We start from the raw sequence: 1,025,361 nt of genomic DNA on the forward strand, positions 1-1,025,361 counted from the left end.
GTAGCGCAGTTAAGGGCAGATAATGAGCAATTGCGCCGGGATGGGGGCGCTGTGCTCGAGTCTGGTGGCGGGGCCGCGTCGTCCTCTTTCGTACCAGCTGGTTGCATACCAAATGTTGGTAGCCAGGCCGCCGTTACAGAGCGTCTGGTGGTGGTGCCTAGGGACCGTAAATGTCCCATGTTCAATGGTAGAACAGGCATCAATATAGCTGAATGGGTCGAAGAGGTTCAAGCATGCATGCGTGCCCGGCACCTGTCTGTTGCTGATCAAGCTTTCTTTATTTTTGACCATTTAGAGGGAGAAGCAAGGGAGGAGATCAAATTTTGCCCTAATTTAGAGCGAGGGGATCCTGCTCGGGTGTTGACCATTTTAAAGGAACTGTATGGCAATGCGCAGTCCTATGTCACTCTGCAGCAGGCTTTCTTTTCGAGGAGACAGCGGGAGGGAGAGACTTTGAAGGAGTTTTCCTTAGCGCTAATGGCTCTGATGGAGCAAGTAAAACAAAGTGCACCTGATGGTATGCGTAATGCAGAGGTGTTGCTCTGAGACCAATTTGTAGAACATGTTGTTGATAGTGGTCTCCGCAGAGAGCTTAAACAATACGTTCGCCGTGTGCCTACTGCCACCTTGTTAGAGGTGCGCGGGGAAGCATGGGAAAGAGAAGGGTTTTCAGGCGGTGTTCGTGACCGTGGCTATTCTCAACCATCGGCATATGGTTTTCAGTGTGGAGTGCACACTAGCCCTAGGTTTGCTCCTGTTGGTACACCCGAGTCCGAGTGGCGTGAGCTAAAGGAACTCCTAAAGCGCCAACAAGAGCAGTTAAATCAGCTCACTGAGACAGTGGTTTCTTTACAGAACCCCCGAAGAAGTGTTCGGCCTTCACGGGCTGGCTCGGTGATTTGTCGCCGGTGTCAGCAGCCAGGACACTTTGCTAGGGAGTGCACTGGGGAGCGGGCTTCACGCCGCCCTAGAGCAGGTTCTGATTTAGGCCCTCCTTATGCCGCAGTTGGCAATCATCTTCCCGCTACCCAGTCGGAAAACTAACGCCATCTGAGCTGCAGAGTCACAGTTCAGGTGGGGAGTTCACTGGCTCACAGAAAGATAGGATTGGCAGGCTAATTTCATCGTGTCCAAAGATGGATGTGCTTATTAGTGGGGTAACTGTCCCTTGTTTGGTGGATACTGGGTCCATGGTTTCCACCATCACAGAAAGTTTCTTTTTGGCACATTTTGCCCCTTGGGGACAAGAACGCCTTCAGTCATGCCATTGGCTACAGCTTCGGGCTGCCAATGGGCTTGCCATCCCTTACATTGGCTATTTGGAGCTCAGTGTACTCCTGTGTGGCAAGGAAATGCCCTCTTGTGGAATCCTTATAGTGAAGGACCCTCCTGGGGTTACGCCCTCTGTCCCTGACATCTTAGGAATGAACGTAATCCGCCGCTGTTATCAAGAACTGTTTGGGGCTTTTGGTGGCTCCTTGTTTAATTCTCCTTCTGTGTCACAGGCACCGAGACCAGTTTTGGAGGCCTTACATCAGTGTCACCAGTCTGCAGCCCAAGCCCCAGAGGACCCTGTTGGTACCGTTAAGGTACAGGGCCCGCGGGCCGTGCGGATACCTGGTGGTGTCATGCAGCTGGTGGCCACTACTTGTTTTCAGCAGTTGTCAGGTCAGGCTGTGCTTTTTGAACCTTCTGAGTCTGGGTTGCCAGTTGGGTTGTTGGCCTCTCCGTGTTTGGTCCAGGTGGATAAGGGCGTTGCCTACATCCCAGTCACCAATGTGGGGACAGCGGAAGCTGTTCTCCACCCGCGGACCCGTTTGGGAGTGATAAGCAAAGCTACTGTTGTTAGCCTCCCTGCCGGTGTTAGCGAGGAACACTCTTTTCCCGTTACCGTTTCCTCCCATACAACCAGCAGCCCTGCTCAAGAGATGGTGGATACGATTGACCTGTCTGCTCTCGCTGAGCCAGAGCAACATGAGGTACGGTTACTTTTGCGGAAGTACCGCTCTGTTTTCTCCACTTATGAGGGAGACTTGGGCTGCACAAACCTCATTTCGCACGACATACCGCTGCTCGACGACGCACCTGTCCGGCAGAGGTACAGGCGAATTCCTCCTTCTGATTACGAGGCTGTCAGGGCTCATATCAACCAGCTACTGGAGGCCCAGGTAATTAGGGAAAGTAGCAGTCCTTATGCCTCTCCCATCGTGTTGGTCCGCAAGAAGGATGGAAGCCTCCGTCTGTGCGTTGACTACCGTTTGCTGAATAGCAAAACAAGGAAGGACGCCTTCCCCTTACCTCGCATCGAGGAAAGTCTGGATGCCCTAGCTGGCGCACGCTGGTTTTCTACCATCGACCTGGCCAGCGGGTACAACCAGGTGCCAGTTTCTGAGCAGGATAAGCCCAAGACCGCTTTTTGCACGCCGTTTGGCCTGTTCGAGTGGAATCGTATGCCATTCGGGCTGTGCAATGCTCCTGGTACCTTCCAGCGCCTAATGCAGAGGATGTTCGGGGATCAGCAGTGCCAGTCATTACTGCTGTACCTAGACGACATCATTGTGTTCTCCTCGTCTGTCTCTCAGCACCTGCAACGGCTAGAGATGGTGATGGCAAGGCTGCAGCAACAGGGGCTCAAGGCTAAGTTAGAAAAGTGTGCCTTTTTCCAGCAGAAGGTTAACTACTTGGGCCATGTAATCTCCTGTGAGGGTGTCTCGACCGATCCAGCCAAGGTTGACGCAGTAGCCAAATGGCAGTGTCCTTGTTCCGTGTCAGAGTTGCGATCCTTTTTGGGTTTCGCCAGCTATTACCGGCGCTTTGTGGAGGGGTTCGCCGCATTGGCGGCTCCCCTGCATCAAGTGGTGGCTAAATCGGCTGGCACAAAGACAAAGAAGGGCTCGGGATAGAGTTTGAGTGCTATTTGGACCCCTCAGTGTGAGGAGAGCTTTGAGGCCCTGAAAGCAAAGCTTGTGTCTGCACCTGTGCTAGCATATGCTGACTTTACGCGCCCATTTGTCTTGGAGATTGACGCCAGCCACAGTGGTTTAGGTGCAGTTCTCTCCCAAGATGTAGAAGGTGTCGTTAGGCCAGTGGCTTATGCTAGTCGAGGTCTTCGGCCACATGAGCGCAATATGGACAATTACAGCTCCATGAAGCTGGAGTTTCTTGCGCTCAAGTGGGCCATGGCCGAGAAGTTCCGGGAGTACCTGCTGGGGCAGAAGTGTGTGGTTTACACCGATAATAATCCACTCAGTTACCTCTCTTCAGCTAAGCTGGGTGCCACCGAGCAGAGGTGGGCCTCCCAGCTGGCGGCATTCGATTTTGAGATCAAGTATCGCTCAGGCCGCAGTAATAGGAATGCTGATGCTCTCTCTCGACAGTATGAGACGAGCTCCAGCTTGGCCGAGGGTGTGTTGCCTGGGACTTGTGTCCCGACTTCACTTCAGCAGGCTCAGTGTCCAGCCGTTTTGCCTTCCGTTACTCAGTTGGAGATTGGGGCCTTTCCATCTCACTCCCTGGAGGATATTCGTGCTTTGCAGGAGGCTGACCCCCTCCTCAAGGATTTCTTGGTATACTGGAGGAGGCACACCCCGCCCTCTTCGGAGGAAAGGAGTCAGGTCCCCAAACCAGTCATGGTTCTGCTGCGTCAGTGGGATCGTCTGGTGGAGAAGGATGGCATCCTTTTTCGCCGTATCTTGCGTCCAGGTGGAGGTGAGGAAGCCCTCCAACTTGTTCTTCCAGAGGCTCTGAAGCCTGAGACCTTGAGGCAGCTGCACCAGGACCATGGGCACCAAGGTATTGAGCATACCACTGAACTGGTCAGGCAGCGTTGCTATTGGCCCGGGATGTCCTCTGACATCAAGCAATGGGTTCAGCGTTGTGAACGCTGTCAGGTCGCAAAGGACTCAGAGTTGGGGTCTCATAGTTATATGGGTCATCTGTTGGCGTCTAGGCCAAATGAAATCCTGGCCATAGACTTCACGGTGTTGGAACCTTCCCGTAGTGGAGTTGAAAACGTCTTGGTTATGACTGACGTTTTTAGCAAATACACTGTTGCAGTCCCTACCCGGGACCAGCGGGCCTCTACTGTGGCCCAGGCCCTGTTAACAGAGTGGTTTTAAGTTTGGCGTTCCAAGCCGCCTCCACTCTGACCAGGGTAGAAATTTTGAGAGTTTGGTGATGCAACAGTTATGCGAGTTGTATCGGGTAGCCAAGTCCCGTACAACCCCTTACCACCCAGCGGGTAATGGGCAGTGCGAACGGTTTAACCGAACCCTCCATAACTCTGCCATCATCTCGGAAACGCGACTGGGCTGCATGCTTACCGCATGTGCTCTTTTGCTATAATAGCATGCCGCATCAGGGCACTGGAGAGTCACCGTTTTTCTTGATGTTTGGCAGGGATCCTAGGCTGCCTATTGATTTCCTTCTAGGCCGCGTTCAGGACCCAGTGCCTGGAGAGGTACAGGACTGGGTGGCCGAGCACCAAGCCAGGTTAATGGTGGCTTTTGAGGGAGCTCGGGCACGGTTGTCGCTGGCCGCTGACCGTCGTAAGGAGCGCCATGACCAGAGAGTCCACCCTGTTCCTTTAAAGGTCGGTCAGCTGGTGTATCTTCGAGATCACAGCGCCCGGGGCCGGCACAAGATCCAGGACCTTTGGAGCTCTGTGGTCTATCAGGTGTTGAGGGCACCCCAAGAGAACGGGGCTGTTTATACCATTGCCCCCGTGGGAGACTTGGAGAAGGTTCGACATGTCCATCGTGACATGTTAAAGGCACAGGTCAGCCTAGGGCCGCCTACACCTGGTCCACCGGTTCCACCCCCACCTGTACCCGCTGACTCAGAGCAGACCTCTCTGAGTGACGACGAGTTGTGGCTCCTTGTCCCTGAGGTACCCTCACACCCTGTAGCACCTGTGGTGTCACTTCCCGATGCCTCTAGAGTTCCATCGGTGGAGCTCAGGTCCACTCCCAGAGTGATTGTAGCACCCTCGACCTCTGCTCCCCCAGGTTCTTCCTCAGGCTCTGTTGAACAGTCTGAGGTGAGTGGGCCACATTTGCGGAGAACAGCACGTTCAACAGCTGGTCAGCACTCAAATGTTTATCACTTGCCACGTCCTGTTGAATCCATGTCAGTTGCTAATGCTCAGCTTGCCATATTCAGGCCATGGTGTTAGGTTCCTTGAGTTATTGTCGGCGCGCCAATACAAAAAAGGGGGGGTAGATGTAGCCAGATGGGCTACTCTCCTTCCGTTTTTTTTTTTCTTCTCTCATTCTCTCTCTCTCACTCGCTCTACCACCCTCGCTCTCTTTCCGCTGCACTCGCTCCTTGTATCAGGTGATTGGGTTAATTGGGAACCCACCTGCACATTGATTGCAGGGTGGCGCTAGCCCGTATAAAGCTAAGCCGATGTTTTGTTGGATTAATCCCTCCTGAGCTTCTGGTGCGATACAGCAGTAAATGCTGGCGTACTGCGACGGACTGATCAGCAAGAGCCGATTATATGACAGCTACAGGTATGCTCTCGCTTAACCTCAGATTCCCTCCGAATACTGGAATTGGTGTTAATATACTTTTCCGGCCTGTTGTAGCGCAGCAGTCTGTTTAATTCTGCCATTGCGGAGAGAGGTGTTCGTGGTATCTCCACCAATGAGAGTATAGTGCCTCCGGGCCTGGGGTAAGCCGTTAGAACTACTTTTATTAGCATTCATAGCTATAAGAGTTTAAGGTTACATTTATCTGTTTCAGGGTTTCACTGCTGTACTCACCTCTCCATGGTAAATTGCCCAACCTAAATTGGAAGAGTGGACTGCCTTCTCAGCTGCTGTTGTGAACTCCTCCTTGGTGGAGTCTGCTGTCTTGTCTTGCCTTGTTTTGTCTTATCTTGTTTTTATTAAGTAGGCTTACCTTTTTTTGGGTTCGCCTGGTGTTCTATTTTACCCTGGACTGTTGCTCGTACCCACGCTTCTGTGATCGGGCTGAAGTGATTCCCTGCCCGAGTGTCGTGCTGGGACTCTAAATCGCCTGGGTGGCCGGTCTCAGCCGGTGGGGAGCCAGACCGGCCTACGCCTGAGAATAATTATTACCAGCACGAGTGGTAGTTTGACCCGTGGGGAATAAGCCTTCCTCTGTGTGTGTGTGTGTGTGTGTGATTTCTTTTATTAAAGTGTGTTTTAGTCTTTTTATGATTTGTAGCGAGCCTGACGCTCAGTGTCCTTTTATTCTTTTAACATACTTTTCTGTGTTTTATTTCAGTGAAGGAGGACGAGCCAGTGGCCCCGGGACCTCAGGTGGTGGGTCGTTTTCACACTTTCTTTTGTACAGCACTGGGTGGTCTGCAGTGATTCTTTTGGTGTGATTTTCTTTTGGTTCCACGGCTGCTGGTAAGTCCAGGTTCCACGACTGTTTATTTTTACTGTAGGACACTGTCAATACTGATGCTACATCTTGACTTTTAATATTTTATTTATAAAATATTATTTATAATATTTTATTCATTTCTATAAATAAAACTGTTTTAATATTGGAAGCCAACATGCCTCAGTGTGCATCCTTGAATCTGTGCGGTCTTCTTTTATTCCTTTTCTTTATTTTTCTTAAATATATTTCCTGGGGGTGTAATTCCCCTAGGTGGCGTTGTCAAGTTTATTTATTTTGTTCATAACCCCGCCGACCACTTGGTCACACATATAACTAGTCCAGGTGGGCAGCTGCAAATTTCAGTCAAGCTGGAAGGTGTCAATTTTGGAGCAGATGTAAAGCTCTGGCAGCATCATTCTACACTGTGTGGAGTGACACTGTTGCACCAGAAACCAATTTCCTCTCGTGAGGGTAATAGTTTAGGTTTTCTTCCAGATCTTGGCAAAGTAGTGACGCATGTGAATAATGTACATTTACATACAAGTGATGATACTGTTGTCGTTCTCTTTAATCTTCACTGAGTTCCAGGACTTGCACATTGTTCTGAGTATTGGTTAATTGTGTTTGTTGGTTCTTGTTTCTTTTGCATCTCGTTTACTGAGTTGTTTTATGTTTTATATATATTGATTTATGGGTTTATTTTGCTTTAGTGGAGGGTTGCTCCACTATGCTTGTGAGGGCTAGGCACGTGTGGTGGAATTCCCTCTGATGCATGTGAGCATACACACCGGGAAATGGGTATTACGCACCATTTAAGTTGCAGTGAGGATTGTAGACAGACTACAAAGGATCATTTTACTGAACCTTGTTATTTTAAGTAATGTTTGTAAATAACGTGTCTTAATTAACGGTTCGGTATTCCCAGCCCTGCTACTTAAGAAGTTTTTTTTTTCAGCTCTACACTTTTAGTGGTTTTGTCCAATAAACTTTGTTTGACGAACTTGACCTGCCTCGTCTCTGCTCGATAATAACGAGCCTGTGTACCTTTTATAACTGTTACAACGTTTGCGCCGGCAATCTCTCCTGGGGTGTTACACCAGGTGTTGCTGTCATCGCTGTCATCACCATCTAGTTAGTTGCCTTTACTGGTTTTCCTAATTCGAGTTGCCACACTAGCACGACCCAGATAGCAAGGAGACATTGAACAGATGTTGATTTTCCATCTGAACCATCAGAATCGTCAGGATTGAAATGTCAACACAAAACCAATGTTGAAACAACATTGAAATGCTGATGAAACCTGACACTGACATTGAAATAACATTGATTCACTGTTGTTCTGTCATGGTTGATTGTTGATCTATTTATAGTTGACAAGGTGACAACAATCACGTTGAAAAACCAATGATTTATGGTTGAGCGGGAAATTTAAGCTGCAACCACTTGGACTATTCCGCAGCACCCCTATCACATTGGTACATCCCTCCAGGTAACCATTGTCTTGTACAGTAGAGCGGGACATTCGATTTACTCTCAGCGGAATTGACCGGAGAAGGTATCAGTTCATGCACTGCACTGGCCTGCACCACGATTAGTATAAGGTAAGAATGAATGAATTTTCTTCTATTCGTTATTTCCACGGTTGCATTTGAATAACAGTAAAAAAAACAAACCAAACTTGTTAATGTAAAGTTTCGGATGAAATGTGGGAGCCCGAAATTGTGTCTACTTTCATCTTACAATCCGCCAACAAATAAATTGCACTGCAAACAAAGTCTATCAACAAAGAAAACATTTTCGTTTCATACTTTTCCGTTATATTCCCTTACAAAGCTAGCTTTAACGCTTCGAGGGTTCCTTTGTTCTTGCCGTTGCCTCGGCGCTTGACCCAGACTTTCGCTCTTGTAGTTGCTTTATGGCATAGTACTACAAATAAATTGTAAATCTGTGATATATGATTGATAAACGTAAAGGTAAATGTATAAATGTGTTCAATGACTTTGTTACTTTTAATGATTGGTGAGCACCCGCTTCGATTCGCACTCAATTCAAACTTTACGCTGCACGCTCACCTAACTTGCGTTTGCACCTTTTGTCCACACGTAAACTGCGTTTAGCATGTGTGGACGAGGAAGACGGAGAAAACGCAGCGTCAAAGGTGTGCGCCTATTTTGACGCCACACTGTGCGCCAAGTTTTTGTCTTGGTGCCATGAATTCCTACAATGGCAGACTTAGACAAAATACTGTTAATTTTATTATCTTCAGTGTTTAAATGCTTACATATACGGGTTTGCTTGTAATTGTTGCCTATATACATTTTAAGCTATTATTTATTATTTAGTTCAATCAATAGATCAAGTTTTGTAGTGACTACCCAGATAGCAAGGAAACATTGAAACACTGTTGAGTCAATATCAGGCTGTGTCATTGAATCAACGTTGAAGTGTGACGTTGACCTAAAGTCACTCTTGCACCCTTTTTAACATTGAAACAACGTCAGGTTTTGATGTTGAATCAATGTTGAAACCTGACATTGATTCAACGTTATATTTTCTAATACTGTTGACATTGAAACAATGTCAGGTTTTGATGTTGAATCAATGTTGAAACCTGACATTGATTCAACGTTATATTTTCTAATACTGTTGACATTGAAACAATGTCAGATTCTGATATTGAAACACTGTTGAGCTATGGTGTTGATTTTCCACCTCTTTCGCACAGTTGCTTTTTATTAAAACAACAGTTAAATCATGACTGGAAATCTACCTTTCTTTATAGGTATTTTAACCAATACTAAACTACTGCATGTTTCCATCAATACTTCAACCACCTAAACACATAATTGTACTTATTCCTTAAATTGGACACCCTTTATAAAAAAAAAACCAAATGTCTCACAATGTATCATGTCAATATTAATATCCTAAAATAAGAAAGCATTGCATGTGATGTAACAGAGAAAAAAAACAAACAAAAAAAGGTCAATAGGCATGTTTCGTTTGCTAAATACTTTATTAAAAGACAGTTTCCTATTTACGTTTATATGATTCACAGAAGTTTGTAATTTTTTGCATGATGTGCGTCCTGCACCACCCAAACGATCTGGGGCGTATCGGAGCCATTTCTGCACTGCTTGTGCAAAGACAAACTCGGACAGAGTTTGCCCCTAACTGCTGCGTCAGGCCATCTAGGACAAAAATACACACACACAAAATAAGTGAATTAGAGCACATGAATAAGCTCTTGTTAACTGTCTTCAGCGGGGAGAAAGTATGTAAACTCCTAGGCTGATAAACATGAAAGTCACCAGGTGTAAATCTGCAAACTGCCGCATTTGATTCCCAAAGAGCTATGAGCGGAAAAAGTGATAAGTCTTAGCATGGTGTGCCGTGTATCCTTTAAAACAAAATAAACATGGGGTCCTCGGGCTGTACAAACTACAACCTGAGGACTAAACAAGCCAAAGACCAAAGACTCCATCTCCAGATTAACCAGACATGAAAGTCTTGTTATTAAGAAAGACAAAGTAATATGGCATAAAAATGGTAAAACTTACCAAATATGCATTTGCAGAGCGCTGTATCTTTAAATGCCCTTTTTTGCTTTGTCTGGTCCTTGGTTTTTTTTTCCCTGCCCAGTTTAGTACCGAGGCCAGCTCGTTTGTAATGGCATAAGCCATTACACGGCTGACTCGCACCTCCAGTGTGGTCTCTCCAATCAAGGCAAAGCGTCTCACCTATAGACACATTTTAAGAGATGTCTTAAATGTGTATGCAAGTGCTTGTGTGTTTAATCAACAGGCCGTTGTTATGTATTTAAATCACATCTGACAGCTATTACACTTTATAGTTACAAAGTGTACATAACCTTTACATACTTACCATTGCCTTATTTGCCTCTTGTGATTGAAGAGCTGGCTCTGCATTGTTTAGCTCCTCAATGTTGTGCAAGGGCAAATCCAGAGGCAGTACCCCAGCATCTACCGATTCATTGCAGCCGGTATTGCGGATGGCTCTGACCTCCTCACGGAGTTTGTTAACAGCTCTCGTCAGGTCTGACAGAAAAAGATAATTTTTTTTTAAGTATTTAAGAATACAGACAACTTGTCAAAAGTTTCCTTGTGTCACACACAGATATGTACAAAGACACCAGACAGTATTTTATTACCTGGTATTTTCACTCGAGGGGGCTGGGGAAAGGCAAGGCAAGGCAAGTTTATTTGTATAGCACAATTCAACAACAAGGTGATTCAAAGTGCTTTACAGAGACATTAGAAACAAAAACAAATAAAAAGCATGATTTAAAATTGATTAAAACAAGCAAATAAACTAACTAACTAATTAACAAACAAACAAACAAAACAGTATATAAAATCAAAACAGATAAAATCAGAACAGTAGATAAGATCAGTAGTTAAATGTAAGTTTTGAAATTTAAGCTTAAAAGTGTGGATTTGGTGCTTTATTCAAATGCAGCTGAGAACAGGTGAGTCTTCAACCTGGATTTAAATAAACTGAGTGTTTCAGCTGATCTGAGGCTTTCTGGGAGTTTGTTCCAGATATAAGGAGCATAAAAGCTGAATGCAGCTTCTCCGTGTCTGGTTCTGACTCTGGGAACTGATAAAAGACCGGATCCAGATGACCTGAGGGATCTGGAAGGTTCATACTGGGTCAGGAGGTCATTGATGTATTTTGGTCCTAAACCATTCAGAGCTTTATAGACCAGCATCAGAACTTTAAAGTCTATCCTCTGACGGACAGGCAGCCAGTGTAAAGACCTCAGAGCTGGACTGATGTGGTCCACTTTTTTGGTCTTAGTGAGGACTCGAGCAGCAGAGTTCTGAATGAGCTGTAGTTGTCTGACTGATTTTTTTCGGTAGACCTGTAAAGATGCTGTTACAGTAATCAAGCCTACTAAAGATGAATGCATGGACTAGTTTTTCCAGGTCCTGTTGAGACATCAGATCTTTTATCCTTGAAATATTCTTGAGGTGATAGTAAGCTGACTTTGTTATTGTCTTAATGTGTTTTTCTAAGTTTAGGTCTGCATCCATCACTACACCCAAATTTCTCGCCTGGTTTGTGGTTTTTAGATGTATAGGTTGAAGTTCTCTGGTGACCTGTAATCGTTTTTCTTTGGCGCCAAAGACTATTACCTCAGTTTTGTTTTTGTTTAGCTGGAGAAAATTGTGGCACAACCAGTCATTAATTTCCTCAATGCATTTACCAAGAGCCTGCACAGGGCCTTGGTCTCCTGGTGACATTGTGATATATATTTGTGTGTCATCTGCATAGCTGTGATAGTTTATTTTGTTGTTGTTTATAATCTGTGCCAGTGGGAGCATGTAAATGTTAAACAGAAGGGGTCTCAAGATGGAACCTTGGGGAACTCCACATGTGATACTTGTCTGCTCAGATGTGAAGTTACCTATTGATACAAAGTATTTCCTGTTTTCTAAGTATGTTTTGAACCAGTTTAGTACAGTTCCTGAAAGACCTGTCCAGTTCTCCAGTCGTTTGAGTAATATGTTGTGGTCAACTGTATCAAATGCTGCACTGAGATCCAGTAAAACTAAGACTGACATTTTTCCACTGTCTGTATTCAGACATATGTCATTAAACACTTTGGTCAGAGCGGTTTCAGTGCTGTGGTTCTGTCTAAAACCTGACTGGAAGGCATCGTAGCAATTATTCTGTTTTAAGAAGTAACTGAGCTGTTGAGAAACTGCTTTTTCAATGATCTTACTTAAAAATGGGAGATTTGAGATCGGCCTGTAGTTGTTCATTTGTGTCTTGTCAAGATTGTCCTTTTTCAGTATAGGTTTGATTACAGCAGTTTTTAGTGATTCTGGAAACACACCTGATAATAAAGAAAAGTTGACGATCTGTAACAGGTCTGACTCTAAAGTCTTTGAGACCTTTTTGAAAAAACTTGTTGGCAGGACATCTAAACAGCAGGAGGAGGAGTTCAGTTGACCTAAGATGTCCTCCAGGTCTTTGCTGTTAATAGGGTGAAACTGTTTCATGGTATTTAAACAGTTTTTTGGTGGACACAGTACATATCCTGGATCTGCTGTTGATGTACCAATTGCTTGTCTATTTTTTTGGATTTTTTCTGTGAAGAATTTGGCAAAGTGCTTTGGCTCAGCAGGGATCAGCTTACAGGTAGAATACAGCTGCTGGATGGGATTAGCATGTCATAGCTATCTACCAAACTGCTAACTGGGGGATTTCAGGCCATCTATGGATCATTTTTGCTAACTGTTTATTCAGCTTAGGCTCACAGGGCTGCAGCCTGTGCCCTAGCTGTCATAGGGCAAGAGGCGTGGTCCACCTGCACAGGTGAGCAGTCCATCACAGGGCCAACAGAGAGCGACAGAGAAGCACTCCCTCACATCCACACCTACAGCCAATGTAGAAGCACCAATGAACCTAAGCAGCATTTCATTGGACTGTGGGAGAACATCCAACCTCCACAGAAAGGCCCAGCTGACCAACAAGCTTCAACCTACAACCTTCTTGCTCTAAGGCACTAGTGCTAACCACTTTTGCCCATTTCAGCCCAAATCCTGCATCTTCCTGTTTCTGACTCCAGGCCAGCTCCACTAACACTTTCTCATCAGACACTGCCACCTAGTGGAGGAAGTCTTAGTTCCATTTGAAGCTTCAGATTACAGTTAGTTCCTTTACAAAGAGGTGGAGGTGGTGGGGCCACAGCACCATCATCACTGAGTGCCATAGGACACTTAACCTTTGTTTCCATATGCTGGGAACTTCCTGTTGTTCCAAGGAGGACTGGAAAATGTGTGAAAATCTCCCAGTCAGTTCCTCACAGCACACTTCAATCATTTCCCTCCCACAGCATCAGGACCAGGGCTTTTTCTCTCTTTGGTCCCACTAAGAGATTTCCACACAAACACCTCATCAGTGGGACTCTCAGAGCTACCAGCCCTTTGCTACAATCACAAAGCTCTTCATTGAAATCAATGATATCAAAGCTGGAATCAAATGAGTCCAAGTCTTCTGCTGATTCAGCATCACATTCATCTTTGCTCCTTGTTCTGCATCCCCACCATGGACTTCATTCCTTTCCAAGCCAGCCTTGAGTGTCCTTTATTCAGCTCATCCTCTGCTTTACTTTTACACCTGATTTTAGCTGCTTTATCTCTCTTTCAACAGGTTTCTGTGCCTCAATCTTTTTCTTCTCTCCCTCATAACAAGACAGCTTCTTCTGCCTGAGAACATGTTGGAGTGATTTACTAATCCAGGGCTGCTTATTGGGGAAAATACTTCCTGTTTCCAAAGTAATCCCCATTTTTCCCAGAAAGAAATGTCAGTAGAAATCGATGATCTAAGTGAGAACATGAGCCTTTAAAAAGTCCCAGTGGGTGCAGTCAAAGCAGTCCCTCAGTCCCAGTATAGTCTTTGGTCCAGACTGGAAACACTGTGTGCCCAGTTTGAGCTCTCTTCAGTGCTGTGACCTGACAGACCCAGAGGGGCCATCACTTCACATTTAGAAGCTTCCCTGTTGGAGTCACAACACATGTCCAATACTTAGTCTGTCTTGTTGGACCAAGGGCGTAGATTTGGTTTTGCCATTGGTGGGGACGAATAATTCAACCACCGAACTCTGCCCTGTTTCTTTTTTTTTCCCTTTTTGTTTTGGCTTCTTAATAAAAAGAGGAGAAATATACTTGCCTACATATGCTATTCTACGTGCTTTTAAACCATTTAAAATCACAATTCATAGTTTTATATGTGAATTATATAATGTTAAATTACTATTAAACAAATGACTGACTAAAGTATTTTAGGCTTTAGTTTACTTCAGCCATAATCCATATAAATCAGGTATCATACAAAAATAAAAATAGAGTCATGACAATAAAAGAATATGACTTTAAGGACTTAACAACATTACTTCTGTTATATTTTGGCACTAAGGGAACACTGAATGACCTGGTGGGTTTTGTCCATAAAACTACTCGTCTAAGATTACCACAGAGTAAAAGATCTCTCAGCAAAATTATGCAACATTTTAGGCACTATTGCTCCGATCAAATCAGTGAGCTGAGATGTTTTATTCTAAACATGAACTACTGTTACAGCAACAGACATGGACTACTGGCGTCCCACACAACTCAACGTCCACTATGTGAAGGAGCCAAACACATGCCTGGTCCTCTCATTAACTGAGATAAACTGCTGGCATATTGGTTTTGCATCTATACTGTCCAGTCTCTCCTGGTGGACATACAGCAGCATTGTTTAATCTCATTTGAGTCACTGTTGACCTTACCCATGTTTTTAGTCTTCTGAGAGCACTGAGGCTTCTTTCAGCCTCAGTACCTGCGTTTTATCCTCAGATTACAATTATTATTCTGTGCTTGATGTGCCTCACCTTTGGCCCTGGCTCCTCCCCTCTGACTGCACTAGGACATATTGTCACCTGATAAAATTACACATTGATTCGTGCCATATAAAAAGTGAGACGTGTCAATTCAGATTCTTTGTCAAACATACACTAATGAATCAATTTACAGCAGCAGCCTAACAATTGTCATGATAATAAATACTAGTTAATCTATAGCACCAAATCATCAGTCAGTCACCTGTGACCTCGCCTCTTCACCTCTGAGCTACAACATGGCAGAGCTGCCTCTGTCACCTGATGAATAACAGTGAGACATTCCACATACGTGCAGTCACACATGTGCTTCAAATACAGTCATGAACCAACAAGTCATCATCCAATTCCACCTGTGATCTTGTGTCACCATTGCTCTCTGAGCTTTGTGTTGGTTCTTCTGTCACCTGACAAATAGGACATACATGACAATAAGAATAAAATGTGGAGCTGCTTCAGTGTTTCTGTCAATTTGTGCAGATCTTGACTCATCAGTAATGTTTGTAGGGTGAGTGCATTTTTAAAACAATTTGTGCAAACTGCACTACAAGGTGGATATTTGCAAAATAATGACTACCTCATGACATTTTGTCGCAAAAATTAACCCTATGAATATGTCAGCACCATTAGGATGAAATTATTGTGTCACCAACATTTTAATGTTAGACGTATAATTTTAACAGCCTCTGTGAACTAATAACTAAAACAAATCTGCGCCCTTCTGTTGGACCAACTGGAAGAAATGATTCAAAGACTTAGTCACAGAACAGAGATTCAAATCTCCAAAATCCAACTGGCTGCATCAGGACATATAGTCTGAAACTCTGCACAGTTTCCTGTTTGAAGCTGCTTCCTGTTGGCTTCAGCTGTTTGGAGTTTCCATTTTCTAAACTTCTACATTCTGAACCTTCTTCATCTCTGAACAGATGATGAAACACTGAATGATTTCAAGCACTTTGTCTAATAAACTTACATCTTTCATTCTTTATACAGATTGATGAGCTGTGGTTTGTCAAAGATCAGCTGTGATTATCTGGCAGCAGCACTGAAGTCCAACCCCTCCCATCTGAGAGAGCTGTACCTGTATGGAAACAACCTGAAGGATCCAGATGTGAAGCAGCTGTCTGATCTTCAGCAGAGTCCAGACTACAGACTGAAGACTCTGGGGTCAGTAGAGTGATGGAGTGAGTGGGTGGTGCTGTCAGCAGTATTGTACTAAACACAGTCAGTATGAAACAAAGATCCAGTGTTTCCTGTAAAGCTGCAGCTTCTCAGTGAAGCTGTGAGAGGAGAACGGTGACAGGCTTCAGGATTGGACACAAACACTTCCTGTTTCTCACCTTTATGGTCACCATAGTAACGGCTGACACGCTCTGATCAAACACTGTCAACAGCCAATCAGCTCTCTGAACAAAGCAGCACGCAGACCAATGACTGCATTGATTTCCAAGTTTAAAGCAGTGAAGAACACAGTCTGTAGGTGAGGAAGAATTTAGTGAGAGCAGATGTTTGGATGGAATTCCTCCAGTTAACAGCTGGAACCGTCCATCTGGATTGTTGGGCTTGTTGTTGGGGTTCCTACAGAGCTCAGAGTGGACACACCAAGGTTCTTCTAATGAATGAAAGTCCAAACTCAAACTAGGAGGGAAAAACATTTTCAGCAACTTCAATAAAAATCCAAAGATTAGAAAAAGTGAAGCAACAATGAGTCCTAGTACAGTCCCAGCACTGACGTCCCTGCTGCTCTTTATACTGGATGTGCTGCATCACTGACTGACAGCTGATGAAGAGTCTCTGGAAACACTCGTTTATCTCCTCTGCTCTTCCTCCTTCTCTCTGCAGGTGGTGATGATGGTAAACAGGACGGTGTGTGTGCTGAGAGAGGAGCAGCTGTGTCCTGATGATCCAGAGAGGTTGAAGCAGCAGCAGCTTGTGTGTAGAGACGCTCTGACTGGGCCATGTTACTGGGAGGTGGAGAGGAGAGCTTCATCCAGCAGTGACTGACAGAGGAATGAAGTGCAGATGACTGTCAGTGCTGCAGAGTGAACTGCTCTGAGAACAGCTCCACTGTCAGACACAATGTAGAGTCCAGCATCACCCCTGTGTGTCCCTCTGGATCTGACAGAGGATCATCAGTGTATCTGGACTGCTCTGCTGCTGCTCTGTCCTTCTACAGTCTCTGCACAGTCTCTGTCTCACTCTGGAAAGATTTTACAACTTGTTGTAATTACAGAACGTTAATATAATATTCAAACATGTGATCTTCTCTTTATTTCTGAATCTTTACCAAATAAAGAAAAACCAAACTAACAAACAGAAGCTGTCGTGTCCTTTTTCACCACATCTGTGAATCTTTTCTGTGTTTTTCCTCTTTTCCTCCTTCCTGCAGCTCCATCTTCATCATTCTGTGTCCAGTATATGTGAACACGTCCAAAGCATCTGAGCCTCATGTTACCCGTTTGTGTGAGTTACGCCTGTCGTTGTGTTGTGGTGTATAAATAAGGGGCAGGAGACAGCGCTGGATCTCTGAGTTCTTTACTCTCAATTTCTGCAACATCTGCAATATCTAGAAATGCAAACCTGTGAGCTGTGTGTGTTGTGCGTCTGCTCGGCCACCTCTCCTCCGGCCGTGCTGGAAGCAGCTGTGCGTTTGACAGTTTTATCGACTCGACAATAATCGAACAAATTAAATGTTCAAAAATATCAACTTAAGCACTTCAAAGTCAACAAAAAGCTTAAAACAATGAAATAATATTTCACTGACAAAACAACAGCTCATAAGAACGATACACAAAATAATACAGAAACAAACAAATAAAAGTTATTAACCAGGATCCATGTTTTTGTCACAAACACTGAATCAGCTGATTCACTCTTTATGTTTCTGAGTTTGTTTTGTGATTATAGTTCTGGTTTCTGTTTCTGTGTCTTCACTGTGTCCCACGTCTCCTTACTTTGGACTCTGTGTTATATTTCCTGTTTTACTTTGACAGTCCTGTGTTACTGTTTCCTGTCTCGTGTGTGTAATTGGTCCCAGCTGTGTTTCCCTCCTGTCTCCTGTTCCCTGATTACTAAACTGCGTCCACGCCGCCGGCGCTCCTCTCCACAGCTGGATTCCAGGATTTCAGAGCATCCAGCTGTGGTGAGTGATGGAGACACTTTCTCTGCTCCCTCAGTAATCAGGACAGTTTATTGAACATCAGAGGACATAAAGGACTGTTTTTCACCTGCCCGTTCTGAACCTGGACATTAAAGACTGCTGGCTTCAAGGACATTAATCCCAGTGTCAGCCAGCCAATAACAGCCTGTGTTTTTCAGCTCTTTAGGAGTCAGAAATGAGAAAGACACAGACTGCTAACCGCTCCCTGCAGGAAATAAGCTCCGCCTCTTCCTTTCCTGTATATGAGTGATTCTGACATGAGACACAATGAGTTTCCTGTTTATTGTGACTTAAAGCGAGCAGCAAAGACACTAAACTGTGTGTTTCCAGCTGAAGCTGCTTTTTGTGTTGCTCCCACAATCCTGTCTGAAACAGTCAGTGAGGAAAACTCAGTTTATGCTTCCAAGCTCATTGTGAGAGGGCACATTGTGTTCCTGCAAGTGCTGATTTTGTCTGCATCCCTGAGTTTAGTGAGCTGCTTCCAAGGACTTGTGAAGCCCAGTGTGTTAAGGCTGCATCTCCCAGATGTTTCCAGCAGAGACGATAAATGTTCCCACAAAGGCTCAAAGACGGTTTGATTTTGTGAGTGTTGGCCTCAAGAGATTGCTCAGTGAGCACCTGAGTGTTTCTGGGACATCGGACACTAACTGGAACTTCAAGTCTGGTTCTGAAGCTGCACATGCAAAGACTGTTTCTGGTTGTAGAGACCTGGCTGTTCCAGGGATTGTAACCTCCCCAGAGGCTGAGCTGCTGACCTCAGCTGACTCTGGAGCCTTGAAGGTAACTAAGTTTGCACCGCTCGGGTGAGCCATCTCAGCTGCAACAGCCTCCACAGAGAGCTCACGCAAGCTTACCCAGCCTGCTGAGGATTTTATGCTGTTGCAGCCCAAAAGGCATCCTGAGCTGGCTGACTGCCACCCACAGCTTCAGCTGCCTCAGCCAGGGGTCTCCACACCTGCTGGCCCTGCATCTGCTCTGACTGGGGGCTCCGGAGAGCCGCGCCAGCCATCCATCTCTGCTGGGGCTCCTGTTTGAGAATGTAGGAGTGTAAACTTCAAATATCTGCTCGGTTTGTCAAGATATCACATATTTGCAAAAGTGCTCTGACGTTTTTGGAGACGTCTGTTACCCACCATCTTGATAGCTAACCGGGAGGTCGAGGGTCATTAGAGCCGGCGAGAACAGCGGACTCCCGGCACATCGTTTTTGGACCCCCACGGCCTTTGGCTGTTCAGGTTTAAACATGATATATAAGTCACTTAGATCACGTAAAAATGTTATCGTTTGGCTTTTTTCAGGGTTTTTTGTTTGGTTTGGCTGAAGTTACAGTTTTCACACAGCTGAATAAACGTCAAACAGAAAAGTGATTAAACAGAAGTGTGAGACGGTCGAGAGTTTACTCCAGTGTCCTGTTAGATTTTAGACAGCAAGGAGCAGACGGCTGAGTTTATTAAACTCCACCGAGACAGCGGTGACGCGGATCTGAAGGCCAGACCGTCACAGCCGCTCACTTCCCGCCTACCCGACCTTTGGAGGACCCGGCCCACGTAGACCTTGAAGGCCGGGTCCTCAGGAGGATGCAGCCTGTGAGTTTGGACACGCCATGACACATGATGTTCTACAGCTGATGTGTTTAAATGAGCTCTACAGGTGATCAGACTTATTAACGTTACCAGCATAATAAACTGTCCTGTCACTGAAGGTGTCTGCCCAACAAGGACGTGGTGCTGAATGCATCCAGACCCCTGCTGACTGTCTTTGCAGCTTCGGTCAAAGGTACAGTGTCCACTGTGACCCTGAGAGCAGGACACAGCCAGAGGTGAGTCAGCAGTTACAAACTAAATGCTGCTGACATGAATCAAACTGCTGGATAACCCACTGCTCATGAAAATGGCACCTTTCTGTTGCTTTTTGAGATTACTGAGAATATTTGAATTGTGACTCAGATGGCAGATCCAGGCTCTCAGCCTCCAGCTGAAACTTCCAGTCCTCCCCCAGCCAGAAGCTCTGATGCTGGGCTGAGAGACTTTGATCCTTCCCTGGATCCAGAAATCCAGGAGGGAGAAGGAGAACAGGACCTCCTTCCTGATCTGGAGAGGCCTGAGGGAAAGAAAGATGGAGCAGACAGAGCTTTGAACAAATCCAAACCTCCTGAGCTTCACCTCCACAAAGGTGCAGACACTGATGCACAGATTCACATGTGACACCTGCAGCGTCCAGCTTGTGCCGCTGACATTATCTCCACTCTGATACAAGCCTCATTCACTCGCTCACACACGTTCATACAATCACCTTTTCCTCACAGTCACACACATGAATGTAATGAGGGGAAGTCGGGGTTCACTGTCATTCCTCAGGATCCTTTGATATGCAGACTGGAGGCTCTGTGGATGAAACACCGACTGTCTGAAGCACTCTGAAGTGTTCATGATGGACTTCATCCTGATTAACACTACAATACTTGTTAGAGGCCTTTTATATGTAATAATATTCTTTTCCATTAAAGCTCTGAACATTCTCACTCTTTCTTGACCAGGTGTGACAGGTGAAGGACACCGGCGAATAGGAGGACAGAAGCTGAGAGCCATTAGTCACATGACTTCAGCTGCTGCTGCCTCACCAACCACTGGCCCCTCGGTGAGTCTAGAGTTACAGCAGTGACCACAGGAAGTGCACACGTGTGATCTAAAGCTACATGTGGGCCTGTGACCATCAGTCTTCTCACTGTGGTAGACGGGTTTGTGAGTCCCTGTGATGCTGGGAGTGTCCAGGACAGTCGCTCCTGATCGGGTCTCTCATGGAAAGCTGGTCCCAGGAATTCCTGGAAAATTCCTCCACAAAAGAGAACTGGGAACATAAGTGCAGAGTGACAGAGGTGCTCAGCAGCCCTGCTGTTATATGGGAATAGAACCAGAATAGTCGGCAACCACTTGAGTTAAGTTAGCCAAAGAGATGCGACTCAGACTGACTTCATCATGTTGGCAACGTGTCTGCATTGATAAACTCCAGTTATTGACAAATCAGAGAATAATTCCAGTCATTCAGAGACAGATTGTGATTGTTTGGAGGATGTAATCGTTTCCCTTCAGGGAGCGTGTTGGACGCTCAGTGTCCGGGTGATTAGCTGATGCAACTACTTAGAATCAGTTTGTGAATATGAAGAAAATCAGTGCAGTCACTGGACAAACTCTGATTCTTCCTAGTTTCACTCTTGTTTCAGTCCAGTGTGACTGAGGTGGTAAAAAATGATCTGACTTTTAGCCACACAGCTGTCTGCTAGAGAAAAAGCCTTTGTGCACAACTTTCTTAAAGGCAAACGGCACCATGTTCACTGCAGCTGCAGCAAACGCAGCAAAGAGTGAAAGTTGGACTGAGAATGTTGTGACTGTTTCATGAGAAAGAGCAGGAAAACAAGCATCACACACCCAGACACAGTGCTGGGATTAGAATTAGACTTTAGAGCCAAATGTAGGACAAAAGCTTTAATATGAAAGAGGAAAACCCAACAACAGCCAGAGCATGAAGCTCAAATCTATACCAATCACCAAGAAAGCTGACAGGCCTGTGACACGTCAGAGACGCCGTTCAAATCATAAAGAAGTTGGTTTATTGACAAAATGTAAAAAACCAAAAGAATCAAGTCAACCTTCAGTTTCGAGCGAGTAGACCAATCAGGCACAGCAGCAGCTCTAGAATAAGCAACAATTTGATGTATTACAAACAACCTTTCATATACACACATACATATGGCTCATATGCTGTTTAAAAAGGGCTCAAAGACCCAACAGATTACACAAAGTACAAAAACACTTTCATTCAGACAACAGTCAGCTGTGCACGAGACAGAGAGCCGACTACAGTTAGTAACATGGACTCACTTTGTTTCAGACACGACACAAAGTAACACAAAGCCACAAAGAGCAGAAACATCAAAAAGGAGGCAGAGCAGCAGCAACTCTCCATGAGCTGTGAGGCTAACAGCCACCCACACTTCCTGTGATGCATAATGAAAACAACATTAACCTGAAGGATGATAACAACAGAAAGAAGTCTAAGCTAACGTTACACAGCGCTCACACAGCGCTGACTGTACAGGCCTCACACAGCTACGACCTGCATCCACAACACCTGATTCTACTGAACACAAACAAGTTAATGATATATGAGCAATCCAGGGAAGGCTTCCAGGAAGGTGAGGATCCAAAGACAGCTCTACAACAGCATCAGTCAGCAACAATGTTACTAATCACTGACTCTTTCATCCTTTTATACTCAATCAAAAAGTGCTGTGTTCACATTTGTTTCTGCTGAAATCCAGAGACTGAAAATGCGTCTTTTTAAAGTTTGAATAAACTGACTGAACTTCTCACGAGTCCAACCGTGAGGAACACTTCCCCCCATGACACATCACAGGAGAACGTCTCAGTGGAGGGGGGACAGTAGCTCAGTTTAGGCAGTCACACTCAGAATCGATGCCTCCAGTCAGGGTCAAACGTGGTCCTCAGAAACCTGCAGATGTTTGGGCCAAGCTCTCACTGGTCTCTGCGTCTGTAGACTGAGCTGATGTTTCTCCAGGTGTCTGGTAAAAGGACGATGCTGCTGTCCAATGAGGCGAGGAGAGAAGTAGCCAAACAGGCGAGAGCCGTGAAGGAGGAACGGCGGGCAGCTCTGGATGCCCGACATAAATACCTGATGAGCAGGCTGGCCGACGCCGGCAGCCTGGAGGAGGCGGCGGTGGAAGACGCCATCGTCTCTGATGACAGAGTAAGTTCAGAGACGTGATCCTTCCTCAGAGTTGAACCTTTGAGTCATTAATGTTTGATTCTTCCAGTTCAGTCTGATCCATGAATTCTTTGCTGCAAACGGATCCAAGAAGCTGATTTTCTTCTATCAGGATGTCAAACAGGTAACTTTGATCACATTTCAATGACTGACACATGAAGGTCTAACCGCTCTTCATAATCTGCTGTCCTGTTTGTTGCACCGTACTTTGTATTCATATCTTTTAATATCTGCCTTTCTCCCAGAGTCTGTCCTCCCGTCAGTCTTCCTTTGTGGACGCATCAAACTCAGCTGTGGCTCAGAGGAAACTCTTCCTCACTACGGGGAACTCTGAGGTTGGCTTCAGCTTTTTATGTTTAGTTCATGTGAGAATCACAGAAAAATGCTGATATGAGTGGAAGGTTCTGCTGGGAAATTGGCAAAGAGCAGATTATTGAACAGCGAGGCAGACAGTTCATTTCAGTGATGCCAGTTTATTAGAAACGAGGACTGTGGGGCTGCTGGAAGTCAGGACGGCCGTTCTCTGGATAAACCTGACAGCTGAGGTGGAGAGCAGGATTTATCCACAGACGGCTTCTTCCAAGCAAATGTCCTGAACACACCTGAGCTGAGGGTTACACAGTGTGTCCTGTGTGATCTCTGCTTTATGGTGGTTGAATCTCACAAATGTGACCATCAGACCTGACGACTTATTTGTGATGTTTTAATTAAAAATATCCTGGGTGAGGTGTTTGGGGCCTGTCCCATGAGGAGGAGTCTCCAGATGAAAATGTTTCATTTTATTTCGTGTAACACCCCCTCAATGCCATTTTTAGGATATTCTTGGTGATCCCATGTTTTCATATTTATGCTTTTGGCACTGAGGGTATCTGATACGCACGTTGTCACTGTGTTTTGTGCTACCAGCTGTGAGCTCTGCTTTTGCTTTGAGCAGTCTGTTTTTATGTTTTTCTACGCGCGTGTGTGTGTGTACATATTTTACAAATTAAATAGAGTAAACAATAAAATAAAATATACAGAGGTTGGTAGTTGGACATGTGCAAAACAAGTGGCATTTATATACAGTGTGTAGTGCATAATGTTGAAGTTCCAGTAGTGAAGGTGAGGTGTCTATGAAGTGTTCAGCAGTCTGATGGCCTGGTGGAAGAAGCTGTCTCTCAGTCTGCTGGTACGGGACCAGATGCTGCAGAACCTCCTTCCTGATGGAAGTAGTCTGAACAGTTGATGGCTGGGGGGACTGGAGTCCTTGATGATCCTCCCCGCTTTCCTCAGGCAGCGCTTCCTGTAGATGTCTTGGAGGGAGGGAAGCTCACCTCCAATTATCCGTTCAGAGCACCGCACTACTCGCTGGAGAGCTTTGCAGTTGTAGGCGGTGCTGTTGCCGTACCAGGTGGTGATGCATCCAGTGAGGATGCTCTCAATGGCACAGTGATAGAAGGTCCTGAGGATGCGGGGGCTCATGCCGAATCTTTTCAGTCTCCTGAGAAAGAAGAGGCGCTGCTGCGCCTTCTTCACTGTTTTGTTTGTGTGTACTGACCACGTAAGATCCTCAGCCAGATGTACCCCAAGGAAGCGGAAGCTGCTCACTCTCTCCACAGCAGCGCCGTTGATGGTGATGGGGGTGTGTACTTCTCTGCACCTCCGGAAGTCCACTATCAACTCCTTTGTCTTTGCGACGTTGAGGGTGAGATGGTTGTCTTGACACCAGTGGGTCAGGGCACTGACCTCCTCCCTGTAAGCCGTCTCATCACTGTTGGTGATAAGACCCACCACTGTAGTGTCGTCCGCAAACTTCACAATGATGTTGGAGTTGTTAGTGGCTGTGCAGTCATAGGTGTAGAGTGAGTACAGGAGAGGGCTCAGTACACACCCCCTCACTGTAACACCCCCTCAATGCCATTTTTAGGATATTCTTGGTGATCCCATGTTTTCATATTTATGCTTTTGGCACTGAGGGTATCTGATACGCACGTTGTCACTGTGTTTTGTGCTACCAGCTGTGAGGGCTCTGCTTTTGCTTTGAGCAGTCTGTTTTTATTTTGTCTCGCGAGTGTGTGTTTTTCAAACCAGATCCTCCTCAGTTTGATTTTGTTACCACAAACTTTGTGTGAAGTTCACAACAGAGGTAAAGAGATTTAAACACACCAGTTTAAGGAGGCAGCGATTGGACCAGCTGCACAGGGCTGGTGAAGCAGAGAGTGTCGGGGGAGATGTGCAACAGAAGCAGAGGGAACATTTTACAAGATGATAAATGGCACATTTAGGTGATTAAGGATTTGTTGACAAGATTAAAAGACACGTCCGTCAGAGTTCAACAACATTACAGTTTGATTAAATAAAAAGTTTTTAAACTACACAAGGTTCATTTTCTCCTCTGATAGTAATCATATTAAACATGTCAAGAAAGAAAGAGTATAAAGAAAAATAGTAAATGTGTCTAATTAAACTCTTCCTGTGAACCTTATATCATCCTTTAATATGTTCGGTGTTACAAACTTGCAGAAGCACAGAAAAGATCATCAGACATTAATCTAATCAGTTTTCAGCCTTCATTCATATTGAAAAGTTGAAATCTTCCCTGCTAGACCCAAGTGCAGCGTTTAACACCGTTGGCCAGAACATTTTATTACAGCTATTATTAAATGGAGAGTCCTCTTCACACACTGAGGTTAATTATGAAGCTCCACAGGCTTCTGTGCAAAGACCAGTTCTGTTTACATTATACGTGCTTTAGAAGACATAGCATACATTTTCACTGCTATGCATATGATACCCGCTTTTATTGGTTAAACTGCCGGGATGTCTTAGACACATAATGAGCTTTAATTTTCTGCTTCTAAGTTCAGATAAAACTGAGGTTATTGTAACGGGGCGTAAAAATCTTAGAAACACTGTGGCTAACAAGATCCTTACTCTGGATGGCATCGCCTTAAGCCGCCTGTTGCAGTCATTTGGCACATTATAAGTAAAATTGAAGCACACGATCCCAAAGCACAACATCAACATTTATTTATATACAAAAATGAAAATTCTTTTTACAGAAAAGAATTGTAACTTCACAATATTGCATTAAGATGAGCAGACAGATTTTAATCTCAGCATCGTGCACACAGATTTTTCAGGACACTGGAAGAGTTCCTGCCGTGGATTTAGATGTTAGTGTTGTGTGGATGATCCCATTCTGTGATCTTTGTGTTACTAACACTGATGCTTTTACACTTTAGGACCCTCGAGACCTCTGCTGCTCAGCCGTCCTGATCGCTGCCTCCACTTTAACCAGAGGCTGTAACCTCTGATCATTTCACCTGCACCGACAGTAAAACTCTTCTCCAGAACCAAACGTGCCATAAACCCATCACAGCTTCATCATCAGCTCAGTCTCAGCAACATGCAGACGACCGAGCAGCAGAAACTCTGCAGGGAACGTCTGAAGTCTGTTCTTCAGTTTTCCCAGCTCACTGTTTATTGAACATGAGACAGAAAAATAACTTCACCTTTAATGTGAAACTTTTATCGCCTGTGACATGTTTGCAGGAAGTTTTCATGCTGTGATTTAGTGTCACAGCCATAAATATCACACAAGGTAAAAACTACAAGTCCCAGCATCCTCTGTGTTTAGGGAGGAGCAGTGAAACAATGTACATTTCAAATTCCTTTAATTTTAAATATGTTTATATTGTCTATCCTGTAAAATAGTCAGATGTCTATTCATATTAATGTACAGAATTCACCTGCTTGCTGCTACTACTGTACATTCACCCAATATATATATATATAATGTTCTTCCTCTACCCCCCCAATTTTTGCACATGTCGAGGAGCGTGTCAGGCTACATTTCACTGTGTGTTATACTTATATAACTATGTATGTGGCAAATAAAGAACCTTGAACCTTGAACCTTGAAAGTGAAAGTGTTGATCCTCCGTTCAGAGCAGCAGGAGGAGGAAGGTGGAGCTGAGGCAGGTGAGTGTTAACATGAATATGTTTCTTCTTATGACATAAAATAATTCCACGCTGTTCGTGTCTGTGGGTGAAACGTGAGGCCGGTCGGCTCCTCTGAGCGCTGGTTTCCTGTAAGTAGAGAGGAAGTGAGTTTAGCTGAGAGAGCAGGAGGAGAGTGAGAGCTGTGCTGAGGCAGGTGAGTGTTAACACCGCTCTGACATTACTGTGTCTCTGTGGCGGGAACAACAGGCTCCGTCAGTGGAGGCAAAAATAATCAGACTTTGGTTTTTCAAAGGAAACTACTTTATGTTGGGAGAAGCCGCACGCTCATTGGATAACGGCTTGTCAATCTCAAGTTATTAGCCAATGAGCACGCAGGTTCACAGTAAGACCCGCCCTTATCACGACAAAAAAATGGCGACAGAAACTCCTTTCAGGCTGACTTTAAACTGTTTGAGCCACTTCCTGTTCTCAGTCCCGGCGTCCTGATCACCGAGGTTTCTGTTGCTCTGATGTCTGATATTGATTATATCGGTAAACAGGCTGTAGGCAGAAACATCAGGTCTGATCTGAAAATCCCTTCAGAAACAAACTTTAAGAGTTTTATGTCCGTGAGGCTGTAAAACTGTAACGTGTCCTGTGATCCATAAACACTCTGTGATGAATAATCTGAAGTCATTTTGAGCCTGACAGTAGTTTCCTGTCACAGAGCTGAAGCTGCAGGCAGTTTTTGGCACCTTTATATTTAATTTATTCCAAAATAAATCAATAAAGGTAGAAAAGAACTCTCAGTGACATTAAAAATCTATTTTTAAAGACAGATGTGACCAAGTGCAACAAATATAAGATGAGATGTTTACAGATATTTGAAGTATTGATCATATGTAGAACACAGAGCAGGTCCAATAACAGAGTCATCCTGCTCACAAACAGCAGTTTGGTTTCATGAGCTCACTTCCTGCAGTGATCCTCAGCTTCTCTCCAAAGGAGCCGTAACATGTGGGCTCCTCACCATGATGATGATCCCAAACACACTGAGTTCCTTCATCCACCTGATCATGTACTTATTAAATAATGTGATGGTTTTGGTGTTTTTTAAAGACTTTGAGCCTCTAAAATAACTGGTTTGGACTTTAGGGCCAAAGCTCCAACATTAGAAAGCCGTCAGTGTGATGCTTCCAGTACAACAGCACCTCTGAGTGTGTGTGTTTACCTCTCAGACTAACTCCACCCTGACATCAAGAAGATGGAGGAAGAGGACGGAGCAGCGTCCAGCTGTGTGTCTGTGAGGAGTGACGGAGTTACACAAACACCTCCACCTTACAGTCATGGACCTGCAGCAATAATGTAAGAACACTACTAACTTTATTAGTCATTTCAACATAACCATGACAGAATCATTGATCTGTGATTGGTTCAAACTGTTTGATCTGAGTTTGATTTTTATTGACTTGTTTTCTTGCTAAGATCTGAACTCTGTAAGTTTAAGTGAAGTCAGTGCAGCAGAATCAGAGAGAAGAGCTGAGAACAAACTGAGTTCATTCAGAGACAGAAAAAACTGGCTGATGATTGGCTGACCTGTCAGCGTTATGAGGCAGACACAATATCACAGAGGGATCAGCTGATCATATGGCTGTCAGAGAGAACTGATCAGTTATTGATGTTTGTGTTTGCAGAGGTCAGAGGTCACAGTCTCCAGCATCCAGCTGTGTGTCTGTGAGGAGTGACTGGTCCAAAGAAATACTTCCTCCAGGCTTCAGTCATGAACCTGCAGCAACAATGTTCTTCAATCATGGAGCTCAGCTGACCATGTAAGAGAGCTGCTGACTCAGAGTTCAAAGGTTGTTTCTATAAATGTTCTGCCAGTGACATCATAACTTAACCTAACACTGGTCTGTGTATGAAGTATCATTTAGTGGCCGTTGTTAAAGTTGTATAATGATGATGCTAGTTTGGGGTGTATTTTCCTGCTGATGCAAATGCATCTACTTTGCCCTTTGTCTGGTGCTTTGGACAAAGACGTCCAATGAAACTCAGAACAACACAGTTTGCACCACCAGCAGGCAGAGGAAGTGGCTGACATCCAGAAATCCTACCAGTGGCTGAACAAAGCTGGACTGAAAGACAGCACAGAGGCACTAATCATGGCAGCACAGGAACAAGCTCCGAGCACAAGACCCATAGAGCCCGGGGTCTACATGGCTCTTTTTGGGGGGGTTGTGTTGTATTAATAGTGACTTTGTTTCTTTGGACCAAAATCTTTTGTTTTTCAGTTCAGTTGCAACATTGACTAACAGTAATGCAGGGGTCGGCAACCTGCGGCTCTTTAGTCCTTACAGTGCGGCTCCTCGTGGTTTGGGAAAATAAATTAGAAGTATTTAGCTGAAGTGTATTTTATTTATGTTCTTTTTTTAACTTGTAGTTCTAAATTGGAAGATTATTGTGATATTGAAATATAAAAATAAAATTATATTTTTTTATTTTTTCATCGTTCAAATAAGCGTCACACTCGCGGAAGCCGGTGTACCCGCCGAAACGCCTGCATTTATCGAGACTTTCAGCCCCAGGTAGGCCAATTATGGATCTTGGATCCACATTATGTCAGCAGCTGTTCTCCACCGTGAACTACGTTAAAAACAAACACCGCTCACGCCTCACAGACGACAGCTTACAGTCCTGTAAAGATGAAAGTGACTTCGTACAGCCCCGATCTGCAGAATTTTGCAAATATCTATTTTTCATCTTTCAGCAGCATAGAGCTTTTTTTCCAATTATTTTTTAAAAGTCAGGTCAAGGCTCCAAAAGCCCAAAGGAGATATAAGGGTGGCGGCTCACAGCAGTTTTTGTTTGCTACATCATTTTAGTTCAGCTGGGTGTCTTTCCTTTGGTTATATTTCTTTAAGAGTTCAAATGTGTTCATTACATAAATAACATGTAATTTTCTCTGTAGCACTTCATGGATTTCATAAGCAACACACCTTAGTTGTTCACACAAAGCATAAAGGTAAAAAACAGTATATACAGTGTTATCTTCATTCTAGATGTCAAAAAGTATTTGTGGCTCCCAGTGTTTTCTTTTGCGTGGAAACTGGCTCCAAATGGCTCTTTGGGTCCTGAAGGTTGCTGACCCCTGACCTAATGGTATATTTTTTTTAGCTGGATCGTTCTATAAAAACATGAATCAAATCTGAGAAAAGTTTCCACCTGACCTGTTGAATGTTATTGAAGCCAGAAGTTTGCCTTCATACTGTGTTTCTTGCATGCCTTTTGTGGTGTACTAATTGATGTGAAATGAATGCAATGTGGTTGTATTTGCAGAGGTCAGAGGTCACAGTCTCCATCATCCAGCTGTGTGTCTGTGAGGAGTGACTGGTCCAAAGAATATCCTCCACATTTCAGTCATGAACCTGCACCAACAGTGAACTTCAATCATGGAGCTCAGCTGACCATGTAAGAGAGCTGCTGACTCAGAGTTCAAAGGTTGTTTCTATAAATGTTCTACCAGTGACATCATAAATGATTCCTAATGGTGGTCCGGGTACGATAATGCTAGTATCAATCGTAGTTGTAATGCAATCCAAGGTAATGATTTCTTCTCTGTTGCTGTGAACGTCTCTGCAGCCGTCTGTACTCTAATCTGAGACAACTATTACTGACAGAAACCATCACATCATCCAGTTTGTGTGTTTGCAGCTGCTTAAAAGATTTTAAACAGAGATTAATCTGTAATTCATGTGATGTGTTTGTGTTTGCAGAGGTCAGAGGTCACAGTCTCCAGCATCCAGCTGTGTGTCTGTGAGGAGTGACTGGTCCAAAGAAATACTTCCTCCAGTCTTCAGTCATGAACCTGCAGCAACAATGTTCTTCAGTCATGGAGCTCAGCTGACCATGTAAGAGAGCTGCTGACTCATTTACGGGTGTTTGAAATTCTGTGACCACTTTGTAATTTTAGTTTATATTTTAAAGTGTTTTTATTTGTAGTTGCCTGTATTTTTATTACACTGTGTGTAACGTGGTGGTTTGTGCTGTTTGGGATTGTTTTGGTGTATTTGTGTCAGAACATCAGATAAATGATTTCATCACATTTTAAAAGAAAGTATCAGGATAATAATCTGAACTGAGTCATCAGAAATAGAAAGATGGTCTCAACAGGCCACTGAGCTGATCTCCAAAGAAATGCAGAAGATTGAAGAGTCCGAGGCTGTTTATTTGTCACAGGCATCGTCATACACGTACAACACAGTGAAATGTGCTGAGCTGCTCCTGTGACTGGACAAAACATTATAAACAATCATTAAATGAAATAATGAAACATTGTGCAGATGTAATGTTAAAGTGCTTTGTGCCACATTAGCACAGCATGTACTGACAGAGCAGTGCAAGCAGAACAAAGCAAATGAGCAAAGTGATGTAAACAGAGTAACTGAACAGAGTGAGCAGAGTAATATCAGCAGTAATGAAGCAGCAGGATCAGTGTAGCAGCGTGTGACGTCATAATGGATCAGGTATGATCTGAAATATGACAGTGAGACAAGAACATGATGTAAGGTCCTGTTTAAACCCTGATGGTGATGCTATGAGGGGAGCATGTTCTGATTTAGGACTTGGCTGGTCTGAGGATAGAAGCTCCTCTCTGTTTGTGTCCTGATGGTGCAGAAGCTTCTGCCTGATTGTAGAAGGAGCTGAAGCCAGCATCATCCCAGAGGTGAAGCTCGTCTGTGTGCAGACCTGAGGTCAGATTCCTCCAGGCTGATGTTCAGGATCTACAGAAACGTGTGGTTGTAGTTATTGCTGCACTGTGTGCTGACAGCAGATCCTCAGAACAAAGCGCTGCACACGTGTTCTTTACAAACATCTGTACATATAAAATATGGATCATGGCAGTGAATGAACACGTTTCTGTCATTTGTTTCATTGGCTTCTTTTTTCTGCCTGTGTTCATGTGATTAATGTCTAACACATAAACAGGTTTGTAATCAAACATCACATCATCAGGGAGGCATCATGAAACAAAGTTACTGCTGGAGGCTGAACTCAATTTGGTGGCAATGTTCAAAAATATCACTCAGATCATTTCAAAGCTTTTAGTTCTTCTTCTTCACTTCTGTAAAATAATAGAAAGAAAATCAGAACCCAGAAGTTCACTTCCTGATGACTGAACTCTTTCAAAATAAAGCTGAAAGCTCTGAATGTGACACCGCTGCTCCACCACAGTTTTTAGAGGGGGTCAAAGGTCAGTTGAAAGTGATGGATCCCAAACTTCCAGTACATCCAGTGAAGGACATAATCAGCTCTGTGATGAAGGCTTTTACTGTGGAGTTTGTAGGCTGATCACTCTGTGTTTAATAAGACAGGCAGGAACAGCAAAGGAAACTTGGATTCTGAACTCAAACACAAGTTTCTCCACTTTGACTTTTCTCTGTGACCATCAGAGCTTCTGCACAGTGTCATCAAATCTGGATGTTTGTCACTGACAGTCAATGATTTTAGTGATAAAGAAATGTGTTCACAGAGGGAGGAAGAGGAAGAGGAGTGGTGTCTGTGAGGAGGAGCAGCTGTCCTGCTGTGCTTTGTGTCAGGACGTCCTGAAGGATCCAGTCTCTACCAGCTGTGGACACTGGTTCTGCAGACAGTGCATCTCCTCATACTGGGACCAGTCTGCTTCATCAGGAGACTGGTCCTGTCCCCAGTGTGGAGAAAGATCCAGAAGCAGAGCTGGACTGCAGACAGCCAGTCAGAGCAGCTGTGTACAAAGTAAGACTGAACATCTGTCTGCTGATGGACTCATTTCTGAAAACTGGACTTCTTGTTGTTGTTCAGACATTGAAGAGTTTTCTTTCTGTTTTTCTTTCTTTCAGCAGATGTTGGTCTGCAGGAGGTTTTAGATGAACATAAGATCAGTCTGAGGAGGAGATGTGAACGTGTGACTGAAGGAAGTGATGAAACAGGAAGTAGAACCCTCCTCAACAGGATCTACACTGAGCTCTACATCACAGAGGGACAGAGTGAAGAGGTTCATAGCCAACATGAGGTGAGGCAGCTGGAGACAGCTTCCAAGATGGACGCCCTCCATGACACTCCAATCAGGTGCCAGGACATCTTTAAAGCCTTACCTGACCAACAGAGACCCATCAGAGTGGTTCTGACCAACGGCGTGGCTGGTGTTGGAAAAACCTTCTCAGTGCAGAAGTTCACTCTGGACTGGGCAGAGGGCTTGGAGAACCAACATGTCAGTGTGGTGGTTCTGCTTTCATTCAGGGAGCTGAACCTGATCAGAGAGGAGCAGTACAGTCTTCTGGAGCTGCTCCATGTTTTCCATCCAACACTACAGAAGGTCACAGCAAAGAAGCTGGCTGTCTCTCAGCTTTTGTTCATCTTTGACGGCCTGGATGAAAGCAGACTTTCATTGGATTTCACCAACAGGAAGCTGCTGTCTGATGTCACACAGAAGTCATCAGTCAGCCAGCTGCTGACAAACCTCATCCAGGGGAATCTGCTTCCCTCGGCTCTCGTCTGGATAACTTCCCGACCTGCAGCAGCCAATCAGATCCCTCCTACACGTGTTGACAGGCTAACAGAAGTACGAGGCTTCACTGACGCCCAGAAGGAGGAGTACTTCAGGAGGAGATTCAGTGATGAAGAGCTGTCCAGCAGAATCATCTCCCACATGAAGACATCCAGGAGCCTCCACATCATGTGTAGAATCCCAGTCTTCTGCTGGATCACTGCTACAGTTCTGGAGCACATGTTGACTACAGAGCAGAGAGGAGAGCTGCCCAAGACCCTGACTGACATGTACTCACACTTCCTGCTGGTTCAGACAAAGAGGAAGAAGAACAAGTACCACGAGGGACATGAGACGAGTCCACAGGAACTGACGGAGGCTGACAGGGAAGTTCTTCTGAAGCTGGGGAGGCTGGCGTTTGAACATCTGGAGAAAGGAAACATCATGTTCTACCAAGAAGACCTGGAGCAGTGTGGTCTGGATGTGACAGAGGCCTCGGTGTACTCAGGAGTTTGTACAGAGATCTTCAAAAGAGAGTGTGTGATCTTCCAGAAACCAGTCTACTGCTTTGTTCATCTGAGCATCCAGGAGTTTCTGGCTGCAGTCTACATGTTCCACTGTTTCACCAACAGGAAGTCAGAGGTGCTGAAGGACTTCCTGGGAAAAAAATACAAAGAGTCATCTCTGGATGATTTCCTTAAACGAGCCATGGAGAAATCCCTCCAGAGTAAAAATGGCCACCTGGACTTGTTTGTCCGCTTCCTTCATGGCCTCTGTCTGGAGTCCAACCAGAGACTCTTAGGAGGTCTGCTGGGTCAGACAGAGAACAGTCCAGAAACCATCCAGAGAGTCATCAAGAACCTGAAGAATAACAAGAAGTTTAAATCCTCTCCTGACAGAAGCATCAACATCTTCCACTGTCTGATGGAGATGAACGACCTCTCAGTACATCAGGAGATCCAAGAGTTCCTGAAGTCAAAGAAAAGGTCAAAGGACCTCACTATGATCCACTGCTCAGCTCTGGCCTTCATGCTGCAGATGTCAGAGGAGGTTCTGGATGAGTTTGACCTGCAGAAGTACAAAGCTTCAAAGGAGGGACGACTGAGACTGATTCCAGCTGTGAGGAACTGCAGAAAGGCTCGGTGAGTCCAGATGTGATCATTACATCATTGATCAGTGTCGGTTAATAGTTTAATCTTTAAATTAAAAACACAGTCCTTGGTTATAAAGTGCTTTACAAACACCAACATTACGGCTAACAGCTGGATTCTCCTGTTTCAGTGCAGCTAGCCAAACAACAAAGAGCCACTTGCTGCTAAAGACAGAGTGAAAGTGGACGGTATATCCTCCATTCTTCATGTAAAACACATGCAATGAATTGTAATGCACCATCTGTGTTTACCTTCATGCAGTTTTCTCTTTATGGTAGACTTGGATATTTAAATGTTTCCCTCCTGGAGAGTCTTGTTCACTTGATTAGTTTTTGTGAAGGGGATTCTCCTCACCCCGTCTCCAAGGGAGACACCAGCTACCCTTCAGAGAAAATTTATTTGCCCCACTTGTAACCACGATCTGGTTCTTCCCGTCACTGCCCACAGCTCGTGACCATAGGTGAGGGCAGGGACGTAGATCGACCGGTAAATTTAGAGCTTCGCTGTCACGCTCAGCTCTCTCTCTTCACCACGACAGACCAGTACAGCGTCCACCTCACTGTTACCGCAGCAACAGTCTGTCTGTTGATTCCTGCTCCCCTCCCCCTTCTTTACTCAACCCTGAGATACTCAGACTCCTCCACCTGGGGCAGGAACTTGTCTCTGACCCAGAGTGGGCACTCCACCCTTTCCCAGCTGAGGACCATGATGCTGATCCTCATTCACACGGCTTCACACTCTGCTGAGAACAGCTCCACTGTGAGCTGGAGGCCATCACCTGATGAAGCCAACAGAACCACATCCTCTGTAAAAACAGAGACCAGACTCTGACACCACACAAGTGGAATATAAGGTCAGAGGTCAGCTAATACCTAATATGGTAATCCTGAGCTAACAGGAAAGGGAAATGCAGTGAAGAAATGGATTTTCAAATGAGGAGTGGAATCACCATTTTAAATGTACAAAGTAAATCTTTGATTTTATTTTTTAAAAGATTTTAAAATCATTTTAAAAATTGGAATTCAAAAATGTTTTTTAAAATGAAATAAATGTACTCATGTTTTATTGCACAATTTATTAATGAAGCATGAAATGTATTTTGATGTGTTTTGACTCTTCTGATCCTCCATAATATTGAGATTGTATAGAAGTTTTCAACATTTGCAGATTTAGGATTATACTGTACACTATTATTAGCATAGTATGTAACACATGGGGACACTAAAGCAGTCGCGCCAGAATGTCCTCTAAAAAGAAAGCTTCTTTAAAATACAAGCGAGTCAGACACCGAGGGCACAGAGATGAAGCAGGTCTGATCAGGAACAGTTTATTACTGGGCCAGGGAGCACAAATAAAAACACCCTTAAAATGTACGTGATACAAGGTTGTCAATTTAGTAAAACTAAATAAAACAATCCTAGAACCCGTAAAACTACCATTTTCTATATTCACTAACAAACCCCTGCTATAATTATGCCACATGTTCATTATGGGTCCATCAGCAGGCCAGGAATTCCGGCTTTAGAGCAGAGTCCACGCCAGCCCCGTCTTCGGCAGACAAGCAAGAGCCTCCCATCTTGTCCTTCCACTGGCCCATCATATCCCAGCCCAGCTTGCGTTCTGCACCCGAATCCATCATGCGACCACCGCCACAGCTCCCCTTGCATCAGTGTCCTGTAAAATAACAGATAGTAAACCTGCTGCCAATCACACGCGTTGTCTCCTACTGTTGCCGTTCCATGAGGTCAGGACTGGGTCGCCGTGTCACGCTGGCCATCTAGCATTAGCCTTCCAGTCTCGGGCTTCTCTCCTTCAGTGCTCAGCTAGCCTGCTTTTAAAAGGTCTTTACACAGCTGACACACCCATGCCTCAGCAGGTGGTCCCTATCAGCTAATTTGTCCCATGTGTAGCCAGTCCACAGTGGATTAAAAACTGTGTCACATAAAACACTAAAGCCCATGCAATAGAAACAGAATAAAACAATGCAAATAAAACGTCACTCATAAATAAACACTAAAAATCTGAATAAAAACAATATACAAGATAAATACAAATTTCCACTGTGTGACATCCCCCCATATTTTAACTGTGACAGTCCCTGTCACAACATTCAGGTGTTCTGTCCAGGAGGGTGGCTGAACAACACTTGGCCTTGCTGGCTACTGTGTCTCTGGTAGTCCCTTCTTTACACATAACACATGAAACATCAGCAATAAACTGCTACCAACGAGTTCCTTTGAATGCATCCTAGAAAAGTTACAGCATAGGTGAGTTATACAGTCCAATTGCCACATCCAGGTAACCTGCTGTTCTTCCATTTCGTGACCACATAGCATAGCTAATGTATGGGATTATCAGAACACTGACTCCTCTCAGCTCAGCTCCTCTGATATCCCTTGTGGATGAACACTACTCATGAATACTCACGTGGCAATAAAACGTCTTTTCTGTACACCCCTTGCTCACAACCCTCAACAAGGGTAGCTGATTTAAACACTTAGCATTCTATCATCTATATCTGTACCCCAGGTACTGAACACTGCTCCCAAACTTGTATCCTGTCGACAAACGCCAAAATTATGTAGCCGCTAAGACTGGTGGACCTAAATCTTCACCTCCAAGTCCGTTCACATACAAGAGGAAGGGGAGCAAGCGGGTCAGCGCTCAGGGCACAGAAACTAAGCTGGCTTTGAACACACACCATTTATTTCCATAAAAAACACAGCCAGAATCACAAATACAAGTTAAAATCCCCCGTATACAATAAAAAGAGTGTTCTCAATGCGCTAAAAACCCTGCCGGCAGAAATAACTATACACTATTAAAACAAAGCTAAAAAAATGTTTTCCATATGCTAAAATTACCCTCCCACAGTCCCATAATCCCACAGTACAGCCACATGCGGGCGAATGTGCCTTATCTGAAACAGGAGAGGAATTTCTCTTCCGGGATGGAAACCACGCCGGCCAGAAGAGCAAGGAGGGGGCTCCTGTCGCAGACCTGTCTCCTGACAGCGCGTCGCCGCACAGTCTCGCCCCACTCCACACCTGCACACGGCCTCCCTCGTAGCACCGTCAGATGCAGGCAGAGGGGCATCCCTGCCCTGTTGTGAATTGAGGGCCATCGCCACCCACTGTTGCTGTTCCTGCAGTTGGGACTGGATCGCCGAACGACTCGCGGCGCCCCACAGTCAGGCAGCAGTTCCTTCAACACACGTGCGGGCTTACACGCGTTCCTTTTTCTCCTGCTCACCTTTCGTGCGTCGCTCCTCTTGTCTCTGCGCTCACCATCCCCTTTAACAGGTCAATCTGGCAGCTGATAGGCCACCTTGGGGAACGCCCCCATCTGTTTAGTCCTCAGTGGATTAAAGGAATATGGTACAACAACATTAACACACATAATATAAGTATGAGGATAAAACCATGCAATATAAATATCACAATAAAATCATGCAAATAAAATCAACACTATGTACCAATACACAGATTGATAAAACATAAAAACACAAATTTCCACTGTGTGACAAGTATACTACTATACTAATAACAGTGTATAGTATACTATTGTACTATACACTATTATTAACATAGTATATTTTAACAGGGAATCTTGATCATGTTACATTTGACTTCTGTTGAGCTTCTTGAATTTTCACCTTCAGTTCCTTTCCTTTACTCTTCCAGTGTCTTTGGTTTAAATGTATTTACCCTGATAACTGCATATGAAACAGTTCACCTCTTGTCACTCACTATTATCTGTTTGCCATAAAAGTGTTGGTGATGTGTTGGGAGAATCATTATTTTCAGTCTCTTCTTATAAACATAGTGAGGCAAAGATGTGGGTCGTGGTCCCTGATAATCAGATGTGTCTGTGTTCTGTTACATGTGACGTTAGAGAGGTTTTAGTGGAGATAAAAACAGGACCAACATCACTCGTGACTGCTTTCCTGTCTTCAGTGTGTTTACTGTTGGAGCTCGTCCTCCTGTTGCATCTGTCACAGCTGTTACGCTCCTCTGTGACTCCTCCTCTATCTGCTGTCACACTGCAGGAGTTTTTGGTCATGGCGTGTGAATAACTGCCGAGGTCGGCTAGGACGACGCCACCACTCGTTGTCAGACCCTGTCACGCTGTCTGTTTTCATCTTTAGCCGAGGTTATTAAGAACTTCAAAATGAAACCAGTCTCTGTTTTCAGTCTCCGCCCTCTTTTGCAGCTTTGAGCCAGGTTGTAACACCTGTTAAAGTCACCACCTGTTGTGACCGGGGAGTGAGATGAGTGTGAGAAAGATGAAAACAACGTCTCATTCTGACTAGTTACTGGGAACTGATGTGTGATGATGCAATAACAAAGATGACTGTTTCTATGATTTTCTGTTTTATTAATTGTTTTTATTGATGATAAGGACAGGCAGAGGAGATTGGATGGATTTACTTCGTTTTATTCTTTTGCACTGAAATGGAGTCCAGTGTACAGTCCTTGGCGTTGCACATATGTTTTAGCTGAGACTGTAGTGGGCACTCTTTAAATGTCGGGTCAGTTTGTCACGTTAGAGCCTATTTGTGCCTGTTAGTGCTGCGATGACTTCAGACCGAGCTGACTGAGGGGTCTAAGCTCATGATGCCACCAGCAACACCCGGGTCATGCTGCAGAGTCTTCAAACCCGACATAATTTACTCAGGTTATATCAGGTGATCTAAGAAAGGCCGCTTAGAAAGAAAAGCGAGTGCACTGCTTTAAGTTTCCTGAAGATGTTTAATCCGAACATTCAGCTTCTTCACTTCTAAAACCAAAAAGTGGAGAGTCCCAGATTTTAATCCTAGTGGGAGTGTCACTTAAGAGGGTCGCTGACCAACTATTGATCATGTGGCTCATCACATGAGCCAAGCTGTGAAAAAGGGTGTGGGTGATTATCAGCAGCGGTTTCGAGAGATGAAACGTCTTCAAGAAACTTAAAGAAGTCACTTTTCTTTCCAGGCTCCTTAGATTACCATGACTGTATGATGAGAACCTACACAGACATATCAGGTGAAGTTTTCAGTGTTTTGGTTCAGTTTAATGTAAAAATGGAGATGAAACACATATAAAGGCTGGTTTACACCACTGAGCCCTGCTCTAAAACACTGACACAGATCTGTCTGTGAAGCTGGCTTTAACAAATAAGAGCTTCAAGTTTTAAAAACATGTTTAGCGCCGAACTGTCCACTTTACTGTCTGTAGCAGGAAGTGGCTGTTTGGCACTGAAACGGGAGAATCCAGCTGTTAGCCGTGATGTTGTGTTTGTAAAGCTCTTCATAAACGAGGACTGCGGAGGAGGAGAGCCTGTGTGAGTCAGGTGGTTCACCGGCCGAGTGTATCAGCGGCAGAAACAGCTGATCAGCGCCGTTTTATGCAGTTAAAATAATCTTTCTGTTCCCAAACACATCCACACAGTTTACAACATAACAGCCCACTACATGCACATCTCACCGCAAACATGCATAAACCTGAACATAAAATATGTCCTGTACCTGTGTGATCTCTTTAAGTAACTCACAGAATATCAACACTAACGCCACAAGTTTGTTGGTATTTTAACATTTTAACCATTGATTTTGAATTAAAACCAACAGTTAAAATATTTTTACACCAAAGGAAAGAGCAGCAGAAATATTAAGACAGATAAATCATTCTGTCTTCAGTCTCCATGAACAGCATCAACATCCTCTGGTGAAATTTCTCTTTCCTCCTTAAAATATATTAAATGTCAGTTTAATTCCAGATTAATGGTTAAAACATGTATGTCACATATGAACATCAGGAAATAAAGAAAAGTGACTGATTCAGTTCCATATATGCTCCAGGGAGGCGTTAAGGTTCATTGAAATTGTTCAGTTATTAAAGTTTAATCTGAGCCGAGCTGACTTCCTCAGGAACAAATAAACACCGAGATAAACTTCACCTTACAGATATAATCTAAATGAATCATATCCAATCTCAGAGAGTTGACAGTCAGCTGTGTGCTGGGAGACATGTTTGTCTGCAGTGTACGAGCTCTGACCGCTCCCCAAAAATGTCGGAGTGAATACATTAATATTAAAAGTGTAGCTGGTGACACAGAAACAGAGGATTTAAGAAGTTTAAGTGTAGGTCGGGTCCACACATGTCCAAACACCTGTGCGTAGTCCTGCTTGTTACTCAGAAACGCACACTAATAAAATGGCCATAAGGCCAAAGCAATGGTTTTGACTGGTGTTGACCCCGCCCCCACCCTGAGTGTGGATGCTGAGAGAAGGGCCAGCTGTGAATATGAGGCTGTGGGAGCAGATGGAGAGAGAGTATGTCGGGGTATCCCAGTACAAACTTTACTGGGGTCAGAAATTAGACAGACTCCAGTTCCTTTGTTTGATTTATCTAGTTTGATGTTAGGAAAGAGATTCATGAGATGGAAAAACCTCCCAGTCTACTGAGATTCAGAAATGATTTGTACACATGGAAACTCCCTGAGTGGGAACAAAGAGTGTCCTGTCAGGAAGAGCATTTGGAATATGGATGTTGAGGATGTGACAGTGCCTGAAATCCTGCTGCTGTTCTGAACCATAGTTTCTGATCTGAAGGTCAAACAGAGTCATGATGGTTGTTTCTATTTGTTCCTTTTTAGTTTAGTTCCCCTGAAATCAGATGTGATATCAGCAGCTCTGAGTTCATTCATCATTATTGTCCAGTGATGACATTTCTGCTCCGTTTGGTGACAGTCAGCAGATTTTTCCTGCGTGTGGACGTGAACAGTCGTACCTGACAGCAGCAGGTAGCAAACAGAGATTGTCTTTCCAGCTGGAACTCTTCACTGAGCTGAGCTCATTCAAAATGTTCTAGATTCAAGACAGGAAACAGTCCAAGTGTGTGTCTTCACTCTGACTCTGGATCAGATCTCAGTGACAGACTGTGGACATTATGGAAGCCTAAATGTGACACCATCTTCCTCCTTCATCTGCAGATTAAAGCCAAACAAAGATTCTCATTAAAAGTCTGCAGGTCTGAGAGAGACTGAATCGTTGTGTCATGTCAAACACAGTAAGAGGAGCTGAAGCACAGATGTGAAGAGCAGATGTTCATCAGATTATGACCTCACTCTGTTTTGTCTTCATATACATTCAGTCTGTGTTTATAATGCAGACTTTCTGCTTTTATAATAACACATTTTGTATTTTCTATGATCACAGACTGGCTGACTGTGGACTCTCAGAGACTCATTGTGAAGTTGTTGCCTCGGCTCTGAAGTCCATCCCCTCCCATCTGACAGAGCTGGACATTAGTAACAACAAGCTGCAGGATTCAGCAGTGAAGCTTCTGTGTGCTGGACTGGAGAGTCCAAACTGTCGACTGGAGACTCTGAGGTGAGTTCACTGACTGCAGCTGTTGTTGTTTTTCTATATTTCTGATCTTTGATATTTGAAACGTTCTTTAGTTCCTAAATGTTCAGGATGTGTCTGAAGACAAATGTGAAGAAGTTTGAGTGCTTTCAGAAATGTTGTGTCTTTCCAAACGACTGAACAACAGTTTTCCTCTTGGCTCCAAATAGAAGTGACAGACTTGAGCAGGGTTCATTTAAAGGCTGACAGAAGTGGAGTGGTGACGGGGAGATGTTTGACAGGACAGCTTTTCAGCCTCCACAGGTTCATGTTGTGCTCCATCAGTCAGTGAAGATGAAGTCAGTACTGGTGAGGCTGTAGAGTGTGTGAGGGATGTGAATGAGGCTGTTGGAGATCTGATGATAGCAGATAAAAACAGGCTGCAGAGACTTTGAGCTTGTGTGGGAACAGACAGAGAAAAGAAAGACATGAATGTCAAAGCTAATAAAGGTGAAGTTAGGAGCTGTGATGATGTTCATGTATCAGAAGCTGATCTGGCTGCTACAGAGACGACCCACACAGCTGCTGTGGTGAGGTTTGTGTTAAAGCAGAGGAACACAGGCCCACACATGACAGCAAAGCAGGTTTCAGGCTCTGTGAGAGGATTTCAAACAGAAGCTGGAGAAGAGAAAGGACTACAGAAAGAAGGCAGCTGAGACCAGTCCAAGTGTTTCCATGGAGCCCAGTCTAACATTCATTTATACACTAACGTACAGAAGTGAACGGGAAAATGAATCCATAGTTTCAAATGTAGAAATAGTTCTCAGTTCATTTACAGAGTTTAATACATTTCATGAGGAAATGTTCAAAGCAGCAGCTGAGAAAAAATCTGCTTCACAAAGTTGGATCCAATTCCAATAGTTTGTGATGCACTTGAACGCAGCGTGAGCAGTTCACTGCCTAACCCCACAGAGACTGTCAGTCTGGACTTTTCTTTATTTCTATTGGCTGTCAGTGAGATTTCAGAGCAATCAGAGACTGTGGGTCTGTGTATGAAGTATAATTCATGTGCAGTTGTTGAAGTTGTAGAATGAGAAATGGCAGTTTGGGGTATTTCCTGCTTTCATTGTCCTGCTTGTGCTGATGAAAATGTTTATTGACGTGTGAATTCATTCTTCAACGCTCGATTCTGCCTGAACAACGAGAAACTTTGCTTATTTTTGTGTAACACAATTCAAAGTAGGGCTGGGTATCGTCACTGATTTCTAGAATCGATTCGATTCAATTCGATTGGAATGTGGGAAATGTTGCCTCAGACAGTCAGAAATATTATAATTCAGATCAGTATATTTACATATTTTTTTATCTATAAAAGGGAAGCTGGCACTTTCGAGACTTTATCAAAGGTGTGAGCATCACAGCAGAGGCCTTTGTGTCAAAGTAGCTGAAGATAAAACACAGAAAAACATGAAGCTGATTTTCCTGGGATTTTATAAAAATATTCTGCAGTAGATCAAAAACACATAAACATTACCTGATGCTGCTGAAGTGAAGCAGAGCAAAGTTACACCGTTTTTATTACAAACACAGCGTTTTGCAGTTTTGCATAATTTTAAAAAGTTTAAATTTGTTCAGTATTGAACGGCAGAAATGAGGCTTTCTTTTCGAAAGTAAGTAAAAGGAAAAAAAACAGCGGCCGACAGCGCTGTAAACAACGGTAGACTTGTGCATAACAAGCAAGCGAATAATGCAGAAAACAGATTTTTAGACGGGAAACTGTTCTTGAAGTACAGAGAGAGAGAGAGAGAGAGAGAGAGAGAGAGAGAGAGAGCTGTGCATGAAGTGTGATTTTATCCTGGTGGAAACAAACAGCAAAAGTCAGAGTGAGTTCATGACGATGTTTATGTGAAGCGTAGTTTGGATCTTCTTTTGCTGCTGGTTCAGTCAATATTGTTTGGAGAGAGATAAAACTAACAGCTTTAGAATCAGTGTAAAAAGGTCGTAATAGAATAGAATAGAATAGCCTTTATTGTCATTGTACAGAGTACAACGAAATTGGAGTGCCACTCCCTTGGTGCAAGATTCAATAATAAATATAAATGTAAAATATAAAAAGTACAATAAAACAATCGCAAGTATTCAAACAATAGTAAGTAAGATATATGCAGGATAGCAGCATTAATATAATGACAGTATGAATAGCAGCATAATATAATGGCAGTGACGGTATGGTATAGCTAAGCAGGTTCAAACAGGTTAAACACAAAGCTCGGAGCCGCCGAAACATCAGAATCAGCGAGCTGTCGGCTTTCAACCCCGACCGTGTCCGTGTCATCGGGTGAGAAAAGCGACATCTCACTGATTCTGATTCGCGGGTCGCGCTGTGTGTTTAAGTCTTTGTGCAGAATCCGTGTTCCTGCTCTCATTTACTGTCTTAGCTGTTGTTGAGATTTTGTGAGATTTCACCAGAAATTCTGGAATTTCAAGCAAAATAAATTTATATTAAAAAATAGATTCAGGATTTTAATTAATCGATTTTACGTTATCCAAGCCAGAATCGATTTTAATCGATAAATCGATTATAAAAACCCACCCCCTAAAAGCAACCTATTAGACCCACTAAACACTAACATAGATGAATACTCAGATTTAAACCTTTATTGTTTCACAAAGGGTTAAAAAGGAAACGTCCACAGTTTAGACTGCAGCAGATTTTATTAAAGCAGTTTGACAGGAGCAAAGCAAAAACACAAAGAATAAGTGTTTCACATATTACAGTTTTTCTCGATTGCTAAAACACATTTCTTGAAACTATGCCTCATATCCTCACAACAGTAAACACAAATCCATAACATCTCACTCAATTTCCCAAACATCCTATTTTCAGGTCAAAATAAAGCTCTACACCCAAAACTATTCACTCCTGCTGAAAAACCAAACTTTGCCCTCAGACATCAAACACAAGCCCTCAAAAACACACACACTACAACAGAGTTTTGCACACTGGTACAATTAATTCAAAACAATAGTTCCAAAACAATTAGGTTGCTTATGGTTCTCCCCTTCAAAACCCTTGTCACATGATAAACACAAAAGACGCAACCAATGTATGTACAGTGGCACATTGTCATTCATGTACTATACAGTACAACACACACCAGAAACATTATCCCACCTCAGCATCTTGTCTTTGGTCTGGGTCAGGCCAGAGAATCTCATCCACATCACAGGCTATATTGGCCCCAGCCAGGCAGCGGGGGTAAAATCCTCTTGCATGCCTGATCCACCCCTGGCATGCATCTACTGATATGTCTAGGCAGGCCTCTTCCATGGCCTGAAGGAGGTGAACACGGACATAAGGTTCTCGGTCATACACTTTCCACCGCCATGCCGAAAATAACTCCTCTATCGGGTTTAGAAAGGGAGAGTATGCAGGCAGAAAGATATTAGAAAACCTTGGGTTATTGGTAAACCAGTCACGAACCAGAGCAGCGCGATGGAAGCTGACGTTATCCCACACAACAACGTAGTGAGGCTGCTCTGGCTGTGCTGGTTCCCTGTAGTCCAGCTGGAACATATGTTGTCTTAAACCATCAAGAAAAGCAAGGAGAAGCATAGTGTTATAGGGTCCTAGTACGGCATGGCGGTGGAGTACCCCTCGTTGGCTGATGGCTGCGCACATAGTGACATTCCCCCCACGCTGACCAGGGACATTTACAATAGCCCGATGGCCAATTATGTTCCTCCCCCTTTTCCTTCTTTTGGTCAGGTGAAAACCTGCCTCATCCACAAAGATTATTTCATGGGGAACAGGCCGTCCTTCAATCTCAAAGATTCTCTGCAAAACACATAACACAGTAGAGTCAATCGGTACCCTGAACCACAGTTCAAGAGTGCTGAAATGGCAGCATAAACTGCCATGCTGTGATGGTACACAATACTTTATACAGTATCAAAACTCATACCTGAACATATTCCACACGTTGGTTTTTCACTCTGTCAGAGTTTCGTTCGAAAGGGACTCGGTATGCCTGTTTCATCCGGAATTGATTCTTTCGGAGGATGCGGTCAATTGTGGAGAGGCTGATGGCATTTATGCCTCGAAAAAGATGATCATCCTCAATCACTCTCCTTTGAATCTCTTGCAGGCGGATTACATTATTTGCAATTACCATGTTTACAAGTTCCCTCTCTTGCTCCTCCGACAAAAGCCTTAACCTGCCTCCACCAGGTGGTCGTCTCTGTGTCCTACAAAAATAGAAGCACTCATTACTGTAACTGTCACACATTCATTTTACAGGAAAATAATGGAAACATACTCAAGACACATAAGTTCAGTAACTTAAACGTTACTGTACAAAGCAGTCTTACTGCAAGTACACCTACCTGTTTTCCTCCCTGAAGGTTCTGATGATGGAGGCAACAGTGAAGCGACTCAAATTTGGTTGTACTCGTTGCCCAGCCTCCCTCATAGTCATCCCATGGACAAGGACATGGTCAACTAAAGTGGCTCGAATTTCATCCGAGACTAACTGTCTTCGTGCCCTTGCTCTTCCCCTTCCTTGTCGCCGTCGTTCTCCACCTCCACCTCCTTCACCACGTCCTCCTCCTCCTCCACCTCTCCCTCCTCCTCCACCACCTTCCTGTTGTCCTAGACCACCTCCTCCTCCTCTTCCACCACGTCCTCCTCTTTCACCACGTCCTCTTCTTTCACCATGTCCTCTTCCTCCACCACGTCCTCCTCCTTCACCACGTCCTCCTCTTTCACCATGTCCTCTTCCTCCACCACGTCCTCCTCTTTCACCACGTCCTCTTCCTCCACCACGTCCTCCTCCTTCACCATGTCCTCTTCCTCCACCACGTCCTCTTTCTCCACCACGTCCTCTTCCTTTGCATCTCTTTGGATCCATTGTTTCAAACCTGAATGAGCTGACTTTGGCCCTTTTATCTATCCATCGCAGGTTCTGATTGGTGTGTGCTAAATTTTGACTCCTAGTGTTTCCACCTGGTTAATTGTGTGCTAATTGACCTCAAGCTATGCTGACTTAAGTTAACATTATTGCATGCTAGTGCTTTCTAAATGACTACATGGTGTAAGCACTGTAAAATGTAGGGATTTGTGTGTAGAGTTTTGCAGTGACAGTTCACCAAATTTGAGTCATGTGTCAAAGCAGGGAATAGTGTTTATAGTTCAGGGAAATGGGTGAGCTTTTTGAACAATAGCGTTACGGTTTTGAAATTTTAGTTTAGAGGCCTGGTTATAGTGTTTAAGCAATCGAGAAAAACTGTAATACATATAACATAATAATAAAAGAAAAGCAAAATAATGATACAAAAGAATGAAAAAGTTGTCCAGAGCAGCAGGATGTCTGAGGTCTGCAGAAACACAAAAACACAGCAGCTAAAAATAGTTGTTGAAAGAAAACGAGGTGGGAGCTGCTGATTCCTGAGCTTTGATACTGGATTAGCTTCAGTAGTTATTCCCATCACTGCTGTAGGAGCTACATTTAGTCACAGCTGATTGTCTCCTTTGACCAATCAGAAGACTACTGTTGTAAAAACAAGCAGACAAAGAACCAATGAGAGTGAAGAACAGGATAAAGAGCTCGTGTGATGGAGGCAAAGCAATAATCAGCAGACTGTAGCAGTTTCTATCTGGATGAAAGTAGAAGGAGCTCAGCGGAGCTCAGTCCCATATCTTTGTTTAGAAACAACATCAGTGATTTCCTGCTGCTCGAGATGATTCCAGCAGCTCTCATTAGTTTTCAGTTTTCAGTTTTATTTGTCATATGGAAGTTAGCACAGGGTCAACATTGCAATGAAATGTGTTTGATGAGCAGCAGTCACTCAGCAGCATGATACAGTAGGAGAAAATATAATAAAATAAAATAAAATAATAAAGACAGATTGAAGTCTTTCAGGCTTTAGTGCCGACTTCCCTGACAGAGGCTGGACTCCATGGTCTGCACAGGAGGCTTCTACACTGTGTGGAGGTGACTCCTGGACTTGAAGACAGGCTGCAGGTACATGTGTGATGAAGAGGAGCTACAGCAGTGTGATGGAGCTGCAGGTGTGAAGGAAGTCCTGCTGTCCTGTCCCACCCTCATCTTTGCTTCCTCTGTCTTCTCTGGACTTGTCCTCCTGTTTCAGAAACAGCACTGCTTCATGCCGAGGGTGGACGGGAGCGTTGGCTCTGATTCTTTTACCGTCCACCACAAGGAGACACTGATGCTGACCTCCTGATTCATCTGCATGTGTTCTGCTTCACACTGCTCACCTCCACCAAAGACTTCACAAACATCTTCTTTCTTTGAGTCCAGTTTGTCCCACAAACACTTCCAAATCTCCTCCTCTGAGATTCTGCAGCTTCTTGCAGTGTGACTCAGCTGACTTCTGACAGACCACAGACTGGCACAGCATCCACATGTGTCTCCTTTCAAACAGGCTCTTGATGTTTCCTCCCACATCATTCTGGCCTCTCAGTCTCCTTTGTTCTCCAGCTCTGTAGCTCCAGCTGGTGAAGCTTCAGTTTTCCATGTTGGTAACAGTAAACTACAGCCTCTGCTGTCAGCTGGGTAACTAAACAGAGCTGCAGCACGTCTCTGCGGTGGTGCTACATCCAGCCTGCAGACGGCCATCTACATGTTGTAGTGGTTTACAGTCACCAGGGGGCGCTGTCCCAGCCATGCAGGCAGTGGGCTGCTCTGCTTGTGCTGTTGTTGGTGAAGCTGAAGTGAAAGCGAGAGTTAAAACCCTGAACAGTGTCCACTGAGCTTCTCATGCTCTTCTCATGCTCAAAGAAGTTTAACAGGAAGGACGACTCGTCCATCAGGCGTCCAGCTGTCCGTGACCGTGTCCACAGCAGAGTGTGACCGAGGCTTCATGCTAACACGCACACATGAAGCTAATACCACCACGAGCAGCTGCTCAGTGGATTTGGAGGACAAATGTCTGCAGCTTCTCACAGGCAGTATGCAGAATGTGGATCTCCACAAAGACTGTGGAGAGCTCGTCCCACACTCTAAATCCACACTTGTCTGCACAAAACTTCTCACACGTTCCCGTCACAAGTGTCTTCTAAGTGAAGCTACCAGGTTCAGGTCCAGCTTGTTTATCTGGAGCTGCAGTAGATGATCCATCCTCACAAAGCAACACAGCAGATATACAAACACACAACACAACCAAAGGATTCTCTCTGCATGTCTGTGGCTGATGCTGCTGGAACGAAGCTGTTTGAAACCTTGTTGTTCTGCACTTTGGGACCAGAAGAGGAAACTGAAGCTCTGTGCAGAGGGTCCAATGGAAGCAGCCAAGCGCTGTAAGTGTCTGCTGTACAGGGATGCTGGTTCAGCTGTGGCTCAGTTTCACAGTGTGACTCAATAAAAGCAGCAGGAAATCAAAGCTTGATGCTTTCATCAGTGTGGAAATAAGAAGGTTTCCTGTGACAGACGCTGGAGCTCTTTCACTCTCAGCTTCACAGTTTCAGCTTCAAACTTCTTCCAACATGTTTCTAACACGGCCACATTCCACCTTAATGGAGCTGATATCTTGTGCATCAGCACATTTTCTAAAGGCAGCGATCACATCTTTAGTTTTTGATGTTTAACTGCAGATTGTTTATGTGTTTATAGCACATTAATTACAGCAGCAGCGTTGACCACAGTGCTGTACAAGAATCCAAAATAACTATTAAAATAACTCCTAATATTAATATCACACATCAAATATCAAATAACTCTCATGCTGTATTAAAAGCCAGTGAATACAAATGTGTTTTAAGAGCAGATTTACAGAGACTGACAGCAGGAGCTGGGGCTGTTCGATAGAACGATGTATATATGATGACCATATGAAAACGTCTATCGTTTCATATCACGCTCTTTGTTTCCTGCTTATGTGTTTGTGTTTTCCAGATAAAGCTTTCAAAATAAATCTGAAGATCCTGTTGAGAGTTTTCAAAATAAACACAATACAGTACTGCGGTCGCTCGTTTATCGAGTTACGTTCTAAAAATAAGTCTCAGAATGAAGTAGCAGCTTTATGTTTTACAAGTATTATAGAAGTTTTAAGGCAGTTAAACCCTCACTGCACACTTTCTACACTTTTCTCAGACAGGCATGAACATTTTCACACTTTTCTCTCTTGTTTAAACAAAGTTCAAACCTTCATAGAAAAATAAGTTCATTATTAAAGAGTGAAAGCAAAGTGTTTCTGAAACGTGTCAAATCAGCCTTTGCTGGCATTAAATGAGCTTGGTTCTGTGTGAGGAGCACTCGTCCATGGCCTGGGCTCCTCACTGTCAGGTAAAGTTTCATAAAGCTTTTGAGTTTTTCTGCAGATAATGTTGGTGTCCAGCACGATGTTCTTTTTCCTGCGGTCACTGAGCCACAAAGCCAAAGCTGACTCCATCCTTACGATGTTCTTGTTGTGGACAGTTACAACCTTTTTGCCTCCTTGTTGAAACTATGATGGTCAGCATCTTCCTCTGCCTTTGGCTGCTACCACAGGTGCAAAACGTCTCGTCATCATTGTTGTTTGTTGGGACAAAACGTACAAACATACAGTGCAGCACTGCAGAGTCACACTGCTGTAAATTTGAACACATTCTGTACTGTACAGGAGACACGGCACGAGATTGGCTGACAATGGTCTACAGCCAATCAGGACGCAGAACACAATGCGCTGTAAAAAACAAAAACATGCAAAATTGCACAAAAAAGATCAGCGAAACAGCGAGGCCGCCAAAGGTGAACTGTGTTACAGCGAGGGACCAGCGTATATGTGGTTGTTGGGACGATAAATGTCTTTGAGCTTGTGTCAGAAGACGAGCTGCAGCTTTCTGGACCAGCTGCAGTCTTGCCAGGCAGGTCCCACTAACTCCAACATATAAGGAGTTACAATAATCCAGCTGGGACGTCATGAAAACGTGGATCGCCCGTTCAAGGTTTTTAAAAGATATAAATGATCTCACCTTAGATAAAAGCCTCAGTTTGAAGAAAGACTGCTGTACAACTGAGCTCAGCTGTTTTTCAAATTGCCGTCAAATATAAGCCCCAAATGTAATAATGCGATTTAATAAAAGAGCTGAACCAGTCTAATAGAGCGCCCTTGATGCCGCCATGCTCCAATGGTGAGGTCAAGATGCTGTGGTCAAGGCAGCAGTCAGATCCAAAAGCACAGCGGAGTCTCCTGATCAGTGGCTGATAAAAGATCATTAAGAACTTTCCAAAGTGCAGTTTCAGTGCTGTGAAGAGCTTTAAAACCAGACTGAAACCTTTACAACAGATTGCAGCTGAACAAATATAATCTTTTACAAAATCTTCGACAGGAAGGGAAGCTTTGAAATAGGCCTGAAATTTGAGCGGACAGAGGATCCAGATCAGGTTTTTAGTACAGGCTGTACAACAGCATGTTTAAAACAGGCTGTACAACACCTGAACTAAGACTGCTGTTAGAAATCGCTAAGATGTCGGAACCAACAACCTTTAAAATCTTTTTAAACACGTGTTGGAACAACTTCATTTGGACAAGATGATGTCTTTATAGCATCACATCGTTCCTCCACCTGATCAAACCACACAGGCTCAAACTGATCAAAAACAGCTGAGCAGGTGAATATTTTAGCCCCGGTGCGATCTCGGGCGAGAGTATCGATGATGGCCAAAGGGCAGCGTCCAGCTCTACGGCCGCTGAAGAGCAGACTCAACAGACGCGCGTGATGTGGATCCTACTGCTCTAAAATTGGAGCTTCTTCAATCCATTAAAGAGGACATTAGTACGCTGTTAAAAGAAGAAGTCAGAAATGCATTGAAAGAAGATTTTGACAATATAAGGGCTGACGTGCAAGGACTGAGAAATGAGATCGCTAACAGCATGGCGGCGACGTGCGGCGAAGTTGATGGAGTAAAGGTTACAGTGAAAGAAGCTGAGGATGGGCTGTCAATGTGGAGCGATGAGGTGACCACCCTGCAGTCTACAGTAGAGAGTATGAAGGAGGAGCTGTCTGACCTGAAGGATAAATGTGATGAAGGCAGGAAGCGGAGAGCTAACATCCACATCATAGGGATCCCAGAGGGCCTGGACTCGAGCTCCTCCACGGCCGTATCCGTGCTACTACGTGAAGTGCTGGGTATGGATAAAGACGTTATTGTCGACCGCTCACACAGGAGCCCTATCCTGAGAAAGCCAGCTGGTAACCCGCACGCCGTCATAGCCGAGCGTCACTACTAACAGGATTGTGTGGCTACGCCGTGCCAGGGCCCAAGCCCCGCTTGAGTTTAACGGACAACCTATTGCAATATTACGACTGGGCGATATGACCCAAAGTTCATATCTCGATATTCTTTAGCTGGATGGCGATATACGATATATATCTCGATATTTTTGAAGCCAGAAAGTACGAACAAAAAGAGAGTTCTTAGTCAAAGCTGTGTCCCAAATCTCACACAGGCACATTTATTAACATACAGCGTAGATGTACATGAAACAATTACTCAGAAATAAATGATCAGCATTTATTAAATAATAATGCTCCATAAATAAAAGAAAACAATGTTGTTTTTGTGCATAACAAAAAGCTCACAATCGTGCAGTCAAAATGTAAACAGACGCTGAGCATAATAACAAGCAGCTGCTCTGTTCCCAGGTTCTACTGCGTGACTGACAGCCTGGAGTTTGAAACCCTCTTTGTAACCGTGTCTCTTACAGGTGCCATTTATGGTCCTTATACACACTCAATACAGTAATATTACGTTGAAGCAGAGTACGTATCACCCCGCGAGGCTCCTCGTAGCTGTAATGCTCCAACAATCCATCAAGCGGTGCGACCTCGTAGCTGAGCAAAGTCGTACCAAAACATCTTTTGAAAGGTTTCTGAGCGCCGTGTAGCACATAAAATCGGTTCGAGGTCAGTAAGCACAACCAGAATTCATCCATAAGCCGCACTGTCGATTTATGAGAAAATTACAGGATTTTAAGTGCATAAAATATAGTTTATGGTTTTCCTTTGATCTTAGCAAATATCTACGCCTCTAATTGGGACGATCACAGATTTTTCACTAATGTCTTTGCGCGGCTCCCCAATATGTCATCACACAATATCATCTTTGAGGGAGACCTAAACTGCTCATTATCTGCTATGGACCACAGTTCACACAAAAGTACACTTAGTCCAAAGTCAGCATGCGTCATTCAGAGCTTTCTTGATAATTATGGGCTGGCTGATGTATGGAGATTTCATAATCCTGCTTCACATCAATACTCTTTTTTTTCCTAATGTCCATAAAACATATATTTGTATAGAAAAACGTCTCCCTTTAGTTACAGAATGTGATTATAAGACTCTGGTGATTTCTCCTCTTGTTTTTTCAATGTGTATTCCTGATGCCTGCTCCAATTATCAGCCATGGAGATTCAACTCAGTGTTGTTAGCAGATGAAGAGTTTGTCAGTTACAAAAGGTCTCAAAGACATTTTTTTTCTATCAATCAGACCCCAGAGATGTCATCATCAGTCATTTGGGAATCTCTAAAAGCATCTGAGAGGCCAAATAATTTCATTTTGTGCCAAACAAAGTGCAACACTGAAAGAACATCATCCATAAATATTGAGTAAGAACTGGACTCTCATACAGCGAGACTCAAATGCCTTTAAACATCAGCTTATCCTGCTGATCCAAGTCCAACACTGAGTTTGTAAAAACATGTTTGTCAATCATTTTGTTTGGTTTCTGAGGAAAAAGATTCAATAACTTGCTGCTAATACACAACATTTCATCATATTTCCTCATAACCCTCTTTTGTCTGACCATTTGATCCCATTTGAATTTGCAATAAAGGATCCACAGAGTTTGGTGACAATAATGACAGTAGATGTTTGTGTGAAAGTGCTGGAAGCAAATGAGTGTGTGATGTTCTTTCAGTGTTGCACTTTGTAGACGCTCCCTGAGCACTGGTCTCACAGCCAGCTGCACATAGAGACCAGTGTTGTTAGTCCAGGTCAGAAGATGACTTGTTGGAATGAAAATGAGCTTGTAGTTTGTCTGCTTTAATAATGTGACTGGAAAAAGGTGTTGGACTTCAAATATGTCCATTTCTGTCACACTTCACCTTTAAAAGTGAAGCCATGTGGTTCCTGGAAGGAAAAACACGACTTTTTCAAGTCTTTGTCCTGTTTTTATGAGAAATGTACGACTTTAATGTGAAACATTCAGAGTTTTTTCTCTTGTTGTGTTTGTTTGAAGCTGCTTCCTGTTGGCTTCAGCTGTTTGGAGTTTCCATTTTCTAAACTTCTACATTCTGAACCTTCTTCAGCTCTGAACAGATGATGAAACACTGAATGATTTCAAGCTCTTTGTCTAATAAACTTACATCTTTCATTCTTTATACAGATTGTGGAACTGTGGTTTGTCAGATATCAGCTGTGATTATCTGGCAGCAGCACTGAAGTCCAACCCCTCCCATCTGAGAGAGCTGCAGCTGAATAATGACTCCTCTTCTTCAACTAAGAACAAGCTGCAGGATCCAGGAATGAAGCATCTGTGTGGTTTCCTGGAGAGTCCAGGATGTAAACTTGAAACTCTGAGGTCAGTCAGCATGTTTTAGTTGTGCTGAGATGAATATGATGTGAAAGTTGTGCTGACACTAAACTGCAGACATCAGGCTGATATTATACTGATCCACACTGAGGATCTTCATGGTAAAGTCTGTTTTCTTCTTCTCTGGTTTAGTCCATTGACTGCAGCAGAACAATGTTCACATTTCAAACCTTCAAAGAAGAAGAAAAATCCTCCACTGGAAAATTCACTGTGAAACTCTCAAACTCTTCATTGCACCTTAAAGTCTGTCTGACACTGAAATCCAAAGCAAAATGTGCGTTTGCTTTACAGACAGCAGTCCAACACAAACATACACACATCATCCAAAACACAGTCCAACATCCAAATCTCCTCCACTGCCAGCATGAATGATGGGAAAGAGAAGGAGGAACACTCTGACATTCAGGGTTAGAATGAGTTTCATCAAGCAGACTGTGAAGATCAAAGCTGCATTAGAAAGCTTACATGAATGAATGAGTGGACAGAAGTGGACAGAGATCATCTGAAGCACTTCAAAGGCTTTAAATCAGCACATTTCTCTTTATTCTTTATCAACTCTGTTAGTTTCTCTCAGTTTTCTGTGGAATGAAGCTAACAGCAGGCTAATAAGATGCTGACCAATAGGTTTCTATTAAAGGTTGTAATTTGTATATGAAAAAGTGCTTTGGCTCAGCAGGGATCAGCTTACAGGTAGAATACAGCTGCTGGATGGGATTAGCATGTCATAGCTATCTACCAAACTGCTAACTGGGGGATTTCAGGCCATCTATGGATCATTTTTGCTAACTGTTTATTCAGCTTAGGCTCACAGGGCTGCAGCCTGTGCCCTAGCTGTCATAGGGCAAGAGGCGTGGTCCACCTGCACAGGTGAGCAGTCCATCACAGGGCCAACAGAGAGCGACAGAGAAGCACTCCCTCACATCCACACCTACAGCCAATGTAGAAGCACCAATGAACCTAAGCAGCATTTCATTGGACTGTGGGAGAACATCCAACCTCCACAGAAAGGCCCAGCTGACCAACAAGCTTCAACCTACAACCTTCTTGCTCTAAGGCACTAGTGCTAACCACTTTTGCCCATTTCAGCCCAAATCCTGCATCTTCCTGTTTCTGACTCCAGGCCAGCTCCACTAACACTTTCTCATCAGACACTGCCACCTAGTGGAGGAAGTCTTAGTTCCATTTGAAGCTTCAGATTACAGTTAGTTCCTTTACAAAGAGGTGGAGGTGGTGGGGCCACAGCACCATCATCACTGAGTGCCATAGGACACTTAACCAGGGCTCTAGAGTGCGACCAATTTGGTCGCAAATGCGACCAAATTTTTCAGTGGTGCGACTAAAAAAAAATATTTGGTTGCACCTGTGCGACCAAATGTTCGGGTAGCAAAAAAAAAAAATCTGCAACCTTCCCTGTGGTCAACAACAGACACACATTTTGCCCATATCGTGGACTAAACCAATCAGAGATAGTAAGGGGCGGGACCTCTCTGATTGCCCGTGGTCCAGTTGAAAGTGCAGGTGGAAGTGGGAGGTGAGTAGCTTGAATAAAGCGATATCAATTCATTAAATCCTGAATCGACTTTTAAACATAACTGTGTTTTGCCAGAAACGCCAGATTCTCAGATTAAAGCTCACAAAACCAGTTCAACAACAACCAAACAGCAAATGAGAGCAGGTACACGGATTCCACACAAAGACGTAAACACAGAGCGGACCGACGCATCAGAATTAACTTTGTCTTTCTCGGCTTTCTCACCCGACGGCCCGCAGACGGACACGCTGTCGGAGCTCAGCGAATCCGATGTGTCCGGTCCGCGCTGTGTTTACGTCTTTTTGCGCTGATTCTGAGCTGCAGGTTTTGTCTCTCTCCAACCAAAATTCACCGAGCTGAATTTTGCCGTTTTGCTTCCACGACTATTAAAATCACACTCCATGCACAGCTAGCTCTCTCTCTAGCTCTCTCTGTACTTCAAGAACAGTTTCCCGTCTCCAATCTCTGTTTTCTGTATTATTCATTGGCTTATTACCCACCAGTCTACCGTTGTTTACAGCGCTGTGGCTGCTGTCTTTTTCTTTTCTTTTTTTCACTTAAATGACCTCGGACAAGAAAGCCTATTTTTTCTGTTGTTCAATACTGAAGAAATTTAAACTTTATATGCAGAACATTGTAGAATATCTTTAAGGTTATCTGCTATAAAAAGCCAGACCAGGAAAATCTCCTTCATGTTTTTCTGTGTTTTATTCTCAGTTACTTTCACACAAAGGCATCTGCTGTGATGTTCACAATTCTGATGAAGTCAGTACTGATAAATGATCAGAATTATAATATTTCTGACTGTCTGAGGCTAAGTTGAATCGAATCGGGACTTTGAAAACCGGAAATCGAATGGATTATAGAAATCAGTGATGATACCCAGCCCTAGTGAGCAGCCTGGGCACGACAGAAGTGGATGTAGCTGTAATAGGAAAAGAACTATTGCTAACTTTTCTGTTAAGTTAAGGCCTGATCCTTCTGAAATTCATAGCCAGTGCTCTGACACGGTGTCATCAATCTTTGAATGCTGAAAAACCACAGTGTATCCAGAAAAACACATTATATTATATAAATTATTATAAAATTTGTGTGCGCCTAACTTTTGTGCCGGTACGCCTAACTTTTTAAAGTTAGGCGTACCGGTACGCCCATGGCAAAAAGTTAGTCTAGAGCCCTGTTAACCTTTGTTTCCATATGCTGGGAACTTCCTGTTGTTCCAAGGAGGACTGGAAAATGTGTGAAACTCTCCCAGTCAGTTCCTCACAGCACACTTCAATCATTTCCCTCCCACAGCATCAGGACCAGGGCTTTTTCTCTCTTTGGTCCCACTAAGAGATTTCCACACAAACACCTCATCAGTGGGACTCTCAGAGCTACCAGCCCTTTGCTACAATCACAAAGCTCTTCATTGAAATCAATGATATCAAAGCTGGAATCAAATGAGTCCAAGTCTTCTGCTGATTCAGCATCACATTCATCTTTGCTCCTTGTTCTGCATCCCCACCATGGACTTCATTCCTTTCCAAGCCAGCCTTGAGTGTCCTTTATTCAGCTCATCCTCTGCTTTACTTTTACACCTGATTTTAGCTGCTTTATCTCTCTTTCAACAGGTTTCTGTGCCTCAATCTTTTTCTTCTCTCCCTCATAACAAGACAGCTTCTTCTGCCTGAGAACATGTTGGAGTGATTTACTAATCCAGGGCTGCTTATTGGGGAAAATACTTCCTGTTTCCAAAGTAATCCCCATTTTTCCCAGAAAGAAATGTCAGTAGAAATCGATGATCTAAGTGAGAACATGAGCCTTTAAAAAGTCCCAGTGGGTGCAGTCAAAGCAGTCCCTCAGTCCCAGTATAGAGTCTTTGGTCCAGACTGGAACAACTGTGTGCCCAGTTTGAGCTCTCTTCAGTGCTGTGACCTGACAGACCCAGAGGGGCCATCACATCACATTTAGAAGCTCCCCTGATGGAGCCACAACACATGTCCAATACTTAGTCTGTCTTGTTGGACCAACTGGAAGAAATGATTCAAGGACTTAGTCACAGAACAGAGATTCAAATCTCCAAAATCCAACTGGCTGCATCAGGACATATAGTCTGAAACTCTGCACAGTTTCCTGTTTGAAGCTGCTTCCTGTTGGCTTCAGCTGTTTGGAGTTTCCATTTTCTAAACTTCTACATTCTGAACCTTCTTCAGCTCTGAACAGATGATGAAACACTGAATGATTTCAAGCACTTTGTCTAATAAACTTACATCTTTCATTCTTTATACAGATTGTGGGGCTGTGGTTTGTCAAAGATCAGCTGTGATTATCTGGCAGCAGCACTGAAGTCCAACCCCTCCCATCTGAGAGTGCTGGACCTGAGATACAACAACATGTTTGGAAACAACCTGAAGGATCCAGATGTGAAGCAGCTGTCTGATCTTCAGCAGAGTCCAGACTACAGACTGGAGACTCTGAGGTCAGTAGAGTGATGGAGTGAGTGGGTGGTGCTGTCAGCAGTATTGTACTAAACACAGTCAGTATGAAACAAAGATCCAGTGTTTCCTGTAAAGCTGCAGCTTCTCAGTGAAGCTGTGAGAGGAGAACGGTGACAGGCTTCAGGATTGGACACAAACACTTCCTGTTTCTCACCTTTATGGTCACCATAGTAACGGCTGACACGCTCTGATCAAACACTGTCAACAGCCAATCAGCTCTCTGAACAAAGCAGCACGCAGACCAATGACTGCATTGATTTCCAAGTTTAAAGCAGTGAAGAACACAGTCTGTAGGTGAGGAAGAATTTAGTGAGAGCAGATGTTTGGATGGAATTCCTCCAGTTAACAGCTGGAACCGTCCATCTGGATTGTTGGGCTTGTTGTTGGGGTTCCTACAGAGCTCAGAGTGGACACACCAAGGTTCTTCTAATGAATGAAAGTCCAAACTCAAACTAGGAGGGAAAAACATTTTCAGCAACTTCAATAAAAATCCAAAGATTAGAAAAAGTGAAGCAACAATGAGTCCTAGTACAGTCCCAGCACTGACGTCCCTGCTGCTCTTTATACTGGATGTGCTGCATCACTGACTGACAGCTGATGAAGAGTCTCTGGAAACACTCGTTTATCTCCTCTGCTCTTCCTCCTTCTCTCTGCAGGTGGAGGTGATGATGGTAAACAGGACGGTGTGTGTGCTGAGAGAGGAGCAGCTGTGTCCTGATGATCCAGAGAGGTTGAAGCAGCAGCAGCTTGTGTGTAGAGACGCTCTGACTGGGCCATGTTACTGGGAGGTGGAGAGGAGAGCTTCATCCAGCAGTGACTGACAGAGGAATGAAGTGCAGATGACTGTCAGTGCTGCAGAGTGAACTGCTCTGAGAACAGCTCCACTGTCAGACACAATGTAGAGTCCAGCATCAGCCCTGTGTGTCCCTCTGGATCTGACAGAGGATCATCAGTGTATCTGGACTGCTCTGCTGCTGCTCTGTCCTTCTACAGTCTCTGCACAGTCTCTGTCTCACTCTGGAAAGATTTTACAACTTGTTGTAATTACAGAACGTTAATATAATATTCAAACATGTGATCTTCTCTTTATTTCTGAATCTTTACCAAATAAAGAAAAACCAAACTAACAAACAGAAGCTGTCGTGTCCTTTTTCACCACATCTGTGAATCTTTTCTGTGTTTTTCCTCTTTTCTTCCTTCCTGCAGCTCCATCTTCATCATTCTGTGTCCAGTATATGTGAACACGTCCAAAGCATCTGAGCCTCATGTTACCCGTTTGTGTGAGTTACGCCTGTCGTTGTGTTGTGGTGTATAAATAAGGGGCAGGAGACAGCGCTGGATCTCTGAGTTCTTTACTCTCAATTTCTGCAACATCTGCAATATCTAGAAATGCAAACCTGTGAGCTGTGTGTGTTGTGCGTCTGCTCGGCCACCTCTCCTCCGGCCATGCTGGAAGCAGCTGTGCGTTTGACAGTTTTATCGACTCGACAATAATCGAACAAATTAAATGTTCAAAAATATCAACTTAAGCACTTCAAAGTCAACAAAAAGCTTAAAACAATGAAATAATATTTCACTGACAAAACAACAGCTCATAAGAACGATACACAAAATAATACAGAAACAAACAAATAAAAGTTATTAACCAGGATCCATGTTTTTGTCACAAACACTGAATCAGCTGATTCACTCTTTATGTTTCTGAGTTTGTTTTGTGATTATAGTTCTGGTTTCTGTTTCTGTGTCTTCACTGTGTCCCACGTCTCCTTACTTTGGACTCTGTGTTATATTTCCTGTTTTACTTTGACAGTCCTGTGTTACTGTTTCCTGTCTCGTGTGTGTAATTGGTCCCAGCTGTGTTTCCCTCCTGTCTCCCGTTCCCTGATTACTAAACTGCGTCCACGCCGCCGGGGCTCCTCTCCACAGCTGGATTCCAGGATTTCAGAGCATCCAGCTGTGGTGAGTGATGGAGACACTTTCTCTGCTCCCTCAGTAATCAGGACAGTTTATTGAACATCAGAGGACATAAAGGACTGTTTTTCACCTGCCCGTTCTGAACCTGGACATTAAAGACTGCTGGCTTCAAGGACATTAATCCCAGTGTCAGCCAGCCAATAACAGCCTGTGTTTTTCAGCTCTTTAGGAGTCAGAAATGAGAAAGACACAGACTGCTAACCTCTCCCTGCAGGAAATAAGCTCCGCCTCTTCCTGTCCTGTATATGAGTGATTCTGACATGAGACACAATGAGTTTCCTGTTTATTGTGACTTAAAGCGAGCAGCAAAGACACTAAACTGTGTGTTTCCAGCTGAAGCTGCTTTTTGTGTTGCTCCCACAATCCTGTCTGAAACAGTCAGTGAGGAAAACTCAGTTTATGCTTCCAAGCTCATTGTGAGAGGGCACATTGTGTTCCTGCAAGTGCTGATTTTGTCTGCATCCCTGAGTTTAGTGAGCTGCCTCCAAGGACTTGTGAAGCCCAGTGTGTTAAGGCTGCATCTCCCAGATGTTTCCACCTTTCCAGCACAGACGATAAATGTTCCCACAAAGGCTCAAAGACTGTTTGATTTTCTGAGTGTTGGCCTCAAGAGATTGCTCAGTGAGCACCTGAGTGTTTCTGGGACATCGGACACTAACTGGAACTTCAAGTCTGGTTCTGAAGCTGCACATGCAAAGACTGTTTCTGGTTGTAGAGACCTGGCTGTTCCAGGGATTGTAGCCTCCCCAGAGGCTGAGCTGCTGACCTCAGCTGACTCTGGAGCCTTGAAGGTAACTAAGTTTGCACCGCTCGGGTGAGCCATCTCAGCTGCAACAGCCTCCACAGAGAGCTCACGCAAGCTTACCCAGCCTGCTGAGGATTTTATGCTGCTGCAGCCCAAAAGGCATCCTGAGCTGGCTGACAGCCACCCACAGCTTCAGCTGCCTCAGCCAGGGGTCTCCACACCTGCTGGCCCTGCATCTGCTCTGACTGGGGGCTCCGGAGAGCCGCGCCAGCCATCCATCTCTGCTGGGGCTCCTGTTTGAGAATGTAGGAGTGTAAACTTCAAATATCTGCTCGGTTTGTCAAGATATCACATATTTGCAAAAGTGCTCTGACGTTTTTGGAGACGTCTGTTACCCACCATCTGGATAGCTAACCGGGAGGTCGAGGGTCATTAGAGCCGGCGAGAACAGCGGACTCCCAGCACATCGTTTTTAGACCCCCACGGCCTTTGGCTGTTCAGGTTTAAACATGATATATAAGTCACTTAGTAGGGGTGCAACGATATTCGTATCGATATTGAACCGTTCGATACAGTGCTTTCGGTTCGGTACACATATGTATCGAACAATACAAAATTTGTAATTTATTTTATCAACTTTCCTTCTGACGATGCTGTCTGTGTTGAGCGCTCAGTGAATCTGCGTTTCTCTGTAATAAACTGTCTTTTCCAAAGATGAGTGATTCCTCAATCAGATACAGGGCTCGCAATATCGCTAGCCCGACGTCCAGGGGCTAGCTATTTTTTCAGTCGGGGTACCAAAATCTATCTCTGCCCTGCCCGTCGGGCTATTGTAGGAAGGAAAAATATATGTCAATGCTTTTGCATTCTTTCGGAAATGTAGATGGGTAATTATGTCATTGGCATCGGTGAGCCACTGTCAATATGTGACATATTGAAATCGCGTTTGAATTTGCGCTTGTTTTTTTGCTTTCACTTTGCAATCACGCGAACTGTGTATAGAGAGCAACAGCACTGATCTGTGAGTGATGATAATTTGTGCACCAATTCCTCTGACATCGTCTTATTAATCGTTAGCTTACTACGCAAACATGACAAGTGAAATCTCCCGCAGCAAGCTTAAACATGTGAGAGGTTGATCGCGCAGAGAATCGCTGAGCTTATGTGAGTGCGCGTGTAAAAGCATTTCAGTTCTGCTGAGCCAAATAAGACAGGTCAGGGTGAAGAAGTGACAGCCAAAGAAAAGCTTACCACAAAACGGAGAAGTTATGACAAATCAGACTATAAGGCAAAAAGAAAGTGCAGCTTTATGGTTTCATGGACAAAAGAATTTCTGTGGCTGCAATATGATGAGCTAAATAACCAGGGCTGCACATAAGTGGTCCGCAGGTGCGCATTCGCTGTCAAAATAAAAAACACGCACAAGGGTTAGGGTTAAATTTAAAAACTGTACTTTTGAGTTAAAATATATATTTATAATTTTAATAAATGACAAATTAAAAAGGCATGAACATTTTTTTGTATCGAAAAAATATCGAACCGTGACACCAAAGTATCGAACCGAACCGAACCGTGAATTTTGTGTATCGTTGCACCCCTAATATATATATATATATATATATATATATATATATATATATATATATATATATATATATATATATATATATATATATACTATATATATAACTCCACCGAGACAGCGGTGACGCGGATCTGAAGGCCAGACCATCACAGCCGCTCACTTCCCGCCTACCCGACCTTTGGAGGACCCGGCCCACGTAGACCTTGAAGGCCGGGTCCTCAGGAGGATGCAGCCTGTGAGTTTGGACACGCCATGACACATGATGTTCTACAGCTGATGTGTTTAAGTGAGCTCTACAGGTGATCAGACTTATTAACGTTACCAGCATAATAAACTGTCCTGTCACTGAAGGTGTCTGCCCGACAAGGACGTGGTGCTGAATGCATCCAGACCCCTGCTGACTGTCTTTGCAGCTTCGGTCAAAGGTACAGTGTCCACTGTGACCCTGAGAGCAGGACACAGCCAGAGGTGAGTCAGCAGTTACAAACTAAATGCTGCTGACATGAATCAAACTGCTGGATAACCCACTGCTCATGAAAATGGCACCTTTCTGTTGCTTTTTGAGATTACTGAGAATATTTGAATTGTGACTCAGATGGCAGATCCAGGCTCTCAGCCTCCAGCTGAAACTTCCAGTCCTCCCCCAGCCAGAAGCTCTGATGCTGGGCTGAGAGACTTTGATCCTTCCCTGGATCCAGAAATCCAGGAGGGAGAAGGAGAACAGGACCTCCTTCCTGATCTGGAGAGGCCTGAGGGAAAGAAAGATGGAGCAGACAGAGCTTTGAACAAATCCAAACCTCCTGAGCTTCACCTCCACAAAGGTGCAGACACTGATGCACAGATTCACATGTGACACCTGCAGCGTCCAGCTTGTGCCGCTGACATTATCTCCACTCTGATACAAGCCTCATTCACTCGCTCACACACGTTCATACAATCACCTTTTCCTCACAGTCACACACATGAATGTAATGAGGGGAACTCGGGGTTCACTGTCATTCCTCAGGATACTTTGATATGCAGACTGGAGGCTCTGTGGATGAAACACCGACTGTCTGAAGCACTCTGAAGTCTTCATGATGGACTTCATCCTGATTAACACTACAATACTTGTTAGAGGCCTTTTATATGTAATAATATTCTTTTCCATTAAAGCTCTGAACATTCTCACTCTTTCTTGACCAGGTGTGACAGGTGAAGGACACCGGCGAATAGGAGGACAGAAGCTGAGAGCCATTAGTCACATGACTTCAGCTGCTGCTGCCTCACCAACCACTGGCCCCTCGGTGAGTCTAGAGTTACAGCAGTGACCACAGGAAGTGCACACGTGTGATCTAAAGCTACATGTGGGCCTGTGACCATCAGTCTTCTCACTGTGGTAGACGGGTTTGTGAGTCCCTGTGATGCTGGGAGTGTCCAGGACAGTCGCTCCTGATCGGGTCTCTCATGGAAAGCTGGTCCCAGGAATTCCTGGAAAATTCCTCCACAAAAGAGAACTGGGAACATAAGTGCAGAGTGACAGAGGTGCTCAGCAACCCTGCTGTTATATGGGAATAGAACCAGAATAGTCGGCAACCACTTGAGTTAAGTTAGCCAAAGAGATGCGACTCAGACTGACTTCATCATGTTGGCAACGTGTCTGCATTGATAAACTCCAGTTATTGACAAATCAGAGAATAATTCCAGTCGTTCAGAGACAGATTGTGATTGTTTGGAGGATGTAATCGTTTCCCTTCAGGGAGCGTGTTGGACGCTCAGTGTCCGGGTGATTAGCTGGCTGATGCAACTACTTAGAATCAGTTTGTGAATATGAAGAAAATCAGTGCAGTCACTGGACAAACTCTGATTCTTCCTAGTTTCACTCTTGTTTCAGTCCAGTGTGACTGAGGTGGTAAAAAATGATCTGACTTTTAGCCACACAGCTGTCTCCTGGAGAAAAAGCCTTTGTGCACAACTTTCTTAAAGGCAAACGGCACCATGTTCACTGCAGCTGCAGCAAACGCAGCAAAGAGTGAAAGTTGGACTGAGAATGTTGTGACTGTTTCATGAGAAAGAGCAGGAAAACAAGCATCACACACCCAGACACAGTGCTGGGATTAGAATTAGACTTTAGAGCCAAATGTAGGACAAAAGCTTTAATATGAAAGAGGAAAACCCAACAACAGCCAGAGCATGAAGCTCAAATCTATACCAATCACCAAGAAAGCTGACAGGCCTGTGACACGTCAGAGACGCCGTTCAAATCATAAAGAAGTTGGTTTATTGACAAAATGTAAAAAACCAAAAGAATCAAGTCAACCTTCAGTTTCGAGCGAGTAGACCAATCAGGCACAGCAGCAGCTCTAGAATAAGCAACAATTTGATGTATTACAAACAACCTTTCATATACACACATACATATGGCTCATATGCTGTTTAAAAAGGGCTCAAAGACCCAACAGATTACACAAAGTACAAAAACACTTTCATTCAGACAACAGTCAGCTGTGCACGAGACAGAGAGCCGACTACAGTTAGTAACATGGACTCACTTTGTTTCAGACACGACACAAAGTAACACAAAGCCACAAAGAGCAGAAACATCAAAGAGGAGGCAGAGCAGCAGCAACTCTCCATGAGCTGTGAGGCTAACAGCCACCCACACTTCCTGTGATGCATAATGAAAACAACATTAACCTGAAGGATGATAACAACAGAAAGAAGTCTAAGCTAACGTTACACAGCGCTCACACAGCGCTGACTGTACAGGCCTCACACAGCTACGACCTGCATCCACAACACCTGATTCTACTGAACACAAACAAGTTAATGATATATGAGCAATCCAGGGAAGGCTTCCAGGAAGGTGAGGATCCAAAGACAGCTCTACAACAGCATCAGTCAGCAACAATGTTACTAATCACTGACTCTTTCATCCTTTTATACTCAATCAAAAAGTGCTGTGTTCACATTTGTTTCTGCTGAAATCCAGAGACTGAAAATGCGTCTTTTTAAAGTTTGAATAAACTGACTGAACTTCTCACGAGTCCAACCGTGAGGAACACTTCCCCCCATGACACATCACAGGAGAACGTCTCAGTGGAGGGGGGACAGTAGCTCAGTTTAGGCAGTCACACTCAGAATCGATGCCTCCAGTCAGGGTCAAACGTGGTCCTCAGAAACCTGCAGATGTTTGGGCCAAGCTCTCACTGGTCTCTGCGTCTGTAGACTGAGCTGATGTTTCTCCAGGTGTCTGGTAAAAGGACGATGCTGCTGTCCAATGAGGCGAGGAGAGAAGTAGCCAAACAGGCGAGAGCCGTGAAGGAGGAACGGCGGGCAGCTCTGGATGCCCGACATAAATACCTGATGAGCAGGCTGGCCGACGCCGGCAGCCTGGAGGAGGCGGCGGTGGAAGACGCCATCGTCTCTGATGACAGAGTAAGTTCAGAGACGTGATCCTTCCTCAGAGTTGAACCTTTGAGTCATTAATGTCAGATTCTTCCAGTTCAGTCTGATCCATGAATTCTTTGCTGCAAACGGATCCAAGAAGCTGATTTTCTTCTATCAGGATGTCAAACAGGTAACTTTGATCACATTTCAATGACTGACACATGAAGGTCTAACCGCTCTTCATAATCTGCTGTCCTGTTTGTTGCAGCGTACTTTGTATTCATATCTTTTAATATCTGCCTTTCTCCCAGAGTCTGTCCTCCCGTCAGTCTTCCTTTGTGGACGCATCAAACTCAGCTGTGGCTCAGAGGAAACTCTTCCTCACTACGGGGAACTCTGAGGTTGGCTTCAGCTTTTTATGTTTAGTTCATGTGAGAATCACAGAAAAATGCTGATATGAGTGGAAGCTTCTGCTGGGAAATTGGCAAAGAGCAGATTATTGAACAGCGAGGCAGACAGTTCATTTCAGTGATGCCAGTTTATTAGAAACGAGGACTGTGGGGCTGCTGGAAGTCAGGACGGCCGTTCTCTGGATAAACCTGACAGCTGAGGTGGAGAGCAGGATTTATCCACAGACGGCTTCTTCCAAGCAAATGTCCTGAACACACCTGAGCTGAGGGTTACACAGTGTGTCCTGTGTGATCTCTGCTTTATGGTGGTTGAATCTCACAAATGTGACCATCAGACCTGACGACTTATTTGTGATGTTTTAATTAAAAATATCCTGGGTGAGGTGTTTGGGGCATGTCCCATGAGGAGGAGTTTCCAGGGCAGACCCAGGACACACTAGAGAGGTTATATCTCTCAGCAGGCCTGGGAATGCCTCAGTATTGTCCTGGATATGCTGGAGGAAGTGGTTGTTTAGGGAGGTCTGGGATTCTCTGCTTAGACTGCTGCACCTGTGACCCGGGACCAGATAAACAGGAAATGGATGTTTGAAATTCAAAGAAATCCTCTTTTAATAATGAGGAAAAAAGACAGCAGGAGATCCATCGCAACTAACAAAACACTTCAAACACATCAATGCATCAACTTTAATCAACTTCATTTGGTTCAAATGAAGGAATCTAACAAAGCACTCACTAAAATGAAACACCAGTTAGTTTCCCGAGCTCAACAGGTCGAACACCTGAGTTTGGTTTGCGGTGCAGTTTTTATTTCTTCTAGATAACTTGGGTTATTTGCACAGGAAGGTTTTTTAAATGTATTTCTTAAGTACGATCTTATATGGGGGTTGATTTTATAGCATAACAGAATAATGTAATAACTCTAATAGAGTATAAAACATTTGCAGAATGAAGTACAAGGTGAAGAAAAGTCAGAACGTCCCTGTTTGAAAATCCAGTCTCAGAAGGTCAGAGATGGACAAATTCAGCTACAGAAACATGTGGCCATTTTTTTAAAGCCATAGAGCATATTACAGACGACACAAAGAGCAAACACTGTAAACTTCTAACCACAGACCTCACACAGCTCACACACGTCAGAGTGAAGCTGTCATTTCCTGAAGCTTCCACACAAGAGAACTGGCAACAAGGTGGAGTCCTCATGGATCACTAGCAGAGAAATGTGGGTGGGTGCCAGACCACATGGACTCGACTCACTTTATTTCATACAAAGGAGCAGACTAATGCTGTCATCCTTAAAGACTAACTAGAAACAAGCAGTGCGCTCGCACTGCGTGGTGTAGTGCACAGCCAGGCATTCTTTACATTAGTTCGTTTGACAAAACCAAAAAGCCGAAAGTATTTACTTGGAGTTTGGTTTGATGAAATAAGTGCCAGCATCAGTGAATGCAAATGATTCCAATGACATGAAAACTGGTCGAAGGACAAATCCCTCAAGAAAAGCACGACTAGCACATTAAGTTTGTTTGTAATCATCATCATCTCTAACACCATGCGCACAACAGTGATTTTGTTACAGAACACTAAGATAGTAAAATCTGGGAAATGATGATATTTCTTTCCAAAACTTCCTGTCTGGAAGACATTAAAGCTGCTGTGCCACCTGCAGCTTCTTTCAATCTATGTTATGTGAATATATCTTTTTTTTGGGTTTGAACATCCATTCAAACTCACTCTCTGCCTAGCAAGTCTCATTCCCTCATTTCCTTGGGGTCCAGCTTCACATACGTGGCACTGAGCCTTTTCCTTTGTCACCTCTTTCTGCTACATGCCTAGCCTCCCAGTTTCTTGGTCTATTTTCTTCATTTCGCTAACTACACTTCTTTTTCTTTGTAAATCTCTTCCTTCAAATACTTTCAAAATCACTTCTGTGCAGAGAAGACGTCAAACCCCTTCTTGGCAGTTTATCTCAATAAAGCTGTACTATCCCAGCCATCTGGTAAGTCTTCCCTACTACCCAGAGCCTGTTTATACTCCTGCATGTCTCTGCCTTCACTCACTTCCTCTTCTTGATGTCCAAACTCATCCTTCAAACTACCATTTGATGCTGCATAGCTGCATTCTCCCTGACACCTCCTTGTGTCCTGTCTTTTTGATTTCACCTTCTGCATAATATTTAGTTGCCCTGTGTGCAGCTTCCTCCACTTTCATATATTTCTACAAGTTCCTCCCTGTTCTTGAAGTATGTGTGCACCACGGCCATTTCCACTTGGAAAATCTGCCCCACATCTGTCTTTCTAGATTTCTCTCCTAAACACCACACCTACCCAACACCTCATAACCTCTGTTCCCTTCACCTAAATGTCCATTGAAGTCTGTGTCAATCACCACTGTAGTATGTGGTCTCTTGCACACAAAATGTGTCTACCCTCCACCTCCATAATATGAGTCCGCCAGCCCTCCCATTGCCAGTCAGAGTCCATAACAAGTCAAAAACATAAACAGCTCGAACGTATTATTTATTTAAAAGAGAGAGAGAGAGAGAGAGAGAGAGAGAGAGAGAGAGAGAGAGAGAGCTCAGTTGTCCTTGCTCTAGCATCAAGAGTCAGTGACTGGCTGTTCACTGCAGGCTCAGCAGTCCAATGGCCGATCAGCAACAACACAAATAAAAAATAAGACACGTTCTTGATTATGACAACAAACCACATCCAAAAAAATATGACAGCAACACTTTAAGTTTTGTGTGCATTCATCATGTGCAACTCTGCAGAAAGTCTCATGTCAAGGATGTGTGGACAGGGGGGCTATTAAAAAGTTCCAGTATACAGAATAGAAAACCATCAAATGAATGAAATAAAATCTGTTGTCACAGTGGTTTTTGAAGGAACAATTACTTCACAGATGGACAGCCTCATTATATTTTAGTTAAACCTGATGATACACACTTCACGTCACCCTAGTTACATGTTTTTATTTGCCATGTGTATGTTATCCAAGGGAGGAAGAAAATGAAAAAGAAAACTTTTGATGTGTCCAGACATTTCTTCACATCAGCTGCCAGCAACCAGTTTCAGCATGTACAACTGTTGCAGTAAGTGTGCTCATGCAGACCAACTATGCTGGTCCACTGTTCTTAATGGTGCTGCATGTTGAGAAAGAAGTGAAACAAATGTTTTGTTTAACAAGTCCACTAGTGTTAGAATAACTTGGCATTTCCAATCTGTTTCTGCTGTAGTTCAATGAAAGGTTTCAGTTACTTAAGTTTGAGAAAAACCAAAAAAAACGTTGGCCAGCTTCCCTCAGGGTCACTCCACGGTTGATGACATGGTCCACTATTGTAGCTCTGATGTCATCAGCAATTCTATTTCTTACTCTTCTTACCCGTCCTCTCCCCCCTCCTCGTCCTCCTCTTGCTCCTCCTTGTCCTTGTCGTCCTCTTCATCCTACTTCTTCACCTCCACGTCCTCTTCCTCGGCCTCCTCTCACTCTTCCTGCTCCCTCCATTGTACTCCACACACAGAGCTTACCTGTATCATAGTGCTTAGGCTGATTGCAAAGTGAACTAATTATCTAAAAAAGCTTTCACATGTGGCAGTGTGCCAGACAGTTGACAAAATAGTGTAAATAATGGCCATAAATGTGTATAGTTTTGCTAGGAGTGCGTTGATCATTTGGAAATTGAGTGCAAAGCAGTGAGTTGTGTTTACAGTTCTGCAAAAAGAGTGCTGTGCAGTGGATTGTAGCTACAGGTTTGCAAAGTGTGTGTTACAAAATGGCAAACTGAGTGCAAAGCAGTGTTTGTGCTTTTAGTTTTGCACACTCAGTGAGTGGTTTTGCTATAAGTATCAATAGTTTTAGGAATTGTGCTGTAAGAATCACAGTTAGGGTTTAAGCATTCAGAAAAACCTGTAATAAACGCACACGCATGCGTCTTCAGCATTACTGGGTTTCTGCAGCTCCTGGTTTCCTGTTTAATACATTCACACAAGCAATCAAACGCTATGAATCGTTCCACAATGTTTGCAGTCACTTTTCTTATCCCTCCTGACTCAAGAGCATAAAGCGATCTACGTTAGCTCTGGGAATTCTGACGGTCGTTCAGTAAATCTTTGTTTAATCTCTTTATTTGCTTTTTGGAGAAGTGAAGGTACAAAAACCTCGTCAATCAAATTTGCTTCGGTGGACAGAAAACAGCCGTTGTAGACTGTTTGGGGTTACCTTTTATAAGTATTGAATTTTCAAAAGTGAAGTCAGTTCTTCTGACCAGGTTCAGACCAGGATGAACACAAGTATGATACTGGACCCACTAGAGAACTGGTCCCAGCTGTGGGTTCACCTCCTCCTGCTGAACTCATAGGACAGACTCTAATGTAGCATCACGTTCATCGGTCACTCCTGACCTCCTGTGAAGCATGATGAATGTGTAATTAATGACTTCATTATTTGGGGCATTATTGCTCTAAAAATCATATTAATAGTATTATTATTATTGTGCTTTAGGCTGCACTGATAACGCAGAGGTCTCTTCTTCCTCTGGGCTGTTTAAAGGGCCAGTTTGTCCAAAGCTGTGTATATACCAGCTGCTGTCAGGCTTCAGATGTCTGCATTAGTCCACAGTCCACTGTTTGTAAGCCATTGCTTTACTGCAAAAGTTCCCATCTACTGTAAAGAAATGGAGATAAGCAGGCACATAATATGAAAAGGCATGCTGTAGCTGACTTTGTCTTTTCTGATCCATCGGTTTGTGTGGCTCTTTCCACAGGAGGGACCTAACCCACACTTTATTTACTTATATGATAAGTTTAGTGGAGTGTAGTGCAAAATACACAGTGTTTACTTTTAATTTAACAACATGAAGCTGCATCAAGTTTCCATGGTGACTGCTCAAGAAATTCTGCATTCATAAATAAACATCAGACTGTCAAAAGAGCTCATCTGTGGGAGACCACCGAGCTGAGAGCATTTTCAGGTCCAGATCCCCCGTACGCCATCGTTGGAGAGCAGTTGACGTTTTTCTTCCTGACTTTGATTTGAACACGTTTAAATGGAAAAGAGTCAAGGAATCTATAAGCCTATCAGGGTATGTGACGCTTTTGCTTTTACTGCATTTCAGTCATTTGAAGAATTTGATGTCGTTTTAAAAGTTGACAAACTGAGAATCATTTTAAGTAACAATGACTAAATTGCTATTTCTTTGACAGGTGTTGTTCAACACACCGATTTATGAATTAGCTGTAAAGATCTGCTGGTATCTTCCGGGCTACAAGGCTCAGGTTAGACCCAGATTCATGCAAACCAAAGCTGACAGAAAATATCAGGTCATTTCTGAGGACCTGAGAGTGGTGGTGATTAAATGTCTCCTTTACTTTTAGGTTGCGATAATGACGGAGTTTCTCAGACTTCAGCAGGAAGATCTAATTCCACCGAACCTCACTGCTGAAGATCTGAGAGATCTTTTGGTGAAGAAGAGCAGGGAGACGCTCAGAGAGCAGTGAGTTACTGTCACGCCTGAAAGTCTGTTTGTGATGACGTGTAAGTGCTGAGAGAAAACCTCTGCTTTGCTTTCTTTTGAAGGCTGTGGGAGTTTGAGTTAGAGGATTTTGACGAAGAGGAAGCCAAACCTCTTCTAAGGCTGGTAAGACGAGAAAACCCACAAGACTTTTTTTTCATTACGTGCACATAACCTTTACACATAAGCGCACTGTAAATGTGTTTTCTGTTTCAGGTGTGGGCGGTGAACGTCAGCAATAAAATGAGGGACGTTGAATTTGAAGCCAGGTTGCTTCTTCAGTTCCCAGAGGCCGTACCTCCTAAATTTCAGTGAGTCACATGTAACATACAGTTATTAACCCTGTAAGACCCAACCCATCAAAAAACAGCCAGAAAATTCAGATTCTTTGGAACTGAGATGTTTATCAACCCTTTAAACAAAAGCCACACATGAGTTCTTTGCTATGTCATGTTGTGTATGATTTACTTTTATTGTGTATTTATTTTTTGTATCACATTTGATACACTGGGTGTTTTTGGCAACTTTTTGTTAACGACAATGTTAACTTTAGACTAAAAAAGAGTTTTGTCCACAACATTTAGAAATTATAGCAAGTATTGATCATGTTGATGAGATCGAGGTCTCAGAAACTCATGTATGATACAAAGGTGGTTACAGGGTTAACAGTCCAGCTACAGTGTTTCAATATTTAAATGATGCTTTGAATATGTTTAACAGATAACTCTTATCATGTTTTTCTACAGAGCACCTAAACTCCTCAGCGTGGTGAAGGATTACGTTGAAATCCTGAAAAAGAAGCAGCAGGAACAGCCTAACAGCAAACTGCTCACCGCGCAGGAGGTAGTGGTCGAGGTAGTTCCCCGCGTTCTCCAGGGCTTCTGGGAGCTTCCTCCTCGTCCCCTCCTAAACATGGCCTCCCAGAGTCTAAGTATCCTCTCCACCAGTGTCACCAAGGCCACTTTAGATCGTGTCTCCAAGAGCCTCACGGCGATGGAAACACAGGCCGTCTTCACCCGCTCTATCCGAGACGATCTGGTCGACAGCATCCTGACGGAGATTAGACAGAAATTTCCTGAAGAAATTCTGTCTATCCAAGTTGCAAACTTTGCACCCCTGTTGCTGAAGACCATTGCTGATGTAGCAAGGATCCGGATATGTGAAATCTTTGAGCCCCCTTCAAGTCCTGATGTGAAGAGCACAAATGGTGAGCGCTCCTCTGACGGCCTTTCAGTGGCAAATGTTCCACCAGCCGAAGAAGCTCTGTCAGAAAGTGTTGCAGAGCCCGACGTTCCCTGTGAGGAACTTCTTTCTGAAAGGGCATCCAGTCTGAGTACTCGAGACCTTACGATCGAAGGAGCTCTGTCAGAAAGTGTTGCAGAGCCCGACGTTCCCTGTGAGGAACTTCTTTCTGAAAGGGCATCCAGTCTGAGTACTCGAGACCTTACGATCGAAGGAGCTCTGTCAGAAAGTGTTGCAGAGCCCGACGCTCCCTGTGAGGAACCCTATGGCGAGTCCAAATCCTGTGTTGAAGGTGAAGATCATATGATCAACGGATCTTGTTCTGAAATTGGGCCGGTTCCTGATGTTCCCTTTGAGGAACCTTTTCCAGAACCTGAAGCCAGCATGAAGTCCGAAGACCGTCAGATCAAGAAGAAGAAAAAGGGCTTCTTCAAAAGACTGAGAAGTCTGTTCTGCTGCTGTTGCAGACCAAAAGTCACCGACTGACACTGAAGCTGTGACCCAGTGTTGGTGTTGCAGTAACTCTAAATATGTAAATATGTTCCTTAATGATTGTTCTTCATGTTTTTGGGGGTTTCTTTAGTTTTCAGTGGGCTGGGTGTTTTTTCTCCTCCGTGTTCTTTACTTGATTCTTGTTCATAGTTCCTGATTTGTTTTCCTAGTTCTTGTTTCTTAGTTTGTAGTTTCTTGAGTCCACCTGAGTTTCCAGCAATAAAAGCTGCCGATTCAAGTTTCATTCCACGTAAGAGTCCTGTGTTTGGGTCCTACTACCTGCCTGTCACAGCACACCATGACAGAAACTTTATAAACTCATTCATATTTCTACACGAGTCTCCAGCTATGTTAAAGATTTTTTTTCTTTCAAACATTTGTAAGAATCTCTTATGGTTCTCAAAATACTTCCACAAGTCCAGTAAGTGTAGTGCAGTAACATATTGATGGTATTATTTTTAATAATTATTTATTATTTTTAATGCACTTTGAACTGAAACTGGTATATAAAATGTACTTCCTGTAGAAAATGCAGTGTGAATGCTAATAGCTGAATAGCTTGAGTTGAATTTTTATAATTGCTGAAATCTTTGGTGAAAAACATGTTACAGTTTTTGCCCGTTGCTTGAACACATTTTGCAAAACGTCGCTCATTGTGCCAAAACTCTAAACACAAGTAAACATGACACATCAAAATATACCATTCACATCTGTGCCAAACTGAAACTCTGCTGTCAAAACCTAACATTCCTCTGTCAAGATGTAACTCTGTTGACAAAATGACACATACTTGCATCACATGCAGATCAGATCAGGGGGACACACTAGTCTACTTCATATAAAACACTGCAGTCTTTCATTGTCATTGTTTATTCTGAAGGCACATTTTCAGGAGACACAAACAACCAAAAAAAGCAAATAGGCCTACTCAATATTGTCCACTGCAGCACCATCAATTCAGATAAAGCAAAACACAAACATAATACAGTAATAGAAAAAACACTATACTGTACACACAAAAAATCATGACAATTGTGCATACGTGGGCTCATGGATCCCGCCGTCTGTTGGGGTCTGGCCACAGGACCTCATCGACATCGCAAGCAGTGTCTTCTCCCGCTGGGCACCGGGGAAAATATCCTCTTGCATGTCGAAACCATCCATGGATTGCTGTCACCTGAATGTAAATAGAAATATATGTGGTGGCCCCTAGAGACAAAACACATACAAACTCCAAAGCACATTTCTAGCTTGAACTGAACTTCCAAAACAGAGCTACCTAGAACAGCGGTCCCCAACCCCCGGGCCTCGGACTGGTACCGGTCCGTGAGTCGTTTGGTACCGGGCCGCGAGAGTTGAGGCTCAGGTGTGAAATGTCTGGTTTTCAGGGTTTTTATTGCTTTTCAGCGTTATTTTATTATCGTTTTTATCATTAACTCGGTTTTCCTGGGTCTTTTCACGTGTGTTATGAATAAATCTTCTTTTTCGGTACCGGTACTAGTTTTATTTTGTTGTATTTATCCGTGACACCTTAAAGGCCGGTCCGTGAAAATATTGTCGGGCATAAACCGGTCAGTGGTGCAAAAAAGGTTGGAGACCGCTGACCTAGATCACGTAAATGACACAATTGAAAGCATGAAAGCATATGTGTATTGTTTGTGTATTTATGCACAAGCATTCATATATATTCAAATCATTAAAAAAAAAAAGTTCATTTGCCTGTTACTACCACACACCAAATCTGGTCGTGGTACTTGGTGAACTGAGAGACACAACAGCAGAGGTCACTATTAATGCTATAAAAGAGGCCTTTGCAAGACATGCAGTTGCCGAGACTGTGGTATCGGACAACAGGCCGCAAGTTTCATCAGAACAGTTCAAGCACTTTGCTAAAGAGTACCAGTTCACACATGAAACGAGCAGCCCCAGGTACCCCCAAGCCAACGGGGAGGCAGAACGCGCTGATCGTACCATTAAAGACTTGAGAGGACTGTGACTACAGCAGAGCACTGCTAGCGTGCAGGGCCACCCCACTGGAACATGGGCTCTCACCGGCACAGTTGCTCATGGGGAGACACCTGCGTACCTCTCTGCCACAAGCTGCTGCGAAGCTGGTGCCAAAGTGGCCCGACCTACAGGCTTTTCGCGAGAAGGATGAGGAGGGGAGGCGTGAGCAGGCAAAACACTACAACCGCAGACATAGAGTCAGGACAGAAGGTGTGGATTACTACTGAAGGAACCACTGGAGCAGTAGTTGGACCTGCCAGTGCTCCCAGATCTTATGTGGTAGAGACAGACAGGTTTTCTAAGGAGAAATAGGAGCCACCTCACACCAACAGGGACTGTTACCAGATCTGGTCGAGCGGTGAGACCTCGTGTAAGATTGGATGTGTAATTCTCTGAAGTTATCCATTCAGGCCCTATTCAAAGCTGGCTTAGGCTGTTAGAGATGTTTACAATTATGTGTTTCGTTTAAATGTAAGTGAACAAGTGAGAGATGTGTATCATTTTAACGTTTGATAATGCTCTGCATTCCTGTTCTTGTGAGCTGAGTGAGTCATTGTGAAGTATGTCTTTAGCTAAAAGGAGGTGTAGCGGGAGACTACTGTACCCATAAGGCTGTGTGTGTGTGTGTGTGTGGGGGGGGGGGGGGGGGGGTATGATCTAAATTATAATATTGCTGACTGTCTGAGGCAAAATTTCCCCGAATCGAATCGAATCATGGATTGAATCGATTCGGGCAAGGGCGTCGATTTGGCATGGACGGAGGGGACATGTCCCCACCAATATCCAGCGATTATTGAATTGTCCTCACCAATAATTTGATCTCTTCGAGTAAAGAAAAGCAAACCTGATAGAAAGAAGAAAAAAAAGATCTGTCAACGTCTCATTCACCCAGCGGTGCCGAAAGAGTTAAATTACGTCCTGTACTGGAGTCCTACCTCATGTGACAAATATGGCCAATGTGATTGGCTGAACCTTTCAGGGAGCTCCGTTGAGTTTTAGCAGCGGCAAGCCTGCGCTCCCAGGAGGAGAGGAGGACGGCAGCAAAGAGGAAGAACCTGGATATAAGAAAGTATTTTTCAGAGAAACCTGTAAGTCACTTAAAGCCAAGTTCACTCATAATGTCACGGTCTGGCTGGCAGACCGTGGGGGTGTAGGGAAGGAGGACACAGGCGCGGTGCTCTATGTACAAGCAGTGCGTTTATTTACAGCGATGGACAGACATGACAATAAATCCCGTGCTCTCCCGACTCCCGTGACGTGTCCTCTTCCCAGTGCTAGTGCTCCTGTCTCCGCTTCTCCGTGATGAGCACCCCGTGCTCGCTGTCCTCTCGTCTCCCCGTAACTCCTGGGGACATAAGAGAGAGGAAGCCGTCAGACACACAATAATGCAGCAGACTCAAACTAGGAACTGGTCGAGAGACTGACGTGAAGCCACGCAATGATCCAGCGTCGGAGAGAGCTCCACCACACTCTCAAATAGCTCCTCCGACAGGCCTGATCAGCTGCAGGTGTGGCCAATCACCTGCCAGGGCCACACACACACACACACACACACACACACACACACACACACACGTCTACAAGCAGGGAGAACGAGGGACAGCAATACAAAATACATACATTATAATATTAGTCCATAACTGCTCAGGGTCCTGGGTCTGACACATAAAATGTGTCCGTCACAATAACGTTGCAGGCTATGCTAGGCTTTGGCCCACATCAGTCTAAAACTGTATGTAACCATGAATAACGTGTTTTGGAAACTAACAGCACAACATGCAGCACTGTTAGTTCTCTCAGTCTCAGAGCAGCGTTTCTAATTCTAATCTAAGTGAAGCTGTCAGAGAAAACAGCAGCCTCGAGCAGCCAGGATATTAGTTTACAGAGGCTGTTAGAATTATATGCCTAACGTTAAAATGTTGGTGACACAAGAATTTCATCTTAATGGCACTGACGTATTCATAGGTCATAGTTATGATTTTGCAAATATTCCACCTTGTAGTGCAGTTTGCACAACTTGTTTTAAAAATGCACTCAGCCTACAAACATTACTGATCAGTCAAGATCTGCACAAAGTGACAGACACACTGAAGCAGCTCCACATTTTATTCTTATTGTCATGTATGTCCTATTTGTCAGGTGACAGAAGAAGCAACACAAAGCTCAGAGAGCAATGGTGACACAAGATCACAGGTGGAATTGGATGATGACGCAGAATGAGAAGAGCGAAAGTGGATCGCTAAATGAAACGGATGAACCAGAACTGGTTTGTAAAAATGCTGCAGCTTCAGTGGTGTGGAACTGGTTTAGCTTTCGTCCGTCAGATACACAACAAAGCACTATTTTTGGTAGAGCATGCTAGCGGGCCGTCGTTATTACCGTGTTGTTTGGAAAATACGGCGCACTTAAAATCAATCCTTTGATTTTTCTGAAAGTCGACAGAGCCCCTTATAACCCCGTGTGCCTTATGTATGAACTCTGGTTGTGTTTACTGACCTCGAAACGATTTTATGTGCACGGCGCTCGAAAATCTGTCAGATGTTTCAGTACGACTTTGCTAAGCTACCACCGCTTGATGGATTGTCGGAGCGTTACGGCTGTCGTAGGCAGGAGCCTCGCGGAGTGAGCCATGTCTCCGTGACGACCAGGACACAGCAGTCACGGACGATTGGCTGTGCGGCGAGAAGTAGGTTCAGTTCGTCTATTTTGTTGACGACCGACCGTGCGCTGGTCAGAAAGATGCTCGGGAGCGGTGGTTTGAAAGGCTGCTTCTTTAGCCTGGCCAGCAGGCCCGACAGGCATCCCCGCTTTTGTTTGCGTTCCTTCCGCCGCCTGCGTTTCTTGGCAGAGCCGATAACAATCCACGGAGCACCCGATGTTCTCGCTATCTCCGGGGGGATGTTGTGCACCCTCTGATAATCACTGGTAATGGGGATCTGGCTGTTATATCCGATCTTGCATAATTCCAGATGGTTGTAGGAAAATTTGGCTTCACAATAAGGAAAACAAAAGAAGAAGAAAAAGTGGAGAAACAAAAAAGAAAGGCACCCAAGTGGAGAGCATAGAGCCGCTGCGTCTGTGCGCGCCGCCATCTAGTATACTTCTTCTAGTACACAGCCTGGAGGTGTGTTTGGGGTCATTGTCCTGTTGAAAACTGGTCCCTAAATGCAATTTCTCAACGAGAAGTTTGGGCTCGGGTGAGTCTGCGTGCTGAAGATATCTACCTATTCGGAACCATGGTAACAGGGTTCTGGCTGATCGGAGCTGGCTTGAGAAAGCGGAACCGGCTGTTCAAACCCCCACAAGGCTGCCCGCTGGGATTGGAACGATGGGAGAGACGTGAGTTTCTCAAAATGGGCTCATTGAGTCAGCACGGATAAGATCTTGGAGAGACTACGGCTGCTGTGAATACTCAGAATAAGATCTCTGACTGCAGACTGGATACATCTCGGAAGGGCTCGCTCAGAATAACATCTCTGGGCGCAAATTGGATGACATCTCGGGGAGGCACACTGCCGTGAGTTCTCAGAATCGGCTCCTTGAGCACAAGAATGACAACATCACAGAACGCAAGTATGGCGAAGCTCGCGGCTCTCCAACGGGAGATTGAGAGACCAGTGTTGGACTGTAGAACTGCTTTGAAATTCATATGAGCTGTTCGCACTAAAGTAAAAAGCACCATCACTTATGCGGAGACCCTCTCGGCGCCAGCTGTGGGCTCAAGGCTGGAGCCGAACAAAAACACCCTGATAACGACTGTGTTGAGTCTGTTCCTTCCTATTCCATGCAAGGCCACCTGGGTTGGCTGGAAGACTGTTTACTTAGCCTGGCAGGGCGAAGGACACTGTCTCAGCTGAACCCTGGACACACACACACATACAGGGAGTGCAGAATTATTAGGCAAATGAGTATTTTGTCCACATCATCCTCTTCATGCATGCTGTCTTCCAAGCTGTATAGGCTCAAAAGCCTACTACCAATTAAGCATATTAGGCGATGTGCATCTCTGTTGATAGGTTTGTAGCTTGAACCCATCCGCTGGAACGTTGAAGACAATATAATTACACTGCAAAGCAAGACACAAGTAGGCAAAGACTTCATGTTTCTCGTGCACGGGAGAAATGACCGGACAAAGCGCCATTCCTTCGCTTGACCCCAGTCACTCTCGTCCGTCCTCCCGTACCACTGTTCTTTTATTGAGGTTACATGAATATGCATAGGTTCATTAACATATGACGTCTACATACACACAAAGAGTACCTTGCCTGTGTGTGTGTGTGTGTGTGTGTGTGTGTGTGTGTGTGTGTGTGTGTGTGTGTGTGTGTGACTTGTGTGAGGTCAAGATGTGACCCTGTGAAGACTCCCCAAAGCTGGTGCCAGAAGTCTGGGTCCATCTAACAAAAGGCTCTTATACTTAAACAGATATACGTGTGTTTGCTATACCATAAATCAGCAAAAGAAGATACGACCTCTCCTCTGTAGGGGAGTGAACTCACCCCCCTCTTCATGCTACACAGAGTTGTTACAGACCTCCTAGAATGAGACATTCTTTCAATCTACAAATGATTATATACTTCTATGCATATATAAGTAAATATTTCTAAGCATAAATGACAATCAACAATACAAAACCTATCACTCCCTATTCTGGTATTTTAAAGAGTACTTAGCAGAAATATTAAACAACCTAACTAATAGGGTTGCAAACTCCCAGCAAAAAAAAAAACTAAAGGGAACCATCGCCCACCCTCTGCCTCGTGGTGCTTAATCGACATAATCGACTTTAATTTAATGCATGTATTTAAAAAAAATGCACAGAAATCAATTATTTTTCAACAATTAAATAGATTCAACATCTTTCTTCAACAGAACTGCAGACTGCACAGATGGTATCTTCCCAAAGGAAAAAGTACTATAACTTACTAGGGTATATATTAGACTTAATAGTTACTATATACAATATTAGATTTCTATACATTTTACGTTAGATAAAAACTTTGGTTATAAGATTCAGATAATTATTTATTAAAAGTGAGACATTTTAAACGAGAATAAGAAAGAAAAGTATTTCTTTGTGCCCCCCTTTTCCCTGTTAATGCCCCAGCTGGCCCCCTGGCAAAACCGTGCTAGACCCGCCCCTGCACAGTTACCAGCTGTCAGCTACTTATAGCATTAGGCATTAAAGTAATATTAAATAAATTCTAACAACAGCTTATCAAGCTTAAACGTGCTGCTGTGGTTTATCTGCTGGTTTCCTCTTTCTGGCGCAAAGTGGGAAACAAACAAGAGAGACGGAACTTGCGATCAGCTGATCATTGATTAGTTTCATGATTGAAGTAGCAGCAGGAGAGGGAGGGGGAGAGGAGGCGCGGCAGTCGCTCCATATATCGGTTGTTAAGCTTAACGTGGGAATGCGTTACAAACACTGAGAGAGAAACTTACAAACTTGCTTTACTTCTCTAGGACAGCTTTCACTGAGAAGAAATGCCGATTTGGAAACATGTAGCGAGGCGCTAAATGCTCCACCAGACAACCGAGAGGTCTCTTGTTGTCACATGCAAGAAAGCATGCTCTGAAGAATATCCAGGTAGATAACTGTGGCGATATGTTGGTTATATTACTTTAAAGTGCAACTGGCTAATTCTTATTTTAGCCAACTCGAAAAGTAAAAATGATGCAACGACCTTGAAATAACACATTTATCTCACTGAAACATGTCATTTAAATAAAAACATTTACTGAAATTAAAATAAATATACTGAATATAATATGGCTCAGATTTAATGGAATATAATTATCCTTTTGTGTTGCTGTTAAAGAAAGGGATAATGTGTGATTACTGTTTTTAAACTATGGGCTACAAACTAAATCCTTTTATTATTTCTGTCCTCGGTTTTAACTCATTAATAATCATTAGGATGAAGCCCCCTAAAAAACAACGTAAAGGTCATGAAAATGTAAACAATTTGGCATTTTGATGATGCATCATCCACATTAAAAAGTAGAGATCATATCAGCCCTGTATTTACTTGTATCGGATACATAAAAAATCTTTCCGTATCGCACAGCACTACAGAAAGCTCTTTTCTAGGGTTGTATTAAACATCTGTAACTACCGTAACTCCTGATCCATTTCCTCAATTAAAAGAAGTCCAATGATTCCTGAGAGCAGCAACTCTGCGCTTTTCATTAATATTTGCATCATTACGGTAATCCCAGGTACATTGTTGCAGCAGCCCCGTGAAGGCAAAGGTTGAGAGAATAGTGAGTGAGCGTGATGGAACAATGTTATCACACGTTTGGCTTCTTTTTACCATGTTTGTTTGTTTTGTTCTTTCATGTGTTATTTACCAAGATTTGGATGGTGTTCTGCCTCGAGTTACCATAATGTCCCGAACATCACAAAAAAGCAGCTTTCAAGAACTGCTGAAATTTCTCATTTGCCCCAATGGTTCAAGACTCAAGTTAGGCTAAAAACACTGGGACCAGTTTAAATGGGTTCATGTGTGTCAGCTGCATCGTCACTGCTGCTCTTATGTTATGTGTTTTTGTTGAAAACTAGGTGCTGTTTGGCCTTAATGATGTCAAACTTTTCATTCACTTGTTTGCTCCTAAATACGTTTCTATTGCAGGTCTTTTCCAGTTGAAAATGTGAGTGAGCACTACACAAATTACTGACACTGAAATACACTGAAAAGAAAAACAACTAAACTAAATCCAAACAAAAACAACTAAACGAAGTAGTTACACACGTTATAGAATATATATACTGGGCATACAAGCCTGGCCTAAGCTTTCTGTCAGGAAGACTGCAGCAGTCCAGGAGTTGGGTTAACTGTCTTTAAGTCCCACAGAAGAAATGTTTACATCAAAGTGCTTGCCAGGCTTAATCCAAATTAGGTACAGCCATACTTGAACTTATCATTGTATAGTATGTGGGACTATGAGCAATGGTTTTCTGGAAACAGAAACAGGCAATTTTATCATTAGTAGAGTCACAAATAACTAGAAAAACAATTGAAAACATAATGTACTCAACACAGCAATATCTCACAATATCCACAAGGGGTCACTATAGCTCATATATTGCCTAAATAGCACGTCATACAAATTGCCAATCATAAGGCACGGACATGGCAAGCTAGCCACAGTTAAACTAAACAATAGAAAAGTCCTTTATTTGTAATACCGCTGGATGTAATGACTGCGGGAGATTACAGCCACTGCTATTAACTTAGTGCCAAATAATCCTACCAACATGGTATCAAAGAACTGAGGCATAACTTTAACATGCACAAACAATTATAACAGCTTCATGCGAGTCATCCTGCCAAAAGGACTAACACTCACAGGTTCATAAACACACAACTTAATCACACGAAACAACTGCGATGCTCTGCAGTGGCACCTTTAGTCACTCCCACTCTGCGTGCTGAGCACATGCCCACTGATACGCTTATTTCCTTTGAGTGTGCTTGATTTCTGCCTCTAGACATTCTGAGGCCGAGTCAGAGCAGGAAACTTGAGCACACGTGGTCTCATTAAATCAGACAGCTGGAGTCATTTAAAAAGGATCTTTTAAGCAGTGCTGTCCCTCAGCTTCATAGTAGATCCATCTATGGATCAGTTTGAAAATCCTAGCTGTCTTCTTTCCAGTTATCATGTTACAAGATTTTAAGAAAACTTGAACGCTGATCATGAGTTGAATGCCACTGATCTTCAAAATCATCCAAGCTTTTTGATAAATGCACACAAAAGTCGGGTGTCCATGCCACCCGCATGCAAGGTGACAAAAATACCCCAATCAGCCTTTCAAGCTGACAGCTAAAGAAACCATTTCACCAGATTTAGCTTCTTGGATATTGTGTTCACTGTACTGTGTTCAAAATGTACTTCTCATTTAATAGAAGAAATGTAATCATGTCAATATAGAGGATTTCAAATTCTCACTCCTGTTAATTAAAAAAAGAAAAAAGTAGGATAAGACATGAGAAACTCGTTGAAAAGGACAGTCTCCATTATAGCACCTCATGGAAGCTTTGTTAGACGACCTGTCATTAAAAACTAGAAAGACCATCCAGCATCGGGAGCTTTCAGACTTCCAGGTATGACAACAAGCCTATTGCTGGTTTGCCCACTCTGACTGTGTCAGTATTTGCTCCACATACCAACTGCTCTGACCCTAAAGTAAGCCAGAATCCCACACAGCCATATGTAGGCACATTCCAACCACAAAGAATAACTGGGGATTCTTCATCCTGTAAACATCCTGAACAACTGGTTTTGGTGGTTTGATGGGAACAGATCCTCACCTGATCAGGAATACCAACGATCACCCCACCACTCATGTCTTGTTGGGAAATGTTTGCAGTCCTCAAGCTGTGAAAGTCATCAGGTGCAGCAGTCATGAATACCATGTAAACATCCCTGTTGGTAGGACAAACAAATAACAGTGGGATTCATTCGAGAAAACAGAACTTGTTTGATTCCCTGTCTGACAAAAAGAAATTAATGCAACGTAAAAATTAGATTTAAAAAATCAGCAGCATCATATGTAACCATGTCCTAATTTACATATTGTTATAATTACACAAAATTTGTTCTAAAGCCCAAACTGCTCCTGGTATATCTGACTTTTAGCACCTCCAAGCCTGTAGTCATCTTGGTTATTAGTTAGGCCCCTCCCCCGTGTGTCGCTATGTGTATAGGCACTGTTAATGCTAGCATGAACAGATCATTCTTGCTGGCTGTTGTAGTGGCTTGAGCTAACTCTCATCCCAACTGTTTATATTTGGTTATAGGAGCTGGAGTGGGCATTAATGCTCCACAATTTACAAGCTGGTACCTGCCGCTAATCCATGGTTAAAGCCTTTACCCACATCAACACTGCAGGCAGAGGCTAACATCTGCAATACTATTAATAATTACACATAACTGTAGCAACAACAAAGAGAGGCTCGAACAAGAAAGGCTTGAAACCCTTAGAAAAGACTGATCAGAGTTGGTTCAATGAACTCTGATCATGTTCATTCGGAGTTAAGCTCGTGTGTGTTTAGAGACAGAAAGCCATCATGTTACCAGGATTCTCCAGAGAAACACAGAAATAAAGAGCAGAGCCTCCATCTTCATTTAGTGGACAGAGGAATATGATCACAAATCAGTGTGGGCCAAAATTTGTATCTTAAAAACTAGGAGGGGATAAAGTTATACCAACATACTGTAATATTTTTATAATATACACTAGCAAGCTTTCATGCTGTGTGTGATATTAAAAATATTGTATTGTGTGATATCACATTCTATTGTGATCCAGCATTTTAATCTGACCTTTGATTTCTAAATGCTTCATTAAACTGTCAAATATACAAATATAGACAACTGTGGGATTTGTCTAAAGTATTTGCATATGCCATAGAAATGTTAGCACTCACAGTTTACTGGGCAAGGTTTATGCAAAGTTTCAACAAGACCAGTCCACTTATGACAAACGCGATCATACGAGCATTATAGTACGATGCAGTCTCTGCATGATATGACTATCTATTCAGCTGTAACCTGACAGGGACAAAGTCTAGGAGACAGAAACTGAAGATAGACACCATTTACTGATGGACCTGTTATATTAGGTGACAATTCCACGTGAAAGTCTAAAGAAATGAATACATACAGGGCAAGTCTTTATGAGGCAAACATGATGTGCATCTCACACGAAAGCGATTTAGGTGATTTTCTGTGAGAAATGTGTAAAAAGATCCGTACTCTGAATTTCAGATACTATTGATCTGTTTGTTGTGTGTCTGAGGGTTTACGCAGGGACGTTGTGTGTAAGCACTGATTGCTACAGTAGCATCCAATCAATGCTTACAGTGCAAAGAAACTGGCCTACAGTCTGACAGCTGCATTAATGTCTACACAATCTAAGAGTTTGAAAGATGGACACACGTGAGATGATCATAAATCCACAACAGAATCCTTTCTGTCCTAACATACTGATGAGAAAATAACTGAAGCACTCGTGTCAAGAACAACAACAAAAAAGGGAAACATGCCTAACTTGGATTTCAGCTGATTTAAATGGCTCATTTTGAACGTTGACATATACATCAAGGAATGGACCAGCCACTGCACTGATGTTAAACCAGTTCAGAAGTTCATTTATCATCATGAACCACCAATTTATGAGCAGACAAACCAAAGTGCACTCCAAGATTCAGTTGCTTGTAGAAGCACGTTTAGCAGCAACAGCTCAAAGTCATTGTTTTCTGTATGACTATCAGTCTCTCACATCATTGGGGATTCATTTAGGCTCACTCTTCTTTATAATGTTGCTTCACTTCATTGAGGTTTGCACAAATTTGTTTATGCAAAACTCACGACCACACGACTTCTATTAAGCTGAGCTTTAAACTTTCTAAAATATAAAACCTGCTAGACACCGGTGTTGTGCCAAAAAGTGATTGTCTGCCAAAAACTGATTTCTGGTATTTGCCAAAAAGTGATTGCTCGTATTTAAACTGCTATAAGTAACTTGTTGGGCTATAATATGTGAAACATATGTCAAATGCTTCCCTCATGGATGACATAAAGTCATCTTGAGCCACAAACAACATTCGTGTAACAAGGTAGAAGCCGCGATCAGTTTTTGGCAGCGACTTTTATATAACCTTTATTTATGTAGTTAAAAAAAATCTCATTAACATTAAACATGTCTTTTGAAAGAGTAAGTTGGCCAAGAGGACAGCAGCAATGGCAGCAAATATTACAATAGTTCAGTAAAAATATTTTAAGTGGGGATAAAGGAGCGGATTGGTTATAATGTAAGTACAGGGTGGGCCATTTATATGGATACACCGTAATAACATGGGAATGGTTGGTGATATTAAAGTCCTGTTTGTGGCACATTAGTATATGTGAGGGGCAAACTCCTCAAGATGGGTGGTGACCATGGTGGCCATTTAGAAGTCGGCCATCTTGGATACAACTTTTGTTTTTTCAATAGGAAGAGGGCCATGTGACACATCAAACTTATTGGTAATGTCACAAGAAAAACAATGGTGTGCTTGGTTTCAACGTAAACCTCCAGCAGAACCAGGCTCAGGGAGGGGCGGGGCCATCTGCTGACCGGTTGGGGTGAGAGAAGGAAGACAGGATGAAGACATGCTGTGGAAGCGAGACAGAGATTAATAACAGATATGATTCAATGCAGAGAGGTCTGTTAATACATAGTGAGTGAACCAACCAACCACAGCATCTGTGGTGAGAGAGTCATCAAGGAGTTCAGGCACTCCATCAAGCTCACAGTCACAGACTCATGTGAGATTCTAGAGTTGCAGGGCTTCCTCCAGAGCAGCTGTTAGAAACACAGCTGCATCTTCTTTCTCTCACACACAGAAAAGAGTGAGACAGAGTGAGGCATCAGGGAGTTTAATTACCAGCTTTAAGACAAATGAATGAGAGTGCTGAATGATAGCACTCATGAGTGGTGCAGCATGCTTTAATTACTACCCACTAGTGAATGTGTCAGCAGCTGAAACTGTATTAATGGTGATTTAAAGAAACGAGTCCCAGTGTGTAGACCAGGCAAGCTGCTTCACTTGTAACACACTGGCAGAAACCCCAAGTCAGTTAGGATGACTACCTGAACATTTGAATGTTTCCACTGGTCACTGAGGTGGTACGTTACAGGGATCCAGTCTGTTCATTTACAGGACTCTACTAGAGCTGCTTTGCATGACTCACAGTTGAAATAATGCTTCTTTGTCTGATGCAGGGCCTTGGTTCACCCCATCAGTCGTGCAGGGGGTCGTCTGCTCTGCAAAAGTGCACTTTAATGTAAACTGTGCAGCAGTGCTGCAAACTAATCCAGACGAAATAAAAGCACAATGTCAGGAGCTACTGCAGTTCAGCATCAAACGTAGGCCAAATCAATCATTAATATGATTTTCATGATCATCTTGTTTGTCTTAATGTTCTTATGATTCAAAGAAACATCCAGCAGCTGTGAGATCGGCTGTACTGATTTAAAATGAAGTGTGTACGGCCCCAAAGCCTCTGAATGAGCTGCAGATGTGTTTCAAACTCCTGTAACAAAAGCAAACATGTCTGCATACCGGCTAACTTTGTCCACACACTGTTTCTGCTCTGCAGGTTTCACAGATGAAGATGCAAATAGTGGAGGATACGGGGATGGAGGAGATTGGGTTGGACTTTCATTAATATTTTGTCTGTTAGTTTGGGCTGTTTGTTGTTCCTGCTGCTTCCGCTGTCGTCATAATTACCTGCAAGGAACTAAAGCCATTATAGCAGCATCCTCCTGAAAACAACATCTGCTCTGCTTTTCCACAAGAATGAAGATGCAGAGGTCTGGCTTTAGGATCTGAGCTCAGATAACATCTGGAGTTTAAAGCATCATTTTAATCTTCTTCTGCACAAAATGGCTCAGTCGAGTGCTGCCAACTCCAAGAGGTTTTCGGAGGATCGGGTGATGGAGATCTATAAAGTAGGAGTAACATTATATAGCTACTATGTCAAAATTCTATAGTATGGTATATGATATGGCACAGCCCTGCTGTAAAGATCAAATGTGTGACAGTGAAAGGTGCTACAAAGAAGTCGGGAGAGAAATGCTGCAGAAAAGTCTCTTTAGCAAACAACGAGCAAACATAAAGCCCGTCCATTTCACATTTAAGGCAGGTAGTATGTTTGTTTTTCTAATGTTGACAAACTGACCCTCCATCCATCCACTTCTGCTGATCCTTTTCAGGGTCGCGGGGGCGCTGGAGCCTAACCCAGCTGTCTTAGAGCGAGACAGACTGAAGACCTGTCCAGTCCGCTGTCCCTACTAAGTGCATGTCCTTGAAACAGTGGAATAAAAACTAAAGCAATGACAAATAATGATCCTCATCATCAACATTACTACCGAAATGTGAACTAGCAAGTACAGCCTGAGCCCATAGAAACAACATCTTTGTAATCTGTAACAGTTTTGGATTTTTGGACATGTTAAACAACTTTTAAAGGGTTTTTCACAAAGATGCTGAACATTAAATGCAGGATGCCACAGACATCCATTTTAGCCAACAATCTGCCATCTTCACCTCCAGTGTTCAAATAAAACGGAGACGTTGTGACATCAGCAGGAGACAGAGATCAGCTAGAGACACGCAGACAGTTTAAGCAGGCTGCTGTTCAAGTGGAGGCTGGTATGAATCCTGCTTCTGTTTATGTTTCCTGTTGAACAAAAACTTGACCAGAAACTGACATACCAACTTTCAGACTAGCAGATCCATCCTCCTTCCCTCCATCCTCTGTGTGTCCTTCTGTCTGACCTGCAGCTGAGAAACAGGTGTGAGGTGTCAGCTGTCAGGTAGGTGATGAGTGAAGAACAGAACAGAATCCATTTCCTCTTCAAACTGCTGTCAGACATGAGCTGTGTCCCAATTCGTCGGCTGCATCCTTCGGAGGACCCGGCCTTTGCGGTCTACGTGGGCCGGGATGGTGGGGACAGAGAGGCTGTAACTACATCTGCTGGTGTCACTGTGACCTCAGAGCAGTTTACATGAAACATGAAACGAATTACAACTTTTGCGATATTGACCAGCTCATGATGCAGAGTGTAGACTGTATCTGTGATAATGAAAATGATTTAAGGACTGGTTTATGACACGTCTATAAAAAATATAAAGTCTGTACAAATGTGAAACTACAAAGTTAAAAGCAGCTGGAACGACAGCTGTTCAAAGCTGAACACTTACATCAGCCAGAAGACAGAGTGAGTCCTCCATCTCTCTGAAGGAGGCCATCGTGGTGAGCACAGATGCAGCAGCAGTGTGGATGTGTCCACTCTCACAGTGTCTCTCTTTCAAGTTTGTCCTCACATTCTCAAAAAAAGAACATGTCTATGCAGATGCCCAGAGCCTAACAACACACCCGCTATAAAAACTTTTGCACCACCAGATTTTCATATACTTACATTTGAAAGTGTTCGTCTCCTGCATTAACTCCCACTTCGATCACTATCATTATCAGAAAAATATCTCCTGTATGGCCCGCAATGAATCCTGGGATATGTTGGGCCACAAAGGACACACCTGACCCATCCTTCAAATTCAGGGAAATGAAGGACGCATTTGGAAGACTTCAAATTTGAACAGCCTTCGTCGCGTCCATGTGATACAATTTCCTACAAATGTGGCATTCGAAGCATCCTCTCCCTGAATTTGGAAACACCCAATGTGATGATAGAGAGCAGGAAGAACCAGTCTCAACAAGAGACACACACACCTGATTTCCTGTAACTGCAGAGGGGAGGAGCCACCCGAGCAGGTGGGAACAGGAAGAGAAACAGCTGAGCCTCCGTCAGAGCAGCAGGAGGACGGTGGAGCTGAGGCAGGGTGAGTGTTAACACCACATTGTTGTAGTTTTGCTGTCAGAGTCTCTGAGTGTGTTTGTTTGTGTGACTGTAGAGAGAAGAAGAGTCACAGTGAGCTCTGTAGCTGTGATTGGCTCAATAATCACCTTCAATGGACTGAACGCAGAGAACGAGCCGAGGAACCTGACAAACCTGTTTGTGTGTGTGTCTGTGTGTGTGTGTGTACCTGTTTAGACATGTTTGTGAGGACAAAGAGTTGGTATGCTACTATGTGGGCTAATAGAGTCCCACAAAATGGCCGTCCTCACGAGTTTGAGGATATTTTTGAGGCTTTTTGGTGTCCTCACTAAAATCTGAAAACAAGTGTCTGTGTGTGTGTCTGTGTGTGTATGTGTCATAAAGAGAGTCGAGTTCACGGTCGCACACTTTCTATCTCAGAGGCTGTATCCCAATTCTTCGGAGCCCCTCTGATGACATGGTCCAAAAAATAAATCAATTGTGGCCACAAAATACTACTTCGTGCGCACGAAATGCTAATTTGTGGGCACGAAACACTTGACCAATAACCGTGATCCTTCCCAGGCCCTTGCAGTTGGTTGACAATAAAATCTATCCCAGCGTCCAGGCCCTGTAAAGCAACTGGGCTCTCAGTATCCTGTTTAAATGTCTCTCCGTAATAATGGTTCCTTGCATTGCAGGCTTTTCAAAATGCATTGTAGCTCATTCCCAGCCTAAAATAAAACTCACTCATACCGTCTCTGTCCACGGTGTATAGGTTTAGCCTACTCTCATGCTTGTGTCTCTACGCAGCTGTCCAGGAATTGTATCAATATGATATGCGCACGTTATCTATTTTGTTGCCACAAATGAGTAATTCATTGCCACGTTATACCCATTTCATGCCCACAAATTAGCATTTCATGCGCACGTTATACCTATTTCGTGCCCTCGAAAATAGTATTTCGAGGGCACGAAATAGTATTTTGTGGCCACAATTTATTTATTTTTGGGCCATGTCATCAGAGGGGCTCCGTACAATTCAGGTTCTGCAGCCTCAACGATCCTCAAGGGCCACGTACTCAAGGACCGCTAAGGCCGGAACTACGAGGCTTGTGAAATGGGCGGTCTAGCCTCCGTCGCGCTGCCCCGGTTGCCTAGCAACCATGATACTAACAGCTGGAAACGTTTCACACAGCTTTGTTTGACAGAAATGAAGGAGAACATATTTTAGACATCTTTGTGAAGGACGCATTTCGAGCAGCCTTTGAATTGGGAAAGCCTTCGGTGCGCCACTGTGACGTAATCGGCCTTAAAATGCAGCCTTTAAGGCTACAGACCCTGAATTGGGATACAGCCTTTATGAAAGTGCGACGTTTGAGCCACTTCCTGTTCTCAGTGCCGGCGTCCTGATCACCGAGGTTTCTGTTGCTCTGATATCTGATATTGATTATATCGGTAAACAGGCTGTAGGCAGAAACATCAGGTCTGATCTGAAAATCCCTTCAAAAACAAACTTTAAGAGTTTTATGTCCGTGTGAGGCCGCACGCTGATTGGATAACCACCTGTCAGTCTCAGGGTATTAGCCAATGAGCGCGCAGATTCACAGTAAGATCTTATCACGTCATTCTTTTAAACTAAAACATCGACAGTAAAACTGTAACGTGTCCTGTGATCTATAAACACTCTGTGATGAATAATCTGAAGTCATTTTGAACCTGACAGTAGTTTCCTGTCACAGAGCAGAAGCTGCAGGCAGTTTTTGGCACCTTTAAATTTAATTTATTCCAAAATAAATCAATAAAGGTAGAAAAGAACTCTCAGTGACATTAAAAATCTATTTTTAAAGACAGATGTGACCAAGTGCAACAAATATAAGATGAGATGTTTACAGATATTTGAAGTATTGATCATATGTAGAACACAGAGCAGGTCCAATAACAGAGTCATCCTGCTCACAAACAGCAGTTTGGTTTCATGAGCTCACTTCCTGCAGTGATCCTCAGCTTCTCTCCAAAGGAGCCGTAACATGTGGGCTCCTCACCATGATGATGACCCCAAACACACTGAGTTCCTTCATCCACCTGATCATGTACTTATTAAATAATGTGATGGTTTTGGTGTTTTTTAACACTAGGAAGGCCCAGGCTTCTACCTTTCTACCTTTAAAACCCGCCACCAGCCAAATGGCTGGTAGGCTTTTAGCTAAGCTTTAGCTTCAGCCAAGTGGAAGCTAAATTGGCTAGTCATTCATATGTATATTAGGTTGTTACCTGGGAATTCTGGAGGGAGGGGAGTGGGGGTGTGTGATTGAGGGCGTGGGGGAGCTGCTAAAAGCTGTGCACAGTCACCAACTTGGAGTGTTTCAGTTTGCCGTCTTAGGGAGGACATTTTTACAAATAATAATAAAAAGTGAGAGTACATTCCAACATTTTCAGCAATCACTCACAATCCTGGCACTGCCATGGTATCTGTAGTCTGCATTTACCTTGGCTTGGCTTCCTGATCAATTGTCCACTACCAAAAGGAAGCCAAGCCCTGTGATCACACCCTGTTTTGTTGTAAAGGATGACAGGGCTTGATCAGTCGTCCATTGTGGCATCGTCCATTGTGGCATCAATGTGATCACACCTTGTTTTGTTGTAAAGGGTGACAGGGCTTGATCAGTCGTCCATTGTGGCATCAATGTGATCACACCCTTTTCCCATCAAGTTTTGGGTGGCCTGCGACCTAAAATCCAAGTACATTTGCAATGTCTTCCCATATCTTGGCAAGGACCCCAATCGTCCCACTGGGGAGAGACTTTCTGAAAATGTAGTAATGAGGCTGATGGAACCATTCCTAGACAAGGGCAGAAATGTTACCATGGACAATTTCTTCACATCGCTTTCACTTGCGCAAAAACTTCTTGGACGGAAAACCACCATCCTCAGCACAGTCAACAAGATTCGCAGGGAAATTCCTCAATCCACTAGACAGACAGATCGCAGTGAATTCACCACTCAGGTATGTTGCAGGTCTTTTGTGGTTCTATGTTTATGTGTTTCATTGTGTGTAAAAGGGCTATGGAAATAACAATTTATCTTATTTCTTAGGTGTTTTCAACCTCTGCTGCCACGTTGACGGCGTATGCGGCCAAACGGAAGAAGACAGTCTATATTCTTAGCAGCATGCACAGCGTGGTTCAGACTGATAACACTACCAAAAGGAAGCCAAACACGGTCACCCTTTACAACAAAACAAAGTGTGGCGTGGATGTGATGGACCAGATGGTTCGGGAGTACACTGTCCGCAAAGGAACACGGCGCTTGTAAAAATGTGTACAAATGGTTGGTTTTTTGTACCGTTTTTATCAATAAATCTCAGCAACAAAGGACATACACCCATGTGTGTTGATTTCTCCCTAAGATGGCAAACTGAAACACTCCAAGTTGGTGACTTTTGGAGATTTATTTCCCTGGATGATTGAGAATGCATCAAACTGAAACACTCCAAGTTGGTGACTGTGCACAGCTTTTAGCAGCTCCCCCACCCCCTCAATCACACACCCCCACTCCCCTCCCTCCAGAATTCCCAGGTAACAACCCAATTTACATATGAATGACTAGCCAATTTAGCTTCCACTTGGCTGAAGCTAAAGCCTAGCTAAAAGCCATTTGGCAACTCTCCGGGTTTTATAGGTAGAAAAGCCAAATGGCTGGGCTCTGGGCCTTCCTAGTGTTAAAGACTTTGAGCCTCTAAAATAACTGGTTTGGACTTTAGTGCCAAAGCTCCAACATTAGAAAGCCGTCAGTGTGATGCTTCCAGTACAACAGCACCTCTGAGTGTGTGTGTTTACCTCTCAGACTAACTCCACCCTGACATCAAGAAGATGGAGGAAGAGGACGGAGCAGCATCCAGCTGTGTGTCTGTGAGGAGTGACGGGGTTACACAAACACCTCCACCTTACAGTCATGGACCTGCAGCAATAATGTAAGAACACTACTAACTTTATTAGTCATTTCAACATAACCATGACAGAATCATTGATCTGTGATTGGTTCAAACTGTTTGATCTGAGTTTGATTTTTATTGACTTGTTTTCTTGCTAAGATCTGAACTCTGTAAGTTTAAGTGAAGTCAGTGCAGCAGAATCAGAGAGAAGAGCTGAGAACAAACTGAGTTCATTCAGAGACAGAAAAAACTGGCTGATGATTGGCTGACCTGTCAGCGTTATGAGGCAGACACAATATCACAGAGGGATCAGCTGATCATATGGCTGTCAGAGAGAACTGATCAGTTATTGATGTTTGTGTTTGCAGAGGTCAGAGGTCACAGTCTCCAGTATCCAGCTGTGTGTCTGTGAGGAGTGACTGGTCCAGAGAAAATCCTCCAGAGTTCAGTCATGAACCTGCAGCAACAATGTTCTTCAATCATGGAGCTCAGCTGACCATGTAAGAGAGCTGCTGACTCAGAGTTCAAAGGTTGTTTCTATAAATGTTCTGCCAGTGACATCATAACTTAACCTAACACTGGTCTGTGTATGAAGTATCATTTAGTGGCAGTTGTTAAAGTTGTATAATGATGATGCTAGTTTGGGGTGTATTTTCCTGCTGATGCAAATGCATCTACTTTGCCCTTTGTCTGGTGATTTGGACAAAGACGTCCAATGAAACTCAGAACGACACAGTTTGCACCACCAGCAGGCAGAGGAAGTGGCTGACATCCAGAAATCCTACCAGTGGCTGAACAAAGCTGGACTGAAAGACAGCACAGAGGCACTAATCATGGCAGCACAGGAACAAGCTCCGAGCACAAGACCCATAGAGCCCGGGGTCTACATGGCTCTACATGTAACAGAGGCCACACATAATAGAGGACACACTCTTGACCTACTGATCTCCAAAGGCCTGAGCATTTCAAAGGTTACTGTGTCTGATGTGGGCCTGTCTGATCATTACTGTGTTTTCTTTGAAAGTAAAATCTCAGCCCACACAAATATATCAACAGCAGTGATCACAAAACGGTGTATAACTGAACACAGTACTGCAATTTTTAACCAGGTCTTCCCATTAACACCTGACCTGCCCAGAGGGTCAGTCAATGAGCTCGTCAATAGCTTCAATGCTAACATGTTAAATGTAATGGACACTATTGCTCCCATTAAGGTGAAGGTTATCTCTGGAAGGAAAAAGTCTCCATGGAGAAACTCCACACTGGTGAAAAATGAAAAAAGAGAGTGTAGGAAAGCTGAGCGCAGATGGAGAAAAACAAACCTCCAGGTTCATTATGACATTTATAAAGAGAAACTTCACAATTATAATTTACAACTGAGGAATGCAAGGAGGTCCTACTTCTCTGACATCATCACTAAAAACAGCCATAATGCTCGGGTCTTATTTTCTACAGTTGACAGGCTAACAAACCCTCCTGTGTCAGTGGCAGCTGAACTTCATTCGACCATGGCCTGCAATGACTTTGCCAAATTCTTCACTGAAAAAATCCAAAAAATTAGACAAGCAATTGGTACATCAACAGCAGATCCAGGATATGTACTGTGTCCACCAAAAAACTGTTTAAACACCATGAAACAGTTTCAACCTATTAACAGCAAAGACCTGGAGGACATCTTAGGTCAACTGAACTCCTCCTCCTGCTGTTTAGATGTCCTGCCAACAAGTTTTTTCAAAAAGGTCTCAAAGACTTTAGAGTCAGACCTGTTACAGATCGTCAACTTTTCTTTATTATCAGGTGTGTTTCCAGAACCACTAAAAACTGCTGTAATCAAACCTATACTGAAAAAGGACAATCTTGACAAGACACAAATGAACAACTACAGGCCGATCTCAAATCTCCCGTTTTTAAGTAAGATCATTGAAAAAGCAGTTTCCCAACAGCTCAGTTACTTCTTAAAACAGAATAATTGCTACGATGCCTTCCAGTCAGGTTTTAGACAGAACCACAGCACTGAAACTGCTCTGACCAAAGTGTTTAATGACATATGTCTGAATACAGACAGTGGAAAAATGTCAGTCCTAGTTTTACTGGATCTCAGTGCAGCATTTGATACAGTTGACCACAACATATTACTCAAACGACTGGAGAACTGGACAGGTCTTTCAGGAACTGTACTAAACTGGTTCAAAACATACTTAGAAAACAGGAAATACTTTGTATCAATAGGTAACTTCACATCTGAGCAGACAAGTATCACATGTGGAGTTCCCCAAGGTTCCATCTTGGGACCCCTTCTGTTTAACATCTACATGCTCCCACTGGCACAGATTATAAACAACAACAAAATAAACTATCACAGCTATGCAGATGACACACAAATATATATCACAATGTCACCAGGAGACCGAGGCCCTGTACAGGCTCTTGGTAAATGCATTGAGGAAATCAATGACTGGTTGTGCCACAATTTTCTCCAGCTAAACAAAAACAAAACTGAGGTAATAGTCTTTGGCGCCAAAGAAAAACGATTACAGGTCACCAGAGAACTTCAATCTATACATCTAAAAACCACAAACCAGGCGAGAAATTTGGGTGTAGTGATGGATGCAGACCTAAACTTAGAAAAACACATTAAGACAATAACAAAGTCAGCTTACTATCACCTCAAGAATATATCAAGGATAAAAGATCTGATGTCTCAACAGGACCTGGAAAAACTAGTCCATGCATTCATCTTTAGTAGGCTTGATTACTGTAACAGCATCTTTACAGGTCTACCTAAAAAATCAGTCAGACAACTACAGCTCATTCAGAACTCTGCTGCTTGAGTCCTCACTAAGACCAAAAAAGTGGACCACATCAGTCCAGCTCTGAGGTCCTTACACTGGCTGCCTGTCCGTCAGAGGATAGACTTTAAAGTTCTGATGCTGGCCTATAAAGCTCTGAATGGTTTAGGACCAAAATACATCAATGACCTCCTGACCCAGTATGAACCTTCCAGATCCCTCAGGTCATCTGGATCCGGTCTTTTATCAGTTCCCAGAGTCAGAACCAGACACGGAGAAGCTGCATTCAGCTTTTATGCTCCTTATATCTGGAACAAACTCCCAGAAAGCCTCAGATCAGCTGAAACACTCAGTTTATTTAAATCCAGGTTGAAGACTCACCTGTTCTCAGCTGCATTTGAATAAAGCACCAAATCCACACTTTAAGCTTAAATTTCAAAACTTACATTTAACTACTGATTTTATCTACTGTTCTGATTTTATCTGTTTTGATTTTATATACTGTTTTGTTTGTTTGTTTGTTTGTTTGTTTGTTTGTTTGTTTGTTTGTTTGTTTGTTTGTTTGTTTGTTTGTTTGTTAATTAGTTAGTTAGTTTATTTGCTTGTTTTAATCAATTTTAAATCATGCTTTTTATTTGTTCTTGTTTCTAATATCTCTGTAAAGCACTTTGAATCACCTTGTTGTTGAATTGTGCTATACAAATAAACTTGCCTTGCCTTGCCTTGCCTTTTTGGGGGGGTTGTGTTGTATTAATAGTGACTTTGTTTCTTTGGACCTGACCAAAATCTTTTGTTTTTCAGTTCAGTTGCAACATTGACTAACACTAATGCAGGGGTCGGCAACCTGCGGCTCTTTAGTCCTTACAGTGCGGCTCCTCGTGGTTTGGGAAAATAAATTAGAAGTATTTAGCTGAAGTGTATTTTATTTATGTTCTTTTTTAACTTGTAGTTCTGAATTGGAAGATTATTGTGATATTGAAATATAAAAATAAAATTATATTTTTTTATTTTTTCAAGGTAAAAAACAGTATATACAGTGTTATCGTCATTCTAGATGTCAAAAAGTATTTGTGGCTCCCAGTGTTTTCTTTTGCGTGGAAACTGGCTCCAAATGGCTCTTTGGGTCCTGAAGGTTGCTGACCCCTGACCTAATGGTATATTTTTTTTAGCTGGATCGTTCTATAAAAACATGAATCAAATCTGAGAAAAGTTTCCACCTGACCTGTTGAATGTTATTGAAGCCAGAAGTTTGCCTTCATACTGTGTTTCTTGCATGCCTTTTGTGGTGTACTAATTGATGTGAAATGAATGCAATGTGGTTGTGTTTGCAGAGGTCAGAGGTCACAGTCTCCAGTATCCAGCTGTGTGTCTGTGAGGAGTGACTGGTCCAGAAACACACCTCCATATTTCAGTCATGAACCTGCACCAACAATGTTCTTCAATCATGGAGCTCAGCTGACCATGTAAGAGAGCTGCTGACTCATTTACGGGTGTTTGAAATTCTGTGACCACTTTGTAATTTTAGTTTATATTTTAAAGTGTTTTTATTTGTAGTTGCCTGTATTTTTATTACACTGTGTGTAACGTGGTGGTTTGTGCTGTTTGGGATCGTTTTGGTGTATTTGTGTCAGAACATCAGATAAATGATTTCATCACATTTTAAAAGAAAGTATCAGGATAATAATCTGAACTGAGTCATCAGAAATAGAAAGATGGTCTCAACAGGCCACTGAGCTGATCTCCAAAGAAATGCAGAAGATTGAAGAGTCCGAGGCTGTTTATTTGTCACAGGCATCGTCATACACGTACAACACAGTGAAATGTGCTGAGCTGCTCCTGTGACTGGACAAAACATTATAAACAATCATTAAATGAAATAATGAAACATTGTGCAGATGTAATGTTAAAGTGCTTTGTGCCACATTAGCACAGCATGTACTGACAGAGCAGTGCAAGCAGAACAAAGCAAATGAGCAAAGTGATGTAAACAGTAACTGAACAGAGTGAGCAGAGTAATATCAGCAGTAATGAAGCAGCAGGATCAGTGTAGCAGCGTGTGACGTCATAATGAATCAGGTATGATCTGAAATATGACAGTGAGACAAGAACATGATGTAAGGTCCTGTTTAAACCCTGATGGTGATGCTATGAGGGGAGCATGTTCTGATTTAGGACTTGGATGGTCTGAGGATAGAAGCTCCTCTCTGTTTGTGTCCTGATGGTGCAGAAGCTTCTGCCTGATTGTAGAAGGAGCTGAAGCCAGCATCATCCCAGAGGTGAAGCTCCTCTGTGTGCAGACCTGAGGTCAGATTCCTCCAGGCTGATGTTCAGGATCTACAGAAACGTGTGGTTGTAGTTATTGCTGCACTGTGTGCTGACAGCAGATACTCAGAACAAAGCGCTGCACACGTGTTCTTTACAAACATCTGTACATATAAAATATGGATCATGGCAGTGAATGAACACGTTTCTGTCATTTGTTTCATTGGCTTCTTTTTTCTGCCTGTGTTCATGTGATTAATGTCTAACACATAAACAGGTTTGTAATCAAACATCACATCATCAGGGAGGCATCATGAAACAAAGTTACTGCTGGAGGCTGAACTCAATTTGGTGGCAATGTTCAAAAATATCACTCAGATCATTTCAAAGCTTTTAGTTCTTCTTCTTCACTTCTGTAAAAGAATAGAAAGGAAATCAGAACCCAGAAGTTCACTTCCTGATGACTGAACTCTTTCAAAATAAAGCTGAAAGCTCTGAATGTGACACCGCTGCTCCACAACAGTTTTTAGAGGAGGTCAAAGGTCAGTTGAAAGTGATGGATCCCAAACTTCCAGTACATCCAGTGAAGGACATAATCAGCTCTGTGATGAAGGCTTTTACTGTGGAGTTTGTAGGCTGATCACTCTGTGTTTAATAAGACAGGCAGGAACAGCAAAGGAAACTTGGATTCTGAACTCAAACACAAGTTTCTCCACTTTGACTTTTCTCTGTGACCATCAGAGCTTCTGCACAGTGTCATCAAATCTGGATGTTTGTCACTGACAGTCAATGATTTTAGTGATAAAGAAATGTGTTCACAGAGGGAGGAAGAGGAAGAGGAGTGGTATCTGTGAGGAGGAGCAGCTGTCCTGCTGTGCTTTGTGTCAGGACGTCCTGAAGGATCCAGTCTCTACCAGCTGTGGACACTGGTTCTGCAGACAGTGCATCTCCTCATACTGGGACCAGTCTGCTTCATCAGGAGACTGGTCCTGTCCCCAGTGTGGAGAAAGATCCAGAAGCAGAGCTGGACTGCAGACAGCCAGTCAGAGCAGCTGTGTACAAAGTAAGACTGAACATCTGTCTGCTGATGGACTCATTTCTGAAAACTGGACTTCTTGTTGTTGTTCAGACATTGAAGAGTTTTCTTTCTGTTTTTCTTTCTTTCAGCAGATGTTGGTCTGCAGGAGGTTTTAGATGAACATAAGATCAGTCTGAGGAGGAGATGTGAACGTGTGACTGAAGGAAGTGATGAAAGAGGAAGTAGAACCCTCCTCAACAGGATCTACACTGAGCTCTACATCACAGAGGGACAGAGTGAAGAGGTTCATAGCCAACATGAGGTGAGGCAGCTGGAGACAGCTTCCAAGATGGACGCCCTCCATGACACTCCAATCAGGTGCCAGGACATCTTTAAAGCCTTACCTGACCAACAGAGACCCATCAGAGTGGTTCTGACCAATGGCGTGGCTGGTGTTGGAAAAACCTTCTCAGTGCAGAAGTTCACTCTGGACTGGGCAGAGGGCTTGGAGAACCAACATGTCAGTGTGGTGGTTCTGCTTTCATTCAGGGAGCTGAACCTGATCAGAGATGAGCAGTACAGTCTTCTGGAGCTGCTCCATGTTTTCCATCCAACACTACAGAAGGTCACAGCAGAGAAGCTGGCTGTCTCTCAGCTTTTGTTCATCTTTGACGGCCTGGATGAAAGCAGACTTTCATTGGATTTCACCAACAGGAAGCTGCTGTCTGATGTCACACAGAAGTCATCAGTCAGCCAGCTGCTGACAAACCTCATCCAGGGGAATCTGCTTCCCTCGGCTCTCGTCTGGATAACTTCCCGACCTGCAGCAGCCAATCAGATCCCTCCTACATGTGTTGACAGGCTAACAGAAGTACGAGGATTCACTGACGCCCAGAAGGAGGAGTACTTCAGGAGGAGATTCAGTGATGAAGAGCTGTCCAGCAGAATCATCTCCCACATGAAGACATCCAGGAGCCTCCACATCATGTGTAGAATCCCAGTCTTCTGCTGGATCACTGCTACAGTTCTGGAGCACATGTTGACTACAGAGCAGAAAGGAGAGCTGCCCAAGACCCTGACTGACATGTACTCACACTTCCTGCTGGTTCAGACAAAGAGGAAGAAGAACAAGTACCACGAGGGACATGAGACAAGTCCACAGGAGCTGACGGAGGCTGACAGGGAAGTTCTTCTGAAGCTGGGGAGGCTGGCGTTTGAACATCTGGAGAAAGGAAACATCATGTTCTACCAAGAAGACCTGGAGCAGTGTGGTCTGGATGTGACAGAGGCCTCGGTGTACTCAGGAGTTTGTACAGAGATCTTCAAAAGAGAGTGTGTGATCTTCCAGAAACCAGTCTACTGCTTTGTTCATCTGAGCATCCAGGAGTTTCTGGCTGCAGTCTACATGTTCCACTGTTTCACCAACAGGAAGTCAGAGGTGCTGAAGAACTTCCTGGGAAAAAAATACAAAGAGTCATCTCTGGATGATTTTTTGATGGAAACACTAATAAAATCCTTCAGGAGTAAAAATGGTCGTCTGGACCTGTTTGTTCGCTTCCTTCATGGCCTCTGTCTGGAGTCCAACCAGAGACTCTTAGGAGGTCTGCTGGGTCAGACAGAGAACAGTCCAGAAACCATCCAGAGAGTCATCAAGAATCTAAAAGGAAGGAAGACAAAATCCTCTCCTGACAGAAGCATCAACATCTTCCACTGTCTGATGGAGATGAACGACATCTTATTATCTCAGGAGATCCAAGAGTTCCTGAAGTCAGAGAACAAATCAAAGAAACTCTCTGAGATCCACTGCTCAGCTCTGGCCTTCATGCTGCAGATGTCAGAGGAGGTTCTGGATGAGTTTGACCTGAAGGAGTACAACACAACAAAGGAGGGACGACTGAGACTGATTCCAGCTGTGAGGAACTTCAGAAAGGCTCGGTGAGTCCAGATGTGATCATTAATATTATCAGTTGGTGATAGTTTAGTTACTCAGTCATAAACTGCAATCATTTCTTATTTGAGGTCACACTAGGGCTGCCACAAACGATTATTTTTGTGATTATTTGACTAATCAGATCAAAAATAAAACATACAGCTTATTGCACCAGCATGCATCTGCTGTTATGTAACTATCATTATCTTACAGCTTAGAGTTTTTAAGGTATGTGCTAACTAAAAATAAAGACCAGATGATAGTTTATTAAACTTTTAATGAAATTTGCAGATTGTAGCAACAAACAGAAAGGCCCCCAAAATGTGTGCCGAGTTCTTCAGTGTGATTTCTCCACGATGAAAGCACACTCTGCTACACATAGTTATGAAGATCTTGATTAACCACATTAGCTTCACATTAGTAACTTTGTCCTCGACAGCTCGGCCATCTTCAGAACCTGCCCAGGAATTGAACTGCACATGTGCACTGGCTCCAGACGTGGGGTTGTCCTGCATAGTCAGTGGTGTCAGTAGATCATTAAGTAAAATAATATGTAACTAGATTCCTTTGAAAGAGCAACCATGGACGACAAAGCTGGGCGGAGTCTGCTCTAAGACACCAAATGAGCAAATGTTTGCTGACCTGTATCAGTGATCACCTTTTTGTTGGCCTGGTCCCCCAGTCCTCCCACTCCCCCCGGTCCTCGGTGGATGCTGTCACTTCCTCTGACACTGGCTCACCATTTATGTTGTGTCAAAAATCAAACGTGAAGATCTAATTTACTCTAAACTCTCTGACTGTTACTAATATAGTCATAAAATATGCAACAACCACTGGAGATGGAGATGAAGCTTCAACTTGCAGAAAATAGTTTATTAAAATCAGTTTGAATAAACCCAAGGCTCAGAGCAAAAGAGACAAAAGCGCCCCCAAGTGGTCAGACAATAGACGAACAGAATAAACCCTATCAAAGACAAACACGCTGGAAGCATCTTTTCTAACACTCCAGTATTTATTAGCATTTATTATAAATTTATTGTGACTTTGAAGACGTTCAGTGTTTCCTTTGGTATAACGGAGGTCTGACTACAGTCCAGTAAACACACTGATTAGGATTATAGATTAAACTGCAGTAATACTTTCACAGTGTGCAGTGATGCACAGGTCCGAGTGGTTTTACACTGAAATTCTCAACAACAGGAAACTATAAGAATTTGTTACTCTAATAATAAACAAAGAAGAAGAAAAACATTTTTCATTTAGAGTTGATGAATATGAATGAATTTGAACTTTACAAACCAATCAAAGACAAACTGATCCATGTGAGTTTATAACAATATTCAAAGGCTGCTGCTGGACACAGACAGGTAACATCATTTTGACTTGCTGTCACCTGGATCTGGAGTCATAAACATTGAAGCGCTGAACATTAATACAAGTGTGTTTCTGCCAACTAGTGATAAACCTGCAGACTAATGGCTCAGAAAGCTAAAACGAGCCAATCATTTCTGTGTTTAGTTCCCCTGAAATCAGATGTGATATCAGCAGCTCTGAGTTCATTCATCATTATTGTCCAGTGATGAGATTTCTGCTCCGTTTGGTGACAGTCAGCAGATTTTTCCTGAGTGTGGACGTGAACAGTCGTACCTGACAGCAGCAGGTAGCAAACAGAGATCGTCTTTCCAGCTGGAACTCTTCACTGAGCTGAGCTCATTCAAAATGTTCTGGATTCAAGACAGGAAACAGTCCACATGTGTGTCTTCACTCTGACTCTGGATCAGATCTCACTGACAGACTGTGGACATTATGGAAGCCTAAATGTGACACCATCTTCCTCCTTCATCTGCAGATTAAAGCCAAACAAAGATTCTCATTAAAAGTCTGCAGGTCTGAGAGAGACTCAATCGTTGTGTCATGTCAAACACAGTAAGAGGAGCTGAAGCACAGATGTGAAGAGCAGATGTTCATCAGATTATGACCTCACTCTGTTTTGTCTTCATATACATTCAGTCTGTGTTTATAATGCAGACTTTCTGCTTTTATAATAACACATTTTGTATTTTCTATGATCACAGACTGGCTGACTGTGGACTCTCAGGGACTCATTGTGAAGTTGTGGCCTCGGCTCTGAAGTCCATCCCCTCCCATCTGACAGAACTGGACATGAGTAAGAACAAGCTGCAGGATTCAGCAGTGAAGCTTCTGTGTGCTGGACTGGAGAGTCCAAACTGTCGACTGGAGACTCTGAGGTGAGTTCACTGACTGCAGCTGTTGTTGTTTTTCTATATTTCTGATCTTTGATATTTGAAACGTTCTTTAGTTCCTAAATGTTCAGGATGTGTCTGAAGACAAATGTGAAGAAGTTTGAGTGCTTTCAGAAATGTTGTGTCTTTCCAAACGACTGAACAACAGTTTTTCCTCTTGGCTCCAAATAGAAGTGACAGACTTGAGCAGCGTTCATTTAAAGGCTGACAGAAGTGCAGTGGTGACGGGGAGATGTTTGTCTGGACAGCTTTTCAGCCTCCACAGGTTCATGTTGTGCTCCGTCAGTCAGTGAAGATGAAGTCAGTACTGGTGAGGCTGGTACTGGTGTGTGAGGGATGTGAATGAGGCTGTTGGAGATCTGATGATAGCAGATAAAAACAGGCTGCAGAGACTTTGAGCTTGTGTGGAAACAGACAGAGAAAAGAAAGACATGAATGTCAAAGCTAATAAAGGTGAAGTTAGGAGCTGTGATGATGTTCATGTATCAGAAGCTGATCTGGCTGCTACAGAGACGACCCACACAGCTGCTGTGGTGAGGTTTGTGTTAAAGCAGAGGAACACAGGCCCACACATGACAGCAAAGCAGGTTTCAGGCTCTGTGAGAGGATTTCAAACAGAAGCTGGAGAAGAGAAAGGACTACAGAAAGAAGGCAGCTGAGACCAGTCCAAGTGTTTCCATGGAGCCCAGTCTAACATTCATTTATACACTAACGTACAGAAGTGAACGGGAAAATGAATCCATAGTTTCAAATGTAGAAATAGTTCTCAGTTCATTTACAGAGTTTAATACATTTCATGAGGAAATGTTCAAAACAGCAGCTGAGAAAAAATCTGCTTCACAAAGTTGGATCCAATTCCAATAGTTTGTGATGCACTTGAACGCAGCGTGAGCAGTTCACTGCCTAACCCCACAGAGACTGTCAGTCTTGACTTTTCTTTATTTCTATTGGCTGTCAGTGAGATTTCAGAGCAATCAGAGACTGTGGGTCTGTGTATGAAGTATAATTCATGTGCAGTTGTTGAAGTTGTAGAATGAGAAATGGCAGTTTGGGGTATTTCCTGCTTTCATTGTCCTGCTTGTGCTGATGAAAATGTTTATTGACGTGTGAATTCATTCTTCAACGCTCGATTCTGCCTGAACAACGTGAAAACTTTGCTTTGTGTAACACAATTCAAAGCACTGAAGCATCGACTTATTTCATTATCCAACAATGAAAACAGGAAACACAGACAGCTGGCCTTCAAAGTAAAAGCTGCTCCTTTTGAAACATGTTGGTGGTAAAATGTAAGAAGAGCTGAAGCACATAAATGATCTACATGCCAAAATATTAAACACAGTTGATATATTTGTGTGAGTGTTGTGATTCAGGTGTAGATGTAATAATGTACATATAGCAGAGTTTCCTCTTCTGGATCAGCTGATCAGAGACAGGCCAATCAGCTCTGAGCATGCTCAGTCTGAGTTATCGAGCCACATACTATGATTCACCATGGCAACGGCATGAGCAGAGGCTCCGTGTGAATCCAGAGGAGCAGAAACATGAATGATGACAGTAGATGTTTGTGTGAAAGTGCTGGAAGCAAATGAGTGTGTGATGTTCTTTCAGTGTTGCACTTTGTAGACGCTCCCTGAGCACTGGTCTCACAGCCAGCTGCACATAGAGACCAGTGTTGTTAGTCCAGGTCAGAAGATGACTTGTTGGAATGAAAATGAGCTTGTAGTTTGTCTGCTTTAATAATGTGACTGGAAAAAGGTGTTGGACTTCAAATATGTCCATTTCTGTCACACTTCACCTTTAAAAGTGAAGCCATGTGGTTCCTGGAAGGAAAAACACGACTTTTTCAAGTCTTTGTCCTGTTTTTATGAGAAATGTACGACTTTAATGTGAAACATTCAGAGTTTTTTCTCTTGTTGTGTTTGTTTGAAGCTGCTTCCTGTTGGCTTCAGCTGTTTGGAGTTTCCATTTTCTAAACTTCTACATTCTGAACCTTCTTCAGCTCTGAACAGATGATGAAACACTGAATGATTTCAAGCACTTTGTCTAATAAACTTACATCTTTCATTCTTTATACAGATTGAAGAGCTGTGGTTTGTCAGAGATCAGCTGTGATTATCTGGCAGCAGCACTGAAGTCCAACCCCTCCCATCTGAGACAGCTGGACCTGAGCTCCAACAACAAGCTGCAGGATCCAGGAGTGAAGCATCTGTGTGGTTTCCTGGAGAGTCCAGGATGTAAACTTGAAACTCTGAGGTCAGTCAGCATGTTTTAGTTGTGCTGAGATGAATATGATGTGAAAGTTGTGCTGACACTAAACTGCAGACATCAGGCTGATATTATACTGATCCACACTGAGGATCTTCATGGTAAAGTCTGTTTTCTTCTTCTCTGGTTTAGTCCATTGACTGCAGCAGAACAATGTTCACATTTCAAACAGTGATACTCAACGTATGGCCCGCGGCCCACACGCGGCCTGCCCACCTTTCCTGATTCAGAGAGAGGGGACCCTGATTAACTGTGTAGCTTCTTCCTCACAGTTCTAAGTATCAGACACAACAATGAATAATCCACAGCTGACTGTCTTTAGCAGGTCAAAGGTCACGGCACACAGCAGACAGTCAGAAATATTCTAACTCTGATCATTTATCAGTTGTGACACTGTGAGACTTGATCAGAGGTGTGATCATCACAGCAGAGGCCTTTGTGTCAAAGTCACTGAGGATCAAACAGAAACACATGAAGCAGATTTTCCTCTTCTGGCTTTTTATAGCAGATAACCTTCAAAATATTCTGCAGTCGATCAAAAACTGAAGCAAACCATGAAGCAACATGTGAACATGAGCTGATGCTGCTGAAGTGAAGCAAAGTTACAGAGGTTTGATTACAGACACAGCTGAGAGTTTGTAATCTGTCATCATTTTAAAAAGTTTCCATGGAACAGCAGAAATGAGGCTTTACTGTCAGAGGCCGACAGCACTGAACACAACAGCAGACTGGTGGCTAATAAACAGTGAATGATGCAGAAACAGATGTTTGAAGCTGTTCTTGGAGTACACTGAGAGAGAGAGAGCTGTGCAGGCAGGAACAGCCAAAGTCAGAGAGAATTCATGAGCATATTGATCAAACGTGAAGCAGAGTTTGGATCTTCTTTTGCTGCTGCTTCACTCAGTTTTGGTTGGAGACAGATGAAACCTGCAGCTTCAGGATCTGTGAGCTGTCCACTTTCAGCCCGACGGCGTGTCCGTGTACGTGCCGTCGAGTGAACGAGCCACGCTCTGTGTTTCCATCTTTGTGTGTTTAGCTGCTCTCATTTACTGTTTTATCTGTTTGCTGCTTGTTGAAATAGTTTGTGAGCTTTAACCTGAGATTCTGGCAAAATACATTTATATTAAACATCGATTCAGGATTGAATGAATCAACATCATTTTATTCAAATTAAAACCATTTAAATGGGAACATGAATTTTTTACAGCCGCCTCTAATGATGGGTAATGTCAGCTGGTCCATGTGCAGCTGGCTGTGAGGCTCAGGGAGCGTCTACAAAGTGCAACACTGAAAGAACATCATCCATAAATATTGAGTAAGAACTGGACTCTCATACAGCGAGACTCAAATGCCTTTAAACATCAGCTTATCCTGCTGATCCAAGTCCAACACTGAGTTTGTAAAAACATGTTTGTCAATCATTTTGTTTGGTTTCTGAGGAAAAAGATTCAATAAGTTGCTGCTAATACACAACATTTCATCATATTTCCTCATAACCCTCTTTTGTCTGACCATTTGATCCCATTTGAATTTGCAATAAAGGATCCACAGAGTTTGGTGACAATAATGACAGTAGATGTTTGTGTGAAAGTGCTGGAAGCAAATGAGTGTGTGATGTTCTTTCAGTGTTGCACTTTGTAGACGCTCCCTGAGCACTGGTCTCACAGCCAGCTGCACATAGAGACCAGTGTTGTTAGTCCAGGTCAGAAGATGACTTGTTGGAATGAAAATGAGCTTGTAGTTTGTCTGCTTTAATAATGTGACTGGAAAAAGGTGTTGGACTTCAAATATGTCCATTTCTGTCACACTTCACCTTTAAAAGTGAAGCCATGTGGTTCCTGGAAGGAAAAACACGACTTTTTCAAGTCTTTGTCCTGTTTTTGTGAGAAATATACAACTTTAATGTGAAACATTCAGAGTTTTTTCTCTTGTTGTGTTTGTTTGAAGCTGCTTCCTGTTGGCTTCAGCTGTTTGGAGTTTCCATTTTCTAAACTTCTACATTCTGAACCTTCTTCAGCTCTGAACAGATGATGAAACACTGAATGATTTCAAGCACTTTGTCTAATAAACTTACATCTTTCATTCTTTATACAGATTGATGGACTGTGGTTTGTCAGAGATCAGCTGTGATTATCTGGCAGCAGCACTGAAGTCCAACCCCTCCCATCTGAGACAGCTGGTCCTGAGTAATGACTCCTCCTCTTCTTCAACTAAGAACAACCTGCAGGATCCAGGAGTGAAGCATCTGTGTGGTTTCCTGGAGAGTCCAGGATGTAAACTTGAAACTCTGGGGTCAGTCAGCATGTTTTAGTTGTGCTGAGATGAATATGATGTGAAAGTTGTGCTGACACTAAACTGCAGACATCAGGCTGATATTATACTGATCCACACTGAGGATCTTCATGGTAAAGTCTGTTTTCTTCTTCTCTGGTTTAGTCCATTGACTGCAGCAGAACAATGTTCACATTTCAAACAGTGATACTCAACGTATGGCCCGCGGCCCACACGCGGCCTGCCCACCTTTCCTGATTCAGAGAGAGGGGACCCTGATTAACTGTGTAGCTTCTTCCTCACAGTTCTAAGTATCAGACACAACAATGAATAATCCACAGCTGACTGTCTTTAGCAGGTCAAAGGTCACGGCACACAGCAGACAGTCAGAAATATTCTAACTCTGATCATTTATCAGTTGTGACACTGTGAGACTTGATCAGAGGTGTGATCATCACAGCAGAGGCCTTTGTGTCAAAGTCACTGAGGATCAAACAGAAACACATGAAGCAGATTTTCCTCTTCTGGCTTTTTATAGCAGATAACCTTCAAAATATTCTGCAGTCGATCAAAAACTGAAGCAAACCATGAAGCAACATGTGAACATGAGCTGATGCTGCTGAAGTGAAGCAAAGTTACAGAGGTTTGATTACAGACACAGCTGAGAGTTTGTAATCTGTCATCATTTTAAAAAGTTTCCATGGAACAGCAGAAATGAGGCTTTACTGTCAGAGGCCGACAGCACTGAACACAACAGCAGACTGGTGGCTAATAAACAGTGAATGATGCAGAAACAGATGTTTGAAGCTGTTCTTGGAGTACACTGAGAGAGAGAGAGCTGTGCAGGCAGGAACAGCCAAAGTCAGAGAGAATTCATGAGCATATTGATCAAACGTGAAGCAGAGTTTGGATCTTCTTTTGCTGCTGCTTCACTCAGTTTTGGTTGGAGACAGATGAAACCTGCAGCTTCAGGATCTGTGAGCTGTCCACTTTCAGCCCCGACGGCGTGTCCGTGTACGTGCCGTGGAGTGAACGATCCACGCTCTGTGTTTCCATCTTTGTGTGTTTAGCTGCTCTCATTTACTGTTTTATCTGTTTGCTGCTTGTTGAAATAGTTTGTGAGCTTTAACCTGAGATTCTGGCAAAATACATTTATATTAAACATCGATTCAGGATTGAATGAATCAACATCATTTTATTCAAATTAAAACCATTTAAATGGGAACATGAATTTTTTACAGCCGCCTCTAATGATGGGTAATGTCAGCTGGTCCATGTGCAGCTGGCTGTGAGGCTCAGGGAGCGTCTACAAAGTGCAACACTGAAAGAACATCATCCATAAATATTGAGTAAGAACTGGACTCTCATACAGCGAGACTCAAATGCCTTTAAACATCAGCTTATCCTGCTGATCCAAGTCCAACACTGAGTTTGTAAAAACATGTTTGTCAATCATTTTGTTTGGTTTCTGAGGAAAAAGATTCAATAAGTTGCTGCTAATACACAACATTTCATCATATTTCCTCATAACCCTCTTTTGTCTGACCATTTGATCCCATTTGAATTTGCAATAAAGGATCCACAGAGTTTGGTGACAATAATGACAGTAGATGTTTGTGTGAAAGTGCTGGAAGCAAATGAGTGTGTGATGTTCTTTCAGTGTTGCACTTTGTAGACGCTCCCTGAGCACTGGTCTCACAGCCAGCTGCACATAGAGACCAGTGTTGTTAGTCCAGGTCAGAAGATGACTTGTTGGAATGAAAATGAGCTTGTAGTTTGTCTGCTTTAATAATGTGACTGGAAAAAGGTGTTGGACTTCAAATATGTCCATTTCTGTCACACTTCACCTTTAAAAGTGAAGCCATGTGGTTCCTGGAAGGAAAAACACGACTTTTTCAAGTCTTTGTCCTGTTTTTGTGAGAAATATACGACTTTAATGTGAAACATTCAGAGTTTTTTCTCTTGTTGTGTTTGTTTGAAGCTGCTTCCTGTTGGCTTCAGCTGTTTGGAGTTTCCATTTTCTAAACTTCTACATTCTGAACCTTCTTCAGCTCTGAACAGATGATGAAACACTGAATGATTTCAAGCACTTTGTCTAATAAACTTACATCTTTCATTCTTTATACAGATTGATGGACTGTGGTTTGTCAGAGATCAGCTGTGATTATCTGGCAGCAGCACTGAAGTCCAACCCCTCCCATCTGAGACAGCTGGTCCTGAGTAATGACTCCTCCTCTTCTTCAACTAAGAACAACCTGCAGGATCCAGGAGTGAAGCATCTGTGTGGTTTCCTGGAGAGTCCAGGATGTAAACTTGAAACTCTGGGGTCAGTCAGCATGTTTTAGTTGTGCTGAGATGAATATGATGTGAAAGTTGTGCTGACACTAAACTGCAGACATCAGGCTGATATTATACTGATCCACACTGAGGATCTTCATGGTAAAGTCTGTTTTCTTCTTCTCTGGTTTAGTCCATTGACTGCAGCAGAACAATGTTCACATTTCAAACAGTGATACTCAACGTATGGCCCGCGGCCCACACGCGGCCTGCCCACCTTTCCTGATTCAGAGAGAGGGGACCCTGATTAACTGTGTAGCTTCTTCCTCACAGTTCTAAGTATCAGACACAACAATGAATAATCCACAGCTGACTGTCTTTAGCAGGTCAAAGGTCACGGCACACAGCAGACAGTCAGAAATATTCTAACTCTGATCATTTATCAGTTGTGACACTGTGAGACTTGATCAGAGGTGTGATCATCACAGCAGAGGCCTTTGTGTCAAAGTCACTGAGGATCAAACAGAAACACATGAAGCAGATTTTCCTCTTCTGGCTTTTTATAGCAGATAACCTTCAAAATATTCTGCAGTCGATCAAAAACTGAAGCAAACCATGAAGCAACATGTGAACATGAGCTGATGCTGCTGAAGTGAAGCAAAGTTACAGAGGTTTGATTACAGACACAGCTGAGAGTTTGTAATCTGTCATCATTTTAAAAAGTTTCCATGGAACAGCAGAAATGAGGCTTTACTGTCAGAGGCCGACAGCACTGAACACAACAGCAGACTGGTGGCTAATAAACAGTGAATGATGCAGAAACAGATGTTTGAAGCTGTTCTTGGAGTACACTGAGAGAGAGAGAGCTGTGCAGGCAGGAACAGCCAAAGTCAGAGAGAATTCATGAGCATATTGATCAAACGTGAAGCAGAGTTTGGATCTTCTTTTGCTGCTGCTTCACTCAGTTTTGGTTGGAGACAGATGAAACCTGCAGCTTCAGGATCTGTGAGCTGTCCACTTTCAGCCCGACGGCGTGTCCGTGTACGTGCCGTCGAGTGAACGAGCCACGCTCTGTGTTTCCATCTTTGTGTGTTTAGCTGCTCTCATTTACTGTTTTATCTGTTTGCTGCTTGTTGAAATAGTTTGTGAGCTTTAACCTGAGATTCTGGCAAAATACATTTATATTAAACATCGATTCAGGATTGAATGAATCAACATCATTTTATTCAAATTAAAACCATTTAAATGGGAACATGAATTTTTTACAGCCGCCTCTAATGATGGGTAATGTCAGCTGGTCCATGTGCAGCTGGCTGTGAGGCTCAGGGAGCGTCTACAAAGTGCAACACTGAAAGAACATCATCCATAAATATTGAGTAAGAACTGGACTCTCATACAGCGAGACTCAAATGCCTTTAAACATCAGCTTATCCTGCTGATCCAAGTCCAACACTGAGTTTGTAAAAACATGTTTGTCAATCATTTTGTTTGGTTTCTGAGGAAAAAGATTCAATAAGTTGCTGCTAATACACAACATTTCATCATATTTCCTCATAACCCTCTTTTGTCTGACCATTTGATCCCATTTGAATTTGCAATAAAGGATCCACAGAGTTTGGTGACAATAATGACAGTAGATGTTTGTGTGAAAGTGCTGGAAGCAAATGAGTGTGTGATGTTCTTTCAGTGTTGCACTTTGTAGACGCTCCCTGAGCACTGGTCTCACAGCCAGCTGCACATAGAGACCAGTGTTGTTAGTCCAGGTCAGAAGATGACTTGTTGGAATGAAAATGAGCTTGTAGTTTGTCTGCTTTAATAATGTGACTGGAAAAAGGTGTTGGACTTCAAATATGTCCATTTCTGTCACACTTCACCTTTAAAAGTGAAGCCATGTGGTTCCTGGAAGGAAAAACACGACTTTTTCAAGTCTTTGTCCTGTTTTTGTGAGAAATATACGACTTTAATGTGAAACATTCAGAGTTTTTTCTCTTGTTGTGTTTGTTTGAAGCTGCTTCCTGTTGGCTTCAGCTGTTTGGAGTTTCCATTTTCTAAACTTCTACATTCTGAACCTTCTTCAGCTCTGAACAGATGATGAAACACTGAATGATTTCAAGCACTTTGTCTAATAAACTTACATCTTTCATTCTTTATACAGATTGATGGACTGTGGTTTGTCAGAGATCAGCTGTGATTATCTGGCAGCAGCACTGAAGTCCAACCCCTCCCATCTGAGACAGCTGGTCCTGAGTAATGACTCCTCCTCTTCTTCAACTAAGAACAACCTGCAGGATCCAGGAGTGAAGCATCTGTGTGGTTTCCTGGAGAGTCCAGGATGTAAACTTGAAACTCTGGGGTCAGTCAGCATGTTTTAGTTGTGCTGAGATGAATATGATGTGAAAGTTGTGCTGACACTAAACTGCAGACATCAGGCTGATATTATACTGATCCACACTGAGGATCTTCATGGTAAAGTCTGTTTTCTTCTTCTCTGGTTTAGTCCATTGACTGCAGCAGAACAATGTTCACATTTCAAACAGTGATACTCAACGTATGGCCCGCGGCCCACACGCGGCCTGCCCACCTTTCCTGATTCAGAGAGAGGGGACCCTGATTAACTGTGTAGCTTCTTCCTCACAGTTCTAAGTATCAGACACAACAATGAATAATCCACAGCTGACTGTCTTTAGCAGGTCAAAGGTCACGGCACACAGCAGACAGTCAGAAATATTCTAACTCTGATCATTTATCAGTTGTGACACTGTGAGACTTGATCAGAGGTGTGATCATCACAGCAGAGGCCTTTGTGTCAAAGTCACTGAGGATCAAACAGAAACACATGAAGCAGATTTTCCTCTTCTGGCTTTTTATAGCAGATAACCTTCAAAATATTCTGCAGTCGATCAAAAACTGAAGCAAACCATGAAGCAACATGTGAACATGAGCTGATGCTGCTGAAGTGAAGCAAAGTTACAGAGGTTTGATTACAGACACAGCTGAGAGTTTGTAATCTGTCATCATTTTAAAAAGTTTCCATGGAACAGCAGAAATGAGGCTTTACTGTCAGAGGCCGACAGCACTGAACACAACAGCAGACTGGTGGCTAATAAACAGTGAATGATGCAGAAACAGATGTTTGAAGCTGTTCTTGGAGTACACTGAGAGAGAGAGAGCTGTGCAGGCAGGAACAGCCAAAGTCAGAGAGAATTCATGAGCATATTGATCAAACGTGAAGCAGAGTTTGGATCTTCTTTTGCTGCTGCTTCACTCAGTTTTGGTTGGAGACAGATGAAACCTGCAGCTTCAGGATCTGTGAGCTGTCCACTTTCAGCCCCGACGGCGTGTCCGTGTACATGCCGTCGAGTGAACGATCCACGCTCTGTGTTTCCATCTTTGTGTGTTTAGCTGCTCTCATTTACTGTTTTAGCTGTTTGCTGCTTGTTGAAATAGTTTGTGAGCTTTAACCTGAGATTCTGGCAAAATACATTTATATTAAACATCGATTCAGGATTGAATGAATCAACATCGTTTTATTCAAATTAAAACCATTTAAATGGGAACATGAATTTTTTACAGCCGCCTCTAATGCTGGGTAATGTCAGCTGGTCCATGTGCAGCTGGCTGTGAGGCTCAGGGAGCGTCTACAAAGTGCAACACTGAAAGAACATCATCCATAAATATTGAGTAAGAACTGGACTCTCATACAGCGAGACTCAAATGCCTTTAAACATCAGCTTATCCTGCTGATCCAAGTCCAACACTGAGTTTGTAAAAACATGTTTGTCAATCATTTTGTTTGGTTTCTGAGGAAAAAGATTCAATAAGTTGCTGCTAATACACAACATTTCATCATATTTCCTCATAACCCTCTTTTGTCTGACCATTTGATCCCATTTGAATTTGCAATAAAGGATCCACAGAGTTTGGTGACAATAATGACAGTAGATGTTTGTGTGAAAGTGCTGGAAGCAAATGAGTGTGTGATGTTCTTTCAGTGTTGCACTTTGTAGACGCTCCCTGAGCACTGGTCTCACAGCCAGCTGCACATAGAGACCAGTGTTGTTAGTCCAGGTCAGAAGATGACTTGTTGGAATGAAAATGAGCTTGTAGTTTGTCTGCTTTAATAATGTGACTGGAAAAAGGTGTTGGACTTCAAATATGTCCATTTCTGTCACACTTCACCTTTAAAAGTGAAGCCATGTGGTTCCTGGAAGGAAAAACACGACTTTTTCAAGTCTTTGTCCTGTTTTTATGAGAAATGTTCGACTTTAATGTGAAACATTCAGAGTTTTTTCTCTTGTTGTGTTTGTTTGAAGCTGCTTCCTGTTGGCTTCAGCTGTTTGGAGTTTCCATTTTCTAAACTTCTACATTCTGAACCTTCTTCAGCTCTGAACAGATGATGAAACACTGAATGATTTCAAGCACTTTGTCTAATAAACTTACATCTTTCATTCTTTATACAGATTGAAGAGCTGTGGTTTGTCAGATATTGGCCTTGATTATCTGGCAGCAGCACTGAAGTCCAACCCCTTGTATCCCACAGAGGTGGACCTGAGTGGAACCTACAGCAACCTGAAGGGTTCAGGAGTGAAGCATCTGTGTGGTTTTCGGGAGAATCCACGATGTCGATTTGAAACTCTGAGGTCAGTCAGCATGTTTTAGTTGTGCTGAGATGAATATGATGTGAAAGTTGTGCTGACACTAAACTGCAGACATCAGGCTGATATTATACTGATCCACACTGAGGATCTTCATGGTAAAGTCTGTTTTCTTCTTCTCTGGTTTAGTCCATTGACTGCAGCAGAACAATGTTCACATTTCAAACAGTGATACTCAACGTATGGCCCGCGGCCCACACGCGGCCTGCCCACCTTTCCTGATTCAGAGAGAGGGGACCCTGATTAACTGTGTAGCTTCTTCCTCACAGTTCTAAGTATCAGACACAACAATGAATAATCCACAGCTGACTGTCTTTAGCAGGTCAAAGGTCACGGCACACAGCACTCTGTGAAACAGTTTGGAGCAGGAATTCTTGCACATTTACAAACTGACACTGCTGCACGGCATGCTGGTTAATGCTAGCTGCTCAGGTATGGGCGTGCTAATGGCTGTGAGGCTCTGTGGCTGCAGAACACCGAAGAAGAGAAAAGAGAGGTGGAGGATGAAGAAAAGAGGCGGAGATGAAGCAGAAGTTTTGCTCCAGAGAGGAGCTGTGTCTGTGTGGGCGGGGCTCAGACAGCTCCGCCCACACAGTGACAGTGAAGCAGGTGAAGAGTAATAAATGAAGACAGCAGACAGTATTTGATAAGCTGATGTACAAACATGTAGGTCGTGTCCAAATTCATGGGCTGCATCCTCCTGAGGCCGCATTTGTAGACCGATTATGTCACAGCGACACGTCGAAGGCTGTCCAAATTCGTAGACTCCTCCGAATGCAGCCAACAAATGCGTCCTCCTTTTCCCCGAATTTGAAGGATGGGTCGGGTGTGTCCTTCGTGGCCTACCATATCCCAGAATTCATAGCGCGGCCCAGCCAAACTCCAGTTTCCAACAATGGCGGCCGCTACTAAGTTTTAAAATTACTCATACTAATCTTTCTCGGTCACAAAATAAACTTTTAACATATTTTCAGGCGAGAAAGTAGCTGTGTAAACATCAAATATCTGCTCGGTTTATCAAGATACCGCATATATGCAAAAGTGCTTCGGCGTTTTCGGAGACGTCTGCTACCCACCAGCTCGATAGCTCGCCGGGAGCTCGAGGGTCACTGAAGCCGCCGAGAACGGCACAACTCCCGGCACATCATTTTCAGATCACCGCGGACTTTCGCTACTCAGGTTAAACGTGATATATAAGTCACTTAGACAACCTCAAAATGTTATTGTTTGGCTTTTTTCAGTGTTTTGTTTGTTCGTGAGTAAATCGGTTTGGCTGAGATTAAAGTTATTAGATTAGATTAGATAAAATAAAACTTTATTAATCCCCCAGGTGGGTTCCTCCTTGGTCTTTACAGAGCTGACTAAACGTCAAACAGAAAACTGATTAAACAGAAGTATGAGACGGTCGAGAATTTACGCCAGTGTCCTGTTATATTTTAGATAGCAGGGAGCAGACGGCTGAGTTTATTAAACTCCACCGAGACAGCGGTGACGCTAATCAGAAGGCTAGACCGTCCAATTTCCCCAGCCGTTTATTTCCAGCCTACCCGACCTTCTGAGGACCCAGCCCACGTAGACCGCAAAGGCCGGGTCCTCGGGAGGATGCAGCCCATGAATTTGGACACGACCGTAGAATGATGGTGGCAGCTACAGAAACAGGTCCATACAGACTGAAGCGTGCCTCAGTCTGAATGTACACTGCTGTTATAAGAGCTGTGGAAACTCAGGTCAAAAGGACGTAACCACACTGCTGACAGTTCCAGGACATTCACAGAGTTACAGCATCATTTGTGACCATAAAGACAGAAAGCTCATCCAAATCCTGGGATTAAAAGTCTGTCCTGGTGGTGTCCAGTCAAACACGTCTCTGTGAAAGCTTCAATCCAACAGGCTCCAAAGTCCTTCTGCTCATTTCCTCGCCGGGTTCTTGATGCTCCTGTACCATCTCTCTGTCATCCTCCTCGCTCCCTCTTTGCACTCACAGTCTTTGTGCATCATTAACACTCACATGTGGAAACCCAAAGTTTTACTGGGCAGAAGATGATCATCAGTGACTCTGTCTTTAAAACACTCTTGTTAGAAATGTACGACTTTAATGTGAAACATTCAGAGTTTTTTCTCTTGTTGTGTTTGTTTGAAGCTGCTTCCTGTTGGCTTCAGCTGTTTGGAGTTTCCATTTTCTAAACTTCTACATTCTGAACCTTCTTCAGCTCTGAACAGATGATGAAACACTGAATGATTTCAAGCACTTTGTCTAATAAACTTACATCTTTCATTCTCTATACAGATTGGAGCGCTGTGATTTGTCAGAGATCAGCTGTGATTATCTGGAAGCAGTGCTGAAGCTCAACCCTTCGTATCCCAGAGAGGTGGACCTGAGCTACCACAAGCTGCAGGATTCAGGAGTGAAGCAGCTGTGTGTTCTTCTGGAGAATCCACAACATCAAATTGAAACTCTGAGGTCAGTCTCCACGTTTTAGTTGCGCTGACACTGTCGATCTGTGGAACTAAAGCCTTTATACAGGAAGTCTGGTTCAGCTCTTTGTAGACCTTCTAATCTCTGATGCTCTGAGTCTTACTCAGTAGATGATGCAGAGTTGTGAAGCCGATGTGGGTGAGGACACTCGCCCAGCTCTAACTACTTTGACGTCCAGGCGGCTTCCCTGCTTGTCCTGATACAAACAAACCTGAGTAACCTTGCAGGTCAGATCTCATCAGTCACACCTGTTATGGCAGCTCTCCTCTAAATTGTAGTTCTTGTTAACCTGGGATGGTTTTAGAAGCCTGGACCACAGACTGCAAGGGAAGATATTACTGGGAAAGGCCAAAGCAACCTATTAGACCCATTAAACACTAACATAGATGAATACTCAGATTTAAACCTTTATTGTTTCACAAAGGGTTAAAAAGGGAACGTCCACAGTTTAGACTGCAGCAGATTTTATTAAAGCAGTTTGACAGGAGCAAAGCAAAAACACAAAGAATAAGTGTTTCACATATTAATACATATAACATAATAATAAAAGAAAAGCAAAATAATGATAAAAAAGAATGAAAAAGTTGTCCAGAGCAGCAGGATGTCTGAGGTCTGCAGAAACACAAAAACACAGCAGCTAAAAATAGTTGTTGAAAGAAAACGAGGTGGGAGCTGCTGATTCCTGAGCTTTGATACTGGATTAGCTTCAGTAGTTATTCCCATCACTGCTGTAGGAGCTACATTTAGTCACAGCTGATTGTCTCCGTTGACCAATCAGAAGACTACTGTTGTAAAAACAAGCAGACAAAGAACCAATGAGAGTGAAGAACAGGATAAAGAGCTCGTGTGATGGAGGCAAAGCAATAATCAGCAGACTGTAGCAGTTTCTATCTGGATGAAAGTAGAAGGAGCTCAGCGGAGCTCAGTCCCATATCTTTGGTTAGAAACAACATCAGTGATTTCCTGCTGCTCGAGATGATTCCAGCAGCTCTCATTACAGCAGCTGATGAGAGAAACAGCTGATGGCTCACAGCTCGTGCACTGTTGGATCTCCAGATGTTCACGTGGCTGAAGTCTGTGAAGAAACTGTGGTCCACGTAGTTCACACGGCCTCAGATTGGACCGAGCTCCCTGGATCACTGCAGCATCCTCAGCTGGTACATGGACATCTCTGTTCCTCAGTCTTGGAGCCCCTGCAGGTCCGTCCACACCACCGGGGTCTTCTCACTCACCTTTCCTTTGTCCTCGTCCTTCATCAGCCGTGCTGTGTCTTTGTTCCTGCGGTGTTGTTCCCACGATGCAGCGCTGATGTTCCTTCCTTGAATGCACAACAAGTACGGTGCTGGTCTTTCTCGGGTGGAGCAGAGACAGATTGAAGTCTTTCAGGCTTTAGTGCCGACTTCCCTGACAGAGGCTGGACTCCATGGTCTGCACAGGAGGCTTCTACACTGTGTGGAGGTGACTCCTGGACTCGAAGACAGGCTGCAGGTACATGTGTGATGAAGAGGAGCTACAGCAGTGTGATGGAGCTGCAGGTGTGAAGGAAGTCCTGCTGTCCTGTCCCACCCTCATCTTTGCTTCCTCTGTCTTCTCTGGACTTGTCCTCCTGTTTCAGAAACAGCACTGCTTCATGCCGAGGGTGGACGGGAGCGTTGGCTCTGATTCTTTTACCGTCCACCACAAGGAGACACTGATGCTGACCTCCTGATTCATCTGCATGTGTTCTGCTTCACACTGCTCACCTCCACCAAAGACTTCACAAACATCTTCTTTCTTTGAGTCCAGTTTGTCCCACAAACACTTCCAAATCTCCTCCTGAGATTCTGCAGCTTCTTGCAGTGTGACTCAGCTGACTTCTGACAGACCACAGACTGGCACAGCATCCACATGTGTCTCCTTTCAAACAGGCTCTTGATGTTTCCTCCCACATCATTCTGGCCTCTCAGTCTCCTTTGTTCTCCAGCTCTGTAGCTCCAGCTGGTGAAGCTTCAGTTTTCCATGTTGGTAACAGTAAACTACAGCCTCTGCTGTCAGCTGGGTAACTAAACAGAGCTGCAGCACGTCTCTGCGGTGGTGCTACATCCAGCCTGCAGACGGCCGTCTACATGTTGTAGTGGTTTACAGTCACCAGGGGGCGCTGTCCCAGCCATGCAGGCAGTGGGCTGCTCTGCTTGTGCTGTTGTTGGTGAAGCTGAAGTGAAAGTGATAGGTTTGTAGTTTGAACCTATCCACTGGAACGTTAAGGACAATCTGCTACGCAGCAAAAAGCAAGACACAAGGCACCAAAGTTCTCTGGTTTACTCATGCATGAGGGAGACCTGGCTGGAGCCAAGCGTCGTTCCACCACTTGACCACCATCAGACTCTCAGCCAGGCTCCCCATAGCACTCCTTTTATTGTGGTTACATGAATATGCATAGGGTCATTAACATATAGCATCTCACATAGGTATACATGTGAACAAAGAATACTGTGTGTGTGTGTGTGTGTGTGTGTGTGTGTGTGTGTGTGTGTGTGTGTGTGTGTGTGTGTGTGTGGTACTGCTGATCAAAGGGTCATATAACATCCTTGGTCAGGAAGAGGGTAGACCCCCCTTCACCCTAGATGGTTCACCCTAGATAACATGGTGAGGAAGTCCAGCAGTTCATCTAAACAAAAAGCACTTAGACTAGAACAGACGTAGCTACGTTAATCCTGCCATAAAACAATAAGAGAAGGTACGACCTCTCTCGTGCTCCCAGGATGTGGGTGTGCATTCCAGTGTGGAATACACACCAAGCCCCTGCAGCCTGCTAAAGATCACACATCCTATCACTACACAATTGATTATACACCTCTAAGAATATATGGTTAAATATTTCCTAATACAAATGACAATAATAAAATCTAAACCCATCATCACCACCCTGTATTGTCATTTTTTAAGGCTATACGGCATATATATATCTTCAGCTCTACACCACTTGTCAACATTTTCAGTGCAGGCTTCATTTCATACACACATATTAGCCTTAGCATCCATGTCACTCTGCTGCAACAGTATGAAATTGGTAAAGGTGTTAGCAATCATTTTATTCACCATCGATCTTACACATGGCAAAATGCAACCTGTAAACAAGCAAAGCAAAGCCAATAATGTAAGAATGGGAGTCAAAAACTTTAGAAACATATTCCACCATGGTCCAGATGTCAACCAGGCTATCCAGCCTTGTGACGTGTCTCCTCCTGATGTGTGGTCCGCCACATATTTCTGCAGAGCAGTTAAGTTCTGCAGTGCCTCATAGATGTCTCCTCCAGTCGTATATCCATCCGGAATAAACGTACAACATGTCTCTCCAATCAGCTTACACACTCCTCCTTGTGATGCTGTTATCAAGTCTAGGGTCAGCCTGTTCTGCAGTACCATCGTTCTGATGGCCTTTTGCTCCTCCGCTAAGGCTGTTCCCAGAGTCTTAGTGAGATTAATGTGTCGCAGTAAGGCATATCGGTTGATCTCCACATGATCCCGCACCTCTGCAACTCCGATGTTTGGGATCAAACTTTGGAAGAATTTAGCTCCTCCACTCCAAATGCGGAATTCTCGTGGCACTCCAGTGTCTACTGTCACTCCAAAAGAGTTAGGTGAGGCTATATTCACCTCACGCTTCCGTCGGTTGCTAGGGTGATGTTCAACTCTGTCCATGAAGAAGACATGATCCGATAACTTCACCACGGCACACAATCCTCCCCATCCCTCAGGGAGTGATAGATAGGCTTTATGTCCACACAAGAAATACCAATCAGCCAAAACTCTTGTTCCTTTACTGCTCGGCACCATCCTTGCACATCCTGTCCACTTCTGACTCTTTGCTTTTACTGGTATCCTGTAAGCCCGGTTGGACTTGCATTCAGTCCTCCTTAATGTCAAGTTCTCAGCTCACTTTGCACTGGTCAAGCATTTCATACACCTGCTCTCATTCTCTGGAGGGCAGTAGGCGTATATATATCCACATAAACGAAGCGGCAGCTCCCCCACTGACAGTGATCCATTGTTCATCACACACAACGGCAGTTGAGCTGTATTCAGCTTGTTCAGCAATATTATGTCTGGCAGTGGGTCTGACACTTGAGGCCAGGCCAATAAGTCAGTTTGCTCAGAACAATTCACATCTATAAGTGGCGACTTACTCCAGGTGATGTTCAGAGGTGTACTATAGTTGGCCTGGGACCAGAGGACTCTGTTGCCAGGATGAGTTGCTAAGCCCAACAGACACCAACTCCTGTCCTCTGGTATGCTGTACGGCCACAGTCCAGATGTATATGCGGATAACGGCATATGAGCACACACATAGCAGTCCGTCCTATTGTTCAAGTGAGCAGTTGTATTCATAAACTGCCACCAAAAGTTTGTAGAATAGCCATGAGGGTATTGGGTGTGGTTTCCTTGGACATACAGGGTCTCCACAGCTGACCATGATGACATCAAAGCCATTACACCCAGCAGGGTAGACAACACTTTACCAGCCATTCTGATGAGTACCTGTGGCTCAGTTGGTTTCTTCACCGGATTGAGACGAAGGGCCCTAGAGGCTTTCCCCCCCTTTGTACCCGGTCTTCCTGCCACTTACTCCGAGCTGGCCTGGATGTGTGTCACCTTTTTGCAGTGGCTTTGGTGTATCCAGGTGGGTCGTTCTGCAATCTTCACAGCAGTTGGTGTTGTCAGCAGAGCCTGGTATGGTCCGTCCCACCGTGGCTTCGACCAGCACTTCCTCTTTATGACCTTTAGCAGTACCCAGTCCCCTGGCTTCAGACGTTCTTCCTGTACAGAAACAGAATCATCTGGCAGATTATTTGCACTCATGACTTCTTTGCTTTTCAGCATTTTAATCATCCAGTCTGCTAGTGTGTTTTCTTCTTCTGCTTTATCATTATCATTACAAAACACTGGAACTCTAAATGGCCTGCCATATATTATTTCAAAAGGCGTTAGGCCATTATCAGTTGGCGTGATTCTCATATACATTTTCACTAGCTCAATGCAGTCTACCCATGTTCTGCCTGTTTCCTCCATTGTTTTCCTGAGTCTCAGCTTTACTGTGCCATTAGTCCTTTCAACCAGCCCTGCACTTTGTGGGTGATATGAGCAATGGTTTTTCAGCGTTATCCCCAGATGTTGTGACATTTTCTCAATTACTTCATTCACAAAATGAGGACCATTGTCACTGTAAATAGTCTGGGGGATCCCATGCTCTGGGATCACATTTTTGCATATCACTTTAGCCACTGAAATAGCATCTGCTTTCTTAGTGGGGACAACTTCTACCCACTTTGAGAACGGGCACACAATCACCAGGCAGTACCTGTAGGTGTTACAGTTAGACAACTCAATGAAATCCATATGGATTACTTCAAATGGGTAGCTGGGTCTGGGAAACTTTCCTCTCCTAGGTCTGAGGTTTCCCTGAGCATTATGTTTACAACATATTAAACATGCTTTACAAAAATGTTTTGAATAAGCATTGAATCCCAGTGTGAAAAACTGCCGTTCGACTGCTGCCACCATCCCAGCTGTCGAGACATGGCAGAGCCCGTGGCTCAAACTTGCAGCAGTCCTATATAGGTTCTTAGGCAATATAGGTTTATCACAAAGATAGTAGACATCACCTCGCAGGCTTGCTCCTTTAGTGAGCCACAGCTGCTTCTCAGCTGGAGGTGAGTGTGACTGCATGTCTGCTAACACATCATGTGTGATGGGCGTAGTTTGCTCCTGTGACGCCAGAACATGAACCCCATGTGTTCCAAGGGCCGCTTCCTTTGCAATTTTATCTGCAAAGGCGTTGCCTAGTACAATGGGGTCAGTGCCACGTGTGTGTGCTGCACATTTACAAACCGCAACTTTACTAGGCAGTAAGACTGCTTTCAACAGGGCCTGCAACAATGTCGCATGCTCCACAGGTTTACCTGTTGATGTTGTCATGCCTCGTCTTGACCACTGAGCGGCAAAGAAATGAAGTGTAGCATATGCATACTGACTGTCAGTATATATAGTCACTGCCTCCTGTCTCTTCTGCGCCTGTTCTAACCACAATTTAGCGGACGCCACTTGTAACTCTCTCTCCTGTTTCAATTTCCCTGTCGCACAAGCTGCTTTCACTGTCAACTGGTCTACTAACATTTGACATTGTCCTACAACCAATTTACCTTCAAAATCATATTTCTTGCGCCAATGTCCTAAATACTTTGCGCTACCGGGAGCGAATTTCACCATAAACTTCTCGTCACCCTCTGACACACTCTTGGTTGCTTGGGAACCCATAATAACAACAACAGCTGCCGACGTCACAGACCACGTGTTCTGCTCCGCACACACTCACACAACAACAACAACAACAAAAAATATCCTCACACACAAACAACAAAAATTAGGCCTATTGTCTCAACGCAGTCTCACACAGTGACTGCGTGCTTTGTCGCACACAGTGGCAAAGACTTACATAGCAGTGATCACGCGCTTTATCGCACACAGTGATAAAGACTTTCAACGCAACCTCACACAGTGGATGCGCGCTTTGCTGCACACAGCGGCAAAGAATAGTCGCACACAGTGACTACACGCTTTATCGCACACAGTGATAAAGACTTTACAACTCAGCCTCACACAGTGGCTTAGATTTTTCACATACCTACTTGGTGTTGCTTATTGCGAGTAGCATCAGTCCCGAATCCCGTCAATCGTCATCCATCGAGGAGAAAAAACAGACGGCTAATCCACCGGCTCGATGACGAATTCTCACGCCTCGGGACTTTGCTGCAGGACCTCTATAAGTCCTGGCTGACGTCAGTCTGTCGGCGTGTCTCTTTTCCCCTCGGTGAATGTCGACTCCAGGGATCCGGCTCTCGAAGGACCAATTAATGATAGGTTTGTAGTTTGAACCTATCCACTGGAACGTTAAGGACAATCTGCTACGCAGCAAAAAGCAAGACACAAGGCACCAAAGTTCTCTGGTTTACTCATGCATGAGGGAGACCTGGCTGGAGCCAAGCGTCGTTCCACCACTTGACCACCATCAGACTCTCAGCCAGGCTCCCCATAGCACTCCTTTTATTGTGGTTACATGAATATGCATAGGGTCATTAACATATAGCATCTCACATAGGTATACATGTGAACAAAGAATACTGTGTGTGTGTGTGTGTGTGTGTGTGTGTGTGTGTGTGTGTGTGTGTGTGTGTGTGTGTGTGTGTGTGTGTGTGTGTGGTACTGCTGATCAAAGGGTCATATAACATCCTTGGTCAGGAAGAGGGTAGACCCCCCTTCACCCTAGATGGTTCACCCTAGATAACATGGTGAGGAAGTCCAGCAGTTCATCTAAACAAAAAGCACTTAGACTAGAACAGACGTAGCTACGTTAATCCTGCCATAAAACAATAAGAGAAGGTACGACCTCTCTCGTGCTCCCAGGATGTGGGTGTGCATTCTAGTGTGGAATACACACCAAGCCCCTGCAGCCTGCTAAAGATCACACATCCTATCACTACACAATTGATTATACACCTCTAAGAATATATGGTTAAATATTTCCTAATACAAATGACAATAATAAAATCTAAACCCATCAGAAAGCGAGAGTTAAAACACTGAACAGTGTCCACTGAGCTTCTTATGCTATTCTCATGCTCAAAGAAGTTTAACAGGAAGGACGACTCGTCCATCAGGCGTCCAGCTGTCCGTGACCGTGTCCACAGCAGAGTGTGACCGAGGCTTCATGCTAACATGCACACATGAAGCTAATACCACCACGAGCAGCTGCTCAGTGGATTTGGAGCACAAATGTCTGCAGCTTCTCACAGGCAGTATGCAGAATGTGGATCTCCACAAAGACTGTGGAGAGCTCGTCCCACACTCTAAATCCAAACTTGTCTGCACAAAACTTCTCACACGTTCCCGTCACAAGTGTCTTCTAAGTGAAGCTACCAGGTTCAGGTCCAGCTTGTTTATCTGGAGCTGCAGGAGATGATCCATCCTCACAAAGCAACACAGCAGATATGCAAACACACAACACAACCAAAGGATTCTCTCTGCATGTCTGTGGCTGATGCTGCTGGAACGAAGCTGTTTGAAACCTTGTTGTTCTGCACTTTGGGACCAGAAGAGGAAACTGAAGCTCTGTGCAGAGGGTCCAATGGAAGCAGCCAAGCGCTGTAAGTGTCTGCTGTACAGGGATGCTGGTTCAGCTGTGGCTCAGTTTCACAGTGTGACTCAATAAAAGCAGCAGGAAATCAAAGCTTGATGCTTTCATCAGTGTGGAAATAAGAAAGTTTCCTGTGACAGACGCTGGAGCTCTTTCACTCTCAGCTTCACAGTTTCAGCTTCAAACTTCTTCCAACATGTTTCTAACACGGCCACATTCCACCTTAATGGAGCTGATATCTTGTGCATCAGCACATTTTCTAAAGGCAGCGATCACATCTTTAGTTTTGGATGTTTAACTGCAGATTGTTTATGTGTTTATAGCACATTAATTACAGCAGCAGCGTTGACCACAGTGCTGTACAAGAATCCAAAATAACTATTAAAATAACTCCTAATATTAATATCACACATCAAATATCAAATAACTCTCATGCTGTATTAAAAGCCAGTGAATACAAATGTGTTTTCAGAGCAGATTTACAGAGACTGACAGCAGGAGCTGGGGCTGTTCGATAGAACGATGTATATATGATGACCATATGAAAACGTCTATCGTTTCATATCACGCTCTTTGTTTCCTGCTTATGTGTTTGTGTTTTCCAGATAAAGCTTTCAAAATAAATCTGAAGATCCTGTTGAGACTTTTCAAAATAAACACAATACAGTACTGCGGTCGCTCGTTTATCGAGTTACGTTCTAAAAATAAGTCTCAGAATGAAGTAGCAGCTTTATGTTTTACAAGTATTATAGAAGTTTTAAGGCAGTTAAACCCTCACTGCACACTTTCTACACTTTTCTCAGACAGGCATGAACATTTTCACACTTTTCTCTCTTGTTTAAACAAAGTTCAAACCTTCATAGAAAAATAAGTTCATTATTAAAGAGTGAAAGCAAAGTGTTTCTGAAACGTGTCAAATCAGCCTTTGCTGGCATTAAATGAGCTTGGTTCTGTGTGAGGAGCACTCGTCCATGGCCTGGGCTCCTCGCTGTCAGGTAAAGTTTCATAAAGCTTTTGAGTTTTTCTGCAGATAATGTTGGTGTCCAGCACGATGTTCTTTTTCCTGCGGTCACTGAGCCACAAAGCCAAAGCTGACTCCATCCTTACGATGTTCTTGTTGTGGACAGTTACAACCTTTTTGCCTCCTTGTTGAAACTATGATGGTCAGCATCTTCCTCTGCCTTTGGCTGCTACCACAGGTGCAAAACGTCTCGTCATCATTGTTGTTTGTTGGGACAAAACGTACAAACATACAGTGCAGCACTGCAGAGTCACACTGCTGTAAATTTGAACACATTCTGTACTGTACAGGAGACACGGCACGAGATTGGCTGACAATGGTCTACAGCCAATCAGGACGCAGAACACAATGCGCTGTAAAAAATAAAAGCATGCAAAATTGCACAAAAAAGATCAGCGAAACAGCGAGGCCGCCAAAGGTGAACTGTGTTACAGCGAGGGACCAGCGTATATGTGGTTGTTGGGACGATAAATGTCTTTGAGCTTGTGTCAGAAGACGAGCTGCAGCTTTCTGGACCAGCTGCAGTCTTGCCAGGCAGGTCCCACTAACTCCAACATATAAGGAGTTACAATAATCCAGCTGGGACGTCATGAAAACGTGGATCGCCCGTTCAAGGTTTTTAAAAGATATAAATGATCTCACCTTAGATAAAAGCCTCAGTTTGAAGAAAGACCGCTGTACAACTGAGCTGAGCTGTTTTTCAAAGGTCACATTGCCGTCAAATATAAGCCCCAAATGTAATAATCAGAATCAGAATCGTGTTTATTGGCCAAGTATATGTGCAGACACATACAGGGAATTTGGTTCCGGTAGATGGTGGCTCTCAAGCACAGCAATGTAAATCACACACACACACACACACACACACACACACACACACACACACACACACACACACACACACACACACACACACACACACACACACACACACACACACACGTCTATATATACACATTACACATACATACACAAAGCTGTGTAAACCAACTGTAAATAACGAATCTAAACGTATATACATAAAATACAGAAATGAATGAGGTGGAATGAATACTACAAAATGTACATAAGGTGCAGCTGCAGTCTGGCAGTGGGAGCAGTGTGACAGGTCAACTGTTAAGAAGGGAGATGGCGAGGGGAAAGAAACTGTTCCTGTGTCGGGTGGTCCTGGTCTGCAGGCTTCTGTACCGTCTGCCAGAGGGCAGCAGATCAAAAAGTCTGTGTGCAGGGTGTGAGGGGTCTGTGATGATTTTCCCTGCCCGTTTCCTGGTTCTTGAGAGGTACAGATCCTGGATGGAGGGCAGGGACGTGCCGATGATCCTTTCTGCTGCCCGTACAGTCCGCTGCAGTCTGCTCCTGTCCTGTTTAGTGGCTGCTCCATACCAGACTGTGATGGAGGAGCACAGGACAGACTCAATGACCAGTGTAGAACTGGATCAGCAGCTCCTGTGGAAGACTGTACTTCCCCAGTTGTCTCAGGAAGTACATCGTCTGCTGGGTCTTTTTGAGGATGGCGTTGATGTTGGTCTCCCACTTCAGGTCCTGGGAGATGGTTGTACCCAGGAACTTGAAGGTCTTCACAGTTGACACAGGGCTGTCTGATATGGTGAGAGGGAGCAGAGTAGAGGGATGTCTCCTGAAGTCCACTGTCATCTCTACAGTCTTAAGTGTGTTCAGCTCCAGATTGTGCTGACTGCACCAGAGTACCAGCCGCTCAACTTCTTGCCGGTATGCAGACTCATCACCATCTTGAATGAGGCCAATGACAGTGGTGTCATCTGCAAACTTTAGGAGTTTGACAGCCGAGTTCTTGGAGGTGCAGTCGTTAGTGTAGAGGGAGAACCGTAGTGGTGAGAGGACACATCCTTGAGGGGCACCAATACTGAGGGACCGGGTTTCAGAGGTGATCTCCCCCAGCCTCACTTGTTGCTTTCTGTCTGTCAGGAAGCTGGTGATCCACTGACAGGTAGCTGGTGACACGCTGAGCTGGGAGAGTTTGGAGGAAAGAAGTTCAGGCACAATGGTGTTAAAAGCCGAACTAAAGTCCATAAACAGGACCCTGGCATAAGTTCCCGGGCGGTCAAGGTGTTACAGGATGTAATGCAGCCCCATGTTCACTGCATCATCCACCGACCTGTTTGCCCGGTAGGCAAACTGCAGAGGGTCCAGCTGGTGGCCTGTAATGTCTTTCAGATGGGCTAACACCAGTCGTTCGAAGGATTTCATGACCACAGACGTCAAGGCGACAGGTCTGTAGTCATTCAGTCCTGTGATGGTGGGTTTCTTGGGAACAGGGATGATGGTGGAGCATTTGAAGCAGGAGGGAACTTCACACAGCTCCAGGGATCTGTTGAAGATGCGAGTAAAGATGGGAGCCAGCTGTTCAGCACAGGTTTTGAGGCAGGAGGGTGAGATGCCATCTGGTCCGGGGGCTTTCCTGGGCTTCTGTTGGCTCACATCCTGAGTGTGTATTCTGAGTTTCAGGGAGGAGGAAAGGGGGGTGAGAGGTGTGGTGGAGGTCGTTGAATCTGGATGCGATTTAATAAAAGAGCTGAACCAGTCTAATAGAGCGCCCTTGATGCCGCCATGCTCCAATGGTGAGATCAAAATGCTGTGGTCAAGGCACCGGTCAGATCCAAAAGCACAGCTGAGTCTCCTGATCAGTGGCTGATAAAAGATCATTAAGAACTTTCCAAAGTGCAGTTTCAGTGCTGTGAAGAGCTTTAAAACCAGACTGAAACCTTTACAACAGATTGCAGCTGAACAAATATAATCTTTTACAAAATCTTCGACAGGAAGGGAAGCTTTGAAATAGGCCTGAAGTTTGAGCAGACAGAGGATCCAGATCAGGTTTTTAGTACAGGCTGTACAACAGCATGTTTAAAACAGGCTGTACAACACCTGAACTAAGACTGCTGTTAAAAATCGCTAAGATGTCGGAACCAACAACCTTTAAAATCTTTTTAAACACGTGTTGGAACAACTTCATTTGGACAAGATGATGTCTTTATAGCATCACATCGTTCCTCCACCTGATCAAACCACACAGGCTCAAACTGATCAAAAACAGCTGAGCAGGTGAATATTTTAGCCCCGGTGCGATCTCGGGCGAGAGTATCGATGATGGCCAAAGGGCAGCGTCCAGCTCTACGGCCGCTGAAGAGCAGACTCAACAGACGCGCGTGATGTGGATCCTACTGCTCTAAAACTGGAGCTTCTTCAATCCATTAAAGAGGACATTAGTACGCTGTTAAAAGAAGAACTCAGAAATGCATTGAAAGAAGATTTTGACAATATAAGGGCTGACGTGCAAGGACTGAGAAATGAGATCGCTAACAGCATGGCGGCGACGTGCGGCGAAGTTGATGGAGTAAAGGTTACAGTGAAAGAAGCTGAGGATGGGCTGTCAATGTGGAGCGATGAGGTGACCACCCTGCAGTCTACAGTAGAGAGTATGAAGGAGGAGCTGTCTGACCTGAAGGATAAATGTGATGAAGGCAGGAAGCGGAGAGCTAACATCCACATCATAGGGATCCCAGAGGGCCTGGACTCGAGCTCCTCCACGGCCGTATCCGTGCTACGACGTGAAGTGCTGGGTATGGATAAAGACGTTATTGTCGACCGCTCACACAGGAGCCCTATCCTGAGAAAGCCAGCTGGTAACCCGCACGCCGTCATTGCCGAGCGTCACTACTACCAGGATTGTGTGGCTACGCCGTGCCAGGGCCCAAGCCCCGCTTGAGTTTAACGGACAACCTATTGCAATATTACGACTGGGCGATATGACCCAAAGTTCATATCTCGATATTCTTTAGCTGGATGGAGATATACGATATATATCTCGATATTTTTAAAGCCAGAAAGTACGAACAAAAAGAGAGTTCTTAGTCAAAGCTGTGTCCCAAATCTCACACAGGCACATTTATTAACATACAGCGTAGATGTACATGAAACAATTACTCAGAAATAAATGATCAGCATTTATTAAATAATAATGCTCCATAAATAAAAGAAAACAATGTTGTGTTTGTGCATAACAAACAGCTCACAATCATGCAGTCAAAATGTAAACAGACGCTGAGCATAATAACAAGCAGCTGCTCTGTTCCCAGGTTCTACTGCATGACTGACAGCCTGGAGTTTGAAACCCTCTTTGTAACCGTGTCTCTTACAGGTGCCATTTATGGTCCTTATACACACTCAATACAGTAATATTACGTTGAAGCAGAGTACGTATCACTCCGCGAGGCTCCTCGTAGCTGTAATGCTCCAACAATCCATCAAGCGGTGCGGCCTCGTAGCTGAGCAAAGTCGTACCAAAACATCTATTGAAAGGTTTCTGAGCGCCGTGTAGCACATAAAATCGGTTCGAGGTCAGTAAGCACAACCAGAATTCATCCATAAGCCGCACTGTCGATTTATGAGAAAATTACAGGATTTTAAGTGCAGAAAATATAGTTTATGGTTTTCCTTTGATCTTAGCAAATATCTACGCCTCTAATTGGGACGATCACAGATTTTTCACTAATGTCTTTGCGCGGCTCCCCAATATGTCATCACACAATATCATCTTTGAGGGAGACCTAAACTGCTCATTATCTGCTATGGACCACAGTTCACACAAAAGTACACTTAGTCCAAAGTCAGCATGCGTCATTCAGAGCTTTCTTGATAATTATGGGCTGGCTGATGTATGGAGATTTCATAATCCTGCTTCACATCAATACTCTTTTTTTTCTAATGTCCATAAAACATATATTTGTATAGAAAAACGTCTCCCTTTAGTTACAGAATGTGATTATAAGACTCTGGTGATTTCTCCTCTTGCTTTTTCAATGTGTATTCCTGATGCCTGCTCCAACTATCAGCCATGGAGATTCAACTCAGTGTTGTTAGCGGATGAAGAGTTTGTCAGTTACAAAAGGTCTCAAAGACATTTTTTTTCTATCAATCAGACCCCAGAGATGTCATCATCAGTCATTTGGGAATCTCTAAAAGCATCTGAGAGGCCAAATAATTTCATTTTGTGCCAAACAAAGTGCAACACTGAAAGAACATCATCCATAAATATTGAGTAAGAACTGGACTCTCATACAGCGAGACTCAAATGCCTTTAAACATCAGCTTATCCTGCTGATCCAAGTCCAACACTGAGTTTGTAAAAACATGTTTGTCAATCATTTTGTTTGGTTTCTGAGGAAAATGATTCAATAACTTGCTGCTAATACACAACATTTCATCATATTTCCTCATAACCCTCTTTTGTCTGACCATTTGATCCCATTTGAATTTGCAATAAAGGATCCACAGAGTTTGGTGACAATAATGACAGTAGATGTTTGTGTGAAAGTGCTGGAAGCAAATGAGTGTGTGATGTTCTTTCAGTGTTGCACTTTGTAGACGCTCCCTGAGCACTGGTCTCACAGCCAGCTGCACATAGAGACCAGTGTTGTTAGTCCAGGTCAGAAGATGACTTGTTGGAATGAAAATGAGCTTGTAGTTTGTCTGCTTTAATAATGTGACTGGAAAAAAGTGTTGGACTTCAAATATGTCCATTTCTGTCACACTTCACCTTTAAAAGTGAAGCCATGTGGTTCCTGGAAGGAAAAACACGACTTTTTCAAGTCTTTGTCCTGTTTTTATGAGAAATGTACGACTTTAATGTGAAACATTCAGAGTTTTTTCTCTTGTTGTGTTTGTTTGAAGCTGCTTCCTGTTGGCTTCAGCTGTTTGGAGTTTCCATTTTCTAAACTTCTACATTCTGAACCTTCTTCAGCTCTGAACAGATGATGAAACACTGAATGATTTCAAGCACTTTGTCTAATAAACTTACGTCTTTCATTCTTTATACAGATTGAAGAGCTGTGATTTGTCAGATATTGACCTTGATTATCTGGCAGCAGCACTGAAGTCCAACCCCTCCCATCTGAGACAGCTGGACCTGAGCTCCAACAACAAGCTGCAGGATCCAGGAGTGAAGCATCTGTGTGGTTTCCTGGAGAGTCCAGGATGTAAACTTGAAACTCTGAGGTCAGTCAGCATGTTTTAGTTGTGCTGAGATGAATATGATGTGAAAGTTGTGCTGACACTAAACTGCAGACATCAGGCTGATATTATACTGATCCACACTGAGGATCTTCATGGTAAAGTCTGTTTTCTTCTTCTCTGGTTTAGTCCATTGACTGCAGCAGAACAATGTTCACATTTCAAACAGTGATACTCAACGTATGGCCCGCGGCCCACACGCGGCCTGCCCACCTTTCCTGATTCAGAGAGAGGGGACCCTGATTAACTGTGTAGCTTCTTCCTCACAGTTCTAAGTATCAGACACAACAATGAATAATCCACAGCTGACTGTCTTTAGAGGGTCAAAGGTCACGGCACACAGCAGACAGTCAGAAATATTCTAACTCTGATCATTTATCAGTTGTGACACTGTGAGACTTGATCAGAGGTGTGATCATCACAGCAGAGGCCTTTGTGTCAAAGTCACTGAGGATCAAACAGAAACACATGAAGCAGATTTTCCTCTTCTGGCTTTTTATAGCAGATAACCTTCAAAATATTCTGCAGTCGATCAAAAACTGAAGCAAACCATGAAGCAACATGTGAACATGAGCTGATGCTGCTGAAGTGAAGCAAAGTTACAGAGGTTTGATTACAGACACAGCTGAGAGTTTGTAATCTGTCATCATTTTAAAAAGTTTCCATGGAACAGCAGAAATGAGGCTTTACTGTCAGAGGCCGACAGCACTGAACACAACAGCAGACTGGTGGCTAATAAACAGTGAATGATGCAGAAACAGATGTTTGAAGCTGTTCTTGGAGTACACTGAGAGAGAGAGAGCTGTGCAGGCAGGAACAGCCAAAGTCAGAGAGAATTCATGAGCATATTTATCAAACGTGAAGCAGAGTTTGGATCTTCTTTTGCTGCTGCTTCACTCAGTTTTGGTTGGAGACAGATGAAACCTGCAGCTTCAGGATCTGTGAGCTGTCCACTTTCAGCCCCGACGGCGTGTCCGTGTACATGCCGTCGAGTGAACGATCCACGCTCTGTGTTTCCATCTTTGTGTGTTTAGCTGCTCTCATTTACTGTTTTAGCTGTTTGCTGCTTGTTGAAATAGTTTGTGAGCTTTAACCTGAGATTCTGGCAAAATACATTTATATTAAACATCGATTCAGGATTGAATGAATCAACATCGTTTTATTCAAATTAAAACCATTTAAATGGGAACATGAATTTTTTACAGCCGCCTCTAATGCTGGGTAATGTCAGCTGGTCCATGTGCAGCTGGCTGTGAGGCTCAGGGAGCGTCTACAAAGTGCAACACTGAAAGAACATCATCAGAATCAGAATCAGAATCAGAATGGGGTTTATTGCCAAATGTTGAGCAGGTTTACAACATTAGGAAATTGCTGCGGTGCTTCAGTGCAAACATAGTGTCATAAATAGCACTTAAATAGACATGGAAAAAAATAAAAGTAGGGATAAGAATTAAAAGTGCTACGTGGGAAGATATGTGCATGAGTGCAGGTGGTGATCAGTGCCAAACATGGAATGATGCAGTGAACACAGCGTAGGGTGTTAGTGATGGGAACAGTCATACGGTTATTGTTCATGTGTCCGACAGCAGAGGGGAAGAAACTGTTCTTATGGCGAGAGGTTCTGGTGCGAATGGACCGGAGCCTCCTGCCTGAGGGGAGCAGGTCAAACAGACTGTGTCCAGGGTGAGAAGGGTCAGCTGAGATCCGAGCTGCACGCCGCAATGTCCTGGAGGTGTACAGGTCCTGCAAAGATGGGAGTCTGCAGCCAATCACCTTCTCAGCAGAGCGCACAACACGCTGCAGTCTCTGTTTGCTGCAGTCTCTGTTTCATTCATCCATAAATATTGAGTAAGAACTGGACTCTCATACAGCGAGACTCGAATGCCTTTAAACATCAGCTTATCCTGCTGATCCAAGTCCAACACTGAGTTTGTAAAAACATGTTTGTCAATCAGTTTGTTTGGTTTCTGAGGAAAATGATTCAATAACTTGCTGCTAATACACAACATTTCATCATATTTCCTCATAACCCTCTTTTGTCTGACCATTTGATCCCATTTGAATTTGCAATAAAGGATCCACAGAGTTTGGTGACAATAATGACAGTAGATGTTTGTGTGAAAGTGCTGGAAGCAAATGAGTGTGTGATGTTCTTTCAGTGTTGCACTTTGTAGACGCTCCCTGAGCACTGGTCTCACAGCCAGCTGCACATAGAGACCAGTGTTGTTAGTTCAGGTCAGAAGATGACTTGTTGGAATGAAAATGAGCTTGTAGTTTGTCTGCTTTAATAATGTGACTGGAAAAAGGTGTTGGACTTCAAATATGTCCATTTCTGTCACACTTCACCTTTAAAAGTGAAGCCATGTGGTTCCTGGAAGGAAAAACACGACTTTTTCAAGTCTTTGTCCTGTTTTTATGAGAAATGTACGACTTTAATGTGAAACATTCAGAGTTTTTTCTCTTGTTGTGTTTGTTTGAAGCTGCTTCCTGTTGGCTTCAGCTGTTTGGAGTTTCCATTTTCTAAACTTCTACATTCTGAACCTTCTTCAGCTCTGAACAGATGATGAAACACTGAATGATTTCAAGCACTTTGTCTAATAAACTTACATCTTTCATTCTTTATACAGATTGACTCTCTGTGGTTTGTCAGAGATCAGCTGTGATTATCTGGCAGCAGCACTGAAGTCCAACCCCTCCCATCTGAGACAGCTGGACCTGAGAAACAACGACAAGCTGCAGGATCCAGGAGTGAAGCATCTGTGTGGTTTCCTGGAGAGTCCAGGATGTAAACTTGAAACTCTGAGGTCAGTCAGCATGTTTTAGTTGTGCTGAGATGAATATGATGTGAAAGTTGTGCTGACACTAAACTGCAGACATCAGGCTGATATTATACTGATCCACACTGAGGATCTTCATGGTAAAGTCTGTTTTCTTCTTCTCTGGTTTAGTCCATTGACTGCAGCAGAACAATGTTCACATTTCAAACAGTGATACTCAACGTATGGCCCGCGGCCCACACGCGGCCTGCCCACCTTTCCTGATTCAGAGAGAGGGGACCCTGATTAACTGTGTAGCTTCTTCCTCACAGTTCTAAGTATCAGACACAACAATGAATAATCCACAGCTGACTGTCTTTAGCAGGTCAAAGGTCACGGCACACAGCAGACAGTCAGAAATATTCTAACTCTGATCATTTATCAGTTGTGACACTGTGAGACTTGATCAGAGGTGTGATCATCACAGCAGAGGCCTTTGTGTCAAAGTCACTGAGGATCAAACAGAAACACATGAAGCAGATTTTCCTCTTCTGGCTTTTTATAGCAGATAACCTTCAAAATATTCTGCAGTCGATCAAAAACTGAAGCAAACCATGAAGCAACATGTGAACATGAGCTGATGCTGCTGAAGTGAAGCAAAGTTACAGAGGTTTGATTACAGACACAGCTGAGAGTTTGTAATCTGTCATCATTTTAAAAAGTTTCCATGGAACAGCAGAAATGAGGCTTTACTGTCAGAGGCCGACAGCACTGAACACAACAGCAGACTGGTGGCTAATAAACAGTGAATGATGCAGAAACAGATGTTTGAAGCTGTTCTTGGAGTACACTGAGAGAGAGAGAGCTGTGCAGGCAGGAACAGCCAAAGTCAGAGAGAATTCATGAGCATATTGATCAAACGTGAAGCAGAGTTTGGATCTTCTTTTGCTGCTGCTTCACTCAGTTTTGGTTGGAGACAGATGAAACCTGCAGCTTCAGGATCTGTGAGCTGTCCACTTTCAGCCCCGACGGCGTGTCCGTGTACGTGCCGTCGAGTGAACGATCCACGCTCTGTGTTTCCATCTTTGTGTGTTTAGCTGCTCTCATTTACTGTTTTATCTGTTTGCTGCTTGTTGAAATAGTTTGTGAGCTTTAAGCTGAGATTCTGGCAAAATACATTTATATTAAACATCGATTCAGGATTGAATGAATCAACATCGTTTTATTCAAATTAAAACCATTTAAATGGGAACATGAATTTTTTACAGCCGCCTCTAATGCTGGGTAATGCTAGCTGCTCAGGTATGGGCGTGCTAACGGCTGTGAGGCTCTGTGGCTGCAGAACACTGAAGAAGAGAAAAGAGAGGTAGAGGATGAAGAAAAGAGGCGGAGATTAAGCAGAAGTTTAGCTCCAGAGAGGAGCTGTGTCTGTGCACAGTGACAGTGAAGAAGGTGAAGAGTAATAAATGAAGACAGCAGACAGGATTTGATAAGCTGATGTACAAACATGTAGAATGATGGTGGCAGCTACAGAAACAGGTCCATACAGACTGAAGCGTGTCTCAGTCTGAATGTACACTGCTGTTATAAGAGCTGTGGAAACTCAGGTCAAAAGGACGTAACCACACTGCTGACAGTTCCAGGACATTCACAGAGTTACAGCATCATTTGTGACCATAAAGACAGAAAGCTCATCCAAATCCTGGGATTAAAAGTCTGTCCTGGTGGTGTCCAGTCAAACACGTCTCTGTGAAAGCTTCAATCCAACAGGCTCCAAAGTCCTTCTGCTCATTTCCTCGCCGGGTTCTTGATGCTCCTGTACCATCTCTCTGTCATCCTCCTCGCTCCCTCTTTGCACTCACAGTCTTTGTGCATCATTAACACTCACATGAGGAAAACCAAAGTTTTACTGGGCAGAAGATGATCATCAGTGACGCTGTCTTTAAAATACTCTTGTTAGAAATGTACGACTTTAATGTGAAACATTCAGAGTTTTTTCTCTTGTTGTGTTTGTTTGAAGCTGCTTCCTGTTGGCTTCAGCTGTTTGGAGTTTCCATTTTCTAAACTTCTACATTCTGAACCTTCTTCAGCTCTGAACAGATGATGAAACACTGAATGATTTCAAGCACTTTGTCTAATAAACTTACATCTTTCATTCTCTATACAGATTGGAGAGCTGTGATTTGTCAGAGATCAGCTGTGATTATCTGGAAGCAGTGCTGAAGCTCAACCCTTCGTATCCCAGAGAGGTGGACCTGAGCTACCACAAGCTGCAGGATTCAGGAGTGAAGCAGCTGTGTGTTCTTCTGGAGAATCCACAACATCAAATTGAAACTCTGAGGTCAGTCTCCACGTTTTAGTTGTGCTGACACTGTCGATCTGTGGAACTAAAACCTTTCTACAGGAAGTCTGGTTCAGCTCTTTGTAGACCTTCTAATCTCTGATGCTCTGAGTCTTATTCAGTAGATGATGCAGAGTTGTGAAGCCGATGTGGGTGAGGACACTCGCCCAGCTCTAACTACTTTGACGTCCAGGCGGCTTCCCTGCTTGTCCTGATACAAACAAACCTGAGTAACCTTGCAGGTCAGATCTCATCAGTCACACCTGTTATGGCAGCTCTCCTCTAGATTGTAGTTCTTGTTAACCTGGGATGGTTTTAGAAGCCTGGACCACAGACTGCAAGGGAAGATATTACTGGGAAAGGCCAAAGCAACCTATTAGACCCATTAAACACTAACATAGATGAATACTCAGATTTAAACCTTTATTGTTTCACAAAGGGTTAAAAAGGGAACGTCCACAGTTTAGTGTGCAGCAGATTTTATTAAAGCAGTTTGACAGGAGCAAAGCAAAAACACAAAGAATAAGTGTTTCACATATTAATACATATAACATAATAATAAAAGAAAAGCAAAATAATGATACAAAAGAATGAAAAAGTTGTCCAGAGCAGCAGGATGTCTGAGGTCTGCAGAAACACAAAAACACAGCAGCTAAAAATAGTTGTTGAAAGAAAACGAGGTGGGAGCTGCTGATTCCTGAGCTTTGATACTGGATTAGCTTCAGTAGTTATTCCCATCACTGCTGTAGGAGCTACATTTAGTCACAGCTGATTGTCTTCTTTGACCAATCAGAAGACTACTGTTGTAAAAACAAGCAGACAAAGAACCAATGAGAGTGAAGAACAGGATAAAGAGCTCGTGTGATGGAGGCAAAGCAATAATCAGCAGACTGTAGCAGTTTCTATCTGGATGAAAGTAGAAGGAGCTCAGCGGAGCTCAGTCCCATATCTTTGGTTAGAAACAACATCAGTGATTTCCTGCTGCTCGAGATGATTCCAGCAGCTCTCATTACAGCAGCTGATGAGAGAAACAGCTGATGGCTCACAGCTCGTGCACTGTTGGATCTCCAGATGTTCACGTGGCTGAAGTCTGTGAAGAAACTGTGGTCCACGTAGTTCACACGGCCTCAGATTGGACCGAGCTCCCTGGATCACTGCAGCATCCTCAGCTGGTACATGGACGTCTCTGCTCCTCAGTCTTGGAGCCCCTGCAGGTCCGTCCACACCACCGGGGTCTTCTCACTCACCTTTCCTTTGTCCTCGTCCTTCATCGGCCGTGCTGTGTCTTTGTTCCTGCGGTGTTGTTCCCACGATGCAGCGCTGATGTTCCCTCCTTGAATGCACAACAAGTACGGTGCTGGTCTTTCTCGGGTGGAGCAGAGACAGATTGAAGTCTTTCAGGCTTTAGTGCCGACTTCCCTGACAGAGGCTGGACTCCATGGTCTGCACAGGAGGCTTCTACACTGTGTGGAGGTGACTCCTGGACTCGAAGACAGGCTGCAGGTACATGTGTGATGAAGAGGACCTACAGCAGTGTGATGGAGCTGCAGGTGTGAAGGAAGTCCTGCTGTCCTGTCCCACCCTCATCTTTGCTTCCTCTGTCTTCTCTGGACTTGTCCTCCTGTTTCAGAAACAGCACTGCTTCATGCCGAGGGTGGACGGGAGCGTTGGCTCTGATTCTTTTACCGTCCACCACAAGGAGACACTGATGCTGACCTCCTGATTCATCTGCATGTGTTCTGCTTCACACTGCTCACCTCCACCAAAGACTTCATAAACATCTTCTTTCTTTGAGTCCAGTTTGTCCCACAAACACTTCCAAATCTCCTCCTCTGAGATTCTGCAGCTTCTTGCAGTGTGACTCAGCTGACTTCTGACAGACCACAGACTGGCACAGCATCCACATGTGTCTCCTTTCAAACAGGCTCTTGATGTTTCCTCCCACATCATTCTGGCCTCTCAGTCTCCTTTGTTCTCCAGCTCTGTAGCTCCAGCTGGTGAAGCTTCAGTTTTCCATGTTGGTAACAGTAAACTACAGCCTCTGCTGTCAGCTGGGTAACTAAACAGAGCTGCAGCACGTCTCTGCGGTGGTGCTACATCCAGCCTGCAGACGGCCGTCTACATGTTGTAGTGGTTTACAGTCGCCAGGGGGCGCTGTCCCAGCCATGCAGGCAGTGGGCTGCTCTGCTTGTGCTGTTGTTGGGGAAGCTGAAGTGAAAGCGAGAGTTAAAACACTGAACAGTGTCCACTGAGCTTCTCATGCTCTTCTCATGCTCAAAGAAGTTTAACAGGAAGGACGACTCGTCCATCAGGCGTCCAGCTGTCCGTGACCGTGTCCACAGCAGAGTGTGACTGAGGCTTCATGCTAACACGCACACATGAAGCTAAAACCACCACGAGCAGCTGCTCAGTGGATTTTGAGGACAAATGTCTGCAGCTTCTCACAGGCAGTATGCAGAATGTGGATCTCCACAAAGACTGTGGAGAGCTCGTCCCACACTCTAAATCCACACTTGTCTGCACAAAACTTCTCACACGTTCCCGTCACAAGTGTCTTCTAAGTGAAGCTACCAGGTTCAGGTCCAGCTTGTTTATCTGGAGCTGCAGGAGATGATCCATCCTCACAAAGCAACACAGACAGCAGATATGCAAACGCACAACACAACCAAAGGATTCTCTCTGCATGTCTGTGGCTGATGCTGCTGGAACGAAGCTGTTTGAAACCTTGTTGTTCTGCACTTTGGGACCAGAAGAGGAAACTGAAGCTCTGTGCAGAGGGTCCAATGGAAGCAGCCAAGCGCTGTAAGTGTCTGCTGTACAGGGATGCTGGTTCAGCTGTGGCTCAGTTTGAGCCTCAGTTTGTCAAAATGAGCTTGTAGTTTGTCTGCTTTAATAATGTGACTGGAAAAAGGTGTTGGACTTCAAATATGTCCATTTCTGTCACACTTCACCTTTAAAAGTGAAGCCATGTGGTTCCTGGAAGGAAAAACACGACTTTTTCAAGTCTTTGTCCTGTTTTTATGAGAAATGTACGACTTTAATGTGAAACATTCAGAGTTTTTTCTCTTGTTGTGTTTGTTTGAAGCTGCTTCCTGTTGGCTTCAGCTGTTTGGAGTTTCCATTTTCTAAACTTCTACATTCTGAACCTTCTTCAGCTCTGAACAGATGATGAAACACTGAATGATTTCAAGCACTTTGTCTAATAAACTTACATCTTTCATTCTTTATACAGATTGACTCTCTGTGGTTTGTCAGAGATCAGCTGTGATTATCTGGCAGCAGCACTGAAGTCCAACCCCTCCCATCTGAGACAGCTGGACCTGAGAAACAACGACAAGCTGCAGGATCCAGGAGTGAAGCATCTGTGTGGTTTCCTGGAGAGTCCAGGATGTAAACTTGAAACTCTGAGGTCAGTCAGCATGTTTTAGTTGTGCTGAGATGAATATGATGTGAAAGTTGTGCTGACACTAAACTGCAGACATCAGGCTGATATTATACTGATCCACACTGAGGATCTTCATGGTAAAGTCTGTTTTCTTCTTCTCTGGTTTAGTCCATTGACTGCAGCAGAACAATGTTCACATTTCAAACAGTGATACTCAACGTATGGCCCGCGGCCCACACGCGGCCTGCCCACCTTTCCTGATTCAGAGAGAGGGGACCCTGATTAACTGTGTAGCTTCTTCCTCACAGTTCTAAGTATCAGACACAACAATGAATAATCCACAGCTGACTGTCTTTAGCAGGTCAAAGGTCATGGCACACAGCAGACAGTCAGAGATATTCTAACTCTGATCATTTATCAGTTGTGACACTGTGAGACTTGATCAGAGGTGTGATCATCACAGCAGAGGCCTTTGTGTCAAAGTCACTGAGGATCAAACAGAAACACATGAAGCAGATTTTCCTCTTCTGGCTTTTTATAGCAGATAACCTTCAAAATATTCTGCAGTCGATCAAAAACTGAAGCAAACCATGAAGCAACATGTGAACATGAGCTGATGCTGCTGAAGTGAAGCAAAGTTACAGAGGTTTGATTACAGACACAGCTGAGAGTTTGTAATCTGTCATCATTTTAAAAAGTTTCCATGGAACAGCAGAAATGAGGCTTTACTGTCAGAGGCCGACAGCACTGAACACAACAGCAGACTGGTGGCTAATAAACAGTGAATGATGCAGAAACAGATGTTTGAAGCTGTTCTTGGAGTACACTGAGAGAGAGAGAGCTGTGCAGGCAGGAACAGCCAAAGTCAGAGAGAATTCATGAGCATATTGATCAAACGTGAAGCAGAGTTTGGATCTTCTTTTGCTGCTGCTTCACTCAGTTTTGGTTGGAGACAGATGAAACCTGCAGCTTCAGGATCTGTGAGCTGTCCACTTTCAGCCCCGACGGCGTGTCCGTGTACGTGCCGTCGAGTGAACGATCCACGCTCTGTGTTTCCATCTTTGTGTGTTTAGCTGCTCTCATTTACTGTTTTATCTGTTTGCTGCTTGTTGAAATAGTTTGTGAGCTTTAAGCTGAGATTCTGGCAAAATACATTTATATTAAACATCGATTCAGGATTGAATGAATCAACATCGTTTTATTCAAATTAAAACCATTTAAATGGGAACATGAATTTTTTACAGCCGCCTCTAATGCTGGGTAATGTCAGCTGGTCCATGTGCAGCTGGCTGTGAGGCTCAGGGAGCGTCTACAAAGTGCAACACTGAAAGAACATCATCCATAAATATTGAGTAAGAACTGGACTCTCATACAGCGAGACTCAAATGCCTTTAAACATCAGCTTATCCTGCTGATCCAAGTCCAACACTGAGTTTGTAAAAACATGTTTGTCAATCATTTTGTTTGGTTTCTGAGGAAAATGATTCAATAACTTGCTGCTAATACACAACATTTCATCATATTTCCTCATAACCCTCTTTTGTCTGACCATTTGATCCCATTTGAATTTGCAATAAAGGATCCACAGAGTTTGGTGACAATAATGACAGTAGATGTTTGTGTGAAAGTGCTGGAAGCAAATGAGTGTGTGATGTTCTTTCAGTGTTGCACTTTGTAGACGCTCCCTGAGCACTGGTCTCACAGCCAGCTGCACATAGAGACCAGTGTTGTTAGTCCAGGTCAGAAGATGACTTGTTGGAATGAAAATGAGCTTGTAGTTTGTCTGCTTTAATAATGTGACTGGAAAAAGGTGTTGGACTTCAAATATGTCCATTTCTGTCACACTTCACCTTTAAAAGTGAAGCCATGTGGTTCCTGGAAGGAAAAACACGACTTTTTCAAGTCTTTGTCCTGTTTTTATGAGAAATGTTCGACTTTAATGTGAAACATTCAGAGTTTTTTCTCTTGTTGTGTTTGTTTGAAGCTGCTTCCTGTTGGCTTCAGCTGTTTGGAGTTTCCATTTTCTAAACTTCTACATTCTGAACCTTCTTCAGCTCTGAACAGATGATGAAACACTGAATGATTTCAAGCACTTTGTCTAATAAACTTACATCTTTCATTCTTTATACAGATTGGAGAGCTGTGGTTTGTCAGAGATCAGCTGTGATTATCTGGCAGCAGCACTGAAGTCCAACCCCTCCCATCTGAGACAGCTGGAGCTGTGGGGAAACAACAAGCTGCAGGATCCAGGAGTGAAGCATCTGTGTGGTTTCCTGGAGAGTCCAGGATGTAAACTTGAAACTCTGAGGTCAGTCAGCATGTTTTAGTTGTGCTGAGATGAATATGATGTGAAAGTTGTGCTGACACTAAACTGCAGACATCAGGCTGATATTATACTGATCCACACTGAGGATCTTCATGGTAAAGTCTGTTTTCTTCTTCTCTGGTTTAGTCCATTGACTGCAGCAGAACAATGTTCACATTTCAAACCTTCAAAGAAGAAGAAAAATCCTCCACTGGAAAATTCACTGTGAAACTCTCAAACTCTTCATTGCACCTTAAAGTCTGTGTGACACTGAAATCCAAAGCAAAATGTGCGTTTGCTTTACAGACAGCAGTGCAACACAAACATACACACATCATCCAAAACACAGTCCAACATCCAAATCTCCTCCACTGCCAGCATGAATGATGGGAAAGAGAAGGAGGAACACTCTGACATTCAGGGTTAGAATGAGTTTCATCAAGCAGACTGTGAAGATCAAAGCTGCATTAGAAAGCTTACATGAATGAATGAGTGGACAGAAGTGGACAGAGATCATCTGAAGCACTTCAAAGGCTTTAAATCAGCACATTTCTCTTTATTCTTTATCAACTCTGTTAGTTTCTCTCAGTTTTCTGTGGAATGAAGCTAACAGCAGGCTAATAAGATGCTGACCAATAGGTTTCTATTAAAGGTTGTAATTTGTATATGAAAAAGTGCTTTGGCTCAGCAGGGATCAGCTTACAGGTAGAATACAGCTGCTGGATGGGATTAGCATGTCATAGCTATCTACCAAACTGCTAACTGGGGGATTTCAGGCCATCTATGGATCATTTTTGCTAACTGTTTATTCAGCTTAGGCTCACAGGGCTGCAGCCTGTGCCCTAGCTGTCATAGGGCAAGAGGCGTGGTCCACCTGCACAGGTGAACAGTCCATCACAGGGCCAACAGAGAGCGACAGAGAAGCACTCCCTCACATCCACACCTACAGCCAATGTAGAAGCACCAATGAACCTAAGCAGCATTTCATTGGACTGTGGGAGAACATCCAACCTCCACAGAAAGGCCCAGCTGACCAACAAGCTTCAACCTACAACCTTCTTGCTCTAAGGCACTAGTGCTAACCACTTTTGCCCATTTCAGCCCAAATCCTGCATCTTCCTGTTTCTGACTCCAGGCCAGCTCCACTAACACTTTCTCATCAGACACTGCCACCTAGTGGAGGAAGTCTTAGTTCCATTTGAAGCTTCAGATTACAGTTAGTTCCTTTACAAAGAGGTGGAGGTGGTGGGGCCACAGCACCATCATCACTGAGTGCCGTAGGACACTTAACCTTTGTTTCCATATGCTGGGAACTTCCTGTTGTTCCAAGGAGGACTGGAAAATGTGTGAAAATCTCCCAGTCAGTTCCTCACAGCACACTTCAATCATTTCCCTCCCACAGCATCAGGACCAGGGCTTTTTCTCTCTTTGGTCCCACTAAGAGATTTCCACACAAACACCTCATCAGTGGGACTCTCAGAGCTACCAGCCCTTTGCTACAATCACAAAGCTCTTCATTGAAATCAATGATATCAAAGCTGGAATCAAATGAGTCCAAGTCTTCTGCTGATTCAGCATCACATTCATCTTTGCTCCTTGTTCTGCATCCCCACCATGGACTTCATTCCTTTCCAAGCCAGCCTTGAGTGTCCTTTATTCAGCTCATCCTCTGCTTTACTTTTACACCTGATTTTAGCTGCTTTATCTCTCTTTCAACAGGTTTCTGTGCCTCAATCTTTTTCTTCTCTCCCTCATAACAAGACAGCTTCTTCTGCCTGAGAACATGTTGGAGTGATTTACTAATCCAGGGCTGCTTATTGGGGAAAATACTTCCTGTTTCCAAAGTAATCCCCATTTTTCCCAGAAAGAAATGTCAGTAGAAATCGATGATCTAAGTGAGAACATGAGCCTTTCAAAAGTCCCAGTGGGTGCAGTCAAAGCAGTCCCTCAGTCCCAGTATAGAGTCTTTGGTCCAGACTGGAACAGCTGTGTGCCCAGTTTGAGCTCTCGTCAGTGCTGTGACCTGACAGACCCAGAGGGGCCATCACATCACATTTAGAAGCTCCCCTGATGGAGCCACAACACATGTCCAATACTTAGTCTGTCTTGTTGGACCAACTGGAAGAAATGATTCAAGGACTTAGTCACAGAACAGAGATTCAAATCTCCAAAATCCAACTGGCTGCATCAGGACATATAGTCTGAAACTCTGCACAGTTTCCTGTTTGAAGCTGCTTCCTGTTGGCTTCAGCTGTTTGGAGTTTCCATTTTCTAAACTTCTACATTCTGAACCTTCTTCAGCTCTGAACAGATGATGAAACACTGAATGATTTCAAGCACTTTGTCTAATAAACTTACATCTTTCATTCTTTATACAGATTGGAGATCTGTGGTTTGTCAAAGATCAGCTGTGATTATCTGGCAGCAGCACTGAAGTCCAACCCCTCCCATCTGAGAGTGCTGTACCTGAGCTGGAACAACCTGAAGGATCCAGATGTGAAGCAGCTGTCTGATCTTAAGAAGAGTCCAGACTACAGACTGGAGACTCTGGGGTCAGTAGAGTGATGGAGTGAGTGGGTGGTGCTGTCAGCAGTATTGTACTAAACACAGTCAGTATGAAACAAAGATCCAGTGTTTCCTGTAAAGCTGCAGCTTCTCAGTGAAGCTGTGAGAGGAGAACGGTGACAGGCTTCAGGATTGGACACAAACACTTCCTGTTTCTCACCTTTATGGTCACCATAGTAACGGCTGACACGCTCTGATCAAACACTGTCAACAGCCAATCAGCTCTCTGAACAAAGCAGCACGCAGACCAATGACTGCATTGATTTCCAAGTTTAAAGCAGTGAAGAACACAGTCTGTAGGTGAGGAAGAATTTAGTGAGAGCAGATGTTTGGATGGAATTCCTCCAGTTAACAGCTGGAACCGTCCATCTGGATTGTTGGGCTTGTTGTTGGGGTTCCTACAGAGCTCAGAGTGGACACACCAAGGTTCTTCTAATGAATGAAAGTCCAAACTCAAACTAGGAGGGAAAAACATTTTCAGCAACTTCAATAAAAATCCAAAGATTAGAAAAAGTGAAGCAACAATGAGTCCTAGTACAGTCCCAGCACTGACGTCCCTGCTGCTCTTTATACTGGATGTGCTGCATCACTGACTGACAGCTGATGAAGAGTCTCTGGAAACACTCGTTTATCTCCTCTGCTCTTCCTCCTTCTCTCTGCAGGTGGAGCTGATGATGGTAAACAGGACGGTGTGTGTGCTGAGAGAGGAGCAGCTGTGTCCTGATGATCCAGAGAGGTTGAAGCAGCAGCAGCTTGTGTGTAGAGACTGGGCCATGTTACTGGGAGGTGGAGAGGAGAGCTTCATCCAGCAGTGACTGACAGAGGAATGAAGTGCAGATGACTGTCAGTGCTGCAGAGTGAACTGCTCTGAGAACAGCTCCACTGTCAGACACAATGTAGAGTCCAGCATCAGCCCTGTGTGTCCCTCTGGATCTGACAGAGGATCATCAGTGTATCTGGACTGCTCTGCTGCTGCTCTGTCCTTCTACAGTCTCTGCACAGTCTCTGTCTCACTCTGGAAAGATTTTACAACTTGTTGTAATTACAGAACGTTAATATAATATTCAAACATGTGATCTTCTCTTTATTTCTGAATCTTTACCAAATAAAGAAAAACCAAACTAACAAACAGAAGCTGTCGTGTCCTTTTTCACCACATCTGTGAATCTTTTCTGTGTTTTTCCTCTTTTCCTCCTTCCTGCAGCTCCATCTTCATCATTCTGTGTCCAGTATATGTGAACACGTCCAAAGCATCTGAGCCTCATGTTACCCGTTTGTGTGAGTTACGCCTGTCGTTGTGTTGTGGTGTATAAATAAGGGGCAGGAGACAGCGCTGGATCTCTGAGTTCTTTACTCTCAATTTCTGCAACATCTGCAATATCTAGAAATGCAAACCTGTGAGCTGTGTGTGTTGTGCGTCTGCTCGGCCACCTCTCCTCCGGCCGTGCTGGAAGCAGCTGTGCGTTTGACAGTTTTATCGACTCGACAATAATCGAACAAATTAAATGTTCAAAAATATCAACTTAAGCACTTCAAAGTCAACAAAAAGCTTAAAACAATGAAATAATATTTCACTGACAAAACAACAGCTCATAAGAACGATACACAAAATAATACAGAAACAAACAAATAAAAGTTATTAACCAGGATCCATGTTTTTGTCACAAACACTGAATCAGCTGATTCATTCTTTATGTTTCTGAGTTTGTTTTGTGATTATAGTTCTGGTTTCTGTTTCTGTGTCTTCACTGTGTCCCACGTCTCCTTACTTTGGACTCTGTGTTATATTTCCTGTTTTACTTTGACAGTCCTGTGTTACTGTTTCCTGTCTCGTGTGTGTAATTGGTCCCAGCTGTGTTTCCCTCCTGTCTCCCGTTCCCTGATTACTAAACTGCGTCCACGCCGCCGGCGCTCCTCTCCACAGCTGGATTCCAGGATTTCAGAGCATCCAGCTGTGGTGAGTGATGGAGACACTTTCTCTGCTCCCTCAGTAATCAGGACAGTTTATTGAACATCAGAGGACATAAAGGACTGTTTTTCACCTGCCCGTTCTGAACCTGGACATTAAAGACTGCTGGCTTCAAGGACATTAATCCCAGTGTCAGCCAGCCAATAACAGCCTGTGTTTTTCAGCTCTTTAGGAGTCAGAAATGAGAAAGACACAGACTGCTAACCTCTCCCTGCAGGAAATAAGCTCCGCCTCTTCCTTTCAACAAATTCCTTTAAGCTTCAGTATTAGACTGTGTAGGCTCAACAATAACAGTGCAGCCTGCTGATAGAGGTGAAGAGGGAGGTAATTTACCCCACACAAGGTGTTCCTGAAAGGGTTCCAGCGTAACACGCTGTCTCAACTTCACTGTGCCAATCTTATCAGGCACCGCCCCTCCTCGCCAACGCTCAACATTGGAAAGCATGGATAAAAACTGTCTACAGTCATCATTGGTGACATCACCTGAGATAGATACAAGCCTCCAATACTCATCCGTATTCTTCATTACATGAATCAACGACTTAATAGCGTTACTGCCAATAATCATGTCGTCACTTTGGCCTGGAATAACCAGCATGGGGATGAGCAGCTTGAAACCATAAAGAGTCACTTCCAAATCACAAACTGCTTTAGGTTGGAACTGGTGACCCCCAGCACCAACAACAACAATGTCATTAGCTGGTTCGAGCTTCAGATCAGGGCAGGACTGTAAAAGCCGCTTAGCAGTAGCCTCACTAATAGAGCACGACATAGAGCCACTGTCGATCATGGCTCTCAGTGAAACTCCGCCCACAGTCCCCACAGCCGTATAAAACAAATTGTCAGATTTCTTAATTCTTTGCGTCATTTGGAAGACAACTGTCGTACCAGGTGGCGAAGTGGAGCACAGAGATTCATACAAGGATCCCAGGTCATCGCTGTCGCAAGTGGGAGAGTCACTCAGATGATCCACACTTTCCTCCCTCAAATGTGGATCAACTAGTTTTCCGACCGTCGAGGGGCAGAAGACGACGAGGATCCAGGACAGGCACGCCTGGTGTGGTCATTTGAGTGGCACAGAAAACAGAGTTTGTGATCTCGGCAGTGCATGAAAGCTGTGTGAGACATATCATGACAGACGGAGCAGGGCTTATCATGTAGGCCCTCAATCCTGGAACGTCTGGAGTTAGGCCGCGTGGTCAAACCAGGCTGAAAGGATCTTTGCAGAAGAACCTTCTCAAGCATGCCTATGAGGCGCTCCAAAGTAGCTGAATCTGTCGACTGTGGCTGAATGTGCTTCTCTGTTGGCTGGACAGGCAACGCTGTTGATATCTGCTGCGCATTCACTGCAACTCTCTCGGCTGTCGTGCTGCTTGAGTTCAACGTTCCTCCAGAGTGGGACTCACACAGGATTTCCTGGACCTCATTGGCTGTCCATTTATCAATTGTCTTTGATCTAAAGATCATGGCAAGCTCAGGGGAGGGACAGTTTTTGATGAACATTCGGGTGACCTCAGTGCTGGGGCTACCCAATGCCTGTCCTCGTTCCTTCAGGCGCTCAACAGCAAGATCAACAGCACGGTGCAGCCTAAGCCAGTAATCGAATGCACTTTCGCCTTTCTCTGGGAGAGTGGTGTAGAAGTCTGCCAGTGGAAGAGGTGAGCACTGAGCAGAGTCAAAGTGTCTCCTCAGGATTCCAAAAATAGCCTCAGGATCACGTGTGACATCTACGACACTGTTTCTAATGCCAACCTGGACCACATCCTTAGCCTTGCCTCTCAAATGAACAAGAATCTCCTCAGCCTGTTCTTCAGGTCTCAGACTCCCCAGCTTTATAAAGGCTCTCATCAGATCCTCCCACTCTCTCACAGAAATGAGATCAGAACCATCCCCTCTGAAGCATGGTGGGTCCTTAAGCTTCCTGTGGGACACAAACTGCACCGGCGCAGCATCAACAGCAGATGTAGATGACACAGCATGGAAAGGTGTGGCCGTGGGTGCAGGTAAGGGGGTACTAGCAGACGGGCTGAGCTGGGTTAAGATACTCTGCGCTACTCTCTGACCAACCAGTTGGATCACATCCCCCATCTGACTCACAATCTCCGTGGCAATAGTATCTGGGTTAGGAGAAGGTGAACTGTTGTTCTGAGACGTGTGTGACACAGGGCTAGGGGGAGGGACAACAACCCCTTCACTGGACTGGGGCCCTGGGATCCCCTGACTATCCCCCCTAACAAAACCACGCCCACTAACAGGAGTGTCATAACGCAAACGCAAAGGGGAACATAACAACCCCCTACCCCTACCAACAACATTAGGAGTACTCGATCCCTCCTCTGTGATGTCCATCACAACAACTAGAATAGAACAAAAATGCTATATATGCTCCTTTTTTTTTTTTTTTTAAATGTGTCAGAAAGAACAACAATGAATCACAAACGTGCAGCGCTGAAACTGGCCCACGTTGCTGAGAGGAGTCCACCGTCCAAACACTCGATTGACGGCTCACGGCACCAATGTAACCCCTGGTCAGCTTCTCTTTCCAGCGCTGTGTGAATAAAACTCTCTGGACTCGAAGTGGGTAGAGCTCAGGCGTGATTTATTCCCCAATGAAATAATTAACATTGTGAAGACATTTAAAAATAAAAAGTCCACTGACTGTTTTGGTATTGACATGATATTAGTTAAAAGTATTATAGAATATATAGTGCAACCTTTCGCATACATTTGTAATCTGTCCTTTCAAACTGGTGTGTTTCCCTCACAAATGAAAATAGCAAAAGTTATTCCAATCCATAAAAACGGAGAGAGATGTCAGTTTACCAATTACAGGCCAATATCACCACTCCCACAGTTCTCAAAAATTTTAGAAAAGTTATTTGTTAATAGACTTGATAAATATATTGAGAAGCATAATCTCCTAAGTGATAAACAATATGGCTTTAGAGTGAAAAGGTCCACTTCGATGGCAGTGATGGAACTTGTTGAAGGGATATCTAATGCTATAGATAATAAGGAATATATTGTTGGTGTTTTTATAGACTTAAAAAAGGCGTTTTATACAATTGATCATTCTATATTAATGAATAAACTAGAGAGATATGGCATAAGAGGGATAGCATACAAGTGGATGAAAAGTTACCTGGATGAAAGATATCAATATGTCAAATTCAATAATGTAAAATCTAAGCAGTTGAAGGTAACTTGTGGTGTTCCTCAGGGCTCTGTGCTGGGCCCTAAATTATTTATATTATATATAAATGACATATGTAGTGTTTCCAAACTGTTAAAATGTGTATTGTTTGCTGATGATACCACTCTGTACTGCTCAGGTAAAAACCTAGAACAGCTTCTGACTACAGCGGAAAAGGAGTTAAATATATTAAAAAACTGGTTTGATGTAAATAAGTTATCATTAAATATAAAGAAAACAAAATTGATTATTTTTGGCACTAGACAAATGAAAAATGTATCTAAAATCAGGGTTAATGGAATTGAAATTGAAAGAGTGAACGAAAATAAATTTCTTGGAGTGATGATTGATGATAAGCTGAGTTGGAAGTCTCATATAAACCACGTGAAAACAAAAATGTCAAAAACCATTGCTATTCTCTATAAAACAAAGCATGTCCTGAACAAAAAATCATTATACACACACACTTTATTGTACTCTGTTGCTTCCATATATGACTTACTGTCTGGAGATATGGGGTAATGCATATAAAACGAACACTCTTCATATTTTCAAGTTACAAAAAAGAGCTATAAGAATTATAAACCAATTAAACTATATAGAACCAACTAACATTTTGTTTATTAATCTGAATACCCTGAAATTTTATGATTTAGTTGAATATAAAATGGCACAGATAATGTATAAAGCACAAAATAACTTGCTTTGCCCCAGTACTCAGAAGCTGTTCAAAGTCAGAGAGAGTCAATATGACTTAAGGGGAACAGATTTCTAATAAGGACAAACATAAAGCAGAGATGTGTTTCTGTTAGAGGAGTTAACCTGTGGAATAGTTATGACAGTGATTTAAAAAGGTGTAATTCATTTTCCTTGTTTAAAAATATGTTTAAAAATAGAGTATTAGAAAAATATATATATTGATGTCGTTACTTATCTAAGGTGGAAAGTTGTTTTTGTTTGTTTGTTTGTTTTGTTTTTGCTTTGTTTTATTATTTGCTTCGAGCCCTGTGTACAGGAGCTGCATGCAAAAAGATCTTTTGTTAAAAGGGTTAAAACCCACCTGAAGCTGCTGGAGGACACGGTGAAGAACATCGCCTTTGATAGAGTGCATCGCATCGGCCCCATGCGGGCTGCGACCGGGAGACCACGTCCTACTGTGGCCAAGTTCGGCCACTTCAAACAAAAGGAACAGGTGAAAAGTCTCCGTGTCCATCGGTGTTTCTCCACGTCTCTCTTCCTTCTTCGTGTCATCTCTGTGTTTCCCTGCTGCCCTCATGTTTTCTGCTTTGTCTGTTAGTTCTTCCCAGTTTAGGTTGATGTTCACTTCTTCCCTCACCTTTGTTATTTTCACTGTAAATAAATCTCCACTCGCATCTCCACCGCCGTCTGCATCTTGGTCCTCATTCACTCCACCACACGACTGCTGCCCCAGCCGTGACAACTTTAGGTGTTTCCTCTACATTCACTTTTAAAAATTATTTACTTTGCCTTCTTTGGTATCATTTGGTATCAGATGGCCGACTTCTAAATGGCCACCATGGTCACCACCGAACTTGAGGAGTTTGCCCCCTCACATATACTAATGTGCCTATGCCTACATTCCTATGTTATTACAGTGTATCCATATAACTGGCCCACCCTGTACAGTTATGCTTTCATTTTGACATACTGTATTAACACAATTCAAGGAGGATTCTAGGATCAGAGCTTTGGGGGGCTGAGCACCCAGAGAGCTGCCCAGCCAGCCAAGATACACTTTACTCGTCACAATGAGACTTCTTCCCCGTCTCTGTCGGTCCCTGCATCCTCCCTGTCCTCATCGTCTGTTGTCTTCGCCTCCTTTATCAGTCATCATAATTTTACCGTCTCTGTGCACGTCTGCAAATTTCTTTATTAAATCAAAAGATTATTAAATCCATCAAGTCTCTCTGTGCCTGGGTCCTCGTCACAAAACATGACATCACTGTTTTGTACTTTTTAACAATTTAATCCCACATTTGTGAAAGAAAAGCAAAACACTTTTTTGAAAAGTCTGTAACAAAACCATCAATTCTGATCAAGGTTATTTAAATGCTGCCAAAGAAGAATGGATTGGAATAAAAAAAAATACATATCCTAACCTTAATTACTGGAGGAGAATAATGAATGATGCTCATAGTGAGTAAGAAGTAAACTGAGTGCATATTTTGGACAGAGATTCACTTTTAATGTGTTTGTATAATATAATACAGATGCATAAAAACACTCCTGAAACAGAATAAATTATTACAAATAAATTATTACAAAATATTAAAAAATATTATGGATACTTTTGTTGTTAAAATGTTACCTCTCAACCAAGTTCTGCCTTTTATATTTTTAGTAGTCTGTCACACAAACAGGAAATATTGTCAAAAAAAAGTAAGTAAGTGCTGAAGCACCCCCAAAAATGAACCAAAGCACCCCAAACATGAACCAAAGCACCCCAAAAATGAACCAAAGCACCCCAAACATGAACCAAAGCACCCCAAAAATGAACCAAAGCACCCCAAAAATGGGCTAAAATCGCCCCTGTTAACAAATAATAGCCCAACAGTCACTTTTATGCTTACTGTAGCTGTTAGCTAAAAACACTAATTTAGCCTAGTTTGCCCTGAATTCAGCTTTGACAGACATGATCGACTGTTTCCAGTAGAATTCCTCGTTGTCATCTTGTTCCCTCTCAGAGCCCCGTATGCTTGCAGAGACCCCTACAGTAGGGAAATGTGCCAAAGAACGTCCAAAACATTGCATTTTAGGTTTATTTATGCCTTACACACAATCCCAACACTTTAGCTAACTTAACAACTTTGGCTAAAGTCTATAGTTAGTCTTACTCGTTTGTACAACATTTCTGGATCGCCACTGTTTGAAATGATATGACATATGACTCTCTTTTTTTTTTTTACTTATGTAACCCGGATCCAACATTGAGCCATATTCTTCCCACAACGAGTGCAGTTACGCAGTTAGCTTAATCGGGATTGATGGTACAGGGCATTGAGTCTAAATTTAGTCTCCCCAAGAACATTCCTCTCCTTTCTGTTGCTGTGGGGCGAAGCTGAGGTTTTCAGATCCACCACGGTCACACGCACAGGATGGGAGGCACTGGAGCTTAAATGCACTCCTATGTCACACTCCTTCCTTTCCCCCTACACCACACTCTCAGTTTCCTTTTTTTCCTCTCTGTCTGTTTATCTCTCGATGCACTGGGATTTTGTGGATCACTTACTCTCCCGAGGAAACAGGATTCCGTGTCGAGACATCCAATTTCTCAAATCCATTCTTATGCGGATCAGCTGAAATATAATGTGCAAATCAAACTGGATCATTATTACAGGAAACTTTTAATTTTCAGAATTTATCATCTGATCATGAAAATGGGCAAAACCAATACTGTCTTTAATGTGGGAATATCACACTGCAGAGGTAGTAGCACTCTGGGGAGCTGTTCTTCATTTCTTTTTCACTTGCTCCTGTGCCTCTGTAAAAATTGTGAAAATAAAAAAAAGACACTGGAAGAACCTTCAGGCAAGCCATTAATATTTTGTCACAATTTGCTTTTCAGTGCAAAAACAGAAGCAAAAGCCATCTCATTTACCATAAACATTTTACATTAAAAATCTGCCTCAGGTCTGTAGATTTAACTCATTTGCGTCGGTATAGTGTCACCAAATGATCAGCAAACCTTAAATCAAATGCTTAAACCAAAATGATTTTGTAGAGCTTGTCACGGGTCCACAGGATGTAGACTCACGCTGGGTGTAGTACAAATAATGCATTTTTGAGTTGTGATGGGTGAAGCCTTGTTACATTTCTGCATCTCTCATTTTCATGTATCAATATTTTGGAATATCTCAGTGGATCTGAAAAGACTGGATAGCTCAGCTGATACAGGGGGATTGATGATAGCTGCTGAGTTCACACGCTACTGTTCTCTCTGCCTTGTTTGAGTAAACCTGAATATGAATGCTTACTGGTAGGCCAAATGCTAAGGTTTTAAAAAGCTGCATAAAATATCACCAACGGCAGCCACTGGAAGGGCCAAACCAATTTAAATATGAGAATTAAATATGTGAAGATTTTTCTTGTTTGCCTGCCTTTTTTATACCTTGAACCTGTCTGTGTAACTTTAACTGGCCTTGAGCTGCAGTCCCTGTAAGGTAATAAACTGCTGAGTGGAATCAAATGTCAGGAACATACAGGTAATGCTGGGAGGGCCCCCCTCCCAAAAATGCAAGCAATCAGTTGCAAAGAGGCTTCACGTACTTTTTTTTTTTTTTTTCTTTTTGTCCCGTTTGGATCTTTAGCCATCAGAATTGTTGTCTTAAGGCCAAGAAAGATGCCAAGCGGATTTATTTTACCAAGTGGATCATCATGGCCTTGCCATATTGGTCCATTTGATTGACCTTTATTATAATTATGAATTTATTTTATTTTCAGTTGCTAAAAACGGGACAGACATGACTGTGGGATAGGACAGGGAGAAAGAATGAAAGAGAGGGAGAGAAAGAAAACCAAAGGGGAGAAGAGACGGTGAGAAGGGGGGGAAGAAAAAACAAACAAAACACCTGGGTCACCTGTATGGAGAAAAAAAAACAGAAGAGACAGCAAACAACAAAGAGCAACATAATAAAAAAAACAGCACCCTCACAATAAACTAGCTAGCAGTAGATATCAATAGTTACTAAATAATAAACAATATTGTGCAGCACGCAAGATAGACAGCGCACAATGTGCTTTGAGGCAGCAGCCAAGAAAGCTGTAGTCCGCGTCTGTGAATACCCATGTGTACACCTGTGTGCATACCTGTGTGGATCAGCATGCTTGCATTCCAAAGGTTTCTCCATGTAATGATCTGCTAGGGAGTGTGGGGAGCCACAGCCCTGTCCTCTATGGTATCAAGCAGGTATGGAGGAGATCAAAACTCCAGACATCCAGAGGCCCCCAGAACACAAGAGACCAAGGAAGACCCACAGAGGGGCAGCCACGCCACTGTCCCAGTAAGAGCTGAGGAGAGTCCCAGATGAGGGCTCATTCAGCAGCCGCGGAGCAGAAGCCAGGGGGAGTTGCAGTGACGCGCCCGTGAGCTCCGCCGGCAGCCAGCTGTGCCTGAGTGACCGAGCCCCAGGCCGAGAGGCCGGGGGCACCCCACCTCCGAAGTGGCCCGAGCGAGCCCCAATAAGCGGCCGCCAAGGAGTGAGCCGGTGTGTACCCGGACGCCCACCCCCAGACACAAAGAACCACCAACGCACCGATACCTGAGGGAGTCCGCCACTGGCAGGGGAAGTGGTGGTGGGGGGAGATAGGCCTCCAAACCTTGGAGGGCCTGAGATGTCCCCAGAGAGGTGGCGCCTGACACCCAACCTGACATATAGACACAGACATACAGGCACACACAGACACAAACATCCATTCCCACCCTCATGCTCTCATATGCACTTACTCCACACTCAACCAACGTGGAGACAGACATAAAGAGACGCTGTACACACGATCACACTCCCCAAGCGTACTCTACAAACCGGGTCTAGGTACCCTTGCCCCTGGAGGGGGGAACTGCACCCAGATCCAGATTGTGTTACCCTTTTCCCTGCGGTGGGGAGAGGCAGACCGCCCCGACTCCGCAGCAGCAGGGAGGCCCCACACTCCAGACCGCAGTCGGACGGCCAACTCCTCCTCCTAGCCCCCCCCCCGCTCCAGCAGGCCGCAGAGAACGGGGGTGAGAGAAGACTCCAAACGACATATGACTCTCACTGAAACAGCAAACTTTGTAGAAAACACAACACTTCTGATTCTCTATCTAGCTGTTTGGTCACAGCTGTAGATTACATTATAAGTGGTTGTTCACTCTTGTCAATAATTACATTTCTAAATTCTATTTGTGCAGTTACATGTAAACAAAGTCCAATATTGTATCTAAATGATTGTGTTATGGTGGGACAGTTTCCAATTTTGTTGTATTATTGCACTAGGTATGACTGTGCAAGAGTTATCTTATCTTCCTTGCTTGCACCACACTCTTTGCAGAAATGTTGCACAGCAGCACTGCATCATGTTATTGTGTTGTATAATATACCAGAACTAATACAAAGCAATATCCATGTACACTATAGGTCCATGCCAATGTGCCCAAATGGGACCTCCATAAATGGTAAGGGGCGCAAAGGCACTTTAAGACCAGTGGGCACACCGTCGGTGCACATCCGCTCGGATGCTTTTTTCTATTCATTTATTTCCCTGTTTATTTATCGATGCACAAAAGCAATTATCTCAGAGACACCATCCTCTTAACAGAGACTCAAATCAGGAACCTGCAGATTATTAGTCAGCAGCTTTAACTTCCTGTCTTTGTCTCACTAAACCTTCCACGTGGAAACTTGAGCTGCCCACTCAAGCACAGTAGGCTTTAACTGGCTCTGCTCAAGTCACTTCAGTATCTGAGAAACTGTCTCGATGCATGCCAAAGAACACTTTGACAATACGCTTGTGTTGAGTCAAATCCACCACAAGCATATTCTATGGCAGTTTAATTCCACTCCACATAAAAATAGTCACGTATTATTTCCCCCCACCACACTTCCTGCCAGTAGCTGGTGCCCCCACCCACAGTGCATTAGTGGTTCTCTGTGTTTAGTGGCTCACTCTGGGCGGCTGCTCGGTGGGGCCCGGCCCCCTGGCTCTGTTGGGCCTGTGCTGCGGGTGGGGTGCCCTCAGGTCTCGGCCCTCTGGGCCCATTTACTGCTCAGTAACATTTAATATCTATTATTTACTACTACTTACTAGCCTACTTACTGCATATTATTGTTTGTTGCTGTGGGTTCCCCACTGTGTTGGTTTTTCCTTGTGTTTTTCAGCAGATGATGAAATAGATTTTCAGTATTTTTTCTCTCTTCCTCTCCATCTATTTCTCTTCTTCTCTATTTTTCCCTCTTCTTCTGTTAACTTTCTCCCCAGCTTATCTTTTTTCTTCTTTCCTGACCCCCGTTCTGATTCTAATGACTCAAAATAAAGTAAAATCATCATCAAATATGACTATCAAGTGGACCAGTATAGCAAAAACCATAATGGTGGCAGAGGCCACAGAGCCAAGTGGCAGGATTTTCAACGTTCAAACCAGATAAAAAACAGAAATTAAATGGTGTTAAAAGCCATGAATTCAGGCAATTCATTCACAACATCATTACAAGTTTTACTGGACGTTAATATTTTTCTCTTTTTTCAGTGCAAAACAAACTAACAGTACACATGATGCTGGCAAGTTAAAATGTCAGTGTCTTTTATAGATAGCATGTCTAGCATCATAGTTTTATAGATCACGTAGTCAGGGTAAAAACTCCATCTCTGATTATTATTGTACATGACTGTGACATGCAGTGGCCTCAGCATCATGATGAAGGCGACCGGAGGAGATAGTTTGGTAGACATCGATGTTTTGCCGATGAAGGCTCATGTAGCGGTCCTCTTTGTCCTAAACAACAATTTACACTGTCATTTACATTTAATTAAAGTGCAGCTTAAAACACAGACATAATGCACTGCAGCCTCGGCACAATTAAGTGTAAAACAGAACTATGGAAAACTCACAAACATCTGGCGAGTTTCAGATCCTGTTAAGTTAGTTAGACCTGATCTGTTTTCTCTGTTAGGATAAAAACATCAGAGGTCATGGGGTGAAAAATACCTCAAAAACAAGACTAGCTATGTCTACAACTAATGTGTGGTGTTTTAAAAGAACCTATGAGATACTTTGAACACCACAGTGGCTGCTGTATGCAGTAATGTGCTCAAGTGATTTCAAAGGGTCATTTCATGAGTTTAAGTGCGTCAGTAAAAGTTTTCACCTGCGAGGATTTCTCCTCAGGCTGTAACCACAGGTTATCACAGCCACACTGATGAGTGAAGCAGCAGCAGAAATGATGGGAACTGTAGCCATGAACTTCATGCCAGAAGAATCTCCATCGTCTGTTGAATGTTGCCACACACACACAAAAAAACTTCATTTTGAAAACATGAAAAGTCACGAAATTTGCATTAACCTGTTATATTAAAGTGGAAAACATGTTTATCTTTTCATCACATTAGAGTTACAATTGCATCATTCAAACATTTCACTGATGAAATAACACCAAAGTTGTGATTGGAGCAGTTTTATAATGAAATTTTAAACAAATTAGCCAGAAGAAGAGCTTAAAAACATTCCAGATGTTCATCTCCTGACTGAAACCTTTCATTAATCCGCTGCAGGCGGGAATGACGACCTCAAACCATGTATGACAGAAAAGAAAGTGTTAACGCAGTTCCAAACATCCACCTTGAATCTGCGGTGTGGGTATAAATAGAAAATGTTTTTACCTCTCACAGTCACACTGAGATGGAGAACATACAATCCACCACGAAATCCACACTCACAGGTGTAGTTCCCACTGTCTTCAGATGTTAAGTTGAGCAGGTGGAGAAACACAGTCTCATTTTCTTTGATCAGTGTGAACCTGGAGTCACAGCCATGAATAAAGCCTCGGTCGTAACGATAGAGCAGACGACGCTGTTCTCCTCGGCTCCTCTCTGTGCTGATCTCACACAGTATCATCACAGTAACATTCAGAGTTGTTTTGCTGCATATTTGAGTGGAATCGGGTTTCTTTCCAATTGTCTTCACAAGAGTCTCTATAAATTGTTCCAGTTAAAATGAAACAAAATCGGGATTATAGTTTCTATATATTTGTTGTTGTGGGAAAATCAATCACATATATTATTTCACTAACCTAACTAAAGCTTTCTTCTTAAACACCTGGCTTTACAGCTTTTCTTTTTTAATTATATATATTTACCTTCACTGCTAAAAACCACAAGCAGAAGCAGGAGAAAGCAGAGTTTCCGTGCAGTCATGCTGGTGAGGAAGTAACTGTGGCTGACAGTGTGAGGTAGACTACATTGAAAGCAGGAAGACTTGCACCCTCCTTATTTCACCTCTTGTGTCTACACTGAAACTTTTACTATGTCTAAAATAGAAGTGCATAAAAGTGGAAGGACAGTAGAAGGTAAACCACCAACATTGTTTAAGCCAGACTGATCTCTCTGTTTATCTGGATGGACATTGTGTTCAAATTATGATGAGATGTTTGTTCAAAAACAAAACTAGTCTGATACAAAGAGTCATGTTTGCCACAGTTTATTGTGTTTGTATTGTATTAAATCTGAGAGCCTGAGTTGGAGTATTATGACTGAATGGTCTCCATTACTGGGAAACAACTATCCAGTGTGAAAAGATGGACGTTTATTTTAATATATGAATATTATTATATTAGTATGTCACCTAAAGTTTTATATACTTTAAAATGTTTCATAGAGCTTTATTATCCACTCCGACAGTTCCTGCGCTTCTTGCTGAGCGTGTCTTGTTGTCGTGTTGATGGTTCACTGAGATGAGAGTCTGGTAGGAATCACTCGATGGCTGCTGAAGGTTTGTATAGGGCTGATCTGGCTCATCGTCATCCTTTAGAAAAGTGAAATATTTTAGGTATTAATCAAGTTCAACCCGGTCTACCCACACACTCTATTGATCTTTAAATCTCTCCATCTGTTGCCTGGATTATTTAATGTTACTGCTCATTTCTGTAAGAGCTTCTTCACAAAATAAAGGACACTGAAGTTGGCACTAACAGTATTATAACACTAATCTGTAATTATCTATATAAGTAACATCCTAAAACATAAATGTACATGTTTTACCAAGTCTGCCAGAGCTCATATTATATTTTTACATGCTGTAGTGCCATTTTTGGGAGCATTTCAAGTTGATATACATCAATACAACCATTATAGCCCAAATTCTAATAATATGTCTGCATTAAGTGCACAGTAATTACATAAATTGCAAAAAAATGCAATAAACTACCAAAAAATTGAAAATCGTTTTTGTTTTTTAACATATATTTCTAGTTAGAGAAATTTAAGAGGCTTATCTCTCAAAACTGTAAATACAAAATAGTTGCACAAAATAGTTTCCCACCACAGGAAATTTATTTTGAGTGTCTTCATAGTTTTATTTCTGAAATACACCAATTTTTATATAATGCAGGAAAAACAAAAATAAATATTATAATGCAAAATTAATCATCAAAATAAACTATTTCCAGCAGTGCAATATGAGTTCTAAGCATCCCAGAAATGAGACAGAAAGTCATAAAGTCAAACATAACTTTTAAAAACACCAGTATAGGCTCATAAGGCCCTGATGGTAAAAAACTACATTTCTGCAAACTTTTAACTAGCTGCTGTAGATCGTAGCAATAAATTGCTCACCAAACCGTTGGGATTTTCAGGTACAGACACTCCAGATGTTCCTGACCTTAAGCAGCCACGTTGATAAGAAAGGATGTCAGCATTAGTGTAACACTATTCACATTCAAACAGAGAAAAATCAAGTAAGAACATCTACATTTATATTATCTTCTCTCTTAATAATGATAATTATTTTTGGAAGGATAAAAAGTGTTCATTCTAGACATGATGTTTAACATACAGCGAATTCTCATTTATTGAAATGTGATGTTTCCTTTTACTTTCTCTACATCTATATCATCTTTGAATTACTGCAGCAAAAATAGTCTCACCCATTACTTTTCCTCCAGTAGATAAATCCCACGATAACTCCAGTTATAAAGATGATCACAACACCGGGCAGATAAACGGAAAAAGATTTGTCTGCTGAAGTGTGGGCCTCGTTTGTGTCTAAATCATTGAAAAGATGCATTTGTCAGTAAAATCATTTACTTTCATTTCCTGGAAATCAAAACACAAATCAAACACAGTTTACGTCTACTGAAACTCTGAGTGAAGTAATGAAACCCCAGTTTTATAACCACAGAGCTTTAAATATTGTCACTGTGCTCTTTTCTTTTGTCTTCTTCTTCTTTTGCATCTTTTCTGAATATTACTATGAACTGAAATTGGTCCAGCTGCTTATATACATTCACTGGCCACTTTATGAGGTATACTTGTTCAGGGTGTAACACAAATATTTCAGTGTTCATTTCATTTGTCAATCACATGTCAGCTTCATCTTCCTGGTTAAATAAAGGTTAATAAAATAATAAAATGTCAGCAAATCAATGCTCAAACAGAGCAACACGGCACATGTTACTGGTCCCAGTGCTTCACAAACTGCTGATCTGCTGGGATTTTCCCACACAATCATCTCTGTTCACAGACAATGGTCTGAAAAATAGAAAATATCCAGTGAGCTGTGATTCTCTGGGTAAAAATGCTGTTTACACATCAAACCTTGAGGCAGAGCGGACCACACTGGATATCACTGCTGTCCTCTAACAACAGCAAGCTGAGGCTACAGTTTGCAAGTCTGGACAACAGAAGACTAAAAAAACGATGCCTTGCCCGATGAGTTGATTTCTAACAGTTCAGACTGCTGGTGGTGTAATGCTCTGTGAAGGATTTTCTTTGCAAACTTTGGACCCTGTAGTGACCACTGAGCATCATTTAAACACCACAGCCTGCCTGAAGGTTGTTGCTGACCACATTCATGTCTTTATGCCCAAAAAATACCCATCGTCTGATGGCTGATTCCAGCAGGATACCACACCATGTCACGGCGCTCAAATCATGTACGGCCTGCGCAGTCACCAGATCTCAATCCAGCAGAGCACCTTTGGGATGTGGTGGAACAGAAAGTTTGCTTCAAGTAAGAGCAGCTGACGAATCTGCAGCAACTGTGTGATGATGTAATTTCAATATGTCTTGAGAATCTTTGAGGAATGTTTTTAGCGCCTTGTTGTGCCACAAAAAATGAAGACATGTTTGATGGCTGAAGGTGGTCCAACTCGGTTCAAAGATGTACCTGATAAATGAGTCAGTGAGAGTATTTAAACTGCTGTAAGTGAAAATAAGAAGAAAAGAAATGAACAAATTACAAGAATAAAAAACACATAAGCAGGTCAATACAATGCTAACACAGTGCTGAATAACTGTGTCAAATAAAGAAACCAAAATGCATTTACCTTCCACAGTGACACTGATATGGACAATATATGTGCCTTCAGTGTTTGTACACTCACAGGTGAAGTTCCCACTATCAGCTGGTGTTAAACTGGTCAGCTCCAGAAAGGCAGTCTGATTTTCTTTTGTTATTGAGAACCTGGGGTCACATTCCTGAGTAACGTTCTCTCCGTGTCGATACAGCAGATGACACTCTCCTCCTGTGTCCCTCTGTCTTTTGATCTTACAGATAATCAAAACAATAGTAGTCTCACTTTCCTTGTTGCAAATCCGAGTGACATCGTGTTCTCTCCTGACTGTCTTCACAACAGTCTCTGTAAACAGGGACAGCAAAATACGGTAAATACAAGATTCAGCCTGTGTCAGAGAGGACTTTAGTTTCTATATTTTGTGAATGTTAAACCATCTTTTTAATCCCATAATAATGTGTTTAGTTTAAACTAAAAGCAAGGAGGTTATAAATTTAAAAATATTAATAATGCATAATGAAAATAGTTTCCTTGTATTACCTTCAGCATCATGGGACACAGCTAGTGGTAACAGCAAAATCAAGCAAAGTTTTGATACGTCCATGCTTGTTAACATGTCTGTAAGCCACCGACAGTGAAGAGGAAGATGTGCGGAAAGAAACAAGCTGAAGCTTTCCTGGCTAAGCAGACGTCAGACTGTTGCCCTTCACGGGGCAAGTGTGAAATGATGTAAAAAGGAAGTGTACTGACAGGACTTTCATATTAAAAGGCTGTAAAGTTGAAACACTGTGCGAGCTCCCACACAAAAAGAAAACAAGCTAATTTTTCTTTATCACAGAGGAATTATTACACTGCTAACTGTCATGTTCGCTGAAGCTGAAGGATGGATAATATTGTAAAAGTAACAACAAAACTACCATTTATCATAACATTATAAGCATTTTAAACTAAAATAGCGTGTGTTATGGTTCAAAATATTGGGGATGGAGACAAGAGGAAAAACCACAATAACAACACTGGTCCGGTCGGGTTGAGTCAAACGATGATTTTAATGAACACACGCGTGGGAGATGGACACTGATGCAGACAGCCTCAGATCTCAAAATGGTGGAGCATTGCTCAAACTCTTATAGCCTCTGGTGCCTCCACCTTATCATAAAAAGCCTAAACATTCACATGCTTTCTCTCACACAGCGCCTAAGCTACGACCTTGGCTCCCCGTCTATCTGCTCCTGCTGAGATGGGGCAGAAAACTCCAGTATATTCTGTTCTCTTCTAATCAGACAAATAAGACAATTACTTTCTGCGAACAGTATTTCTTATAACTCAGCAGTATAATGCATCATAAAACAATATCATTCATTCACAACAAGTCAGCAGTTTAATGTAATGCAAATCAGTTTAACTAATGCAATAGTTATCAGCTTCTTCTAATTCAGGAGAATAATGCCAACTAAAACTACATAATAATTCACAATCTTTAATTAGGGGTCTAACATGGCATAAAATAATATTATAATCTAATAATTCCCCCTGATGAGCTCATTAGAATAATGAGCTCACCAACACCCCATAATCCAGTGTGGCTGGGTTCATCTCTTCTCACTCCTGAGGTCCTTTGTCCCCCTGAGGGGCGAACCATATGTGGGATGACCTCTATGTTTGCGCAGTTCAGATGCAAGACAAACTATTATTCCAACAATAGCAGGTACAGATGACACTCCCCAGGTCTCCCACAGCTTTATTTGGTGCTACCTTATACCCTCCAGACGTACTCAGACTAGAACCTCTGTCCAAGGAGCTTTTAGCCTTTTATGTTATTGCTGCAGCTACCAGTGTCGTCCAGTTGGGTGATCCTCTGCTCTTCATTCTTCAACCTCAGGGGTTAGACAACCCTTCAGTCGTGGCACAGATCAGGGGATTATTCTGCCCCGATTTCAAACAACGATCTGTGTATCCTCCAGAAAAAGGAACAGGAAGGTGTCCCCCTTTTTGCCCAAGAGCCTCTCGAACTTCGTTGGTCTGGTGTTCCCGGATTTCCGCCAACCCCTTCATGGTTATTGCTGTGTTTATGGGATCCATCCTTTTGTGGTGACTAGCTGGAGCCCAAACGCCATGACCCTTGGACCCAGTTGGTGTCTTGGCAGTCACTGTGTCTGTCTCTGCTGCGGAGGATCCTCGTATATCTGTGACCTCGTCTGGTGTCTGTTCCTTTCTCTGTAAGAGACAGAAAACCAAAACACCTCTCTTCCTAACCCTAATAATCTAATGTTGTTATCTACTGACCTTCTAGTGATTCAGAATTGGTTTAAAAACATTCAGAATGTTCCAGGGACTTATTCTAATCATATCCTATGTGTGTGTAAGCGTGTTTGCATTTAGCCCTCTGCACTCAAAGTCAATACCTGCAATATATCAGTCCGGACCATCACGCCGAACGAAGCTTATGACCTTCAAAAGACCAAGTGCCAACTCGTTATAAGCACATTTGCAAGGTGTGTCTGAAAATTATTGAAACCCCTCTTTTTAACAAAAGACAAAGAAATTAACAAATCTTCTAAACGCTATTCAGTTCATTTCAATGATTGATGCTTACACATGGAAATAATGATCTATGCTTCTTACTGATTCTCTACAAAAGACCGGAAACTTCTCGGGCCGCTATTAGCTTAAGTTTTACCATTCCTAAGGTATTAAAGACACAAATGAAGTTATAAAATGTTCAAATAATCCTTGTTTGATGTTAAAGCTCAACTTCCCCCCCCCTTTTTTTTTTTGACACATCCCCATGTGTCAAATCAACGGAGCTAGAACATTAAAAGAAAAGGTTAGGCAGCTACAAGGTTTCCCAGATCGTTAAGGTGATCTGCGTGTAATGTTCTGACTCAGGTATTTAATATTTTAATAAATGTCGTTTAATTAACTGCCACTATTTAAACTAAACTTAAAGACATAATTGAAGAAAAGATCACAAAGAATAACATGATATCAGTGTTTTGTAAGCGCGTGCGGCCTTCTATGCTCGAAGCCTTTTCCCTCAATAGATCAGTCAGACATTCGCGCTGACTGTAGCTTTTAACCCTTATTAACTTGAGCACAACTCTACAATGAGCAACAAGTTGCAATATGTATAAAAATGATCATGGTTACACCTGCAATAAAAATTATATCATTATCCTAACACCTGTAAATAGAAGATTCATCAGAGGTTATAACCATCACAGGAACACAGATGTTAGTATAAGGTCAAAAGCTTCAATAAATGATCATCGATGCAATGCTTGTTGCATGATTCTCATACAATAATAATGCTGATATTAAAATAACAGTAAAACACCCCCTTTTATCCCGTTTCGCTTGACCCATAAACGTTTATAAATGCCTCTTTTAAATGTTATTTCCCCCTGTTCTCCCCTTCCTGACCACAGCAGGGGGATCTTAGTTTTGAATCAGCCATGAATCCAGCTCACCTGATTCATCAGTGAGCTCCACCGTCACTGGCGTCTGACAGGGTGGTGCTGCATACTCTTCCTTTAATGTCACTATTTTCAACCTGTTAATTAGAGTGCTTAAACCTGAAGTCGACTACGTCCACAACAAGTCAATACAGCTGTAAATGTGGCCAATTATCAATCTATTACCAATCAATAACAACAGATAACTTCTATTTTATGCATGCTTTTAATCAACCACTCACCCAGAGGATCTCCAATCCCAGGAAATTCCTTCTCCTCAGTCAATGAGTCTGTCCTCCTTCCATGCCCTGGTAACTGGTCCATCCAGAGCCATATGATCTCAAATATACATAAAACAAGCCAAACCACACCTTGGTCACACCAACTCTCTTCCGCCCCGAAGATGTCCAATGCCATCCTAGTATGGACTGAAAGTGGCTTTAACGCTGACTGTCCTGACAATCCATCTTATAACATTTCCTGGTCAGATCTGCCAATCTCCGCCCCAGGGTTTTAACTATTTTGCAATTTTCATTAGTTTCTATGTTTTTTCTAGTTTTGCCTCCAGATTTTCAATTTTGTTTTACCAGTTGGAATCAGTTTTTACCAATTCTTTGCTAGTTTAGTCTAGTTTTTATTTTCCTGAAAATCCTTAGTTTCAGTTTAGTTTTAGTTGTGTTTTGCAAAAATTAAGTGTAACAAAATCTCAGTTCCATCATATCAATCATGCTCTTCTGGTTATCCTTGGGTGTTGAGACTAATAACTATTAACTCTTGCCGCACCGAGTGTTCCTAATTTTGGTTGAAGTGAATTGATAACCTTTTTGAAGGCGATTGTTTCACACATTTATTTAGATGTCCCAGTCCTGTTATCTCGGGATACATCACGCTGCCTTATCTGGGGTTAGCTGTTTTCGGGGGATGCGGGTTGAGTGGGGGAGCTCTTCAAGGTAAGCTAGGTTAACCTTCTTGTGTGAGCTTTTCAAGTGCACTTTAAGGTTTGTGGGATTTTTCGTGTCATAAATGTCCCTCATAACCCCCTGATGGCCCAGTAATTCATTTTTGCGCACTGTAGTACACATTTAGTTTTTGCTTGTAGCTCTCATACTCTACTTGCCACTCCTCTAAGTCCTGATGTTTCTTAGCGAGGACAACAGTACCTTTAAAATTATATCACATGTGTGGGGGTGTGGCCTTGCCAATTGTTTTTCCCACCTTTTCAAAATGGCTGACGTGCCCACAAGCACATTTTATGGAAGAAAGAAAGGTAAGCTTGATATTTACATTTAAAATGTTTTGTTAAACTCAGATTTTTATTAATTTTCAAAGAATAAACATCTAGTAAATGATTTGAGGGGTCTTTAAGAATTAGGCTCATTTAGTTTCACGGAGAACATGACAAAATATGGTTCACTCCACTTGCCTGAAATGGTTAACAGTCCAAGGCATTTCAGTTGTAGAATGGGTGCAACAGTAAAACATATGTGAGATGTGGGAAGTGCCAAATGTTCCTTTGTGTCTCCAAATAAAAATAAAAATCACAGTACTTCCTCAGATATCATAAATGAATTGACTTTTGTGAAATAGAAAGCCCAGTGCAATCACTTATTCCTGAACCAATGGCTTACAGCTAGTGAAGTGTCAGTGACTTCTAAGTTGATCCCTGATCTACATTTTTATGATATTGTTATATAAATAAGTTTTAATATCCTGCTTACAAAAATTTCAGTGGAACATGTAATCTTCTTAAATAGCTCTTGAATGTTGTTAGTTTCACATTCGTGATCAATGAACTCCCCTTGTGCACTGTAGTGCACATGTTGTAAAATTTAAATAAAATTAGTTAAAAACAATTTTGTTTTTGTAATGTGTTTATTTTACCGTCCCAGCACTTGATTTATCTTAAAAAGAAAAAAGAAAAAGAAAAAAATGAAAATACTTTCCCCTTTTTTCTTTCCCTGGGTCTCAGGAGGACATTGTGTCTCTCTCCACTACAAGACTCTTGCTATATCTAAAAAACAGTCATATTCAAAGTAATCCTAAATTGGACTCTGGCGCTTTCTCCCGACTTTTCCTGACATGATTCTGCGCGTGGACGGAGCAGCAACACAGACGACTCGACTAACGTACTGCCTTGACTTTACTATTGCAGGGCACGCACACATCAATGCAACTAAACACATTTTGCTATAAATCTAGTTAATTTTAGTTAGTTTTGTGAACATTCAGTACAGTTTTAGTTAGTTTTCCTTTTTGTTTTGATTTTATTACCGTTAACGCAAATTTTTCCACTTCTAGTTTTCGTTATTTCATTTGTTGTCTTTAATAATAATAATCTCTGCACCCTGGAATAAACATAATCAATATGATCAACATTTTGCTGCGTATCAATTCACCTTTTTGATTCAAATGCTCCAGCCTTATGTGGTTTGTGACATGTGTTGATCTAAACCTCCACTCTGTCTCTAAATGTTTGAAGAATTTTTCAAGTTCGGGGTCAAATTTTGAGAATTTGACCATAAGTGAAAGTTATGGCGTTATCACCCCCTTTGGGGATTACCTTTTCCAGTTTTGATGATATTCCTCCCCATTCTCTATTTTTTGCAAGTACCCCTCTTCGGTGGCGAGAAACTGTTGGTGTGATCAAGCGGGTGCTGTAAAAACAAAAGCTCAGGACAGAACAGTCACCAGTCATGTACTTCATTCAAAATTGACAAATATCAAACTTCATATTGATCCTCTGAGTGTAATGGTACATTTTAATTTGCACTTCTCAAAACTGAAAACAATATTCTCTTTATTTTACTCTTGTTCTTGTGCAGCACCACCCCTCAGCACATGCCCCTGTTATTTTATCTTACTTTTAAATTGTTGACTACTTCAAGAAAGCGCCCAAAAGATGGGGACCAGTGTTTATCATTACATATCTCCATTTTGAGTGTGGCTGTCTATCATTCCCCTGTTATTCATAGACCTCGGTGGAGGGTTTTTTTTTTGTTTTTTTTTACCTCTGTAAAAATTAATTGACTCTTTACAGTGACCCACTATGGTTAATAATAACATGTTCAGTCATGAGTGGAATCAAACCTTTTCTTCACTTTAGCATTTAACATTCCCCACCATATAATATGATACATTAATCGAAACACAGCTACTAAAACACAATTTTCTTAATGCAAACATCAGTAACTCAAAATTAGCAACCAAAGGGTTAAGCCTGCAGTTCACACTCCTGTGAAGCTACAGCTCTTTAGTCTCTGTCATCCTTCTGTTCTTGCAAAAACAAAACCTCCACCCTTCTTTTACAGGCTGGGTGAATTGTCTGTGGACATTCAATAATCCTAAAGTCGGTACCGTTTTTGTCTCAATATCAAGTCAGTTAAAACTTTTAGTCGTCAGTCCGTCACAGTCCAGTCACATGCATACATCCACACACATTCATACCAGATATTGCTGATAATGGAGTCTCACGCGCAACCTATTCGAGCCTCCATCACCAGCAAGATGACGTCATCATTTTAAAGGAAACAGTTCCTTGTTTGTTTTTTTTTCTTTTTTGGACTGGATCGACTCGCTGCAATCCTTTTAGGCTCAGGACTTCTCATGTGATCAATGTCCCATATAAGTGAATTTCTCCCAAGCCCATTATAATCATGGAGAAAAATACTTTGCGACTGTTTTCAGTAAGAATATTTTATAGCGCTTTAAAGTTCAATCTCTCAGGCCTGGATTAAAGAGCTGATTTGTTAAATCAGGAACTCACAAGATACCAAAATATCACCACCGGTGGATCACACCTCTCTGATGTTCTTATCTCAGTGCACTGTAACAAAAGCAAAAACAAACGTAACCAATAAAACACTCATATAATAACAAATACTGGGGCCCATTACAAACATGTCCAAAGATCAAACCCTCTTTCTCTATGTTAGAGAAAGAGAACAATCCAAACCTCACTGATAGAATCAACCTAGTGTCAAACAAAACCCAAAAATCAACCAAAACTTCACACACTATATTGTGTAGGCATACAGGCACCGTAACTCCTTTTTGCACTGACAAATACATGTTGGATTGACTTAATTCAATAGTGGACACTGGTTGCACACAAATGTTTTGCTTTGGCAGAAACTTAAACAACTGAGTCAAATCAACACAACCTTTTCATATTCTCTCCGAAATAAAACTCACACCGTTAATTCATCATTTTCACTCTGTACCACTGCTCCTTATCAGGCTGTGTGAAGCACAGTAAACAATTCAGTGGAGGCCTTGAGCCATAAACAGACATCACGCACAGACATTGTTTTCACAACCAAACTACTTTAGACCTTGTCCCCTAAATCTACACAGATGCCCTCTGTGTGGCATGAAATGCATTTAACCAATAAACAATCAATGGCTTCTTGTTGTTGTAACCGACTCCATATTTGGATGTTTGTGTGCAGCATTTGTTAGTAAAGCATTCTTCATTGCAACAGCGTGTGTGTATCACTCTTTATTGCACAAGCTTGTAAATGTGTGTGTGTGGATCACTCCTCAGTGAGTTGAATCAGCATTTCGATTTTTTTTTTTTTTGCACGTGTGTGTGTCATTTCTCACTCAATCAACGAGTGCATATGTTCATATGTGTGTTTCTCTTCATTCTGAGTCAGTGCATGTAGATGTGTGTGTTTGTGTGGGTGTTTGTGTTCATCACTTTCCTGGGCCCTGTTTCAGGAAGCCGGTTTAGTGGAAAAACTGAGTAAGTATACCCTGAGTTAACGAAAACTCTGGGTTTTCGGTTTCAGAAAGTGAGTTCAGATGAAGCCTCAGTGAGTCACTATGACGACACACTCCGTGAAGCTAACCTGCCCCCTAGCAGGTTTACTACAACTAACCCTGACTGTCTCCGCCCCTTTGTCGGAAACCTGACAGTAGGAAGTGTCGGACATGGCGTGTCCCTTCCTTGAAGAGCCAGTAGATCGTGAAGCCCAAATTCTCTGCAGAGCTCTCCGCCGGGAGAGAGTGATCAGAGCGCGTTTGGACATTTTATCATTTCCTGATGATTTTCTGTGCGAACGTTACCGTTTCTCAGCACAATCTATAAGTTATTTGGATAACATCCTCAGGCCATATATTACGCATGTGACACATCGCGGACATGCTCTCAGTTCATTACATATTATTTGTATTGCACTTCGGTTTTTTGCAAACGGGAGCTTTCTGTATAATATTGATGACGCTGAGCACGTTTCCAAGGCTACTGTCTGTCGGGCAGTCAGGAATGTTACAGTTGCACTGAAACGTGTTACAGTTGCACTGAAACGTCTCCTCGTCTGTGGTGTTCCCCGGTCATAGACCCACAAGATTCATCAAAGAGGGATGCCACAAAATTGCAGGTATCAGGATGACCAAAACTTAATTTATGATGTGGTGATACTTGAACTACTACTTAAATTTTACATTTATTTTCACGGTTCCCAGGCGTGATTGGCTGTACAGATGGCACTCACATTCCAATCATTGCTCCTTCAGTAAATGAAGGAGACTATGTGAACAGGAAGTCTTTCCACAGCATTAATGTACAGGTACATAGTTCCCTGTAGCATGTCAAACTAACAAATTATTTCATTATAGTAATGGATGCTAATTTGTGTTCTCTGCACTGTGAAGATCATATGTGATGCTGCCAACATTATCACAAATGTGGAAGCCAAGTGGCCAGGCTCTGTCCATGACTCACAAATATTCCGTGAATGTACACTGAGCACAAAATTTGGACATGGTGAGTTGAGAATACTGTAAAATATATAAAGACCAATTGCTTCAGGGACATTTGAACTGAAGTGTATCCTTCTGTCTTAGGAGAGTTCACTGGCTACTTGCTTGGTGATAGGGGGTATCCATGTTTACCCTATTTGCTTACCCCTTACCCTGACCCTGAACCGGGCCCACAGCAGTGATATAATCTGGCTAATTGCAGGACAAGAGACAGAATTGAAATGACTATCGGAATGCTTAAGGCCCGGTTCCAGTGCCTGCAAAGACTCAGGGTCACCCCAGAAAGGGCATGTGACATTATTGTGGCATCTGTGATTCTTCACAACATTGCCACAATTAGAGGAGAACACTGTCCTTCTGAACCAAACATCAGCAGTGATCCAAACCATGAACATCCTGACCCTCCCACGGACATACAAGATGGAAGAGCAGTCAGAGACACCATATGTCACAATCATTTCTTTTGACCCATCACCTCAACATGTTGAAAGACGAATAAACAGATTTTCTGTTCAACTGGCTTTATTGGTCGCCTGTATTTCCTGTACACAAAGTATTAAAAGATGTAAACCTCATAAAGTGTCTCTGTTGCTTCCTCCTCTGTAACAGCTGTCAATGTTTCTTCATTATTTTCCTGTAGTAAAGAAATAAACAACATTGCTGTTCTACTGTAAACTCATATAATCTGTGGAGTATTACTCACAACTGCATGTTGGTCTGGCTCAACAGGAGGCTGCACCAGATGCAGTACACCACCACCATCAACTGATAGCATATGAGGTTTATACAGGTCACTTATGACTTACAAGGGACCAAATGGCAATTAACAAACATACCAATCACCTTACACTTCATTGTCATTATGCTCTCAAAGACAACCAAGACTGAGGGAAGGCAAAATCAGTAGGAAAATAACTTCACTACAAAATAATCCATTATGGTAAAGAGTTTATCAAATGAATGAGTAGCACTGCAAAGGTGACTGTGAAGAAAGGATGTATGCACATCATGTATTATTTTGAATTTACCCCTTATGTAGGCACTTGTGTCTTGCGGGGTTATTGACTCAGAGGATGTCCCCGCAGAGATGCCTTCGGCCACAGGGCGCCCACTGTTTTGGCTGAGGGCCAACTGCTCAGCCTCTGTGAGTGGTGGTGGTGGAGGACCCCCACCTGTTTTTCGGGCCTCCGCTTTTTTTCTGTTGGCTATAACGGGGTCACATTTGAGCATACAGAGTAAGCAAATATGTACTTGTAATGTGCTCAGATAATTTCAATAAGTGCTTACAGAAAGAAAATTAATGTAGCCTCTAACTGCAATTGATTTACATGGGACAAACAGACCAAGCACTATGGCTCATAATACAATTATACCTTACCTGTTTGGACTATATTTTTATATTTCATTTTTACTTGCTGCCAGGCACGTTTGGGGCCTGTTGGGTTGCACCTGCGCTCACATCACGTCACAAAATAAAATGTATAAAATAACAAATAAAATAACATATGATAAAATAACGTGTTAAATGGGTGGAAATCCCTAGATCAATGTTTAAATTAACACTCACGCATTGACTCTGTCGGCTATGTTTTGCCATGCATGCTCCCTTTCTTTTGCAGCTGTGGCTGTGTTACTTTTTTCCTGCAAGATTTGCATGTTATCGGCATATGCTGCCATCAGAATTTCGGCCTCAAGCGCTGTAAAATACATTGACCGCGCCTTCTTTCCCTCCGTCTCCATGGTGACTCGCTTAATCTGTGGTCCGCTTATCAGGGCTTTATGTATCCTCGTCCGCGCGCTTCACTTGGGGTTGACGCAACTCCGCGTTGATTGAACTACTTGTTATCAGCCTTTCTGAAACCGAATATTCCGAGTTGGACAGTTCGGGGTTACTCAACCCTGCGTATCGTTTTTCACTCTGAGTTTTCTAAACCGGCTTCCTGAAACAGGGCCCTGTTCTGGTGTTCTGGGTAAACCACGGCCTGAAGCATGCCCTGGGGTCCTGCCCTCCTCCTTTTCAGTCTGTTTGCATCTGTTGGTGCTGCTGCTCAAAGTTCTGTCCATACTGGTTCTGGCCCCAATTGAGGCAGTGCTTTTCTCCAGTGTCCTGCAACTTCTCCCTGTTCCACTCCTCCTTAACTTGACCCTTTTTCTTCTGTAGCTCCTTCAGGGCTTGCTCCTGCTGTTGGAGCTTCTTCGTCAGGTTTGGCGACCTCCTGCTCCAGCAAGCTCCGGCCTGATTCCAAGTCCTGTGTCTGGGACTCCAAGCCTGATGGGTTCGATTATCAGCCAGCTCCTCCTGAGCCATGGTCAGTTTCTGCTCTGATGCCTTGAGCTCTTACTGAGGGCAGAAACCTCAGAATCTTTTCCGTCCACTTCAGATTGAAGTCCATCGATGTTTTCCTTGCTTTGCTCCACGGCCTTTTGCGGCTCTGCTGTTCGGCTCTTCTCAGAGGTCAGCTCCTGGCCGAGCCCCGACACCTGTGCCTTCAGCTTATTTTCTCCTGGTGTTTTGTCCATTCTGAGGTGCCTCCTGACCTCAGTTACTCCTCCTGTCTCTGGCACGCCCTTTTTGCTGCCCGACGATCATTGTTGGTCCGTCACTGTCCTGCACAGTTTTAATGCAGAGTGGTTAAGGTCAGCATTGTTTTGCTCGGCCTCACTTTTCATCTGGGCTTAATGGGCGTCTCATCACAGCTCTGTCAGCTGAAGCTGTCTTTTTCCATATGGCAAGAGTGTGAAGAGTGTGTGAGAGGGGTGTGTCCGATCAGGCACAATGCTGTTGGCTTTGCGAATGCCTCGTTTTCCAAATCCAGATGTTTATTTGTCACGTACACAGCAACAGAGAGAACAGTCTGTTGTTGGGATGGCTGAGGTCCTTCACGATCTTCCTGGTCTTGGTCCAGCACCGCCTGCTGTAGATTGAGTGCAGGTCAGGGTGCTCAGAGCGGATGGTGCGCTCAGCTGATTGCACAACCCTCTGTAGAGCTTGTCTGTCCGGCATGGTGCTGTTCCCGAACCAGACAGTGATACAGCTGCTCAGGATGCTCTCGATAGTTCCTCTATAGAAGGTGGTCAGAATTGGTGGTGGGAGCCGGGCCTTTCTCAGTCTTCTCAGAAAGAAGAGACGCTGACGGAAATCTCCCCGTGTAGTGAAACGGGCCTTGGATTTAACGCTCTCCGTCTCCGCTGCATGAGATCGTTTTCCTGCAGCACTGTTGACATTTTCAAGTTGTTGTTGTGGGTCCAGCTGCTTTAGCATTTGGTCAGGGTCACATCAAAGATGGTAGAGGAGAGAGCAAAGATGGTAGGGGGGAGAGCAGGAGTCCAGGGTCAGCTTCGGCTTTCAGGGCCGACAAAGCAGCCTGTAATCAAGCATAAAGAGAAAAAACAAAACAAAACAAAAACAAAAACAGATGAACAGGAAAATGATGTTATTTTGGCTGCGTTATTCAGAGAGGGGAGAAACAACGGGACCAGGCCCTGTGTCAGCCTTCTCTCCCCCTTTTTTTGTTTTTTCTCACCATATAATCCACTCATGACCCACCAAGCTGACAGGACATCACAGGTACATGTTAAAATTCTTAAGATCGGTGCGTTGGTGGTTCTTTGTGTCCGGGGATGGGCGTCCAGGTACACACCGGCTCACTCCTTGGCGGCCGCTTATCGGGGCCTGGAGCCTGGGGCTCGCTCGGGCCACTTCGGAGGTGGGGTGCCCCCGGCCTCTCGGCCTGGGGCTCGGTCACTCAGGCGCAGCTGGCTGCCGGCGGAGCTCACGGGCGCGTCACTGCAACTCCCCCTGGCTTCTGCTCCGCGGCTGCTGAGTGAGCCCTCATCTGGGACTCTCCTCAGCTCTTTCTGGGACAGTGGCGCAGCTGCCCCTCTGTTGGTCTTCCTTGGTCTCTTGTGTTCTGGGGGCCTCTGGATGTCTGGAGTTTTGATCTCCTCCACACCTGCTTCACGCCCTGGAGGACGGGGCTGTGGCCCCCCCACACCCTCTAGCAGATCATTACATGAAGGAACCTTTTAAAAAAACAAGCGCGTCCATGCTCACAGGTGTACACACGGGTGATCACACCCACAAACTACACCCTTTTTGGCTCCTACCTCAAAGCACACTGTGTTCTGTTGATCTTATGTGCTGCACAATAATGTTTAACATTTAGTATTTACTGTCATATTCCCATATATCATTGTGATATTGTTTATTCTATTACTCTTGTTCTCTTCTGCTTGCTTTCTTTTTTCTTTCTCAGCAGGTGATCCAGGTGATTGATATATGCATTTTTTTTTCTCTGCCCGTTCTGTTGGTTTTTGTCTTTTGCCCTTCTCCCCCGTCCCTCTTCTCAGCTGTTTCTCTTTCCCTCTTTCTTTCTCCCCTTCTTTCCCCCAGTCAAGTCTGTCCCGTATTCAGCAAGTGAAAATAAAATAAACAATAAAAGGTGAATCAAATGGACCATTATGGCAAGGCTGGGATGGTCAGTTTGGTAAAGTAAATCCGTTGGGCATCTTTCTTTGCCTTTAGACAACAATTCTGATGAAAAAGAGCCAAACGGGACAGGCCAAAAAAAAAAAAAAAAAAAAAGATCGTGTTTAAAAGCACAAAAATTTGAATTTTCTTTCATCTGGTAATCACTTGTATTAATCAATCAGCAGAAAACATGTCACAATTTGACTTTTCTAACCACTAAATTTGTCGTGTTATCACTGGTTGGTCAGACCAGTGCCTTTTTTTTTTTTTTGAAGTTAAGTTGTTGTCCTGCAACCCAGAGGGTTTATTTGTTAGTAGTGGATAAACTTTATTATTTAACGGCGGGTGTATGTTAAGTTTCACTGCTTTAAACTTGCTGGAAAATCTTCACGTGTTCATGAGTGTAAGCTGTTTCTTCATTGCGTGTATGTGCGTTTGTAGGTGGGCTAATTTAACGTTTTTTCCTCAAACAAGGCATTTCTCTAACATGTGCCTCTCTCTCACATTACTCTGCTTGTGTGTGTTTTTGTTTCACCTTTTGTTGTGATGCTCCGGAAGCCTTCCCAACCTCCACAAGTCTGTTGGCCCCAATTTTATGTGTTAAAGCTTCTCTTAATTTCTCCTTTAATTCTCTGCTAGCTGCTGTCTTTTCCACAGCTGCTGATTCTTGCTGAGTGTGGTTTCCATTACTATAATTTGCTTCGGCCGCTGTGCTTGTGGGGGCAGTTGGTCCAGGCCCGTAGCCACCTGTATCAACACACTGAGAGATTTATTTAATATCATTTTCCTCACAATCTTACTCTGCCGGCTGACGTGCCGGTCTTAATCATGCTCGATTTGTCTCTTCTATATCAAAACCCAGCCGAACATCAAACATTCAGCGTAGTCATTCAAAACCTTATCTGTAGTATTATAATCAGCAAAATCAGCGTTTTAATTACAGGCATGTATCATTATTTGCAAATCATAATTATAAAACTCAAAAACACGCTAAACAGCAACAAAAGTCCTCTGTGCGCTCCACAGCTCATTTGCATGTTCACACACAGTCTAAAAATAGCTCGCAGCGCTGCAGTGCGCTGTCGTCACACACAGGGTCACACAAAGCTCAGGCAAAACTCTATTATTTTATATTACAAAGACGTCTTATATTTACAACCACTGACAGGCCTGACAGATTCAGCGCCTAACAATTTCGACAAATTTAACCATAACGGGTCCAACCGAAGAAAGTCCAACTTTTTTGTAATCAATTAACCAGTATCAGACTCTAACTTTATCTGGCCTAATCCCTAAGGTCCCTAACTCAATTTAACAGTATTCAAAAAAGCACATCACACCGTTCCAAACGGTGAGGAGACTCTAACTCCTAGCTTATTTCAGGATGCCCTGTACCCCACAGATAAGCCAAACTGAACTAACCCTGTTCGCCGACAGGTCAAGACCGCGCGTCCACGGCCAGGAGGGAGCGTAACCTCCGGGCTATGCGCTTCTTAGCGGACTCTAACCGCCGTTCTATAATAATTTATAACAATTTGAAACACCAGTCAACGCCTTAAAACAAGAGTATGACTAAGGCAAGTGCCACCTAGAGGTCAATGGGGACTCGAACCCACAAACTGACCACTCAGGTCCACTCTATAACCAATTTGGACTCTAACCAACAAAATGACCAATTCCCTATCAAACTACTTGAGACTCTAACTCAATTCCTTGGGACTCAAACCCAGCATTTCTTTCAATTCCTTTTTCAACTTCATTAAAGACTCTTAGCCGACTTTAACTGCATAACACACACGGATCCTCATCAAAATCAAAACAGACCCTCTACCAGTAATTTCAGTGAGTAGACTTTAATTTAGTCATATCCAATTTGGCACACTTTGGAAATAATTCAACAGGTAGTGCCTTACCTTTAGATAAGCCGGCTTATGCCCACTCACATAAGACCACTGGCTCGTGCCTGTCCGTTCGACAACCTCGGACCGTCCAAACTTTTAAATTCCACCCCAATACCACAGGACGAGCCCCCAAAATGTTATGGTTCAAAATATTGGGGATGGAGACAAGAGGAAAAACCACAATAACAACACTGGTCTGGTCGGGTTGAGTCAAACGATGATTTTAATGATCACATGCGTGGGAGATGGACACTGATGCAGACAGTCTCAGATCTCAAAATGGTGGAGCATTGCTCAAACTCTTATAGCCTCTGGTGCCTCCACCTTATCATAAAAAGCCTAAACATTCACATGCTTTCTCTCACACAGCGCCTAAGCTACGACCTTGGCTCCCCGTCTATCTGCTCCTGCTGAGATGGGGCAGAAAACTCCAGTATATTCTGTTCTCTTCTAATCAGACAAATAAGACAATAACTTTCTGCGAACAGTATTTCTTATAACTCAGCAGTATAATGCATCATAAAACAATATCATTCATTCACAACAAGTCAGCAGTTTAATGTAATGCAAATCAGTTTAACTAATGCAATAGTTATCAGCTTCTTCTAATTCAGGAGAATAATGCCAACTAAAACTACATAATAATTCACCATCTTTAATTAGGGGTCTAACATGGCATAAAATAATATTATAATCTAATACGTGTTACGTCATCAAACCGCTTCATCCAATCACTCATATACTTACAAAGTTTTGACTGCATTACCTTTAAAATTTGTACGAAGATGAGCATAAAATGAATAAAACTGACATGCTTGCATTTGTTGTGTAGTGCAACAGGTGTATGTGGCTGAGGGATTCCCATGATGCAATGCGTATTTCTTCTTCAGTCACCTTTCCTACTCACTGTGTGTTAATGCAGCTCTCTGCATTGAATCATACCTGTTATTAACCTCTGTCTCTCTTCCACAGCGTGTCTTTATCCTGTCTTCCTTCTCTCATCCCAACCAGTCGCAGCAGATGGCCCCGCCCCTCCCTGAGTCTGGTTCTGCTGGAGGTTTCTTCCTGTTAAAAGGGGGATTTTCCTTCCCACTGTCTCCAAACTGCTCACAGTCATATGATTGTTGGGCTTTTTCTCTGTATGTATTATTGTAGGGTCTGCCTTATAATATTGTTGTGATTTGTCGCTGAGAAAATAAAATTGAATTGAAAATTGAATTGTGAAGGCCACCCCAGAAGCCACACAATTGGGAAGTCAGTAACGTCAGACACCAGCATCTTTATTTTAATTTTAATGCACATTTCCACAAACATAAATAACGACACATGTCCCATAAACAATTTCTGGTTAATGTTTTACTGGTGCTGGAGGTCTGTTGGACTGCTGAGGGTAACTGGAGAGAAAATGATGTGTTGTTTTCACTGGACGTTAAGGCGTCTGGGAAGGGATCTCAGACCATTTACATCCTGGGCCATCTGACCTCAGGAAATCACATGATAAGGTGGGGCCAGGTTTCACAATGAGCTCACCCGAAACCCTGGCTGATTAGGACCCACACCCGCTTTCACACCTTGGCTCATGTGATTAGGTAGAGGATCATCAGGGGGTCCTTTGTCCCTCTTTGGGGGGAAACTCCCACTGGTTTTAAGTCTGGGACTCCCCACCATTGACCCTTAGAACTGAAGAAGCTTCTCGGATGAGAGGTGAAACGTCTTCAAGCAACTCAAGAAGTCCAGACGCTTTTCCTTCCAAGCTCCTTAGACTACGATGACCTGGATGACTGAGAACCTTCACAGACTTAAGTATTAAATTAATAGTTGGTTTTCATTCTTTGTTTTTAGATTTCTTTTTTCTATTCGTATCCTCTCGTGTATTTAACTGGCCAGTTCAGTCCAATTTACTTTGGGAAATATTTAATCTGAGGTAGGGTTGCACCGATACCGGTATCTGGTATCGGCCTCGATACCACATTTTCTAAAGTACTCGTGAAAAGTTCCCCGATACCGAGGACCGATACCACGGTCTGAGACCTGTCTATGTTTGAGCGGCATGTAAGGGGTTAATCACAGGCGCCGAGTGCCCGCCCCCAGGCCCCGGCTGCATCTCAGAGCTGGGAGAAAGCGAGGCGAGACAAGTCAGCCGTGTGGAACTATTTCAAAGTGAACGAAGACACGAAAACAAAGGCGGACTGCAAATTGTGCTCATCGAAATTGTCCAGAGGAGGCTCAAAAGGTAGCGCATTTAACACAAGTAATTTAATCAAGCACCTAAAATCCCAACACGACAACGAGTACAAAGAGTTTGCCCACGCTTATTTACCCACGCTTATTAGCACAGAGGAGCATAGCTGATGCTAAAGCAGTGGGACGGAAAATAGTTGGGCATTTTAAACATTCCGACTTAGCCTACTCCCGCCTCGAGGACATTCAGGGACAGCTCAACCAGCCAATAAAGAGACTGCAGCAGGACATACAGACACGCTGGAAGAGCACGTATTACATGACATCAGTCCTATTTTTCCACATATTAATACATTTATGAATTTTGTGCAGGTATAAAGATCGCTTCTTCTCCAACAACACTGCTCCAGAGGCCAAGCTGCACCTGAAGCAGGAGCTTCTAGAGGTGAGGCAGAGGGGAGTCGGGCAGAAGCTGCAGAACCTCCTACTAAACTGTTCCTCAAGGCCCAGGCTGCCGCTGGCAGCAGGTGCTGCCATTGAGCTCGACACATACCTCGGAGAGGCCCCAAGCCCTCGTGAAGACAGTCCTCTGAAGTACTGGGGTGTCAACAAAATCAGGTTCCCCACTTTGGCTAAAATAGCCTGTAAATAGCTCTCAGCCCCATGTAGCAGTGTGGACAGTGAAAGGCTTTTTAGCTCAGTGTCACACATTATAGATGAAAACAGAAACAGTCTGACTGCTGATGATGCAGAAAAGCTACTTTTCTTAAAAAACCCTGCCACTCACTGTTTCTCTCCATTTAGTGAGTCACCTTAGACTTGATGTTAATACCTACCTCAGTTGCACTGACTGCCACAGTTCTATGTCAGTGGATGTTGTTAGTTTATTCACATATTGTGCACTAAATGGCAAAGATGTTTATTAATGCCCCTTGTGTTGTCCAAAGCGGCAGAGTTTAAAATAAACTGAAAAATACTTGAGTTGCACTGTCACTGTTTACATTTTTTTATAATTATTTATTCTGTAATATGTTGCATACAACATGCTTTTATTTTAAATAAATGTTCTTAATTCCAAACCAGTCCCTTGTTTTTTTGTTGTTAAATTATAGGACTAAAGCTGTTACCTGTAAATTTAAATCATGTTTTTATTAAGTACTCGGTATCGGCGAGTACTGAAATGCAAGTACTCGTACTCGTACTCGTTTCCAAAAAAGTGGTATCGGTGCATCCCTTATCTGAGGTAAACATTTTGCTTTTCATTTGACCCCTGACCTGTCTGCTGTAATGCAGGAGGCAGGTTTATGACCCATACTGCAGACAGACACCACAGGAAGCCTTCCTCCATGTTTTCTTTACAGTAATTGATTCAGCCAGTTTAAGTCTCCTTTGTTTTTGTGCATTAGATCACTGTGTGGGTTGTGTTGAGTGCTTATGTATTTGTAAGTAGCCATTATGACTTGACTAGTGGTGTTTATCTCTTTTAAGGGTCTAGTATCATCAGTTAATTAGTTTTTACACTTTGCAGGCACTTTGCTGTAAATACAACAACACTGCTGAAAACTCTAATTTAATAATTACTACTGATGCACCTATCAAATAAACTAACATTTGCACAGGTGTTGAAATGCTGGACTCTTCCTCTCCTAAATCTGTGGCAGAGAAAAAATGTTGCAGGAGTGTTTTTTTACATGATATGTAAGAAAAATAAGAAAAAGAAAGAAACCCTGTGATTTTAATGTGAATGCATTACTGACATCTTATCCAAACACACATTGTGCACACCACTTTATCCCCTATTACAACTGCAGCTTTTATTAGTGCATGTTCACGGGACTTCTGATTCTATAGGGTCTTGACAAAAGTCTCTGCAATCAATTGATTACAATCATGTGATTCAATTGAAACATGGAAATCAGCATTTCACCATTTTATACTATACAAACATGTTTTGCTTTCAAGACTGGACAGGAGTGGCATGTGGGCGGCATTGTAGAGTGTGTTGACAGGAGGAAAACTTACACGCTCAGTAAATCACCCCCGTCACTACCTAAACCTCAAAGTCTCTAAACAGGAAGTGCATCTGCATGAAAGCTTCTGTTTTATATGCAGACAGATGACCTTTTGATGTAAAACCTTTCTCTGTATCTAGAGAAACACTTTAACTATATATTCAACTATATAGTTTAACATTTGGTCCGTAACTATCATTTAAAAACAATAAAAAGGTTTAAAAGAATATACATAGGCGGCTATAAAGACTGCAGGTCAAACATCGTGCAGATACAGAAGGACCTCCTGGGGTCCAAAATGTCGCACTATTACAGAGCAATGCTTACAATAGTCTTGCATGGTTAGCCAGTTAGACAGATGCAAATGTTAAAGTGCTAAAACAGACATGTAAATAAAATACAACATCATGTTAGCAGCTTTTTGGTATTAATGTCTCTTAAAGCTCTCCATGACCTAGCTGCATCTTAACTCTCTGAGCTGCCACAGTCTTATAAACCCACCCGCTGTCTCAGGTCAGCTGATCAGCTGTTCCTGAATGTTCCCAGGACTGAGCGTAAACTTAGAGGACATCGTGCTTTTGCTGCAGCATCTCTGAAACTGTGACACGATCTGCCTTTAGAGATTAGACAGGCTTCTTCTCTGCCTGTTCTTAAATCACTCCTGAAAACTCATCTCTTCACCCTGACCTTTGACACCTTGTAAGATGTTGGTTTTTAGTTTGAGTTTTTTAGTTTATTTTTGCTGTTTTATCTTGTTTTGAAATATAGGGCTGTTTACATTTTTTATGTATTATGTGTTTTATTTTTTTACTGTTATGTTTTATTCTATTGTTCTTAACTCATTTACTGTACAGCACTTTGGTTTTGTCCTGGGTTTTTTAAAGTGCTTTCTCAATAAAGATGGATTGGATTGGACTGGAAGATAAACACTTTAGTTTGCAGTACTGTGGTGAGTTCACAGTAAAGCACTGTGTTGGACTGGCGCACAGTGATTGTGGCGTTCATGGTCAGTGTTAGGTTACCTCAAGTACAGTGGATTCATTTGCATTTAAGCTGATGATGCTTCGATTAAGTCATCAAATTTCACCTTTATATCAGCTCTATAAGCCAATTCTCAGGATACTGTTAGTGTAGGAAATGGAAAGACAACCAAGATATCTGTGAAACGTCTGCTTACATCTTGAATTCAGCTCCGGCGTATGTGGTAAGTTGTTAATGAGTGACTTTAATTTATTATTTGTTCAGATGTGGCTATACACTCTACTGAGAATAAGCATACTGTCATGATATGAGTGGATCTTCAAAATAGACATCGAAATAGGTCATGGAGAAAATAAGTATAAAAAGTAAAGATCTTATTAGGAATAATACTGTTTGGATAATTATAACCATCATAATCAACCAAATCATCTCAACACGTATTTGCTCAAAAATGTATTTATTACCACAAACATGTATTTAATTATCAACAAAAGGAAAATCAACAGTTTCTAGAACTCCAACAGGGGCAGGACTTGGAGGTACTGGGATTTCAGGAGGCAGCAGAATGGTACACTGGTCAGTGTCATTATTATTGACCTGTGATGGTGGATGGCCTTGGAGGGAGCTGAGAGGTAACTCAGACCTCTTGTCTTCAGGACACATAAAGCAAACATACTCCTTCTCAGCAGCTGGAGACTTAGAGACATCCCAACTCATCAGCCTCATGCGTTTGGGCATCAAATGTTCCTCTTCATCATTAACAGAAAAAGCAGTAGAATACCTGCGCTTTCTGCAGAGACCTACCTCTGCAGTGGGTGGAGGTCTCGGAGGCAGAGGAACATCGCTAGGACACATGAAAAATGTCACTTCATCATCCAGGGATGCATGATCATTTTTCAAATCTGGATTAATGATCTTGTCAGTGTCCTTTGCATGGAAGCTGGCATCAGCAGGTGGAGAATTTGAAGAAACTGGAACATCAGTTCCAGTTTCCACCCTAGATTCCAAGATGGCGCCGCGTATGGATGCCCTGGTGCTTCAGTGCGTTACTTTTGTCTTGTTTTTGTGCATTTCTTCTGTGTCTGGGCACTCCTCTGGATATTCTTACACCAGAGAAGAGCTCCTTAACTGCAGGACTACAACGCCTGTGGATTTATTTCCAATATTTGTCGCATCTGCGGCAGATTTACTGCTGACTCTGATCAGGAAAGTGAGACGTCGAAAGAGAGGCAAGCGAGCCGGCGTACTCGTGCGTTTGAGGAAACGCGGACTGAGAACGGCCCTTCCTGGGATCTTCCTTTCTAATGTACGCTCACTCTGGAATAAGATAGACGAACTGGCCCTGATGAGAAGCATGAACAGAGACTTTGCCTCCTCCTGTGTCTTATGTTTTACGGAGTCGTGGCTCAGTGAAGACATCCCGGACTGCGCGCTCAAGCTGGAGGGCTTTCATCTGCTGCGCGCGGACCGGCAGGCCGCTCTCTCCGGTAAAACCAAAGGTGGAGGTGTCTGCTTCTACATCAATAGTGGCTGGTGCACAGATGTAACAGTGATTGCTCAGCACTGCTCTCCCTCTCTGGAATATCTTTTTATTCACTGCAAACCGTTTTATTCTCCGCGGGAGTTTGCTTCATTCATCCTGGCCACTGTTTATATCCCGCCAGACGCGGATGCGCGAGCAGCTCAGTGCGCACTCGCAGAGCAGATTCTCCACACGGAGCGGACATACCCGGACTCTCTCATCATTGCTCTTGGGGACTTTAACAAAGCCAATCTGAGCCATGAGCTTCCGAAATACAAGCAGTATATTAAATGCCCGACCAGAGAGGAGAGGACATTGGACCACTGCTACAGCACGATCAGCGGGGCCTATCGCGCGGTGCCGCGCGCTTCACTCGGACTTTCTGATCACGTCATGATCCACCTAATCCCCGCGTACAGACAGAGGCTGAAGCTCTCCAAACCTGTCGTGAGGACTAAAAAACTGTGGAGCAACGAGGCTGTGGAGGAGCTTCGCACGTGTTTGGAGACCACAGACTGGGACACATTGAAGGCTGCTTCTAACAGCTTGGACGAGTTTACGGACACTGTCACCTCCTATATCCACTTCTGTGAGGACAGCATTGTGCCATCACGCACCAGGGTGAGTTATAACAATGACAAACCCTGGTTTACTCCTAAACTCAAAAAGCTGTGGCTGGAAAAGAGTAAGGCGTTCAGAAGCGGAGACAGGGACTGCTACAGAGAGGCCAAGTACAGGTTCACTAAAGAAGTGGACATTGCCAAACATCAGCACTCTGAGAAGATGCAGCAGCAGATCTCAGAGAATGACTCGGCCTCTGTGTGGAAAGGTTTTAGGAATATCACAAACTACAAGCCTAAAACCCCCCACTCCACTGATGACTTGCTCTTAGCCAACACCCTCAACGACTTCTACTGTCGTTTTGACGAGCCATCAGGCAGCCTTCACACCTCCAACGGCCCCAACAATAGAGGCACTTTGGACACTCATTCCCCCACCTCTCCCCCCTCCATAGAGCCATCACCACCTTCAAACTGTTCACCTACAACACCCCCCTCCTCACCCCACACAAAAGAGGATTTCACACCACCTCCTCCGACCACAACTCTTCATATTCATGAAGCAGATGTGAGGAAGCAGTTTAAGAATCTGAATGCTCGGAAAGCTCCCGGCCCAGACGGTGTGTCTCCTGCCACCCTCAGACACTGTGCAAACGAGCTGGCCCCAGTGTTTTCTGGCATCTTCAACTCCTCACTGCAGGCATGTCATGTGCCTGCCTGCTTCAAGTCCTCTACCATAATCCCTGTCCCCAAGAAACCTAGGATCACTGGACTAAATGACTACAGACCCATGGCTCTGACATCTGTGGTCATGAAGTCATTTGAGCGCCTAGTTCTCTCCCATCTCAAGACCCTCACGGCCCCCCTCCTGGACCCCCTGCAGTTTGCATATAGAGCCAACAGGTCTGTAGACGACGCCATCAACATGGCCCTACACTTCATCCTGCAGCATCTGGACTCCCCAGGAACCTACGCCAGGATCCTGTTTGTGGACTTCAGCTCTGCCTTCAACACCATCCTTCCAGACCATCTCCGAGGCAAGCTTTCCCAGATGAATGTGCCTGATCCCATCTGCCGGTGGATCACTGACTTCCTGACGGACAGGAAGCAGCACGTGAGGCTGGGGAAGAATGTCTCGGACTCCCGGACCATCAGCACCGGCTCCCCTCAGGGCTGTGTTCTTTCTCCTCTGCTCTTCTCCCTGTACACCAACTGCTGTACCTCCACCCACCAGTCTGTCAAGCTAATCAAGTTCGCAGATGACACCACCGTTATTGGACTCATCTCGGACGGGGATGAGTCTGCCTACAGGAGGGAGGTTGAACGTCTGGTGTCCTGGTGCAGCCACAACAACCTGGTGCTGAATGCCCAGAAGACAGTGGAGATTATTGTGGACTTCAGGAAGCACACAGCCCCACTCCCCCCCATCATCCTGACTGACACCCCCATCACCTCTGTGGACTCATTCCGCTTCCTGGGTACCACCATCACCCAGGACCTGAAGTGGGAGCCCACCATCACCTCCGTCATCAAGAAAGCCCAGCAGAGGATGTACTTCCTGAGGCAGCTGAAGAAATTCAACCTGCCAACACGGACGATGATGCAATTCTACACTGCAATCATCGAGTCCATCCTCACCTCCTCCATCACCGTGTGGTACGCTGGAGCCACTATCAGGGACAAACAGAGACTGCAGCGTGTTGTGCGCTCTGCTGAGAAGGTGATTGGCTGCAGACTCCCATCTCTGCAGGACCTGTACACCTCCAGGACACTGGGGCGTGCAGCTCGGATCTCAGCTGACCCTTCTCACCCTGGACACAGTCTGTTTGACCTGCTCCCCTCAGGCAGGAGGCTCCGGTCCATTCGCACCAGAACCTCTCGCCATAAGAACAGTTTCTTCCCCTCTGCTGTTGGACACATGAACAATAACCACATGACTGTCCCCGCCACTAACACATGACCCTACGCTGTGTCACTGCATCATTTCATGTCTGGCACTGATCACCACCTGCACTCATGTATATATCCTTCTACGTAGCACTCTTAATTCTTATTCTCATGTATATATCTCATGTATATCTCATGCACATATCTTTCTTTCTACATAGCACTTTAATTCTTATTCTTATTGTTTGCACTGAAGCACCGCAGCAAATTCCTAATGTTGTAAACCTCAACATCTGACAATAAACCCATTCTGATTCTGATTCTGATTCTGATTCTGATTCTGATCAGAACTCATCAGCCTCATGCGTTTGGGCATCAAATGTTCCTCTTCATCCTCCACAGAAAAAGCAGTAGAATATCTGCGCTTTCTGCAGAGACCTACCTCTGCAGTGGGTGGAGGCACTGGGATTTCAGGAGGCAGCAGAATGGTACACTGGTCAGTGTCATTATTATTGACCTGTGATGGTGGATGGCCTTGGAGGGAGCTGAGAGGTAACTCAGACCTCTTGTCTTCAGGACAAGTAAAGCAAACATACTCCTTCTCAGCAGCTGGAGACTTAGAGACATCCCAACTCATCAGCCTCATGCGTTTGGGCATCAAATGTTCCTCTTCATCATTAACAGAAAAAGCAGTAGAATATCTGCGCTTTCTGCAGAGACCTACCTCTGCAGTGGGTGGAGGTCTCGGAGGCAGAGGAACATCAGTAGGACACATGAAAAACATCACGTCATCATCCAGGGATGAACGATCGTTTTTCAAATCTGGATGCATGATCTTGTCTGTGTCCTTCGACTGAAAGCTGGCATCAGCAGGTGGTGGACTTAGGAGCTCACATGCAGGTGCACTGATAGGTCGGAACATGAAAGCGGGAACTTCATTGTCCAGAGCACAACGGTCTGCACTGGATGAGCGTGGGAGCTTCTCCTTTGCCTGTGGAGGAGGCAGACTTTGACTTTGTGTTGCAGAGGAACATTTAAGTCATCTGACGTTTTGCTCTGTTACATATTATTATTGTTGTTGTTGGATTTTTCTTTAAAAATTCACACGATTTAATGTTTAGAAACAGACACAGTGAAGGGTAACTTACCACAGCTCGAGCCATTTTAGGCGTCTGTCAAGGCAAAGACGCAGGATTTGGTTTCTCTGTGTAAGATTACAGGACAGTTGTCAGTTTCATTTTCAAGTCAGTTGGATAAATTCATATCAAACTTCTCAAACTGTATCATTAAAGCGTTGTTCAGGTGGACAAATATGAAAGATATGAAGATAAAAACAGTAACAGCTGGCAATCAAGGGAAAACAACCTTACGAAAAAGGTCTTAATCATTATTGTTTTAAAGTAAATCTTTCAGTCCTTACTTCAGTGATTGTTTGAAGTCTCTGTGCTTGTTGTCAGTCGCAGATTTGTGTAAAATATTTGCAGTTTGTGCATAAAGTTTGCAGGAGCTCCAAAGTTTGTCTGTTCAGTACCAAAGTAATGAGGAGACTGAGTGCAGGTTTGGAATCCTCAGTGACAGAAGAATGCAGCAATGTTTGAATTTGAATTTGTTATTGTTTTATTAACAACAACTACCAGGATCATACCATAGCAACACAGTGATGCCCAATCAAATGTCAGGTACAAGGGATAGCCCACATACACATCCAACAGCACAGTAAAACAATGGGCACCAATGCCACCAGTCAGGCCTTAAAAATACCTGAGTTATATAACAGCACACTGACAGTGTCTCATCCAAAAATATAAAATGTATAAATACAGTTAATATCATTTTCATTTAAATTTTATTTAATTCTCTTCATATAGTGCCAAACAGATGTCTCAAGTCGTCACTGTTACAACATAGATAAACATGAACATGAAATCCATTATTTAATTCTCTTCCATTCACTCCAGTTCAATTCAATAGCTATATAGATGGATAGACAGATACTGTATTATATACTATATTGATTCCAAATGGAGAATTAATGTGTTATATCACCAGGATAATGAATTCAAGTAGTACAATCTCCAATAAACAGACAACACAGTTCAAGTTCAAAGTGCAATATGTGCAGGATCCAGGCTTTATATTGTAAGATGCAAAATGTTTATATATACATAATATTGTTGAAAAAATAAAGAAAGTTAAAAATCAAAATAAGTTTATTGTCACTGTGGCTGATGTGATTGCAATATGAACCCGGAAGCAGACAAGGGAGAGATGGAACTGAATCTTAACAAAAAAACAAACCATTTATTAGGTTGAAAAACACGAACACAAAACAAGGCCCAGCAAACAGGAGCGGAAACTAAAACTAAAACCTATCCTGGGAATAACTCGGTATGACTATGACAACTATGACAAGAAAAACATGAACATGAATCCGAGGAGGTGCATGCGAGAAACTCTGATGAAAAAACATGAACATGAACATGGACCTAAACAGAATCAGGAGATAACCTGAAACCCGGAATAACGTGAACGGAGGAAAACGCACCAACACTGCCCAGAGGAAGACAGCGGACTTAAATACACAGAAGAGAAAGGAGGGAAGTGGAAACACAGCTGACACAAATGAACCTGACACCACAGGGGAAGCAAAATGAAACACACTGAACATGGAAACACAACCCTTTCATAATAAAAGACGAAACAAGGAGAGACGTGGACATGTGATGGGCTGAGTTGCCAAATGGCTGGTAGGCTTTTAGCTAGGCTTTAGCTTCAGCCAAGTGGAAGCTAAATTGGCTAGTCATTCATATGTAAATTAGGTTGTTACCTGAGAATTCTGGAGGGGAGTGGGGGTGTGTGAATGATTGCTGATTTCTAACTGCCAACTGCCTCTTTGTTTGTCTGGGGGGGAGCTGCTAAAAGCGGTGAACTTCCTTTTGTGTTCGTCTTGATGCATTCTCAATCATCCAGGAAAATAAATCTCCAAAAGTCACCAACTTGGAGTGGTTAGTTTCCTGAGCCACAAGGAAACTTGTGTTTCAGTTTGCCATCTTAGGGAGAAGGAGGATCATCACAGTTTTGGTGGTTGTATAAATTAATAATTTGTTTTAATTAAAAAACTTTCCCTCTGTCATTTCCTGAGTGTTTCAAAATAAAAGTCCTCTCTTTCATGTTTTGAATGTGAGGCTGTTCCTGTGATGCCTTCAAATCTGTTTCAGTCTGCAGATTTTTACATTTCAGACCCAAAGTGACTCAAACATTTACTTAAAAGAGGTTTTTGTTCGTCTGGGTTTTCCTGCTCAGCAGCTCTAAACAGGCAAAAGCAGAAACACACAAACAGAAAGAAACAGGAAAATATGTGTTTCTGTGAACAATGCAGCAGCAAAATGAAAGACCAGGATTTATTTTTAATGATTGACCAGTGTTGGGTAAGTTACTTTAAATTAGTAACTTAGTTACATTACTAGTTACTTCTATCAAAAGTAACTCAGTTACTTCAAGTTACTCGTTACTTTCAAAGTAACTAGTTACTAGGGAAAGTAACTTTGGTTTTACTCAGAATTCTCTTGTTAATGTGTTGCTTCCATAACTTTGCCAGTCTTCTAGCTTGCTTACCTGCCACAGTGCACTGTGCCACCTACCAATAGAAAGGAAAAGATAATGTGCATATTTCCACGAGAGAAATCCCACGCCTGGACCGCCGTTGACCGCCACCATGATTCTAGCCTACGTCACAGCATCATGTGCGCCTTTTACATCCAACACAAAAACTGCAGTCGTGGTGCTGTCAATTGTACTCAGAACTCGGAAATTCTGCCTTCTGAATAGGAAGATGTAGGTAACACCAGACTGCAGATGAGCTGCATACAGGGCTGGACTGGGACAAAAAAAATCAGCCTGGGCATTGTGACTAGAGACCGGCCCACCATTATAGCAAAAATCCTAAAGCCTTTGAATGAAAACAAACGCTGTTGTGACAGTGATGCTCACTGTCTTGATGGTGTATATGCATCAATCTATCAATCGTTTGTTGTAAGATTCAGATAATTATTTTTTAAAAGCGAGACACTTTAAATGAGAATAAGAAAGAAAAGTATTTCCTTGTGCCCCCCTCTCCCTGTTAATGCCCTACCTGGCCCCCCTGGCAAAACTTTGCTAGACCCGCCCCTGCACAGTTACCAGCTGTCAGCTACCTAAAAAAGGATGCTGGTGTTATTTGTCTCTCAGAAACAGTTCATAACTTCCCTTCAACTCATTCATGTCACCTAAAAGGTAAACCTGTTTCTCCATCACAGCTCTGATGATCCAGTAAGGACATCTCCTGGTTTCATCTTCATGTTTCCCTCTCACCAGATAACCAAACCGACATCATGACCAGCAGCTTTTTTGCAGCTGTGGCTCCAGCAAACATCAGCTGATACTAGAAATTAATATGAAATAAATTCTAACAACAGCTGATCAAGCTTAAACGTGCTGCTGTTGTTTAACGTGAACTCCGCTGGTTTCCTCTTTCTGATGCAAAGTGGGAGATAAACAAACAAGAGAGACGATCAGCTGATCATTGATCAGTTTTCATGATTGAAGTAGAAACGGGAGAGGGAGGGGGAGAGAATGAAAGAAGAAGAGGCAGCTGTGCAGCAAAGACACAGAATAACTCCAGCTTTGTGCCTTTTTCATTGTAGCTGAATTACGGGACTAACTGTTCCTTTTCACCTCAATAAGAAATGCGTAATATTTTCTCTGAATACCAGATGAGACGGTTGGCAATTCTAATAACTTATGAACAAAATGAAGTTCAACATCATTAACTTCATAGCACCCACCCAGCTGTATAGAAACTCTGTCATGCTAGCTAGTATGCAGTACGGAAAAAGTCAGAATAACAAAAATAAACTCCACCTAAACTTGGTTTATATCTGACCCAGAGAGACTGCAGGTCATAACTTCTTACCTGAAGTTCAGTTCACACTTGGACCGGCGGCTACCTCGGGTCTCTTCTCCTTCTGAGTCCCCCTTTCCCTCCTCCACCTGCTGGCCTCCACCACTTGCTAATGTTACTGAATCTGTGGAAGCTCCGCGATAGCCACCACACGAAGTAACGAGTAACGAGCCTATCTAAATCCCAGTAATGACTAACGCGTTCCTGATTTTAGCATAATAACTAGTTACCGTGCTCGTTACCACAATAATAACGTAGTTACTGTAACACGTTACTTAATAACGCGTTAGTCCCAACACTGTGATTGACAAAAACATTAAATGATCATGTTTATTTTCACATCAATGTTCCATCGGTCCTTCTTTTAGAATAAGTTTAGAAATGAAAAATACTAATAACACACCAGGAAAAAGCCAACAGCACGAGTCCTGAAAGGCTTAAAGATAAAATAAACGCACAAAGAATGAAACAAAAAGGCACAAAACCTCAAAACAAGAGTGAATTAAATCTGACCGACACACAAAGATGCTAAAAGCCCCAAACATGACCCTGCAGAGGTGAAGGTCACAGTCAGAATCAGCGCCAGAGAACCGCACAAGGACGGCCTCATTGGTCACGGCTGAGTTCATCATGTGATGGTAACAAGCTGATTATTACAGAACAGGAAACACACGTCTGCTCATCAAACACCAGCTGCTGCTGCTTTTATCAGTCTGACAACAAAACCTCACAAGAAAGAAGTTTTTATGAGTTTGCAGCGTTCCTCTAAACTGAAAACTAAAACAGACTGAAAATGGGAACACGCACCCACACTCGAGAGTCAGGCAGCTTAAATGTGTTTGTCTTCATCTGTAGTTACGTTTCATTGGCTGGAAATGTGCTAACTGGAATCCTTCATGAGTCCAGATGAACAAAAACAAGTGTTTACTGCTCCACGCTGCACGAATCTGAATCAAAATCACTCAGACGCGCCCACGTAGGCATTCCACTAAAACCATGTGACCACCTTCACCTTTAAACCTGTCGTGAATATAATTTTAGACTCTTCACTTTATTTTGAAAGAACAGATTTGCAGGAAGTTGCTGCAGAAACTCTTCACTTTTCACTGGCTTTAATCTTGAAGGTTTCTCCAGATGTGGAACTTTCATGCTAAACATTCAACATCTGACGACCGTCTCCGTGTAAAACACTGACAAACTCAAACTTTATACGGTAACTGACAGATTTATTCCTCCATTTTCAGGCATTTCACAATGAACTTGGATTAGTTTGATGATTTTATTCACGTCGGTGAATAAAACCAGCCAAGAGGCTGATTCCTGCAGAGGAGGAGGCAGAGTGGAGGAATCTGCAGGTTCTGTCTCTAACACACAACCAGAGCTTCAATCATAACGAGCACATAATAAAACCATGATCCCCCTGATCGACTCTTTTAGCCTGTTTCCTCTGGATCGAACAGGATCTAACAAACCCCAGCTTCTGCTGGGACACTGGTCATCATGGGAGGAAAAAGATGGCTGCCGTGTTGCCGTTTCCTGTCTTACACCAGCATTATACTTCCTGTATCTGTGGGTCTGAGTTTTTAATCAGAGGATGAACTTAAAGCTTTCAGTCTGCTCTACAACCCACCACCTATCCACACGTCTGCTAAGTGGACTGGAAATCAGTAAAACTTCTACCAGACTTTAGAAAATATTGCATTAAGATGAGCAGACAGATTTTAATCTCAGCATCGTGCACACAGATTTTTCAGGACACTGGAAGAGTTCCTGCCGTGGATTTAGATGTTAGTGTTGTGTGGATGATCCCATTCTGTCATCTTTGTGTTACTAACACTGATGCTTTTACACTTTAGGACCCTCGAGACCTCTGCTGCTCAGCCGTCCTGATCGCTGCCTCCACTTTAACCAGAGGCTGTAACCTCTGATCATTTCACCTGCACCGACAGTAAAACTCTTCTCCAGAACCAAACGTGCCATAAACCCATCACAGCTTCATCATCAGCTCAGTCTCAGCAACATGCAGACGACCGAGCAGCAGAAACTCTGCAGGGAACGTCTGAAGTCTGTTCTTCAGTTTTCCCAGCTCACTGTTTATTGAACATGAGACAGAAAAATAATTTCACCTTTAATGTGAAACTTTTATCGCCTGTGACATGTTTGCAGGAAGTTTTCATGCTGTGATTTAGTCTCACATCCATAAATATCACACAAGGTAAAAACTACAAGTCCCAGCATCCTCTGTGTTTAGGGAGGAGCAGTGAAACAATGTACATTTCAAATTCCTTTAATTTTAAATATGTTTATATTGTCTATCCTGTAAAATAGTCAGATGTCTATTCATATTAATGTACAGAATTCACCTGCTTGCTGCTACTACTGTACATTCACCCAATATATATATATATAATGTTCTTCCTCTACCCCCCCCAATTTTTGCACATGTCGAGGAGCGTGTCAGGCTACATTTCACTGTGTGTTATACTTATATAACTATGCATGTGGCAAATAAAGAACCTTGAACCTTGAACCTTGAAAGTGAAAGTGTTGATCCTCCGTTCAGAGCAGCAGGAGGAGGAAGGTGGAGCTGAGGCAGGTGAGTGTTAACATGAATATGTTTCTTCTTATGACATAAAATAATTCCACGCTGTTCGTGTCTGTGGGTGAAACGTGAGGCCGGTCGGCTCCTCTGAGCGCTGGTTTCCTGTAAGTAGAGAGGAAGTGAGTTTAGCTGAGAGAGCAGGAGGAGAGTGAGAGCTGTGCTGAGGCAGGTGAGTGTTAACACCGCTCTGACATTACTGTGTCTCTGTGGCGGGAACAACAGGCTCCGTCAGCGGAGGCAAAAATAATCAGACTTTGGTTTTTCAAAGGAAACTACTTTATGTTGGGAGAAGCCGCGCGCTCATTGGATAACGACTTGTCAATCTCAAGTTATTAGCCAATGAGCGCGCAGGTTCACAGTAAGACCCGCCCTTATCACGACGTCTTTTAAAAACTAAAATGGCGACAGAAACTTTTTTTTTTTTTAATTAAACTTTATTTACAAACAACAGTATAACATACAAGGCACCATAATTAATCCGATTATGTTACATCCTTGGTTGAGCATCAGAGGCGGAGCCAGATATTTGAAACACCCGGGGCTTAGCCCAAAGAGTAGTATGCATGTGGGATTTTTTTTTTTTTTTTGGGGGGGGGGGGGGGGGGGGTAGAAATGACTGAAAGATTAATAGGCTCTGTTCAAAAAAGAATGACTTCATATAGGGAAAAATCTATATCACATGTGCAGGACACCTTAAACTAGTTTTTTAATTAAGCAGCAAGGCAGAACAAGGTCAGGGCTGTATCAAGACACGAGGACTAAACCCCAATTCAACCAGACCCAGAACTGATCCAGAATTAAAACAGGACTACAACAGTTCAAAATCAGGACTACTGAGGACTTAACCAAGACAGAACCACAATCAGAACTAGATGATAGCACTAAAAACCATCATAGACCTGCACTACACTTGTTTTTTAATTCTACCAAAGTCCACTATTTAGATTGAGAAAAGTTTATATAATTATTTAGCCTTGTTGTGCGAACAAGCCTGCAGAACTTAATAAATACAGAATTTGAAAAATAACAAACCTAAAAAGAAACACTAGGTACGAGATACATGAGGACCTATGATACGGTGATACTTTTGGTAAACAACCATTTGACTAACATGTGAGTCTAGCCTGCTCTTGTTCATCTGTTCTGTCCTCGTTCTCCTCTCTCTCCCTCTTTGTGCTGACAATCATCAAATATACAGTTGAAACCAGATATTTACTCTTCAGATAAAAACACTTTTTTAATTGTAACATCAAATCAGACTAAATGTTTATTTTTTTAGATTGATAAATATAAAAACATATTTGTTAACTTTAAGAGTAAAGAGAGAAACTATCTGTATTTCTTAATAGCAAATGGCACCAAATTGTATTCAAACTGAGCCACACTTATGGAGCTCCACAGTTCTTTTCCTGGTGTTTTGGTTGACATCTCTTGATGTTCCCATGTCACAGAAACAGGCTCTGTGTTTTGCCTTATATGCATCCACAGCTGTGCCACCAGTTTACTCACATGGACTCTACTAACCTATCAGAAGCTTCTTCAGCTCAGAATGGAATCGTCTGGAGTTTTCTTATTAATTAACAATAAACTTAGTGTATATGTACTCCTTAATATGATGAAAGTGATAATAAATAGACAGCTCTGTCTCTCTTTATTCTGACATTTAACTAATTCAAAATATATTTCAATATTTATCTAAAACAAAAGTTTAATCTAAATTGATGTTGTACAGTAAAAATGTTTTATGTTTTCTCCCTAAAGTGTATGTAAATATCTGGTTACAAATGTGAATATCCTGCTGTGTACTGAAATCCCTCTTGTTTTGCATAGAAATATACTGAACAACATACAAAGCATAATATATAAAATAACATTTACCTGAGTTTTTTCTTTGAAAGAACCCTCTAATGTCCATTCTTATATTTCAGTACATAACTGAAACCGATTTAGTCGGGGAGGGTAAGAACTGAAAATATGAAATAAACACACGTAAGCTAAGACTCTCTAAAAAATAGCATTTGTTCGGCTTTTCATTTCGCCATTTGTTGATTCACTCAAAGAGCAAGTAACGTAATATTGGTCAAGTGATCAGTTTGATATCAATCTTTCGTGATGCACCGTCATATTTACATTATTTGTACGGTATGAATGATTTTCTTTGGTACCTGGTCAAACTTCAGCTCTACTTAGTATGGCTGACTCCGTTTCTCCAACAGCGCACTCACTGCTGGCAGCAGCTGCCCCGCCCCCTCGCTCAGTTGCTTAGTGCCTGAGCTCGGATCATACCAATATCAGGGGGGATTCACGCACAGTCGTAAATTCCCACAGTGTGCACTATGTGCTTCGAATATTGTGTGTACTTTTTGTTTTATACAGTTGTCAGCCAGGCATCTAACTATGAAAAATTACACTCCAAAAGACCCCGGGCTTCTGACAAAACAACCCGGGCTTAAGCCCAGTAAGCCACCCCCACGCTCCGCCCCTGTTGAGCATTATAGCAAAACAAACAAACAAACAAAACAACCAAAAAAAAAAAAACAACAACAACAATAAGCACAAAGCAGTCATTGAAGGACTTGAACCAAAGGCAAAAAATAACGTGCAAAAAAAGGGCAGTCGTGATTATAAAATAGGGAGGTTTTTTTTTAACATAGGTTAAACTCTTTAAATAAAACAACAAGTTTATGGGCTTTCTTGTTATTCACAAGTTTCAGCGATTTAGCCCAGAGTCTAAAGTCATTCAGCCATCTGTTTATACATGGTTTAGCTTTAAAGTATCTGCATTTGTGAAGAAAAAATTTTCCCATTAACAAAATCGTCCTAATCAACAGGTCAAAATCTGCATTCTCAGCAAGTATTCCAAATTTTATTACTGTCACTGTCAAATGTGGTAACTGAATTCTCCTGTCCAAAAATTAGTAGTAAGTCCATCTGTCCCTGGGGACTTGTTTAATGCCATTTTCATGACCACCAAATCCAGTTCCTCAATTTTAAACTCTGAATCCCACAGATCTTTGAAAGGCTTGTCAATACATGGGATGAGATTATGAATCTTATCAAAGAAACTATCAGAATCAGCTGCTGAATATTCTGAGGAGTACAATTTGGAATAAAAAGTGAAGACTTCCTTTTCAATCTTTCTGAAATCTTTACATTCAGTCCCATTTATCAACAAGCTTGAGATTAGATTTCTCTGCTGTCTACACTTTTCCAGCTTACTAAAATATGATGAGTTCTTTTCTAGTGATGGGTCGTTCGCGAACGAAATGGCTCTTAGAGCCGGCTCTTTGAAGTGAACGACGGGAGCCGGCTCCTTATTGGGAGCCGTGGGGGTTTTTTTTTCTTTCTCTTGCCCTCTCACTAACCTTTTTCGCTTAATGCCACACCTGAGCCTTGTGTTTGCGCTGAGCAGAGGGGGGAGGGAAGCAAACACAGCTGTGCGTTTGTGCCCCTCCCGCCTCTGCTCAGCGCTGGGCAGAGGGGGGAGGGGCGGTAGTTACACTCACAGCAGCAGTAGAACACGAACAGAGCAGGAGGGAGAGAGAGAAAGAGAGCAACAACAAGAGACAACGTCGTCAATTTAGAAAGGTACAGTAAAGAAAATGAGTGAAGCAACCAAGAAAACAAGCAAAATCTGGAACCACTTCAATTTTATTGACAGTACAAAGGCAGAGTGTAGAGTCTGCAAGAAAAGAATTTCATATAGAGCTGGCTCCACAAACAATATGAATAGGCAAGCAGGAAGGCTCTCTCCCAAAAAATCATCCCAGGCATATATGAAAGAGAACGTGCATCACTGCAAGAGAGGGTTAAAAAAGCCACAGCAGTGTGTCTAACAACTGACAGCTGGACATCCCAAACCACCACATCCTTCTTGTCAGTTACGTGTCACTTTATTGAAAATTATAAAATGGTATCCTGTCTTCTGGATTGTTTTGAGTTCAGTGACAGACACACTTCTGAGAACTTAGCAGAAGAGCTGCTCAAAGTGGCAAAAGAGTGGGATGTGGAAAAGAAAGTGGTTTGCTGTGTTACTGACAATGCAGCTAACATAACAAAAGCAATCAAAATCCTGAAATGGACCCACCACCCATGTCTTGCGCACACAATTAACCTTGTTGTGAGAGATGCTTTGAAGGTGATGAAGCCAGCTGTGGACAAAGTGAAGGCAATAGTGGAATTTTTCCACAGGAGCACAACAGCCACACACAAGCTCAAATCTACCCAACAACAGATGGGCATGCCTGAGCTAAAGCTCAAACAAGAATGTATCACAAGGTGGAACTCAACCTTTCATATGCTAAAACGGATTCTGGAGTCCAAGGATGCTGTCATCTCTACCCTGGCAGTTATCAATGCACCGGTTGACCCTCTGAGCCATGAGGAATGGGAGGTACTACAGCAGGCATGCACTGTTTTGGAGCCATTTGAGCAGGTCACCGTGGAGATCAGTGCAGACAGGTGAGTGTGCAAATGTTATTGCATTATTATTATTAGTAGTAGTAGTCGTAGTTAGTTGCATTGCTGGTATGAAAAGTAGATTAGACATGATCATAAATAATAATATACTGCTGAATTTTAAAAAAGCATAATTTTGAAACTTGTTATGTACTCTTTTTCAGCCATGTCACAGCCTCCAAAATGTTAATCCTGTGCAAGGGTCTGCAGAGAGTGACAGCTGAACACCAAACCAGAGTAACTACTGGAAAAGTGAAAGAGTTGGTGGATGCTCTCTGTGCATCCATGGACAGAAAATTCCACAGAATGGAATATAATGCTGTTCTCTCTGAAACCACCATTCTTGATCCAAGATTCAAGAAGCTGGTCTTTAATGACAACAGAGCGGTGGATGAAGCTCTTCAGAGAATAACTGCAGCAGCAAGATCCAGCCAACCAACTCCACTGCCAGGGAACCAAGAGGGAGAAGAGGCAGAAGAGGATGAACAAAAGGAGCAACAAGCATCTGCTGTTTGGAGGTTCTTTGAAGAACGAGCAAATAGAGACACTACCAGAAGGAATCCCTCAGCAGATGTAATACTGGAAGTGAGATCCTACATTGATGAGCCCCTTTGCCAGAGAAGTGCAGATCCACTGAGCTGGTGGGAGACAAAGGCTTATACTTATCCACGTCTTACCCAGGTGATGACACGGAGACTTTGCATTGTAGCAACATCAGTCCCCTCAGAGAGAATCTTCTCCAAAACAGGACAGATAATGAATGACAGAAGAAACCGGATCAGCTCCTCAAAGCTAAGGCACTTGATATTCCTGAATGCCAACCTTTCCGTCAATTAAAGATCTGGTTGTTCATGTTTTCTTTTTGTTTTGCATATTTTAATTGATATTTTATTGTGTTGTGGTTTGTAGTGTTTTGTGTTCTTTCGTTTTGAATTGGTTTAAAAGGAAAAAAGCTGAAAATTTAAAAGGAAAAAAGTTGAATTGTAAATAGTTGGTTTTTGTACTTATAATTTTTTTTTTTTTACATTTTGTGTGCTGTGAATAAATACAAGAATATTTATATGATAAACATTTATAAATAAAAAAGACATTTTTTACATTAATAGTTCATTGTGTGCATGATTTTATATTGTTGTTAATAATAAATTACTTAAAGCAATAAAACAACCTGAAGAGCCGGTTCGGAGCCGAAAGAGCCGGCTCTTTTTAGTGATCTGAGCCGAAAGAGCCGGTTCTCTAAAAAGAGCCGGAAATCCAATCACTATTCTTTTCACCTGCCTCAATCCACTTGGCTCTCGATCTTATAAAGGCACCGTGGGCTTTCTCTAGGTAAAGATCGTCCAATTTAGTTTGTAACTCCATCAATTTATTCTTCTCTTGCACGTTTAGTTTTTCTTTACTACAGCACTGAGTTATTTCACGAAGTAAATTACTTTCATATTCCCGTTTTTCCCTGTTCAGTTCTTTGCAGAATTTTATAGTGAATTCTCTGATTTTGAATTTAACAAATTCCCATTTCTGTATATTACCCACTACTGAGTCATCATTTTTTATATCTGTAATTATATGTCTAATTTTATCACAATACTTGTCCTTATTTAAAAGGCTGGCATTAAATTTCCAATATCCTCTGCTACTATGTCTCATCCTTGTTGGTTCTAAGACAAGATCAATGAAACAGTGATCAGAAAGGGGTGCATTGGAGATTTTAGATTGTGAAGTACACCTCAAAATGTCATCGCTCACTAACCAATAATCAAGTCTTGACCTGCTTTCTCCATTAGGTTTAAACCAAGAATAATTCTTAACTCCAGGATTCAAACTTCTCCAAATGTCTGTAAAATTATTATCACTAGAAAAGTTCTCAATAATGTTATTCTGTTGCCTCCTTCCTAAGCGAGGAGGCCATCTGTCCATCCATTCATCTGGTGTCATGTTCCAGTCTCCTCCTACTAGGATGTAATCTGTGGGGTACATAACTTTAAACTCTGAAATAACATTTGTTAGATTTTCCAATAGACTTTTATTTTGACCCTCATTATTATGTCCATAAAGATTTGTAACAATTAGAAATATACCTTCGCTCTTCAAGACTGCAGTTAACCAATGACCCTCACTATCAGCTTTATATGTTATAATCTCCCCAGGGAACTTATTAAAACAAATCGCCACACCTCCAGATCTGTTAGATCCATGACTGAAAAGAATCTTGTCTCCCCACTGATTAGCCCAAAAGGTAGCATCGGCATCCACAGAGTGAGTTTCTTGTAAAAACAGACAATGACATTTTTGCACCTTGCAAAATAAAAAAAGTGCCTTTCTCTTAACAATTTCCTTCAAACCCCGAACGTTTAATGAACCAAAAGAAATTTTTGAGTGAACCATAATAAGAATATGCTAAGAAAATAACTTTTTTTAAAAAAGAAAAGAAAAATATATAAATATGAGTTTAAATTGTAACACTTGTCACCAACTCAGTGACTAATAATCTTTAACTTTAAGTAGAACTCTTTTGTCCCATTAATAATATTCCACTGTATACAGTCTTACATCAAGTCTTTCATTCAACGTCAATGATCCTCCGTCCTTCGATGTATCCATGAGGACCCCGGAAAAAGGCCCGTTTCCCAGCCCGTCTGGCTTGTTCAATTTGCGGCCACAGCCGCCTCCTCTCTTCCCAGTCCTCCCGCGGCAGTACCTCAGCGAAGTGGAAACCCCCGTTCTTACAGACAGCCGAATCTTTGGTGCGACGCCAAATCTCCTCTTTAGCGTGTCTCAGAGCAAACACAACTCTATGCACCACATCCACAGATTCTTCAAGCTTTGATATCATATCAGGTGCGATCTTGCCAAGAATTCCAATAACCAGCGATCTGACATCTTCATCTCTTTTCTCTTCTAATCCTTTAATCCGGAGGCACCACCTCATTTTGTACCTTTCTTGCTCTCTCACTCTCTCCTTGAGATCGTAGTTATCTTTGGTCAACTGCTCGTTTCGTCTCTCCAACTCTTTAACCTTTTGTTTACATTCTTTCACCTCCTCCGAGTTGAACTGAACCGCTTTGGCTAGGCTGGCTAGCATCGTACTAGCTTGCTTGCATTGCACACTCAGGTCAGCTAGCTGCTCGTCCACTCTTTTTTCAAGGTTTAGAATCGCTTTCAATATAGTAGCATTGGAGACTTCGTCACTTTCACTTATCTCTGCTGACTTAACTTTCTTTTCTGCAGGCTTCTTACAAGGTGTAGATGGAACCGAATCATTGCCCCGTTCCCTTTTGCTCATCACTGCTACGTCCATTGCTACGTAGTCATGATCCGTTCCTTCTCTGCTGTCTTCCCTTCCATCACATGGCGATGTTGTTTCTTGTTTTTTGAGGTCGAGTTTGAATTTAGCAGGTTTAACTATACTTGGGGCAGTCATTTTACTACTTTCGAGTGGAAACAATAATGAACACAAAGTAAATTCTGGGACAAGTTCAACGAGCTCCTAATTTGTACGACTGCTCAACACGCCATCTTGCGCCACCACGGATGATGGCGACAGAAACTCTGGTCGTGTCTTTTTTTTTTAAAACTTTATTTAACAAACAATGAGTATACAACATACGAACAGATGAAGTATACAAAACAACAGAACATTAACACAAAAAGCCAAGGGTAAAAGAAAAAGGTAACAATTATAAGAATACACGCAAAAATTCACATACATATATTGTTTTGGGAGCCTTTTTGTTGGTGGAGTCTGATATTGATTGTATGTACATTTCCACATCCTTAAAATAATGACAGAAATATGGTGTTTTGTTAGTAAACTTACATTTATGGATAAAAAATTTAGCTAAAAGTATTAACAAATTTATCATAAAAAAACATTTATCATACTTCTTGGGGAACTTAAAGAAACAGAATAAAACATTTTCCCATCGTAAAGAAAACTCCCTTAAAATATGGACAATAACAAACCTGCTAAATTCCTTCCAGAATCTCTGTGTAAAAGAACAGTACCAAAAAAGATGTGTCACAGTTTCTGGATGATCCCCACAGAAAGTACAATTAGTATTAATGTCCCTTTTAAATTTTACCATGTAGTGACTGGCTGGATAACATTTATGTAGAATTTTAAATGAGACTTCTTTCACCTTATTTACAATCAAATATTTATGGGGGACCATCCAGACTGTCTTCCACTTGATATCTGGAACATATCGATTCCAATAAGATATTATATATGGGAGAGAGACGATATCTTCTTGGAATAAACTACGTATTCTCTTATTGCTGTTACCAAGTTCCTGTGAAAAGCAGATTTTTCCTATTGGTGACTCAGCTGGATCAGGGAGAGCATAGGTGTCAAACTCTGGCCCCAGCCTAATTACATTTGGCCCGCGAAGCCATACCAAATTATTATTAGAGCTGGCCTACTGGTATTATACAGCTAATATATATATTGTTTAGTATTAAGCTTTGCTTGTTCCATATTCAGTTTTTCAGAAAAACTTGTTTGAGTCCATAAGAAGAGATTCATTCTTAAATCTGGAGGAAGATTTTTTTTTCAGTAAATATTAATGTTAGCCCGCGACCTTGTTCCAGTTTTGAATTTTGGCCCACTGTGTATTTGAGTTTGACACCCCTGAGGGAGAGTGACTGAGGTAGATATTGAGCTGTCAGTGTTTTTATATAATATTAAAGTCCCTGAGGGTATGGCACCAAGCACCATTGAGAATTCCTGAACACTTGATTGGAAAATTATATAGTGCAATAAAGTCGTTGTAAGTAAGTAGTTGTCCCTCTTTATTAACCAGCTGAGCCACCAATAGGATCCCATTTTGGACCCAAGTTTCCAGGAAAAGTGATTTATTTTTATATAAAATATCTCTGTTGTTCCAGATAAGGTATTTGTGAGGTGAGAAGTTGTGTTTATAAATGAGGGTCCACGCTAAGAGGACCTGCTTATGGAAGGATGAAAGCTTTACAGGGAGTTTCTCAACATTGTAATTACAATTTAAAACAAAATTAAAGCCACCAAAACGAGAGAAAATATAATGTGGTATAAAGTTCCAGATAGAGGTAGGGTTTTTAAGAAAATGTTTGGCCCAATTAATTTTGAAAGTGTTATTTAAAGTAGAAAAGTCTAAAACGTTAAGCCCACCTGATTCGTACTTATTCATCACAACAGTTTTTCTAATATAATGCGTACGGTTTTTCCATATAAAATTAAAGAGCATACGGTCAACATCTTTACTAATTTTCTTATCCAGATGTAAGGAGACAGCAGCATATGTTAATCGGGATATCCCTTCTGCTTTAGTAATTAACACTCTACCTTTCAAAGACAAGTCCCTTTGCAGCCACTGGTTGAACTTTTTTAGGGTTTTCTGTATAATTGGAGTGAAGTTTGAAGAGAATCTTGATTTTTGGTCTTTGGATATTAACAGATTGGGATTGGGGCTGCAGCTGCAGTAATGCGGACGCTGGACGCCGGTCAGTCGTGGTGAAGAGGGAGCTGAGTGTAAAAGCGAAGCTCTCAATTTACCGGTCGATCTACGTCCCTACCCTCACCTATGGCCACGAGCTGTGGGTAGTGACCGAAAGAACGAGATCGCGGATACAAGCGGCAGAAATGAGCTTCCTCCGAAGGGTGGCTGGCCTCTCCCTTAGAGATAGGGTGAGAAGTTCGGCCATCTGGGAGGGGCTCAGAGTAGAGCAGCTGCTGCTCCACATCGAAAGGAGCCAGCTGAGGTGGTTCGGGCATCTGACAAGGATGCCCCCTGGGTGAGGTGTTTCAGGCATGTCCCACCGGGAGGAGGCCCCGGGGCAGACCCAGGACACGCTGGAGAGGTTATATCTCTCGGCTGGCCTGGGAACGCCTTGGTGTTCCACCGGATAAGCTGGAGGAGGTGGCTGGGGAGAGGGAGGTCTGGGCCTCTTTGCTTAGGCTGCTGCCCCCGCGACCCGGCCTCGGATAAAGCGGATGAAGATGGATGGATGGATATTAACAGTCCCAAGTATGTGACTTCTTGTCTAACAGAGATATTACAGATAGTATTTGCAGGGCAGTCTTTAATTGCTAGTAACTCACACTTTTTTAGATTTAGGCATAAACCAGAGGCCTCAGAGAAATCACTAATTTAGTAAGAGCTGGAGGGATTTGGTTTGCATTCTTCAAGAAGAGTGTGGTGTCATCGGCTAACTGGCTGATGACGAGCTCCTTATCAGCTATGGTGATTCCTTGTACAACACTGTTTGAAATATTAGTTGCAAGAATTTGTGTACAAAGTAAAAATAAATATGGTGAAATAGGACATCCTTGGCGAATACCACGTTTCAGGTCAAATCTCGGGGTGGAGCCGTTAATCATTTTAATAGAACTATTGCCATTTGTGTATAAGGTTTTGACAGCTTTACAGAAAAACTTGCCAAAGCCAAATTTTTCCAAAGAGTGGAAAATAAATTGATGTTCAATTGTATCAAAAGCCTTATAAAAATCCAGGAAGAGAATGAAGCTATTGTCAGATACCAAATCAGAGTAATCAAGTAAATCCAAAACCAGTCTAATGTTATTAGAAATGTGTCTGTTTCTCATAAAGCCCGATTGTGTCTCATCAATAATTGTTTCCAAGACCTCTTTAATTCTGTTAGCAAGTATTAAAGCCATAACCTTATAGTCATTATTGAGCAGGGAGATGGGTCTCCAATTATCAATAAAGAGTAAGTCTTTGTTTGGTTTTGGAATAAGTGTTATGAGACCTTGAGTTAGAGAAGGAGGGAGGATGTTATTCTCTATACTTTCTGTAAAAACCTGCAGTAAAAATGGAGCCAGGAGATTAGAAAATGATTTATAAAACTCTGCAGTCAAACCATCTGTGCCGGGAGATTTATTGGCCTTAAGTGCAGAAATGGAATTACAAACTTCCTCCACAGTCAGAGGGCTGTCACAATAACTTCTATCTTCCACAACAATAGATTTTAGGTTTTTAATATTATTGAAAAATCCTGTTGAGACAGCCTCATTATATTTTGAGTTGTATAGTTTAGTATAGAATTCGGCACAGAAATGTGAAATTTCTCCAGGATTGTCAGAGACAATGCCATTAATATTTAGTTGATGAATAGAGTTTGTTTTTGATCTGTATTTTTCAAGTCTGAAAAAGTAAGCAGAATTTTGTTCGCCCTCCTCCAGCCACCTCTTCCTGGATCTTATGAAAGCACCCTCAGCCTTGAGTCGTTATAAACCGTCCAATTTATTTTGAAGTTCTAGTAAACTTAATTTATCTTCCTCTGAGATTTCTTCTGGAGACTTCTGGTAATAAGAGGCAATTCTGCTTATTACTTCTTGTTCTTCAGCTTTCCTTAATTTAGCAATTTGACTCCCATATCTTCTCAAGAATTTGCATGCTTCAAATTTAAAAAGTTCCCAATTGGTACAAAAGGACTTCTCTCTGTTAGCTTTGTTCCAATAATAAACAATTAATTTATTAATCTGCATGTTAACCATTTTATCTTTTAGTAAAGAATTATTTAACTTCCAATAAGAGAATTTATGAGGTATATTATCCAGTGTAAACATTCGGACGTTAATGTAAATTGCTCTATGATCAGTGAGGGGAGTGGCAAGTATATTAACAGTAATATTATCTTTATCAATACAGTCAGAAACAAGCCAAAAGTCAATACGTGATTGCCTGGATCCTGTCTTATTGCTCCAAGCAAAGAGTCTATCATCTGGAAATTTTTCTCTCCAAATATCCACAAGATTAAATTTTCCCATGAAATTTTTTAAGTTTGCACTGTATGAAGACTGCTGCCCTGGAGGCCACCTATCAACCGTATTGTCTAAAGCAATGTTAAAGTCTCCACCAATTAAGAGGACTGAATTTGGGTATTTGGAGAGCCAGCAATTAATTCTTTCTTCTAAGGAGTCAAGTAATTTATCATTTTCAGTTTTATTATTGTAACCATATATATTTACTGCAATGAAAGTACTGTTATTGTGTCTGATTAGTGAGCAGAGGTAGTGTCCTAAGGTGTCACAGTCAGAGTGTAACACATCTCCAGAAAAAGAATTTTTAAGCGTGACAACTCCAGCAGAACGCTCAGAGCCATGGGACAACCAGACTTCATTACCCCATTGTGATTTCCAAAAATTTGTATCAGCAGGTGTGGAATGACTCTCTTGGAAAAAGCAAAAATCTGTTTTAAATTGTTTGGCAAATAAAAACAAAGCTTTGTGTTTACATGTTTGTCTTAAACTCCTGGTATTAAGAGAAACAAATGAAAAAGACAAAGTTATTAGAAAAAAGAAAGAGAAAAAGTAAGTTCTAAACTTCTACAACTAAGAATAGATCTATAGGATAAGGGGACCGGGTGCTGCACAATTTAGGTAGTAGAACAGTAAAAACCCTGAGTGACTAAGCTTATAAAAATACAGTATTTAACTATCTGCTATGGTTTAAATATAGCATTTTATAGATAAACACACTCTTCAACACAAAATAAAGCTTTAACCTGAGGGTGAAAATATCAAGTTCACCATGTAAACAAGCTTACAGAAATGTCATTTCGGAGACTGAATAAGCGTCTCTATGAAGGAGGGAAAACTTCTGATCCACTGATGAATCCTCGGCCTCCCACGAAATAAGCCGGCTTACCCTCCTTAGGGGCTTTGTCTATCATCGGCCACAGTTTGTCACGACGTTCTCTGTCCTCCCTGGACAGATCTTCAGCGAACCTCAAATGATTGTCCTGCAGGTAGGAGGATGTTTTGGCTGCTTTCCATACAGCATCTCTGTAGATTCGGTAGGTGAACTGTACGATGATGCCTCTAGGTCTGGTGCTACCTTGTCGCTTGGCTCCGAGTCGGTGTACGGTGTCGATGACGTCAGGCAGCCTATGATTTTGTTCTGGCAGAACAGACTGGCATATCACAGTCACCTTTCCCCTTGCGTCTTCTTTCTCAGCCTCCCTGACTCCATGTAGTCTGAGATTCCACCTCCTGGAATATCTTTCCAACTCAGAGATTCTCTGTTGGCAGTTGTCCACTCGACCTTCCTCTTTAGTTACTTTTTTTTCCAAGTCGCAAACTTTCCCCTTCATATCTTTCATTTCCGCGCACACAAAATCAATCGTCTTTTTGAGACCCTCAATCTGGAGCATATTCTCTTTCACCATGTTCGAGTTCTCTCTCACCATGCTCTCAATGTTATCAGACCTGGTGTTTATTAGTGCCGACAGACGAGAAATTGTCTCATTTACATCAACTGGGTCAGAGTTGCTGCGTTCGTACATCACCTTCTTCGGAGCTGGCGATTTGAGAGGTGTAACAGGGAGAGGTGGGAACTCATCCACTTCTTCTTCGGCTAACGTGAGTGCCACCGTAGTAGCTGTGTAGTTATGGAAGCTATCCATTAGCACGTTGCTGGGCGTAGCACTCTCCTCGTTAGCATTCTCAGGCGCTATCTTAGACTTGGAACTTTCCAGTCCCCTTTTCGCTCCTTTCTGATTAAGCATTCTGCTGCTTCTTGCCCTATGATTGCTGCATCTTCTCTTATTTAGTGAATTGTTAGTGTTAGCAGCATAAAGTTGAGGTTTTACCGTTGTTCACGAACTTTCTGTGCAGAACTCGGTAGAGAGCGTCTACTCACTCCGCCATTTGGCACACCCCCGATCGGGTAGTGACAGTGTCCAAATTCATCGGCTGCATCCTCCCGAGGACCCGGCCTTCGCGGCGTACGTGGGCTGGGTCCTCAGAAGGTTGGATATGCTGGAAGTAAACAGCTGGGGAAATTGGACGGTCTAGCCTTCTGATTAGCGTCACCGCTGTCTCGGTGGAGTTTAATAAACTCGGCCGTCTGCTCCTTGCTATCTGCAATATAACAGGACACTGGAGTAAATTCTCGACCGTCTCATACTTCTGTTTAATCAGTTTTCTGTTTGATGTTTATTCAGCTGTGTAAAAACCAAGGAGGAACCCACCCGGGGGATTAATAAAGTTTTATTTTATCTAATCTAATCTAATAACTTTAATCTCAGCCAAACCGATTTACTCACGAACAAACAAAACACTGAAAAAAGCCAAACAATAACACTTTTAGGTTGTCTATACAGGCACGTGCAGAGGGGGGGGGGGGGGGGGCTAGAGGGGCTTGAGCACCCGCCCCTTTCCTGATGGGTGCCCAAAGTGCCCTTTTGTTGAGGCAACTTTTAAAAAATTTTTTTTTTAAATTTATTTTTATGTGTGTGTGCGTGCGGAGTCCTGTCTGTGCCCTTCAACAATAATATTTAACTATTAATCATAGTTTTGCTAAATAAAAGGATCTGGCTTGCATCAGTCACATGATCACATTTAACCAATGATCGCCCTCGACGGCAGAACGCGCTGGTTACGAGCCGGGAACGAGCTCACAAAGAGCACGCGCATTTTTAGCGGTCCGGAGCTGTAGGAGAAACACAAGTTAACTCAGAGACACAGACTGATGCGACAAACCCAGTAAGTAGGTGTACAGCGTACACTGTAGTGTGTAGCACACAGGAGTATTAGCTTACTACGTACACGTTGGTAAGCTGTCTTGTGGCAATTTGACGAACTGAAACAAACGAGCGTGCTGTGTGTGCAACAGCGTGACAAACATTACCTGTCCTTTTATTAACTGCACATGTAGTGCTGGTCATAGCTGCTAGCTCACTGGGTAAGGCTGTCATGGGTCTGTAGCTCTGTCACCGTTTTAGGGAACATATTTAGTTTTAAAGTAAGTTACAGAGCATTTCCTGCCCTTCTGGGGGGATTATATTTCACTAAAAACGATCTAATATACATGTCCACATAATTATGCATTATTATAATATTTTAAAAAACACACGCTGTATTTTAAAGAACATACTTTAAGAAGCAGATTATATTAGATTTATATTTTAAATAAGACAAAATTTGGATTTTACAGCAGTAAAGTTATTGTATCTCTACAGTTTAAACATGTAATAAGCTTTGCCCCTGCACAGAGTGGATAGTGAAACAAATGGAATCATCATAAATACATTATTTCATATTTATTACTTCCCCCTCCTCATTGCTTTATTATTGTAGCTCTAGTAATAAATAATAATGTAAGGATTCTGGATCAGCACCATTATGCCCATAGTATATACAGTATTCTGAAGAAGGTCTAAAATATCACTGTGCGTGCGTGCATGTGTGTGTTTTATGTATATGGAGTTTAAAAAAAAATATTACTCATGATATAACATTTTCCAGACATGGCTGGTAAGGACATGAGGAGGAAACAGTAGGAGCTGTGTGAGGCTACTAAAGGCAGGGCTATAACATTTTTCTGTCATCATTTTATTATAGATTAAGTGCAAGAGTTGTTAGGTGTGGATAATTAGATTATAGTTTATTGCAATAGCAAGTTGTGCCTTGTTCTCAGATAGACAGCAAGTGGAGAGTGATATATGAAATGATGGGATGGAAGGAAGAAGAGAAGCAAAGAGTGATTCACAGGCAGAGCCTAATTTATTTCTCACAGTTTTTTGTTGCCTTATGGTTCCAAGCGCTGTCACCAATCTTTGCATTTTGTTATTATCTCATGACACTTGTTTAATCAGCTACCATCTCTCCTGTGGACTTTTTAATGTCTACAGTCTCAGATCAACACAGCCCTGCCCTCCAGCACTATCAGCAGCAGGAGCAGCAGAAACACCTCAACAGCAACATTGTACCCATCAGGTAAAACATCGGCTACGTTTGCTTTGCCTTGTCGCCACCTCACAACAGTGATATAGTATGATGCGATCCCATATTAGATTGTTGATGAATGTGTGTTGTTGTTATTCAGCCTGGTTCAATGTGCCCCTTTTTAACTTTGAGCACCCGCCCCTTTAAACGTCTCTGCACGGCCCTGGACTTATATATATATTAACAATATTCAACATTCGGACACCACGGCGCCAGCTGCAGGCCCAAGGCTGGAGCCCACCAAAACAACTCCCTGATAACGACTGTGTGATGACTATTCTTCCCGTCCCATGAAGGCCACCTGGGTTGGCTGGCAGACTGTTTACTTAGCCTGATAGAGCGAAGGACACTGTCTCCGCTGAACTCTGGACACGCACACACATACACTTACACTGATAAGCACACACTCATCCCCCCTCCCTTCCAAACACCTTCGATGCTTGTTTCCTGAAGGGGCAGCACGGCGGGTCTGTGTGCCGCGCTGGAATGGTAGCGCTGTGCAGGGTGGCTGCTGTGTTCGCTTCGGATTACTCCTCAACCCCCACCCACCCCTGTGGCTTGTCATGTCTTCACAATGTTGTGCTGTGGACATTTATGTGCTTCTTGTGCAGAGGAGTTTTTTTTGTTTCCTGTTCTCATGCTGTCCTACCATGGAAGCATAGCATGAGTAGGGGTCTCTTTTTTTCCTCTTGTACTTTCCCCAGTGTAGTGTACATTTCAATGTTTTTTTCTGATTCTACCAATCTCTGACCTGTATCCCCATGTAATGTTTGTGCTATATGTGTAAGGTCGGGGGGGGGTCCTATTTCACTGCAGGGCAACCTGCATGTGACGAATAAAGCTTTGATTGATTGATTGATTGATATCACCTTTAACCTGAGTAGCGAAAGTCCGCGGTGATCTGAAAATGATGTGCCGGGAGTTGTGCCGTTCTCGGCGGCTTCAGTGACCCTCGAGCTCCCGGCTGGTTATAGTGCTGGTGGGTAGCAGACGTCTCCGAAAACGTCAAAGCACTTTTGCAAATATGCGGTATCTTGATAAACCGAGCAGATATTTGATGTTTACACAGCTACTTTCTCGCCTGAAAATATGTTAAAAGTTTATTTTGTGACCCAGAAAGATTAGTATGAGTAATTTTAAAACTTAGTAGCGGCCGCCAAATTGAGGAACTGGATTTGGTGGTCATGAAAATGGCATTAAACAAGTCCCCAGGGACAGATGGACTCACTACTAATTTTTATCAATTCTTCTGGAAGGACCTAAGAACTTTATTGTTTGATGCATTAAAGGAATCGATAGAGAAAAAAAGAACTGATGCCGAGCATGAAACAAGCGCTGATAACCCTGATCCCTAAATCGGGTAAGGATAAAAGAATTTTAGACAATTTAAGACCCATCACCTTACTAAACACTGACTATAAGATCCTGTCTGGAGCTGTAGCTGAGAGGCTAAAGAAAGGCATCTCAAACATTATCAGTGAAACACAATCAGGTTTTTTGAAAGGAAGACTAATTCATAACAATATTGGGCTGGTTTTGGACCTCCTTGAGTACAGTGAAATAATCCAAGATGTCACGGTCCTGAGTCTGTGGACTCAGTGTTTTTCTGTTTGTATTAGTTATCTTTGATTTCATGATGTGTTTTGATTCTCTTGGGTTTGATTTTTGTCGCTAGTATTCCTAACTCCCTAGGTCCTTGGCATTTCTTGTGTTCTCCTTCTTAGGTCGTGGTTCTGTGTTACTTCTGTTAGTATACAGTCATCTCTGTCAGTGTGTCTCTTGTTCTGTCACTGTATCCCCTAGTTTAGTCCACGTCTGTTCAGTTTCCTGTTTTACTTTGAAAGTCTGTGTACTATGTCAATGTGTTGAGTTTTGCCGCCCCTTGTCTTGTCATGTCTGATGAGTCCCAGCTGTGTTCTCCTCCTGTTTCACATTCCCTAATCACCTCAGTATGTATTTAAGCCCTGTGTTTTTCCCTGCCAGTTGTTGCGTCCTCCACGTTTGTTGTGTGTGTATTCGTTGTCGTCTACCTTCAGCATCTCCAGTCTAGTTAGTTTAAGTTGTTGTTTATGTATCGCCAAGGGTGACTCACCAGCAAATAAAGCTGTCGTTTAAGTTAATGTTTTTTCTCTGAGTCCTGCACGTGGGTCCAGCCACTGACAGCCACACAACTCTTCGTGACACAAGAGAGAGGATACATCCTGTTCTTGGATTTTTACAAAGCATTTGACTCAGTTGAACATACGTTCATATTCAAAACTCTGCAGTCTTTTGGTTTTGGACAGGAATTTATCAATGTTATAGAGATGCTATATAATGACATTAACAGCTCTGTTTTGCTAGAACATGGTACATGTTCAAGGTTTGAGGTTAATAGAGGGATAAGGCAGGGATGTAGCAGCTCACCACTTCTGTTCATCATGGTTGCTGAGTTATCTATTTTGATTAAAAACAGTCACATTGAGGGGTTAACTGTGATGGGTGAACAGATAATAATCAGTCAGCTCGCAGATGATACCACCCTGTTTCTAAAAAATGAGGACCAGATTCCTTTAGCCTTACAGGCGATCAACCACTTCTCCAAAGCTTCTGGCCTACAGCTGAATATTAATGAATAAGAAATTCTAGCTCTGCATGAGTGTCCCCTGCAAGCAATAGATAATATACAGATCAAAAAAGAGGTGAAGTATCTGGGCATTGTAATTTGCAAGGATAAGACATCAACTGAAAATAATCTGTGCCAATATAGAAAAGTGTAAGTCTATATTAAACAGGTGGCTGCAAAGGGACATAACTCTGTTTGGGAGAATCTTGCTAACCAAAATGGACAGTCTGTCCAGACTAATCTATCCAGCCTTTTCTCTGCCCATATCTCCAAAACTAATTAAATCTATAAATAATCTTAATTTTAGGTTCATATGGAGGAACAAATGTCATTATATAAAGAAAAATGATATGATTAAGAATTATGAAGAGGGAGGGGCTAATGCCATTGACTTTGATGTTATGAATGGTGTACTAAAACTGAAATGGTTAAGATCTTTCATTAGGAACAAAAATTCCTTTTGGAACATTATTCCCAGTGTGATTTTTTGGCAAAACGGGTGGAATAGACTTTTTGTTACGTTGTGACTTTGATTGCAGTTCGTTACCTGTTAAACTCTCAGCTTTCCATCAGCAGGTCCTTCTCTACTGGAAGATCTTAAGGGATTTGGGCTGTAGCTCATTTTATGGATGATAATGGGGTCTTATTAAAACATGAGACGTTTTGTGAGAAATTTGATGTAAGATGTACTGCTAACAGATATAAATCCCTAGTGAAAGCCATCCCAGTCCCTTTGAGATCAAGGATAAAAGAAGATATTGTGCACTCTAAAATTTCTCCTGGACTGAGGCAGCTCTGCATAGCTGGAGTTGAATTTGGTGACAGCAGGTTTACAAACAAGGTGATCAGGAATATTTTGATCAACGACATTTGCCCTAATCCGGTTAAAAGAAATTATATCCTTAAAGAATTTGAGACCATGGAGGTTAAGGCGATAAGAAAAAAGTATATTTCACTTCCTCTTTCCCCTAAAGTAAAAGAGGTTCACTTTAAAATCATTAATGAGGTTTATCCAACCAATGAATTCTTAAGACGGAAATTTAACTTAGATGTGAACGCCTGCACATTTTGTGAAAATGATATTGAAAGTCTGGATCACTTGTTTTTCTACTGTGAATCAGTGCACTCCTTCTGGACTGACATGTGGAGCTGGCTACAGTCCAGGAGAATCCAGTTACCACATTTGACGGTGACAGTAATAAAATTTGGAATACTTGCTGAGAATGCAGATTTTGACCTGTTGATTAGGACGATTTTGTTAATGGGAAAATTTTTTCTTCACAAATGCAGATACTTTAAAGCTAAACCATGTATAAACAGAAGGCTGAATGACTTTAGACTCTGGGCTAAATCGCTGAAACTTGTGAATAACAAGAAAGCTCATAAACTTGTTGTTTTATTTAAAGAGTTTAATCTATGTTAAAAAAAAAAAGAAACCTCCCTATTTTATAATCATGACTGCCATTTTTTGCTCATGGTATTTTTTGCCTTTGGTTCAAATCCTTCAAAATACATACAAAATCAGTATCGATACTGACGTATCACAAGGTCCTGAATCAATTCAATCATAAATTCCGTTTTCATGGATGCCTGGATGTTAAACTCAATTGTTACACCTGGTAGAGCAGAACGCTGATCATTTTATTAAAGATGAAAGACTTTAGACAGTTTTTCAACTCTCAGTAATGCCATAGTGATCGTTTGATATATGGACCTGCAGCGGAGTTTAGACCCAGACACGGCTAGTGACGTCAGACTGAACAACCGGATAGTGATGTGTTGTGGTGCTTTGCTCCCACCCCTTGTGTTCCGTGTTTTCGTCTTCCCTTCGTGTACTTCTTCATATTCGTGTACTATTAGTTTTTAGGTTTTTGCTTAGTTTCCATGCTCACCTTCGCCATTTCTGTTTGTATCACCATGTGATGAATAAACTCACTTGCATCTGAGCTGCCTGCATAAAGGGTCCTTTGATAATTTACACACGGCTCGCAAACCGTGACAAAAACACTGGAAAAATTGGGCTGTTCTAAAACGTTTGACGGGTAGTGTATATATTTAGTTTATATATTTTCTTTATTTATAATAGTTTGTTTTCTATTGTAGCAAAGTGTTACTTGGATACTTCTCTATGTGCTTCTTCATGTGCAATTTTGTTGCATTCTGAGCCTTAGAAATTTATTGGTGGTAGTGATGAACTGCTGTTAGAATCAAGTTAAATTCTGATAAATCAGACAATTACCTCTCCAGCTGTTGTTACAGTCTTTGTTTATCGGGTCCTTACAGGGTAAAAGATGACGACACCTAAAGAAATCCTTCTGGGGACTTTGGAGGATTTGGGACGTGATGACTTTGAAAAATTTAAGTGGCATCTGAAGAACGGGTCTGTAGAAGGTTTACCAGCAATCCCAGTGAGTAAACTGGAGAATGCAGAGAGGACGGACATAGTGGATCTGATGTTTGATACCTACTCTATCAACACTTTTGAAGTCACTAAAAATCTTTTGGGGAGGATAAACAAGAATGATCTGTTGGAGAATTTAAATAAAACCATCCCAGAACCCACAGGTAAGTCAGGGAATGACTAAACAAAAAACACATAAACAATAAAAACCTTAGTTAACATTACACAGGTGCCATTAAAATCCATATAAATAATAAATCCAAAACACTTGCCAACACTTTCAGGAGTGAGAGACTGCAGAAAGCCAACAGTTTATGTGTTTTATGCATCTGCACAAATAACCTCCTGTGTACACATGAATATCTGCTCTTTGGGTTGGTTTGATTAAAATGGGACCAGCAGCAGGTTTTCTGCCCATTTTACAGATTTATATTGTGAGATTGGTTTTAGAGCTGTTTTATCAACATAAATGAGGCGACAACAACAGTTTGGGACACGTCACAAATATGATCAAAGTGCTTTCTCTTAAATCTATTTACCAGTTGAAGGTAAAGTTTAAAAAAATGGCTGCCATTTCTTTCTGCTGTTTGGAGACCCAAACAAAAAAATGCCCACACAGTAAATGCTTTTTATTATGGTTGATAAACAGGACACTAAGGTGATTGGTCAAAGGTTGGAGGAAAGCCACAGTTCTCCTTATATGACTGAAATCCACCATTTCAGCTCATGTTTTTTCTTCTGCAGCTTTCTTGGAGATTCCACTTCAGCCTTCTGCTGGCAACGCTCCCGTTACCAAGCTTCCCTTAGGCACCATCATTAGAAGACATAGCATACATTTACACTGCTATGCAGATGATACCCAGCTCCATCTGTCCATGAAGCCAGATAACACACACCAATGAGTTAAACTGCAGGAACGTCTTAAAGACACAAAGACCTGGATGGCCGCTAACTTTCTGCTTCTTAATTCAGATAAAACTGAGGTTATTGTACTCGGCCCTGAAAATCTTAGAAATATGGTATCTAAGCAGATTATTACTCTGGATGGCATTACCTTGGCCTCCAGTAACACTGTGAGGAACCTTGGAGTCATTTTTGACCAGGACATGTCCTTCAACGCACATATTAAACAAATATGCAAGACTGCTTTCTTCCATTTGTGCAACATCTCTAAATTTAGAAATATCCCGTCTCAGAGAGACTCTGAAAAACTAGTTCATGCATTTATTACTTCCAGGCTGGACGACTGTAATTCATTATTATCAGGATGTCCAAAAAACTCGCTGAAAAGCCTTCAGCTAATCCAAAATGCTGCAGCAAGAGTCCTGACAGGGACTAGAAAGAGAGAGCATATTTCTCCTGTTTTGGCTTCCCTTCATTGGCTTCCTGTTAAATCCAGAATTCAAAATCCTGCTCCTCACATACAAGGTCTTAAATAATCAGGCCCCATCTTATCTTAATGACCTTGTAGTACCATATCCCCCTATTAGAGCACTTCGCTCTCGCTCTGCAGGCCTACTTGTTGTTCACAGAGTATTTAAAAGTAGAATGGGAGGCAGAGCCTTCAGTTTTCAGGACCCAAAAAGATAGTTGGGGTTTTTTCAGTTGTATTATTGTAGGTTCTTTATCTTACAATATAAAGCACATTGGGGTGACTGTTGTTGTTATTTGGAGGAATTAAAAAAAAACTTTTATACTTGAAATTCTTTCATTTATTCTACATATTTATTCATCACTGGCTCCATAGTGTTGTTTATGTAATATGTGAAATGTTGCTAGTATTGATTTGGTGCTGTATAAATAAACACAATTAAATCAAATGTGTCTCTATAAAACCTGCCCTCAGTTATAACCCAAGTGTCAGGGCTCAATGGCTCATGAAAAGGAATGGAGTCAAGCACAGAACCAAAAAACGGAGGCTGAGTAACTTTTAACAGAAATGTATTTTACTAGATTTCTTGACGGAGAAAGCTGAATCACGGCTAAATTCAACAGCAAGCGAGGTATTATGAGAAGTGCAGAGCTGAGGCCAGAACATAAGCTGAGGCAGGTCAAAGGAACAACAGGGGCAGAATCGGGCGAATAGAAACTATCCAGGATCACTGGAACAAAGGAGATAATAATCAGAGTGGTCCACAGTGTAGTGAATGAGTCCAAGATTTAAAAGCTAAGAGGTGTTACGTGGCTGCAGGTGGAGATCAGCTGGAGGAGGAGATGAATTAAATCTGGGTACAGAGTGAGATGTGGGTGCACAGGGAGGCAGGCAGGTGAGGATGGCAGTTTGCAAGAGTGAGTTTTGCCAGCAGTGGCAGGCCAGAATCCTGAGGCGTGACTTATGGCGAGAGTTGGAAGATGTATCCAGGTGCCGACTAGGGAACAGGAAAAGAGGGTTACGCGAAACAAGCTGAGGAGCACAAGACAAAATGTGAGGCAGAGAACTGACTGTGGTAAGCAGACAATCTGGAGAAGGTTCATTGTGAGTGCTGCTCATAGATACTGCCGGAGTAATTGGCAACAGGTGAGGAGCAGGGAGGAGTGAGGAGGGCTCCACCCAGGCGAGGAGAGCTGATGCTGTGGAAAGTTACTCAGACTCACTCGGATCATGACACCAAGAGTCCAGTGAACTGAACACATAACCACAGTAACCAGAATGCAGTTTTCTCATTTGTGTCATTTGCTGTTTATTCATGCAGAGATTCTCACTGAGTGTCAGCTCAAACTCAAGTCAAAATTGAAAAAGAAGTTCCAGTGTGTGCTCGAGGGGATTTCTACAACAGAAAACCCGACCCTCCTGAGTCAGATCTACACAGAGCTCTACATCACAGGGGGAGGGACTGCAGAGGTTAATGATGAACATGAGGTCAGACAGATTGAAACAGCATCCAGGAAACCAGACAGACCAGAAACAACCATCAGACAAGAAGACATCTTTAAACTCCCACCTGGAAGAGATAAACCAATCAGAACAGTGCTGACAATGGGAGTGGCTGGCATTGGGAAAACAGTCCTAACACAGAAGTTCACTCTGGACTGGGCTGAAGACAAAGCCAACCAGGACATCCAGTTCATGTTTCCATTCACTTTCAGAAAGCTGAATCTGCTGAAAGAGGAAAAGTTCAGCTTGGTGGAACTTGTTCATCACTTCTTTACTGAAACCAAAGAAGCAGGAATCTGCATCTTTGAAGACTTCCAGGTTGTGTTCATCTTTGATGGTCTGGATGAGTGTCGACCTCCTCTGGACTTCCACAAAACTGCAATCCTGACTGACCCTAGAAAGTCCACCTCAGTGGATGTGCTGCTGATAAACCTCATTAGGGGGGAACTGCTTCCCTCTGCTCGCCTCTGGATAACCACACGACCCGCAGCAGCCAGTAAGATCCTTCGTGACATTGTTGACATGGTGACAGAAGTCAGAGGGTTCACTGACCCACAGAAGGAGGAGTACTTCAGGAAGAGATTCAGAAATGAGGAGCAGGCCAGCAGCATCATCTCCCACATCAAGACATCACGAAGCCTCCACATCATGTGCCACATCCCAGTCTTCTGCTGGATCACTGCTACAGTTCTGGAGTTTGTCATGAAGAACAAAGAGAGCAAAGATCTGCCTAAGACTCTCACAGAGCTCTACCTACGCCTTGTGCTATTTCACCTACAAACGAAGGACATCAAGTATGATGGAGGAGCTGAGACAGAGTCGTGCAGGAAGATCATTGAGTCTCTGGGAAAACTGGCCTTTGATCAGCTGCAGAAAGGAAACCTGATCTTCTATGAATCAGACCTGACAAAGTGTGGCATCGATATCAGAGCAGCCGCAGTGTACTCAGGAGTGTTCACACAGATCTTTAAAGCTGATGAGTGCCACATGTTCAACAACGTTGTTTACTGTTTCGTCCATCTGAGCATTCAGGAGTTCTTTGCTGCTCTTCATGTCTATCTGACCTTCATCAACTCTGGAGTCAACCTGCTTAAGAAACAATCTCCTCGCTTTAAAATCTTCCAGAAAACACTTACTGTAAAAGACTTCTACCAGAGTGCTGTGGACAAAGCCTTAGAGAGTCCAAATGGACACCTGGACTTGTTCCTCCGCTTCCTCCTGGGTCTTTCACTGCAGACCAATCAGGATCACCTATGCATGCTGACACAGACAGGATGTAGCTCACAGACCAATCAGGAAACAGTTCACTACATCAAGAAGAAGCTCAGTGGGAAACTGTCTGCAGAGAAAAGCATCAACCTGTTCCACTGTCTGAATGAACTGGATGATCGTTCTCTAGTGGAGGAGATCCAACAGTCCCTGAGATCAGGACGTCTCTCCACAGATCAACTGTCTCCTGCTCAGTGGTCGGCTCTGGTCTTCATCTTACTGTCATCAGATCTGGATGAGTTCGACCTGGAGAAATACTCCCGTTCAGAGAAGGCATTGTTGAAGCTGCTGCCAGTGGTCAAAGCATCCAAGAAAGTGCTGTAAGTGAATCTATGAACAAATATGTTTAATAATGCTAGATGAATAAAAGAATATGTCTCCATTGTTATTCTTCCTCAGGCTGAGAGATTGTAAACTCTCAAAAAGAAGCTTTGAAGCTTTGTCTGAAATTCTCAGCTCCCCATCCAATCATCTGAGAGAGCTGGACCTGAGCTCAAACAAGCTGCAGGATTCAGGATTGGATTTGCTGTGTGTTGGACTAAAGAGTCCTGACTGTAAACTTGAAACTCTCAGGTAAGGATACAGACTTTTTGACACTTTTTGACTCTTAAATCTGTAAGTTTATCTTGATGCGGACGTTCAAAGTCAGCACAATTTTCCTTTTAAGTTCCTGAGTTTATATTTTTGACTGTCAGGTTGTCTGGACAGATGTTTTTATTTTATTTTATTTTTTTACTTGTCCCTAAAGTCAGAACTAAACCCACATGTAGATGACTTTCAAATTCAAATTCAAATTCAAATTCAAATTTTATTTGTCACGTACACAGTCATACACAGTACGATATGTAGTGAAATGCTTGGACAACTGCTCGTGACCTAAAGAAAACAAAAAAGGAAAAGGCTATGAATAAGATAGGAAATAAATATGAAAAATTAAAAAGGGTAAATTTAACTAGGAAGGAATAAAATATAAATTAAGGTTAAAAATGAAATAACTGTACAACACAAATTAGAATGAAGGGTAAATTTAACTGGGAAAGAATAAGATAAAATACATAAATTAAAGTTGAAAATAAAATAACTGTACAACAAAATACACAATATAGAACTATATAAGAATGTATGAAGAAATATAAATAAATATATACACAATAACAGCAGCTGTACAAGTATTAGCTTGAAATGAAGAATACAATGTCCAGTGTTGTGCAATCCACATTATGTCTTGTGCAGTGCAAATATGCTTAAAGTGATTTAAGTGATGAAGTGAAAACAATGTCCAGAAAGTCCAGTGTGTGTGTAAGAACTGTATGTGTGGGTCAGTACTGTGTGGTGGTGTGATTGAGAGACCGTATCGCCTGCAGGAAGAAGCTCCTCCTCAGTCTCTCTGTGTTGGTCTTCAGGGAGCGGAATCGCTTTCCTGACCTCAACAGAGAGAACAGTCTGATGTTGGGATGGCTGAGGTCCTTCACGATCTTCCTGGCCTTGGTCCAGCACCGCCTGCTGTAGATTGAGTGCAGGTCAGGGAGCTCGGAGCGGATGGTGCGCTCAGCTGATCGCACAACCCTCTGTAGAGCTCGTCTGTCCTGCATGGTGCTGTTCCCGAACCAGGTTAAGATGTTTCCCGTCAGGATGCTCTCTATGGTGCACGAGTAAAAGTTCCTGAGCACCTTGGGGGGCAGTTGGAAGTCTCTCAAGCGGCGTCCGGGTACACACCGGCTCACTCCTTGGCGGCTCGCTCGGGCCACTTCGGAGGTGGGGTGCCCCCGGCCTCTCGGCCTGGGGCTCGGTCACTCAGGCACAGCTGGCTGCCGGCGGAGCTCACGGGCGCGTCACTGTAACTCCCCCTGGCTTCTGCTCCGCGGCTGCTGAATGAGCCCTCATCTGGGACTCTCCTTAGCTCTTACTGGGACAGTGGCACGGCTGCCCCTCTGTGGGTCTTCCTTGGTCTCTTGTGTTCTGGGGGCCTCTGGATGTCTGGAGTTTTGATCTCCTCCATACCTGCTTGATACCATAGAGGACAGGGCTGTGGCTCCCCACACTCCCTAGCAGATCATTACATGGAGAAACCTTTGGAATGCAAGCATGCTGATCCACACAGGTATGCACACAGGTGTACACATGGGTATTCATAGACGCGGACTACAGCTTTCTTGGCTGCTGCCTCAAAGCACACTGTGCGCTGGCTATCTTGCGTGCTGCACAATATCGTTTATTATTTAGTAACTATCGATATCTACTGCTAGCTAGTTTATTGTGATAGTGCTTTTTTTTTCTTATTATGTTGCTCTTTGTTGTTTGCTTTCTCCTCTGTTTTTTTTTCTCCATACAGGTGACCCAGGAGTTTTGTTTTTTTTGTTTGTTTGTTTTTTTCTCTCTTCCCCCCTTCTCACCGTCTCTTCTCCCCTTTGGTTTTCTTTTTTTCTCTCCCTCTCTTTCTTTCATTCTTTCCCCCTGTCCTATCCCACAGTCATGTCTGTCCCGTTTGTAGCAACTGAAAATAAAATAAATTCATAATTATAATAAAGGTCAATCAAATGGACCAATATGGCAAGGCCATGATGATCCACTTGGTAAAATAAATCCGCTTGGCATCTTTCTTGGCCTTAAGACAACAATTCTGATGGCTAAAGATCCAAACGGGACAAAAAAAAAAAAAAAAGGAAGTCTCTCGAGCGTCTGAGGTGGTAGAGACGCTGTTGGGCCTTTTTCACCACGGTGTTGATGTGACAGGACCATGACAGGTCCTGCGTGATGTGAACTCCGAGGTATTTGAAGTTGTCCACTCTCTCCACTGGGCACTCGTTGATGACGGGGGTCTGGTAGTTCCTCTCCTGCTTAGTGCTGAAGTCCACTATCAGCTCCTTTGTCTTACTGATGTTTAGAAGGAGGTTGTTCCTCTGGCACCAGTTCTCCAGATTCCTAATCTCCTTCAGGTAGGCCGTCTCGTTGTTATCAGAGATCAGGCCCACCACGACGGTGTCGTCAGCAAACTTGATGATGGTGGTGGAGCTGGTAGTGGCCACACAGTCATATGTGTACAGAGAGTACAGCAGGGGGCTCAGAACACACCCCTGGGGGGCTCCAGTGCTGAGAGTGGTGGAGGCTGAGACATGTCGGCCCATCCTTACTGCCTGTGGTCTGCCAGTTAGGAAGTTGGAGATCCACTGACACATAAATGAGCTGAGTCCCAGATGCTCCAGCTTGGTGGTGAGTGTGGAGGGAATTATGGTGTTAAATGCAGAGCTGTAGTCTATAATAATAATAATAATAATAATAATGGATACTTTATTGATCCCCATGGGGAAATTACTTGTTTTTCTCTGCATTTGACCCATTCACTCAGTGAAGCAGTGGGCAGCCCACTAAGCAGGCGCCCGGGGAGCAGTGTGTAGGGACGGTACCTTGCTCAGGGGTACCTCAGGGTAGCCGTTAAGTGGATTCGAACCGCCGACCTTCCGATCATGGGGTGCCCACTTTACCTTCTGAGCTATCCCTGCCCCCTATGAAGAGCATTTTAACATAATTCCCCCTTCCAGTGTCCAAGTGAGTAAGTGATGTGTGGAGGAGATGAGAGATGGCATCGTCTGTGGAACGATTTGGACGGTAAGCGAACTGTAGTGGGTCCAGTGTGTCTGGTGGTGAAGAAATGATGAAGTCTCTGACCAGGCGTTCAAAACACTTCATCACTACTGAGGTGAGGGCTACAGGGCGATAGTCATTGAGAGAAGCAGGGTGGGGTTTCTTCGGGACAGGAACAATGAGGGACTCTTTGAAGCATGTGGGGATCACCGACTGAGATAAAGAGATGTTGAATATCTCAGTGAACACAGGAGCTAGCTGGTATGCGCAGTCTCTTAGGATACGACCTGGGATGCCGTCTGGTCCTGCTGCTTTCCTGGTGTTCACTCTCTTGAAGGCTCTCCTTACTTCATGCTCGGAGATGACGAGCACGTTTCCGGTGCTGGCAGTATCTTCCCGTCTACAGCCGTTAGCGCCGCTAGCACTAGCATTGTTGGAGTCCTTAGCTGCAGCCTCGAAGCGAGCATAGAAAGTTACTGGAGCAGCCTTCCTGAAGACAGCAGTGTGTTTTCATGCTTTTAAAGCCAAACTCACCTTTCAGACCTGGCTTTCATTTATTATCTATTTTTATTTGTTTATTATATATTTATTTCTACTGTTTAACTACTGCTCACATCTTTTATCCTCCTTTTTAATTGTTCATTTCTTTTTACCCAGTGTTTCTATATTGCACTTTGTATTTGTCATCTATATTTATCATGCACTACTTTGCTCATTTATTGTTTGGTTTTAATGTTATTAAATTCCAGTTCTTTTGGTATTCGTTATGGCCAAAAAGACACGGCTCAAAAGTGGTCTTTTTACTTTAAAAGATTATCTTTATTTTACATATCCGGATATGGAGACCTGAACACACAACCCCAGGTCTGAAGCACAAAACAGCAAGCCTAGTCATTTATATAGACATCACACACACTTTAAGTTTCGACCAAACACTCTGCTTAGTTTCACTTTTCGCCTGCAAAAGCATGTAATTTCCTGTCAGTCCTGTCGGCACAGAGTGTACTCAGATTTGGGCCTTTCTTATAAAGCAATATAATCAGCATATAAGTATTTAAGATTATAAATTTAAACCTCAACAATGTTCTTACCTGGGGTCTGTTCTTCGTACCTCGCTTACTACATCCAAGATCAAATGACACATCCAAGACCAAATCATCGCGCTAACCGTGAGCTCGCTAATCCGGTTCTCCGAACACACCTGCTGTTGATGATTAGTACAGCTGGATGAAGTAATGTGAGATCACTGGGTGTCGTAAAAGGGGCTACACATCGATAGTAGAAACATTGATCGGCAACCCTCTGATTGGTCGGCGAAAATGTCGAAGGAGCGCGCTCGGCTCGGTATTTTTCGGCAGCAGAGCAAGAACTCTTGAGTGAGGGATTTCAGGAGTTTCAGAGTTTAATCAGAACGCAAGGGAACACTGCAAAGGCTGCAAAAGCAAGGAGCGAGGGCTGGCAGGAAGTTGCTGACAAATTAAACTCGTAGGTAATTTAATAATAACAATAATAATGGAGTGGATTGATATAGCGCTTTTCAAGGCACCCAAAGCGCTTTACAATGCCACTATTCAGTCACTCTCACATTCACACACTGGTGGAGGCAGCTACAGTTGTAGCCACAGCTGCCCTGGGGCAGACTGACAGAAGCCAGGCTGCCATATCGCGCCATCGGCCCCTCTGGCCAACACCAGTAGGCGGTAGGGTAGATTTATTATATTACACTATATTATCCAATATTATATTACATTATATTATAATATGTTATATTTTATCCTCTTTCACATTAGAGCCACGACAGGACCCACTAGAACATGGGAACAGGTAAAAGTGAAATATAAGAATATTCTACAGAATGGTAATATTTATCACTTATATTGCTTTTAGTCTCTTGGAAAGAGACCCTGGAATAATCTGTTTGTTTATAACAGCAACCAAGAAAAGGGCAGAGCAACAAAAGACAGGTGGTGGTCCTGCACCCCCTCGTCAACAAGTTGGTTAAGTAAATAATACCCTCACGGGAAAATCGATATCTCTCTATGAGCACACTGTCGCGCTGAGCTAAAGGATCCTGTCTGTCCCGCAATATACGCTGAATTCTGAGGACTCTCCTTATCAATCTTGCACCTTCCGCAATGGGTGGCTCGCGTATACGGACAGGACATGGCTGCGACAGACTTCCCAAATCCACCTTCGCTTTTATAGCCGTGGTCTCTCATCTTGATTACACGAAGTAATTTACAATTGCTACTCTGAAATATGAATTAAATCTGTAATAATCACATACATGTAATAGAATGTTAATAGTACATTTCCCTTTTTTAGGAAATGACCTGTATGTATCTGTGTGAAATCAATAAATGGATCAGGTGCTGCATTGTCTTTAGTTACATTGATGTTATTTATTTATGGTGAAACATAAATAAATAACATCTGTTCTTCGTACCGCGCTAAGTGAGTTAGCTGGATGAGATTGTTGACGATTTCGCGTGATCCTGGATCGTTCGGTTCCCCGAAGCCCATCCGGGACTTGCTGTCATAGCAACAGAGCCGTAAGCGTAAACCTGCTGGGGAGCAGGTTTACTTTATGTAAACAGGATTAGATCGCGGCCACGCAGGTATGCCCGCGTCATTCATACGAAAGCAACAGCGATATTCCACCACTGTTTCACCATAAATAAATAACATCAATGTAACTAAAGATAATGCAGCACCTGATCCATTTATTGATTTCACACAGGTCATTTCCTAAAAAAGGGAAATGTACTATTAACATTCTATTACATGTATGTGATTATTACAGATGTAATTCATATTTCAGAGTAGTAATTGTAAATTACTTCGTGTAATCAAGATGAGAGACCACGGCTATAAAAGCGAAGGTGGATTTGGGAAGCCTGTCACAGCCATGTCCTGTCCGTATACGCGAGCCACCCATTGCGGAAGGTGCAAGATTGATAAGGAGAGTCCTCAGAATTCAGCGTATATTGCGGGATAGACAGGATCCTTTAGCTCAGCGCGACAGTGTGCTCATAGAGAGATATCGATTTTCCCGTGAGGATATTATTCACTTAACCAACTTGTTGACGAGGGGGTGCAGGACCACCACCTGTCTTTTTTTCCTCTGCCCTTTTCTTGGTTGCTGTTATGAACAAACTAACAGAGTATTACAGGCCAGTATTACCTTGCCAAGAGACGAAAAGCAATCTAAGAGATAAATATTACCATTCTGTAGAATACTCCTGTATTCCACTTTTACTTGTTCCCATGTTCTTGTGGGTCCTGTTGTGGCTCTAATGTGAAAGGGGATATAATATAACATATTATAATATAATATAATGCCATATGATATTGGACAATATAGTGTCATATGATAGATCTACCCTACCGCCTACTGGTGTTGGCCAGAGGGGCCGATGGCGCGATATGGCAGCCTGGCTACAACCGTAGCTGCCTCCACCAGTGTGTGAATGTGGGAGTGAATGAATAGTGGTATTGTAAAGCGCTTTGGGTGCCTTGAAAAGCGCTATATAAACCCAATCCATTATTATTATTATTATTAAATTACCTACGAGTTTGATTTGTCAGCAACTTCCTGCCAGCCCTCTCTCCTTGCTTTTGCAGCCTTTGCAGTGTTCTCTTGCGTTTTCATTAAACTCTGAAACTCCTGAAATCCCTCACTCATGAGTTCTTGCTCTGCTGCCGGAAAATACCGAGCCGAGCGCGCTCCTTCGACATTTTCGCCGACCAATCAGAGGGTTGCCGATCAATGTTTCTACTATCGATGCGTAGCCCCTTTTACGACACCCAGTGATGTCACATTACTGCGTCCAGCTGTACTAATCGTCAACAGCAGGTGTGTTCGGGGAACCGGATTAGCGAGCTCACGGTTAGCGCGATGGTTTGGTCTTGGATGTGTCATTTGATCTTGGATGTAGTAAGCGACGTACGAAGAACAGGCCCCAGGCCTCAGGTCTCTGGTTTGTTTGTTTGTTTGTTTGTTTGTTTTGCTCAGTTCTGTTTTTCTGAGGTTTTTTAAGTTATTAAATTTGTAACTGTAGTGATTTGTGTGTGTGACAGAGAGGCACTGCCAGGGATTTTTGACACAAGTTGTTCTTGTAAAATCAGTCTGTGGAGGTTCTCAGACATCCAGGTCACCGTAGTCTAAGGAGCTTGGAAAGAAAAGCGTCTGGACTTCTTTAAGTTTCCTTGAAGATGTTTCACCTCTTATGAGAGGAGCGTCTTCAGTTCTAAGAGTCAAATGGTGGAGTAGGGCAGTCAGTGAAAGGGCAATGGTGGTGGCTCAGGGTTTGTATGTTTGGGGGGTTCAGAGGAAAAAGATGAATGCAGGTCTGGAGTTGGTGTGTGAGAGCAGGGAGTGAATTCAGCATCCTGACAACCTGGATGAAGCTGTTCTGGCCCGGAGGCTCTTCAGTCTCCTCCCTGATGGCAGCAGGTCCTGACAAGCATGTTGATAGTGTCACCACCCGATCGTTGGGGGGTGGAGTCTTCTGTGCTGGGGTGTCGTTCTGTGTCTCAAAGCAAGAGAAAATTTCACTTAGCTCTTACGGTAATGTGGTGGACCCGACAGCGGTCTGAGGAGTGGGCTTGTAGTCTGTGATGGTCTGTATCCCTTGCCACAGCCTCTGAGTATCTCTGCTGTCACTGAAGCTTTGCAAAATCCTCCTGGAGCACTGCATTTCCACCTCTCTGATGCACGTGACAGGTTTGCCCTTGATGTTGTTAGGCTCACCTCATCCCCAGCTTTCAAGGCTGCATTTCTCACCCTCAGGAGCCTGTAGACCTCACCTGTGAGCCATGGTTTCTGATTGGCCTGGACAGTGGTCTCTATGACCTCATCGATGCCTTTTGAGATGTAGCCAATGACAGTTTCTGTATATTCCTGCAGGTCTGTGGTGTTGTCATGTGTGGCGGCCTGTTTAAGGATCTCCCAGTCTGTGGTGGAAAAGCAGTATTGCAGGTCCTTCTGGCCACACACGTACCTGCTTACGAACTGGTTTAGTGACTTTGACCAGGGGCCTGTATGCTGGCATTAGCATAACAGTGATGTGGTCATGATGTGGGGGGCTTTGTAATCTCCTTTCTTGGTGGTGAAAACATTGTCCAAAGTGTAGTTTCCTTGTGTTGGAAATTCAATGTGTCTATGCAGTAGTAAACATAGGGGGTGTCAAAATTCATGGGCTGCATCCTCCTGAGGACGCATTTGTAGACCGATTACGTCACAGCGACACGATGAAGGCTGTCCAAATTCATAGACTCCTCTGAATGCAGCCGACCAATGCGTCCTCTTTTTCCCCAAAATTAAAGGATGGGTCGGGTGTGTCCTTCGTGGCCCACCATATCCCAGAATTCATAGCGTGGCCCATCCAATTCCACTTTCCGGCAATGGCGGTCGCTACTAAGTTTTTAATATTACTCTTATTACTCTTTCTGGGTCACAAAATAAACTTTTAACATATTTTCAGGTGAGAATGTAGCTGTGTAAACTTTAAATATCTGCTCAGTTTATCAAGATATCGCATATTGCTCAGTGCTCCGACGTTTCTGAGACGTCTGTTACCCACCAGCTCGATAGCTAGCCGAGAGCTCGAGGGTCACTAGAGCCGCCGAGAACAGCAAACTCCCGGCACATCATGTTCAGATCACCGCGGTCTTTCGCTACTCAGGTTAAACGTAATATATAAGTGACTTAGACAACCTAAAAATGTTATTGTTTGACTTTTTTCAGTGTTTTATTTGTTCCTGAGTAAATCAGTTTGGCTGAGATTAAAGTTATTAGATTAGATTAGACAAAATAAACCTTTACAGTGGCAAAAGTATTCAGTCCCCTTGAACTTTCCCACACTTTGTCACGTTACAGCCACAAACATGAATCAATTTTATTGGAATTCCACGTGAAAGACCAACACAAACTGGTGTACACATGAGAAGTGGAATGAAAATCATACATGACTCCAAACATTTTTTACAAATAAATAACTGCAAAGTGGGGTGTGTGTAATTATTCAGCCCCCTTTGGTCTGAGTGCAGTCAGTTGCCCATAGACGTTGCCTGATGAGTGCTAATGACTAAATAGAGTGCACCTGTGTGTAATCTAATGTCAGTACAAATACAGCTGCTCTGCGACGGCCTCAGAGGTTGTCTAAGAGAATATTGAGAGCAACAACACTATGAAGTCCAAAGAACACAGCAGACAGGTCAGGGATAAAGTTATTGAGAAATTTAAAGCAGGCTTAGGCTACAAAAAGATTTCCCAAGCCTTGAACATCCCACGGAGCACTGTTCAATAGTGATGGGCAGATGAAGCCTCATGAAGCACTGAAGCTTTTCATCCAATTGGTTCACCCCAACGCGAAGCTTCTTGAAGCTTCATTTGCTCTAGCAGGACACCTACTGGACGTAAAAATATTAGTTGGCATGAATTTGAAGAGTGTGGCATTTTGCACACAGCCTGTGAATGTCAACAACAAAAGGAGTGTGTAAAACATCTATATTGTAGTGATGGCAGTATACTGTGTATATTTATGCTGGCAGTATGGAAAATGATTATTTGGAAATGCCTAAAATGGAAATGATCATATACTGTGAGGTGAGGTGTGGACAGTGGTTGTGCTTTTGTAACATTGAGGCAAGGACAGTGATTAGTAGGGGTGCAACGATACACAAAATTCACGGTTCGGTTCGGTTCGATACTTTGGTGTCACGGTTCGATATTTTTTCGATACAAAAAAAATGTTCATGCCTTTTTAATTTGTCATTTATTAAAATTATAAATATATATTTTAACTCAAAAGTACAGTTTTTAAATTTAACCCTAACCCTTGTGCGTGTTTTTTATTTTGACAGCGAATGCGAACCACTTATGTGCACCCCTGGTTATATAGCTCGTCATATTGCAGCCACAGAAATTCTTTTGTCCATGAAACCATAAAGCTGCACTTTCTTTTTACCTTATAGTCTGATTTGTCATAACTTATATTCTTATAATATATATTCTGCTGCTTTTACACGCGCACTCACATAAGCTCAGCGATTCTCTGCACGATCAACCTCTCACATGTTTAAGCTTGCTGCGGGAGATTTCACTTGTCATGTTTGCATAGTAAGCTAACGATTAATAAGACAATGTCAGAGGAATTGGTGCACAAATTATCATCACTCACAGATCAGTGCTGTCGCTCTCTATACACAGTTCGCACGATTGCAAAGTGAAAGCAAAAAAACAAGCGCAAATTCAAACGCGATTTCAATATGTCACATATTGACAGTGGCTCACCGATGCCAATGACATAAGTACCCAGCTACATTTCCGAAAGAATGCAAAAGCATTGACATATATTTTTCCTTCCTACAATAGCCCGACGGGCAGGGCAGAGATAGATTTTGGTAGCCCGACTGAAAAAAATCGCTAGCCCCGGGACGTCGGGCTAGCGATATTGCGAGCCCTGTATCTGATTGAGGAATCACTCATCTTTGTCTTTGCACTAGGATAATGTCGGTGTAAATGTGCAGTCATATTCGTTGTGTTCCCACTAGTGCTTTCAGGTTAATCTTGTTGAAATGACCTTAACGCCACAACACGGCAAATCTCCGTTAACGAGCTACCGCCGATCGCCCCGTGCATGGGGCTAGACGGCCAACACGTTAACGAGCTAACTGCGCTAACACACTAGCTCCCACCCATGTAATTGAGCATTGCATGGCACATCCAACATACTGTTTTACTTTAGTCCATGACTCGCTTACCTTCAGGGTCATACGTCACATGAAAACCAAAATAATTCCAAATGCCAGATCTGAATGAGGGTGGGCGAGGTCCAAGTTACAAGGAGTGCTTAACTTCTGTCTCGCTAGCTTGCCCTGCGCTCTTCCTTCTGACGATGCTGTCTGTGTTGAGCGCTCAGTGGATCTGCGCTGGACAGTACAGCCTAGGCGGAGTAGTCGAACGCAGATTCACTGAGCGCTCAACACAGACAGCATCGTCAGAAGGAAAGTTGATAAAATAAATTACAAATTTTGTATTGTTCGATACATATGCGTACCGAACCGAAAGCACTGTATCGAACGGTTCAATATCGATACGAATATCGTTGCACCCCTAGTGATTAGTGTTTAGGGGACACATCATTGGTTTTTATTTAAAAACAACAGTTTCTCCACTGTGGCAGGTCGTAGGCGATTTCTTTTTTTTCCAAACTGTCTCTAACTCTCACTAACCGCAACTCTCCATCAAACGCCCACATTTTGAATGGGGTCTGAGGGGTTTATATCGCTGTCATAGCTCGCGGCAAAGTTTGAACCGCTTCCTGAACCAGTCACGTGGTACAGCCGGACAGCGAGGCTTCGGACGTCATCATTTTCAGCTCCTCCCATAAATGAAGCAAGCCTCGATACGCGCTTCGCGGAAACGCCCCCTCCATTACTCGACACACGCTTCGAAGCCTCGATACAGAACGTCACATCACTACTGTTCAAGCCATCATTCAGAAATGGAAGAAGTATGGAACAACTGTAAACCTACCAAGACAAGGCTGTCCACCTAAACTCACAGGCCGAACAAGGAGAGCGCTGATCAGAAATGCAGCCAAGAGGCCCATGGTGACTCTGGACGAGCTGCATAGATCTACAGCTCAGGTGGGGGAATCTGTCCATAGGACAACTATTAGTCGTGCACTGCACAAAGTTGGCCTTTATGGAAGAGTGGCAAGAAGAAAGCCATTGTTAACAGAAAACCATAAGAAGTCCCGTTTGTAGTTTGCCACAAGCCATGTAGGGGACACAGCAAACATGTGGAAGAAGCTGCTCTGGTCAGATGAGACCAAAATGGAACTTTTTGTTCAAAATGCTCTGTGTGGAAAACTAACAGTGCACATCACTCTGAACACACCATCCCCACTGTCAAATATGGTGGTGGCAGCATCATGCTCTGGGGGTGCTTCTCTTCAGCAGGGACAGGGAAGCTGGTCAGAGTTGATGGGAAGATGGATGGAGCCAAATACAGGGCAATCTTGGAAGAAACCCTCTTGGAGTCTGCAAAAGACTTGAGACTGGGGCGGAGCTTCACCTTCCAGCAGGACAACGACCCTAAACATAAAGCCAGGGCAACAATGGAGTGGTTTAAAACAACACATATCCATGTGTTAGAACGGCCCAGTCAAAGTCCAGATCTAAATCCAATCAGGAGTCTGTGGCAAGATCTGAAAACTGCTGTTCACAAACGCTGCCCATCTAATCTGACTGAGCTGGAGCTGTTTTGCAAAGAAGAATGGGCAAAGATTTCAGTCTGTAGATGTGCAAAGCTGGTAGAGACAGACCCTAAAAGACTGGCAGCTGGAACTGCAGCAAAAGCTGGTTCTACAAAGTATTGACTCAGGGGCTGAATAATTACACACACCCCACTTTGCAGTTATTTATTTGTACAAAATGTTTGGAATCATGTATGATTTTCGTTCCACTTCTCACGTGTGCACCACTTTGTGTTGGTCTTTCACCTGGAAGTCCAATAAAAAATGATTCGTGTTTGTGGCTGTAATGTGACAAAATGGGGAAAAGTTCAAGGGGACCGAATACTTTTGCAAGCCACTTTATTAATCCCCCGGGTGGTTTTCACACAGCTGAGTAAACGTCAAACAGAAAACTGATTAAGCAGAAGTGTGAGATGGTCGAGAGTTTACTCCAGTGTCCTGTTATATTTTAGATAGCAAGGAGCAGACAGCTGAGTTTATTAAACTCCATCGAGACAGTGGTGATGCTAATCTGAAGGCTAGACCGTCCCATTTCATAGCCGTTTACTTCTGGCCTACCCGACCTTTGGAGGTATAGTTCTCATCACGCTGATTTATGTCCAAGTTTGATTCTAATTCCGACAGCGGTGATGTTAAAATGGGGTGTAACGTCATCATAGCAGCTTTGACTCAGAGTGATGCTGAAAAACTAGTTCATGCATTTATTACTTCCAGGCTGGACTACTGTAATTCATTATTATCAGGATGTCCAAAAAACTCGCTGAAAAGCCTTCAGCTAATCCAAAATGCTGCAGCAAGAGTCCTGACAGGGACTAGAAAGAGAGGGCAGATTTCTCCTGTTTTGGCTTCCCTTCATTGGCTTCCTGTTAAATCCAGAATTGAATTCAAAATCCTGCTCCTCACATACAAGGTCTTAAATAATCAGGCCCCATCTTATCTTAATGACCTTGTAGTACCATATCACCCTATTAGAGCACTTCGCTCTCGCTCTGCAGGCCTACTTGTTGTTCCTAGAGTATTTAAAAGTAGAATGGGAGGGAGAGCCTTCAGTTTTCAGGCCCCTCTTCTGTGGAACCAGCTTCCAGTTTGGATTCGGGAGACAGACACTATCTCTACTTTTAAGATTAGGCTTCAAACTTTCCTTTTTGCTAAAGCATATAGTTAGGGCTGGACCAGGTGACCCTGAATCCTCCCTTAGTTATGCTGCAATAGATGTAGGCTGCCGGGGGATTCCCATGATGCATTGAGTTTTTCCTTTCCAGTCACCTTTCTCACTCACTATGTGTTAACAGACCTCTCTGCATTGAATCATATCTGTTATTAGGGCCCGAGCACCGAGAGTGCGAAGGCCCTATTGTATCTGCTCCGTTTCTTATTATTATTATTATTATTATTATTATTATTATTATTATTAGGGCCCGAGCACTGAGAGTGCGAAGGCCCTATTGTATCTGCTCCGTTTCTTATTATTATTATTATTAGGGCCCGAGCACTGACAGTGCGAAGGCCCTATTGTAATTGCTCTGTTTATTAGGGCCCGAGCACTGAGAGTGCGAAGGCCCTATTGTATCTGCTCCGTTTCTTATTATTATTATTATTATTATTATTATTATTATTATTAGGGCCCGAGCACTGACAGTGCGAAGGCCCTATTGTAATTGCTCTGTTTATTATTATTATTATTATTATTATTATTCCGGCAAATGAATTGGCCTTTTGAGGGCCTAAACATGTTCGAAAACTCATGAAATTTTGCACACGCGTCAGGTCTGGTGAAAATTTACGTATTTTAATGTTCCCAGACATGGCCAGGGAAAATTAGCTCTAGAGCGCCACCTAGAAAAATGAAAAACGCGAGCCCCCGGTATGGGTATGACCTACACGTTTGAAAGTCGGTACACCTATATAACGTTCAGAGTCGAACAAAAAAGTCTATTATGGCAATGTCCTAAACCCAACAGGAAGTCCGCCATTTTGGATTGAAGGTGACATTTTGGCTCTGATTTTACCGTTTCCATGCCTCGAACTTTAACGAACTCCTCCTTGGGGTTTGATTTCATAACCTTCAAATTTGGTCAGTGTCAACTACACCCTTGTGCCATGTTAAATTGCGGAGCTTTTGAGTTTTCACAATACTATGAGGCCGTGGCGCCATGGCGAATTTCGATGACTCGCCATGAAAATCTTATTGCCTCTCATTCTGTCATACATGTTCCGATCTGGACCAAAGAGCACACATATGATAAGGCTCCACCCCTGAACATATTTCAACTGCCATATTTGACATCAAGAACAGCGCCACCTAGTGGGAACAGGAAATGTCATGTTTTACACTTTGGGGTACAGTATAGTGATGGGTGACATCTGCAGCCTCAAATTTCTCCAGGAAAGCCTTAAGGAGTTGGTCTTGGGTTACAGTGAAAACTGTGACTTTTCGTGAAAGGGTGTGACCCCAGCAGCATGGCGAACTTTGATGTCACGCCATGAAGAAACAAATTAGTATAACTCAATGAAATCCAGTCTGATCAGTACCAGACTTTACAGGCATGATGTCAGACCCGCCCTGAACAGATTGATGTGCCCATTGTCGGAAATACGGACAGCGCCACCTAGTGGCAACAGGAAATGTCATGGCTTTAATTTTGTTGTACTGATTTTCACAGGTTCATCTTGGCCACCTCAAAAGCAGTGAATATCACCATCAGTCCCTCGTGATGCTTCAGTGCAAAAATTGTGACTTTAAACTGAACGGCGCACCCTGGTGGCAACGCTGTTCAACATGAAAGATGAAGTGGCTTTTGAGGGTCTTGGCAAGTTTATAGAGGCTTGAAATTTGGCACACACCTCCAAATGGATGAACGCTTTGTTGGCATTTGTTCATTTTCATTGAATAGCGCGAAGTGGCTCCACAGCGCCCCCTACAAAATTTCAAAACCACAGCCCCTGCTCTGTGTTTTATCTATGAGTCTGAAACTTGGTAAGCTTATGGAAGATCTTAAGATGTACAAAAAAGTCTCATGGAGCAATATCCCAAATCCAACAGGAAGTCAGCCATTTTAAAGTTAATGTGTAATTTTTGTGACATTTTCCCATCTTTTCAGGCACCGTACTTTGACGAACTCCTCCAAGGGATTTCATCAGATTGGACCGATCTGCAGTTTGTGGAATCTAAAGACCTTTGTGATGTTAAATTGCGAAGCTTTTTACGTCCAGGGAAACGGGGTGGTTATGGCGGCACTTAGAGTTTGAATCACTCGCCAAAAAGCAGTAATCTGCTGTCAGTCAAAAACACAATGTCCAATCTCTCCCAAACGTCTCAGGTGTGATGAGACTCGAGCTTGGAAGTGTTTGTTATGCCATTTGTACATAATGGTTAGAGCGCCACCTAGTGGAACGACTAACTAATCATAAATGAATGAGTTGAAATGTTAGCTGGTGGTTAAATGCATGAATTCCATCAATGTGACATCACATCGGACGTGCTGGTTTTAGGTGTTGGGCGTGGCTCGACGCGCCGGGGGTGCGAGGGCCCTCATAACGCTGCTTGCAGCTTTAATTATTATTATTATTATTATTCACCCCAAACAAGGGCCTTTTTGAGGGCCTAAACATGCTCAAAAACTCATGAAATTTTGCACACATGCCAGGTCTGGTGAAAAATTTTGTATTTTAATGGTTTTACATATGAGCACTGGGAAATGGCTCTACAGCGCCACCTATGCCTTGTTAAATGCAGCCCTACGACCACATCGTTTGAGCTACATGTATGAAATTTGGCACACATGTGTATCATGCCAAGACGAACAAAAAAGTCTGTGGGCCCATTGACGCAAACCCAACAGGAAGTCCGCCATTTGGAAGAGAAGGTGACATTTTGGCTGTAATTTTGCCATTTCCATGCCTCGAACTTTTGCGAACTCCTCCTTGGGGTTTCATTTCATAACCTTCAAATTTGGACAGTGTCAACTACACCCTTGTGCCATGTTAAATTGCGGAGCTTTTGAGTTTTCACAATACTATGAGGCCGTGGCGCCATGGCGAATTTCGATGACTCGCTAAGAAAATCTTATTGCCTCTCATTTTGTCATACATTTTCTGACCTTGACCAAAGTGAACACATATGATAAGGCTCCACCCCTGAACATATTTCAACTGCCATATTTGACATGAAGGACAGCGCCACCTAGTGGGAACAGGAAATGTCATGTTTTACACTTTGGGGTACAGTATAGTGATGGGTGACATCTGCAGCCTCAAATTTCTCCAGGAAAGCCTTAAGGAGTTGGTCTTGGGTTACAGTGAAAACTGTGAGTTTTCGCGAAAGGGTGTGACCCCAGCAGCATGGCGAACTTTGATGTCACGCCATGAAGAAACAAATTAGTATAACTCAATGAAATCCAGTCTGATCAGTACCAGACTTTACAGGCATGATGTCAGACCCGCCCTGAACAGATTGATGTGCCCATTGTCGGAAATACGGACAGCGCCACCTAGTGGCAACAGGAAATGTCATGGCTTTAACTTTGTTGTACTGATTTTCACAGGTTCATCGTGGCCACCTCAAAAGCGGTGAATATCACCATCAGTCCCTCGTGATGCTTCAGTGCAAAAATTGTGACTTTAAACTGAACGGCGCACCCTGGTGGCAACGCGGTTCATCATGAAAGATGAAGTGGCTTTTGAGGGGCTTGGAAAGTTTATAGAGGCTTGAAATTTGGCACACACCTCCAAATGGATGAAGGCATTGTTGTTATGTAACCATTTTCCTTGAATAGCGCAAAATGGCTCCACAGCGCCCCCTACAATATTTCAAAACATCAGCCCCTGCTCTGTGTTTCATCTATGAGTCTGACACTTGGTAAGCTTGTGTAAGATATCAAGATGTACAAAAAAGTCTCTTGGAGCAATATCCCAAATCCAACAGGAAGTCAGCCATTTTAAAATTAATGTGTAATTTTGATGACATTTTCCCCCCTTTTCAGGCCTCATACTTTGACGAACTCCTCCAAGGGATTTCATCATATTGAAGCATTCTTCAGTGTGTAGAATCTAAAGACCTTTGTGATGTTAAATTGCGAAGCTTTTTCCGTTCAGGGAAACGGGGTGGTCATGGCAGCACGTAGAGTTTCAATCACTCGCAAAAAGCAGTAATCTGCTGTCACTAAAAAACACAATGTCCAATCTCTCCCAAAGGTCGCAGGTGTGATGAGACTCGAGCTTGGAAATGTTTGTTATGCTATTTGTCAATAATGGTTAGAGCGCCACCTAGTGGCATGACTATAATCCTGGTTGAATAAGATGAAATGTTAGCTGGTGATTAAAAGCATGAAATCCATCAATGTGACATCACATCGGACGTGCCGGTTTGAGGTGTTGGCAGTGGCTCGACGTGCCGGGGGTGCGAGGGCCCTCATAACGCTGCTTGCAGCTTTAATTAGGGCCCGAGCACTGACTGTGCGAAGGCCCTATTGTATCTGCTCTGTTTCTTATTATTATTATTATTCAGGCAAAACAAGGGCCTTTTTGAGGGCCTAAACATGCTCAAAAACTCATGAAATTTTGCACACATGCCAGGTCTGGTGAAAAATTTTGTATTTTAATGGTTTTACATATGAGCACTGGGAAATGGCTCTACAGCGCCACCTATGCCTTGTAAAATGCAGCCCTACGACCACATCGTTTGGGCTACATGTATGAAATTTGGCACACATGTGTATCATGCCAAGACGAACAAAAAAGTCAGTGGGCCCATTGACGCAAACCCAACAGGAAGTCCGCCATTTGGACGTGAAGGTGACATTTTGGCTCTAATTTTGCCGTTTCCATGCCTCGAACTTTTTCGAACTCCTCCTTGGGATTTGGTCGTCTAAGCTTCATCTTTGGTCAGTTTCAACTACACACCTGGGCCATGTTAAATTGCGGAGCTTTTGAGTTTTCACAATACCATGAGGCCGTGGCACCACGGCGAATTTCGATGACTCGCCATGAAAATCTTATTGCCTCTCATTTTGTCATACATTTTCTGACCTTGACCAAAGTGAACACATATGATAAGGCTCCACCCCTGAACATATTTCAACTGCCATATTTGACACCAGGGACAGCGCCACCTAGTGGGAACAGGAAATGTCATGTTTTACACTTTGGGGTACAGTATTGTGATGGGTGACATCTGCAGCCTCAAATTTCTCCAGGAAAGCCTTAAGGAGTTGGTCTTGGGTTACAGTGAAAACTGTGACTTTTCGCAAAAGGGTGTGACCCCAGCGGCATGGCGAACTTTGATCTCACGCCATGAAGAAACAAATTAGTATAACTCAATGAAATCCAGTCTGATCAGTACCAGACTTTACAGGCATGATGTCAGACCCGCCCTGAACAGATTGATGTGCCCATTGTCGGGAATACGGACAGCGCCACCTAGTGGCAACAGGAAATGTCATGGCTTTAATTTTGTTGTACTGATTTTCACAGGTTCATCGTGGCCACCTCAAAAGCGGTGAATATCACCATCAGTCCCTCGTGATGCTTCAGTGCAAAAATTGTGACTTTAAACTGAACGCCGCACCCTGGTGGCAACGCCGTCCACCATGAAAGATGAAGTGGCTTTTGAGGGGCTTGGAAAGTTTAAAAAGTCTTGAAATTTGGCGCACACCTCCAATGTGGTTAAGGCTTTGTTGTTATGTGATCATTTTCATTGAATATCCCAAAATGGCTCCACAGCGCCCCCTACAAAATTTCAAAATCACAGCCCCTGCTCTGTGTTTTATGTATGAGTCTGAAACCTGGTAAGCTTATAGGAGATATCAAGATGTACAAAAAAGTCTCTTGGAGCAATATCCCAAATCCAACAGGAAGTCAGCCATTTTAAAATTAATGTGCAATTTTGGCAACATTTTCCCCTCTTTTCAGGCATCGTTCTTTGACGAACTCCTCCAAGGGATTTCATCATATTGCACTATTCTTCAGTGTGTAGAATCCAAAGACCTTTGTGATGTTAAATTGCGAAGCTTTTTCCGTTCAGGGAAACGGGGTGGTCATGGCGGCACGTAGAGTTTCAATCACTCGCAAAAAGCAGTAATCTGCTGTCACTAAAAAACACAATGTCCAATCTCTCCCAAAGGTCGCAGGTGTGATGAGACTCGAGCTTGGAAATGTTTGTTATGCTATTTGTCAATAATGGTTAGAGCGCCACCTAGTGGCATGACTATAATCCTGGTTGAATAAGATAAAATGTTAGCTGGTGATTAAAAGCATGAAATCCATCAATGTGACATCACATCGGACGTGCCGGTTTGAGGTGTTGGCAGTGGCTCGACGTGCCGGGGGTGCGAGGGCCCTCATAACGCTGCTTGCAGCTTTAATTATTATTATTATTATTATTAGGGCCCGAGCACTGAGAGTGCGAAGGCCCTATTGTATCTGCTCCGTTTCTTATTATTAGGGCCCGAGCACTGAGAGTGCGAAGGCCCTATTGTATCTGCTCCGTTTCTTATTATTAGGGCCCGAGCACTGAGAGTGCGAAGGCCCTATTGTATCTGCTCCGTTTCTTATTAGGGCCCGAGCACTGAGAGTGCGAAGGCCCTATTGTATCTGCTCCGTTTCTTATTATTATTATTATTATTATTATTATTATTATTATTATTATTATTATTATTCACCCCAAACAAGGGCCTTTTTGAGGGCCTAAACATGCTCAAAAACTCATGAAATTTTGCACACATGCCAGGTCTGGTGAAAAATTTTGTATTTTAATGGTTTTACATATGAGCACTGGGAAATGGCTCTACAGCGCCACCTATGCCTTGTAAAATGCAGCCCTACGACCACATCGTTTGGGCTACCTGTATGAAATTTGGCACACATGTGTATCATGCCAAGACGAACAAAAAAGTCAGTGGGCCCATTGACGCAAACCCAACAGGAAGTCCGCCATTTGGAAGAGAAGGTGACATTTTGGCTCTAATTTTGCCATTTCCATGCCTCGAACTTTAACGAACTCCTCCTTGGGATTTGGTCGTATAAGCTTCATATTTGGTCAGTGTCAACTACACACCTGGGCCATGTTAAATTGCGGAGCTTTTGAGTTTTCACAATACTATGAGGCCGTGGCGCCATGGCGAATTTCGATGACTCGCCATGAAAATCTTATTGCCTCTCATTCTGTCATACATGTTCCGATCTGGACCAAAGAGCACACATATGATAAGGCTCCACCCCTGAACATATTTCAACTGCCATATTTGACATCAAGGACAGCGCCACCTAGTGGGAACAGGAAATGTCATGTTTTACACTTTGGGGTACAGTATAGTGATGGGTGACATCTGCAGCCTCAAATTTCTCCAGGAAAGCCTTAAGGAGTTGGTCTTGGGTTACAGTGAAAACTGTGAGTTTTCGCGAAAGGGTGTGACCCCAGCAGCATGGCGAACTTTGATGTCACGCCATGAAGAAACAAATTAGTATAACTCAATGAAATCCAGTCTGATCAGTACCAGACTTTACAGGCATGATGTCAGACCCGCCCTGAACAGATTGATGTGCCCAATGTCGAAAATACGGACAGCGCCACCTAGTGGCAACAGGAAATGTCATGGCTTTAATTTTGTTGTACTGATTTTCACAGGTTCATCGTGGCCACCTCAAAAGCGGTGAATATCACCATCAGTCCCTCGTGATGCTTCAGTGCAAAAATTGTGACTTTAAACTGAACGGCGCACCCTGGTGGCAACGCTGTTCACCATGAAAGATGAAGTGGCTTTTGAGGGTCTTGGCAAGTTTATAGAGGCTTGAAATTTGGCACACACCTCCAAATGGATGAAGGCTTTGTTGTTATGTGATCATTTTCATTGAATAGTGCGAAATTGCTCCACAGCGCCCCCTACAAAATTTCAAAACCACAGCCCCTGCTCTGTGTTCTATGTATGATTCTGAAACCTGGTAAGCTTATAGGAGATATCAAGATGTACAAAAAAGTCTCTTGGTGCAATATCCCAAATCCAACAGGAAGTCAGCCATTTTAAAATGAATGTGCAATTTTGGCAACATTTTGCCCTCTTTCCAGGCACCTTTCTTTGACGAACTCCTCCAAGGGATTTCATTATATTGAACCAATCTCCAGTGTGTGGAATCTAAAGACCTTTGTGATGTTAAATTGCGAACGTTTTTACGTTCAGGGAAACGGGTGGTCATGGCGTCACGTGGAGTTTCAGTCACTCGCCAAAAAGCAGTAATCTGCTGTCACTCAAAATCAAAATGTCCAATATGTCCCAAAGGTCGCAGGCGTGATGAGACTCGAGCTGGGAAATGTTTGTTATGCCATTTGTCAGTAATGGTTAGAGCGCCACCTAGTGGGACGACTATAATCATGATTGAATGAGATGAAATGTTAGCTGGTGGTTGAATGCATGAATTTCATCAATGTGACATCAGATCGGACGTGCTGGTTGTAGGTGTTGGGCGTAGCTCGACGCGATGGGGTGCGAGGGCCCTCATAACGCTGCTTGCAGCTTTAATTATTATTATTATTATTATTCAGGCGAAACAAGGGCCTTTTTGAGGGCCTAAACATGCTCAAAAACTCATGAAATTTTGCACACATGCCAGGTCTGGTGAAAAATTTTGTATTTTAATGGTTTTACTTATGAGCACTGGGAAATGGCTCTAGAGCGCCACCTATGCCTTGTTAAATGCAGCCCTACGACCACATGGTTTGAGCTACATGTATGAAATTTGGCACACATGTGTATCATTCCAAGACGAACAAAAAAGTCTGTGGGCCCATTGACGCAAACCCAACAGGAAGTCCGCCATTTGGAAGAGAAGGTGACATTTTGGCTCTAATTTTGCCATTTCCATGCCTCGAACTTTAACGAACTCCTCCTTGGGATTTGGGCGTATAAGCTTCAAATTTGGACAGTGTCAACTACACCCTTGTGCCATGTTAAATTGCGGAGCTTTTGAGTTTTCACAATACCATGAGGCCGTGGCGCCATGGCGAATTTCGATGACTCGCCAAGAAAATCTTATTGCCTCTCATTTTGTCATACATTTTCTGACCTTGACCAAAGAGCACACATATGATAAGGCTCCACCCCTGAACATATTTCAACTGCCATATTTGACATAAGGGCCAGCGCCACCTAGTGGGAACAGGAAATGTCATGTTTTACACTTTGGGGTACAGTATAGTGATGGGTGACATCTGCAGCCTCAAATTTCTCCAGAAAAGCCTTAAGGAGTTGGTCTTGGGTTACAGTGAAAACTGTGACTTTTCGCAAAAGGGTGTGATCCCAGCAGCATGGCGAACTTTGATGTCACGCCATGAAGAAAGAAATTAGTATAACTCAATGAAATCCAGTCTGATCAGTACCAGACTTTACAGGCATGATGTCAGACCCGCCCTGAACAGATTGATGTGCCCATTGTCGGGAATACGGACAGCGCCACCTAGTGGGAACAGGAAATGTCATGGCTTTAATTTTGTTGTACTGATTTTCACAGGTTCATCGTGGCCACCTCAAAAGCGGTGAATATCACCATCAGTCCCTCGTGATGCTTCAGTGCAAAAATTGTGACTGTAAACTGAACGGCGCACCCTGGTGGCAACGCGGTCCACCATGAAAGATGAAGTGGCTTTTGAGGGGCTTGGAAAGTATATAGAGGCTTTAAATTTAGCACACACCTCCAAATGGATGAAGGCTTTGTTGTCATGTGATCATTTTCATTGAATAGCGCGAAATGGCTCCACAGCGCCCCCTAAAAAATTTCAAAATCACAGCCCCAGCTCTGTGTTTTATGTATGAGTCTGAAACCTGGTAAGCTTATAGGAGATATCAAGATGTACAAAAAAGTCTCTTGGAGCAATATCCCAAATCCAACAGGAAGTCAGCCATTTTAAAATTAATGTGCAATTTTGGCGACATTTTCCCCTCTTTTCAGGCTTCATACTTTGACGAACTCCTCCAAGGGATTTCATCATATTGAACCATTCTCCAGTGTGTGGAATCTAAAGACCTTTGTGATGTTAAATTGCGAAGCTTTTTACGTTCAGGGAAACGGGATGGTCATGGCACCACGTGGAGTTTGAATCACTCGCCAAAAAGCAGTAATCTGCTGTCACTCAAAAACACAATGTCCAATCTCTCCCAAAGGTCGCAGACATGATGAGACTCAAGCTCGGAAATGTTTGTTATGCCATTTGTCATTAATGGTTAGAGCGCCACCTAGTGGGACGACTATAATCATGATTGAATGAGATGAAAGGTTAGCTGTTGGTTAAATGCATGAATTCCATCAATGTGACATCAGATCGGAGGTGCTGGTTTTAGGTGTTGGGTGTGGCTCGACACGCCGGGGTGCGAGGGCCCTCATAACGCTGCTTGCAGCTTTAATTATTATTATTATTAGGGCCCGAGCACTGACAGTGCGAAGGCCCTATTGTAATTGCTCTGTTTATTATTATTATTAGGGCCCGAGCACTGACAGTGCGAAGGCCCTATTGTAATTGCTCTGTTTATTATTATTATTATTATTATTATTATTTCGGCAAATGAATTGGCCGTTTGAGGGCCTAACCATGCTCGAAAACTCATGAAATTTTGCACACGCGTCAGGTCTGGTGAAAATTTACGTATTTTAATGTTCTCAGACATGGCCAGGGAAAATTAGCTCAGTAGCGCCACCTAGAAAAATGAAAAACGCGAGCCCCCGGTATGGGTATGGCCTACAAGTTTGAAAGTCGGTACACCTATATAACGTTCAGAGTCGAACAAAAAAGTCTATTATGGCAATGTCCTAAACCCAACAGGAAGTCCGCCATTTTGGATTGAAGGTGACATTTTGGCTCTGATTTTACCGTTTCCATGCCTCGAACTTTAACGAACTCCTCCTTGGGGTTTGATTTCATAACCTTCATATTTGGTCAGTGCCAACTACACCCCTGGGCCATGTTAAATTGCGGAGCTTTTGAGTTTTCACAATACCATGAGGCCGTGGCGCCACGGCGAATTTCGATGACTCGCCATGAAAATCTTATTGCCTCTCATTTTGTCATACATTTTCTGACCTTGACCAAAGTGAACACATATGATAAGGCTCCACCCCTGAACATATTTCAACTGCCATATTTGACATGAAGGACAGCGCCACCTAGTGGGAACAGGAAATGTCATGTTTTACACTTTGGGGTACAGTATAGTGATGGGTGACATCTGCAGCCTCAAATTTCTCCAGGAAAGCCTTAAGGAGTTGGTCTTGGGGTACAGTGAAAACTGTGAGTTTTCGCGAAAGGGTGTGACCCCAGCAGCATGGCGAACTTTGATGTCACGCCATGAAGAAACAAATTAGTATAACTCAATGAAATCCAGTCTGATCAGTACCAGACTTTACAGGCATGATGTCAGACCCGCCCTGAACAGATTGATGTGCCCATTGTCGGAAATACGGACAGCGCCACCTAGTGGCAACAGGAAATGTCATGGCTTTAATTTTGTTGTACTGATTTTCACAGGTTCATCGTGGCCACCTCAAAAGCGGTGAATATCCCCATCAGTCCCTCGTGATGCTTCAGTGCAAAAATTGTGACTTTAAACTGAACGGCGCACCCTGGTGGCAACGCTGTTCAACATGAAAGATGAAGTGGCTTTTGAGGGTCTTGGCAAGTTTATAGAGGCTTGAAATTTGGCACACACCTCCAAATGGATGAAGGCTTTGTTGGCATGTGATCATTTTCATTGAATAGTGCGAAATGGCTCCACAGCGCCCCCTACAAACATTCAAAACCACAGCCCCTGCTCTGTGTTTTATGTATGAGTCTGAAACCTGGTAAGCTTATAGGAGATATCAAGAAGTACAAAAAAGTCTCTTAGAGCAATATCCCAAATCCAACAGGAAGTCAGCCATTTTAAAATTAATGTGTAATTTTGGCAACATTTTCCCATCTTTTCAGGCCTCATACTTTGACGAACTCCTCCAAGGGATTTCATCATATTGCACTATTCTTCAGTGTGTGGAATCCAAAGACCTTTGTGTTGTTAAATTGCGAAGCTTTTTACGTTCAGCGAAACGGGGTGGGAATGGCGGCACTTAGAGTTTGAATAACTCGCCACAAAGCAGTAATCTGCTGTCACTCAAAAACACAATGTCCAATCTCTCCCAAACGTCTCAGGTGTGATGAGACTGGAGCTCGGAAATGTTTGTTATGCCATTTGTCGGTAATAGTTAGAGCGCCACCTAGTGGAACGACTAAATAATCATAAATGAATGAGTTGAAATGTTAGCTGGTGGTTAAATGCATGAATTCCATCAATGTGACATCACATCGGACGTGCTGGTTTTAGGTGTTGGGCGTGGCTCGACGCGCCGGGGGTGCGAGGGCCCTCATAACGCTGCTTGCAGCTTTAATTATTATTATTATTATTATTTCGGCAAATGAATTGGCCGTTTGAGGGCCTAAACATGCTCGAAAACTCATGAAATTTTGCACACGCGTCAGGTCTGGTGAAAATTTACGTATTTTAATGTTCTCAGACATGGCCAGGGAAAATTAGCTCAGTAGCGCCACCTAGAAAAATGAAAAACGCGAGCCCCCGATATGGGTATGACCTACATGTTTGAAAGTCGGTACACCTATATAACGTTCAGAGTCGAACAAAAAAGTCTATTATGGCAATGTCCTAAACCCAACAGGAAGTCCGCCATTTTGGATTGAAGGTGACATTTTGGCTCTGATTTTACCGTTTCCATGCCTCGAACTTTAACGAACTCCTCCTTGGGGTTTGATTTCATAACCTTCATATTTGGTCAGTGCCAACTACACCCTTGTGCCATGTTAAATTGCGGAGCTTTTGAGTTTTCACAATACTATGAGGCCGTGGCGCCACGGCGAATTTCGATGACTCGCCATGAAAATCTTATTGCCTCTCATTCTGTCATACATTTTCTGACCTTGACCAAAGTGAAGACATATGATAAGGCTCCAGCCCTGAACATATTTCAACTGCCATATTTGACACCAGGGACAGCGCCACCTAGTGGGAACAGGAAATGTTATGTTTTACACTTTGGGGTACAGTATAGTGATGGGTGACATCTGCAGCCTCAAATTTCTCCAGGAAAGCCTTAAGGAGTTTGTCTTGGGTTACAGTGAAAACTGTGAGTTTTCGTGAAAGGGTGTGACCCCAGCAGCATGGCGAACTTTGATGTCACGCCATGAAGAAAGAAATTAGTATAACTCAATGAAATCCAGTCTGATCAGTACCAGACTTTACAGGCATGATGTCAGACCCGCCCTGAACAGATTGATGTGCCCATTGTCGGAAATACGGACAGCGCCACCTAGTGGCAACAGGAAATGTCATGGCTTTAATTTTGTTGTACTGATTTTCACAGGTTCATCGTGGCCACCTCAAAAGCGGTGAATATCACCATCAGTCCCTCGTGATGCTTCAGTGCAAAAAATGTGACTTTAAACTGAATGGCGCACCCTGGTGGCAATGCTGTTCAACATGAAAGATGAAGTTACTTTTGAGGGGCTTGGAAAGTTTATAGAGGCTTTAAACTTGGCCCACGCCTCCAATGTGATGAAGGCTTTGTTGTTATGTAACCATTTTCCTTGAATAGCGCAAAATGGCTCCACAGCGCCCCCTACAAAATTCCAAAATATCAGCCCCTGCTCTGTGTTTTATCTATGAGTCTGAAACTTGGTAAGCTTATAGGAGATATCAAGATGTACAAAAAAGTCTCTTGGAGCAATATCCCAAATCCAACAGGAAGTCAGCCATTTTAAAGTTAATGTGTAATTTTGGCGACATTTTCCCCTCTTTTCAGGCACCGTACTTTGACGAACTCCTCCAAGGGATTTCATCAGATTGGACCGATCTCCAGTGTGTGGAATCTAAAGACCTTTGTGATGTTAAATTGCGAAGCTTTTTACGTCCAGGGAAACGGGGTGGTTATGGCGGCACTTAGAGTGTGAGTCACTCGCCAAAAAGCAGTAATCTGCTGTTACTCAAAAACACAATGTCCAATCTCACCCAAAGGTCGCAGGCATAATGAGACTCGAGTTCGGAAATGTTTGTTATGCCATTTGTACATAATGGTTAGAGTGCCACCTAGTGGAACGACTAGCTAATCATGAATGAATGAGTTGAAATGTTAGCTGGTGGTTAAATGCATGAATTTCATCAATGTGACATCAGATCGGAGGTGCTGGTTGTAGGTGTTGGGCGTGGCTCGACGCGCCGGGGGTGCGAGGGCCCTCATAACGCTGCTTGCAGCTTTAATTATTAGGGCCCGAGCACTGACAGTGCGAAGGCCCTATTGTAATTGCTCTGTTTATTATTATTATTATTATTATTATTAGGGCCCGAGCACTGAGAGTGCGAAGGCCCTATTGTATCTGCTCCGTTTCTTATTATTAGGGCCCGAGCACCGAGAGTGCGAAGGCCCTATTGTATCTGCTCCGTTTCTTATTATTATTATTATTATTATTATTATTATTATTATTATTATTATTCAGGCGAAACAAGGGCCTTTTTGAGGGCCTAAACATGCTCAAAAACTCATGAAATTTTGCACACATGCCAGGTCTGGTGAAAAATTTTGTATTTTAATGGTTTTACATATGAGCACTGGGAAATGGCTTTACAGCGCCACCTATGCCTTGTTAAATGCAGCCCTACGACCACATCGTTTGAGCTACATGTATGAAATTTGGCACACATGTGTATCATGCCAAGACGAACAAAAAAGTCTGTGGGCCCATTGACGCAAACCCAACAGGAAGTCCGCCATTTGGAAGAGAAGGTGACATTTTGGCTCTAATTTTGCCATTTCCATGCCTCGAACTTTTGCGAACTCCTCCTTGGGATTTGGTCGTATAAGCTTCATCTTTGGTCAGTTTCAACTACACACCTGGGCCATGTTAAATTGCGGAGCTTTTGAGTTTTCACAATACCATGAGGCCGTGGCGCCATGGCGAATTTCGATGACTCGCCATGAAAATCTTATTGCCTCTCATTTTGTCATACATTTTCTGACCTTGACCAAAGTGAACACATATGATAAGGCTCCACCCCTGAACATATTTCAACTGCCATATTTGACACCAGGGACAGCGCCACCTAGTGGGAACAGGAAATGTCATGTTTTACACTTTGGGGTACAGTATTGTGATGGGTGACATCTGCAGCCTCAAATTTCTCCAGGAAAGCCTTAAGGAGTTGGTCTTGGGTTACAGTGAAAACTGTGACTTTTCGCAAAAGGGTGTGACCCCAGTGGCATGGCGAACTTTGATGTCACGCCATGAAGAAACAAATTAGTATAACTCAATGAAATCCAGTCTGATCAGTACCAGACGTTACAGGCATGATGTCAGACCCGCCCTGAACAGATTGATGTGCCCATTGTCGGGAATACGGACAGCGCCACCTAGTGGGACCAGGAAATGTCATGGCTTTAATTTTGTTGTACTGATTTTCACAGGTTCATCGTGGCCACCTCAAAAGCGGTGAATATCACCATCAGTCCCTTGTGATGCTTCAGTGCAAAAATTGTGACTTTAAACTGAACGGTGCACCCTGGTGGCAACGCGGTTCACCATGAAAGATGAAGTGGCTTTTGAGGGGCTTGGAAAGTTTAAAAAGTCTTGAAATTTGGCGCACACCTCCAATGTGGTTAAGGCTTTGTTGTTATGTGATCATTTTCATTGAATATCCCAAAATGGCTCCACAGCGCCCCCTACAAAATTTCAAAATCACAGCCCCTGCTCTGTGTTTTATGTATGAGTCTGAAACCTGGTAAGCTTATAGGAGATATCAAGATGTACAAAAAAGTCTTTTGGAGCAATATCCCAAATCCAACAGGAAGTCAGCCATTTTAAAATTAATGTGCAATTTTGGCAACATTTTCCCCTCTTTCCAGGCATCGTTCTTTGACGAACTCCTCCAAGGGATTTCATCATATTGCACTATTCTTCAGTGTGTGGAATCCAAAGACCTTTGTGTTGTTAAATTGCGAAGCTTTTTACGTTCAGGGAAACGGGGTGGTTATGGCGGCACGTAGACTCTCAATCACTCGCCAAAACGCAGTAATATGCTGTCACTCAAAAACACAATGTCCAATCTCACCCAAAGGTCGCAGGCATAATGAGACTCGAGTTCGGAAATGTTTGTTATGCCATTTGTACATAATGGTTAGAGTGCCACCTAGTGGAACGACTAGCTAATCATGAATGAATGAGTTGAAATGTTAGCTGGTGGTTAAATGCATGAATTCCATCAATGTGACATCGATCGGACGTGCTGGTTTTAGGTGTTGGGCGTGGCTCGACGCGCCGGGGGTGCGAGGGCCCTCATAACGCTGCTTGCAGCTTTAATTATTATTATTATTATTATTCACCCCAAACAAGGGCCTTTTTGAGGGCCTAAACATGCTCAAAAACTCATGAAATTTTGCACACATGCCAGGTCTGGTGAAAAATTTTGTATTTTAATGGTTTTACATATGAGCACTGGGAAATGGCTCTACAGCGCCACCTATGCCTTGTAAAATGCAGCCCTACGACCACATCGTTTGGGCTACATGTATGAAATTTGGCACACATGTGTATCATGCCAAGACAAACAAAAAAGTCAGTGGGCCCATTGACGCAAACCCAACAGGAAGTCCGCCATTTGGACGTGAAGGTGACATTTTGGCCCTAATTTTGCCGTTTCCATGCCTCGAACTTTAACGAACTCCTCCTTGGGATTTGGTCCTATAAGCTTCAAATTTGGACAGTGTCAACTACACCCTTGTGCCATGTTAAATTGCGGAGGTTTTGAGTTTTCACAATAGTATGAGGCCGTGGCGCCATGGCGAATTTTGATGACTCGCCATGAAAATCTTATTGCCTCTCATTTTGTCATACATTTTCTGACCTTGACCAAAGTGAACACATATGATAAGGCTCCACCCCTGAACATATTTCAACTGCCATATTTGACACCAGGGACAGCGCCACCTAGTGGGAACAGGAAATGTCATGTTTTACACTTTGGGGTACAGTATAGTGATGGGTGACATCTGCAGCCTCAAATTTCTCCAGGAAAGCCTTAAGGAGTTGGTCTTGGGTTACAGTGAAAACTGTGACTTTTCACGAAAGGGTGTGACCCCAGCAGCATGGCGAACTTTGATGTCACGCCATGAAGAAACAAATTAGTATAACTCAATGAAATCCAGTCTGATCAGTACCAGACTTTACAGGCATGATGTCAGACCCGCCCTGAACAGATTGATGTGCCCATTGTCGGAAATACGGACAGCGCCACCTAGTGGCAACAGGAAATGTCATGGCTTTAACTTTGTTGTACTGATTTTCACAGGTTCATCGTGGCCACCTCAAAAGCGGTGAATATCACCATCAGTCCCTCGTGATGCTTCAGTGCAAAAATTGTGACTTTAAACTGAACGGCGCACCCTGGTGGCAACGCGGTTCATCATGAAAGATGAAGTGGCTTTTGAGGGGCTTGGAAAGTTTATAGAGGCTTGAAATTTGGCGCACACCTCCAAATGGATGAAGGCATTGTTATTATGTAACCATTTTCCTTGAATAGGGCAAAATGGCTCCACAGCGCCCCCTACAATATTTCAAAACATCAGCCCCTGCTCTGTGTTTCATCTATGAGTCTGACACTTGGTAAGCTTGTGTAAGATATCAAGATGTACAAAAAAGTCTCTTGGAGCAATATCCCAAATCCAACAGGAAGTCAGCCATTTTAAAATTAATGTGTAATTTTGATGACATTTTCCCCCCTTTTCAGGCCTCATACTTTGACGAACTCCTCCAAGGGATTTCATCATATTGAAGCATTCTTCAGTGTGTAGAATCTAAAGACCTTTGTGATGTTAAATTGCGAAGCTTTTTCCGTTCAGGGAAACGGGGTGGTCATGGCGGCACGTAGAGTTTCATTCACTCGCAAAAAGCAGTAATCTGCTGTCACTAAAAAACACAATGTCCAATCTCTCCCAAAGGTCGCAGGTGTGATGAGACTCGAGCTTGGAAATGTTTGTTATGCTATTTGTCAATAATGGTTAGAGCGCCACCTAGTGGCATGACTATAATCCTGGTTGAATAAGATGAAATGTTAGCTGGTGATTAAAAGCATGAAATCCATCAATGTGACATCACATCGGACGTGCCGGTTTGAGGTGTTGGCAGTGGCTCGACGTGCCGGGGGTGCGAGGGCCCTCATAACGCTGCTTGCAGCTTTAATTATTAGGGCCCGAGCACTGAGAGTGCGAAGGCCCTATTGTATCTGCTCCGTTTCTTATTATTATTATTATTATTATTATTATTATTATTATTATTATTATTATTATTATTATTATTATTCACCCCAAACAAGGGCCTTTTTGAGGGCCTAAACATGCTCAAAAACTCATGAAATTTTGCACACATGCCAGGTCTGGTGAAAAATTTTGTATTTTAATGGTTTTACATATGAGCACTGGGAAATGGCTCTAGAGCGCCACCTATGCCTTGTTAAATGCAGCCCTACGACCACATCGTTTGAGCTACATGTATGAAATTTGGCACACATGTGTATCATGCCAAGACGAACAAAAAAGTCTGTGGGCCCATTGACGCAAACCCAACAGGAAGTCCGCCATTTGGAAGAGAAGGTGACATTTTGGCTCTAATTTTGCCATTTCCATGCCTCGAACTTTTGCGAACTCCTCCTTGGGGTTTCATTTCATAACCTTCAAATTTGGACAGTGTCAACTACACCCTTGTGCCATGTTAAATTGCGGAGCTTTTGAGTTTTCACAATACTATGAGGCCGTGGCGCCATGGCGAATTTCGATGACTCGCCATCAAAATCTTATTGCCTCTCATTTTGTCATAGATATTCTGACCTTGACCAAAGTGAACACATATGATAAGGCTCCACCCCTGAACATATTTCAACTGCCATATTTGACATCAAGGACAGCGCCACCTAGTGGGAACAGGAAATGTCATGTTTTACACTTTGGGGTACAGTATAGTGATGGGTGACATCTGCAGCCTCAAATTTCTCCAGGAAAGCCTTAAGGAGTTGGTCTTGGGTTACAGTGAAAACTATGAGTTTTCGCAAAAGGGTGTGACCCCAGCAGCATGGCGAACTTTGATGTCACGCCATGAAGAAACAAATTAGTATAACTCAATGAAATCCAGTCTGATCAGTACCAGACTTTACAGGCATGATGTCAGACCCGCCCTGAACAGATTGATGTGCCCATTGTCGGAAATACGGACAGCGCCACCTAGTGGCAACAGGAAATGTCATGGCTTTAACTTTGTTGTACTGATTTTCACAGGTTCATCGTGGCCACCTCAAAAGCGGTGAATATCACCATCAGTCCCTCGTGATGCTTCAGTGCAAAAATTGTGACTTTAAACTGAACGGCGCACCCTGGTGGCAACGCGGTTCATCATGAAAGATGAAGTGGCTTTTGAGGGGCTTGGAAAGTTTATAGAGGCTTGAAATTTGGCACACACCTCCAAATGGATGAAGGCATTGTTGTTATGTAACCATTTTCCTTGAATAGCGCAAAATGGCTCCACAGCGCCCCCTACAATATTTCAAAACATCAGCCCCTGCTCTGTGTTTCATCTATGAGTCTGACACTTGGTAAGCTTGTGTAAGATATCAAGATGTACAAAAAAGTCTCTTGGAGCAATATCCCAAATCCAACAGGAAGTCAGCCATTTTAAAATTAATGTGTAATTTTGATGACATTTTCCCCCCTTTTCAGGCCTCATACTTTGACGAACTCCTCCAAGGGATTTCATCATATTGAAGCATTCTTCAGTGTGTAGAATCTAAAGACCTTTGTGATGTTAAATTGCGAAGCTTTTTCCGTTCAGGGAAACGGGGTGGTCATGGCGGCACGTAGAGTTTCAATCACTCGCAAAAAGCAGTAATCTGCTGTCACTAAAAAACACAATGTCCAATCTCTCCCAAAGGTCGCAGGTGTGATGAGACTCGAGCTTGGAAATGTTTGTTATGCTATTTGTCAATAATGGTTAGAGCGCCACCTAGTGGCATGACTATAATCCTGGTTGAATAAGATGAAATGTTAGCTGGTGATTAAAAGCATGAAATCCATCAATGTGACATCACATCGGACGTGCCGGTTTGAGGTGTTGGCAGTGGCTCGACGTGCCGGGGGTGCGAGGGCCCTCATAACGCTGCTTGCAGCTTTAATTATTATTATTATTATTTCGGCAAATGAATTGGCCTTTTGAGGGCCTAAACATTCTCGAAAACTCATGAAATTTTGCACACGCGTCAGGTCTGGTGAAAATTTACGTATTTTAATGTTCCCAGACATGGCCAGGGAAAATTAGCTCAGTAGCGCCACCTAGAAAAATGAAAAACGCGAGCCCCCGGTATGGGTATGACCTACATGTTTGAAAGTCGGTACACCTATATAACGTTCAGAGTCGAACAAAAAAGTCTATTATGGCAATGTCCTAAACCCAACAGGAAGTCCGCCATTTTGGATTGAAGGTGACATTTTGGGTCTGATTTTACCGTTTCCATGCCTTGTACTTTAACGAACTCCTCCTTGGGATTTTGTCCTATAAACTTCAAATTTGGACAGTGTCAACTACACCCTTGTGCCATGTTAAATTGCGGAGCTTTTGAGTTTTCACAATACTATGAGGCCGTGGCGCCATGGCGAATTTCGATGACTCGCCATGAAAATCTTATTGCCTCTCATTCTGTCATACATGTTCCGATCTGGACCAAAGAGCACACATATGATAAGGCTCCACCCCTGAACATATTTCAATTGCCATATTTGACATCAAGGACAGCGCCACCTAGTGGGAACAGGAAATGTCATGTTTTACACTTTGGGGTACAGTATAGTGATGGGTGACACCTGCAGCCTCAAATTTCTCCAGAAAAGCCTTAAGGAGTTGGTCTTGGGTTACAGTGAAAACTGTCACTTTTCGCAAAAGGGTGTGACCCCAGCAGCATGGCGAACTTTGATGTCACGCCATGAAGAAACAAATTAGTATAACTCAATGAAATCCAGTCTGATCAGTACCAGACTTTACAGGCATGATGTCAGACCCGCCCTGAACAGATTGATGTGCCCATTGTCGGAAATACGGACAGCGCCACCTAGTGGCCACAGGAAATGTCATGGCTTTAATTTTGTTGTACTGATTTTCACAGGTTGATCGTGGCCACCTCAAAAGCGGTGAATATCACCATCAGTCCCTCGTGATGCTTCAGTGCAAAAATTGTGACTTTAAACTGAACGGCGCACCCTGGTGGCAACGCGGTTCACCATGAAAGATGAAGTGGCTTTTGAGGGGCTTGGAAAGTTTATAGAGGCTTGAAATTTGGCACACACCTCCAAATGGATGTAGGCTTTGTTGTCATGTGATCATTTTCATTGAATAGCGCGAAATTGCTCCACAGCGCCCCCTACAAAATTTCAAAACATCAGCCCCAGCTCTGTGTTTCATCTATGAGTCTGAAACCTGGTAAGCTTATGGAAAATATCAAGATGTACAAAAAAGTCTCTTGGAGCAATATCCCAAATCCAACAGGAAGTCAGCCATTTTAAAATTAATGTGTAATTTTGGTGACATTTTCCCCTCTTTTCAGGCTTCATACTTTGACAAACTCCTCCAAGGGATTTCATCATATTGAACCATTCTCCAGTGTGTGGAATCTAAAGACCTTTGTGATGTTAAATTGCGAAGCTTTTTACGTTCAAGGAAACGGGGTGGTCATGGCGGCACGTGGAGTTTCAATCACTCGCCAAAAAGCAGTAATCTGCTGTCACTCAAAGACACAAAGTCCAATCTCTCCCAAAGGTCGCAGGCGTGATGAGACTCGAGCTCGGAAATGTTTGTTATGCCCTTTGTCTATAATGGTTAGAGCGCCACCTAGTGGGACGACTAGCTGATCATGAATGAATGAGTTGAAATGTTAACTGGTGGTTAAATGCATGAAATCCATCAATGTGACATCACATCGGACGTGCCGGTTTGAGGTGTTGGCAGTGGCTCGACGTGCCGGGGGTGCGAGGGCCCTCATAACGCTGCTTGCAGCTTTAATTATTATTATTATTATTCACCCCAAACAAGGGCCTTTTTGAGGGCCTAAACATGCTCAAAAACTCATGAAATTTTGCACACATGCCAGGTCTGGTGAAAAATTTTGTATTTTAATGGTTTTACATATGAGCACTGGGAAATGGCTCTACGGCGCCACCTATGCCTTGTTAAATGCAGCCCTACGACCACATAGTTTGAGCTACATGTATGAAATTTGGCACACATGTGTATCATGCCAAGACGAACAAAAAAGTCAGTGGGCCCATTGACGCAAACCCAACAGGAAGTCCACCATTTGGAAGAGAAGGTGACATTTTGTCTCTAATTTTGCCATTTCCATGCCTCGAACTTTAACGAACTCCTCCTTGGCATTTGGTCCTATAAGCTTCAAATTTGGACAGTGTCAACTACACCCTTGTGCCATGTTAAATTGCGGAGCTTTTGAGTTTTCACAATAGTATGAGGCCGTGGCGCCATGGCGAATTTTGATGACTCGCCATGAAAATCTTATTGCCTCTCATTTTGTCATACATGTTCCGATCTGGACCAAAGAGCACACATATGATAAGGCTCCACCCCTGAACATATTTCAACTGCCATATTTGACACCAGGGACAGCGCCACCTAGTGGGAACAGGAAATGTCATGTTTTACACTTTGGGGTACAGTATAGTGATGGGTGACATCTGCAGCCTCAAATTTCTCCAGGAAAGCCTTAAGGAGTTGGTCTTGGGTTACAGTGAAAACTGTGACTTTTCACGAAAGGGTGTGACCCCAGCAGCATGGCGAACTTTGATGTCACGCCATGAAGAAACAAATTAGTATAACTCAATGAAATCCAGTCTGATCAGTACCAGACTTTACAGGCATGATGTCAGACCCGCCCTGAACAGATTGATGTGCCCATTGTCGGAAATACGGACAGCGCCACCTAGTGGCAACAGGAAATGTCATGGCTTTAACTTTGTTGTACTGATTTTCACAGGTTCATCGTGGCCACCTCAAAAGCGGTGAATATCACCATCAGTCCCTCGTGATGCTTCAGTGCAAAAATTGTGACTTTAAACTGAACGGCGCACCCTGGTGGCAACGCGGTTCATCATGAAAGATGAAGTGGCTTTTGAGGGGCTTGGAAAGTTTATAGAGGCTTGAAATTTGGCGCACACCTCCAAATGGATGAAGGCATTGTTATTATGTAACCATTTTCCTTGAATAGGGCAAAATGGCTCCACAGCGCCCCCTACAATATTTCAAAACATCAGCCCCTGCTCTGTGTTTCATCTATGAGTCTGACACTTGGTAAGCTTGTGTAAGATATCAAGATGTACAAAAAAGTCTCTTGGAGCAATATCCCAAATCCAACAGGAAGTCAGCCATTTTAAAATTAATGTGTAATTTTGATGACATTTTCCCCCCTTTTCAGGCCTCATACTTTGACGAACTCCTCCAAGGGATTTCATCATATTGAAGCATTCTTCAGTGTGTAGAATCTAAAGACCTTTGTGATGTTAAATTGCGAAGCTTTTTCCGTTCAGGGAAACGGGGTGGTCATGGCGGCACGTAGAGTTTCATTCACTCGCAAAAAGCAGTAATCTGCTGTCACTAAAAAACACAATGTCCAATCTCTCCCAAAGGTCGCAGGTGTGATGAGACTCGAGCTTGGAAATGTTTGTTATGCTATTTGTCAATAATGGTTAGAGCGCCACCTAGTGGCATGACTATAATCCTGGTTGAATAAGATGAAATGTTAGCTGGTGATTAAAAGCATGAAATCCATCAATGTGACATCACATCGGACGTGCCGGTTTGAGGTGTTGGCAGTGGCTCGACGTGCCGGGGGTGCGAGGGCCCTCATAACGCTGCTTGCAGCTTTAATTATTATTATTATTATTATTTCGGCAAATGAATTGGCCTTTTGAGGGCCTAAACATTCTCGAAAACTCATGAAATTTTGCACACGCGTCAGGTCTGGTGAAAATTTACGTATTTTAATGTTCCCAGACATGGCCAGGGAAAATTAGCTCAGTAGCGCCACCTAGAAAAATGAAAAACGCGAGCCCCCGGTATGGGTATGACCTACATGTTTGAAAGTCGGTACACCTATATAACGTTCAGAGTCGAACAAAAAAGTCTATTATGGCAATGTCCTAAACCCAACAGGAAGTCCGCCATTTTGGATTGAAGGTGACATTTTGGGTCTGATTTTACCGTTTCCATGCCTTGTACTTTAACGAACTCCTCCTTGGGATTTTGTCCTATAAACTTCAAATTTGGACAGTGTCAACTACACCCTTGTGCCATGTTAAATTGCGGAGCTTTTGAGTTTTCACAATACTATGAGGCCGTGGCGCCATGGCGAATTTCGATGACTCGCCATGAAAATCTTATTGCCTCTCATTCTGTCATACATGTTCCGATCTGGACCAAAGAGCACACATATGATAAGGCTCCACCCCTGAACATATTTCAATTGCCATATTTGACATCAAGGACAGCGCCACCTAGTGGGAACAGGAAATGTCATGTTTTACACTTTGGGGTACAGTATAGTGATGGGTGACACCTGCAGCCTCAAATTTCTCCAGAAAAGCCTTAAGGAGTTGGTCTTGGGTTACAGTGAAAACTGTCACTTTTCGCAAAAGGGTGTGACCCCAGCAGCATGGCGAACTTTGATGTCACGCCATGAAGAAACAAATTAGTATAACTCAATGAAATCCAGTCTGATCAGTACCAGACTTTACAGGCATGATGTCAGACCCGCCCTGAACAGATTGATGTGCCCATTGTCGGAAATACGGACAGCGCCACCTAGTGGCCACAGGAAATGTCATGGCTTTAATTTTGTTGTACTGATTTTCACAGGTTCATCGTGGCCACCTCAAAAGCGGTGAATATCAACATCAGTCCCTCGTGATGCTTCAGTGCAAAAATTGTGACTTTAAACTGAACGGCGCACCCTGGTGGCAACGCGGTTCACCATGAAAGATGAAGTGGCTTTTGAGGGGCTTGGAAAGTTTATAGAGGCTTGAAATTTGGCACACACCTCCAAATGGATGTAGGCTTTGTTGTCATGTGATCATTTTCATTGAATAGCGCGAAATTGCTCCACAGCGCCCCCTACAAAATTTCAAAACATCAGCCCCAGCTCTGTGTTTCATCTATGAGTCTGAAACCTGGTAAGCTTATGGAAAATATCAAGATGTACAAAAAAGTCTCTTGGAGCAATATCCCAAATCCAACAGGAAGTCAGCCATTTTAAAATTAATGTGTAATTTTGGTGACATTTTCCCCTCTTTTCAGGCTTCATACTTTGACAAACTCCTCCAAGGGATTTCATCATATTGAACCATTCTCCAGTGTGTGGAATCTAAAGACCTTTGTGATGTTAAATTGCGAAGCTTTTTACGTTCAAGGAAACGGGGTGGTCATGGCGGCACGTGGAGTTTCAATCACTCGCCAAAAAGCAGTAATCTGCTGTCACTCAAAGACACAAAGTCCAATCTCTCCCAAAGGTCGCAGGCGTGATGAGACTCGAGCTCGGAAATGTTTGTTATGCCCTTTGTCTATAATGGTTAGAGCGCCACCTAGTGGGACGACTAGCTGATCATGAATGAATGAGTTGAAATGTTAACTGGTGGTTAAATGCATGAAATCCATCAATGTGACATCACATCGGACGTGCCGGTTTGAGGTGTTGGCAGTGGCTCGACGTGCCGGGGGTGCGAGGGCCCTCATAACGCTGCTTGCAGCTTTAATTATTATTATTATTATTCACCCCAAACAAGGGCCTTTTTGAGGGCCTAAACATGCTCAAAAACTCATGAAATTTTGCACACATGCCAGGTCTGGTGAAAAATTTTGTATTTTAATGGTTTTACATATGAGCACTGGGAAATGGCTCTACGGCGCCACCTATGCCTTGTTAAATGCAGCCCTACGACCACATAGTTTGAGCTACATGTATGAAATTTGGCACACATGTGTATCATGCCAAGACGAACAAAAAAGTCAGTGGGCCCATTGACGCAAACCCAACAGGAAGTCCGCCATTTGGAAGAGAAGGTGACATTTTGTCTCTAATTTTGCCATTTCCATGCCTCGAACTTTAACGAACTCCTCCTTGGCATTTGGTCCTATAAGCTTCAAATTTGGACAGTGTCAACTACACCCTTGTGCCATGTTAAATTGCGGAGCTTTTGAGTTTTCACAATAGTATGAGGCCGTGGCGCCATGGCGAATTTTGATGACTCGCCATGAAAATCTTATTGCCTCTCATTTTGTCATACATGTTCCGATCTGGACCAAAGAGCACACATATGATAAGGCTCCACCCCTGAACATATTTCAACTGCCATATTTGACATCAAGGACAGCGCCACCTAGTGGGAACAGGAAATGTCATGTTTTACACTTTGGGGTACAGTATTGTGATGGGTGACATCTGCAGCCTCAAATTTCTCCAGGAAAGCCTTAAGGAGTTGGTCTTGGGTTACAGTGAAAACTGTGACTTTTCACGAAAGGGTGTGACCCCAGCAGCATGGCGAACTTTGATGTCACGCCATGAAGAAACAAATTAGTATAACTCAATGAAATCCAGTCTGATCAGTACCAGACTTTACAGGCATGATGTCAGACCCGCCCTGAACAGATTGATATGCCCATTGTCGGAAATACGGACAGCGCCACCTAGTGGCAACAGGAAATGTCATGGCTTTAACTTTGTTGTACTGATTTTCACAGGTTGATCATGGCCACCTCAAAAGCGGTGAATATCACCATCAGTCCCTCATGATGCTTCAGTGCAAAAATTGTGACTTTAAACTGAACGGCGCACCCTGGTGGCAACGCGGTTCATCATGAAAGATGAAGTGGCTTTTGAGGGGCTTGGAAAGTTTATAGAGGCTTGAAATTTGGCACACACCTCCAAATGTATGAAGGCATTGTTGTTATGTAACCATTTTCCTTGAATAGCGCAAAATGGCTCCACAGCGCCCCCTACAATATTTCAAAACATCAGCCCCTGCTCTGTGTTTCATCTATGAGTCTGACACTTGGTAAGCTTGTGTAAGATATCAAGATGTACAAAAAAGTCTCTTGGAGCAATATCCCAAATCCAACAGGAAGTCAGCCATTTTAAAATTAATGTGTAATTTTGATGACATTTTCCCCTCTTTTCAGGCCTCATACTTTGACGAACTCCTCCAAGGGATTTCATCATATTGAAGCATTCTTCAGTGTGTAGAATCTAAAGACCTTTGTGATGTTAAATTGCGAAGCTTTTTCCGTTCAGGGAAACGGGGTGGTCATGGCGGCACGTAGAGTTTCAATCACTCGCAAAAAGCAGTAATCTGCTGTCACTAAAAAACACAATGTCCAATCTCTCCCAAAGGTCGCAGGTGTGATGAGACTCGAGCTTGGAAATGTTTGTTATGCTATTTGTCAATAATGGTTAGAGCGCCACCTAGTGGCATGACTATAATCCTGGTTGAATAAGATGAAATGTTAGCTGGTGATTAAAAGCATGAAATCCATCAATGTGACATCACATCGGACGTGCTGGTTTCAGGTGTTGGGCATGGCTCGACACGCCGGGGGTGCGAGGGCCCTCATAACGCTGCTTGCAGCTTTAATTAGGGCCCGAGCACTGACAGTGCGAAGGCCCTATTGTAATTGCTCTGTTTATTAGGGCCCGAGCACTGACTGTGCGAAGGCCCTATTGTATCTGCTCCGTTTCTAATTAGGGCCCGAGCACTGACAGTGCGAAGGCCCTATTGTAATTGCTCTGTTTATTAGGGCCCGAGCACTGACAGTGCGAAGGCCCTATTGTAATTGCTCCGTTTATTATTATTATTATTATTATTATTATTATTTCGGCAAATGAATCGGCCTTTTGAGGACCTAAACATGCTCGAAAACTCATGAAATTTTGCACACGCGTCAGGTCTGGTGAAAATTTACGTATTTTAATGTTCTCAGACATGGCCAGGGAAAATTAGCTCAGTAGCGCCACCTAGAAAAATGAAAAATGCGAGCCCCCGGTATGGGTATCACCTACATGTTTGAAAGTCGGTACACCTATATAACGTTCAGAGTCGAACAAAAAAGTCTATTATGGCAATGTCCTAAACCCAACAGGAAGTCCGCCATTTTGGATTGAATGTGACATTTTGGCTCTGATTTTACCGTTTCCATGCCTCGAACTTTAACGAACTCCTCCTTGGGGTTTGATTTCATAACCTTCATATTTGGTCAGTGCCAACTACACCCTTATGCCATGTTAAATTGCGGAGCTTTTGAGTTTTCACAATACCATGAGGCCGTGGCGCCACGGCGAATTTCGATGACTCGCCATGAAAATCTTATTGCCTCTAATTCTGTCATAGATTTTCTGACCTTGACCAAAGTGAACACATATGATAAGGCTCCACCCCTGAACATATTACAACTGCCATATTTTACATCAGGGACAGCGCCACCTAGTGGGAACAGGAAATGTTATGTTTTACACTTTGGGGTACAGTATTGTGATGGGTGACATCTGCAGCCTCAAATTTCTCCAGGAAAGCCTTAAGGAGTTGGTCTTGGGTTACAGTGAAAACTGTGACTTTTCGCAAAAGGGTGTGGCCCCAGCAGCATGGCGAACTTTGATGTCACGCCATGAAGAAAGAAATTAGTATAACTCAATGAAATCCAGTCTGATCAGTACCAGACTTTACAGGCATGATGTCAGACCCGCCCTGAACAGATTGATGTGCCCATTGTCGGAAATACGGACAGCGCCACCTAGTGGCAACAGGAAATGTCATGGCTTTAATTTTGTTGTACTGATTTTCACAGGTTCATCGTGGCCACCTCAAAAGCGGTGAATATCACCATCAGTCCCTCGTGATGCTTCAGTGCAAAAATTGTGACTTTAAACTGAACGGCGCACCCTGGTGGCAATGCGGTTCATCATGAAAGATGAAGTGGCTTTTGAGGGGCTTGTAAAGTTTATAGAGGCTTGAAATTTGGCACACACCTCCAAATGGATGAAGGCATTGTTGTTATGTAACCATTTTCCTTGAATAGCGCAAAATGGCTCCACAGCGCCCCCTACAATATTTCAAAACATCAGCCCCTGCTCTGTGTTTCATCTATGAGTCTGACACTTGGTAAGCTTGTGTAAGATATCAAGATGTACAAAAAAGTCTCTTGGAGCAATATCCCAAATCCAACAGGAAGTCAGCCATTTTAAAATTAATGTGTAATTTTGATGACATTTTCCCCCCTTTTCAGGCCTCATACTTTGACGAACTCCTCCAAGGGATTTCATCATATTGAAGCATTCTTCAGTGTGTAGAATCTAAAGACCTTTGTGATGTTAAATTGCGAAGCTTTTTACGTTCAGGGAAACGGGGTGGTCATGGCGGCACGTAGAGTTTCAATCACTCGCAAAAAGCAGTAATCTGCTGTCACTAAAAAACACAAAGTCCAATCTCTCCCAAAGGTCGCAGGTGTGATGAGACTCGAACTTGGAAATGTTTGTTATGCTATTTGTCAATAATGGTTAGAGCGCCACCTAGTGGCATGACTATAATCCTGGTTGAATAAGATGAAATGTTAGCTGGTGATTAAAAGCATGAAATCCATCAATGTGACATCACATCGGACGTGCCGGTTTGAGGTGTTGGCAGTGGCTCGACGTGCCGGGGGTGCGAGGGCCCTCATAACGCTGCTTGCAGCTTTAATTATTAGGGCCCGAGCACCGAGAGTGCGAAGGCCCTATTGTATCTGCTCCGTTTCTTATTATTATTATTATTATTATTATTATTATTATTATTATTATTATTATTATTATTATTATTATTATTATTATTCACCCCAAACAAGGGCCTTTTTGAGGGCCTAAACATGCTCAAAAACTCATGAAATTTTGCACACATGCCAGGTCTGGTGAAAAATTTTGTATTTTAATGGTTTTACATATGAGCACTCGGAAATGGCTCTACAGCGCCACCTATGCCTTGTTAAATGCAGCCCTACGACCACATCGTTTGAGCTACATGTATGAAATTTGGCACACATGTGTATCATGCCAAGACGAACAAAAAAGTCTGGGGGCCCATTGACGCAAACCCAACAGGAAGTCCGCCATTTGGAAGAGAAGGTGACATTTTGGCTCTAATTTTGCCATTTCCATGCCTCGAACTTTTGCGAACTCCTCCTTGGGGTTTCATTTCTTAACCTTCAAATTTGGACAGTGTCAACTACACCCTTGTGCCATGTTAAATTGCGGAGCTTTTGAGTTTTCACAATACTATGAGGCCGTGGCGCCATGGCGAATTTCGATGACTCGCCATGAAAATCTTATTGCCTCTCATTTTGTCATACATTTTCTGACCTTGACCAAAGTGAACACATATGATAAGGCTCCACCCCTGAACATATTTCAACTGCCATATTTGACCTCAAGGACAGCGCCACCTAGTGGGAACAGGAAATGTCATGTTTTACACTTTGGGGTACAGTATAGTGATGGGTGACATCTGCAGCCTCAAATTTCTCCAGGAAAGCCTTAAGGAGTTGGTCTTGGGTTACAGTGAAAACTGTGAGTTTTCGCGAAAGGGTGTGACCCCAGCAGCATGGCGAACTTTGATGTCACGCCATGAAGAAACAAATTAGTATAACTCAATGAAATCCAGTCTGATCAGTACCAGACTTTACAGGCATGATGTCAGACCCGCCCTGAACAGATTGATATGCCCATTGTCGGAAATACGGACAGCGCCACCTAGTGGGAACAGGAAATGTCATGGCTTTAACTTTGTTGTACTGATTTTCACAGGTTGATCGTGGCCACCTCAAAAGCGGTGAATATCACCATCAGTCCCTTGTGATGCTTCAGTGCAAAAATTGTGACTTTAAACTGAACGGCGCACCCTGGTGGCAACGCGGTTCACCATGAAAGATGAAGTGGCTTTTGAGGGGCTTGGAAAGTTTAAAAAGTCTTGAAATTTGGCGCACACCTCCAATGTGGTTAAGGCTTTGTTGTTATGTGATCATTTTCATTGAATATCCCAAAATGGCTCCACAGCGCCCCCTACAAAATTTCAAAATCACAGCCCCTGCTCTGTGTTTTATGTATGAGTCTGAAACCTGGTAAGCTTATAGGTGATACCAAGATGTACAAAAAAGTCTCTTGGAGCAATATCCCAAATCCAACAGGAAGTCAGCCATTTTAAAATTAATGTGCAATTTTGGCAACATTTTCCCCTCTTTCCAGGCATCGTTCTTTGACGAACTCCTCCAAGGGATTTCATCATATTGCACTATTCTTCAGTGTGTGGAATCCAAAGACCTTTGTGTTGTTAAATTGCGAAGCTTTTTACGTTCAGGGAAACGGGGTGGTTATGGCGGCACGTAGACTCTCAATCACTCGCCAAAACGCAGTAATATGCTGTCACTCAAAAACACAATGTCCAATCTCACCCAAAGGTCGCAGGCATAATGAGACTCGAGTTCGGAAATGTTTGTTATGCCATTTGTACATAATGGTTAGAGTGCCACCTAGTGGAACGACTAGCTAATCATGAATGAATGAGTTGAAATGTTAGCTGGTGGTTAAATGCATGAATTCCATCAATGTGACATCGATCGGACGTGCTGGTTTTAGGTGTTGGGTGTGGCTCGACGCGCCGGGGGTGCGAGGGCCCTCATAACGCTGCTTGCAGCTTTAATTAGGGCCCGAGCACTGAGAGTGCGAAGGCCCTATTGTATCTGCTCCGTTTCTTATTATTATTATTATTATTCACCCCAAGCAAGGGCCTTTTTGAGGGCCTAAACATGCTCAAAAACTCATGAAATTTTGCACACATGCCAGGTTTGGTGAAAAATTTTGTATTTTAATGGTTTTACATATGAGCACTGGGAAATGGCTCTACAGCGCCACCTATGCCTTGTTAAATGCAGCCCTACGACCACATCGTTTGAGCTACATGTATGAAATTTGGCACACATGTGTATCATGCCAAGACGAACAAAAAAGTCTGGGGGCCCATTGACGCAAACCCAACAGGAAGTCCGCCATTTGGAAGAGAAGGTGACATTTTGGCTCTAATTTTGCCATTTCCATGCCTCGAACTTTAACGAACTCCTCCTTGGGATTTGGTCCTATAAGCTTCAAATTTGGACAGTGTCAACTACACCCTTGTGCCATGTTAAATTGCGGAGCTTTTGAGTTTTCACAATAGTATGAGGCCGTGGCGCCATGGCGAATTTTGATGACTCGCCATGAAAATCTTATTGCCTCTCATTCTGTCATACATGTTCCGATCTGGACCAAAGAGCACACATATGATAAGGCTCCACCCCTGAACATATTTCAACTGCCATATTTGACATCAAGGACAGCGCCACCTAGTGGGAACAGGAAATGTCATGTTTTACACTTTGGGGTACAGTATTGTGATGGGTGACATCTGCAGCCTCAAATTTCTCCAGGAAAGCCTTAAGGAGTTGGTCTTGGGTTACAGTGAAAACTGTGACTTTTCACGAAAGGGTGTGACCCCAGCAGCATGGCGAACTTTGATGTCACGCCATGAAGAAACAAATTAGTATAACTCAATGAAATCCAGTCTGATCAGTACCAGACTTTACAGGCATGATGTCAGACCCGCCCTGAACAGATTGATATGCCCATTGTCGGAAATACGGACAGCGCCACCTAGTGGCAACAGGAAATGTCATGGCTTTAACTTTGTTGTACTGATTTTCACAGGTTGATCGTGGCCACCTCAAAAGCGGTGAATATCACCATCAGTCCCTCGTGATGCTTCAGTGCAAAAATTGTGACTTTAAACTGAACGGCGCACCCTGGTGGCAACGCGGTTCATCATGAAAGATGAAGTGGCTTTTGAGGGGCTTGGAAAGTTTATAGAGGCTTGAAATTTGGCACACACCTCCAAATGGATGAAGGCATTGTTGTTATGTAACCATTTTCCTTGAATAGCGCAAAATGGCTCCACAGCGCCCCCTACAATATTTCAAAACATCAGCCCCTGCTCTGTGTTTCATCTATGAGTCTGACACTTGGTAAGCTTGTGTAAGATATCAAGGTGTACAAAAAAGTCTCTTGGAGCAATATCCCAAATCCAACAGGAAGTCAGCCATTTTAAAATTAATGTGTAATTTTGATGACATTTTCCCCCCTTTTCAGGCCTCATACTTTGACGAACTCCTCCAAGGGATTTCATCATATTGAAGCATTCTTCAGTGTGTAGAATCTAAAGACCTTTGTGATGTTAAATTGCGAAGCTTTTTCCGTTCAGGGAAACGGGGTGGTCATGGCGGCACGTAGAGTTTCAATCACTCGCAAAAAGCAGTAATCTGCTGTCACTCAAAAACACAATGTCCAATCTCTCCCAAAGGTCGTAGGTGTGATGAGACTCGAGCTTGGAAATGTTTGTTATGCTATTTGTCAATAATGGTTAGAGCGCCACCTACTGGCATGACTATAATCCTGGTTGAATAAGATGAAATGTTAGCTGGTGATTAAAAGCATGAAATCCATCAATGTGACATCACATCGGACGTGCCGGTTTGAGGTGTTGGCAGTGGCTCGACGTGCCGGGGGTGCGAGGGCCCTCATAACGCTGCTTGCAGCTTTAATTAGGGCCCGAGCACCGAGAGTGCGAAGGCCCTATTGTATCTGCTCCGTTTCTTATTATTATTATTATTATTATTATTATTATTATTATTATTATTATTATTATTATTATTATTATTATTATTCACCCCAAACAAGGGCCTTTTTGAGGGCCTAAACATGCTCAAAAACTCATGAAATTTTGCACACATGCCAGGTCTGGTGAAAAATTTTGTATTTTAATGGTTTTACATATGAGCACTGGGAAATGGCTCTACAGCGCCACCTATGCCTTGTAAAATGCAGCCCTACGACCACATCGTTTGGGCTACATGTATGAAATTTGGCACACATGTGTATCATGCCAAGACGAACAAAAAAGTCAGTGGGCCCATTGACGCAAACCCAACAGGAAGTCCGCCATTTGGACGTGAAGGTGACATTTTGGCTCTAATTTTGCCGTTTCCATGCCTCGAACTTTAACGAACTCCTCCTTGGGATTTGGTCGTATAAGCTTCATCTTTGGTCAGTTTCAACTACACACCTGGGCCATGTTAAATTGCGGAGCTTTTGAGTTTTCACAATACCATGAGGCCGTGGCGCCACGGCGAATTTCGATGACTCGCCATGAAAATCTTATTGCCTCTCATTTTGTCATACATTTTCTGACCTTGACCAAAGTGAACACATATGATAAGGCTCCACCCCTGAACATATTTCAACTGCCATATTTGACACCAGGGACAGCGCCACCTAGTGGGAACAGGAAATGTCATGTTTTACACTTTGGGGTACAGTATTGTGATTGGTGACATCTGCAGCCTCAAATTTCTCCAGGAAAGCCTTAAGGAGTTGGTCTTGGGTTACAGTGAAAACTGTGACTTTTCGCAAAAGGGTGTGACCCCAGCGGCATGGCGAACTTTGATGTCACGCCATGAAGAAACAAATTAGTATAACTCAATGAAATCCAGCCTGATCAGTACCAGACTTTACAGGCATGATGTCAGACCCGCCCTGAACAGATTGATGTGCCCATTGTCGGGAATACGGACAGCGCCACCTAGTGGGAACAGGAAATGTCATGGCTTTAATTTTGTTGTACTGATTTTCACAGGTTCATCGTGGCCACCTCAAAAGCGGTGAATATCACCATCAGTCCCTTGTGATGCTTCAGTGCAAAAATTGTGACTTTAAACTGAACGCCGCACCCTGGTGGCAACGCGGTTCACCATGAAAGATGAAGTGGCTTTTGAGGGGCTTGGAAAGTTTAAAAAGTCTTGAAATTTGGCGCACACCTCCAATGTGGATAAGGCTTTGTTGTTATGTGATCATTTTCATTGAATATCCCAAAATGGCTCCACAGCGCCCCCTAAAAAATTTCAAAATCACAGCCCCTGCTCTGTGTTTTATGTATGAGTCTGAAACCTGGTAAGCTTATAGGAGATATCAAGATGTACAAAAAAGTCTCTTGGAGCAATATCCCAAATCCAACAGGAAGTCAGCCATTTTAAAATTAATGTGCAATTTTGGCAACATTTTCCCCTCTTTTCAGGCATCGTTCTTTGACGAACTCCTCCAAGGGATTTCATCATATTGCACTATTCTTCAGTGTGTGGAATCCAAAGACCTTTGTGTTGTTAAATTGCGAAGCTTTTTACGTTCAGTGAAACGGGGTGGTTATGGCGGCACGTAGACTCTCAATCACTCGCCAAAACGCAGTAATCTGCTGTTACTCAAAAACACAATGTCCAATCTCACCCAAAGGTCGCAGGCATAATGAGACTCGAGTTCGGAAATGTTTGTTATGCCATTTGTACATAATGGTTAGAGTGCCACCTAGTGGAACGACTAGCTAATCATGAATGAATGAGTTGAAATGTTAGCTGGTGGTTAAATGCATGAATTCCATCAATGTGACATCAGATCGGACGTGCTGGTTTTAGGTGTTGGGCGTGGCTCGACGCGCCGGGGGTGCGAGGGCCCTCATAACGCTGCTTGCAGCTTTAATTATTAGGGCCCGAGCACCGAGAGTGCGAAGGCCCTATTGTATCTGCTCCGTTTCTTATTATTATTATTATTATTATTATTATTATTATTATTATTCACCCCAAACAAGGGCCTTTTTGAGGGCCTAAACATGCTCAAAAACTCATGAAATTTTGCACACATGCCAGGTCTGGTGAAAAATTTTGTATTTTAATGGTTTTACATATGAGCACTGGGAAATGGCTCTACAGCGCCACCTATGCCTTGTTAAATGCAGCCCTACGACCACATGGTTTGAGCTACATGTATGAAATTTGGCACACATGTGTATCATGCCAAGACGAACAAAAAAGTCTGTGGGCCCATTGACGCAAACCCAACAGGAAGTCCGCCATTTGGAAGAGAAGGTGACATTTTGGCTCTAATTTTGCCATTTCCATGCCTCGAACTTTTGCGAACTCCTCCTTGGGGTTTCATTTCATAACCTTCAAATTTGGACAGTGTCAACTACACCCTTGTGCCATGTTAAATTGCGGAGCTTTTGAGTTTTCACAATACTATGAGGCCGTGGCGCCATGGCGAATTTCGATGACTCGCCATGAAAATCTTATTGCCTCTCATTTTGTCATACATTTTCTGACCTTGACCAAAGTGAACACATATGATAAGGCTCCACCCCTAAACATATTTCAACTGCCATATTTGACATGAAGGACAGCGCCACCTAGTGGAAACAGGAAATGTCATGTTTTACACTTTGGGGTACAGTATAGTGATGGGTGACATCTGCAGCCTCAAATTTCTCCAGGAAAGCCTTAAGGAGTTGGTCTTGGGTTACAGTGAAAACTGTGAGTTTTCGCGAAAGGGTGTGACCCCAGCAGCATGGCGAACTTTGATGTCACGCCATGAAGAAACAAATTAGTATAACTCAATGAAATCCAGTCTGATCAGTACCAGACTTTACAGGCATGATGTCAGACGCGCCCTGAACAGATTGATGTGCCCATTGTCGGAAATACGGACAGCGCCACCTAGTGGCAACAGGAAACGTCACGGCTTTAATTTTGTTGTACTGATTTTCACAGGTTCATCGTGGCCACCTCAAAAGCGGTGAATATCACCATCAGTCCCTCGTGATGCTTCAGTGCAAAAATTGTGACTTTAAACTGAACGGCGCACCCTGGTGGCAACGCTGTTCACGATGAAAGATGAAGTGGCTTTTGAGGGTCTTGGCAAGTTTATAGAGGCTTGAAATTTGGCACACACCTCCAATGTGACGAAGGCTTTGTTGTTATGTGATCATTTTCATTGAATATCCCAAAATGGCTCCACAGCGCCCCCTACAAAATTTCAAAACCACAGCCCCAGCTCTGTGTTTTATGTATGAATCTGAAACCTGGTAGGCTTATAGGAGATATCAAGATGTACAAAAAAGTCTCTTGGAGCAATATCCCAAATCCAACAGGAAGTCAGCCATTTTAAAATTAATGTGTAATTTTGGCGACATTTTCCCCTCTTTTCAGGCTTCATACTTTGACGAACTCCTCCAAGGGATTTCATCATATTGAACCATTCTCCAGTGTGTGGAATCTAAAGACCTTTGTGATGTTAAATTGCGAAGCTTTTTACGTTCAGGGAAACGGGGTGGTCATGGCGACACGTAGAGTTTCAATCACTCGCCAAAAAGCAGTAATCTGCTGTCACTCAAAAAGACAATGTCCAATCTCTCCCAAAGCTCATAGGCGGGATGAGACTCGAGCTCGGAAATGTTTGTTATGCCATTTGTACATAATGGTTAGAGCCCCACCTAGTGGAACGACTAACTAATCATGAATGAATGAGTTGAAATGTTAGCTGGTGGTTAAATGCATGAATTCCATCAATGTGACATCAGATCGGACGTGCTGGTTTTAGGTGTTGGGCGTGGCTCGACGCGCCGGGGGTGCGAGGGCCCTCATAACGCTGCTTGCAGCTTTAATTATTATTATTATTATTCAGGCGAAACAAGGACCTTTTTGAGGGCCTAAACATGCTCAAAAACTCATGAAATTTTGCACACATGCCAGGTCTGGTGAAAAATTTTGTATTTTAATGGTTTTACATATGAGCACTGGGAAATGGCTCTAGAGCGCCACCTATGCCTTGTTAAATGCAGCCCTACGACCACATCGTTTGAGCTACATGTATGAAATTTGGCACACATGTGTATCATGCCAAGACGAACAAAAAAGTCTGGGGGACCATTGACGCAAACCCAACAGGAAGTCCGCCATTTGGAAGAGAAGGTGACATTTTGGCTCTAATTTTGCCATTTCCATGCCTCGAACTTTTGCGAACTCCTCCTTGGGGTTTCATTTCATAACCTTCAAATTTGGACAGTGTCAACTACACCCTTGTGCCATGTTAAATTGCGGAGCTTTTGAGTTTTCACAATACTATGAGGCCGTGGCGCCATGGCGAATTTCGATGACTCGCCATGAAAATCTTATTGCCTCTCATTTTGTCATACATTTTCTGACCTTGACCAAAGTGAACACATATGATAAGGCTCCACCCCTGAACATGTTTCAACTGCCATATTTGACACCAGGGACAGCGCCACCTAGTGGGAACAGGAAATGTCATGTTTTACACTTTGGGGTACAATATAGTGATGGGTGACACCTGCAGCCTCAAATTTCTCCAGGAAAGCCTTAAGGAGTTGGTCTTGGGTTACAGTGAAAACTGTGAGTTTTCGCAAAAGGGTGTGACCCCAGCAGCATGGCGAACTTTGATGTCACGCCATGAAGAAACAAATTAGTATAACTCAATGAAATCCAGTCTGATCAGTACCAGACTTTACAGGCATGATGTCAGACCCGCCCTGAACAGATTGACGTGCCCATTGTCGGAAATACGGACAGCGCCACCTAGTGGCCACAGGAAATGTCATGGCTTTAATTTTGTTGTACTGATTTTCACAGGTTCATCGTGGCCACCTCAAAAGCGGTGAATATCACCATCAGTCCCTCGTGATGCTTCAGTGCAAAAATTGTGACTTTACACTGAACGGCGCACCCTGGTGGCAACGCTGTTCAACATGAAAGATGAAGTGGCTTTTGAGGGGCTTGGAAAGTTTATAGAGGCTTTAAATTTGGCACACACCCCCAAATGGATGAAGGCTTTGTTGTCATGTGATCATTTTCATTGAATAGCGCGAAATTGCTCCACAGCGCCCCCTACAAAGATTCAAAATATCAGCCCCTGCTCTGTGTTTTATCTATGAGTCTGAAACTTGGTAAGCTCATGGAAGATATTAAGATGTACAAAAAAGTCTCTTGGAGCAATATCCCAAATCCAACAGGAAGTCAGCCATTTTAAAATTAATGTGCAATTTTGATGACATTTTCCCCTCTTTTCAGGCCTCATACTTTGACGAACTCCTCCAAGGGATTTCATCATATTGAAGCATTCTTCAGTGTGTGGAATCCAAAGACCTTTGTGTTGTTAAATTGCGAAGCTTTTTACGTCCAGGGAAACGGGGTGGTTATGGCGGCACTTAGAGTTTGAATCACTCGCCAAAAAGCAGTAATCTGCTGTCACTCAAAAACACAATGTCCAATCTCTCCCAAACGTCTCAGGTGTGATGAGACTCGAGCTTGGAAGTGTTTGTTATGCCATTTGTACATAATGGTTAGAGCGCCACCTAGTGGAACGACTAACTAATCATGAATGAATGAGTTGAAATGTTAGCTGGTGGTTAAATGCATGAATTCCATCAATGTGACATCAGATCGGACGTGCTGGTTTTAGGTGTTGGGCGTGGCTCGACGCGCCGGGGGTGCGAGGGCCCTCATAACGCTGCTTGCAGCTTTAATTAGGGCCCGAGCACCGAGAGTGCGAAGGCCCTATTGTATCTGCTCCGTTTCTTATTATTATTATTATTATTATTATTATTATTATTATTATTATTATTATTATTATTATTATTATTCACCCCAAACAAGGGCCTTTTTGAGGGCCTAAACATGCTCAAAAACTCATGAAATTTTGCACACATGCCAGGTCTGGTGAAAAATTTTGTATTTTAATGGTTTTACATATGAGCACTGGGAAATGGCTCTAGAGCGCCACCTATGCCTTGTTAAATGCAGCCCTACGACCACATGGTTTGAGCTACATGTATGAAATTTGGCACACATGTGTATCATTCCAAGACGAACAAAAAAGTCTGTGGGCCCATTGACGCAAACCCAACAGGAAGTCCGCCATTTGGAAGAGAAGGTGACATTTTGGCTCTAATTTTGCCATTTCCATGCCTCGAACTTTAACGAACTCCTCCTTGGGATTTGGTCCTATAAACTTCAAATTTGGACAGTGTCAACTACACCCTTGTGCCATGTTAAATTGCGGAGCTTTTGAGTTTTCACAATACCATGAGGCCGTGGCGCCATGGCGAATTTCGATGACTCGCCATGAAAATCTTATTGCCTCTCATTTTGTCATACATTTTCTGACCTTGACCAAAGTGAACACATATGATAAGGCTCCACCCCTGAACATATTTCAACTGCCATATTTGACATCAAGGACAGCGCCACCTAGTGGGAACAGGAAATGTCATGTTTTACACTTTGGGGTACAGTATAGTGATGGGTGACATCTGCAGCCTCAAATTTCTCCAGGAAAGCCTTAAGGAGTTGGTCTTGGGTTACAGTGAAAACTGTGACTTTTCGCGAAAGGGTGTGACCCCAGCAGCATGGCGAACTTTGATGTCACGCCATGAAGAAACAAATTAGTATAACTCAATGAAATCCAGTCTGATCAGTACCAGACTTTACAGGCATGATGTCAGACCCGCCCTGAACAGATTGATGTGCCCATTGTCGGAAATACGGACAGCGCCACCTAGTGGCAACAGGAAATGTCATGGCTTTAATTTTGTTGTACTGATTTTCACAGGTTCATCGTGGCCACCTCAAAAGCGGTGAATATCACCATCAGTCCCTCGTGATGCTTCAGTGCAAAAAATGTGACTTTAAACTGAACGGCGCACCCTGGTGGCAACGCTGTTCAACATGAAAGATGAAGTTACTTTTGAGGGGCTTGGAAAGTTTATAGAGGCTTTAAACTTGGCCCACGCCTCCAATGTGATGAAGGCTTTGTTGTTATGTAACCATTTTCCTTGAATAGCGCAAAATGGCTCCACAGCGCCCCCTACAAAATTCCAAAACCACAGCCCCAGCTCTGTGTTTTATCTATGAGTCTGAAACTTGGTAAGCTTATGGAAGATCTTAAGATGTACAAAAAAGTCTCTTGGAGCAATATCCCAAATCCAACAGGAAGTCAGCCATTTTAAAGTTAATGTGTAATTTTGGCGACATTTTCCCATCTTTTCAGGCACCGTACTTTGACGAACTCCTCCAAGGGATTTCATCAGATTGGACCGATCTGAAGTTTGTGGAATCTAAAGACCTTTGTGATGTTAAATTGCGAAGCTTTTTACATTCAGGGAAACGGGGTGGTCATGGCGGCACGTAGAGTTTCAATCACTCGCCAAAAAGCAGTAATCTGCTGTCACTCCAAAACAAAATGTCCAATCTCTCCCAAACATCGCAGGCATGAGTCGAGAGTCAAGCTCAGAAATTTTTGATATGCCATTTATCAGTAATGTTAGAGCGCCACCTAGTGGGACAAAAATAATGATTGTTGAATGAGATTAAATGTTAGCTAGTTGTTTGGCCATGGTGCCACAGTGAGTTTTGATATATTGCCATAAAAATTATCTGATTTCCTATTTTATTCATGTTTTATGGTCAGTGTCATGGATCAATGCAAACATTTTTGCATGTTTTTGACTTTAAAATGTGATTCTTGCAGCATTCTGTTTCACATTTTAGGCCTTGTAATTTCCCTCATGTAACATCCTAACACATATACAAAATTGTGTTAGAAATGTGCCCTCAACCAGAATTTAGTGTTCCATTTGGAATTTTTTTGGTCATTATGACACATTTTTGCAATTTCCAGATTGTATACTTTTGTACTCATTGTAGAGGTCTGCGAGTCACATGGAGTTCCTTTCCCTTTCAGCTGTGGCTTCTACAAGAATTGGGTGAAAAACATAAAAACAAATAAAAAACAAATTAATTAATAGCCTTGAAACATAATATAATCTGTGCCACAGGTTCAATGTGGTAGAGAAGACAAGGACAACCTCTCTTTGTGTGGTGTTTGCACATTAGTGAGTGAGAGTTTGAAGTTAAAGTTTACAGAGAGTGACAAAAAGAAAAGTTACTGTAGAGTTTCTCAAGAGCCCGTTTTGGGTGAAATATTAGTGTTCAGCTGTATATTGTGTTCACTGCCTCCACAGGAATAAAGTTCTGCTGGTGCATTCTTACGTCATCCCTCTCCATCTGTCTGCTAAGGTTTCGCAATTCGATGATATGGGCGATTTATTTATTTGCCCATAAGTAAGTTTGCTAACAATGATGGAGCTAATAGAAGCAGTTAACAGGATAGAAATTACAGCACTGTTTGAACACCACCTTTTTTGCACTCTCCTCAGAGTGTGCCGAAGTGCAGTGATTTAATTACTGAAATTCAAAACAGACACAAAGAAAGGCACGAGCCTATGTTAGAAAAAATGTTTGGATGGTGGACACATACATGCTCATGCAAGTTAGTCGTGTTTGATTCCTTTGCTTGCATTATACATCTGCACAAGTAGCACACTGTTTTGGTAGTCAAATAAAATCCTAAATTGGTGACTTTATTTTTTATGGCAATTAGTTTGGACTTCTTTGTTGTAAACGTTCAAATCAGTCTGTGCATGATTACATTGCCCCGCCCATCAAAAAGTATGCACATGCATGTATATATATCTTATATTGTTGATTGTTGGACTTAAAATTGTTGGTTGGCAAATTTTTACATATCACTTAACCCTACTTTACACTTTGCTATTAGACTTTATTTGCCCAGGCCAGAAAGCTAATTACAAGCTACAAACCAAACTCGAAGCACTAATCATCAATCAGAAGCACCCTCGATATAGATGTAACTGGATTGACATGGTTGTTTATTACTTTAATGTAAATGTAATGGTCAATAGCATGTATTAGTCCGTTATAGCCATAAGCAAGGACACCACAGGGAGTCGAACCCTATCCCAGTAAACCAGGAGTACCATTACCAGTGTCTTTTTGCTTTTTAAGGCTAAGTGGATAAAGCAAAACCTGCATTAACAACATGTGAGCATGACTACTCTGTTTGATAGCACAACTGTACTATGTGCTATTTAAAAGTGAATACTTACTGCTATCTTTAGCAAATTGTACATTTTATTTTTCTATGTGTGATGCATACATTGTATCTGAAAGATGAATGAAAAAACAGTTACAGTTATTTAGAAGTCTATGGACAGAATTTCCTCATGTGCACAAGAACCCAGTAAATTTTTGTGAAATACCCAAAGATATCTACAAAAAACTTTAAAATATTGCGTTTATTAATTAATGGTAAAGTCACTTAATGCAGGAAAAAAAAACCACTGTAATAGCAATTGGCTGAGGTTAGTCATTAAGAATGAGTGTGCACAGAATTGGGCTGACTAACATATAAAGCATAGCTAGAAGTGAGGTGTAACCTTTCCACTTCCCTCCCTTACTCAGCCATTGTGATTCAGTTAAAGGACTAGATATTACAGTCCCTGATAATGCATTGCTTTAGGATAGGAGAGAGCAGAGAGGAGAGCTAGAAGGGGGGCTGCACCAAGACACCAGACGTTCAACCTCCCTCCTGTAGGCAGACTCGTCCCCGTCCGAGATGAGTCCAATAACGGTGGTGTCATCTGCAAACTTGATTAGCTTGACAGACTGGTGGGTGGAGGTGCAGCAGTTGGTGTACAGGGAGAAGAGCAGAGGAGAAAGAACACAGCCCTGAGGGGAGCCGGTGCTGATGGTCCGGGAGTCCGAGACATTCTTTCCCAGCCTCACATGCTGCTTCCTGTCCGTCAGGAAGTCAGTGATCCACCGGCAGATGGGATCAGGCACATTCATCTGGGAAAGCTTGTCTCGGAGATGGTCTGGAAGGATGGTGTTGAAGGCAGAGCTGAAGTCCACAAACAGGATCCTGGCGTAGGTTCCTGGGGAGTCCAGATGCTGCAGGATGAAGTGTAGGGCCATGTTGATGGCGTCGTCTACAGACCTGTTGGCTCTATATGCAAACTGCAGGGGGTCCAGGAGGGGGGCGTCCGAGATGAGTCCAATAACGGTGGTGTCATCTGCAAACTTGATTAGCTTGACAGACTGGTGGGTGGTGGTGTCATCTGCAAACTTGATTAGCTTGACAGACTGGTGGGTGGAGGTGCAGCAGTTGGTGTACAGGGAGAAGAGCAGAGGAGAAAGAACACAGCCCTGAGGGGAGCCGGTGCTGATGGTCCGGGAGTCCGAGACATTCTTTCCCAGCCTCACATGCTGCTTCCTGTCCGTCAGGAAGTCAGTGATCCACCGGCAGATGGGATCAGGCACATTCATCTGGGAAAGCTTGTCTCGGAGATGGTCTGGAAGGATGGTGTTGAAGGCAGAGCTGAAGTCCACAAACAGGATCCTGGCGTAGGTTCCTGGGGAGTCCAGATGCTGCAGGATGAAGTGTAGGGCCATGTTGATGGCGTCGTCTACAGACCTGTTGGCTCTATATGCAAACTGCAGGGGGTCCAGGAGGGGGGCGTCCGAGATGAGTCCAATAACGGTGGTGTCATCTGCAAACTTGATTAGCTTGACAGACTGGTGGGTGGTGGTGTCATCTGCAAACTTGATTAGCTTGACAGACTGGTGGGTGGAGGTGCAGCAGTTGGTGTACAGGGAGAAGAGCAGAGGAGAAAGAACACAGCCCTGAGGGGAGCCGGTGCTGATGGTCCGGGAGTCCGAGACATTCTTTCCCAGCCTCACATGCTGCTTCCTGTCCGTCAGGAAGTCAGTGATCCACCGGCAGATGGGATCAGGCACATTCATCTGGGAAAGCTTGTCTCGGAGATGGTCTGGAAGGATGGTGTTGAAGGCAGAGCTGAAGTCCACAAACAGGATCCTGGCGTAGGTTCCTGGGGAGTCCAGATGCTGCAGGATGAAGTGTAGGGCCATGTTGATGGCGTCGTCTACAGACCTGTTGGCTCTATATGCAAACTGCAGGGGGTCCAGGAGGGGGGCGTCCGAGATGAGTCCAATAACGGTGGTGTCATCTGCAAACTTGATTAGCTTGACAGACTGGTGGGTGGTGGTGTCATCTGCAAACTTGATTAGCTTGACAGACTGGTGGGTGGAGGTGCAGCAGTTGGTGTACAGGGAGAAGAGCAGAGGAGAAAGAACACAGCCCTGAGGGGAGCCGGTGCTGATGGTCCGGGAGTCCGAGACATTCTTTCCCAGCCTCACATGCTGCTTCCTGTCCGTCAGGAAGTCAGTGATCCACCGGCAGATGGGATCAGGCACATTCATCTGGGAAAGCTTGTCTCGGAGATGGTCTGGAAGGATGGTGTTGAAGGCAGAGCTGAAGTCCACAAACAGGATCCTGGCGTAGGTTCCTGGGGAGTCCAGATGCTGCAGGATGAAGTGTAGGGCCATGTTGATGGCGTCGTCTACAGACCTGTTGGCTCTATATGCAAACTGCAGGGGGTCCAGGAGGGGGGCGTCCGAGATGAGTCCAATAACGGTGGTGTCATCTGCAAACTTGATTAGCTTGACAGACTGGTGGGTGGTGGTGTCATCTGCAAACTTGATTAGCTTGACAGACTGGTGGGTGGAGGTGCAGCAGTTGGTGTACAGGGAGAAGAGCAGAGGAGAAAGAACACAGCCCTGAGGGGAGCCGGTGCTGATGGTCCGGGAGTCCGAGACATTCTTTCCCAGCCTCACATGCTGCTTCCTGTCCGTCAGGAAGTCAGTGATCCACCGGCAGATGGGATCAGGCACATTCATCTGGGAAAGCTTGTCTCGGAGATGGTCTGGAAGGATGGTGTTGAAGGCAGAGCTGAAGTCCACAAACAGGATCCTGGCGTAGGTTCCTGGGGAGTCCAGATGCTGCAGGATGAAGTGTAGGGCCATGTTGATGGCGTCGTCTACAGACCTGTTGGCTCTATATGCAAACTGCAGGGGGTCCAGGAGGGGGGCGTCCGAGATGAGTCCAATAACGGTGGTGTCATCTGCAAACTTGATTAGCTTGACAGACTGGTGGGTGGTGGTGTCATCTGCAAACTTGATTAGCTTGACAGACTGGTGGGTGGAGGTGCAGCAGTTGGTGTACAGGGAGAAGAGCAGAGGAGAAAGAACACAGCCCTGAGGGGAGCCGGTGCTGATGGTCCGGGAGTCCGAGACATTCTTTCCCAGCCTCACATGCTGCTTCCTGTCCGTCAGGAAGTCAGTGATCCACCGGCAGATGGGATCAGGCACATTCATCTGGGAAAGCTTGTCTCGGAGATGGTCTGGAAGGATGGTGTTGAAGGCAGAGCTGAAGTCCACAAACAGGATCCTGGCGTAGGTTCCTGGGGAGTCCAGATGCTGCAGGATGAAGTGTAGGGCCATGTTGATGGCGTCGTCTACAGACCTGTTGGCTCTATATGCAAACTGCAGGGGGTCCAGGAGGGGGGCCGTGAGGGTCTTGAGATGGGAGAGAACTAGGCGCTCAAATGACTTCATGACCACAGATGTCAGAGCCACGGGTCTGTAGTCATTTAGTCCAGTGATCCTAGGTTTCTTGGGGACAGGGATTATGGTAGAGGACTTGAAGCAGGCAGGCACATGACATGCCTGCAGTGAGGAGTTGAAGATGCCAGAAAACACTGGGGCCAGCTCGTTTGCACAGTGTCTGAGGGTGGCAGGAGACACACCGTCTGGGCCGGGAGCTTTCCGAGCATTCAGACTCTTAAACTGCTTCCTCACATCTGCTTCATGATTTACGGAGGATTTACGGAGGATAACTTCTTCAACGGGATAGAATAGGTGATAGAGAGAAGTAAGACAAAAGGGACAAGATAGGAGAGAGCAGAGAGGGAGCTAGAAGGGGGGCGCCTGGTCTGGCTTCCCACACCTCCCCGCCGGTTTAGGCTGTACGCTCTACCTCCCCACTGCGTTCCAGAAAAGGGAAGAAGAGTAGAGAGGAGAAGAGCGGAATATTTCTTTTCTCCTTAGCATTTACGGAGGATAACTTCTTCAACGGGATAGAATAGGTAATAGAGAGAAGTAAGACAAAAGGGACAAGATAGGAGAGAGCAGAGAGGGAGCTAGAAGGGGGGCGCCTGGTCTGGCTTCCCACACCTCCCCGCCGGTTTAGGCTGTACGCTCTACCTCCCCACTGCGTTCCAGAAAAGGGAAGAAGAGTAGAGAGGAGAAGAGCGGAATATTTCTTTTCTCTCATGGTTAGCTGTGCTTTTTGTACTTTTAGGTCATTATTTACATAAATTTACACACACACACACACACATACACTGCTGCTCACTGCCCTTTTGTCATGTAGGAGTCTTGGATTTAAACGTACAAAAAATCCCTTCATGGTCACTAAAATATGTTGGAAAGACTACAGCTTTTACATCATAATGTGTTGTTTTAACATACACATGATCAATTAATGTGCCCTTCTCCGTGGTGGGCTGTGTTACATGTTGAATGAATCCTTTGTCTGTGACAAACTTGCAAATACTTGAAGATTTTAGAACATTGTCATTAAAATCTCCCATTACTACTACTGTATTACTTTTTTTATCTAGCCAATCAAGTAACTTTCCTAGGTTTTGTTTAAACAGTGCCATGGTATAAGAAGGAGGCCGATAAATAACTGCTATTAAAATGTTCCATGTACAATAGTTGCAAAGTAAACATTCTAAATTGGCATCTGGTATAGCTATAATTTCAGATGTCAAACTGTCTGCAGTATACATGCCAACGCCACCATGCTGTTGGCTTTGTATTTCAATAAATGTTGGGTTACTTCTAGTGTAAGATGCACTTCGTGGATTATGCTGAAACCCATAACCGTCAATTTTTACAGTGTCTAATGAAGAATCGGCAGACATCCATGTCTCTGTAACAGCAATACAGTTAGGCTGCAAATGCTGTGTGCACAATACCAGATCAGCTACATGTAGAGTTAAATTCTGCACATTCATTAACACTACTGTGAAATCGTGTGTCTTAGTACATGCTGTATTTTCAGACAAAAATTGGGGCATTCTTTCGATTACATCCTTTACACCACCTTTAGAGTAAATAGCTTTTTCATTGAAATCTTGAATTATTAAACCTGACAAACTCCTAACACGACTTAAGGCAACATATGCCTGTCCTGGAGCAAACACATTTTTAAGAGACACTACTGCATCATCAACAGTAACTCCTTGTACCTTATGTACTGTACAAGCCCATGCAAGTTTCAGTGGAAACTGCCGCCGCAATCCACCTTTCTCAGTTACCTTTTCTTCTTCTGCTTCAATACCTGTAGAGCCTATTTCAAGTGCTGGGTAATACACACAGTTTTTCCTCCTTTGTGCACCTATATGATTGTCATCGAATTTTACGTAAATGGTTTTGGGAAGCTTCTTGTCCTCAGTAAGATAAACTATGTGTGTTACCGTACCACATACACCATTAACAAGACCATCCATTACATCTACATTTTTACACAACATTACGCGGGCACCTTTCCCCAAGAGAAGCTTTTCATTCAAACATGTGTTATATGTTTTGGCATGATGTCCAGTTTTTAACTCCAGTTTCCCTGTTTTCCTACTATTGACAAAATCCTGAGCAGGTATCTCAACATAATCAGGACACATCTTAAACAACTGCTGCATATTATGCTCATTTACTTGTTTGTTTGTTGGAAAAATGTGTAAAGCTGAGCTAACTTCACCAGTTTCACAATGCTTTAAGCTTTTAATGTCCTTTTCTAATAATGGAGCCCCTTTAATGTGAGTTCTTAACCTGTTTAATAATTCTGCAAACCCAACATCGCTCTGCCTTACTATTTTATTTAGTTCAACAACCCTAAATAGACTAGACCACAAGTTCATACCAACATCCTCAACATACAGGGGTTTTCCTTTTACTGGAGGCAACTGAAAAAAGTCTCCAACAGTAATAACACTAACATTTCCAAAAGGCGAAAAATCTCCAATTTGTTTAATCTGTCTTAATCTACCATGGATGTAAGCCATTAGTCTCTGATCAACCATGGAGATTTCATCAATTATCAGGATCTGCAGATCACAATATTTAGCACGTAGGCAATTTAACTTTTCCTCACCCAGAGGGGTGTAAGGTAAGCGGACATCTTTACCAATGCTAAATGTGTTGTGGATTGTTGTTGCATGTAAGTTATATGCAGCAATCCCAGTAGGCGCAGTTAATAAAACACAAACATTTTCAGGATGACGACACATTGGTGACAATAACCTTGCTGCTTCATAGTGAATTGCTTTAATCAAATGGCTTTTCCCTGTTCCTGCACCTCCAGTAATAAATACATGCAATGGATCTGGGTTTTTGCCTACTGTCTTATCCAAGCACCACTGCCTAATCTGATAAAAGACTGAAAGCTGTGTCTCATTTAGAGATCTAATTAAAGCCAAACCGTCTCTTCTGGGCATAATGTCATTTCTCTTTTCTAAATGTGAAACCTGTTGGCTGCACACAGCTAAATCTGGAATATTCTCATTGTCTTCTTCCCCTATTTGCTCTTTATCTTTCCATTCCTGCTCACACTCTAAACGCTCCAACTCCTGTTCTGGACAAAGCTCACACCAGGCATCTTCTGTTACACCATCCAAATCAATTGTATTTTGAACATTATCCAGTTTATCTGCGTTTATTTCAAACTTACGTCTATTTGCATCAACAACTGATTTCACTGAATGCAGAAATCCATCGCTAAACTTCACAACACCATTCTTGTAAAACTGTTCAAATGTTGTATAGTTTGAAGGCTTTAGTTCCTGATCTACACGATATGGCAAAAACAACTGCATAATACTCTGATAAAACAATTCAGTATTTTTAGTCTCTGAAAATCGTGCATAACGAACAACTGCAGGTTGTGACCGTGTTCTCTTAGTAACAAAACCACATCTATTGTTCAACTGTATTGGCTTAGTGGATTTTTCATTTTTACTCAAAACACGATATTCGGAGGCAAATGTGGCCATACACATATCATTAAAATCACTGCTTTTTGGTCTATTTGTATACCGGTCTACAATACTAGTCATCCACATGTCCTCTGCTGTTAAATCCTGTGATGTTGCTTTTTGTCTTAACACTTTTAAGGGCAAACTCATTTTAACTACATTGTCCCCTGTTGGCACAAACACAACTTTCCTAGAACATTCTTTTAGATGCATATTTGTTAGCCTATACACAGCCTCCTGAGCACTAACATCTCTGTTATGAAGGTATACGCTGCCTAATGACTTCAAAGCCTCCCTTGCACTAACATTTCCATCTTTATATGCTTCCTTCTGAGCATTACCTAACAACAAACCCATCTCTTTTTCAGATTTTGACATGTAAGAAATTATGTAAACACAGCAGGCATAAGCATCAATTACAAATTGAATATCCAAATTAGCATTGTAACATTTCAACAGTGGCTTACTGTATTGATTTATCCAAACCTCGTTTACCTGCCTTTTCAACACAACATGTGTATTTCGACTAAAGCATTTGTATGCCTCCTCAAAAGTTGCCTGATTCATACCTAAACTCTGAAACAAATGCTCCACACTTTCAAAACTCCTACTCTCATCTGAAAGAGCTTTCTTGATTGTTGTTAAGATATCACTTGCCTGCTTTCTTCTCATCTTAAAAGAGTCTTGCTGACGCTGACTTTCACAGGCACATTGTTGTAAATCATCTTCTCTCTTATCCACTTGACACTTGCATATTTGCTCGGAAATATCACTTTTCCTATGACATATAAATGTTCGACTGGATGGTGGCCTGGGAAAATTAAACCGGCAAACTGTGTTTTTTTTTTTGCAAGTTTTAGAATGCCGCTTTGAATGCTGTTGTACAGATGAGACAATGTCCAATAAAGTCTCATCTTGTGAAGGCAATTCACAAGTTACATATTCATCAATAAACTGAATCACCTCTTCATCTGTATTTTTATCAATCTGTGGAGCATTCTCAATCCAAAACAGACAGTGCACATGAGGTGAACCTCGCTGTTGAAATTCCACTCTGTAAAAGTAATCCTTAATTTTACCAATCGGATGCAATGGAGACATGAGTACCTCCTTCAAAAAACAATGCCACCGAAAGTCAAACATCCTTGCTGCAGTCACAGGATTTCGACGCAGCAGATCACACCTGTCTGCCCACTCTAACTGTTCAACTGTTTCTGTTCTACCTTGCTGTTTCAAAATACTATAAAGAAGATTTGTCCATCGCATGTCAGCTGACGAAAATGAACAAAACCAAGTGGGTATACCAAGCTGACGAACACAAGCTAAGAGGTCACGCTGTGCTGCCTGCCAAAAAGCTGGAGTACCTCTAATAGGTTTAAGAAAACGGTACCCATCATCAAACTCCAACAACTTCTTCAAAGACTCTTCATCTTTCAACAACTCATGGCTAACATTCTGATATGTACAATCACCTTTTCCTTTTCGCAATGCTATTGACACATTAGAGATAACCTGTTCAATCTCAGACATATACTGAGCAAAAAAGATATATTCAACATTTTGTGCAAACCTGCCATCAGCATGTAAAATCCGGTTATTAAAATAACGGGACAGTGTCAAACGCTTCTCTCTGTTTTCATGATATGTATTCACCCCCTTTGGAAACAACACTGGGAAACATTTGGCTTCATTTGCATGATCAGAAAGTAATTTTACAGGATTATTCCCTTCTGCTGGAGCTAGATTCAATATGTTAGTAAAATATTGATCTAGTGCTTCCTGACCAATATCAACAGGCATGAGACATGTGTCCTGAAACATACAGTGCTGCTGTCTGTCATGTAAAAGCTCGTCATCAACATTTGAAGATATAAGACCGCTTACTGCATTTTTATCACTCTCCTCTTCCACAGCTTCCTCTTGATGCATACAAAATTGATTTTGCCAACTTTCATTGAATTCTACATCTTTATAATGCACATTTGACTCTTTTAAATATTGTAAAGCCTGTCTTATGTGGATAGTGTCAACAAACTGGTATTGATAGTGGCCTTTGTAAGTTAACTTGCGCTTTAGCTTTACTGGTAATAAAGATCCTTCCATGCTAGAACGGGGTAAGACATTGGTGGTTTCCACAATGTTTGCTGGTACACATGTCACTGGTCCATGTACTCCATTTTGTCCACCCTTAGGTAAGGCTAGCATTTTCATAAATGGTATATGTAAAGCTATTAAATGTTGTTCTAAGCTATTTAAACATGCCAATTCAGGTGGAATGGGATGAACTTCTAAATGGTTTTTTACAGATTCTGGAGGAACTTCATTTTTATTAATTTTATAATGGCATGTATAACAGATCCATAGTTTAGCTTTAACTGTTTCCAACCAGTGACATGGATTTGTACAATCTTTATTACATTTGTGTAAATAGTCTTCAGTTAAACATTTTTCTGCAATCAGTGCTGCAGTTTTAGTTTTGTTATAATAGTTTTTTTTACAATGTAACACCTGATGTCTAAATAACAACCTATGGCAGACACAGCAAACAAAATCTGGTCCATCTTTTATTTTATCTAAAAAATTTGTCATCACAAAATCAAACTGCTCTCCCTTTTCTTTCCTTTGCTGCCTTTTCAAGCTGACACCAGCAATAGCACGCCTTTTATATTCTAGATTTCCATGATACTTTTTAAAACTTACTGCTTTTAAATTTTGCCTATGCAGCTCATTTAATTTGTATTTCCTTATATTGATTTCTTTTAGCTTTTCTTTATGAGATATATTTTGCTCATATTTCCTGATGCTCATTTCTTTAACCTTTTCTTTATGAGATATATTTTGCTCATATTTCCTGATGCTCATTTCTTTAACCTTTTCTTTATGAGATACATTTTGCTTGTATTTTCTGATGCTCATTTCTTTAACCTTTTCTTTATGAGATACATTTTGCTTGTATTTTCTGATGCTCATTTCTTTAACCTTTTCTTTATGAGATACATTTTGCTTGTATTTCCTGATGCTCATTTCTTTAACCTTTTCTTTATGAGATACATTTTGCTTGTATTTTCCGATGCTCATTTCTTTAACCTTTTCTTTATGAGATACATTTTGCTTGTATTTTCTGATGCTCATTTCTTTAACCTTTTCTTTATGAGATACATTTTGCTTGTATTTTCTGATGCTCATTTCTTTAACCTTTTCTTTATGAGATACATTTTGCTTGTATTTCCTGATGCTTATTTCTTTAACCTTTTCTTTATGAGATACATTTTGCTTGTATTTTCTGATGCTCATTTCTTTAACGTTTTCTTTATGAGATACATTTTGCTTGTATTTCCCGATGCTCATTTCTTTAACCTTTTCTTTATGAGATACATTTTGCTTGTATTTCCTGATGCTTATTTCTTTAACCTTTTCTTTATGAGATACATTTTGCTTGTATTTTCTGATGCTCATTTCTTTAACGTTTTCTTTATGAGATACATTTTGCTTGTATTTCCCGATGCTCATTTCTTTAACCTTTTCTTTATGAGATACATTTTGCTTGTATTTTCTGATGCTCATTTCTTTAACCTTTTCTTTATGAGATACATTTTGCTTGTATTTTCTGATGCTCATTTCTTTAACCTTTTCTTTATGAGATACATTTTGCTTGTATTTCCTGATGCTCATTTCTTTAACCTTTTCTTTATGAGATACATTTTGCTTGTATTTCCTGATGCTCATTTCTTTAACCTTTTCTTTATGAGATACATTTTGCTTGTATTTCCAGGTGCTTATTTCTTTTACCTTTTGCCTATGCAACAAATCTTTTTGATATTTTTTTATGCTCCTTGCCTTCACCTTTTCCTTATGTAATGCATTTACTTGGTATGCAATTTGTTTTTTAAAATACTTTTTCTTTTTTGAATGCTTAGAAACCATATGTTTAGTTGATGAACTACATATATTTAATGTATCCTTCATTGCTTCTTTTGTTTTTCCTCTACACATGTGCTGTGGTGTAGATAAATTAGTCGCTCTGCATAAACCAAAACAACCCTCCTTATTAAAATGTTGCACACAAATTACTGGCACAAAATGACTATTTTCACATTTCAAGTATATCCCTTCATTTGTGGTATCCGTACTTGTGCAGCTATACTTGTGCCATTTATCTCCATTAAACATAAATATGTCCAATCCAAAAGCATTTGCTGCAGCCTGAAATTCTGTGTCAGTAGCAGGATTCCCAACATACTTCATTTGTGACTTTGAAATATACTCAGATATTGAAACATAATCTTTTACCACGAACTTCATGTGCTCTTCACCATTGTTTTCCATATACTTCAAAACAGCAAGCCTTATTTTTCTATGACTTTTCTCAGAACCACTGATTACTTCAGATAAAGCCCTAAAGAAACTATTGCTGTCCTCTATAACCTTATTTGTTTTACAAACAACACCTAAATGACCATAAACAGTGTGAACTTTGTTATCCTGCTTCTGAAAGTCAACATTAAATTTATAGCATAAACTTTGTGCAACTCCATTGGAAATGGGACTGAAGCTAAACTGACTTGCGTCATTCAAAACCTCACCATCAGCATGTGTATCTAACACTACTTCATCTGCACAAAATGTGTGATCCTGTGTTTTGTCAAAAAAAAAACTATCCTTACTCTTTAACCTAGTGCTGTATCCTTTGATAACAGATGCACTGATTTTGCAGTAGCCATAACAGGTCTGCAGTTGAGGCTTATGAACACAGACCACTGTCTCATAATGATTCCCATGACGATTTTCTAAATAGATTCCCTTTTCTGACAAAAGCTTGCCATTACAGCCGTATTTTAGCCAACGCTCATCATGAAATGTAAATACATCAACTCCTAAACAATTAGCAGTTGCTTGGATTTCAACTTCTGTAGCCCAGCTGTTAACATTTCTCATTTTAGATTTCTGAATGTAGTCTGCAACTGTTGAATACTCTGATCTTAAAATATTTCTATATATTGCAGCATTCCTCTCCAACTCTTTCACAATGGCAAGTCTTATCTTGCGATGGTGCTTTTGTGTGCCAGTCACAACCTGAGAAATAGCTCTGAAGAAACAGTTCCCATCAGCCACTATACTTTCATTTTTGCATGGAACACCTAACAAACCAACACATGTAGACGCTGGTACACTAATTTTTTCAAACTCCACATTTAACTGTGTGCACAAAGCCTGACAAACCCACTCAGAAATGGGACTAAACACCAGCTTGTTGTTTGTCACTTCACTAACAAATTCAACATCTGAATTCACCTGAGACACATCATACTGTTTTAACTTCTTAGCTTCACTGTGACCCACTGAAATCTTGCGCTTTCTTGTTGCATCATTACATAATAACCCCAAATTATACTCAGAACAACTCAAGGTCTTTCCAGACATTTTGCAACTCTCTGCCTCTATTAAAGACTCCACGATGATAACATCTCTGATGTTTGGTTCATTCTGGATTGAATCACAACTTGATTCTGGTGTAAAGGTTTTGCACGTTTTTTCACAACTGTCTTTGGGTGTGGCACTATCAGACACCATAAGGTACCTAACACAAACACCAGCTACTTCAAAAGGCTTTTGCTTCTGACTCAGGCCCGTTGCCAGCTGGCAGATGTGTCTGACCACATCTTCAAGTGACCTGAAGCACAAAACAACACTTCTTCCCTGCTCACTGACCAAACCCACAGCACTGCGTGCATGAGAATCAACTAGTGCATATTGTCCATTCTCAGAAATGACTGCACATGTACTGCCACACAATGTCAGAAGACATGTATTATACATGGCACAGATCTTTTGCAGCCCAGTCTGCAGGGTAGTGTAGACACCACTCTCAATGAGTTCCCCTTCAAGCACATCAATATCCCCACTGACAAAATCTCCATACTCAAACTCAAAGTTTTGCCCATCAATACAATACTTTTTAGGCAAATCAGGGACACACAACACACTGGATGAGTTGCTTATCATGTTGCAGTCTCTCAAATTGGTGTACAAAAGGTCACCTAAAACTACAACTCTGTCAAGAACTTTTGTCTCCCATGAAAAGACGCTATCAACTTTATGTTTTGCCAGGCTAACCAGACCTATAGCCATACACTGAACTCCTCCATATTTAAATCGATCATCAGCCTGGTGAAATGATCCTCTCACACTCTTTATAATGCAACAGCTATCCTCTGCTCCAACTCCTGTGACAGCATTAACAGTTTCAAGGTTGACAGAAGTGTTATCAACTTTAGCTGTAAGATTCGTGTCAACATCCCTGTCCACAAACACTGCACTGCTCTCCACGTCAACATCAACTTGACCTGCCTGCACAGAAATGCTGCTAACAGCATACCATTGTGCATCTAAAGACGTCTGTAAATTTCTGATGTGAAGCATCAGGTCGTCAAGGCATGTGTTAAAAACAGCCACAGCTGTGCCAATCTCAGATGCCAGCCCAGCTGCATTACGTGTGCCACAATCAACAACAACAAAATAATTCTTGTGATGAATGATGACACTAACTGCAGTGTGAAGATCCAACAGACACATGCCATCCCTCAACAGATGTTCCTGCAGCTTTTCATACAACACAGCCTCCCCTTCCGACAGCCCAAAATCTATGTAAACTGGCGGGCCAATATCAACTTTCCATTTTTGGCCAAACACAGTGTGCTGTCCAATCAGCCTGCAAACGCTATGCTTGCTGCCAATGTCCTGTCTTGCCTTAGCTATATACCTAACTAATTGGCACCCCTCTACACATATATCATCAACATCCTCCGGTTTCCATGTACACACTGGAGCTATCATATGCTTGATTGCAGCCACAACACTGCAGGCAATTAAGGCATTCACATCTGAAGTGGATGGTGCACATTGAACAGCAGTCCCAGCAACAATGGATGCTTGCAACTTCTCTGCACAAATGCAAACATTTGGGTTAGCATTGGACTTACCAGAGGGGATTCTTGGTGTGCGCCGCATGCGAAAACCCTTTTTTCTTGGCATCTACAATAAAAAGAGAAAAAAAATATATTAAACAAACATCCACACTCCAGCTCACATGTTAGTTTGCTCCAAGCATTTACACAAAGGTCAGTGTTTTGTAGTAGCTAATATGTCATTCTTCATAACAGAATTGTTGATATAGGTTACAAGCAAGTCTGGCGCTGAACAGAAATTGTCGCGCTATGCGCCTGTGTTTATTGTGCATAAATACTGAATTGTCCTGACACAATATTGCGTTTCGTTTCTTTTATTACCATGGTACATTAACAAAAACATATACTTTTATTCACAGGATAAAACTTTTTTTTTGTATCACTAATTGCCCAGTACGATTACAGCATACAATATTATTGTCACTGCTACATTTCTGTAATGAACCAGAAAATATTTCCACTACTAATTAATTACCGTTGAGCTTAAAGGTCCTATTAATAAATGGTTAACGAATGTGTATTTATGAAGACGATTTGTGAGACTGGTAAACTTATGATAGGTACGATGGTCTTTCATTCTACACGGTGCATTTCAAGGTCCTGTACCCATCTGTCGGTAAACTAGACCTGGGCTTGTTAAAGTGACCTGAAGTTACTAAAAACTTCATGAGTGTATGCACTCACTCCAAGAACCGTATGATTATCAATTTGAGCGTGGTGAAAGTTGGGCTCTCGCTAACTCTTTTGTCCACTCTGTGTGCTCGTAAGGGTCTAACCCTTTCACTCTTTTGATTTTTTTCCTCGTATCTTTTCTTTGACTTTTCATCAAGTTTGTCTTTGTACGGAGCGGTATTGTTCTCCTTCGTTTTTGTACATACCTCTTTTGGGGGGCAAAGTAAAAGCAAGAAGGTATTAGAACCGGAGAATGAACGTTTTGCGGTGCTGCAAATGCTTGCATTTGATGCATTGCTTTAATTGTTTTGCCACTAGTGCCCGGCATGCAATGCATGAAAGTCATGTGGTCTGTCAATCTCTATTATGACTACGAACACTAAAGTAAGGGGGTGGAACATGACCTTCCAGTCATGTTCAAATCAAACCTGACCATTTTAAAACTTAAGACACTCATAAATATTGTCATTTACATTTGATTGCCTAAAGGCTTTATGAGATTCTCCACACTATTAACTTATACAAGTGATGTGGGGGGGGGGGGGGGGGTGAGTGCATTGAGATTAGAATCTCACCCCCCCTGCCATTGACTGAACAAACGACTGAATAGCCCACTGAACGACTACTTAACGACCCACTGAACAATACTGGAGAACATTTTTTAAACCTTCTCTTTCCACTTTTTGCTCTTAACAGGAAGCATCAAAAAACGTCAAAAAACCCTTGTTAAAACCTCAAGCATGTAAGGCTATAGTCAGCATTTTTAATAACTTACCTTGGTTCACACCAAATCCAGCTGTTCTGCTGAAAGTTCACAGCAAGCCTTCTGAAGTATCTGTACGTGATGTCCCTTAGGAAGTTTGATCTCCTAATACAAAAAAGATATTGTACAATTAAACATTATTGACATAAGATCAGAAAAAGGTCATTTTCAGACTGAAACAGAAATAAAGAAACCTTAACCCTAGCAATTAAAATTGTGACAAAGACAAAACCCCACCCATAAATGGCATGGTTTTTTTAATGACCAGTTATGCTCAGGTTAAAATCTATACCTGTGCACCTACCAAAAATAATTAAACATCAGATTCACAAGGCTAAAATAAATGTGAGACAATAACAAAATTTTCTCAATACCTGCATAATTAGCATGATGCAAATTTAACAACTCACAATGAACGCACAACAAATCACAGCTATGTGAAAAATTACAATTATCCTCTTACGCTCTATAGCCACCAGTACTGTGGCTCAAGAGTTATGCAAAAACCTCCATGCAAATATCACGTAGTATCCACAGAAGCCTTATAATTTTAGCTAAATGGTCATATAAACCATTTCTAAAACTACCAAAGACAGCAGAAACAAGCATGATTGAAATAGCAGTTACTAAACTGCTTAAAATCTGCTAAACACACATAAACCAGCCAAAAATGTTCCACACTTCATGTATTTCATTATATTCATGTTGTGCTTTACTTGTAATAAGAAATCAGTGGCTAATTACCCGGCCTAGCTTTCACAGATTTCAGTCTTTCAAAAAAGACCACAAAATGGCTTAATGGCCCAAATTCACTAAAACAGAAAACCAAACCAAAGACTTTTCACCGGTACCCCTCCCACAAACAATAAAAAAATAACTTAAATACAAAGTAAATTCTGTTACTGAAATTTAAAATGTGGTTTTACACCAAAAATAAAATTCAATTTACAACAAATAAAACTTACCAAGAATTGCACAAGGGCAGGGTTTTTCAAAAATAATATCTTGTGATGTTTGTTATAGTGGTCTAAAATAATGTCCTCGAATCCTCAGAATGTTAAAATCCAAAGCTCTCCTCTTCTCGTTTGCTAAAAGCAAAGTGGCTTACAAACCAGTGGCACAGGTATTTATTGAAATCATGAGGGACATTCAAAAAACTTCAAATGATCCAATCACAGAAGCCAACAGGGGAGGGACTGTCACAAAGTAACCAGTGAAGTTACAATGCAATAAACAGTACTCAACACCTTTTTTCCCTTGAGTAGTTAAAACCTTTATTCAGCAGTACACTAATTTTCATAGCTGTTGTCCACACCCTTGGCTTTGCCAAAAGACACAATTCAATCTTTTGTCTCAGTCTAACCTTTTCAACAGTGTCACTTGCCCCCCCCCCCCTTGCTTGCCCTTCACACATGAAAACAAAAGACAGCCATTGATAGTCTCTGCCACCAACTGTCTCACCACACCTAATTCTGAATTAACAATTACTCAAAGTGACCTAAAACTTTTGGGTCACTTTAGGTCACAGTCCCAGTGGGTGACAGCATATAAAAGTAAGAAAGCTTAGCAAGTACCTGATGCTGTCAAATCATAAGAAATTAGCAGAAATATCGTAAAACCAAAACAGTCAAATGAAAAAGCAGCATAAGCCAAAGTTCCTTCAGAAGTACAGTATCAGAGAATGGTGAAAGACTGTTGGAATAATTGGCAGTGGATTTTATCGTGTGGTCTCTGTGTTTTTCTGTCAGTTAATCAGGCTGAATCTGCCAAACTGCTAGATCATTGAAAGGCCCACAACGAATAGACACAACGAAGGTTAAATCAATTTGGTAGCAAAAGACTGTTATTTAGCATCTTCATTGATGTCAATGACAAACAAAGAAGAATAGTTCATTCTGGTGGAAAAACCAGCACGAGTTATCTACACAAATCTTCCATAGCTCTAAGGATTAACGGCAAGTCTTGTTCCTTACTGTTCATATTGAGCTTCTGTTTAATACATTGGCAGTGCAATAGCATAGTGTTTAGGTTTATATCAACAAAATACAGGAATCTTAATAGAACAACTAGAGAATGAGAAGAATACATAAATATGAAAAAATATATTTCAGCTTCTCCTCTCTGTTGTGTTGCAACATAGCCATTCGACATGGAAAATGAAGTAGCTTTCAAGAAAGAGAAAGCTTGAAAAACTTACAAACACTGACAATCAACTAGTGTACAGCTTTCAAGTGTAATTTATACATTTTAATAGTAATGTCTTTAAAACTATCAGTGACATTGAAAGGAGTTATTAGTTATTATCAAAACATCAAATTGTTCATAAAACATAAGTTCGCTTTTTTTTATTTTAAAGCCAAAATGACACCAGTGACACCACTAGTGTTTTATAAATCTTGATTCATAAACAATTATGTTAGAAACTTATTTCCTATTCACAATACTTGTTATTATTAAACATTTAATGTGAAAAAGTTTCATCCTCCTCTTAGTCTTCATACATCTCTTTTTTTTAAACTTGTAGAGTTGTAGAATTTAAACTAATAACACATATACCATAAGGATGAATAAACAGTCAAAGAAAACCAAAATTTAAAACAGGAACATTTATTATAAAATATTTACACATCTGTCACAACTCTTTGTCTGTCTGACTGGAGTCCTCTGTCACATATGTACAAAACAAACCAAAACAATATTTTTCACAGTTGAGTATTCACAGTATTTATAAAGCAATTGTAAAAGAATTGAGTAGTTAAAATCTTTATTCAGCAGTACACTAATTTCCATAGCTGTTGTCCACACCCTTGGCCTTGCCAAAAGATGGCCTTGCCAAAAGAAACCAAGGTGAGACTCAGTCTCACCTTGGTTTCACAGCCTTACAACTTATTCATTCAACAGTGTGACCTCAAGTTTGCCCCCCCCCCCCCCCCCCCGCTTCCCCTTCACACATGAAAACAAAAGACAGCCATTGATAGTCTTTACCACTAACTGTCTCACCACACCTATTTCTGAATTAAAAATTACCCAAAGTGACCTAAAACATGCCACTTTGGGTCAAATGTGAAAAAATATATTAATCTAAGAAAACTTAGCATTATTATAAAACATCTGTCACAAGTCTTCGTCTGTCTGAGTGGTGGCCTCTGTCACATCTGAACAAAACAAAAACAAATAATATTTTTTGACAGTTAGTATTTATAAACAACTTTAACAAATATACATGGGTAAAACAGACATTTGCATATATCTAATCCTTATAAAATCACAAATGAAGAAAACAAAACATGATACTAATCATGGATTTAATATTTTCTCCAAATGATTTATCATAAACTAAAATAAATAATTCGCATTCATGTTTATTTGTATGTAGACAGTCGTTCAATAGTAATTCATAGAGTATTTTTTCTAAGTCCCATTTCTTAAAATAAGACACTGAAGCCAACATTCACTGTTTATACCATCCAAACAATACATTAAGACTTACCATCACGTGCGAATGTAATCGAAGCTTGCAATGCATCCAGCTCCTGGGCAGTGTTATTCAGCATTTCTTTTTCAGCATCCAGCTGTTCTTTTAAAACAGAAATCTTTCTTTCGGCTGCACGCCTGAGCCGCACCTGCCGAACCAAGAGGTCCATTGCCTTGGCATGAAGTTGCAAGCACCTTGTATATAGATCCTCTCTGCTGACCCCTGGGTCCAAGCAGGCATACTGAAATTACAAAATATTTTGGATCATAACAAAATTAGAAAACAGTTATTCGCTTCAATCTATGCTGCCGCTACAATGTAATGTTTGTAGTGCCAGATCACAACAACAGCTGTATAAAAGTCTCAGCTTAACCTTGTGCCATCCTTTAAAAAACTTACGTTGATCACCCTGGGGACCCAAAAAGGCCCCAGTATGGCACAAGGGTTAACAGTGACTTATATGAAAGAGCAAACAAACAAACAAACAAACACAAGAAACACTAAACACAGCATCCTTCCCAGCTCTGTAACAGGTAATGTAGCGTAAAAACAAATTTTTCTACACTATAAATAAAATTTAAGAAATATTTGTTACTTACAGTTGATAGTTGAAATTCTTGACGCAATGATTCAACTTCAGGATCATTAATCCCAGCAAACTTCGTTGGGGAAGCATATGCCATTCTCTATTTATGATAAAGTATGAGGTTAATTAGTTACATTTTACACAACATTCAAACAATATACAAACATGAGAGCATCAAAGAGACTTTACTTACACATAAACATGTAGTTAGTTCACAATAATGATCAGTAATGCAATTACATTCATTCAAAAAACACAAAACATATATATAAATGGTAAATGGCCTGTATTTCTATATCGCTTTACTAGTCCCTAAGGACCCCAAAGCGCTTTACACATCCAGAATGAAGGTGTAAATTAGTCAATGTATGACATTAAGATAATGCTCACCAACTCTTGCTGTCTGCTGCTCAAATTTGCTTAAAGAAAAGGATTGAACGCACAACAAATCACAGCTATGTGAAAAATTACAATTATCCTCTTACGCTCTATAGCCACCAGTACTGTGGCTCAAGAGTTATGCAAAAACCTCCATGCAAATATCACGTAGTATCCACAGAAGCCTTATAATTTTAGCTAAATGGTCATATAAACCATTTCTAAAACTACCAAAGACAGCAGAAACAAGCATGATTGAAATAGCAGTTACTAAACTGCTTAAAATCTGCTAAACACACATAAACCAGCCAAAAATGTTCCACACTTCATGTATTTCATTATATTCATGTTGTGCTTTACTTGTAATAAGAAATCAGTGGCTAATTACCCGGCCTAGCTTTCACAGATTTCAGTCTTTCAAAAAAGACCACAAAATGGCTTAATGGCCCAAATTCACTAAAACAGAAAACCAAACCAAAGACTTTTCACCGGTACCCCTCCCACAAACAATAAAAAAATAACTTAAATACAAAGTAAATTCTGTTACTGAAATTTAAAATGTGGTTTTACACCAAAAATAAAATTCAATTTACAACAAATAAAACTTACCAAGAATTGCACAAGGGCAGGGTTTTTCAAAAATAATCTCTTGTGATGTTTGTTATAGTGGTCTAAAATAATGTCCTCGAATCCTCAGAATGTTAAAATCCAAAGCTCTCCTCTTCTCGTTTGCTAAAAGCAAAGTGGCTTACAAACCAGTGGCACAGGTATTTATTGAAATCATGAGGGACATTCAAAAAACTTCAAATGATCTTTTGTCTCAGTCTAACCTTTTCAACAGTGTCACTTGCCCCCCCCCCCCCCTTGCTTGCCCTTCACACATGAAAACAAAAGACAGCCATTGATAGTCTCTGCCACCAACTGTCTCACCACACCTAATTCTGAATTAACAATTACCCAAAGTGACCTAAAACTTTTGGGTCACTTTAGGTCACAGTCCCAGTGGGTGACAGCATATAAAAGTAAGAAAGCTTAGCAAGTACCTGATGCTGTCAAATCATAAGAAATTAGCAGAAATATCGTAAAACCAAAACAGTCAAATGAAAAAGCAGCATAAGCCAAAGTTCCTTCAGAAGTACAGTATCAGAGAATGGTGAAAGACTGTTGGAATAATTGGCAGTGGATTTTATCGTGTGGTCTCTGTGTTTTTCTGTCAGTTAATCAGGCTGAATCTGCCAAACTGCTAGATCATTGAAAGGCCCACAACGAATAGACACAACGAAGGTTAAATCAATTTGGTAGCAAAAGACTGTTATTTAGCATCTTCATTGATGTCAATGACAAACAAAGAAGAATAGTTCATTCTGGTGAAAAACCAGCACGAGTTATCTACACAAATCTTCCATAGCTCTAAGGATTAACGGCAAGTCTTGTTCCTTACTGTTCATATTGAGCTTCTGTTTAATACATTGGCAGTGCAATAGCATAGTGTTTAGGTTTATATCAACAAAATACAGGAATCTTAATAGAACAACTAGAGAATGAGAAGAATACATAAATATGAAAAAATATATTTCAGCTTCTCCTCTCTGTTGTGTTGCAACATAGCCATTCGACATGGAAAATGAAGTAGCTTTCAAGAAAGAGAAAGCTTGAAAAACTTACAAACACTGACAATCAACTAGTGTACAGCTTTCAAGTGTAATTTATACATTTTAATAGTAATGTCTTTAAAACTATCAGTGACATTGAAAGGAGTTATTAGTTATTATCAAAACATCAAATTGTTCATAAAACATAAGTTCGCTTTTTTTTATTTTAAAGCCAAAATGACACCAGTGACACCACTAGTGTTTTATAAATCTTGATTCATAAACAATTATGTTAGAAACTTATTTCCTATTCACAATACTTGTTATTATTAAACATTTAATGTGAAAAAGTTTCATCCTCCTCTTAGTCTTCATACATCTCTTTTTTTTAAACTTGTAGAGTTGTAGAATTTAAACTAATAACACATATACCATAAGGATGAATAAACAGTCAAAGAAAACCAAAATTTAAAACAGGAACATTTATTATAAAATATTTACACATCTGTCACAACTCTTTGTCTGTCTGACTGGAGTCCTCTGTCACATATGTACAAAACAAACCAAAACAATATTTTTCACAGTTGAGTATTCACAGTATTTATAAAGCAATTGTAAAAGAATTGAGTAGTTAAAATCTTTATTCAGCAGTACACTAATTTCCATAGCTGTTGTCCACACCCTTGGCCTTGCCAAAAGATGGCCTTGCCAAAAGAAACCAAGGTGAGACTCAGTCTCACCTTGGTTTCACAGCCTTACAACTTATTCATTCAACAGTGTGACCTCAAGTTTGCCCCCCCCCCCCCCCCCCCCGCTTCCCCTTCACACATGAAAACAAAAGACAGCCATTGATAGTCTTTACCACTAACTGTCTCACCACACCTATTTCTGAATTAAAAATTACCCAAAGTGACCTAAAACATGCCACTTTGGGTCAAATGTGAAAAAATATATTAATCTAAGAAAACTTAGCATTATTATAAAACATCTGTCACAAGTCTTCGTCTGTCTGAGTGGTGGCCTCTGTCACATCTGAACAAAACAAAAACAAATAATATTTTTTGACAGTTAGTATTTATAAACAACTTTAACAAATATACATGGGTAAAACAGACATTTGCATATATCTAATCCTTATAAAATCACAAATGAAGAAAACAAAACATGATACTAATCATGGATTTAATATTTTCTCCAAATGATTTATCATAAACTAAAATAAATAATTCGCATTCATGTTTATTTGTATGTAGACAGTCGTTCAATAGTAATTCATAGAGTATTTTTTCTAAGTCCCATTTCTTAAAATAAGACACTGAAGCCAACATTCACTGTTTATACCATCCAAACAATACATTAAGACTTACCATCACGTGCGAATGTAATCGAAGCTTGCAATGCATCCAGCTCCTGGGCAGTGTTATTCAGCATTTCTTTTTCAGCATCCAGCTGTTCTTTTAAAACAGAAATCTTTCTTTCGGCTGCACGCCTGAGCCGCACCTGCCGAACCAAGAGGTCCATTGCCTTGGCATGAAGTTGCAAGCACCTTGTATATAGATCCTCTCTGCTGACCCCTGGGTCCAAGCAGGCATACTGAAATTACAAAATATTTTGGATCATAACAAAATTAGAAAACAGTTATTCGCTTCAATCTATGCTGCCGCTACAATGTAATGTTTGTAGTGCCAGATCACAACAACAGCTGTATAAAAGTCTCAGCTTAACCTTGTGCCATCCTTTAAAAAACTTACGTTGATCACCCTGGGGACCCAAAAAGGCCCCAGTATGGCACAAGGGTTAACAGTGACTTATATGAAAGAGCAAACAAACAAACAAACAAACACAAGAAACACTAAACACAGCATCCTTCCCAGCTCTGTAACAGGTAATGTAGCGTAAAAACAAATTTTTCTACACTATAAATAAAATTTAAGAAATATTTGTTACTTACAGTTGATAGTTGAAATTCTTGACGCAATGATTCAACTTCAGGATCATTAATCCCAGCAAACTTCGTTGGGGAAGCATATGCCATTCTCTATTTATGATAAAGTATGAGGTTAATTAGTTACATTTTACACAACATTCAAACAATATACAAACATGAGAGCATCAAAGAGACTTTACTTACACATAAACATGTAGTTAGTTCACAATAATGATCAGTAATGCAATTACATTCATTCAAAAAACACAAAACATATATATAAATGGTAAATGGCCTGTATTTCTATATCGCTTTACTAGTCCCTAAGGACCCCAAAGCGCTTTACACATCCAGAATGAAGGTGTAAATTAGTCAATGTATGACATTAAGATAATGCTCACCAACTCTTGCTGTCTGCTGCTCAAATTTGCTTAAAGAAAAGGATTGAACGCACAACAAATCACAGCTATGTGAAAAATTACAATTATCCTCTTACGCTCTATAGCCACCAGTACTGTGGCTCAAGAGTTATGCAAAAACCTCCATGCAAATATCACGTAGTATCCACAGAAGCCTTATAATTTTAGCTAAATGGTCATATAAACCATTTCTAAAACTACCAAAGACAGCAGAAACAAGCATGATTGAAATAGCAGTTACTAAACTGCTTAAAATCTGCTAAACACACATAAACCAGCCAAAAATGTTCCACACTTCATGTATTTCATTATATTCATGTTGTGCTTTACTTGTAATAAGAAATCAGTGGCTAATTACCCGGCCTAGCTTTCACAGATTTCAGTCTTTCAAAAAAGACCACAAAATGGCTTAATGGCCCAAATTCACTAAAACAGAAAACCAAACCAAAGACTTTTCACCGGTACCCCTCCCACAAACAATAAAAAAATAACTTAAATACAAAGTAAATTCTGTTACTGAAATTTAAAATGTGGTTTTACACCAAAAATAAAATTCAATTTACAACAAATAAAACTTACCAAGAATTGCACAAGGGCAGGGTTTTTCAAAAATAATCTCTTGTGATGTTTGTTATAGTGGTCTAAAATAATGTCCTCGAATCCTCAGAATGTTAAAATCCAAAGTTCTCCTCTTCTCGTTTGCTAAAAGCAAAGTGGCTTACAAACCAGTGGCACAGGTATTTATTGAAATCATGAGGGACATTCAAAAAACTTCAAATGATCTTTTGTCTCAGTCTAACCTTTTCAACAGTGTCACTTGCCCCCCCCCCTTGCTTGCCCTTCACACATGAAAACAAAAGACAGCCATTGATAGTCTCTGCCACCAACTGTCTCACCACACCTAATTCTGAATTAACAATTACCCAAAGTGACCTAAAACTTTTGGGTCACTTTAGGTCACAGTCCCAGTGGGTGACAGCATATAAAAGTAAGAAAGCTTAGCAAGTACCTGATGCTGTCAAATCATAAGAAATTAGCAGAAATATCGTAAAACCAAAACAGTCAAATGAAAAAGCAGCATAAGCCAAAGTTCCTTCAGAAGTACAGTATCAGAGAATGGTGAAAGACTGTTGGAATAATTGGCAGTGGATTTTATCGTGTGGTCTCTGTGTTTTTCTGTCAGTTAATCAGGCTGAATCTGCCAAACTGCTAGATCATTGAAAGGCCCACAACGAATAGACACAACGAAGGTTAAATCAATTTGGTAGCAAAAGACTGTTATTTAGCATCTTCATTGATGTCAATGACAAACAAAGAAGAATAGTTCATTCTGGTGAAAAACCAGCACGAGTTATCTACACAAATCTTCCATAGCTCTAAGGATTAACGGCAAGTCTTGTTCCTTACTGTTCATATTGAGCTTCTGTTTAATACATTGGCAGTGCAATAGCATAGTGTTTAGGTTTATATCAACAAAATACAGGAATCTTAATAGAACAACTAGAGAATGAGAAGAATACATAAATATGAAAAAATATATTTCAGCTTCTCCTCTCTGTTGTGTTGCAACATAGCCATTCGACATGGAAAATGAAGTAGCTTTCAAGAAAGAGAAAGCTTGAAAAACTTACAAACACTGACAATCAACTAGTGTACAGCTTTCAAGTGTAATTTATACATTTTAATAGTAATGTCTTTAAAACTATCAGTGACATTGAAAGGAGTTATTAGTTATTATCAAAACATCAAATTGTTCATAAAACATAAGTTCGCTTTTTTTTATTTTAAAGCCAAAATGACACCAGTGACACCACTAGTGTTTTATAAATCTTGATTCATAAACAATTATGTTAGAAACTTATTTCCTATTCACAATACTTGTTATTATTAAACATTTAATGTGAAAAAGTTTCATCCTCCTCTTAGTCTTCATACATCTCTTTTTTTTAAACTTGTAGAGTTGTAGAATTTAAACTAATAACACATATACCATAAGGATGAATAAACAGTCAAAGAAAACCAAAATTTAAAACAGGAACATTTATTATAAAATATTTACACATCTGTCACAACTCTTTGTCTGTCTGACTGGAGTCCTCTGTCACATATGTACAAAACAAACCAAAACAATATTTTTCACAGTTGAGTATTCACAGTATTTATAAAGCAATTGTAAAAGAATTGAGTAGTTAAAATCTTTATTCAGCAGTACACTAATTTCCATAGCTGTTGTCCACACCCTTGGCCTTGCCAAAAGATGGCCTTGCCAAAAGAAACCAAGGTGAGACTCAGTCTCACCTTGGTTTCACAGCCTTACAACTTATTCATTCAACAGTGTGACCTCAAGTTTGCCCCCCCCCCCCCCCCCCGCTTCCCCTTCACACATGAAAACAAAAGACAGCCATTGATAGTCTTTACCACTAACTGTCTCACCACACCTATTTCTGAATTAAAAATTACCCAAAGTGACCTAAAACATGCCACTTTGGGTCAAATGTGAAAAAATATATTAATCTAAGAAAACTTAGCATTATTATAAAACATCTGTCACAAGTCTTCGTCTGTCTGAGTGGTGGCCTCTGTCACATCTGAACAAAACAAAAACAAATAATATTTTTTGACAGTTAGTATTTATAAACAACTTTAACAAATATACATGGGTAAAACAGACATTTGCATATATCTAATCCTTATAAAATCACAAATGAAGAAAACAAAACATGATACTAATCATGGATTTAATATTTTCTCCAAATGATTTATCATAAACTAAAATAAATAATTCGCATTCATGTTTATTTGTATGTAGACAGTCGTTCAATAGTAATTCATAGAGTATTTTTTCTAAGTCCCATTTCTTAAAATAAGACACTGAAGCCAACATTCACTGTTTATACCATCCAAACAATACATTAAGACTTACCATCACGTGCGAATGTAATCGAAGCTTGCAATGCATCCAGCTCCTGGGCAGTGTTATTCAGCATTTCTTTTTCAGCATCCAGCTGTTCTTTTAAAACAGAAATCTTTCTTTCGGCTGCACGCCTGAGCCGCACCTGCCGAACCAAGAGGTCCATTGCCTTGGCATGAAGTTGCAAGCACCTTGTATATAGATCCTCTCTGCTGACCCCTGGGTCCAAGCAGGCATACTGAAATTACAAAATATTTTGGATCATAACAAAATTAGAAAACAGTTATTCGCTTCAATCTATGCTGCCGCTACAATGTAATGTTTGTAGTGCCAGATCACAACAACAGCTGTATAAAAGTCTCAGCTTAACCTTGTGCCATCCTTTAAAAAACTTACGTTGATCACCCTGGGGACCCAAAAAGGCCCCAGTATGGCACAAGGGTTAACAGTGACTTATATGAAAGAGCAAACAAACAAACAAACAAACACAAGAAACACTAAACACAGCATCCTTCCCAGCTCTGTAACAGGTAATGTAGCGTAAAAACAAATTTTTCTACACTATAAATAAAATTTAAGAAATATTTGTTACTTACAGTTGATAGTTGAAATTCTTGACGCAATGATTCAACTTCAGGATCATTAATCCCAGCAAACTTCGTTGGGGAAGCATATGCCATTCTCTATTTATGATAAAGTATGAGGTTAATTAGTTACATTTTACACAACATTCAAACAATATACAAACATGAGAGCATCAAAGAGACTTTACTTACACATAAACATGTAGTTAGTTCACAATAATGATCAGTAATGCAATTACATTCATTCAAAAAACACAAAACATATATATAAATGGTAAATGGCCTGTATTTCTATATCGCTTTACTAGTCCCTAAGGACCCCAAAGCGCTTTACACATCCAGAATGAAGGTGTAAATTAGTCAATGTATGACATTAAGATAATGCTCACCAACTCTTGCTGTCTGCTGCTCAAATTTGCTTAAAGAAAAGGATTGAACGCACAACAAATCACAGCTATGTGAAAAATTACAATTATCCTCTTACGCTCTATAGCCACCAGTACTGTGGCTCAAGAGTTATGCAAAAACCTCCATGCAAATATCACGTAGTATCCACAGAAGCCTTATAATTTTAGCTAAATGGTCATATAAACCATTTCTAAAACTACCAAAGACAGCAGAAACAAGCATGATTGAAATAGCAGTTACTAAACTGCTTAAAATCTGCTAAACACACATAAACCAGCCAAAAATGTTCCACACTTCATGTATTTCATTATATTCATGTTGTGCTTTACTTGTAATAAGAAATCAGTGGCTAATTACCCGGCCTAGCTTTCACAGATTTCAGTCTTTCAAAAAAGACCACAAAATGGCTTAATGGCCCAAATTCACTAAAACAGAAAACCAAACCAAAGACTTTTCACCGGTACCCCTCCCACAAACAATAAAAAAATAACTTAAATACAAAGTAAATTCTGTTACTGAAATTTAAAATGTGGTTTTACACCAAAAATAAAATTCAATTTACAACAAATAAAACTTACCAAGAATTGCACAAGGGCAGGGTTTTTCAAAAATAATCTCTTGTGATGTTTGTTATAGTGGTCTAAAATAATGTCCTCGAATCCTCAGAATGTTAAAATCCAAAGCTCTCCTCTTCTCGTTTGCTAAAAGCAAAGTGGCTTACAAACCAGTGGCACAGGTATTTATTGAAATCATGAGGGACATTCAAAAAACTTCAAATGATCTTTTGTCTCAGTCTAACCTTTTCAACAGTGTCACTTGCCCCCCCCCCGTTCAGGGAAACGGGGTTGTCATGGTGGCACGTGGAGTTTCAATCACTCGCCAAAAAGCAGTAATCTGCTGTCACTCAAAATCAAAATGTCCAATATGTCCCAAAGGTCGCAGGCGTGATGAGACTCGAGCTCGGAAATGTTTGTTATGCCATTTGTCAGTAATGGTTAGAGTGCCACCTAGTGGAACGACTATAATCATGATTGAATGAGATGAAATGTTAGCTGGTGGTTGAATGCATGAATTCCATCAATGTGACATGAGATCGGAGGTGCTGGTTGTAGGTGTTGGGCGTAGCTCGACGCGATGGGGTGCGAGGGACCTCATAACGCTGCTTGCAGCTTTAATTAGGGCCCGAGCACTGAGAGTGCGAAGGCCCTATTGTATCTGCTCCGTTTCTTATTATTATTATTATTATTCACCCCAAACAAGGGCCTTTTTGAGGGCCTAAACATGCTCAAAAACTCATGAAATTTTGCACACATGCCAGGTTTGGTGAAAAATTTTGTATTTTAATGGTTTTACATATGAGCACTGGGAAATGGCTCTACAGCGCCACCTATGCCTTGTTAAATGCAGCCCTACGACCACATCGTTTGAGCTACATGTATGAAATTTGGCACACATGTGTATCATGCCAAGACGAACAAAAAAGTCTGTGGGCCCATTGACGCAAACCCAACAGGAAGTCCGCCATTTGGAAGAGAAGGTGACATTTTGGCTCTAATTTTGCCATTTCCATGCCTCGAACTTTAACGAACTCCTCCTTGGGATTTGGTCCTATAAGCTTCAAATTTGGACAGTGTCAACTACACCCTTGTGCCATGTTAAATTGCGGAGCTTTTGAGTTTTCACAATAGTATGAGGCCGTGGCGCCATGGCGAATTTTGATGACTCGCCATGAAAATCTTATTGCCTCTCATTCTGTCATACATGTTCCGATCTGGACCAAAGAGCACACATATGATAAGGCTCCACCCCTGAACATATTTCAACTGCCATATTTGACATCAAGGACAGCGCCACCTAGTGGGAACAGGAAATGTCATGTTTTACACTTTGGGGTACAGTATTGTGATGGGTGACATCTGCAGCCTCAAATTTCTCCAGGAAAGCCTTAAGGAGTTGGTCTTGGGTTACAGTGAAAACTGTGACTTTTCACGAAAGGGTGTGACCCCAGCAGCATGGCGAACTTTGATGTCACGCCATGAAGAAACAAATTAGTATAACTCAATGAAATCCAGTCTGATCAGTACCAGACTTTAGAGGCATGATGTCAGACCCGCCCTGAACAGATTGATGTGCCCATTGTCGGGAATACGGACAGCGCCACCTAGTGGCAACAGGAAATGTCATGGCTTTAACTTTGTTGTACTGATTTTCACAGGTTGATCGTGGCCACCTCAAAAGCGGTGAATATCACCATCAGTCCCTCGTGATGCTTCAGTACAAAAATTGTGACTTTAAACTGAACGGCGCACCCTGGTGGCAACGCGGTTCATCATGAAAGATGAAGTGGCTTTTGAGGGGCTTGGAAAGTTTATAGAGGCTTGAAATTTGGCACACACCTCCAAATGGATGAAGGCATTGTTGTTATGTAACCATTTTCCTTGAATAGCGCAAAATGGCTCCACAGCGCCCCCTACAATATTTCAAAACATCAGCCCCTGCTCTGTGTTTCATCTATGAGTCTGACACTTGGTAAGCTTGTGTAAGATATCAAGATGTACAAAAAAGTCTCTTGGAGCAATATCCCAAATCCAACAGGAAGTCAGCGATTTTAAAATTAATGTGTAATTTTGATGACATTTTCCCCCCTTTTCAGGCCTCATACTTTGACGAACTCCTCCAAGGGATTTCATCATATTGAAGCATTCTTCAGTGTGTAGAATCTAAAGACCTTTGTGATGTTAAATTGCGAAGCTTTTTCCGTTCAGGGAAACGGGGTGGTCATGGCGGCACTTAGAGTTTCAATTACTCGCAAAAAGCAGTAATCTGCTGTCACTAAAAAACACAATGTCCAATCTCTCCCAAAGGTCGCAGGTGTGATGAGACTCGAGCTTGGAAATGTTTGTTATGCCATTTGTCAATAATGGTTAGAGCGCCACCTAGTGGCATGACTATAATCCTGGTTGAATAAGATGAAATGTTAGCTGGTGATTAAAAGCATGAAATACATCAATGTGACATCACATCGGACGTGCCGGTTTGAGGTGTTGGCAGTGGCTCGACGTGCCGGGGGTGCGAGGGCCCTCATAACGCTGCTTGCAGCTTTAATTATTATTATTATTATTATTCACCCCAAACAAGGGCCTTTTTGAGGGCCAAAACATGCTCAAAAACTCATGAAATTTTGCACACATGCCAGGTCTGGTGAAAAATTTTGTATTTTAATGGTTTTACATATGAGCACTGGGAAATGGCTCTACGGCGCCACCTATGCCTTGTTAAATGCAGCCCTACGACCACATCGTTTGAGCTACATGTATGAAATTTGGCACACATGTGTATCATGCCAAGACGAACAAAAAAGTCAGTGGGCCCATTGACGCAAACCCAACAGGAAGTCCGCCATTTGGAAGAGAAGGTGACATTTTGTCTCTAATTTTGCCATTTCCATGCCTCGAACTTTAACGAACTCCTCCTTGGCATTTGTTCCTATAAGCTTCAAATTTGGACAGTGTCAACTACACCCTTGTGCCATGTTAAATTGCGGAGCTTTTGAGTTTTCACAATACTATGAGGCCGTGGCGCCATGGCGAATTTCGATGACTCGCCATGAAAATCTTATTGCCTCTCATTCTGTCATACATGTTCCAATCTGGACCAAAGAGCACACATATGATAAGGCTCCACCCCTGAACATATTTCAACTGCCATATTTGACATCAAGGACAGCGCCACCTAGTGGGAACAGGAAATGTCATGTTTTACACTTTGGGGTACAGTATTGTGATGGGTGACATCTGCAGCCTCAAATTTCTCCAGGAAAGCCTTAAGGAGTTGGTCTTGGGTTACAGTGAAAACTGTGACTTTTCACGAAAGGGTGTGACCCCAGCAGCATGGCGAACTTTGATGTCACGCCATGAAGAAACAAATTAGTATAACTCAATGAAATCCAGTCTGATCAGTACCAGACTTTACAGGCATGATGTCAGACCCGCCCTGAACAGATTGATATGCCCATTGTCGGAAATACGGACAGCGCCACCTAGTGGCAACAGGAAATGTCATGGCTTTAACTTTGTTGTACTGATTTTCACAGGTTGATCGTGGCCACCTCAAAAGCGGTGAATATCACCATCAGTCCCTCGTGATGCTTCAGTGCAAAAATTGTGACTTTAAACTGAACGGCGCACCCTGGTGGCAACGCGGTTCATCATGAAAGATGAAGTGGCTTTTGAGGGGCTTGGAAAGTTTATAGAGGCTTGAAATTTGGCACACACCTCCAAATGGATGAAGGCATTGTTGTTATGTAACCATTTTCCTTGAATAGCGCAAAATGGCTCCACAGCGCCCCCTACAATATTTCAAAACATCAGCCCCTGCTCTGTGTTTCATCTATGAGTCTGACACTTGGTAAGCTTGTGTAAGATATCAAGATGTACAAAAAAGTCTCTTGGAGCAATATCCCAAATCCAACAGGAAGTCAGCCATTTTAAAATTAATGTGCAATTTTGATGACATTTTCCCCTCTTTTCAGGCCTCATACTTTGACGAACTCCTCCAAGGGATTTCATCATATTGAAGCATTCTTCAGTGTGTGGAATCCAAAGACCTTTGTGTTGTTAAATTGCGAAGCTTTTTACGTCCAGGGAAACGGGGTGGTTATGGCGGCACTTAGAGTTTGAATCACTCGCCAAAAAGCAGTAATCTGCTGTCACTCAAAAACACAATGTCCAATCTCTCCCAAACGTCTCAGGTGTGATGAGACTCGAGCTTGGAAGTGTTTGTTATGCCATTTGTACATAATGGTTAGAGCGCCACCTAGTGGAACGACTAACTAATCATGAATGAATGAGTTGAAATGTTAGCTGGTGGTTAAATGCATGAATTCCATCAATGTGACATCAGATCGGACGTGCTGGTTTTAGGTGTTGGGCGTGGCTCGACGCGCCGGGGGTGCGAGGGCCCTCATAACGCTGCTTGCAGCTTTAATTATTATTATTATTATTATTATTATTCCGGCAAATGAATTGGCCGTTTGAGGGCCTAAACATGCTCGAAAACTCATGAAATTTTGCACACGCGTCAGGTCTGGTGAAAATTTACGTATTTTAATGTTCTCAGACATGGCCAGGGAAAATTAGCTCAGTAGCGCCACCTAGAAAAATGAAAAACGCGAGCCCCCGGTATGGGTATGACCTACATGTTTGAAAGTCGGTACACCTATATAACGTTCAGAGTCGAACAAAAAAGTCTATTATGGCAATGTCCTAAACCCAACAGGAAGTCCGCCATTTTGGATTGAAGGTGACATTTTGGGTCTGATTTTACCGTTTCCATGCCTTGTACTTTAACGAACTCCTCCTTGGGATTTGGTCCTATAAGCTTCAAATTTGGACAGTGTCAACTACACCCTTGTGCCATGTTAAATTGCGGAGCTTTTGAGTTTTCACAATAGTATGAGGCCGTGGCGCCATGGCGAATTATGATGACTCGCCATGAAAATCTTATTGCCTCTCATTCTGTCATACATGTTCCGATCTGGACCAAAGAGCACACATATGATAAGGCTCCACCCCTGAACATATTTCAACTGCCATATTTGACATCAAGGACAGCGCCACCTAGTGGGAACAGGAAATGTCATGTTTTACACTTTGGGGTACAGTATAGTGATGGGTGACATCTGCAGCCTCAAATTTCTCCAGGAAAGCCTTAAGGAGTTGGTCTTGGGTTACAGTGAAAACTGTGACTTTTCGCGAAAGGGTGTGACCCCAGCAGCATGGCGAACTTTGATGTCACACCATGAAGAAACAAATTAGTATAACTCAATGAAATCCAGTCTGATCAGTACCAGACTTTACAGGCATGATGTCAGACCCGCCCTGAACAGATTGATGTGCCCATTGTCGGAAATACGGACAGCGCCACCTAGTGGCAACAGGAAATGTCATGGCTTTAATTTTGTTGTACTGATTTTCACAGGTTCATCTTGGCCACCTCAAAAGCGGTGAATATCACCATCAGTCCCTCGTGATGCTTCAGTGCAAAAATTGTGAGTTTAAACTGAACGGCGCACCCTGGTGGCAACGCTGTTCAACATGAAAGATGAAGTGGCTTTTGAGGGTCTTGGCAAGTTCATAGAGGCTTGAAATTTAGCACACACCTCCAAATGGATGAAGGCTTTGTTGGCATGTGATCATTTTCCTTGAATAGCGCAAAATGGCTCCACAGCGCCCCCTACAAAATTCCAAAACCACAGCCCCAGCTCTGTGTTTTATGTATGAATCTGAAACCTGGTAGGCTTATAGGAGATATCAAGATGTACAAAAAAGTCTCTTGGAGCAATATCCCAAATCCAACAGGAAGTCAGCCATTTTAAAATTAATGTGCAATTTTGGCAACATTTTCCCCTCTTTTCAGGCACCGTGCTTTGACGTACTCCTCCAAGGGATTTCATCAGATTGATGCAATCTCCAGTGTGTGGAATCTAAAGACCTTTGTGATGTTAAATTGCGAAGCTTTTTACGTTCAGGGAAACGGGATGGTTATGGCGGCACTTAGAGTTTGAATCACTCTCCAAAAAGCAATAATCTGCTGTCACTCAAAAACACAATGTCCAATCTCTCCCAAACGTCCCAGGTGTGATGAGACTCGAGCTCGGAAATGTTTGTTATGCCATTTGTACATAATGGTTAGAGCGCCACCTAGTGGAACGACTAACTAATCATGAATGAATGAGTTGAAATGTTAGCTGGTGGTTAAATGCATGAATTCCATCAATGTGACATCAGATCGGACGTGCTGGTTTTAGGTGTTGGGCATGGCTCGACGTGCCGGGGGTGCGAGGGCCCTCATAACGCTGCTTGCAGCTTTAATTAGGTCCCGAGCACTGACAGTGCGAAGGCCCTATTGTATCTGCTCCGTTTCTTATTATTATTATTATTATTATTATTATTATTATTATTATTATTATTATTATTATTATTATTATTATTCACCCCAAACAAGGGCCTTTTTGAGGGCCTAAACATGCTCAAAAACTCATGAAATTTTGCACACATGCCAGGTCTGGTGAAAAATTTTGTATTTTAATGGTTTTACATATGAGCACTGGGAAATGGCTCTACAGCGCCACCTATGCCTTGTTAAATGCAGCCCTACGACCACATCGTTTGAGCTACATGTATGAAATTTGGCACACATGTGTATCATGCCAAGACGAACAAAAAAGTCTGTGGGCCCATTGACGCAAACCCAACAGGAAGTCCGCCATTTGGAAGAGAAGGTGACATTTTGGCTCTAATTTTGCCATTTCCATGCCTCGAACTTTTGCGAACTCCTCCTTGGGGTTTCATTTCTTAACCTTCAAATTTGGACAGTGTCAACTACACCCTTGTGCCATGTTAAATTGCGGAGCTTTTGAGTTTTCACAATACTATGAGGCCGTGGCGCCATGGCGAATTTCGATGACTCGCCATGAAAATCTTATTGCCTCTCATTTTGTCATACATTTTCTGACCTTGACCAAAGTGAACACATATGATAAGGCTCCACCCCTGAACATATTTCAACTGCCATATTTGACATCAAGGACAGCGCCACCTAGTGGGAACAGGAAATGTCATGTTTTACACTTTGGGCTACAGTATAGTGATGGGTGACATCTGCAGCCTCAAATTTCTCCAGGAAAGCCTTAAGGAGTTGGTCTTGGGTTACAGTGAAAACTGTGAGTTTTCGCGAAAGGGTGTGACCCCAGCAGCATGGCGAACTTTGATGTCACGCCATGAAGAAACAAATTAGTATAACTCAATGAAATCCAGTCTGATCAGTACCAGACTTTACAGGCATGATGTCAGACCCGCCCTGAACAGATTGATGTGCCCATTGTCGGAAATACGGACAGCGCCACCTAGTGGCAACAAGAAATGTCATGGCTTTAATTTTGTTGTACTGATTTTCACAGGTTCATCGTGGCCACCTCAAAAGCGGTGAATATCACCATCAGTCCCTCGTGATGCTTCAGTGCAAAAATTGTGACTTTAAACTGAACGGCGCACCCTGGTGGCAACGCTGTTCACCATGAAAGATGAAGTGGCTTTTGAGGGTCTTGGCAAGTTTATAGAGGCTTGAAATTTGGCACACACCTCCAATGTGACGAAGGCTTTGTTGTTATGTGATCATTTTCATTGAATATCCCAAAATGGCTCCACAGCGCCCCCTACAAAATTTCAAAACCACAGCCCCAGCTCTGTGTTTTATGTATGAATCTGAAACCTGGTAGGCTTATAGGAGATATCAAGATGTACAAAAAAGTCTCTTGGAGCAATATCCCAAATCCAACAGGAAGTCAGCCATTTTAAAATTAATGTGCAATTTTGGCGACATTTTCTCCTCTTTTCAGGCTTCATACTTTGACGAACTCCTCCAAGGGATTTCATCATATTGAACCATTCTCCAGTGTGTGGAATCTAAAGACCTTTGTGATGTTAAATTGCGAAGCTTTTTACGTCCAGGGAAACGGGGTGGTTATGGCGGCACTTAGAGTTTGAATCACTCGCCAAAAAGCAGTAATCTGCTGTCACTCAAAAACACAATGTCCAATCTCTCCCAAACGTCTCAGGTGTGATGAGACTCGAGCTTGGAAGTGTTTTTTATGCCATTTGTCAGTAATGGTTAGAGCGCCACCTAGTGGGACGACTATAATGATGATTGAATGAGATGAAATGTTAGCTGGTGGTTAAATGCATGAATTCCATCAATGTGACATCAGATCGGAGGTGCTGGTTTTAGGTGTTGGGCGTGGCTCGACGCGCCGGGGGTGCGAGGGCCCTCATAACGCTGCTTGCAGCTTTAATTATTATTATTATTATTATTATTATTATTATTCACCCCAAACAAGGGCCTTTTTGAGGGCCTAAACATGCTCAAAAACTCATGAAATTTTGCACACATGCCAGGTCTGGTGAAAAATTTTGTATTTTAATGGTTTTACTTATGAGCACTGGGAAATGGCTCTAGAGCGCCACCTATGCCTTGTTAAATGCAGCCCTACGACCACATGGTTTGAGCTACATGTATGAAATTTGGCACACATGTGTATCATTCCAAGACGAACAAAAAAGTCTGTGGGCCCATTGACGCAAACCCAACAGGAAGTCCGCCATTTGGAAGAGAATGTGAGATTTTGGCTCTAATTTTGCCATTTCCATGCCTCGAACTTTAACGAACTCCTCCTTGGGATTTGGTCGTATAAGCTTCAAATTTGGACAGTGTCAACTACACCCTTGTGCCATGTTAAATTGCGGAGCTTTTGAGTTTTCACAATACTATGAGGCCGTGGCGCCATGGCGAATTTCGATGACTCGCCATGAAAATCTTATTGCCTCTCATTTTGTCATACATTTTCTGACCTTGACCAAAGAGCACACATGTGATAAGGCTCCACCCCTGAACATATTTCAACTGCCATATTTGACATCAAGGACAGCGCCACCTAGTGGGAACAGGAAATGTCATGTTTTACACTTTGGGGTACAGTATAGTGATGGGTGACATCTGCAGCCTCAAATTTCTCCAGGAAAGCCTTAAGGAGTTGGTCTTGGGTTACAGTGAAAACTGTGAGTTTTCGCGAAAGGGTGTGACCCCAGCAGCATGGCGAACTTTGATGTCACGCCATGAAGAAACAAATTAGTATAACTCAATGAAATCCAGTCTGATCAGTACCAGACTTTACAGGCATGATGTCAGACCCGCCCTGAACAGATTGATGTGCCCATTGTCGGAAATACGGACAGCGCCACCTAGTGGCAACAGGAAATGTCATGGCTTTAACTTTGTTGTACTGATTTTCACAGGTTCATCGTGGCCACCTCAAAAGCGGTGAATATCACCATCAGTCCCTCGTGATGCTTCAGTGCAAAAATTGTGACTTTAAACTGAACGGCGCACCCTGGTGGCAACGCGGTTCATCATGAAAGATGAAGTGGCTTTTGAGGGGCTTGGAAAGTTTATAGAGGCTTGAAATTTGGCACACACCTCCAAATGGATGAAGGCTTTGTTGTCATGTAACCATTTTCCTTGAATAGCGCAAAATGGTTCCACAGCGCCCCCTACAATATTTCAAAACATCAGCCCCTGCTCTGTGTTTTATCTATGAGTCTGACACTTGGTAAGCTTGTGTAAGATATCAAGATGTACAAAAAAGTCTCTTGGAGCAATATCCCAAATCCAACAGGAAGTCAGCCATTTTAAAATTAATGTGTAATTTTGGCGACATTTTCCCCTCTTTTCAGGCTTCATACTTTGACGAACTCCTCCAAGGGATTTCATCAGATTGGACCGATCTGAAGTTTGTGGAATCTAAAGACCTTTGTGATGTTGAATTGCGAAGCTTTTTACGTTCAGGGAAACGGGGTGGTCATGGCGGCACTTAGAGTTTCAATCACTCACCAAAAAGCAGTAATCTGCTGTCACTCAAAAACACAATATCCAATCTCTCCCAAACGTCGCAGGTGTGATGAGACTCGAGCTCGGAAATGTTTGTTGTGCCATTTGTCGGTAATAGTTAGAGCGCCACCTAGTGGGACGACTATAATCATGGTTCAATGAGATGAAATGTTAGCTGGTGGTTAAATGCATGAATTCCATCAATGTGACATCAGATCGGACGTGCTAGTTTTAGGTGTTGGGCGTGGCTCGACACGCCAGGGTGCGAGGGCCCTCATAACGCTGCTTGCAGCTTTAATTATTATTATTATTCACCCCAAACAAGGGCCTTTTTGAGGGCCTAAACATGCTCAAAAACTCATGAAATTTTGCACACATGCCAGGTCTGGTGAAAAATTTTGTATTTTAATGGTTTTACATATGAGCACTGGGAAATGGCTCTACAGCGCCACCTATGCCTTGTAAAATGCAGCCCTACGACCACATGGTTTGAGCTACATGTATGAAATTTGGCACACATGTGTATCATTCCAAGACGAACAAAAAAGTCTGTGGGCCCATTGACGCAAACCCAACAGGAAGTCCGCCATTTGGAAGAGAATGTGACATTTTGGCTCTAATTTTGCCATTTCCATGCCTCGAACTTTAACGAACTCCTCCTTGGGATTTGGTCGTATAAGCTTCAAATTTGGACAGTGTCAACTACACCCTTGTGCCATGTTAAATTGCGGAGCTTTTGAGTTTTCACAATACTATGAGGCCGTGGCGCCATGGCGAATTTCGATGACTCGCCATGAAAATCTTATTGCCTCTCATTTTGTCATACATTTTCTGACCTTGACCAAAGAGCACACATGTGATAAGGCTCCACCCCTGAACATATTTCAACTGCCATATTTGACCTCAAGGACAGCGCCACCTAGTGGGAACAGGAAATGTCATGTTTTACACTTTGGGGTACAGTATAGTGATGGGTGACATCTGCAGCCTCAAATTTCTCCAGGAAAGCCTTAAGGAGTTGGTCTTGGGTTACAGTGAAAACTGTGAGTTTTCGCGAAAGGGTGTGACCCCAGCAGCATGGCGAACTTTGATGTCACGCCATGAAGAAACAAATTAGTATAACTCAATGAAATCCAGTCTGATCAGTACCAGACTTTACAGGCATGATGTCAGACCCGCCCTGAACAGATTGATGTGCCCATTGTCGGAAATACGGACAGCGCCACCTAGTGGCAACAGGAAATGTCATGGCTTTAACTTTGTTGTACTGATTTTCACAGGTTCATCGTGGCCACCTCAAAAGCGGTGAATATCACCATCAGTCCCTCGTGATGCTTCAGTGCAAAAATTGTGACTTTAAACTGAACGGCGCACCCTGGTGGCAACGCGGTTCATCATGAAAGATGAAGTGGCTTTTGAGGGGCTTGGAAAGTTTATAGAGGCTTGAAATTTGGCACACACCTCCAAATGGATGAAGGCTTTGTTGTCATGTAACCATTTTCCTTGAATAGCGCAAAATGGTTCCACAGCGCCCCCTACAATATTTCAAAACATCAGCCCCTGCTCTGTGTTTTATCTATGAGTCTGACACTTGGTAAGCTTGTGTAAGATATCAAGATGTACAAAAAAGTCTCTTGGAGCAATATCCCAAATCCAACAGGAAGTCAGCCATTTTAAAATTAATGTGTAATTTTGGCGACATTTTCCCCTCTTTTCAGGCTTCATACTTTGACGAACTCCTCCAAGGGATTTCATCAGATTGGACCGATCTGAAGTTTGTGGAATCTAAAGACCTTTGTGATGTTGAATTGCGAAGCTTTTTACGTTCAGGGAAACGGGGTGGTCATGGCGGCACTTAGAGTTTCAATCACTCACCAAAAAGCAGTAATCTGCTGTCACTCAAAAACACAATATCCAATCTCTCCCAAACGTCGCAGGTGTGATGAGACTCGAGCTTGGAAATGTTTGTTATGCCATTTGTCGGTAATAGTTAGAGCGCCACCTAGTGGGACGACTATAATCATGGTTCAATGAGATGAAATGTTAGCTGGTGGTTAAATGCATGAATTCCATCAATGTGACATCAGATCGGACGTGCTAGTTTTAGGTGTTGGGCGTGGCTCGACACGCCAGGGTGCGAGGGCCCTCATAACGCTGCTTGCAGCTTTAATTATTATTATTATTCACCCCAAACAAGGGCCTTTTTGAGGGCCTAAACATGCTCAAAAACTCATGAAATTTTGCACACATGCCAGGTCTGGTGAAAAATTTTGTATTTTAATGGTTTTACATATGAGCACTGGGAAATGGCTCTACAGCGCCACCTATGCCTTGTAAAATGCAGCCCTACGACCACATCGTTTGAGCTACATGTATGAAATTTGGCACACATGTGTATCATGCCAAGACGAACAAAAAAGTCAGTGGGCCCATTGACGCAAACCCAACAGGAAGTCCGCCATTTGGAAGAGAAGGTGACATTTTGGCTCTAATTTTGCCATTTCCATGCCTCGAACTTTTGCGAACTCCTCCTTGGGGTTTCATTTCATAACCTTCAAATTTGGACAGTGTCAACTACACCCTTGTGCCATGTTAAATTGCGGAGCTTTTGAGTTTTCACAATACTATGAGGCCGTGGCGCCATGGCGAATTTCGATGACTCGCCATGAAAATCTTATTGTCTCTCATTTTGTCATACATTTTCTGACCTTGACCAAAGTGAACACATATGATAAGGCTCCACCCCTGAACATATTTCAACTGCCATATTTGACATCAAGGACAGCGCCACCTAGTGGGAACAGGAAATGTCATGTTTTACACTTTGGGGTACAGTATAGTGATGGGTGACATCTGCAGCCTCAAATTTCTCCAGGAAAGCCTTAAGGAGTTGGTCTTGGGTTACAGTGAAAACTGTGACTTTTCGCGAAAGGGTGTGACCCCAGCGGCGTGGCGAACTTTGATGTCACGCCATGAAGAAACAAATTAGTATAACTCAATGAAATCCAGTCTGATCAGTACCAGACTTTACAGGCATGATGTCAGACCCGCCCTGAACAGATTGATGTGCCCATTGTCGGGAATACGTACAGCGCCACCTAGTGGCAACAGGAAATGTCATGGCTTTAATTTTGTTGTACTGATTTTCACAGGTTCATCTTGGCCACCTCAAAAGCGGTGAATATCACCATCAGTCCCTCGTGATGCTTCAGTGCAAAAATTGTGACTTTAAACTGAACGGCGCACCCTGGTGGCAACGCTGTTCAACATGAAAGATGAAGTGGCTTTTGAGGGTCTTGGCAAGTTTATAGAGGCTTGAAATTTGGCACACACCTCCAAATGGATGTAGGCTTTGTTGTCATGTGATCATTTTCATTGAATAGCGCGAAATTGCTCCACAGCGCCCCCTACAAAATTTCAAAACATCAGCCCGAGCTCTGTGTTTCATCTATGAGTCTGAAACCTGGTAAGCTTATGGAAAATATCAAGATGTACAAAAAAGTCTCTTGGAGCAATATCCCAAATCCAACAGGAAGTCAGCCATTTTAAAATTAATGTGTAATTTTGGCGACAATTTCCCCTCTTTTCAGTCTTCATACTTTGACGAACTCCTCCAAGGGATTTCATCATATTGAACCATTCTCCAGTGTGTGGAATCTAAAGACCTTTGTGATGTTAAATTGCGAAGCTTTTTACGTTCAGTGAAACGGGGTGGTTATGGTGGCACTTAGAGTTTGAATCACTCGCCAAAAAGCAGTAATCTGCTGTCACTCAAAAACACAATGTCCAATCTCTCCCAAAGCTCATAGGCGTGATGAGACTCGAGCTCGGAAATGTTTGTTATGCCATTTGTGCATAAGGGTTAGAGCGCCACCTAGTGGAACGACTAACAAATCATGAATGAATGAGTTGAAATGTTAGCTGGTGGTTAAATGCATGAATTCCATCAATGTGACATGAGATCGGAGGTGCTGGTTTTAGGTGTTGGGCGTGGCTCGACGCGCCGGGGGTGCGAGGGCCCTCATAACGCTGCTTGCAGCTTTAATTAATCTCTGTCTCTCTTCCACAGCATGTCTTTTATCCTGTCTTCCTTCTCTCACCCCAACCGGTCGCAGCAGATGGCCCCGCCCCTCCCTGAGCCTGGTTCTGTCGGAGGTTTCTTCCTGTTAAAAGGGAGTTTTTCCTTCCCACTGTCGCCAAAGTGCTTGCTCATAGGGGGGTCATATGATTGTTGGGTTTTTCTCTGTATCTATGAAGCGCCTTGAGGCGACTTTTGTTGTGATTTGGCGCTATATAAATAAAATTGAATTGAATTGAATTGAATTGACTGGCAGCTGCAGTCACGGAGAAACTTGCGTATCTCTGTTCGGGAATAGCAGATAGAGCGTAGACTCTGAGAGGACGGCCAGCGTTTACGCTACGAAGACACGGTCGAGTGTTTTAACCTGACAGCCTGAGGTGTTCTTCAGTAAACTGGACTACCCGACAGAAGGACCCGAGGCCCCGCTGCACTTTTTCGGTAAGTTAAACGTGTTTGTAAGCTACTCCGTAACTACCGTCCTTAGCTCGGTCCTGAGACCTAGCTAGCTAAGATGAGCACTCGGCCGTCAGGGTTTGTTTAGCTAACCCGTGCAGGTGAATGAATTTACCCTGACTAAAGAAATCAAGAGAAACGCCCCGGGCTGTTCAGTCACTAATTACTGTTACTGTACTTTTATTACAAGTATTATACTGTAAAGGCAACAGGCTGCACCCTGCTGCAGCTCCTGTGCAGAGCTGAATATTAAATATCTTATTAAACAGCACCATGTTTTCAGTCTCCACATGTGTAAAGACAGTAACACCTACTTTAAAAACCTGGCACTTCAGTAACTCCTCATTAATCTGTAAAAACCGATCAAATAGCAAAGCCCGATATTTACTGAAACCAACGATTTCCTCTTGGCAGCTTAAGTTAAAATTTTAATTTTTCGACTGATTAATTTTTTAGCACTGACTGTATTTTTTATACTGAGTTTGTTGCAAATATTCAGGTTAAAAAACTGTCTGAAATATTGTTAATGAGGTATGTTCACAAAGACACATGTGCAGAACTCTGTACAGCTTCCATCCTTTAAGACAAATAGTTTGAAGCATTAATATTTCTTCTTCAATACCAGTGCTGATACCAGTGCTGATACCAGTGCTGATACCAGTGCTGATACCAGTGCTGATACCACCTCCGTATGTTGTGACCAGGATGCAGCAGCACTGAAACCTGCTCCATCATCACATCTTTGCAGATGTCCATTTATAAAGCTCCAACAACTCAAAGGTGAACATGATATAGGAACATCTGTTCGTATATAAGGCTTTTTTTAAATAAACAGCTCATATGTCAGCTGTCAGCAGAACTGTAGGACTGAAAAAATGTAAGAGAAGAGAAGAACACTCCCGAGTGTGTGAGGACAGAAGGATCAGCTTTATTTCAGATTTGAGAGATAAACTTTATTTATTTATTTATTTATTTATTTATTTATTTAGGACAGTGCATGTTAATGAACATAAATGTAAAAAAAAAAAATTACATGAATGTAAACATACCAGATTATAGCCAAGGACTAATTTCCATCTGTTGTCCTTAAGCATAAAAAATAGACATAATAATTCATAAAAATTCATCATTCATTCATAATAAAAACTCCGTCACCAAACTTACACACACACACCATTCTGTTCCCAAATAAAACATTAAAACTGTACAATTCATACATGATCGCACACTTGATTTGTCCATAACCAGTTTTTCACCTTTGCCTTAAACAAACTGAGTGTAGAGCATTCTCTAATGGGTTGAGGAAGACTGTTCCACAGATGGCCTCCCTGGACAGAGAGGACGTTCTGCCCAAATGCTGTCCGTCTGTGGGGTATAAACAAGTCTCCTCGGATTGTAGCTCGAGTGGTCCTGTCTGAGCTTTCTTTATGCCTAATGAACTGCTTTAATGGTGGTGGAGCAAGGGAGTGTAAGACTTTATATATTAAACTCACTCTTTTAAGTTTCACCTAGTTATTGAAGTTCAGTAATTTATGTTTTTTAACACATGACAGTGGTGGTGGGAAGTCGGTTTTTTGTCAAGTAGTTTTAAACTTCTTTTATAAATGTTTTCAATAGTTTTAAGTGTTGTTGGACAAGCAAGTGACCAGGACGTCAAACAATAGTCCATATGAGAGATGATCATTGAGTAAAAATAAGTTTTTGCAACATTCATATTTAAATTATTACGTATATGATTAAAATTTCGATTATTAAATTTAAGTACCTGGGACACTTTATTTATGTGACTCTTGAAGGATAATGTTGGGTCTAGAATGACCCCAAGATATTTAAATTCTGGAGCTAATTCAAGCTCTACTCCATCATATTTATATTTCAGTTTGTGATGATTGTGTTCTTGTTGTGACTACAGGAGCCGTCCTCAGATTCAGACCTCAGCACCACCCAGTGACAGCAGACAGATCATCCTATAGTTTCACTCTTTGTAGTAACTCCATAATTAACTGATGAAAACAGTCCAAAGGTTAAAGTACCACATGCGCTGTCAGTGACAGCTGCAGCTGTTTAAAGATAAAGTTAAAAGGATGAATCACCCATGTAACTGTGTCACTGTATATCAGCATCAACAGGACCTGAGTTTGGTGTTTGAGAGAGCTGTTGTCTACGTCTGTGTGCTGTCATTGCTCAGTCTGACCGAACGATGGACAGACTCAAGTTTGACTTTGAAACAAACTGTGTTGTTAAACAGTTTCATGGTTCAAAAAACAAAACAATCAAAAACACTTTTTTCATACTTGTGTTAAGTTTTGTATAGAAATGAGACCAAATTGATTGTGAGGTTAAATGTGATAGAAACAGCTCACACTGACATCCATCCTGATCAAACATGAGTGTCATGAAGCCTGTTTGCAGTTGTTTGCACTGTTTTCCACTCTGGATGTTGTTTCTGTTCAGCTGTGAGTATAAAAGGCTCCATTCTACAACCTGTTTGTGTTAGTTGTTCAATAGAAACATTATTTTGTGCTGATGTTGCACTTCTTTTATTCACAACCAAAGAGTTTTTGACGTCCGCATCAAAATACAAAGATCAGTATTGTCTAATGTTTTGGCTGCAGTGTGTTTTTGCAGACAGGTATAACTGAACAGCTTTAGTGTTTAGATTTTTTAAACTTGAGTATGAACTTATACAAAATGCAGCAAGATATTAAAAAAACGTTTGATTATAAAATCGACTATATTGGATTCATATCGATATCGGACATAAAAAGTGGCATCGTTCCATCTCTGCTTTGACTAGAGACACAGCTCTAATCAAAGAGGTGGTCCGCTTGCCTCCGCCCCAGAGAGAAGGGTTACATCTCCTGGGTTTAGGTGCGGCTTGCCCCTCTGAGGGCGGGGGTACCTGGACTTGGGATATAGAGTATGTTTGGGGAGTGCGACGGTCTGTGCAGTTTATATTTGTGTCTGTCTACACGTTGGGTGAGTGCCGAGTATTTGGTTGTGCATATGGGGTGGGAATGCACGTTTGTGTCCGCGTGCGCCTGTTCGTCTGTGTCTATGTGTCAGGTTGGGTCTTAGACTCCACCTCTCTGGGTACATCTCAGGCCCTCCAAAGTACGGAGGCCTATCTCCCCTCACCACACTCCCTGCCGGTGGCTGATGCCCTCAGACGTTGGTGTGTTGGTGGTCCTTGTCGTCTGGGGCTGGGCGCTCATGTATGTACCGGCTCACTCCTGGTGGCCGATTGGCGATTCCCCCCCTTTTGGTGGTCCTCCTCGGGTCCTTGTACTCTGGGGCCTCTGGATATCTGGGGCCTGGATCTCCTCCATACCTGCTTCATACCCTGGGGGACGGGTCTATGGCTCCCCACACTCCCTAGCAGATCGTTACATGGAGAAACCTTTGGAATACAAGCATGCTGATCCACACAGGTGTGCACACAGGTGTATACACGGGTGTTCACAGACGCGGACTACACCTTTATGGCTGCTGCCTCTAAGCACATTGTGCGCTGTCTATCTTGTGTGCTGCACAATATCGTTTATTATTTAGTATCTACTGTTATCTACTACTAGCTAGTTTATTGTGATGGTGCTGTTTTTATTATGTTGTTTGCTTTCTCTTCTGTTTTTTTTTTCTCCATACAGGTGATCCAGGTGTTTTGTTTGTTTTTCTTTTTTTCTTCCCCCCTTTCTCACCGTCTCTTCTCCCCTTTGGTTTTCTTTCTCTCCCTCTCTTTCTTTCATTCTCTCTCCCTGTCCTGTCCCCCAGTCATATCTGTCCCGTTTGTAGCAACAGAAAATAAAATAAATTCATAATTATAATAAAGGTCAATCAAATGGACCAATATGGAAAGGCCATGATGATCCACTTGGTAAAATAAATCCGCTTGGCATCTTTCTTGGCCTTAAGACAACAATTCTGATGGCTAAAGATCCAAACGGGACACACACAAAAAAAAAGAGACACAGCTCTGTGTTTTCCAATTTGTCATCGTTTTGAAAGTTTACATTTCTTCAGTGTTGAACAGCAGAAATGAGGCTTTCCTGTCAGAGATCATTTTTAAAAAAATGAGGTGAATCAACCATGAAAACCATGAAGCAACATGTGAACATGAGCTGATGCTGCTGAAGTGAAGCAAAGTTACAGAGGTTTGATTACAGACACAGCTGAGAGTTTGTAATCTGTCATCATTTTAAAAAGTTTCCATGGAACAGCAGAAATGAGGCTTTACTGTCAGAGGCCGACAGCACTGAACACAACAGCAGACTGGTGGCTAATAAACAGTGAATGATGCAGAAACAGATGTTTGAAGCTGTTCTTGGAGTACACTGAGAGAGAGAGAGCTGTGCAGGCAGGAACAGCCAAAGTCAGAGAGAATTCATGAGCATATTGATCAAACGTGAAGCAGAGTTTGGATCTTCTTTTGCTGCTGCTTCACTCAGTTTTGGTTGGAGACAGATGAAACCTGCAGCTTCAGGATCTGTGAGCTGTCCACTTTCAGCCCCGACGGCGTGTCCGTGTACGTGCCGTCGAGTGAACGATCCACGCTCTGTGTTTCCATCTTTGTGTGTTTAGCTGCTCTCATTTACTGTTTTAGCTGTTTGCTGCTTGTTGAAATAGTTTGTGAGCTTTAACCTGAGATTCTGGCAAAATACATTTATATGAAACATCGATTCAGGATTGAATGAATCAACATCGTTTTATTCAAATTAAAACCATTTAAATGGGAACATTAATTTTTTACAGCCGCCTCTAATGCTGGGTAATGTCAGCTGGTCCATGTGCAGCTGGCTGTGAGGCTCAGGGAGCGTCTACAAAGTGCAACACTGAAAGAACATCATCCATAAATATTGAGTAAGAACTGGACTCTCATACAGCAAGACTCAAATGCCTTTAAACATCAGCTTATCCTGCTGATCCAAGTCCAACACTGAGTTTGTAAAAACATGTTTGTCAATCATTTTGTTTGGTTTCTGAGGAAAATGATTCAATAAGTTGCTGCTAATACACAACATTTCATCATATTTCCTCATAACCCTCTTTTGTCTGACCATTTGATCCCATTTGAATTTGCAATAAAGGATCCACAGAGTTTGGTGACAATAATGACAGTAGATGTTTGTGTGAAAGTGCTGGAAGCAAATGAGTGTGTGATGTTCTTTCAGTGTTGCACTTTGTAGACGCTCCCTGAGCACTGGTCTCACAGCCAGCTGCACATAGAGACCAGTGTTGTTAGTCCAGGTCAGAAGATGACTTGTTGGAATGAAAATGAGCTTGTAGTTTGTCTGCTTTAATAATGTGACTGGAAAAAGGTGTTGGACTTCAAATATGTCCATTTCTGTCACACTTCACCTTTAAAAGTGAAGCCATGTGGTTCCTGGAAGGAAAAACACGACTTTTTCAAGTCTTTGTCCTGTTTTTATGAGAAATGTACGACTTTAATGTGAAACATTCAGAGTTTTTTCTCTTGTTGTGTTTGTTTGAAGCTGCTTCCTGTTGGCTTCAGCTGTTTGGAGTTTCCATTTTCTAAACTTCTACATTCTGAACCTTCTTCAGCTCTGAACAGATGATGAAACACTGAATGATTTCAAGCACTTTGTCTAATAAACTTACATCTTTCATTCTTTATACAGATTGATGGACTGTGGTTTGTCAGAGATCAGCTGTGATTATCTGGCAGCAGCACTGAAGTCCAACCCCTCCCATCTGAGAGAGCTGGACCTGAGCGACAACTACAAGCTGCAGGATCCAGGAGTGAAGCATCTGTGTGGTTTCCTGGAGAGCCCAGGATGTAAACTTGAAACTCTGAGGTCAGTCAGCATGTTTTAGTTGTGCTGAGATGAATATGATGTGAAAGTTGTGCTGACACTAAACTGCAGACATCAGGCTGATATTATACTGATCCACACTGAGGATCTTCATGGTAAAGTCTGTTTTCTTCTTCTCTGGTTTAGTCCATTGACTGCAGCAGAACAATGTTCACATTTCAAACAGTGATATTCAACGTATGGCCCGCGGCCCACACGCGGCCTTCCCACCTTTCCTGATTCAGAGAGAGGGGACCCTGATTAACTGTGTAGCTTCTTCCTCACAGTTCTAAGTATCAGACACAACAATGAATAATCCACAGCTGACTGTCTTTAGCAGGTCAAAGGTCACGGCACACAGCAGACAGTCAGAAATATTCTAACTCTGATCATTTATCAGTTGTGACACTGTGAGACTTGATCAGAGGTGTGATCATCACAGCAGAGGCCTTTGTGTCAAAGTCACTGAGGATCAAACAGAAACACATGAAGCAGATTTTCCTCTTCTGGCTTTTTATAGCAGATAACCTTCAAAATATTCTGCAGTCGATCAAAAACTGAAGCAAACCATGAAGCAACATGTGAACATGAGCTGATGCTGCTGAAGTGAAGCAAAGTTACAGAGGTTTGATTACAGACACAGCTGAGAGTTTGTAATCTGTCATCATTTTAAAAAGTTTCCATGGAACAGCAGAAATGAGGCTTTACTGTCAGAGGCCGACAGCACTGAACACAACAGCAGACTGGTGGCTAATAAACAGTGAATGATGCAGAAACAGATGTTTGAAGCTGTTCTTGGAGTACACTGAGAGAGAGAGAGCTGTGCAGGCAGGAACAGCCAAAGTCAGAGAGAATTCATGAGCATATTGATCAAACGTGAAGCAGAGTTTGGATCTTCTTTTGCTGCTGCTTCACTCAGTTTTGGTTGGAGACAGATGAAACCTGCAGCTTCAGGATCTGTGAGCTGTCCACTTTCAGCCCCGACGGCGTGTCCGTGTACGTGCCGTCGAGTGAACGATCCACGCTCTGTGTTTCCATCTTTGTGTGTTTAGCTGCTCTCATTTACTGTTTTATCTGTTTGCTGCTTGTTGAAATAGTTTGTGAGCTTTAACCTGAGATTCTGGCAAAATACATTTATATTAAACATCGATTCAGGATTGAATGAATCAACATCGTTTTATTCAAATTAAAACCATTTAAATGGGAACATGAATTTTTTACAGCCGCCTCTAATGCTGGGTAATGTCAGCTGGTCCATGTGCAGCTGGCTGTGAGGCTCAGGGAGCGTCTACAAAGTGCAACACTGAAAGAACATCATCCATAAATATTGAGTAAGAACTGGACTCTCATACAGCGAGACTCAAATGCCTTTAAACATCAGCTTATCCTGCTGATCCAAGTCCAACACTGAGTTTGTAAAAACATGTTTGTCAATCATTTTGTTTGGTTTCTGAGGAAAATGATTCAATAACTTGCTGCTAATACACAACATTTCATCATATTTCCTCATAACCCTCTTTTGTCTGACCATTTGATCCCATTTGAATTTGCAATAAAGGATCCACAGAGTTTGGTGACAATAATGACAGTAGATGTTTGTGTGAAAGTGCTGGAAGCAAATGAGTGTGTGATGTTCTTTCAGTGTTGCACTTTGTAGACGCTCCCTGAGCACTGGTCTCACAGCCAGCTGCACATAGAGACCAGTGTTGTTAGTCCAGGTCAGAAGATGACTTGTTGGAATGAAAATGAGCTTGTAGTTTGTCTGCTTTAATAATGTGACTGGAAAAAGGTGTTGGACTTCAAATATGTCCATTTCTGTCACACTTCACCTTTAAAAGTGAAGCCATGTGGTTCCTGGAAGGAAAAACACGACTTTTTCAAGTCTTTGTCCTGTTTTTATGAGAAATGTACGACTTTAATGTGAAACATTCAGAGTTTTTTCTCTTGTTGTGTTTGTTTGAAGCTGCTTCCTGTTGGCTTCAGCTGTTTGGAGTTTCCATTTTCTAAACTTCTACATTCTGAACCTTCTTCAGCTCTGAACAGATGATGAAACATTGAATGATTTCAAGCACTTTGTCTAATAAACTTACATCTTTCATTCTTTATACAGATTGATGGACTGTGGTTTGTCAGATATTGGCCTTGATTATCTGGCAGCAGCACTGAAGTCCAACCCCTCGTATCCCACAGAGGTGGACCTGAGTGGAACCTACAGCAACCTGAAGGATCCAGGAGTGAAGCATCTGTGTGGTTTCCTGGAGAATCCACGATGTCGATTTGAAACTCTGAGGTCAGTCAGCATGTTTTAGTTGTGCTGAGATGAATATGATGTGAAAGTTGTGCTGACACTAAACTGCAGACATCAGGCTGATATTATACTGATCCACACTGAGGATCTTCATGGTAAAGTCTGTTTTCTTCTTCTCTGGTTTAGTCCATTGACTGCAGCAGAACAATGTTCACATTTCAAACAGTGATACTCAACGTATGGCCCGCGGCCCACACGCGGCCTGCCCACCTTTCCTGATTCAGAGAGAGGGGACCCTGATTAACTGTGTAGCTTCTTCCTCACAGTTCTAAGTATCAGACACAACAATGAATAATCCACAGCTGACTGTCTTTAGCAGGTCAAAGGTCACGGCACACAGCAGTCTGGGAAACAGTTTGGAGCAGGAATTCTTGCACATTTACAAACTGACACTGCTGCACGGCATGCTGGGTAATGCTAGCTGCTCAGGTATGGGTGTGGTAACGGCTGTGAGACTCTGTGGCTGCAGAACACTGAAGAAGAGAAAAGAGAGGTGGAGGATGAAGAAAAGAGGCGGAGATGAAGCAGAAGTTTAACTCTAGAGAGGAGCTGTGTCTGTGTGGGTGGGGCTCAGGCAGCTCCGCCCACACAGTGACAGTGAAGCAGGTGAAGAGTAATAAATGAAGACAGCAGACAGGATTTGATAAGCTGATGTACAAACATGTAGAATGATGGTGGCAGCTACAGAAACAGGTCCATACAGACTGAAGCGTGTCTCAGTCTGAATGTACACTGCTGTTATAAGAGCTGTGGAAACTCAGGTCAAAAGGACGTAACCACACTGCTGACAGTTCCAGGGCAGTCACAGAGTTACAGCATCATTTGTGACCATAAAGACAGAAAGCTCATCCAAATCCTGGGATTAAAAGTCTGTCCTGGTGGTGTCCAGTCAAACACGTCTCTGTGAAAGCTTCAATCCAACAGGCTCCAAAGTCCTTCTGCTCATTTCCTCGCCGGGTTCTTGATGCTCCTGTACCATCTCTCTGTCATCCTCCTCGCTCCCTCTTTGCACTCACAGTCTTTGTGCATCATTAACACTCACATGAGGAAAACCAAAGTTTTACTGGGCAGAAGATGATCATCAGTGACTCTGTCTTTAAAACACTCTTGTTAGAAATGTTCGACTTTAATGTGAAACATTCAGAGTTTTTTCTCTTCTTGTGTTTGTTTTAAGCTGCTTCCTGTTGGCTTCAGCTGTTTGGAGTTTCCATTTTCTAAACTTCTACATTCTGAATCTTCTTCAGCTCTGAACAGATGATGAAACACTGAATGATTTCAAGCACTTTGTCTAATAAACTTACATCTTTCATTCTTTATACAGATTGAAGAGCTGTGGTTTGTCAGAGATCAGCTGTGATTATCTGGCAGCAGCACTGAAGTCCAACCCCTCCCATCTGAGACAGCTGGACCTGAGCTCCAACAATAAGCTGCAGGATCCAGGAGTGAAGCATCTGTGTGGTTTCCTGGAGAGTCCAGGATGTAAACTTGAAACTCTGAGGTCAGTCAGCATGTTTTAGTTGTGCTGAGATGAATATGATGTGAAAGTTGTGCTGACACTAAACTGCAGACATCAGGCTGATATTATACTGATCCACACTGAGGATCTTCATGGTAAAGTCTGTTTTCTTCTTCTCTGGTTTAGTCCATTGACTGCAGCAGAACAATGTTCACATTACAAACAGTGATACTCAACGTATGGCCCGCGGCCCACACGCGGCCTGCCCACCTTTCCTGATTCAGAGAGAGGGGACCCTGATTAACTGTGTAGCTTCTTCCTCACAGTTCTAAGTATCAGACACAACAATGAATAATCCACAGCTGACTGTCTTTAGCAGGTCAAAGGTCACGGCACACAGCAATCTGTGAAACAGTTTGGAGCAGGAATTCTTCCACATTTACAAACTGACACTGCTGCACGGCATGCTGGGTAATGCTAGCTGCTCAGGTATGGGCGTGCTAATGGCTGTGAGGCTCCGTGGCTGCAGAACACTGAAGAAGAGAAAAGAGAGGTGGAGGATGAAGAAAAGAGGCGGAGATGAAGCAGAAGTTTAGCTCCAGAGAGGAGCTGTGTCTGTGTGGGCGGGGCTCAGGCAGCTCCGCCCACTCAGTTTGTTCCCTCCTGATTCATCTGCATGTGTTCTGCTTCACACTGCTCACCTCCACCAAAGACTTCACAAACATCTTCTTTCTTTGAGTCCAGTTTGTCCCACAAACACTTCCAAATCTCCTACTCTGAGATTCTGCAGCTTCTTGCAGTGTGACTCAGCTGACTTCTGACAGACCACAGACTGGCACAGCATCCACATGTGTCTCCTTTCAAACAGGCTCTTGATGTTTCCTCCCACATCATTCTGGCCTCTCAGTCTCCTTTGTTCTCCAGCTCTGTAGCTCCAGCTGGTGAAGCTTCAGTTTTCCATGTTGGTAACAGTAAACTACAGCCTCTGCTGTCAGCTGGGTAACTAAACAGAGCTGCAGCACGTCTCTGCGGTGGTGCTACATCCAGCCTGCAGACGGCCGTCTACATGTTGTAGTGGTTTACAGTCACCAGGGGGCGCTGTCCCAGCCATGCAGGCAGTGGGCTGCTCTGCTTGTGCTGTTGTTGGTGAAGCTGAAGTGAAAGCGAGAGTTAAAACCCTGAACAGTGTCCACTGAGCTTCTCATGCTCTTCTCATGCTCAAAGAAGTTTAACAGGAAGGACGACTCGTCCATCAGGCGTCCAGCTGTCCGTGACCGTGTCCACAGCAGAGTGTGACTGAGGCTTCATGCTAACACGCACACATGAAGCTAATACCACCACGAGCAGCTGCTCAGTGGATTTGGAGGACAAATGTCTGCAGCTTCTCACAGGCAGTATGCAGAATGTGGATCTCCACAAAGACTGTGGAGAGCTCGTCCCACACTCTAAATCCACACTTGTCTGCACAAAACTTCTCACACGTTCCCGTCACAAGTGTCTTCTAAGTGAAGCTACCAGGTTCAGGTCCAGCTTGTTTATCTGGAGCTGCAGTAGATGATCCATCCTCACAAAGCAACACAGACAGCAGATATGCAAACACACAACACAACCAAAGGATTCTCTCTGCATGTCTGTGGCTGATGCTACTGGAACGAAGCTGTTTGAAACCTTGTTGTTCTGCACTTTGGGACCAGAAGAGGAAACTGAAGCTCTGTGCAGAGGGTCCAATGGAAGCAGCCAAGCGCTGTAAGTGTCTGCTGTACAGGGATGCTGGTTCAGCTGTGGCTCAGTTTCACAGTGTGACTCAATAAAAGCAGCAGGAAATCAAAGCTTGATGCTTTCATCAGTGTGGAAATAAGAAAGTTTCCTGTGACAGACGCTGGAGCTCTTTCACTCTCAGCTTCACAGTTTCAGCTTCAAACTTCTTCCAACATGTTTCTAACACGGCCACATTCCACCTTAATGGAGCTGATATCTTGTGCATCAGCACATTTTCTAAAGGCAGCGATCACATCTTTAGTTTTGGATGTTTAACTGCAGATTGTTTATGTGTTTATAGCACATTAATTACAGCAGCAGCGTTGACCACAGTGCTGTGCAAGAATCCAAAATAACGATTAAAATAACTCCTAATATTAATATCACACATCAAATATCAAATAACTCTCATGCTGTATTAAAAGCCAGTGAATACAAATGTGTTTTAAGAGCAGATTTACAGAGACTGACAGCAGGAGCTGGGGCTGTTCGATAGAACGATGTATATATGATGACCATATGAAAACGTCTATCGTTTCATATCACGCTCTTTGTTTCCTGCTTATGTGTTTGTGTTTTCCAGATAAAGCTTTCAAAATAAATCTGAAGATCCTGTTGAGAGTTTTCAAAATAAACACAATACATTACTGCGGTCGCTCGTTTATCGAGTTACGTTCCAAAAATAAGTCTCAGAATGAAGTAGCAGCTTTATGTTTTACAAGTATTATAGAAGTTTTAAGGCAGTTAAACCCTCACTGCACACTTTCTACACTTTTCTCAGACAGGCATGAACATTTTCACACTTTTCTCTCTTGTTTAAACAAAGTTCAAACCTTCATAGAAAAATAAGTTCATTATTAAAGAGTGAAAGCAAAGTGTTTCTGAAACGTGTCAAATCAGCCTTTGCTGGCATTAAATGAGCTTCTGTGTGAGGAGCACTCGTCCATGGCCTGGGCTCCTCGCTGTCAGGTAAAGTTTCATAAAGCTTTTGAGTTTTTCTGCAGATAATGTTGGTGTCCAGCACGATGTTCTTTTTCCTGCGGTCACTGAGCCACAAAGCCAAAGCTGACTCCATCCTTACGATGTTCTTGTTGTGGACAGTTACAACCTTTTTGCCTCCTTGTTGAAACTATGATGGTCAGCATCTTCCTCTGCCTTTGGCTGCTACCACAGGTGCAAAACGTCTCGTCATCATTGTTGTTTGTTGGGGACACAACGTACAAACATACAGTGCAGCACTGCAGAGTCACACTGCTGTAAATTTGAACACATTCTGTACTGTACAGGAGACACGGCACGAGATTGGCTGACAATGGTCTACAGCCAATCAGGCGCAGAACACAATGCGCTGTAAAAAACAAAAACATGCAAAATTGCACAAAAAAGATCAGCGAAACAGCGAGGCCGCCAAAGGTGAACTGTGTTACAGCGAGGGACCAGCGTATATGTGGTTGTTGGGACGATAAATGTCTTTGAGCTTGTGTCAGAAGACGAGCTGCAGCTTTCTGGACCAGCTGCAGTCTTGCCAGGCAGGTCCCACTAACTCCAACATATAAGGAGTTACAATAATCCAGCTGGGACGTCATGAAAACGTGGATCGCCCGTTCAAGGTTTTTAAAAGATAGAAATGATCTCACCTTAGATAAAAGCCTCAGTTTGAAGAAAGACCGCTGTACAACTGAGCTCAGCTGTTTTTCAAATTGCCGTCAAATATAAGCCCCAAATGTAATAATGCGATTTAATAAAAGAGCTGAACCAGTCTAATAGAGCGCCCTTGATGCCACCATGCTCCAATGGTGAGGTCAAGATGCTGTGGTCAAGGCAGCAGTCAGATCCAAAAGCACAGCGGAGTCTCCTGATCAGTGGCTGATAAAAGATCATTAAGAACTTTTCAAAGTGCAGTTTCAGTGCTGTGAAGAGCTTTAAAACCAGACTGAAACCTTTACAACAGATTGCAGCTGAACAAATATAATCTTTTACAAAATCTTCGACAGGAAGGGAAGCTTTGAAATAGGCCTGAAGTTTGAGCGGACAGAGGATCCAGATCAGGTTTTTAGTACAGGCTGTACAACAGCATGTTTAAAACAGGCTGTACAACACCTGAACTAAGACTGCTGTTAAAAATCGCTAAGATGTCGGAACCGACAACCTTTAAAATCTTTTTAAACACGTGTTGGAACAACTTCATTTGGACAAGATGATGTCTTTATAGCATCACATCGTTCCTCCACCTGATCAAACCACACAGGCTCAAACTGATCAAAAACAGCTGAGCAGGTGAATATTTTAGCCCCGGTGCGATCTCGGGCGAGAGTATCGATGATGGCCAAAGGGCAGCGTCCAGCTCTACGGCCGCTGAAGAGCAGACTCAACAGACGCGCGTGATGTGGATCCTACTGCTCTAAAACTGGAGCTTCTTCAATCCATTAAAGAGGACATTAGTACGCTGTTAAAAGAAGAAGTCAGAAATGCATTGAAAGAAGATTTTGACAATATAAGGGCTGACGTGCAAGGACTGAGAAATGAGATCGCTAACAGCATGGCGGCGACGTGCGGCGAAGTTGATGGAGTAAAGGTTACAGTGAAAGAAGCTGAGGATGGGCTGTCAATGTGGAGCGATGAGGTGACCACCCTGCAGTCTACAGTAGAGAGTATGAAGGAGGAGCTGTCTGACCTGAAGGATAAATGTGATGAAGGCAGGAAGCGGAGAGCTAACATCCACATCATAGGGATCCCAGAGGGCCTGGACTCGAGCTCCTCCACGGCCGTATCCGTGCTACTACGTGAAGTGCTGGGTATGGATAAAGACGTTATTGTCGACCGCTCACACAGGAGCCCTATCCTGAGAAAGCCAGCTGGTAACCCGCACGCCGTCATAGCCGAGCGTCACTACTACCAGGATTGTGTGGCTACGCCGTGCCAGGACCCAAGCCCCGCTTGAGTTTAACGGACAACCTATTGCAATATTACGACTGGGCGATATGACCCAAAGTTCATATCTCGATATTCTTTAGCTGGATGGCGATATACGATATATATCTCGATATTTTTAAAGCCAGAAAGTTCGAACAAAAAGAGAGTTCTTAGTCAAAGCTGTGTCCCAAATCTCACACAGGCACATTTATTAACATACAGCGTAGATGTACATGAAACAATTACTCAGGAATAAATGTTCAGCATTTATTAAATAATAATGCTCCATAAATAAAAGAAAACAATGTTGTTTTTGTGCATAACAAAAAGCTCACAATCGTGCAGTCAAAATGTAAACAGACGCTGAGCATAATAACAAGCAGCTGCTCTGTTCCCAGGTTCTACTGCGTGACTGACAGCCTGGAGTTTGAAACCCTCTTTGTAACCGTGTCTCTTACAGGTGCCATTTATGGTCCTTATACACACTCAATACAGTAATATTACGTTGAAGCAGAGTACGTATCACTCCGCGAGGCTCCTCGTAGCTGTAATGCTCCAACAATCCATCAAGCGGTGCGGCCTCGTAGCTGAGCAAAGTCGTACCAAAACATCTTTTGAAAGGTTTCTGAGCGCCGTGTAGCACATAAAATCGGTTCGAGGTCAGTAAGCACAACCAGAATTCATCCATAAGGCGCACTGTTGATTTATGAGAAAATTACAGGATTTTAAGTGCAGAAAATATAGTTTATGGTTTTCCTTTGATCTTAGCAAATATCTACGCCTCTAATTGGGACGATCACAGATTTTTCACTAATGTCTTTGCGCGGCTCCCCAATATGTCATCACACAATATCATCTTTGAGGGAGACCTAAACTGCTCATTATCTGCTATGGACCACAGTTCACACAAAAGTACACTTAGTCCAAACTCAGCATGCGTCATTCAGAGCTTTCTTGATAATTATGGGCTGGCTGATGTATGGAGATTTCATAATCCTGCTTCACATCAATACTCTTTTTTTCTAATGTCCATAAAACATATATTTGTATAGAAAAACGTCTCCCTTTAGTTACAGAATGTGATTATAAGACTCTGGTGATTTCTCCTCTTGCTTTTTCAATGTGTATTCCTGATGCCTGCTCCAACTATCAGCCATGGAGATTCAACTCAGTGTTGTTAGCAGATGAAGAGTTTGTCAGTTACAAAAGGTCTCAAAGACATTTTTTTTCTATTAATCAGACCCCAGAGATGTCATCATCAGTTTGTCTGCTTTAATAATGTGACTGGAAAAAGGTGTTGGACTTCAAATATGTCCATTTCTGTCACACTTCACCTTTAAAAGTGAAGCCATGTGGTTCCTGGAAGGAAAAACACGACTTTTTCAAGTCTTTGTCCTGTTTTTATGAGAAATGTACGACTTTAATGTGAAACATTCAGAGTTTTTTCTCTTGTTGTGTTTGTTTGAAGCTGCTTCCTGTTGGCTTCAGCTGTTTGGAGTTTCCATTTTCTAAACTTCTACATTCTGAACCTTCTTCAGCTCTGAACAGATGATGAAACACTGAATGATTTCAAGCACTTTGTCTAATAAACTTACATCTTTCATTCTTTATACAGATTGAGGGGCTGTGGTTTGTCAGAGATCAGCTGTGATTATCTGGCAGCAGCACTGAAGTCCAACCCCTCCCATCTGAGAGAGCTGGACCTGGGTAATGACTACTCCTTTTTTTCGACCAACAACAAGCTGCAGGATCCAGGAGTGAAGCATCTGTGTGGTTTCCTGGAGAGTCCAGGATGTAAACTTGAAACTCTGAGGTCAGTCAGCATGTTTTAGTTGTGCTGAGATGAATATGATGTGAAAGTTGTGCTGACACTAAACTGCAGACATCAGGCTGATATTATACTGATCCACACTGAGGATCTTCATGGTAAAGTCTGTTTTCTTCTTCTCTGGTTTAGTCCATTGACTGCAGCAGAACAATGTTCACATTTCAAACAGTGATACTCAACGTATGGCCCGCGGCCCACACGCGGCCTGCCCACCTTTCCTGATTCAGAGAGAGGGGACCCTGATTAACTGTGTAGCTTCTTCCTCACAGTTCTAAGTATCAGACACAACAATGAATAATCCACAGCTGACTGTCTTTAGCAGGTCAAAGGTCACGGCACACAGCAGACAGTCAGAAATATTCTAACTCTGATCATTTATCAGTTGTGACACTGTGAGACTTGATCAGAGGTGTGATCATCACAGCAGAGGCCTTTGTGTCAAAGTCACTGAGGATCAAACAGAAACACATGAAGCAGATTTTCCTCTTCTGGCTTTTTATAGCAGATAACCTTCAAAATATTCTGCAGTCGATCAAAAACTGAAGCAAACCATGAAGCAACATGTGAACATGAGCTGATGCTGCTGAAGTGAAGCAAAGTTACAGAGGTTTGATTACAGACACAGCTGAGAGTTTGTAATCTGTCATCATTTTAAAAAGTTTCCATGGAACAGCAGAAATGAGGCTTTACTGTCAGAGGCCGACAGCACTGAACACAACAGCAGACTGGTGGCTAATAAACAGTGAATGATGCAGAAACAGATGTTTGAAGCTGTTCTTGGAGTACACTGAGAGAGAGAGAGCTGTGCAGGCAGGAACAGCCAAAGTCAGAGAGAATTCATGAGCATATTGATCAAACGTGAAGCAGAGTTTGGATCTTCTTTTGCTGCTGCTTCACTCAGTTTTGGTTGGAGACAGATGAAACCTGCAGCTTCAGGATCTGTGAGCTGTCCACTTTCAGCCCCGACGGCGTGTCCGTGTACGTGCCGTCGAGTGAACGATCCACGCTCTGTGTTTCCATCTTTGTGTGTTTAGCTGCTCTCATTTACTGTTTTATCTGTTTGCTGCTTGTTGAAATAGTTTGTGAGCTTTAACCTGAGATTCTGGCAAAATACATTTATATTAAACATCGATTCAGGATTGAATGAATCAACATCGTTTTATTCAAATTAAAACCATTTAAATGGGAACATGAATTTTTTACAGCCGCCTCTAATGCTGGGTAATGTCAGCTGGTCCATGTGCAGCTGGCTGTGAGGCTCAGGGAGCGTCTACAAAGTGCAACACTGAAAGAACATCATCCATAAATATTGAGTAAGAACTGGACTCTCATACAGAGAGACTCAAATGCCTTTAAACATCAGCTTATCCTGCTGATCCAAGTCCAACACTGAGTTTGTAAAAACATGTTTGTCAATCATTTTGTTTGGTTTCTGAGGAAAATGATTCAATAAGTTGCTGCTAATACACAACATTTCATCATATTTCCTCATAACCCTCTTTTGTCTGACCATTTGATCCCATTTGAATTTGCAATAAAGGATCCACAGAGTTTGGTGACAATAATGACAGTAGATGTTTGTGTGAAAGTGCTGGAAGCAAATGAGTGTGTGATGTTCTTTCAGTGTTGCACTTTGTAGACGCTCCCTGAGCACTGGTCTCACAGCCAGCTGCACATAGAGACCAGTGTTGTTAGTCCAGGTCAGAAGATGACTTGTTGGAATGAAAATGAGCTTGTAGTTTGTCTGCTTTAATAATGTGACTGGAAAAAGGTGTTGGACTTCAAATATGTCCATTTCTGTCACACTTCACCTTTAAAAGTGAAGCCATGTGGTTCCTGGAAGGAAAAACACGACTTTTTCAAGTCTTTGTCCTGTTTTTATGAGAAATGTACGACTTTAATGTGAAACATTCAGAGTTTTTTCTCTTGTTGTGTTTGTTTGAAGCTGCTTCCTGTTGGCTTCAGCTGTTTGGAGTTTCCATTTTCTAAACTTCTACATTCTGAACCTTCTTCAGCTCTGAACAGATGATGAAACACTGAATGATTTCAAGCACTTTGTCTAATAAACTTACATCTTTCATTCTTTATACAGATTGAAGAGCTGTGGTTTGTCAGAGATCAGCTGTGATTATCTGGCAGCAGCACTGAAGTCCAACCCCTCCCATCTGAGAGAGCTGTACCTGTTCAACAACAGCAACCTGCAGGATCCAGGAGTGAAGCATCTGTGTGGTTTCCTGGAGAGTCCAGGATGTAAACTTGAAACTCTGGGGTCAGTCAGCATGTTTTAGTTGTGCTGAGATGAATATGATGTGAAAGTTGTGCTGACACTAAACTGCAGACATCAGGCTGATATTATACTGATCCACACTGAGGATCTTCATGGTAAAGTCTGTTTTCTTCTTCTCTGGTTTAGTCCATTGACTGCAGCAGAACAATGTTCACATTTCAAACCTTCAAAGAAGAAGAAAAATCCTCCACTGGAAAATTCACTGTGAAACTCTCAAACTCTTCATTGCACCTTAAAGTCTGTCTGACACTGAAATCCAAAGCAAAATGTGCGTTTGCTTTACAGACAGCAGTCCAACACAAACATACACACATCATCCAAAACACAGTCCAACATCCAAATCTCCTCCACTGCCAGCATGAATGATGGGAAAGAGAAGGAGGAACACTCTGACATTCAGGGTTAGAATGAGTTTCATCAAGCAGACTGTGAAGATCAAAGCTGCATTAGAAAGCTTACATGAATGAATGAGTGGACAGAAGTGGACAGAGATCATCTGAAGCACTTCAAAGGCTTTAAATCAGCACATTTCTCTTTATTCTTTATCAACTCTGTTAGTTTCTCTCAGTTTTCTGTGGAATGAAGCTAACAGCAGGCTAATAAGATGCTGACCAATAGGTTTCTATTAAAGGTTGTAATTTGTATATGAAAAAGTGCTTTGGCTCAGCAGGGATCAGCTTACAGGTAGAATACAGCTGCTGGATGGGATTAGCATGTCATAGCTATCTACCAAACTGCTAACTGGGGGATTTCAGGCCATCTATGGATCATTTTTGCTAACTGTTTATTCAGCTTAGGCTCACAGGGCTGCAGCCTGTGCCCTAGCTGTCATAGGGCAAGAGGCGTGGTCCACCTGCACAGGTGAGCAGTCCATCACAGGGCCAACAGAGAGCGACAGAGAAGCACTCCCTCACATCCACACCTACAGCCAATGTAGAAGCACCAATGAACCTAAGCAGCATTTCATTGGACTGTGGGAGAACATCCAACCTCCACAGAAAGGCCCAGCTGACCAACAAGCTTCAACCTACAACCTTCTTGCTCTAAGGCACTAGTGCTAACCACTTTTGCCCATTTCAGCCCAAATCCTGCATCTTCCTGTTTCTGACTCCAGGCCAGCTCCACTAACACTTTCTCATCAGACACTGCCACCTAGTGGAGGAAGTCTTAGTTCCATTTGAAGCTTCAGATTACAGTTAGTTCCTTTACAAAGAGGTGGAGGTGGTGGGGCCACAGCACCATCATCACTGAGTGCCATAGGACACTTAACCTTTGTTTCCATATGCTGGGAACTTCCTGTTGTTCCAAGGAGGACTGGAAAATGTGTGAAAATCTCCCAGTCAGTTCCTCACAGCACACTTCAATCATTTCCCTCCCACAGCATCAGGACCAGGGCTTTTTCTCTCTTTGGTCCCACTAAGAGATTTCCACACAAACACCTCATCAGTGGGACTCTCAGAGCTACCAGCCCTTTGCTACAATCACAAAGCTCTTCATTGAAATCAATGATATCAAAGCTGGAATCAAATGAGTCCAAGTCTTCTGCTGATTCAGCATCACATTCATCTTTGCTCCTTGTCCTGCATCCCCACCATGGACTTCATTCCTTTCCAAGCCAGCCTTGAGTGTCCTTTATTCAGCTCATCCTCTGCTTTACTTTTACACCTGATTTTAGCTGCTTTATCTCTCTTTCAACAGGTTTCTGTGCCTCAATCTTTTTCTTCTCTCCCTCATAACAAGACAGCTTCTTCTGCCTGAGAACATGTTGGAGTGATTTACTAATCCAGGGCTGCTTATTGGGGAAAATACTTCCTGTTTCCAAAGTAATCCCCATTTTTCCCAGAAAGAAATGTCAGTAGAAATCGATGATCTAAGTGAGAACATGAGCCTTTAAAAGGTCCCAGTGGGTGCAGTCAAAGCAGTCCCTCAGTCCCAGTATAGAGTCTTTGGTCCAGACTGGAACAACTGTGTGCCCAGTTTGAGCTCTCTTCAGTGCTGTGACCTGACAGACCCAGAGGGGCCATCACATCACATTTAGAAGCTCCCCTGATGGAGCCACAACACATGTCCAATACTTAGTCTGTCTTGTTGGACCAACTGGAAGAAATGATTCAAGGACTTAGTCACAGAACAGAGATTCAAATCTCCAAAATCCAACTGGCTGCATCAGGACATATAGTCTGAAACTCTGCACAGTTTCCTGTTTGAAGCTGCTTCCTGTTGGCTTCAGCTGTTTGGAGTTTCCATTTTCTAAACTTCTACATTCTGAACCTTCTTCAGCTCTGAACAGATGATGAAACACTGAATGATTTCAAGCACTTTGTCTAATAAACTTACATCTTTCATTCTTTATACAGATTGTGGAGCTGTGGTTTGTCAAAGATCAGCTGTGATTATCTGGCAGCAGCACTGAAGTCCAACCCCTCCCATCTGACAGAGCTGAACCTGTACTACAACAACCTGAAGGATCCAGATGTGAAGCAGCTGTCTGATCTTAAGAAGAGTCCAGACTACAGACTGGAGACTCTGGGGTCAGTAGAGTGATGGAGTGAGTGGGTGGTGCTGTCAGCAGTATTGTACTAAACACAGTCAGTATGAAACAAAGATCCAGTGTTTCCTGTAAAGCTGCAGCTTCTCAGTGAAGCTGTGAGAGGAGAACGGTGACAGGCTTCAGGATTGGACACAAACACTTCCTGTTTCTCACCTTTATGGTCACCATAGTAACGGCTGACACGCTCTGATCAAACACTGTCAACAGCCAATCAGCTCTCTGAACAAAGCAGCACGCAGACCAATGACTGCATTGATTTCCAAGTTTAAAGCAGTGAAGAACACAGTCTGTAGGTGAGGAAGAATTTAGTGAGAGCAGATGTTTGGATGGAATTCCTCCAGTTAACAGCTGGAACCGTCCATCTGGATTGTTGGGCTTGTTGTTGGGGTTCCTACAGAGCTCAGAGTGGACACACCAAGGTTCTTCTAATGAATGAAAGTCCAAACTCAAACTAGGAGGGAAAAACATTTTCAGCAACTTCAATAAAAATCCAAAGATTAGAAAAAGTGAAGCAACAATGAGTCCTAGTACAGTCCCAGCACTGACGTCCCTGCTGCTCTTTATACTGGATGTGCTGCATCACTGACTGACAGCTGATGAAGAGTCTCTGGAAACACTCGTTTATCCCCTCTGCTCTTCCTCCTTCTCTCTGCAGGTGGAGGTGATGATGGTAAACAGGACGGTGTGTGTGCTGAGAGAGGAGCAGCTGTGTCCTGATGATCCAGAGAGGTTGAAGCAGCAGCAGCTTGTGTGTAGAGACGCTCTGACTGGGCCATGTTACTGGGAGGTGGAGAGGAGAGCTTCATCCAGCAGTGACTGACAGAGGAATGAAGTGCAGATGACTGTCAGTGCTGCAGAGTGAACTGCTCTGAGAACAGCTCCACTGTCAGACACAATGTAGAGTCCAGCATCAGCCCTGTGTGTCCCTCTGGATCTGACAGAGGATCATCAGTGTATCTGGACTGCTCTGCTGCTGCTCTGTCCTTCTACAGTCTCTGCACAGTCTCTGTCTCACTCTGGAAAGATTTTACAACTTGTTGTAATTACAGAACGTTAATATAATATTCAAACATGTGATCTTCTCTTTATTTCTGAATCTTTACCAAATAAAGAAAAACCAAACTAACAAACAGAAGCTGTCGTGTCCTTTTTCACCACATCTGTGAATCTTTTCTGTGTTTTTCCTCTTTTCCTCCTTCCTGCAGCTCCATCTTCATCATTCTGTGTCCAGTATATGTGAACACGTCCAAAGCATCTGAGCCTCATGTTACCCGTTTGTGTGAGTTACGCCTGTCGTTGTGTTGTGGTGTATAAATAAGGGGCAGGAGACAGCGCTGGATCTCTGAGTTCTTTACTCTCAATTTCTGCAACATCTGCAATATCTAGAAATGCAAACCTGTGAGCTGTGTGTGTTGTGCGTCTGCTCGGCCACCTCTCCTCCGGCCGTGCTGGAAGCAGCTGTGCGTTTGACAGTTTTATCGACTCGACAATAATCGAACAAATTAAATGTTCAAAAATATCAACTTAAGCACTTCAAAGTCAACAAAAAGCTTAAAACAATGAAATAATATTTCACTGACAAAACAACAGCTCATAAGAACGATACACAAAATAATACAGAAACAAACAAAAGTTATTAACCAGGATCCATGTTTTTGTCACAAACACTGAATCAGCTGATTCACTCTTTATGTTTCTGAGTTTGTTTTGTGATTATAGTTCTGGTTTCTGTTTCTGTGTCTTCACTGTGTCCCACGTCTCCTTACTTTGGACTCTGTGTTATATTTCCTGTTTTACTTTGACAGTCCTGTGTTACTGTTTCCTGTCTCGTGTGTGTAATTGGTCCCAGCTGTGTTTCCCTCCTGCCTCCCGTTCCCTGATTATTAAACTGCGTCCACGCCGCCGGCGCTCCTCTCCACAGCTGGATTCCAGGATTTCAGAGCATCCAGCTGTGGTGAGTGATGGAGACACTTTCAGATGCGGATCTGAAGGCCATCTCAGCTGCAACAGCCTCCACACAGAGCTCACGCAAGCTTACCCAGCCTGCTGAGGATTTTATGCTGCTGCAGCCCAAAAGGCATCCTGAGCTGGCTGACAGCCACCCACAGCTTCAGCTGCCTCAGCCAGGGGTCTCCACACCTGCTGGCCCTGCATCTGCTCTGACTGGGGGCTCCGGAGAGCCGCGCCAGCCATCCATCTCTGCTGGGGCTCCTGTTTGAGAATGTAGGAGTGTAAACTTCAAATATCTGCTCGGTTTGTCAAGATATCACATATTTGCAAAAGTGCTCTGACGTTTTTGGAGACGTCTGTTACCCACCATCTGGATAGCTAACCGGGAGGTCGAGGGTCATTAGAGCCGGCGAGAACAGCGGACTCCCGGCACATCGTTTTTGGACCCCCACGGCCTTTGGCTGTTCAGGTTTAAACATGATATATAAGTCACTTAGATCACGTAAAAATGTTATCGTTTGGCTTTTTTCAGTGTTGTTTGTTTGGTTTGGCTGAAGTTACAGTTTTCACACAGCTGAATAAACGCCAAACAGAAAAGTGATTAAACAGAAGTGTGAGACTGTCGAGAGTTTACTCCTGTGTCCTGTTAGATTTTAGACAGCAAGGAGCAGACGGCTGAGTTTATTAAACTCCACCCAGACAGCGGTGACGCGGATCTGAAGGCCAGACCGTCACAGCCGCTCACTTCCCGCCTACCCGACCTTTGGAGGACCCGGCCCACGTAGACCTTGAAGGCCGGGTCCTCAGGAGGATGCAGCCTGTGAGTTTGGACACGCCATGACACATGATGTTCTACAGCTGATGTGTTTAAATGAGCTCTACAGGTGATCAGACTTATTAACGTTACCAGCATAATAAACTGTCCTGTCACTGAAGGTGTCTGCCCAACAAGGACGTGGTGCTGAATGCATCCAGACCCCTGCTGACTGTCTTTGCAGCTTCGGTCAAAGGTACAGTGTCCACTGTGACCCTGAGAGCAGGACACAGCCAGAGGTGAGTCAGCAGTTACAAACTAAATGCTGCTGACATGAATCAAACTGCTGGATAACCCACTGCTCATGAAAATGGCACCTTTCTGTTGCTTTTTGAGATTACTGAGAATATTTGAATTGTGACTCAGATGGCAGATCCAGGCTCTCAGCCTCCAGCTGAAACTTCCAGTCCTCCCCCAGCCAGAAGCTCTGATGCTGGGCTGAGAGACTTTGATCCTTCCCTGGATCCAGAAATCCAGGAGGGAGAAGGAGAACAGGACCTCCTTCCTGATCTGGAGAGGCCTGAGGGAAAGAAAGATGGAGCAGACAGAGCTTTGAACAAATCCAAACCTCCTGAGCTTCACCTCCACAAAGGTGCAGACACTGATGCACAGATTCACATGTGACACCTGCAGCGTCCAGCTTGTGCCGCTGACATTATCTCCACTCTGATACAAGCCTCATTCACTCGCTCACACACGTTCATACAATCACCTTTTCCTCACAGTCACACACATGAATGTAATGAGGGGAACTCGGGGTTCACTGTCATTCCTCAGGATACTTTGATATGCAGACTGGAGGCTCTGTGGATGAAACACCGACTGTCTGAAGCACTCTGAAGTCTTCATGATGGACTTCATCCTGACTTCAGCTGCTGCTGCCTCACCAACCACTGGCCCCTCGGTGAGTCTAGAGTTACAGCAGTGACCACAGGAAGTGCACACGTGTGATCTAAAGCTACATGTGGGCCTGTGACCATCAGTCTTCTCACTGTGGTAGACGGGTTTGTGAGTCCCTGTGATGCTGGGAGTGTCCAGGACAGTCGCTCCTGATCGGGTCTCTCATGGAAAGCTGGTCCCAGGAATTCCTGGAAAATTCCTCCACAAAAGAGAACTGGGAACATAAGTGCAGAGTGACAGAGGTGCTCAGCAACCCTGCTGTTATATGGGAATAGAACCAGAATAGTCGGCAACCACTTGAGTTAAGTTAGCCAAAGAGATGCGACTCAGACTGACTTCATCATGTTGGCAACGTGTCTGCATTGATAAACTCCAGTTATTGACAAATCAGAGAATAATTCCAGTCGTTCAGAGACAGATTGTGATTGTTTGGAGGATGTAATCGTTTCCCTTCAGGGAGCGTGTTGGACGCTCAGTGTCCGGGTGATTAGCTGATGCAACTACTTAGAATCAGTTTGTGAATATGAAGAAAATCAGTGCAGTCACTGGACAAACTCTGATTCTTCCTAGTTTCACTCTTGTTTCAGTCCAGTGTGACTGAGGTGGTAAAAAATGATCTGACTTTTAGCCACACAGCTGTCTGCTAGAGAAAAAGCCTTTGTGCACAACTTTCTTAAAGGCAAACGGCACCATGTTCACTGCAGCTGCAGCAAACGCAGCAAAGAGTGAAAGTTGGACTGAGAATGTTGTGACTGTTTCATGAGAAAGAGCAGGAAAACAAGCATCACACACCCAGACACAGTGCTGGGATTAGAATTAGACTTTAGAGCCAAATGTAGGACAAAAGCTTTAATATGAAAGAGGAAAACCCAACAACAGCCAGAGCACGAAGCTCAAATCTATACCAATCACCAAGAAAGCTGACAGGCCTGTGACACGTCAGAGACGCCGTTCAAATCATAAAGAAGTTGGTTTATTGACAAAATGTAAAAAACCAAAAGAATCAAGTCAACCTTCAGTTTCGAGCGAGTAGACCAATCAGGCACAGCAGCAGCTCTAGAATAAGCAACAGTTTGATGTATTACAAACAACCTTTCATATACACACATACATATGGCTCATATGCTGTTTAAAAAGGGCTCAAAGACCCAACAGATTACACAAAGTACAAAAATACTTTCATTCAGACAACAGTCAGCTGTGCACGAGACAGAGAGCCGACTACAGTTAGTAACATGGACTCACTTTGTTTCAGACACGACACAAAGTAACACAAAGCCACAAAGAGCAGAAACATCAAAAAGGAGGCAGAGCAGCAGCAACTCTCCATGAGCTGTGAGGCTAACAGCCACCCACACTTCCTGTGATGCATAATGAAAACAACATTAACCTGAAGGATGATAACAACAGAAAGAAGTCTAAGCTAACGTTACACAGCGCTCACACAGCGCTGACTGTACAGGCCTCACACAGCTACGACCTGCATCCACAACACCTGATTCTACTGAACACAAACAAGTTAATGATATATGAGCAATCCAGGGAAGGCTTCCAGGAAGGTGAGGATCCAAAGACAGCTCTACAACAGCATCAGTCAGCAACAATGTTACTAATCACTGACTCTTTCATCCTTTTATACTCAATCAAAAAGTGCTGTGTTCACATTAGTTTCTGCTGAAATCCAGAGACTGAAAATGCGTCTTTTTAAAGTTTGAATAAACTGACTGAACTTGTCACGAGTCCAACCGTGAGGAACACTTCCCCCCATGACACATCACAGGACAACGTCTCAGTGGAGGGGGGACAGTAGCTCAGTTTAGGCAGTCACACTCAGAATCGATGCCTCCAGTCAGGGTCAAACGTGGTCCTCAGAAACCTGCAGATGTTTGGGCCAAGCTCTCACTGGTCTCTGCGTCTGTAGACTGAGCTGATGTTTCTCCAGGTGTCTGGTAAAAGGACGATGCTGCTGTCCAATGAGGCGAGGAGAGAAGTAGCCAAACAGGCGAGAGCCGTGAAGGAGGAACGGCGGGCAGCTCTGGATGCCCGACATAAATACCTGATGAGCAGGCTGGCCGACGCCGGCAGCCTGGAGGAGGCGGCGGTGGAAGACGCCATCGTCTCTGATGACAGAGTAAGTTCAGAGACGTGATCCTTCCTCAGAGTTGAACCTTTGAGTCATTAATGTCTGATTCTTCCAGTTCAGTCTGATCCATGAATTCTTTGCTGCAAACGGATCCAAGAAGCTGATTTTCTTCTATCAGGATGTCAAACAGGTAACTTTGATCACATTTCAATGACTGACACATGAAGGTCTAACCGCTCTTCATAATCTGCTGTCCTGTTTGTTGCAGCGTACTTTGTATTCATATCTTTTAATATCTGCCTTTCTCCCAGAGTCTGTCCTCCCGTCAGTCTTCCTTTGTGGACGCATCAAACTCAGCTGTGGCTCAGAGGAAACTCTTCCTCACTACGGGGAACTCTGAGGTTGGCTTCAGCTTTTTATGTTTAGTTCATGTGAGAATCACAGAAAAATGCTGATATGAGTGGAAGCTTCTGCTGGGAAATTGGCAAAGAGCAGATTATTGAACAGCGAGGCAGACGGTTCATTTCAGTGATGCCAGTTTATTAGAAACGAGGACTGTGGGGCTGCTGGAAGTCAGGACGGCCGTTCTCTGGATAAACCTGACAGCTGAGGTGGAGAGCAGGATTTATCCACAGACGGCTTCTTCCAAGCAAATGTCCTGAACACACCTGAGCTGAGGGTTACACAGTGTGTCCTGTGTGATCTCTGCTTTATGGTGGTTGAATCTCACAAATGTGACCATCAGACCTGACGACTTATTTGTGATGTTTTCATTAAAAATATCCTGGGTGAGGTGTTTGGGGCCTGTCCCATGAGGAGGAGTCTCCAGGGCAGACCCAGGACACACTAGAGAGGTTATATCTCTCAGCAGGCCTGGGAATGCCTCAGTATTGTCCTGGATATGCTGGAGGAAGTGGTTGTTTAGGGAGGTCTGGGATTCTCTGCTTAGACTGCTGCACCTGTGACCCGGGACCAGATAAACAGGAAATGGATGTTTGAAATTCAAAGAAATCCTCTTTTAATAATGAGGAAAAAAGACAGCAGGAGATCCATCGCAACTAACAAAACACTTCAAACACATCAATGCATCAACTTTAATCAACTTCATTTGGTTCAAATGAAGGAATCTAACAAAGCACTCACTAAAATGAAACACCAGTTAGTTTCCCGAGCTCAACAGGTCGAACACCTGAGTTTGGTTTGCGGTGCAGTTTTTATTTCTTCTAGATAACTTGGGTTATTTGCACAGGAAGGTTTTTTAAATGTATTTCTTAAGTACGATCTTATATGGGGGTTGATTTTATAGCATAACAGAATAATGTAATAACTCTAATAGAGTATAAAACATTTGCAGAATGAAGTACAAGGTGAAGAAAAGTCAGAACGTCCCTGTTTGAAAATACAGTCTCAGAAGGTCAGAGATGGACAAATTCAGCTACAGAAACATGTGGCCATTTTTTTAAAGCCATAGAGCATATTACAGACGACACAAAGAGCAAACACTGTAAACTTCTAACCACAGACCTCACACAGCTCACACACGTCAGAGTGAAGCTGTCATTTCCTGAAGCTTCCACACAAGAGAACTGGCAACAAGGTGGAGTCCTCATGGATCACTAGCAGAGAAATGTGGGTGGGTGCCAGACCACATGGACTCGACTCACTTTATTTCATACAAAGGAGCAGACTAATGCTGTCATCCTTAAAGACTAACTAGAAACAAGCAGTGCGCTCGCATCGACTCGACTTGTTTTGCAAGTTTGAAGTGAGATGGTACTTTGGAGTCAGCCTCCCGAGATGATGGCTGGCTGGTTTTTGAAAAACATCTCATATTTATACAATGAGTAGCAGACTTTCCTGACTTGCAGAGGTCAACGTCCTCCTCAGTCATGCGCCATGAGTGGTACAGATACTATTCATCAAATAACTAACATGGCCTTGATTGTTACTCCAGAGACTTATCTGCGATGTAGCTTTATAGCATTTTCATTAGCAATCGTATGATTTGTGTTACAATGACCTTTGTGGACGGGCCCGGACCCCCAGGCCTCGTCCGTGACGCCGACGGTGAGCGCAACGTTTTTGTTTTCTTGCGCTTAAAATAACCTGATCAGCGTTCTGCGGACGGTTTGTTTACATTTCTCACATCTGTGATTGTTCACACGGGTTGGACACGAGCAGAGAGGGCTTTCAAGATGAAAAAGCCAACGTGAAACTTTAACGGACGACAAAGTTTTTCAATCAAATCTCCGTCACACCCTTCCTTGACCTCATCACGTTATCCACCTTAGTCAAGGAACAGTGGTTCGGGAAAATATGCATTTGTTTTTTGGACCAGTTTAAAACGTATCTCAACTAGTGATGTGCGGATCGATACTGAAATATCGATTCCTCCGATACCCGTCATTGTGTCCGGCCCCTTGGCGTGCACACTCACAACAATGGCTGAGCGTAAACAGAGTCATGTGCAGACGTATTTTACCTCCACGAACAGCTGAGACGTGGTTTGCCATACATGTGGCAAGAATGTGAGGTGTTGTGGTAACACCGCTGACCTGGTCAAACACCTCAGAGTGAATCACATCACAGAATATGACGAGCGTATGTTGAGGGGAACTGAAGAGGAGGAGAGGGAGAGGTGCTGCCAGGGCGAGACAGACGTCTCTCACGGAGTCCTTTAATGCTGCAGGCAGGCAACAAATAGCCACAACTTCAGGTTTTTCATTTCTATATGATAATTCTGCATCATTAAGTGATAAGAACAAGTAATCTGATGTCCTGTGATCATTACGACGCTATAATTTGAGATAAAATAAAAGAGAGTAAAAAAATACGTTTTTGTTCAGAGTATCGGTATCAGATCAGTATCGTCGATACCACCCTGAATTTTACTTGGTATCGGATCGGAAAGGAAATCAGTGGAAATCAAATCCTGCTTCTACAGGTGTCCAGTTCATTCACTCTGACCCCTCCAGATAAGCGTTGCCAGTTCTCACTGTGCTGTAGATCACATTTTCTTGTGTTTGGGGTTATAACGGTTACTTTTGAGGTCTGTGTTATAAAGCAAGTTAATCCTGAATTTAACTGGAGAAGACAAATTCCCACTGCGTGGTGTAGTGCACAGCCAGGCATTCTTTACATTAGTTCGTTTGACAAAACCAAAAAGCCGAAAGTATTTACTTGGAGTTTGGTTTGATGAAATAAGTGCCAGCATCAGTGAATACAAATGATTCCAATGACATGAAAACTGGTGGAAGGACAAATCCCTCAAGAAAAGCACGACTAGCACATTAAGTTTGTTTGTAATCATCATCATCTCTAACACCATGCGCACAACAGTGATTTTGTTACAGAACACTAAGATAGTAAAATCTGGGAAATGATGATATTTCTTTCCAAAACTTCCTGTCTGGAAGACATTAAAGCTGCTGTGCCACCTGCAGCTTCTTTCAATCTACGTTATGTGAATATATCTTTTTTTTTGGGTTTGAACATCCATTCAAACTCACTCTCTGCCTAGCAAGTCTCATTCCCTCATTTCCTTGGGGTCCAGCTTCACATACGTGGCACTGAGCCTTTTCCTTTGTCACCTCTTTCTGCTACATGCCTCGCCTCCCAGTTTCTTGGTCTATTTTCTTCATTTCGCTAACTACACTTCTTTTTCTTTGTAAATCTCTTCCTTCAAATACTTTCAAAATCACTTTTCTTTTTTCCCTTTCTTCTGTGCAGAGAAGACGTCAAACCCCTTCTTGGCAGTTTATCTCAATAAAGCTGTACTATCCCAGCCATCTGGTAAGTCTTCCCTACTACCCAGAGCCTGTTTATACTCCTGCATGTCTCTGCCTTCACTCACTTCCTCTTCTTGATGTCCAAACTCATCCTTCAAACTACCATTTGATGCTGCATAGCTGCATTCTCCCTGACACCTCCTTGTCTCCTGTCTTTTTGATTTCACCTTCTGCATAATATTTAGTTGCCCTGTGTGCAGCTTCCTCCACTTTCATATATTTCTACAAGTTCCTCCCTGTTCTTGAAGTATGTGTGCACCACGGCCATTTCCACTTGGAAAATCTGCCCCACATCTGTCTTTCTAGATTTCTCTCCTAAACACCACACCTACCCAACACCTCATAACCTCTGTTCCCTTCACCTAAATGTCCATTGAAGTCTGTGTCAATCACCACTGTAGTATGTGGTCTCTTGCACACAAAATGTGTCTACCCTCCACCTCCATAATATGAGTCCGCCAGCCCTCCCATTGCCAGTCAGAGTCCATAACAAGTCAAAAACATAAACAGCTCGAACGTATTATTTATTTAAAAGAGAGAGAGAGAGAGAGAGAGAGAGAGAGAGCTCAGTTGTCCTTGCTCTAGCATCAAGAGTCAGTGACTGGCTGTTCACTGCAGGCTCAGCAGTCCAATGGCCGATCAGCAACAAAACAAATAAAAAATAAGACACGTTCTTGATTATGACAACAAACCACATCCAAAAAAATATGACAGCAACACTTTAAGTTTTGTGTGCATTCATCATGTGCAACTCTGCAGAAAGTCTCATGTCAAGGATGTGTGGACAGGGGGGCTATTAAAAAGTTCCAGTATACAGAATAGAAAACCATCAAATGAATGAAATAAAATCTGTTGTCACAGTGGTTTTTGAAGGAACAATTACTTCACAGATGGACAGCCTCATTATATTTTAGTTAAACCTGATGATACACACTTCACGTCACCCTAGTTACATGTTTTTATTTGCCATGTGTATGTTATCCAAGGGAGGAAAAAATGAAAAAGAAAACTTTTGATGTGTCCAGACATTTCTTCACATCAGCTGCCAGCAACCAGTTTCAGCATGTACAACTGTTGCAGTAAGTGTGCTCATGCAGACCAACTATGCTGGTCCACTGTTCTTAATGGTGCTGCATGTTGAGAAAGAAGTGAAACAAATGTTTTGTTTAACAAGTCCACTAGTGTTAGAATAACTTGGCATTTCCAATCTGTTTCTGCTGTAGTTCAATGAAAGGTTTCAGTTACTTAAGTTTGAGAAAAACCAAAAAAACCGTTGGCCAGCTTCCCTCAGGGTCACTCCACGGTTGATGACATGGTCCACTATTGTAGCTCTGATGTCATCAGCAATTCTATTTCTTACTCTTCTTACCCGTCCTCTCCCCCCTCCTCGTCCTCCTCTTGCTCCTCCTTGTCCTTGTCGTCCTCTTCATCCTACTTCTTCACCTCCACGTCCTCTTCCTCGGCCTCCTCTCACTCTTCCTGCTCCCTCCATTGTACTCCACACACAGAGCTTACCTGTATCATAGTGCTTAGGCTGATTGCAAAGTGAACTAATTATCTAAAAAAGCTTTCACATGTGGCAGTGTGCCAGACAGTTGACAAAATAGTGTAAATAATGGCCATAAATGTGTATAGTTTTGCTAGGAGTGCGTTGATCATTTGGAAATTGAGTGCAAAGCAGTGAGTTGTGTTTACAGTTCTGCAAAAAGAGTGCTGTGCAGTGGATTGTAGCTACAGGTTTGCAAAGTGTGTGTTACAAAATGGCAAACTGAGTGCAAAGCAGTGTTTGTGCTTTTAGTTTTGCACACTCAGTGAGTGGTTTTGCTATAAGTATCAATAGTTTTAGGAATTGTGCTGTAAGAATCACAGTTAGGGTTTAAGCATTCAGAAAAACCTGTAATAAACGCACACGCATGCGTCTTCAGCATTACTGGGTTTCTGCAGCTCCTGGTTTCCTGTTTAATACATTCACACAAGCAATCAAACGCTATGAATCGTTCCACAATGTTTGCAGTCACTTTTCTTATCCCTCCTGACTCAAGAGCATAAAGCGATCTACGTTAGCTCTGGGAATTCTGACGGTCGTTCAGTAAATCTTTGTTTAATCTCTTTATTTGCTTTTTGGAGAAGTGAAGGTACAAAAACCTCGTCAATCAAATTTGCTTCGGTGGACAGAAAACAGCCGTTGTAGACTGTTTGGGGTTACCTTTTATAAGTATTGAATTTTCAAAAGTGAAGTCAGTTCTTCTGACCAGGTTCAGACCAGGATGAACACAAGTATGATACTGGACCCACTAGAGAACTGGTCCCAGCTGTGGGTTCACCTCCTCCTGCTGAACTCATAGGACAGACTCTAATGTAGCATCACGTTCATCGGTCACTCCTGACCTCCTGTGAAGCATGACGAATGTGTAATTAATGACTTCATTATTTGGGGCATTATTGCTCTAAAAATCATATTAATAGTATTATTATTATTGTGCTTTAGGCTGCACTGATAACGCAGAGGTCTCTTCTTCCTCTGGGCTGTTTAAAGGGCCAGTTTGTCCAAAGCTGTGTATATACCAGCTGCTGTCAGGCTTCAGATGTCTGCATTAGTCCACAGTCCACTGTTTGTAAGCCATTGCTTTACTGCAAAAGTTCCCATCTACTGTAAAGAAATGGAGATAAGCAGGCACATAATATGAAAAGGCATGCTGGAGCTGACTTTGTCTTTTCTGATCCATCGGTTTGTGTGGCTCTTTCCACAGGAGGGACCTAACCCACACTTTATTTACTTATATGATAAGTTTAGTGGAGTGGAGTGCAAAATACACAGTGTTTACTTTTAATTTAACAACATGAAGCTGCATCAAGTTTCCATGGTGACTGCTCAAGAAATTCTGCATTCATAAATAAACATCAGACTGTCAAAAGAGCTCATCTGTGCGAGACCACCGAGCTGAGAGCATTTTCAGGTCCAGATCCCCCGTACGCCATCGTTGGAGAGCAGTTGACGTTTTTCTTCCTGACTTTGATTTGAACACGTTTAAATGGAAAAGAGTCAAGGAATCTATAAGCCTATCAGGGTATGTGACGCTTTTGCTTTTACTGCATTTCAGTAATTTGAAGAATTTGATGTCGTTTTAAAAGTTGACAAACTGAAAATCATTTTAAGTAACAATGACTAAATTGCTATTTCTTTGACAGGTGTTGTTCAACACACAGATTTATGAAACAGCTGTAAAGATCTGCTGGTATCTTCCGGGCTACAAGGCTCAGGTTAGACCCAGATTCATGCAAACCAAAGCTGACAGAAAATATCAGGTCATTTCTGAGGACCTGAGAGTGGTGGTGATTAAATGTCTCCTTTACTTTTAGGTTGCGATAATGACGGAGTTTCTCAGACTTCAGCAGGAAGATCTAATTCCACCGAACCTCACTGCTGAAGATCTGAGAGATCTTTTGGTGGAGAAGAGCAGGGAGACGCTCAGAGAGCAGTGAGTTACTGTCACACCTGAAAGTCTGTTTGTGATGACGTGTAAGTGCTGAGAGAAAACCTCTGCTTTGCTTTCTTTTGAAGGCTGTGGGAGTTTGAGTTAGAGGATTTTGACGAAGAGGAAGCCAAACCTCTTCTAAGGCTGGTAAGACGAGAAAACCCACAAGACTTTTTTTTCATTACGTGCACATAACCTTTACACATAAGCGCACTGTAAATGTGTTTTCTGTTTCAGGTGTGGGCGGTGAACGTCAGCAATAAAATGAGGGACGTTGAATTTGAAGCCAGGTTGCTTCTTCAGTTCCCAGAGGCCGTACCTCCTAAATTTCAGTGAGTCACATGTAACATACAGTTATTAACCCTGTAAGACCCAACCCATCAAAAAACAGCCAGAAAATTCAGATTCTTTGGAACTGAGATGTTTATCAACCCTTTAAACAAAAGCCACACATGAGTTCTTTGCTATGTCATGTTGTGTATGATTTACTTTTATTGTGTATTTATTTTTTGTATCACATTTGATACACTGGGTGTTTTTGGCAACTTTTTGTTAACGACAATGTTAACTTTAGACTAAAAAAGAGTTTTGTCCACAACATTTAGAAATTATAGCAAGTATTGATCATGTTGATGAGATCGAGGTCTCAGAAACTCATGTATGATACAAAGGTGGTTACAGGGTTAACAGTCCAGCTACAGTGTTTCAATATTTAAATGATGCTTTGAATATGTTTAACAGATAACTCTTATCATGTTTTTCTACAGAGCACCTAAACTCCTCAGCGCGGTGAAGGATTACGTTGAAATCCTGAAAAAGAAGCAGCAGGAACAGCCTAACAGCAAACTGCTCACCGCGCAGGAGGTAGTGGTCGAGGTAGTTCCCCGCGTTCTCCAGGGCTTCTGGGAGCTTCCTCCTCGTCCCCTCCTAAACATGGCCTCCCAGAGTCTAAGTATCCTCTCCACCAGTGTCACCAAGGCCACTTTAGATCGTGTCTCCAAGAGCCTCACGGCGATGGAAACACAGGCCGTCTTCACCCGCTCTATCCGAGACGATCTGGTCGACAGCATCCTGACGGAGATTAGACAGAAATTTCCTGAAGAAATTCTGTCTATCCAAGTTGCAAACTTTGCACCCCTGTTGCTGAAGACCATTGCTGATGTAGCAAGGATCCGGATATGTGAAATCTTTGAGCCCCCTTCAAGTCCTGATGTGAAGAGCACAAATGGTGAGCGCTCCTCTGACGGCCTTTCAGTGGCAAATGTTCCACCAGCCGAAGAAGCTCTGTCAGAAAGTGTTGCAGAGCCCGACGTTCCCTGTGAGGAACTTCTTTCTGAAAGGGCATCCAGTCTGAGTACTCGAGACCTTACGATCGAAGGAGCTCTGTCAGAAAGTGTTGCAGAGCCCGACGCTCCCTGTGAGGAACCCTATGGCGAGTCCAAATCCTGTGTTGAAGGTGAAGATCATATGATCAACGGATCTTGTTCTGAAATTGGGCCGGTTCCTGATGTTCCCTTTGAGGAACCTTTTCCAGAACCTGAAGCCAGCATGAAGTCCGAAGACCGTCAGATCAAGAAGAAGAAAAAGGGCTTCTTCAAAAGACTGAGAAGTCTGTTCTGCTGCTGTTGCAGACCAAAAGTCACCGACTGACACTGAAGCTGTGACCCAGTGTTGGTGTTGCAGTAACTCTAAATATGTAAATATGTTCCTTAATGATTGTTCTTCATGTTTTTGGGGGTTTCTTTAGTTTTCAGTGGGCTGGGTGTTTTGTCTCCTCCGCGTTCTTTACTTGATTCTTGTTCATAGTTCCTGATTTGTTTTCCTAGTTCTTGTTTCTTAGTTTGTAGTTTCTTGAGTCCACCTGAGTTTCCAGCAATAAAAGCTGCCGATTCAAGTTTCATTCCACGTAAGAGTCCTGTGTTTGGGTCCTACTACCTGCCTGTCACAGCACACCATGACAGAAACTTTATAAACTCATTCATATTTCTACACGAGTCTCCAGCTATGTTAAAGATTTTTTTTCTTTCAAACATTTGTAAGAATCTCTTATGGTTCTCAAAATACTTCCACAAGTCCAGTAAGTGTAGTGCAGTAACATATTGATGGTATTATTTTTAATAATTATTTATTATTTTTAATGCACTTTGAACTGAAACTGGTATATAAAATGTACTTCCTGTAGAAAATGCAGTGTGAATGCTAATAGCTGAATAGCTTGAGTTGAATTTTTATAATTGCTGAAATCTTTGGTGAAAAACATGTTACAGTTTTTGCCCGTTGCTTGAACACATTTTGCAAAACGTCGCTCATTGTGCCAAAACTCTAAACACAAGTAAACATGACACATCAAAATATACCATTCACATCTGTGCCAAACTGAAACTCTGCTGTCAAAACCTAACATTCCTCTGTCAAGATGTAACTCTGTTGACAAAATGACACATACTTGCATCACATGCAGATCAGATCAGGGGGACACACTAGTCTACTTCATATAAAACACTGCAGTCTTTCATTGTCATTGTTTATTCTGAAGGCACATTTTCAGGAGACACAAACAACCAAAAAAAGCAAATAGGCCTACTCAATATTGTCCACTGCAGCACCATCAATTCAGATAAAGCAAAACACAAACATAATACAGTAATAGAAAAAACACTATACTGTACACACAAAAAATCATGACAATTGTGCATACGTGGGCTCATGGATCCCGCCGTCTGTTGGGGTCTGGCCACAGGACCTCATCGACATCGCAAGCAGTGTCTTCTCCCGCTGGGCACCGGGGAAAATATCCTCTTGCATGTCGAAACCATCCATGGATTGCTGTCACCTGAATGTAAACAGAAATATATGTGGTGGCCCCTAGAGACAAAACACGTACAAACTCCAAAGCACATTTCTAGCTTGAACTGAACTTCCAAAACAGAGCTACCTAGAACAGCGGTCCCCAACCCCCGGGCCTCGGACTGGTACCGGTCCGTGAGTCGTTTGGTACCGGGCCGCGAGAGTTGAGGCTCAGGTGTGAAATGTCTGGTTTTCAGGGTTTTTATCGCTTTTCAGCGTTATTTTGTTATCGTTTTTATCATTAACTCGGTTTTCCTGGGTCTTTTCACGTGTGTTATGAATAAATCTTCTTTTTCGGTACCGGTACTAGTTTTATTTTGTTGTATTTATCTGTGACACCTTAAAGGCCGGTCCGTGAAAATATTGTCGGGCATAAACCGGTCGGTGGTGCAAAAAAGGTTGGAGACCGCTGACCTAGATCACGTAAATGACACAATTGAAAGCATGAAAGCATATGTGTATTGTTTGTGTATTTATGCACAAGCATTCATATATATTCAAATCATTAAAAAACAAAAGTTCATTTGCCTGTTACTACCACACACCAAATCTGGTCGTTGGTACTTGGTGAACTGAGAGACACAACAGCAGAGGTCACTATTAATGCTATAAAAGAGGCCTTCGCAAGACATGCAGTTGCCGAGACTGTGGTATCGGACAACAGGCCGCAAGTTTCATCAGAACAGTTCAAGCACTTTGCTAAAGAGTACCAGTTCACACATGAAACGAGCAGCCCCAGGTACCCCCAAGCCAACGGGGAGGCAGAACGCGCTGATCGTACCATTAAAGACTTGAGAGGACTGTGACTACAGCAGAGCACTGCTAGCGTGCAGGGCCACCCCACTGGAACATGGGCTCTCACCGGCACAGTTGCTCATGGGGAGACACCTGCGTACCTCTCTGCCACAAGCTGCTGCGAAACTGGTGCCAAAGTGGCCCGACCTACAGGCTTTTCGCGAGAAGGATGAGGAGGGGAGGCGTGAGCAGGCAAAACACTACAACCGCAGACATAGAGTCAGGACAGAAGGTGTGGATTACTACTGAAGGAACCACTGGAGCAGTAGTTGGACCTGCCAGTGCTCCCAGATCTTATGTGGTAGAGACAGACAGGTTTTCTAAGGAGAAATAGGAGCCACCTCACACCAACAGGGACTGTTACCAGATCTGGTCGAGCGGTGAGACCTCGTGTAAGATTGGATGTGTAATTCTCTGAAGTTATCCATTCAGGCCCTATTCAAAGCTGGCTTAGGCTGTTAGAGATGTTTACAATTATGTGTTTCGTTTAAATGTAAGTGAACAAGTGAGAGATGTGTATCATTTTAACGTTTGATAATGCTCTGCATTCCTGTTCTTGTGAGCTGAGTGAGTCATTATGAAGTATGTCTTTAGCTAAAAGGAGGTGTAGCAGGAGACTACTGTACCCATAAGGCTGTGTGTGTGTGTAGCTTGTATCAACAGTTGTAACAGGCTAAGCCACCTGAGACACTGCATTGAATGATTGTTCCTGTCTTAATGGTTTCAGCTCAGATGTTCTGCTTTTTCCTTTCAGTAGATCAAAGCAGCTCGTGCTCCTTCTTCTTCCAATTTAGAAGAAGAAGAAGAAGGCGAAGGCTTCAGCGAAGTGGCGTTCATGGTCTCAGTGAACAGTCACGGTCACACACTGCATGTGGTTTTAAAAGCAACATGTCTGTTCAGTACAACGATGGAGATGTGTAATATTAGTGCAGCTACGGTTTGTTCTTGAACATCAGTTCTGTTTTCTACTTTGATCACTTAGACCAAAAAAGTGTTGTTTTCAGATTCTTTCTTTTACATCTATAAAGCACCTGTTCATTTTTTTTATTACAATTAGTTTCACATGAATGTTAGTGTTTCCTTTATGATCTTTTAATGCTTACACTACACTGTACACGTCTACATTAGAGACATTTCTGTTTCCTGTTTCTGTTGACTTAGAGTTGTGAAATGTTCTTTTACTTGATGCACAATATGAAGTTCATAATTTTCTTACAAATAAAACTCTAATGACAAACATGAACATCTGTGCTTATTTCTGAGACATGAGTTTTTGAATGTGTTCATATTTAGACAGTGTGCATCTGTCTGCTGAAACTGTGATGATGAACCTGAGGTGATGGTCAACAGAAGGCAAATATACATCAATATAAAACAATATTGAAGTAATGTCTTTACCCTCTGCAGCATGTGGACGCTGTGCACGCAATCACCTTATTCACTGTAGTAAACATGCACCGCTAGCTCACGTGACTGACTGTCTCCATGGTTACATTGTATATTATTAGCTATGTAAACAGCTTCCAAAGATACCGCCATAGCTCTCTGCAGCTGTAACACTTTCACACTTTGCAAATCATTTCATGTTTTTGATCGTTATGAAGACAGAATGTGTTTTTAAGGTCATGCTAGGCGGTTGCTATGGTGGTTGCTGTGGACTTGGGTGGACCGCGTCCGATTCCTGTTATTAGCTGTCCGCCACAGGAAGGCTGCGTTCCAAGTAGTGACAGTCTGCCGCAACTCGAACTCAAACCCCACTTTGTTCTTTAATTATAGGCCTTTTATAGCCGTTCATGACACGCACACACACACATAAAGCACTTTGCCTCACCATGAGAATGCAACTTCACCTAACCTAACCTTAAAGTATCTGATATAGGATAGAAAAATGAAGCAACCAGAGATTTAATGATGAAGACTCTGGGTTCTGTAGTTCACGTTTTACAGTCCTGAATGACTCTTTGCATATGATTTATTGAAGAGGAGTTTAGAATGCACTTTACATTTAGACTGTTGCTGTTTCATTTTTTACATTGTTGCCGTGTTATGTCATGAATAAGGTTCACCTGCTGGGGGTTTGATGGATCAGCTGGACAATACAGTCAAAGACAGACTTCATTCATCATATGCAAGAATCCTAGTTGGATTTTTGTTGTCACTCATGTTTTTGAACCAAATATTGAAAACAATTCTGACAGACTGGATACCTGGTCAGGTGTACATTACCTTGTACTCAAGCATCCCAGGACAGAGCCCTGCCCCACCATGAGCCTGGGTGGATACGTGGTTATTAATATAAAAGGACCAATACTGAATATGAATATTTCATGAAAATTGAATTATAATACAAATTAGTAATAAGGGTTTCTCTGCGCCCTTATCTACCCCATACTCAAAGAGCTGCGGGCAGAGAGGGTGACAGGAGAGGATGGCACTGAAGAGAAGATGCTCGGTTTCTGGAGTCTCCTGGTCCTGTCAGTATTAGTAGGATGCATCTGCTGTCTTCTCGTGGATGCTCACCTACCTTGACTCCTTCCAGCCTGGTATGGATTTCCCAACACTGCGGACAGTGGCCCACGTCAGAGACGTTTAATATTGATTACATATGTCTGAATTGCTAACCCTAACCCTAACCCTAGCTCAACAGACCACAATGCCCTGGACTGTCAGTATTATTACATGCTGTGAACATAAGTACCTTTGATCACAGTTTATATTGTAAAAGAGAAGGAATATTGGAAAGAAAGATCAACATTGTGATATTATTTCTTCCAAACTGACCAGAAACATGCTTGTCAGACTCTCACAGCAAAGGATCAGACTCACTGTGCATGACAGCTCAGGCCAATGATGTCTGTTAGAGTGTCAGTTGTTTAGTGCTTCTGTACAGTTAGGGTCACGTCTCTATTTCAGAATAATTAATATGCGGAAAACACTAAAAGTTGATTGTCTTCCAATATTCTAGCATAATTAAAAAACTTTGACTTTGTAAGTACATATTATTAGTCCTAATGCCAGCATGATTCTTCATAACTCCTGCTTTGAAATACTGAACTTTAAAATGTACCTGATGAAAGATCATTTACAGTGGCACTCTGTCAGGATCATTCTGACTGTAAGATCACTGTATTAATCTGAATCCTTCTGAAATGTGCTGTGAATGAATGCTGATGCAACTCACTGTGGGAAAGCTGTTAATAAAAGGAATCTGTGACACATGCAACACATTCACAGAGGAAGAGGACACAAAGGGAGGACACGCAGAGGCTGTGTTGAAGTCAGAAATCCAAATCTTTATTAAAAAACAGGCGGCGGTAACAAACAGGAAGACGAGCAGTCCATCAAACAGTCTACAGGGTCAAACATACAGAGAATTCAAACAGCAGTAAAAAATAACTGGACACTGACAAACTTAAAGCAATGTGTGACGCAATAGAAGGAAGCAGCGCAGTATATTCACTGAATTATCATCAATTACAAAAGAGAAAAACGACGATTTCTAAGGATTATTTTCTTAAATGCAGTTAGTGTGGCTGGTAAAGATGGAAACATACAGAATGTAAACTGTGTGAGTTTGTGAACTTTGTTAGTAACAAATGAGGTAAAAACCCAAAACAGACAAAACACAGAAAGAGGCTCTCAGTATTCATTCATAATTAGAAAGAAACATTCTGGTCATGGATTTTTACAGTCTTAGTTCCGCTCGCTGTCATCATTATAATCATCATGATCAATGGCGAGGTCCTGAGGTGGGTGGGGCTGTCTCTGGTGATGTCACCATGAAGGAACAGCATCTGGCACGTGTTGGTGAAACATCCCAGTACACTGGTGTAGTTTCCTCTCCAGCTGTTTGACACGTGACACTTGAACATTAAGGGGAAGAAGAAGAAACAGTGTTAGGTCAGGTGACCACATGGTTTCTAAAGTAACTGACAGGAAGTAACCAGGCCGTTAGAAATGGATGGCATGTGTTTAGAAATACTGGAGTTGGGTAACTCTACTTACCAAAAGCAGAAGCACACAGATGAAGGATCAGATGCTGAATGTTGCAGGAACATGCTCATGTGTGGTGGTCATTCAGTGCTGCTCCGGCAGGTTAGACAGTCCAAGACTGATATGCTGCTCCTCCTCCTTTATGCATTCCAAGGAAGAGGGAGGAAGTTACAAACTGATCCTACCACACTTCACGTGTCTCGCTATGAAACCTAACGGATCAATGGTTAAGCTGTTTTGTGCCCTTGGCCTTATCAGCACCTGTAAAGGGAGTTGTTTTCTCAAACTGCTGACGCTGAAGTAAGTTCATCTAGTTTTAGAAACTTTCACTGAACAGTAACAGTGTCACAACTAAGCATATGCATAAGCACTTAAATACTTTAAATGAGAATAACAGAAAATTTCTATTACAGAGGCTAGAGCCTGTCCCAGTAGTCATAGGTAGAGCACACCTGGACAGGTCACCAGTCTGTCAGAGGACTAACACAGAGACAGACATCAGAGTAACAAATCTATTTAAAATTAATGTAAGTTTGCTGCAGCTGTATGTATGAACATGTGTTTCTGTGCTCACAGTCCACCTCTCAGGAACCTGCAGTTCACTTTTAGTCTACTTTAAACAGACCTCACAAAAGGCTGATGTGGCTGGATCAGTAGTCTGATTTAAGTACGATACCTTTGGCCAGGGATTAATCTGGTGCATCGCTTCACTGCAGTCTTACGTATTTTCCCCACACCTGAATAAAAAATACTGATATATACAAATAACAGCTTCAGCTGATGCAGCCTGACTCAATCCTAAATGTTCAGCACACAGAGACACAGAGGTGCCGTTTAAAGTTTAGTGTTAACCTGAGTCACTGATCATTTGCAGTATTACAGAGTCTGGCAGTCTTTGCATGATGCACACTACACTGTAAGTTTCTAGCTGACTCTCAGGTGTGACAGGTGTGCCAGCAGGAAAGAGTAATAATAACCTGCATCCTGAGGTTTGTCATGCAGGATTAAAGGAGCCAGGCTTTGTTCACACAGCTAGGATTGTATTTTACACTGACCCTGGGTCAGTATAAGTATCATACAGTTTAAACGAAGCACTGAAACTTTTGTGTTCATACTGGAGTGCAAAATTAAAACCAATGGAAGATGGACAAGAAAAGTTCAAAGCCATCAGGTGCTCAGTTTAGAAAAATTAGAAAAGAAGAGGAGGAGAAATGAGCCAAAGATACAGGTAAGCAGATGTGTGATTGGATAATGGCAGGTCATCCTGAAACAATCAGAATCAGAATACTTTATTAATCCCTAAGGAAATTATGTGCATTACAGTTGCGCCAAAAAGAAAAATAGTGGTAAAAATAGTAACAGTAACAGACTAAACTCCAAACATTATGTTACAGATTTTAATATATTTGTGGGACCAAAATGCCCGTCCCCACAAGTTTGAAGACATTTTTGAGACTCAGAATGTGGTTTTAGTGTCAGGGACAGTCAGGTCAGGGTTAGGCATTCAGTCTTAATGGTTAGAGTAAAAGGCTGAGGAGAGCATGATGTCAAATAGATGTCCCCACAAGGATATGAAAACACAACCGTGTGTGTGTTACTGTGAATTTGTGAGACAAGTGAAGATTTCAGAATCAGTGAGAAATGTTTCACTTCCTGTTGGTGAAGAAGAGCAGACTCCTCTTCAGCCACAGAAATGAAGAAGCTTTTATTTTGTCAGCCTGACAAACACGAGCTCAGCCACGAGCAGAGGCGACCCTGCAGAGGTGAAGGTCACAGTCAGAATCAGCGCCAGAGAACCGCACAAGGACGGCCTCATTGGTCACGGCTGAGTTCATTATGTGATGGTAACAAGCTGATTATTACAGAACAGGAAACACACGTCTGCTCATCAAACACCAGCTGCTGCTGCTTTTATCAGTCTGACAACAAAACCTCACAAGAAAGAAGTTTTTGTGAGTTTGCAGCGTTCCTCTAAACTGAAAACTAAAACAGACTGAAAATGGGAACACGCACCCACACTGGAGAGTCAGGCAGCTTAAATGTGTTTGTCTTCATCTGTAGTTACGTTTCATTGGCTGGAAATGTGCTAACTGGAATCCTTCATGAGTCCAGATGAATAAAAACAAGTGTTTACTGCTCCACGCTGCACGAATCTGAATCAAAATCACTCAGACGCGCCCACGTAGGCATTCCACTAAAACCATGTGACCACCTTCACCTTTAAACCTGTCGTGAATATAATTTTAGACTCTTCACTTTATTTTGAAAGAACAGATTTGCAGGAAGTGCGGCTGCTGCAGAAACTCTTCACTTTTCACTGGCTTTAATCTTGAAGGTTTCTCCAGATGTGGAACTTTCATGCTAAACATTCAACATCTGACGACCGTCTCCGTGTAAAACACTGACAAACTCAAACTTTATACGGTAACTGACAGATTTATTCCTCCATTTTCAGGCATTTCACAATGAACTTGGATTAGTTTGATGATTTTATTCACGTTGGTGAATAAAACCAGCCAAGAGGCTGATTCCTGCAGAGGAGGAGGCAGAGTGGAGGAATCTGCAGGTTCTGTCTCTAACACACAACCAGAGCTTCAATCATAACGAGCACATAATAAAACCATGATCCCCCCTGATCGACTCTTTTAGCCTGTTTCCTCTGGATCGAACAGGATCTAACAAACCCCAGCTTCTGCTGGGACACTGGTCATCATGGGAGGAAAAAGATGGCTGCCATGTTGCTGTTTCCTTTCTTACACCAGGGTTATACTTCCTGTATCTGTGGGTCTGAGTTTTTAATCAGAGGATGAACTTAAAGCTTTCAGTCTGCTCTACAACCCACCACCTATCCACACGTCTTCTAAGTGGACTGGAAATCAGTAAAACTTCTACCAGACTTTAGAAAATATTGCATTAAGATGAGCAGACAGATTTTAATCTCAGCATCGTGCACACAGATTTTTCAGGACACTGGAAGAGTTCCTGCCGTGGATTTAGATGTTAGTGTTGTGTGGATGATCCCATTCTGTGATCTTTGTGTTACTAACACTGATGCTTTTACACTTTAGGACCCTCGAGACCTCTGCTGCTCAGCCGTCCTGATCGCTGCCTCCACTTTAACCAGAGGCTGTAACCTCTGATCATTTCACCTGCACCGGCAGTAAAACTCTTCTCCAGAACCAAATGTGCCATAAACCTGTCACAGCTTCATCATCAGCTCAGTCTCAGCAACATGCAGACGACCGAGCAGCAGAAACTCTGCAGGGAACGTCTGAAGTCTGTTCTTCAGTTTTCCCAGCTCACTGTTTATTGAACATGAGACAGAAAAATAACTTCACCTTTAATGTGAAACTTTTATTGCCTGTGACATGTTTGCAGGAAGTTTTCATGCTGTGATTTAGTGTCACAGCCATAAATATCACACAAGGTAAAAACTACAAGTCCCAGCATCCTCTGTGTTTAGGGAGGAGCAGTGAAACAATGTACATTTCAAATTCCTTTAATTTTAAATATGTTTATATTGTCTATCCTGTAAAATAGTCAGATGTCTATTCATATTAATGTACAGAATTCACCTGCTTGCTGCTACTACTGTACATTCACCCAATATATATATATATAATGTTCTTCCTCTACCCCCCCAATTTTTTCACATGTCGAGGAGCGTGTCAGGCTACATTTCACTGTGTGTTATACTTATATAACTATGCATGTGGCAAATAAAGAACCTTGAACCTTGAACCTTGAAAGTGAAAGTGTTGATCCTCCGTTCAGAGCAGCAGGAGGAGGAAGGTGGAGCTGAGGCAGGTGAGTGTTAACATGAATATGTTTCTTCTTATGACATAAAATAATTCCACGCTGTTCGTGTCTGTGGGTGAAACGTGAGGCCGGTCGGCTCCTCTGAGCGCTGGTTTCCTGTAAGTAGAGAGGAAGTGAGTTTAGCTGAGAGAGCAGGAGGTGAGTGAGAGCTGTGCTGAGGCAGGTGAGTGTTAACACCGCTCTGACATTACTGTGTCTCTGTGGCGGGAACAACAGGCTCCGTCAGTGGAGGCAAAAATAATCAGACTTTGGTTTTTCAAAGGAAACTACTTTATGTTGGGAGAAGCTGCGCGCTCATTGGATAACGGCTTGTCAATCTCAAGTTATTAGCCAATGAGCGCGCAGGTTCACAGTAAGACCCGCCCTTATCACGACGTCTTTTAAAAACTAAAATGGCGACAGAAACTTTTTTTTTTAAATTAAACTTTATTTACAAACAACAGTATAACATACAAGGCACCATAATTAATCCGATTATGTTACATCCTTGGTTGAGCATCAGAGGCGGAGCCAGATATTTGAAACACCCGGGGCTTAGCCCAAAGAGTAGTATGCATGTGGGATTTTTTTTTTTTGGGGGGGGGGGGGGGGGGGTAGAAATGACTGAAAGATTAATTGGCTCTGTTTTGAGTTTTGTTCAAAAAAGAATGACTTCATATAGGGAAAAATCTATATCACATGTGCAGGACACCTTAAACGAGTTTTTTAATTAAGCAGCAAGGCAGAACAAGGTCAGGGCTGTATCAAGACACGAGGACTAAACCCCAATTCAACCAGACCCAGAACTGATCCAGAATTAAAACAGGACTACAACAGTTCAAAATCAGGACTACTGAGGACTTAACCAAGACAGAACCACAATCAGAACTAGATGATAGCACTAAAAATCATCATAGACCTGCACTACACTTGTTTTTTAATTCTACCAAAGTCCACTATTTAGATTGAGAAAAGTTTATATAATTATTTAGCCTTGTTGTGCGAACAAGCTGCATAACTTAATAAATACAGAATTTGAAAAATAACAAACCTAAAAAGAAACACTAGGTACGAGATACATGAGGACCTATGATACGCTGATACTTTTGGTAAACAACCATTTGACTAACATGCGTGTCTCACCTGCTCTTGTTCATCTGTTCTGTCCTCGTTCTCCTCTCTCTCCCTCTTTGTGCTGACAATCATCAAATATACAGTTGAAACCAGATATTTACTCTTCAGATAAAAACACTTTTTTAATTGTAACATCAAATCAGACAAAATGTTTATTTTTTTAGATTGATAAATATAAAAACATATTTGTTAACTTTAAGAGTAAAGAGAGAAACTATCTGTATTTCTTAATTGCAAATGGCACCAAATTGTATTCAAACTGAGCCACACTTATGGAGCTCCACAGTTCTTTTTCTGGTGTTTTGGTTGACATCTCTTGATGTTCCCATGTCACAGAAACAGGCTCTGTGTTTTGCCTTATATGCATCCACAGCTGTGCCACCAGTTTACTCACATGGACTCTACAAACCTATCAGAAGCTTCTTCAGCTCAGAATGGAATCGTCTGGAGTTTTCTTATTAATTAACAATAAACTTAGTGTATATGTACTCCTTAATATGATGAAAGTGATAATAAATAGACAGCTCTGTCTCTCTTTATTCTGACATTTAACTAATTCAAAAGATATTTCAATATTTATCTAAAACAAAAGTTTAATCTAAATTGATGTTGTACAGTAAAAATGTTTTATGTTTTCTCCCTAAAGTGTATGTAAATATCTGGTTACAAATGTGAATATCCTGCTGTGTACTGAAATCCCTCTTGTTTTGCATAGAAATATACTGAACAACATACAAAGCATAATATATAAAATAACATCTACCTGAGTTTTTTCTTTGAAAGAACCCTCTAATGTCCATTCTTATATTTCAGTACATAACTGAAACCGATTTAGTCGGGGAGGGTAAGAACTGAAAATATGAAATAAACACACGTAAGCTAAGACTCTCTAAAAAAATAGCATTTGTTCGGCTTTTCATTTCGCCATTTGTTGATTCACTTGAAGAGCAAGTAACGTAATATTGGTCAAGTGATCAGTTTGATATCAATCTTTCGTGATGCACCGTCATATTTACATTATTTGTACAGTACGAATGATTTTCTTTGGTACCTGGTCAAACTTCAGCTCTCCTTAGTATGGCTGGCTGCGTTTCTCCAACAGCGCACTCACTGCTGGCAGCAGCTGCCCCGCCCCCTCGCTCAGTCGCTTAGTGCCTGAGCTCGGATCATACCAATATCAGGGGGGATTCACGCACAGTCGTAAATTCCCACAGTGTGCACTATGTGCTTCGAATATTGTGTGTACTTTTTGTTTTATACAGTTGTCAGCCAGGCATCTAACTATGAAAAATTACACTCCAAAAGACCCCGGGCTTCTGACAAAACAACCCGGGCTTAAGCCCAGTAAGCCACCCCCACGCTCCGCCCCTGTTGAGCATTATAGCAAAACAAACAAACAAACAAAACGACCAAAAAAAACAAAACAACAACAACAATAAGCACAAAGCAGTCATTGAAGGACTTGAACCAAAGGCAAAAAATAACGTGCAAAAAAAGGGCAGTCGTGATTATAAAATAGGGAGGTTTTTTTTTAACATAGATTAAACTCTTTAAATAAAACAACAAGTTTATGGGCTTTCTTGTTATTCACAAGTTTCAGCGATTTAGCCCAGAGTCTAAAGTCATTCAGCCATCTGTTTATACATGGTTTAGCTTTAAAGTATCTGCATTTGTGAAGAAAACATTTTCCCATTAACAAAATCGTCCTAATCAACAGGTCAAAATCTGCATTCTCAGCAAGTATTCCAAATTTTATTACTGTCACTGTCAAATGTGGTAACTGAATTCTCCTGTCCAAAAATTAGTAGTAAGTCCATCTGTCCCTGGGGACTTGTTTAATGCCATTTTCATGACCACCAAATCCAGTTCCTCAATTTTAAACTCTGAATCCCACAGATCTTTGAAAGGCTTGTCAATACATGGGATGAGATTATGAATCTTATCAAAGAAACTATCAGAATCAGCTGCTGAATATTCTGAGGAGTACAATTTGGAATAAAAAGTGAAGACTTCCTTTTCAATCTTTCTGAAATCTTTACATTCAGTCCCATTTATCAACAAGCTTGAGATTAGATTTCTCTGCTGTCTACACTTTTCCAGCTTACTAAAATATGATGAGTTCTTTTCTAGTGATGGGTCGTTCGCGAACGAAATGGCTCTTAGAGCCGGCTCTTTGAAGTGAACGACGGGAGCCGGCTCCTTATTGGGAGCCGTGGGGGTTTTTTTTTTTCTTTCTCTTGCCCTCTCACTAACCTTTTTCGCTTAATGCCACACCTGAGCCTTGTGTTTGCGCTGAGCAGAGGGGGGAGGGAAGCAAACACAGCTGTGCGTTTGTGCCCCTCCCCCCTCTGCTCAGCGCTGGGCAGAGGGGGGAGGGGCGGTAGTTACACTCACAGCAGCAGTAGAACACGAACAGAGCAGGAGGGAGAGAGAGAAAGAGAGCAACAACAAGAGACAACGTCGTCAATTTAGAAAGGTACAGTAAAGAAAATGAGTGAAGCAACCAAGAAAACAAGCAAAATCTGGAACCACTTCAATTTTATTGACAGTACAAAGGCAGAGTGTAGAGTCTGCAAGAAAAGAATTTCATATAGAGCTGGCTCCACAAACAATATGAATAGGCAAGCAGGAAGGCTCTCTCCCAAAAAATCATCCCAGGCATATATGAAAGAGAACGTGCATAACTGCAAGAGAGGGTTTAAAAAAAGTGCGCATGCGCCAACCAGCGTGCAGCCTGTTACAGTCGCTCCTGCTTTTCTCTTAGTTTAGCTCTTTTTTCTTACGTATTCTTTTTTTTTCTGACTTGTATTTTCCTCCGTTTTCTATCTCTTACTCAATCATGTGGATTGAGAGAGTTTTTGTTCTTCTGGTGGCCGTGGAACTGTTACTTTTATCATGGAACGGGACCGCGGCACATCTCCTACACGCACGGACTGTTTACTCCAGAGATCAGCTGATCGCCCTGATGCCGGCCGGCTCGCTGGCCAGGCCCGCAGAAGTGCCCGCAGAAGTACCAGCTGAAATTTGGAGGAAAACACATCGGGGATGCAGAGGTCAAGGACAGAAGAGAAGAAAAAAGGTGACGGTGAGACAGCGGAGGCTCGAAGCGAGGAGGAGGTTTAAACCGTGTCTGCCGTCTATCGTGATGGGAAATGTGCGATCGTTGGCAAGTAAAATCGACGAGCTCTCAGCACTGGTACGGAGTCAGAGGGAATACCGAGAGTGTAGCCTGATGTGTTTCACCGAATCATGGCTGCACCAGGTCATTCCCGATGAGAATGCTTCCGTGGAAGGCTTCCACACTGTTCGGGCGGACAGGGACAGCATCGCTAGCGGTAAGCGTAAAGGAGGTGGGCTTGCTGTTTTAGTTAACAACCGGTGGTGTAACCCTGCCAACATAACAATCAAAGAAAGGATTTGTTGCCCGGACACTGAACTGTGTGCTGTTGGACTCAGGCCGTATTATTTACCCAGGGAATTCTCTCACGTCATCTTGGTGGCTGTTTATGTTCCCCCCTCTGCTAACCCCACAGCTGCATGTGACACTATCCACTCTGCCATAGCTCGGCTACAGACTCAGCACCCGAGTGCCTTTATTGTGATCTCGGGTGACTTCAACCATGTATCACTGGACAATACACTACCAACATTCAAACAATATGTGGACTGTCCCACCAGGGGAGAGAAAACTTTAGACTTACTGTATGCTAACGTCAAGGATGCATACAGCTCCTCCTCCCTCCCCCCACTTGGTAGGTCAGATCATAACCTGATTCACCTCACCCCCCGCTATGTGCCAATTGTGAGGAGGGAACCTGTGACCACCAGGACTGTTAGGAGGTGGTCAGAGGAGGCAATAGCGGAACTACAGGGCTGTTTCGAGGTGACCGACTGGGAAACACTCTGTGAGCCTCACGCCGAGGACATCAATGGGCTTACTGAGTGTATCACAGACTACATAACTTTCTGCACCGACTCCATTGTTCCAGCTCAGACTGTTCATTGTTACCCAAATAACAAGCCGTGGGTGACTAAGGACATCAAAGCCCTCCTCAATAACAAGAAGAGGGCTTTCAGAGGGGGCAACAAAGAGGAGGTGAGGAAGGTCCAGGTGTTACTAAAGGACAAGATCAGAGAGGCTAAGGACAATTACAGGAGGAAGCTGGAGTGGAAACTCCAGCAGAACAGCATGAGAGAGGTGTGGAGGGGCATGAAGACCATCACTGGATTCAGGCCAACCAACAGCAGGGGAGCTGAGGGAGGTGAGAATAGAGCCGACGAGTTGAATCTGTTTTTCAATAGATTCGACACCACAGTGTCTGCTCCCACCCCCACAACCTCACCTGCAGTCAGTCTGGAATCCAGAGCCACACCACTGTGCCAGCCTCTCTCTTCACATGTTGCCTCCTGTGAGATTCCTGACACCCCTCCCCCACCCATCACCTTCACTCAATACCAGGTTGAGATGCAAATGAGGAGACTTCACTCAGGCAAGTCTGCTGGACCAGACGGAGTGAGTCCCCTTGTCCTCAAGGCCTGTGCCCCCCAGCTGTGTGGAGTCTTTCATAAACTGTTTATGCTGAGTCTGAGTCTGCAGAGGGTCCCGGTGATGTGGAAGACATCATGCCTCGTCCCTGTACCAAAGACGCCTCGTCCCAGTGGCCCCCAGGATTACAGGCCCGTGGCACTGACCTCCCACATCATGAAGACCCTGGAAAGGCTCATCCTGGACCAGCTGCGACCCATAGTAAGACCACATCTGGATCCCCTTCAGTTCGCTTATCAGCCTCGTCTCGGAACAGAGGACGCCATCATCTACCTGCTCAATCGTGTCTACACCCATCTGGACCAGCCGGCGAGCACTGTGAGGGTCATGTTTTTTGACTTTTCCAGTGCTTTCAACACCATCAGGCCGACCCTCCTGGGTGATAAGTTAGCAGCGATGCAGGTGGATGCTTCTCTGGTGTCCTGGATTGTTGATTACCTGACAGGAAGACCACAATATGTACGTCTCCCACAGTGTGTGTCTGACAAGGTGATCAGCAACACAGGGGCACCACAGGGGACTGTCCTCTCCCCCTTCCTCTTCACCCTCTACACCACAGACTTCAGCCACTGCACGGAGACCTGCCATCTTCAGAAGTTTTCTGATGACTCTGCGGTGGTTGGATGCATCAGCAGGGATGATGAGACAGAGTACCGGGCTGTGGTCGACTCCTTTGTCACGTGGTGTGAGCAGAATCATCTGCAGCTCAACGTGGCAAAGACCAAGGAACTGATCGTGGACTTCAGGAAGACCAGGAAACACTTGACCCCTGTTTCAATCCAGGGGGTCAGTGTTGACATTGTGGAGGACTATAAATACCTTGGAGTACACATTGACAATAAACTGGACTGGGCTAAAAACACCACAGCACTTTACAGGAAGGGCCAGAGTCGTCTCTATTTTTTGAGGCGACTGAGGTCCTTCAACATCTGCCAGAAAATGCTGAGGATTTTCTATGAGTCTGTGGTGGCCAGTGCGATCCTCTATGCTGTTGCATGCTGGGGGAGCAGGCTGAGGGTCGCAGATGCCAACAGACTTAATAAACTGATCCGTAAGGCCAGCAATGTTGTGGGGATGGAGCTGGACTCCCTCAAGGTGGTGTCGGAGAGGCGGATGCTGTCCAAGATAAAGACAATGTTGGATAACACCTCCCACCCACTCCATGACATGTTGGTCAGTCACAGGAGCTCGTTCAGTGAGAGACTGAGATTACCGAAAAGCACCACTGAACGACACAGGAAATCATTCCTGCCTGTGGCCATCTCCCTGTACAACGCATCCACTTAACACACTGTTTGCTGCTACAACTACACATGTTTCTTTTCCAAATATTTATTTATAAGTGACTTATGTATGTATGTATGTATGTATGTATATGTATATATTGTACTATTCTTAGTTAGCGTATTGTCTGTCTTGTCTTAATGTTGGTTTAAAATGGAGCACTGTAACAAAAAATAATTTCCCCCAGGGATCAATAAAGTATTCTGATTCTGATTCTGATTCTGAAAAAGCCACAGCAGTGTGTCTAACAACTGACAGCTGGACATCCCAAACCACCACATCCTTCTCGTCAGTTACGTGTCACTTTATTGAAAATTATAAAATGGTATCCTGTCTTCTGGATTGTTTTGAGTTCAGTGACAGACACACTTCTGAGAACTTAGCAGAAGAGCTGCTCAAAGTGGCAAAAGAGTGGGATGTGGAAAAGAAAGTGGTTTGCTGTGTTACTGACAATGCAGCTAACATAACAAAAGCAATTAAAATCCTGAAATGGACCCACCACCCATGTCTTGCGCACACAATTAACCTTGTTGTGAGAGATGCTTTGAAGGTGATGAAGCCAGCTGTGGACAAAGTGAAGGCAATAGTGGAATTTTTCCACAGGAGCACAACAGCCACACACAAGCTCAAATCTACCCAACAACAGATGGGCATGCCTGAGCTAAAGCTCAAACAAGAATGTATCACAAGGTGGAACTCAACCTTTCATATGCTAAAACGGATTCTGGAGTCCAAGGATGCTGTCATCTCTACCCTGGCAGTTATCAATGCACCGGTTGACCCTCTGAGCCATGAGGAATGGGAGGTACTACAGCAGGCATGCACTGTTTTGGAGCCATTTGAGCAGGTCACCGTGGAGATCAGTGCAGACAGGTGAGTGTGCAAATGTTATTGCATTATTATTATTAGTAGTAGTAGTCGTAGTTAGTTGCATTGCTGGTATGAAAAGTAGATTAGACATGATCATAAATAATAATATACTGCTGAATTTTAAAAAAGCATAATTTTGAAACTTGTTATGTACTCTTTTTCAGCCATGTCACAGCCTCCAAAATGTTAATCCTGTGCAAGGGTCTGCAGAGAGTGACAGCTGAACACCAAACCAGAGTAACTACTGGAAAAGTGAAAGAGTTGGTGGATGCTCTCTGTGCATCCATGGACAGAAAATTCCACAGAATGGAATATAATGCTGTTCTCTCTGAAACCACCATTCTTGATCCAAGATTCAAGAAGCTGGTCTTTAATGACAACAGAGCGGTGGATGAAGCTCTTCAGAGAATAACTGCAGCAGCAAGATCCAGCCAACCAACTCCACTGCCAGGGAACCAAGAGGGAGAAGAGGCAGAAGAGGATGAACAAAAGGAGCAACAAGCATCTGCTGTTTGGAGGTTCTTTGAAGAACGAGCAAATAGAGACACTACCAGAAGGAATCCCTCAGCAGATGTAATACTGGAAGTGAGATCCTACATTGATGAGCCCCTTTGCCAGAGAAGTGCAGATCCACTGAGCTGGTGGGAGACAAAGGCTTATACTTATCCACGTCTTACCCAGGTGATGACACGGAGACTTTGCATTGTAGCAACATCAGTCCCCTCAGAGAGAATCTTCTCCAAAACAGGACAGATAATGAATGACAGAAGAAACCGGATCAGCTCCTCAAAGCTAAGGCACTTGATATTCCTGAATGCCAACCTTTCCGTCAATTAAAGATCTGGTTGTTCATGTTTTCTTTTTGTTTTGCATATTTTAATTGATATTTTATTGTGTTGTGGTTTGTAGTGTTTTGTGTTCTTTCGTTTTGAATTGGTTTAAAAGGAAAAAAGCTGAAAATTTAAAAGGAAAAAAGTTGAATTGTAAATAGTTGGTTTTTGTACTTATAATTTTTTTTTTTTACATTTTGTGTGCTGTGAATAAATACAAGAATATTTATATGATAAACATTTATAAATAAAAAAGACATTTTTTACATTAGTAGTTCATTGTGTGCATGATTTTATATTGTTGTTAATAATAAATTACTTAAAGCAATAAAACAACCTGAAGAGCCGGTTCGGAGCCGAAAGAGCCGGCTCTTTTTAGTGATCTGAGCCGAAAGAGCCGGTTCTCTAAAAAAAGCCGGAAATCCAATCACTATTCTTTTCACCTGCCTCAATCCACTTGGCTCTCGATCTTATAAAGGCACCGTGGGCTTTCTCTAGGTAAAGATCGTCCAATTTAGTTTGCAGAGGTGTGGACTCGAGTCACATGACTTGGACTCGAGTCAGACTCGAGTCATTAATTTTATGACTTTAGACTTGACTTGAAAAAATGTTCTAAGACTTGTGACTTGACTTGGACTTTTACACCAATGACTTGGGACTTGAATTGGACTTGAACCGGTTTACTTGAAAAGACTTGATATTTTACCCCAAATATAAAATTTAACATGCATATTATATAGAGATTGAAAATGTGACGTCATTCACGGGTAGAACCGCAAAGGATTCTGGGAACTCGTGGCAAGCGGTACTAGCGCACGCAGGCTTTCAATTAAAATCAGTTATACAGCAATAAAAAGAAACACAAAAATGTCAAGAAGCCGTTGTATTATTAACTGCAATAGCCGGTCGCATGACAGCCACGGGAAGCCGACGGGTAAAGAGATCGGTTGTTATCGGATTACGTCGTTGAAGAGAAATTGTTCGAGCCATGTTTCCGAAGTAACAAAGACGCGACGGATGGCCTGGATTGCAGCCATTCAAAGATCAAATATAACGTCCCAGAACACTCCAGCTCACAGGTTAGTCTGCTCCAAGCATTTACACGAAGGTCAGTGTTTTTTAGTAGTTAATACGTCATTTTCATAACATAATTGGTGATATAGGTTACAAGCAAGTCTGGCGCTGAACAGAAATTGTCGCGCTATGCTCCTTTATTTATTGTGCATAAATAGTGAATTGTCCTGACACAATATTGCGTTTCGCTTCTGTTATTATGGTACATTGACAAAAACATATACTTTTATTCACAGGATAAAACAGGTTTTTTGTATCACTAATTGCCCAGTACGATTACAGCATACAGTATTATTGTCACTGCTACATTTCTGTGATGGGTACCAGAAATTATTTCCACTACTAATTAATTACCGTTGAGCTCAAAGGTCCTATTAATAAACGGTTAAGGAATGTATATTTATGACGACGATTTGTGAGACTGGTAAACTTATGATACGTACGATGGTCTTTCGTTCGACACGGTGCATTTCAAGGTCCTGCACCCATCCGTCGGTAAACTGTACCTGGGCTTGTTGCAGTGACCGGAAGTTACTAAACTTCATGAGTGTATGCGCTCACTCCAAGAACCGTATGATTATAAATATGCATATAAATATGCTACAATGAGATAGCTGACTTCATCTAACTAGCAAATGTTGTCCAGGCTACGTTGGTGATACAGTTTTTTTTAATGTGTATGATATTTTTGTCATGCGATTTTAAAGCTGGTCCTACAACCGCATCCAAGAATAACATGCAGCTTATCTCAGAACTGTCGGTGAAAATTATTCTTGGAGCTAGGTTTAATTGAGCTGCATTTTAAAGAGGTGCAATTTCACAATTTGTGTATATTTTCTAAGTTCACTATTTTGTCATGTGTTGAGAAAAACACAGATTTTAAAATTACATGGTCTAATATTTACATTTAGCATAACTGCAACATGCTTTTTTTCGTTTTTTTTTTTTTTTTTTAAAGACTCGAAAGGACTTGAAATTCAAAGTTTCAGACTTGTGACTTGACTCGGACTTTTACACCAGTGACTTGAGACTCGACTCTGACTTGCCTGACATTACTTGAGACTTGACTTGAGACTTGAGGATAAAGACTTGAGACTTACTTGAGACTTGCAAAACAATGACTTGGTCCCACCTCTGTTAGTTTGTAACTCCATCAATTTATTCTTCTCTTGCACGTTTAGTTTTTCTTTACTACAGCACTGAGTTATTTCACGAAGTAAATTACTTTCATATTCCCGTTTTTCCCTGTTCAGTTCTTTGCAGAATTTTATAGTGAATTCTCTGATTTTGAATTTAACAAATTCCCATTTCTGTATATTACCCACTACTGAGTCATCATTTTTTATATCTGTAATTATATGTCTAATTTTATCACAATACTTGTCCTTATTTAAAAGGCTGGCATTAAATTTCCAATATCCTCTGCTACTACGTCCCATCCTTGTTGGTTCTAAGACAAGATCAATGAAACAGTGATCAGAAAGGGGTGCATTGGAGATTTTAGATTGTGAAGTACACCTCAAAATGTCATCGCTCACTAACCAATAATCAAGTCTTGACCTGCTTTCTCCATTAGGTTTAAACCAAGAATAATTCTTAACTCCAGGATTCAAACTTCTCCAAATGTCTGTAAAATTATTATCACTAGAAAAGTTCTCAATAATGTTATTCTGTTGCCTCCTTCCTAAGCGAGGAGGCCATCTGTCCATCCATTCATCTGGTGTCATGTTCCAGTCTCCTCCTACTAGGATGTAATCTGTGGGGTACATAACTTTAAACTCTGAAATAACATTTGTTAGATTTTCCAATAGACTTTTATTTTGACCCTCATTATTATGTCCATAAAGATTTGTAACAATTAGAAATATACCTTCGCTCTTCAAGACTGCAGTTAACCAATGACCCTCACTATCAGCTTTATATGTTATAATCTCCCCTGGGAACTTATTAAAACAAATCGCCACACCTCCAGATCTGTTAGATCCATGACTGAAAAGAATCTTGTCTCCCCACTGATTAGCCCAAAAGGTAGCATCGGCATCCACAGAGTGAGTTTCTTGTAAAAACAGACAATGACATTTTTGCACCTTGCAAAATAAAAAAAGTGCCTTTCTCTTAACAATTTCCTTCAAACCCCGAACGTTTAATGAACCAAAAGAAATTTTTGAGTGAACCATAATAAGAATATGCTAAGAAAATAACTTTTTTTAAAAAAGAAAAGAAAAATATATAAATATGAGTTTAAATTGTAACACTTGTCACCAACTCAGTGACTAATAATCTTTAACTTTAAGTAGAACTCTTTTGTCCCATTAATAATATTCCACTGTATACAGTCTTACATCAAGTCTTTCATTCAACGTCAATGATCCTCCGTCCTTCGATGTATCCATGAGGACCCCGGAAAAAGGCCCGTTTCCCAGCCCGTCTGGCTTGTTCAATTTGTGGCCACAGCCGCCTCCTCTCTTCCCAGTCCTCCCGCGGCAGTACCTCAGCGAAGTGGAAACCCCCGTTCTTACAGACAGCCGAATCTTTGGTGCGACGCCAAATCTCCTCTTTAGCGTGTCTCAGAGCAAACAGAATGATGATACGTCGGACCTTGTTCTCAATCTTCTTCCCAACTCTATGCACCACATCCACAGATTCTTCAAGCTTTGATATCATATCAGGTGCGATCTTGCCAAGAATTCCAATAACCAGCGATCTGACATCTTCATCTCTTTTCTCTTCTAATCCTTTAATCCGGAGGCACCACCTCATTTTGTACCTTTCTTGCTCTCTCACTCTCTCCTTGAGATCGTAGTTATCTTTGGTCAACTGCTCGTTTCGTCTCTCCAACTCTTTAACCTTTTGTTTACATTCTTTCACCTCCTCCGAGTTGAACTGAACCGCTTTGGCTAGGCTGGCTAGCATCGTACTAGCTTGCTTGCATTGCACACTCAGGTCAGCTATCTGCTCGTCCACTCTTTTTTCAAGGTTTAGAATCGCTTTCAATATAGTAGCATTGGAGACTTCGTCACTTTCACTTATCTCTGCTGACTTAACTTTCTTTTCTGCAGGCTTCTTACAAGGTGTAGATGGAACCGAATCATTGCCCCGTTCCCTTTTGCTCATCACTGCTACGTCCATTGCTACGTAGTCATGATCCGTTCCTTCTCTGCTGTCTTCCCTTCCATCACATGGCGATGTTGTTTCTTGTTTTTTGAGGTCGAGTTTGAATTTAGCAGGTTTAACTATACTTGGGGCAGTCATTTTACTACTTTCGAGTGGAAACAATAACGAACACAAAGTAAATTCTGGGACAAGTTCAACGAGCTCCTAATTTGTACGACTGCTCAACACGCCATCTTGCGCCACCACGGATGATGGCGACAGAAACTCTGGCCGTGTCTTTTTTTTTTTAAACTTTATTTAACAAACAATGAGTATACAACATACGAACAGATGAAGTATACAAAACAACAGAACATTAACACAAAAAGCCAAGGGTAAAAGAAAAAGGTAACAATTATAAGAATACACGCAAAAATTCACATACATATATTGTTTTGGGAGCCTTTTTGTTGGTGGAGTCTGATATTGATTGTATGTACATTTCCACATCCTTAAAATAATGACAGAAATGTGGTGTTTTGTTAGTAAACTTACATTTATGGATAAAAAATTTTGCTAAAAGTATTAACAAATTTATCATAAAAAAACATTTATCATACTTCTTGGGGAACTTAAAGAAACAGAATAAAACATTTTCCCATCGTAAAGAAAACTCCCTTAAAATATGGACAATAACAAACCTGCTAAATTCCTTCCAGAATCTCTGTGTAAAAGAACAGTACCAAAAAAGATGTGTCACAGTTTCTGGATGATCCCCACAGAAAGTACAATTAGTATTAATGTCCCTTTTAAATTTTACCATGTAGTGACTGGCTGGATAACATTTATGTAGAATTTTAAATGAGACTTCTTTCACCTTATTTACAATCAAATATTTATGGGGGACCATCCAGACTGTCTTCCACTTGATATCTGGAACATATCGGTTCCAATAAGATATATGGGAGAGAGACGATATCTTCTTGGAATAAACTACGTATTCTCTTATTGCTGTTACCAAGTTCCTGTGAAAAGCAGATTTTTCCTATTGGTGACTCAGCTGGATCAGGGAGAGCATAGGTGTCAAACTCTGGCCCCAGCCTAATTACATTTGGCCCGCGAAGCCATACCAAATTATTATTAGAGCTGGCCTACTGGTATTATACAGCTAATATATATATTGTTTAGTATTAAGCTTTGCTTGTTCCATATTCAGTTTTTCAGAAAAACTTGTTTGAGTCCATAAGAAGAGATTCATTCTTAAATCTGGAGGAAGATTTTTTTTTCAGTAAATATTAATGTTAGCCCGCGACCTTGTTCCAGTTTTGAATTTTGGGCCACTGTGTATTTGAGTTTGACACCCCTGAGGGAGAGTGACTGAGGTAGATATTGAGCTGTCAGTGTTTTTATATAATATTAAAGTCCCTGAGGGTATGGCACCAAGCACCATTGAGAATTCCTGAACACTGATTGGAAAATTATATAGTGCAATAAAGTCGTTGTAAGTAAGTAGTTGTCCCTCTTTATTAACCAGCTGAGCCACCAATAGGATCCCATTTTGGACCCAAGTTTCCAGGAAAAGTGATTTATTTTTCTATAAAATATCTCTGTTGTTCCAGATAAGGTATTTGTGAGATGAGAAGTTGTGTTTATAAATGAGGGTCCACGCTAAGGGGACCTGCTTATGGAAGGATGAAAGCTTTACAGGGAGTTTCTCAACATTGTAATTACAATTTAAAACAAAATTAAAGCCACCAAAACAAGAGAAAATATAATGTGGTATAAAGTTCCAGATAGAGGTAGGGTTTTTAAGAAAATGTTTGGCCCAATTAATTTTGAAAGTGTTATTTAAAGTAGAAAAGTCTAAAACGTTAAGCCCACCTGATTCGTACTTATTCATCACAACAGTTTTTCTAATATAATGCGTACGGTTTTTCCATATAAAATTAAAGAGCATACGGTCAACATCTTTACTAATTTTCTTATCCAGATGTAAGGAGACAGCAGCATATGTTAATCGGGATATCCCTTCTGCTTTAGTAATTAACACTGTACCTTTCAAAGACAAGTCCCTTTGCAGCCACTGGTTGAACTTTTTTAGGGTTTTCTGTATAATTGGAGTGAAGTTTGAAGAGAATCTTGATTTTTGGTCTTTGGATATTAACAGATTGGGATTGGGGCTGCAGCTGCAGTAATGCGGACGCTGGACGCCGGTCAGTCGTGGTGAAGAGGGAGCTGAGTGTAAAAGCGAAGCTCTCAATTTACCGGTCGATCTACGGTCGATCTACGTCCCTACCCTCACCTATGGCCACGAGCTGTGGGTAGTGACCGAAAGAACGAGATCGCGGATACAAGCGGCAGAAATGAGCTTCCTCCGAAGGGTGGCTGGCCTCTCCCTTAGAGATAGGGTGAGAAGTTCGGCCATCTGGGAGGGGCTCAGAGTAGAGCAGCCGCTGCTCCACATCGAAAGGAGCCAGCTGAGGTGGTTCGGGCATCTGACAAGGATGCCCCCTGGGTGAGGTGTTTCAGGCATGTCCCACCGGGAGGAGGCCCCGGGGCAGACCCAGGACACGCTGGAGAGGTTATATCTCTCGGCTGGCCTGGGAACGCCTTGGTGTTCCACCGGATAAGCTGGAGGAGGTGGCTGGGGAGAGGGAGGTCTGGGCCTCTTTGCTTAGGCTGCTGCCCCCGCGACCCGGCCTCGGATAAAGCGGATGAAGATGGATGGATGGATATTAACAGTCCCAAGTATGTGACTTCTTGTCTAACAGAGATATTACAGATAGTATTTGCAGGGCAGTCTTTAATTGCTAGTAACTCACACTTTTTTAGATTTAGGCATAAACCAGAGGCCTCAGAGAAATCACTAATTTAGTAAGAGCTGGAGGGATTTGGTTTGCATTCTTCAAGAAGAGTGTGGTGTCATCGGCTAACTGGCTGATGACGAGCTCCTTATCAGCTATGGTGATTCCTTGTACAACACTGTTTGAAATATTAGTTGCAAGAATTTGTGTACAAAGTAAAAATAAATATGGTGAAATAGGACATCCTTGGCGAATACCACGTTTCAGGTCAAATCTCGGGGTGGAGCCGTTAATCATTTTAATAGAACTATTGCCATTTGTGTATAAGGTTTTGACAGCTTTACAGAAAAACTTGCCAAAGCCAAATTTTTCCAAAGAGTGGAAAATAAATTGATGTTCAATTGTATCAAAAGCCTTATAAAAATCCAGGAAGAGAATGAAGCTATTGTCAGATACCAAATCAGAGTAATCAAGTAAATCCAAAACCAGTCTAATGTTATTAGAAATGTGTCTGTTTCTCATAAAGCCTGATTGTGTCTCATCAATAATTGTTTCCAAGACCTCTTTAATTCTGTTAGCAAGTATTAAAGCCATAACCTTATAGTCATTATTGAGCAGGGAGATGGGTCTCCAATTATCAATAAAGAGTAAGTCTTTGTTTGGTTTTGGAATAAGTGTTATGAAACCTTGAGTTAGAGAAGGAGGGAGGATGTTATTCTCTATACTTTCTGTAAAAACCTGCAGTAAAAATGGAGCCAGGAGATTAGAAAATGATTTATAAAACTCTGCAGTCAAACCATCTGTGCCGGGAGATTTATTGGCCTTAAGTGCAGAAATGGAATTACAAACTTCCTCCACAGTCAGAGGGCTGTCACAATAACTTCTATCTTCCACAACAATAGATTTTAGGTTTTTAATATTATTGAAAAATCCTGTTGAGACAGCCTCATTATATTTTGAGTTGTATAGTTTAGTATAGAATTCGGCACAGAAATGTGAAATTTCTCCAGGATTGTCAGAGACAATGCCATTAATATTTAGTTGATGAATAGAGTTTGTTTTTGATCTGTATTTTTCAAGTCTGAAAAAGTAAGCAGAATTTTGTTCGCCCTCCTCCAGCCACCTCTTCCTGGATCTTATGAAAGCACCCTCAGCCTTGCGTCGATATAAACCGTCCAATTTATTTTGAAGTTCTAGTAAACTTAATTTATCTTCCTCTGAGATTTCTTCTGGGGACTTCTGGTAATAAGAGGCAATTCTGCTTATTACTTCTTGTTCTTCAGCTTTCCTTAATTTAGCAATTTGACTCCCATATCTTCTCAAGAATTTGCATGCTTCAAATTTAAAAAGTTCCCAATTGGTACAAAAGGACTTCTCTCTGTTAGCTTTGTTCCAATAATGAACAATTAATTTATTAATCTGCATGTTAACCATTTTATCTTTTAGTAAAGAATTATTTAACTTCCAATAAGAGAATTTATGAGGTATATTATCCAGTGTAAACATTCGGACGTTAATGTAAATTGCTCTATGATCAGTGAGGGGAGTGGCAAGTATATTAACAGTAATATTATCTTTATCAATACAGTCAGAAACAAGCCAAAAGTCAATACGTGATTGCCTGGATCCTGTCTTATTGCTCCAAGTAAAGAGTCTATTATCTGGAAATTTTTCTCTCCAAATATCCACAAGATTAAATTTTCCCATGAAATTTTTTAAGTTTGCACTGTATGAAGACTGCTGCCCTGGAGGCCACCTATCAACCGTATTGTCTAAAGCAATGTTAAAGTCTCCACCAATTAAGAGGACTGAATTTGGGTATTTGGAGAGCCAGAAATTAATTCTTTCTTCTAAGGAGTCAAGTAATTTATCATTTTCAGTTTTATTATTGTAACCATATATATTTACTGCAATGAAAGTACTGTTATTGTGTCTGATTAGTGAGCAGAGGTAGTGTCCTAAGGTGTCACAGTCAGAGTGTAACACATCTCCAGAAAAATAATTTTTAAGCGTGCCAACTCCAGCAGAACGCTCAGAGCCATGGGACAACCAGACTTCATTACCCCATTGTGATTTCCAAAAATTTGTATCAGCAGGTGTGGAATGACTCTCTTGGAAAAAGCAAAAATCTGTTTTAAATTGTTTGGCAAATAAAAACAAAGCTTTGCGTTTACATGTTTGTCTTAAACCCCTGGTATTAAGAGAAACAAATGAAAAAGACAAAGTTATTAGAAAAAAGAAAGAGAAAAAGTAAGTTCTAAACTTCTACAACTAAGAATAGATCTATAGGATAAGGGGACCGGGTGCTGCACAATTTAGGTAGTAGAACAGTAAAAACCCCGAGTGACTAAGCTTATAAAAATACAGTATTTAACTATCTGCTATGGTTTAAATATAGCTTTTTATAGATAAACACACTCTTCAACACAAAATAAAACTTTAACCTGAGGGTGAAAATATCAAGTTCACCATGTAAACAAGCTTACAGAAATGTCATTTCGGAGACTGAATTAAGCGTCTCTATGAAGGAGGGAAAACTTCTGATCCAACGATGAATCCTCGGCCTCCCACGAGATAAGCCGGCTTACCCTCCTTACGGGCTTTGTCTATCATCGGCCACAGTTTGTCACGACGTTCTCTGTCCTCCCTGGACAGATCTTCAGCGAACCTCAAATGATTGTCCTGCAGGTAGGAGGATGTTTTGGCTGCTTTCCATACAGCATCTCTGTAGATTCGGGAGGTGAACTGCACGATGATGCCTCTAGGTCTGGTGCTACCTTGTCGCTTGGCTCCGAGTCGGTGTACGGTGTCGATGACGTCAGGCAGCCTATGATTTTGTTCTGGCAGAACAGACTGGCATATCACAGTCACCTTTCCCCTTACGTCTTCTTTCTCAGCCTACCTGACTCCATGTAGTCTGAGATTCCACCTCCTGGAATATCTTTCCAACTCAGAGATTCTCTGTTGGCAGTTGTCCACTCGACCTTCCTCTTTAGTTACTTTTTTCCAAGTCGCAAACTTTCCCCTTCATATCTTTCATTTCCGCGCACACAAAATCAATCGTCTTTGTGAGACCCTCAATCTGGAGCGTATTCTCTTTCACCATGTTCAAGTTCTCTCTCACCATGCTCTCAATGTTATCAGACCTGGTGTTTATTAGTGCCGACAGACGAGAAATTATCTCATTTACATCAACTGGGTCAGAGTTGCTGCGTTCGTACATCACCTTCTTCGGAGCTGGCGATTTGAGAGGTGTAACAGGGAGAGGTGGGAACTCATCCACTTCTTCTTCGGCTAACATGAGTGCCACCGTAGTAGCTGCGTAGTTATGGAAGCTATCCATTAGCACGTTGCTGGGCGTAGCACTCTCCTCGTTAGCATTCTCAGGCGCTATCTTAGACTTGGAACTTTCCAGTCCCCTTTTCGCTCCTTTCTGATTCGGCATTCTGCTGCTTCTTGCCCTATGATTGCTGCATCTTCTCTTATTTAGTGAATTGTTAGTGTTAGCAGCATAAAGTTGAGGTTTTACCGTTGTTCACGAACTTGCCATCTTGGCACCCCCCCGGACTGGCGACAGAAACTCTGGTCGTGTCTGTCACGACCCGATCCGTACCGGAAACCCGATCCGTACCCCGCATGCGCAAATCTTACATCACTTCCTCTCTTTGCCAACATTGCGACATTCAATATATTTGATTGACACGGTTAGCGCCCAGTTAGCTCTTAGCATTTCTCAACAGCTCTGCCTCCTTTTCGACTAACGGGACATTTAAACAATGGATGATCCGTATCTGCAACAAATTTTTGCTTTTCTCCTCAACAGAGAGCGTCCCCCGATTGAACAACAGCGCCGTAAAATAAGAAGAATGGTGCCTAATGACAGAGTTAATAATACAGACTTTATAATATGTCACGTGAAGATTCAGCAGCCAGATGAAGTGTTTACTGGCAATTGACAGTGATAGCGGACATTATCATCACTTTTCCAACAATCCTCTCCACACAGACAAGCATAAATACACTCGATTATCACTAAATCAAATTTAACACACGTTTGTAATGACGGTAATTCAGTTTACAATAGGGTTCATTCGCTCGGCCAGCAGGTGGCGGTATCCTCATACACTGGGGAGTACACTGCCATTAAACAAACAGAAGAAGAAGAAAACTCCTGCACATGCGCGGTACGGATCGGGTAGACCCGATTTGTACGGTCCGACTTTGCACATGCGCAGTAAGGATCGGGAGTCCCGATCTGTCACTATCTTTTTATTTTTTTGTTTTTGTCTACGTTATATTAAATGTTTCATTATCGGAAACATTTTAAGAGATACTTGTTAATCTAAACATCTTAACTCTAGACCTGTAACTATCGTAACATGCTTTGACCGGAAGTAGACACCTTTCGCGCATGCGGGGTACTGATCGGGTTTCCGGTACGGATCGGGTAGTTACAGTGTCCAAATTCATCGGCTGCATCCTCCTGAGGACCCGGCCTTCGCGGCGTACGTGGGCTGGGTCCTCAGAAGGTTGGATATGCTGGAAGTAAACAGCTGGGGAAATTGGACGGTCTAGCCTTCTGATTAGCGTCACCACTGTCTCGGTGGAATTTAATAAACTCGGCCGTCTGCTCCTTGCTATCTGCAATATAACAGGACACTGGAGTAAATTCTCGACCGTCTCATACTTCTGTTTAATCAGTTTTCTGTTTGATGTTTATTCAGCTCTGTAAAAACCAAGGAGGAACCCACCCGGGGGATTAATAAAGTTTTATTTTATCTAATCTAATCTAATAACTTTAATCTCAGCCAAACCGATTTACTCACGAACAAACAAAACACTGAAAAAAGCCAAACAATAACGTTTTTAGGTTGTCTAAGTGACTTATGCAGGCACGTGCAGAGGGGGGGGGGGCTGGAGGGGCTTGAGCACCCACCCCTTTCCTGATGGGTGCCCAAAGTGCCCTTTTGTTGAGGCAACTTTTAAAAAACATTTATTTATTTATTTTTATGTGTGTGTGCGTGCGGAGTCCTGTCTGTGCCCCTCAACAATAATATTTAACTATTAATCACAGTTTTGCTAAATAAAAGGATCTGGCTTGCATCAGTCACATGATCACATTTAACCAATGATCGCCCTTGACGGCAGAACGCGCTGGTTACGAGCCGGGAACAAGCTCACAAAGAGCACGCGCATTTTTAGCGGTCCGGAGCTGTAGGAGAAACACAAGTTAACTCAGAGACACAGACTGATGCGACAAACCCAGTAAGTAGGTGTACAGCGTACACTGTAGTGTGTAGCACACAGGAGTATTAGCTTACTACGTACACGTTGGTAAGTTGTCTTGTGGCAATTTGACGAACTGAAACAAACGAGCGTGCTGTGTGTGCAACAGCGTGACAAACATTACCTGTCCTTTTATTAACTGCACATGTAGTGCTGGTCACAGCTGCTGGCTACCTGTGTAAGGCTGTCATAGGTCTGTAGCTCTGTCACCGTTTTAGGGAACATATTTAGTTTTAAAGTAAGTTACAGAGCATTTCCTGCCTTTCTGGGGGGATTATATTTCACTAAAACCGATCTAATATACATGTCCACATAATTATGCATTATTATAATATTTTAAAATACACACGCTGTATTTTAAAGAACATACTTTAAGAAGCAGATTATATTAGATTTATATTTTAAATAAGACAAAATTTGGATTTTACAGCAGTAAAATTATTGTATCTCTACAGTTTAAAAATGTAATAAGCTTTGCCCCTGCACAGAGTGGATAGTGAAACAAATGGAATCATCATAAATACATTATTTCATATTTATTACTTCCCCCTCCTCTTTGCTTTTTTATTGTAGCTCTAGTAATAAATAATAATGTAAGGATTCTGAATCAGCACCGTGATGCCCATAGTATATACAGTATTCTGAAGAAGGTCTAAAATGCATGAAATGTGCATGAAGTGTGATTTTATCCTGGTGGAAGCAAAACAGCAAAAGTCAGAGTGAGTTCATGACGATGTTTATGTGAAGCGTAGTTTGGATCTTCTTTTGCTGCTGGTTCAGTCAATATTGTTTGGAGAGAGATAAAACTAACAACTTTAGAATCAGCGTAAAAAGGACGTAAACACAAAGCTCGGAGCCGCCGAAACATCAGAATCAGCGAGCTGTCGGCTTTCAGCCCCGACCGTGTCCGTGCCATCGGGTGAGAAAGGCGACATCTCACTGATTCTTTCTGTTGTCTTCCTGTTCCCCCAGTACGTTAAAGGATCCTCTGATCTTGGAATGTTTCTCTCCGACACTCTCCACAATACTAAGGGGTTGGCAGTCCGTTATAATAAAACTCAGGACTGCATGGTCCAGAACAGACTTCCTAGGTGCTTGATTTCAAAATAATAAAACGCATGTTAATTAAAAAATGATGATAAAGCAGTTCAGTGTCAATATAGGCCGACCTGTGTTCATTCTCGGTGTGTTTGTCTCCTCATTTTCATGTTTGGTTCTGTAATGCCTGAACACTGAGGAGGTGCTTTTGATTGTGTAACAAAGCTCAGCAGAATAGAAAATAAATAATTTACACTGCAAGTCACATTGCTGTTTTTCCTATTCTGATAGATTACACTGAAACCACTTCCGGTTAGATAATGAGAGGGTGAAGACGCGTGTGCCACAGCTCCTGCACCTGATTTTACGAAATTTCGACAAATATCAAAGTAATACATCTTCTTCCCACAAAGCAACATAGGGATTGTGAAGAGTGCATTCTTCTCCAAATGCCTCCAAAAAAACTAAATCCGAAGCTAGTGGCGACAGAAACGACCGAATTTGATGTGGCCTCAACTGAAAATGACGGCGCCAAAGCTGGCACGCCAGTTAACTCCGCACTCGAGGAATATACACAAGGTAACAAACAAGTACTCTCTGCGATTACTTCCTTGGATAATAAGATAACTCAAATGAAAATAGACGTTTGCGACACCCTACGTGGGGAAATCGCAACGCTAAGGGCTGAAAATAATGAAGCCATCACAGCTCTAAAAACGGTAATGGAAAATTACAATGCACAGCTGAAAGATCTATCAGAATCAGCGACAACCACTTCTAACTCCGTGGTGAAACTAGAAGAAAAAGTCAAACAACTTTCTAATAAAGTGGAACAACTGTCCGAAAAATGCACTGATCTGGAAGGGCGTTCAAAGAGGAAAAATATAAGGATAGCCGGAGTACCTGAAGGTAGAGAAAAAGGTCAACGTCCTAGAGACTTTGCGGCAAGGCTACTACGAGACCTACTAGACCTGGACGAAACCCCACTGGTGGACCGTGCACACAGAGCCCTACGAGTGACCCCAGAAGAAGAGGCCCCGCCACGACACTTGATTGTGAGGATACACTATTGCCATACTATGGAAGAAATACTTCGAAGAATCTCCACCAGGAAAAATCTGAAGCTCGGAGATATCCGCGTTCAGATTTTCCGCGACCTACCCCAGGCGGTGGTAAAACGACGAGCAGCGTTTACTCCAGCAAGAAACCTGCTTCGAGACCAACCCGGAGTTAAATATGGACTTCTATACCCGGCTAAACTTAGGGTGACACACAATGGTACGGAACTGGTCTTTATAGATCCCAACGAAGCACTTCGCTACGCACAAGAAAAATTTGGATCTCAATAAGGACGGCATAAGGTAGATAAACCAGAGCTCTGCATCTGGCCCAATGACACGTACTTACTTTGATATAAAAAATCATCATTTGCCCAGGAGCTATGGACAAAGGAAGTTTTGAGATAGAATATTTTGGTAAGCTTAGTTTTTGTTATAGCATCCCCTCGAATTTTTTTTTTTTTTTGGGATACACGGAAGGGGATGCATTGCTTACGTTTTTTTTTTTGTCACGGTTACACACGGGTAGGGGGGTGGGGGGTGAGGGTTGGGACCCATATCTCGACTGTACGAATATGGAAAATACGAGAATTAAGCCGCCCTAAAGTATACAAATGCAAGATAATGGAAAGGTAAAAAATGTGGATTTAACTTTTTGTACTTGGAATGTAAAGGGTGTAAATGAACCTGTTAAAAGAGGCAAAGTTTTATCGTACTTGAAATCTCTTAACGTGGATATTATTTTTTTACAAGAAACTCACTTGAAAAATGCGGCTCACAATAAACTTAAATGTAGATGGATAAATCAGGTGTACTACTCAACACTTTCCGCCAAAACTAGAGGGGTAGCTATCTTAATCAAGAAAGATACCCCGTTCAAACATAACTCCACTATAGTTGATAAGAATGGGAGATATGTATTAGTGACTGGGGAGCTGCATACTACTCCAATTATTCTACTGAATGTCTATGGGCCCAACCATGACGATCCAGAATTCTATAGAAAGGTCTTCAGCTTAATTCCGGATATACCCAACAGTAATTTAATAATTGGAGGTGACTTTAACCTAGTATTAGACCCATATTTGGATAAATCCTTGACCAAAAAAATCACACCGTGTAAAAGCAGTAACTTTATTAAAACATATATGAAGAATATGAATATCTGTGATGCGTGGAGAATTTTAAATCCATCAGGCAGAGAGTATTCTTTCCACTCCCACGTACACAATAGTTATTCAAGGATTGATTATTTTTTGGTGGATGGAAAAATGCTCCCCCTAATTCGAAATGCAACCTATCATAATATTATTATCTCTGATCACTGCCCCGTTACTTGCTCCTTTGCACTTAGTAACCCCATTAAAACATACAGAAATTGGAGATTTGACCCACAATTACTGAACGATTTAGAATTTAAACAATATATAAACTCTCAGATGTCTTTATTCTTTGATATAAACGATAATGCTGAGACTTCTCCAGATATACTATGGGAAACGTTTAAAGCTTATATCAGGGGGTTTATAATATCATATCAAGCGTCACGGAACAAAAGGAATAAATTAGAACAGCTAAATTTAGAAAAAAGAATCCACGAACTGGACGTCAATAATGCAATGGCTCCTTCTTTAGATAAGTATAATACTATTTGTGCACTAAAATATAAACTAAACCAAATATTATCTATTAATATTAATAGAACTCTCACTTTTGTGAGACAGAACTATTTTGAATTTGGGGATAAACCCCATAAGTTGCTAGCCAGACAACTAAAGAAACTAGAAAATGATAGAGCGATTCATAAAATCAGAACAAGTAACGGAAATCTGGTCACATCACACAAAGATATTAACGATAACTTTAGACAGTTTTATGAATCCCTCTATACTTCTCATCCCACTGCAGGGCCTAATGAAATGCAGGAATTTTTAGATAAATGTGATCTTCCTGTGTTAGACCAGACAAATGCCAATATTTTGAACGCTAAGATCACAATTGAAGAAATTACAAAATCTATCGGATTACTAAAAAACAACAAGAGTCCAGGCCCTGATGGGTTAGGGAATGAGTTTTATAAATACTTTAAGATCAAATTAAGTCCATATCTATTTAAATTATATAACCATGCATACAAAATGAGCACCCTACCTCCAACATTGAATGAAGCAACTATTATAGTACTTCCAAAAAAAGGCAAAGCATTGGAGGAAGTGGGATCATATAGACCTATTTCTCTATTAAATTCTGATCAAAAAATTCTGGCTAAAATACTAGCGAGTAGACTTAATACAGTAATAGATAAATTGGTGCATTCAGACCAAACAGGTTTCATTCCAAACAGGAGTTCTTTTAATAATCTTCGACGTCTATTTAATATAATCTATTCCCCCAAGGTACAACAGGACCTACTTATACTTAGCTTGGATGCCGAAAAGGCATTCGATCATGTGGAGTGGTCCTACCTCTTTGCAGTCCTAGAAAAATTTCAACTGGGACAAGATTTCATCTCTTGGATAAAACTACTTTACAATAATCCCACAGCCAGAATTCTTACAAATCAGACATTATCAACTCAGTTTAAACTCAGCAGAGGTACAAGACAAGGATGCGCTCTTAGTCCATTATTATTTGCCCTGGCTTTGGAACCCTTAGCACAGACAATTCGAACCCATATGGATATACACGGTTATGATACAACATACACTTCTAATTCTATATCGCTTTATGCTGACGACATATTATTATACATAACAAAACCATTAATATCCCTCCCAGCAATTCTCTCCGTGATTGATAAATTCAGTACTTTCGCAGGCTACAAGATTAACTGGGGAAAAAGCGAAATACTGCCCATTAAATTAGAGAATAAACAATGGCTTACATCTTTCCCATTTAAAATAACCTATGAAAAAATCACTTACCTGGGCATTACAATACCAAAAAAATACAGCTCCCTAATGAAAGAGAATTTTCTTCCCTTACTGGAGAAACTTAAAAATAACATTCAGTACTGGAGGACACTTCCTATTTCTTTAATAGGGAGAGTGAATTCAATAAGAATGGTATTCCTCCCGCAGTATTTGTATCTGGTTCAAAACATCCCAATTTTCTTGCCCAAATCTTTTTTTAAAAAGATGGACGCCATCATTATGCCATTTATATGGAATTATAAAACACATAGAATAAAAAAAGACCACTTATGCAAACATAGATCCCTTGGTGGACTTACACTACCTAACTTTATGTACTACTACTGGGCATCAAATTTAAGAATAATTTCCCTTCTATTGGATGACACAGCAATACTCCCTAACGGCTTACAGATGGAGCGGGAGGATTGCCTTCCTTACTGTGTTGGTGGAATACTACTCTCTCCTATTCTTTTGACAAACTCATATTACAATTCGAATCCAGTGATTTATAATACCGTACAAATTTGGAGACAAATAATTAAGCACTTCAAATTGAAAAAACTATCAATGTGTACATCCATTACAGCTAACCCCTCTTTCCTTCCATCATGTGTAGACGGAGCTTTCAATATATGGCAGGAATTGGGAATTTGTAAATTAAAAGATTTATACCTAAATGATACTTTTATGTCATTCCAACATTTAAAAGATAGATTTGGATTGCCTCACAGTCATTTTTTTAGATATCTTCAACTAAGAGACTATATCCGTACATACCTGCCACAATTTGAAAACATATCGTCCGATCCTTTGGACAGATGTCTTAGTGATGGAAGGGGGTTTGAACAGAGAATTTCATTATTTTATAATTCAATACAGGAGATGAGTATACCTTCAACTACTTCAATCAAAGAGGAGTGGGAAAAAGATTTTGGGACTCTCCTATCAGAAGATTTCTGGCAGGAGGCCTTACACAACATAAATACGCCTTTTATTAATTCCCGTCACTGTTTAATTCAGTACAAAATTATACACAGACTACACTATTCAAGGGAAAAACTTCACAAAATGTATCCAGAGTGTTCCCCCCTCTGTGAAAAATGCAAGATACACTATGGAAATCTGTTACATTGTTTTGCACTATGTCCAAGGCTTCAGGGTTTTTGGTATGATATTTTTACTTATATGTCTAATATTTTTAAAAGTAAGATTGAACCAAATCCGACAGTAATCATCTTTGGGATTTCCAACGAAACACAAAATTTACAACACTCTCAAAAAAGGTTTATGGCATATGCTTTGATTATTGCAAAGAAATTGATCCTGCAGCTTTGGAAAGGCAATGAGACTCCTGTATTAAAAATGTGGCTTACTGAACTTATAAACACTCTTCACCTTGAAAAAATAAGATATAGTATGAATGACAATGTAAAAGATTTTGAATTAATCTGGCACCCTTTACTTATATACCTTGGGAAAATATAAAACTTTGTTTACTTGTTTCTCTTCCCTTTTGCCGACAGCCGGGGTATTGGGACCCCTTATGGGTGACTGCGGGTTTTTTTTTTTTTTTTTTTTTTTTTTTTTTTTTGTTGGTGTTGTTTAATTATTTGCCTTGTTAGTTTAGAAAAAAAGGAGCATAAGTTATGTTATGTCAATTTGTAAAAACTACAATCATGATACTTGCTCTCAATAAAAATATTTGAAACAGATTACACTGAAACAAAGACAGACAAACTATTCCCTTATTTGCAGTTAAAAGATCAAAATGATGCCACACAGCAGAAACATTTTTTTTCTTTCAAGCTCAATTTTGTTATGGAGAGATGTTTTTTGTTTGTTTTTTTTTTATCTTTGCGAGAGTAATTTTGGTTTTTTGGGGGGGTTTTTGGTGGCGATTCATCCCATTGACAGATGCAGATGCGGTACCTTTTAAACACAGTTTAGCGCGTTGGTAATGAGCGATACAGCAGCTGTATCGATCACGTGACTTTTTCTTAAAGCGACACACGCACCGATACAGGTTTCGCTCTGTGAGCTTGATACAAGCGTCGGTGCATCAGTGTTGCTGGACCCATCACTACTATATAGTGATGTGTTGTGGTGCTTTGCTCCCACCCCTTGTGTTCCGTGTTTTCGTCTTCCCTTCGTGTAATTCTTCATATTCGTGTACTGTTAGTTTTCCCAGTTTAGGTTTTTGCTTAGTTTCCATGCTCACCTTCGCCATTTCTGTTTGTATCACCATGTGATGAATAAACTCACTTGCATCTGAGCTGCCTGCATAAAGGGTCCTTTAATAATTTACACACGGCTCGCAAACCGTGACAAAAACACTGGAAAAATTGGGCTGTTCTAAAACATTTGACGGGTAGTGTATATATTTAGTTTATATATTTTCTTTATTTCTATAGTTTGTTTTATATTGTAGCAAAGTGTTACTTGGATACTTCTCTATGTGCTTCTTCATGTGCAATTTTGTTGCATTCTGAGCCTAAGAAATTTATTGTGATGAACTGCTGTTAGAATCAAGTTAAATTCTGATAAATCAGACAATTACCTCTCCAGCTGTTGTTACAGTCTTTGTTTATCGGGTCCTTACAGGGTAAAAGATGACGACACCTAAAGAAATCCTTCTGGGGACTTTGAAGGATTTGGGACGTGATGACTTTGAAGAATTTAAGTGGCATCTGAAGAACGGGTCTGTAGAAGGTTTACCAGCAATCCCAGAGAGTGAACTGGAGAATGCAGAGAGGATGAACATAGTGGATCTGATGTTTGATACCTACTCTATCAACACTTTTGAAGTCGCTAAAAATCTTTTGGGGAGGATAAACAAGAATGATCTGTTGGAGAATTTAAATAAAACCATCCCAGAACCCACAGGTAAGTCAGGGAATGACTAAACAAAAAATACATAAACAATAAAAACATTAGTTGACATTACACAGGTGCCATTAAAATCCATATAAATAATAAATCCAAAACACTTGCCAACACTTTCAGGAGTGAGAGACTGCAGAAAGCCAACAGTTTATGTGTTTTATGCATCTGCACAAATAACCTCCTGTGTACACACATGAATATCTGCTCTTTGGGTTGGTTTGATTAAAATGGGACCAGCAGCAGGTTTTCTGCCCATTTTACAGATTTATATTGTGAGATTGGTTTTAGAGCTGTTTTATCAACATAAATGAGGCGACAACAACAGTTTGGGACACGTCACAAATATGATCAAAGTGCTTTCTCTTAAATCTATTTACCAGTTGAAGGTAAAGTTAAAAAAAATGGCTGCCATTTCTTTCTGCTGTTTGGAGACCCAAACAAAAAAAATGCCCAGACAGTAAATGCTTTTTATTATGGTTGATAAACAGGACACTACGGTGATTGGTCAAAGGTTGGAGGAAAGCCACAGTTCTCCTTATTTGACTAAAATCCACCATTTCAGCTCATGTTTTTTCTTCTGCAGCTTTCTTGGAGATTCCACTTCAGCCTTCTGCTGGCAACGCTCCCATTACCATGCTTCCCTTAGGTAGTGTCATTAGAAGACATAGCATACATTTACACTGCTATGCAGATGACACCCAGCTCTGTCTGTCCATGAAGCCAGATAACACACACCAATGAGTTAAACTGCAGGAATGTCTTAAAGACATAAAGACCTGGATGGCCGCTAACTTTCTGCTTCTTAATTCAGATCAAACTGAGGTTATTGTACTCGGCCCTGAAAATCTTAGAAATATGGTATCTAAGCAGATTCTTACTCTGGATGGCATTACCTTGGCCTCCAGTAACGCTGTGAGGAACCTTGGAGTCATTTTTGACCAGGACATGTCCTTCAACGCACATATTAAACAAATATGCAAGACTGCTTTCTTCCATTTGTGCAACATCTCTAAAGTTAGAAATATCCTGTCTCAGAGTGACGCTGAAAAACTAGTTCTGTCATGGTCCTGGGTCGTTCAGCGTTTTGTTTCATTTTTGGTATCACCTTGTGTACTTTGTGTTAATTCTGATTTTGTATTAGTTCTTAGGTTGATCTCTACCTGTGTCTATCCTCTGTGTTCTGTTCGTGTCCCCGAGTTTGTGTTGTAAAACAGTCTGTTTCCTGTTTTACTTTGAAGGTTTGTGTCTCGTCTTGTGAATTAGGATCAGCTGTGCTCCCCTCCTGTGTGTCATTCCCTCATTACCTTGTGTGTATTTATAGTGTGTGTCTGCCTGTGTTCCTCGTTGTGTCGTCTGCATTACTGTGTTAATCAGTGTTACTACTCGTCTCTCTATCCAGCCTTCTTTGTGTCATCTCTGTGTATTCCCCGCTGTCCTTATGTTTTCAGGTTTGTCTGTTACAGTGGCAAAAGTATTCGGCCCCCTTGAACTTTTCCACATTTTGTCACATTACAGCCACAAACATGAATCAATTTTATTGGAATTCCACGTGAAAGACCAACACAAAGCGGTGTACACGTGAGAAGTGGAATGTGAATCATACATGACTCCAAACATTTTTTACAAATAAATAACTGCAAAGTGGGGTGTGTGTAATTATTCAGCCCCCTTTGGTCTGAGTGCAGTCAGTTGCCCATAGACATGGCCTGATGAGGGCTAATGACTAAATAGAGTGCACCTGTGTGTAATCGAACAAGGCCGAACAAGGAGAGCGCTGATCCGAAATGCAGCCAAGAGGCCCATGGTGACTCTGGACGAGCTGCAGAGATCTACAGCTCAGGTGGGGGAATTATTAGTCGTGCACTGCACAAAGTTGGCCTTTATGGAAGAGTGGCAAGAAGAAAGCCATTGTTAACAGAAAACCATAAGAAGTCCCGTTTGCAGTTTGCCACAAGCCATGTGGGGGACACAGCAAACATGTGGAAGAAGGTGCTCAGGTCAGATGAGACCAAAATGGAACTTATTGTTCAAAATGTGTGGTGGAAAACTAACACTGCACATGACTCTGAACACACCATCCCCACTGTCAAATATGGTGGTGGCAGCATCATGCTCTGGGGGTGCTTCTCTTCAGCAGGGACAGGGAAGCTGGTCAGAGTTGATGGGAAGATGGATGGAGCCAAATACAGGGCAATCTTGGAAGAAAACCTCTTGGAGTCTGCAAAAGACTTGAGACTGGGGCGGAGGTTCCCCTTCCAGCAGGATAACGACCCTAAACATAAAGCCAGGGCAACAATGGAATGGTTTAAAACAAAACATGTCCATGTGTTAGAACGGCCCAGTCAAAGTCCAGATCTAAATCCAATCCAGAATCTGTGGCAAGATCTGAAAACTGCTGTTCACAAACGCTGCCCATCTAATCTGCCTGAGCTGGAGCTGTTTTGCAAAGAAGAATGGGCAAAGATTTCAGTCTGTAGATGTGCAAAGCTGGTAGAGACAGACCCTAAAAGACTGGCAGCTGGAACTGCAGCAAAAGCTGGTTCTACAAAGTATTGACTCAGGGGGCTGAATAATTACGCACACCCCACTTTGCAGTTATTTATTTGTACAAAATGTTTGGAATGATGTATGATTTTCGTTCCACTTCTCACGTGTGCACCACTTTGTGTTGGTCTTTCACCTGGAATTCCACTAACATTGATTCATGTTTGTGGCTGTAATGTGACAAAATGTGGAAAAGTTCAAGGGGGCCGAATACTTTTGCAAGCCACTGTAGTTTTTCCAGTTTAGGTTTATGTTTAGTTCTGCCCTCACCTTGGTTTGTTCACTGTAAATAAAACCTCACTCGCATCTCCACCACTGTCTGCAACTTGGGTCCTCATTTAACTCCACCGCACGACTGCTGCCCCAGCCGTGACAAGTTTATGCATTTATTACGTCAAGGCTGGACGACTGTAATTCATTATTATCAGCAAGTCCTAAAAACTCGCTGAAAAGGCTTCAGTTAATCCAAAATGCTGCAGCAAGAGTCCTGACAGGGACTAGAAAGAGAGAGCATATTTCTCCTGTATCGGCTTCCCTTCATTGGCTTCCTGTTAAATCCAGAATTCAAAATCCTGCTCCTCACATACAAGGTCTTAAATAATCAGGCCCCATCTTATCTTAATGACCTTGTAGTACCATATCCCCCTATTAGAGCACTTCGCTCTCGCTCTGCAGGCCTACTTGTTGTTCACAGAGTATTTAAAAGTAGAATGGGAGGCAGAGCCTTCAGTTTTCAGGACCCAAAAAGATAGTTGGGGTTTTTTCTGTTGTATTATTGTAGGTTCTTTATCTTACAATATAAAGCACATTGGGGTGACTGTTGTTGTTATTTGGAGGAATTAATAAAAAAAACTTTTATACTTGAAATTCTTTCATTTATTCTACATATTTATTCATTACTGGCTCCATATTGTTGTTTATGTAATATGTGAAATGTTGCTAGTATTGATTTGGTGCTGTATAAATAAACACAATTAAATCAAATGTGTCTCTATAAAACCTGCCCTCAGTTATAACCCAAGTGTCAGGGCTCAATGGCTCATGAAAAGGAATGGAGTCAAGCACAGAACCAAAAAACGGAGGCTGAGTGACTTTTAACAGAAATGTATTTTACTAGATTTCTTGACGGAGAAAGCTGAATCACGGCTAAATTCAACAGCAAGCGAGGTATTATGAGAAGTGCAGAGCTGAGGCCAGAACATAAGCTGAGGCAGGTCAAAGGAACAACAGGGGCAGAATCGGGCGAATAGAAACTATCCAGGATCACTGGAACAAAGGAGATAATAATCAGAGTGGTCCACAGTGTAGTGAATGAGTCCAAGATTTAAAAACTAAGAGGTGTTACGTGGCTGCAGGTGGAGATCAGCTGGAGGAGGAGATGAATTAAATCTGGGTACAGAGTGAGATGTGGGTGCACAGGGAGGCAGGCAGCTGAGGATGGCAGTTTGCAAGAGTGAGTTTTCCCAGCAGTGGCAGGGCAGAATCCTGAGGCGTGACTTATGGCGAGAGTTGGAAGATGTATCCAGGTGCCGACTAGGGAACAGGAAAAGAGGGTTACGCGAAACAAGCTGAGGAGCACAAGACAAAATGTGAGGCAGAGAACTGACTGTGCTAAGCACACAATCTGGAGAAGGTTCATTGTGAGTGCTCCTCATAAATACTGCCGGAGTAATTGGCAACAGGTGAGGAGCAGGGAGGAGTGAGGAGGGCTCCACCCAGGGGAGGAGAGCTGATGCTGTGGAAAGTTACTCAGACTCACTCGGATCATGACACCAAGAGTCCAGTGAACTGAACACATAACCACAGTAACCAGAATGCAGTTTTCTCATTTGTGTCATTTGCTGTTTATTCATGCAGAGATTCTCACTGAGTGTCAGCTCAAACTCAAGTCAGACCTGAAGCAGAAGTTCCAGTGTGTGCTCGAGGGGATTTCTACAACAGAAAACCCGACCCTCCTGAGTCAGATCTACACAGAGCTCTACATCACAGGGGGAGGGACTGCAGAGGTCAATGATGAACATGAGGTCAGACAGATTGAAACAGCATCCAGGAAACCAGACAGACCAGAAACAACCATCAGACAAGAAGACATCTTTAAACTCCCACCTGGAAGAGATAAACCAATCAGAACAGTGCTGACAATGGGAGTGGCTGGCATTGGGAAAACAGTCCTAACACAGAAGTTCACTCTGGACTGGGCTGAAGACAAAGCCAACCAGGACATCCAGTTCATGTTTCCATTCACTTTCAGAGAGCTGAATGTGCTGAAAGAGGAAAAGTTCAGCTTGGTGGAACTTGTTCATTACTTCTTCACTGAAACCAAAGAAGCAGGAATCTACATCTTTGAAGACTTCCAGGTTGTGTTCATCTTTGATGGTCTGGATGAGTGTCGACCTCCTCTGGACTTCCACAAAACTGCAATCCTGACTGACCCTAGAAAGTCCACCTCAGTGGATGTGCTGCTGATAAACCTCATCAGGGGGAAACTGCTTCCCTCTGCTCGCCTCTGGATAACCACACGACCTGCAGCAGCCAATAAGATCCTTTGTGACATTGTTGACATGGTGACAGAAGTCAGAGGGTTCACTGACCCACAGAAGGAGGAGTACTTCAGGAAGAGATTCGGAGATTCGGAGCAGGCCAGCAGCATCATCTCCCACATCAAGACATCACGAAGCCTCCACATCATGTGCCACATCCCAGTCTTCTGCTGGATCACTGCTACAGTTCTGGAGTTTGTCATGAAGAACAAAGAGAGTCAAGATCTGCCTAAGACTCTCACAGAGCTCTACCTACGCCTTGTGCTATTTCACCTAAAAACGAAGGACATCAAGTATGATGGAGGAGCTGAGACAGATTCATGCAGGAAGATCATTGAGTCTCTGGGAAAACTGGCCTTTGATCAGCTGCAGAAAGGAAACCTGATCTTCTATAAATCAGACCTGACAGAGTGTGGCATCGATATCAGAGCAGCCTCAGTGTACTCAGGAGTGTTCACACAGATCTTTAAAGCTGATGAGTGCCACATGTTCAACAACGTTGTTTACTGTTTCATCCATCTGAGCATTCAGGAGTTCTTTGCTGCTCTTCATGTCTATCTGACCTTCATCAACTCTGGAGTCAACCTGCTTAAGAAACAATCTCCTCGCTTTAAAATCTTCCAGAAAACACTTACTGTAAAAGACTTCTACCAGAGTGCTGTGGACAAAGCCTTAGAGAGTCCAAATGGACACCTGGACTTGTTCCTCCGCTTCCTCCTGGGTCTTTCACTGCAGACCAATCAGGATCTTCTATGCATGCTGACAGAGACAGGAAGTAGCTCACAGACCAATCAGGAAACAGTCCAGTACATCAAGAAGAAGCTCAGTGGGAAACTGTCTGCAGAGAAAAGCATCAACCTGTTCCACTGTCTGAATGAACTGGATGATCGTTCTCTAGTGGAGGAGATCCAACAGTCCCTGAGTTCAGGACGTCTCTCCACAGATCAACTGTCTCCTGCTCAGTGGTCGGCTCTGGTCTTCATCTTACTGTCATCAGATCTGGATGAGTTCGACCTGGAGAAATACTCCCGTTCAGAGAAGGCATTTTTGAAGCTGCTGCCAGTGGTCAAAGCATCCAAGAAAGTGCTGTAAGTGAATCTATGAACAAATATGTTTAATAATGCTAGATGAATAAAAGAATATGTCTCCATTGTTATTCTTCCTCAGGCTGAGAGATTGTAAACTCTCAAAAAGAAGCTTTGAAGCTTTGTCTGAAATTCTCAGCTCCCCATCCAATCATCTGAGAGAGCTGGACCTGAGCTTCAACAAGCTGCAGGATTCAGGATTGGATTTGCTGTGTGTTGGACTAAAGAGTCCTGACTGTAAACTTGAAACTCTCAGGTAAGGATACAGACTTTTTGACACTTTTTGACTCTTAAATCTGTAAGTTTATCTTGATGCGGACGTTCAAAGTCAGCACAATTTTCCTTTTAAGTTCCTGAGTTTATATTTTTGACTGTCAGGTTGTCTGGACAGATGTTTTTATTTTATTTTATTTTTTTACTTGTCCCTAAAGTCAGAACTAAACCCACATGTAGATGACTTTCAAATTCAAATTCAAATTCAAATTCAAATTTTATTTGTCACGTACACAGTCATACACAGTACGATATGTAGTGAAATGCTTGGACAACTGCTCGTGACCTAAAGAAAACAAAAAAGGAAAAGGCTATGAATAAGATAGGAAATAAATATGAAAAATTAAAAAGGGTAAATTTAACTAGGAAGGAATAAAATATAAATTAAGGTTAAAAATGAAATAACTGTACAACACAAATTAGAATGAAGGGTAAATTTAACTGGGAAAGAATAAGATAAAATACATAAATTAAAGTTGAAAATAAAATAACTGTACAACAAAATACACAATATAGAACTATATAAGAATGTATGAAGAAATATAAATAAATATATACACAATAACAGCAGCTGTACAAGTATTAGCTTGAAATGAAGAATATAGTGTCCAGTGTTGTGCAATCCACATTATGTCTTGTGCAGTGCAAATATGCTTAAAGTGATTTAAGTGATGAAGTGAAAACAATGTCCAGAATGTCCAGTGTGTGTGTAAGAACTATATGTGTGGGTCAGTACTGTGTGGTGGTGTGATTGAGAGACCGTATCGCCTGCAGGAAGAAGCTCCTCCTCAGTCTCTCTGTGTTGGTCTTCAGGGAGCGGAATCGCTTTCCTGACCTCAACAGAGAGAACAGTCTGTTGTTGGGATGGCTGAGGTCCTTCACGATCTTCCTGGCCTTGGTCCAGCACCGCCTGCTGTAGATTGAGTGCAGGTCAGGGAGCTCGGAGCGGATGGTGCGCTCAGCTGATCGCACAACCCTCTGTAGAGCTCGTCTGTCCTGCATGGTACTGTTCCCGAACCAGGTTAAGATGTTTCCCGTCAGGATGCTCTCTATGGTGCACGAGTAAAAGTTCCTGAGCACCTTGGAGGGCAGTTGGAAGTCTCTCAAGCGGCGTCCGGGTACACACCGGCTCACTCCTTGGCGGCTCGCTCGGGCCACTTCGGAGGTGGGGTGCCCCCGGCCTCTCGGCCTGGGGCTCGGTCACTCAGGCACAGCTGGCTGCCGGCGGAGCTCACGGGCGCGTCACTGCAACTCCCCCTGGCTTCTGCTCCGCGGCTGCTGAATGAGCCCTCATCTGGGACTCTCCTTAGCTCTTACTGGGACAGTGGCGCGGCTGCCCCTCTGTGGGTCTTCCTTGGTCTCTTGTGTTCTGGGGGCCTCTGGATGTCTGGAGTTTTGATCTCCTCCATACCTGCTTGATACCATAGAGGACAGGGCTGTGGCTCCCCACACTCCCTAGCAGATCATTACATGGAGAAACCTTTGGAATGCAAGCATGCTGATCCACACAGGTATGCACACAGGTGTACACATGGGTATTCATAGACGCGGACTACAGCTTTCTTGGCTGCTGCCTCAAAGCACACTGTGCGCTGTCTATCTTGCGTGCTGCACAATATCGTTTATTATTTAGTAACTATCGATATCTACTGCTAGCTAGTTTATTGTGATGGTGCTTTTTTTTTCTTATTATGTTGCTCTTTGTTGTTTGCTTTCTCCTCTGTTTTTTTTTCTCCATACAGGTGACCCAGGAGTTTTGTTTTTTTTGTTTGTTTGTTTTTTTCTCTCTTCCCCCCCTTCTCACCGTCTCTTCTCCCCTTTGGTTTTCTTTTTTTCTCTCCCTCTCTTTCTTTCATTCTTTCCCCCTGTCCTATCCCACAGTCATGTCTGTCCCGTTTGTAGCAACTGAAAATAAAATAAATTCATAATTATAATAAAGGTCAATCAAATGGACCAATATGGCAAGGCCATGATGATCCACTTGGTAAAATAAATCCGCTTGGCATCTTTCTTGGCCTTAAGACAACAATTCTGATGGCTAAAAATCCAAACGGGACAAAAAAAAAAAAAAAGGAAGTCTCTCGAGCGTCTGAGGTGGTAGAGACGCTGTTGGGCCTTTTTCACCACGGTGTTGATGTGACAGGACCATGACAGGTCCTGCGTGATGTGAACTCCGAGGTATTTGAAGTTGTCCACTCTCTCCACTGGGCACTCGTTGATGACGGGGGTCTGGTAGTTCCTCTCCTGCTTAGTGCTGAAGTCCACTATCAGCTCCTTTGTCTTACTGATGTTTAGAAAGAGGTTGTTCCTCTGGCACCAGTTCTCCAGATTCCTAATCTCCTTCAGGTAGGCCGTCTCGTTGTTATCAGAGATCAGGCCCACCACGACGGTGTCGTCAGCAAACTTGATGATGGTGGTGGAGCTGGTAGTGGCCACACAGTCATATGTGTACAGAGAGTACAGCAGGGGGCTCAGAACACACCCCTGGGGGGCTCCAGTGCTGAGAGTGGTGGAGGCTGAGACATGTCGGCCCATCCTTACTGCCTGTGGTCTGCCAGTTAGGAAGTTGGAGATCCACTGACACATAGATGAGCTGAGTCCCAGATGCTCCAGCTTGGTGGTGAGTGTGGAGGGAATTATGGTGTTAAATGCAGAGCTGTAGTCTATAATAATAATAATAATAATAATAGATACTTTATTGATCCCCATGGGGAAATTACTTGTTTTTCTCTGCATTTGACCCATTCACTCAGTGAAGCAGTGGGCAGCCCACTAAGCAGGCGCCCGGGGAGCAGTGTGTAGGGACGGTACCTTGCTCAGGGGTACCTCAGGGTAGCCGTTAAGTGGATTCGAACCGCCGACCTTCCGATCATGGGGTGCCCACTTTACCTACTGAGCTATCCCTGCCCCCTATGAAGAGCATTTTAACATAATTCCCCCTTCTAGTGTCCAAGTGAGTAAGTGATGTGTGGAGGAGATGAGAGATGGCATCGTCTGTGGAACGATTTGGACGGTAAGCGAACTGTAGTGGGTCCAGTGTGTCTGGTGGTGAAGAAATGATGAAGTCTCTGACCAGGCGTTCAAAACACTTCATCACTACTGAGGTGAGGGCTACAGGGCGATAGTCATTGAGAGAAGCAGGGTGGGGTTTCTTCGGGACAGGAACAATGATGGACTCTTTGAAGCATGTGGGGATCACCGACTGAGATAAAGAGATGTTGAATATCTCAGTGAACACAGGAGCTAGCTGGTATGCGCAGTCTCTTAGGATACGACCTGGGATGCCGTCTGGTCCTGCTGCTTTCCTGGTGTTCACTCTCTTGAAGGCTCTCCTTACTTCATGCTCGGAGATGACGAGCACGTTTCCGGTGCTGGCAGTATCTTCCTGTCTACAGCCGTTAGCGCCGCTAGCACTAGCATTGTTGGAGTCCTTAGCTGCAGCCTCAAAGCGAGCATAGAAAGTTACTGGAGCAGCCTTCCTGAAGACAGCAGTGTGTTTTCATGCTTTTAAAGCCAAACTCACCTTTCAGACCTGGCTTTCATTTATTATCTATTTTTATTTGTTTATTATATATTTATTTCTACTGTTTAACTACTGCTCACATCTTTTATCCTCCTTTTTAATTGTTCATTTCTTTTTACCCAGTGTTTCTATATTGCACTTTGTATTTGTCATCTATATTTATCATGCACTACTTTGCTCATTTATTGTTTGGTTTTAATGTTATTAAATTCCGGTTCTTTTGGTATTCGTTATGGCCAAAAAGACACGGCTCAAAAGTGGTCTTTTTACTTTAAAAGATTATCTTTATTTTACATATCCGGATATGGAGACCTGAACACACAACCCCAGGTCTGAAGCACAAAACAGCAAGCCTAGTCATTTATATAGACATCACACACACTTTAAGTTTCGACCAAACACTCTGCTTAGTTTCACTTTTCGCCTGCAAAAGCATGTAATTTCCTGTCAGTCCTGTCGGCACAGAGTGTACTCAGATTTGGGCCTTTCTTATAAAGCAATATAATCAGCATATAAGTATTTAAGATTATAAATTTAAACCTCAACAATGTTCTTACCTGGGGTCCGTTCTTCGTACCTCGCTTACTACATCCAAGATCAAATCATCGTGCCAACTTTGAGCTTGCTATTCCGGTACTCCGAACACACCTGTTGTTGACGATTAGTATAGCTGGATGAAGTAATGTGAGATCACTGGGTGGCTTAACAGGGGCTACGCATCGATAGTAGAAACATTGATCGGCAACCCTTTGTTTGTTTATTGATTTCACACAGATACATACAGGTCATTTCCTAAAAAAGGGAAATGTACTATTAACATTCTATTACATGTATGTGATTATTACAGATGTAATTCATATTTCAGAGTAGTAATTGCAAATTACTTTGTGTAATCAAGATGAGAGACCACGGCTATAAAAGCGAAGGTGGATTTGGGAAGTCTGTCGCAGCCATGTCCTGTCCGTATACGCGAGCCACCCATTGCGGAAGGTGCAAGATTGATAAGGAGAGTCCTCAGAATCCAGCATATATTGCGGGACAGACAGGATCCTTTAGCTCAGCACGACAGTGTGCTCATAGAGAGATATCGATATTCCCGTGAGGGTATTATTTACTTAACCAACTTGTTGACGAGGGGGTGCAGGACCACCACCTGTCTTTTTTGCTCTGCCCTTTTCTTGGTTGCTGTTATGAACAAACAGATTATTCCAGGGTCTCTTTCCAAGAGACGAAGCAATATAAGTGATAAATATTACCATTCTGTAGAATATTCTTATATTTCACTTTTACTTGTTCCCATGTTCTAGTGGGTCCTGTTGTGGCTCTAATGTGAAAGGGGATATAATGTAACATATTATAATATAATGTAATATAATATTGGATAATATAGTGTAATATAATAAATCTACCCTACCGCCTACTGGTGTTGGCCAGAGGGGCCGATGGCGCGATATGGCAGCCTGGCTTCTGTCAGTCTGCCCCAGGGCAGCTGTGGCTACAACTGATTAAACTCTGAAACTCCTGAAATCCCTCACTCAAGAGTTCTTGCTCTGCTGCCGAAAAATACCGAGCGCGCTCCTTCGACATTTCCGCCGACCAATCAGAGGGTTGCCGATCAATGTTTCTGCTATCGATGTGTAGCCCCTTTTACGACACCCAGTGATCTCACATTACTTCATCCAGCTGTACTAATCGTCAACAGCAGGTGTGTTCGGAGAACCGGATTAGCGAGCTCACCGTTAGCGTGATGATTTGGTCTTGGATGTGTCATTTGATCTTGGATGTAGTAAGCGACGTACGAAGAACGGGCCCCAGGTCTCTGGTTTGTTTGTTTGTTTGTTTGTTTGTTTGTTTGTTTTGCTCAGTTCTGTTTTTCTGAGGTTTTTTAAGTTATTAAATTTGTAACTCTAGTGATTTGTGTGTGTGACAGAGAGGCACTGCTAGGGATTTTTTGACACAAGTTGTTCTTGTAAAATCAGTCTGTGGAGGTTCTCAGACATCCAGGTCACCGTAGTCTAAGGAGCTTGGAAAGAAAAGCGTCTTCTTTAAGTTTCCTTGAAGATGTTTCACCTCTTATGAGAGGGTCAAATGGTGGAGTAGGGCAGTCAGTGAAAGGGCAATGGTGGTGGCTCAGGGTTTGTATGTTTGGGGGGTTCAGAGGGAAAAGATGAATGCAGGTCTGGAGTTGGTGTGTGAGAGCAGGGAGTGAATTCAGCATCCTGACAACCTGGATGAAGCTGTCTCTCAGTCTCCTGGTTCTGGCCCGGAGGCTCTTCAGTCTCCTCCCTGATGGCAGCAGGTCCTGACAAGCATGTTGATAGTGTCACCACCCGATCGTTGGGGGGTGGAGTCTTCTGTGCTGGGGTGTCGTTCTGTGTCTCAAAGCAAGAGAAAATTTCACTTAGCTCTTACGGTAATGTGGTGGACCCGACAGCGGTCTGAGGAGTGGGCTTGTAGTCTGTGATGGTCTGTATCCCTTGCCACAGCCTCTGAGTATCTCTGCTGTCACTGAAGCTTTGCAAAATCCTCCTGGAGCACTGCATTTCCACCTCTCTGATGCACGTGACAGGTTTGCCCTTGATGTTGTTAGGCTCACCTCATCCCCAGCTTTCAAGGCTGCATTTCTCACCCTCAGGAGCCTGTAGACCTCACCTGTGAGCCATGGTTTCTGATTGGCCTGGACAGTGGTCTCTATGACCTCATCGATGCCTTTTGAGATGTAGCCAATGACAGTTTCTGTATATTCCTGCAGGTCTGTGGTGTTGTCATGTGTGGCGGCCTGTTTAAGGATCTCCCAGTCTGTGGTGGAAAAGCAGTATTGCAGGTCCTTCTGGCCACACACGTACCTGCTTACGAACTGGTTTAGTGACTTTGACCAGGGGCCTGTATGCTGGCATTAGCATAACAGTGATGTGATCAGAGGCACCAAAGTGGGTGGCGGGCTTTGTAATCTCTTGGTGGTGAAAACATTATCCAAAAAGTCGTTTCCTTGTGTTGGAAATTCAATGTGTCTATGCAGTAGTAAACATAGGGGGTGTCCAAATTCATGGGCTGCATCCTCCTGAGGACGCATTTGTAGACCGATTACGTCACAGCGACACGATGAAGGCTGTCCAAATTCATAGACTCCTCTGAATGCAGCCGACCAATGCGTCCTCTTTTTCCCCAAAATTAAAGGATGGGTCGGGTGTGTCCTTCGTGGCCCACCATATCCCAGAATTCATAGCGTGGCCCATCCAATTCCACTTTCCGGCAATGGCGGTCGCTACTAAGTTTTCAATATTACTCTTATTACTCTTTCTGGGTCACAAAATAAACTTTTAACATATTTTCAGGTGAGAATGTAGCTGTGTAAACTTTAAATATCTGCTCAGTTTATCAAGATATCGCATATTTGCAAAAGTGCTCCGACGTTTCTGAGACGTCTGTTACCCACCAGCTCGATAGCTAGCCGAGAGCTCGAGGGTCAGTAGAGCCGCCGAGAACAGCAAACTCCCGGCACATCATGTTCAGATCACCGCGGTCTTTCGCTACTCAGGTTAAACGTAATATATAAGTGACTTAGACAACCTAAAAATGTTATTGTTTGACTTTTTTCAGTGTTTTATTTGTTCCTGAGTAAATCAGTTTGGCTGAGATTAAAGTTATTAGATTAGATTAGACAAAATAAACCTTTACAGTGGCAAAAGTATTCGGTCCCCTTGAACTTTCCCACATTTTGTCACAAACATGAATCAATTTTATTGGAATTCCACGTGAAAGACCAACACAAACTGGTGTACACATGAGAAGTGGAATGAAAATCATACATGACTCCAAACATTTTTTACAAATAAATAACTGCAAAGTGGGGTGTGTGTAATTATTCAGCCCCCTTTGGTCTGAGTGCAGTCAGTTGCCCATAGACGTTGCCTGATGAGTGCTAATGACTAAATAGAGTGCACCTGTGTGTAATCTAATGTCAGTACAAATACAGCTGCTCTGCGACGGCCTCAGAGGTTGTCTAAGAGAATATTGAGAGCAACAACACCATGAAGTCCAAAGAACACAGCAGACAGGTCAGGGATAAAGTTATTGAGAAATTTAAAGCAGGCTTAGGCTACAAAAAGATTTCCCAAGCCTTGAACATCCCACGGAGCACTGTTCAATAGTGATGGGCAGATGAAGCCTCATGAAGCACTGAAGCTTTTCATCCAATTGGTTCACCCCAACGCAAAGCTTCTTGAAGCTTCATTTGCTCTAGCAGGACACCTACTGGACGTAAAAATATTAGTTGGCATGAATTTGAAGAGTGTGGCATTTTGCACACAGCCTGTGAATGTCAACAACAAAAGGAGTGTGTAAAACATCTATATTGTAGTGATGGCAGTATACTGTGTATATTTATGCTGGCAGTATGGAAAATGATTATTTGGAAATGCCTAAAATGGAAATGATCATATACTGTGAGGTGAGGTGTGGACAGTGGTTGTGCTTTTGTAACATTGAGGCAAGGACAGTGATTAGTAGGGGTGCAACGATACACAAAATTCACGGTTCGGTTCGGTTCGATACTTTGGTGTCACGGTTCGATATTTTTTCGATACAAAAAAAATGTTCATGCCTTTTTAATTTGTCATTTATTAAAATTATAAATATATATTTTAACTCAAAAGTACAGTTTTTAAATTTAACCCTAACCCTTGTGCGTGTTTTTTATTTTGACAGAGAATGCGCACCACTTATGTGCACCCCTGGTTATTTAGCTCGTCATATTGCAGCCACAGAAATTCTTTTGTCCATGAAACCATAAAGCTGCACTTTCTTTTTACCTTATAGTCTGATTTGTCATAACTTCTCCGTTTTGTGGTAAGCTTTTCTTTGGCTGTCACTTCTTCACCCTGACCTGTCTTATTTGGCTCAGCAGAACTAAAATATATATTCTGCTGCTTTTACACGCGCACTCACATAAGCTCAGCGATTCTCTGCGCGATCAACTTCTCACATGTTTAAGCTTGCTGCGGGAGATTTCACTTGTCATGTTTGCATAGTAAGCTAACGATTAATAAGACAATGTCAGAGGAATTGGTGCACAAATTATCATCACTCACCAATCAGTGCTGTCGCTCTCTATACACAGTTCGCACGATTGCAAAGTGAAAGCAAAAAAACAAGCGCAAATTCAAACGCGATTTCAATATGTCACATATTGACAGTGGCTCACCGATGCCAATGACATAATTACCCAGCTACATTTCCGAAAGAATGCAAAAGCATTGACATATATTTTTCCTTCCTACAATAGCCCGACGGGCAGGGCAGAGATAGATTTTGGTACCCCGACTGAAAAAATCGCTAGCCCCGGGACGTCGGGCTAGCGATATTGCGAGCCCTGTATCTGATTGAGGAATCACTCATCTTTGTCTTTGCACTAGGATAATGTCGGTGTAAATGTGCAGTCATATTCGTTATGTTCCCACTAGTGCTTTCAGGTTAATCTTGTTGAAATGACCTTAACGCCACAACACGGCAAATCTCCGTTAACGAGCTACCGCCGATCGCCCCGTGCATGGGGCTAGACGGCCAACACGTTAACGAGCTAACTGCGCTAACACACTAGCTCCCACCCATGTAATTGAGCATTGCGTGGCACATCCAACATACTGTTTTACTTTAGTCCATGACTCGCTTACCTTCAGGGTCATACGTCACATGAAAACCAAAATAATTCCAAATGCCAGATCTGAATGAGGGTGGGCGAGGTCCAAGTTGCAAGGAGTGCTTAACTTCTGTCTCGCTAGCTTGCCCTGCGCTCTTCCTTCTGACGATGCTGTCTGTGTTGAGCGCTCAGTGGATCTGCGCTGGACAGTACAGCCTAGGCGGAGTAGTCGAACGCAGATTCACTGAGCGCTCAACACAGACAGCATCGTCAGAAGGAAAGTTGATAAAATAAATTACAAATTTTGTATTGTTCGATACATATGCGTACCGAACCGAAAGCACTGTATCGAACGGTTCAATATCGATACGAATATCGTTGCACCCCTAGTGATTAGTGTTTAGGGGACACATCATTGGTTTTTATTTAAAAACAACAGTTTCTCCACTGTGGCAGGTCGTAGGCGATTTCTTTTTTTTCCAAACTGTCTCTAACTCTCACTAACCGCAACTCTCCATCAAACGCCCACATTTTGAATGGGGTCTGAGGGATTTATATCGCTGTCATAGCTCGCGGTAAAGTTTGAACCGCTTCCTGAACCAGTCACGTGGTACAGCCGGACAGCGAGGCTTCGGACGTCATCATTTTCAGCTCCTCCCATAAATGAAGCAAGCCTCGATACGCGCTTCGCGGAAACGCCCCCTCCATTACTCGACACACGCTTCGAAGCCTCGATACAGAACGTCACATCACTACTGTTCAAGCCATCATTCAGAAATGGAAGAAGTATGGAACAACTGTAAACCTACCAAGACAAGGCTGTCCACCTAAACTCACAGGCCGAACAAGGAGAGCGCTGATCAGAAATGCAGCCAAGAGGCCCATGGTGACTCTGGACGAGCTGCAGAGATCTACAGCTCAGGTGGGGAATCTGTCCATAGGACAACTATTAGTCGTGCACTGCACAAAGTTGGCCTTTATGGAAGAGTGGCAAGAAGAAAGCCATTGTTAACAGAAAACCATAAGAAGTCCCGTTTGTAGTTTGCCACAAGCCATGTAGGGGACACAGCAAACATGTGGAAGAAGCTGCTCTGGTCAGATGAGACCAAAATGGAACTTTTTGTTCAAAATGCTCTGTGTGGAAAACTAACAGTGCACATCACTCTGAACACACCATCCCCACTGTCAAATATGGTGGTGGCAGCATCATGCTCTGGGGGTGCTTCTCTTCAGCAGGGACAGGGAAGCTGGTCAGAGTTGATGGGAAGATGGATGGAGCCAAATACAGGGCAATCTTGGAAGAAACCCTCTTGGAGTCTGCAAAAGACTTGAGACTGGGGCGGAGCTTCACCTTCCAGCAGGACAACGACCCTAAACATAAAGCCAGGGCAACAATGGAGTGGTTTAAAACAAAACATATCCATGTGTTAGAACGGCCCAGTCAAAGTCCAGATCTAAATCCAATCAGGAGTCTGTGGCAAGATCTGAAAACTGCTGTTCACAAACGCTGCCCATCTAATCTGACTGAGCTGGAGCTGTTTTGCAAAGAAGAATGGGCAAAGATTTCAGTCTGTAGATGTGCAAAGCTGGTAGAGACAGACCCTAAAAGACTGGCAGCTGGAACTGCAGCAAAAGCTGGTTCTACAAAGTATTGACTCAGGGGCTGAATAATTACACACACCCCACTTTGCAGTTATTTATTTGTACAAAATGTTTGGAATCATGTATGATTTTCGTTCCACTTCTCACGTGTGCACCACTTTGTGTTGGTCTTTCACCTGGAATTCCAATAAAAAATGATTCGTGTTTGTGGCTGTAATGTGACAAAATGTGGAAAAGTTCAAGGGGACCGAATACTTTTGCAAGCCACTTTATTAATCCCCCGGGTGGTTTTCACACAGCTGAATAAACGTCAAACAGAAAACTGATTAAGCATAAGTGTGAGATGGTTGAGAGTTTACTCCAGTGTCCTGTTATATTTTAGATAGCAAGGAGCAGACAGCTGAGTTTATTAAACTCCATCGAGACAGTGGTGATGCTAATCTGAAGGCTAGACCGTCCCATTTCATAGCCGTTTACTTCTGGCCTACCCAACCTTTGGAGGCATAGTTCTCATCACGCTGATTTATGTCCAAGTTTGATTCTAATTCCGACAGCGGTGATGTTAAAATGGGGTGTAACGTCATCATAGCAGCTTTGACTCAGAGTGATGCTGAAAAACTAGTTCATGCATTTATTACGTCCAGGCTGGACGACTGTAATTCATTATTATCAGGATGTCCAAAAAACTCCCTGAAAAGCCTTCAGCTAATCCAAAATGCTGCAGCAAGAGTCCTGACAGGGACTAGAAAGAGAGAGCAGATTTCTCCTGTTTTGGCTTCCCTTCATTGGCTTCCTGTTAAATCCAGAATTGAATTCAAAATCCTGCTCCTCACATACAAGGTCTTAAATAATCAGGCCCCATCTTATCTTAATGACCTTGTAGTACCATATCACCCTATTAGAGCACTTCGCTCTCACTCTGCAAGCCTACTTGTTGTTCCTAGAGTATTTAAAAGTAGAATGGGAGGGAGAGCCTTCAGTTTTCAGGCCCCTCTTCTGTGGAACCAGCTTCCAGTTTGGATTCGGGAGACAGACACTATCTCTACTTTTAAGATTAGGCTTCAAACTTTCCTTTTTTCTAAAGCATATAGTTAGGGCTGGACCAGGTGACCCTGAATACTCCCTTAGTTATGCTGCAATAGATGTAGGCTGCCGGGGGATTCCCATGATGCATTGAGTTTTTCCTTTCCAGTCACCTTTCTCACTCACTATGTGTTAACAGACCTCTCTGCATTGAATCATATCTGTTATTAACCTCTGTCTCTCTTCCACAGCATGTCTTTTATCCTGTCTTCGTTCTCTCACCCCAACCAGCAGATGGCCCCGCCCCTCCCTGAGCCTGGTTCTGCCGGAGGTTTCATCCTGTTAAAAGGGAGTTTTTCCTTCCCACTGTCGCCAAAGTGCTTGCTCATAGGGGGGTCATATGATTGTTGGGTTTTTCTCTGTATCTATGAAGCGCCTTGAGACGACTTTTGTTGTGATTTGGCGATATATAAATAAAATTGAATTGAATTGAATTGAATTGACTGGCAGCTGCAGTCACGGAGAAACTTGCGTATCTCTGTTCGGGAATAGCAGATAGAGGTAGGCTCTGAGAGGACGGCCAGCGTTTACGCTACGAAGACACGACCGAGTGTTTTAACCTGACAGCCTGAGGTGTTCTTCAGTAAACTGGACTACCCGACAGAAGGACCCGAGGCCCCGCTGCACTTTTTCGGTAAGTTAAACGTGTTTGTAAGCTACTCCGTAACTACCGTCCTTAGCTCGGTCCTGAGACCTAGCTAGCTAAGATGAGCACTCGGCCGTCAGGGTTTGTTTAGCTAACCCGTGCAGGTGAATGAATTTACCCTGACTAAAGAAATCAAGAGAAACGCCCCGGGCTGCTCAGTCACTAATTACCGTTACTGTACTTTTATTACAAGTATTATACTGTAAAGGCAACAGGCTGCACCCTGCTGCAGCTCCTGTGCAGAGCTGAATATTAAATATCTTATTAAACAGCACCATGTTTTCAGTCTCCACATGTGTAAAGACAGTAACACCTACTTTAAAAACCTGGCACTTCAGTAACTCCTCATTAATCTGTAAAAACCGATCAAATAGCAAAGCCCGATATTTACTGAAACCAACGACTTCCTCTTGGCAGCTTAAGTTAAAATTTTAATTTTTCGACTGATTAATTTTTTAGCACTGACTGTATTTTTTATACTGAGTTTGTTGCAAATATTCAGGTTAAAAACTGTCTGAAATATTGTTAATGAGGTATGTTCACAAAGACACATGTGCAGAACTCTGTACAGCTTCCATCCTTTAAGACAAATAGTTTGAAGCATTAATATTTCTTCTTCAATACCAGTGCCCCAAGAAAGCCCAGCAGAGGATGTACTTCCTGAGGCAGCTGAAGAAATTCAACCTGCCAACACGGACGATGATGCAATTCTACACTGCAATCATCGAGTCCATCCTCACCTCCTCCATCACCGTGTGGTACGCTGGAGCCACTATCAGGGACAAACAGAGACTGCAGCGTGTTGTGCGCTCTGCTGAGAAGGTGATTGGCTGCAGACTCCCATCTCTGCAGGACCTGTACACCTCCAGGACACTGCGGCGTGCAGCTCGGATCTCAGCTGACCCTTCTCACCCTGGACACAGTCTGTTTGACCTGCTCCCCTCAGGCAGGAGGCTCCGGTCCATTCGCACCAGAACCTCTCGCCACAAGAACAGTTTCTTCCCCTCTGCTGTTGGACACATGAACAATAACCACATGATTGTCCCCGCCACTAACACATGACCCTACGCTGTGTCACTGCATCATTTCATGTTTGGCACTGATCACCACCTGCACTCATGTATATATCTTTCTACGTAGCACTCTTAATTCTTATTCTCATGTATATATCTCATGTATATCTCATGCACATATCTTTCTATCTATCTTTCTTTCTACATAGCACTTTAATTCTTATTGTCTGCACTGAAGCACCGCAGCAATTTCCTAATGTTGTAAACCTCAACATCTGGCAATAAACCCATTCTGATTCTGATTCTGATTCTGATACCAGTGCTGATACCAGTGCTGATACCACCTCCGTATGTTGTGACCAGGATGCAGCAGCACTGAAACCTGCTCCATCATCACATCTTTGCAGATGTCCATTTATAAAGCTCCAACAACTCAAAGGTGACCATGATATAGGAACATCTGTTCGTATATAAGGCTTTTTTTAAATAAACAGCTCATATGTCAGCTGTCAGCAGAACTGTAGGACTGAAAAAATGTAAGAGAAGAGAAGAACACTCCCGAGTGTGGGAGGACAGAAGGATCAGCTTTATTTCAGATTTGAGAGATAAACTTTATTTATTTATTTATTTATTTATTTATTTATTTATTTAGGACAGTGCATGTTAATGAACATAAATGTAAAAAAAATAAATTACATGAATGTAAACATACCAGATTATAGCCAAGGACTAATTTCCATCTGTTGTCCTTAAGCATAAAAAATAGACATAATAATTCATAAAAATTCATCATTCATTCATAATAAAAACTCCGTCACCAAACTTACACACACACACCATTCTGTTCCCAAATAAAACATTAAAACTGTACAATTCATACATGATCGCACACTTGATTTGTCCATAACCAGTTTTTCACCTTTGCCTTAAACAAACTGAGTGTAGAGCATTCTCTAATGGGTTGAGGAAGACTGTTCCACAGATGGCCTCCCTGGACAGAGAGGACGTTCTGCCCAAATGCTGTCCGTCTGTGGGGTATAAACAAGTCTCCTCGGATTGTAGCTCGAGTGGTCCTGTCTGAGCTTTCTTTATGCCTAATGAACTGCTTTAATGGTGGTGGAGCAAGGGAGTGTAAGACTTTATATATTAAACTCACTCTTTTAAGTTTCACCTAGTTATTGAAGTTCAGTAATTTATGTTTTTTAACACATGACAGTGGTGGTGGGAAGTCGGTTTTTTGTCAAGTAGTTTTAAACTTCTTTTATAAATTTTTCAATAGTTTTAAGTGTTGTTGGACAAGCAAGTGACCAGGACGTCAAACAATAGTCCATATGAGAGATGATCATTGAGTAAAAATAAGTTTTTGCAACATTCATATTTAAATTATTACGTATATGATTAAAATTTCGATTATTAAATTTAAGTACCTGGGACACTTTATTTATGTGACTCTTGAAGGATAATGTTGGGTCTAGAATGACCCCAAGATATTTAAATTCTGGAGCTAATTCAAGCTCTACTCCATCATATTTATATTTCAGTTTGTGATGATTGTGTTCTTGTTGTGACTACAGGAGCCGTCCTCAGATTCAGACCTCAGCACCACCCAGTGACAGCAGACAGATCATCCTATAGTTTCACTCTTTGTAGTAACTCCATAATTAACTGATGAAAACAGTCCAAAGGTTAAAGTACCACATGCGCTGTCAGTGACAGCTGCAGCTGTTTAAAGATAAAGTTAAAAGGATGAATCACCCATGTAACTGTGTCACTGTATATCAGCATCAACAGGACCTGAGTTTGGTGTTTCAGAGAGCTGTTGTCTACGTCTGTGTGCTGTCATTGCTCAGTCTGACCGAACGATGGACAGACTCAAGTTTGACTTTGAATCAAACTGTGTTGTTAAACAGTTTCATGGTTCAAAAAACAAAACAATCAAAAACACTTTTTTCATACTTGTGTTAAGTTTTGTATAGAAATGAGACAAAATTGATTGTGAGGTTAAATGTGATAGAAACAGCTCACACTGACATCCATCCTGATCAAACATGAGTGTCATGAAGCCTGTTTGCAGTTGTTTGCACTGTTTTCCACTCTGGATGTTGTTTCTGTTCAGCTGTGAGTATAAAAGGCTCCATTCTACAACCTGTTTGTGTTAGTTGTTCAATAGAAACATTATTTTGTGCTGATGTTGCACTTCTTTTATTCACAACCAAAGAGTTTTTGACGTCCGCATCAAAATACAAAGATCAGTATTGTCTAATGTTTTGGCTGCAGTGTGTTTTTGCAGACAGGTATAACTGAACAGCTTTAGTGTTTAGATTTTTTAAACTTGAGTATGAACTTATACAAAATGCAGCAAGATATTAAAAAAACGTTTGATTATAAAATCGACTATATTGGATTCATATCGATATCGGACATAAAAAGTGGCATCGTTCCATCTCTGCTTTGACTAGAGACACAGCTCTAATCAAAGAGGTGGTCCGCTTGCCTCCGCCCCAGAGAGAAGGGTTACATCTCCTGGGTTTAGGTGCGGCTTGCCCCTCTGAGGGCGGGGGTACCTGGACTTGGGATATAGAGTATGTTTGGGGAGTGCGACGGTCTGTGCAGTTTCTATTTGTGTCTGTCTACACGTTGGGTGAGTGCCGAGTATTTGGTTGTGCATATGGGGTGGGAATGCACGTTTGTGTCCGCGTGCGCCTGTCTATGTGTCAGGTTGGGTCTTAGACTCAACCTCTCTGGGTACATCTCAGGCCCTCCAAAGTACGGAGGCCTATCTCCCCTCACCACACTCCCTGCCGGTGGCTGATGCCCTCAGACGTTGGTGTGTTGGTGGTCCTTGTCGTCTGGGGCTGGGCGCTCATGTATGTACCGGCTCACTCCTGGTGGCCGATTGGCGATTCCCCCCCTTTTGGTGGTCCTCCTCGGGTCCTTGTACTCTGGGGCCTCTGGATATCTGGGGCCTGGATCTCCTCCATACCTGCTTCATACCCTGGGGGACGGTGCTATGGCTCCCCACACTCCCTAGCAGATCGTTACATGGAGAAACCTTTGGAATACAAGCATGCTGATCCACACAGGTGTGCACACAGGTGTACACACGGGTGTTCACAGACGCGGACTACACCTTTATGGGTGCTGCCTCTAAGCACATTGTGCGCTGTCTATCTTGCGTGCTGCACAATATCGTTTATTATTTAGTATCTACTGTTATCTACTACTAGCTAGTTTATTGTGATGGTGCTGTTTTTATTATGTTGCTTGCTTTCTCTTCTGTTTTTTTTTCTCCATACAGGTGATCCAGGTGTTTTGTTTGTTTTTCTTTTTTTCTTCCCCCTTTCTCACCGTCTCTTCTCCCCTTTGGTTTTCTTTCTCTCCCTCTCTTTCTTTCATTCTCTCTCCCTGTCCTGTCCCCCAGTCATGTCTGTCCCGTTTGTAGCAACCGAAAATAAAATAAATTCATAATTATAATAAAGGTCAATCAAATGGACCAATATGGAAAGGCCATGATGATCCACTTGGTAAAATAAATCCGCTTGGCATCTTTCTTGGCCTTAAGACAACAATTCTGATGGCTAAAGATCCAAACGGGACACACAAAAAAAAAGAGACACAGCTCTGTGTTTTCCAATTTGTCATCGTTTTGAAAGTTTACATTTCTTCAGTGTTGAACAGCAGAAATGAGACTTTCCTGTCAGAGGTCATTTTTAAAAAAATGAGGTGAATCAACCATGAAAACCATGAAGCAACATGTGAACATGAGCTGATGCTGCTGAAGTGAAGCAAAGTTACAGAGCTTTGATTAATATTGAGTAAGAACTGGACTCTCATACAGCGAGACTCGAATGCCTTTAAACATCAGCTTATCCTGCTGATCCAAGTCCAACACTGAGTTTGTAAAAACATGTTTGTCAATCATTTTGTTTGGTTTCTGAGGAAAATGATTCAATAAGTTGCTGCTAATACACAACATTTCATCATATTTCCTCATAACCCTCTTTTGTCTGACCATTTGATCCCATTTGAATTTGCAATAAAGGATCCACAGAGTTTGGTGACAATGATGACAGTAGATGTTTGTGTGAAAGTGCTGGAAGCAAATGAGTGTGTGATGTTCTTTCAGTGTTGCACTTTGTAGACGCTCCCTGAGCACTGGTCTCACAGCCAGCTGCACATAGAGACCAGTGTTGTTAGTCCAGGTCAGAAGATGACTTGTTGGAATGAAAATGAGCTTGTAGTTTGTCTGCTTTAATAATGTGACTGGAAAAAGGTGTTGGACTTCAAATATGTCCATTTCTGTCACACTTCACCTTTAAAAGTGAAGCCATGTGGTTCCTGGAAGGAAAAACACGACTTTTTCAAGTCTTTGTCCTGTTTTTATGAGAAATGTACGACTTTAATGTGAAACATTCAGAGTTTTTTCTCTTGTTGTGTTTGTTTGAAGCTGCTTCCTGTTGGCTTCAGCTGTTTGGAGTTTCCATTTTCTAAACTTCTACATTCTGAACCTTCTTCAGCTCTGAACAGATGATGAAACACTGAATGATTTCAAGCACTTTGTCTAATAAACTTACATCTTTCATTCTTTATACAGATTGAAGAGCTGTGATTTGTCAGAGATCAGCTGTGATTATCTGGCAGCAGCACTGAAGTCCAACCCCTCCCATCTGAGACAGCTGGACCTGAGCTTCAACTACAAGCTGCAGGATTCAGGAGTGAAGCATCTGTGTGGTTTCCTGGAGAGTCCAGGATGTAAACTTGAAACTCTGAGGTCAGTCAGCATGTTTTAGTTGTGCTGAGATGAATATGATGTGAAAGTTGTGCTGACACTAAACTGCAGACATCAGGCTGATATTATACTGATCCACACTGAGGATCTTCATGGTAAAGTCTGTTTTCTTCTTCTCTGGTTTAGTCCATTGACTGCAGCAGAACAATGTTCACATTTCAAACAGTGATACTCAACGTATGGCCCGCGGCCCACACGCGGCCTGCCCACCTTTCCTGATTCAGAGAGAGGGGACCCTGATTAACTGTGTAGCTTCTTCCTCACAGTTCTAAGTATCAGACACAACAATGAATAATCCACAGCTGACTGTCTTTAGCGGGTCAAAGGTCACGGCACACAGCAGACAGTCAGAAATATTCTAACTCTGATCATTTATCAGTTGTTACACTGTGAGACTTGATCAGAGGTGTGATCATCACAGCAGAGGCCTTTGTGTCAAAGTCACTGAGGATCAAACAGAAACACATGAAGCAGATTTTCCTCTTCTGGCTTTTTATAGCAGATAACCTTCAAAATATTCTGCAGTCGATCAAAAACTGAAGCAAACCATGAAGCAACATGTGAACATGAGCTGATGCTGCTGAAGTGAAGCAAAGTTACAGAGGTTTGATTACAGACACAGCTGAGAGTTTGTAATCTGTCATCATTTTAAAAAGTTTCCATGGAACAGCAGAAATGAGGCTTTACTGTCAGAGGCCGACAGCACTGAACACAACAGCAGACTGGTGGCTAATAAACAGTGAATGATGCAGAAACAGATGTTTGAAGCTGTTCTTGGAGTACACTGAGAGAGAGAGAGCTGTGCAGGCAGGAACAGCCAAAGTCAGAGAGAATTCATGAGCATATTTATCAAACGTGAAGCAGAGTTTGGATCTTCTTTTGCTGCTGCTTCACTCAGTTTTGGTTGGAGACAGATGAAACCTGCAGCTTCAGGATCTGTGAGCTGTCCACTTTCAGCCCCGACGGCGTGTCCGTGTACGTGCCGTCGAGTGAACGATCCACGCTCTGTGTTTCCATCTTTGTGTGTTTAGCTGCTCTCATTTACTGTTTTATCTGTTTGCTGCTTGTTGAAATAGTTTGTGAGCTTTAACCTGAGATTCTGGCAAAATACATTTATATTAAACATCGATTCAGGATTGAATGAATCAACATCGTTTTATTCAAATTAAAACCATTTAAATGGGAACATGAATTTTTTACAGCCGCCTCTAATGCTGGGTAATGTCAGCTGGTCCATGTGCAGCTGGCTGTGAGGCTCAGGGAGCGTCTACAAAGTGCAACACTGAAAGAACATCATCCATAAATATTGAGTAAGAACTGGACTCTCATACAGCGAGACTCAAATGCCTTTAAACATCAGCTTATCCTGCTGATCCAAGTCCAACACTGAGTTTGTAAAAACATGTTTGTCAATCATTTTGTTTGGTTTCTGAGGAAAATGATTCAATAACTTGCTGCTAATACACAACATTTCATCATATTTCCTCATAACCCTCTTTTGTCTGACCATTTGATCCCATTTGAATTTGCAATAAAGGATCCACAGAGTTTGGTGACAATAATGACAGTAGATGTTTGTGTGAAAGTGCTGGAAGCAAATGAGTGTGTGATGTTCTTTCAGTGTTGCACTTTGTAGACGCTCCCTGAGCACTGGTCTCACAGCCAGCTGCACATAGAGACCAGTGTTGTTAGTCCAGGTCAGAAGATGACTTGTTGGAATGAAAATGAGCTTGTAGTTTGTCTGCTTTAATAATGTGACTGGAAAAAGGTGTTGGACTTCAAATATGTCCATTTCTGTCACACTTCACCTTTAAAAGTGAAGCCATGTGGTTCCTGGAAGGAAAAACACGACTTTTTCAAGTCTTTGTCCTGTTTTTATGAGACATGTACGACTTTAATGTTCTTTTTTTTTTAACTCAATTTTTATTATAATTTACAACATTGCAACTTGTACTTGTCAATGTTCACAAGTAGGACAGTTACAGGAACTGCAATGCAGAAATCTAGATTAAAATAAGAACTGCAATTAGGAAGCACAAAACAAAACCCAAGCAAGCAAACAAACAAACAGACAACAACATAACAAAAAGAAAACAAAACAAAAACTTTATGTAATATTAAATAACTTGTGACAAACTTAGCCGTAAATGGACAAAACGAAACAGACCTATGCTAAATTATTGAAACAGTAAAGCATGTATGGGTCGCCAACGCTCAGTAAACAATTCTCTCTGAATCCGCAGAGCAGATGTTATTTCCTCCATCTGGTAAATTTCTCTTGCTTTATCAATCCACATATTATATGAAGGTGGGTCAAGATTCAGCCATTTAATAGTGATACACTTTAGTGCTGCTGTAAGCAAGATTCTTAAGAGATACGTTTTATTGTTTCCCGCAAAACCCTTTGGTAAGACTCCTAAAATGACTAACTGTTGGTCTTTTGTTAATGGTTGTTGGAAAACTGTACTGAGAACTTTAAATATGTCATTCCAAAGTGAGCAGATTTTTGGGCATGACCAGAATATATGTGAGTGGGTTCCTAAAGAAGTACCACAATTTCACCAGCAGGTGTCAGGATTTGTAGGCTTCATTTTGGCCATTATCTCTGGGGTTCTAAAATATCTCATGACCACCTTCCATTTAAATTCTCTCCACAGCCCAGAATTAGTCACCAGATGGGCTTCACCGAACACCTCTTCCCAGGTATCCTCTGAGATTTGAGTGCCAGTCTCAGCTTCCCACCTTGCCTTAATATCCAAAGTTGCATTTGTATTGAAACTCATAAATGCGTTATAAAAATGACTGATTAATTTTGGGGAGGAATTACTTTGAAATGTTTTTAGAAATATTTCCTCAATGGGTGAGGGCTCCAAAACTTGCCTCCATTCTTTATGTTTTGTCAAAAAGCTTCTTAGCTGCAGAAATTTAAAAAAGTCAAAAGAAGGAAGCCGAAACTGACCTCAACTGTTCAAATGAGCTCAGGTGCCCATTCCTCACAACATGACACAGTTTATGAAGCCCGCTATTTGACCATGCTCTGAAGCCAGAGTCTTCCACAATAGGAGAAAAACCCTGCAGGGAGGAGAGGCTTGATAGAATTGAAATTTCTTTTGGAAGACCAAATGATTGTTTGATTCTACGCCAAATCTTTAGTGTGACCCTCGTCCGTTCCCCCATATGCACATTTTTAATTGAAATGTTAGAACAAAGCAGGGATTCCAATGATCTTTCGCACATTGTCTTCTCAATGTTTAGCCACTGAGTTTCAGACAAATCCCGCACCCATACAGTCAGGGGTCTCATCTGAGCTGCCCAGAAATAATTTTTCAGGTTTGGAACAGCCAATCCCCCCTGCAGCTTTGACAGTTTTAATGTTTGGAACTTGATCATCCCTCATGTGTATTTAGTCTCTGTGTTTCATGTCTCTGTGTCGCGTCATCTGTGTTCCCACCCTCCATATTTTCATGCCCAGTCTTTTGTATTCTTAGCCATAGCTTTCCGTGTCTTCATGATTTATTATAGTATTAGTTCCCCAGTTTAGTTCTCTTCACTGTGATTCTGCCTTGTTTGATGTCTTCAGCCGAAATAAAGGCTCGCTTTTCGCTCAAAACTCAGTTCCATGTCTGCGCCAGTGTCTGCGCCTGAGTCCTCCACACACTCTCCATACGGTCAGCTACTGCGACCGTGACACTAAACTACATGCTGTGTGCAGCCACTCTCCTGAGCCTGTATTATATACACAGCGGTTACAATGACAAACTGAATACAATCTCATATCTACAAAACAGGCTGAGTCAAAGTTGCAGCTACGCTTATGAACATGGAGAAAAAACAGGCGAGTTATCAGCTCACCAGCTACGACTAAGAACAGCTAACCAACTATCCTTGAGATCTACAATGATTTCAATAAGGTGTTTGATATTCCCTCCTTGGGAGAAGATGCGATCGCTAGTCTGGAGGAACCTGTCTCTAATGTTGAAATTGAAACGGCCGTACGGAGCATGCAGTCTGGAAAATCTGCTGCCCCGACGGGTATCCATCTGATTTTTTCATAAAGTTTTCTGACCGACTGAATTCACTGTTAAAATCAACTTTTGAAGAATCCTTCCTCTCACAGTCGTTGCCTCCAACAATGCATCAAGCAGTGATGTGTTTAATTGTAAAACAGGAAAAAGACCATTTAGATTGTCGTTCATGTCGTTTAATATCTTTGTTCAACACAGACACCAAGATCCTGGCTCAAGTGTTGGCCCGTCGCTTACACAAGTATTTATCCTCCATTATTTCACCAGACGGGCTTTATTAGGCACTCTTTTTTGAACATTAGAGCTCTATTAAATATCATTTATACCCATGTTAAAGGTGATACATTGGAAACTGTAATTTGGCTTGACGCAGAAAAGGCGTTGGATCGGGTGAGATGGGATTTTTTTTTATACGCTTAAAAAATGTGTCTTTAATTTTGTATCCTGGATAAAAGTATTGTATTGCTCCCCTCTAACAGCCGTCCAGACTAACAATAATCTGCCCCCCAGGACAGGGATGCCCTCTGTCTCCTTTTTGCCATTGAACCGCTAGCTGTTGCTCTGAGACAATGTGTTGGTGTTGAGGGAAAACATGGAGGGGGTATCGAACATGAAGTCTCTCTTTATGCCGACGACATGATTTTATTTATTTCCAACCCATCGAACAGCCTCCACAAACTTTTGGATAGACTTACAATAATAATAATAATAATACGTTTTATTTATAGGCGCCTTTAAGAGCCTCAAGGTCACCTTAATGCATACTTAAGGAATTTGGGACAATTTCTGGATATAAAGTGAATTTTGGGAAGAGCGAGGCAAAGTCTATCTGTACGACAACTGGGGAGTTTTGTGTATTTTAGCCCCTTTTAAACCCAGCTATAACAAGTTTAAGTACTCGGGCATCTGGGTGACAAGAAAACCACAAAGACTTGTATAAAACTATCTTCCTTTATTGTCGAAGCTTAAAGAGGATTTTGGAAAATGTGAGTTTTGCCTCTTTATATTTATGGTGGGAATGCAGAACAAGGAGCAAAGATGAATGTGATGCTGAATCAGCAGAAGACTTGGACTCATTTGATTCCAGCTTTGATATCATCGATTTCAATATGTCCATTTCTGTCACACTTCACCTTTAAAAGTGAAGCCATGTGGTTCCTGGAAGGAAAAACACGACTTTTTCAAGTCTTTGTCCTGTTTTTATGAGAAATGTACGACTTTAATGTGAAACATTCAGAGTTTTTTCTCTTGTTGTGTTTGTTTGAAGCTGCTTCCTGTTGGCTTCAGCTGTTTGGAGTTTCCATTTTCTAAACTTCTACATTCTGAACCTTCTTCAGCTCTGAACAGATGATGAAACACTGAATGATTTCAAGCACTTTGTCTAATAAACTTACATCTTTCATTCTTTATACAGATTGAAGAGCTGTGATTTGTCAGAGATCAGCTGTGATTATCTGGCAGCAGCACTGAAGTCCAACCCCTCCCATCTGAGAGAGCTGAACCTGAGTAATGACTTCTTGTCTTTGAATAAGAACAAGCTGCAGGATCCAGGAGTGAAGCATCTGTGTGGTTTCCTGGAGAGTCCAGGATGTAAACTTGAAACTCTGAGGTCAGTCAGCATGTTTTAGTTGTGCTGAGATGAATATGATGTGAAAGTTGTGCTGACACTAAACTGCAGACATCAGGCTGATATTATACTGATCCACACTGAGGATCTTCATGGTAAAGTCTGTTTTCTTCTTCTCTGGTTTAGTCCATTGACTGCAGCAGAACAATGTTCACATTTCAAACAGTGATACTCAACGTATGGCCCGCGGCCCACACGCGGCCTGCCCACCTTTCCTGATTCAGAGAGAGGGGACCCTGATTAACTGTGTAGCTTCTTCCTCACAGTTCTAAGTATCAGACACAACAATGAATAATCCACAGCTGACTGTCTTTAGAGGGTCAAAGGTCACGGCACACAGCAGACAGTCAGAAATATTCTAACTCTGATCATTTATCAGTTGTGACACTGTGAGACTTGATCAGAGGTGTGATCATCACAGCAGAGGCCTTTGTGTCAAAGTCACTGAGGATCAAACAGAAACACATGAAGCAGATTTTCCTCTTCTGGCTTTTTATAGCAGATAACCTTCAAAATATTCTGCAGTCGATCAAAAACTGAAGCAAACCATGAAGCAACATGTGAACATGAGCTGATGCTGCTGAAGTGAAGCAAAGTTACAGAGGTTTGATTACAGACACAGCTGAGAGTTTGTAATCTGTCATCATTTTAAAAAGTTTCCATGGAACAGCAGAAATGAGGCTTTACTGTCAGAGGCCGACAGCACTGAACACAACAGCAGACTGGTGGCTAATAAACAGTGAATGATGCAGAAACAGATGTTTGAAGCTGTTCTTGGAGTACACTGAGAGAGAGAGAGCTGTGCAGGCAGGAACAGCCAAAGTCAGAGAGAATTCATGAGCATATTGATCAAACGTGAAGCAGAGTTTGGATCTTCTTTTGCTGCTGCTTCACTCAGTTTTGGTTGGAGACAGATGAAACCTGCAGCTTCAGGATCTGTGAGCTGTCCACTTTCAGCCCCGACGGCGTGTCCGTGTACGTGCCGTCGAGTGAACGATCCACGCTCTGTGTTTCCATCTTTGTGTGTTTAGCTGCTCTCATTTACTGTTTTAGCTGTTTGCTGCTTGTTGAAATAGTTTGTGAGCTTTAACCTGAGATTCTGGCAAAATACATTTATATTAAACATCGATTCAGGATTGAATGAATCAACATCGTTTTATTCAAATTAAAACCATTTAAATGGGAACATGAATTTTTTACAGCCGCCTCTAATGCTGGGTAATGTCAGCTGGTCCATGTGCAGCTGGCTGTGAGGCTCAGGGAGCGTCGACAAAGTGCAACACTGAAAGAACATCATCCATAAATATTGAGTAAGAACTGGACTCTCATACAGCGAGACTCAAATGCCTTTAAACATCAGCTTATCCTGCTGATCCAAGTCCAACACTGAGTTTGTAAAAACATGTTTGTCAATCATTTTGTTTGGTTTCTGAGGAAAATGATTCAATAAGTTGCTGCTAATACACAACATTTCATCATATTTCCTCATAACCCTCTTTTGTCTGACCATTTGATCCCATTTGAATTTGCAATAAAGGATCCACAGAGTTTGGTGACAATAATGACAGTAGATGTTTGTGTGAAAGTGCTGGAAGCAAATGAGTGTGTGATGTTCTTTCAGTGTTGCACTTTGTAGACGCTCCCTGAGCACTGGTCTCACAGCCAGCTGCACATAGAGACCAGTGTTGTTAGTCCAGGTCAGAAGATGACTTGTTGGAATGAAAATGAGCTTGTAGTTTGTCTGCTTTAATAATGTGACTGGAAAAAGGTGTTGGACTTCAAATATGTCCATTTCTGTCACACTTCACCTTTAAAAGTGAAGCCATGTGGTTCCTGGAAGGAAAAACACGACTTTTTCAAGTCTTTGTCCTGTTTTTATGAGAAATGTACGACTTTAATGTGAAACATTCAGAGTTTTTTCTCTTGTTGTGTTTGTTTGAAGCTGCTTCCTGTTGGCTTCAGCTGTTTGGAGTTTCCATTTTCTAAACTTCTACATTCTGAACCTTCTTCAGCTCTGAACAGATGATGAAACACTGAATGATTTCAAGCACTTTGTCTAATAAACTTACATCTTTCATTCTTTATACAGATTGTGGAACTGTGGTTTGTCAGAGATCAGCTGTGATTATCTGGCAGCAGCACTGAAGTCCAACCCCTCCCATCTGAGAGAGCTGGACCTGAGAAACAACGACAAGCTGCAGGATCCAGGAGTGAAGCATCTGTGTGGTTTCCTGGAGAGTCCAGGATGTAAACTTGAAACTCTGAGGTCAGTCAGCATGTTTTAGTTGTGCTGAGATGAATATGATGTGAAGGTTGTGCTGACACTAAACTGCAGACATCAGGCTGATATTATACTGATCCACACTGAGGATCTTCATGGTAAAGTCTGTTTTCTTCTTCTCTGGTTTAGTCCATTGACTGCAGCAGAACAATGTTCACATTTCAAACCTTCAAAGAAGAAGAAAAATCCTCCACTGGAAAATTCACTGTGAAACTCTCAAACTCTTCATTGCACCTTAAAGTCTGTGTGACACTGAAATCCAAAGCAAAATGTGCGTTTGCTTTACAGACAGCAGTCCAACACAAACATACACACATCATCCAAAACACAGTCCAACATCCAAATCTCCTCCACTGCCAGCATGAATGATGGGAAAGAGAAGCAGGAACACTCTGACATTCAGGGTTAGAATGAGTTTCATCAAGCAGACTGTGAAGATCAAAGCTGCATTAGAAAGCTTACATGAATGAATGAGTGGACAGAAGTGGACAGAGATCATCTGAAGCACTTCAAAGGCTTTAAATCAGCACATTTCTCTTTATTCTTTATCAACTCTGTTAGTTTCTCTCAGTTTTCTGTGGAATGAAGCTAACAGCAGGCTAATAAGATGCTGACCAATAGGTTTCTATTAAAGGTTGTAATTTGTATATGAAAAAGTGCTTTGGCTCAGCAGGGATCAGCTGACAGGTAGAATACAGCTGCTGGATGGGATTAGCATGTCATAGCTATCTACCAAACTGCTAACTGGGGGATTTCAGGCCATCTATGGATCATTTTTGCTAACTGTTTATTCAGCTTAGGCTCACAGGGCTGCAGCCTGTGCCCTAGCTGTCATAGGGCAAGAGGCGTGGTCCACCTGCACAGGTGAGCAGTCCATCACAGGGCCAACAGAGAGACAGAGAAGCACTCCCTCACATCCACACCTACAGCCAATGTAGAAGCACCAATGAACCTAAGCAGCATTTCATTGGACTGTGGGAGAACATCCAACCTCCACAGAAAGGCCCAGCTGACCAACAAGCTTCAACCTACAACCTTCTTGCTCTAAGGCACTAGTGCTAACCACTTTTGCCCATTTCAGCCCAAATCCTGCATCTTCCTGTTTCTGACTCCAGGCCAGCTCCACTAACACTTTCTCATCAGACACTGCCACCTAGTGGAGGAAGTCTTAGTTCCATTTGAAGCTTCAGATTACAGTTAGTTCCTTTACAAAGAGGTGGAGGTGGTGGGGCCACAGCACCATCATCACTGAGTGCCATAGGACACTTAACCTTTGTTTCCATATGCTGGGAACTTCCTGTTGTTCCAAGGAGGACTGGAAAATGTGTGAAAATCTCCCAGTCACTTCCTCACAGCACACTTCAATCATTTCCCTCCCACAGCATCAGGACCAGGGCTTTTTCTCTCTTTGGTCCCACTAAGAGATTTCCACACAAACACCTCATCAGTGGGACTCTCAGAGCTACCAGCCCTTTGCTACAATCACAAAGCTCTTCATTGAAATCAATGATATCAAAGCTGGAATCAAATGAGTCCAAGTCTTCTGCTGATTCAGCATCACATTCATCTTTGCTCCTTGTTCTGCATCCCCACCATGGACTTCATTCCTTTCCAAGCCAGCCTTGAGTGTCCTTTATTCAGCTCATCCTCTGCTTTACTTTTACACCTGATTTTAGCTGCTTTATCTCTCTTTCAACAGGTTTCTGTGCCTCAATCTTTTTCTTCTCTCCCTCATAACAAGACAGCTTCTTCTGCCTGAGAACATGTTGGAGTGATTTACTAATCCAGGGCTGCTTATTGGGGAAAATACTTCCTGTTTCCAAAGTAATCCCCATTTTCCCCAGAAAGAAATGTCAGTAGAAATCGATGATCTAAGTGAGAACATGAGCCTTTAAAAAGTCCCAGTGGGTGCAGTCAAAGCAGTCCCTCAGTCCCAGTATAGAGTCTTTGGTCCAGACTGGAACAACTGTGTGCCCAGTTTGAGCTCTCTTCAGTGCTGTGACCTGACAGACCCAGAGGGGCCATCACATCACATTTAGAAGCTCCCCTGATGGAGCCACAACACATGTCCAATACTTAGTCTGTCTTGTTGGACCAACTGGAAGAAATGATTCAAGGACTTAGTCACAGAACAGAGATTCAAATCTCCAAAATCCAACTGGCTGCATCAGGACATATAGTCTGAAACTCTGCACAGTTTCCTGTTTGAAGCTGCTTCCTGTTGGCTTCAGCTGTTTGGAGTTTCCATTTTCTAAACTTCTACATTCTGAACCTTCTTCAGCTCTGAACAGATGATGAAACACTGAATGATTTCAAGCACTTTGTCTAATAAACTTACATCTTTCATTCTTTATACAGATTGTGGGGCTGTGGTTTGTCAAAGATCAGCTGTGATTATCTGGCAGCAGCACTGAAGTCCAACCCCTCCCATCTGAGATTGCTCAACCTGGACTTTAACAACCTGCAGGATCCAGATGTGAAGCAGCTGTCTGATCTTCAGCAGAGTCCAGACTACAGACTGGAGACTCTGAGGTCAGTAGAGTGATGGAGTGAGTGGGTGGTGCTGTCAGCAGTATTGTACTAAACACAGTCAGTATGAAACAAAGATCCAGTGTTTCCTGTAAAGCTGCAGCTTCTCAGTGAAGCTGTGAGAGGAGAACGGTGACAGGCTTCAGGATTGGACACAAACACTTCCTGTTTCTCACCTTTATGGTCACCATAGTAACGGCTGACACGCTCTGATCAAACACTGTCAACAGCCAATCAGCTCTCTGAACAAAGCAGCACGCAGACCAATGACTGCATTGATTTCCAAGTTTAAAGCAGTGAAGAACACAGTCTGTAGGTGAGGAAGAATTTAGTGAGAGCAGATGTTTGGATGGAATTCCTCCAGTTAACAGCTGGAACCGTCCATCTGGATTGTTGGGCTTGTTGTTGGGGTTCCTACAGAGCTCAGAGTGGACACACCAAGGTTCTTCTAATGAATGAAAGTCCAAACTCAAACTAGGAGGGAAAAACATTTTCAGCAACTTCAATAAAAATCCAAAGATTAGAAAAAGTGAAGCAACAATGAGTCCTAGTACAGTCCCAGCACTGACGTCCCTGCTGCTCTTTATACTGGATGTGCTGCATCACTGACTGACAGCTGATGAAGAGTCTCTGGAAACACTCGTTTATCTCCTCTGCTCTTCCTCCTTCTCTCTGCAGGTGGAGCTGATGATGGTAAACAGGACGGTGTGTGTGCTGAGAGAGGAGCAGCTGTGTCCTGATGATCCAGAGAGGTTGAAGCAGCAGCAGCTTGTGTGTAGAGACGCTCTGACTGGGCCATGTTACTGGGAGGTGGAGAGGAGAGCTTCATCCAGCAGTGACTGACAGAGGAATGAAGTGCAGATGACTGTCAGTGCTGCAGAGTGAACTGCTCTGAGAACAGCTCCACTGTCAGACACAATGTAGAGTCCAGCATCACCCCTGTGTGTCCCTCTGGATCTGACAGAGGATCATCAGTGTATCTGGACTGCTCTGCTGCTGCTCTGTCCTTCTACAGTCTCTGCACAGTCTCTGTCTCACTCTGGAAAGATTTTACAACTTGTTGTAATTACAGAACGTTAATATAATATTCAAACATGTGATCTTCTCTTTATTTCTGAATCTTTACCAAATAAAGAAAAACCAAACTAACAAACAGAAGCTGTCGTGTCCTTTTTCACCACATCTGTGAATCTTTTCTGTGTTTTTCCTCTTTTCCTCCTTCCTGCAGCTCCATCTTCATCATTCTGTGTCCAGTATATGTGAACACGTCCAAAGCATCTGAGCCTCATGTTACCCGTTTGTGTGAGTTACGCCTGTCGTTGTGTTGTGGTGTATAAATAAGGGGCAGGAGACAGCGCTGGATCTCTGAGTTCTTTACTCTCGATTTCTGCAACATCTGCAATATCTAGAAATGCAAACCTGTGAGCTGTGTGTGTTGTGCGTCTGCTCGGCCACCTCTCCTCCGGCCGTGCTGGAAGCAGCTGTGCGTTTGACAGTTTTATCGACTCGACAATAATCGAACAAATTAAATGTTCAAAAATATCAACTTAAGCACTTCAAAGTCAACAAAAAGCTTAAAACAATGAAATAATATTTCACTGACAAAACAACAGCTCATAAGAACGATACACAAAATAATACAGAAACAAACAAATAAAAGTTATTAACCAGGATCCATGTTTTTGTCACAAACACTGAATCAGCTGATTCACTCTTTATGTTTCTGAGTTTGTTTTGTGATTATAGTTCTGGTTTCTGTTTCTGTGTCTTCACTGTGTCCCACGTCTCCTTACTTTGGACTCTGTGTTATATTTCCTGTTTTACTTTGACAGTCCTGTGTTACTGTTTCCTGTCTCGTGTGTGTAATTGGTCCCAGCTGTGTTTCCCTCCTGTCTCCCGTTCCCTGATTACTAAACTGCGTCCACGCCGCCGGCGCTCCTCTCCACAGCTGGATTCCAGGATTTCAGAGCATCCAGCTGTGGTGAGTGATGGAGACACTTTCTCTGCTCCCTCAGTAATCAGGACAGTTTATTGAACATCAGAGGACATAAAGGACTGTTTTTCACCTGCCCGTTCTGAACCTGGACATTAAAGACTGCTGGCTTCAAGGACATTAATCCCAGTGTCAGCCAGCCAATAACAGCCTGTGTTTTTCAGCTCTTTAGGAGTCAGAAATGAGAAAGACACAGACTGCTAACCTCTCCCTGCAGGAAATAAGCTCCGCCTCTTCCTGTCCTGTATATGAGTGATTTGATTCTGACATGAGACACAATGAGTTTCCTGTTTATTGTGACTTAAAGCGAGCAGCAAAGACACTAAACTGTGTGTTTCCAGCTGAAGCTGCTTTTTGTGTTGCTCCCACAATCCTGTCTAAAACAGTCAGTGAGGAAAACTCAATGTGACTTCAGAGTGTCAGAGGTAAGCGACTCATGTTGTAAGTGACGTCAGACCCTGGAGATTTTGGCGGAAAATTAAAGCGAATGGTAGTTTAGAATTGAACAAATTCCTTTAAGCTTCAGTATTACCAAATACACTTATCAATAGTCTTCTAACTAACAATATTTGTCTAAATCATCTCCAACACCCTGGAGAACAACGGGGAGAGTTTAGAGGCTCTCCAAGATTACATTGATCAGTGCTTCCAGGATCTTGTGATGAAGAAGGCTCAGAGTGCAAAAACTTCATCAAAACCCACCTGAAGCTGCTGGAGGACACGGTGAAGAACATCGCCTTTGATAGAGTGCATCGCATCGGCCCCATGCGGGCTGCGACCGGGAGACCAAGTCCTACTGTGGCCAAGTTCGGCCACTTCAAACAAAAGGAACAGGTGAAAAGTCTCCGTGTCCATCGGTGTTTCTCCACGTCTCTCTGCCTTCTTCGTGTCATCTCTGTGTTTCCCTGCTGCCCTCATGTTTTCTGCTTTGTCTGTTAGTTCTTCCCAGTTTAGGTTGATGTTCGCTTCTTCCCTCACCTTTGTTATTTTCACTGTAAATAAATCTCCACTCGCATCTCCACCGCCGTCTGCATCTTGGTCCTCATTCACTCCACCACACGACTGCTGCCCCAGCCGTGACAACGTTTGATGTTTCCTCTACATTTACCTTTAAAAATTATTTACTTTGCCTTGTTTGGTATCATTTGGTATCAGATGGCCGACTTCTAAATGGTCACCATGGTTGAAGGAAACTGTTTCCAGGGCCTACTCCGTGGATCGGCTTCCTCCGAGGCGTGGACGTCTATCAGCAGAGAATGTACCTTCACCTATCAGCAGAGAATGTCCCTTAGTCTGTAACACAGTCAAATATATTCTCAAGTAATATTCAAGCATGCCATTCAGCGTGTTAGTACGAGCAGCTCGGGAGCAGCTTGGGAGAACAAGAAAACAGAGACTGCTTTAGATTGTCTTCCCAAAGTGACTCAACTTTATTCACAAGTACAACAGTTTATATAGAGGGTAAAATTCATGAGACAGCAGATTATCAGTTTAAACCAGTACAGACCAAGATAAGGCAGCGTCTTCCTGCCCTTGGGTGAAGAAGCATCCTTTGTGTAGTTTATTAGTTCAGCTACAATTGTGATTATCTCAGCGGCATATTTTCAAGGCACAAAACGAAGAGTTCTTACATTAGTGAAATCTGAAACAAACCATTTGGCCTTCAACAGGCGTCTAAAAGATTAAGAAACTAATGTAGCTGAGGGAGTGATCTCTGTGGTATTTCAACCTTGTACCAGCCTGTGATTCTCACACATCAATTCTTGGGTCAAAGAGAAAAATAACTAAAACAAAGGGGCCTTATTGAATGACAGAGTTTTCCTGCATAATGTCACTATAAAACAATATCCAGTAAATGCTACCATGGTACTAAAATACCTAACAGTTCCACTCTTTTTTTATTATTATTTTTTAAAAAAAATAATAACTCAAATAGAAAGGAAAAATCACAAATGTAATAACATAATATAAAAAGCAAATCATAAAATGTAATAGTTCACAACCTAATGTTCAATATACACATCAGGAACATCATTGGTAACATCTGGCACATCCTCAGGATCAATTTGTGCTAATTGCAAATACATTGAAGTAGCTGTACTAGTAGCTATATGGGTTATCATTGAAAATGTGGCTTGCAGAAATGTGAACAGGGTTGCACTTTACAATACGAAATAGTAAATAAAAATCCTAAGATTAATGCAGTAGATATGATTAATAACCTAAATATATAAAAAAGACAGTTCTTTAGTCGTCTCCTGGCCTGGTCCCAGGTTCGAGAGATGACAATGGGCATTTCATTTTCTCCATTATCAGGATGAAACGAGTCTATCTTTATTAGGTTAGACATTGTGTGGTACTCTAGGCTTTCTGTTCCTGCTGGATGTTCGAGTACCTTGTTGTTGTTCAGGCGGGGGATCAGAGGGCTTTCTGAGTCTTGGCTCTTTCAGGCGTTGTGTGTTAATCAGTGATTGTGTGTGTGTAGGTGGATTGGATCCGGGCGCTGGCTCGCCTGAGACGTCATCTATAGGTGTATTGAATCCGGGCGCTGGCTCGCCGGAGACGTCATCTACTTGATCCGACGCCTTAGGTGGTTTGGTGGGGCTGGTCTTAACCCTGCTGGCATGAATCCACTGAGGTTGTCCGTCTGTTAGGATGCTGGTTCTCGTCACTGCAAGTACAGTCTGGGGGCTGGAACACGCGGCCTCCCCGAGTGCCCTTGGTTTTAGCGACTTTACCAATACCGCATCTCCTGGTTTCCACGGATGGGTTGGATCTATGGAAGGGAGAGGCTGAGAGAGACAAACTTTCTGATAGTTATTATTCAGTGTTTCTACCAGGTTATGAACATAGTCAGACAATGCAGTGTCTATGTCCCCTTCCAATAGCGGTGCCCCTCTGGAGGCTGACCATGGTGTTGGAAACGGTCTTCCCATGATTATTTCAAATGGAGATAATTTGGTTGCTGCGGATGGAGTCATTCTAATCTCGCAGAGGATTTGAGGAAGTAGTTTGATCCAGGTCATTCCTGTTTCTATCATTGCTTTAGTCAGGCGGTTTTTTATGGTCCTATTCATTCTTTCTACAACTCCTGAACTCTGAGGATGGTATGGCACATGATATTTCCAGTCTATTGCTAGAGTTTTAGCACACTTTTGAATTACTTCTGATGTGAATGAAGGTCCTCTATCACTGTTAATTTGGTGAGGTATTCCAAATCTGGGTATTATTTCATTGCACAACTTTTGACAGACTACTTCTGCAGTTTCTTTTGATGTTGGGTAAGCTTCTACCCATTTACTAAATTGGTCCACTATTACCAGTAAGTACTTGATGCTTCCTTGTGCTGGCATGTGTGTAAAATCAATTTGTAATGTATGAAATGGGAAATCTGGTTGTGGTAAATGCTGATGTTTTGCTTTTGGTTTTCCTACATTAGTTCGTGCACATGTTAGACAGGTTGCTAATATGCGTTTTACTGCGTGTGATGTTTTCTCGATTACAAATCTTGATTTTATTGCTCCTATTACCCCTCTTTGTCCGACATGACTCACACCGTGAAAATGGCGGACAAGGATTGGCAGTAGTGAAGATGGGAGGGCAATCAAACCCTCAAGGTTTTTGTATAAGCCGTCTCTGTTATCTAAGGTACAATCATTACTTTCCCAGTAAGTGTAATCTAAGGCAGAGGCTTGCTCTTGTATGAATTTTAGGTCAACATTTGTTTCTAAATAGTCTGGGAGCGTGACAAGTGGCAGCTGTAAAGGCAAAGATAATACTTCCCTTCTGGGTGGTTGCTGTGAGGCAGCAGCTGCTTTCGCGGTTACGTCTGCAAGAGCATTTCCCACTGCTTCGTCTGTGTCAGCCGTGCTGTGCCCCTTCGTTTTAACAACTGCAATTGCCGATGGCAGCTGTATAGCCTGCAAAAGTCTTTGAACAAGATCAGAATTAGCGATCGATTTTCCATCAGCAGATCTAAATCCTCTTTGTCTCCACAATGTGCCAAAGTCATGCACCACACCGAATGCATAACGGCTATCAGTGTAAATTGTTACCCGCTTATCCACATGTAACTCACAGGCGCGTATTAAAGCCATGAGCTCTGCTTTTTGTGCTGAGTGAAATGGTAATGAGTGAGCCTCTAGTATGATGTCAGGCAATGTCACCACCGAATAGCCACAAAGAAATAAGTTGTCATTTGGTTTTGAACAGGACCCGTCCACATAAACAATGACTGAGTCTGGGATTGGTGTCTGCTCTAAGTCTGGGCGTGGTGCTGTGGATTCCTGTATACGTGTCATACAATCATGATCGTCAGGGTCGTCTGAACCATCCTGTCGGTCAGAGGAACACAGCATACGAATGAGTAAGTGTGCTGGCGAATTGGGTGTGCTGCTTGCTTTTATAGTGAGATTTGCTGTTGAAGTCAGTGTAGCTTCATAACCTGAGCGACGTTGTGCGGTCATGTGTTGTGTAGTTATGTTTGCTAGAATGGTCGTGACCTGGTGATTGGTGTGTAGAATAGTGTCATGTGAGAGTGTGAGCTTCTCGCAGTCCCTTATCATGATAGAGCAAGCTGCTACTGCTCTCAGGCAGGCCGGCATCCCCTGAACTACTGCTGGCAGCACCTTTGAGTAGAAGGCTACTGGACGGTAGCCACAGCCATGCTCTTGGGCCAATACACCTGCACAGGTTGTGCCGTTCTCTGTGACGTACAGGTGGAACGGTAAGTGGTAGTCAGGCAGACCCAAACAAGGGGCGGAGGTCAGCGCTCCCTGTAATGCATTGAAAGAGGCAGTCATTTCTGTGGACCACAGTATTCGAGGAGGCTTGTCTTTTTTGCAGCATTCACGCAGAATGTGGTCATGAAAAGAACAGTCTGGTATCCACTGTCTGCAATAGTTCACCATGCCTAGGAAAGACAGCATTTCTTTCTGTGTAGTGGGCTTAGGGACAGAGGTCACAGCTTTGACCCTGTCTGTAGTCATAGAACGTTGTCCGTGAGACAGTGTAAATCCCAAATATTGAACAGAAGTCTGACAGTACTGCATTTTCTTTGCTGATGCTTTGTGGCCAGTCTGTTGGAGGTGCTGGAGTAGCATGTGTGTAGCAGTTTGACATAGTTTTTCACTTTCAGCACAGAGGAGGAGATCATCTACATACTGGATCAGAGTACAGCCCTCTGGAGGAGTGAAGCCGTCCAGGGTAGCACGTACTACCATTGAGAAAGCCGCAGGGCTGTCTACCATGCCTTGGGGTAAGCGAGTCCATGTGTACTGCTTATCTCTATGTGTAAATGCAAATATCGGCTGTGTGTCCTCATGCACAGGTACTGAGAAAAAGGCGGAGCACAAATCCACCACAGTAAAATGTGTAGCTGTTGCTGGAATAGATGTCAGTATGCTGGGGACATCTGGGACAATAGGTGGCAGAGGCATAATGACTGCATTAACTTGCCTTAAGTCTTGTGTGAAACGCCATACGCCAGGTTTGTTAGGCTTTGGCACAGGATTGACAGGAGTGTTATATGGAGATACTGTGGGCGTTATTACTCCAGCTGTCAATAAATCTCCTATGATGATGTCTAAGGCTGCGGCTTTTTCAGCGGAAATGGGATATTGCTTGACATATACCGGCTTGTTGTTTTTCAGCTGAGCATGATAAGGTGTACAGTCAATAAATCCTACATCATTCTCACCTCTTGACCATAATGTCATGTTTTGATATTCAGCTGGCAATGTGACAGCAGAGATAGTACAGTGTATGGGGTAGGTTAGATCTATGTGTTGACATGGTGCAGTGATGTCATAGCCTATGTCTGAGTTATGTGACAAAACCACTGTTTGGCCTTCACTGGTGTGAGCAGTTATCATGTTGTTGAACAGTGTGAGAGAAACAAATATGTGGCTTCCAGGCATGGGGCTACCTGGTAACGGTGTTTGCACATGTTTTTGACACAGAGTGTGACGTGGGATACCAGTCAGATGGATATTGAGTTCATTCTCCGCTGAGGCGTCCAGCTGACACAGAGGCTGTTCCTTCTCCATGGTGTCGGTGCATAGGGCAGAGAAAACATAGCTGTTATCAGTATCTGCAAACATTTCACCCTTTGTGTTAAATGAAATACACAAGTTCATTTTTGCCATTAAATCTCTGCCTAATAGATTCACAGGCGAGTTTGGAATAATTATGAATGGATGATATGTAATTTCGTCTGGTTTTGGGCCCCAGCGTGTTTTTAGAGAATGAGTTTTGGGGCATTGCACTAGAGTTCCGTTTATTCCCATGGTGTTGATGCACACAGAGGAAACAGGCCCACTATAGAATTTTCCAGACAGTGAACTTTTAGTGGCTCCACTGTCAACTAAAAAAGAATAAATCTTTTCACCTATTTCTATATCTAACATGGGCAAGCTTTCTGTGTTACGGGACAATTGCAAATGCAGCATCGTGTGTAGTGCTTCACACTGTCCCTCATCTTCACCTGGGCCTCCCTATGGTTGGTCCAGTCTTTCGTTATCATATGGGTGGGGATTAAAATGTGGATTATAAGGTTGCTGCCTAAGTGCAAAGGGGCCATTATTTTGATGTGATTCCTGTCTGCGTTGCCAGTTACCTTGTCTGTAAGAGCTCTGCTGACGCCTAGTGGCAGGAGCTGGTCCTGTGTTTTGTGGTTGAGACCTACGTGCTGCTGATTTGCATCCCCTCCTCCAGTGTCCTATTTTTCCACAATAAAAACATACGTCTCCACTCCTATCTCTCCTTCTGAAATTTCCCTGCTGCGCTTGTTGAGGGGGCGGGGCCCCTGCATACATCATTTTTTCACTTTCCTCTGAGCCTTCAACATCAAAATTCAACATCATCTTAACACTTTTAGCCTTCGTGCTGTTGGGGAAAAGATCTGCACCAGCTTTTGTTTTGACAAGTGTGATAAAGTTCTTTATTTTCATGTCATAGAGATTATCAGTGGCAGTCAGCTTCAATAGTTGTGAACATTCTGGATGAATATTGTTTAAGAATGTTGTTATGAAAATCTGATCATTTCCTCCTTCAGGCATGCATGCCTCATTAGTCCAGCAGTGTGTGAAACGTTTCATAAACACTAGAATGGATTCATCTGGCTTTTGCTTACACATGGTTACTGCATTTAAATCAATTTTATCTCTAGACATTGTGAGCAGGAATCTCTTTAGATTTTGAAAAAAGGCTGTGATTTTGTCATCATTTATCCACAAAAACGAGGAGGTGTTGGCTGCTTGGTCATTTTTAGGGTCTAGTTCCTCTACTTCTTCAATAAGCTGAGATTCAGTCACACCTGGGATTCGTTGACATAATATATATCTATAGTCAGGCCCACCCAAGTGGTGGTATCTGGTACTTCTCTGTAATGCAGAAACAAAGGCTGTAGGATTTTGTAGAGGATCGGGAAGTTCTTTAATGGTTGCTGCTAACTCTGAAATTTTAGGGGGTTGAATGCAACACATGTCCCCTATTATCATGAACGGGAGGGAGGTGCTGACGTCATTAAATTGTGATCCCTGCTTTTCTTTATAACGGGTGTTTTTGTGGGGGCCCTCTTGAGTTTTTTCCTCTTTTTTCTGCTTTAAGTAGTTCCTTATTAAATTTCTGGTGTTAGTTATTGCTTTTGGCACAGTCAAACCATTCGCTACTCTAGTGTGGCGCTGAACATGATTATCTATGACAGAAACGGCTTCCTGCAGTTCAGCTTCCGTACGTTCAGTTAAAGGATCTTTCATGATTTCCTCACACTCTGTCATTAACTGTTTTGTTTGCTTTTTATGTTCCTGTAACTCTCTTTCTCGTTCAGTGTATTCTCGTTCCTGTCTTTGATCTAGGTTAAACCAGTCATCTTCTTCTGATTTAGGTGTCATTTCAGTGCCTTCCTCACTCCTTTGGGATTCTGCTGTTAAATCAGGATATACGCGCTGATGACGTGCAGCCGCCGCAGCAGCTATTAATTCTGTTTTTTCATCATAAGGCGGCGGAGCCGTAGGTTGAACGGATGGGCATATAAGGCTAGTTTTTTCTGCAGTGGATTTACTAGAGCCTACACTGGCTTGATTTAAAGCATTTACGTCTGCTCGGGTCCTTTTTTCCATAGTGGTAGCATGCGATTGGTCACATCACGACATTCTATCATATATTTTTTACAGGACTTTTTAATCAGCCTACTTTTCTTATCACAAATAGTATTTAACATTTCTACTGACCTGTTTTCTGGCGATAATCGCTCGGGATAGGGCTCCGGAAATACATTAGGATGCATTAAAGTTATAGTTCTTAAGTTCGAGACGAAATCAGTCACGTAAGCACTTCCGCATGTTCTGGATACGTAATCATGGAAGTCTTCATTGATTCGCGAGCGTGGGTTAAACGTAACCGGAAGTGGGAGTCGTACTGAGCCGCTATTTGTGATTTTATATTTTATTTTTTTCGGTTTTACAGTTAATTTTGATTTTTTATCGGACCCGTCTAAGGTCTTTGAATTATTCTGACCCATGGTCAGTGATTTCCAGAGGGGTTTAGACGCTTTGAAGGATTTAAGTTAGTTTTTATTTTTGCTGTGGCACACCTGAGGTTACTTGATTTTTTGCTAGCAATTTTATGTTTTTAGTGAGCAACTTCTCACTTTTTAACGAGCAACTTCTCGTTTTATGACCCCAGGCAACTTCCTGTGTCCTTTCTGCTGGTGAGCAACTTCTTAGTTTATGACAGCAGGCAACTTCCTGTGTCCTTTCTGCTTTTATTTACAAAACAACAGGCAACTTCCTGTGTTTCTATGTGGGCCACTAAATAAGGCTCCTCAGTGTATCCCACTTGTTACTATGTGGGCCACTGAAGAAGGCCTCGTCAGCGTATCCCGTTTCTATGTGGATCACTGAGAAAGGCATAACACAGTCTTATAAAATAAAAAGACAAGTGCCTACCTTCGTCAGGATCCCACTTCTGACACCAAAATTGAAGGAAACTGTTTCCAGGGCCTACTCCGTGGATCGGCTTCCTCCGAGGCGTGGACGTCTATCAGCAGAGAATGTACCTTCACCTATCAGCAGAGAATGTCCCTTAGTCTGTAACACAGTCAAATATATTCTCAAGTAATATTCAAGCATGCCATTCAGCGTGTTAGTACGAGCAGCTCGGGAGCAGCTTGGGAGAACAAGAAAACAGAGACTGCTTTAGATTGTCTTCCCAAAGTGACTCAACTTTATTCACAAGTACAACAGTTTATATAGAGGGTAAAATTCATGAGACAGCAGATTATCAGTTTAAACCAGTACAGACCAAGATAAGGCAGCGTCTTCCTGCCCTTGGGTGAAGAAGCATCCTTTGTGTAGTTTATTAGTTCAGCTACAATTGTGATTATCTCAGCGGCATATTTTCAAGGCACAAAACGAAGAGTTCTTACATTAGTGAAATCTGAAACAAACCATTTGGCCTTCAACAGGCGTCTAAAAGATTAAGAAACTAATGTAGCTGAGGGAGTGATCTCTGTGGTATTTCAACCTTGTACCAGCCTGTGATTCTCACACATCAATTCTTGGGTCAAAGAGAAAAATAACTAAAACAAAGGGGCCTTATTGAATGACAGAGTTTTCCTGCATAATGTCACTATAAAACAATATCCAGTAAATGCTACCATGGTACTAAAATACCTAACAATGGTCACCACCGAACTTGAGGAGTTTGCCCCCTCACATATACTAATGTGCCACAAACAGGACTTTAACATCACCAACCATTCCCATGTTATTACAGTGTATCCATATAACTGGCCCACCCTGTACAGTTATGCTTTCATGTTGACATACTGTATTAACACAATTCAGGGAGGATTCTAGGATCAGAGCTTCGGGGGGCTGAGCACCCAGAGAGCTGCCCAGCCAGCCAAGATACACTTTACTCGTCACAATGAGACTTCTTCCCCGTCTCTGTCCCTGCATCCTCCCTGTCCTCATCGTCTGTTGTCTTCGCCTCCTTTATCAGTCATCATAATTTTACCATCTCTGTGCAAGTCTGCAAATTTCTTTATTAAATCAAAAGATTCTTAAATCCATCAAGTCTCTCTGTGCCTGGGTCCTCGTCACAAAACATGCCATCACTGTTTTGTACTTTTTAACAATTTAATCCCACATTTGTGAAAGAAAAGCAAAACACTTTTTTGAAAAGTCTGTAACAAAACCATCAATTCTGATCAAGGTTATTTAAATGCTGCCAAAGAAGAATGGATTGGAATAAAAAAAATACATATCCTAACCTTAATTACTGGAGGAGAATAATGAATGATGCTCATAGTGAGTAAGAAGTAAACTGAGTGCATATTTTGGACAGAGATTCACTTTTAATGTGTTTGTATAATATAATACAGATACATAAAAACACTCCTGAAACAGAATAAATTATTACAAATAAATTATTACAAAATATTAAAAAATATTATGGATACTTTTGTTGTTAAAATGTTACCTCTCAACCAAGTTCTGCCTTTTATATTTTTAGTAGTGTGTCACACAAACAGGAAATATTGTCAAAAAAAAGTAAGTAAGTGCTGAAGCACCCCAAAAATGAACCAAAGCACCCCAAAAATGAACCAAAGCACCCCAAAAATGGGCTAAAATCGCCCCTGTTAACAAATAATAGCCCAACAGTAACTTTTATGCTTACTGTAGCTGTTAGCTAAAAACACTAATTTAGCTTAGTTTGCCCTGAATTAAGCTTTGACAGACATGATCGACTGTTTCCAGTAGAATTCCTCGTTGTCATCTTGTTCCCTCTCAGAGCCCCGTATGCTTGCAGAGACCCCTACAGTAGGGAAATGTGCCAAAGAACGTCCAAAACATTGCATTTTAGGTTTATTTATGCCTTACACACAATCCCAACTCTTTAGCTAACTTAACAACTTTGGCTAAAGTCTATAGTTAGTCTTACTCGTTTGTACAACATTTCTGGATCGCCACTGTTTGAAATGATATGACATATGACTCTCACTGAAACAGCAAACTTTGTAGAAAACACAACACTTCTGATTCTCCTGTCGCGAGTAGACCCCCCGGCCAGGAAAGCTGACCCCTCCACCGGGCGAGATCACAACAAGTGGGCACGCCTGCTGTCAGCTGTGTTTAGATGGCTTCACTTACTCGCCTGCAGTGACTCTGATGGATCCAGGATGGTCGTTCCGCAATTTTGCAAGCGGTCGGTGTAGTGAGGAGGACTTGGTATGGCCCCTCCCACCTGGGTGTGCTCCAGTTTTTCCTTTGGAGCACCTTGATCAGAACCCAGTCACCGGGCTGTGATCTGCAAGACACTTGATAGACATCATTACATTCTTCGTCATTTACAATCATCTCTTTATTTTCCTACAACTTAGACATACATTTTGCTACTGAAATTGTATCTGCCTTTTTCACTGGGTAGATTTCTGGCCACTTTGAGAATACATCTATAACCAATAGGGTGTATTTTTACCCTTGGCATTCATTTAGCTCAATAAAGTCCATATGGATTGTGTGGTCTCAGGTTTCCCTGAGCATTATATTTTTGACACGTCATGCACGTTCTGACAAATTGTTTTGCTGAGGTTTCAAAATTTACAGTGTAGAATTTACAGTGTAGAATTTACAGTGTAGAAATGAGAGTTGACAATACTGGTCAGTCCCCCCGTTGACAAATGCGTACAGCCATGAGTCACTAATGCCGCCATTTTGTGGAGCGATTTTGGCAGCACTGGCTTGCCATAACACATCATTAAGTCGTTTGTCAGAACTGCACCGTGTGTTAGCCATTTTGCCTGCTCTGCTGTGCTTGCTGCTTTTTGTTCATTTTTCAACACATCCAGTGGAATCTGATGTGTGTTTACTGCCATCAATGTGATGTTTGCCTGTTGTGCCGCCTATTTTGCTGCTCTGTCAGCAAAATTGTTGCCTGTAGTAATGAAAGAGTCAGTAGGCGTTGTAAGAGGTTGGCATGCTGGTTTGCCAGTTGGTGTAATCATTCCTCTGTTATGCCAAATTTTTTGCAAAATGATGCACAGCAGAGAAAACATACATATCTCTTGATATATTTTTCGTCAACAAATTATCTTTTAGAATTTTATTGACTGACATCTTTTTGCCCACGACTGAGACGGTTGGTCAGACCTAGAGTCTTTCTTTGGGTGTGTTACAGCAGCTTCTGCTCTAAAAGAAACAAATAAATAAAAAGAAAAGAAAATGTGGAACATGCTCATCAGCTTAGCAGTGTCTACATATTTAATTCAGCTTCTCAATCCTGTAGTTTTAGCTGTTGTCTACAGGGTTTTGCTTATTGGTTGTTATTATAGGTGTGCTCTATCTCAGCAATGTGTCATTCTAGGATGATAGGTTTCAAGCTGGTCAAGTGCCTCTATGCACTTCATTAGTTTAGTTATTCTCCGTATTGTCTTCATCTCACATGTCATTACACTGAGTTTCAGCAAACCTTAAGCTTGATGCAGACTACTGCTTAACAATTATTCACCTCACATCATAACCGATTAAGGTGCCTCTTCATATTAATATTATGTCATTGTTAATATTATCCTCTTTGTCTTATATGACAGCAATAGCATATTATAATATTTTATCAGTGTGTACCACTATACTACTCCTGAGCCAATTTGTTAGTTAGGATCATCTTATTCAGCAAACAGATAATTTAGAATTCATCCAATCTGCGGTCACATTTGTTCTCGCTGTTGCATGGCGGACCAGGCAGTTCTATTATAATATATTATTCATATTTTATTTTGTATCCATCAAGGGCTTCAGATGACCTGCAGAATCATCCTTTTCCCAAGGTGGAGACAGTTACCTTTTCACACACTGTCCTTGGCTGAACAGTGACACAGCCTTAATATACCTTATTTATTTTATTAAAATATTTTCGTGTGAATTATTTGCTTTATATTCATTTTATACATGCTGGGCATGGTCATCATGCCAACTGTGTTTCATTGTTAATATCACTTTACAGGTTGTTATCCTTGCTATTATTAATTTCAAATACTTAATTTTCCCTTTGTTCATCTTTATTTCGTACTTTTTATATTTATATCTACTCAGTGGGGTCTGTTTTCAACCCTTTTAAACTACTTCAAACTACTGTGATCTCTAGTTTTCACTTAATAAGGGATTATTAAGTTCTTCCTGATATGGGTGGTGCTGCAGATGCGGCTGCAGGAGTGAGTGATGGTTTACTAAAAGGATTGTGGGGACTGCACAGTGTCTCGTCTTCTGGTTTTACTAAACTGGCAGTTGAGTTCTGGTCTTCTGACTGTTTATATTTTGTTTTCTTAAATCTCTCAGTTTACAGACACTGTTTTTGTCCGGCGTCTGGACTTTTCTTTTCTCACCACTGCTCGTCAGCAGGAGTGAGTTTTAATTTCACTTGCTTGATTACCCATCTTATTTATGTATTTACTTATTTTTGTTTAAGTAATATATACACGATACAGCTGCTATCACCTTCGCTGGTATTAGAGACGAGAGTGGTTGCTCACACGCCCTTCTACTTTCGGACTATTACCAAAAGCGGTGTGAACTTTACGAGACGGAACTCGACCGTTCTCTCAACTCACCAGCACGTCAGTGAATAGCAGTAAAAGAAAAACACAGGAGCAGCTCAGTCTCTTATTGGACCGTGAAAATTCAGCTTGCTCCGTTAGTTACAACAATACACACATACATTCACATTCACACTTATTCGCGCGATCGGAACCCTTATAATAAGGGGAGCTGCCAGTCTTTCTGTAGACGAGCTACTTATTCCCTTGACCCAGCTGGGGGAGCTACTCAGAGCTCCAAACCTAACCCACAAGAGTGGGGAGCTTCCAGTCGACGAGCTCCAAGCTACCAGCCGACGAGCTACTTTAAACCCACAGAAGTGGGGAGCTTCCAGTCTCGACGAGCTACTTTCGCTATTTTAAATTCCCTGAATTTAAAATACGATTTTACGCAAGATTGTGTCAGTGTGTCTGTATCTACCTGGTCAGTGTCGCCGGGTCTGGTCCACCTCGATCGGGCCCCACCACCGTGGGTCGCTTTCTAAGAACGTTGGCCAAGACTCGAATTTAACGCCCTTGGTCTTTGACCACACACCTAGTGTGTGGGCTGTCGACAGACGAGCAACGTGGACTGGTCACGGAGATGGGACACGATGGAGGCGCTCCGGCTCCGAAGGACCAAGAAATGTTGGGGGAGAACTCTGTAAAAGACCCAGGAGAAATAAAGACACAATGAGACAAAGTTACTTTCTTTATCAAACGTGTACACGGGTGAGCTGCTAAGGACAACTCACACCATGCACAGTGGCTTGGTAATTTTTATAGGCACAGAGCACAGAGACAGTGAGAACAGGATAACAAATAATAAACAGATAAAATAAACAACTCCATATGTGGCGCTAGTCTCGTCAGCAGAGAGCTGGGAGAAGGCTGTGAGAGATACAACAATCTAAAACAATATGTCCCAAAACAGTATGTCTTTGCTGAGAAAGTCTAAAAAGATAATTCTAAACTAATCTAACCATAGACAAAAGGGCATGCTTGCACATTTAAAAGAAGGTAAAGAAACATAGAAACATTTTTCCTGTAACAATGACAATTGCAATAAATGCCATTAGTTCAGGGAGGTCCATGAACCAATGAACATGCTCCGTTTGCTGTGCATGTTGAATAGTCCATTCTTGAATGCTATGAAGCATGTCAAGAGTGATGAAACACAGGAAGCTCTGAAGGCGACTCGAGATACTTCTCCTGGCCTTAGCCGTTGGCTCTCCATCTGCAGCGTACGCTTCTATTGGGGTGAAAGGGAGACAGGTCCCCACCTGTTCTTCATGCCACACTGTGCCATCTTTCGCTGTCTCAGTCCCCAAACAAGCTCTCTTTTTAGGTGCAGAAGCAGTCTCCTCATCTGCAGTGTGAACAAATTCAAATTGTGAGCAATGGGAAGGTCAAACAAAATCACAAATGCATGCATAGATACTAATTATAATTCCAGTATCTCCTCCTCTGTATCAGAATAATGTCTGAAATATCTTACTTACTAACTACATCCACTTACTTGTTTGAAATGAAATAGGAAATAACATGAAATGAAACTAACCGGAAGACTGATCAGACAGCTCTGAGTCCGAATCCGGCTGAACTTCTAGGTCTTCTCCATCCGAGTCACAAGGGTCGACTTCCCTCAGGATCATTTCCAAGGCCTGCTGAGTGGTGAGTCTTCTCTGCATTTTCTTTCCTTGGAGAGGAGGTCCGTACACCACAGAATTCTTCAGGGCAATGAAGGATTAGGCTAAGTGCAGTGAGATTGTATCATATATATAGGGCTTGGCTTCCTGATCAATGGTCCACTACCAAAAGGAAGCCAAGCCCTGTGATCACACCTTGTTTTGTTGTAAAGGGTGACAGGGCTTGGCTTCCTTTTGGTAGTGGACCATTGATCAGTCGTCCATTGTGGCATCAATCAGACCACTGCTGTGGTGTTTTTAGCCCAGTCCAGTTTATTGTCAATGTGTACTCCAAGGTATTGTGGAGGACTATAAATACCTTGGAGTACACATTGACAATAAACTGGACTGGGCTAAAAACACCACAGCACTTTACAGGAAGGGCCAGAGTCGTCTCTATTTTTTGAGGCGACTGAGGTCCTTCAACATCTGCCAGAAAATGCTGAGGATTTTCTATGAGTCTGTTGTGGCCAGTGCGATCCTCTATGCTGTTGCATGCTGGGGGAGCAGGCTGAGGGTCGCACCTTGAGGAGCTGGACTCCCTCAAGGTGGTGTCGGAGAGGCGGATGCTGTCCAAGATAAAGACAATGTTGGATAACACCTCCCACCCACTCCATGACATGTTGGTCAGTCACAGGAGCTCGTTCAGTGAGAGACTGAGATTACCGAAAAGCACCACTGAACGACACAGGAAATCTTTCCTGCCTGTGGCCATCTCCCTGTACAACGCATCCACTTAACACACTGGTTACTGCTACAGCTACACATGTTTCTTTTCCAACTATTTATTTATAAGTGACTTATGTATGTATGTATGTATATATATGTATATATTGTACTATTCTTAGTTAGCGTATTGTCTGTCTTGTCTTAATGTTGGTTTAAAATGGAGCACTGTAACAAAAAATAATTTCCCCCAGGGATCAATAAAGTATTCTGATTCTGATTCTGATTGATTTCTCCCTAAGATGGCAAACTGAAACACTCCAAGTTGGTGACTTTTGGAGATTTATTTCCCTGGATGATTGAGAATGCATCAAGATGAAACACAAAAGGAAGTGCACAGCTTTTAGCAGCTCCCCCACGCCCTCAATCACACACCCCCACTCCCCTCCCTCCAGAATTCCCAGGTAACAACCTAATATACATATGAATGACTAGCCAATTTAGCTTCCACTTGGCTGAAGCTAAAGCTTAGCTAAAAGCCTATCAGCCATTTGGCAGCTCTCCGGGTTTTATAGGTAGAAAAGCCAAATGGCTGGTCTCTGGGAGTTTAATTAATATCTATTATTTACTACTACTTACTAGATTAGATTAGATAGATTAGATAGAACTTTATTAATCCCTCGGGTGGGTTCCTCTGGGAAATTCGATTTCCAAAAAATCACAGCACCGACAGAAGTTACAGAGGTACAGAATATTATATATATATATATATACACACACACACACACACATATATATAAATACAGAGACAATATAAATAAAATATACGAAGGGGATAAATAGAATAAATAGGAATAAAAAATAAAAATACAAGTGAATTGCACATTTCAAGTAACGCGTTACTGTAATCTGATTACTTTTTTCAAGTAACGAGTGAAGTAAGGGATTACTATTGCAAAAACGGTAATTAGATTACCGTTACTTTCCCGTAGGAACGCTGCGTTACTGCGTTACTAAAACCGTGATTTTTTGCGAGAATGTCTCATGACAGTGACGTAAGCGAGTGCGCCGTTCGTGACAACAGCTGTGTGCAGATCAACAATGGTTCACATATCGATTGTGGGAGAGAGTATGAGCGTGCAGCGTTTAAAGCGTGGAAGTACTGACCTTACTTTGAGTTTGATTCCATAAAAAGTGACAAAAACATTAGCGTCCATCGTGCGTGGGAAGAAAACTTCTTTTTACAGCGAAAAAAACCCCTAAACTTCCAAGCAAGCACCGAGTGCACTATGACGTAATGGGAAACTCACAAAGAAACTCGCGGATTCTTCAACTGACCGCGGCACACCTGCACCAGGGTGAACCTCCGCCTACCACAGTCCTGCTTTACAGGTGAAAATAGAGCAACAGGACCGCTGAGTCTTTGACTTTATTTATTTTCTGCTGCGTTTTACTTGCATCTATTTGAAAGACTGAGTGTAAACACAAAAAATATTTTATTTTATGTGCTGGAATGTGTAGAAAATAGGTTTAAATGTTAAACTAATTTATTCAAGTCAGAGAATGTTGCATATAATTACATTTTTGCTTGATGCATAAAGTTAAAAGATTTAAACTAATAAAACAAGTTTAAAAAAAGAGACTTTTCCATTTGATTACATTTTGTATGATGGATTATGCAGAAAAAGTAGAATTGGGCTGAAAGATCTATCACTTTATCACCTCTTCAGGTTGTAAATCGTGTTTTTAAAAAGTAACTAAGTAACTAAGTAATTAATTACTTTTGAAAATAAGTAATCAGTAAAGTAACGGGATTACTTTTTTGGGAAAGTAATCAGTAATTAGTTACTGATTACTTTTTTCAAGTAACTTGACCAACACTGGTTGACTATTTACAAAAGTATTGCACAAAAGGTATCGCACAGTGAGGTGAAGAGGCACTACAGCTTAGTTGTTCCCCCCTCCTTTGTCCTCCTGTCTCCCCTCCCTCTCCCCTCCAGAGAGGAGTTAAACAGTCTGATGGCGTGTGGGACAAAGGAGTTTTTAAGTCTGTTAGTTCTTGTCTTTGGGAGAAGCAACCTGTCACTGAACAGACTCTTCTGGTTGTTAATGGCCGTGTGCAGAGGATGCCCAGCATTGTCTATAATGTCCATCAGTTTCTTTAATGTCCTTTTCTCTGCCACTGTCACCAGAGTGTCCAGCTTCATGCCGACCACAGAGCTAGCCCTCCTGATCAGTTTCTCCAGCCTGGATGAGTCCTTCTTTGCTGTGCTGCTCCCCCAGCACACCACAGCATAGAAAAGGACTCCAGCAACCACCGACTGGTAAAACATCCTCAGGAGCTTCCTGCAGATGTTAAAAGACCTCAGCCTCCTGAGGAAGTACAGTCGGCTTTGGGCTTTTTTATACAGGTGCTCTGTGTTGCATGACCAGTCCAGTTTATTGTCCACCCACAGCCCGAGGTACTTGTACTTGTTGACCACCTCCACCTCCTCCCCCTCTATCTGAACCGGCAGTGGACCTGCTCTAGACCTCCCGAAGTCCACAACCAGTTCCTTAGTCTTTGAGGTGTTGAGTTGCAGGTGGTTTGTGTGACTCCATGCGACAAAGTTCCTCACCAGACTTCTGTACTCCTCTTCCTGATCATCCCAGATACACCCCATGATGGCTGTGTCGTCTGCAAACTTCTGAATGTGGCATAATTCAGAGTTGTAGCAGAAGTCAGAGGTGTACAGGGTGAAGAGAAGAGGGGACAGCACAGTTCCCTGTGGTGCTCCTGTGCTGCTGACCACAGTGTCCGACGTGATGTCCTTCAGCCTGACGTACTGTGGTCTGTCGGTGAGGTAGTCGGAGATCCAAGCGACCAGGCAGGGGTCCACCTCCATCCTGTTCAGTTTTTCCTGAAGCATACAGGGCCGGATGGTATTAAAGGCACTGGAAAAGTCAAGAAACAGGATCCTGACCGTGCCTTTTCCCCCATCCAGGTGTGAGTGGGCTCTGTGTAGGAGGTACAGGATGGCATCCTCCACTCCGACACCCGCCTTGTATGCAAACTGTAGTGGGTCCTGGGCATGTTGTACCTGTGGTCGGAGGAGGTTGAGGAAGAGCCGCTCTAGAATCTTCATAAGATGTGACGTCAGTGCCACCGGTCGGAAGTCATTCAGCTCATTGGGCCGGTTCTTTTTGGGGACCGGGACGATGCAGGATGTCTTCCATAGGGCGGGCACTCTCCCCAGTCGCAGACTGAGGTTGAAGACTCGTTGCAGCGGCTCCCCAAGTTCAGCAGCACACGCCTTTAGCATCCTAGGACACACCTTGTCTGGGCCTGCTGCCTTTCTGGGGCGAAGCTTCCTCAGTTGTCTCCTGACCTGATCCACTGTGACACTGGGAGATGTTTGGGAGGAGGGGAGGGGGGGAGATGTCTTGCTGCTGAGAGAGGGATTGGAGGAGGGGGGTGTCATGGTGTCAGGAAGGGGGGGAAGCGAGGGAGGTAGGAGAGTGGGGATTGGACTCTGTAGTGAAGGTGAGGGTGAGGGTGGGGGGGTTGTGGGCTGGTCAAACCTGTTGAAGAAGTTGTTGAGTTCGTTTGCCTTCTCCACAGTCCCCCCCACTGTGCCTTTCTTGGTGTTGTGGCCTGTGATGGTTTTCACACCATTCCAGACCTCCCTCATATTGTTCCTCTCCAACTTCTGCTCCACCTTCCTCCTGTAGGTGTCCTTTGCTTCCCTCAGGCAGCGTTTCACCTCCCGCTGTGCTGCTTTCATCTCCTCCTTCACTTTGCTCCTGAAAGCCTTCTTCTTCATGTTGAGGACAGCTTTGACTTCCTGTGTTACCCACGGTTTGTTATTAGGATAACACCGTACCGTCTTAGCAGGGGCGACCGTGTCCACACAAAAGTTGAAGTAGTCTGTAAGACAGTGTGTCGCCCCCTCTATGTCCTCACCATGTGGGCTCAGGAGCACATCCCAGTCTGTGGTGTCATAACAGTCCCTCAGAGCATCCTCCTTTTCTGGGGTCCATCTCCGGATGGAGCGCGTTGTGACCGGCTGCCTTTGGACGAGGGGTGTGTATTGTGGCTGTAGGTAAACCAGGTTGTGGTCTGACTTCCCTAGTGGGGGGAGGGGGGTGGCTCTGTATGCATCTCTCACATTAGCATATAGTAGGTCAATTGTCCTGTTGCTCCTTGTGGGACAATTCACTAGCCTAGTTACTGCATATTATTGGTTGTTGCTGTGGGTTCCCCACTGTGTTGGTTTTTCCTTGTGTTTTTCAGCAGATGATGAAATAGATTTTCAGTATTTTTTCTCTCTTCCTCTCCATCTATTTCTCTTCTTCTCTATTTTTCCCTCTTCTTCTGTTAACTTTCTCCCCAGCTTATCTTTTTTCTGCTTTCCTGACCCCCGTTCTGATTCTAATGACTCAAAATAAAATAAAATCAGAATCAAATTCTAATAAAATATGACTATCAAGTGGACCAGTATACAGTGGGGCAAAAAAGTATTTAGTCAGCCACCGATTGTGCAAGTTCCCCCACCTAAAATGATGACAGAGGTCAGTAATTTGCACCAGAGGTACACTTCAACTGTGAGAGACAGAATGTGAAAAAAAAAATCCATGAATCCACATGGTAGGATTTGTAAAGAATTTATTCGTAAATCAGGGTGGAAAATAAGTATTTGGTCAATAACAAAAATACAACTCAATACTTTGTAACATAACCTTTGTTGGCACTAACAGAGGTCAAACGTTTACTATAGGTCTTTACCAGGTTTGCACACACAGTAGCTGGTATTTTGGCCCATTCCTCCATGCAGATCTTCTCGAGAGCAGTGATGTTTTGGGGCTGTCGCCGAGCAACACGGACTTTCAACTCCCGCCACAGATTTTCTATGGGGTTGAGGTCTGGAGACTGGCTAGGCCACTCCAGAACTTTCAAATGCTTCTTACGGAGCCACTCCTTTGTTGCCCGGGCGGTGTGTTTTGGATCATTGTCATGTTGGAAGACCCAGCCTCGTTTCATCTTCAAAGTTCTCACTGATGGAAGGAGGTTTTGGCTCAAAATCTGACGATACATGGCCCCATTCATTCTGTCCTTAACACGGATCAGTCGTCCTGTCCCCTTGGCAGAAAAACAGCCCCATAGCATGATGTTTCCACCCCCATGCTTCACAGTAGGTATGGTGTTCTTGGGATGCAACTCAGTATTCTTCTTCCTCCAAACACGACGAGTTGAGTTTATACCAAAAAGTTCTACTTTGGTTTCATCTGACCACATGACATTCTCCCAATCCTCTGCTGTATCATCCATGTGCTCTCTGGCAAACTTCAGACGGGCCTGGACATGCACTGGCTTCAGCAGCGGAACACGTCTGGCACTGCGGGATTTGATTCCCTGCCGTTGTAGTGTGTTACTGATGGTGACCTTTGTTACTTTGGTCCCAGCTCTCTGCAGGTCATTCACCAGGTCCCCCCGTGTGGTTCTGGGATCTTTGCTCACCGTTCTCATGATCATTTTGACCCCACGGGATGAGATCTTGCGTGGAGCCCCAGATCGAGGGAGATTATCAGTGGTCTTGTATGTCTTCCATTTTCTGATGATTGCTCCCACAGTTGATTTTTTCACACCAAGCTGCTTGCCTATTGTAGATTCACTCTTCCCAGTCTGGTGCAGGTCTACAATACTTTTCCTGGTGTCCTTCGAAAGCTCTTTGGTCTTGGCCATGGCGGAGTTTGGAGTCTGACTGTTTGAGGCTGTGGACAGGTGTCTTTTATACAGATGATGAGTTCAAACAGGTGCCATTCATACAGGTAACGAGTGGGGGACAGAAAAGCGTCTTACAGAAGACGTTACAGGTCTGTGAGAGCCAGAGATTTTCCTTGTTTGAGGTGACCAAATACTTATTTTCCACCCTAATTTACGAATAAATTCTTTACAAATCCTTCCATGTGAATTCATGGATTTTTTTTTTCACATTCTGTCTCTCACAGTTGAAGTGTACCTCTGGTGCAAATTACTGACCTCTGTCATCATTTTAAGTGGGGATACTTGCACAATCGGTGGCTGACTAAATACTTTTTTGCCCCACTGTAGCAAAAACCATGATGGTCGCAGAGGCCACAGAGCCAAGTGGCAGGATTTTCAACGTTCAAACCAGATAAAAAACAGAAATTAAATGGTGTTAAAAGCCATGAATTAAGGCAATTCATTCACAACATCATTACAAGTTTTACTGGACGTTAATATTTTTCTCTTTTTTCAGTGCAAAACAAACTAACAGTACACATGATGCTGGCAAGTTAAAATGTCAGTGTCTTTTATAGATAGCATGTCTAGCATCATAGTTTTATAGATTACGTAGTCAGGATAAAAACTCCATCTCTGATTATTATTGTACATGACTGTGACATGCAGTGGCCTCAGCATCATGATGAAGGCGACCGGAGGAGATAGTTTGGTAGACATCGATGTTTTGCTGATGAAGGCTCATGTAGCGGTCCTCTTTGTCCTAAACAACAATTTACACTGTCATTTACATTTAATTAAAGGGCAGCTTAAAAACAGACATAATGCACTGCAGCCTCGGCACAATTAAGTGTAAAACAGAACTATGGAAAACTGACAAACATCTGGCGAGTTTCAGATCCTGTTAAGTTAGTTAGACCTGATCTGTTTTCTCTGTTAGGATAAAAACATCAGAGGTCATGGGGTGAAAAATACCTCAAAAACAAGACTAGCTATGTCTACAACTAATGTGTGGTGTTTTAAAAGAACCTATGAGATACTTTGAACACCACAGTGGCTGCTGTATGCAGTAATGTGCTCAAGTGATTTCAAAGGGTCATTTCATGAGTTTAAGTGCGTCAGTAAAAGTTTTCACCTGCGAGGATTTCTCCTCAGGCTGTAACCACAGGTTATCACAGCCACACTGATGAGTGAAGCAGCAGCAGAAATGATGGGAACTGTAGCCATGAACTTCATGCCAGAAGAATCTCCATCGTCTGTTGAATGTTGCCACACACACAAAATAACTTCATTTTGAAAACATGAAAAGTCACGAAATTTGCATTAGCCTGTTATATGAAGGTGGAAAACATGTTTATCTTTTCATTACATTAGAGTTACAATTGCATCATTCAAACATTTCACTGATGAAATAACACCAAAGTTGTGATTGGAGCAGTTTTATAATGAAATTTTAAACAAATTAGCCAGAAGAAGAGCTTAAAAACATTCCAGATGTTCATCTCCTGACTGAAACCTTTCATTAATCCGCTGCAGGCGGGAATGACGACCTCAAACCATGTATGACAGAAAAGAAAGTGTTAACGCAGTTCCAAACATCCACCTTGAATCTGCGGTGTGGGTATAAATAGAAAATGTTTTTACCTCTCACAGTCACACTGAGATGGAGAACATACAATCCACCACGAAATCCACACTCACAGGTGTAGTTCCCACTGTCTTCAGATGTTAAGTTGAGCAGGTGGAGAAACACAGTCTCATTTTCTTTGATCAGTGTGAACCTGGAGTCACAGCCATGAATAAAGCCTCGGTCGTAACGATAGAGCAGACGACACTGTTCTCCTCGGCTCCTCTCTGTGCTGATCTCACACAGTATCATCACAGTAACATTCAGAGTTGTTTTGCTGCATATTTGAGTGGAATCGGGTTTCTTTCCAATTGTCTTCACAAGAGTCTCTATAAATTGTTCCAGTTAAAATGAAACAAAATCGGGATTATAGTTTCTATATATTTGTTGTTGTGGGAAAATCAATCACATATATTATTTCACTAACCTAACTAAAGCTTTCTTCTTAAACACCTGGCTTTACAGCTTTTCTTTTTTAATTATATATATTTACCTTCACTGCTAAAAACCACAAGCAGAAGCAGGAGAAAGCAGAGTTTCCGTGCAGTCATGCTGGTGAGGAAGTAACTGTGGCTGACAGTGTGAGGTAGACTATAGTGAAAGCAGGAAGACTTGCACCCTCCTTATTTCACCTCTTGTGTCTACACTGAAACTTTTACTATGTCTAAAATAGAAGTGCATAAAAGTGGAAGGACAGTAGAAGGTAAACCACCAACATTGTTTAAGCCAGACTGATCTCTCTGTTTATCTGGATGGACATTGTGTTCAAATTATGATGAGATGTTTGTTCAAAAACAAAACTAGTCTGATACAAAGAGTCATGTTTGCCACAGTTTATTGTGTTTGTATTGTATTAAATCTGAGAGCCTGAGTTGGAGTATTATGACTGAATGGTCTCCATTACTGGGAAACAACTATCCAGTGTGAAAAGATGGACGTTTATTATAATATATGAATATTATTATATTAGTATGTCACCTAAAGTTTTATATACTTTAAAATGTTTCATAGAGCTTTATTATCCACTCCCACAGTTCCTGTGCTTCTTGCTGAGCGTGTCTTGTTGTCGTGTTGATGGTTCACTGAGATGATAGTCTGGTAGGAATCACTCGATGGCTGCTGAAGGTTTGTATAGGGCTGATCTGGCTCATCGTCATCCTTTAGAAAAGTGAAATATTTTAGGTATTAATCAAGTTCAACCCGGTCTACCCACACACTCTATTGATCTTTAAATCTCTCCATCTGTTGCCTGGATTATTTAATGTTTCTGCTCATTTCTGTAAGAGCTTCTTCACAAAATAAAGGACACTGAAGTTGGCACTAATAGTATTATAACACTAATCTGTAATTATCTATATAAGTAACATCCTAAAACATAAATGTACATGTTTTACCAAGTCTGCCAGAGCTCATATTATATTTTTACATGCTGTAGTGCCATTTTTGGGAGCATTTCAAGTTGATATACATCAATACAACCATTATAGCCCAAATTCTAATAATATGTCTGCATTAAGTGCACAGTAATTACATAAATTGCAAAAAAATGCAATAAACTACCAAAAAATTGAAAATCGTTTTTGTTTTTTTAACATATATTTCTAGTTAGAGAAATGTAAGAGGCTTATCTCTCAAAACTATAAATACAAAATAGTTGCACAACATAGTTTCCCACCACAGGAAATTTATTTTGAGTGTCTTCATAGTTTTATTTCTGAAATACACCAATTTTTATATAATGCAGGAAAAACAAAAATAAATATTATAATGCAAAATTAATCATCAAAATAAACTATTTCCAGCAGTGCAATATGAGTTCTAAGCATCCCAGAAACGACACAGAAAGTCATAAAGTCAAACATAACTTTTAAAAACACCAGTATAGGCTCATAAGGCCCTGATGGTAAAAAACTACATTTCTGCAAACTTTTAACTAGCTGCTGTAGATCGTAGCAATAAATTGCTCACCAAACCGTTGGGATTTTCAGGTACAGACACTCCAGATGTTCCTGACCTTAAGCAGCCACGTTGATAAGAAAGGATGTCAGCATTAGTGTAACACTATTCACATTCAAACAGAGAAAAATCAAGTAAGAACATCTACATTTATATTATCTTCTCTCTTAATAATGATAATTATTTTTGGAAGGATAAAAAGTGTTCATTCTAGACATGATGTTTAACATACACCGAATTCTCATTTATTGAAATGTGATGTTTCCTTTTACTTTCTCTACATCTATATCATCTTTGAATTACTACAGCAAAAATAGTCTCACCCATTACTTTTCCTCCAGTAGATAAATCCCACGATAACTCCAGTTATAAAGATGATCACAACACCGGGCAGATAAACGGAAAAAGATTTGTCTGCTGAAGTGTGGGCCTCGTTTGTGTCTAAATCATTGAAAAGATGCATTTGTCAGTAAAATCATTTACTTTCATTTCCTGGAAATCAAAACACAAATCAAACACAGTTTACGTCTACTGAAACTCTGAGTGAAGTAATGAAACCCCAGTTTTATAACCACAGAGCTTTAAATATTGTCACTGTACTCTTTTCTTTTGTCTTCTTCTTCTTCTTTTGCATCTTTTCTGAATATTACTATGAACTGAAATTGGTCCAACTGCTTATATACATTCACTGGCCACTTTATGAGGTATACTTGTTCAGGGTGTAACACAAATATTTCAGTGTTCATTTCATTTGTCAATCACATGTCAGCTTCATCTTCCTGGTTAAATAAAGGTTAATAAAATAATAAAATGTCAGCAAATCAATGCTCAAACAGAGCAACATGGCACATGTTACTGGTCCCAGTGCTTCACAAACTGCTGATCTGCTGGGATTTTCCCACACAATCATCTCTGTTCACAGACAATGGTCTGAAAAATAGAAAATATCCAGTGAGCTGTGATTCTCTGGGTAAAAATGCTGTTTACACATCAAACCTTGAGGCAGAGCGGACCACACTGGATATCACTGCTGTCCTCTAACAACAGCAAGCTGAGGCTACAGTTTGCAAGTCTGGACAACAGAAGACTAAAAAAACGATGCCTTGCCCGATGAGTTGATTTCTAACAGTTCAGACTGCTGGTGGTGTAATGCTCTGTGAAGGATTTTCTTTGCAAACTTTGGACCCTGTAGTAACCACTGAGCATCATTTAAACACCACAGCCTGCCTGAAGGTTGTTGCTGACCACATTCATGTCTTTATGCCCAAAAAATACCCATCGTCTGATGGCTGCTTCCAGCAGGATACCACACCATGTCACGGCGCTCAAATCATGTACGGCCTGCGCAGTCACCAGATCTCAATCCAGCAGAGCACCTTTGGGATGTGGTGGAACGGAAAGTTTGCTTCAAGTAAGAGCAGCTGACGAATCTGCAGCAACTGTGTGATGATGTAATTTCAATATGTCTTGAGAATCTTTGAGGAGTGTTTTTAGCGCCTTGTTGTGCCACAAAAAATGAAGACATGTTTGATGGCTGAAGGTGGTCCAACTCGGTTCAAAGATGTACCTGATAAATGAGTCAGTGAGAGTATTTAAACTGCTGTAAGTGAAAATAAGAAGAAAAGAAATGAACAAATTACAAGAATAAAAAACACATAAGCAGGTCAATACAATGCTAACACAGTGCTGAATAACTGTGTCAGATAAAGAAACCAAAATGCATTTACCTTCCACAGTGACACTGATATGGACAATATATGTCCCTTCAGTGTTTGTACACTCACAGGTGAAGTTCCCACTATCAGCTGGTGTTAAACTGGTCAGCTCCAGAAAGGCAGTCTGATTTTCTTTTGTTATTGAGAACCTGGGGTCACATTCATGAGTAACGTTCTCTCCGTGTCGATACAGCAGATGACACTCTCCTCCTGTGTCCCTCTGTCTTTTGATCTTACAGATAATCAAAACAATAGTAGTCTGACTTTCCTTGTTGCAAATCCGAGTGACATCGTGTTCTCTCCTGACTGTCTTCACAACAGTCTCTGTAAACAGGGACAGCAAAATACGGTAAATACAAGATTCAGCCTGTGTCAGAGAGGACTTTAGTTTCTATATTTTGTGAATGTTAAACCATCTTTTTAATCCCATAATAATGTGTTTAGTTTAAACTAAAAGCAAGGAGGTTATAAATTTAAAAATATTAATAATGCATAATGAAAATAGTTTCCTTGTATTACCTTCAGCATCATGGGACACAGCTAGTGGTAACAGCAAAATCAAGCAAAGTTTTGATACGTCCATGCTTGTTAACATGTCTGTAAGCCACCGACAGTGAAGAGGAAGATGTGCGGAAAGAAAGAAGCTGAAGCTTTCCTGGCTAAGCAGACGTCAGACTGTTGCCCTTCACGGGGCAAGTGTGAAATGATGTAAAAAGGAAGTGTACTGACAGGACTTTCATATTAAAAGGCTGTAAAGTTGAAACACTGTGCGAGCTCCCACACAAAAAGAAAACAAGCTAATTTTTCTTTATCACAGAGGAATTATTACACTGCTAACTGTCATGTTCGCTGAAGCTGAAGGATGGATAATATTGTAAAAGTAACAACAAAACTACCATTTATCATAACATTATAAGCATTTTAAACTAAAATAGCGTGTGTTATGGTTCAAAATATTGGGGATGGAGACAAGAGGAAAAACCACAATAACAACACTGGTCCGGTCGGGTTGAGTCAAACGATGATTTTAATGAACACACGCGTGGGAGATGGGCACTGATGCAGACAGCCTCAAAATCTCAAAATGGTGGAGCATTGCTCAAACTCTTATAGCCTCTGGTGCCTCCACCTTATCATAAAAAGCCTAAACATTCACATGCTTTCTCTCACACAGCGCCTAAGCTACGACCTTGGCTCCCCGTCTATCTGCTCCTGCTGAGATGGGGCAGAAAACTCCAGTATATTCTGTTCTCTTCTAATCAGACAAATAAGACAATTACTTTCTGCGAACAGTATTTCTTATAACTCAGCAGTATAATGCATCATAAAACAATATCATTCATTCACAACAAGTCAGCAGTTTAATGTAATGCAAATCAGTTTAACTAATGCAATAGTTATCAGCTTCTTCTAATTCAGGAGAATAATGCCAACTAAAACTACATAATAATTCACCATCTTTAATTAGGGGTCTAACATGGCATAAAATAATATTATAATCTAATAATTCCCCCTGATGAGCTCATTAGAATAATGAGCTCACCAACACCCCATAATCCAGTGTGGCTGGGTTCATCTCTTCTCACTCCTGAGGTCCTTTGTCCCCCTGAGGGGCGAACCATATGTGGGATGACCTCTGTGTTTGCGCAGTTCAGATGCAAGACAAACTATTATTCCAACAATAGCAGGTACAGATGACACTCCCCAGGTCTCCCACAGCTTTATTTGGTGCTACCTTATACCCTCCAGACGTACTCAGACTAGAACCTCTGTCCAAGGAGCTTTTAGCCTTTTATGTTATTGCTGCAGCTACCAGTGTCGTCCAGTTGGGTGATCCTCTGCTCTTCATTCTTCAACCTCAGGGGTTAGACAACCCTTCAGTCGTGGCACAGATCAGGGGATTATTCTGCCCCGATTTCAAACAACGATCTGTGTATCCTCCAGAAAAAGGAACAGGAAGGTGTCCCCCTTTTTGCCCAAGAGCCTCTCGAACTTCGTTGGTCTGGTGTTCCCGGATTTCCGCCAACCCCTTCATGGTTATTGCTGTGTTTATGGGATCCATCCTTTTGTGGTGACTAGCTGGAGCCCAAACGCCATGACCCTTGGACCCAGTTGGTGTCTTGGCAGTCACTGTGTCTGTCTCTGCTGCGGAGGATCCTCGTATATCTGTGACCTCGTCTGGTGTCTGTTCCTTTCTCTGTAAGAGACAGAAAACCAAAACACCTCTCTTCCTAACCCTAATAATCTAATGTTGTTATCTACTGACCTTCTAGTGATTCAGAATTGGTTTAAAAACATTCAGAATGTTCCAAGGACTTATTCTAATCATATCCTATGTGTGTGTAAGCGTGTTTGCATTTAGCCCTCTGCACTCAAAGTCAATACCTGCAATATATCAGTCCGGACCATCACGCCGAACGAAGCTTATGACCTTCAAAAGACCAAGTGCCAACTCGTTATAAGCACATTTGCAAGGTGTGTCTGAACATTATTGAAACCCCTCTTTTTAACAAAAGACAAAGAAATTAACAAATCTTCTAAACGCTATTCAGTTCATTTCAATGATTGATGCTTACACATGGAAATAATGATCTATGCTTCTTACTGATTCTCTACAAAAGACCGGAAACTTCTCGGGCCGCTATTAGCTTAAGTTTTACCATTCCTAAGGTATTAAAGACACAAATGAAGTTATAAAATGTTCAAATAATCCTTGTTTGATGTTAAAGCTCAACTTCCCCCCCCCCCTTTTTTGACACATTCCAATGTGTCAAATCAACGGAGCTAGAACATTAAAAGAAAAGGTTAGGCAGCTACAAGGTTTCCCAGATCGTTAAGGTGATCTGCGTGTAATGTTCTGACTCAGGTATTTAATATTTTAATAAATGTCGTTTAATTAACTGCCACTATTTAAACTAAACTTAAAGACATAATTGAAGAAAAGATCACAAAAAATAACATGATATCAGTGTTTTGTAAGCGCGTGCGGCCTTCTATGCTCGAAGCCTTTCCCCTCAATAGATCAGTCAGACATTCGCGCTGACTGTAGCTTTTAACCCTTATTAACTTGAGCACAACTCTACAATGAGCAACAAGTTGCAATATGTATAAAAATGATCATGGTTACACCTGCAATGAAAAATTATATCATTATCCTAACACCTGTAAATAGAAGATTCATCAGAGGTTATAACCATCACAGGAACACAGATGTTAGTATAAGGTCAAAAGCTTCAATATATGATCATCGATGCAATACTTGTTGCATGATTCTCATACAATAATAATGCTGATATTAAAATAACAGTAAAACACCCCCTTTTATCCCGTTTCGCTTGACCCATAAACGTTTATAAATGCCTCTTTTAAATGTTATTTCCCCCTGTTCTCCCCTTCCTGACCACAGCAGGGGGATCTTAGTTTTGAATCAGCCATGAATCCAGCTCACCTGATTCATCAGTGAGCTCCACCGTCACTGGCGTCTGACAGGGTGGCGCTGCATATTCTTCCTTTAATGTCACTATTTTCAACCTGTTAATTAGAGTGCTTAAACCTGAAGTCGACTACGTCCACAACAAGTCAATACAGCTGTAAATGTGGCCAATTATCAATCTATTACCAATCAATAACAACAGATAACTTCTATTTTATGCATGCTTTTAATCAACCACTCACCCAGAGGATCTCCAATCCCAGGAAATTCCTTCTCCTCAGTCAATGAGTCTGTCCTCCTTCCATGCCCTGGTAACTGGTCCATCCAGAGCCATATGATCTCAAATATACATAAAACAAGCCAAACCACACCTTGGTCACACCAACTCTCTTCCGCCCCGAAGATGTCCAATGCCATCCTAGTATGGACTGAAAGTGGCTTTAACGCTGACTGTCCTGACAATCCATCTTATAACATTTCCTGGTCAGATCTGCCAATCTCCGCCCCAGGGTTTTAACTATTTTGCAATTTTCATTAGTTTCTATGTTTTTTCTAGTTTTGCCTCCAGATTTTCAATTTTTTTTTACCAGTTGGAATCAGTTTTTACCAATTCTTTGCTAGTTTAGTCTAGTTTTTATTTTCCTGAAAATCCTTAGTTTCAGTTTAGTTTTAGTTGTGTTTTGCAAAAATTAAGTGTAACAAAATCTCAGTTCCATCCTATCAATCATGCTCTTCTGGTTATCCTTGGGTGTTGAGACTAATAACTATTAACTCTTGCCGCACCGAGTGTTCCTAATTTTGGTTGAAGTGAATTGATAACCTTTTTGAAGGCGATTGTTTCACACATTTATTTAGATGTCCCAGTCCTGTTATCTCGGGATACATCACGCTGCCTTATCTGGGGTTAGCTGTTTTCGGGGGATGCGGGTTGAGTGGGGGAGCTCTTCAAGGTAAGCTAGGTTAACCTTCTTGTGTGAGCTTTTCAAGTGCACTTTAAGGTTTGTGGGATTTTTCGTGTCATAAATGTCCCTCATAACCCCCTGATGGCCCAGTAATTCATTTTTGCGCACTGTAGTACACATTTAGTTTTTGCTTGTAGCTCTCATACTCTACTTGCCACTCCTCTAAGTCCTGATGTTTCTTAGCGAGGACAACAGTACCTTTAAAATTATATCACATGTGTGGGGGTGTGGCCTTGCCAATTGTTTTTCCCACCTTTTCAAAATGGCTGACGTGCCCACAAGCACATTTTATGGAAGAAAGAAAGGTAAGCTTGATATTTACATTTAAAATGTTTTGTTAAACTCAGATTTTTATTAATTTTCAAAGAATAAACATCTAGTAAATGATTTGAGGGGTCTTTAAGAATTAGGCTCATTTAGTTTCACGGAGAACATGACAAAATATGGTTCACTCCACTTGCCTGAAATGGTTAACAGTCCAAGGCATTTCAGTTGTAGAATGGGTGCAACAGTAAAACATATGTGAGATGTGGGAAGTGCCAAATGTTCCTTTGTGTCTCCAAATAAAAATAAAAATCACAGTACTTCCTCAGATATCATAAATGAATTGACTTTTGTGAAATAGAAAGCCCAGTGCAATCACTTATTCCTGAACCAATGGCTTACAGCTAGTGAAGTGTCAGTGACTTCTAAGTTGATCCCTGATCTACATTTTTATGATATTGTTATATAAATAAGTTTTAATATCCTGCTTACAAAAATTTCAGTGGAACATGTAATCTTCTTAAATAGCTCTTGAATGTTGTTAGTTTCACATTCGTGATCAATGAACTCCCCTTGTGCACTGTAGTGCACATGTTGTAAAATTTAAATAAAATTAGTTAAAAACAATTTTGTTTTTGTAATGTGTTTATTTTACCGTCCCAGCACTTGATTTATCTTAAAAAGAAAAAAGAAAAAGAAAAAAATGAAAATACTTTTCCCTTTTTTCTTTCCCTGGGTCTCAGGAGGACATTGTGTCTCTCTCCACTACAAGACTCTTGCTATATCTAAAAAACAGTCATATTCAAAGTAATCCTAAATTGGACTCTGGCGCTTTCTCCCGACTTTTCCTGACATGATTCTGCGCGTGGACGGAGCAGCAACACAGACGACTCGACTAACGTACTGCCTTGACTTTACTATTGCAGGGCACGCACACATCAATGCAACTAAACACATTTTGCTATAAATCTAGTTAATTTTAGTTAGTTTTGTGAACATTCAGTACAGTTTTAGTTAGTTTTCCTTTTTGTTTTGATTTTATTACCGTTAACGCAAATTTTTCCACTTCTAGTTTTCGTTATTTCATTTGTTGTCTTTAATAATAATAATCTTCTCTGCACCCTGGAATAAACATAATCAATATGATCAACATTTTGCTGCGTATCAATTCACCTTTTTGATTCAAATGCTCCAGCCTTATGTGGTTTGTGACATGTGTTGATCTAAACCTCCACTCTGTCTCTAAATGTTTGAAGAATTTTTCAAGTTCGGGGTCAAATTTTGAGAATTTGACCATAAGTGAAAGTTATGGTGTTATCACCCCCTTTGGGGATTACCTTTTCCAGTTTTGATGATATTCCTCCCCATTCTCTATTTTTTGCAAGTACCCCTCTTCGGTGGTGAGAAACTGTTGGTGTGATCAAGCGGGTGCTGTAAAAACAAAAGCTCAGGACAGAACAGTCACCAATCATGTACTTCATTCAAAATTAACAAATATCAAGCTTCATATTGATCCTCTGAGTGTAATGGTACATTTTAATTTGCACTTCTCAAAACTGAAAACAATATTCTCTTTATTTTACTCTTGTTCTTGTGCAGCACCACCCCTCAGCACATGCCCCTGTTATTTTATCTTACTTTTAAATTGTTGACTACTTCAAGAAAGCGCCCAAAAGACGGGGACCAGTGTTTATCATTACATATCTCCATTTTGAGTGTGGCTGTCTATCATTCCCCTGTTATTCATAGACCTCGGTGGAGGGTTTTTTTTTTTGTTGTTGTTGTTTTTTTACCTCTATAAAAATTAATTGACTCTTTACAGTGACCCACTATGGTTAATAATAACATGTTCAGTCATGAGTGGAATCAAACCTTTTCTTCACTTTAGCATTTAACATTCCCCACCATATAATATGATACATTAATCGAAACACAGCTACTAAAACACAATTTTCTTAATGCAAACATCAGTAACTCAAAATTAGCAACCAAAGGGTTCAGCCTGCAGTTCACACTCCTGTGAAGCTACAGCTCTTTAGTCTCTGTCATCCTTCTGTTCTTGCAAAAACAAAACATCCACCCTTCTTTTACAGGCTGGGTGAATTGTCTGTGGACATTCAATAATCCTAAAGTCGGCACCGTTTTTGTCTCAATATCAAGTCAGTTAAAACTTTTAGTCGTCAGTCCGTCACAGTCCAGTCACATGCATACATCCACACACATTCATACCAGATATTGCTGATAATGGAGTCTCACGCGCAACCTATTCGAGCCTCCATCACCAGCAAGATGACGTCATCATTTTAAAGGAAACAGTTCCTTGTTTGTTTTGTTTTCTTTTTTGGACTGGATCGACTCGCTGCAATCCTTTTAGGCTCAGGACTTCTCATGTGATCAATGTCCCATATAAGTGAATTTCTCCCAAGCCCATTATAATCATGGAGAAAAATACTTTGCGACTGTTTTCAGTAAGAATATTTTATAGCGCTTTAAAGTTCAATCTCTCAGGCCTGGATTAAAGAGCTGATTTGTTAAATCAGGAACTCACAAGATACCAAAATATCACCACCGGTGGATCACACCTCTCTGATGTTCTTATCTCAGTGCACTGTAACAAAAGCACAAACAAACGCAACCAATAAAACACTCATATAATAACAAATACTGGGGCCCATTACAAACATGTCCAAAGATCAAACCCTCTTTCTCTATGTTAGAGAAAGAGAACAATCCAAACCTCACTGATAGTATCAACCTAGTGTCAAACAAAACCCAAAAATCAACCAGAACTTCACACACTATATTGTGTAGGCATACAGGTACCGTAACTCCTTTTTGCACTGACAAATACATGTTGGATTGACTTAATTCAATAGTGGACACTGGTTGCACACAAATGTTTTGCTTTGGCAGAAACTTAAACAACTGAGTCAAATCAACACAACCTTTTCATATTCTCTCTGAAATAAAACTCACACCATTAATTCATCATTTTCACTCTGTACCACTGCTCCTTATCAGGCTGTGTGAAGCACAGTAAACAATTCAGTGGAGGCCTTGAGCCATAAACAGACATCACACACAGACATTGTTTTCACAACCAAACTACTTTAGACCTTGTCCCCTAAATCTACACAGATGCCCTCTGTGTGGCATGAAATGCATTTAACCAATAAACAATCAATGGCTTCTTGTTGTTGTAACCGACTCCATATTTGGATGTTTGTGTGCAGCATTTGTTAGTAAAGCATTCTTCATTGCAACAGCGTGTGTGTATCACTCTTTATTGCACAAGCTTGTAAATGTGTGTGTGTGGATCACTCCTCAGTGACTTGAATCAGCATTTCGATTTTTTTTTTTTGCGCGTGTGTGTGTCATTTCTCACTCAATCAACGAGTGCATATGTTCATATGTGTGTTTCTCTTCATTCTGAGTCAGTGCATGTAGATGTGTGTGTTTGTGTGGGTGTTTGTGTTCATCACTTTCCTGTTCTGGTGTTCTGGCCAAGATGGCGGCGCGCACAGACGCAGCGGCTCACTGCTCCTCACGTTCGGTGTTTTGTTTTTTACTTTCTCTACGTGTATCTGTGTGGATGTGTGTGCTTTTTATCATTATACATCGAGTAGAGTCCACCTACAGTCGCCAGGACCTTTTGAGTTTGGGATTACGCTGTGCAAGGAGCATTACATCGGACTACCACCACTTTCACAGCATTCCGGAGGACATAATAAGAGCTCCAGGGTCTCCGTGGTTGGTTCTTCCCAGCGGCAAGACAAAGAGGAAACGTAAACAAAGGAGGCAAAAGCGTGGCTGCAGGGCGGGTCCACTAGCTCGGCTAAAGAAACAGCCATTTAAGCCACCGCTTCCGAGTATTTTCCTCTCCAACGTCAGGTCCATAACCAACAAAATCGACGAACTGAGATTACAAATTGCAGTCAATAAGTGTGTACGGGACAGCAGCATAATATTACTCACAGAGACTTGGCTGCAGCCATCAATTCCGGACTCGGCTATTGAGCTAGCAGGCCGCACGGTCCACCGTCACGACAGGAACGGCCACTCCGGTAAGATCAAAGGAGGGGGTTTATGCATCTACACCAATGACAGCTGGTGCAAAAACACAAAGACTGTAGACAGCCACTGTTCCCCGGATTTGGAATACTTGACTGTGAAGTGCAGACCCGTCTACATACCTCGCGAGTTTACTGTTGTCATGGTAACGGCCGTGTATGTACCACCCGATGCTAATGCTAACTCTGCCATGGAGGAGCTGCACAAGACAATAAGCAACCAGCAGAACTCCCATCCAAACGCAGTGCACATTATAGCTGGGGACTTCAACCATGCTGATTTAAGGTCAGTATTCCCCAGATTTGAACAGCATATTAAATGTGCAACGAGGGGGAAAAACACATTGGATAAAGCCTACAGCAACATCCAAAAAGGCTACAGAGCAACCCCTCTACCACATCTAGGTTTGTCAGACCACATGTCCATGCTGTTGATCCCTGCATACACTCCCATTAGGAGAAGAGCCCCCCCAGTCACAAAAACTGTGAAAACCTGGCCAGAAGGTGCATCACATCAGCTGCAGGACTGTTTTGAAAACACGGACTGGAGCGTGTTCGAACATCAGGACCTTGAAGAGCACACAACATCAGTGCTCTCATATATTAACTTCTGTGTCAACAGTGTCACTGTGGACAAACGTCTCCGGGTGTATTCCAACCAGAAACCCTGGATGACTAAAGAGGTCCAGGTCCTGCTGAAGCAACGTGACGCCGCTTTTAGATCCGGTGATGGTATGCAGTACAGTGCAGCCAGATCTCAGTTGAAAAGAGGCATCAGAGAGGCCAAGGCAGCGTACAAGAGAAGGATCGAAGACCACTTCACCACCAACAACTCACGACAGGTATGGCAGGGAGTTCAGCACTTAACCAACTACAAACCTGGCAATACCACGTTGACTGAGGGTAACGCGGAGCTTGCAGAGGAGCTGAACCACTTCTTCGCACGCTTTGAGGTGAAGGGACCAGAGGCAGCAGCAGCAAAAACATCGGACAGCAGCAGCCCAAGCCTCATAGTGCAGGAATATGAGGTGAGGCGCACACTGAGGGCAGTGAACCCCAGGAAGGCCACCGGACCAGATGGGGTAACCGCAAAGGTCCTAAAAGAGTGTGCAGACCAGCTGGCTGGGGTCTTCACTAAGATCTTCAACACTTCACTGTCCCAGTCCTGCATCCCGCCGTGCCTAAAGTCAGCCACAATTGTCCCACTGCCAAAGCGTACTAACATTAGCAGCCTCAACGACTACCGACCAGTTGCTCTAACACCTGTTATAATGAAGTGCTTTGAGAAACTGGTCCGACGTCACATCATGTCCTGCCTGCCACCCACACTCGACCCGCTCCAGTTTGCATACAGAGCTAACAGATCAACTGAAGATGCCATTGCTACAACGCTCCACACCACCATCTCTCACCTGGAAGTGCAGGGCCGTTACGCCAGGCTGCTCTTTGTTGACTTTAGCTCTGCTTTCAATACGATACTCCCGGACAGACTAATAGATAAACTGCTGGAAATTGGACTTCCTTCCACCACCTGCCGCTGGATCAGAGACTTCCTCTCAGACCGTGTACAGAGAGTTAGAGTGGGGCCTCATCTTTCCTCAGCCCTCAGCCTCAACACCGGCTCTCCACAAGGCTGTGTACTGAGTCCCCTACTGTACACTCTGTACACACATGACTGTGTTAGTTCCCACCCAGACAACACAGTCATCAAGTTTGCAGATGATACCACTGTGGTGGGGCTCATCTCAGGGGGAGATGAGACTGCATACAGAGCTGAAGTTCAGAGGCTGTCAGATTGGTGTGCAGACAACAACCTGGACCTCAATACCACCAAAACAAAAGAACTGGTAGTTGACTTCAGAAGGAGGAAGTCCGAGTTGCAGCCTGTCAGCATCAACGGGGAGTGCGTGGAAAGGGTCTCCAGTTTCAAGTTTCTGGGTGTGCACATAGACACAGACCTCCAATGGAGCTCTAACACCTCTGCGGTCTTAAAGAAGGCCCAACAGCGTCTCCACTTTCTGAGAATCCTCAGAAAAATGGACCTGAAGAAGGAGCTGCTGACCGTCTTCTACCGCTGCTCCATTGAAAGTGTGCTGACATATTGCATCGGTGTGTGGTTCTCCAGCTGCACCACAGCACACAGAAAGGCACTCCAGAGGGTCATCAACATGGCCCAAAAAATCATTGGACATCCTCTTCCCTCCCTGAAGGACCTGTACAGCACTCGCTGTCTCAAGAGGGCACGCAGCATCCTACGGGACTGCACACACCCAGGACACCGGGTGTTTAAGCTGCTGCCGTCTGGCAGGAGGTTCAGGCTGCTGAGGTCCCGAACAAACAGACTCAAGGACAGCTTTTACAACAGGGCAATAGCCCTGATCAATGTAAATAGCTGACCTGACTGGATACCTCCCTGGACTTTTTAGGGGGAGGTAACAATGTTTAAAACGATAACAATAATATTTATATTTATAACAAGGTGCAATAATAATTAATGTGCAATAATAACAGTGTGCAATACACATACACTTATTCTTCTTTTTTATACTAAGTTAATATACTGTGTTGTGTTGTTTGTTACGTTGTGATGTGTCATATCGTGTCGTGTTGTGTTATATGTAGTGCCGACGTAGGACAGTTTTTCCAATTTCATTGTACTACTGTACTATGTATGACTGTGCAATGACAATAAAGAGTTATCTTATCTTATCTTATCTTATCTTAAACCACGGCCTGAAGCATGCCCTGGGGTCCTGCCCTCCTCCTTTTCAGTCTGTTTGCATCCGTTGGTGCTGCTGCTCAAAGTTCTGTCCATACTGGTTCTGGCCCCAATTGAGGCAGTGCTTTTCTCCAGTGTCCTGCAACTTCTCCCTGTTCCACTCCTCCTTAACTTGACCCTTTTTCTTCTGTAGCTCCTTCAGGGCTTGCTCCTGCTGTTGGAGCTTCTTCGTCAGGTTTGGCGACCTCCTGCTCCAGCAAGCTCCAGCCTGATTCCAAGTCCTGTGTCTGGGACTCCAAGCCTGATGGGTTCGATTATCAGCCAGCTCCTCCTGAGCCATGGTCAGTTTCTGCTCTGATGCCTTGAGCTCTTACTGAGGGGCAGAAACCTCAGAATCTTTTCCGTCCACTTCAGATTGAAGTCCATCGATGTTTTCCTTGCTTTGCTCCACGGCCTTTTGCGGCTCTGCTGTTCGGCTCTTCTCAGAGGTCAGCTCCTGGCCAAGCCCCGACACCTGTGCCTTCAGCTTATTTTCTCCTGGTGTTTTGTCCATTCTGAGGTGCCTCCTGACCTCAGTTACTCCTCCTGTCTCTGGCACGCCCTTTTTGCTGCCCGACGATCATTGTTGGTCCGTCACTGTCCTGCACAGTTTTAATGCAGAGTGGTTAAGGTCAGCATTGTTTTGCTCGGCCTCACTTTTCATCTGGGCTTAATGGGCGTCCCATCACAGCTCTGTCAGCTGAAGCTATCTTTTTCCATATGGCAAGAGTGTGAAGAGTGTGTGAGAGGGGTGTGTCCGATCAGGCACAATGCTGGTGGCTTTGCGAGTGCCTCGTTTTCCAAATCCAGATGTTTATTTGTCACGTACACAGCAACAGAGAGAACAGTCTGTTGTTGGGATGGCTGAGGTCCTTCACGATCTTCCTGGTCTTGGTCCAGCACCGCCTGCTGTAGATTGAGTGCAGGTCAGGGTGCTCAGAGCGGATGGTGCGCTCAGCTGATTGCACAACCCTCTGTAGAGCTTGTCTGTCCGGCATGGTGCTGTTCCCGAACCAGACAGTGATACAGCTGCTCAGGATGCTCTCGATAGTTCCTCTATAGAAGGTGGTCAGAATCGGTGGTGGGAGCCGGGCCTTTCTCAGTCTTCTCAGAAAGAAGAGACGCTGACGGAAATCTCCCCGTGTAATGAAACGGGCCTTGGATTTAACGCTCTCCGTCTCCGCTGCATGAGATCGTTTTCCTGCAGCACTGTTGACATTTTCAAGTTGTTGTTGTGGGTCCAGCTGCTTTAGCATTTGGTCAGGGTCACATCAAAGATGGTAAAGGAGAGAGCAAAGATGGTAGGGGGGAGAGCAGGAGTCCAGGGTCAGCTTCGGCTTTCAGGGCCGACAAAGCAGCCTGTAATCAAGCATAAAGAGAAAAAACAAAACAAAAACAAAACAAAAACAGATGAACAGGAAAATGATGTTATTTTGGCTGTGTTACTCAGAGAGGGGAGAAACAACGGGACCAGGCCCTGTGTCAGCCTTCTCTCCCCCTTTTTTTGTTTTTTCTCACCATATAATCCACTCATGACCCACCAAGCTGACAGGACATCACAGGTACATGTTAAAATTCTTAAGATCGGTGCGTTGGTGGTTCTTTGTGTCCGGGGATGGGCGTCCAGGTACACACCGGCTCACTCCTTGGCGGCCGCTTATCGGGGCCTGGAGCCTGGGGCTCGCTCGGGCCACTTCGGAGGTGGGGTGCCCCCGGCCTCTCGGCCTGGGGCTCGGTCACTCAGGCGCAGCTGGCTGCCGGCGGAGCTCACGGGCGCGTCACTGCAACTCCCCCTGGCTTCTGCTCCGCGGCTGCTGAGTGAGCCCTCATCTGGGACTCTCCTCAGCTCTTTCCGGGACAGTGGCGCGGCTGCCCCTCTGTTGGTCTTCCTTGGTCTCTTGTGTTCTGGGGGCCTCTGGATGTCTGGAGTTTTGATCTCCTCCACACCTGCTTCACGCCCTGGAGGACGGGGCTGTGGCCCCCCCACACCCTCTAGCAGATTATTACATGAAGGAACCTTTTAAAAAAACAAAAAACAAGCACGTCCATGCTCACAGGTGTACACACGGGTGATCACACCCACAAACTACACCCTTTTTGGCTCCTACCTCAAAGCACACTGTGTTCTGTTGATCTTATGTGCTGCACAATAATGTTTAATATTTAGTATTTACTGTCATATTCCCATATATCATTGTGATGTTGTTTATTCTATTACTCTTGTTCTCTTCTGCTTGCTTTCTTTTTTCTTTCTCAGCAGGTGATCCAGGTGATTGATATATGCATTTTTTTTTCTCTGCCCGTTCTGTTGGTTTTTGTCTTTTGCCCTTCTCCCCCGTCCCTCTTCTCAGCTGTTTCTCTTTCCCTCTTTCTTTCTCCCCTTCTTTCCCCCAGTCAAGTCTGTCCCGTATTCAGTAAGTGAAAATAAAATAAACAATAAAAGGTGAATCAAATGGACCATTACGGCAAGGCTGGGATGGTCAGTTTGGTAAAGTAAATCCGTTGGGCATCTTTCTTTGCCTTTAGACAACAATTCTGATGAAAAAGAGCCAAACGGGACAGGCCAAAAAAAAAGAAAGAAAAAAAGATCGTGTTTAAAAGCACAAAAATTGGAATTTTCTTTCATCTGGTAATCACTTGTATTGATCAATCAGCAGAAAACATGTCACAATTTGACTTTTCTAACCACTAAATTTGTCGTGTTATCACTGGTTGGTCAGACCAGTGCCTTTTTTTTTTTTTTGAAGTTAAGTTGTTGTCCTGCAACCCAGAGAGTTTATTTGTTAGTAGTGGATAAACTTTATTATTTAACGGCGGGTGTATGTTAAGTTTCACTGCTTTAAACTTGCTGGAAAATCTTCACGTGTTCATGAGTGTAAGCTGTTTCTTCATTGCGTGTATGTGCGTTTGTAGGTGGGCTAATTTAACGTTTTTTCCTCAAACAAGGCATTTCTCTAACATGTGCCTCTCTCTCACATTACTCTGCTTGTGTGTGTTTTTGTTTCACCTTTTGTTGTGATGCTCCGGAAGCCTTCCCAACCTCCACAAGTCTGTTGGCCCCAATTTTATGTGTTAAAGCTTCTCTTAATTTCTCCTTTAATTCTCTGCTAGCTGCTGTCTTTTCCACAGCTGCTGATTCTTGCTGAGTGTGGTCTCCATTATTATAATTTGCTTCGGCCGCTGTGCTTGTGGGGGCAGTTGGTCCAGGCCCGTAGCCACCTGTATCAACACACTGAGAGATTTATTTAATATCATTTTCCTCACAATCTTACTCTGCCGGCTGACGTGCCGGTCTTAATCATGCTCGATTTGTCTCTTCTATATCAAAACCCAGCCGAACATCAAACATTCAGCGTAGTCATTCAAAACCTTATCTGTAGTATTATAATCAGCAAAATCAGCGTTTTAATTACAGGCATGTATCATTATTTGCAAATCATAATTATAAAACTCAAAAACACGCTAAACAGCAACAAAAGTCCTCTGTGCGCTCCACAGCTCATTTGCATGTTCACACAGTCTAAAAATAGCTCGCAGCGCTGCAGTGCGCTGTCGTCACACACAGGGTCACACAAAGCTCAGGCAAAACTCTTTTATTTTATATTACAAAGACGTCTTATATTTACAACCACTGACAGGCCTGACAGATTCAGCGCCTAACAAATTCGACAAATTTAAGTTAACGGGTCCAACCGAAGAAAGTCCAACTTTTTTGTAATCAATTAACCAGTATCAGACTCTAACTTTATCTGGCCTAATCCCTAAGGTCCCTAACTCAATTTAACAGTATTCAAAAAAGCACATCACACCGTTCCAAACGGTGAGGAGACTCTAACTCCTAGCTTATTTCAGGATGCCCTGTACCCCACAGATAAGCCAAACTGAACTAACCCTGTTCGCCGACAGGTCAAGACCGCGCGTCCACGGCCAGGAGGGAGCGTAACCTCCGGGCTATGCGCTTCTTAGCGGACTCTAACCGCCGTTCTATAATAATTTATAACAATTTCAAACACCAGTCAACGCCTTAAAACAAGAGTATGACTAAGGCAAGTGCCACCTAGAGGTCAATGGGGACTCGAACCCACAAACTGACCACTCAGGTCCACTCTATAACCAATTTGGACTCTAACCAACAAAATGACCAATTCCCTATCAAACTACTTGAGACTCTAACTCAATTCCTTGGGACTCGAACCCAGCATTTCTTTCAATTCCTTTTTCAACTTCATTAAAGACTCTTAGCCGACTTTAACTGCATAACACACACGGATCCTCATCAAAATCAAAACAGACCCTCTACCAGTAATTTCAGTGAGTAGACTTTAATTTAGTCATATCCAATTTGGCACACTTTGGAAATAATTCAACAGGTAGTGCCTTACCTTTAGATAAGCCGGCTTATGCCCACTCACATAAGACCACTGGCTCGTGCCTGTCCGTTCGACAACCTCGGACCGTCCAAACTTTTAAATTCCACCCCAATACCACAGGACGAGCCCCCAAAATGTTATGGTTCAAAATATTGGGGATGGAGACAAGAGGAAAAACCACAATAACAACACTGGTCCGGTCGGGTTGAGTCAAACGATGATTTTAATGATCACACGCGTGGGAGATGGGCACTGATGCAGACAGCCTCAGATCTCAAAATGGTGGAGCATTGCTCAAACTCTTATAGCCTCTGGTGCCTCCACCTTATCATAAAAAGCCTAAACATTCACATGCTTTCTCTCACACAGCGCCTAAGCTACGACCTTGGCTCCCCGTCTATCTGCTCCTGCTGAGATGGGGCAGAAAACTCCAGTATATTCTGTTCTCTTCTAATCAGACAAATAAGACAATTACTTTCTGCGAACAGTATTTCTTATAACTCAGCAGTATAATGCATCATAAAACAATATCATTCATTCACAACAAGTCAGCAGTTTAATGTAATGCAAATCAGTTTAACTAATGCAATAGTTATCAGCTTCTTCTAATTCAGGAGAATAATGCCAACTAAAACTACATAATAATTCACCATCTTTAATTAGGGGTCTAACATGGCATAAAATAATATTATAATCTAATACGTGTTACGTCATCAAACCGCTTCATCCAATCACTCAGATACTTACAAAGTTTTGACTGCATTACCTTTAAAATTTGTACGAAGATGAGCATAAAATGAATAAAACTGACATGCTTGCATTTGTTGTGTAGTGCAACAGGTGTATGTGGCTGAGGGATTCCCATGATGCAATGCGTATTTCTTCTTCAGTCACCTTTCCTACTCACTGTGTGTTAATGCAGCTCTCTGCATTGAATCATACCTGTTATTAACCTCTGTCTCTCTTCCACAGCGTGTCTTTATCCTGTCTTCCTTCTCTCATCCCAACCAGTCGCAGCAGATGGCCCCGCCCCTCCCTGAGTCTGGTTCTGCTGGAGGTTTCTTCCTGTTAAAAGGGGGATTTTCCTTCCCACTGTCTCCAGACTGCTCACTCATAGGGAGTCATATGATTGTTGGGCTTTTTCTCTGTATGTATTATTGTAGGGTCTGCCTTATAATATTGTTGTGATTTGTCGCTGAGAAAATAAAATTGAATTGAAAATTGAATTGTGAAGGCCACACCAGAAGCCACACAATTGGGAAGTCAGTAACGTCAGACACCAGCATCTTTATTTTAATTTTAATGCACATTTCCACAAACATAAATAACGACACATGTCCCATAAACTATTTCTGGTTAATGTTTTACTGGTGCTGGAGGTCTGTTGGACTGCTGAGGGTAACTGGAGAGAAAATGATGTGTTGTTTTCACTGGACGTTAAGGTGTCTGGGAAGGGATCTCAGACCATTTACATCCTGGGCCATCTGACCTCAGGAAATCACATGATAAGGTGGGGCCAGGTTTCACAATGAGCTCACCCGAAACCCTGGCTGATTAGGACCCACACCCGCTTTCACACCTTGGCTCATGTGATTAGGTAGAGGATCATCAGGGGTCCTTTGTCCCTCTTTGGGGGGAAACTCCCACTGGTTTTAAGTCTGGGACTCCCCACCATTGACCCTTAGAACTGAAGAAGCTTCTCGGATGAGAGGTGAAACGTCTTCAAGTCCAGACGCTTTTCTTTCCAAGCTCCTTAGACTACGATGACCTGGATGACTGAGAACCTTCACAGACTTAAGTATTAAATTAATAGTTGGTTTTCATTCTTTGTTTTTAGATATTTTTTTTCTATTCGTATCCCCTCGTGTATTTAACTGGCCAGTTCAGTCCAATTTACTTTGGGAAATATTTAATCTGAGGTAGGGATGCACCGATACCGGTATCTGGTATCGGCCTCGATACCACATTTTCTAAAGTACTCGTTAAAAGTTCCCCGATACCGAGGACCGATACCACGGTCTGAGACCTGTCTATGTTTGAGCGGCATGTAAGGGGTTAATCACAGGCGCCGAGTGCCCGCCCCACAGGGCCTCAGAGCTGGGAGAAGGCGAGGCGAGACAAGTCAGCCGTGTGGAACTATTTCAAAGTGAACGAAGACACGAAAACAAAGGCGGACTGCAAATTGTGCTCATCGAAATTGTCCAGAGGAGGCTCAAAAGGTAGCGCATTTAACACAAGTAATTTAATCAAGCACCTAAAATCCCAACACGACAACGAGTACAAAGAGTTTGCCCACGCTTATTTACCCACGCTTATTAGCACAGAGGAGCATAGCTGATGCTAAAGCAGTGGGACGGAAAATAGTTGGGCATTTTAAACATTCCGCCTTAGCCTACTCCCGCCTCGAGGACATTCAGGGACAGCTCAACCAGCCAATAAAGAGACTGCAGCAGGACATACAGACACGCTGGAAGAGCACGTATTACATGACATCAGTCCTATTTTTCCACATATTAATACATTTATGAATTTTGTGCAGGTATAAAGATCGCTTCTTCTCCAACAACACTGCTCCAGAGGCCAAGCTGCACCTGAAGCAGGAGCTTCTAGAGGTGAGGCAGAGGGGAGTCGGGCAGAAGCTGCAGAACCTCCTGCTAAACTGTTCCTCAAGGCCCAGGCTGCCGCTGGCAGCAGGTGCTACCATTGAGCTCGACACATACCTCGGAGAGGCCCCAAGCCCTCGTGAAGACAGTCCTCTGAAGTACTGGGGTGTCAACAAAATCAGGTTCCCCACTTTGGCTAAAATAGCCTGTAAATAGCTCTCAGCCCCATGTAGCAGTGTGGACAGTGAAAGGCTTTTTAGCTCAGTGTCACACATTATAGATGAAAACAGAAACAGTCTGACTGCTGATGATGCAGAAAAGCTACTTTTCTTAAAAAACCCTGCCACTCACTGTTTCTCTCCATTTAGTGAGTCATCTTAGACTTGATGTTAATACCTACCTCAGTTGCACTGACTGCCACAGTTCTATGTCAGTGGATGTTGTTAGTTTATTCACATATTGTGCACTAAATGGCAAAGATGTTTATTAATGCCCCTTGTGTTGTCCAAAGCGGCAGAGTTTAAAATAAACTGAAAAATACTTGAGTTGCACTGTCACTGTTTAAATTTTTTTATAATTATTTATTCTGTAATATGTTGCATACAACATGCTTTTCATTTTAAATAAATGTTCTTAATTCCAAACCAGTCCCTTGTTTGTTTGTTGTTAAATTATAGGACTAAAGCTGTTACCTGTAAATTTAAATCATGTTTTTATTAAGTACTCGGTATCGGCGAGTACTGAAATGCAAGTACTCGTACTCCTACTGGTTTCCAAAAAAGTGGTATCGGTGCATCCCTAATCTGAGGTAAACATTTTGCTTTTCATTTGACCCCTGACCTGTCTGCTGTAATGCAGGAGGCAGGTTTATGACCTATACTGCAGCCAGACACCACAGGAAGCCTTCCTCCATGTTTTCTTTACAGTAATTGATTCAGCCAGTTTAAGTCTCCTTTGTTTTTGTGCATTAGATCACTGTGTGGGTTGTGTTGAGTGCTTATGTATTTGTAAGTAGCCATTATGACTTGACTAGTGGTGTTTATCTCTTTTAAGGGTCTAGTATCATCAGTTAATTAGTTTTTACACTTTGCAGGCACTTTGCTGTAAATACAACAACACTGCTGAAAACTCTAATTTAAATAATTACTACTGATGCACCTATCAAATAAACTAACATTTGCACAGGTGTTGAAATGCTGGACTCTTCCTCTCCTAAATCTGTGGCAGAGAAAAAATGCTGCAGGAGTGTTTTTTTTACATGATATGTAAGAAAAATAAGAAAAAGAAAGAAACCCTGTGATTTTAATGTGAATGCATTACTGACATCTTATCCAAACACACATTGTGCACACTACTTTATCCCCTATTACAACTGCAGCTTTTATTAGTGCATGTTCACGGGACTTCTGATTCTATAGGGTCTTGACAAAAGTCTCTGCAATCAATTGATTACAATCAAGTGATTCAATTGAAACATGGAAATCAGCATTTCACCATTTTATACTATACATACATGTTTTGCTTTCAAGACTGGACAGGAGTGGCATGTGGGCGGCATTGTAGAGTGTGTTGACAGGAGGAAAACTTACACGCTCAGTAAATCACCCCCGTCACTACCTAAACCTCAAAGTCTCTAAACAGGAAGTGCATCTGCATGAAAGCTTCTGTTTTATATGCAGACAGATGACCTTTTGATGTAAAACCTTTCTCTGTATCTAGAGAAACACTTTAACTATATATTCAACTATATAGTTTAACATTTGGTCCGTAACTATCATTTAAAAACAATAAAAAGGTTTAAAAGAATATACATAGGCGGCTATAAAGACTGCAGGTCAAACATCGTGCAGATACAGAAGGACCTCCTGGGGTCCAAAATGTCGCACTATTACAGAGCAATGCTTGCAATAGTCTTGCATGGTTAGCCAGTTAGACAGATGCAAATGTTAAAGTGCTAAAACAGACATGTAAATAAAATACAACATCATGTTAGCAGCTTATTGGTATTAATGTCTCTTAAAGCTCTCCATGACCTAGCTGCATCTTAACTCTCTGAGCTGCCACAGTCTTATAAACCCACCCGCTGTCTCAGGTCAGCTGATCAGCTGTTCCTGAATGTTCCCAGGACTGAGCGTAAACTTAGAGGACATCGTGCTTTTGCTGCAGCATCTCTGAAACTGTGACACGATCTGCCTTTAGAGATTAGACAGGCTTCTTCTCTGCCTGTTCTTAAATCACTCCTGAAAACTCATCTCTTCACCCTGACCTTTGACACCTTGTAAGATGTTGGTTTTTAGTTTGAGTTTTTTAGTTTATTTTTGCTGTTTTATCTTGTTTTGAAATATAGGGCTGTTTACATTTTTTATGTATTATGTGTTTTATTTTTTTACTGTTATGTTTTATTCTATTGTTCTTAACTCATTTACTGTACAGCACTTTGGTTTTGTCCTGGGTTTTTTAAAGTGCTTTCTCAATAAAGATGGATTGGATTGGACTGGAAGATAAACACTTTAGTTTGCAGTACTGTGGTGAGTTCACAGTAAAGCACTGTGTTGGACTGGCGCACAGTGATTGTGGCGTTCATGGTCAGTGTTAGGTTACCTCAAGTACAGTGGATTCATTTGCATTTAAGCTGATGATGCTTCGATTAAGTCATGGAATTTCACCTTTATATCAGCTCTATAAGCCAATTCTCAGGATACTGTTAGTGTAGGAAATGGAAAGACAACCAAGATATCTGTGAAACGTCTGCTTACATCTTGAATTCAGCTCCGGCGTATGTGGTAAGTTGTTAATGAGTGACTTTAATTTATTATTTGTTCACATGTGGCTATACACTCTACTGAGAATAAGCATACTGTCATGATATGAGTGGATCTTCAAAATAGACATCAAAATAGGTCATGGAGAAAATAAGTATAAAAAGTAAAGATCTTATTAGGAATAATACTGTTTGGATAATTATAACCATCATAATCAACCAAATCATCTCAACATGTATTTGCTCAAAAATGTATTTATTACCACAAACATGTATTTAATTATCAACAAAAGGAAAATCAACAGTTTCTAGAACTCCAACAGGGGCAGGACTTGGAGGTACTGGGATTTCAGGAGGCAGCAGAATGGTACACTGGTCAGTGTCATTATTATTGACCTGTGATGGTGGATGGCCTTGGAGGGAGCTGAGAGGTAACTCAGACCTCTTGTCTTCAGGACACGTAAAGCAAACATACTCCTTCTCAGCAGCTGGAGACTTAGAGACATCCCAACTCATCAGTCTCATGCGTTTGGGCATCAAATGTTCCTCTTCATCATTAACAGAAAAAGCAGTAGAATATCTGCGCTTTCTGCAGAGACCTACCTCTGCAGTGGGTGGAGGTCTCGGAGGCAGAGGAACATCGCTAGGACACATGAAAAATGTCACTTCATCATCCAGGGATGCATGATCATTTTTCAAATCTGGATTAATGATCTTGTCAGTGTACTTTGCATGGAAGCTGGCATCAGCAGGTGGAGGATTTGAAGAAACTGGAACATCAGAACTCATCAGCCTCATGCGTTTGGGCATCAAATGTTCCTCTTCATCCTCCACAGAAAAAGCAGTAGAATATCTGCGCTTTCTGCAGAGACCTACCTCTGCAGTGGGTGGAGGCACTGGGATTTCAGGAGGCAGCAGAATGGTACACTGGTCAGTGTCATTATTATTGACCTGTGATGGTGGATGGCCTTGGAGGGAGCTGAGAGGTAACTCAGACCTCTTGTCTTCAGGACACGTAAAGCAAACATACTCCTTCTCAGCAGCTGGAGACTTAGAGACATCCCAACTCATCAGCCTCATGCGTTTGGGCATCAAATGTTCCTCTTCATCATTAACAGAAAAAGCAGTAGAATATCTGCGCTTTCTGCAGAGACCTAACTCTGCAGTGGGTGGAGGTCTCGGAGGCAGAGGAACATCGCTAGGACACATGAAAAACATCACGTCATCATCCAGGGATGAACGATCGTTTTTCAAATCTGGATGCATGATCTTGTCTGTGTCCTTCGACTGAAAGCTGGCATCAGCAGGTGGTGGACTTAGGAGCTCACATGCAGGTGCGCTGATAGGTCGGAACATGAAAGCGGGAACTTCATTGTCCAGAGCACAACGGTCTGCACTGGGTGAGTGTGGGAGCTTCTCCTTTGCCTGTGGAGGAGGCAGACTTTGACTTTGTGTTGCAGAGGAACATTTAAGTCATCTGACGTTTTGCTCTGTTACATATTATTATTGTTGTTGTTGGATTTTTCTTTAAAAATTCACACGATTTAATGTTTAGAAACAGACACAGTGAAGGGTAACTTACCACAGCTCGAGCCATTTTAGGCGTCTGTCAAGGCAAAGACGCAGGATTTGGTTTCTCTGTGTAAGATTACAGGACAGTTGTCAGTTTCAGTTTCAAGTCAGTTGGATAAATTCATATCAAACTTCTCAAACTGTATCATTAAAGCATTGTTTAGGTGGACAAATATGAAAGATATGAAGATAAAAACAGTAACAGCTGGCAATCAAGGGAAAACAACCTTATGAAAAAGGTCTTAATCATTGTTGTTTTAAAGTAAATCTTTCAGTCCTTACTTCAGTGATTGTTTGAAGTCTCTGTGCTTGTTGTCAGTCGCAGATTTGTGTAAAATATTTGCAGTTTGTTAATAAAGTTTGCAGGAGCTCCAAAGTTTGTCTGTTCAATACCAAAGTAATGAGGAGACTGAGTGCAGGTTTGGAATCCTCAGTGACAGAAGAATGCAGCAATGTTTGAATTTGAATTTGTTATTGTTTTATTAACAACAACTACCAGGATCATGCCATAGCAACACAGTGATGCCCAATCAAATGTCAGGTACAAGGGATAGCCCACATACACATCCAACAGCACAGTAAAGCAATGGGCACCAATGCCACCAGTCAGGCCTTAAAAATACCTGAGTTATATAACAGCACACTGACAGTGTCTCATCCAAAAATATAAAATGTATAAATACAGTTAATATCATTTTTATTTAAATTTTATTTAATTCTCTTCATATAGTGCCAAACAGATGTCTCAAGTCGTCACTGTTACAACATAGATAAACATGAACATGAAATCCATTATTTAATTCTCTTCCATTCACTCCAGTTCAATTCAATAGCTATATAGATGGATAGACAGATACTGTATTATATACTATATTGATTCCAAATGGAGAATTAATGTGTTATATCACCAGGATAATGAATTCAAGTAGTACAATCTCCAATAAACAGACAACACAGTTCAAGTTCAAAGTGCAATATGTGCAGGATCCAGGCTTTATATTGTAAGATGCAAAATGTTTATATATACATAATATTGTTGAAAAACTAAAGAAAGTTAAAAATCAAAATAAGTTTATTGTCACTGTGGCTGATGTGATTGCAATATGAACCCGGAAGCAGACAAGGGAGAGATGGAACTGAATCTTAACAAAAAAACAAACCATTTATTAGGTTGAAAAACACGAACACAAAACAAGGCCCAGCAAACAGGGGCGGAAACTAAAACTAAAACCTATCCTGGGAATAACTCGGTATGACTATGACAACTATGACAAGAAAAACATGAACATGAATCCGAGGAGGTGCATGCGAGAAACTCTGATGAAAAAACATGAACATGAACATGGACCTAAACAGAATCAGGAGATAACCTGAAACCCGGAATAACGTGAACGGAGGAAAACGCACCAACACTGCCCAGAGGAAGACAGCGGACTTAAACACACAGAAGAGAAAGGAGGGAAGTGGAAACACAGCTGACACAAATGAACCTGACACCACAGGGGAAGCAAAATGAAACACACTGAACATGGAAACACAACCCTTTCATAATAAAAGACGAAACAAGGAGAGACGTGGACGTGTGATGGGCTGAGTTGCCAAATGGCTGGTAGGCTTTTAGCTAAGCTTTAGCTTCAGCCAAGTGGAAGCTAAATTGGCTAGTCATTCATATGTAAATTAGGTTGTTACCTGAGAATTCTGGAGGGGAGTGGGGGTGTGTGAATGATTGCTGATTTCTAACTGCCAACTGCCTCTTTGTTTGTCTGGGGGGGGAGCTGCTAAAAGCGGTGAACTTCCTTTTGTGTTCGTCTTGATGCATTCTCAATCATCCAGGAAAATAAATCTCCAAAAGTCACCAACTTGGAGTGGTTAGTTTCCTGAGCCACAAGGAAACTTGTGTTTCAGTTTGCCATCTTAGGGAGAAATCAACACACATGGGTGTATTCAGTGTTGGGACTAACGCGTTATTAAGTAACGTGTTACAGTAACTACGTTATTATTGTGGTAACGAGCACGGTAACTAGTTATTATGCTAAAATCAGGAACGCGTTAGTCGTTACTGGGATTTAGATAGGCTCGTTACTCGTTACTTCGTGTGGTGACTATCGCGGAGCTTCCACAGATTCAGTAACATTAGCAAGTGGTGGAGGCCAGCAGGTGGAGGAGGGAAAGGGGGACGCAGAAGGAAAAGAGACCCGAGGCGGCCGCCGGTCCAAGTGTGAACTGAACTTCAGGTAAGAAGTTATGACCTGCAGTCTCTCTGGGTCAGATATAAACCAAGTTTAGGTGGAGTTTATTTTTGTTATTCTGACTTTTTCCGTACTGCATACTAGCTAGCATGACGGAGTTATTATACAGCTGGGTGGGTGCTATGAAGTTAATGATGTTGAACTTTATTTCGTTCATAAGTTATTAGAATTGCCAACCGTCTCATCTGGTATTCAGAGAAAATATTACGCATTTCTTATTGAGGTGAAAAGGAACAGTTAGTCCCGTAATTCAGCTACAATGAAAAAGGCACAAAGCTGGATTTATTCTGTGTCTTTGCTGCACAGCTGCCTCTGATCATTGATCAGCTGATCAATGATCAGCTGATCGTCTCTCTTGTTTGTTTATCTCCCACTTTGCATTAGAAAGAGGAAACCAGCGGAGTTCACGTTAAACAACAGCAGCACGTTTAAGCTTGATCAGCTGTTGTTAGAATTTATTTAATATTAATTTCTAGTATCAGCTGATGTTTGCTGGAGCCACAGCTGTAAACCTGCTGGTCATGATGTCGGTTTGGTTATGTGATGAGAGGGAAACATGAAGATGAAACCAGGAGATGTCCTTACTGAATCATCAGAGCTGAACAGGTGATGGAGAAACAGGTTTACCTTTTAGGTGACATGGATGAGTTGAAGGGAAGTTATGAACTGTTTCTGAGAGACAAATAACACCAGGATCCTTTTTTAGGTAGCTGACAGCTGGTAACTGTGCAGGTGCAGATCTAGCAAAGTGTTGCCAGGGGGGCCAGGTAGGGCATTAAAGGGGGGCACAAAGAAATACTTTTCTTTCTTATTCTCATTTAAAGTGTCTCGCTTTTAATAAATAATTATCTGAGTCTTACAACAAACGATTGATAGATTGATGCATATATACCATCAGAACAGTGAGCATCAGTCACAACAGTGTTTGTTTTCATTCAAAGGCTTTATGATTTTTCCTATAATGGTGGGCCGGTCTCTAGTCAAAATGCCCGGGCCAATTTTCTGTCCCAGTCCAGCCCTGTATGCAGCTCATCTGCAGTCTGGTGTTACCTACATCTTCCTATTCAGAAGGCAGAATTTCCGAGTTCTGAGTACAATCGACAGCACCACGACTGCAGTTCTTGTGTTGGAAAAGGCGCACATGACGCTGTGACGTAGGCTAGAATCATGGCAGCAGTCAACGACGGTCCAGGCGTGGGATTTCTCTCATGGAAATGTGCACATTATCTTTTCCTTTCTATTGGTAGGTGGCACAGTGCACTTGTGGCAAGTAAGCAAGCTAGAAGACTGGCAAAGTTATGGAAGAAACACATTAACAAGAGAATTCTGAGTAAAACCAAAGTTACTTTCCCTAGTAACTAGTTACTTTGAAAGTAACGAGTAACTTGAAGTAACTGAGTTACTTTTGAGAGAAGTAACTAGTAATGTAACTAAGTTACTATTTTAAAGTAACTTACCCAACACTGGGTGTATTTCCTTTGTTGCTGAGATTTATTGATAAAAACAGTACAAAAAAACCAACCATTTGTACACATATTTACAAATAATAATAAAAAGTGAGTGAGTACATTTCAACATTTTCAGCAATCACTCACAATCCTGGCACTGCCATGGTATCTGTAGTCTGCATTTACCACATGTGTATCTGTAGCAGTGAACACATCGCACAGTGGCATGATTGTTCTTGCATTTGTGTTTGACCTGACACATGGCTCTTTTTCCAGGGCTCGGTGTGGAGGGTTGTGTCCGAAGCAACTGTTCTTTTCTTGCCTTCTTCCCAGCTACATGAGAGTGAGCCAACTCTCTTGCAAGCTCCACCAGGAAGTCCACCCGTCTTTCCTTCGTCCCGGTGCTCCATAGGATAATTCTAAAAAATGCTTTAGTTCCTCACATTTTAATGCAACCCACTGAATTAAAGCTGAAACTACATCTGAGTTGTATCATTTCAAATTCATTGTTGTAATTTACAGAACCAAAGTTAGAGAAAGTTGTTTCTGTCCAAAGTCTTATAGACATAACCAGAGATGGGCAGTAACGCGTTACTGTAATCCGATTACTTTTTTCGAGTAAAAAGTAACTAAGTAACTAAGTAATTAATTACTTTGAAAATAAGTAATCAGTAAAGTAACGGGATTACTTTTTTGGGGAAGTAATCAGTAATTACTTACTGATTACTTTTTTCAAGTAACTTGACCAACACTGGACATAACTGTATGATTTTCAATGATTTCAAGGACAGCTGAAGATAAAAAGTATTCAACAAGGAGAGACCAGGAATTAGTGACGTGCAGAGTTTGAATAAGAAGCTGTAATTAGACTGAATGCAAGACGAGAGCAAAGCCATGGCAACAGCAGGAAGTGGAGCAGGACCTGCGTGTGTCCATGAAGCTCGATGTTTTTGTGCACAGATCACATGCAGTCTGAAATGTTGTGCAGTCCAGACTGTATATTTTGCTGAGTGAAATACAAAAGCTTCCTTCATGGATGGAAAAGAAACTGTTTCAGTGTCAAATGAAACACTTTCTGTTGATTTCAACTCCCAGAACTGAGTTCAGCTGAGCTCCACGGTGCAACAATTAGACTCCACTATGTTTCCTCTGTTTTGTAACAGCAACAGGCTGTTTAGGGCAAGATTTGCTAAAAGGCTCAAAACAGCGCTTACAGACATGGTTCGTTTTTTGGGCCAATTACAAAAGTTCTGCTGTTTTCTAAACACAGGAGATGTGAGTTCAAATGTATAAAACACAAAAATAAGACATGCTTATTTGTATTAAATATCTGGATAATGATCTGTAGATGTTAAAAACATTAATAACACAGTTTGAATGTCCAGAATTGGGTCTTCATCAGGGTCACAAAAATCTTTGAGATTCTGTCTCTGACACACAATCCTGTCGCTGCGCTCGATTTGTAAACACTAACAGCTCTTTGACTCCAGAACCCAGTTTGTGTTGGTGCGAGGCATTAGTGGATCTCTCTCTTAGAGTAGAGTTAGAGTTACTACAGTTTCTTAGGAAACTGAAGAAGGCCCATCTCCCTCCTCCAGATTCCCGTGCAAATGTCAGACAATTCAAAATCCTGTTTGACTTTATAAAGGAGACACAAATGTGCAAAAATCTTGACAGAGTGCTACAGTGTCACAGACAGTTGCACTGCCTTTGATGAGAAACACTGAGTGATAGTAAAACTAAACAATCACTGCAACACACTGATACAGGAGAAGTTGTGGTTGTTCTTTTCATTTGTCCTGTTGTGTAGTTTGGCTGTAGTGTGCCCCCCACCCACCCCCCTTTCAAGAAGCCAGCTGTATGATCGTCCACATTAAGAGAAGGAGTTAAAAGTGGGAGTCAAAACCTCCAAGTTAAAGTGGAACATTAATGTCACACAAATGCAGACACAGACTCAGTGCCATTTTTATATTGTTAGATTCAGAGATTTTATTGAAGTTCTCAGTTATATTAGGGACATACAGAATGCTTTCTAATGGAATAAGAGGAGAGAGTGAAGCAACTGTGCCACCCTAAGGACCATGGAGTGGGATTAATGATGAGTTGTGCTCATTTGATACCAACTAATGTGTGTTGGGTGCATTGTGAGCGCCGTCCAGGAGCGAACCAAACCCCAAGACTGGCAATTGGGACATTGAATGTCACCTCTCTGGTGGGGAAGGAGCCTGAGTTAGTGCGTGAGGTTGAGAGGAACCGGTTAGATATAGTCAGGCTCACCTCAACACACGGCTTGGGCTCTGGAACCAGCCTCCTGGAGAGGGGCTGGACTCTGTCTCAGTCTGGAGTTGCCCCTGGTGAGAGGCGGCGGCCTGGGGTGGGTATCCTGGTGTCCCTTCAGCTTGCTGCCTGTATGTTGGGGTTTCTCCCAGTGGATGAGAGGGTTTGTTATCTGTGCCTCCGGGTTGGGGTTCAGAGTACCCAGCCTTCTTGGAGTCCCTGGGTGGGACACTGGAGGGTCCTACTGGGAGACTTAAATGCTCATGTGGGCAACAACAGTGAAAGCTGGAGGGGTGTGATTGGGAGGAATGGACCCCAGGACCTGAACCCGAGTGGTGTTTTGTTATTGAACTTCTGTGCAAACCACAGCTTGGCCATAACGAACACCATGTTCGAACATAAGAGTGTCCATAAGTGCACGTGGCACCAGGACACTCTAGGCCACAGGTTGGTGATTTGTTGAGTCTTCTCAGTTTGTGCTAAATCATTGAGTTGATTCTCAGTACTGTTCATTACAGTTCCTGACCTGTTCTTTCCTGTACCTAGATTTCCTGGACGCGTCCCTGACCCTGTGTGGATTGCCTGTTGCTGGATTGGCATGAGAGTGTAACGGTGTGAGGGTGAGTGGCTGAAGAGGAGTGAGCGTGCGAGCCTGGAAGAGGTGAGTGTAACACAGACGATGCGACGAGGAGCACAGGCAGACAGGAGGGGACACAGCTGGAACTAATGGGCATAACGAGACACAAACCTACAAAGTAAAACAGGAAACTCACAGGCTGTTTCACAATACCAACTTGGGGACACGAACAGAACACAGAGGAAAGACACAGGTAGGGACAATAGAAACACTAAACACACAACTCAAACCCTAAGAACAAATACAAAACAGCAGAAACTGGAAAATAATACCAACAAACTCAAAACACTGGGTCAATGACTCAGGACCACGACAGATCTGCCCTGTTTCACACTTAACACTTTGTGCCCACAGAAATTGGGCGCACCCACAGAAACGCAAAGCAGGAGATGAAGCATCGCTGAATATATGTCCAAACCAACTTCATTCTAAGCCAAAGACTAGAAAATATGGTGAAGCATATTTTACATGTAGTTGTTTTTTCCTGTGTAATAATATTCAACATTGCTATCAATACCTACCTCGGCACTTGTGCAGGTGAAACCAAAGGGAAGATAATCACACCGTGACGCCTCTGCCTTTGTAAATGGAGGGACAGTAACTGCATGTGTGTATGTAAGCGTGTAAAACCTGCAGATAGTCAGATTAACAGTATTTTGTCTCTATCTGCCATTCTGCAATTCATCTCATGTAAAAAAGAATGTGCGCACGTGACGTGAAAAAAAGGCACATATCTTTGACGTTGCGTGACCAACTCTGTATTCCTCGTCCACATGTAAACGCAAAAAAGGAGTTTTAAAAAATCTCAGTTTTCGGTGATTCGAAACGCCGTTTACATGTGGACGAAAGGTCCAAACGCATAGAAACAGCTGCGTTTTCAAAAATCCCCGTGTAGATGTGGACGTAGCGTAAAAGAGTTAGTAGTTTATTTTCTTACTACCTGTAATTTATTGCAGATTATTTGTATTTGCTTAATTGTTTACTAAATGTTTGAGGTGTGAAATAAACCGCAATGGAGCAAAATATGGGCGTGTGTGGTTGGAGGTTGTGTTTGTGCGTGCGTGCGCGCGCGAGGGGGGGCGTGAACATTTATCTTGTAAAACAAGAGGGGCCCAGCAAAAAAAAGTTTGGGAACCACTGCTTTAGGGTTTCCAGACCGCCATGCGCCAGGAGACGACACGCTCCAACCTGTCCAGGGGCTGGGCCTTGGACATGGTCACCCTTAGCAACGATGTCACCAAGATGATGAGGGAGGTCGTCTAAGCTCTGATGTTCTGATATTTTCCATTTTTCTTCAGCACCAAACATGTTTGTAGGTTTTTAGTCTGTTAAATTTATGAAAATCAAAATGTTTCCACCTCTTCTCTCTGCAAGTCTCTAATAATAATAATAATAATAATAATAATAATAATAGTAACATTAATGATCGTGTATGTGACCTCACACAGTAAAGCTGATGTGAGGATCATCACAGTTTTGGTGGTTGTATGAACTTAGAATGCATAAAATAATAATTTGTTTTAATTAAAAAACTTTCCCTCTGTCATTTCCTGAGTGTTTCAAAATAAAAGTCCTCTCTTTCATGTTTTGAATGTGAGGCTGTTCCTGTGATGCCTTCAAATCTGTTTCAGTCTGCAGTTTTTTACAGTTCAGACCCAAAGTGACTCAAACATTTACTTAAAAGAGGTTTTTGTTCGTCTGGGTTTTCCTGCTCAGCAGCGCTAAACAGGCAAAAGCAGAAAAACACAAACAGAAAGAAACAGGAAAATATGTGTTTCTGTGAACAATGCAGCAGCAAAATGAAAGACCAGGATTTATCTTTTAATGACTGACAAAAACATTAAATGATCATGTTTATTTTCACATAAATGTTCCATCGGTCCTTCTTTTACAATAAGTTTAGAAATTAAAAATACTAATAACACACCAGGAAAAAGGCAACAGCACGAGTCCTGAAAGGCTTAAAGAGAAAATAAACGCACAAAGAATGAAACAAAAAGGCACAAAACCTCAAAACAAGAGTGAATTAAATCTGAGCGACACACAAAGATGCTAAAAGCCCCAAACATGAACCTCTGAGGTCATTAATACCTGTGTGTGTGCATGTTTACATGTCTTTGTGGGGACCAAAATGCCCGTCCCCACAAGTTTGAAGACATTTGTGAGACTCAGAATGTGGTTTTAGTGTCAGGGACAGTCAGGTCAGGGTTAGGCATTCAGTCTTAATGGTTAGAGTAAAAGGCTGAGGAGAGCATGATGTCAAATAGATGTCCCCACAAGGATATGAAAGCACAACCGTGTGTGTGTGTTACTGTGAATTTGTGAGACAAGTGAAGATTTCAGAATCAGTGAGAAATGTTTCACTTCCTGTTGGTGAAGAAGAGCAGACTCCTCTTCAGCCACAGAAATGAAGAAGCTTTTATTTTGTCAGCCTGACAAACACGAGCTGAGCCACGAGCAGAGGCGACCCTGCAGAGGTGAAGGTCACAGTCAGAATCAGCGCCAGAGAACCGCACAAGGACGGCCTCATTGGTCACGGCTGAGTTCATTATGTGATGGTAACAAGCTGATTATTACAGAACAGGAAACACACGTCTGCTCATCAAACACCAGCTGCTGCTGCTTTTATCAGTCTGACAACAAAACCTCACAAGAAAGAAGTTTTTGTGAGTTTGCAGCGTTCCTCTAAACTGAAAACTAAAACAGCCTGAAAATGGGAACACGCACCCACACTCGAGAGTCAGGCAGCTTAAATGTGTTTGTCTTCATCTGTAGTTACGTTTCATTGGCTGGAAATGTGCTAACTGGAATCATTCATGAGTCCAGATGAACAAAAACAAGTGTTTACTGCTCCACGCTGCACGAATCTGAATCAAAATCACTCAGACGCGCCCACGTAGGCATTCCACTAAAACCATGTGACCACCTTCACCTTTAAACCTGTCGTGAATATAAATTTAGACTTTTCACTTTATTTTGAAAGAACAGATTTGCAGGAAGTGCGGCTGCTGCAGAAACTCTTCACTTTTCACTGGCTTTAATCTTGAAGGTTTCTCCAGATGTGGAACATTCATGCTAAACATTCAACATCTGACGACCGTCTCCGTGTAAAACACTGACAAACTCAAACTTTATACGGTAACTGACAGATTTATTCCTCCATTTTCAGGCATTTCACAATGAACTTGGATTAGTTTGATGATTTTATTCACGTTGGTGAATAAAACCAGCCAAGAGGCTGATTCCTGCAGAGGAGGAGGCAGAGTGGAGGAATCTGCAGGTTCTGTCTCTAACACACAACCAGAGCTTCAATCATAACGAGCACATAATAAAACCATGATCCCCCCTGATCGACTCTTTTAGCCTGTTTCCTCTGGATCGAACAGGATCTAACAAACCCCAGCTTCTGCTGGGACACTGGTCAGCATGGGAGGAAAAAGATGGCTGCCGTGTTGCTGTTTCCTTTCTTACACCAGGGTTATACTTCCTGTATCTGTGGGTCTGAGTTTTTAATCAGAGGATGAACTTAAAGCTTTCAGTCTGCTCTACAACCCACCACCTATCCACACGTCTGCTAAGTGGACTGGAAATCAGTAAAACTTCTACCAGACTTTAGTAAATATTGCATTAAGATGAGCAGACAGATTTTAATCTCAGCATCGTGCACACAGATTTTTCAGGACACTGGAAGAGTTCCTGCCGTGGATTTAGATGTTAGTGTTGTGTGGATGATCCCATTCTGTGATCTTTGTGTTACTAACACTGATGACACCACCGTTATTGGACTCATCTCAGACGGGGATGAGTCTGCCTACAGGAGGGAGGTTGAACGTCTGGTGTCCTGGTGCAGCCACAACAACCTGGTTCTGAATGCCCAGAAGACAGTGGAGATTATTGTGGACTTCAGGACGCACACAGCTCCACTCCCCCCCATCATCCTGTCTGACACCCCCATCACCTCTGTGGACTCATTCCGCTTCCTGGGTACCACCATCACCCAGGACCTGAAGTGGGAGCCCACCATCACCTCCGTCATTAAGAAAGCCCAGCAGAGGATGTACTTCCTGAGGCAGCTGAAGAAATTCAACCTGCCAACACGGACGATGATGCAATTCTACACCGCAATCATCGAGTCCATCCTCACCTCCTCCATCACTGTGTGGTACGCTGGAGCCACTATCAGGGACAAACAGAGACTGCAGCGTGTTGTGCGCTCTGCTGACAAGGTGATTGGCTGCAGACTCCCATCTCTGCAGGACCTGTACACCTCCAGGACACTGGGGCGTGCAGCTCGGATCTCAGCTGACCCTTCTCACCCTGGACACAGTCTGTTTGACCTGCTCCCCTCAGGCAGGAGGCTCCGGTTCATTCGCACCAGAACCTCTCGCCATAAGAACAGTTTCTTCCCCTCTGCTGTCGGACACATGAACAATAACCGTATGACTGTTCCCACCACTAACACCCTACGCTGTGTTCACTGCATCATTCCATGTTTGGCACTGATCACCACCTGCACTCATGTATATATCATGTATATATCTATCTACTTAGCACTTTTAATTCTTATTCTTATTTTTATTTTCATGTCTATTTAAGCGTAATTTATGGCAGTATGTTTGCACTGAAGCACCGCAGCAATTTCCTAATGTTGTAAACCTGCTCAACATTTGGCAATAAAACCCTTTCTGATTCTGATTCTGATGCTTTTACACTTTAGGACCCTCGAGACCTCTGCTGCTCAGCCGTCCTGATCGCTGCCTCCACTTTAACCAGAGGCTGTAACCTCTGATCATTTCACCTGCACCGGCAGTAAAACTCTTCTCCAGAACCAAACGTGCCATAAACCCGTCACAGCTTCATCATCAGCTCAGTCTCAGCAACATGCAGACGACCGAGCAGCAGAAACTCTGCAGGGAACGTCTGAAGTCTGTTCTTCAGTTTTCCCAGCTCACTGTTTATTGAACATGAGACAGAAAAATAATTTCACCTTTAATGTGAAACTTTTATCGCCTGTGACATATTTGCAGGAAGTTTACATGCTGTGATTTAGTGTCACAGCCATAAATATCACACAAGGTAAAAACTACAAGTCCCAGCATCCTCTGTGTTTAGGGAGGAGCAGTGAAAGTGAAAGTGTTGATCCTCCGTTCAGAGCAGCAGGAGGAGGAAGGTGGAGCTGAGGCAGGTGAGTGTTAACATGAATATGTTTCTTCTTATGACATAAAATAATTCCACGCTGTTCGTGTCTGTGGGTGAAACGTGAGGCCGGTCGGCTCCTCTGAGCGCTGGTTTCCTGTAAGTAGAGAGGAAGTGAGTTTAGCTGAGAGAGCAGGAGGAGAGTGAGAGCTGTGCTGAGGCAGCTGAGTGTTAACACCGCTCTGACATTACTGTGTCTCTGTGGCGGGAACAACAGGCTCCGTCAGTGGAGGCAAAAATAATCAGACTTTGGTTTTTCAAAGGAAACTACTTTATGTTGGGAGAAGCCGCGCGCTCATTGGATAACGGCTTGTCAATCTCAAGTTATTAGCCAATGAGCGCGCAGGTTCACAGTAAGACCCGCCCTTATCACGACGGGTTTTAAAACTAAAATGGCGACAGAAACTCTGTGAGTGGAGTTCAGGCTGACTTTATGAAAGTGCGACGTTTGAGCCACTTCCTGTTCTCAGTCCCGGCGTCCTGATCACCGAGGTTTCTGTTGCTCTGATATCTGATATTGATTATATCGGTAAACAGGCTGTAGGCAGAAACATCAGGTCTGATCTGAAAATCCCTTCAGAAACAAACTTTAAGAGTTTTATGTCCGTGTGAGGCCGCACGCTGATTGGATAACCACCTGTCAGTCTCAGGGTATTAGCCAATGAGCGCGCAGATTCACAGTAAGACCTTATCACAGCATTTTTTTTAAAACTAAAACATTGACAGTAAAACTGTAACGTGTCCTGTGATCTATAAACACTCTGTGATGAATAATCTGAAGTCATTTTGAGCCTGACAGTAGTTTCCTGTCACAGAGCAGAAGCTGCAGGCAGTTTTTGGCACCTTTTATGTTTAATTTATTCCAAAATAAATCAATAAAGGTAGAAAAGAACTCTCAGTGACATTAAAAATCTATTTTTAAAGACAGATGTGACCAAGTGCAACAAATATAAGATGAGATGTTTACAGATATTTGAAGTATTGATCACATGTAGAACACAGAGCAGGTCCAATAACAGAGTCATGCTGCTCACAAACAGCAGTTTGGTTTCATGAGCTCACTTCCTGCAGTGATCCTCAGCTTCTCTCCAAAGGAGCCGTAACATGTGGGCTCCTCACCATGATGATGATCCCAAACACACTGAGTTCCTTCATCCACCTGATCATGTACTTATTAAATAATGTGATGGTTTTGGTGTTTTTTAAAGACTTTGAGCCTCTAAAATAACTGGTTTGGACTTTAGGGCCAAAGCTCCAACATTAGAAAGCCGTCAGTGTGATGCTTCCAGTACAACAGCACCTCTGAGTGTGTGTGTTTACCTCTCAGACTAACTCCACCCTGACATCAAGAAGATGGAGGAAGAGGACGGAGCAGCATCTGCAGCATCCAGCTGTGTGTCTGTGAGGAGTGACGGAGTTACACAAACACCTCCACCTTACAGTCATGGACCTGCAGCAATAATGTAAGAACACTACTAACTTTATTAGTCATTTCAACATAACCATGACAGAATCATTGATCTGTGATTGGTTCAAACTGTTTGATCTGAGTTTGATTTTTATTGACTTGTTTTCTTGCTAAGATCTGAACTCTGTAAGTTTAAGTGAAGTCAGTGCAGCAGAATCAGAGAGAAGAGCTGAGAACAAACTGAGTTCATTCAGAGACAGAAAAAACCGCTGATGATTGGCTGACCTGTCAGCGTTATGAGGCAGACACAATATCACAGAGGGATCAGCTGATCATATGGCTGTCAGAGAGAACTGATCAGTTATTGATGTTTGTGTTTGCAGAGGTCAGAGGTCACAGTCTCCAGTATCCAGCTGTGTGTCTGTGAGGAGTGACTGGTCCAAAGAAATACTTCCTCCAGGCTTCAGTCATGAACCTGCAGCAACAATGTTCTTCAATCATGGAGCTCAGCTGACCATGTAAGAGAGCTGCTGACTCAGAGTTCAAAGGTTGTTTCTATAAATGTTCTACCAGTGACATCATAACTTAACCTAACACTGGTCTGTGTATGAAGTATCATTTAGTGGCAGTTGTTAAAGTTGTATAATGATGATGCTAGTTTGGGGTGTATTTTCCTGCTGATGCAAATGCATCTACTTTGCCCTTTGTCTGGTGCTTTGGACAAAGACGTCCAATGAAACTCAGAACAACACAGTTTGCACCACCAGCAGGCAGAGGAAGTGGCTGACATCCAGAAATCCTACCAGTGGCTGAACAAAGCTGGACTGAAAGACAGCACAGAGGCACTAATCATGGCAGCACAGGAACAAGCTCCGAGCACAAGACCCATAGAGCCCGGGGTCTACATGGCTCTTTTTGGGGGGGGTTGTGTTGTATTAATAGTGACTTTGTTTCTTTGGACCAAAATCTTTTGTTTTTCAGTTCAGTTGCAACATTGACTAACACTAATGCAGGGGTCGGCAACCTGCGGCTCTTTAGTCCTTACAGTGCGGCTCCTCGTGGTTTGGGAAAATAAATTAGAAGTATTTAGCTGAAGTGTATTTTATTTATGTTCTTTTTTAACTTGTAGTTCTAAATTGGAAGATTATTGTGATATTGAAATATAAAAAGAAAATTATATTTTTTATTTTTTCATCGTTCAAATAAGCGTCACACTCGTGGAAGCCGGTGTACCCGCCGAAACGCCGTGCATTTATCGAGACTTTCAGCCCCAGGTAGGCCAATTATGGATCTTCGGATCCACATTATGTCAGCAGCTGTTCTCCACCGTGAACTATGTTAAAAACAAACACCGCTCACGCCTCACAGACGACAGCTTACAGTCCTGTAAAGATGAAAGTGACTTCGTACAGCCCCGACCTGCAGACGCTGTGCGCAGAGGTTCAGGAGCAGAAGTCCCGTTGTAAACATATCACGGCAGACCCGACGATGTTTGCATGAACACGCTTTTCAGCTTCTCTTTATTGACCACTTTTCACACACGGTTGCTGTACGCACACAGCCGGCTGTAGCTTTGCAGCTCACAGCCCGACACACACCAACACAACAGCACAGACGTTAAGGCGGCGAGGCGTGATTGCGGGTGCCGCTCAGGTGCGTCCGCCTCCCCTGCAGCGGCGCTGCAGACCACGCCCCGCCACACACATTAACCAGGTAAAATACATATTTAGGCAGAATTTTGCAAATATCTATTTTTCATCTTTCAGCAGCATAGAGCTTTTTTTCCAATTATTTTTTAAAAGTCAGGTCAAGGCTCCAAAAGCCCAAAGGAGATATAAGGGTGGCGGCTCACAGCAGTTTTTGTTTGCTACATCATTTTAGTTCAGCTGGGTGTCTTTCCTTTGGTTATATTTCTTTAAGAGTTCAAATGTGTTCATTACATAAATAACATGTAATTTTCTCTGTAGCACTTCATGGATTTCATAAGCAACACACCTTAGTTGTTCACACAAAGCATAAAGGTAAAAACAGTATATACAGTGTTCTCTTCATTCTAGATGTCAAAAAGTATTTGTGGCTCCCAGTGTTTTCTTTTGCGTGGAAACTGGCTCCAAATGGCTCTTTGGGTCCTGAAGGTTGCTGACCCCTGACCTAATGGTATATTTTTTTTAGCTGGATCGTTCTATAAAAACATGAATCAAATCTGAGAAAAGTTTCCACCTGACCTGTTGAATGTTATTGAAGCCAGAAGTTTGCCTTCATACTGTGTTTCTTGCATGCCTTTTGTGGTGTACTAATTGATGTGAAATGAATGCAATGTGGTTGTATTTGCAGAGGTCAGAGGTCACAGTCTCCAGCATCCAGCTGTGTGTCTGTGAGGAGTGACTGCTCCAAAGAGAGACCTCTAAACTTCAGTCATGAACCTGCAGCAACAATGTTCTTCAATCATGGAGCTCAGCTGACCATGTAAGAGAGCTGCTGACTCATTTACGGGTGTTTGAAATTCTGTGACCACTTTGTAATTTTAGTTTATATTTTTAAAGTGTTTTTATTTGTAGTTGCCTGTATTTTTATTACACTGTGTGTAACGTGGTGGTTTGTGCTGTTTGGGATTGTTTTGGTGTATTTGTGTCAGAACATCAGATAAATGATTTCATCACATTTTAAAAGAAAGTATCAGGATAATAATCTGAACTGAGTCATCAGAAATAGAAAGATGGTCTCAACAGGCCACTGAGCTGATCTCCAAAGAAATGCAGAAGATTGAAGAGTCCGAGGCTGTTTATTTGTCACAGGCATCGTCATACACGTACAACACAGTGAAATGTGCTGAGCTGCTCCTGTGACTGGACAAAACATTAGAAACAATCATTAAATGAAATAATGAAACATTGTGCAGATGTAATGTTAAAGTGCTTTGTGCCACATTAGCACAGCATGTACTGACAGAGCAGTGCAAGCAGAACAAAGCAAATGAGCAAAGTGATGTAAACAGAGTAACTGAACAGAGTGAGCAGAGTAATATCAGCAGTAATGAAGCAGCAGGATCAGTGTAGCAGCGTGTGACGTCATAATGAATCAGGTATGATCTGAAATATGACAGTGAGACAAGAACATGATGTAAGGTCCTGTTTAAACCCTGATGGTGATGCTATGAGGGGAGCATGTTCTGATTTAGGACTTGGATGGTCTGAGGATAGAAGCTCCTCTCTGTTTGTGTCCTGATGGTGCAGAAGCTTCTGCCTGATTGTAGAAGGAGCTGAAGCCAGCATCATCCCAGAGGTGAAGCTCCTCTGTGTGCAGACCTGAGGTCAGATTCCTCCAGGCTGATGTTCAGGATCTACAGAAACGTGTGGTTGTAGTTATTGCTGCACTGTGTGCTGACAGCAGATACTCAGAACAAAGCGCTGCACACGTGTTCTTTACAAACATCTGTACATATAAAATATGGATCATGGCAGTGAATGAACACGTTTCTGTCATTTGTTTCATTGGCTTCTTTTTTCTGCCTGTGTTCATGTGATTAATGTCTAACACATAAACAGGTTTGTAATCAAACATCACATCATCAGGGAGGCATCATGAAACAAAGTTACTGCTGGAGGCTGAACTCAATTTGGTGGCAATGTTCAAAAATATCACTCAGATCATTTCAAAGCTTTTAGTTCTTCTTCTTCACTTCTGTAAAAGAATAGAAAGGAAATCAGAACCCAGAAGTTCACTTCCTGATGACTGAACTCTTTCAAAATAAAGCTGAAAACTCTGAATGTGACACCGCTGCTCCACCACAGTTTTTAGAGGAGGTCAAAGGTCAGTTGAAAGTGATGGATCCCAAACTTCCAGTACATCCAGTGAAGGACATAATCAGCTCTGTGATGAAGGCTTTTACTGTGGAGTTTGTAGGCTGATCACTCTGTGTTTAATAAGACAGGCAGGAACAGCAAAGGAAACTTGGATTCTGAACTCAAACACAAGTTTCTCCACTTTGACTTTTCTCTGTGACCATCAGAGCTTCTGCACAGTGTCATCAAATCTGGATGTTTGTCACTGACAGTCAATGATTTTAGTGATAAAGAAATGTGTTCACAGAGGGAGGAAGAGGAAGAGGAGTGGTGTCTGTGAGGAGGAGCAGCTGTCCTGCTGTGCTTTGTGTCAGGACGTCCTGAAGGATCCAGTCTCTACCAGCTGTGGACACTGGTTCTGCAGACAGTGCATCTCCTCATACTGGGACCAGTCTGCTTCATCAGGAGACTGGTCCTGTCCCCAGTGTGGAGAAAGATCCAGAAGCAGAGCTGGACTGCAGACAGCCAGTCAGAGCAGCTGTGTACAAAGTAAGACTGAACATCTGTCTGCTGATGGACTCATTTCTGAAAACTGGACTTCTTGTTGTTGTTCAGACATTGAAGAGTTTTCTTTCTGTTTTTCTTTCTTTCAGCAGATGTTGGTCTGCAGGAGGTTTTAGATGAACATAAGATCAGTCTGAGGAGGAGATGTGAACGTGTGACTGAAGGAAGTGATGAAACAGGAAGTAGAACCCTCCTCAACAGGATCTACACTGAGCTCTACATCACAGAGGGACAGAGTGAAGAGGTTCATAGCCAACATGAGGTGAGGCAGCTGGAGACAGCTTCCAAGATGGACGCCCTCCATGACACTCCAATCAGGTGCCAGGACATCTTTAAAGCCTTACCTGACCAACAGAGACCCATCAGAGTGGTTCTGACCAACGGCGTGGCTGGTGTTGGAAAAACCTTCTCAGTGCAGAAGTTCACTCTGGACTGGGCAGAGGGCTTGGAGAACCAACATGTCAGTGTGGTGGTTCTGCTTTCATTCAGGGAGCTGAACCTGATCAGAGAGGAGCAGTACAGTCTTCTGGAGCTGCTCCATGTTTTCCATCCAACATTACAGAAGGTCACAGCAGAGAAGCTGGCTGTCTCTCAGCTTTTGTTCATCTTTGACGGCCTGGATGAAAGCAGACTTTCATTGGATTTCACCAACAGGAAGCTGCTGTCTGATGTCACACAGAAGTCATCAGTCAGCCAGCTGCTGACAAACCTCATCCAGGGGAATCTGCTTCCCTCGGCTCTCGTCTGGATAACTTCCCGACCTGCAGCAGCCAATCAGATCCCTCCTACATGTGTTGACAGGCTAACAGAAGTACGAGGCTTCACTGACGCCCAGAAGGAGGAGTACTTCAGGAGGAGATTCAGTGATGAAGAGCTGTCCAGCAGAATCATCTCCCACATGAAGACATCCAGGAGCCTCCACATCATGTGTAGAATCCCAGTCTTCTGCTGGATCACTGCTACAGTTCTGGAGCACATGTTGACTATAGAGCAGAGAGGAGAGCTGCCCAAGACCCTGACTGACATGTACTCACACTTCCTGCTGGTTCAGACAAAGAGGAAGAAGAACAAGTACCACGAGGGACATGAGACGAGTCCACAGGAGCTGACGGAGGCTGACAGGGAAGTTCTTCTGAAGCTGGGGAGGCTGGCGTTTGAACATCTGGAGAAAGGAAACATCATGTTCTACCAAGAAGACCTGGAGCAGTGTGGTCTGGATGTGACAGAGGCCTCGGTGTACTCAGGAGTTTGTACAGAGATCTTCAAAAGAGAGTGTGTGATCTTCCAGAAACCAGTCTACTGCTTTGTTCATCTGAGCATCCAGGAGTTTCTGGCTGCAGTCTACATGTTCCACTGTTTCACCAACAGGAAGTCAGAGGTGCTGAAGGACTTCTTGGGAAAAAAATACAAAGAGTCATCTCTGGATGATTTTTTGATGGAAACACTAACAAAATCCTTCAGGAGTAAAAATGGTCGTCTGGACCTGTTTGTTCGCTTCCTTCATGGCCTCTGTCTGGAGTCCAACCAGAGACTCTTAGGAGGTCTGCTGGGTCAGACAGAGAACAGTCCAGAAACCATCCAGAGAGTCATCAAGAATCTAAAAGAAAGGAAGACAAAATCCTCTCCTGACAGAAGCATTAACATCTTCCACTGTCTGATGGAGATGAACGACATCTTATTATCTCAGGAGATCCAAGAGTTCCTGAAGTCAGAGAACAAATCAAAGGAACTCTCTGAGATCCACTGCTCAGCTCTGGCCTTCATGCTGCAGATGTCAGAGGAGGTTCTGGATGAGTTGGACCTGCAGAAGTACAACACAACAGCAGAGGGACGACGTCGACTGATTCCAGCTGTGAGGAACTGCAGAAAGGCTCGGTGAGTCCAGATGTGATCATTAATATTATCAATTAGTGATAGTTTAGTTACTCAGTCACACAGTAATAAATTCTGCTTTATTTTGTGTTCACAGTGAAGAGTTGTTTTCATGCTTTTAAAAATGTTTTGTTTTTTATCAGAACACTACATTTGTATTATTCTGGCAGAGACCTTGGTAGGAGAGTGCACCTTCACATGTATGTGGGTGTGTAACTGTGAGCTTTTCACCACGTCGTCGGTTTTTAGTCTTACGCTGAGTTTGCAGTCTGACATGTTTTATCTGTGTGCTGTTTCCGCTTGGTCGTGTTAACACGGTGCAGCAGACAGTAATGAGACTGTTGCTCATGTCTGTGCTGCTGTTGGTCTGTTAGCATTGCTCCTTAGGAGAGAAGACTGAAGTGAGACTTTACAAAGAACGTGTTTGTAGTAAAGTGAAACTGTGTGAAACAGTGAAGATGGTCCAAAGCAGCCTCTGTTTGTGCTTCTGATCACTGCTCTTTCTGTCTGATGTTATTGTCTTTATCTGGGCTCTGATTGCACTTTCTTAATTTTTCCAACTAATTATTGAACGTGTGAACAATCACATTATCTGTGACATCATCACCATCAGCATATGTGCTTCAGTTCTTTAGTTTTTCTTTCCTCTGTACTAAAGAGCTGAGATGGACAGCAGTGTGCCAGCATACATCCAAAATTAGAGTCAAAGGTCACTGCAGGTCATTATTTTTATACTGTCACCACTCGTGACTCCGCCCCTTTACAACAAAAGTCCCACAAACAGCGTGTGAGGTCACGAACACACCATAGCATCACCAAGTCACAAGGACGAGGCTCTGACAGGGACGACTCACAGCAGGAAGAGGTCAGTCTGTGCCCGTTGGCAGAGTGTTGGGCGTGATCACGTCGTATCTGCATTATTTGGTACGATCATCATAGAAATGATCAGAAATCCTCACCAGACGAGAAGCTGAGCTTTGATTACTTGATGCCAGCATCATCATCATCATCCCTGGTGGTTGGTGACGTGTAGCAGCAGTGAGTGGGCCAGAGTGATTTGTGTGTTTGTTTTTCTTAAAGTGGATTGTTGAGTCATTCTGGCTCGTTTTGGTTTCACAGCCATCCTCCTCACCTGGATGCTGACTTGCCACTTAGTGAGAGCTCTGTGGAGATCTTCAGGTTCGCCAGTATAGTCGAGAGTCACTTTTATTCTTTTGGGACCCGACGCTGGAGATGTGGAGCTCACAGGGGCCTTACTTGCCGAGTTCTTCAGCGTGATTTCTCCACGGTGAACAGGTTTACCGTGGAGCACAAGAAAGCTGACCTTATTGCTTCGATGGAAACGGAGTAAGGCCGAGTTTTAGGACCACGGTAAGAAAAATATTCCCGATCATTTTAAGATAAAGTCGAGGTTAAAGTCAAAATTGTATTTGGAGAAAAAAGTTGAAATGTGGAGATTTGATGTTTCAAGACAAACTGCCAGGTTTGCTGTCCCCTCTACAAAACGCTTTGTTTAGATGAGTTAGTGAAACAAAGTGATCCACCGTCTTATGATAATAACTTTATTTCTAAAGCGCTTTCAAACAAAGTGCTGAACCAATATTTCATCATCCAGTTTTGCAGCATCCATCCTCTTTATTGTATGAAGGTGGAACCATCGATAACCTCGCATCCGTCCATTACAAGACATTTGATTTTGTACAAATCTTCCAGATTTGTGTTTTTCAGCTTTCTGCACCATCCTTTCAGCATCTTTATACTTTTCACCACACTGTGTTTATATAACACATGGATGTGTAACAGGAATCATTTCCCTTCTTTAGCTAACACCACTGCTGAAGTTTCACTGACTCAGAGAGTACAGCAGCTGTGGCACTTTGTCCTGAAACAGCAAATCTCCACATTTCTTCTTTATTCTCAAAGTCATTTTCACCTTTAATGTTGAAATTAAGGACATTATTTTTTCCTTAATGTGGCATGGGCCTTCTGTATAACAGAGACCCAGCAGTAACTAGTGAAGCCCAGTGTGAGGGTCTCTGTCTTTAAAATAATGAGAGCTGGTGATAAAGTGGTGGTGAGGGAATCACGGCTGGGACTGAACTTCGATCCGCCTCCCTGCATCCTTTTTACTTACCAAGAGAGTTTCCACAGATCCTTGTTACTGATGTGTACGTTCAACTGAGGGCGAATGTGGAAGTCGCCACTCAGACCACAGTAACGTCACACCAGACGCTCCCAGTTTATTTTGTCATTTTAATCAATGTACAGTTGGGAGGTCGCTCGCTGACGTTTGTTATGGCTCCATCAAGGAACCTAATAAATCTTTCTGTAGAGCTCTCTGTGGCATGTTTGACTGAAATGTGTTTTATTTGGTTCCCATCATGAAATCTGTCTTAAAGAGAACTAAACCTCAGTGCTGGTTCTGGTGTGGTCAGCGAGTCCATCCAGACCCTTCAAGACTGTTTTTCTTGGACTGATTAGGACTTATTTCAAAATGCTTGTGTGACTTGGATAAATTTACAGACTGTGCACATGTGCACTGGCTCCAGACGTGGGGTTGTCCTGCATAGTCAGTGGTGTCAGTAAATCATTAAGTAAAATAATATGTAACTAGATTCCTTTGAAAGAGCAACCATGGACGACAAAGCTGGGCGGAGTCTGCTCTAAGACACCAAATGAGCAAATGTTTGCTGACCTGTATCAGTGATCACCTTTTTGTTGGCCTGGTCCCCCAGTCCTCCCACTCCCCCTGGTCCTCGGTGGATGCTGTCACTTCCTCTGACACTGGCTCACCATTTATGTTGTGTCAAGAATCAAACGTGAAGATCTAATTTACTCTAAACTCTCTGACTGTTACTAATATAGTCATAAAATATGCAACAACCACTGGAGATGGAGATGAAGCTTCAACTTGCAGAAAATAGTTTATTAAAATCAGTTTGAATAAACCCAAGGCTCAGAGCAAAAGAGACAAAAGCGCCCCCAAGTGGTCAGACTGTAGACGAACAGAATAAACCCTATCAAAGACAAACACGCTGGAAGCATCTTTTCTAACACTCCAGTATTTATTAGCATTTATTATAAATTTATTGTGACTTTGAAGACGTTCAGTGTTTCCTTTGGTATAACGGAGGTCTGACTACAGTCCAGTAAACACACTGATTAGGATTATAGATTAAACTGCTGTAATACTTTCACAGTGTGCAGTGATGCACAGGTCCGAGTGGTTTTACACTGAAATTCTCAACAACAGGAAACTATAAGAATTTGTTACTCTAATAATAAACATAGAAGAAGAAAAACATTTTTCATTTAGAGTTGATGAATATAAATGAATTTGAACTTTACAAACCAATCAAAGACAAACTGATCCATGTGAGTTTATAACAATATTCAAAGGCTGCTGCTGGACACAGACAGGTAACATCATTTTGACTTGCTGTCACCTGGATCTGGAGTCATAAACACTGAAGCACTGAACATTAATACAAGTCTGTTTCTGCCAACTAGTGATAAACCTGCAGACTAATGGCTCAGAAAGCTAAAACGAGCCAATCATTTCTGTGTTTAGTTCCCCTGAAATCAGATGTGATATCAGCAGCTCTGAGTTCATTCATCATTACTGTCCAGTGATGAGATTTCTGCTCCGTTTGGTGACAGTCAGCAGATTTTTCCTGCGTGTGGACGTGAACAGTCGTACCTGACAGCAGCAGGTAGCAAACAGAGATCGTCTTTCCAGCTGGAACTCTTCACTGAGCTGAGCTCATTCAAAATGTTCTGGATTCAAGACAGGAAACAGTCCACATGTGTGTCTTCACTCTGACTCTGGATCAGATCTCACTGACAGACTGTGGACATTATGGAAGCCTAAATGTGACACCATCTTCCTCCTTCATCTGCAGATTAAAGCCAAACAAAGATTCTCATTAAAAGTCTGCAGGTCTGAGAGAGACTCAATCGTTGTGTCATGTCAAACACAGTAAGAGGAGCTGAAGCACAGATGTGAAGAGCAGATGTTCATCAGATTATGACCTCACTCTGTTTTGTCTTCATATACATTCAGTCTGTGTTTATAATGCAGACTTTCTGCTTTTATAATAACACATTTTGTATTTTCTGTATGATCACAGACTGGCTGACTGTGGACTCTCAGGGACTCATTGTGAAGTTGTGGCCTCGGCTCTGAAGTCCATCCCCTCCCATCTGACAGAGCTGGACATTAGTAACAACAAGCTGCAGGATTCAGCAGTGAAGCTTCTGTGTGCTGGACTGGAGAGTCCAAACTGTCGACTGGAGACTCTGAGGTGAGTTCACTGACTGCAGCTGTTGTTGTTTTTCTATATTTCTGATCTTTGATATTTGAAACGTTCTTTAGTTCCTAAATGTTCAGGATGTGTCTGAAGACAAATGTGTCTTTGAGTGCTTTCAGAAATGTTGTGTCTTTCCAAATGACTGAACAACAGTTTTCCTCTTGGCTCCAAATAGAAGTGACAAACTTGAGCAGGGTTCATTTAAAGGCTGACAGAAGTGGAGTGGTGACGGGGAGATGTTTGTCAGGACAGCTTTTCAGCCTCCACAGGTTCATGTTGTGCTCCATCAGTCAGTGAAGATGAAGTCAGTACTGGTGAGGCTGTAGAGTGTGTGAGGGATGTGAATGAGGCTGTTGGAGATCTGATGATAGCAGATAAAAACAGGCTGCAGAGACTTTGAGCTTGTGTGGAAACAGACAGAGAAAAGAAAGACATGAATGTCAAAGCTAATAAAGGTGAAGTTAGGAGCTGTGATGATGTTCATGTATCAGAAGCTGATCGGGCTGCTACAGAGACGACCCACACAGCTGCTGTGGTGAGGTTTGTGTTAAAGCAGAGGAACACAGGCCCAAACATGACAGCAAAGCAGGTTTCAGGCTCTGTGAGAGGATTTCAAACAGAAGCTGGAGAAGAGAAAGGACTACAGAAAGAAGGCAGCTGAGACCAGTCCAAGTGTTTCCATGGAGCCCAGTCTAACATTCATTTATACACTAACGTACAGAAGTGAACGGGAAAATGAATCCATAGTTTCAAATGTAGAAATAGTTCTCAGTTCATTTACAGAGTTTAATACAGTTCATGAGGAAATGTTCAAAGCAGCAGCTGAGAAGAAATCTGCTTCACAAAGTTGGATCCAATTCCAATAGTTTGTGATGCACTTGAACGCAGCGTGAGCAGTTCACTGCCTAACCCCACAGAGACTGTCAGTCTGGACTTTTCTTTATTTCTATTGGCTGTCAGTGAGATTTCAGAGCAATCAGAGACTGTGGGTCTGTGTATGAAGTATAATTCATGTGCAGTTGTTGAAGTTGTAGAATGAGAAATGGCAGTTTGGGGTATTTCCTGCTTTCATTGTCCTGCTTGTGCTGATGAAAATGTTTATTGACGTGTGAATTCATTCTTCAACGCTCGATTCTGCCTGAACAACGAGAAAACTTTGCTTATTTTTGTGTAACACAATTCAAAGTAGGGCTGGGTATCGTCACTGATTTCTAGAATCGATTCGATTCAATTCGATTGGAATCTGGGAAATGTTGCCTCAGACAGTCAGAAATATTATAATTCAGATCAGTATATTTACATATTTTTGTATCTATAAAAGGGAAGCTGGCACTTTCGCGACTTTATCAAAGGTGTGAGCATCACAGCAGAGGCCTTTGTGTCAAAGTAGCTGAAGATAAAACACAGAAAAACATGAAGCTGATTTTCCTGGGATTTTATAAAAATATTCTGCAGTAGATCAAAAACACATAAACATTACCTGATGCTGCTGAAGTGAAGCAGAGCAAAGTTACACCGTTTTTATTACAAACACAGCGTTTTGCAGTTTTGCATAATTTTAAAAAGTTTAAATTTGTTCAGTATTGAACGGCAGAAATGAGGCTTTCTTTTCGAAAGTAAGTAAAAGGAAAAAAAACAGCGGCCGACAGCGCTGTAAACAACGGTAGACTTGTGCGTAACAAGCAAGCGAATAATGCAGAAAACAGATTTTTAGACAGGAAACTGTTCTTGAAGTACAGAGAGAGAGAGAGAGCTGTGCATGAAGTGTGATTTTATCCTGGTGGAAGCAAAACAGCAAAAGTCAGAGTGAGTTCATGACGATGTTTATGTGAAGCGTAGTTTGGATCTTCTTTTGCTGCTGGTTCAGTCAATATTGTTTGGAGAGAGATAAAACTAACAGCTTTAGAATCAGCGTAAAAAGGACGTAATAGAATAGAATAGAATAGCCTTTATTGTCATTGTACAGAGTACAACGAAATTGGAGTGCCACTCCCTTGGTGCAAGATTCAATAATAAATATAAATGTAAAATATAAAAAGTACAATAAAACAATCGCAAGTATTCAAACAATAGTAAGTAAGATATATACAGGATAGCAGCATTAATATAATGACAGTATGAATAGCAGCATAATATAATGGCAGTGACGGTATGGTATAGCTAAGCAGGTTCAAACAGGTTAAACACAAAGCGCGGAGCCGCCGAAACATCAGAATCAGCGAGCTGTCGGCTTTCAACCCCGACCGTGTCCGTGTCATCGGGTGAGAAAAGCGACATCTCACTGATTCTGATTCGCGGGTCGCGCTGTGTGTTTAAGTCTTTGTGCAGAATCCGTGTTCCTGCTCTCATTTACTGTCTTAGCTGTTGTTGAGGTTTTGTGAGATTTCACCAGAAATTCTGGAATTTCAAGCAAAATAAATTTATATTAAAAAATAGATTCAGGATTTTAATTAATCGATTTTACGTTATCCAAGCCAGAATCGATTTTAATCGATAAATCGATTATAAAAACCCACCCCCTAAAAGCAACCTATTAGACCCATTAAACACTAACATAGATGAATACTCAGATTTAAACCTTTATTGTTTCACAAAGGGTTAAAAAGGGAACGTCCACAGTTTAGACTGCAGCAGATTTTATTAAAGCAGTTTGACAGGAGCAAAGCAAAAACACAAAGAATAAGTGTTTCACATATTAATACATATAACATAATAATAAAAGAAAAGCAAAAGAATGATAAAAAAAGAATGAAAAAGTTGTCCAGAGCAGCAGGATGTCTGAGGTCTGCAGAAAGACAAAAACACAGCAGCTAAAAATAGTTGTTGAAAGAAAACGAGGTGGGAGCTGCTGATTCCTGAGCTTTGATACTGGATTAGCTTCAGTAGTTATTCCCATCACTGCTGTAGGAGCTACATTTAGTCACAGCTGATTGTCTTCTTTGACCAATCAGAAGACTACTGTTGTAAAAACAAGCAGACAAAGAACCAATGAGAGTGAAGAACAGGATAAAGAGCTCGTGTGATGGAGGCAAAGCAATAATCAGCAGACTGTAGCAGTTTCTATCTGGATGAAAGTAGAAGGAGCTCAGCGGAGCTCAGTCCCATATCTTTGGTTAGAAACAACATCAGTGATTTCCTGCTGCTCGAGATGATTCCAGCAGCTCTCATTCCAGCAGCTGATGAGAGAAACAGCTGATGGCTCACAGCTCGTACACTGTTGGATCTCCAGATGTTCACGTGGCTGAAGTCTGTGAAGAAACTGTGGTCCACGTAGTTCACACGGCCTCAGATTGGACCGAGCTCCCTGGATCACTGCAGCATCCTCAGCTGGTACATGGACGTCTCTGCTCCTCAGTCTTGGAGCCCCTGCAGGTCCGTCCACACCACCAGGGTCTTCTCACTCACCTTTCCTTTGTCCTCGTCCTTCATCGGCCGTGCTGTGTCTTTGTTCCTGCGGTGTTGTTCCCACGATGCAGCGCTGATGTTCCCTCCTTGAATGCACAACAAGTACGGTGCTGGTCTTTCTCGGGTGGAGCAGAGACAGATTGAAGTCTTTCAGGCTTTAGTGCCGACTTCCCTGACAGAGGCTGGACTCCATGGTCTGCACAGGAGGCTTCTACACTGTGTGGAGGTGACTCCTGGACTCGAAGACAGGCTGCAGGTACATGTGTGATGAAGAGGAGCTACAGCAGTGTGATGGAGCTGCAGGTGTGAAGGAAGTCCTGCTGTCCTGTCCCACCCTCATCTTTGCTTCCTCTGTCTTCTCTGGACTTGTCCTCCTGTTTCAGAAACAGCACTGCTTCATGCCGAGGGTGGACGGGAGCGTTGGCTCTGATTCTTTTACCGTCCACCACAAGGAGACACTGATGCTGACCTCCTGATTCATCTGCATGTGTTCTGCTTCACACTGCTCACCTCCACCAAAGACTTCACAAACATCTTCTTTCTTTGAGTCCAGTTTGTCCCACAAACACTTCCAAATCTCCTCCTCTGAGATTCTGCAGCTTCTTGCAGTGTGACTCAGCTGACTTCTGACAGACCACAGACTGGCACAGCATCCACATGTGTCTCCTTTCAAACAGGCTCTTGATGTTTCCTCCCACATCATTCTGGCCTCTCAGTCTCCTTTGTTCTCCAGCTCTGTAGCTCCAGCTGGTGAAGCTTCAGTTTTCCATGTTGGTAACAGTAAACTACAGCCTCTGCTGTCAGCTGGGTAACTAAACAGAGCTGCAGCACGTCTCTGCGGTGGTGCTACATCCAGCCTGCAGACGGCCGTCTACATGTTGTAGTGGTTTACAGTCACCAGGGGGCGCTGTCCCAGCCATGCAGGCAGTGGGCTGCTCTGCTTGTGCTGTTGTTGGTGAAGCTGAAGTGAAAGTGATAGGTTTGTAGTTTGAACCTATCCACTGGAACGTTAAGGACAATCTGCTACGCAGCAAAAAGCAAGACACAAGGCACCAAAGTTCTCTGGTTTACTCATGCATGAGGGAGACCTGGCTGGAGCCAAGCGTCGTTCCACCACTTGACCACCATCAGACTCTCAGCCAGGCTCCCCATAGCACTCCTTTTATTGTGGTTACATGAATATGCATAGGGTCATTAACATATAGCATCTCACATAGGTATACATGTGAACAAAGAATACTGTGTGTGTGTGTGTGTGTGTGTGTGTGTGTGTGTGTGTGTGTGTGTGTGTGTGTGTGGTACTGCTGATCAAAGGGTCATATAACATCCTTGGTCAGGAAGAGGGTAGACCCCCCTTCACCCTAGATGGTTCACCCTAGATAACATGGTGAGGAAGTCCAGCAGTTCATCTAAACAAAAAGCACTTAGACTAGAACAGACGTAGCTACGTTAATCCTGCCATAAAACAATAAGAGAAGGTACGACCTCTCTCGTGCTCCCAGGATGTGGGTGTGCATTCTAGTGTGGAATACACACCAAGCCCCTGCAGCCTGCTAAAGATCACACATCCTATCACTACACAATTGATTATACACCTCTAAGAATATATGGTTAAATATTTCCTAATACAAATGACAATAATAAAATCTAAACCCATCAGAAAGCGAGAGTTAAAACACTGAACAGTGTCCACTGAGCTTCTTATGCTATTCTCATGCTCAAAGAAGTTTAACAGGAAGGACGACTCGTCCATCAGGCGTCCAGCTGTCCGTGACCGTGTCCACAGCAGAGTGTGACCGAGGCTTCATGCTAACACGCACACATGAAGCTAATACCACCACGAGCAGCTGCTCAGTGGATTTGGAGGACAAATGTCTGCAGCTTCTCACAGGCAGTATGCAGAATGTGGATCTCCACAAAGACTGTGGAGAGCTCGTCCCACACTCTAAATCCAAACTTGTCTGCACAAAACTTCTCACACGTTCCCGTCACAAGTGTCTTCTAAGTGAAGCTACCAGGTTCAGGTGCAGCTTGTTTATCTGGAGCTGCAGGAGATGATCCATCCTCACAAAGCAACACAGCAGATATGCAAACACACAACACAACCAAAGGATTCTCTCTGCATGTCTGTGGCTGATGCTGCTGGAACGAAGCTGTTTGAAACCTTGTTGTTCTGCACTTTGGGACCAGAAGAGGAAACTGAAGCTCTGTGCAGAGGGTCCAATGGAAGCAGCCAAGCGCTGTAAGTGTCTGCTGTACAGGGATGCTGGTTCAGCTGTGGCTCAGTTTCACAGGGTGACTCAATAAAAGCAGCAGGAAATCAAAGCTTGATGCTTTCATCAGTGTGGAAATAAGAAAGTTTCCTGTGTCAGACGCTGGAGCTCTTTCACTCTCAGCTTCACAGTTTCAGCTTCAAACTTCTTCCAACATGTTTCTAACACGGCCACATTCCACCTTAATGGAGCTGATATCTTGTGCATCAGCACATTTTCTAAAGGCAGCGATCACATCTTTAGTTTTGGATGTTTAACTGCAGATTGTTTATGTGTTTATAGCACATTAATTACAGCAGCAGCGTTGACCACAGTGCTGTACAAGAATCCAAAATAACTATTAAAATAACTCCTAATATTAATATCACACATCAAATATCAAATAACTCTCATGCTGTATTAAAAGCCAGTGAATACAAATGTGTTTTAAGAGCAGATTTACAGAGACTGGCAGCAGGAGCTGGGGCTGTTCGATAGAACGATGTATATATGATGACCATATGAAAACGTCTATCGTTTCATATCACGCTCTTTGTTTCCTGCTTATGTGTTTGTGTTTTCCAGATAAAGCTTTCAAAATAAATCTGAAGATCCTGTTGAGAGTTTTCAAAATAAACACAATACAGTACTGCGGTCGCTCGTTTATCGAGTTACGTTCTAAAAATAAGTCTCAGAATGAAGTAGCAGCTTTATGTTTTACAAGTATTATAGAAGTTTTAAGGCAGTTAAACCCTCACTGCACACTTTCTACACTTTTCTCAGACAGGCATGAACATTTTCACACTTTTCTCTCTTGTTTAAACAAAGTTCAAACCTTCATAGAAAAATAAGTTCATTATTAAAGAATGAAAGCAAAGTGTTTCTGAAACGTGTCAAATCAGCCTTTGCTGGCATTAAATGAGCTTGGTTCTGTGTGAGGAGCACTCGTCCATGGCCTGGGCTCCTCGCTGTCAGGTAAAGTTTCATAAAGCTTTTGAGTTTTTCTGCAGATAATGTTGGTGTCCAGCACGATGTTCTTTTTCCTGCGGTCACTGAGCCACAAAGCCAAAGCTGACTCCATCCTTACGATGTTCTTGTTGTGGACAGTTACAACCTTTTTGCCTCCTTGTTGAAACTATGATGGTCAGCATCTTCCTCTGCCTTTGGCTGCTACCACAGGTGCAAAACGTCTCGTCATCATTGTTGTTTGTTGGGACAAAACGTACAAACATACAGTGCAGCACTGCAGAGTCACACTGCTGTAAATTTGAACACATTCTGTACTGTACAGGAGACACGGCACGAGATTGGCTGACAATGGTCTACAGCCAATCAGGACGCAGAACACAATGCGCTGTAAAAAACAAAAACATGCAAAATTGCACAAAAAAGATCAGCGAAACAGCGAGGCCGCCAAAGGTGAACTGTGTTACAGCGAGGGACCAGCGTATATGTGGTTGTTGGGACGATAAATGTCTTTGAGCTTGTGTCAGAAGACGAGCTGCAGCTTTCTGGACCAGCTGCAGTCTTGCCAGGCAGGTCCCACTAACTCCAACATATAAGGAGTTACAATAATCCAGCTGGGACGTCATGAAAACGTGGATCGCCCGTTCAAGGTTTTTAAAAGATATAAATGATCTCACCTTAGATAAAAGCCTCAGTTTGAAGAAAGACCGCTGTACAACTGAGCTCAGCTGTTTTTCAAATTGCCGTCAAATATAAGCCCCAAATGTAATAATGCGATTTAATAAAAGAGCTGAACCAGTCTAATAGAGCGCCCTTGATGCCGCCATGCTCCAATGGTGAGGTCAAGATGCTGTGGTCAAGGCAGCGGTCAGATCCAAAAGCACAGCTGAGTCTCCTGATCAGTGGCTGATAAAAGATCATTAAGAACTTTTCAAAGTGCAGTTTCAGTGCTGTGAAGAGCTTTAAAACCAGACTGAAACCTTTACAACAGATTGCAGCTGAACAAATATAATCTTTTACAAAATCTTCGACAGGAAGGGAAGCTTTGAAATAGGCCTGAAGTTTGAGCGGACAGAGGATCCAGATCAGGTTTTTAGTACAGGCTGTACAACAGCATGTTTAAAACAGGCTGTACAACACCTGATCTAAGACTGCTGTTAAAAATCGCTAAGATGTCGGAACCGACAACCTTTAAAATCTTTTTAAACACGTGTTGGAACAACTTCATTTGGACAAGATGATGTCTTTATAGCATCACATCGTTCCTCCACCTGATCAAACCACACAGGCTCAAACTGATCAAAAACAGCTGAGCAGGTGAATATTTTAGCCCCGGTGCGATCTCGGGCGAGAGTATCGATGATGGCCAAAGGGCAGCGTCCAGCTCTACGGCCGCTGAAGAGCAGACTCAACAGACGCGCGTGATGTGGATCCTACTGCTCTAAAACTGGAGCTTCTTCAATCCATTAAAGAGGACATTAGTACGCTGTTAAAAGAAGAAGTCAGAAATGCATTGAAAGAAGATTTTGACAATATAAGGGCTGACGTGCAAGGACTGAGAAATGAGATCACTAACAGCATGGCGGCGACGTGCGGCAAAGTTGATGGAGTAAAGGTTACAGTGAAAGAAGCTGAGGATGGGCTGTCAATGTGGAGCGATGAGGTGACCACCCTGCAGTCTACAGTAGAGAGTATGAAGGAGGAGCTGTCTGACCTGAAGGATAAATGTGATGAAGGCAGGAAGCGGAGAGCTAACATCCACATCATAGGGATCCCAGAGGGCCTGGACTCGAGCTCCTCCACGGCCGTATCCGTGCTACTACGTGAAGTGCTGGGTATGGATAAAGACGTTATTGTCGACCGCTCACACAGGAGCCCTATCCTGAGAAAGCCAGCTGGTGACCCGCACGCCGTCATAGCCGAGCGTCACTACTACCAGGATTGTGTGGCTACGCCGTGCCAGGGCCCAAGCCCCGCTTGAGTTTAACGGACAACCTATTGCAATATTACGACTGGGCGATATGACCCAAAGTTCATATCTCGATATTCTTTAGCTGGATGGCGATATACGATATATATCTCGATATTTTTAAAGCCAGAAAGTTCGAACAAAAAGAGAGTTCTTAGTCAAAGCTGTGTCCCAAATCTCACACAGGCACATTTATTAACATACAGCGTAGATGTACATGAAACAATTACTCAGAAATAAATGATCAGCATTTATTAAATAATAATGCTCCATAAATAAAAGAAAACAATGTTGTTTTTGTGCATAACAAAAAGCTCACAATCGTGCAGTCAAAATGTAAACAGACGCTGAGCATAATAACAAGCAGCTGCTCTGTTCCCAGGTTCTACTGCGTGACTGACAGCCTGGAGTTTGAAACCCTCTTTGTAACCGTGTCTCTTACAGGTGCCATTTATGGTCCTTATACACACTCAATACAGTAATATTACGTTGAAGCAGAGTACGTATCACTCCGCGAGGCTCCTCGTAGCTGTAATGCTCCAACAATCCATCAAGCGGTGCGGCCTCGTAGCTGAGCAAAGTCGTACCAAAACATCTTTTGAAAGGTTTCTGAGCGCCGTGTAGCACATAAAATCGGTTCGAGGTCAGTAAGCACAACCAGAATTCATCCATAAGGCGCACTGTCGATTTATGAGAAAATTACAGGATTTTAAGTGCAGAAAATATAGTTTATGGTTTTCATTTGATCTTAGCAAATATCTACGCCTCTAATTGGGACGATCACAGATTTTTCACTAATGTCTTTGCGCGGCTCCCCAATATGTCATCACACAATATCATCTTTGAGGGAGACCTAAACTGCTCATTATCTGCTATGGACCACAGTTCACACAAAAGTACACTTAGTCCAAACTCAGCATGCGTCATTCAGAGCTTTCTTGATAATTATGGGCTGGCTGATGTATGGAGATTTCATAATCCTGCTTCACGTCAATACTCTTTTTTTTCTAATGTCCATAAAACATATATTTGTATAGAAAAACGTCTCCCTTTAGTTACAGAATGTGATTATAAGACTCTGGTGATTTCTCCTCTTGTTTTTTCAATGTGTATTCCTGATGCCTGCTCCAACTATCAGCCATGGAGATTCAACTCAGTGTTGTTAGCAGATGAAGAGTTTGTCAGTTACAAAAGGTCTCAAAGACATTTTTTTTCTATTAATCAGACCCCAGAGATGTCATCATCAGTCATTTGGGAATCTCTAAAAGCATCTGAGAGGCCAAATAATTTCATTTTGTGCCAAACAAAGTGCAACACTGAAAGAACATCATCCATAAATATTGAGTAATAACTGGACTCTCATACAGCGAGACTCAAATGCCTTTAAACATCAGCTTATCCTGCTGATCCAAGTCCAACACTGAGTTTGTAAAAACATGTTTGTCAATCATTTTGTTTGGTTTCTGAGGAAAAAGATTCAATAACTTGCTGCTAATACACAACATTTCATCATATTTCCTCATAACCCTCTTTTGTCTGACCATTTGATCCCATTTGAATTTGCAATAAAGGATCCACAGAGTTTGGTGACAATAATGACAGTAGATGTTTGTGTGAAAGTGCTGGAAGCAAATGAGTGTGTGATGTTCTTTCAGTGTTGCACTTTGTAGACGCTCCCTGAGCACTGGTCTCACAGCCAGCTGCACATAGAGACCAGTGTTGTTAGTCCAGGTCAGAAGATGACTTGTTGGAATGAAAATGAGCTTGTAGTTTGTCTGCTTTAATAATGTGACTGGAAAAAGGTGTTGGACTTCAAATATGTCCATTTCTGTCACACTTCACCTTTAAAAGTGAAGCCATGTGGTTCCTGGAAGGAAAAACACGACTTTTTCAAGTCTTTGTCCTGTTTTTATGAGAAATGTACGACTTTAATGTGAAACATTCAGAGTTTTTTCTCTTGTTGTGTTTGTTTGAAGCTGCTTCCTGTTGGCTTCAGCTGTTTGGAGTTTCCATTTTCTAAACTTCTACATTCTGAACCTTCTTCAGCTCTGAACAGATGATGAAACACTGAATGATTTCAAGCACTTTGTCTAATAAACTTACATCTTTCATTCTCTATACAGATTGAAATACTGTGGTTTGTCAGAGATCAGCTGTGATTATCTGGCAGCAGCACTGAAGTCCAACCCCTCCCATCTGAGAGAGCTGGACCTGAGCTACAACAACAACCTGCAGGATCCAGGAGTGAAGCATCTGTGTGGTTTCCTGGAGAGTCCAGGATGTAAACTTGAAACTCTGAGGTCAGTCAGCATGTTTTAGTTGTGCTGAGATGAATATGATGTGAAAGTTGTGCTGACACTAAACTGCAGACATCAGGCTGATATTATACTGATCCACACTGAGGATCTTCATGGTAAAGTCTGTTTTCTTCTTCTCTGGTTTAGTCCATTGACTGCAGCAGAACAATGTTCACATTTCAAACAGTGATACTCAACGTATGGCCCGCGGCCCACACGCGGCCTGCCCACCTTTCCTGATTCAGAGAGAGGGGACCCTGATTAACTGTGTAGCTTCTTCCTCACAGTTCTAAGTATCAGACACAACAATGAATAATCCACAGCTGACTGTCTTTAGCAGGTCAAAGGTCACGGCACACAGCAGACAGTCAGAAATATTCTAACTCTGATCATTTATCAGTTGTGACACTGTGAGACTTGATCAGAGGTGTGATCATCACAGCAGAGGCCTTTGTGTCAAAGTCACTGAGGATCAAACAGAAACACATGAAGCAGATTTTCCTCTTCTGGCTTTTTATAGCAGATAACCTTCAAAATATTCTGCAGTCGATCAAAAACTGAAGCAAACCATGAAGCAACATGTGAACATGAGCTGATGCTGCTGAAGTGAAGCAAAGTTACAGAGGTTTGATTACAGACACAGCTGAGAGTTTGTAATCTGTCATCATTTTAAAAAGTTTCCATGGAACAGCAGAAATGAGGCTTTACTGTCAGAGGCCGACAGCACTGAACACAACAGCAGACTGGTGGCTAATAAACAGTGAATGATGCAGAAACAGATGTTTGAAGCTGTTCTTGGAGTACACTGAGAGAGAGAGAGCTGTGCAGGCAGGAACAGCCAAAGTCAGAGAGAATTCATGAGCATATTGATCAAACGTGAAGCAGAGTTTGGATCTTCTTTTGCTGCTGCTTCACTCAGTTTTGGTTGGAGACAGATGAAACCTGCAGCTTCAGGATCTGTGAGCTGTCCACTTTCAGCCCCGACGGCGTGTCCGTGTACGTGCCGTCGAGTGAACGATCCACGCTCTGTGTTTCCATCTTTGTGTGTTTAGCTGCTCTCATTTACTGTTTTAGCTGTTTGCTGCTTGTTGAAATAGTTTGTGAGCTTTAACCTGAGATTCTGGCAAAATACATTTATATTAAACATCGATTCAGGATTGAATGAATCAACATCGTTTTATTCAAATTAAAACCATTTAAATGGGAACATGAATTTTTTACAGCCGCCTCTAATGCTGGGTAATGTCAGCTGGTCCATGTGCAGCTGGCTGTGGGGCTCAGGGAGCGTCTACAAAGTGCAACACTGAAAGAACATCATCCATAAATATTGAGTAAGAACTGGACTCTCATACAGCGAGACTCAAATGCCTTTAAACATCAGCTTATCCTGCTGATCCAAGTCCAACACTGAGTTTGTAAAAACATGTTTGTCAATCATTTTGTTTGGTTTCTGAGGAAAAAGATTCAATAACTTGCTGCTAATACACAACATTTCATCATATTTCCTCATAACCCTCTTTTGTCTGACCATTTGATCCCATTTGAATTTGCAATAAAGGATCCACAGAGTTTGGTGACAATAATGACAGTAGATGTTTGTGTGAAAGTGCTGGAAGCAAATGAGTGTGTGATGTTCTTTCAGTGTTGCACTTTGTAGACGCTCCCTGAGCACTGGTCTCACAGCCAGCTGCACATAGAGACCAGTGTTGTTAGTCCAGGTCAGAAGATGACTTGTTGGAATGAAAATGAGCTTGTAGTTTGTCTGCTTTAATAATGTGACTGGAAAAAGGTGTTGGACTTCAAATATGTCCATTTCTGTCACACTTCACCTTTAAAAGTGAAGCCATGTGGTTCCTGGAAGGAAAAACACGACTTTTTCAAGTCTTTGTCCTGTTTTTATGAGAAATGTACGACTTTAATGTTCTTTTTTTTTTAACTCAATTTTTATTATAATTTACAACATTACAACTTGTACTTGTCAATGTTCAGTAGGACAGTTACAGGAACAGCAATGCAGAAATGTAGATTAAAATAAGAACTGCAATTAGGAAGCACAAAACAAAACTGGGAAGCAAAACAAAACCCAAGCAAACAAACAAACAAACAGACAACAACAACAAAAACAAAACAAAACAAAAACTTTATGTAATATTAAATAACATGTGACAAACTTAGCCGTAAATGGACAAAACGAAACAGACCTATGCTAAATTATTGAAACAGTAAAGCATGTATGGGTCGCCAACGCTCAGTAAACAATTCTCTCTGAATCCGCAGAGCAGATGTTATTTCCTCCATCTGGTAAATTTCTCTTGCTTTATCAATCCACATATTATATGAAGGTGGGTCAAGATTCAGCCATTTAATAGTGATACACTTTAGTGCTGCTGTAAGATTCTTAAGAGATACGTTTTATTGTTTCCCGCAAAACCATTTGGTAAGACTCCTAAAATGGCTAACTGTTGGTCTTTGTATTGTTGGAAAACTGTATTGAGAACTTTAAATATGTCATTCCAAAGTGAGCAGAGTTTTGGGCATGACCAGAATATATGTGAGTGGGTTCCTAAAGAAGTACCACAATTTCGCCAGCAGGTGTCAGGATTTGTAGGCTTCATTTTGGCAATTATCTCTGGGGTTCTAAAATATCTCATGACCACCTTCCATTTAAATTCTCTCCACAGCCCAGAATTAGTCACCAGATGGGCTTCACCGAACACCTCTTCCCAGGTGTCCTCTGAGATTTGAGTGCCAGTCTCAGCTTCCCACCTTGCCTTAATATCCAAAGTTGCATTTGTATTGAAACTCATAAATGCGTTATAAAAATGACTGATTAATTTTGGGGAGGAATTACTTTGAAATGTTTTTAGAAATATTTCCTCAATGGGTGAGGGCTCCAAAACTTGCCTCCATTCTTTATGTTTTGTCAAAAAGCTTCTTAGCTGCAGAAATCTAAAAAAGTCAGAAGAAGGAAGCCGAAACTGACCTCAACTGTTCAAATGAGCTCAGGTGCCCATTCCTCACAACATGACAAAGTTTATGAAACCTACTATGTGACCATGCTCTGAAGCCAGAGTCTTCCACAATAGGAGAAAAACCCTGCAGGGAGGAGAGCCTTGATAACATTGAAATTTCTTTTGGAAGAGCAAATGATTGTTTGATTCTACGCCAAATCTTTAGTGTGACCCTCGTCCGTTCCCCCATATGCACATTTTTAATTGAAATGTTAGAACAAAGCAGGGATTCCAATGATCTTTCGCACATTGTCTTCTCAATGTTTAGCCACTGAGTTTCAGACAAATCCCGCACCCATACAGTCAGGGGTCTCATCTGAGCTGCCCAGAAATAATATTTCAGGTTTGGAACAGCCAATCCCCCCTGCAGGTTTGACAGTTTTAATGTTTGGAACTTGATCCTTGGGCGTTTGCCTTGCCATATAAATTTGGAAAAAAGTTTATCTAAATTATCAAATGTAGAGTTGGGAATGTTTATAGGCAGCATTTGAAAAAGGTCTAGAAGTCTTGGCAATACATTCATACGTATACTCTCGATCCGACCCAAGAAAGACAGAGGCAGGACTGTCCATCTCTCTAAATCTTTTTTTATTTTTGCAACTATAACTTCATAATTTACTTTAAACAAGTCTGATAATGAGTGAGGAATTTGAATTCCTAAATACTTGATACCTTCGTTTGGCCATTTAAAGCCACATCGCTCCTTGAATGTTAGTGAAATGTTTCCTCCTATATCCATTGCCAATGTTTTGTTAATATTAACTTTGTAACCAGAGAGGTAACCGTAATAATTTCTCTTAAATGAGGTAAACTGACTGCAGGATTTGAAATGTATAAAAGTACATCGTCTGCGTAGATGGACAATTTATGCTGTTCTCCATTAATTGAAAGGCCCTGAATTTCATGTTGATCTCTAATCAACTGCGCCAGAGGCTCAATACTTATATCGAACAGCAGGGGCAACAATGGGCATCCTTGTCTACGCCCACGTTCCAGTGGAAATCTGGCTGATATTGTTCCATTTACCCGTACAGCCGCCATTGGGTTGGAATAAAGAATCTGTATCCACTTAATTAAGTTTGGCCCAAATTTGAATCTTTCAAGTGTATGGCCCAAGTACTGCCAGGAAACCCTGTCGAATGCTTTTTGCGCATCAAGAGACAGAATCATTGTTTCTTCTTGTTTGGTCTTGTACAAGGACATTAAGTTCAACAATCTACGAACATTGTCCCCATAGTGCCTTCCTGCAATGAACCCCGTTTGATCTGGATTCATAACCTGTGTAATAATTTTACTAACTCTTTTGGCTAAAATCGTGGTGAGAATGCGTGAACCAGTATTAAGTAATGAGATTGGCCTGTATGATTGACAGTTTGTGGGGTCCTTGCCCTCTTTATGGATTACAACAACTGTAGCATCGTTCCAGGACGACGTGCACACACATACACTTACACTGATAAGCACGCACTAATCCCCCTCCCTTTCCAAACGCCTTCGATGCTTGTTTCCTGTGGGGGAAGACGGCGGGTCTGTGTGCCACGCTGGAATGGTAGCGCTGTGTAGGACGACTGCTGTGTTCCTTCGTATTACTCCTCACCCCCTACCCAACCCCGGTGGCTTGTCACGTGCCCCAATGTTGTGACGTGGACATTTATGTGCTCTCTGTGCAGAGGAGTTTTTTCGTTTCCTGTTCTCATGCTGTCCTCCCATAGGTGCCCAGCCTGAGAAGAGGTCTCTGTTTTTCCTCTTGTACTTTTCCCATTGTTGTGTACTTTTTCAGTTTTTTTTTTTTTTTTTTCTGTAACGCTGCCGATCTCCGACTGTATTCCCATGTGATGTCTTTGTTGTGTGTGTAAGTCGGGGGGGGCAGTAATAAGGGTGCGACTTTGTCCTTAAGTTTTTTAAGTGCTAAGCCTCTTAAGTGTTAAGGTTTGAAATCACCTGTAAAATTTCTTGTTCATCGAACTCCTTTGCTACAGACTCTGGCAGTGTTTTTAAATTGATCTTTTCTAACAAATCAGATAGTGTATTGTTATCTTTACATGTATCTGAATTTTTATATAATGACTCGAAAAAATTGGCAAAGCAACTTGTAATTTGATTTGGTTTAGTAATTAGGGTTTGATCTGACTTCAACTTTTGGACCATATTACAAGTTTGCTGTTTCCTGAGTCTTATTGCCAGCAATCTACTAGCCCTACTACCCTGTTCATAGTACTTTTGTTTAATGAATCTTAAATTGCCCTCAATTTTCTTGTTTATTAAACTATTACGCTCACTACGTAACATTTTAAGATCGGAAAGCAAATTGGCTGTCTGTGCTTTTTTGTGTTGTTGCTCTAGGTGTTTTATTTTGACCTCCAATTCACACCGCCTAGCCTCTTTTCTTTTCTTCCTGTCACTTGCAAATGATATTATGCGACCTCTAATGTATGCCTTGGCGCAATCCCAGAGAGTTAAAGGCGATATCTCTGGAGTTGTGTTCAACTGCAAGTAAGTATTTAGTTCAGTATGTATGAACTCAAAAAACTGCCAATCATTTAGGAGTGAGGCATTTAATCGCCAGACTTTAATGTTCTTGATGCTCCTGTACCATCTCTGTGTCATCCTCCTCGCTCCCTCTTTGCACTCACAGTCTTTGTGCATCATTAACACTCACATGTGGAAAACCAAAGTTTTACTGGGCAGAAGATGATCATCAGTGACTCTGTCTTTAAAACACTCTTGTTAGAAATGTACGACTTTAATGTGAAACATTCAGAGTTTTTTCTCTTGTTGTGTTTGTTTGAAGCTGCTTCCTGTTGGCTTCAGCTGTTTGGAGTTTCCATTTTCTAAACTTCTACATTCTGAACCTTCTTCAGCTCTGAACAGATGATGAAACACTGAATGATTTCAAGCACTTTGTCTAATAAACTTACATCTTTCATTCTTTATACAGATTGAAGGGCTGTGGTTTGTCAGATATTGGCCTTGATTATCTGGCAGCAGCACTGAAGTCCAACCCCTCGTATCCCACAGAGGTGGACCTGAGTGGAACCTACAGCAACCTGAAGGATACAGGAGTGAAGCATCTGTGTGGTTTTCGGGAGAATCCACGATGTCGATTTGAAACTCTGAGGTCAGTCAGCATGTTTTAGTTGTGCTGAGATGAATATGATGTGAAAGTTGTGCTGACACTAAACTGCAGACATCAGGCTGATATTATACTGATCCACACTGAGGATCTTCATGGTAAAGTCTGTTTTCTTCTTCTCTGGTTTAGTCCATTGACTGCAGCAGAACAATGTTCACATTTCAAACAGTGATATTCAACGTATGGCCCGCGGCCCACACGCGGCCTGCCCACCTTTCCTGATTCAGAGAGAGGGGACCCTGATTAACTGTGTAGCTTCTTCCTCACAGTTCTAAGTATCAGACACAACAATGAATAATCCACAGCTGACTGTCTTTAGCAGGTCAAAGGTCACGGCACACAGCACTCTGTGAAACAGTTTGGAGCAGGAATTCTTGCACATTTACAAACTGACACTGCTGCACGGCATGCTGGGTAATGCTAGCTGCTCAGGTATGGGTGTGGTAACGGCTGTGAGACTCTGTGGCTGCAGAACACCGAAGAAGAGAAAAGAGAGGTGGAGGATGAAGAAAAGAGGCGGAGATGAAGCAGAAGTTTAGCTCTAGAGAGGAGCTGTGTCTGTGTGGGTGGGGCTCAGGCAGCTCCGCCCACACAGTGACAGTGAAGCAGGTGAAGAGTAATAAATGAAGACAGCAGACAGGATTTGATAAGCTGATGTACAAACATGTAGAATGATGGTGGCAGCTACAGAAACAGGTCCATACAGACTGAAGCGTGTCTCAGTCTGAATGTACACTGCTGTTATAAGAGCTGTGGAAACTCAGGTCAAAAGGACGTAACCACACTGCTGACAGTTCCAGGACATTCACAGAGTTACAGCATCATTTGTGACCATAAAGACAGAAAGCTCATCCAAATCCTGGGATTAAAAGTCTGTCCTGGTGGTGTCCAGTCAAACACGTCTCTGTGAAAGCTTCAATCCAACAGGCTCCAAAGTCCTTCTGCTCATTTCCTCGCCGGGTTCTTGATGCTCCTGTACCATCTCTCTGTCATCCTCCTCGCTCCCTCTTTGCACTCACAGTCTTTGTGCATCATTAACACTCACATGTGGAAAACCAAAGTTTTACTGGGCAGAAGATGATCATCAGTGACGCTGTCTTTAAAACACTCTTGTTAGAAATGTTCGACTTTAATGTGAAACATTCAGAGTTTTTTCTCTTGTTGTGTTTGTTTGAAGCTGCTTCCTGTTGGCTTCAGCTGTTTGGAGTTTCCATTTTCTAAACTTCTACATTCTGAACCTTCTTCAGCTCTGAACAGATGATGAAACACTGAATGATTTCAAGCACTTTGTCTAATAAACTTACATCTTTCATTCTCTATACAGATTGGAGCGCTGTGATTTGTCAGAGATCAGCTGTGATTATCTGGAAGCAGTGCTGAAGCTCAACCCTTCGTATCCCAGAGAGGTGGAGCTGAGCTACCACAAGCTTCAGGATTCAGGAGTGAAGCAGCTGTGTGTTCTTCTGGAGAATCCACAACATCAAATTGAAACTCTGAGGTCAGTCTCCACGTTTTAGTTGTGCTGACACTGTCGATCTGTGGAAGTAAAACCTTTATACAGGAAGTCTGGTTCAGCTCTTTGTAGACCTTCTAATCTCTGATGCTCTGAGTCTTACTCAGTAGATGATGCAGAGTTGTGAAGCCGATGTGGGTGAGGACACTCGCCCAGCTCTAACTACTTTGACGTCCAGGCGGCTTCCCTGCTTGTCCTGATACAAACAAACCTGAGTAACCTTGCAGGTCAGATCTCATCAGTCACACCTGTTATGGCAGCTCTCCTCTAGATTGTAGTTCTTGTTAACCTGGGATGGTTTTAGAAGCCTGGACCACAGACTGCAAGGGAAGATATTACTGGGAAAGGCCAAAGCAACCTATTAGACCCATTAAACACTAACATAGATGAATACTCAGATTTAAACCTTTATTGTTTCACAAAGGGTTAAAAAGGGAACGTCCACAGTTTAGACTGCAGCAGATTTTATTAAAGCAGTTTGACAGGAAGTAAAGCAAAAACACAAAGAATAAGTGTTTCACATATTAATACATATAACATAATAATAAAAGAAAAGCAAAATAATGATAAAAAAGAATGAAAAAGTTGTCCAGAGCAGCAGGATGTCTGAGGTCTGCAGAAACACAAAAACACAGCAGCTAAAAATAGTTGTTGAAAGAAAACGAGGTGGGAGCTGCTGATTCCTGAGCTTTGATACTGGATTAGCTTCAGTAGTTATTCCCATCACTGCTGTAGGAGCTACATTTAGTCACAGCTGATTGTCTCCTTTGACCAATCAGAAGACTACTGTTGTAAAAACAAGCAGACAAAGAACCAATGAGAGTGAAGAACAGGATAAAGAGCTCGTGTGATGGAGGCAAAGCAATAATCAGCAGACTGTAGCAGTTTCTATCTGGATGAAAGTAGAAGGAGCTCAGCGGAGCTCAGTCCCATATCTTTGGTTAGAAACAACATCAGTGATTTCCTGCTGCTCGAGATGATTCCAGCAGCTCTCATTACAGCAGCTGATGAGAGAAACAGCTGATGGCTCACAGCTCGTACACTGTTGGATCTCCAGATGTTCACGCTGCTGAAGTCTGTGAAGAAACTGTGGTCCACGTAGTTCACACGGCCTCAGATTGGACCGAGCTCCCTGGATCACTGCAGCATCCTCAGCTGGTACATGGACGTCTCTGCTCCTCAGTCTTGGAGCCCCTGCAGGTCCGTCCACACCACCAGGGTCTTCTCACTCACCTTGCCTTTGTCCTCGTCCTTCATCGGCCGTGCTGTGTCTTTGTTCCTGCGGTGTTGTTCCCACGATGCAGCGCTGATGTTCCCTCCTTGAATGCACAACAAGTACGGTGCTGGTCTTACTCGGGTGGAGCAGAGACAGATTGAAGTCTTTCAGGCTTTAGTGCCGACTTCCCTGACAGAGGCTGGACTCCATGGTCTGCACAGGAGGCTTCTACACTGTGTGGAGGTGACTCCTGGACTTGAAGACAGGCTGCAGGTACATGTGTGATGAAGAGGAGCTACAGCAGTGTGATGGAGCTGCAGGACTGAAGGAAGTCCTGCTGTCCTGTCCCACCCTCATCTTTGCTTCCTCTGTCTTCTCTGGACTTGTCCTCCTGTTTCAGAAACAGCACTGCTTCATGCCGAGGGTGGACGGGAGCGTTGACTCTGATTCTTTTACCGTCCACCACAAGGAGACACTGATGCTGACCTCCTGATTCATCTGCATGTGTTCTGCTTCACACTGCTCACCTCCACCAAAGACTTCACAAACATCTTCTTTCTTTGAGTCCAGTTTGTCCCACAAACACTTCCAAATCTCCTCCTCTGAGATTCTGCAGCTTCTTGCAGTGTGACTCAGCTGACTTCTGACAGACCACAGACTGGCACAGCATCCACATGTGTCTCCTTTCAAACAGGCTCTTGATGTTTCCTCCCACATCATTCTGGCCTCTCAGTCTCCTTTGTTCTCCAGCTCTGTAGCTCCAGCTGGTGAAGCTTCAGTTTTCCATGTTGGTAACAGTAAACTACAGCCTCTGCTGTCAGCTGGGTAACTAAACAGAGCTGCAGCACGTCTCTGCGGTGGTGCTACATCCAGCCTGCAGACGGCCGTCTACATGTTGTAGTGGTTTACAGTCACCAGGGGGCGCTGTCCCAGCCATGCAGGCAGTGGGCTGCTCTGCTTGTGCTGTAGTTGGTGAAGCTGAAGTGAAAGCGAGAGTTAAAACACTGAACAGTGTCCACTGAGCTTCTTATGCTATTCTCATGCTCAAAGAAGTTTAACAGGAAGGACGACTCGTCCATCAGGCGTCCAGCTGTCCGTGACCGTGTCCACAGCAGAGTGTGACCGAGGCTTCATGCTAACACGCACACATGAAACTAAAACCACCACGAGCAGCTGCTCAGTGGATTTGGAGGACAAATGTCTGCAGCTTCTCACAGGCAGTATGCAGAATGTGGATCTCCACAAAGACTGTGGAGAGCTCGTCCCACACTCTAAATCCACACTTGTCTGCACAAAACTTCTCACACGTTCCCGTCACAAGTGTCTTCTAAGTGAAGCTACCAGGTTCAGGTCCAGCTTGTTTATCTGGAGCTGCAGGAGATGATCCATCCTCACAAAGCAACACAGACAGCAGATATGCAAACACACAACACAACCAAAGGATTCTCTATGCATGTCTGTGGCTGATGCTGCTGGAACGAAGCTGTTTGAAACCTTGTTGTTCTGCACTTTGGGACCAGAAGAGGAAACTGAAGCTTTGTGCAGAGGGTCCAATGGAAGCAGCCAAGCGCTGTAAGTGTCTGCTGTACAGGGATGCTGGTTCAGCTGTGGCTCAGTTTGAGCCTCAGTTTGTCAAAATGAGCTTGTAGTTTGTCTGCTTTAATAATGTGACTGGAAAAAGGTGTTGGACTTCAAATATGTCCATTTCTGTCACACTTCACCTTTAAAAGTGAAGCCATGTGGTTCCTGGAAGGAAAAACACGACTTTTTCAAGTCTTTGTCCTGTTTTTATGAGAAATGTACGACTTTAATGTTCTTTTTTTTTTTAACTCAATTTTTATTATAATTTACAACATTACAACTTGTGCTTGTCAATGTTCACAAGTAGGACAGTTACAGGAACTGCAATGCAGAAATGTAGGTTAAAATAAGAACTGCAATTAGGAAGCACAAAACAAAACCCAAGCAAGCAAACAAACAGACAACAACATAACAAAAAGAAAACAAAACATAAACTTTATGTAATATTAAATAACATGTGACAAACTTAGCCGTAAATGGACAAAACGAAACAGACCTATGCTAAATTATTGAAACAGTAAAGCATGTATGGGTCGCCAACGCTCAGTAAACAATTCTCTCTGAATCCGCAGAGCAGATGTTATTTCCTCCATCTGGTAAATTTCTCTTGCTTTATCAATCCACATATTATATGAAGGTGGGTCAAGATTCAGCCATTTAATAGTGATACACTTTAGTGCTGCTGTAAGATTCTTAAGAGATACGTTTTATTGTTTCCCGCAAAACCATTTGGTAAGACTCCTAAAATGGCTAACTGTTGGTCTTTTGTTAATGGTTGTTGGAAAACTGTACTGAGAACTTTAAATATGTCATTCCAAAGTGAGCAGATTTTTGGGCATGACCAGAATATATGTGAGTGGGTTCCTAAAGAAGTACCACAATTTCGCCAGCAGGTGTCAGGATTTGTAGGCTTCATTTTGGCAATTATCTCTGGGGTTCTAAAATATCTCATGACCACCTTCCATTTAAATTCTCTCCACAGCCCAGAATTAGTCACCAGATGGGCTTCACCGAACACCTCTTCCCAGGTGTCCTCTGAGATTTGAGTGCCAGTCTCAGCTTCCCACCTTGCCTTAATATCCAAAGTTGCATTTGTATTGAAACTCATAAATGCGTTATAAAAATGACTGATTAATTTTGGGGAGGAATTACTTTGAAATGTTTTTAGAAATATTTCCTCAATGGGTGAGGGCTCCAAAACTTGCCTCCATTCTTTATGTTTTGTCAAAAAGCTTCTTAGCTGCAGAAATCTAAAAAAGTCAGAAGAAGGAAGCCGAAACTGACCTCAACTGTTCAAATGAGCTCAGGTGCCCATTCCTCACAACATGACAAAGTTTATGAAGCCCGCTATGTGACCATGCTCTGAAGCCAGAGTCTTCCACAATAGGAGAAAAACCCTGCAGGGAGGAGAGCCTTGATAACATTGAAATTTCTTTTGGAAGAGCAAATGATTGTTTGATTCTACGCCAAATCTTTAGTGTGACCCTCGTCCGTTCCCCCATATGCACATTTTTAATTGAAATGTTAGAACAAAGCAGGGATTCCAATGATCTTTCGCACATTGTCTTCTCAATGTTTAGCCACTGAGTTTCAGACAAATCCCGCACCCATACAGTCAGGGGTCTCATCTGAGCTGCCCAGAAATAATATTTCAGGTTTGGAACAGCCAATCCCCCCTGCAGGTTTGACAGTTTTAATGTTTGGAACTTGATCATCCCTCATGTGTATTTAGTCTCTGTGTCGCGTCATCTGTGTTCCCACCCTCCATATTTTCATGCCCAGTCTTTTGTATTCTTAGCCATAGCTTTCCGTGTCTTCATGATTTATTATAGTATTAGTTCCCCAGTTTAGTTCTCTTCACTGTGATTCTGCCTTGTTTGATGTCTTCAGCCGAAATAAAGGCTCGCTTTTCGTTCAAAACTCAGTTTCATGGCTGCACCAGTGTCTGCGCCTGAGTCCTCCACACACTCTCCATACGGTCAGCCACTGTGACCGTGACACTAAACTACATGCTGTGTGCAGCCACTCTCCTGAGCCTGTATTATATACACAGCGGTTACAATGACAAACTGAATACAATCTCATATCTACAAAACAGGCTGAGTCAAAGTTGCAGCTACGCTTATGAACATGGAGAAAAAACAGGCGAGTTATCAGCTCACCAGCTACGACTAAGAACAGCTAACCAACTATCCTTGAGCTCTACAATGACCAGGGAATAAGGTCTACAGACAACCAAACTATCCTTGAGATCCACAATGATTTCAATAAGGTGTTTGATATTCCCTCCTTGGGAGAAGATGCGATCGCTAGTCTGGAGGAACCTGTCTCTAATGTTGAAATTGAAACGGCCGTACGGAGCATGCAGTCTGGAAAATCTGCTGCCCCGACGGGTATCCATCTGATTTTTTCATAAAGTTTTCTGACCGACTGAATTCACTGTTAAAACCAACTTTTGAAGAATCCTTCCTCTCACAGTCGTTGCCTCCAACAATGCATCAAGCAGTGATGTGTTTAATTGTAAAACAGGAAAAAGACCATTTAGATTGTCGTTCATGTCGTTTAATATCTTTGTTCAACACAGACACCAAGATCCTGGCTCAAGTGTTGGCCCGTCGCTTACACAAGTATTTGTCCTCCATTATTTCACCAGACGGGCTTTATTAGGCACTCTTTTTTGAACATTAGAGCTCTATTAAATATCGTTTATACCCATGTTAAAGGTGATACATTGGAAACTGTCATTTGGCTTGACGCAGAAACGGCGTTGGATCGGGTGAGATGGGATTTTTTTTTTTTATACGCTTAAAGTATAAAGTATTGTATTGCTCCCCTCTAACAGCCGTCCGGACTAACAATAATCTGCCCCCCAGGACAGGGATGCCCTCTGTCTCCTTTTTGCCATTGAACCGCTAGCTGTTGCTCTGAGACAATGTGTTGGTGTTGAGGGAAAACATCGAGGGGGTATCGAACATGAAGTCTCTCTTTATGCCGACGACATGATTTTATTTATTTCCAACCCATCGAACAGCCTCTGTAAACTTTTGGATAGACTTACAATAATAATAATAATAATACGTTTTATTTATAGGCACCTTTAAGAGCCTCAAGGTCACCTTAATGCATACTTAAGGAATTTGGGACAATTTCTGGATATAAAGTGAATTTTGGGAAGAGCGAGGCAAAGTCTATCTGTACGACAACTGGGGAGTTTTGTGTATTTTAGCCCCTTTTAAACCCAGCTATAAGAAGTTTAAGTACTCGGGCATCTGGGTGACAAGAAAACCACAAAGACTTGTATAAAACTATCTTCCTTTATTGTCGAAGCTTAAAGAGGATTTTGGAAAATGTGAGTTTTGCCTCTTTATATTTATGGTGGGGATGCAGAACAAGGAGCAAAGATGAATGTGATGCTGAATCAGCAGAAGACTTGGACTCATTTGATTCCAGCTTTGATATCATTGATTTCAATATGTCCATTTCTGTCACACTTCACCTTTAAAAGTGAAGCCATGTGGTTCCTGGAAGGAAAAACACGACTTTTTCAAGTCTTTGTCCTGTTTTTATGAGAAATGTACGACTTTAATGTGAAACATTCAGAGTTTTTTCTCTTGTTGTGTTTGTTTGAAGCTGCTTCCTGTTGGCTTCAGCTGTTTGGAGTTTCCATTTTCTAAACTTCTACATTCTGAACCTTCTTCAGCTCTGAACAGATGATGAAACACTGAATGATTTCAAGCACTTTGTCTAATAAACTTACATCTTTCATTCTTTATACAGATTGAAGGACTGTGGTTTGTCAGAGATCAGCTGTGATTATCTGGCAGCAGCACTGAAGTCCAACCCCTCCCATCTGAGAGAGCTGGACCTGAGTAATGACTACTTGTCTTTGAATAAGAACAACCTGCAGGATCCAGGAGTGAAGCATCTGTGTGGTTTCCTGGAGAGTCCAGGATGTAAACTTGAAACTCTGAGGTCAGTCAGCATGTTTTAGTTGTGCTGAGATGAATATGATGTGAAAGTTGTGCTGACACTAAACTGCAGACATCAGGCTGATATTATACTGATCCACACTGAGGATCTTCATGGTAAAGTCTGTTTTCTTCTTCTCTGGTTTAGTCCATTGACTGCAGCAGAACAATGTTCACATTTCAAACCTTCAAAGAAGAAGAAAAATCCTCCACTGGAAAATTCACTGTGAAACTCTCAAACTCTTCATTGCACCTTAAAGTCTGTCTGACACTGAAATCCAAAGCAAAATGTGCCTTTGCTTTACAGACAGCAGTCCAACACAAACATACACACATCATCCAAAACACAGTCCAACATCCAAATCTCCTCCACTGCCAGCATGAATGATGGGAAAGAGAAGGAGGAACACTCTGACATTCAGGGTTAGAATGAGTTTCATCAAGCAGACTGTGAAGATCAAAGCTGCATTAGAAAGCTTACATGAATGAATGAGTGGACAGAAGTGGACAGAGATCATCTGAAGCACTTCAAAGGCTTTAAATCAGCACATTTCTCTTTATTCTTTATCAACTCTGTTAGTTTCTCTCAGTTTTCTGTGGAATGAAGCTAACAGCAGGCTAATAAGATGCTGACCAATAGGTTTCTATTAAAGGTTGTAATTTGTATATGAAAAAGTGCTTTGGCTCAGCAGGGATCAGCTTACAGGTAGAATACAGCTGCTGGATGGGATTAGCATGTCATAGCTATCTACCAAACTGCTAACTGGGGGATTTCAGGCCATCTATGGATCATTTTTGCTAACTGTTTATTCAGCTTAGGCTCACAGGGCTGCAGCCTGTGCCCTAGCTGTCATAGGGCAAGAGGCGTGGTCCACCTGCACAGGTGAGCAGTCCATCACAGGGCCAACAGAGAGCGACAGAGAAGCACTCCCTCACATCCACACCTACAGCCAATGTAGAAGCACCAATGAACCTAAGCAGCATTTCATTGGACTGTGGGAGAACATCCAACCTCCACAGAAAGGCCCAGCTGACCAACAAGCTTCAACCTACAACCTTCTTGCTCTAAGGCACTAGTGCTAACCACTTTTGCCCATTTCAGCCCAAATCCTGCATCTTCCTGTTTCTGACTCCAGGCCAGCTCCACTAACACTTTCTCATCAGACACTGCCACCTAGTGGAGGAAGTCTTAGTTCCATTTGAAGCTTCAGATTACAGTTAGTTCCTTTACAAAGAGGTAGAGGTGGTGGGGCCACAGCACCATCATCACTGAGTGCCATAGGACACTTAACCTTTGTTTCCATATGCTGGGAACTTCCTGTTGTTCCAAGGAGGACTGGAAAATGTGTGAAAATCTCCCAGTCACTTCCTCACAGCACACTTCAATCATTTCCCTCCCACAGCATCAGGACCAGGGCTTTTTCTCTCTTTGGTCCCACTAAGAGATTTCCACACAAACACCTCATCAGTGGGACTCTCAGAGCTACCAGCCCTTTGCTACAATCACAAAGCTCTTCATTGAAATCAATGATATCAAAGCTGGAATCAAATGAGTCCAAGTCTTCTGCTGATTCAGCATCACATTCATCTTTGCTCCTTGTTCTGCATCCCCACCATGGACTTCATTCCTTTCCAAGCCAGCCTTGAGTGTCCTTTATTCAGCTCATCCTCTGCTTTACTTTTACACCTGATTTTAGCTGCTTTATCTCTCTTTCAACAGGTTTCTGTGCCTCAATCTTTTTCTTCTCTCCCTCATAACAAGACAGCTTCTTCTGCCTGAGAACATGTTGGAGTGATTTACTATTCCAGGGCTGCTTATTGGGGAAAATACTTCCTGTTTCCAAAGTAATCCCCATTTTTCCCAGAAAGAAATGTCAGTAGAAATCGATGATCTAAGTGAGAACATGAGCCTTTAAAAAGTCCCAGTGGGTGCAGTCAAAGCAGTCCCTCAGTCCCAGTATAGAGTCTTTGGTCCAGACTGGAACAACTGTGTGCCCAGTTTGAGCTCTCTTCAGTGCTGTGACCTGACAGAGCCAGAGGGGCCATCACATCACATTTAGAAGCTCCCCTGATGGAGCCACAACACATGTCCAATACTTAGTCTGTCTTGTTGGACCAACTGGAAGAAATGATTCAAGGACTTAGTCACAGAACAGAGATTCAAATCTCCAAAATCCAACTGGCTGCATCAGGACATATAGTCTGAAACTCTGCACAGTTTCCTGTTTGAAGCTGCTTCCTGTTGGCTTCAGCTGTTTGGAGTTTCCATTTTCTAAACTTCTACATTCTGAACCTTCTTCAGCTCTGAACAGATGATGAAACACTGAATGATTTCAAGCACTTTGTCTAATAAACTTACATCTTTCATTCTTTATACAGATTGAAATACTGTGGTTTGTCAAAGATCAGCTGTGATTATCTGGCAGCAGCACTGAAGTCCAACCCCTCCCATCTGAGAGAGCTGGACCTGTATGGAAACAACCTGAAGGATCCAGATGTGAAGCAGCTGTCTGATCTTCAGCAGAGTCCAGACTACAGACTGGAGACTCTGGGGTCAGTAGAGTGATGGAGTGAGTGGGTGGTGCTGTCAGCAGTATTGTACTAAACACAGTCAGTATGAAACAAAGATCCAGTGTTTCCTGTAAAGCTGCAGCTTCTCAGTGAAGCTGTGAGAGGAGAACGGTGACAGGCTTCAGGATTGGACACAAACACTTCCTGTTTCTCACCTTTATGGTCACCATAGTAACGGCTGACATGCTCTGATCAAACGCTGTCAACAGCCAATCAGCTCTCTGAACAAAGCAGCACGCAGACCAATGACTGCATTGATTTCCAAGTTTAAAGCAGTGAAGAACACAGTCTGTAGGTGAGGAAGAATTTAGTGAGAGCAGATGTTTGGATGGAATTCCTCCAGTTAACAGCTGGAACCGTCCATCTGGATTGTTGGGCTTGTTGTTGGGGTTCCTACAGAGCTCAGAGTGGACACACCAAGGTTCTTCTAATGAATGAAAGTCCAAACTCAAACTAGGAGGGAAAAACATTTTCAGCAACTTCAATAAAAATCCAAAGATTAGAAAAAGTGAAGCAACAATGAGTCCTAGTACAGTCCCAGCACTGACGTCCCTGCTGCTCTTTATACTGGATGTGCTGCATCACTGACTGACAGCTGATGAAGAGTCTCTGGAAACACTCGTTTATCTCCTCTGCTCTTCCTCCTTCTCTCTGCAGGTGGAGGTTGTGGCATTAAACAGGACGGTGTGTGTGCTGAGAGAGGAGCAGCTGTGTCCTGATGATCCAGAGAGGTTGAAGCAGCAGCAGCTTGTGTGTAGAGACGCTCTGACTGGGCCATGTTACTGGGAGGTGGAGAGGAGAGCTTCATCCAGCAGTGACTGACAGAGGAATGAAGTGCAGATGACTGTCAGTGCTGCAGAGTGAACTGCTCTGAGAACAGCTCCACTGTCAGACACAATGTAGAGTCCAGCATCAGCCCTGTGTGTCCCTCTGGATCTGACAGAGGATCATCAGTGTATCTGGACTGCTCTGCTGCTGCTCTGTCCTTCTACAGTCTCTGCACAGTCTCTGTCTCACTCTGGAAAGATTTTACAACTTGTTGTAATTACAGAACGTTAATATAATATTCAAACATGTGATCTTCTCTTTATTTCTGAATCTTTACCAAATAAAGAAAAACCAAACTAACAAACAGAAGCTGTCGTGTCCTTTTTCACCACATCTGTGAATCTTTTCTGTGTTTTTCCTCTTTTCCTCCTTCCTGCAGCTCCATCTTCATCATTCTGTGTCCAGTATATGTGAACACGTCCAAAGCATCTGAGCCTCATGTTACCCGTTTGTGTGAGTTACGCCTGTCGTTGTGTTGTGGTGTATAAATAAGGGGCAGGAGACAGCGCTGGATCTCTGAGTTCTTTACTCTCAATTTCTGCAACATCTGCAATATCTAGAAATGCAAACCTGTGAGCTGTGTGTGTTGTGCGTCTGCTCGGCCACCTCTCCTCCGGCCATGCTGGAAGCAGCTGTGCGTTTGACAGTTTTATCGACTCGACAATAATCGAACAAATTAAATGTTCAAAAATATCAACTTAAGCACTTCAAAGTCAACAAAAAGCTTAAAACAATGAAATAATATTTCACTGAAAAAACAACAGCTCATAAGAACGATACACAAAATAATACAGAAACAAACAAATAAAAGTTATTAACCAGGATCCATGTTTTTGTCACAAACACTGAATCAGCTGATTCACTCTTTATGTTTCTGAGTTTGTTTTGTGATTATAGTTCTGGTTTCTGTTTCTGTGTCTTCACTGTGTCCCACGTCTCCTTACTTTGGACTCTGTGTTATATTTCCTGTTTTACTTTGACAGTCCTGTGTTACTGTTTCCTGTCTCGTGTGTGTAATTGGTCCCAGCTGTGTTTCCCTCCTGTCTCCTGTTCCCTGATTACTAAACTGCGTCCACGCCGCCGGCGCTCCTCTCCACAGCTGGATTCCAGGATTTCAGAGCATCCAGCTGTGGTGAGTGATGGAGACACTTTCTCTGCTCCCTCAGTAATCAGGACAGTTTATTGAACATCAGAGGACATAAAGGACTGTTTTTCACCTGCCCGTTCTGAACCTGGACATTAAAGACTGCTGGCTTCAAGGACATTAATCCCAGTGTCAGCCAGCCAATAACAGCCTGTGTTTTTCAGCTCTTTAGGAGTCAGAAATGAGAAAGACACAGACTGCTAACCTCTCCCTGCAGGAAATAAGCTCCGCCTCTTCCTGTCCTGTATATGAGTGATTCTGACATGAGACACAATGAGTTTCCTGTTTATTGTGACTTAAAGCGAGCAGCAAAGACACTAAACTGTGTGTTTCCAGCTGAAGCTGCTTTTTGTGTTGCTCCCACAATCCTGTCTGAAACAGTCAGTGAGGAAAACTCAGTTTATGCTTCCAAGCTCATTGTGAGAGGGCACATTGTGTTCCTGCAAGTGCTGATTTTGTCTGCATCCCTGAGTTTAGTGAGCTGCCTCCAAGGACTTGTGAAGCCCAGTGTGTTAAGGCTGCATCTCCCAGATGTTTCCAGCAGAGACGATAAATGTTCCCACAAAGGCTCAAAGACGGTTTGATTTTCTGAGTGTTGGCCTCAAGAGATTGCTCAGTGAGCACCTGAGTGTTTCTGGGACATCGGACACTAACTGGAACTTCAAGTCTGGTTCTGAAGCTGCACATGCAAAGACTGTTTCTGGTTGTAGAGACCTGGCTGTTCCAGGGATTGTAACCTCCCCAGAGGCTGAGCTGCTGACCTCAGCTGACTCTGGAGCCTTGAAGGTAACTAAGTTTGCACCGCTCGGGTGAGCCATCTCAGCTGCAACAGCCTCCACAGAGAGCTCACGCAAGCTTACCCAGCCTGCTGAGGATTTTATGCTGCTGCAGCCCAAAAGGCATCCTGAGCTGGCTGACTGCCACCCACAGCTTCAGCTGCCTCAGCCAGGGGTCTCCACACCTGCTGGCCCTGCATCTGCTCTGACTGGGGGCTCCGGAGAGCCGTGCCAGCCATCCATCTCTGCTGGGGCTCCTGTTTGAGAATGTAGGAGTGTAAACTTCAAATATCTGCTCGGTTTGTCAAGATATCACATATTTGCAAAAGTGCTCTGACGTTTTTGGAGACGTCTGTTACCCACCATCTTGATAGCTAACCGGGAGGTCGAGGGTCATTAGAGCCGGCGAGAACAGCGGACTCCCGGCACATCGTTTTTGGACCCCCACGGCCTTTGGCTGTTCAGGTTTAAACATGATATATAAGTCACTTAGATCACGTGAAAATGTTATCGTTTGGCTTTTTTCAGGGTTTTTTGTTTGGTTTGGCTGAAGTTACAGTTTTCACACAGCTGAATAAACGTCAAACAGAAAAGTGATTAAACAGAAGTGTGAGACGGTCGAGAGTTTACTCCTGTGTCCTGTTAGATTTTAGACAGCAAGGAGCAGACGGCTGAGTTTATTAAACTCCACCGAGACAGCGGTGACGCGGATCTGAAGGCCAGACCGTCACAGCCGCTCACTTCCCGCCTACCCGACCTTTGGAGGACCCGGCCCACGTAGACCTTGAAGGCCGGGTCCTCAGGAGGATGCAGCCTGTGAGTTTGGACACGCCATGACACATGATGTTCTACAGCTGATGTGTTTAAATGAGCTCTACAGGTGAACAGACTTATTAACGTTACCAGCATAATAAACTGTCCTGTCACTGAAGGTGTCTGCCCAACAAGGACGTGGTGCTGAATGCATCCAGACCCCTGCTGACTGTCTTTGCAGCTTCGGTCAAAGGTACAGTGTCCACTGTGACCCTGAGAGCAGGACACAGCCAGAGGTGAGTCAGCAGTTACAAACTAAATGCTGCTGACATGAATCAAACTGCTGGATAACCCACTGCTCATGAAAATGGCACCTTTCTGTTGCTTTTTGAGATTACTGAGAATATTTGAATTGTGACTCAGATGGCAGATCCAGGCTCTCAGCCTCCAGCTGAAACTTCCAGTCCTCCCCCAGCCAGAAGCTCTGATGCTGGGCTGAGAGACTTTGATCCTTCCCTGGATCCAGAAATCCAGGAGGGAGAAGGAGAACAGGACCTCCTTCCTGATCTGGAGAGGCCTGAGGGAAAGAAAGATGGAGCAGACAGAGCTGTGAACAAATCCAAACCTCCTGAGCTTCACCTCCACAAAGGTGCAGACACTGATGCACAGATTCACATGTGACACCTGCAGCGTCCAGCTTGTGCCGCTGACATTATCTCCACTCTGATACAAGCCTCATTCACTCGCTCACACACGTTCATACAATCACCTTTTCCTCACAGTCACACACATGAATGTAATGAGGGGAACTCGGGGTTCACTGTCGTTCCTCAGGATACTTTGATATGCAGACTGGAGGCTCTGTGGATGAAACACCGACTGTCTGAAGCACTCTGAAGTCTTCATGATGGACTTCATCCTGATTAACACTACAATACTTGTTAGAGGCCTTTTATATGTAATAATATTCTTTTCCATTAAAGCTCTGAACATTCTCACTCTTTCTTGACCAGGTGTGACAGGTGAAGGACACCGGCGAATAGGAGGACAGAAGCTGAGAGCCATTAGTCACATGACTTCAGCTGCTGCTGCCTCACCAACCACTGGCCCCTCGGTGAGTCTAGAGTTACAGCAGTGACCACAGGAAGTGCACACGTGTGATCTAAAGCTACATGTGGGCCTGTGACCATCAGTCTTCTCACTGTGGTAGACGGGTTTGTGAGTCCCTGTGATGCTGGGAGTGTCCAGGACAGTCGCTCCTGATCGGGTCTCTCATGGAAAGCTGGTCCCAGGAATTCCTGGAAAATTCCTCCACAAAAGAGAACTGGGAACATAAGTGCAGAGTGACAGAGGTGCTCAGCAACCCTGCTGTTATATGGGAATAGAACCAGAATAGTCGGCAACCACTTGAGTTAAGTTAGCCAAAGAGATGCGACTCAGACTGACTTCATCATGTTGGCAACGTGTCTGCATTGATAAACTCCAGTTATTGACAAATCAGAGAATAATTCCAGTCGTTCAGAGACAGATTGTGATTGTTTGGAGGATGTAATCGTTTCCCTTCAGGGAGCGTGTTGGACGCTCAGTGTCCGGGTGATTAGCTGATGCAACTACTTAGAATCAGTTTGTGAATATGAAGAAAATCAGTGCAGTCACTGGACAAACTCTGATTCTTCCTAGTTTCACTCTTGTTTCAGTCCAGTGTGACTGAGGTGGTAAAAAATGATCTGACTTTTAGCCACACAGCTGTCTGCTAGAGAAAAAGCCTTTGTGCACAACTTTCTTAAAGGCAAACGGCACCATGTTCACTGCAGCTGCAGCAAACGCAGCAAAGAGTGAAAGTTGGACTGAGAATGTTGTGACTGTTTCATGAGAAAGAGCAGGAAAACAAGCATCACACACCCAGACACAGTGCTGGGATTAGAATTAGACTTTAGAGCCAAATGTAGGACAAAAGCTTTAATATGAAAGAGGAAAACCCAACAACAGCCAGAGCATGAAGCTCAAATCTATACCAATCACCAAGAAAGCTGACAGGCCTGTGACACGTCAGAGACGCCGTTCAAATCATAAAGAAGTTGGTTTATTGACAAAATGTAAAAAACCAAAAGAATCAAGTCAACCTTCAGTTTAGAGCGAGTAGACCAATCAGGCACAGCAGCAGCTCTAGAATAAGCAACAATTTGATGTCTTACAAACAACCTTTCATATACACACATACATATGGCTCATATGCTGTTTAAAAAGGGCTCAAAGACCCAACAGATTACACAAAGTACAAAAACACTTTCATTCAGACAACAGTCAGCTGTGCACGAGACAGAGAGCCGACTACAGTTAGTAACATGGACTCACTTTGTTTCAGACACGACACAAAGTAACACAAAGCCACAAAGAGCAGAAACATCAAAAAGGAGGCAGAGCAGCAGCAACTCTCCATGAGCTGTGAGGCTAACAGCCACCCACACTTCCTGTGATGCATAATGACAACAACATTAACCTGAAGGATGATAACAACAGAAAGAAGTCTAAGCTAACGTTACACAGCGCTCACACAGCGCTGACTGTACAGGCCTCACACAGCTACGACCTGCATCCACAACACCTGATTCTACTGAACACAAACAAGTTAATGATATATGAGCAATCCAGGGAAGGCTTCCAGGAAGGTGAGGCTTCCAGGAAGGTGAGGATCCAAAGACAGCTCTACAACAGCATCAGTCAGCAACAATGTTACTGATCACTGACTCTTTCATCCTTTTATACTCAATCAAAAAGTGCTGTGTTCACATTTGTTTCTGCTGAAATCCAGAGACTGAAAATGCGTCTTTTTAAAGTTTGAATAAACTGACTGAACTTCTCACGAGTCCAACCGTGAGGAACACTTCCCCCCATGACACATCACAGGAGAACGTCTCAGTGGAGGGGGGACAGTAGCTCAGTTTAGGCAGTCACACTCAGAATCGATGCCTCCAGTCAGGGTCAAACGTGGTCCTCAGAAACCTGCAGATGTTTGGGCCAAGCTCTCACTGGTCTCTGCGTCTGTAGACTGAGCTGATGTTTCTCCAGGTGTCTGGTAAAAGGACGATGCTGCTGTCCAATGAGGCGAGGAGAGAAGTAGCCAAACAGGCGAGAGCCGTGAAGGAGGAACGGCGGGCAGCTCTGGATGCCCGACATAAATACCTGATGAGCAGGCTGGCAGACGCCGGCAGCCTGGAGGAGGCGGCGGTGGAAGACGCCATCGTCTCTGATGACAGAGTAAGTTCAGAGACGTGATCCTTCCTCAGAGTTGAACCTTTGAGTCATTAATGTCAGATTCTTCCAGTTCAGTCTGATCCATGAATTCTTTGCTGCAAACGGATCCAAGAAGCTGATTTTCTTCTATCAGGATGTCAAACAGGTAACTTTGATCACATTTCAATGACTGACACATGAAGGTCTAACCGCTCTTCATAATCTGCTGTCCTGTTTGTTGCACCGTACTTTGTATTCATATCTTTTAATATCTGCCTTTCTCCCAGAGTCTGTCCTCCCGTCAGTCTTCCTTTGTGGACGCATCAAACTCAGCTGTGGCTCAGAGGAAACTCTTCCTCACTACGGGGAACTCTGAGGTTGGCTTCAGCTTTTTATGTTTAGTTCATGTGAGAATCACAGAAAAATGCTGATATGAGTGGAAGCTTCTGCTGGGAAATTGGCAAAGAGCAGATTATTGAACAGCGAGGCAGACAGTTCATTTCAGTGATGCCAGTTTATTAGAAACGAGGACTGTGGGGCTGCTGGAAGTCAGGACGGCCGTTCTCTGGATAAACCTGACAGCTGAGGTGGAGAGCAGGATTTATCCACAGACGGCTTCTTCCAAGCAAATGTCCTGAACACATCTGAGCTGAGGGTTACACAGTGTGTCCTGTGTGATCTCTGCTTTATGGTGGTTGAATCTCACAAATGTGACCATCAGACCTGACGACTTATTTGTGATGTTTTCATTACAAATATCCTGGGTGAGGTGTTTGGGGCCTGTCCCATGAGGAGGAGTCTCCAGGGCAGACCCAGGACACACTAGAGAGGTTATATCTCTCAGCAGGCCTGGGAATGCCTCAGTATTGTCCTGGATATGCTGGAGGAAGTGGTTGTTTAGGGAGGTCTGGGATTCTCTGCTTAGACTGCTGCACCTGTGACCCGGGACCAGATAAACAGGAAATGGATGTTTGAAATTCAAAGAAATCCTCTTTTAATAATGAGGAAAAAAGACAGCAGGAGATCCATCGCAACTAACAAAACACTTCAAACACATCAGTGCATCAACTTTAATCAACTTCATTTGGTTCAAATGAAGGAATCTAACAAAGCACTCACTAAAATGAAACACCAGTTAGTTTCCCGAGCTCAACAGGTCGAACACCTGAGTTTGGTTTGCGGTGCAGTTTTTATTTCTTCTAGATAACTTGGGTTATTTGCACAGGAAGGTTTTTTAAATGTATTTCTTAAGTACGATCTTATATGGGGGTTGATTTTATAGCATAACAGAATAATGTAATAACTCTAATAGAGTATAAAACATTTGCAGAATGAAGTACAAGGTGAAGAAAAGTCAGAACGTCCCTGTTTGAAAATACAGTCTCAGAAGGTCAGAGATGGACAAATTCAGCTACAGAAACATGTGGCCATTTTTTTAAAGCCATAGAGCATATTACAGACGACACAAAGAGCAAACACTGTAAACTTCTAACCACAGACCTCACACAGCTCACACACGTCAGAGTGAAGCTGTCATTTCCTGAAGCTTCCACACAAGAGAACTGGCAACAAGGTGGAGTCCTCATGGATCACTAGCAGAGAAATGTGGGTGGGTGCCAGACCACATGGACTCGACTCACTTTATTTCATACAAAGGAGCAGACTAATGCTGTCATCCTTAAAGACTAACTAGAAACAAGCAGTGCGCTCGCATCGACTCGACTTGTTTTGCAAGTTTGAAGTGAGATGGTACTTTGGAGTCAGCCTCCCGAGATGATGGATGGTTTTTGAAAAAAATCTCATATTTATACAATGAGCAGCAGACTTTCCTGACTTGCAGAGGTCAACGTCCTCCTCAGTCATGCGCCATGAGTGGCACAGATACTATTCATCAAATAACTAACATGGCCTTGATTGTTACTCCAGAGACTTATCTGCGATGTAGCTTTATAGCATTTTCATTAGCAATCGTATGATTTGTGTTACAATGACCTTTGTGGACGGGCCCGGACCCCCAGGCCTCGTCCGTGACGCCGACGGTGAGCGCAACGTTTTTGTTTTCTTGCGCTTAAAATAACCTGATCAGCGTTCTGCGGACGGTTTGTTTACATTTCTCACATCTGTGATTGTTCACCCGGGTTGGACACGAGCAGAGAGGGCTTTCAAGATGAAAAAGCCAACGTGAAACTTTAACGGACGACAAAGTTTTCCAATCAAATCTCCGTCACACCCTTCCTTGACCTCATCACGTTACCCACCTTAGTCAAGGAACAGTGGTTCGGGAAAATATGCATTTGTTTTTTGGACTACTTTAAAACGTATCTCAACTAGTGATGTGCGGATCAATACTGAAATATCGATTCCTCCGATACCCGTCATTGTGTCCGGCCCCTTGGCGTGCACACTCACAACAATGGCTGAGCGTAAACAGAGTCATGTGCAGACGTATTTTACCTCCACGAACAGCTGAGACGTGGTTTGCCATACATGTGGCAAGAATGTGAGGTGTTGTGGTAACACCGCTGACCTGGTCAAACACCTCAGAGTGAATCATATCACAGAATATGACGAGCGTATGTTGAGGCGAACTGAAGAGGAGGAGAGGGAGAGGTGCTGCCAGGACGAGACAGACGTCTCTCACGGAGTCCTTTAATGCTGCAGGCAGGCAACAAATAGCCACAACTTCAGGTTTTTCATTTCTATATGATAATTCTGCATCATTAAGTGATAAGAACAAGTAATCTGATGTCCTGTGATCATTACGACGCTATAATTTGAGATAAAATAAAAGATAGAGTAAAAAAAATAAGTTTTTGTTCAGAGTATCGTATCAGATCAGTATCGTCGATACCACCCTGAATTTTACTTGGTATCGGATCGGAAAGGAAATCAGTGGAAATCAAATCCTGCTTCTACAGGTGTCCAGTTCATTCACTCTGACCCCTCCAGATAAGCGTTGCCAGTTCTCACTGTGCTGTAGATCACATTTTCTTGTGTTTGGGGTTATAACGGTTACTTTTGAGGTCTGTGTTATAAAGCAAGTTAATCCTGAATTTAACTGGAGAAGACAAATTCCCACTGCGTGGTGTAGTGCACAGCCAGGCATTCTTTACATTAGTTCGTTTGACAAAACCAAAAAGCCGAAAGTATTTACTTGGAGTTTGGTTTGATGAAATAAGTGCCAGAATCAGTGAATACAAATGATTCCAATGACATGAAAACTGGTGGAAGGACAAATCCCTCAAGAAAAGCACGACTAGCACATTAAGTTTGTTTGTAATCATCATCATCTCTAACACCATGCGCACAACAGTGATTTTGTTACAGAACACTAAGATAGTAAAATCTGGGAAATGATGATATTTCTTTCCAAAACTTCCTGTCTGGAAGACATTAAAGCTGCTGTGCCACCTGCAGCGTCTTTCAATCTATGTTATGTGAATATATCTTTTTTTTTTTGGGTTTGAACATCCATTCAAACTCACTCTCTGCCTAGCAAGTCTCATTCCCTCATTTCCTTGGGGTCCAGCTTCACATACGTGGCACTGAGCCTTTTCCTTTGTCACCTCTTTCTGCTACATGCCTCGCCTCCCAGTTTCTTGGTCTATTTTCTTCATTTCGCTAACTACACTTCTTTTTCTTTGTAAATCTCTTCCTTCAAATACTTTCAAAATCACTTTTCTTTTTTCCCTTTCTTCTGTGCAGAGAAGCCGTCAAACCCCTTCTTGGCAGTTTATCTCAATAAAGCTGTACTATCCCAGCCATCTGGTAAGTCTTCCCTACTACCCAGAGCCTGTTTATACTCCTGCATGTCTCTGCCTTCACTCACTTCCTCTTCTTGATGTCCAAACTCATCCTTCAAACTACCATTTGATGCTGCATAGCTGCATTCTCCCTGACACCTCCTTGTCTCCTGTCTTTTTGATTTCACCTTCTGCATAATATTTAGTTGCCCTGTGTGCAGCTTCCTCCACTTTCATATATTTCTACAAGTTCCTCCCTGTTCTTGAAGTATGTGTGCACCACGGCCATTTCCACTTGGAAAATCTGCCCCACATCTGTCTTTCTAGATTTCTCTCCTAAACACCACACCTACCCAACACCTCATAACCTCTGTTCCCTTCACCTAAATGTCCATTGAAGTCTGTGTCAATCACCACTGTAGTATGTGGTCTCTTGCACACAAAATGTGTCTACCCTCCACCTCCATAATATGAGTCCGCCAGCCCTCCCATTGCCAGTCAGAGTCCATAACAAGTCAAAAACATAAACAGCTCGAACGTATTATTTATTTAAAAGAGAGAGAGAGAGAGAGAGAGAGAGAGAGAGAGCTCAGTTGTCCTTGCTCTAGCATCAAGAGTCAGTGACTGGCTGTTCACTGCAGGCTCAGCAGTCCAATGGCCGATCAGCAACAAAACAAATAAAAAAATAAGACACGTTCTTGATTATGACAACAAACCACATCCAAAAAAATATGACAGCAACACTTTAAGTTTTGTGTGCATTCATCATGTGCAACTCTGCAGAAAGTCTCATGTCAAGGATGTGTGGACAGGGGGGCTATTAAAAAGTTCCAGTATACAGAATAGAAAACCATCAAATGAATGAAATAAAATCTGTTGTCACAGTGGTTTTTGAAGGAACAATTACTTCACAGATGGACAGCCTCATTATATTTGAGTTAAATCTGATGATACACACTTCACGTCACCCTAGTTACATGTTTTTATTTGCCATGTGTATGTTATCCAAGGGAGGAAAAAAAAGAAAAAGAAAACTTTTGATGTGTCCAGACATTTCTTCACATCAGCTGCCAGCAACCAGTTTCAGCATGTACAACTGTTGCAGTAAGTGTGCTCATGCAGACCAACTATGCTGGTCCACTGTTCTTAATGGTGCTGCATGTTGAGAAAGAAGTGAAACAAATGTTTTGTTTAACAAGTCCACTAGTGTTAGAATAACTTGGCATTTCCAATCTGTTTCTGCTGTAGTTCAATGAAAGGTTTCAGTTACTTAAGTTTGAGAAAAACCAAAAAACCAAATTGCGTTTACAATTGTAGTTTCATCTTGTTATAAGATATTTGAAATAAAAACAAACAAAAAACATGAACAAACAAACCACAAACAAACAAACCACAAACAAACAAACCACAAACAAACAAACCACAAACAAACAAACCACAAACAAACAAACCACTACATTTTCAGAAATATTTCTGCAGTCTGATTTACAAGTATAAACTTTCTGACCAAAACGCCACAATTTCATCCCTCAAACAAGTTGTCAACTGTGTCAACGACCAATGAGGACATCACTGCTACACTTGATGATACTCACACCTTGAAAAAGTGCAAAGGTTTCCCAACAGGACTTCGACGGTTGGTCTTCTTGATCAAGCTATAATCTGTTCTCATCAAAACCACCATAAAACCAGTTTGACAGGATGATGCTGATAAATCCCTCTAGACCTTTTTGTGACAGTATTAAAAGCTTGCTGGAAATTCTCTGTACTCATATTTGTGCTCAGTATCTGTAGGAGCCATTTTTGTGTGGGTACCTCATGTATGCCACTAGGGGTCACCTTTTGTGTTACATATGGTGTGTCTATTTAAGGTAGCTAGGTCATTAGCAGCAGGTGTGTTGTTGTTGGGAAGGAGCAAACAGATTGTGACCGCTGCGCTGTTATGTTAAATTGTGTTGGAATAAAGAATCTAAAGGACAAGATAAGTATGGTTTCAGTTATTGAACTAAGTTTAATACGTTTATTCATACCAGTGACATTGCATTAACCTGCCAACAAACAGCTCAGTGGCTTTAAATGTAGGCTTAGCCTCGACAGCATCTATAACACCATTAAAATGCAGTAATGGCCACACAAAAAATAAAACGTGACCATATTCAGTTTAAGCCATTTTATGTGGTTTAGTTTATACACTTGAATCACAGTAGATGATAGCTTTCTGTTTTTAAATGTCTGCATTTATTGCAAACACTATAGTTACTGTTCTGCCTTTTATAAGGTAAACTGGATATTATGGTTGCAAACGGCCCTAGAGCTCCCTCTAGTAATATGGGTTTGACTACTTTGGGAAAGGAACAATGAGAAGGTGAAAAAATCAAAGATGGCGGAAAGTTATCGTTCTAAGCTGATATGGACCTTAAAATGTTGTTGCCTTGGACAAGATATGTCTGTAAGTATGAGTGACGATAAAATAATTATTATCTTTTGTTTTGTGTAAAAATGGTACGATAATTTGTACATTTGAAAGTTTTATCTTGTTATCAAATCACTTTGATTGTCACATCACATGTGCAGGTACACTGGTACAGTACATGTGAGTGAAATTCTTGTTTGCGAGCTTCACAAGCAACAGAGGTGTGCAAAAATACAATAACATAAAACAAGCAAAATATAAGAACGGCTAAATCTGAGACTAATAAATATATGTACAATATATAATAGTACATGCATTACTGGATGTGTATACTAAATATGTTTTTCTACGTGCGCGCGTGTGTGTGTGTACATATTTTACAATTTAAATAGAGTAAACAATAAAATAAAATATACAGAGGTTGGTAGTTGGACATGTGCAAAACAAGTGGCATTTATATACAGTGTGTAGTGCATAATGTTGAAGTGTCCAGCAGTCTGATGGCCTGGTGGAAGAAGCTGTCTCTCAGTCTGCTGGTTGGGGACCGGATGCTGCAGAACCTCCTTCCTGATGGAAGCAGTCTGAACATTTATTTATATATATATTTATATATTTATTTATTTTTCAGGAAGTTGGCAACCCTATTTCCAGTAGAATTCCTCGTTGTCATCTTGTTCCCTCTCAGAGCCCCGTATGCTTGCAGAGACCCCTACAGCAGGGAAATGTGCCAAAGAACGTCCAAAACATTGCATTTTAGGTTTATTTATGCCTTACACACAATCACAACTCTTTAGCTAACTTAACAACTTTGGCTAAAGTCTATAGTTAGTCTTACTCGTTTGTACAACATTTCTGGATCGCCACTGTTTGAAATGATATGACATATGACTCTCACTGAGACAGCAAACTTTGTAGAAAACAACACTTCTGATTCTCTATCTAGCTGTTTGGTCACAGCTGTAGATTACATTATAAGTGGTTGTTCACTCTTGTCAATAATTACATTTCTAAATTCTATTTGTGCAGTTACATGTAAACAAAGTCCAATATTGTATCTAAATGATTGTGTTATGGTGGGACAGTTTCCAATTTTGTTGTATTATTGCACTAGGTATGACTGTGCAAGAGTTATCTTATCTTCCTTGCTTGCACCACACTCTTTGCAGAAATGGTGCACAGCAGCACTGCATCATGTTATTGTGTTGTATAATATACCAGAACTAATACAAAGCAACATCCATGTACACTATAGGTCCATGCCAATGTGCCCAAATGGGACCTCCATAAATGGTAAGGGGCGCAAAGGCACTTTAAGACCAGTGGGCACACCGTCGGTGCACATCCGCTCGGATGCTTTTTTCTATTCATTTATTTCCCTGTTTATTTATCGATGCACAAAAGCAATTATCTCAGAGACACCATCCTCTTAACAGAGACTCAAATCAGGAACCTGCAGATTATTAGTCAGCAGCTTTAACTTCCTGTCTTTGTCTCACTAAACCTTCCACGTGGAAACTTGAGCTGCCCACTCAAGCACAGTAGGCTTTAACTGGCTCTGCTCAAGTCACTTCAGTATCTGAGAAACTGTCTCGATGCATGCCAAAGAACACTTTGACAATACGCTTGTGTTGAGTCAAATCCACCACAAGCATATTCTATGGCAGTTTAATTCCACTCCACATAAAAATAGTCACGTATTATTTCCCCCCACCACACTTCCTGCCAGTAGCTGGTGCCCCCACCCACAGTGCATTAGTGGTTCTCTGTGTTTAGTGGCTCACTCTGGGCGGCTGCTCGGTGGGGCCCGGCCCCCTGGCTCTGTTGGGCCTGTGCTGCGGGTGGGGTGCCCTCAGGTCTCGGCCCTCTGGGCCCATTTACTGCTCAGTAACATTTAATATCTATTATTTACTACTACTTACTAGCCTACTTACTGCATATTATTGGTTGTTGCTGTGGGTTCCCCACTGTGTTGGTTTTTCCTTGTGTTTTTCAGCAGATGATGAAATAGATTTTCAGTATGTTTTCTCTCTTCCTCTCCATCTATTTCTCTTCTTCTCTATTTTTCCCTCTTCTTCTGTTAACTTTCTCCCCAGCTTATCTTTTTTCTTCTTTCCTGACCCCCGTTCTGATTCTAATGACTCAAAATAAAGTAAAATCATCATCAAATATGACTATCAAGTGGACCAGTATAGCAAAAACCATAATGGTGGCAGAGGCCACAGAGCCAAGTGGCAGGATTTTCAACGTTAAAACCAGATAAAAAACAGAAATTAAATGGTGTTAAAAGCCATGAATTAAGGCAATTCATTCACAACATCATTACAAGTTTTACTGGACGTTAATATTTTTCTCTTTTTTCAGTGCAAAACAAACTAACAGTACACATGATGCTGGCAAGTTAAAATGTCAGTGTCTTTTATAGATAGCATGTCTAGCATCATAGTTTTATAGATCACGTAGTCAGGATAAAAACTCCATCTCTGATTATTATTGTACATGACTGTGACATGCAGTGGCCTCAGCATCATGATGAAGGCGACCGGAGGAGATAGTTTGGTAGACATCGATGTTTTGCCGATGAAGGCTCATGTAGCGGTCCTCTTTGTCCTAAACAACAATTTACACTGTCATTTACATTTAATTAAAGTGCAGCTTAAAAACAGACATAATGCACTGCAGCCTCGGCACAATTAAGTGTAAAACAGAACTATGGAAAACTCACAAACATCTGGCGAGTTTCAGATCCTGTTAAGTTAGTTAGACCTGATCTGTTTTCTCTGTTAGGATAAAAACATCAGAGGTCATGGGGTGAAAAATACCTCAAAAACAAGACCAGCTATGTCTACAACTAATGTGTGGTGTTTGAAAAGAACCTATGAGATACTTTGAACACCACAGTGGCTGCTGTATGCAGTAATGTGCTCAAGTGATTTCAAAGGGTCATTTCATGAGTTTAAGTGCGTCAGTAAAAGTTTTCACCTGCGAGGATTTCTCCTCAGGCTGTAACCACAGGTTATCACAGCCACACTGATGAGTGAAGCAGCAGCAGAAATGATGGGAACTGTAGCCATGAACTTCATGCCAGAAGAATCTCCATCGTCTGTTGAATGTTGCCACACACACACAAAAAAACTTCATTTTGAAAACATGAAAAGTCACGAAATTTGCATTAGCCTGTTATATTAAAGTGGAAAACATGTTTATCTTTTCATTACATTAGAGTTACAATTGCATCATTCAAACATTTCACTGATGAAATAACACCAAAGTTGTGATTGGAGCAGTTTTATAATGAAATTGTAAACAAATTAGCCAGAAGAAGAGCTTAAAAACATTCCAGATGTTCATCTCCTGACTGAAACCTTTCATTAATCCGCTGCAGGCGGGAATGACGACCTCAAACCATGTATGACAGAAAAGAAAGTGTTAACGCAGTTCCAAACATCCACCTTGAATCTGCGGTGTGGGTATAAATAGAAAATGTTTTTACCTCTCACAGTCACACTGAGATGGAGAACATACAATCCACCACGAAATCCACACTCACAGGTGTAGTTCCCACTGTCTTCAGATGTTAAGTTGAGCAGGTGGAGAAACACAGTCTCATTTTCTTTGATCAGTGTGAACCTGGAGTCACAGCCATGAATAAAGCCTCGGTCGTAACGATAGAGCAGACGACACTGTTCTCCTCGGCTCCTCTCTGTGCTGATCTCACACAGTATCATCACAGTAATATTCAGAGTTGTTTTGCTGCATATTTGAGTGGAATCGGGTTTCTTTCCAATTGTCTTCACAAGAGTCTCTATAAATTGTTCCAGTTAAAATGAAACAAAATCGGGATTATAGTTTCTATATATTTGTTGTTGTGGGAAAATCAATCACATATATTATTTCACTAACCTAACTAAAGCTTTCTTCTTAAACACCTGGCTTTACAGCTTTTCTTTTTTAATTATATATATTTACCTTCACTGCTAAAAACCACAAGCAGAAGCAGGAGAAAGCAGAGTTTCCGTGCAGTCATGCTGGTGAGGAAGTAACTGTGGCTGACAGTGTGAGGTAGACTATAGTGAAAGCAGGAAGACTTGCACCCTCCTTATTTCACCTCTTGTGTCTACACTGAAACTTTTACTATGTCTAAAATAGAAGTGCATAAAAGTGGAAGGACAGTAGAAGGTAAACCACCAACATTGTTTAAGCCAGACTGATCTCTCTGTTTATCTGGATGGACATTGTGTTCAAATTATGATGAGATGTTTGTTCAAAAACAAAACTAGTCTGATACAAAGAGTCATGTTTGCCACAGTTTATTGTGTTTGTATTGTATTAAATCTGAGAGCCTGAGTTGGAGTATTATGACTGAATGGTCTCCATTACTGGGAAACAACTATCCAGTGTGAAAAGATGGACGTTTATTATAATATATGAATATTATTATATTAGTATGTCACCTAAAGTTTTATATACTTTAAAATGTTTCATAGAGCTTTATTATCCACTCCCACAGTTCCTGTGCTTCTTGCTGAGCGTGTCTTGTTGTCGTGTTGATGGTTCACTGAGATGATAGTCTGGTAGGAATCACTCGATGGCTGCTGAAGGTTTGTATAGGGCTGATCTGGCTCATCGTCATCCTTTAGAAAAGTGAAATATTTTAGGTATTAATCAAGTTCAACCCGGTCTACCCACACACTCTATTGATCTTTAAATCTCTCCATCTGTTGCCTGGATTATTTAATGTTTCTGCTCATTTCTGTAAGAGCTTCTTCACAAAATAAAGGACACTGAAGTTGGTACTAATAGTATTATAACACTAATCTGTAATTATCTATATAAGTAACATCCTAAAACATAAATGTACATGTTTTATGTTTACTGGCAAACTTTTAACTAGCTGCTGTAGATCGTAGCAATAAATTGCTCACCAAACCGTTGGGATTTTCAGGTACAGACACTCCAGATGTTCCTGACCTTAAGCAGCCACGTTGATAAGAAAGGATGTCAGCATTAGTGTAACACTATTCACATTCAAACAGAGAAAAATCAAGTAAGAACATCTACATTTATATTATCTTCTCTCTTAATAATGATAATTATTTTTGGAAGGATAAAAAGTGTTCATTCTAGACATGATGTTTAACACACACCGAATTCTCATTTATTGAAATGTGATGTTTCCTTTTACTTTCTCTACATCTATATCATCTTTGAATTACTGCAGCAAAAATAGTCTCACCCATTACTTTTCCTCCAGTAGATAAATCCCACGATAACTCCAGTTATAAAGATGATCACAACACCGGGCAGATAAACGGAAAAAGATTTGTCTGCTGAAGTGTGGGCCTCGTTTGTGTCTAAATCATTGAAAAGATGCATTTGTCAGTAAAATCATTTACTTTCATTTCCTGGAAATCAAAACACAAATCAAACACAGTTTACGTCTACTGAAACTCTGAGTGAAGTAATGAAACCCCAGTTTTATAACCACAGAGCGTTAAATATTGTCACTGTACTCTTTTCTTTTGTCTTCTTCTTCTTCTTTTGCATCTTTTCTGAATATTACTATGAACTGAAATTGGTCCAACTGCTTATATACATTCACTGGCCACTTTATGAGGTATACTTGTTCAGGGTGTAACACAAATATTTCAGTGTTCATTTCATTTGTCAATCACATGTCAGCTTCATCTTCCTGGTTAAATAAAGGTTAATAAAATAATAAAATGTCAGCAAATCAATGCTCAAACAGAGCAACATGGCACATGTTACTGGTCCCAGTGCTTCACAAACTGCTGATCTGCTGGGATTTTCCCACACAATCATCTCTGTTCACAGACAATGGTCTGAAAAATAGAAAATATCCAGTGAGCTGTGATTCTCTGGGTAAAAATGCTGTTTACACATCAAACCTTGAGGCAGAGCGGACCACACTGGATATCACTGCTGTCCTCTAACAACAGCAAGCTGAGGCTACAGTTTGCAAGTCTGGACAACAGAAGACTAAAAAAACGATGCCTTGCCCGATGAGTTGATTTCTAACAGTTCAGACTGCTGGTGGTGTAATGCTCTGTGAAGGATTTTCTTTGCAAACTTTGGACCCTGTAGTAACCACTGAGCATCATTTAAACACCACAGCCTGCCTGAAGGTTGTTGCTGACCACATTCATGTCTTTATGCCCAAAAAATACCCATCGTCTGATGGCTGCTTCCAGCAGGATACCACACCATGTCACGGCGCTCAAATCATGTACGGCCTGCGCAGTCACCAGATCTCAATCCAGCAGAGCACCTTTGGGATGTGGTGGAACGGAAAGTTTGCTTCAAGTAAGAGCAGCTGACGAATCTGCAGCAACTGTGTGATGATGTAATTTCAATATGTCTTGAGAATCTTTGAGGAATGTTTTTAGCGCCTTGTTGTGCCACAAAAAATGAAGACATGTTTGATGGCTGAAGGTGGTCCAACTCGGTTCAAAGATGTACCTGATAAATGAGTCAGTGAGAGTATTTAAACTGCTGTAAGTGAAAATAAGAAGAAAAGAAATGAACAAATTACAAGAATAAAAAACACATAAGCAGGTCAATACAATGCTGACACAGTGCTGAATAACTGTGTCAGATAAAGAAACCAAAATGCATTTACCTTCCACAGTGACACTGATATGGACAATATATGTCCCTTCAGTGTTTGTACACTCACAGGTGAAGTGGAAGTACTGTGGATAGTTTTACCTTACATACATAGATCTACCAGTACAGCTTCTGAGGTAACTGTTTACAAAATGGTATATTCTATCCACAAGTTCTTTGCAATTTTACATTGATAAACATTATCCTTAACACATTTGGCCCACATAAAGTACTATGGCCATCACACTGTCATTTAGAATTGTTTAAATAACTCGTGTCTTAAGTCATTCCAAATAAAAAAAGTCGCATGGTTCACTTTTATATCACAAAATGTTAGAAATATAAGTCGTTCATAACAAACTGAAAGGCTGGGAGTTTAAAATGCAAACCGATGGAAGTAGAAGTCTATAATGTCTCAGAGCACACGGTGTCTATCATTGTGTAGACATTTATAAATAAAAGCTTAATAAAGATGCTTAATTTCTTAAGAAATAAACAGGTGGAGTGATCTTTATCAAAAGTGGATGTTGCATCTGTGGCTAAACCCCTGTAACCAAAAACTTTAAAAATCTACTGTGTGTGAGGCTGTGTAAGTAAAGCTTGCCCTTCACACCCGCGTGTAACAAACCATTTGTTGGGGGTTGTGGATTTGACACCTCAGCATTGTGAAAGTGGGGAAACATGTTTCTGGCTGAGCTTAAGATTTCTGCTTACAACTTAGAATCTCAGTTCTAAATGTAATTCAGATGTTTTTTAAGTAGGGCTAATGTATTATTTGACTTCTAAGGCACACACACACACACACACACACACACACACACGCACACACACACACACACACACACACACACACACACACACACACACACACACACACACACACACACAAGAACAACAACAACAACAACACAGAGAAGAAGAAGAGGGGGTCGTTTTACTACACATCATAAAAACGCAATCATTCATCTTCCAACTGTATCTTTCTGTTCTGGATTTAGAATCATTGGTTGTTTACTGATCTGTACTTTGGGAGTCACACTGTTGTGATACTGGGGAGAAAAGGGTAAGGTTTGATAGACTAAACCATTACACACAAAACTTGAAAAACCTAAAGAGTGTGTGAGACTGCCAGCTGTGTCGTTCAGCAATAAACTCATCTATAAATGTGTTAGTAAAGAGTGACTTGTACTTCTGTCCCATTAAGCAACGGTTTAACAAATTTCACTGCAAACTATAAAAGTAATCTGGATTTAAATAGAACATAGTAGTGCAGGAAACACTAGTATAAGGTGTCTATGGAACAAATCTCCTTCAGCGTTCAAAATGACCAAAGTGAGGCCTACAGGCGTTTCTCTCAGTTGGTTGTGTTCAGGGAAAAAGCAGCTAAATACACTGAGACTGCTCCACATTGTTAGTGAGTTAACTCTGGATATCTGTAGGTTTGTCAAACTTGGAGTGAACAAAAGCAGAAAACAGTAAAAGATGCAGACAGTGAAAGTCTGGTTTATTTCATGAACACAATGAAACATTGTCGGCAAAGTAGCACACATGATAAATAGATACACATGACACGGACAGTGAGAAGTAAAACTCGTCGTCTTACCACATGTTATATTCTGTAAACTTAAAATAAACCACAGAAATGAGTGTTTTAAAGTCATTATTAAAAACATGAGTCAACATTACGGAAGTGACACTTTAACGATGCTTCACATCACCGTGTTTATGATGATAAAACATGTTCTCTCGTTAGTAGATGTCTGCGCTGACACTTGTCATGAAAATGTCCCGAGCCAGGGTTCCTCTTCAATTACCATTGATCATTACAGTTTTTGCCCGTTGCTTGAACACTATAAACCCATGCTCAGACTAAAGTAACACAACGTGAAGCTGTTGTTACCATACCTCAAACACATGTACCCCTACCTTAAACAAAAGCGCTGCTTTGCACCCCAGTACCAATTATGCAACACACCTACTCCCTCATGCAACACACATGGTCCTGCATGCTACACTCTATTTCATACATAAGACACTTCGCTCACAAAATGAAATCTCAGGGTGCCATTCGGAAAACACATGTATCCAAAATACAAAACACATCGGGTAATTGCAACCACTCAAATACACACCTGAAGGCACCTACTTGCAAAACCGAACACCAATTAGCCAACTACAAAAAGCCCTCAGCGTAGCCATTCCAAGAACTTTGCAAGCATGGATGGAGGGAGAGCAAGAGGATATTTACCCCGGTGCCTAGCGGGAGAGGACATTGCTTGCGATGTTGATGAGGTCCTGTGGCCAGACCCCAACAGACGGCGGGATCCATGAGCCCACTTATGCACAATTGTCATGGTTTTTTGTGTTTACAGTATAGTGTTTTTTCTATTGCAGTACTATTGTGTTGTTGTTGTTTTATTTGCTGTACCTGTATTCATGGTACTGCAATGTACAATATTGAGTAGGTCTATTTGCGTTTATGGTTGTTTGGAAATGTGTCTCCTGTAAATGTGCCTTCTGAATAAACAATGGGAATCAAGGACTGCAGTGTTTTATGTACAGCAGACTAGTGTGTTCCCCCTGATCTGTGAGTGTTTGCATATGGTGCAGGTATGTGTCATTTTGTCAACAGAGTTACATTTTGACAAAGGAATGTCAGGTTTTGACAGCAGAGTTTAGGTTTTGGGAGTAGAGTTCCAATTTGGCACAGATGTGAATGGTATATTTCCCAGTGTTGTGTCATGTGTACTTGTGTGTACAGTTTTGGCACAGCGAGCGGGGTTTTGCAAAATGTGTTCAAGCAGTGGGCAAAAACTGTAATACAAAGGATTGAAGCCGTTTTTGGATTTTCACTTGTTGTTGGCTTTACAGTTTTTTCTGATTGCTTAAGCACATTTTTTGTAACTATTGGCTAATTTTGCAAAACTCTTCACACAAATAAGAAAACCTGTCACCCAATAATCAAAACATTGTAGTTCTCTTGCAAAAGCAAACACAGCTAGATTAACTCTACACACCTTCGTAAAAATGGTGTTTCCGTATCAAACAGTACACACAAGCCATCATCTACTAAGCACACAATGCGCCAACTGCACACTGATGGTATGAATACAAAACACATCTGGCTTTTGCTTTCTCTGTGCACAAGGTAGGCTATGTCAGTTTGAGCTCATACTTCTGTCATAGATCCATAAGCATGGAGGGATCCAAACTTCAATTACTGCTGTTTATTCAAACACATCAAAACAAACACAAGTGTTTATTTCCAAGTATAGGATTATTTGCAATCGCCATAATGACTATATGGGTTACGTGGTCTGCAGTGAACATGCTTCCTCTCCCCCCTCCTCGTCTTCCTCTTGCTCCTCCTTGTCCTTGTCGTCCTCTTCATCCTACTTCTTCACCTCCACGTCCTCTTCCTCGGCCTCCTCTACTTCTCACTCTTTCTGCTCCTTCCATTGTACTCCGCACACACAGCTTACCTGTATTATAGTGCTTAGGCTGATTGCAAAGTGAACGAATTATCTAAGAAAGTTTTCACATGTGAAAGTGTGCCAGACAGTTGGCAAATTAGTGTTAATGATAGCCATACATGTGTATACTTTTGCTAGGAGTGTGTTGGAAATTTGGAAATTGAGTGTTGTGCAGTGAATTGTGCCTACAGTCTTGCAAAGTGTGTGTTACAAAATTGCAAACTGAGTGCAAAGCAGTTTTTGTGCTTTTAGTTTTGCAAACTCAGTGAGTGGTTTTGCTATAAGTCTGACTAGTTTTAGAAATTGTGCTACAGGATTCACAGTTAGTGTTTAGGCATTCGGTAAAAACTGTAATATGAACAGTCACATAAAATTCATTCCAGTTTTTTTTTTTGCCTTTGCTTCAATTAAGATGTTTCTTTAAATCTACAACAGTTTCCTTTTCAAAAAAGTTTACAGACATAGTAAGGAAGTAGCTAGGGACCTCAGTAAGTATGAGCAACAATAGCTTAGGGCCAGTTTCTACAATAAAGAGGATTTCATCATCTGCTGTTCGTCAAAAAGTGCCGTATTAAAAACAATTCAGCAGACCCTCAGAGTGCGGATACAAACTGTTTTCAGCTGTAGAGGTAGAGGTACGCTTCATGTACTTATCAGCATGCAGTTTAGAGGTTTGCATTAGAGTGCATTGGTGCTTGGGCCTCTTTTATTTAGCACGGTTATACCATTGTGAATTTAGCTATATAAATATGCTCAAGAGTCTATCATATGTTTGACATGCAACTAAAAATTCGAAAAAATATTTTTAAATCAGTAACTTTGCAAATTTAGAGGAAATGTTTTCAGACAACATATGTGTCACATTTTAAACAGGGTTTGAATAATCAGCGCTGACATCCAGACATTTATGCTCTGGGTATAACAGACATGCTTACCTTGTGAAAGGCCCTGGGATGTCTTGGAGCAGAGAAACACTCTGTATTGTTGCTTTTCTCTATTGTATAAGCAGCGCCCGACTGTCAGAAACGTTCTGTGCGGGTAGCAAAGTCGGCTCCAACGCACATTCAGGTGAAAAAATAAAAAGTTAAAACGATATACCTCGCTGCAGTTGTGAAGTGCTGAGGAAAATACTGTGTGTCTGATGGGGTGTTTTTATATAGGTGGGGCTACTTTCAGTTGACCTCTGAGATGTAGAGATAAAAGAGCACGATGTAAGGAAGAAAGGTGGAAAGCCTTTGGAGACTCTGTTGGACATAGTTTCTGCCGGCCTCTGACATGATAAGACTAGTTGCATTAAAGCCATTAACTGTTTGTGAATATACACCTTTGGGTTGGGATACTCTTGATAAGGAGCATCTTTTGTTTGCTTCATGACTTCTTTTACAGACTGATGGGATCAGCTAGGCAGCTGCTGCACCCCCTCTGTCTAACTGTTGCAGAGTGTGAGAATATGTGTTTTTTAGAAGTATCACAGGTTATTTCTAAAAGAAATACATGTTGTTTGCGGTGCTCTATTTAAAACTATTGGTCTGTGAAACTTTTAGAAAAGTGAAATGCCCCTAAAGTAGTTAAATCATCTATGTGTAATCAGCGAGTCTAACTGTTGCAGACTAGTAGATAATTATAAGACTAGTTGCATTAAAGCCCCATTGAGGTTGATACAGCTCTAGTGTGAATATGTACTTTTAGAAGTATCACAGTTTATTTCTAAAGGGATACATGTTGTTTGTGGTGCTCTATTTCAAAAAAAACTACTAGCCTGTGAAACTATTAGAAAAGTGAAATCTTCCTAAACTAGCTAAAACTAGCTGTGTGGGAATACACGGTTTTTAGAAGTATCACAGTTTATTTCTAAAGGGATACCTGTTATTTGCTCCTAAATAGCACTGAAGAAAATGCAAAAGGCTCCTAACTAGTTAAAATACCCATAAAGTAGTTAAATTAAATCACCTATGTCTAAATAACAGAACTCTGAGACCTATACAATCCTTTAAAAAGAGTTTAATTAAAACACATAATGGTTTCATTAAATAATACACTATTAAACACATGTGAACTCATATGACCCCTGGACACACACGCACGTGCAAAAAGTCCGTTCTCGCGCACGTGCACACGCACATGGACGCGGCGGGGGATAGGGGAGGGGGGGGGAAATGCCCTCGGGGTGGGGGGTGTGGGGGAGAGGGGTGGGGGGGTGGGGGGCAAATGCCCTCGGGGTGGGGGGGGGGGGGGGGAAGCTATAGGTATATTACTACTGATGTGTTTTTTTTCATTGGACGTTAAGGCGTCTGGGAAGGGATCTCAGACCATTTACATCCTGGGCCATCTGACCTCAGGAAATCACATGATAAGGTGGGGCCAGGTTTCACAATGAGCTCACCCGAAACCCTGGCTGATTAGGACCCACACCCACTAAATGGCAAAGATGTTTATTACAGTTTTTTCTGATTGCTTAAGCACATTTTTTGTAACTATTGGCTAATTTTGCAAAACTCTTCACACAAATAAGAAAACCTGTCACCCAATCATCAAAACATTGTAGTTCTCTTGCAAAAGCAAACACAGCTAGATTAACTCTACACACCTTCGTAAAAATGGTGTTTCCGTATCAAACAGTACACACAAGCCATCATCTACTAAGCACACAATGCGCCAACTGCACACTGATGGTATGAATACAAAACACATCTGGCTTTTGCTTTCTCTGTGCACAAGGTAGGCTATGTCAGTTTGAGCTCATACTTCTGTCATAGATCCATAAGCATAGAGGGATCCAAACTTCAAGTACTGGTGTTTATTCAAACACATCAAAACAAACACAAGTGTTTATTTCCAAGTATAGGATTATTTGCAATCGCCATAATGACTATATGGGTTACTTGGTCTGCAGTGAACATGCTTCCTCTGCCCTGGGAAGAGCATAAATATATGCGGTGGCCCCTTGAGACAAAACACGTACAAACTCCAAAACACATTTCTAACATGAACTGAACTTCCAAAGCAGAGCTACTAGATCACTTAAATTACACAATTGAAAGCATGTGTGTATTGTTTGTGTATTTATACACAGGCACTCATATATATTCAAATAATTAAAAAAAATTTTTCATTTACCTGTTACTACCACACACCAAATCCGGTCGTCTGTACTTGCTGGCTTGTGTAGCCACTAGGTAACAAAAGCTCAACTCTGCGCCCAGCATCCTGGAGCACTTCTGTTGTCTTTTGTACGTGTTTTGAGTTTTTATGTGCTTCTGAGTTTTTATGTGCTTCAGAGTTCGTACGTGTTTTGGAGTTTGTATGTGCTTTGTCTCTAGGGGCCACCATCAATATACTTTTATTTATTCACTCCACATAAAATGTAATAAATAAATCATATAATACAAAAATCAACTATTCACATTTCAACTTTTAACTGTTTAAATTTTCAGCTTTTTCCTTTTACAAATTTAAAGTGAAACAACACAAAACACTGCAAACCACAACACAATTAAATATAAATTAAAATATGAAAACAAAAAGAACATGCATATTCTCTGTCATATGGACCTGCATGAATAAACTTTCTGAATCCTTTATCATCTCCAACTGAAAATAGTTGTGGATGATTACTATACCTTTCTAATGTGACGTTGTTGGCCCTGCCTCTTTCTCTCTCTCTGCCTCTGTTCCTGTGAAGCAGAAAAAAAGTGCAAGAGAGAGAGGCTGAGAGAAAGAAAAAAAAATATGTGACGGCTCGTGATAAGGAGGCGGCTGCGTTGTTCACGTCTAAGATCCGGCTCTAAGAGCCATTTCGTTCGCGAACGACCCATCACTAGTTCAGAGCAGCAGGAGGAGGAAGGTGGAGCTGAGGCAGGTGAGTGTTAACATGAATATGTTTCTTCTTATGACATAAAATAATTCCACGCTGTTCGTGTCTGTGGGTGAAACGTGAGGCCGCTCGGCTCCTCTGAGCGCTGGTTTCCTGTAAGTAGAGAGGAAGCGAGTTTAGCTGAGAGAGCAGGAGGAGAGTGAGAGCTGTGCTGAGGCAGGTGAGTGTTAACACCGCTCTGACATTACTGTGTCTCTGTGGCGGGAACAACAGGCTCCGTCAGTGGAGGCAAAAATAATCAGACTTTGGTTTTTCAAAGGAAACTACTTTATGTTGGGAGAAGCCGCGCGCTCATTGGATAACGGCTTGTCAATCTCAAGTTATTAGCCAATGAGCGCGCAGGTTCACAGTAAGACCCGCCCTTATCACGACGGGTTTTAAAACTAAAATGGCGACAGAAACTTTTTTTTTTAATTAAACTTTATTTACAAACAACAGTATAACATACAAGGCACCATCATTAATCCGATTATGTTACATCCTTGGTTGAGCATCAGAGGCGGAGCCAGATATTTGAAACACCCGGGGCTTAGCCCAAAGAGTAGTATGCATGTGGGATTTTTTTTTTTTTTTTTTTGGGGGGGGGGGGGGGGGGGGTAGAAATGACTGAAAGATTAATAGGCTCTGTTCAAAAAAGAATGACTTCATATAGGGAAAAATCTATATCACATGTGCAGGACACCTTAAACGAGTTTTTTAATTAAGCAGCAAGGCAGAACAAGGTCAGGGCTGTATCAAGACACGAGGACTAAACCCCAATTCAACCAGACCCAGAACTGATCCAGAATTAAAACAGGACTACAACAGTTCAAAATCAGGACTACTGAGGACTTAACCAAGACAGAACCAGAATCAGAACTAGATGATAGCACTAAAAATCATCAGACCTGCACTACACTTGTTTTTTAATTCTACCAAAGTCCACTATTTAGATTGAGAAAAGTTTATATAATTATTTAGCCTTGTTGTACAAACAAGCCTGCAGAACTTAATAAATACAGAATTTGAAAAATAGCAAACCTAAAAAGAAACACTAGGTACGAGATACATGAGGACCTATGATACGCTGATACTTTTGGTAAACAACCATTTGACTAACATGTGTGTCTCACCTGCTCTTGTTCATCTGTTCTGTCCTCGTTCTCCTCTCTCTCCCTCTTTGTGCTGACAATCATCAAATATACAGTTGAAACCAGATATTTACTCTTCAGATAAAAACACTTTTTTAATTGTAACATCAAATCAGACAAAATGTTTATTTTTTTAGATTGATAAATATAAAAACATATTTGTTAACTTTAAGAGTAAAGAGAGAAACTATCTGTATTTCTTAATAGCAAATGGCACCAAATTGTATTCAAACTGAGCCACACTTATGGAGCTCCACAGTTCTTTTCCTGGTGTTTTGGTCGACATCTCTTGATGTTCCCATGTCACAGAAACAGGCTCTGTGTTTTGCCTTATATGCATCCACAGCTGTGCCACAAACTTACTCACATGGACTCTACGAACCTATCAGAAGCTTCTTCAGCTCAGAATGGAATCGTCTGCAGTTTTCTTATTAATTAACAATAAACTTAGTGTATATGTACTCCTTAATATGATGAAAGTGATAAAAAATAGAAGCTCTGTCTCTCTTTATTCTGACATTTAACTAATTCAAAAGATATTTCAATATTTATCTAAAACAAAAGTTTACTCTAAATTGATGTTGTACAGTAAAAATGTTTTATGTTTTCTCCCTAAAGTGTAAATATCTGGTTACAAATGTGAATATCCTGCTGTGTACTGAAATCCCTCTTGTTTTGCATAGAAATATACTGAACAACATACAAAGCATAATATATAAAATAACATTTACCTGAGTTTTTTCTTTGAAAGAAGCCTCTAATGTCCATTCTTATATTTCAGTACATAACTGAAACCGATTTAGTCGGGGAGGGTAAGAACTGAAAATATGAAATAAACACACGTAAGCTAAGACTCTCTAAAAAAATAGCATTTGTTCGGCTTTTCATTTCGCCATTTGTTGATTCACTCGAAGAGCAAGTAACGTAATATTGGTCAAGTGATCAGTTTGATATCAATCTTTCGTGATGCACCGTCATATTTACATTATTTGTACAGTACGAATGATTTTCTTTGGTACCTGGTCAAACTTCAGCTCTCCTTAGTATGGCTGGCTCCGTTTCTCCAACAGCGCACTCACTGCTGGCAGCAGCTGCCCCGCCCCCTCGCTCAGTCGCTTAGTGCCTGAGCTCAGATCATACCAATATCAGGGGGGATTCACGCACAGTCGTAAATTCCCACAGTGTGCACTATGTGCTTCGAATATTGTGTGTACTTTTTGTTTTATACAGTTGTCAGCCAGGCATCTAACTATGAAAAATTACACTCCAAAAGACCCCGGGCTTCTGACAAAACAACCCGGGCTTAAGCCCAGTAAGCCACCCCCACGCTCCGCCCCTGTTGAGCATTATAGCAAAACAAACAAACAAACAAAACGACCAAAAAAAACAAAACAACAACAACAATAAGCACAAAGCAGTCATTGAAGGACTTGAACCAAAGGCAAAAAATAACGTGCAAAAAAAGGGCAGTCGTGATTATAAAATAGGGAGGGTTTTTTTTAACATAGATTAAACTCTTTAAATAAAACAACAAGTTTATGGACTTTCTTGTTATTCACAAGTTTCAGCGATTTAGCCCAGAGTCTAAAGTCATTCAGCCATCTGTTTATGCATGGTTTAGCTTTAAAGTATCTGCATTTGTGAAGAAAAAATTTTCCCATTAACAAAATCGTCCTAATCAACAGGTCAAAATCTGCATTCTCAGCAAGTATTCCAAATTTTATTACTGTCACTGTCAAATGTGGTAACTGAATTCTCCTGTCCAAAAATTAGTAGTAAGTCCATCTGTCCCTGGGGACTTGTTTAATGCCATTTTCATGACCACCAAATCCAGTTCCTCAATTTTAAACTCTGAATCACACAGATCTTTGAAAGGCTTGTCAATACATGGGATGAGATTATGAATCTTATCAAAGAAACTATCAGAATCAGCTGCTGAATATTCTGAGGATTACAATTTGGAATAAAAAGTGAAGACTTCCTTTTCAATCTTTCTGAAATCTTTACATTCAGTCCCATTTATCAACAAGCTTGAGATTAGATTTCTCTGCTGTCTACACTTTTCCAGCTTACTAAAATATGATGAGTTCTTTTCTAGTGATGGGTCGTTCGCGAACGAAATGGCTCTTAGAGCCGGCTCTTTGAAGTGAACGACGGGAGCCGGCTCCTTATTGGGAGCCGTGGGGGTTTTTTTTTTCTTTCTCTTGCCCTCTCACTAACCTTTTTCGCTTAATGCCACACCTGAGCCTTGTGTTTGCGCTGAGCAGAGGGGGGAGGGAAGCAAACACAGCTGTGCGTTTGTGCCCCTCCCGCCTCTGCTCAGCGCTGGGCAGAGGGGGGAGGGGCGGTAGTTACACTCACAGCAGCAGTAGAACACGAACAGAGCAGGAGGGAGAGAGAGAAAGAGAGCAACAAGAGACAACGTCGTCAATTTAGAAAGGTACAGTAAAGAAAATGAGTGAAGCAACCAAGAAAACAAGCAAAATCTGGAACCACTTCAATTTTATTGACAGTACAAAGGCAGAGTGTAGAGTCTGCAAGAAAAGAATTTCATATAGAGCTGGCTCCACAAACAATATGAATAGGCAAGCAGGAAGGCTCTCTCCCAAAAAATCATCCCAGGCATATATGAAAGAGAACGTGCATCACTGCAAGAGAGGGTTAAAAAAGCCACAGCAGTGTGTCTAACAACTGACAGCTGGACATCCCAAACCACCACATCCTTCTTGTCAGTTACGTGTCACTTTATTGAAAATTATAAAATGGTATCCTGTCTTCTGGATTGTTTTGAGTTCAGTGACAGACACACTTCTGAGAACTTAGCAGAAGAGCTGCTCAAAGTGGCAAAAGAGTGGGATGTGGAAAAGAAAGTGGTTTGCTGTGTTATTGACAATGCAGCTAACATAACAAAAGCAATTAAAATCCTGAAATGGACCCACCACCCATGTCTTGCGCACACAATTAACCTTGTTGTGAGAGATGCTTTGAAGGTGATGAAGCCAGCTGTGGACAAAGTGAAGGCAATAGTGGAATTTTTCCACAGGAGCACAACAGCCACACACAAGCTCAAATCTACCCAACAACAGATGGGCATGCCTGAGCTAAAGCTCAAACAAGAATGTATCACAAGGTGGAACTCAACCTTTCATATGCTAAAACGGATTCTGGAGTCCAAGGATGCTGTCATCTCTACCCTGGCAGTTATCAATGCACCGGTTGATAGTGATGTGCGATACCACTGATTTCCTTTCCGATCCGATACCAAGTAATATTCAGGGTGGTATCGACGATACTGATCCGATACCGATACTTTGTACAAAAACTTTTATTTATTGTATCTCACATTATAGCGTCATAATGATTACAGGACATCAGATTACTTGTTCTTATCACTTAATAATGCAGAGTTCATCATATAGAAATAAAAAAAAATTGAAGTTGTGCTATTTGAAAACATTGCCTCCCTGCAGCACTGAAGGACTCCGTGAGAGACGTCTGTCTCGCCCTAGCAGCACCTGTCCCTCTTGTTACGTCTGGTTCAGTTTGGGTAAGAAGGAAAAACAGCCGAGTCCGTGTAGGTGACAAAAATAGTGATTTTATTACACACTTCTAAGACAGAAGCATGGGAAGACAAGCGTACAGCCACAGATCTCCAAAGAGTGGACAGCTCCCCATCCTTATATAACCCATGATGACGTAACACAGTCAGACCTTACTGGAAATGATAACAGTTTGGGCCTGTTCAGAGAGTTTACCTAATATGGACATCAACTGTTAGTTTTAGAGAAAAACAAGTGTGTATTACATTCGTGCCTTTTGTGAAAGTATATCTATCAGAAAACTGTCCTCAGACGACCCTCCTATTCTTACTAAGTGTGTGTGTACACATGCATGTGTTATATAAGAGCGTGCATGTACTTTAAAGGCCTGTGTACGTGCAGAACTGAACATAGAACTAAGGCAGGGTCCAGCAGGACCCACAGGCTTCTGAGTGGTTACAGAACTGTGAAACAGCTTTAAGCAAATAACATGAATAGTACAGAACAACAATAGACTGATTAAAGTACTGATAATCTGTGTAGATTAATGTTAACATAGATGTGGTTCAAAGATTATTCTGTCAACTGGTTCAACAATGGTAAATGATTAATGATTGATACTTCTGATTATAACTGTGATCGTAAGAAGACAAAATAAAATATCTCCTGGTCACACTCTCCTCCTCTTCAGTTCACCTCAATATACGCTCGTCATAGTCTGTGATATGATTTACTCTGAGGTGTTTGACAAGGTCAGTGATGTTGCCACAACCATACATGCCAACCCTCTCGATTTTTCCGGGAGAATACCGAATTTCAGTGCCCCTCCCAAAAATCTCCCGGAGCCACCATTCTCCCGAATTTCTCCCGATTTTCCACCCGGACAACAAAATTGAAAAACCATATTGCAGAATTCATAGCGCGGCCCAGCCAATTCCAGTCTCCAACAATGACAGCAGCTACTTAGTTTTAATATTGCTCTTATTACTCTTTCTGGGTCGCAAAAAAACTTTTAACATATTTTCAGGTGAGAATGTAGCTGTGTAAACTTCAAATATCTGAGCCAATCGACAAATCGTCTTCAAACCCCCGCAGTCTTTCATTACTCAGGTTAAACATGTATAAGTCACTTTGATAACTTAAAAGTGTTGTTTGGCTTTTTCAGTGTTTTATTTGTTCATGAGTAAATCGGTTTGGCTGAGATTAAAGTTATTCGATTAGATTAAATTAAATTTAACTTTATTAATCCCTCAGGATGGTTCCTCCGGGGTTTTCACACAGCTGAATAAACGTCAAACAGAAAACTAATTAAACAAAGTGTGAGACGGTCGAGAGTTTACGCCAGCGCCCAGTTATATTTTAGATAGCAAGGAGCAGACGGCAGAGTTTCACTCCACCGAGGGAGCTCGTGACGTACTACCCGGCTTTCTTTAGACCGCGAAAGCCGAGTCCTCAGGTGGAAGCAGCCTCTGAATTTGGACACCCCCGCTGTTTCTGGGCCGGCCAATAATAACGGTGACATTTAACATATTTTATCTGATAAATAAACACTGTAAAATGTATTCATCACCCCCCTCCCCAACAGCCCTTTTGAATGTCTCCCTAATTCTGATGTCTCAAGGTTGGCAGGTATGGCCACAACACCTCACTTTTTTGCCACATGTATCGCAAACCACGTCTCAGGTGTTTATGGAGGTCAAATACATCCGCACAATTACGCTCAGCCATTGTTGTGAGTGCGCGCGCCAAGGGGCTGCGAGACATTTATACAGCTGTATTTCGCACATAACTGTGAAAGGCGGAAGAGGAAGTAGTTCCTTTGAATGTAGACAATCCGAATGTTATAGTTTCTTTTCACTGTGTTCCTGTTAATGATAAACTACAAATTTACCCTAAATTACTAAAATATCGATATTTTAATGTGAGAATCGATTCTAGAACATAAATGATTGGTATCGGAGGAATCGATATTTCAGGATCGATCCGCACATCACTACCGGTTGACCCTCTGAGCCATGAGGAATGGGAGGTACTACAGCAGGCATGCACTGTTTTGGAGCCATTTGAGCAGGTCACCGTGGAGATCAGTGCAGACAGGTGAGTGTGCAAATGTTATTGCATTATTATTATTAGTAGTAGTAGTCGTAGTTAGTTGCATTGCTGGTATGAAAAGTAGATTAGACATGATCATAAATAATAATATACTGCTGAATTTTAAAAAAGCATAATTTTGAAACTTGTTATGTACTCTTTTTCAGCCATGTCACAGCCTCCAAAATGTTAATCCTGTGCAAGGGTCTGCAGAGAGTGACAGCTGAACACCAAACCAGAGTAACTACTGGAAAAGTGAAAGAGTTGGTGGATGCTCTCTGTGCATCCATGGACAGAAAATTCCACAGAATGGAATATAATGCTGTTCTCTCTGAAACCACCATTCTTGATCCAAGATTCAAGAAGCTGGTCTTTAATGACAACAGAGCGGTGGATGAAGCTCTTCAGAGAATAACTGCAGCAGCAAGATCCAGCCAACCAACTCCACTGCCAGGGAACCAAGAGGGAGAAGAGGCAGAAGAGGATGAACAAAAGGAGCAACAAGCATCTGCTGTTTGGAGGTTCTTTGAAGAACGAGCAAATAGAGACACTACCAGAAGGAATCCCTCAGCAGATGTAATACTGGAAGTGAGATCCTACATTGATGAGCCCCTTTGCCAGAGAAGTGCAGATCCACTGAGCTGGTGGGAGACAAAGGCTTATACTTATCCACGTCTTACCCAGGTGATGACACGGAGACTTTGCATTGTAGCAACATCAGTCCCCTCAGAGAGAATCTTCTCCAAAACAGGACAGATAATGAATGACAGAAGAAACCGGATCAGCTCCTCAAAGCTAAGGCACTTGATATTCCTGAATGCCAACCTTTCCGTCAATTAAAGATCTGGTTGTTCATGTTTTCTTTTTGTTTTGCATATTTTAATTGATATTTTATTGTGTTGTGGTTTGTAGTGTTTTGTGTTCTTTCGTTTTGAATTGGTTTAAAAGGAAAAAAGCTGAAAATTTAAAAGGAAAAAAGTTGAATTGTAAATAGTTGGTTTTTGTACTTATAATTTATTTTTTTTTAAATTTTGTGTGCTGTGAATAAATACAAGAATATTTATATGATAAACATTTATAAATAAAAAAGACATTTTTTACATTAGTAGTTCATTGTGTGCATGATTTTATATTGTTGTTAATAATAAATTACTTAAAGCAATAAAACAACCTGAAGAGCCGGTTCGGAGCCGAAAGAGCCGGCTCTTTTTAGTGATCTGAGCCGAAAGAGCCGGTTCTCTAAAAAGAGCCGGAAATCCAATCACTATTCTTTTCACCTGCCTCAATCCACTTGGCTCTCGATCTTATAAAGGCACCGTGGGCTTTCTCTAGGTAAAGATCGTCCAATTTAGTTTGTAACTCCATCAATTTATTCTTCTCTTGCACGTTTAGTTTTTCTTTACTACAGCACTGAGTTATTTCACCAAGTAAATTACTTTCATATTCCCGTTTTTCCCTGTTCAGTTCTTTGCAGAATTTTATAGTGAATTCTCTGATTTTGAATTTAACAAATTCCCATTTCTGTATATTACCCACTACTGAGTCATCATTTTTTATATCTGTAATTATATGTCTAATTTTATCACAATACTTGTCCTTATTTAAAAGGCTGGCATTAAATTTCCAATATCCTCTGCTACTACGTCTCATCCTTGTTGGTTCTAAGACAAGATCAATGAAACAGTGATCAGAAAGGGGTGCATTGGAGATTTTAGTACACCTCAAAATGTCATCGCTCACTAACTAATAATCTAAGTCTTGACCTGCTTTCTCCATTAGGTTTAAACCAAGAATAATTCTTAACTCCAGGATTCAAACTTCTCCAAATGTCTGTAAAATTATTATCACTAGAAAAGTTCTCAATAATGTTATTCTGTTGCCTCCTTCCTAAGCGAGGAGGCCATCTGTCCATCCATTCATCTGGTGTCATGTTCCAGTCTCCTCCTACTAGGATGTAATCTGTGGGGTACATAACTTTAAACTCTGAAATAACATTTGTTAGATTTTCCAATAGACTTTTATTTTGACCCTCATTATTATGTCCATAAAGATTTGTAACAATTAGAAATATACCTTCGCTCTTCAAGACTGCAGTTAACCAATGACCCTCACTATCAGCTTTATATGTTATAATCTCCCCTGGGAACTTATTAAAACAAATCGCCACACCTCCAGATCTGTTAGATCCATGACTGAAAAGAATCTTGTCTCCCCACTGATTAGCCCAAAAGGTAGCATCGGCATCCACAGAGTGAGTTTCTTGTAAAAACAGACAATGACATTTTTGCACCTTGCAAAATAAAAAAAGTGCCTTTCTCTTAACAATTTCCTTCAAACCCCGAACGTTTAATGAACCAAAAGAAATTTTTGAGTGAACCATAATAAGAATATGCTAAGAAAATAACTTTTTTTTAAAAAAGAAAAGAAAAATATATAAATATGAGTTTAAATTGTAACACTTGTCACCAACTCAGTGACTAATAATCTTTAACTTTAAGTAGAACTCTTTTGTCCCATTAATAATATTCCACTGTATACAGTCTTACATCAAGTCTTTCATTCAACGTCAATGATCCTCCGTCCTTCGATGTATCCATGAGGACCCCGGAAAAAGGCCCGTTTCCCAGCCCGTCTGGCTTGTTCAATTTGCGGCCACAGCCGCCTCCTCTCTTCCCAGTCCTCCCGCGGCAGTACCTCAGCGAAGTGGAAACCCCCGTTCTTACAGACAGCCGAATCTTTGGTGCGACGCCAAATCTCCTCTTTAGCGTGTCTCAGAGCAAACAGAATGATGATATGTCGGACCTTGTTCTCAATCTTCTTCCCAACTCTATGCACCACATCCACAGATTCTTCAAGCTTTGATATCATATCAGGTGCGATCTTGCCAAGAATTCCAATAACCAGCGATCTGACATCTTCATCTCTTTTCTCTTCTAATCCTTTAATCCGGAGGCACCACCTCATTTTGCACCTTTCTTGCTCTCTCACTCTCTCCTTGAGATCGTAGTTATCTTTGGTCAACTGCTCGTTTCGTCTCTCCAACTCTTTAACCTTTTGTTTACATTCTTTCACCTCCTCCGAGTTGAACTGAACCGCTTTGGCTAGGCTGGCTAGCATCGTACTAGCTTGCTTGCATTGCACACTCAGGTCAGCTAGCTGCTCGTCCACTCTTTTTTCAAGGTTTAGAATCGCTTTCAATATAGTAGCATTGGAGACTTCGTCACTTTCACTTATCTCTGCTGACTTAACTTTCTTTTCTGCAGGCTTCTTACAAGGTGTAGATGGAACCGAATCATTGCCCCGTTCCCTTTTGCTCATCACTGCTACGTCCATTGCTACGTAGTCATGATCCGTTCCTTCTCTGCTGTCTTCCGTTCCATCACATGGCGATGTTGTTTCTTGTTTTTTGAGGTCGAGTTTGAAGTTAGCAGGTTTAACTATACTTGGGGCAGTCATTTTACTACTTTCGAGTGGAAACAATAACGAACACAAAGTAAATTCTGGGACAAGTTCAACGAGCTCCTAATTTGTACGACTGCTCAACACGCCATCTTGCGCCACCACGGATGATGGCGACAGAAACTCTGGTCGTGTCTTTTTTTTTTAAACTTTATTTAACAAACAATGAGTATACAACATACGAACAGATGAAGTATACAAAACAACAGAACATTAACACAAAAAGCCAAGGGTAAAAGAAAAAGGTAACAATTATAAGAATACACGCAAAAATTCACATACATATATTGTTTTGGGAGCCTTTTTGTTGGTGGAGTCTGATATTGATTGTATGTACATTTCCACATCCTTAAAATAATGACAGAAATATGGTGTTTTGTTAGTAAACTTACATTTATGGATAAAAAATTTAGCTAAAAGTATTAACAAATTTATCATAAAAAAACATTTATCATACTTCTTGGGGAACTTAAAGAAACAGAATAAAACATTTTCCCATCGTAAAGAAAACTCCCTTAAAATATGGACAATAACAAACCTGCTAAATTCCTTCCAGAATCTCTGTGTAAAAGAACAGTACCAAAAAAGATGTGTCACAGTTTCTGGATGATCCCCACAGAAAGTACAATTAGTATTAATGTCCCTTTTAAATTTTACCATGTAGTGACTGGCTGGATAACATTTATGTAGAATTTTAAATGAGACTTCTTTCACCTTATTTACAATCAAATATTTATGGGGGACCATCCAGACTGTCTTCCACTTGATATCTGGAACATATCGGTTCCAATAAGATATTACATATGGGAGAGAGACGATATCTTCTTGGAATAAACTACGTATTCTCTTATTGCTGTTACCAAGTTCCTGTGAAAAGCAGATTTTTCCTATTGGTGACTCAGCTGGATCAGGGAGAGCATAGGTGTCAAACTCTGGCCCTGGACTCTAATAATAATTTGGTATGGCTTCGCGGGCCAAATGTAATTAGGCTGCGGGCCAAATTTGGCCCGCAGCCTAATTACATTTGGCCCGCGAAGCCATACCAAATTATTATTAGAGCTGGCCTACTGGTATTATACAGCTAATATATATATTGTTTAGTATTAAGCTTTGCTTGTTCCATATTCAGTTTTTCAGAAAAACTTGTTTGAGTCCATAAGAAGAGATTCATTCTTAAATCTGGAGGAAGATTTTTTTTTCAGTAAATATTAATGTTAGCCCGCGACCTTGTTCCAGTTTTGAATTTTGGCCCACTGTGTATTTGAGTTTGACACCCCTGAGGGAGAGTGACTGAGGTAGATATTGAGCTGTCAGTGTTTTTATATAATATTAAAGTCCCTGAGGGTATGGCACCAAGCACCATTGAGAATTCCTGAACACTGATTGGAAAATTATATAGTGCAATAAAGTCGTTGTAAGTAAGTAGTTGTCCCTCTTTATTAACCAGCTGAGCCACCAATAGGATCCCACTTTGGACCCAAGTTTCCAGGAAAAGTGATTTATTTTTATATAAAATATCTCTGTTGTTCCAGATAAGGTATTTGTGAGGTGAGAAGTTGTGTTTATAAATGAGGGTCCACGCTAAGAGGACCTGCTTATGGAAGGATGAAAGCTTTACAGGGAGTTTCTCAACATTGTAATTACAATTTAAAACAAAATTAAAGCCACCAAAACAAGAGAAAATATAATGTGGTATAAAGTTCCAGATAGAGGTAGGGTTTTTAAGAAAATGTTTGGCCCAATTAATTTTGAAAGTGTTATTTAAAGTAGAAAAGTCTAAAACGTTAAGCCCACCTGATTCGTACTTATTCATCACAACAGTTTTTCTAATATAATGCGTATGGTTTTTCCATATAAAATTAAAGAGCATACGGTCAACATCTTTACTAATTTTCTTATCCAGATGTAAGGAGACAGCAGCATATGTTAATCAGGATATCCCTTCTGCTTTAGTAATTAACACTGTACCTTTCAAAGACAAGTCCCTTTGCAGCCACTGGTTGAACTTTTTTAGGGTTTTCTGTATAATTGGAGTGAAGTTTGAAGAGAATCTTGATTTTTGGTCTTTGGATATTAACAGATTGGGATTGGGGCTGCAGCTGCAGTAATGCGGACGCTGGACGCCGGTCAGTCATGGTGAAGAGGGAGCTGAGTGTAAAAGCGAAGCTCTCAATTTACCGGTCGATCTACGGTCGATCTACGTCCCTACCCTCACCTATGCCCGCGAGCTGTGGGTAGTGACCGAAAGAACGAGATCGCGGATACAAGCGGCAGAAATGAGCTTCCTCCGAAGGGTGGCTGGCCTCTCCCTTAGAGATAGGGTGAGAAGTTCGGCCATCTGGGAGGGGCTCAGAGTAGGGGCTCACATCGAAAGGAGCCAGCTGAGGTGGTTCGGGCATCTGACAAGGATGCCCCCTGGGTGAGGTGTTTCAGGCATGTCCCACCGGGAGGAGGCCCCGGGGCAGACCCAGGACACGCTGGAGAGGTTATATCTCTCGGCTGGCCTGGGAACGCCTTGGTGTTCCACCGGATAAGCTGGAGGAGGTGGCTGGGGAGAGGGAGGTCTGGGCCTCTTTGCTTAGGCTGCTGCCCCCGCGACCCGGCCTCGGATAAAGCGGATGAAGATGGATGGATGGATATTAACAGTCCCAAGTATGTGACTTCTTGTCTAACAGAGATATTACAGATAGTATTTGCAGGGCAGTCTTTAAATGCTAGTAACTCACACTTTTTTAGATTTAGGCATAAACCAGAGGCCTCAGAGAAATCACTAATTTAGTAAGAGCTGGAGGGATTTGGTTTGCATTCTTCAAGAAGAGTGTGGTGTCATCGGCTAACTGGCTGATGACGAGCTCCTTATCAGCTATGGTGATTCCTTGTACAACACTGTTTGAAATATTAGTTGCAAGAATTTGTGTACAAAGTAAAAATAAATATGGTGAAATAGGACATCCTTGGCGAATACCACGTTTCAGGTCAAATCTCGGGGTGGAGCCGTTAATCATTTCAATAGAACTATTGCCATTTGTGTATAAGGTTTTGACAGCTTTACAGAAAAACTTGCCAAAGCCAAATTTTTCCAAAGAGTGGAAAATAAATTGATGTTCAATTGTATCAAAAGCCTTATAAAAATCCAGGAAGAGAATGAAGCTATTGTCAGATACCAAATCAGAGTAATCAAGTAAATCCAAAACCAGTCTAATGTTATTAGAAATGTGTCTGTTTCTCATAAAGCCCGATTGTGTCTCATCAATAATTGTTTCCAAGACCTCTTTAATTCTGTTAGCAAGTATTAAAGCCATAACCTTATAGTCATTATTGAGCAGGGAGATGGGTCTCCAATTATCAATAAAGAGTAAGTCTTTGTTTGGTTTTGGAATAAGTGTTATGAGACCTTGAGTTAGAGAAGGAGGGAGGATGTTATTCTCTATACTTTCTGTAAAAACCTGCAGTAAAAATGGAGCCAGGAGATTAGAAAATGATTTATAAAACTCTGCAGTCAAACCATCTGTGCCGGGAGATTTATTGGCCTTAAGTGCAGAAATGGAATTACAAACTTCCTCCACAGTCAGAGGGCTGTCACAATAACTTCTATCTTCCACAACAATAGATTTTAGGTTTTTAATATTATTGAAAAATCCTGTTGAGACAGCCTCATTATATTTTGAGTTGTATAGTTTAGTATAGAATTCGGCACAGAAATGTGAAATTTCTCCAGGATTGTCAGAGACAATGCCATTAATATTTAGTTGATGAATAGAGTTTGTTTTTGATCTGTATTTTTCAAGTCTGAAAAAGTAAGCAGAATTTTGTTCGCCCTCCTCCAGCCACCTCTTCCTGGATCTTATGAAAGCACCCTCAGCCTTGCGTCGATATAAACCGTCCAGTTTATTTTGAAGTTCTAGTAAACTTAATTTATCTTCCTCTGAGATTTCTTCTGGGGACTTCTGGTAATAAGAGGCAATTCTGCTTATTACTTCTTGTTCTTCAGCTTTCCTTAATTTAGCAATTTGACTCCCATATCTTCTCAATTTGCATGCTTCAAATTTAAAAAGTTCCCAATTGGTACAAAAGGACTTCTCTCTGTTAGCTTTGTTCCAATAATAAACAATTAATTTATTAATCTGCATGTTAACCATTTTATCTTTTAGTAAAGAATTATTTAACTTCCAATAAGAGAATTTATGAGGTATATTATCCAGTGTAAACATTCGGACGTTAATGTAAATTGCTCTATGATCAGTGAGGGGAGTGGCAAGTATATTAACAGTAATATTATCTTTATCAATACAGTCAGAAACAAGCCAAAAGTCAATACGTGATTGCCTGGATCCTGTCTTATTGCTCCAAGTAAAGAGTCTATCATCTGGAAATTTTTCTCTCCAAATATCCACAAGATTAAATTTTCCCATGAAATTTTTTAAGTTTGCACTGTATGAAGACTGCTGCCCTGGAGGCCACCTATCAACCGTATTGTCTAAAGCAATGTTAAAGTCTCCACCAATTAAGAGGACTGAATTTGGGTATTTGGAGAGCCAGAAATTAATTCTTTCTTCTAAGGAGTCAAGTAATTTATCATTTTCAGTTTTATTATTGTAACCATATATATTTACTGCAATGAAAGTACTGTTATTGTGTCTGATTAGTGAGCAGAGGTAGTGTCCTAAGGTGTCACAGTCAGAGTGTAACACATCTCCAGAAAAATAATTTTTAAGCGTGACAACTCCAGCAGAACGCTCAGAGCCATGGGACAACCAGACTTCATTACCCCATTGTGATTTCCAAAAATTTGTATCAGCAGGTGTGGAATGACTCTCTTGGAAAAAGCAAAAATCTGTTTTAAATTGTTTGGCAAATAAAAACAAAGCTTTGCGTTTACATGTTTGTCTTAAACCCCTGGTATTAAGAGAAACAAATGAAAAAGACAAAGTTATTAGAAAAAAGAAAGAGAAAAAGTAAGTTCTAAACTTCTACAACTAAGAATAGATCTATAGGATAAGGGGACCGGGTGCTGCACAATTTAGGTAGTAGAACAGTAAAAACCCTGAGTGACTAAGCTTATAAAAATACAGTATTTAACTATCTGCTTTGGTTTAAATATAGCTTTTTATAGATAAACACACTCTTCAACACAAAATAAAACTTTAACCTGAGGGTGAAAATATCAAGTTCACCATGTAAACAAGCTTACAGAAATGTCATTTCGGAGACTGAATAAGCGTCTCTATGAAGGAGGGAAAACTTCTGATCCACTGATGAATCCTCGGCCTCCCACGAAATAAGCCGGCTTACCCTCCTTAGGGGCTTTGTCTATCATCGGCCACAGTTTGTCACGACGTTCTCTGTCCTCCCTGGACAGATCTTCAGCGAACCTCAAATGATTGTCCTGCAGGTAGGAGGATGTTTTGGCTGCTTTCCATACAGCATCTCTGTAGATTCGGGAGGTGAACTGCACGATGATGCCTCTAGGTCTGGTGCTACCTTGTCGCTTGGCTCCGAGTCGGTGTACGGTGTCGATGACGTCAGGCAGCCTATGATTTTGTTCTGGCAGAACAGACTGGCATATCACAGTCACCTTTCCCCTTACGTCTTCTTTCTCAGCCTACCTGACTCCATGTAGTCTGAGATTCCACCTCCTGGAATATCTTTCCAACTCAGAGATTCTCTGTTGGCAGTTGTCCACTCGACCTTCCTCTTTAGTTACTTTTTTTTCCAAGTCGCAAACTTTCCCCTTCATATCTTTCATTTCCGCGCACACAAAATCAATCGTCTTTTTGAGACCCTCAATCTGGAGCGTATTCTCTTTCACCATGTTCGAGTTCTCTCTCACCATGCTCTCAATGTTATCAGACCTGGTGTTTATTAGTGCCGACAGACGAGAAATTATCTCATTTACATCAACTGGGTCAGAGTTGCTGCGTTCGTACATCACCTTCTTCGGAGCTGGCGATTTGAGAGGTGTAACAGGGAGAGGTGGGAACTCATCCACTTCTTCTTCGGCTAACGTGAGTGCCACCGTAGTAGCTGCGTAGTTATGGAAGCTATCCATTAGCACGTTGCTGGGCGTAGCACTCTCCTCGTTAGCATTCTCAGGCGCTATCTTAGACTTGGAACTTTCCAGTCCCCTTTTCGCTCCTTTCTGATTCGGCATTCTGCTGCTTCTTGCCCTATGATTGCTGCATCTTCTCTTATTTAGTGAATTGTTAGTGTTAGCAGCATAAAGTTGAGGTTTTACCGTTGTTCACGAACTTTCTGTGCAGAACTCGGTAGAGAGCGTCTACTCACTCCGCCATTTGGCACACCCCCGATTGGGTAGTGACAGTGTCCAAATTCATCGGCTGCATCCTCCTGAGGACCCGGCCTTCGCGGCGTACGTGGGCTGGGTCCTCAGAAGGTCGGGTATGCCGGAAGTAAACAGCTGGGGAAATTGGACGGTCTAGCCTTCTGATTAGCGTCACCGCTGTCTCGGTGGAGTTTAATAAACTCGGCCGTCTGCTCCTTGCTATCTAAAATATAACAGGACACTGGAGTAAATTCTCGACCGTCTCATACTTCTGTTTAATCAGTTTTCTGTTTGATGTTTATTCAGCTGTGTAAAAACCAAGGAGGAACCCACCCGGGGGATTAATAAAGTTTTATTTTATCTAATCTAATAACTTTAATCTCAGCCAAACCGATTTACTCACGAACAAACAAAACACTGAAAAAAGCCCAACAATAACATTTTTAGGTTGTCTAAGTAAGTTATGCAGGCCCGTGCAGAGGGGGGGGGGGGGGCTGGAGGGGCTTGAGCACCCGCCCCTTTCCTGATGGGTGCCCAAAGTGCCCTTTTGTTGAGGCAACTTTTAAAAAACATTTTTTTTATTTTTTTATTTTTATGTGTGTGCGTGCGGAGTCCTGTCTGTGCCCCTCAACAATAATATTTAACTATTAATCACAGTTTTGCTAAATAAAAGGATCTGGCTTGCATCAGTCACATGATCACATTTAACCAATGATCGCCCTCGACGGCAGAACGCGCTGGTTACGAGCCGGGAACGAGCTCACAAAGAGCACGCGCATTTTTAGCGGTCCGGAGCTGTAGGAGAAACACAAGTTAACTCAGAGACACAGACTGATGCGACAAACCCAGTAAGTAGCTGTACAGCGTACACTGTAGTGTGTAGCACACAGGAGTATTGGCTTATTACGTACACGTTGGCAAGTTGTCTTGTGGCAATTTGACGAACTGAAACAAACGAGCGTGCTGTGTGTGCAACAGCGTGACAAACATTACCTGTCCTTTTATTAACTGCACATGTAGTGCTGGTCATAGCTGCTGGCTACCTGTGTAAGGCTGTCATAGGTCTGTAGCTCTGTCACCGTTTTAGGGAACATATTTAGTTTTAAAGTAAGTTACAGAGCATTTGCTGCCTTTCTGAGGGGATTATATTTCACTAAAAAACGATCTAATATGCATGTCCACATAATTATGCATTATTATAATTATAATATTTTAAAAAACACACGCTGTATTTTAAAGAACATACTTTAAGAAGCAGATTATATTAGCTTTATATTTTTAATAAGATAAAATTTGGATGTTACAGCAGTAAAATGATTGTATCTCTACAGTTTAAAAATGTAATAAGCTTTGCCCTGCACAGAGTGGATAGTGAAACAAATGGAATCATCATAAATACATTATTTCATATTTATTACTTCCCCCTCCTCATTGCTTTATTATTGTAGCTCTAGTAATAAATAATAATGTAAGGATTCTGGATCAGCACCATGGAAACTGTTATGAAATCAGTTTTACCCTGGTTCTTTTATTCCTCGAGCATCCAGAGATGGCACCGGACTCAGTAGTCATTTTCACAAAATCTTTATTCATCTTTATTCATCTTCATTTACTCATCTCCATTTATCTTTACTCTTCTTCATTTATCCTCATTTAAGCATGCACTTCTAGAAGGGAAGACGAGGCCGGTGTCCCTCTCCAAAATCTTCACTCCTTTGTCTGTGAAACACAGTTTTATAGAAGGACCCCATCATAAAACCCCCTAAGGTGTGCTGCAAACTCTGTGTCTGTGTCTATGTGCACGAGCACATGAATGCCTACATGTGCGCGTTCCCCGTGCCTATATGAGTGCTCGTGTGTGACTGTGTGCACATGAGTGAGTGTGCGTGTGGATGTGTGTGCGTGACAGTTAAAACACTGTGGGTGTAGGTAACTCCCTAGAGGTCATAAAACCCCTCTCCCTTCCAGACCACAGGTATCCAGTTACAATGTTGAGACCCCCCCCACCATACATCCTCTGGGGAATTTCCACTCAGCATTAACTCTTCTCTGTTTTACTTTCACAGCTCAAGTGGGGGAGGGGTACAATCTACTCCTAAGTTCACGACAGAGTCAGCCTTTATTATATTGAGGGCAGTGTCAGTGTCTCTACAACAGTTCTACATTCTATGATAATACATTTCTAAACTCTAAATCAGCTAAATATTCTACAATGCCCATAGTACAGTATTCTGAAGAAGGTCTAAAATGCATGAAATGTGCATGAAGTGTGATTTTATCCTGGTGGAAACAAAACAGCAAAAGTCAGAGTGAGTTCATGACTATGTTTATGTGAAGCGTAGTTTGGATCTCCTTTTGCTGCTGGTTCAGTCAATATTGTTTGGAGAGAGATAAAACTAACAGCTTTAGAATCAGCGTAAAAAGGACGTAAACACAAAGCTCGGAGCTCGGCTTTCAGCCCCGACCGTGTCCGTGCCATCGGGTGAGAAAGGCAACATCTCACTGATTCTGATGCGTCGGCGGCTCCGCGCTTTGTGTTTACATCTTTGTGCAGAATCCGTGTTCCTGCTCTCATTTACTGTTTCAGCTGTTTGGTGGTTGTTAAAGTTTTGTGAGGTTTAACCTGAGATTCTGGCGTTTCGGGCAAAATAAAATTATATTAAAAAATCGATTCAGGATTTTAATGCATCGATATCACGTTATCCAAGCCAGAATCGATTTTAATTGATAAATCGATTATCAAAACCCACCACTAGTCGCAAATTATAGACCCATCTCACGTCTGTCTTTTTTATCTAAAATCTTTGAAAAAGTGTTTTTTAAGCAGCTCACTGAGCATCTGTCAACTAACAATCTGTTTGAACCATTTCAGTCTGCTTTTAGACCAAATCACTCCACAGAAACAGCTTTAGTCAAAGTGGTAAATGATCTGCTGGTAAATGCAGACAACAATCGCACTTCAGTTTTATTACTGCTGGATCTAAGTGCTGTGTTTGACACTGTGCATCACTGCATTTTATTGGATAGGCTTGAACATTTTATTGGAATTACAGGAAATGTTTTATCATGGCTGAGATCTCACCTGTTTGGGAGGTCTCAGACTGTTAGTTTTAAAAACGATCTCTCCGAGACTTGTGCAGTGAGGCATGGGGTCCCTCAGGGCTCCATACTGGGACCATTGCTGTTTTCTATGTACCTGCTGCCTCTTGGTGTTCTTTTACGTTCTTTTAATGTAACCTTTCATTGTTACGCTGATGACCTGCAGCTTTATGTTCCTTTAACCATTGGAAATTGTGCTGAAGTCTCTAAACTAGAATGTTGTTTATCTGCAATTAAGGGCTGGTTATCAGATAATTTCTTGCTCCTAAATACTGATAAGACAGAGGTGATGGTCATTGGGCCACACAAATTTCAGCACTTGTCCCAAAATTTGATCTTGAGAATTGATGACAGTGTCATAAATTGCAGGAACAAGGTAAAAAACTTGGGCGTGTGGTTCGACATGGTGCTCTCTTTCGAATCTCATGTAAAAGAGATAACAAAGACCGCCTTTTATCATTAGAGGAACATCAGCCAGAATCAGACAAGTTTTGTCAAGCGACACTGCAGAGGTTCTTGTCCATGCATTTGTGTCTTCCCGTATTGATTATTGCAATGCTCTTCTTTCTGGCCTACCAAAGAAAAGTTTTAGAGGTCTGCAGATGGTGCAAAATGCAGCTGCTCGCATTTTAACAAGAACTGGGAAATTTGAGTACATTACCCCTGTTCTGAGATGTCTTCACTGGCTACCTTGTCAGGTTCGAGCAGATTTTAAGGTCCTGCTGCTCACCTACAAGGCTTTAAACGGATTGGCACCTTCATACCTCTCTGACCTTTTACACCTTTATGTTCCATCTCGTGCTCTCCGATCTCAGGACTCTGGTCTTCTAAAAGTTCTTAGAGCCAGAAAAAAGACAATTGGAGAGCTTTTTCTTTTCATGCCCCGTTTCTGTGGAACAACCTCCCACAAGATATTCGGCAGGCTGCTCTGTGGAGGTTTTTAAAACCAAGTTGAAGACACATTTGTTCACCCGATCCTACATGTCTTAATTCTATGGCTTTTAGTTTTTACATTTTTATTGTTTTTAACTTGTATTGTGTCTTTTACCTGTATTGCTATGTATCGCTTTTATTTAATTTATCTCTTTAGTTGTACAGCACTTTGTTTGAAAGCGCTTTATAAATAAAGTTATTATTATTATTATTATTATTACAAGGTCCACGTTTACGGGAACATCTGCCACAGATATGGGAGAATATTTGATTTCTATTGTAGACAGAAGCCACGGGTGTGTTCAGTCAAACGTTTAGAATAAACTTTGGTCTATAAATGTGTTTCATGATTTATTTTTAACTCCAACTGCTTATTTGTACTATGCTTTCATTTCAGAGCGCAATGAGAAATAAAAAGGATATTTTCAATAAAACTGTCACGATCCTGGGTCTGTGACTCAGTGTTTTCTGTTTTGTATTGTTAATCTTTGATTTCATGATGTATCTTTGTTTATTCTTACGTTTTGGTTCTGTGTTTTGTTGTACCTCTAAGTTCAGTCTTTGTATTTCCTGCTTTGTTGTGAAGGTCCGTGTCTCATGTCAGTGTGTTTAGTTTGCGTTTCCTCTGTCTCGTCTTGTCAATCACTCCCAGCTGTGTCCTCCTTCTGTGTCTCATTGCCTCGTTATCCCTCTGTGTATTTAAACCTTGTGTTTGCCTCTGTTAGTTGCTGGTTCGTCTGCGTATCTGTCAGGGTCCTGGGTCTCCTGAGCTAGTGGTTTCAGTTCTTTGTGATTTTTGTGTTATGTCAGTTTAGTTTGTGAGTTATTCTATGCTTCCTAGGTTTTGATTCCCTGCCCCCCTTGTTTCTCTGTGCGCTCTGTTCTGTGTTTAGTCTTCTCTGTCCATTTGTTCCGCCCTGTGTTGTTGCCTTCTGTGTCTCCCTCTGTGTAACTGTCTATATAGTGATGTGTTGTGGTGCTTTGCTCCCACCCCTTGTGTTCCGTGTTTTCGTCTTCCCTTCGTGTACTTCTTCATATTCGTGTACTATTAGTTTTTAGGTTTTTGCTTAGTTTCCATGCTCACCTTCGCCATTTCTTTTTGTATCACCATGTGATGAATAAACTCACTTGCATCTGAGCTGCCTGCATAAAGGGTCCTTTGATAATTTACACACGGCTCGCAAACCGTGACAAAAACACTGGAAAAATTGGGCTGTTCTAAAACGTTTGACGGGTAGTGTATATATTTAGTTTATATATTTTCTTTATTTATAATTGTTTGTTTTATATTGTAGCAAAGTGTTACTTGGATACTTCTCTATGTGCTTCTTCATGTGCAATTTTGTTGCATTCTTAGAAATTTATTGGTGGTAGTGATGAACTGCTGTTAGAATCAAGTTAAATTCTGATAAATCAGACAATTACCTCTCCAGCTGTTGTTACAGTCTTTGTTTATCGGATCCTTACAGGGTAAAAGATGACGACACCTAAAGAAATCCTTCTGGGGACTTTGGAGGATTTGGGACGTGATGACTTTGAAAAATTCAAGTGGCATCTGAAGAACGGGTCTGTAGAAGGTTTACCAGCAATCCCAGTGAGTAAACTGGAGAATGCAGAGAGGACGAACATAGTGGATCTGATGTTTGATACCTACTCTATCAACACTTTTGAAGTCACTAAAAATCTTTTGGGGAGGATAAACAAGAATGATCTGTTGGAGAATTTAAATAAAACCATCCCAGAACCCACAGGTAAGTCAGGGAATGACTAAACAAAAAACACATAAACAATAAAAACCTTAGTTAACATTACACAGGTGCCATTAAAATCCATATAAATAATAAATCCAAAACACTTGCCAACACTTTCAGGAGTGAGAGACTGCAGAAAGCCAACAGTTTGTGTTTTATGCATCTGCACAAATAACCTCCTGTGTACACATGAATATCTGCTCTTTGGGTTGGTTTGATTAAAATGGGACCAGCAGCAGGTTTTCTGCCCATTTTACAGATTTATATTGTCAGATTGGTTTTAGAGCTGTTTTATCAACATAAATGAGGCCAGATAACACACACCAATGAGTTAAACTGCAGGAATGTCTTAAAGACAGAAAGACCTGGATGGCCGCTAACTTTCTGCTTCTTAATTCAGATCAAACTGAGGTTATTGTACTCGGCCCTGAAAATCTTAGAAATATGGTATCTAAGCAGATTCTTACTCTGGATGGCATTACCTTGGCCTCCAGTAACGCTGTGAGGAACCTTGGAGTCATTTTTGACCAGGACATGTCCTTCAACGCACATATTAAACAAATATGTAAGACTGCTTTCTTCCATTTGTGCAACATCTCTAAAGTTAGAAATATCCTGTCTCAGAGTGACACTGAAAAACTAGTTCTGTCATGGTCCTGGGTCGTTCAGCGTTTTGTTTCATTTTTGGTATCACCTTGTGTACTTTGTGTTAATTCTGATTTTGTATTAGTTCTTAGGTTGATCTCTACCTGTGTCTTTCCTCTGTGTTCTGTTCGTGTCCCCGAGTTTGTGTTGTAAAACAGTCTGTTTCCTGTTTTACTTTGAAGGTTTGTGTCTCGTCTTGTGAATTAGGATCAGCTGTGCTCCCCTCCTGTGTGTCATTCCCTCATTACCTTGTGTGTATTTATAGTGTGTGTCTGCCTGTGTTCCTCGTTGTGTCGTCTGCATTACTGTGTTAATCAGTGTTACTACTCGTCTCTCTATCCAGCCTTCTTTGTGTCATCTCTGTGTATTCCCCGCTGTCCTTATGTTTTCAGGTTTGTCTGTTACAGTGGCAAAAGTATTCGGCCCCCTTGAACTTTCCCACATTTTGTCACATTACAGCCACAAACATGAATCAATTTTATTGGAATTCCAGGTGAAAGACCAACACAAAGCGGTGTACACGTGAGAAGTGGAACGAGAATCATACATGACTCCAAACATTTTTTACAAATAAATAACTGCAAAGTGGGGTGTGCGTAATTATTCAGCCCCCTTTGGTTTGAGTGCAGTCAGTTGCACATAGACGTTGCCTGATGAGTGCTAATGACTAAATAGAGTGCACCTGTGTGTAATCGAACAAGGCCGAACAAGGAGAGCGCTGATCAGAAATGCAGCCAAGAGGCCCATGGTGACTCTGGACGAGCTGCAGAGATCTACAGCTCAGGTGGGGGAATCTGTCCATAGGACAACTATTAGTCGTGCACTGCACAAAGTTGGCCTTTATGGAAGAGTGGCAAGAAGAAAGCCATTGTTAACAGAAAACCATAAGAAGTGCCGTTTGCAGTTTGCCACAAGCCATGTGGGGGACACAGCAAACATGTGGAAGAAGGTGCTCTGGTCAGATGAGACCAAAATGGAACTTTTTGGCCAAAATGCAAAACGCTATGTGTGGTGGAAAACTAACAGTGCACATGACTCTGAACACACCATCCCCACTGTCAGATATGGTGGTGGCAGCATCATGCTCTGGGGGTGCTTCTCTTCAGCAGGGACAGGGAAGCTGGTCAGAATTGATGGGAAGATGGCTGGAGTCAAATACAGGGCAATCTAGGAAGAAAACCTCTTGGAGTCTGCAAAAGTCTTGAGACTGGGGCGGAGGTTCCCCTTCCAGCAGGACAACGACCCTGAACATAAAGCCAGGGCAACAATGGAATGGTTTAAAACAAAACATGTCCATGTGTTAGAACGGCCCAGTCAAAGTCCAGATCTAAATCCAATCCAGAATCTGTGGCAAGATCTGAAAACTGCTGTTCACAAACGCTGCCCATCTAATCTGCCTGAGCTGGAGCTGTTTTGCAAAGAAGAATGGGCAAAGATTTCAGTCTGTAGATGTGCAAAGCTGGTAGAGACAGACCCTAAAAGACTGGCAGCTGGAACTGCAGCAAAAGCTGGTTCTACAAAGTATTGACTCAGGGGCTGAATAATTACACACACCCCACTTTGCAGTTATTTATTTGTACAAAATGTTTGGAATGATGTATGATTTTCGTTCCACTTCTCACGTGTGCACCACTTTGTGTTGGTCTTTCACCTGGAATTCCACTAACATTGATTCATGTTTGTGGCTGTAATGTGACAAAATGTGGAAAAGTTCAAGGGGGCCGAATACTTTTGCAAGCCACTGTAGTTTTTCCAGTTTAGGTTTATGTTTAGTTCTGCCCTCACCTTGGTTTGTTCACTGTAAATAAAACCTCACTCGCATCTCCACCACTGTCTGCAACTTGGGTCCTCATTTAACTCCACCGCACGACTGCTGCCCCAGCCGTGACAAGTTTATGCATTTATTACGTCAAGGCTGGACGACTGTAATTCATTATTATCAGCAAGTCCTAAAAACTCGCTGAAAAGGCTTCAGTTAATCCAAAATGCTGCAGCAAGAGTCCTGACAGGGACTAGAAAGAGAGAGCAGATTTCTCCTGTATCGACTTCCTGTTAAATCCAGAATTGAATTCAAAATCCTGCTCCTCACATACAAGGTCTTAAATAATCAGGCCCCATCTTATCTTAATGACCTTGTAGTACCATATCCCCCTATTAGAGCACTTCGCTCTCGCTCTGCAGGCCTACTTGTTGTTCACAGAGTATTTAAAAGTAGAATGGGAGGCAGAGCCTTCAGTTTTCAGGACCCAAAAAGATAGTTGGGTTTTTTTCTGTTGTATTATTGTAGGTTCTTTATCTTACAATATAAAGCACATTGGGGTGACTGTTGTTGTTATTTGGAGGAATTAATAAAAAAAACTTTTATACTTGAAATTCTTTCATTTATTCTACATATTTATTCATCACTGGCTCCATAGTGTTGTTTATGTAATATGTGAAATGTTGCTAGTATTGATTTGGTGCTGTATAAATAAACACAATTAAATCAAATGTGTCTCTATAAAACCTGCCCTCAGTTATAACCCAAGTGTCAGGGCTCAATGGCTCATGAAAAGGAATGGAGTCAAGCACAGAACCAAAAAACGGAGGCTGAGTGACTTTTAACAGAAATGTATTTTACTAGATTTCTTGACGGAGAAAGCTGAATCACAGCTAAATTCAACAGCAAGCGAGGTATTATGAGAAGTGCAGAGCTGAGGCCAGAACATAAGCTGAGGCAGGTCAAAGGAACAACAGGGGCAGAATCGGGCGAATAGAAACTATCCAGGATCACTGGAACAAAGGAGATAATAATCAGAGTGGTCCACAGTGTAGTGAATGAGTCCAAGATTTAAAAACTAAGAGGTGTTACGTGGCTGCAGGTGGAGATCAGCTGGAGGAGGAGATGAATTAAATCTGGGTACAGAGTGAGATGTGGGTGCACAGGGAGGCAGGCAGGTGAGGATGGCAGTTTGCAAGAGTGAGTTTTCCCAGCAGTGGCAGGGCAGAATCCTGAGGCGTGACTTATGGCAAGAGTTGGAAGATGTATCCAGGTGCCGACTAGGGAACAGGAAAAGAGGGTTACGCGAAACAAGCTGAGGAGCACAAGACAAAATGTGAGGCAGAGAACTGACTGTGCTAAGCACACAATCTGGAGAAGGTTCATTGTGAGTGCTGCTCATAAATACTGCCGGAGTAATTGGCAACAGGTGAGGAGCAGGGAGGAGTGAGGAGGGCTCCACCCAGGGGAGGAGAGCTGATGCTGTGGAAAGTTACTCAGACTCACCCGGATCATGACACCAAGAGTCCAGTGAACTGAACACATAACCACAGTAACCAGAATGCAGTTTTCTCATTTGTGTCATTTGCTGTTTATTCATGCAGAGATTCTCACTGAGTGTCAGCTCAAACTCAAGTCAGACCTGAAGCAGAAGTTCCAGTGTGTGCTCGAGGGGATTTCTACAACAGAAAACCCGACCCTCCTGAGTCAGATCTACACAGAGCTCTATATCACAGGGGGAGGGACTGCAGAGGTCAATGATGAACATGAGGTCAGACAGATTGAAACAGCATCCAGGAAACCAGACAGACCAGAAACAACCATCAGACAAGAAGACATCTTTAAACTCCCACCTGGAAGAGATAAACCAATCAGAACAGTGCTGACAATGGGAGTGGCTGGCATTGGGAAAACAGTCCTAACACAGAAGTTCACTCTGGACTGGGCTGAAGACAAAGCCAACCAGGACATCCAGTTCATGTTTCCATTCACTTTCAGAGAGCTGAATCTGCTGAAAGAGGAAAAGTTCAGCTTGGTGGAACTTGTTCATCACTTCTTTACTGAAACCAAAAAAGCAGGAATCTACATCTTTGAAGACTTCCAGGTTGTGTTCATCTTTGATGGTCTGGATGAGTGTCGACCTCCTCTGGACTTCCACAAAACTGCAATCCTGACTGACCCTAGAAAGTCCACCTCAGTGGATGTGCTGCTGATAAACCTCATCAGGGGGAAACTGCTTCCCTCTGCTCGCCTCTGGATAACCACACGACCTGCAGCAGCCAATAAGATCCTTTGTGACATTGTTGACATGGTGACAGAAGTCAGAGGGTTCACTGACCCACAGAAGGAGGAGTACTTCAGGAAGAGATTCGGAGATTCAGAGCAGGCCAGCAGCATCATCTCCCACATCAAGACATCACGAAGCCTCCACATCATGTGCCACATCCCAGTCTTCTGCTGGATCACTGCTACAGTTCTGGAGTTTGTCATGAAGAACAAAGAGAGCAAAGATCTGCCTAAGACTCTCACAGAGCTCTACCTACGCCTTGTGCTATTTCACCTAAAAACGAAGGACATCAAGTATGATGGAGGAGCTGAGACAGAGTCGTGCAGGAAGATCATTGAGTCTCTGGGAAAACTGGCCTTTGATCAGCTGCAGAAAGGAAACCTGATCTTCTATAAATCAGACCTGACAGAGTGTGGCATCGATATCAGAGCAGCCTCAGTGTACTCAGGAGTGTTCACACAGATCTTTAAAGCTGATGAGTGTCACATGTTCAACAACGTTGTTTACTGTTTCATCCATCTGAGCATTCAGGAGTTCTTTGCTGCTCTTCATGTCTATCTGACCTTCATCAACTCTGGAGTCAACCTGCTTAAGAAACAATCTCCTCGCTTTAAAATCTTCCAGAAAACACTTACTGTAAAAGACTTCTACCAGAGTGCTGTGGACAAAGCCTTAGAGAGTCCAAATGGACACCTGGACTTGTTCCTCCGCTTCCTCCTGGGTCTTTCACTGCAGACCAATCAGGATCTCCTATGCATGCTGACACAGACAGGAAGTAGCTCACAGACCAATCAGGAAACAGTTCACTACATCAAGAAGAAGCTCAGTGGGAAACTGTCTGCAGAGAAAAGCATCAACCTGTTCCACTGTCTGAATGAACTGGATGATCGTTCTCTAGTGGAGGAGATCCAACAGTCCCTGAGATTAGGATGTCTCTCCACAGATCAACTGTCTCCTGCTCAGTGGTCGGCTCTGGTCTTCATCTTACTGTCATCAGATCTGGATGAGTTCGACCTGGAGAAATACTCCGGTTCAGAGAAGGCATTTTTGAAGCTGCTGCCAGTGGTCAAAGCATCCAAGAAAGTGCTGTAAGTGAATCTATGAACAAATATGTTTAATAATGCTAGATGAATAAAAGAATATGTCTCCATTGTTATTCTTCCTCAGGCTGAGTTATTGTAAACTCTCAAAAAGAAGCTTTGAAGCTTTGTCTGAAATTCTCAGCTCCCCATCCAATCATCTGAGAGAGCTGGACCTGAGCTCGAACTACCTGCAGGATTCAGAATTGGATTTGCTGTGTGTTGGACTAAAGAGTCCTGACTGTAAACTTGAAACTCTCAGGTAAGGATACAGACGTTTTGACACTTTTTGACTCTTAAATCTGTAAGTTTATCTTGATGCGGACGTTCAAAGTCAGCACAATTTTCCTTTTAAGTTCCTGAGTTTATATTTTTGACTGTCAGGTTGTCTGGACAGATGTTTTTATTTTATTTTATTTTTTTACTTGTCCCTAAAGTCAGAACTAAACCCACATGTAGATGACTTTCTGTTACTGGAGCAGCCTTCCTGAAGACAGCAGTGTGTTTTCATGCTTTTAAAGCCAAACTCACCTTTCAGACCTGGCTTTCATTTATTATCTATTTTTGTTTGTTTATTATATATTTATTTCTACTGTTTAACTACTGCTCACATCTGTTATCCTCCTTTTTAATTGTTCATTTCTTTTTACCCAGTGTTTCTATATTGCACTTTGTATTTGTCTATATTTATCATGCACTACTTTGCTCATTTATTGTTTGCTTTTAATGTTATTAAATTCCGGTTCTTTTGGTATTCTTTACGGCCAAAAAGACACGGCTCAAAAGTGGTCTTTTTACTTTTTAAGTTATTAAATTTGTAACTGTAGTGATTTGTGTGTGTGACAGAGAGGCACTGCCAGGGATTTTTGACACAAGTTGTTCTTGTAAAATCAGTCTGTGAAGGTTCTCAGACATCCAGGTCATCGTAGTCTAAGGAGCTTGGAAAGAAAAGCGTCTGGACTTCCTTGAAGATGTTTCACCTCTTATGAGAGAAGCGTCTTCAGTTCTAAGAGTCAAATGGTGGAGTGGGGCAGTCAGTGAAAGGGCAATGGTGGTGGCTCAGGGTTTGTATGTTTGGGGGGTTCAGAGGGAAAAGATGAATGCAGGTCTGGAGTTGGTGTGTGAGAGCAGGGAGTGAATCTGATCAAACATGAGTGTCATGAAGCCTGTTTGCAGTTATTTGCACTGTTTTCCACTCTGGATGTTGTTTCTGTTCAGCTGTGAGTATAAAAGGCTCCATTCTACAACCTGTTTGTGTTAGTTGTTCAATAGAAACATTATTTGGTGCTGATGTTGCACTTCTTTTATTCACAACCAAAGAGTTTTTGACGTCTGCATCAGACTGATTTAAATGACTTTTGAATATTACTTTAAATACTTAGATTTAAAGTTCTGAAAAAAAGTTTAAATACAAAGATCAGTATTGTCTAATGTTTTGACTGCAGTGTGTTTTTGCAGACAGGTATAACAGAACAGCTTTAGTGTTTAGATTTTTTAAACTTGAGTATGAACTTATACAAAATGCAGCAAGATATTAAAAAAAACGTTTGATTATAAAATCGACTATATTGGATTCATATCGATATCGGACATAAAAAGTGGCATCGTTCCATCTCTGCTTTGACTAGAGACACAGCTCTAATCAAAGAGGTGGTCCGCTTGCCTCCGCCCCAGAGAGAAGGGTTACATCTCCTGGGTTTAGGTGTTTTCCAATTTGTCATCATTTTGAAAAGTTTACATTTCTTCAGTGTTGAGCAGCAGAAATGAGACTTTCCTATCAGAGGTCATTTTTGAAAAAATGAGGTAAATCAACCATGAAAACCATGAATCAACATGTGAACATGAGCTGATGCTGCTGAAGTGAAGCAAAGTTACAGAGGTTTGATTACAGACACAGCTGAGAGTTTGTAATCTGTCATCATTTTAAAAAGTTTCCATGGAACAGCAGAAATGAGGCTTTACTGTCAGAGGCCGACAGCACTGAACACAACAGCAGACTGGTGGCTAATAAACAGTGAATGATGCAGAAACAGATGTTTGAAGCTGTTCTTGGAGTACACTGAGAGAGAGAGAGCTGTGCAGGCAGGAACAGCCAAAGTCAGAGAGAATTCATGAGCATATTGATCAAACGTGAAGCAGAGTTTGGATCTTCTTTTGCTGCTGTTTCACTCAGTTTTGGTTGGAGACAGATGAAACCTGCAGCTTCAGGATCTGTGAGCTGTCCACTTTCAGCCCCGACGGCGTGTCCGTGTACGTGCCGTCGAGTGAACGATCCACGCTCTGTGTTTCCATCTTTGTGTGTTTAGCTGCTCTCATTTACTGTTTTATCTGTTTGCTGCTTGTTGAAATAGTTTGTGAGCTTTAACCTGAGATTCTGGCAAAATACATTTATATTAAACATCGATTCAGGATTGAATGAATCAACATCGTTTTATTCAAATTAAAACCATTTAAATGGGAACATGAATTTTTTACAGCCGCCTCTAATGCTGGGTAATGTCAGCTGGTCCATGTGCAGCTGGCTGTGAGGCTCAGGGAGCGTCTACAAAGTGCAACACTGAAAGAACATCATCCATAAATATTGAGTAAGAACTGGACTCTCATACAGCGAGACTCAAATGCCTTTAAACATCAGCTTATCCTGCTGATCCAAGTCCAACACTGACTTTGTAAACACATGTTTGTCAATCATTTTGTTTGGTTTCTGAGGAAAAAGATTCAATAACTTGCTGCTAATACACAACATTTCATCATATTTCCTCATAACCCTCTTTTGTCTGACCATTTGATCCCATTTGAATTTGCAATAAAGGATCCACAGAGTTTGGTGACAATAATGACAGTAGATGTTTGTGTGAAAGTGCTGGAAGCAAATGAGTGTGTGATGTTCTTTCAGTGTTGCACTTTGTAGACGCTCCCTGAGCACTGGTCTCACAGCCAGCTGCACATAGAGACCAGTGTTGTTAGTCCAGGTCAGAAGATGACTTGTTGGAATGAAAATGAGCTTGTAGTTTGTCTGCTTTAATAATGTGACTGGAAAAAGGTGTTGGACTTCAAATATGTCCATTTCTGTCACACTTCACCTTTAAAAGTGAAGCCATGTGGTTCCTGGAAGGAAAAACACGACTTTTTCAAGTCTTTGTCCTGTTTTTATGAGAAATGTACGACTTTAATGTTCTTTTTTTTTTTAACTCAATTTTTATTATAATTTACAACATTACAACTTGTACTTGTCGATGTTCACAAGTAGGACAGTTACAGGAACTGCAATGCAGAAATGTAGGTTAAAATAAGAACTGCAATTAGGAAGCACAAAACAAAACTGGGAAGCAAAACAAAACCCAAGCAAGCAAACAAACAAACAGACAACAACAAAAACAAAAAGAAAACAAAATCTTTATGTAATATTAAATAACATGTGACAAACTTAGCCGTAAATGGACAAAACGAAACAGACCTATGCTAAATTATTGAAACAGTAAAGCATGTATGGGTCGCCAACGCTCAGTAAACAATTCTCTCTGAATCTGCAGAGCAGATGTTATTTCCTCCATCTGGTAAATTTCTCTTGCTTTATCAATCCACATATTATATGAAGGTGGGTCAAGATTCAGCCATTTAATAGTGATACACTTTAGTGCTGCTGTAAGCAAGATTCTTAAGAGATACGTTTTATTGTTTCCCGCAAAACCCTTTGGTAAGACTCCTAAAATGACTAACTGTTGGTCTTTTGTTAATGGTTGTTGGAAAACTGTACTGAGAACTTTAAATATGTCATTCCAAAGTGAGCAGATTTTTGGGCATGACCAGAATATATGTGAGTGGGTTCCTAAAGAAGTACCACAATTTCGCCAGCAGGTGTCAGGATTTGTAGGCTTCGTTTTGGCAATTATCTCTGGGGTTCTAAAATATCTCATGACCACCTTCCATTTAAATTCTCTCCACAGCCCAGAATTAGTCACCAGATGGGCTTCACCGAACACCTCTTCCCAGGTGTCCTCTGAGATTTGAGTGCCAGTCTCAGCTTCCCACCTTGCCTTAATATCCAAAGTTGCATTTGTATTGAAACTCATAAATGCGTTATAAAAATGACTGATTAATTTTGGGGAGGAATTACTTTGAAATGTTTTTAGAAATATTTCCTCAATGGGTGAGGGCTCCAAAACTTGCCTCCATTCTTTATGTTTTGTCAAAAAGCTTCTTAGCTGCAGAAATCTAAAAAAGTCAGAAGAAGGAAGCCGAAACTGACCTCAACTGTTCAAATGAGCTCAGGTGCCCATTCCTCACAACATGACAAAGTTTATGAAGCCCGCTATGTGACCATGCTCTGAAGCCAGAGTCTTCCACAATAGGAGAAAAACCCTGCAGGGAGGAGAGGCTTGATAGAATTAAACATTTCTTTTGGAAGACCAAATGATTGTTTGATTCTACGCCAAATCTTTAGTGTGACCCTCGTCCGTTCCCCCATATGCACATTTTTAATTGAAATGTTAGAAAAAAGCAGGGATTCCAATGATCTTTCGCACATTGTCTTCTCAATGTTTAGCCACTGAGTTTCAGACAAATCCCGCACCCATACAGTCAGGGGTCTCATCTGAGCTGCCCAGAAATAATATTTCAGGTTTGGAACAGCCAATCCCCCCTGCAGGTTTGACAGTTTTAATGTTTGGAACTTGATCATCCCTCATGTGTATTTAGTCTCTGTGTCGCGTCATCTGTGTTCCCACCCTCCATATTTTCATGCCCAGTCTTTTGTATTCTTAGCCATAGCTTTCCGTGTCTTCATGATTTATTATAGTATTAGTTCCCCAGTTTAGTTCTCTTCACTGTGATTCTGCCTTGTTTGATGTCTTCAGCCGAAATAAAGGCACGCTTTTCGTTCAAAACTCAGTTCCATGTCTGCGCCAGTGTCTGCGCCTGAGTCCTCCACACACTCTCCATACGGTCAGCCACTGTGACCGTGACACTAAACTACATGCTGTGTGCAGCCACTCTCCTGAGCCTGTATCATATACACAGCGGTTACAATGACAAACTGAATACAATCTCATATCTACAAAACAGGCTGAGTCAAAGTTGCAGCTACGCTTATGAACATGGAGAAAAAACAGGCGAGTTATCAGCTCACCAGCTACGACTAAGAACAGCTAACCAACTATCCTTGAGATCTACAATGACCAGGGAATAAGGTCTACAGACAACCAAACTATCCTTGAGATCCACAATGATTTCAATAAGGTGTTTGATATTCCCTCCTTGGGAGAAGATGCGATCGCTAGTCTGGAGGAACCTGTCTCTAATGTTGGAATTGAAACGGCCGTACGGAGCATGCAGTCTGGAAAATCTGCTGCCCCGACGGGTATCCATCTGATTTTTTCATAAAGTTTTCTGACCGACTGAATTCACTGTTAAAATCAACTTTTGAAGAATCCTTCCTCTCACAGTCGTTGCCTCCAACAATGCATCAAGCAGTGATGTGTTTAATTGTAAAACAGGAAAAAGACCATTTAGATTGTCGTTCATGTCGTTTAATATCTTTGTTCAACACAGACACCAAGATCCTGGCTCAAGTGTTGGCCCGTCGCTTACACAAGTATTTGTCCTCCATTATTTCACCAGACGGGCTTTATTAGGCACTCTTTTTTGAACATTAGAGCTCTATTAAATATCATTTATACCCATGTTAAAGGTGATACATTGGAAACTGTAATTTGGCTTGACGCAGAAAAGGCGTTGGATCAAGTGAGATGGGATTTTTTTTTATACGCTTAAAAAATGTGGCTTTAATTTTGTATCTTGGATAAAAGTATTGTATTGCTCCCCTCTAACAGCCGTCCAGACTAACAATAATCTGCCCCCCAGGACAGGGATGCCCTCTGTCTCCTTTTTGCCATTGAACCGCTAGCTGTTGCTCTGAGACAATGTGTTGGTGTTGAGGGAAAACATCGAGGGGGTATCGAACATGAAGTCTCTCTTTATGCCGACGACATGATTTTATTTATTTCCAACCCATCGAACAGCCTCCGCAAACTTTTGGATAGACTTACAATAATAATAATAATAATACGTTTTATTTATATGCGCCTTTAAGAGCCTCAAGGTCACCTTAATGCATACTTAAGGAATTTGGGACAATTTCTGGATATAAAGTGAATTTTGGGAAGAGCGAGGAAAAGTCTATCTGTACGACAACTGGGAGTTTTGTGTATTTTAGCCCCTTTTAAACCCAGCTATAAGAAGTTTAAGTACTCGGGCATCTGGGTGACAAGAAAACCACAAAGACTTGTATAAAACTATCTTCCTTTATTGTCGAAGCTTAAAGAGGATTTTGGAAAATGTGAGTTTTGCCTCTTTATATTTATGGTGGGGATGCAGAACAAGGAGCAAAGATGAATGTGATGCTGAATCAGCAGAAGACTTGGACTCATTTGATTCCAGCTTTGATATCATTGATTTCAATATGTCCATTTCTGTCACACTTCACCTTTAAAAGTGAAGCCATGTGGTTCCTGGAAGGAAAAACACGACTTTTTCAAGTCTTTGTCCTGTTTTTATGAGAAATGTACGACTTTAATGTGAAACATTCAGAGTTTTTTCTCTTGTTGTGTTTGTTTGAAGCTGCTTCCTGTTGGCTTCAGCTGTTTGGAGTTTCCATTTTCTAAACTTCTACATTCTGAACCTTCTTCAGCTCTGAACAGATGATGAAACACTGAATGATTTCAAGCACTTTGTCTAATAAACTTACATCTTTCATTCTTTATACAGATTGAAGAGCTGTGGTTTGTCAGAGATCAGCTGTGATTATCTGGCAGCAGCACTGAAGTCCAACCCCTCCCATCTGAGAGAGCTGGACCTGAGTAATGACTCCTTGTTGTTGACCAACAACAACCTGCAGGATCCAGGAGTGAAGCATCTGTGTGGTTTCCTGGAGAGTCCAGGATGTAAACTTGAAACTCTGGGGTCAGTCAGCATGTTTTAGTTGTGCTGAGATGAATATGATGTGAAAGTTGTGCTGACACTAAACTGCAGACATCAGGCTGATATTATACTGATCCACACTGAGGATCTTCATGGTAAAGTCTGTTTTCTTCTTCTCTGGTTTAGTCCATTGACTGCAGCAGAACAATGTTCACATTTCAAACAGTGATACTCAACGTATGGCCCGCGGCCCACACGCGGCCTGCCCACCTTTCCTGATTCAGAGAGAGGGGACCCTGATTAACTGTGTAGCTTCTTCCTCACAGTTCTAAGTATCAGACACAACAATGAATAATCCACAGCTGACTGTCTTTAGCAGGTCAAAGGTCACGGCACACAGCAGACAGTCAGAAATATTCTAACTCTGATCATTTATCAGTTGTGACACTGTGAGACTTGATCAGAGGTGTGATCATCACAGCAGAGGCCTTTGTGTCAAAGTCACTGAGGATCAAACAGAAACACATGAAGCAGATTTTCCTCTTCTGGCTTTTTATAGCAGATAACCTTCAAAATATTCTGCAGTCGATCAAAAACTGAAGCAAACCATGAAGCAACATGTGAACATGAGCTGATGCTGCTGAAGTGAAGCAAAGTTACAGAGGTTTGATTACAGACACAGCTGAGAGTTTGTAATCTGTCATCATTTTAAAAAGTTTCCATGGAACAGCAGAAATGAGGCTTTACTGTCAGAGGCCGACAGCACTGAACACAACAGCAGACTGGTGGCTAATAAACAGTGAATGATGCAGAAACAGATGTTTGAAGCTGTTCTTGGAGTACACTGAGAGAGAGAGAGCTGTGCAGGCAGGAACAGCCAAAGTCAGAGAGAATTCATGAGCATATTGATCAAACGTGAAGCAGAGTTTGGATCTTCTTTTGCTGCTGCTTCACTCAGTTTTGGTTGGAGACAGATGAAACCTGCAGCTTCAGGATCTGTGAGCTGTCCACTTTCAGCCCCGACGGCGTGTCCGTGTACGTGCCGTCGAGTGAACGATCCACGCTCTGTGTTTCCATCTTTGTGTGTTTAGCTGCTCTCATTTACTGTTTTAGCTGTTTGCTGCTTGTTGAAATAGTTTGTGAGCTTTAACCTGAGATTCTGGCAAAATACATTTATATTAAACATCGATTCAGGATTGAATGAATCAACATCGTTTTATTCAAATTAAAACCATTTAAATGGGAACATGAATTTTTTACAGCCGCCTCTAATGCTGGGTAATGTCAGCTGGTCCATGTGCAGCTGGCTGTGAGGCTCAGGGAGCGTCTACAAAGTGCAACACTGAAAGAACATCATCCATAAATATTGAGTAAGAACTGGACTCTCATACAGCGAGACTCAAATGCCTTTAAACATCAGCTTATCCTGCTGATCCAAGTCCAACACTGAGTTTGTAAAAATATGTTTGTCAATCATTTTGTTTGGTTTCTGAGGAAAAAGATTCAATAACTTGCTGCTAATACACAACATTTCATCATATTTCCTCATAACCCTCTTTTGTCTGACCATTTGATCCCATTTGAATTTGCAATAAAGGATCCACAGAGTTTGGTGACAATAATGACAGTAGATGTTTGTGTGAAAGTGCTGGAAGCAAATGAGTGTGTGATGTTCTTTCAGTGTTGCACTTTGTAGACGCTCCCTGAGCACTGGTCTCACAGCCAGCTGCACATAGAGACCAGTGTTGTTAGTCCAGGTCAGAAGATGACTTGTTGCAATGAAAATGAGCTTGTAGTTTGTCTGCTTTAATAATGTGACTGGAAAAAGGTGTTGGACTTCAAATATGTCCATTTCTGTCACACTTCACCTTTAAAAGTGAAGCCATGTGGTTCCTGGAAGGAAAAACACGACTTTTTCAAGTCTTTGTCCTGTTTTTATGAGAAATGTTCGACTTTAATGTGAAACATTCAGAGTTTTTTCTCTTGTTGTGTTTGTTTGAAGCTGCTTCCTGTTGGCTTCAGCTGTTTGGAGTTTCCATTTTCTAAACTTCTACATTCTGAACCTTCTTCAGCTCTGAACAGATGATGAAACACTGAATGATTTCAAGCACTTTGTCTAATAAACTTACATCTTTCATTCTTTATGCAGATTGAGGAGCTGTGGTTTGTCAAAGATCAGCTGTGATTATCTGGCAGCAGCACTGAAGTCCAACCCCTCCCATCTGAGAGAGCTGGACCTGAGCGACAACTACAACCTGCAGGATCCAGGAGTGAAGCATCTGTGTGGTTTCCTGGAGAGTCCAGGATGTAAACTTGAAACTCTGAGGTCAGTCAGCATGTTTTAGTTGTGCTGAGATGAATATGATGTGAAAGTTGTGCTGACACTAAACTGCAGACATCAGGCTGATATTATACTGATCCACACTGAGGATCTTCATGGTAAAGTCTGTTTTCTTCTTCTCTGGTTTAGTCCATTGACTGCAGCAGAACAATGTTCACATTTCAAACAGTGATACTCAACGTATGGCCCGTGGCCCACACGCGGCCTGCCCACCTTTACTGATTCAGAGAGCTGTGTTTGTGTGGGCGGGGCTCAGACAGCTCCGCCCACTCAGTTTGTTCCCTCCTGATTCATCTGCATGTGTTCTGCTTCACACTGCTCACCTCCACCAAAGACTTCACAAACATCTTCTTTCTTTGAGTCCAGTTTGTCCCACAAACACTTCCAAATCTCCTCCTCTGAGATTCTGCAGCTTCTTGCAGTGTGACTCAGCTGACTTCTGACAGACCACAGACTGGCACAGCATCCACATGTGTCTCCTTTCAAACAGGCTCTTGATGTTTCCTCCCACATCATTCTGGCCTCTCAGTCTCCTTTGTTCTCCAGCTCTGTAGCTCCAGCTGGTGAAGCTTCAGTTTTCCATGTTGGTAACAGTAAACTACAGCCTCTGCTGTCAGCTGGGTAACTAAACAGAGCTGCAGTACGTCTCTGCGGTGGTGCTACATCCAGCCTGCAGACGGCCGTCTACATGTTGTAGTGGTTTACACTCACACGACGTGCGGCGAAGTTGATGGAGTAAAGGTTAGAGTGAAAGAAGCTGAGGATGGGGTGTCAATGTGGAGCGATGAGGTGACCACCCTGCAGTCTACAGTAGAGAGTATGAAGGAGGAGCTGTCTGACCTGAAGGATAAATGTGATGAAGGCAGGAAGCGGAGAGCTAACATCCACATCATAGGGATCCCAAAGGGCCTGGACTCGAGCTCCTCCACGGCCGTATCCGTGCTACTACGTGAAGTGCTGGGTATGGATAAAGACGTTATTGTCGACCGCTCACACAGGAGCCCTATCCTGAGAAAGCCAGCTGGTAACCCGCACGCCGTCATAGCCGAGCGTCACCACTACCAGGATTGTGTGGCTACGCCGTGCCAGGGCCCAAGCCCCGCTTGAGTTTAACGGACAACCTATTGCAATATTACGACTGGGCGATATGACCCTAAATTCATATCTCGATATTCTTTAGCTGGATGGCGATATACAATATATATCTCGATATTTTTAAAGCCAGAAAGTACGAACAAAAAGAGAGTTCTTAGTCAAAGCTGTGTCCCAAATCTCACACAGGCACATTTATTAACATACAGCGTAGATGTACATGAAACAATTACTCAGAAATAAATGATCAGCATTTATTAAATAATAATGCTCCATAAATAAAAGAAAACAATGTTGTTTTTGTGCATAACAAAAAGCTCACAATCGTGCAGTCAAAATGTAAACAGACGCTGAGCATAATAACAAGCAGCTGCTCTGTTCCCAGGTTCTACTGCGTGACTGACAGCCTGGAGTTTGAAATCCTCTTTGTAACCGAGTCAGGAGTGGACAAACATCTTGAGAAAGTTGAGGGTAAACAGGAAAGTTTCCTCTGGATGAGTCCGACTCTACCAGAGGAAAAGGGGAAAGATGCAGAGAAGACAGCGCGAATGTAACAGGTGCCATTTATGGTCCTTATACACACTCAATACAGTAATATTACGTTGAAGCAGAGTACGTATCACTCCGCGAGGCTCCTCGTAGCTGTAATGCTCCAACAATCCATCAAGCGGTGCAGCCTCGTAGCTGAGTAAAGTCGTACCAAAACATCTTTTGAAAGGTTTCTGAGCGCCGTGTAGCACATAAAATCGGTTCGAGGTCAGTAAGCACAACCAGAATTCATCCATAAGCCGCACTGTCGATTTATGAGAAAATTACAGGATTTTAAGTGCAGAAAATATAGTTTATGGTTTTCATTTGATCTTAGCAAATATCTACGCCTCTAATTGGGACGACCACAGATTTTTCACTAATGTCTTTGCGCGGCTCCCCAATATGTCATCACACAATATCATCTTTGAGGGAGACCTAAACTGCTCATTATCTGCTATGGACCACAGTTCACACAAAAGTACACTTAGTCCAAAGTCAGCATGCGTCATTCAGAGCTTTCTTGATCATTATGGGCTGGCTGATGTATGGAGATTTCATAATCCTGCTTCACATCAATACTCTTTTTTTTCCTAATGTCCATAAAACATATATTTGTATAGAAAAACGTCTCCCTTTAGTTACAGAATGTGATTATAAGACTCTGGTGATTTCTCCTCTTGTTTTTTCAATGTGTATTCCTGATGCCTGCTCCAACTATCAGCCATGGAGATTCAACTCAGTGTTGTTAGCAGATGAAGAGTTTGTCAGTTACAAAAGGTCTCAAAGAGATTTTTTTTCTATCAATCAGACCCCAGAGATGTCATCATCAGTCATTTGGGAATCTCTAAAAGCATCTGAGAGGCCAAATAATTTCATTTTGTGCCAAACAGAATAGAATAGAATAGAATTAGAATAGAATTCAACTTTATTGTCATTGCACATGCACAGGTACAGGGCAACGAAATGCAGTTTGCATCCATCCAGAAGTGCTTTAGTGACATAGATATATTACAATATATATTAGCAATAGTATAGATATGTAAGTATATTACAGAAATGGGTCTATTATGGTATGTTATAATGTACACGGTATGAAGTATGTTGTGAATATTCTATAACTATAAGTATGTACAGGCTGTAGTGAGTACAAGCTATGTACAGAATATGAACAGGATATAAATATGAAAAACTATACAGAATATGAAATAAATAACTTTACAGAATCTGGGATATACAGCTATACAGAAATGGGAACTATGCAAGTTGTAAACAGTTGTAGGATTAAAGATTATCGAATGTACAGAATGATTATTTACACAGAGCTATACAGTAGTGCAGTTAAGATAAGTGAGATGTGTGGATAATTTCTACAGAGGCTATATAAAGTGCTGGTGGTTGTGAGTGGTGATTCAGTCCATGTTATTATTGTGTGTTTGAGGGTACAGTTGTCCATTGTGGGTGTGTGTATGTTCAGTCCATGAGTTTAACGTGGGTCAGATGTCAGGAGGCAGAGTTCAGGAGTCTGACAGCTGTGGGGAAGAAGCTGTTCCGGTACCTGGTGGTCTTAGTTCGGAGGCTCCTGTAGCGCCTCCCGGAGGGCAGGAGGGTGAAGAGTCCATGTGATGGGTGACTGGGGTCTTTGATGATTTTCCCAGCCCTTTTCAGACACCGCTTCCTGTAGATGTCCTTTATGGCAGGAAGTGGTGCTCCGGCGATGCGCTGGGCAGTTTTCACGACCCTCTGCAACGCCTTCCGGTCCGAGGCAGAGCAGTTCCCGTACCAGACTGTTATACAGTTGGTCAGGATGCTCTCGATGGTGCAACGATAGAAGTTCACCAGGATGTCTGAGGACAGGTGGTTCTTCCTCAGAGTCCTCAAGAAGAAGAGGCGCTGGTGAGCCTTCTTGACCAGCTTGGAGCAGTTGGTCGTCCAGATGAGATCCTCGGAGATGTGGACTCCCAGGAACTTGAAGCTGCTCACACGCTCCACAGCTGTCCCCTTAATGTGGATGGGTGGATGTGGGTCAGCATTCCTCCTGTAGTCCACGATGAGCTCCTTGGTCTTCTCAGTGTTAAGCAGCAGGTTGTTTCTGTCGCACCACTCAGCCAGACGATCCACCTCCTCCTTGTAGGCGGCCTCATCGTTGTCACTGATGAGGCCAATCACCGTGGTGTCATCTGCAAACTTAATGATGGTGTTGGAACCATCAGCAGGTCTGCAGTCGTGGGTGAAGAGGGAGTAGAGGAAAGGGCTCATCACACAGCCTTGTGGTATACCGGTGTTCATTGTGATGGTAGATGAGCAGTGGTTATCCAGCCGGACATGTTGGGGGCGGTTGGAATAAAATAGGGACCGAGCGCCTCTCTCAGTTAGCTGATGAAATGACTAAACTACATGCTGTGTACAGCCACTCTCCTGAGCCTGTATTATATACACAGCGGTTACAATGACAAACTGAATACAATCTCATATCTACAAAACAGGCTTAGTCAAAGTTGCAGCTACGCTTATGAACATGGAGAAAAAACAGGCGAGTTATCAGCTCACCAGCTACGACTAAGAACAGCTAACCAACTATCCTTGAGATCTACAATGACCAGGGAATAAGGTCTACAGACAACCAAACTATCCTTGAGATCCACAATGATTTCAATAAGGTGTTTGATATTCCCTCCTTGGGAGAAGATGCGATCGCTAGTCTGGAGGAACCTGTCTCTAATGTTGAAATTGAAACGGTCGTACGGAGCATGCAGTCTGGAAAATCTGCTGCCCCGACGGGTATCCATCTGATTTTTTCATAAAGTTTTCTGACCGACTGAATTCACTGTTAAAATCAACTTTTGAAGAATCCTTCCTCTCACAGTCGTTGCCTCCAACAATGCATCAAGCAGTGATGTGTTTAATTGTAAAACAGGAAAAAGACCATTTAGATTGTCGTTCATGTCGTTTAATATCTTTGTTCAACACAGACACCAAGATCCTGGCTCAAGTGTTGGCCCGTCGCTTACACAAGTATTTGTCCTCCATTATTTCACCAGACGGGCTTTATTAGGCACTCTTTTTTGAACATTAGAGCTCTATTAAATATCATTTATACCCATGTTAAAGGTGATACATTGGAAACTGTAATTTGGCTTGACGCAGAAAAGGCGTTGGATCAAGTGAGATGGGATTTTTTTTATACGCTTAAAAAATGTGGCTTTAATTTTGTATCTTGGATAAAAGTATTGTATTGCTCCCCTCTAACAGCCGTCCGGACTAACAATAATCTGCCCTCCAGGACAGGGATGCCCTCTGTCTCCTTTTTGCCATTGAACCGCTAGCTGTTGCTCTGAGACAATGTGTTGGTGTTGAGGGAAAACATCGAGGGGGTATCGAACATGAAGTCTCTCTTTATGCCGACGACATGATTTTATTTATTTCCAACCCATCGAACAGCCTCCGCAAACTTTTGGATAGACTTACAATAATAATAATAATAATACATTTTATTTATAGGCGCCTTTAAGAGCCTCAAGGTCACCTTAATGCATACTTAAGGAATTTGGGACAATTTCTGGATATAAAGTGAATTTTGGGAAGAGCGAGGAAAAGTCTATCTGTACGACAACTGGGAGTTTTGTGTATTTTAGCCCCTTTTAAACCCAGCTATAAGAAGTTTAAGTACTCGGGCATCTGGGTGACAAGAAAACCACAAAGACTTGTATAAAACTATCTTCCTTTATTGTCGAAGCTTAAAGAGGATTTTGGAAAATGTGAGTTTTGCCTCTTTATATTTATGGTGGGGATGCAGAACAAGGAGCAAAGATGAATGTGATGCTGAATCAGCAGAAGACTTGGACTCATTTGATTCCAGCTTTGATATCATTTGATATCAATATGTCCATTTCTGTCACACTTCACCTTTAAAAGTGAAGCCATGTGGTTCCTGGAAGGAAAAACACGACCTTTTCAAGTCTTTGTCCTGTTTTTATGAGAAATGTACGACTTTAATGTGAAACATTCAGAGTTTTTTCTCTTGTTGTGTTTGTTTGAAGCTGCTTCCTGTTGGCTTCAGCTGTTTGGAGTTTCCATTTTCTAAACTTCTACATTCTGAACCTTCTTCAGCTCTGAACAGATGATGAAACACTGAATGATTTCAAGCACTTTGTCTAATAAACTTACATCTTTCATTCTTTATACAGATTGAAGAGCTGTGGTTTGTCAGAGATCAGCTGTGATTATCTGGCAGCAGCACTGAAGTCCAACCCCTCCCATCTGAGAGAGCTGGACCTGAGCTACAACTACAACCTGAAGGATCCAGGAGTGAAGCATCTGTGTGGTTTCCTGGAGAGTCCAGGATGTAAACTTGAAACTCTGAGGTCAGTCAGCATGTTTTAGTTGTGCTGAGATGAATATGATGTGAAAGTTGTGCTGACACTAAACTGCAGACATCAGGCTGATATTATACTGATCCACACTGAGGATCTTCATGGTAAAGTCTGTTTTCTTCTTCTCTGGTTTAGTCCATTGACTGCAGCAGAACAATGTTCACATTTCAAACAGTGATACTCAACGTATGGCCCGCGGCCCACACGCGGCCTGCCCACCTTTCCTGATTCAGAGAGAGGGGACCCTGATTAACTGTGTAGCTTCTTCCTCACAGTTCTAAGTATCAGACACAACAATGAATAATCCACAGCTGACTGTCTTTAGCAGGTCAAAGGTCACGGCACACAGCAGACAGTCAGAAATATTCTAACTCTGATCATTTATCAGTTGTGACACTGTGAGACTTGATCAGAGGTGTGATCATCACAGCAGAGGCCTTTGTGTCAAAGTCACTGAGGATCAAACAGAAACACATGAAGCAGATTTTCCTCTTCTGGCTTTTTATAGCAGATAACCTTCAAAATATTCTGCAGTCGATCAAAAACTGAAGCAAACCATGAAGCAACATGTGAACATGAGCTGATGCTGCTGAAGTGAAGCAAAGTTACAGAGGTTTGATTACAGACACAGCTGAGAGTTTGTAATCTGTCATCATTTTAAAAAGTTTCCATGGAACAGCAGAAATGAGGCTTTACTGTCAGAGGCCGACAGCACTGAACACAACAGCAGACTGGTGGCTAATAAACAGTGAATGATGCAGAAACAGATGTTTGAAGCTGTTCTTGGAGTACACTGAGAGAGAGAGAGCTGTGCAGGCAGGAACAGCCAAAGTCAGAGAGAATTCATGAGCATATTGATCAAACGTGAAGCAGAGTTTGGATCTTCTTTTGCTGCTGCTTCACTCAGTTTTGGTTGGAGACAGATGAAACCTGCAGCTTCAGGATCTGTGAGCTGTCCACTTTCAGCCCCGACGGCGTGTCCGTGTACGTGCCGTCGAGTGAACGATCCACGCTCTGTGTTTCCATCTTTGTGTGTTTAGCTGCTCTCATTTACTGTTTTAGCTGTTTGCTGCTTGTTGAAATAGTTTGTGAGCTTTAACCTGAGATTCTGGCAAAATACATTTATATTAAACATCGATTCAGGATTGAATGAATCAACATCGTTTTATTCAAATTAAAACCATTTAAATGGGAACATGAATTTTTTACAGCCGCCTCTAATGCTGGGTAATGTCAGCTGGTCCATGTGCAGCTGGCTGTGAGGCTCAGGGAGCGTCTACAAAGTGCAACACTGAAAGAACATCATCCATAAATATTGAGTAAGAACTGGACTCTCATACAGCGAGACTCAAATGCCTTTAAACATCAGCTTATCCTGCTGATCCAAGTCCAACACTGAGTTTGTAAACACATGTTTGTCAATCATTTTGTTTGGTTTCTGAGGAAAATGATTCAATAAGTTGCTGCTAATACACAACATTTCATCATATTTCCTCATAACCCTCTTTTGTCTGACCATTTGATCCCATTTGAATTTGCAATAAAGGATCCACAGAGTTTGGTGACAATAATGACAGTAGATGTTTGTGTGAAAGTGCTGGAAGCAAATGAGTGTGTGATGTTCTTTCAGTGTTGCACTTTGTAGACGCTCCCTGAGCACTGGTCTCACAGCCAGCTGCACATAGAGACCAGTGTTGTTAGTCCAGGTCAGAAGATGACTTGTTGGAATGAAAATGAGCTTGTAGTTTGTCTGCTTTAATAATGTGACTGGAAAAAGGTGTTGGACTTCAAATATGTCCATTTCTGTCACACTTCACCTTTAAAAGTGAAGCCATGTGGTTCCTGGAAGGAAAAACACGACCTTTTCAAGTCTTTGTCCTGTTTTTATGAGAAATGTACGACTTTAATGTGAAACATTCAGAGTTTTTTCTCTTGTTGTGTTTGTTTGAAGCTGCTTCCTGTTGGCTTCAGCTGTTTGGAGTTTCCATTTTCTAAACTTCTACATTCTGAACCTTCTTCAGCTCTGAACAGATGATGAAACACTGAATGATTTCAAGCACTTTGTCTAATAAACTTACATCTTTCATTCTTTATACAGATTGAAGGACTGTGGTTTGTCAGAGATCAGCTGTGATTATCTGGCAGCAGCACTGAAGTCCAACCCCTCCCATCTGAGAGAGCTGGACCTGAGTAATGACTCCTTGTTGTTGAGCGACAACAACAACCTGCAGGATCCAGGAGTGAAGCATCTGTGTGGTTTCCTGGAGAGTCCAGGATGTAAACTTGAAACTCTGAGGTCAGTCAGCATGTTTTAGTTGTGCTGAGATGAATATGATGTGAAAGTTGTGCTGACACTAAACTGCAGACATCAGGCTGATATTATACTGATCCACACTGAGGATCTTCATGGTAAAGTCTGTTTTCTTCTTCTCTGGTTTAGTCCATTGACTGCAGCAGAACAATGTTCACATTTCAAACAGTGATACTCAACGTATGGCCCGCGGCCCACACGCGGCCTGCCCACCTTTCCTGATTCAGAGAGAGGGGACCCTGATTAACTGTGTAGCTTCTTCCTCACAGTTCTAAGTATCAGACACAACAATGAATAATCCACAGCTGACTGTCTTTAGCAGGTCAAAGGTCACGGCACACAGCAGACAGTCAGAAATATTCTAACTCTGATCATTTATCAGTTGTGACACTGTGAGACTTGATCAGAGGTGTGATCATCACAGCAGAGGCCTTTGTGTCAAAGTCACTGAGGATCAAACAGAAACACATGAAGCAGATTTTCCTCTTCTGGCTTTTTATAGCAGATAACCTTCAAAATATTCTGCAGTCGATCAAAAACTGAAGCAAACCATGAAGCAACATGTGAACATGAGCTGATGCTGCTGAAGTGAAGCAAAGTTACAGAGGTTTGATTACAGACACAGCTGAGAGTTTGTAATCTGTCATCATTTTAAAAAGTTTCCATGGAACAGCAGAAATGAGGCTTTACTGTCAGAGGCCGACAGCACTGAACACAACAGCAGACTGGTGGCTAATAAACAGTGAATGATGCAGAAACAGATGTTTGAAGCTGTTCTTGGAGTACACTGAGAGAGAGAGAGCTGTGCAGGCAGGAACAGCCAAAGTCAGAGAGAATTCATGAGCATATTGATCAAACGTGAAGCAGAGTTTGGATCTTCTTTTGCTGCTGCTTCACTCAGTTTTGGTTGGAGACAGATGAAACCTGCAGCTTCAGGATCTGTGAGCTGTCCACTTTCAGCCCCGACGGCGTGTCCGTGTACGTGCCGTCGAGTGAACGATCCACGCTCTGTGTTTCCATCTTTGTGTGTTTAGCTGCTCTCATTTACTGTTTTAGCTGTTTGCTGCTTGTTGAAATAGTTTGTGAGCTTTAACCTGAGATTCTGGCAAAATACATTTATATTAAACATCGATTCAGGATTGAATGAATCAACATCGTTTTATTCAAATTAAAACCATTTAAATGGGAACATGAATTTTTTACAGCCGCCTCTAATGCTGGGTAATGTCAGCTGGTCCATGTGCAGCTGGCTGTGAGGCTCAGGGAGCGTCTACAAAGTGCAACACTGAAAGAACATCATCCATAAATATTGAGTAAGAACTGGACTCTCATACAGCGAGACTCAAATGCCTTTAAACATCAGCTTATCCTGCTGATCCAAGTCCAACACTGAGTTTGTAAAAACATGTTTGTCAATCATTTTGTTTGGTTTCTGAGGAAAATGATTCAATAACTTGCTGCTAATACACAACATTTCATCATATTTCCTCATAACCCTCTTTTGTCTGACCATTTGATCCCATTTGAATTTGCAATAAAGGATCCACAGAGTTTGGTGACAATAATGACAGTAGATGTTTGTGTGAAAGTGCTGGAAGCAAATGAGTGTGTGATGTTCTTTCAGTGTTGCACTTTGTAGACGCTCCCTGAGCACTGGTCTCACAGCCAGCTGCACATAGAGACCAGTGTTGTTAGTCCAGGTCAGAAGATGACTTGTTGCAATGAAAATGAGCTTGTAGTTTGTCTGCTTTAATAATGTGACTGGAAAAAGGTGTTGGACTTCAAATATGTCCATTTCTGTCACACTTCACCTTTAAAAGTGAAGCCATGTGGTTCCTGGAAGGAAAAACACGACTTTTTCAAGTCTTTGTCCTGTTTTCATGAGAAATGTACGACTTTAATGTGAAACATTCAGAGTTTTTTCTCTTGTTGTGTTTGTTTGAAGCTGCTTCCTGTTGGCTTCAGCTGTTTGGAGTTTCCATTTTCTAAACTTCTACATTCTGAACCTTCTTCGGCTCTGAACAGATGATGAAACACTGAATGATTTCAAGCTCACACTTTGTCTAATAAACTTACATCTTTCATTCTTTATATAGATTGAGGAAGTGTGGTTTGTCAGAGATCAGCTGTGATTATCTGGCAGCAGCACTGAAGTCCAACCCCTCCCATCTGAGAGAGCTGGACCTGAGCTTCAACAACAACCTGCAGGATCCAGGAGTGAAGCATCTGTGTGGTTTCCTGGAGAGTCCAGGATGTAAACTTGAAACTCTGAGGTCAGTCAGCATGTTTTAGTTGTGCTGAGATGAATATGATGTGAAAGTTGTGCTGACACTAAACTGCAGACATCAGGCTGTTATTATACTGATCCACACTGAGGATCTTCATGGTAAAGTCTGTTTTCTTCTTCTCTGGTTTAGTCCATTGACTGCAGCAGAACAATGTTCACATTTCAAACCTTCAAAGAAGAAGAAAAATCCTCCACTGGAAAATTCACTGTGAAACTCTCAAACTCTTCATTGCACCTTAAAGTCTGTCTGACACTGAAATCCAAAGCAAAATGTGCGTTTGCTTTACAGACAGCAGTCCAACACAAACATACACACATCATCCAAAACACAGTCCAACATCCAAATCTCCTCCACTGCCAGCATGAATGATGGGAAAGAGAAGGAGCAACACTCTGACATTCAGGGTTAGAATGAGTTTCATCAAGCAGACTGTGAAGATCAAAGCTGCATTAGAAAGCTTACATGAATGAATGAGTGGACAGAAGTGGACAGAGATCATCTGAAGCACTTCAAAGGCTTTAAATCAGCACATTTCTCTTTATTCTTTATCAACTCTGTTAGTTTCTCTCAGTTTTCTGTGGAATGAAGCTAACAGCAGGCTAATAAGATGCTGACCAATAGGTTTCTATTAAAGGTTGTAATTTGTATATGAAAAAGTGCTTTGGCTCAGCAGGGATCAGCTTACAGGTAGAATACAGCTGCTGGATGGGATTAGCATGTCATAGCTATCTACCAAACTGCTAACTGGGGGATTTCAGGCCATCTATGGATCATTTTTGCTAACTGTTTATTCAGCTTAGGCTCACAGGGCTGCAGCCTGTGCCCTAGCTGTCATAGGGCAAGAGGCGTGGTCCACCTGCACAGGTGAGCAGTCCATCACAGGGCCAACAGAGAGCGACAGAGAAGCACTCCCTCACATCCACACCTACAGCCAATGTAGAAGCACCAATGAACCTAAGCAGCATTTCATTGGACTGTGGGAGAACATCCAACCTCCACAGAAAGGCCCAGCTGACCAACAAGCTTCAACCTACAACCTTCTTGCTCTAAGGCACTAGTGCTAACCACTTTTGCCCATTTCAGCCCAAATCCTGCATCTTCCTGTTTCTGACTCCAGGCCAGCTCCACTAACACTTTCTCATCAGACACTGCCACCTAGTGGAGGAAGTCTTAGTTCCATTTGAAGCTTCAGATTACAGTTAGTTCCTTTACAAAGAGGTGGAGGTGGTGGGGCCACAGCACCATCATCACTGAGTGCCATAGGACACTTAACCTTTGTTTCCATATGCTGGGAACTTCCTGTTGTTCCAAGGAGGACTGGAAAATGTGTGAAAATCTCCCAGTCAGTTCCTCACAGCACACTTCAATCATTTCCCTCCCACAGCATCAGGACCAGGGCTTTTTCTCTCTTTGGTCCCACTAAGAGATTTCCACACAAACACCTCATCAGTGGGACTCTCAGAGCTACCAGCCCTTTGCTACAATCACAAAGCTCTTCATTGAAATCAATGATATCAAAGCTGGAATCAAATGAGTCCAAGTCTTCTGCTGATTCAGCATCACATTCATCTTTGCTCCTTGTTCTGCATCCCCACCATGGACTTCATTCCTTTCCAAGCCAGCCTTGAGTGTCCTTTATTCAGCTCATCCTCTGCTTTACTTTTACACCTGATTTTAGCTGCTTTATCTCTCTTTCAACAGGTTTCTGTGCCTCAATCTTTTTCTTCTCTCCCTCATAACAAGACAGCTTCTTCTGCCTGAGAACATGTTGGAGTGATTTACTAATCCAGGGCTGCTTATTGGGGAAAATACTTCCTGTTTCCAAAGTAATCCCCATTTTTCCCAGAAAGAAATGTCAGTAGAAATCGATGATCTAAGTGAGAACATGAGCCTTTCAAAAGTCCCAGTGGGTGCAGTCAAAGCAGTCCCTCAGTCCCAGTATAGAGTCTTTGGTCCAGACTGGAACAGCTGTGTGCCCAGTTTGAGCTCTCTTCAGTGCTGTGACCTGACAGACCCAGAGGGGCCATCACATCACATTTAGAAGCTCCCCTGATGGAGCCACAACACATGTCCAATACTTAGTCTGTCTTGTTGGACCAACTGGAAGAAATGATTCAAGGACTTAGTCACAGAACAGAGATTCAAATCTCCAAAATCCAACTGGCTGCATCAGGACATATAGTCTGAAACTCTGCACAGTTTCCTGTTTGAAGCTGCTTCCTGTTGGCTTCAGCTGTTTGGAGTTTCCATTTTCTAAACTTCTACATTCTGAACCTTCTTCAGCTCTGAACAGATGATGAAACACTGAATGATTTCAAGCACTTTGTCTAATAAACTTACATTTTTCATTCTTTATACAGATTGTGGGACTGTGGTTTGTCAAAGATCAGCTGTGATTATCTGGCAGCAGCACTGAAGTCCAACCCCTCCCATCTGAGAGAGCTGTACCTGTATGGAAACAACCTGAAGGATCCAGATGTGAAGCAGCTGTCTGATCTTCAGCAGAGTCCAGACTACAGACTGGAGACTCTGGAGTAAGTAGAGTGATGGAGTGAGTGGGTGGTGCTGTCAGCAGTATTGTACTAAACACAGTCAGTATGAAACAAAGATCCAGTGTTTCCTGTAAAGCTGCAGCTTCTCAGTGAAGCTGTGAGAGGAGAACGGTGACAGGCTTCAGGATTGGACACAAACACTTCCTGTTTCTCACCTTTATGGTCACCATAGTAACGGCTGACACGCTCTGATCAAACACTGTCAACAGCCAATCAGCTCTCTGAACAAAGCAGCACGCAGACCAATGACTGCATTGATTTCCAAGTTTAAAGCAGTGAAGAACACAGTCTGTAGGTGAGGAAGAATTTAGTGAGAGCAGATGTTTGGATGGAATTCCTCCAGTTAACAGCTGGAACCGTCCATCTGGATTGTTGGGCTTGTTGTTGGGGTTCCTACAGAGCTCAGAGTGGACACACCAAGGTTCTTCTAATGAATGAAAGTCCAAACTCAAACTAGGAGGGAAAAACATTTTCAGCAACTTCAATAAAAATCCAAAGATTAGAAAAAGTGAAGCAACAATGAGTCCTAGTACAGTCCCAGCACTGACGTCCCTGCTGCTCTTTATACTGGATGTGCTGCATCACTGACTGACAGCTGATGAAGAGTCTCTGGAAACACTCGTTTATCTCCTCTGCTCTTCCTCCTTCTCTCTGCAGGAACTGGTGATGATGGTAAACAGGACGGTGTGTGTGCTGAGAGAGGAGCAGCTGTGTCCTGATGATCCAGAGAGGTTGAAGCAGCAGCAGCTTGTGTGTAGAGACGCTCTGACTGGGCCATGTTACTGGGAGGTGGAGAGGAGAGCTTCATCCAGCAGTGACTGACAGAGGAATGAAGTGCAGATGACTGTCAGTGCTGCAGAGTGAACTGCTCTGAGAACAGCTCCACTGTCAGACACAATGTAGAGTCCAGCATCAGCCCTGTGTGTCCCTCTGGATCTGACAGAGGATCATCAGTGTATCTGGACTGCTCTGCTGCTGCTCTGTCCTTCTACAGTCTCTGCACAGTCTCTGTCTCACTCTGGAAAGATTTTACAACTTGTTGTAATTACAGAACGTTAATATAATATTCAAACATGTGATCTTCTCTTTATTTCTGAATCTTTACCAAATAAAGAAAAACCAAACGAACAAACAGAAGCTGTCGTGTCCTTTTTCACCACATCTGTGAATCTTTTCTGTGTTTTTCCTCTTTTCCTCCTTCCTGCAGCTCCATCTTCATCATTCTGTGTCCAGTATATGTGAACACGTCCAAAGCATCTGAGCCTCATGTTACCCGTTTGTGTGAGTTACGCCTGTCGTTGTGTTGTGGTGTATAAATAAGGGGCAGGAGACAGCGCTGGATCTCTGAGTTCTTTACTCTCAAATTCTGCAACATCTGCAATATATAGAAATGCAAACCTGTGAGCTGTGTGTGTTGTGCGTCTGCTCGGCCACCTCTCCTCCGGCCATGCTGGAAGCAGCTGTGCGTTTGACAGTTTTATCGACTCGACAATAATCGAACAAATTAAATGTTCAAAAATATCAACTTAAGCACTTCAAAGTCAACAAAAAGCTTAAAACAATGAAATAATATTTCACTGACAAAACAACAGCTCATAAGAACGATACACAAAATAATACAGAAACAAACAAATAAAAGTTATTAACCAGGATCCATGTTTTTGTCACAAACACTGAATCAGCTGATTCACTCTTTATGTTTCTGAGTTTGTTTTGTGATTATAGTTCTGGTTTCTGTTTCTGTGTCTTCACTGTGTCCCACGTCTCCTTACTTTGGACTCTGTGTTATATTTCCTGTTTTACTTTGACAGTCCTGTGTTACTGTTTCCTGTCTCGTGTGTGTAATTGGTCCCAGCTGTGTTTCCCTCCTGTCTCCCGTTCCCTGATTACTAAACTGCGTCCACGCCGCCGGCGCTCCTCTCCACAGCTGGATTCCAGGATTTCAGAGCATCCAGCTGTGGTGAGTGATGGAGACACTTTCTCTGCTCCCTCAGTAATCAGGACAGTTTATTGAACATCAGAGGACATAAAGGACTGTTTTTCACCTGCCCGTTCTGAACCTGGACATTAAAGACTGCTGGCTTCAAGGACATTAATCCCAGTGTCAGCCAGCCAATAACAGCCTGTGTTTTTCAGCTCTTTAGGAGTCAGAAATGAGAAAGCAGTGGCGTGTCTAGAAAATTTTTGTTGGGGGGGCCAGGTAGGGGCACAGATTTGGAGAAGGGTGGCAGATTTAATTGGCAGATAATGTTTTAAAAAAAAATTCTACCAACCCTTAACCATAATTCAATAATCCTATAAACCTAATAACCAAATGCACTTTTAACTCTTATTAGAATGAGATTTTAACCACTACGGTGCAAAGTTTTTAGATACTGCGTTGATAAAATACAAGAGATACAATCAGTGCTTTGTCAGTGTTTACTCAGCAGTCAAGGACAACAATATTTGCATAGTATTTTTACTGACATATAGTGCACATATGTTTTGGGCAAAAACATTTTTGAAAATTAAAATACGAACATTTGTAACAAACAATTGACAAATTAGCCAATGCCAATGCAAAACTTTATCTGCCTGTTAAAAAAAGAAGATAATCTTCTCACAAACTGGTGTTTGATTTTGAAACAGGAAAAAAGTGGGGAAACAACTGAAAAGACTAACATTTGAATGAAACCTGAAAGCAAGTAAATACTTTCTATGCTGCCTTATCGTAAACTTTGGTAATATTGATAAAGAACAACACTGGCTGATGATAAAATACAGTCAGCTGGCATGGTGACACTGCCAGTATTAACCTGCAGGGCTGGACTGGGACAAAAAAATTGGGCATTTTTACTACAGACCGACCCACCAGGTAGTAAAGCCATAAAGACTTTGACTGAAAACAAACCCTGTTGTGACAGTGATGTACAGTCTTGTTGGTATATGTATGATTTCTATACATTTTACGTCAGATAAAAACTTTGGTTGTAAGATTTAGATAATTATTTAATAAAAACTAGGTATTTTAAATGAGAATAAGAAAGAAAAGTATTTCTTTGTGCCCACCTTTCCCTGTTAATGCCCTACCTGGCCCCCTGGCAAAACTTTGCTAGACCCGCCCCTGCACAGTTACCAGCTGTCAGCTACATAAAAAAGGATCCTGGGGTTATTTGTCTCTCAGAAACAGTTCATAACTTCCCTTCAACTCATTCATGTCACCTAAAAGGTAAACCTGTTTCTCCATCACCTGTTCAGCTCTGATGGTTCAGTAAGGACATCTCCTGGTTTCATCTTCATGTTTCCCTCTCACCACATATCTAAACAGACATCATGACCAGCAGCTTTACAGCTGTGGCTCCAGCAAACATCAGCTGATACTAGAAATTAATATTAAATACATTCTAACAACAGCTGATCAAGCTTAAACGTGCTGCTGTTGTTTAGCGCGACATCTGCTGGTTTCCTCTTTCTGGCGCAAAGTGGGCGATAAACAAGAGAGAAAAGCCGATCAGCTGATCATTGATCAGTTTCATGATTGAAGTAGCAACAGGAGAGGGAGGGGGAGAGAATGAGAGAAGAGGCAGCTGTGCAGCATAAAGACAGAATAAATCCAGCTTTGTGTCTTTTTTCCATTCTAGCTAAAGTCCGGGACAAACTGCGTCTCTTCTCAGCTCAATACGAAACGTGTAATATTTTCTCTGATTGAGGGACCATTCCATTTTTTTAAGGAGCCGTTGGCAACTCTACTAACCTTATGAATAAAATAAAGTTCACTATCAGTAACATCATAGCACCCACCCAGCTGTATAAAAACTCCGTCAAACTGGCTAGAACGCAGTATGAGTTATTGCAACTGACAGTAAAAAGTCAGCAACATGAAAATAAACTCCACCTAAACTTGGTTTATATCTGACCCAGATAGACTGCAGGTCATAACTTCTTACCTGAAGTTCAGTTCACCTGACACTCGGACTGGTGGCTGCTTCGGGTCTCTCCTCCTGCCTCCCCTTCCCTCATCCACCTGTTGCCTCTGTGGAAGCCCCGTCATAGCCACCACCAAACAACGGAGTTATTTCTACACATCGACCTGCATCTGGCCAATCCACCACCTCTCATTGTTCATGCCATTACAAAAAAAATAAAAAATAAGTCACTGGGGATATGCCCGGTATGCCCGATGGCCAGTCCAGCTATGTTAACCTGCAACCAAATCTGCAGCTCCATACAGCAATGTTACGACTTAGATTATATCTTATAACTCATAACTCTTATGTTAGCTGCCCTCAGTAGCATACTGTCTGAAATATTCCACAGCTGCAATAATTCTTTAAGTGTTATTTTTTTCCTTGGTATTCTAATTTCACCGAAGTTTACTAAACTCAACAAACTTGATATTACTTACCGGGACATTTATTCTGTCCTCATTTTCTTTCACCGAAAAATTGTTTCCTGCAGTGCCATCTTTCGCGCTTGGCTCTCCTACCTTTGCTAACGTGATGCGCATAGCGCAGAAGCGATGCTGCATTCACTTACACTCGGATATCTGAGCGTCACCGTGAAAACATAATCGGACATTTGATATTTGATTGAATTTTATTGTTTTGCCTTTGGGGTGGCACCTGGGGTGGCCAGTCTGGTTTGGGGGGTGGCCTGTGCCCCCCCAGGCCACCCCGCTGGACACGCCATTGTGAGAAAGACACAGACTGCTAACCTCTCCCTGCAGGAAATAAGCTCCGCCTCTTCCTGTCCTGTATATGAGTGATTCTGACATGAGACACAATGAGTTTCCTGTTTATTGTGACTTAAAGCGAGCAGCAAAGACACTAAACTGTGTTTCCAGCTGAAGCTGCTTTTTGTGTTGCTCCCACAATCCTGTCTAAAACAGTCAGTGAGGAAAACTCAGTGTGACTTCAGAGTGACAGAGGTAAGCGACTCATGTTGTAACTGACGTCAGACGCCGGAGATTTTGGCGGAAAATTAAAGCGAATGGTAGTTTAGAATTGAACAAATTCCTTTAAGCTTCAGTATTACCAAATACACTTATCAATAGTCTTCTAACTAACAATATTTGTCTAAATCATCTCCAACACCCTGGAGAACAACGGGGAGAGTTTAGAGGCTCTCCAAGATTACATTGATCAGTGCTTCCAGGATCTTGTGATGAAGAAGGCTCAGAGTGCAAAACCTTCATCAAAACCCACCTGAAGCTGCTGGAGGACACGATGAAGAACATCGCCTTTGATAGAGTGCATCATATCGGCCCCATGCGGGCTGCGACCGGGAGACCACGTCCTACTGTGGCCAAGTTCGGCCACTTCAAACAAAAGGAACAGGTGAAAAGTCTCCGTGTCCATCGGTGTTTCTCCACGTCTCTCTTCCTTCTTCGTGTCATCTCTGTGTTTCCCTGCTGCCCTCATGTTTTCTGCTTTGTCTGTTAGTTCTTCCCAGTTTAGGTTGATGTTCACTTCTTCCCTCACCTTTGTTATTTTCACTGTAAATAAATCTCCACTCGCATCTCCACCGCCGTCTGCATCTTGGTCCTCATTCACTCCACCACACGACTGCTGCCCCAGCCGTGACAACTTTTGATGTTTCCTCTACATTTACCTTTAAAAATTATTTACTTTGCCTTGTTTGGTATCATTTGGTATCAGATGGCCGACTTCTAAATGGCCACCATGGTCACCACCCAACTTGAGGAGTTTGCCCCCTCACATATACTAATGTGCCACAAACAGGACTTTAACATCACCAACCATTCCCATGTTATTACGGTGTATCCATATAACTGGCCCACCCTGTACAGTTATGCTTTCATTGTGACATACTGTATTAACACAATTCAGGGAGGATTCTAGGATCAGAGCTTCGGGGGGCTGAGCACCCAGAGAGCTGCCCAGCCAGCCAAGATACACTTTACTCGTCACAATGAGACTTCTTCCCCGTCTCTGTCGGTCCCTGCATCCTCCCTGTCCTCATCGTCTGTTGTCTTCGCCTCCTTTATCAGTCATCATAATTTTACCATCTCTGTGCAAGTCTGCAAATTTCTTTATTAAATCAAAAGATTCTTAAATCCATCAAGTCTCTCTGTGCCTGGGTCCTCGTCACAAAACATGACATCACTGTTTTGTACTTTTTAACAATTTAATCCCACATTTGTGAAAGAAAAGCAAAACACTTTTTTGAAAAGTCTGTAACAAAACCATCAATTCTGATCAAGGTTATTTAAATGCTGCCAAAGAAGAATGGATTGGAATAAAAAAAATACATATCCTAACCTTAATTACTGGAGGAGAATAATGAATGATGCTCATAGTGAGTAAGAAGTAAACTGAGTGCATATTTTGGACAGAGATTCACTTTTAATGTGTTTGTATAATATAATACAGATGCATAAAAACACTCCTGAAACAGAATAAATTATTACAAATAAATTATTACAAAATATTAGAAAATATTATGGATACTTTTGTTGTTAAAATGTTACCTCTCAACCAAGTTCTGCCTTTTATATTTTTAGTAGTAGTGTGTCACACAAACAGGAAATATTGTCAAAAAAAAGTAAGTAAGTGCTGAAGCACCCCCAAAAATGAACCAAAGCACCCCAAAAATGAACCAAAGCACCCCAAAAATGAACCAAAGCACCCCAAAAATGAACCAAAGCACCCCAAAAATGGGCTAAAATCGCCCCTGTTAACAAATAATAGCCCAACAGTCACTTTTATGCTTACTGTAGCTGTTAGCTAAAAACACTAATTTAGCCTAGTTTGCCCTGAATTCAGCTTTGACAGACATGATCGACTGTTTCCAGTAGAATTCCTCGTTGTCATCTTGTTCCCTCTCAGAGCCCCGTATGCTTGCAGAGACCCCTACAGTAGGGAAATGTGCCAAAGAACGTCCAAAACATTGCATTTTAGGTTTATTTATGCCTTACACACAATCCCAACTCTTTAGCTAACTTAACAACTTTGGCTAAAGTCTATAGTTAGTCTTACTCGTTTGTACAACATTTCTGGATCGCCACTGTTTGAAATGATATGACATATGACTCTCACTGAAACAGCAAACTTTGTAGAAAACACAACACTTCTGATTCTCTATCTAGCTGTTTGGTCACAGCTGTAGATTACATTATAAGTGGTTGTTCACTCTTGTCAATAATTACATCTCTAAATTCTATTTGTGCAGTTACATGTAAACAAAGTCCAATATTGTATCTAAATGATTGTGTTATGGTGGGACAGTTTCCAATTTTGTTGTATTATTGTACTAGGTATGACTGTGCAAGAGTTATCTTATCTTCCTTGCTTGCACCACACTCTTTGCAGAAATGGTGCAGAGCAGCACTGCATCATGTTATTGTGTTGTATAATATACCAGAACTAATACAAAGCAACATCCATGTACACTATAGGTCCATGCCAATGTGCCCAAATGGGACCTCCATAAATGGTAAGGGGCGCAAAGGCACTTTAAGACCAGTGGGCACACCGTCGGTGCACATCCGCTCGGATGCTTTTTTCTATTCATTTATTTCCCTGTTTATTTATCGATGCACAAAAGCAATTATCTCAGAGACACCATCCTCTTAACAGAGACTCAAATCAGGAACCTGCAGATTATTAGTCAGCAGCTTTAACTTCCTGTCTTTGTCTCACTAAACCTTCCACGTGGAAACTTGAGCTGCCCACTCAAGCACAGTAGGCTTTAACTGGCTCTGCTCAAGTCACTTCAGTATCTGAGAAACTGTCTCGATGCATGCCAAAGAACACTTTGACAATACGCTTGTGTTGAGTCAAATCCACCACAAGCATATTCTATGGCAGTTTAATTCCACTCCACATAAAAATAGTCACGTATTATTTCCCCCCACCACACTTCCTGCCAGTAGCTGGTGCCCCCACCCACAGTGCATTAGTGGTTCTCTGTGTTTAGTGGCTCACTCTGGGCGGCTGCTCGGTGGGGCCCGGCCCCCTGGCTCTGTTGGGCCTGTGCTGCGGGTGGGGTGCCCTCAGGTCTCGGCCCTCTGGGCCCATTTACTGCTCAGTAACATTTAATATCTATTATTTACTACTACTTACTAGCCTACTTACTGCATATTATTGGTTGTTGCTGTGGGTTCCCCACTGTGTTGGTTTTTCCTTGTGTTTTTCAGCAGATGATGAAATAGATTTTCAGTATTTTTTCTCTCTTCCTCTCCATCTATTTCTCTTCTTCTCTATTTTTCCCTCTTCTTCTGTTAACTTTCTCCCCAGCTTATCTTTTTTCTTCTTTCCTGACCCCCGTTCTGATTCTAATGACTCAAAATAAAATAAAATCATCATCAAATATGACTATCAAGTGGACCAGTATAGCAAAAACCATAATGGTGGCAGAGGCCACAGAGCCAAGTGGCAGGATTTTCAACGTTCAAACCAGATAAAAAACAGAAATTAAATGGTGTTAAAAGCCATGAATTCAGGCAATTCATTCACAACATCATTACAAGTTTTACTGGACGTTAATATTTTTCTCTTTTTTCAGTGCAAAACAAACTAACAGTACACATGATGCTGGCAAGTTAAAATGTCAGTGTCTTTTATAGATAGCATGTCTAGCATCATAGTTTTATAGATCACGTAGTCAGGGTAAAAACTCCATCTCTGATTATTATTGTACATGACTGTGACATGCAGTGGCCTCAGCATCATGATGAAGGCGACCGGAGGAGATAGTTTGGTAGACATCGATGTTTTGCCGATGAAGGCTCATGTAGCGGTCCTCTTTGTCCTAAACAACAATTTACACTGTCATTTACATTTAATTAAAGTGCAGCTTAAAAACAGACATAATGCACTGCAGCCTCGGCACAATTAAGTGTAAAACAGAACTATGGAAAACTCACAAACATCTGGCGAGTTTCAGATCCTGTTAAGTTAGTTAGACCTGATCTGTTTTCTCTGTTAGGATAAAAACATCAGAGGTCATGGGGTGAAAAATACCTCAAAAACAAGACTAGCTATGTCTACAACTAATGTGTGGTGTTTGAAAAGAACCTATGAGATACTTTGAACACCACAGTGGCTGCTGTATGCAGTAATGTGCTCAAGTGATTTCAAAGGGTCATTTCATGAGTTTAAGTGCGTCAGTAAAAGTTTTCACCTGCGAGGATTTCTCCTCAGGCTGTAACCACAGGTTATCACAGCCACACTGATGAGTGAAGCAGCAGCAGAAATGATGGGAACTGTAGCCATGAACTTCATGCCAGAAGAATCTCCATCGTCTGTTGAATGTTGCCACACACACAAAAAAACTTCATTTTGAAAACATGAAAAGTCACGAAATTTGCATTAACCTGTTATATTAAAGTGGAAAACATGTTTATCTTTTCATTACATTAGAGTTTCAATTGCATCATTCAAACACTTCACTGATGAAATAACACCAAAGTTGTGATTGGAGCACAGTTTTATAATGAAATTTTAAACAAATTAGCCAGAAGAAGAGCTTAAAAACATTCCAGATGTTCATCTCCTGACTGAAACCTTTCATTAATCCGCTGCAGGCGGGAATGACGACCTCAAACCATGTATGACAGAAAAGAAAGTGTTAACGCAGTTCCAAACATCCACCTTGAATCTGCGGTGTGGGTATAAATAGAAAATGTTTTTACCTCTCACAGTCACACTGAGATGGAGAACATACAATCCACCACGAAATCCACACTCACAGGTGTAGTTCCCACTGTCTTCAGATGTTAAGTTGAGCAGGTGGAGAAACACAGTCTCATTTTCTTTGATCAGTGTGAACCTGGAGTCACAGCCATGAATAAAGCCTCGGTCGTAACGATAGAGCAGACGACACTGTTCTCCTCGGCTCCTCTCTGTGCTGATCTCACACAGTATCATCACAGTAATATTCAGAGTTGTTTTGCTGCATATTTGAGTGGAATCGGGTTTCTTTCCAATTGTCTTCACAAGAGTCTCTATAAATTGTTCCAGTTAAAATGAAACAAAATCGGGATTATAGTTTCTATATATTTGTTGTTGTGGGAAAATCAATCACATATATTATTTCACTAACCTAACTAAAGCTTTCTTCTTAAACACCTGGCTTTACAGCTTTTCTTTTTTAATTATATATATTTACCTTCACTGCTAAAAACCACAAGCAGAAGCAGGAGAAAGCAGAGTTTCCGTGCAGTCATGCTGGTGAGGAAGTAACTGTGGCTGACAGTGTGAGGTAGACTATAGTGAAAGCAGGAAGACTTGCACCCTCCTTATTTCACCTCTTGTGTCTACACTGAAACTTTTACTATGTCTAAAATAGAAGTGCATAAAAGTGGAAGGACAGTAGAAGGTAAACCACCAACATTGTTTAAGCCAGACTGATCTCTCTGTTTATCTGGATGGACATTGTGTTCAAATTATGATGAGATGTTTGTTCAAAAACAAAACTAGTCTGATACAAAGAGTCATGTTTGCCACAGTTTATTGTGTTTGTATTGTATTAAATCTGAGAGCCTGAGTTGGAGTATTATGACTGAATGGTCTCCATTACTGGGAAACAAATATCCAGTGTGAAAAGATGGACGTTTATTATAATATATGAATATTATTATATTAGTATGTCACCTAAAGTTTTATATACTTTAAAATGTTTCATAGAGCTTTATTATCCACTCCCACAGTTCCTGTGCTTCTTGCTGAGCGTGTCTTGTTGTCGTGTTGATGGTTCACTGAGATGAGAGTCTGGTAGGAATCACTCGATGGCTGCTGAAGGTTTGTATAGGGCTGATCTGGCTCATCGTCATCCTTTAGAAAAGTGAAATATTTTAGGTATTAATCAAGTTCAACCCGGTCTACCCACACACTCTATTGATCTTTAAATCTCTCCATCTGTTGCCTGGATTATTTAATGTTTCTGCTCATTTCTGTAAGAGCTTCTTCACAAAATAAAGGACACTGAAGTTGGCACTAATAGTATTATAACACTAATCTGTAATTATCTATATAAGTAACATCCTAAAACATAAATGTACATGTTTTACCAAGTCTGGCAGAGCTCATATTATATTTTTACATGCTGTAGTAACATTTTTGGGAGCATTTCAAGTTGATATACATCAATACAACCATTATAGCCCAAATTCTAATAATATGTCTGCATTAAGTGCACAGTAATTACATAAATTGTAAAAAAAATGCAATAAACTACCAAAAAATTGAAAATCGTTTTTGTTTTTGAACATATATTTCTAGTTAGAGAAATTTAAGAGGCTTATCTCTCAAAACTGTAAATACAAAATAGTTGCACAACATAGTTTCCCACCACAGGAAATTTATTTTGAGTGTCTTCATAGTTTTATTTCTGAAATACACCAATTTTTATATAATGCAGGAAAAACAAAAATAAATATTATAATGCAAAATTAATCATCAAAATAAACTATTTCCAGCAGTGCAATTTGAGTTCTAAGCATCCCAGAAACGACACAGAAAGTCATAAAGTCAAACATAACTTTTAAAAACACCAGTATAGGCTCATAAGGCCCTGATGGTAAAAACTACATTTCTGCAAACTTTTAACTAGCTGCTGTAGATCGTAGCAATAAATTGCTCACCAAACCGTTGGGATTTTCAGGTACAGACACTCCAGATGTTCCTGACCTTAAGCAGCCACGTTGATAAGAAAGGATGTCAGCATTAGTGTAACACTATTCACATTCAAACAGAGAAAAATCAAGTAAGAACATCTACATTTATATTATCTTCTCTCTTAATAATGATAATTATTTTTGGAAGGATAAAAAGTGTTCATTCTAGACATGATGTTTAACACACACCGAATTCTCATTTATTGAAATGTGATGTTTCCTTTTACTTTCTCTACATCTATATCATCTTTGAATTACTGCAGCAAAAATAGTCTCACCCATTACTTTTCCTCCAGTAGATAAATCCCACGATAACTCCAGTTATAAAGATGATCACAACACCGGGCAGATAAACGGAAAAAGATTTGTCTGCTGAAGTGTGGGCCTCGTTTGTGTCTAAATCATTGAAAAGATGCATTTGTCAGTAAAATCATTTACTTTCATTTCCTGGAAATCAAAACACAAATCAAACACAGTTTACGTCTACTGAAACTCTGAGTGAAGTAATGAAACCCCAGTTTTATAACCACAGAGCTTTAAATATTGTCACTGTGCTCTTTTCTTTTGTCTTCTTCTTCTTCTTTTGCATCTTTTCTGAATATTACTATGAACTGAAATTGGTCCAGCTGCTTATATACATTCACTGGCCACTTTATGAGGTATACTTGTTCAGGGTGTAACACAAATATTTCAGTGTTCATTTCATTTGTCAATTACATGTCAGCTTCATCTTCCTGGTTAAATAAAGGTTAATAAAATAATAAAATGTCAGCAGATCAATGCTCAAACAGAGCAACATGGCACATGTTACTGGTCCCAGTGCTTCACAAACTGCTGATCTGCTGGGATTTTCCCACACAATCATCTCTGTTCACAGACAATGGTCTGAAAAATAGAAAATATCCAGTGAGCTGTGATTCTCTGGGTAAAAATGCTGTTTACACATCAAACCTTGAGGCAGAGCGGACCACACTGGATATCACTGCTGTCCTCTAACAACAGCAAGCTGAGGCTACAGTTTGCAAGTCTGGACAACAGAAGACTAAAAAAACGATGCCTTGCCCGATGAGTTGATTTCTAACAGTTCAGACTGCTGGTGGTGTAATGCTCTGTGAAGGATTTTCTTTGCAAACTTTGGACCCTGTAGTAACCACTGAGCATCATTTAAACACCACAGCCTGCCTGAAGGTTGTTGCTGACCACATTCATGTCTTTATGCCCAAAAAATACCCATCGTCTGATGGCTGCTTCCAGCAGGATACCACACCATGTCACGGCGCTCAAATCATGTACGGCCTGCGCAGTCACCAGATCTCAATCCAGCAGAGCACCTTTGGGATGTGGTGGAACGGAAAGTTTGCTTCAAGTAAGAGCAGCTGACGAATCTGCAGCAACTGTGTGATGATGTAATTTCAATATGTCTTGAGAATCTTTGAGGAATGTTTTTAGCGCCTTGTTGTGCCACAAAAAATGAAGACATGTTTGATGGCTGAAGGTGGTCCAACTCGGTTCAAAGATGTACCTGATAAATGAGTCAGTGAGAGTATTTAAACTGCTGTCAGTGAAAATAAGAAGAAAAGAAATGAACAAATTACAAGAATAAAAAACACATAAGCAGGTCAATACAATGCTGACACAGTGCTGAATAACTGTGTCAAATAAAGAAACTAAAATGCATTTACCTTCCACAGTGACACTGATATGGACAATATATGTCCCTCCAGTGTTTGTACACTCACAGGTGAAGTGGAAGTACTGTGGATAGTTTTACCTTACATACATAGATCTACCAGTACAGCTTCTGAGGTAACTGTTTACAAAATGGTATATTCTATCCACAAGTTCTTTGCAATTTTACATTGATAAACATTATCCTTAACACATTTGGCCCACATAAAGTACTATGGCCATCACACTGTCATTTAGAATTGTTTAAATAACTCGTGTCTTAAGTCATTCCAAATAAAAAAAGTCGCATGGTTCACTTTTATATCACAAAATGTTAGAAATATAAGTCGTTCATAACAAACTGAAAGGCTGGGAGTTTAAAATGCAAACCGATGGAAGTAGAAGTCTATAATGTCTCAGAGCACACGGTGTCTATTATTGTGTAGACATTTATAAATAAAAGCTTAATAAAGATGCTTAATTTCTTAAGAAATAAACAGGTGGAGTGATCTTTATCAAAAGTGGATGTTGCATCTGTGGCTAAACCCCTGTAACCAAAAACTTTAAAAATCTACTGTGTGTGAGGCTGTGTAAGTAAAGCTTGCCCTTCACACCCGCGTGTAACAAACCATTTGTTGGGGGTTGTGGATTTGACACCTCAGCATTGTGAAAGTGGGGAAACATGTTTCTGGCTGAGCGTAAGATTTCTGCTTACAACTTAGAATCTCATTTCTAAATGAAATTCAGATGTTTTTTAAGTAGGGCTAACACACACACACACACACACGCACACACACACTCACACACACACACACGCACACACACACACACACACACACACACACACATACACACACACACACACGCACACACAAGAACAACAACAACACAGAGAAGAAGAAGAGGGGGTCGTTTTACTACACATCATAAAAACGCAATCATTCATCTTCCAACTGTATCTTTCTGTTCTGGATTTAGAATCATTGGTTGTTTACTGATCTGTACTTTGGGAGTCACACTGTTGTGATACTGGGGAGAAAAGGGTAAGGTTTGATAGACTAAACCATTACACACAAAAGTTGAAAAACCTAAAGAGTGTGTGAGACTGCTAGCTGTGTCGTTCAGCAATAAACTCATCTATAAATGTGTTAGTAAAGAGTGACTTGTACTTCTGTCCCATTAAGCAACGGTTTAACAAATTTCACTGCAAACTATAAAAGTCATCTGGATTTAAATAGAACATAGTAGTGCAGGAAACACTAGTATAAGGTGTCTATGGAACAAATCTCCTTCAGCGTTCAAAATGACCAAAGTGAGGCCTACAGGCGTTTCTCTCAGTTGGTTGTGTTCAGGGAAAAAGCAGCTAAATACACTGAGACTGCTCCACATTGTTAGTGAGTTAACTCTGGATATCTGTAGGTTTGTCAAACTTGGAGTGAACAAAAGCAGAAAACAGTAAAAGATGCAGACGGTGAAAGTCTGGTTTATTTCATGAACACAATGAAACATTTTCGGCAAAGTAGCATACATGATAAATAGATACACATGACACGGACAGTGAGAAGTAAAACTCGTCGTCTTACCACATGTTATATTCTGTAAACTTAAAATAAACCACAGAAATGAGTGTTTTAAAGTCATTATTAAAAACATGAGTCAGCATTACTGAAGTGACACTTTAACGATGCTTCACATCACCGTGTTTATGATGATAAAACATGTTCTCTCGTTAGTAGATGTCTGCGCTGACACTTGTCATGAAAATGTCCCGAGCCAGGGTTCCTCTTCAATTACCATTGATCATTACAGTTTTTGCCCGTTGCTTGAACACTATAAACCCATGCTTAGACTAAAGTAACACAACGTGAAGCTGTTGTTACCATACCTCAAACACATGTACCCCTACCTTAAACAAAAGCGCTGCTTTGCACCCCAGTACCAATTATGCAACACACCTACTCCCTCATGCAACACACATGGTCCTGCAAGCTACACTCTATTTCATACATAAGACACTTCGCTCACAAAATGAAATCTCAGGGTGCCATTCGGAAAACACATGTATCCAAAATACAAAACACATCGGGTAATTGCAACCACTCAAATACACACCTGAAGGCACCTACTTGCAAAACCGAACACCAATTAGCCAACTACAAAAAGCCCTCAGCGTAGCCATTCCAAGAACTTTGCAAGCATGGATGGAGGGAGAGCAAGAGGATATTTACCCCGGTGCCTAGCGGGAGAGGACATTGCTTGCGATGTTGATGAGGTCCTGTGGCCAGACCCCAACAGACGGCGGGATCCATGAGCCCACTTATGCACAATTGTCATGGTTTTTTGTGTTTACAGTATAGTGTTTTTTCTATTGCAGTACTATTGTGTTGTTGTTGTTTTATTTGCTGTACCTGTATTCATGGTACTGCAATGTACAATATTGAGTAGGTCTATTTGCGTTTATGGTTGTTTGGAAATGTGTCTCCTGTAAATGTGCCTTCTGAATAAACAATGGGAATCAAGGACTGCAGTGTTTTATGTACAGCAGACTAGTGTGTTCCCCCTGATCTGTGAGTGTTTGCATATGGTGCAGGTATGTGTCATTTTGTCAACAGAGTTACATTTTGACAAAGGAATGTCAGGTTTTGACAGCAGAGTTTAGGTTTTGGGAGTAGAGTTCCAATTTGGCACAGATGTGAATGGTATATTTCCCAGTGTTGTGTCATGTGTACTTGTGTGTACAGTTTTGGCACAGCGAGCGGGGTTTTGCAAAATGTGTTCAAGCAGTGGTCAAAAACTGTAATACAAAGGATTGAAGCCGTTTTTGGATTTTCACTTGTTGTTGGCTTTAATATGAACAGTCACATAAAATTCATTCCAGTTTTTTTTTTGCCTTTGCTTCAATTAAGATGTTTCTTTAAATCTACAACAGCTTCCTTTTCAAAAAAGTTTACAGACATAGTAAGGAAGTAGCTAGGGACCTCAGTAAGTATGAGCAACAATAGCTTAGGGCCAGTTTCTACAATAAAGAGGATTTCATCATCTGCTGTTCGTCAAAAAGTGCCGTATTAAAAGCAATTCAGCAGACCCTCAGAGTGCGGATACAAACTGTTTTCAGCTGTAGAGGTAGAGGTACGCTTCATGTACTTATCAACATGCAGTTTAGAGGTTTGCATTAGAGTGCATTGGTGCTTGGGCCTCTTTTATTTAGCACGGTTATACCATTGTGAATTTAGCTATATAAATATGCTCAAGAGTCTATCATATGTTTGACATGCAACTAAAAATTCGAAAATATATTTTTAAATCAGTAACTTTGCAAATTTAGAGGAAATGTTTTCAGACAACATATGTGTCACATTTTAAACAGGGTTTGAATAATCAGCGCTGACATCCAGACATTTATGCTCTGGGTATAACAGACATGCTTACCTTGTGAAAGGCCCTGGGATGTCTTGGAGCAGAGAAACACTCTGTATTGTTGCTTTTCTCTATTGTATAAGCAGCGCCCGACTGTCAGAAACGTTCTGTGCGGGTAGCAAAGTCGGCTCCAACGCACATTCAGGTGAAAAAATAAAAAGTTAAAACGATATACCTCGCTGCAGTTGTGAAGTGCTGAGGAAAATACTGTGTGTCTGATGGGGTGTTTTTATATAGGTGGGGCTACTTTCAGTTGACCTCTGAGATGTAGAGATAAAAGAGCACGATGTAAGGAAGAAAGGTGGAAAGCCTTTGGAGACTCTGTTGGACATAGTTTCTGCCGGCCTCTGACATGATAAGACTAGTTGCATTAAAGCCATTAACTGTTTGTGAATATACACCTTTGGGTTGGGATACTCTTGATAAGGAGCATCTTTTGTTTGCTTCATGACTTCTTTTACAGACTGATGGGATCAGCTAGGCAGCTGCTGCACCCCCTCTGTCTAACTGTTGCAGAGTGTGAGAATATGTGTTTTTTAGAAGTATCACAGGTTATTTCTAAAAGAAATACATGTTGTTTGCGGTGCTCTATTTAAAACTATTGGTCTGTGAAACTTTTAGAAAAGTGAAATGCCCCTAAAGTAGTTAAATCATCTATGTGTAATCAGCGAGTCTAACTGTTGCAGACTAGTAGATAATTATAAGACTAGTTGCATTAAAGCCCCATTGAGGTTGATACAGCTCTAGTGTGAATATGTACTTTTAGAAGTATCACAGTTTATTTCTAAAGGGATACATGTTGTTTGTGGTGCTCTATTTCAAAAAAAACTACTAGCCTGTGAAACTATTAGAAAAGTGAAATCTTCCTAAACTAGCTAAATTAAATGCTGTGTGGGAATACACGGTTTTTAGAAGTATCACTGTTTATTTCTAAAGGGATACCTGTTATTTGCTCCTAAATAGCACTGAAGAAAATGCAAAAGGCTCCTAACTAGTTAAAATACCCATAAAGTAGTTAAATTAAATCACCTATGTCTAAATAACAGAACTCTGAGACCTATACAATCCTTTAAAAAGAGTTTAATTAAAACACATAATGGTTTCATTAAATAATACACTATTAAACACATGTGAACTCATATGACCCCTGGACACACACGCACGTGCAAAAAGTCCGTTCTCGCGCACATGGACGCGGCGGGGGATAGGGGAGGGGGGAAAATGCCCTCGGGGTGGGGGGTGTGGGGGAGAGGGGTGGGGGGCAAATGCCCTCGGGGTGGGGGGGGGGGGGGGGGGGGGGGGGAAAGCTATAGGTATATTACTACTGATGTGTTTTTTTTCACTGGACGTTAAGGTGTCTGGGAAGGGATCTCAGACCATTTACATCCTGGGCCATCTGACCTCAGGAAATCACATGATAAGGTGGGGCCAGGTTTCACAATGAGCTCACCCGAAACCCTGGCTGATTAGGACCCACATCCGCTTTCACACCTTGGCTCATGTGATTAGGTAGAGGATCATCAGGGGTCCTTTGTCCCTCTTTGGGGGGAAACTCCCACTGGTTTTAAGTCTGGGACTCCCCACCATTGACCCTTAGAACTGAAGAAGCTTCTCGGATGGGAGGTGAAACGTCTTCAAGCAACTCAAGAAGTCCAGACGCTTTTCCTTCCAAGCTCCTTAGACTATGATGACCTGGATGACTGAGAACCTTCACAGACTTAAGTATTAAATTAATAGTTGGTTTTCATTCTTTGTTTTTAGATATTTTTTTTCTATTCGTATCCCCTCGTGTATTTAACTGGCCAGTTCAGTCCAATTTACTTTGGGAAATATTTAATCTGAGGTAGGGATGCACCGATACCGGTATCTGGTATCGGCCTCGATACCGCATTTTCTAAAGTACTCGTGAAAAGTTCCCCGATACCGAGGACCGATACCACGGTCTGAGACCTGTCTATGTTTGAGCGGCATGTAAGGGGTTAATCACAGGCGCCGAGTGCCCGCCCCACAGGCCCCGGCTGCATCTCAGAGCTGGGAGAAAGCGAGGCGAGACAAGTCAGCCGTGTGGAACTATTTCAAAGTGAACGAAGACACGAAAACAAAGGCGGACTGCAAATTGTGCTCATCGAAATTGTCCAGAGGAGGCTCTAAAGGTAGCGCATTTAACACAAGTAATTTAATCAAGCACCTAAAATCCCAACACGACAACGAGTACAAAGAGTTTGCCCACGCTTATTTACCCACGCTTATTAGCACAGAGGAGCATAGCTGATGCTAAAGCAGTGGGACGGAAAATAGTTGGGCATTTTAAACATTCCGACTTAGCCTACTCCCGCCTCGAGGACATTCAGGGACAGCTCAACCTGATTCTATAGGGTCTTGACAAAAGTCTCTGCAATCAATTGATTACAATCAAGTGATTCAATTGAAACATGGAAATCAGCATTTCACCATTTTATACTATACATACATGTTTTGCTTTCAAGACTGGACAGGAGTGGCATGTGGGCGGCATTGTAGAGTGTGTTGACAGGAGGAAAACTTACACGCTCAGTAAATCACCCCCGTCACTACCTAAACCTCAAAGTCTCTAAACAGGAAGTGCATCTGCATGAAAGCTTCTGTTTTATATGCAGACAGATGACCTTTTGATGTAAAACATTTCTCTGTATCTAGAGAAACACTTTAACTATATATTCAACTATATAGTTTAACATTTGGTCCGTAACTATCATTTAAAAACAATAAAAAGGTTTAAAAGAATATACATAGGCGGCTATAAAGACTGCAGGTCAAACATCGTGCAGATACAGAAGGACCTCCTGGGGTCCAAAATGTCGCACTATTACAGAGCAATGCTTACAATAGTCTTGCATGGTTAGCCAGTTAGACAGATGCAAATGTTAAAGTGCTAAAACAGACATGTAAATAAAATACAACATCATGTTAGCAGCTTATTGGTATTAATGTCTCTTAAAGCTCTCCATGACCTAGCTGCATCTTAACTCTCTGAGCTGCCACAGTCTTATAAACCCACCCGCTGTCTCAGGTCAGCTGATCAGCTGTTCCTGAATGTTCCCAGGACTGAGCGTAAACTTAGAGGACATCGTGCTTTTGCTGCAGCATCTCTGAAACTGTGACACGATCTGCCTTTAGAGATTAGACAGGCTTCTTCTCTGCCTGTTCTTAAATCACTCCTGAAAACTCATCTCTTCACCCTGACCTTTGACACCTTGTAAGATGTTGGTTTTTAGTTTGAGTTTTTTAGTTTATTTTTGCTGTTTTATCTTGTTTTGAAATATAGGGCTGTTTACATTTTTTATGTATTGTGTGTTTTATTTTTTTACTGTTATGTTTTATTCTATTGTTCTTAACTCATTTACTGTACAGCACTTTGGTTTTGTCCTGGGTTTTTTAAAGTGCTTTCTCAATAAAGATGGATTGGATTGGACTGGAAGATAAACACTTTAGTTTGCAGTACTGTGGTGAGTTCACAGTAAAGCACTGTGTTGGACTGGCGCACAGTGATTGTGGCGTTCATGGTCAGTGTTAGGTTACCTCAAGTACAGTGGATTCATTTGCATTTAAGCTGATGATGCTTCGATTAAGTCATCAAATTTCACCTTTATATCAGCTCTATAAGCCAATTCTCAGGATACTGTTAGTGTAGGAAATGGAAAGACAACCAAGATATCTGTGAAACGTCTGCTTACATCTTGAATTCAGCTCCGGCGTATGTGGTAAGTTGTTAATGAGTGACTTTAATTGATTCTTTCTTCAGATGTGGCTATACACTCTACTGAGAATAAGCATACTGTCATGATATGAGTGGATCTTCAAAATAGACATCAAAATAGGTCATGGAGAAAATAAGTATAAAAAGTAAAGATCTTATTAGGAATAATACTGTTTGGATAATTATAACCATCATAAGCAACCGAATCATCTCAACATGTATTTGCTCAAAAATGTATTTATTACCACAAACACGTATTTAATTATCAACAAAAGGAAAATCAACAGTTTCTAGAACTCCAACAGGGGCAGGACTTGGAGGTACTGGGATTTCAGGAGGCAGCAGAATGGTACACTGGTCAGTGTCATTATTATTGACCTGTGATGGTGGATGGCCTTGGAGGGAGCTGAGAGGTAACTCAGACCTCTTGTCTTCAGGACACATAAAGCAAACATACTCCTTCTCAGCAGCTGGAGACTTAGAGACATCCCAACTCATCAGCCTCATGCGTTTGGGCATCAAATGTTCCTCTTCATCATTAACAGAAAAAACAGCAGAATATCTTCGCTTTCTGCAGAGACCTACCTCTGCAGTGGGTGGAGGTCTCGGAGGCAGAGGAACATCAGTAGGACACATGAAAAACATCACGTCATCATCCAGGGATGAACGATCGTTTTTCAAATCTGGATGCATGATCTTGTCTGTGTCCTTTGCATGAAAGCTGGCATCAGCAGGTGGAGGATTTGAAGAAACTGGTACATCAGAACTCATCAGCCTCATGCGTTTGGGCATCAAATGTTCCTCTTCATCATTAACAGAAAAAGCAGTAGAATACCTGCGCTTTCTGCAGAGACCTACCTCTGCAGTGGGTGGAGGTCTCGGAGGCAGAGGAACATCAGTAGGACACATGAAAAACATCACGTCATCATCCAGGGATGAACGATCATTTTTCAAATCTGGATGCATGATCTTGTCTGTGTCCTTCGACTGAAAGCTGGCATCAGCAGGTGGTGGACTTAGGAGCTCACATGCAGGTGCGCTGATAGGTCGGAACATGAAAGCGGGAACTTCATTGTCCAGAGCACAACGGTCTGCACTGGATGAGCGTGGGAGCTTCTCCTTTGCCTGTGGAGGAGGCAGACTTTGACTTTGTGTTGCAGAGGAACATTCAAGTCATCTGACATTTTGCTCTGTTACATATTATTATTGTTGTTGTTGGATTTTTCTTTAAAAATTCACACGATTTAATGTTTAGAAACAGACACAGTGAAGGGTAACTTACCACAGCTCGAGGCATTTTAGGCGTCTGTCAAGGCAAAGACGCAGGATTTGGTTTCTCTGTGTAAGATTACAGGACAGTTGTCAGTTTCATTTTCAAGTCAGTTGGATAAATTCATATCAAACTTCTCAAACTGTATCATTAAAGCATTGTTTAGGTGGACAAATATGAAAGATATGAAGATAAAAACAGTAACAGCTGGCAATCAAGGGAAAACAACCTTACGAAAAAGGTCTTAATCATTATTGTTTTAAAGTAAATCTTTCAGTCCTTACTTCAGTGATTGTTTGAAGTCTCTGTGCTTGTTGTCAGTCGCAGATTTGTGTAAAATATTTGCAGTTTGTGAATAAAGTTTGCAGGAGCTCCAAAGTTTGTCTGTTCAATACCAAAGTAATGAGGAGACTGAGTGCAGGTTTGGAATCCTCAGTGACAGAAGAATGCAGCAATGTTTGAATTTGAATTTGTTATTGTTTTATTAACAACAACTACCAGGATCATACCATAGCAACACAGTGATGCCCAATCAAATGTCAGGTACAAGGGATAGCCCACATACACATCCAACAGCACAGTAAAGCAATGGGCACCAATGCCACCAGTCAGGCCTTAAAAATACTGAGTTATATAACAGCACACTGACAGTGTCTCATCCAAAAATATAAAATGTATAAATACAGTTAATATCATTTTCATTTAAATTTTATTTAATTCTCTTCATATAGTGCCAAACAGATGTCTCAAGTCGTCACTGTTACAACATAGATAAACATGAACATGAAATCCATTATTTAATTCTCTTCCATTCACTCCAGTTCAATTCAATAGCTATATAGATGGATAGACAGATACTGTATTATATACTATATTGATTCCAAATGGAGAATTAATGTGTTATATCACCAGGATAATGAATTCAAGTAGTACAATCTCCAATAAACAGACAACACAGTTCAAGTTCAAAGTGCAATATGTGCAGGATCCAGGCTTTATATTGTAAGATGCAAAATGTTTATATATACATAATATTGTTGAAAAACTAAAGAAAGTTAAAAATCAAAATAAGTTTATTGTCACTGTGGCTGATGTGATTGCAATATGAACCCGGAAGCAGACAAGGGAGAGATGGACCTGAATCTTAACAAAAAAACAAAAACTTCCTTGGGGGGCTCAACCCGGGGTAGCGGTCATGTCCGGTTAGGGGCTCTGTTGGCTCTCAGGTGACTGTTTCCTCGCGGCTGCGTGCAGCGGGGCTAGGGGAGGGTCTGTGCTGACGGACGTGGGTTACTGACCTGGTAGCCTGGCTGCCCCTGGGTGGGTCCGGGATGGGCGTGAGGTTCTGGGGGCGCTCCGTCTCTGGGCTGGGACCCGGACCGGGCCTCGGGGGCTTGGGTCCTGGTTGGTGTGTTGCCGGGGTTGTGGGCGGGTGGGTGCATGGGGGCCCAGCCCTGGAGCAGGGTGCCGCCGGTGCGTCGAGCCACCTGGGGGGCTCTTCAACTGGTGGGGGAGATTGTCACATCTTGCAGGAGCTTTCCTCTCCTCAGGAGCTGCCTCTGCAGGAGGGGGAGATACAGGAGAGGTGGAGGAAGATCTCAGCCTGGGTGTTTATTGTCTTATGTAGTCTGGAAGATGAGTGGATGGTGGGGTAGGTGCAGTTTTCTCTGTGGTGGGGTTGGGTGGACTGTCCCGGGCTCTGTGGGGCCGGGCGGCGCTGCTGCACTGGGCCCGGTCTGGATGGGCCTGGGCCCCCTTTCCCTGGCGGGTCGCGGAGTATGGGGGTGCCTACTGGGGTCAGCGGGGGAGCTGGCCCCAGGGAGGGGTCACTTGCCCCTCCCTTCCTTCCCTCCCCATCTCCAGCTGCCTCCCTCTTCCCGCTCCACCACAACCACCCACACATGCAGGGCCTTGGAGTAGGGGTATGTCACCAGGGTGCAGAGGAGGCTACCCCCCCCCCCTCTGTCCCCTTCTGGCTGCCTCTGCCTCAATTTTATCCCACAACTTAGACATTCACATTACTCACACTCTCATTACACATACATATAGGATCTTGGGGGTGGGCACGATACACGGAGTCCAAAGTACCATCAGGGTGTACACCCCACCCCTGGCATCGTTGCCCACCTCTCAATTTTAAATACACGTAGACATTGAGGGCTAGCAGGAGGGACCATGCGCTTACCTGCTGCTCTCTGGCAGGTAGCTCCATGCCCTCCTGGGTTTTAAATGCACCTTAGAACACACATGCATCAACATTACAATGAGCGGGTGGAGGGAGGTTTGGAGTCTTCTCTCACCCCCGTTCTCTGCGACCTGCTGGAGCAGGGGGGCTAGGACTAGGAGGAGGAGTTGGCCGTCCGACTGCGGTCTGGAGTGTGGAGCCTTCCTGCTGCTGCGGAGTCGGGGCGGTCTGCCTCCCCCCACCGCAGGGAAAAGGGAAACACCACCTGGGTCTGGGTGCAGTTCCCCCCTCCAGGGGCGGGGGCACCTAGACCCGGTTTGTAGAGTACGCTTGGGGAGTGTGATCGTGTGTACAGCGTCTCTTTATGTCTGTCTCCACGTTGGTTGAGTGTGGAGTAAGTGCATATGAGAGCATGAGGGTGGGAATGGATGTTTGTATCTGTGTGTGCCTGTATGTCTGTGTCTATATGTCAGGTTGGGTGTCAGGCGCCACCTCTCTGGGGACATCTCAGGCCCTCCAAGGTTTGGAGGCCTATCTCCCCCTACCACCACTTCCCCTGCCAGTGGCGGACCCCCTCAGACATCGGTGCGTTGGTGGTTCTTTGTGTCCGGGGATGGGCGTCCAGGTACACACCGGCTCACTCCTTGGCGGCCGCTTATCGGGGCCTGGAGCCTGGGGCTCGCTCGGGCCACTTCGGAGGTGGGGTGCCCCCGGCCTCTCGGCCTGGGGCTCGGTCACTCAGGCGCAGCTGGCTGCCGGCGGAGCTCACGGGCGCGTCACTGCAACTCCCCCTGGCTTCTGCTCCGCGGCTGCTGGGTGAACCCTCATCTGGGACTCTCCTCAGCTCTTTCTGGGACAGTGGCGCAGCTGCCCCTCTGTTGGTCTTCCTTGGTCTCTTGTGTTCTGGGGGCCTCTGGATGTCTGGAGTTTTGATCTCCTCCACACCTGCTTCACGCCCTGGAGGACGGGGCTGTGGCCCCCCCACACCCTCTAGCAGATTATTACATGAAGGAACCTTTTAAAAAAACAAAAAACAAGCGCGTCCATGCTCACAGGTGTACACACGGGTGATCACACCCACAAACTACACCCTTTTTGGCTCATACCTCAAAGCACACTGTGTTCTGTTGATCTTATGTGCTGCACAATAATGTTTAACATTTAGTATTTACTGTCATATTCCCATATATCATTGTGATGCTGTTTATTCTATTACTCTTGTTCTCTTCTGCTTGCTTTCTTTTTTCTTTCTCAGCAGGTGATCCAGGTGATTGATATATGCATTTTTTTTCTCTGCCCGTTCTGTTGGTTTTTCTCTTTTGCCCTTCTCCCCCGTCCCTCTTCTCAGCTGTTTCTCTTTCCCTCTTTCTTTCTCCCCTTCTTTCCCCCAGTCAAGTCTGTCCCGTATTCAGTAAGTGAAAATAAAATAAACAATAAAAGGTGAATCAAATGGACCATTACGGCAAGGCTGGGATGGTCAATTTGGTAAAGTAAATCCATTGGGCATCTTTCTTTGCCTTTAGACAACAATTCTGATGACAAAAGAGCCAAACGGGACAGGCCAAAAAAAAAAGAAAAAAAAGAAAAAAAAAAACAAACAAACAAAAAAAACCATTTATTAGGTTGAAAGACACGAACACAAAAGAAGGCCCAGCAAACAGGGGCGGAAACTAAAACTAAAACCTATACTGGGAATAACTCAGTATGACTATGACAACTATGACAAGAAAAACATGAACATGAATCCGAGGAGGTGCATGCGAGAAACTCTGATGAAAAAACATGAACATGAACATGGACCTAAACAGAATCAGGAGATAACCTGAAACCCGGAATAACGTGAACGGAGGAAAACGCACCAACACTGCCCAGAGGAAGACAGCGGACTTAAATACACAGAAGAGAAAGGAGGGAAGTGGAAACACAGCTGACACAAATGAACCTGACACCACAGGGGAAGCAAAATGAAACACACTGAACATGGAAACACAACCCTTTCATAATAAAAGACGAAACAAGGAGAGACGTGGACGTGTGATGGGCTGAGTTGCCAAATGGCTGGTAGGCTTTTAGCTAGGCTTTAGCTTCAGCCAAGTGGAAGCTAAATTGGCTAGTCATTCATATGTAAATTAGGTTGTTACCTGAGAATTCTGGAGGGGAGTGGGGGTGTGTGAATGATTGCTGATTTCTAACTGCCAACTGCCTCTTTGTTTGTCTGGGGGGGAGCTGCTAAAAGCTGTGAACTTCCTTTTGTGTTCGTCTTGATGCATTCTCAATCATCCAGGAAAATAAATCTCCAAAAGTCACCAACTTGGAGTGGTTAGTTTCCTGAGCCACAAGGAAACTTGTGTTTCAGTTTGCCATCTTAGGGAGAAGGAGGATCATCACAGTTTTGGTGGTTGTATGAACTTAGAATGCATAAACTAATAATTTGTTTTAATTAAAAAACTTTCCCTCTGTCATTTCCTGAGTGTTTCAAAATAAAAGTCCTCTCTTTCATGTTTTGAATGTGAGGCTGTTCCTGTGATGCCTTCAAATCTGTTTCAGTCTGCAGATTTTTACATTTCAGACCCAAAGTGACTCAAACATTTACTTAAAAGAGGTTTTTGTTCGTCTGGGTTTTCCTGCTCAGCAGCTCTAAACAGGCAAAAGCAGAAACACACAAACAGAAAGAAACAGGAAAATATGTGTTTCTGTGAACAATGCAGCACCAAAATGAAAGACCAGGACTTATTTTTAATGATTGACCAGTGTTGGGTAAGTTACTTTAAATTAGTAACTTAGTTACATTACTAGTTACTTCTATCAAAAGTAACTCAGTTACTTCAAGTTACTCGTTACTTTCAAAGTAACTAGTTACTAGGGAAAGTAACTTTGGTTTTACTCAGAATTCTCTTGTTAATGTGTTGCTTCCATAACTTTGCCAGTCTTCTAGCTTGCTTACTTGCCACAAGTGCACTGTGCCACCTACCAATAGAAAGGAAAAGATAATGTGCATATTTCCACGAGAGAAATCCCACGCCTGGACCGCCGTTGACCGCCACCATGATTCTAGCCTACGTCACAGCCTCATGTGCGCCTTTTACATCCAACACAAAAACTGCAGTCGTGGTGCTGTCGATTGTACTCAGAACTCGGAAATTCTGCCTTCTGAATAGGAAGATGTAGGTAACACCAGACTGCAGATGAGCTGCATACAGGGCTGGACTGGGACAAAAAAATCAGCCTGGGCATTGTGACTAGAGACCGGCCCACCATTATAGCAAAAATCCTAAAGCCTTTGAATGAAAACAAACGCTGTTGTGACAGTGATGCTCACTGTCTTGATGGTGTATATGCATCAATCTATCAATCGTTTGTTGTAAGATTCAGATAATTATTTTTTAAAAGCGAGACACTTTAAATGAGAATAAGAAAGAAAAGTATTTCCTTGTGCCCCCCTTTCCCTGTTAATGCCCTACCTGGCCCCCCTGGCAAAACTTTGCTAGACCCGCCCCTGCACAGTTACCAGCTGTCAGCTACCTAAAAAAGGATGCTGGTGTTATTTGTCTCTCAGAAACAGTTCATAACTTCCCTTCAACTCATTCATGTCACCTAAAAGGTAAACCTGTTTCTCCATCACAGCTCTGATGATTCAGTAAGGACATCTCCTGGTTTCATCTTCATGTTTCCCTCTCACCAGATAACCAAACCGACATCATGACCAGCAGTTTTTTTGCAGCTGTGGCTCCAGCAAACATCAGCTGATACTAGAAATTAATATGAAATAAATTCTAACAACAGCTGATCAAGCTTAAACGTGCTGCTGCTGTTTAACATGAACTCCGCTGGTTTCCTCTTTCTGATGCAAAGTGGGCGATAAACAAACAAGAGAGACGATCAGCTGATCATTGATCAGTTTTCATGATTGAAGTAGAAACGGGAGAGGGAGGGGGAGAGAATGAGAGAAGAAGAGGCAGCTGTGCAGCAAAGACACAGAATAACTCCAGCTTTGTGCCTTTTTCATTGTAGCTGAATTACGGGACTAACTGTTCCTTTTCACCTCAATAAGAAATGCGTAATATTTTCTCTGAATACCAGATGAGACGGTTGGCAATTCTAATAACTTATGAACAAAATAAAGTTCAACATCATTAACTTCATAGCACCCACCCAGCTGTATAGAAACTCTGTCATGCTAGCTAGTATGCAGTACGGAAAAAGTCAGAATAACAAAAATAAACTCCACCTAAACTTGGTTTATATCTGACCCAGAGAGACTGCAGGTCATAACTTCTTACCTGAAGTTCAGTTCACACTTGGACCGGCGGCTGCCTCGGGTCTCTTTTCCTTCTGCATCCCCCTTTCCCTCCTCCACCTGCTGGCTTCCACCACTTGCTAATGTTACTGAATCTGTGGAAGCTCCGCGATAGCCACCACACGAAGTAACGAGTAACGAGCCTATCTAAATCCCAGTAACGACTAACGCATTCCTGATTTTAGTATAATAACTAGTTACCGTGCTCGTTACCACAATAATAACGTAGTTACTGTAACACGTTACTTAATAACGCGTTAGTCCCAACACTGTGATTGACAAAAACATTAAATGATCATGTTTATTTTCACATCAATGTTCCATCGGTCCTTCTTTTAGAATAAGTTTAGAAATGAAAAATACTAATAACACACCAGGAAAAAGCCAACAGCACGAGTCCTGAAAGGCTTAAAGAGAAAATAAACGCACAAAGAATGAAACAAAAAGGCACAAAACCTCAAAACAAGAGTGAATTAAATCTGAGCGACACACAAAGATGCTAAAAGCCCCAAACATGAACCTGTGAGGTCATTAATACCTGTGTGTGTGCATGTTTACATGTCTTTGTGGGGACCAAAATGCCCGTCCCCACAAGTTTGAAGACATTTGTGAGACTCAGAATGTGGTTTTAGTGTCAGGGACAGTCAGGTCAGGGTTAGGCATTCAGTCTTAATGGTTAGAGTAAAAGGCTGAGGAGAGCATGATGTCAAATAGATGTCCCCACAAGGATATGAAAACACAACCGTGTGTGTGTTACTGTGAATTTGTGAAACAAGTGAAGATTTCAGAATCAGTGAGAAATGTTTCACTTCCTGTTGGTGAAGAAGAGCAGACTCCTCTTCAGCCACAGAAATGAAGAAGCTTTTATTTTGTCAGCCTGACAAACACGAGCTCAGCCACGAGCAGAGGCGACCCTGCAGAGGTGAAGGTCACAGTCAGAATCAGCGCCAGAGAACCGCACAAGGACGGCCTCATTGGTCACGGCTGAGTTCATTATGTGATGGTAACAAGCTGATTATTACAGAACAGGAAACACACGTCTGCTCATCAAACACCAGCTGCTGCTGCTTTTATCAGTCTGACAACAAAACCTCACAAGAAAGAAGTTTTTGTGAGTTTGCAGCGTTCCTCTAAACTGAAAACTAAAACAGACTGAAAATGGGAACACGCACCCACACTCGAGAGTCAGGCAGCTTAAATGTGTTTGTCTTCATCTGTAGTTACGTTTCATTGGCTGGAAATGTGCTAACTGGAATCATTCATGAGTCCAGATGAATAAAAACAAGTGTTTACTGCTCCACGCTGCACGAATCTGAATCTAAATCACTCAGACGCGCCCACGTAGGCATTCCACTAAAACCATGTGACCACCTTCACCTTTAAACCTGTCGTGAATATAAATTTAGACTTTTCACTTTATTTTGAAAGAACAGATTTGCAGGAAGTGCGGCTGCTGCAGAAACTCTTCACTTTTCACTGGCTTTAATCTTGAAGGTTTCTCCAGATGTGGAACATTCATGCTAAACATTCAACATCTGACGACCGTCTCCGTGTAAAACACTGACAAACTCAAACTTTATACGGTAACTGACAGATTTATTCCTCCATTTTCAGGCATTTCACAATGAACTTGGATTAGTTTGATGATTTTATTCACGTTGGTGAATAAAACCAGCCAAGAGGCTGATTCCTGCAGAAGAGGAGGCAGAGTGGAGGAATCTGCAGGTTCTGTCTCTAACACACAACCAGAGCTTCAATCATAACGAGCACATAATAAAACCATGATCCCCCTGATCGACTCTTTTAGCCTGTTTCCTCTGGATCGAACAGGATCTAACAAACCCCAGCTTCTGCTGGGACACTGGTCAGCTTGGGGGGAAAAAGATGGCTGCCGTGTTGCTGTTTCCTTTCTTACACCAGGGTTATACTTCCTGTATCTGTGGGTCTGAGTTTTTAATCAGAGGATGAACTTAAAGCTTTCAGTCTGCTCTACAACCCACCACCTATCCACACGTCTGCTAAGTGGACTGGAAATCAGTAAAACTTCTACCAGACTTTAGAAAATATTGCATTAAGATGAGCAGACAGATTTTAATCTCAGCATCGTGCACACAGATTTTTCAGGACACTGGAAGAGTTCCTGCCGTGGATTTAGATGTTAGTGTTGTGTGGATGATCCCATTCTGTGATCTTTGTGTTACTAACACTGATGACACCACCGTTATTGGACTCATCTCGGACGGGGATGAGTCTGCCTACAGGAGGGAGGTTGAACGTCTGGTGTCCTGGTGCAGCCACAACAACCTGGTGCTGAATGCCCAGAAGACAGTGGAGATTATTGTGGACTTCAGGACGCACACAGCTCCACTCCCCCCCATCATCCTGTCTGACACCCCCATCACCTCTGTGGACTCATTCCGCTTCCTGGGTACCACCATCACCCAGGACCTGAAGTGGGAGCCCACCATCACCTCCGTCATTAAGAAAGCCCAGCAGAGGATGTACTTCCTGAGGCAGCTGAAGAAATTCAACCTGCCAACACGGACGATGATGCAATTCTACACTGCAATCATCGAGTCCATCCTCACCTCCTCCATCACCGTGTGGTACGCTGGAGCCACTATCAGGGACAAACAGAGACTGCAGCGTGTTGTGCGCTCTGCTGACAAGGTGATTGGCTGCAGACTCCCATCTCTGCAGGACCTGTACACCTCCAGGACACTGGGGCGTGCAGCTCGGATCTCAGCTGACCCTTCTCACCCTGGACACAGTCTGTTTGACCTGCTCCCCTCAGGCAGGAGGCTCCGGTCCATTCGCACCAGAACCTCTCGCCATAAGAACAGTTTCTTCCCCTCTGCTGTCGGACACATGAACAATAACCGTATGACTGTTCCCACCACTAACACATGACCCTATGCTGTGTTCACTGCATCATTCCATGTTTGGCACTGATCACCACCTGCACTCATGTATATATCATGTATATATCTATCTACTTAGCACTTTTAATTCTTATTCTTATTTTTATTTTCATGTCTATTTAAGCGTAATTTATGGCAGTATGTTTGCACTGAAGCACCGCAGCAATTTCCTAATGTTGTAAACCTGCTCAACATTTGGCAATAAAACCCTTTCTGATTCTGATGCTGATGCTTTTACACTTTAGGACCCTCGAGACCTCTGCTGCTCAGCCGTCCTGATCGCTGCCTCCACTTTAACCAGAGGCTGTAACCTCTGATCATTTCACCTGCACCGGCAGTAAAACTCTTCTCCACAACCAAACGTGCCATAAACCCGTCACAGCTTCATCATCAGCTCAGTCTCAGCAACATGCAGACGACCGAGCAGCAGAAACTCTGCAGGGAACGTCTGAAGTCTGTTCTTCAGTTTTCCCAGCTCACTGTTTATTGAACATGAGACAGAAAAATAACTTCACCTTTAATGTGAAACTTTTATCGCCTGTGACATGTTTGCAGGAAGTTTTCATGCTGTGATTTAGTGTCACATCCATAAATATCACTCAAGGTAAAAACTACAAGTCCCAGCATCCTCTGTGTTTAGGGAGGAGCAGTGAAAGTGAAAGTGTTGATTCTCCGTTCAGAGCAGCAGGAGGAGGAAGGTGGAGCTGATGCAGGCGAGTGTTAACATGAATATGTTTCTTCTTATGACATAAAATAATTCCACACTGTTCGTGTCTGTGGGTGAAACGTGAGGCCGGTCGGCTCCTCTGAGCGCTGGTTTCCTGTAAGTAGAGAGGAAGTGAGTTTAGCTGAGAGAGCAGGAGGAGAGTGAGAGCTGTGCTGAGGCAGGTGAGTGTTAACACCGCTCTGACATTACTGTGTCTCTGTGGCGGGAACAACAGGCTCCGTCAGTGGAGGCAAAAATAATCAGACTTTGGTTTTTCAAAGGAAACTACTTTATGTTGGGAGAAGCCGCGCGCTCATTGGATAACGACTTGTCAATCTCAAGTTATTAGCCAATGAGCGCGCAGGTTCACAGTAAGACCCGCCCTTATCACGACGGGTTTTAAAACTAAAATGGCGACAGAAACTCTGTGAGTGGAGTTCACTTTATGAAAGTGCGACGTTTGAGCCACTTCCTGTTCTCAGTCCCGGCGTCCTGATCACCGAGGTTTCTGTTGCTCTGATATCTGATATCGATTATATCGGTAAACAGGCTGTAGGCAGAAACATCAGGTCTGATCTGAAAATCCCTTCAGAAACAAACTTTAAGAGTTTTATGTCCGTGAGGCTGTAAAACTGTAACGTGTCCTGTGATCTATAAACGCTCTGTGATGAATAATCTGAAGTCATTTTGAGCCTGACAGTAGTTTCCTGTCACAGAGCAGAAGCTGCAGACAGTTTTTGGCACCTTTATATTTAATTTATTCCAAAATAAATCAATAAAGGTAGAAAAGAACTCTCAGTGACATTAAAAATCTATTTTTAAAGACAGATGTGACCAAGTGCAACAAATATAAGATGAGATTAGAGCTGGGCGATATATCGAGTTTTTAAAACATATCGATATATTTTTATACGAGATATAAGATGTGACAATATCCTTTATATCGATATAGTCTATGTTACGTTATAATTATAGTTGTGGAGCCGCAAGTTTGCCTCTCTTTCGTCCACTTTTGTCTCTACGCAACGTTACTCCGCCTCGCCTTCACTGAAGACAACTCCCCCTCCTACCCCATCGCTTCACGTGCAGGCAGCGACAAGACGGACACGGCAAATCTCCGTTAACGAGTTACTGCGCATCGCCCCATGCGTGGGGCTGGACGGCGTCAACGTGCTAACGAGCTAACCGCGCTAACCCTAAAATCCTTTCATTCTCTCAAAAGTTGATAGCGCGCCTTATGTATGAATTCTGGTTGTGCTTGGTGGCCGCGAACCGATTTTATGTGGTACACGGCGTTCAGCAATCTGTCAAAAATGTTTGAGTACGACTTTGGTAAGCTACGGAGCTGCACCGCTTGATAGATTGTCGGCGCATTACGGCTACCGAGGAGCTTCGCGGAGTGATACGTACTGTGCATCAACGTAATATTACCGTACTGTGTGTGTATAAGGACCATAAATGGCACCTGTAAGAGACGTGGTTATGAAGCGGATTTCAAACTCCAGGCTGTCAGTCACGCAGTAAAACTTGGGAACAGAGCAGCTGTAAAATCTGTCTGTCTTTGTTATTACGCTCAGCGTCTTTTAGTTTACATTTTGACTGCACAATTGTGAGCTCTTTGTTTAGCACAAAAACAACCTTGTTTTTCTTTTATTTATGGAGCATTATTATTTAATGAATGCTCATAATTTAATTTTGAGTAATTTTTCATGTACATCTGTGCTGTATGTTAATAAAAGTGCCTGTGTGACATCTGGGACACAGCTTTAACTAAGAACTCTTTTTGTTCTTACTTTATGGCTTAAAAAAATATCGAGATATGAATTTTGGGTCATATCGCCCAGCCCTAGATGAGATGTTTACAGATATTTGAAGTATTGATCATATGTAGAACACAGAGCAGGTCCAATAACAGAGTCATCCTGCTCACAAACAGCAGTTTGGTTTCATGAGCTCACTTCCTGCAGTGATCCTCAGCTTCTCTCCAAAGGAGCCGTAACATGTGGGCTCCTCACCATGATGATGATCCCAAACACACTGAGTTCCTTCATCCACCTGATCATGTACTTATTAAATAATGTGATGGTTTTGGTGTTTTTTAAAGACTTTGAGCCTCTAAAATAACTGGTTTGGACTTTAGGGCCAAAGCTCCAACATTAGAAAGCCGTCAGTGTGATGCTTCCAGTACAACAGCACCTCTGAGTGTGTGTGTTTACCTCTCAGACTAACTCCACCCTGACATCAAGAAGATGGAGGAAGAGGACGGAGCAGCATCCAGCTGTGTGTCTGTGAGGAGTGACGGGGTTACACAAACACCTCCACCTTACAGTCATGGACCTGCAGCAATAATGTAAGAACACTACTAACTTTATTAGTCATTTCAACATAACCATGACAGAATCATTGATCTGTGATTGGTTCAAACTGTTTGATCTGAGTTTGCTTTTTATTGACTTGTTTTCTTGCTAAGATCTGAACTCTGTAAGTTTAAGTGAAGTCAGTGCAGCAGAATCAGAGAGAAGAGCTGAGAACAAACTGAGTTCATTCAGAGACAGAAAAAACCGCTGATGATTGGCTGACCTGTCAGCGTTATGAGGCAGACACAATATCACAGAGGGATCAGCTGATCATATGGCTGTCAGAGAGAACTGATCAGTTATTGATGTTTGTGTTTGCAGAGGTCAGAGGTCACAGTCTCCAGCATCCAGCTGTGTGTCTGTGAGGAGTGACTGGTCCAAAGAAATATTTCCTCCAGACTTCAGTGATGAACCTGCAGCAACAATGTTCTTCAATCATGGAGCTCAGCTGACCATGTAAGAGAGCTGCTGACTCAGAGTTCAAAGGTTGTTTCTATAAATGTTCTACCAGTGACATCATAACTTAACCTAACACTGGTCTGTGTATGAAGTATCATTTAGTGGCAGTTGTTAAAGTTGTATAATGATGATGCTAGTTTGGGGTGTATTTTCCTGCTGATGCAAATGCATCTACTTTGCCCTTTGTCTGGTGCTTTGGACAAAGACGTCCAATGAAACTCAGAACAACACAGTTTGCACCACCAGCAGGCAGAGGAAGTGGCTGACATCCAGAAATCCTACCAGTGGCTGAACAAAGCTGGACTGAAAGACAGCACAGAGGCACTAATCATGGCAGCACAGGAACAAGCTCCGAGCACAAGACCCATAGAGCCCGGGGTCTACATGGCTCTTTTTGGGGGGGGTTGTGTTGTATTAATAGTGACTTTGTTTCTTTGGACCAAAATCTTTTGTTTTTCAGTTCAGTTGCAACATTGACTAACACTAATGCAGGGGTCGGCAACCTGCGGCTCTTTAGTCCTTACAGTGCGGCTCCTCGTGGTTTGGGAAAATAAATTAGAAGTATTTAGCTGAAGTGTATTTTATTTATGTTCTTTTTTAACTTGTAGTTCTAAATTGGAAGATTATTGTGATATTGAAATATAAAAAGAAAATTATATTTTTTATTTTTTCATCGTTCAAATAAGCGTCACACTCGTGGAAGCCGGTGTACCCGCCGAAACGCCGTGCATTTATCGAGACTTTCAGCCCCAGGTAGGCCAATTATGGATCTTCGGATCCACATTATGTCAGCAGCTGTTCTCCACCGTGAACTATGTTAAAAACAAACACCGCTCACGCCTCACAGACGACAGCTTACAGTCCTGTAAAGATGAAAGTGACTTCGTACAGCCCCGACCTGCAGACGCTGTGCGCAGAGGTTCAGGAGCAGAAGTCCCGTTGTAAACATATCACGGCAGACCCGACGATGTTTGCATGAACACGCTTTTCAGCTTCTCTTTATTGACCACTTTTCACACACGGTTGCTGTACGCACACAGCCGGCTGTAGCTTTGCAGCTCACAGCCCGACACACACCAACACAACAGCACAGACGTTAAGGCGGCGAGGCGTGATTGCGGGTGCCGCTCAGGTGCGTCCGCCTCCCCTGCAGCGGCGCTGCAGACCACGCCCCGCCACACACATTAACCAGGTAAAATACATATTTAGGCAGAATTTTGCAAATATCTATTTTTCATCTTTCAGCAGCATAGAGCTTTTTTTCCAATTATTTTTTAAAAGTCAGGTCAAGGCTCCAAAAGCCCAAAGGAGATATAAGGGTGGCGGCTCACAGCAGTTTTTGTTTGCTACATCATTTTAGTTCAGCTGGGTGTCTTTCCTTTGGTTATATTTCTTTAAGAGTTCAAATGTGTTCATTACATAAATAACATGTAATTTTCTCTGTAGCACTTCATGGATTTCATAAGCAACACACCTTAGTTGTTCACACAAAGCATAAAGGTAAAAACAGTATATACAGTGTTCTCTTCATTCTAGATGTCAAAAAGTATTTGTGGCTCCCAGTGTTTTCTTTTGCGTGGAAACTGGCTCCAAATGGCTCTTTGGGTCCTGAAGGTTGCTGACCCCTGACCTAATGGTATATTTTTTTTAGCTGGATCGTTCTATAAAAACATGAATCAAATCTGAGAAAAGTTTCCACCTGACCTGTTGAATGTTATTGAAGCCAGAAGTTTGCCTTCATACTGTGTTTCTTGCATGCCTTTTGTGGTGTACTAATTGATGTGAAATGAATGCAATGTGGTTGTATTTGCAGAGGTCAGAGGTCACAGTCTCCAGCATCCAGCTGTGTGTCTGTGAGGAGTGACTGCTCCAAAGAGAGACCTCTAAACTTCAGTCATGAACCTGCAGCAACAATGTTCTTCAATCATGGAGCTCAGCTGACCATGTAAGAGAGCTGCTGACTCATTTACGGGTGTTTGAAATTCTGTGACCACTTTGTAATTTTAGTTTATATTTTTAAAGTGTTTTTATTTGTAGTTGCCTGTATTTTTATTACACTGTGTGTAACGTGGTGGTTTGTGCTGTTTGGGATTGTTTTGGTGTATTTGTGTCAGAACATCAGATAAATGATTTCATCACATTTTAAAAGAAAGTATCAGGATAATAATCTGAACTGAGTCATCAGAAATAGAAAGATGGTCTCAACAGGCCACTGAGCTGATCTCCAAAGAAATGCAGAAGATTGAAGAGTCCGAGGCTGTTTATTTGTCACAGGCATCGTCATACACGTACAACACAGTGAAATGTGCTGAGCTGCTCCTGTGACTGGACAAAACATTAGAAACAATCATTAAATGAAATAATGAAACATTGTGCAGATGTAATGTTAAAGTGCTTTGTGCCACATTAGCACAGCATGTACTGACAGAGCAGTGCAAGCAGAACAAAGCAAATGAGCAAAGTGATGTAAACAGAGTAACTGAACAGAGTGAGCAGAGTAATATCAGCAGTAATGAAGCAGCAGGATCAGTGTAGCAGCGTGTGACGTCATAATGAATCAGGTATGATCTGAAATATGACAGTGAGACAAGAACATGATGTAAGGTCCTGTTTAAACCCTGATGGTGATGCTATGAGGGGAGCATGTTCTGATTTAGGACTTGGATGGTCTGAGGATAGAAGCTCCTCTCTGTTTGTGTCCTGATGGTGCAGAAGCTTCTGCCTGATTGTAGAAGGAGCTGAAGCCAGCATCATCCCAGAGGTGAAGCTCCTCTGTGTGCAGACCTGAGGTCAGATTCCTCCAGGCTGATGTTCAGGATCTACAGAAACGTGTGGTTGTAGTTATTGCTGCACTGTGTGCTGACAGCAGATACTCAGAACAAAGCGCTGCACACGTGTTCTTTACAAACATCTGTACATATAAAATATGGATCATGGCAGTGAATGAACACGTTTCTGTCATTTGTTTCATTGGCTTCTTTTTTCTGCCTGTGTTCATGTGATTAATGTCTAACACATAAACAGGTTTGTAATCAAACATCACATCATCAGGGAGGCATCATGAAACAAAGTTACTGCTGGAGGCTGAACTCAATTTGGTGGCAATGTTCAAAAATATCACTCAGATCATTTCAAAGCTTTTAGTTCTTCTTCTTCACTTCTGTAAAAGAATAGAAAGGAAATCAGAACCCAGAAGTTCACTTCCTGATGACTGAACTCTTTCAAAATAAAGCTGAAAACTCTGAATGTGACACCGCTGCTCCACCACAGTTTTTAGAGGAGGTCAAAGGTCAGTTGAAAGTGATGGATCCCAAACTTCCAGTACATCCAGTGAAGGACATAATCAGCTCTGTGATGAAGGCTTTTACTGTGGAGTTTGTAGGCTGATCACTCTGTGTTTAATAAGACAGGCAGGAACAGCAAAGGAAACTTGGATTCTGAACTCAAACACAAGTTTCTCCACTTTGACTTTTCTCTGTGACCATCAGAGCTTCTGCACAGTGTCATCAAATCTGGATGTTTGTCACTGACAGTCAATGATTTTAGTGATAAAGAAATGTGTTCACAGAGGGAGGAAGAGGAAGAGGAGTGGTGTCTGTGAGGAGGAGCAGCTGTCCTGCTGTGCTTTGTGTCAGGACGTCCTGAAGGATCCAGTCTCTACCAGCTGTGGACACTGGTTCTGCAGACAGTGCATCTCCTCATACTGGGACCAGTCTGCTTCATCAGGAGACTGGTCCTGTCCCCAGTGTGGAGAAAGATCCAGAAGCAGAGCTGGACTGCAGACAGCCAGTCAGAGCAGCTGTGTACAAAGTAAGACTGAACATCTGTCTGCTGATGGACTCATTTCTGAAAACTGGACTTCTTGTTGTTGTTCAGACATTGAAGAGTTTTCTTTCTGTTTTTCTTTCTTTCAGCAGATGTTGGTCTGCAGGAGGTTTTAGATGAACATAAGATCAGTCTGAGGAGGAGATGTGAACGTGTGACTGAAGGAAGTGATGAAACAGGAAGTAGAACCCTCCTCAACAGGATCTACACTGAGCTCTACATCACAGAGGGACAGAGTGAAGAGGTTCATAGCCAACATGAGGTGAGGCAGCTGGAGACAGCTTCCAAGATGGACGCCCTCCATGACACTCCAATCAGGTGCCAGGACATCTTTAAAGCCTTACCTGACCAACAGAGACCCATCAGAGTGGTTCTGACCAACGGCGTGGCTGGTGTTGGAAAAACCTTCTCAGTGCAGAAGTTCACTCTGGACTGGGCAGAGGGCTTGGAGAACCAACATGTCAGTGTGGTGGTTCTGCTTTCATTCAGGGAGCTGAACCTGATCAGAGAGGAGCAGTACAGTCTTCTGGAGCTGCTCCATGTTTTCCATCCAACATTACAGAAGGTCACAGCAGAGAAGCTGGCTGTCTCTCAGCTTTTGTTCATCTTTGACGGCCTGGATGAAAGCAGACTTTCATTGGATTTCACCAACAGGAAGCTGCTGTCTGATGTCACACAGAAGTCATCAGTCAGCCAGCTGCTGACAAACCTCATCCAGGGGAATCTGCTTCCCTCGGCTCTCGTCTGGATAACTTCCCGACCTGCAGCAGCCAATCAGATCCCTCCTACATGTGTTGACAGGCTAACAGAAGTACGAGGCTTCACTGACGCCCAGAAGGAGGAGTACTTCAGGAGGAGATTCAGTGATGAAGAGCTGTCCAGCAGAATCATCTCCCACATGAAGACATCCAGGAGCCTCCACATCATGTGTAGAATCCCAGTCTTCTGCTGGATCACTGCTACAGTTCTGGAGCACATGTTGACTATAGAGCAGAGAGGAGAGCTGCCCAAGACCCTGACTGACATGTACTCACACTTCCTGCTGGTTCAGACAAAGAGGAAGAAGAACAAGTACCACGAGGGACATGAGACGAGTCCACAGGAGCTGACGGAGGCTGACAGGGAAGTTCTTCTGAAGCTGGGGAGGCTGGCGTTTGAACATCTGGAGAAAGGAAACATCATGTTCTACCAAGAAGACCTGGAGCAGTGTGGTCTGGATGTGACAGAGGCCTCGGTGTACTCAGGAGTTTGTACAGAGATCTTCAAAAGAGAGTGTGTGATCTTCCAGAAACCAGTCTACTGCTTTGTTCATCTGAGCATCCAGGAGTTTCTGGCTGCAGTCTACATGTTCCACTGTTTCACCAACAGGAAGTCAGAGGTGCTGAAGGACTTCTTGGGAAAAAAATACAAAGAGTCATCTCTGGATGATTTTTTGATGGAAACACTAACAAAATCCTTCAGGAGTAAAAATGGTCGTCTGGACCTGTTTGTTCGCTTCCTTCATGGCCTCTGTCTGGAGTCCAACCAGAGACTCTTAGGAGGTCTGCTGGGTCAGACAGAGAACAGTCCAGAAACCATCCAGAGAGTCATCAAGAATCTAAAAGAAAGGAAGACAAAATCCTCTCCTGACAGAAGCATTAACATCTTCCACTGTCTGATGGAGATGAACGACATCTTATTATCTCAGGAGATCCAAGAGTTCCTGAAGTCAGAGAACAAATCAAAGGAACTCTCTGAGATCCACTGCTCAGCTCTGGCCTTCATGCTGCAGATGTCAGAGGAGGTTCTGGATGAGTTGGACCTGCAGAAGTACAACACAACAGCAGAGGGACGACGTCGACTGATTCCAGCTGTGAGGAACTGCAGAAAGGCTCGGTGAGTCCAGATGTGATCATTAATATTATCAATTAGTGATAGTTTAGTTACTCAGTCACACAGTAATAAATTCTGCTTTATTTTGTGTTCACAGTGAAGAGTTGTTTTCATGCTTTTAAAAATGTTTTGTTTTTTATCAGAACACTACATTTGTATTATTCTGGCAGAGACCTTGGTAGGAGAGTGCACCTTCACATGTATGTGGGTGTGTAACTGTGAGCTTTTCACCACGTCGTCGGTTTTTAGTCTTACGCTGAGTTTGCAGTCTGACATGTTTTATCTGTGTGCTGTTTCCGCTTGGTCGTGTTAACACGGTGCAGCAGACAGTAATGAGACTGTTGCTCATGTCTGTGCTGCTGTTGGTCTGTTAGCATTGCTCCTTAGGAGAGAAGACTGAAGTGAGACTTTACAAAGAACGTGTTTGTAGTAAAGTGAAACTGTGTGAAACAGTGAAGATGGTCCAAAGCAGCCTCTGTTTGTGCTTCTGATCACTGCTCTTTCTGTCTGATGTTATTGTCTTTATCTGGGCTCTGATTGCACTTTCTTAATTTTTCCAACTAATTATTGAACGTGTGAACAATCACATTATCTGTGACATCATCACCATCAGCATATGTGCTCCAGTTCTTTAGTTTTTCTTTCCTCTGTACTAAAGAGCTGAGATGGACAGCAGTGTGCCAGCATACATCCAAAATTAGAGTCAAAGGTCACTGCAGGTCATTATTTTTATACTGTCACCACTCGTGACTCCGCCCCTTTACAACAAAAGTCCCACAAACAGCGTGTGAGGTCACGAACACACCATAGCATCACCAAGTCACAAGGACGAGGCTCTGACAGGGACGACTCACAGCAGGAAGAGGTCAGTCTGTGCCCGTTGGCAGAGTGTTGGGCGTGATCACGTCGTATCTGCATTATTTGGTACGATCATCATAGAAATGATCAGAAATCATCACCAGACGAGAAGCTGAGCTTTGATTACTTGATGCCAGCATCATCATCATCATCCCTGGTGGTTGGTGACGTGTAGCAGCAGTGAGTGGGCCAGAGTGATTTGTGTGTTTGTTTTTCTTAAAGTGGATTGTTGAGTCATTCTGGCTCGTTTTGGTTTCACAGCCATCCTCCTCACCTGGATGCTGACTTGCCACTTAGTGAGAGCTCTGTGGAGATCTTCAGGTTCGCCAGTATAGTCGAGAGTCACTTTTATTCTTTTGGGACCCGACGCTGGAGATGTGGAGCTCACAGGGGCCTTACTTGCCGAGTTCTTCAGCGTGATTTCTCCACGGTGAACAGGTTTACCGTGGAGCACAAGAAAGCTGACCTTATTGCTTCGATGGAAACGGAGTAAGGCCGAGTTTTAGGACCACGGTAAGAAAAATATTCCCGATCATTTTAAGATAAAGTCGAGGTTAAAGTCAAAATTGTATTTGGAGAAAAAAGTTGAAATGTGGAGATTTGATGTTTCAAGACAAACTGCCAGGTTTGCTGTCCCCTCTACAAAACGCTTTGTTTAGATGAGTTAGTGAAACAAAGTGATCCACCGTCTTATGATAATAACTTTATTTCTAAAGCGCTTTCAAACAAAGTGCTGAACCAATATTTCATCATCCAGTTTTGCAGCATCCATCCTCTTTATTGTATGAAGGTGGAACCATCGATAACCTCGCATCCGTCCATTACAAGACATTTGATTTTGTACAAATCTTCCAGATTTGTGTTTTTCAGCTTTCTGCACCATCCTTTCAGCATCTTTATACTTTTCACCACACTGTGTTTATATAACACATGGATGTGTAACAGGAATCATTTCCCTTCTTTAGCTAACACCACTGCTGAAGTTTCACTGACTCAGAGAGTACAGCAGCTGTGGCACTTTGTCCTGAAACAGCAAATCTCCACATTTCTTCTTTATTCTCAAAGTCATTTTCACCTTTAATGTTGAAATTAAGGACATTATTTTTTCCTTAATGTGGCATGGGCCTTCTGTATAACAGAGACCCAGCAGTAACTAGTGAAGCCCAGTGTGAGGGTCTCTGTCTTTAAAATAATGAGAGCTGGTGATAAAGTGGTGGTGAGGGAATCACGGCTGGGACTGAACTTCGATCCGCCTCCCTGCATCCTTTTTACTTACCAAGAGAGTTTCCACAGATCCTTGTTACTGATGTGTACGTTCAACTGAGGGCGAATGTGGAAGTCGCCACTCAGACCACAGTAACGTCACACCAGACGCTCCCAGTTTATTTTGTCATTTTAATCAATGTACAGTTGGGAGGTCGCTCGCTGACGTTTGTTATGGCTCCATCAAGGAACCTAATAAATCTTTCTGTAGAGCTCTCTGTGGCATGTTTGACTGAAATGTGTTTTATTTGGTTCCCATCATGAAATCTGTCTTAAAGAGAACTAAACCTCAGTGCTGGTTCTGGTGTGGTCAGCGAGTCCATCCAGACCCTTCAAGACTGTTTTTCTTGGACTGATTAGGACTTATTTCAAAATGCTTGTGTGACTTGGATAAATTTACAGACTGTGCACATGTGCACTGGCTCCAGACGTGGGGTTGTCCTGCATAGTCAGTGGTGTCAGTAAATCATTAAGTAAAATAATATGTAACTAGATTCCTTTGAAAGAGCAACCATGGACGACAAAGCTGGGCGGAGTCTGCTCTAAGACACCAAATGAGCAAATGTTTGCTGACCTGTATCAGTGATCACCTTTTTGTTGGCCTGGTCCCCCAGTCCTCCCACTCCCCCTGGTCCTCGGTGGATGCTGTCACTTCCTCTGACACTGGCTCACCATTTATGTTGTGTCAAGAATCAAACGTGAAGATCTAATTTACTCTAAACTCTCTGACTGTTACTAATATAGTCATAAAATATGCAACAACCACTGGAGATGGAGATGAAGCTTCAACTTGCAGAAAATAGTTTATTAAAATCAGTTTGAATAAACCCAAGGCTCAGAGCAAAAGAGACAAAAGCGCCCCCAAGTGGTCAGACTGTAGACGAACAGAATAAACCCTATCAAAGACAAACACGCTGGAAGCATCTTTTCTAACACTCCAGTATTTATTAGCATTTATTATAAATTTATTGTGACTTTGAAGACGTTCAGTGTTTCCTTTGGTATAACGGAGGTCTGACTACAGTCCAGTAAACACACTGATTAGGATTATAGATTAAACTGCTGTAATACTTTCACAGTGTGCAGTGATGCACAGGTCCGAGTGGTTTTACACTGAAATTCTCAACAACAGGAAACTATAAGAATTTGTTACTCTAATAATAAACATAGAAGAAGAAAAACATTTTTCATTTAGAGTTGATGAATATAAATGAATTTGAACTTTACAAACCAATCAAAGACAAACTGATCCATGTGAGTTTATAACAATATTCAAAGGCTGCTGCTGGACACAGACAGGTAACATCATTTTGACTTGCTGTCACCTGGATCTGGAGTCATAAACACTGAAGCACTGAACATTAATACAAGTCTGTTTCTGCCAACTAGTGATAAACCTGCAGACTAATGGCTCAGAAAGCTAAAACGAGCCAATCATTTCTGTGTTTAGTTCCCCTGAAATCAGATGTGATATCAGCAGCTCTGAGTTCATTCATCATTACTGTCCAGTGATGAGATTTCTGCTCCGTTTGGTGACAGTCAGCAGATTTTTCCTGCGTGTGGACGTGAACAGTCGTACCTGACAGCAGCAGGTAGCAAACAGAGATCGTCTTTCCAGCTGGAACTCTTCACTGAGCTGAGCTCATTCAAAATGTTCTGGATTCAAGACAGGAAACAGTCCACATGTGTGTCTTCACTCTGACTCTGGATCAGATCTCACTGACAGACTGTGGACATTATGGAAGCCTAAATGTGACACCATCTTCCTCCTTCATCTGCAGATTAAAGCCAAACAAAGATTCTCATTAAAAGTCTGCAGGTCTGAGAGAGACTCAATCGTTGTGTCATGTCAAACACAGTAAGAGGAGCTGAAGCACAGATGTGAAGAGCAGATGTTCATCAGATTATGACCTCACTCTGTTTTGTCTTCATATACATTCAGTCTGTGTTTATAATGCAGACTTTCTGCTTTTATAATAACACATTTTGTATTTTCTGTATGATCACAGACTGGCTGACTGTGGACTCTCAGGGACTCATTGTGAAGTTGTGGCCTCGGCTCTGAAGTCCATCCCCTCCCATCTGACAGAGCTGGACATTAGTAACAACAAGCTGCAGGATTCAGGCGTGAAGCTTCTGTGTGCTGGACTGGAGAGTCCAAACTGTCGACTGGAGACTCTGAGGTGAGTTCACTGACTGCAGCTGTTGTTGTTTTTCTATATTTCTGATCTTTGATATTTGAAACGTTCTTTAGTTCCTAAATGTTCAGGATGTGTCTGAAGACAAATGTGTCTTTGAGTGCTTTCAGAAATGTTGTGTCTTTCCAAATGACTGAACAACAGTTTTCCTCTTGGCTCCAAATAGAAGTGACAAACTTGAGCAGGGTTCATTTAAAGGCTGACAGAAGTGGAGTGGTGACGGGGAGATGTTTGTCAGGACAGCTTTTCAGCCTCCACAGGTTCATGTTGTGCTCCATCAGTCAGTGAAGATGAAGTCAGTACTGGTGAGGCTGTAGAGTGTGTGAGGGATGTGAATGAGGCTGTTGGAGATCTGATGATAGCAGATAAAAACAGGCTGCAGAGACTTTGAGCTTGTGTGGAAACAGACAGAGAAAAGAAAGACATGAATGTCAAAGCTAATAAAGGTGAAGTTAGGAGCTGTGATGATGTTCATGTATCAGAAGCTGATCGGGCTGCTACAGAGACGACCCACACAGCTGCTGTGGTGAGGTTTGTGTTAAAGCAGAGGAACACAGGCCCAAACATGACAGCAAAGCAGGTTTCAGGCTCTGTGAGAGGATTTCAAACAGAAGCTGGAGAAGAGAAAGGACTACAGAAAGAAGGCAGCTGAGACCAGTCCAAGTGTTTCCATGGAGCCCAGTCTAACATTCATTTATACACTAACGTACAGAAGTGAACGGGAAAATGAATCCATAGTTTCAAATGTAGAAATAGTTCTCAGTTCATTTACAGAGTTTAATACAGTTCATGAGGAAATGTTCAAAGCAGCAGCTGAGAAGAAATCTGCTTCACAAAGTTGGATCCAATTCCAATAGTTTGTGATGCACTTGAACGCAGCGTGAGCAGTTCACTGCCTAACCCCACAGAGACTGTCAGTCTGGACTTTTCTTTATTTCTATTGGCTGTCAGTGAGATTTCAGAGCAATCAGAGACTGTGGGTCTGTGTATGAAGTATAATTCATGTGCAGTTGTTGAAGTTGTAGAATGAGAAATGGCAGTTTGGGGTATTTCCTGCTTTCATTGTCCTGCTTGTGCTGATGAAAATGTTTATTGACGTGTGAATTCATTCTTCAACGCTCGATTCTGCCTGAACAACGAGAAAACTTTGCTTATTTTTGTGTAACACAATTCAAAGTAGGGCTGGGTATCGTCACTGATTTCTAGAATCGATTCGATTCAATTCGATTGGAATCTGGGAAATGTTGCCTCAGACAGTCAGAAATATTATAATTCAGATCAGTATATTTACATATTTTTGTATCTATAAAAGGGAAGCTGGCACTTTCGCGACTTTATCAAAGGTGTGAGCATCACAGCAGAGGCCTTTGTGTCAAAGTAGCTGAAGATAAAACACAGAAAAACATGAAGCTGATTTTCCTGGGATTTTATAAAAATATTCTGCAGTAGATCAAAAACACATAAACATTACCTGATGCTGCTGAAGTGAAGCAGAGCAAAGTTACACCGTTTTTATTACAAACACAGCGTTTTGCAGTTTTGCATAATTTTAAAAAGTTTAAATTTGTTCAGTATTGAACGGCAGAAATGAGGCTTTCTTTTCGAAAGTAAGTAAAAGGAAAAAAAACAGCGGCCGACAGCGCTGTAAACAACGGTAGACTTGTGCGTAACAAGCAAGCGAATAATGCAGAAAACAGATTTTTAGACAGGAAACTGTTCTTGAAGTACAGAGAGAGAGAGAGAGCTGTGCATGAAGTGTGATTTTATCCTGGTGGAAGCAAAACAGCAAAAGTCAGAGTGAGTTCATGACGATGTTTATGTGAAGCGTAGTTTGGATCTTCTTTTGCTGCTGGTTCAGTCAATATTGTTTGGAGAGAGATAAAACTAACAGCTTTAGAATCAGCGTAAAAAGGACGTAATAGAATAGAATAGAATAGCCTTTATTGTCATTGTACAGAGTACAACGAAATTGGAGTGCCACTCCCTTGGTGCAAGATTCAATAATAAATATAAATGTAAAATATAAAAAGTACAATAAAACAATCGCAAGTATTCAAACAATAGTAAGTAAGATATATACAGGATAGCAGCATTAATATAATGACAGTATGAATAGCAGCATAATATAATGGCAGTGACGGTATGGTATAGCTAAGCAGGTTCAAACAGGTTAAACACAAAGCGCGGAGCCGCCGAAACATCAGAATCAGCGAGCTGTCGGCTTTCAACCCCGACCGTGTCCGTGTCATCGGGTGAGAAAAGCGACATCTCACTGATTCTGATTCGCGGGTCGCGCTGTGTGTTTAAGTCTTTGTGCAGAATCCGTGTTCCTGCTCTCATTTACTGTCTTAGCTGTTGTTGAGGTTTTGTGAGATTTCACCAGAAATTCTGGAATTTCAAGCAAAATAAATTTATATTAAAAAATAGATTCAGGATTTTAATTAATCGATTTTACGTTATCCAAGCCAGAATCGATTTTAATCGATAAATCGATTATAAAAACCCACCCCCTAAAAGCAACCTATTAGACCCATTAAACACTAACATAGATGAATACTCAGATTTAAACCTTTATTGTTTCACAAAGGGTTAAAAAGGGAACGTCCACAGTTTAGACTGCAGCAGATTTTATTAAAGCAGTTTGACAGGAGCAAAGCAAAAACACAAAGAATAAGTGTTTCACATATTAATACATATAACATAATAATAAAAGAAAAGCAAAAGAATGATAAAAAAAGAATGAAAAAGTTGTCCAGAGCAGCAGGATGTCTGAGGTCTGCAGAAAGACAAAAACACAGCAGCTAAAAATAGTTGTTGAAAGAAAACGAGGTGGGAGCTGCTGATTCCTGAGCTTTGATACTGGATTAGCTTCAGTAGTTATTCCCATCACTGCTGTAGGAGCTACATTTAGTCACAGCTGATTGTCTTCTTTGACCAATCAGAAGACTACTGTTGTAAAAACAAGCAGACAAAGAACCAATGAGAGTGAAGAACAGGATAAAGAGCTCGTGTGATGGAGGCAAAGCAATAATCAGCAGACTGTAGCAGTTTCTATCTGGATGAAAGTAGAAGGAGCTCAGCGGAGCTCAGTCCCATATCTTTGGTTAGAAACAACATCAGTGATTTCCTGCTGCTCGAGATGATTCCAGCAGCTCTCATTCCAGCAGCTGATGAGAGAAACAGCTGATGGCTCACAGCTCGTACACTGTTGGATCTCCAGATGTTCACGTGGCTGAAGTCTGTGAAGAAACTGTGGTCCACGTAGTTCACACGGCCTCAGATTGGACCGAGCTCCCTGGATCACTGCAGCATCCTCAGCTGGTACATGGACGTCTCTGCTCCTCAGTCTTGGAGCCCCTGCAGGTCCGTCCACACCACCAGGGTCTTCTCACTCACCTTTCCTTTGTCCTCGTCCTTCATCGGCCGTGCTGTGTCTTTGTTCCTGCGGTGTTGTTCCCACGATGCAGCGCTGATGTTCCCTCCTTGAATGCACAACAAGTACGGTGCTGGTCTTTCTCGGGTGGAGCAGAGACAGATTGAAGTCTTTCAGGCTTTAGTGCCGACTTCCCTGACAGAGGCTGGACTCCATGGTCTGCACAGGAGGCTTCTACACTGTGTGGAGGTGACTCCTGGACTCGAAGACAGGCTGCAGGTACATGTGTGATGAAGAGGAGCTACAGCAGTGTGATGGAGCTGCAGGTGTGAAGGAAGTCCTGCTGTCCTGTCCCACCCTCATCTTTGCTTCCTCTGTCTTCTCTGGACTTGTCCTCCTGTTTCAGAAACAGCACTGCTTCATGCCGAGGGTGGACGGGAGCGTTGGCTCTGATTCTTTTACCGTCCACCACAAGGAGACACTGATGCTGACCTCCTGATTCATCTGCATGTGTTCTGCTTCACACTGCTCACCTCCACCAAAGACTTCACAAACATCTTCTTTCTTTGAGTCCAGTTTGTCCCACAAACACTTCCAAATCTCCTCCTCTGAGATTCTGCAGCTTCTTGCAGTGTGACTCAGCTGACTTCTGACAGACCACAGACTGGCACAGCATCCACATGTGTCTCCTTTCAAACAGGCTCTTGATGTTTCCTCCCACATCATTCTGGCCTCTCAGTCTCCTTTGTTCTCCAGCTCTGTAGCTCCAGCTGGTGAAGCTTCAGTTTTCCATGTTGGTAACAGTAAACTACAGCCTCTGCTGTCAGCTGGGTAACTAAACAGAGCTGCAGCACGTCTCTGCGGTGGTGCTACATCCAGCCTGCAGACGGCCGTCTACATGTTGTAGTGGTTTACAGTCACCAGGGGGCGCTGTCCCAGCCATGCAGGCAGTGGGCTGCTCTGCTTGTGCTGTTGTTGGTGAAGCTGAAGTGAAAGTGATAGGTTTGTAGTTTGAACCTATCCACTGGAACGTTAAGGACAATCTGCTACGCAGCAAAAAGCAAGACACAAGGCACCAAAGTTCTCTGGTTTACTCATGCATGAGGGAGACCTGGCTGGAGCCAAGCGTCGTTCCACCACTTGACCACCATCAGACTCTCAGCCAGGCTCCCCATAGCACTCCTTTTATTGTGGTTACATGAATATGCATAGGGTCATTAACATATAGCATCTCACATAGGTATACATGTGAACAAAGAATACTGTGTGTGTGTGTGTGTGTGTGTGTGTGTGTGTGTGTGTGTGTGTGTGTGGTACTGCTGATCAAAGGGTCATATAACATCCTTGGTCAGGAAGAGGGTAGACCCCCCTTCACCCTAGATGGTTCACCCTAGATAACATGGTGAGGAAGTCCAGCAGTTCATCTAAACAAAAAGCACTTAGACTAGAACAGACGTAGCTACGTTAATCCTGCCATAAAACAATAAGAGAAGGTACGACCTCTCTCGTGCTCCCAGGATGTGGGTGTGCATTCTAGTGTGGAATACACACCAAGCCCCTGCAGCCTGCTAAAGATCACACATCCTATCACTACACAATTGATTATACACCTCTAAGAATATATGGTTAAATATTTCCTAATACAAATGACAATAATAAAATCTAAACCCATCAGAAAGCGAGAGTTAAAACACTGAACAGTGTCCACTGAGCTTCTTATGCTATTCTCATGCTCAAAGAAGTTTAACAGGAAGGACGACTCGTCCATCAGGCGTCCAGCTGTCCGTGACCGTGTCCACAGCAGAGTGTGACCGAGGCTTCATGCTAACACGCACACATGAAGCTAATACCACCACGAGCAGCTGCTCAGTGGATTTGGAGGACAAATGTCTGCAGCTTCTCACAGGCAGTATGCAGAATGTGGATCTCCACAAAGACTGTGGAGAGCTCGTCCCACACTCTAAATCCAAACTTGTCTGCACAAAACTTCTCACACGTTCCCGTCACAAGTGTCTTCTAAGTGAAGCTACCAGGTTCAGGTGCAGCTTGTTTATCTGGAGCTGCAGGAGATGATCCATCCTCACAAAGCAACACAGCAGATATGCAAACACACAACACAACCAAAGGATTCTCTCTGCATGTCTGTGGCTGATGCTGCTGGAACGAAGCTGTTTGAAACCTTGTTGTTCTGCACTTTGGGACCAGAAGAGGAAACTGAAGCTCTGTGCAGAGGGTCCAATGGAAGCAGCCAAGCGCTGTAAGTGTCTGCTGTACAGGGATGCTGGTTCAGCTGTGGCTCAGTTTCACAGGGTGACTCAATAAAAGCAGCAGGAAATCAAAGCTTGATGCTTTCATCAGTGTGGAAATAAGAAAGTTTCCTGTGTCAGACGCTGGAGCTCTTTCACTCTCAGCTTCACAGTTTCAGCTTCAAACTTCTTCCAACATGTTTCTAACACGGCCACATTCCACCTTAATGGAGCTGATATCTTGTGCATCAGCACATTTTCTAAAGGCAGCGATCACATCTTTAGTTTTGGATGTTTAACTGCAGATTGTTTATGTGTTTATAGCACATTAATTACAGCAGCAGCGTTGACCACAGTGCTGTACAAGAATCCAAAATAACTATTAAAATAACTCCTAATATTAATATCACACATCAAATATCAAATAACTCTCATGCTGTATTAAAAGCCAGTGAATACAAATGTGTTTTAAGAGCAGATTTACAGAGACTGGCAGCAGGAGCTGGGGCTGTTCGATAGAACGATGTATATATGATGACCATATGAAAACGTCTATCGTTTCATATCACGCTCTTTGTTTCCTGCTTATGTGTTTGTGTTTTCCAGATAAAGCTTTCAAAATAAATCTGAAGATCCTGTTGAGAGTTTTCAAAATAAACACAATACAGTACTGCGGTCGCTCGTTTATCGAGTTACGTTCTAAAAATAAGTCTCAGAATGAAGTAGCAGCTTTATGTTTTACAAGTATTATAGAAGTTTTAAGGCAGTTAAACCCTCACTGCACACTTTCTACACTTTTCTCAGACAGGCATGAACATTTTCACACTTTTCTCTCTTGTTTAAACAAAGTTCAAACCTTCATAGAAAAATAAGTTCATTATTAAAGAATGAAAGCAAAGTGTTTCTGAAACGTGTCAAATCAGCCTTTGCTGGCATTAAATGAGCTTGGTTCTGTGTGAGGAGCACTCGTCCATGGCCTGGGCTCCTCGCTGTCAGGTAAAGTTTCATAAAGCTTTTGAGTTTTTCTGCAGATAATGTTGGTGTCCAGCACGATGTTCTTTTTCCTGCGGTCACTGAGCCACAAAGCCAAAGCTGACTCCATCCTTACGATGTTCTTGTTGTGGACAGTTACAACCTTTTTGCCTCCTTGTTGAAACTATGATGGTCAGCATCTTCCTCTGCCTTTGGCTGCTACCACAGGTGCAAAACGTCTCGTCATCATTGTTGTTTGTTGGGACAAAACGTACAAACATACAGTGCAGCACTGCAGAGTCACACTGCTGTAAATTTGAACACATTCTGTACTGTACAGGAGACACGGCACGAGATTGGCTGACAATGGTCTACAGCCAATCAGGACGCAGAACACAATGCGCTGTAAAAAACAAAAACATGCAAAATTGCACAAAAAAGATCAGCGAAACAGCGAGGCCGCCAAAGGTGAACTGTGTTACAGCGAGGGACCAGCGTATATGTGGTTGTTGGGACGATAAATGTCTTTGAGCTTGTGTCAGAAGACGAGCTGCAGCTTTCTGGACCAGCTGCAGTCTTGCCAGGCAGGTCCCACTAACTCCAACATATAAGGAGTTACAATAATCCAGCTGGGACGTCATGAAAACGTGGATCGCCCGTTCAAGGTTTTTAAAAGATATAAATGATCTCACCTTAGATAAAAGCCTCAGTTTGAAGAAAGACCGCTGTACAACTGAGCTCAGCTGTTTTTCAAATTGCCGTCAAATATAAGCCCCAAATGTAATAATGCGATTTAATAAAAGAGCTGAACCAGTCTAATAGAGCGCCCTTGATGCCGCCATGCTCCAATGGTGAGGTCAAGATGCTGTGGTCAAGGCAGCGGTCAGATCCAAAAGCACAGCTGAGTCTCCTGATCAGTGGCTGATAAAAGATCATTAAGAACTTTTCAAAGTGCAGTTTCAGTGCTGTGAAGAGCTTTAAAACCAGACTGAAACCTTTACAACAGATTGCAGCTGAACAAATATAATCTTTTACAAAATCTTCGACAGGAAGGGAAGCTTTGAAATAGGCCTGAAGTTTGAGCGGACAGAGGATCCAGATCAGGTTTTTAGTACAGGCTGTACAACAGCATGTTTAAAACAGGCTGTACAACACCTGATCTAAGACTGCTGTTAAAAATCGCTAAGATGTCGGAACCGACAACCTTTAAAATCTTTTTAAACACGTGTTGGAACAACTTCATTTGGACAAGATGATGTCTTTATAGCATCACATCGTTCCTCCACCTGATCAAACCACACAGGCTCAAACTGATCAAAAACAGCTGAGCAGGTGAATATTTTAGCCCCGGTGCGATCTCGGGCGAGAGTATCGATGATGGCCAAAGGGCAGCGTCCAGCTCTACGGCCGCTGAAGAGCAGACTCAACAGACGCGCGTGATGTGGATCCTACTGCTCTAAAACTGGAGCTTCTTCAATCCATTAAAGAGGACATTAGTACGCTGTTAAAAGAAGAAGTCAGAAATGCATTGAAAGAAGATTTTGACAATATAAGGGCTGACGTGCAAGGACTGAGAAATGAGATCACTAACAGCATGGCGGCGACGTGCGGCAAAGTTGATGGAGTAAAGGTTACAGTGAAAGAAGCTGAGGATGGGCTGTCAATGTGGAGCGATGAGGTGACCACCCTGCAGTCTACAGTAGAGAGTATGAAGGAGGAGCTGTCTGACCTGAAGGATAAATGTGATGAAGGCAGGAAGCGGAGAGCTAACATCCACATCATAGGGATCCCAGAGGGCCTGGACTCGAGCTCCTCCACGGCCGTATCCGTGCTACTACGTGAAGTGCTGGGTATGGATAAAGACGTTATTGTCGACCGCTCACACAGGAGCCCTATCCTGAGAAAGCCAGCTGGTGACCCGCACGCCGTCATAGCCGAGCGTCACTACTACCAGGATTGTGTGGCTACGCCGTGCCAGGGCCCAAGCCCCGCTTGAGTTTAACGGACAACCTATTGCAATATTACGACTGGGCGATATGACCCAAAGTTCATATCTCGATATTCTTTAGCTGGATGGCGATATACGATATATATCTCGATATTTTTAAAGCCAGAAAGTTCGAACAAAAAGAGAGTTCTTAGTCAAAGCTGTGTCCCAAATCTCACACAGGCACATTTATTAACATACAGCGTAGATGTACATGAAACAATTACTCAGAAATAAATGATCAGCATTTATTAAATAATAATGCTCCATAAATAAAAGAAAACAATGTTGTTTTTGTGCATAACAAAAAGCTCACAATCGTGCAGTCAAAATGTAAACAGACGCTGAGCATAATAACAAGCAGCTGCTCTGTTCCCAGGTTCTACTGCGTGACTGACAGCCTGGAGTTTGAAACCCTCTTTGTAACCGTGTCTCTTACAGGTGCCATTTATGGTCCTTATACACACTCAATACAGTAATATTACGTTGAAGCAGAGTACGTATCACTCCGCGAGGCTCCTCGTAGCTGTAATGCTCCAACAATCCATCAAGCGGTGCGGCCTCGTAGCTGAGCAAAGTCGTACCAAAACATCTTTTGAAAGGTTTCTGAGCGCCGTGTAGCACATAAAATCGGTTCGAGGTCAGTAAGCACAACCAGAATTCATCCATAAGGCGCACTGTCGATTTATGAGAAAATTACAGGATTTTAAGTGCAGAAAATATAGTTTATGGTTTTCATTTGATCTTAGCAAATATCTACGCCTCTAATTGGGACGATCACAGATTTTTCACTAATGTCTTTGCGCGGCTCCCCAATATGTCATCACACAATATCATCTTTGAGGGAGACCTAAACTGCTCATTATCTGCTATGGACCACAGTTCACACAAAAGTACACTTAGTCCAAACTCAGCATGCGTCATTCAGAGCTTTCTTGATAATTATGGGCTGGCTGATGTATGGAGATTTCATAATCCTGCTTCACGTCAATACTCTTTTTTTTCTAATGTCCATAAAACATATATTTGTATAGAAAAACGTCTCCCTTTAGTTACAGAATGTGATTATAAGACTCTGGTGATTTCTCCTCTTGTTTTTTCAATGTGTATTCCTGATGCCTGCTCCAACTATCAGCCATGGAGATTCAACTCAGTGTTGTTAGCAGATGAAGAGTTTGTCAGTTACAAAAGGTCTCAAAGACATTTTTTTTCTATTAATCAGACCCCAGAGATGTCATCATCAGTCATTTGGGAATCTCTAAAAGCATCTGAGAGGCCAAATAATTTCATTTTGTGCCAAACAAAGTGCAACACTGAAAGAACATCATCCATAAATATTGAGTAATAACTGGACTCTCATACAGCGAGACTCAAATGCCTTTAAACATCAGCTTATCCTGCTGATCCAAGTCCAACACTGAGTTTGTAAAAACATGTTTGTCAATCATTTTGTTTGGTTTCTGAGGAAAAAGATTCAATAACTTGCTGCTAATACACAACATTTCATCATATTTCCTCATAACCCTCTTTTGTCTGACCATTTGATCCCATTTGAATTTGCAATAAAGGATCCACAGAGTTTGGTGACAATAATGACAGTAGATGTTTGTGTGAAAGTGCTGGAAGCAAATGAGTGTGTGATGTTCTTTCAGTGTTGCACTTTGTAGACGCTCCCTGAGCACTGGTCTCACAGCCAGCTGCACATAGAGACCAGTGTTGTTAGTCCAGGTCAGAAGATGACTTGTTGGAATGAAAATGAGCTTGTAGTTTGTCTGCTTTAATAATGTGACTGGAAAAAGGTGTTGGACTTCAAATATGTCCATTTCTGTCACACTTCACCTTTAAAAGTGAAGCCATGTGGTTCCTGGAAGGAAAAACACGACTTTTTCAAGTCTTTGTCCTGTTTTTATGAGAAATGTACGACTTTAATGTGAAACATTCAGAGTTTTTTCTCTTGTTGTGTTTGTTTGAAGCTGCTTCCTGTTGGCTTCAGCTGTTTGGAGTTTCCATTTTCTAAACTTCTACATTCTGAACCTTCTTCAGCTCTGAACAGATGATGAAACACTGAATGATTTCAAGCACTTTGTCTAATAAACTTACATCTTTCATTCTCTATACAGATTGAAATACTGTGGTTTGTCAGAGATCAGCTGTGATTATCTGGCAGCAGCACTGAAGTCCAACCCCTCCCATCTGAGAGAGCTGGACCTGAGCTACAACAACAACCTGCAGGATCCAGGAGTGAAGCATCTGTGTGGTTTCCTGGAGAGTCCAGGATGTAAACTTGAAACTCTGAGGTCAGTCAGCATGTTTTAGTTGTGCTGAGATGAATATGATGTGAAAGTTGTGCTGACACTAAACTGCAGACATCAGGCTGATATTATACTGATCCACACTGAGGATCTTCATGGTAAAGTCTGTTTTCTTCTTCTCTGGTTTAGTCCATTGACTGCAGCAGAACAATGTTCACATTTCAAACAGTGATACTCAACGTATGGCCCGCGGCCCACACGCGGCCTGCCCACCTTTCCTGATTCAGAGAGAGGGGACCCTGATTAACTGTGTAGCTTCTTCCTCACAGTTCTAAGTATCAGACACAACAATGAATAATCCACAGCTGACTGTCTTTAGCAGGTCAAAGGTCACGGCACACAGCAGACAGTCAGAAATATTCTAACTCTGATCATTTATCAGTTGTGACACTGTGAGACTTGATCAGAGGTGTGATCATCACAGCAGAGGCCTTTGTGTCAAAGTCACTGAGGATCAAACAGAAACACATGAAGCAGATTTTCCTCTTCTGGCTTTTTATAGCAGATAACCTTCAAAATATTCTGCAGTCGATCAAAAACTGAAGCAAACCATGAAGCAACATGTGAACATGAGCTGATGCTGCTGAAGTGAAGCAAAGTTACAGAGGTTTGATTACAGACACAGCTGAGAGTTTGTAATCTGTCATCATTTTAAAAAGTTTCCATGGAACAGCAGAAATGAGGCTTTACTGTCAGAGGCCGACAGCACTGAACACAACAGCAGACTGGTGGCTAATAAACAGTGAATGATGCAGAAACAGATGTTTGAAGCTGTTCTTGGAGTACACTGAGAGAGAGAGAGCTGTGCAGGCAGGAACAGCCAAAGTCAGAGAGAATTCATGAGCATATTGATCAAACGTGAAGCAGAGTTTGGATCTTCTTTTGCTGCTGCTTCACTCAGTTTTGGTTGGAGACAGATGAAACCTGCAGCTTCAGGATCTGTGAGCTGTCCACTTTCAGCCCCGACGGCGTGTCCGTGTACGTGCCGTCGAGTGAACGATCCACGCTCTGTGTTTCCATCTTTGTGTGTTTAGCTGCTCTCATTTACTGTTTTAGCTGTTTGCTGCTTGTTGAAATAGTTTGTGAGCTTTAACCTGAGATTCTGGCAAAATACATTTATATTAAACATCGATTCAGGATTGAATGAATCAACATCGTTTTATTCAAATTAAAACCATTTAAATGGGAACATGAATTTTTTACAGCCGCCTCTAATGCTGGGTAATGTCAGCTGGTCCATGTGCAGCTGGCTGTGGGGCTCAGGGAGCGTCTACAAAGTGCAACACTGAAAGAACATCATCCATAAATATTGAGTAAGAACTGGACTCTCATACAGCGAGACTCAAATGCCTTTAAACATCAGCTTATCCTGCTGATCCAAGTCCAACACTGAGTTTGTAAAAACATGTTTGTCAATCATTTTGTTTGGTTTCTGAGGAAAAAGATTCAATAACTTGCTGCTAATACACAACATTTCATCATATTTCCTCATAACCCTCTTTTGTCTGACCATTTGATCCCATTTGAATTTGCAATAAAGGATCCACAGAGTTTGGTGACAATAATGACAGTAGATGTTTGTGTGAAAGTGCTGGAAGCAAATGAGTGTGTGATGTTCTTTCAGTGTTGCACTTTGTAGACGCTCCCTGAGCACTGGTCTCACAGCCAGCTGCACATAGAGACCAGTGTTGTTAGTCCAGGTCAGAAGATGACTTGTTGGAATGAAAATGAGCTTGTAGTTTGTCTGCTTTAATAATGTGACTGGAAAAAGGTGTTGGACTTCAAATATGTCCATTTCTGTCACACTTCACCTTTAAAAGTGAAGCCATGTGGTTCCTGGAAGGAAAAACACGACTTTTTCAAGTCTTTGTCCTGTTTTTATGAGAAATGTACGACTTTAATGTTCTTTTTTTTTTAACTCAATTTTTATTATAATTTACAACATTACAACTTGTACTTGTCAATGTTCAGTAGGACAGTTACAGGAACAGCAATGCAGAAATGTAGATTAAAATAAGAACTGCAATTAGGAAGCACAAAACAAAACTGGGAAGCAAAACAAAACCCAAGCAAACAAACAAACAAACAGACAACAACAACAAAAACAAAACAAAACAAAAACTTTATGTAATATTAAATAACATGTGACAAACTTAGCCGTAAATGGACAAAACGAAACAGACCTATGCTAAATTATTGAAACAGTAAAGCATGTATGGGTCGCCAACGCTCAGTAAACAATTCTCTCTGAATCCGCAGAGCAGATGTTATTTCCTCCATCTGGTAAATTTCTCTTGCTTTATCAATCCACATATTATATGAAGGTGGGTCAAGATTCAGCCATTTAATAGTGATACACTTTAGTGCTGCTGTAAGATTCTTAAGAGATACGTTTTATTGTTTCCCGCAAAACCATTTGGTAAGACTCCTAAAATGGCTAACTGTTGGTCTTTGTATTGTTGGAAAACTGTATTGAGAACTTTAAATATGTCATTCCAAAGTGAGCAGAGTTTTGGGCATGACCAGAATATATGTGAGTGGGTTCCTAAAGAAGTACCACAATTTCACCAGCAGGTGTCAGGATTTGTAGGCTTCATTTTGGCAATTATCTCTGGGGTTCTAAAATATCTCATGACCACCTTCCATTTAAATTCTCTCCACAGCCCAGAATTAGTCACCAGATGGGCTTCACCGAACACCTCTTCCCAGGTGTCCTCTGAGATTTGAGTGCCAGTCTCAGCTTCCCACCTTGCCTTAATATCCAAAGTTGCATTTGTATTGAAACTCATAAATGCGTTATAAAAATGACTGATTAATTTTGGGGAGGAATTACTTTGAAATGTTTTTAGAAATATTTCCTCAATGGGTGAGGGCTCCAAAACTTGCCTCCATTCTTTATGTTTTGTCAAAAAGCTTCTTAGCTGCAGAAATCTAAAAAAGTCAGAAGAAGGAAGCCGAAACTGACCTCAACTGTTCAAATGAGCTCAGGTGCCCATTCCTCACAACATGACAAAGTTTATGAAACCTACTATGTGACCATGCTCTGAAGCCAGAGTCTTCCACAATAGGAGAAAAACCCTGCAGGGAGGAGAGCCTTGATAACATTGAAATTTCTTTTGGAAGAGCAAATGATTGTTTGATTCTACGCCAAATCTTTAGTGTGACCCTCGTCCGTTCCCCCATATGCACATTTTTAATTGAAATGTTAGAACAAAGCAGGGATTCCAATGATCTTTCGCACATTGTCTTCTCAATGTTTAGCCACTGAGTTTCAGACAAATCCCGCACCCATACAGTCAGGGGTCTCATCTGAGCTGCCCAGAAATAATATTTCAGGTTTGGAACAGCCAATCCCCCCTGCAGGTTTGACAGTTTTAATGTTTGGAACTTGATCCTTGGGCGTTTGCCTTGCCATATAAATTTGGAAAAAAGTTTATCTAAATTATCAAATGTAGAGTTGGGAATGTTTATAGGCAGCATTTGAAAAAGGTCTAGAAGTCTTGGCAATACATTCATACGTATACTCTCGATCCGACCCAAGAAAGACAGAGGCAGGACTGTCCATCTCTCTAAATCTTTTTTTATTTTTGCAACTATAACTTCATAATTTACTTTAAACAAGTCTGATAATGAGTGAGGAATTTGAATTCCTAAATACTTGATACCTTCGTTTGGCCATTTAAAGCCACATCGCTCCTTGAATGTTAGTGAAATGTTTCCTCCTATATCCATTGCCAATGTTTTGTTAATATTAACTTTGTAACCAGAGAGGTAACCGTAATAATTTCTCTTAAATGAGGTAAACTGACTGCAGGATTTGAAATGTATAAAAGTACATCGTCTGCGTAGATGGACAATTTATGCTGTTCTCCATTAATTGAAAGGCCCTGAATTTCATGTTGATCTCTAATCAACTGCGCCAGAGGCTCAATACTTATATCGAACAGCAGGGGCAACAATGGGCATCCTTGTCTACGCCCACGTTCCAGTGGAAATCTGGCTGATATTGTTCCATTTACCCGTACAGCCGCCATTGGGTTGGAATAAAGAATCTGTATCCACTTAATTAAGTTTGGCCCAAATTTGAATCTTTCAAGTGTATGGCCCAAGTACTGCCAGGAAACCCTGTCGAATGCTTTTTGCGCATCAAGAGACAGAATCATTGTTTCTTCTTGTTTGGTCTTGTACAAGGACATTAAGTTCAACAATCTACGAACATTGTCCCCATAGTGCCTTCCTGCAATGAACCCCGTTTGATCTGGATTCATAACCTGTGTAATAATTTTACTAACTCTTTTGGCTAAAATCGTGGTGAGAATGCGTGAACCAGTATTAAGTAATGAGATTGGCCTGTATGATTGACAGTTTGTGGGGTCCTTGCCCTCTTTATGGATTACAACAACTGTAGCATCGTTCCAGGACGACGTGCACACACATACACTTACACTGATAAGCACGCACTAATCCCCCTCCCTTTCCAAACGCCTTCGATGCTTGTTTCCTGTGGGGGAAGACGGCGGGTCTGTGTGCCACGCTGGAATGGTAGCGCTGTGTAGGACGACTGCTGTGTTCCTTCGTATTACTCCTCACCCCCTACCCAACCCCGGTGGCTTGTCACGTGCCCCAATGTTGTGACGTGGACATTTATGTGCTCTCTGTGCAGAGGAGTTTTTTCGTTTCCTGTTCTCATGCTGTCCTCCCATAGGTGCCCAGCCTGAGAAGAGGTCTCTGTTTTTCCTCTTGTACTTTTCCCATTGTTGTGTACTTTTTCAGTTTTTTTTTTTTTTTTTTCTGTAACGCTGCCGATCTCCGACTGTATTCCCATGTGATGTCTTTGTTGTGTGTGTAAGTCGGGGGGGGCAGTAATAAGGGTGCGACTTTGTCCTTAAGTTTTTTAAGTGCTAAGCCTCTTAAGTGTTAAGGTTTGAAATCACCTGTAAAATTTCTTGTTCATCGAACTCCTTTGCTACAGACTCTGGCAGTGTTTTTAAATTGATCTTTTCTAACAAATCAGATAGTGTATTGTTATCTTTACATGTATCTGAATTTTTATATAATGACTCGAAAAAATTGGCAAAGCAACTTGTAATTTGATTTGGTTTAGTAATTAGGGTTTGATCTGACTTCAACTTTTGGACCATATTACAAGTTTGCTGTTTCCTGAGTCTTATTGCCAGCAATCTACTAGCCCTACTACCCTGTTCATAGTACTTTTGTTTAATGAATCTTAAATTGCCCTCAATTTTCTCGTTTATTAAACTATTACGCTCACTACGTAACATTTTAAGATCGGAAAGCAAATTGGCTGTCTGTGCTTTTTTGTGTTGTTGCTCTAGGTGTTTTATTTTGACCTCCAATTCACACCGCCTAGCCTCTTTTCTTTTCTTCCTGTCACTTGCAAATGATATTATGCGACCTCTAATGTATGCCTTGGCGCAATCCCAGAGAGTTAAAGGCGATATCTCTGGAGTTGTGTTCAACTGCAAGTAAGTATTTAGTTCAGTATGTATGAACTCAAAAAACTGCCAATCATTTAGGAGTGAGGCATTTAATCGCCAGACTTTAATGTTCTTGATGCTCCTGTACCATCTCTGTGTCATCCTCCTCGCTCCCTCTTTGCACTCACAGTCTTTGTGCATCATTAACACTCACATGTGGAAAACCAAAGTTTTACTGGGCAGAAGATGATCATCAGTGACTCTGTCTTTAAAACACTCTTGTTAGAAATGTACGACTTTAATGTGAAACATTCAGAGTTTTTTCTCTTGTTGTGTTTGTTTGAAGCTGCTTCCTGTTGGCTTCAGCTGTTTGGAGTTTCCATTTTCTAAACTTCTACATTCTGAACCTTCTTCAGCTCTGAACAGATGATGAAACACTGAATGATTTCAAGCACTTTGTCTAATAAACTTACATCTTTCATTCTTTATACAGATTGAAGAGCTGTGGTTTGTCAGATATTGGCCTTGATTATCTGGCAGCAGCACTGAAGTCCAACCCCTCGTATCCCACAGAGGTGGACCTGAGTGGAACCTACAGCAACCTGAAGGATACAGGAGTGAAGCATCTGTGTGGTTTTCGGGAGAATCCACGATGTCGATTTGAAACTCTGAGGTCAGTCAGCATGTTTTAGTTGTGCTGAGATGAATATGATGTGAAAGTTGTGCTGACACTAAACTGCAGACATCAGGCTGATATTATACTGATCCACACTGAGGATCTTCATGGTAAAGTCTGTTTTCTTCTTCTCTGGTTTAGTCCATTGACTGCAGCAGAACAATGTTCACATTTCAAACAGTGATATTCAACGTATGGCCCGCGGCCCACACGCGGCCTGCCCACCTTTCCTGATTCAGAGAGAGGGGACCCTGATTAACTGTGTAGCTTCTTCCTCACAGTTCTAAGTATCAGACACAACAATGAATAATCCACAGCTGACTGTCTTTAGCAGGTCAAAGGTCACGGCACACAGCACTCTGTGAAACAGTTTGGAGCAGGAATTCTTGCACATTTACAAACTGACACTGCTGCACGGCATGCTGGGTAATGCTAGCTGCTCAGGTATGGGTGTGGTAACGGCTGTGAGACTCTGTGGCTGCAGAACACCGAAGAAGAGAAAAGAGAGGTGGAGGATGAAGAAAAGAGGCGGAGATGAAGCAGAAGTTTAGCTCTAGAGAGGAGCTGTGTCTGTGTGGGTGGGGCTCAGGCAGCTCCGCCCACACAGTGACAGTGAAGCAGGTGAAGAGTAATAAATGAAGACAGCAGACAGGATTTGATAAGCTGATGTACAAACATGTAGAATGATGGTGGCAGCTACAGAAACAGGTCCATACAGACTGAAGCGTGTCTCAGTCTGAATGTACACTGCTGTTATAAGAGCTGTGGAAACTCAGGTCAAAAGGACGTAACCACACTGCTGACAGTTCCAGGACATTCACAGAGTTACAGCATCATTTGTGACCATAAAGACAGAAAGCTCATCCAAATCCTGGGATTAAAAGTCTGTCCTGGTGGTGTCCAGTCAAACACGTCTCTGTGAAAGCTTCAATCCAACAGGCTCCAAAGTCCTTCTGCTCATTTCCTCGCCGGGTTCTTGATGCTCCTGTACCATCTCTCTGTCATCCTCCTCGCTCCCTCTTTGCACTCACAGTCTTTGTGCATCATTAACACTCACATGTGGAAAACCAAAGTTTTACTGGGCAGAAGATGATCATCAGTGACTCTGTCTTTAAAACACTCTTGTTAGAAATGTTCGACTTTAATGTGAAACATTCAGAGTTTTTTCTCTTGTTGTGTTTGTTTGAAGCTGCTTCCTGTTGGCTTCAGCTGTTTGGAGTTTCCATTTTCTAAACTTCTACATTCTGAACCTTCTTCAGCTCTGAACAGATGATGAAACACTGAATGATTTCAAGCACTTTGTCTAATAAACTTACATCTTTCATTCTCTATACAGATTGGAGCGCTGTGATTTGTCAGAGATCAGCTGTGATTATCTGGAAGCAGTGCTGAAGCTCAACCCTTCGTATCCCAGAGAGGTGGAGCTGAGCTACCACAAGCTTCAGGATTCAGGAGTGAAGCAGCTGTGTGTTCTTCTGGAGAATCCACAACATCAAATTGAAACTCTGAGGTCAGTCTCCACGTTTTAGTTGTGCTGACACTGTCGATCTGTGGAAGTAAAACCTTTATACAGGAAGTCTGGTTCAGCTCTTTGTAGACCTTCTAATCTCTGATGCTCTGAGTCTTACTCAGTAGATGATGCAGAGTTGTGAAGCCGATGTGGGTGAGGACACTCGCCCAGCTCTAACTACTTTGACGTCCAGGCGGCTTCCCTGCTTGTCCTGATACAAACAAACCTGAGTAACCTTGCAGGTCAGATCTCATCAGTCACACCTGTTATGGCAGCTCTCCTCTAGATTGTAGTTCTTGTTAACCTGGGATGGTTTTAGAAGCCTGGACCACAGACTGCAAGGGAAGATATTACTGGGAAAGGCCAAAGCAACCTATTAGACCCATTAAACACTAACATAGATGAATACTCAGATTTAAACCTTTATTGTTTCACAAAGGGTTAAAAAGGGAACGTCCACAGTTTAGACTGCAGCAGATTTTATTAAAGCAGTTTGACAGGAAGTAAAGCAAAAACACAAAGAATAAGTGTTTCACATATTAATACATATAACATAATAATAAAAGAAAAGCAAAATAATGATAAAAAAGAATGAAAAAGTTGTCCAGAGCAGCAGGATGTCTGAGGTCTGCAGAAACACAAAAACACAGCAGCTAAAAATAGTTGTTGAAAGAAAACGAGGTGGGAGCTGCTGATTCCTGAGCTTTGATACTGGATTAGCTTCAGTAGTTATTCCCATCACTGCTGTAGGAGCTACATTTAGTCACAGCTGATTGTCTCCTTTGACCAATCAGAAGACTACTGTTGTAAAAACAAGCAGACAAAGAACCAATGAGAGTGAAGAACAGGATAAAGAGCTCGTGTGATGGAGGCAAAGCAATAATCAGCAGACTGTAGCAGTTTCTATCTGGATGAAAGTAGAAGGAGCTCAGCGGAGCTCAGTCCCATATCTTTGGTTAGAAACAACATCAGTGATTTCCTGCTGCTCGAGATGATTCCAGCAGCTCTCATTACAGCAGCTGATGAGAGAAACAGCTGATGGCTCACAGCTCGTACACTGTTGGATCTCCAGATGTTCACGCTGCTGAAGTCTGTGAAGAAACTGTGGTCCACGTAGTTCACACGGCCTCAGATTGGACCGAGCTCCCTGGATCACTGCAGCATCCTCAGCTGGTACATGGACGTCTCTGCTCCTCAGTCTTGGAGCCCCTGCAGGTCCGTCCACACCACCAGGGTCTTCTCACTCACCTTGCCTTTGTCCTCGTCCTTCATCGGCCGTGCTGTGTCTTTGTTCCTGCGGTGTTGTTCCCACGATGCAGCGCTGATGTTCCCTCCTTGAATGCACAACAAGTACGGTGCTGGTCTTACTCGGGTGGAGCAGAGACAGATTGAAGTCTTTCAGGCTTTAGTGCCGACTTCCCTGACAGAGGCTGGACTCCATGGTCTGCACAGGAGGCTTCTACACTGTGTGGAGGTGACTCCTGGACTTGAAGACAGGCTGCAGGTACATGTGTGATGAAGAGGAGCTACAGCAGTGTGATGGAGCTGCAGGACTGAAGGAAGTCCTGCTGTCCTGTCCCACCCTCATCTTTGCTTCCTCTGTCTTCTCTGGACTTGTCCTCCTGTTTCAGAAACAGCACTGCTTCATGCCGAGGGTGGACGGGAGCGTTGACTCTGATTCTTTTACCGTCCACCACAAGGAGACACTGATGCTGACCTCCTGATTCATCTGCATGTGTTCTGCTTCACACTGCTCACCTCCACCAAAGACTTCACAAACATCTTCTTTCTTTGAGTCCAGTTTGTCCCACAAACACTTCCAAATCTCCTCCTCTGAGATTCTGCAGCTTCTTGCAGTGTGACTCAGCTGACTTCTGACAGACCACAGACTGGCACAGCATCCACATGTGTCTCCTTTCAAACAGGCTCTTGATGTTTCCTCCCACATCATTCTGGCCTCTCAGTCTCCTTTGTTCTCCAGCTCTGTAGCTCCAGCTGGTGAAGCTTCAGTTTTCCATGTTGGTAACAGTAAACTACAGCCTCTGCTGTCAGCTGGGTAACTAAACAGAGCTGCAGCACGTCTCTGCGGTGGTGCTACATCCAGCCTGCAGACGGCCGTCTACATGTTGTAGTGGTTTACAGTCACCAGGGGGCGCTGTCCCAGCCATGCAGGCAGTGGGCTGCTCTGCTTGTGCTGTAGTTGGTGAAGCTGAAGTGAAAGCGAGAGTTAAAACACTGAACAGTGTCCACTGAGCTTCTTATGCTATTCTCATGCTCAAAGAAGTTTAACAGGAAGGACGACTCGTCCATCAGGCGTCCAGCTGTCCGTGACCGTGTCCACAGCAGAGTGTGACCGAGGCTTCATGCTAACACGCACACATGAAACTAAAACCACCACGAGCAGCTGCTCAGTGGATTTGGAGGACAAATGTCTGCAGCTTCTCACAGGCAGTATGCAGAATGTGGATCTCCACAAAGACTGTGGAGAGCTCGTCCCACACTCTAAATCCACACTTGTCTGCACAAAACTTCTCACACGTTCCCGTCACAAGTGTCTTCTAAGTGAAGCTACCAGGTTCAGGTCCAGCTTGTTTATCTGGAGCTGCAGGAGATGATCCATCCTCACAAAGCAACACAGACAGCAGATATGCAAACACACAACACAACCAAAGGATTCTCTATGCATGTCTGTGGCTGATGCTGCTGGAACGAAGCTGTTTGAAACCTTGTTGTTCTGCACTTTGGGACCAGAAGAGGAAACTGAAGCTTTGTGCAGAGGGTCCAATGGAAGCAGCCAAGCGCTGTAAGTGTCTGCTGTACAGGGATGCTGGTTCAGCTGTGGCTCAGTTTGAGCCTCAGTTTGTCAAAATGAGCTTGTAGTTTGTCTGCTTTAATAATGTGACTGGAAAAAGGTGTTGGACTTCAAATATGTCCATTTCTGTCACACTTCACCTTTAAAAGTGAAGCCATGTGGTTCCTGGAAGGAAAAACACGACTTTTTCAAGTCTTTGTCCTGTTTTTATGAGAAATGTACGACTTTAATGTTCTTTTTTTTTTTAACTCAATTTTTATTATAATTTACAACATTACAACTTGTGCTTGTCAATGTTCACAAGTAGGACAGTTACAGGAACTGCAATGCAGAAATGTAGGTTAAAATAAGAACTGCAATTAGGAAGCACAAAACAAAACCCAAGCAAGCAAACAAACAGACAACAACATAACAAAAAGAAAACAAAACATAAACTTTATGTAATATTAAATAACATGTGACAAACTTAGCCGTAAATGGACAAAACGAAACAGACCTATGCTAAATTATTGAAACAGTAAAGCATGTATGGGTCGCCAACGCTCAGTAAACAATTCTCTCTGAATCCGCAGAGCAGATGTTATTTCCTCCATCTGGTAAATTTCTCTTGCTTTATCAATCCACATATTATATGAAGGTGGGTCAAGATTCAGCCATTTAATAGTGATACACTTTAGTGCTGCTGTAAGATTCTTAAGAGATACGTTTTATTGTTTCCCGCAAAACCATTTGGTAAGACTCCTAAAATGGCTAACTGTTGGTCTTTTGTTAATGGTTGTTGGAAAACTGTACTGAGAACTTTAAATATGTCATTCCAAAGTGAGCAGATTTTTGGGCATGACCAGAATATATGTGAGTGGGTTCCTAAAGAAGTACCACAATTTCGCCAGCAGGTGTCAGGATTTGTAGGCTTCATTTTGGCAATTATCTCTGGGGTTCTAAAATATCTCATGACCACCTTCCATTTAAATTCTCTCCACAGCCCAGAATTAGTCACCAGATGGGCTTCACCGAACACCTCTTCCCAGGTGTCCTCTGAGATTTGAGTGCCAGTCTCAGCTTCCCACCTTGCCTTAATATCCAAAGTTGCATTTGTATTGAAACTCATAAATGCGTTATAAAAATGACTGATTAATTTTGGGGAGGAATTACTTTGAAATGTTTTTAGAAATATTTCCTCAATGGGTGAGGGCTCCAAAACTTGCCTCCATTCTTTATGTTTTGTCAAAAAGCTTCTTAGCTGCAGAAATCTAAAAAAGTCAGAAGAAGGAAGCCGAAACTGACCTCAACTGTTCAAATGAGCTCAGGTGCCCATTCCTCACAACATGACAAAGTTTATGAAGCCCGCTATGTGACCATGCTCTGAAGCCAGAGTCTTCCACAATAGGAGAAAAACCCTGCAGGGAGGAGAGCCTTGATAACATTGAAATTTCTTTTGGAAGAGCAAATGATTGTTTGATTCTACGCCAAATCTTTAGTGTGACCCTCGTCCGTTCCCCCATATGCACATTTTTAATTGAAATGTTAGAACAAAGCAGGGATTCCAATGATCTTTCGCACATTGTCTTCTCAATGTTTAGCCACTGAGTTTCAGACAAATCCTGCACCCATACAGTCAGGGGTCTCATCTGAGCTGCCCAGAAATAATATTTCAGGTTTGGAACAGCCAATCCCCCCTGCAGGTTTGACAGTTTTAATGTTTGGAACTTGATCATCCCTCATGTGTATTTAGTCTCTGTGTCGCGTCATCTGTGTTCCCACCCTCCATATTTTCATGCCCAGTCTTTTGTATTCTTAGCCATAGCTTTCCGTGTCTTCATGATTTATTATAGTATTAGTTCCCCAGTTTAGTTCTCTTCACTGTGATTCTGCCTTGTTTGATGTCTTCAGCCGAAATAAAGGCTCGCTTTTCGTTCAAAACTCAGTTTCATGGCTGCACCAGTGTCTGCGCCTGAGTCCTCCACACACTCTCCATACGGTCAGCCACTGTGACCGTGACACTAAACTACATGCTGTGTGCAGCCACTCTCCTGAGCCTGTATTATATACACAGCGGTTACAATGACAAACTGAATACAATCTCATATCTACAAAACAGGCTGAGTCAAAGTTGCAGCTACGCTTATGAACATGGAGAAAAAACAGGCGAGTTATCAGCTCACCAGCTACGACTAAGAACAGCTAACCAACTATCCTTGAGCTCTACAATGACCAGGGAATAAGGTCTACAGACAACCAAACTATCCTTGAGATCCACAATGATTTCAATAAGGTGTTTGATATTCCCTCCTTGGGAGAAGATGCGATCGCTAGTCTGGAGGAACCTGTCTCTAATGTTGAAATTGAAACGGCCGTACGGAGCATGCAGTCTGGAAAATCTGCTGCCCCGACGGGTATCCATCTGATTTTTTCATAAAGTTTTCTGACCGACTGAATTCACTGTTAAAACCAACTTTTGAAGAATCCTTCCTCTCACAGTCGTTGCCTCCAACAATGCATCAAGCAGTGATGTGTTTAATTGTAAAACAGGAAAAAGACCATTTAGATTGTCGTTCATGTCGTTTAATATCTTTGTTCAACACAGACACCAAGATCCTGGCTCAAGTGTTGGCCCGTCGCTTACACAAGTATTTGTCCTCCATTATTTCACCAGACGGGCTTTATTAGGCACTCTTTTTTGAACATTAGAGCTCTATTAAATATCGTTTATACCCATGTTAAAGGTGATACATTGGAAACTGTCATTTGGCTTGACGCAGAAACGGCGTTGGATCGGGTGAGATGGGATTTTTTTTTTTTATACGCTTAAAGTATAAAGTATTGTATTGCTCCCCTCTAACAGCCGTCCGGACTAACAATAATCTGCCCCCCAGGACAGGGATGCCCTCTGTCTCCTTTTTGCCATTGAACCGCTAGCTGTTGCTCTGAGACAATGTGTTGGTGTTGAGGGAAAACATCGAGGGGGTATCGAACATGAAGTCTCTCTTTATGCCGACGACATGATTTTATTTATTTCCAACCCATCGAACAGCCTCTGTAAACTTTTGGATAGACTTACAATAATAATAATAATAATACGTTTTATTTATAGGCACCTTTAAGAGCCTCAAGGTCACCTTAATGCATACTTAAGGAATTTGGGACAATTTCTGGATATAAAGTGAATTTTGGGAAGAGCGAGGCAAAGTCTATCTGTACGACAACTGGGGAGTTTTGTGTATTTTAGCCCCTTTTAAACCCAGCTATAAGAAGTTTAAGTACTCGGGCATCTGGGTGACAAGAAAACCACAAAGACTTGTATAAAACTATCTTCCTTTATTGTCGAAGCTTAAAGAGGATTTTGGAAAATGTGAGTTTTGCCTCTTTATATTTATGGTGGGAATGCAGAACAAGGAGCAAAGATGAATGTGATGCTGAATCAGCAGAAGACTTGGACTCATTTGATTCCAGCTTTGATATCATTGATTTCAATATGTCCATTTCTGTCACACTTCACCTTTAAAAGTGAAGCCATGTGGTTCCTGGAAGGAAAAACACGACTTTTTCAAGTCTTTGTCCTGTTTTTATGAGAAATGTACGACTTTAATGTGAAACATTCAGAGTTTTTTCTCTTGTTGTGTTTGTTTGAAGCTGCTTCCTGTTGGCTTCAGCTGTTTGGAGTTTCCATTTTCTAAACTTCTACATTCTGAACCTTCTTCAGCTCTGAACAGATGATGAAACACTGAATGATTTCAAGCACTTTGTCTAATAAACTTACATCTTTCATTCTTTATACAGATTGAAGGACTGTGGTTTGTCAGAGATCAGCTGTGATTATCTGGCAGCAGCACTGAAGTCCAACCCCTCCCATCTGAGAGAGCTGGACCTGAGTAATGACTACTTGTCTTTGAATAAGAACAACCTGCAGGATCCAGGAGTGAAGCATCTGTGTGGTTTCCTGGAGAGTCCAGGATGTAAACTTGAAACTCTGAGGTCAGTCAGCATGTTTTAGTTGTGCTGAGATGAATATGATGTGAAAGTTGTGCTGACACTAAACTGCAGACATCAGGCTGATATTATACTGATCCACACTGAGGATCTTCATGGTAAAGTCTGTTTTCTTCTTCTCTGGTTTAGTCCATTGACTGCAGCAGAACAATGTTCACATTTCAAACAGTGATACTCAACGTATGGCCCGCGGCCCACACGCGGCCTGCCCACCTTTCCTGATTCAGAGAGAGGGGACCCTGATTAACTGTGTAGCTTCTTCCTCACAGTTCTAAGTATCAGACACAACAATGAATAATCCACAGCTGACTGTCTTTAGCAGGTCAAAGGTCACGGCACACAGCAGACAGTCAGAAATATTCTAACTCTGATCATTTATCAGTTGTGACACTGTGAGACTTGATCAGAGGTGTGATCATCACAGCAGAGGCCTTTGTGTCAAAGTCACTGAGGATCAAACAGAAACACATGAAGCAGATTTTCCTCTTCTGGCTTTTTATAGCAGATAACCTTCAAAATCTTCTGCAGTCGATCAAAAACTGAAGCAAACCATGAAGCAACATGTGAACATGAGCTGATGCTGCTGAAGTGAAGCAAAGTTACAGAGGTTTGATTACAGACACAGCTGAGAGTTTGTAATCTGTCATCATTTTAAAAAGTTTCCATGGAACAGCAGAAATGAGGCTTTACTGTCAGAGGCCGACAGCACTGAACACAACAGCAGACTGGTGGCTAATAAACAGTGAATGATGCAGAAACAGATGTTTGAAGCTGTTCTTGGAGTACACTGAGAGAGAGAGAGCTGTGCAGGCAGGAACAGCCAAAGTCAGAGAGAATTCATGAGCATATTGATCAAACGTGAAGCAGAGTTTGGATCTTCTTTTGCTGCTGCTTCACTCAGTTTTGGTTGGAGACAGATGAAACCTGCAGCTTCAGGATCTGTGAGCTGTCCACTTTCAGCCCCGACGGCGTGTCCGTGTACGTGCCGTGGAGTGAACGATCCACGCTCTGTGTTTCCATCTTTGTGTGTTTAGCTGCTCTCATTTACTGTTTTAGCTGTTTGCTGCTTGTTGAAATAGTTTGTGAGCTTTAACCTGAGATTCTGGCAAAATACATTTATATTAAACATCGATTCAGGATTGAATGAATCAACATCGTTTTATTCAAATTAAAACCATTTAAATGGGAACATGAATTTTTTACAGCCGCCTCTAATGCTGGGTAATGTCAGCTGGTCCATGTGCAGCTGGCTGTGAGGCTCAGGGAGCGTCTACAAAGTGCAACACTGAAAGAACATCATCCATAAATATTGAGTAAGAACTGGACTCTCATACAGCGAGACTCAAATGCCTTTAAACATCAGCTTATCCTGCTGATCCAAGTCCAACACTGAGTTTGTAAAAACATGTTTGTCAATCATTTTGTTTGGTTTCTGAGGAAAAAGATTCAATAACTTGCTGCTAATACACAACATTTCATCATATTTCCTCATAACCCTCTTTTGTCTGACCATTTGATCCCATTTGAATTTGCAATAAAGGATCCACAGAGTTTGGTGACAATAATGACAGTAGATGTTTGTGTGAAAGTGCTGGAAGCAAATGAGTGTGTGATGTTCTTTCAGTGTTGCACTTTGTAGACGCTCCCTGAGCACTGGTCTCACAGCCAGCTGCACATAGAGACCAGTGTTGTTAGTCCAGGTCAGAAGATGACTTGTTGGAATGAAAATGAGCTTGTAGTTTGTCTGCTTTAATAATGTGACTGGAAAAAGGTGTTGGACTTCAAATATGTCCATTTCTGTCACACTTCACCTTTAAAAGTGAAGCCATGTGGTTCCTGGAAGGAAAAACACGACTTTTTCAAGTCTTTGTCCTGTTTTTATGAGAAATGTACGACTTTAATGTGAAACATTCAGAGTTTTTTCTCTTGTTGTGTTTGATTGAAGCTGCTTCCTGTTGGCTTCAGCTGTTTGGAGTTTCCATTTTCTAAACTTCTACATTCTGAACCTTCTTCAGCTCTGAACAGATGATGAAACACTGAATGATTTCAAGCACTTTGTCTAATAAACTTACATCTTTCATTCTTTATACAGATTGGAGCGCTGTGGTTTGTCAGAGATCAGCTGTGATTATCTGGCAGCAGCACTGAAGTCCAACCCCTCCCATCTGAGAGAGCTGAACCTGAGCTTCAACAACAACCTGCAGGATCCAGGAGTGAAGCATCTGTGTGGTTTCCTGGAGAGTCCAGGATGTAAACTTGAAACTCTGAGGTCAGTCAGCATGTTTTAGTTGTGCTGAGATGAATATGATGTGAAAGTTGTGCTGACACTAAACTGCAGACATCAGGCTGATATTATACTGATCCACACTGAGGATCTTCATGGTAAAGTCTGTTTTCTTCTTCTCTGGTTTAGTCCATTGACTGCAGCAGAACAATGTTCACATTTCAAACCTTCAAAGAAGAAGAAAAATCCTCCACTGGAAAATTCACTGTGAAACTCTCAAACTCTTCATTGCACCTTAAAGTCTGTCTGACACTGAAATCCAAAGCAAAATGTGCCTTTGCTTTACAGACAGCAGTCCAACACAAACATACACACATCATCCAAAACACAGTCCAACATCCAAATCTCCTCCACTGCCAGCATGAATGATGGGAAAGAGAAGGAGGAACACTCTGACATTCAGGGTTAGAATGAGTTTCATCAAGCAGACTGTGAAGATCAAAGCTGCATTAGAAAGCTTACATGAATGAATGAGTGGACAGAAGTGGACAGAGATCATCTGAAGCACTTCAAAGGCTTTAAATCAGCACATTTCTCTTTATTCTTTATCAACTCTGTTAGTTTCTCTCAGTTTTCTGTGGAATGAAGCTAACAGCAGGCTAATAAGATGCTGACCAATAGGTTTCTATTAAAGGTTGTAATTTGTATATGAAAAAGTGCTTTGGCTCAGCAGGGATCAGCTTACAGGTAGAATACAGCTGCTGGATGGGATTAGCATGTCATAGCTATCTACCAAACTGCTAACTGGGGGATTTCAGGCCATCTATGGATCATTTTTGCTAACTGTTTATTCAGCTTAGGCTCACAGGGCTGCAGCCTGTGCCCTAGCTGTCATAGGGCAAGAGGCGTGGTCCACCTGCACAGGTGAGCAGTCCATCACAGGGCCAACAGAGAGCGACAGAGAAGCACTCCCTCACATCCACACCTACAGCCAATGTAGAAGCACCAATGAACCTAAGCAGCATTTCATTGGACTGTGGGAGAACATCCAACCTCCACAGAAAGGCCCAGCTGACCAACAAGCTTCAACCTACAACCTTCTTGCTCTAAGGCACTAGTGCTAACCACTTTTGCCCATTTCAGCCCAAATCCTGCATCTTCCTGTTTCTGACTCCAGGCCAGCTCCACTAACACTTTCTCATCAGACACTGCCACCTAGTGGAGGAAGTCTTAGTTCCATTTGAAGCTTCAGATTACAGTTAGTTCCTTTACAAAGAGGTAGAGGTGGTGGGGCCACAGCACCATCATCACTGAGTGCCATAGGACACTTAACCTTTGTTTCCATATGCTGGGAACTTCCTGTTGTTCCAAGGAGGACTGGAAAATGTGTGAAAATCTCCCAGTCACTTCCTCACAGCACACTTCAATCATTTCCCTCCCACAGCATCAGGACCAGGGCTTTTTCTCTCTTTGGTCCCACTAAGAGATTTCCACACAAACACCTCATCAGTGGGACTCTCAGAGCTACCAGCCCTTTGCTACAATCACAAAGCTCTTCATTGAAATCAATGATATCAAAGCTGGAATCAAATGAGTCCAAGTCTTCTGCTGATTCAGCATCACATTCATCTTTGCTCCTTGTTCTGCATCCCCACCATGGACTTCATTCCTTTCCAAGCCAGCCTTGAGTGTCCTTTATTCAGCTCATCCTCTGCTTTACTTTTACACCTGATTTTAGCTGCTTTATCTCTCTTTCAACAGGTTTCTGTGCCTCAATCTTTTTCTTCTCTCCCTCATAACAAGACAGCTTCTTCTGCCTGAGAACATGTTGGAGTGATTTACTATTCCAGGGCTGCTTATTGGGGAAAATACTTCCTGTTTCCAAAGTAATCCCCATTTTTCCCAGAAAGAAATGTCAGTAGAAATCGATGATCTAAGTGAGAACATGAGCCTTTAAAAAGTCCCAGTGGGTGCAGTCAAAGCAGTCCCTCAGTCCCAGTATAGAGTCTTTGGTCCAGACTGGAACAACTGTGTGCCCAGTTTGAGCTCTCTTCAGTGCTGTGACCTGACAGAGCCAGAGGGGCCATCACATCACATTTAGAAGCTCCCCTGATGGAGCCACAACACATGTCCAATACTTAGTCTGTCTTGTTGGACCAACTGGAAGAAATGATTCAAGGACTTAGTCACAGAACAGAGATTCAAATCTCCAAAATCCAACTGGCTGCATCAGGACATATAGTCTGAAACTCTGCACAGTTTCCTGTTTGAAGCTGCTTCCTGTTGGCTTCAGCTGTTTGGAGTTTCCATTTTCTAAACTTCTACATTCTGAACCTTCTTCAGCTCTGAACAGATGATGAAACACTGAATGATTTCAAGCACTTTGTCTAATAAACTTACATCTTTCATTCTTTATACAGATTGAAATACTGTGGTTTGTCAAAGATCAGCTGTGATTATCTGGCAGCAGCACTGAAGTCCAACCCCTCCCATCTGAGAGAGCTGGACCTGTATGGAAACAACCTGAAGGATCCAGATGTGAAGCAGCTGTCTGATCTTCAGCAGAGTCCAGACTACAGACTGGAGACTCTGGGGTCAGTAGAGTGATGGAGTGAGTGGGTGGTGCTGTCAGCAGTATTGTACTAAACACAGTCAGTATGAAACAAAGATCCAGTGTTTCCTGTAAAGCTGCAGCTTCTCAGTGAAGCTGTGAGAGGAGAACGGTGACAGGCTTCAGGATTGGACACAAACACTTCCTGTTTCTCACCTTTATGGTCACCATAGTAACGGCTGACATGCTCTGATCAAACGCTGTCAACAGCCAATCAGCTCTCTGAACAAAGCAGCACGCAGACCAATGACTGCATTGATTTCCAAGTTTAAAGCAGTGAAGAACACAGTCTGTAGGTGAGGAAGAATTTAGTGAGAGCAGATGTTTGGATGGAATTCCTCCAGTTAACAGCTGGAACCGTCCATCTGGATTGTTGGGCTTGTTGTTGGGGTTCCTACAGAGCTCAGAGTGGACACACCAAGGTTCTTCTAATGAATGAAAGTCCAAACTCAAACTAGGAGGGAAAAACATTTTCAGCAACTTCAATAAAAATCCAAAGATTAGAAAAAGTGAAGCAACAATGAGTCCTAGTACAGTCCCAGCACTGACGTCCCTGCTGCTCTTTATACTGGATGTGCTGCATCACTGACTGACAGCTGATGAAGAGTCTCTGGAAACACTCGTTTATCTCCTCTGCTCTTCCTCCTTCTCTCTGCAGGTGGAGGTTGTGGCATTAAACAGGACGGTGTGTGTGCTGAGAGAGGAGCAGCTGTGTCCTGATGATCCAGAGAGGTTGAAGCAGCAGCAGCTTGTGTGTAGAGACGCTCTGACTGGGCCATGTTACTGGGAGGTGGAGAGGAGAGCTTCATCCAGCAGTGACTGACAGAGGAATGAAGTGCAGATGACTGTCAGTGCTGCAGAGTGAACTGCTCTGAGAACAGCTCCACTGTCAGACACAATGTAGAGTCCAGCATCAGCCCTGTGTGTCCCTCTGGATCTGACAGAGGATCATCAGTGTATCTGGACTGCTCTGCTGCTGCTCTGTCCTTCTACAGTCTCTGCACAGTCTCTGTCTCACTCTGGAAAGATTTTACAACTTGTTGTAATTACAGAACGTTAATATAATATTCAAACATGTGATCTTCTCTTTATTTCTGAATCTTTACCAAATAAAGAAAAACCAAACTAACAAACAGAAGCTGTCGTGTCCTTTTTCACCACATCTGTGAATCTTTTCTGTGTTTTTCCTCTTTTCCTCCTTCCTGCAGCTCCATCTTCATCATTCTGTGTCCAGTATATGTGAACACGTCCAAAGCATCTGAGCCTCATGTTACCCGTTTGTGTGAGTTACGCCTGTCGTTGTGTTGTGGTGTATAAATAAGGGGCAGGAGACAGCGCTGGATCTCTGAGTTCTTTACTCTCAATTTCTGCAACATCTGCAATATCTAGAAATGCAAACCTGTGAGCTGTGTGTGTTGTGCGTCTGCTCGGCCACCTCTCCTCCGGCCATGCTGGAAGCAGCTGTGCGTTTGACAGTTTTATCGACTCGACAATAATCGAACAAATTAAATGTTCAAAAATATCAACTTAAGCACTTCAAAGTCAACAAAAAGCTTAAAACAATGAAATAATATTTCACTGAAAAAACAACAGCTCATAAGAACGATACACAAAATAATACAGAAACAAACAAATAAAAGTTATTAACCAGGATCCATGTTTTTGTCACAAACACTGAATCAGCTGATTCACTCTTTATGTTTCTGAGTTTGTTTTGTGATTATAGTTCTGGTTTCTGTTTCTGTGTCTTCACTGTGTCCCACGTCTCCTTACTTTGGACTCTGTGTTATATTTCCTGTTTTACTTTGACAGTCCTGTGTTACTGTTTCCTGTCTCGTGTGTGTAATTGGTCCCAGCTGTGTTTCCCTCCTGTCTCCTGTTCCCTGATTACTAAACTGCGTCCACGCCGCCGGCGCTCCTCTCCACAGCTGGATTCCAGGATTTCAGAGCATCCAGCTGTGGTGAGTGATGGAGACACTTTCTCTGCTCCCTCAGTAATCAGGACAGTTTATTGAACATCAGAGGACATAAAGGACTGTTTTTCACCTGCCCGTTCTGAACCTGGACATTAAAGACTGCTGGCTTCAAGGACATTAATCCCAGTGTCAGCCAGCCAATAACAGCCTGTGTTTTTCAGCTCTTTAGGAGTCAGAAATGAGAAAGACACAGACTGCTAACCTCTCCCTGCAGGAAATAAGCTCCGCCTCTTCCTGTCCTGTATATGAGTGATTCTGACATGAGACACAATGAGTTTCCTGTTTATTGTGACTTAAAGCGAGCAGCAAAGACACTAAACTGTGTGTTTCCAGCTGAAGCTGCTTTTTGTGTTGCTCCCACAATCCTGTCTGAAACAGTCAGTGAGGAAAACTCAGTTTATGCTTCCAAGCTCATTGTGAGAGGGCACATTGTGTTCCTGCAAGTGCTGATTTTGTCTGCATCCCTGAGTTTAGTGAGCTGCCTCCAAGGACTTGTGAAGCCCAGTGTGTTAAGGCTGCATCTCCCAGATGTTTCCAGCAGAGACGATAAATGTTCCCACAAAGGCTCAAAGACGGTTTGATTTTCTGAGTGTTGGCCTCAAGAGATTGCTCAGTGAGCACCTGAGTGTTTCTGGGACATCGGACACTAACTGGAACTTCAAGTCTGGTTCTGAAGCTGCACATGCAAAGACTGTTTCTGGTTGTAGAGACCTGGCTGTTCCAGGGATTGTAACCTCCCCAGAGGCTGAGCTGCTGACCTCAGCTGACTCTGGAGCCTTGAAGGTAACTAAGTTTGCACCGCTCGGGTGAGCCATCTCAGCTGCAACAGCCTCCACAGAGAGCTCACGCAAGCTTACCCAGCCTGCTGAGGATTTTATGCTGCTGCAGCCCAAAAGGCATCCTGAGCTGGCTGACTGCCACCCACAGCTTCAGCTGCCTCAGCCAGGGGTCTCCACACCTGCTGGCCCTGCATCTGCTCTGACTGGGGGCTCCGGAGAGCCGTGCCAGCCATCCATCTCTGCTGGGGCTCCTGTTTGAGAATGTAGGAGTGTAAACTTCAAATATCTGCTCGGTTTGTCAAGATATCACATATTTGCAAAAGTGCTCTGACGTTTTTGGAGACGTCTGTTACCCACCATCTTGATAGCTAACCGGGAGGTCGAGGGTCATTAGAGCCGGCGAGAACAGCGGACTCCCGGCACATCGTTTTTGGACCCCCACGGCCTTTGGCTGTTCAGGTTTAAACATGATATATAAGTCACTTAGATCACGTGAAAATGTTATCGTTTGGCTTTTTTCAGGGTTTTTTGTTTGGTTTGGCTGAAGTTACAGTTTTCACACAGCTGAATAAACGTCAAACAGAAAAGTGATTAAACAGAAGTGTGAGACGGTCGAGAGTTTACTCCTGTGTCCTGTTAGATTTTAGACAGCAAGGAGCAGACGGCTGAGTTTATTAAACTCCACCGAGACAGCGGTGACGCGGATCTGAAGGCCAGACCGTCACAGCCGCTCACTTCCCGCCTACCCGACCTTTGGAGGACCCGGCCCACGTAGACCTTGAAGGCCGGGTCCTCAGGAGGATGCAGCCTGTGAGTTTGGACACGCCATGACACATGATGTTCTACAGCTGATGTGTTTAAATGAGCTCTACAGGTGAACAGACTTATTAACGTTACCAGCATAATAAACTGTCCTGTCACTGAAGGTGTCTGCCCAACAAGGACGTGGTGCTGAATGCATCCAGACCCCTGCTGACTGTCTTTGCAGCTTCGGTCAAAGGTACAGTGTCCACTGTGACCCTGAGAGCAGGACACAGCCAGAGGTGAGTCAGCAGTTACAAACTAAATGCTGCTGACATGAATCAAACTGCTGGATAACCCACTGCTCATGAAAATGGCACCTTTCTGTTGCTTTTTGAGATTACTGAGAATATTTGAATTGTGACTCAGATGGCAGATCCAGGCTCTCAGCCTCCAGCTGAAACTTCCAGTCCTCCCCCAGCCAGAAGCTCTGATGCTGGGCTGAGAGACTTTGATCCTTCCCTGGATCCAGAAATCCAGGAGGGAGAAGGAGAACAGGACCTCCTTCCTGATCTGGAGAGGCCTGAGGGAAAGAAAGATGGAGCAGACAGAGCTGTGAACAAATCCAAACCTCCTGAGCTTCACCTCTACAAAGGTGCAGACACTGATGCACAGATTCACATGTGACACCTGCAGCGTCCAGCTTGTGCCGCTGACATTATCTCCACTCTGATACAAGCCTCATTCACTCGCTCACACACGTTCATACAATCACCTTTTCCTCACAGTCACACACATGAATGTAATGAGGGGAACTCGGGGTTCACTGTCGTTCCTCAGGATACTTTGATATGCAGACTGGAGGCTCTGTGGATGAAACACCGACTGTCTGAAGCACTCTGAAGTCTTCATGATGGACTTCATCCTGATTAACACTACAATACTTGTTAGAGGCCTTTTATATGTAATAATATTCTTTTCCATTAAAGCTCTGAACATTCTCACTCTTTCTTGACCAGGTGTGACAGGTGAAGGACACCGGCGAATAGGAGGACAGAAGCTGAGAGCCATTAGTCACATGACTTCAGCTGCTGCTGCCTCACCAACCACTGGCCCCTCGGTGAGTCTAGAGTTACAGCAGTGACCACAGGAAGTGCACACGTGTGATCTAAAGCTACATGTGGGCCTGTGACCATCAGTCTTCTCACTGTGGTAGACGGGTTTGTGAGTCCCTGTGATGCTGGGAGTGTCCAGGACAGTCGCTCCTGATCGGGTCTCTCATGGAAAGCTGGTCCCAGGAATTCCTGGAAAATTCCTCCACAAAAGAGAACTGGGAACATAAGTGCAGAGTGACAGAGGTGCTCAGCAACCCTGCTGTTATATGGGAATAGAACCAGAATAGTCGGCAACCACTTGAGTTAAGTTAGCCAAAGAGATGCGACTCAGACTGACTTCATCATGTTGGCAACGTGTCTGCATTGATAAACTCCAGTTATTGACAAATCAGAGAATAATTCCAGTCGTTCAGAGACAGATTGTGATTGTTTGGAGGATGTAATCGTTTCCCTTCAGGGAGCGTGTTGGACGCTCAGTGTCCGGGTGATTAGCTGATGCAACTACTTAGAATCAGTTTGTGAATATGAAGAAAATCAGTGCAGTCACTGGACAAACTCTGATTCTTCCTAGTTTCACTCTTGTTTCAGTCCAGTGTGACTGAGGTGGTAAAAAATGATCTGACTTTTAGCCACACAGCTGTCTGCTAGAGAAAAAGCCTTTGTGCACAACTTTCTTAAAGGCAAACGGCACCATGTTCACTGCAGCTGCAGCAAACGCAGCAAAGAGTGAAAGTTGGACTGAGAATGTTGTGACTGTTTCATGAGAAAGAGCAGGAAAACAAGCATCACACACCCAGACACAGTGCTGGGATTAGAATTAGACTTTAGAGCCAAATGTAGGACAAAAGCTTTAATATGAAAGAGGAAAACCCAACAACAGCCAGAGCATGAAGCTCAAATCTATACCAATCACCAAGAAAGCTGACAGGCCTGTGACACGTCAGAGACGCCGTTCAAATCATAAAGAAGTTGGTTTATTGACAAAATGTAAAAAACCAAAAGAATCAAGTCAACCTTCAGTTTAGAGCGAGTAGACCAATCAGGCACAGCAGCAGCTCTAGAATAAGCAACAATTTGATGTCTTACAAACAACCTTTCATATACACACATACATATGGCTCATATGCTGTTTAAAAAGGGCTCAAAGACCCAACAGATTACACAAAGTACAAAAACACTTTCATTCAGACAACAGTCAGCTGTGCACGAGACAGAGAGCCGACTACAGTTAGTAACATGGACTCACTTTGTTTCAGACACGACACAAAGTAACACAAAGCCACAAAGAGCAGAAACATCAAAAAGGAGGCAGAGCAGCAGCAACTCTCCATGAGCTGTGAGGCTAACAGCCACCCACACTTCCTGTGATGCATAATGACAACAACATTAACCTGAAGGATGATAACAACAGAAAGAAGTCTAAGCTAACGTTACACAGCGCTCACACAGCGCTGACTGTACAGGCCTCACACAGCTACGACCTGCATCCACAACACCTGATTCTACTGAACACAAACAAGTTAATGATATATGAGCAATCCAGGGAAGGCTTCCAGGAAGGTGAGGCTTCCAGGAAGGTGAGGATCCAAAGACAGCTCTACAACAGCATCAGTCAGCAACAATGTTACTGATCACTGACTCTTTCATCCTTTTATACTCAATCAAAAAGTGCTGTGTTCACATTTGTTTCTGCTGAAATCCAGAGACTGAAAATGCGTCTTTTTAAAGTTTGAATAAACTGACTGAACTTCTCACGAGTCCAACCGTGAGGAACACTTCCCCCCATGACACATCACAGGAGAACGTCTCAGTGGAGGGGGGACAGTAGCTCAGTTTAGGCAGTCACACTCAGAATCGATGCCTCCAGTCAGGGTCAAACGTGGTCCTCAGAAACCTGCAGATGTTTGGGCCAAGCTCTCACTGGTCTCTGCGTCTGTAGACTGAGCTGATGTTTCTCCAGGTGTCTGGTAAAAGGACGATGCTGCTGTCCAATGAGGCGAGGAGAGAAGTAGCCAAACAGGCGAGAGCCGTGAAGGAGGAACGGCGGGCAGCTCTGGATGCCCGACATAAATACCTGATGAGCAGGCTGGCAGACGCCGGCAGCCTGGAGGAGGCGGCGGTGGAAGACGCCATCGTCTCTGATGACAGAGTAAGTTCAGAGACGTGATCCTTCCTCAGAGTTGAACCTTTGAGTCATTAATGTCAGATTCTTCCAGTTCAGTCTGATCCATGAATTCTTTGCTGCAAACGGATCCAAGAAGCTGATTTTCTTCTATCAGGATGTCAAACAGGTAACTTTGATCACATTTCAATGACTGACACATGAAGGTCTAACCGCTCTTCATAATCTGCTGTCCTGTTTGTTGCACCGTACTTTGTATTCATATCTTTTAATATCTGCCTTTCTCCCAGAGTCTGTCCTCCCGTCAGTCTTCCTTTGTGGACGCATCAAACTCAGCTGTGGCTCAGAGGAAACTCTTCCTCACTACGGGGAACTCTGAGGTTGGCTTCAGCTTTTTATGTTTAGTTCATGTGAGAATCACAGAAAAATGCTGATATGAGTGGAAGCTTCTGCTGGGAAATTGGCAAAGAGCAGATTATTGAACAGCGAGGCAGACAGTTCATTTCAGTGATGCCAGTTTATTAGAAACGAGGACTGTGGGGCTGCTGGAAGTCAGGACGGCCGTTCTCTGGATAAACCTGACAGCTGAGGTGGAGAGCAGGATTTATCCACAGACGGCTTCTTCCAAGCAAATGTCCTGAACACATCTGAGCTGAGGGTTACACAGTGTGTCCTGTGTGATCTCTGCTTTATGGTGGTTGAATCTCACAAATGTGACCATCAGACCTGACGACTTATTTGTGATGTTTTCATTACAAATATCCTGGGTGAGGTGTTTGGGGCCTGTCCCATGAGGAGGAGTCTCCAGGGCAGACCCAGGACACACTAGAGAGGTTATATCTCTCAGCAGGCCTGGGAATGCCTCAGTATTGTCCTGGATATGCTGGAGGAAGTGGTTGTTTAGGGAGGTCTGGGATTCTCTGCTTAGACTGCTGCACCTGTGACCCGGGACCAGATAAACAGGAAATGGATGTTTGAAATTCAAAGAAATCCTCTTTTAATAATGAGGAAAAAAGACAGCAGGAGATCCATCGCAACTAACAAAACACTTCAAACACATCAGTGCATCAACTTTAATCAACTTCATTTGGTTCAAATGAAGGAATCTAACAAAGCACTCACTAAAATGAAACACCAGTTAGTTTCCCGAGCTCAACAGGTCGAACACCTGAGTTTGGTTTGCGGTGCAGTTTTTATTTCTTCTAGATAACTTGGGTTATTTGCACAGGAAGGTTTTTTAAATGTATTTCTTAAGTACGATCTTATATGGGGGTTGATTTTATAGCATAACAGAATAATGTAATAACTCTAATAGAGTATAAAACATTTGCAGAATGAAGTACAAGGTGAAGAAAAGTCAGAACGTCCCTGTTTGAAAATACAGTCTCAGAAGGTCAGAGATGGACAAATTCAGCTACAGAAACATGTGGCCATTTTTTTAAAGCCATAGAGCATATTACAGACGACACAAAGAGCAAACACTGTAAACTTCTAACCACAGACCTCACACAGCTCACACACGTCAGAGTGAAGCTGTCATTTCCTGAAGCTTCCACACAAGAGAACTGGCAACAAGGTGGAGTCCTCATGGATCACTAGCAGAGAAATGTGGGTGGGTGCCAGACCACATGGACTCGACTCACTTTATTTCATACAAAGGAGCAGACTAATGCTGTCATCCTTAAAGACTAACTAGAAACAAGCAGTGCGCTCGCATCGACTCGACTTGTTTTGCAAGTTTGAAGTGAGATGGTACTTTGGAGTCAGCCTCCCGAGATGATGGATGGTTTTTGAAAAAAATCTCATATTTATACAATGAGCAGCAGACTTTCCTGACTTGCAGAGGTCAACGTCCTCCTCAGTCATGCGCCATGAGTGGCACAGATACTATTCATCAAATAACTAACATGGCCTTGATTGTTACTCCAGAGACTTATCTGCGATGTAGCTTTATAGCATTTTCATTAGCAATCGTATGATTTGTGTTACAATGACCTTTGTGGACGGGCCCGGACCCCCAGGCCTCGTCCGTGACGCCGACGGTGAGCGCAACGTTTTTGTTTTCTTGCGCTTAAAATAACCTGATCAGCGTTCTGCGGACGGTTTGTTTACATTTCTCACATCTGTGATTGTTCACCCGGGTTGGACACGAGCAGAGAGGGCTTTCAAGATGAAAAAGCCAACGTGAAACTTTAACGGACGACAAAGTTTTCCAATCAAATCTCCGTCACACCCTTCCTTGACCTCATCACGTTACCCACCTTAGTCAAGGAACAGTGGTTCGGGAAAATATGCATTTGTTTTTTGGACTACTTTAAAACGTATCTCAACTAGTGATGTGCGGATCAATACTGAAATATCGATTCCTCCGATACCCGTCATTGTGTCCGGCCCCTTGGCGTGCACACTCACAACAATGGCTGAGCGTAAACAGAGTCATGTGCAGACGTATTTTACCTCCACGAACAGCTGAGACGTGGTTTGCCATACATGTGGCAAGAATGTGAGGTGTTGTGGTAACACCGCTGACCTGGTCAAACACCTCAGAGTGAATCATATCACAGAATATGACGAGCGTATGTTGAGGCGAACTGAAGAGGAGGAGAGGGAGAGGTGCTGCCAGGACGAGACAGACGTCTCTCACGGAGTCCTTTAATGCTGCAGGCAGGCAACAAATAGCCACAACTTCAGGTTTTTCATTTCTATATGATAATTCTGCATCATTAAGTGATAAGAACAAGTAATCTGATGTCCTGTGATCATTACGACGCTATAATTTGAGATAAAATAAAAGATAGAGTAAAAAAAATAAGTTTTTGTTCAGAGTATCGTATCAGATCAGTATCGTCGATACCACCCTGAATTTTACTTGGTATCGGATCGGAAAGGAAATCAGTGGAAATCAAATCCTGCTTCTACAGGTGTCCAGTTCATTCACTCTGACCCCTCCAGATAAGCGTTGCCAGTTCTCACTGTGCTGTAGATCACATTTTCTTGTGTTTGGGGTTATAACGGTTACTTTTGAGGTCTGTGTTATAAAGCAAGTTAATCCTGAATTTAACTGGAGAAGACAAATTCCCACTGCGTGGTGTAGTGCACAGCCAGGCATTCTTTACATTAGTTCGTTTGACAAAACCAAAAAGCCGAAAGTATTTACTTGGAGTTTGGTTTGATGAAATAAGTGCCAGAATCAGTGAATACAAATGATTCCAATGACATGAAAACTGGTGGAAGGACAAATCCCTCAAGAAAAGCACGACTAGCACATTAAGTTTGTTTGTAATCATCATCATCTCTAACACCATGCGCACAACAGTGATTTTGTTACAGAACACTAAGATAGTAAAATCTGGGAAATGATGATATTTCTTTCCAAAACTTCCTGTCTGGAAGACATTAAAGCTGCTGTGCCACCTGCAGCGTCTTTCAATCTATGTTATGTGAATATATCTTTTTTTTTTTGGGTTTGAACATCCATTCAAACTCACTCTCTGCCTAGCAAGTCTCATTCCCTCATTTCCTTGGGGTCCAGCTTCACATACGTGGCACTGAGCCTTTTCCTTTGTCACCTCTTTCTGCTACATGCCTAGCCTCCCAGTTTCTTGGTCTATTTTCTTCATTTCGCTAACTACACTTCTTTTTCTTTGTAAATCTCTTCCTTCAAATACTTTCAAAATCACTTTTCCTTTTTCCCTTTCTTCTGTGCAGAGAAGCCGTCAAACCCCTTCTTGGCAGTTTATCTCAATAAAGCTGTACTATCCCAGCCATCTGGTAAGTCTTCCCTACTACCCAGAGCCTGTTTATACTCCTGCATGTCTCTGCCTTCACTCACTTCCTCTTCTTGATGTCCAAACTCATTCTTCAAACTACCATTTGATGCTGCATAGCTGCATTCTCCCTGACACCTCCTTGTCTCCTGTCTTTTTGATTTCACCTTCTGCATAATATTTAGTTGCCCTGTGTGCAGCTTCCTCCACTTTCATATATTTCTACAAGTTCCTCCCTGTTCTTGAAGTATGTGTGCACCACGGCCATTTCCACTTGGAAAATCTGCCCCACATCTGTCTTTCTAGATTTCTCTCCTAAACACCACACCTACCCAACACCTCATAACCTCTGTTCCCTTCACCTAAATGTCCATTGAAGTCTGTGTCAATCACCACTGTAGTACGTGGTCTCTTGCACACAAAATGTGTCTACCCTCCACCTCCATAATATGAGTCCGCCAGCCCTCCCATTGCCAGTCATAGTCCATAACAAGTCAAAAACATAAACAGCTCGAACGTATTATTTATTTAAAAGAGAGAGAGAGAGAGAGAGAGAGAGAGAGAGAGAGAGAGAGAGAGAGAGAGAGAGAGAGAGAGAGAGAGAGAGCTCAGTTGTCCTTGCTCTAGCATCAAGAGTCAGTGACTGGCTGTTCACTGCAGGCTCAGCAGTCCAATGGCCGATCAGCAACAACACAAATAAAAAATAAGACACGTTCTTGATTATGACAACAAACCACATCCAAGAAAATATGACAGCAACACTTTAAGTTTTGTGTGCATTCATCATGTGCAACTCTGCAGAAAGTCTCATGTCAAGGATGTGTGGACAGGGGGGCTATTAAAAAGTTCCAGTATACAGAATAGAAAACCATCAAATGAATGAAATAAAATCTGTTGTCACAGTGGTTTTTGAAGGAACAATTACTTCACAGATGGACAGCCTCATTATATTTGAGTTAAACCTGATGATACACACTTCACGTCACCCTAGTTACATGTTTTTATTTGCCATGTGTATGTTATCCAAGGGAGGAAGAAAATGAAAAAGAAAACTTTTGATGTGTCCAGACATTTCTTCACATCAGCTGCCAGCAACCAGTTTCAGCATGTACAACTGTTGCAGTAAGTGTGCTCATGCAGACCAACTATGCTGGTCCACTGTTCTTAATGGTGCTGCATGTTGAGAAAGAAGTGAAACAAATGTTTTGTTTAACAAGTCCACTAGTGTTAGAATAACTTGGCATTTCCAATCTGTTTCTGCTGTAGTTCAATGAAAGGTTTCAGTTACTTAAGTTTGAGAAAAACCAAAAAAACCGTTGGTCAGCTTCCCTCAGGGTCACTCCACGGTTGATGACATGGTCCACTATTGTAGCTCTGATGTCATCAGCAATTCTATTTCTTACTCTTCTTACCCGTCCTCTCCCCCCTCCTCGTCCTCCTCTTGCTCCTCCTTGTCCTTGTCGTCCTCTTCATCCTACTTCTTCACCTCCACGTCCTCTTCCTCGGCCTCCTCTCACTCTTCCTGCTCCCTCCATTGTACTCCACACACAGAGCTTACCTGTATCATAGTGCTTAGGCTGATTGCAAAGTGAACTAATTATCTAAAAAAGCTTTCACATGTGGCAGTGTGCCAGACAGTTGACAAAATAGTGTAAATAATGGCCATAAATGTGTATAGTTTTGCTAGGAGTGCGTTGATCATTTGGAAATTGAGTGCAAAGCAGTGAGTTGTGTTTACAGTTCTGCAAAAAGAGTGCTGTGCAGTGGATTGTAGCTACAGGTTTGCAAAGTGTGTGTTACAAAATGGCAAACTGAGTGCAAAGCAGTGTTTGTGCTTTTAGTTTTGCACACTCAGTGAGTGGTTTTGCTATAAGTATCAATAGTTTTAGGAATTGTGCTGTAAGAATCACAGTTAGGGTTTAAGCATTCAGAAAAAACTGTAATAAACGCACACGCATGCGTCTTCAGCATTACTGGGTTTCTGCAGCTCCTGGTTTCCTGTTTAATACATTCACACAAGCAATCAAACGCTATGAATCGTTCCACAATGTTTGCAGTCACTTTTCTTATCCCTCCTGACTCAAGAGCATAAAGCGATCTACGTTAGCTCTGGGAATTCTGACGGTCGTTCAGTAAATCTTTGTTTAATCTCTTTATTTGCTTTTTGGAGAAGTGAAGGTACAAAAACCTCGTCAATCAAATTTGCTTCGGTGGACAGAAAACAGCCGTTGTAGACTGTTTGGGGTTACCTTTTATAAGTATTGAATTTTCAAAAGTGAAGTCAGTTCTTCTGACCAGGTTCAGACCAGGATGAACACAAGTATGATACTGGACCCACTAGAGAACTGGTCCCAGCTGTGGGTTCACCTCCTCCTGCTGAACTCATAGGACAGACTCTAATGTAGCATCACGTTCATCGGTCACTCCTGACCTCCTGTGAAGCATGACGGATGTGTAATTAATGACTTCAGTATTTGGGGCATTATTGCTCTAAAAATCATATTAATAGTATTATTATTATTGTGCTTTAGGCTGCACTGATAACGCAGAGGTCTCTTCTTCCCCTGGGCTGTTTAAAGGGCCAGTTTGTCCAAAGCTGTGTATATACCAGCTGCTGTCAGGCTTCAGATGTCTGCATTAGTCCACAGTCCACTGTTTGTAAGCCATTGCTTTACTGCAAAAGTTCCCATCTACTGTAAAGAAATGGAGATAAGCAGGCACATAATATGAAAAGGCATGCTGTAGCTGACTTTGTCTTTTCTGATCCATCGGTTTGTGTGGCTCTTTCCACAGGAGGGACCTAACCCACACTTTATTTACTTATATGATAAGTTTAGTGGAGTGTAGTGCAAAATACACAGTGTTTACCTTTAATTTAACAACATGAAGCTGCATCAAGTTTCCATGGTGACTGCTCAAGAAATTCTGCATTCATAAATAAACATCAGACTGTCAAAAGAGCTCATCTGTGCGAGACCACCGAGCTGAGAGCATTTTCAGGTCCAGATCCCCCGTACGCCATCGTTGGAGAGCAGTTGACGTTTTTCTTCTTGACTTTGATTTGAACACGTTTAAATGGAAAAGAGTCAAGGAATCTATAAGCCTATCAGGGTATGTGACGCTTTTGCTTTTACTGCATTTCAGTAATTTGAAGAATTTGATGTCGTTTTAAAAGTTGACAAACTGAGAATCATTTTAAGTAACAATGACTAAATTGCTATTTCTTTGACAGGTGTTGTTCAACACACCGATTTATGAAACAGCTGTAAAGATCTGCTGGTATCTTCCGGGCTACAAGGCTCAGGTTAGACCCAGATTCATGCAAACCAAAGCTGACAGAAAATATCAGGTCATTTCTGAGGACCTGAGAGTGGTGGTAATTAAATGTCTCCTTTACTTTTAGGTTGCGATAATGACGGAGTTTCTCAGACTTCAGCAGGAAGATCTAATTCCACCGAACCTCACTGCTGAAGATCTGAGAGATCTTTTGGTGGAGAAGAGCAGGGAGACGCTCAGAGAGCAGTGAGTTACTGTCACACCTGAAAGTCTGTTTGTGATGACGTGTAAGTGCTGAGAGAAAACCTCTGCTTTGCTTTCTTTTGAAGGCTGTGGGAGTTTGAGTTAGAGGATTTTGACGAAGAGGAAGCCAAACCTCTTCTAAGGCTGGTAAGACGAGAAAACCCACAAGACTTTTTTTTCATTACGTGCACATAACCTTTACACATAAGCGCACTGTAAATGTGTTTTCTGTTTCAGGTGTGGGCGGTGAACGTCAGCAATAAAATGAGGGACGTTGAATTTGAAGCCAGGTTGCTTCTTCAGTTCCCAGAGGCCGTACCTCCTAAATTTCAGTGAGTCACATGTAACATACAGTTATTAACCCTGTAAGACCCAACCCATCAAAAAACAGCCAGAAAATTCAGATTCTTTGGAACTGAGATGTTTATCAACCCTTTAAACAAAAGCCACACATGAGTTCTTTGCTATGTCATGTTGTGTATGATTTACTTTTATTGTGTATTTATTTTTTGTATCACATTTGATACACTGGGTGTTTTTGGCAACTTTTTGTTAACGACAATGTTAACTTTAGACTAAAAAAGAGTTTTGTCCACAACATTTAGAAATTATAGCAAGTATTGATCATGTTGATGAGATCGAGGTCTCAGAAACTCATGTATGCTACAAAGGTGGTTACAGGGTTAACAGTCCAGCTACAGTGTTTCAATATTTAAATGATGCTTTGAATATGTTTAACAGATAACTCTTATCATGTTTTTCTACAGAGCACCTAAACTCCTCAGCGCGGTGAAGGATTACGTTGAAATCCTGAAAAAGAAGCAGCAGGAACAGCCTAACAGCAAACTGCTCACCGCGCAGGAGGTAGTGGTCGAGGTAGTTCCCCGCGTTCTCCAGGGCTTCTGGGAGCTTCCTCCTCGTCCCCTCCTAAACATGGCCTCCCAGAGTCTAAGTATCCTCTCCACCAGTGTCACCAAGGCCACTTTAGATCGTGTCTCCAAGAGCCTCACGGCGATGGAAACACAGGCCGTCTTCACCCGCTCTATCCGAGACGATCTGGTCGACAGCATCCTGACGGAGATTAGACAGAAATTTCCTGAAGAAATTCTGTCTATCCAAGTTGCAAACTTTGCACCCCTGTTGCTGAAGACCATTGCTGATGTAGCAAGGATCCGGATATGTGAAATCTTTGAGCCCCCTTCAAGTCCTGATGTGAAGAGCACAAATGGTGAGCGCTCCTCTGACGGCCTTTCAGTGGCAAATGTTCCACCAGCCGAAGAAGCTCTGTCAGAAAGTGTTGCAGAGCCCGACGTTCCCTGTGAGGAACTTCTTTCTGAAAGGGCATCCAGTCTGAGTACTCGAGACCTTACGATCGAAGGAGCTCTGTCAGAAAGTGTTGCAGAGCCCGACGCTCCCTGTGAGGAACTTCTTTCTGAAAGGGCATCCAGTCTGAGTACTCGAGACCTTACGATCGAAGGAGCTCTGTCAGAAAGTGTTGCAGAGCCCGACGCTCCCTGTGAGGAACTTCTTTCTGAAAGGGCATCCAGTCTGAGTACTCGAGACCTTACGATCGAAGGAGCTCTGTCAGAAAGTGTTGCAGAGCCCGACGCTCCCTGTGAGGAACCCTATGGCGAGTCCAAATCCTGTGTTGAAGGTGAAGATCATATGATCAACGGATCTTGTTCTGAAATTGGGCCGGTTCCTGATGTTCCCTTTGAGGAACCTTTTCCAGAACCTGAAGCCAGCATGAAGTCCGAAGACCGTCAGATCAAGAAGAAGAAAAAGGGCTTCTTCAAAAGACTGAGAAGTCTGTTCTGCTGCTGTTGCAGACCAAAAGTCACCGACTGACACTGAAGCTGTGACCCAGTGTTGGTGTTGCAGTAACTCTAAATATGTAAATATGTTCCTTAATGATTGTTCTTCATGTTTTTGGGGGTTTCTTTAGTTTTCAGTGGGCTGGGTGTTTTTTCTCCTCCGTGTTCTTTACTTGATTCTTGTTCATAGTTCCTGATTTGTTTTCCTAGTTCTTGTTTCTTAGTTTGTAGTTTCTTGAGTCCACCTGAGTTTCCAGCAATAAAAGCTGCCGATTCAAGTTTCATTCCACGTAAGAGTCCTGTGTTTGGGTCCTACTACCTGCCTGTCACAGCACACCATGACAGAAACTTTATAAACTCATTCATATTTCTACACGAGTCTCCAGCTATGTTAAAGATTTTTTTTCTTTCAAACATTTGTAAGAATCTCTTATGGTTCTCAAAATACTTCCACAAGTCCAGTAAGTGTAGTGCAGTAACATATTGATGGTATTATTTTTAATAATTATTTATTATTTTTAATGCACTTTGAACTGAAACTGGTATATAAAATGTACTTCCTGTAGAAAATGCAGTGTGAATGCTAATAGCTGAATAGCTTGAGTTGAATTTTTATAATTGCTGAAATCTTTGGTGAAAAACATGTTACAGTTTTTTGCCCGTTGCTTGAACACATTTTGCAAAACGTCGCTCATTGTGCCAAAACTCTAAACACAAGTAAACATGACGCATCAAAATATACCATTCACATCTGTGCCAAACTGAAACTCTGCTGTCAAAACCTAACATTCCTCTGTCAAAATGTAACTCTGTTGACAAAATGACACATACTTGCATCACATGCAGATCAGATCAGGGGGACACACTAGTCTACTTCATATAAAACACTGCAGTCTTTCATTGTCATTGTTTATTCTGAAGGCACATTTTCAGGAGACACAAACAACCAAAAAAAGCAAATAGGCCTACTCAATATTGTCCACTGCAGCACCATCAATTCAGATAAAGCAAAACACAAACATAATACAGTAATAGAAAAAACACTATACTGTACACACAAAAAATCATGACAATTGTGCATACGTGGGCTCATGGATCCCGCCGTCTGTTGGGGTCTGGCCACAGGACCTCATCGACATCGCAAGCAGTGTCTTCTCCCGCTGGGCACCGGGGAAAATATCCTCTTGCATGTCGAAACCATCCATGGATTGCTGTCACCTGAATGTAAATAGAAATATATGTGGTGGCCCCTAGAGACAAAACACGTACAAACTCCAAAGCACATTTCTAGCTTGAACTGAACTTCCAAAACAGAGCTACCTAGAACAGCGGTCCCCAACCCCCGGGCCTCGGACTGGTACCGGTCCGTGAGTCGTTTGGTACCGGGCCGCGAGAGTTGAGGCTCAGGTGTGAAATGTCTGGTTTTCAGGGTTTTTATCGCTTTTCAGCGTTATTTTGTTATCGTTTTTATCATTAACTCGGTTTTCCTGGGTCTTTTCACGTGTGTTATGAATAAATCTTCTTTTTCGGTACCGGTACTAGTTTTATTTTGTTGTATTTATCCGTGACACCTTAAAGGCCGGTCCGTGAAAATATTGTCGGGCATAAACCGGTCAGTGGTGCAAAAAAGGTTGGAGACCGCTGACCTAGATCACGTAAATGACACAATTGAAAGCATGAAAGCATATGTGTATTGTTTGTGTATTTATGCCCAAGCATTCATATATATTCAAATCATTAAAAAAAAAAAGTTCATTTGCCTGTTACTACCACACACCAAATCTGGTCGTGGTACTTGGTGAACTGAGAGACACAACAGCAGAGGTCACTATTAATGCTATAAAAGAGGCCTTTGCAAGACATGCAGTTGCCGAGACTGTGGTATCGGACAACAGGCCGCAAGTTTCATCAGAACAGTTCAAGCACTTTGCTAAAGAGTACCAGTTCACACATGAAACGAGCAGCCCCAGGTACCCCCAAGCCAACGGGGAGGCAGAACGCGCTGATCGTACCATTAAAGATTTGAAAGGACTGTGACTACAGCAGAGCACTGCTAGCGTGCAGGGCCACCCCACTGGAACATGGGCTCTCACCGGCACAGTTGCTCATGGGGAGACACCTGCGTACCTCTCTGCCACAAGCTGCTGCGAAGCTGGTGCCAAAGTGGCCCGACCTACAGGCTTTTCGCGAGAAGGATGAGGAGGGGAGGCGTGAGCAGGCAAAACACTACAACCGCAGACATAGAGTCAGGACAGAAGGTGTGGATTACTACTGAAGGAACCACTGGAGCAGTAGTTGGACCTGCCAGTGCTCCCAGATCTTATGTGGTAGAGACAGACAGGTTTTCTAAGGAGAAATAGGAGCCACCTCACACCAACAGGGACTGTTACCAGATCTGGTCGAGCGGTGAGACCTCGTGTAAGATTGGATGTGTAATTCTCTGAAGTTATCCATTCAGGCCCTATTCAAAGCTGGCTTAGGCTGTTAGAGATGTTTACAATTATGTGTTTCGTTTAAATGTAAGTGAACAAGTGAGAGATGTGTATCATTTTAACGTTTGATAATGCTCTGCATTCCTGTTCTTGTGAGCTGAGTGAGTCATTGTGAAGTATGTCTTTAGCTAAAAGGAGGTGTAGCGGGAGACTACTGTACCCATAAGGCTGTGTGTGTGTGTAGCTTGTATCAACAGTTGTAACAGGCTAAGCCACCTGAGACACTGCATTGAATGATTGTTCCTGTCTTAATGGTTTCAGCTCAGATGTTCTGCTTTTTCCTTTCAGTAGATCAAAGCAGCTCGTGCTCCTTCTTCTTCCAATTTAGAAGAAGAAGAAGAAGGCGAAGGCTTCAGCGAAGTGGCGTTCATGGTCTCAGTGAACAGTCACGGTCACACACTGCATGTGGTTTTAAAAGCAACATGTCTGTTCACCACAACAATGGAGATGTGTAATATTAGTGCAGCTACGGTTTGTTCTTGAACATCAGTTCTGTTTTCTACTTTGATCACTTAGACCAAAGAAGTGTTGTTTTCAGATTCTTTCTTTTACATCTATAAAGCACCTGTTCATTTTTTTTATTACAATTAGTTTCACATGAATGTTAGTGTTTCCTTTATGATCTTTTAATGCTTACACTACACTGTACATGTCTACATTAGAGACATTTCTGTTTCCTGTTTCTGTTGACTTAGAGTTGTGAAATGTTCTTTTATTTGATGCACAATATGAAGTTCATAATTTTCTTACAAATAAAACTCTAATGACAAACATGAACAGCTGTGCTTATTTCTGAGACATGAGTTTTTGAATGTGTTGATATTTAGACAGTGTGCATCTGTCTGCTGAAACTGTAATGGTGAACCTGAGGTGATGGTCAACAGAAGGCAAATATACATCAATATAAAACAATATTGAAGTAATGTCTTTACCCTCTGCAGCATGTGGACGCTGTGCACGCAATCACCTTATTCACTGTAGTAAACATGCACCGCTAGCTCACGTGACTGACTGTCTCCATGGTTACATCGTATATTATTAGCTATGTAAACAGCTTCCAAAGATACCGCCATAGCTCTCTGCAGCTGTAACACTTTCACACTTTGCAAATCATTTCATGTTTTTGATAGTTATGAAGACAGAATGTGTTTTTAAGGTCATGCTAGGCGGTTGCTATGGTGGTTGCTGTGGACTTGGGTGGACCGCGTCCGATTCCTGTTATTAGCTGTCCGCCACAGGAAGGCTGCGTTCCATTTACAAGTAGTGACAGTCTGCCGCAACTCGAACTCAAACCCCACTTTGTTCTTTAATTATAGGCCTTTTATAGCCATTCATGACACGCACACACACATAAAGCACTTTGCCTCACCATGAGAATGCAACTTCACCTAACCTAACCTTAAAGTATCTGATATAGGATAGAAAAATGAAGCAACCAGAGATTTAATGATGAAGACTCTGGGTTCTGTAGTTCACGTTTTACAGTCCTGAATGACTCTTTGCATATGATTTATTGAAGAGGAGTTTAGAATGCACTTTACATTTAGACTGTTGCTGTTTCATTTTTTACATTGTTGCCGTGTTATGTCATGAATAAGGTTCACCTGCTGGGGGTTTGATGGATCAGCTGGACAATACAGTCAAAGACAGACTTCATTCATCATATGCAAGAATCCTAGTTGGATTTTTGTTGTCACTCATGTTTTTGAACCAAATATTGAAAACAATTCTGGCAGACTGGATACCTGGTCAGGTGTGCATTACCTTGTACTCAAGCATCCCAGGACAGAGCCCTGCCCCACCATGAGCCTGGGTGGATACGTGGTTATAATATAAAAGGACCAATACTGAATATGAATATTTCATGAAAACTGAATTATAATACAAATTAGTAATAAGGGTTTCTCTGCACCCTTATCTACCCCATACTCAAAGAGCTGCCGGCAGAGAGGGTGACAGGAGAGGATGGCACTGAAGAGAAGATGCTGGGTTTCTGGAGTCTCCTGGTCCTGTCAGTATTAGTAGGATGCATCTGCTGTCTTCTCGTGGATGCTCACCTACCTTGACTCCTTCCAGCCTGGTATGGATTTCCCAACACAGTGGCCCACGTCAGAGACGTTTAATATTGATTACATATGTCTGAATTGCTAACCCTAACCCTAGCTCAACAGACCACAATGCCCTGGACTGTCAGTATTATTACATGCTGTGAACATAAGTACCTTTGATCACAGTTTATGTTGTAAAAGAGAAGGAATATTGGAAAGAAAGATCAACATTGTGATATTATTTCTTCCAAACTGACCAGAAACATGCTTGTCAGACTCTCACAGCAAATGATCAGACTCACTGTGCATGACAGCTCAGGCCAATGATGTCTGTTAGATTGTCAGTTGTTTAGTGCTTCTGTACAGTTAGGGTCACCGTCTCTATTTCAGAATAATTAATATGCGGAAAACACTAAAAGTTGATTGTCTTCCAATATTCTAGCATAATTAAAAAACTTTGACTTTGTAAGTACATATTATTAGTCCTAATGCCAGCATGATTCTTCATAACTCCTGCTTTGAAATACTGAACTTTAAAATGTACCTGATGAAAGATCATTTACAGTGGCACTCTGTCAGGATCATTCTGACTGTAAGATCACTGTATTAATCTGAATCCTTCTGAAATGTGCTGTGAATGAATGCTGATGCAACTCACTGTGGGAAAGCTGTTAATAAAAGGAATCTGTGACACATGCAGCACATTCACAGAGGAAGAGGACACAAAGGGAGGACACGCAGAGGCTGTGTTGAAGTCAGAAATCCAAATCTTTATTAAAAAACAGGCGGCGGTAACAAACAGGAAGACGAGCAGTCCATCAAACAGTCTACAGGGTCAAACATACAGAGAATTCAAACAGCAGTAAAAAATAACTGGACTCTGAAAAACTTAAAGCAATGTGTGACGCAATAGAAGGAAGCAGCGCAGTATATTCACTGAATTATCATCAATTACAAAAGAGAAAAACGACGATTTCTAAGGATTATTTTCTTAAATGCAGTTAGAGTGTGGCTGGTAAAGATGGAAACATACAGAATGTAAACTGTGTGAGTTTGTGAACTTTGTTAGAAACAAATGAGGTAAAAAAAACAACCCCAAAACAGACAAAACACAGAAAGAGGCTCTCAGTATTCATTCATAATTAGAAAGAAACATTCTGGTCGTGGATTTTTACAGTCTTAGTTCCGCTCGCTGTCATCATTATAATCATCATGATCAATGGCGAGGTCCTGAGGTGGGCGGGACTGTCTCTGGTGATGTCACCATGAAGGAACAGCATCTGGCACGTGTTGCTGAAACATCCCAGTACACTGGTGTAGTTTCCTCTCCAGCTGTTTGACATGTGACACTTGAACATTAAGGGGAAGAAGAAGAAACAGTGTTAGGTCAGGTGACCACATGGTTTCTAAAGTAACTGACAGGAAGTAACCAGGCCGTTAGAAATGGATGGCATGTGTGTAGAGTTACTGGAGTTGGGTAACTCTACTTACCAAAAGCAGAAGCACACAGATGAAGGATCAGATGCTGAATGTTGCAGGAACATGCTCGTGTGTGGTGGTCATTCAGTGCTGCTCCGGCAGGTTACACAGTCCAAGACTGATATGCTGCCCATCTGAGAGTTTGAAAACACACATGCAAAGATTTATTTTGTATTACAGTCAAAGTTGGATGTTCATTTTTGTCCTTTAAAAATGTTTGTGTATTTGAAAGCACTAACATTTAAGGATGACTTGGATCGTCTCCTTTAAAGGGGAGACAAGTGTATCCACTGATCCACGTCACTTTACCTGGATGATGACTCCTCCCCCCTCACTCAGAAACACTCCTAATATAACCAAGCAAATAAATAATATTGAAGATTTACTTACATCATTACAAAAACAGCAAAAACATCTCCCTTTGATTCTATTTCTCCATTCCTGCTGAACATCAGGCAACAAATATCTCAATAAATCACAGTAAAATGTAAAGCACATTCTTTCTCTGCTTTGTCTGACCTCTGCAGAGCCTCTGTCAAGAAAATCATAACTGTAAGCATAAAACCAAAATATACATTTCATAACACGTCACTGGACAAACCTCGGTCAGTTGATTTCCTCTGTGCAGTGCAGACGAACATCAGTCAGCAAGTGACTCTGCTGGTTCTTCTGAGGAAACACCACCATCTCTCCACACCGTCACCATCTGTGAGCACAAACTGCCGCTCTGCTCTGCCAGCATGTAGGAATCACATATCACACACACAGGGGTGAAGAAACATCAGAGCTCAACTTTGGATACTTTAGATCTTAACAGATCAAAGCAGCTCTTAGTTTCAACAATCAGACAAACAATGATACCAAACTGATTCTGTATGAATACAATATGGTATTTTCAATACAGGTGTCAAATTAATTTATTAAAACTAATACAGATATATGTATATTTTTTTTGATAAATTAGTTTGCTAAATTATAAGAATATATTTTTTATTTTTTTTTCATTTAACAATTGCAACTGAAAGAAATTAAATATTGAACAAAAATATATTGTCACATTCTGAGCATGCTCAGCACGCTGACAGACTTGAAGTTGCTACAGATTTTAAGAATGTCACAGGCTGGGTCTCTGACCCAGCGCTCTGAGTTCATTTTTGTATTTGTCTCATTTTGATATGTGATTAGTTTTGTGTCATTTCCTATCTAGCTTTAGTTTAAGCTGTTATTTATTATTGTTCCCTTGGTTTTCTATGTTTTGGGTTCTTGTATTATTCTTCACGTATTAGGTCTGTTAAGTTGTGTTGTCATGTCTAGTTTTAATATTTCCCGTTTTATTCTGACAGTGTCATGTGTTCTTTGTTCATTGTATTTAGCTTTCCTCCTCCTGGTCCTGTCATTTAGGTTTATGTCAGTCAGCTGTTTCCCCCATGTGTCTCCACTTCCCCTGATCACCTCATGTATGTATTTAAGCCCTCTGTTTTCTGCATGTCATTGTCGGGTCGTCTGTTTACCTCACCTCAGTCATAGGGCTAGTTTTCGTCTGTTATTTCCACGTTAGTCATAGTCTTAGCCTGTTTATTTCCACCTCAGTCATAGTTATAGTATTTGGTCTCAGTACCGTTTAGTATTTTGTTTCTTAGTGTCTTGTCAGTAGTGATGGCCAAATGAAGCTTTCCGAAGCACTGAAGCTTGTATTGAAAAACTGTTCATTACTCGAAGCTTTTCAACACAGTCCTCTCCGGTGACATCTGGTGGTGAAAATTTTGAAGAGCAGCTTGAATCTGCAAAATAAAACGGACTGCTCAATCATCACTGCTCACTCAAGAGTGGAGTTCTCTCTGATATTGGGCCACCGTTCCGTTGCTTTGAACATGTAATTGGTTTTGTTTTCTCGATTGGGGGGCTGAAAAAAATGTAATGCGTATCTGCGTAATACATTTTGATCAATAAACTTTCCCTATTTAAACATGCACTATGGTGTGGCCTTTCTTTGCTCATAACTCCTTGATGTTGGTAAATACAATAAGTGAGCAATATATATAATATACATATGAGAATGCACAGCACATTATGGAGTATGCCCCTGCTGTGGAGTCCTGCCTCCATCTACTTGTCGTTTAATCACTGGACAGCTGGACAGGTTCATACAAAATATTAGATGAGGCCAATTGTCCTATACATATTTTTGATAGGGGTGGGATTGATTGTGAACTGGAAAGGGAAAATGCTTAGGGAGCTGAGTACGGCTGCATCGTCACTGATTTGTAGAATCATTTTTGATTCGATACAGGATCCGATTCAATTTGATTGGAATCTGGAAAGTTTTGCCTCAGTCAGAAATATTACAATTCTGATCATTTAACAGTATATATCCATAATTTCGTATCTATTAAAAGAAAGCTGACACATGTGAGACTTAATTAGAGATGTAAACAGAGAGTTATGAAACCTGCAGCTGCAGAAGCCAGCGAAAAAAAAGAGGCAAACACAGCGCGGACCTGACGACACATCAAAATCTGACTCTGACGCGTCGGGTCCGCGCTCTGTGTTCACGTTTGTATGCAGAATCCGTAAACCTGCTCCCAGTTACTGTTTTAGCTGCATGGTGTTTGACGACATGTTGTGAGGTTTAACCTGAGATGCTGGCGTTTCAGGCATAATAACGTTAATTTACAAATCGACACGGGATTTTAATGAATCAATATCACTTTATTCAATTTAGCATGGATTGTAATCAGAAAGGCGATAATCAAAACCCACCCCTAATCAAGAACTTGCAAAGTAAAAACATGATCTATGTAAGGTAGCCCTTTTGTTATTTACATTTAAAAAGAGGATTAGTGTTACTGTGCGCTGGCTGAGTCCGTTTCTTTTCTTAGAAATAGTTTCTCCTGCCCTGGAGAAAATCCACTTGCATGGAACAGAAGAGGCTGTGGAGTGCAGGAACCACACTGCAAGTTGGTAGATATGCAGGTATTCCTGGGTCCTGCAGACTATCACCCAAAAACAATAAACAAAATGATTTTCTAAACTGTAGCAATGTAATGTACGTATAGTGTCAAATACATTTTTGTAGTCTTCATCAGCTTTAATTCACATGGAAGTGTTCCTAAAGTCATATGCTGTAATGATATTTACATTATGAAAACATGATTTTGGACATTTCAGATGTTTCACTTCGGCAGATAAAATGAATTGAGCAAAATCAACTCAAAATATTCCCACACGCCAGAACGTCCTCTCTTCCTCGCTGGCTCCATATCTGTCAGTGGAATGATCACCTCCTCGCTCTCTGTCACCATCAACACACTCCACGAATCCCGTGGATGATTCACTTCCTTATATCCGTTTGAATCAGGTACCGAAGCAGTTACGTGCGTAATGAAGCTTCGGACGTCACTGGTCACGTGACTTTTGCCAAACGAAGCAAGCCTCGACACAGTGCTTCTGAACCAGTGTGTTGTTTTTTTCGACACACGCTCCGGAGCGCCAGCTTCAAGCGGGCCATCACTACAAAACGCAGATTTTTGCAAATGTGGGCCTGAGCAGAAATACGATTGCTGATCGGGTTTGTGAGATGGCCACTGATTTAAGAACACAGTTGTGTGAAAGAAGCAAAAACTTTATTGCTTGCTGTGGATGAAAGTACAGACATGATGGACATTGCACAGCTGGCCATCTTCATCCGTGGAGAGGAAATACTGAACATTAAATCGATGCACGGGACAACGACAGGGAAAGACATTTTTGAAAACGTATGTTAAAGTGTAACCGACATGAAACTGCCCTTGTGTGTGCTTTTTTTTGCTTTTTCTGGGGGTTTTGGCAGCATGTTCATATTTCTAACTTGCATAATTTTGACAGGATATATTTTTATGAAGAGCAAAATATTTAAAGTTTATTTAATCTGGAATATTATTCCTGTCTGTTTTTATTCATATTTATGTTTAAAAAAACATTGTTTTAGTGTGTTCAATAAATGTTTATCTTGTTTGGCCCACGACCTAAAGTGTGCCTTGAGTTTTGGCCCCCTGTGCGATTGAGTTTGACGCCCCTGATCTAATCTGCCTGAGCTGGAGCTGTTTTGCAAAGAAGAATGTGCAAAGATTTCAGTCTGTAGATGTGCAAAGCTGGTAGAGACAGACCCTAAAAGACTGGCAGCTGGAACTGCAGCAAAAGCTGGTTCTACAAAGTATTGACTCAGGGGCTGAATAATTACGCACACCCCACTTTGCAGTTATTTATTTGTAAAAAATGTTTGGAATCATGTATGATTTTCGTTCCACTTCTCACGTGTGCACCACTTTGTGTTGGTCTTTCACCTGGAATTCCACTAACATTGATTCATGTTTGTGGCTGTAATGTGACAAAATGTGGAAAAGTTCAAGGGGGCCGAATATTTTTGCAAGCCACTGTGTCACGATCCTGGGTCTTATGACCCAGTGTTTTGAGTTTTAGTTCTTTTGATGTTTATAGTGTATGTTTAAGCTTATTAGGTTTCCTATGTTCGTTTGCTTATTAGCTCCCCCTTGTGTTTTCAACCCCTGTGAAGTCTCCCTTGCCCTTCGTGTGTTTCATGTCTGTTGTCTTATGTTGTCATGTCTGCCTCTCGTGTTTCCTGTTTTATTTTGAAGAGATCTCGTGTTTTTATATTATGGATTATGTTTTGAGTCCTTTGTTGTACTGTTTCCTGTTTCCCTAGATTTCAGTTATGGTTATCATAGGTTTAGTTCTTTGGCTTTGTAATATGGCTTCCCTGTGTTCAATGTTGTGTCTACTGTGACCTCTTTATACCATGTTTCTGGTCCCTATGTTCTGTCTTCTCAGTTGCTGTTAAGTTTGCATGTTTAGAGTTCAGTGTGTTTCCTGTTTTATTTTGAAGGTCCATGTCTCATGTGAGTGTTTCTAGTTTTGCTTCCCTTGTCTCGTCCAGCCTGATTACTCCCAGCTGTGCTCTCCTTCTGTGTCTCATTCCCTCGTTATCCCTCAGTGTATTTAAGCCCTGTGTTTCTCTTTGTCAGTGTCGTAGTCTCCCTCATGGCTGTGTTTCCCTGTGTGTCAGTTTATCCATGCCCCAGTTTAGTTTTGTTATATTTTTGTGCCATTCTGCAATAAAGCAGCTTTTTGAGTTTTATTCCTGCGTGGTGAGTTTTGCGTTTGGGTCCTTCTCTTGCCTGTACACAGCCGAAACATGACACACTGTATATTTGAGACGGGCAGTTCACAGTCAGCCTGACACCTGCTGGCAGTCAGGTGATGATGACGCAGACAAGCTTTAGTCTACATCAAACATCTGTGATACCAGATTATTAATAACCTGTGCAAACAAGGAAATTATAAAAAATATGAGCAGTGATTGTAAAGAACAGTGTGTTTCAAAAAATGCAATTTTATCCCTTTGTCAACATACGAGGCTAACACACCAAAGTCCCCGAAACTTTCAGTTCTGCTCCATCTTTTTAGCACCAAATCACAAGAACAGTGACCTCAAAGCATTTTGTACTCGACTGAAATAGTTTACATTAATACAGAGGAAATGCTAACAATCACGGCTCCCTGTGAACAAGCACTTAGCAACAGTGCGAAGGAAAAACTCCCTTGTAACAGGAGGAAACCTCCAGCAGGTCCAAGCTCAGGGAGGCGCGGCCATCTGCTGGTGTATTGGTGGTAAAAGGAGGGAGAAAAGGAAAAGAAAGCACGGGGAGACGCCACAACACACAGACTAAAGGAAAGGGGGGACAAAATTCACTGGCAGTGCTGATATAGAAACATGTGGGCAGTGAAAACATTTCCAAGTTCTTGTATTTATTTTTAAATCCTTCTATTTTCTCACCCCACCTACCTGTCTGAGCTGCGTTACTCCTACTGATGAGAGGTCACATGAAGGTGCTTTTCAACTTGATAAATTACCCCAGACTTTTTCAATCAATAGGTAAGAGTGTGTTCACATGAAAGAGGCAGTGTTCCCATCAGAGGCGGAGCCAGACATTTGAAACACCCGGGGCTTAGCCCCAAAACGTAGTATGCATGTGGGATTATTATTTTAGAAATGACTGAAAGACTGAAAGATTAATAGGCTCTGTTTTGAGTTTTGTTCAAAAAAGAATGACTTCATATAGGAAAAAAATATATCACATATGCAGGACACCATAAACTAGTTTTTTAATTAAGCAGCAAGGCAGAACAAAGTCGGGCCTGTATCAAGACACGAGGACTAAACCCCAATTCAACCAGACCAAGAACTGATCTGGAATTAAAACAGGACTACAACAGTTCAAAATCAGGACTACTGAGGACTTAACCAAGACAGAACCAGAATCAGAACTAGATGATAGTAGCACTAAAAATCATCATAGACCTGCACTACACTTATTTTTTAATTCTACCAAAGTACAATATTTAGATTGAGAAAAGTTTATATAATTATTGAGCCTTGTTGTGCAAACAAGCCTGCAGAACTTAATATAGAATTTGAAAAATAACAAACCTAAAAAGAAACACTAGGTACAAGATACATGAGTACCTATGATACGGTGATACTTTTGGTAAACAACCATTTGACTAACATGTGTGTCTCACCTGCTCTTGTTCATCTCTGTTCTGTCCTCATTCTCCTCCATCTCCCTCTCTGCTCCTCTCTCTCCCTCTTTGTGCTGACAATCATCAAATATACAGTTGAAACCAGATATTTACACACTCTTCAGATAAAAACACTTTTTTAATTGTAACATCAAATCAGACTAAATGTTTATTTTTTTAGATTGATAAATATAAAAAACATTTGTTAATTTTAAGAGTAAAGAGATAAACTGTCTGTATTTCTTAATTGCAAATGGCACCAAATTGTATTCAAAATTGAGCCACACTTATGGAGCTCCACAGTTCTTTTCCTGGTGTTTTGGTTGACATCTCTTGATTTTCCCATTTCAAAGAAACAGGCTCTGTGTTTTGCCTTATATGCATCCACAGGTGTGCCACCAATTTACTCACATGGACTCTGCTAACCTATCAGAAGCTTCTTCAGCTCAGAATGGAATCCTCTGCAGTTTTCTTATTAATTAACAATAAACTTAGTGTATATGTACTCCTAAATTTGATGAAAGTGATAAAAAATAGACACCTCTGTCTCTCTTTATTCTGACATTTAACTAATTCAAAATATATTTCAATATTTATCCAAAACAAAACAAGTTTACTCTAAATTGATGTTGTACAGTAAAAAAATGTTCTTGTGTTTTCCATAAAGTGTATGTAAATATCTGGTTTAAACTGTGAATATACTGCTGTGTATTGAAATTCCTCTTGTTTTGCATAGAAATATACTGAACAACATACAAAGCATAATATATAAAATAACATTTACCTGAGTTTTTTTCTTTGAAAGAACCCTCTAATGTCCATTCTTATATTTCAGTACATAACTGAAACCGATTTAGTCGGGGAGGGTAAGAACTGAAAATATGAAATAAATACACGTAAGCTAAGACTCTAAAAAAATAGCATTTGTTCTGCTTTTCATTTCGCCATTTGTTGATTCACTTGAAGAGCAAGTAACGTAATATTGGTCAAGTGATCAGTTTGATACCAATCTTTCGTGGTTCACCGTCATATTTACATTATTTGTACGGTACGAATGATTTGCTTTGGTACCTAGTCAAACTTAAGCTCTCCTTAGTATGGCTAGCTCCGTTTCTCCAACAGCGCACACAGGCAGCAGCTGCCCCGCCCTCTCGCTCAGTCGCTTAGTGCCTGAGCTCGGATCATACCAATATCAGGGGGGATTCACGCACAGTCGTAAATTCCCTCAGTGTGCACTATGTGCTTCGAATATTGTGTGTACTTTTTGTTTTATACAGTTGTCAGCCAGGCATCTAACTATGAAAAAATTGCACTCCAAAAGACCCCGGGCTTCTGACAAAACAACCCGGGCTTAAGCCCAGTAAGCCACCCTCACGCTCCGCCCCTGGTTCCCATGTTTACGATTCTGACCAATCAGAAACAGACACAGGTCTATTGGCATCAGAGCCACTGATGGTGTGTGTGTGTGTCCATGACTCACACAGAAATCAAAGCGACGCCCAGACAAGAGGCCACCTTTCGCTGTCCGTGTCCCAGAGCTGCAGCCATCACCCTGCTGCAGTGGAGCAGACGTGGCCTGGATCCTCTGTTCTATCGTAACTTGTTTCAAAGACAGCAGCCTGAGTCCTTTGGAGACCGAGTGGAGTTGAAGGATGGAGACCTCACTTTGATTCTGAAGAACGTCATCATCAGCGATAACGGCACAAACAAGTGTCGGATTGTGTTCAGGAACAAAAAGAGCATGAGAGATCGTTCAGTGCTTCATCAAGCTCACAGTGAGGCCTCGGGTGAGTTTGGATCATCCTACTACTGCTGTTACTGCAAAATATACAGAAAATGCAAAAAATCCTCTTGATTTTCTCATGTTAAATATTCCAGTTCTTTGATCTTTGGGCTGAAGGAAGAACAGCACTCGGTGTATAAATGCTCAATCAACAATCTCTTTATTCCAGACAAACACTTTGACCATAAACCATCCGGATGGGGAGATGAGCGCGGGAGGGTGTCCGCCTGATCTCCAAGTGTCTGAGCGTTTCTCACATTCTTATAGCTTCAGCCCCTCCAAGCTAAACATCCACATTCTTTCTCTCTCAGTGAGCCTGAGTTATGACCTCGGCTTCCTGTGCAGCATGTTCTGTTCTTTTCTAATCAGACAAATAAGGCCTTGATTCTCTGAAAACAGTATTTCTTATAACTCAGCAGTATCATGCATCATAAAACAATATCATTCATTCACCATAAATCAGCAGTCTGATGTAATACAAATCAGTCTGATAAATCAAATAGTTATCACCTTCTTCTAAGTCTGGAGAATAATGCAAACTAAAACTACATAATAATTTCACAATCTTTAATTAGGGGTACAACGTGGCATAAGATAATATAATAATCTTACACTCATAGTTATGGAATTATAGAAATTTATAGTCTTGAGTAATAAACTGCAGCAATATTGATCTGACTCTAAGTTCTCATCACGAAACTCTTCTGATCATTTCATCTGAGCATACATTTGAGTGAAGTCTCACTTTAGACCACACAGATGTCAAAGTGAGGTCTGAACAAGACGTCACTCTTCAGTGTCGGGGACCCACAGATGCAGATATCACAGCATTAGAGTGGAGCAGACCCGAGCTCGAGTCAGACGGCTCTGTGTTCTTCCAAAGCCATCACTCAGATGAGAACTATCAGCACGAGTCCTTCAAATGCCGAGTGGAGCTGAGACGCTCATCCATGAAGGAGCGAGACGTTTCTGTGATTGTGAGGAACATCAGCATCAGCGATACAGGAAGATATGAATGTAAGATTACAGCCAACCACAGCATCTGTGGTGAGAGAGTCATCAAGGAGTTCAGGCACTCCATCAAGCTCACAGGCACAGACTCAGGTGAGATTCTAGAGTTGCAGGGCTTCCTCCAGAGCAGCTGTTAGAAACACAGCTGCATCTTCTTTCTCTCACACACAGAAAAGAGTGAGACAGAGTGAGGCATCAGGGAGTTTAATTACCAGCTTTAAGACAAATGAATGAGAGTGCTGAATGATAGCACTCATGAGTGGTGCAGCATGCTTTAATTACTACCCACTAGTGAATGTGTCAGCAGCTGAAACTGTATTAATGGTGATTTAAAGAAACGAGTCCCAGTGTGTAGACCAGGCGAGCTGCTTCACTTGTAACACACTGGCAGAAACCCCAAGTCAGTTAGGATGACTACCTGAACATTTGAATGTTTCCACTGGTCACTGAGGTGGTACGTTACAGGGATCCAGTCTGTTCATTTACAGGACTCTACTAGAGCTGCTTTGCATGACTCACAGTTGAAATAATGCTTCTTTGTCTGATGCAGGGCCTTGGTTCACCCCATCAGTCGTGCAGGGGGTCGTCTGCTCTGCAAAAGTGCACTTTAATGTAAACTGTGCAGCAGTGCTGCAAACTAATCCAGACGAAATAAAAGCACAATGTCAGGAGCTACTGCAGTTCAGCATCAAACGTAGGCCAAATCAATCATTAATATGATTTTCATGATCATCTTGTTTGTCTTAATGTTCTTATGATTCAAAGAAACATCCAGCAGCTGTGAGATCGGCTGTACTGATTTAAAATGAAGTGTGTACGGCCCCAAAGCCTCTGAATGAGCTGCAGATGTGTTTCAAACTCCTGTAACAAAAGCAAACATGTCTGCATACCGGCTAACTTTGTCCACACACTGTTTCTGCTCTGCAGGTTTCACAGATGAAGATGCAAATAGTGGAGGATACGGGGATGGAGGAGATTGGGTTGGACTTTCATTAATATTTTGTCTGTTAGTTTGGGCTGTTTGTTGTTCCTGCTGCTTCCGCTGTCGTCATAATTACCTGCAAGGAACTAAAGCCATTATAGCAGCATCCTCCTGAAAACAACATCTGCTCTGCTTTTCCACAAGAATGAAGATGCAGAGGTCTGGCTTTAGGATCTGAGCTCAGATAACATCTGGAGTTTAAAGCATCATTTTAATCTTCTTCTGCACAAAATGGCTCAGTCGAGTGCTGCCAACTCCAAGAGGTTTTCGGAGGATCGGGTGATGGAGATCTATAAAGTAGGAGTAACATTATATAGCTACTATGTCAAAATTCTATAGTATGGTATATGATATGGCACAGCCCTGCTGTAAAGATCAAATGTGTGACAGTGAAAGGTGCTACAAAGAAGTCGGGAGAGAAATGCTGCAGAAAAGTCTCTTTAGCAAACAACGAGCAAACATAAAGCCCGTCCAAATGAGGATCTGTTTCTAAATGTTTGGTCCCCGTTGCTTTTTTTATTTGCCAAATGATCTGTCCCAACTGTTGAGGGGGGGGGGGAGCTGCTTCTAAGATGTCCTCAGGTAAATATGGAGTGAGTGTAAAGCACAACAGTTCACTCTTGTAGTTTATCTTTTTTTCTAAATCTGTGAGTAAATATTTATTTTCTCTTTTCCTTTCTTTTTTGTTTCTTTGTTTGTTTCTCTCTTCTTTCAGTCCCCCCCCCCCCCCCCCCCCCCCCGATATGTGTATTTGCACAGGTATATCCCATATGGAAAAGAAATAGTAAAAACATATATGATTTACTCATGAAAGTGGCCACTTTCTCATTACTTTCATATATTTTTTAGTAAGTATATAAAACATACAAGTTTCATTATATAATTTTTCAAGGGATCTTATATGTGCTTTCACTCCTGTATGCTTTTCATACAAGTTTCATACAAGACAGATAAAAACGTTATAAGATTTCTATATATCTTTTCCATATGGGATAATGACTTCAATGTATTTCCTTTGGGTTTTTTTTTTCTCTTGTTTGTCTGCTTTGTTATGTTTTAATGCTTTTCCTGATAATGAATAAAAACTGTTAAAAGCCTAAAATCTTATTGGCGACTTATAAAGCACTGAATAGACAGGTCCCAGGGTGTCTGTCAGACCTACTGCAGCCTTATATGCCCCCTACAGCTCTTAGATCACCAAGGTCGAGGCTGGTTCTTAGAGGTGATCGTGCATTTACTCACTGGCTTTTAATACTACATGAGAGTTATTTACTCATTTTTTATTACCTATTTAGCATTGATGTTAATTGATATTGCTATTTTATTGTGTAATTTGTATGTTTGTACAGCACCACTGTTGTAATTAAAAGTGCCAAATAAATAAATAAATAAAATAAACAACGTTCTGCACATTTTCACTTTGATTTCAACCTTTATTTGGATCATTTTTACACACAAACTCTGGAAAGAACATTTCTTTATTGTCACGCTGTTTTAAATAAAGTTTAAACCCCGCCCCTACACAGGGGCGTGCCCACAGTGGGGGCACCGACCCCATTGGGCGACAGTGTGGATATGACCAGTGCTGGAATGTAACAGAGAACATTTACTCGAGTACTTCGCTGATTGAAGTATTCCTATCAGGATGTGTCAGACGTGATTGGAGCTGTGAGGATTCAGGTGTGAACACGTTTGAACACAGCCACAGGTAAAACACTGCCCAGGTAATCACCAGCAGGACCTTTAAATCACCAGCTGGTGCAGCCACAACAACCTGGTGCTGAATGCCCAGAAGACAGTGGAGATTATTGTGGACTTCAGGAAGCACACAGCCCCACTCCCCCCCATCATCCTGACTGACACCCCCATCACCTCTGTGGACTCATTCTGCTTCCTGGGTACCACCATCACCCAGGACCTGAAGTGGGAGCCCACCATCACCTCCGTCATCAAGAAAGCCCAGCAGAGGATGTACTTCCTGAGGCAGCTGAAGAAATTCAACCTGCCAACACGGACGATGATGCAATTCTACACTGCAATCATCGAGTCCATCCTCACCTCCTCCATCACTGTGTGGTACGCTGGAGCCACTATCAGGGACAAACAGAGACTGCAGCGTGTTGTGCGCTCTGCTGAGAAGGTGATTGGCTGCAGACTCCCATCTCTGCAGGACCTGTACACCTCCAGGACACTGCGGCGTGCAGCCCGGATCTCAGCTGACCCTTCTCACCCTGGTCACAGTCTGTTTGACCTGCTCCCCTCAGGCAGGAGGCTCCGGTCCATTCGCACCAGAACCTCTCGCCATAAGAACAGTTTCTTCCCCTCTGCTGTTGGACTCATGAACAATAACCGTATGACTGTTCCCACCACTAACACCCTACGCTGTGTTCACTGCATCATTCCATGTTTGGCACTGATCACCACCTGCACTCATGTATATATCTTCTACGTAGCACTCTTAATTCTTATTCTCATGTATATATCTCATGTATATATCTTTCTACGTAGCACTTTTAATTCTTATTCTTACTTTTATTTTTTCATGTCTATTTAAGCGCAACTTATGACACTATGTTTGCACTGAAGCACCGCAGCAATTTCCTGATGTTGTAAACCTGCTCAACATTTGGCAATAAACCCCTTTCTGATTCTGATTCTGATTCTGATTCTAAACCTTGCTGGGTGGATCTCTGGAGCTCCAAGAAAGTCCACAGCTGAGTGGAACTTGTTTTTTGGGGCCTGGGTCACAGCGAGGACGTCAGTGGAGAACGGGGAAGCTGAGCTGGTCTGTTACGGTCTGAAATAAATAGCATGAATATGATTATTGTACAGAGCACAAAGCAGACGGCCATGTTGCTTCAGTTCACGTCTTATTTGGTGTGTTTTCACTGAGGGTTCGGTGGCAGACACGTCTGAGCTCAGTCTGCTGTCAGAAACACTGCAGCACTCCAGGAATTTACTCACACTCTTTCAGAAAGTCCCACAGGAGCCAAACAACAGCCATAAAGGCGCTTCCTGCTGGGACGCTCGGCCTCACACCACAAGCAACATGTTCACAAAAACACTGAGCACAGCTTTTATTGTGAAATATTAGGAGGAAGCTGAGTAAAATTCTCCTTGAGGTGGAGGTCACTGAGATTCAAAGCCGTTAAAGATTGACAGCCAAAAAAAAGAAGCAAAACTTCTATGAAGAGCTTACAGAGCGCCGTCAGCCTCGGGATGGTGGGGACAGAGAGGCTGTAACTACATCTGCTGGTGTCACTGTGACCTCAGAGCAGTTTACATGAAACATGAAACGAATTACAACTTTTGCGATATTGACCAGCTCATGATGCAGAGTGTAGACTGTATCTGTGATAATGAAAATGATTTAAGGACTGGTTTATGACACGTCTATAAAAAATATAAAGTCTGTACAAATGTGAAACTACAAAGTTAAAAGCAGCTGGAACGACAGCTGTTCAAAGCTGAACACTTACATCAGCCAGAAGACAGAGTGAGTCCTCCATCTCTCTGAAGGAGGCCATCGTGGTGAGCACAGATGCAGCAGCAGTGTGGATGTGTCCACTCTCACAGTGTCTCTCTTTCAAGTTTGTCCTCACATTCTCAAAAAAAGAACATGTCTATGCAGATGCCCAGAGCCTAACAACACACCCGCTATAAAAATTTTTTGCACCACCAGAGAGAGAGCAGGAAGAACCAGTCTCAACAAGAGACACACACACCTGATTTCCTGTAACTGCAGAGGGGAGGAGCCACCCGAGCAGGTGGGAACAGGAAGAGAAACAGCTGAGCCTCCGTCAGAGCAGCAGGAGGACGGTGGAGCTGAGGCAGGGTGAGTGTTAACACCACATTGTTGTAGTTTTGCTGTCAGAGTCTCTGAGTGTGTTTGTTTGTGTGACTGTAGAGAGAAGAAGAGTCACAGTGAGCTCTGTAGCTGTGATTGGCTCAATAATCACCTTCAATGGACTGAACGCAGAGAACGAGCCGAGGAACCTGACAAACCTGTTTGTGTGTGTGTCTGTGTGTGTGTGTGTGTGTGTGTGTGTGTGTGTGTACCTGTTTAGACATGTTTGTGAGGACAAAGAGTTGGTATGCTACTATACTTGTGGGGACTAATAGAGTCCCACAAAATGGCCGTCCTCACGAGTTTGAGGATATTTTTGAGGCTTTTTGGTGTCCTCACTAAAATCTGAAAACAAGTGTCTGTGTGTGTGTCTGTGTGTGTATGTGTCATAAAGAGAGTCGAGTTCACGGTCGCACACTTTCTATCACAGAGGCTGTATCTCAATTCTATGGAGCCCCTCTGATGACATGGTCCAAAAAATAAATCAATTGTGACCACGAAATGCTAGTTGGTGGGCACGAAACACTTGACCAATAACCGTGATCCTTCCCAGGCCCTTGCAGTTGGTTGACAATAAAATCTATCCCGGCGTCCAGGCCCTGTAAAGCAGCTGGGCTCTCAGTATCCTGTTTAAATGTCTCTCCGTAATAATGGTTCCTTGCATTGCAGGCTTTTCAAAATGCATTGTAGCTCATTCCCAGCCTAAAATAAAACTCAATCATACCGTCTCTGTCCACGGTGTATATGTTTAGCCTACTCTCATGCTTATGTCTCTACGCAGCTGTCCAGGAATTGTATCAATATGATATGCGCACGCTAACTATTTCGTTGCCACAAATGCGTAATTCGTTGCCACGTTAAACCCATTTCGTGCCCACAAATTAGCATTTCGTGCGCACGTTTTACCTATTTCATGCCCTCGAAAATAGTATTTCGAGGGCACGAAATAGTATTTTGTGGCCACAATTTATTTATTTTTGGACCATGTCATCAGAGGGGCACCGTACAATTCAGGTTCTGCAGCCTCAACGGTCCTCAAGGGCCGCGTACTCAAAGACCGCTAAGGCCGGAAGTGCGAGGCTTGTGAAATGGGCGGTCTAGGTCGCGCTGACTAGGTTGCCTAGCAACCATGATACTAACAGCTGGAAACGTTTCACACAGCTTTGTTTGACAGAAATGAAGGAGAAAATATTTTCGTTTGTTTCTACATGAGCTTTGTGTGATTTGATAAGTATCTGAGGCTGAGGCCACAGGATTGTAAAACATGATTGTTGGGCTTCATTTCTGTGCTGAACAGTTATTTTAAGATTAGCTAGTAAATAACAATTAGCTAATGTTGTTCATGAGACTAAAGTCATCTCACTGTGGTAATGTAAATATAATATGGCCAATATTATATGTATTGTCAGATTATTATGATATATTACAACAGTGAGTTTGAACTCTGTGTCAAAGATTCAAGTTGCAGTTATTTATATTTCCTGTCAACTTAAATCTTCACTCAAAGACAAGCATCTGTGACAGTGTGTATACAGATGTATTATATAAGAGACAAATATTGTTCGTTTAATATGTTGGCATCATTACATTTGACTCAATGCTTACATATATGTGTAAAAAGCAAGTGTACGAGCTGTGATAACTGTTTCTGATAGAATGAAGAGTAGACTGATATATTAAATATTCCTTTATTGGGTGAGAAAATCAGACCATGTCATAACTGCTTTAAGTCATACAGAATAGATATCAGAGCCTTAAACAGGCTGACTTCTACTAAATGGGTCAAACTGGGCAGAAAGTCTACAAACACTTAACATCCTTATAGAATATGATGTAACACTATAGATCAACTTACCTCAGAATATATAAAGCATATAAACAGTTACAGCAATATGATGCAACAAACACAGCAGTGCTACTGATCCAAAATACTCACAGCTTCATAGAACTGAAACAAACATTTATTTTTAGCTCCAACTTTAGGTTTCTGAACATTAAACTTGTTGCTGCCTGTAACTTGAAGGCCCTGAGTACTTTCTCCCACACTGGAAACACTGGAATGATCAAATTATTTGAACATTACCTAATAAGACTGATTCAGGACAGACAATTAGTTATGTTAAACTTTTCTAGCAGTCCTTCACAAACAGGGAACAGTCTTCTGTCCACAAACTGGACAGAAGACTGAAAGCAAAGCAACCTACATGGTCCTTACCATCGGTGACCCTGGCTGTTTAGGACTTTATTTTAGCCTCAACCAGCGTTGCCTTCTTCCTGTTTACCCGACGTCATCGGAGCACGCTCACCCAAAGCTGCTTTATTGGTCGCCATGCCGATGGGATACGAGGGGAGGTGGAGCAAATATGAACAACCTACAAATACTGCCTGCTACCACGGATGGACAGACAGTTAAATTAGCTCTCTTAAACAAAAGATCTGTATCAAATAAAACTCATGTTCTTCGGGACTTTTTTGGTACTCATGTACCTGGATGTCATGCTCCTAACTCAGACATGGCTGTGCGCTGGTGAAGTGGCACCCTTGCTGGAACTTTGCCCCTCCGATGCCAGCTTCTTCAGCTACCCCAGCTTAGGAGGGGAGTGGGGTAGCCTCTATCATCAAAGACTGTTTTAAATGCAAACAGATACAAAGTCCTGGTGCTTTTACCTCATTTGAGTCCCAACTTCTGACTTTAAGCTGTCCCGTGGTTCTAATTATAGTCATCTATCGTCCACCTAAATATAATGACTTGATTATTTCGGAATTTTCAGACTTCTTGACATGTTTTATCACTCACTATGAAAGGATTCTTACAGTGGGGGACTTTAATATCCATCTATGTTGTGAGGATAAACCCCTGGTCAAAGATTTCTTAAATGTAACTGATTCCTTAAACTTCACACAATTTGTGTCTGGGCCAACACATAAGGGCCACACCCTAGACCTTGTCTTGGGCTACGGGCTGAATGTATCAATGACTGAAAATTGTGTTTTGCCTATTCTAGACCACTCAGCAATCTTATTTGATACTTTAATCCCTAAATCTCCAGCTTCTGAGAGGGGAAAATTGCCCCTCAGATCATCTCGTTATATTAGCCCCAAAGCATTGCTTGGAGTTAAATTACATCTACCTGATGTGTTGGACCCTATTTTTACCCAGGATGTATGTGTGGACACCTTGACTGCAAATCTTAATAATAAACTTCTTGAACTACCGAACTCTGTTGCTCCCGTAAGGAAGTTGAAATGTCCAAAAAAGGAACCCTATGCCTTGGTTCTGAACTTGAGAAGAGATTGTAGAAAAGCAGAGCGTCACTGGAGATCTTCCAGACTAGAAGTATTTCTCCAGGCTTGGAAGGACTCATTGTCTTCTCTTCAATCAGCGATGTTGACAGCGAAAGCAAATTATTTCTCAAATCTCATCATGAGCCATAAACATAACTCAAAACTCTTATTCAACACAGTGTCGCAGCTTACAGAGAGTAAGTCAACTCTCTGCTGCTCTAATTTGATGGCTCATGACTTTCTTACGTTTTTCAGAGACAGGGCTGCAACACTTAGGAACAGAGATGGGCAGTAACGCGTTACAAGTAACGCGTTTCTGTAATCCGATTACTTTTTCAAGTAACGAGTAAAGTAAGGGATTACTATTGCAAAAACGGTAATTAGATTACCGTTACTTTCCCGTAGGAACGCTGCGTTACTGCGTTACTAAAACCGTGATTTTTTTGCGAGAATGTCTCATGACAGTGACGTAAGCAAGTGCGAAGTTCGTGACAACAGCTGTGTGCAGATCAACAATGGATAATATATCGAGTGCGGGAGAGAGTATGAGCGTGCAGCGTTTAAAGCGTGGAAGTACTGACCTTACTTTGAGTTTGATTCCATAAAAAGTGACAAAAACATTAGCATCCGTTGTGCGTGGGAAGAAAACTTCTTTTTACAGCGAAAAAAAACCCTAAACTTCCGAGCAAGCACCGAGTGCGCAACGACGTAATGGGAAATTCACAGAGAAACCCGCAGATTCTTCCACTGACCGCTGCGGCATACCTGCACCAGGGTAAACCTCCGCCTACCCTACTCCTGCTTTACAGGTGAAAATAGAGCAACAGGACCGCTGAGTCTTTGACTTTATTTATTTTCTGGTGTGTTTTACTTTCATCTATTTGAAAGACTGAGTGTAAACACACCAAAAAAATATTTTATGTGCTGGACTGTGCAGAAAATAGGTTTAAATGTTAAACAAATTTCTTCCAGTCAGAGAATGTTGCATATAATTAAATTTTTGCTTGATGCATAAAGTCAAAAGATTAAAACTAGTAAAACAAGTTTTAAAAAGAGACTTTTCCATTTGATTACATTTTGTATGATCGAATATGTAGAAAAAGTAGAATTGGGCTGAAAGATCTATGACTTTATCACCTCTTCAGGTTGTAAATCATGTTTTTAAAAAGTAACTAGGCAACTAAGTAATTAATTACTTTTGAAAATAAGTAATCAGTAAAGTAATGGGATTACTTTTGGGGGGAAGTAATCAGTAATTAGTTACTGATTACTTTTTTCAAGTAACTTGACCAACACTGCTTAGGAATCAGATTACTCCCTCCTCAAGCTGTTCATTAGACTACTCAGCTGCTTTGCCTGTTGGTGCTGATAAAGTGTTCTGTGACTTCAAGGTTATTTCCCTGTAGAGATGGCATGATACCACTTTTTTTTTATGTCCGATACCGATATCATAAATTTGGATATCTGCCGATACCGATATGAATCCGATATAGTGTATTTTTTGATCAATAAAACTGTTTTTTTTAATATCTTGCTTTTTTTTTTTTTAGAAATCTAATAAACTTAAACCTAATCCATCCTCCCTATTCTGGTATTTTAAATAGTAAGCAACCTAACTAATAGGGCTCTAAAACTCCCAGCAAATAAATAAATAAATAAAAAATAGGGAACCACCCTCCACCTCATGATGCTTAATTGACGTAATCCACTTTAATTTGATGCAGTGTGAAAAAAAATGCACAGAAATAAATTATTTTTCAAGAATAATTAAATATATTCAACATCTTTCTTCAACAGAACTGCAGACTGCACAGATGGTACCTTCCCAAAGGAAAAAGTACTATAGCTTACTAGGGTATATTAGACTTAACAGTTACTATATACAGTAATGGACTTCTATACATTTTACATCAGATTAAAACTTTGGGTGTAAGATTCAGATAATTATTTATTAAAAGCGAGACATTTTAAATGAGAATAAGAAAGAAAAGTATGTCTTTGTGCCCCCCTTTTCCCTGTTAATCCCCTATCGGCCCCCCTGGCTAAACTTTGCTAGATCCACCCCTGCAGAGTTACCAGCCGTCAGCTACATAGAAAAGGATCCTGGTTAGGGATGGGTATTGATAAGATTTTCACGATTCCGATTCCATTTTCGATTCTGTTTAACGATTCGATTCTTTATCGATTCTCTTATCGATTCTCTTATCGATTCTTTTTAAAAAAGGAGAACACTAAGGTCGATTAGCTTAGAACTTTGTTTTATATCTTCTCTTTGAAGAAGATAGAAATTTAGGAGTAACATGGCCTTACAAACCCAACAGTGAGATCTTAAGAGATCCACAGCCTACGGCTCTTCAATGGGGTGTCACAGGATCCCCGGGGAAAAAATTGTAAATGTAAAATAATAAAATAAATATTCTTCTGTAGCAATAACAAAGTATAACATAAATTATTCTGTAGCAATTACACAAGAATATCCAGTAATGTTCTCAACAAGAACCGGTTTTCGATACCCATCCCTACTCCTGGTGTAGAAAGTAATATTAAATAAATTCTAACAACAGCTTATCAAGCTTAAACGTGCTGCTGTTGTTCAGCTGCTGGTTTCCTCTTTCTGGTGCAAAGTGGGCCAAAAACAAACAAGAGAGACGGACTCGCGACAGAAAAGCCGATCAGCTGATCATTGATCAGTTTCATGATTGAAGTAGCAGCAGGAGAGGGAGGGAGAGAGAAGAGGCAGTCGCTCCATATATCGGTTGTTAAGCTTAACGCGGGGATGCTTTACAAACATTCAGAGATGAACTTACACACTTGCTTTACTTCTCTCTGGGATAACTTCCTCGGAGATGAAATGCCGGGTTGGTAGCGAGGCTCCAAATACACGCAGCCGCTCTATCACATGACGCATACTGCTGCGACGTGCTACGGTTATGAGCCGAGTTACGCCATGTCGCAAGTTTTTGATATTTAATGGATCGGATTACATTTTTAATTTCTCTCCAATATCCGATCCAGTAATTTCCGTCAGTATTGGACCGATACGTAATATTGGTCCATCTCTATTTCCCTTTCTGGATTAAGGAAGGTTGTAAAAGCAGCTCGATGTACAACCTGTTCTTTGGATCCTCTACCAGCCTGGGCTATAAAGGAACTGTGGTCAGCATTAGGACCCTACAACCTGTTTCTTTTAAATACTTCATTGAGTCTTTCCTGAATGTTTTAAATCAGCTGTGGTAGTACCAATCTTGAAAAAGCCTGGACTGGATGTTGACATGGTCGCAAATAGGGCAGGGTATCGTCACTGAATTCTAGAATCGATTTGATTCCGATTCACAAGGTCCTGAATCAATTCGATCCACGATTCGATTCAATTCGATTTGAATCTGGGAAATTTTGCCTCAGACAGTCAGAAATATTATAATTCAGATCAGTACATTTACATATTTTTGTGTCTATAAAAAGGAAGCTGACACTCGCAAGACTTTATCAAAGGTGTGAGCATCACAGCAGAGGCCTTTGTGTCAAAGTAGCTGAAGATAAAACAGAAAAACATGAAGGTGGTTTTATACAAATATTCTACAGTAGATCAAAAACGAAAGAAAACCATTAATCGACATATGAACATTACCTCTGAAGTTACAGCGGTTTTATTAGAGACACAGCGTTTTGCAATTTGCATAATTTTAAAAAGTTTAAATTTGTTCAGAAGCCTGTTGAACGGCAGAAATTAGGTTTTCTTTTCGGAAGTAAGTAAAAGGAAAAAAACAGCGGCCGACAGCGCTGTAAACAACGGTAGACTTGTGCGTAACAAGCAAGCGAATAATGCAGAAAACAGATTTTTAGACAGGAAACTGTGTGTGAGAGAGAGAGAGAGAGAGAGAGCTGTGCATGAAGTGTGATTTTATCCTGGTGGAAGCAAAACAGCAAAAGTCAGAGTGAGTTCATGACGATGTTTATGTGAAGCGTAGTTTGGATCTTCTTTTGCTGCTGGTTCAGTCAATATTGTTTGGAGAGAGATAAAACTAACAGCTTTAGAATCAGCGTAAAAAGGACGTAAACACAAAGCTCGGAGCCGCCGAAACATCAGAATCAGCGAGCTGTCGGCTTTCAGCCCCGACCGTGTCCGTGCCATCGGGTGAGAAAGGCGACATCTCACTGATTCTGATGTGTCGGCGGCTCTGAGCTTTGTGTTTACGTCTTTGTGCAGAATCCGTGTTCCTGCTCTCATTTACTGTTTCAGCTGTTTGGTGGTTGTTAAAGTTTTGTGAGGTTTAACCTGAGATTCTGGCGTTGGTGCAAAATGCAGCTGCTCGCATTTTAACAAGAACTGGGAAATTTGAGCACATTACCCCTGTTCTGAGATGTCTTCACTGGCTACCTTGTCAGGTTCGAGCAGATTTTAAGGTCCTGCTTCTCACCTACAAGGCTTTAAACGGATTGGCACCTTCATACCTCTCCGACCTTTTACACCTTTATGTTCCATCTCGTGCTCTCCGATCTCAGGACTCTGGTCTTCTAAAAGTTCTTAGAGCCAGAAAAAAGACAATTGGAGAGCTTTTTCTTTTCATGCCCCGTTTCTGTGGAACAACCTCCCACAAGATATTCGGCAGGCTGCTCTGTGGAGGTTTTTAAAACCAAGTTGAAGACACATTTGTTCACCCGATCCTACATGTCTTAATTCTATGGCTTTTAGTTTTTACATTTTTATTGTTTTTAACTTGTATTGTGTCTTTTACCTGTATTGCTATGTATCGCTTTTATTTTATTTATCTCTTTAGTTGTACAGCACTTTGTTTGAAAGCGCTTTATAAATAAAGTTATTATTATTATTATTATTATTACAAGGTCCACGTTTATGGGAACATCTGCTACAGATATGGGAGAATATTTGATTTCTATTGTAGACAGAAGCCACGGGTGTGTTCAGTCAAACGTTTAGAATAAACTTTGGTCTATAAATGTGTTTCATGATTTATTTTTAACTCCAACTGCTTATTTGTACTATGCTTTCATTTCAGAGCGCAATGAGAAATAAAAAGGATATTTTCAATAAAACTGTCACGATCCTGGGTCTGTGACTCAGTGTTTTCTGTTTTGTATTGTTAATCTTTGATTTCATGATGTATCTTTGTTTATTCTTACGTTTTGGTTCTGTGTTTTGTTGTACCTCTAAGTTCAGTCTTTGTATTTCCTGCTTTGTTGTGAAGGTCCGTGTCTCATGTCAGTGTGTTTAGTTTGCGTTTCCTCTGTCTCGTCTTGTCAATCACTCCCAGATGTGTCCTCCTTCTGTGTCTCATTCCCTCGTTATCCCTCTGTGTATTTAAGCCTTGTGTTTGCCTCTGTTAGTTGCTGGTTTGTCTGTGTATCTGTCAGGGTCCTGGGTCTCCTGATCTAGTGGTTTCAGTTCTTTGTGATTTTTGTGTTATGTCAGTTTAGTTTGTGAGTTATTCTATGCTTCCTAGGTTTTGATTCCCTGCCCCCCTTGTTTCTCTGTGCACTCTGTTCTGTGTTTAGTCTTCTCTGTCCATTTGTTCCGCCCTGTGTTGTTGCCTTCTGTGTCTCCCTCTGTGTAACTGTCTATATAGTGATGTGTTGTGGTGCTTTGCTCCCACCCCTTGTGTTCTGTGTTTTCGTCTTCCCTTCGTGTACTTCTTCATATTCGTGTACTATTAGTTTTTAGGTTTTTGCTTAGTTTCCATGCTCACCTTCGCCATTTCTGTTTGTATCACCATGTGATGAATAAACTCACTTGCATCTGAGCTGCCTGCATAAAGGGTCCTTTGATAATTTACACACGGCTCGCAAACCGTGACAAAAACATTGGAAAAATTGGGCTGTTCTAAAACGTTTGACGGGTAGTGTATATATTTAGTTTATATATTTTCTTTATTTATAATTGTTTGTTTTATATTGTAGCAAAGTGTTACTTGGATACTTCTCTATGTGCTTCTTCATGTGCAATTTTGTTGCATTCTGAGCCTAAGAAATTTATTGGTGGTAGTGATGAACTGCTGTTAGAATCAAGTTAAATTCTGATAAATCAGACAATTACCTCTCCAGCTGTTGTTACAGTCTTTGTTTATCGGGTCCTTACAGGGTAAAAGATGACGACACCTAAAGAAATCCTTCTGGGGACTTTGAAGGATTTGGGACGTGATGACTTTGAAGAATTTAAGTGGCATCTGAAGAATGGGTCTGTAGAAGGTTTACCAGCAATCCCAGAGAGTGAACTGGAGAATGCAGAGAGGACGGACATAGTGGATCTGATGTTTGATACCTACTCTATCAACACTTTTGAAGTCACTAAAAATCTTTTGGGGAGGATAAACAGGAATGATCTGTTGGAGAATTTAAATAAAACCATCCCAGAACCCACAGGTAAGTCAGGGAATGACTAAACAAAAAACACATAAACAATAAAAACATTAGTTAACATTACACAGGTGCCATTAAAATCTATATAAATAATAAATCCAAAACACTTGCCAACACTTTCAGGAGTGAGAGACTGCAGAAAGCCAACAGTTTGTGTTTTATGCATCTGCACAAATAACCTCCTGTGTACACACATGAATATCTGCTCTTTGGGTTGGTTTGATTAAAATGGGACCAGCAGCAGGTTTTCTGCCCATTTTACAGATTTATATTGTGAGATTGGTTTTAGAGCTGTTTTATCAACATAAATGAGGCGACAACAACAGTTTGGGACACGTCACAAATATGATCAAAGTGCTTTCTCTTAAATCTATTTACCAGTTGAAGGTAAAGTTAAAAAAATGGCTGCCATTTCTTTCTGCTGTTTGGAGACCCAAACAAAAAAATGCCCACACAGTAAATGCTTTTTATTATGGTTGATAAACAGGACACTAAGGTGATTGGTCAAAGGTTGGAGGAAAGCCACAGTTCTCCTTATTTGACTAAAATCCACCATTTCAGCTCATGTTTTTCTTCTGCAGCTTTCTTGGAGATTCCACTTCAGCCTTCTGCTGGCAACGCTCCAGTTACCAAGCTTCCCTTAGGTAGTGTCATTAGAAGACATAGCATACATTTACACTGCTATGCAGATGACACCCAGCTCCATCTGTCCATGAAGCCAGATAACACACACCAATGAGTTAAACTGCAGGAATGTCTTAAAGACACAAAGACCTGGATGGCCGCTAACTTTCTGCTTCTTAATACAGATAAAACTGAGGTTATTGTACTCGGCCCTGAAAATCTTAGAAATATGGTATCTAAGCAGATTCTTACTCTGGATGGCATTACCTTGGCCTCCAGTAACACTGTGAGGAACCTTGGAGTCATTTTTGACCAGGACATGTCCTTCAACGCACATATTAAACAAACATGTAAGACTGCTTTCTTCCATTTGTGCAACATCTCTAAAGTTAGAAATATCCTGTCTCAGAGAGACTCTGAAAAACTAGTTCATGCATTTATTACTTCCAGGCTGGACGACTGTAATTCATTATTATCAGGATGTCCAAAAAACTCGCTGAAAAGCCTTCAGCTAATCCAAAATGCTGCAGCAAGAGTCCTGACAGGGACTAGAAAGAGAGAGCAGATTTCTCCTGTTTTGGCTTCCCTTCATTGGCTTCCTGTTAAATCCAGAATTCAAAATCCTGCTCCTCACATACAAGGTCTTAAATAATCAGGCCCCATCTTATCTTAATGACCTTGTAGTACCATATCCCCCTATTAGAGTACTTCGCTCTCGCTCTGCAGGCCTACTTGTTGTTCACAGGGTATTTAAAAGTAGAATGGGAGGCAGAGCCTTCAGTTTTCAGGACCCAAAAAGATATTTGTTTTTTTTTTCTGTTGTATTATTGTAGGTTCTTTATCTTACAATATAAAGCACATTGGGGTGACTGTTGTTGTTATTTGGAGGAATTAAAAAAAAACTTTTATACTTGAAATTCTTTCATTTATTCTACATATTTATTCATCACTGGCTCCATATTGTTGTTTATGTAATATGTGAAATGTTGCTAGTATTGATTTGGTGCTGTATAAATAAACACAATTAAATCGAATGTGTCTCTATAAAACCTGCCCTCAGTTATAACCCAAGTGTCAGGGCTCAATGGCTCATGAAAAGGAATGGAGTCAAGCACAGAACCAAAAAACGGAGGCTGAGTGACTTTTAACAGAAATGTATTTTACTAGATTTCTTGACGGAGAAAGCTGAATCACGGCTAAATTCAACAGCAAGCGAGGTATTATGAGAAGTGCAGAGCTGAGGCCAGAACATAAGCTGAGGCAGGTCAAAGGAACAACAGGGGCAGAATCGGGCGAATAGAAACTATCCAGGATCACTGGAACAAAGGAGATAATAATCAGAGTGGTCCACAGTGTAGTGAATGAGTCCAAGATTTAAAAACTAAGAGGTGTTACGTGGCTGCAGGTGGAGATCAGCTGGAGGAGGAGATGAATTAAATCTGGGTACAGAGTGAGATGTGGGTGCACAGGGAGGCAGGCAGCTGAGGATGGCAGTTTGCAAGAGTGAGTTTTCCCAGCAGTGGCAGGGCAGAATCCTGAGGCGTGACTTATGGCAAAAGTTGGAAGATGTATCCAGGTGCCGACTAGGGAACAGGAAAAGAGGGTTACGCGAAACAAGCTGAGGAGCACAAGACAAAATGTGAGGCAGAGAACTGACTGTGCTAAGCACACAATCTGGAGAAGGTTCATTGTGAGTGCTGCTCATAGATACTGCCGGAGTAATTGGCAACAGGTGAGGAGCAGGGAGGAGTGAGAAGGGCTCCACCCAGGCGAGGAGAGCTGATGCTGTGGAAAGTTACTCAGACTCACTCGGATCATGACACCAAGAGTCCAGTGAACTGAACACATAACCACAGTAACCAGAATGCAGTTTTCTCATTTGTGTCATTTGCTGTTTATTCATGCAGAGATTCTCACTGAGTGTCAGCTCAAACTCAAGTCAGACCTGAAGCAGAAGTTCCAGTGTGTGCTCGAGGGGATTTCTACAACAGAAAACCCGACCCTCCTGAGTCAGATCTACACAGAGCTCTACATCACAGGGGGAGGGACTGCAGAGGTCAATGATGAACATGAGGTCAGACAGATTGAAACAGCATCCAGGAAACCAGACAGACCAGAAACAACCATCAGACAAGAAGACATCTTTAAACTCCCACCTGGAAGAGATAAACCAATCAGAACAGTGCTGACAATGGGAGTGGCTGGCATTGGGAAAACAGTCCTAACACAGAAGTTCACCCTGGACTGGGCTGAAGACAAAGCCAACCAGGACATCCAGTTCATGTTTCCATTCACTTTCAGAGAGCTGAATCTGCTGAAAGAGGAAAAGTTCAGCTTGGTGGAACTTGTTCATCACATCTTTACTGAAACCAAAAAAGCAGGAATCTACATCTTTGAAGACTTCCAGGTTGTGTTCATCTTTGATGGTCTGGATGAGTGTCGACCTCCTCTGAACTTCCACAAAACTACAATCCTGACTGACCCTAGAAAGTCCACCTCAGTGGATGTGCTGCTGATAAACCTCATTAGGGGGAAACTGCTTCCCTCTGCTCGCCTCTGGATAACCACACGACCTGCAGCAGCCAATCAGATCCCTCCTGACTGTGTTGGCGTGGTGACAGAGGTCAGAGGGTTCACTGACCCACAGAAGGAGGAGTACTTCAGGAAGAGATTCAGAGATTCGGAGCAGGCCAGCAGCATCATCTCCCACATCAAGACATCACGAAGCCTCCACATCATGTGCCACATCCCAGTCTTCTGCTGGATCACTGCTACAGTTCTGGAGTTTGTCATGAAGAACAAAGAGAGCAAAGATCTGCCTAAGACTCTCACAGAGCTCTACCTACGCCTTGTGCTATTTCACCTAAAAACGAAGGACATCAAGTATGATGGAGGAGCTGAGACGGAGTCGTGCAGGAAGATCATTGAGTCTCTGGGAAAACTGGCCTTTGATCAGCTGCAGAAAGGAAACCTGATCTTCTATGAATCAGACCTGACAGAGTGTGGCATCGATATCAGAGCAGCCTCAGTGTACTCAGGAGTGTTCACACAGATCTTTAAAGCTGATGAGTGCCACATGTTCAACAACGTTGTTTACTGTTTCATCCATCTGAGCATTCAGGAGTTCTTTGCTGCTCTTCATGTCTATCTGACCTTCATCAACTCTGGAGTCAACCTGCTTAAGAAACAATCTCCTCTCTTTAAAATCTTCCAGAAAACACTTACTGTAAAAGACTTCTACCAGAGTGCTGTGGACAAAGCCTTAGAGAGTCCAAATGGCCACCTGGACTTGTTCCTCCGCTTCCTCCTGGGTCTTTCACTGCAGACCAATCAGGATCTCCTATGCATGCTGACACAGACAGGAAGTAGCTCACAGACCAATCAGGAAACAGTTCACTACATCAAGAAGAAGCTCAGTGGGAAACTGTCTGCAGAGAAAAGCATCAACCTGTTCCACTGTCTGAATGAACTGGATGATCGTTCTCTAGTGGAGGAGATCCAACAGTCCCTGAGATCAGGACGTCTCTCCACAGATCAACTGTCTCCTGCTCAGTGGTCGGCTCTGGTCTTCATCTTACTGTCATCAGATCTGGATGAGTTCGACCTGGAGAAATACTCCCGTTCAGAGAAGGCATTTTTGAAGCTGCTGCCAGTGGTCAAAGCATCCAAGAAAGTGCTGTAAGTGAATCTATGAACAAATATGTTTAATAATGCTAGATGAATAAAAGAATATGTCTCCATTGGTATTCTTCCTCAGGCTGAGAGATTGTAAACTCTCAAAAAGAAGCTTTGAAGCTTTGTCTGAAATTCTCAGCTCCCCATCCAATCATCTGAGAGAGCTGGACCTGAGCTCGAACTACCTGCAGGATTCAGAATTGGATTTGCTGTGTGTTGGACTAAAGAGTCCTGACTGTAAACTTGAAACTCTCAGGTAAGGATACAGACGTTTTGACACTTTTTGACTCTTAAATCTGTAAGTTTATCTTGATGCGGACGTTCAAAGTCAGCACAATTTTCCTTTTAAGTTCCTGAGTTTATATTTTTGACTGTCAGGTTGTCTGGACAGATGTTTTTATTTTATTTTATTTTTTTACTTGTCCCTAAAGTCAGAACTAAACCCACATGTAGATGACTTTCTGTTACTGGAGCAGCCTTCCTGAAGACAGCAGTGTGTTTTCATGCTTTTAAAGCCAAACTCACCTTTCTGACCTGGCTTTCATTTATTATCTATTTTTGTTTGTTTATTATATATTTATTTCTACTGTTTAACTACTGCTCACATCTGTTATCCTCCTTTTTAATTGTTCATTTCTTTTTACCCAGTGTTTCTATATTGCACTTTGTATTTGTCTATATTTATCATGCACTACTTTGCTCATTTATTGTTTGCTTTTAATGTTATTAAATTCCGGTTCTTTTGGTATTTGTTATGGCCAAAAAGACACGGCTCAAAAGTGGTCTTTTTACTTTTTAAGTTATTAAATTTGTAACTGTAGTGATTTGTGTGTGTGACAGAGAGGCACTGCCAGGGATTTTTGACACAAGTTGTTCTTGTAAAATCAGTCTGTGAAGGTTCTCAGACATCCAGGTCATCATAGTCTAAGAAGCTTGGAAAGAAAAGCGTCTGGACTTCTTCAAGTTTCCTTGAAGATGTTTCACCTCTTATGAGAGAAGCGTCTTCAGTTCTAAGAGTCAAATGGTGGAGTGGGGCAGTCAGTGAAAGGGCAATGGTGGTGGCTCAGGGTTTGTATGTTTGGGGGGTTCAGAGGGAAAAGATGAATGCAGGTCTGGAGTTGGTGTGTGAGAGCAGGGAGTGAATCTGATCAAACATGAGTGTCATGAAGCCTGTTTGCAGTTGTTTGCACTGTTTTCCACTCTGGATGTTGTTTCTGTTCAGCTGTGAGTATAAAAGGCTCCATTCTACAACCTGTTTGTGTTAGTTGTTCAATAGAAACATTATTTGGTGCTGATGTTGCACTTCTTTTATTCACAACCAAAGAGTTTTTGAAGTCTGCATCAGACTGATTTAAATGACTTTTGAATATTACTTTAAATACTTAGATTTAAAGTTCTGAAAAAAGTTTAAATACAAAGATCAGTATTGTCTAATGTTTTGGCTGCAGTGTGTTTTTGCAGACAGGTATAACAGAACAGCTTTAGTGTTTAGATTTTTTAAACTTGAGTATGAATTTATACAAAATGCAGCAAGATATAAAAAAAAAAACGTTTGATCATAAAATCGACTACATTGGATTCATATCGATATCGGACATAAAACGTGGCATCGTTCCATCTCTGCTTTGATTAGAGACACAGCTCTAATCAAAGAGGTGGTCCGCTTGCCTCCGCCCCAGAGAGAAGGGTTACATCTCCTGGGTTTAGGTGTTTTCCAATTTGTCATCATTTTGAAAAGTTTACATTTCTTCAGTGTTGAGCAGCAGAAATGAGGCTTTACTGTCAGAGGCCGACAGCACTGAACACAACAGCAGACTGGTGGCTAATAAACAGTGAATGATGCAGAAACAGATGTTTGAAGCTGTTCTTGGAGTACACTGAGAGAGAGAGAGCTGTGCAGGCAGGAACAGCCAAAGTCAGAGAGAATTCATGAGCATATTGATCAAACGTGAAGCAGAGTTTGGATCTTCTTTTGCTGCTGCTTCACTCAGTTTTGGTTGGAGACAGATGAAACCTGCAGCTTCAGGATCTGTGAGCTGTCCACTTTCAGCCCCGACGGCGTGTCCGTGTACGTGCCGTCGAGTGAACGATCCACGCTCTGTGTTTCCATCTTTGTGTGTTTAGCTGCTCTCATTTACTGTTTTATCTGTTTGCTGCTTGTTGAAATAGTTTGTGAGCTTTAACCTGAGATTCTGGCAAAATACATTTATATTAAACATCGATTCAGGATTGAATGAATCAACATCGTTTTATTCAAATTAAAACCATTTAAATGGGAACATGAATTTTTTACAGCCGCCTCTAATGCTGGGTAATGTCAGCTGGTCCATGTGCAGCTGGCTGTGAGGCTCAGGGAGCGTCTACAAAGTGCAACACTGAAAGAACATCATCCATAAATATTGAGTAAGAACTGGACTCTCATACAGCGAGACTCAAATGCCTTTAAACATCAGCTTATCCTGCTGATCCAAGTCCAACACTGAGTTTGTAAAAACATGTTTGTCAATCATTTTGTTTGGTTTCTGAGGAAAATGATTCAATAACTTGCTGCTAATACACAACATTTCATCATATTTCCTCATAACCCTCTTTTGTCTGACCATTTGATTCCATTTGAATTTGCAATAAAGGATCCACAGAGTTTGGTGACAATAATGACAGTAGATGTTTGTGTGAAAGTGCTGGAAGCAAATGAGTGTGTGATGTTCTTTCAGTGTTGCACTTTGTAGACGCTCCCTGAGCACTGGTCTCACAGCCAGCTGCACATAGAGACCAGTGTTGTTAGTCCAGGTCAGAAGATGACTTGTTGGAATGAAAATGAGCTTGTAGTTTGTCTGCTTTAATAATGTGACTGGAAAAAGGTGTTGGACTTCAAATATGTCCATTTCTTTCACACTTCACCTTTAAAAGTGAAGCCATGTGGTTCCTGGAAGGAAAAACACGACTTTTTCAAGTCTTTGTCCTGTTTTTATGAGAAATGTACGACTTTAATGTTCTTTTTTTTTTAACTCAATTTTTATTATAATTTACAACATTGCAACTTGTACTTGTCAGTGTTCACAAGTAGGACAGTTACAGGAACTGCAATGCAGAAATGTAGATTAAAATAAGAACTGCAATTAGGAAGCACAAAACAAAACTGGGAAGCAAAACAAAACCCAAGCAAGCAAACAAACAAACAGACAACAACAAAAACAAAAAGAAAACAAAACAAAAACTTTATGTAATATTAAATAACATGTGACAAACTTAGCCGTAAATGGACAAAACGAAACAGACCTATGCTAAATTATTGAAACAGTAAAGCATGTATGGGTCGCCAACGCTCAGTAAACAATTCTCTCTGAATCCGCAGAGCAGATGTTATTTCCTCCATCTGGTAAATTTCTCTTGCTTTATCAATCCACATATTATATGAAGGTGGGTCAAGATTCAGCCATTTAATAGTGATACACTTTAGTGCTGCTGTAAGATTCTTAAGAGATACGTTTTATTGTTTCCCGCAAAACCCTTTGGTAAGACTCCTAAAATGGCTAACTGTTGGTCTTTTGTTAATGGTTGTTGGAAAACTGTACTGAGAACTTTAAATATGTCATTCCAAAGTGAGCAGATTTTTGGGCATGACCAGAATATATGTGAGTGGGTTCCTAAAGAAGTACCACAATTTCGCCAGCAGGTGTCAGGATTTGTAGGCTTCATTTTGGCAATTATCTCTGGGGTTCTAAAATATCTCATGACCACCTTCCATTTAAATTCTCTCCACAGCCCAGAATTAGTCACCAGATGGGCTTCACCGAACACCTCTTCCCAGGTGTCCTCTGAGATTTGAGTGCCAGTCTCAGCTTCCCACCTTGCCTTAATATCCAAAGTTGCATTTGTATTGAAACTCATAAATGCGTTATAAAAATGACTGATTAATTTTGGGGAGGAATTACTTTGAAATGTTTTTAGAAATATTTCCTCAATGGGTGAGGGCTCCAAAACTTGCCTCCATTCTTTATGTTTTGTCAAAAAGCTTCTTACTGCAGAAATTTAAAAAAGTCAGAAGAAGGAAGCCGAAACTGACCTCAACTGTTCAAATGAGCTCAGGTGCCCATTCCTCACAACATGACAAAGTTTATGAAGCCCGCTATGTGACCATGCTCTGAAGCCAGAGTCTTCCACAATAGGAGAAAAACCCTGCAGGGAGGAGAGGCTTGATAGAATTGAAATTTCTTTTGGAAGACCAAATGATTGTTTGATTCTACGGCAAATCTTTAGTGTGACCCTCGTCCGTTCCCCCATATGCACATTTTTAATTGAAATGTTAGAAAAAAGCAGGGATTCCAATGATCTTTCGCACATTGTCTTCTCAATGTTTAGCCACTGAGTTTCAGACAAATCCCGCACCCATACAGTCAGGGGTCTCATCTGAGCTGCCCAGAAATAATATTTCAGGTTTGGAACAGCCAATCCCCCCTGCAGGTTTGACAGTTTTAATGTTTGGAACTTGATCATCCCTCATGTGTATTTAGTCTCTGTGTCGCGTCATCTGTGTTCCCACCCTCCATATTTTCATGCCCAGTCTTTTGTATTCTTAGCCATAGCTTTCTGTGTCTTCATGATTTATTATAGTATTAGTTCCCCAGTTTAGTTCTCTTCACTGTGATTCTGCCTTGTTTGATGTCTTCAGCCGAAATAAAGGCTCGCTTTTCGTTCAAAACTCAGTTTCATGTCTGCGCCAGTGTCTGCGCCTGAGTCCTCCACACACTCTCCATACAGTCAGCTACTGCGACCGTGACACTAAACTACATGCTGTGTGCAGCCACTCTCCTGAGCCTGTATTATATACACAGCGGTTACAATGACAAACTGAATACAATCTCATATCTACAAAACAGGCTGAGTCAAAGTTGCAGCTACGCTTATGAACATGGAGAAAAAACAGGCGAGTTATCAGCTCACCAGCTACGACTAAGAACAGCTAACCAACTATCCTTGAGATCTACAATGACCAGGGAATAAGGTCTACAGACAACCAAACTATCCTTGAGATCCACAATGATTTCAATAAGGTGTTTGATATTCCCTCCTTGGGAGAAGATGCGATCGCTAGTCTGGAGGAACCTCTCTAATGTTGAAATTGAAACGGCTGTACGGAGCATGCAGTCTGGAAAATCTGCTGCCCCGACGGGTATCCATCTGATTTTTTCATAAAGTTTTCTGACCGACTGAATTCACTGTTAAAATCAACTTTTGAAGAATCCTTCCTCTCACAGTCGTTGCCTCCAACAATGCATCAAGCAGTGATGTGTTTAATTGTAAAACAGGAAAAAGACCATTTAGATTGTCGTTCATGTCGTTTAATATCTTTGTTCAACACAGACACCAAGATCCTGGCTCAAGTGTTGGCCCGTCGCTTACACAAGTATTTGTCCTCCATTATTTCACCAGACCAGACGGGCTTTATTAGGCACTCTTTTTTGAACATTAGAGCTCTATTAAATATCATTTATACCCATGTTAAAGGTGATACATTGGAAACTGTAATTTGGCTTGACGCAGAAAAGGCGTTGGATCAAGTGAGATGGGATTTTTTTTTTTATACGCTTAAAAAATGTGGCTTTAATTTTGTATCTTGGATAAAAGTATTGTATTGCTCCCCTCTAACAGCCGTCCAGACTAACAATAATCTGCCCTCCAGGACAGGGATGCCCTCTGTCTCCTTTTTGCCATTGAACCGCTAGCTGTTGCTCTGAGACAATGTGTTGGTGTTGAGGGAAAACATGGAGGGGTATCGAACATGATGTCTCTCTTTATGCCGACGACATGATTTTATTTATTTCCAACCCATCGAACAGCCTCCGCAAACTTTTGGATAGACTTACAATAATAATAATAATACGTTTTATTTATAGGCGCCTTTAAGAGCCTCAAGGTCACCTTAATGCATACTTAAGGAATTTGGGACAATTTCTGGATATAAAGTGAATTTTGGGAAGAGCGAGGAAAAGTCTATCTGTACGACAACTGGGGAGTTTTGTGTATTTTAGCCCCTTTTAAACCCAGCTATAAGAAGTTTAAGTACTCGGGCATCTGGGTGACAAGAAAACCACAAAGACTTGTATAAAACTATCTTCCTTTATTGTCGAAGCTTAAAGAGGATTTTGGAAAATGTGAGTTTTGCCCCTTTATATTTATGGTGGGGATGCAGAACAAGGAGCAAAGATGAATGTGATGCTGAATCAGCAGAAGACTTGGACTCATTTGATTCCAGCTTTGATATCATTGATTTCAATATGTCCATTTCTGTCACACTTCACCTATAAAAGTGAAGCCATGTGGTTCCTGGAAGGAAAAACACGACTTTTTCAAGTCTTTGTCCTGTTTTTATGAGAAATGTACGACTTTAAACATTCAGAGTTTTTTCTCTTGTTGTGTTTGTTTGAAGCTGCTTCCTGTTGGCTTCAGCTGTTTGGAGTTTCCATTTTCTAAACTTCTACATTCTGAACCTTCTTCAGCTCTGAACAGATGATGAAACACTGAATGATTTCAAGCTCTTTGTCTAATAAACTTACATCTTTCATTCTTTATACAGATTGATGGACTGTGGTTTGTCAGAGATCAGCTGTGATTATCTGGCAGCAGCACTGAAGTCCAACCCCTCCCATCTGAGAGTGCTGGTGCTGAGCGACAACAACAAGCTGCAGGATCCAGGAGTGAAGCATCTGTGTGGTTTCCTGGAGAGTCCAGGATGTAAACTTGAAACTCTGAGGTCAGTCAGCATGTTTTAGTTGTGCTGAGATGAATATGATGTGAAAGTTGTGCTGACACTAAACTGCAGACATCAGGCTGATATTATACTGATCCACACTGAGGATCTTCATGGTAAAGTCTGTTTTCTTCTTCTCTGGTTTAGTCCATTGACTGCAGCAGAACAATGTTCACATTTCAAACAGTGATACTCAACGTATGGCCCGCGGCCCACACGCGGCCTGCCCACCTTTCCTGATTCAGAGAGAGGGGACCCTGATTAACTGTGTAGCTTCTTCCTCACAGTTCTAAGTATCAGACACAACAATGAATAATCCACAGCTGACTGTCTTTAGAGGGTCAAAGGTCACAGCACACAGCAGACAGTCAGAAATATTCTAACTCTGATCATTTATCAGTTGTGACACTGTGAGACTTGATCAGAGGTGTGATCATCACAGCAGAGGCCTTTGTGTCAAAGTCACTGAGGATCAAACAGAAACACATGAAGCAGATTTTCCTCTTCTGGCTTTTTATAGCAGATAACCTTCAAAATATTCTGCAGTCGATCAAAAACTGAAGCAAACCATGAAGCAACATGTGAACATGAGCTGATGCTGCTGAAGTGAAGCAAAGTTACAGAGGTTTGATTACAGACACAGCTGAGAGTTTGTAATCTGTCATCATTTTAAAAAGTTTCCATGGAACAGCAGAAATGAGGCTTTACTGTCAGAGGCCGACAGCACTGAACACAACAGCAGACTGGTGGCTAATAAACAGTGAATGATGCAGAAACAGATGTTTGAAGCTGTTCTTGGAGTACACTGAGAGAGAGAGAGCTGTGCAGGCAGGAACAGCCAAAGTCAGAGAGAATTCATGAGCATATTGATCAAACGTGAAGCAGAGTTTGGATCTTCTTTTGCTGCTGCTTCACTCAGTTTTGGTTGGAGACAGATGAAACCTGCAGCTTCAGGATCTGTGAGCTGTCCACTTTCAGCCCCGACGGCGTGTCCGTGTACGTGCCGTCGAGTGAACGATCCACGCTCTGTGTTTCCATCTTTGTGTGTTTAGCTGCTCTCATTTACTGTTTTATCTGTTTGCTGCTTGTTGAAATAGTTTGTGAGCTTTAACCTGAGATTCTGGCAAAATACATTTATATTAAACATCGATTCAGGATTGAATGAATCAACATCGTTTTATTCAAATTAAAACCATTTAAATGGGAACATGAATTTTTTACAGCCGCCTCTAATGCTGGGTAATGTCAGCTGGTCCATGTGCAGCTGGCTGTGAGGCTCAGGGAGCGTCTACAAAGTGCAACACTGAAAGAACATCATCCATAAATATTGAGTAAGAACTGGACTCTCATACAGCGAGACTCAAATGCCTTTAAACATCATCTTATCCTGCTGATCCAAGTCCAACACTGAGTTTGTAAAAACATGTTTGTCAATCATTTTGTTTGGTTTCTGTGGAAAATGATTCAATAACTTGCTGCTAATACACAACATTTCATCATATTTCCTCATAACCCTCTTTTGTCTGACCATTTGATCCCATTTGAATTTGCAATAAAGGATCCACAGAGTTTGGTGACAATAATGACAGTAGATGTTTGTGTGAAAGTGCTGGAAGCAAATGAGTGTGTGATGTTCTTTCAGTGTTGCACTTTGTAGACGCTCCCTGAGCACTGGTCTCACAGCCAGCTGCACATAGAGACCAGTGTTGTTAGTCCAGGTCAGAAGATGACTTGTTGGAATGAAAATGAGCTTGTAGTTTGTCTGCTTTAATAATGTGACTGGAAAAAGGTGTTGGACTTCAAATATGTCCATTTCTGTCACACTTCACCTTTAAAAGTGAAGCCATGTGGTTCCGGGAAGGAAAAACACGACTTTTTCAAGTCTTTGTCCTGTTTTTATGAGAAATGTACGACTTTAATGTGAAACATTCAGAGTTTTTTTCTCTTGTTGTGTTTGTTTGAAGCTGCTTCCTGTTGGCTTCAGCTGTTTGGAGTTTCCATTTTCTAAACTTCTACATTCTGAACCTTCTTCAGCTCTGAACAGATGATGAAACACTGAATGATTTCAAGCACTTTGTCTAATAAACTTACATCTTTCATTCTTTATACAGATTGGAGCGCTGTGGTTTGTCAGAGATCAGCTGTGATTATCTGGCAGCAGCACTGAAGTCCAACCCCTCCCATCTGAGACAGCTGGACCTGAGCTTCAACTACAAGCTGCAGGATCCACGAGTGAAGCATCTGTGTGGTTTCCTGGAGAGTCCAGGATGTAAACTTGAAACTCTGAGGTCAGTCAGCATGTTTTAGTTGTGCTGAGATGAATATGATGTGAAAGTTGTGCTGACACTAAACTGCAGACATCAGGCTGATATTATACTGATCCACACTGATGATCTTCATGGTAAAGTCTGTTTTCTTCTTCTCTGGTTTAGTCCATTGACTGCAGCAGAACAATGTTCACATTTCAAACAGTGATACTCAACGTATGGCCCGCGGCCCACACGCGGCCTGCCCACCTTTCCTGATTCAGAGAGAGGGGACCCTGATTAACTGTGTAGCTTCTTCCTCACAGTTCTAAGTATCAGACACAACAATGAATAATCCACAGCTGACTGTCTTTAGCAGGTCAAAGGTCACGGCACACAGCAGACAGTCAGAAATATTCTAACTCTGATCATTTATCAGTTGTGACACTGTGAGACTTGATCAGAGGTGTGATCATCACAGCAGAGGCCTTTGTGTCAAAGTCACTGAGGATCAAACAGAAACACATGAAGCAGATTTTCCTCTTCTGGCTTTTTATAGCAGATAACCTTCAAAATATTCTGCAGTCGATCAAAAACTGAAGCAAACCATGAAGCAACATGTGAACATGAGCTGATGCTGCTGAAGTGAAGCAAAGTTACAGAGGTTTGATTACAGACACAGCTGAGAGTTTGTAATCTGTCATCATTTTAAAAAGTTTCCATGGAACAGCAGAAATGAGGCTTTACTGTCAGAGGCCGACAGCACTGAACACAACAGCAGACTGGTGGCTAATAAACAGTGAATGATGCAGAAACAGATGTTTGAAGCTGTTCTTGGAGTACACTGAGAGAGAGAGAGCTGTGCAGGCAGGAACAGCCAAAGTCAGAGAGAATTCATGAGTTCTTTTTTTTATACTCAAGTTTTTATTATAATTTACAACATTGCAACTTGTGCTTGTCGATGTTCACAAGTAGGACAGTTACAGGAACTGCAATGCAGAAATGTAGGTTAAAATAAGAACTGCAATTAGGAAGCACAAAACAAAACTGGGAAGCAAAACAAAACCCAAGCAAACAAACAAACAAACAGACAACAACAAAAACAAAAAGAAAACAAAATCTTTATGTAATATTAAATAACATGTGACAAACTTAGCCGTAAATGGACAAAACGAAACAGACCTATGCTAAATTATTGAAACAGTAAAGCATGTATGGGTCGCCAACGCTCAGTAAACAATTCTCTCTGAATCTGCAGAGCAGATGTTATTTCCTCCATCTGGTAAATTTCTCTTGCTTTATCAATCCACATATTATATGAAGATGGGTCAAGATTCAGCCATTTAATAGTGATACACTTTAGTGCTGCTGTAAGATTCTTAAGAGATACGTTTTATTGTTTCCCGCAAAACCCTTTGGTAAGACTCCTAAAATGGCTAACTGTTGGTCTTTTGTTAATGGTTGTTGGAAAACTGTACTGAGAACTTTAAATATGTCATTCCAAAGTGAGCAGATTTTTGGGCATGACCAGAATATATGTGAGTGGGTTCCTAAAGAAGTACCACAATTTCACCAGCAGGTGTCAGGATTTGTAGGCTTCATTTTGGCAATTATCTCTGGGGTTCTAAAATATCTCATGACCACCTTCCATTTAAATTCTCTCCACAGCCCAGAATTAGTCACCAGATGGGCTTCACCGAACACCTCTTCCCAGGTGTCCTCTGAGATTTGAGTGCCAGTCTCAGCTTCCCACCTTGCCTTAATATCCAAAGTTGCATTTGTATTGAAACTCATAAATGCGTTATAAAAATGACTGATTAATTTTGGGGAGGAATTACTTTGAAATGTTTTTAGAAATATTTCCTCAATGGGTGAGGGCTCCAAAACTTGCCTCCATTCTTTATGTTTTGTCAAAAAGCTTCTTACTGCAGAAATTTAAAAAAGTCAGAAGAAGGAAGCTGAAACTGACCTCAACTGTTCAAATGAGCTCAGGTGCCCATTCCTCACAACATGACAAAGTTTATGAAGCCCGCTATGTGACCATGCTCTGAAGCCAGAGTCTTCCACAATAGGAGAAAAACCCTGCAGGGAGGAGAGGCTTGATAGAATTGAAATTTCTTTTGGAAGACCAAATGATTGTTTGATTCTACGGCAAATCTTTAGTGTGACCCTCGTCCGTTCCCCCATATGCACATTTTTAATTGAAATGTTAGAAAAAAGCAGGGATTCCAATGATCTTTCGCACATTGTCTTCTCAATGTTTAGCCACTGAGTTTCAGACAAATCCCGCACCCATACAGTCAGGGGTCTCATCTGAGCTGCCCAGAAATAATATTTCAGGTTTGGAACAGCCAATCCCCCCTGCAGGTTTGACAGTTTTAATGTTTGGAACTTGATCATCCCTCATGTGTATTTAGTCTCTGTGTCGCGTCATCTGTGTTCCCACCCTCCATATTTTCATGCCCAGTCTTTTGTATTCTTAGCCATAGCTTTCTGTGTCTTCATGATTTATTATAGTATTAGTTCCCCAGTTTAGTTCTCTTCACTGTGATTCTGCCTTGTTTGATGTCTTCAGCCGAAATAAAGGCTCGCTTTTCGTTCAAAACTCAGTTTCATGTCTGCGCCAGTGTCTGCGCCTGAGTCCTCCACACACTCTCCATACGGTCAGCTACTGCGACCGTGACACTAAACTACATGCTGTGTGCAGCCACTCTCCTGAGCCTGTATTATATACACAGCGGTTACAATGACAAACTGAATACAATCTCATATCTACAAAACAGGCTGAGTCAAAGTTGCAGCTACGCTTATGAACATGGAGAAAAAACAGGCGAGTTATCAGCTCACCAGCTACGACTAAGAACAGCTAACCAACTATCCTTGAGATCTACAATGACCAGGGAATAAGGTCTACAGACAACCAAACTATCCTTGAGATCCACAATGATTTCAATAAGGTGTTTGATATTCCCTCCTTGGGAGAAGATGCGATCGCTAGTCTGGAGGAACCTGTCTCTAATGTTGAAATTGAAACGGCTGTACGGAGCATGCAGTCTGGAAAATCTGCTGCCCCGACGGGTATCCATCTGATTTTTTCATAAAGTTTTCTGACCGACTGAATTCACTGTTAAAACCAACTTTTGAAGAATCCTTCCTCTCACAGTCGTTGCCTCCAACAATGCATCAAGCAGTGATGTGTTTAATTGTAAAACAGGAAAAAGACCATTTAGATTGTCGTTCATGTCGTTTAATATCTTTGTTCAACACAGACACCAAGATCCTGGCTCAAGTGTTGGCCCGTCGCTTACACAAGTATTTGTCCTCCATTATTTCACCAGACGGGCTTTATTAGGCACTCTTTTTTTGAACATTAGAGCTCTATTAAATATCATTTATACCCATGTTAAAGGTGATACATTGGAAACTGTAATTTGGCTTGACGCAGAAAAGGCGTTGGATCAAGTGAGATGGGATTTTTTTTTATACGCTTAAAAAACTGTGGCTTTAATTTTGTATCTTGGATAAAAGTATTGTATTGCTCCCCTCTAACAGCCGTCCGGACTAACAATAATCTGCCCCCCAGGACAGGGATGCCCTCTGTCTCCTTTTTGCCATTGAACCGCTAGCTGTTGCTCTGAGACAATGTGTTGGTGTTGAGGGAAAACATCGAGGGGGTATCGAACATGAAGTCTCTCTTTATGCCGACGACATGATTTTATTTATTTCCAACCCATCGAACAGCCTCCGCAAACTTTTGGATAGACTTACAATAATAATAATAATAATACGTTTTATTTATAGGCGCCTTTAAGAGCCTCAAGGTCACCTTAATGCATACTTAAGGAATTTGGGACAATTTCTGGATATAAAGTGAATTTTGGGAAGAGCAAGGAAAAGTCTATCTGTACGACAACTGGGGAGTTTTGTGTATTTTAGCCCCTTTTAAACCCAGCTATAAGAAGTTTAAGTACTCGGGCATCTGGGTGACAAGAAAACCACAAAGACTTGTATAAAACTATCTTCCTTTATTGTCGAAGCTTAAAGAGGATTTTGGAAAATGTGAGTTTTGCCCCTTTATATTTATGGTGGGGATGCAGAACAAGGAGCAAAGATGAATGTGATGCTGAATCAGCAGAAGACTTGGACTCATTTGATTCCAGCTTTGATATCATTGATTTCAATATGTCCATTTCTGTCACACTTCACCTTTAAAAGTGAAGCCATGTGGTTCCTGGAAGGAAAAACACGACTTTTTCAAGTCTTTGTCCTGTTTTTATGAGAAATGTACGACTTTAATGTGAAACATTCAGAGTTTTTTCTCTTGTCGTGTTTGTTTGAAGCTGCTTCCTGTTGGCTTCAGCTGTTTGGAGTTTCCATTTTCTAAACTTCTACATTCTGAACCTTCTTCAGCTCTGAACAGATGATGAAACACTGAATGATTTCAAGCACTTTGTCTAATAAACTTACATCTTTCATTCTTTATACAGATTGAGGGGCTGTGGTTTGTCAGAGATCAGCTGTGATTATCTGGCAGCAGCACTGAAGTCCAACCCCTCCCATCTGAGACAGCTGGACCTGAGTAATGACTCCTTGTCTTTGAATAAGAACAAGCTGAAGGATCCAGGAGTGAAGCATCTGTGTGGTTTCCTGGAGAGTCCAGGATGTAAACTTGAAACTCTGAGGTCAGTCAGCATGTTTTAGTTGTGCTGAGATGAATATGATGTGAAAGTTGTGCTGACACTAAACTGCAGACATCAGGCTGATATTATACTGATCCACACTGAGGATCTTCATGGTAAAGTCTGTTTTCTTCTTCTCTGGTTTAGTCCATTGACTGCAGCAGAACAATGTTCACATTTCAAACAGTGATACTCAACGTATGGCCCGCGGCCCACACGCGGCCTGCCCACCTTTCCTGATTCAGAGAGAGGGGACCCTGATTAACTGTGTAGCTTCTTCCTCACAGTTCTAAGTATCAGACACAACAATGAATAATCCACAGCTGACTGTCTTTAGCAGGTCAAAGTTCACGGCACACAGCAGACAGTCAGAAATATTCTAACTCTGATCATTTATCAGTTGTGACACTGTGAGACTTGATCAGAGGTGTGATCATCACAGCAGAGGCCTTTGTGTCAAAGTCACTGTAGGTTTCCTTCTAATGGAGCCTTAGCTTGACGCTCCGCTTGGTCCCTCTTTCCTTATCCACAAAAAACAAAAAACGAAACCGCAGTCCTTGATAGCTTCTCAATATTTACTTCAATAGTCCAAACAGGTACACAGCAACAGAATTCCAAATTACAAAAACTTATAAAGGTCAATTCAAAATGGATGAAGAGAGATTGCGAGGTCAAAAAACCATATGGCTCCACTCTCCTCTCGCCCAACTTCCTGTTTTCTGCACTATCAAAATAAAAGCATACATTTCAAATTAAACTGCATGTAGGCTTCTACATTACCGGCCCCTAATTGTTATCAATGTCTTTGAAACAATTACTACAAAATCTTTAACTTAAATGAAAAGATCTATGGCTACATCACTTAACTGAACTTCAACTATCTTAAAAGAATCTTCTTTCACTTTCCTCCCCTCAGAGGAAACTAGTTCTTGATTTTCGAAGAGTGCATCAATTATCTTCAGCTTCTTGCAAAAGGCACAGCTTTGTAACTGGTCGACAAAGCTCATTGGTCTTGGTCTTTACTTTCACCTGACGCACCAGACCTTTCTGGTCTGGAAAGGTCTCTACGATTCTTCCTAGTGGCCATGAATTTCTGGGTGCTGTGTCATCTGCGATCAGCACAACATCACCAACATGGAAATTTCTCTTAGGTGTAGTCCATCGTTGACGCTCTTGGAGCTGCATGAGGTATTCCTTGCACCAGCGTTTCCAAAAAATGTCTGCAAGATATTGGATTTGTCTCCACCTGCGATTTACATACTGGGCATCCTTGTTGAAGATTCCTGGGGGTAATTCTGGCTTAACCTTCAGCAACAGGAGATGGTTGGGTGTTAAAGCCTCCAGGTCATTGGGATCTGAAGATTCCTTTGTAATAGGCCTGCTGTTTATAATAGCCTCAGCTTCACACAGCAAGGTGTGGAGACCTTCTTCATCCAACAGTTGTTCTTTTACTGTGACGTTCAAAATTTTTCTCACTGAGCGGATGAGTCTCTCCCAGCTTCCTCCATGGTGAGATCCTGCTGGTGGATTAAAATGCCATTGGATCCCCCTTTGCTGCAATGATTTTATGATCATACTGGAGTTCCATTCTTTAATTGCTTTCTTTAACTCACTGTTAGCTGATCGGAAGTTGGTTCCATTATCCGAGTACATCTCTTTAACTTGTCCTCTTCTGGCAAGGAATCTTCTGATGGCGTTGAGACATGCATCAGTGTCAAGTGAAGATGCAACCTCCAGATGTACAGCTCGTGTGGTAAGACATGTGAAAATGACACCATATCTTTTTACTTGACTTCTTCCCCTTTTTACCAGGAATGGACCAAAGTAGTCAACACCTACTTTGGTGAACGGAGGGTCATCAGGCAGGATCCTGCATTTTGGTAAATCTGCCATTATTTGTTTGCCAGTACTTCCGTGTAGCCTTTTACAGGTGACACATTTTGACAAGAACCTTCTAATGGCTCCATTTGCTCCAGGGATCCAAAATTTTTGACGCAGATGAGCCAACATGTGATTCCGTCCGGCGTGAGCTGTAACATCATGGGTATGTCTTAACACAAGCTGTGTGATATGTGACTCCTTTGGCAAGATGACTTGCTGCTTAGCATCATCTGGCATCGCTGCTCGACTCAACCTTCCTCCAACTCTTATGACTCCATCTTGCAGTACTGGAGTCAACTTGTAGAGAGAGCCTTTTTTCTTCACCCTTTGATGTTCTTTCAGCATTGCCAAGTCCTGTTCAAAACTTTGCTTCTGACAGTACTTCACAATTTCCATTTCTGCTTTAGACAAATCATCACAGGTTAGATTTTTTCCCTTGAAAGCTTTCTTGAATTGGCTCATCCTGATTTCCTCACTCATTGTGCTTGCTTCCTTTCTCTTTGCTATTAATTCCTTAAGCAAACTCTTCAGTTTCATGAACCAGGCTACAGCACGCTTTAGCTTTGTCCAAGATGAGTAGTGATTCATCAGCTGGTCTACTGCGTCTTTGAGCCCTTGCATCTGAATGACATGTGTCTGAGCTTCTCTTTTGACCTCTAAGTCATCAAAATCCAGCATTCTGGGATCTGGATTCTTCGGCCACTGATCTTCTGAGCAGAATAGGAAACTTGGTCCCGAAAGCCAATCGCCACATTTTAAGAATGCTGCAACAGTCTGTCCTCTAGAGACATAATCTGCTGGATTCAAAGTGGTATTGACATATCTCCACTGCCGAATGTGAGAATGGCTCAAGATTACTGAGATCCTATTAGAAACAAAGGTCTTGAATCTTGTGCCTTCACTATTCAAGTACTTTAGCACAGCCGTGCTATCTGTCCAAAAAACAGATTCATGCAGTTCTACTTCTAGTTCCTTCTTTAGAAGTTTATCCATCTTCACTGCAACAGTTGCGGCAATCAGTTCCATTCGTGGGATGGTTGGACACTTCAAAGGTGCAACCCTTGCCTTTGCCATTACCAAGGTGGACTGAGTCTCGCCACTTGCATTACGCAGCAACAGGTAGCTTGCTGTGCCATAAGCGTCTTCGCTTGCGTCAGCGAAATGATGCAACTGCGCAAAGACTGGTGCACCAAACTGCTTTGACTTGATGCTCCTGTCAACTCCAAAGTCGTCAAGCCTTTGCAAATCTGCAACCCACTTATTCCAGCTCTTAATGACGTCCTCCGGTAGGTATTCATCCCAGCCGTATTTCCTCCGACATAAATCGTGCAAGATTTTTTTCGCACACAGAATCACCGGAGCAACAAATCCCAGTGGATCAAAGATGGAGCTGAGAAGGGAAAGCAGTCCTCTTCTAGTGTTCGGTCTGTTTTTAAGGTTGATCTTGAACTTGAACTGATCTGATTCAGCACACCACTGAATTCCCAATGCTCTTTCCATCGGCAAATTACTCTCGTCCGGATTCAGAACTTTAAATCCTTGTGCTCTTTCTTCATCAGGAATTGAGTTGAGCAACTTTCTGCTGTTGCTTGACCATTTTGTTAGTCGAAATCCGCCTTTTGCCAACATGTTCCTCAAGTCAGAACACAGGGTGATTGCTGCATCTTCCTCTGCAATTGACTTAAGACAGTCGTCCACGTAAAAATTTTTCTTGACTGTCCTTGCAGCTTCTTGACCAAATTCCCTTTCGAAATCAGTAGCGCATTTCTGAAGTGCAAAAGATGCAACACTTGGCGAAGAGGTGGCACCAAAGATGTGGACCAACATTTTGTGTTCTGCAAGCTTCTCCTTGTAATTCCCATCAGACCACCAAAGAAACCTGAGGAGATCTGTATCTTCCTTGCTGACTCTGACCTGGTGGAACATGGCCTCCACATCAGCCATTACTGCCACAATCTCCTGTCGAAACCTCAGGAGGACTCCCACCAGTGAGCTTGTCAAATCCGGTCCCTGCAAGAGATGCTGGTTCAGCGATGTTCCTTGAAAGCTTGCCCCGCAGTCGAAGACAACACGTAACCTTTGCTTGACCGGATGTCTCACTCCATGATGAGGCAAATACCATGTTCATCCCTCCAGTGACTTACATTCAGCATCGTTCAGTTTGATCGCGTAACCCTTTTTTAGGATATCATCCATATATGCAACATATTCCTCATAAAACTTGACATCTCTGGTGAATCTTTTCTGTAAGTTCAGCGCACGTTGCACTGCGACTTCTCTGTTGCTTGGCAAGCACAGCGCCTTGCTTCTCACTGGAAGACAAATACTATAATGGCCATCCTCCAGTTTTGCAGACTGAGACACCATGTTCAGAAACTGACGATCTTCCTTGGACATTTCAAGATTTTCGTCTTGTCCTGCATCAGGAAAGTCCTGCTTAAACTGTAGCTGCCAGAGCTCTTCCAACCTGGCTACTGATATCCTATTCACAGTCACTTGTGCCGATCTGTTTCTCCCACTCATGTCGCCTCCACTCCTAAGTGGTCCATTTACTGTCCAACCTAATATTGTTCTCACTGCGTAGGGTCCATTGTCCACGCTGTTTACCACCTTAAGCGGTTCCATGGCTTTGGGAACATTCACTCCTATGAGTAATCCAACATCCGCTTGGATAGTGGGAAGTTTCACTTCCGTCAGGTGTGACCACCTGTCAACATCTTCTTGGCTTGGGATATTGTTTTTACTTACAGGAATGTGGTCTTGTGCATACACCTCTGAAAGTTTAATAAACTGGCTACCATCCAGACTACTGACTTCCAGTCCAGTCACAATGCAGGTGTTCACAACAGATTCATTTCCCATCGTGCGGAGTGAAATTTTCGTAATTCGTCCATTCAAGTTCAGTTGTTTTATCAGTGACTCTGTCACAAAGGTGGCTGAGCTGCCTTGATCCAAGAATGCATATGTTGTTACTGTCTTGGTTCCTTTCTGGGCCTTGACACGTACTGGAACGATTGGAAGAATACAATCTTCCTTACCGGCCCCAGTCATGCTGAAAGTTGCTGTTGTTTGTACAAGAGCACTTGATACGAACTGTTGAGCAGCCCCCCTTGCTGTTTCTTCTTGTGAGTCCCTATTGGTGATGTGCAGCAGGGTAGGATGCAGTCGAGAGCATTCTTGACAATGGAGCTTGTCTTTGCAGCTGCTACTCATGTGGCCATGTTTCAAACAGGCAAAACACAGTCCTATGCTCCTTAAAAACTCAATCTTGTCCTTGTGAGGCTTGTCCTTGAGCTTTCTGCAGATTTGGAGGTTGTGTTGCTCTCCCTTGCAATAAACACAAGGTTTGCTGCTTGAATCCACTTGGACGGTCCGTGTTTTTGATGCCACTTGTTTGGCACTTTCTGTCTTGTTTTCCATTTGAGGGTCAGTGATTGCTGTTGTAAACACTTTCTTTGGTTTGAATGTCTCTGCATATTGTGGCTTTGCTCTTTGTCTGAATGAGTCCTTCACACCTGTTGTAGTTTCCCTTATATTTCCATAAAGTGGGTGTAGCACGTACCTAACTTGCTTATTGATAAAGTTGACAAAATCCTTAAACTTGACCTTTTTCTTCGTTTTGTCTTGCAGGTCACAAGCATATTTTCGCCACGCTTCTTTAAGTTTGTAAGGAAGCTTGTTAGCTAATGCCCTTAGGTTAGACGTATTATCCAAGTCTTCCATGTAGTTAACATCTGTCATTGCATTGTAGCAGCCGGTGAGAAACAATGCAAAGGACTGTAGTGCAGTGCCGTCTTCTGGCTTAATTGTCTGCCAATCCAAGGCCTCCTTTATGTAGGCTTCAGCTATCTTAAAGTCATCTCCAAAAAACTCTTTGAGCATTTGTTTCGCCTTTGTATAACCCACTGAAGGTTCCATGTGGATGCAACTTTTAACCAACTCATGTGGTTGTCCACTCGTGTACTGAAGCAAATACTGTAGACGATCACGATTATTATCAGTGCGGTTTTCAATTCCATGTTCAATGGAACCGATAAAAGAGTTGTATTCGAGTGGATCTCCGTTGAAAGTTGGAATGGAGATGTCAGGTAATAGAGAAGCTTTGTGATTCTTTACCAGGTACTCAGTGACATTAACTTGCTGAGAAATGGCTTGACACAAACTATCGAGCACAGGTTCACCGGCCCTTTCAGTGCTTGGCGCAGGCACTGTCCTTTCATGCATTGGTGTCTGCACATCGTCGCCATCGTAGGGTGCTGATGAGACGTACTGCGATGTTGGGTGGAATGTGGTTTTAATTTCAGTTTTGCCATTCTGATCATCATCTGCAAAAATGCTCATGTCTGGCTGTGTATCTTCATATTTTTGCAAAACTTCCAGTTTTGCATCTGACTCAGCAAGGGCAGTCTGCATAGCATGCATTTCCTTTTTAGCCTTTATTGCAGCCTCTTTTCCTTTCATTTCTGCGTACCAATCCGCTTCTTCCTTTTCTATTGCCAAACTCTTCTCCAGAGCTGCAGCCTTTGCCTTTAATGCAGCACGCTCCATTTCTACCTTTAATCTAATAGAGGAAGATGTAGAAGAAGATGTAGAGGAAATGCTTCCGCGCTGTGATCCAGATCTACTGGAGCGTTTGCTTGCCGACTTTGATGACATGGACCTATTGTCTGCCTGCTTTCTTGTGTCGTCCTCTCTGTTCTGTTCAGAGAGTTTCATGACTTCATTCATCCACCCTTCACATTTCCAAAAGAAATCATTCAGGGACTTGTTCTTTGGATCAAACCAACTATTTTGATCTTCCAAAAATTCCTCTTCACTCATAAGTTGTTGCAGTTCAGAATTTAGGCTAGCAAAGTCTTGCTGCAAAGAGCTAAAGTCAACTCGTAATTTATTTTTAACGAGGTCAACGTTTGCATCATCTTCCATTAATTGCTCAATTTCTTTTTTCATGCCGGTTAATTGAGAGAGCTTATGTCTACGTGTGTTGACATTTCTAGTCTTGCAGTCTTCCATAGCCTTCTCAGTCATTTTTACAATCCTTTTTCCACTGTTTTGTTCGTCCATGGGTAGCAAAATTCCAAACTCAATCAATACACATGCACCTCAGCAAATTAAAAAAAAAAAAAAAAAGGCAAGGCAATTTAAGACTTACGGTTTTCCATCTTCAGTTTTTCCTCGGTTCGGTATTTCCTTCTTACTTTATAGTCAGGCGTTTCCAAACTCCATTAATCCGTGAAGAGCAGGTTTTTTGACTAATGTAGGTTTCCTTCTAATGGAGCCTTAGCTTGACGCTCCGCTTGGTCCCTCTTTCCTTATCCACAAAAAACAAAAAACGAAACCGCAGTCCTTGATAGCTTCTCAATATTTACTTCAATAGTCCAAACAGGTACACAGCAACAGAATTCCAAATTACAAAAACTTATAAAGGTCAATTCAAAATGGATGAAGAGAGATTGCGAGGTCAAAAAACCATATGGCTCCACTCTCCTCTCGCCCAACTTCCTGTTTTCTGCACTATCAAAATAAAAGCATACATTTCAAATTAAACTGCATGTAGGCTTCTACAGTCACTGAGGATCAAACAGAAACACATGAAGCAGATTTTCCTCTTCTGGCTTTTTATAGCAGATAACCTTCAAAATATTCTGCAGTCGATCAAAAACTGAAGCAAACCATGAAGCAACATGTGAACATGAGCTGATGCTGCTGAAGTGAAGCAAAGTTACAGAGGTTTGATTACAGACACAGCTGAGAGTTTGTAATCTGTCATCATTTTAAAAAGTTTCCATGGAACAGCAGAAATGAGGCTTTACTGTCAGAGGCCGACAGCACTGAACACAACAGCAGACTGGTGGCTAATAAACAGTGAATGATGCAGAAACAGATGTTTGAAGCTGTTCTTGGAGTACACTGAGAGAGAGAGAGCTGTGCAGGCAGGAACAGCCAAAGTCAGAGAGAATTCATGAGCATATTTATCAAACGTGAAGCAGAGTTTGGATCTTCTTTTGCTGCTGCTTCACTCAGTTTTGGTTGGAGACAGATGAAACCTGCAGCTTCAGGATCTGTGAGCTGTCCACTTTCAGCCCCGACGGCGTGTCCGTGTACGTGCCGTGGAGTGAACGATCCACGCTCTGTGTTTCCATCTTTGTGTGTTTAGCTGCTCTCATTTACTGTTTTAGCTGTTTGCTGCTTGTTGAAATAGTTTGTGAGCTTTAACCTGAGATTCTGGCAAAATACATTTATATTAAACATCGATTCAGGATTGAATGAATCAACATCGTTTTATTCAAATTAAAACCATTTAAATGGGAACATGAATTTTTTACAGCCGCCTCTAATGCTGGGTAATGTCAGCTGGTCCATGTGCAGCTGGCTGTGAGGCTCAGGGAGCATCTACAAAGTGCAACACTGAAAGAACATCATCCATAAATATTGAGTAAGAACTGGACTCTCATACAGCGAGACTCAAATGCCTTTAAACATCAGCTTATCCTGCTGATCCAAGTCCAACACTGAGTTTGTAAAAACATGTTTGTCAATCAGTTTGTTTGGTTTCTGAGGAAAAAGATTCAATAACTTGCTGCTAATACACAACATTTCATCATATTTCCTCATAACCCTCTTTTGTCTGACCATTTGATCCCATTTGAATTTGCAATAAAGGATCCACAGAGTTTGGTGACAATAATGACAGTAGATGTTTGTGTGAAAGTGCTGGAAGCAAATGAGTGTGTGATGTTCTTTCAGTGTTGCACTTTGTAGACGCTCCCTGAGCACTGGTCTCACAGCCAGCTGCACATAGAGACCAGTGTTGTTAGTCCAGGTCAGAAGATGACTTGTTGGAATGAAAATGAGCTTGTAGTTTGTCTGCTTTAATAATGTGACTGGAAAAAGGTGTTGGACTTCAAATATGTCCATTTCTTTCACACTTCACCTTTAAAAGTGAAGCCATGTGGTTCCTGGAAGGAAAAACACGACTTTTTCAAGTCTTTGTCCTGTTTTTATGAGAAATGTTCAACTTTAATGTGAAACATTCAGAGTTTTTTCTCTTGTTGTGTTTGTTTGAAGCTGCTTCCTGTTGGCTTCAGCTGTTTGGAGTTTCCATTTTCTAAACTTCTACATTCTGAACCTTCTTCAGCTCTGAACAGATGACGAAACACTGAATGATTTCAAGCTCTTTGTCTAATAAACTTACATCTTTCATTCTTTATACAGATTGAAGGACTGTGGTTTGTCAGATATTGGCCTTGATTATCTGGCAGCAGCACTGAAGTCCAACCCCTCGTATCCCACAGAGGTGGACCTGAGTGGAACCTACAGCAACCTGAAGGATACAGGAGTGAAGCATCTGTGTGATTTCCTGGAGAATCCACGATGTCGATTTGAAACTCTGAGGTCAGTCAGCATGTTTTAGTTGTGCTGAGATGAATATGATGTGAAAGTTGTGCTGACACTAAACTGCAGACATCAGGCTGATATTATACTGATCCACACTGAGGATCTTCATGGTAAAGTCTGTTTTCTTCTTCTCTGGTTTAGTCCATTGACTGCAGCAGAACAATGTTCACATTTCAAACAATGATGCTCAACGTATGGCCCGCGGCCCACACGCGGCCTGCCCACCTTTCCTAATTCAGAGAGAGGGGACCCTGATTAACTGTGTAGCTTCTTCCTCACAGTTCTAAGTATCAGACACAACAATGAATAATCCACAGCTGACTGTCTTTAGCAGGTCAAAGTTCACGGCACACAGCACTCTGGGAAACAGTTTGGAGCAGGAATTCTTGCACATTTACAAACTGACACTGCTGCACGGCATGCTGGGTAATGCTAGCTGCTCAGGTATGGGTGTGGTAACGGCTGTGAGACTCTGTGGCTGCAGAACACTGAAGAAGAGAAAAGAGAGGTGGAGGATGAAGAAAAGAGGCGGAGATGAAGCAGAAGTTTAACTCTAGAGAGGAGCTGTGTCTGTGTGGGTGGGGCTCAGGCAGCTCCGCCCACACAGTGACAGTGAAGCAGGTGAAGAGTAATAAATGAAGACAGCAGACAGGATTTGATAAGCTGATGTACAAACATGTAGAATGATGGTGGCAGCTACAGAAACAGGTCCATACAGACTGAAGCGTGTCTCAGTCTGAATGTACACTGCTGTTATAAGAGCTGTGGAAACTCAGGTCAAAAGGACGTAACCACACTGCTGACAGTTCCAGGACAGTCACAGAGTTACAGCATCATTTGTGACCATAAAGACAGAAAGCTCATCCAAATCCTGGGATTAAAAGTCTGTCCTGGTGGTGTCCAGTCAAACACGTCTCTGTGAAAGCTTCAGTCCAACAGGCTCCAAAGTCCTTCTGCTCATTTCCTCGCCGGGTTCTTGATGCTCCTGTACCATCTCTCTGTCATCCTCCTCGCTCCCTCTTTGCACTCACAGTCTTTGTGCATCATTAACACTCACATGAGGAAAACCAAAGTTTTACTGGGCAGAAGATGATCATCAGTGACTCTGTCTTTAAAACACTCTTGTTAGAAATGTACGACTTTAATGTGAAACATTCAGAGTTTTTTCTCTTGTTGTGTTTGTTTGAAGCTGCTTCCTGTTGGCTTCAGCTGTTTGGAGTTTCCATTTTCTAAACTTCTACATTCTGAACCTTCTTCAGCTCTGAACAGATGATGAAACACTGAATGATTTCAAGCTCTTTGTCTAATAAACTTACATCTTTCATTCTTTATACAGATTGAAGGACTGTGGTTTGTCAGATATTGGCCTTGATTATCTGGCAGCAGCACTGAAGTCCAACCCCTCGTATCCCACAGAGGTGGACCTGAGTGGAACCTACAGCCACCTGAAGGGTTCAGGAGTGAAGCATCTGTGTGATTTCCTGGAGAATCCACGATGTCGATTTGAAACTCTGAGGTCAGTCAGCATGTTTTAGTTGTGCTGAGATGAATATGATGTGAAAGTTGTGCTGACACTAAACTGCAGACATCAGGCTGATATTATACTGATCCACACTGAGGATCTTCATGGTAAAGTCTGTTTTCTTCTTCTCTGGTTTAGTCCATTGACTGCAGCAGAACAATGTTCACATTTCAAACAGTGATACTCAACGTATGGCCCGCGGCCCACACGCGGCCTGCCCACCTTTCCTGATTCAGAGAGAGGGGACCCTGATTAACTGTGTAGCTTCTTCCTCACAGTTCTAAGTATCAGACACAACAATGAATAATCCACAGCTGACTGTCTTTAGCAGGTCAAAGGTCACGGCACACAGCACTCTGTGAAACAGTTTGGAGCAGCAATTCTTGCACATTTACAAACTGACACTGCTGCACGGCATGCTGGGTAATGCTAGCTGCTCAGGTATGGGCGTGCTAATGGCTGTGAGCCTCCGTGGCTGCAGAACACTGAAGAAGAGAAAAGAGAGGTGGAGGATGAAGAAAAGAGGCGGAGATGAAGCAGACGTTTAGCTCCAGAGAGGAGCTGTGTCTGTGTGGGCGGGGCTCAGGCAGCTCCGCCCACACAGTGAGACTGAAGCAGGTGAAGAGTAATAAATGAAGACAGCAGACAGGATTTGATAAGCTGATGTACAAACATGTGGAATGATGGTGGCAGCTACAGAAACAGGTCCATACAGACTGAAGCGTGTCTCAGTCTGAATGTACACTGCTGTTATAAGAGCTGTGGAAACTCAGGTCAAAAGGACGTAACCACACTGCTGACAGTTCCAGGACATTCACAGAGTTACAGCATCATTTGTGAACATAAAGACAGAAAGCTCATCCAAATCCTGGGATTAAAAGTCTGTCCTGGTGGTGTCCAGTCAAACACGTCTCTGTCAAAGCTTCAATCCAACAGGCTCCAAAGTCCTTCTGCTCATTTCCTCGCCGGGTTCTTGATGCTCCTGTACCATCTCTCTGTCATCCTCCTCGCTCCCTCTTTGCACTCACAGTCTTTGTGCATCATTAACACTCACATGAGGAAAACCAAAGTTTTACTGGGCAGAAGATGATCATCAGTGACTCTGTCTTTAAAACACTCTTGTTAGAAATGTTCGACTTTAATGTGAAACATTCAGAGTTTTTTCTCTTGTTGTGTTTGTTTGAAGCTGCTTCCTGTTGGCTTCAGCTGTTTGGAGTTTCCATTTTTTAAACTTCTACATTCTGAACCTTCTTCAGCTCTGAACAGATGATGAAACACTGAATGATTTCAAGCACTTTGTCTAATAAACTTACATCTTTCATTCTCTATACAGATTGGAGCGCTGTGATTTGTCAGAGATCAGCTGTGATTATCTGGAAGCAGTGCTGAAGCTCAACCCTTCGTATCCCAGAGAGGTGGACCTGAGAGACCACAAGCTTCAGGATTCAGGAGTGAAGCAGCTGTGTGTTCTTCTGGAGAATCCACAACATCAAATTGAAACTCTGAGGTCAGTCTCCACGTTTTAGTTGTGCTGACACTGTCGATCTGTGGAACTAAAACCTTTATACAGGAAGTCTGGTTCAGCTCTTTGTAGACCTTCTAATCTCTGATGCTCTGAGTCTTACTCAGTAGATGATGCAGAGTTGTGAAGCCGATGTGGGTGAGGACACTCGCCCAGCTCTAACTACTTTGACGTCCAGGCGGCTTCCCTGCTTGTCCTGATACAAACAAACCTGAGTAACCTTGCAGGTCAGATCTCATCAGTCACACCTGTTATGGCAGCTCTCCTCTAGATTGTAGTTCTTGTTAACCTGGGATGGTTTTAGAAGCCTGGACCACAGACTGCAAGGGAAGATATTACTGGGAAAGGCCAAAGCAACCTATTAGACCCATTAAACACTAACATAGATGAATACTCAGATTTAAACCTTTATTGTTTCACAAAGGCTTAAAAAGGGAACGTCCACAGTTTAGACTGCAGCAGATTTTATTAAAGCAGTTTGACAGGAGCAAAGCAAAAACACAAAGAATAAGTGTTTCACATATTAATACATATAACATAATAATAAAAGAAAAGCAAAATAATGATAAAAAAGTATGAAAAAGTTGTCCAGAGCAGCAGGATGTCTGAGGTCTGCAGAAACACAAAAACACAGCAGCTAAAAATAGTTGTTGAAAGAAAACGAGGTGGGAGCTGCTGATTCCTGAGCTTTGATACTGGATTAGCTTCAGTAGTTATTCCCATCACTGCTGTAGGAGCTACATTTAGTCACAGCTGATTGTCTTCTTTGACCAATCAGAAGACTACTGTTGTAAAAACAAGCAGACAAAGAACCAATGAGAGTGAAGAACAGGATAAAGAGCTCGTGTGATGGAGGCAAAGCAATAATCAGCAGACTGTAGCAGTTTCTATCTGGATGAAAGTAGAAGGAGCTCAGCGGAGCTCAGTCCCATATCTTTGGTTAGAAACAACATCAGTGATTTCCTGCTGCTCGAGATGATTCCAGCAGCTCTCATTACAGCAGCTGATGAGAGAAACAGCTGATGGCTCACAGCTCGTACACTGTTGGATCTCCAGATGTTCACGTGGCTGAAGTCTGTGAAGAAACTGTGGTCCACGTAGTTCACACGGCCTCAGATTGGACCGAGCTCCCTGGATCACTGCAGCATCCTCAGCTGGTACATGGACGTCTCTGCTCCTCAGTCTTGGAGCCCCTGCAGGTCCGTCCACACCACCAGGGTCTTCTCACTCACGTTTCCTTTGTCCTCGTCCTTCATCGGCCGTGCTGTGTCTTTGTTCCTGCGGTGTTGTTCCCACGATGCAGTGCTGATGTTCCCTCCTTGAATGCACAACAAGTACGGTGCTGGTCTTACTCGGGTGGAGCAGAGACAGATTGAAGTCTTTCAGGCTTTAGTGCCGACTTCCCTGACAGAGGCTGGACTCCATGGTCTGCACAGGAGGCTTCTACACTGTGTGGAGGTGACTCCTGGACTTGAAGACAGGCTGCAGGTACATGTGTGATGAAGAGGACCTACAGCAGTGTGATGGAGCTGCAGGTGTGAAGGAAGTCCTGCTGTCCTGTCCCACCCTCATCTTTGCTTCCTCTGTCTTCTCTGGACTTGTCCTCCTGTTTCAGAAACAGCACTGCTTCATGCCGAGGGTGGACGGGAGCGTTGGCTCTGATTCTTTTACCGTCCACCACAAGGAGACACTGATGCTGACCTCCTGATTCATCTGCATGTGTTCTGCTTCACACTGCTCACCTCCACCAAAGACTTCACAAACATCTTCTTTCTTTGAGTCCAGTTTGTCCCACAAACACTTCCAAATCTCCTCCTCTGAGATTCTGCAGCTTCTTGCAGTGTGACTCAGCTGACTTCTGACAGACCACAGACTGGCACAGCATCCACATGTGTCTCCTTTCAAACAGGCTCTTGATGTTTCCTCCCACATCATTCTGGCCTCTCAGTCTCCTTTGTTCTCCAGCTCTGTAGCTCCAGCTGGTGAAGCTTCAGTTTTCCATGTTGGTAACAGTAAACTACAGCCTCTGCTGTCAGCTGGGTAACTAAACAGAGCTGCAGCACGTCTCTGCGGTGGTGCTACATCCAGCCTGCAGACGGCCGTCTACATGTTGTAGTGGTTTACAGTCGCCAGGGGGCGCTGTCCCAGCCATGCAGGCAGTGGGCTGCTCTGCTTGTGCTGTTGTTGGTGAAGCTGAAGTGAAAGCGAGAGTTAAAACACTGAACAGTGTCCACTGAGCTTCTCATGCTCAAAGAAGTTTAACAGGAAGGGCGACTCGTCCATCAGGCGTCCAGCTGTCCGTGACCGTGTCCACAGCAAAGTGTGACTGAGGCTTCATGCTAACACGCACACATGAAGCTAATACCACCACGAGCAGCTGCTCAGTGGATTTGGAGGACAAATGTCTGCAGCTTCTCACAGGCAGTATGCAGAATGTGGATCTCCACAAAGACTGTGGAGAGCTCGTCCCACACTCTAAATCCACACTTGTCTGCACAAAACTTCTCACACGTTCCCGTCACAAGTGTCTTCTAAGTGAAGCTACCAGGTTCAGGTGCAGCTTGTTTATCTGGAGCTGCAGGAGATGATCCATCCTCACAAAGCAACACAGACAGCAGATATGCAAACACACAACACAACCAAAGGATTCTCTCTGCATGTCTGTGGCTGATGCTGCTGGAACGAAGCTGTTTGAAACCTTGTTGTTCTGCACTTTGGGACCAGAAGAGGAAACTGAAGCTCTGTGCAGAGGGTCCAATGGAAGCAGCCAAGCGCTGTAAGTGTCTGCTGTACAGGGATGCTGGTTCAGCTGTGGCTCAGTTTCACAGTGTGACTCAATAAAAGCAGCAGGAAATCAAAGCTTGATGCTTTCATCAGTGTGGAAATAAGAAAGTTTCCTGTGACAGACGCTGGAGCTCTTTCACTCTCAGCTTCACAGTTTCAGCTTCAAACTTCTTCCAACATGTTTCTAACACGGCCACATTCCACCTTAATGGAGCTGATATCTTGTGCATCAGCACATTTTCTAAAGGCAGCGATCACATCTTTAGTTTTGGATGTTTAACTGCAGATTGTTTATGTGTTTATAGCACATTAATTACAACAGCAGCGTTGACCACAGTGCTGTACAAGAATCCAAAATAACTATTAAAATAACTCCTAATATTAATATCACACATCAAATATCAAATAACTCTCATGCTGTATTAAAAGCCAGTGAATACAAATGTGTTTTCAGAGCAGATTTACAGAGACTGACAGCAGGAGCTGGGGCTGTTCGATAGAACGATGTATATATGATGACCATATGAAAACGTCTATCGTTTCATATCACGCTCTTTGTTTCCTGCTTATGTGTTTGTGTTTTCCAGATAAAGCTTTCAAAATAAATCTGAAGATCCTGTTGAGAGTTTTCAAAATAAACACAATACAGTACTGCGGTCGCTCGTTTATCGAGTTACGTTCTAAAAATAAGTCTCAGAATGAAGTAGCAGCTTTATGTTTTACAAGTATTATAGAAGTTTTAAGGCGGTTAAACCCTCACTGCACACTTTCTACACTTTTCTCAGACAGGCATGAACATTTTCACACTTTTCTCTCTTGTTTAAACAAAGTTCAAACCTTCATAGAAAAGTAAGTTCATTATTAAAGAGTGAAAGCAAAGTGTTTCTGAAACGTGTCAAATCAGCCTTTGCTGGCATTAAATGAGCTTCTGTGTGAGGAGCACTCGTCCATGGCCTGGGCTCCTCGCTGTCAGGTAAAGTTTCATAAAGCTTTTGAGTTTTTCTGCAGATAATGTTGGTGTCCAGCACGATGTTCTTTTTCCTGCGGTCACTGAGCCACAAAGCCAAAGCTGACTCCATCCTTACGATGTTCTTGTTGTGGACAGTTACAACCTTTTTGCCTCCTTGTTGAAACTATGATGGTCAGCATCTTCCTCTGCCTTTGGCTGCTACCACAGGTGCAAAACGTCTCGTCATCATTGTTGTTTGTTGGGACAAAACGTACAAACATACAGTGCAGCACTGCAGAGTCACACTGCTGTAAATTTGAACACATTCTGTACTGTACAGGAGACACGGCACGAGATTGGCTGACAATGGTCTACAGCCAATCAGGACGCAGAACACAATGCGCTGTAAAAAACAAAAACATGCAAAATTGCACAAAAAAGATCAGCGAAACAGCGAGGCCGCCAAAGGTGAACTGTGTTACAGCGAGGGACCAGCGTATATGTGGTTGTTGGGACGATAAATGTCTTTGAGCTTGTGTCAGAAGACGAGCTGCAGCTTTCTGGACCAGCTGCAGTCTTGCCAGGCAGGTCCCACTAACTCCAACATATAAGGAGTTACAATAATCCAGCTGGGACGTCATGAAAACGTGGATCGCCCGTTCAAGGTTTTTAAAAGATAGAAATGATCTCACCTTAGATAAAAGCCTCAGTTTGAAGAAAGACCGCTGTACAACTGAGCTCAGCTGTTTTTCAAATTGCCGTCAAATATAAGCCCCAAATGTAATAATGCGATTTAATAAAAGAGCTGAACCAGTCTAATAGAGCGCCCTTGATGCCGCCATGCTCCAATGGTGAGATCAAGATTCTGTGGTCAAGGCAGCGGTCAGATCCAAAAGCACAGCGGAGTCTCCTGATCAGTGGCTGATAAAAGATCATTAAGAACTTTCCAAAGTGCAGTTTCAGTGCTGTGAAGAGCTTTAAAACCAGACTGAAACCTTTACAACAGATTGCAGCTGAACAAATATAATCTTTTACAAAATCTTCGGCAGGAAGGGAAGCTTTGAAATAGGCCTGAAGTTTGAGCGGACAGAGGATCCAGATCAGGTTTTTAGTACAGGCTGTACAACAGCATGTTTAAAACAGGCTGTACAACACCTGAACTAAGACTGCTGTTAAAAATCGCTAAGATGTCGGAACCGACAACCTTTAAAATCTTTTTAAACACGTGTTGGAACAACTTCATTTGGACAAGATGATGTCTTTATAGCATCACATCGTTCCTCCACCTGATCAAACCACACAGGCTCAAACTGATCAAAAACAGCTGAGCAGGTGAATATTTTAGCCCCGGTGCGATCTCGGGCGAGAGTATCGATGATGGCCAAAGGGCAGCGTCCAGCTCTACGGCCGCTGAAGAGCAGACTCAACAGATGCGCGTGATGTAGATCCTACTGCTCTAAAACTGGAGCTTCTTCAATCCATTAAAGAGGATATTAGTACGCTGTTAAAAGAAGAACTCAGAAATGCATTGAAAGAAGATTTTGACAATATAAGGGCTGACGTGCAAGGACTGAGAAATGAGATCGCTAACAGCATGGCGGCGACATGCGGCGAAGTTGATGGAGTAAAGGTTACAGTGAAAGAAGCTGAGGATGGGCTGTCAATGTGGAGCGATGAGGTGACCACCCTGCAGTCTACAGTAGAGAGTATGAAGGAGGAGCTGTCTGACCTGAAGGATAAATGTGATGAAGGCAGGAAGCGGAGAGCTAACATCCACATCATAGGGATCCCAGAGGGCCTGGACTCGAGCTCCTCCACGGCCGTATCTGTGCTACTACGTGAAGTGCTGGGTATGGATAAAGACGTTATTGTCAACCGCTCACACAGGAGACCTATCCTGAGAAAGCCAGCTGGTGACCCGCACGCCGTCATAGCCGAGCGTCACTACTACCAGGATTGTGTGGCTACGCCGTGCCAGGGCCCAAGCCCCGCTTGAGTTTAACGGACAACCTATTGCAATATTACGACTGGGCGATATGACCCACAGTTCATATCTCGATATTCTTTAGCTGGATGGCGATATACGATATACAGTGGGGCAAAAAAGTATTTAGTCAGCCACCGATTGTGCAAGTTCCCCCACCTAAAATGATGACAGAGGTCAGTAATTTGCACCAGAGGTACACTTCAACTGTGAGAGACAGAATGTGAAAAAAAAAATCCATGAATCCACATGGTAGGATTTGTAAAGAATTTATTCGTAAATCAGGGTGGAAAATAAGTATTTGGTCAATAACAAAAATACAACTCAATACTTTGTAACATAACCTTTGTTGGCAATAACAGAGGTCAAACGTTTACTATAGGTCTTTACCAGGTTTGCACACACAGTAGCTGCTATTTTGACCCATTCCTCCATGCAGATCTTCTCGAGAGCAGTGATGTTTTGGGGCTGTCGCCGAGCAACACGGACTTTCAACTCCCGCCACAGATTTTCTATGGGGTTGAGGTCTGGAGACTGGCTAGGCCACTCCAGGACTTTCAAATGCTTCTTACGGAGCCACTCCTTTGTTGCCCGGGCGGTGTGTTTTGGATCATTGTCATGTTGGAAGACCCAGCCTCGTTTCATCTTCAAAGTTCTCACTGATGGAAGGAGGTTTTGGCTCAAAATCTGACGATACATGGCCCCATTCATTCTGTCCTTAACACGGATCAGTCGTCCTGTCCCCTTGGCAGAATAACAGCCCCATAGCATGATGTTTCCACCCCCATGCTTCACAGTAGGTATGGTGTTCTTGGGATGAGACTCAGTATTCTTCGTCCTCCAAACACGACGAGTTGAGTTTATACCAAAAAGTTCTACTTTGGTTTCATCTGACCACATGACATTCTCCCAATCCTCTGCTGTATCATCCATGTGCTCTCTGGCAAACTTCAGATGGGCCTGGACATGCACTGGCTTCAGCAGCGGGACACGTCTGGCACTGCGGGATTTGATTCCCTGCCGTTGTAGTGTGTTACTGATGGTGACCTTTGTTACTTTGGTCCCAGCTCTCTGCAGGTCATTCACCAGGTCCCCCCGTGTGGTTCTGGGATCTTTGCTCACCGTTCTCATGATCATTTTGACCCCACGGGATGAGATCTTGCGTGGAGCCCCAGATCGAGGGAGATTATCAGTGGTCTTGTATGTCTTCCATTTTCTAATGATTGCTCCCACAGTTGATTTTTTCACACCAAGCTGCTTGCCTATTGTAGATTCACTCTTCCCAGTCTGGTGCAGGTCTACAATACTTTTCCTGGTGTCCTTCGAAAGCTCTTTGGTCTTGGCCATGGCGGAGTTTGGAGTCTGACTGTTTGAGGCTGTGGACAGGTGTCTTTTATACAGATGATGAGTTCAAACAGGTGCCATTCATACAGGTAACGAGTGGGGGACAGAAAAGCTTCTTACAGAGGACGTTACAGGTCTGTGAGAGCCAGAGATTTTCCTTGTTTGAGGTGACCAAATACTTATTTTCCACCCTGATTTACGAATAAATTCTTTACAAATCCTACCATGTGGATTCATGGATTTTTTTTTTTCACATTCGGTCTCTCACAGTTGAAGTGTACCTCTGGTGCAAATTACTGACCTCTGTCATCATTTTAAGTGGGGGAACTTGCACAATCGGTGGCTGACTAAATACTTTTTTGCCCCACTGTATATCTCGATATTTTTGAAGCCAGAAAGTACGAACAAAAAGAGAGTTCTTAGTCAAAGCTGTGTCCCAAATCTCACACAGGCACATTTATTAACATACAGCGTAGATGTACATGAAACAATTACTCAGAAATAAATGATCAGCATTTATTAAATAATAATGCTCCATAAATAAAAGAAAACAATGTTGTTTTTGTGCATAACAAAAAGCTCACAATCGTGCAGTCAAAATGTAAACAGACGCTGAGCATAATAACAAGCAGCTGCTCTGTTCCCAGGTTCTACTGCGTGACTGACAGCCTGGAGTTTGAAATCCTCTTTGTAACCGTGTCTCTTACAGGTGCCATTTATGGTCCTTATACACACTCAATACAGTAATATTACGTTGAAGCAGAGTACGTATCACTCCGCGAGGCTCCTCGTAGCTGTAATGCTCCAACAATCCATCAAGCGGTGCGGCCTCGTAGCTGAGCAAAGTCGTACCAAAACATCTTTTGAAAGGTTTCTGAGCGCCGTGTAGCACATAAAATCGGTTCGAGGTCAGTAAGCACAACCAGAATTCATCCATAAGGCGCACTGTCGATTTATGAGAAAATTACAGGATTTTAAGTGCAGAAAATATAGTTTATGGTTTTCATTTGATCTTAGCAAATATCTACGCCTCTAATTGGGACGATCACAGATTTTTCACTAATGTCTTTGCGCGGCTCCCCAATATGTCATCACACAATATCATCTTTGAGGGAGACCTAAACTGCTCGTTATCTGCTATGGACCACAGTTCACACAAAAGTACACTTAGTCCAAACTCAGCATGCGTCATTCAGAGCTTTCTTGATAATTATGGGCTGGCTGATGTATGGAGATTTCATAATCCTGCTTCACGTCAATACTCTTTTTTTTTTCTAATGTCCATAAAACATATATTCGTATAGAAAAACGTCTCCCTTTAGTTACAGAATGTGATTATAAGACTCTGGTGATTTCTCCTCTTGTTTTTTCAATGTGTATTCCTGATGCCTGCTCCAACTATCAGCCATGGAGATTCAACTCAGTGTTGTTAGCAGATGAAGAGTTTGTCAGTTACAAAAGGTCTCAAAGACATTTTTTTTCTATCAATCAGACCCCAGAGATGTCATCATCAGTCATTTGGGAATCTCTAAAAGCATCTGAGAGGCCAAATAATTTCATTTTGTGCCAAACAAAGTGCAACACTGAAAGAACATCATCCATAAATATTGAGTAATAACTGGACTCTCATACAGCAAGACTCAAATGCCTTTAAACATCAGCTTATCCTGCTGATCCAAGTCCAACACTGAGTTTGTAAAAACATGTTTGTCAATCATTTTGTTTGGTTTCTGAGGAAAATGATTCAATAAGTTGCTGCTAATACACAACATTTCATCATATTTCCTCATAACCCTCTTTTGTCTGACCATTTGATCCCATTTGAATTTGCAATAAAGGATCCACAGAGTTTGGTGACAATAATGACAGTAGATGTTTGTGTGAAAGTGCTGGAAGCAAATGAGTGTGTGATGTTCTTTCAGTGTTGCACTTTGTAGACGCTCCCTGAGCACTGGTCTCACAGCCAGCTGCACATAGAGACCAGTGTTGTTAGTCCAGGTCAGAAGATGACTTGTTGGAATGAAAATGAGCTTGTAGTTTGTCTGCTTTAATAATGTGACTGGAAAAAGGTGTTGGACTTCAAATATGTCCATTTCTGTCACACTTCACCTTTAAAAGTGAAGCCATGTGGTTCCTGGAAGGAAAAACACGACTTTTTCAAGTCTTTGTCCTGTTTTTATGAGAAATGTACGACTTTAATGTGAAACATTCAGAGTTTTTTCTCTTGTTGTGTTTGTTTGAAGCTGCTTCCTGTTGGCTTCAGCTGTTTGGAGTTTCCATTTTCTAAACTTCTACATTCTGAACCTTCTTCAGCTCTGAACAGATGATGAAACACTGAATGATTTCAAGCACTTTGTCTAATAAACTTACATCTTTCATTCTTTATACAGATTGTGGAGCTGTGGTTTGTCAGAGATCAGCTGTGATTATCTGGCAGCAGCACTGAAGTCCAACCCCTCCCATCTGAGAGAGCTGGACCTGAGCGACAACTACAAGCTGCAGGATCCAGGAGTGAAGCATCTGTGTGGTTTCCTGGAGAGTCCAGGATGTAAACTTGAAACTCTGAGGTCAGTCAGCATGTTTTAGTTGTGCTGAGATGAATATGATGTGAAAGTTGTGCTGACACTAAACTGCAGACATCAGGCTGATATTATACTGATCCACACTGAGGATCTTCATGGTAAAGTCTGTTTTCTTCTTCTCTGGTTTAGTCCATTGACTGCAGCAGAACAATGTTCACATTTCAAACAGTGATACTCAACGTATGGCCCGCGGCCCACACGCGGCCTGCCCACCTTTCCTGATTCAGAGAGAGGGGACCCTGATTAACTGTGTAGCTTCTTCCTCACAGTTCTAAGTATCAGACACAACAATGAATAATCCACAGCTGACTGTCAGAAATATTCTAACTCTGATCATTTATCAGTTGTGACACTGTGAGACTTGATCAGAGGTGTGATCATCACAGCAGAGGCCTTTGTGTCAAAGTCACTGAGGATCAAACAGAAACACATGAAGCAGATTTTCCTCTTCTGGCTTTTTATAGCAGATAACCTTCAAAATATTCTGCAGTCGATCAAAAACTGAAGCAAACCATGAAGCAACATGTGAACATGAGCTGATGCTGCTGAAGTGAAGCAAAGTTACAGAGGTTTGATTACAGACACAGCTGAGAGTTTGTAATCTGTCATCATTTTAAAAAGTTTCCATGGAACAGCAGAAATGAGGCTTTACTGTCAGAGGCCGACAGCACTGAACACAACAGCAGACTGGTGGCTAATAAACAGTGAATGATGCAGAAACAGATGTTTGAAGCTGTTCTTGGAGTACACTGAGAGAGAGAGAGCTGTGCAGGCAGGAACAGCCAAAGTCAGAGAGAATTCATGAGCATATTTATCAAACGTGAAGCAGAGTTTGGATCTTCTTTTGCTGCTGCTTCACTCAGTTTTGGTTGGAGACAGATGAAACCTGCAGCTTCAGGATCTGTGAGCTGTCCACTTTCAGCCCCGACGGCGTGTCCGTGTACGTGCCGTGGAGTGAACGATCCACGCTCTGTGTTTCCATCTTTGTGTGTTTAGCTGCTCTCATTTACTGTTTTATCTGTTTGCTGCTTGTTGAAATAGTTTGTGAGCTTTAACCTGAGATTCTGGCAAAATACATTTATATTAAACATCGATTCAGGATTGAATGAATCAACATCGTTTTATTCAAATTAAAACCATTTAAATGGGAACATGAATTTTTTACAGCCGCCTCTAATGCTGGGTAATGTCAGCTGGTCCATGTGCAGCTGGCTGTGAGGCTCAGGGAGCGTCTACAAAGTGCAACACTGAAAGAACATCATCCATAAATATTGAGTAAGAACTGGACTCTCATACAGCGAGACTCAAATGCCTTTAAACATCAGCTTATCCTGCTGATCCAAGTCCAACACTGAGTTTGTAAAAACATGTTTGTCAATCATTTTGTTTGGTTTCTGAGGAAAAAGATTCAATAACTTGCTGCTAATACACAACATTTCATCATATTTCCTCATAACCCTCTTTTGTCTGACCATTTGATCCCATTTGAATTTGCAATAAAGGATCCACAGAGTTTGGTGACAATAATGACAGTAGATGTTTGTGTGAAAGTGCTGGAAGCAAATGAGTGTGTGATGTTCTTTCAGTGTTGCACTTTGTAGATGCTCCCTGAGCACTGGTCTCACAGCCAGCTGCACATAGAGACCAGTGTTGTTAGTCCAGGTCAGAAGATGACTTGTTGGAATGAAAATGAGCTTGTAGTTTGTCTGCTTTAATAATGTGACTGGAAAAAGGTGTTGGACTTCAAATATGTCCATTTCTGTCACACTTCACCTTTAAAAGTGAAGCCATGTGGTTCCTGGAAGGAAAAACACGACTTTTTCAAGTCTTTGTCCTGTTTTTATGAGAAATGTACGACTTTAATGTGAAACATTCAGAGTTTTTTCTCTTGTTGTGTTTGTTTGAAGCTGCTTCCTGTTGGCTTCAGCTGTTTGGAGTTTCCATTTTCTAAACTTCTACATTCTGAACCTTCTTCAGCTCTGAACAGATGATGAAACACTGAATGATTTCAAGCACTTTGTCTAATAAACTTACATCTTTCATTCTTTATACAGATTGAAGAGCTGTGGTTTGTCAGATATTGGCCTTGAATATCTGGCAGCAGCACTGAAGTCCAACCCCTCGTATCCCACAGAGGTGGACCTGAGTGGAACCTACAGCAACCTGAAGGATCCAGGAGTGAAGCATCTGTGTGGTTTTCGGGAGAATCCACGATGTCGATTTGAAACTCTGAGGTCAGTCAGCATGTTTTAGTTGTGCTGAGATGAATATGATGTGAAAGTTGTGCTGACACTAAACTGCAGACATCAGGCTGATATTATACTGATCCACACTGAGGATCTTCATGGTAAAGTCTGTTTTCTTCTTCTCTGGTTTAGTCCATTGACTGCAGCAGAACAATGTTCACATTTCAAACAGTGATACTCAACGTATGGCCCGCGGCCCACACGCGGCCTGCCCACCTTTCCTGATTCAGAGAGAGGGGACCCTGATTAACTGTGTAGCTTCTTCCTCACAGTTCTAAGTATCAGACACAACAATGAATAATCCACAGCTGACTGTCTTTAGCAGGTCAAAGGTCACGGCACACAGCACTCTGTGAAACAGTTTGGAGCAGCAATTCTTGCACATTTACAAACTGACACTGCTGCACGGCATGCTGGGTAATGCTAGCTGCTCAGGTATGGGCGTGCTAATGGCTGTGAGGCTCTGTGGCTGCAGAACACCGAAGAAGAGAAGAGAGAGGTGGAGGATGAAGAAAAGAGGCGGAGATGAAGCAGAAGTTTTGCTCCAGAGAGGAGCTGTGTCTGTGTGGGCGGGGCTCAGGCTGCTCCGCCCACACAGTGACAGTGAAGCAGGTGAAGAGTAATAAATGAAGACAGCAGACAGGATTTGATAAGCTGATGTACAAACATGTAGGTCGTGTCCAAATTCATGGGCTGCATCCTCCTGAGGCCGCATTTGTAGACCTAATACGTCACAGCGACACGTCGAAGGCTGTCCAAATTCGTAGACTCCTCCGAATGCAGCCAACAAATGCGTCCTCCTTTTCCCCGAATTTGAAGGATGGGTCGGGTGTGTCCTTCGTGGCCTACTATATCCCAGAATTCATAGCGCGGCCCAGCCAAACTCCAGTTTCCAACAATGGCGGCCGCTACTAAGTTTTAAAATTACTCATACTAATCTTTTTCGGTCACAAAATAAACTTTTAACATATTTTCAGGCGAGAAAGTAGCTGTGTAAACATCAAATATCTGCTCGGTTTATCAAGATACCGCATATTTGCAAAAGTGCTTCGACGTTTTCGGAGACGTCTGCTACCCACCAGCTCGATAGCTCGCCGGGAGCTCGAGGGTCACTGAAGCCACCGAGAACGGCACAACTCCCGGCACATCATTTTCAGATCACCGCGGACTTTCGCTACTCAGGTTAAACGTGATATATAAGTCACTTAGACAACCTCAAAATGTTATTGTTTGGCTTTTTTCAGTGTTTTGTTTGTTCGTGAGTAAATCGGTTTGGCTGAGATTAAAGTTATTAGATTAGATTAGATAAAATAAAACTTTATTAATCCCCCAGGTGGGTTCCTCCTTGGTCTTTACAGAGCTGACTAAACGTCAAACAGAAAACTGATTAAACAGAAGTATGAGACGGTCGAGAATTTACGCCAGTGTCCTGTTATATTTTAGATAGCAAGGAGCAGACGGCTGCGTTTATTAAACTCCACCGAGACAGCGGTGACGCTAATCAGAAGGCTAGACCGTCCAATTTCCCCAGCCGTTTATTTCCAGCCTACCCGACCTTCTGAGGACCCAGCCCACGTAGACCGCAAAGGCCGGGTCCTCGGGAGGATGCAGCCCATGAATTTGGACACGACCGTAGAATGATGGTGGCAGCTACAGAAACAGGTCCATACAGACTGAAGCGTGTCTCAGTCTGAATGTACACTGCTGTTATAAGAGCTGTGGAAACTCAGGTCAAAAGGACGTAACCACACTGCTGACAGTTCCAGGACATTCACAGAGTTACAGCATCATTTGTGACCATAAAGACAGAAAGCTCATCCAAATCCTGGGATTAAAAGTCTGTCCTGGTGGTGTCCAGTCAAACACGTCTCTGTGAAAGCTTCAATCCAACAGGCTCCAAAGTCCTTCTGCTCATTTCCTCGCCGGGTTCTTGATGCTCCTGTACCATCTCTCTGTCATCCTCCTCGCTCCCTCTTTGCACTCACAGTCTTTGTGCATCATTAACACTCACATGTGGAAAACCAAAGTTTTACTGGGCAGAAGATGATCATCAGTGACTCTGTCTTTAAAACACTCTTGTTAGAAATGTACGACTTTAATGTGAAACATTCAGAGTTTTTTCTCTTGTTGTGTTTGTTTGAAGCTGCTTCCTGTTGGCTTCAGCTGTTTGGAGTTTCCATTTTCTAAACTTCTACATTCTGAACCTTCTTCAGCTCTGAACAGATGATGAAACACTGAATGATTTCAAGCACTTTGTCTAATAAACTTACATCTTTCATTCTCTATACAGATTGGAGCGCTGTGATTTGTCAGAGATCAGCTGTGATTATCTGGAAGCAGTGCTGAAGCTCAACCCTTCGTATCCCAGAGAGGTGGACCTGAGCTACCACAAGCTGCAGGATTCAGGAGTGAAGCAGCTGTGTGTTCTTCTGGGGAATCCACAACATCAAATTGAAACTCTGAGGTCAGTCTCCACGTTTTAGTTGTGCTGACACTGTCGATCTGTGGAACTAAAACCTTTATACAGGAAGTCTGGTTCAGCTCTTTGTAGACCTTCTAATCTCTGATGCTCTGAGTCTTACTCAGTAGATGATGCAGAGTTGTGAAGCCGATGTGGGTGAGGACACTCGCCCAGCTCTAACTACTTTGACGTCCAGGCGGCTTCCCTGCTTGTCCTGATACAAACAAACCTGAGTAACCTTGCAGGTCAGATCTCATCAGTCACACCTGTTATGGCAGCTCTCCTCTAGATTGTAGTTCTTGTTAACCTGGGATGGTTTTAGAAGCCTGGACCACAGACTGCAAGGGAAGATATTACTGGGAAAGGCCAAAGCAACCTATTAGACCCATTAAACACTAACATAGATGAATACTCAGATTTAAACCTTTATTGTTTCACAAAGGGTTAAAAAGGGAACGTCCACAGTTTAGACTGCAGCAGATTTTATTAAAGCAGTTTGACAGGAGCAAAGCAAAAACACAAAGAATAAGTGTTTCACATATTAATACATATAACATAATAATAAAAGAAAAGCAAAAGAATGATAAAAAAGAATGAAAAAGTTGTCCAGAGCAGCAGGATGTCTGAGGTCTGCAGAAACACAAAAACACAGCAGCTAAAAATAGTTGTTGAAAGAAAACGAGGTGGGAGCTGCTGATTCCTGAGCTTTGATACTGGATTAGCTTCAGTAGTTATTCCCATCACTGCTGTAGGAGCTACATTTAGTCACAGCTGATTGTCTTCTTTGACCAATCAGAAGACTACTGTTGTAAAAACAAGCAGACAAAGAACCAGTGAGAGTGAAGAACAGGATAAAGAGCTCGTGTGATGGAGGCAAAGCAATAATCAGCAGACTGTAGCAGTTTCTATCTGGATGAAAGTAGAAGGAGCTCAGTGGAGCTCAGTCCCATATCTTTGGTTAGAAACAACATCAGTGATTTCCTGCTGCTCGAGATGATTCCAGCAGCTCTCATTACAGCAGCTGATGAGAGAAACAGCTGATGGCTCACAGCTCGTGCACTGTTGGATCTCCAGATGTTCACGTGGCTGAAGTCTGTGAAGAAACTGTGGTCCACGTAGTTCACACGGCCTCAGATTGGACCGAGCTCCCTGGATCACTGCAGCATCCTCAGCTGGTACATGGACGTCTCTGCTCCTCAGTCTTGGAGCCCCTGCAGGTCCGTCCACACCACCAGGGTCTTCTCACTCACCTTTCCTTTGTCCTCGTCCTTCATCGGCCGTGCTGTGTCTTTGTTCCTGCGGTGTTGTTCCCACGATGCAGCGCTGATGTTCCCTCCTTGAATGCACAACAAGTACGGTGCTGGTCTTTCTCGGGTGGAGCAGAGACAGATTGAAGTCTTTCAGGCTTTAGTGCCGACTTCCCTGACAGAGGCTGGACTCCATGGTCTGCACAGGAGGCTTCTACACTGTGTGGAGGTGACTCCTGGACTCGAAGACAGGCTGCAGGTACATGTGTGATGAAGAGGACCTACAGCAGTGTGATGGAGCTGCAGGTGTGAAGGAAGTCCTGCTGTCCTGTCCCACCCTCATCTTTGCTTCCTCTGTCTTCTCTGGACTTGTCCTCCTGTTTCAGAAACAGCACTGCTTCATGCCGAGGGTGGACGGGAGCGTTGGCTCTGATTCTTTTACCGTCCACCACAAGGAGACACTGATGCTGACCTCCTGATTCATCTGCATGTGTTCTGCTTCACACTGCTCACCTCCACCAAAGACTTCACAAACATCTTCTTTCTTTGAGTCCAGTTTGTCCCACAAACACCTCCAAATCTCCTCCTCTGAGATTCTGCAGCTTCTTGCAGTGTGACTCAGCTGACTTCTGACAGACCACAGACTGGCACAGCATCCACATGTGTCTCCTTTCAAACAGGCTCTTCAAGTCAAGTCAAGTCAAGTCAACTTTATTCTGCCACATGTACAGGACATACACAGAATAGAAATTGCGTTACTCTCAAACCCTAGTGATTAGAAAAATGCAAATAAAATAATTAAAAAGTAAAAATTGATGTTTCCTCCCACATCATTCTGGCCTCTCAGTCTCCTTTGTTCTCCAGCTCTGTAGCTCCAGCTGGTGAAGCTTCAGTTTTCCATGTTGGTAACAGTAAACTACAGCCTCTGCTGTCAGCTGGGTAACTAAACAGAGCTGCAGCACGTCTCTGCGGTGGTGCTACATCCAGCCTGCAGACAGCCGTCTACATGTTGTAGTGGTTTACAGTCACCAGGGGGCGCTGTCCCAGCCATGCAGGCAGTGGGCTGCTCTGCTTGTGCTGTTGTTGGTGAAGCTGAAGTGAAAGTGATAGGTTTGTAGTTTGAACCTATCCACTGGAACGTTAAGGACAATCTGCTACGCAGCAAAAAGCAAGACACAAGGCACCAAAGTTCTCTGGTTTACTCATGCATGAGGGAGACCTGGCTGGAGCCAAGCGTCGTTCCACCACTTGACCACCATCAGACTCTCAGCCAGGCTCCCCATAGCACTCCTTTTATTGTGGTTACATGAATATGCATAGGGTCATTAACATATAGCATCTCACATAGGTATACATGTGAACAAAGAATACTGTGTGTGTGTGTGTGTGTGTGTGTGTGTGTGTGTGTGTGTGTGTGTGTGTGTGTGTGTGTGTGTGTGGTACTGCTGATCAAAGGGTCATATAACATCCTTGGTCAGGAAGAGGGTAGACCCCCCTTCACCCTAGATGGTTCACCCTAGATAACATGGTGAGGAAGTCCAGCAGTTCATCTAAACAAAAAGCACTTAGACTAGAACAGACGTAGCTACGTTAATCCTGCCATAAAACAATAAGAGAAGGTACGACCTCTCTCGTGCTCCCAGGATGTGGGTGTGCATTCCAGTGTGGAATACACACCAAGCCCCTGCAGCCTGCTAAAGATCACACATCCTATCACTACACAATTGATTATACACCTCTAAGAATATATGGTTAAATATTTCCTAATACAAATGACAATAATAAAATCTAAACCCATCATCACCACCCTGTATTGTCATTTTTTAAGGCTATACGGCATATATATATCTTCAGCTCTACACCACTTGTCAACATTTTCAGTGCAGGCTTCATTTCATACACACATATTAGCCTTAGCATCCATGTCACTCTGCTGCAACAGTATGAAATTGGTAAAGGTGTTAGCAATCATTTTATTCACCATCGATCTTACACATGGCAAGATGCAACCTGTAAACAAGCAAAGCAAAGCCAATAATGTAAGAATGGGAGTCAAAAACTTTAGAAACATATTCCACCATGGTCCAGATGTCAACCAGGCTATCCAGCCTTGTGACGTGTCTCCTCCTGATGTGTGGTCCGCCACATATTTCTGCAGAGCAGTTAAGTTCTGCAGTGCCTCATAGATGTCTCCTCCAGTCGTATATCCATCCGGAATAAACGTACAACATGTCTCTCCAATCAGCTTACACACTCCTCCTTGTGATGCTGTTATCAAGTCTAGGGTCAGCCTGTTCTGCAGTACCATCGTTCTGATGGCCTTTTGCTCCTCCGCTAAGGCTGTTCCCAGAGTCTTAGTGAGATTAATGTTTCGCAGTAAGGCATATCGGTTGATCTCCACATGATCCCGCACCTCTGCAACTCCGATGTTTGGGATCAAACTTTGGAAGAATTTAGCTCCTCCACTCCAAATGCGGAATTCTCGTGGCACTCCAGTGTCTACTGTCACTCCAAAAGAGTTAGGTGAGGCTATATTCACCTCACGCTTCCGTCGGTTGCTAGGGTGATGTTCAACTCTGTCCATGAAGAAGACATGATCCGATAACTTCACCACGGCACACAATCCTCCCCATCCCTCAGGGAGTGATAGATAGGCTTTATGTCCACACAAGAAATACCAATCAGCCAAAACTCTTGTTCCTTTACTGCTCGGCACCATCCTTGCACATCCTGTCCACTTCTGACTCTTTGCTTTTACTGGTATCCTGTAAGCCCGGTTGGACTTGCATTCAGTCCTCCTTAATGTCAAGTTCTCAGCTCACTTTGCACTGGTCAAGCATTTCATACACCTGCTCTCATTCTCTGGAGGGCAGTAGGTGTATATGTATCCACATAAACGAAGCGGCAGCTCCCCCACTGACAGTGATCCATTGTTCATCACACACAACGGCAGTTGAGCTGTATTCAGCTTGTTCAGCAATATTATGTCTGGCAGTGGGTCTGACACTTGAGGCCAGGCCAATAAGTCAGTTTGCTCAGAACAATTCACATCTATAAGTGGCGACTTACTCCAGGTGATGTTCAGAGGTGTACTATAGTTGGCCTGGGACCAGAGGACTCTGTTGCCAGGATGAGTTGCTAAGCCCAACAGACACCAACTCCTGTCCTCTGGTATGCTGTACGGCCACAGTCCAGATGTATATGCGGATAACGGCATATGAGCACACACATAGCAGTCCGTCCTATTGTTCAAGTGAGCAGTTGTATTCATAAACTGCCACCAAAAGTTTGTAGAATAGCCATGAGGGTATTGGGTGTGGTTTCCTTGGACATACAGGGTCTCCACAGCTGACCATGATGACATCAAAGCCATTACACCCAGCAGGGTAGACAACACTTTACCAGCCATTCTGATGAGTACCTGTGGCTCAGTTGGTTTCTTCACCGGATTGAGACGAAGGGCCCTAGAGGCTTTCCCCCCCTTTGTACCCGGTCTTCCTGCCACTTACTCCGAGCTGGCCTGGATGTGTGTCACCTTTTTGCAGTGGCTTTGGTGTATCCAGGTGGGTCGTTCTGCAATCTTCACAGCAGTTGGTGTTGTCAGCAGAGCCTGGTATGGTCCGTCCCACCGTGGCTTCGACCAGCACTTCCTCTTTATGACCTTTATCAGTACCCAGTCCCCTGGCTTCAGACGTTCTTCCTGTACAGAAACAGAATCATCTGGCAGATTATTTGCACTCATGACTTCTTTGCTTTTCAGCATTTTAATCATCCAGTCTGCTAGTGTGTTTTCTTCTTCTGCTTTATCATTATCATTACAAAACACTGGAACTCTAAATGGCCTGCCATATATTATTTCAAAAGGCGTTAGGCCATTATCAGTTGGCGTGATTCTCATATACATTTTCACTAGCTCAATGCAGTCTACCCATGTTCTGCCTGTTTCCTCCATTGTTTTCCTGAGTCTCAGCTTTACTGTGCCATTAGTCCTTTCAACCAGCCCTGCACTTTGTGGGTGATATGAGCAATGGTTTTTCAGCGTTATCCCCAGATGTTGTGACATTTTCTCAATTACTTCATTCACAAAATGAGGACCATTGTCACTGTAAATAGTCTGGGGGATCCCATGCTCTGGGATCACATTTTTGCATATCACTTTAGCCACTGAAATAGCATCTGCTTTCTTAGTGGGGACAACTTCTACCCACTTTGAGAACGGGCACACAATCACCAGGCAGTACCTGTAGGTGTTACAGTTAGACAACTCAATGAAATCCATATGGATTACTTCAAATGGGTAGCTGGGTCTGGGAAACTTTCCTCTCCTAGGTCTGAGGTTTCCCTGAGCATTATGTTTACAACATATTAAACATGCTTTACAAAAATGTTTTGAATAAGCATTGAATCCCAGTGTGAAAAACTGCCGTTCGACTGCTGCCACCATCCCAGCTGTCGAGACATGGCAGAGCCCGTGGCTCAAACTTGCAGCAGTCCTATATAGGTTCTTAGGCAATATAGGTTTATCACAAAGATAGTAGACATCACCTCGCAGGCTTGCTCCTTTAGTGAGCCACAGCTGCTTCTCAGCTGGAGGTGAGTGTGACTGCATGTCTGCTAACACATCATGTGTGATGGGCGTAGTTTGCTCCTGTGACGCCAGAACATGAACCCCATGTGTTCCAAGGGCCGCTTCCTTTGCAATTTTATCTGCAAAGGCGTTGCCTAGTACAATGGGGTCAGTGCCACGTGTGTGTGCTGCACATTTACAAACCGCAACTTTACTAGGCAGTAAGACTGCTTTCAACAGGGCCTGCAACAATGTCGCATGCTCCACAGGTTTACCTGTTGATGTTGTCATGCCTCGTCTTGACCACTGAGCGGCAAAGAAATGAAGTGTAGCATATGCATACTGACTGTCAGTATATATAGTCACTGCCTCCTGTCTCTTCTGCGCCTGTTCTAACCACAATTTAGCGGACGCCACTTGTAACTCTCTCTCCTGTTTCAATTTCCCTGTCGCACAAGCTGCTTTCACTGTCAACTGGTCTACTAACATTTGACATTGTCCTACAACCAATTTACCTTCAAAATCATATTTCTTGCGCCAATGTCCTAAATACTTTGCGCTACCGGGAGCGAATTTCACCATAAACTTCTCGTCACCCTCTGACACACTCTTGGTTGCTTGGGAACCCATAATAACAACAACAGCTGCCGACGTCACAGACCACGTGTTCTGCTCCGCACACACTCACACAACAACAACAACAACAAAAAATATCCTCACACACAAACAACAAAAATTAGGCCTATTGTCTCAACGCAGTCTCACACAGTGACTGCGTGCTTTGTCGCACACAGTGGCAAAGAATAGTCGCACACAGTGACTACACGCTTTATCGCACACAGTGATAAAGACTTTACAACTCAGCCTCACACAGTGGCTTAGATTTTTCACATACCTACTTGGTGTTGCTTATTGCGAGTAGCATCAGTCCCGAATCCCGTCAATCGTCATCCATCGAGGAGAAAAAACAGACGGCTAATCCACCGGCTCGATGATGAATTCTCACGCCTCGGGACTTTGCTGCAGGACCTCTATAAGTCCTGGCTGACGTCAGTCTGTCGGCGTGTCTCTTTTCCCCTCGGTGAATGTCGACTCCAGGGATCCGGCTCTCGAAGGACCAATTAATGATAGGTTTGTAGTTTGAACCTATCCACTGGAACGTTAAGGACAATCTGCTACGCAGCAAAAAGCAAGACACAAGGCACCAAAGTTCTCTGGTTTACTCATGCATGAGGGAGACCTGGCTGGAGCCAAGCGTCGTTCCACCACTTGACCACCATCAGACTCTCAGCCAGGCTCCCCATAGCACTCCTTTTATTGTGGTTACATGAATATGCATAGGGTCATTAACATATAGCATCTCACATAGGTATACATGTGAACAAAGAATACTGTGTGTGTGTGTGTGTGTGTGTGTGTGTGTGTGTGTGTGTGTGTGTGTGTGTGTGTGTGTGTGGTACTGCTGATCAAAGGGTCATATAACATCCTTGGTCAGGAAGAGGGTAGACCCCCCTTCACCCTAGATGGTTCACCCTAGATAACATGGTGAGGAAGTCCAGCAGTTCATCTAAACGAAAAGCACTTAGACTAGAACAGACGTAGCTACGTTAATCCTACCATAAAACAATAAGAGAAGGTACGACCTCTCTCGTGCTCCCAGGATGTGGGTGTGCATTCCAGTGTGGAATACACACCAAGCCCCTGCAACCTGCTAAAGATCACACATCCTATCACTACACAATTGATTATACACCTCTAAGAATATATGGTTAAATATTTCCTAATACAAATGACAATAATAAAATCTAAACCCATCAGAAAGCGAGAGTTAAAACACTGAACAGTGTCCACTGAGCTTCTTATGCTATTCTCATGCTCAAAGAAGTTTAACAGGACGGACGACTCGTCCATCAGGCGTCCAGCTGTCCGTGACCGTGTCCACAGCAGAGTGTGACCGAGGCTTCATGCTAACACGCACACATGAAGCTAATACCACCACGAGCAGCTGCTCAGTGGATTTGGAGGACAAATGTCTGCAGCTTCTCACAGGCAGTATGCAGAATGTGGATCGTCCTTCATCGGCCGTGCTGTGTCTTTGTTCCTGCGGTGTTGTTCCCACGATGCAGTGCTGATGTTCCCTCCTTGAATGCACAACAAGTACGGTGCTGGTCTTACTCGGGTGGAGCAGAGACAGATTGAAGTCTTTCAGGCTTTAGTGCCGACTTCCCTGACAGAGGCTGGACTCCATGGTCTGCACAGGAGGCTTCTACACTGTGTGGAGGTGACTCCTGGACTTGAAGACAGGCTGCAGGTACATGTGTGATGAAGAGGACCTACAGCAGTGTGATGGAGCTGCAGGTGTGAAGGAAGTCCTGCTGTCCTGTCCCACCCTCATCTTTGCTTCCTCTGTCTTCTCTGGACTTGTCCTCCTGTTTCAGAAACAGCACTGCTTCATGCCGAGGGTGGACGGGAGCGTTGGCTCTGATTCTTTTACCGTCCACCACAAGGAGACACTGATGCTGACCTCCTGATTCATCTGCATGTGTTCTGCTTCACACTGCTCACCTCCACCAAAGACTTCACAAACATCTTCTTTCTTTGAGTCCAGTTTGTCCCACAAACACTTCCAAATCTCCTCCTCTGAGATTCTGCAGCTTCTTGCAGTGTGACTCAGCTGACTTCTGACAGACCACAGACTGGCACAGCATCCACATGTGTCTCCTTTCAAACAGGCTCTTGATGTTTCCTCCCACATCATTCTGGCCTCTCAGTCTCCTTTGTTCTCCAGCTCTGTAGCTCCAGCTGGTGAAGCTTCAGTTTTCCATGTTGGTAACAGTAAACTACAGCCTCTGCTGTCAGCTGGGTAACTAAACAGAGCTGCAGCACGTCTCTGCGGTGGTGCTACATCCAGCCTGCAGACGGCCGTCTACATGTTGTAGTGGTTTACAGTCGCCAGGGGGCGCTGTCCCAGCCATGCAGGCAGTGGGCTGCTCTGCTTGTGCTGTTGTTGGTGAAGCTGAAGTGAAAGCGAGAGTTAAAACACTGAACAGTGTCCACTGAGCTTCTCATGCTATTCTCATGCTCAAAGAAGCTTAACAGGAAGGACGACTCGTCCATCAGGCGTCCAGCTGTCCGTGACCGTGTCCACAGCAGAGTGTGACCGAGGCTTCATGCTAACACGCACACATGAAGCTAATACCACCACGAGCAGCTGCTCAGTGGATTTGGAGGACAAATGTCTGCAGCTTCTCACAGGCAGTATGCAGAATGTGGATCTCCACAAAGACTGTGGAGAGCTCGTCCCACACTCTAAATCCACACTTGTCTGCACAAAACTTCTCACACGTTCCCGTCACAAGTGTCTTCTAAGTGAAGCTACCAGGTTCAGGTGCAGCTTGTTTATCTGGAGCTGCAGGAGATGATCCATCCTCACAAAGCAACACAGACAGCAGATATGCAAACACACAACACAACCAAAGGATTCTCTCTGCATGTCTGTGGCTGATGCTGCTGGAACGAAGCTGTTTGAAACCTTGTTGTTCTGCACTTTGGGACCAGAAGAGGAAACTGAAGCTCTGTGCAGAGGGTCCAATGGAAGCAGCCAAGCGCTGTAAGTGTCTGCTGTACAGGGATGCTGGTTCAGCTGTGGCTCAGTTTCACAGTGTGACTCAATAAAAGCAGCAGGAAATCAAAGCTTGATGCTTTCATCAGTGTGGAAATAAGAAAGTTTCCTGTGACAGACGCTGGAGCTCTTTCACTCTCAGCTTCACAGTTTCAGCTTCAAACTTCTTCCAACATGTTTCTAACACGGCCACATTCCACCTTAATGGAGCTGATATCTTGTGCATCAGCACATTTTCTAAAGGCAGCGATCACATCTTTAGTTTTGGATGTTTAACTGCAGATTGTTTATGTGTTTATAGCACATTAATTACAGCAGCAGCGTTGACCACAGTGCTGTACAAGAATCCAAAATAACTATTAAAATAACTCCTAATATTAATATCACACATCAAATATCAAATAACTCTCATGCTGTATTAAAAGCCAGTGAATACAAATGTGTTTTCAGAGCAGATTTACAGAGACTGACAGCAGGAGCTGGGGCTGTTCGATAGAATGATGTATATATGATGACCATATGAAAACGTCTATCGTTTCATATCACGCTCTTTGTTTCCTGCTTATGTGTTTGTGTTTTCCAGATAAAGCTTTCAAAATAAATCTGAAGATCCTGTTGAGAGTTTTCAAAATAAACACAATACAGTACTGCGGTCGCTCGTTTATCGAGTTACGTTCTAAAAATAAGTCTCAGAATGAAGTAGCAGCTTTATGTTTTACAATTATTATAGGTGTTTTAAGGCGGTTAAACCCTCACTGCACACTTTCTACACTTTTCTCAGACAGGCATGAACATTTTCACACTTTTCTCTCTTGTTTAAACAAAGTTCAAACCTTCATAGAAAAATAAGTTCATTATTAAAGAATGAAAGCAAAGTGTTTCTGAAACGTGTCAAATCAGCCTTTGCTGGCATTAAATGAGCTTGGTTCTGTGTGAGGAGCACTCGTCCATGGCCTGGGCTCCTCGCTGTCAGGTAAAGTTTCATAAAGCTTTTGAGTTTTTCTGCAGATAATGTTGGTGTCCAGCACGATGTTCTTTTTCCTGCGGTCACTGAGCCACAAAGCCAAAGCTGACTCCATCCTTACGATGTTCTTGTTGTGGACAGCTACAACCTTTTTGCCTCCTTGTTGAAACTATGATGGTCAGCATCTTCCTCTGCCTTTGGCTGCTACCACAGGTGCAAAACGTCTCGTCATCATTGTTGTTTGTTGGGACAAAACGTACAAACATACAGTGCAGCACTGCAGAGTCACACTGCTGTAAATTTGAACACATTCTGTACTGTACAGGAGACACGGCACGAGATTGGCTGACAATGATCTACAGCCAATCAGGACGCAGAACACAATGCGCTGTAAAAAACAAAAACATGCAAAATTGCACAAAAAAGATCAGCGAAACAGCGAGGCCGCCAAAGGTGAACTGTGTTACAGCGAGGGACCAGCGTATATGTGGTTGTTGGGACGATAAATGTCTTTGAGCTTGTGTCAGAAGACGAGCTGCAGCTTTCTGGACCAGCTGCAGTCTTGCCAGGCAGGTCCCACTAACTCCAACATATAAGGAGTTACAATAATCCAGCTGGGACGTCATGAAAACGTGGATCGCCCGTTCAAGGTTTTTAAAAGATATAAATGATCTCACCTTAGATAAAAGCCTCAGTTTGAAGAAAGACCGCTGTACAACTGAGCTCAGCTGTTTTTCAAATTGCCGTCAAATATAAGCCCCAAATGTAATAATGCGATTTAATAAAAGAGCTGAACCAGTCTAATAGAGCGCCCTTGATGCCGCCATGCTCCAATGGTGAGGTCAAGATGCTGTGGTCAAGGCAGCGGTCAGATCCAAAAGCACAGCTGAGTCTCCTGATCAGTGGCTGATAAAAGATCATTAAGAACTTTTCAAAGTGCAGTTTCAGTGCTGTGAAGAGCTTTAAAACCAGACTGAAACCTTTACAACAGATTGCAGCTGAACAAATATAATCTTTTACAAAATCTTCGACAGGAAGGGAAGCTTTGAAATAGGCCTGAAGTTTGAGCGGACAGAGGATCCAGATCAGGTTTTTAGTACAGGCTGTACAACAGCATGTTTAAAACAGGCTGTACAACACCTGAACTAAGACTGCTGTTAGAAATCGCTAAGATGTCGGAACCAACAACCTTTAAAATCTTTTTAAACACGTGTTGGAACAACTTCATTTGGACAAGATGATGTCTTTATAGCATCACATCGTTCCTCCACCTGATCAAACCACACAGGCTCAAACTGATCAAAAACAGCTGTGTGGATCCTACTGCTCTAAAATTGGAGCTTCTTCAATCCATTAAAGAGGACATTAGTACGCTGTTAAAAGAAGAAGTCAGAAATGCATTGAAAGAAGATTTTGACAATATAAGGGCTGACGTGCAAGGACTGAGAAATGAGATCGCTAACAGCATGGCGGCGACGTGCGGCGAAGTTGATGGAGTAAAGGTTAGAGTGAAAGAAGCTGAGGATGGGCTGTCAATGTGGAGCGATGAGGTGACCACCCTGCAGTCTACAGTAGAGAGTATGAAGGAGGAGCTGTCTGACCTGAAGGATAAATGTGATGAAGGCAGGAAGCGGAGAGTTAACATCCACATCATAGGGATCCCAGAGGGCCTGGACTCGAGCTCCTCCACGGCCGTATCCGTGCTACTACGTGAAGTGCTGGGTATGGATAAAGACGTTATTGTCGACCGCTCACACAGGAGCCCTATCCTGAGAAAGCCAGCTGGTGACCCGCACGCCGTCATAGCCGAGCGTCACTACTACCAGGATTGTGTGGCTACGCCGTGCCAGGGCCCAAGCCCCGCTTGAGTTTAACGGACAACCTATTGCAATATTACGACTGGGCGATATGACCCAAAGTTCATATCTCGATATTCTTTAGCTGGGTGGCGATATACGATATATATCTCGATATTTTTAAAGCCAGAATGTACGAACAAAAAGAGAGTTCTTAGTCAAAGCTGTGTCCCAAATCTCACACAGGCACATTTATTAACATACAGCGTAGATGTACATGAAACAATTACTCAGAAATAAATGATCGGCATTTATTAAATAATAATGCTCCATAAATAAAAGAAAACAATGTTGTGTTTGTGCATAACAAAAAGCTCACAATCGTGCAGTCAAAATGTAAACAGACGCTGAGCATAATAACAAGCAGCTGCTCTGTTCCCAGGTTCTACTGCGTGACTGACAGCCTGGAGTTTGAAATCCTCTTTGTAACCGAGTCTCTTACAGGTGCCATTTATGGTCCTTATACACACTCAATACAGTAATATTACGTTGAAGCAGAGTACGTATCACTCCGCGAGGCTCCTCGTAGCTGTAATGCTCCAACAATCCATCAAGCGGTGCGGCCTCGTAGCTGAGCAAAGTCGTACCAAAACATCTTTTGAAAGGTTTCTGAGCGCCGTGTAGCACATAAAATCGGTTCGAGGTCAGTAAGCACAACCAGAATTCATCCATAAGCCGCACTGTCGATTTATGAGAAAATTACAGGATTTTAAGTGCAGAAAATATAGTTTATGGTTTTCATTTGATCTTAGCAAATATCTACGCCTCTAATTGGGACGATCACAGATTTTTCACTAATGTCTTTGCGCGGCTCCCCAATATGTCATCACACAATATCATCTTTGAGGGAGACCTAAACTGCTCATTATCTGCTATGGACCACAGTTCACACAAAAGTACACTTAGTCCAAAGTCAGCATGCGTCATTCAGAGCTTTCTTGATAATTATGGGCTGGCTGATGTATGGAGATTTCATAATCCTGCTTCACATCAATACTCTTTTTTTTCTAATGTCCATAAAACATATATTTGTATAGAAAAACATCTCCCTTTAGTTACAGAATGTGATTATAAGACTCTGGTGATTTCTCCTCTTGTTTTTTCAATGTGTATTCCTGATGCCTGCTCCAACTATCAGCCATGGAGATTCAACTCAGTGTTGTTAGCAGATGAAGAGTTTGTCAGTTACAAAAGGTCTCAAAGACATTTTTTTTTCTATCAATCAGACCCCAGAGATGTCATCATCAGTCATTTGGGAATCTCTAAAAGCATCTGAGAGGCCAAATAATTTCATTTTGTGCCAAACAAAGTGCAACACTGAAAGAACATCATCCATAAATATTGAGTAAGAACTGGACTCTCATACAGCGAGACTCAAATGCCTTTAAACATCAGCTTATCCTGCTGATCCAAGTCCAACACTGAGTTTGTAAAAACATGTTTGTCAATCATTTTGTTTGGTTTCTGAGGAAAATGATTCAATAAGTTGCTGCTAATACACAACATTTCATCATATTTCCTCATAACCCTCTTTTGTCTGACCATTTGATCCCATTTGAATTTGCAATAAAGGATCCACAGAGTTTGGTGACAATAATGACAGTAGATGTTTGTGTGAAAGTGCTGGAAGCAAATGAGTGTGTGATGTTCTTTCAGTGTTGCACTTTGTAGACGCTCCCTGAGCACTGGTCTCACAGCCAGCTGCACATAGAGACCAGTGTTGTTAGTCCAGGTCAGAAGATGACTTGTTGGAATGAAAATGAGCTTGTAGTTTGTCTGCTTTAATAATGTGACTGGAAAAAGGTGTTGGACTTCAAATATGTCCATTTCTGTCACACTTCACCTTTATAAGTGAAGCCATGTGGTTCCTGGAAGGAAAAACACGACTTTTTCAAGTCTTTGTCCTGTTTTTATGAGAAATGTACGACTTTAATGTGAAACATTCAGAGTTTTTTCTCTTGTTGTGTTTGTTTGAAGCTGCTTCCTGTTGGCTTCAGCTGTTTGGAGTTTCCATTTTCTAAACTTCTACATTCTGAACCTTCTTCAGCTCTGAACAGATGATGAAACACTGAATGATTTCAAGCACTTTGTCTAATAAACTTACATCTTTCATTCTTTATACAGATTTATGGACTGTGGTTTGTCAGAGATCAGCTGTGATTATCTGGCAGCAGCACTGAAGTCCAACCCCTCCCATCTGAGACAGCTGGACCTGAGCTCCAACTACAAGCTGCAGGATCCAGGAGTGAAGCATCTGTGTGGTTTCCTGGAGAGTCCAGGATGTAAACTTGAAACTCTGAGGTCAGTCAGCATGTTTTAGTTGTGCTGAGATGAATATGATGTGAAAGTTGTGCTGACACTAAACTGCAGACATCAGGCTGATATTATACTGATCCACACTGAGGATCTTCATGGTAAAGTCTGTTTTCTTCTTCTCTGGTTTAGTCCATTGACTGCAGCAGAACAATGTTCACATTTCAAACAGTGATACTCAACGTATGGCCCGCGGCCCACACGCGGCCTGCCCACCTTTCCTGATTCAGAGAGAGGGGACCCTGATTAACTGTGTAGCTTCTTCCTCACAGTTCTAAGTATCAGACACAACAATGAATAATCCACAGCTGACTGTCTTTAGCAGGTCAAAGGTCACGGCACACAGCAGACAGTCAGAAATATTCTAACTCTGATCATTTATCAGTTGTGACACTGTGAGACTTGATCAGAGGTGTGATCATCACAGCAGAGGCCTTTGTGTCAAAGTCACTGAGGATCAAAAAGAAACACATGAAGCAGATTTCACGGCACACAGCACTCTGTGAAACAGTTTGGAGCAGGAATTCTTGCACATTTACAAACTAACACTGCTGCACGGCATGCTGGGTAATGCTAGCTGCTCAGGTATGGGCGTGCTAACAGCTGTGAGGCTCCGTGGCTGCAGAACACTGAAGAAGAGAAAAGAGAGGTGGAGGATGAAGAAAAGAGGCAGAGATGAAGCAGACGTTTAGTTCCAGAGAGAAGCTGTGTCTGTGTGGGCGGGGCTCAGACAGCTCCGCCCACTCAGTTTGTTCCCTCCTGATTCATCTGCATGTGTTCTGCTTCACACTGCTCACCTCCACCAAAGACTTCACAAACATCTTCTTTCTTTGAGTCCAGTTTGTCCCACAAACACTTCCAAATCTCCTCCTCTGAGATTCTGCAGCTTCTTGCAGTGTGACTCAGCTGACTTCTGACAGACCACAGACTGGCACAGCATCCACATGTGTCTCCTTTCAAACAGGCTCTTGATGTTTCCTCCCACATCATTCTGGCCTCTCAGTCTCCTTTGTTCTCCAGCTCTGTAGCTCCAGCTGGTGAAGCTTCAGTTTTCCATGTTGGTAACAGTAAACTACAGCCTCTGCTGTCAGCTGGGTAACTAAACAGAGCTGCAGCACGTCTCTGCGGTGGTGCTACATCCAGCCTGCAGACGGCCGTCTACATGTTGTAGTGGTTTACAGTCACCAGGGGGCGCTGTCCCAGCCATGCAGGCAGTGGGCTGCTCTGCTTGTGCTGTTGTTGGTGAAGCTGAAGTGAAAGCGAGAGTTAAAACCCTGAACAGTGTCCACTGAGCTTCTCATGCTCTTCTCATGCTCAAAGAAGTTTAACAGGAAGGACGACTCGTCCATCAGGCGTCCAGCTGTCCGTGACCGTGTCCACAGCAGAGTGTGACTGAGGCTTCATGCTAACACGCACACATGAAGCTAATACCACCACGAGCAGCTGCTCAGTGGATTTGGAGGACAAATGTCTGCAGCTTCTCACAGGCAGTATGCAGAATGTGGATCTCCACAAAGACTGTGGAGAGCTCGTCCCACACTCTAAATCCACACTTGTCTGCACAAAACTTCTCACACGTTCCCGTCACAAGTGTCTTCTAAGTGAAGCTACCAGGTTCAGGTCCAGCTTGTTTATCTGGAGCTGCAGGAGATGATCCATCCTCACAAAGCAACACAGCAGATATGCAAACACACAACACAACCAAAGGATTCTCTCTGCATGTCTGTGGCTGATGCTGCTGGAACGAAGCTGTTTGAAACCTTGTTGTTCTGCACTTTGGGACCAGAAGAGGAAACTGAAGCTCTGTGCAGAGGGTCCAATGGAAGCAGCCAAGCGCTGTAAGTGTCTGCTGTACAGGGATGCTGGTTCAGCTGTGGCTCAGTTTCACAGTGTGACTCAATAAAAGCAGCAGGAAATCAAAGCTTGATGCTTTCATCAGTGTGGAAATAAGAAAGTTTCCTGTGACAGACGCTGGAGCTCTTTCACTCTCAGCTTCACAGTTTCAGCTTCAAACTTCTTCCAACATGTTTCTAACACGGCCACATTCCACCTTAATGGAGCTGATATCTTGTGCATCAGCACATTTTCTAAAGGCAGCGATCACATCTTTAGTTTTGGATGTTTAACTGCAGATTGTTTATGTGTTTATAGCACATTAATTACAGCAGCAGCGTTGACCACAGTGCTGTACAAGAATCCAAAATAACTATTAAAATAACTCCTAATATTAATATCACACATCAAATATCAAATAACTCTCATGCTGTATTAAAAGCCAGTGAATACAAATGTGTTTTAAGAGCAGATTTACAGAGACTGACAGCAGGAGCTGGGGCTGTTCGATAGAACGATGTATATATGATGACCATATGAAAACGTCTATCGTTTCATATCACGCTCTTTGTTTCCTGCTTATGTGTTTGTGTTTTCCAGATAAAGCTTTCAAAATAAATCTGAAGATCCTGTTGAGAGTTTTCAAAATAAACACAATACAGTACTGCGGTCGCTCGTTTATCGAGTTACGTTCTAAAAATAAGTCTCAGAATGAAGTAGCAGCTTTATGTTTTACAAGTATTATAGAAGTTTTAAGGCAGTTAAACCCTCACTGCACACTTTCTACACTTTTCTCAGACAGGCATGAACATTTTCACACTTTTCTCTCTTGTTTAAACAAAGTTCAAACCTTCATAGAAAAATAAGTTCATTATTAAAGAGTGAAAGCAAAGTGTTTCTGAAATGTGTCAAATCAGCCTTTGCTGGCATTAAATGAGCTTCTGTGTGAGGAGCACTCGTCCATGGCCTGGGCTCCTCGCTGTCAGGTAAAGTTTCATAAAGCTTTTGAGTTTTTCTGCAGATAATGTTGGTGTCCAGCACGATGTTCTTTTTCCTGCAGTCACTGATCCACAAAGCCAAAGCTGACTCCATCCTTACGATGTTCTTGTTGTGGACAGTTACAACCTTTTTGCCTCCTTGTTGAAACTATGATGGTCAGCATCTTCCTCTGCCTTTGGCTGCTACCACAGGTGCAAAACGTCTCGTCATCGTTGTTTGTTGGGACAAAACGTACAAACATACAGTGCAGCACTGCAGAGTCACACTGCTGTAAATTTGAACACATTCTGTACTGTACAGGAGACACGGCACGAGATTTGCTGACAATGGTCTACAGCCAATCAGGACGCAGAACACAACGCGCTGTAAAAAACAAAAGCATGCAAAATTGCACAAAAAAGATCAGCGAAACAGCGAGGCCGCCAAAGGTGAACTGTGTTACAGTGAGGGACCAGCGTATATGTGGTTGTTGGGACGATAAATGTCTTTGAGCTTGTGTCAGAAGACGAGCTGCAGCTTTCTGGACCAGCTGCAGTCTTGCCAGGCAGGTCCCACTAACTCCAACATATAAGGAGTTACAATAATCCAGCTGGGGCGTCATGAAAACGTGGATCGCCCGTTCAAGGTTTTTAAAAGATATAAATGATCTCACCTTAGATAAAAGCCTCAGTTTGAAGAAAGACCGCTGTACAACTGAGCTCAGCTGTTTTTCAAATTGCCGTCAAATATAAGCCCCAAATGTAATAATGCGATTTAATAAAAGAGCTGAACCAGTCTAATAGAGCGCCCTTGATGCCGCCATGCTCCAATGGTGAGGTCAAGATGCTGTGGTCAAGGCAGCAGTCAGATCCAAAAGCACAACGGAGTCTCCTGATCAGTGGCTGATAAAAGATCATTAAGAACTTTCCAAAGTGCAGTTTCAGTGCTGTGAAGAGCTTTAAAACCAGACTGAAACCTTTACAACAGATTGCAGCTGAACAAATATAATCTTTTACAAAATCTTCGACAGGAAGGGAAGCTTTGAAATAGGCCTGAAGTTTGAGCAGACAGAGGATCCAGATCAGGTTTTTAGTACAGGCTGTACAACAGCATGTTTAAAACAGGCTGTACAACACCTGAACTAAGACTGCTGTTAAAAATCGCTAAGATGTCGGAACCAACAACCTTTAAAATCTTTTTAAACACGTGTTGGAACAACATCATTTGGACAAGATGATGTCTTTATAGCATCACATCGTTCCTCCACCTGATCAAACCACACAGGCTCAAACTGATCAAAAACAGCTGAGCAGGTGAATATTTTAGCCCCGGTGCGATCTCGGGCGAGAGTATCGATGATGGCCAAAGGGCAGCGTCCAGCTCTACGGCCGCTGAAGAGCAGACTCAACAGACGCGCGTGATGTGGATCCTACTGCTCTAAAATTGGAGCTTCTTCAATCCATTAAAGAGGACATTAGTACGCTGTTAAAAGAAGAAGTCAGAAATGCATTGAAAGAAGATTTTGACAATATAAGGGCTGACGTGCAAGGACTGAGAAATGAGATCGCTAACAGCATGGCGGCGACGTGCGGCGAAGTTGATGGAGTAAAGGTTACAGTGAAAGAAGCTGAGGATGGGCTGTCAATGTGGAGCGATGAGGTGACCACCCTGCAGTCTACAGTAGAGAGTATGAAGGAGGAGCTGTCTGACCTGAAGGATAAATGTGATGAAGGCAGGAAGCGGAGAGCTAACATCCACATCATAGGGATCCCAGAGGGCCTGGACTCGAGCTCCTCCACGGCCGTATCCGTGCTACTACGTGAAGTGCTGGGTATGGATAAAGACGTTATTGTCGACCGCTCACACAGGAGCCCTATCCTGAGAAAGCCAGCTGGTAACCCGCACGCCGTCATAGCCGAGCGTCACTACTACCAGGATTGTGTGGCTACGCCGTGCCAGGGCCCAAGCCCCGCTTGAGTTTAACGGACAACCTATTGCAATATTACGACTGGGCGATATGACCCAAAGTTCATATCTCGATATTCTTTAGCTGGATGGCGATATACGATATATATCTCGATATTTTGAGCTTGTAGTTTGTCTGCTTTAATAATGTGACTGGAAAAAGGTGTTGGACTTCAAATATGTCCATTTCTTTCACACTTCACCTTTAAAAGTGAAGCCATGTGGTTCCTGGAAGGAAAAACACGACTTTTTCAAGTCTTTGTCCTGTTTTTATGAGAAATGTACGACTTTGATGTGAAACATTCAGAGTTTTTTCTCTTGTTGTGTTTGTTTGAAGCTGCTTCCTGTTGGCTTCAGCTGTTTGGAGTTTCCATTTTCTAAACTTCTACATTCTGAACCTTCTTCAGCTCTGAACAGATGATGAAACACTGAATGATTTCAAGCACTTTGTCTAATAAACTTACATCTTTCATTCTTTATACAGATTGAAGAGCTGTGGTTTGTCAGAGATCAGCTGTGATTATCTGGCAGCAGCACTGAAGTCCAACCCCTCCCATCTGAGAGAGCTGGACCTGAGCTCCAACAACAACCTGCAGGATCCAGGAGTGAAGCATCTGTGTGGTTTCCTGGAGAGTCCAGGATGTAAACTTGAAACTCTGAGGTCAGTCAGCATGTTTTAGTTGTGCTGAGATGAATATGATGTGAAAGTTGTGCTGACACTAAACTGCAGACATCAGGCTGATATTATACTGATCCACACTGAGGATCTTCATGGTAAAGTCTGTTTTCTTCTTCTCTGGTTTAGTCCATTGACTGCAGCAGAACAATGTTCACATTTCAAACAGTGATACTCAACGTATGGCCCGCGGCCCACACGCGGCCTGCCCACCTTTACTGATTCAGAGAGCTGTGTTTGTGTGGGCGGGGCTCAGACAGCTCCGCCCACTCAGTTTGTTCCCTCCTGATTCATCTGCATGTATTCTGCTTCACACTGCTCACCTCCACCAAAGACTTCACAAACATCTTCTTTCTTTGAGTCCAGTTTGTCCCACAAACACTTCCAAATCTCCTCCTCTGAGATTCTGCAGCTTCTTGCAGTGTGACTCAGCTGACTTCTGACAGACCACAGACTGGCACAGCATCCACATGTGTCTCCTTTCAAACAGGCTCTTGATGTTTCCTCCCACATCATTCTGGCCTCTCAGTCTCCTTTGTTCTCCAGCTCTGTAGCTCCATCTGATGAAGCTTCAGTTTTCCATGTTGGTAACAGTAAACTACAGCCTCTGCTGTCAGCTGGGTAACTAAACAGAGCTGCAGCACGTCTCTGCGGTGGTGCTACATCCAGCCTGCAGACGGCCGTCTACATGTTGTAGTGGTTTACACTCACACGACGTGCGGCGAAGTTGATGGAGTAAAGGTTAGAGTGAAAGAAGCTGAGGATGGGGTGTCAATGTGGAGCGATGAGGTGACCACCCTGCAGTCTACAGTAGAGAGTATGAAGGAGGAGCTGTCTGACCTGAAGGATAAATGTGATGAAGGCAGGAAGCGGAGAGCTAACATCCACATCATAGGGATCCCAAAGGGCCTGGACTCGAGCTCCTCCACGGCCGTATCCGTGCTACTACGTGAAGTGCTGGGTATGGATAAAGACGTTATTGTCGACCGCTCACACAGGAGCCCTATCCTGAGAAAGCCAGCTGGTAACCCGCACGCCGTCATAGCCGAGCGTCACTACTACCAGGATTGTGTGGCTACGCCGTGCCAGGGCCAAAGCCCCGCTTGAGTTTAACGGACAACCTATTGCAATATTACGACTGGGCGATATGACCCAAAGTTCATATCTCGATATTCTTTAGCTGGGTGGCGATATACGATATATATCTCGATATTTTTAAAGCCAGAAAGTACGAACAAAAAGAGAGTTCTTAGTCAAAGCTGTGTCCCAAATCTCACACAGGCACATTTATTAACATACAGCGTAGATGTACATGAAACAGTTACTCAGAAATAAATGATCAGCATTTATTAAATAATAATGCTCCATAAATAAAAGAAAACTGTTGTTTTTGTGCATAACAAAAAGCTCACAATCGTGCAGTCAAAATGTAAACAGACGCTGAGCATAATAACAAGCAGCTGCTCTGTTCCCAGGTTCTACTGCGTGACTGACAGCCTGGAGTTTGAAACCCTCTTTGTAACCGAGTCAGGAGTGGACAAACATCTTGAGAAAGTTGAGGGTAAACAGGAATGTTTCCTCTGGATGAGTCCGACTGTACCAGAGGAAAAGGGGAAAGATGCAGAGAAGACAGCGCGAATGTAACAGGTGCCATTTATGGTCCTTATACACACTCAATACAGTAATATTACGTTGAAGCAGAGTACGTATCACTCCGCGAGGCTCCTCGTAGCTGTAATGCTCCAACAATCCATCAAGTGGTGCAGCCTCGTAGCTTAGTAAAGTCGTACCAAAACATCTTTTGAAAGGTTTCTGAGCGCCGTGTAGCACATAAAATCGGTTCGAGGTCAGTAAGCACAACCAGAATTCATCCATGAGGCGCACTGTCGATTTATGAGAAAATTACAGGATTTTAAGTGCAGAAAATATAGTTTATGGTTTTCATTTGATCTTAGCAAATATCTACGCCTCTAATTGGGACGATCACAGATTTTTCACTAATGTCTTTGCGCGGCTCCCCAATATGTCATCACACAATATCATCTTTGAGGGAGACCTAAACTGCTCATTATCTGCTATGGACCACAGTTCACACAAAAGTACACTTAGTCCAAAGTCAGCATGCGTCATTCAGAGCTTTCTTGATCATTATGGGCTGGCTGATGTATGGAGATTTCATAATCCTGCTTCACATCAATACTCTTTTTTTTCTAATGTCCATAAAACATATATTTGTATAGAAAAACGTCTCCCTTTAGTTACAGAATGTGATTATAAGACTCTGGTGATTTCTCCTCTTGTTTTTTCTGTCACGGCGAGTGAGGTGAGCCGTGTGGAGGCAATGAAGGAGGATCCAAACGCAGGCAGTCGTGAAGGTGTGAAGGTGGTTTATTGAGCATGAAAGTAAATACAAACGGCAAAGGGAGCTATGACTAACTAGACTGGGAACAAACTAACTACAGAACACGAACCTGAACATGAGCAGAAACACTTGGCGGTTGACAGCAGGGAAACACACAGATGACGCAGGGTGGAATACACAGACGGACCAGCAACTACAATGACGGCAGACATGACTTAAATACACAGAGAATCACAGGGGAATTACACACAGGTGGTGGACACAGCTGGGAATAATCAACAAGACGAGACAAAGGTAAAACTGAACACACTCACATGAGACGCAGACCATCACAATAAAACAGGAACAAGCAACCATCACACTAAGACACAAACTCGACATAGAGAGACAGGCAGAAAATGGCACATGGAGCTAGACAAATACTAAGCAGACACAACTGAAGAACAAATCCTAAACACCACAGAAACATGAAACTCAAATAATAAACATCATCATAATCAACACTACCAGAGAACAAGAAAACAACCCCTGATGCAAACTAAAACCAAAACATAATAAAACTCAAACTACTGGGTCCGACGGACCCAGAACCGTGACAGTACCCCCCCTCTAAGGGCTGGCTCCCGACAGCCCCAAACAAAAAAGCACAAAGCACCAAGCCAGGGCGGGCGGAGGGGGTCCAGGAAGGAGGGTCCGAAACAAAAAAACAAGGAGCACAAGAGACCAGAATAAACCAAAACAGGCCAACACAAAACAAGACCATTCACGAGTCCACAGTAAAGTCCGGGGGCCGACAACACAAGAGCCGAAACAGTTCAGGGGGCCGACCCTGCACACAGCAACGGCGGCGACGGGCAAACAGTTCAGGAGGCCGACCGTGCACACGGCAACGGCGGCGACGGGCAAACAGTTCAGGAGGCCGACCGTGCACACGGCAACGGTGGCGACGGGCAAACAGTTCCGGAGGCCGACCGTGCGTGCAGCAACGGCGGCGAGGAAGCAGGTCCGGGGGCCGACCGTGCGGACGGCAACGGCGGCGCGAATGCAGTTCTGGAGGCCGACCGTGCACACGGCAACGGCGGGCAAACAGTTCCGGAGGCCGACCACGTGGAAGGCAGTGGCGGCCACCGAGCAGGTCCGGAGGACGGCCGCGATGCCAGCGGCGGCGACGAACACCTTCCGGAGGCAGTCCCCGAAGGCCATGACGCCATCTTAGAGGCCCTGAAAACGGCCGGCAGAGGCGAGGCGGAACGGGTCGAGCTGGCACCGACGGCGGCATGGCAACCACAGGACCAGACGAGGCCGGACCAGGCGAGGACGAAGCAGAGGCCGGACCAGGCGAGGACGAAGCAGTGGCCGGACCAGGCGAGGACGAAGCAGTGGCCGGACCAGGCGAAGATGATGAAGACACGGAGGCTGGACCAGGCGAAGATGATGAAGACGGCAGCGGGACGGCTGCGGAACCTGACGGCAGCGGGACGGCTGCGGAACCTGACGGCGGTGATGCTGCAGAAGGTGATGTGGAGATGTGCTGGCTGGGTCCTCCAGGACCACCAGCAGATGTGAGGATGTGCTGGGTGGGCTCCACGGGCCCTCCAGCAGACGAGGCTTGAGGCTGGCTGGGTTCTCCTAAACCCCCAGCAGACGACGCTTGAGGCTGGCTGGGTTCTCCTAAACCCCCAGCAGACGACGCTTGAGGCTGGCTGGGTTCTCCTAAACCCCCAGCAGACGACACTTGAGGCTGGCCGGGCTCCTCAGGCCCTCCAGCCGACGAGGCAGGACGCTGGCTGGGTTCACCTGAACCCCCAGCTAACATGACTTGAGACTGGACGGGCTCCTCAGGCCCTCCAGGGAAAGCAGTCTCTGAAGCAGCAGGTACGGAGACCTCTGCCAGTGTGGACACTGGCTGGGACTGAGCAGCACCGTGGCTAGACTCAGGCAGCAACAGTGGGATACAGTCCTCAGAGGGCTGGAAGTGTTCCCCAATACACTCAGCAGAGGACTGAGGCGGACGGGTGAACTCACTTGAGCTCTCAGGGGGTGCTGAGAGCCGAGACTGTTCAGGTGAGTTCTCCGGTGAGGCTGCTGGTGCTGGTGTCTTGACCTCTAGGGGTCCAGAGTTGGCTGGTGACTGACACCCAGCCTCTGGGGAGGCCCTAGAGGGAGCAAATGTCTCTGAGATGGCCAGCTTAAATGAACCAGCAAAAGTTTGTGTGGAGTGTGTTCCCTGCTTGTAATGAGGCTGTGAGGATAAAGGCTGGGTAAATGAGTGGACAGGCTGCTGAACTGGTGGCAACTGAGCTACAGGTAGCAAAGTAGTAACAGGTGGTGGAGTGGCTGGCTGAACTGATAAGGCTGATGACTCTCTTGCCAACTGAGCTATTGACTGGGCTATGGACTGTAACATGGTGTCTACTGGGTCTGACTGTGACTGTGATGGAGGTGATGAGTGAGTGGCTGACTGAGTTAGCGACTGCTGGGAAGCTAACCGAGCTACCGGCTGAGCAGCTGACTCAACGAACACAGCCCCGGTATAAACAGTCATATGAACTGGTGAAACAGACAGAGCGTCTTTTCCACTCACCACAGCCGCCAGTTCTGAAGTCCTATTCTCCAGCTGTGGGGCGACGCGCCGACGGCGCGATCGTCGCTTCCTCCCGGGCAAAACCTCCGGCGGGCCGGGCAAAACCTCCGGCGGGCCGGGCAAAACCTCCGGCGTCCGGCTGGGTTGGGAAGCGATAGCGGCTGGTGGGTGTAGGTGAAGTTCGTGAAGGATGAAGTCTTGCGCGAGTGGGTGTAGTGAGTCCAATAGCCAGGGATAATCCGTGAGCAGCTGTTGCAGTCTGGCTTCCAGAACGTGGAGGAATGCTTCTCCCTCATGCTCTAGCCACAGGTTGATTATTTGTGAAGCGGAGTTCGTGATGAGGTCCCGAAGCTCCGTGGGTGGGGTGAATGCCGCTGGATCCATATCTGGCTGGTCCGTACTGTCACGGCGAGTGAGGTGAGCCGTGTGGAGGCAATGAAGGAGGATCCAAACGCAGGCAGTCGTGAAGGTGTGAAGGTGGTTTATTGAGCATGAAAGTAAATACAAACGGCAAAGGGAGCTATGACTAACTAGACTGGGAACAAACTAACTACAGAACACGAACCTGAACATGAGCAGAAACACTTGGCGGTTGACAGCAGGGAAACACACAGATGACGCAGGGTGGAATACACAGACGGACCAGCAACTACAATGACGGCAGACATGACTTAAATACACAGAGAATCACAGGGGAATTACACACAGGTGGTGGACACAGCTGGGAATAATCAACAAGACGAGACAAAGGTAAAACTGAACACACTCACATGAGACGCAGACCATCACAATAAAACAGGAACAAGCAACCATCACACTAAGACACAAACTCGACATAGAGAGACAGGCAGAAAATGGCACATGGAGCTAGACAAATACTAAGCAGACACAACTGAAGAACAAATCCTAAACACCACAGAAACATGAAACTCAAATAATAAACATCATCATAATCAACACTACCAGAGAACAAGAAAACAACCCCTGATGCAAACTAAAACCAAAACATAATAAAACTCAAACTACTGGGTCCGACGGACCCAGAACCGTGACATTTTCAATGTGTATTCCTGATGCCTGCTCCAACTATCAGCCATGGAGATTCAACTCAGTGTTGTTAGCAGATGAAGAGTTTGTCAGTTACAAAAGGTCTCAAAGAGATTTTTTTTCTATCAATCAGACCCCAGAGATGTCATCATCAGTCATTTGGGAATCTCTAAAAGCATCTGAGAGGCCAAATAATTTCATTTTGTGCCAAACAGAATAGAATAGAATAGAATTAGAATAGAATTCAACTTTATTGTCATTGCACATGCACAGGTACAGGGTAACGAAATGCAGTTTGCATCCATCCAGAAGTGCTTTAGTGACATAGATATATTACAATATATATTAGCAATAATATAGATATGTGAGTATATTACAGAAATGGGTCTATTATGGTATGTTATAATGTACACGGTATGAAGTATGTTGTGAATATTCTATAACTATAAGTATGTACAGGCTGTAGTGAGTACGAGCTATGTACAGAATATGAACAGGATATAAATATGAAAAACTATACAGAATATGAAATAAATAACTTTACAGAAATCTGAGATATACAGCTATACAGAAATGGGAACTATGCAAGTTGTAAACAGTTGTAGGATTAAAGATTATCGAATGTACAGAATGATTATTTACACAGAGCTAGTGCAGTTAAGATAAGTGAGGGTGTAGATAGTTTCTACAGAGGCTATATAAAGTGCTAGTGGTTGTGAGTGGTGATTCAGTCCATGTTATTATTGTGTGTTTGAGGGTACAGTTGTCCATTGTGGGTGTGTGTATGTTCAGTCCATGAGTTTAACGTGGGTCAGATGTCAGGAGGCAGAGTTCAGGAGTCTGACAGCTGTGGGGAAGAAGCTGTTCCGGTACCTGGTGGTCTTAGTTCGGAGGCTCCTGTAGCGCCTCCCGGAGGGCAGGAGGGTGAAGAGTCCATGTGATGGGTGACTGGGGTCTTTGATGATTTTCCCAGCCCTTTTCAGACACCGCTTCCTGTAGATGTCCTTTATGGCAGGAAGTGGTGCTCCGGCGATGCGCTGGGCAGTTTTCACGACCCTCTGCAACGCCTTCCGGTCCGAGGCAGAGCAGTTCCCGTACCAGACTGTTATACAGTTGGTCAGGATGCTCTCGATGGTGCAACGATAGAAGTTCACCAGGATGTCTGAGGACAGGTGGTTCTTCCTCAGAGTCCTCAAGAAGAAGAGGCGCTGGTGAGCCTTCTTGACCAGCTTGGAGCAGTTGGTCGTCCAGATGAGATCCTCGGAGATGTGGACTCCCAGGAACTTGAAGCTGCTCACACGCTCCACAGCTGTCCCCTTAATGTGGATGGGTGGATGTGGGTCAGCATTCCTCCTGTAGTCCACGATGAGCTCCTTGGTCTTCTCAGTGTTAAGCAGCAGGTTGTTTCTGTCGCACCACTCAGCCAGACGATCCACCTCCTCCCTGTAGGCGGCCTCATCGTTGTCACTGATGAGGCCAATCACCGTGGTGTCATCTGCAAACTTAATGATGGTGTTGGAACCATCAGCAGGTCTGCAGTCGTGGGTGAAGAGGGAGTAGAGGAAAGGGCTCATCACACAGCCTTGTGGTACACCGGTGTTCATTGTGATGGTAGATGAGCAGTGGTTATCCAGCCGGACATGTTGGGGGCGGTTGGAATAAAATAGGGACCGAGCGCCTCTCTCAGTTAGCTGATGAAATGACTAAACTACATGCTGTGTACAGCCACTCTCCTGAGCCTGTATTATATACACAGCGGTTACAATGACAAACTGAATACAATCTCATATCTACAAAACAAGCTTAGTCAAAGTTGCAGCTACGCTTATGAACATGGAGAAAAAACAGGCGAGTTATCAGCTCACCAGCTACGACTAAGAACAGCTAACCAACTATCCTTGAGATCTACAATGACCAGGGAATAAGGTCTACAGACAACCAAACTATCCTTGAGATCCACAATGATTTCAATAAGGTGTTTGATATTCCCTCCTTGGGAGAAGATGCGATCGCTAGTCTGGAGGAACCTGTCTCTAATGTTGAAATTGAAACGGCCGTACGGAGCATGCAGTCTGGAAAATCTGCTGCCCCGACGGGTATCCATCTGATTTTTTCATAAAGTTTTCTGACCGACTGAATTCACTGTTAAAATCAACTTTTGAAGAATCCTTCCTCTCACAGTCGTTGCCTCCAACAATGCATCAAGCAGTGATGTGTTTAATTGTAAAACAGGAAAAAGACCATTTAGATTGTCGTTCATGTCGTTTAATATCTTTGTTCAACACAGACACCAAGATCCTGGCTCAAGTGTTGGCCCGTCACTTACACAAGTATTTGTCCTCCATTATTTCACCAGACGGGCTTTATTAGGCACTCTTTTTTGAACATTAGAGCTCTATTAAATATCATTTATACCCATGTTAAAGGTGATACATTGGAAACTGTAATTTGGCTTGACGCAGAAAAGGCATTGGATCGGGTGAGATGGGATTTTTTTTTATACGCTTAAAAAATGTGTCTTTAATTTTGTATCTTGGATAAAAGTATTGTATTGCTCCCCTCTAACAGCCGTCCAGACTAACAATAATCTGCCCTCCAGGACAGGGATGCCCTCTGTCTCCTTTTTGCCATTGAACCGCTAGCTGTTGCTCTGAGACAATGTGTTGGTGTTGAGGGAAAACATGGAGGGGGTATCGAACATGAAGTCTCTCTTTATGCCGACGACATGATTTTATTTATTTCCAACCCATCGAACAGCCTCCGCAAACTTTTGGATAGACTTACAATAATAATAATAATAATAATACGTTTTATTTATAGGCGCCTTTAAGAGCCTCAAGGTCACCTTAATGCATACTTAAGGAATTTGGGACAATTTCTGGATATAAAGTGAATTTTGGGAAGAGCGAGGCAAAGTCTATCTGTACGACAACTGGGGAGTTTTGTGTATTTTAGCCCCTTTTAAACCCAGCTATAACAAGTTTAAGTACTCGGGCATCTGGGTGACAAGAAAACCACAAAGACTTGTATAAAACTATCTTCCTTTATTGTCGAAGCTTAAAGAGGATTTTGGAAAATGTGAGTTTTGCCTCTTTATATTTATGGTGGGAATGCAGAACAAGGAGCAAAGATGAATGTGATGCTGAATCAGCAGAAGACTTGGACTCATTTGATTCCAGCTTTGATATCATTGATTTCAATATGTCCATTTCTGTCACACTTCACCTTTAAAAGTGAAGCCATGAGGTTCCTGGAAGGAAAACACGACTTTTTCAAGTCTTTGTCCTGTTTTTATGAGAAATGTACGACTTTAATGTGAAACATTCAGAGTTTTTTCTATTGTTGTGTTTGTTTGAAGCTGCTTCCTGTTGGCTTCAGCTGTTTGGAGTTTCCATTTTCTAAACTTCTACATTCTGAACCTTCTTCAGCTCTGAACAGATGATGAAACACTGAATGATTTCAAGCTCTTTGTCTAATAAACTTACATCTTTCATTCTTTATACAGATTGAGGGGCTGTGGTTTGTCAGAGATCAGCTGTGATTATCTGGCAGCAGCACTGAAGTCCAACCCCTCCCATCTGAGAGAGCTGGACCTGAGTAATGACTGGTTTTCGACTAAGAACAACCTGCAGGATCCAGGAGTGAAGCATCTGTGTGGTTTCCTGGAGAGTCCAGGATGTAAACTTGAAACTCTGAGGTCAGTCAGCATGTTTTAGTTGTGCTGAGATGAATATGATGTGAAAGTTGTGCTGACACTAAACTGCAGACATCAGGCTGATATTATACTGATCCACACTGAGGATCTTCATGGTAAAGTCTGTTTTCTTCTTCTCTGGTTTAGTCCATTGACTGCAGCAGAACAATGTTCACATTTCAAACCTTCAAAGAAGAAGAAAAATCCTCCACTGGAAAATTCACTGTGAAACTCTCAAACTCTTCATTGCACCTTAAAGTCTGTGTGACACTGAAATCCAAAGCAAAATGTGCGTTTGCTTTACAGACAGCAGTGCAACACAAACATACACACATCATCCAAAACACAGTCCAACATCCAAATCTCCTCCACTGCCAGCATGAATGATGGGAAAGAGAAGCAGGAACACTCTGACATTCAGGGTTAGAATGAGTTTCATCAAGCAGACTGTGAAGATCAAAGCTGCATTAGAAAGCTTACATGAATGAATGAGTGGACAGAAGTGGACAGAGATCATCTGAAGCACTTCAAAGGCTTTAAATCAGCACATTTCTCTTTATTCTTTATCAACTCTGTTAGTTTCTCTCAGTTTTCTGTGGAATGAAGCTAACAGCAGGCTAATAAGATGCTGACCAATAGGTTTCTATTAAAGGTTGTAATTTGTATATGAAAAAGTGCTTTGGCTCAGCAGGGATCAGCTTACAGGTAGAATACAGCTGCTGGATGGGATTAGCATGTCATAGCTATCTACCAAACTGCTAACTGGGGGATTTCAGGCCATCTATGGATCATTTTTGCTAACTGTTTATTCAGCTTAGGCTCACAGGGCTGCAGCCTGTGCCCTAGCTGTCATAGGGCAAGAGGCGTGGTCCACCTGCACAGGTGAGCAGTCCATCACAGGGCCAACAGAGAGCGACAGAGAAGCACTCCCTCACATCCACACCTACAGCCAATGTAGAAGCACCAATGAACCTAAGCAGCATTTCATTGGACTGTGGGAGAACATCCAACCTCCACAGAAAGGCCCAGCTGACCAACAAGCTTCAACCTACAACCTTCTTGCTCTAAGGCACTAGTGCTAACCACTTTTGCCCATTTCAGCCCAAATCCTGCATCTTCCTGTTTCTGACTCCAGGCCAGCTCCACTAACACTTTCTCATCAGACACTGCCACCTAGTGGAGGAAGTCTTAGTTCCATTTGAAGCTTCAGATTACAGTTAGTTCCTTTACAAAGAGGTGGAGGTGGTGGGGCCACAGCACCATCATCACTGAGTGCCATAGGACACTTAACCTTTGTTTCCATATGCTGGGAACTTCCTGTTGTTCCAAGGAGGACTGGAAAATGTGTGAAAATCTCCCAGTCAGTTCCTCACAGCACACTTCAATCATTTCCCTCCCACAGCATCAGGACCAGGGCTTTTTCTCTCTTTGGTCCCACTAAGAGATTTCCACACAAACACCTCATCAGTGGGACTCTCAGAGCTACCAGCCCTTTGCTACAATCACAAAGCTCTTCATTGAAATCAATGATATCAAAGCTGGAATCAAATGAGTCCAAGTCTTCTGCTGATTCAGCATCACATTCATCTTTGCTCCTTGTTCTGCATCCCCACCATGGACTTCATTCCTTTCCAAGCCAGCCTTGAGTGTCCTTTATTCAGCTCATCCTCTGCTTTACTTTTACACCTGATTTTAGCTGCTTTATCTCTCTTTCAACAGGTTTCTGTGCCTCAATCTTTTTCTTCTCTCCCTCATAACAAGACAGCTTCTTCTGCCTGAGAACATGTTGGAGTGATTTACTAATCCAGGGCTGCTTATTGGGGAAAATACTTCCTGTTTCCAAAGTAATCCCCATTTTTCCCAGAAAGAAATGTCAGTAGAAATCGATGATCTAAGTGAGAACATGAGCCCTTAAAAAGTCCCAGTGGGTGCAGTCAAAGCAGTCCCTCAGTCCCAGTATAGAGTCTTTGGTCCAGACTGGAACAGCTGTGTGCCCAGTTTGAGCTCTCTTCAGTGCTGTGACCTGACAGACCCAGAGGGGCCATCACATCACATTTAGAAGCTCCCCTGATGGAGCCACAACACATGTCCAATACTTAGTCTGTCTTGTTGGACCAACTGGAAGAAATGATTCAAGGACTTAGTCACAGAACAGAGATTCAAATCTCCAAAATCCAACTGGCTGCATCAGGACATATAGTCTGAAACTCTGCACAGTTTCCTGTTTGAAGCTGCTTCCTGTTGGCTTCAGCTGTTTGGAGTTTCCATTTTCTAAACTTCTACATTCTGAACCTTCTTCAGCTCTGAACAGATGATGAAACACTGAATGATTTTGTAACCTGGACGTGTGTCCCTCTATCTATAAAGAGATGATCTATACTGCTCGCCCAAGTGCAATGTCTACAATATCCGAATCTAGGTTTGGGAAGGAGATTGGCGGTAGCAACTCTGTAAGAGCAATGAGACTTCCAACCCACATAACACGCACGACCACAGGCTTGTGAAACAAAGTTTGCTTTATATATTTCCTTTTGGATCAGTTCCCTTTGCTCATCCTCAATGTAGGGATATCTTCAAATGCAGTAACCATCTCAAATGCATCACAAAAATAATTGAAACAATCAAAATAGATGTAAGACAAGAAACACAATATTTCAACACCCCAAAGAAAAGGAAAAAAGAAAAGAAAATAGCATGTGAGTGTCCAGTTCCTTATGGTGTCAGTTTATTCAGTTACCCACTGTCCTGGGTTAAGAACTGAAAACAACCTGAATCTCAGGCGGAGAAAAAGTAGCAAAAGAAAATGATAAGGTATCTCTCAGGTGGGCTTCCTTTTGTTTTTTTCCCTACCGCCCTCCTGGTACGGCAGGCATCAACGTGTCGGCGTCCTGACACAGAGAAGGCCTCCACAGCAGCAACAGTGTCTTAGACCCACGATACCAGCTCCTCACTTGGCACCCATGGAACTGTACCTCAAAAAAAAACCAGTCTGCACACAAAAATGCAGAATGTTAGATGTCCACATTCCTTAAATGTCCTTGTTCCTAATGTCCTTGGTTCTTTTGAAATATTAAAATAAATTTGCATCTTGTGACACATTAAAAGTAAACACACCGGTATTACTGTGCATCACCCGCAGTTACAGTAACAGCACAGCTATTGCACGTGAACTGCGCATAACCACTTAGCTGGCCGCGGCTGAACTAGCAGGCCCAAGAAAGTAAAACACTAGACACTCATAATAAACAAAACTGTCACAACATTGCAATACTATGAAAACACATCTTAAACATCATTAAACACATTTACTACTATTCTGACTGGTTAGTTATTTTTTTCCAGTGCATTGAACTGCAATAGCGGTGCTAAGTGAGCTAGGCTAACTCACCAGAATAGTTCAAAAAGTTCAAAGAAATACTCCGGCTCCTTTCAGGTAGGTACCCGTCTGTGGTTCACCGCTAACGACAGCTCTCTCACAAATGTTAATTAAACCTCTTTCCTCTCTTTCAACTGGAAAAAACCGTGCTCCGCGGCAGCATGGAGTTTTTCCTTGCCGTCCTTTTTCCTCTACACCACACCTTCACGTGCACGGAGCCGCAGATGGTGCCTTCAGGGCAAGCCCGGAAATTAAACTATCAGACAAGGACTACGATGCATTCAAAGAACCCTGTACTTCTGATTGCTGTAAATCTTACCAGGGTTACAATTTCAAGCACTTTGTCTAATAAACTTACATCTTTCATTCTTTATACAGATTGACTCTCTGTGGTTTGTCAAAGATCAGCTGTGATTATCTGGCAGCAGCACTGAAGTCCAACCCCTCCCATCTGAGAGAGCTGGAGCTGTATGGAAACAACCTGAAGGATCCAGATGTGAAGCAGCTGTCTGATCTTCAGCAGAGTCCAGACTACAGACTGGAGACTCTGGTGTAAGTAGAGTGATGGAGTGAGTGGGTGGTGCTGTCAGCAGTATTGTACTAAACACAGTCAGTATGAAACAAAGATCCAGTGTTTCCTGTAAAGCTGCAGCTTCTCAGTGAAGCTGTGAGAGGAGAACGGTGACAGGCTTCAGGATTGGACACAAACACTTCCTGTTTCTCACCTTTATGGTCACCATAGTAACGTCTGACATGCTCTGATCAAACGCTGTCAACAGCCAATCAGCTCTCTGAACAAAGCAGCACGCAGACCAATGACTGCATTGATTTCCAAGTTTAAAGCAGTGAAGAACACAGTCTGTAGGTGAGGAAGAATTTAGTGAGAGCAGATGTTTGGATGGAATTCCTCCAGTTAACAGCTGGAACCGTCCATCTGGATTGTTGGGCTTGTTGTTGGGGTTCCTACAGAGCTCAGAGTGGACACACCAAGGTTCTTCTAATGAATGAAAGTCCAAACTCAAACTAGGAGGGAAAAAAATTTTCAGCAACTTCAATAAAAATCCAAAGATTAGAAAAAGTGAAGCAACAATGAGTCCTAGTACAGTCCCAGCACTGACGTCCCTGCTGCTCTTTATACTGGATGTGCTGCATCACTGACTGACAGCTGATGAAGAGTCTCTGGAAACACTCGTTTATCTCCTCTGCTCTTCCTCCTTCTCTCTGCAGGTGGAGGCCATGATGGTAAACAGGACGGTGTGTGTGCTGAGAGAGGAGCAGCTGTGTCCTGATGATCCAGAGAGGTTGAAGCAGCAGCAGCTTGTGTGTAGAGACGCTCTGACTGGGCCATGTTACTGGGAGGTGGAGAGGAGAGCTTCATCCAGCAGTGACTGACAGAGGAATGAAGTGCAGATGACTGTCAGTGCTGCAGAGTGAACTGCTCTGAGAACAGCTCCACTGTCAGACACAATGTAGAGTCCAGCATCAGCCCTGTGTGTCCCTCTGGATCTGACAGAGGATCATCAGTGTATCTGGACTGCTCTGCTGCTGCTCTGTCCTTCTACAGTCTCTGCACAGTCTCTGTCTCACTCTGGAAAGATTTTACAACTTGTTGTAATTACAGAACGTTAATATAATATTCAAACATGTGATCTTCTCTTTATTTCTGAATCTTTACCAAATAAAGAAAAACCAAACTAACAAACAGAAGCTGTCGTGTCCTTTTTCACCACATCTGTGAATCTTTTCTGTGTTTTTCCTCTTTTCCTCCTTCCTGCAGCTCCATCTTCATCATTCTGTGTCCAGTATATGTGAACACGTCCAAAGCATCTGAGCCTCATGTTACCCGTTTGTGTGAGTTACGCCTGTCGTTGTGTTGTGGTGTATAAATAAGGGGCAGGAGACAGCGCTGGATCTCCGAGTTCTTTACTCTCAATTTCTGCAACATCTGCAATATATAGAAATGCAAACCTGTGAGCTGTGTGTGTTGTGCGTCTGCTCGGCCACCTCTCCTCCGGCCGTGTTGGAAGCAGCTGTGCGTTTGACAGTTTTATCGACTCGACAATAATCGAACAAATTAAATGTTCAAAAATATCAACTTAAGCACTTCAAAGTCAACAAAAAGCTTAAAACAATGAAATAATATTTCACTGACAAAACAACAGCTCATAAGAACGATACACAAAATAATACAGAAACAAACAAATAAAAGTTATTAACCAGGATCCATGTTTTTGTCACAAACACTGAATCAGCTGATTCACTCTTTATGTTTCTGAGTTTGTTTTGTGATTATAGTTCTGGTTTCTGTTTCTGTGTCTTCACTGTGTCCCACGTCTCCTTACTTTGGACTCTGTGTTATATTTCCTGTTTTACTTTGACAGTCCTGTGTTACTGTTTCCTGTCTCGCGTGTGTAATTGGTCCCAGCTGTGTTTCCCTCCTGTCTCCCGTTCCCTGATTACTAAACTGCGTCCACGCCGCCGGCGCTCCTCTCCACAGCTGGATTCCAGGATTTCAGAGCATCCAGCTGTGGTGAGTGATGGAGACACTTTCTCTGCTCCCTCAGTAATCAGGACAGTTTATTGAACATCAGAGGACATAAAGGACTGTTTTTCACCTGCCCGTTCTGAACCTGGACATTAAAGACTGCTGGCTTCAAGGACATTAATCCCAGTGTCAGCCAGCCAATAACAGCCTGTGTTTTTCAGCTCTTTAGGAGTCAGAAATGAGAAAGACACAGACTGCTAACCGCCCCCTGCAGGAAATAAGCTCCGCCTCTTCCTGTCCTGTATATGAGTGATTCTGACATGAGACACAATGAGTTTCCTGTTTATTGTGACTTAAAGCGAGCAGCAAAGACACTAAACTGTGTGTTTCCAGCTGAAGCTGCTTTTTGTGTTGCTCCCACAATCCTGTCTAAAACAGTCAGTGAGGAAAACTCAGTTTATGCTTCCAAGCTCATTGTGAGAGGGCACATTGTGTTCCTGCAAGTGCTGATTTTGTCTGCATCCCTGAGTTTAGTGAGCTGCCTCCAAGGACTTGTGAAGCCCAGTGTGTTAAGACTGCATCTCCCAGATGTTTCCACCTTTCCAGCAGAGACTATAAATGTTCCCACAAAGGCTCAAAGACGGTTTGATTTTCTGAGTGTTGGCCTCAAGAGATTGCTCAGTGAGCACCTGAGTGTTTCTGGGACATCGGACACTAACTGGAACTTCAAGTCTGGTTCTGAAGCTGCACATGCAAAGACTGTTTCTGGTTGTAGAGACCTGGCTGTTCCAGGGATTGTAACCTCCCCAGAGGCTGAGCTGCTGACCTCAGCTGACTCTGGAGCCTTGAAGGTAACTAAGTTTGCACCGCTCGGGTGAGCCATCTCAGCTGCAACAGCCTCCACAGAGAGCTCACGCAAGCTTACCCAGCCTGCTGAGGATTTTATGCTGCTGCAGCCCAAAAGGCATCCTGAGCTGGCTGACAGCCACCCACAGCTTCAGCTGCCTCAGCCAGGGGTCTCCACACCTGCTGGCCCTGCATCTGCTCTGACTGGGGGCTCCGGAGAGCCGCGCCAGCCATCCATCTCTGCTGGGGCTCCTGTTTGAGAATGTAGGAGTGTAAACTTCAAATATCTGCTCGGTTTGTCAAGATATCACATATTTGCAAAAGTGCTCTGACGTTTTTGGAGACGTCTGTTACCCACCATCTGGATAGCTAACCGGGAGGTCGAGGGTCATTAGAGCCGGCGAGAACAGCGGACTCCCGGCACATCGTTTTTGGACCCCCACGGCCTTTGGCTGTTCAGGTTTAAACATGATATATAAGTCACTTAGATCACGTAAAAATGTTATCGTTTGGCTTTTTTCAGTGTTGTTTGTTTGGTTTGGCTGAAGTTACAGTTTTCACACAGCTGAATAAACGTCAAACAGAAAAGTGATTAAACAGAAGTGTGAGACGGTCGAGAGTTTACTCCAGTGTCCTGTTAGATTTTAGACAGCAAGGAGCAGACGGCTGAGTTTATTAAACTCCACCCAGACAGCGGTGACGCGGATCTGAAGGCCAGACCGTCACAGCCGCTCACTTCCCGCCTACCCGACCTTTGGAGGACCCGGCCCACGTAGACCTTGAAGGCCGGGTCCTCAGGAGGATGCAGCCTGTGAGTTTGGACACGCCATGACACATGATGTTCTACAGCTGATGTGTTTAAATGAGCTCTACAGGTGATCAGACTTATTAACGTTACCAGCATAATAAACTGTCCTGTCACTGAAGGTGTCTGCCCAACAAGGACGTGGTGCTGAATGCATCCGGACCCCTGCTGACTGTCTTTGCAGCTTCGGTCAAAGGTACAGTGTCCACTGTGACCCTGAGAGCAGGACACAGCCAGAGGTGAGTCAGCAGTTACAAACTAAATGCTGCTGACATGAATCAAACTGCTGGATAACCCACTGCTCATGAAAATGGCACCTTTCTGTTGCTTTTTGAGATTACTGAGAATATTTGAATTGTGACTCAGATGGCAGATCCAGGCTCTCAGCCTCCAGCTGAAACTTCCAGTCCTCCCCCAGCCAGAAGCTCTGATGCTGGGCTGAGAGACTTTGATCCTTCCCTGGATCCAGAAATCCAGGAGGGAGAAGGAGAACAGGACCTCCTTCCTGATCTGGAGAGGCCTGAGGGAAAGAAAGATGGAGCAGACAGAGCTTTGAACAAATCCAAACCTCCTGAGCTTCACCTCCACAAAGGTGCAGACACTGATGCACAGATTCACATGTGACACCTGCAGCGTCCAGCTTGTGCCGCTGACATTATCTCCACTCTGATACAAGCCTCATTCACTCGCTCACACACGTTCATACAATCACCTTTTCCTCACAGTCACACACATGAATGTAATGAGGGGAACTCGGGGTTCACTGTCATTCCTCAGGATCCTTTGATATGCAGACTGGAGGCTCTGTGGATGAAACCACCGACTGTCTGAAGCACTCTGAAGTGTTCATGATGGACTTCATCCTGATTAACACTACAATACTTGTTAGAGGCCTTTTATATGTAATAATATTCTTTTCCATTAAAGCTCTGAACATTCTCACTCTTTCTTGACCAGGTGTGACAGGTGAAGGACACCGGCGAATAGGAGGACAGAAGCTGAGAGCCATTAGTCACATGACTTCAGCTGCTGCCGCCTCACCAACCACTGGCCCCTCGGTGAGTCTAGAGTTACAGCAGTGACCACAGGAAGTGCACACGTGTGATCTAAAGCTACATGTGGGCCTGTGACCATCAGTCTTCTCACTGTGGTAGACGGGTTTGTGAGTCCCTGTGATGCTGGGAGTGTCCAGGACAGTCGCTCCTGATCGGGTCTCTCATGGAAAGCTGGTCCCAGGCATTCCTGGAAAATTCCTCCACAAAAGAGAACTGGGAACATAAGTGCAGAGTGACAGAGGTGCTCAGCAACCCTGCTGTTATATGGGAATAGAACCAGAATAGTCGGCAACCACTTGAGTTAAGTTAGCCAAAGAGATGCGACTCAGACTGACTTCATCATGTTGGCAACGTGTCTGCATTGATAAACTCCAGTTATTGACAAATCAGAGAATAATTCCAGTCATTCAGAGACAGATTGTGATTGTTTGGAGGATGTAATCGTTTCCCTTCAGGGAGCGTGTTGGACGCTCAGTGTCCGGGTGATTAGCTGATGCAACTACTTAGAATCAGTTTGTGAATATGAAGAAAATCAGTGCAGTCACTGGACAAACTCTGATTCTTCCTAGTTTCACTCTTGTTTCAGTCCAGTGTGACTGAGGTGGTAAAAAATGATCTGACTTTTAGCCACACAGCTGTCTGCTAGAGAAAAAGCCTTTGTGCACAACTTTCTTAAAGGCAAACGGCACCATGTTCACTGCAGCTGCAGCAAACGCAGCAAAGAGTGAAAGTTGGACTGAGAATGTTGTGACTGTTTCATGAGAAAGAGCAGGAAAACAAGCATCACACACCCAGACACAGTGCTGGGATTAGAATTAGACTTTAGAGCCAAATGTAGGACAAAAGCTTTAATATGAAAGAGGAAAACCCAACAACAGCCAGAGCATGAAGCTCAAATCTATACCAATCACCAAGAAAGCTGACAGGCCTGTGACACGTCAGAGACGCCGTTCAAATCATAAAGAAGTTGGTTTATTGACAAAATGTAAAAAACCAAAAGAATCAAGTCAACCTTCAGTTTCGAGCGAGTAGACCAATCAGGCACAGCAGCAGCTCTAGAATAAGCAACAATTTGATGTCTTACAAACAACCTTTCATATACACACATACATATGGCTCATATGCTGTTTAAAAAGGGCTCAAAGACCCAACAGATTACACAAAGTACAAAAACACTTTCATTCAGACAACAGTCAGCTGTGCACGAGACAGAGAGCCGACTACAGTTAGTAACATGGACTCACTTTGTTTCAGACACGACACAAAGTAACACAAAGCCACAAAGAGCAGAAACAGCAAAAAGGAGGCAGAGCAGCAGCAACTCTCCATGAGCTGTGAGGCTAACAGCCACCCACACTTCCTGTGATGCATAATGAAAACAACATTAACCTGAAGGATGATAACAACAGAAAGAAGTCTAAGCTAACGTTACACAGCGCTCACACAGCGCTGACTGTACAGGCCTCACACAGCTACGACCTGCATCCACAACACCTGATTCTACTGAACACAAACAAGTTAATGATATATGAGCAATCCAGGGAAGGCTTCCAGGAAGGTGAGGATCCAAAGACAGCTCTACAACAGCATCAGTCAGCAACAATGTTACTAATCACTGACTCTTTCATCCTTTTATACTCAATCAAAAAGTGCTGTGTTCACATTTGTTTCTGCTGAAATCCAGAGACTGAAAATGCGTCTTTTTAAAGTTTGAATAAACTGACTGAACTTGTCACGAGTCCAACCGTGAGGAACACTTCCCCCCATGACACATCACAGGACAACGTCTCAGTGGAGGGGGGACAGTAGCTCAGTTTAGGCAGTCACACTCAGAATCGATGCCTCCAGTCAGGGTCAAACGTGGTCCTCAGAAACCTGCAGATGTTTGGGCCAAGCTCTCACTGGTCTCTGCGTCTGTAGACTGAGCTGATGTTTCTCCAGGTGTCTGGTAAAAGGACGATGCTGCTGTCCAATGAGGCGAGGAGAGAAGTAGCCAAACAGGCGAGAGCCGTGAAGGAGGAACGGCGGGCAGCTCTGGATGCCCGACATAAATACCTGATGAGCAGGCTGGCAGACGCCGGCAGCCTGGAGGAGGCGGCGGTGGAAGACGCCATCGTCTCTGATGACAGAGTAAGTTCAGAGACGTGATCCTTCCTCAGAGTTGAACCTTTGAGTCATTAATGTCTGATTCTTCCAGTTCAGTTTGATCCATGAATTCTTTGCTGCAAACGGATCCAAGAAGCTGATTTTCTTCTATCAGGATGTCAAACAGGTAACTTTGATCACATTTCTTTTTTTTTTCTTTTCTTTTTTTTCTTTTCTTTTCTTTTTTTTACTCTCTTCCTCTTTTCTCTTCTTTTTAGTGCTCGGAGACTAACCCTCTCTGCACAGGAGGAACAAACTGTGCGCACTTAGTTTGTTTCTTAGCACTAATTAGCAGATATGTGTCTTGCCAATCAAGTTTGCTAGTATTAGCAGCTAGCTTAGCCGTCAAGCTTTTTATCTAAATATGGTTATTGGCAACTCCAAAAAAGCAGTGGTGAAAATGCCAACAATGACGTCAACATTTTCTCAGAGCAGTGGGGAGCACTACAGTGTTTCTGTCGTATGGCAGCACCTATTGTAAGGAGAAAAATGCTGAAATGTGACTCGCTGATCTTGCTATGGCTATGATAACATTATTCAGTTCATTGTTATGTAAAATATGTTTATACTATTTAAGGTATTCATTGCAATGGGTGGTTCCACACTGCAGTCTCTAATCTTGCAAGGAAAGAGAGGAGCTTCCCTCTGTAATGGAAGGACATTTTGAAATAAAGACGGCTGCAACTTTTCCTTCTCTTTTTCTGGACCTCCAGCGCACCTTTAGCGAACAAAGAAAAGCACAAATGAAAACAGGAATAAAATAAAATCTTTTGAACAAGTGTCTATTTGTGAATCACTGTATTATTTCATTTATTTGTTTCTGTTTATTTATGTTTTGAACTATCATAATATTTTCTCCAAACTTCTGATGATAGTAGAATTTGGATTTGAATCCAAAATATGACTATCCAATAAAACCAGTAAATGTGTATTTGTATCAGACATCATTTGGGTTCATTGCAATTTCAGAACAAATTCTTATTATTAGTAGTAGTAGCAGTATAAACCTCTATTACAAATGTATTCTTTACCTGTCATTATAAATTTGCCATTGTATTGATTTGATTTATAAATTAAGCCAAATAAATTATTAATTTTACAACTGAGAGTCCTATGTGTATGTTTTGCCACCATCATGGCTCTCGTCAATGAACTATTTTTAGACATGCTGTAACTGTCATGTGCTCAAACGACTTTCTGTAAACACAATGAAGATTTCTATCCTTCCTGGTAAACTATTTGTGAAGTTTCAAGAACTTTGCTCCTCTGAAAAAGCATCACTCAGAGGAATGTTGGCAGTGACTCAGAGAGACGATCAGACATGTAGAGCACCATAAACTCAGTGACTGAAGGGTCACACATTCAGCTTTGGATTCACTGTAAAATGTGAAGCTGGAGATGATTTCATTCACCAGCAACAGCAGACAGCTGAATGGAAAAGTTCAAAGGTTTAAAACCACAACATTTGGAAATCCGGAGGATGTCATTTAATGTTGTGTCAGAGATAATTCCCCCCAAGTTATTAGTGAATATTTCATAATAGAAATGACCAGGTTTCCCTATTGACAAGGGTGTCATATTTGATACATGGGTTTTTGAGATCCTAACCTACTTATATGTTTTGTTTTGTTTTTTGCAGTTATTTAATTTTTTTATATGACTGTCCTTGATTATTTTACTATCTTGTGTATTTTAAAATTTAAAAAAACTGACAGTGTAAGAGTCAAGGCAGGGATTACTGTCATAGCGCTTTGAAATTATTTAAACTAAGAAGGAAGGATCATAGTAAAATACACGTTTAGAAGTTGAAATGTTGAAATGTAAATCTGTAAGTAACAATTTGTAATACCTTTATTATATTATCTTCTACATTTCCAGTTAAGATTTAAAGCTCGGCTTAAATTTTGTCAGATTTATTTTTAACGTAAGTGACCTCTCGGGGGATTTTAAGGGTTCCAAGGAAGACAAGTAACTTGCTTAAACTGACATAATTATTGCATGTTTGCCGGAGTCAGCAAGCTGAAGAAAAATTTGGATCTTACTGGAATCAGATCAGAGACATAACATCAGAAGTGGTGGGGAGGTTGGGAAATTCAGGAGGCAGGAGGATAAAAACAAGCTCAGACATATCTGACGTTCAGTTCAAAGAACTCAATAAAACAGAAAAACTCTTTGATGCAGTTCTTGGAAGCAAACGTGGGATGGTTTTCATCAGCAGGCAGGTTTCTTTCAAAATGAAACTACAGTTCAGATCAGACTCAGATCCATCTGTTCAGTCACTTTCTACTGCTTTATTCAATTCAGGGTTGTGGTGGAGCTGGAGCCTGTCCCAGTTTCACAGGACGAGATGCAGGGGACACACCCTGAACAGGTTGCCAGTCTGCCACAGGGCCAACAAAGAGAGACAGAGTCCTGCAGGAATGTGGGTTACTCGGTTTTGCCAAGAGAAAAGTATAGAATAGCTTGCCAGTCAGCAATTAACATATAACCACTCCAAGGTTCACCCAGTGCTATTTGAATAAATTTGCGCCAGAGGCTTTACAAAGCATTTCAAACAAACACCATACCATATGGTTACAAAGCATTTCAAACAAACACCGTACCATATGGTTACAAAGCATTTCAAACAAACACCGTACCATATGCACAAAAATGCTAAAAGTTGAGTAAAAGTTAAGAGAAGGATATTGTAGGGGAGACCGGGGATAGTTGTAACGTGGGTCAGTTGTAACACTTCCAATTTCTCCAATCAGGGCTAAGTTTCAAATGATGTGACTCATCCTGTGCATGCCCAACTCAGTTCTGCTATCACATGTGAAAAATCAGCACATTTTGTCAAACACAGACAATTTAACACGAAAAAAAGTAATTTGTATGCCAAAAAGTAAGTTTTTCTACTTTATTTCAATTTCTAATAGCATTATCTGCTTTGCAGTTAAACTCATCAAACTTAAATTATGTTATTTGTATGTCTATGGGGATATATTCTGTGTAGGTCTTTAGTGCTAATGTTTTAGCCGTTGGCTGTAATGTTAGCTAGTTCATGGCTATAGGAGTCTGGGTCAGTTGTAACAGCAACAGTCTGGGTTAGTTGTAACAATAATGCAGATGTTACAACTTACCACACTATTACTTTAACTTATATTAAACAAGTTGGGGCAACGACATCAACAGAGAGGTTCACTGGTCGCTTTTGTATATGCGGTTAATGCCATTGGCAACACAATTACTTCACTGTTTGTGTTCCCACACATGCATTATGCAGACCTCTGCATCAGAGATGGACCAGTAGGAAGTACTGGTAGTGGAAATAAATCAGGATGGGTGCAAGAAACAGATTTCCTCATCTTTCTGAAGCACTTTGCAAACCACACCAAGGTAAGCCATGATAAAAAGTAATGGAATTGCGATGCTGGTGAACAACTACATTTTTTCAGCTTCATTGTTATGTTCAAAATTGGTGCAAGAGTTGTAGGTTATAATGCCCACTGAGCCAATGAGGCCAAATTCAAGGAAGACCAACCAAAATTAATGAAATATTCAGTTGCAGAAAATTCCATAATTTGTCTTTTTTGGGGGGTTGGAATATGTTCAAAAGTTAGATTTCTGCATTCTGTCACACACACACACACACACACACACACACACACACAGCTACATAAATGGCTCTAAGTGCATTCATGTGTTGAATAAACAAAGATTACATGTTAATATTTTGTTAGTACCCTTATTTCATTGTGTTACATTTTACCCCAGGATGTGTTACAACTAACCCAGACTATGGGGTTAATTGTAACATTTCACTTTTTTTTTTTTTTTTGTGTCCCGTTTGGATCTTTAGCCATCAGAATTGTTGTCTTAAGGCCAAGAAAGATGCCAAGCGGATTTATTTTACCAAGTGGATCATCATGGCCTTGCCATATTGGTCCATTTGATTGACCTTTATTATAATTATGAATTTATTTTATTTTCAGTTGCTACAATTGGGACAGACATGACTGGGCGATAGGACAGGGGGAAAGAATGAAAGAAAGAGAGGGAGAGAAAGAAAACCAAAGGGGAGAAGAGACGGTGAGAAGGGGGGGAAGAAAGAAAAAAAAAACAAACAAAAAAACACCAACAAAAAAAAAAACTCCTGGGTCACCTGTATGGAGAAAAAAAACAGAAGAGAAAGCAAACAACAAAGAACAACATAATAAAAAAAACAGCACCATCACAATAAACTAGCTAGCAGTAGATATCAGTAGATACTAAATAATAAACGATATTGTGCAGCACGCAAGATAGACAGCGCACAATGTGCTTTGAGGCAGCAGCCAAGAAAGCTGTAGTCTGCGTCTGTGAACACCCGTGTGTACACCTGTGTGCATACCTGTGTGGATCAGCATGCTTGCATTCCAAAGGTTTCTCCATGTAATGATCTGCTAGGGAGTGTGGGGAGCCACAGCCCCGTCCTCCAGGGCATGAAGCAGGTATGGAGGAGATCAAAACTCCAGACATCCAGAGGCCCCCAGAACACAAGAGACCAAGGAAGACCAACAGAGGGGCCGCCGCGCCACTGTCCCAGTTTGATCACATTTCAATGACTGACACATGAAGGTCTAACCGCTCTTCATAATCTGCTGTCCTGTTTGTTGCAGCGTACTTTGTATTCATATCTTTTAATATCTGCCTTTCTCCCAGAGTCTGTCCTCCCGTCAGTCTTCCTTTGTGGACGCATCAAACTCAGCTGTGGCTCAGAGGAAACTCTTCCTCACTACGGGGAACTCTGAGGTTGGCTTCAGCTTTTTGTGTTTAGTTAATGTGAGAATCACAGAAAAATGCTGATATGAAATTGGCAAAGAGCAGATTATTGAACAGCGAGGCAGACAGTTCATTTCAGTGATGCCAGTTTATTAGAAACGAGGACTGTGGGGCTGCTGGAAGTCAGGACGGCCGTTCTCTGGATAAACCTGACAGCTGAGGTGGAGAGCAGGATTTATCCACAGACGGCTTCTTCCAAGCAAATGTCCTGAACACACCTGAGCTGAGGGTTACACAGAAACGTGTCTTAAAGCACGAGCCTGGATCAGACTCGAGGACTCAGAGCTCAGGTGTGTGACGTCACATTGATCCACCTCTCGGGGTTTTTGTGTTCTGATGTATCTGATTTCTCTTTAAGCTCCAAACAATACCGAGCCTACGATTCATCATCGTCCTGCTCAGAGATGATGAGCCTGAGCGTGTTTGTGTTTCCATGGATCAAACTGTGCTGCTTTGTTTGGTTAACGAGGTGATTAAAGTCTTTGAGCAAACACTGGATGACTGACAGCTGCAGGCTGAACATCAGGAGGTCGAGAGGCCAAAGTCTGAGGAGCTCAAAGCTCCACAAACACTTATTCACAGAAAAAAGGACTACAAACATGGAGGAGCAGCAATCAGAACATGAGCTAAAGGCTACATGCTAATAACATTTCCCCTGGATGTGGTTTTAACAGGATCATGAATGATGAAGTATTTAAAGTCAGTTCCAGCCTGAGTCGGTGCCGTGTTGGCAGCTCTGATATGCAGAAGCGTTCAAACATGGGACAGGAATAAAAACACTCCTGTGACGTCAGAGTTTATGAATGATGACAAACTGTTGCTTGTTTTTAGAAACTTTGTTGATGCTTAAAATGATCAGGAAATAAAAGCTGAATAGATCCACTTCAAACAGGAGAAGCTTTCCAGTTTGCATCAGATGGGAAACTCGCTCATATCCAGTGTTGGGCAAGTTACTTTCAAATAGTCATTCTAAATTAATTAAGTCATTAATTATAGTTACTAATTACTTCTTCAAAAAAGTAACTTAGTAACTGAGAGACAAGGTTCTAAATAAATCTCCACCGCCGTCTGCATCTTGGTCCTCATTCACTCCACCACACGACTGCTGCCCCAGCCGTGACAGCTTTTTATGTTTCCTCTACATTTACCTTTAAAAATTATTTACTTTGCCGTGTTTGGTATCATTCTTTTCAGCACAACCTCACGTGTCTGAATCTGCAGTTATGTTTTCATTTTGACAAACTGTATTAACACAATTGATCTAAAATCAGACAGAAAACAAAAAAGTTATATTTTTTACTGTAACAACCACGAACATGTTTAACGAATCATTTTTATAACTTTAAATGTAAATATAAATTTGAAAATTATACACACAAGTTTTGCAAACAACAAAGTTATTTGCAGCCATTTACCTTTTACCCTTTTTTTAATAACCATTAAACTATTTCCAGAACAATCAGCTGTTCTGCATTCAATAAGACGCCACACGAATTATTTGTGCCACTGCAAAATAATAATTAGTGTCCAGTATAAAGGAGAAGATCACAGCCTGATACCTGCAGGTCTGACAGCAGCTCATAAGCAGAGAGTGCTCGCTCCTGTCCTTAGACACTAAACATGAAACTATTGAGGAACAAACACGCGTATATATTGTTTATCATGACTCTGGTTTTACTGGCCTATCAACACAGTTTATAAACTGGTATATGTCACCTTGTTGCTTTGTCTGTAAGTGGTCATGTGATTGTCTTACCACGACTCCTTTATTCTTCCTCAGGCAAACAGCAGCACTCATGCGATTGTTTTGCCCCCTGAGCTCCAGCTGTTGTGCCAAAAAGTGATGGTCTGTCTGCGGGAGCGCACAGCTGCTTAAAGCTGCAGCGCCCAGATTACTTACAGCTACTTCCTGCAGCTGATATAAGCTGCTGTAAGTTGAACACAGCTTCAACCGTCTGTTTGTTGAAAAATAGTAACGGACCGCCCCACATTTTCTTGTTAGTAATTGTAACGGCGTTGTAACGATAGGAATAGTAATTAGATTACTCTTTACTGAAAAAGTAGTGCCGTTACTCCCATTACTGGTAACGAGCAGCCTGCAGAGCTCTCCAACCACCCCGTCTTTAAAGCCCATGAAAGGTTTTCCTTTGCATGGTGAACTTTGGTGACAGAGTGCAGAGGAAGTGCTCTGTCTGCGTCACGTTAAAGGAATCTGAACTCCATCACGTTCTGTATTTCCAGCCTTTACTGGGGAAATGTCTGTTCTTCCTGAGAACCACTGAGAAGGCCATAACCACCGCTAACGTGCAGCAGGTCAGTAACTGGTCTGGGTCACCTCCTCACCTGCACATTTAACAAACCGCACAGACCTCATTGGTTGACTGTGACGTGGATGCAGCCAATCATTCTGATCTTCTCGTGCAACCTGATGTTTCCAGGAAGTGAACTTTGGCGTGTTGGACTGCGGCGGCGGCGTCCTGAACAGTCTGGAAACTCTGCTGACTCACATCATGTTACCTGCTCTCAGGTCGCAGCAGGTAAAACACCTCCATCCATTCAGGCTTTCACTGAGCACAAAAAGGGAGATGTTTTAAGCTTCCAGTGATCACATGACGCCATATATGAAGACTTTGTTGATGGTGGGAAGGAAGAACTCTCTTTAAACAGGAAGAGACTGAAAGCAAAGAAAGGGGCAGGGAGGGGCAGCCATGAGGGGTCAATCCTGTGACGAGAAGCCAGTGTAGGAGAAATCTGCTCTCTCTTTCTAGTCCCTGTCAGGACTCTTGCTGCAGCATTTTGGATCAACTGAAGGCTTTTCAGGGAGTTTTTTGGACATCCTGATAATAATGAATTACAGTCGTCCAGCCTGGAAGTAATAAATGCATGAACTAGTTTTTCAGCGTCACTCTGAGACAGGATATTTCTAACTTTAGAGATGTTGCACAAATGGAAGAACGCAGTCTTACATGTTTGTTTAATATGTGCGTTGAAGGACATGTGCTGGTCAAACATGACTCCAAGGTTCCTCACAGTGTTACTGGAGGCCACACCTTGGGCTCATCTGTACCTGCTGGTTTCTCTTTGTGGGCTTTGACTGTAGAGCAGCTGTTACATAATGATCCATGAAAAGTCTTATTTGTGTGCAGTGCTCCTCCTGATGCTTTTGGCTGTGAATGAGGTAAAAAGTGAAACAGGAAAACACATTAACCTTTGTTGTTATTGCTGACCTTTGACCCTGTGCCCAGTCGTGGGGCTCTGTGCAGGACGGCGCCTCGTGTCCACACGTCCAGTCCTTCCTGTCCTCGGTGGATCAGTTTGTCAGTAATCTGAGCTCAGCCCGACTGAACATGGAGAGAAAGTTGCAGCTGCAGCACGTGGAGCTTCCTGACGCCATCAGCCAGCTGAGCAGCCCTGCAGACTACAGAGCAGCAGGTATGAAGCTCAAGCTGTTCACATCTCACACAAACAATAAGACTGTTGGAAATACAGGAAACATCATTTAAAGCTTTAAAAATCAACTCTCAGGTAAATCAAACCAGTTTATCTGTGGAAGCTGAAGGAAGCATCTGACCTGAGACGATGGCTTCTTTGAAATAATGAGTCCGTGTTCACGCGTGTTTAGAGGAACTCGTGTGTTTCGCTCTCAGCCAATAACAGTGAGCTGGTGGAGCGTCTGGAGGAGGTGTCGACCCTGTGGACCAATCAAATCAAGCAGGTGCTGACGGAGAGCGAGCAGATGAGGAAAGAGGCCGACGACGTCGGGCCGTCGGCCGAGCTGGAGCGCTGGAAGAGCCGCACGGTGACCTTCAACAGGTAGACGCGTCCTCTCAGCTGGATCTCCTGCAGCGTCAGCATTTACAGGTTTCACTTTAAACTCATCAGAGCGACACATCAGAGTCCAATGTAGAGTTTATGTGCAAGTACAACATCAACACTGACACGAATACAAGCAAACAGCCTTTGAACTCTGTGTGTGTGTGTGTGTGTGTGTGTGTGTGTGTGTGTGTGTGTGTGTGTGTGTGTGTGTGTGTGTGTGTGTGTGTGTGTGTGTGTGTGCTGCAGTGAGTCTCTGACTGCTGTAATCTGAATGCGGCGTATCAGCGAAGCTTCCACAGCGTCAGAGACAAACTGAGAGGAAACCTGAGAACAGACAGTTTGACTTCAGGTGATCAGTAACTGACTCTGAGTCAGAGCGTGTCAGCAGCGTCACGCTAACCTTTACACACGTGTGTGCGTGTTTTCAGTGAGAACTACATCTTCGGGAAGTTTGACTCTTTCTGCCGCCGTCTGGAGAAGATGGCCGACATGGCGTCCACGCTGGAGAGCCTGGCTGCTCTGCAGAGCATGAAGGTGGATGATTGTCAGATTAGAAACAAGTGACTCCATCAGATATTCATCAATGCACAATAATAATTATAATAAGACATTTATAATATAAAAATGGTGGAATTAAAGTCGATGCAAAGCTACAGTGATGAATGGACATTTGTAATGATTTTGTATAAATGTATTTCCTCCTTTTATTATTTATTAATCGTGTCAAAAGTCTATTTTCCAGAAATGAGACGGATTCAAACTGAGCTCAGGTGTGTTTCAGGTGGAGGGCGTGGAGAAGATCTATGTTAGCTACCAGACCATCGTCTCCACGACTGAGTCCAAGACCTGTGACGTCCTGGATCAGCGCAAACTGGAGGAGATTTCAAGGGGAAACAATAGAATCAGATAAACAGAATAACATACGAGACAAAATAGAAAAATACTATATCTGTCATTTATGACAATAATCATTGAATTATACTTTGAATCTCAGCGTTTACGTGAATCCTAGTTCGGTCTTCACAGTATTGGCCAACAATAACAATGATTGATTGGATCATTACTCACATTTCTTTTTTAAAATCAGCTGAGAAAAGATCTCATTTCAGTTTTTCATCAGAGGTGAAGGTCACCGACTGCCAGACAGTCACAGGACTTACAAAGATACAGAAGACTTGATTTCCAGTCTCATGTGCATCCCTGTGCTCTGCTGCCAAAACTGAATCTGGATTTATTTGAAAATTCTGAAATGATTCTGATCATTCTCCACTTTTATTATTATGGTCTGTGTGTCAGATTGGGCCTGAATATTCTTCCAGATATGCTTCCTGACAGAAACCTTCTTCTGTTCTTAATCCTGTGTTTGTGGAGCAGCTTTGTGCTTTCAGTGTCTGTAAAAGTGTGTTAAGAAAACCAAAAAGGCTCCACAGTGTGTTTGTGCTTTGGTGTTTTAATGGTTTCTTCTTCTTTGTAATAATAGAAAAGCTGGTGCTCAGAGGAAGAGGGCGGCTTTACTTGGTGTCAGTGACAGAAATGAAAAGAAGCTGAAACGAGTGAGAAGGACGATGAAGGAAACATCTGTGCTGTGTCTGCTCTGTAAGGAGAATCTCTGTGTTTCTTTGAATTCTTGCACTTTGACTGTCGGCTCTCCTGATAACTGATGATGGAGGAGAAGACATGAAAACAAAACAGCTGAATAGAAACTACTGACTCTGCAGGACCCGTTGTCCTCAGTCACCATGTTGACCTCAAAAGGTCTCAATCACAAATGTGGTGTTACAGATGTCACCAATTACAAGCCAAATGTTGTGTATTACAAATGTATTATTATCATGTAATTGTAAGTTTGTATGCTGTCTCATCATCACATCCTAAAATAAGAGCTCTTTAACACCTCAGCAGAGATCAGGTGCTGTTGTTCTTTTGAACACTTCACCTTTTAAAAGACTGAAAATGATAAGAAATGAGAGGCAGAGTGAAGAGAAGGGGCTCGACACACATCCTTGGGGAGCCTGTGTTCAGTGTTCTTGTGCTGGAGGTGTTGCTGCCGACCTGTCTGCTGTCTTCCTCTCAGGACATCCAGCAGCCAGTGACACAGCGAGGTGCTGATGCCCAGCAGATCCAGTTTGTGAATGAGTTGCTGGGGAAAGATGGTGTTGAACGCTGAAGTCTGTGAACATCATTCTAACGTATGAGTGTCCAGATGTGTGAGGGCTGAATAAGAGGGCAGTTGAAATCGCATCATCGGTCGAGCGGTTTGAGCGGTATGTGACTGACATGGATCCAGGTTGGAGGGAAGTTTTGATTTGATGCATGACTAACTGTTCAAAGCTCTTCATAATGATGGAGGTGAGTGGGACCGGACAGTCGTCCTTCATGCAGGAGGGACACGACTACTTCAGCACAGGAATGATGGTGGAGAGTTTGAGGCTTGTGAGAACAACAGCCTGACTCAGTGAAGGATTAAAGATGTCTGTGAAGTATGATTGGACTACAAATGTTCCAACCAACGTTCATCAGTCCTATAAATGAGATGGTGATATTCACACAGGTCACTTTTTGATGGGCGGAGCAATGTAATCATGCACTGACTGATTTTACACGTTTGGTTTTTAAATGCTTTTCTTGTTTGTTTCACTACTAATATAGCTACTTTTGGATTATTTCTGTATTTATTTATGTGAGATGTTCTTTTTTTATTTTGTGTTTGTTATTTGGTCGAGTGTGTGAGACAGATAAAGACTGGAACGGCCTGTAAACACAGTTATAGTGGAAAAAAGAAGCCAGTTTCTCTGTTTCCCTCCCACTGTGGTGTTTTTGTTCTAAATTTGAATCAAATGTTTTGGGTTTTTCTGAACACAGACTGCTGCCTGTGCACTTGTGCCTTAATTAAAAAACAAATATTTGATGGAAGTTGAGTCTCTGAAGGCACACAGGTGTTTGTGCCAAGCAGGAGCTCTCTTTAAAGCACTTGTTGGTAAAAATGAATCCATTCAGTGTGACTGGACCTTCATGTTCTCTACCTGATCTCCCCTGATGGCTTTTTTTACCCATGTTACACTACAGTGCTATTGATCCGTATCATCCCCTCCCTGCTCAGCATGACCTCCATGACTGTTAGTAATAAAATGTGCGCACGGGAGCATCATCATCATCACAGTGGAGCTTCATCACAGCTTAATCTGTAGGAGTTGTGCGGGACTGTGGGTGTTCAGAGGATGTGAAATGGCACTGCCTCTATAATCTGAGCTTTGTCTTGGACTAGAAGAGCTAATCTGCCCATGGGGCCTCTTAAAGCAACACAACAGTCTATTCATCCAAGGCTGCTACTAAACGAGATGCGCAGATGTGGCCATACATCATTCTCCATATGTGATCCTCTCGGGCACCTGCTTTAGGCACTTGTAGCATCAAATTAATCCCCCCCCCCCCCCCCCCCCCCTTTATGTGGTGTAAAGGCAAATAAGGGCACAAGAGAATGAGTGTAAACTATCAAAGGTGGACAGGAGGGCAAATGATGATGAATATCCACCGCGTCACTGCTTGGGAATCTAGTCAACAAGTCTTCGGCTTTCCAGTTCTCCTTTCTTCTGTTGTGTGTGTGTGCGTGTGTGCGTGCAGTTGTGTACCAGAGAGAGAGAGACCTGCTCCACAAGAAGGAGGGAGAGAGGTGCGAGAGAAAGAGGAAGGCTGCATGTAGTTACATGCAAACTGCATCTGCATCTCTCTGAGACTGAGCTCAGTACTGCTGCTGTTAGAACACATGTTTTCAGAGCCGTTGCAGGGGAGATATGAACTTAAAAAACAACAACATGCTTGGACACTGCCAGCATCATGGACAGGTTTTTAAATCCCACACAGTTGCAAAGCAGAAGATGAAGCGTCGCCAAATATGTTTCCAAACCAACTTCCTTCCAAGCCAAACAAGAAAATATGATGTCCAAATCACGGACAAGCAGCATCCCACAGCTGTTTATGTTTTTAAAACGATTCTGCACAGAGAAGCATTTTTTGAAAACTGTATTGATTAGGGCTGTTCGATATAACGATATGTGTCGGATGACGATATAAAAACATCTATCGTTTCATTTTACGCTATCGTTTGTTTCGTGGTGTCGCAAAATAAACTGTTTACAGCAATATTTTTTCATGTTTTGATGGTCACTGTAGAGGCTATATTCATTTCTTAAAGTTCTCTCTTTCTCTTATATTTAATATAACCACACTACGGACGGACAAGCGCCTGTTTTTATGCGTTGTCGTTAGCAACAACGATGGTAAAACCATCGACTGTCCGCTTGTTTATTTTCCACATAAACCTTTCACAATAAAGCCATAAAGCCTGTTGAGACTTTTCAAAATAAACTGAATCACATGAAAGATGCAGAGTGTTTACGGATGAGAAGCAAAAACTAAAGCTTAGACTCAAACGTTAGAACAGGCTTGTCCCCGCAGCACGCCGTGGAATAAATACTCACAAAGAAAACGGCGGCCGTTACAACTTATGTCTAAAAATGTATCGTTTCAATTAAAACACTCGACTCCAGGTACACGACGCCCAGCTTGAAACACTTCACGCAAGTCGAGCTGCCCGAGATTCACAGAATTTACAGAAAATGTAAAATTTTTGCAGGAGCGATTCTAGGATCAGAGCTTCAGGGGGCTGAGCACCCAGAGAGCTGCCCAGCCAGCCAAGATACACTTTACTCGTCACAATGAGACTTCTTCCCCGTCTCTGTCGGTCCCTGCATCCTCCCTGTCCTCATGTTGTCTTCGCCTCCTTTATCAGTCATCATAATTTTACCATCTCTGTGCAAGTCTGCAAATTTCTTTATTAAATCAAAAGATTATTAAATCCATCAAGTCTCTCTGTGCCTGGGTCCTCGTCACAAAACATGACATCACTGTTTTGTACATTTTAACAATTTAATCCCACATTTGTGAAAGAAAAGCAAAACACTTTTTTGAAAAGTCTGTAACAAAACCATCAATTCTGATCAAGGTTATTTAAATGCTGCCAAAGAAGAATGGATTGGAATAAAAAAAATACATATCCTAACCTTAATTACTGGAGGAGAATAATGAATGATGCTCATAGTGAGTAAGAAGTAAACTGAGTGCATATTTTGGACAGAGATTCACTTTTAATGTGTTTGTATAATATAATACAGATACATAAAAAATATAATTACATTAATAAATAAATAAATTATTACAAATAAATTATTACAAAATATTTAAAAAACGAATATAAAAATGGAGGCAACTTTGCCTGTGGTAGAATGTATACAATGCATGAAAAAATCTTTACTGCAGATACTAATTTTGTGTTTTTAGATTTATGAGTTTCATGCTTTCATAGTGGTGCTTGGGAGAGCTTGACATTTTTATCAGGTGGTCCACACTGTAAAAAGTTTGAGAAACACTGATAAGTGTCTGTGTGCTTCTGGAAAACATTTAAAGGTGCAGTACAGAATCTTTGAAACAAGCTTAAAACATTTGTAGAATATAAACAGAGCATCTGCTTCTCTTTACAGCTCCTCACTCCACCAGGGCTGTTTGGCTCTGATAGTGTGCAAATGTGATGTACGTACTGCGGCAGTCGTACAGACAACTGGACGGTCCAAAAGTTGGCCGACCTATTACTGGCTGAGGTTTTAGTAGAGTTGTGGCTGAACCACATAAAAATATATCATTAATTTTAATCTCCCCAATCAATGATAATGTTATGTTGGAATGTTGTTAAAGAGGGTCAAAATGTTTCAACCCAGTTTGTTTTGCAGATTCTGTTTAGCAGCTTTAATATAGGGAGAACACAACTTCCAGATATTGTGAGTAAAATCAGGTTTTTTCTCTTTGTCAGTTTAACAGTTTCTGTTGTGCCTGTCACTGTTCCCTGTCTGTTTTCTTACCTGGTTCTTCCTGACCTTGTACTTTCTCCTCACGTTCCCTCTTTCCTCTCTCCCTCTTTCGACTGACAATCATACACAAATAGATTGTATTCAATCAGATGAAAAATTAAATTAATATGAAAAAATACTATTAAGATCACTAACAAAAAGTCCTCTCTCAGTCTACTTTCAACCAAAAGGCAAATAACCAAACCACACGAACATCTAATAAAAGATATAAACATTGAAACACTGATCCAACATTATTCTTGATTCACGGATCATTTGATCTTACACTTTTTCCTGAATGTGGCTCCTTTTTTTGAAAAAACTTCCTTATATCCATTATGAACCTGGCTGTCTGTACACACACACACACACACACACACACACACACACACACACACACACACACACACACACACACACACACAACAGGAGTTATAAGGTTAATGGGCATTCAGTCAGTTAGCTAGTTAGCATCCATTTAAAACAGGACAGTGGTAACAACAGCAGGCTACGGACAATTATAAGTTTTAGATTTTAAATAGTCTGTATACATTTCAATGGGAGCAACAGGACGGTCAAATGTCGCTGATTTTACTACAGAGCAGGACGGATTGTAGGGTAGCAAACATCGTGGGAAAACACGCTTTCAACACTGCAGGTTACCTGGTGTAATGTTTTTCAGCTAAAAGAAACATGGCCTGACTCCTACCTAACTATATAAAGAGTAACTGAAGGTTAAATGCAGCCAATATGTCCTGTTTTAAGCCAGGCACTTACACCTCCGCTCTGCTGCGTCTCAGCCACCATCCTCTGGCAGAAAGGGCGCTAAAGCCAGAGCAGGGGAGAGCTGGAACAAACCACTTTAGGAGGGGGGGGAGGTTATCTATACTTTTGTTGTTAAAGTGTTACGTCTCAACCAAGTCTGTATGCTTTTTATATTTTTAGTAGTGTGTCACACAAACAGCAAATATTGTCAAAAAAGTAAGAAATCTTTGGGGGTGCTTTGATTCATTTTGGGGGGTGCTGAAGCACCCAGGCTAACTGGGAACATTCCCGCATCAATCAAGTCAAACTTCTGTTATTGAAGCTAGCCGCCCACAATGGTGGAGAGAAAAGTTGATTCTGAAAGCAGAGCCTTTCAGCGCCAGTGGGAGACTGAATATATGTTTACAGACATGCTGGTAAACCCATGTATCTTATTAGTGGAGCTAATGTGGCTGTAATTAAGGAATTTAATTTAAGACAGCACTTTGAGACAAAACGTCAGGATAACCTGAAAAACCTAAATGCAGAGCAGAAACTACAGAAAGTAGAAGAGCTAAAGAAGAATCTGACATTTCAGCAGACGTTTGTCACTGTGATAGATTGATTATTTGTTGAAGTTCATAATGGAGTAAAAAGTTGTGGTTAAAAGTTACCCAATATATTATTCAATTTATTTCAAATATGTAAATGTATAAACAAGGGTAAACGAAGTCCCATCAAAGAGATGTAATGTAACACAGGCTAAAATAGTTAAAAGAGTTCATGACTATGTTCAACCGGATAATAATCCTTAATGCGACTACAACCTGTGTAACATTCAATCTGTGATCTACTTGTTGAGCCTGGGGAATAATCCATGTGATTTAGTGATCACGATTGATTAGTTATGCCTGCCGTTGCCGGAAGGGGGAGCTCTGGCCACGAAGCAATGAAGCTGCTGAAGGAGAAGCATCGTGTCTGAGCGTCGTCATTGACTTATCCCCTTTTCAGCCCCTTTTCAGGGTGTAACATCACCAGAGCAAAATCACAAAGTGAAGCTGTTGTGAGAGCAAGTTTTATTGTAGCAGAGGAGCCAAATCAGCCCGATACCACTCTGAAGAGCTGCATGATGAAGCTGTGCGACGTCTTGTGTCCAAACAAAACGCAGATTTTTGCAAATGTGGGCCTGAGCAGAAATACGATTGCTGATCGGGTTTGTGAGATGGCCACTGATTTAAGAACACAGTTGTGTGAAAGAAGCAAAAACTTTATTGCTTGCTGTGGATGAAAGTACAGACATGATGGACATTGCACAGCTGGCCATCTTCATCCAGTGGAGAGGAAATACTGAACATTAAATCGATGCACGGGACAACGACAGGGAAAGACATTTTTGAAAACGTATGTTAAAGTGTAACCGACATGAAACTGCCCTTGTGTGTGCTTTTTTTGCTTTTTCTGGGGGTTTTGGCAGCATGTTCATATTTCTAACTTGCATAATTTTGACAGGATATATTTTTATGAAGAGCAAAATATTTAAAGTTTATTTTTTTTAAAAGTTTATTTAATCTGGAATATTATTCCTGTCTGTTTTTATTCATATTTATGTTTAAAAAAACATTGTTTTAGTGTGTTCAATAAATGTTTATCTTGTTTGGCCCACGACCTAAAGTGTGCCTTGAGTTTTGGCCCCCTGTGCGATTGAGTTTGACGCCCCTGATCTAATCTGACTGAGCTGGAGCTGTTTTGCAAAGAAGAATGTGCAAAGATTTCAGTCTGTAGATGTGCAAAGCTGGTACAGACAGACCCTAAAAGACTGGCAGCTGGAACTGCAGCAAAAGCTGGTTCTACAAAGTATTGACTCAGGGGCTGAATAATTACACACACCCCACTTTGCAGTTATTTATTTGTAAAAAATGTTTGGAATCATGTATGATTTTCGTTCCACTTCTCACGTGTGCACCACTTTGTGTTGGTCTTTCACCTGGAATTCCACTAACATTGATTCATGTTTGTGGCTGTAATGTGACAAAATGTGGAAAAGTTCATGGGGACCGAATATTTTTGCAAGCCACTGTGTCACGATCCTGGGTCTTATGACCCAGTGTTTTGAGTTTTAGTTCTTTTGATGTTTATAGTGTATGTTTAAGCTTATTAGGTTTCCTATGTTCGTTTGCTTATTAGCTCCCCCTTGTGTTTTCAACCCCTGTGAAGTCTCCCTTGCCCTTCGTGTGTTTCATGTCTGTTGTCTTATGTTGTCATGTCTGCCTCTCGTGTTTCCTGTTTTATTTTGAAGAGATCTCGTGTTTTTATATTATGGATTATGTTTTGAGTCCTTTGTTGTACTGTTTCCTGTTTCCCTAGATTTCAGTTATGGTTATCATAGGTTTAGTTCTTTGGCTTTGTAATATGGCTTCCCTGTGTTCAATGTTGTGTCTACTGTGACCTCTTTATACCATGTTTCTGGTCCCTATGTTCTGTCGTCTCAGTTGCTGTTAAGTTTGCATGTTTAGAGTTCAGTGTGTTTCCTGTTTTATTTTGAAGGTCCATGTCTCATGTGAGTGTTTCTAGTTTTGCTTCCCTTGTCTCGTCCAGCCTGATTACTCCCAGCTGTGCTCTCCTTCTGTGTCTCATTCCCTCGTTATCCCTCAGTGTATTTAAGCCCTGTGTTTCTCTTTGTCAGTGTCGTAGTCTCCCTCATGGCTGTGTTTCCCTGTGTGTCAGTTTATCCATGCCCCAGTTTAGTTTTGTTATATTTTTGTGCCATTCTGCAATAAAGCAGCTTTTTGAGTTTTATTCCTGCGTGGTGAGTTTTGCGTTTGGGTCCTTCTCTTGCCTGTACACAGCCGAAACATGACACACTGTATATTTGAGACGGGCAGTTCACAGTCAGCCTGACACCTGCTGGCAGTCAGGTGATGATGACGCAGACGAGCTTTAGTCTACATCAAACATCTGTGATACCAGATTATTAATAACATGTGCAAACAAAAGTAACAAAAAATAATTTCCCCCAGGGATCAATAAAGTATTCTGATTCTGATTCTGATTCTGAAACAAGGAAATTATAAAAAATATGAGCAGTGATTGTAAAGAACAGTGTGTTTCAAAAAATGCAATTTTATCCCTTTGTCAACATACGAGGCTAACACACCAAAGTCCCCGAAACTTTCAGTTCTGCTCCATCTTTTTAGCACCAAATCACAAGAACAGTGACCTCAAAGCATTTTGTACTCGACTGAAATAGTTTACATTAATACAGAGGAAATGCTAACAATCACGGCTCCCTGTGAACAAGCACTTAGTGCGAAGGAAAAACTCCCTTGTAACAGGAGGAAACCTCCAGCAGGTCCAAGCTCAGGGAGGCGCGGCCATCTGCTGGTGTATTGGTGGTAAAAGGAGGGAGAAAAGGAAAAGAAAGCACGGGGAGACGCCACAACACACAGACTAAAGGAAAGGGGGGACAAAATTCACTGGCAGTGCTGATATAGAAACATGTGGGCAGTGAAAGCATTTCCAAGTTCTTGTATTTATTTTTAAATCCTTCTATTTTCTCACCCCACCTACCTGTCTGAGCTGCGTTACTCCTACTGATGAGAGGTCACATGAAGGTGCTTTTCAATTTGATAAATTACCCCAGACTTTTTCAATCAATAGGTAAGAGTGTGTTCACATGAAAGAGGCAGTGTTCCCATGTTTACGATTCTGACCAATCAGAAACAGACACAGGTCTATTGGCATCAGAGCCACTGATGGTGTGTGTGTGTCCATGACTCACACAGAAATCAAAGCGACGCCCAGACAAGAGGCCACCTTTCGCTGTCCGTGTCCCAGAGCTGCAGCCATCACCCTGCTGCAGTGGAGCAGACGTGGCCTGGATCCTCTGTTCTATCGTAACTTGTTTCAAAGACAGCAGCCTGAGTCCTTTGGAGACCGAGTGGAGTTGAAGGATGGAGACCTCACTTTGATTCTGAAGAACGTCATCATCAGCGATAACGGCACAAACAAGTGTCGGATTGTGTTCAGGAACAAAAAGAGCACGAGAGATCGTTCAGTGCTTCATCAACCTCACAGTGAGGCCTCGGGTGAGTTTGGATCATCCTACTACTGCTGTTACTGCAAAATATACAGAAAATGCAAAAAATCCTCTTGATTTTCTCATGTTAAATATTCCAGTTCGTTGATCTTTGGGCTGAAGGAAGAACAGCACTCGGTGTATAAATGCTCAATCAACAATCTCTTTATTCCAGACAAACACTTTGACCATAAACCATCCGGATGGGGAGATGAGCGCGGGAGGGTGTCCGCCTGATCTCCAAGTGTCTGAGTGTTTCTCACATTCTTATAGCTTCAGCCCCTCCAAGCTAAACATCCACATTCTTTCTCTCTCAGTGAGCCTGAGTTATGACCTCGGCTTCCTGTGCAGTATGTTCTGTTCTTTTCTAATCAGACAAATAAGGCCTTGATTCTCTGAAAACAGTATTTCTTATAACTCAGCAGTATCATGCATCATAAAACAATATCATTCATTCACCATAAATCAGCAGTATGATGTAATACAAATCAGTCTGATAAATCAAATAGTTATCACCTTCTTCTAAGTCTGGAGAATAATGCAAACTAAAACTACATAATAATTTCACAATCTTTAATTAGGGGTACAACGTGGCATAAGATAATATAATAATCTTACACTCATAGTTATGGAATTATAGAAATTTATAGTCTTGAGTAATAAACTGCAGCAATATTGATCTGACTCTAAGTTCTCATCACGAAACTCTTCTGATCATTTCATCTGAGCACACATTTGAGTGAAGTCTCACTTTAGACCACACAGATGTCAAAGTGAGGTCTGAACAAGACGTCACTCTTCAGTGTCGGGGACCCACAGATGCAGATATCACAGCATTAGAGTGGAGCAGACCCGAGCTCGAGTCAGACGGCTCTGTGTTCTTCCAAAGCCATCACTCAGATGAGAACTATCAGCACGAGTCCTTCAAATGCCGAGTGGAGCTGAGACGCTCATCCATGAAGGAGCGAGACGTTTCTGTGATTGTGAGGAACATCAGCATCAGCGATACAGGAAGATATGAATGTAAGATTACAGCCAACCACAGCATCTGTGGTGAGAGAGTCATCAAGGAGTTCAGGCACTCCATCAAGCTCACAGTCACAGACTCAGGTGAGATTCTAGAGTTGCAGGGCTTCCTCCAGAGCAGCTGTTAGAAACACAGCTGCATCTTCTTTCTCTCACACACAGAAAAGAGTGAGACAGAGTGAGGCATCAGGGAGTTTAATTACCAGCTTTAAGACAAATGAATGAGAGTGCTGAATGATAGCACTCATGAGTGGTGCAGCATGCTTTAATTACTACCCACTAGTGAATGTGTCAGCAGCTGAAACTGTATTAATGGTGATTTAAAGAAACGAGTCCCAGTGTGTAGACCAGGCAAGCTGCTTCACTTGTAACACACTGGCAGAAACCCCAAGTCAGTTAGGATGACTACCTGAACATTTGAATGTTTCCACTGGTCACTGAGGTGGTACGTTACAGGGATCCAGTCTGTTCATTTACAGGACTCTACTAGAGCTGCTTTGCATGACTCACAGTTGAAATAATGCTTCTTTGTCTGATGCAGGGCCTTGGTTCACCCCATCAGTCGTGCAGGGGGTCGTCTGCTCTGCAAAAGTGCACTTTAATGTAAACTGTGCAGCAGTGCTGCAAACTAATCCAGACGAAATAAAAGCACAATGTCAGGAGCTACTGCAGTTCAGCATCAAACGTAGGCCAAATCAATCATTAATATGATTTTCATGATCATCTTGTTTGTCTTAATGTTCTTATGATTCAAAGAAACATCCAGCAGCTGTGAGATCGGCTGTACTGATTTAAAATGAAGTGTGTACGGCCCCAAAGCCTCTGAATGAGCTGCAGATGTGTTTCAAACTCCTGTAACAAAAGCAAACATGTCTGCATACCGGCTAACTTTGTCCACACACTGTTTCTGCTCTGCAGGTTTCACAGATGAAGATGCAAATAGTGGAGGATACGGGGATGGAGGAGATTGGGTTGGACTTTCATTAATAGTTTGTCTGTTAGTTTGGGCTGTTTGTTGTTCCTGCTGCTTCCGCTGTCGTCATAATTACCTGCAAGGAACTAAAGCCATTATAGCAGCATCCTCCTGAAAACAACATCTGCTCTGCTTTTCCACAAGAATGAAGATGCAGAGGTCTGGCTTTAGGATCTGAGCTCAGATAACATCTGGAGTTTAAAGCATCATTTTAATCTTCTTCTGCACAAAATGGCTCAGTCGAGTGCTGCCAACTCCAAGAGGTTTTCGGAGGATCGGGTGATGGAGATCTATAAAGTAGGAGTAACATTATATAGCTACTATGTCAAAATTCTATAGTATGGTATATGATATGGCACAGCCCTGCTGTAAAGATCAAATGTGTGACAGTGAAAGGTGCTACAAAGAAGTCGGGAGAGAAATGCTGCAGAAAAGTCTCTTTAGCAAACAACGAGCAAACATAAAGCCCGTCCATTTCACATTTAAGGCAGGTAGTATGTTTGTTTTTCTAATGTTGACAAACTGACCCTCCATCCATCCACTTCTGCTGATCCTTTTCAGGGTCGCGGGGGCGCTGGAGCCTAACCCAGCTGTCTTAGAGCGAGACAGACTGAAGACCTGTCCAGTCCGCTGTCCCTACTAAGTGCATGTCCTTGAAACAGTGGAATAAAAACTAAAGCAATGACAAATAATGATCCTCATCATCAACATTACTACCGAAATGTGAACTAGCAAGTACAGCCTGAGCCCATAGAAACAACATCTTTGTAATCTGTAACAGTTTTGGATTTTTGGACATGTTAAACAACTTTTAAAGGGTTTTTCACAAAGATGCTGAACATTAAATGCAGGATGCCACAGACATCCATTTTAGCCAACAATCTGCCATCTTCACCTCCAGTGTTCAAATAAAACGGAGACGTTGTGACATCAGCAGGAGACAGAGATCAGCTAGAGACACGCAGACAGTTTAAGCAGGCTGCTGTTCAAGTGGAGGCTGGTATGAATCCTGCTTCTGTTTATGTTTCCTGTTGAACAAAAACTTGACCAGAAACTGACATACCAACTTTCAGACTAGCAGATCCATCCTCCTTCCCTCCATCCTCTGTGTGTCCTTCTGTCTGACCTGCAGCTGAGAAACAGGTGTGAGGTGTCAGCTGTCAGGTAGGTGATGAGTGAAGAACAGAACAGAATCCATTTCCTCTTCAAACTGCTGTCAGACATGAGCTGTGTTCCAATTCGTCGGCTGCATCCTTCGGAGGACCCGGCCTTTGCGGTCTACGTGGGCCGGGATGGTGGGGACAGAGAGGCTGTAACTACATCTGCTGGTGTCACTGTGACCTCAGAGCAGTTTACATGAAACATGAAACGAATTACAACTTTTGCGATATTGACCAGCTCATGATGCAGAGTGTAGACTGTATCTGTGATAATGAAAATGATTTAAGGACTGGTTTATGACACGTCTATAAAAAATATAAAGTCTGTACAAATGTGAAACTACAAAGTTAAAAGCAGCTGGAACGACAGCTGTTCAAAGCTGAACACTTACATCAGCCAGAAGACAGAGTGAGTCCTCCATCTCTCTGAAGGAGGCCATCGTGGTGAGCACAGATGCAGCAGCAGTGTGGATGTGTCCACTCTCACAGTGTCTCTCTTTCAAGTTTGTCCTCACATTCTCAAAAAAAGAACATGTCTATGCAGATGCCCAGAGCCTAACAACACACCCGCTATAAAAACTTTTGCACCACCAGATTTTCATATACTTACATTTGAAAGTGTTCGTCTCCTGCATTAACTCCCACTTCGATCACTATCATTATCAGAAAAATATCTCCTGTATGGCCCGCAATGAATCCTGGGATATGTTGGGCCACAAAGGACACACCTGACCCATCCTTCAAATTCAGGGAAATGAAGGACGCATTTGGAAGACTTCAAATTTGAACAGCCTTCGTCGCGTCCATGTGATACAATTTCCTACAAATGTGGCATTCGAAGCATCCTCTCCCTGAATTTGGAAACACCCAATGTGATGATAGAGAGCAGGAAGAACCAGTCTCAACAAGAGACACACACACCTGATTTCCTGTAACTGCAGAGGGGAGGAGCCACCCGAGCAGGTGGGAACAGGAAGAGAAACAGCTGAGCCTCCGTCAGAGCAGCAGGAGGACGGTGGAGCTGAGGCAGGGTGAGTGTTAACACCACATTGTTGTAGTTTTGCTGTCAGAGTCTCTGAGTGTGTTTGTTTGTGTGACTGTAGAGAGAAGAAGAGTCACAGTGAGCTCTGTAGCTGTGATTGGCTCAATAATCACCTTCAATGGACTGAACGCAGAGAACGAGCCGAGGAACCTGACAAACCTGTTTGTGTGTGTGTCTGTGTGTGTGTGTGTACCTGTTTAGACATGTTTGTGAGGACAAAGAGTTGGTATGCTACTATGTGGGCTAATAGAGTCCCACAAAATGGCCGTCCTCACGAGTTTGAGGATATTTTTGAGGCTTTTTGGTGTCCTCACTAAAATCTGAAAACAAGTGTCTGTGTGTGTGTCTGTGTGTGTATGTGTCATAAAGAGAGTCGAGTTCACGGTCGCACACTTTCTATCTCAGAGGCTGTATCCCAATTCTTCGGAGCCCCTCTGATGACATGGTCCAAAAAATAAATCAATTGTGGCCACAAAATACTACTTCGTGCGCACGAAATGCTAATTTGTGGGCACGAAACACTTGACCAATAACCGTGATCCTTCCCAGGCCCTTGCAGTTGGTTGACAATAAAATCTATCCCGGCGTCCAGGCCCTGTAAAGCAGCTGGGCTCTCAGTATCCTGTTTAAATGTCTCTCCGTAATAATGGTTCCTTGCATTGCAGGCTTTTCAAAATGCATTGTAGCTCATTCCCAGCCTAAAATAAAACTCACTCATACCGTCTCTGTCCACGGTGTATAGGTTTAGCCTACTCTCATGCTTGTGTCTCTACGCAGCTGTCCAGGAATTGTATCAATATGATGTTGCCACAAATGCGTAATTCGTTGCCACGTTATACCCATTTCGTGCTCTCGAAAATAGTATTTCGAGGGTATTTTGTGGCCACAATTTATTTATTTTTGGACCATGTCATCAGAGGGGCTCCGTACAATTCAGGTACTATTATTATACTATTAGTGTTAATTGTACTTTCTGCAGTGTTTAAATGATTACATATACACACAGTTACTGTCCCTCCACACATACGACTTGGTTCTCCTTCTATGCCCCAGCTTTGTTTACTTTTTCCCACCGAGGCTTCTAGACTTCTGATTGGCCAGCATTTCTGCACGGTTAGGAATATATCTCCACCTGTTGCTTTGGCATGTTCCTAGCAGTGTTTTCCTTCATTTCTGCCTTTACGTGTGGACGGGATTATTTTTGAAAACAAAAACGGAAAATCTCCGTTCTCAAAAATACCCGTGTACGTGTGGACGTAGCCTCAGTCTATGTATTTACTGCTTTGTGGTGAAGGTCCGTGTCTCATGTCAGTGTGTTTAGTTTGCGTTTCCTCTGTCTCATCTTGTCAATCACTCCCAGCTGTGTCCTGGGACAGGGATAAAGGGCAAAAAAACAAAAACCAACTAAATAAGCAGACAAAAAAATATATATATATATATATATATATATACACACACACATACATCAATCACCTGGATCACCTGTTGAGAAAGAAAAAAGAAAACAAGCAGAAGAAAATGAGAGCAATACAATAAACAACATCACAATGATATATAGTAATATAACAGTAAATACTAAATATTAAACATTATTGTGCAGCACATAAGATCAACAGAACACAGTGTGCTTTGAGGTACACTCTAAGAACTAAAACTGATAATTACTTAAATATTTTGGTGCAACACACTGACATTTTAGACCTTCTTCAGAATACTGTATATACTATGGGCATCATGGTGCTGATCCAGAATCCTTACATTATTATTTATTACTAGAGCTACAATAATAAAGCAATGAGGAGGGGGAAGTAATAAATATGAAATAATGTATTTATGATGATTCCATTTGTTTCACTATCCACTCTGTGCAGGGCAAAGCTTATTACATGTATAGAGATACAATCATTTTACTGCTGTAAAATCCAAATTTTGTCTTATTTAAAATATAAATCTAATATAATCTGCATCTTAATGTATGTTCTTTAAAATACAGCGTGTTTTTAATATATTATAATTATAATAATGCATAATTATGTGGACATGTATATTAGATCGTTTTTTAGTGAAATATAATCCCCCCAGAAGGGCAGGAAATGCTCTGTAACTTACTTTAAAACTAAATATGTTCACTAAAACGGTGACAGAGCTACAGACCCATGACAGCCTTACACAGGTAGCCAGCAGCTATGACCAGCACTACATGTGCAGTTAATAAAAGGACAGGTAATGTTTGTCACGCTGTTGCACACACAGCACGCTCATTTGTTTCAGTTCGTCAAATTGCCACAAGACAACTTACCAACGTGTACGTAATAAGCTAATACTCCTGTGTGCTACACACTGCAGTGTACGCTGTACACCTACTTACTGGTTTTGTCGCATCAGTCTGTGTCTCTGAGTTAACTTGTGTTTCTCCTACAGCTCCGGACCGCAAAAAATGCGCGTGCTCTTTGTGAGCTCGTTCCCGGCTCGTAACCAGCGCGTTCTGCCGTCGAGGGCGATCATTGGTTAAATGTGATCATGTGACTGATGCAAGCCAGATCCTTTTATTTAGCAAAACTGTGATTAATAGTTAAATATTATTGTTGAGGGGCACAGACAGGACTCTGCACGCACACACACATTAAAAAAAAAATAATACTTTTTTTTTTTAAAAAGTTGCCTCAACAAAAGGGCACCTTGGGCACCCATCAGGAAAGGGGCGGGTGCTCAAGCCCCTCTAGCCCCCCCCCCCCCCCTCTGCACGTGCCTGTCGCAGAGAACGGGGGTGTGAGAAGACTCCAAAACCTCCCTCCGCCCGCTCATTGTAGTGTTGATGCATGTGTGTTCTAAGGTGCATTTCCCCAGCTTTGGAAAATTCAGAGGCACAGATGAAGCTGGGGTACACAAAAACTGTAAAGCCAGGTGGAAAAGGTTCAGATAAGATGTCTTCCTGTTCCCCCAGTACGTTAAAGGATCCTCTGATCTTGGAATGTTTCTCTCCGACACTCTCCACAATACTAAGGGGTTGGCAGTCCGTTATAATAAAACTCAGGACTGCATGGTCCAGAACAGACTTCCTAGGTGCTTGATTTCAAAATAATAAAACGCATGTTAATTAAAAAATGATGATAAAGCAGTTCAGTGTCAATATAGGCCGACCTGTGTTCATTCTCGGTGTGTTTGTCTCCTCATTTTCATGTTTGGTTCTGTAATGCCTGAACACTGAGGAGGTGCTTTTGATTGTGTAACAAAGCTCAGCAGAATAGAAAATAAATAATTTACACTGCAAGTCACATTGCTGTTTTTCCTATTCTGATAGATTACACTGAAACAAAGACAGACAAACTATTCCCTTATTTGCAGTTAAAAGATCAAAATGATCCCACACAGCAGAAACATTTTTTTTTCTTTCAAGCTCAATTTTGTTATGGAGAGATGGTTTTTTTTTTTTTTTTTTTATCTTTGCGAGAGTAATTTTGGTTTTTTGGGGGTTTTTTTGGTGGCGACTCATCCCATTGACAGATGCAGATGCGGTACCTTTTAAACACAGTTTAGCGCGTTGGTAATGAGCGATACAGCAGCTGTATCGATCACGTGACTTTTTCTTAAAGCGACACACGCACCGATACAGGTTTCGCTCTGTGAGCTTGATACAAGCGTCGGTGCATCAGTGTTGCTGGACCCATCACTACTATATAGTGATGTGTTGTGGTGCTTTGCTCCCACCCCTTGTGTTCCGTGTTTTCGTCTTCCCTTCGTGTAATTCTTCATATTCGTGTACTGTTAGTTTTCCCAGTTTAGGTTTTTGCTTAGTTTCCATGCTCACCTTCGCCATTTCTGTTTGTATCACCATGTGATGAATAAACTCACTTGCATCTGAGCTGCCTGCATAAAGGGTCCTTTAATAATTTACACACGGCTCGCAAACCGTGACAAAAACACTGGAAAAATTGGGCTGTTCTAAAACGTTTGACGGGTAGTGTATATATTTAGTTTATATATTTTCTTTATTTATAATAGTTTGTTTTATATTGTAGCAAAGTGTTACTTGGATACTTCTCTATGTGCTTCTTCATGTGCAATTTTGTTGCATTCTGAGCCTTAGAAATTTATTGTGATGAACTGCTGTTAGAATCAAGTTAAATTCTGATAAATCAGACAATTACCTCTCCAGCTGTTGTTACAGTCTTTGTTTATCGGGTCCTTACAGGGTAAAAGATGACGACACCTAAAGAAATCCTTCTGGGGACTTTGGAGGATTTGGGACGTGATGACTTTGAAAAATTTAAGTGGCATCTGAAGAACGGGTCTGTAGAAGGTTTACCAGCAATCCCAGTGAGTAAACTGGAGAATGCAGAGAGGACGGACATAGTGGATCTGATGTTTGATACCTACTCTATCAACACTTTTGAAGTTGCTAAAAATCTTTTGGGGAGGATAAACAGGAATGATCTGTTGGAGAATTTAAATAAAACCATCCCAGAACCCACAGGTAAGTCAGGGAATGACTAAACAAAAAACACATAAACAATAAAAACATTAGTTAACATTACACAGGTGCCATTAAAATCCATATAAATAATAAATCCAAAACACTTGCCAACACTTTCAGGAGTGAGAGACTGCAGAAAGCCAACAGTTTGTGTTTTATGCATCTGCACAAATAACCTCCTGTGTACACACATGAATATCTGCTCTTTGGGTTGGTTTGATTAAAATGGGACCAGCAGCAGGTTTTCTGCCCATTTTACAGATTTATATTGTCAGATTGGTTTTAGAGCTGTTTTATCAACATAAATGAGGTGACAACAACAGTTTGGGACACGTCACAAATATGATCAAAGTGCTTTTTCTTAAATCTATTTACCAGTTGAAGGTAAAGTTTAAAAAATGGCTGCCATTTCTTTCTGCTGTTTGGAGACCCAAACAAAAAAATGCCCAGACAGTAAATGCTTTTTATTATGGTTGATAAACAGGACACTAAGGTGATTGGTCAAAGGTTGGAGGAAAGCCACAGTTCTCCTTATTTGACTGAAATCCACCATTTCAGCTCATGTTTTTTCTTCTGCAGCTTTCTGGGAGATTCCACTTCAGCCTTCTGCTGGCAACGCTCCCATTACCAAGCTTCCCTTAGGCAGCATCATTAGAAGACATAGCATACATTTACACTGCTATGCAGATGATACCCAGCTCCATCTGTCCATGAAGTCAGATAACACACACCAATTAGTTAAACTGCAGGAACGTCTTAAAGACATAAAGACCTGGATGGCCGCTAACTTTCTGCTTCTTAATTCAGATCAAACTGAGGTTATTGTACTCGGCCCTGAAAAGCTTAGAAATATGGTATCTAACCAGATTCTTACTCTGGATGGCATTACCTTGGCCTCCAGTAACGCTGTGAGGAACCTTGGAGTCATTTTTGACCAGGACATGTCCTTCAACGCACATATTAAACAAATATGCAAGACTGCTTTCTTCCATTTGTGCAACATCTCTAAAGTTAGAAATATCCTGTCTCAGAGTGACGCTGAAAAACTAGTTCTGTCATGGTCCTGGGTCGTTCAGCGTTTTGTTTCATTTTTGGTATCACCTTGTGTACTTTGTGTTAATTCTGATTTTGTATTAGTTCTTAGGTTGATCTCTACCTGTGTCTTTCCTCTGTGTTCTGTTCGTGTCCCCGAGTTTGTGTTGTAAAACAGTCTGTTTCCTGTTTTACTTTGAAGGTTTGTGTCTCGTCTTGTGAATTAGGATCAGCTGTGCTCCCCTCCTGTGTGTCATTCCCTCATTACCTTGTGTGTATTTATAGTATGTGTCTGCCTGTGTTCCTCGTTGTGTCGTCTGCATTACTGTGTTAATCAGTGTTACTACTCGTCTCTCTATCCAGCCTTCTTTGTGTCATCTCTGTGTATTCCCAAATGTCCTTATGTTTTCAGGTTTGTCTTTTACAGTGGCTTGCAAAAGTATTCGGCCCCCTTGAACTTTTCCACATTTTGTCACATTACAGCCACAAACATGAATCAGTTTTATTTGAATTCCAGGTGAAAGACCAACACAAAGCGGTGTACACGTGAGAAGTGGAATGAGAATCATACATGACTCCAAACATTTTTTACAAATAAATAACTGCAAAGTGGGGTGTGCGTAATTATTCAGCCCCCTTTGGTTTGAGTGCAGTCAGTTGCACATAGACGTTGCCTGATGAGTGCTAATGACTAAATAGAGTGCACCTGTGTGTAATCGAACAAGGCCGAACAAGGAGAGTGCTGATCCGAAATGCAGCCAAGAGGCCCATGGTGACTCTGGACGAGCTGCAGAGATCTACAGCTCAGGTGGGGGAATTATTAGTCGTGCACTGCACAAAGTTGGCCTTTATGGAAGAGTGGCAAGAAGAAAGCCATTGTTAACAGAAAACCATAAGAAGTCCCGTTTGCAGTTTGCCACAAGCCATGTGGGGGACACAGCAAACATGTGGAAGAAGGTGCTCAGGTCAGATGAGACCAAAATGGAACTTATTGTTCAAAATGCAAAACGCTATGTGTGGTGGAAAACTAACACTGCACATGACTCTGAACACACCATCCCCACTGTCAAATATGGTGGTGGCAGCATCATGCTCTGGGGGTGCTTCTCTTCAGCAGGGACAGGGAAGCTGGTCAGAGTTGATGGGAAGATGGATGGAGCCAAATACAGGACAGTCTTGGAAGAAAACCTCTTGGAGTCTGCAAAAGACTTGAGACTGGGGCGGAGGTTCCCCTTCCAGCAGGACAACGACCCTGAACATAAAGCCAGGGCAACAATGGAATGGTTTAAAACAAAACATATCCATGTGTTAGAACGGCCCAGTCAAAGTCCAGATCTAAATCCAATCCAGAATCTGTGGCAAGATCTGAAAACTGCTGTTCACAAACGCTGCCCATCTAATCTGACTGAGCTGGAGCTGTTTTGCAAAGAAGAATGGGCAAGAATTTCAGTCTGTAGATGTGCAAAGCTGGTAGAGACAGACCCTAAAAGACTGGCAGCTGGAACTGCAGCAAAAGCTGGTTCTACAAAGTATTGACTCAGGGGGCTGAATAATTACGCACACCCCACTTTGCAGTTATTTATTTGTACAAAATGTTTGGAATGATGTATGATTTTCGTTCCACTTCTCACGTGTGCACCACTTTGTGTTGGTCTTTCACCTGGAATTCCACTAACATTGATTCATGTTTGTGGCTGTAATGTGACAAAATGTGGAAAAGTTCAAGGGGGCCGAATACTTTTGCAAGCCACTGTAGTTTTTCCAGTTTAGGTTTATGTTTAGTTCTGCCCTCACCTTGGTTTGTTCACTGTAAATAAAACCTCACTCGCATCTCCACCACTGTCTGCAACTTGGGTCCTCATTTAACTCCACCGCACGACTGCTGCCCCAGCCGTGACAAGTTTATGCATTTATTACGTCAAGGCTGGACGACTGTAATTCATTATTATCAGCAAGTCCTAAAAACTCGCTGAAAAGGCTTCAGTTAATCCAAAATGCTGCAGCAAGAGTCCTGACAGGGACTAGAAAGAGAGAGCAGATTTCTCCTGTATCGACTTCCTGTTAAATCCAGAATTGAATTCAAAATCCTGCTCCTCACATACAAGGTCTTAAATAATCAGGCCCCATCTTATCTTAATGACCTTGTAGTACCATATCCCCCTATTAGAGCACTTCGCTCTCGCTCTGCAGGCCTACTTGTTGTTCACAGAGTATTTAAAAGTAGAATGGGAGGCAGAGCCTTCAGTTTTCAGGACCCAAAAAGATAGTTGGGGTTTTTTCTGTTGTATTATTGTAGGTTCTTTATCTTACAATATAAAGCACATTGGGGTGACTGTTGTTGTTATTTGGAGGAATTAAAAAAAAACTTTTATACTTGAAATTCTTTCATTTATTCTACATATTTATTCATCACTGGCTCCATAGTGTTGTTTATGTAATATGTGAAATGTTGCTAGTATTGATTTGGTGCTGTATAAATAAACACAATTAAATCAAATGTGTCTCTATAAAACCTGCCCTCAGTTATAACCCAAGTGTCAGGGCTCAATGGCTCATGAAAAGGAATGGAGTCAAGCACAGAACCAAAAAACGGAGGCTGAGTGACTTTTAACAGAAATGTATTTTACTAGATTTCTTGACGGAGAAAGCTGAATCACGGCTAAATTCAACAGCAAGCGAGGTATTATGAGAAGTGCAGAGCTGAGGCCAGAACATAAGCTGAGGCAGGTCAAAGGAACAACAGGGGCAGAATCGGGCGAATAGAAACTATCCAGGATCACTGGAACAAAGGAGATAATAATCAGAGTGGTCCACAGTGTAGTGAATGAGTCCAAGATTTAAAAACTAAGAGGTGTTACGTGGCTGCAGGTGGAGATCAGCTGGAGGAGGAGATGAATTAAATCTGGGTACAGAGTGAGATGTGGGTGCACAGGGAGGCAGGCAGCTGAGGATGGCAGTTTGCAAGAGTGAGTTTTCCCAGCAGTGGCAGGCCAGAATCCTGAGGCGTGACTTATGGCGAGAGTTGGAAGATGTATCCAGGTGCCGACTAGGGAACAGGAAAAGAGGGTTACGCGAAACAAGCTGAGGAGCACAAGACAAAATGTGAGGCAGAGAACTGACTGTGCTAAGCACACAATCTGGAGAAGGTTCATTGTGAGTGCTGCTCATAGATACTGCCGGAGTAATTGGCAACAGGTGAGGAGCAGGGAGGAGTGAGGAGGGCTCCATCCAGGGGAGGAGAGCTGATGCTGTGGAAAGTTACTCAGACTCACTCGGATCATGACACCAAGAGTCCAGTGAACTGAACACATAACCACAGTAACCAGAATGCAGTTTTCTCATTTGTGTCATTTGCTGTTTATTCATGCAGAGATTCTCACTGAGTGTCAGCTCAAACTCAAGTCAGACCTGAAGCAGAAGTTCCAGTGTGTGCTCGAGGGGATTTCTACAACAGAAAACCCGACCCTCCTGAGTCAGATCTACACAGAGCTCTACATCACAGGGGGAGGGACTGCAGAGGTTAATGATGAACATGAGGTCAGACAGATTGAAACAGCATCCAGGAAACCAGACAGACCAGAAACAACCATCAGACAAGAAGACATCTTTAAACTCCCACCTGGAAGAGATAAACCAATCAGAACAGTGCTGACAATGGGAGTGGCTGGCATTGGGAAAACAGTCCTAACACAGAAGTTCACCCTGGACTGGGCTGAAGACAAAGCCAACCAGGACATCCAGTTCATGTTTCCATTCACTTTCAGAGAGCTGAATCTGCTGAAGGAGGAAAAGTTCAGCTTGGTGGAACTTGTTCATCACATCTTTACTGAAACCAAAAAAGCAGGAATCTACATCTTTGAAGACTTCCAGGTTGTGTTCATCTTTGATGGTTTGGATGAGTGTCGACCTCCTCTGGACTTCCACAAAACTGCAATCCTGACTGACCCTAGAAAGTCCACCTCAGTGGATGTGCTGCTGATAAACCTCATCAGGGGGAAATTGCTTCCCTCTGCTCGCCTCTGGATAACCACACGACCTGCAGCAGCCAATCAGATCCCTCCTGACTGTGTTGGCGTGGTGACAGAGGTCAGAGGGTTCACTGACCCACAGAAGGAGGAGTACTTCAGGAAGAGATTCAGAGATGAGGAGCAGGCCAGCAGCATCATCTCCCACATCAAGACATCACGAAGCCTCCACATCATGTGCCACATCCCAGTCTTCTGCTGGATCACTGCTACAGTTCTGGAGTTTGTCATGAAGAACAAAGAGAGCAAAGATCTGCCTAAGACTCTCACAGAGCTCTACCTACGCCTTGTGCTATTTCACCTAAAAACGAAGGACATCAAGTATGATGGAGGAGCTGAGACAGAGTCGTGCAGGAAGATCATTGAGTCTCTGGGAAAACTGGCCTTTGATCAGCTGCAGAAAGGAAACCTGATCTTCTATGAATCAGACCTGACAGAGTGTGGCATCGATATCAGAGCAGCCTCAGTGTACTCAGGAGTGTTCACACAGATCTTTAAAGCTGATGAGTGCCACATGTTCAACAACGTTGTTTACTGTTTCATCCATCTGAGCATTCAGGAGTTCTTTGCTGCTCTTCATGTCTATCTGACCTTCATCAACTCTGGAGTCAACCTGCTTAAGAAACAATCTCCTCTCTTTAAAATCTTCCAGAAAACACTTACTGTAAAAGACTTCTACCAGAGTGCTGTGGACAAAGCCTTAAAGAGTCCAAATGGACACCTGGACTTGTTCCTCCGCTTCCTCCTGGGTCTTTCACTGCAGACCAATCAGGATCTTCTATGCATGCTGACACAGACAGGAAGTAGCTCACAGACCAATCAGGAAACAGTCCAGTACATCAAGAAGAAGCTCAGTGGGAAACTGTCTGCAGAGAAAAGCATCAACCTGTTCCACTGTCTGAATGAACTGGATGATCGTTCTCTAGTGGAGGAGATCCAACAGTCCCTGAGATCAGGACGTCTCTCCACAGATCAACTGTCTCCTGCTCAGTGGTCGGCTCTGGTCTTCATCTTACTGTCATCAGATCTGGATGAGTTCGACCTGGAGAAATACTCCCGTTCAGAGAAGGCATTTTTGAAGCTGCTGCCAGTGGTCAAAGCATCCAAGAAAGTGCTGTAAGTGAATCTATGAACAAATATGTTTAATAATGCTAGATGAATAAAAGAATATGTCTCCATTGTTATTCTTCCTCAGGCTGAGTCGTTGTGCACTCTCAAAAAGAAGCTTTGAAGCTTTGTCTGAAATTCTCAGCTCCCCATCCAATCATCTGAGAGAGCTGGACCTGAGCTCGAACTACCTGCAGGATTCAGGATTGGATTTGCTGTGTGTTGGACTAAAGAGTCCTGACTGTAAACTTGAAACTCTCAGGTAAGGATACAGACGTTTTGACACTTTTTGACTCTTAAATCTGTAAGTTTATCTTGATGCGGACGTTCAAAGTCAGCACAATTTTCCTTTTAAGTTCCTGAGTTTATATTTTTGACTGTCAGGTTGTCTGGACAGATGTTTTTATTTTATTTTATTTTTTTACTTGTCCCTAAAGTCAGAACTAAACCCACATGTAGATGACTTTCTGTTACTGGAGCAGCCTTCCTGAAGACAGCAGTGTGTTTTCATGCTTTTAAAGCCAAACTCACCTTTCTGACCTGGCTTTCATTTATTATCTATTTTTGTTTGTTTATTATATATTTATTTCTACTGTTTAACTACTGCTCACATCTTTTATCCTCCTTTTTAATTGTTCATCTCTTTTTACCCAGTGTTTCTATATTGCACTTTGTATTTGTCTATATTTATCATGCACTACTTTGCTCATTTATTGTTTGGTTTTAATGTTATTAAATTCCGGTTCTTTTGGTATTTGTTATGGCCAAAAAGACACGGCTCAAAAGTGGTCTTTTTACTTTTTAAGTTATTAAATTTGTAACTGTAGTGATTTGTGTGTGTGACAGAGAGGCACTGCCAGGGATTTTTGACACAAGTTGTTCTTGTAAAATCAGTCTGTGAAGGTTCTCAGACATCCAGGTCATCGTAGGCAAGGCAAGGCAAGGCAAGGCAAGTTTATTTGTATAGCACAATTCAACAACAAGGTGATTCAAAGTGCTTTACAGAGACATTAGAAACAAGAACAAATAAAAAGCATGATTTAAAATTGATTAAAACAAGCAAATAACCTAACTAACTAATTAACAAACAAACAAACAAACAAACAAACAAACAAACAAAACAGTATATAAAATCAAAACAGATAAAATCAGAACAGTAGATAAAATCAGTAGTTAAATGTAAGTTTTGAAATTTAAGCTTAAAGTGTGGATTTGGTGCTTTATTCAAATGCAGCTGAGAACAGGTGAGTCTTCAACCTGGATTTAAATAAACTGAGTGTTTCAGCTGATCTGAGGCTTTCTGGGAGTTTGTTCCAGATATAAGGAGCATAAAAGCTGAATGCAGCTTCTCCGTGTCTGGTTCTGACTCTGGGAACTGATAAAAGACCGGATCCAGATGACCTGAGGGATCTGGATGGTTCATACTGGGTCAGGAGGTCATTGATGTATTTTGGTCCTAAACCATTCAGAGCTTTATAGACCAGCATCAGAACTTTAAAGTCTATCCTCTGACGGACAGGCAGCCAGTGTAAGAACCTCAGAGCTGGACTGATGTGGTCCACTTTTTTGGTCTTAGTGAGGACTCGAGCAGCAGAGTTCTGAATGAGCTGTAGTTGTCTGACTGATTTTTTAGGTAGACCTGTAAAGATGCTGTTACAGTAATCAAGCCTACTAAAGATGAATGCATGGACTAGTTTTTCCAGGTCCTGTTGAGACATCAGATCTTTTATCCTTGAAATATTCTTGAGGTGATAGTAAGCTGACTTTGTTATTGTCTTAATGTCTTTTTCTAAGTTTAGGTCTGCATCCATCACTACACCCAAATTTCTCGCCTGGTTTGTGGTTTTTAGATGTATAGGTTGAAGTTCTCTGGTGACCTGTAATCGTTTTTCTTTGGCGCCAAAGACTATTACCTCAGTTTTGTTTTTGTTTAGCTGGAGAAAATTGTGGCACAACCAGTCATTGATTTCCTCAATGCATTTACCAAGAGCCTGTACAGGGCCTCGGTCTCCTGGTGACATTGTGATATATATTTGTGTGTCATCTGCATAGCTGTGGTAGTTTATTTTGTTGTTCTTTATAATCTGTGCCAGTGGGAGCATGTAGATGTTAAACAGAAGGGGTCCCAAGATGGAACCTTGGGGAACTCCACATGTGATACTTGTCTGCTCGGATGTGAAGTTACCTATTGATACAAAGTATTTCCTGTTTTCTACGTATGTTTTGAACCAGTTTAGTACAGTTCCTGAAAGACCTGTCCAGTTCTCCAGTCGTTTGAGTAATATGTTGTGGTCAACTGTATCAAATGCTGCACTGAGATCCAGTAAAACTAGGACTGACATTTTTCCACTGTCTGTATTCAGACATATGTCATTAAACACTTTGGTCAGAGCGGTTTCAGTGCTGTGGTTCTGTCTAAAACCTGACTGGAAGGCATCGTAGCAGTTATTCTGTTTTAAGAAGTAACTGAGCTGTTGAGAAACTGCTTTTTCAATGATCTTACTTAAAAACGGGAGATTTGAGATCGGCCTGTAGTTGTTCATTTGTGTCTTGTCAAGATTGTCCTTTTTCAGTATAGGTTTGATTACAGCAGTTTTTAGTGATTCTGGAAACACACCTGATAATAAAGAAAAGTTGACGATCTGTAACAGGTCTGACTCTAAAGTCTTTGAGACCTTTTTGAAAAAACTTGTTGGCAGGACATCTAAACAGCAGGAGGAGGAGTTCAGTTTACCTAAGATGTCCTCCAGGTCTTTGCTGTTAATAGGTTGAAACTGTTTCATGGTGTTTAAACAGTTTTTCGGTGGACACAGTACATATCCTGGATCTGCTGTTGATGTACCAATTGCTTGTCTAATTTTTTGGATTTTTTCAGTGAAGAATTTGGCAAAGTCATTGCAGGCCATGGTCGAATGAAGTTCAGCTGCCACTGACACAGGAGGGTTTGTTAGCCTGTCAACTGTAGAAAATAAGACCCGAGCATTATGGCTGTTTTTAGTGATGATGTCAGAGAAGTAGGACCTCCTTGCATTCCTCAGTTGTAAATTATAATTGTGAAGTTTCTCTTTATAAATGTCATAATGAACCTGGAGGTTTGTTTTTCTCCATCTGCGCTCAGCTTTCCTACACTCTCTTTTTTCTTTTTTCACCAGTGTGGAGTTTCTCCATGGAGACTTTTTCCTTCCAGAGATAACCTTCACCTTAATGGGAGCAATCGTGTCCATTACATTTAACATGTTAGCATTGAAGCTATTGACGAGCTCATTGACTGACCCTCTGGACAGGTCAGGTGTTAATGGGAAGACCTGGTTAAAAATTGCACTACTGTGTTCAGTTATACACCGTTTTGTGATCACTGTTGTTGATATATTTGTGTGGGCTGAGATTTTACTTTCAAAGAAAACACAGTAATGATCAGACAGGCCCACATCAGACACAGTAACCTTTGAAATGCTCAGGCCTTTGGAGATCAGTAGGTCAAGAGTGTGTCCTCTATTATGTGTGGCCTCTGTTACATGCTGAGTCAGCCCAAAGTTGCCCAGAGTGTTACTCAGGTCTTTAGTCCCTTTGTCCTGAGGGTTGTCCACATGAATGTTAAAATCCCCAGCAATAATTACACAGTCAAAATCAACACAGATCACAGACAGCAGTACACTGAGGTCATTAAAAAAGTCTGTGCAGTATTTGGGAGGCCTGTAAACATTAAGAAACACAACTTTGGATGGGGCCTTCAGCTGTAAAGCCACATATTCAAAAGACTGAAAACTTCCAGGAGATAGCTGCTTACATTGAAATGATTCATTAAATAAGACAGCAACCCCTCCTCCTCTCCTGCTCGCCCTGACCTCACTGATAAAACTGTAGTTAGGAGGGGTCGTCTCGATGAGAACAGCTCCACTGTTACTTTGGTCCAACCAAGTTTCAGTTAAAAACATAAAATCAAGGCTGTGCTCAGTGATTAAATCATTAATTAAAAATGTTTTCCCAGCTAGAGATCTAACGTTTAATAAAGCCAACTTAAGTGTTTTAGAGGTATTACTTGTCCCCTCGTGTTTGGGAGCAGTCTGTGGCACACAAGGTATGTTTACTATGTTTAAAGATCTTTTAGAGTGCAGCTCTCTGTGTTTTGACCAGGCCACATGTCTCCTGTCACCTAAAAGTACAGAAATTTTAAAACCTTCTAGTAAACAGGGTCCCAGCTTCTCCTGGGAAAAGTCATCACTGCCATAATCCTCACAGCCCGGACCCTTCACACATCACGCATCAGACTGCGGAGACAGAGCATGAAGGTGGTAAGGAGGAACTAAGGGGGGCGAGGCTGGGCAATGTGACTTCGATTGCTCTGTTGAGGGTGGGGCTCGATGGCGAACCTTTGGCCGCTCTGGTGGGGGGTTTATGGGGGACAAAAAGGGATTGGGACGGGGGGTAGATCTGAGCCCAGCATTGACCCGCTCCATCATCTCCTCAGTGAATTTCAGGTGTGGGGAGGAGGGAGAAAGGGAGGGGGAGGAGGGTGATGGCCTGTCAGGGGTTTGGGGGACTGGGGAAGGTCGTGGTCCCTTGTCCTGGTCGTTGGTGTTGTTGAGAGAGTTGGAGGCAAATAGGGACCCCTCTTCTTGCCTTAGATGTCTCTCCTTTCTGAGGCTCTTCCCGGGTGGGGGCAAATGGAGCTCCTCCTCAAGGTTTCTGCTGGGCTTTGTCTGTTCTTGGAGTACTGTTTGTTCCTCTTTATGAGATAACTCCTCGTTTATCTCAGCCTTGGCACCAAGCACGGATGGATGACGTATGGAATAAAACAAGTTGGAGGTGAACAGTTTCACCCCTGACTTGTTAAAATTAAATCCATTTGCTTTGAACAGATGCCTGTGTTCCCAAAAAATATTAAAGTTGTCGATAAAGTGCACTGAGTGGTCAGCACATGCTGATATAAGCCATTTATTCAGTGTAAACAACCTGCTGAATCTCTCGTCTCCTCCTCTGACCGGCGGTACAGGTCCACTGATGAATACAGCTGCATTCAGAGAGTTTACAGTATTTAATAATCCAGTAAAGTCCCGTTTCAGAACCTCCGACTGTTGTTTGGACACATCGTTTGACCCTGTAGTCTAAGAAGCTTGGAAAGAAAAGCGTCTGGACTTCCTTGAAGATGTTTCACCTCTTATGAGAGAAGCGTCTTCAGTTCTAAGAGTCAAATGGTGGAGTGGGGCAGTCAGTGAAAGGGCAATGGTGGTGGCTCAGGGTTTGTATGTTTGGGGGGTTCAGAGGGAAAAGATGAATGCAGGTCGGGAGTTGCTGTGTGAGAGCAGGGAGTGAATCTGATCAAACGTGAGTGTCATGAAGCCTGTTTGCAGTTGTTTGCACTGTTTTCCACTCTGGATGTTGTTTCTGTTCAGCTGTGAATATAAAAGGCTCCATTCTACAACCTGTTTGTGTTAGTTGTTCAATAGAAACATTATTTGGTGCTGATGTTGCACTTCTTTTAGTCACAACCAAAGAGTTTTTGAAGTCTGCATCAGACTGATTTAAATGACTTTTGAATATTACTTTAAATACTTAGATTTAAAGTTCTGAAAAAAGTTTAAATACAAAGATCAGTATTGTCTAATGTTTTGGCTGCAGTGTGTTTTTGCAGACAGGTATAACAGAACAGCTTTAGTGTTTAGATTTTTTAAACTTGAGTATGAACTTATACAAAATGCAGCAAGATATTAAAAAAAAACGTTTGATCATAAAATCGACTATATTGGATTCATATCGATATCGGACATAAAACGTGGCATCGTTCCATCTCTGCTTTGATTAGAGACACAGCTCTAATCAAAGAGATGGTCCGCTTGCCTCCGCCCCAGAGAGAAGGGTTACATCTCCTGGGTTTAGGTGTTTTCCAATTTGTCATCATTTTGAAAAGTTTACATTTCTTCAGTGTTGAGCAGCAGAAATGAGGCTTTACTGTCAGAGGCCAACAGCACTGAACACAACAGCAGACTGGTGGCTAATAAACAGTGAATGATGCAGAAACAGATGTTTGAAGCTGTTCTTGGAGTACACTGAGAGAGAGAGAGCTGTGCAGGCAGGAACAGCCAAAGTCAGAGAGAATTCATGAGCATATTGATCAAACGTGAAGCAGAGTTTGGATCTTCTTTTGCTGCTGCTTCACTCAGTTTTGGTTGGAGACAGATGAAACCTGCAGCTTCAGGATCTGTGAGCTGTCCACTTTCAGCCCCGACGGCGTGTCCGTGTACGTGCCGTCGAGTGAACGATCCACGCTCTGTGTTTCCATCTTTGTGTGTTTAGCTGCTCTCATTTACTGTTTTATCTGTTTGCTGCTTGTTGAAATAGTTTGTGAGCTTTAACCTGAGATTCTGGCAAAATACATTTATATTAAACATCGATTCAGGATTGAATGAATCAACATCGTTTTATTCAAATTAAAACCATTTAAATGGGAACATGAATTTTTTACAGCCGCCTCTAATGCTGGGTAATGTCAGCTGGTCCATGTGCAGCTGGCTGTGAGGCTCAGGGAGCGTCTACAAAGTGCAACACTGAAAGAGCATCATCCATAAATATTGAGTAAGAACTGGACTCTCATACAGCGAGACTCAAATGCCTTTAAACATCAGCTTATCCTGCTGATCCAAGTCCAACACTGAGTTTGTAAAAACATGTTTGTCAATCATTTTGTTTGGTTTCTGAGGAAAAAGATTCAATAAGTTGCTGCTAATACACAACATTTCATCATATTTCCTCATAACCCTCTTTTGTCTGACCATTTGATCCCATTTGAATTTGCAATAAAGGATCCACAGAGTTTGGTGACAATAATGACAGTAGATGTTTGTGTGAAAGTGCTGGAAGCAAATGAGTGTGTGATGTTCTTTCAGTGTTGCACTTTGTAGACGCTCCCTGAGCACTGGTCTCACAGCCAGCTGCACATAGAGACCAGTGTTGTTAGTCCAGGTCAGAAGATGACTTGTTGGAATGAAAATGAGCTTGTAGTTTGTCTGCTTTAATAATGTGACTGGAAAAAGGTGTTGGACTTCAAATATGTCCATTTCTGTCACACTTCACCTTTAAAAGTGAAGCCATGTGGTTCCTGGAAGGAAAAACACGACTTTTTCAAGTCTTTGTCCTGTTTTTATGAGAAATGTACGACTTTAATGTTCTTTTTTCTATACTCAATTTTTATTATAATTTACAACATTGCAACTTGTACTTGTCAATGTTCACAAGTAGGACAGTTACAGGAACTGCAATGCAGAAATGTAGGTTAAAATAAGAACTGCAATTAGGAAGCACAAAACAAAACCCAAGCAAGCAAACAAACAGACAACAACATAACAAAAAGAAAACAAAACAAAAACTTTATGTAATATTAAATAACTTGTGACAAACTTAGCCGTAAATGGACAAAACGAAACAGACCTATGCTAAATTATTGAAACAGTAAAGCATGTATGGGTCGCCAACGCTCAGTAAACAATTCTCTCTGAATCCGCAGAGCAGATGTTATTTCCTCCATCTGGTAAATTTCTCTTGCTTTATCAATCCACATATTATATGAAGGTGGGTCAAGATTCAGCCATTTAATAGTGATACACTTTAGTGCTGCTGTAAGATTCTTAAGAGATACGTTTTATTGTTTCCCGCAAAACCATTTGGTAAGACTCCTAAAATGACTAACTGTTGGTCTTTTGTTAATGGTTGTTGGAAAACTGTACTGAGAACTTTAAATATGTCATTCCAAAGTGAGCAGATTTTTGGGCATGACCAGAATATATGTGAGTGGGTTCCTAAAGAAGTACCACAATTTCGCCAGCAGGTGTCAGGATTTGTAGGCTTCATTTTGGCAATTATCTCTGGGGTTCTAAAATATCTCATGACCACCTTCCATTTAAATTCTCTCCACAGCCCAGAATTAGTCACCAGATGGGCTTCACCGAACACCTCTTCCCAGGTGTCCTCTGAGATTTGAGTGCCAGTCTCAGCTTCCCACCTTGCCTTAATATCCAAAGTTGCATTTGTATTGAAACTCATAAATGCGTTATAAAAATGACTGATTAATTTTGGGGAGGAATTACTTTGAAATGTTTTTAGAAATATTTCCTCAATGGGTGAGGGCTCCAAAACTTGCCTCCATTCTTTATGTTTTGTCAAAAAGCTTCTTACTGCAGAAATTTAAAAAAGTCAGAAGAAGGAAGCCGAAACTGACCTCAACTGTTCAAATGAGCTCAGGTGCCCATTCCTCACAACATGACAAAGTTTATGAAGCCCGCTATTTGACCATGCTCTGAAGCCAGAGTCTTCCACAATAGGAGAAAAACCCTGCAGGGAGGAGAGGCTTGATAGAATTGAAATTTCTTTTGGAAGACCAAATGATTGTTTGATTCTACGCCAAATCTTTAGTGTGACCCTCGTCCGTTCCCCCATATACACATTTTTAATTGAAATGTTAGAACAAAGCAGGGATTCCAATGATCTTTCGCACATTGTCTTCTCAATGTTTAGCCACTGAGTTTCAGACAAATCCCGCACCCATACAGTCAGGGGTCTCATCTGAGCTGCCCAGAAATAATTTTTCAGGTTTGGAACAGCCAATCCCCCCTGCAGGTTTGACAGTTTTAATGTTTGGAACTTGATCATCCCTCATGTGTATTTAGTCTCTGTGTCGCGTCATCTGTGTTCCCACCCTCCATATTTTCATGCCCAGTCTTTTGTATTCTTAGCCATAGCTTTCTGTGTCTTCATGATTTATTATAGTATTAGTTCCCCAGTTTAGTTCTCTTCACTGTGATTCTGCCTTGTTTGATGTCTTCAGCCGAAATAAAGGCTCGCTTTTCGTTCAAAACTCAGTTTCATGTCTGCGCCAGTGTCTGCGCCTGAGTCCTCCACACACTCTCCATACGGTCAGCCACTGTGACCGTGACACTAAACTACATGCTGTGTGCAGCCACTCTCCTGAGCCTGTATTATATACACAGCGGTTACAATGACAAACTGAATACAATCTCATATCTACAAAACAGGCTGAGTCAAAGTTGCAGCTACGCTTATGAACATGGAGAAAAAACAGGCGAGTTATCAGCTCACCAGCTACGACTAAGAACAGCTAACCAACTATCCTTGAGATCTACAATGACCAGGGAATAAGGTCTACAGACAACCAAACTATCCTTGAGATCCACAATGATTTCAATAAGGTGTTTTATATTCTCTCCTTGGGAGAAGATGCGATCGCTAGTCTGGAGGAACCTGTCTCTAATGTTGGAATTGAAACGGCCGTACGGAGCATGCAGTCTGGAAAATCTGCTGCCCCGACGGGTATCCATCTGATTTTTTCATAAAGTTTTCTGACCGACTGAATTCACTGTTAAAATCAACTTTTGAAGAATCCTTCCTCTCACAGTCGTTGCCTCCAACAATGCATCAAGCAGTGATGTGTTTAATTGTAAAACAGGAAAAAGACCATTTAGATTGTCGTTCATGTCGTTTAATATCTTTGTTCAACACAGACACCAAGATCCTGGCTCAAGTGTTGGCCCGTCACTTACACAAGTATTTGTCCTCCATTATTTCACCAGACGGGCTTTATTAGGCACTCTTTTTTGAACATTAGAGCTCTATTAAATATCATTTATACCCATGTTAAAGGTGATACATTGGAAACTGTAATTTGGCTTGACGCAGAAAAGGCGTTGGATCGGGTGAGATGGGATTTTTTTTTTATACGCTTAAAAAATGTGTCTTTAATTTTGTATCTTGGATAAAAGTATTGTATTGCTCCCCTCTAACAGCCGTCCAGACTAACAATAATCTGCCCCCCAGGACAGGGATGCCCTCTGTCTCCTTTTTGCCATTGAACCGCTAGCTGTTGCTCTGAGACAATGTGTTGGTGTTGAGGGAAAACATGGAGGGGGTATCGAACATGAAGTCTCTCTTTATGCCGACGACAGGATTTTATTTATTTCCAACCCATCGAACAGCCTCCACAAACTTTTGGATAGACTTACAATAATAATAATAATACATTTTATTTATAGGCGCCTTTAAGAGCCTCAAGGTCACCTTAATGCATACTTAAGGAATTTGGGACAATTTCTGGATATAAAGTGAATTTTGGGAAGAGCGAGGCAAAGTCTATCTGTACGACAACTGGGGAGTTTTGTGTATTTTAGCCCCTTTTAAACCCAGCTATAAGAAGTTTAAGTACTCGGGCATCTGGGTGACAAGAAAACCACAAAGACTTGTATAAAACTATCTTCCTTTATTGTCGAAGCTTAAAGAGGATTTTGGAAAATGTGAGTTTTGCCTCTTTATATTTATGGTGGGGATGCAGAACAAGGAGCAAAGATGAATGTGATGCTGAATCAGCAGAAGACTTGGACTCATTTGATTCCAGCTTTGATATCATTGATTTCAATATGTCCATTTCTGTCACACTTCACCTTTAAAAGTGAAGCCATGTGGTTCCTGGAAGGAAAAACACGACTTTTTCAAGTCTTTGTCCTGTTTTTATGAGAAATGTTTGACTTTAATGTGAAACATTCAGAGTTTTTTCTCTTGTTGTGTTTGTTTGAAGCTGCTTCCTGTTGGCTTCAGCTGTTTGGAGTTTCCATTTTCTAAACTTCTACATTCTGAACCTTCTTCAGCTCTGAACAGATGATGAAACACTGAATGATTTCAAGCACTTTGTCTAATAAACTTACATCTTTCATTCTTTATACAGATTGAGGGGCTGTGGTTTGTCAGAGATCAGCTGTGATTATCTGGCAGCAGCACTGAAGTCCAACCCCTCCCATCTGAGAGTGCTGGTGCTGAGCGACAACAACAAGCTGCAGGATCCAGGAGTGAAGCATCTGTGTGGTTTCCTGGAGAGTCCAGGATGTAAACTTGAAACTCTGAGGTCAGTCAGCATGTTTTAGTTGTGCTGAGATGAATATGATGTGAAAGTTTTGCTGACACTAAACTGCAGACATCAGGCTGATATTATACTGATCCACACTGAGGATCTTCATGGTAAAGTCTGTTTTCTTCTTCTCTGGTTTAGTCCATTGACTGCAGCAGAACAATGTTCACATTTCAAACAGTGATACTCAACGTATGGCCCGCGGCCCACACGCGGCCTGCCCACCTTTCCTGATTCAGAGAGAGGGGACCCTGATTAACTGTGTAGCTTCTTCCTCACAGTTCTAAGTATCAGACACAACAATGAATAATCCACAGCTGACTGTCTTTAGCAGGTCAAAGGTCACGGCACACAGCAGACAGTCAGAAATATTCTAACTCTGATCATTTATCAGTTGTGACACTGTGAGACTTGATCAGAGGTGTGATCATCACAGCAGAGGCCTTTGTGTCAAAGTCACTGAGGATCAAACAGAAACACATGAAGCAGATTTTCCTCTTCTGGCTTTTTATAGCAGATAACCTTCAAAATATTCTGCAGTCGATCAAAAACTGAAGCAAACCATGAAGCAACATGTGAACATGAGCTGATGCTGCTGAAGTGAAGCAAAGTTACAGAGGTTTGATTACAGACACAGCTGAGAGTTTGTAATCTGTCATCATTTTAAAAAGTTTCCATGGAACAGCAGAAATGAGGCTTTACTGTCAGAGGCCGACAGCACTGAACACAACAGCAGACTGGTGGCTAATAAACAGTGAATGATGCAGAAACAGATGTTTGAAACTGTTCTTGGAGTACACTGAGAGAGAGAGAGCTGTGCAGGCAGGAACAGCCAAAGTCAGAGAGAATTCATGAGCATATTGATCAAACGTGAAGCAGAGTTTGGATCTTCTTTTGCTGCTGCTTCACTCAGTTTTGGTTGGAGACAGATGAAACCTGCAGCTTCAGGATCTGTGAGCTGTCCACTTTCAGCCCCGACGGCGTGTCCGTGTACGTGCCGTCGAGTGAACGATCCACGCTCTGTGTTTCCATCTTTGTGTGTTTAGCTGCTCTCATTTACTGTTTTAGCTGTTTGCTGCTTGTTGAAATAGTTTGTGAGCTTTAACCTGAGATTCTGGCAAAATACATTTATATTAAACATCGATTCAGGATTGAATGAATCAACATCGTTTTATTCAAATTAAAACCATTTAAATGGGAACATGAATTTTTTACAGCCGCCTCTAATGCTGGGTAATGTCAGCTGGTCCATGTGCAGCTGGCTGTGAGGCTCAGGGAGCGTCTACAAAGTGCAACACTGAAAGAACATCATCCATAAATATTGAGTAATAACTGGACTCTCATACAGCGAGACTCAAATGCCTTTAAACATCAGCTTATCCTGCTGATCCAAGTCCAACACTGAGTTTGTAAAAACATGTTTGTCAATCATTTTGTTTGGTTTCTGAGGAAAAAGATTCAATAAGTTGCTGCTAATACACAACATTTCATCATATTTCCTCATAACCCTCTTTTGTCTGACCATTTGATCCCATTTGAATTTGCAATAAAGGATCCACAGAGTTTGGTGACAATAATGACAGTAGATGTTTGTGTGAAAGTGCTGGAAGCAAATGAGTGTGTGATGTTCTTTCAGTGTTGCACTTTGTAGACGCTCCCTGAGCACTGGTCTCACAGCCAGCTGCACATAGAGACCAGTGTTGTTAGTCCAGGTCAGAAGATGACTTGTTGGAATGAAAATGAGCTTGTAGTTTGTCTGCTTTAATAATGTGACTGGAAAAAGGTGTTGGACTTCAAATATGTCCATTTCTGTCACACTTCACCTTTAAAAGTGAAGCCATGTGGTTCCTGGAAGGAAAAACACGACTTTTTCAAGTCTTTGTCCTGTTTTTATGAGAAATGTACGACTTTAATGTGAAACATTCAGAGTTTTTTCTCTTGTTGTGTTTGTTTGAAGCTGCTTCCTGTTGGCTTCAGCTGTTTGGAGTTTCCATTTTCTAAACTTCTACATTCTGAACCTTCTTCAGCTCTGAACAGATGATGAAACACTGAATGATTTCAAGCACTTTGTCTAATAAACTTACATCTTTCATTCTTTATACAGATTGAAGGACTGTGGTTTGTCAGATATTGGCCTTGATTATCTGGCAGCAGCACTGAAGTCCAACCCCTCGTATCCCACAGAGGTGGACCTGAGTGGAACCTACAGCAACCTGAAGGATACAGGAGTGAAGCATCTGTGTGATTTCCTGGAGAATCCACGATGTCGATTTGAAACTCTGAGGTCAGTCAGCATGTTTTAGTTGTGCTGAGATGAATATGATGTGAAAGTTGTGCTGACACTAAACTGCAGACATCAGGCTGATATTATACTGATCCACACTGAGGATCTTCATGGTAAAGTCTGTTTTCTTCTTCTCTGGTTTAGTCCATTGACTGCAGCAGAACAATGTTCACATTTCAAACAGTGATGCTCAACGTATGGCCCGCGGCCCACACGCGGCCTGCCCACCTTTCCTGATTCAGAGAGAGGGGACCCTGATTAACTGTGTAGCTTCTTCCTCACAGTTCTAAGTATCAGACACAACAATGAATAATCCACAGCTGACTGTCTTTAGCAGGTCAAAGGTCACGGCACACAGCAGACAGTCAGAAATATTCTAACTCTGATCATTTATCAGTTGTGACACTGTGAGACTTGATCAGAGGTGTGATCATCACAGCAGAGGCCTTTGTGTCAAAGTCACTGAGGATCAAACAGAAACACATGAAGCAGATTTTCCTCTTCTGGCTTTTTATAGCAGATAACCTTCAAAATATTCTGCAGTCGATCAAAAACTGAAGCAAACCATGAAGCAACATGTGAACATGAGCTGATGCTGCTGAAGTGAAGCAAAGTTACAGAGGTTTGATTACAGACACAGCTGAGAGTTTGTAATCTGTCATCATTTTAAAAAGTTTCCATGGAACAGCAGAAATGAGGCTTTACTGTCAGAGGCCGACAGCACTGAACACAACAGCAGACTGGTGGCTAATAAACAGTGAATGATGCAGAAACAGATGTTTGAAGCTGTTCTTGGAGTACACTGAGAGAGAGAGAGCTGTGCAGGCAGGAACAGCCAAAGTCAGAGAGAATTCATGAGCATGTTTATCAAACGTGAAGCAGAGTTTGGATCTTCTTTTGCTGCTGCTTCACTCAGTTTTGGTTGGAGACAGATGAAACCTGCAGCTTCAGGATCTGTGAGCTGTCCACTTTCAGCCCCGACGGCGTGTCCGTGTACGTGCCGTCGAGTGAACGATCCACGCTCTGTGTTTCCATCTTTGTGTGTTTAGCTGCTCTCATTTACTGTTTTATCTGTTTGCTGCTTGTTGAAATAGTTTGTGAGCTTTAACCTGAGATTCTGGCAAAATACATTTATATGAAACATCGATTCAGGATTGAATGAATCAACATCGTTTTATTCAAATTAAAACCATTTAAATGGGAACATGAATTTTTTACAGCCGCCTCTAATGCTGGGTAATGTCAGCTGGTCCATGTGCAGCTGGCTGTGAGGCTCAGGGAGCGTCTACAAAGTGCAACACTGAAAGAACATCATCCATAAATATTGAGTAAGAACTGGACTCTCATACAGCGAGACTCAAATGCCTTTAAACATCAGCTTATCCTGCTGATCCAAGTCCAACACTGAGTTTGTAAAAACATGTTTGTCAATCATTTTGTTTGGTTTCTGAGGAAAAAGATTCAATAAGTTGCTGCTAATACACAACATTTCATCATATTTCCTCATAACCCTCTTTTGTCTGACCATTTGATCCCATTTGAATTTGCAATAAAGGATCCACAGAGTTTGGTGACAATAATGACAGTAGATGTTTGTGTGAAAGTGCTGGAAGCAAATGAGTGTGTGATGTTCTTTCAGTGTTGCACTTTGTAGACGCTCCCTGAGCACTGGTCTCACAGCCAGCTGCACATAGAGACCAGTGTTGTTAGTCCAGGTCAGAAGATGACTTGTTGGAATGAAAATGAGCTTGTAGTTTGTCTGCTTTAATAATGTGACTGGAAAAAGGTGTTGGACTTCAAATATGTCCATTTCTGTCACACTTCACCTTTAAAAGTGAAGCCATGTGGTTCCTGGAAGGAAAAACACGACTTTTTCAAGTCTTTGTCCTGTTTTTATGAGAAATGTACGACTTTAATGTGAAACATTCAGAGTTTTTTCTCTTGTTGTGTTTGTTTGAAGCTGCTTCCTGTTGGCTTCAGCTGTTTGGAGTTTCCATTTTCTAAACTTCTACATTCTGAACCTTCTTCAGCTCTGAACAGATGATGAAACACTGAATGATTTCAAGCACTTTGTCTAATAAATTTACATCTTTCATTCTTTATACAGATTGAAGGACTGTGGTTTGTCAGATATTGGCCTTGATTATCTGGCAGCAGCACTGAAGTCCAACCCCTCGTATCCCACAGAGGTGGACCTGAGTGGAACCTACAGCAACCTGAAGGATACAGGAGTGAAGCATCTGTGTGGTTTCCTGGAGAGTCCACGATGTCGATTTGAAACTCTGAGGTCAGTCAGCATGTTTTAGTTGTGCTGAGATGAATATGATGTGAAAGTTGTGCTGACACTAAACTGCAGACATCAGGCTGATATTATACTGATCCACACTGAGGATCTTCATGGTAAAGTCTGTTTTCTTCTTCTCTGGTTTAGTCCATTGACTGCAGCAGAACAATGTTCACATTTCAAACAGTGATACTCAACGTATGGCCCGCGGCCCACACGCGGCCTGCCCACCTTTCCTGATTCAGAGAGAGGGGACCCTGATTAACTGTGTAGCTTCTTCCTCACAGTTCTAAGTATCAGACACAACAATGAATAATCCACAGCTGACTGTCTTTAGCAGGTCAAAGGTCACGGCACACAGCAGACAGTCAGAAATATTCTAACTCTGATCATTTATCAGTTGTGACACTGTGAGACTTGATCAGAGGTGTGATCATCACAGCAGAGGCCTTTGTGTCAAAGTCACTGAGGATCAAACAGAAACACATGAAGCAGATTTTCCTCTTCTGGCTTTTTATAGCAGATAACCTTCAAAATATTCTGCAGTCGATCAAAAACTGAAGCAAACCATGAAGCAACATGTGAACATGAGCTGATGCTGCTGAAGTGAAGCAAAGTTACAGAGGTTTGATTACAGACACAGCTGAGAGTTTGTAATCTGTCATCATTTTAAAAAGTTTCCATGGAACAGCAGAAATGAGGCTTTACTGTCAGAGGCCGACAGCACTGAACACAACAGCAGACTGGTGGCTAATAAACAGTGAATGATGCAGAAACAGATGTTTGAAGCTGTTCTTGGAGTACACTGAGAGAGAGAGAGCTGTGCAGGCAGGAACAGCCAAAGTCAGAGAGAATTCATGAGCATATTGATCAAACGTGAAGCAGAGTTTGGATCTTCTTTTGCTGCTTCTTCACTCAGTTTTGGTTGGAGACAGATGAAACCTGCAGCTTCAGGATCTGTGAGCTGTCCACTTTCAGCCCCGACGGCGTGTCCGTGTACGTGCCGTCGAGTGAACGATCCACGCTCTGTGTTTCCATCTTTGTGTGTTTAGCTGCTCTCATTTACTGTTTTAGCTGTTTGCTGCTTGTTGAAATAGTTTGTGAGCTTTAACCTGAGATTCTGGCAAAATACATTTATATTAAACATCGATTCAGGATTGAATGAATCAACATCGTTTTATTCAAATTAAAACCATTTAAATGGGAACATGAATTTTTTACAGCCGCCTCTAATGCTGGGTAATGTCAGCTGGTCCATGTGCAGCTGGCTGTGAGGCTCAGGGAGCGTCTACAAAGTGCAACACTGAAAGAACATCATCCATAAATATTGAGTAATAACTGGACTCTCATACAGCGAGACTCAAATGCCTTTAAACATCAGCTTATCCTGCTGATCCAAGTCCAACACTGAGTTTGTAAAAACATGTTTGTCAATCATTTTGTTTGGTTTCTGAGGAAAAAGATTCAATAACTTGCTGCTAATACACAACATTTCATCATATTTCCTCATAACCCTCTTTTGTCTGACCATTTGATCCCATTTGAATTTGCAATAAAGGATCCACAGAGTTTGGTGACAATAATGACAGTAGATGTTTGTGTGAAAGTGCTGGAAGCAAATGAGTGTGTGATGTTCTTTCAGTGTTGCACTTTGTAGACGCTCCCTGAGCACTGGTCTCACAGCCAGCTGCACATAGAGACCAGTGTTGTTAGTCCAGGTCAGAAGATGACTTGTTGGAATGAAAATGAGCTTGTAGTTTGTCTGCTTTAATAATGTGACTGGAAAAAGGTGTTGGACTTCAAATATGTCCATTTCTGTCACACTTCACCTTTAAAAGTGAAGCCATGTGGTTCCTGGAAGGAAAAACACGACTTTTTCAAGTCTTTGTCCTGTTTTTATGAGAAATGTACGACTTTAATGTGAAACATTCAGAGTTTTTTCTCTTGTTGTGTTTGTTTGAAGCTGCTTCCTGTTGGCTTCAGCTGTTTGGAGTTTCCATTTTCTAAACTTCTACATTCTGAACCTTCTTCAGCTCTGAACAGATGATGAAACACTGAATGATTTCAAGCACTTTGTCTAATAAACTTACATCTTTCATTCTTTATACAGATTGAAGAGCTGTGATTTGTCAGATATTGGCCTTGATTATCTGGCAGCAGCACTGAAGTCCAACCCCTCGTATCCCACAGAGGTGGACCTGAGTGGAACCTACAGCAACCTGAAGGATACAGGAGTGAAGCATCTGTGTGGTTTCCTGGAGAATCCAAGATGTCGATTTGAAACTCTGAGGTCAGTCAGCATGTTTTAGTTGTGCTGAGATGAATATGATGTGAAAGTTGTGCTGACACTAAACTGCAGACATCAGGCTGATATTATACTGATCCACACTGAGGATCTTCATGGTAAAGTCTGTTTTCTTCTTCTCTGGTTTAGTCCATTGACTGCAGCAGAACAATGTTCACATTTCAAACAGTGATGCTCAACGTATGGCCCGCGGCCCACACGCGGCCTGCCCACCTTTCCTGATTCAGAGAGAGGGGACCCTGATTAACTGTGTAGCTTCTTCCTCACAGTTCTAAGTATCAGACACAACAATGAATAATCCACAGCTGACTGTCTTTAGCAGGTCAAAGGTCACGGCACACAGCACTCTGTGAAACAGTTTGGAGCAGGAATTCTTGCACATTTACAAACTGACACTGCTGCACGGCATGCTGGGTAATGCTAGCTGCTCAGGTATGGGTGTGGTAACGGCTGTGAGACTCTGTGGCTGCAGAACACTGAAGAAGAGAAAAGAGAGGTGGAGGATGAAGAAAAGAGGCGGAGATGAAGCAGAAGTTTAACTCTAGAGAGGAGCTGTGTCTTTGTGGGTGGGGCTCAGGCAGCTCCGCCCACACAGTGACAGTGAAGCAGGTGAAGAGTAATAAATGAAGACAGCAGACAGGATTTGATAAGCTGATGTACAAACATGTAGTATGATGGTGGCAGCTACAGAAACAGGTCCATACAGACTGAAGCGTGTCTCAGTCTGAATGTACACTGCTGTTATAAGAGCTGTGGAAACTCAGGTCAAAAGGACGTAACCACACTGTTGACAGTTCCAGGACAGTCACAGAGTTACAGCATCATTTGTGAACATAAAGACAGAAAGCTCATCCAAATCCTGGGATTAAAAGTCTTTCCTGGCGGTGTCCAGTCAAACACGTCTCTGTGAAAGCTTCAATCCAACAGGCTCCAAAGTCCTTCTGCTCATTTCCTCGCCGGGTTCTTGATGCTCCTGTACCATCTCTCTGTCATCCTCCTCGCTCCCTCTTTGTACTCACAGCCTTTGTGCATCATTAACACTCACATGAGGAAAACCAAAGTTTTACTGGGCAGAAGATGATCATCAGTGACGCTGTCTTTAAAACACTCTTGTTAGAAATGTACGACTTTAATGTGAAACATTCAGAGTTTTTTCTCTTGTTGTGTTTGTTTGAAGCTGCTTCCTGTTGGCTTCAGCTGTTTGGAGTTTCCATTTTCTAAACTTCTACATTCTGAACCTTCTTCAGCTCTGAACAGATGATGAAACACTGAATGATTTCAAGCTCTTTGTCTAATAAACTTACATCTTTCATTCTTTATACAGATTGGAGCGCTGTGGTTTGTCAGAGATCAGCTGTGATTATCTGGCAGCAGCACTGAAGTCCAACCCCTCCCATCTGAGAGTGCTGGTGCTGAGCGACAACAACAAGCTGCAGGATCCAGGAGTGAAGCATCTGTGTGGTTTCCTGGAGAGTCCAGGATGTAAACTTGAAACTCTGAGGTCAGTCAGCATGTTTTAGTTGTGCTGAGATGAATATGATGTGAAAGTTGTGCTGACACTAAACTGCAGACATCAGGCTGATATTATACTGATCCACACTGAGGATCTTCATGGTAAAGTCTGTTTTCTTCTTCTCTGGTTTAGTCCATTGACTGCAGCAGAACAATGTTCACATTTCAAACAGTGATATTCAACGTATGGCCCGCGGCCCACACACGGCCTGCCCACCTTTCCTGATTAAGAGAGAGGGGACCCTGATTAACTGTGTAGCTTCTTCCTCACAGTTCTAAGTATCAGACACAACAATGAATAATCCACAGCTGACTGTCTTTAGCAGGTCAAAGGTCACGGCACACAGCAATCTGTGAAACAGTTTGGAGCAGGAATTCTTGCACATTTACAAACTGACACTGCTGCACGGCATGCTGGGTAATGCTAGCTGCTCAGGTATGGGCGTGCTAACAGCTGTGAGGCTCCGTGGCTGCAGAACACTGAAGAAGAGAAAAGAGAGGTGGAGGATGAAGAAAAGAGGCGGAGATGAAGCAGAAGTTTAGCTCCAGAGAGGAGCTGTGTCTGTGTGGGCGGGGCTCAGGCAGCTCCGCCCACTCAGTTTGTTCCCTCCTGATTCATCTGCATGTGTTCTGCTTCACACTGCTCACCTCCACCAAAGACTTCACAAACATCTTCTTTCTTTGAGTCCAGTTTGTCCCACAAACACTTCCAAATCTCCTCCTCTGAGATTCTGCAGCTTCTTGCAGTGTGACTCAGCTGACTTCTGACAGACCACAGACTGGCACAGCATCCACATGTGTCTCCTTTCAAACAGGCTCTTGATGTTTCCTCCCACATCATTCTGGCCTCTCAGTCTCCTTTGTTCTCCAGCTTTGTAGCTCCGGCTGGTGAAGCTTCAGTTTTCCATGTTGGTAACAGTAAACTACAGCCTCTGCTGTCAGCTGGGTAACTAAACAGAGCTGCAGCACGTCTCTGCGGTGGTGCTACATCCAGCCTGCAGACGGCCGTCTACATGTTGTAGTGGTTTAAAGTCACCAGGGGGCGCTGTCCCAGCCATGCAGGCAGTGGGCTGCTCTGCTTGTGCTGTTGTTGGTGAAGCTGAAGTGAAAGCGAGAGTTAAAACCCTGAACATTGTCCACTGAGCTTCTCATGCTCTTCTCATGCTCAAAGAAGTTTAACAGGAAGGACGACTCGTCCATCAGGCGTCCAGCTGTCCGTGACCGTGTCCACAGCAGAGTGTGACCGAGGCTTCATGCTAACACGCACACATGAAGCTAATACCACCACGAGCAGCTGCTCAGTGGATTTGGAGGACAAATGTCTGCAGCTTCTCACAGGCAGTATGCAGAATGTGGATCTCCACAAAGACTGTGGAGAGCTCGTCCCACACTCTAAATCCACACTTGTCTGCACAAAACTTCTCACACGTTCCCGTCACAAGTGTCTTCTAAGTGAAGCTACCAGGTTCAGGTGCAGCTTGTTTATCTGGAGCTGCAGGAGATGATCCATCCTCACAAAGCAACACAGACAGCAGATATGCAAACACACAACACAACCAAAGGATTCTCTCTGCATGTCTGTGGCTGATGCTGCTGGAACGAAGCTGTTTGAAACCTTGTTGTTCTGCACTTTGGGACCAGAAGAGGAAACTGAAGCTCTGTGCAGAGGGTCCAATGGAAGCAGCCAAGCGCTGTAAGTGTCTGCTGTACAGGGATGCTGGTTCAGCTGTGGCTCAGTTTCACAGTGTGACTCAATAAAAGCAGCAGGAAATCAAAGCTTGATGCTTTCATCAGTGTGGAAATAAGAAAGTTTCCTGTGACAGACGCTGGAGCTCTTTCACTCTCAGCTTCACAGTTTCAGCTTCAAACTTCTTCCAACATGTTTCTAACACGGCCACATTCCACCTTAATGGAGCTGATATCTTGTGCATCAGCACATTTTCTAAAGGCAGCGATCACATCTTTAGTTTTGGATGTTTAACTGCAGATTGTTTATGTGTTTATAGCACATTAATTACAGCAGCAGCGTTGACCACAGTGCTGTACAAGAATCCAAGATAACGATTAAAATAACTCCTAATATTAATATCACACATCAAATATCAAATAACTCTCATGCTGTATTAAAAGCCAGTGAATACAAATGTGTTTTAAGAGCAGATTTACAGAGACTGACAGCAGGAGCTGGGGCTGTTCGATAGAACGATGTATATATGATGACCATATGAAAACGTCTATCGTTTCATATCACGCTCTTTGTTTCCTGCTTATGTGTTTGTGTTTTCCAGATAAAGCTTTCAAAATAAATCTGAAGATCCTGTTGAGAGTTTTCAAAATAAACACAATACAGTACTGCGGTCGCTCGTTTATCGAGTTACGTTCTAAAAATAAGTCTCAGGATGAAGTAGCAGCTTTATGTTTTATAAGTATTATAGAAGTTTTAAGGCAGTTAAACCCTCACTGCACACTTTCTACACTTTTCTCAGACAGGCATGAACATTTTCACACTTTTCTCTCTTGTTTAAACAAAGTTCAAACCTTCATAGAAAAATAAGTTCATTATTAAAGAGTGAAAGCAAAGTGTTTCTGAAATGTGTCAAATCAGCCTTTGCTGGCATTAAATGAGCTTCTGTGTGAGGAGCACTCGTCCATGGCCTGGGCTCCTCGCTGTCAGGTAAAGTTTCATAAAGCTTTTGAGTTTTTCTGCAGATAATGTTGGTGTCCAGCACGATGTTCTTTTTCCTGCGGTCACTGAGCCACAAAGCCAAAGCTGACTCCATCCTTACGATGTTCTTGTTGTGGACAGTTACAACCTTTTTGCCTCCTTGTTGAAACTATGATGGTCAGCATCTTCCTCTGCCTTTGGCTGCTACCACAGGTGCAAAACGTCTCGGCATCATTGTTGTTTGTTGGGGACAAAACGTACAAACATACAGTGCAGCACTGCAGAGTCACACTGCTGTAAATTTGAACACATTCTGTACTGTACAGGAGACACGGCACGAGATTGACTGACAATGGTCTACAGCCAATCAGGACGCAGAACACAACGCGCTGTACAAAACAAAAGCATGCAAAATTGCACAAAAAAGATCAGCGAAACAGCGAGGCCGCCAAAGGTGAACTGTGTTACAGCGAGGGACCAGCGTATATGTGGTTGTTGGGACGATAAATGTCTTTGAGCTTGTGTCAGAAGACGAGCTGCAGCTTTCTGGACCAGCTGCAGTCTTGCCAGGCAGGTCCCACTAACTCCAACATATAAGGAGTTACAATAATCCAGCTGGGACGTCATGAAAACGTGGATCGCCCGTTCAAGGTTTTTAAAAGATAGAAATGATCTCACCTTAGATAAAAGCCTCAGTTTGAAGAAAGACCGCTGTACAACTGAGCTCAGCTGTTTTTCAAAGGTCACATTGCCGTCAAATATAAGCCCCAAATGTAATAATGCGATTTAATAAAAGAGCTGAACCAGTCTAATAGAGCGCCCTTGATGCCGCCATGCTCCAATGGTGAGGTCAAGATGCTGTGGTCAAGGCAGCGGTCAGATCCAAAAGCACAGCGGAGTCTCCTGATCAGTGGCTGATAAAAGATCATTAAGAACTTTCCAAAGTGCAGTTTCAGTGCTGTGAAGAGCTTTAAAACCAGACTGAAACCTTTACAACAGATTGCAGCTGAACAAATATAATCTTTTACAAAATCTTCGACAGGAAGGGAAGCTTTGAAATAGGCCTGAAGTTTGAGCAGACAGAGGATCCAGATCAGGTTTTTAGTACAGGCTGTACAACAGCATGTTTAAAACAGGCTGTACAACACCTGAACTAAGACTGCTGTTAAAAATCGCTAAGATGTCGGAACCAACAACCTTTAAAATCTTTTTAAACACGTGTTGGAACAACATCATTTGGACAAGATGATGTCTTTATAGCATCACATCGTTCCTCCACCTGATCAAACCACACAGGCTCAAACTGATCAAAAACAGCTGAGCAGGTGAATATTTTAGCCCCGGTGCGATCTCGGGCGAGAGTATCGATGATGGCCAAAGGGCAGCGTCCAGCTCTACGGCCGCTGAAGAGCAGACTCAACAGACGCGTGTGATGTGGATCCTACTGCTCTAAAATTGGAGCTTCTTCAATCCATTAAAGAGGACATTAGTACGCTGTTAAAAGAAGAAGTCAGAAATGCATTGAAAGAAGATTTTGACAATATAAGGGCTGACGTGCAAGGACTGAGAAATGAGATCGCTAACAGCATGGCGGCGACGTGCGGCGAAGTTGATGGAGTAAAGGTTACAGTGAAAGAAGCTGAGGATGGGCTGTCAATGTGGAGCGATGAGGTGACCACCCTGCAGTCTACAGTAGAGAGTATGAAGGAGGAGCTGTCTGACCTGAAGGATAAATGTGATGAAGGCAGGAAGCGGAGAGCTAACATCCACATCATAGGGATCCCAGAGGGCCTGGACTCGAGCTCCTCCACGGCCGTATCCGTGCTACTACGTGAAGTGCTGGGTATGGATAAAGACGTTATTGTCGACCGCTCACACAGGAGCCCTATCCTGAGAAAGCCAGCTGGTGACCCGCACGCCGTCATAGCCGAGCGTCACTACTACCAGGATTGTGTGGCTACGCCGTGCCAGGGCCCAAGCCCCGCTTGAGTTTAACGGACAACCTATTGCAATATTACGACTGGGCGATATGACCCAAAGTTCATATCTCGATATTCTTTAGCTGGATGGCGATATACGATATATATCTCGATATTTTTGAAGCCCGAAAGTAAGAACAAAGAGAGAGTTCTTAGTCAAAGCTGTGTCCCAAATCTCACACAGGCACATTTATTAACATACAGCGTAGATGTACATGAAACAATTACTCAGAAATAAATGATCAGCATTTATTAAATAATAATGCTCCATAAATAAAAGAAAACAATGTTGTGTTTGTGCATAACAAAAAGCTCACAATCGTGCAGTCAAAATGTAAACAGACGCTGAGCATAATAACAAGCAGCTGCTCTGTTCCCAGGTTCTACTGCGTGACTGACAGCCTGGAGTTTGAAACCCTCTTTGTAACCGTGTCTCTTACAGGTGCCATTTATGGTCCTTATACACACTCAATACAGTAATATTACGTTGAAGCAGAGTACGTATCACTCCGCGAGGCTCCTCGTAGCTGTAATGCTCCAACAATCCATCAAGCGGTGCAGCCTCGTAGCTGAGCAAAGTCGTACCAAAACATCTTTTGAAAGGTTTCTGAGCGCCGTGTAGCACATAAAATCGGTTCAAGGTCAGTAAGCACAACCAGAATTCATCCATAAGCCGCACTGTCGATTTATGAGAAAATTACAGGATTTTAAGTGCAGAAAATATAGTTTATGGTTTTCCTTTGATCTTAGCAAATATCTACGCCTCTAATTGGGACGATCACAGATTTTTCACTAATGTCTTTGCGCGGCTCCCCAATATGTCATCACACAATATCATCTTTGAGGGAGACCTAAACTGCTCATTATCTGCTATGGACCACAGTTCACACAAAAGTACACTTAGTCCAAAGTCATCATGCGTCATTCAGAGCTTTCTTGATAATTATGGGCTGGCTGATGTATGGAAATTTCATAATCCTGCTTCACGTCAATACTCTTTTTTTTCTAATGTCCATAAAACATATATTTGTATAGAAAAACGTCTCCCTTTAGTTACAGAATGTGATTATAAGACTCTGGTGATTTCTCCTCTTGTTTTTTCAATGTGTATTGCTGATGCCTGCTCCAACTATCAGCCATGGAGATTCAACTCAGTGTTGTTAGCAGATGAAGAGTTTGTCAGTTACAAAAGGTCTCAAAGAGATTTTTTTTCTATCAATCAGACCCCAGAGATGTCATCATCAGTCATTTGGGAATCTCTAAAAGCATCTGAGAGGCCAAATAATTTCATTTTGTGCCAAACAAAGTGCAACACTGAAAGAACATCATCCATAAATATTGAGTAAGAACTGGACTCTCATACAGCGAGACTCAAATGCCTTTAAACATCAGCTTATCCTGCTGATCCAAGTCCAACACTGAGTTTGTAAAAACATGTTTGTCAATCATTTTGTTTGGTTTCTGAGGAAAAAGATTCAATAACTTGCTGCTAATACACAACATTTCATCATATTTCCTCATAACCCTCTTTTGTCTGACCATTTGATCCCATTTGAATTTGCAATAAAGGATCCACAGAGTTTGGTGACAATAATGACAGTAGATGTTTGTGTGAAAGTGCTGGAAGCAAATGAGTGTGTGATCTTCTTTCAGTGTTGCACTTTGTAGACGCTCCCTGAGCACTGGTCTCACAGCCAGCTGCACATAGAGACCAGTGTTGTTAGTCCAGGTCAGAAGATGACTTGTTGGAATGAAAATGAGCTTGTAGTTTGTCTGCTTTAATAATGTGACTGGAAAAAGGTGTTGGACTTCAGATATGTCCATTTCTGTCACACTTCACCTTTAAAAGTGAAGCCATGTGGTTCCTGGAAGGAAAAACACGACTTTTTCAAGTCTTTGTCCTGTTTTTATGAGAAATGTACGACTTTAATGTGAAACATTCAGAGTTTTTTCTCTTGTTGTGTTTGTTTGAAGCTGCTTCCTGTTGGCTTCAGCTGTTTGGAGTTTCCATTTTCTAAACTTCTACATTCTGAACCTTCTTCAGCTCTGAACAGATGATGAAACACTGAATGATTTCAAGCACTTTGTCTAATAAACTTACATCTTTCATTCTTTATACAGATTGAAGAGCTGTGGTTTGTCAGATATTGGCCTTGATTATCTGGCAGCAGCACTGAAGTCCAACCCCTCGTATCCCACAGAGGTGGACCTGAGTGGAACCTACAGCAACCTGAAGGGTTCAGGAGTGAAGCATCTGTGTGGTTTTCGGGAGAATCCAAGATGTCGATTTGAAACTCTGAGGTCAGTCAGCATGTTTTAGTTGTGCTGAGATGAATATGATGTGAAAGTTGTGCTGACACTAAACTGCAGACATCAGGCTGATATTATACTGAGAGAGAGGTGGAGGATGAAGAAAAGAGGCGGAGATGAAGCAGAAGTTTTGCTCCAGAGAGGAGCTGTGTCTGTGTGGGCGGGGCTCAGGCAGCTCCGCCCACACAGTGACAGTGAAGCAGGTGAAGAGTAATAAATGAAGACAGCAGACAGTATTTGATAAGCTGATGTACAAACATGTAGGTTGTGTCCAAATTCATGGGCTGCATCCTCCTGAGGCCGCATTTGTAGACCGATTACGTCACAGCGACACGTCGAAGGCTGTCCAAATTCGTAGACTCCTCCGAATGCAGCCAACAAATGCGTCCTCCTTTTCCCCGAATTTGAAGGATGGGTCGGGTGTGTCCTTCGTGGCCTACCATATCCCAGAATTCATAGCGCGGCCCAGCCAAACTCCAGTTTCCAACAATGGCGGCTGCTACTAAGTTTTAAAATTACTCATACTAATCTTTTTCGGTCACAAAATAAACTTTTAACATATTTTCAGGCGAGAAAGTAGCTGTGTAAACATCAAATATCTGCTCGGTTTATCAAGATACCGCATATTTGCAAAAGTGCTTCGACGTTTTCGGAGACGTCTGCTACCCACCAGCTCGATAGCTCGCCGGGAGCTCGAGGGTCACTGAAGCCGCCGAGAACGGCACAACTCCCGGCACATCATTTTCAGATCACCGCGGACTTTCGCTACTCAGGTTAAACGTGATATATAAGTCACTTAGACAACCTCAAAATGTTATTGTTGGGCTTTTTTCAGTGTTTTGTTTGTTCGTGAGTAAATCGGTTTGGCTGAGATTAAAGTTATTAGATTAGATTAGATAAAATAAAACTTTATTAATCCCCCAGGTGGGTTCCTCCTTGGTCTTTACAGAGCTGACTAAACGTCAAACAGAAAACTGATTAAACAGAAGTATGAGACGGTCGAGAATTTACGCCAGTGTCCTGTTATATTTTAGATAGCAAGGAGCAGACGGCTGAGTTTATTAAACTCCACCGAGACAGCGGTGACGCTAATCAGAAGGCTAGACCGTCCAATTTCCCCAGCCGTTTATTTCCAGCCTACCCGACCTTCTGAGGACCCAGCCCACGTAGACCGCAAAGGCCGGGTCCTCGGGAGGATGCAGCCCATGAATTTGGACACGACCGTAGTATGATGGTGGCAGCTACAGAAACAGGTCCATACAGACTGAAGCGTGTCTCAGTCTGAATGTACACTGCTGTTATAAGAGCTGTGGAAACTCAGGTCAAAAGGACGTAACCACACTGCTGACAGTTCCAGGACATTCACAGAGTTACAGCATCATTTGTGACCATAAAGACAGAAAGCTCATCCAAATCCTGGGATTAAAAGTCTGTCCTGGTGGTGTCCAGTCAAACACGTCTCTGTGAAAGCTTCAATCCAACAGGCTCCAAAGTCCTTCTGCTCATTTCCTCGCCGGGTTCTTGATGCTCCTGTACCATCTCTCTGTCATCCTCCTCGCTCCCTCTTTGCACTCACAGTCTTTGTGCATCATTAACACTCACATGTGGAAACCCAAAGTTTTACTGGGCAGAAGATGATCATCAGTGACTCTGTCTTTAAAACACTCTTGTTAGAAATGTACGACTTTAATGTGAAACATTCAGAGTTTTTTCTCTTGTTGTGTTTGTTTGAAGCTGCTTCCTGTTGGCTTCAGCTGTTTGGAGTTTCCATTTTCTAAACTTCTACATTCTGAACCTTCTTCAGCTCTGAACAGATGATGAAACACTGAATGATTTCAAGCACTTTGTCTAATAAACTTACATCTTTCATTCTCTATACAGATTGGAGCGCTGTGATTTGTCAGAGATCAGCTGTGATTATCTGGAAGCAGTGCTGAAGCTCAACCCTTCGTATCCCAGAGAGGTGGACCTGAGCTACCACAAGCTGCAGGATTCAGGAGTGAAGCAGCTGTGTGTTCTTCTGGAGAATCCACAACATCAAATTGAAACTCTGAGGTCAGTCTCCACGTTTTAGTTGTGCTGACACTGTCGATCTGTGGAACTAAAACCTTTATACAGGAAGTCTGGTTCAGCTCTTTGTAGACCTTCTAATCTCTGATGCTCTGAGTCTTACTCAGTAGATGATGCAGAGTTGTGAAGCCGATGTGGGTGAGGACACTCGCCCAGCTCTAACTACTTTGACGTCCAGGCGGCTTCCCTGCTTGTCCTGATACAAACAAACCTGAGTAACCTTGCAGGTCAGATCTCATCAGTCACACCTGTTATGGCAGCTCTCCTCTAGATTGTAGTTCTTGTTAACCTGGGATGGTTTTAGAAGCCTGGACCACAGACTGCAAGGGAAGATATTACTGGGAAAGGCCAAAGCAACCTATTAGACCCATTAAACACTAACATAGATGAATACTCAGATTTAAACCTTTATTGTTTCACAAAGGGTTAAAAAGGGAACGTCCACAGTTTAGACTGCAGCAGATTTTATTAAAGCAGTTTGACAGGAAGTAAAGCAAAAACACAAAGAATAAGTGTTTCACATATTAATACATATAACATAATAATAAAAGAAAAGCAAAATAATGATACAAAAGAATGAAAAAGTTGTCCAGAGCAGCAGGATGTCTGAGGTCTGCAGAAACACAAAAACACAGCAGCTAAAAATAGTTGTTGAAAGAAAACGAGGTGGGAGCTGCTGATTCCTGAGCTTTGATACTGGATTAGCTTCAGTAGTTATTCCCATCACTGCTGTAGGAGCTACATTTAGTCACAGCTGATTGTCTCCTTTGACCAATCAGAAGACTACTGTTGTAAAAACAAGCAGACAAAGAACCAATGAGAGTGAAGAACAGGATAAAGAGCTCGTGTGATGGAGGCAAAGCAATAATCAGCAGACTGTAGCAGTTTCTATCTGGATGAAAGTAGAAGGAGCTCAGCGGAGCTCAGTCCCATATCTTTGGTTAGAAACAACATCAGTGATTTCCTGCTGCTCGAGATGATTCCAGCAGCTCTCATTACAGCAGCTGATGAGAGAAACAGCTGATGGCTCACAGCTCGTACACTGTTGGATCTCCAGATGTTCACGTGGCTGAAGTCTGTGAAGAAACTGTGGTCCACGTAGTTCACACGGCCTCAGATTGGACCGAGCTCCCTGGATCACTGCAGCATCCTCAGCTGGTACATGGACGTCTCTGCTCCTCAGTCTTGGAGCCTCTGCAGGTCCGTCCACACCACCAGGGTCTTCTCACTCACCTTTCCTTTGTCCTCGTCCTTCATCGGCCGTGCTGTGTCTTTGTTCCTGCGGTGTTGTTCCCACGATGCAGCGCTGATGTTCCTTCCTTGAATGCACAACAAGTACGGTGCTGGTCTTTCTCGGGTGGAGCAGAGACAGATTGAAGTCTTTCAGGCTTTAGTGTCGACTTCCCTGACAGAGGCTGGACTCCATGGTCTGCACAGGAGGCTTCTACACTGTGTGGAGGTGACTCCTGGACTCGAAGACAGGCTGCAGGTACATGTGTGATGAAGAGGAGCTACAGCAGTGTGATGGAGCTGCAGGTGTGAAGGAAGTCCTGCTGTCCTGTCCCACCCTCATCTTTGCTTCCTCTGTCTTCTCTGGACTTGTCCTCCTGTTTCAGAAACAGCACTGCTTCATGCCGAGGGTGGACGGGAGCGTTGGCTCTGATTCTTTTACCGTCCACCACAAGGAGACACTGATGCTGACCTCCTGATTCATCTGCATGTGTTCTGCTTCACACTGCTCACCTCCACCAAAGACTTCACAAACATCTTCTTTCTTTGAGTCCAGTTTGTCCCACAAACACTTCCAAATCTCCTCCTCTGAGATTCTGCAGCTTCTTGCAGTGTGACTCAGCTGACTTCTGACAGACCACAGACTGGCACAGCATCCACATGTGTCTCCTTTCAAACAGGCTCTTGATGTTTCCTCCCACATGATTCTGGCCTCTCAGTCTCCTTTGTTCTCCAGCTCTGTAGCTCCAGCTGGTGAAGCTTCAGTTTTCCATGTTGGTAACAGTAAACTACAGCCTCTGCTGTCAGCTGGGTAACTAAACAGAGCTGCAGCACGTCTCTGCGGTGGTGCTACATCCAGCCTGCAGACGGCCGTCTACATGTTGTAGTGGTTTACAGTCACCAGGGGGCGCTGTCCCAGCCATGCAGGCAGTGGGCTGCTCTGCTTGTGCTGTTGTTGGTGAAGCTGAAGTGAAAGTGATAGGTTTGTAGTTTGAACCTATCCACTGGAACGTTAAGGACAATCTGCTACGCAGCAAAAAGCAAGACACAAGGCACCAAAGTTCTCTGGTTTACTCATGCATGAGGGAGACCTGGCTGGAGCCAAGCGTCGTTCCACCACTTGACCACCATCAGACTCTCAGCCAGGCTCCCCATAGCACTCCTTTTATTGTGGTTACATGAATATGCATAGGGTCATTAACATATAGCATCTCACATAGGTATACATGTGAACAAAGAATACTGTGTGTGTGTGTGTGTGTGTGTGTGTGTGTGTGTGTGTGTGTGTGTGTGTGTGTGTGTGTGTGTGGTACTGCTGATCAAAGGGTCATATAACATCCTTGGTCAGGAAGAGGGTAGACCCCCCTTCACCCTAGATGGTTCACCCTAGATAACATGGTGAGGAAGTCCAGCAGTTCATCTAAACAAAAAGCACTTAGACTAGAACAGACGTAGCTACGTTAATCCTGCCATAAAACAATAAGAGAAGGTACGACCTCTCTCGTGCTCCCAGGATGTGGGTGTGCATTCCAGTGTGGAATACACACCAAGCCCCTGCAGCCTGCTAAAGATCACACATCCTATCACTACACAATTGATTATACACCTCTAAGAATATATGGTTAAATATTTCCTAATACAAATGACAATAATAAAATCTAAACCCATCATCACCACCCTGTATTGTCATTTTTTAAGGCTATACGGCATATATATATCTTCAGCTCTACACCACTTGTCAACATTTTCAGTGCAGGCTTCATTTCATACACACATATTAGCCTTAGCATCCATGTCACTCTGCTGCAACAGTATGAAATTGGTAAAGGTGTTAGCAATCATTTTATTCACCATCGATCTTACACATGGCAAAATGCAACCTGTAAACAAGCAAAGCAAAGCCAATAATGTAAGAATGGGAGTCAAAAACTTTAGAAACATATTCCACCATGGTCCAGATGTCAACCAGGCTATCCAGCCTTGTGACGTGTCTCCTCCTGATGTGTGGTCCGCCACATATTTCTGCAGAGCAGTTAAGTTCTGCAGTGCCTCATAGATGTCTCCTCCAGTTGTATATCCATCCGGAATAAACGTACAACATGTCTCTCCAATCAGCTTACACACTCCTCCTTGTGATGCTGTTATCAAGTCTAGGGTCAGCCTGTTCTGCAGTACCATCGTTCTGATGGCCTTTTGCTCCTCCGCTAAGGCTGTTCCCAGAGTCTTAGTGAGATTAATGTGTCGCAGTAAGGCATATCGGTTGATCTCCACATGATCCCGCACCTCTGCAACTCTGATGTTTGGGATCAAACTTTGGAAGAATTTAGCTCCTCCACTCCAAATGTGGAATTCTCGTGGCACTCCAGTGTCTACTGTCACTCCAAAAGAGTTAGGTGAGGCTATATTCACCTCACGCTTCCGTCGGTTGCTAGGGTGATGTTCAACTCTGTCCATGAAGAAGACATGATCCGATAACTTCACCACGGCACACAATCCTCCCCATCCCTCAGGGAGTGATAGATAGGCTTTATGTCCACACAAGAAATACCAATCAGCCAAAACTCTTGTTCCTTTTGATTGATTGATTGATTGATTGATTGAATCTTTATTTTGAACATGTTGAAAAAGTATATAAAAAAAAAATACTACTGCTTGGCACCATCCTTGCACATCCTGTCCACTTCTGACTCTTTGCTTTTACTGGTATCCTGTAAGCCCGGTTGGACTTGCATTCAGTCCTCCTTAATGTCAAGTTCTCAGCTCACTTTGCACTGGTCAAGCATTTCATACACCTGCTCTCATTCTCTGGAGGGCAGTAGGTGTATATGTATCCACATAAACGAAGCGGCAGCTCCCCCACTGACAGTGATCCATTGTTCATCACACACAACGGCAGTTGAGCTGTATTCAGCTTGTTCAGCAATATTATGTCTGGCAGTGGGTCTGACACTTGAGGCCAGGCCAATAAGTCAGTTTGCTCAGAACAATTCACATCTATAAGTGGCGACTTACTCCAGGTGATGTTCAGAGGTGTACTATAGTTGGCCTGGGACCAGAGGACTCTGTTGCCAGGATGAGTTGCTAAGCCCAACAGACACCAACTCCTGTCCTCTGGTATGCTGTACGGCCACAGTCCAGATGTATATGCGGATAACGGCATATGAGCACACACATAGCAGTCCGTCCTATTGTTCAAGTGAGCAGTTGTATTCATAAACTGCCACCAAAAGTTTGTAGAATAGCCATGAGGGTATTGGGTGTGGTTTCCTTGGACATACAGGGTCTCCACAGCTGACCATGATGACATCAAAGCCATTACACCCAGCAGGGTAGACAACACTTTACCAGCCATTCTGATGAGTACCTGTGGCTCAGTTGGTTTCTTCACCGGATTGAGACGAAGGGCCCTAGAGGCTTTCCCCCCCTTTGTACCCGGTCTTCCTGCCACTTACTCCGAGCTGGCCTGGATGTGTGTCACCTTTTTGCAGTGGCTTTGGTGTATCCAGGTGGGTCGTTCTGCAATCTTCACAGCAGTTGGTGTTGTCAGCAGAGCCTGGTATGGTCCGTCCCACCGTGGCTTCGACCAGCACTTCCTCTTTATGACCTTTATCAGTACCCAGTCCCCTGGCTTCAGACGTTCTTCCTGTACAGAAACAGAATCATCTGGCAGATTATTTGCACTCATGACTTCTTTGCTTTTCAGCATTTTAATCATCCAGTCTGCTAGTGTGTTTTCTTCTTCTGCTTTATCATTATCATTACAAAACACTGGAACTCTAAATGGCCTGCCATATATTATTTCAAAAGGCGTTAGGCCATTATCAGTTGGCGTGATTCTCATATACATTTTCACTAGCTCAATGCAGTCTACCTATGTTCTGCCTGTTTCCTCCATTGTTTTCCTGAGTCTCAGCTTTACTGTGCCATTAGTCCTTTCAACCAGCCCTGCACTTTGTGGGTGATATGAGCAATGGTTTTTCAGCGTTATCCCCAGATGTTGTGACATTTTCTCAATTACTTCATTCACAAAATGAGGACCATTGTCACTGTAAATAGTCTGGGGGATCCCATGCTCTGGGATCACATTTTTGCATATCACTTTAGCCACTGAAATAGCATCTGCTTTCTTAGTGGGGACAACTTCTACCCACTTTGAGAACGGGCACACAATCACCAGGCAGTACCTGTAGGTGTTACAGTTAGACAACTCAATGAAATCCATATGGATTACTTCAAATGGGTAGCTGGGTCTGGGAAACTTTCCTCTCCTAGGTCTGAGGTTTCCCTGAGCATTATGTTTACAACATATTAAACATGCTTTACAAAAATGTTTTGAATAAGCATTGAATCCCAGTGTGAAAAACTGCCGTTCGACTGCTGCCACCATCCCAGCTGTCGAGACATGGCAGAGCCCGTGGCTCAAACTTGCAGCAGTCCTATATAGGTTCTTAGGCAATATAGGTTTATCACAAAGATAGTAGACATCACCTCGCAGGCTTGCTCCTTTAGTGAGCCACAGCTGCTTCTCAGCTGGAGGTGAGTGTGACTGCATGTCTGCTAACACATCATGTGTGATGGGCGTAGTTTGCTCCTGTGACGCCAGAACATGAACCCCATGTGTTCCAAGGGCCGCTTCCTTTGCAATTTTATCTGCAAAGGCGTTGCCTAGTACAATGGGGTCAGTGCCACGTGTGTGTGCTGCACATTTACAAACCGCAACTTTACTAGGCAGTAAGACTGCTTTCAACAGGGCCTGCAACAATGTCGCATGCTCCACAGGTTTACCTGTTGATGTTGTCATGCCTCGTCTTGACCACTGAGCGGCAAAGAAATGAAGTGTAGCATATGCATACTGACTGTCAGTATATATAGTCACTGCCTCCTGTCTCTTCTGCGCCTGTTCTAACCACAATTTAGCGGACGCCACTTGTAACTCTCTCTCCTGTTTCAATTTCCCTGTCGCACAAGCTGCTTTCACTGTCAACTGGTCTACTAACATTTGACATTGTCCTACAACCAATTTACCTTCAAAATCATATTTCTTGCGCCAATGTCCTAAATACTTTGCGCTACCGGGAGCGAATTTCACCATAAACTTCTCGTCACCCTCTGACACACTCTTGGTTGCTTGGGAACCCATAATAACAACAACAGCTGCCGACGTCACAGACCACGTGTTCTGCTCCGCACACACTCACACAACAACAACAACAACAAAAAATATCCTCACACACAAACAACAAAAATTAGGCCTATTGTCTCAACGCAGTCTCACACAGTGACTGCGTGCTTTGTCGCACACAGTGGCAAAGACTTACATAGCAGTGATCACGCGCTTTATCGCACACAGTGATAAAGACTTTCAACGCAACCTCACACAGTGGATGCGCGCTTTGCTGCACACAGCGGCAAAGAATAGTCGCACACAGTGACTACACGCTTTATCGCACACAGTGATAAAGACTTTACAACTCAGCCTCACACAGTGGCTTAGATTTTTCACATACCTACTTGGTGTTGCTTATTGCGAGTAGCATCAGTCCCGAATCCCGTCAATCGTCATCCATCGAGGAGAAAAAACAGACGGCTAATCCACCGGCTCGATGACGAATTCTCACGCCTCGGGACTTTGCTGCAGGACCTCTATAAGTCCTGGCTGACGTCAGTCTGTCGGCGTGTCTCTTTTCCCCTCGGTGAATGTCGACTCCAGGGATCCGGCTCTCGAAGGACCAATTAATGATAGGTTTGTAGTTTGAACCTATCCACTGGAACGTTAAGGACAATCTGCTACGCAGCAAAAAGCAAGACACAAGGCACCAAAGTTCTCTGGTTTACTCATGCATGAGGGAGACCTGGCTGGAGCCAAGCGTCGTTCCACCACTTGACCACCATCAGACTCTCAGCCAGGCTCCCCATAGCACTCCTTTTATTGTGGTTACATGAATATGCATAGGGTCATTAACATATAGCATCTCACATAGGTATACATGTGAACAAAGAATACTGTGTGTGTGTGTGTGTGTGTGTTCGTGTGTGTGTGTGTGTGTGTGTGTGTGTGTGTGTGTGTGTGTGTGTGTGGGGTACTGCTGATCAAAGGGTCATATAACATCCTTGGTCAGGAAGAGGGTAGACCCCCCTTCACCCTAGATGGTTCACCCTAGATAACATGGTGAGGAAGTCCAGCAGTTCATCTAAACAAAAAGCACTTAGACTAGAACAGACGTAGCTACGTTAATCCTGCCATAAAACAATAAGAGAAGGTACGACCTCTCTCGTGCTCCCAGGATGTGGGTGTGCATTCTAGTGTGGAATACACACCAAGCCCCTGCAGCCTGCTAAAGATCACACATCCTATCACTACACAATTGATTATACACCTCTAAGAATATATGGTTAAATATTTCCTAATACAAATGACAATAATAAAATCTAAACCCATCAGAAAGCGAGAGTTAAAACACTGAACAGTGTCCACTGAGCTTCTTATGCTATTCTCATGCTCAAAGAAGTTTAACAGGACGGACGACTCGTCCATCAGGCGTCCAGCTGTCCGTGACCGTGTCCACAGCAGAGTGTGACCGAGGCTTCATGCTAACACGCACACATGAAGCTAATACCACCACGAGCAGCTGCTCAGTGGATTTGGAGGACAAATGTCTGCAGCTTCTCACAGGCAGTATGCAGAATGTGGATCTCCACAAAGACTGTGGAGAGCTCGTCCCACACTCTAAATCCAAACTTGTCTGCACAAAACTTCTCACACGTTCCCGTCACAAGTGTCTTCTAAGTGAAGCTACCAGGTTCAGGTCCAGCTTGTTTATCTGGAGCTGCAGGAGATGATCCATCCTCACAAAGCAACACAGCAGATATGCAAACACACAACACAACCAAAGGATTCTCTATGCATGTCTGTGGCTGATGCTGCTGGAACGAAGCTGTTTGAAACCTTGTTGTTCTGCACTTTGGGACCAGAAGAGGAAACTGAAGCTCTGTGCAGAGGGTCCAATGGAAGCAGCCAAGCGCTGTAAGTGTCTGCTGTACAGGGATGCTGGTTCAGCTGTGGCTCAGTTTCACAGTGTGACTCAATAAAAGCAGCAGGAAATCAAAGCTTGATGCTTTCATCAGTGTGGAAATAAGAAAGTTTCCTGTGACAGACGCTGGAGCTCTTTCACTCTCAGCTTCACAGTTTCAGCTTCAAACTTCTTCCAACATGTTTCTAACACGGCCACATTCCACCTTAATGGAGCTGATATCTTGTGCATCAGCACATTTTCTAAAGGCAGCGATCACATCTTTAGTTTTGGATGTTTAACTGCAGATTGTTTATGTGTTTATAGCACATTAATTACAGCAGCAGCGTTGACCACAGTGCTGTACAAGAATCCAAGATAACTATTAAAATAACTCCTAATATTAATATCACACATCAAATATCAAATAACTCTCATGCTGTATTAAAAGCCAGTGAATACAAATGTGTTTTCAGAGCAGATTTACAGAGACTGACAGCAGGAGCTGGGGCTGTTCGATAGAACGATGTATATATGATGACCATATGAAAACGTCTATCGTTTCATATCACGCTCTTTGTTTCCTGCTTATGTGTTTGTGTTTTCCAGATAAAGCTTTCAAAATAAATCTGAAGATCCTGTTGAGAGTTTTCAAAATAAACACAATACAGTACTGCGGTCGCTCGTTTATCGAGTTACGTTCTAAAAATAAGTCTCAGAATGAAGTAGCAGCTTTATGTTTTACAAGTATTATAGAAGTTTTAAGGCAGTTAAACCCTCACTGCACACTTTCTACACTTTTCTCAGACAGGCATGAACATTTTCACACTTTTCTCTCTTGTTTAAACAAAGTTCAAACCTTCATAGAAAAATAAGTTCATTATTAAAGAATGAAAGCAAAGTGTTTCTGAAACGTGTCAAATCAGCCTTTGCTGGCATTAAATGAGCTTCTGTGTGAGGAGCACTCGTCCATGGCCTGGGCTCCTCGCTGTCAGGTAAAGTTTCATAAAGCTTTTGAGTTTTTCTGCAGATAATGTTGGTGTCCAGCACGATGTTCTTTTTCCTGCGGTCACTGAGCCACAAAGCCAAAGCTGACTCCATCCTTACGATGTTCTTGTTGTGGACAGTTACAACCTTTTTGCCTCCTTGTTGAAACTATGATGGTCAGCATCTTCCTCTGCCTTTGGCTGCTACCACAGGTGCAAAACGTCTCGTCATCATTGTTGTTTGTTGGGACAAAACGTACAAACATACAGTGCAGCACTGCAGAGTCACACTGCTGTAAATTTGAACACATTCTGTACTGTACAGGAGACACGGCACGAGATTGACTGACGATGGTCTACAGCCAATCAGGACGCAGAACACAATGCGCTGTAAAAAACAAAAACATGCAAAATTGCACAAAAAAGATCAGCGAAACAGCGAGGCCGCCAAAGGTGAACTGTGTTACAGCGAGGGACCAGCGTATATGTGGTTGTTGGGACGATAAATGTCTTTGAGCTTGTGTCAGAAGACGAGCTGCAGCTTTCTGGACCAGCTGCAGTCTTGCCAGGCAGGTCCCACTAACTCCAACATATAAGGAGTTACAATAATCCAGCTGGGACGTCATGAAAACGTGGATCGCCCGTTCAAGGTTTTTAAAAGATAGAAATGATCTCACCTTAGATAAAAGCCTCAGTTTGAAGAAAGACCGCTGTACAACTGAGCTCAGCTGTTTTTCAAAGGTCACATTGCCGTCAAATATAAGCCCCAAATGTAATAATGCGATTTAATAAAAGAGCTGAACCAGTCTAATAGAGCGCCCTTGATGCCGCCATGCTCCAATGGTGAGGTCAAGATGCTGTGGTCAAGGCAGCGGTCAGATCCAAAAGCACAGCGGAGTCTCCTGATCAGTGGCTGATAAAAGATCATTAAGAACTTTCCAAAGTGCAGTTTCAGTGCTGTGAAGAGCTTTAAAACCAGACTGAAACCTTTACAACAGATTGCAGCTGAACAAATATAATCTTTTACAAAATCTTCGACAGGAAGGGAAGCTTTGAAATAGGCCTGAAGTTTGAGCGGACAGAGGATCCAGATCAGGTTTTTAGTACAGGCTGTACAACAGCATGTTTCAAACAGGCTGTACAACACCTGAACTAAGACTGCTGTTAAAAATCGCTAAGATGTCGGAACCGACAACCTTTAAAATCTTTTTAAACACGTGTTGGAACAACATCATTTGGACAAGATGATGTCTTTATAGCATCACATCGTTCCTCCACCTGATCAAACCACACAGGCTCAAACTGATCAAAAACAGCTGAGCAGGTGAATATTTTAGCCCCGGTGCGATCTCGGGCGAGAGTATCGATGATGGCCAAAGGGCAGCGTCCAGCTCTACGGCCGCTGAAGAGCAGACTCAACAGACGCGCGTGATGTGGATCCTACTGCTCTAAAACTGGAGCTTCTTCAATCCATTAAAGAGACAAAAAACCACAAAGACTTGTATAAAACTATCTTCCTTTATTCTCGAAGCTTAAAGAGGATTTTGGAAAATGTGAGTTTTGCCCCTTTATATTTATGGTGGGGATGCAGAACAAGGAGCAAAGATGAATGTGATGCTGAATCAGCAGAAGACTTGGACTCATTTGATTCCAGCTTTGATATCATTGATTTCAATATGTCCATTTCTGTCACACTTCACCTTTAAAAGTGAAGCCATGTGGTTCCTGGAAGGAAAAACACGACTTTTTCAAGTCTTCGTCCTGTTTTTATGAGAAATGTACGACTTTAATGTGAAACATTCAGAGTTTTTTCTCTTGTTGTGTTTGTTTGAAGCTGCTTCCTGTTGGCTTCAGCTGTTTGGAGTTTCCATTTTCTAAACTTCTACATTCTGAACCTTCTTCAGCTCTGAACAGATGATGAAACACTGAATGATTTCAAGCACTTTGTCTAATAAACTTACATCTTTCATTCTTTATACAGATTGTGGAGCTGTGGTTTGTCAGAGATCAGCTGTGATTATCTGGCAGCAGCACTGAAGTCCAACCCCTCCCATCTGAGACAGCTGGACCTGAGCATCAACAACAAGCTGCAGGATCCAGGAGTGAAGCATCTGTGTGGTTTCCTGGAGAGTCCAGGATGTAAACTTGAAACTCTGGGGTCAGTCAGCATGTTTTAGTTGTGCTGAGATGAATATGATGTGAAAGTTGTGCTGACACTAAACTGCAGACATCAGGCTGATATTATACTGATCCACACTGAGGATCTTCATGGTAAAGTCTGTTTTCTTCTTCTCTGGTTTAGTCCATTGACTGCAGCAGAACAATGTTCACATTTCAAACCTTCAAAGAAGAAGAAAAATCCTCCACTGGAAAATTCACTGTGAAACTCTCAAACTCTTCATTGCACCTTAAAGTCTGTCTGACACTGAAATCCAAAGCAAAATGTGCGTTTGCTTTACAGACAGCAGTCCAACACAAACATACACACATCATCCAAAACACAGTCCAACATCCAAATCTCCTCCACTGCCAGCATGAATGATGGGAAAGAGAAGGAGGAACACTCTGACATTCAGGGTTAGAATGAGTTTCATCAAGCAGACTGTGAAGATCAAAGCTGCATTAGAAAGCTTACATGAATGAATGAGTGGACAGAAGTGGACAGAGATCATCTGAAGCACTTCAAAGGCTTTAAATCAGCACATTTCTCTTTATTCTTTATCAACTCTGTTAGTTTCTCTCAGTTTTCTGTGGAATGAAGCTAACAGCAGGCTAATAAGATGCTGACCAATAGGTTTCTATTAAAGGTTGTAATTTGTATATGAAAAAGTGCTTTGGCTCAGCAGGGATCAGCTTACAGGTAGAATACAGCTGCTGGATGGGATTAGCATGTCATAGCTATCTACCAAACTGCTAACTGGGGGATTTCAGGCCATCTATGGATCATTTTTGCTAACTGTTTATTCAGCTTAGGCTCACAGGGCTGCAGCCTGTGCCCTAGCTGTCATAGGGCAAGAGGCGTGGTCCACCTGCACAGGTGAGCAGTCCATCACAGGGCCAACAGAGAGCGACAGAGAAGCACTCCCTCACATCCACACCTACAGCCAATTTAGAAGCACCAATGAACCTAAGCAGCATTTCATTGGACTGTGGGAGAACATCCAACCTCCACAGAAAGGCCCAGCTGACCAACAAGCTTCAACCTACAACCTTCTTGCTCTAAGGCACTAGTGCTAACCACTTTTGCCCATTTCAGCCCAAATCCTGCATCTTCCTGTTTCTGACTCCAGGCCAGCTCCACTAACACTTTCTCATCAGACACTGCCACCTAGTGGAGGAAGTCTTAGTTCCATTTGAAGCTTCAGATTACAGTTAGTTCCTTTACAAAGAGGTGGAGGTGGTGGGGCCACAGCACCATCATCACTGAGTGCCATAGGACACTTAACCTTTGTTTCCATATGCTGGGAACTTCCTGTTGTTCCAAGGAGGACTGGAAAATGTGTGAAAATCTCCCAGTCAGTTCCTCACAGCACACTTCAATCATTTCCCTCCCACAGCATCAGGACCAGGGCTTTTTCTCTCTTTGGTCCCACTAAGAGATTTCCACACAAACACCTCATCAGTGGGACTCTCAGAGCTACCAGCCCTTTGCTACAATCACAAAGCTCTTCATTGAAATCAATGATATCAAAGCTGGAATCAAATGAGTCCAAGTCTTCTGCTGATTCAGCATCACATTCATCTTTGCTCCTTGTTCTGCATCCCCACCATGGACTTCATTCCTTTCCAAGCCAGCCTTGAGTGTCCTTTATTCAGCTCATCCTCTGCTTTACTTTTACACCTGATTTTAGCTGCTTTATCTCTCTTTCAACAGGTTTCTGTGCCTCAATCTTTTTCTTCTCTCCCTCATAACAAGACAGCTTCTTCTGCCTGAGAACATGTTGGAGTGATTTACTAATCCAGGGCTGCTTATTGGGGAAAATACTTCCTGTTTCCAAAGTAATCCCCATTTTTCCCAGAAAGAAATGTCAGTAGAAATCGATGATCTAAGTGAGAACATGAGCCTTTAAAAAGTCCCAGTGGGTGCAGTCAAAGCAGTCCCTCAGTCCCAGTATAGAGTCTTTGGTCCAGACTGGAACAACTGTGTGCCCAGTTTGAGCTCTCTTCAGTGCTGTGACCTGACAGACCCAGAGGGGCCATCACATCACATTTAGAAGCTCCCCTGATGGAGCCACAACACATGTCCAATACTTAGTCTGTCTTGTTGGACCAACTGGAAGAAATGATTCAAGGACTTAGTCACAGAACAGAGATTCAAATCTCCAAAATCCAACTGGCTGCATCAGGACATATAGTCTGAAACTCTGCACAGTTTCCTGTTTGAAGCTGCTTCCTGTTGGCTTCAGCTGTTTGGAGTTTCCATTTTCTAAACTTCTACATTCTGAACCTTCTTCAGCTCTGAACAGATGATGAAACACTGAATGATTTCAAGCACTTTGTCTAATAAACTTACATCTTTCATTCTTTATACAGATTGAGTTACTGTGGTTTGTCAGAGATCAGCTGTGATTATCTGGCAGCAGCACTGAAGTCCAACCCCTCCCATCTGAGAGAGCTGGTCCTGTATGGAAACAACCTGCAGGATCCAGATGTGAAGCAGCTGTCTGATCTTAAGAAGAGTCCAGACTACAGACTGGAGACTCTGGAGTAAGTAGAGTGATGGAGTGAGTGGGTGGTGCTGTCAGCAGTATTGTACTAAACACAGTCAGTATGAAACAAAGATCCAGTGTTTCCTGTAAAGCTGCAGCTTCTCAGTGAAGCTGTGAGAGGAGAACGGTGACAGGCTTCAGGATTGGACACAAACACTTCCTGTTTCTCACCTTTATGGTCACCATAGTAACGGCTGACACGCTCTGATCAAACACTGTCAACAGCCAATCAGCTCTCTGAACAAAGCAGCACGCAGACCAATGACTGCATTGATTTCCAAGTTTAAAGCAGTGAAGAACACAGTCTGTAGGTGAGGAAGAATTTAGTGAGAGCAGATGTTTGGATGGAATTCCTCCAGTTAACAGCTGGAACCGTCCATCTGGATTGTTGGGCTTGTTGTTGGGGTTCCTACAGAGCTCAGAGTGGACACACCAAGGTTCTTCTAATGAATGAAAGTCCAAACTCAAACTAGGAGGGAAAAACATTTTCAGCAACTTCAATAAAAATCCAAAGATTAGAAAAAGTGAAGCAACAATGAGTCCTAGTACAGTCCCAGCACTGACGTCCCTGCTGCTCTTTATACTGGATGTGCTGCATCACTGACTGACAGCTGATGAAGAGTCTCTGGAAACACTCGTTTATCTCCTCTGCTCTTCCTCCTTCTCTCTGCAGGTGGAGCTGATGATGGTAAACAGGACGGTGTGTGTGCTGAGAGAGGAGCAGCTGTGTCCTGATGATCCAGAGAGGTTGAAGCAGCAGCAGCTTGTGTGTAGAGACGCTCTGACTGGGCCATGTTACTGGGAGGTGGAGAGGAGAGCTTCATCCAGCAGTGACTGACAGAGGAATGAAGTGCAGATGACTGTCAGTGCTGCAGAGTGAACTGCTCTGAGAACAGCTCCACTGTCAGACACAATGTAGAGTCCAGCATCAGCCCTGTGTGTCCCTCTGGATCTGACAGAGGATCATCAGTGTATCTGGACTGCTCTGCTGCTGCTCTGTCCTTCTACAGTCTCTGCACAGTCTCTGTCTCACTCTGGAAAGATTTTGCAACTTGTTGTAATTACAGAACGTTAATATAATATTCAAACATGTGATCTTCTCTTTATTTCTGAATCTTTACCAAATAAAGAAAAACCAAACTAACAAACAGAAGCTGTCGTGTCCTTTTTCACCACATCTGTGAATCTTTCCTGTGTTTTTCCTCTTTTCCTCCTTCCTGCAGCTCCATCTTCATCATTCTGTGTCCAGTATATAAGATAAGATAAGATAAGATAAGATAAGATAAGATAGAACTTTATTAATCCCTCGGGTGGGTTCCTCTGGGAAATTCGGTTTCCAAAAGCACAGCACCGACAGAAGTTACAGTTACAGAATATTATATATATACACACACACACACATAAAAATACAGTGTATATAAATACATATAAATACAGTGACAAATATAAATAAAATTTACGAAGGGGATAAATAGAATAAATAGGAATAAAAATAAAAATACAAGTGAATTGCACATTTCAAGTATTGAGGTCTATTGCACCATTGACTATTTACAAAAGTATTGCACAGGTGAAGAGGCACTACAGCTTAGTTGTTCCCCCCTCCTTTGTCCTCCTGTTTCCCCTCCCTCTCCCCTCCAGAGAGGAGTTAAACAGTCTGATGGCGTGTGGGACAAAGGAGTTTTTAAGTCTGTTAGTTCTTGTCTTGGGGAGAAGCAACCTGTCACATGTGAACATGTCCAAAGCATCTGAGCCTCATGTTACCCGTTTGTGTGAGTTACGCCTGTCGTTGTGTTGTGGTGTATAAATAAGGGGCAGGAGACAGCGCTGGATCTCTGAGTTCTTTACTCTCAATTTCTGCAACATCTGCAATATCTAGAAATGCAAACCTGTGAGCTGTGTGTGTTGTGCGTCTGCTCGGCCACCTCTCCTCCGGCCGTGCTGGAAGCAGCTGTGCGTTTGACAGTTTTATCGACTCGACAATAATCGAACAAATTAAATGTTCAAAAATATCAACTTAAGCACTTCAAAGTCAACAAAAAGCTTAAAACAATGAAATAATATTTCACTGACAAAACAACAGCTCATAAGAACGATACACAAAATAATACAGAAACAAACAAATAAAAGTTATTAACCAGGATCCATGTTTTTGTCACAAACACTGAATCAGCTGATTCACTCTTTATGTTTCTGAGTTTGTTTTGTGATTATAGTTCTGGTTTCTGTTTCTGTGTCTTCACTGTGTCCCACGTCTCCTTACTTTGGACTCTGTGTTATATTTCCTGTTTTACTTTGACAGTCCTGTGTTACTGTTTCCTGTCTCGTGTGTGTAATTGGTCCCAGCTGTGTTTCCCTCCTGTCTCCTGTTCCCTGATTACTAAACTGCGTCCACGCCGCCGGCGCTCCTCTCCACAGCTGGATTCCAGGATTTCAGAGCATCCAGCTGTGGTGAGTGATGGAGACACTTTCTCTGCTCCCTCAGTAATCAGGACAGTTTATTGAACATCAGAGGACATAAAGGACTGTTTTTCACCTGCCCGTTCTGAACCTGGACATTAAAGACTGCTGGCTTCAAGGACATTAATCCCAGTGTCAGCCAGCCAATAACAGCCTGTGTTTTTCAGCTCTTTAGGAGTCAGAAATGAGAAAGACACAGACTGCTAACCTCTCCCTGCAGGAAATAAGCTCCGCCTCTTCCTTTCAACAAATTCCTTTAATCTTCAGTATTAGACTGTGTAGGCTCAACAATAACAGTGCAGCCTGCTGATAGAGGTGAAGAGGGAGGTAATTTACCCCACACAAGGTGTTCCTGAAAGGGTTCCAGCGTAACACGCTGTCTCAACTTCACTGTGCCAATCTTATCAGGCACCGCCCCTCCTCGCCAACGCTCAACATTGGAAAGCATGGATAAAAACTGTCTACAGTCATCATTGGTGACATCACCTGAGATAGATACAAGCCTCCAATACTCATCCGTATTCTTCATTACATGAATCAACGACTTAATAGCATTACTGCCAATAATCATGTCGTCACTTTGGCCTGGAATAACCAGCATGGGGATGAGCAGCTTGAAACCATAAAGAGTCACTTCCAAATCACAAACTGCTTTAGGTTGGAACTGGTGACCCCCAGCACCAACAACAACAATGTCATTAGCTGGTACGAGCTTCAGATCAGGGCAGGACTGTAAAAGCCGCGTAGCAGTAGCCTCACTAATAGAGCACGACATAGAGCCACTGTCGATCATGGCTCTCAGTGAAACTCCGCCCACAGTCCCCACAGTCGTATAAAACAAATTGTCAGATTTCTTAATTCTTTGCGTCATTTGGAAGACAACTGTCGTACCAGGTGGCGAAGTGGAGCACAGAGATTCATACATGGATCCCAGGTCATCGCTGTCGCAAGTGGGAGAGTCACTCAGATGATCCACACTTTCCTCCCTCAAATGTGGATCAACTAGTTTTCCGACCGTCGAGGGGCAGAAGACGACGAGGATCCAGGACAGGCACGCCTGGTGTGGTCATTTGAGTGGCACAGAAAACAGAGTTTGTGATCTCGGCAGTGCATGAAAGCTGTGTGAGACATATCATGACAGACGGAGCAGGGCTTATCATGTAGGCCCTCAATCCTGGAACGTCTGGAGTTAGGCCGCGTGGTCAAACCAGGCTGAAAGGATCTTTGCAGCAGAACCTTCTCAAGCATGCCTATGAGCCGCTCCAAAGTAGCTGAATCTGTCGACTGTGGCTGAATGTGCTTCTCTGTTGGCTGGACAGGCAACGCTGTTGATATCTGCTGCGCATTCACTGCAACTCTCTCGGCTGTCGTGCTGCTTGAGTTCAACTGTCATGGTCTACGGTGGGTGGCTGGAGTTTCCATTAGGCTCCTGAACTGACCTGGGATCCGCCCCTGGGCAGGGCCAACTCCAGCTCCTGCACACCTGGAGCCTATTGCAGGCTATCAAGCCAGAGGGATTTAAACCACACATCGATGTTCACTCACTGCCAGTTCGTCATCAACCCATGTTGGTAACAGGTCTTGTGTTTCAAATTCTCGCTGTGATTTATCTTACTAACAAAGACTCTTTTGTACTACAGTTGCTGTACCCACCCTGGCTCACTCCACCTCCGGACTCGGGATACCTAGTGATCATTTTGGAAATCCCTCTGTGCCTCACCTGCCTGCCCTCCTGCCATCACACTCCATCTGGAGCCCCGGATCTCAGGTCAGCCTTTCCACGCCACTCAGCCTCCCCTGGATCTTCATCATCCCCCTCTCAAACACTCCAGGTCCCTAACTGCAAGTAAGAATTGCTGCTCTTATACTGGCCACTTCTGAGCTGCCTTCACTACCTGCCTAACTCCTATATCCTCTCCCCTCAGTGTGACTGTTCCCCACTCAGCTCCGTTCCACTTCTCAGGCCTCGTTCCCTCGCCCTAGCCACGTTCCCCTGGGCACGCCACACCAAGGCTCCACGTCTCGTCATTTTCTGTCTTTGCCACGTTTCCCTTTTTTTCCCCCTTGCACTTAACTGTAATAAACTGTTAAATCATCTACTGTCTCCGCTCTGGGTTTCTGCACCTGAGTCCTATTCAGTACCGGCCATCCGTCGCCGTGACATCAACGTTCCTCCAGAGTGGGACTCACACAGGATTTCCTGGACCTCATTGGCTGTCCATTTATCAATTGTCTTTGATCTAAAGATCATGGCAAGCTCAGGGGAGGGACAGTTTTTGATGAACATTCGGGTGACCTCAGTGCTGGGGCTACCCAATGCCTGTCCTCGTTCCTTCAGGCGCTCAACAGCAAGATCAACAGCACGGTGCAGCCTAAGCCAGTAATCGAATGCACTTTCGCCTTTCTCTGGGAGAGTGGTGTAGAAGTCTGCCAGTGGAAGAGGTGAGCACTGAGCAGAGTCAAAGTGTCTCCTCAGGATTCCAAAAATAGCCTCAGGATCACGTGTGACATCTACGACACTGTTTCTAATGCCAACCTGGACCACATCCTTAGCCTTGCCTCTCAAATGAACAAGAATCTCCTCAGCCTGTTCTTCAGGTCTCAGACTCCCCAGCTTTATAGATCCTCCCACTCTCTCACAGAAATGAGATCAGAACCATCCCCTCTGAAGCATGGTGGGTCCTTAAGCTTCCTGTGGGACACAAACTGCACCGGCGCAGCATCAACAGCAGATGTAGATGACACAGCATGGAAAGGTGTGGCCGTGGGTGCAGGTAAGGGGGTACTAGCAGACGGGCTGAGCTGGGTTAAGATACTCTGCGCTACTCTCTGACCAACCAGTTGGATCACATCCCCCATCTGACTCACAATCTCCGTGGCAATAGTATCTGGGTTAGGAGAAGGTGAACTGTTGTTCTGAGACGTGTGTGACACAGGGCTAGGGGGGGGGACAACAACCCCTTCACTGGACTGGGGCCCTGGGATCCCCTGACTATCCCCCCTAACAAAACCACGCCCACTAACAGGAGTGTCATAACGCAAACGCAAAGGGGAACATAACAACCCCCTACCCCTACCAACAACATTAGGAGTACTCGATCCCTCCTCTGTGATGTCCATCACAACAACTAGAATAGAACAAAAATGCTATATATGCTCCTTTTTTTTTTTTTTTTTTAAATGTGTCAGAAAGAACAACAATGAATCACAAACGTGCAGCGCTGAAACTGGCCCACGTTGCTGAGAGGAGTCCACCGTCCAAACACTCGATTGACGGCTCACGGCACCAATGTAACCCCTGGTCAGCTTCTCTTTCCAGCGCTGTGTGAATAAAACTCTCTGGACTCGAAGTGGGTAGAGCTCAGGCGTGATTTATTCCCCAATGAAATAATTAACATTGTGAAGACATTTAAAAATAAAAAGTCCACTGACTGTTTTGGTATTGACATGATATTAGTTAAAAGTATTATAGAATATATAGTGCAACCTTTCGCATACATTTGTAATCTGTCCTTTCAAACTGGTGTGTTTCCCTCACAAATGAAAATAGCAAAAGTTATTCCAATCCATAAAAACGGAGAGAGATGTCAGTTTACCAATTACAGGCCAATATCACTACTCCCACAGTTCTCAAAAATTTTAGAAAAGTTATTTGTTAATAGACTTGATAAATATATTGAGAAGCATAATCTCCTAAGTGATAACTAATATGGCTTTAGAGTGAAAAGGTCCACTTCGATGGCAGTGATGGAACTTGTTGAAGGGATATCTAATGCTATAGATAATAAGGAATATATTGTTGGTGTTTTTATAGACTTAAAAAAGGCATTTGATACAATTGATCATTCTATATTAATGAATAAACTAGAGAGATATGGCATAAGAGGGATAGCATACAAGTGGATGAAAAGTTACCTGGATGAAAGATATCAATATGTCGAATTCAATAATGTAAAATCTAAGCAGTTGAAGGTAACTTGTGGTGTTCCTCAGGGCTCTGTGCTGGGCCCTAAATTATTTATATTATATATAAATGACATATGTAGTGTTTCCAAACTGTTAAAATGTGTATTGTTTGCTGATGATACCACTCTGTACTGCTCAGGTAAAAACCTAGAACAGCTTCTGACTACAGCGGAAAAGGAGTTAAATATATTAAAAAACTGGTTTGATGTAAATAAGTTATCGTTAAATATAAAGAAAACAAAATTGATTATTTTTGGCACTAGACAAATGAAAAATGTATCTAAAATCAGGGTTAATGGAATTGAAATTGAAAGAGTGAACGAAAATAAATTTCTTGGAGTGATGATTGATGATAAGCTGAGTTGGAAGTCTCATATAAACCACGTGAAAACAAAAATGTCAAAAACCATTGCTATTCTCTATAAAACAAAGCATGTCCTGAACAAAAAATCATTATACACACTTTATTGTACTCTGTTGCTTCCATATATGACTTACTGTCTGGAGATATGGGGTAATGCATATAAAACAAACACTCTTCATATTTTCAAGTTACAAAAAAGAGCTATAAGAATTATAAACCAATTAAACTATATAGAACCAACTAACATTTTGTTTGTTAATCTGAATACCCTGAAATTTTATGATTTAGTTGAATATAAAATGGCACAGATAATGTATAAAGCACAAAATAACTTGCTTTGCCCCAGTACTCAGAAGCTGTTCAAAGTCAGAGAGAGTCAATATGACTTAAGGGGAACAGATTTCTAATAAGGACAAACATAAAGCAGAGATGTGTTTCTGTTAGAGGAGTTAACCTGTGGAATAGTTCTGACAGTGATTTAAAAAGGTGTAATTCATTTTCCTTGTTTAAAAATATGTTTAAAAATAGAGTATTAGAAAAATATATATATTGATGTCGTTACTTATCTAAGGTGGAAAGTTGTTTTTGTTTGTTTGTTTGTTTTGTTTTTGCTTTGTTTTATTATTTGCTTCGAGCCCTGTGTACAGGAGCTGCATGCAAAAAGATCTTTTGTTAAAAGGGTTGGCGTAATAAGCAAATGCTTCAGCCAATACCTTTTGATTAGCCTTGTCTCATGCTTTCTTTGTGGTAGATCTTTGTTCTGTCTTCACTGAGATATTTGAATGCTAATCAATAAAAATCAATCAAATCAAATCAAACCAATAACAGCCTGTGTTTTTCAGCTCTTTAGGAGTCAGAAATGAGAAAGACACAGACTGCTAACCTCTCTCTGCAGGGAATAAGCTCCGCCTCTTCCTGTCCTGTATATGAGTGATTTGATTCTGACATGAGACACAATGAGTTTCCTGTTTATTGTGACTTAAAGCGAGCAGCAAAGCCACTAAACTGTGTGTTTCCAGCTGAAGCTGCTTTTTGTGTTGCTCCCACAATCCTGTCTAAAACAGTCAGTGAGGAAAACTCAATGTGACTTCAGAGTGACAGAGGTAAGCGACTCATGTTGTAACTGACGTCAGACGCCGGAGATTTTGGCGGAAAATTAAAGTGAATGGTAGTTTAGAATTGAACAAATTCCTTTAAGCTTCAGTATTACCAAATACACTTATCAATAGTCTTCTAACTAACAACATTTGTCTAAATCATCTCCAACACCCTGGAGAACAACGGGGAGAGTTTAGAGGCTCTCCAAGATTACATTGATCAGTGCTTCCAGGATCTTGTGATGAAGAAGGCTCAGAGTGCAAAACCTTCATCAAAACCCACCTGAAGCTGCTGGAGGACACGGTGAAGAACATCGCCTTTGATAGAGTGCATCGCATCGGCCCCATGCGGGCTGCGACCGGGAGACCACGTCCTACTGTGGCCAAGTTCGGCCACTTCAAACAAAAGGAACAGGTGAAAAGTCTCCGTGTCCATCGGTGTTTCTCCACGTCTCTCTGTCTTCTTCGTGTCATCTCTGTGTTTCCCTGCTGCCCTCATGTTTTCTGCTTTGTCTGTTAGTTTGTCCCAGTTTAGGTTGATGTTCACTTCTTCCCTCACCTTTGTTATTTTCACTGTAAATAAATCTCCACTCGCATCTCCACCGCCGTCTGCATCTTGGTCCTCATTCACTCCACCACACGACTGCTGCCCCAGCCGTGACAACTTTAGGTGTTTCCTCTACATTCACCTTTAAAAATTATTTACTTTGCCTTGTTTGGTATCATTTGGTATCAGATGGCCGACTTCTAAATGGTCACCATGGTCACCACCGAACTTGAGGAGTTTGCCCCCTCACATATACTAATGTGCCTATGCCTACATTCCTATGTTATTACAGTGTATCCATATAACTGGCCCACCCTGTACAGTTATGCTTTCATTTTGACATACTGTATTAACACAATTCAGGGAGGATTCTAGGATCAGAGCTTCGGGGGGCTGAGCACCCAGAGAGCTGCCCAGCCAGCCAAGATACACTTTACTCGTCACAATGAGACTTCTTCCCCGTCTCTGTCCCTGCATCCTCCCTGTCCTCATCGTCTGTTGTCTTCGCCTCCTTTATCAGTCATCATAATTTTACCATCTCTGTGCACGTCTGCAAATTTCTTTATTAAATCAAAAGATTCTTAAATCCATCAAGTCTCTCTGTGCCTGGGTCCTCGTCACAAAACATGACATCACTGTTTTGTACTTTTTAACAATTTAATCCCACATTTGTGAAAGAAAAGCAAAACACTTTTTTGAAAAGTCTGTAACAAAACCATCAATTCTGATCAAGGTTATTTGAATGCTGCCAAAGAAGAATGGATTGGAATAAAAAAAATACATATCCTAACCTTAATTACTGGAGGAGAATAATGAATGATGCTCATAGTGAGTAAGAAGTAAACTGAGTGCATATTTTGGACAGAGATTCACTTTTAATGTGTTTGTATAATATAATACAGATGCATAAAAACACTCCTGAAACAGAATAAATTATTACAAATAAATTATTACAAAATATTAAAAAATATTATGGATACTTTTGTTAAAATGTTACCTCTCACCACCTAGGTCTGGGTGCAGTCCCCCCCTCCAGGGGCGGGGGTACCTAGACCCGGTTCGTAGAGTACGCTTGGGGAGTGTGATCGTGTGTACAACGTCTCTTTATGTCTGTCTCCACGTTGGTTGAGTGTGGAGTAAGTGCATATGAGAGCATGAGGGTGGGAATGGATGTTTGTATTTGTGTGTGCCTGTATGTCTGTGTCTATATGTCAGGTTGGGTGTCAGGCGCCACCTCTCTGGGGACATCTCAGGCCCTCCAAGGTTTGGAGGCCTATCTCCCCCTACCACCACTTCCCCTGCCAGTGGCGGACTCCCTCAGACATCGGTGCGTTGGTGGTTCTTTGTGTCTGGGGATGGGCGTCCAGGTACACACCGGCTCACTCCTTGGCGGCCGCTTATCGGGGCCTGGAGCCTGGGGCTCGCTCAGGCCACTTCGGAGGTGGGGTGCCCCCGACCTCTCGGCCTGGGGCTCGGTCACTCAGGCGCAGCTGGCTGCCGGCGGAGCTCACGGGCGCGTCACTGCAACCCCCCCTGGCTTCTGCTCCGCGGCTGCTGAGTGAGCCCTCATCTGGGACTCTCCTCAGCTCTTTCTGGGACAGTGGCGCAGCTGCCCCTCTGTTGGTCTTCCTTGGTCTCTTGTGTTCTGGGGGCCTCTGGATGTCTGGAGTTTTGATCTCCTCCATACCTGCTTCATGCCCTGGAGGACGGGGCTGTGGCCCCCCCACACTCCCTAGCAGATCATTACATGAAGGAACCTTTTAAAAAAACAAGCACGTCCATGCTCACAGGTGTACACACGGGTGATCACACCCACAAACTACACCCTTTTTGGCTCCTACCTCAAAGCACACTGTGTTCTGTTGATCTTATGTGCTGCACAATAATGTTTAATATTTAGTATTTACTGTCATATTCCCATATATCATTGTGATGTTGTTTATTCTATTACTCTTGTTCTCTTCTGCTTGTTTTCTTTTTTCTTTCTCAGCAGGTGATCCAGGTGATCGATAGATGCATTTTTTTTCTTCTGCTCATTCTGTTGGTTTATGTTTTTTGACCTTCTCCCCCGTCCCTCTTCTCAGCTGTTTCTCTTTCCCTCTTTCTTTCTCCCCTTCTTTCCTCCAGTCAAGTCTGTCCCGTATTCAGTAAGTGAAAATAAAATAAACAATAAAAGGTGAATCAAATGGACCATTACGGCAAGGCTGGGATGGTCAATTTGGTAAAGTAAATCCATTGGGCATCTTTCTTTGCCTTTAGACAATAATTCTGATGCAAAAGAGCCAAACGGGACAGGCCAAAAAAAAAAAAAAAGTTACCTCTCAACCAAGTTCTGCCTTTTATATTTTTAGTAGTGTGTCACACAAACAGGAAATATTGTCAAAAAAAAAGTAAGTAAGTACTGAAGCACCCCCAAAATGAATCAAAGCACCCTAAAATGGACTAAAATCGCCCCTGTTAACAAATAATAGCCCAACAGTCACTTTTATGCTTACTGTAGCTGTTAGCTAAAAACACTAATTTAGCCTAGTTTGCCCTGAATTCAACTTTGACAGACATGATCGACTGTTTCCAGTAGAATTCCTCGTTGTCATCTTGTTCCCTCTCAGAGCCCCGTATGCTTGCAGAGACCCTTACAGTAGGGAAATGTGCCAAAGAACGTCCAAAACATTGCATTTTAGGTTTATTTATGCCTTACACACAATCCCAACTCTTTAGCTAACTTAACAACTTTGGCTAAAGTCTATAGTTAGTCTTACTCGTTTGTACAACATTTCTGGATCGCCACTGTTTGAAATGATATGACATATGACTCTCACTGAGACAGCAAACTTTGTAGAAAACACAACACTTCTGATTCTCTATCTAGCTGTTTGGTCACAGCTGTAGATTACATTATAAGTGGTTGTTCACTCTTGTCAATAATTACATTTCTAAATTCTATTTGTGCAGTTACATGTAAACAAAGTCCAATATTGTATCTAAATGATTGTGTTATGGTGGGACAGTTTCCAATTTTGTTGTATTATTGTACTAGGTGATAGGTTTGTAGCTTGAACCCATCCGCTGGAACGTTGAGGACAATATAATTACACTGCAAAGCAAGACACAAGTAGGCAAAGTTCTTCATGTTTCTCGTGCACGGGAGAGACCGGACAAACGCCGTTCCTTCGCTTGACCCCAGTTGCTCTCGCCCGCTCTCCCGTACCACTGTTCTTTTATTGAGGTTACATGAATATGCATAGGTTCATTAACATATGACGTCTACATACACACAAAGAGTACCTTGCCTGTGTGTGTGTGTGTGTGTGTGTGTGTGTGTGTGTGTGTGTGTGTGTGTGTGTGTTTTGTGTGAGGTCAAGATGTGACCCTGTGAAGATTCCCCAAAGCTGGTGCCAGGAGTTAGCAAGTCCATCTGAACAAAAGGCTCTTACACTCAAACAGATATACGTGTGTTTGCTATACCATAAATCAATAAGAAAAGATTACCTCTCCTAGGGAGTGTGATCTATGCCAGGACACTCTGTGTAGAGGAATGAACGCACTCCCCTCTTCATGCTACACAGAGTTGTTACAGACCTCTTTAGGATGAGACATTCTTTCAATCTACAATTAATTATACACTTCTAAGCATATATGAGTAAATATTTCTAAGCATAAATGACAATCAACAATACAAAATCTAACACTAGGTATGACTGTGCAAGAGTTATCTTATCTTCCTTGCTTGCACCACACTCTTTGCAGAAATGGTGCACAGCAGCACTGCATCATGTTATTGTGTTGTATAATATACCAGAACTAATACAAAGCAACATCCATGTACACTATAGGTCCATGCCAATGTGCCCAAATGGGACCTCCATAAATGATAAGGGGCGCAAAGGCACTTTAAGACCAGTGGGCACACCATCGGTGCACATCAGCTCGGATGCTTTTTTCTATTCATTTATTTCCCTGTTTATTTATCGATGCACAAAAGCAATTATCTCAGAGACACCATCCTCTTAACAGAGACTCAAATCAGGAACCTGCAGATTATTAGTCAGCAGCTTTAACTTCCTGTCTTTGTCTCACTAAACCTTCCACGTGGAAACTTGAGCTGCCCACTCAAGCACAGTAGGCTTTAACTGGCTCTGCTCAAGTCACTTCAGTATCTGAGAAACTGTCTCGATGCATGCCAAAGAACACTTTGACAATACGCTTGTGTTGAGTCAAATCCACCACAAGCATATTCTATGGCAGTTTAATTCCACTCCACATAAAAATAGTCACGTATTATTTCCCCCCACCACACTTCCTGCCAGTAGCTGGTGCCCCCACCCACAGTGCATTAGTGGTTCTCTGTGTTTAGTGGCTCACTCTGGGCGGCTGCTCGGTGGGGCCCGGCCCCCTGGCTCTGTTGGGCCTGTGCTGCGGGTGGGGTGCCCTCAGGTCTCGGCCCTCTGGGCCCATTTACTGCTCAGTAACATTTAATATCTATTATTTACTACTACTTACTAGCCTACTTACTGCATATTATTGGTTGTTGCTGTGGGTTCCCCACTGTGTTGGTTTTTCCTTGTGTTTTTCAGCGGATGATGAAATAGATTTTCAGTATTTTTTCTCTCTTCCTCTCCATCTATTTCTCTTCTTCTCTATTTTTCCCTCTTCTTCTGTTAACTTTCTCCCCAGCTTATCGTTTTTCTTCTTTCCTGACCCCCGTTCTGATTCTAATGACTCAAAATAAAGTAAAATCATCATCAAATATGACTATCAAGTGGACCAGTATAGCAAAAACCATAATGGTGGCAGAGGCCACAGAGCCAAGTGGCAGGATTTTCAACGTTCAAACCAGATAAAAAACAGAAATTAAATGGTGTTAAAAGCCATGAATTCAGGCAATTCATTCACAACATCATTACAAGTTTTACTGGACGTTAATATTTTTCTCTTTTTTCAGTGCAAAACAAACTAACAGTACACATGATGCTGGCAAGTTAAAATGTCAGTGTCTTTTATAGATAGCATGTCTAGCATCATAGTTTTATAGATCACGTAGTCAGGGTAAAAACTCCATCTCTGATTGTTATTGTACATGACTGTGACATGCAGTGGCCTCAGCATCATGATGAAGGCGACCGGAGGAGATAGTTTGGTAGACATCGATGTTTTGCCGATGAAGGCTCATGTAGCGGTCCTCTTTGTCCTAAACAACAATTTACACTGTCATTTACATTTAATTAAAGTGCAGCTTAAAAAACAGACATAATGCACTGCAGCCTCGGCACAATTAAGTGTAAAACAGAACTATGGAAAACTGACAAACATCTGGCGAGTTTCAGATCCTGTTAAGTTAGTTAGACCTGATCTGTTTTCTCTGTTAGGATAAAAACATCAGAGGTCATGGGGTGAAAAATACCTCAAAAACAAGACTAGCTATGTCTACAACTAATGTGTGGTGTTTGAAAAGAACCTATGAGATACTTTGAACACCACAGTGGCTGCTGTATGCAGTAATGTGCTCAAGTGATTTCAAAGGGTCATTTCATGAGTTTAAGTGCGTCAGTAAAAGTTTTCACCTGCGAGGATTTCTCCTCAGGCTGTAACCACAGGTTATCACAGCCACACTGATGAGTGAAGCAGCAGCAGAAATGATGGGAACTGTAGCCATGAACTTCATGCCAGAAGAATCTCCATCGTCTGTTGAATGTTGCCACACACAAAAAAAAACTTCATTTTGAAAACATGAAAAGTCACGAAATTTGCATTAACCTGTTATATTAAAGTGGAAAACATGTTTATCTTTTCATTACATTAGAGTTACAATTGCATCATTCAAACATTTCACTGATGAAATAACACCAAAGTTGTGATTGGAGCAGTTTTATAATGAAATTTTAAACAAATTAGCCAGAAGAAGAGCTTAAAAACATTCCAGATGTTCATCTCCTGACTGAAACCTTTCATTAATCCGCTGCAGGCGGGAATGACGACCTCAAACCATGTATGACAGAAAAGAAAGTGTTAACGCAGTTCCAAACATCCACCTTGAATCTGCGGTGTGGGTATAAATAGAAAATGTTTTTACCTCTCACAGTCACACTGAGATGGAGAACATACAATCCACCACGAAATCCACACTCACAGGTGTAGTTCCCACTGTCTTCAGATGTTAAGTTGAGCAGGTGGAGAAACACAGTCTCATTTTCTTTGATCAGTGTGAACCTGGAGTCACAGCCATGAATAAAGCCTCGGTCGTAACGATAGAGCAGACGACGCTGTTCTCCTCGGCTCCTCTCTGTGCTGATCTCACACAGTATCATCACAGTAATATTCAGAGTTGTTTTGCTGCATATTTGAGTGGAATCGGGTTTCTTTCCAATTGTCTTCACAAGAGTCTCTATAAATTGTTCCAGTTAAAATGAAACAAAATCGGGATTATAGTTTCTATATATTTGTTGTTGTGGGAAAATCAATCACATATATTATTTCACTAACCTAACTAAAGCTTTCTTCTTAAACACCTGGCTTTACAGCTTTTCTTTTTTAATTATATATATTTACCTTCACTGCTAAAAACCACAAGCAGAAGCAGGAGAAAGCAGAGTTTCCGTGCAGTCATGCTGGTGAGGAAGTAACTGTGGCTGACAGTGTGAGGTAGACTATAGTGAAAGCAGGAAGACTTGCACCCTCCTTATTTCACCTCTTGTGTCTACACTGAAACTTTTACTATGTCTAAAATAGAAGTGCATAAAAGTGGAAGGACAGTAGAAGGTAAACCACCAACATTGTTTAAGCCAGACTGATCTCTCTGTTTATCTGGATGGACATTGTGTTCAAATTATGATGAGATGTTTGTTCAAAAACAAAACTAGTCTGATACAAAGAGTCATGTTTGCCACAGTTTATTGTGTTTGTATTGTATTAAATCTGAGAGCCTGAGTTGGAGTATTATGACTGAATGGTCTCCATTACTGGGAAACAACTATCCAGTGTGAAAAGATGGACGTTTATTATAATATATGAATATTATTATATTAGTATGTCACCTAAAGTTTTATATACTTTAAAATGTTTCATAGAGCTTTATTATCCACTCCCACAGTTCCTGCGCTTCTTGCTGAGCGTGTCTTGTTGTCGTGTTGATGGTTCACTGAGATGATAGTCTGGTAGGAATCACTCGATGGCTGCTGAAGGTTTGTATAGGGCTGATCTGGCTCATCGTCATCCTTTAGAAAAGTGAAATATTTTAGGTATTAATCAAGTTCAACCCGGTCTACCCACACACTCTATTGATCTTTAAATCTCTCCATCTGTTGCCTGGATTATTTAATGTTTCTGCTCATTTCTGTAAGAGCTTCTTCACAAAATAAAGGACACTGAAGTTGGCACTAATAGTATTATAACACTAATCTGTAATTATCTATATAAGTAACATCCTAAAACATAAATGTACATGTTTTACCAAGTCTGCCAGAGCTCATATTATATTTTTACATGCTGTAGTGCCATTTTTGGGAGCATTTCAAGTTGATATACATCAATACAACCATTATAGCCCAAATTCTAATTATATGTCTGCATTAAGTGCACAGTAATTACATAAATTGCAAAAAAATGCAATAAACTACCAAAAAATTGAAAATCGTTTTTGTTTTTGAACATATATTTCTAGTTAGAGAAATTTAAGAGGCTTATCTCTCAAAACTGTAAATACAAAATAGTTGCACAAAATAGTTTCCCACCACAGGAAATTTATTTTGAGTGTCTTCATAGTTTTATTTCTGAAATACACCAATTTTTATATAATGCAGGAAAAACAAAAATAAATATTATAATGCAAAATTAATCATCAAAATAAACTATTTCCAGCAGTGCAATATCAGTTGTAAGCATCCCAGAAACGACACAGAAAGTCATAAAGTCAAACATAACTTTTAAAAACACCAGTATAGGCTCATAAGGCCCTGATGGTAAAAAACTACATTTCTGCAAACTTTTAACTAGCTGCTGTAGATCGTAGCAATAAATTGCTCACCAAACCGTTGGGATTTTCAGGTACAGACACTCCAGATGTTCCTGACCTTAAGCAGCCACGTTGATAAGAAAGGATGTCAGCATTAGTGTAACACTATTCACATTCAAACAGAGAAAAATCAAGTAAGAACATCTACATTTATATTATCTTCTCTCTTAATAATGATAATTATTTTTGGAAGGATAAAAAGTGTTCATTCTAGACATGATGTTTAACATACACCGAATTCTCATTTATTGAAATGCGATGTTTCCTTTTACTTTCTCTACATCTATATCATCTTTGAATTACTACAGCAAAAATAGTCTCACCCATTACTTTTCCTCCAGTAGATAAATCCCACGATAACTCCAGTTATAAAGATGATCACAACACCGGGCAGATAAACGGAAAAAGATTTGTCTGCTGAAGTGTGGGCCTCGTTTGTGTCTAAATCATTGAAAAGATGCATTTGTCAGTAAAATCATTTACTTTCATTTCCTGGAAATCAAAACACAAATCAAACACAGTTTACGTCTACTGAAACTCTGAGTGAAGTAATGAAACCCCAGTTTTATAACCACAGAGCTTTAAATATTGTCACTGTGCTCTTTTCTTTTGTCTTCTTCTTCTTCTTTTGCATCTTTTCTGAATATTACTATGAACTGAAATTGGTCCAACTGCTTATATACATTCACTGGCCACTTTATGAGGTATACTTGTTCAGGGTGTAACACAAATATTTCAGTGTTCATTTCATTTGTCAATCACATGTCAGCTTCATCTTCCTGGTTAAATAAAGGTTAATAAAATAATAAAATGTCAGCAAATCAATGCTCAAACAGAGCAACATGGCACATGTTACTGGTCCCAGTGCTTCACAAACTGCTGATCTGCTGGGATTTTCCCACACAATCATCTCTGTTCACAGACAATGGTCTGAAAAATAGAAAATATCCAGTGAGCTGTGATTCTCTGGGTAAAAATGCTGTTTACACATCAAACCTTGAGGCAGAGCGGACCACACTGGATATCACTGCTGTCCTCTAACAACAGCAAGCTGAGGCTACAGTTTGCAAGTCTGGACAACAGAAGACTAAAAAAACGATGCCTTGCCCGATGAGTTGATTTCTAACAGTTCAGACTGCTGGTGGTGTAATGCTCTGTGGGGGATTTTCTTTGCAAACTTTGGACCCTGTAGTAACCACTGAGCATCATTTAAACACCACAGCCTGCCTGAAGGTTGTTGCTGACCACATTCATGTCTTTATGCCCAAAAAATACCCATCGTCTGATGGCTGCTTCCAGCAGGATACCACACCATGTCACGGCGCTCAAATCATGTACGGCCTGCGCAGTCACCAGATCTCAATCCAGCAGAGCACCTTTGGGATGTGGTGGAACGGAAAGTTTGCTTCAAGTAAGAGCAGCTGACGAATCTGCAGCAACTGTGTGATGATGTAATTTCAATATGTCTTGAGAATCTTTGAGGAACGTTTTTAGCGCCTTGTTGTGCCACAAAAAATGAAGACATGTTTGATGGCTGAAGGTGGTCCAACTCGGTTCAAAGATGTACCTGATAAATGAGTCAGTGAGAGTATTTAAACTGCTGTAAGTGAAAATAAGAAGAAAAGAAATGAACAAATTACAAGAATAAAAAACACATAAGCAGGTCAATACAATGCTAACACAGTGCTGAATAACTGTGTCAAATAAAGAAACCAAAATGCATTTACCTTCCACAGTGACACTGATATGGACAATATATGTCCCTTCAGTGTTTGTACACTCACAGGTGAAGTTCCCACTATCAGCTGGTGTTAAACTGGTCAGCTCCAGAAAGGCAGTCTGATTTTCTTTTGTTATTGAGAACCTGGGGTCACATTCCTGAGTAACGTTCTCTCCGTGTCGATACAGCAGATGACACTCTCCTCCTGTGTCCCTCTGTCTTTTGATCTTACAGATAATCAAAACAATAGTAGTCTGACTTTCCTTGTTGCAAATCCGAGTGACATCGTGTTCTCTCCTGACTGTCTTCACAACAGTCTCTGTAAACAGGGACAGCAAAATACGGTAAATACAAGATTCAGCCTGTGTCAGAGAGGACTTTAGTTTCTATATTTTGTGAATGTTAAACCATCTTTTTAATCCCATAATAATGTGTTTAGTTTAAACTAAAAGCAAGGAGGTTATAAATTTAAAAATATTAATAATGCATAATGAAAATAGTTTCCTTGTATTACCTTCAGCATCATGGGACACAGCTAGTGGTAACAGCAAAATCAAGCAAAGTTTTGATACGTCCATGCTTGTTAACATGTCTGTGAGCCACCGACAGTGAAGAGGAAGATGTGCGGAAAGAAACAAGCTGAAGCTCTCCTGGCTAAGCAGACGTCAGACTGTTGCCCTTCACGGGGCAAGTGTGAAATGATGTAAAAAGGAAGTGTGCTGACAGGACTTTCATATTAAAAGGCTGTAAAGTTGAAACACTGTGCGAGCTCCCACACAAAAAGAAAACAAGCTAATTTTTCTTTATCACAGAGGAATTATTACACTGCTAACTGTCATGTTCGCTGAAGCTGAAGGATGGATAATATTGTAAAAGTAACAACAAAACTACCATTTATCATAACATTATAAGCATTTTAAACTAAAATAGCGTGTGTTATGGTTCAAAATATTGGGGATGGAGACAAGAGGAAAAACCACAATAACAACACTGGTCCGGTCGGGTTGAGTCAAACGATGATTTTAATGAACACACGCGTGGGAGATGGACACTGATGCAGAAAGCCTCAGATCTCAAAATGGTGGAGCATTGCTCAAACTCTTATAGCCTCTGGTGCCTCCACCTTATCATAAAAAGCCTAAACATTCACATGCTTTCTCTCACACAGCGCCTAAGCTACGACCTTGGCTCCCCGTCTATCTGCTCCTGCTGAGATGGGGCAGAAAACTCCAGTATATTCTGTTCTCTTCTAATCAGACAAATAAGACAATTACTTTCTGCGAACAGTATTTCTTATAACTCAGCAGTATAATGCATCATAAAACAATATCATTCATTCACAACAAGTCAGCAGTTTAATGTAATGCAAATCAGTTTAACTAATGCAATAGTTATCAGCTTCTTCTAATTCAGGAGAATAATGCCAACTAAAACTACATAATAATTCACCATCTTTAATTAGGGGTCTAACATGGCATAAAATAATATTATAATCTAATAATTCCCCCTGATGAGCTCATTAGAATAATGAGCTCACCAACACCCCATAATCCAGTGTGGCTGGGTTCATCTCTTCTCACTCCTGAGGTCCTTTGTCCCCCTGAGGGGCGAACCATATGTGGGATGACCTCTGTGTTTGCGCAGTTCAGATGCAAGACAAACTATGATTCCAACAATAGCAGGTACAGATGACACTCCCCAGGTCTCCCACAGCTTTATTTGGTGCTACCTTATACCCTCCAGACGTACTCAGACTAGAACCTCTGTCCAAGGAGCTTTTAGCCTTTTATGTTATTGCTGCAGCTACCAGTGTCGTCCAGTTGGGTGATCCTCTGCTCTTCATTCTTCAACCTCAGGGGTTAGACAACCCTTCAGTCGTGGCACAGATCAGGGGATTATTCTGCCCCGATTTCAAACAACGATCTGTGTATTCTCCAGAAAAAGGAACAGGAAGGTGTCCCCCTTTTTGCACAAGAGCCTCTCGAACTTCGTTGGTCTGGTGTTCCCGGATTTCCGCCAACCCCTTCATGGTTATTGCTGTGTTTATGGGATCCATCCTTTTGTGGTGACTAGCTGGAGCCCAAACGCCATGACCCTTGGACCCAGTTGGTGTCTTGGCAGTCACTGTGTCTGTCTCTGCTGCGGAGGATCCTCGTATATCTGTGACCTCGTCTGGTGTCTGTTCCTTTCTCTGTAAGAGACAGAAAACCAAAACACCTCTCTTCCTAACCCTAATAATCTAATGTTGTTATCTACTGACCTTCTAGTGATTCAGAATTGGTTTAAAAACATTCAGAATGTTCCAGGGACTTATTCTAATCATATCCTATGTGTGTGTAAGCGTGTTTGCATTTAGCCCTCTGCACTCAAAGTTAATACCTGCAATATATCAGTCCGGACCATCACGCCGAACGAAGCTTATGACCTTCAAAAGACCAAGTGCCAACTCGTTATAAGCACATTTGCAAGGTGTGTCTGAACATTATTGAAACCCCTCTTTTTAACAAAAGACAAAGAAATTAACAAATCTTCTAAACGCTATTCAGTTCATTTCAATGATTGATGCTTACACATGGAAATAATGATTTATGCTTCTTACTGATTCTCTACAAAAGACCGGAAACTTCTCGGGCCGCTATTAGCTTAAGTTTTACCATTCCTAAGGTATTAAAGACACAAATGAAGTTATAAAATGTTCAAATAATCCTTGTTTGATGTTAAAGCTCAACTTCCCCCCCCCTTTTTTTTTTGACACATCCCCATGTGTCAAATCAACGGAGCTAGAACATTAAAAGAAAAGGTTAGGCAGCTACAAGGTTTCCCAGATCGTTAAGGTGATCTGCGTGTAATGTTCTGACTCAGGTATTTAATATTTTAATAAATGTCGTTTAATTAACTGCCACTATTTAAACTAAACTTAAAGACATAATTGAAGAAAAGATCACAAAGAATAACATGATATCAGTGTTTTGTAAGCGCGTGCGGCCTTCTATGCTCGAAGCCTTTTCCCTCAATAGATCAGTCAGACATTCGCGCTGACTGTAGCTTTTAACCCTTATTAACTTGAGCACAACTCTACAATGAGCAACAAGTTGCAATATGTATGAAAATGATCATGGTTACACCTGCAATAAAAATTATATCATTATCCTAACACCTGTAAATAGAAGATTCATCAGAGGTTATAACCATCACAGGAACACAGATGTTAGTATAAGGTCAAAAGCTTCAATATATGATCATCGATGCAATACTTGTTGCATGATTCTCATACAATAATAATGCTGATATTAAAATAACAGTAAAACACCCCCTTTTGTCCCGTTTCACTTGACCCATAAACGTTTATAAATGCCTCTTTTAAATGTTATTTCCCCCTGTTCTCCCCTTCCTGACCACAGCAGGGGGATCTTAGTTTTGAATCAGCCATGAATCCAGCTCACCTGATTCATCAGTGAGCTCCACCGTCACTGGCGTCTGACAGGGTGGTGCTGCATACTCTTCCTTTAATGTCACTATTTTCAACCTGTTAATTAGAGTGCTTAAACCTGAAGTCGACTACGTCCACAACAAGTCAATACAGCTGTAAATGTGGCCAATTATCAATCTATTACCAATCAATAACAACAGATAACTTCTATTTTATGCATGCTTTTAATCAACCACTCACCCAGAGGATCTCCAATCCCAGGAAGTTCCTTCTCCTCCTTTAATGAGTCTGTCCTCCTTCCATGCCCTGGTAACTGGTCCATCCAGAGCCATATGATCTCAAATATACATAAAACAAGCCAAACCACACCTTGGTCACACCAACTCTCTTCCGCCCCGAAGATGTCCAATGCCATCCTAGTATGGACTGAAAGTGGCTTTAACGCTGACTGTCCTGACAATCCATCTTATAACATTTCCTGGTCAGATCTGCCAATCTCCGCCCCAGGGTTTTAACTATTTTGCAATTTTCATTAGTTTCTATGTTTTTTCTAGTTTTGCCTCCAGATTTTCAATTTTTTTTTACCAGTTGGAATCAGTTTTTACCAATTCTTTGCTAGTTTAGTCTAGTTTTTATTTTCCTGAAAATCCTTAGTTTCAGTTTAGTTTTAGTTGTGTTTTGCAAAAATTAAGTGTAACAAAATCTCAGTTCCATCATATCAGTCATGCTCTTCTGGTTATCCTTGGGTGTTGAGACTAATAACTATTAACTCTTGCCGCACCGAGTGTTCCTAATTTTGGTTGAAGTGAATTGATAACCTTTTTGAAGGCGATTGTTTCACACATTTATTTAGATGTCCCAGTCCTGTTATCTCGGGATACATCACGCTGCCTTATCTGGGGTTAGCTGTTTTCGGGGGATGCGGGTTGAGTGGGGGAGCTCTTCAAGGTAAGCTAGGTTAACCTTCTTGTGTGAGCTTTTCAAGTGCACTTTAAGATTTGTGGGATTTTTCGTGTCATAAATGTCCCTCATAACCCCCTGATGGCCCAGTAATTCATTTTTGCGCACTGTAGTACACATTTAGTTTTTGCTTGTAGCTCTCATACTCTACTTGCCACTCCTCTAAGTCCTGATGTTTCTTAGCGAGGACAACAGTACCTTTAAAATTATATCACATGTGTGGGGGTGTGGCCTTGCCAATTGTTTTTCCCACCTTTTCAAAATGGCTGACGTGCCCACAAGCACATTTTATGGAAGAAAGAAAGGTAAGCTTGATATTTACATTTAAAATGTTTTGTTAAACTCAGATTTTTATTAATTTTCAAAGAATAAACATCTAGTAAATGATTTGAGGGGTCTTTAAGAATTAGGCTCATTTAGTTTCACGGAGAACATGACAAAATATGGTTCACTCCACTTGCCTGAAATGGTTAACAGTCCAAGGCATTTCAGTTGTAGAATGGGTGCAACAGTAAAACATATGTGAGATGTGGGAAGTGCCAAATGTTCCTTTGTGTCTCCAAATAAAAATAAAAATCACAGTACTTCCTCAGATATCATAAATGAATTGACTTTTGTGAAATAGAAAGCCCAGTGCAATCACTATTCCTGAACCAATGGCTTACAGCTAGTGAAGTGTCAGTGACTTCTAAGTTGATCCCTGATCTACATTTTTATGATATTGTTATATAAATAAGTTTTAATATCCTGCTTACAAAAATTTCAGTGGAACATGTAATCTTCTTAAATAGCTCTTGAATGTTGTTAGTTTCACATTCGTGATCAATGAACTCCCCTTGTGCACTGTAGTGCACATGTTGTAAAATTTAAATAAAATTAGTTAAAAACAATTTTGTTTTTGTAATGTGTTTATTTTACCGTCCCAGCACTTGATTTATCTTAAAAAGAAAAAAGAAAAAGAAAAAGAAAAAAATGAAAATACTTTTCCCTTTTTTCTTTCCCTGGGTCTCAGGAGGACATTGTGTCTCTCTCCACTACAAGACTCTTGCTATATCTAAAAAACAGTCATATTCAAAGTAATCCTAAATTGGACTCTGGCGCTTTCTCCCGACTTTTCCTGACATGATTCTGCGCGTGGACGGAGCAGCAACACAGACGACTCGACTAACGTACTGCCTTGACTTTACTATTGCAGGGCACGCACACATCAATGCAACTAAACACATTTTGCTATAAATCTAGTTAATTTTAGTTAGTTTTGTGAACATTCAGTACAGTTTTAGTTCGTTTTCCTTTTTGTTTTGATTTTATTACCGTTAACGCAAATTTTTCCACTTCTAGTTTTCGTTATTTCATTTGTTGTCTTTAATAATAATAATCTTCTCTGCACCCTGGAATAAACATAATCAATATGATCAACATTTTGCTGCGTATCAATTCACCTTTTTGATTCAAATGCTCCAGCCTTATGTGGTTTGTGACATGTGTTGATCTAAACCTCCACTCTGTCTAAATGTTTGAAGAATTTTTCAAGTTCGGGGTCAAATTTTGAGAATTTGACCATAAGTGAAAGTTATGGCGTTATCACCCCCTTTGGGGATTACCTTTTCCAGTTTTGATGATATTCCTCCCCATTCTCTATTTTTTGCAAGTACCCCTCTTCGGTGGCGAGAAACTGTTGGTGTGATCAAGCGGGTGCTGTAAAAACAAAAGCTCAGGACAGAACAGTCACCAATCATGTACTTCATTCAAAATTAACAAATATCAAGCTTCATATTGATCCTCTTAGTGTAATGGTACATTTTAATTTGCACTTCTCAAAACTGAAAACAATATTCTCTTTATTTTACTCTTGTTCTTGTGCAGCACCACCCCTCAGCACATGCCCCTGTTATTTTATCTTACTTTTAAATTGTTGACTACTTCAAGAAAGCGCCCAAAAGACGGGGACCAGTGTTTATCATTACATATCTCCATTTTGAGTGTGGCTGTCTATCATTCCCCTGTTATTCATAGACCTCGGTGGAGGTTTTTTTTTTTTTTTTTTTTTTTTTTTACCTCTATAAAAATTAATTGACTCTTTACAGTGACCCACTATGGTTAATAATAACATGTTCAGTCATGAGTGGAATCAAACCTTTTCTTCACTTTAGCATTTAACATTCCCCACCATATAATATGATACATTAATCGAAACACAGCTACTAAAACACAATTTTCTTAATGCAAACATCAGTAACTCAAAATTAGCAACCAAAGGGTTCAGCCTGCAGTTCACACTCCTGTGAAGCTACAGCTCTTTAGTCTCTGTCATCCTTCTGTTCTTGCAAAAACAAAACATCCACCCTTCTTTTACAGGCTGGGTGAATTGTCTGTGGACATTCAATAATCCTAAAGTCGGTACCGTTTTTGTCTCAGTACCAAGTCAGTTAAAACTTTTAGTCGTCAGTCCGTCACAGTCCAGTCACATGCATACATCCACACACATTCATACCAGATATTGCTGATAATGGAGTCTCACGCGCAACCTATTCGAGCCTCCATCACCAGCAAGATGACGTCATCATTTTAAAGGAAACAGTTCCTTGTTTGTTTGTTTTTCTTTTTTGGACTGGATCGACTCGCTGCAATCCTTTTAGGCTCAGGACTTCTCATGTGATCAATGTCCCATATAAGTGAATTTCTCCCAAGCCCATTATAATCATGGAGAAAAATACTTTGCGACTGTTTTCAGTAAGAATATTTTATAGCGCTTTAAAGTTCAATCTCTCAGGCCTGGATTAAAGAGCTGATTTGTTAAATCAGGAACTCACAAGATACCAAAATATCACCACCGGTGGATCACACCTCTCTGATGTTCTTATCTCAGTGCACTGTAACAAAAGCAAAAACAAACGTAACCAATAAAACACTCATATAATAACAAATGCTGGGGCCCATTACAAACATGTCCAAAGATCAAACCCTCTTTCTCTATGTTAGAGAAAGAGAACAATCCAAACCTCACTGATAGTATCAACCTAGTGTCAAACAAAACCCAAAAATCAACCAAAACTTCACACACTATATTGTGTAGGCATACAGGTACCGTAACTCCTTTTTGCACTGACAAATACATGTTGGATTGACTTAATTCAATAGTGGACACTGGTTGCACACAAATGTTTTGCTTTGGCAGAAACTTAAACAACTGAGTCAAATCAACACAACCTTTTCATATTCTCTCCGAAATAAAACTCACACCGTTAATTCATCATTTTCACTCTGTACCACTGCTCCTTATCAGGCTGTGTGAAGCACAGTAAACAATTCAGTGGAGGCCTTGAGCCATAAACAGACATCACGCACAGACATTGTTTTCACAACCAAACTACTTTAGACCTTGTCCCCTAAATCTACACAGATGCCCTCTGTGTGGCATGAAATGCATTTAACCAATAAACAATCAATGGCTTCTTGTTGTTGTAACCGACTCCATATTTGGATGTTTGTGTGCAGCATTTGTTAGTAAAGCATTCTTCATTGCAACAGCGTGTGTGTATCACTCTTTATTGCACAAGCTTGTAAATGTGTGTGTGTGGATCACTCCTCAGTGAGTTGAATCAGCATTTCGATTTTTTTTTTTTTTGCACGTGTGTGTGTCATTTCTCACTCAATCAACGAGTGCATATGTTCATATGTGTGTTTCTCTTCATTCTGAGTCAATGCATGTAGATGTGTGTGTTTGTGTGGGTGTTTGTGTTCATCACTTTCCTGTTCTGGTGTTCTGGGTAAACCACGGCCTGAAGCATGCCCTGGGGTCCTGCCCTCCTCCTTTTCAGTCTGTTTGCATCTGTTGGTGCTGCTGCTCAAAGTTCTGTCCATACTGGTTCTGGCCCCAATTGAGGCAGTGCTTTTCTCCAGTGTCCTGCAACTTCTCCCTGTTCCACTCCTCCTTAACTTGACCCTTTTTCTTCTGTAGCTCCTTCAGGGCTTGCTCCTGCTGTTGGAGCTTCTTCGTCAGGTTTGGCGACCTCCTGCTCCAGCAAGCTCCGGCCTGATTCCAAGTCCTGTGTCTGGGACTCCAAGCCTGATGGGTTCGATTATCAGCCAGCTCCTCCTGAGCCATGGTCAGTTTCTGCTCTGATGCCTTGAGCTCTTACTGAGGGCAGAAACCTCAGAATCTTTTCCGTCCACTTCAGATTGAAGTCCATCGATGTTTTCCTTGCTTTGCTCCACGGCCTTTTGCGGCTCTGCTGTTCGGCTCTTCTCAGAGCTCAGCTCCTGGCCGAGCCCCGACACCTGTGCCTTCAGCTTATTTTCTCCTGGTGTTTTGTCCATTCTGAGGTGCCTCCTGACCTCAGTTACTCCTCCTGTCTCTGGCACGCCCTTTTTGCTGCCCGACGATCATTGTTGGTCCGTCACTGTCCTGCACAGTTTTAATGCAGAGTGGTTAAGGTCAGCATTGTTTTGCTCGGCCTCACTTTTCATCTGGGCTTAATGGGCGTCTCATCACAGCTCTGTCAGCTGAAGCTGTCTTTTTCCATATGGCAAGAGTGTGAAGAGTGTGTGAGAGGGGTGTGTCCGATCAGGCACAATGCTGGTGGCTTTGCGAATGCCTCGTTTTCCAAATCCAGATGTTTATTTGTCACGTACACAGCAACAGAGAGAACAGTCTGTTGTTGGGATGGCTGAGGTCCTTCACGATCTTCCTGGTCTTGGTCCAGCACCGCCTGCTGTAGATTGAGTGCAGGTCAGGGTGCTCAGAGTGGATGGTGCGCTCAGCTGATTGCACAACCCTCTGTAGAGCTTGTCTGTCCGGCATGGTGCTGTTCCCGAACCAGACAGTGATACAGCTGCTCAGGATGCTCTCGATAGTTCCTCTATAGAAGGTGGTCAGAATCGGTGGTGGGAGCCGGGCCTTTCTCAGTCTTCTCAGAAAGAAGAGACGCTGACGGAAATCTCCCCGTGTAGTGAAACGGGCCTTGGATTTAACGCTCTCCGTCTCCGCTGCATGAGATCGTTTTCCTGCAGCACTGTTGACATTTTCAAGTTGTTGTTGTGGGTCCAGCTGCTTTAGCATTTGGTCAGGGTCACATCAAAGATGGTAGAGGAGAGAGCAAAGATGGTAGGGGGGAGAGCAGGAGTCCAGGGTCAGCTTCGGCTTTCAGGGCCGACAAAGCAGCCTGTAATCAAGCATAAAGAGAAAAAACAAAACAAAAACAAAACAAAATCAAACGAACAGGAAAATGATGTTATTTTGGCTGCGTTATTCAGAGAGGGGAGAAACAACGGGACCAGGCCCTGTGTCAGCCTTCTCTCCCCCTTTTTTTGTTTTTTCTCACCATATAATCCACTCATGACCCACCAAGCTGACAGGACATCACAGGTACATGTTAAAATTCTTAAGATCATGTTTAAAAGCACAAAAATTTGAATTTTCCTTCATCTGGTAATCACTTGTATTAATCAATCAGCAGAAAACATGTCACAATTTGACTTTTCTAACCACTAAATTTGTCGTGTTATCACTGGTTGGTCAGACCAGTGCCTTTTTTTTTTTTTTTGAAGTTAAGTTGTTGTCCTGCAACCCAGAGAGTTTATTTGTTAGTAGTGGATAAACTTTATTATTTAATGGCGGGTGTATGTTAAGTTTCACTGCTTTAAACTTGCTGGAAAATCTTCACGTGTTCATGAGTGTAAGCTGTTTCTTCATTGCGTGTATGTGCGTTTGTAGGTGGGCTAATTTAACGTTTTTTCCTCAAACAAGGCATTTCTCTAACATGTGCCTCTCTCTCACATTACTCTGCTTGTGTGTGTTTTTGTTTCACCTTTTGTTGTGATGCTCCGGAAGCCTTCCCAACCTCCACAAGTCTGTTGGCCCCAATTTTATGTGTTAAAGCTTCTCTTAATTTCTCCTTTAATTCTCTGCTAGCTGCTGTCTTTTCCACAGCTGCTGATTCTTGCTGAGTGTGGTTTCCATTACTATAATTTGCTTCGGCCGCTGTGCTTGTGGGGGCAGTTGGTCCAGGCCCGTAGCCACCTGTATCAACACACTGAGAGATTTATTTAATATCATTTTCCTCACAATCTTACTCTGCCGGCTGACATGCCGGTCTTAATCATGCTCGATTTGTCTCTTCTATATCAAAACCCAGCCGAAAATCAAACATTCAGCGTAGTCATTCAAAACCTTATCTGTAGTATTATAATCAGCAAAATCAGCGTTTTAATTACAGGCATGTATCATTATTTGCAAATCATAATTATAAAACTCAAAAACACGCTAAACAGCAACAAAAGTCCTCTGTGCGCTCCACAGCTCATTTGCATGTTCACACACAGTCTAAAAATAGCTCGCAGCGCTGCAGTGCGCTGTCGTCATACACAGGGTCACACAAAGCTCAGGCAAAACTCTTTTATTTTATATTACAAAGATGTCTTATATTTACAATCACTGACAGGCCTGACAGATTCAGCGCCTAACAATTTCGACAAATTTAAGTTAACGGGGTCCAACCGAAGAAAGTCCAACTTTTTTGTAATCAATCAAACAGTATCTGTTACTTCTGGAACAGTTTCTGACCTAATTTCTAAAGAGCACCTACACAATTTCGACAAATTTAACCATAACGGGTCCAACCGAAGAAAGTCCAACTTTTTTGTAATCAATTAACCAGTATCAGACTCTAACTTTATCTGGCCTAATCCCTGAGGTCCCTAACTCAATTTAACAGTATTCAAAAAAGCACATCACACCGTTCCAAACGATGAGGAGACTCTAACTTCTAGCTTATTTCAGGATGCCCTGTACCCCACAGATAAGCCAAACTGAACTAACCCTGTTCGCCGACAGGTCAAGACCGCGCGTCCACGGCCAGGAGGGAGCGTAACCTCCGGGCTATGCGCTTCTTAGCGGACTCTAACCGCCGTTCTATAATAATTTATAACAATTTCAAACACCAGTCAACGCCCTAAAACAAGAGTATGACTAAGGCAAGTGCCACCTAGAGGTCAATGGGGACTCGAACCCACAAACTGACCACTCAGGTCCACTCTATAACCAATTTGGACTCTAACCAACAAAATGACCAATTCCCTATCAAACTACTTGAGACTCTAACTCAATTCCTTGGGACTCGAACCCAGCATTTCTTTCAATTCCTTTTTCAACTTCATTAAAGACTCTTAGCCGACTTTAACTGCATAACACACACGGATCCTCATCAAAATCAAAACAGACCCTCTACCAGTAATTTCAGTGAGTAGACTTTAATTTAGTCATATCCAATTTGGCACACTTTGGAAATAATTCAACAGGTAGTGCCTTACCTTTAGATAAGCCAGCTTATGCCCACTCACATAAGACCACTGGCTCGTGCCTGTCCGTTCGACAACCTCGGACCGTCCAAACTTTTAAATTCCACCCCAATACCACAGGACAAGCCCCCAAAATGTTATGGTTCAAAATATTGGGGATGGAGACAAGAGAAAAAACCACAATAACAACACTGGTCCGGTCGGGTTGAGTCAAACGATGATTTTAATGATCACACGCGTGGGAGATGGACACTGATGCAGACAGCCTCAGATCTCAAAATGGTGGAGCATTGCTCAAACTCTTATAGCCTCTGGTGCCTCCACCTTATCATAAAAAGCCTAAACATTCACATGCTTTCTCTCACACAGCGCCTAAGCTACGACCTTGGCTCCCCGTCTATCTGCTCCTGCTGAGATGGGGCAGAAAACTCCAGTATATTCTGTTCTCTTCTAATCAGACAAATAAGACAATTACTTTCTGCGAACAGTATTTCTTATAACTCAGCAGTATAATGCACCATAAAACAATATCATTCATTCACAACAAGTCAGCAGTTTAATGTAATGCAAATCAGTTTAACTAATGCAATAGTTATCAGCTTCTTCTAATTCAGGAGAATAATGCCAACTAAAACTACATAATAATTCACCATCTTTAATTAGGGGTCTAACATGGCATAAAATAATATTATAATCTAATACATGTTACGTCATCAAACCGCTTCATCCAATCACTCAGATACTTACAAAGTTTTGACTGCATTACCTTTAAAATTTGTACGAAGATGAGCATAAAATGAATAAAACTGACATGCTTGCATTTGTTGTGTAGTGCAACAGGTGTATGTGGCTGAGGGATTCCCATGATGCAATGCGTATTTCTTCTTCAGTCACCTTTCCTACTCACTGTGTGTTAATGCAGCTCTCTGCATTGAATCATACCTGTTATTAACCTCTGTCTCTCTTCCACAGCGTGTCTTTATCCTGTCTTCCTTCTCTCATCCCAACCAGTCGCAGCAGATGGCCCCGCCCCTCCCTGAGCCTGGTTCTGCTGGAGGTTTCTTCCTGTTAAAAGGGAGTTTTTCCTTCCCACTGTCTCCAGACTGCTCACTCATAGGGAGTCATATGATTGTTGGGCTTTTTCTCTGTAAGTATTATTGTAGGGTCTGCCTTACAATATAAAGCGCCTTGAGGCGACTTTATATTGTTGTGATTTGTTGCTGTGCAAATAAAATTGAATTGAAAATTGAATTGTGAAGGCCACACCAGAAGCCACACAATTGGGAAGTCAGTAACGTCAGACACCAGCATCTTGATTTTAATTTTAATGCACATTTCCACAAACATAAATAACGACACATGTCCCATAAACTATTTCTGGTTAATGTTTTACTGGTGCTGGAGGTCTGTTGGACTGCTGAGGGTAACTGGAGAGAAAATGATGTGTTGTTTTCACTGGACGTTAAGGCGTCTGGGAAGGGATCTCAGACCATTTACATCCTGGGCCATCTGACCTCAGGAAATCACATGATAAGGTGGGGCCAGGTTTCACAATGAGCTCACCCGAAACCCTGGCTGATTAGGACCCACATCCGCTTTCACACCTTGGCTCGTGTGATTAGGTAGAGGATCATCAGGGGTCCTTTGTCCCTCTTTGGGGGGAAACTCCCACTGGTTTTAAATCTGGGACTCCCCACCATTGACCCTTAGAACTGAAGAAGCTTCTCGGATGAGAGGTGAAACGTCTTCAAGCAACTCAAGAAGTCCAGACGCTTTTCTTTCCAAGCTCCTTAGACTACGATGACCTGGATGACTGAGAACCTTCACAGACTTAAGTATTAAATTAATAGTTGGTTTTCATTCTTTGTTTTTAGATTTTTTTTTTCTATTCGTATCCTCTCGTGTATTTAACTGGCCAGTTCAGTCCAATTTACTTTGGGAAATATTTAATCTGAGGTAGGGATGCACCGATACCGGTATCTGGTATCGGCCTCGATACCGCATTTTCTAAAGTACTCGTGAAAAGTTCCCCGATACCGAGGACCGATACCACGGTCTGAGACCTGTCTATGTTTGAGCGGCATGTAAGGGGTTAATCACAGGCGCCGAGTGCCTGCCCCCAGGCCCCGGCTGCATCTCAGAGCTGGGAGAAAGCGAGGCGAGACAAGTCAGCCGTGTGGAACTATTTCAAAGTGAACGAAGACACGAAAACAAAGGCGGACTGCAAATTGTGCTCATCGAAATTGTCCAGAGGAGGCTCTAAAGGTAGCGCATTTAACACAAGTAATTTAATCAAGCACCTAAAATCCCAACACGACAACGAGTACAAAGAGTTTGCCCACGCTTATTTACCCACGCTTATTAGCACAGAGGAGCATAGCTGATGCTAAAGCAGTGGGACGGAAAATAGTTGGGCATTTTAAACATTCCGCCTTAGCCTACTCCCGCCTCGAGGACATTCAGGGACAGCTCAACCAGCCAATAAAGAGACTGCAGCAGGACGTACAGACACGCTGGAACAGCACGTATTACATGACATCAGTCCTATTTTTCCACATATTAATACATTTATGAATTTTGTGCAGGTATAAAGATCGCTTCTTCTCCAACACTGCTCCAGAGGCCAAGCTGCACCTGAAGCAGGAGCTTCTAGAGGTGAGGCAGAGGGGAGTCGGGCAGAAGCTGCAGAACCTCCTGCTAAACTGTTCCTCAAGGCCCAGGCTGCCGCTGGCAGCAGGTGCTGCCATTGAGCTCGACACATACCTCGGAGAGGCCCCAAGCCCTCGTGAAGACAGTCCTCTGAAGTACTGGGGTGTCAACAAAATCAGGTTCCCCACTTTGGCTAAAATAGCCTGTAAATAGCTCTCAGCCCCATGTAGCAGTGTGGACAGTGAAAGGCTTTTTAGCTCAGTGTCACACATTATAGATGAAAACAGAAACAGTCTGACTGCTGATGATGCAGAAAAGCTACTTTTCTTAAAAAACCCTGCCACTCACTGTTTCTCTCCATTTAGTGAGTCATCTTAGACTTGATGTTAATACCTACCTCAGCTGCACTGACTGCCACAGTTCTATGTCAGTGGATGTTGTTAGTTTATTCACATATTGTGCACTAAATGGCAAAGATGTTTATTAATGCCCCTTGTGTTGTCCAAAGCGGCAGAGTTTAAAATAAACTGAAAAATACTTGAGTTGCACTGTCACTGTTTAAATTTTTTTTATAATTATTTATTCTGTAATATGTTGCATACAACATGCTTTTCATTTTAAATAAATGTTCTTAATTCCAAACCAGTCCCTTGTTTTGTTTTGTTTTGGTTAAATTATAGGACTAAAGCTGTTACCTGTAAATTTAAATCATGTTTTTATTAAGTACTCGGTATCGGCGAGTACTGAAATGCAAGCACTCGTACTTGTTTCCAAAAAAGTGGTATCGGTGCATCCCTTATCTGAGGTAAACATTTTGCTTTTCATTTGACCCCTGACCTGTCTGCTGTAATGCAGGAGGCAGGTTTATGACCCATACTGCAGCCAGACACCACAGGAAGCCTTCCTCCATGTTTTCTTTACAGTAATTGATTCAGCCAGTTTAAGTCTCCTTTGTTTTTGTGCATTAGATCACTGTGTGGGTTGTGTTGAGTGGTTATGTATTTGTAAGTAGCCATTATGACTTGACTAGTGGTGTTTATCTCTTTTAAGGGTCTAGTATCATCAGTTAATTAGTTTTTACTGTTTGGAGAATTATAACCATCATAATCAACCGAATCATCTCAACATGTATTTGCTCAAAAATGTATTTATTACCACAAACATGTATTTAATTATCAACAAAAGGAAAATCAACAGTTTCTAGAACTCCAACAGGGGCAGGACTTGGAGGTACTGGGATTTCAGGAGGCAGCAGAATGGTACACTGGTCAGTGTCATTATTATTGACCTGTGATGGTGGATGGCCTTGGAGGGAGCTGAGAGGTAACTCAGACCTCTTGTCTTCAGGACACATAAAGCAAACATACTCCTTCTCAGCAGCTGGAGACTTAGAGACATCCCAACTCATCAGCCTCATGCGTTTGGGCATCAAATGTTCCTCTTCATCATTAACAGAAAAAGCAGTAGAATACCTGCGCTTTCTGCAGAGACCTACCTCTGCAGTGGGTGGAGGTCTCGGAGGCAGAGGAACATCGCTAGGACACATGAAAAACATCACGTCATCATCCAGGGATGAACGATCGTTTTTCAAATCTGGATTAATGATCTTGTCTGTGTCCTTTGCATGAAAGCTGGCATCAGCAGGTGGAGGAACTGAAGAAACTGGTACATCAGAACTCATCAGCCTCATGCGTTTGGGCATCAAGTGTTCCTCTTCATCCTCCACAGAAAAAGCAGTAGAATATCTGCGCTTTCTGCAGAGACCTACCTCTGCAGTGTGTGGAGGCACTGGGATTTCAGGAGGCAGCAGAATGGTACACTGGTCAGTGTCATTATTATTGACCTGTGATGGTGGATGGCCTTGGAGGGAGCTGAGAGGTAACTCAGACCTCTTGTCTTCAGGACACGTAAAGCAAACATACTCCTTCTCAGCAGCTGGAGACTTAGAGACATCCCAACACATCAGCCTCATGCGTTTGGGCATCAAATGTTCCTCTTCATCCTCCACAGAAAAAGCAGTAGAATATCTGCGCTTTCTGCAGAGACCTACCTCTGCAGTGGGTGGAGGTCTCGGAGGCAGAGGAACATCGCTAGGACACATGAAAAATGTCACTTCATCATCCAGGGATGAACGATCGTTTTTCAAATCTGGATGCATGATCTTGTCTGTGTCCTTCGACTGAAAGCTGGCATCAGCAGGTGTTGGACTTAGGAGCTCACATGCAGGTGCGCTGATAGGTCGGAACATGAAAGCGGGAACTTCATTGTCCAGAGCACAACGGTCTGCACTGGATGAGCGTGGGAGCTTCTCCTTTGCCTGTGGAGGAGGCAGACTTTGACTTTGTGTTGCAGAGGAACATTTAAGTCATCTGACGTTTTGCTCTGTTACATATTATTATTGTTGTTGTTGGATTTTTCTTTAAAAATTCACACGATTTAATGTTTAGAAACAGACACAGTGAAGGGTAACTTACCACAGCTCGAGCCATTTTAGGCGTCTGTCAAGGCAAAGACGCAGGATTTGGTTTCTCTGTGTAAGATTACAGGACAGTTGTCAGTTTCATTTTCAAGTCAGTTGGATAAATTCATATCACACTTCTCAAACTGTATCATTAAAGCATTGTTTAGGTGGACAAATATGAAAGATATGAAGATAAAAACAGTAACAGCTGGCAATCAAGGGAAAACAACCTTACGAAAAAGGTCTTAATCATTATTGTTTTAAAGTAAATCTTTCAGTCCTTACTTCAGTGATTGTTTGAAGTCTCTGTGCTTGTTGTCAGTCGCAGATTTGTGTAAAATATTTGCAGTTTGTGAATAAAGTTTGCAGGAGCTCCAAAGTTTGTCTGTTCAATACCAAAGTAATGAGGAGACTGAGTGCAGGTTTGGAATCCTCAGTGACAGAAGAATGCAGCAATGTTTGAATTTGAATTTGTTATTGTTTTATTAACAACAACTACCAGGATCATACCATAGCAACACAGTGATGCCCAATCAAATGTCAGGTACAAGGGATAGCCCACATACACATCCAACAGCACAGTAAAGCAATGGGCACCAATGCCACCAGTCAGGCCTTAAAAATACCTGAGTTATATAACAGCACACTGACAGTGTCTCATCCAAAAATATAAAATGTATAAATACAGTTAATATCATTTTCATTTAAATTTTATTTAATTCTCTTCATATAGTGCCAAACAGATGTCTCAAGTCGTCACTGTTACAACATAGATAAACATGAACATGAAATCCATTATTTAATTCTCTTCCATTCACTCCAGTTCAATTCAATAGCTATATAGATGGATAGACAGATACTGTATTATATACTATATTGATTCCAAATGGAGAATTAATGTGTTATATCACCAGGATAATGAATTCAAGTAGTACAATCTCCAATAAACAGACAACACAGTTCAAGTTCAAAGTGCAATATGTGCAGGATCCAGGCTTTATATTGTAAGATGCAAAATGTTTATATATACATAATATTGTTGAAAAAATAAAGAAAGTTAAAAATCAAAATAAGTTTATTGTCACTGTGGCTGATGTGATTGCAATATGAACCCGGAAGCAGACAAGGGAGAGATGGAACTGAATCTTAACAAAAAACAAATCATTTATTAGGTTGAAAAACACGAACACAAAACAAGGCCCAGCAAACAGGAGCGGAAACTAAAACTAAAACCTATCCTGGGAATAACTCGGTATGACTATGACAACTATGACAAGAAAAACATGAACATGAATCCGAGGAGGTGCATGCGAGAAACTCTGATGAAAAAACATGAACATGAACATGGACCTAAACAGAATCAGGAGATAACCTGAAACCCGGAATAACGTGAACGGAGGAAAACGCACCAACACTGCCCAGAGGAAGACAGCGGACTTAAATACACAGAAGAGAAAGGAGGGAAGTGGAAACACAGCTGACACAAATGAACCTGACACCACAGGGGAAGCAAAATGAAACACACTGAACATGGAAACACAACCCTTTCATAATAAAAGACGAAACAAGGAGAGACGTGGACGTGTGATGGGCTGAGTTGCCAAATGGCTGGTAGGCTTTTAGCTAGGCTTTAGCTTCAGCCAAGTGGAAGCTAAATTGGCTAGTCATTCATATGTAAATTAGGTTGTTACCTGAGAATTCTGGAGGGGAGTGGGGGTGTGTGAATGATTGCTGATTTCTAACTGCCAACTGCCTCTTTGTTTGTCTGGGGGGGAGCTGCTAAAAGCGGTGAACTTCCTTTTGTGTTCGTCTTGATGCATTCTCAATCATCCAGGAAAATAAATCTCCAAAAGTCACCAACTTGGAGTGGTTAGTTTCCTGAGCCACAAGGAAACTTGTGTTTCAGTTTGCCATCTTAGGGAGAAGGAGGATCATCATAGTTTTGGTGGTTGTATAAACTAATTGAAGGAAACTGTTTCCAGGGCCTACTCCGTGGATCGGCTTCCTCCGAGGCGTGGACGTCTATCAGCAGAGAATGTACCTTCACCTATCAGCAGAGAATGTCCCTTAGTCTGTAACACAGTCAAATATATTCTCAAGTAATATTCAAGCATGCCATTCAGCGTGTTAGTACGAGCAGCTCGGGAGCAGCTTGGGAGAACAAGAAAACAGAGACTGCTTTAGATTGTCTTCCCAAAGTGACTCAACTTTATTCACAAGTACAACAGTTTATATAGAGGGTAAAATTCATGAGACAGCAGTTTATCAGTTTAAACCAGTACAGACCAAGATAAGGCAGCGTCTTCCTGCCCTTGGGTGAAGAAGCATCCTTTGTGTAGTGTATTAGTTCAGCTACAATTGTGATTATCTCAGCGACATATTTTCAAGGCACAAAACGAAGAGTTCTTACATTAGTGAAATCTGAAACAAACCATTTGGCCTTCAACAGGCGTCTAAAAGATTAAGAAACTAATGTAGCTGAGGGAGTGATCTCTGTGGTATTTCAACCTTGTACCAGCCTGTGATTCTCACACATCAATTCTTGGGTCAAAGAGAAAAATAACTAAAACAAAAGGGGCCTTATTGAATGACAGAGTTTTCCTGCATAATGTCACTATAAAACAATATCCAGTAAATGCTACCATGGTACTAAAATACCTAACAGTTCCCCTCTTTTATTATTTTTAAAAATAATAACTCAAATAGAAAGGAAAAATCACAAATGTAATAACATAATATAAAAAGCAAATCATAAAATGTAATAGTACACAACCTAATGTTCAATATACACATCAGGAACATCATTGGTAATATCTGGCACATCCTCAGGATCAATTTGTGCTAATTGCAAATACATTGAAGTAGCTGTACTAGTAGCTATACGGGTTATCATTGAGCGTACACAGGGTATCATGGTTTATTGGTGGTGTCTGTGTTGCTTTCTACTGATTTTAGAGAACGTGATGAGTGTACTAGGTGGGTGTCTTGCCAAGTGGAGCATGAGGTATTGTCAGCAAAATGTGGCTTGCAGAAATGTGAACAGGGTTGCACTTTACAATACGAAATAGTAAATAAAAATCCTAAGGTTAATGCAGTAGATATGATTAATAACCTAAATATATAAAAAAGACAGTTCTTTAGTCGTCTCCTGGCCTGGTCCCAGGTTCGAGAGACCCCGTATAAGCGTCGTGTGATGACAATGGGCATTTCATTTTCTCCATTATCAGGATGAAACGAGTCTATCTTTATCAGGTTAGACATTGTGTGGTACTCTAGGCTTTCTGTTCCTGCTGGATGTTCGAGTACCTTGTTGTTGTTCAGGCGGGGGATCAAAGGGCTTTCTGAGTCTTGGCTCTTTCAGGCGTTGTGTGTTAATCAGTGATTGTGTGTGTGTAGGTGGATTGGATCCGGGCGCTGGCTCGCCTGAGTCGTCATCTATAGGTGTATTGAATCCGGGCGCTGGCTCGCCGGAGACGTCATCTACTTGATCCGACGCCTTAGGTGGTTTGGTGGGGCTGGTCTTAACCCTGCTGGCATGAATCCACTGAGGTTGTCCGTCTGTTAGGATGCTGGTTCTTGTCACTGCAAGTACAGTCTGGGGGCTGGAACACGCGGCCTCCCCGAGTGCCCTTGGTTTTAGCGACTTTACCAATACCGCATCTCCTGGTTTCCACGGATGGGTTGGATCTATGGAAGGGAGAGGCTGAGAGAGACAAACTTTCTGATAGTTATTATTCAGTGTTTCTACCAGGTTATGAACATAGTCAGACAATGCAGTGTCTATGTCCCCTTCCAATAGCGGTGCCCCTCTGGAGGCTGACCATGGTGTTGGAAACGGTCTTCCCATGATTATTTCAAATGGAGATAATTTGGTTGCTGCGGATGGAGTCATTCTAATCTCGCAGAGGATTTGAGGAAGTAGTTTGATCCAGGTCATTCCTGTTTCTATCATTGCTTTAGTCAGGCGATTTTTTATGGTCCTATTCATTCTTTCTACAACTCCTGAACTCTGAGGATGGTATGGCACATGATATTTCCAGTCTATTGCTAGAGTTTTAGCACACTTTTGAATTACTTCTGATGTGAATGAAGGTCCTCTATCACTGTTAATTTGGTGAGGTATTCCAAATCTGGGTATTATTTCATTGCACAACTTTTGACAGACTACTTCTGCAGTTTCTTTTGATGTTGGGTAAGCTTCTACCCATTTACTAAATTGGTCCACTATTACCAGTAAGTACTTGATGCTTCCTTGTGCTGGCATGTGTGTAAAATCAATTTGTAATGTATGAAATGGGAAATCTGGTTGTGGTAAATGCTGATGTTTTGCTTTTGGTTTTCCTACATTAGTTCGTGCACATGTTAGACAGGTTGCTAATATGCTTTTTACTGCATGTGATGTTTTTTTTTAATTACAAATCTTGATTTTATTGCCCCTATTACCCCCTTTGTCCGACATGACTCACACAGTGAAAATGGCGGACAAGGATTGGCAGTAGTGAAGATGGGAGGGCAATCAAACCCTCAAGGTTTTTGTATAAGCCGTCTCTGTTATCTAAGGTACAATCATTACTTTCCCAGTAAGTGTAATCTAAGGCAGAGGCTTGCTCTTGTATGAATTTTAGGTCAACATTTGTTTCTAAATAGTCTGGGAGCGTGACAAGTGGCAGCTGTAAAGGCAAAGATAATACTTCCCTTCTGGGTGGTTGCTGTGAGGCAGCAGCTGCTTTCGCGGTTACGTCTGCAAGAGCATTTCCCACTGCTTCGTCTGTGTCAGCCGTGCTGTGCCCCTTCGTTTTAACAACTGCAATTGCCGATGGCAGCTGTATAGCCTGCAAAAGTCTTTGAACAAGATCAGAATTAGCGATCGATTTTCCATCAGCAGATCTAAATCCTCTTTGTCTCCACAATGTGCCAAAGTCGTGCACCACACCAAATGCATAACGGCTATCAGTGTAAATTGTTACCCGCTTATCCACATGTAACTCACAGGCGCGTATTAAAGCCATGAGCTCTGCTTTTTGTGCTGAGTGAAATGGTAATGAGTGAGCCTCTAGTATGATGTCAGGCAATGTCACCACCGAATAGCCACAAAGAAATAAGTTGTCATTTGGTTTTGAACAGGACCCGTCCACATCTCTAAATCTGGACGTGGTGCTGTGGATTCCTGTATACGTGTCATACAATCATGATCGTCAGGGTCGTCTGAACCATCCTGTCGGTCAGAGGAACACAGCATACGAATGAGTAAGTGTGCTGGCGAATTGGGTGTGCTGCTTGCTTTTATAGTGAGATTTGCTGTTGAAGTTAGTGTAGCTTCATAACCTGAGCGACGTTGTGCGGTCATGTGTTGTGTAGTTATGTTTGCTAGAATGGTCGTGACCTGGTGATTGGTGTGTAGAATAGTGTCATGTGAGAGTGTGAGCTTCTCGCAGTCCCTTATCATGATAGAGCAAGCTGCTACTGCTCTCAGGCAGGCCGGCATCCCCTGAACTACTGCTGGCAGCACCTTTGAGTAGAAGGCTACTGGACGGTAGCCACAGCCATGCTCTTGGGCCAATACACCTGCGCAGGTTGTGCCGTTCTCTGTGACGTACAGGTGGAACGGTAAGTGGTAGTCAGGCAGACCCAAACAAGGGGCGGAGGTCAGCGCTCCCTGTAATGCATTGAAAGAGGCAGTCATTTCTGTGGACCACAGTATTCGAGGAGGCTTGTCTTTTTTGCAGCATTCACGCAGAATGTGGTCATGAAAAGAACAGTCTGGTATCCACTGTCTGCAATAGTTCACCATGCCTAGGAAAGACAGCATTTCCTTCTGTGTAGTGGGCTTAGGGACAGAGGTCACAGCTTTGACCCTGTCTGTAGTCATAGAACGTTGTCCGTGAGACAGTGTAAATCCCAAATATTGAACAGAAGTCTGACAGTACTGCATTTTCTTTGCTGATGCTTTGTGGCCAGTCTGTTGGAGGTGCTGGAGTAGCATGTGTGTGGCAGTTTGACATAGTTTTTCACTTTCAGCACAGAGGAGGAGATCATCTACATACTGGATCAGAGTACAGCCCTCTGGAGGAGTGAAGCCGTCCAGGGTAGCACGTACTACCATTGAGAAAGCCGCAGGGCTGTCTACCATGCCTTGGGGTAAGCGAGTCCATGTGTACTGCTTATCTCTATGTGTAAAAGCAAATATCGGCTGTGTGTCCTCATGCACAGGTACTGAGAAAAAGGCGGAGCACAAATCCACCACAGTAAAATGTGTAGCTGTTGCTGGAATACCTGTCAGTATGCTGGGAACATCTGGGACAATAGGTGGCAGAGGCATAATGACTGCATTAACTTGCCTTAAGTCTTGTGTGAAACGCCATACGCCAGGTTTGTTAGGCTTTGGCACAGGATTGACAGGAGTGTTATATGGAGATACGGTGGGCTTTATTACTCCAGCTGTCAATAAATCTCCTATGATGATGTCTAAGGCTGCGGCTTTTTCAGCGGAAATGGGATATTGCTTGACATATACCGGCTTGTTGTTTTTTAGCTGAGCATGATAAGGTGTACAGTCAATAAATCCTACATCATTCTCACCTCTTGACCATAATGTCATGTTTTGATATTCAGCTGGCAATGTGACAGCAGAGATAGTACAGTGTATGGGGTAGGTTAGATCTGTGTGTCGACATGGTGCAGTGATGTCATAGCCTATGTCTGAGTTATGTGACAAAACCACTGTTTGGCCTTCACTGGTGTGAGCAGTTATCATGTTGTTGAACAGTGTGAGAGAAACAAATATGTGGCTTCCAGGCATGGGGCTACCTGGTAACGGTGTTTGCACATGTTTTTGACACAGAGTGTGACGTGGGATACCAGTCAGATGGATATTGAGTTCATTCTCCGCTGAGGCGTCCAGCTGACACAGAGGATGTTCCTTCTCCATGGTGTCGGTGCATAGGGCAGAGAAAACATAGCTGTTATCAGTATCTGCAAACATTTCACCCTTTGTGTTAAATGAAATACACAAGTTCATTTTTGCCATTAAATCTCTGCCTAATAGATTCACAGGCGAGTTTGGAATAATTATGAATGGATGATATGTAATTTCATCTGGTTTTGGGCCCCAGCGTGTTTTTAGAGAATGAGTTTTGGGGCATTGCACTAGAGTTCCGTTTATTCCCATGGTGTTGATGCACACAGAGGAAACAGGCCCACTATAGAATTTTCCAGACAGTGAACTTTTAGTGGCTCCACTGTCAACTAAAAAGGAATAAATCTTTTCACCTATTTCTATATCTAACATGGGCAAGCTTTCTGTGTTACGGGACAATTGCAAATGCAGCATCGTGTGTAGTGCTTCACACTGTCCCTCATCTTCACCTGGGCCTCCCTATTGTCGGTCCAGTCTTTCGTTATCATATGGGTGGGGATTAAAATGTGGATTATAAGGTTGCTGCCTAAGTGCAAAGGGGCCATTATTTTGATGTGATTCCTGTCTGCGTTGCCAGTTACCTTGTCTGTAAGAACTCTGCTGACGCCTAGTGGCAGGAGCTGGTCCTGTGTTTTGTGGTTGAGACCTATGTGCTGCTGATTTGCATTCCCTCCTCCAGTGTCCTATTTTTCCACAATAAAAACATACGTCTCCACTCCTATCTCTCCTTCTGAAATCTCCCTGCTGCGCTTGTTGAGGGGACGGGGCCCCTGCATACATCATTTTTTCACTTTCCTCTGAGCCTTCAACATCAAAATTCAACATCATCTTAACAGTTTTAGCCTTCGTGCTGTTGGGGAAAAGATCTGCACCAGCTTTTGTTTTGACAAGTGTGATAAAGTTCTTTATTTTCATGTCATAGAGATTATCAGTGGCAGTCAGCTTCAATAGTTGTGAACATTCTGGATGAATATTGTTTAAGAATGTTGTTATGAAAATCTGATCATTTCCTCCTTCAGGCATGCATGCCTCATTAGTCCAGCAGTGTGTGAAACGTTTCATAAACACTAGAATGGATTCATCTGGCTTTTGCTTACACATGGTTACTGCATTTAAATCAATTTTATCTCTAGACATTGTGAGCAGAAATTTCTTTAGATTTTGAAAAAAGGCTGTGATTTTGTCATCGTTTATCCACAAAAACGAGGTGGTGTTGGCTGCTTGGTCATTTTTAGGGTCTAGTTCCTCTACTTCTTCAATAAGCTGAGATTCAGTCACACCTGGAATTCGTTGACATAATATATATCTATAGTCAGGCCCACCCAAGTGGTGGTATCTGGTACTTCTCTGTAATGCAGAAACAAAGGCTGTAGGATTTTGTAGAGGATCGGGAAGTTCTTTAATGGTTGCTGCTAACTCTGAAATTTTAGGGGGTTGAATGCAACACATGTCCCCTATTATCATGAACGGGAGGGAGGTGCTGACGTCATTAAATTGTGATCCCTGCTTTTCTTTATAACGGGTGTTTTTGTGGGGGCCCTCTTGAGTTTTTTCCTCTTTTTTCTGCTTTAAGTAGTTCCTTATTAAATTTCTGGTGTTAGTTATTGCTTTTGGCACAGTTAAACCATTTGCTACTCTAGTGTGGCGCTGAACATGATTATCTATGATGGAAACGGCTTCCTGCAGTTCAGCTTCTGTACGTTCAGTTAAAGGGTCTTTCATGATTTCCTCACACTCTGTCATTAACTGTTTTGTTTGCTTTTTATGTTCCTGTAACTCTCTTTCTCGTTCAGTGTATTCTCGTTCCTGTCTTTGATCTAGGTTAAACCAGTCATCTTCTTCTAATTTAGGTGTCATTTCAGTGCCTTCCTCACTCCTTTGGGATTCTGCTGTTAAATCAGGATATACGCGCTGATGACGTGCAGCCGCCGCAGCAGCTATTAATTCTGTTTTTTCATCATAAGGCGGCGGAGCCGTAGGTTGAACGGATGGGCATATAAGGCTAGTTTTTTCTGCAGTGGATTTACTAGAGCCTACACTGGCTTGATTTAAAGCATTTACGTCTGGCTCGGGTCCTTTTTTCCATAGTGGTAGCATGCGATTGGTCACATCACGACATTCTATCATATATTTTTTACAGGACTTTTTAATCAGCCTACTTTCCTTATCACAAATAGTATTTAACATTTCTACTGACCTGTTTTCTGGCGATAATCGTTCGGGATAGGGCTCCGGAAATACATTAGGATGCATTAAAGTTATAGTTCTTAAGTTCGAGACGAAATCAGTCACGTAAGCACTTCCGCATGTTCTGGATACGTAATCATGGAAGTCTTCATTGATTCGCGAGCGTGGGTTAAACGTAACCGGAAGTGGGAGTCGTACTGAGCCGCTATTTGTGATTTTATATTTTATTTTTTTCGGTTTTACAGTTAATTTTGATTTTTTATCGGACCCGTCTAAGGTCTTTGAATTATTCTGACCCATGGTCAGTGATTTCCAGAGGGGTTTAGACGCTTTGAAGGATTTAAGTTAGTTTTTATTTTTGCTGTGGCACACCTGAGGTTACTTGATTTTTTGCTAGCAATTTTATGTTTTTAGTGAGCAACTTCTCACTTTTTAACGAGCAACTTCTCGTTTTATGACCCCAGGCAACTTCCTGTGTCCTTTCTGCTGGTGAGCAACTTCTTAGTTTATGACAGCAGGCAACTTCCTGTGTCCTTTCTGCTTTTATTTACAAAACAACAGGCAACTTCCTGTGTTTCTATGTGGGCCACTAAAGAAGGCTCCTCAGTGTATCCCACTTGTTACTATGTGGGCCACTGAAGAAGGCCTCGTCAGCGTATCCCGTTTCTATGTGGATCACTGAGAAAGGCATAACACAGTCTTATAAAATAAAAGACACGTGCCTACCTTCATCAGGATCCCACTTCTGACACCAAAATTGAAGGAAACTGTTTCCAGGGCCTACTCCGTGGATCGGCTTCCTCCGAGGCGTGGACGTCTATCAGCAGAGAATGTACCTTCACCTATCAGCAGAGAATGTCCCTTAGTCTGTAACACAGTCAAATATATTCTCAAGTAATATTCAAGCATGCCATTCAGCGTGTTAGTACGAGCAGCTCGGGAGCAGCTTGGGAGAACAAGAAAACAGAGACTGCTTTAGATTGTCTTCCCAAAGTGACTCAACTTTATTCACAAGTACAACAGTTTATATAGAGGGTAAAATTCATGAGACAGCAGTTTATCAGTTTAAACCAGTACAGACCAAGATAAGGCAGCGTCTTCCTGCCCTTGGGTGAAGAAGCATCCTTTGTGTAGTTTATTAGTTCAGCTACAATTGTGATTATCTCAGCGACATATTTTCAAGGCACAAAACGAAGAGTTCTTTCATTAGTGAAATCTGAAACAAACCATTTGGCCTTCAACAGGCGTCTAAAAGATTAAGAAACTAATGTAGCTGAGGGAGTGATCTCTGTGGTATTTCAACCTTGTACCAGCCTGTGATTCTCACACATCAATTCTTGGGTCAAAGAGAAAAATAACTAAAACAAAAGGGGCCTTATTGAATGACAGAGTTTTCCTGTATAATGTCACTATAAAACAATATCCAGTAAATGCTACCATGGTACTAAAATACCTAACACTAATAATTTGTTTTAATTAAAAAACTTTCCCTCTGTCATTTCCTGAGTGTTTCAAAATAAAAGTCCTCTCTTTCATGTTTTGAATGTGAGGCTGTTCCTGTGATGCCTTCAAATCTGTTTCAGTCTGCAGATTTTTACAGTTCAGACCCAAAGTGACTCAAACATTTACTTAAAAGAGGTTTTTGTTCGTCTGGGTTTTCCTGCTCAGCAGCTCTAAACAGGCAAAAGCAGAAACACACAAACAGAAAGAAACAGAAAAATATGTGTTTCTGTGAACAATGCAGCAGCAAAATGAAAGACCAGGATTTATTTTTAATGATTGACCAGTGTTGGGTAAGTTACTTTAAATTAGTAACTTAGTTACATTACTAGTTACTTCTATCAAAGGTAACTCAGTTACTTCAAGTTACTCGTTACTTTCAAAGTAACTAGTTACTAGGGAAAGTAACTTTGGTTTTACTCAGAATTCTCTTGTTAATGTGTTGCTTCCATAACTTTGCCAGTCTTCTAGCTTGCTTACCTGCCACAAGTGCACTGTGCCACCTACCAATAGAAAGGAAAAGATAATGTGCATATTTCCACGAGAGAAATCCCACGCCTGGACCGCCGTTGACCGCCACCATGATTCTAGCCTACGTCACAGCCTCATGTGCGCCTTTTACATCCAACACAAGAACTGCAGTCGTGGTGCTGTCGATTGTACTCAGAACTCGGAAATTCTGCCTTCTGAATAGGAAGATGTAGGTAACACCAGACTGCAGATGAGCTGCATACAGGGCTGGACTGGGACAAAAAAATCAGCCTGGGCATTTTGACTAGAGACCGGCCCACCATTATAGCAAAAAATCCTAAAGCCTTTGAATGAAAACAAACGCTGTTGTGACAGTGATGCTCACTGTCTTGATGGTGTATATGCATCAATCTATCAATCGTTTGTTGTAAGATTCAGATAATTATTTTTTAAAAGCGAGACACTTTAAATGAGAATAAGATAGAAAAGTATTTCCTTGTGCCCCCCTCTCCCTGTTAATGCCCTACCTGGCCCCCCTGGCAAAACTTTGCTAGAGCTGCCCCTGCACAGTTACCAGCTGTCAGCTACCTAAAAAAGGATCCTGGTGTTATTTGTCTCTCAGAAACAGTTCATAACTTCCCTTCAACTCATTCATGTCACCTAAAAGGTAAACCTGTTTCTCCATCACAGCTCTGATGATTCAGTAAGGACATCTCCTGGTTTCATCTTCATGTTTCCCTCTCACCACATAACCAAACCGACATCATGACCAGCAGCTTTTTTGCAGCTGTGGCTCCAGCAAACATCAGCTGATACTAGAAATTAATATGAAATAAATTCTAACAACAGCTGATCAAGCTTAAACGTGCTGCTGTTGTTTAACGTGAACTCCGCTGGTTTCCTCTTTCTGATGCAAAGTGGGAGATAAACAAACAAGAGAGACGATCAGCTGATCATTGATCAGTTTTCATGATTGAAGTAGAAACAGGAGAGGGAGGGGAGAGAATGAGAGAAGAAGAAGAGGCAGCTGTGCAGCAAAGACACAGAATAACTCCAGCTTTGTGCCTTTTTCATTGTAGCTGAATTACGGGACTAACTGTTCCCTTTCCCTCAATAAGAAATGCGTAATATTTTCTCTGAATACCAGATGAGACGGTTGGCAATTCTAATAACTTATGAACAAAATAAAGTTCAACATCATTAACTTCATAGCACCCACCCAGCTGTATAGAAACTCTGTCATGCTAGCTAGTATGCAGTACGGAAAAAGTCAGAATAACAAAAATAAACTCCACCTAAACTTGGTTTATATCTGACCCAGAGAGACTGCAGGTCATAACTTCTTACCTGAAGTTCAGTTCACACTTGGACCGGCGGCCACCTCGGGTCTCTTTTCCTTCTGCGTCCCCCTTTCCCTCCTCCACCTGCTGGCTTCCACCACTTGCTAATGTTACTGAATCTGTGGAAGCTCCGCAACAGCCACCACATGAAGTAACGAGTAACGAGCCTATCTAAATCCCAGTAATGACTAACGCGTTCCTGATTTTAGTATAATAACTAGTTACCGTGCTCGTTACCACAATAATAACGTAGTTACTGTAACACGTTACTTAATAACGCGTTAGTCCCAACACTGTGATTGACAAAAACATTAAATGATCATGTTTATTTTCACATAAATGTTCCATCGGTCCTTCTTTTAGAATAAGTTTAGAAATGAAAAATACTAATAACACACCAGGAAAAAGCCAACAGCACGAGTCCTGAAAGGCTTAAAGAGAAAATAAACGCACAAAGAATGAAACAAAAAGGCACAAAACCTCAAAACAAGAGTGAATTAAATCTGACCGACACACAAAGATGCTAAAAGCCCCAAACATGAACCTGTGAGGTCATTAATACCTGTGTGTGTGCATGTTTACATGTCTTTGTGGGGACCAAAATGCCCGTCCCCACAAGTTTGAAGACATTTGTGAGACTCAGAATGTGGTTTTAGTGTCAGGGACAGTCAGGTCAGGGTTAGGCATTCAGTCTTAATGGTTAGAGTAAAAGGCTGAGGAGAGCATGATGTCAAATAGATGTCCCCACAAGGATATGAAAACACAACCGTGTGTGTGTGTTACTGTGAATTTGTGAGACAAGTGAAGATTTCAGAATCAGTGAGAAATGTTTCACTTCCTGTTGGTGAAGAAGAGCAGACTCCTCTTCAGCCACAGAAATGAAGAAGCTTTTATTTTGTCAGCCTGACAAACACGAGCTCAGCCACGAGCAGAGGCGACCCTGCAGAGGTGAAGGTCACAGTCAGAATCAGCGCCAGAGAACCGCACAAGGACGGCCTCATTGGTCACGGCTGAGTTCATTATGTGATGGTAACAAGCTGATTATTACAGAACAGGAAACACACGTCTGCTCATCAAACACCAGCTGCTGCTGCTTTTATCAGTCTGACAACAAAACCTCACAAGAAAGAAGTTTTTGTGAGTTTGCAGCGTTCCTCTAAACTGAAAACTAAAACAGACTTAAAATGGGAACATGCACCCACACTCGAGAGTCAGGCAGCTTAAATGTGTTTGTCTTCATCTGTAGTTACGTTTCATTGGCTGGAAATGTGCTAACTGGAATCATTCATGAGTCCAGATGAACAAAAACAAGTGTTTACTGCTCCACGCTGCACGAATCTGAATCAAAATCACTCAGACGCGCCCACGTAGGCATTCCACTAAAACCATGTGACCACCTTCACCTTTAAACCTGTCGTGAATATAAATTTAGACTTTTCACTTTATTTTGAAAGAACAGATTTGCAGGAAGTGCGGCTGCTGCAGAAACTCTTCACTTTTCACTGGCTTTAATCTTGAAGGTTTCTCCAGATGTGGAACATTCATGCTAAACATTCAACATCTGACGACCGTCTCCGTGTAAAACACTGACAAACTCAAACTTTATACGGTAACTGACAGATTTATTCCTCCATTTTCAGGCATTTCACAATGAACTTGGATTAGTTTGATGATTTTATTCACGTTGGTGAATAAAACCAGCCAAGAGGCTGATTCCTGCAGAGGAGGAGGCAGAGTGGAGGAATCTGCAGGTTCTGTCTCTAACACACAACCAGAGCTTCAATCATAACGAGCACATAATAAAACCATGATCCCCCTGATCGACTCTTTTAGCCTGTTTCCTCTGGATCGAACAGGATCTAACAAACCCCAGCTTCTGCTGGGACACTGGTCATCATGGGAGGAAAAAGATGGCTGCCGTGTTGCCGTTTCCTGTCTTACACCAGCGTTATACTTCCTGTATCTGTGGGTCTGAGTTTTTAATCAGAGGATGAACTTAAAGCTTTCAGTCTGCTCTACAACCCACCACCTATCCACACGTCTGCTAAGTGGACTGGAAATCAGTAAAACTTCTACCAGACTTTAGTAAATATTGCATTAAGATGAGCAGACAGATTTTAATCTCAGCATCGTGCACACAGATTTTTCAGGACACTGGAAGAGTTCCTGCCGTGGATTTAGATGTTAGTGTTGTGTGGATGATCCCATTCTGTGATCTTTGTGTTACTAACACTGATGCTTTTACACTTTAGGACCCTCGAGACCTCTGCTGCTCAGCCGTCCTGATCGCTGCCTCCACTTTAACCAGAGGCTGTAACCTCTGATCATTTCACCTGCACCGGCAGTAAAACTCTTCTCCAGAACCAAACGTGCCATAAACCCATCACAGCTTCATCATCAGCTCAGTCTCAGCAACATGCAGACGACCGAGCAGCAGAAACTCTGCAGGGAACGTCTGAAGTCTGTTCTTCAGTTTTCCCAGCTCACTGTTTATTGAACATGAGACAGAAAAATAACTTCACCTTTAATGTGAAACTTTTATCGCCTGTGACATGTTTGCAGGAAGTTTTCATGCTGTGATTTAGTGTCACAGCCATAAATATCACACAAGGTAAAAACTACAAGTCCCAGCATCCTCTGTGTTTAGGGAGGAGCAGTGAAAGTGTTGATCCTCCATTCAGAGTAGTGATGGGATTTCCGGCTCTTTTTAGAGAACCGGCTCTTTCGGCTCCAAACCGGCTCTTCAGGTTGTTTTGTTGCTTTAATTAATTTATTATTAACAATAATATAAAATTATGCACAAAAAGGAATTACTGACGTAAAAAAAAAGTGGTTATGGTAGATATATGCGGTGGCCCCTTGAGACAAAACACGTACAAACTCCAAAACACATTTCTAGCATGAACTGAACTTCCAAAGCAGAGCTACTAGATCACTTAAATTACACAATTGAAAGCATGTGTGTATTGTTTGTGTATTTATACACAGGCACTCATATATATTCAAATAATTTAAAAAAAATTTTCATTTACCTGTTACTACCACACACCAAATCCGGTCGTCGGTACTTGCTGGCTTGTGTAGCCACTAGGTAACAAAAGCTCAACACTGCGCCCAGCATCCTGGAGCACTTCTGTTGTCTTTTGTACGTGTTTTGAGTTTTTATGTGCTTCTGAGTTTTTATGTGCTTCTGAGTTTTTATGTGCTTCGGAGTTTTTATGTGCTTTTGAGTTTTTATGTGCTTCGGAGTTTGTACGTGATTTGAAGTTTGTATGTGCTTTGTCTCTAGGGGCCACCGTAAATATACTTTTATTTATTCACTCCGCATAAAATGTAATAAATAAATCATATAATACAAAAATCAACTATTCACATTTCAACTTTTAACTGTTTAAATTTTCAGCTTTTTCCTTTTACAAATTTAAAGTGAAACAACACAACACACTGCAAACCACAACACAATTAAATATAAATTAAAATATGAAAACAAAAAGAACATGCACATTCTCTGTCATATGGACCTGCATGAATAAACTTTCTGAATCCTTTATCATCTCCAACTGAAAATAGTTGTGGATGATTACTATACCTTTCTAATGTGACGTTGTTGGCCCTGGCTCTTTCTCTCTCTCTGCCTCTGTTCCTGTGAAGCAGAAAAAAAGTGCAAGAAAGAGAGAGAGAGAGAGAGAGGCTGAGAGAAAGAAAAAAAAAACATGTGACGGCTCGTGATAAGGAGGCGGCTGCGTTGTTCACGTCTACGATCCGGCTCTAAGAGCCATTTCGTTCGCGAACGACCCATCACTAGTTCAGAGCAGCAGGAGGAGGAAGGTGGAGCTGAGGCAGGTGAGTGTTAACATGAATATGTTTCTTCTTATGACATAAAATAATTCCACACTGTTCGTGTCTGTGGGTGAAATGTGAGGCCGGTCGGCTCCTCTGAGCGCTGGTTTCCTGTAAGTAGAGAGGAAGTGAGTTCAGCTGAGAGAGCAGGAAGAGAGTGAGAGCTGTGCTGAGGCAGGTGAGTGTTAACACCGCTCTGACATTACTGTGTCTCTGTGGCGGGAACAACAGGCTCCGTCAGTGGAGGCAAAAATAATCAGACTTTGGTTTTTCAAAGGAAACTACTTTATGTTGGGAGAAGCCGCGCGCTCATTGGATAACGGCTTGTCAATCTCAAGTTATTAGCCAATGAGCGCGCAGGTTCACAGTAAGACCCGCCCTTATCACGACGTCTTTTAAAAACTAAAATGGCGACAGAAACTTTTTTTTTTTTTTTATTAAACTTTATTTACAAACAACAGTATAACATACAAGGCACCATAATTAATCCGATTATGTTACATCCTCGGTTGAGCATCAGAGGCGGAGCCAGATATTTGAAACACCCGGGGCTTAGCCCAAAGAGTAGTATGCATGTGGGATTTTTTTTTTTTTTTTTTTGGGGGGGGGGGGGGGGTGTTAGAAATGACTGAAAGATTAATAGGCTCTGTTCAAAAAAGAATGACTTCATATAGGGAAAAATATATATCACATGTGCAGGACACCTTAAACGAGTTTTTTAATTAAGCAGCAAGGCAGAACAAGGTCAGGGCTGTATCAAGACACGAGGACTAAACCCCAATTCAACCAGACCCAGAACTGATCCAGAATTAAAACAGGACTACAACAGTTCAAAATCAGGACTACTTGGGACTTAACCAAGACAGAACCAGAATCAGAACTAGATGATAGTAGCACTAAAAACCATCATAGACCTGCACTACACTTGTTTTTTAATTCTACCAAAGTCCACTATTTAGATTGAGAAAAGTTTATATAATTATTTAGCCTTGTTGTGCGAACAAGCCTGCAGAACTTAATAAATACAGAATTTGAAAAATAACAAACCTAAAAAGAAACACTAGGTACGAGATACATGAGGACCTATGATACGCTGATACTTTTGGTAAACAACCATTTGACTAACATGTGTGTCTCACCTGCTCTTGTTCATCTGTTCTGTCCTCGTTCTCCTCTCTCTCCCTCTTTGTGCTGACAATCATCAAATATACAGTTGAAACCAGATATTTACTCTTCAGATAAAAACACTTTTTTAATTGTAACATCAAATCAGACTAAATGTTTATTTTTTTAGATTGATAAATATAAAAACATATTTGTTAACTTTAAGAGTAAAGAGAGAAACTGTCTGTGTTTTTTAATAGCAAATGGCACCAAATTGTATTCAAATTGAGCCACACTTATGAAGCTCCACAGTTCTTTTTCTGGTGTTTTGGTTGATATCTCTTGATGTTCCCATGTCAAAGAAACAGGCTCTGTGTTTTGCCTTATATGCATCCACAGCTATGCCACCAGTTTACTCACATGGACTCTACTAACCTATCAGAAGCTTCTTCAGCTCAGAATGGAATCGTCTGGAGTTTCTTATTAATTAACAATAAACTTAGTGTATATGTACTCCTTAATTTGATGAAAGTGATAATAAATAGACAGCTCTGTCTCTCTTTATTCTGACATTTAACTAATTCAAAAGATATTTCAATATTTATCTAAAACAAAAGTTTACTCTAAATTGATGTTGTACAGTAAAAATGTTTTATGTTTTCTCCCTAAAGTGTAAATATCTGGTTACAAATGTGAATATCCTGCTGTGTACTGAAATCCCTCTTGTTTTGCATAGAAATGACCAACATACAAAACATAATATATAAAATAACATTTACCTGAGTTTTTTCTTTGAAAGAACCCTCTAATGTCCATTCTTATATTTCAGTACATAACTGAAACCGATTTAGTCGGGGAGGGTAAGAACTGAAAATATGAAATAAACACACGTAAGCTAAGACTCTCTAAAAAAATAGCATTTGTTCGGCTTTTCATTTCGCCATTTGTTGATTCACTCGAAGAGCAAGTAACGTAATATTGGTCAAGTGATCAGTTTGATATCAATCTTTCGTGATGCACCGTCATATTTACATTATTTGTACGGTACGAATGATTTTCTTTGGTACCTGGTCAAACTTAAGCTCTCCTTAGTATGGCTGGCTCCGTTTCTCCAACAGCGCACTCACTGCTGGCAGCAGCTGCCCCGCCCCCTCGCTCAGTCGCTTAGTGCCTGAGCTCGGATCATACCAATATCAGGGGGGATTCACGCACAGTCGTAAATTCCCACAGTGTGCACTATGTGCTTCGAATATTGTGTGTACTTTTTGTTTTATACAGTTGTCAGCCAGGCATCTAACTATGAAAAATTACACTCCAAAAGACCCCGGGCTTCTGACAAAACAACCCGGGCTTAAGCCCAGTAAGCCACCCCCACGCTCCGCCCCTGTTGAGCATTATAGCAAAACAAACAAACAAACAAAACGAACAAAAAAAACAACAACAACAATAAGCACAAAGCTAAAAGAGTTAGCACAAAAAGAAAGAACAGTCATTGAAGGATTTGAACCAAAGGCAAAAAATAACGTGCAAAAAAAGGGCAGTCGTGATTATAAAATAGGGAGGTTTTTTTTTTAACATAGGTTAAACTCTTTAAATAAAACAACAAGTTTATGGGCTTTCTTGTTATTCACAAGTTTCAGCGATTTAGCCCAGAGTCTAAAGTCATTCAGCCATCTGTTTATACATGGTTTAGCTTTAAAGTATCTGCATTTGTGAAGAAAAAATTTTCCCATCGTAAAGAAAACTCCCTTAAAATATGGACAATAACAAACCTGCTAAATTCCTTCCAGAATCTCTGTGTAAAAGAACAGTACCAAAAAAGATGTGTCACAGTTTCTGGATGATCCCCACAGAAAGTACAATTAGTATTAATGTCCCTTTTAAATTTTACCATGTAGTGACTGGCTGGATAACATTTATGTAGAATTTTAAATGAGACTTCTTTCACCTTATTTACAATCAAATATTTATGGGGGACCATCCAGACTGTCTTCCACTTGATATCTGGAACATATCGGTTCCAATAAGATATTACATATGGGAGAGAGACGATATCTTCTTGGAATAAACTATGTATTCTCTTATTGCTGTTACCAAGTTCCTGTGAAAAGCAGATTTTTCCTATTGGTAACTCAGCTGGATCAGGGAGAGCATAGGTGTCAAACTCTGGCCCGCGAAGCCATACCAAATTACTATTAGAGCTGGCCTACTGGTATTATACAGCTAATATATATATTGTTTAGTATTAAGCTTTGCTTGTTCCATATTCAGTTTTTCAGAAAAACTTGTTTGAGTCCATAAGAAGAGATTCATTCTTAAATCTGGAGGAAGATTTTTTTTTCAGTAAATATTAATGTTAGCCCGCGACCTTGTTCCAGTTTTGAATTTTGGCCCACTGTGTATTTGAGTTTGACACCCCTGAGGGAGAGTGACTGAGGTAGATATTGAGCTGTCAGTGTTTTTATATAATATTAAAGTCCCTGAGGGTATGGCACCAAGCACCATTGAGAATTCCTGAACACTGATTGGAAAATTATATAGTGCAATAAAGTCGTTGTAAGTAAGTAGTTGTCCCTCTTTATTAACCAGCTGAGCCACCAATAGGATCCCATTTTGGACCCAAGTTTCCAGGAAAAGTGATTTATTTTTATATAAAATATCTCTGTTGTTCCAGATAAGGTATTTGTGAGGTGAGAAGTTGTGTTTATAAATGAGGGTCCACGCTAAGAGGACCTGCTTATGGAAGGATGAAAGCTTTACAGGGAGTTTCTCAACATTGTAATTACAATTTAAAACAAAATTAAAGCCACCAAAACGAGAGAAAATATAATGTGGTATAAAGTTCCAGATAGAGGTAGGGTTTTTAAGAAAATGTTTGGCCCAATTAATTTTGAAAGTGTTATTTAAAGTAGAAAAGTCTAAAACGTTAAGCCCACCTGATTCGTACTTATTCATCACAACAGTTTTTCTAATATAATGCGTACGGTTTTTCCATATAAAATTAAAGAGCATACAGTCAATATCTTTACTAATTTTCTTATCCAGATGTAAGGAGACAGCAGCATATGTTAATCGGGATATCCCTTCTGCTTTAGTAATTAACACTGTACCTTTCAAAGACAAGTCCCTTTGCAGCCACTGGTTGAACTTTTTTAGGGTTTTCTGTATAATTGGAGTGAAGTTTGAAGAGCATCTTGATTTTTGGTCTTTGGATATTAACAGTCCCAAGTATGTGACTTCTTGTTTAACAGAGATATTACAGATAGTATTTGCAGGGCAGTCTTTAATTGCTAGTAACTCACACTTTTTTAGATTTAGGCATAAACCAGAGGCCTCAGAGAAATCACTAATCACAGTAAGAGCTGGAGGGATTTGGTTTGCATTCTTCAAGAAGAGTGTGGTGTCATCGGCTAACTGGCTGATGACGAGCTCCTTATCAGCTATGGTGATTCCTTGTACAACACTGTTTGAAATATTAGTTGCAAGAATTTGTGTACAAAGTAAAAATAAATATGGTGAAATAGGACATCCTTGGCGAATACCACGTTTCAGGTCAAATCTCGGGGTGGAGCCGTTAATCATTTTAATAGAACTATTGCCATTTGTGTATAAGGTTTTGACAGCTTTACAGAAAAACTTGCCAAAGCCAAATTTTTCCAAAGAGTGGAAAATAAATTGATGTTCAATTGTATCAAAAGCCTTATAAAAATCCAGGAAGAGAATGAAGCTATTGTCAGATACCAAATCAGAGTAATCAAGTAAATCCAAAACCAGTCTAATGTTATTAGAAATGTGTCTGTTTCTCATAAAGCCTGATTGTGTCTCATCAATAATTGTTTCCAAGACCTCTTTAATTCTGTTAGCAAGTATTAAAGCCATAACCTTATAGTCATTATTGAGCAGGGAGATGGGTCTCCAATTATCAATAAAGAGTAAGTCTTTGTTTGGTTTTGGAATAAGTGTTATGAGACCTTGAGTAAGAGAAGGAGGGAGGATGTTATTCTCTATACTTTCTGTAAAAACCTGCAGTAAAAATGGAGCCAGGAGATTAGAAAATGATTTATAAAACTCTGCAGTCAAACCATCTGTGCCGGGAGATTTATTGGCCTTAAGTGCAGAAATGGAATTACAAACTTCCTCCACAGTCAGAGGGCTGTCACAATAACTTCTATCTTCCACAACAATAGATTTTAGGTTTTTAATATTATTGAAAAATCCTGTTGAGACAGCCTCATTATATTTTGAGTTGTATAGTTTAGTATAGAATTCGGCACAGAAATGTGAAATTTCTCCAGGATTGTCAGAGACAATGCCATTAATATTTAGTTGATGAATAGAGTTTGTTTTTGATCTGTATTTTTCAAGTCTGAAAAAGTAAGCAGAATTTTGTTCGCCCTCCTCCAGCCACCTCTTCCTGGATCTTATGAAAGCACCCTCAGCCTTGAGTCGTTATAAACCGTCCAGTTTATTTTGAAGTTCTAGTAAACTTAATTTATCTTCCTCTGAGATTTCTTCTGGGGACTTCTGGTAATAAGAGGCAATTCTGCTTATTACTTCTTGTTCTTCAGCTTTCCTTAATTTAGCAATTTGACTCCCATATCTTCTCAAGAATTTGCATGCTTCAAATTTAAAAAGTTCCCAATTGGTACAAAAGGACTTCTCTCTGTTAGCTTTGTTCCAATAATAAACAATTAATTTATTAATCTGCATGTTAACCATTTTATCTTTTAGTAAAGAATTATTTAACTTCCAATAAGAGAATTTATGAGGTATATTATCCAGTGTAAACATTCGGACGTTAATGTAAATTGCTCTATGATCAGTGAGGGGCGTGGCAAGTATATTAACAGTAATATTATCTTTATCAATACAGTCAGAAACAAGCCAAAAGTCAATACGTGATTGCCTGGATCCTGTCTTATTGCTCCAAGCAAAGAGTCTATCATCTGGAAATTTTTCTCTCCAAATATCCACAAGATTAAATTAAGTTTGCACTGTATGAAGACTGCTGCCCTGGAGGCCACCTATCAACCGTATTGTCTAAAGCAATGTTAAAGTCTCCACCAATTAAGAGGACTGAATTTGGGTATTTGGAGAGCCAGAAATTAATTCTTTCTTCTAAGGAGTCAAGTAATTTATCATTTTCAGTTTTATTATTGTAACCATATATATTTACTGCAATGAAAGTACTGTTATTGTGTCTGATTAGTGAGCAGAGGTAGTGTCCTAAGGTGTCACAGTCAGAGTGTAACACATCTCCAGAAAAAGAATTTTTAAGCGTGCCAACTCCAGCAGAACGCTCAGAGCCATGGGACAACCAGACTTCATTACCCCATTGTGATTTCCAAAAATTTGTATCAGCAGGTGTGGAATGACTCTCTTGGAAAAAGCAAAAATCTGTTTTAAATTGTTTGGCAAATAAAAACAAAGCTTTGCGTTTACATGTTTGTCTTAAACCCCTGGTATTAAGAGAAACAAATGAAAAAGACAAAGTTATTAGAAAAAAGAAAGAGAAAAAGTAAGTTCTAAACTTCTACAACTAAGAATAGATCTATAGGATAAGGGGACCGGGTGCTGCACAATTTAGGTAGTAGAACAGTAAAAACCCTGAGTGACTAAGCTTATAAAAACACAGTATTTAACTATCTACTGTACTATGGTTTAAATATAGCTTTTTATAAATAAACACACTCTTCAACACAAAATAAAGCTTTAACTTGAGGGTGAAAATATCAAGTTCACCATGTAAACAAGCTTACAGAAATGTCATTTCGGAGACTGAATTAAGCGTCTCTATGAAGGAGGGAAAACTTCTGATCCACTGATGAATCCTCGGCCTCCCACGAAATAAGCCGGCTTACCCTCCTTAGGGGCTTTGTCTATCATCGGCCACAGTTTGTCACGACGTTCTCTGTCCTCCCTGGACAGATCTTCAGCGAACCTCAAATGATTGTCCTGCAGGTAGGAGGATGTTTTGGCTGCTTTCCATACAGCATCTCTGTAGATTCGGTAGGTGAACTGCACGATGATGCCTCTAGGTCTGGTGCTACCTTGTCGCTTGGCTCCGAGTCGGTGTACGGTGTCGATGACGTCAGGCAGCCTATGATTTTGTTCTGGCAGAACAGACTGGCATATCACAGTCACCTTTCCCCTTACGTCTTCTTTCTCAGCCTCCCTGACTCCATGTAGTCTGAGATTCCACCTCCTGGAATATCTTTCCAACTCAGAGATTCTCTGTTGGCAGTTGTCCACTCGACCTTCCTCTTTAGTTACTTTTTTTTCCAAGTCGCAAACTTTCCCCTTCATATCTTTCATTTCCGCGCACACAAAATCAATCGTCTTTTTGAGACCCTCAATCTGGAGCGTATTCTCTTTCACCATGTTCGAGTTCTCTCTCACCATGCTCTCAATGTTATCAGACCTGGTGTTTATTAGTGCCGACAGACGAGAAATTATCTCATTTACATCAACTGGGTCAGAGTTGCTGCGTTCGTACATCACCTTCTTCGGAGCTGGCGATTTGAGAGGTGTAACAGGGAGAGGTGGGAACTCATCCACTTCTTCTTCGGCTAACGTGAGTGCCACCGTAGTAGCTGCGTAGTTATGGAAGCTATCCATTAGCACGTTGCTGGGCGTAGCACTCTCCTCGTTAGCATTCTCAGGCGCTATCTTAGACTTGGAACTTTCCAGTCCCCTTTTCGCTCCTTTCTGATTCGGCATTCTGCTGCTTCTTGCCCTATGATTGCTGCATCTTCTCTTATTTAGTGAATTGTTAGTGTTAGCAGCATAAAGTTGAGGTTTTACCGTTGTTCACGAACTTTCTGTGCAGAACTCGGTAGAGAGCGTCTACTCACTCCGCCATTTGGCACACCCCCGATCGGGTAGTGACAGTATCCAAATTCATCGGCTGCATCCTCCCGAGGACCCGGCCTTCGCGGCGTACGTGGGCTGGGTCCTCAGAAGGTTGGATATGCTGGAAGTAAACAGCTGGGGAAATTGGACGGTCTAGCCTTCTGATTAGCGTCACCGCTGTCTCGGTGGAGTTTAATAAACTCGGCTGTCTGTTCCTTGCTATCTGCAATATAACAGGACACTGGAGTAAATTCTCGACCGTCTCATACTTCTGTTTAATCAGTTTTCTGTTTGATGTTTATTCAGCTGTGTAAAAACCAAGGAGGAACCCACCCGGGGGATTAATAAAGTTTTATTTTATCTAATCTAATCTAATAACTTTAATCTCAGCCAAACCGATTTACTCACGAACAAACAAAACACTGAAAAAAGCCAAACAATAACATTTTTAGGTTGTCCAAGTAAGTTATGCAGGCCCGTGCAGAGGGGGGGGGGGGGGGGGCTGGAGGGGCTTGAGCACCCGCCCCTTTCCTGATGGGTGCCCAAAGTGCCCTTTTGTTGAGGCAACTTTTAAAAAACTTTTTTTTTTTTTTAATTTATTTTTATGTGTGTGTGCGTGCGGAGTCCTGTCTGTGCCCCTCAACAATAATATTTAACTATTAATCACAGTTTTGCTAAATAAAAGGATCTGGCTTGCATCAGTCACATGATCACATTTAACCAATGATCGCCCTTGATGGCAGAACGCGCTGGTTACGAGCCGGGAACGAGCTCACAAAGAGCACGCGCATTTTTAGCGGTCCGGAGCTGTAGGAGAAACACAAGTTAACTCAGAGACACAGACTGATGCGACAAACCCAGTAAGTAGCTGTACAGCGTACACTGTAGTGTGTAGCACACAGGAGTATTAGCTTATTACGTACACGTTGGTAAGCTGTCTTGTTGCAACTGACGAACTGAAACAAACGAGCGTGCTGTGTGTGCAACAGCGTGACAAACATTACCTGTCCTTTTATTAACTGCACATGTAGTGCTGGTCATAGCTGCTGGCTACCTGTGTAAGGCTGTCATAGGTCTGTAGCTCTGTCACCGTTTTAGTGAACATATTTAGTTTTAAAGTAAGTTACAGAGCATTTCCTGCCTTTCTGGGGGGATTATATTTCACTAAAAACGATCTAATATACATGTCCACATAATTATGCATTATTATAATATTTTAAAAGACACACGCTGTATTTTAAAGAACATACATTAAGATGCAGATTATATTAGATTTATATTTTAAATAAGACAAAATTTGGATTTTACAGCAGTAAAATGATTGTATCTCTACAGTTTAAACATGTAATAAGCTTTGCCCTGCACAGAGTGGATAGTGAAACAAATGCAATCATCATAAATACATTATTTCATATTTATTACTTCCCCCTCCTCATTGCTTTATTATTGTAGCTCTAGTAATAAATAATAATGTAAGGATTCTGGATCAGCACCATGATGCCCATAGTATATACAGTATTCTGAAGAAGGTCTAAAATGTCACTGTGTGTGCATGTGTGTGTTTTATTTAGCTGGATTTAAAAAAATTATTACTCATGATATAACATTGTGCAGACATGGCTGGTAAGGACATGAGGAGGAAACAGTAGGAGCTGTGTGAGGCTACTAAAGGCAGTGCTATAACATTTTTCTGTCATCATTTTATTATAGATTAAGTGCAAGAGTTGTTAGGTGTGGATAATTAGATTATAGTTTATTGCAATAGCAAGTTGTGCCTTGTTCTCAGATGGACAGCAAGTGGAGAGTGATATATGAAATGATGGGATGGAAGGAAGAAGAGAAGCAAAGAGTGATTCACAGGCAGAGCCGAGTTTATGTCACAGTTTTTCGTTGCCTTATGGTTCCAAGCGCTGTCACCAATCTTTGCATTTTGTTATTATCTCATGACACTTGTTTAATCAGCTACCATCTCTCCTGTGGACTTTTTAATGTCTACAGTCTCAGATCAACACAGCCCTGCCCTTCAGCACTATCCACAGCAACCCCTCAACAGCAACATTGTACCCATCAGGTAAAACATCGACTACGTTTGCTTTGCCTTGTCGCCACCTCACAACAGTGATATAGTATGATGCAATCCCATATTAGATTGTTGATGAATGTGTGTTGTTGTTATTCAGCCTGGTTCAATGTGCCCCTTTTTAACTTTGAGCACCCGCCCCTTTAAACGTCTCTGCACGGCCCTGGACTTATATATCATGTTTAACCTGAGTAGCGAAAGTCCGCGGTGATCTGAAAATGATGTGCCGGGAGTTGTGCCGTTCTCGGTGGCTTCAGTGACCCTCGAGCTCCCGGCTGGCTATAGTGCTGGTGGGTAGCAGACGTCTCCGAAAACGTCGAAGCACTTTTGCAAATATGCGGTATCTTGATAAACCGAGCAGATATTTGATGTTTACACAGCTACTTTCTCGCCTGAAAATATGTTAAAAGTTTATTTTGTGACCCAGAAAGATTAGTATGAGTAATTTTAAAACTTAGTAGCGGCCGCCAAATTGAGGAACTGGATTTGGTGGTCATGAAAATGGCATTAAACAAGTCCCCAGGGACAGATGGACTCACTACTAATTTTTATCAATTCTTCTGGAAGGACCTAAGAACTTTATTGTTTGATGCATTAAAGGAATCGATAGAGAAAAAAAGAACTGATGCCGAGCATGAAACAAGCGCTGATAACCCTGATCCCTAAATCGGGTAAGGATAAAAGAATTTTAGACAATTTAAGACCCATCACCTTAAACACTGACTATAAGATCCTGTCTGGAGCTGTAGCTGAGAGGCTAAAGAAAGGCATCTCAAACATTATCAGTGAAACGCAATCAGGTTTTTTGAAAGGAAGACTAATTCATAACAATATTGGGCTGGTTTTGGACCTCCTTGAGTACAGTGAAATAATCCAAGATGTCACGGTCCTGAGTCTGTGGACTCAGTGTTTTTCTGTTTGTATTAGTTATCTTTGATTTCATGATGTGTTTTGATTCTCTTGGGTTTGATTTTTGTCGCTAGTATTCCTAACTCCCTAGGTCCTTGGCATTTCTTGTGTTCTCCTTCTTAGGTCGTGGTTCTGTGTTACTTCTGTTAGTATACAGTCATCTCTGTCAGTGTGTCTCTTGTTCTGTCACTGTATCCCCTAGTTTAGTCCACGTCTGTTCAGTTTCCTGTTTTACTTTGAAAGTCTGTGTACTATGTCAATGTGTTGAGTTTTGCCGCCCCTTGTCTTGTCATGTCTGATGAGTCCCAGCTGTGTTCTCCTCCTGTTTCACATTCCCTAATCACCTCAGTATGTATTTAAGCCCTGTGTTTTTCCCTGCCAGTTGTTGCGTCCTCCACGTTTGTTGTGTGTGTATTCGTTGTCGTCTACCTTCAGCATCTCCAGTCTAGTTAGTTTAAGTTGTTGTTTATGTATCGCCAAGGGTGACTCACCAGCAAATAAAGCTGTCGTTTAAGTTAATGTTTTGTCTCTGAGTCCTGCACGTGGGTCCAGCCACTGACAGCCACACAACTCATCGTGACACAAGAGAGAGGATACATCCTGTTCTTGGATTTTTACAAAGCATTTGACTCAGTTGAACATACGTTCATATTAAAAACTCTGCAGTCTTTTGGTTTTGGACAGGAATTTATCAATGTTATAGAGATGCTATATAATGACATTAACAGCTCTGTTTTGCTAGAACATGGTACATGTTCAAGGTTTGAGGTTAATAGAGGGATAAGGCAGGGATGTAGCAGCTCACCACTTCTGTTCATCATGGTTGCTGAGTTATCTATTTTGATTAAAAACAGTCACATTGAGGGGTTAACTGTGATGGGTGAACAGATAATAATCAGTCAGCTCGCAGATGATACCACCCTGTTTCTAAAAAATGAGGACCAGATTCCTTTAGCCTTACAGGTGATCAACCACTTCTCCAAAGCTTCTGGCCTACAGCTGAATATTAATGAATAAGAAATTCTAGCTCTGCATGAGTGTCCCCTGCAAGCAATAGATAATATACAGATAAAAAAAGAGGTGAAGTATCTGGGCATTGTAATTTGCAAGGATAAGACAGCAACTGAAAATAAGAATATCTGTACCAATATAGAAAAGTGTAAGTCAATTTTAAACAGGTGGCTGCAAAGGGACATAACTCTGTTTGGGAGAATCTTGCTAACCAAAATGGACAGTCTGTCCAGACTAATCTATCCAGCCTTTTCTCTGCCCATATCTCCAAAACTAATTAAATCTATAAATAATCTTAATTTTAGGTTCATATGGAGGAACAAATGTCATTATATAAAGAAAAATGATATGATTAAGAATTATGAAGAGGGTGGGGCTAATGCCATTGACTTTGATGTTATGAATGGTGTACTAAAACTGAAATGGTTAAGATCTTTCATTAGGAACAAAAATTCCTTTTGGAACATTATTCCCAGTGTGATTTTTGGCAAAATGGGTGGAATAGACTTTTTGTTACGTTGTGACTTTGATTGCAGTTCGTTACCTGTTAAACTCTCAGCTTTCCATCAGCAGGTCCTTCTCTACTGGAAATTAATCTACAAACAACTTTACTCCTCACAATACCCCTATATGGAACAACAGGTATATCTGTTTGTGTAGGAAATCTGTGTACATGGATGAATGGAGATCTAAAGGGATTTGGGCTGTAGCTCATTTTATGGATGATAATGGGGTCTTATTAAAACATGATACGTTTTGTGAGAAATTTGATGTAAGATGTACTGCTAACAGATATAAATCCCTAGTGAAAGCCATCCCAGTCCCTTTGAGATCAAGGATAAAAGAAGATATTGTGCACTCTAAAATTTCTCCTGGACTGAGGCAGCTCTGCATAGCTGGAGTTGAATTTGGTGACAGCAGGTTTACAAACAAAGTGATCAGGAATATTTTGATCAACGACATTTGCCCTAATCCGGTTAAAAGAAATTATATCCTTAAAGAATTTGAGACCATGGAGGTTAAGGCGATAAGAAAAAAGTATATTTCACTTCCTCTTTCCCCTAAAGTAAAAGAGGTTCACTTTAAAATCATTAATGAGGTTTATCCAACCAATGAATTCTTAAGACGGAAATTTAACTTAGATGTGAACGCCTGCACATTTTGTGAAAATGATATTGAAAGTCTGGATCACTTGTTTTTCTACTGTGAATCAGTGCACTCCTTCTGGACTGACATGTGGAGCTGGCTACAGTCCAGGAGAATTCAGTTACCACATTTGACGGTGACAGTAATAAAATTTGGAATACTTGCTGAGAATGCAGATTTTGACCTGTTGATTAGGACGATTTTGTTAATGGGAAAATTTTTTCTTCACAAATGCAGATACTTTAAAGCTAAACCATGTATAAACAGATGGCTGAATGACTTTAGACTCTGGGCTAAATCGCTGAAACTTGTGAATAACAAGAAAGCTCATAAACTTGTTGTTTTATTTAACGAGTTTAACCTATGTTTAAAAAAAAGAAACCTCCCTATTTTATAATCATGACTGCCATTTTTTGCTCATGGTATTTTTTGCCTTTGGTTCAAATCCTTCAAAATACATACAAAATCAGTATCGATACTGACGTAAATTAATAGAAATAGAGATGGACCGATACGTAATATCGCATCAGTCCATCTCTATTTCCCTGTCTGGATTAAGGAAGGTTGTAAAAGCAGCTCGATGTACAACCTGTTCTTTGGATCCTCTACCAGCCTGGGCTATAAAGGAACTGTGGTCAGCATTAGGACCCTACATTCTGTTTCTTTTAAATACTTCATTGAGTCTTTCCTGAATGTTTTAAATCAGCTGTGGTAGTACCAATCTTGAAAAAGCCTGGACTGGATGTTGACATGGTCGCAAATAGGGCAGGGTATCGTCACTGAATTCTAGAATCGATTTGATTCCGATTCACAAGGTCCTGAATCAATTCGATCCACGATTTGATTCAATTCGATTTGAATCTGGGAAATTTTGCCTCAGACAGTCAGAAATATTATAATTCAGATCAGTACATTTACATATTTTTGTATCTATAAAAAGGAAGCTGACACTCGCAAGACTTTATCAAAGGTGTGAGCATCACAGCAGAGGCCTTTGTGTCAAAGTAGCTGAAGATAAAACAGAAAAACATGAAGGTGGTTTTATAAAAATATTCTACAGTAGATCAAAAACGAAAGAAAACCATTAATCGACATATGAACATTACCTCTGAAGTTACAGCGGTTTTATGACAGACACAGCGTTTTGCAATTTGCATAATTTTAAAAAGTTTAAATTTGTTCAGAAGCCTGTTGAACGGCAGAAATTAGGTTTTCTTTTTGGAAGTAAGTAAAAGGAAAAAAAACAGCGGCCGACAGCGCTGTAAACAACGGTAGACTTGTGCGTAACAAGCAAGCGAATAATGCAGAAAACAGATTTTTAGACAGGAAACTGTGTGTGAGAGAGAGAGAGAGAGAGAGAGAGAGAGCTGTGCATGACGTGTGATTTTATCCTGGTGGAAGCAAAACAGCAAAAGTCAGAGTGAGTTCATGACGATGTTTATGTGAAGCGTAGTTTGGATCTTCTTTTGCTGCTGGTTCAGTCAATATTGTTTGGAGAGAGATAAAACTAACAGCTTTAGAATCAGCGTAAAAAGGACGTAAACACAAAGCTCGGAGCCACCGAAACATCAGAATCAGCGAGCTGTCGGCTTTCAGCCCCGACCGTGTCCGTGCCATCGGGTGAGAAAGGCGACATCTCACTGATTCTGATGTGTCGGCGGCTCCGAGCTTTGTGTTTACGTCTTTGTGCAGAATCCGTGTTCCTGCTCTCATTTACTGTTTCAGCTGTTTGGTGGTTGTTAAAGTTTTGTGAGGTTTAACCTGAGATTCTGCCGTTGGTGCAAAATGCAGCTGCTCGCATTTTAACAAGAACTGGGAAATTTGAGCACATTACCCCTGTTCTGAGATGTCTTCACTGGCTACCTTGTCAGGTTTGAGCAGATTTTAAGGTCCTGCTGCTCACCTACAAGGCTTTAAACGGATTGGCACCTTCATACCTCTCCGACCTTTTACACCTTTATGTTCCATCTCGTGCTCTCCGATCTCAGGACTCTGGTCTTCTAAAAGTTCTTAGAGCCAGAAAAAAGACTATTGGAGAGCTTTTTCTTTTCATGCCCCGTTTCTGTGGAACAACCTCCCACAAGATATTCGGCAGGCTGCTCTGTGGAGGTTTTTAAAACCAAGTTGAAGACACATTTGTTCACCTGATCCTACATGTCTTAATTCTATGGCTTTTAGTTTTTACATTTTTATTGTTTTTAACTTGTATTGTGTCTTTTACCTGTATTGCTATGTATCGCTTTTATTTTATTTATCTCTTTAGTTGTACAGCACTTTGTTTGAAAGCGCTTTATAAATAAAGTTATTATTATTATTATTATTACAAGGTCCACGTTTACGGGAACATCTGCCACAGATATGGGAGAATATTTGATTTCTATTGTAGACAGAAGCCACGGGTGTGTTCAGTCAAACGTTTAGAATAAACTTTGGTCTATAAATGTGTTTCATGATTTATTTTTAACTCCAACTGCTTATTTGTACTATGCTTTCATTTCAGAGTGCAATGAGAAATAAAAAGGATATTTTCAATAAAACTGTCACGATCCTGGGTCTGTGACTCAGTGTTTTCTGTTTTGTATTGTTAATCTTTGATTTCATGATGTATCTTTGTTTATTCTTACGTTTTGGTTCTGTGTTTTGTTGTACCTCTAAGTTCAGTCTTTGTATTTCCTGCTTTGTTGTGAAGGTCCGTGTCTCATGTCAGTGTGTTTAGTTTGCGTTTCCTCTGTCTCGTCTTGTCAATCACTCCCAGATGTGTCCTCCTTCTGTGTCTCATTCCCTCGTTATCCCTCTGTGTATTTAAGCCTTGTGTTTGCCTCTGTTAGTTGCTGGTTTGTCTGTGTATCTGTCAGGGTCCTGGGTCTCCTGATCTAGTGGTTTCAGTTCTTTGTGATTTTTGTGTTATGTCAGTTTAGTTTGTGAGTTATTCTATGCTTCCTAGGTTTTGATTCCCTGCCCCCCTTGTTTCTCTGTGCACTCTGTTCTGTGTTTAGTCTTCTCTGTCCATTTGTTCCGCCCTGTGTTGTTGCCTTCTGTGTCTCCCTCTGTGTAACTGTCTATATAGTGATGTGTTGTGGTGCTTTGCTCCCACCCCTTGTGTTCCGTGTTTTCGTCTTCCCTTCGTGTACTTCTTCATATTCGTGTACTATTAGTTTTTAGGTTTTTGCTTAGTTTCCATGCTCACCTTCGCCATTTCTGTTTGTATCACCATGTGATGAATAAACTCACTTGCATCTGAGCTGCCTGCATAAAGGGTCCTTTGATAATTTACACACGGCTCGCAAACCGTGACAAAAACACTGGAAAAATTGGGCTGTTCTAAAACGTTTGACGGGTAGTGTATATATTTAGTTTATATATTTTCTTTATTTATAATAGTTTGTTTTATATTGTAGCAAAGTGTTACTTGGATACTTCTCTATGTGCTTCTTCATGTGCAATTTTGTTGCATTCTGAGCCTTAGAAATTTATTGTGATGAACTGCTGTTAGAATCAAGTTAAATTCTGATAAATCAGACAATTACCTCTCCAGCTGTTGTTACAGTCTTTGTTTATCGGATCCATACAGGGTAAAAGATGACGACACCTAAAGAAATCCTTCTGGGGACTTTGGAGGATTTGGGACGTGATGACTTTGAAAAATTCACGTGGCATCTGAAGAACGGGTCTGTAGAAGGTTTACCAGCAATCCCAGTGAGTAAACTGGAGAATGCAGAGAGGACGGACATAGTGGATCTGATGTTTGATACCTACTCTATCAACACTTTTGAAGTTGCTAAAAATCTTTTGGGGAGGATAAACAAGAATGATCTGTTGGAGAATTTAAATAAAACCATCCCAGAACCCACAGGTAAGTCAGGGAATGACTAAACAAAAAAATACATAAACAATAAAAACCTTAGTTAACATTACACAGGTGCCATTAAAATCCATATAAATAATAAATCCAAAACACTTGCCAACACTTTCAGGAGTGAGAGACTGCAGAAAGCCAACAGTTTATGTGTTTTATGCATCTGCACAAATAACCTCCTGTGTACACATGAATATCTGCTCTTTGGGTTGGTTTGATTAAAATGGGACCAGCAGCAGGTTTTCTGCCCATTTTACAGATTTATATTGTCAGATTGGTTTTAGAGCTGTTTTATCAACATAAATGAGGCGACAACAACAGTTTGGGACACGTCACAAATATGATCAAAGTGCTTTCTCTTAAATCTATTTACCAGTTGAAGGTAAAGTTAAAAAAAATGGCTGCCATTTCTTTCTGCTGTTTGGAGACCCAAACAAAAAAATGCCCAGACAGTAAATGCTTTTTATTATGGTTGATAAACAGGACACTAAGGTGATTGGTCAAAGGTTGGAGGAAAGCCACAGTTCTCCTTATATGACTAAAATCCACCATTTCAGCTCATGTTTTTTCTTCTGCAGCTTTCTGGGAGATTCCACTTCAGCCTTCTGCTGGCAACGCTCCCGTTACCAAGCTTCCCTTAGGTAGTGTCATTAGAAGACATAGCATACATTTACACTGCTATGCAGATGACACCCAGCTCTATCTGTCCATGAAGCCAGATAACACACACCAATGAGTTAAACTGCAGGAACGTCTTAAAGACATAAAGACCTGGATGGCCGCTAACTTTCTGCTTCTTAATTCAGATAAAACTGAGGTTATTGTACTCGGCCCTGAAAATCTTAGAAATATGGTATCTAAGCAGATTCTTACTCTGGATGGCATTACCTTGGCCTCCAGTAACGCTGTGAGGAACCTTGGAGTCATTTTTGACCAGCACATGTCCTTCAACGCACATATTAAACAAACATGTAAGACTGCTTTCTTCCATTTGTGCAACATCTCTAAAGTTAGAAATATCCTGTCTCAGAGTGACACTGAAAAACTAGTTCATGCATTTATTACTTCCAGGCTGGACGACTGTAATTCATTATTATCAGGATGTCCAAAAAACTCACTGAAAAGCCTTCAGCTGATCCAAAATGCTGCAGCAAGAGTCCTGACAGGGACTAGAAAGAGAGAGCAGATTTCTCCTGTATCGGCTTCCCTTCATTGACTTCCTGTTAAATCCAGAATTCAAAATCCTGCTCCTCACATACAAGGTCTTAAATAATCAGGCCCCATCTTATCTTAATGACCTTGTAGTACCATATCACCCTATTAGAGCACTTCGCTCTCACACTGCAGGCCTACTTGTTGTTCACAGAGTATTTAAAAGTAGAATGGGAGGCAGAGCCTTCAGTTTTCAGGACCCAAAAAGATAGTTGGGTTTTTTTCTGTTGTATTATTGTAGGTTCTTTATCTTACAATATAAAGCACATTGGGGTGACTGTTGTTGTTATTTGGAGGAATTAAAAAAAACTTTTATACTTGAAATTCTTTCATTTATTCTACATATTTATTCATTACTGGCTCCATAGTGTTGTTTATGTAATATGTGAAATGTTGCTAGTATTGATTTGGTGCTGTATAAATAAACATAATTAAATCAAATGTGTCTCTATAAAACCTGCCCTCAGTTATAACTAGAGTTGGATGTCTCGAGACCGGTCTCGAGACCACTTTTACGTGGTCTTGGTCTCGTCTTGGTCTCGACGGACTTTTGTCTTGGTCTCGGTCTCGGTCTCGCTGTTTCGGTCCTGCGTTCTCAAATCGACATAGTGTTCGGGAGATTTGGAGTCAACCATCAGCGGAGCGGAGCGGGGGGGGTGGCTTACTGGGCTTAAGCCCGGGTCATTTTTTCAGAAGCATGGGGTCTTTTGGAGTGTAATTTGTTAGTTAGATGCCTGACTGACAACTGTATAAAACAAAAACAACACACGAAGCACAGAGCGCACCGTCGTAAATTCCCCCTAATTTTGGTATGATCCGAGCTCAGGCACTAGGCGACTGAGCACAGCACCCATGTGAGCCAGGGGGGTGAAGCTGCTGGCTGTGAGTTTGCTGCAGACAGAGGACAGCTTAAGTTTGACCAGGTACCAAAGCAAATCATTCGTACTGAACTAATAATGTAAATATGACGGTGTATCACAAAAGATTGATATCAAACTGATCACTTGGTTGCATTACTTGCTCTTCGAGTGAATCAACAAATGGCGAAATGAAAAGCCGAACAGCAACAATGCTGTTTCTTTAGAGATTTACATTTCATATTTTCAGTTGTTACCCTCCACGGCTAAACAAACTCTCTAAATCGGTTTCAATTGTGTACTGATGTACACAATCTTAATGTACAACCTTAAACCTGCTGCTGGTCCCATTTTAATCAAACCAACCCAAAGAGCAGATATTCATGTGTACACAGGAGGTTATTTGAAACCAGATATTTACATACACTTTATGGAGAAAACATAAAAACTTTTTTTTACTGTTAAACATCAATTTAGAGTAAACTTTTGTTTTAGATAAATAAATGTTGAAATATCTTTTGAATTAGTTAAATGTCAGAATAAAAAGACAGAGCTGTCTATTTTAATCACTTTCATCAAATGTAGGAGTACATGTACACTAAGTTTATTGTTAATTAATAAGAAACTCCAGACGATTCGATTCTGAGCTGAAGAAGCTTCTGATAGGTTTGTAGAGTCCATGTGAGTAAGTTTGTGGCACAGCTGTGGATGCATATAAGGCAAAACACAGAGCCTGTTTCTGTGACATGGGAAAATCAAGAGATGTCAACCAAAACACCAGGAAAAGAACTGTGGAGCTCCATAAGTGTGGCTCAATCTGAATACAATTTGGTGCCATTTGCAATTAAGAAATACAGATAGTTTCTCTCTTTACTCTTAAAGTTAACAAATATGTTTTTTATATTTATCAATCTAAAAAAATAAACATTTAGTCTGATTTGATGTTACAATTAAAAAGTGTTTTTATCTGAAGAGTACATAAATATGTGGTTTCAACTGTATAGTTGATGATGTTGGTGTTTGGCTTGATTGTCAGCACAAAGAGGGAGAGAGAGGGAGGGAGAGAGGGAGAGAGAGAATGAGGACAGAACAGAGATGAACAAGAGCAGGTGAGACACACATGTTAGTCAAATGGTTGTTTGCCAAAACTCATCAGAACATGTACCTAGTACCTAGTGTTTCTTTTTAGATACCATTTGTTACTTTTCAAATTCTATATTTATTACGTTTGCACAACAAGGCTACATAATTATATAAACTTTTCTCAATCTAAATATTGTACTTTGGTAGAATTAAAAAATAAGTGTAGTGCAGGTCTATGATGATTTTTTAGTGCTACTATCATCTAGTTCTGATTCTGGTTCTGTCTTGGTTACTGTTGTAGTCCTGTTTTAATTCCAGATCAGTTCTGGGTCTGGTTGAATTGGGGTTTAGTCCCTGTGTCTTGATACAGGCCCGACTTTGTTCTGCCTTGTTGCTTAATTAAAAAACTAGTTTAAGGTGTCCTGCATATGTATATAGAATAGCATCTGGCTGCAGTTTAAAGACTTTTTTTGTCTCGGTCTTGGTCTTGGTCTCGTCTCGTCTCAGTCTCGGTCTTGGTCTCGTCTCAACTTGGTCTTGGTCTTGTCTTGGTCTCGATACCCTCTGGTCTTGGTCTTGTCTTGGTCTCGGATTAGGCGGTCTTGACTACAAGTCTAGTTATAACCCAAGTGTCAGGGCTCAATGGCTCATGAAAAGGAATGGAGTCAAGCACAGAACCAAAAAACGGAGGCTGAGTGACTTTTAACAGAAATGTATTTTACTAGATTTCTTGACGGAGAAAGCTGAATCACGGCTAAATTCAACAGCAAGCGAGGTATTATGAGAAGTGCAGAGCTGAGGCCAGAACATAAGCTGAGGCAGGTCAAAGGAACAACAGGGGCAGAAATGGGCGAATAGAAACTATCCAGGATCACTGGAACAAAGGAGATAATAATCAGAGTGGTCCACAGTGTAGTGAATGAGTCCAAGATTTAAAAACTAAGAGGTGTTACGTGGCTGCAGGTGGAGATCAGCTGGAGGAGGAGATGAATTAAATCTGGGTACAGAGTGAGATGTGGGTGCACAGGGAGGCAGGCAGCTGAGGATGGCAGTTTGCAAGAGTGAGTTTTCCCAGCAGTGGCAGGCCAGAATCCTGAGGCGTGACTTATGGCGAGAGTTGGAAGATGTATCCAGGTGCCGACTAGGGAACAGGAAAAGAGGGTTACGCGAAACAAGCTGAGGAGCACAAGACAAAATGTGAGGCAGAGAACTGACTGTGGTAAGCAGACAATCTGGAGAAGGTTCATTGTGAGTGCTGCTCATAAATACTGCCGGAGTAATTGGCAACAGGTGAGGAGCAGGGAGGAGTGAGGAGGGCTCCACCCAGGGGAGGAGAGCTGATGCTGTGGAAAGTTACTCAGACTCACTCGGATCATGACACCAAGAGTCCAGTGAACTGAACACATAACCACAGTAACCAGAATGCAGTTTTCTCATTTGTGTCATTTGCTGTTTATTCATGCAGAGATTCTCACTGAGTGTCAGCTCAAACTCAAGTCAGACCTGAAGCAGAAGTTCCAGTGTGTGCTCGAGGGGATTTCTACAACAGAAAACCCGACCCTCCTGAGTCAGATCTACACAGAGCTCTACATCACAGGGGGAGGGACTGCAGAGGTCAATGATGAACATGAGGTCAGACAGATTGAAACAGCATCCAGGAAACCAGACAGACCAGAAACAACCATCAGACAAGAAGACATCTTTAAACTCCCACCTGGAAGAGATAAACCAATCAGAACAGTGCTGACAATGGGAGTGGCTGGCATTGGGAAAACAGTCCTAACACAGAAGTTCACTCTGGACTGGGCTGAAGACAAAGCCAACCAGGACATCCAGTTCATGTTTCCATTCACTTTCAGAGAGCTGAATCTGCTGAAAGAGGAAAAGTTCAGCTTGGTGGAACTTGTTCATCACTTCTTCACTGAAACCAAAGAAGCAGGAATCTGCAGCTTTGAAGACTTCCAGGTTGTGTTCATCTTTGATGGTCTGGATGAGTGTCGACCTCCTCTGGACTTCCACAAAACTACAATCCTGACTGACCCTAGAAAGTCCACCTCAGTGGATGTGCTGCTGATAAACCTCATCAGGGGGAAACTGCTTCCCTCTGCTCGCCTCTGGATAACCACACGACCCGCAGCAGCCAATAAGATCCTTCGTGACATTGTTGACATGGTGACAGAAGTCAGAGGGTTCACTGACCCACAGAAGGAGGAGTACTTCAGGAAGAGATTCAGAAATGAGGAGCAGGCCAGCAGCATCATCTCCCACATCAAGACATCACGAAGCCTCCACATCATGTGCCACATCCCAGTCTTCTGCTGGATCACTGCTACAGTTCTGGAGTTTGTCATGAAGAACAAAGAGAGCAAAGATCTGCCTAAGACTCTCACAGAGCTCTACCTACGCCTTGTGCTATTTCACCTAAAAACGAAGGACATCAAGTATGATGGAGGAGCTGAGACAGATTCATGCAGGAAGATCATTGAGTCTCTGGGAAAACTGGCCTTTGATCAGCTGCAGAAAGGAAACCTGATCTTCTATAAATCAGACCTGACAGAGTGTGGCATCGATATCAGAGCAGCCTCAGTGTACTCAGGAGTGTTCACACAGATCTTTAAAGCTGATGAGTGCCACATGTTCAACAACGTTGTTTACTGTTTCGTCCATCTGAGCATTCAGGAGTTCTTTGCTGCTCTTCATGTCTATCTGACCTTCATCAACTCTGGAGTCAACCTGCTTAAGAAACAATCTCCTCGCTTTAAAATCTTCCAGAAAACACTTACTGTAAAAGACTTCTACCAGAGTGCTGTGGACAAAGCCTTAGAGAGTCCAAATGGACACCTGGACTTGTTCCTCCGCTTCCTCCTGGGTCTTTCACTGCAGACCAATCAGGATCTCCTATGCATGCTGACACAGACAGGAAGTAGCTCACAGACCAATCAGGAAACAGTCCAGTACATCAAGAAGAAGCTCAGTGGGAAACTGTCTGCAGAGAAAAGCATCAACCTGTTCCACTGTCTGAATGAACTGGATGATCGTTCTCTAGTGGAGGAGATCCAACAGTCCCTGAGATCAGGACGTCTCTCCACAGATCAACTGTCTCCTGCTCAGTGGTCGGCTCTGGTCTTCATCTTACTGTCATCAGATCTGGATGAGTTCGACCTGAAGAAATACTCCCGTTCAGAGAAGGCATTTTTGAAGCTGCTGCCAGTGGTCAAAGCATCCAAGAAAGTGCTGTAAGTGAATCTATGAACAAATGTGTTTAATAATGCTAGATGAATAAAAGAATATGTCTCCATTGTTATTCTTCCTCAGGCTGAGAAATTGTAAACTCTCAAAAAGAAGCTTTGAAGCTTTGTCTGAAATTCTCAGCTCCCCATCCAATCATCTGAGAGAGCTGGACCTGAGCTTGAACTACCTGCAGGATTCAGAATTGGATTTGCTGTGTGTTGGACTAAAGAGTCCTGACTGTAAACTTGAAACTCTCAGGTAAGGATACAGACGTTTTGACACTTTTTGACTCTTAAATCTGTAAGTTTATCTTGATGCGGACGTTCAAAGTCAGCACAATTTTCCTTTTAAGTTCCTGAGTTTATATTTTTGACTGTCAGGTTGTCTGGACAGATGTTTTTATTTTATTTTATTTTTTTACTTGTCCCTAAAGTCAGAACTAAACCCACATGTAGATGACTTTCTGTTACTGGAGCAGCCTTCCTGAAGACAGCAGTGTGTTTTCATGCTTTTAAAGCCAAACTCACCTTTCAGACCTGGCTTTCATTTATTATCTATTTTTGTTTGTTTATTATATATTTATTTCTACTGTTTAACTACTGCTCACATCTGTTATCCTCCTTTTTAATTGTTCATTTCTTTTTACCCAGTGTTTCTATATTGCACTTTGTATTTGTCATCTATATTTATCATGCACTACTTTGTTCATTTATTGTTTGGTTTTAATGTTATTAAATTCCGGTTCTTTTGGTATTCTTTACGGCCAAAAAGACACGGCTCAAAAGTGGTCTTTTTACTTTTTAAGTTATTAAATTTGTAACTGTAGTGATTTGTGTGTGTGACAGAGAGGCACTGCCAGGGATTTTTGACACAAGTTGTTCTTGTAAAATCAGTCTGTGAAGGTTCTCAGACATCCAGGTCATCGTAGTCTAAGGAGCTTGGAAAGAAAAGCGTCTGGACTTCTTTAAGTTTCCTTGAAGATGTTTCACCTCTTATGAGAGAAGCGTCTTCAGTTCTAAGAGTCAAATGGTGGAGTGGGGCAGTCAGTGAAAGGGCAATGGTAGTGTCTCAGGGTTTGTATGTTTGGGGGGTTCAGAGGGAAAAGATGAATGCAGGTCTGGAGTTGCTGTGTGAGAGCAGGGAGTGAATCTGATCAAACATGAGTGTCATGAAGCCTGTTTGCAGTTATTTGCACTGTTTTCCACTCTGGATGTTGTTTCTGTTCAGCTGTGAGTATAAAAGGCTCCATTCTACAACCTGTTTGTGTTAGTTGTTCAATAGAAACATTATTTTGTGCTGATGTTGCACTTCTTTTATTCACAACCAGAGTTTTTGAAGTCTGCATAAAAATGATTTAAATGACTTTTGAATATTACTTTAAATACTTAGATTTAAAGTTCTGAAAAAAGTTTAAATACAAAGATCAGTATTGTCTAATGTTTTGGCTGCAGTGTGTTTTTGCAGACAGGTATAACAGAACAGCTTTAGTGTTTAGATTTTTTAAACTTGAGTATGAATTTATACAAAATGCAGCAAGATATTAAAAAAAAAAGTGGCATCGTTCCATCTCTGCTTTGACTAGAGACACAGCTCTAATCAAAGAGGTGGTCCGCTTGCCTCCGCCCCAGAGAGAAGGGTTACATCTCCTGGGTTTAGGTGTTTTCCAATTTGTCATCATTTTGAAAAGTTTACATTTCTTCAGTGTTGAGCAGCAGAAATGAGGCTTTACTGTCAGAGGTCATTTTTGAAAAAATGAGGTAAATCAACCATGAAAACCATGAATCAACATGTGAACATGAGCTGATGCTGCTGAAGTGAAGCAAAGTTACAGAGGTTTGATTACAGACACAGCTGAGAGTTTGTAATCTGTCATCATTTTAAAAAGTTTCCATGGAACAGCAGAAATGAGGCTTTACTGTCAGAGGCCGACAGCACTGAACACAACAGCAGACTGGTGGCTAATAAACAGTGAATGATGCAGAAACAGATGTTTGAAGCTGTTCTTGGAGTACACTGAGAGAGAGAGAGCTGTGCAGGCAGGAACAGCCAAAGTCAGAGAGAATTCATGAGCATATTGATCAAACGTGAAGCAGAGTTTGGATCTTCTTTTGCTGCTGCTTCACTCAGTTTTGGTTGGAGACAGATGAAACCTGCAGCTTCAGGATCTGTGAGCTGTCCACTTTCAGCCCCGACGGCGTGTCCGTGTACGTGCCGTCGAGTGAACGATCCACGCTCTGTGTTTCCATCTTTGTGTGTTTAGCTGCTCTCATTTACTGTTTTAGCTGTTTGCTGCTTGTTGAAATAGTTTGTGAGCTTTAACCTGAGATTCTGGCAAAATACATTTATATTAAACATCGATTCAGGATTGAATGAATCAACATCGTTTTATTCAAATTAAAACCATTTAAATGGGAACATGAATTTTTTACAGCCGCCTCTAATGCTGGGTAATGTCAGCTGGTCCATGTGCAGCTGGCTGTGAGGCTCAGGGAGCGTCTACAAAGTGCAACACTGAAAGAACATCATCCATAAATATTGAGTAAGAACTGGACTCTCATACAGCGAGACTCAAATGCCTTTAAACATCAGCTTATCCTGCTGATCCAAGTCCAACACTGAGTTTGTAAAAACATGTTTGTCAATCATTTTGTTTGGTTTCTGAGGAAAAAGATTCAATAAGTTGCTGCTAATACACAACATTTCATCATATTTCCTCATAACCCTCTTTTGTCTGACCATTTGATCCCATTTGAATTTGCAATAAAGGATCCACAGAGTTTGGTGACAATAATGACAGTAGATGTTTGTGTGAAAGTGCTGGAAGCAAATGAGTGTGTGATGTTCTTTCAGTGTTGCACTTTGTAGACGCTCCCTGAGCACTGGTCTCACAGCCAGCTGCACATAGAGACCAGTGTTGTTAGTCCAGGTCAGAAGATGACTTGTTGGAATGAAAATGAGCTTGTAGTTTGTCTGCTTTAATAATGTGACTGGAAAAAGGTGTTGGACTTCAAATATGTCCATTTCTGTCACACTTCACCTTTAAAAGTGAAGCCATGTGGTTCCTGGAAGGAAAAACACGACTTTTTCAAGTCTTTGTCCTGTTTTTATGAGAAATGTACGACTTTAATGTGAAACATTCAGAGTTTTTTCTCTTGTTGTGTTTGTTTGAAGCTGCTTCCTGTTGGCTTCAGCTGTTTGGAGTTTCCATTTTCTAAACTTCTACATTCTGAACCTTCTTCAGCTCTGAACAGATGATGAAACACTGAATGATTTCAAGCACTTTGTCTAATAAACTTACATCTTTCATTCTCTATACAGATTGGAGCACTGTGATTTGTCAGAGATCAGCTGTGATTATCTGGCAGCAGCACTGAAGTCCAACCCCTCCCATCTGAGACAGCTGTACCTGTGGGGAAACAAGCTGCAGGATCCAGGAGTGAAGCATCTGTGTGGTTTCCTGGAGAGTCCAGGATGTAAACTTGAAACTCTGGGGTCAGTCAGCATGTTTTAGTTGTGCTGAGATGAATATGATGTGAAAGTTGTGCTGACACTAAACTGCAGACATCAGGCTGATATTATACTGATCCACACTGAGGATCTTCATGGTAAAGTCTGTTTTCTTCTTCTCTGGTTTAGTCCATTGACTGCAGCAGAACAATGTTCACATTTCAAACCTTCAAAGAAGAAGAAAAATCCTCCACTGGAAAATTCACTGTGAAACTCTCAAACTCTTCATTGCACCTTAAAGTCTGTCTGACACTGAAATCCAAAGCAAAATGTGCGTTTGCTTTACAGACAGCAGTCCAACACAAACATACACACATCATCCAAAACACAGTCCAACATCCAAATCTCCTCCACTGCCAGCATGAATGATGGGAAAGAGAAGCAGGAACACTCTGACATTCAGGGTTAGAATGAGTTTCATCAAGCAGACTGTGAAGATCAAAGCTGCATTAGAAAGCTTACATGAATGAATGAGTGGACAGAAGTGGACAGAGATCATCTGAAGCACTTCAAAGGCTTTAAATCAGCACATTTCTCTTTATTCTTTATCAACTCTGTTAGTTTCTCTCAGTTTTCTGTGGAATGAAGCTAACAGCAGGCTAATAAGATGCTGACCAATAGGTTTCTATTAAAGGTTGTAATTTGTATATGAAAAAGTGCTTTGGCTCAGCAGGGATCAGCTTACAGGTAGAATACAGCTGCTGGATGGGATTAGCATGTCATAGCTATCTACCAAACTGCTAACTGGGGGATTTCAGGCCATCTATGGATCATTTTTGCTAACTGTTTATTCAGCTTAGGCTCACAGGGCTGCAGCCTGTGCCCTAGCTGTCATAGGGCAAGAGGCGTGGTCCACCTGCACAGGTGAGCAGTCCATCACAGGGCCAACAGAGAGCGACAGAGAAGCACTCCCTCACATCCACACCTACAGCCAATGTAGAAGCACCAATGAACCTAAGCAGCATTTCATTGGACTGTGGGAGAACATCCAACCTCCACAGAAAGGCCCAGCTGACCAACAAGCTTCAACCTACAACCTTCTTGCTCTAAGGCACTAGTGCTAACCACTTTTGCCCATTTCAGCCCAAATCCTGCATCTTCCTGTTTCTGACTCCAGGCCAGCTCCACTAACACTTTCTCATCAGACACTGCCACCTAGTGGAGGAAGTCTTAGTTCCATTTGAAGCTTCAGATTACAGTTAGTTCCTTTACAAAGAGGTGGAGGTGGTGGGGCCACAGCACCATCATCACTGAGTGCCATAGGACACTTAACCTTTGTTTCCATATGCTGGGAACTTGCTGTTGTTCCAAGGAGGACTGGAAAATGTGTGAAAATCTCCCAGTCAGTTCCTCACAGCACACTTCAATCATTTCCCTCCCACAGCATCAGGACCAGGGCTTTTTCTCTCTTTGGTCCCACTAAGAGATTTCCACACAAACACCTCATCAGTGGGACTCTCAGAGCTACCAGCCCTTTGCTACAATCACAAAGCTCTTCATTGAAATCAATGATATCAAAGCTGGAATCAAATGAGTCCAAGTCTTCTGCTGATTCAGCATCACATTCATCTTTGCTCCTTGTTCTGCATCCCCACCATGGACTTCATTCCTTTCCAAGCCAGCCTTGAGTGTCCTTTATTCAGCTCATCCTCTGCTTTACTTTTACACCTGATTTTAGCTGCTTTATCTCTCTTTCAACAGGTTTCTGTGCCTCAATCTATTTCTTCTCTCCCTCATAACAAGACAGCTTCTTCTGCCTGAGAACATGTTGGAGTGATTTACTAATCCAGGGCTGCTTATTGGGGAAAATACTTCCTGTTTCCAAAGTAATCCCCATTTTTCCCAGAAAGAAATGTCAGTAGAAATCGATGATCTAAGTGAGAACATGAGCCTTTAAAAAGTCCCAGTGGGTGCAGTCAAAGCAGTCCCTCAGTCCCAGTATAGAGTCTTTGGTCCAGACTGGAACAGCTGTGTGCCCAGTTTGAGCTCTCTTCAGTGCTGTGACCTGACAGACCCAGAGGGGCCATCACATCACATTTAGAAGCTCCCCTGATGGAGCCACAACACATGTCCAATACTTAGTCTGTCTATTTGGACCAACTGGAAGAAATGATTCAAGGATTCAAGTCACAGAACAGAGATTCAAATCTCCAAAATCCAACTGGCTGCATCAGGACATATAGTCTGAAACTCTGCACAGTTTCCTGTTTGAAGCTACTTCCTGTTGGCTTCAGCTGTTTGGAGTTTCCATTTTCTAAACTTCTACATTCTGAACCTTCTTCAGCTCTGAACAGATGATGAAACACTGAATGATTTCAAGCACTTTGTCTAATAAACTTACATCTTTCATTCTTTATACAGATTGAGGAGCTGTGGTTTGTCAGAGATCAGCTGTGATTATCTGGCAGCAGCACTGAAGTCCAACCCCTCCCATCTGAGACAGCTGGACCTGTATGGAAACAACCTGAAGGATCCAGATGTGAAGCAGCTGTCTGATCTTAAGAAGAGTCCAGACTACAGACTGGAGACTCTGAGGTCAGTAGAGTGATGGAGTGAGTGGGTGGTGCTGTCAGCAGTATTGTACTAAACACAGTCAGTATGAAACAAAGATCCAGTGTTTCCTGTAAAGCTGCAGCTTCTCAGTGAAGCTGTGAGAGGAGAACGGTGACAGGCTTCAGGATTGGACACAAACACTTCCTGTTTCTCACCCTTATGGTCACCATAGTAACGGCTGACACGCTCTGATCAAACACTGTCAACAGCCAATCAGCTCTCTGAACAAAGCAGCACGCAGACCAATGACTGCATTGATTTCCAAGTTTAAAGCAGTGAAGAACACAGTCTGTAGGTGAGGAAGAATTTAGTGAGAGCAGATGTTTGGATGGAATTCCTCCAGTTAACAGCTGGAACCGTCCATCTGGATTGTTGGGCTTGTTGTTGGGGTTCCTACAGAGCTCAGAGTGGACACACCAAGGTTCTTCTAATGAATGAAAGTCCAAACTCAAACTAGGAGGCAAAAACATTTTCAGCAACTTCAATAAAAATCCAAAGATTAGAAAAAGTGAAGCAACAATGAGTCCTAGTACAGTCCCAGCACTGACGTCCCTGCTGCTCTTTATACTGGATGTGCTGCATCACTGACTGACAGCTGATGAAGAGTCTCTGGAAACACTCGTTTATCTCCTCTGCTCTTCCTCCTTCTCTCTGCAGGTGGAGGTGATGATGGTAAACAGGACGGTGTGTGTGCTGAGAGAGGAGCAGCTGTGTCCTGATGATCCAGAGAGGTTGAAGCAGCAGCAGCTTGTGTGTAGAGACGCTCTGACTGGGCCATGTTACTGGGAGGTGGAGAGGAGAGCTTCATCCAGCAGTGACTGACAGAGGAATGAAGTGCAGATGACTGTCAGTGCTGCAGAGTGAACTGCTCTGAGAACAGCTCCACTGTCAGACACAATGTAGAGTCCAGCATCAGCCCTGTGTGTCCCTCTGGATCTGACAGAGGATCATCAGTGTATCTGGACTGCTCTGCTGCTGCTCTGTCCTTCTACAGTCTCTGCACAGTCTCTGTCTCACTCTGGAAAGATTTTACAACTTGTTGTAATTACAGAACGTTAATATAATATTCCAACATGTGATCTTCTCTTTATTTCTGAATCTTTACCAAATAAAGAAAAACCAAACTAACAAACAGAAGCTGTCGTGTCCTTTTTCACCACATCTGTGAATCTTTTCTGTGTTTTTCCTCTTTTCCTCCTTCCTGCAGCTCCATCTTCATCATTCTGTGTCCAGTATATGTGAACACGTCCAAAGCATCTGAGCCTCATGTTACCCGTTTGTGTGAGTTACGCCTGTCGTTGTGTTGTGGTGTATAAATAAGGGGCAGGAGACAGCGCTGGATCTCTGAGTTCTTTACTCTCAATTTCTGCAACATCTGCAATATCTAGAAATACAAACCTGTGAGCTGTGTGTGTTGTGCGTCTGCTCGGCCACCTCTCCTCCGGCCGTGCTGGAAGCAGCTGTGCGTTTGACAGTTTTATCGACTCGACAATAATCGAACAAATTAAATGTTCAAAAATATCAACTTAAGCACTTCAAAGTCAACAAAAAGCTTAAAACAATGAAATAATATTTCACTGACAAAACAACAGCTCATAAGAACGATACACAAAATAATACAGAAACAAACAAATAAAAGTTATTAACCAGGATCCATGTTTTTGTCACAAACACTGAATCAGCTGATTCACTCTTTATGTTTCTGAGTTTGTTTTGTGATTATAGTTCTGGTTTCTGTTTCTGTGTCTTCACTGTGTCCCACGTCTCCTTACTTTGGACTGTCTGTCCTGTCACTGAAGGTGTCTGCCCAACAAGGACGTGGTGCTGAATGCATCCAGACCCCTGCTGACTGTCTTTGCAGCTTCGGTCAAAGGTACAGTGTCCACTGTGACCCTGAGAGCAGGACACAGCCAGAGGTGAGTCAGCAGTTACAAACTAAATGCTGCTGACATGAATCAAACTGCTGGATAACCCACTGCTCATGAAAATGGCACCTTTCTGTTGCTTTTTGAGATTACTGAGAATATTTGAATTGTGACTCAGATGGCAGATCCAGGCTCTCAGCCTCCAGCTGAAACTTCCAGTCCTCCCCCAGCCAGAAGCTCTGATGCTGGGCTGAGAGACTTTGATCCTTCCCTGGATCCAGAAATCCAGGAGGGAGAAGGAGAACAGGACCTCCTTCCTGATCTGGAGAGGCCTGAGGGAAAGAAAGATGGAGCAGACAGAGCTTTGAACAAATCCAAACCTCCTGAGCTTCACCTCCACAAAGGTGCAGACACTGATGCACAGATTCACATGTGACACCTGCAGCGTCCAGCTTGTGCCGCTGACATTATCTCCACTCTGATACAAGCCTCATTCACTCGCTCACACACGTTCATACAATCACCTTTTCGTCACAGTCACACACATGAATGTAATGAGGGGAACTCGGGGTTCACTGTCATTCCTCAGGATGCTTTGATATGCAGACTGGAGGCTCTGTGGATGAAACACCGACTGTCTGAAGCACTCTGAAGTGTTCATGATGGACTTCATCCTGATTAACACTACAATACTTGTTAGAGGCCTTTTATATGTAATAATATTCTTTTCCATTAAAGCTCTGAACATTCTCACTCTTTCTTGACCAGGTGTGACAGGTGAAGGACACCGGCGAATAGGAGGACAGAAGCTGAGAGCCATTAGTCACATGACTTCAGCTGGCTGATGCAACTACTTAGAATCAGTTTGTGAATATGAAGAAAATCAGTGCAGTCACTGGACAAACTCTGATTCTTCCTAGTTTCACTCTTGTTTCAGTCCAGTGTGACTGAGGTGGTAAAAAATGATCTGACTTTTAGCCACACAGCTGTCTGCTAGAGAAAAAGCCTTTGTGCACAACTTTCTTAAAGGCAAACGGCACCATGTTCACTGCAGCTGCAGCAAACGCAGCAAAGAGTGAAAGTTGGACTGAGAATGTTGTGACTGTTTCATGAGAAAGAGCAGGAAAACAAGCATCACACACCCAGACACAGTGCTGGGATTAGAATTAGACTTTAGAGCCAAATGTAGGACAAAAGCTTTAATATGAAAGAGGAAAACCCAACAACAGCCAGAGCATGAAGCTCAAATCTATACCAATCACCAAGAAAGCTGACAGGCCTGTGACACGTCAGAGACGCCGTTCAAATCATAAAGAAGTTGGTTTATTGACAAAATGTAAAAAACCAAAAGAATCAAGTCAACCTTCAGTTTCGAGCGAGTAGACCAATCAGGCACAGCAGCAGCTCTAGAATAAGCAACAATTTGATGTATTACAAACAACCTTTCATATACACACATACATATGGCTCATATGCTGTTTAAAAAGGGCTCAAAGACCCAACAGATTACACAAAGTACAAAAATACTTTCATTCAGACAACAGTCAGCTGTGCACGAGACAGAGAGCCGACTACAGTTAGTAACATGGACTCACTTTGTTTCAGACACGACACAAAGTAACACAAAGCCACAAAGAGCAGAAACATCAAAAAGGAGGCAGAGCAGCAGCAACTCTCCATGAGCTGTGAGGCTAACAGCCACCCACACTTCCTGTGATGCATAATGAAAACAACATTAACCTGAAGGATGATAACAACAGAAAGAAGTCTAAGCTAACGTTACACAGCGCTCACACAGCGCTGACTGTACAGGCCTCACACAGCTACGACCTGCATCCACAACACCTGATTCTACTGAACACAAACAAGTTAATGATATATGAGCAATCCAGGGAAGGCTTCCAGGAAGGTGAGGATCCAAAGACAGCTCTACAACAGCATCAGTCAGCAACAATGTTACTAATCACTGACTCTTTCATCCTTTTATACTCAATCAAAAAGTGCTGTGTTCACATTTGTTTCTGCTGAAATCCAGAGACTGAAAATGCGTCTTTTTAAAGTTTGAATAAACTGACTGAACTTGTCACGAGTCCAACCGTGAGGAACACTTGCCCCCATGACACATCACAGGAGAACGTCTCAGTGGAGGGGGGACAGTAGCTCAGTTTAGGCAGTCACTCTCAGAATCGATGCCTCCAGTCAGGGTCAAACGTGGTCCTCAGAAACCTGCAGATGTTTGGGCCAAGCTCTCACTGGTCTCTGCGTCTGTAGACTGAGCTGATGTTTCTCCAGGTGTCTGGTAAAAGGACGATGCTGCTGTCCAATGAGGCGAGGAGAGAAGTAGCCAAACAGGCGAGAGCCGTGAAGGAGGAACGGCGGGCAGCTCTGGATGCCCGACATAAATACCTGATGAGCAGGCTGGCCGACGCCGGCAGCCTGGAGGAGGCGGCGGTGGAAGACGCCATCGTCTCTGATGACAGAGTAAGTTCAGAGACGTGATCCTTCCTCAGAGTTGAACCTTTGAGTCATTAATGTCTGATTCTTCCAGTTCAGTCTGATCCATGAATTCTTTGCTGCAAACGGATCCAAGAAGCTGATTTTCTTCTATCAGGATGTCAAACAGGTAACTTTGATCACATTTCAATGACTGACACATGAAGGTCTAACCGCTCTTCATAATCTGCTGTCCTGTTTGTTGCAGCGTACTTTGTATTCATATCTTTTAATATCTGCCTTTCTCCCAGAGTCTGTCCTCCCGTCAGTCTTCCTTTGTGGACGCATCAAACTCAGCTGTGGCTCAGAGGAAACTCTTCCTCACTACGGGGAACTCTGAGGTTGGCTTCAGCTTTTTATGTTTAGTTCATGTGAGAATCACAGAAAAATGCTGATATGAGTGGAAGCTTCTGCTGGGAAATTGGCAAAGAGCAGATTATTGAACAGCGAGGCAGACAGTTCATTTCAGTGATGCCAGTTTATTAGAAACGAGGACTGTGGGGCTGCTGGAAGTCAGGACGGCCGTTCTCTGGATAAACCTGACAGCTGAGGTGGAGAGCAGGATTTATCCACAGACGGCTTCTTCCAAGCAAATGTCCTGAACACACCTGAGCTGAGGGTTACACAGTGTGTCCTGTGTGATCTCTGCTTTATGGTGGTTGAATCTCACAAATGTGACCATCAGACCTGACGACTTATTTGTGATGTTTTCATTAAAAATATCCTGGGTGAGGTGTTTGGGGCCTGTCCCATGAGGAGGAGTCTCCAGGGCAGACCCAGGACACACTAGAGAGGTTATATCTCTCAGCAGGCCTGGGAATGCCTCAGTATTGTCCTGGATATGCTGGAGGAAGTGGTTGTTTAGGGAGGTCTGGGATTCTCTGCTTAGACTGCTGCACCTGTGACCCGGGACCAGATAAACAGGAAATGGATGTTTGAAATTCAAAGAAATCCTCTTTTAATAATGAGGAAAAAAGACAGCAGGAGATCCATCGCAACTAACAAAACACTTCAAACACATCAATGCATCAACTTTAATCAACTTCATTTGGTTCAAATGAAGGAATCTAACAAAGCACTCACTAAAATGAAACACCAGTTAGTTTCCCGAGCTCAACAGGTCGAACACCTGAGTTTGGTTTGCGGTGCAGTTTTTATTTCTTCTAGATAACTTGGGTTATTTGCACAGGAAGGTTTTTAAATGTATTTCTTAAGTACGATCTTATATGGAGGTTGATTTTATAGCATAACAGAATAATGTAATAACTCTAATAGAGTATAAAACATTTGCAGAATGAAGTACAAGGTGAAGAAAAGTCAGAACGTCCCTGTTTGAAAATACAGTCTCAGAAGGTCAGAGATGGACAAATTCAGCTACAGAAACATGTGGCCATTTTTTTAAAGCCATAGAGCATATTACAGACGACACAAAGAGCAAACACTGTAAACTTCTAACCACAGACCTCACACAGCTCACACACGTCAGAGTGAAGCTGTCATTTCCTGAAGCTTCCACACAAGAGAACTGGCAACAAGGTGGAGTCCTCATGGATCACTAGCAGAGAAATGTGGGTGGGTGCCAGACCACATGGACTCGACTCACTTTATTTCATACAAAGGAGCAGACTAATGCTGTCATCCTTAAAGACTAACTAGAAACAAGCAGTGCGCTCGCATCGACTCGACTTGTTTTGCAAGTTTGAAGTGAGATGGTACTTTGGAGTCAGCCTCCCGAGATGATGGCTGGCTGGTTTTTGAAAAACATCTCATATTTATACAATGAGCAGCAGACTTTCCTGACTTGCAGAGGTCAACGTCCTCCTCAGTCATGCGCCATGAGTGGCACAGATACTATTCATCAAATAACTAACATGGCCTTGATTGTTACTCCAGAGACTTATCTGCGATGTAGCTTTATAGCATTTTCATTAGCAATCGTATGATTTGTGTTACAATGACCTTTGTGGACGGGCCCGGACCCCCAGGCCTCGTCCGTGACGCCGACGGTGAGCGCAACGTTTTTGTTTTCTTGCGCTTAAAATAACCTGATCAGCGTTCTGCGGACGGTTTGTTTACATTTCTCACATCTGTGATTGTTCACCCGGGTTGGACACGAGCAGAGAGGGCTTTCAAGATGAAAAAGCCAACGTGAAACTTTAACGGACGACAAAGTTTTTCAATCAAATCTCCGTCACACCCTTCCTTGACCTCATCACGTTATCCACCTTAGTCAAGGAACAGTGGTTCGGGAAAATATGCATTTGTTTTTTGGACCAGTTTAAAACGTATCTCAACTAGTGATGTGCGGATCAATACTGAAATATCGATTCCTCCGATACCCGTCATTGTGTCCGGCCCCTTGGCGTGCACACTCACAACAATGGCTGAGCGTAAACAGAGTCATGTGCAGACGTATTTTACCTCCACGAACAGCTGAGACGTGGTTTGCCATACATGTGGCAAGAATGTGAGGTGTTGTGGTAACACCGCTGACCTGGTCAAACACCTCAGAGTGAATCATATCACAGAATATGACGAGCGTATGTTGAGGCGAACTGAAGAGGAGGAGAGGGAGAGGTGCTGCCAGGGCGAGACAGACGTCTCTCACGGAGTCCTTTAATGCTGCAGGCAGGCAACAAATAGCCACAACTTCAGGTTTTTCATTTCTATATGATAATTCTGCATCATTAAGTGATAAGAACAAGTAATCTGATGTCCTGTGATCATTACGACGCTATAATTTGAGATAAAATAAAAGATAGAGTAAAAAAAATACGTTTTTGTTCAGAGTATCGTATCAGATCAGTATCGTCGATACCACCCTGAATTTTACTTGGTATCAGATCGGAAAGGAAATCAGTGGAAATCAAATCCTGCTTCTACAGGTGTCCAGTTCATTCACTCTGACCCCTCCAGATAAGCGTTGCCAGTTCTCACTGTGCTGTAGATCACATTTTCTTGTGTTTGGGGTTATAACGGTTACTTTTGAGGTCTGTGTTATAAAGCAAGTTAATCCTGAATTTAACTGGAGAAGACAAATTCCCACTGCGTGGTGTAGTGCACAGCCAGGCATTCTTTACATTAGTTCGTTTGACAAAACCAAAAAGCCGAAAGTATTTACTTGGAGTTTGGTTTGATGAAATAAGTGCCAGAATCAGTGAATACAAATGATTCCAATGACATGAAAACTGGTGGAAGGACAAATCCCTCAAGAAAAGCACGACTAGCACATTAAGTTTGTTTGTAATCATCATCATCTCTAACACCATGCGCACAACAGTGATTTTGTTACAGAACACTAAGATAGTAAAATCTGGGAAATGATGATATTTCTTTCCAAAACTTCCTGTCTGGAAGACATTAAAGCTGCTGTGCCACCTGCAGCTTCTTTCAATCTATGTTATGTGAATATATCTTTTTTTTGGGGGTTTGAACATCCATTCAAACTCACTCTCTGCCTAGCAAGTCTCATTCCCTCATTTCCTTGGGGTCCAGCTTCACATACGTGGCACTGAGCCTTTTCCTTTGTCACCTCTTTCTGCTACATGCCTAGCCTCCCAGTTTCTTGGTCTATTTTCTTCATTTCGCTAACTACACTTCTTTTTCTTTGTAAATCTCTTCCTTCAAATACTTTCAAAATCACTTTTCTTTTTTCCCTTTCTTCTGTGCAGAGAAGACGTCAAAGCCCTTCTTGGCAGTTTATCTCAATAAAGCTGTACTATCCCAGCCATCTGGTAAGTCTTCCCTACTACCCAGAGCCTGTTTATACTCCTGCATGTCTCTGCCTTCACTCACTTCCTCTTCTTGATGTCCAAACTCATCCTTCAAACTACCATTTGATGCTGCATAGCTGCATTCTCCCTGACACCTCCTTGTCTCCTGTCTTTTTGATTTCACCTTCTGCATAATATTTAGTTGCCCTGTGTGCAGCTTCCTCCACTTTCATATATTTCTACAAGTTCCTCCCTGTTCTTGAAGTATGTGTGCACCACGGCCATTTCCACTTGGAAAATCTGCCCCACATCTGTCTTTCTAGATTTCTCTCCTAAACACCACACCTACCCAACACCTCATAACCTCTGTTCCCTTCACCTAAATGTCCATTGAAGTCTGTGTCAATCACCACTGTAGTATGTGGTCTCTTGCACACAAAATGTGTCTACCCTCCACCTCCATAATATGAGTCCGCCAGCCCTCCCATTGCCAGTCAGAGTCCATAACAAGTCAAAAACATAAACAGCTCGAACGTATTATTTATTTAAAAAAGAGAGAGAGAGAGAGAGAGAGAGAGAGAGAGAGAGAGAGAGAGAGAGAGAGAGAGCTCAGTTGTCCTTGCTCTAGCATCAAGAGTCAGTGACTGGCTGTTCACTGCAGGCTCAGCAGTCCAATGGCCGATCAGCAACAAAACAAATAAAAAAAATAAGACACGTTCTTGATTATGACAACAAACCACATCCAAAAAAATATGACAGCAACACTTTAAGTTTTGTGTGCATTCATCATGTGCAACTCTGCAGAAAGTCTCATGTCAAGGATGTGTGGACAGGGGGGCTATTAAAAAGTTCCAGTATACAGAATAGAAAACCATCAAATGAATGAAATAAAATCTGTTGTCACAGTGGTTTTTGAAGGAACAATTACTTCACAGATGGACAGCCTCATTATATTTGAGTTAAACCTGATGATACACACTTCACGTCACCCTAGTTACATGTTTTTATTTGCCATGTGTATGTTATCCAAGGGAGGAAAAAAATGAAAAAGAAAACTTTTGATGTGTCCAGACATTTCTTCACATCAGCTGCCAGCAACCAGTTTCAGCATGTACAACTGTTGCAGTAAGTGTGCTCATGCAGACCAACTATGCTGGTCCACTGTTCTTAATGGTGCTGCATGTTGAGAAAGAAGTGAAACAAATGTTTTGTTTAACAAGTCCACTAGTGTTAGAATAACTTGGCATTTCCAATCTGTTTCTGCTGTAGTTCAATGAAAGGTTTCAGTTACTTAAGTTTGAGAAAAAACCAAAAAAACAAATTGCGTTTACAATTGTAGTTTCATCTTGTTATAAGATATTTGAAATAAAAACAAACAAAAAACATGAACAAACAAACCACAAACAAACAAACCACAAACAAACAAACCACAAACAAACAAACCACAAACAAACAAACCACAAACAAACAAACCACAAACAAACAAACCACAAACAAACAAACCACAAACAAACCACAAACAAACAAACCACAAACAAACAAACCACAAACAAACAAACCACAAACAAACAAACCACAAACAAACAAACCACAAACAAACAAACCACTACATCTTCAGAAATATTTCTGCAGTCTGATTTACAAGTATAAACTTTCTGACCAAAACGCCACAATTTCATCCCTCAAACAAGTTGTCAACTGTGTCAACGACCAATGAGGACATCACTGCTACACTTGATGATACTCACACCTTGAAAAAGTGCAAAGGTTTCCCAACAGGACTTCGACGGTTGGTCTTCTTGATCAAGCTATAATCTGTTCTCATCAAAACCACCATAAAACCAGTTTGACTGGCGCAAAGTGGGAAACAAACAAGAGAGACGGAACTTGCGATCAGCTGATCATTGATTAGTTTCATGATTGAAGTAGCAGCAGGAGAGGGAGGGGGAGAGGAGACGCGGCAGTCGCTCCATATATCGGTTGTTAAGCTTAACGTGGGAATGCGTTACAAACATTGAGAGAGAAACTTACAAACTTGCTTTACTTCTCTAGGACAGCTTTCACTGAGAAGAAATGCCGATTTGGAAACATGTAGCGAGGCGCTAAATGCTCCACCAGACAACCGAGAGGTCTCTTGTTGTCACATGCAAGAAAGCATGCTCTGAAGAATATCCAGGTAGATAACTGTGGCGATATGTTGGTTATATTACTTTAAAGTGCAACTGGCTAATTCTTATTTTAGCCAACTCGAAAAGTAAAAATGATGCAACGACCTTGAAATAACACATTTATCTCACTGAAACATGTCATTTAAATAAAAACATTTACTGAAATTAAAATAAATATACTGAATATAATATGGCTCAGATTTAATGGAATATAATGATCCTTTTGTGTTGCTGTTAAAGAAAGGGATAATGTGTGATTACTGCTTTTAAACTATGGGCTACAAACTAAATCCTTTTATTATTTCTGTCCTCGGTTTTAACTCATTAATAATCATTAGGATGAAGCCCCCTAAAAAACAACGTAAAGGTCATGAAAATGTAAACAATTTGGCATTTTGATGATGCATCATCCACATTAAAAAGTATAGATCATATCAGCCCTGTATTTACTTGTATCGGATACATAAAAAATCTTTCCGTATCGCACAGCACTACAGAAAGCTCTTTTCTAGGGTTGTATTAAACATCTGTAACTACCGTAACTCCTGATCCATTTCCTCAATTAAAAGAAGTCCAATGATTCCTGAGAGCAGCAACTCTGCACTTTTCATTAATATTTGCATCATTACGGTAATCCCAGGTACATTGTTGCAGCAGCCCCGTGAAGGCAAAGGTTGAGAGAATAGTGAGTGAGCGTGATGGAACAATGTTATCACACGTTTGGCTTCTTTTTACCATGTTTGTTTCTTTTGTTCTTTCATGTGTTATTTACCAAGATTTGGATGGTGTTCTGCCTCGAGTTACCATAATGTCCCTAACATCACAAAAAAGCACAGAGTTGCTGCTTTCAAGAACTGCTGGAATTTTTCATTTGCCCCAATGGTTCAAGACTCAAGTTAGGCTAAAAACACTGGGACCAGTTTAAATGGGTTCATGTGTGTCAGCTGCATCGTCACTGCTGCTCTTATGTTATGTGTTTTTGTTGAAAACTAGGTGCTGTTTGGGCTTAATGATGTCAAACTTTTCATTCACTTGTTTGCTCCTAAATACGTTTCTATTGCAGGTCTTTTCCAGTTGAAAATGTGAGTGAGCACTACACAAATTACTGACACTGAAATACACTGAAAAGAAAAAAACCAAAACTAAATCCAAACAAAAACAACTAAACGAAGTAGTTACACACGTTATAGAATATATATACTGGGCATACAAGCCTGGCCTAAGCTTTCTGTCAGGAAGACTGCAGCAGTCCAGGAGTTGGGTTAACTGTCTTTAAGTCCCACAGAAGAAATGTTTACATCAAAGTGCTTGCCAGGCTTAATCCAAATTAGGTACAGCCATACTTGAACTTATCATTGTATAGTATGTGGGACTATGAGCAATGGTTTTCTGGAAACAGAAACAGGCAATTTTATCATTAGTAGAGTCACAAATAACTAGAAAAACAATTGAAAACATAATGTACTCAACACAGCAATATCTCACAATATCCACAAGGGGTCACTATAGCTCATATATTGCCTAAATAGCACGTCATACAAATTGCCAATCATAAGGCACGGACATGGCAAGCTAGCCACAGTTAAACTAAACAATAGAAAAGTCCTTTATTTGTAATACCGCTGGATGTAATGACTGCGGGAGATTACAGCCACTGCTATTAACTTAGTGCCAAATAATCCTACCAACATGGTATCAAAGAACTGAGGCATAACTTTAACATGCACAAACAATTATAACAGCTTCATGCGAGTCATCCTGCCAAAAGGACTAACACTCACAGGTTCATAAACACACAACTTAATCACACGAAACAACTGCGATGCTCTGCAGTGGCACCTTTAGTCACTCCCACTCTGCGTGCTGAGCACATGCCCACTGATACGCTTATTTCCTTTGAGTGTGCTTGATTTCTGCCTCTAGACATTCTGAGGCCGAGTCAGAGCAGGAAACTTGAGCACACGTGGTCTCATTAAATCAGACAGCTGGAGTCATTTAAAAAGGATCTTTTAAGCAGTGCTGTCCCTCAGCTTCATAGTAGATCCATCTATGGTTCAGTTTGAAAATCCTAGCTGTCTTCTTTCTAGTTATCATGTTACAAGATTTTAAGAAAACTTGAACGCTGATCATGAGTTGAATGCCACTGATCTTCAAAATCATCCAAGCTTTTTGATAAATGCACACAAAAGTCGGGTGTCTATGCCACCCGCATGCAAGGTGGCAAAAATACCCCAATCAGCCTTTCAAGCTGACAGCTAAAGAAACCATTTCACCAGATTTAGCTTCTTGGATATTGTGTTCACTATACTGTGTTCAAAATGTACTTCTCATTTAAAAGAAGAAATGTAATCATGTCAATATAGAGGATTTCAAATTCTCACTCCTGTTAATTAAAAAAAAGAAAAAAGTAGGATAAGACATGAGAAACTCCTTGAAAAGGACAGTCTCCATTATAGCACCTCATGGAAGCTTTGTTAGACGACCTGTCATTAAAAACTAGAAAGACCATCCAGCATCGGGAGCTTTCAGACTTCCAGGTATGACAACAAGCCTATTGCTGGTTTGCCCACTCTGACTGTGTCAGTATTTGCTCCACATACCAACTGCTCTGACCCTAAAGTAAGCCAGAATCCCACACAGCCATATGTAGGCACATTCCAACCACAAAGAATAACTGGGGATTCTTCATCCTGTAAACATCCTGAACAACTGGTTTTGGTGGTTTGATGGGAACAGATCCTCACCTGATCAGGAATACCAACGATCACCCCACCACTCATGTCTTGTTGGGAAATGTTTGCAGTCCTCAAGCTGTGAAAGTCATCAGGTGCAGCAGTCATGAATACCATGTAAACATCCCTGTTGGTAGGACAAACAAATAACAGTGGGATTCATTCGAGAAAACAGAACTTGTTTGATTCCCTGTCTGACAAAAAGAAATTAATGCAACGTAAAAATTTGATTTAAAAAATCAGCAGCATCATATGTAACCAGGTCCTAAATTACATATTGTTATAATTACACAAAATTTGTTCTAAAGCCCAAACTGCTCCTGGTATATCTGACTTTTAGCACCTCCAAGCCTGTAGTCATCTTGGTTATTAGTTAGGCCCCTCCCCCGTGTGTCGCTATGTGTATAGGCACTGTTAATGCTAGCATGAACAGATCATTCTTGCTGGCTGTTGTAGTGGCTTGAGCTAACTATCATCCCAACTGTTTATATTTGGTTATAGGAGCTGGAGTGGGCATTAATGCTCCACAATTTACAAGCTGGGACTTGCCGCTAATCCATGGTTAAAGCCTTTACCCACATCAACACTGCAGGCAGAGGCTAACATCTGCAATACTATTAATAATTACACATAACTGTAGCAACAACAAAGAGAGGCTCGAACAAGAAAGGCTTGAAACCCTTAGAAAAGACTGATCAGAGTTGGTTCAATGAACTCTGATCATGTTCATTCGGAGTTAAGCTCGTGTGTGTTTAGAGACAGAAAGCCATCATGTTACCAGGATTCTCCAGAGAAACACAGAAATAAAGAGCAGAGCCTCCATCTTCATTTAGTGGACAGAGGAATATGATCACAAATCAGTGTGGGCCAAAATTTGTATCTTTAAAACTAGGAGGGGATAAAGTTATACCAACATACTGTAATATTTTTATAATATACACTAGCAAACTTTCATGCTGTGTGTGATATTAAAAATATTGTATTGTGTGATATCACATTCTATTGTGATACAGCATTTTAATCTGACCTTTGATTTCTAAATGCTTCATTAAACTGTCAAATATACAAATATAGACAACTGTGGGATTTGTCTAAAGTATTTGCATATGCCATAGAAATGTTAGCACTCACAGTTTACTGGGCAAGGTTTATGCAAAGTTTCAACAAGACCAGTCCACTTATGACAAACGCGATCATACGAGCATTATAGTACGATGCAGTCTCTGCATGATATGACTATCTATTCAGCTGTAACCTGACAGGGACAAAGTCTAGGAGACAGAAACTGAAGATAGACACCATTTACTGATGGACCTGTTATATTAGGTGACAATTCCACGTGAAAGTCAAAAGAAATGAATACATACAGGGCAAGTCTTTATGAGGCAAACATGATGTGCATCTCACACGAAAGCGATTTAGGTGATTTTCTGTGAGAAATGTGTAAAAAGATCCGTACTCTGAATTTCAGATACTATTGATCTGTTTGTTGTGTGTCTGAGGGTTTACGCAGGGACGTTTTGTGTAAGCACTGATTGCTACAGTAGCATCCAATCAATGCTTACAGTGCAAAGAAACTGGCCAACAGTCTGACAGCTGCATTAATGTCTACACAATCTAAGAGTTTGAAAGATGGACACACGTGAGATGATCATAAATCCACAACAGAATCCTTTCTGTCCTAACATACTGATGAGAAAATAACTGAAGCACTCGTGTCAAGAACAACAACAAAAAAGGGAAACATGCCTAACTTGGATTTCAGTGATTGTGAAAACAAACATATGCAAATGAATTTCCTCTGTGCGCTTTGCCTGATTCAGGAAATCACTATCAATCAAGTTGAGTGTGAGTCAGTGAGTATGTTCTGTTCACATAGACTGTTACCTCAGGGGCTAACTTACCAGATGAAATGAACCTTTATGGAACGGAAACCCAGAATTTGTTTCAAGTCACATTTTAGCTTAACCTGCATGGTGGAAAGTGCCTGTACCAGAGACATGATTGTTGCTGCTTAGGTTAAAATATCTAGTATATGTCAATAATGTAACAAAAAAGAAGAAGAAAATCTGTGGCGGTGTAAAAGTCCCACTAAATGCGTCTCTCGGTGTACATCTAAACTATATAACGATTAACCGCCAACTGTGAGTTCAATTTAAATTTTCCTTTACAAATGTGTGTTTGTTTAGGAAGGAAAGAAATGTGTGCGCACAGTGTTCGGCAATATAGACTCAAAGGCAGCACCAAGACTGGCACGAGACTATTTCCACTGCACTGAGGGTGGGAACTCCAGGCCTCGGGGCCGCTGTCCTGCAGGGTTTAGATGTGTCCTTGATCCAACACAGCTGATTTAAATGGCTCATTTTGAACGTTGACATATACATCAAGGAATGGACCAGCCACTGCACTGATGTTAAACCAGTTCAGAAGTTCATTTATCATCATGAACCACCAATTTATGAGCAGACAAACCAAAGTACACTCCAAGATTCAGTTGCTTGTAGAAGCACGTTTAGCAGCAACAGCTCAAAGTCATTGTTTTCTGTATGACTATCAGTCTCTCACATCATTGGGGAGTCATTTAGGCTCACTCTTCTTTATAATGTTGCTTCACTTCATTGAGGTTTGCACAAATTTGTTTATGCAAAACTCACGACCACACTACTTCTATTAAGCTGATGTTTAAACTTTCTAAAATATAAAACCTGCTAGACACCGGTGTTGTGCCAAAAAGTGATTGTCTGCCAAAAACTGATTTCTGGTATTTGCCAAAAAGTGATTGCTCGTATTTAAACTGCTATAAGTAACTTGTTGGGCTATAATATGTGAAACATATGTCAAATGCTTCCCTCATGGATGACATAAAGTCATCTTGAGCCACAAACAACATTCGTGTAACAAGGTAGAAGCCGCGATCAGTTTTTGGCAGCGACTTTTATATAACCTTTATTTATGTAGTTAAAAAAAATCTCATTAACATTAAACATGTCTTTTGTAAGAGTAAGTTGGCCAAGAGGAAATATTACAATAGTTCAGTAAAAATATTTTAAGTGAGGATAAAGGAGCGGATTGGTTATAATGTAAGTACAGGGTGGGCCATTTATATGGATACACCGTAATAACATGGGAATGGTTGGTGATATTAAAGTCCTGTTTGTGGCACATTAGTATATGTGAGGGGCAAACTCCTCAAGATGGGTGGTGACCATGGTGGCCATTTAGAAGTCGGCCATCTTGGATACAACTTTTGTTTTTTCAATAGGAAGAGGGCCATGTGACACATCAAACTTATTGGTAATGTCACAAGAAAAACAATGGTGTGCTTGGTTTCAACGTAAACCTCCAGCAGAACCAGGCTCAGGGAGGGGCGGGGCCATCTGCTGACCGGTTGGGGTGAGAGAAGGAAGACAGGATGAAGACATGCTGTGGAAGCGAGACAGAGATTAATAACAGATATGATTCAATGCAGAGAGGTCTGTTAATACATAGTGAGTGAACCAACCAACCACAGCATCTGTGGTGAGAGAGTCATCAAGGAGTTCAGGCACTCCATCAAGCTCACAGGCACAGACTCAGGTGAGATTCTAGAGTTGCAGGGCTTCCTCCAGAGCAGCTGTTAGAAACACAGCTGCATCTTCTTTCTCTCACACACAGAAAAGAGTGAGACAGAGTGAGGCATCAGGGAGTTTAATTACCAGCTTTAAGACAAATGAATGAGAGTGCTGAATGATAGCACTCATGAGTGGTGCAGCATGCTTTAATTACTACCCACTAGTGAATGTGTCAGCAGCTGAAACTGTATTAATGGTGATTTAAAGAAACGAGTCCCAGTGTGTAGACCAGGCAAGCTGCTTCACTTGTAACACACTGGCAGAAACCCCAAGTCAGTTAGGATGACTACCTGAACATTTGAATGTTTCCACTGGTCACTGAGGTGGTACGTTACAGGGATCCAGTCTGTTCATTTACAGGACTCTACTAGAGCTGCTTTGCATGACTCACAGTTGAAATAATGCTTCTTTGTCTGATGCAGGGCCTTGGTTCACCCCATCAGTCGTGCAGGGGGTCGTCTGCTCTGCAAAAGTGCACTTTAATGTAAACTGTGCAGCAGTGCTGCAAACTAATCCAGACGAAATAAAAGCACAATGTCAGGAGCTACTGCAGTTCAGCATCAAACGTAGGCCAAATCAATCATTAATATGATTTTCATGATCATCTTGTTTGTCTTAATGTTCTTATGATTCAAAGAAACATCCAGCAGCTGTGAGATCGGCTGTACTGATTTAAAATGAAGTGTGTACGGCCCCAAAGCCTCTGAATGAGCTGCAGATGTGTTTCAAACTCCTGTAACAAAAGCAAACATGTCTGCATACCGGCTAACTTTGTCCACACACTGTTTCTGCTCTGCAGGTTTCACAGATGAAGATGCAAATAGTGGAGGATACGGGGATGGAGGAGATTGGGTTGGACTTTCATTAATATTTTGTCTGTTAGTTTGGGCTGTTTGTTGTTCCTGCTGCTTCCGCTGTCGTCATAATTACCTGCAAGGAACTAAAGCCATTATAGCAGCATCCTCCTGAAAACAACATCTGCTCTGCTTTTCCACAAGAATGAAGATGCAGAGGTCTGGCTTTAGGATCTGAGCTCAGATAACATCTGGAGTTTAAAGCATCATTTTAATCTTCTTCTGCACAAAATGGCTCAGTCGAGTGCTGCCAACTCCAAGAGGTTTTCGGAGGATCGGGTGATGGAGATCTATAAAGTAGGAGTAACATTATATAGCTACTATGTCAAAATTCTATAGTATGGTATATGATATGGCACAGCCCTGCTGTAAAGATCAAATGTGTGACAGTGAAAGGTGCTACAAAGAAGTCGGGAGAGAAATGCTGCAGAAAAGTCTCTTTAGCAAACAACGAGCAAACATAAAGCCCGTCCATTTCACATTTAAGGCAGGTAGTATGTTTGTTTTTCTAATGTTGACAAACTGACCCTCCATCCATCCACTTCTGCTGATCCTTTTCAGGGTCGCGGGGGCGCTGGAGCCTAACCCAGCTGTCTTAGAGCGAGACAGACTGAAGACCTGTCCAGTCCGCTGTCCCTACTAAGTGCATGTCCTTGAAACAGTGGAATAAAAACTAAAGCAATGACAAATAATGATCCTCATCATCAACATTACTACCGAAATGTGAACTAGCAAGTACAGCCTGAGCTCATAGAAACAACATCTTTGTAATCTGTAACAGTTTTGGATTTTTGGACATGTTAAACAACTTTTAAAGGGTTTTTCACAAAGATGCTGAACATTAAATGCAGGATGCCATAGACATCCATTTTAGCCAACAATCTGCCATCTTCACCTCCAGTGTTCAAATAAAACGGAGACGTTGTGACATCAGCAGGAGACAGAGATCAGCTAGAGACACGCAGACAGTTTAAGCAGGCTGCTGTTCAAGTGGAGGCTGGTATGAATCCTGCTTCTGTTTATGTTTCCTGTTGAACAAAAACTTGACCAGAAACTGACATACCAACTTTCAGACTAGCAGATCCATCCTCCTTCCCTCCATCCTCTGTGTGTCCTTCTGTCTGACCTGCAGCTGAGAAACAGGTGTGAGGTGTCAGCTGTCAGGTAGGTGATGAGTGAAGAACAGAACAGAATCCATTTCCTCTTCAAACTGCTGTCAGACATGAGCTGTGTTCCAATTCGTCGGCTGCATCCTTCGGAGGACCCGGCCTTTGCGGTCTACGTGGGCCGGGATGGTGGGGACAGAGAGGCTGTAACTACATCTGCTGGTGTCACTGTGACCTCAGAGCAGTTTACATGAAACATGAAACGAATTACAACTTTTGCGATATTGACCAGCTCATGATGCAGAGTGTAGACTGTATCTGTGATAATGAAAATGATTTAAGGACTGGTTTATGACACGTCTATAAAAAATATAAAGTCTGTACAAATGTGAAACTACAAAGTTAAAAGCAGCTGGAACGACAGCTGTTCAAAGCTGAACACTTACATCAGCCAGAAGACAGAGTGAGTCCTCCATCTCTCTGAAGGAGGCCATCGTGGTGAGCACAGATGCAGCAGCAGTGTGGATGTGTCCACTCTCACAGTGTCTCTCTTTCAAGTTTGTCCTCACATTCTCAAAAAAAGAACATGTCTATGCAGATGCCCAGAGCCTAACAACACACCCGCTATAAAAACTTTTGCACCACCAGATTTTCATATACTTACATTTGAAAGTGTTCGTCTCCTGCATTAACTCCCACTTCGATCACTATCATTATCAGAAAAATATCTCCTGTATGGCCCGCAATGAATCCTGGGATATGTTGGGCCACAAAGGACACACCTGACCCATCCTTCAAATTCAGGGAAATGAAGGACGCATTTGGAAGACTTCAAATTTGAACAGCCTTCGTCGCGTCCATGTGATACAATTTCCTACAAATGTGGCATTCGAAGCATCCTCTCCCTGAATTTGGAAACACCCAATGTGATGATAGAGAGCAGGAAGAACCAGTCTCAACAAGAGACACACACACCTGATTTCCTGTAACTGCAGAGGGGAGGAGCCACCCGAGCAGGTGGGAACAGGAAGAGAAACAGCTGAGCCTCCGTCAGAGCAGCAGGAGGACGGTGGAGCTGAGGCAGGGTGAGTGTTAACACCACATTGTTGTAGTTTTGCTGTCAGAGTCTCTGAGTGTGTTTGTTTGTGTGACTGTAGAGAGAAGAAGAGTCACAGTGAGCTCTGTAGCTGTGATTGGCTCAATAATCACCTTCAATGGACTGAACGCAGAGAACGAGCCGAGGAACCTGACAAACCTGTTTGTGTGTGTGTCTGTGTGTGTGTGTACCTGTTTAGACATGTTTGTGAGGACAAAGAGTTGGTATGCTACTATGTGGGCTAATAGAGTCCCACAAAATGGCCGTCCTCACGAGTTTGAGGATATTTTTGAGGCTTTTTGGTGTCCTCACTAAAATCTGAAAACAAGTGTCTGTGTGTGTGTCTGTGTGTGTATGTGTCATAAAGAGAGTCGAGTTCACGGTCGCACACTTTCTATCTCAGAGGCTGTATCCCAATTCTTCGGAGCCCCTCGGATGACATGGTCCAAAAAATAAATCAATTGTGGCCACAAAATACTACTTCGTGCGCACGAAATGCTAATTTGTGGGCACGAAACACTTGACCAATAACCGTGATCCTTCCCAGGCCCTTGCAGTTGGTTGACAATAAAATCTATCCCGGCGTCCAGGTCCTGTAAAGCAACTGGGCTCTCAGTATCCTGTTTAAATGTCTCTCCGTAATAATGGTTCCTTGCATTGCAGGCTTTTCAAAATGCATTGTAGCTCATTCCCAGCCTAAAATAAAACTCACTCATACCGTCTCTGTCCACGGTGTATAGGTTTAGCCTACTCTCATGCTTGTGTCTCTACGCAGCTGTCCAGGAATTGTATCAATATGATGTTGCCACAAATGCGTAATTCGTTGCCACGTTATACCCATTTCGTGCTCTCGAAAATAGTATTTCGAGGGTATTTTGTGGCCACAATTTATTTATTTTTGGACCATGTCATCAGAGGGGCTCCGTACAATTCAGGTACTATTATTATACTATTAGTGTTAATTGTACTTTCTGCAGTGTTTAAATGATTACATATACACACAGTTACTGTCCCTCCACACATACGACTTGGTTCTGCTTCTATGCCCCAGCTTTGTTTACTTTTTCCCACCGAGGCTTCTAGACTTCTGATTGGCCAGCATTTCTGCACGGTTAGGAATATATCTCCACCTGTTGCTTTGGCATGTTCCTAGCAGTGTTTTCCTTCATTTCTGCCTTTACGTGTGGACGGGATTATTTTTGAAAACAAAAACGGAAAATCTCCGTTCTCAAAAATACCCGTGTACGTGTGGACGTAGCCTCAGTCTATGTATTTACTGCTTTGTGGTGAAGGTCCGTGTCTCATGTCAGTGTGTTTAGTTTGCGTTTCCTCTGTCTCATCTTGTCAATCACTCCCAGCTGTGTCCTGGGACAGGGATAAAGGGCAAAAAAACAAAAACCAACTAAATAAGCAGACAAAAAAAAAAAAAAAAAATATATATATATATATACACACACACACATACATCAATCACCTGGATCACCTGTTGAGAAATAAAAAAGAAAACAAGCAGAAGAAAACGAGAGCAATACAATAAACAACATCACAATGATATATAGTAATATAACAGTAAATACTAAATATTAAACATTATTGTGCAGCACATAAGATCAACAGAACACAGTGTGCTTTGAGGTACACTCTAAGAACTAAAACTGATAATTACTTAAATATTTTGGTGCAACACACTGACATTTTAGACCTTCTTCAGAATACTGTATATACTATGGGCATCATGGTGCTGATCCAGAATCCTTACATTATTATTTATTACTAGAGCTACAATAATAAAGCAATGAGGAGGGGGAAGTAATAAATATGAAATAATGTATTTATGATGATTCCATTTGTTTCACTATCCACTCTGTGCAGGGGCAAAGCTTATTACATGTATAGAGATACAATCATTTTACTGCTGTAAAATCCAAATTTTGTCTTATTTAAAATATAAATCTAATATAATCTGCATCTTAATGTATGTTCTTTAAAATACAGCGTGTTTTTAATATATTATAATTATAATAATGCATAATTATGTGGACATGTATATTAGATCGTTTTTTATTGAAATATAATCCCCCCAGAAGGGCAGGAAATGCTCTGTAACTTACTTTAAAACTAAATATGTTCACTAAAACGGTGACAGAGCTACAGACCCATGACAGCCTTACACAGGTAGCCAGCAGCTATGACCAGCACTACATGTGCAGTTAATAAAAGGACAGGTAATGTTTGTCACGCTGTTGCACACACAGCACGCTCGTTTGTTTCAGTTCGTCAAATTGCCACAAGACAACTTACCAACGTGTACGTAATAAGCTAATACTCCTGGGTGCTACACACTACAGTGTACGCTGTACAGCTACTTACTGGGTTTGTCGCATCAGTCTGTGTCTCTGAGTTAACTTGTGTTTCTCTTACAGCTCCGGACCGCAAAAAATGCGCGTGCTCTTTGTGAGCTCGTTCCCGGCTCGTAACCAGCGCGTTCTGCCGTCGAGGGCGATCATTGGTTAAATGTGATCATGTGACTGATGCAAGCCAGATCCTTTTATTTAGCAAAACTGTGATTAATAGTTAAATATTATTGTTGAAGGGCACAGACAGGACTCCGCACGCACGCACACATTAAAAAAAATAATACTTTTTTTTTTTAAAAAGTTGCCTCAACAAAAGGGCACCTTGGGCACCCATCAGGAAAGGGGCGGGTGCTCAAGCCCCTCTAGCCCCCCCCCCCCCTCTGCACGTGCCTGTCGCAGAGAACGGGGGTGTGAGAAGACTCCAAAACCTCCCTCCGCCCGCTCATTGTAGTGTTGATGCATGTGTGTTCTAAGGTGCATTTCCCCAGCTTTGGAAAATTCAGAGGCACAGATGAAGCTGGGGTACACAAAAACTGTAAAGCCAGGTGGAAAAGGTTCAGATAAGATGTCTTCCTGTTCCCCCAGTACGTTAAAGGATCCTCTGATCTTGGAATGTTTCTCTCCGACACTCTCCACAATACTAAGGGGTTGGCAGTCCGTTATAATAAAACTCAGGACTGCATGGTCCAGAACAGACTTCCTAGGTGCTTGATTTCAAAATAATAAAACGCATGTTAATTAAAAAATGATGATAAAGCAGTTCAGTGTCAATATAGGCCGACCTGTGTTCATTCTCGGTGTGTTTGTCTCCTCATTTTCATGTTTGGTTCTGTAATGCCTGAACACTGAGGAGGTGCTTTTGATTGTGTAACAAAGCTCAGCAGAATAGAAAATAAATAATTTACACTGCAAGTCACATTGCTGTTTTTCCTATTCTGATAGATTACACTGAAACAAAGACAGACAAACTATTCCCTTATTTGCAGTTAAAAGATCAAAATGATCCCACACAGCAGAAACTTTTTTTTTCTTTCAAGCTCAATTTTGTTATGGAGAGATGTTTGTTTTTTTTGTTTTTTATCTTTGCGAGAGTAATTTTGGTTTTTTGGGGGGTTTTTTGGTGGCGACTCATCCCATTGACAGATGCAGATGCGGTACCTTTTAAACACAGTTTAGCGCGTTGGTAATGAGCGATACAGCAGCTGTATCGATCACGTGACTTTTTCTTAAAGCGACACACGCACCGATACAGGTTTCGCTCTGTGAGCTTGATACAAGCGTCGGTGCATCAGTGTTGCTGGACCCATCACTACTATATAGTGATGTGTTGTGGTGCTTTGCTCCCACCCCTTGTGTTCCGTGTTTTCGTCTTCCCTTCGTGTAATTCTTCATATTCGTGTACTGTTAGTTTTCCCAGTTTAGGTTTTTGCTTAGTTTCCATGCTCACCTTCGCCATTTCTGTTTGTATCACCATGTGATGAATAAACTCACTTGCATCTGAGCTGCCTGCATAAAGGGTCCTTTAATAATTTACACATGGCTCGCAAACCGTGACAAAAACACTGGAAAAATTGGGCTGTTCTAAAACGTTTGACGGGTAGTGTATATATTTAGTTTATATATTTTCTTTATTTATAATAGTTTGTTTTATATTGTAGCAAAGTGTTACTTGGATACTTCTCTATGTGCTTCTTCATGTGCAATTTTGTTGCATTCTGAGCCTTAGAAATTTATTGTGATGAACTGCTGTTAGAATCAAGTTAAATTCTGATAAATCAGACAATTACCTCTCCAGCTGTTGTTACAGTCTTTGTTTATCGGGTCCTTACAGGGTAAAAGATGACGACACCTAAAGAAATCCTTCTGGGGACTTTGAAGGATTTGGGACGTGATGACTTTGAAGAATTTAAGTGGCATCTGAAGAATGGGTCTGTAGAAGGTTTACCAGCAATCCCAGAGAGTGAACTGGAGAATGCAGAGAGGACGGACATAGTGGATCTGATGTTTGATACCTACTCTATCAACACTTTTGAAGTTGCTAAAAATCTTTTGGGGAGGATAAACAGGAATGATCTGTTGGAGAATTTAAATAAAACCATCCCAGAACCCACAGGTAAGTCAGGGAATGACTAAACAAAAAACACATAAACAATAAAAACATTAGTTAACATTACACAGGTGCCATTAAAATCTATATAAATAATAAATCCAAAACACTTGCCAACACTTTCAGGAGTGAGAGACTGCAGAAAGCCAACAGTTTGTGTTTTATGCATCTGCACAAATAACCTCCTGTGTACACACATGAATATCTGCTCTTTGGGTTGGTTTGATTAAAATGGGACCAGCAGCAGGTTTTCTGCCCATTTTACAGATTTATATTGTCAGATTGGTTTTAGAGCTGTTTTATCAACATAAATGAGGCGACAACAACAGTTTGGGACACGTCACAAATATGATCAAAGTGCTATTTCTTAAATCTATTTACCAGTTGAAGGTAAAGTTAAAAAAATGGCTGCCATTTCTTTCTGCTGTTTGGAGACCCAAACAAAAAAATGCCCAGACAGTAAATGCTTTTTATTATGGTTTATAAACAGGACACTAAGGTGATTGGTCAAAGGTTGGAGGAAAGCCACAGTTCTCCTTATATGACTGAAATCCACCATTTCAGCTCATGTTTTTTCTTCTGCAGCTTTCTTGGAGATTCCACTTCAGCCTTCTGCTGGCAACGCTCCAGTTACCAAGCTTCCCTTAGGCAGCATCATTAGAAGACATAGCATACATTTACACTGCTATGCTGATGACACCCAGCTCCATCTGTCCATGAAGTCAGATAACACACACCAATTAAACTGCAGGAACGTCTTAAAGACATAAAGACCTGGATGGCCGCTAACTTTCTGCTTCTTAATACAGATCAAACTGAGGTTATTGTACTCGGCCCTGAAAATCTTAGAAATATGGTATCTAAGCAGATTCTTACTCTGGATGGCATTACCTTGGCCTCCAGTAACGCTGTGAGGAACCTTGGAGTCATTTTTGACCAGGACATGTCCTTCAACGCACATATTAAACAAACATGTAAGACTGCGTTCTTCCATTTGTGCAACTAAAGTTAGAAATATCCTGTCTCAGAGAGACTCTGAAAAACTAGTTCATGCATTTATTACTTCCAATTCATTATTATCAGGAAGTCCAAAAAATTCCCTGAAAAGCCTTCAGTTAATCCAAAATGCTGCAGCAAGAGTCCTGACAGGGACTAGAAAGAGAGAGCATATTTCTCCTGTTTTGGCTTCCCTTCATTGGCTTCCTGTTAAATCCAGAATTCAAAATCCTGCTCCTCACATACAAGGTCTTAAATAATCAGGCCCCATCTTATCTTAATGACCTTGTAGTACCATATCACCCTATTAGAGCACTTCGCTCTCGCTCTGCAGGCCTACTTGTTGTTCACAGAGTATTTAAAAGTAGAATGGGAGGCAGAGCCTTCAGTTTTCAGGACCCAAAAAGATAGTTGGGTTTTTTTCTGTTGTATTATTGTAGGTTCTTTACCTTACAATATAAAGCACATTGGGGTGACTGTTGTTGTTATTTGGAGGAATTTAAAAAAACCGTTTATACTTGAAATTCTTTCATTTATTCTTTTTTTTTTTTTTTTGGCCTGTCCCGTTTGGCTCTTTTGCCATCAGAATTATTGTCTAAAGGCAAAGAAAGATGCCCAGCCTTGCCATAATGGTCCATTTGATTCACCTTTTATTGTTTATTTTATTTTCACTTGCTGTATACGGGACAGACTTGACTGGAGAAAGAAGGAGAGAAAGAAAGAGGGAAAGAGAAACAGCTTAGAAGAGGGACGGGGGAGAAGGGCAAAAAACAAAAACCAACAGAATGGGCAGGAAAAAAGAAAAAATGCATATATCGATCACCTGGATCACCTGTTGAGAAAGAAAAAAGAAAACAAGCCGAAGCGAACAAGAGTAATAGAATAAACAACATCACAATGATATATGGGAATATGACAGTAAATACTAAATGTTAAACATTATTGTGCAGCACATAAGATCAACAGAACGCAGTGTGCTTTGAGGTAGGAGCCAAAAGGGTGTAGTTTGTGAGTGTGATCACCTGTGTGTACACCTGTGAGCATGGACGCGCTTGTTTTTTTAAAAGGTTCCTTCATGTAATGATCTGCTAGAGGGTGTGGGGGGGCCACAGCCCCGTCCTCCAGGGCATGAAGCAGGTATGGAGGAGATCAAAACTCCAGACATCCAGAGGCCCCCAGAACACAAGAGACCAAGGAAGACTAACAGAGGGGCAGCAGCACCACTGTCCCAGAAAGAGCTGAGGAGAGTCCCAGATGAGGGTTCACCCAGCAGCCGCGGAGCAGAAGCCAGGGGGAGTTGCAGTGACGCGCCCGTGTGCTCCGCCGGCAGCCAGCTGTGCCTGAGTGACCGAGCCCCAGGCCGAGAGGCTGAGGGCACCCCACCTCCGAAGTGGCCCGAGCGAGCCCCAGGCTCCAGGCCCCGATAAGCGGCCGCCAAGGAGTGAGCCGGCGTGTACCTGGACGCCCATCCCCAGACACAAAGAACCACCAACGCACCGATGTCTGAGGGAGTCCGCCACTGGCAGGGGAAGTGGTGGTGGGGGGAGATAGGCCTCCAAACCTTGGAGGGCCTGAGATGTCCCCAGAGAGGTGGCGTCTGATACCCAACCTGACATATAGACACAGACATACAGGCACACACAAATACAAACATCCATTCCCACCCTCATGCTCTCATATGCACTTACTCCACACTCAACCAACGTGGAGACAGACATAAAGAGACGCTGTACACACGATCACACTCCCCAAGCGTACTCTACGAACCGGGTCTAGGTACCCTTGCCCCTGGAGGGGGGAACTGCACCCAGACCCAGGTGGTGTTTCCCTTTTCCCTGCGGTGGGGAGAGGCAGACCGCCCCGACTCCGCAGCAGCAGGGAGGCCCCACACTCCAGACCGCAGTCGGACGGCCAACTCCTCCTCCTAGTCCTAGCCCCCCTGCTCCAGCAGGTCGCAGAGAACGGAGGTGAGAGAAGACTCCAAACCTCCCTCCACCCGCTCATTGTAGTGTTGATGCATGTGTGTTCTAAGGTGCATTTAAAACCCAGGAGGGCATGGAGCTACCTGCCAGAGAGCAGCAGGTAAGCGCATAGTCCCTCCTGCTAGCCCTCAATGTCTAAGTGTATTTAAAATTGAGAGGTGGGCAACAACGCCAGTGGTGAGGTGTACACCCTGATGGTAACCTGGATTCCATGTATCGTGCCCACCCCCAAGATCCTATATGTATGTGTAATGAGAGTGTGAGTAATGTGAATGTCTAAGTTGTGGGATAAAATTGAGGCAGAGGCAGCCAGAAGAAGACAGAGGGGGTAGCCTCCTCTGCACCCTGGTGACATACCCCTACTCCAAGGCCCTGCATGTGTGGGTGGTTGTGGTGGAGCGGGAAGAGGGAGGCAGCTGGAGATGGGGAGGGAAGGAAGGGAGGGGCAAGTGACCCCTCCCTGGGGCCAGCTCCCCCGCTGACCCCAGTAGGCACCCCCATACTCCGCGACCCGCCAGGGAAAGGGGGCCCAGGCCCATCCAGACCGGGGACCAGTGCAGCAGCGCCTCCCGGCCCCACAGAGCCTGGGACAGTCCACCCAACCCCACCACAGAGAAAACTGCACCCACCCCACCATCCACTCATCTTCCAGACTACATAAGACAATAGACGCCCAGGCTGAGATCTTCCTCCACCTCTCCTGTATCTCCCCTTCCTGCAGAGAGAGTTCCTGAAGAGAGGAAAGCTCCTGCAAGATGTGACAATCTCCCCCACCAGTTGAAGAGCCCCCCAGGTGGCTCGATGCACCGGCGGCACCCCGCGCCAGGGCTGGGCCCCCATGCACCCGCCCGCCCACAACCCCGGCAACACACCAACCAGGACCCAAGCCCCCGAGGCCCGGCCAGGGCCCCAGCCCAGAGACGGAGCGCCCCCAGAACCTCACGCCCATCCCGGACCCACCCAGGGGCAGCCAGGCTACCAGGTCAGTAACCCACGTCCGTCAGCACAGACCCTCCCCTAGCCCCGCTGCACGCAGCCACGAGGAAACAGTCACCTGAGAGCCAACAGAGCCCCTAACCGGACATGACCGCTACCCCGGGTTGAGCCCCCCAAGGAAGATGCCTCCGGGAAACCCCCCGATGCCCTAGGCCTGTCCCTACCCCCACACCAATCACAACAGTGAAGGCGGGACCAAACTATGACCCCCCCACCCCCACTAGGTGATGGAGCTGATCAAAGGAGCCCAGAGCAATTGATCTGATGTGGTGGCAGAGGCTGTATCAAGACTAATGTAATCTAATAGATAATTTCTATATTGGTTAGAATTAAGATTATTTTTATTTTTCCAGTTCATGAGGACTGTTTTCTTGGCTATGCATAGGGCAGTGAAAACCATATGGGCTATATTCTTTTCTGAAGTGACATTATCTAAGCTGCCCAACAAACACACTAAGGGGGAAGTTGGAATGTTACATTTCAGACACTTTGATAAGTCTTCACATATCTCGCGCCAAAACTTCTGAACTGGTGGACAGAACCAAAGAGCGTGGATATAATTGTCCGGTGAATTGGTTTGGCAGTGTGAGCAGTTGTTGGTAGACGTAAAGCCCATCTTGAACATCCGATGACCTGTATAGTGCACTCTATGTAATATTTTGTATTGAATTAATTGAAGACTGGGATTTCTAATTAGATGAAAGGTTTTTAAGCAAATCTGAGACCAGAAGTTTAGGTCTAAGTTAACTGATAAATCCGCTTCCCATTTTGCAATAGGAAGTGATATTGATTCATCTGTTTTAGAAAGCATTCTGTATATTTTGGATAGTAATTTGGGGGTTTTAAGAGTAAGAAATTGAACCACACTTGGTGGTGTTTGTAGTTCAACTTGACCCGGTTTAAATTTCTTTTTTACTATGGATTTAATTTGTTGATATTCTAAAAATCTTTTCTTGTTGATCCCATATTGTGTAACTAGTCCGTCAAATGAAATAAATTCTGTTCCTTCTAGTATATGATCTAAATATTTGATTCCTTTACCACTCCAATCTGAAAAGTTTATCATATTATTGTTTTGTAATATGTCAGGGTTGTTCCAGATAGGTGTACGTTTGCATGGGATTAATGAAGACGCCGTCAATGTTAGAAACTCCCACCATGCTGTCAGAGAAGAGCTGATGTTGATGCTTTTAAAGCATTCATGTCGTTGGATGTTTGAGCTGATAAATGGTAGGTCTGAGATCTCTAGATTATTGCAAAGTGCTTGTTCTACATCTAGCCAAGGTTCATCTAAGAGGGTGTGTTTTAGCCATCCTGAGATAAACTGAAGCCTGTTGGCTAAGAAGTAGTGCTGAAAGTTAGGCAGTTCTAGTCCTCCTTTATCCTTGGTCTCTTGTAGTGTTTTTAAGCTTATACGTGGGGGTTTATTTTTCCAAAGGAATTTCGACATACATGAATCTAGAGATCTGAACCAATCTTGTGGCGGTTTAGTTGGGATCATTGAGAATAAATAATTTATTTTTGGTAAGACCATCATTTTTATAGCGGCAACCCTTCCCATGAGTGATATGGGTAGACATTTCCACCTAGCCAGATCATCTTCTACCTTCTTTAAAAGTGGGATATGGTTTAATTTAGTTAGATCTGCAAGCTTGGGAGAAACATTAATACCTAAATATTTTATATTTCCTGATTGCAGTGGTGTAGAAGAGGAATTATGGAGGGAGCAATTAATCGGTAGGACTGTAGATTTTGACCAGTTAATTGAGTAATCTGATATTCTTGCAAAAGAGTTTATCAATTCAATCACCCCAGAGATATTGGTTTGTGAATTTTGGAGAAAGAGTAACACATCATCCGCATAAAGGCTGATTTTATGTTCCATGTTCTTGCATTTTATGCCCTTAATTACTAAATTCTGTCTAATTGCTGCTGCTAGTGGTTCAACAAAAATTGCAAACAGTGAAGGGGAGAGTGGGCATCCCTGCCTGGTGCCCCTCAAGAGACAGAAGCTGGAGGATGTCTGGTCATTTGTTCTGACACAAGCTGTTGGGGAATTATATAATATTTTTAACCAGTTGATGAAAGAGGATCCAAAACCAAATTTGTGTAAAGTTGCAAATAGAAATTTCCAGTTAACTCTGTCAAATGCTTTTTCTGCGCCTAAAGAGAATATTGTAGTTTCTAGGTTTTTACTGTATGAGTAGTCTATCAAATTAAGTAATCTACGTGTATTTGTTGATGAGTGCCTACCTTTTATGAAACCAGTTTGGTCAGGATGAATTAAGAGGGGGGTTATTTTCTCCAGTCTCTTTGAGAGAGCTTTGCAGATTATTTTAAGGTCTACATTTATAAGGGATATTGGACGATAGCTTGAGGGATATACAGGGTCTTTGCCTGGTTTTAGCAGGAGATTAATGTTTGCAGAATTCATATTTGATGGAAGTCTGCCCTTTTCTTTAATTTCCAACAACGTTCTGTAGAAAACTGGTGCCTGAATCGACCAGAATTCTTTGTAGAATTCTGCAGGAAAGCCATCTGGACCTGGAGCCTTATTATTGGGCATACTTATCAGGGCTTCCTGGAGTTCACCTGGTGTCAGTGGTGAATCCAGTGCCATTGCTTGAGTGTCTAATAATTTTGGAAGAGTTATGTTGTCCAAAAACTGATCAATTTCTTTTTTAGATGGGTTTATTTGTGGTGAATACAACGTTTTATAGAAATCCCTGAAAATGTTGTTTATTTGTATCGGTTCATATAATGTGTTCCCAGATGAATCTTGAACAGCACATATAGTTGTTTTTTCTTTATTTATTTTTAGCTGGTTTGCTAGAAATTGACCGGATTTATTACTATGTTCATAATTTTGTAAGCGTAGTCTTTGTACTAAGAATTTTGTTTTTTTATCAATTATCTCATTTAATTCTAGTTTTGTTTTGCGTATTTTGTTCAATGTTTCCTGATCTTGGTGGGACACGTAGGCTTCTTCTAGTGATTTGATGTTTTTTTCTAATTCCTGAATATTTTTGTTTTCTTTTTTCTTTTTATGTGATGAGAAAGAAATTATTTTACCTCTCATCACAGCTTTCCCTGCTTCCCATAGAACAGAAGCTGATGTTTCGGGAATGTCATTATAGTCCAAATATGAAGTCCACTCTTTTTTAAAATATTTAATAAAGTCTTCATCTTTAAGTAGTGATATATTAAATCTCCAGTTTTTTCTTGGCGTAGTATTATTCTTGTGCATTCGTGTTAAAGATACAGGACCATGATCGCTGACAGCTATAGGATGAATCTCAGTGTCTGAAATGTCGTTCAGCAGTGAGCTGCTGACCAAGAAATAATCCAGACGAGAGTAGGAGTGATGGACATGTGAGAAAAAAGTATATTCCTTACTGGTGGGGTGAAGGGAGCGCCATGCATCGCAAAGACCAAAGTCGCTCATATACTGTTTGTGTCAGGGATCGCTGTGTGGCAAGCAGGAGGAGGACCCAAATGCAAAACTCACAGACACGGGGATGAACTTAAAGAACACAGCTTTAATGCTGGCACGGCAGAATACAGGAAATACAGAACTAACTGGGGAAAAAGTAAACTAACATTCGCAGGAAGGCACAGGGAGATCCACACAACATGAGGGACGACGTCACGCTGAACAGAGGGAGACGCAGACAGAAATACACAGAGGGTTAACGAGGAAAGTGGGAACACACGGGGAACACAGGTGACACTGATAATCATAACGAGACAGGGCGGGGTGAACTGAACATGACATGTACGGGCGTGAGAGTCACAAAGTAAACAGGAAGTGCACAGGGGTTCAGACCGGAGGAGAGAGAGCACGGGGAAAACACAGACATAACGGGCTGGGAAAACATGAAACAACCACAAAGGGAGACGAGGGCTCATAAATACATAGAGGGCACACAGGGGGAAGAGAGAGCACGGGGAGAACTTAGACATAATGGGCAGGGGAAACATGGAATAAAACATAAGGAGAGACGAGGGCTCACAGATACACAGAGGGGCACACAGGGGGTAAAAGCCATGAAGGGAAAACACTTAGGGAACAACACAACAGGGCAACTCAGAAAACATGGCCTAAGCAAGGAACAAAATACAAACATACAAGAAAACTAAGAACACTGGGCCAACATGGCCCAGGACCATGACAGTACCCCCCCCTCAAGGGCTGGCTCCAGACAGCCCAAACACAGAAAAACAAAACCAAACAGAAAACAACCCAGGGCGGGCGGCGGGGGCCCAGGACGGAGGGCTCGGAACAGAAAACAAAAGAAGAGCACAGCAAACACCGGAGCCCAAGAAAACAACCCAAACACAGAGCAGTTCAGGGGGCCGACCATGCGGAAGGCAACGGCGGAGACGTGGAAACAGTTCAGGAGGCCGGCCATGCGCAAGGCAACGGCGGCGGCGAAGGAGACAACGGAGCAGTTCAGGAGGCCGACCGCGCGGAAGGCGGCGGCGGCGGCGAAGGAGACGACGGAGCAGTTCAGGGGGCCGACCGCGCGGAAGGCGGCGGCGGCGCCGAAGGAGACGACGGAGCAGTTCAGGGGGCCGACCGTGCGGAAGGCAGCGGCGGCCCTCCAGTCCCGGGCCTGCTGGCCATGGCCTGGTGGGCACAGGACCAGTCGAGGCAGGACCAGACGAGGACGAAGACTCGGAGGCCGGACCAGGCGACGATGAGGCGGTCGCAGGTGGCGGCTGGACAGGCTCCTCGGGCCCTCCAGCTGATGCGGCGTGAGGCTGAACGGGCCCCTCGGGCCCTCCAGCGGAGACAGGAGGCTGAACGGGCCCCTCGGGCCCTCCAGCGGAGACAGGAGGCTGAACGGGCCCCTCGGACCCTCCAGCTGACGAGGCGTGAGGCTGGACAGGCCCCTCGGACCCTCCAGCGGAGACAGGTGGCTGAACGGACGCTAACTGTAGCTGCACAGGGCACGCAGTCTGCTTAGGATGCAACGGCTGGGGCTGTGCAGGGCAAACAGTCTGTCCAAAGTTTGTCAGCACCACGCAGTCCTCAGCTGGCGGAGAAAGCTCACAAAGGCTTCCAGCTGAGGTTGGCAGTGTCTGAGCGGGTTGCTGTGCTATGAACTGAGCTGGTGACAGAGGTAATGACAGAGCTAATAATGACTGAGCCGTTAACTGAACAGGCAATGGAGTAAGACACTGAGGTGGTAACAGAGCGGATGACTGAGTGGGTAATGGAGCCGTTAACTGTGCTAAAGACTGAACTGGTGACAAAACAGGAAACTGTGCTAATAACTGAGCCACTGACTGAGTTATGGACAGCAATGCCAGTTGTAGTGGTAGTTGCGCTTGTGGTAGATTAGGTGTCTGGCTCTGGGCTGCTCTCCTCCGGGGAACAGGAATGGGTGCTGGGCCTGGCCGAACACCAGCCATCCCCACCCGAGGAACAGATACGGGTGCAGGGACGAGCTGGGCTCTGGCTGCCTTTACCCTGGGGGCCGGTGTAGGTGCAGGAGCTAGCTGGACCTCTGTCGCTCCCACCCGAGGAACTGAGACGGGTGCAGGAGTCGGCAGGGTCACGGCTGACCTCACCCGGGGAACCGGAACAGGAGCAGGCAAAGGCTGGGTGTCCATCAACCCCACCCGAGGAGCAGGTACGGGTGCCGGGATGAACTGCGCCTCTGCCAGGCTGGGGACAGAAGCAGGGACCAGCTGGACCTCAGCCACCCACTCCCGAGGAACTGGTACGGGAGCAAGGGAAAGCTGGGCCCGCGCTGCCCTGGTTACAGGAACAGGAGGCGGAGAGTGAAGCACAGAAACAGACACAGGGAAAATCGAGTTAGTGGAGCTAGAAGCAGTGTTAGTGAACAGAGATTCATGGCGAGTCACTCCTGGCAACTCTGTAGGCCTTAAGCTGTCCATGTTAGGAGTAGCAGTCTCTAAAACAGTCATAGCACAGGAAGATCCAGGTTTAGCAGAGTCAGAGTCAGTAATACCGAGCACAAAGGGATCAGTTGCAGACACAGGAGCATTCACACAAACGGTTTCTAAATATATAGGTTGGAGAGCAGCATAGTCCAGGAGTGAAGAAACACCATTCACAGTCTTATACTCAGCAGGTACAGGGACCTCAGAACTGTTAACTTCACGGTGTTGTTCATGAGTATGCAGCTCAACAATAGTCTTTTGCTTCTCTAAGGTGAGATTATCAGTCTGTGTTTTAATTGCTGCTGACCTGGGAGGAGCACAGGAAAAATAGTCACTCTGAAACATGGGCGTGAGGGTAGGTAATGCAGGTTCAGGATTAACCGACCCAGAATTACCAGACACGGAGTTAATGGCCTCTGGGATGACGTGCATGGAGCTTACAGTGCCAGGATTCTTTAATTCAGCATGAACAGCAGTCTCTAGGGGGGTAATGAACTCAGTCTCGTGCTTAATAGGTGCGGAGGTGAACTTAGAAACATTATGAGCCCTGGAAACACAGTCATATTCAAACTCACTATTCATTTCTGATGTGTTACGGACCTGAAAAACAGCGGACTCAGGAGCAGAATATTGTCCGAGTCGGTCCGACTTGGAAGTGGCATGGAAAAAACTGTCAGAGTCACTCACCACCGGAGTTTGCTCAGTAACTTTAGGGTGGCGACGGCGTGAGCGCCGTTTATTCCTGGGAACTGTGCCGTGAGTTCCCGAGGCAGTGGGCGCAGGCACTTCGGTGATGTCGGCTGGCTGAGCCGATGACGAACCGGGCTGCGCCGGAGAGACGGGGAGCTTGTGCAGCTCCGAGCGTGGAAGTCCCAGGAAGAGCGCAAAGGACTGCAGCGGAGATAGGCTGCTTGTCGGAGGCACGAAATCTCTCCTCGGCCGCTGAGTAACCCTCTTCTTTGCGCAGGACGTGGGCGGCGACTGGGGAGGTGAACCGGAAGTTGAGAAGGCCGGAGGAGTTGTGGCAGGCGATAGGCTGAATCCTCCAACTCTTATCACCGTGGGACGATGTGGGGAAAAGGCAGCAGCGTTTGCAGTTTGGAGGCTGCGCGGCCCACCTAGAGCCAATCGAGTCCCATAGAAGGCAGACTCGCGCTCCCGGGCATGCCGAGCCTCCTGCCTTCTCCTCTCGTTAGGGAAGGCGGAGTCTGCACGCTGCCGGTTCCGTACGGAGTTTGCTGGGTCCATTACTGGTGACGTCGTACTGTCAGGGATCGCTGTGTGGCAAGCAGGAGGAGGACCCAAATGCAAAACTCACAGACACGGGGATGAACTTAAAGAACACAGCTTTAATGCTGGCACGGCAGAATACAGGAAATACAGAACTAACTGGGGAAAAAGTAAACTAACATTCGCAGGAAGGCACAGGGAGATCCACACAACATGAGGGACGACGTCACGCTGAACAGAGGGAGACGCAGACAGAAATACACAGAGGGTTAACGAGGAAAGTGGGAACACACGGGGAACACAGGTGACACTGATAATCATAACGAGACAGGGCGGGGTGAACTGAACATGACATGTACGGGCGTGAGAGTCACAAAGTAAACAGGAAGTGCACAGGGGTTCAGACCGGAGGAGAGAGAGCACGGGGAAAACACAGACATAACGGGCTGGGAAAACATGAAACAACCACAAAGGGAGACGAGGGCTCATAAATACATAGAGGGCACACAGGGGGAAGAGAGAGCACGGGGAGAACTTAGACATAATGGGCAGGGGAAACATGGAATAAAACATAAGGAGAGACGAGGGCTCACAGATACACAGAGGGGCACACAGGGGGTAAAAGCCATGAAGGGAAAACACTTAGGGAACAACACAACAGGGCAACTCAGAAAACATGGCCTAAGCAAGGAACAAAATACAAACATACAAGAAAACTAAGAACACTGGGCCAACATGGCCCAGGACCATGACAGTTTGATTATATTTGTGGACTGCCAATTACGCTGAGTTCCCGCTGTATTGAGCCTATCCATGTCTTCATTTAGTCCAAGGTTGAGGTCGCCTCCAAGAACAAGTGTGCCATCTAAGTGTTCAGAGAGTGCACTGAAAAAACCGTGAAAGAATGAGGGATCATCAACATTTGGACCATATACACTTGCAATACATAGCTTTTTATCAAGTATAGATAGTTTAATGATTAAGAATCTGCCCTCTGGATCTATAACTGTATCGAGTACTGTGAAATTAATATTTTTATGTATTAAAATTGCTACTCCCCTTTGTCTAGAATTATAACAAGCTGAGAACACATTAGGAAACTCAGGTGTTTTAAGTTCATTCGAACCTCTAAGAGGTCTGTGGGTCTCTTGTAAAAGGACAACATCTGCCTGTAGTTTTTTGAGTTGGTTAAATATTTTTAACCTCTTTTCTCTGGAGCCAGCTCCATTTATATTCCATGTAATGAACCTCAGTGTACCCATAGATGTTTGTGTATAACTAGGGATGTATGCTGTGTGCCTCGCTTAGACAGGTGGAGAGAATACGTCACTTGTTCATAAATAAAGAGAAGGAGAGAGAGAAAAAATGTGTGGCGAGATGCTCCCTGAGTCTGACTTTGTGTATGCATAGTTACTAATATGAGTAGGCTTGGCTTAAGTGTGTGTATCCTAAACGACTGTGTGCGCTGTCTGACTGAAGTAAATGTGCTGCCGTTGAGCGCATGGTGCGTATGTGTCGAAATAAAGGATGTTTGTGGATGAGTGTCGAAGCAGGTGATCGAGGCAGTGAAAGGAATAAAGAAAGAAACCAAGGACAGGGGTGAGCAGCATAAAACCGAGAGGGGGAAAAAAAAACAAAAAAAACAAAAACCCGAGAAGAAAAAAAACAAAAACAAAACGTAAACATTCCAATTAAATCCCTGACGGAGAGTGACGGTGTTAATTCTGCTATGAAATCACACTTTAAGATGCGATTTGATACCGGTAAGTTAAACAGATGTTAATGCAAGTTAGTGTGTGTGGATAGGGAAAGGGTGTAGCTGATTCTTATCTGGTGTGAGGTTAATACAGCCACGGAGTGATGTTGGGGTCGCGGTGGAGCTGTCCGTCCACGTACAGCCGGTCCACAGCGATGACAGCGCGGGAGCCCTTCTGGATGAAGCCGCGTCGGATTGGGAAGAGGACCTTGCGTCGTTCCAAGATCTCTTTGGGGAACTGGTCGTTCACGCTGAAGTCCGTTCCTTTTAATTCCCTGCCGCGGCTTTTCACATGTTGCTTTTGTTTGAAGTGGCCGAATTCGGCCACGATAGGACGTGGTCTCCCGGCCGTAGCCCGAATGGGGCCGAGGCGATGTACCCGATCAAAGACGATGTTCTTCACAGTGTCCTCCGGCAGCTTCAGGTGGGTTTTGATGAAGCTTTTTACCGTGGTCTCCGCGTCCTCTCCAGCGGCTTCTGGAATACCAGAAAATACCAGATTATCACGCATGCTACGAGCTTGTAGATCGATAACTGTTTCTTTTATTTTTTTATTTTCTCTATTGAGCTGGGTAACATTTTCTGTGAGACATTTCACCGACTCCCTTAGCGTGGCATTTTCAGCAGCAAGCGTTTCCACCTGCTGCTGGCTGAACTACAGGGATTCTCGCAAGCATTTAAATTCTCGGTGAAGAATCTCCACCAAGGACAGCCTTGCGTCGAAACTGGACAATCGCTTGTCGATTGACTCCAGTATGTCGGCAATGTCTTTGCCGGCTGGCGATGTTGAGCCGGGGGAATCTGCCGGGCGTTGTCTTTTCGACGACGGCGTCTCAGGTTTGGCCGGGGAAGCTGCACACTGGGCCTTCTTCATCACGAGATCCTGAAAACACTGATCAATATAATCTTGGAGAGTCTCTAAACTCTCCTCGTTGTTCTCCAGGGTGTTGGAGATTATTTAGACAAATATTGTTAGTTATAAGACAATTGATAAGTGTATTTGGTAATACTGAAGCTTAAATGAATTTGTTCAAATCTAAACTACCATTCACTTTAATTTTCCGCCAAAATCTCCGGCGTCTGACGTCAGTTACAACATGAGTCGCTTACCTTGTCCGTCACTTCCGTCACTTACCTCTCCTTCTTTCATTTATTCTACATATTTATTCATTACTGGCTCCATATTGTTGTTTATGTAATATGTGAAATGTTGCTAGTATTGATTTGGTGCTGTATAAATAAACACAATTAAATCAAATGTGTCTCTATAAAACCTGCCCTCAGTTATAACCCAAGTGTCAGGGCTCAATGGCTCATGAAAAGGAATGGAGTCAAGCACAGAACCAAAAAACGGAGGCTGAGTGACTTTTAACAGAAATGTATTTTACTAGATTTCTTGACGGAGAAAGCTGAATCACGGCTAAATTCAACAGCAAGCGAGGTATTATGAGAAGTGCAGAGCTGAGGCCAGAACATAAGCTGAGGCAGGTCAAAGGAACAACGGGGGCAGAATCGAGCGAATAGAAACTATCCAGGATCACTGGAACAAAGGAGATAATAATCAGAGTGGTCCACAGTGTAGTGAATGAGTCCAAGATTTAAAAACTAAGAGGTGTTACGTGGCTGCAGGTGGAGATCAGCTGGAGGAGGAGATGAATTAAATCTGGGTAAAAAGTGAGATGTGGGTGCACAGGGAGGCAGGCAGCTGAGGATGGCAGTTTGCAAGAGTGAGTTTTCCCAGCAGTGGCAGGCCAGAATCCTGAGGCGTGACTTATGGCGAGAGTTGGAAGATGTATCCAGGTGCCGACTAGGGAACAGGAAAAGAGGGTTACGCGAAACAAGCTGAGGAGCACAAGACAAAATGTGAGGCAGAGAACTGACTGTGCTAAGCAGACAATCTGGAGAAGGTTCATTGTGAGTGCTGCTCATAGATACTGCCGGAGTAATTGGCAACAGGTGAGGAGCAGGGAGGAGTGAGGAGGGCTCCACCCAGGGGAGGAGAGCTGATGCTGTGGAAAGTTACTCAGACTCACTCGGATCATGACACCAAGAGTCCAGTGAACTGAACACATAACCACAGTAACCAGAATGCAGTTTTCTCATTTGTGTCATTTGCTGTTTATTCATGCAGAGATTCTCACTGAGTGTCAGCTCAAACTCAAGTCAGACCTGAAGCAGAAGTTCCAGTGTGTGCTCGAGGGGATTTCTACAACAGAAAACCCGACCCTCCTGAGTCAGATCTACACAGAGCTCTATATCACAGGGGGAGGGACTGCAGAGGTCAATGATGAACATGAGGTCAGACAGATTGAAACAGCATCCAGGAAACCAGACAGACCAGAAACAACCATCAGACAAGAAGACATCTTTAAACTCCCACCTGGAAGAGATAAACCAATCAGAACAGTGCTGACAATGGGAGTGGCTGGCATTGGGAAAACAGTCCTAACACAGAAGTTCACTCTGGACTGGGCTGAAGACAAAGCCAACCAGGACATCCAGTTCATGTTTCCATTCACTTTCAGAGAGCTGAATCTGCTGAAAGAGGAAAAGTTCAGCTTGGTGGAACTTGTTCATCACATCTTTACTGAAACCAAAGAAGCAGGAATCTACAGCTTTGAAGACTTCCAGGTTGTGTTCATCTTTGATGGTCTGGATGAGTGTCGACCTCCTCTGGACTTCCACAAAACTACAATCCTGACTGACCCTAGAAAGTCCACCTCAGTGGATGTGCTGCTGATAAACCTCATCAGGGGGAAACTGCTTCCCTCTGCTCGCCTCTGGATAACCACACGGCCTGCAGCAGCCAATCAGATCCCTCCTGACTGTGTTGGCGTGGTGACAGAGGTCAGAGGGTTCACTGACCCACAGAAGGAGGAGTACTTCAGGAAGAGATTCAGAGATGAGGAGCAGGCCAGCAGCATCATCTCCCACATCAAGACATCACGAAGCCTCCACATCATGTGCCACATCCCAGTCTTCTGCTGGATCACTGCTACAGTTCTGGAGTTTGTCATGAAGAACAAAGAGAGCAAAGATCTGCCTAAGACTCTCACAGAGCTCTACCTACGCCTTGTGCTATTTCACCTAAAAACGAAGGACATCAAGTATGATGGAGGAGCTGAGACAGAGTCGTGCAGGAAGATCATTGAGTCTCTGGGAAAACTGGCCTTTGATCAGCTGCAGAAAGGAAACCTGATCTTCTATAAATCAGACCTGACAGAGTGTGGCATCGATATCAGAGCAGCCTCAGTGTACTCAGGAGTGTTCACACAGATCTTTAAAGCTGATGAGTGCCACATGTTCAACAACGTTGTTTACTGTTTCATCCATCTGAGCATTCAGGAGTTCTTTGCTGCTCTTCATGTCTATCTGACCTTCATCAACTCTGGAGTCAACCTGCTTAAGAAACAATCTCCTCGCTTTAAAATCTTCCAGAAAACACTTACTGTAAAAGACTTCTACCAGAGTGCTGTGGACAAAGCCTTAGAGAGTCCAAATGGCCACCTGGACTTGTTCCTCCGCTTCCTCCTGGGTCTTTCACTGCAGACCAATCAGGATCTCCTATGCATGCTGACACAGACAGGAAGTAGCTCACAGACCAATCAGGAAACAGTTCACTACATCAAGAAGAAGCTCAGTGGGAAACTGTCTGCAGAGAAAAGCATCAACCTGTTCCACTGTCTGAATGAACTGGATGATCGTTCTCTAGTGGAGGAGATTCAACAGTCCCTGAGATCAGGACGTCTCTCCACAGATCAACTGTCTCCTGCTCAGTGGTCGGCTCTGGTCTTCATCTTACTGTCATCAGATCTGGATGAGTTCGACCTGGAGAAATACTCCCGTTCAGAGAAGGCATTTTTGAAGCTGCTGCCAGTGGTCAAAGCATCCAAGAAAGTGCTGTAAGTGAATCTATGAACAAATATGTTTAATAATGCTAGATGAATAAAAGAATATGTCTCCATTGTTATTCTTCCTCAGGCTGAGAGATTGTAAACTCTCAAAAAGAAGCTTTGAAGCTTTGTCTGAAATTCTCAGCTCCCCATCCAATCATCTGAGAGAGCTGGACCTGAGCTCGGACAAGCTGCAGGATTCAGGATTGGATTTGCTGTGTGTTGGACTAAAGAGTCCTGACTGTAAACTTGAAACTCTCAGGTAAGGATACAGACGTTTTGACACTTTTTGACTCTTAAATCTGTAAGTTTATCTTGATGTGGACGTTCAAAGTCAGCACAATTTTCCTTTTAAGTTCCTGAGTTTATATTTTTGACTGTCAGGTTGTCTGGACAGATGTTTTTATTTTATTTTATTTTTTTACTTGTCCCTAAAGTCAGAACTAAACCCACATGTAGATGACTTTCTGTTACTGGAGCAGCCTTCCTGAAGACAGCAGTGTGTTTTCATGCTTTTAAAGCCAAACTCACCTTTCAGACCTGGCTTTCATTTATTATCTATTTTTGTTTGTTTATTATATATTTATTTCTACTGTTTAACTACTGCTCACATCTTTTATCCTCCTTTTTAATTGTTCATTTCTTTTTACCCAGTGTTTCTATATTGCACTTTGTATTTGTCATCTATATTTATCATGCACTACTTTGCTCATTTATTGTTTGGTTTTAATGTTATTAAATTTCGGTTCTTTTGGTATTTGTTATGGCCAAAAAGACACGGCTCAAAAGTGGTCTTTTTACTTTTTAAGTTATTAAATTTGTAACTGTAGTGATTTGTGTGTGTGACAGAGAGGCACTGCCAGGGATTTTTGACACAAGTTGTTCTTGTAAAATCAGTCTGTGAAGGTTCTCAGACATCCAGGTCATCGTAGTCTAAGGAGCTTGGAAAGAAAAGCGTCTGGACTTCTTTAAGTTTCCTTGAAGATGTTTCACCTCTTATGAGAGAAGCGTCTTCAGTTCTAAGGGTCAAATGGTGGAGTGGGGCAGTCAGTGAAAGGGCAATGGTAGTGTCTCAGGGTTTGTATGTTTGGGGGGTTCAGAGGGAAAAGATGAATGCAGGTCTGGAGTTGGTGTGTGAGAGCAGGGAGTGAATCTGATCAAACATGAGTGTCATGAAGCCTGTTTGCAGTTATTTGCACTGTTTTCCACTCTGGATGTTGTTTCTGTTCAGCTGTGAGTATAAAAGGCTCCATTCTACAACCTGTTTGTGTTAGTTGTTCAATAGAAACATTATTTTGTGCTGATGTTGCACTTCTTTTATTCACAACCAGAGTTTTTGAAGTCTGCATAAAAATGATTTAAATGACTTTTGAATATTACTTTAAATACTTAGATTTAAAGTTCTGAAAAAAGTTTAAATACAAAGATCAGTATTGTCTAATGTTTTTGCTGCAGTGTGTTTTTGCAGACAGGTATAACAGAACAGCTTTAGTGTTTAGATTTTTTAAACTTGAGTATGAATTTATACAAAATGCAGCAAGATATTAAAAAAAAAAAGTGGCATCGTTCCATCTCTGCTTTGATTAGAGACACAGCTCTAATCAAAGAGGTGGTCCGCTTGCCTCCGCCCCAGAGAGAAGGGTTACATCTCCTGGGTTTAGGTGTTTTCCAATTTGTCATCATTTTGAAAAGTTTACATTTCTTCAGTGTTGAGCAGCAGAAATGAGACTTTCCTATCAGAGGTCATTTTTCTAAAAAATGAGGTAAATCAACCATGAAAACCATGAAGCAACATGTGAACATGAGCTGATGCTGCTGAAGTGAAGCAAAGTTACAGAGGTTTGATTACAGACACAGCTGAGAGTTTGTAATCTGTCATCATTTTAAAAAGTTTCCATGGAACAGCAGAAATGAGGCTTTACTGTCAGAGGCCGACAGCACTGAACACAACAGCAGACTGGTGGCTAATAAACAGTGAATGATGCAGAAACAGATGTTTGAAGCTGTTCTTGGAGTACACTGAGAGAGAGAGAGCTGTGCAGGCAGGAACAGCCAAAGTCAGAGAGAATTCATGAGCATATTGATCAAACGTGAAGCAGAGTTTGGATCTTCTTTTGCTGCTGCTTCACTCAGTTTTGGTTGGAGACAGATGAAACCTGCAGCTTCGGGATCTGTGAGCTGTCCACTTTCAGCCCCGACGGCGTGTCCGTGTACGTGCCGTCGAGTGAACGATCCACGCTCAGTGTTTCCATCTTTGTGTGTTTAGCTGCTCTCATTTACTGTTTTAGCTGTTTGCTGCTTGTTGAAATAGTTTGTGAGCTTTAACCTGAGATTCTGGCAAAATACATTTATATGAAACATCGATTCAGGATTGAATGAATCAACATCGTTTTATTCAAATTAAAACCATTCAAATGGGAACATGAATTTTTTACATCCGCCTCTAATGCTGGGTAATGTCAGCTGGTCCATGTGCAGCTGGCTGTGAGGCTCAGGGAGCGTCTACAAAGTGCAACACTGAAAGAACATCATCCATAAATATTGAGTAAGAACTGGACTCTCATACAGCGAGACTCAAATGCCTTTAAACATCAGCTTATCCTGCTGATCCAAGTCCAACACTGAGTTTGTAAAAACATGTTTGTCAATCATTTTGTTTGGTTTCTGAGGAAAATGATTCAATAACTTGCTGCTAATACACAACATTTCATCATATTTCCTCATAACCCTCTTTTGTCTGACCATTTGATCCCATTTGAATTTGCAATAAAGGATCCACAGAGTTTGGTGACAATAATGACAGTAGATGTTTGTGTGAAAGTGCTGGAAGCAAATGAGTGTGTGATGTTCTTTCAGTGTTGCACTTTGTAGACGCTCCCTGAGCACTGGTCTCACAGCCAGCTGCACATAGAGACCAGTGTTGTTAGTCCAGGTCAGAAGATGACTTGTTGGAATGAAAATGAGCTTGTAGTTTGTCTGCTTTAATAATGTGACTGGAAAAAGGTGTTGGACTTCAAATATGTCCATTTCTGTCACACTTCACCTTTAAAAGTGAAGCCATGTGGTTCCTGGAAGGAAAAACACGACTTTTTCAAGTCTTTGTCCTGTTTTTATGAGAAATGTACGACTTTAATGTTCTTTTTTTTTTTTAACTAAATTTTTATTATAATTTACAACATTGCAACTTGTACTTGTCAGTGTTCACAAGTAGGACAGTTACAGGAACCGCAATGCAGAAATGTAGATTAAAATAAGAACTGCAATTAGGAAGCACAAAACAAAACTGGGAAGCAAAACAAAACCCAAGCAAGCAAACAAACAAACAGACAACAACAAAAACAAAAAGAAAACAAAAACTTTATGTAATATTAAATAACATGTGACAAACTTAGCCATAAATGAACAAAACGAAAGAGACCTATGCTAAATTATTGAAACAGTAAAGCATGTATGGGTCGCCAACGCTCAGTAAACAATTCTCTCTGAATCCGCAGAGCAGATGTTATTTCCTCCATCTGGTAAATTTATCTTGCTTTATCAATCCACATATTATATGAAGATGGGTCAAGATTCAGCCATTTAATAGTGTTACACCCCGGCCTAGGCAACCGGAGTGCAACACGAAAAAAGTAAAAATAAAGAAAAAAAAACACACACAAAAAACCCCACTAAAGCTCACCACCAAAATCCCGAAACGAAGGTATCAACAAATCTATTTACAACAAACTATTTATTTACAACAAAACACCAAACTATTTACAACACGAGGGAGATCGCAACCATGACACACTGAAACACAGGGTTTAAATACCTAGAGGGAGCAATCAGGAAAATGGACAACAAGAGGGAAACACAGCTGGGGCAACTCAGAACTGACGAGACAGGGAAACGTAAACTGAAAAGACTAAGATAACACAGACTTTCAAAGTAAAACAGGAAACACATAACAGTCACGCCAAAAACAACACACTGACAACACCGAAACGTAACAAATAGTGATACACTTTAGTGCTGCTGTAAGATTCTTAAGAGATACGTTTTATTGTTTCCCGCAAAACCATTTGGTAAGACTCCTAAAATGGCTAACTGTTGGTCTTTGTATTGTTGGAAAACTGTATTGAGAACTTTAAATATGTCATTCCAAAGTGAGCAGATTTTTGGGCATGACCAGAATATATGTGAGTGGGTTCCTAAAGAAGTACCACAATTTCGCCAGCAGGTGTCAGGATTTGTAGGCTTCATTTTGGCAATTATCTCTGGGGTTCTAAAATATCTCATGACCACCTTCCATTTAAATTCTCTCCACAGCCCAGAATTAGTCACCAGATGGGCTTCACCGAACACCTCTTCCCAGGTGTCCTCTGAGATTTGAGTGCCAGTCTCAGCTTCCCACCTTGCCTTAATATCCAAAGTTGCATTTGTATTGAAACTCATAAATGCGTTATAAAAATGACTGATTAATTTTGGGGAGGAATTACTTTGAAATGTTTTTAGAAATATTTCCTCAATGGGTGAGGGCTCCAAAACTTGCCTCCATTCTTTATGTTTTGTCAAAAAGCTTCTTAGCTGCAGAAATCTAAAAAAGTCAGAAGAAGGAAGCCGAAACTGACCTCAACTGTTCAAATGAGCTCAGGTGCCCATTCCTCACAACATGACAAAGTTTATGAAACCTACTATGTGACCATGCTCTGAAGCCAGAGTCTTCCACAATAGGAGAAAAACCCTGCAGGGAGGAGAGCCTTGATAACATTGAAATTTCTTTTGGAAGACCAAATGATTGTTTGATTCTACGCCAAATCTTTAGTGTGACCCTCGTCCGTTCCCCCATATGCACATTTTTAATTGAAATGTTAGAACAAAGCAGGGATTCCAATGATCTTTCGCACATTGTCTTCTCAATGTTTAGCCACTGAGTTTCAGACAAATCCCGCACCCATACAGTCAGGGGTCTCATCTGAGCTGCCCAGAAATAATATTTCAGGTTTGGAACAGCCAATCCCCCCTGCAGTTTTGACAGTTTTAACGTTTGGAACTTGATCCTTGGGCGTTTGCTTTGCCATATAAATTTGGAAAAAAGTTTATCTAAATTATCAAATGTAGAGTTGGGAATGTTAATAGGCAGCATTTGAAAAAGGTCTAGAAGTCTTGGCAATACATTCATACGTATACTCTCGATCTGACCCAAGAAAGACAGAGGCAGGACTGTCCATCTCTCTAAATCTTTTTTTATTTTTGCAACTATAACTTCATAATTTACTTTAAACAAGTCTGATAATGAGTGAGGAATTTGAATTCCTAAATACTTGATACCTTCGTTTGGCCATTTAAAGCCACATCGCTCCTTGAATGTTAGTGAAATGTTTCCTCCTATATCCATTGCCAATGTTTTGTCAATATTAACTGTGTAACCAGAGAGGTAAACGTATGTACTAATAATTTCTTTTAAATGAGGTAAACTGACTGCAGGATTTGAAATGTATAAAAGTACATCGTCTGCATAGATGGACAATTTATGCTGTTCTCCATTAATTGAAAGGCCCTGAATTTCATGTTCTGATCACCACCTGCACTCATGTATATATCTATCTACTTAGCACTTTTAATTCTTATTCTTATTTTTATTTTAATGTCTATTTTAGCGTAATTTATGACAGTATGTTTGCACTGAAGCACCGCAGCAATTTCCTAATGTTGTAAACCTGCTCAACATTTGGCAATAAAACCCTTTCTGATTCTGATTCTGATTCATCCCTAATCAGAATCAGAATACTTTATTGATCCCTGGGGGAAATTATTTTTTTGTTACAGTGCTCCATTATAAACCAACATAAACCAACATTAAGACAAGACAGACAATATGCTAACTAAGAATAGTACAATATATACATATTAGGGGTGCAACGATACACAAAATTCACGGTTCGGTTCGGTTCGATACTTTGGTGTCACGGTTCGATATTTTTTCGATACAAAAAGAAATGTTCATGCCTTTTTAATTTGTCATTTATTAAAATTATAAATATATATTTTAACTCAAAAGTACAGTTTTTAAATTTAACCCGAACCCTTGTGCGTGTTTTTTATTTTGACAGCGAATGCGCACCTGGGGACCACTTATGTGCAGCCCTGGTTACAGTGGGGCAAAAAAGTATTTAGTCAGCCACCGATTGTGCAAGTTCCCCCACTTAAAATGATGACAGAGGTCAGTAATTTGCACCAGAGATACACTTCAACTGTGAGAGACAGAATGTGAAAAAAAAATCCATGAATTCACATGGTAGGATTTGTAAAGAATTTATTCGTAAATTAGGGTGGAAAATAAGTATTTGGTCACCTCAAACAAGGAAAATCTCTGGCTCTCACAGACCTGTAACGTCTTCTGTAAGACGCTTTTCTGTCCCCCACTCGTTACCTGTATGAATGGCACCTGTTTGAACTCATCATCTGTATAAAAGACACCTGTCCACAGCCTCAAACAGTCAGACTCCAAACTCTGCCATGGCCAAGACCAAAGAGCTTTCGAAGGACACCAGGAAAAGTATTGTAGACCTGCACCAGACTGGGAAGAGTGAATCTACAATAGGCAAGCAGCTTGGTGTGAAAAATCAACTGTGGGAGCAATCATCAGAAAATGGAAGACATACAAGACCACTGATAATCTCCCTCGATCTGGGGCTCCACGCAAGATCTCATCCCGTGGGGTCAAAATGATCATGAGAACGGTGAGCAAAGATCCCAGAAGCACACGGGGGGACCTGGTGAATGACCTGCAGAAAGCTGGGACCAAAGTAACAAAGGTCACCATCAGTAACACACTACAACGGCAGGGAATCAAATCCCGCAGTGCCAGACGTGTTCCGCTGCTGAAGCCAGTGCATGTCCAGGCCCGTCTGAAGTTTGCCAGAGAGCACATGGATGATACAGCAGAGGATTGGGAGAATGTCATGTGGTCAGATGAAACCAAAGTAGAACTTTTTGGTATAAACTCAACTCGTCGTGTTTGGAGGAAGAAGAATACTGAGTTGCATCCCAAGAACACCATACCTACTGTGAAGCATGGGGGTGGAAACATCATGCTACGGGGCTGTTTTTCTGCCAAGGGGACAGGACGACTGATCCGTGTTAAGGACAGAATGAATGGGGCCATGTATCGTGAGATTTTGAGCCAAAACCTCCTTCCATCAGTGAGAACTTTGAAGATGAAACGAGGCTGGGTCTTCCAACATGACAATGATCCAAAACACACCGCCTGGGCAACAAAGGAGTGGCTCCGTAAGAAGCATTTGAAAGTCCTGGAGTGGCCTAGCCAGTCTCCAGACCTCAACCCCATAGAAAATCTGTGGCGGGAGTTGAAAGTCCGTGTTGCTCGGCGACAGCCCCAAAACATCACTGCTCTCGAGAAGATCTGCATGGAGGAATGGGCCAAAATACCAGCTACTGTGTGTGCAAACCTGGTAAAGACCTATAGTAAACATTTGACCTCTGTTATTGCCAACAAAGGTTATGTTACAAAGTATTGAGTTATATTTTTGTTATTGACCAAATACTTATTTTCCACCCTGATTTACGAATAAATTCTTTACAAATCCTATCATGTGGATTCATGGATTTTTTTTTCACATTCTGTCTCTCACAGTTGAAGTGTACCTCTGGTGCAAATTACTGACCTCTGTCATCATTTTAAGTGGGGGAACTTGCACAATCGGTGGCTGACTAAATACTTTTTTGCCCCACTGTATATAGCTCATCATATTGCAGCCACAGAAATTATTTTGTCCATGAAACCATAAAGCTGCACTTTCTTTTTGCCTTATAGTCTGATTTGTCATAACTTTTCCGTTTTGTGGTAAGCTTTTCTTTGGCTGTCACTTCTTCACCCTGACCTGTCTTATTTGGCTCAGCAGAACTGAAATATATATCCTGCTGCTTTTACACACGCACTCACATAACACTCAGCGATTCTCTGCGCGATCAACCTCTCACATGTTTAAGCTGCGGGAGATTTCACTTGTCATGTTTGCATAGTAAGCTAACGATTAATAAGACGATGTCAGAGGAATTGGTGCACAAATTATCACCACTCACCAATCAGTGCTGTCACTCTCTACACACAGTTCGCGCGATTGCAAAGTGAAAGCAAAAAACAATGCCAATGACATAATTACCCAGATACATTTCCGAAAGAATGCAAAAGCATTGACATATATTTTTCCTTCCTACAATAGCCCGACGGGCAGGGCAGAGATAGATTTTGGTAGCCCGACTGGAAAAATCGCTAGCCTCAGGACGTCGGGCTAGCGATATTGCGAGCCCTGTATCTGACTGAGGAATCACTCATCTTTGGAAAAGAGAGTTTATTACAGAGAAATGTCTCTTTCCAAAATAAAAGCTATACTATACGCTTCTTCTGGGCTATATTCTCAGCAGCATATTAAACATATCAGGTCCCCATAAGGAGAATCATGTGCTAACGGCTGTCTAAATGACTCTGGTAAAGTTTGTAGCATGCGTGCTTGTTGTTTTTGTCTGCTTCCACTTGTCTTTGCACTAGGATGATGTCGGAGTAAATGTGCAGTCATATTCGTTGTGTTCCCACTAGTGCTTTCAGGTTAATCTCGTTGAAATGACCTTAACGCCACAACACGGCAAATCTCCTTTAACGAGCTACCCCTGATCGCCCCGTGCATCGGGCTAGACGGCCAACACGTTAACGAGCTAACTGCGCTAACACACTAGCTCCATGACGCACTTACCTTCAGGGTCATACGTCACATGAAAACCAAAATAATTCCAAACGCCAGATCTGAATGAGGGTGGGGGAGGTTCAATTTGCCATGTTGCAAGGAGAGCTTAACTTCTGTCTCGCTAGCTTGCCCTGCGCTCTTCCTTCTGACTATGCTGTCTGTGTTGAGCGCTCAGTGGATCTGCGCTCGACAAGTGCAGCCTAGGCGGAGTAGTCAAACGAAGATTCACTGAGCGCTCAACGCAGACAGCATCGTCAGAAAGAAAGTTGATAAAATAAATTACAAATTTTGTATTGTTCGATACATATGTGTACCGAACCGAAAGCACTGTATCGAACGGTTCAATATCGATACGAATATCGTTGCACCCCTAATACATATATATATATATATATATATATATATATACATATATATATATATATATATATATACATATATATATATATATATATATATATGTATATATAAAAAAAAAAAAACACCCAGCACGCCCCTGCGGGCGGTTTATCCTTCAAGCTCGGGTCCTCTACCAGAGGCCTGGGAGCTTGAGGGTCCTGCGCAGTATCTTAGCTGTTCCCAGGACTGCGCTCTTCTGGAAAGAGATCTCTGATGTTATTCCCGGGATCTGCTGGAGCCACTCGCCTAGCTTGGGAGTCACCGCACCTAGTGCTCCGATTACCACGGGGACCACCGTTACCTTCACCCTCCACATCCTCTCGAGCTCTTCTCTGAGCCCTTGGTATTTCTCCAGCTTCTCGTGTTCCTTCTTCCTGATATTGCTGTCATTCGGAACCGCTACATCGATCACTACGGCCGTCTTCTTCTGTTTGTCTACCACCACTATGTCCGGTTGGTTAGCCACCACCATTTTGTCCGTCTGTATCTGGAAGTCCCACAGGATCTTAGCTCGGTCATTCTCCACCACCCTTGGGGGCATCTCCCATTTTGACCTCGGGACTTCCAGGTTATACTCGGCACAGATGTTCCTGTACACTATGCCGGCCACTTGGTTATGGCGTTCCATGTATGCCTTCCCTGCTAGCATCTTGCACCCTGCTGTTATGTGCTGGATTGTCTCTGGGGCATCTTTACACAGCCTGCACCTGGGGTCTTGCCTGGTGTGATAGACCCCAGCCTCTATGGATCTTGTACTCAGAGCTTGTTCTTGTGCTGCCATGATTAGTGCCTCTGTGCTGTCTTTCAGTCCAGCTTTGTCCAGCCACTGGTAGGATTTCTGGATATCAGCCACCTCCTCTATCTGCCGGTGGTACATACCGTGCAGGGGCCTGTCCTTCCATGATGGTTCCTCGTCTCCCTCCTCTTTCTTGGGTTTCTGCTGCCTGAGGTATTCACTGAGCACTCGGTCAGTTGGGGCCATCTTCCCAATGTGTTCTTGGATGTTCCTTGTCTCATCCTGGACTGTGGTGCTGACACTCACCAGTCCCCGGCCCCCTTCCTTCCGCTTAGCGTACAGCCTCAGGGTGCTGGACTTGGGGTGAAACCCTCCATGCATGGTCAGGAGCTTTCTTGTCTTTATGTCAGTGGCTTCTATCTCCTCCTTTGGCCAGCTTATTACCCCAGCAGGGTACCTGATCACGGGCAGGGCGTATGTGTTGATGGCCCGGATCTTGTTCTTACCATTCAGCTGACTCCTCAGGACTTGCCTGACCCTCTGCAGGTACTTGGTGGTTGCAGCCTTTCTAGCGGCCTCTTCATGGTTCCCATTTGCCTGCGGGATCCCCAGGTACTTGTAACTGTCCTCTATGTCTGCAATGTTGCCTTCTGGTAGTTCAATCCCCTCAGTTCTGACTACCTTCCCTCTCTTTGTTACCATCCGACTACACTTCTCCAGTCCGAACGACATTCCAATGTCATTGCTGTATAGCCTGGTAGTGTGGATCAGTGAATCGATGTCTCGTTCACTCTTGGCATACAGCTTGATGTCATCCATGTACAGGAGGTGGCTGACAACTGCTCCGTTCCGTAGTCGGTATCCGTAGCCAGTCTTGTTAATGATCTCACTGAGGGGGTTCAGGCCTATGCAGAACAGCAGTGGGGACAGAGCATCTCCTTGGTAGATCCCGCACTTGATGGTAACTTGTGCTATGGGCTTGGAGTTGGCCTCTAGTGTTGTACGCCACATCCCCATTGAGTTCCTGATGAAGGCTCTTAGGGTCCCATTGATCTTGTACAATTCTAGGCATTTCAGTATCCAGCTGTGGGGCATTGAGTCATAGGCCTTCT

The 1,025,361-nt window shown here is 42.4% G+C and overlaps 8 protein-coding genes and 19 long non-coding RNA genes across 31 annotated transcripts; 13 read left to right on the top strand and 14 right to left on the bottom strand.

The window, feature by feature from the left end:
- Positions 1 to 9,354: 9,354 nt before the first annotated feature.
- LOC113018303 (uncharacterized) lies at positions 9,355 to 10,412 on the bottom strand. Its single transcript, XR_003271756.2, has 2 exons — positions 10,243 to 10,412; positions 9,355 to 10,097 (listed from the first exon to the last, which is right to left on the bottom strand). It is a non-coding gene; the product is annotated as an uncharacterized LOC113018303 (long non-coding RNA).
- Positions 10,413 to 31,397: 20,985 nt separating this feature from the next.
- LOC145423961 (NACHT, LRR and PYD domains-containing protein 12-like) lies at positions 31,398 to 974,634 on the top strand. Its single transcript, XM_080296778.1, has 13 exons — positions 31,398 to 32,405; positions 32,510 to 34,298; positions 103,946 to 104,119; positions 108,494 to 108,691; positions 110,799 to 110,996; positions 113,103 to 113,300; positions 419,519 to 419,695; positions 425,153 to 425,347; positions 427,455 to 427,631; positions 771,141 to 771,317; positions 890,159 to 890,335; positions 973,311 to 973,484; positions 974,160 to 974,634. The coding sequence occupies exons 1-13, from the start codon at positions 32,132 to 32,134 to the stop codon at positions 974,167 to 974,169; spliced, it is 3,918 nt and encodes a 1,305-aa protein (XP_080152904.1). The 5' UTR covers positions 31,398 to 32,131; the 3' UTR covers positions 974,170 to 974,634.
- On the bottom strand, positions 44,547 to 46,315 carry LOC145423973 (uncharacterized). Its single transcript, XM_080296815.1, has 3 exons — positions 46,021 to 46,315; positions 45,600 to 45,882; positions 44,547 to 45,472 (listed from the first exon to the last, which is right to left on the bottom strand). Exons 1-3 carry the CDS (start codon positions 46,110 to 46,112, stop codon positions 44,801 to 44,803), a joined length of 1,047 nt encoding a protein of 348 aa, XP_080152941.1. The 5' UTR covers positions 46,113 to 46,315; the 3' UTR covers positions 44,547 to 44,800.
- On the bottom strand, positions 76,748 to 77,122 carry LOC145424034 (uncharacterized). Its single transcript, XR_013904989.1, has 2 exons — positions 76,995 to 77,122; positions 76,748 to 76,914 (listed from the first exon to the last, which is right to left on the bottom strand). It is a non-coding gene; the product is annotated as an uncharacterized LOC145424034 (long non-coding RNA).
- On the top strand, positions 138,244 to 342,848 carry LOC145423979 (ribonuclease inhibitor-like). The gene is made up of 4 exons (XM_080296821.1): positions 138,244 to 138,411; positions 326,444 to 326,620; positions 341,525 to 341,698; positions 342,374 to 342,848. The coding sequence occupies exons 2-4, from the start codon at positions 326,448 to 326,450 to the stop codon at positions 342,381 to 342,383; spliced, it is 357 nt and encodes a 118-aa protein (XP_080152947.1). The 5' UTR covers positions 138,244 to 138,411; positions 326,444 to 326,447; the 3' UTR covers positions 342,384 to 342,848.
- On the bottom strand, positions 158,746 to 160,746 carry LOC145424031 (uncharacterized). Its single transcript, XR_013904985.1, has 2 exons — positions 160,202 to 160,746; positions 158,746 to 159,811 (listed from the first exon to the last, which is right to left on the bottom strand). It is a non-coding gene; the product is annotated as an uncharacterized LOC145424031 (long non-coding RNA).
- Positions 180,562 to 182,680, top strand: LOC145424022 (uncharacterized). Its single transcript, XR_013904973.1, has 2 exons — positions 180,562 to 181,653; positions 181,974 to 182,680. It is a non-coding gene; the product is annotated as an uncharacterized LOC145424022 (long non-coding RNA).
- LOC145424024 (uncharacterized) lies at positions 210,704 to 212,296 on the top strand. Its single transcript, XR_013904976.1, has 2 exons — positions 210,704 to 211,048; positions 212,197 to 212,296. It is a non-coding gene; the product is annotated as an uncharacterized LOC145424024 (long non-coding RNA).
- Positions 321,328 to 324,625, top strand: LOC145424042 (uncharacterized). The gene is made up of 2 exons (XR_013904998.1): positions 321,328 to 321,587; positions 322,720 to 324,625. It is a non-coding gene; the product is annotated as an uncharacterized LOC145424042 (long non-coding RNA).
- On the top strand, positions 354,505 to 356,492 carry LOC145423975 (uncharacterized). The gene is made up of 2 exons (XM_080296816.1): positions 354,505 to 355,061; positions 355,497 to 356,492. Exons 1-2 carry the CDS (start codon positions 354,949 to 354,951, stop codon positions 356,377 to 356,379), a joined length of 996 nt encoding a protein of 331 aa, XP_080152942.1. The 5' UTR covers positions 354,505 to 354,948; the 3' UTR covers positions 356,380 to 356,492.
- Positions 361,644 to 362,507, bottom strand: LOC145424004 (uncharacterized). The gene is made up of 2 exons (XR_013904954.1): positions 362,377 to 362,507; positions 361,644 to 362,234 (listed from the first exon to the last, which is right to left on the bottom strand). It is a non-coding gene; the product is annotated as an uncharacterized LOC145424004 (long non-coding RNA).
- LOC145423983 (uncharacterized) lies at positions 433,575 to 441,844 on the bottom strand. Of its 3 annotated transcripts, none has more exons than XR_013904919.1 (2): positions 441,117 to 441,844; positions 433,575 to 438,206 (listed from the first exon to the last, which is right to left on the bottom strand). It is a non-coding gene; the product is annotated as an uncharacterized LOC145423983 (long non-coding RNA). The 3 variants fall into 3 exon arrangements; XR_013904918.1 differs by having other exon boundaries at positions 433,575 to 438,209; XR_013904921.1 differs by lacking the exon at positions 441,117 to 441,844 and adding an exon at positions 440,400 to 441,089.
- LOC145424039 (uncharacterized) lies at positions 446,449 to 447,563 on the bottom strand. Its single transcript, XR_013904995.1, has 2 exons — positions 447,306 to 447,563; positions 446,449 to 447,113 (listed from the first exon to the last, which is right to left on the bottom strand). It is a non-coding gene; the product is annotated as an uncharacterized LOC145424039 (long non-coding RNA).
- Positions 477,093 to 478,243, top strand: LOC145424017 (uncharacterized). Its single transcript, XR_013904968.1, has 2 exons — positions 477,093 to 477,215; positions 477,536 to 478,243. It is a non-coding gene; the product is annotated as an uncharacterized LOC145424017 (long non-coding RNA).
- LOC145419357 (uncharacterized) lies at positions 493,679 to 496,339 on the top strand. Its single transcript, XR_013904992.1, has 2 exons — positions 493,679 to 495,202; positions 495,531 to 496,339. It is a non-coding gene; the product is annotated as an uncharacterized LOC145419357 (long non-coding RNA).
- On the top strand, positions 498,962 to 505,673 carry LOC113017841 (protein NLRC3-like). Of its 2 annotated transcripts, XM_080296804.1 has the most exons (4): positions 498,962 to 499,478; positions 499,583 to 501,368; positions 502,485 to 502,736; positions 505,496 to 505,669. In XM_080296804.1, exons 1-3 carry the CDS (start codon positions 499,205 to 499,207, stop codon positions 502,714 to 502,716), a joined length of 2,292 nt encoding a protein of 763 aa, XP_080152930.1. In that variant the 5' UTR covers positions 498,962 to 499,204; the 3' UTR covers positions 502,717 to 502,736; positions 505,496 to 505,669. The 2 variants fall into 2 exon arrangements, with proteins under 2 accessions (XP_080152930.1, XP_080152931.1); XM_080296805.1 differs by lacking the exon at positions 502,485 to 502,736 and having other exon boundaries at positions 498,963 to 499,478; positions 505,496 to 505,673.
- On the bottom strand, positions 548,756 to 551,131 carry LOC113016396 (uncharacterized). Its single transcript, XR_013904983.1, has 2 exons — positions 549,939 to 551,131; positions 548,756 to 549,548 (listed from the first exon to the last, which is right to left on the bottom strand). It is a non-coding gene; the product is annotated as an uncharacterized LOC113016396 (long non-coding RNA).
- LOC145424029 (uncharacterized) lies at positions 619,332 to 621,893 on the bottom strand. The gene is made up of 2 exons (XR_013904981.1): positions 620,515 to 621,893; positions 619,332 to 620,124 (listed from the first exon to the last, which is right to left on the bottom strand). It is a non-coding gene; the product is annotated as an uncharacterized LOC145424029 (long non-coding RNA).
- Positions 648,806 to 655,518, top strand: LOC113016964 (protein NLRC3-like). Of its 2 annotated transcripts, XM_080296806.1 has the most exons (4): positions 648,806 to 649,323; positions 649,428 to 651,213; positions 652,330 to 652,581; positions 655,341 to 655,454. In XM_080296806.1, the coding sequence occupies exons 1-3, from the start codon at positions 649,050 to 649,052 to the stop codon at positions 652,559 to 652,561; spliced, it is 2,292 nt and encodes a 763-aa protein (XP_080152932.1). In that variant the 5' UTR covers positions 648,806 to 649,049; the 3' UTR covers positions 652,562 to 652,581; positions 655,341 to 655,454. The 2 variants fall into 2 exon arrangements, with proteins under 2 accessions (XP_080152932.1, XP_080152933.1); XM_080296807.1 differs by lacking the exon at positions 652,330 to 652,581 and having other exon boundaries at positions 648,808 to 649,323; positions 655,341 to 655,518.
- On the top strand, positions 699,590 to 701,794 carry LOC145423968 (uncharacterized). Its single transcript, XM_080296810.1, has 2 exons — positions 699,590 to 700,028; positions 700,464 to 701,794. The coding sequence occupies exons 1-2, from the start codon at positions 699,916 to 699,918 to the stop codon at positions 701,542 to 701,544; spliced, it is 1,194 nt and encodes a 397-aa protein (XP_080152936.1). The 5' UTR covers positions 699,590 to 699,915; the 3' UTR covers positions 701,545 to 701,794.
- On the bottom strand, positions 707,169 to 708,033 carry LOC145423994 (uncharacterized). Its single transcript, XR_013904940.1, has 2 exons — positions 707,542 to 708,033; positions 707,169 to 707,399 (listed from the first exon to the last, which is right to left on the bottom strand). It is a non-coding gene; the product is annotated as an uncharacterized LOC145423994 (long non-coding RNA).
- LOC145424148 (NLR family CARD domain-containing protein 3-like) lies at positions 731,121 to 736,630 on the top strand. Its single transcript, XM_080297060.1, has 2 exons — positions 731,121 to 731,394; positions 733,923 to 736,630. The coding sequence occupies exons 1-2, from the start codon at positions 731,121 to 731,123 to the stop codon at positions 735,695 to 735,697; spliced, it is 2,049 nt and encodes a 682-aa protein (XP_080153186.1). The 3' UTR covers positions 735,698 to 736,630.
- LOC145424030 (uncharacterized) lies at positions 778,479 to 783,664 on the bottom strand. Its single transcript, XR_013904982.1, has 2 exons — positions 782,749 to 783,664; positions 778,479 to 780,986 (listed from the first exon to the last, which is right to left on the bottom strand). It is a non-coding gene; the product is annotated as an uncharacterized LOC145424030 (long non-coding RNA).
- On the bottom strand, positions 836,951 to 840,898 carry LOC145424043 (uncharacterized). Its single transcript, XR_013904999.1, has 2 exons — positions 839,349 to 840,898; positions 836,951 to 838,928 (listed from the first exon to the last, which is right to left on the bottom strand). It is a non-coding gene; the product is annotated as an uncharacterized LOC145424043 (long non-coding RNA).
- Positions 881,246 to 886,625, bottom strand: LOC145424015 (uncharacterized). The gene is made up of 2 exons (XR_013904966.1): positions 885,689 to 886,625; positions 881,246 to 883,824 (listed from the first exon to the last, which is right to left on the bottom strand). It is a non-coding gene; the product is annotated as an uncharacterized LOC145424015 (long non-coding RNA).
- Positions 896,732 to 897,442, top strand: LOC113030996 (uncharacterized). The gene is made up of 2 exons (XR_013904942.1): positions 896,732 to 897,192; positions 897,272 to 897,442. It is a non-coding gene; the product is annotated as an uncharacterized LOC113030996 (long non-coding RNA).
- On the bottom strand, positions 932,488 to 936,446 carry LOC145423988 (uncharacterized). The gene is made up of 2 exons (XR_013904930.1): positions 934,655 to 936,446; positions 932,488 to 932,689 (listed from the first exon to the last, which is right to left on the bottom strand). It is a non-coding gene; the product is annotated as an uncharacterized LOC145423988 (long non-coding RNA).
- Positions 974,635 to 1,025,361: the final 50,727 nt, after the last annotated feature.

Source organism: Astatotilapia calliptera, chromosome 23, assembly GCF_964374335.1.
Source record: "Astatotilapia calliptera chromosome 23, fAstCal68.1, whole genome shotgun sequence".
Classification (NCBI taxonomy): domain Eukaryota; kingdom Metazoa; phylum Chordata; class Actinopteri; order Cichliformes; family Cichlidae; genus Astatotilapia; species Astatotilapia calliptera.

What these genes read in the sequence shown, in the direction of transcription:
- LOC145423961 (XM_080296778.1), top strand. Translation starts at nt 32,132, where the DNA reads ATGATTTTAGTGATAAAGAAATGTGTTCACAGAGGGAGGAAGAGGAAG. An exon ending in TGTAAACTTGAAACTCTGGG is followed by an intron (nt 108,692 to 110,798) that starts GTCAGTCAGCAT and finishes TTCTTTATACAG; the next exon opens with ATTGATGGACTGTGGTTTGT. An exon ending in TGTAAACTTGAAACTCTGGG is followed by an intron (nt 890,336 to 973,310) that starts GTCAGTCAGCAT and finishes TTCTTTATACAG; the next exon opens with ATTGAGGAGCTGTGGTTTGT.
- LOC145423973 (XM_080296815.1), bottom strand. Translation starts at nt 46,112, where the DNA reads ATGACTATGAGGGAGGCTGGGCAACGAGTACAACCAAATTTGAGTCGC. An exon ending in ACCTTCAGGGAGGAAAACAG is followed by an intron (nt 45,883 to 46,020) that starts GTAGGTGTACTT and finishes CTATTTTTGTAG; the next exon opens with GACACAGAGACGACCACCTG. An exon ending in AACGTGTGGAATATGTTCAG is followed by an intron (nt 45,473 to 45,599) that starts GTATGAGTTTTG and finishes TGTGTTTTGCAG; the next exon opens with AGAATCTTTGAGATTGAAGG.
- LOC145423979 (XM_080296821.1), top strand. Translation starts at nt 326,448, where the DNA reads ATGGACTGTGGTTTGTCAGAGATCAGCTGTGATTATCTGGCAGCAGCA. An exon ending in TGTAAACTTGAAACTCTGAG is followed by an intron (nt 326,621 to 341,524) that starts GTCAGTCAGCAT and finishes TTCTTTATACAG; the next exon opens with ATTGTGGAGCTGTGGTTTGT.
- LOC145423975 (XM_080296816.1), top strand. Translation starts at nt 354,949, where the DNA reads ATGTGTTTTCTGTTTCAGGTGTGGGCGGTGAACGTCAGCAATAAAATG. An exon ending in GCCGTACCTCCTAAATTTCA is followed by an intron (nt 355,062 to 355,496) that starts GTGAGTCACATG and finishes GTTTTTCTACAG; the next exon opens with AGCACCTAAACTCCTCAGCG.
- LOC113017841 (XM_080296804.1), top strand. Translation starts at nt 499,205, where the DNA reads ATGATTTTAGTGATAAAGAAATGTGTTCACAGAGGGAGGAAGAGGAAG. An exon ending in TCAGAGCAGCTGTGTACAAA is followed by an intron (nt 499,479 to 499,582) that starts GTAAGACTGAAC and finishes TCTTTCTTTCAG; the next exon opens with CAGATGTTGGTCTGCAGGAG. An exon ending in AGGAACTGCAGAAAGGCTCG is followed by an intron (nt 501,369 to 502,484) that starts GTGAGTCCAGAT and finishes TTGGTTTCACAG; the next exon opens with CCATCCTCCTCACCTGGATG.
- LOC113016964 (XM_080296806.1), top strand. Translation starts at nt 649,050, where the DNA reads ATGATTTTAGTGATAAAGAAATGTGTTCACAGAGGGAGGAAGAGGAAG. An exon ending in TCAGAGCAGCTGTGTACAAA is followed by an intron (nt 649,324 to 649,427) that starts GTAAGACTGAAC and finishes TCTTTCTTTCAG; the next exon opens with CAGATGTTGGTCTGCAGGAG. An exon ending in AGGAACTGCAGAAAGGCTCG is followed by an intron (nt 651,214 to 652,329) that starts GTGAGTCCAGAT and finishes TTGGTTTCACAG; the next exon opens with CCATCCTCCTCACCTGGATG.
- LOC145423968 (XM_080296810.1), top strand. Translation starts at nt 699,916, where the DNA reads ATGTGTTTTCTGTTTCAGGTGTGGGCGGTGAACGTCAGCAATAAAATG. An exon ending in GCCGTACCTCCTAAATTTCA is followed by an intron (nt 700,029 to 700,463) that starts GTGAGTCACATG and finishes GTTTTTCTACAG; the next exon opens with AGCACCTAAACTCCTCAGCG.
- LOC145424148 (XM_080297060.1), top strand. Translation starts at nt 731,121, where the DNA reads ATGACGACACCTAAAGAAATCCTTCTGGGGACTTTGAAGGATTTGGGA. An exon ending in AACCATCCCAGAACCCACAG is followed by an intron (nt 731,395 to 733,922) that starts GTAAGTCAGGGA and finishes TTATTCATGCAG; the next exon opens with AGATTCTCACTGAGTGTCAG.